Raw genomic sequence first — 1,041,995 nt, 5'->3', positions numbered from 1 at the left:
GAGGATCGGAGGGTTCCGACGGAGGAATTCCAACTGGGTCGTTTCCTACATTTCCTGCAATCAGGATTATCTATGGGTCTCAAATTGGGATCCATTAAGGTTCAAATTTCGGCCCTGTCAATATTCTTCCAAAAAGAATTGGCCTCTGTCCCTGAGGTCCAGACTTTTGTCAAGGGAGTACTGCATATACAGCCTCCTGTGGTGCCTCCGGTGGCACCGTGGGATCTAAATGTAGTTTTAGATTTCCTCAAATCCCATTGGTTTGAACCATTGAAAAAGGTGGATTTGAAATATCTCACATTGAAAGTGACTATGTTACTAGCCCTGGCCTCTGCCAGGAGAGTATCTGAATTGGCGGCTTTATCTTATAAAAGTCCTTATCTAATCTTCCATTCGGATAGGGCAGAACTGCGGACTCGTCCGCATTTTCTCCCTAAAGTGGTATCAGCATTTCATCTGAACCAACCTATTGTGGTGCCTGCGGCCACTAGCGACTTGGAGGACTCCAAGTTGTTGGACGTTGTCAGAGCCTTAAAAATATACATTGCAAGGACGGCTGGAGTCAGAAAATCTGACTCGCTGTTTATATTGTATGCACCCAACAAGTTGGGCGCACCTGCTTCTAAGCAGTCGATTGCTCGTTGGATTTGTAACACAATTCAACTTGCACATTCTGTGGCAGGCCTGCCACAGCCTAAAACTGTAAAAGCCCACTCCACAAGGAAGGTGGGCTCATCTTGGGCGGCTGCCCGAGGGGTCTCGGCATTACAACTCTGCCGAGCAGCTACGTGGTCGGGGGAGAACACGTTTGTAAAATTTTACAAATTTGATACCCTGGCAAAGGAGGACCTGGAGTTCTCTCATTCGGTGCTGCAGAGTCATCCGCACTCTCCCGCCCGTTTGGGAGCTTTGGTATAATCCCCATGGTCCTTTCAGGAACCCCAGCATCCACTTAGGACGATAGAGAAAATAAGAATTTACTTACCGATAATTCTATTTCTCGGAGTCCGTAGTGGATGCTGGGCGCCCATCCCAAGTGCGGATTATCTGCAATACTTGTACATAGTTATTGTTAACTAATTCGGGTTATTGTTAAGGAGCCATCTTTAAGAGGCCCTTTCTGTTGTCATACTGTTAACTGGGTTTAGATCACAAGTTGTACGGTGTGATTGGTGTGGCTGGTATGAGTCTTACCCGGGATTCAAAATGCCTCCCTTATTGTGTATGCTCGTCCGGGCACAGTACCTAACTGGAGTCTGGAGGAGGGTCATAGGGGGAGGAGCCAGTGCACACCACCTGACCTAGTAAAGCTTTACTTTTTTGTGCCCTGTCTCCTGCGGAGCCGCTATTCCCCATGGTCCTTTCAGGAACCCCAGCATCCACTACGGACTCCGAGAAATAGAATTATCGGTAAGTAAATTCTTATTTTTTTCCCTGAAAATTCTACACACAATACCCCATAATGACAATGTGAAAAAAGTTGTTTTGAGATTTTTGCTAATTTATGAAAAATTAAAAACTAAGAAATCACATGTACACAAGTATTCACAGCCTTTGCTCAATACTTTTGTTGATGCACCTTTGGCAGCAATTACAGCTTCAAGTCTTTTTGAATATGATGCCACAAGCTTGACAAACCTATCTTTGGCCAGTTTTGCCCATTCCTCTTTGCAGCACTCCACAAGCGCCATCAGGTTGGATGGGAAGCATTGGTGCACAGCCATTTTTTAGATCTCTCCAGAGATGTTCAATCGGATTCAAGTCTTTGCTCTGGCTGGGTCACTCAAGGACATTCACAGAGTTGTCCTGAAGCCACTCCTTTTGATATCTTGGCTGTGTGTTTAGGGTCGATGTCCAGCTGAAAGATGAACTGTTGCCCCAGTCTGAGGTCAAGAGCGCTCTGGAGCAGGTTTTCATCTAGGATGCTGCCACCACCATGCTTTACTGTAGGGATGGTATTGGCCTGGTGATGAGCGGTGCATGGTTTCCTCCAAACATGATGCCTGGCATTCATGCCAAAGAGTTCAGTCTTTGTCTCATCAGATCAGAGAATTCTGTTTCTCATGGTCTGAGAGTCCTTCAAGTGCATTATGGTTAACTCCAGGCAGCCTGCCATGTGCTTTTTACTAATGAGTGGCTACCGTCTAGCCACTCTACCATACAGGCCTGATTGATGGATTGCTGCAGAGATGGTTGTCCTTCTGGAAGGTTCTCCTCTATCCACAGAGGAATGCTGTAGCTCTGACAGAGTGACCATCTGGTTCTTGGTCACCTCTATGACTAGGGCCCTTCTCCCCCGATCGCTCAGTTTAGACGGCCGGCCAGCTCTAGGAAGAGTCCTGGTGGTTCCCAACTTCTTCCATTTACGGATGATGGAGGCCACTATACTCATTAGGACCTTCAAAGCAGCAGATATTTTTCTGTACCCTTCCCCAGATTTGTGCCTTGAGACAACCCTGCCTCAGAGGGCTACAGACAAATCCTTTGACTTGCTTAGTTTGTACTCGGACATGCACGTCAAGTGTGGGACCTTATATAGACAGGTGTGTGCCTTTCCAAATCATGTCCAATCAACTGAATTTACCACAGGTGGACTCCAATTAAGCTATAGGAACATCTCAAGGATGGTCAGTGGAAACAGGATGCACCTGAGCTCAAAGACTGTGAATACTTATGTACATATGATTTCTTAGTTTTTAATTTTAATAAATTTTGCACAAAAAAAAATTCATATTGTCATTATAGTGTATTCTGTGTAGAGTTTTGAGGGGAAAAAATTATTCCAGTTTCGAATAAGACTGTAACATAACAAAATGTGAAAAAAGTGAAGCGCTGTGAATACTTTCCCGATGCACTGTATCTGGAAAACGAGCATATCTGGGTGAGGCGCCATTGACATGGACATTCTAACATCTACGGTGCCTGCTTCTGCAGCAGCCAGAAAAGCCCCCTGGCATCATCCCCATTTTGGGGGAGGTTCTTTTAGGCCCATAGTTGGATAAGATGGTGGCTGTCTTAGGTGCATCCAAGACACCTTTAACTCATTCTGTGGCAGGCACCAGGTTTCTAACTTCTAATTTTCGCTAGGTTCCAGGGTTCTTTCACCAAACACTCCTCTCAAGTATGGGATCGGTACGGGATGCCGAATGTCAGTGTATCAGCATCCCTTGAATGCCAGCAGGGGGGCGAGCGCAACGAATCCCCTTGCAGGCTCGCTTAGCTCGCCACAGTTTCTATTCCACCTCTATGGGTGTCATGGACACCCACAGAGGCAGAATCACCTACTTTCCCGGTATTCTGGCAGCGGTATAGTACCCCTGTTGGAATCACGGCGTAGGTATTAAGACAGCCGGGATCCCGATGGGCAGTATTTTAACTGCATATTCCAAGTACAGAGGGAATCCGACCTCTGCTCCCAAGCCGACAGACAAGCCTGCTGCGTTTTGTGGCGAGCCTCTACCTGGGGGACCCAAGCGTGAGACGCCAGCTTCTGCTTTTCTTAGATGCTGACCATGACCACGAGGGACACCTGGGTAAGAGGTGTGGTTTTCCAAAGCTACACCCAGACCTTCCAGGAACGCCTTCCTGTAGATCCAAGAAAAGCCGGAACATGGACTCAAGGGTCTTCATCTAAGTTGCTATGTCCCAAAGAGGCACAGGCTTTTAACTCAACCACTTCCTAGTTAGATAAGAAGCCGGATGGCTCATTTCGACCCTTCCCAACCTGTAGTCGCTCAACATGTACCTCAGAGTCCCAAAATCCAGAGTCTCTTTGCTCCATCATTCTAGCCCTGGAACTATTGGACTTTTATGGCCTCTCTAGATATCTAGAATGCCTATTTACATGTTCCCATCCGAGCCAGTCATCAGTGCTTCCTTAACTTTGTGGTTCGGGAGGAACACTTCCAATATTCCAGAATTGCTATTTGGAATTTCCATGGCTCCTTTTATTTTCACGAGAGTCATAGCAGCATATCTCCTGGCGCAAGTGGGTCAGAATACTGCCCTATCTGGATGACTTGGCCCAGTCACCAGATACGTTACGAGATCACATTCCACTTTGACTCCGTCTCAGGAGATGCTACATTTGGGGGCCTTACTGGATTCTGGTGTTAAATAGGTATTCCTTACCTTGGACAAACCGGTCCTTACAGACCAGAATTTGCACTCTGTTGGAACAATTAGTCTCGATCCACTCTTGCATGCATGTCCTGGGCTGTCTATTCTCCACCTTCGACATGGTGGAGTATGTCATGTTTCATTCCCATCTAGTACAACTTGAGATTCTGATCTGGTGGAACAAGTCCCATCTGCATCTCAAGTCACAGACAATCCTCTCAAGAGAGAGAGAGAGGTGCGTCACTCCCTCTTGCAGTAACTCCACCGGTTTCCCCTGGACAAAGGCCGTCCCTTTTAGATCCAGGACAAAGTCTTTCTCACCACCGACACAAGTCTTTGGGGTGGGGAGGCAGTGACTGGTCATCAGATGTTTCAAAGTCGGTGGCTGGTTCTGGAGAGCTGGCTACCCATCAATATTCTGTATCTCCAATCAGTGTACAGAGCACTTTGCTTAGCACAGCCCTTTCTTCAGCATTGACCAGTCAAAGTGCAGTTGGAAAATTTGACAGCTATCGCCTACATAAATCTTCAGGGCAGCGCCATGAAGGTCAGTCGCATTCTTCAGGGGATACAGCGTCATTTTCTAACTGTGTCGGCAGTCCCCATCCCCAGGGTCAAAAATTGGGAAGCAATCTGTCTAAGCCTCCAGGACATTCACTTGGGCGAGTGGGCTCTACACACATAGGCCTTTCAGCACCTGGCTTTCCACTGAGGCATGCCAAATGTCGACATGATTGTCTATGCATGACCACTAACTCGCGCACCAGGGATCCGGGAGCTCTCCTAGTTGTTTTGTGGACCTTCCTACTCATGTACATCTTTCCTTCAGTCTCGGTGATTCCATGGGTCCTCTGCAAACTGAAGTTGGAGGGCAGCACAGTCATCCTAGTGGTTCCAGACTGGCCATGCAGGGCTTGGTACACTGATCTTCTAGGCCTCTCTATCGACACTCTGCTGTGTCTTCCTCTATGGCCAGATCTTCTGTCTCAGTGCCCGTGCTTACATCTGGATCTTGCCCGTCTCACTTTGGTAGAGGTGCTCTTGAGACCTTCATCCTGAGAGCTAAGGGGTTCTTGCAGTTAGTTGTTTGGGGTGTAGTATGGTATGCTGGCGGTCGGGCTCCCGGCGACCAGCATACTGGCGCCGGAATCCCGACCGCCGGCATACCGACAGCTGAGTGAGCGCAAATAACATAGTAACATAGTATCTGAGGTTGAAAAAAGACAATTGTCCATCGAGTTCAACCTATTTGTGGTCTCCTATGCATGATGATTTGACTAAAATTTCTGACTGATGCTGCTGTCAGCCGTTGCATTTTATCCCTATTTATAGTAACTATAATGCATGACTATGCACCATACCCCTGGATATCCTTATCCATTAGGAATTTATCTAACCCATTCTTAAAGGTGTTGACAGATTCCGCCATTACAACTTCCTCGGGCAGGGAATTCCAAACACGTATTGTCCTTACCGTGAAAAAGCCTTTACGACTTATTGTGCGGAATCTCCTCTCCTCTAACCTGAGCGAGTGTCCACGAGTCCTCTGTGTTGATCTAACCAAAAACAGGTCCTGCGCAAGCTCTGTGTATTGTCCCCTTATATATTTGTAGATGTTGATCATATCCCCTCTTAGTCTCCGCTTTTCCAATGTAAACATGCCTAGTCTTTCAAGCCTTTCCTTGTATTCCATCGTCTCCATGCCCTTAATTAGTTTGGTCGCCCTCCTCTGTACCTTTTCTAGCTCCAGGATATCCTTTTTGTAGTACGGTGCCCAGAATTGTACACAGTATTCAAGTTGTGGCCTCACTAGTGATTTATATAACGGGAGTATAATACTCTCGTCCCTAGCATCAATACCCCGTTTTATGCATGCTAATATCTTATTAGCCTTCTTTGCTGCAGTCCTACTTTGGGTACTACTGCTTAGCTTGCTATCTATGAGGACACCTAAGTCCTTTTCCAGTACAGAATCCCCTAATTTTACCCCATTTAGTAGGTAGGTGTAATTTTTGATGTTGTTACCACAGTGCATTACCTTACACTTGTCTGTGTTGAAGCGTATTCTCCATTTGGCTGCCCATGCTTCTAATTTAACTATGTCGTTCTGAAGAGACTCGGCATCCTCCTCTGTATTTATAGCCTTACACAATTTGGTATCATCTGCAAAAATTGACACCATGCTCTCTAGACCTTCTGTTAGGTCGTTAATGAAAATATTGAACAATAGCGGTCCTAATACTGAGCCTTGCGGCACACCACTTAGCACTTCAGTCCAAGTTGAAAAAGATCCATTAACCACAACGCGCTGCTCCCTATTATCTAACCAGTTTTTGACCCAAGTGCATATTGTGCTTCCTAGCCCTGATTCTTGTAGCTTGTAGATAAGTCTGTGTGGTACAGTATCGAACGCTTTGGCAAAGTCTAAAAAGATTACATCCACGTCTTTACCCTGATCTAGGTTTGCGCTTACTGTTTCATAAAAGCCAAGTTAGTTGGTTTGACAGGATCTGTCCTTCATAAACCCATGTTGATTCCTTTTAATGACCTTATTGACTTCAAGGAACTTCTGAATACTATCTCTTAGAATACCTTCCAATACTTTCCCCACTATAGATGTAAGACTAACTGGTCTATAATTACCTGGTTCAGCTTTACTTCCCTTTTTGAATATAGGCACTACTTCCGCTATACGCCAGTCTTTGGGAACCATACCTGATATAACTGAATCCTTAAAGATCAAAGATAGCGGTTTTGCCAGTTCAGATTAAAGCTCCCTTAGAACCCTTGGGTGAATACCATCGGGCCCTGGTGATTTATTAATCTTTAAATGTTTTAATCGGTCACAGACTACTTCCTCGCTTAAATAAGTACCTATCAGTGGGATATTCTCATTATTGAGATTGTGTGTCAGTCCCTGAATTGGGTCCTCTCTAGTGAATACTGTTGAAAAAAACTCATTTAGTGTGTCCGCTATGTCATTATAATTTCTCTGACGTCCTAGTGGATGCTGGGGACTCCGTAAGGACCATGGGGAATAGACGGGCTCCGCAGGAGACTGGGCACTCTAAAAGAAAGATTAGGTACTATCTGGTGTGCACTGGCTCCTCCCTCTATGCCCCTCCTCCAGACCTCAGTTAGAATCTGTGCCCGGCCAGAGCAGGGTGCTCCTAGTGGGCTCTCCTGAGCCTGCTAGTTAAAGAAAGTATTTGTTAGGTTTTTTATTTTCAGTGAGCTTCTGCTGGCAACAGACTCACTGCTACGTGGGACCGAGGGGAGAGAAGCAAACGTACCTGTTCACAGCTAGGTTGTGCTTCTAAGGCTACTGGACACCATTAGCTCCAGAGGGTTCGAACACCGGCAGCTGTCCTCGATCGTCCGTTCCCGGAGCCGCGCCGCCGTCCCCCTCGCAGAAGACGGTCAAATCGGCGGCTGAAGACTCCTGTCTTCATTTAAGGTAGCACACAGCACCGTAGCTGTGCGCCATTGCTCCCACTGCACACCACACACTCCGGTCACTGTAGGGTGCAGGGCGCTGGGGGGTGGGCGCCCTGGGCAGCAATTAGAGTACCTTTGGCATAAATCTACACATAATACAGTCTGGACTGTATATGTGAAAAATCCCCCGCCATTTTCCTGTCACAGACAGCGGGAGAAGCCCGCCGCTGAGGGGGCGGGGCCTTCTTCCTCAGCACACCAGCGCCATTTTTCTTCACAGTTCCGCTGGTAGGACGCTCCCCAGGCTCTCCCCTGCAGTCTCCTGGAAGCTAGAAGGGTAAAAAGAGAGGGGGGGCACATAAATTTAGGCTCAAAAAGTGTTTATTAAGCAGCTATTGGGAAATCACTTCTTGTGGTGTATATCCCTGAGTTATATAGCGCTGTAGTGTGTGCTGGCATACTCTTTCTCTGTCTCCCCAAAGACCTTGTGGGGTCCTGTCCTCAGTCTGAGCATTCCCTGTGTGTGTGCTGTGTGTCGGTACGGCTGTGTCGACATGTTTGATGAGGAGGGTTACGTGGAGGCGGAGCAAGGGCAGATAAATGTGGTGTCGGTGCCGACACCGGATTGGATGGATATGTGGAAGGTCTTAAATGACAATGTAAACTCATTACACAAAAGGTTTGATGATGTTGCTGCCGGGGGACAGCCGGGCTCTCAACCCGGGCCTGCCCAGGCACCTCAGAGGGCGGCAGGGTCTCAAAAACGCCCACTATCTCAGTTGGTTGACACGGATGCCGACACGGAGTCCGACTCCAGTGTCGACGATGATGAGGCACAATTACAGCCTAAAATGACCAAGGCCATCCGATACATGATTATTGCAATGAAAAATGTATTACACATTTCAGAGGTTGACCCTGTCCCTGACAAGAGGGTAAATATGTTTGGGGAGAAAAAGCAGCCAGTGACTTTTCCCCCGTCACATGAATTAAATGAGTTATGTGAAGAAGCGTGGTCTTCCCCTGATAAGAAAGTGGTGATTCCCAAAAGAATACTAATGGCGTACCCTTTCCCGCCAACGGATAGGTTACGTTGGGAATCCTCCCCTAGGGTAGACAAGGCCCTGACGCGCTTATCTAAGAGGGTGGCCTTGCCGTCTCAGGATACGGCCGCCTTAAGAGAGCCTGCGGATAGGAAGCAGGAAGGTATCCTGAAGTCTGTGTATACACACTCTGGTACTCTACTGAGACCGGCTATTGCTTCAGCCTGGATGTGCAGTGCTGTAGCAGCATGGACAGATACTCTGTCAGAGGAGTTAGATACCCTGGACAGGGATACCGTATTGCTAACCCTTGGCCATATTAAAGACGTTGTCTTGTATATGCGGGATGCCCAGAGGGACATTTGCCTGCTGGGCTCTAGAATAAATGCAATGTCCATTTCTGCCAGGCGGGTCTTATGGACTCTGCAATGGACAGGGGATGCCGACTCTAAAAAACACATGGAGGTTTTGCCTTATAAGGGTGAGGAGTTGTTTGGGGACGGTCTCTCGGACCTCGTATCCACAGCGACAGCTGGAAAGTCAACTTTCTTGCCACAGGCTTCCTCACAGCCTAAGAAAGCACCATATTACCAAATGCAGTCCTTTCGTTCTCAAAAAAGCAAGAAAGTCAGAGGGGCGTCTTTTCTTGCTAGAGGCAGGGGTAGAGGAAAGAAGCTGCACCGTGCAGCCAGTTCCCAGGAACAAAAGTCCTCCCCGGCTTCCACTAAGTCCACCGCATGACGCTGGGGCTACACAGGCGGAGCCAGGAGTGGTGGGGGCGCGTCTCCGACACTTCAGCAGTCAGTGGGTTCGCTCACAGGTGGATCCTTGGGCTATACAGATTGTATCGCAGGGATACAAGCTGGAGTTCGAGGTGACCCCCCCTCACCGTTACCTAAAATCTGCCTTGCCAGCTTCTCCCACGGAGAGGGAGGTAGTCCTGGCGGCAATTCACAAGCTGTACCTCCAGCAAGTGATAATACTGGTACCCCCCCTTCAGCAGGGAAAGGATTACTATTCCACACTGTTTGTGGTACCGAAACCGGACGGTTCGGTAAGACCCATTCTAAATTTAAAATCCTTGAACATTTACATGAAAAAGTTCAAGTTCAAAATGGAATCGCTCAGAGCGGTCATTGCGAGCCTGGAAGAAGGGGATTTTATGGTATCTCTGGACATCAAGGATGCGTACTTCCATGTCCCCATTTATCCACCTCACCAGGAGTACCTCAGGTTTGTGGTACAGGACTGTCATTTCCAATTCCAGACGTTGCCGTTTGGTCTGTCCACGGCACCGAGAGTTTTTACCAAGGTAATGGTGGAAATGATGGTACTCCTTCGGAAGCAAGGAGTTACAGTTATCCCGTACTTGGACGATCTCCTCATAAAGGCGAGGTCCAGGGAACAGTTGTTGATCAGCGTAGCATACTCTCAGGAAGTGTTGCTACGGCACGGCTGGATTCTGAATATTCCAAAGTCGCAGCTGTGTCCTACGACGCGTCTGCCCTTCCTGGGTATGATTCTGGACACAGAACAGAAGAAGGTGTTTCTCCTGGAGGAAAAGGCTCAGGAGTTAGTGACTCTGGTCAGAGACCTCCTGAAACCAAAACAGGTATCGGTGCACCACTGCACGCGAATACTGGGAAAGATGGTGGCGTCATACGAGGCCATTCCCTTCGGCAGGTTCCATGCCAGGATCTTTCAGTGGGATCTGTTGGACAAGTGGTCCGGATCGCATCTTCAGATGCATCGGCTGATCACCCTGTCCCCGAGGGCCAGGGTGTCTCTTCTGTGGTGGCTGCAGAGTGCTCATCTTCTTCAGGGCCGCAGGTTCGGCATTCAGGACTGGGTCCTGCTGACCACGGATGCAAGCCTCCACGGATGGGGGGCAGTCACTCAGGGAAGAAACTTCCAGGGCCTGTGGTCAAGTCAGGAGACTTGTCTGCACATAAACATACTGAAATTAAGGGCCATATACAATGCCCTGAGTCAAGCGGAGCCCCTGCTTCGAGACCAACCAGTGCTGATTCAGTCAGACAACATAACGGCAGTCGCCCATGTAAACCGCCAGGGCGGCACAAGAAGCAGGGTGGCAATGGCGGAAGCCACAAGGATTCTGCGTTGGGCGGAGAATCACGTGCAAGCACTGTTAGCGGTGTTCATTCCGGGAGTGGACAACTGGGAAGCAGACTTCCTCAGCAGGCACGACCTCCACCCGGGAGAGTGGGGACTTCATCAAGAAGTCTTCGAGCAGATTGTAAATCGGTGGGAACGGCCACAGGTGGACATGATGGCGTCCCGCCTAAACAAAAAGCTAAAAAAATATTGCGCCAGGTCAAGGGACCCTCAGGCGATAGCTGTGGACGCACTAGTAACACCGTGGGTATTCCAGTCGGTATATGTGTTTCCTCCTCTTCCTCTCATACCCAAGGTGCTGAGAATAGTAAGAAAAAGAGGAGTGAGAACAATACTCATCGTTCCGGATTGGCCAAGACGGACTTGGTACCCAGAGCTACAAGAGTTGATCACAGAGGACCCATGGCCTCTGCCTCTCAGACGGGACCTGTTGCAACAGGGAACCTGTCTGTTTCAAGACTTACCACGGCTGCGTTTGACGGCATGGCGGTTGAACGCCGGATCCTAGCGGAAAAGGGTATACCGGATGAAGTAATTCCTACGCTGATAAGAGCTAGGAAGGATGTGACAGCAAAGCATTATCACCGCATATGGCGGAAATATGTTGCTTGGTGTGAGGCCAGGAAGGCCCCTACAGAGGAATTCCAGTTGGGTCGTTTTCTGCATTTCCTACAGTCAGGTATGACTATGGGCCTCAAATTAGGGTCCATAAGGGTTCAGATCTCGGCCCTATCCATTTTCTTCACTGCCTGAGGTTCAGACGTTTGTAAAGGGAGTGCTGCATATTCAGCCTCCTTTTGTGCCACCAGTGGCACCTTGGGATCTTAACATTGTGTTGGATTTCCTGAAATCCCACTGGTTTGAGCCACTTAAGACCGTGGAGCTAAAATATCTCACGTGGAAAGTGGTCATGCTATTGGCCTTGGCTTCGGCTAGGCGTGTGTCAGAATTGGCGGCTTTATCATGTAAAAGCCCCTATCTGATTTTCCATATGGACAGGGCAGAATTGAGGACTCGTCCCCAATTTCTCCCTAAGGTGGTATCATCGTTTCATTTGAACCAACCTATTGTGGTGCCTGCGGCTACTAGGGACTTGGAGGATTCCAAGTTGCTGGACGTAGTCCGGGCTTTGAAAATTTATGTTTCCAGAACGGCGGGAGTCAGAAAGTCTGACTCGCTGTTTATCCTGTATGCAGCCAACAAGGTTGGCGCTCCTGCTTCGAAGCAGACTATTGCTCGCTGGATCTGTAGCACGATTCAGCTGGCTCACTCTGCGGCTGGATTGCCGCAACCAAAATCAGTAAAAGCCCATTCCACAAGGAAGGTGGGCTCTTCTTGGGCGGCTGCCCGAGGGGTCTCGGCTTTACAGCTTTGCCGAGCTGCTACTTGGTCGGGTTCAAACACATTTGCTAAGTTCTACAAGTTTGATACCCTGGCTGAGGAGGACCTTGAGTTTGCTCATTCGGTGCTGCAGAGTCGTCCGCACTCTCCCGCCCGTTTGGGAGCTTTGGTATAATCCCCATGGTCCTTACGGAGTCCCCAGCATCCACTAGGACGTCAGAGAAAATAAGAATTTACTCACCGGTAATTCTATTTCTCGTAGTCCGTAGTGGATGCTGGGCGCCCGTCCCAAGTGCGGACTTCTTCTGCAATACGTGTATATAGTTATTGCTTACTAAAGGGTTATTGTTATGAGCCATCCGTTGATTGAGGCTCAGTTGTTGTTCATACTGTTTACTGGGTATGGTTATCACAAGTTGTACGGTGTGGCTGGTATGAGTCTTAAGCTAGCCAAACATCAGACCAACTTTTCTCCAACACTCCAAACTTCCAACCATCCAACTTGTCTGTTCAACTAAAACAGTGCCCCACACATCTCACCAACTTTTTACCAGTGCTCCACACATCTAACCAACTTTTCATCAGACCAACCAACCTTCCAACTTCTGTCCAACTTGTGATGTCACCGAAGTAGGCGGACAGTGCCTGCCTACAGTTCTTCAGTTTTGTTTTGTTTTTTCATTTCAAAACATGCAGAAGTCTCTTTTTTTCAGTGAAACTGGGCTTTTCTTTCACCACCATACATTTATTAGATTTACTTATTTTTATACTGAACTATGGATACCAGCATGGTTGGGCTGCCAAGGCAAATATTTATATATATATACCAGATGTAGATATTCGGCACTCCCAATGTAGTAAAATGTACAGCTTGCCTGGTGCTCTCCTGAGCTTCAAAAAGCAAACATATCACAAACGATAGGTGGCACTCTAGGACTTTTCAAAAATCAAGAACATACGTGACCCTGTTCTGACAGCTTAACGTTTCGGTTTCGGTCATTTTCAATCCGCCACAGTTTGCTGGCGGAATCTAATAAAAAAATTTAAAAACATGTTTTTTTTGGTGTTTTTTTTTTGGTAATAGCATATCTATTTATATTAGAAGGGATTAGGTACTTGGTTTGTCTTTTTTGGAGGCACAAGTATTATTTATATATTTTTAAAAAGATTATTATTATTATTATTATTATTATTATTATTATTATTTTTTTAAATGGAATGGGAAAAACCCGGAAAAAAATTGCGTGGGGTCCCCCCTCCAAAGCATAACCAGCCTCGGGCTCTTCGAGCCGGGCCTGGTTTTAAAAATCCAGGGAAAAAACGGACAGGGGATCCCCCGTATTTTTAAAACCAGCACCGGGCTCTGGTGCTGGTGCAAAAAATACGGGGGGACAAACAGAGTAGGGGTCCCCCGTATTTTTTACACCAGCATCGGGCTCCACTAGCTGGACAGATAATGCCACAGCCGGGGGTCACTTTTATACAGTGCCCTGCGGCCGTGGCATTAAATATCCAACTAGTCACCCCTGGCCGGGGTACCCTGGGGGAGTGGGGACCCCTTCAATCAAGGGGTCCCCCCCCCAGCCACCCAAGGGCCTGGGGTGAAGCCCGAGGCTGCCCCCCCCCCCATCCAAAGGCTGCGGATGGGGGGCTGATAGCCTTGAGAAAATGGAAAGAATATTGTTTTTTCCAGTAGTACTACAAGTCCCAGCAAGCCTCCCCTGCAAGCTGGTACTTGGAGAACCACAAGTACCAGCATGCAAGAGAAAAACGGGCCCGCTGGTACCTGTAGTTCTAATGGAAAAAAAATACCCAAATAAAAACAGGAGACACACACCGTGACAGTAAAACTTTATTTCACACATGTCGACACACACATACTTACCTATGTTGACACGAAGCAGTCGGTCCCCTTCTCCAAGTAGAATCCACGGGTACCTGAAAATAAAAGATAATTATACTCACCTGATCCAGGGTCCAGATTATAATCCACGTACTTGGCAAAACAACAAACCGAACACCCGGACCAAACGGACTGAAAGGGGTCCCATGTTTACACATGGGACCCCTTTCCACGAATGCAGAGACACCCCCGTGACAGCTGTCACAGAAGTGTCTCTTCAGCCAATCAGGAAGCGCCACCCCGTGGCACTCACCTGATTGGCTCTGTGCGCGTCTGAAGTGACAGAAGCGCATCGCACAGCTCCCTCCATTTGTTTCAATGGTGGGAACTTTCCGGTCAGCGGTGGGGTTACCCGCGGTCAGCCGCTGACCGCGGGTGACCTCACCGCTGACCGGACAGTTCCCACCATTGAATATGTGTGTGTGTGTGTGTGTGTGTGTGTGTCAGTGTATGTGGGTGTGACAGTATGTGTGTATACCAGTGTATATGTGTGTGTCACAGTGTACATACATGTGTATCAAAGTGTATATGTATGTGTATCACAGTTTACATATGTGTGTATCAGTTATATATATGTGTGTGTGTGTCAGTGTATGTGGGTGTGACAGTATGTGTGTATACCAGTGTATATGTGTGTGTCACAGTGTACATACATGTGTATCAAAGTGTATATGTGTGTATCACAGTTTACATGTGTGTATCAGTTATATATGTGTGTGACAGTATATGTGAGTGTGTCAGTGTATATAGGTGTGTCTCAGTGTGTGTGTGTGTGTGTGTGACAGTGTGTATATATGTATATGTCAGTATGTGTGTGTATCTCAGTGTATGAGTGTGTCACAGTGTCTATACAGTACGTGTCTATCACAGTGTATATATGTGTGTCTATCACAGTGTATATAGGTGTGTCTCAGTGTGTGTGTGTGTGTGTGTGTGACAGTGTGTATATATGTATATGTCAGTATGTGTGTGTATCTCAGTGTATGAGTGTGTCACAGTGTCTATACAGTACGTGTCTATCACAGTGTATATATGTGTGTGTCTATCACAGTGTATATATGTGTGTCTATCACACTGTATATATGTGTGTATCAGTGTACATATGTGTCAGTGTATATATATATATATATTTATATATATATATATGTGTGTATATCAGTGTACATATGTGTGTCAGTGTGTGTATATATATATGTGTGTGTCAGTGTGTATATATGTGTGTCTGTCTGGCGGGCGGTGAATTAGCATTGCGGGCGGAGGGAGGCTGGCTGGCGGGCGGGGGTGAATTAGCGGTGCGGGCGGAGGGAGGCTGGCGGCCGGGGGGGGGTGAATTAGCGGTGCGGGAGCCGGTGCGGGCGGAGGGAGGCTGGCGGCTGTGATGGGAAGGAAGCTGGGCGGGTGAGGTGTCCGAAGGAATAAAGACTGGGCGGGATGGATGGGGCGGCCGGCGGAGGAAAGGGACTGGCGGGCGGAGGGGGGTTAATTTGCGGTGCGGAAGGCTAGCGGTGCGGGACAGAGATGGACGGTGCAGTGTGGCTGTGCGGTGGCTGGTCACTGCGGCTGGGGCGGTGAGGTGGCCGGAGGGGGATTGGTCAGAGAGGGTCCTCTGCAGCCCGAGACAAAAGTAGGCGGACACTAGCAGCCAGTGTCCGCCTACTTATCGTTCAGTTGGGGGGAAAGTTTTCCCCTACACCTGAACGATTGGTTGGGAAAATCAAACAGGTTTGATTTTCCCAACTAGTTGGTCAGACCGTTTCTGACCGTTTTTTAGCGTGTGGGAGCAAACGGCTGATAATCGTTTGCTCCCACACACTGCCAGATTATCTTTCCAACCAGCCAACTAGTTGGCTGGTTGGAAAGATATCGTCCTGGTGTATGGCTTACCCTGGATTCCAAATCCTTTCCTTGTAGTGTCAGCTCTTCCGGGCACAGTTTCCCTAACTGAGGTCTGGAGGAGGGGCATAGAGGGAGGAGCCAGTGCACACCAGATAGTACCTAATCTTTCTTTTAGAGTGACCAGTCTCCTGCGGAGCCCTTCTATTCCCCATGGTCCTTACGGAGTCCCCAGCATCCACTACGGACTACGAGAAATAGAATTACCGGTGAGTAAATTCTTATTTTTTGCTTAAGACTCCCAACTTGTCTTTTAAAGGGCCTATACTCTCCTTCTTTAATCTCTTGCTATTAATGTATTTAAAGAATTTTTTGGGATTCGCTTTGCTTTCCTTTGCTACTAGTTTTTCAGTTTCTACTTTAGCCGCTCTTATTTCCTTTTTGCAAATTTTGTTACATTCCTTATAGTGCTGAAATGACTCTGCTTCCCCGTCTGATTTGTATTTTTTAAATGCTCGCCTTTTCTTGCCCATAAGTTCCTTAATCTTTTTGTTAAGCCACATCGGTTTATGATTTTTATTCCTTTTTTTGCTGCTCATAGGAATAAATTTGAGTGTATTTTTAGCTAGCAGGAATTTTAGTACCTCCCATTTCTCCGTAGTATTTTTTCCTAAAAACAAACCTTCCCATTCAATATCCCTGAAAAATACCCTCATCTTTTCAAAATTTGCTTTGCTAAAGTTTAGAGTCCTAGTTGAGCCAGTATAGGGCTGTTTATGGAAACTGATATTGAATGTGACCATATTGTGGTCGCTGTTTCCTATGGGTTCCCCTACTATAATACCTGATACCAAATCCCCATTGTTTGTTAATACCAGGTCTAAGATTGCATTGTACCTAGTTGGTTCCTCAATTAGTTGGACTAAGTAGTTATCATTAAGTGTGTTTAAAAACATATTGCCCCTAGCAGTATCACATGAATCGTTTTTCCAGTTTATCTCTGGATAGTTAAAATCTCCCATCACTACTATGGGGTATATTTACTAAGCTCCCGATTTTGACCGAGATGGCGTTTTTTCTTCAAAGTGTCATCTCGGTCATTTACTAAACACTAATCACGGCAGTGATGAGGTCATTCGTATTTTTTTGCTAGTCCAAGTTCAAAATTACGAATGAATACACCATCGGTCAAATTACGCCTGTTTAGATATGAATCTCGGTCATTTACTAACCATTCGTAATTGCATTTGCTGCCGCGAAAATGATTTCGCGGCCGCGAAAAATTACGATTCGCATTTTTTTCCTAAAAAAAAACGCGCCAGCCTTTGAAAACCGCGTTTACATGTGAACTTAATTATCCATTACTCACACCTGTTTTTTTGGGCCTATAAAAGTGTTTCAGGCACATTCTGAACTACTCTCACTCTGAAATGGCGGCTGTAGTGTGTGGCAATGGTTTTTTGTTGGCTGTGGGATACGTTAGACTGCTCCATGAGGCTTCCAGGAATCAGGACCAGGTAAGTGAACATGGCCAACAGGTTGTCCAGGTACCGCGGAGGCTGCGCCAGCCTCGTTTTTTTAGAGGGCGTTTAAACTTAAATGCATTGTCCGATGATAGGGTCATACAGATGTTCCGCCTAAATAGAAACAACATTTTCCACCTGTATGACCTTGTCAAACTGGGCATAGACCCTGAGACAGCACGCTCTCGCTCTGTCTCAGGCCTACACAAACTCCTGGCTGTGTTACACTTTATGGCTACTGGGAGCTTCCAGGCTGTGGCAGGCGACGTCATTGGGATCTCACAGCCCACCTTTTCAAGATTTTTGATGCAGGTGAGTCTAAAAATACATATGCGGTTATGGCTAAGTGTTGCTTGTGTAAGTTGAAACACCACAGTATTGTAGAGAATACCTAACATGACACTCACCTTAGCTTATTTAATGTCCACTCAGGTTTTGGATGTGTTGGAGCCACACATTAAAGCCTCAATCTGCTTCCCTACTGAGGAGTCGGAGTGGAGTGCTGTCAGGGTAGCTTTCTATGAGCTTGCAGGCATGCCCAATGTGCTGGGGGCCATAGATTGCACACACGTTCAGCTGAGATCACCTAAGGGCCGCCAGTATATATATACTAATAGGCATATGGATCAATCAACTAATGTCCAGGTGGTCTGTGATGCAAATTTAAAAATTATGAGTGTTGTTGCAGGTTACCCTGGTGCCTGCCATGACTCCTTCATCCTCAGTCAGTCATCGCTCTTCGATAAATTTGAGGAGGGACAAATGCCTGATGGCTGGCTGTTGGGTATGTTGAAAATGTTATGTGTGTATGTCTTTTAACCACAGCCTAGATTTTTGAGGAGGTGATAGAATAATCTAACATATGTCCTAATGTTGACTATATATGTTTTTCAGGTGATGGGGGTTACGGCTGCTACTCTTGGCTCCTTACTCCATTGTCCCAACCTGATTCTCCTGCTGAACACAGTTATAATCATGCACATAAGGCTACGCGGAATGTGATAGAAAGATGTTTTGGGGTGCTGAAGTCACGTTTTCGGTGTCTGGATAAATCTGGTGGCCTTTTGTTGTATAGTCCCTCAAAGGTGACTCGGATTGTGTTCTGCTGCTGTTTTCTCCATAATCTGTGTTTAAGTCAACATCTGGCACATGGTGAGGGAGAAAGCAGTCAGCAAGCAGAGGAGTTAGATACATCTGGTGACAGTGTGAGTACAATTGTAGGGAGGCAGGTACGTCAAGAAGTGATCCTGCGATATTTTACAGGTAAGTTTTATTATGCTGTAATTATCCTTCACTAAACATTTTGCTCTACTTTCTATTGTGTGTTCTGTTACTTACTGTTTGTTGTTTATAGTGGTGTGTCCATTGTGCTTAGTTGATGCTAACAAAACATTTACAGTCATTACCCTTGAAAAACATAACTACATACATACAGACCAGCTTAAAAAATTTTGGAGACGGACACAGGAATGTGTTTTTTTAACAAATTTTTGTCTTTATTTGCACAAAAAGATTGGTGTTATTTTTTTCGCTTGTGTGTGCTGGGTGCTGGCTCACTGGCACGTGCTCTTGAGGAACGCCGGACAGGGGAGGTTACTGGCGTTTGAACAGGGGTCGTGGTCCCCGAGCTGGAGGTAACTTGCTGAGCTCCCATCATAGCAATATTGCTGCTCAAATTATTTAAACTGGCAATCAGCTGAGTGTTTGTAGCAGTGTGGCTGGCTACAATCCTGGATAAGGCCTCATTCACCACTTGATTGTGTTGAATGATCTGAACGAGTGCCTGCTGATGTCGCTGTTGCTCATCTATAATGCGGGATAAATGTGCATTCATTTGGCTGTTTTCAGCCCTAATTTGCTCCATTGAGGTAGCCATTCTCCCTACTTGTACTATCAGTCTGCCCGAGTTGCGACTAATACGCGGTAGATGATGGGGCAGACTGGCAAGGTGTTGTGTATGTTGGGTCAGGGTGGCATTGCTTTGGGCCTGTTGGCTTGTCCAACTGGCCCAAAAATCGCCAGGAATTTGGCTTGGGGGCGGAGCTTGTGCCAGTTGGGGACTGATGGATGGTTGGGGTATATCCTGCAACTGTATTGGCATGCTTGGATCAACAGCTGTAAGTTGCAGTGTGAAGGATGGCTCTTGTTCTGGTCCCTGCTGGTCCTCGGCGGACATCAAGTTGTGCTCTGTATGGGGTAGGCAACATGCAATGTTGTAATTTTTTTAAATTTGGCCTGGCTAATGCAACACATTAATACATTCCTAATACTACATTTTTGCATTATTAGCACTTGTTTTTCTCAACGTTAACAATTTATAATTTTTATATTTTAAAAAACCAACACAGGCGCAAACATTGCCAAATTTGCATATTCCTCACTTAACTAACTTCCCTCCACACCATTACACTGTTAGATTCCCTCCCCTCACCACGATATAGACTACTTACCTGTATAGTCCAGAGGAGCGGAGCAAGTAAGCCATCTACATACTGGACAGGGGCGATGTGTGAACACTCTAATGGTTTTTTTATTTCGGTCCAACATTTAATTTTATTAATATTTTTTTAAAAATGTGAACGTGTGTGTGCTTAATGTATCCTCAAATCTGTTCTTTTCATACAAATAGGTTGTCTAGACCATCCACTAAGACCTTATCTAATTTTATTAAAGCACCTTGAGCAATTGAAGACGTTACATCACATTGATTGTTGAGGAAAACATGTAAACTCCAAACCAACTAACAACATCTTAAGTGTACTGTGTATATTATTGCTTATGTGTTTAATTTATGTTTTTACTCACCAGATAACTGAGGTGATCTGGCCTCATCACTCTGCGAACTCGACAATAGTGCCAGTGGTGGCTGGGGTGACACTGCCGAAAGTCTTCGCCTGGGTGGGGATGATGGAGGTGCGGAATCAGAGCCAAGACGCCGTGTCTTAGTTGGCCTCCTGGGTAAGTGGCCCAAGCCCTGTAATGGGCGCCTTACAGGAGGTCGGCTTCCAGAAGCAGAACCTAGGTGCAAAATTTAAACTTAATATTTTGTACTTCTATGTGTTTTCAGAATATGTGACTACAGTGAAGACTTACCTGCAATACCGGCATCATCCTGACTTGTGTGAGGCCTGTCTGGGCGGCTGGTCTGTGTGACTGTGGAAAAAGTGACCCCAACATTATTACCATGTTTTTGGAAAAATGACCCACTGAAAACCATTAATGTACTGTAAGCATCTATATGGTTTTGTTTAAAACAAATTTTTAAGCTTAAGAGCTTCTACATTCATGCTTTTGAGTTGAATATCAAAATGTACTTGATGTGGCACACAATAAATTTATTTAAAATAAGTTTTTGGTCTCAGATATTGCAGAGATTGAGTACTTGCAAATATTTTTAAAATGTAATGTTTTAAAAATTTCCCCGCTTTTCTGTTTTTAAAAAAAACAAAAACCTTTTGTGGATTTTAAACAAACACACATGTTCAAGCATTATCGCCAAAAATTGCAACAAAAAAAGAAAAAAAAACATTCAAAACACAAACACACCTTAAGGGAGCATAGGCATGCAATCTGTTTTGTGAGAAAAAAATCATCCTTTAAACTTTAAAAATGAAATTAACTAAATTTTACAGACATTTTAAGAACAATATTACAAAACAAACTTACCATCCTGCGTGGGTCGGTCCGAATCCCGGACATGAGTAGCAGACACCACTTCGCCAGGAATCAATGCCCGCACAGGCTCCTCCCAGTCCCGATAGCTTACACGTAAAGGTGGCCCACCTCCGGTTCTCCATGCAGATTTGGACTCTTTGGCCATCTTGGCCTTGACACGCCGCTTAATATCATAGAAACGCTTGCGGCACGTGTCCTCTGTCCGCCTCACCACACCATCACTATTCACAGCAAGTATGACTTGCCCCCACAGGGCAGACTTCCTGCGGGAGGACACCCTGGCAGCATCCTGACCAAACAATTGGCGATGGTGCTTCATCAGCTCACGCACCAACGCCATGTTTTCAGCATAGCTGAACTTTATATTCCTGCCAGTCTTGGTAGTGGTGCGTGGCTGCGGTGCCACAACACCATCACTATCACTGGAAAATCCAGCAACAGGCACCCCCTCCTCCTCCTCCTCACTAACCTCCTCCCTCTCACTACCCCCCTCCACCTCACTACCAGCCTCCACCTCACTACCAGCCTCCACCTCACTACCAGCCTCCACCTCACTAACCTCCGCCACCACACTGACCTCTGAGTCGGACATGACAAACAACATAAAACACACAAAAATGAAAACACAAAACACACTCCTCCACTACTCCTACTACACACCACACAGCCAACACACACGCTCACTCACTCACAAACAATGACAAAAGACTGAAAAAAAAAAACAAGGACAAAAAAGTTTACAAACTGGGAAAAAACAATACTACAAAGATCACAAGACTACTAACACACACAGTACAGCACTCAACAATCACCAAACTCCTCTCCAAATCCACCAAAAACTCCACCAAACTCACCAACTCCAAATACACCTTCCTCTCTCCTCTCCACTAGCTAAACCCACGAGGTGCGGAGTGTTTGGGGCGTTTTTATAGTAACATGCACAGACACTCCTCCTTCACGAATACAACCAATCACGGCCGCGTGACGTAAACGAAACTTAGGAGTAAAAACGCGGCCGCAAATTCCAAATCACTGCCGTAACAGACTTGTGACGCAGTCGTAAAAAAAACGCAACAACGCGGCCGCAAAATAGCAAACGCGGCCGCATTCAGCAGCAAAAAAGCACGAATGACATCGACATCGGAAGATACGGAAAATACGAATACGACTGCTTAGTAAATGAGTCGTAATCAATTCAAAAAGTTGCAGATTTACACTGTCGATGTCAGTCGTGATTGAACTTGAACATGATTCTGAAAAATACGAATCTTAGTAAATATACCCCTATGTCTCCTACTCCTGCTGCTCTTTCAATTTGCTTTAGTAACAATTCCTCATCAGATGCGTTGATACCAGGCGGCCTATAGCATACTAACTTTTTTATTCCTTTTTCCCCGCATGCAATTTCTACCCATAATGTCCCCTCCTGAATATCTTCCCGTATATCAGGTTTTAAAAACGGCTTTACGTAAAGACACACCCCTCCACCCTTTTTATTTAGTCTGTCTCTCCTAAACAGTGTATAGCCCTCTAGATTGACTGTCCAATCATGAGATTCATCCCACCAAGTTTCAGTAATGCCTATAATATCATACTGTTTGCTTGCTGCAAGTATTTCTAGTTCACCCTTTTTACCAGTTATGCTTCTGGCGTTTACATACATACAACTAAGATAAGTATTTTCCCTTGCGTTAGGGACATCTTTCACCTTATGTAGCAATGATGACCTGTAATCGTCATTGGTTAGTGCTTTGGTAAAATCTCTCTTAGTACCCATGTTAGTAACCTTACCGCCTGCTCTTACCCTCCCCCCAACTTCTCCCCCATTTCGTTTACTACCGCCATCCCCACTATTCTCACTGCATGACCCGTAGATTCTAGCTAAACCCTCCCCCCAGGCTCCTAGTTTAAAATCTCCTCCAACCTTCTAACCATCCTTCCCCCCAGCACCGCTGCCCCCTCCTCAGTCAGGTGCAATCCGTCACGACAAAAGAGATGGCGCCTGACTGAGAAGTCCGCCCAGTGTTCCAGGAACACAAACCCCTCTTTCCTGCACCAATCCCTAAGCCACACATTTACCTCCCTAATCTCCCTCTGCCTCCCTGGACTAGCGCGTGGCACAGGTAATAATTCCAAGAATATTACCTTAGATGTCCTTGCCTTCAGTTTCTTTCCTAAGTCCCTATAGTCTTTCTTAAGGACATCCCACCTTCCGCTAACTTTGTCATTGGTGCCAACGTGCACCAAGACCGCCGGGTCTTTCCCAGCCCCTCCCAACAATCTATCTACCCGGTCCGCGATGTGCCGTACCCGAGCACCCGGGAGACAACAGACTGTACGGCGATCACGGTCCCGGTAGCAGATTGCCCTATCTGCCTTCCTGATGATAGAATCCCCTACCACCACCATCTGACTAGGTACCTCTCTTTCTTTTATCCCAACCGCGCCAGAGGGACCGCTCCTCTGGATGCTAGAGGGAGCAGTCTCCTCCGGCACCGTCATTTCTTCACTATCATCCTCCGATTCCTCGTCCAATCGGGCATATTTGTTCGGGTTTGATAGTTCGGAGATGTCGAGCCTCCCCCTCTTTTTCTTCCTTCTAACTGTGACCCAACTGGCTACCTGATCATCATCCTCTTCTACCAGTGACCCCTTCCGCAACTCCTCCACCATTCTGTCTAAACTACGCTCGAGATTGTGAATCTCCCTCAGTCGCGTAACGGTTTGCTCTAGATCAGTTACCTGGGCTTCCAGGGCAACAGTTCGCACACACCTCGTGCAGATGTAATCACACTGGGCCGGTAGCTCCAGGTGTGCATACATCTTGCACGACATGCACTGAGTGAGGTCCCCAATCACAGCCCCTCCCATATTGTTTGTAAGGTCTAACTCCCTGTTACTCTCAAAGAAAAAGCAGAAAAAGAAAAAAAAAGTAGAAGACAAGCAATCTCACTTATACAATAATTAAGCTGGCTTATACTTATCTATCTTTGTGCGGTTCTTGGTCCTTCACTTTTATGCAGCCGTAGTACTCTCTCCTGCTGCACCTATACTCCACTTTGCAGTTGCAGTTGTTCCAGCTCACTGCACCTCCTTTTCACTCGGCTTCCAGCTCCTGCTTTTTTCTGTTTACAACTCACACTTAGAAATCCAAGCAGCACTTAAAAAAGACAAGCCTTTACACAGAGCAAACAATGAGCCCCTTGTGGGCTCGCTGCGCTCGCAACACTGCAGGCATGGTGGCGCGCCATGCTATCTATTCTCCCTCAAGGGGGGTCATGGACCCCCAAGAGGGAGAAAAGATGTCGGTATGCCGGCGGTTGGGATTCCGGCGCCGTTATGGTGGTCGCCGGCAGCCCGGCTGCCGGCAACCTGAAGACCACCCGTCATTTGTACCATGTTTAATGCCTGGAAGCCTTCCTCTGCCAGAATTTATGACCGAGTTTGGTGGACATACTTTGATAGGTGTTCGGATCAAGCCTTCATCCCCAGATCTTTCCGTCTATTACAAGTCCTGTCTTTCTTGCAGGCAGGTCTGGATTTGGGCCTCTGCCTTGCCTCATTAAAAGTACAGGTTTCAGCCCTTTCTGTCCTATTCCAAAAGATTACGCTATTTCTTTGACTTTTTTGGGACGTTTTTTCAGGGTGTCCTCCACATGCAACCTCCATTTGTTCCTCCGGTGGAACTTATCTTTGGTTCTTCAGTTGTCCCCCATTGATTATTTCGACACTGTGGACATTTTCTAGCTTGCATGGATGGTAGTCTTACTCCTCGTCATTGCCACAGCCAATAGAGTGTTTTGTCCTGTAGTTCACCCTTTCTTGTTTTTCAGTCGGATCGGGCTGCCCAATTGGGCTACCTTCCTAAAGGGGGTATGCAGGTTTCACATCAACCAGGAGATTGTGGCCCCTTTCTACCAGGTACCAGACTCTTCCCCGGAGCAGGTCTCATTGGATGCTATGTGGGCCCTCCGGATTTATGTACACAGGACGAGATCTCTGTAAAACAGATTCTTTCTTTGTCCTGTATGACTTTAACAAATGGGGCTGACCAGCTATTAAACCGACTTTGCCCTGATGGCTCAATTTGGCTATCCACCAGGCTTATTCTGAGGTGGAACTACCATCCTTTGCCATTGTGCGGGCTTATTCCACCTGGTCAGCGGCCACTTTTTGGGCAGCTCGACATGGCGCCTTTGTGGACCAGCTTTGTAAGGCAGCTACGTGGTCCACTGCCTGTATTCTCATAAAGATATATTCCTTTGACATCTTCGCCTCTGCTGATGCAGCCCTTGGGGGAAGGGATCTCGGCATAGCTCAACAGCATCCCCTACCTTAGTGGGGGACAGCTTGGGATGTCCCAGTGTTGAAGTCTTTGTCCACTATGGAGGACCAGAGAAAGGGAGATTTATGTTCTTACCGGTTAAATCCTTTTCTTGGAATATATATGGGACACAGGGCGCCCAGCCTGGTGCACCTGGCTTGTGGGGGTATTGCACTGTTCCTGGTTCCCCTTTTCACCTCTGCGCATGTGCTGCTATTTCAGTGCGCAAAGGTACCTTTGCAATTGTGCTTGCAGAGAGGTTTTAATTGCAGAGTGATTCACAGCATGTAACCGCTTGGAGTGGTTGGAAAATGCTGTAGTGTCATGGCTGTTTTCGGAGTGTGTATCTGCTGACAGCTGTGAACTCTTGTGCAAAAACATGGTGTCTGAGCTGCTACTGCTGTGTCCAGACTGTGTAGCCATAGACAAACCCTTAACCCCCATGTTCTTTGATTTAGGGTATAGGTAGTGAATGTTTTAACAATGGCTCCGGTGGGCGTCTCTTTTCATTTCAGGGTAGCAGCTTCACTTGCTAACATTAGCAGTTCCGTAGCCTACAAAATCACAATTGCATTTACGTAAAACCATGAATTAGACCCTGAGTGGGTGCTGGGTTTCCTTCTCCTTCCTTGATTTGAGCTTGATTACTTATCTGGATCCTGAGACCAGGAGAGCGTGAGCCTGGGCTGCTGGGAGAAGAAAAGTAACCATTTGGTGGCCGAACTCATGCTCAGCCACCTATACCCAGTGTTAAAGCCTGTGTCCCCTATGGATTCCAAGAAAAGGATTAAAAAGGTAAGAACATAAATCTCCTTTCCCGGTCAATTGGATTTTTCTGTAATTTTAGAGGACTCCTGTAGTAATCTAAGGAGACTAAAGAAACACCTAAAATGTTTAATCTGTACCATTTCAAAATTTGGTCAAGCATATATAGAAGTTAATTGGAATGAATGAGGCAATAACTTTTGGTACAGCTCAGAAATGTTTTATAGATGAATGCATTTGTAAAAACAATCTTCCCAGTACATCAGATGGTAAAGTATTTAATTGATAATGAATGGGTACAGGTGGAAAAGTGTCAGTCTAATTCTAAAAGACTAGAATGCATGATGAGGATGTAATGTAGTAGCAGCCATAACTATGGTAACTGCCAGAACACTCACTGCCTTACCTTACCTTTGCAATAAGTACACCCTTTCCAGCTTAACGCGCAAGGTAGTGACCCTTGATTGGCTACAGGCTGGCAAGTAGTGCAGCTAATTGAATCTACCCCTATGTCTTCCCTCTATTTTCTCTCATTCCTCACATGCGAAGGAGGATAAAAAAAAGAGAAAGTAGGGTTGACTATGGCCTATCTGATTTCAGTTTGGGTCAAGATGTCCGTGGTTCTCCTTAAAGGCCCTACACATTGAGCGATCCGCCGCCGAGCTGGCCGACGGGTGACCCAGTGGCGGGTGGGGGGGGGGGGGCAGGGGCAGTGAAGTGTCTTCACTCTCCCTGTCACCCGGCTCCATAGCAGTGCAGGCAAATATGTATGAGATCGTCCATATTGGCCTGCATGCACAGGTGACGGGGCACCAGCGATGAACGAGCGCGGAGTTGCGCATCGTTCATCGCTGGTGCCTCCACACTCAAATATACGAACGGTATCTCGTTCATTAATGAACGAGATTGTTCATATCTTTGAGTATTATCGCCCAGCGAGTAGGGCCTATTAGACTAGGAGATGCTTCAGGAATAACCACAACCTCTAACTCATCATCCAGCCTTTTGCCCAAATATAGAACGACTACATTTAATGCATGGGAATTGCTCAGGGATAAAGACTTTGAAAGAGATTTACTACACAAAGTGAATCTAAAACAATTCCAACGTTACCAAAGTAACCGTCCACACATCATTGACTTTCTGCAATATGATTTAGTCATGGCCTTGCTTTATCCAAACTAAAGGTATAAGTATCAACACGGTGTGCCTTATAGTACCAAACTAGTCTCAGAAGTTCAGTCAATCACTATTTCACTCTTACATTAGGTCATTTCTGGCTCAGTGGGAACTTGATCTAGTGCTTTATGGTCTGATGGATGTCCCTTTTTAACTGACACAGAGGGTGGAATTCAATTGTTTGAAAAGTCGCACCCAACGGGTGTCTGGTTTTTCCTATCTATTAGATAGGAAAAACCAGACACCCAACTGACTTTTCAAACAATTGAATACCCCCCAGAAAGTCTTTCTGTGATGGATGACAAGTGTAGGTTGCGTTACTTGTGGCAATGACTTCTGACAGACGGTTTGACTGCAATGAACCCCTCTTATAAAAATTATGAGGATAAAATGGTCAATACAACTTTCTTTCAAATAAATTCTATCTACATTTTATATCAGGTAGGTGTATTACCAAAAGCACCATGGGGTATAGACGGGATCCGCAGGAGCTTGGGCACACTGAAAAGACTTAAAACTGGGTGTGAACTGGCTCCTCCCTCTATGCCCCTCCTCCAGACCTCATTTAGACTTTGTGCCCAGGACTGACTGGACACTCACTAGGGGAGCTCTACTGAGTTTCTCTGGAAAATACTTTTGTTAGGTTTTTTATTTTCAGGGAGACCTGCTGGCTACAGGCTCCCTGCAGCGTGAGAGTGAGGGGAGAGAAGCAGGCCTACTTCTTCTTAGTTTAAGGGCTCTACTTTCTCGGCTACTGGACACCATTAGCTCCAGAGGGTTCGATCACTTGGTGCGCCTAGCTGCTTGTTCCTGGAGCCACGCCGTCACCCCCTCACAGAAGCTAGAAGAAAGAAGTCGGGTGAGTATGAGAAGATCAGAAGACTTCAGGACGGCAGAAGACTTCGGTAACCAGGTACAGCGCAGCGGTAACGCTGCGCTCCATGCTCCACATACTATCACTGACGGCACTCACAGGGTGCAGGGCGCTGGGGGGGGGGGGGCGCCCTGGGCAGCAGGTTACTGGGGTCCGGGAAGCCGGCAGAAGCCTTTTCGGTGCCTCGGCACCATTTCTCAGCCCCCGCCGGCCCTTTCAAGATTTTCAAATCTGGCGCGCTGAAGCCCGCCGGGAAGGGGCGGAGCTTAGCGCGCGGCTCACAGCACCATCTTTTTCTCCTCCACGCGGCTGAAGGAGACGCTGGGCCGGGACTTCCATCACTCCCCGCAAGTAACGGGGAGATATCTCAGGGGGGGAGGGGGGGGGGCGCAGTGTGGTGCATTTATTATTATTATTTAAAGCAGCGCTGGTCATATATATCCCTTATAGGGATATATGGGCGCTGGGGTGTGAGCTGGCATACTCCCTCTGGGTCCTCTATCTGGGCTTCACTGTGGGCCTGTCCCCTAGCTGACACATTCTGAGTGTGTGTCGGTGTGTCGATTAAACGTGTCGGCATGTCTGAGGCTGAATGTGATTCACCCGAGGAGGTTGTTGGGGGAGCGGTTGTGGGTCTGGATTTAGGCCTGTCGGCGCAGCCGACACCTAATTTACTCACATTACTAAGTACAATCAATACGAATGTAGCTTCTTTATCAAAGAGGTTGGATAAGTCTGAGTCACAGACGCAGGTGTGGTAAAAGTCCATAGAGGAGGCTTTGTCTCAGGTACAGACCCCATCGGGCTCGCAAAAGCGGCCGTTTACTCAAGTGGTAGATACTGATACCGACACGGACTCTGATTCTGAGGTCGATTTTTCTGAGGCTGCTTTGCATCCACGTTTAGTGAAGAGTATTCAGAATCAGTACATGATTGTGGCTATAAAGGACGTTTTACACATTTCTGATGAACCTGCGGTGCAGGAAACATGAAATGAATACTCTTTGTGAAAAAGCTTGGGAGTCGCCGGATAAGAGGTGGCAGATTCCCAAGAGGATTTACATGGCGTAGGGAAATGGGCCCTAATTTGCACACCTTAATTAGGTAGTGAGGTGCTACTCTGCTTGAGACTTAGTAAAGTGTACAGAGGGAAAAGGTAGCAGGTGCACTATCTCACACTAGCTCAACCTGTAGTAACCAGAGGCACTTAGCATATTCCTGGCCAGGGCTATGAGCTTACCCACCGCATCAAGGTAGCCTCTCATTGGGTAAGTCCCTAACACTAACTATAGGGGTTCAGGTCCGGGGGGCAGGACACCCCAGAGCCACCCAGCCAGACAACCCCAGGGCTTCGCAGGAGTGATAAAAATATAGGGTTAAAGAGGTAGGAGCAGCTGCTGCTGCATGTGTGAATAATGTGAGGAGTAAAATAAAATTATGTGAAGGTGTTTCATATATATAAAACAAACTATAAGTGCCATGGAGTGATGAAATAGTGTTAAATTGCGATGCCCCAGGGACACTCAGCCACGGCAGGCACAGGGAGCCCCGCCCCTTTCCCCTCTGTTGACAGGGAAAAATGGGAGTCGTCTCCAAATGTTGACAAAGCTCTATCTCGTTTGTCTCCTGACACGGCAGCTCTCAAGGATCCGGCGGATCGCAAGCTGGAGACGTCTCTGAAGTCCATTTTCGCTAATACGGGTGCATTGCTCAGGCCTGCAGTGGCGTCGGTGTGGGTGAGTAGTGCTATTGCTAAATGGGCTGAGAATTTAGCTGCTGATATGGATACTCTTGATAAAGATAATGTTCTTTTGACTCTTGGTTATATCAAGGACGCTGCAGATTACCTGAAGGATGCGGCAAGGGATGTTTGTCTCTTGGGATCAAGAGCCAATGCCATGTCAATATCGGCAAGGAGGGTGTTGTGGATCCATCAATGGAATGCGGATGCCGACTCCAAGAGAGCTATGGAAGCTTTACCCTTCAAAGGTAATGTCTTGTTTGGGGATGGCTTGGCGGACCTGGTCTCTACCGCGACGGCGGGTAAGTCCTCTTTTCTTCCCTATGTTCCCACACAACACAGAAAGGCACCACATCAGCAGTTGCAGTCCTTTCGTCCCAATAAATACAGGCGTGGAAAAGGTTCGTCCTTCCTCGCTTCTAAAGGTAAAGGAAGGGGTAGGAAGTCACCTGCCGTGTCGGGCGCCTAGGACCAAAAGTCTTCCCCTGCTGCTACCAAGTCCACCGCATGACGCTGGGGCTTCCCTGGGGGAGTCCGGACCGGTAGGGGCCGACTCCGAGTCTTCAGTCAGGTCTGGATTCAATCAGGTCTCGATCCTTGGGTCCTAGAGATTGTATCTCAGGGATACAAACTGGAGTTTCGGGAGGTGCCCCCTCACCGGTTTTTGGTTTCGCCCTTACCAGCGTCTCTTCCGGATAGGGAGCTGGTGCTGGCAGCAATACAAAAATTGTGTCAACAGAGGGTCATTGTTCCCGTTCCCCCATCACAACGGGGGGAGGGGTTCTACTCAAGCCTATTTGTTGTGCCGAAACCGGACGGTTCGGTCAGACCGATTCTGAATCTAAAATCCCTCAATCCATACTTGAAAGTTTTCAAGTTCAAGATGGAATCTCTTCGAGCTGTGATTTCCAGCCTAGAAGGGGGGGGGGGGGATTGTATGGCGTCAGTCGACATAAAGGATGCCTATTTACATGTCCCGATATTTCCTTCGCATCAGGCCTTCCTCAGGTTTGCGATACAGGATTCTCATTACCAATTTCAGACGTTGCTGTTTGGCCTTTCCACGGCCCCGAGGATTTTCACCAAGGTCATGGCAGAAATGATGCTTCTCCTTCGCAAGCAAGGGGTTACAATTATCCCGTACTTGGACGATCTCCTGATAAAGGCGAGGTCCAAGGACAGGTTGCTAAGGAGTGTAGATTTGGTGCTGTCGGTGCTACGACAGCACGGTTGGGTGCTAAATTTGCCAAAATCTCAGTTGATTCCGACCACCTGGCTGTCTTTTCTGGGCATGATTTTGGACACGGAGTTACAGAGAGTATTTCTTCCACAGGAAAAGGCTCTAGAACTGCAGTCGATGGTCAGGGAACTTCTGAGGCCAAAGACTGTGTCCATCCATCAATGTACGCGGGTTCTGGGGAAGATGGTTGCGGCGTACGAAGCCATTCCGTTCGGCAGGTTTCATGCCCGGGTGTTTCAGTGGGACTTGCTGAGCAAATGGTCAAGGTCTCACCTGCACATGCACCGGAAGATAAGTCTATCTCCCAGAGACAGAATTTCCCTCCTGTGGTGGCTACAAGGGTCTCGCCTCCTAGAGGGATGCCGGTTCGGTATCCTGGACTGGGTACTTCTGACAACAGATGCAAGTCTCCGGGGCTGGGGTGCAGTCACCCAAGGCAGGAACTTCCAGGGGAGATGGTCGCTCCAGGAAGCGGGTCTCCACATAAATGTTCTCGAGTTAAAAGCCATTTACAACTGCCTGCTACAGGCGAGAAGCCTTCTTCAGGGTCGATCTGTCCTGGTACAGTCAGACAACATCACAGCGGTGGCACATATCAACCGTCAAGGCGGCACAAGGAGCAGAGCGGCAATGGCGGAGGCCACAAGAATCCTTCGCTGGGCGGAACAACACGTGAGCGCTCTGGCAGCGGTTTTCCTTCAGGGAGTAGACAACTGGGAAGCAGACTTCCTCAGCAGACACGATCTCCATCCGGGAGAGTGAGCTCTTCATCAAGAGGTGTTTGCAGAAGTGACAAAGCGTTGGGGACTCCCTCTGATAGACATGATGGCGTCTCGTCTCAACAAGAAGCTCCCGAGGTATTGTTCCAGGTCAAGGGACCCCCAAGCCAGTGCGGTGGACGCCCTGGTGTCTCCGTGGGTGTTCAAGTCGGTGTATGTGTTCCCTCCACTTCCTCTCATTCCAAAGGTACTGGGGATCATTCGGCGAGCAAGGGTTCAGGCGATTCTCGTCGTTCCAGATTGGCCAAGAAGGGCCTGGTATCCGGATCTTCAGGAATTACTTGTGGAAGATCCTTGGGCGCTTCCTCTAAGAGAGGACCTGTTGTTACAGGGTCCATGCGTGTTTCCAGACTTACCGCGGCTGCGTTTGACGGCATGGAAGTTGAGCGCCAGATCTTAGCTCGTAAAGGTATTCCCGGGGAGGTCATTCCTACTCTCCTCAAGGCTAGGAAGGAGGTTACGGCGAAGCATTATCACCGTATTTGGAAGAAGTATGTTTCCTGGTGTGAGACTAAAAGGGCTCCTGCGGAAGAATTTAATTTGGGGCGTTTTCTCCACTTTTTGCAGGCTGGTGTAGATGCAGGCCTGAAGTTGGGCTCCATCAAGGTGCAGATTTCGGCATTGTCTATTTTCTTTCAAAGGGAATTGGCTGCCCTCCCAGAGGTTCAGACATTTGTGAAATGAGTTTTGCATATCAATCCTCCGTTTGTGCCTCCTGTGGCCCCATGGGATCTTGATGTGGTCTTACAGTTTCTCATGTCTTCCTGGTTTGAGCCTTTGCGTAAGGTTGAGTTGAAGTTTCTCACCTGGAAGGTAGTCATGCTGTTGGCGCTGGCATCTGCCAGGCGAGTGTCTGAGTTGGCGGCAGTGGCGTAACTACTGCCCCCGCAGTCCTCGCGGTGGCTTGGGGGCGAGGGGCTGCGGGGGCGCCACTGATTTAGAACAGATTGACATGCGGACGAGCGTCCGCATGTCAATCTGCGATCTCCTCTCCCTCCCTGCGGTGCCTGCTCCTCCTCCCCCCTCCCCCCTATGTGTTGGAGGGACACGAGCGCATCGCGCGTCTCTCCTGTGTCCCTCCTGGCTCTCCCCCGGCCGGTCTAAGGAAGCAAGTGCCGTTCGTGAGCTCTGATTGGCTCACGAACGGCACTTCCTTTATTAGACCAGCCGGGGGAGAGCCAGGAGGGACACAGGAGAGACGCACGATGCGCTCGTGTCCCTCCAACACATAGGGGGGGGGCGGGGGAGCAGGCACTGGGTGACAATGCTAAATTCCCTTGTCGTATAAACAACCCTTTATGAAGTCTAAGAACACTGTACGCTGTTTACTTAAGAAGTACCGTAAGAGTACGCTAGTTGCGTAACGATCGCTCAGCCGTAGGCGAGACGCTCAAGCGTCACGTTCGCTCACGGCCCAGTGATCACAGGACAACACGTTATTGGTTATGTCTAGAGTAATGATTCGCTATGGCGTAGCATACGCTCGAGACCACGAGGAGGTCACCAGCGGCGCAGACGCTCACAACGCTATACCTTTATGTCTAAACCTTATACCAATGAAATACACAGAATACCTTAATGTGAATACAGGGTGTAAGTGCAACCTTGTGTAACCTGACTAACTACAAAGCTGCTTGAGCGTCACCGACGCTCAAGTGAACACTTAACACTATAGGAAATACACAGATACTGGTTTAGGGTCCAAAGCCTATTAACTGTATTATATCTAATATACTTGTAAAAGGGGATAACAGTACAAATGATACACTACAATATAACAGAGACTTCCTAACCAAAATACAATACTATCTAATACAATTCAATACTAGTCTAGGGGAGATGTGAGAGAAAAGAGAAAGGAGAGACGGAGAGAGACGGAGAGAGAGAGATTGGCTCACAGTAAGACAATATGATTACGGAGAGAAACTTACGCACAAGGGTAAACGATCGCATGCACCTGGACATCCAGCACCCGATTTTCAGCAATGAGAACCGTTGAAGAGTGAGAGCTGGATGTGGTCGGCCTGCCTATTTATGCCCCACACACAATGCAATCCTACAGTCCCTACAATCCCATTGTCCATTGGACGTCGGAATTCGGCCCTGCATCATAACAAAAGGTCATAGGTTGATTCATACAGGTGGGCTGTGACGATTTCAAACAGCTCAGGTGGGTGGGGAACTAGGTTTCCCGCCGCATACCTGAGTATGTGTAAATAATAGAAATGGACATAAACTTCTTATGTCCATAACTATTCGCACGAGCGATTAATACGCTCCAAACCAACACCGGAATATTGCTAATTAAATACTCTTCCGATGGGTACCAAACACTGCTGCATGACTCTTGTTAGACCCTTCCCACAATACAAAGAGGGATTCCTCAGCTCAGGGACATTCTATATTAACTAAACTTTCAGAAACTATCAAAGGGACCATGATCTACAAACTACATTAATTGTGAAAATATGTAACGATTGGGTCGCACGCTACGACTACATACTCTTTACCGTAAATACGCATACCGATGCGAGCGGGTGCACGCATCAGCGGGTATGCGCTGTCACGGGAAAGCGCACGCATGCGCAGCACGGACCAGCATGAGGTGCAAATATGGCAGCGTGTATAGGGATATTTTTCTGACTTTGACAGTCCACCCTTTGGCAGTCAGTAATAACTGCCACCTTCTAAAACATTTCAAAAGGAGAAAAATATATGTCAGGGGTTAATTCATTTCCATGGTTGGGTGAGGGAGGAGAGAGGAGTAGGTGTGAAGAGGGTATGACCTAGTGTGATAGCAGAAGCATGTGTGTATGAGTCCATGTTTGGAGGGTCATGTATCATCGTGCCGTACGTGTTGTAAATCAAGCTTCGAGGTATTGCGAAGTATACATTTGAATTCCTTCTTATCCCGTGGTACGGGTCTGTGGATGGGCTGTCAAACTTTACCGAGCTCATTTCGGCTTTCAGTTGTAACAAAATGGGGATGCACATTTTAGTTGATGATACATGAATGGGGGAGGTATGTGGTTGCTGATATCTGTGCCTGTATTCCCTATCGTCTATGTGTGTCATTACCTGAGGGTTGTAGAGATGAAGATAAAGAACACTTATGGAAAATGCAATGATATTCTATGTCAGGGAAATGTACATCTGTCGTTGAAGTTGTGTTCGGTATCTGTTGAGAGTCGTCTTCTTTGCGCTGTATTGCTCCTTGGGCATGAGCAAATAGCTTTGTCAGTGCCATCAGATTTACAAAAAATGTTGGGCTAGCGTGAGTTTAAAAATACTAGGGAAACTGGGGATCCATGGCAAAGTTCATCAAGTGTCCATATCATAGGTTGTCAAAACTTCATCTTTGGTGCTTGTCTGTTGTCTGTATAGCGTCTCGTCAACTTCCTCGTCCAAGGGGGTCTTTGTATCTTGGAGAAAAGCAGAAAAACAGGTGAAAGAAACGGACCGTATAATCGCATTTTCATCACATTCTGGTTTCTATCATTGGGTCATAAATCAAATCCAGGTTAATTACAGTTTCCTCACTCCTCAAGCTCATCACTTTTGTACTTTGTTTGCACCTCATTAAAGCCTGCCCGCATCTAAATATCAATCCAATCGATATAACGACACCCAAGATACATAGTAGAAACTTTCCAACATCCATTATGACTCCTTGAGCCCAGTCTCCCAAACCGGGGAACCAATTTCGCGGGTTCAACCATGACACCCAACCAGTCAGCTCATTACCTACAGCAGCAAGGGTGAGATTGTGTTTTCGACGAAATTCCCACTTCATTTGGAGAATATCGTCCATCTTTTGGTCTATGACCTCTACCGGATCCTCGGTGCTATTGGTGATATACGTGCAACACTTTATGCCGTACTGTGTTGCCAATGTAACACAATATCCGCCTGTTACTGCTGTAAGATAATTAAGAACCATCCTATGCTGAACTAGTTCTGTTTTATAAGCTTGAAGTTCTCTTCCAGTGTATCTAAACGTGTCATCATACATTTCAGTGATATTATCTAACAAATTGGCGAGTGCGGAAATGTATCTATAATTCATCACTCCTCGAGCGGTGCGAGTGAAATCTAACGCTACCAGAACCTGAATCCCGGTGGATTCATGGATAAGATCAGAGGCCGGATGCTCTAACCTTTCTGACAGTTGTCTTTTAACTCAGTGCTCGTAATGAGTGTGAGTATAAGGAGCTTGGGCACCACGGTGTATGTCCTTCATTTTGTCATGTGTAACAGTCATCACTTCAGGCAATACTTTTCCAATATAACACAATCCTTCAGAGTTTGGGGCAAGCCACTTGTACGCCTTTCTCCCGCATATGAAATATGCATCATCGGGGAGAACATATGGGACGGAGAAGGACATTACCATGTTACAAACCTTCCAGGTGAAATCTCCTGACCCTAATTCTTCCATCTGCTTAATGCACGTATCAGTTTGTACGATATGTGCACAGTATCCTGGTGATACCTCTCCAACTCTAGTAATCCTATTTCCTAAGGTATATCGATACCGGAAAGATTTTCCTCTACTGGCTATGTGGCGTACAAGCTCTGTATCTGTAGGCATCCTATCTGCTCTGTGTGAGAAGGTCATGGTTAAATTGCTCCACGACACTTCCCAATTTCCCGGTTTTCTGGGATTGGAGATGTTGAAACATAAGAGGGACCTATCCACATGGTATTGGTGGAGCTTCAAACTAGGAGGGCTGTAGATATTAAACCTCCGGTCCACCGGTCTCCCACCACTTAGCTCAAGTACCTCCCCTAACGTTAAAGGAAATGGTACTAGCCCTGATTTGCTATGACCCTGAGGTACTTGAGAGCATACCCAACAATCTGTTTGGTTTAACACGTTACCCACTAAGGAGTGATAGTCACTTAATGGATGCCGGTCCACATGGATATTAAAACTGGATTGGCATTTTTGTTACAGAGCCTACAGATACGGTCTTTCTTCTTAAACTAACAATCCTTCAAAATGTTTACAAATAACAAGGTTGTTAGATCGTGTCCGGTACTCGCCTTTGCCTGGTGATTGGGTTGCTATTGGAAATTTACACCTCCATCTCAGTCATTAGAACCTTTCTGGATCCTTTATCGACCTCACTGGTACTTTCACCGAAACAGACTGCTCTGGTCAACATCATGGTCAACAGGAAAATCCATATCACAGTCTCTTGGGGCAAGTCCATCTTACAGGAGGAGAAAAGAAGACATTTTGTAAAGGGGGTATAAGAAAATCAGTTTGAGGGGGAGAGAACTCGTTACGATAATAAGTTCTCTCGTCTTGTTGTTCTTCTTGTTCTGCTGTCCTCTCAAAGGTGCTGTCTCTCAGTTTTCCAAACGAACATTCTGGTGATGCAATATTCCTTCCCAACCGGCGATCTTTCTGTAAGGAGCAAAAATCTGGCATTACCATTGGTCCAACTGAGGGGTGACATAGCATCTTTGAACCATGAAAACATGAGTGGGAAGATAGAGACAACAAAAAAAAACCCAAAAGAGATAGAGAACAATTCATGTGCATATATACATTACATAACTCGACACTAACCATCAATAAGAAAAGAGAGATAAAACATTTTTAAACATTGTCAACATTAAGAAAACCTTGTTAGCATTAGAAAAACATTGTCAGACTTATTAGGCTGTCATATCTATGTGTCTAATGGTCTCCTTGGGCAGTCCCTTCCCACCAGCACCTGCATTACTCCACTGTCTGTATCTGGCCAGAAATACATTGTGGCGGAGGTCATGCTGGGGTTTGGTAGACTTCTGCAAGGACCAAGTGGATATGCAATGTGTGAATTCTTACCACTACTCGTCAGAGATGGGGATAGAGAGAGAGAGAAAAAAAAAAAACATTTTTCACAAATACATTTACAACTTTTCACCTGGTCATTCCTGTGTCTTCAGTGAATGACCTCCCACTTTAATTAACCGTTACCTCAGGCTTGCCTCCATTCCTAATAATCACCTTTCCTGCCTATGTGATCCTTGATTATAATGGTGTGTATTTTAATTTTGCTCATTTCTTGGTCTAGGGGGTCTAACTTTATGTGGGTTATTACAGTTGTTGGCATAATGCCCTTCTCTTCTACAATTGTAACAAATCCTTGGCTTTCTCCATGTGCTAGGGGCCTGGGATTCCGGTCGACTTGATGCATTCTCTAGTGCTTGGATGTTCAGTGTCATCAACCGCTCTCCCTGCGCTTCCCTGGTTCTTTTGATATTTCGGTCATGCTCGATAGCGGACTCTCTTAATGCCGCAACCGAGATACCTCTCCAATGAGGTATTGAAGTTTGTACCCTAATTTTTAGTGTGTCTTTCAAGTTGCTCGCTAATACGGACACAGCTACCTCTCTGTGGTGTACATTAGTTTCAATGTCATCTATACCAGTGTACCTAGCCATATCCTGCAGAGCCCGGTGAAAATACTCTTCTGCGGATTCACCTTCTTTTTGTCTTATTGTATAGATTTTATTCCACTTTACTACTGTAGGAAAATATTCTTTCAACTGTAGATTGATTCTTTTTACATTATCTTGGTTATACTTGTTTGTTAGTGGCACTTCCTCATCTAGCTTACAATCAGTGATAAATTTCAATGAATCAACATCGGGGGGTAAACATGCCCTCAAAACTGTCCTCCAATCTTTGTTACTTGGCTCTGCAGTATGTCCTAGCACTCTAATGTATTTTTGACAAGCAACTAAGTCTTTCCTGGGATCAGGAAATTCAGACAGAATTGCTCTTAATTCTGTTCGGGAAAAAGGGCAGTACATGGCGATGTTCCTGACAGGAGTGATTCCTGAAGAGTCAGTTTCCCCATTTGGTACTGCAATTACCCTAACAGGATTAAGTCCAGTAATGTCATTCTGAATTGATTCTATGATATAAGGTACATTTGTTTGTGCGTGATGTATAATACCATACATACCTGTGGACACGACCTCACCTGACCCTCCATTAGGGGGTTTGATTACAGTTTTTACCGATTGGGTCGCGTCCACCTGGATGTCTTGTGTGATGGCTTCTGGAGGAGGTGCCGACATCGTTCTGGGTTCACTTTCTTGTTGGTGTTCCTGAGGAAAGTTTAACATGGGGTGCGACTTGCATGGGTTAATAGTTGTACATTCAACAGCATTACAATTAGCATTGTTACATTTATCACACTTATTCTTATCATCTATACTACAGTTGCTAAGAGCATTTTTATTGTTCACCCTTGTGCTTCTCTCCGCAACCACAATCCCCTCCATTGCCATCTCTCCCCTCTCAAGATGAAAGTTAGGTAAGTAAGTTACATTTCTTTGAATTTCACCCTCCTGTTGCCATATCTGTAAACAATCATAATGCTTGATTCGTCTCTTTGCTGATTTGATGAGACATATCCTTCGCCTTAAATTATGCAACACCTCTGAGTCAAAACTACCTATCCCGGGAAATGGTGCCTTATCCCCCGCAGTCATTCGTGTCCATTCATCACAAAAGGTCTCAGAGTGGGGACCATATTTCCCCCACATTACTGACCGAGCAGACCCTTGGGGTCTGCAAGCCTCTGGAGTCTGAATCCTGACCTCCGACCGTCTCTGTGTTGTGCACTTGGCTGCCATTGTGGACCTTTTTAACACAGAAAAACTTCCTAAAATGCACCAAACACAGAACTTCGTTGGAAATCCTTAAAGCTCTTCCACTGAACTTCTTCTGCTCCGGGTATCCCCGTTCCGCCTTCTAGCAGACACGTGTAGCCGTTGCAGGCCCTATCTCTAGAGATTTTCCTGAGAAAATTCCCTTCCTTTTTCTTTTACACAAATCACGCTTGCATGTGCTCCCTACAACACGTATGAGGGCAAGATTTACGCATGGATATACGACCTCATATCACGTTGCGTTATTGGTCACACATACAACCGTGCGGTCCAATCGTACCACTTATAGACACTTGTTGCCCATAAATGGTAGGATCATTGGAGTCTCCCTACTGTGCTCCAAAACAGCCAGAGCGTAATACAACGAAAACTTTATCACACTCTGTTGCACGTTTTCACTCAGATCGTGCTCATCACGTTCCACATAGATCACAAAGTTCACAAAGCGGGATTATCACATAGATCACAAAGTCCACAAAGCGGGATTCAATACACTCATACCGTTTTTCAACCCACTATCATTCTTATAGTTTTCTGATCAGAAAAATCATTTCCCGTAGTCTGATAGCTCTCCCCAGAGGTATTACAGTAAAGTAAGGTATTTAAACTAAGTTTTGGAAAGCTGAAATCAATTTGTGCTATTTATCGCCTTGCGTTATTTACCGCGTTGCGCTACTTATCGCTTTGCGTTAAAAATCAACTTGTGGTTTGTTACGTGGGCGTACACAGACGCTCCGTCGCGTAATATACGCTGCGTGCGTCTGCCTCTGGATTGCGTACGCAAGTCTTTGTTAGAGACACGTGTACGCAAAGCAAAGATCCACCGTAACACAATTTATACTTTTATCAATGTAGAGGATCCTTTATCATCTACCGCGCACCACACTGACAAGCTGTGTGTTTGTCTATATTTTAACTATGTTACCTTTACTCAACTTATTGAAATAGCGACAAATCTCTCTCAGCACATTTTTATCAACTATAAAAATTGGCAAACAGGAATAGTGATATACGAAATTGAAAAAGAAATGCAGATATATGTGTATGCGTGCGTGTATACGCAAGACAGAAGAGAAATAAACAGTTTTAAAAGACACAAGCGTTTTGTTCTTACTTCCGGTTCCCGGATTCCTTCAGCACTCTTTATCTAAGCGGAGCAGACGCTTATCCCGTCAGCACTGCAAGACAACCTCCCACCCTTTGCTGGGGGATAATGTCTGCTGATCTACCTAGTGCAGATATGAGAAGGACAGGACGAGCCCCCAATTGACAATGCTAAATTCCCTTGTCGTATAAACAACCCTTTATGAAGTCTAAGAACACTGTACGCTGTTTACTTAAGAAGTACCGTAAGAGTACGCTAGTTGCGTAACGATCGCTCAGCCGTAGGCGAGACGCTCAAGCGTCACGTTCGCTCACGGCCCAGTGATCACAGGACAACACGTTATTGGTTATGTCTAGAGTAATGATTCGCTATGGCGTAGCATACGCTCGAGACCACGAGGAGGTCACCAGCGGCGCAGACGCTCACAACGCTATACCTTTATGTCTAAACCTTATACCAATGAAATACACAGAATACCTTAATGTGAATACAGGGTGTAAGTGCAACCTTGTGTAACCTGACTAACTACAAAGCTGCTTGAGCGTCACCGACGCTCAAGTGAACACTTAACACTATAGGAAATACACAGATACTGGTTTAGGGTCCAAAGCCTATTAACTGTATTATATCTAATATACTTGTAAAAGGGGATAACAGTACAAATGATACACTACAATATAACAGAGACTTCCTAACCAAAATACAATACTATCTAATACAATTCAATACTAGTCTAGGGGAGATGTGAGAGAAAAGAGAAAGGAGAGACGGAGAGAGACGGAGAGAGAGAGATTGGCTCACAGTAAGACAATATGATTACGGAGAGAAACTTACGCACAAGGGTAAACGATCGCATGCGCCTGGACATCCAGCACCCGATTTTCAGCAATGAGAACCGTTGAAGAGTGAGAGCTGGATGTGGTCGGCCTGCCTATTTATGCCCCACACACAATGCAATCCTACAGTCCCTACAATCCCATTGTCCATTGGACGTCGGAATTCGGCCCTGCATCATAACAAAAGGTCATAGGTTGATTCATACAGGTGGGCTGTGACGATTTCAAACAGCTCAGGTGGGTGGGGAACTAGGTTTCCCGCCGCATACCTGAGTATGTGTAAATAATAGAAATGGACATAAACTTCTTATGTCCATAACTATTCGCACGAGCGATTAATACGCTCCAAACCAACACCGGAATATTGCTAATTAAATACTCTTCCGATGGGTACCAAACACTGCTGCATGACTCTTGTTAGACCCTTCCCACAATACAAAGAGGGATTCCTCAGCTCAGGGACATTCTATATTAACTAAACTTTCAGAAACTATCAAAGGGACCATGATCTACAAACTACATTAATTGTGAAAATATGTAACGATTGGGTCGCACGCTACGACTACATACTCTTTACCGTAAATACGCATACCGATGCGAGCGGGTGCACGCATCAGCGGGTATGCGCTGTCACGGGAAAGCGCACGCATGCGCAGCACGGACCAGCATGAGGTGCAAATATGGCAGCGTGTATAGGGATATTTTTCTGACTTTGACATGGGGCATATACCCGGCACTGGGGACATATACCTGGCACTGGGGGGGCAGATCTGGCACTGGGGACATATACCTGGCACTGGGGGGGCATATACCCGGCACTTAGGGCATGTACCTGGCACTGGGGGCATGTACCTGGCACTGGGGGGGCATGTACCTGGCACTGGGGGCATGTACCTGGCACTGGGGGGGCATATACCTGGCACTGGGGGGGCATATACCCGGCACTGGAGGCATATACCTGGCACTGGGGGGGAAGCAGGCACTGGGGGGGAATATCTGGCACTGGGGGCATGTACCTGGCACTGGGGGCATATACCCAGCACTGGGGGGGCATATACCCGGCACTGGGGGCATATACCTGGCACTGGGGGGGCAAATACCCGGCACTGGGGGCATATACCTGGCACTGGGGGGGAAGCAGGCACTGGGGGGGAATATCTGGCACTGGGGGCATATACCTGGCACTGGGGGCATATAACTGGCACTGGGGGGCATGTACCTGGCACTGGGGGCATATACCTGGCACTGGGGGCATATACCTGGCACTGTGGGAGAATATCTGGCACTGGGGGGGCATATACCTGGCACTGGGGGCATATACCTGGCACTGGGGGGGCATATACCTGGCACTGGGGGAATATACCTGGCACTGGGGGGGCATATACCCGGCACTGGGGGCATATACCCGGGACTGGGGGGGCATATACCTGGAACTGGGGGGGGAAGCAGGCACTGGGAGGGAATATCTGGCACTGGGGGCATATGCCTGGCACTGTGGGGGAATATCTGGCACTGGGTGCATATACCTGGCACTGTGGGGGAATATCTGGCACTGGGAGCATATGTGGCACTGGGAGCACGGCCCTAGCAGCAAGCACTACCCCCTAGCAACGAGCATGACACCCAGTGCATGAAACCCCTGGCAACGAGCATGACATCCTGGCACCGTGCATGGAACCAAGAGCATGAAACCCCTGGCAACGAGCAGGTAATTTAAAAGTAATTGGAAGCCTTACTGTAGAACTTAATGTGTAATGGGCATTACGGTGTGTGGCATAATGTATCACGGACATTGCAGTGTGTGTCATAATGTATCTGGCATTACGGTGTGTTGTATACTATGTCACGGGCATTGTGGTATGTGGTATAATGTCTCAGGATCATTGTGGTGTGTGTCATACTGTGTCACAGACATTGTATGTGCTATAATGTATCAGGGGCATTGCAGTGTGTAGCATAATGTATAACGGGCATTGCGATTCCTGTCATAATGTGTCACAGGCATTACGGTGTGTGGCATAATGTGTCGGGGGCATTACGGTGTGTGGCATAATGTGTAGGGGGCATTACGGTGTGTGCATATTGTGTCATGTGCATTATTGTCAGTGATCGCAAAAAAGCGCTATGGCGCGTATTTTACCCAGAAACAGCCGCCCGGGACTCACATTTAGAAGATGAGCGGGTCCCACAGGACGCGCTCATCTGTATATGTGTTTGCATGTGTTAAGCCTGTCAGCGGAATGCAGGAGGTGACTGGCTGTTTCCTCGGCCAATCACCTCCTGTAGTCTCCATCCAATCACAGCCTGCAGCATCTCCCGCTTTGAATCCTGCTCCCCGCCAGCACATGAATCTGTGCTGCAGGGCTGACAGACTGGCCCCGCTCATCCGGCTCCACTGCCGCTCTGCCGCCAGCACCCTCCTCTGCGACTGGGAGTACAGCTCCGGATCTGCCCGCCGCCACCCCCCTACCCGGGACCCGCTCAACGCCCCACCGAGACCCGGCAACTACCTTCCAGCAGGAGCCGGCCGGGCTGCGCAGCTCCCGCTGTAGGTAAGCAGTAGACAGTGCTGCATCGCCCCGCTTCACCTGGAGTAGCTGGTGCAGATGCGGGATGTCTCAAGCTCCGTGTGTGCAATGTGAGGCCGCTCAGAGTGTCAGGGCCTCACTGACACCATTTTTCTGACAGCACAGTGCAGTGAGTGCACTGGCACAAGTAGCCAGCCGGCGCCGCAGCATGAAGGAGCTATCTGTGAAATCGCAAGCAGAGGCTGGCAAGAAGGAGCTCCTCCGATCGCTTCCCCTGACGGGCTGGCCACTGCTAAATATACCAGTAATCCAGTGATTTTCAACCTTTTTAAACTCGTGGCACACTAACCAAGATTTTAAAATTGCCGAGGCACACCATCTTTTTTTTCGGGGCCGCAGTAATAAAACACACACACCTGCACCCCCGCATAGTAATACCACACACCTCCCCCCACTATAGTAATACCACACAACTCCCCCCCTATAGTAATACCACATACCTTCCCCACTATAGTAATACCACACACCTCCCCCCCCTATAGTAATACCACACACCTCCCCCCCTATAGTAATACCACACACCTCCCCCCTATAGTAATACCACACACCTCCCCCCCTATAGTAATACCACACACCTCCCCCCCTATAGTAATACCACACACCTTCCCCCCTATAGTAATACCACACACCTCCCCCCCTATAGTAATACCACACACCTCCCCCCCTATAGTAATACCACACACCTTCCCCCCTATAGTAATTCCACACACCTTCCCCACCCTATAGTAATTCCACACACCTTCCCCACCCTATAGTAATTCCACACACCTCCCAACGCCATAGTAATTCCTCACACATTAATGTTATATATATATATATATATATATATATATATATATAGCAACCTTAACTCTTGCCCTCTCTGTGGGAAGAAGTGAGGAGCACTGGGACGAGGCTGCATTGAGGAGGAGCAGTAGCGAGTGAGTGTCGAGTGTACTGTGCACTGCAAACGGGGGAACGAGACGTGCGGTGCGTGACCTATGAGTCACCATGGGTCACGAGCCGGCTGTCATTGAAGTTCAGCGCTGCCCGGCAACTAGGCATATCTGGCTGGCTGCTGCGGCAAGTCTGTGTGGCGGGCGGCAGCGGGTCTGTGTGCGGTCGGCGGCAGCGGGTCTGTGTGCGGTCGGCGGCGGCGGGTCTGTGTGCGGTCGGCGGCGGCGGGTCTGTGTGCGGTCGACGGCAGCGGGTCGGTGTGTGGTCGGCGGCAGCGGGTTTGTGTGCGGTCGGCGGCAGGTCTGTATGCAGGCTGCAGCGGGTCTGTGTGCAGGCGGCACACCTGGAAACTGCTCGCGGCACACCAGTGTGCCGCGGCACACCTGTTGAAAAAGGCTGCAGTAATCAGTACAACTGTGCAGTGACACTGACTTTCCCATTGCACCTGGGGCTCCACTACTTTGACACAGTTGGAACTGATTATCGGTATATTTAGCAGTGGCCAGCCCGTCACGGGAAGCAATTGGACGAGCTCCTTCTTGCCAGAGAACAGCCTCTGCTTGCGATTTCACATAGAGCTCCTCCAGGCTGCGGCTACTACAGGCGCAGGCTGGCTACTTGTGCCAGTGCACTCACTGCACTGTGCTGTCAGAAAAAATGGTGAGTGTCAGTGAGTTGCTGCTGGGGGCGGAACCACTTGTGTCAAACGGCCCCTTCGTGCAACTGGAGGTGATAAGTGAGTGGTTACTGCAATGTGCCTCAGTGCTCTACCAGGCGCATTGTGTATAATAACGTGCTCTACCAGGCGCATTGTGTATAATAACGTGTTCTACCTGGCGCAATGTGTATAATAACGTGTTCTACCTGGCGCAATGTGTATGATAACGTGCTCTACCTGGCGCAGTGTGTATAACGTGTTCTACCTGGCGCACTGTGTATGATAACGTGCTCTACCTAGCGGCAATGTGTATGATAACGTGCTCTACCTGGTGCAAAGTGTATGACGTGCTGTACCTGGTGCAAAGTGTATGACGTGCTGTACCTGGTGCAAAGTGTATGACGTGCTGTACCTGGTGCAAAGTGTATGACGTGCTGTACCTGGTGCAAAGTGTATGACGTGCTGTACCAGGAACAAAGTGTATGACGTGATCTACCTGGATCAGTGTGCATAGGAGGTTCTACCTGGTGCAATGTGTATAAGCGCCACTACTGTGTGGTGTAATGTGAATTGACACTATTATGTGGTCACGCCCCTTCCCTATGAAGCCACGCCCCTAAAATTTTGCGGCGCGCACTACCTGTTCTTTATGGTCTACGTGGTCTAACACCAATTCACTTTCTGCCTAAGGGCACCAAAATGTCTAGTTACAGCTCTGGTGCAGGGTGTCCTGCATGCTACACAGCCCAGCAGCATTGTCACCCCATCCCCCCCATCTTGCAACACTTTTGTAGTGTCCAAACAAGATTAAAATTAATAAGAACCTTCATTCCGATGGGACCCAGAAAAAGACCGGTAGGACCCCAATTTTTAAAAGTGAAGGGTCCCTGGGACCCACTTTTTTTTTGGCTCAGCGCGATCACTGATTGTGTGTGGAATAATCTCTAAGGGCCATTGCAGTATGTGGAATAATGTATACTGGGCATTACTATAAGGAGGAAAAATGACAAATAATGTAAGGGGCATGAATCAGGATTATTTTTCTTTCCTGTGGTGGCCAACGTCTGGGCGTGCAGGTTGCAAAACTGGGGTATAAGGTAGTCTTTTCCTGCAATGCCACGCCCTCCACGCAAAGCCACGCCCATTTCGACAAAGCCACACACCCTTTTTGCCAGCGCGCGGCGGCGCGCGCATTTTTCTACCTTTGCTAGTGCCAATTACGGGGTGTATGGGGGGGGGGGGGGGGGGGCGCCGAAGGATTTTTTGGCTTGGGGGAGAAAAATTTCTAGTTACGCCACTGGTTGGCGGCCTTATCTCATAAGAACCCGTACTTGATCTTTCATTTAGATAGGGCAGAATTGAGGACTCGTCAACAATTTTTACCAAAGGTGGTGTCTTCGTTTCACATTAACCAACCTATTCTGGTACCGGTGGCTATGGATGCTGTGGCAGTTCCAAGGTCTCTGGATGTAGTGAGGGCTTTGAAGATCTACGTCGCCCGTACGGCTGTTGCCAGGAAAACTGAGGCGCTGTTTGTACTGTATGCTTCCAACAAGATTGGTCATCCTGCTTCAAAACAGACTATTGCACGCTGGATTTGTAGTACGATTCAGCAGGCTCATTCTTCGGCTGGGTTACTGGTGCCGAAGTCAGTGAAAACCCATTCTACCAGGAAAGTGGGCTCGTCTTGGGCGGCTGCCCGGGGAGTCTCGGCTTTACAGCTTTGTCGAGCGGCTACCTGGTCAGGTTCAAACACTTTTGCTAAGTTCTATAAGTTTGATACCCTGGCTGATGAGGACCTTGCGTTTGCTCAGTCGGTGCTGCAGAGTCGTCCGCACTCTCCCGCCCGGTCTGGAGCTTTGGTATAAACCCCATGGTCCTTTTGGAGTCCCCAGCATCCTCTAGGACGTAAGAGAAAATAGGATTTTGGTACTTACCGGTAAATCCTTTTCTCCTAGTCCGTAGAGGATGCTGGGCGCCCATCCCAGTACGGACTGTTTCTTGCCGTGTTATCTTGTCGGTTCACTTAGTTTATACACGGGTTGTGTATTTCTGTTTTCAGCTTGTTGCTGTTGTTTTTTCGTACTGTTATCTGGTTTACTGTTACTCCGGTTGTACGGTATGGTTGTGGTGTGGGCTGGTCTGTTTGTAGCCCTTAGTTTACACAAAAATCCTTTCCTCGAAATGTCCGTCTCTCCTGGGCACAGTTCCTATAACTGAGGTCTGGAGGAGGGGCATAGAGGGAGGAGCCAGTTCACACCCAGTTTTAAATCTTTTCAGTGTGCCCAAGCTCCTGCGGATCCCGTCTATACCCCATGGTCCTTTTGGAGTCCCCAGCATCCTCTACGTACTAGGAGAAAAGGATTTACCGGTAAGTACCAAAATCCTATTTTTTTACCTACAGTTGGTGGCTCACAAGGGGGAAGATGTATCAAGCCTTGGAGAAGGATAAAGTACCATTCAATCCTGTCATATTTCAAACACAGCCTGTAAAATGACAGGAGCTGGTTGGTTGGTAGTTTATCTCTCTCCAAGGCTTCATACATTGCACCTAAGGAGAGTAAACTGCATTTCCTAGATATGATGAGAACAGTGACTTCATATTTATCCACAAGAAAGATGGTCTATTTGTGATTCTAACAGGACCCTGGAAAGGTCATATCCCTTCCAATCAGCCATTTCCAGGTGTATCAAAGGAGTAATCATATAGGCATACAGTGTCTATCTGCCAATAGAAAATCATCATACCATCAAAATCATTAACTTTTGTCATATTACACCCAGGAAAATACAATAAATTAAAGCAATCATTTCTAGCTTTATTTACACATTTTCATTCACAATTTCCATACAACTATACCTTCTCTAGACTGTCATACGGATATATTAGTCTCTATTGACACTGAGTTTGGGAGACGTATTGATTCAGGTTAGATTGCTAATCGCAATCCAACCGCAAAAATAACAAAGGATGCGGGCGCATACGCAGCACCTGTGCTGCGCATGCGCTCGCATTTTCTGTGGGTGCTCGCAGAAAATGCGAATGCCTCTACCTGTCAATCAGGCAGAGGCTTTCGGGGGGCGGGGCAGCGCTCTGTTTCCTAGGTGGAAATGGGGGCGGCGTCATCAAAACAAGGGAGCGTGGTGTAGGCGTGATCGTGACAGCTGCGTAACGTCACATGCAGCAGCCGCGATCAGAAAGATGTCGGCAGGCCTCCTGCAGGTGCAGCCAACCCTAATTTACGCTATCAATTTGCACTCCTTACTGAATCAGGCCCGTAGTCACTTAAATAAACTATTGATTGTGCAGTATATGTAGCTCTGTTTTCTTTACAGGCCTACTTTATTGCTAGGTACATCCTGCTATAGTGTCACTCATGCATGGATTGCAAAGGTAAACTGAATAATATTTACCGAAAATACTTTTGCCTTAAAATGTAAAGTGGCATCTTATCATTATTAGGAATGCAGGTAGGAAACAGTGACACAAAGGCCTGAGCAGTGAAACAGTATGGCTGTTCACTGAAGCACACAAGTACATAGGTGATAAATTAGAAATAAGGAACATGTGAGCAGTCATTAAATACAAATGACTGATAAGAGTACAGCAATCAAAAGTATTAAGGCCTACAGATGTGTCTTCTTACATCCTTGCTGCAGTCACGCTAAACAGCCTTTCAAGTCGCGCCATGCCATGACTCTGTAGCGCTGAACGTCTTTTTGCGTCTTTAGCCGTGAAAATGCATCTTAGACACAATGTAATGTAATAGGACGCACAAGCAGCTTCTGTTGATTAAAATGGTATGCAACATGCCCATATTCTGTGTGTCACTGCGGCTCTATCTGCAACCGAAATGCTACATTAGTGTTTTCCAGGAAAACAGTCTCAGTCACACACACAATATATCAGTTTAATCAACAGAAGCTACTTGTGTGTCCTATAACATTACCTTGTGTCTAAGACGCATTTTTGTCCAAATATGCAAAATAATACGCTCAGTGCTACAGAGTCATCTGTAATCCAAGTTTGTATGCAATGGTGATGTTTTCGCAAATGGAATGATTATAAGCAGACTGTGCACGTTCTGCGATTGCACTATGCACATGCCAAGGTACCTTTGCGATCGCGCTTGCAGTATGGATTTAATTGCAGAGTGATTGACAGGAAAGGACTGTTTGGGGGAGTGGTGGCAAAAATGCAGACTTGTCATGGCCGTTTTTTTGGGGTATGTATCTGCCTTCAGCTGCGATCATGTATATAGAGAAACATGACACCAGCCTCATTAATGCCGCAGTCAGACTGCATAGCCATAAGTCTAGCCTTACAGTCGATGTTCTGGTGTATAGGCTGCAAATGAGTATGCCATAGCTCCAGTGGGCATCTTTTCATTTCAAAGAGGCAGCTTCACTTGCTAACATTAGCATTTCCGTAACCTAGAAAATCGCACTTGCTAAAGCATGTGTGTACAAACATTAATTAGGTCCTAAGTTTTGTTGGGGATGCAGTTAAACTGCTGGCTTTTGGAATCCGGGCATTCAGGAGACCGATGCCTGAATCCCAACAGCTGGCATTTTAGTAACAGACGCCAGCCCAACACCCGCACCGTATTCCCACTCGATTGATTGGTCTACGCACCAACTAAGTGGGAATAGAACCTGTGGCAGACCCAATGCATGGCAAGCAGACTCGCTGCCTTGCAGTCAAGTTATCGGCAGATGGGATGCCGCTATTGGTATACTGACAGTCGGCATCCCATCTGCCGGTAGATCATACCGGATCCGTTTTGTTGTACAAAGTGATATGGATATGATATCAAATGGCAGCTTAACAGAATAGATAACTGAACTATGCTAAAGAGTCACCAAGTAAGGAACTACAAATGGTATGAAAGAGGCTTTAGAGGAGGAAAAAAAATGGATCTACAAGACTTCTGAGTTCACTCATATCCATGTAAATAAATCATAAATAATTAGGTATAGAAAGCACCATTGATAACTTACAATTCAGGACCTGAAATCATGAGCAGGAGATATAAAGAAGCAGGCTGTTCACTGGCAAACAGTACTTAGGAATAGCCAGTCTTCTTGTTTATGTCCTTATTTCCTTTTAATTATTCTGTAAGATATATTTCTAGAATTGTTATAGTCTCATTTGTTGAGTGCTCATCTACCGTACATGGGTATTTGTATATTAAGTGCACTAAATACCCTACCTTTATATGCCAGACAAATGTGAGTTAATATGGATCTTTTTTTATGGCTATATATTATGTTATGTGATGGACAGTTTATGCTTTTGTCACTTGGTTTTGGGGCTATAACATGTATCAATGTTTATTGAAAACCCAATAAATACATTTGAAAATAATAAATAACCAGGTTATAAGTATATTCATGCTAGAGCACAGGTGACTTCATAAGTACCTCAATCAATTTGATTTGACCATCTATGCTCAACCAAGGATATCCATTAAACCTGAAGTTTTAGAGTGCCTTGAGGACCGAGTTTGGGAGCCACTATAGTTGGACAGGACAAAAACAAATTGTATTCAGTGATGAAATTCCAGTGCAGTATTATTGAGGTTGGAATGTGCCATGTACATTCCATGGGTGATAAAAAGCCCCAGCAGCGACGGGCTAAATAAAATTGTTGAACTCATCACTTCAGTTGTTAATTTTAATGTAACATAGTTAATGAGGTTGAAAATAAGACATAATGTCCATCGAGTTCAACCTGTATTATAATTCTTACATTAATCTGTATGTAACTATAGTTTAACTATAATGACCCAGATGAAGTTATGTTTTTAAGTCTAAACAATAACTAATTGATTTTTTCCCCCCAAAATTCTCTTCCTTTAAATGCTATATTCTTGGATATTTCTTTCAGTTAAGAATTTATCTAATTTTACTGCCCATACTGTGAAGAACCCTTTCCTTCGTTGTGTATAAAATTTTCTCTCTTCTAATCTCAGAGGGTGTCCACTATGGTGGCCAATCCCGGGATCGGGATCGGCGGGATCCCAGGATTTAGGCCCAAAAATGGCCGGGATTCAATCCCGGGATTGGAAGCTCCAATCACGGGGATTGAGGGATCATCGTTGAGCGACCACAGGATGCTCAGACGCTGCTCGGCTTCCTTCTTCCGGGTCCCCAGCGCAGCGTGAGAGGTCACGCTGCACTGTCAGGAGCCGTCAGCAGCGATCAAAGGATAATCCCCTCCCGCCCTCGGTATATGGTAAATTATATGTGTGGGGCGAGGGGGCGGCCACCTATCTAAAAGCGAGTCCCGGGTATCCTGGGAATCCCGGGATTGGCCATTTTTAAATCCCGATACCCGGGATTGAAAAAATGGCCCGGGATTGGCTTCCCTGGTGTCCACGTGTCCTGTGTAGCAATTTTTCGATAAACAAATCGCCTAATAGATCTTTGTATTGTCCCTTTATGTATTTGTAAATATTAATAATGTCCCCTCTTAGCTGCCTCTTTTCAAGTGTAAACATACCTAACCTAGTAAGCCTTTCCTCATAATCCAGTGCCTCTAGCCCCTTGATCAGATTGGTGGATCGCCATTGAGCCCTTTCAAGTTCCAAGAGATCTTTTTTATAGTGTGGTGCCCAGAACTGTACAGAATGGGTGTAGTATTGTATGCCGGCGGCCGGGCTCCCAGCGACCAGCCAACCGGCGCCGGGCCCCGACCGCCGGCATACCGACACTGTGGCGAGCGCAAATGAGCCCCTTGTGGGCTCGCTGCGCTCGCCATGCTGCGGGCACGGTGGCGCGCTACGCTATTTTATTCTCCCTCCAGGGGGGTCATGGACCCCCACGAGGGAGAATAAGTGTCGGTATGCCGGCTGTCGGGATTCCGGCACCGGCATACTGTGCGCCGGGATCCCGACAGCCGGCATACTGAAGACCACCCGTACAGAATATTCCAGGTGTGGCCATACCAATGATTTGTACAGTGGCAGGATTACACTCTCATCCCTTGTTGTACTGCTCGACCTGTGTTCTTATACCAGCACCCACTTTTCTATATAGGTGTATACAGGGGCATATTCAGAGAGGAGGTGCCCTTGTGCAGTCTCCATTCAGATCCCCTCATTTTAGGCGCTGTACCAGAGTCTACTGTGCATGCCAGGTCTCCAGGAATATGTTGCAATGGTTTTTGTCAAATCTTTTGATTTGTCTACTGTGCATGTGCAACTCACCATGAAAATTGCCACAAATTTTACCAATGATTTGTGCAACACTGCAGGGGGACTTCAGAGTATAAATTTTGAAGAACATATGTCAGGGTGTGCGATGTAGACCCTCCCTTAACCATGGGCCAGTGTGCACCCATTATAGATGTGCCACTGGGTTTGTACAAATAAATAGTATGTTTACTAAATTTGATGTAATTGGACTTGTATTTTATCTCCATTATCAATACAAAAGAAATAGCTTGCTTTAGACTGTGTGATGTCATATCAGCAGACATAGCACATCAGCAAACAATCTATGTATGTAGCATATATTCAGGTCACACTAATAGTTCTATACCAAGCACTGACTTTTATACCAAAGCTGAGTAACATCAAAACATTTAAAAAAAAACCGGTGTATTATTTTAGTCGATCTAATTAGCCAACCTGCCTGCAATTTGACACTGCATGATGTAAAGATTTAAAAGTTGCTTTACAGGGAAACAATTAATGTACTGTACACTTGATCTAGGCTCCAATCATAATATTTCATATATTTACTGTCAATTGTAGCTACCAGTGTGTCAAATGTAATCTTTGAAGGTGGGGTTATATATTATTTCACATACATACATACATTTACTCTATTTAATATATGCACTAAAAAATCGAAAGCCTTCGGTATCAACAGCTACCGTTTTTATTTCACTATTTTATGTAGCATTTAACCTCTGAATTTTGGTTGTAATTACCTTTTATTTCATGTTATCATATATTATACAGTATATTTCTATTATAAAGCTCTCAGAGCTATGTTGTTGCCGATTAAAAAAAAGGATATTAATACATGTTAAGAGTTTAGAGTTAGTGTGAAGCTAAACACATTCTTAAAAAGCAGATGGTATTACTATCTAGGTTTGGTTACAGTAGGATTTTATTTTTAGACGTTTTCATTAGTTAAACAGTTACTAAGATCCCTGTTCTCTCCGCAGAGATTCCAATGTCCTGAGAAAAACAGTTACATATCAGCAGTGCTTCCCTGGCGACTGTTAAGAGGGTAGAGATTCTTTGTGATTAAATCATTAGAAATCAGTTACTAACAGGGCAAACACATAACCAAGTAGCAGTGTCACACAAATGCTATAAATGTAATGTACAGTATTCCTTGGTTTGTGCTGTCCATAACTGATTACACTTTTCAGTCAAAAGTAGTTGATATTGAAGCAAAAAAAGAGCAAGTGTTTGCACCTTGCCAAACCCCGTACACATGGAGAGATCTCCCCAGAGATGTGTGCTGAGCGATCTAGCACGAACACTCAGCACGCATCTTTACCCCGCTCAGCACACAGCGCGATGTGTGCTGAGCGAGGGGGACGAGGGGACGCTCATTACACCCAGCGGTGAAGTGAGTGATGTGCTAGATTGTGCTTGCATGTAGGGCAATTTACTGTAGCACCGGCGATAGCTATGCGCGGGGCCGCGCATCGCTATCACTGATTGCTTAGAATTTAAGCACGGATCTCTGTGTGTACCCCCCTTTACACCACGCTGCACTGCAGGTGGGACACATTTTCAAACACAGCCTGCGGCATGGTATTTAGGAGCTGATTGGCTGGTACTTTATCTCCGTCGATTTAATCTTCATCCAAGGCTTTATCTCCACCCAAGGCTTAGTAAATAGACCCCTTAGAATTGAGAGGGATGTGTCCAAACGCAAATCTGTATTTCAGTGTAAAAATAAGGCTGCCCCAATAATGGAGGGCTACATGCAGAAGCAGCCAGTATTTACCAAGCATGAAAAATTTTTTTATTTGCACCCCTTGTATTCCAACATGGCTTGTTCCACATACAACGTTTTTTTGCTTTGCTCACAATTCAGAATCAGACCCACAGTTTCTGAACACACTCGTACTACTCTTTCTACAATGTTCTTTTCTTCAAAGGTAGTTCTGAAATAGGGGGAGATGTATCAAATTGTGGAGGCGATAAAGTAAAGAGACATATACCACTTTCACACCAAGAGGAGATCCTGGGTTATTGCCGGGGCAAGCCAGATTCAGGCTGTGTGAAAGGGCCATGCATTGTGGGTCTGTCCCGGGTAATTTGACCCGGGACATGCCTTAAAAGCTACTGATTGGCAGGCTCAGGAGCCCTTGGAGATGACATCACCCCCAAGCGTCCTGTGAGAATGGCAACAACCCGAGTCGTCTAAAGGGGCAAGTACATCTGAAGCCCCAGCTTCGACCATCGTGTCCAGTATCCTGGGTCAGACGAAGGTCGGAGCCGGGACTTTAGTGTGAAAGGGGTTATAAAGTACCAACCAATCAGTTCCTGTTAATTTATAGGCTGTGTTTGAAAAAAGTCAGGAGCTGATTGGTTGGTACTTTATCTCTACACTTTATCTATCTCCAAGGTATGATACATCTCCCCTTCAGCCTGTGTGAATGTTATTACTCTGGGGACTGAGCATGGGAAAGGTTAGTGTGGGAGTATAGCTAGAAGAGATAACATAATTACATGCCGTTATATTTTTTTTAACTGGGAGTATTGTTAGAAAGAGGGTGTGGAAAAAAAAAAGACTACCTTTTAAGAGTTTGGACAAATATAGTTTTAATTACAGGTATATGATATGTAATGAGTGACCAGTTGAGAAAGGTCAGGCCTGCAAAACAACATCATACTGTAGCTCTTAAACACATGTGAATATATTGCAGATGTTCAAGATATGAATAGTATTCTAGTTTACTTTACACTCTGCAAAACGTAGCGCTTTAAACAGAGTTCGAAAGCCACAATATACACAGCACAATTATTTTATGTATAGGAAAAAGAGGATGTAGTTATGTGACTGGCGGGCAGGAGACCGACGGTCACATAACCTCCCTCTACATCCCGCCTCCTCACAATCCCAACGGTCGGCATGCCGACCAACAGGGACTATTCCCACTCGTGGGTGTCCACGACACCCATAGAGTAGGAATAGGACCCGTGGCGACCGTAGGTCACCACCGAGCCCGCAAGGGGCTTGCTGCACTTGTCACCCCCTGCCGGGATTCCGGCGTCTGTATGCTGACTGGAGACGCATACCACACCCGAAGAAAGTAACAATATAATGAAAGACTTCTTATCAGACCATGGGTGAATTTATCAAGCAGCAGTTTTGACAGTAGTATGTAATCCCCACATTGCTCTCCAAACTGCTGGATTTATGATTCAGCTGTTCGGATCATGAAAAGGTAAATATAAGACTGCATACTGTCTTATCTGATAGCGGTTGCAGGCATTAAAGGTAGGGGAGAGACTAGGGGTACTGTATATTGACTAAAGTGTGGGTTTTCAAAGTGGAGATGTTGCCCATAGCAACCAGATTCTACTTAACATTTATCTAGCACCTTCTAGAAGATAATAAATACAGTGTATAATCTGATTGGTTGCTGTGGGCAACATCTCCACTTCTAAAAGCCCACACTTTAGTAAATATACCCCTAGGTTGTTGGAAAGTGTTGGATTTGTGATACTGTGTGCTGATACTTTATTTAGGCTTGTATATTTTTGTCAATGTGACATTTTTTGGTCCTTGTCTATGTTCAATAAATTGTTCTGTCTTATTTGTGTGTGAGCATTCTGTGATTGCAATTTTTTATATAGTGTTTTTTTCCCCCTCTGTATTGTTTGTCATTTATGTATGTTTGTGAGCATTACTAGAAGAGGGGATGACTGGTGATAGTGAGGAGGAAGCTGATGTACCTTTAGTATACAATGAGCACTTTACATTTAAAGAGAATTATGCCCACATCAGCCATTTAATTCCTTTCTACAAAAGAATTCAGGCTAGCCAAGGTGCAACACCTTGATTACAAGTAAGAAACAACTGTGGTCAGTGAGTCCGTCAAAAAAATCGTTAGGGAACTGCTAAAAGTGGTTCTCCGGTATCAAGCGAAGAGTTGTGATAGAGCAGAGGTTCTCAGACTTGGTCCTCGGGGGCACACACAGTGAATGTTTTGCAGTTAACCCAGCAGGTGCACAGGTGTATTAATTACTCACTGACACATTTTAAAAGGTCCACAGGTGGAGCTAATTATTTCACTTGCGATTCTGTGAGGAGACCTGCAAAACATGCACTGTGTGTGCCCCCGAGGACCGAGTTTGAGAACCTCTGTGATAGAGGATGGAAGAACAACAACAGGCACAGGATGTGGCATACACCTTCCTATTGATTACACCTCCTTAGAGGTAGCGTTAAATAGGATTTTAATTATCTACCGGTAAATCCTTTTCTTGTAGTCCGTAGAGGATACTGGGGTCCACATTAGTACCATGGGGTATAGACGGGTCCACTAGGAGCCATGGGCACTTTAAGAAACTGATAGTACCATGGGGTATAGACGGGTCCTCTAGGAGCCATGGGCACTTTAAGAAACTGATAGTGTGGGCTGGCTCCTCCTTCTATGCCCCTTCTACCAGACTCAGTCTAGGAAACTGTGCCTGAGGAGATGGACATACTTTGAGAGAAGGATATAAAATGATAGTGGTGAGATTCCGAACCAGCATACAAAAACTAGAGAAAAGCCAAGCTAACCAAACTTTAAACCAGGTACAGCTACCACTGAACCAACAATACTTAACCAAGTAACAGTGCAGATAGGTAAATAAAATCCTATTTTCGCTTACGTCCTAGAGGATACTGGGGTTCACATTAGTACCATGGGGATGTACCAAAGCTCCCAAACCAGGTAGGAGAGTGGTGCCCAAACGTAGGCCCACATCCACACCTGACTGGAGAAAATGTCCCAGGTGCAATTCCACCGCAGGAACTTTCCTGTACTCACACCAAGAGACGTATTTTCTCCAAATACGGTGGTAATGTTTAGACGTTACCCCCTTTCTGGCTTGGATCAGGGTTGGAATAACCCTATCTGGGATCCCTTTCCGGGCTAGAATTTGACGCTCAACCTCCATGCCGTCAAACGTAGACCATGGTAAGTCTTGATAGACGGACGGCCCCTGTTGGAGAAGGTCCTTGCGAAGAGGTAGAGGTCACGGATCCTATAGGAGCATCTCCAGTAGATCCGCATACCAGGCCCTTCTTGGCCAGTCCGGAGCAATGAGAATTGCTTGAACCTTTTCCCTTTTTATTTGTTTGAGAATCTTTGGGATCAATGGGAGTGGTGGAAACACGTACACCATCTGGTAGACCCATGGAGTCACCAGAGTATCCACCGCCACTGCTTGCGGGTCCCTCGACCTGGAACAATACCGCTTGAGCTTCTTATTGAGATGAGAGGCCATCATGTTGATTTGTGCCATTCCCTACCGACGTGTGAAGTACCCGAACACCTCCAGGTGAAGGCCCCACTCTCCTGGGTGGAGGTCATGTCTGCTGAGGAAGTCTGCTTCCCAGTTGTATACACCCGGATTAAAGATCGCGGACAACGCCACAGCGTGTCTTTCTGCCCAGAGGAGAATCCTTGTAACCTCTGACATTTCTGCCCTGCTCTTCGTTCCGCCATGTCGGTTTACGTACGTCACTGCTGTCACATTGTCCGACTGAACTGAATGGCTTGATCTTGAAGAAGATGTGCTGCTTGTAGAAGGGCATTGTATATGCCCCTTAGTTCCAAAACGTTGATCGGAAGAATGGCTACCTGACTAGACCATTTTCCTTGGAACTGTTCCCCCTGGGTGACTGCTCCCCAATTTCTGAGGTTTGCGCCTGTGGTAAGCAGAATCCAATTTTGAATCCCAAACCTCCGGCCTTCGGTCAGATGAGAAGACTGAAGCCACCACACAAGATAAATCCTGGCTTTTGGCGACAGATGGATACTCTGATGCATGTGAAGCTCAGAGTCCTGTCAGCGGGGAACGGGACCATTAACTCTAGGGAGGTTGGGCCGTTCCCCCCCTAAGTCCCATGAAGCAGGCAGGCTGGTGCCAACTAGACCTGCCTGAAAATAATAAAATAGAAAATAAATGCAGAAAACTCTTCAGGAGCTTCCAAAGCGTGACCGGCTCCTCCGGACTCATTTTCTAAACTGGGGGGACAGGTGTATCTGGCACTGGGGGCATTTCAGTATCTGGCACTGGGGGCATCTCTGTATCTGGCACTGGGGGCATATCTGGCACTGTGGGGCAATGTGTACCTGGCACTGTGGGGGAATATCTGGCACTGGGAGCACAGCCCTAGCAACAAGCATTACCCTCTGGTTACAAGCACAACACCCAGCTCATGAAACCCCTGGCAACGCGTATGACACCCTGAGCATGACAACCCCTGGCACTGCATGGAACCAAGAGCATGAAATCCCTGGCAACGAGCAGGTAATTTAAAAGTAATTAGAAGCCTTACTGTAGGTCTTAATGTGTAATGGGCATTGCGGTGTGTGGCATAGTGTATCACGGACATTGCGGTGTGTGGTATAATGTGTCACAGGCATTACGGTGTGTGGTATACTATATCATGGACATTGTGGCAGTGCCGTAACTAGGTGTGGGCGGATGGTGCCTAGCACACAGCGCAGTTGCGCTGTGGGCGCACCATCCGCATCCACACTGCGCTCCCCGCTGTAGTATTCTGTATATTAGCAGCGTTGCACCCGGCTCCTCCCCTGCCGGAGGCAGCGCTGCTAATATACATTACGTGCACATCAGGCAGCGCTGCGCTGCGCTGGACAGTCTGCCCGTAGTCTGTGTGCTCTGCTTGCTGGAAGTCTCTCTCCCCCGTAAGCTCTGCTCCGCCCCCCCCTTCTCCTGCTCTCCCTGCAGTGCTGTGCACGGTACACGACGTCCGGGTACTATTGATGAGAGGCTGCTGCTGCTGCTCCATACAAGTGAAGTCTCTCTCTCTCTCCCTCCCCTCCTGCAGGACGGCTGCTGCTCTATACAAGTGATGTATCTGTCCCTCTCCCTCCCCTCGTGCAGGACGGCTGCTGGGACGGCTGCTGCTCCATACAAGTCTCTCTCCCTCTCCCTCCCCCTGTGCAGGATGGCTGCTGCTCCATAAATCAAGTGAAGTCTCTCTCACTCTCCCTCTCCTCGTGCAGACTATAATGCAAGTGCTACATATACTGTATAGAAGGTACTGTATGTGCTTGTTAATACTGTCTCTCAGTAACCTTTTACCTAAATTACTGTACATCAGTGTAGATATTTTGTAAAAACAAAACTCGCATACATTAATCTAATATCCCCTACTGTCTGGTGTAATGTGACTGACTGACACTACCGTGCGGCGTATTGTGACTTACTGACACTACCGTGCGGCGTATTGTGACTAACTGACACTACCGTGCAGCGTATTGCGACTAACTGACACTACCGTGCGGCGTATTGTGACTAACTGACACTACCGTGCGGCGTATTGTGACTTACTGACACTACCGTGCAGCGTATTGTGACTAACTGACACTACCGTGCGGCGTATTGCGACTAACTGACACTACCGTGCGGCGTATTGTGACTGACACTACCGTGCGGCATATTGTGACTGACTGACACTACCTTGCAGCGTATTGTGACTAACTGACACTAACGTGTGGCGTAATGTGACTGACTGACACTACCGTGTGGCGTAATGTGGCTGACACTACCGTGCGGCATAATGTGACTTACACTACCGTGCGGCGTAATATGACTGACACTACCATGCGGCGTAATGTGACTGACACTACCGTGCGGCGCAGAGCCGTAACTAGGTGTGTGCTGATGGTGCCTTGCCCACAGCACAAATGCACTGAGGGCGCACCATCGGGCATCACACCTGCTAGCTTCGAGGCCAGACTGCTGCTGATGGCGGCGCCGCCTGTGTCCCGCTGACGGCGCCGCCGCCCGCCCGTGTCTCTCTGAAGCCGTCGCCCGCCCGCCTGGACACAACCGTGTACCGCTGAAGCCGCCGCCACCCGCCCACCTGTGTTCCGCAACTTCCTCTGAACTTGAAGCCGCCGCCGCCCGCCTGCCTGAGTCCAGCTTCAGGTGGACACAGGCAGGCGGGCGGGCGGCTTCAAGTTCAGAGGAAGTTTTAAAGCCGCTGCGGTGTCTGTGCAGCCTTCTCAATTGCCCAGAGGCAGCCCGGCCCCCCTCCCCTGCAATACGGAAGCCGCTGCCGCCCACCAGACTCTTGCTGCTGAAGCCGCCACCCGAACGTGTCCCCATGAAGCCGCCGCCACCCATCCGCGCACAACAGCATGTAAGTAATTACACAACACTACACTACACTACACTATATTACACTACACTACACTACACTACACTACACTACACACCCTACGGGTAGAAGGTGGGGGGGGGGGGGGTGTAAGGGGTTTACTTGCTGCCATACTGTGTTAAAGGGGGAAAGGGGGACTCTGTCTGCCATAATGTGTAAAAGGGGGACTCTGTCTGCTGTAATGTGTAAAAGGAGACGCTCTCTGCCGTAATGTGTAAAAAAGGAGACGCTGTCTGCCGTAATGTGTAAAAAGGGGGACGCTGTCTGCCGTAATGTGTAAAAAGGGGGACACTGTCTGCCGTAATGTGTAAAAAGGGGGACACTGTCTGTCGTAACGTGTAAAAAGGGGACGCTGTCTGCCGTAATGTGTAAAAAGGGGACTCTGTCTGCCGTAATGTGTAAAAAAGGGACGCTGTCTGCCGTAATGTGTAAAAAGGGGACTCTGTCTGCCGTAATGTGTAAAAAAACGGGACTCTGTCTGCCGTAAATGTGTAAAAAAAAGGGGACTCTGTCTGCCGTAATGTGTAAAACAAGGGACGCTGTCTGCTGTAATGTGTAATAAGAGGACGCTGTCTGCCGTAATGTGTAAAAATAATACCACTGTGCTACTGTGCGGCGTAATTTGAGTAATGGAGACTACTGTGCACCATTATATGAATTTGTATTATTTTGTGGCCACACCCCTTTCCCGTGAAGCCACTGCCGCCGGTTTGCGTTAAGGTGTGTGTGTGTGTGTGGGGGGGGGGGGGGCGCCAATGCCGTTTCTTGCACACAGCGCTAAAATGTCTAGTTACGGCACTGCATTGTGGTATGTGGTATAGTGTATCACGGACATTGCGGTGTGTGGCATAATATGTCACAGGCATTACGGTGTGTGGCATATTGTTCATATTGTGTAATGGGCATTATGGTGTGTGGCATTATGTCTAAGGGCCATTGCAGTGTGTGGCATAATGTGTAAGAGGCATTACTATAAGGAGGAAAAATTACAAATAATGTTAGGGACATGAATCAGGATTATTTCTCTGACGTCCTAGTGGATGCTGGGAACTCCGTAAGGACCATGGGGAATAGACGGGCTCCGCAGGAGACTGGGCACTCTAAAAGAAAGATTAGGTACTATCTGGTGTGCACTGGCTCCTCCCTCTATGCCCCTCCTCCAGTTAGATTTCTGTTAGATTTCTGTGCCCGGCCGAGCTGGATGCACACTAGGGGCTCTCCTGAGCTCCTAGAAAGAAAGTTTATTTTAGGTTTTTTATTTTACAGTGAGACCTGCTGGCAACAGGCTCACTGCATCGAGGGACTAAGGGGAGAAGAAGCAAACCTACCTGCTTGCAGCTAGCTTGGGCTTCTTAGGCTACTGGACACCATTAGCTCCAGAGGGATCGACCGCATGGAATTGGCCTTGGTGTTCGTTCCCGGAGCCGCGCAGCCGTCCCCCTTACAGAGCCAGAAGCAAGAAGAGGTCCGGAAAATCGGCGGCAGAAGACATCAGTCTTCACCAAGGTAGCGCACAGCACTGCAGCTGTGCGCCATTGCTCCTCATGCACACTTCACACTCCGGTCACTGAGGGTGCAGGGCGCTGGGGGGGGGGGGTGCCCTGAGCAGCAATAAAAACACCTTGGCTGGCAAATATATCACAATATATAGCCCCAGAGGCTATATATGTGATAAATACCCCTGCCAGAATCCATAAAAAAGCGGGAGAAAAGTCCACGAAAAAGGGGCGGAGCTATCTCCCTCAGCACACTGGCGCCATTTTCTCTTCACAGTGCAGCTGGAAGACAGCTCCCCAGGCTCTCCCCTGTAGTTTGCAGGCTCAAAGGGTTAAAAAGAGAGGGGGGGCACAAAATTTAGGCGCAATATTGTATATACAAGCAGCTATTGGGAAAAATTCACTCAATATAGTGTTAATCCCTAAATTATATAGCGCTCTGGTGTGTGCTGGCATACTCTCTCTCTGTCTCCCCAAAGGGCTGTGTGGGGTCCTGTCCTCAGTCAGAGCATTCCCTGTGTGTGTGCGGTGTGTCGGTACGGCTGTGTCGACACGTTTGATGGGGAGACTTATGTGATGGCAGAGCAGATGCCGATAAATGTGATGTCGCCCCCTGTGGGGCCGACACCAGAGTGGATGGATAGGTGGAAGGTATAAACCGACAGTGTCAACTCCTTACATAAAAGGCTGGATGACGTAACAGCTATGGGACAGCCGGCTTCTCAGCCCGCGCCTGCCCAGGCGTCTCAAAGGCCATCAGGGGCTCAAAAACGCCCGCTCCCTCAGATGGCAGTGTCAAAGTCAAAAATATTACATAGAGAGAACATACAAACCACACACACATTTAAGTCGCTATACTTGCAAATATGCGCAGCGAGCACAGCAATATATGGAAACACACGCATTTGCTCGGACATGGCACGGAGATGGATTCGGCGCTTGTTTCATACAGTACATGGTTATAATAATGTCAAGCACCAGACATCATGGAGATTTAGAATTGGCTGATGAATTGATGTCATGAATATGTATTATCTGAACAGAACCAGATGCGCCCATCATGTTTGGTATTGAAGCAAGCAGAATGATGTGTGGGTTAGTTTGATGCTGGTTGTGAAGTTGTGGGACATTGCAGCGGATAGATATGATTATATGTATAAAAGCTAAGATCACTTTGTTGAGAACAATGGATGATCAAGCCAACCTTTTACTAAGATTTTCAGGGCTGAACCTGATTAACATATACAAAGGAGAGAGAGAGAGACCCCTCCCCTAGGAACAGACACACAGGAGGATAGTTCCTGTCTGGGGGGGTTGGGGGTCAGTTTTTGCTGGTGGCCTCAGAGAACAGATGTAATGAAGCTACACTCAGAACAAAGCTCCCAGAAGCATGGCTGGATCATCACCAGGCACCAAAGGCTAAGTATTGAATTCACATGGCTAGATAAGGAAATATAGACAGATTGCTTTCTGGTTTAAATAGGATATTGTAACTTGGTTGTGTGATTGTTGGGTGTTTGTGTGATAGATCTGGGAATCTGTGATGGTAGCTGGGACATTAGACAACCTGTAGCATAGCATTTGTGGTATTTGTTTGCCTATGGTGATTTAAAATAGATTGTACTGGTTAGTTATAATATATATCTTGTTAATCATAAATACCACCATGCAGTTGCGTTTGGGCATGTGCTTGTGGCAGTGGCGGGCTGAGATGTGTGGTTACATTGTGATCTGGTCTTGTGATGAATATGCTCTGGTTATTGAGATACTGAAGTTGTTTGGAATGTGAAAGGGAATAAGATGGTTCTAGGAAGTTGTTTGGAATGTGAAAGTGAATAAGATGGTTCTAGGAAGTTGGATTGAAATTGTGAAAGGTGATTTAGATGGTTTGGAATTGTAAAATCAGAACATATGCATTGTTCTGAGGCTTGGACATTTTGGAATAAAATGGAGTCTTGTGTCTTCTGCTATGTGATTGTGGTGTAGCAGAGAGTGCCATGTGTTTGGACCTGCAAATCTAAAATGGCTGCTGCCGGGTATTTTCCCCTCCCCCTTTCAACCATGTGGTGCAGTCTTTGGAATCATGGGAGCTTTAATAAAATGGAGTCTAGCTTCTGTCCCATGCGGTATTGTAGGGTTGTGTATATAGGGACTGCCAGTATGGGTAAGGTCAAGTATTTTCTCCACAAAGATTCTCAGCATTGAATAACTGCGCAGCGATTGTTCCTCACATGTGTAAGCTTCGCTGCAATCATATTGTCTGTATTGTTATGGTGAGCCATTTCTCTCTCTCTCTCTCTCTCTCTCTCTCTCTCTTCTCCTCTTTCTCTTATTTTCCCTTAAATAGTAATTGTATTGTATTTCCTGTGTAGTTATCTGGTTAGGTAGTCTATGTTATATTGTAGTGTATGATTTGTATTTGTATTAATTCTTTTGCAAGTATATCATTCATAATATATATATTAGGCGTTGGACCCTGAGCACGGTATCTGTGTATTTCTTATAGTGTTAAGTATTCACAGAGCGTCGGTGACGCTAGAACAGCTTTAAAGGTAATAAGGTTATACTGTGTTGCATTTACACTCTATCATTACACTAAGGTTTTACTGCACAATACACTGTTTATGGTTTAGATACAAAGGTTTAACATTGTGAGCGTCAGCGCCGCTGGTGATCTCCTCGTGGTCCCGAGCGTCCGCTACGCTATAGCGAATCATTAAGTTAGTCAGCAGCCAATAGCGTGCCTGCCTGTGATCTCTTGGCCGTGAGCGAACGTGACGCTTGAGCGTCTCGACTACGGCTAAGCGATTGTTACGCAACGTGCGTACCCTTACGGTACTTCATACGTAGATAGCGTACAGTGTTCTTAGACCTCATAAAGGGTATTATATAAGATAAATATTTAGCTTTATCAGCAGACACAGATGTCGACACGGAGTCTGACTCCAGTGTCGACGAGGTTGAGACATATACACAATCCACTAGGAACATCCGTTACATGATCCCGGCAATAAAAAATGTGTTACACATTTTTGACATTAACCCAAGTACCACTAAAAAAGGGTTTTATGTTTGGGGAGAAAAAGCAGGCAGTGTTTTGTTCCCCCATCAAATGAGTGAATGAAGTGTGAAAAAGCGTGGGTTCCCCCGATAAGAAACTGGTCATTTCTAAAAAGTTACTGATGGCGTACCCTTTCCCGCCAGAGGATAAGTTACGCTGGGAGATATCCCCTAGGGTGGATAAGGCGCTCACACGTTTGTCAAAAAAGGTGGCACTGCCGTCTTAGGATACGGCCACTTTGAAGGTACCTGCTGATAAAAAGCAGGAGGCTATCCTGAAGTCTGTATTTACACACTCAGGTACTAGACTGAGACCTGCAGATAGTGCTGCTGCAGCGTGGTCTGTAACCCTGTCAAACAGGGATACTATTTTGCGAACATAAGACGTCGTCTTATATATGAGGGATGCACAGAGGGATATTTTGCCGGCTGGCATCCAAAATTAATGCAATGTCCATTCTGTCAGGAGGGTATTAGAGACCCGACACTGGACAGGTGATGCTGACTTTAAAAGGCACATAGAGCCTTATAAGGGTGAGGAATTGTCTGGGGATGGTCTCTGGGACCTCGTATCCACAGCAACAGCTGGGAAGAAAATTTTTTACCTCAGGTTTCCTCACAGCCTAAGAAAGCACTGTATTATCAGGTACAGTCCTTTCGGCTTCAGAAAAGCAAGCGGGTCAAAGGCGCTTCCTTTCTGCACAGAGAAGAGGGAAAAAGCTGCACCAGTCAGCCAGTTCCCAGAATCAAAATTCTTCCCCCGCTTCCTCTGAGTCCACCGCATGACGCGGGGGCTCCACAGGCGTAGCCAGGTACGGTGGGGGGCCGCCTCAAAAATTTTAGCGATCAGTGGGCTCGCTCACAGGTGGATCCCTGGATCCTTCAAGTAGTATCTCAGGGGTACAAGCTGGAATTCGAGGCGTCTCCCCCCCGCCGTTTCCTCAAATCTGCCTTGCCGACAACTCCCTCAGGCAGGGAGGCTGTGCTAGAGGCAATTCACAAGCTGTATTCCCAGCAGGTGATAGTCAAGGTGCCCCTACTTCAACAAGGACGGGGTTACTATTCCACACTGTTTGTGGTACCGAAACTGGACGGTTCGGTGAGACCCATTTTAAATTTGAAATCCTTGAACACATGCATAAAAAAATTTAAGTTCAAGATGGAATCGCTCAGGGCGGTTATTGCAAGCCTGGAGGAGGGGGATTACATGGTATCCCTGGACATCAAGGATGCTTACCTACATGTCCCCATTTACCATCCTCACCAGGAGTACCGCAGATTTGTGGTACAGGATTGCCATTACCAATTCCAAACACTGCCGTTTGGACTGTCCACGGCACCGAGGGTCTTTACCAAAGTAATGGCAGAAATGATGATACTCCTTCGAAAAAAGGGAGTTTTAATTATCCTGTACTTGGACGATCTCCTTATAAAGGCGAGGTCCAAGGAGCAGTTGTTGGTCGGAGTAGCACTATCTCGGGAAGTGCTACAACAGCAGGGATGGATTCTATACATTCCAAAGTCACAGCTGGTTCCTACCACACGCCTACTGTTCCTGGGGATGGTTCTGGACACAGAACAGAAAAAAGTGTTTCTCCCGCAGGAGAAAGCCAAGGAGCTGTCATCTCTAGTCAGAGACCTCCTGAAACCAAAACAGGTATCGGTGCATCACTGCACACGAGTCCTGGGAAAAATGGTAGCTTCTTACGAAGCAAAATTCCATTCGGCAGGTTCCCTGCAAGAACCTTTCAGTGGGACCTCTTGGACAAGTGGTCGGGATCGCATCTTCAGATGCATCGGCTGATAACCCTGTCTCCAAGGACCAGGGTATCTCTACTGTGGTGGCTGCATAGTGCTCATCTTCAAGAGGGCCGCAGATTCGGCATACAGGACTGGGTCCTGGTAACCACGGATGCCAGCCTTCGAGGCTGGGGGGCAGTCACACAGGGAAGAAATTTCCAATGACTTTGGTCAAGTCAGGAGTCGTCCCTACACATAAATATTCTGGAACTGAGGGCCATTTACAATGCCCTAAGTCTGGCAAGGCCTGTGCTTCAAAACCAGCCGGTACTGATCCAATCAGACAACATCACGGCAGTCGCCCATGTAAACCGACAGGGCGGCACAAGAAGCAGGATGGCGATGGCAGAAGCCACAAGGATTCTCCGGTGGGCGGAAAATCACGTCTTAGCACTGGCAGCAGTGTTCATTCCGGGAGTGGACAACTGGGAAGCAGACTTCCTCAGCAGACACGACCTACACCCGGGAGAGTGGGGACTTCATCCAGAAGTCTTCCAACTGTTGGTAAACCATTGGGAAAGGCCACAGGTGGACATGATGGCGTCCCGCCTAAACAAAAAACTAGATATTGCGCCAGGTCAAGGGACCCTCAGGCAATAGCTGTGGACGCTCTAGTGACACCGTGGGTGTACCAGTCGGTTTATGTATTCCCTCCTCTGCCTCTCATACCAAAGGTACTGAGAATAATAAGAAAACGAGGAGTAAGAACGATACTCGTGGTTCCAGATGGGCCATGAAGAGCTTGGTACCCAGAGCTTCAAGAAATGATATCAGAGGACCCATGGCCTCTACCGCTCAGACAGGATCTGCTACAGCAGGGGCCCTGTCTGTTCCAAGACTTACCGCGGCTGCGTTTGACGGCATGGCGGTTGAATTCCAGATCCTAAAGGAAAAGGGCATTCCGGAGGAAGTCATTCCTACGCTGATAAAAGCCAGGAAAGAAGTAACCGCAAACCATTATCACCGTATTTGGCGAAAATATGTTGCGTGGTGTGAGGCCAGGAAGGCCCCAACAGAGGAATTTCAGCTGGGTCGTTTTCTGCACTTCCTACAGTCAGGAGTGACTATGGGCCTAAACTTGGGTTCCATTAAGGTCCAGATTTCGGCTCTGTCGATTTTCTTCCAGAAAGAACTGGCTTCACTGCCTGGAGTTCAGACATTTGTAAAGGGAGTGCTACATATTCAGCCCCCTTTTGTGCCTCCTGTGGCACCTTGGGATCTCAACGTGGTGTTGAGTTTCTTAAAATCACATTGGTTTGAGCCACTTAAAACTGTGGATTTGAAATATCTCACGTGGAAAGTGGTCATGTTATTGGCCTTGGCTTCGGCCAGGCGTGTGTCAGAATTGGCGGCTTTGTCATGTAAAAGCCCTTATCTGATTTTCCATATGGATAGGGCAGATTTGAGGACTCGTTCCCAGTCTCTCCCTAAGGTGGTATCAGCTTTTCACTTGAACCAACCTATTGTAGTGCCTGCGGCTACTAGGGACTTGGAAGATTCCAAGTTTCTGGACGTAGTCAGGGCCTTAAAAATTTATATTTCCAGGACGGCTGGAGTCAGGAAAACTGACTCGCTTTTTATCCTGTAGGCACCCAACAAAATAGGTGCTCCTGCTTCTAAGCAGACTATTGCTCGCTGAATTTGTAGCACAATTCAGCTGGAGCATTCTGCGGCTAGATTGCCGCATCCTAAATCAGTAAAAGCCCATTCCACGAGGAAAGTGGGCTCATCTTGGGCGGCTGCCCGAGGGGTCTCGGCTTTACAACTTTGCCGAGCTGCAACTTGGTCAGGGGCAAACACGTTTGCTAAATTCTACAAATTTGATACCCTGGCTGAGGAGGACCTTGAGTTCTCTCATTCGGTGCTGCAGAGTCATCCGCACTCTCCCGCCCGTTTGGGAGCTTTGGTATAATCCCCATGGTCCTTACGGAGTTCTCAGCATCCACTAGGACGTCAGAGAAAATAAGATTTTACTCACCGGTAAATCTATTTCTCGTAGTCCGTAGTGGATGCTGGGCGCCCATCCCAAGTGCGGATTGTCTGCAATACTTGTATGTAGTTATTGCCTAACTAAGGGTTATTGTTGAGCCATCTGTTGAGAGGCTCAGTTATATTTCATACTGTTAACTGGGTGTAGTATCACGAGTTATACGGTGTGATTGGTGTGGCTGGTATGAGTCTTACCCGGGATTTAAAATCCTTCCTTATTGTGTCCGCTCTTCCGGGCACAGTATCCTAACTGAGGTCTGGAGGAGGGGCATAGAGGGAGGAGCCAGTGCACACCATATAGTACCTAATCTTTCTTTTAGAGTGCCCAGTCTCCTGCGGAGCCCGTCTATTCCCCATGGTCCTTACGGAGTTCCCAGCATCCACTACGGACTACGAGAAATAGATTTACCGGTGAGTAAAATCTTATTTTTTCCCCCCGGGTATAAGGAAGACTTTACCTGCATTGTCACGCCCCTTTCAGTGAAGCCACACCCATTTTAGTGAGACCACACACCCTATTCCGGTGCACGCATCTTCACTTTTATAGTGCCGTTTATGGGAGGGGGGGGGGGGGGGGGTAGTGCAAGAGAATTTTTTGGCTTGGGGGAGAAAAAATCCTAGTTACGCCACTGCACATCTTCAGGTAAGGACCAAATAACTTCAGCTAACAACTTTTAGCCTGTCAGACACCTCCCTCCTTGTTATCTGTAGTTTTGAATCTTGAAACAATGGCTGAAGCAAATTATTCATCTGATGTGATGCTGCATGACAGAAATGGAAACCATAATCATGAGCATACCTATAGTGGATGCAAGGGGTGCTGCTGCAATAGGCCCAAAAGATTAAGGGGCCTAGACCCAGGTTATAAAGTTGCATACAAATTTCTCCTACGTCCTAGAGGATGCTGGGGTCCACATTAGTACCATGGGGTTTAGACGGGTCCACTAGGAGCCATTGGCACTTTAAGAGTTTGAGAGTGTTGGCTGGCTCCTCCCTCTATGCCCCTCCTACCAGACTCAGTTTAGAAAATGTACCCGGAGGAGCCAGTCACATCTAGGGGAGCTCTCCAGAGTTTCTCTAGTAAAGTTATTTTTTAGAGTTTATTATTTTACAGGTGTACAGGGAGGCTGCTGGCAACAGCCTCCCTGCTTCGAGGGACTAAGGGGGGGGGGGGGGGGTAGTGTCCGCCCTGCGGGGTCTGAGCCACTATCTCTGCTGACAGGACACTGAGCTCCTGAGGGGATCGTTCCCCGCCACAGGGGATCGCTCACCCCGGCAGCATGCCGCCACCCCCTTACAGGGCCAGAATATCAGAAGATAGCGAGATATGGCGGCGCAAGGGTAGGAGCGCAGCGCTGAGCGGCTGCGCTCCGGGAAGGCTCAGCGGCACACAGTGTTGGCGCTATGAGGGGCGTCCTGAGCCAGCATCTAAATACCCTACACTGGTCAAGAAAAAAAACAATTGGTTTCCCCAGCACCCTGAATGATAACAGTAACCAGATATAAATCCCACATGATAATAGAATTCAGAGATCTTCGTTACACATATTTGCGCAAATGTGTGGTTAAGCCCCAAAGCCGCATCAAGGCCTCTCTGTATATTTGGGGTCCCTAGCGCTATATCTAGGTGCAGGGTGTGGCACCCCAAAACACCAGAATGAGCCAGAAAGCCCAGCGTGGCATACCAGTGTAAAAAACTATAGTGTTAATAAATTAGTATTTAGGAAGCCGAAGCTATAGAGAGGGTGATACAAACATGAAATGTAATTAAAATAGAGAAATAGTGTTGGAAAATTAATAAGTGAAAAGTGTTAATAGAATGTAAAGGTATGCCACACTAAAGCCATCCAGCTCAGCCAGTCCAGAGGCACCACACCTCACACCTCCATTACCCCAATCTGGGTCTAATATTAACCAGCAAGGAGCAACATAATAATGGCTCCTTACTAAATTTACCAATTCCAGACGCTGCCGTTTGGACTCTCCACGGCACCGAGGGTCTTTACCAAGGTTATGGCGGAAATGATGATACTCCTTCGAAAAAAGGGAGTTTTAATTATCCCATACTTGGTTTCAGTGGGACCTGTTGGACAAGTGGTCCGGATCGCATCTTCAGATGCATCGCTTGATAACCCTGTCCCCAAGAACCAGGGTGTCTCTTCTGTGGTGGCTGCAGAGTGCTCATCTTTTGGAGGGCCGCAGATTCGGCATACAGGACTGGGTCCTGGTGACCACGGATGCCAGCCTACAAGGCTAGGGGGCAGTCACAAAGGGAAGAAACTTCCAAGGACTATGGTCAAGTCAGGAGACTTCCCTTCACATAAATATTCTGGAACTAAGGGCCATTTACAATGCCCTAAGTCAAGCAAAATCCCTGCTCCTACACCAGCCGGTGCTGATCCAGTCAGACAACATCACAGCAGTCGCCCATGTGAATCGACAGGGCGGCACAAGACGCAGGATGGCAATGGCAGAAGCCACAAGGATTCTCCGATGGGCGGAAAATCATGTACTAGCACTGTCAGCAGTGTTCATCCCGGGAGTGGACAACTGGGAAGCAGACTTTCTCAGCAGGCACGACCTCCACCCGGGAGAGTGGGGACTTCATCCAGAAGTCTTCCAAATGATTGTAAATCAGTGGGGTCGTCCACAGGTGGACATGATGGCGTCCCGCCTAAACAAAAAACTAGAGAGGTATTGCGCCAGGTCAAGAGACCCTCAGGCGATAGCTGTGGACGCTCTAGTGACACCGTGGGTGTACCAGTCAGTTTATGTGTTCCCTCCTCTACCTCTCATACCAAAGGTATTGAGAATAATAGGAAAGCGAGGTGTAAACACAATTCTCGTGGTTCCTGATTGGCCAAGAAGAGCATGGTACCCGGAACTTCAAGAGATGATCTCAGAGGACCCGTGGTCTCTGCCGCTCAGACAAGACCTGCTACAGCAGGGGCCCTGTCTGTTCCAAGACTTACCGCGGCTGCGTTTGACGGCATGGCGGTTGAACGCCGGATCCTGAAGGAAAAGGGCATTCCGGAGGAAGTCATTCCTACGCTTATTAAAGCTAGAAAAGAGGTTACAGCAAATCATTATCACCGCATATGGCGGAAGTATGTTGCATGGTGTGAGGCCGAAAAGGCCCCAACAGAGGAATTTCAACTAGGTCGATTTCTGCATTTCCTGCAAGCAGGAGTTAATATGGGCCTAAAACTAGGCTCCATTAAAGTACAGATCTTGGCTCTGTCGATTTTCTTTCAAAAAGAACTAGCTTCAGTACCTGAAGTTCAGACATTTGTGAAAGGAGTGCTGCATATTCAGCCCCCATTTGTGCCTCCTGTGGCACTTTGGGATCTCAACGTGATGTTGAGTTTCTTAAAATCACATTGGTTTGAGCCACTAAAAACCGTGGATCTGAAATATCTCACGTGGAAAGTGGTCATGTTATTGGCTTTGGCTTCAGCCAGGCGTGTGTCAGAATTGGCGGCTTTATCATGTAAAAGCCCTTATCTGATTTTCCATATGGATAGGGCAGAATTGAGGACTCGTCCCCAATTTCTCCCAAAGGTGGTGTCAGCGTTTCACCTGAACCAGCCTATTGTGGTGCCTGCGGCTACTAGGGACTTGGAGGACTCCAAGTTGCTAGACGTTGTCAGGGCCCTGAAAATATATGTTTCCAGGACGGCTGGAGTCAGAAAATCTGACTCGCTGTTTATCCTGTATGCACCCAACAAGCTGGGTGCTCCTGCTTCTAAGCAGACTATTGCTCGCTGGATTTGTAGTACAATTCAGCTTGCTCATTCTGTGGCAGGCCTGCCACAGCCAAAATCTGTAAATGCCCATTCCACTAGGAAGGTGGGCTCATCTTGGGCGGCTGCCCGAGGGGTCTCGGCTTTACAACTTTGCCGAGCAGCTACTTGGTCAGGGGCAAACACGTTTGCAAAATTCTACAAATTTGATACCCTGGCTGAGGAGGACCTGGAGTTCTCTCATTCGGTGCTGCAGAGTCATCCGCACTCTCCCGCCCGTTTGGGAGCTTTGGTATAATCCCCATGGTCCTTTCGGAGTTCCCAGCATCCACTAGGACGTTAGAGAAAATAAGAATTTACTCACCGGTAATTCTATTTCTCGTAGTCCGTAGTGGATGCTGGGCGCCCATCCCAAGTGCGGTTTATCTGCAATACTTGTACATAGTTATTGTTAACTAAATTGGGTTATTGTTGAGCCATCTGTTGAGAGGCTCAGTTGTTTCATACTGTTAACTGGGATTCATATCATGAGTTGTACGGTGTGATTGGTGTGGCTGGTATGAGTCTTACCCGGGATTCAACATCCTTCCTTATTGTGTATGCTCGTCCGGGCACAGTGTCCTAACTGAGGCTTGGAGGAGGGTCATAGTGGGAGGAGCCAGTGCACACCAGGTAGTCCTAAATCTTTCTAGAGTGCCCAGCCTCCTTCGGAGCTCGCTATTCCCCATGGTCCTTTCGGAGTTCCCAGCATCCACTACGGACTACGAGAAATAGAATTACCGGTGAGTAAATTCTTATTTTTTCTTGCTCAGAAATACCCCTTCCTTTCGAGCACCTGATTGATATCATTAAGCTAATTGAGCATTTACCAATCTATATACCCTACACTGGTCACAGACGCTAACCGGAGATTGAATCCCCAGGCTAGCGTTAAAATCCGCAGTGCACAGACGCTAACCGGGGACTGAATCCCCCGGCTAGCGACGGAATCCTCAGGCCAGTATTAAGAATTTGTGCGGGAAGACGCGCCCACTTCAGGAGGCGGAGCTTCTCCTCAGAACGGACCCAGCAGCATTCAGCGCCATTTCCCTGTACATTGTTAGCTGTCCCTCCAAGCAACTCCAGCTATCCTGAGCGGTACCAGGGGATTGTAGATGGGGGGGGGGGGGGGGGGGAGGCTGTGTAAAATGGGTGTGGTATGGTATGCCGGTGGCCGGGCTCCCGGCGACCAGCATACCGGCGCCGGAAGCCCGACCGCCGGCATACCGACAGCGTGGCGAGCGCATATGAGCCCCTTGTGGGCTTGCTGCGCTCGCCACACTGCGGGCACGGTGGCGTGCTATGCGCGCCACGCTATTTATTCTCCCTCCAAGGGGGTCGTGGACCCCCACGAGGGAGAATAACTGTCAGTATGGGGGCTGTCGGGAATCCGGCGCCGGTATACTGTGCGCCGGGATCCCGACAGTCGGCAACCTGAAGACCACCCGTGTAAAATCTGTGTAGTCTATTAAGGTACACAGATGGCGATGGTGGTTTTATTTGTTCTACCTCAGAAAGCGCTGTGTGTGGGTTGGCTCCAATCTCTGTGTCTCTGTCTCTCTGCCATACTTGGGGGGGGCGTGACTGACTCTGTGTGTGTGTGTGTGTGTGTGTGTGTGTGTGTGTGTGTGTGTGTGTGTGAGTGTGTGTTTAATACCTTCCATAGCCATGTCTAGGGACTCGGTGTCATATGCTGCTGAAGTGGTTTCCTCTCAGGAGAAATCCATTTCATGTACACAGAAGTATAATCACGGTGCTGAGCCAACGTCTAAATACCCTAAACGGGTCACAGTTGCTAACCGGAGACTGAATCCCCTGGCTAGCGACAGAATTCTCAGTACACAGACGCTAACCGGAGACTGTATCCCCAGGCTAGCGACAGAATCCTCAGTACACAGACGCTAACCGGGGACTGAATTCCCCGGGCTTGCAACGGAATCCTCAGACCAGTATATAGAAGGTGCGCGGGAAGACGCGCCATCTTCGGTGGGCGGGGCTTCTTCTCAGTGCGGACCCAGCAGAGTTCAGCACCATTTTCCTGTCTGCACTACAGACGGCGATGGGGACGTGTTGGGGCGGCGGCACCCCTTGCAGGGGGTGCAGCTCATGTTTGAGGCCATTAGAGATATGTTAAATATTGCTGACATGTCGCCTGAGCAGGTTGAAGAGGCTTACTTCACTGACGATAAGAAAGCCTCGCTAACCTTCCCTGCGTCTACAGTATTAAACACTATTGGAAAAATCCTGAGTGTAAGGATTCCAGATCCCCAAAAGGGTTTTGGTTACTTTCCCCTTCCCTGAGGAGGATAGAAAGAATTGGGAAAAACCCACCCATAGTTGATGCATCTGTGTCCAAACTGTCAAAGAGAGGGTGGTTTTACCTGTCCCGGGATCTGCCGCATTGAAAGAACCGGCTGATCGCAAGATTGACACTACACTCAAATCCATATACACGGCTTCGGGGGCGATACTACAGCCTACCATTGCCTGTGCATGTATTTCTGAAGCTACAGTAAAGTGGTCTGGCACATTACTTAAGAAATTGGTTACAATGGATAAAAGTAAAGTTGAATTGTTCTTACGTAACATACAGGATTCTGCAGGATTTGCGGTGGAATCCATGAAAGACCTGGGTTCGATGGCTGCAGGAATATCCTCCATGTCTGTCTCAACTCGTAGAGGACTCTGCCGACACAGAATCCAGGAGAGGTGTGGAGCCCTACCCTACACAGGTCAGGCTCTCTTTGGGGAAGCGTTGGATACGTGGATTTCTGCGGGTAAGTCTCCGTTTCTTCCCTCAGCTGCACCTGTCATGAAGAAACCCTTTTCTTCATCTGCATCACAGTCCTTTCGGACTGCCAAGCCAAGAAAGGCCAAACCGTCCAACAACTTCTTTAGGGGAGGTCGGCTAAAATCCAAGAAATTTGCTGCTGCAGGTTCCCAGGAACAGAAACCTGATTCAGATACGTCAAAGTCCTCAACATGACGGTGGACCGCACGGCCTGGAAGTGGGGCCGGTGGGGACGAGAGTCAGGCATTTCAGTCACGTCTGGGTGTCGTCCGACCTGGACCCCTGGGTGCTGGATATAGTGCCCAGAGGGTACAGGCTGGAGATTCAAGATCTCCCACCTCACCGTTTCTTCAAGTCAGGTTTGCCGGCTCTGCCGACAGACAGAGCAATTCTTCTGGAAGCTATCCAAAAATTGGTGGTATCCAGTGTCATTGTTCCAGTTCCACCTCATCAGTGGAACAAAGGTTACTATTCGAACCTTTTTGTGGTACTGAAGCCGGATGGTTCGGTACGGCCAATTCTGAACTTAAAATCTCTGAACCCCTACCTCGGACTTCAAATTCAAGCTGGAGTCTCTGAGAGCTGTCATCTCAGGACTGACGGAGGGGGAGTTCCTGGTGTCCCTGGACATCAAGGATACAAACCTCCACATTCCCATTTGGTCACCGCATCAGGCATACCTCAGGTTTGCACTGTTGGACGATCACTATCAGTTTCAGGCGCTGCCGTTTGGCCTCTCCACTGCACCAAGGGTCTTCACCAAGGTGATGGCGGAAATGATGGTTCTTCTACGCAAGCAGGGGGTGAACATAATTCCGTATATGGACGATCTCCTGATCAAGGCGTCGTCCAGGGAGAAGTTGTTGCGATCCATTGCTCTCACGACTCATCTGCTCAAGGAGCACGGTTGGATCCTGAACCTTCCAAAGTCTCATCTGGAGCCGACAAGGAGGCTGTCTTTCCTGGGGATGATCCTAGACACGGAAGTGCAGAGGGTTTTTCTGCCGGTGGAGAAAGCATTGGTGATTCATTCAATGGTCCGGGATGTCTTAAAGCCTTCCAGGGTATCGGTTCATCAGTGCATCCGCATTCTGGGGAAGATGGTAGCCTCCTACGAGGCTCTACAGTACGGAAGGTTTCATGCTCGATCCTTTCAGCTGGATCTCTTGGACCAGTGGTCAGGATCTCACCTACACATGCACCAGAGGATACGTCTGTCACTGAAAGCCAGGATTTCGCTACTCTGGTGGCTACAACTACCACACCTTCTGGAAGGCTGAAGATTCAGAGTTCGGGACTGGATCCTTCTAACCACGGATGCAAGTCTAAGAGGTTGGGGATCAGTTGCTCAGGGGGAAACCTTCCAAGGAAGGTGGTCGGATCAAGAATCCCTTCTCCCGATAAACATTCTGGAACTAAGAGCCGTATACAACGGCCTTCTGCAAGCAGCACACGTTCTACAGGATCGGGCTGTTCAAGTGCAGTCAGACAACGTGACCACAGTGGCCTACATAAACCGACAAGGCGGAACGAAAAGCAAGGCTACCATGTCAGAGGTGTCAAGAACCCTCCTCTGGGCAGAAAGGCATGTGGTGGCGATGTCAGCAATCTTCATTCTGGGAATAGACTACTGGGAAGCAGACTTCCTCAGCAGACACGATCTCCATCCGGGAGAGTGGGGCCTCCATCCGGAGGTGTTCGAGGAGGTAACCGGTTGGTGGGGGGGTTCCTCACATAGACATGATGGCCTCCCGCCTCAACAAGAAGCTGCGGAGGTACTCTTCCAGGTCGAGAGACCCACAGGCAGTGGCGGTGGACGCACTGGTTATACCGTGGGTGTTCACGTCAGTGTATGTGTTCCCTCCACTTCCTCTGATACCAAAGGTTCTTCAACTGGTAACGCAATCCTCATTGCCCCGGACTGGCCAAGAAGGGCTTGGTACGCGGATCTGCTGGATCTTCTGCTGGAAGATCCAAGGCCTTTACCTCTTCGGGAGGATCTACTACTGCAGGGGCCATTCGCTTATCAAGACTTACCACGGCTGCGTTTGACGGCATGGCGGTTGAACGCCAGATCTTAGCTCAGAAGGGTATCCCCGAGTAAGGTCATTCCTACCCTGATGCAGGCTAGGAAGGGGGTAACGTCTAAACATTACCATCGCATTTGGAAAAAATATGTTTCTTAGTGTGAGTCCAAGAAATTTCCTGTGGTGGAGTTTCAACTTAGACATTTTCTCCTTTTCCTGCAAGCAGGTGTGGATATGGGACTGAGATTGGGCTCCATCAAGGTCCAGATCTCTGCTTTGTCCATCTTCTTCCATAAACAATTAGCTGTCCTCTCTGAGGTTCAGACCTTTTTGAAAGTGGTTCTGCACATCCAGCCTCCCTGTGTGGTCCCAACGGCACCCTGGGATCTTGATGTGGTGTTGCAGTTCCTGCAATCAGCTTGATTTGAGCATCTGCAGAAGGCTGACTTCAAGTTTCTCACGTGGAAGGTGGTCACTTTGTTGGCCTTAGCTTCTGCCCAACGTGTGTCGGAATTGGGGGCTTTAGCCTGTAAAAGTCCCTATCTGATCTTCCATGAAGATAGGATGCGACTTAGGACTCGTCCACAGTTCCTGCCTAAGGTTGTATCGGCTTTCCATATCAACCAACCTATTGTGGTTCCAGTGGCTACTGACTCCTCAATTGCTTTAAAGGCCTTGGATGTTGTGAGGGCTTTGAAGATTTATGTGAAGAGGACAGCTCGTCATAGAAAAACTGACTTTCTGTTTGTCCTCTATGATCCCAAGAAAATTGGGTGTCTTGCTTCTAAGCAGTCGATTTCACGCTGGATCAGGTTCACTATCCAGCATGCATATTCTACTGCAGGATTGCTCTACTCGTAAAGTGGGCTCGTCCTGGGCGGCTGCCCGGGGTGTCTCGGCTGTACAACTTTGCAGAGCAGCTACTTGATCTGGGTCGAACACATTTGCCAAGTTTTACAAGTTCGATACTTTGGCCTCTGATGACCTCAAGTTTGGTCAAGCAGTCTTACAGGAGCCTCCGCGCTCTCCCTTCCGTACTGGGAGCTTTGGTACATCCTTATGGTACTAATATGGACCCCAGCATCCTCTAGGACGTAAGAGAAAATAGGATTTTAATTACCTACCGGTAAATCCTTTTCTCACAGTCCGTAGAGGATGCTGGGCGCCCGCCCAGCGCTGCGTTTTCCTGCATTGGTTTTATAGTTCAGTACTGCCTGGTTCCTAGGTAAGTTCTACGTTATTTACTGTTCTCAGCTGTTGCTGAGTTTTTCCGGCATGTTAGCCGGATTTGCCTGTTGTGTGAGCTGGTATGTATCTAGCCACTATCTGTGTAATTCCTTCTCTCAAAGTATGTTGTCTCCTCGGGCACAGTTTCTAGACTGAGTCTGATAGGAGGGGCATATAGGGAGGAGCCAGCCCACACTATTAAACTCTTGAAGTGCCAATGGCTCCTGGTGGACCTATCTATGCCCCATGGTACTAATATGGACCACAGCATCCTCTACGGACATCGAGAAAAGGATTTACCGGTAGGTATTTAAAATCCTATTTTTGTACTGTTTGGTGGCTGTCCTGCGAATAAGCAAACCTTGGCCAGATGGATTACAATGGTGATTGCACAAGCTTGTGCGCAGGCTGGACTCCCAGCTCCTGCTGCTATTAAAGCCCATTCTACTCTGTCTGTTGGACCTTCTTAGGCGGCCCGCCGTGGTGCGTCCGCAGAACAATTGTACAAGGCGGCTACGTGGTCCTCAGTGAACACGTTCATTAGGCTCTATGCCTTTGATACTTCCGCCTCCCAGGATGCTTCCTTTGGATGCTGGGTTCTCATACCCGCTAAGGCGCGTTCCCTCCCTTGAGGAACTGCTTTAGGACATCACCCGATGTTTTCCCTATGGGACACAGTGTCCCTGCTGCAGAAAAAGAGAGTTATGGTAGACTTACCATGGTTAACTCTCTTTCTGCGAGGTACACTGGGTTCCACAGGGTGCCCAGCCTGACGCACCTAGCTTCTATGGGTTTGTATGGCATTAGCCACTGGTCCCTTCTCCTGTCGTGAGAATGTGGTACTATGTGACTAACATCTGCCTTCTCTTTTACCTGCTTATACATTGGACTGGTTAACGAAACTGAGCTCACAGTGCCTGGAGGCGGGGTTACAGAGGAGGCCCCAATGCATACTGGGTCAGCCTAAAGCTTTAGCCTGTTGGTGCCTCTGGATCAAGATCCACTCTACACCCAATGTTTTCCCTGTGGAACCCAGTGTACCTCGCAGAAAGAGAGGTAACCATGGTAAGTCTACCATAACTCTATTTACAAATATTATTTTCACCTGTGCAGCTATAAATATTTTTTTGTGGACACTATTTTCATACATTTTGTTTTTTTAAAGCAGTATATTATTTGCTACTGTAAATTTTTAAACAAATGATTTTCTTTAAATCCCCATAAATCATGTGAAAATTATTAATAGAAATAGGTTCCTATAAGTGTTTTGTTCCCCTTAAAACACAAACAATGGGTGGCTTTTTGTATGTATACTTGTCATTGTCACAACTGAGGGCCTGAGCTGACGGGAGGCAGCCTCAGTTGTAGGGGCTGAGATGTAACGGAACCTGGGAGGTTGTATCAGACCCCTAGACATGTAAGTAACATGTAGAATAACTGCCCGAAGGCGTGACCACGACAACCAGGATAAAAGTCAATGATGTTTATTATGACAAACTCCGTAACACAGCAGCAGTAAAGGAAACATAAAAGTCAACAGAGGATAAATACAATTCCTGGGTACTACAGGGTGGCAAGGGCCACAGGCACTGGTAGAGTGAGACAGTTCTTATAATCTTCTAGTTGGAAAGTCCTTACCAGACCTGACTGTAGTAATGGAGAGAACCCAGGACCGTACCAGCTGGTGTTCCAGGAAAGGCTGGGTTGCTGAAGATAAAACGGCTGCTGTGGATACTGGCTGGAACCAGACTGTTGTTGGTACGGAGTGGATACTGGCTGGAACCAGTTAAATAATAAACGAACTTGAGAGCGATGAAATAATAATGAAGTTTGGAGTTTAAGAGCGGTGAAATAATAATACCGGTGGAGAGTGGTAAACTGCAGAAAGGACACCGGCCCTTTAAGAGAAGCTGTCCACTGCTGGAAGCTGGGCTGGAAGCAGGTGATTGATGAAGTTTGGAGTTTGAGAGCGGTGAAATAATAATACCGGTGGAGAGTGGTAAACTGCAGAAAGGACACCGGCCCTTTAAGAGAAGCTGTACACTGCTGGAAGCTGGGCTGGAAGCAGGTGATTGTTGTAACTGGAAACAGGTGAGTCCAGAATGGATCGGAGAGTCAGGCTACACCGCAGATGGAATGCTGGTGCGGGTCTCTATAGCAGAAGTCTGGAGACAGGAGCTGGAACCTGGAAGACAACCACAGGAGAGAGACAAACTGGAACTAGGTTAGACAACCAAAGCACTGACGCCTTCCTTGCTCAGGCACAGCTTACTTATACCTGCAGCAAGGAAGGGGTTGGCTAGGCAATTATGCAAATCAACAATACAGACAGCAGATTGGTGGAAATGCTCAGATGACAAAATCCAAGATGGCTGCGCCCATGCAGACACTTGGAGGGAAGTTTGGTTTGTAATCCATGTGAGAATTGAAACAGTAATGGCGACGCCGGCCACAGGAGACAGGAGACGCCAGACTGACAAGCGCACATTTAACCACGCGGGCACAGCGGAGGCCGCGGCTGATGAAATCACCACTCTGACATTCTGCATGTGGAAACTCAGGAACAGCGGGATCTGGTCCTGGAACGCTGAGCCAGCCTTAGGAGGCATCTGAAGGGTAAGTAATGGCGTCCAGATACCCGGATCGTGACAGCACCCCCCCCTTTAGGAGTGGCCCCAGGACACTTCTTAGGCTTTAAAGGAAACTTTGCGTGGAAATTTCGGACCAAGGCAGGAGCATGGACGTCTGAGGCATTGGTCCAAGAGCGTTCTTCAGGACCATAGCCCTTCCAGTCAATGAGGTATTGTAACTGACCGTAACGGAAACGTGAGTCCAAAATCTTGGCCACCTCGTACTCGACTCCCCGTTGAGTCTGAACTTTGGGAGCTGGAGGAAGTGCGGAATGAAACCGATTCAGGATCAGCGGTTTCAACAAAGAAACATGAAATGTCCTGGGTATTTTCAAGAAGGATGGTAACTGTAACCTGTAGGCAACAGGATTGATGACTTGTTCAATCTTGAAGGGTCCGATGTAGTGAGGTGCAAATTTCATGCTGGGAACTCTCAACCTCAAATTCTTCGTGGACAGCCACACACGATCACCCTGGAGGCGGGGTTACAGAGGAGGCCCCAATGCATACTGGGTCAGCCTAAAGCTTTAGCCTGTTGGTGCCTCTGGATCAAGATCCACTCTACACCCAATGTTTTCCCTGTGGAACCCAGTGTACCTCGCAGAAAGAGAGGTAACCATGGTAAGTCTACCATAACTCTATTTACAAATATTATTTTCACCTGTGCAGCTATAAATATTTTTTTGTGGACACTATTTTCATACATTTTGTTTTTTTAAAGCAGTATATTATTTGCTACTGTAAATTTTTAAACAAATGATTTTCTTTAAATCCCCATAAATCATGTGAAAATTATTAATAGAAATAGGTTCCTATAAGTGTTTTGTTCCCCTTAAAACACAAACAATGGGTGGCTTTTTGTATGTATACTTGTCATTGTCACAACTGAGGGCCTGAGCTGACGGGAGGCAGCCTCAGTTGTAGGGGCTGAGATGTAACGGAACCTGGGAGGTTGTATCAGACCCCTAGACATGTAAGTAACATGTAGAATAACTGCCCGAAGGCGTGACCACGACAACCAGGATAAAAGTCAATGATGTTTATTATGACAAACTCCGTAACACAGCAGCAGTAAAGGAAACATAAAAGTCAACAGAGGATAAATACAATTCCTGGGTACTACAGGGTGGCAAGGGCCACAGGCACTGGTAGAGTGAGACAGTTCTTATAATCTTCTAGTTGGAAAGTCCTTACCAGACCTGACTGTAGTAATGGAGAGAACCCAGGATCGTACCAGCTGGTGTTCCAGGAAAGGCTGGGTTGCTGAAGATAAAACGGCTGCTGTGGATACTGGCTGGAACCAGACTGTTGTTGGTACGGAGTGGATACTGGCTGGAACCAGTTAAATAATAAACGAACTTGAGAGCGATGAAATAATAATGAAGTTTGGAGTTTAAGAGCGGTGAAATAATAATACCGGTGGAGAGTGGTAAACTGCAGAAAGGACACCGGCCCTTTAAGAGAAGCTGTACACTGCTGGAAGCTGGGCTGGAAGCAGGTGATTGATGAAGTTTGGAGTTTGAGAGCGGTGAAATAATAATACCGGTGGAGAGTGGTAAACTGCAGAAAGGACACCGGCCCTTTAAGAGAAGCTGTACACTGCTGGAAGCTGGGCTGGAAGCAGGTGATTGTTGTAACTGGAAACAGGTGAGTCCAGAATGGATCGGAGAGTCAGGCTACACCGCAGATGGAATGCTGGTGCGGGTCTCTATAGCAGAAGTCTGGAGACAGGAGCTGGAACCTGGAAGACAACCACAGGAGAGAGACAAACTGGAACTAGGTTAGACAACCAAAGCACTGACGCCTTCCTTGCTCAGGCACAGCTTACTTATACCTGCAGCAAGGAAGGGGTTGGCTAGGCAATTATGCAAATCAACAATACAGACAGCAGATTGGTGGAAATGCTCAGATGACAAAATCCAAGATGGCTGCGCCCATGCAGACACTTGGAGGGAAGTTTGGTTTGTAATCCATGTGAGAATTGAAACAGTAATGGCGACGCCGGCCACAGGAGACAGGAGACGCCAGACTGACAAGCGCACATTTAACCACGCGGGCACAGCGGAGGCCGCGGCTGATGAAATCACCACTCTGACATTCTGCATGTGGAAACTCAGGAACAGCGGGATCCGGTCCTGGAACGCTGAGCCAGCCTTAGGAGGCATCTGAAGGGTAAGTAATGGCGTCCAGATACCCGGATCGTGACAGCACCCCCCCCTTTAGGAGTGGCCCCAGGACACTTCTTAGGCTTTAAAGGAAACTTTGCGTGGAAATTTCGGACCAAGGCAGGAGCATGGACGTCTGAGGCATTGGTCCAAGAGCGTTCTTCAGGACCATAGCCCTTCCAGTCAATGAGGTATTGTAACTGACCGTAACGGAAACGTGAGTCCAAAATCTTGGCCACCTCGTACTCGACTCCCCGTTGAGTCTGAACTTTGGGAGCTGGAGGAAGTGCGGAATGAAACCGATTCAGGATCAGCGGTTTCAACAAAGAAACATGAAATGTCCTGGGTATTTTCAAGAAGGATGGTAACTGTAACCTGTAGGCAACAGGATTGATGACTTGTTCAATCTTGAAGGGTCCGATGTAGTGAGGTGCAAATTTCATGCTGGGAACTCTCAACCTCAAATTCTTCGTGGACAGCCACACACGATCACCCACCTTGAGAGCAGGAACCGCTCTACGCTTTCTATCGGCAAACTTCTTATACCTGAATGAGGCTTTAAGCAGGGCTGCGCGGACGTTCCTCCAGTTATTTGAAAACTGACGCAAGGTGACATCCACTGCTGGAACAGAAGTTGCGGGAAGCGGTTGGAATTCTGGGACTTTAGGGTGGAATCCATAATTAATGAAGAATGGTGTAGAAGAAGATGAGGAATGGTATTGATTGTTGTGGCTGAACTCGGCCCAAGGAAGGAGTTGAACCCAGTCATCTTGAGAGGAAGACACATATATACGGTGGAAGGCCTCCAAGTCCTGATTCACCCTCTCGGTTTGACCATTGGTCTGAGGATGGTAAGCCGTGGAAAACTTTAACTTGACTTGGAGGGCTTGACACAAACTTCGCCAAAATTTGGCTACAAATTGTACTCCACGATCCGAGATGATCTCTTCAGGAAGACCGTGAAGTCGGAAGATCTCTTGTATAAACACTTGAGCCAACTTGGAAGCTGACGGAAGACCTGTGAGAGGGATGAAATGTGCCATCTTGGTGAACCGGTCAACTACCACCCAGATGGTATTAAACTTGTTGCAGATAGGTAGATCGGAAACAAAGTCCATCGACAAATGGGTCCAAGGTCGACGGGGAACAGATAATGGAACCAGTTGCCCCGCAGGCGACTGGCGGGAGACTTTGTGTTGGGCACACTTTGGGCAGGAGGCAATAAATTCCATAACGTCCTTCTTCAGAGTTGGCCACCAGTAGGACCTAGAAATAAATTCAAGGGTTTTCTGAATGCCTGTATGTCCAGCAAAACGGGAAGCATGGGCCCAATGCATGAGCTTCTTCCTTAGAACTGGCTTAACAAAACTTTTCCCTGGTGGAGGCGTAGAGTCCATCCCTACCGTGGAGAATGCCAACGGATTAATAATAGGATGCTTGTCTGCAGACTCGGACTCATTTTCTTGCTCCCATGAGCGGGAAAGGGCATCGGCCTTACGATTCTGAGAACCCGGACAGAACTGGAGTTTAAAGTCAAACCTAGAGAAGAAAAGTGCCCATCTGGCCTGACGAGGATTCAGACATTGTGCGCCTTTGAGATATAAAAGATTTTTGTGGTCGGTAAGAATGGTGATTGAGTGGGAAGCTCCCTCCAACAGGTATCTCCACTCCTCCAGAGCGAGCTTGATGGCTAGCAACTCCTGATCGCCAATGGCATAGTTGCGCTCAGCTGGGGAGAACTTCCGGGAGAAGAAACTGCAAGGATGTAGATGTCCATCTTTGGCCCTCTGGGATAACACTGCTCCTACTCCAACGGAGGAGGCATCTACCTCTAAGATAAAAGGAGAGTCGGTGTCGGGCTGTTTCAGAACTGGTGCAGAGATGAACCGTTGCTTCAGAAGGTGAAAGGCCTGTGTAGCTTCCTCGGACCACTTGGACGGATTAGCACCTTTCTTGGTTAATGCAGTGATAGGCGCCACAATGGTGGAAAAGTCTCGTATATATTTTCTATAATAATTGGCGAACCCTAAGAACCTCTGGACCCCTTTGAGGCTTAAGGGTATAGGCCAATTCTGGATTGCTTGGAGTTTCTCAGGATCCATCTCTAGTCCGGAACCGGACACAATGTAACCTAGAAACGGAATGGTTTTAACTTCAAACACACACTTCTCCAATTTACAATAGAGGTGATTGACACGGAGACGGGAAAGAACCTCTTTTACCCAGAAACGATGATCTTCGAGATTATTAGCAAAGATGAGGATGTCGTCTAGATAAACCACGACATGGCGGTACAAGATGTCCCTGAAAATCTTATTCACGAAGTGCTGGAAGACTGCTGGAGCATTGCTCAATCCGAAGGGCATGACGAGGTACTCATAATGTCCGTCACGGGTGTTAAAGGCGGTCTTCCACTCGTCACCCTCACGGATGAGATTGTAGGCACCCCTCAAGTCCAGCTTTGTGAAAATAGTTGCACCACTAACTCTATCAAAGAGCTCGGTAATCAGGGGTAAAGGGTATCGGTTCTTGACGGTAATGTCGTTCAGACCTCTGTAGTCGATGCACGGACGCAGACCACCGTCTTTCTTCTTAACGAAGAAGAAGCCTGCGCCGGCTGGAGAAGAAGATGGTCGGATGAAACCCTTCGCCAGGTTCTCTTTGATGTACTCTTCCATGGAGTGTGTCTCAGGCAGAGACAACGGATAAGTTCGGCCTCGCGGTGGAACCTTCCCTGGAATGAGGTCGATTGGGCAGTCCCATTCTCTATGAGGAGGAAGGATATCAGCAGAGGCTTTACTGAACACGTCCGTGAAGTCTTGATATGGAGGAGGCGGAACATCAGATGACCTGGGGAAGGAAGAACAAACAGGAAGAACTTTGGCTAAACAAGTCTCAGCACAGGAGGGACCCCATGCCAGTATTTGCGTAGTCGTCCAGTCAATTGATGGGTTGTGGAGACGGAGCCATGGAAGGCCTAAAACCACTGGATGTGTGGCTCTTGGAATCACTAAAAAAGAAATATACTCAGAATGAAGAACTCCCACTCTCAGACGAACTGGAAGAGTCCTTAAGGAAATGACTGCGTCAAAAATCTTGCTGCCATCCACGGCAGTCAAAGAGATGGACGAGGACAGTCTCTCGGTGGGTAGGGACCACCGTTTAACATAAGCTTCGGTTATGAAATTCCCAGCTGCTCCGGAATCAAGGAGGGCAATGACGTTCCTGTAACGTTGAGCAATTTGGAGCGACACTGGGAGGTTACAGTCATGAGGAGATGGAGAGGAGATCATTACTCCTAGCCGGCCCTCTCCTTGGCGAGCTAGGATCTGGAGTTTCCCGGACGTTTGGGACAGGCATTGATAGTGTGCGACGGAGCTGCACAGTAGAGACAGAGAGACTCAGAGAGACGTCTTCGGCGCTCAGCGGGAGATAGACGAGAACGACTAATTTGCATAGGCTCATCCTTGGATGGAGATGGTTGACGAGGAGGAGGAGCAGAAGATTTAGGAGTAGATGATCTTCCTCGCTCAGTTGCTCTCTCTCTGAAACGTAGATCAACCTTCGTGCAAAGAGAAATTAGCTCATCCAACTTAGAGGGCAAGTCTCTGGTAGCTAACTCATCCTTGATGCGTTCTGATAAGCCATGCCAGAATGCAGCATACAGGGCCTCGTCGTTCCATGCCAGTTCGGATGCCAGGATTTTAAACTGTATAAGATACTGTCCCACAGTACGTGTTCCCTGGCGTAAACGGAGAATCTCAGATGAAGCAGATGTTATCCGGCCTGGCTCGTCGAAGATGCGCCTGAATGTAGCTACAAAGTCAGTATAGGAGGATAGCAGGGGATCAGACTTCTCCCATAAAGGTGATGCCCAGTCAAGGGCTGAGCCACTGAGAAGGGAGATGATATAGGCAATTTTGGTACGGTCACTGAAGAAATTGCCAGGTAGAAGCTCAAAGTGGATTTCACATTGATTGAGAAATCCCCTGCAGAACCTTGGAGATCCATCAAATTTTGCTGGCGTTGGAAGATGAAGATGTGGACTGGAAATGGGTAAGGTGGGTGGGGTTACAGCTGGTGTCACTGTAGTGGACGCACCGGACGTGCCAGGTCCACGGAGGGTCGTTTGAATCCCATCCAGCCGTGTAGAGAGATCCTGGAGACAGCGGATGATGTGGCCCTGTGCAGCCTCCTGATGTTCAAGTCGGGCTGCCAGTTCTTGCATTGGCCTGGCCGCTTGATCCTGGTCTCCGGCTGGATTCATTAGGTCAGTGCTTACTGTCACAACTGAGGGCCTGAGCTGACGGGAGGCAGCCTCAGTTGTAGGGGCTGAGATGTAACGGAACCTGGGAGGTTGTATCAGACCCCTGGACATGTAAGTAACATGTAGAATAACTGCCCGAAGGCGTGACCACGACAACCAGGATAAAAGTCAATGATGTTTATTATGACAAACTCCGTAACACAGCAGCAGTAAAGGAAACATAAAAGTCAACAGAGGATAAATACAATTCCTGGGTACTACAGGGTGGCAAGGGCCACAGGCACTGGTAGAGTGAGACAGTTCTTATAATCTTCTAGTTGGAAAGTCCTTACCAGACCTGACTGTAGCAATGGAGAGAACCCAGGATCGTACCAGCTGGTGTTCCAGAAAAGGCTGGGTTGCTGAAGATAAAACGGCTGCTGTGGATACTGGCTGGAACCAGACTGTTGTTGGTACGGAGTGGATACTGGCTGGAACCAGTTAAATAATAAACGAACTTGAGAGCGATGAAATAATAATGAAGTTTGGAGTTTAAGAGCGGTGAAATAATAATACCGGTGGAGAGTGGTAAACTGCAGAAAGGACACTGGCCCTTTAAGAGAAGCTGTACACTGCTGGAAGCTGGGCTGGAAGCAGGTGATTGATGAAGTTTGGAGTTTGAGAGCGGTGAAATAATAATACCGGTGGAGAGTGGTAAACTGCAGAAAGGACACCGGCCCTTTAAGAGAAGCTGTACACTGCTGGAAGCTGGGCTGGAAGCAGGTGATTGTTGTAACTGGAAACAGGTGAGTCCAGAATGGATCGGAGAGTCAGGCTACACCGCAGATGGAATGCTGGTGCGGGTCTCTATAGCAGAAGTCTGGAGACAGGAGCTGGAACCTGGAAGACAACCACAGGAGAGAGACAAACTGGAACTAGGTTAGACAACCAAAGCACTGACGCCTTCCTTGCTCAGGCACAGCTTACTTATACCTGCAGCAAGGAAGGGGTTGGCTAGGCAATTATGCAAATCAACAATACAGACAGCAGATTGGTGGAAATGCTCAGATGACAAAATCCAAGATGGCTGCGCCCATGCAGACACTTGGAGGGAAGTTTGGTTTGTAATCCATGTGAGAATTGAAACAGTAATGGCGACGCCGGCCACAGGAGACAGGAGACGCCAGACTGACAAGCGCACATTTAACCACGCGGGCACAGCGGCTGATGAAATCACCACTCTGACATTCTGCATGTGGAAACTCAGGAACAGCGGGATCCGGTCCTGGAACGCTGAGCCAGCCTTAGGAGGCATCTGAAGGGTAAGTAATGGCGTCCAGATACCCGGATCGTGACAGTCATTTTCTGGTGTTCTGTTAAAAAAAAGCCCTGCTTCTGAGATAGGGGGTATCATATTAAACGCAGTAATTTTTCTCCTTCAAACTTCCCCTGTACCCCTCACAATATATTGTTCTCCTCTGCCGCTCACAATATCGTGTTATCATGTGTCCCTCAACACCACACACCATTCCCTTGTGCCCATCACAATACAATCTTCCCATGTGTCCCTTACCACCACACACCTTTCCCCTGTGCCCCTCAAAATACAGTGTTTTCCTGTGTCACTCACCACAACACACCTCCCCCCTGTGCTGCTCACCCCTACACCTTAACACTGTGCCCCTCACCATCACGCACCTTTCTTCTGTGCCACTCACCACCACACACCTTTCCCCTGTGCCCTACACAATACAATCTTACCCTGTGCCCATCACCACCATAGACTTTTCCCCAATGCTCCTCACAATGCACTTTTCTCCTGTTCCCCACATCACCACCCACACCTTCCCCCTGTGCTGCTCACCTCCACACACCCTTCCCCTGTGCCACTCACCATCACACACCTTTTCACTGTGCCCCTCACCACCACACACCCTTCCCCTGTGCCCTTCACTATACAATCTTCCTCTCTGCCCACCATACACATTTCCCCAATTCTCCTCACAATACACTTTCCAAATATGCCCGTCACACTTTTCCCCTGTGCCCCACTCCACCACACACCTTCCCCCTGTGCCACTCATCACCACACACCTTTCCCCTGTGCCCCTCACAATACATTTTTCCCCTGTGCCCATCACCACCACACACCTTTATTATGTGCCCCGCGCCACTACCACACACCTTAACCCTTTGCCCTCACCACCACCACCACACCCTTCCCATGTGCCCCTCACAATACACTCTTTCCCAGTGCCCCTCACAACCACACACCGTTCCCCTCCAACATGACCCTTTCCAGGAGGGACAAAATGCTCTGCTCCTGGACTTCCCTCTTAATGTATGCGTGCCATCACCTGTGGCAAAACACCTTTCTTATCCATTAACCTGTTCAAAACAGGTGCTGGCAATCACAAATTAAGTCCAGGAGCAGAGCCTTTTGTCCCTCCTGAAGAGGGTCATGTTGGGAGGTATTCACTCCGCACCACATTTTTACCCTGTGCCCCTCACAATACAATCTTCCGCTGTGTCCCTCATCACCACACAACTTTCCTCTGTGACATTTACCACCACACTTTTCCCCTGTGCCTCATACAGTACAAACTTCCCCTGTGCTCTTCACTGCCACACTGTCAGGAATCTGCATTTTGCATCACATTACTTACCGGTGCTCTGATGGGGTGGTATTCATGTGACCGCCGGTCAGCTGACCGACAGTCACATGACCTCCTCCACGAGCCCGACGGCTCACTTTCCCGATGGTCAGCATGCCGACCAACAGGGACTATTTCCACTCGTGGGTGTCCATGACACCCATAGAGTGGGAATAGAACCCGTGGCGACCGCAGGTCGCCACCGAGCCCGTAACGGGCTTGCTGCACTCGCCCCTCCCCGCCGGGATCCCGGCGTCTGTATGCTGCCGGGATCCCGGCGTCGGTAAGCTGACCGGCGGTCAGGAGACCGCCGGTCAGCCATACTACACCCCACTGATGTGCTGGCCTCCGGAAGTCACATCCTCGGCCAGCATGTTCCATGATTGCCTGCAATGTGCGAAGACTCTCTTCAGTGTATACCCCACTTGCCATACAGCGTGTTCCCCGATGTTTTCCCACCATCTCTGGAGTATGGGTGCTGCCATGACACCTGCTGTCATCTGACTTGGTACTATCCACTCCTGAGCACTGGAGTGCTCACATGACTTGATTCTCCAATCCCTGCTAACCAGGGGGTATATGGCCAGAGTTCCTGCTCAGTATCATTGCCTTGAAGAATGCGTCATATCCTGTGAACAAACGTCTCCTGGCTCCAGTCTCCTGTCTCCAGAGATTCTCATGTGTCAGTGCTCCGTGGAACTACAGGCACCAACTTTCCAATTCATTTGCAGCTCCATCTGCATTCTGCTACAGCATTCACTAGCTGTCTCCAGAGATACTTCTGTGTCAGTGCTCCTTGGAACTACAGGTACCAGCCATCCAGTTTGTCTTCAGCTTCAGCTACACTCTGCTCCTACAATCACTTGCAGTAAGAGACTCTCTCCAGGTGCTGCATATCATACTCGCCTGTTTGTTATTACTCTGCATCAGCACTGTGCTATTCAATCTGCACTAAAGCATCCAGCTTAAAGTTCAGCTGTCTCCTGCAATAACCTAACCTGGTTCTATTGTTGTATGCAAGCATTGCCTATTGACTGTGTAGCTCTGTGGCAAGTTCCTATCGGTTTCCAGGCTGATCATCTGCATTATCAATTGCCTGTATAACAGACATGCCTACCCTCCCGCATTTTGTGGGAGGCTCCCATTTTTTACTTTACCGCTGCCCCGCAAACCCTGCTAGTCCCTCCATGAGATTTTGAACTGCGCATGTGCGAGCCACCAACTAGCACTTTGATCCAGCTTTCAGATCAAGGATGTCTGGCTCTGGCCATATGCTGCAGCTCCACCGCGGGAGAAACCAGTACAGACTCTTACATTTCCCGCGCAGTAGAACCCCCTTTAGAGAGCCCTGCTAGCAGCGTTGGATGACACCCAGGTACCTGAGGGCACCTGTAAGGTGCTAGACTGGAGCCAGCCGCTTAGAGTCCCGCAATAATCCAGATGCACTAAGGAGAGGGCCGTCACCCACGTAGCCAGAATATGCAGCCATCACTGGGAGCCGGAGTGTGAAGGCGATGCTTGACTGCCAGAATATGGAAACAGCAGGCAGCAGGAGATGCATGCGGGGAGAGACCACAGGTCGCCGATGGGGTCCCGAACTGAAGACTCGGCACCCTGTGATGAGGTAGACCAGTAAAAGAACAGGGAAGGCCCTTCATGGTCAGCAAACAGTCCCCCGCGGTAGAGATGAAGGGGAGCCCACAGAAAGGCTTATGTAAGGGGGAATAAGCCCCAAAATGCAGCCACAAATTTGGAGCCAAGCCATAAGAATTATAATTTATTTATTTGTACTGTAAAAAATAGTCTCAGCATTTTACACCATTTTGGTGCAATATTTTCCTGACCAAGCTACTCCCTTTATAGAACTGCCCTCTTAACATCTACAAGCTTGGGTTCCCCTATTTTTTTGGATGAGTGTACATAAAGAAGGGATACGGTCGGGATGCCGGCACCAAAACTCCAATGCAGATGCTGCAACACCAACACCCAGTATCCCGATTGTTAGTATGCCGCCCACTATGGGGGGGGGGGTTATGTTTGGGCACCGCCAGGGTTAGTTTGCAGGGGGAGACTTAGTGTTAGTCCATGAGTGGAGGGGGGGGGGTAGAGGTCATCAGCAGGGGCAGTTAGGGTTAGGCTGCGGGGATGGAAGGGTTAGGCTGTGGGGATGGGAGGGTTAGGTTTAGGCACCACCATGGAGGGTTATAGCTAGGCTGTGGGGGGAGGGTTAGGCTGTGGGGTTATGGTTAGGCTGCGGGAAAGGAGGGTAAGGGTTAGGCTGTGTGGTCATGGTTAGGCTGCAGGGATAGGAGGGTAAAAGTTAGGCTGTGGGGGGAGGGTTAGGGTTAGCTGTGGGGAGGGGGGTTAGGGCTAAGCACCACTATGGAGGGTTGGGGTTCGGCTGGACCTGCACCTCCAGCCAATTTGAACGGCATTACATCCGGACCCGGATCCTTTATGGAGAAAAAAAACATAGACAATATAGTTAGTGCTATATCAGCTAGAAAACTTCCAACATCAAGGATTTAAAGTAATCCCTACAGTATGTAGATATTATTTACAAATAATCATTAATAAAAGACACATATATGCAACAATGTATTCTAGACAGTGAGGAGATACATAGGTAACTGTCTCTGTATTCTTTGTGGGTACTTTTATCTTTTGTAATACAATCAAGATGAACTCGATAGTTATTCTATCAATGTGTCATTTTTCTTATAAACCAATATAAAATATAAAATGTAACATCAGGCTGGTTGCTAGATGGAAACAAGTGTAAATTACCAGCGATCAAAAGCACAATACATATTTATTACCATAATTTATATAGCGCACACATATTCCGCAGCACTTTACAGAGCATACTCAGCCATTCACAACAGTCCCTGTCCCAGTGGAGTTTACAATCTATATTCCCTACCACATGTACAAGCACACACATTCACGCTACGGTGATTTTTTTGTTGGCTTAACCTACCTGTATATTTTTGGATTGTGGGATGAAACCAGAGTACCTGGAGGAACCCACAAAGAAACGGGGAGAATATACAAACTCCACATAGTTAGGGCCACGGTGGGAATTGAACCCATGACTTCAGTGCTGTGAGGCAGTATTGCTAACCATTATACCGTATGTGCTGCCCATATATATGTAGACAACTAATTATAAGAGAGGACAACTTAATGGACTGAAAAATAAACAATATACAGGATGTGTAAAATACAGTCCGCTCATTTAGGAGTTCTGTAGGGCAGCAAAAAAACAAAACAATCAAAACAAAACCGCTTACCTTTTTCTCCTAAACGTCTGAAATCCCAGTGGCCATCGGGTGAGTCTTGTCCTACTGCACTGATCCCAATTCCCCTCCAGTGTTAATTCCCAGATGTCATCTGGTCTGGTTCCAGTGGCGTAACTAGGAATTTTTCTCCCCCAAGCCAAAAAATTCTCTGGCGCCCCCCCCCCCCCCAATAAACGTCACTATAAAAGTGAAGATGCGCGTGCCGGAAAAGGGGGTGTGGTCTCGCTAAAATGGGTGTGGCTTCACTGAAAGGGGCGTGACAGTGCAGGTAAAGTCTTCCTTATACCCCAGTTTTGCAACCTGCACGCCGAGACATTGGCCACCACTGGGGGAAAAAAATAATCCTGATTCATGTCCCTAACATTATTTGTCATTTTTCCTCCGTATAGTAATGCCCCTTACACATTATGACACACAATGCAATGGCCCTTAGACATAATGCCACACACCATAATGCCCATTACATGATATGCCACACACCGTAATGCCTGTGACATATTATGCCACACACCGCAATGCCCATTATAAATTATGCCACACACTGCAATGCCCGAGACATTATACCACATACCACAATGTCCATGATATAGTATACCACACACCGTAATGCCTGTGACACATTATACCACACACTGCAATGTCCGTGATACACTATGCCACACACCGCAATGCCCATTACACATTAAGACCTACAGTAAGGCTTCTAATTACTTTTAAATTACCTGCTCGTTGCCAGGGATTTCATGCTCTTGGTTCCATGCAGTGCCAGGGGTTGTCATGCTCAGGGTGTCATACGCGTTGCCAGGGGTTTCATGAGCTGGGTGTTGTGCTTTTAACCAGGGGGTAATGCTTGTTTCTAGGACTGTGCTCCCAGTGACACATATGCCCCCAGTGCCAGATATTCCCCCACAGTGCCAGGTACACATTGCCCCACAGTGCCAGATATGCCCCCAGTGCCAGATACAGAGATGCCCCCAGTGCCAGATACAGAAATGCCCCCAGTGCCAGATACACCTGTCCCCCCAGTGCCAGTTATGCCTCCAGTGCCAGATACAGAAATGCCCCCACAGTACCAGATATGCCTCCAGTGCCAGATAAGCCCCCAGTGCCAGATACAGAGATGATCCCAGTGCCAGATACAGAAATGCCCCCCAATGCCAGATATGCCCCCAGTGCCAGATATATAAATGCCCCCAATGCCAGATATGCCCCCAGTTCCAGATACATAAATGCCCCCAATGCCAGATACAGAGTGTCATGACTGAGGTTTTGTGAACCCGGTGTTAGTGAAGTCTGTTCGGGCGACTGGAGGACTATGTGAATACTTTCACTGACCTGGTTTGGAGATGTTGTGGGCTCGGGGTTTCTTCCGGTGACCAGGAAGAGGGACCGCAGCAGAGATGACTGAATCTAGGTTTTCCTCCTGCAGGATTTGGTCGGCAGACAGGAAGCAGGTATGGATGCTGGAGGTCTCCTGAAAGACAGAACTTGAAAAAGGTGCTGAGGAAAGAATTAAGGAGTACCGGATGCTGGAGACACCAACTACGCTTGTGAGCACTGGGTTTTTGGAGGCACTGAGGTGCTAGGAGGCACTGAAGTGCAGAAGTGCTTGGAGGCACTGAGGTGCTTGGAGGCACTGAGGTGCAGAAGTGCCTGGAGGCACTGAGGTGCTTGGAGGCACTGAGGTGCTTGGAGGCACTGAGGTGCAGAAGTGCCTGGAGGCACGGAGGTGCTTGGAGGCACTGAGGTGCAGAGGTGCTTGGAGGCACTGAGGTGCAGAGGTGATTAGAGGCACTGAGGTGCAGAGGTGCCTGGAGGCACTGAGGTGCAGAAGTGCCTGGAGGCACTGAGGTGCTTGGAGGCACTGAGGTGCAGAGGTGCTTGGAGGCACTGAGGTGCAGAGGTGCTTGGAGGCACTGAGGTGCTTGGAGGCACTGAGGTGCAGAAGTGCCTGGAGGCACTGAGGTGCAGAGGTGCTTGGAGGCACTGAGGTGCAGAAGTGTCTGGAGGCACTGAGGTGCTTGGAGGCACTGAGGTGCTTGGAGGCACTGAGGTGCAGAGGTGCTTGGAGGCACGGAAGTGCTGAGGCACGGAGGTTTTTGGAGGCACGGAGGTGCTGAGGCACGGAGGTTCTTGGAGGCACGGAGATGCTGAGGCACGGAGGTTCTTGGAGGCACGGAAGCCACAGGGATACGGGAGCTCTGGAGATCACAACTACAACAGCAGTAAAACTGAAACACGGCAGCTGTGGTTTTCAATGGAGACTATGGAATACAGTACTGTGCCTTTAAGATAAACCACTACAGCTGTGCCTTTACATTGAGACTCATGGAAACAGTGAAATCAGTGGCAACACAAAAGTAAACCAAACAGGGTAACAAGGGAACAGTTTCCACAGGAACTTAGGTACAAAGGTTACCTTTAGTGAGCTCAGCTTTAAGACTCACACAGAGCTGTGTGTGACACGAGGAACTGGCCCAGTTTCCAACTCAGCCTCCTGACTTATACTTCCTGGTCCTTGGTGATTGGTGAGCAGGATTAGGTGATGCAGATGTGGCATACTGGAATGTTAGGAGACAACAGATTTTGGAAAGTTCCAAAAGCCTTTTGATTCTTATCAGTGAGTGGGGGAATTTATGGCCCCAAAACCAGTTAAACCAGTTACTTGCAGACCCTGTGACATGTTAGGAGTTAGGACAGGAAGTGTAGGGGGTTTTAGGAGAAGGAACAAAGCAGAGGCTACAGTTTAGTGTGAGCTGAGGATGGAGGGCACAGGCTAGTGTCCAGGGGAAACGCAGGCTGGGGACTGTGGAACAGCCATGGTACTCCACAGTCCCTGGCATGATGGAGAGAAGAGCAGCGTGTGGGTGTTGCTATGAAGAGAGGGAGAGCCCATATCTGCAGTGTAACAGGAGAGCCAGCAGCTTCAGTGAGAGATGGAGAGTGCAGTGTGAGAGCCACAGTATGCAGAGTACAGTGGAAGGAACCAGGAACAAAGGACCTTCAGGTGTACCCAAGAAGCAGGACGGGAGGTGTGAGTCTGCGGGAGAGGACGAGCTGGGTGAGTGGTAGGAACCACGTTTGGCGGAAGGCCCCCAGTAACGTGTACATGAGAGATCCCGTTTAGATAGAGCCCCTAGCGAATGGGGGAGAGCACACTGAAATGAATCTCAGTTTGCGGAAGCCGCACTACTGATTCCCAGAGACTGCGCTGGTATGTACTGTACTGTAATGCTGTCACATCACTGTAAATGCTGTTATTGCCAGTGAAGCAAATGAAAGGAGATGTAACCTGATGTAACCCATATGAATATTGTACTGGAGAGAAGAAAAAGAAGTTAAATGTTACTGTCGTGATAACCCTGTCTGAACTGTGAATAAACTGCTTGCTTATGTGATGAGACGGCCTGGTGTGCAATGCTTTTTAAAATGACTGATGGACCTGCCGCTGCCTGGCTATCACAACTTGGCATCCGCGAACAGGATCGGTACCGAAGATTTATTTGACAATTTGGGGAAAACTTTATTGGGAGGGGCCCATGAAAGCCACCTACCTCTTTTGACCCAGCTAACTGGGGAAGAAAGGGCCGGCATGGGCAGGTTCTAAGTGTTTGGCACAATTGCCAGAAGATGTTGGAACATTCATGATCATCTGTGACCCAGGACTGTAATTCAGAGGAAAAAGGCAGCAGTATATGTGATTTGTGTTTCATGTAATGTTTTGCATGCCATGTTTTTCTGCTCATGTGAGTGTTATATTGTGTGTTTGCATGCCATGTTTTCTGCTCATGTGATTGTTATACGGTGTGTGATGTATACTGCAATTATCCTTGTTTACTGTGTGTTATGTTTTGACCTTGCTATAGAGTATAAGAGACTGTTCCTTGCTAGACTTTTTGCAAGCTCATAGGTAGATTGCGTGGGGACACGCAAGATTTTAGCAGGGGTGTATGTGGCATACTGGAATGTTAGGAGACAACAGATTTTGGAAAGTTCCAAAAGCCTTTTGATTCTTATCAGTGGGGGAATTTATGGCCCCAAAACCAGTTAAACCAGTTACTTGCAGACCCTGTGACATGTAAGGAGTTAGGACAGGAAGTGTAGGGGGTTTTAGGAGAAGGAACAAAGCAGAGGCTACAGTTCAGTGTGAGCTAAGGACTGAGGATGGAGGGCACAGGCTAGTGTCCAGGGGAAATGCAGGCTGGGGACTGTGGAACAGCCATGGTACTCCACAGTCCCTGGCATGATGGAGAGAAGAGCAGCATGTGGGTGTTGCTATGAAGAGAGGGAGAGCCCATATCTGCAGTGTAACAGGAGAGCCAGCAGCTTCAGTGAGAGATGGAGAGTGCAGTGTAAGAGCCACAGTATGCAGAGTACAGTGGAAGGAACCAGGAACAAAGGACCTTCAGGTGTACTCAAGAAGCAGGACGGGAGGTGTGAGTCTGCGGGAGAGGACAAGCTGGGTGAGTGGTAGGAACCACGTTTGGCGGAAGGCCCCCAGTAACGTGTACATGAGAGATCCCGTTTAGATAGAGCCCCTAGCGAATGGGGGAGAGCACACTGAAATTAATCTCAGTTTGCAGAAGCCGCACTACTGATTCCCAGAGACTGCGCTGGTATGTACTGTACTGTAATGCTGTCACATCACTGTAAATGCTGTTATTGCCAGTGAAGCAAATGAAAGGAGATGTAACCTGATGTAACCCATATGAATATTGTACTGGAGAGAAGAAAAAGAAGTTAAATGTTACTGTCGTGATAACCCTGTCTGAACTGTGAATAAACTGCTTGCTTATGTGATGAGACGGCCTGGCGTGCAATGCTTTTTAATATGACTGATGAACCGGGCGCTGCCTGGCTATCACACAGAGAGTCTCAGGCTGGCAGAGGATTGGACAACTCTGGCTCAGGTGAACAGTCACTGTCATGTGACTACTCTAGACTAGGCTGTGATGTAGAATGAGGCCTAGCAGGCCGAGAGAACACTGAAGCCTGAACTTCTGCAAAACATAAGATGCTGGCTTTTAGGCCTAAACTACAGATTACTGAATTCAGCCTCACACAGGAGCTCACCACAGGTGGAGCTAATTAACTATTACCTTTCATGCAGAGAACTCAGGAAAACTCAGTGCTGACAAGCTGTTTAACTCAGTGAGTAAAAAGACACAGGATTCGGGACAGATGGCAGGGGTAAGTCACCAAATATGAAACCTACAGTCAGGATTGTGACACAGAGATGCCCCCAGTGCTAGATATGCCCCCAGTGCCAGATACATAAATGCCCCCCAATGCCAGATACAGAAATGTCCCCCAATGCCAGATATAACCCCAGTGCCAGATTCAGATATGCCCCCAGTGCCAGTTACATATGTCCTGTGTCTCCCCCCTCCTTACCGCGCTGCTGCTGCCCTGTGTTTTAGTGTTAGGGGCGGAGAGCGCAGTGTGTGCCTCTCCTGACCCTCATCTCAGTCTCCGGCGGTGCGGGTGTCTACTTTCAATTAGGTGCCGATCCATGAGCCAATCAAAGCTTGCGGTCCGGCAGCCAATCAGGAGCCTTGGCTGCCGGACCACGAGCTCTGATTGGCTCACGGGCCGGCGCCGAATTGAAAGTAGACACAGAGGGGCAGGAGAGGCGCATGCTGCGTGCTCTCCTCCCCTCAAGAAGCAGCAACAGCAGCAGCATCATCAGCGGAGGAAAGGAGGGAGACAGCAGATTGACATGCGGACGGCTCATCCGCATGTCAATCTGTGCTAAATCAGTGGCGGCGCCCCCCTCAGCCCTGCGCCTCCAAGCCACCACGGGGTCTGCGGGGGCAGTAGTTACGCCACTGTCTGGTTCCATACTTGAGGTTCTATACCCTGTATTGCTTTGATGGAAAGAGTCCCTGCTGGTGGGTGCTGTAGTACTTACTCTCCCTTCCAGTGTGTTGCTGAGAGACCGCCAGTTCTTCTTCTGCAGGGGCTCTCACGTAGCTATAAATGTTAATAACTACGGTGCAGTGAGGCATGTAAAGGCAGTGTGGATGTAAATGCTGTACCAGAATAGCCTTTAGCGCATTTTGCACCTCCAGGGGCTTCGTCAGAGATGGAGGGTACAGCTAAAATTCCAATTTAAATCTTCCAGCTGCGAGAAACTGGATGTTGTGATTGGTCATCAAAATGAGTAATCTATTATGGAACCTCTCTGGGTCCTAAGAACACCCTCTCCTCCAGATACACAAAAAGGGAAGTTGAAAGACGTCCTCTCCTCTATTATTCGCAACAAACAACCCTTGATAAATACAGGGTATATGTATTTCAAACATACACATAAGGTTATGTATGCATGGGTGTACATATGCATTTATAAAAGTTCATAAAGATAATAGCACAATCCCTACTCTAGAAAAATTATACTCAGCATAATAGAGCTACTTTATATCACTTATTCAATAGTACTTATATGTGCAATACATACATTATGTGGACAAAAGTATTCAGACGCCTGACCATTGCACCAAAAGAGGCTGTAAAGACATTGTATTCAAATACATATACTTTAATATGGAGTTGGCACCCGTTTTGCATCTATAAGAGCTTGCACTCTTCCTGGAAGGCTTTCCACAAGATTTTGAAGTGTTTCTGTGGGAATTTGTGCCCATTTACTCTATAGAGAATTTATGAGGTTAGGCACTGATGTTGGACGAGAAGACCTGGCTTGCAATCTCCATTCCAGTTCACCCCAAAGGTGCTGAATAGGGTTTAGGTCAGGGCTCTGTGCGGGACCAGTCAAGTTCTTCCACAACAAACTCCTCAAACCATTTCTTTATAGTCCTTGTTGTGTGCACTGGGTCACAGTCATGGTATGCTGAAGCATTAAGAATGCCCTTCACTTGAGATAAGGGGCCTAGCCCAAACCCTGAAAAACAGCCCCATACCATTATCCCTCTTCCACCAAACTTCACAGTTGGTACAATGCTGTCAGATGGGTAACGTTCTTCCCAACCCAGACTTGCATTTCTGACACCCAACAGAGAAGCGTGATTCTTCACTCCACAGAACAGGTTCCCACTGCTCCACAGTCCAGTGTTGGTGTGCTTTACACCACTTCATCTGATGCTTGGCATTGGACTTGGTGATGTAACGCTTGCATGCAGCTGCTTGGCCATGGAAACACATGTCATTAGCTCCCGCCACATAGTATTTGTTTTTACATTAATGCTAGTGGAATTTTGGAACTCTTCAGCTATGGAATCAGCAGAGCTCTGTGATTTTACATGGTCTTCCGCTTTGTGGCAGAGTTCCTGTTGTTCCTAAACGCTTCCACTTTCTAATAATATCACTTACAGCTGACCGTGGAATATCCAGCAGGGATTACATTTCACAAACTGTCATATTGCAAAGGTGACATCACAGTACCTCACTTGAATTCATTGAGCTCTTCAGAACGACCCATTTTGTATCACAAATGTTTGTAAATGTAGACTGCATGGTTATGTGCTTGATTTTATACACCTGTGGCAGCAGGTATGATTAAAACACCTGAATTCAATAAATAACAGGTGTGGTCAAATACTTTTGTCCATATAGTGTATTTTGTGAGCCTCTTCCTATAGTGTCCAAAGTGGATATTAGAATATTCAAATATTGAAATATGTATAATAGACCATAGAGATTTAGCAAAATAGTAGGTATAGATAGAAAGCTTTCTATTATTGCCTTTTATCTGTTTTGGAAAAATATATACTTTTACGGGAAAACCATTAGAGAACACTAGAAGAGTGTTTTTTTTGTAATGGTGGGCATGATCAAGTTATAATGATAATAGATAAATGGTCAATGGGGAGTGCAGGAAGTAACAAATATAGGAGGTGTGTTATTACAGGCATCACTGGAAACCCTATATTACAGGGGGAAAAACAAGATCAAAATCTATATTCAGACCTAGGGGATGGAGACTTTTAAGATATAGATCCACTTGGATCTTCTTCCTTGGATATCTGGGCTACATAATTTCTTCCTCTCCATGATTTTGATACTTTCTTGATTCCAAGGAATTTCAAGGCAGTTAGGTTAATGTTGTGGACTTCTGCAAAATATGTTGACACACACACACCATAGGAGTAGTCTATTTGTTGGAGTGCCCTTGTGGCCTCCAATACCTAGGCAGCACAGTTAGAAAACTCAGTATAAGATGGGCTGAACATATAGTATTAAGTATGTCAAAAAAGCCAGAGGGGAGAGAAGTGAATGAAACCAATAGTGAGTTAAGAAAGTGTAGAAACAGTTGTAAAAAGGGGAGTCAGGAAAAATAAGGAGAGACTGGTAAAATAGAAGGAAGGGGAGATGGGAGGAATAGGTAGAAGAATAAGGGGAAACAGTGGAAGAGAAGACGGTAGGAATAGTGGGAGACAGGAGAAATAGAAGAGAGATGGGAATTTTACACAGGGCCTGCCCATGAATGTTACAAGCAACATCATGACATGTGACATCATGTTACTTAAAGGCAAGCCACCAAGGATTGTGGGTAGCAGTGGCTACCAGATAGCAGTGCACAGAAGAACAGTCTGAGTGGAGGCTACTCAGTAGCGGTGGAGGCGGCAGCAGTGGTGGCCTCTTCTCCCCCCACAGTGGACACCTTAAATGTAAGGGAATTAAACACACCATAATTAGGGTCCATGGTGGCTGGGCAGGAGAAAGGGAAGCAATTGGGTGCAGAGTGTCACAGGCATTAACTGCACTCTGAAAGGACACTCGCTGATGGTCATCCATAACTCTCTCTGGGGGCAGGCAATGCCTGTAACACTTAGCAGCCAGTTGCTTCCCTTTTACTGCCAACATTTAGGTCTTGGGTCATTATTATTTATTAGCAGTTTCTTATATAGCGCAGCAAATTCCGTTGCGCTTTACAATTTGAAATAACCATAACAAACTGGGTGATAAACAGTCATAGAGGTAGGAAGGCCCTGCTCGCAAGCTTACAATCTATAGGGTCAATGTAAAAGGAAGCCAATCACTCCTTCAGTGGCCTCGCTTAAAAGGAACAAATGTTTGTAAGTTGTACACGCAACTTCATACTATATTTTTCACGTGCCACTGCAGGACACACCCCTGAGTGCCAATAGATACACCCATAGGTGGAGCTAGACACGCCCCATCAGCGGCGTGGCACATTCTGCTAAGACCTACAATCTTCAGAAAGCGAGGGGGGTGCTTTTCCTCCCTGGTATCCCCCCCGCACACTAAAAAATTAATAGCAGTGCCCATATAGGGCCATTTAATTTGTCTACAGTAGGCCTCATGATAAAGGCTCATACTAAAACACATCCAGACACAGAGCGAACTTACCCGGGAGCCACCCCCAGGATCTCCCGTTAGCACTACAAGAAACAGCATGCCTTCCAAATACTGCTTCCATTCAATGCCTTTCTCACACATGTAGACAAACAATGGCAGTTGCTCTATCATTCCTGGAGATAATTATGTCAGGTGCTAGAAAGGGGAGGGGTCCCAGACAAATATCAGAAAGAGAGGGGGGTGCTTTTCCCCTCCTGGTATCCCCCCAGCACACTAAAAAATTATCTGTAACCATATCTGAACCTATATGGTAATAGAATTTCAGAGAATTAGTCACACGTGTTTGCAATAACATGTTTAGCTGCTGAAATGCGTCAAGGCTTCTCGATATCAGCAGTCCTAACACTACATAATAGCAGTGCCCATATAGGGCCATGTAATTTGTCTACAGTAGGCCTCATGATAAAGGCTCATACTAAAAACACATCAAGAGAGCTAACTTACCCAGGAGCCACCCCCAGGATCTCCCATTAGCACTACAAGGAACAGTATGCCTTCCAAATACTGCTCCCATTCAATGCCTTTCTCACACATGCAGACAAACAATGGCAGTTGCTCTATCATTCCTGGAGATAATTATGTCAGGTGCTAGAAAGGGGAGGGGTCACAGACAAACATCAGAAAGAGAGGATGGTGCTTTTTCCCCCTGGTATCCCCCCAGCACACTAAAAAATTACCTGTAACCATATCTGAACCTATATGTGTTATGTTCTCTGTACTTGGAACCCAGAAGATAGGGTGGCAGTAGAAGAGTTCCAAGTACAGATGCGTGAAGCTGCGATAGAATTGGGGTACGCAGCAATAACGGAAAACCTGACTCCTTTGTTCTTCCCCAGTGGTCGACTAACGCCTGCGAGACTATGGTTTCTTGGGCCCATGGCAGCCGCGTTTGAACGGGTGGATTAGGTCTGCCCAAACTCTGATGCCCCCAGTCTTGGTGACAAGGCATTAACCGAGACAGGGAGAGAACAAGGGGGAAACTAAGACAGACACAAAAGAGAAAGGGGAAACCACAGAACATAATAAACTAATTTAAGTGCGGCGCGGCCGCCAAGAAAAACCGTAACCAAAGTAATGCTGCCCAAATGCCAAATACGAATCCATCGTAGTTCGGCAAGGACAACCATGTGGAAGCCTCCGCCAAAATGACTCAACCAAAAACAGATAAAGAGAACACGGCTTCAGCCGTAAGGTGCGGCAGAGCCACTACTCACGACACCACGGAAGGTGTGTGCAGGAAATGACCGGAACCCCGAGGCTTCGGACACCAGACCATTTCACTGGAAGACAAACTCGGAGGACAGCAGGAAACAATCCCTCAGACCGTACTCTGGAAACTAGACACAGAACACTGGAGTACACAAGCTTGATGCAGGCAAACAGGCTCCACTGGAAGCTGCTGACAGGGGCCAGGAACAAGCTTGCAGGAAGCTAACCAAGAACTGGAACATACAGGTTTAATAACAAACTTCTGTCACCGGCGCTGGACTGCAGGGCTAGCTGGGTAATAAGGGAAGCACGCCCCAATCAGGATGGCTGGAAGCCAGGCACAAGGTAATGGCCAAAATACTGGCAGGTGAGGTTACACAGACAAGAGTCAGACTGCAGTAAGCAGACTCACCACATAATGACCAAATATCTGACAGGTGAGGCTTAACACATAGAAAACAGGCTGCAGTTACACAGACTCACCACCAGCGGCCAACAAGAGTCTTCTAAACAAGTACAAGAGAAATCCTGGCATGCAACATAACTATAACATAAAATTCATGAACAGAAAGCAAACAGGAATGAACCACTGCTTGTGGTTCATAACAATATGGTAATAGAAATTCAGAGAATTAGTCACACGTGTTTGCAAAGACATGTTTAGCTGCTGAGCCGCGGCAAGGCTTCTCCGATATCAGCAGCCCTAACACTACATAATAGCAGTGCCCATATAGGGCCATGTAATATGCAAACATGTGTGACTAATTCTCTGAAATTCTATTACCATATAGGTTCAGATATGGTTACAGGTAATTTTTTAGTGTGCTGGGGGGATACCAGGGGGGAAAGAGCACCCCCTCTCTTTCTGATGTTTGTCTATGACCCCTCCCCTTTCTAGCACCTGATATAATTATCTCCAGGAATGATAGAGCAACTGCCATTGTTTGTCTGCATGTGTGAGAAAGACCTACAAACTCCCTGAAACTGCTTTTCAAAAGTAGGCAAGTATGCTGTATAAGCCTGTTGCAAGTTACCATCACTTTCCAGGCTGATCATCTGCATTACCAATTGCCTATACAATTCCTGTTTCAAGTTACTATCGGTTTCCAGGCCGATAATCGATATTGCCAAATATCTGTGTAAAGCTCAGTTTCAAGTCATCATCGGCTTCCAGGCCAACCGTCGTTTATTCAAAGTTGTCACCATCGGCTCCTAGGCTGATCATCGAAAGTTCCTATTCACCATCGGTTCCCAGGCCGATCGTCATCTGCTCCAAGTCTCCATTGGTTCCCAGACCGATCATCAGTAATTTCAAGTCACTATCTGTTGCTCCCAGTTACCATCGGTACTAAGACCAAACTATCTCATAAGTGACTGTTTATTTCAGAGACTCTATCAGTTTCCATGTTGAATTATATGTTTACATTTACATTGCTTCAGTTACTTATATTTCCTGTGTGTACTCAATAAATACCATTTGCGCACATGCACAGGAACTTACTTCAGCCTCCTCCTTTCCTCCATTGCACTTCCACTGACCCACTAGTGACTCCTCCAGGAACAGATACAGCCACAGAGCAGACAAACACATTTTTCCACTATGCCCTTCACATTATAGTGTTATTCTGTGCCATGCACCACACACCATCCCTCTGTGCTGCTTACCACTACACACCCTTCCCTTGTGCCACTCACCACCACACACCTTTTCACTTTGCCCCTCACCACCACACACCCTTCCCCTGTGCCACTGACCATAACACATCTTTCCCCAATGCCCCTCACAATGCAACCTTCCTCTCTACCCCTTTCCACCAAACACACTTCCCCAATGCTCCTCACAATACACTTTCCCCATATATACTTTACACTTTTCCCCTGTGCCCCACTCTACCACACCCCTTCCCCCTGTGCCCCTCACCACCACACACCCTTCCCCTGTGCCACTGACCATAACACATCTTTCCCCAATACCCCTCACAATGCAACCTTCCTCTCTACCCCTTTCCACCAAACACACTTCCCCAATGCTCCTCACAATACACTTTCCCCATATACACTTTACACTTTTCCCCTGTGCCCCACTCTACCACACCCCTTCCCCCTGTACCGCTCACCACCACACACCCTTTCCCCTGTGCCACTCACTATAACAACTTTTCACTGTGAACCTCACCACAACACACCCTTTCCCTGTGCCCACCCTAATGGCAGAAACGACATTGATGAACCTGAGAATGGCAAGTAAGAGCTGTCACCAGTGATAATTCTAATGGAGGTAAGATTTTCTGATGCAAATGAGACAATTGTCTTTTCTCTAACGTCCTAGTGGATGCTGGGGACTCCGTAAGGACCATGGGGATTGACGGGCTCCGCAGGAGACATGGGCACTTTAAGAAAGAATTTAGGTTCTGGTGTGCTCTGGCTCCTCCCTCTATGCCCCTCCTCCAGACCTCAGTTTGATACTGTGCCCAGACGAGCTGGGTGCTTTTCAGTGAGCTCTCCTGAGTTTGCTGAGAGAAAGTATTTTGTTAGGTTTTTTATTTTCAGGGAGCTCTGCTGGCAACAGACTCCCTGCATCGTGGGACTGAGGGGAGAGAAGCAGCCCTACTCTCTGAAGCTAGGTCCTGCTTCTTAGGCTACTGGACACCATTAGCTCCAGAGGGATCGTACGCAGGATCTCACCCTCGCCATCTGATCCCAGAGCCGCGCCGCCGTCCCCCTCGCAGAGCCGGAAGACAGAAGCCGGGTGAGTATGAGAAGCAAGAAGACTTCAAATCGGCGGCAGAAGACTCCGTTCTTCACTGAGGTAACGCACAGCACTGCAGCTGTGCGCCATTGCTCCCACACACCTCACATACTCCGGTCACTATAAGGGTGCAGGGCGCAGGGGGGGGGGGGGGGGGCGCCCTGGGCAGCATTTGGACCTCTTTTTGGCAAAAGTAAACATATATACAGTTGGGCACTGTATATATGTATGAGCCCCCGCCAAGAAAATGTATATTTAAGCGGGACAGAAGGCCGCCGTCAAGGGGGCGGGGCTTCTTCCTCAGCACTCACCAGCGCCATGTTTTTTCTCCACAGCACCGCTGAGAGGAAGCTCCCCGGTCTCTCCCCTGCTTATACCACAGTAGAAGAGAGGGTTTTAAAGAAGAGGGGGGGGGGGGGGCACATAATTCGGCGCAGATAATAACAGTGCTACTGGGTAAACATTAAATTGCTGTGTTTTTTCCTGGGTCATATAGCGCTGGGGTGTGTGCTGGCATACTCTCTCTCTGTCTTTCCAAAGGGCCTTGTGGGGGAATTATCTTCAGATGAGCATTCCCTGAGTGTGTGGTGTGTCGGTCCGTGTGTGTCGACATGTCTGAAGTAAAAGGCTCTCCTAAGGAGGTGATGGAGCAAATGTGTGTGTGTGTGTGGTGTCTCCGTCGACAACGCCGACACCTGATTGGATATGTGAAATTAAGTGCTGAGGTAAATTTATTGCACAATAGATTAGAGAACAGACAGGGAATCTACCCATGTCTGTCCCTATGTCGCAGAGACATTCAGAGTCTCACAACGCTCACTATCCAAAATAATAGACACTGATATCGACACGGAGTCTGACTCCAGTGTCGACTACGATAATGCAAAGTTACAGCCAAAATGGCAGGAAAGTATTCAATATATGATTATTGTAATGAAAGATGTTTTGCATATCACTGATGACTCATCTGTCCCTGACACAAGGGTACACATGTTTAAGGGGAAGAAAGCTGAGGTAAATTTCCCTCCTCTCATGAAGAAAAAGAGTGAGAATCTCCAGACAAGAAGCTGCAGCTTCCCACAAAGAATTCTCAGGGAGTATCCTTTCCCTACTAGGGCCAGGATACGATGGGAATCTTCCCCTAGGGTGGACAAAGCTTGTCACGTTTACCCAAAAGGTAGCGCTGACTTAACAGCTATCCTCAGGGATCCTGCAGATAGCATGCAGTAAAAGTACTTTGAAGTCCATTTACACACATGTTGGTACACTACTCAGACCGGCGATTGTGTCGGCATGGGTTTATAGCACTGTAGCAGCGTGGACAGATACCTTATCAGCAGACATTGAGACCCTAGTATGTGTATACATATGTATGTATGTATTGATAAAGCTAAATATTTATCTTATTTAAAACCCTTTAAGAGGTCTAAGAACACTGTACGCTATTGACGTATGGAGTACCGTAAGGGTACGTACGTTGCGTAACAATCGCTTAGCCGTGGTCGAGACGCTCAAGCGTCACGTTCGCTCACGGCCAAGAGATCACAGGCAGGCACGCTATTGGCTGCTGACTAACGTAATGGTTCGCTAGAGCGTAGCGGACGCTCGGGACCACGAGGAGATCACCAGCGGTGCAGACGCTCACGATGTTAAACCTTTATATCTAAACCATAAACAATGTAATATGCAGTAAAACCTTAGTGTAGAGATAGGGTGTAGATGCAACACAATGTAACCTTATTAACTCTAAAGCTGTTCGAGCGTCACCGACGCTCTGAGAATACTTAACACTATAAGAAATACACAACTACCGGGCTTAGGGTCTAACGCCTTATATGAATGTTATACTTGAAAATGATTAATACAGTACAAGTCATACACTACAATATAACATAGACTAACTAACCAGATAACTACACAGGGAAATACAATACAAGACAATATTGATAAGGGAAAAATGAGAGAGAAAGAAGAGAGAGAGAGAGAGAGATATGGCCCACAATAACAACAAAGACAATATGGCTGCGGAGAAAAACTTACGCACAAAGGGGAACGATCGCATGCGCCTCTGGACATCCAGCTCCCGATTATCAGCAATGAGAACCGTTGAAGAGTGAGCTGGATGTGATCGGCTTGTCTATTTATGCCCCACACACAATACAATTCAATGGTCCCTACAATCTCATTGTTCATTGGACACAGGAATTCGTCTTCGCATTATAACAAGAGGTCATAGGTTGATTCATACAGGTGGGCTGTGACAATTTCCAACTGCTCAGGTGGGTGGGAAACTAGGTTTCCCGCCGCATGGATAAGTAAGTGCAAATAATAGTAAATGGACATAAACTTCTTATGTCCATAACTATTCGCACGAGCGATTAATCTGTTTCAAACCAACACCGGAATATTGCTAATTAAATACTCTTCCGATGGATACTAAACACCACTGTATGACCCATGTCTGACCCTTCGTATCAAACAAAGAGGGATCTCTCTGTCCATGAACATGCTACATTAACTAAACTTTCAGAATCTATCAAAGGGACCATGATCTACAAAATACATTATATAGTGAAAATATGTAACGATAGAGTCGCACGCTACGAACACATAAACTCTACCGTAAATGCACATACCGTGCGCCTGCGGGTGCCCGCAACAGCGAGTATGCGCACGCATGGGAGAGCGCACGCATGCGCAGCGCGGACCTGTATGAGGTGCAAATATGGCAGTGTGCATCGTGATATTTTTCTGACTTTGACAGTCCACCCTTTGGCAGTCAACAATAACTGCCACTTCCTAAAACATTTCAAAACGAGAAAAATATATGTCAGGGGTTAATACATTTCCATGGTTGGGTAAGGGGGGAGAGAGGAGAAGGTGTGAAGAGGGTATGACCTAGTGAGATAGTAGAAGCATGTGTGTATGAATCCATGTTTAGGGGGTCATGTATCATCGTGCCGTACGTGTTGTACATCAAGCTTCGAGGTATTGCGAAGTATACATTTGAATTCCTTCTTATCCCGCGGTACGGGTCTGTGGATGGGCTGTCAAACTTTACCGAGCTCTTTTCGGATTTTGGTTGCAACAAAATGGGGGAGCACATTTTAGTTGATGATACATGAATGGGGGAATATGTGATTGCTGATATCTGTGCCTGTATTCCCTATCGACTATGTGTGTCATTACCTGAAGGTTGTAGAGATGAAGAAAAAGAACACTTATGGTAAATGCAGTGGTATTCTATGTCAGGTTAATGAACATTTGTCGGTTGAAGTCTTGTTCGGTGTCTGTTGAATGCAGTCTTCTTTGTGCTTTTGCCCAAAAGGTGCGAGCAAAAGCTTTGTCAATGTCCATAGACTTACAAAAAGTGTTGGGCTAGCGTAAATTTAAAATTTCTAGGGAAACTGGGGGTCTATGGCATAGTTCATCAAATATCTGTGTATAAGGTTGTCAAAACTTCTTCTTTAATCCATCAGTTGTCTGTATACAGGGTCATCAAATTCCTCGTCCAAGTGGGTCTTTTTACCTTGGAGAAAACGGAAAAACAGGTGAAAGAAACGGACCGTATAATCGCATTTTCATCACATCATAGTTTCTACCGTTGGGTCATAAATCAAATCCATTGGAATTACAATTTCCTCACTCCTTAGACTCATTACCCTGGTACTACGTTTGCACTTCATTAAAGCCTGACCGCATCTAAATATCAAGCCAATCGTTATGACAATACCTAAGATACATTGGAGAAACTTCCCTACATCCATTATGACTCCTTGAGCCCATTCTCCTAAACCAGAGAACCAATTTCGCGGGTTCAACCATGACACCCAACCAGTCAGCTCATTACCCACAGCAGCAAGGGTGAGATTGTGTCTCCTGCGAAATTCCCACTTCAGTTGGAGAATATCGTCCATCTTTTGGTCTATGACCTCGACCGGGTCCTCGGTACTATTCGTTATATATGTGCAGCATTTCACGCCGTACTGCGTTGCCAGTGTGACGCAATATCCGCCTGTCACTGCCGTGAGATAATTGAGAACCATTCTATGCTGTACCAGTTCTGTTTTATAAGCTTGAAGTTCTCTTCCAGTATACCTAAACGTGTCATCATACATTTCAGTGATATTATCTAACAAATTTGCAAGCGCAGATATGTATTTATAATTCAACACTCCTCTGGCGGTGCGAGTGAAATCTAACGCGATTAGAAACTGAATCCCGGTGGATTCATGGATCATGTCAGAGGCCGGATGCTCTGTTCTTTCTATCAGGTGCCGTTTAACTACGTGCTCGTAATGGGTATGAGTATAAGGAGCTTGGGCAACACGGTGTATATCTTTCATTTTGGCATGTGATACAGTCATTACTTCAGGCAGTACTTTTCCAATATAACACAATCCTTCAGAGTTTGGGGCAAGCCACTTATACGCCTTCCTCCCGCATATGAAATATGCATCATCGGGGAGAACATATGGGACGGAGTAGGACATAACCATATTACACATCCTCTATGTGAAATCTCCTACCCCTAATTCTCCCATCTGTCTAGTACACGTATCAGTTTGTACGATATGTGCACAGTATCCTGGTGATACCTCTCCAACTCTCGTAATCCTACTTCCTAGGGTATACCTATATCGAAAAAAAATTTCTCTACTGGCTATGTGGCGTATAAGCTCTGTATCTGTAGGCATTCTATCTGCCCTATATGAAAAGGTCATGGTTTGGTTGCTCCATGACACTTCCCAATTTCCCGGCTTTCGGGGATTGGTAATGTTAAAACATATTAGGGATCTATCCACATGATATTGGTGGAGCTTCAAACTAGGAGGACTGGAGATATTAAACCTCCTGTCCACCGGTCTCCCACCCTTTAGCTCAAGTACCTCCCCTATCGTTAAAGGAAATGGTACTAGTCCTGATTTGCTATGACCTTGAAGTACTTGAGAGCATACCCAACAATCTGTTTGATTTAACACACTACCCACTAAGGAGTGATAATCACTCAATGGATGCCGGTCCATGTGGATATTAAAACTGGATTGGCATTTCTTAATGCACCCATCCTCAACTACATTGTCACAGAGCCTACAGCAGGGACGTGCAGTCAGGGGAGGCAGGGGAGGCAGTGCCTCCCCTGTCATTCCTGATTAAAATAATACAAAGAAGATACTTGTGACACATAATCTGTGTCATAAGAATCTTCTTTATATTATGTTAATGTTTTTAGATATTAAATGGGTATTTAAATGTCCTTTTGCGGCACCGAGAACGGTGCCTCCCACTGTGCACTGTAATCCGGCGGTAGCAGGGGCCGGGCAGGGGGCGGGGCCAAGAAAAGTGGCCGAAAAGACCATTGAAAAATGTCCTGGAAGCGGCACCAGTGTAAGTGCCGCAGCGCCCCTGTCCCTGTGATTGGGCATGAGATAGAGCACTGACAGTGACTGCATCCGGCTGCGCTGGACGGGGGAAGAAGGAGCAGCAGCGTCTGCAGCAGCCAGGTCTGGTAAGTAGAGATCGAGATCTCTCTCTCTCTCTCCTCCCTCCCTCCCTCCTAGCGAGCTGTCATGCTGCTGCTGGTCAGAACTGAGCAGTGAGCAGGCAGAAGGGAGAGGGAGCCGGGCGGCAGTTTGCTGTGTAGTGACTGTGTCCCCCCACAGCAGTGATGTCCTTGCCATAATACTCACATAGTGGGTCTCTGTCAGCCACAGCATGCAGGGGAGTCCTGTGCTCTCATTACCATCAGGCAGAAAAGTTCCTCTCCCTGCATGCACGGACTTCTGCTATCAGTGATAGCAGAAACAGAAAGTAAAACGCTCTCCCTGTACTCAGTTTCTCCCTCCCCCTATACAGGCTGAAGTGTGGTCAGGGCTTGGTGAGTTAACGCTATGAAACCCATGTTATTATTATACAAAGCAATTGCTCATGTGTCCTGGCACTGTATATTGTCAATGTGGATTTTACCAGAGCTATATTACAAACGAAATGGCTGCACTCCGAGACTGCTGAGTGTAAAGAAATGCTACTCTATTAATAAAGCAGCATTTCTTCACACTAAGCAGTCTCGGAGTGCCGCCATTTCGTTTGTTATATCGGATTAATTCCTCGGATGGCACCTGAGCATTATCACGTGGATTTCAAAGGGCAAGTGCAGGGACCTCATCTGTATATTATATATATATATATATATATAAAAGGGGGACGCTGTGTGCCGTACTGTGTAAAAAGGGGGACGCTGTCTGCCGTAATGTGTAAAAAGGGGACGCTGTCTGCCGTACTGTGTAAAAAGGGGGACGCAGTCTGCTGTAATGTGTAAAAAATGGGACGCTGTCTGCCGTAATGTGTAAAAAGGGGACGCTGTCTGCCGTACTGTGTAAAAAGGGGGACGCAGTCTGCTGTAATGTGTAAAAAATGGGACGCTGTCTGCCGTAATGTGTAAAAAGGGGACGCTGTCTGCCGTACTGTGTAAAAAGGGGGACGCTGGCTGCCGTACTGTGTAAAAAGGGGACGCGGTCTACCGTAATGTGTACAAAGGGGACGCTGTCTGCCATAATGTGTAAAAAGGGGGACTGGCTGTCGTAATGTGTAAAAAGGGGACGCTGTCCGCCGTAATGTGTAAAAGGGGGACGCTGTCTGCCGTAATGTGTAAAAGGGGCTTTACCTGGTGTAGTGGCGCTACTGTCCAGCGTAATTTGAATAATGGAGACTACTGTGCACCGTTATATGAATTGGAATTATTTTGTAGCCATATTCCTTCCCCATGAAGCCACGCCCCTATATTTTTTGCGCGCGCCTACGGCGCGCTCTGTCCCCCTTTTACGTAAGGTGGGGGGCGCCACTGCCATTTCTTGCACACAGTGCTAAAAGGTCTAGTTACAGCACTGCCCCGTGTTCCCACTTCCTCTGTGTGTGTCTCCTAATGTCCCCACAGCCAGATGGGTCAGGTCACATGGTGTCTGCCGGCACTGTCAACAGTGGGTTACAGAGTTGTTTGCTACTTGTCTATAGGTCCCCAGTGTCCCCGCACTCTACTCAGATCCTATCGTTACACTGAATCATCGCCGTGTGTCCAGGTGAGAGCTGGTCAGGGGTCCAGGTGAGCAGGGAGTGCCATGGAGGGGAGGATCAAGGATCCATGAAAGGACTTTCTGGCAGCGGGGATCAGTACAGTCACTGGGAGTCCCGCGGGCAGAGAAGGATTGCTGTAAATGCAGTACGCTGCTGCTAGGTCTGCTTGGCAGCGTGAGATAGGCAGGTCTGCAGGCACAGTGACCCCTGCTGAGTCTGCCCAACTGACAGGGACCTTGCGGGGAAATAGCGGGGAGGGATCTGAAAAGATCTCTCACCTGCACAAGCTGCCGCATCAGGGACAGCAACAGAAACTGGTAACTGCTTGGCGGTGGTAGCGGGCATCAGCATAGCAGCGCTATGGGTCAATGGTGGTACTCGGCGAACATTATGACTGCAGTGCCTCACCAGCTACTGACCTCACCGCACGCCACTGGCCTACAGATACAGTTTTCTTCAGCTAACAATCCTTCACAATTCCTTCTATTGTCAATGCTATCGGATCGTTTTCTGATACTCGCCTTTACTTGTTGATTAAGCTGTTCTTGGAAAACTACGCCTTCATCTTTGTCATCAGAACCCATTCCAGAACCTCTCTCGACCTCCATGGTACTCTCGCCGGAACAGACTGCTCTGGTCAACATCATGGTCAACAGGAAAATCCGGATCACAGTCTCTTGGGGCAAGTCCATCTTATAGGAGGAAACGGAGAAGAATGAGAAGGGGGAAAAAATAATTGAGGGAGAGGGGATGGGAAGTGGAGAAAAACAATAAAAGGGAACAGGGAATCGACAACTGCTTTCGATCTTGTGATTTTCAATGCTCAGGTGCCGCCTCAGTCCTCTTGGAACAGACACTCCAGTGATACCACTTCCTCTACCGTCTGTTCCTTATCACGGGACCTCTCTGGATCAGCAACCTTCTTACAATGGGACGAATTAACCCAAGTCTCTCTCTCGGCAACCTTCAATGCTGTAGTGCTAGTCAATAAGACTTGGTATGGTCCTTCCCATCTGTCAATAAGGCAACCTGAGCGTAGAAAATTCCGTATCATTACATAATCCCCAGGTTCAATGTCATGACAATTACTATCTGGTAAATCAGGAATCACCAACTTCAAATTATCATTTTGATTCCTTAGCTGTTTACTCATGTTAACCAGGTACTTTACAGTCACTTCATTGTTACACTTCAAATCATCCTGAGGGTTAATCATAACATGCGGTTGTCGACCAAACAAGATTTCAAAGGGAGACAGATTAAGAGGGGACCTGGGAGTGGTTCTGATGCTGTACAGTACAATGGGTAAAGCTTCTGGCCATGTCAATCCTGTCTCTGCCATAACTTTGCTCAGTTTATTTTTAATAGTGCTGTTCACTCTTTCCACCTTCGCACTCGCCTGTGGACGGTATGGAGTGTGCAGCTTGCTATCAATTCCCATCAACTTACACATTCCTTGAAAGACATCACCTGTAAAATGGGTACCCCTATCACTTTCGATTATTCTAGGGATACCATATCTACATACAAATTCCTGCACAATTTTCTTAGCAGTAAACATAGCGGTATTTGTGGCCGCAGGAAATGCTTCGACCCAATTTGAGAATACATCTATACAAACAAGTACATATTTCAAATTTCGACAAGGGGGTAATTGAATGAAGTCAATCTGTATTACCTGGAAAGGGCCGCCTGCAGGTGGGATATGAGATGGTTCTGTTGGTATTGCCTTTCCGATGTTCTTTCTCAAACAGGTAAGGCATGACATTGCTCTTTTACTCGCATGAGATGAAAATCCTGGGGCGCACCAATATGCTCTTACCAACTTGCACATTCCCTCCTTGCCCAGATGAGTCAGCCCGTGTGCTGCCTCGGCTAAACATGGAAGATATGCTCTGGGGGCCACTGGTTTACCTTGTCCATCCGTCCAGAGTCCTGAGGACTCCTGGCCATATCCCTTTGCCTTCCAGACTGCCTTTTCCTGTGTGGAACACAAATTTTGCATTTCACACAACTTCTGTGTGTTGATGGTATTAAATACCATCAATTGTGTGGTGTCTGTTTGTCTGGGGGTACCAGCTGCTAACTTAGCTGCTTCGTCTGCTCGGCTGTTACCAAGTGATACTGGGTCCTGGCTATATGTGTGTGCTTTACACTTGATAACAGCCACTCTGTCGGGTTCCTGTATCGCTGTTAGAAGCCTTTTAATGTGAGCTGCATGCGCTACCGGTGTACCAGCTGCCGTCATGAAATTTCTGAGGCGCCATAGGGCTCCGAAATCATGGACTACCCCGAAGGCGTATCTAGAATCGGTGTAGATATTGGCTGATTTGCCCTTAGCCAATTCACATGCTCTGGTTAGGGCGACCAGTTCAGCAACCTGGGCTGAGTGAGGTGGGCCTAGCGGTTCTGCTTCTATGGTGCCTTGGTCATCTACGACTGCGTATCCAGTACACAAGTCTCCCGAGTCTGACTGTCTATGACAACTACCATCCGTGTAGAACGTGAGCTCTACATCTTCCAGTGGGTTGTCACTGATGTCAGGCCTTGCGGTAAAATTTTGGGTCAAATATTCCATACAATCATGTGTGTCCTCCTTTGTATTAAATCCTCCTTCCCCACCACTCTCATCCTCCACCCTTTGTGCCTGTCCAGGCACACCTGGGAGATATGTTGCAGGATTTAATGCACTGCATCTCCTTATGGTGATGTTTACGGGGGCCATTAGTGCCAATTCCCATCTTGTAAACCGCGCTGATGAGACGTGCCTGGTTTGGGCAGAATTTAGCAAGGCTGACACTGCATGTGGTGTATGAATTGTGAGGTTGTGACCTAGCACTACATCTTCGCTTTTTGTTACTAGCAATGATATCGCAGCAACGCTTCGCAAGCATGTGGGGAGGGATCGCGCTACCGTATCTAGTTGAGCGCTGTAGTATGCTACTGGCCTGCTGGCATCACCGTGCTTTTGGGTTAGGGCGCCTGCCGCGCAACCAGCACTTTCTGTTCCGTACAGCTCAAAGGGTTTCCCATAGTCTGGCATACCTAATGCTGGTGCCTGCGTTAGGCACTGTTTAAGTCTCTCAAATGCCATTTCGGACTCGTCTGTATGCGAAATCCGATCAGGCTTGTTTGAGGAAACCATCTCCTGCAAAGGTAATGCCAGAATGGAAAATCCTGGGATCCAGTTACGGCAATACCCACACATTCCTAAAAACGTTCTAATCTGTTGCTGGGTTTGTGGCAGAGTCATGTCTCTAATTGCTTGAATTCTATCAGCGGTCAGGTGTCTCAGTCCTTGTGTTAGACAGTGTCCCAAATATTTTACTTTAGTTTGGCATAATTGTAACTTGTCTTTGGAAACCTTGTGTCCTGTGTCTGAAAGATGAAACAGGAGCTGTTTCGTATCCTTCAGGGAGGCTTCCAATGAATCTGAACACAGTAGTAAATCATCCACGTACTGTATCAATACTGATCCACTCCCTGGTTGGAAAGACTGTAGACAATCATGCAAAGCCTGAGAAAATATACTTGGACTGTCTATGAAACCTTGTGGTAATCGAGTCCATGTGTATTGTACTCCTCTGTATGTAAATGCAAACAAATATTGGCTGTCAGGGTGCAGGGGTACCGAAAAGAAAGCGGAGCAGAGGTCAATAACAGTGAAAAATTTCGCAGTGGGAGGGATTTGCATAAGGATGACAGCTGGATTTGGCACTACGGGGAACTGACTCTCAACTATTTTGTTAATCCCCCTTAGATCCTGCACTAGCCGGTAACCCCTCCCCCCCACTCTTTTTCACAGGGAAGATGGGACTATTGGCAGTGCTGGATGTTCTTACCAGGATGCCCTGTTGTAGCAAGCGCTCTATTACGGGATACACTCCTAACTCCACCTCTGGCTTCAGAGGGTACTGTGGGATTTTTGGAGCTATCCTACCATCTTTTACTTGTACAACTACCGGAGCTACGTTTGCCATTAATCCAGTGTCCTGTCCATCTTTAGTCCAAAGTGACTCTGGTATCTGGGATGTCATTTCTTCTACTTGGGATGGAGTCCTATTTGTCATAATGGTATGTGACATTAATTTTGATGGGGAGTCTAACATGTCTCGCACTTCCTGAGCGTGATTCTCAGGTATGTCCAAGAATACACCTTCAGGAGTACAATAAATGACGCACCCCATTTTACACAATAAGTCTCTTCCCAGGAGATTAGTCGGTGCCGATGCAGCCAGCAAAAAGGAATGCTTGGTATGTAAAGGCCCTATTGTAATCTCGGCTGGTTTGCTAACAGGGTAGTGCTGGACTACTCCTGTTACTCCCATGGCTGGAATTGTCTTACCAGTGGTTCTCATGCCCACTGTCGAATTTATCACTGATTTGGCCGCCCCCGTATCTACAAGAAAGTTTAATGTTTTACCAGCTACATCAATTGCAATTTCGGGTTCACTTCCAAGACTTGCAATCAATTTTACTGGCTGCAGATTACAGGTATGGCCACACCCCTATTGGGTATGGTGACCTCCCTGAATCCCGCTGGCAGCAACTACTTGTGAAGGGGTTAAATGGGAACTACCAGTGGCTTGCCAGTCTCTGTTCGGGGGGTATCTTTTTGTTTCCCCTGCATGTGGCTCATAACTCCGTTTCTGCGGACCCTGCTCCCAATGTCGTGTGTCGTGTCGTTGTCTAGGGGGTTGGTATGATCTCTGTGAATTTTTCACTCTACAGTCTCGTGCCATGTGTCCCTGTCTATGACAAGAAAAACAAGTAACCACATTTGACTTACCCACAGGGTTTGGTGAATTATACAAAGGCTGCCTTGTGGTCAGGGCCTGTATACTTACGGCCATTAATTTATCACCTTGTTGTTCCCTGTGTTTGGTGATATTCCGGTCGTGATCAATAGCAGCCTCTCTCAAAGTAGCCACCGACAGACCTCGCCAACATGGTTGCGTGGTCTGTACCCTGGTCTTTAATGCCTCTTTTAAACCATCCATTAGTACAGATACTGCTACTTCTCGATGGTTTATGTTTGTTTTAATGTCCTCTATGCCTGTGTATTTTGCCATTTCTAATAATGCCCTGTGAAAATATTCTGCAGCTGTTTCTGACTCCTTTTGTTTAATGGAGAATATCTTGTTCCATTTAACTACGGCTGGGAAATACTCCTTTAACTGTAAACTTATTCTTTTTACATTATCTTTGTTGTACACATCTGTAAGAGGTACATCCTGATCTAATCCACAGTCAGCTAAAAATTGAGCTGCGTCGACATTGGAGGGTAAACATGCCCTCAGCAATATCTGCCAATCTTTGTTATTGGGCTCTAAAGTGTTTCCTAGGTCTCTGATGTATTTTTGGCTAGCAACTAAGTCTTTTCTGGGGTCAGGGAATTCAGACACTATGGTCCTTAATTCCATTCGGGAAAACGGGCTGTACATGGCAATGTTCCTAACAGGAGTGACTCCTGAAGTGTCCGTTTTCCCATTTGGCACTGCTATTACCCTAACAGGATTAATTCTAACAACATCATTCTGTGTAGAGTCTACAGCCTGTGGTGAAATAGTTTCAGCATAGTGTATGGTGCCGTACTTACCCGTAGATACGACCTCACCTATCCCTCCACTAGGGGCCTTTGTTACTAATCTCGGGGGTGGAGCTGTGCCTACTGTTGTTTCTGATATGGTGGCTGCTAGAGAGAGCGCTGATATTGTTGCCGATTCGTCCTCTTGATCACACTCCTGGGGAAAGTTCAAAACAGGGTACAACTTGCACGGGTTAATACTTGCATTGGTTAACTTATTAACATTTACACAGTTGCTAAGTGTTTGTTTGTTACACCCTAGTGCGTCATTCTCCGCAACCAATTTCTCTCCTGATATATATGGTGGCGGCGGGGCCGTGGCTATCAATTTCTTGATAGGATTAGATCCCGCCGCCAGAGCCAATCCTCTCTGTATTTCACCCTCTTGTTGCCATAGCTGCAAATAATCATAATGTTGGATTCGTCTCTTTGTTGATTTAATGAGACATATCCTCCTCCTTAAATTCATTAACACTTCTGGGCTGAAGCTACCTACTCTTGGGAATTTCTCCCCGTCATGCATTGTCATTCTTTCCCATTCATCACATAAAACCTCTGTGTGTGAACCATATTTTTCACACATTACGTACCTTGCCGACCCGACTGGTCGGTTCACTGAATCAACCCGAACCGAGGTTGATCGCCCCCTTCCTGAACAATTGGCCCCCATAACTTGCAGGTGTTGCTTTCACCACCTCTGACCTTTAATCAGGGTCTTCAGCGAACCCTTACAAAAACCAAAATGTTCACGATAGGCTGACGGTGGCGGTTTACCAAGTACCCCACTCACTCGCCCACATCGACCAATACGACCTACACACTGCCTTAGCGCTGGCGTACTCGACCCAGGGCCCCTGTGAACCTCTATTTATTGGAACATGCGAGGGATATCGGCAGAACACTTACTCTTTCCAGTAACTATTGGTTGTTGGACAATTCCTGAGTGACCAGCGAACTTCCCTTCAGAAAATAAAAAATTACACAAATCACGTCAGAATGTACAAATAGTGTTTATGACCGGGTTCGTACACAAATGGTACTGGTCAGGTTTACTAATGCACACAATTACGTGCGGTACAATCGTTCAGCACATAAGCAACTAATCTTATGTGCAGAGCGACCAGTGGAATCGAAAATTTCGGCTGCGAATTCCTTCAGCCAGAGCTTTATTGGCCTATATGGGTTCTGCACCAACCCCCTGGGTTGTGCTACTTATCTCTATCTATAGCGGACTTCTTTGTCTGCTGTACCTGGACCTCCTGGTCTGTTCTGGACCTCCTGGTCTGTGCTACAGTATGACCTCCTGGTCTGCTATACTCTACTGCTCAAATTTTATATTTAACAAGGGATGCCTCCCTAGCCACCATGTACGACACTTACATGCATGTACCTCTGCGAGAACTCGACTTCTTGTGGTTCAACCTTGAAAATTGTATACAACACACTCACTCACCACATGTACACTTTTGTTTCTATTTCTATTTCTGCGCAGAAATTTTTCTTTAGACCAGATGTGTTGTAAATTTGGAGAAGGATCTGTTAATTTAAATTTCGGATATTAAAATAGATTTGTGCTATTTATCGCGTTTTGCGCTATTTATCGCCTGTTGCGCTATTTATCGCCTGTTAAAAATCAACACTATCGTGTGACTTGAGTTACGTGGGCGTACCCAGACGCTCCGTTGCGTAATTTACGCTGCGTGCGTCGGCCTTTGCGTACGCGAGTCTCAGCCCTTTGTTAGAGACACGTGTACACAAAGCCAATGTCCACCGTAACACAACTAACACGTTTATCAATGTAGATGATCCTCGATCATCTACCGAGCACCACACCAATCTCTCCTTGTACCTTTAGGTAGAGTTGCGTGTGCGCTTTACAACTTATCCCTTAATATATTACTTTTACACTTTAACTATGAAATAGCGACAAATCTCTTTTAGCACGTTTTATCAATCATAAAATGGCAAACAGGAGAGTGATATATGAAAATACACGAAAAAGAAATGCAGATATGCGTGTGTGCGTACGCAAGATAGAAAAAAACAGTTTTAAAAGACACTAGCGTGTTGTTCTTACCTCCGGTTCCGGATTCCCTCAGCACCCTTTACTAAGCGAAGCAGACGCTTATCCCGTCAGCACTGCGAAGAATATGATCTCCCGCCCTTTGCTGATGGATAATGTCTGCTGAAATTACCTAGCAGAGATATGTGAAGGACAGGACGAGCCCCCAATTGATAAAGCTAAATATTTATCTTATTTAAAACCCTTTAAGAGGTCTAAGAACACTGTACGCTATTGACATATGGAGTACCGTAAGGGTACGTACGTTGCGTAACAATCGCTTAGCCGTGGTCGAGACGCTCAAGCGTCACGTTCGCTCACGGCCAAGAGATCACAGGCAGGCACGCTATTGGCTGCTGACTAACGTAATGGTTCGCTAGAGCGTAGCGGACGCTCGGGACCACGAGGAGATCACCAGCGGTGCAGACGCTCACGATGTTAAACCTTTATATCTAAACCATAAACAATGTAATATGCCGTAAAACCTTAGTGTAGAGATAGGGTGTAGATGCAACACAATGTAACCTTATTAACTCTAAAGCTGTTCGAGCGTCACCGACGCTCTGAGAATACTTAACACTATAAGAAATACACAACTACCGGGCTTAGGGTCTAACGCCTTATATGAATGTTATACTTAAAAATGATTAATACAGTACAAGTCATACACTACAATATAACATAGACTAACTAACCAGATAACTACACAGGGAAATACAATACAAGACAATATTGATAAGGGAAAAATGAGAGAGAAAGAAGAGAGAGAGAGAGAGATATGGCCCACAATAACAACAAAGACAATATGGCTGCGGAGAAAATCTTACGCACAAAGGGGAACGATCGCATGCGCCTCTGGACATACAGCTCCCGATTATCAGCAATGAGAACCGTTGAAGAGTGAGCTGGATGTGATCGGCTTGTCTATTTATGCCCCACACACAATACAATTCAATGGTCCCTACAATCTCATTGTTCATTGGACACAGGAATTCGTCTTCGCATTATAACAAGAGGTCATAGGTTGATTCATACAGGTGGGCTGTGACAATTTCCAACTGCTCAGGTGGGTGGGAAACTAGGTTTCCCGCCGCATGGATAAGTAAGTGCAAATAATAGTAAATGGACATAAACTTCTTATGTCCATAACTATTCGCACGAGCGATTAATCTGTTTCAAACCAACACCGGAATATTGCTAATTAAATACTCTTCCGATGGATACTAAACACCACTGTATGACCCATGTCTGACCCTTCGTATCAAACAAAGAGGGATCTCTCTGTCCATGAACATGCTACATTAACTAAACTTTCAGAATCTATCAAAGGGACCATGATCTACAAAATACATTATATAGTGAAAATATGTAACGATAGAGTCGCACGCTACGAACACATAAACTCTACCGTAAATGCACATACCGTGCGCCTGCGGGTGCCCGCAACAGCGAGTATGCGCACGCACGGGAGAGCGCACGCATGCGCAGCGCGGACCTGTATGAGGTGCAAATATGGCAGTGTGCATCGTGATATTTTTCTGACTTTGACAGTATATATATATATATATATATATATATATAAAAGATGCTGTCTTTTATATATATATATATATATATATATATAAAAACATGCCCAAAGAGACATTAGTCTACTGGGTTCTAGAGTCAACGCTATGTCGATTTCTGCTAGAAGTGTCCTGTGGAACATGCAATGGACAGGTGATGCCGACTAAAAGAGGCATATGCAAGGTTTATCTTACAAGGCTGAGGAATTGTGTGGAGAAGGGCTCTCGGACCTGGTCTCCACAGCTATAGCTGGTAATTCTGATCTTTTGCCTTATATTCCCGCACAGCCTAAGAAAGCACGACATTATCAAATGCAGTCCTTTCGATCACAAAGCAAGAAAGTCTGAGGTGCGTCCTTTCTTGCCAGAGGCAGGGGCAGAGGAAAGAAGCTGCACAACACAGCTAGTTCCCAGGAACAGAAGTCCTCCCCGGCCTCTACAAAATCCACCGCATGATGCTGGGGCTCCACAGGCGGAGCTAGGCCTGGTGGGGGCACGTCTTCGAAATTTCAGCCACAAGTGGGTTCATTCCCAGGTGGATCCCTGGGCAATAAAAATTGTGTCTCAGGGATACAAGCTGGAAGTCGAAGAGATGCCCCCTCACCGATACCTCAAATCGGCCCGACCAGCTTTCCCCCACGAGAGGGAAATAGTGTTAACTGCAATTCACAAATTGTATCTTCAACAGGTGGTGGTCAAGGTTCCCCTCCTTCAACAGGGAAGGGGTTATTATTCAACCATGTTTGTAGTCCCAAAACCGGACGGTTCGGTCAGACCCATATTGAATTTAAAATCCCTGAACATATACCTGAAAAGGTTCAAGTTCAAGATTGAATCGCTGAGAGCGGTCATCGCAAGCCTGGAAGGGGGGGATTTTATGGTGTCTCTGGACATAAAGGATGCATACCTTCATGTCCCCATTTATCCACCTCATCAGGCGTACCTCAGATTTGTGGTACAGGATTGTCATTACCAATTTCAGACGTTGCCGTTTGCTCTCTCCACGGCAACGAGAATATTTACCATGGTAATGGCGGAAATTATGGTACTCCTGAGGAAGCAAGGGGTCACAATTATCCCATACTTGGACGATCTCCTCATAAAGGCGAGATCAAGAGAGCAGTTGCTGATCAGCGTAGCACTTTCTCTGGAAGTGTTACGGCAACACGGCTGGATTCTAAATATTCCAAAGTCGCAGTTGGTTCCTACGACTAGTCTGCCTTTCCTGGGCATGATTCTAGACACAGACCAGAAAAGGGTTTATCTCCCGATAGAGAAAGCTCAGGAACTCATGACACTGGTCAGGAACCTATTAAAACCAAAACAGGTGTCAGTGCATCACTGTACTCGAGTCCTGGGAAAGATGGTGGCATCATAGAGGCCATTCCCTTCGGCAGGTTCCATGCGAGGACCTTTCAATGGGACTTACTGGACAAGTGGTCCGGATCACATCTTCAGATGCATCGGTTAATCACCCTATCCCCCAGGGCCAGGGTGTCTCTTCTGTGGTGGCTGCAGAGTGCTCACCTTTTCGAGGACCGCAGATTCGGCATTCAGGACTGGGTCCTGGTGACCACGGATGCAAGCCTCCGAGGGTGGGGAGCAGTCACACAGGGAAGAGATTTCCAAGGTCTGTGGTCAAGTCAAGAGATTTGCCTTCACATCAACATCCTGGAACTAAGGGCCGTATACAACGCCCTGCGTCAAGCGGAGAACTTGCTTCGCGACCAACCGGTTCTGATTCAGTCAGACAACATCACCGCAGTGGCTCATGTAAACCGACAAGGCGGCACAAGGAGCAGAGTGGCGATGGCGGAAGCCACCAGAATTCTTTGCTGGGCGGAGAATCACGTAAGCGCACTGTCAGCAGTGTTCATCCCGGGAGTGGATAACTGGGAAGCAGACTTCCTCAGCAGACACGACCTCCACCCGGGAGAGTGGGGACTTCATCAGGAAGTCTTCGCACAAATTACAAGTCGGTGGGAACTGCCACAGGTGGACATGATGGCATCCCGCTCCAACAAAAAGCTACAGAGGTATTGCGCCAGGTCAAGAGACCCTCAGGCGATAGCTGTAGATGCCCTGGTGACACCGTGGGTGTTCCAGTCGGTCTATGTATTCCCTCCTCTTCCTCTCATACCCAAGGTGCTGAGGATAATAAGAAAAAGAGGAGTGAGAACAATATTCATTGTTCCAGATTGGCCACGAAGGACTTGGTATCCAGATCTGCAAGTAACAGCTCAACATTATCACCGTATATGGCGAAAATATGTTACTTGGTGTGAGGCCAGGAATGCCCCTACAGAGGAATTCCAGCTGGGCCGTTTCCTTCACTTCCTACAGAAAATAGTAAGATATTGAGAATTTGCGCAAACGTTATCGGTGCAGCTAAAATCTATAGTTCACAGTGCATATCCCCTTGCACCAGAAAATGTAACAGATATAGTATAAAGATTGAAAAATAGATCAAAGCGCTCCAACAACACCCAAATTTATATGTACACACCAATGGGTGGAGAAATAAACAAATAGCAGTACCGTGCTATATAGTATCCAAATAATGATACACAATTTTCAAGCTCTGCAATGGATTGTAGCTCCTTCACCTATAAAAGAGCTTTTTAAGGCTCATAGAGGGAGTAAAAAAGGAAAGTGCAATAGTGCAAATTATCTTTTTTATAGCAAGGGGTTTATTTTATCCATCACATTTATACCTAACAGAAGCAGTCACTGGCGTATAGACATCCTCATAGGCAACAACAGCAACAGGTGTCAAAGTCTCTGAAGATCACAGATAGAAACTCCACGGATGAATATTTCAGTGACAAGGTGTAACCCCTTCACACCTATATGAGCATAAATCGCTCGTGGGGGGTATAAATGGTAGAGAAAGTGCAATAGTGCAATTAACCTTTAAAAGCATACACATTTATTTTTAAACATTGCACTTACACCAAGAGCAGCAGCTGGTAACAGGGTCCTGAGTGCTCCAGGTGGATAATGGAACCAAGGATAGAGGCTCCGGAAACCGCGATCCAGGTCAGCAACCCGATGCCAGCTAAAGATGTAAGTCCACAAGGAATGATACAACAGGGAGACACGTACGCTTAACGCGTTTCAGACAGTCTTTGTCCTTCCTCAGAAGCGTCCAAAGACTGTCTGAAACGCGTTAAGCGTTCGTGTCTCCCTGTTGTATCATTCCTTGTGGACTTACATCTTTAGCTGGCATCGGGTTGCTGACCTGGATCGCGGTTTCCGGAGCCTCTATCCTTGGTTCCATTATCCACCTGGAGCACTCAGGACCCTGTTACCAGCTGCTGCTGAAGCCATTGGAGATACATTTCTATGTTTTTTATCGTCTGTCTTGGTGTAAGTGCGATGTTTAAAAATAAATGTGTATGCTTTTAAAGGTTAATTGCACTATTGCACTTGCTCTACCATTTATACCCCCCACGAGCGATTTACGCTCATATAGGTGTGAAGGGGTTACACCTTGTCACTGAAATATTCATCCGTGGAGTTTCTATCTGTGATCTTCAGAGACTTTGACACCTGTTGCTGTTGTTGCCTATGAGGATGTCTATACGCCAGTGACTGCTTCTGTTAGGTATAAATGTGATGGATAAAATAAACCCCTTGCTATAAAAAAGATAATTTGCACTATTGCACTTTCCTTTTTTACTCCATCTATGAGCCTTAAAAAGCTCTTTTATAGGTGAAGGAGCTACAATCCATTGCAGAGCTTGAAAATTGTGTATCATTATTTGGATACTATATAGCACGGTACTGCTATTTGTTTATTTCTCCACCCATTGGAGTGTACATATAAATTTGGGTGCTGTTGGAGCGCTTTGATCTATTTTTCAATCTTTATACTATACCTTCACTTCCTACAGTCAGGAGTGAATTTGGGCCTAAAATTGGGTTCCATTAAGGTCCAGATTTCGGCCCTATCCATTTTCTTTCAAAAGGAGTTGACTACTCTACCTGAAGTTCAGACGTTTGTAAAGGGAGTGCTGCATATTCAGCCCCCTTTTGTGCCTCCAGTGGCACCTTGGGATCTTAACGTGGTGTTGAGTTTCCTTAAATCCCACTGGTTTGAACCACTCAAAACGGTGGAATTGAAATATCTCAAGTGGAAGGTGGTCATGCTATTAGCCTTGGCTTCGGCTAGGCGTGTGTCAGAGTTGGCGGCTTTGTCACATAAAAGCCCCTATCTGGTTTTCCATGCGGATAGAGCAGAATTGCGGACCCGTCCACAATTTCTGCCGAAAGTGGTTTCATCCTTTCATATAAACCAACATATTGTGGTGCCTGTGGCTACTACTGACTTGGAGGATTCTGAGTTGCTTGATGTGGTCAGGGCTTTGAAGGTTTATGTAGCCAGTTCGGCTAGGGTCAGGAAAACAGAGTCTTTGTTTATCCTGTATGCTTCCAACAAGCTTGGTGCTCCTGCTTCAAAGCAAACTATTGCTCGCTGGATCTGTAACACGATTCAGCAGCCTCATTCTGCGGCTGGATTACCGCTGCCAAAATCAGTTAAGGCCCATTCCACTAGGAAGGTGGGCTCTTCTTGGGCGACTGCCCGAGGGGTCTCGGCATTACAGCTCTGCCGAGCGGCTACTTGGTTAGGTTCAAACACTTTTTTGCAAAGTTCTACAAGTTTGATACCCTGGCTGAGGAGGACCTTGTGTTTGCTCAATCGGTGCTGCAGAGTCATCCGCACTCTCCCGGCCGTTTGGGAGCTTTGGTATAATCCCCATGGTCCTTACGGAGTCCCCAGCATCCACTAGGATGATAGAGAAAATAAGATTTTACTTACCGGTAAATCTATTTCTCGTAGTCCGTAGTGGATGCTGGGCGCCCGTCCCAAGTGCGGACTTCTTCTGCAATGCTTGTATATAGTCATTGCTTCAATAAGGGTTATGTTATGGTTGCATCAGGGTTGGACCTGATGCTCTGTTGTTGTCATACTGTTGACTGGTTGTTATAAACTCATGTTATACGGTGTGATTGGTGTGGCTGGTATGAATCTTGCCCTGGATTACCAAAATCCTTTCCTTGTACTGTCAGCTCTTCTGTGCACAGTTTCTCTAACTGAGGTCTGGAGGAGGGGCATAGAGGGAGGAGCCAGAGCACACAAGAACCTAAATTCTTTCTTAAAGTGCCCATGTCTCCTGCGGAGCCCGTCTATCCCGATGGTCCTTACGGAGTCCCCAGCATCCACTACGGACTACGAGAAATAGATTTTACCGGTAAGTAAAATCTTATTTTTTCAACCTTAGTTACTATGTTACTATATAAATACCTGTTCTGATAATATATTAGAATCAGGTAAAAATGGTTTATTCTTTTAATAAAGCATGATTAATGTATAAACAATCTTAAATATTTTATGCATTTTCTTAAGATAAAATATACGTTGTATAGAGATGCAAGCTTTCCATGTGAATAGGCTCTGCTCCCCTGCACTGCTCTGGAGAAGCTGCAGAGTCAAAGCAGTTGACCAGAATACTAGATGCAAGGTAATCGGCCTTCATCAATGGCACTTTACCTTTTTTCAGTGACTCTGGCTCTGCAGTGTAGTGAAACTGCAAAACACAGCATGTCCTGCCAGAGCGCAACCTGGAACTTATAGTTGCTAAATAGCTGGAGAGCCACTGGCATATTTACAGTGGGTGCAGTGTGTACGGTGCACACAAGCCTTGGACGGCCCACACCGCACACCCTGCACCCATTTTTTTTAAATACTCACCTCTCCGGTAAATGGCACTGTGACTAGTGACCCTAATGCCCAGAGTCTACAGGGCTGCTGGCTAGAGATGAGGGAGCCCAGATGGAGTCTGCATATGGGTCTCCTCTTCTCTAGAAGCGCCCCTATGGAGAACCATGGCTTGCACTGGTAACCAGCCAGTCACACAATATTGCTTCAGCTTGTCCTCACATGCTGATCACACCCTCCTAAGGGACTTTTCGGTACTGGGAGCATGATGTAGGGGAAATTCAGCATTCCCTCCCAAATAGAGATGTATCTGATGTGCTTACAGCTCTATGTTGCCCCTTTGCCCATAGTTGCATAAGCTTGGTTCCGTATTAGAGCCCAGTGTAAAAACACACAGTACAGATGTGTCCACAATTACCTTTCTGAAAAAAAAGTGAAAAAGTGTCATAGCCTGCCATTCATGGCACTAGATAATCTTTCCTCCCAAGACAAACATGGCAGGCCATGTGTAAACAGTCTGAAATATAGTGCAGTACCACTTTTCAGACAGCAGGTGGCATTTTCAGAAACTGAGTAAGCAGAAAGTCTGAGAGAAAGAATCTAGAGGGTATAATTCAGACCTGATCGTAGCAGCAATTTTGTTAGCAGATGGGCAAAAACCATGGGGGTCATTCCAACCTGATCGCACGTTAGTTGTTTTTTTTTTTGCTGTGGTGCGATCAGGTCAAAACTGCACATGCACCACAATGCGCATGCACATTGTACGGGTACAAAGCGGATTGTTGCTAAGCAATGGATTTAACAATGAATCCATTCGCACAGCCGATCGCAAGGAGATTGTCAGGAAGAAGTCGCTTGTGGGTGGCAACTGACCGTTTTCTGGGAGTGTTTGGAAAAATGCAGGCGTCTCGAAGTGTTTGCAGGGCGGGTGTCTGGCTTTAATTCCGGACACGAACAGGCTGAAGTGATTGCAGCGGCTGAGTAAGTTCTGGGCAACTCAGAAACTGCACCAAACTTTTTTGTACCGCTCGGCTGCACATGCAGTCGCACACTTGCAAAGTGAAAATACACTGCCCTATAGGCGGTGACTATTTGATCGCAGCGCTGCAAAAAGTAGCTAGTGAGTGCTCAACTCGGAAAAGACCCTCTATGTGCAGTGCAGGGGAGGCAGATATAACTTGCAGAGAGAATTAGATTTGGGTGAGGTGTGTTCAAACTGAAATCTAATTTGCAGTGTAAAAATAAAGCAGCCAGTATTTACCCTGCACAGAAACAAAATAACCCACCCAAATCTAACTGTCTCTGCCAGGGTTAAAGTTTACCCGCCATATGGGCTTTTCTTTCCGGTTCTGCCAGTTAAAATGGGCGGTAAGTAAATGTTTCCATTATGTCGCACATGTGCCGAGTCTGGACAGACTGAGCCATGTGTTCATGATTCAGAAAATCAGGCACTTATCGGTACTTGGTGTACTGTGGAACTAAATTTGGCTGTAGAAATGGGGTACAGAGTATGTAAAATCTATGAGGTGTGGCATTTTGATTAGAGATCTGATTATTTGTTTTCAGGTTACATTAAAACACAACTCAGGGATAAACGAGGTATCTGGTTATCCCAATTGGTGTACAGACTCTGTGAAACGCCAAGAGTATATAGACGCCTATCAAAAAAACTATGGCGTTTCTTTACGGCCCGATCACATAGAAAACAACCCCGCCAAAAGACAAATTTCAAAATAGTTTTTAAATTCCTTATGGGTTAAATGTGGCCAACGTAGCAACATGCCCAATACGTGTCTAGTGACAAATCCCAACAAGCTTTTTGAATATGTGTTTTTACCGTACTATGAGGTGTCTGCTTTGGACTACGTTGACAATGATATAGTTATGGTGAATTGGAGGTATGCCAAAGACCATTACGCCAGGGGTGCAATTTCAAATGTAAATACCACTGTTTTTACGTCTTATGCTCGTGTTGAATTGTACAAACTATTGGATAGATTACAAGATAGATGCCTGTATCATGACACAGATTCTGTAATTTTTGTCAACAGACCTGGTGACTGGAATCCGCCATTGGGTGATTATTTAGGTGAGTTGACTAGCGAGCTACCCACAGGTACGCATATAACAGAATTTGTCTCAGCCAGACCCAGGTCATACGGCTATCGACTAAACAATGGGAAGACCTGTTTAAAAGTTAAAGGTATAATGCTCAATGTTGATAATGCACAGCACGTTAACTTTGACAGTCTGAAAGAACTGGTCTTAGATTATCCTCTAAACCCCGAAGGCAGAAAAAGGTTGTGATCAGTCAACCCGTACGTGTGAAAAAGTAATGGCAGATTGAGATGCGGACTTTGCAGAAGACGTAAAGATGCGTTTATATTAAACAGTCTCTTACGGACAACTTCACAACACTTCCGTTTGGATATTAAGATGGACACCAGATTTCAGCACCCCTTCTCCTGTATTTTAGCGGGCCCGTCCAATTCGGGTAAAAGTTATTTTGTGAAAACGGTGTTGCAGCATGCGGCTACACATATGACGCATGTACCTGATAATGTTGTTTGGTTTTACACCTGTTTGCAACCTATATATGACCAATTTCTGCGTGATTTCCCCGATATGCATTTTATAGAGGGTTTACCGGAGTCTTTTAGTGATGACCAACTCTTTACCCCTGATAAGGTTAATTTAACAGTAATTGATGATCTGATGGATGCTGCTAGTAATAATTCTGAGGTTGAGAAAGCTTTCACAAAGTACGTACACCATCGTAATCTCAGTATCCTGTACCTTGCCCAAAACATATTTTGTCAAGGTAAAAAGAGCAGGACTATACATTTAAACACAAAATATATGGCCCTGTTCAAAAACCCCAGGGATAAAATGCAAGTGGGCATTCTGGCTAGACAAATGTACCCATCAAAATATTGCTTTTTACACGAATCCTATGAAACCGCGATGGAGGACCCTTACGGGTATTTACTGGTTGATTTAAGAAACAACGCTCTTGATGATTATCGTTTACAAAGTGGCTTATTCACACCGGTTGCCTTTGTCATTAAAAAGCGTGGTTCTATAAAGCTATAACTGCACAACCTTTAGTCATTCATTGTCATTCTAACAACGGTGAACATGTCAGTCCAGATAAGGTGCAATTGGGCGCTTTTAAAAACGTTAATTAAAGCCAACCCATCCCAAAGAAATGCAATTTTATCCAACGCTTCAAACTATTTAGTCACGGCTATTTGTGACATAGCACTCAACACGCTTAAAGGTAAAATACCGTTGTCACAACGACAGTTGAACTACCTTAAAAAGAAGAGAGATTATAAAATCACTTTGTAATAAGAAATGTGCCATTGGAAGAAAGAAGAGGTCGGTGAAACAGTCGGGCGGCTTTATAGAATCACTGCTTGGTTTTGCTATTCCATTAATTACAGGCCTATTGTCTAATCGCTGATGGAGTATGCTGAGAAAATGTATCTGGTGCCTCAGCATCAGATAGACCATTTACATAAGCCGAGCAGCGACGACATGCGTAAAACAGCCATTCATGGTCTAGATGTAGATATGTGAAAATACAACAGAATAACAATTTATCAGAATATGAAAAGGCAAAACAATATACAGGATTGTTGCAGAGGTATCTGGTGTTGAGTAAACAGGCTGATAGTGAAATGTATACTTTAGCTCTTTTCTCCCCCATTGCAGATCCTGTTAATGAATCAAATAACACGGCACAGCCGATGCTGTTTATCATGAGATTTTGAGCGGTGTTAATGCTAGGTATAAAAAAAACCTGTGAAATATTATTGAGTAAAATGACGCGCTCTAAATACATCAGACTGGAACACTAATGGCGAGTTTCTGTATAAAGGTAGCACTGTACCAGGTTCCAACATGTTAGATTTAATAAAAAGCATCACACAAAGCCATATGCGGGCTATGTCTGAATTAAATATTCCCTCAACCGTCATTGGCAATGCTGTAAATAGAATGTACCTAGATTGCTTAAAAGCCGAGAAGCTGGACAGAGTTGATGGTAGTGTAACATCACCCATATCACTACAAACCCTTAACAAAAGTCGAATAAATGTTTTAAGCTCCCTGGGGCTAACAACGCTGCATGGCAACTTACTACCTAGAAAAAGATCCATAAATCTATTTCAGGAACCGCAGTGCCTGAAACTATAACATATTACTCATTTATACACTGTATTTTGTGTGGGTGTTTTGCATCACAATGATTAACTTGTATTGTGTCAATATTTTATGTAATGTTTTAAATGTGAAGCTTTACCGTGTTATTCAACGCCTATATTTCTGTAACTATAATTTGCATATAGCAATAAAATATACTTATAATTTATAAAACAACATTTTGTTCTTTGTTTCTAATTGATGTACACGGAAGAAACCAAAATCAAATACAATATAAAGTTTAATAAGCAACGTTGTTTATTAGAAAATCATCATAGTGTAAATACCAAATTGCTTTCTAACAAATATTTAAAATGCCCGCTCTAATATATATTGTAAACGCCTGCACCTCTTATTACCATGTGCCATGAATGTGCGCTATACATAGCAAAACACTGCATCCCATAAGAGAAAACAATACACCCACACATTATCTGAGTTCCAAAGCTCATTGATGTATATATTTGTTATTAAAAGGATATGGATTCAATATATTACAATGTACAGTACAGTTTTGGGGGAGGGAACTTTCTCATTCATGATGAGTCACTGGTTGGTTCGTATGCTAAACAGGTTCAACTTTGAAGACATCAAAAGGGGCTGGCCTGAGCTTCCTGCCCACTGTCCTAATGAGAGTGATTTTAGCTTTCATACATTTAATCATAACTATTTGTTGCAATGTCCTACAACTTAATAACAAGCATCAAATGAATCTACACATTAATCTGCTTGCTTTAATACCAAATATGACAGGTGTATCTGGCTTCGTTCAAATAATACACATACATGACATTACTCCTTATATAATTTTAAATCATTATGATGTCTGGCGCTTGATATTATTATAATTATGTACTGTATGAAATAAGTGTCGAATCCATCTCTGTGGCATGTCCGTGTAACTGCGTGTGTTACCATATATTGCTGTGCTCGCTGCGCGTATTTGCAAGTATAGCGACATATGTGTGTAGAGTTTGTATGTTCTTTCTATGTAATATTTTTTACTTCGACAGTCCACCCTTTGGCAGTAAACAATAACTGCCATCAATTATTAACATAAGAAAAAAATATTTCATACAATAATCGGTGACCTAGACACTAGTATGTATTCATTTAGCAAATCAGACACTTGACTATATTTGGGGAAGACAGGGAGGAGGACGAGACATCCTCTATATGCACTCGGCAGTCATGGGACCACTGGTTGGGTGTGGGACAACATTCAACCTATAGAGTATGCTGGGACAGTGCTTTGGCCTATAATGTCTGATTTGCGATGAACATTTCACACATACATGTACCTACGTCTTTGTACACTGATGTTTGGATTCGATTGAGGTTCTGCTGGGTAGATGAAGAAGACACAAACAAATCGTGAAAGTGACATAAAATTTTCATGATCTACATATTCCTATCATTTTCTGAACATTGTTTCCATTTCCGGAACTTATGCTAGGTCTGTTTAATAATTGAACAAGGGTTATAAGTAGTGTCCTTCCTAAATAACATAAACCTTCGGAGTTCGGGGAGAGCCACTCATAAACCTTTCTTCTACATATATTAATGAGCTCTTTATTTGCAATGTGTGAATAGCCATTGTCTGATTTGTTCCTGATTAGCTCCGAACTCCATAACTACTAGACCTTTGATTTTTCTCTGACTTTAACAAACTGATCGGCTAATCCTGGGATCCTATAAGGAGATCACTCCTTCCTCAAGAACCAGTTCCAGTCCCACACTCGACTCCTCATAAAAAAACCTCACAAAAATAGAATGTCCTGAAAAAAAATGTTTGTCAGCGGGAAAGGGAGAAAAGAGAAATAGAACAAAACAACTCTTGTTCATAACAAATCAATTACAATGACTGGTCTTTCTGCAATCTTTTAGTACGCTCAGGTAGTGTTCAACAGTGCCGCCTCTCAGTCTTCACGGAACAGAGTCTCTGGTGATACTTTTGCGATCTCACTCCATTTACGAGTTCCTTCCGGACTACCGACTTTCCTGCAATGGGAATCGTGGACCCAAGTCTCTCTCGGCTACTGTCACTGGGATAGTGCTGTCAACAAAACTTAGTATGGTCCTTCCCACCTGTCTATTAGGCAACCTGAGCGTAAGAACAATCACACAGTCTCTTGGTTCACAATCAAGACAGTTAGTATTTGGCATACCAGCAATCAACAGTTTCAAGTTCTTTTGTCAAGTTCTCAAGTGCTGGCTCATCTCAATAAGGTACTGTACTGTCACCTCATTGGTGTATTTCTGATCATTGTGTGGATCAATCATGACATGAGGTTGTCTACCAAAAACAACAAAAAAACACACAAATACCAAAACAAAAACAAAAACAAATTTCGAAGAGGGTGATTTGTTAAGTGAAGATCTGGGAGTGGTTCCGATGCTACATAATACTAGTGGCAGTATCTATGATCACAATGGTACAATTTCAAGCTTTGCTCCTACTTCTAGGGGTACCGTCATCTACACACAAATTTCTGTGCAATTTTTCTTTGTGGTAAAAACAGCAGCATCCGTGGCGGCAGGAAATGCCTCTACCCAGTTTGAGAAAACATCAGTGCACACCAATACATAACAATAATTCCTAAAGTGTGTTAACTGTACGAAGTCGATTTGTATTTCCTGAAAAGATCCATCTGCAGGAGAGATATGGGATGTCTCTGTTGGTATTGCCTTACCAATATTCTTCCTCAAGCAAGTAAGACAGGTCATTGCTCTCTTACCTGCATGAGAATGGAATTCTGGCGCACACCAGTAGCTCTCATCAGCTGGCACATACCCTCTTTGCCTAGATGAGTCAGACCGTGTGCCACCTCAACTAGACTTGGAAGGTATGTTCTGGGGGCTACTGGCTTACCGTGTCCACCTGTCCACAGTCCTGAGGACTCCTGGCCATAACCCTTTGTCCTCCAGACTGCCTTTTCCTGTAGGGAACACAAATTTTTCATTTTAATTTACTATTGTGTGTTTGCAATGTAGAGTATCATGAGCATAACTCAATAAAAAAAGAAAAAAACATCTCTAGAGGAGAGAAAGAAGAAGAAAATTAAAAATAAAATGTCAGGTTTGCCATTCACCAACAGGCATATCAGTGTCTATACAAAATTTCCCTTCACCAGTATTCCCATTCTCCACCCTTTGTGCATGACAAGGCACACTGCAGTAATACTGGTGTTATCGTGCTGTTGAGATATACTGGGTTTGGGCAGAACTCTGAAGGACCTAGGCATGTGGAGTTTGAACTGTACTCGGGTCCATGTATTGTACCACCCTGTGTGAACGCAAACGATGAAGAGGAAACTGTAGAGAAACAGAATAGAGATTGGTGACAGATGAGTTTGTAGAGGTGAAGAAGATTTTATAAAAATTTGACAACTGGATTGGGCACTACGGGGAAGTGATTCTCTACTTGGTCTACTCTCCTTAAAAAAATTCTGTGTTTGTCGTATCGCTATTGGGACTCTCCCAGCCATCAATCCAGTGTCCTGTCCATCCTAAGTTCATAGGGAACCTGGTATCTGTGAGATAATTTCCTCTACCTGTGATGGACATGCATCTAGAACAGTGATATGTAACATTAGACAAACAATTACAACAGCGCTAATGTACATGTGTAAAAATGTATTACCACAATTTAGAAATGGATTTATCAATTAAAACAGGACCGGATAAAAACATGCAAATTAGCAAAACATGGAAACTTATGCAAAAAATCCAATTACATTTCAACTGCGGTAATATATGCAATTAGAAACAAGCCATTAATTCATTAGTCCCATATTAATTAAAGACTCCATATGGTTGAAATAGGCATATTCAAATAGCATTACATGCCCAGTCGGTGGCGAATGGATTAGTCCAACTTGATGTTAATATGTTAGTAAGATTCACAAGCTTGATAATTATAAAGTTAAATTGGGTTTGTTGTGGGGGAAATGGCGCACTGAGCTACCTTTCTATTGGTATTTTATGTATGAAAACCGGAATCTGAAGGTAGTATCGTTCAAAAAATAATGATGTCCGTTGCTAATGAGGAAAATTATATACTAACTTATCAAATCATCAAAAAAACCCGGTGGTGCTCCCCTGAGTTGTAAAAAACAGGTAAATTGGTATAGAAGAGAAAAGACAACTCCTTTTTATGGGGCACTCTTATTGAAATTCTAAAACGTAACTTTTATTGAAATCGGACTCACATTAACATACAACATGAAACATTTAATCAAATAAAAGGTTATTAAATATTTTGTGGTATGACTGGCTAAATCTATGAGAAAATCTCCATATAACGTCCTTCCCACTGTATGGATATTACGATCCCAATTAAATCCAAATGTCCACAATAATAAATTCTACTGCTATAATGAGTTATATGAAGGTAAAGTACCCTAAAGGAAACTATCGAATCCAAGGTTTGTTTATTTAGGTATGTATATTCACCTTATATATCATAGACAATTAACTGTCAACCTCCTGTTAATAATCCCTTGGTATAACTGTGGATTTGAGGCCGCTACCATAATATACCTTTCATGATTGTGTGTTATGATCAAAATTTGTGATCAATATATGGTATTAATCTATAGCTGGGTAGCCTTAATTAGGCGCTTGTAGAAGATTATAAATTGTGGAGAGGGAAAGTAAAGGGAAAAAGAAGTCAGAAGGAAGATGGGGAGGAAATAGGTGTCTAAATGCCTGGTTTCTGCTTTTGGAGATCTGCTTGAAAAGCATCGAATCCCCAATGAGAGAACCACCTGGAGCATATGCACCACTCCCAAGACCTGTATCTGCTGTTAACTTAATCTGCCCTATTAAGGGCAAAGTTAATGAGAGTGCAGGGGAGAAGTCCTTAACCAGTATATAATACCTAGATTGCTGACTATTGACAAGCCCTAAAATTAGTATAGATCACAGCCATAATGAATAATATCACCTTGTTATATAGATTTACAATAAAATGTATAACATCTTTGAAACACACTCCAAGGAAAAAGGAAAGAAACAAAATTGCTTAAAGAATTATATAGCATAGCTATTAGATAAAATAATCTCTGTGAAATACAGATTTCATATGCAATAACAACCAGGATGTCTACTGTCCTTGATCATGCATTTAACATCGAATCAAGGATGAGAGAGTCCTTTTTGGTGTTAGTGCAATATGAAAATAGTGTGCTTCTGCTGTCGTTAACTCAAAAATTGAGTTAAGCCGATGAGAGAGCACGAAAATAAAGAAAAAGAGGGGGAAATGAGGGAAAAGGGGATAGTGCAATATATATGAATGTAATCCTAAGAGTGTGTTCACTACAGGTTATAATTACCTATAGAATATCCTAATATTTAACCATTTCAAACTCCCACATATCACTTATATTTCAAGGTAATTTACTTGATTAAACCAGAGGAAAGTGTTACTAATAGGATATTGGTTAACGGGTTATCAGAAACACAATTTATTTATTTATTTATGTGACACATTTAATACAAGCGTGATATTACTTTTATAGTTGCGTCTAGTGTAGGAAATTCGCATCATATTTGCAATAATAACAGAGTTGCATCATATTTGCCAAAAACGGTATCATGTATATGTGCGTCACCAAAAAATACTTTCAAAAAAATATATATAGGAAATCATCTTCCCTTGTTATTGTCTAGTTGATTTAATCATCATTATATTATCTAGTTGATTTAATCATCATTATTATACAGTATGGAAAATGAAATACCAGAATTTGTTTAGTAATTGATGCTAATGGATATTAAATTGAAAGAAAATTATATATCAAGAAAAGATGTATGTATATAACGTTACTTATCTGCTGTATACTCTCCTCATTGATTCATCAGTATACACGTCACTTCATATGGATTCGATCAGATAATAAATCTTCCCGTCCAATTCCTTATTATAGGAGGAGATGAAAGCTGTTCATCACTGACCAATATTAGATGTGATCCTCCATGAACGGGTCTAATAGCGGCAGATCACTGTTTATATGTAGTCCGATCGGTCCACCTTGCTGGGTAATATGTGGGGCCGCTGTTTGTGCCGTGAGTCCCAGAGTCCCAAATACCGGTACCGGATATTTAAAAGGGTGTCTTACGCGTTTCTCCGCCTTCTAGCAACTCGGCGGCTTCCTAGGAGACGATGTCACTATGTCTCCATGCCGCTGTTTAACTAGCGGACTCTTCCCGCTTGAGCCTGCGCACTGTGTTGCCATCCAAACCTCGTTTTGAGTTGGACCGCATCCATATGTGCAGCTGTATTCTTCTCCTCCGCCGCATCACATGACCGCTATCAACAGCGGGATCATATTACTATGGCATTTCGCCTCCATTCACAGGGGATTAGCGGAGTCTTTACTATATTCTTTGCAGTTAATCAGGGACAATGTGTGTAAGCCATTATTAATAAACTGCGATCAGCAGTATAGTTTCACGGCATCGAGACATAGTTAAAGTATTAAACCCAACGTAATAATACTAATAATTACAAAGTATATAAATAAATGAAATAAAATAAAAAACATAAACATATGAGGGTGAGGATCACACATGATAGATCACATGTTCACAATCACCCTCACATCTTTACATTCTCCACTCAGGTGCATCTTAGAGGACTAATCTACCAAAAGATCTTATTTTCAAAAAAAGAGAGAGACACAGGACATCAGCAGCACTATAATAATCTAATACCGCTAGTAAAAGATAAATAAATAAAGCAAAACAAAACATTATTAAGTTTATAAGGACCAACAGTTGATTCAAAATTCTTTTTTTGGTTATTATTTTATTTTAATTCCAGAGTTATTTCAAACTTCCCATGTTAGGTTAATTCAGCTTACTATCCTCATTATCAATGGTCGACATACCTAGATCATGGAAAGAAATAATATATATATACATATATATATATGAATAAAAAATACACATATATATAGATAAGTAACGGACCAATCAAACTAGGAGAGCGACAGAAACAGTAATGTATTGATAAAAAATGCGCACATACACACATAGCACAAGTGTAGGCGCATCGCCCATAGACATCTAAGAAGCAAATATACATATGCAACTGTGCACTAACACACAGCCGCATATGTATATACGGACAGACAAACTCCAATAGGGGAGCAATACCCACTCAACTCAATTATAGAATAATAGCTGACGTATTAACCTATACATTTACACATTATTTAGTTCTACTGTATCGTTGAGCCCTCCGGGGATGAGGGTTCCCAATACATAGATCCAATAAGCTTCTATCTTGCATAATTGCTTAAACCTATCTCCTCTCCATTTTGTAACATCAATTTGGTCTATTGCTTTTATATTTACATTTGTTATCTTCTGATTTTGACAGGCAGAAATATGATGAGAGAGAGGATGTACTTTCAAGCCCTTTAGTATATTTCTTCTATGTTCAGAAAATCGTACATGGAGGGCACGAATTGTGCGGCCCACGTACTGTCTTCCGCATCCGCATGTAATAAGATATATTACAAAATTTGAATTACAATTTAAAAATTTCTTAATTTGGAATGTCTCTCCGTTGTTAGATGAACAGAAGCTCGTACTTTTTTTAGGGGAACATATACAGGTGGTACAGTCTGATCTTCCACATTTGTGAAAGCCCACTGGTTTTTCCGGAAGCCAAGTCTTCCTAGCTACATTGTCAGAAGTAGGGTTAGTGAAATGACTATGCACCAATCTTGATTTTAAATTTTCTGATTTTAGAAAGATTACCCTTCCTTCAGCATTGATCTCTCCCTTTAAAGTGTCATCCATACACAATATTGAGGTATTTTTCTTTATGATCTTTTTAATTTCTCTAGCATGACTATTATATTGTGTTACAAAAGAGGTAGATTTCGATTTTACATCTTCCCTCGTTTGAATCAAAGCTTGTGTGTCTTGTCTAGACTCCAACAATTTTCTCCTTTCGACCTTTTCTACTTCCATGAACGCTTTCTGTAGGAGGTCTTTCGGAGAATGTAAAGATGTGTGGGTGATTGTGAACATGTGATCTATCATGTGTGATCCTGATAAGGGGTCATGATAAAGGGTATACTTTTTTCCTTTTCTATTCCCCTCCTTTTCTCTGTCTGATTCTATTGCTTGTATTATATAACTATATTTCATATCTTTGAAGCAAATGTATAATTTTAACCCTTTAGTGATTTATAATAATTCATCACTAATTGTGTACCTTTTATAAGCAAACCCGCAGAGGTTGCATCTAGACATATATATCTTTAAATCATTAGGAATATTCTGTTCATATAAGAATGCACGCCAGTCATATAGAATGTAAATTATAAGAATGTATTTCAACAAACAATTGCTACTCATAGAATTCACTTTTATCATTAAACAGTATTGGTCAAATACAATGCAAGTCACCATATAATAGTTTCACAGATTCAAACTATATAAGAAACAAATAGGATGAAAGAAGTGTGAGAGATGTATGTACTGTACTGTATGTGTGTATTTATTACTGGGGAGATATTACTCAAAGCACTCGGCTAAATCCTAGATTTATTGATATATATTGGACAATATATATATATCTTAGAGAAATACCTTAGGGGATTGGTTTTGGTTTATGTATGTGTGTGTGTGTGTGTGTGTGTGTGTGTGTGTGTGTGTGTGTTGTGTGTGTGTGGGGGAGGGGCAGCATGTGACTTCATTGTCCACAGACCGCATGGGACAGAAGCTAGACTCCATTTTGGGAAAACTCCCATGATTCCAAAGTCTGTAACATATGGTTCAAAAGGGAATGCCAGCAGCCATTTTAGATTTGCAAGTCCAAACACATGGCATTCTTTGCTACACCATAATCACATAGCAGAAGCCATAAGACTCCACTCTATTCCAAAATGTATACGCTTCAATATAATGCATATGTGTTGATATTACAATTCCAAGCCATCTAATCACCTTTCACAATTCCAAGCCAACACAGTATCTCAGTAACCAGAGCATATTGTATGCTGTCCATATTATATGAACCATCACAAGACCAGATCACCAGGTAACCACAAGTATCAGCCTGCCATTGCTACAAGCACATGCTATATTTCAGCAAGATGCACTATATAAAACCACTACAATCTGTTATAAATCACCATCCACAAATGTATACCAGAGATGCTATTCTACAGATTGTCTACTGTTCGAATTCATTACAGATTTCATAGAGTATTATCACAAACACACAACTATCACATGATTGCACAAGTACTATTAACCTTAAAGTCAAATGTATTTACATATTTAACTATTCTATGCCAATCATTTCACAACTACTTTACCACAAACACATATTTAACTATTCTATGCTATTTATTTATGAGATATTGAGTATGATACTTAGCCTTAGTAAGAAGATCGGTCCTGGTGATGAGCAAGCCATGCTTCTGAGAGCTAGATTGATTCTGAGTGAGCTCTGATTTCAAGTGGGTACAGTATATTCATACCTGTGGGTGTGTCTTTCACAGCATGTGGGCTAGCTGTATCAGTGAGCTGAGCTGGCCATGTGCTGGTTATTCAAATGCTAATTAGCCATGGCTACAGTGTAGGGATATTAATTCGGCTTCAGGTTACAGAAGCCAATATTATCATTCATTCTTTGTATCTCTAAAATGGATATATGGAATTACTCTGTAACATATCCCCCTGTTGACAGTGATCTGGCATTCGACAGATTTAACTGACATACAGTCAAAAACATTTTAGTGTAAGTGTGTGTTCTGTGTTAGTACAGGTGTCTAAAGGGAAAGATTTAGTTTGGAAAAATTACAACAAAGTCATTTCACAGTTCAAAGTATAAAGTAATGAAGGGGTTGAGAAGAGGCATTTCTCCCCTGCACCGCCATAGGTAGATGGAAAAAAACCTTGTTTTTATATTTATGTATACTTATTGTCACGATCCGGGTATCTGGACGCCATTTCTTACCTATCAGATGCCTCCTAAGGCTGGCTCAGCGCTCCAGGACCGGATCCCATCTGTTATCCTGATGTGCACATTCCCGCATCCTCTCCTGTCTCTCTGGACGCAGTCACAGTAACGCCTTATACATCTGGCATGGCGTCTCCCGCGGCCTCCGCCGCCGTCCCTGAGCTTCTGCATTCAGAGTGGCGATTACGTCAGCCGCGGCCTCCGCTGTGTCCGCGTGGTCGGATGTGCATCTGTCAGCCTGGCGTCTCCTGTCTCCGGTGGCCGGCGCCGCCATTACTATTTTCCAGACCACATGGATTACAATCCAAACTTCCCTCCAAGTGTCTGCATGGGCGCAGCCATCTTGGATTCTGTCAGCTGATCATTCCTACCAATCCGTTGTCAGTATTATTAATTTGCATAATTGCCTAGCCAATGCCTTCCTTGCTGCAGGTATAAATAGGTTGTGCCTGAGCAAGGAAGGCGTCAGTGCTTTGGTTGTCAAACCTAGTTCCAGTTTGTCTCTCTTCTGTGAATGTCTTTCAGGTTCCAGCTCCTGTCTCCAGACTTCTGCTATAGAGACCCGCACCAGCATTCCATCTGCGGTGTAGCCTGACTCTCCGATCCATTCTGGACTCACCTGTTTCCAGCTACAACATCACCTGCTTCCAGCTCAGCTTCCAGCAGTGTACAGCTTCTCTTAAAGGGCCGGTGTCCTTTCTGCAGTTTACCACTCTCCACCGGTATTATTATTTCTCCGCTCTCAAATTCTACATTTCATCTACATTGCATCGCTCTCAAGCTTTATTTATTATTTAACTGGTTCCAGCCAGTATCCACTCCATGCCAACACCTGTCTGGTTCTAACCAGTACCCACAGCAGCATTTTATCTACAGCAGTCCAGCTTTCCCTGGAACACCAGCTGGTACGACCCTGGGCTTTCCTCATTGCTACAGTTGAGCCTGGTAAGGACTTTCCAACTTGCAGATAATAAGAACTGTCTCATACCACCAGAGCCCTGTGGCCCCTGCCACCCTGTAGTACCCAGGAACTGTATTATTATTTCTCTGCTGATTTTTATGTTACTTTTTACTGCTACTGTGATGCATGGAGTTTGTCATAAATAAATATCATTGACTTTTACTCAAGTTGTCGTGGTCACGCCTTCGGGCGGTTTCTCTTCATGTTACTTACATGTCCAGGGGTCTGATACAACCTCCCAGGTTCCGGTACATCTCAGCCCCTACAACTGAGGCTGCCTTCCGTCAGCTCAGGCCCTCAGTTGTGACACTTATGCAAGGACAAAAAAATCTGCCTATGTGGGCAAGCCCTTTCCTAATATCCCTCAACAATGGAAACTAAAGGCCTAGTTGTTTCTTTGTGAAGTCTTCTTCTCATAGTGTGGTGGGGTCTTCTGAAGGTGTCATCATCCCTTGGACCATCTGGTTCAGGTAATTGTGTCCTGTACTTCTGGTCTGTGTCCTGTCCGATCATCTAAGGGTCCATGCAGTCATCTTCGGATATATCGTCTGTCTACAGCTAAGCTCGTCCTTCTCATCTGTATCTACGTAGGAAATAAAGAGGTATCAGTTTGGATGTCTCTCTACCTACCCAAGATGTCTTCTCTTCCATCCGATCCACCTGTAGCCTTTTGATATCCTTCTGTTGACTTGTTTCCCTGTAGATGCGAGAAACAGAAACTCTTCCAGAGCATTAGTTGTCTCTCCCCACCCTCTAAGATACTTTATGATTTTGTATACTCCATTCTGAAATTTTTACAAATCACATTTGCCACTATTTCAGAGTACTACAGACTGAACTTTCACATTATTTTAGCCACTAGATGGCATCCAGATCCTAGGATGCCTTTGCTTTTCACATTTTCATAAAACATTTCTCCAAAAATGTCATGATATTCAGGATTTTCACATATATTTATCCTGAACTAACCCATATACTACCCCCCCTTTCTCCTGTCCAATAATCTGTATATTAATTGGGAAGGAGAATCATGGAAGTCATGGGCTCTTTGACAAATTTTTGGACTGTTCCTTGATGTTCTGAGAAAATAGAAACATTAGTATACATAATACAATTACTGTCAAAATGAAACTTTTTCCTATCTATTGCAAACACACAAACTGTTAGTAAGTTTTACCCAAATAGATTACCAATAACACAACATTGTCCTGTAGAACCTATTTAAATATGAGACCATTCTTTTACCTGCTGTGGACCGGTAAAGATGAGATGAAACAACTCAAGTTAACAGAACAATCATATATCAGATTTTAGGCAACCATTAGCTCAATATCTTATGATTACCTTGTGATTATGATTTTATAGTTTCTTTGCAAACAGCTGATCCAGTGCCTGTTCTGCAAAGCCACTTTTCTAACATGAGGGCGTTCCTCCATTTTCTGGTTAAAAGAAACCACGAATTGTCCTACCATTTGATCTAACACCATCAATATCTTGGAGTTCCAAAACTCCTAAAGTATGGGAGTGTCCCTATTGGTCACCAGAGGTAAAAAAAAACATCAAAATTAACACTATAGACATTTAAGGATAACTTACCTTTCCACAGTTTCAATCATTACTGTGACAGTTTAAACATGATGATCATATTTTATAACCCATGGTCATCCCCCTGTCCTGGTGTATAAGACCATAAACATCAGGGTTATTCTTAATTCCTTAATTCTGAACATCTCAATTTAACTAGGATTTACAGAGATTTGAGAAAACAAAAATAAAATCATATTTGTGTCAGCTCTTAACAAGCACTTGGGATTTATACAACCTTTCCATATGTACTGTTACAACAGTTGTGACAATGTTTATCCAATACTGTGTCACCTTATGAGAGATATGTCAGCTATTAAACTTTTCCAGATCTTCCAAAAGAACCTTGTCCCGCCCATTTTCCAATTCCTAAGAATCTGGTCAGACGGCTGCAATACATACTTACTACTACTAGGTGGTTTGAGGATATTTTCCTCCAATATATACACATATATTCCATTATAAATACCTGTATATACCTGGGATTTCACAATGATTTTAATATCACCTGTCTATTTGTATCCCATGTATTACCATATACAGTTTTAAGAACAATTATATGTATCTCATTGTTATTATCTGAAAGGTTGAATCCATTATCATCTGTCAACAATGTTACAAAAAGACGTCTCCTTATGTACATGTACATGACAGACCCAGATCTCCTTATCTTTGCTTATCATATAACATGCCTAGTACTAAGGGCATATTACATGTCCAACGTTCCGAGTATTACATATATGGTATTGATTCTTAATATTTATAATGTAATGTATATAGCAGTCTAAAAATTCATGTTTCCTGAAGTCATATATATATACTTACCATATGACCTGTTTATCTAAGGAAAGAAAGATTTAGACATCCTGACATCTGCGGCATGTTAAATTAAATGAATATCCATCTTTACCGTTATTGTTAAAGACTTCGCCTTCCTGCGATTTAGTCTTCTTTCAAATACCTTCTGCTTACCAATCTATAGAACGATTATTACAGGACTCATTGCAAAACCCACTATATGGTCCACGTAATTACACCCTGCTTATCAATACCTTACCTGATTATAAGCTTCTTACCAGGGTACCTATAAATTGTATCAGAGTTGAATAAATAGGTCTAGTATACCCCCCTTCTGCGAGTTTCTTAAACTATTTAAGGAAATCGATATTTTAATGTACGGTGTTCTATGACTGTATTACTAATTTGTGTGATATCCCTGCTGCCTGCTGGGTGGAAATGAAGTCCTCGATTCTCTATAGAATCGGTGAATTTATCTTGCAGCCCTGGAGTCACCCAGCCGAAATCGCTAGTAACGGCCTTAAAACGGGTATCCGGTGCGCATTGGTCAGCTCAAAATTCTTAATGTGTCGTTAATCACGTACCCACCTAGACAACTTTCAAAGACATATTCAACGAATGCCTTGTACCACTGCAACCAGGGCAGAGCCCCCAGATGTTATGCTTAAGGCGTCACATCTATGAGTCCGTGGGAGCGCCCCACGCGGCTCATACCTTGACTGAGTATCACACTCAGATATCACACCCTTGACTAAAACCTGTCAAGTATCCATAATTCCATGGAATCTACACAAACTTATTCTAAGAAGAGTAACAACAACAAAAAAATAACACTTAGTCCATCTGGAAAGAAGAAAATAGTGTTAGCATGTTTAGCATATGTAGAATTATCCAATTCTTTTCTTCTTCCTAAATAAGGTTCTTATAAAAAGTCATTAACAATCTATTAATTTTAACTAATTGTATTGCAAGTGCATTGCATGTGTGTGCTCAGTAATGCTGCTGTACAGTGATACAGATCCCTGTTTTATTGGGTCTTGTACACTGTAAACAATACCCCCATTCTGTTGCTGCTAAAATTTTGAGCAAAACAACAGAAGGTGTGATAAGTTGAAATCATGCTTCACATTGGTGCTAAAAGCCTTCCTGTGTGAAATATGATTTCCTTAACAAACATTAGAAAAGTTGCCAAATAAGTAATGTTTGTGTCATTACTTCAGCACAGTACATTGGAATACACTTTCCATACATTTCAGTTAAACAAAAAAATTACTATCACTATCAATACATTTTCAGTTCTATTTATTTTTGCTTCAAAACTATAAAAACTTTTATATTTATCCCAAAAAAATTTACAAGTCATATATGGGTTTGCTGTAATTAATTATGCATCTGTTAAGAACAAAACTAAAGCAGTTTGAGTTTCAACTGTAAAAATTTATTTTTACTCTGTCCCATACAAATTCTTTAGTTACTTTAGTATTCAAGGAAACCTATTGGTATGCAAATCTTAGGTCTTAAACCAGCCAGAAAAGGAACTGTTTGCACATCACTTAGAACAATGGTGATAATTCTTGGCTGTATTGGCTGTGAACAAGTTGATCTGAACAGCAAAATGTCTGCTTTATAAACTTGTCTAGTTTATAATACATTTGATAACTGGATTTGCTGTAACAAATAGGAAGTTATAAATTAAAACCATACTTGCTTGGTTAATGTCTTCAGTGTGATTCCTTGGTCTTGAGGAAACTTCTTAGTGCTGGAAAAAACCCCAAATCTTGCACGGAGAGAGATAAAGTATATTTTGTATACAAGCGATTTAAACAGAAACATTTTTTTAATATGGGATGTTAATTCGGCTTCAGGTTACAGAAGCCAATATTATCATTCATTCTTTGTATCTCTAAAATGGATATATGGAATTACTCTGAAACAGATCCTCACCCTCATATGTTTATGTTTTTTATTTTATTTCATTTATTTATATACTTTGTAATTATTAGTATTATTACGTTGGGTTTAATGCTATAAGTATGTCTCGATGCCGTGAAACTATACTGCTGATCGCAGTTTATTAATAATGGCTCACACACATTGTCCCTGATTAACTGCAGATTATAGTAAAGACTCCGCTAATCCCCTGTGAATGGAGGCGAAATGCCGTAGTAATATGATCCTGCTGTTGATAGCGGTCACGTGATGCAGTGGAGGAGAAGAATACAGCTGCACATATGGATGCGGTCCAACTCAAAACGAGGTTTCGATGGCAACACAGTGCGCAGGCGCAAGCGGGACGAGTCTGCTATTTAAACAGCGGCATGGAGACATAGTGACATCGTCTCTGAGGAAGCCGCCGAGTTGCTAGAAGGCGGAGAAACGCGTAAGACACCCTTTTAAATATCCGGTACCGGTATTTGGGACTCTGCAAATTGTTTTACAAAAAGCCCCCCTTTGGATACTCCGGATATGGCACCTCAAATGTGCTGAAGGCACCAGGAGCCGTGAGGCGCTTCCTATGCATTGGTGGAAGCGGGGTTAAATTCACAGGTGATATAAATGCTCACTGTGTCTGCTTGCTGCATAACTTTCTAATTATCAAGCTTGTGAATCTTACTAACATATTAACATCAAGTTGGACTAATGAATTAATGGCTTGTTTCTAATTGCATATATTACTGCAGTCGAAGTGTTATTGGATTTTTTGCATATTTTTCCATGTTTTGCTAATTTGCATGTTTTTATCCGGTCCTGTTTTAATTGATAAATCCATTTCTAAATTGTGGTAATTAATTTTTACACATGTACATTAGCACTGTTGTAATTGTTTGTCTTGTGTTTTGCTAAAGGGTTGAGTAATCCCTTAAACAGCTGCTGAATGTATATGTGGAATTAGTTATAATTTATATTAATTTATATTTATTTGAAGTACTGGCCCTGATTAACTGGAGGCGCTGAATTTTTCTCTGTCTATTTGTTAAAGTTTTGCTTTTTGTCGGGCTGCCTCTGGCCTTATCAGGGCTATGTATACACTCAGGTGCATCACAGATAGGTTAGAAAGAAGGAATCAGTATCTTAAAGGGAATGTCTCCTCTAATATAGAGGGAGGTCCAGAGGATAGAGTAGATATGCATAGGTTTTTTAATAAACTAGAGAATCTCTGCATTGCAGAGACAAGACATTGGTGGGACCAGATCACCCTACAGAAATATCTGGACGGTGATCTCATACCCAGGGGACTAATGATTTTTTAATCCTCTGCTTTTAAAGATGACAAGAAATTTTCTGACGATTGGAATAATATTTTGGATGGGTGTTCAAAAAACCTAATGAAATTACTTATTAGCTATAGAGAAGAACAGGTTCTTAAATTACAGGGGGAGAATGAACAAACACATCTTTTATTAAAAGCTTTTGAGGGGAGTACTGAATTTAAAGATAGAGATGCCAAGGTAAATAAAAAGATAGAAGAATCTGAAGAAGAAATTATGTTACGAAAGGAACAGAAACTTGATAGGGACCAACAGGATTATGTGAGGGGAGAAGTGCACAATTTTAATAGGACTCGTAGAAATAGTAGTAGATCCAATAATTCTCGGTTCACCTTTAATAAGAATAAAAGAAATGTTCAATTTCAAGATCAAGGAAGGACTAATGAATGCAGGAATAATAGAAAGGGACCTCAATTTAGTGCAAATAGAGACTCCAGAAGGAGTTACAGTTTTAGAGACCAAGGCCCCTTGGGGTTAATACACCAAAATAGGTACGAATCACTTGCCAATTATAATTCCCCTAGATATGAAGCAAATAGGATGGGGAGTAATGTTAGAGATAATAGGAGATCTCTGGGGGATGAGGAAGATTCTGAAACCCCCCCTGCAGGCCAGCCTTTTTTAGGATCACGCCTAAGCAGATGGCACAGGGAAACCCCAAGGGGGGTCACAAAAACGAGGAAGGCTAAGAGACGATGAGGAGTTAGAGGAGGGAGGAGGAACGCAAGCAAAAACCAAAAATCTATGTGTCAGATGAGTGGTGAGGGCAAAGGGATATTCAACCTCTCTTCAAAGAACCTCACATTAGATGAGAAAAAACTATTGGAGAGAGGTTTGAATTTCGCACCAGTTACAAAACCAAATTTGTTTAATTTGTTTATTGACCTAAATCGTTATGTGAGAACTCTCTGCCGTAAGCGGTACTTTGCATTAAAAACTTTGAAACAAAATAAAATTGATGGTCTAGCCATAGTCTTAGATGATGAAGACCTGGAGACCATAAATATGTTAGAAATATTAGCAAAGCAATCCGGACATGAAGGGGCTTGTAAAAACAGTCCGGTTAAAATTTATGATCAGAATCGATTTAAAAACAAGTCGGACTTTTATCCACTTCAGTACAAGGGGCCGTTTATAGAGAGTTTTTACAGAGTGACGTTGGAAAATTTTAGAAATATGTGTGATAAGGCAGATGGGAAACGTTTTAGGGACAATCTCACGGCAGGAGAAAGAAAGGCAATTAAATGTCTCTATGCGGACATAGACATTATAATAAAGCCTGCGGATAAAGGCGGTGGGATTGTTATACTTAATACAATTGATTATGTAAATGAATCATACAGACAGCTTAATGACGAAAGATTCTACAGAAAGCTGACTGGCAATCCCACCGCCTTGTTTCAAACACAATTGAAACATCTGTAGGTTAAATACTAGCTAGCAGTTAAATGTTACTAGCTAACACACTGATCCCTGAATATTCATTAAGGCCCTTCGGTGACAGAGTCCCTAGCCGAAAAATCCACTTGGCCTCACATTGTAATAACTTAAGCCCAATGAATATTCAGGGATCAGTGTGTTAGGTAGTAACATTTAACTGCTAGCTAGTATTTAACCTATATCTTAGATTGTCTATGATATTTCTGTGCTTGGCTCACGTTTAATTTACTGCATATCTGTGTTTAGACCAATAGCTGCATTTACTGTTATTTCAGCCTTTTTGATATTGTGTATTGTTACTATGGTGACGGGCTCTTTCACATGACGATGCACGCTTCTGTTCTAGAACGGCATGACGTCATTTCTTTGCGCGGCCACCGGGCGTGCAGTCCCGCTGCGGTATTCGCGCCACGATGGGTGATACTCTGTATTTAAGGTAAGCTGTTTCTTGTCTTTGTTATATACCTGACGAAAATGCCATCCTAATAAACGGGCATTGAAACGTTGTACATTATACACCTCTGCCTTTGTGAATCATTGGAGTGCCGCACCACCTTGTGCTTGCTGTTTATCTCTTGTGAGGGCACCCGATGTGTTAAACGTGCTAAGTGGCTGTGCCGGACCCAACTCGTTCTTTACATTTGATTTCCTTGCTTGCTGGGATCTCTAGTCAGGGCACCCCTGAATACTTCTTCAAGGTATTACCTGTTGTGCTTTCCATGGTACATTTGTTTTTATAATTGGGACTTTACTTATATTCATTTTTTTGTTACTTTTTCACATATTTTTTGTCACTTTTTCAATTATGGCTGAATCTGTACCTGATCAAGTTCCAGAAAGTCTTACTACTGTGTCTTACCCTGCTGGGGATGTATACTCTTACTCAGAGGCTGAAGCTGATGTCATTTTATGTGCTGGAGCCTTATTAGAGCAGGCTGAAGCTTTACCACTGGAGGACATTTATCGCGAGTTATTGAGACTCAGACGTAAAGAAATCGATTATCAGTTCCATGCACTCTCCCTAAGTGATTACCACAAAGCCAAAAAAATCCCCAGGGGTTTACGTGTCCGTAATGGACCCACTATTGGTAAACATGACCCCGCTTTTTGCCGGAGGTGGGTGTCTATTGTTAATAAATGTTCCTTTGATCTGATGTTACTGATCATAGAGTTCTCTACAAAAGAGGTAGCATCTATTAAATCTAAAATAGATGCCTACGAGACTATACATAAACCAAGTCTGATTGAAGATAAAAATGTTGATTGGTACAACAAATTGAACTCCCAGATCCAGATCTACAAAAGGGACCTGATTAAATTCAAGTCGGCCAAACTGGCTAAAGTAGAGGCTGACTATGAGTCTAATACCGTTTACCAATGGACTTACCCTGCTAGGAGTTCTGATTACAGAAGACCGTTTTTCAGACGCAACCGTCGATATGCAGGAAGACAACCTGAGTCGTCCACAGACTTTAATTCCTCTGCTAGTGACACGGACAGAGGTACAGCAGGCAATTCTTCTCATGGTCAGAATGACCCTTTAGGAATGACCACTCGGGCACAATACATCAGAGGCGACGCCGATACACCAGACGCGGCGGCCAAAGCCAAAGGCAGAGGACGTGGTGTAAAACAAATAAAGAAGAAAACTTAATTGTGAATCTATCCTCATATGAATTATCCACACCTGAGATTTCAGTGCTATCCCGGGGATTATCATTTGTGCCGACCACCAAGTTTAACCCCTTGGATTGGCGGGTGGAACAGTATAGACTAAACCGCCAATTGAAACTGAAAGAATTTTATGGCAAACAACAAAGTGCCAACTTGGATCATCCACTTCCAACAGATATTCCAATTCAATTATCTAAATTAATTCCACGCTCCTCATTTGAGCCACAATCAACTAATCCATCAATCAAGACATTCATGCGTCTATTGCAAAATGACGCTGATATTGCTATTTCTTCATTTCCATCCCAACGGGGTAATCTGTCTCTCAGTGAACAACAGGCACTGGACAATCTTGCCAACAACAAGAACTTGATATTTCGTCCAGCCGATAAGGGGGGTGCCCTGGTCATCCAGGATGTGGATGACTATAGACGGCAGGTCTCAGTACATGTGAATGATTCCTCCACGTATAGACTGCTCCCTCATGACCCTTCAAGTATTTTCAAGAGTGAATTGTCACGAATCTTGAAACAAGCCTGCAGTGATAAATTGATCTCTGAATCTTTGTCTAAAGCCTTACTTCCAGCCTTCCCACTTGTTCCTTTGTTGTACACTGTTCCAAAGATCCACAAATCCATGTCGGATCCCCCTGGCAGGCCAATCATCGCCGCACGAGGGGGCCTGACTCAGCCAGCTTCGGTATTTGTTGACAGTGTACTACAAACATATATAAAAGATCACCCCAGATACCTTTTAGACACTAGCACATTGCTGGTTAAATTGATGTCTTTACCTAGGTTCTCTGATGACATTACCATGTTTACCATCGATGTGGTTAGTTTATATACCGTAATTCCCCATGAGCAGGGATTGTTGTCAGTAGGACGTTTTTTGCATGGACAGAGTACATACGATGGTCCTGATATTACATTCTTGTTAGATTTACTCCGGTTCATATTAACAAAAAAAATTTTTCTTTATGATGGTTCTTTTTATTTACAACTGATTGGTTGTGCGATGGGGGCGGCGGTAGCCCCCTCTTACGCAAACATTTTTATGTTTGATGTAGAGCACTCAATATTTTTTTCTGATTCTAATATTTCAAATAGGATTTTATTTTTCTGTCGTTATATCGACAATTTATTGATTTTTTGGCAGGGAGACGGTCAAGATCTAGTAAATCACCTTGAGTTACATAACTCTAGTGATAGTCCCGTCAAATTCACTTTTTCTTTTAGTTCTACTGAGATACAGTACTTAGATGTAGCCATATCTATCAAAGAAGGCTGCATCCTAACTAATTTGTACTCAAAACCGACTGACCGTAATAACCTTTTGTTAGCATCCAGCTGTCATCCCAGATCGCTGATTCAGGGCTTACCGTATTCACAATTCATTAGAGTCAGACGTATCACGTCTGACACTAAAATAGCAGAAGTACAGATTGATTCTTTATTGCAAAAATTCCTGTTACGAGGTTATGATTATATCCAGCTCCAAAAAACCAAAGCCAGAGTCATGAGTATTGACAGAGCAACACTGTTAAAACCTAAATCTAGTAATCCAAAATCTTTACTACCATGGGTCACACAGTATACCCCGATTAGCCCTAAGATCACTAAAATAGCTAAGAATCTCTGGCCGATCATTAAGTCTGATTCAGACTGTCATCTGGCGGATACAGCGCTAATGCCCAGTTATAAACGCGGACGTAATATCCGCGACATCCTGGTTAAATCTGATATTTCACAACCTGCCCCTAATTTGTATAGGGGTAAAACCGGATGCATACGGTGTACATGTGTGACCTGCAAATACTTAATTCCTGGTGATACATTTTATCATCCTCTTACAGGTAAACCTTTAAAAATTTACCATAGACTTACCTGTAACTCTGTTTACACAGTGTACCAGATAATCTGCCCTTGTGGTCTTTCCTATATTGGAAAGACTGAACGACCTTTTAAAGAACGTATGGCAGCCCATCGTTCTTCTATAAAAGCTGCTCTGGTTTCTGGCAAGAGTGATCAGCCAGTTGCAAGGCATTTTTCCCTTGCTGCACATAGCCTTACTTCATTGAAATACAGGATGATCGATCACATCCCATATTCCATACGCGGTGGGAACCGTGGGCTTAAGTTATTACAATGTGAGGCCAAGTGGATTTTTCGGCTAGGGACTCTGTCACCGAAGGGCCTTAATGAATATTCAGGGATCAGTGTGTTAGCTAGTAACATTTAACTGCTAGCTAGTATTTAACCTATATCTTAGATTGTCTATGATATTTCTGTGCTTGGCTCTCGTTTAATTTACTGCATATCTGTGTTTAGACCAATAGCTGCATTTACTGTTATTTCAGCCTTTTTGATATTGTGTATTGTTACTATGGTGACGGGCTCTTTCACATGACGATGCACGCTTCTGTTCTAGAACGGCATGACGTCATTTCTTTGCGCGGCCACCGGGCGTGCAGTCCCGCTGCGGTATTCGCGCCACGATGGGTGATACTCTGTATTTAAGGTAAGCTGTTTCTTGTCTTTGTTATATACCTGACGAAAATGCCATCCTAATAAACGGGCATTGAAACGTTGTACATTATACACCTCTGCCTTTGTGAATCATTGGAGTGCCGCACCACCTTGTGCTTGCTATATATATATATATATATATATATGTGTATTTTTTATTCATATATATATGTATATATATATATATTTTTTTTTTCTTTCCATGATCTAGGTATGTCGACCATTGATAATGAGGATAGTAAGCTGAATTAACCTAACATGGGAAGTTTAAATTAACTCTGGAATTAAAATAAAATAATAACCAAAAAAAAGAATTTTGAATCAACTGTTGGTCCTTATAAACTTAATAATGTTTTGTTTTTGTTTTTTTATTTATCTTTTACTAGCGGCATTAGATTATTATAGTGCTGCTGATCTCCTGTGTCTCTCTCTTTTTTGGAAAATAAGATCTTTTGGTAGATTAGTCCTCTAAGATGCACCTGAGTGGAGAATGTAAAGATGTGAGGGTGATTGTGAACATGTGATCTATCATGTATGATCCTCACCCTCATATGTTTATGTTTTTTATTTTATTTTATTTCATTTATTTATATACTTTGTAATTATTAGTATTATTACGTTGGGTTTAAAGCTTTAACTATGTCTCGATGCCGTGAAACTATACTGCTGATCGCAGTTTATTAATAATGGCTCACACACAATGTCCCTGATTAACTGCAAAGATTATAGTAAAGACTCCGCTAATCCCCTGTGAATGGAGGCTAAATGCCGTAGTAATATGATCCCGCTGTTGATAGCGGTCACGTGATGCAGCGGAGGAGAAGAATACAGCTGCACATATGGATGCGGTCCAACTCAAAACGAGGTTTGGATAGCAACACAGTGCGCAGGCGCAAGCGGGACGAGTCCGCTAGTTAAACAGCGGCATGGAGACAAAGTGACATCGTCTCTGAGGAAGCCGCCGAGTTGCTAGAAGGCGGAGAAACGCGTAAGACACCCTTTTAAATATCCGGTACCGGTATTTGGGACTCTGCAAATTGTTTTACAAAAAGCCCCCCTTTGGATACTCCGGATATGGCACCTCAAATGTGCTGAAGGCACCAGGAGCCGGGAGGCACTTCCTATGCATTGGTGGAAGCGGGGTTAAATTCACAGGTGATATAAATGCTCACTGTGTCTGCTTGCTGCATAACTTTCTAATTATCAAGCTTGTGAATCTTACTAACATATTAACATCAAGTTGGACTAATCCATTCGCCACCGACTGGGCATGTAATGCTATTTGAATATGCCTATTTCAACCATACGGAGTCTTTAATTAATATGGGACTAATGAATTAATGGCTTGTTTCTAATTGCATATATTACTGCAGTCGAAGTGTAATTGGATTTTTTGCATAAGTTTCCATGTTTTGCTAATTTGCATGTTTTTATCCGGTCCTGTTTTAATTGATAAATCCATTTCTAAATTGTGGTAATTAATTTTTACACATGTACATTAGCGCTGTTGTAATTGTTTGTCTTGTGTTTTGCTAAAGGGTTGAGTAATCCCTTAAACAGCTGCTGAATGTATATGTGGAATTAGTTATAATTTATATTCATTTATATTAATTTGAAGTACTGGCCTTGATTAGCCGGAGGCGCTGAATTTTTCTCTGTCTATTTGTAACATTAGTCTTTGAGGGGTGTCTAACATACTTTGTACTTCCTGAGCGGGAGCACAGTATATGTATATCATATCTAACAAAATTAAGTTAATCAGGGGCCATTTCTGCTAGGAAAAAGAAGCAAAAGTTTAGAGGCCCCATCTTAACCCCAGCAAGTTTTTTCAAAGGGTAATGTTGCATTTATTTTGTTCTTACCATTAGCCGAATCTGTGTTTTCTATATGGCTCGTGATTCCTTACTATATGTCCCTTGGTCCTATCTATGTGTTTAATAATGTGGCTTGTGTTTTCTGTCTAGGGGGTCTATATTGACTATGTGTTCTACTACTCCTACAATCTCTGGCAAAATGCCCTTCCTTCCTACAAGTGTAACATATATTATTGACCATTAGGGATCTGGGGTTTGGACTGATAGGTCTTTCCTGTATGTGCCAGTATACTTACCGTCCTCAACCTCTCCACCCGTAGTTCTCTGCGCCTAGCACTATTCTTGTGATGTTCAATAGCACTCTCTCTAAGATTAGCTACTGTGACCCCTTTCCAATTTTGCAAAGAACTCTGCACCCTGACCCTCAATGCCTTATTGAGCCCGTCCATTAGCACAGAGACAGCCACCTCCCATTTGCCGAATTACTGTTTACCAGTGATCTTATTCCAGATGGAGGGTTTTCTATTACTGCAAGAGACAAAAAAAATAAAAAAATTTAATTTAACAAGCTTCTAGGTCATGCGAAGTATTCATTCAATCCTACTCATCCCGTATTAAGGGTCTGTACATGGTCCAGCAAACATTTCCGAGCTCATCTTGACTAGTGGCATTACTAGGAATGAATACTTCTTATATGGTAACTGAAAGAAATACCCGGGGGTTACCTTGTCTCTGTCCGCTTTCCTACTGGCAAATACTAATGTGCGGACAGGTTTTTTTCTCCATTTCTGATGTTACTTTCTTGATTTTTTTTGTTTTATTTTTGGGTTTTACTATATATGTACACAAATGATACCATACTTACCTGTTCCACTGGTCTCAGCCACTTCCCCCGCAGGCTACTGCTCTTCTTTTACCAGTTGGATACTCCTCTGGGTACATGAGAAATGGCTGAAAACAATCAGGTCACCTTCTCCTCCTGAATAAAACTTCAACATTCATTAGTACATATATAGGTTACAGTCATATTTTTCATATTTTTATTATTTTCTATAGTTTGTATGCTGGCCGTAACTGCTTCCACATCTACATATGGCGGTGTACTTGCATTCTCTTTTTTTCTTCCTACTTGTTTATTGTTGCTACAAGTTCAAACAGTTCTTATATTTCCATTCTTGTCTTATATGACTTTGGTTAGACATACCACCTACAATACCTTAGGATAAAACTCACCAACCCCTCTTGCTGCCACAGGTTTAAACAATTTGTATGTCTGACCCTTTGTTTTCGGGATTTTATCAGACATATCCTTATCCTTAAGTTCTGCAGTACCTCTGGTTCAAAGCTGCCCACCCTAGGGAATGGTACCCTATCTTTGTCAGTAATACATAACCATTCATTGCAAAAAACTTCAGCGTGTTAACCATATTTTCCACACACATAATCTGACCTTCTCGGTCCTGAGTCTGACCTTCTCGGTCACAAATCTTCTGCCTGAACCCTGCCTACCATACGTCCCTTAGTTGAGCAACTGGCTCACATAATTTGTGGGTCTTGCCTTCTCGGCTATTCCCACAAATACCAAAATACTCAATATAAGATGACGGTGAAAGTTCTTCGAGCGCTTCCACCCACTCTCGCCCACGTTGGCCGGTACTACCATACACTGTCGATAGCGAAGGCGATGTACCCAACTTAGGGCTCCTATCAGACCTTACAGCACCGTAATTTCTTTCGGTGGAAGTTCTGTTGGAATATTTTCCTGAGAGAGTGTTATGCACACCAGTGCCTGCAGGAATGTACTGGTGTCTGAACTGTTATGCACACCAGTGCCTGCAGGAATGTACTGGTGTCTGAACTGTTATGCACACCAGTGCCTGCAGGAATGTACTGGTGTCTGAACGGATAGGGATGCAAAACAAATGAACTCACAGACAGACTGGGGAATATGACATTACGTACACAGAAGGTGATATGGTAACAAAATAAACACAAAGTGAACAGATAAGCCCAGAGGCTAAGAAACTGGGTGTCTCCCTAGTATTAGGAATGCTCAGATGGAAAAAGCAAGATGTTGTGTTTTAATACGTAGAGAACCCGAAATGCTGTTGCTAAGGGCAACAGCAAAACCCTAAAGGGTTACCAACGGGTGTGGCAGTAAACTCCTTGGTCAGAGATGGAATGATAGACACAAGGAGAGTCTCCACAATCCTAATCCTCACTTGCAGTGCACAGGTTCATCTTACTGCCACTAAACTGACACCTGAACACCTTTGCACAGTGAGAAAGGATTTAGGCAGGCAAGTCTGAGAATACAGCCGCAAACTTGCTAAGTTCACAGAGTAGCAAAAGAACCCCAGCAAGTTAAACGACTGACTCCAGTTTTACTGCTAGGTCTGGATTGGCAGAGTGTAGTACCAAACCCCAAGGCCTATTTGCAGTAAGCAACAACAAATACAAAGCTACACAGTACTGGCTAACTTTCAGGAACTGACTAACCAACAAAGATTCAGCAGCATCTGCTTAACCTGAGAAGAGGCCTTATATAGCAGGTGCTGTCCACGCCCCACTCAGACCTCACAGACTGTGAGCACAAAAACCAGCACCGGATCCCCTGCCGTGCACAAAGCCTGTAACCACTGCACAGCAAAAGATTTGAACCGGAGTATCAGCTGCGCTCAGGCCACTCCGCTAGCACTTGTCTCCCGGTTGCCATGACGACATGGCAGCACAGGGCAGGAGACCCTAACAGTACCCCCCCTCTGACGAGGGGTCAAAGAACCCCTACCACCGGGTTTATCGGGGAACTGCGAGAAGAAAGAGCGTATCAGTCTGGGGGCATGAATATCACAACTGCGCACCCACGACCGCTCCTCCGGGCCATACCCCTTCCAGTGCACCAAAAATGACAGCCGACCCGAACCATCTTGGAGTCAAGAATCCTTTCAACAACAAACTCCCTCTGGCCACGTATCAGAAGAGGAGAAGGTCTTCCACTGGAAAAAGGATTACTAATCGCCCGTTTTAAAAGGGAACAATGAAATGTTTTATTGATACCCAAAGAACGGGGCAGATCTAACTGAAATGCCACCGGATTGATAACCCTGGTGATCTTATAAGGGCCGATAAACCGGGGGCCTAACTTATGAGATGGCTGTCTCAACTTCAAATCCTTGGTAGACAACCAGACGAAGTCTCCTAATTTGAAGCTGCAGGGTCTTTTCCGCTTATCAAAAACCCTTTTGGTCACTAATGACACAGACACAAGGGCTTTCTTCACTTTCCTCCAAATACCTCTAAGGACCGAAACCACAGAGGAACCACCAGGCGTGGAGTCCAGGGGGTCAAAAGAATTGGCCTTAGGATGATGCCCATACACACAAAGGAAGGGAGAGATCCCTGTAGCAGAGTGAGCCGCGTTGTTATAGGCAAACTCCGCCATGGACAGATGAGCAACCCAGTCAGTCTGACACTTGGAGACATAACACCTGAGGAACTGCTCCAAGGACTGGTTCACCCTTTCAGTCTGCCCATTAGACTGCGGATGGTAGCCTGACGACAAGCTGACAGAAATCTGGAGATCGGAACAAAATGCCCTCCAGAATTTGGCCACAAACTGGGATCCGCGGTCAGAGACCACATCAAGTGGCAACCCGTGGAGACGCACAACATGCAGCATAAATAATTCAGACAGGCGTCTGGCCGATGGCAGCCCAACCAGTGGAACGAAGTGCGCCATCTTCGAAAACCTGTCAACGACAACCCAGATGGCTGTCATCCCTGAGGATTTGGGCAAGTCCAACACAAAATCCATTGAAATGTGGGTCCATGGCTTAGATGGAATAGAGAGTGAATGTAATGGGCCAACAGGAACCCCTCTAGGAGTCTTATTTCGGGCACAGATGTCACATGCCCGAACCCACTGATCCACATCCTTAGCCACCGAGGGCCACCACACCGACCTAGATAGCAACTCCCGAGTTCTGGCAATACCCGGGTGACCTGCCGACTTCTTGGCATGGAATTCCAGGAACACTCGCTGTCTTAACCTAGGAGGCACAAACAAAAGACCTACCGGAAGGTCTGGAGGAGCCTGCTCCTGTGCTCTAAGGACTAATGACAAGAGGTCCTGGGTAATGCCCACTTTAATACATGATGGGGACACAATGGGCAACGGCTCCTCGGTGGTCTCCTGGATTGGAGCAAAACTCCGCGAGAGCGCATCAGCCTTGATGTTTTTTGACCCAGGGCGATATGTTATCAAAAAATTAAAGCGAGCAAAAAACAAAGCCCATCGTGCCTGCCTGGCATTGAGACGCTTCGCTGACTCTAAATATGCCAGATTCTTATGGTCGGTGAGAATTGAGACCACAAACTTAGCCCCCTCAAGCCAGTGTCTCCACTCCTCGAGTGCATCCTTAATAGCCAACAATTCCCGGTTACCCACGTCATAATTCATCTCGGCAGGCGAAAATTTACGGGAAAAGTAAGCACAAGGATGAAGGCGATTATCAGACACTCCCATCTGAGAGAGCACTGCCCCAATACCCATCTCAGAGGCATCCACCTCCACCACAAAAGGACGCTCTGGATCTGGGTGTCGCAGCACCTTGGCCGAGACAAATGCCCTTTTGAGACGGGCAAAAGCCGCTTTAGCCTCACAAGACCAGTGAGCAACATCCGCCCCTTTCTTAGTGAGTACCACCAAGGGCGCCACTATAGACGAAAATCCAGCGATAAATCGTCTATAAAAATTCGCAAAGCCCAGGAAACGCTGAAGCGCCTTCAAACTAGTGGGCTGCACCCAATCCAGGACTGCCTGTACCTTGGAACCCTCCATTTGGAAACCTTCTGGGGAGATAATATATCCTAGAAATGCGATTTGCTGAACTTCAAATTCGCACTTCTCCAGCTTCGCCCCAAGCCGGTGGTCTCTGAGTTTCTGGAGGACTAAGCGTACATGCTTCCGATGTTCCTCCAGGGAATGGGAGAAGATTAGGATGTCATCTAAGTAAACAACTAAGAATCTATCCAAATATTCCCTGAGTACATCGTTCATGAAATCCTGGAAGACTGCCGGGGCATTACAGAGCCCAAAAGGCATCACCAAATATTCATAATGCCCTGAGTGGGTATTAAAGGCAGTCTTCCATTCATCCCCCTCTCTTATTCGGATTAGATTGTACGCCCCGCGTAGGTCAATCTTAGAAAAAATGGTGGCAGTACGAAGCTGGTCAAACAAGACCGAAATGAGAGGCAATGGGTATGAGTTTTTAATCGTGATACGGTTCAATTCCCTGAAGTCAATGCAGGGTCGCAACGAACCGTCCTTTTTACCCACGAAGAAGAACCCCGACCCAACTGGAGACTGTGAAGGTCTGATAAATCCCTTAGCCAAGTTCTCCTGAATGTACTCTGCCATAGCCTGAGTCTCAGGACGTGACAGGGAGTACAACCTGCTCTTGGGAAGCTTAGCATTCGGCAACAAATCAATGGCACAGTCATAGGGGCGATGGGGAGGTAGTACCTCTGCAACTTTTTTGGAGAACACGTCCGCAAAATCTGCATAACACCCTGGCAATCCTGGCAAACTTAGCTGCGAGAGCCTGACTGGAAGGCTCAAGCAACTCCTGAAACAATCAGTACCCCAACTAAGAATCTCCCCAGAGACCCAGTCAAATTGAGGATTGTGGGCCCTTAACCAGGGTAACCCCAACACCAATGGGGCAAAAGTACAGACAGTCACATAAAAGGACAATTTTTCAGAGTGGTGGCTCCAATAAACAAAGAAATCTGGCTAGTGCAAGAGGTAATTTTACCTTGGGATAATGGTTCCCCGTTTAACCCACAAATCTCAATTTCCAATGCCAAGGGTACTAAGGGAACAGAGTGTTTCAGGGCAAATTGGCGGTCCATAAAAACCCCGTCGGCCCCACTGTCCACAAAGGCCTCAGTCTTGACAGTTTGACCGAGGATCTTCAAGGTCACCGGAATGATAAAAGTCTTCTTGGGAAATTCTGACTTCTGGCCTGACAGGATATTTCCCATCACCCTCAGGCCCTGAAGTTTTCCGGCTTTTCTGGGCATGATACTACCACATGACCTTTATTCCCACAGTACAAACACAACCCCTGCTGTCTCCTCCGCGTCTTCTCACGCGAGGAGAGGCGGGTAGCCCCAATCTGCATAGGCTCCTCGGAAAATTCCTCAGAGTCTGAGGTTCCCTTGGGAAAGAAGGAAACCTCGGTCTCCCTTTCAAGCCTACGCTCTCTCAGCCGTCTATCCACCCGGATGGATAACTGCATGAGCTGATCCAAGCTATCAGGCAAGGGATATTGTACCAGTTGGTCTTTTATCTGGTTAGAAAGACCTCTTCGGTACTGGTGTCTCAGGGCTGGGTCATTCCACTGGGTATCATGGGCCAACCTCCGAAACTCCGTACAGTAAACCTCAACTGGCCTTCGCCCTTGCTTAAGGATCGAAATCTGAGCCTCGGCTGAGGCCGTCTTGTCAGGGTCATCATACAACATGCCCAGTGCCGTAAAAAAAGCATCAACACTTTTAAGCGACGGACAGTCAGGCTGCAACCCATATGCCCAGACCTGTGGGTCTCCTTGTAGCAAGGAAATCACTATGCCCACCCGCTGAATCTCCGACCCAGAAGACTGAGGCCTAAGCTGGAAGTATAGCTTGCAGCTCTCCTTGAAACAAAAGAACTGCGAGCGATCTCCAGAAAAACGATCCGAGAGATTTACTTTCGGCTCCTTAACCCCTGAAGGTGCTGCTGCTGCGGGAGCTCCGCCAGCGGCCTGGGAGGTGTGCATTTTAATGGATAAATCATTAAATTGTCGAGTCAGGACCTGCACCTGATCGACCACCTGTTGCAACGTATTTTGAGGGGTATGCTCCATATTCCCACAAAATTTCAACAGGAGTATTGGGCTGCTGAATATGTTATGCACACCAGTGCCTGCAGGAATGTACTGGTGTCTGAACTGTTATGCACACCAGTGCCTGCAGGAATGTACTGGTGTCTGAACTGTTATGCACACCAGTGCCTGCAGGAATGTACTGGTGTCTGAACGGATAGGGATGCAAAACAAATGAACTCACAGACAGACTGGGGAATATGACATTACGTACACAGAAGGTGATAGGGTAACAAAATAAACACAAAGTGAACAGATAAGCCCAGAGGCTAAGAAACTGGGTGTCTCCCTAGTATTAGGAATGCTCAGATGGAAAAAGCAAGATGTTGTGTTTTAATACGTAGAGAACCCGAAATGCTGTTGCTAAGGGCAACAGCAAAACCCTAAAGGGTTACCAACGGGTGTGGCAGTAAACTCCTTGGTCAGAGATGGAATGATAGACACAAGGAGAGTCTCCACAATCCTAATCCTTATTTGCAGTGCACAGGTTCAGCTTACTGCCACTAAACTGACACCTGAACACCTTTGCACAGTGAGAAAGGATTTAGGCAGGCAAGTCTGAGAATACAGCCGCAAACTTGCTAAGTTCACAGAGTAGCAAAAGAACCCCAGCAAGTTAAACGACTGACTCCAGTTTTACTGCTAGGTCTGGATTGGCAGAGTGTAGTACCAAACCCCAAGGCCTATTTGCAGTAAGCAACAACAAATACAAAGCTACACAGTACTGGCTAACTTTCAGGAACTGACTAACCAACAAAGATTCAGCAGCATCTGCTTAACCTGAGAAGAGGCCTTATATAGCAGGTGCTGTCCATGCCCCACTCAGACCTCACAGACTGTGAGCACAAAAACCAGCACCGGATCCCCTGCCGTGCACAAAGCCTGTAACCACTGCACAGCAAAAGACCCGAACCGGAGTATCAGCTGCGCTCAGGCCACTCCGCTAGCACTTGTCTCCCGGTTGCCATGACGACGTGGTAGCACAGGGCAGGAGACCCTAACAGAGAGGCAGAGAAAAATTTATTTTCGGTATCTTTCAACTGGAATTGTTTGTAGGGTGAAAAACAGATAAATTAGATAACTATCCTTCACCCTTTCCAGTGAAGCCCACCAGGGAGATTTCCCGACGTTATCAAAGAAAAACCCCTTTGTCTATACAATCACGTTTGCGTATGCTCTTCCACAGCGCATATGACACAATGGTATCACGTTGTGCTGTGCAGAACACACGGACATGCGATGCAATAGCACAGCCTATAGATACTAGTTATCTATATGCCCTACAATTGCTGTAGACCACTTAGCCTAGACCACTCCAGACCACTTAGTTGTATGGGATCACTAAGACCACTAAGATCACTTAGTCACGCAAGGTAGCGAACCCTACGCCACCGGGCCTCTACTAACCCAGTGTTACCACTTAGACCACTTAGACCACTTAGTTCCTGGGTTCAGCTCCACTCACTCCAGCTTTCACTCATTCAAATATGCTTTGTTTTTCTGTACAGAAAATTTTCACTCCTTCTGATTGGCAGCTTTACCCCCAGAGGCAATACAGTTTAAACAAAAGTTTTATACTAATCTGCTTTAGAAACCGGGTAGTTTTGTGCTATTGTAGCATGGCTACTATCCCACCTTAATTGAACAAATATCGTGTGGTTTTATTATGCGCACACAACCCTATGCAAGCTTGCATAATTATGCAACCGTGCGTACCCCTATGCCACGTTTGCAGCCTTGCGCCACGTGCATGTTTTTGTACGCTGTCCTCACGTTCCGTACCACGTGTACCAATGTGCGTACGCAATAAAACAAACCACACAGTCTCTATAAATGTGAGCAATACTAACTATAATTGCTCACTTAACACATCACCCAGTTTTTTTTCCTGTATAAACCTTTAACGACCGGGCCAAACTTGCTTGTTGTGCTTTATATTTACTTCCTTAAACACTGTTATTTCAGTTTTAACTATATAGCAACAAATGTATCCGGTTTCACACAGATCTAAATGAATCTAGCAATAATCAATAATTGAAATTATATGATTCAGATTGGATAGCTATCTTGCAGAACATACACTGATATAAATATACACATAATTATAATAATATTATATATATGTACCATTCACTGGTTTCCTATGAGACACCTTACCTCTTATTTGCATATCAAAGCTATTTGCTTTTCACTGAGTTACAGTTACACAGGTTAATTTGCATTTCAATGGCTATCCTCCCTAGTAAGCAGATTCTACAAGTCTTGGAAGGAAAAAAACAAAACAAAAACCAAACCAAACCTCTTTCTTTCCTTTTTCTATCTGTGTGCAACCTCTTACACCAAGCCAAGCATTTATCTCACCATTTACTCTCACTAGGCCCAATTGAAACTATTTGTAATTGACTATGGCATGGGTTAAATAAATGCATTGGTAACTTATAAATGGTGCTTGATGTGACAAGGAAAACTGATTGTTCTGAGCAGGCTGAAAATCAGCTATTTAGAAAATGACCTTCCTAAAGTGGCCACTGCTCCTCCCCCTTCCACATCCATGAGGTTTACACAAAATGGTGGACAGGCCATGTGGTTAGTCCAAAATGGAGGACAGACCATGCGGCTTCCTTTGTCACAAAGAAATCACACATTATACAAGCACCAGAAGTTATTTTAGGCCTGAGTTTTAAAAAAAACTATATCAAGGCTATGCAGCAACTTTAAAATGTACTTTTAAATCTACTTAACAGATAAACAATCCAATCTGAATCAAACACAATATGACTTATTTGAACTTTGTTTTGCAACAATAAAAATAAATTTTAGCATCTTAAATATTATGAGAAACACCTTGTCCCTTGAATTTTCATATCATTGGCTTACTGATAACACAACAGAACACACGGATATGATTTTCTCAGCTTCACGATGCGTCCATCACAAGCTGATCGACCACAGCGTCGCGTTTATAATGTACAGTGCATCATTAAGACCATGATATCCCGTAAGAGCCCTCATCTGTAAATACCAAATTGCTTTCTAACAAATATTTAAAATGCCCGCTCTAATATATATTGTAAACGCCTGCACCTCTTATTACCATGTGCCATGAATGTGCGCTATACATGGCAAAACACTGCATCCCATAAGAGAAAACAATACACCCACACATTATCTGAGTTCCAAAGCTCATTGATGCATATATTTGTTATTAAAAGGATATGGATTCAATATATTACAATGTACAGTATACCTATAGTTACATGGTTACAACTCATACAGTAAGCAGTTAATACATACAGTTACATACAGGCCAGCGATACAATTACCATATCTTTCTCATATAAATTTGTCCCTCCATATGACTCTCTCTCTCTTTCTCTCTCTCTGTAAAATCATGCAGGAACTGGGCAGACAGCATCTCCATCATCGTCTGTGACAAAACAGCAACTGAGAACTGTGCGTCTCTGCAATGTGTTATCTAGTTTTGGGGGTGGGAACTTTCTCATTCATGATGAGTCACTGGTTGGTTCGTATGCTAAACAGGTTCAACCTTGAAGACATCAAAAGGGGCTGGCCTGAGCTTCCTGCCCACTGTCCTAATAAGAGTGACTTTAGCTTTCATACATTTAATCATAACTATTTGTTGCAATGTCCTACAACTTAATAACAAGTATCAAATGAATCTACACATTAATATGGTTGCTTTAATACCAAATATGACAGGTGTATCTGGCTTCGTTCAAATAATACACATACATGACATTACTCCTTATATAATTTTAAATCAGTATGTGGCAAAACTTGGTTTACCCTGCACCAGACTAATTGTATTAAATGACTGAATCTCAAAAAACCAACTAAACAGAAAAAATATATATTAAGCCCAAATGGGCAACTATTCTGACGTTGGAGGTGCTCCCAGGAATAGTGTACCAGATACAAAATGATTTGGTGGGTGTGGAAGAGCCCACATCTTACCAAACAGAAGAAATTCCTATATTTGGAGCACTCTTTTGATGATTAGATATGTGAAAAAGATGAAAACTGTCTATAATTAAAACTTAGCTTTTATTTGTCCAATACTTAACTAAAATGAAATAACAGGGGTATACTAGACGTATCAATTGATTATTCCCCTTTTAAACAGTGGTAAAAATATGAATAAATCAAGAAGAGCAAATGTTATCATCTTGAAATTATTTATATATTTTGCTCAAAAATGGGTGATAAGAGAAATGATAGTAATCTATCAAACTTATCCAATAAGCAGCAGTAATCACAGAAATTAATGACAAAAAATGATAGTAATCTATCAAAAATATCATGTGAGCAGCAGAGATGATATTGGTGATATAAAGTCTATGCAATCAGAAAGTTTATAGATAAATTCTAATTCAATATCTCATATAAGATCACATCTGATAATAGCTGTTTAGATTACACCTGGCAGATAAATGCTGCTATACATGTGAGATCAGCTTCTCCCCATATTTCACAATGTTAATCTGTGTTTTGACATCTCTTCCATGTCAAAAAGAAAGTACTCTCCATGTCTGTTAGAAAATGCATAGTTACAATTAAGTTTTACTGCAACACTCTGTCTCCAAAATGATTCATTTGTATCTTGAATGAAAGGCTAACACACTAATGTTGTTGTTAGGTATAATCTAACAAATGCAAAAAAAGAAAAAACGGAATTGTGCTGGCATGGATAGTAGAAAATTAGATAGTGACACTCTAGTCTGCTAGTCCCATCTGCTGTCTAACCTCATCCATGAGCGGAGGAAAGATGAGAGTAGGACCGTCGACTGCGTCACGGAAAAAAGGTAGAACTGGCACACTGGCTAGAGACCCCAACGTGGTGTTAGATGGGCCCTGATGCTTATGAGCCTTGCAGGGTCCTAAATGCGCCACTTGGGTCCGAGCCAGAGTCCGAAAATGAAATGAAAAGGCCCACAGTAATAGGCTAGATCACAATTGTGTTAATAAAACTGCATCACTTAAACACATTTAAATTGTGCAGTGAGATTGCACAGAACAGACCTGCTCCTAATGAAAAACATGGCAGTTGCTGGAAAACAATTGATATTATCTTAATAGGCACAAATTAAAACAAAATCACAGGTATTTATTTCCACAATAATTGCGCCTTGTTTGTTGCCATGTTTTATATACGTTGGTACTTATTATTTTATCAAGATTGCATACAAGTAGCTGGTCAAATGTGAAACTATAACTCTGAAAGGCGAAAGATAGTCGGCACTCCAGTACACTGATCACATCTGCTGTCTGACCTCATCATTGGAGCGGAGGACAGATGAGAGTGGGATCGTGGGTTGTGCCGTGGAAAGAAAGACAGCGGACGGCAGCCTGAGAAGCCGTATGTGGTGTTAGGCGAACCCTGTTGCCACTTGCCTTGCAGGGTCCGGATGCGCCACCGGAGACCAGGTGTCCGTCCGTGAAGGTGAGAGTTGACAGGAAGAGAGAGGATGTGGGGAGTGTCGGGTGAGTGAGTCTGACCCGTAGGTTATTGTACATTACCACTCGCGATCTCCCCGAACTCGATGGATCAATGCCGCTCAGCCGTTCTGAATAACTGCTGTTGGTCACGGCTCCTCCTGCAGCCTGTGAGCAAGCCCAGGTGGTGAAACGTACGTCAACTAACGGCCTCACGCACGGACTCCTCACTGCAGGAGGAGCCGTGACCAACAGCAGTTATTCAGAACGGCTGAGCGGCATTGATCCATCGAGTTCGGGGAGATCGCGAGTGGTAATGTACAATAACCTACGGGTCAGACTCACTCACCCGACACTCCCCACATCCTCTCTCTTCCTGTCAACTCTCACCTTCACGGACGGACACCTGGTCTCCGGTGGCGCATCCGGACCCTGCAAGGCAAGTGGCAACAGGGTTCGCCTAACACCACATACGGCTTCTCAGGCTGCCGTCCGCTGTCTTTCTTTCCACGGCACAACCCACGATCCCACTCTCATCTGTCCTCCGCTCCAATGATGAGGTCAGACAGCAGATGTGATCAGTGAACTGGAGTGCCGACTATCTTTCGCCTTTCAGAGTTATAGTTTCACATTTGACCAGCTACTTGTATGCAATCTTGATAAAATAATAAGTACCAACGTATATAAAACATGGCAACAAACAAGGCGCAATTATTGTGGAAATAAATACCTGTGATTTTGTTTTAATTTGTGCCTATTAAGATAATATCAATTGTTTTCCAGCAACTGCCATGTTTTTCATTAGGAGCAGGTCTGTTCTGTGCAATCTCACTGCACAATTTAAATGTGTTTAAGTGATGCAGTTTTATTAACACAATTGTGATCTAGCCTATTACTGTGGGCCTTTTCATTTCATTTTCGGACTCTGGCTCGGACCCAAGTGGCGCATTTAGGACCCTGCAAGGCTCATAAGCATCAGGGCCCATCTAACACCACGTTGGGGTCTCTAGCCAGTGTGCCAGTTCTACCTTTTTTCCGTGACGCAGTCGACGGTCCTACTCTCATCTTTCCTCCGCTCATGGATGAGGTTAGACAGCAGATGGGACTAGCAGACTAGAGTGTCACTATCTAATTTTCTACTATACATGCCAGCACAATTCCGTTTTTTCTTTTTTTGCATTTGTTAGATTATACCTAACAACAACATTAGTGTGTTAGCCTTTCATTCAAGATACAAATGAATAATTTTGGAGACAGAGTGTTGCAGTAAAACTTAATTGTAACTATGCATTTTCTAACAGACATGGAGAGTACTTTCTTTTTGACATGGAAGAGATGTCAAAACACAGATTAACATTGTGAAATATGGGGAGAAGCTGATCTCACATGTATAGCAGCATTTATCTGCCAGGTGTAATCTAAACAGCTATTATCAGATGTGATCTTATATGAGATATTGAATTAGAATTTATCTATAAACTTTCTGATTGCATAGACTTTATATCACCAATATCATCTCTACTGCTCACAGGATATTTTTGATAGATTACTATCATTTTTTGTCATTAATTTCTGTGATTACTGCTGCTTATTGGATAAGTTTGATAGATTACTATCATTTCTCTTATCACCCATTTTTGAGCAAAATATATAAATAATTTCAAGATGATAACATTTGCTCTTCTTGATTTATTCATATTTTTACCACTGTTTAAAAGGGGAATAATCAATTGATATGTCTAGTATACCCCTGTTATTTCATTTTAGTTAAGTATTGGACAAATAAAAGCTAAGTTTTAATTATAGACAGTTTTCATCTTTTTCACATATCTAATCATCAAAAGAGTGCTCCAAATATAGGAATTTCTTCTGTTTGGTAAGATGTGGGCTCTTCCACACCCACCAAATCATTTTGTATAATTTTAAATCATTATGATGTCTGGCGCTTGATATTATTATAATTATGTACTGTATGAAATAAGTGTCGAATCCATCTCTGTCGCATGTCCATGTTAATGCGTGTGTTACCATATATTGCTGTGCTCGCTGCGCGTATTTGCAAGTATAGCGACTTATATGTGTGTAGAGTTTGTATGTTCTTTCTATGTAATATTTTTTACTTTGACAATAGATATGTTGCGTTGTACATAAAACGCTTCAAACACAACGTTGATTACAAGTTAAATAAGCAATGCAGCAATGTACGTAAAGTGCTTCACACACAATGTGTGTGAAGCATTTTATTTGCTACGCGTCATAACCACTGTTTATTAGAAAATCATCATAGTTATGACTTGTTGTACATAAAATGCTTCACATACAACGTTGGTTACAAGTTACACAAGCCTGTATATATCTGTCCATATAATGACTCAGACAATGACTTCTTGGGAGAAGTCTTACAAAGTTTGAAACAAAACGATCATTACGTTTTGTATCAATACTAAAACGGGCCAGTACATCCGCATATTTGTAATTTTTACACATGAAAAATATAAAGTATACGCAATATTGATCGCAAACAGTGCTGTTAAAATTTTGTAACTGTTTATTTTGGTGATAAATACTTTTTGAATTCAAGTTTAAAAATTGTATTATAGCCTTTGGGAATAGGGTGCTATCAGGGGCTAGCCCATAAGAATCAAAAAAGTAACATTCACGCCGTTCGTTAAAATAAATGGCCAGCCAGTGTTCCTCCGGCTGTCCACTGCTATGTGTATTGATTACAAACGCGCAGGTATATTGCAGCAGTTTACCAGTCAGTAACATGTCACACAGAGAGGTACCTTTTAAAAAATAGCTGCATCATTGGGTCTGCGTACAGTATGCAGTTTATCTGTAATGTGTTCATCTTGCTGTTGCGTAATGATGTTTGTTAAAATATGCGCTTAATATGTTAAAATATGTAATAAATATTAAAATTATTTATTTAATTTATAGATAATCGTACAGCACATCACGCCTTTGATTAACTTTGATTATATTATCAAATAATGCATATATTATCACATTGACTGTCCGGTCTAACGCTTCAGCAAAGCGGAATTCAGCACATAGATTCCCCGTTCTGATTAGCGAGAGGTGCTCAGCGCATTCCTGTTCAGGTGAAAGATAAAGCGAATAGCGTGTAACCGTCGAGGTACTCTTCACGGTCAATTAGTATATCTGAATCTGATTTCTGCTTATTTGTGATCTGTATGAGTGACATGTACTCGCGAACCACATTATCATGTTCAAAGTTGGGTTGAAATGGCTTGGCAGGATGCGGGGTTCCATCCAGGTAAAGGGATGCAAAGTTTACATTTTTCTGTTCAAAACGTAGAGGGTTCTTGTCATAGGCTCCTGAAAACGCTTCGTTGTCTACAAACGCAGCTATAACTTTTTCGTACTTGGCCTAAAAACAGATTTTCTAAATTAAATACTCTACCTCCTGCTGGTACACAGTATATTTTCATACGAACACGATCAATCGCGTATTTTGCATTGCCATTTAACAAAGCCTGAGCGTGTCCGATCCAGACGGCTAGTGAGACCTGGACTCTTTTCACAAACAGGGACGCTGTGACTATCTGAATTTTAAAGGGGTCCAGCTCGACATCAAGCAGAATGAGTCTTTGTTCCTGGTGAGTTTTATCTTCAAATAAACTACGTTTAAGATTAGCTTATGTTGATGGAAAAGGTCGCAGTGTAGTGGTCCTAGTAATCCCACCGTTCGACTTTGCGCCATTGCTCTTGCTTTTTTTTATAAATCCAGTGTTTAGACCATCCAGCGCCCTGGTATTGTGTTCTCCAGCCACATCTTTGTAAAATAATCCTGTTGTGTGTTTTGTGGATAATGCATCTGAGCTATAATTCAAAATGGTCTCTATGTAGGCCCTATAAGCGTAAAGATTATTGGATTGTGATATAAGTCTATTGCCCAAAGAAACATCCACCTGGTTGAATAAAGTTGCTATGGGGTAATTAATAAGGGCTGCCCGTGCCCCTTGCGGTATCGGGTTGTTATCAGACCTTACGATCTTACAGGTCACGTATAGCAGTGTGTTGTTCAGATCGTAGTAATGCTCACTGCTGGCCGCTATATAGAAATCAAGTGGCGCTGTCTCGGATAACGCCACTAAAGGTTGAACTTCGATGTATAGACTTTTCTCTACGCTGGTTTGCGTCGGGGGCACGCCAAAAAAGATCAAGCTCATATTTTTCGCACTACATGGATTCGTTGTGTATGAAAGACATGCTTAAAAAATATCACCAACCCTCTGCTTCGGATTCCTCCTTCGAACCCTTCCATTTTCTTTTAGCAGCCCCTTTTCGTGTATAAATTAATCCTGATCCATCTTGCTTCGGTTGATTTGCCTTGTGTAAATTATTCACAACGGCCATTGTAGCTTGTCCGATGACGTCTTTTGCAATATTGCGCGCTGCGTTCTTCACATGGGGTTTTGCTAACTCCATGCCTCTTCAGAAAAGCGGCACAGCTTTTCTGAACAGACTTCGAAATATACCGCCTAAACCGCACCCGTACATGTATGCACTGCCGTGAAAGCCTGGTAATCCTTAACCGGCCTGAGCTTTGTAATATTGTGCATAGAGAATAGGATCGGCATAATTTTTAATGGCGACCATGGTCTTTAATAAAATGTGGTTTTGCAGCGTCTGAAGGGTAGTTTCACGTTCGCTTTCCCAAACTTAAATGCGATGCTCTCGTTCTGGTCGTTCTTTATCTCTATGGCTATCGTGTCAAAATGCGTTTTGCACAGTGGTACATAATCGGGTTTCTAGTATCATATAGTGACCATCTCGTTGTTACGACCCTTTATTTCAACAGTCTGCAACAGCGGTACATAACAGTCACTGACGCTCTGGTGTTCGATAATGTCTGTGTGCACGTACAATGTATATTGACTGCCGTTGATGTCTGCACACGGTATTAAAAACTTGGTTTTAGGTTGCAAACCCAGTATCTTTGTCAGTTTAGCTCCGGCGTTGATTTGATACAAAGGCTTACTATCGAATGACACCCTTTGTTCCAAAGGCTCGTAATGTAGTGTTAATCTGCTCTCCAGTTTATGTTGTACAATTTTGGTGTTGATTAACTCGAGTAGCACGTCGATTGTTTCATAAAAGCCTGGTTTAACCCACACGTTCGTGACACTCACAATAGGTTCATCCCATTTTGATATTTGCATCATACAATCTTGTACATCCAATGTATTCCAGGTGTGCGGATATTGTATTTCTGTCAGAGCCACTTCCCATTCGTCATTTAAGTCTATCGGCTTAGCCAACTTTGTCGTATAGTTAGAAATCTTATTTTTCGGAAATGTAGCGGCTAAGGTGTTACTCGGCAGTGTTATGTAGAACAATTTATCATCCATCGTCCTCTTTGTTTATATATCTTTTATGTCTGATGCTGCAACCCAACTGTTAAATTTTGCGGGGTATTCACGCCACTTAACTAATGCGTATTTCTGACCTCTGACCATCTTATTTTTTAAAATCTTTTCCACTTTGTAAATCCTGTAATATTTTTTTGGTATGCTTTGAAGCTCTTCAGGGTAAAAGCTGCCTGTAATAGTCTCACCGTAGAGATCCGTCAACGTGTAAAGCGGCTTAAGACCTTTCGTGCTCACGCCATGTATTACAAATATTTAATCAGAAAAGCTCTGTTCGTAGCCTTTTTTAAATATGTCCTTATATTTGGAAATACGGACGTGGTCACCAATTCCTAAACAAACAGGTGTTTTCTTTCCGCTAAAGTAATTACCGTAGGTTGTCTTGAAGACACTCAAAGCGTTAGAGTCATTCACATCGTTTGGAGCGCACATAATCATTCCATGGTAAGTGCTATTATAGCTGCGTATGAAGTCTTGTAAAACATCTATATATCTGTAGGTATTCTTTGCCGTGAAATAGCGCCACATTCGTGTTTTTAAAGTCCTATTGAAACGCTCTATAACTGCAGCTTTCACATCGTTATTGGTTGTGAAATTATGTATACCGTTTTTTTCTAATACTTTTTTTAGGATCTTGTTTAGAAACTCTTTACCGTTATCAGTTTTTAACTTTTTTGGCACATCCCCCTGCTAAAATATTTTTTCAAAAGCATTAGCAACTGTTGCAGCATTCTTAGCGGTCAGACTTTCAGCCCGAGCCCTTTTACTGAATATATCGATGACTGTTAATATATACTTAATACTGTTGTTGTATTTTGACAGATCTATGAGCGAAACCAAATCGCATTGCTACTGTTGATTTATACCAGTTACGCAAATCTTGTTCCTTTTATAGCTCTTTCTTGTCGGTTTTTGCAACGTGTATGTGTCTTGTTCTTATAACCACTTTCTTACGTCAGATCTTTTAAATGTATTTTTAACCAATCCATAATCTTTATCAATACCACAAAAACTACCCGGTTTTAATATGGTGTAATATGCTTCTTTCATCCACTTGTTTTGATGTGTGGCATTGCGTGACATTCTGCGACTGGCGTTGCGCAATATTCTTTTCAAAACAATTATCTTTTAACACAATTTGATATAGGGCTATAAACTTTATATCAAGTTTATATAAACTTGATATCATGCTGTATCAAAATGCTATTGAAGGGGGTATGGTGACCTGTCAAAACCAATTAACTTGATAAAAAGTTGTACTATATCTACTCATGTTGACACAGTCAAAATACTAACATTTAAAATGTCGACAGGTCAAAAAATCTACATGAGTTTTTAATGACTTTTTCATTGAAACCAACTTGTTCATACTTACCATTCCAGTGAACGTGGAGGGAAAATAAAATAGTGTGCTGAGGGCAGCAAGGCACTGTGCCTGAGCGCTCGCCATGCGAGGGGACATGGTACACTTACACGGTGTCCATGCTGACCTATGTCAACATACACACAAAAAAAGTAAAAAAACTTTTGTGAACTTTTTGACCTGCGACATTTTAAATGTCGGTATTTTGACAATGTCAACATTTTTAAAGTAGGTAATTTGACCTTCGGTATTTTGACCATCGGTCAATTGTTGGGATTTTCACCGTCAGGATTTTGATTGTAGGGAAATCATGCTGATCCCCTTCTAATATCCTCCAGCCCAGGTGAGCTTCTGATGTGTGAAGCATATGTTGAAATAAAGCAAGGACTGACATCTAACAATATCCAGTAAATGGAAGTCTTGTATCTAAAAAGCATTGTTTAAAAGTATTTTGATTTTGTATTTGTAAAAAATACAAATATATTATCTATACCCAAACAATATGTAAATCAATGAAATAAAGAGCTCCATGATAAGCTGTCTAAGCACCCTTATGTTTTAAATATTCTGGGGAGAGAAGGTGGGTGGATCGAGGGGTCAGAACATGGGTATTATAGGGTGTTCATTTTTGGTAGATGCAGTCATATGTCAGAAGATGAGGTGATTAATGTTGTGGAAGTCAGGAACACATGAGAATATGTAAACATGATGTCGACATTCATAATGTTAGATGTTGACACATGTCTTGAAAAGGTCCTGGAGACCGAAACACTTTATATGATACAAGGGGTGTGAGTAGTTTCATATTTTGATGCTTGGATTCATTTTTCTGGACTAATTTTGGGCCTAATGCAGACCTGTTCACTGCATCAGCAGTGGTCGCAGGCTGAATCCCTGTGTCATGTGTGCAAGCGCAGCAGCCGCACTGCACGTGCGCACACAGTGAGAGGCGAAGGCATCTCACTTGTGCGATCGCCTCTGCCCATACGTGTCTAAATTGAAAAATAATTCAGGGAGATTGAGAAAGTTACATCTATCAGAGTGGACATGTACCGCTACATCTCAGAGGTGTGGTATAAAAATGACCAACATCCAAATGTAAATGAGCCCTAAAGTTAGTAAGATCTACTTGTTGAAGAAAGTATAGGATTTGTTTGTGTATTGTGTTTTACAAGAGGTTCCATATACTGTAAGTGGCCATGAGAAACCTTATTAAAAGTGCATGTAGCCATAGGGAAAGCCTGGAAAAGGGATAAAGAAGTGAAAAAGCAGTGGTAAGTGCAAGGTGATAACACACGAGCCAGTCAGCTCCTAACTGTCATTTTTCAAATCCGTAATGATTGGCTGGTGTGTTATCACCTTGCGCTTGCCCCATTGTGCCTTTTAACCAATGCAGAGAAATGGCACGGATGATCCCATTGGAATGTATATATCTGATTTTTTTTTCTCCACCCAAGAATGTAACAGCTACAAAATGGGGATAAGGTGTAATCAGGGAGATTTATGGATAATACAGGGAGTCGGGGAGATTGCTACTATTTCAGAGAGTCTCCTGCAGAATGAGGGAGGGTAGGCAACTATGCCTCTGCCTGATTGACAGGCAGAGGCGGTCGGGGGGCATGTCGGCGGCATTGGGATGTTGCGGAGTGGGGGGGGGGCACGGTCCGGACAATTTGCGGGTAGCCACCTGCCCGCCAGCTAGGCTGCATAGGCAGAAAGCTACTCGGCAGGTGTGAAAGCATCGATACCATGAAATGCTTTCGCACCTCTGCAGGGAGGGCCTGGCATGCAGGGCGGACTTGCCCTGTGCTGGGTGTACCCCCGCATGCCTAAGATTTTGATCGTGGATGTGCGTTTTTTCACACATCTACGATCAGGTCTGAATTAGGCCCATTGTTTTTAATGATTTTTACACTTATTTTTTGTATTTTCATTTTTGTCTGCGTGAAACCACCATATTATTGTGCATGACGTGATATTTCGCTGATTGTGTTTTCCCTTTGGAGCAACATGTGTTTGGAGTACGCCTCTCTCTTTTTATATGCATTTATATATTTATTACATTTTTCTTTTTCGGACTGGAACACTTAGTTTATTATCTACATTGAATGGAGAATTAAGAATAAAGTTGGTTTTTTTTGAGTGGAGAAAGAAACACAGCCCAAAGATACCTTGATAGGATTACCACCATTTGACATAGTGTGAGTTAGGATACACACCTACAAATATTGCTTGAAAATCTTTCCCTAATATCTGATTCACTGGGCCTAATTCAGACCTGATCGCAGCAACATTTTTCTCTAATGGGCAAAACCATGGCCCTCATTCCGAGTTGATCGCTCGTTATTTTTCATCGCATCGCAGTGAAATTTCGCTTAGTGCGCATGCGCAATAGTCGCACTGCGACTGCGCCAAGTAACTTTGCTATGAAGATAGTTTTTTTACTCACGGCTTTTTCTTCGCTCCGGCGATCGTAGTGTGATTGACAGGAAATGGGTGTTACTGGGCGGAAACACGGCGTTTTAGGGGCGTGTGGATGAAAACGCTACCGTTTCCGGAAAAAACGCAGGAGTGGCCGGAGAAACGGGGGAGTGTCTGAGCGAACGCTGGGTGTGTTTCTGACGTCAATCCAGGAACGACAAGCACTGAACTGATCGCACAGACAGAGTAAGCGTGGAGCTACTCTAAAACTGCTAAGTAGTTTTTGATCGCAATAATGCGAATACATCGGTCGCAATTTTAGGATGCTAAGATACACTCCCAGTAGGCGTAGGCTTAGCGTGTGTAACTCTGCTAAATTCGCCTTGCGACCGATCAACTCGGAATGAGGGCCCATGTGCAGTGCAGGTGGGCAAATATAACATGTGTGTCATGATCCAGGTACTTCATCACCATTTCTTACCTTCCAAGTGTCTCCTGAGACTGGCCCAGTGCTCCAAGCCTGGATTCCACCTGCACGCTGTGTAACATGGCCTCAGTCTCTCACATGCTAAAGTTCAAACAGACTTTCCCTCCAGATTCCAACATGGGCGCAGCCATGTTTGGATTCATCACATGTTGCTTTACAGCCTATCAGCTGCACTCTGGATCTGCCTAATTATCCAGCCAATCCCTGCTCACCAGCTGGGATAAATATCCTGCTCCAGGGCTGGATAAGGATCAGTGCTTTGGTTGTCAAACCTTGTACACATGTCTCTCCTGTCTGTGGAATCTACAGTTCGAGTCTCCAGGTATTCCAGCTCCTGTGTTCAACTCCTGTGATTCAGTTCCACTTAGAGACCCTCACCAGTTACCAGCTTGCGGTGCAGCCTGACTTCCGTTGTTCCAGCTCTGCTCCTTGGTTATCTGCTGTGATACCTACATTGGCTTTCAGCTTCCATCGTTGGACTCTGTTCCACTTCCAGCTTCCAGCAATGTTTGGTATCTCTCCACTCCCGTTGTTTGCAGCTCTCCAGCTCCATCGGTGTTCCGCCATTGATCTCCAGCTCCATCAGTGTTGTGCCATCGATCTCCAGCTCCATCGGTGTTCCGCCATCGATCTCTAGCTCCATCGATCTTCATCACCATCAATAATCACCATCGGTACTCACCATCAGACTCTAATGTCATCGGTGAGTTCTGCTACACCTTCCCATCTGGTCCGGTTCCATCCGGCATCCCCGGCAGTTCTTCAGTGTTCTTCTCAACCTCTGGTCATCTATCTCGACTCCAGCTCTCAGAGTATAACCTGCTGGTCAGTACCTGCTTGTTTCCCTCTACAGTGGTTAGTTGTGGCCAACGGACATTACATCTCCGGGTCTTGCAGTGACTTTATACTAGAGATGTGCACTTGAAATTTTTCGGGTTTTGTGTTTTGGTTTTGGGTTCGGTTCCGCGGCCGTGTTTTGGGTTCGACCGCGTTTTGGCAAAACCTCACCGAATTTTTTTTGTCGGATTCGGGTGTGTTTTGGATTCGGGTGTTTTTTTCAAAAAACCCTAAAAAACAGCTTAAATCATAGAATTTGGGGGTCATTTTGATCCCAAAGTATTATTAACCTCAATAACCATTATTTCCACTCATTTTCAGTCTATTCTGAATACCTCACACCTCACAATATTATTTTTAGTCCTAAAATTTGCACAGAGGTCGCTGGATGACTAAGCTAAGCGACCCTAGTGGCCGACACAAACACCGGGCCCATCTAGGAGTGGCACTGCAGTGTCACGCAGGATGGCACTTCCAAAAAACACTCCCCAAACAGCACATGACGCAAAGAAAAAAAGAGGCGCAATGAGGTAGCTGTGTGAGTAAGATAAGCGACCCTAGTGGCCGACACAAACACCGGGCCCATCTAGGAGTGGCACTGCAGTGTCACGCAGGATGGCCCTTCCAAAAAACACTCCCCAAACAGCACATGACGCAAAGAAAAAAAGAGGCGCAATGAGGTAGCTGTGTGAGTAAGATAAGCGACCCTAGTGGCCGACACAAACACCGGGCCCATCTAGGAGTGGCACTGCAGTGTCACGCAGGATGGCCCTTCCAAAAAACACTCCCCAAACAGCACATGACGCAAAGAAAAAAAGAGGCGCAATGAGGTAGCTGTGTGAGTAAGATAAGCGACCCTAGTGGCCGACACAAACACCGGGCCCATCTAGGAGTGGCACTGCAGTGTCACGCAGGATGGCCCTTCCAAAAAACACTCCCCAAACAGCACATGACGCAAAGAAAAAAAGAGGCGCAATGAGGTAGCTGTGTGAGTAAGATAAGCGACCCTAGTGGCCGACACAAACACCGGGCCCATCTAGGAGTGGCACTGCAGTGTCACGCAGGATGGCCCTTCCAAAAAACACTCCCCAAACAGCACATGACGCAAAGAAAAAAAGAGGCGCAATGAGGTAGCTGTGTGAGTAAGATAAGCGACCCTAGTGGCCGACACAAACACCGGGCCCATCTAGGAGTGGCACTGCAGTGTCACGCAGGATGGCCCTTCCAAAAAACACTCCCCAAACAGCACATGACGCAAAGAAAAAAAGAGGCGCAATGAGGTAGCTGTGTGAGTAAGATAAGCGACCCTAGTGGCCGACACAAACACCGGGCCCATCTAGGAGTGGCACTGCAGTGTCACGCAGGATGGCCCTTCCAAAAAACACTCCCCAAACAGCACATGACGCAAAGAAAAAAAGAGGCGCAATGAGGTAGCTGTGTGAGTAAGATAAGCGACCCTAGTGGCCGACACAAACACCGGGCCCATCTAGGAGTGGCACTGCAGTGTCACGCAGGATGGCCCTTCCAAAAAACACTCCCCAAACAGCACATGACGCAAAGAAAAATTAAAGAAAAAAGAGGTGCAAGATGGAATTGTCCTTGGGCCCTCCCACCCACCCTTATGTTGTATAAACAGGACATGCACACTTTAACCAGCCCATCATTTCAGTGACAGGGTCTGCCACACGACTGTGACTGAAATGACGGGTTGGTTTGGACCCCCACCAAAAAAGAAGCAATTAATCTCTCCTTGCACAAACTGGCTCTACAGAGGCAAGATGTCCACCTCATCATCATCCTCCGATATATCACCGTGTACATCCCCCTCCTCACAGATTATCAATTCGTCCCCACTGGAATCCACCATCTCAGCTCCCTGTGTACTTTGTGGAGGCAATTGCTGCTGGTCAATGTCTCCACGGAGGAATTGATTATAATTCATTTTAATGAACATCATCTTCTCCACATTTTCTGGAAGTAACCTCGTACGCCGATTGCTGACAAGGTGAGCGGCGGCACTAAACACTCTTTCGGAGTACACACTTGTGGGAGGGCAACTTAGGTAGAATAAAGCCAGTTTGTGCAAGGGCCTCCAAATTGCCTCTTTTTCCTGCCAGTATAAGTACGGACTGTGTGACGTGCCTACTTGGATGCGGTCACTCATATAATCCTCCACCATTCTTTCAATGGGGAGAGAATCATATGCAGTGACAGTAGACGACATGTCCGTAATCGTTGACAGGTCCTTCAGTCCGGACCAGATGTCAGAATCAGCAGTCGCTCCAGACTGCCCTGCATCACCGCCAGCGGGTGGGCTCGGAATTCTGAGCCTTTTCCTCGCACCCCCAGTTGCGGGAGAATGTGAAGGAGGAGATGTTGACAGGTCGCGTTCCGCTTGACTTGACAATTTTCTCACCAGCAGGTCTTTGAACCCCAGCAGACTTGTGTCTGCCGGAAAGAGAGATCCAAGGTAGGTTTTAAATCTAGGATCGAGCACGGTGGCCAAAATGTAGTGCTCTGATTTCAACAGATTGACCACCCGTGAATCCTTGTTAAGCGAATTAAGGGCTCCATCCACAAGTCCCACATGCCTAGCGGAATCGCTCCGTGTTAGCTCCTCCTTCAATGTCTCCAGCTTCTTCTGCAAAAGCCTGATGAGGGGAATGACCTGACTCAGGCTGGCAGTGTCTGAACTGACTTCACGTGTGGCAAGTTCAAAGGGCAGCAGAACCTTGCACAACGTTGAAATCATTCTCCACTGCGCTTGAGACAGGTGCATTCCACCTCCTATATCATGCTGAATTGTATAGGCTTGAATGGCCTTTTGCTGCTCCTCCAACCTCTGAAGCATATATAGGGTTGAATTCCACCTCGTTACCACTTCTTGCTTCAGATGATGGCAGGGCAGGTTCAGGCGTTTTTGGTGTTGCTCCAGTCTTCTGTATGTGGTGCCTGTACGCCGAAAGTGTCCCGCAATTCTTCTGGCCACCGACAGCATCTCTTGCACGCCCTGTCGTTTTTTAAAAAATTCTGCACCACCAAATTCAAGGTATGTGCAAAACATGGGACGTGCTGGAATTTGCCCAGATTTAATGCGCACACAATATTGCTGGCGTTGTCCGATGCCACAAATCCACAGGAGAGTCCAATTGGGGTAAGCCATTCCGCGATGATCTTCCTCAGTTGCCGTAAGAGGTTTTCAGCTGTGTGCGTATTCTGGAAACCGGTGATACAAAGCGTAGCCTGCCTAGGAAAGAGTTGGCGTTTGCGAGATGCTGCTACTGGTGCCGCCGCTGCTGTTCTTGCGGCGGGAGTCCATACATCTACCCAGTGGGCTGTCACAGTCATATAGTCCTGACCCTGCCCTGCTCCACTTGTCCACTTGTCCACATGTCCGTGGTTAAGTGGACATTGGGTACAGCTGCATTTTTTAGGACACTGGTGACTCTTTTTCTGAGGTCTGTGTACATTTTCGGTATCGCCTGCCTAGAGAAATGGAACCTAGATGGTATTTGGTACCGGGGACACAGTACCTCCAACAAGTCTCTAGTTGGCTCTGCAGTAATGATGGATACCGGAACCATGTTTCTCACCACCCAGGATGCCAAGGCCTCAGTTATCCGCTTTGCAGCAGGATGACTGCTGTGATATTTCATCTTCCTCGCAAAGGACTGTTGGACAGTCAATTGCTTGGTGGAAGTAGTAAAAGTGGGCTTACGAGTACGACTTCCCCTCTGGGATGACCATCGAATCCAGCAGCAACAACAGCAGCGCCAGCAGCAGTAGGCGTTACACGCAAGGATGCATCGGAGGAATCCCAGGCAGGAGAGGACTCGTCAGAATTGCCAGTGACATGGCCTGCAGGACTATTGGCATTCCTGGGGAAGGAGGAAATTGACACTGAGGGAGTTGGTGGGGTGGTTTGCGTGAGCTTGGTTACAAGAGGAAGGGATTTACTGGTCAGTGGACTGCTTCCGCTGTCGCCCAAAGTTTTTGAACTTGTCACTGACTTATTATGAATGCGCTGCAGGTGACGTATAAGGGAGGATGTTCCGAGGTGGTTAACGTCCTTACCCCTACTTATTACAGCTTGACAAAGGCAACACACGGCTTGACAAATGTTGTCCGCATTTCTGTTGAAATACTTCCACACCGAAGAGCTGATTTTTTTTGTATTTTCACCAGGCATGTCAACGGCCATATTCCTCCCACGGACAACAGGTGTCTCCCCGGGTGCCTGACTTAAACAAACCACCTCACCATCAGAATCCTCCTTGCCAATTTCCTCCCCAGCGCCAGCAACACCCATATCCTCCTCATCCTGGTGTACTTCAACACTGACATCTTCAATCTGACTATCAGGAACTGGACTGCGGGTGCTCCTTCCAGCACTTGCAGGGGGCGTGCAAATGGTGGAAGGCGCATGCTCTTCACGTCCAGTGTTGGGAAGGTCAGGCATCGCAACCGACACAATTGGACTCTCCTTGTGGATTTGGGATTTCGAAGAACGCACAGTTCTTTGCGGTGCTTTTGCCAGCTTGAGTCTTTTCATTTTTCTAGCAAGAGGCTGAGTGCTTCCATCCTCATGTGAAGCTGAACCACTAGCCATGAACATAGGCCAGGGCCTCAGCCGTTCCTTGCCACTCCGTGTGGTAAATGGCATATTGGCAAGTTTACGCTTCTCCTCCGACAATTTTATTTTAGATTTTGGAGTCCTTTTTTTACTGATATTTGGTGTTTTGGATTTTACATGCTCTGTACTATGACATTGGGCATCGGCCTTGGCAGACGACGTTGCTGGCATTTCATCGTCTCGGCCATGACTAGTGGCAGCAGCTTCAGCATGAGGTGGAAGTGAATCTTGATCTTTCCCTAATTTTGGAACCTCAACATTTTTGTTCTCCATATTTTAATAGGCACAACTAAAAGGCACCTCAGGTAAACAATGGAGATGGATGGATACTAGTATACTTATGGATGGACCAGCGACTGCCGACACAGAGGTAGCTACAGCCGTGGACTACCGTACTGTGTCTGCTGCTAATATAGACTGGATGATAATGAGATGAAATCAATATATATATATATATAATATCACACTAGTACTGCAGCCGGACAGGTATATATATTTATTATGTAATGACTGATGACGGACCTGCTGGACACTGTCAGCTCAGCAGCACCGCAGACTGCTACAGTAAGCTACTATAGTAGTATGTATAAAGAAGAAAGAAAAAAAAAAACCACGGGTAGGTGGTATACAATTATGGATGGACCAGCGACTGCCGACACAGAGGTAGCTACAGCCGTGGACTACCGTACTGTGTCTGCTGCTAATATAGACTGGATGATAATGAGATGAAATCAATATATATATATATATATAATATCACTAGTACTGCAGCCGGACAGGTATATAATATATATTTATTATGTAATGACTGATGACGGACCTGCTGGACACTGTCAGCTCAGCAGCACCGCAGACTGCTACAGTAAGCTACTATAGTAGTATGTATAAAGAAGAAAGAAAAAAAAAACCACGGGTAGGTGGTATACAATTATGGATGGACCAGCGACTGCCGACACAGAGGTAGCTACAGCCGTGGACTACCGTACTGTGTCTGCTGCTAATATAGACTGGATGATAATGAGATGAAATCAATATATATATATATAATATCACACTAGTACTGCAGCCGGACAGGTAGATATATTTATTATGTAATGACTGATGACGGACCTGCTGGACACTGTCAGCTCAGCAGCACCGCAGACTGCTACAGTAAGCTACTATAGTAGTATGTATAAAGAAGAAAGAAAAAAAAAAACCACGGGTAGGTGGTATACAATTATGGATGGACCAGCGACTGCCGACACAGAGGTAGCTACAGCCGTGGACTACTGTACTGTGTCTGCTGCTAATATAGACTGGATGATAATGAGATGAAATCAATATATATATATATATAATATCACTAGTACTGCAGCCGGACAGGTATATAATATATATTTATTATGTAATGACTGATGACGGACCTGCTGGACACTGTCAGCTCAGCAGCACCGCAGACTGCTACAGTAAGCTACTATAGTAGTATGTATAAAGAAGAAAGAAAAAAAAACCACGGGTAGGTGGTATACAATTATGGATGGACCAGCGACTGCCGACACAGAGGTAGCTACAGCCGTGGACTACCGTACTGTGTCTGCTGCTAATATAGACTGGATGATAATGAGATGAAATCAATATATATATATATAATATCACTAGTACTGCAGCCGGACAGGTATATAATATATATTTATTATGTAATGACTGATGACGGACCTGCTGGACACTGTCAGCTCAGCAGCACCGCAGACTGCTACAGTAAGCTACTATAGTAGTATGTATAAAGAAGAAAAAAAAAAAAAAAAAACACGGGTAGGTGGTATACAATTATGGATGGACCAGCGACTGCCGACACAGAGGTAGCTACAGCCGTGGACTACCGTACTGTGTCTGCTGCTAATATAGACTGGATGATAATGAGATGAAATCAATATATATATATATATATATATAATATCACTAGTACTGCAGCCGGACAGGTATATAATATATATTTATTATGTAATGACTGATGACGGACCTGCTGGACACTGTCAGCTCAGCAGCACCGCAGACTGCTACAGTAAGCTACTATAGTAGTATGTATAAAGAAGAAGAAAGAAAAAAGAAAAAAACGGGTAGGTGCTTTACAATATTATATATATATTATATACAATTATATATATATATTATATATATTAAACTGGTGGTGATTATTAAACTGGTGGTCAGGTCACTGGTCACACTATCAGCAACTTGCAAGTAGTATTCCTAAGCAGACAATCACAATATATATTATACTGGTGGTCAGTGTGGTCACAATGGCAGTGTGGCACTCTGGCAGCAAGTCCTGCTCTCAGACTCTAACTGCTCCCCACTGTCAGTGTCTCCCCCACAAGTCAGATATACATTATACAGTCACACTATCTATCTATCACTTCAGCAAGTAGTAGTACTCCTCCTAAAGTACTCCTCCTAATGCTCCCCAAAATTACTACTGTGTCTCTCTCTACTCTAGTCTCACTCTCTTCTCTATAAACGGAGAGGACGCCAGCCACGTCCTCTCCCTATGAATCTCAATGCACGTGTGAAAATGGCGGCGACGCGCGGCTCCTTATATAGAATCCGAGTCTCGCGATAGAATCCGAGCCTCGCGAGAATCCGACAGCGGGATGATGACGTTCGGGCGCGCTCGGGTTAACCGAGCAAGGCGGGAAGATCCGAGTCGCTCGGCCCCGTGTAAAAGAAACTGAAGTTCGGGCGGGTTCGGATTCCGAGGAACCGAACCCGCTCATCTCTACTTTATACCAACTGTTTCTATATTGCCACAATATCCTTCTACCACTATGCTAAAGGAACTGTACTGTTGTTTTCATTGCACAATCTACCGTTGAATTACCTGAACTTCCTAGGTGTATCAGAACTGTGTGTTTAATAAACAGACTTTATTTTACCACGTTGTCTTCGTCATGCCTTCGGGCTTCAGTGCCTAATCCTCTGCATGTCTAAGAATCCTAGCCAACCATCCCGGTTCACTTACACTCCAGCCCCTACAACTGAGGCCTCCCCAGGTCAGCCTCACCCCTAAGTTGTGACAATGGCCCTCATTATGAGTTATTCGCTCGCTAGCTGCTTTTAGTAGCCGTGCAAATGCTAAGCCGCCACCCTCTGGGAGTGTATCTTAGCAGAGCAGAAGTGCGAACGAAAGGATCGCAGAGCGGCTACAAAAAAAGATTGTGTAGTTTCTGAGCAGCTCCAGACCTACTCCTAGCTTGCGATCACTTCAGACTATTTAGTTCCTGTTTTGACGTCACGAATACGCCCTGCGTTCAGCCAGCCACGCCTGCGTTTCCCCAGGCACGCCTGCATTTGTATCTGACACGCCTGCGTTTTTACACACACTCCCCGAAAACGGTCAGTTACCTCCCAGAACACCCACTTCCTGTCAATCACTCTGCGGCCAGCAGTGAGACTGAAAAGTGTCGCTAGACCTTGTGTGAAACTACTTCGGCTGTTGTGAAAGGACATCGCGCGTGCGCATTGAGCCACATACGCATGCGCAGAAGTGCCTCTTTTTTACCTAATCGCTGCGCTGCGAATGAAAACAGCTAGCGAACTCGGAATGACCCCCAATGTGCAGAGAGAGTTAGATTTGGGTGGGGTGTGTTGAAACTGAAATCTAAATTGCAGTGTAAAAATAAAGCAGCCATTATTTACCCTGCACAGAAACAAAATAATCCACCCAAATCTAACTCTCTCTGCACATGTTATATCTGCCCCACCTACAGTGCATGTGATTTTGCCCATTAGAGAAAGATTCTGCTGCTGCGATCAGGTCTGAATTAGGCCCATTGGCCCTCATTCCGAGTTGATCGCACCAAGCAACTTTTTGCTGCTGGTGCGATCAACTAATCTTTGACTATGGGGGAGTGTATTTTAGCATAGAAGGGCTGCGATCGCTTGTGCAGCCCTGCTATGCTAAAAAAGTTTTGCTCAAAACAAGACCAGTGCTCGACATACTTTCTCTGGGTGACATGTCCAGGGATGAAGGTCATGGCTTTGACGTCAGACATCTGCCCTCCGTTCACCTGGACACACCTGCGTTTTTCTTACCACTCCACGAAAATGGCTCCAAACGGTGAGTTACCACTCCGGAACGCCTTCATGCAGTCAATCTTCTTGCAGTCTCCACTACGACCACTTTCTTTGTAGTCAGCGTCGTTGCCTGGTGATGACTGTTGCCAGGCAACGACGCGCATGTGCAATGCGCACATCGCGCATGCGCATTCCAGACCCGATCGCACCGCTGCGAGGAAGTGCAGCATGCGATTAGGTCGGAATCAGCCCCATTGTGGTGTTGAGTAAGCTTCTACATTCATTAGAAGCTTACTCAATGTGTAAAATGGGGACTCTGCCTGCCGTAATGTGTATAATGGGGACTCTGCCTGCCGTAATGTGTAAAATGTTTCAGTGTTTCTCACCTCCAGTATAACCAAAAATGGGAGGGGGGGATGACACGTGGTCATGCTCCTACGAACATCATACTGAAGGCAGGTGCACAAATATGTGGCATGGTCTTGTGCCAGTTAGGCCACGCCCAATTTTGGGCGCGCACATGATACCGGCTCTTTGGCTTGACTACAGATATTTTTCAGCTCTTTGCCTCTGACTGGCTGGCTACCCCTGCCCTATATCAACAGGCATTCAAGTTTTATACAATAAGAAGCATACCTGGTGTTTGATTTATTTGAATCCTGCAAAACTTGAGAAATGAGTATAGAATGTATACTTCCCAACTGTCTGAATTTCAACGGGACATTGCTAACTTGAGTGCTGCATCCCTCTGTGACATATGGGACTGTAGTATCCTGATCAGCTGCATAGACTGAAAGTATGTACGAAGCACAATAACACTGTATGGCAAAGCAACTGTGAACAGGTACTTTGCGCATCTCCCACATGGCTGTGAAAGTAGCATTAGAGGGACTGGAAGGGCCATTCTCCCTATTTCAATCTCCTGTCTTCCAGTGTTGCAAGGTATAGTAAGGTATGTAGGCATGGAAAGCTGACAAGCTCTGCTCCTATTGGCAGACACTGTAAGCTTGTCACACTGGGATTTTTATTATTATTATTATTATTATTATTATTATTATTATTATTATCCTTTATTTATATGGTGCCACGTGGGATCCGGAGCGCCCAGTTACACAGTCTATAAACAAATAGGCAAAACAAGAAAACAGTGACTTACAGTTCAAGACAATATAGGACAAGGACAGGGTATATAAACATAGCTGCATCCGCAGACGACACTGAAATAATTATCAGGGTGGCAGAAAACAGGGGGATTTGGTGCCATCAAAGGGAATATTGAAAATAAGATAGATTAAGTCAGAGATGGAAAAGCACATGAGGGAAGAGGGCCCTGCTCGTGAAAGCTTACATTCTACAGGGAAGGGGCACACAGACAGGGGTGACACAGATGAGGTCGAAAGTGAGTGTGGGACAGAGGGTTCAGGATGAGAAACAGCTGAGTTTAGTGAAGAAGTGTGTTTTGAGTGGAGAAGACGGAAGCCAGACTGAAATCGATCAAGCAGTGAGTTGGAAGAAAGAAAGGCAGTGTCAGGAATCTGCATTCTCCGTCGCATCACTACTGTGGAACTACAGGCTCCAGCAGTTCAGTTCTGTTCCAGTTTTCAGTCTACTGCAGCCTGGAGTACACAGTGCTTCAGCTAACTCACAGCTGATCTGAACACCCAATCCAGCGGGGTATGTTCTCACAGAAATGCAACATCCAATCATCATAGACCAAGGGGTATAAACTCCAGTTCCTAGCTCAGTCTCATCGCCTTGGACAACACGTCACATTCTGTGAACAGGTGTCTCCTGTTTGCAGTCCTCTGTCTGCAGAGATACCCCTGTGTATTGGACCTGTGGAACTACAGGTCCCAGCAGTTCCAGTTCTGTTCCAATTCCAGTTTCAGTTTCCATTTCCAGGTTCCAGTCTTCAATCCTTTGTTTCCAGCAATCTCCTATTTCTGGCATCTCCAAGTTGTTTCCCTGTTCCAGTGTTCCTGTGGAACTACAAGTACCAGCAACCACTCCAGCTCTCCTGCGAGTCACATTCAGTGTGCAAGTTCCTGTGTTCCAGTCTCCAGTCTTCATTGTTCCAGTTTGCTACAAACTCCAGTACAGTCTGCACACCAATTTGCAGTAAGAGACTCTCCTCAGGTGTTTTTTCAGTTCTCAGCCTGTGCACCTAATTACCAGCATTCCACTCTGTGCATTGCCTTTAGCACTTAACATCTTGCTGTGTTAGGACTGTCTCCTGCTAGGGCCTTGCTTGGCTTAAAGACGTGTGCTTCTACAGAGACTGTGTGCTTTGATTGCTATTCGTTATATACCGGAGTTTTGTTTGCTGCATCTGATTTCATTATTGCCTTATCATTTATATCAAGTTTCAAGTTCATCTTCATTGTTCATGTGTTACCAGTGACTTTTGCAACATTCATTTAATCGGACTAAGTTATCATTCATTATTCCTGTCATCCATTATATCAGTTGTTCAGTTGCTGTGTTATCCCTGTTTGATAATAAATATCAAGCGCTCATGCGCAGTACTTTCCTTCAGTCTCCCCGTTTCCTCTATCACACCTACACTGACCCACTAGTGCCCCCTCCGGGGACAGACTAAATCAGAATCCTGACAGGCAGTAAGGCGGTTGTAGACAATATGTTCAAGGATTTTGGAGACAAAAGGGAGGAGAGAGATGGGTCTATAGTTGGAGAGAGTATGTGGATCAAGATTAGGTTTTTTAAGAATAAGGGAGACAAGTGCATGCTTGAAGGCAGAAGGGACAGTGCCAGATGATAAGCAGAGATTGAAGAGGTGGTCAAGATGGGAACAGGCAGAAAGAGAGAGAGGAAGCGGAGGTTGCAGGAGGGGTTAGGGTCAAGTGGGGACGAATAAGAGGCATGACTTCCTCACCAGATACATGGGAGAAAGATTTCAGAGCTGGTAAGAAGGATGGGGAGGGGTGGTAAGGGAGAGGAGGTGGCTGGTTGCTGATGGTTTGGTTGGATGTGATGTCCTGACGTATGGAGTCAATTTTGGAAGTGGCAAAGTCAAGAGCAGAGCGTGAGGAGGAAAGATGAGGTGGGGGTGGGCAGAGGAGGGAGTTGAGGGTGGCAAAGAGGCGCTGGGGGTTGGAAGACTGGGAGGAGATGGGGGTTGGAAGACTGGGAGGAGATGAGGTTCTTGAAGTATGACTGTTTAGCGAGGAAAAGTGCAGCACTGAAGGATGAGAGCATAAGTTTGAAATGGAGGAAGTCTGCCTTTGAGCATGACTTCCTCCACTGTCGCTCAACAGTACTGTACATGAGCATTTTTGCAGATATCTGGTGCATTTGGTGTGCCAGGGTTGAGGTGTTGATCTGCGAGGGTGAATGGTGGTCGGTGGAGCAACAGAGTTAAGAGCAGAAGTAACGAAAGCATTGTATAGGGAAGTGGCTTGTTCAGGACATGAGAGAGACAGTATAGGGGAGAGAAGTGAGTCGAGCAGGGAGAATAGGGAAGTGGTGTCAATAGCATCAATATTACATTTAGTAATAATAGCCTTAGGAGGTAGAGATGGCGTAGCAGATGGAGATGAGTTAAAGGAGAGCAGGTGGTGGTCAGAGAGGGGAATTGGGGAGTTTGAGAAATCAGAAATATCACAGCGGTGAGTGAAGACCAGATCCAATGAGCTCCCCTTCACATAGGAGGGGGAGGAGGTCCACTGGGAGAGACCAAGTGAATATGTAAGATTAAGGAGTATAGAGGCAGAGCATTTTGTAGGGATATCAATTGGGATGTTGAAATTACCTAAGATAAGTTGTCAAGGAATTTGGAGAGAATGCCAGGGGGGCGGTAAATGACAGCTACTCTAAGATGGACAGGTTGTAAGAGGTGGATAGCATGTACCTCAAATCTAGAGAATGTAAGGGATGGTTCTGGGGGTATGAGTTGGTAGGAGTAGCTAGAGGGTAGTAGGTCCCCAACACACCGCCGTGGCGACCCCCGGGTTGGGGTGTGTGTGAGAATGTGAGGCCCCCAGTAGAGAGAGCAGCAGGAGAAGTGGTGTCAGAGGGCGTAATCCAAGTTTCTGTAATGGCAAGGAGATGCAGGGAGTTGGAGTTGAAAAGATCATGTGTGGGGACCATTTTGTTACATACAGATCTGGCATTCCATAGGGCATAGAATAGTGGCTGTGAGTTTGTGGGAGAGATGTGAATGAGATAATTAAGTGCTTCATTTCCTTAGGGGGTCATCTTAGTTGGGGGTTGGATGCGAAATCTCGGAAGTCAGGATCACGACAGTCAGAAGACTGACAGCAGAATCCCGGCAAGTATTTTTACCCTACTCCTAATCTTAACCCAGGCCTCCTGCAGCCTATCCCTCACTTCCCCCTACCACAGCGTAACCCTTCCCTTCCCTCACCCCTGCAGCCTTAACCTAACTTCCCACACCCTCTAACCCTCCCCCTAGTGCCTAACCCTAGTACTTACCTCTGGGATCCATTTGGATTCTGGGCCTGATTCAGAGAAGTACGCTAATACAGCTGCAAGTACGATGTTCTCCGCAACGCAACTACTGATATCAGCAAGTGAAGTTTCCACCCAGAAATGAAAAGAGACGCCCACCGAAGCAACCACAACTCATTCGCAATTGCGTACACATACACAACCTATACGCAAGAAGAAGGAACATTGGGCTGAACGGTAGACCTATGGCTATGCAACCTGGATCCAGTAGTAGTCACGTAGGTGCCATGTGTTTCTACATTAGGGCTTGCAGCTGACATCAGATACTAACCCTGAAAACGGCCATGACACACCTGCGTTTTTACATCCACTCCCTGCAGGGGCATAGCCAGAACTTTGTGGGCCCCATAGCAACATTTTGAAGGGGCCCCCATCCCAATGCTTCTAGAGAGACACTTCTCTGCAGCAGCTGTTAATTGTATGCCCTATAATAGTGCCATAGTTCATTTTATGAACCATGGTAGAGCCTTATTTAATGTTATGCCCCATACTAGTGCTCTAGTTTCTTTTATGAATTGTAGTAGTGCTTAAGTTCACCCTATGTCACATTTCAGAGCTGCCAGTACACATTATGCCGCACAGTACCCCCAATTCACATTATGATATATAGTGCTCCCCATTCATATTGTGCCTCATTACAGTGCCTGGTTCATGTTATATAACATTAAAATGCTCCCCAGGTCATTTTATACCACACTACAATAAGCAGGTTCAGGGGCATACCTAGATATATAGCAGGCCCCAAGGAAACAGTTTGAAAGGACCCCTATGTACCACCCAATGGTGAAAAATGTATATAACACATGTAATTGTGACAGGGAAGGTGGTCCCTCTCAGCTCTGGGCCCCATAGCAGCTGCACTGCCTGCTACACCCTTGACTCCCCGCTAACACCACCAAATGATCACTTCCTGTCGCCAGCCCATGAAGGATACATAATTAGCATGCAACAACCTATAGTCTGCCCCAAACAGTGCAGTTGACAAAAGTTTGATAATTAATCTGCCATGCACTTTCACCAAGTGTTGCTAGGGGGCAGTCTTATTCTCTGTATGACATGAAACTAGCAGAACTATGGCCTAATTCAGAGTTGATCGCAGCAGAAATTTTTTTAGCAGTTGGGCAAAACCATGGGGGTAATTCCAAGTTGATCGCAGCAGGAATTTTGTTAGCAGTTGGGCAAAACCATGTGCACTGCAGGTGAGGCAGATATAACATGTGCAGAAAGAGTTAGATTTGGGTGGGTTATTTTATTTCTGTGCAGGGTAAATACTGGTTGCTTTATTTTTACACTGCAAATTAGATTGCAGATTGAACACACCACACCCAAATCTAACTCTCTCTGCACATGTTAAATCTGCCTCCCCTGCAGTGCACATGGGCCCTCATTCCGAGTTGTTCGCTCGCAAGCTGCTTTTAGCAGCTTTGCACACGCTAAGCCGCCGCCTACTGGGAATGAATCTTAGCATAGTAAAATTGCGAACGAAAGATTCTCAAAATTGCGATTACACACCTCTTAGCAGTTTCTGAGTAGCTTCAAACTTACTTGGCATCTGCGATCAGTTCAGTGCTTGTCGTTCCTGGTTTGACGTCACAAACACACCCAGCGTTCGCCCAGACACTCCTCCGTTTCTCCAGCCACTCCCGCTTTTTTCCCAGAAACGGTAGCGTTTTTTCGCACACACCCATAAAACGGCCTGTTTCCGCCCAGAAACACCCACTTCCTGTCAATCACATTGCGATCAACAGAACGAAGAAAAAAACGTGAGTAAAATTCCTAACTGCATAGCAAATTTACTTGGCGCAGTCGCACTGCGGACATTGCGCATGCGCATTCGCGACTAATCGCTCCGTTGCGAAAAAAAAATAAAGAGCGAACAACTCGGAATGACCCCCATGGTTTTGCCCAACTGCTAACAAAATTCCTGCTGCGATCAACTTGGAATTACCCCCCATGTGCACTGCAGGGGGAACAGATATAACGTGCAGAGAGAGTTAGATTTGGGTGGGGTATTCAAGCTGAAATCTAAATTGCAGTGTAAAAATAAAGCAGCCAGTATTTACCCTGCACAAAAACAAAGTAACCCACCCAAATCTAACTCTCTCTGCAAATGTTATATCTGCCCCACCTGCATGGCACATGCTTTTGCCCAACTGCTAACATATTTGCTGCTGCAAATGGAGAGCATGCTTCTCTACAGCTTACACACTATGGGCGTGATTCAGACCTAATTGTAGATGTGCTAAATTTAACACATCTACGATCAGCTTCCCTGACATGCGGGGGGACGCCCAGCACAGGGCTAGTCCACCCCATATGTCAGGCCCTACCCCATCGTACAAGTACAAAAGCATCACACAGCGGTGATGCTTTTGTAGTGTAGAAGTAGCTCCCAGCCAGTGCAGCTCCTGTGCGCTGGCAGGGAGATACTTGTCGCTGCCTGGGTCGCAGCGGCTGCTTGTGACGTCACGGAGCCAGCGCGGCCCGCCCCCCAATGGCTCGGACTGCACCCCCTAAACGGCGGCCAAACGCCGCCGGCCTGCCCCCTCCCGCCCAGCGACAGCCTCTGCCTGTCAATCAGGCAGAGGCAATCGCAGGGCTAAGACAGCCTCCGGCTGTCTGCCATGCGTCGGCACATGACCTAATCGTCGGCACTTCAGACCTAATCGCTGCTGTGCGAAAACGCACAGCAGTGATCAGGTCTCAATTCTCCCCTATATTTATTTGTAATCTACTGTAGGTTTAGGACACATATATTATATATATATATATATATATATATATATATATATATATATATATATATGATATTCAAGTAATTATTAGCTACACTGTCATTAGATAACCAATACTAATGTATGTATATACGAAATGAAAGACAATAGGTCAAGTCTTTATTTAGAGGAAGGACCCTTAGAATATAAGGACCCTTAGATAAAATTCACAAAACGTTAACTTACATTTATTTTGAGTTTTAGTTCTAGGACAACAATACATAATGATTTACAAAATATGATGTTCACTAGTTTTTCCTACTAAAATTGCAATTCCAATAACCTGGAGCAAATTGAACATAGAAAAAAATCAAATTTGGTAAAAAAAAAAAAAGGCTTACATTTTGCCTAAATAATCTCATTCTCCAGTGCTGAGGTCACCTCTTGGCAAAAAGCTCATTTGTATTAATAATTTAATGTTTTGCTTAAGCAACAAATTCTTTGGTTAGACTTTACTTACAGGCTGTAGACAATTTCAGATCAGGGCCAGCATAGCATAAATGGCAAAATTTGAAGAATACACCCACTCAATTAGAGATACTGTAAGTGACACAATATAACTTTGATAAAGAGCAGATCTATTTTTAAATTATACCTACAGTAATTAACCACAAGTGTTTATGGGCCCAAAAAATCAGCTGGATCCTGACAAACATCTAGTGGGGAGCCATTAAATACCTGTAAGAATTCATGGTTACTCCATTCAGATCATGCAAATTCTGTGGTGGGCTTTTAAGTCTGAATTTCACCTGGTTTTAAGCAGCCACAGAATCTGTATAATTTATGTAAACTTTAGTAAAGGGATAATCTAGATGACCTAGATGATGACCACAGCTTTAGATTTTTTTACAGTATTACTAAATGTGGCAGATATTTGGAAATTCATAATAATAATAACCTTTATGTATATGGTTCCACAAGGGGTTTGCGGCACCTTGCAAAGTATATAAACAGAAGCAGTACTACTCAAACAAACAAAAAAGAGAATTACAGTACAAAACATTGCAGAATATGGACAATGTTTACAAACATTGAAGCATCAGCAGTGAAAATACCCAAATAAGCAGTTTTGGGTGAACCCAAAGGTTAGGTACCATTGTTGGCAGTGGGGAGGAGATGATGGTATAAGTGAGAGAAGGAAAGCACATGAGAGCAGAAGGCCCTGTTTGTGAAAACATACAATCTAAAGGGGAGTGGCAAAAAGACAGGAGTGACACAGAGGGGAGAAACAGTGAGCAAGGAAGATGGAGTAGGTTAGGGATAGATCTGGAAGACTTTGATAAAGAAGTGAGAACCTGTTTGAAGCTCTGTAGAGACATAGAGAGTCTCGGGGCAGTAGAGAGCCTGGCTGGGCCCAGGTACTTTTCAGGGTACGTGGCTTAATCACAAGATGGCGTGTAATGACCAGTCTATGGTCGTCTTAAAAAAACAGAGATTCACATTGTGAAGCAAAGCGCAAAATAAGTATACTTGCAAGTAAAGCTTGAAAAATAAAGAGAGTGAAGAGAAGAGTGAAATTATCCCTAAGACATGGGAGAAATAAAACAAGGTATATAAAGAGAGATAGCAAACTGGAAGAGAAAAATGTGAATACTGGAGATGGGATGTGGAAACTTCAGTCCAGGGCCGTAACTAGAAGTGTGCTAGCGGTGCCTTGCCCGGCCGGTTCGATTCCTGGCCGCCCGCCTACCTGCCAGTCTGATGGACTAAAAGACTAAGGGCCTAATGCAGGCCTGATCGTTGCAGCTACTTTTTGTTAGCTGATGGGCAAAACCATGTGCACTGTAGGGGGGGGGGGGACAGATATAACATGTGCAGAGAGAGTTAGATTTGGGTGGGGTATGCTAAAACTGAAATCTAAATTGCAATGTAAAAATAAAACAGTCAGTATTTACCCTGCACAGAAACAATATAACCCACCCAAATCTAACTCTCTCTGCTTGTTATATCTGCCCCCCCCTGCAGTGCACATGGTTTTGCCCATCTGCTAACAATGTTGCTGCTACGATCAGGTCTCAATTAGGCTCTAAGTACCCTTATATTTGAATTAGAATAGGATTTTGTGCGATTTCTTATATATTGAATTTACAGATTTCATACCTGCCAGTCTGTTTGCTCACTCGTTTGCAGAGGGCTTTTGTACATGGCTGCACAGTGAGTGTGTGTGTGTGTGTGTGTGTGTGTGTGTGTGTGTGTGTGTGTGTGTGTGTGTTTGTGCATAGCTGCAGAGTGTGTGTATGTGTGCATGGTTGCAGAGTGTGAGTCTGCATGACTGCAGTGTGTGTGTTTGTGCATAGCTGCAGACTCTGCCTGGTGCAATGTGTAAAAGGAAAGGGGGCTCTACCTGGTGCAATGTGTTTAAAAGGAGAGGGGGCTCTACCTGGCTCAATGTGTAAAAGGGGGCTATACCTGGTGCAGTGTGTAAAAGGTTGCTCTAACTGGTGCAATGTGTAAAAGGGAGCTCTACCTGGTGCAGTGTGTAAAAGGGGCTCTACCTGGTGTTGTATAAGGGGATTCTACCTGGCGTAATGTGTAAAAGGGGGCTCTACCTGCCGTAATGTATATAAGGAGCTCTGCTTGGCATAATGTGTATAAGCGGCTCTGCTCTACTGTGGTGTAATGTGTGAAAGTGGGCTCTACCTGGCATAATGCGTAAAAGGGGCTCTGCCTGGCATAATGTATATAAGGGGCTCTACCTGGTGTAATGTGTAAAAGGGGTCTACCTGGCGTAATGTATATAAGGGGCTCTAACAGGTGTATTGTGTATAAGTGCCACTACTGTGTAGCGTAATATGAATAATGAATTCTATTATTAGGGTCAATTCAATGCAAACTGAATAGTGCTAGGAGGGAGCTCACAGAGTTATTCAATTCCGCACAATGTTAAGTAGTAGAATGCCGGTTCTCATGCCTTAAACATGGTGTTTAGTTGCAAGAATTGGCATTCGCCAACTTAAGTGCCCCACTGCCATGCTGTTTCTGGCGCGATAAGGGCAGGAATCATCATTGTGCCATGAGTTTTGTCGGATTTCTGAAGGGGTATGCGAAGAAATTGAATTGAATAGCTCCGGGAGCTCCCTACCAGCGCTATTCAATTTGCGTTACATTTAATCGACCCCATTGGTAGCAATGCCATACACGTATAAGTATCTCCATACATACTACATATATTTGCACCAATAAAAATCTCATCTCAAAATTTCATCACATCATTTCCTTCTTGTCACAGCGTTTGGCAAAATGCAAGCTTGCTAAATGCATCCATAAGCTAACCTTTCATTAAGTCACTTTTACTAACTGAAGGTGTTTATTTGAGGCATAATTATAGATTTTTTTGCTCAACACAAATATAGATGTGGTTATGGTTATTGTGCTAAATGACCAAACTGTCCAAATTCATTGCACACAGTCAGAAAAAGAAGTACAGTTTATTTAGTCTGTCACAATAACCTTATTTTGCTTATAGCAATAACTTCCATCCAGCATTATGAAGCCTGATTTCACCTTTTTTGTTTGTAAAACATGTACTGAATAAGATATTGCTATCTTAATTATTATCATTTATATAGTTAATAATATTAGTTTACTTATAATATGGTGTGAATAAATGCTATTATATTTAAGAGCCAAATCAGGGTTTCCAAATGAACGATGGAGCAAAGCAACAAATACAATAAATAATGAATATTAATATAGTTATAATTAATATAACAAACAAGTTGTTATTATTTAACAACTTACACTTGTGTAAAAGCAACACTGCATAAATTAACCTTTCGGGTTATATACTGCAATAAGACTGCTGCCCTTATCTGTAGTCAAATTATTTATACAGTAAATAACCTGATTGGTTAATTCATACAGTGTTGCTTATTCATGTAAGATGTTAAATATTAACAACTAGCAATTACTGTTAGCAACCACTTACCCAGTGAGTAGTACTCACACAGATGCAGCTACTGGTGAGTATTTAAGCAACTAACACTCATGTGCAGAATGGGAACCTTGCAAGATATGTCTGTCACATGACTCCGATGTCACTGCCAGCTGTTGCAATTAGAGAGCAGTGAGGATGTGGCTAAAACAAGCAGTTGATCCTTATTCTAACTGGTAGAACCAGAGCTGGTTTCACAATAGTAGGGATTGAGGACACTTATCAAGCATGACCCATGGTGCAAGTAAAAAAAAAATCTTTGTAGTACTGTGTGTGAGCGCTGAAGGCATGTGTCAAAAAGGAGTGTGGTCACAGAAAATGTGGGGGTGTCATGACATGCCACCCATTTCTTGTCACTCTGGGAACATTTATTTGCATTCCAAACGCACCTTACCTATATGGTGGTTTCTCACAATGAGGAACCTCTGAAAAAATGTATCCTCCCTGGTCAGACAGCGTCTTCAGTCAGTATTCACTATTCATGTAGGAAATCACATGGTCTGGAGAATGCCTGTTTGTGTAGGAATATAACAAAAGTCTTTGTCATATAACAGAGGATCAATCAGACTCATGCCACCTTTTACCCTCTGCATCTCCCAGCCACACCATCATCTTCCCCCTGTGTTTTTCATCCATACTGTCACCTTCCTCCCTGCGCCTCTCAGCCACACCATCATCTCCCCCTGCATCTCTCAGCCAAACCATCTCCCCCCTACGTCTCCCAGCCACACTGGCTGACACTGTTGTCTCCACCCCGTGTTTCCCAGCCATTCCCCCCCCCCCCCCCCCCCCGCTACTCTCAGCCTGTCACCTTTAAATCTGTGTCTCTCAGCCTGCCCCCAATCACTCTGTGTCACTCAGCTAGCCTTCCCCCATCACTCTGTGTTTCTCTGCATTCCCTTTGTGTCCATCATCAGCCTCCCACTCTGTGTCCATCATAAATCTTCCCCCTCCATCTCCATCATCAGCCCCCCCCCCTGTATCCATCATTAGGCTCCCCCTTCATGTGTATCATCAGGCTCCCCCTCCATATCAATCATCTTCCTCCCCTCTGTGTCCATCATCAGGCTCCCGCTCTGTGTCCATCACCAGCCTCCCCCTCTGTGTCCATCATCAGCCTTCCCCTCTGTGTGTATCATCAGACTCCCCCTCTGTGTGTATCATCAGACTCCCCCTCTGTGTGTATCATCAGACTCCCCCTCTGTGTCCAACATTGGTCTCCCCCTCTGTATCTTCAGCATCCCCCTCTGTGTCCAACATCGGGCTCCCCCTCTGTGTGTATCATCAGCCTCCCCCTCTGTGTGTATCATCAGGCGCCCCTTCTGTGTGTATCATCAGGCTCCCCTTCTGTGTGCATCATCAACCTACCCATGTCCAACATCAGCCCTCTCCAGTTTTCAGCTCCAGCCCAACTCAACCCTACCCATCATGCAGCAGGCTACCCAGCCTGCTGCAAGATGAGGATACGGCTTTCTCCTCTGTCGATGCGGGCGGCTCGGCTCCTCTTCACAGTATCCAGCGGCACAATGTCATGACATCATGCCGCTGTGCCTGAACAAAATCAACTTTATTGTGCCACCCACCGGCGGCTGTAAGTGATCTGCTGCTGCTACCTCTGGGAGCAGACTCCATCTCTCCTGGAGTTTGTCCCATTTTTATGTCAGACATTAAAACGGGTCAAACTGTGTCCTGCCGGCAGTAGGGGGTACAGTGTACTTGCTACTAATTTCTTAACAGTACGCCGTACCGCCCCGTACCGCCTCAATTGCACCACTGAGCATGATACATTCCAGATACACATAACAATGGAAGTGCACATACTGTAACAGCTGCTGAAAATGACTTAGAGAAGTGCTATCCAGTCTATAGCTCTACACTAAAAAGGTCTACAGTCAATAGGTCGATCAGTGGTAGACATGCATTAGGTTGACAGGGTCAAAAGGTCAACGTGACAATGGTCGACACATATATGGTCGTCACAATTTTTTATTTATTTATTTTTATACTTTTTCAACTTTTTCATACTTTACCGTCCCTGTGGACTATGATTGGGAAAAATAACCGGTGAGTGAAGCGAGCCATGCGAGGGGATGTGGTACACTAATGGGGCTTATTTATGGCAGAAAAGTGACAAAACAAAAAACCTGTGTCTACCTTTTTTGTGTCAACCATTTCCATGTTAACCTTTTACCCTGTCGAGCTTTTCTTCTGTCTCTATGTTGACCTTTTGACCCTATCAACCTTTTGATCCTGTCAATGTAATGCATGTCTATCATTAGTGGTAGACCTATTGACTGTAGACCTTTTTAGTGTAGCTCTAATAATTCACACCCAAGAGAAGTGGTTTTAGTGTTAATCTTAGTTCTACTGGGTTATTATATTTCAGAATTCTTTTAGATGATTGCGGAGTGTAGAAATGCCTCAATACCTGTTAGTTTAATAAACACGTATATATTGTGGATAGTTATCTACAGTAAGTGCAGTACTGTATGTGATGATGGGCACGAGGGAAACATCCGGAAACTGTGTAACCACTGTAGGTGATCCAATAAACATATATGTGATAAATGTTACAAACAAAATAATACTTTTATAACATAAATTTGATGATTTGATCAAAAGAAAAAAATATTGAATTGAATATGTCAGCTTAGGCAGGTTTGGGGGTTTAGTACCCTAACCCTCCCCCTACTCCTACTCGGTAGTGACTACATCTAGGGGAGAGGTGGCTAGGGCTACATTTTGGGGGGTGGAGGCTACGGCCATCCACCCCCTTAGTGCCTAATCCCAACTCCCACTAATGCCTAACTCTAAGGCTTATCCCCCTGGGCCCTAACCCTAATACCCACCTTGATACTTACCTACAGGATGTCGGCTGTCCGTGTCCCTGTGCCGGTAACCTGAGTGGTGTCGGGATTCTGGCATCAGTCACATGACCACTGGCATCCTGATTGATTCAACCTCTCATCATTTCCCTCCCATCTCCAATTTGATGGCATGATTCCCTAAGGAATTGATGTACTTTCAATGGAGCCACCACCATTCTGATGGGAACATAGAAAGACACCTATCCCCCAATTTTGGACCATCCTATGGGATCCAGAATATTTATGATGTAGGCTTAACGTGTGTTCCTAGAAAACAAACAATCCAATGCCTTATACAAAAAAATCATTGTTCCCCACAAAACATTCTGTTATAGTCTGTTCACATCTTTTTCATCTGCTTTTCATACAAAATGACATGCAAAACAAATGCCCCATCTGAATATTATTCAGGTCCTGTTAGTCCATGCATCACTATGAGGCCAGGTAAAAGCATTGTTCGAGGCAGTATTGAACCAAAAATGGTCTCTGCTTTTCTTGTATTTCTGCTCATCGTAAATATAGAGAAAGGGAAGGGGGAATAAGATATGTACTATTTACTTATTTATCTAATGGCCCAAACTGCTGAGGAGTTGTGAGACACCCAGTCGGGTGGAGGTGAAGCTGGGATCCCTGTGTCACTCACAGCTCTCTTCACCCTCCTGACTCTCCTCTGTTGGAAAGCTCCATAGGTAGCTCATGACACCTGATACTCCTGTGTCTCTTCATGCACTGCATACTGTCCTGCTCACATTTTGGCTGCTTGGTTCTGCTGCTGCTTAAGAGAGAAAGCTAGTGATGTCAGTGTGCTCTGGCTGGGGGGCCCCCTGAAACAGACTTAGGCGTCTATGTACCAAACCCTGGACGGTAATAAAGTGGACAGAGATATAGGGGTAGATGTATAAAGCATCGGTATGGCGGAGAAGTGGTATCAGCGCACTGCTTCTCCCCAATGTATTACTGTGCCGATGTGTGGTACATGACAGGGATGCTATATCTTTACAATAGCGCACCAATGAGCAGGGCAATGTATGAACACTGACCATTCCGACACCTGCAGCTATCAATTTCGACAGTGTAGGTGTCAGTTCACAATTCACAGCCACTGTAGTGGCTGCTGCAACTGATGAGATTTGCGCTGGACAATGTTTGCAAGATCTTGCGCATGCCCAGTGGAGCCGGCCGGGGGGAGAGACACAGTGCATCAGCGCTAAGCTGATGTGCTGTAGGCAGGGCCGGTGCTACACACTCAGCAGAGTCTGCAAAGCAGGGGGCTGCCGGGCTGGAGAGACACTCTCCCTAATCTGCTGCTGTGTGTTGTTGCTGCAAGGCTGTGCTGCGCCTGTCACACTGAATGACAGGCAGCAGCGCCAGCATCTCATGAAAGAGCATCAGGGGAACCTAACTCTGCCTCCCTCTCTATGCAGCTTCTAGCTCTCTCTGACTTCTACATGTTTTATTCTGTTTCTTTATATTTTCTCGCCATCATCTGTCTCCCCCTCTCTCTGCACAGCACCTGTCCCCCCATTCCCAGCATCTGTCCACCTCTCTCCCCAGCATTTGCCCCCTCTCTTCCTAGCGTTTGTCCACCCTCTGTCTCTGCCCAGCATCTGCCCCCCTCTCTCCCTGCCCAGCATCTGCTTCCCTTCTCTCACAGCATCTGCCCCTCTCTCTACCCAGCATCTGTGCCCCAGTATGCCCAGTATCTGCCCCCTCTTCCCAGCATCTGCCCCCCCCCCCCCCCCGCACACACACACACACTACTGTAGGCATTGTATATAATAGGCACTTCTGTGTGGCGTAACGTGTATAAGGGGTACTACTATGCAACATGAATAAGGGGCACTACACGGGTGCTTCCCGAGTGCGACCTGCCTCGGCCCCTTTCACAGCAGTATCCCCAGCCCTGCATATTGCTGGGTTGCTGACGTCAGATGATCTCCAAGTGCCACCCATCCATACAGTGTGTATGGGAGACGGGTCGCAAAAATTCCAGTTTGATCGCGATTTGTGATCCAACCTGAATTAGGCACTCAGTACCAATTAATTAATTGGGAATTAGCAGCCTACTGAAACATATTTGTATGTATAGCCAGATTAAGGGGTGGTCGCAGGATATACTGTACCCAAGGCCCCCCTTTGTCAGGGGGCCCCCCAGCCAGAGCACACTGACATCACTAGCTTTCTCTCTTAAGCAGCAGCAGAACCAAGCAGCCAAAATGTGAGCAGGACAGTATGCAGTGCATGAAGAGACACAGGAGTATCAGGTGTCATGAGCTACCTATGGAGCTTTCCAACAGAGGAGAGTTAGGAGGGTGAAGAGAGTTGTGAGTGACACAGGGATCCCAGCTTCACCTCCACCCGACTGGGTGTCTGGGTCCTTTGTAACCTGTTATTTATTGACGGTGTCAAGAGAGACACACACACAGAGTCCTCCTGAGCCCTGTCCCAATGTGTAAGTAGTACAGAGGCTGCTGCTATTCTTGGATGTGATACAATAAATTATAGATTTTATTTTTCTATGCATATTTTAAGGTTAAATTGACTTTGTTCCACTACAATACATTTTTTAAAATAGTTGTCTCTCAATTAGGTGGAGTTATAAACAGTACTCAGGCATTATTAAACTATTAGTTTAAATCTAATATATACCATTGGTTTAAAATTAGTGCAAAATGTGTTTATTGAAAAACAATAGCAATAACAAACGGTTAACATACAGACAGTCATAATAGAAAGTAGTGTTGCAATACAACTGGAGGCCTGTTTAACTCCCATGGCCATTAACAGAAAAGCATGTATCGAAGTTTTACAACAGCGCAGCACATGGACAGATATAGTTCGATGGCAAACACATCATGTTAACCGTAGTAGCTCAAAGCATAAAACAAGATAAAGAAGAAGAAGAAGAAAGGAAAGATACGGAGAGAGGCAGAGAAGAAGAAGAAGGGGGAAAGGGTAAGAACAGTCATCAGAGTCAGAATCAGAATCAGAATCACCTGGTCCAAAGCGCGAGTCTCTCGCTCACCACAGGGTGGAAAGCAGTACATTGAGGTGAAGAAGCATCTACGAGGACAGGGAAAAACTGGAAGCAAGGATGGACCTAAAGGTCGGGGAATCTTTGAAAAGTAGCCATCGAGCCCACGTATCCCTGAAGGATGAATAACTCCCCTCATCGGACGTCATTATATCATTTAGGTCCATATAAAGGTCTACTCTAGTCACCCAATCTCTAACAGTTGGAGGAGAGGAGGATCGCCAACGGACAGGAATCACCGCTTTGGCGGCGTTGTTAAGATGGCATAAGAGGGAGTGTTTATAGCTCGAGACGGGTCTGGACGAGTAGTGAAACAGCCAAAACAGAGGATCTGTCGGTACCGCTTCCCCTGTAATTTCAGCAGAAAGTGAGAGTATTTCCTGCCAGTAGGGCTGGAGCAGGGGGCACGACCACCATATATGGAGCGGGTTCCCTGGGCCCGAAGAGCAGCACCAACAGGTGTCTGGGAGACCAAGACCCATTTTAGAAAGAATGTCAGGGCATCTATACCACCGAGAGATCAATTTGTACTGGGTCTCCACTACCAGTGTACTAGGGGAGCAAGCATGAGCCAGTTTGAATATTTTCTTCCATACGTCTCCCCCAAGCTCCCGGACGAGATTTCTGTCCCACGTTTCAGTAAAAGATGGGAGGGATGAGCTAGAGTCTGTCAGTAGAAGGTTGTATATCAAGGAGATAGAGTGAAGCGGGGGTGACGGGCCGTCGCAGAGGCGTTTGAACGGTGTAAAGGTTGAGGGCCTTCCTCCAGGGAACCCCTGGGATATCAAGAAGTGGCGAACTTGCAGATAGTGCCAAAAATCTCTGGGCGGTAAGTGCCATTTCTCTTGTAAATCCGAAAAGGAGACAACCCCACCCGCGTCCATCAGCTGTCCGACCCTACAGAGTCCTAAATCAAACCAATGCTGGAAGGCCCGCATGTCCATACCAGGGAGAAATTGTTCATTAAATAGAAGAGATATGTAGGAGGAAGTCGGCGAAGAAAAAGAGGAGGATTTTCTAATCGCCTTCCAACACGCCAAGGTAGGGCCCACCGTGGGATGGGAAATGGCAGGGAGGGTATGCAACCACGGAGCAACGGTAATAGGCGAAGGGAGCGCCTGGCTCTCGACCTGCACCCACTGTTTCGATGGGGCAGCTCTAGACCACCAAAGAATCCTCTGGAGGTGGCATGCTCGGTAGTAACCTTGTATGTCTGGCAGGCAAAGGCCACCTTTGTCTTTCTGCCTAACCATCATAGAGAATTTCAAGTGGGGCCTCTTGCCTCCCCAGATGAATTCTCTAAATAGCTGTTGGACCTCTTTAAACCAAGTGGAAGGGAGTTTGATCGGCAGGGTCTGCAATAGATATAATATTTTAGGGAGGGAATTCATCTTGAGAATACCCAGTCTGCCTAGCCAAGAGAAAGACTTGGAAGTCCAGGACTGGAGGTCTGCACGAAGCTTAGTTAGGAGAGGAGTGAAGTTGGAGTCGAAAAGACGTGAAAGATCCCTGGTAATGGTAGTTCCTAGGTATTTCAGTTGAGAGGTGTGCCAGGTAAAGGGAAGTGCCGCTTTAAGACCAGATACCATGGTAGGCGGGGCAGTAAGATTCAGGGCCACTGATTTCGAGTAATTTATTTTAAAGTTAGAGAGGTCGTCAAAGAGCCCGAACTCGACCATTAGGTTAGGCAAGGAAACTATAGGGTTCGTGATTGTAGCCAGTAAGTCGTCAGCGAAGAGGGCAAGCTTATAGTCAGTGTCCTGAAGCCTGATCCCAGAAATATTTGGATTCAGCCTGATCGCCCTAGCTAGGGCCTCCATACAGAGAATAAAAATCATGGGGGACAGAGGACAGCCCTGCCTAGTTCCATTGTTAATATCAAACGATCCGGATAAGGAACCGTTAATCATGATTCTAGCCGAAGGGGAGGTGTAAAGGGCCAGGACGCGATGTAAGCAGGTCGGACCCAGTCCCATGTGCCTCAACACCCCGGCCGTAAAGCCCCAGTCAATTCTGTCGAACGCTTTTTCAGCGTCAGTGGATAGTAGGATTGCCGGGGAATCTTGTAGGGAGACGTAGTGTATAAGAGCAATGATCTTAGACGTGTTGTCCTTCGCCTCTCGGCCAGGGACAAACCCCACTTGGTCACTGTGTATAAGGGAGGGTAGGAGGGACTTGAGCCTATTAGCTAGGAGTTTGGCGAAGAGTTTGACGTCAACATTAAGGAGGGATATAGGCCGGTAGCTGGGGCACAAGGAGGGGTCCTTGCCGTCCTTAGGGATGACCGCGATGTGGGCCTCAAGAGACTGCTTAGAAAAGGGATTAGTATCGGAGACAGTATTGAACGCGTCCAAAAGTAGAGGGAACAGTTTGTCCCTAAAGGTTTTACAGTAATTGATGGTGAAACCGTCAGGGCCAGGACTCTTCCCAGAAGGAGTGGATCTAATAGCTTCATCAAGTTCTTGGGAAGTAAAGGGTCTCTCCAACTCCTCCCCGGCATCCTCGGAGAGTTTAGGGAAGCCAATCTTTGTAAGGTAGGCGTCTACGTCGCGTGACCTGTCGCCATTCGAATCAGAAGAGAGGAGATTGTATAGGGAGGTGTAGTACGAACAGAACGTCTCCGCAATTTTATCCGTGTCATGGAGAGAGTGCCCACGTGTGTCCTTTATGGAGGGGATGAACGAAAGTGCCCTCTTATTACGTAAAGCCCGGGCAAGCATTTTACCCGGCTTGTTGCCCCATCGGTAATACCGATTACGACACTTCCGAAAGGAGAATTTCACTTTATCCAACAATAATTTATTCAAGGACGAACGGGCAGCGACCAGAGCTACATAAGTGTCAGGGGAGAGAGTGGCCTTATGGGTGGTTTCTATATTTTCAATTTGCCGCAAAAGTCCCTCAATTTGGCCCAAACATTGTTTCTTTAGGTAGGAGCCCAATTGAATGCACTTTCCCCGGATTACACATTTATGAGCCTCCCAAATCGTCAAGTCAGAAATCTCAGGAGTGGCGTTGCACTCAATATACATATCAATGGCGTCCTCGAGTTGGGCTTTACAGTACGGGTCTTGTAGTAGGGACTCGTTAAAGCGCCACGAGCGTTGCTGGGCAGGAGAAGGTCCGATGACAATGTCCAGTCTGACCGGTGCGTGATCAGACCATGTTGTCTAGCCTATGGAGGCATCGCAGGCCAGGGGCAAGTGCCTGTGGTCAAGAAGAATATAATCCAGTCTAGAGTATGAGCGATGGGGAACTGAATAATATGTGTAATCCTGGTCGGACGGGTGGAATATGTGCCAGACGTCAGACAGCTGATGGAGGTGAAGGAGGCGCCGCTCCTTCCCGGACGAGCGGTGGTGCACTGACGTGGGCTTCGAGGAAGTGTCTAGGGTGTGGTCGAGGGCCCAGTTGAAGTCACCTCCCACAATCAGGATCCCCTATTTCAACGCGTCGACCCTGTCCCGAACAGCCTCGAGGAAGGCAGGTTGACCCTGGTTGGGGGCGTATATGTTAACAATTGTAAAAGTCGTATTGAAAATGGAGCATATAAGTAAGAGGCATCTCCCCATCTCCAACCTGTGGACCACCATGTTGGTAATAGGTAAATGTTTAGCAAAAAGGTTGGCCACCCCCTTAGACTTAGATTGGGGGTAATTACAATAATACGAGGTGGGAAAGAACCTATTCCTGATATGAGGTGCAGAGGGGGAGTGTCGGAAATGAGTCTCCTGCACAAGGACAACATCAGCCCTCTCCGCATGAAACGAAAGGAGAGCACCGGACCTCTTCTCAGGGACGTTTAAGCCCCTGGGGTTTATGGAGAGTATCCTAAGTGAAGAAGCCATGTGTCGGGGAGGTGAGGGGCCTCAAAGATCTCAGGCTGTGGACCATATGAAGAGAGGGAGAAAAGGAAGGATAGTGCAAAGTAGATAAAGGAAGGAAGAAGAATGACCAAGAACAAGAAAGAAAAGAAGCGTCATACCAGAGTAGGTCGAACAGTAAGACACCGCAGCCGGACAGGAAAGGGACCGTAAGGGTGCCCCTGTCTCGGGAAAACCATAGCGGTAGGGGGTACAGTAGGGGGCCGCAGCCCCGCCATCCTAAAAACAATCATTTCAAGTAAAACACAAGCAATGAAGATAACCAGTGTTGGTTGAGCAATGCAGGATCAATAACATGAAGAATAACAAAAACAGTAATACTAATGGTAATAACAGCAATAATGGTGGTAAGGGTCCTTTCAGGGTATAGAGAGAGAGAGAGGGGAAAAAAGGAGAGGGAGGGGGGGTTTCAAAGGGCATAAATGAGGACCACAGCTGCGTTAAGTGAACACGCAAGAATAAGCAGAGTTGTACTTGACAGCTACGCCATGGTACAAATATGAGAAACAGGGCATAGGTAATGTCAAGTCAGCTAAGGTGACTGAGGGGAGGGGGAGGAGAGGGAGAGGGGGAAAAAAGGGGGGGGGGAGGGAGGGAAAGCATAAAATGAATCAAAAGTCACGAGGCATAATCAACAGAGAAACTAAGCAAATGAGTCTCATATGGGGGTCCATCTGCGAACCCGACATAAAGATTGTCAAAATCAGAACTCGAAAAGGGCTAGCAAGGCCCTCCAGCTGGATTCTCTTCAGGTGGCATCCATCGATTGGGGGGGATCTTCGCCTTTGGATCTCCTCTTCGGATTCTGGACCTTGTGCCACCGCTCTCTTCTGGATGGATTGGAGGAGGCCAGGGAGGGGAGAGTAAAAGCTCGCCAATCAGGGAGGGAAATATCCTCCAGACCCAAGGCAGTGCAGAATCTAGGTAAATCCACTGGGGATTGGAGAGAGAGGACCCTACCAGCATGGGAGACTTGTAAGGAGAACGGAAAACCCCATCTGTACTTCAGGTCATGTTTGCGCAGCTTTTCTGTCAAAGGCTTCAACAACCTCCGCTGTTGGAGCGTACGCCAGGAGAGATCTTGGAAGATCTGGATACGAGTACCGTTGAAGTCAACTCCTTCCAAATCTCGTACCTTGCGAAGAATCTCCTCTTTCTGTGAGAAATAATGGAGTCTGCAGATGACATCCCTCGGGCGATCAGAAGCTGGTCCTTTCGGTCTGAGGGCTCTATGAGCCCGGTCGAATTCAATCGAGTCAGAGGAGTCCAGGCCCAGGATTTTGCCGAATATTTTGGTCAGAGCGTCGACAAGGCCGGAGGGAGGAACCTCGTCTGGGAGACCCCGCACTCTAATATTGTTCGGACGACCTCTGTTGTCCAGGTCGTCCAATTTATTCTGCATCAGTTCCATGTCCGACCCCTGTTGAGCGACTGTGTCCCGAAGCTGGAGCAGTTGGTCCTCTTCTGTGTCCCTTTCCTCCTCCAAAGAGACAACTCTGGTTCCCAGATGTTTTATGTCGGATTGTACCGACGAGATCTGGGTTTGGATAGAGTCCTGAAGTTGGCATTCAAGAGCTTGCATGTCTTGTTTGGAAGGAAGGGAGCGGACATGAGACAAAATTTCCCCAATTTTACCACGCAATTGGGTCATCTGGGCCCGGAGATCTCCAGTCGTGGGAGAGGAAGCCATCGTGGGTGGAGTAATACCCGTATCAGGCACAGTAGAAGGGGGGTCAGGCACCGGCGGTATGGATAAGTAGGAGCAGAGATTCGATTGAGACGGGGTACTACGTGTAGACTGGGCGGATTTTCCCTGTTGATTTTTCTTGCCTCTGGCCATCAAAAGAGGGTGAATGAAAGGACCATCTCAAAAGGGCAACACCATATTTTTATAAGGATGGCGGGGGATACATTCCCCCACTAATCAGACAGCATGGCCAGTGGAGAGCAGCCGCATTCACATCCCGTCAGCGAACACGGGACAGGCGCCCAGGAGTTTGCAAATGGGGAACAGACCAGCAATATAATACACCTTTATCGGAGAAGAAGCGTCGGAGCAGCGCAGGAGTCGCTGTGTAGTATCTTGCGGAAGTACCCAGGTATTGAGGGGTGCGTTCAGCTGGGAAGTGCGGAACCTCTACCAATTCCCCAGAAGCAGGAGCCAAGCGGAGAGAGGCGGTCAGACAGGCGGCAGGGGTATGTAGACGCTGCAGGCCAGTATTATTGTATCCCCAGGCAGGAGTGGGGTGTCTGGGGGCCAAACTGCAGGCCCAGCCGGACCTCCACGTCAGTGTGATGTCTGCGGCAGGGGTGGCCGGGAAATCGAGGCTGCGGCTGAAGAAGTGGTGGTGGGCCCCAAACCGCGGTCCCGTCACGGGCAGCGCCGCGGGACCGCAGGCAGCGGGAGAAGGCGGTCAGGTCACAGGGGGTTAGGGGGGGGCAGAGTTCCTCACCGCACCGCCAACGATCCGCAGCAGTGACAGTGCGGCTCCCGTCTCCCTCCGTCTTAGGCCCCTCGAGAGCAGCCCGCAGCAGCGGAGGCAAGATGGCCACCGGTCCGTGTAAGATGGTGGGGACGCAGGCTTCAGCTTAGTCCTCCGGGCGGCAAGGGTAAGGCAGCTCCATTTAGTATTTATTTAGCTAGAACTGTACACAGATGACTGTCTTATCATAGCCAGATGCTACGGTTTCAAGGTGTAGCACGATGGCTGAATTCTGCTGCCACACACATTGCGACTTGTTTTCACCATTGGTTTAAAATTAATATACACAATCCATACCTCCCAACATGACCCATTCCAGGAGGGACAAATGCTCTCCATCTTAATTCATCATTGCAATCATCTGTCTTGAAACATCTTTCTTATCAATGAAATAGTTCAACACCGGTCATACCAATCATATTTTAAGAGGGAAGTCCAGGTAGAGAGCATTTTGTCCCTCCTGGAATGGGTCATATTGGGAGCTAGGACAATCTAATATGCACCGCTCCTTCCACCAGGGCCCCCCTGTCTTAAATGCCACAGGCCCCCCAAGACTTAATCCGGCCCTGTATGTATAACCACCTTTTCCTGAGGAATTAACTACTGAGCTATCTTAGTTTTGTCCTAGAATATATCTGAAAATTCACGTCATGTCATATGATCTCAGCAATAATATATAATGTAATTCTACCCAACTAGGTGATTCATTGCGCCCTACGGGCGCTCTTCACACCGTCGTAAGGGGATACGACTCCTTAACCCCTGCAGGCCTGTTGTGCATGAAATCTTTGTATTTTATGCAACAGGCTACGCCCCCTGAACCCCTGCAAATATGCCGTGCTATATTTGTATTATATGGAGTATTACCTGGAATGATAATTGTGTTAGTGGTTAAATATTGCATGGCCAAAGGGCGAGCGATGATCAAGGGAGCGTAGTTCCTTGCAACGGCGTGAATAGTGGCCGCAGGCCACGATGAATCACATAGTGTAGTACAGTCCCTGGTTTGTGATGCAGAAGAGCAGTCCCTGCGACAGGGCCAGCCAGCGTTATAAAATGAGTTAGTAGTGTATGCATGATAAAGTCCCAGATTAGTAGCAGCAAAGCACTGTAGAGAATACACCATAGTCCTGTGCAGTATAATGTATCATATGTATAGCTACACAATGTAGAACCTGATCCATAGAGAAGAGGCTGGCCGTTGGCAGTGGGACTCACCCGGGCTTGCTCTGTACCATGTGGGCATGCATGCAGCAGGGTAGTGTTTGGTAGTGTTTATGTAATGCTGCCGGCTGGCGCAATACTATGTGTGACACCCTGTTAACAACTGCGCCCCATTGGCTGTACAACAGCAGTACAAAGACTATGCAATAACATGTTTGCTGTCTAATAGTACCTGGGTGGTCATTCCGAGTTGATCGCTAGCTGCATTCGTTCGCTGTGCAGCGATGAGGCAAAAAAAGGCACTTCTGCGCATGTGTATGCGGCGCAATGCGCACACGCATTACAACAAACAATGTAGTTTCACACAGGGTCTAGCGATGCTTTTCAGTCGCACTGGCTGCCGCAGAGTGATTGACATGCAGTGGGCGTTTCTGGGTGTCAACTGACCGTTTTCAGGGAGGGTTCGGAAAAATGCAGGCGTGCCAGAAAAAACGCAGGCGTGGCTGGGCGAACGCAGGGCGTGTTTGTGATGTCAAAACAGGAACTGAACAAGCGTTGAGTAGGTTTTGAGCTACTCTGAAACTGCACAAAAAAACTTTGTAGCCGCTCTGCGATCTTTTCGTTCGCACTTCTGCTAAGCTGAAATACACTCCCAGTGGGAGGCGGCATAGCGTTAACACGGCTGCTAAAAACTGCTAGCGGGTGAACAACTCGGAATTACCACCCAGAAGCGATGATATTGTCCCCACTACACCATAGCCCCAGCAGCAACAGGCAGCCACCACGCTGTGTGTACAGCAGCAGCCGACGGAGCACACTGGAAACCCCGTCCCTGTGATGTCACCGCTGCCCCCAGCAGCACCCGGAAGCAACGACGCTGTGTGTACAGCAGCAGCTGCAAGAGCACTTCGGAAGGCCCAACCCCGTGACGTCACTGGCCGCCGCTGTCAAACCATTGGCTGCGGCTGGCGTCCGTTCCTTGCATCACTGCATCCGCGCTGTGTGTTCCACCGGGTTCTGGGCCAAGTATCGGTGGCACGGTGCAATGCCACTACCACCCTCTGGATGCCACACCCAGCAGCCATTGTCATCATGCCTGGGGATGGGATGGGGAGCTGCGCTGTAACCCCACAGGTAAGGAACTGTCAGCAACGTGGCATATGGCTGCAGCCTGGGTATGTGGCCCAGTGGCTGTTTAACCTGTGGAAGTGGGGGAGAGGAAGGGGAGCCGCGCTGTAACCCCCCCACTTATGGAGCTGTTACTACCGCGGCATATGGTTGCATCCTGTGTATCTGGCCCAGGGCTAGTAATGACGTTGACCATTGGGAGGATGGGGTGGGGGTGTTTCTAGCTCACAGTGATCTTTGATTCTGAAGGGCAGACCCTGCTAGAGCCCCGCCCAGCGTTATACACTGAGTCACAGAATTACCGGTCTGTGCAAATATATAGATGTGAATTTCTATAAACCAACTATGTATTGTCTATATATTTTAGTGTAGCAATTTTTGCCCAGCTATGATAAGATAGATTACACCATTAGAGTTTTAATCACATAAGTGGTTCCTACCAAGATCATCCTAAAACATATTGGGCCTAATTCATATCTGATTGCTGCTGTGCGTTTTCGCACAGTGGGCGATCAGATCTGAACTGTGCATGTGTATGCACTGCGCTGGTGCATCGCACAGCTGCAACGGGCATCGGCACCCTGCGACGAGATGGTGCGAAAAATCCATTCGAACGGGCGATCGCAAGAAGATTGACAGGAAGAGGCCATTTGTTGGTGGCAACTGACCATTTTCTGGGAGTGTCAGGGAAAACGCAGACGGCATCAAGCATTTTCAGGAGGGGTGTCTGACATCGAATTCGGTCCCAATCAGCCTGATGTGATCGCAGCGGCTGAGTAAGTCCTGGGCTGCACAGAGACTACACAAAATAAGTTTGTGCAGCTCTGCTACACATGCGAACGCACACCTGCACAGCAAAATCTGATCTATCTGATCTGATCGCAGGGCTGCAAAAATCGCTGCCCAGCGATCAGATCTGAATTACCCCCATTATTCCCAGGAATTTACAGTGGTACATGACAACTATTTAATTGGTTGAGTATACTGTATACAGTATACATATTTAGAAAGAATCAAAAAAGTATATATATGCTTATTAATAATGAAGAAAGACAGACAGAGCAGACATCTTTTTTCTTTCTCTTTATTTTTACACATTCTAATTTCGAGAATTATTTATAATTTTGTGTAAGTTTGTTTATTTTAATACCCCATATGTGCACCTTACAGATACAACCACTTACTTTCTTTTTTCCTCAAGTATATCATTGGTTGTCATAAGTACCACCCCCGTCAGAGATTCCGTAGCAAACTCAATATATACGGGCCCTTATTTCTTTGTCGTTGCAACCAGATATTTACTGATATCTATGTGTGCAGATACTTTTTGTCTTTTTATTAGACTGTCATCCTCCCAGAAGTATGGCACTCAAAAAGGAAAACATTTCCGATTCCCATTAAATTATCAGGTTATTTTGAAGCATGTAAATTTTCTCACAACTAATGTACTTAATAGCACAGCTATGGGTCTGGTCCTAATTTACAAATATGTTTAATGGTGATACACTGATATGACTGAATACTTGACGCAAAATGCAGATGCAGGCGCACACTTCAAACAGTAAGATAATGAATATCTTTTGAACTTTGCAAAAATATACATTTCGATAAACTGATTAATAGGATAAATGTGAGATTCTTAGTGCACATTTTAATCAAATTGTTAATGCCCATCTATCATAGCATGATGGGAACTTACACTAACACTTTCAAAATGTGAATATCTACTACATTGTCCTACTATCCTGTGTATACCTGAGATGAGTAGTCAGTGTCGGACTGGGGCATGAAGGGCCACACTAAGGGGCGTTGCCATATGCTGGAAGGGGTGTGGCCACCTGACCAAAGAGAGTGGCCAGCCATTATAGGCGCCACCTATCATAGTATATACAGAAAAAGCTCTACCTTATTGACCACTTAAAACTGTTGTGTATGCACCTGGGTTACACCGGAAGAGAACAGTAGTATATGTGCCTTGCTTTACACTGGGAGAGAACAGTAGTTTATGCGCCTTGCTTTACACTGGGAGAGAACAGTAGTTTCTGCGCCTTGCTTTACACTGGGAGAGAACAGTAGTTTATGTGCCTTGCTTTACACTGGGAGAGAACAGTAGTTTATGCGCCTTGCTTTACACTGGGAGAGAACAGTAGTTTATGCGCCTTGCTTTACACTGGGAGAGAACAGTAGTTTATGCACCTTGCTTTACACTGGGAGAGAACAGTAGTTTATGCGCCTTGCTTTACACTGGGAGAGAACAGTAGTATCTGCACCTGGGTTACACCAGGAAAGAACAGTAGTATGTATGCCCGGATTACAACAGGACAGAACAGTTGTATATATGCGCCTGGATTACACCAAGAGAGAACAGTACTATATGCCCCAGAAGATGGGGCTTGACAGTGTTAGTAGCAAAATGCTAAAATTAGATCAACAATATTGTACTTTAATGAATCATATACATAAAAGACTGTCTGTGTGTGAAGAGTGCAGCTAACAAATAAGTCAGAGGGGTGTAGTTAGCACCACCTATTGGGCATGTCTAGCACTACCTATTGGCACTGTATGCAATGTAAATCACATACCACTAAGGGTATGTCAACATGACACGCTACCTGTTTCTCATCACTCGGGGAGCATTCCTTTCCATTTCATATGCACCTTACCTACAGCATATGGTGGTTTTTCACAATGGGGAACTTGAAGAAATGTTCTTCCTGGGCAGACATCATCTTCAGTCTGTAATCACTAGTCATGTAGGAAAGGTCCAGAAGATGCCTGTTTGTGTAGGAATATAACCAAGATCATCATCATGCAACAGAGGTTCAACAAGACTTGTGTCGCCTCCTGCCCTCTGCGTCTCTCAGTCACACTATTATCTCTTACCTGTGTCTTTCAGCCACTCCCTCACCTCCCGCCTGCGTCTTTCAGCCACTCCCTCACCTCCCGCCTGCGTCTTTCAGCCACACCATCCCCTCCCATCCCTGCGTCATCTCACAGCCACACCATCATCCCATCCCTGCATCATCTCTCATCCACACCATCATCTCCCGCTCCTTACACAGTGCCCATAGTAGTAGTGCCCCTTACACAATGCCCACACTTAGTAGTGCCCCTTACACAATGCCCACACTTAGTAGTGCCCCTTACACAATGCCCACAGGTAGTAATGCCCCTTACACAATGCCCACACTTAGTAGTGCCCCTTACACAATGCCCACAGGTAGTAATGCCCCTTACACAATGCCCACACTTAGTAATGCCCCTTACACAATGGGCCTAATTCAGACCTGATCGCTAGGCTGCGTTTTTGGACAGTGGGTGATCAGGTCTAAACCGCGTATGCGTATGCACCGCAATACGCAGGTGCGTTGCACAGATACAAAGCGGATCGCCGCTTAGCAATGGATTTGTGTGAAGGATCCGTTCGCATGGGTGTTCGCAAGGAGATTGACAGATGTGAACGCAGGACTGCAAATAAACCCTAGCGAGCGAACAGGTCTGAATTAGCACTTTTGCCCATAGTAATAGGTCCCCTTACACAATGCCCATAGTAGTAGTCAGGGCCGGTGCTAGGGTGTTTGGCGCCCTCCTGCAAATTATAAATTTACGCCCTCCCTCCCATACAAATTGAGCGTGGCTACATCGCATGCGGGGGTGCCTGGTATGCCTAGACGCGCCTGTGTCTAGGCTCGCCGCAAAGCGCACAGGGACTGTCACGATCCGGGTATCTGGACGCCATTACTTACCCTTCAGATGCCTCCTAAGGCGGGCTCAGCGTTCCAGGACCAGATTCCGCTGTTCCTGAGTTTCCACATGCAGAGTGTCAGAGTGGTGTTTTCATCAGCCGCGGCCTCCGCTGTGCCCGCGTGGTTAAATGTGCATCTATCAGCCTGGCGTTTCCTGTCTCCGCTGGCCGGCGCCGCCATTACTGTTTCCCAGACCACATGGATTACAAACCAAACTTCCCTCCAAGTGTCTGCATGGGCGCAGCCATCTTGGATTCTGTCATCTGATCATTTCCACCAATCTGCTGTTTGTATTGTTGATTTGCATAATTGCCTAGCCAACCCCTTCCTTGCTGCAGGTATAAGTAAGCTGTGCCTGAGCAAGGAAGACGTCAGTGCTTTGGTTGTCAAACCTAGTTCCTGTTTGTCTCTCTTCTATGATTGTCTTCCAGGTTCCAGCTCCTGTCTCAAGACTTCCACCATAGAGACCCGCACCAGCATTCCACCTGCGGTGTAGCCTGACTCTCCAATCCATTGTGGATTCATCTGTTTCCAGCTACAACACTACCTGCTTCCAGCCTCAGCTTCCAGCAGAATACAGCTTCCCTTAAAGGGCCGGTGTCCTTTCTACACTTTACCACTCTCCACCGGAATTATTATTTCTCCGCTCTCAAGTTCTACATTTCAGTTCACATTTCATCGCTCCCAAAGTTCATTTATTATTTAACTGGTTCCAGCCAGTATCCACTCCGTGCTAACAACAGTCTGGTTCCAGCCAGTATCCACAGCAGCTGTTTTACCTTCAGCAACCCAGCTCTTCCTGGAACACCAGCTGGTACAATCCTGGGTTATCTCCATTGCTACAGCCGGGCCTGGTAAGGACTTTCCATCTAGAAGATCATAAGAACTATCTCACACTACCAGTGCCCTGTGGCTCCTGCCATGCTGTAGTACTCAGGAACTGTATTTATTCTTTGCTGACTTTTACGTTTTCTTTATTGCTGCTGTGATGCGGAGTTGTCATAATAAACATCATTGACTTTTATCTAAGTTGTCGTGGTCACGCCTTCGGGCAGTTATTATTCATGTTACTTACATGTCCAGGGGTCTGATACAACCTCCCAGGTTCCGGTACATCTCAGCCCCTACAACTGAGGCTGCCTCCCGTCAGCTCAGGCCCTCAGTTGTGACAGTAAGCACTGACCTAATGAATCCAGCCGGAGACCAGGATCAAGCGGCCAGGCCGATGCAAGAACTGGCAGCCCGACTAGAACATCAGGAGGCTGCACAGGGCCACATCATCCGCTGTCTCCAGGATCTCTCTACTCGGCTGGATGGGATTCAGACCACTCTCCGTGGATCAGGCGCGTCTGGTGCGTCAACCACAGTGACTCCAGCTATAACCCCACCCACCTTACCCATTCCTGCTCCACGTCTTCATCTTCCAACGCCAGCAAAATTTGACGGATCTCCAAGATTCTGCAGGGGATTTCTCAACCAGTGTGAGATTCAGTTTGAGCTACAACCTGGCAATTTCCCCAGTGACCGTACAAAAATTGCCTACATTATTTCTCTTCTCAGTGGCTCAGCCCTCGATTGGGCATCACCGTTATGGGAGAGGTCCGACACCCTGCTATCTTCTTACACTGCATTCGTGTCAACATTCAGGCGCATCTTCGACGAGCCAGGCCGGGTAACTTCAGCTTCGTCTGAGATTCTCCGTTTACGCCAGGGATCACGTACTGTAGGACAATATCTTATACAGTTCCAGATCCTGGCATCCGAACTGGCATGGAACGACGAGGCCCTGTATGCTGCATTCTGGCATGGTTTATCCGAGCGTATTAAAGATGAGTTAGCTACCAGAGACTTACCCTCCAAGTTAGATGAGTTAATCTCACTTTGTACGAAAGTTGACTTACGTTTCAGAGAGAGAGCAACTGAGCGTGGAAGATCATCTGCTCCAAAATCTTCTGCTCCTCCTCGCCAACTGTCACCAACTAAAGATGAACCCATGCAAATTGGCCGTTCCCGTTTAACTCCTGCTGAGCGCCGAAGACGTCTCTCCGAGTTTCTCTGTTTGTACTGTGCAGCTCCGTCTCACACCATTAATGCCTGTCCCAAACGTCCGGGAAACTCCAAATCCTAGCTCGCCAAGGAGAGGGCCGGCTAGGAGTAATGATCTCCTCTCCATCTCCTCAAGATTGTAACCTCCCAGTCTCGCTTCAAGTTGCTCAACGTTATCAGAACGTCATTGCCCTCCTGGATTCCGGAGCAGCTGGGAACTTTATTACCGAAGCCTATGTTAAACGGTGGTCCCTACCCACCGAGAGACTTCCTTCGTCCTTTTCCTTAACTGCTGTGGATGGCAGTAAAATTTTTGATACAGTTATTTCTCTAAGGACTCTACCAGTTCGTCTGAGAGTGGGAGTTCTTCATTCCGAACTTATTTCACTTTTAGTGATTCCAAGAGCCACACATCCTGTGGTCCTGGGCCTTCCATGGCTCCGTCTTCACAATCCTACAATTGATTGGACGACTACGCAAATCCTGGCATGGGGTTCCTCCTGTACTAAGACATGTTTGTTTAAAGTGTTGCCTGTCTGTTCCTCCTCCCCCAGGTCGTCTGATGTTCCACCTCCTCCATATCAAGATTTCACGGATGTGTTCAGTAAAGCTTCTGCTGATATCCTTCCCCCTCATAGAGAATGGGACTGCCCGATTGATCTCGTTCCAGGGAAGGTTCCACCTCGAGGCCGAACTTATCCGTTGTCTCTCCCCGAGACGCATTCTATGGAGGAATACATAAAAGAGAACCTAGCAAAGGGGTTCATTCGACCTTCTTCTTCTCCAGCCGGCGCAGGCTTCTTTTTTGTAAAGAAGAAAGATGGTGGTCTGCGGCCGTGCATCGACTACAGAGGTTTGAACGACATTACCATCAAGAACCGCTATCCTTTACCCCTGATTACTGAGCTCTTTGACAGAGTTAGCGGAGCTACCATCTTTACAAAGCTGGACCTGAGAGGTGCATACAATCTCATCCGGATCCGTGAGGGTGACGAGTGGAAGACCGCATTTAACACCCGTGACGGACATTATGAGTACCTCGTCATGCCCTTCGGATTGAGCAATGCTCCAGCTGTCTTCCAGCATTTCGTCAATGAGATCTTCAGAGACATTCTATACCGTCATGTCGTGGTCTATCTAGATGATATCCTCATTTTTGCCAACAATTTAGAGGAACATCGTTTCTGGGTAAAGGAGGTTCTGTCCCGTCTCCGTGTCAATCATCTCTACTGCAAATTAGAGAAATGCGCCTTTGAAGTCAAGTCCATTCCGTTTCTAGGGTACATTGTGTCCGGTTCCGGACTAGAGATGGATCCTGAGAAACTACAAGCAATCCAGAATTGGCCAGTACCCTTAACCCTCAAAGGGGTCCAGAGGTTCTTAGGGTTCGCCAATTATTACCGAAAGTTTATACGAGACTTTTCCACCATTGTGGCGCCTATTACTGCTTTCACCAAGAAGGGTGCTAACCCGTCCAAGTGGTCTGAAGAAGCCATGCAAGCTTTTCATCTTTTAAAACAGAGGTTCATCTCTGCACCTGTCCTGAAACAGCCTGACGTCGACTCTCCTTTCATCTTAGAGGTGGATGCCTCCTCCGTTGGAGTAGGAGCGGTGTTATCTCAGAGGGCTAAAGATGGTCATTTACATCCTTGCAGTTTCTTCTCACGGAAGTTCTCCCCAGCGGAGCGCAACTATGCCATTGGCGACCAGGAGTTGCTAGCCATCAAGCTCGCTCTAGAGGAGTGGAGATATCTGTTGGAGGGAGCTTCTCATTCAATCACCGTCCTTACAGACCACAAGAACCTTCTATATCTAAAAGGCGCACAATGTCTCAACCCTCGTCAGGCCAGATGGGCACTTTTCTTTTCCAGGTTCGACTTTAAACTCCAGTTCTGTCCGGGCTCTCAGAATCGCAAGGCCGATGCCCTTTCCCGCTCATGGGAGCAAGAAAATGAGTCAGAGTCTTCAGACAAGCATCCTATTATAAATCCGTTGGCATTCTCCACGGTAGGGATGGACTCTACGCCCCCATCAGGGAAAAGTTTTGTGAAACCGACACTAAGGAAGAAGCTCATGCATTGGGCCCATGCTTCCCGTTTTGCCGGACATACAGGTATCCAAAAAACCCTGGAGTTTATCTCTAGGTCCTATTGGTGGCCAACTCTGAAAAAGGACGTTTTGGAGTTTATTGCATCTTGCCCAAAGTGTGCTCAACATAAAGTATCCCGCCAGTCGCCTGCGGGGCAACTGGTTCCACTATCTGTTCCCCGTCGACCATGGACCCATTTGTCGATGGATTTTATTACAGATTTGCCCATGTGCAACAAGTTCAATACCATCTGGGTGGTAGTTGACCGGTTCACCAAGATGGCACACTTCATTCCTCTCACCGGTCTTCCGTCAGCTTCCAAGTTGGCTCAAGTATTCATACAAGAGATCTTCCGACTCCACGGTCTTCCAGAAGAAATTATCTCAGATCGAGGAGTTCAATTCACAGCCAAATTCTGGCAAAGTTTATGTCAAGTCCTCCAAGTCAAGTTAAAGTTTTCCACGGCTTACCATCCTCAGACCAATGGTCAAACTGAGAGGGTGAATCAGGACTTGGAGGCCTTCCTCCGCATCTATGTGTCCTCCTCTCAAGATGACTGGGTTCAATTACTTCCCTGGGCCGAGTTCTGTCATAACAACCAGTATCATTCTTCATCTTCTTCAACACCATTCTTCACCAACTTTGGATTCCACCCTAAAGTCCCTGAGTTCCAACCGCTTCCAGCAACTTCTGTTCCCGCAGTGGATATCACCTTGCATCAGTTTGCCAATATCTGGAAGAGCGTACGATCAGCTCTGCTCAAGGCATCGTTCAGGTACAAGAAGTTTGCGGATAAGAAGCGTCGAGCAGTTCCTGCTCTCAAGGTGGGTGATCGGGTATGGTTATCCACGAAGAATTTGAGGTTAAGAGTTCCCAGTATGAAGTTTGCACCTCGCTACATCGGTCCTTTTAAAATTGATCAAGTCATCAATCCTGTTGCTTACAGACTCCAGTTACCTCCCTTCTTAAAAATACCCAGGACATTCCATGTTTCCCTGTTGAAACCGCTAATCTTGAATCGGTTTCATTCCTCACTTCCACCAACTCCGAAAGTCCAAACTCAACGAGGCGTTGAGTATGAAGTGGCCAAGATCCTGGACTCACGTCACCGTTACGGTCAACTTCAGTATCTCATTGACTGGAAGGGCTATGGTCCTGAAGAACGCTCTTGGACCAATGCCTCTGACGTCCATGCTCCTGCCTTGGTCCGGAATTTCCACGCAAAGTTTCCTTTAAAGCCTAAGAAGTGTCCTGGGGCCACTCCTAAAGGGGGGGGTGCTGTCACGATCCGGGTATCTGGACGCCATTACTTACCCTTCAGATGCCTCCTAAGGCGGGCTCAGCGTTCCAGGACCAGATTCCGCTGTTCCTGAGTTTCCACATGCAGAGTGTCAGAGTGGTGTTTTCATCAGCCGCGGCCTCCGCTGTGCCCGCGTGGTTAAATGTGCATCTATCAGCCTGGCGTTTCCTGTCTCCGCTGGCCGGCGCCGCCATTACTGTTTCCCAGACCACATGGATTACAAACCAAACTTCCCTCCAAGTGTCTGCATGGGCGCAGCCATCTTGGATTCTGTCATCTGATCATTTCCACCAATCTGCTGTTTGTATTGTTGATTTGCATAATTGCCTAGCCAACCCCTTCCTTGCTGCAGGTATAAGTAAGCTGTGCCTGAGCAAGGAAGACGTCAGTGCTTTGGTTGTCAAACCTAGTTCCTGTTTGTCTCTCTTCTATGATTGTCTTCCAGGTTCCAGCTCCTGTCTCAAGACTTCCACCATAGAGACCCGCACCAGCATTCCACCTGCGGTGTAGCCTGACTCTCCAATCCATTGTGGATTCATCTGTTTCCAGCTACAACACTACCTGCTTCCAGCCTCAGCTTCCAGCAGAATACAGCTTCCCTTAAAGGGCCGGTGTCCTTTCTACACTTTACCACTCTCCACCGGAATTATTATTTCTCCGCTCTCAAGTTCTACATTTCAGTTCACATTTCATCGCTCCCAAAGTTCATTTATTATTTAACTGGTTCCAGCCAGTATCCACTCCGTGCTAACAACAGTCTGGTTCCAGCCAGTATCCACAGCAGCTGTTTTACCTTCAGCAACCCAGCTCTTCCTGGAACACCAGCTGGTACAATCCTGGGTTATCTCCATTGCTACAGCCGGGCCTGGTAAGGACTTTCCATCTAGAAGATCATAAGAACTATCTCACACTACCAGTGCCCTGTGGCTCCTGCCATGCTGTAGTACTCAGGAACTGTATTTATTCTTTGCTGACTTTTACGTTTTCTTTATTGCTGCTGTGATGCGGAGTTGTCATAATAAACATCATTGACTTTTATCTAAGTTGTCGTGGTCACGCCTTCGGGCAGTTATTATTCATGTTACTTACATGTCCAGGGGTCTGATACAACCTCCCAGGTTCCGGTACATCTCAGCCCCTACAACTGAGGCTGCCTCCCGTCAGCTCAGGCCCTCAGTTGTGACAGGGACGCTCCCATTCACTTTAAATGGGGCACGTGTGGGGAGTCCGCTTCGCCCGGCACACTCAGTCGCAGATGTAGCAACGATCAGAATGGCTCCATCTGTACTTTACAAAAGCATGTGTCACATAAAAGGGGTGTAGTCCGCTGTAGGGGGCACAGTGGCTGGGAGAGAACATGGGGGGGGGGGGTGTTTGACACATTAACTAGGTAACACAGTGACTGGGACAGAACATAGAGGGGGGGGTGACACAGTGACTGGGACAGAATACAGAGGGGGTGTGTGTTACACAGTGACTGGGACAGAACACAGAGGGGGGGTAGCACAGTGACTGGGACAGAACACAGGGGGGGGGGGGGGTGACACAGTGACAGGGACTGAACATAGTGGGGGGTGTAACACAGTGACAGAACATAGAGGGGGGGGGGGTGACACAGTGACTGGGACAGAATACAGAGGGGGTGTGTGTTACACAGTGACTGGGACAGTGGGACAGAACACAGAGGGGGGGGGGGTAGCACAGTGACTGGGACAGAACACAGAGGGGGGGGGGTAGCACAGTGACTGGGACAGAACACAGAGGGGGGGGTGACACAGTGACAGGGACTGAACATAGAGGGGGGTGTAACACAGTGACAGAACACAGGGGGAGTGACACAACCTGGGACAGAACATAGAGGGGTGGGTGACAAAGTAACAGAACACAAAGGTAGGAAGGTACAGTGAGTCTTCCGGGTGTCTGCAATATAACGAGATCAGAGTCTAAGTGGCTATGCTAACCCGAATGCGTGCGTCCTCGTGCCTTCCACTGCCCAGTGATCTGAAGTGCTGTGCATCGGTCAGAGCCGTGACCACCCGCTCGGGATACCAGGTTTCTGGCTCCGGTGCTGCCTGTCTCTGCCCACGGAGGCCACAATGCTGCTTTGTATAGCTGGTTTACTTACTTGGGGCCAACGACTGCAGCTGTGGGGGCTTCATGGCGGTCGCGGAGGGGGACATTGTGGCTGGCTGCAGCAGCAATATGAGACACTGAGGGGCATAAGGGGGTAGAGTTTGCTGCAATCTTACTGGGGAGGGTGCTGAAGTCTGGCCTGCTCTACCTTAACTGACTGAGAGGAGACTAGTGTACCTTCATTGTTTTAAATAAAGTGTATGCAGCACCAACTATGTCCCATAGACCCCTATTACTTCGGTATATATAACATACATGGCACTGAGCACTCACCGTGGAAGTAGCCGAGATGTTGCTAATGGCAACTGGAGAAATCTGTTGGAGTGGACATGGCTTGCAGAGGGCATGACAGGCAGAGAAAGCACGTGGTGTTCCAGGTGGGCGTGGTCAGCGTGCGCCCTGCCCCTTCTTCACCCAGTTCGGGTCAGGCCACTACGGTCCAGCAGCTGCTCAGCATCTCAACCACCAACATAGGTGAAATTACGTGGTGTGCACCAAAGCACCCGTCAGCACTGGGGGGCGCCGCACTGGGCTAAGTAAGCAGCATTTCCATTATACGCGGGAGCGGAGGCAGTCTGAGCCATTTGTGGCAGCAACTGGATGCCTAAACCGCTGCGCTGCTGTCCGCCCACGGCAGTGGAAAATGCGGATGGGGAAGTGTAGTCCTTCCCTTGCTACTGCTTGAGTTCCAGCTCCCACCCATCGCACCCCAACCCAAGTAAAGTTACACTTCACAGGCGCCGCGCTACACACGTGTGAAGTAACATCAGCTCCACTGTCCAATTTGCAGTCCGTACCATACAAACCTTGCACACACACTCCACAGAGCTGCCGGTGCCGCTGTCTGTCATATACAGTATGACAGGCGCAGCGACAGCCGACAGCAACAGTCATGTACAGCACGGGGATGCAGAGCAGGGAGAACGCCTCTCCAGCATGGCGCCTACCTGCTCTGCATCTTTTTGCTGAGCGGGTAGCGCCGGGCCTGGTAGTAGTGGCCCTTTACACAATGCCCATAGATGTGCCCCTTATACAATGCCCACACAGTAGTTGTGTCCCTTACAGAATGTCCACATGTAGCTGTGCCCCTTACACAATGCCCATAGTAACAGTGCTTCTTACACAATCCCCATAATAGTAGTGCCCCTTACACAATGCCCACACATAGTAGTGCCCCTTACACAATGCCTATAGTAGTAGTTTCACTTACACAATGCCCATAGTTGTGCCCCTTACTCAATGCCAACATGTAATAGTTCCCCTTTACACAATGCCCATAGTTGTACACCTTACACAATGCAATAGTTGTGCCCCTTACACAATGCCCATAGTTGTGCCCATTAAACAATGCCCATAGCAGTAGTGCCCCTTACAAAATGCCCATAGTAGTAGTAGTGCCCCTTACACAATGCCCATAGTAGTAGTGCCCCTTACACAATGACCACACAACAGTTGTGCCCCTTACACAATGCCCACACAGTAGTTGTGCCCCTTACATAATGCCCACTGCATTTGTGCCCCTTTACACAATGATCACACAGTAGTTGTGCCCCTACACAATGGCCACAGTAGTTGTGCCCCTTACAAAATGCCCACACATAGTAGTGCCCCTTACACAGTGCCCATAGTAGTAGTGCCCCTTAACACAATGCCCACACAGTAGTTGTGCCCCTTTACACAATGCCCACACAGTAGTTGTGCCCCTTTCCACAATGCCCACACAGTAGTTGTGCACCTTACACAATGCCCATAGCAGTAGTGCCTTAGACAATGCCCATAGTAGTAGTGCCCCTTCCACAATGCCCACAGGTAGTAGTGCCCCATACACAATGCCCACATGTAGTAGTGCCCCTTACACAATGCCCATAGTAGGAGTGCCCCTTACAAAATGCCCACACAGTAGTTGTGCCCCTTACACAGTGCCCACAAAACAGTTGTTCCCCTTACACAGTGCCCACAAAGTTGTGCCCCTTACATAATGGCCACTGAATTTGTGCCCCTTTACACAATGATCACACAGTAGTTGTGCCCCTTACACAATGCCCACAGTAGTAGTGGCCCTTACAAAATACCCACATGTAGTAGTGCCCCTTACACAGTGCCCATAGTAGTTGTGCCCCTATACACAATGCCCACACATTGTTGTGCCCCTTATACTATGCCCATAGTAGTAGTGCCCCTTACACAATCCCCATAATAGTAGTGCCCCTTACACAATGCCCACACATAGTAGTGCCCCTTACACAATGCCAATAGTAGTAGTGCCCCTTACACAATGCCCATAGTAATAGTGCCCCTTTACTCAATGACCACACAGTAGTTGTGCCCCTTTACACAATTCCCACACGTAGCTGTGTCTCTTTACACAATGCCCACACAGTAGTTGAGCATCTTACACAATGCCCATTGCAGTAGTGCCGCTTAGACAATGCCCATAGTTGAGCACCTTACACAGTGCTCATAGTAGTAGTGCCCCTTACACAATGCCCATAGTAGTAATTCCCCTTACACAATGCCCATAGTAGTAGAGCCCCTTTACACAATGCCCATAGTTGTGCCACTTACACAATGCCCACAGTTAGTAGTGCCCCTTACACAATACCCATAGTACTAGTGCCCCTTACAAAATGCCCAGAGTAGTAGTGCCCCTTACAAAATGCCCACACATAGTAGTGCCCCTTACACAATGCCCATAGTAGTAGTGACACTTACACAATGTCCATAGTAGTAGTGCCCTTTACACAATGCCCACATGTAGTAGTGCCCCATACATATGTGCCCCAAACATATAGACGTCATACACATCTGAATGTAGACAGCTCACAATAGTTGGCGCTGCCACTGGCTGGGGCTCCCTATAATTACAGCACCGAGCAGCCCCTCAGCAGTGTGTCAGCAGGGTGAGCCTCGTCCTCCAAACTGTTGGAGAGGGATTCTCCTGACTATGCAGCTCAGCGTGGTGCCATGACGCTGCTAAACGTCCGCCGGCTACTTACCCGCAGTGCTCCTCTGGGAACGGAGCCTGCTCCAGCCTGGCTAAGCCCCACCCCCATGCAGAAGTGGGCATGGCTATACACAAACAGGGCCCACCGGTGAATTCCCCCGAAACCCGGCAGGCCAGTACGAGCCGGTGAGTTGTGACAGTCAAGCTTGCATGCACCTTGCGCAGTACCACAAGAGTGGGAGGGAGACTCACATCTTTGCTATTAACCCCTTCACTGCGGATGAACACCAGGGAAAACCACCTGCTCTACAGAAAAAATCACGGAGCCTAGGGATGGAGAAAGGTTTCCCCCCAACCAAGGGTGGATTTAGGGGTTAGTGCGCCCCTAAGTACAACAGTAACAGCCGAGCCCCGCCTGCCTAAATTTGTTATTTTTATTGATTGGTTAAAAATAATCCCTCATTTGATGATAGACAATTTAATAGAGTAATAAAGAAAAAGCACTAATGCCCTTATTTATCAATGAGTGATAAATTTCACTGTGATAAATTACACCAGCCAATCACCTCCTGTCATTTTTCAAACCCAGCTTGTGACATGGAAGTTAGGAGCTGATTGGCTGGTGCAATTTATCATTCACAGTGAAATGTATCACTCATTGATAAATAAGGGCATAATTATGACAATTTCTCTTACGTCCTAGAGGATGCTGGGGACTCCGTAAGGACCATGAGGTATAGACGGGCTCCGCATTAGATAGGGCACTTAAAAAGAACTTTGACTATGGGTGTGCACTGGCTCCTCCCTCTATGCCCCTCCTCCAGACCTCAGTTAGATCTTGTGCCCAGAGGAGAATGGGTGCACTGCAGAGAGCTCTCCAGAGTTTTCTGTGGAAAAATAATTTTGTTATGTTTTTTATTTTCAGGGAGTCCTGTTGGCAACAGGCTCCCTGCATCGTGGGATCGAGGAGAGAGAAGCAGAGCTGGCTTGTCAAGTTGGGCACTGCTTCTAAGGCTACTGGACACCATTAGCTCCAGACGGAGTCGGAACACAGGTCTCACCTGGGGTTCGTCCCGGAGCCGCGCCGCCGTCCTCCTCACAGATGCCGAAGGTAGAAGCGGATAGAACATCTTAGGCGGCAGAAGACATCAGATCTTCATGAGGTAAGGCGCGCAGCGGTAAGCTGCGCGCCATTGCTCCCAGTCACACACACACACACACACACACACACAGAGCAGCACTGAAGGGTGCAGGGCGCAGGGGGGGCGCCCTGGGCAGCAATAAACCTCACATTTTGGCACAAATACAGTGGGATTAAACTGCAGAGGCAGTAAATCGCTGATCCCCCGCCATTTTATTGAAAAATCACTGGGACCGAAGCCCGCCGCTGGGTGGGCGGGGCTTGATCCTCAACACTAACCAGCGCCATTTTCTCCACAGAAGCTGCATGAGAAAGAAAACGCTGGCTCCCTGGTCTCTCCCCTGCTGAACACAGGCTGGAAAAAAGAGGAGGGGGGCACTTTGGCGACGCAGTGAGTGGGAATTGACATAATATATATAAAAAAGCGCTATCTGGATATATATTTTTTTTTCCAGTGTTGTTAAGCGCTGGTGTGTGCTGGCATACTCTTTCTCTGTCTCTCCTGGGGACCTGGTTGGGGTTTTGTCCCCTTATAGGTTAATCCCTGTGTGTGTGGGGTGTCGGTACGTGTGTGTCGACATGTCTGAGGCGGAAGGCTTCTCCAAGGAGGAGGTGGAGCAAATGAGTGGTGTGTCCCCGTCGGTTGTGCCGACTCCAGATTGGATGGACATGTGGCATACGTTGCATGCAAGTGTGGCATCTTTACATAAAAGGCTTGTTAAGGCTGGTTTAGGGGGGACATCAGGCGGTCAATCCTCAGATTGGACCGACTCACAGGGCCCGTCGGGGTCTCAAAAGCGTCCCTTAACACAAGACACTACTACTACCGACACGGATTCTGATTCCAGTGTCGACTATGACGAAGTAAAATTGCACCCTAGGGTGACTAAAACCATTCAGTGTATGATTGTGGCAATAAGGGATGTGTTGCATATTGTGGATGAACCCTCGGTCCCCGACACAAGGCTACACATGTTTAAGGAAAAGAAACAGATTATTAATTTTCCCACATCTCATGAATTAAATGAGTTCTTTGGAAAAGCTTGGGAGACTCCGGATAAGAGACCGCAGATCCCCAAAAGAATTTTTATGGCATACCCTTTCCCTAAGCAGGACAGGGAGATTTGGGAATCACCCCCCACTGTGGACAAGGCCCTGTCGCGCTTGTCAAAGAAAGTGGCGCTACCGTCTCCTGACACAGCGGCCCTTAAGGACCCTGCAGATCGCAGGCAAGAAACTACCTTAAAGGGTATTTATTCTCATACGGGTGCTGTGTTAAGACCGATGATTGCGTCGGCATGGGTGTGTAGCGCAATTGCAGCTTGGACAGATGAGCTGACAGATCAATTTGATACTATGGATAAGGATACTATATTCCTTACTCTGGCCCATATAAAAGACGCAGTCTTATTTATGAGGGATGCTCAAAGGGACATTGGATTGCTAGCTTCTAGGGCCAATGCCATGTCTATCTCAGCGAGAAGATCCTTATGGACTCGCCAATGAACGGGTGATGCGGATTCCAAAAAACATATAGAAGTATTACCCTTTCTCTATCGTCCTAGTGGATGCTGGGGTTCCTGAAAGGACCATGGGGAATAGCGGCTCCGCAGGAGACAGGGCACAAAAAGTAAAGCTTTAGGATCAGGTGGTGTGCACTGGCTCCTCCCCCTATGACCCTCCTCCAAGCCTCAGTTAGATTTTTGTGCCCGGCCGAGAAGGGTGCAATCTAGGTGGCTCTCCTAAAGAGCTGCTTAGAAAAGTTTAGCTTAGGTTTTTTATTTTACAGTGAGTCCTGCTGGCAACAGGATCACTGCAACGAGGGACTTAGGGGAGAAGAAGTGAACTCACCTGCGTGCAGGATGGATTGGCTTCTTGGCTACTGGACATTAGCTCCAGAGGGACGATCACAGGTACAGCCTGGATGGTCACCGGAGCCTCGCCGCCGGCCCCCTTGCAGATGCTGAAACGAGAAGAGGTCCAGAATCGGCGGCAGAAGACTCCTCAGTCTTCTTAAGGTAGCGCACAGCACTGCAGCTGTGCGCCATTTTCCTCTCAGCACACTTCACACGGCAGTCACTGAGGGTGCAGGGCGCTGGGAGGGGGGCGCCCTGGGAGGCAAATGAAAACCTTTTTTGGCTAAAAATACCTCACATATAGCCTCCGGGGGCTATATGGAGATATTTAACCCCTGCCAGAATCCGTTAAGAGCGGGAGACGAGGCCGCCGAAAAAGGGGCGGGGCCTATCTCCTCAGCACACAGCGCCATTTTCCCTCACAGAAAGGCTGGAGGGAAGGCTCCCAGGCTCTCCCCTGCACTGCACTACAGAAACAGGGTTAAAACAGAGAGGGGGGGCACTAATTTGGCGTTAGAAATATATAAAAAAGATGCTATAAGGGAAAACACTTATATAAGGTTGTCCCTATATAATTATAGCGTTTTTGGTGTGTGCTGGCAAACTCTCCCTCTGTCTCTCCAAAGGGCTAGTAGGTCCTGTCCTCTATCAGAGCATTCCCTGTGTGTGTGCTGTGTGTCGGTACGTGTGTGTCGACATGTATGAGGACGATGTTGGTGAGGAGGCGGAGCAATTGCCTGTAATGGTGATGTCACTCTCTAGGGAGTCGACACCGGAATGGATGGCTTATTTAGGGAATTACGTGATAAGGTCAACACGCGCCAAGGTCGGTTGACGACATGAGACGGCCGACAAACAATTAGTACCGGTCCAGACGTCTCAAAAACACCGTCAGGGGTTTTAAAACGCCCGTTTACTTTAGTCGGTCGACACAGACACAGACAGGGACACTGAATCCAGTGTCGACGGTGAATAAACAAACGTATTCCTTATTAGGGCCACACGTTAAGGGCAATGAAGGAGGTGTTACATATTTCTGATACTACAAGTACCACAAAAGAGGGTATTATGTGGGATGTGAAAAAACTACCGTAGTTTTTCCTGAATCAGATAAATTAAATGAAGTGTGTGATGATGCGTGGGTTCCCCCCGATAGAAAATATGGGCGGTATACCCTTTCCCGCCAGAAGTTAGGGCGCGTTGGGAAACACCCCTTAGGGTGGATAAGGCGCTCACACGCTTATCAGAACAAGTGGCGGTACCGTCTATAGATAGGGCCGTCCTCAAGGAGCCAGCTGACAGGAGGCTGGAAAAATATCATAAAAAGTATATACACACATACTGGTGTTATACTGCGACCAGCGATCGCCTCAGCCTGGATGTGCAGAGCTGGGGTGGCTTGGTCGGATTCCCTGACTAAAAATATTGATACCCTTGACAGGGACAGTATTTTATTGACTATAGAGCATTTAAAGGATGTATTTCTATATATGCGAGATGCACAGAGGGATATTTGCACTCTGGCATCAAGAGTAAGTGCGATGTCCATATCTGCCAGAAGATGTTTATGGACACGACAGTGGTCAGGTGATGCAGATTCCAAACGGCACAAAGGTGTATTGCCGTATAAAGGAAGAGGAGTTATTTGGGGTCGGTCCATCGGACCTGGTGGCCACGGCAACTGCTGGAAAATCCACCGTTTTTACCCTAAGTCACATCTCTGCAGAAAAAGACACCGTCTTTTCAGCTTCAGTCCTTTCGTCCCTATAAGAGTCATATCTGCCCAGGGATAGAGGAAAGGGAAGAAGACTGCAGCAGGCAGCCCATTCCCAGGAACAGAAGCGTTCCACCGCTTCTGACAAGCTCTCAGCAGGACGCTGAGACCGTACAGGACCCCTGGATCCTACAAGTAGTATCCCAGGGGTACAGTTTGGAATGTCGAGACGTTTCCCCTGCGCAGGCTCCTGAAGTCTGCTTTACCAAGGTCTCCCTCCGACAAGGAGGCAGTATGGGAAAAAATTCACGAGCTGTATTCCCAGCAGGTGATAATTAAATTACCCCTCCTACAACAAGAAAAGGGGGTATTATTCCACACTATATTGTGGTACTGGAGCCAGAAGGCTAGGTGAGACCTATTCTAAATCTAAAAAAATTTGAACACTTACAAAGGTTCAAATCAAGATGGAGTCACTCAGAGCAGTGATAACGAACCGGGAAGAAGGGGACTATCTGGTGTCCCGAGACATCAGGGATGCTTACCTCCATGTCCCAAATTTGCCCTTATCACTAAGGGTACCTCAGGTTCGTGGTACAGAACTGTCACTATCAGTTTCAGACGCTGCCGTTTGGATTGTCTACGGCACCCCGGGTCTTTACCAAGGTAATGGCCGAAATGATGGTTCTTCTTCGAAGAAAAGGCGTCTTAATTATCCCTTACTTGGACGATCTCCTGATAAGGGCAAAGTCCAGGGAACAGTTGGAGGTCGGAGTAGCACTATCTCGGATACTGTTACAACAGCAGGGGTGGATTCTAAATATTCCAAAATCGCAGCTGATCCCGACAACAAGTCTCCTGTGCTTAGGGATGATTCTGGACACAGTCCAGAAAAAGGTGTTTCTCCCGGAAGAGAAAGCCAGGGAGTTATCCGAGCTAGTCAGGAACCTCCTAAAATCAGTGCATCATTGCACAAGGGCCATGGTAAAAAAATGGTGACTTCCTTCGAAGCAATTCCAGTCGGCAGATTTCATGCAAGAACTTTTCAGTGGGATCTGCTGGACAAATGGTCCGGATCGCATCTTCAGATGCATCAGCGGATAACCCTATATCCAAGGACAAGGGTGTCTCTCCTGTGGTGGTTACAGAGTGCTCATCTTCTAGAGGGCCGCAGATTCGGCATTCAGTTTTGGATGTTGGTGACCACGGAGGCCAGCCCGAGAGGCTGGGGAGCAGTCACACAAGGAAAAAATTTCCAGGGAGTGTGATCAAGTCTGGAGATTTTTCTCCACATAAATATAGCTAAGGGTAAATTTATAATGCTCTAAGCTTAGCAAGACCTCTGCTTCAAGGTCAGCCGGTATTGATCCAGTGGGATAAAACATCACGGCAGTCGCCCACGTAAATAGACAGGGCGGCACAAGAAGCAGGAGGGCAGTGGCAAAAACTGCAAGGACTTTTCGCTGGGCGGAAAATCATGTGATAGCACTGTCAGCAGTGTTTCATTCCGGGAATGGAAACTGGGAAGCAGACTTCCTCAGTAGGCACGACCTCCACCCGGCAGAGTGGGAACTTCATGGGGAAGTTTTCCACATAATTGTAAACCGTTGGGAATTACCAAAGGTGGACATGATGGCGTCCCGTCTGAACAAAAAACGGGACAGGTATTGCGCCAGGTTAAGAGACCCTCAGGCAATAGCTGTGGACGTTCTGGTAACACCGTGGGTGTACCAGTCGGTGTATGTGTTCCATCCTCTGCTTTTCATACCTAAGGTACTGAGAATTATAAGACGTAGAGGAGTAAGAACTATACTCATGGCTCCGGATTGGCCAAGAAGGACTTGGTACCCGGAACTTCAAGAGATGCTCACAGAGGACTTATGGCCTCTGCCGCTAAGAAGGGACTTGTTTCAGCAAGTACCATGTCTGTTCCAAGACTTACCGCAGCTGCGTTTGACGGCATGGCGGTGGAACGCCGGATCCTAAAGGAAAAGGCATTCAGGAAGAGGTCATTCCTACCCTGGTCAAAGTCAGAAAGGAGGTGACCGCACAACATTATCACCACATGTGGCGAAAATATGTTGCGTGGTGTGAGGCCAGGAAGGCCCCACGAAGAAATTTCAACTCGGTCGATTCCTGCATTTCTTGCAAACAGGAGTGTCTATGGGCCTCAAATTGGGGTCCATTAAGGTTCAAATTTCGGCCCTGTCGATTTTTCTTCCAGAAAGAATTGGCTTCAGTTCCTGAAGTCCAGAAGTTTGTCAAGGGAGTATTGCATATACAACCCCCTTTTGTGCCTCCAGTGGCACTGTGGGATCTCAACGTAGTTCTGGGATTCCTCAAAACACATTGGTTTAAAACCAGTCAAATCTGTGGATTTGAAGCATCTCACATGAAAAGTGAACATGCTCTTGGGCCTGGCCTGGACCAGGCGAGTGTCAAATTGGTGGTTTTTTTCTCAAAAAAGCCCATATCTGTTTGTCCATTCGGACAGGGCAGAGCTGCGGACTCGTCCCCAGTTCTCTCCCTAAGGTGGTGTCAGTGTTTCACCTGAACCAGCTTATTGTGGTGTCTTGCGCCTACTAGGGACTTGGAGGACTCCAAGTTGCTAGATGTGGTCAGGGCCCTGAAAATATAGGTTCCAGGACGGCTGGAGTCAGGAAAACTGACTTGCTGTTATCCTGTATGCACCCAACAAACTGGGTGCTCTTGCTTTTAAGCAGACTTTTGCTAGTTGGATGTGTAATACAATTCAGCTTGCACATTCTGTGGCAGGCCTGCCACAGCCAAAATATGTAAATGCCCATTCCACAAGGAAGGTGGGCTCATCTTGGGCGGCTGCCCGAGGGGTCTCGGCTTTACAACTTTGCCGAGCGGCTATTTAGTCAGGGGCAAACACGTTTGTAAAATCCTACAAATTTGATACCCTGGCTAAGGAGGACCTGGAGTTCTCTCATTCGGTGCTGCAGAGTCATCCGCACTCTCCCGCCCGTTTGGGAGCTTTGGTATAATCCCCATGGTCCTTTCAGGAACCCCAGCATCCACTAGGACGATAGAGAAAATAAGAATTTACTTACCGATAATTCTATTTCTCGGAGTCCGTAGTGGATGCTGGGCGCCCATCCCAAGTGCGGATTATCTGCATTACTTGTACATAGTTACAAAAATCGGGTTATTATTGTTGTGAGCCATCTTTTCAGAGGCTCCGCTGTTATCATACTGTTAACTGGGTTCAGATCACAGTTTGTACAGTGTGATTGGTGTGGCTGGTATGAGTCTTACCCGGGATTCATAAATCCTTCCTTATTGTGTACGCTCGTCCGGGCACAGTACCTAACTGAGGCTTGGAGGAGGGTCATAGGGGGAGGAGCCAGTGCACACCACCTGATCCTAAAGCTTTACTTTTTGTGCCCTGTCTCCTGCGGAGCCGCTATTCCCCATGGTCCTTTCAGGAACCCCAGCATCCACTACGGACTCCGAGAAATAGAATTATCGGTAAGTAAATTCTTATTATAAGGGTGATGTATTGTTTGGGGATGGGCTGACGGACCTGGTTTCCACAGCTACAGCAGGTAAATCAAATTTTTTACCATATATTCCCCAACAGCAAAAGAAAGCAACACCCTATCAGATGCAGTCCTTTCGGTCGCACAAGTCCAAAAGAGGTCGGGGATCCTCTTTCCTCGCCAGAAGTAAGGGCAGAGGCAAGAGAGCACCTGCTTCGGCAGGTGCCCAGGAACAAAAGTCCTCCCCGGCTGCTCCAAAAACCACAGCATGACGCTGGGACTCCCCTGAGGGAGTCCGCACCGGTGGGGGCACGTCTTCGACTTTTCAGTCAGGCCTGGGTCAGTTCGGACCTGAATCCCTGGGTGTTGGAAATAGTTTCCCAGGGTTACAAATTGGAATTTGAGGATGGGCCCCCTAGCCGATTTTTCAAATCGGCCCTACCAGCTTCCACATCGGAAAGGGATGTAGTGTTAGCTGCAATTCAAACGCTGTGTATACAGCAAGTGATAATCAAGGTTCCCCTGCACCAGCAGGGAAGAGGTTACTATTCAACCCTATTTGTGGTCCCGAAACCGGACGGTACGGTCAGACCGATTTTGAATCTGAAATCCCTAAACCTGTACATAAAAAGATTCAAGTTAAAAAAAATGGAATCTCTCAGAGCAATAATAGCCAACATGGAGGAGGGGGAGTTTATGGTGTCTCTGGACAAAAAGGATGCGTACCTTCATGTCCCCATATATGCCCCCCATCAGGAATACCTGAGATTCGCTGTACAGGATTGTCATTACCAATTTCAGACGTTGCCGTTTGGACTTTCCACGGCCCCGATGATTTTCACCAAGATAATGGCGGAAATGATGGTGGTCCTGCGCAAGCATGGAGTCACAATTATCCCATACTTGGGCAATCTCCTGATAAAAGCGAGATCAAGGGAGAAATTGCTGAGCAGTGTGGCGCTCTCTCAGAGAGTGCTCCAGCAACACGGTTGGATTCTAAATCTACCGAAGTCACAGTTGATTCCGACAACTCGACTACCGTTCCTAGGTATGATACTGGATACGGAACAAATGAAGGTCTTCCTCCCAATAGAGAAAGCCCTAGACATCCAGAACATGGTCAGAGACCTGCTAAAACCGAAAAGGGTGTCAGTTCACCAATGCACTCGAGTTCTGGGGAAAATGGTGGCGGCCTACGAGGCCATTCCCTTCGGAAGGTTCCATGCAAGGACTTTTCAATGGGACCTTCTGGACAAGTGGTCCGGGTCCCATCTGCACTTACATCGGAAAATAACTCTGTCCCCAGGAACCAGAGTGTCCCTCCCGTGGTGGTTGCAAAGTGCTCACCTGCTGGAGGGTCGCCGGTTCGGGATTCAGTACTGGATCCTGGTTACCACGGACGTGAGCCTCCGAGGATGGGGAGCGGTCACACAGGGAAAGACTTTTCAGGGTCTTTGGTCAGACCAGGAGTCCTGTCTACACATCAATGTGTTGGAACTCAGGGCCATTTACAACGGCCTTCGACAAGCGGAGAGTTTTCTTCGAAACCTTCCGGTTCTGATTCAATCAGACAATGTCACAGCAGTGGCTCATGTGAACCGCCAAGGCGGGACAAGAAGCAGAGTCGCGATGGCGGAAGCCTCAAGGATCCTTCGCTGGGCGGAAAATCATGTAAGCGCTCTGTCGGCTGTCTTCATTCCGGGAGTGGACAACTGGGAAGCAGACTTCCTCAGCAGACACGATCTCCATCCAGGAGAGTGGGGACTTCATCAAGAAGTCTTTGCAGACGTAACACGTCTTTGGGGAACTCCTCAAATAGACATGATGGCGTCACGCCTCAACAAAAAACTTTGGAGGTATTGCGCCAGATCTCGGGACCCTCAGGCAGTAGCAGTAGACGCACTGGTAACACCGTGGGTGTTCGAATCGGTCTACGTGTTTCCTCCTCTTCCTCTCATCACGAAAGTGTTGAGGATCATAAGACGAAGAAGAGTACAGACGATACTCGTTGTCCCAGACTGGCCTCGAAGGGCCTGGTACTCGGATCTACAATAAATGCTCACAGGAGACCCCTGGCCTCTTCCTCTGAGGGAAGACCTGTTGCAGCAGGGGCCCTGTGTATTTAAAGACTTACCGTGGTTACGTTTGACGGCATGGCGGTTGAACGCCGAATCCTAGCAAAAAAGGGGATTCCGGAAGAGGTCATTCCTACTTTAATAAAGGCTAGGAAGGAGGTGACGATAAAACATTATCACCGTATCTGGCGAAAGTATGTGTCTTGGTGTGAGACCAAGAATGCACCTACGGAAGATTTTCATCTGGGTCGTCTTCTCCACTTCCTACAGACAGGAGTGGATATGGGCCTGAAATTAGGCTCGGTTAAGGTACAGATTTCGGCCCTCTCGATTTTCTTTCAGAAGGAATTGGCTTCTCTTCCAGAAGTCCAGACGTTTGTAAAGGGAGTGCTGCACATCCAGCCCCCTTTTGTGCCTCCAGTGGCACCATGGGACCTGAACGTGGTGTTGCAGTTCCTAAAATCACACTGGTTTGAACCGCTGAACCGCTTAACAAGGTTGAGTTGAAATTTCTTACCTGGAAGGTGGTCATGTTGTTGGCCTTAGCATCAGCAAGGCGAGTGTCAGAATTGGCGGCTCTATCACACAAGAGCCCCTACTTGATTTTTCATGTGGATCGAGCTGAATTGAGGACACGTCCGCAATTTTTGCCTAAAGTGGTTTCGTCGTTCCATATGAATCAACCTATTGTGGTGCCTGTGGCTACTGGTGACCTGGAGGATTCCAGATCCCTGGACGTAGTCAGGGCCTTAAAAATGTATGTAGCCAGGACGGCTAGAATTAGGAAAACAGAGGCTCTGTTTGTCCTGTATGCGGCCAATAAGATTGGCGCTCCTGCTTCAAAGCAGACTATTGCTCGCTGGATCTGTAATACGATTCAGCAGGCTCACTCTACGGCTGGATTGCCGGTACCAAATTCGGTTAAGGCCCATTCCACTAGGAAGGTGGGCTCTTCTTGGGCGGCTGCCCGAGGCGTCTCGGCTTTACAACTGTGCCGAGCGGCGACTTGGTCGGGGTCAAACACTTTTGCTAAATTCTACAAGTTTGATACCCTGGCTGATGAGGACCTAGCGTTTGCTCAGTCGGTGCTGCAGAGTCGTCCGCACTCTCCCGCCCGATTGGATGCTTTGGTATAAACCCCATGGTCCTTACGGAGTCCCCAGCATCCTCTAGGACGTAAGAGAAAATAAGATTTTAAACCTACCAGTAAATCTATTTCTCCTAGTCCGTAGAGGATGCTGGGCGCCCGTCCCAGTGCGGAAACTCTGCAAGACTTGTATATAGTTGTTGCTTACATAAGGGTTATGTTACAGTTGACATCGGTCTTGGACCGTTACTGTTGTTTTTGTTCATACTGTTAACTGGTTATGTATGTACCAGGTTACATGGTATGATTGGTGTGGGCTGGTATGAATCTTGCCCTTGGATTGCTAAATCCTGCCTTGTATTGTCCATCTCCTCTGGGCACAGTTCTCTAACTGAGGTCTGGAGGAGAGGCATAGAGGGAGGAGCCAGTGCACACCCATAGTCAAAGTTCTTTTTAGGTGCCCTATCTCCTGCGGAGCCCGTCTATACCCCATGGTCCTTATTGAGTCCCCAGCATCCTCTACGGACTAGGAGAAATAGATTTACCGGTAGGTTTAAAATCTTATTTTTTCATTTATATTTATGTATACATATTTACTGAGTAGGACAGCTTACAGGGGCAGTGGCCCTCATTCCGAGTTGATCGGTCGGTATTTTTCATCGCATCGCAATGAAAATCCGCTTAGTACGCATGCGCAATATTCGCACTGCGACTGCGCCAAGTAATTTAACAATGAAGATAGTATTTTTACTCACGGCTTTTTCATCGCTCCGGCGATCGTAATGTGATTGACAGGAAATGGGTGTTACTGGGCGAAAACAAGGCGTTTTATGGGCGTGTGGATGAAAACGCTACCGTTTCCGGAAAAAACGCAGGAGTGGCTGGAGAAACGGGGGAGTGTCTGAGCGAACGCTGGGTGTGTTTGTGACGTCAAACCAGGAACGACAAGCACTGAACTGATCGCACAGGCAGAGTAAGGTTGAAGTTACTCAGAAACTGCAAAGTAGTTTGTAATCGCAATATTGCGAATACATCGGTCGCAATTTTAAGAAGCTAAGATACACTCCCAGTAGGCGTAGGCTTAGCGTGTGTAACTCTGCTAAATTCGCCTTGCGACCGATCAACTCGGAATGAGGGCCAGTATGCGCATGTCCTACCCATTTACACTCCTTTCAAGGGGTTCAGTACCAACAGTCAGGATGCCGGCCGTTAGTATACCGACAACGACATCCTGGCTGTCGGTATGCTGGCAGCGCGGCGAGCACAAAGAATTCCCTTGCGGCTTGCTGAGCTCGCCACAGGTTCTATTCCCACTCTATGGGTGTCGTGGACTCCTATGAGTGGGAATAGCCCCTGTGTGGCTGAGGCGAGATACCGGCTGTCGGTATTGTCAGCAGTTGGGATTCTGGCGTCGGTATCCTAACAGCTGGGATCCCGTCTGACGGCAAATAAACTGCATCCCCATTCAAGATGGCATATAGTACAGTACAGTGGAAATATTTTAGTTACTGGTACTTTTTGTGCTGACATTACCAACACAAGCGTCCAGGTGGCGCCTCTAGGCATGTGCCTTATGTGACTAATGGGAAATTCACCACTGCCCCCAACCTGGCATCCATAAATTCAGGGACAGGGGTGTATCTACACATTGGCCAGTATGGCACTCGCCAGGGGCGCCGGCGCCAGCTCCTGCTTGCAGAGTGATCCTCCGCCCTCCATTCCAGGCAGCTTGGCACTGCAGGTATTGCTAGACACTACGGCTATCTGTTGGGATCTTGTGGGGTGGGGACTAGGGCTATGTGCTGTGTGGGGAGGCTATGTATATGCTGGGAGTGGGGGAGACTACTACAATTAGCTAAGGGCGGACTACAGCTATGTGCTGGGAGGGGGATGGGTACTATTTGTATGAGCCTGGGGAGGTGAGGGGCAATGTGCAGGGAGGGGGACTATGGCTATCTATGCTGGCAGGGAACTATTGTTATGTGATGGAAGGGGGGTGGGGACTACTGTATGACTGTTGGGAGAGGTGGAGAATACGGCTATGTGCTGGGGAGACTACGGCTATTGCTTGGGGAGGTGGGGGCTATGGATATTTACTGGGAGGGGACTATGGCTATGTGCTGGGGACTATGACTATATGACTGTGTGTTATATCTGGCACCACGAGGGCTTATCTGGCACTGTGGGGGCATATGTGTATCTGGCACTGTGGGGGCATATCTAGCACTGTGTGGGCACATCTGGCACTGTGGGGGCATATCTGGTACTGTGAAGGCATGTGTATCTGGCAATGTGGGGGCATATCTGGCAACGTGGGGGAATATGTGAATCTGGCACTGTGGGGGCACATCTAGCACTGTGGGGGCATATCTGGCACCGTGGGGGCATATCTCGCACCATGGGGGGCATATCTTGCACTGTGGGGGCATGTGTGTATCTGGCACTATTGGGGGCATATGTGTATCTGGCACTGCAGCATTGGGATCATACGTGTATCACACCCCCATTTTCATTGGCCACTCCCCATGTGGCATGTGGCCACACTCATTTTTTGTCCGGTGCACGCATTTGGCGCACGCACACAGTACCGCTTACATTTTTTTTCTACTTACACCACTGGGTAGTGCTCTGCACTGCACCTCTTTGCACTACTATTTGATTATACTACCTGGCCTTGGGTGGCATTGCGTCCTCAGCCAGGCCAGGCACTGCTGATGTCTCCTCAGTATTAGAAGAATTGCTGAGTGGGCATAATGTGTAAAGGGAACTGCTACTGTGTGGGCATGATGTGTATAAGGGTTACTATTGTGTAGCGTAATTTGAATTGGGGGAACTATTGTATGGTCATGCCCCTTTCCCACAAGATCATGTCCCTTTTTTGCACATGCACCTTCCCTATTTCAAACATGGGGGGCGCCAGTACCTTACTTTGCCAGGGGCGATCAGACCCCTAGATACACCCCTGTTCAGGGACAAACATTTTATAAAGGGGACGGGTACTTTTTGTCTGGTGATCACCTATGTTTTCCATTTATGTGCCCTCTCACCCCAATGGCAACTTTGTGGGTGCCCACAGTTTAGAGTGGAATCGGCTCTTTCGGTATTATCTGGTTCACTTGTAGCTATTCAATATTACCTTGTGCTAAGGAAATTAGACGTTTCCCAGGAAAAGGTGGGAGGACATAACATGTCCTACAATGCTGATAATTACACCTGTAATTGTGTAATTACTCATACAGATGTGTCCTTATACGTATCCCGACACTGCCGTGATGCCACAGCCTCCGTGTCAGACCGCCGCCGCGGCCGCCGGCCTTGTCTCTCAGGGGGTGCTGGTTGTCCGGGTGGTCGTCCTCGCTGGCGGCCTCTGCCTCCCGGCGCTCCGTCCGGCACCCGTAGTGTGGACGTCGCGGGTGCGCCCGACGTTCACTGGGGACGGGTGACGTCATCGGCGCTCCTCCAATCAGGTGCTGGCGGGAAGTACAAATTCAGACGCCGGGCAGAGCTCCGGCGCCTGAGTATCATCGCTACTACTACTGTACCTGTGATCTCCAGAGCTCCGTGCCTCCAGCATCTCCGTGCCTCAGCACCTCCGTGCCTCAGCACCTTCGTGCCTCAGCATCTCCGTGCCTCAGCACCTCCGTGCCTCCAGCACCTTCGTGCCTCAGCATCTTCGTGCCTCGGCACCTCCGTGCCTCCAGCATCTCCGTGCCTCAGCACCTCCGTGCCTCCAGCATCTCCGTGCCTCAGCACCTTCGTGCCTCAGCATCTCCGTGCCTCAGCACCTCCGTGCCTCAGCATCTCCGTGCCTCAGCATCTCCGTGCCTCCAGCACCTCCGTGCCTCCAGCACCTCCGTGCTTCAAAGCACCTCAGCGTCTCTAAGCGCCTCAGCGCCTTCAAACACCTCAGTACCTCTAGCATTTCAGTGCCTCTAGCACCTCAGTGCCTCTAGCACCACAACATCGCTCACGGTGAGCTTTTGGTACTCTCCACCAATTCATCAGCACTTTTACAAGTCTTGTCTTTCAGGAGACCTTCAAGCGCCCACCCGTGCCTTCTGCCTACCGTCCTAATCCTGCATGAGGAAGACCTACATCCGGCCATCTCTGCTGCGACCCAGTAGCGGTTCCTCTTCCCGGTCACCGGAAGAAGCCCCGAGTCCACAGCACTTCCAGACCAGGTCAGTGTTAGAATACTCAGGCCCCATGGATCCGGGGGATCAGAACACAGAGTCGAGCGCCATCCAAAGTTTGGCTTCCCGAGTTCAGACTCAAGAGGCGACACAGGGCCAGGTGATGCAATATCTCCAGGAATTGTCCGGCCGATTGGATCAAATTCAAGCATCATTAGCTTCCGTAATTCCGGTTCCAGTTCCCGTGACTGCTCCAGTTGCTGTTTCCAGTAATGTCCAACCTCCGGCTGGTACCAGGTCACGTCTTCAGCTTCCTACTCCTTCCCGCTATAATGGGAACCCAAAGAATTGCCGTGGTTTTCTAAATCAGTGCGAGGTGCACTTCGAGCTTCTCTCTCATAATTTCCCTACGGATCGCTCTAAGGTAGCGTATATCATTTCCCTGCTTGAAGGGTCAGCGTTGGATTGGGAGTCTCCGTTATGGGAACGATCTGATCCCGTGGTTTCCAACTACACCAACTTCATCACGTCCTTTCGAAGAATCTTCGACGAGCCCGGCAGGATGACCGCTGCTTCTTCCGACTTGCTCCGTGTTCGTTAGGGCTCCCGTTCCGTGGGTCAGTACGTGGTTCATTTCCAGACCATTGCCTCTGAACTTCGCTGGAATAATGGCGCTCTGAGGGCTGCCTTCTGGAACGGGTCTCTCCGACCGGCTGAAAGATGAGTTGGTCACTAGGGATCTGCCAGATCCATTAGAAGAGTTGATCTCCCTTTGCGTCAAGGTGGATCTTCGGATGCAGGAGCGTGGAGGAGAACGTAGCCGTTCAGATCGTTCCAGGTTCCGGCATCCTACTCCTAGACCGGCGGCTGGGCCCAGCTCAGACAAACCCATGCAAATTAACCGATCCCGACTGTCTCCGGAGGAACGACAGCGTCGTCGTGAGGGTAAACTTTGCCTTTACTGTGGAGCCGCAGATCATTTCCTTAAGTTTTGTAAATCCCGTCCGGGAAACGGGCAGGCCTAGCTTGTTCCGGAGAAGTCAAGTTGGAGGTCACGACTAAATCTTCTCCAATTTTGGATTGTTTGCTTCCTGTGTCTTTAATCACCAATTCAGTCTCCAAGTCTTGTGAAGCCCTGTTGGATTCGGGAGCTGCGGGGAACTTCGTTTCTTCCTCCTGTGTCCAAAGCATGGATTTAAAGGTACGGCCTATCGAGCGGCCTATTTCGTTGACGGCTATCAACGGTACTAGAATTTCCAAGGGTCTCATAACGTGGCGCACGGAGCCAGTTAAGCTGCATGTCGGGGCTCTACATCAAGAATGTCTGGAACTCTTGGTGATTCCGGAAATGCATCACGATCTGGTCCTTGGAATGCCTTGGCTCAAAATTCATAATCCCCACATTGACTGGAGGTCTTCTCAAATTCTGTCTTGGAGTTCTTTTTGTCACGCTAACTGTCTCACTCCCATTTGTCCGCTCCGTGTCTCTTCTAAGTCGGATGAAGAGCATATTCCGGAGGCGTATCAAGGGTTCAAGGATGTGTTTTCGGAACAGGCGGCTGATCAGTTACCACCTCATAGGCCTTAGGACTGCCCTATTGACCTTGTCCCAGGGAAGATGCCACCCCGTGGCCGCACATATCCTCTGTCACTTCCCGAGACTCAAGCTATGTCGGACTATATTAAGTCCAATCTGCTCAAGGGATTCATTCGCCTCTCTTCCTCCCCTGCTGGAGCGGGCTTCTTTTTCGTGAAGAAGAAGGACGGGGGGTTGAGACCATGTATCGACTACCGCGGCTTAAACGATATCGCCATCAAGAATAAATACCCCTTGCCACTAATCACAGAGTTATTTGATAGGGTTCGTGGCGCCCGCGTTTTCTCCAAACTCGACTTGAGGGGAGCTTATAATCTTATACGCATCCGAGAAGGGGATGAATGGAAGACCGCCTTCAATACCCGGGATGGGCATTACGAATACCTGGTGATGCCGTTCGGCCTTAGTAATGCTCCTGCTGTCTTCCAGGGATTCGTCAACGAAAACTTCCGAGACATGTTATATCAAAGTGTTGTGGTATATTTGGACGACATACTGATTTTTTCCAAAGATCTTCTTGAACACAGGACTCAAGTCAAAGAAGTGCTCCACCGTTTACGAGAGAATCATCTCTATGCTAAGCTCTCCAAATGTACCTTCGAAGTAACATCAATTCCGTTCCTCGGTATATCATCTCGGGGACGGAGCTTCGCATGGATCCGGAGAAGCTCTCTGCCATTCGTGACTGGACTCAGCCTCTCTCTTTAAAAGCAATACAAAGATTCCTGGGCTTTGCGAATTACTACAGGAAATTCGTTAGGGGTTTCTCCACCATTGTTGCGCCCATTACTGCCTTGACGAGAAAGGGCTCGAATCCGAGTTTGTGGCCTCCCGAAGCCATTGAGGCTTTTTCCCACTTGAAGTTAGCTTTCATGTCCGCTCCAGTTCTCCAACAACCAAATTTTGATGAACCTTTCTTCCTAGAAGTTGACGCATCTTCGGTTGGAGTTGGGGCCGTTCTCTCTCAGTACTCCTCAGATAAGAAATTACATCCGTGTGGCTTCCACTCTCGTAAATTCTCTCTGGCCGAACGAAATTACACTATTGGAGACCAGGAACTTTTGGCAATTAAATCTGCCTTGGATGAGTGGAGATATCTCTTAGAAGGGGCCAAACACGTGATTACCATTTACATGGATCACAAAAATTTGTTGTATATCAAATCCGCACAATGCTTGAATCCCCGCCAAGCGAGATGGGCACTTTTCTTTACTCGATTTTCTTTTGTTATCAAGTACCGGGCCGGGACTCTCAATACTAAAGCGGATGCACTGTCCCGTTCACAAATTTCCACAGACGAGGATGATTCTTTCGAGCGGAGTTTAATTCTAAATCCAATTTCTGTCTCCGCTGCTTCAACTACTCCAGCTCCTCCTCCTGGAAGAATGTCCGTACCAGCTAGATTCCAGCCGAGAATACTACAGTGGGCCCATATCTCCAAGTTTTCCGGTCATCCCGGCGCCCAGAAGATGTACAAGTTTCTGCAAAGATCTTACTGGTGGGACACCATGAGGAAGGATGTACAGGATTACGTTAATTCTTGTCCACAGTGTACACAACATAAATCTCCTCGCCTGCTGGGTTGCTTCGTCCTCTGCCCATTCCTGTGAAACCCTGGACTCACATTTCCATGGACTTCATCACTGACTTGCCCTGTTCCAAAGGTTGCAACACCGTCTGGGTGATCGTCGACCGTTTCTCGAAGATGGCGCACTTCGTTCCATTGACTGGTCTGCCGACAGCTCCTAAACTTACCCTACTATTCATCTGAGAACATTTTCGGTTGCATGGGTTTGCCTCAGGAAATAGTCTCTGATCGAGGGGTACAGTTCACCGCAAGGTTTTGGAAAGCCCTCTGCCCGGCCTTACAGATTAAACTTAAGTTTTCATCCGCCTATCATCCCCAAATGAATGGTCAAACGGAACGAGTCAATCAAGATCTAGAGACTTTCCTTTGCCTTTATCTCTCCCCTTCACAGGACAACTGGGTGGAGTTGTTACCTTGGGCGGAGTTTGCCCATAACCATTCATTTCATTCTTCTACTGGTGAGTCTCCGTTCTTCGTCAACTATGGGTTCCATCCACGAGTTCCGGAATTACCAAGTCTTCCGACAGAAGAGGTTCCAGCTGTAACGTCCACTCTACTGCACTTCAGACAAATTTGGTGTAGGATTCATGCTAGTCTTAAAAAGGTTTCTGTCCGATACAAGTTCTTCGCCGATAGGAAACGACGAGCCGCTCCTCAATACAAGGTTGGTGATAGGGTATGGCTGTCCACACGTAATCTCCGGTTGAAGGTGCCCACTATGAAATTTGCTACAAGATTCATCGGTCCTTACCCTGTGCTACAAGTCCTGAATCCTGTGGTCTGTAAGTTGGGTTTACCTTCTCACCTACGTATTCCAAATGCCTTCCATGTTTCTCTTCTTCGTCCTCTCGTCCTTAATCGTTTTCATTCAAAGTCCTCTAGCCCCACCTCAGTGGAAGCTGAAACAGGAACAGACTTCGAGATCAAAACAATTCTGGACTCTCGTTACCTTCACAAGAATCTGCAATATCTGGTGGAATGGAAAGGGTACGGTCCTGAGGAGAGAAGTTGGATAAAGGCTTCTGAGGTCTCGGCTCCTCGACTAATCCGGATTTTCCATTCTAGACATCCTACGAAGCCAGGAAAGTGTCCAGGGGCCACTCCTAGAGGAGGGGGTACTGTCATACCGCCGCCGCGGCCGCCGGCCTTGTCTCTCCGGGGGTGCTGGCTGACCGGGCGGTCGTCCTCGCTGGCGGCCTCTGCCTCCCGGCGCTCCGTCCGGCGCCCGTAGTGTGGACGTCGCGGGTGTGCCCGACGTTCACTGGGGACGGGTGACGTCATCGGCGCTCCTCCAATCAGGTGCTGGCGGGAAGTACAAATTCAGACGCCGGGCAGAGCTCCGGCGCCTGAGTATCATCGCTACTACTACTGTACCTGTGATCTCCAGAGCTCCGTGCCTCCAGCATCTCCGTGCCTCAGCACCTCCGTGCCTCAGCACCTCCGTGCCTCAGCACCTCCGTGCCTCAGCACCTCCGTGCCTCAGCACCTCCGTGCCTCCAGCACCTCCGTGCCTCCAGCATCTCCGTGCCTCAGCACCTCTGTGCCTCAGCACCTCCATGCCTACAGCATCTCCGTGCCTCAGCACCTTTGTGCCTCAGCATCTCCGTGCCTCAGCACCTCCGTGCCTCAGCATCTCCGTGCCTCAGCACCTCCGTGCCTCCAGCACCTCCGTGCCTCAAAGCACCTCAGCGTCTCTAAGCGCCTCAGCGCCTTCAAACACCTCAGTACCTCTAGCATTTCAGTGCCACAACATCGCTCACGGTGAGCTTTTGGTACTCTCCACCAATTCATCAGCACCTTTACAAGTCTTGTCTTTCAGGAGACCTTCAAGCGCCCACCCGTGCCTTCTGCCTACCGTCCTAATCCTGCATGAGGAAGACCTACATCCGGCCATCTCTGCTGCGACCCAGTAGCGGTTCCTCTTCCCGGTCACCGGAAGAAGCCCCGAGTCCACAGCACTTCCAGACCAGGTCAGTGATACTCCGGTTCTCCCCTTTCACAGCAATGGGTAGTGGGAGCAAAAGGTCGGGATCAGGGGAATGGGATTTTTAAACTTGTTTAATATTCCCAAACCCCGGACACGCCCGTAGGAGGATTCGGGCATTACATCTCAGATATATGGGGGCCATCACACAGTGACTGGTTTACTGTATGCAATATTTGTTTAGTTATTTTTATATTTGTTTCTATTGTAAATTACATTTAAGATTCAGTTTTGTTAAATCTCATATTAATAACCGGCAGTGGTGTGTACAATATATGTACACAATTAATGACTAACGTTTGGCAATAATTTCCAAGTTAACATATTATACTACTACTATACTATACGAAAAAGATTGCAGAAGTGGGTTGAGTCCGCTTGGTGGCGCTGTGTGCACAGCTGAAGGGGGGACTGAGGGCGGGTCAGTGTAACGTTCTAGGTGGGTAAGGAGGCAGGAGTACATCCATAGTTAGTACCTCTCCCAATGCTGGCCTCTCCCCAGGGCAACAAGAGAGTGGCAGCATATTGAGAGAGGAAGTGCTAGGGCTTCCATTCATTCACACGCTTCCTGGGCAGAGTAGCTGCGGGATATATACTTACATCTGGCTACTCCCAGCCTATTAGACCTGGCTGGAAACTATCATCCTTGTGGATTAGTACTTTCAGAGAAGCGGAGTGATTGGATAGAATACAGTACTTTTGGATATATCCCTACAAAAGGTAGTGTATGTTTTTATGAATGGCAGTTTAGTTTGTTTAACGATCTACTTTACTGCACGCTTTTCCCGGAGTTGCACGTTGGCTCCATGAACTTAATCTGTAACCTATAGATGTGTTTGATCCCAGTGACTGCAGGATGCCTGGCCGGGCAGAGATGAGTGAGTGCTTACTCCCATTGTACGGTCCACGTGTCCAGATCTGTAAGGGAGATTTAAATGACCAGTCCTGATTTTAGTAATATCCAGCTGTGTGTGGGGAACTGAACAAAGGCTGCGGAGATCGGTGCTCGTTGTCTGAGTCCGTTGCCATTGACTTGCTAAGGGACTTGGTCATTTTTTTCTCTCTTTGGCATTAAAGCCAGTGTTTGTGATTTTGCTAAAAGAGGTGTAGTTGCCCAACTGCCTTTGTTTCAAGAGCTGCTATTGCAGCAGAGGCTGTGAACTGTATAGTGTATTTGGTTGATCTATAGCCTATTAAAAGAATTGCGTGGAAAAGAGCTGGTAATATTCATTGTGTGTTTTCTCTAACTACAGATTTATAATTAAGTTGTAGATTGTAAAGCACAATGGAATATTAATAGAAAGTTAAATATTTGTCAGTTTTCAATGGACACAAAGCAGTAGTGAGTCTGAAGTAAAATAGTGGAAGTGGCACAATTGTTTAAATTGTTTATCGTAGTGGGGATAAGTTGTGTTTTTTTTTTTTTTCGTCTTTTCTGTGATTATCCTAGCTATGTACTACTATGTAGAGATAGCGGTATCGCTATCTGCTGTGCCTGTATTACATTCCCAGGATAATGGATGAGTCTCCAACATTTTTTAGACTCCTTCTGAGAGGCTGACATTTCTTGTGTGTGAGATGCCTCTCTTTCGTTGTTTTGCGCTGGGTACATTGGGGTAAGGCTGCAGTCTCCATTGACATTAATAGGGACTGCAGTCTGCAGTGTTAGTTTGCCTTTGGCTGCGGATTTCTGTGAAATCTCATGCAGTGGGCTGTTGTTACAAAGCCAGGATACATAAAGTAACAAATACTTTTCTCTAACGTCCTAAGTGGATGCTGGGGACTCCGTAAGGACCATGGGGAATAGCGGCTCCGCAGGAGACTGGGCACATCTAAAGAAAGCTTTAGGACTATCTGGTGTGCACTGGCTCCTCCCCCTATGACCCTCCTCCAAGCCTCAGTTAGATCTTTGTGCCCGAACGAGAAGGGTGCACACTAGGGGCTCTCCTGAGCTTCTTAGTGAAAGTTTTAGTTTAGGTTTTTTATTTTCAGTGAGACCTGCTGGCAACAGGCTCACTGCATCGAGGGACTAAGGGGAGAAGAAGCGAACTCACCTGCGTGCAGAGTGGATTGGGCTTCTTAGGCTACTGGACATTAGCTCCAGAGGGACGATCACAGGCCCAGCTTGGATGGGTCCCAGAGCCGCGCCGCCGGTCCCCTTACAGAGCCAGAAGGCAGAAGAGGTCCGGAAAATCGGCGGCAGAAGACGTCCTGTCTTCAACAAGGTAGCGCACAGCACTGCAGCTGTGCGCCATTGCTCTCAGCACACTTCACACTCCGGTCACTGAGGGTGCAGGGCGCTGGGGGGGGGGCGCCCTGAGACGCAATAAAAAGACCTTGGATGGCAAAAAAATGCATCACATATAGTTCCTGGGCTATATGGATGCATTTAACCCCTGCCAGAATACATAGAAAAACGGGAGATAAGGCCGCCGATAAGGGGGCGGAGCCTATCTCCTCAGCACACTGGCGCCATTTTCCCTCACAGCTCCGTTGGAGGGAAGCTCCCTGGCTCTCCCCTGCAGTCACTACACTACAGAAAGGGTTAAAAAAGAGAGGGGGGCACTAATTAGGCGCAGTATTAACTATACAGCAGCTATAAGGGGAAAAACACTTATATAAGGTTATCCCTGTATATATATATAGCGCTCTGGTGTGTGCTGGCAAACTCTCCCTCTGTCTCCCCAAAGGGCTAGTGGGGTCCTGTCCTCTATCAGAGCATTCCCTGTGTGTGTGCTGTATGTCGGTACTTTTGTGTCGACATGTATGAGGAGAAAAATTATGTGGAGACGGAGCAGATTGCCTGTAATAGTGATGTCACCCCCTAGGGGGTCGACACCTGAGTGGATGAACTGTTGGAAGAAATTACGTGACAGTGTCAGCTCTGTATAAAAGACAGTGGTTGACATGAGACAGCCGGCTACTCAGCTTGTGCCTGTCCAGACGTCTCATAGGCCGTCAGGGGCTCTAAAGCGCCCGTTACCTCAGATGGCAGATATAGACGCCGACACGGATACTGACTCCAGTGTCGACGGTGAAGAGACAAATGTGACTTCCAGTAGGGCCACACGTTACATGATTGAGGCAATGAAAAATGTTTTACACATTTCTGATAATACGAGTACCACCAAAAAGGGGTATTATGTTCGGTGAGGAAAAACTACCTGTAGTTTTCCTGAATCTGAGAAATTAAATAAGGTGTGTGATGATGCGTGGGTTTCCCCCGATAACAACTGATAATTTCTAAAATGTTATTGGCATTATATCCTTTCCCGCCAGAGGTTAGGGTGCGTTGGGAAACACCCCCTAGGGTGGATAAAGCGCTCACACGCTTGTAAGGGCTCTACCCTCTCCTGAGATGGCCGCCCTTAAGGATCCTGCTGATAGAAAGCAGGAGGGTACATACTGGTGTTATACTGCGACCAGCAATCGCCTCAGCCTGGATGTGCAGTGCTGGGTTGGCGTGGTCGGATTCCCTGACTGAAAATATTGATACCCTAGATAGGGACAGTATATTTTTGCCTATAGAGCATTTAAAAGATGCATTTCTATATATGCGTGATGCACAGCGGAATATTTGCCGACTGGCATCAAGTCTAAGTGCGTTGTCCATTTCTACCAGTAGAGGGTTATGGACACGTCAGTGGTCAGGTGATGCGTATTCCAAACGGCGTTTGGAAGTATTGCCTTATTAAGGGGAGGAGTTATTTGGGGTCGGTCTTTCAGACCTGGTGGCCACGGCAACAGCTGGGAAATCCACGTTTGTACCCCAGGTCGCCTCTCAACATGAGAAGACGCCGTATTATCAGGCGCAGTCTTTTCGTGGACAAGCGGGCAAAAGGTTCCTCATTTCTGCCCCGTGACAGAGGGAGAGGAAAAAGGCTGCAGAAATCAGCCAGTTTCCAGGAACAGAAACCCTCTCCCGCCTCTGCCAAGCCCTCAGTATGACGCTGGGGCTTTACAAGCAGAATCAGGCACGGTGGGGGGCCCGTCTCAATGAATTTCAGCGCGCAGTGGGCTCACTCGCAAGTAGACCCCTGGATCCTTCAGGTGATATCTCAGGGGTACAAATTGGAATTCGAGACGTCTCCCCCTCGCCGTTTCCTAAAGTCGGCTTTACCGATGTCTCCTTCTGACAGGGAGACAGTTTTGGAAGCCATTCACAAGCTGTATTCCCAGCAGGTGATAATCAAGATACCCCTCCTGCAACAGGGAATGGGGTATTATTCCACACTGTTGTGGTACCGAAGCCGGACGGCTCGGTGAGACCGATTCTAAATCTAAAATCTTTGAACACTTACATACAGAGGTTCAAATTCAAGATTGAGTCACTCAGAGCAGTGATTGCGAACCTGGAAGAAGGGGACTACATGATGTCTCGGGACATCAAGGATGCTTACCTTCATGTCACAATTTACCCTTCTCACCAAGGGTACCTCAGGTTTATGGTACAGAACTGTCACTATCAGTTCAGACGCTGCCGTATGGATGGTCCACGGCACCCCGGGTCTTTACCAAGGTAATGGCCGAAATGATGATATTCCTTCGAAGGAAGGGAATTTTAGTTATCCCTTACTTGGACAATTCCCTGATAAGGGTAAGATCCAGGGAACAGTTGGAGGTCGGTGTAGCACTATCTCAGGTAGTGTTGCGGCAGCACGATTGGATTCTCAATATTCCAAAATCGCAGCTGGTTCCGACGACTTGTCTTCTGTTCCTAGGGATGATCCTGGACACAGTCCAGAAAAAGGTGTTTCTCCCGGAGGAGAAAGCCAGGGAGTTATCCGAGCTAGTCAGGAACCTCCTAAAACCGAGCCAAGTCTCAGTGCATCAATGCACAAGGGTTCTGGGTAAAATGGTGGCTTCCTACGAAGCAATCCCATTCGGCAGATTCCACGCAAGAACTTTCCAGTGGGACCTGCTGGACAAATGGTCCGGGTCGCATCTTCAGATGCATCAGCGGATAACCCTGTCACCAAGGACAAGGGTGTCCCTCCTGTGGTGGTTGCAGAGTGCTCATCTTCTAGAGGGCCGCAGATTCGGCATTCAGGACTGGGTCCTGGTGACCACGGATGCCAGCCTGCGAGGCTGGGGAGCAGTCACACAGGGAAGGAATATCCAGGGCTTATGGTCAAGCCTGGAGACATCACTTCACATAAATATCCTGAAGCTAAGGGACATTTACAATGCTCTAAGCTTAGCAAGACCTCTGCTTCAAGGTCAGCCGGTGTTGATCCAGTCGGACAACATCACGGCAGTCACCCACGTATACAGACAGGGTGGCACAAGAAGCAGGAGGGCAATGGCAGAAGCTGCAAGGATTCTTCGCTGGGCGGAAAATCATGTGATAGCACTGTCAGCAGTATTCATTCCGGGAGTGGACAACTGGGAAGCAGACTTCCTCAGCACGACCTCCACCCGGGAGAGTGGGGACTTCACCCAGAAGTCTTCCACATGATTATAAACCGTTGGGAAAAACTCGACAGGTATTGCGCCAGGTTCAGGGACCCTCAGGCAATAGCTGTAGACGCTCTGGTAACACCGTGGGTGTACCAGTCAGGGTATGTGTTCCCTCCTCTGCCTCTCATACCCAAGGTACTGAGATTGATAAGATGGAGAGGAGTAAGCACTATATTCGTGGCTCCGGATTGGCCAAGAAGGACTTGGTAACCGGAACTTCAAGAGATGCTCACGGAGGATCCGTGGCCTCTACCTCTAAGAAGGGACCTGCTCCAGCAAGGACCCTGTCTGTTCCAAGACTTACCGCGGCTGCGTTTGACGGCATGGCGGTTGAACGCCGGATCCTGAAGAAAAAAAGGCATTCCGGATGAAGTCATCCCTATCCTGATCAAAGCCAGGAAGGATGTAACCGCAAAAACATTATCACCGCAATTGGCGAAAATATGTTGCGTGGTGCGAGGCCAGTAAGGCCCGACGGAGGAAATTCAACTGGGTCGATTCCTACATTTCCTGCAAACAGGAGTGTCTATGGGCCTGAAATTGGGGTCCATTAAGGTTCAAATTTCGGCCCTGTCAATTTTCTTCCAAAAAGAACTAGCTTCAGTCCCTGAAGTTCAGACGTTTGTAAAAGGGGTACTGCATATACAGCCTCCTTTTGTGCCTCCAGTGGCACTTTGGGATCTCAATGTAGTTTTGGGTTCCAAAAGTCACATTGGTTTGAACCACTTAAATCTGTGGAGTTAAAATATCTCACATGGAAGTGGTCATGCTGTTGGCCCTGGCCTGGGCCAGGCGCGTGTCAGAATTGGCGGCTTTATCCTGAAAAAGCCCTTATCTGATTTTCCATTCGGACAGGGCGGAATTGAGGACTCGTCCTCAGTTTCTCCCTAAGGTGGTTTCAGCGTTTCACCTGAACCAACCTATTTGTGGTGCCTGCGGCTACTAGGGACTTGGAGGACTCCAAGTTGCTAGACGTTGTCAGGGCCCTGAAAATATGTTTCCAGGACGGCTGGAGTCAGGAAATCTGACTCGCTGTTTATCCTGTATGCACCCAACAAGCTGGGTGCTCCTGCTTCTAAGCAGACTATTGCTCGTTGGATTTGTAGTACAATTCAGCTTGCACATTCTGTGGCAGGCCTGCCACAGCCAAAAATCTGTAAATGCCCACTCCACAAGGAAGGTGGGCTCATCTTGGGCGGCTGCCCGAGGGGTCTCGGCTTTACAACTTTGCCGAGCAGCTACTTGGTCAGGAGCAAATACGTTTGTAAAATTCTACAAAATTGATATCCTGGCTGAGGAGGACCTGGAGTTCTCTCATTTGGTGCTGCAGAGTCATCCGCACTCTCCCGCCCGTTTGGGAGCTTTGGTATAATCCCCATGGTCCTTACGGAGTCCCCAGCATCCACTTAGGACGTTAGAGAAAATAAGAATTTACTTACCGATAATTCTATTTCTCGTAGTCCGTAGTGGATGCTGGGCGCCCATCCCAAGTGCGGATTGTCTGCAATACTGGTACATAGTTATTACCAAAAAATCGGGTTATTGCTGTAGTGAGCCATCTTTTCTAGAGGCTCCTCTGTTATCATGCTGTTAACTGGGTTCAGATCACAAGTTGTACGGTGTGATTGGTGTGGCTGGTATGAGTCTTACCCGGGATTCAAAATCCTTCCTTATTGTGTACGCTCGTCCGGGCACAGTATCCTAACTGAGGCTTGGAGGAGGGTCATAGGGGGAGGAGCCAGTGCACACCAGATAGTCCTAAAGCTTTCTTTAGATGTGCCCAGTCTCCTGCGGTGCCGCTATTCCCCATGGTCCTTACGGAGTCCCCAGCATCCACTACGGACTACGAGAAATAGAATTATCGGTAAGTAAATTCTTATTTTATGGATCGATAAATAAGCCCATAATGTCTGGGTCCTTTTTTTTTTTTTTTTCTTATTTAAAAAAACAATTAAAAAAACAACAACTGAAAACCTAAACCATGTGATGTCCAGAGTGGGTTTGGCAGGACTGGTGGTGGAGAATATATTATACATTCACACCTCCGTGGGGTCACTTCACATCAGTGTATTTTCTGAAATGTGAATCCTGGAATAGATGTTCTAGAATCTATTACAAAAAATGTTTTAATTTCAAGGAGCTTTAAATAGCAAATTCTGTAAATCGCCAACTTGATAATCGTCCTATTTCGCTTAAACTGGGGGAAAAATGATTTAATTAAAATCAGACATGTTCCTAGTTAGTAGTAATGCCATTTTTGTGTTGGAGTGGGTGGATGTTGTGAAAAGAATTTATGGAAAGATCTTTGGTTGGTGTGCTTGCATAGGGTCTGGCTAAACTGTCGTTATTTAATAGTTTCTTAACTTCTTACTTACCAGGTTGATGCAAGCTGAATTTCCATTTGTGAATATGGAGAATGTCAAGATTTCCCTTTGTACTTATTATTCTTTGTACAGTTTTAGGATGAACATTAGAATATTACCCACCTCAGTGATGTGCTGTTGGGGTAGGCAGGGGAGGCAGAGCTTTACCTGTCATACTCCAGTATACCACAGAGTTCTGAAAGTAAAAATTATTAGAATAATACAAAGAATATATTTATAACTTATAAATATAGTTTTTGTAGTATTCTAATCATTGTGAGCCCAGCCTCCCCTCTGTCATAGTCAGAATCTGCCTGGAGCTGGGAACGGCCCCACACTGAGACAAATAATGCTGCAAAACACAGCACAAAGGGAGGCATCTATCAGATATGCCTCACTGGGGGTGGGGGGCTAACTTGATGTGGTGTCAGATGACCTAGTATTCAGTAAGTTCCCCAGCACACAACCAGAAGCAGCCACCATGAAGAAGAAGCTGATGATCAAGCCAGGGGTAGACTATTCCACGCTGTGTAATCCTACGCAGAGCGCCCAAGATGGCTGCCACACCTGGTACCTTGTGACGGTGGAATACACAACCCTTGGAAGTTATTACCCAAAATGCCTACATCATGCTTTCTGTGTGCTTAAGGATTTCTTTTTTGTCTGTTTAACTTATCTATTGCTGTATTACTTAAATCTTCTGTATTATGTGCATTGTTTTTGATGCCTGTAAAGCGCCTTGTGTCTTGTTGGAGAAAGAGCGCTATATAAATAAAATTATACTAATTATCATCAAAACAGCTAAAATATAGGGATAACGTGCTGGTGAGTGGCTGCTGGGGCTGGGCAAGGTTGGCCTACTTCCCTCCTATGGGCAACATACCCCTTGCCACGGGCAGGAAGCAGATAGCACCCACTGCTGACATGCTTAAAAATAGTCCAACGCCCTAGACTTGAATCCTTAGAACAGGCATGTCCAAACTACGGCCCCCCAGCTGTTGTGAAACTACATATCCCAGCATGCCTTGACACAGTTTTGCTGTCAGAGAATGCTAAAGCTGTGTCAGGGCATGCTGGGATGTGTAGTTTCTCAACAGCTGGAGGTCCGCAGTTTGGACATGCCTGCCTTAGAATGTTATGGACTTACCCAATGATGAGGTTACCTGGACGTGGTGGATAAACCTGGAATTTTGGCCAATAGTTTGCTAAAAACCTATTTAATGGCAGAACCTAGAGGATAAAAGGGTTAGTGCAATGTAGTTGATTTTAAAACTTATTAGTGCTCTGTGGACGACCTTTTGTGACCAGTCTTCTTTTTTACCTACAACTTTTTGCGTTACTTGATAATAAGAAAATGTTGTATATATATATATACACACACGTGCGAGCCCTTTTAGGTTGTTGCTGCTATGCACTTACAAGACCCAGCAGAGTGGGTCTTGTAAGCGCATGCACGCTCCTGCTATGCATTCACTGCAGTGGGGGGGGTGCACACAAGCCCAAGCCGGCAGCGGTTTTAACATGAGCAGCATGCAGCTACAGCACGCTACTATACTCAGTAAAGCTATAGCGGGGCACATCTGTGTGTGTGTATATATTTCTCTTACGTCCTAGAGGATACTGTGGTCTATTTAGTACCATGGGGTATAGACTGGTCCACTAGGAGCCATGGGCACTTTAAGAATTTGATAGTGTGGACTGGCTCCCCCCTCTATGCTCCTCCTACCAGACTCAGTTTAGAAAATGTACCCGGAGGAGCTGGTCACACTGAAGGAATAAAAAGTATAAAAAAAAGCGGGAAGACCGTGCGCCATTGAAGGGGCGGGGCTTCACTGAGAAAATCCAGCAGCTCACCAGCGCCATTTTCGCTCTGCAGTGGACACAGATGCTGACTGACAGGGACGTGCAGCTCCTCCGGTGTGGCTCCAAATAACCTCAGTGGTACCAGGGAGTCATAGCAGGGAGGAGGAGCGACTATTAGCATACTAAGTCCCCTATCAGGCTACTTAGTCTGCGACCGGTTAAGCTTGGCTCCAAACAACTCTGTGTCTCCATGAAGGGCTCTCTGTGGATTACTTGTGCTTAACCTTTTCCTGTGTGTGTGTGTGTGTGTGTGTGTGCTGTCACATTTACATTATGTCAGGCAAAGAGTGTGTTTCTTGTACTGCAGAGGTTCCTTTTCACCAGGGGTCTCACTACTGGGTACTCAGGGTTCACAGAATAGCGGGGCTGAACCGGAGTGGGTTAATTCTCTTAAAGGAATGATCTCCACTCTTTCAACAAAATTGTCCCACAATGAGAGAGAGAGACAATACTTAAAACAGACTGTGGATGAGTTTATGAACAGAGACTCAGTCCCCAAAACAGCGTCTAAATCCCCTGCCATTTGTCCGCAAAACTGATCTCTGGCCCATATCCTGCAATCTGATTCTAACGCTGATGGGGTAGACTTTAGACTTGGAGGGGGGGGGGATGCGGCTCTGTCACAGGGAATAGAGGCTCTTATAGAGGCTATCAGAGATGTTCTGCATATTCCTGATAAGGTGTCAGAGGAGTGCGAGGAATCTTATTTTAATGTAAAAAAGAAGTCCTCAGTCACTTTTCCTGTGTCAAAGGAATTGAATACCATGTTTGAAGAACCGTGGGTTAATCCTGCTAAGAAAATTCAGATCCCTAAAAGGTTGCTCTCATCTTTTTCCTTTCCTCTGGAGGATAGGAAAAAATGGGAAAATACACTAATAGTGGACGCATCAGTCTCCAGGCTGTCACGAAAAATTGTATTGTCTGTTCCTGGTGCAGCCTCCCTGAAAGACACGGCTGATCGTAAAATTGAGACTACACTCAAATCATTGTACACAGCTGCTGGGGTGGCCCAAAGACCCACTATTGCATGTGCGTGGATCACTAAAGCCATTGCAAAATGGTCGGGTAACCTAATTGAGGGGTTAGATTCCTTGTCTATGGGGGATGTTGTTTTACTCCTGCAGCATATACAGGACTCTGCGAACTTTATTGTGGAAGCCATAAAAGAGATAAGCTTGCAGGTCTACCATACACAGGAGAGGCCTTATTTGGAGATGAACTAGACAAGTGTATCTCCACAGCTACTGCGGGTAAGTCTACGTATCTTCCTTCCGCAGCCACCCCCAACCAAGGAAACTTATACATCTTCTAAGTTACAGTCCTTTCAGATGGCCAAGTTCAAAGGCAAATCCAGAGTTGCTTTTATGTCCTCCAGCGGCGCAAGAGGTAAACCACGCAAACCAGCAACTGCAGGTGCTCAGGAACAGAGCTCAGGCTCTGATTCCTCAAAGACTTCAGCATGACGGTGGACCACAATGCCTGGAAGGCTGTCAGGTGGGAGCCCGTCTACAATTCTTCAGTCAGATGTGGTCAAGTTCATGTTAGGATCCCTGGGTCATAGATCTTATTTCCTAGGGCTACAGACTGGAGTTCCAAAAGCTCCTACCTCACAGATTCTTCAAATCAGGCTTGCCAGTTTCACAAGAGGCAAGTATTATTTTACAGCATGCCATCCAAAAACTGGTACAGACTCAGGTCATTGTTCCAGTTCCACTTCATCTGTTCGACAAGGGGTACTATTCCAACTTGTTTGTAGTACCGAAACTGGACGGTTCGGGAAGACCGATTCTGAACCTCAAGTCTTTGAACCCGTACTTACAAGTGTTCAAATTCAAGATGGAGTCTCTGAGAGTGATAATCTCAGGTCTGGAGGAGAGGGAATTCCTAGTGTCTCTGGATGTCAAGGATGCGTATCTTCACATTCCGATCTGGCCGCCTCATCAGGCTTATCTACGATTTGCATTGCAGGACTGTCACTACCAGTTCCAGGCCCTGACATTTGGTCTCTCCACGGCACCGAGGGTGTTCACCAAGGTGATGGCAGAGATGATGTTTCTACTCCGCAAACAGGGAGTGAACATAATTCCGTACCTGGACGATCTCCTGATAAAAGCACTATCCAGGGAAAGGTTGCTGGACAGCATTGGTCTCTTAACAAAACTCCGCCAGGATCACGGGTGGATTCTGAACCTTCCGAAATCTCACCTAGAGCCAACAAGGAGGCTCCCATTCCTGGGAATGATACTGGACACGGAGTAGCAGAAAGTGTTCCTTCCGTTGGAGAAGGCATTGGTAATCCAGTCGATGGTTCGGGATGTCCTGTAGCCAATTCGGGTGTCGATACATCTATGCTTTCGCCTTCTGGGGAAAATGGTGGCCTCTTACGAGGCGCTTCAATATGGAAGGTTTCATGCAAGACCCTTCCAGCTCGATCTGATGGACAAATGATCCGAATCGCATCTTCACATGCACCAGAGGATCCATCTGCCGCCAAAAGCCAGGATCTCCCTTCTGTGGTGACTACAGACTTCTCACCTCGTTGAGGTTCGGAATTCAGAACTGGATTCTGTTAACCACAGACACAAGCCTCAGAGGTTGGGGAGCAGTCACTCAGGGGGTGCAGTTTCAAGGAAGATAGTCAAGTCAGGAAGTCGTCTTTCCAGTCAACATTCTGGAACTCTCGGGGCCATATACAACGTCCTTCTGCAGGCCTCACATCTTCTTCAAGATCGGGCCATTCAGGTCCAGTCGGACAATGCGACCTCATTGATGTACATAAACTGACAGGGCGGAACGAAATGCAGAGCAGCGATGTCAGAAGTGCCAAGAATTCTCCTCTGGGTAGAAAGAAATGCTGTGGCGTTGTCGGCGGTCTTCATTCCGGGAGATGACAACTGGGAAGCAGACTTCCTCAGCAGACACGACCTGCACCCGGGGGAGTGGGGCCTTCACCCGGAAGTGTTCAGGTGTTTGACAAGTCAATGGGGATATCCTCAAATCGACATGATGGCCTCTCGTCTCAACAAGAAGCTCAAGCGGTATTGTTTCAGGTCGAGAGACCCCCAGGCAGTGGCCGTAGACTCCTTGACGACTCTATGGGTCTATCAGATGGTGTGCGTGTTTCATCCACTTCCTCTGATCCCAAGAATTCTAAGGAGAATAAAAAGGGAAAAGGTACAAGCAATATTCATTGCTCTGGACTGGCCAAGAAGGGCCTGGTACGCGGACTTTCTGGAGATGCTCCTCGAAGATCCGTGGCCTCTACCTCCTTGCGAGGATCTTCTGCAGCAGGGCCCATTCTTCTGTCAGGACTTACAGCGGCTATGTTTAACGGTGTGGAAGTTGAAGGGCTGATTCTAGCCAGGAGAGGGATCCCTCACAAGGTTATCCCGACTTTGGTCCAAGCCAGGAAGGGGGTAACGTCTAAGCTTTACCACCGTATTTGGAAGAAATACGTCTCTTGGTGTGAGAGCAGAAATTATTCTGCGGTGGAATTTCATCTTGAACGTTTCCTGGTTTTTCTGCAGGCAGGCGTGGATGTGGGCCTGCATCTGGGCTCCATGAAAGTCCAGATTTCGGCCTTGTCCATTTTCTTTCAGAAACAATTGGCTTCTCTCCCTGAAGTTCAGACATTCTTGACAGGTGTTCTGTACATCCAACCTCCCTTTGTGCCTTCCACGGCACCTTGGTATCTCAATGTGGTCATGCAGTTCCTCCAATCGGACTGGTTTGAACCGTTACAGGAGGTGGACGTAAAATTTCTTACATAGAAGACCGTCACACTGTTGGACTTGGTTTCAGCAAGATGTGTGTCGGAGCTGGGGGCTTTGTCTCACAAAGTCCCCATTTAATTTTCCATGAGGACAGAGCTGAACTCAGAATTCGTCAGCAATTTCTTCCTAAAGTGCTGTCCGCTTTTCACATCAACCAACCTATTGTGGTTCCGGTTGTCACCGATACCTCTGCTACTTCAAAGTCTTTGGATGTTGTGAGGGCTTTGAAGGTGTATGTAAAGCGAACAGCTCGTCACAGAAAATCTGACTCGCTGTTTGTTCTTTATGATCCTAATAAAATTGTGTGTCCTGCTTCAAAGCAGTCCATTGCACGCTGGATCAGGCTTACTATTCAGCATGCTTATTCCACGGCAGGTTTGCTGTGTCCAAAATCTGTACAGGCCTACTCTACTAGGTCGGTGGGTTCTTCCTGGGTGCCTTCCCAGGGTGCCTCGGCTTTACAGCTCTGCCGAGCAACTACTTAGTCAGGTTCGAACACGTTTGCTAAGTTCTACAAGTTCGATACTTTGGCCTCTGAGGATCTTCAGTTTGGTCAATCAGTTCTGCTGAAACCTCAGCACTCTCGCACCCGATTTGGGAGCTTTGGTACATCCCCCATGGTACTAAATGGACCCCAGTATCCTCTAGGACGTAAGAGAAAATAGGATTTTAATTATGTACCTCGTAATCCTTTTCTCGTAGTCTGTAGAGGATACTGGGCGCCAGCCCTGTGCTTCGTTGTTCCTGCACTGTTACTTGGTTAAGCAATGTTGGTCCAGCTGCTGCTGTTCCTGTTTCAAGTTTGCGTTGATAAGTACATTTTTATATATATATATATATATATATATATATATATATATATATATATATATATATATATATATATATATATATATATATATATAATTTTTTTTCTTTGTGTCAACACACCATTTGTTTCTCACAGTTCACAGGTGGAACCACTGCTCCTTGTGTCCTCTGAATGAAGTTGCATTCTATATATATATATAATCAGTTCTTATTTTTATTAGGCTCCAGAGCCTTATCTCCGGCGGGTGCTCCCACGGGTTACCGTTCCGCTGGTTGGTTTGGCTGCGGCGGCAGGGAGCTGCTGGCGGCGGGTCCTGCAGGACGGATGTGCGGCTGCCGGGGGCCGAGGGTCTGGAGAGCCGGGCGCTGCGGCGCGGATGGCTTCGGTAAGGTCCTCTAGTGGTGACACGTATAATGTGTCAGAGACAGAAGCTGGCTAAAGCTGTGTGCTAACAGCTAAGTATGTCTCCTGTGCTGGGGACAGCCATGTTGGTAATACTCTGGTCTCCAATGAAGTTCCCAATCTGTGACCAGTCAATCCTGTGTGTTCTCCCCGTACTAAAGGGGGCTGGCTCAGAGGGAGAGTGCCAATGCTTCAAGTTACCTCCTAAACGCTGCTGCAGTCCTGCTGTCTAAGTCCGTTGCCACTCGTGGAAGCGCTCACGGGGTCCCAGGTCGTAGAGGAGCTCCAGGTGCTAACGGCGGTTCCCGCAGACGTCTTCCTTTCTTCAAAGTCCTAGTTCTTCAGCCTCGTCTTTCAATCACAAACCACAGTCTTCAGTTCTTCTTTACCGGAGTTCTTCAGCTTCACTCTTCAAGTCATTTAACCATAGACTCTTAATTCTTCCAGTTTCTTCTATTTCTCCCATATTCGTGTATAACCTGATTATTCATTAAAACTACAGTTATCTTCCTACAAAGTCCTCCTTTTCTTTACGCCATCCGGCCAACGTTAACCCTTAGTTTGGCTTTTACCCCATGAGGAGGAATTACATTCAGCCTTCTTGTTTACTCTCCTCACAGGTAGCTGTCCCTTCAGCCAAATCTCGGTTATCGGAAACCCAACTTACGCTGAGCGTGACAAGTTTGCACCATCACTTCTTGTGGTAGGCGTCTCCCCTTAGTCCTGTATCAAGTCAGTCTATAACTGAAAACAAGAAGAATGGGGGGTGCTCCATAGTGCATGATTCCTTTTTCAAAACAACTTTATTCACACAAAACATTTTAGGTAAAGAATGAAGTACCAGAGATGCGGGTAAACCACCGTAAGTATAACTGCATATGACTTGATCCAAACAATCGCAAGCAGCATACACAGCATGCATAGTCATTGATTCTACAAGATTTTGTCCACGTCAGGCCATGCCATTACGCGTCCCAGCTCTTGTTTTTAAAAAGGAATCATGCACTATGGAGCGCCCCGATTCTTCTCGTTTTGAGTGTGTGTGTGTATATGTATGTATGTATAGTGTTCACTCTAGGTGTCTTTCACAGGGCGCTGCGCCCTGCCCCTTTTTTAGACACCTGAATGCCGCCCTGCCCATTTGTGTGCGCCCTCCCGCCCCGCACTTTGCTGCCCGCCGGACCCCGCCACGCCGCCGGACACATTACTGCAGTGTGATTACTGCAGTGTGCTTAATCAAACTGTCTCCCTGCATGAGAGACAGAGACCTCCGCGCCCCGCCCCGCCCGCCTCGTCCCGCCCTCCCGTCCTTAGTTGTCAGCCGCCGCATCTCCCCTCCTCTGCGAGAGACAGGAGGGCTGGGTTTGCCTCTCCCGCCGAGGCAAACCCAGCGCTCCCTCCTCTGAGTGCATGGCCAGACACCCGCGGGCAGCCCCCATCTCCCACCAGCCAGTGCCACTGGCCAGCGTACCCACCTACCGGAGTGTGACCCTCAGCTGCCAGAGTGTGAGTAGATATACACAAAGTAATGTACATGTATTTTAATGCATTGCCATATCCTGCCCCCCCCCACCCCCTGCATGAGGCCCCATTTACCCCCAGCCTTTGTGTGTTGCACACTTTACCCCCCTCACCCTGGTTTGTTCCCCCCCCCCCCCCCCCGTGTGACACCTTGTGGCCCCACTACCTCTTGTCTTATGTGTGTGCGGAACCATCTACCCCCCCCCCCCCCCCAACCCCCTGTGTGTAGCCCCACTACCCCTTGTCTTATGTGTGTGCGGAGCCATCTACCCCCCCTCCTCCTCCCATGTTGTGTGGCCCCCTGTGCCTGCTGCACTTTGAAAATATCTGAGTACCTCTGCCTGGTTCCAGTATCCTGCATCTACAGGGTGTATATATTATAATATATATATATATATATATATATAAATAAACGGTGACGCTGTCCGTCTGATTACTCTTGTCTCAAGTCTCGTGAGTGCCGCCTTACACTGCTTGTGTGTGTGTGTGTGTGTATATATGTGTGTGTGTGTGTGTATATATATATATATATAAATATATATATATATATACACACACACACACACACACTACCAGTCACAAGTTTTGTCACACTTTCTCACTGGAGTGAATGAGAAAGTGTGTCCAGACTTTTGCTTTTGACTGGTACTATATATATATATATATATATATATATATATATATATATATATATATATATATATATATATATATATATATATATATATATATATATATATATATATATATATATATATATAATCTATCGGTAACGGCCGGCACTCTGTCCTGGATGTAGTAAGCGCCTTGGTGCCCTCCTTACCACTCGAAGAAGTGGAATATAGAGACGGAAGAGATTAGGCGGCACTCACAGGACTGAATATGAAGAAATTAATATCGAGGCAACTAGTGCCTAATTATCATCAACATTTCAGTTTTATTTAAAACAAAAAATAGTATCCTGACGAAAGTTTTTTTTTTAAATAAAACTGAAACGTTGATGATAATTAGGCACTAGTTGCCTCGATATTAATTTCTTCATATTCAGTCCTGTGAGTGCCGCCTAATCTCATCCGTCTCTCTCTCTCTCTCTATCTATATCTATATCTATATATAAACTTTACATTTTAGTCCATGGGGGGCCCCCTGCTCTTTAGTGCTCCTGGCCTCCCAGAGCCTTAATCCAGCTCTGCATGGATCATTGTGGTGGCCATTTTCAACTAGCTCCGCAGTGTGTGAGGGGGAAACCAGCGCGATCAACCTCCGCAGCATCAGCCCCCAGTAAGTAAAATTGGCAGAAAAAAAAAGCGGAGATCAAAAATGTGCCCTACCTGGTGCAGTGTGTCTCAGTGCTCTCTACCTGGTGCAGTGTGTCTCAGTGCTCTCTACCTGGTGCAGTGTGTCTCAGTGCTCTCTACCTGGTGCAGTGTGTCTCAGTGCTTTCTACCTGGTGCAATGTTTCTCAGTGCTCTCTACCTGGTGCAATGTTTCTCGGTGCTCTCTACCTGGTGCAATGTTTCTCAGTGCTCTCTACCTGGTGCAATGTTTCTCGGTGCTCTCTACCTGGTGCAATGTTTCTCGGTGCTCTCTACCTGGTGCAATGTTTCTCGGTGCTCTCTACCTGGTGCAATGTTTCTCGGTGCTCTCTACCTGGTGCAATGTTTCTCGGTGCTCTCTATCTGGTGCAATGTTTCTCGGTGCTCTCTACCTGGTGCAATGTTTCTCGGTGCTCTCTACCTGGTGCAATGTTTCTCGGTGCTCTCTACCTGGTGCAATGTTTCTCGGTGCTCTCTACCTGGTGCAATGTTTCTCGGTGCTCTCTACCTGGTGCAATGTTTCTCGGTGCTCTCTACCTGGTGCAATGTTTCTCGGTGCTCTCTACCTGGTGCAATGTTTCTCGGTGCTCTCTACCTGGTGCAATGTTTCTCGGTGCTCTCTACCTGGTGCAATGTTTCTCGGTGCTCTCTACCTGGTGCAATGTGTCTCGGTGCTCTCTACCTGGTGCAATGTGTCTCGGTGCTCTCTACCTGGTGCAGTGTGTCTCGGTGCTCTCTACCTGATGCAATGTTTCTCGGTGCTCTCTACCTGATGCAATGTTTCTCGGTGCTCTCTACCTGGTGCAATGTTTCTCGGTGCTCTCTACCTGGTGCAATGTTTCTCGGTGCTCTCTCCCTGGTGCAGTGTGTCTCGGTGCTCTCTCCCTGGTGCAGTGTGTCTCGGTGCTCTCTCCCTGGTGCAGTGTGTCTCGGTGCTCTCTCCCTGGTGCAGTGTGTCTCGGTGCTCTCTCCCTGGTGCAGTGTGTCTCGGTGCTCTCTCCCTGGTGCAGTGTGTCTCGGTGCTCTCTCCCTGGTGCAGTGTGTCTCAGTGCTCTCTCCCTGGTGCAGTGTGTCTCAGTGCTCTCTACCTGGTGCAGTGTGTCTCAGTGCTCTCTACCTGGTGCAATGTGTATAGGAGGTTCTACCTGGTGCAGTGTGTATTAGCTGCACTACTGTGTGAAAAACAATGCCCCTAAATTTTTGCTGCGGTCTTCAGGTTGCTGAGGTCTTCAGGTTGCCGGTGGTCAGGCTCCCAGGAACCACCATACCGGCGCCGGCATACCGACAACTTTTCTCCCTCTTGGGTCCACGACTCCCCTGGAGGGAGAATAGATAGCGTGGCGCGCCACCGTAACCGCAGCGTGGCGCGCAGCGCAAGGGGCTCATTTGCGCTCGCCCAGCTGTCGGTATGCCGGCGCCGGTATGTTGGTTGCTGGGAGCCCGACCGCCGGCAACACATATATACATACACACACTGTATATTAGTTCAAAGTATATACTGCTGCAGCTTTGTATAATGCTCACTTGAACCATCAGGTTCATATATGTAATTCTGGCTCTAATACTAGCCAGTGCCTCCCCAGCCACTGACCTCACGGATATCACTGGCCCGCCTGCGACTAGCCTGTTAAATTGTTGTCACACATCAACTTGCTGTAGTCAGCTTTGTTGTTTTCTCTATTATTCTGTTTTAAATGGATTTTGCTGCCGAAATATCTCTCTGCATGAAAGCTCTAAATATAAATGCTAATAAAAGAAATGAGTTGCATTACGGTATTATGTTGCGTTAACACTCATTTATTTATTGATTTCTATGCATCCTCTAAAGGGGGGTACTCACGGGAGAGATGTGTGCTGAACGATCTTAACACAGACCGCTCAGCACACATCTCTCACCCCGCTCAGCACAGCGCGATGTGCTGAGCGAGGGGGAAAGCCGACGGGGGGCCGCTCACTTCACACAACGGTGAAGTGAGCGACCCGCTAGATTGAGCCTGCATGCAGCTCAATCTAGCATCGGCGATAGCGATGCGCGGGGCCGCGCATCGCTATCGCTGGAGGGCATACACACGGCAGATCCGTGCTTAAAATCTAAGCAATCTAGCAAGATTGCTTAGATTTTAAGCACGGATCTCTCCGTGTGTACCCCCCTTAAATGTGAGAATATCTACTGTGATTTCTCAAACATGATACTTTATTTAAAAAAAGAAGCTTGAAATATGAGCATCAGCTGTTCCAATTCTAGACAGAAGTTTGGTCTTGTTTGAAGTTTACTTGTTATCCCTGATAAAGGGTTAAATATGTAACACTGGGTATGCCTTATCACCTTGTATTTGTGATTAAACAAACTTGTTGCAGGTTTTAGCCTTTGGTTATGTAGTTTAACTGGTTTTGTTTGTTTTGTTTTGTTTTATTACCGGATAGTGCACTGCATATTGTATTGGTTCAGAATATGTAGGACTATTTAAACAAAGCTTAGAAGTATTCTCATTTTACATTGCTTTGTATAGGGCCTCATTCCGAGTTGATCGCAGCAGGAATTTTGTTAGCAGTTGGGCAAAACCATGGGGGTAATTCCAAGTTGATCGCAGCAGGAATTTTTTTAGCAATTGGGCAAAACCATGTGCACTGCAGGGGGGGCAGATATAACATGTGCAGAAAGAGTTAGATTTGGGTGGGTTATTTTGTTTCTGTGCAGGGTAAATACTGGCTGCTTTATTTTTACACTGCAAATTAGATTGCAGATTGAACACACCCCACCCAAATCTAACTCTCTCTGTACATGTTATATCTGCCTCCCCTGCAGTGCACATGGTTTTGCCCAACTGCTAAAAAAATTCCTGCTGCGATCAACTTGGAATTACCCCCCATGTGCATTGCAGGGGGGGCAGATATAACATGTGCAGAGAGAGTTAGATTTGGGTGGGTTATTTAGTTTCTGTGCAGGGTAAATACTGGCTGCTTTATTTTTACACTGCAATTTAGATTGCAGATTGAACACACCACACCCAAATCTAACTCTCTCTGCACATGTTAAATCTGCCTCCCCTGCACTGCAACTGCTAACAAAATTCCTGCTGCGATCAGCTCGGAATGAGGGCCATAGTTAGATCTATTAATATTGCCAGAAGCTAATGGCGTTCAATGTATTATGAACCTCTGGCCAAGGAGATGCTGCAACTTACAGTTGCTCTTGGGCAGTAATGGGCAACTTGATACACTTCAAGAGACGCAGTGGTATTCTTATTTAAAAAAAAAAAAAAGTCCACACATCACCCTAAATATCAGTAACCAGTTTAAAAAAAAAATCAGTTAATGAAGAGTATGATAGAAAAACAGCATACATCACAACATTGCAGATTGGGTCGTGTCTGAAAGGGGCGTTGTCACTTCCTGTTTGGGGTCATATACACATCAGTGGTTATACCTCTGGTGGCCTGCCTAGCAGTTCAATAAAGCTGGGTTAACTTAGCCCCCCCTGCATGCCATTGAAAGGGCATCAAACAGTGGCACATATAGTACTGTGCAAAAGTTTTGGGCATATGTGGTAAAAATGCTGCAAAGTAAGAATGCTTTTAAAAATAGAATTGTTAATACAGATGTGTCCTCATCCATCTTGCCTCAATATGCCATGCTTGCCTCAATACGCCGGCAGCTAATGTCAGGTGTATTTTTTTTCTTCAAAAACTGCATCTCATTCACACACTATGTGACTGGAACGCACAAGCAGACTCTGCTGATTAAAATTATATGCAGCATGCCTATATTTTGTGTGCGACTGCAGCTGTGTCTGCATACAAAATGTTACGTTACAGTGATTTCCTGGAAAACACTGTAACGTAACATTTTGTATGCAGATACAGCCGCAGTCACACACAGAATATAGGCATGCCGCATATCATTTTAATCAGCATAAGCTGCTTTGTGCATTCTATTCACGCAACAATGCGACTTATACGCATTTAACCTGAAAAATTAGCACATAAAGATGCTCGGCGCTACTGAGCCACGCCACGGCATGCCGTGACTAGAAGGGCTGTTTAACGTGACTGCAGCAAGGAAGTAGGAGGACATAGCTGTAGTTTATTTTTTTCAAATAAGGAAATGCAAAGTGAATGAACAGAAGAGAAATGTGACTCAAGTCAATATTTGCTGTGACCACCCTTTGCCTTCAAAATAGCATCAATTCTTCTAGGTACACTCGCACATAGTTTTTGAAGAAATTTGACAGGGAGGTTGCTCCAAACATCTTGGAGAATTAAGCACAGATCTTCTGTGGATGAGAGCTTGCTGAAATCTTTCTTTCTTTCTTTCTTTCTTTCTTTCTTTCTTTCTTTCTTTCTTTCTTTCTTTCTTTCTTTCTTTCTTTCTTTCTTTCTTTCTTCTCAGACAGACTTGATTATGTTGAGATAAAGGCTCTGTGGGGGCCATATCATCACTTCCAGGAATCCTTGTTCTTTCTTACGCTGACGATAGTTCTTAATGACATTGGCTGTATGTATGATGATGTCATGCTGAAGAATAAATTTGGAGCCATTCAGACACTTCCCTGATGGTACTGCATGATGGATAAGTACCTGCATGTATTTCTCGGCATTGAAGCACAAAGAAATGGGCAACGTTGAGGGCCGTAAATGCAGTAATTGGCCAAGGAAACTTGCATCAGTTGAAAGACACATCATGATTACTTCCCTTCGAAATCTTAAGATTTCCAGCAGTGCCATCAGCTCAGATCCAGTGTTTTGTAGTATTTCAGGAAAGCCTCCAATGAGGTTAAGATTCAGTACCTTATGGTCCACAAAGGGTGAAAAGGTGAAAGGTTTTGCCAGCAAAAAACAGGTGAACGGTGCCTCCTGTGAAATGTGCACTTGACCTGCAGCAGTTCCTCCCTGCAAAGTGTTTCTCCTGTTACAAGGCTTCTTTAGGGAATTGGAGAAGTGCTTGCCTTGTCTCCCTTTCCCCCTTAAATACTGTACTGGATCAAGAAAATGGCAATATTATTATTATTATTATTATTATTATTATTATTATTATCCTTTATTTATATGACGCCATAAGGGATCTGCAGCGCTCTTTACACCGTACGTAATCAAATGAGCAAACAAGAAAACAGCACTTACAGTTCAAGACAATATAAAACAGGTATAGAAAACCCGGGATTAGGTGCCATCAAAGGGAGTATGGAGTATAAGAGTGTAAGTAAGAAAAGGAGAGGCACATGAGGAAAGAAGTCTCTGCTCTTGTGAACTTACAATCTAAAAAGTTAGGTGGTACCAGACCGGGGTAGACAGTGAGCATAGACAAGAGGGTTAGGAGGAGAGTTAGCTGGGTTTGAAGTTTTTGTGGAGAGTCGGATGGGGAGAGGTAGAGCATTCCAGATATAGGGAGCAGCACGTGCAAAATCTTGTAGGTAGGAGTGGGAGGAGGTAATCAGTTGGCAGGAGAGACTGTGTGCATTAGCAGAGTGAAGAGGATGGGTGGAAATGTGAAGAGAGATAAGGTCAGAGATGTAAAAGGAAGAAGAGTGGGTGATGGCTTTGTAGGTGAGTGTTAGAAGCTTGAATTGGATTCTGAATGGGAAGGGTAGCCAGTGAAGGTCCTGCAAGAGAGGGGATGTGGATGTAGTATGTTTGGTGATGAAGATGAGACAGGCAGCAGCATTGAGGATAGATTGGAGTGGAGAGAGGCAATTTTGAGGGAGGCCGGATAGGAGGAGATTGCAGTAGTCCAATCTGGAGATGACCAGTGAGTGGATGAGGGTCCTAATAGCGTCCTGGGTGAGAAAGGGTCTGATCCTGGAGATGTTTTTGAGATGGAAATTGCAGGTTTGGGAGAGGTACTGAATGTGTGATTTGAAGGAGAGGGAGTCAAGGATTACTCCAAGACATCGCACTTGGGGGGCTAGAGGATATAGTTGTGCCATCAATGGATAATGAAACTGTGGGAGGTGAGGTTATGCGGGAGGGAGGGAAGATGATCAGCTCAGTCTTAGACATGTTAAGTTTAAGAAAGCGCTAGGACATCCAGGAGGAGATAGCAGAGAGACAGTTGGAGATACGAGTGAGGAGAGCAGGGTAGAGGTCAGGGGAGGAAAGGTAGATTTGAGTATTGTCAGCGTAGAGATGATATTTTATGTTGATCTAATGAGGATGTGAACCTTGGGGCACACCCACTGGTAGAGGAAGTGAGGGGGAGGTGGAGTCATGAGAGGAGACCGAGAAGGAACGGTCAGAATGGTAGGAGGAGAGAGGTCAAGGAGAATAAGCAGAGAGTAGTGGCCACTGGATTTAGCAGCAAGGAGGTCATTGCAGACTTTCGTGAGGGCAGTTTCAGTGGAGTGCAGAGGACGGAAACCAGACTGGAAAGGGACAAGCAGTGAATGGGAAGAAAGAAAGACAGTGAGGCGGTTGTAGACAATACGCTCAAGGAGTTTGGTGGCAAAAGGGAGAAGAGAGATGGGTTGTTAGTTGGAGAGATTGGTTGGATCAAGGGTAGGTTTTTTAAGAATAGAAGAGACAAGTGCATGCTTGAAGGCAGAAGGGACAGTGCCTGATGAGATTGAGTAGATGGGCAAGATGGGAACAGGCAGAAGAGAGGAAGTGGAGAAGACGGGAGGGAATAGGGTCAAGTGGGTAGGTGGATGGGGGTAAGGACCGTATGAGGACCATGACTTCCTCTCCAGATATAGAGAACAGAGATATCAGAGTTGGTAAGAGGGAAGGAGGGGGGGGATGGAGGAGGGGGGTTGCTCAGGTTCTGGTTGGATGTTATGTCCTGACGAATGGAGTCCATTTTGGATGTGAAGTGGGTGGCAAAGTCAAGAGCAGAAAGTGAAGAGGGGAGTTGAGGCGGGTGTGGGCAGAGGAGCAATTTGACAGTGGCAAAGAGGCGCCGGGGGTTTGAGGATTGGGAGGAGATGAGGTTTTTTTTAAATAAGATTGTTTAGAGAGGGTAAGGGTAGCAATGTAGAATGAGAGCATAAATTTGTATTGGAAGAAGTCGGCCTTGGAGCGTGATTTCCTCCACTGTTGCTCAGCGGTACGTGAGCATTTTTGCAGATATCTAGTGCATTTGGTGTGCCATGGTTGGTGTCGATCTGCGAGGGTGACTAGTGGTTGGTGGGGCGACAGAGTGAAGAGCAGAGGTAAGGGATGCATTGTATAGAGAAGTTGCTTGTTCAGGGCAGGAAAGAGAGAGAATAGGAGAGAGCAGCTAGTCAAACAGGGAAGATAAGGAAGTGGTGTCAACACCCTCAATGTTACGCTTTGTGATGGTAGTCTTAGGTGGTAAAGATGAAGAAGCAGGTAGAGAGGGGTTAAAAGTGAACAGATGATGGTCAGAGAGGGGGGACAGGGAGTAGGAGTGATCAGAAAGATCACAGCGGTTAGTGTAGACCAGATCCAGTGAGCTTCCACTCACATGGAAGGGGGTGGAGGTCCACTGGGAGAGACCAAGAGAAGAGGTAGGTTAAGTAGTTTAGAGGCAGGTAATTTTGTGGGGCTATCTATAGGGATGTTGAAATCACCTAGGATAATGGAGGGAATGAGGAAGCCAGGAAGCAAAGTTGTCTAGGAATTTGGAAGGCATGCCAGGGGGGCGCTAAATGACAGCTACTCAAAGATGAACAGGTTGGAAGATGCGTATGGCATGGACCTCAAATGTAGAGAATGTAAGGGATGGTTCTGGTGGTTTGAGTAGCTAGAGGGTAGTAGGAGCCCAACACCACCACTGTGGCGACCCCCAGGTCAGGGTGTGTGTGTGAATGTGAGACCCCCAGCAGAGAGCAGCGGGAGAAACTGTGTCAGAGGGGGTTATCCAAGTTTCAGTTATGGCTAGGAGATGCAAGGAATTTGAGATGAAAAGGTCATAGGTGGGGACCAGTATATTAAAGACAGATCTGGCTTTCCAGAAGGCACAGGAGAGAGGGAGCGAGTCTGAGGGAGTGATGTGAATGAGATTATCAGGATTGCTGTAGCAATGAGGTGAGGTGGATTTAGAAGACAGGGATACAGAGGATGTAGTGAGGGTGCTGGCTCCTGGGCTAGGAAGGGACACTGCAGCAGTTGAGTATGGAGGGAGTAAAGTGTGGTACAGACAGTAGCGGATCTTGCCATGGGCAAGCAGGACTTTTGCCTGGGGCATGGCCTTCCGGAGGGTGCCGGCGCCATGGCAAGATCCGCTACTGTTTGGCAGTGCCCCCCGCTGTGTCCCACGCTGTGAAGGGAACTAGACGCTACCCGTTTAGTTTCCCTTCGTGAAGAGGACCTTTGCTGTGCGGTGCGCGATGATGTCATCGCGCACCGCACAGCATTGTGGGACTGGCACAGACGCTAGGGGTCATAATTGACCTCTAGTGTCTGTCTATGCTGTGCTTCTGGGAGAGACGTCATGACGTCTCTCCCATAGATTCGAGGAGAGGAGCGGTGCCGGCGGAGGTCTGCAGCGGTCGGGAGCGGGGATAGTAAGTATTATAGTGTTCACTCTAAGCTTCTTTCGCAGGGCGCTGCGCCCTGCCCCTTTTTTGAGTGACAGAATGCCGCCCTGCCCTTTTGTGCCCGCCCTGCCGCCCTGCTAAGGACTGCTCTACTCCCCCCGCCACGCTGTCACTTCTCCCCCCACCGCGCTGTCACTTCTCCCCCCCGCCGCGCTGATAGCTCTCAGCTGAAGGCGGAGACAGGGTCAGCGTGCAGTGGGGAGGAGCAGCCAATTAGAGCCTGTGGTGTCTCCCGCCAGTCCTCCAGCATGGTTTGATTCCCCCTCACCATGGCGCTGCCGGCTGACCTGGGCTCCGCCGTCAGCATCAAGAGACCGGCCCCGCTGACCCGGCACAGCGGTCTCCTCCGCAACGGTGAGTGCCGCTCTGCATCTGCCCTGTGCCCGTCCTCCCCTTCCTCCTAGTGCTCTCTCCCTGTTGCAGTGTGCCTCAGTGTTCTCTCCCTGGTGCAATGTGCCTCAGTGTTCTCTCCCTGTTGCAGTGTGCCTCAGTATTCTCTCCCTGGTGCAATGTGCCTCAGTGTTCTCTCCCTGTTGCAATGTGCCTCAGTGTTCTCTCCCTGTTGCAGTGTGCCTCAGTATTCTCTCCCTGGTGCAATGTGCCTCAGTGTTCTCTCCCTGTTGCAATGTGCCTCAGTGTTCTCTTCCTGTTGCAATGTGCCTCAGTGTTCTCTCCCTGGTGCAGTGTGCCTCAGTGTTCTCTCCCTGTTGCAGTGTGCCTCAGTGTTCTCTCCCTGGTGCAATGTGCCTCAGTGTTCTCTCACTGTTGCAGTGTGCCTCCGTGTTCTCTCCCTGTTGCAGTGTGCCTCCGTGTTCTCTCCCTGTTGCAGTGTGCCTCAGTGTTCTCTCCCTGGTGCAATGTGCCTCAGTGTTCTCTCCCTGGTGCAGTGTGCCTCAGTGTTCTCGCCCTGGTGCAGTGTGCCTCAGTGTTCTCTCCCTGGTGCAGTGTGCCTCAGTGTTCTCTCCCTGGTGCAGTGTGCCTCAGTGTTCTCTCCCTGGTGCAGTGTGCCTCAGTGTTCTCTCCCTGGTGCAGTGTGCCTCAGTGTTCTCTCCCTGGTGCAGTGTGCCTCAGTGCTCTGCCTGGCGCAATATGTATAACGTGCTCTACCTGGCGCAGTGTGTATAGGAGGTTCTACCTAGTGCAATATGTATAACGTGCTCTACCTGGCGCAGTGTGTATAGGAGGTTCTACCTGGTGCAATGTGTATAACGTGCTCTATCTGGCGCAATATGTATAACGTGCTCTACCTTGCGCAGTGTGTATAGGAGGTTCTACCTGGTGCAATATGTATAACGTGCTCTACCTGGCGCAATATGTATAACGTGCTCTACCTGGCGCAGTGTGTATAGGAGGTTCTACCTGGTGCAATGTGTATAACGTGCTCTACCTGGCGCAATATGTATAACGTGCTCTACCTGGCGCAGTGTGTATAGGAGGTTCTACCTGGTGCAATGTGTATAACGTGCTTTACCTGGCGCAATATGTATAACGTGCTCTACCTGGCGCAGTGTGTATAGGAGGTTCTACCTGGTGCAATATGTATAACGTGCTCTACCTGGCGCAATATGTATAACGTGCTCTACCTGGCGCAGTGTGTATAGGAGGTTCTACCTGGTGCAATGTGTATAACGTGCTCTATCTGGCGCAATATGTATACACCTGGCGCAGTGTGTATAGGAGGTTCTACCTGGTGCAATGTGTATAAGCAGCACTATTGTGTGGTATAATGTGATTTGGTACTATTATGTGGTCACGTCCCTTCCCCACGAAACAACTCCCCTAAATTTTTGCTGCACGCCTCCGGCGCGCACTGTCCATGCTTTCACCTATAGGAATAGGAGCACCAAGCATTATAGTATGTACCTAATTTTGCCCTTCTAACTTAAAAATGTGCCCTCACGAATGAAAAATGTGCCCTCACGAATGAAAAATGTGCCCTCCCCGTGATCAGCACCCTGCCCTAAAAAAATCCTAGAGTGAACACTATATTAATTTTAATTTTTTTTGTAAGCGGCGCTACTGTACAGGGGGCACAAATGGGGGCACAACTCTACAGAGGGCGTAACTGACCACGCCCCTGTATGAAGCCTATTTTCCGCCCTGGGCACCACAAGGACTAGAACCGGCCCTGGGTACGGAGGGGTATGAGGTGAGGTAGGTAGGAGAGGTAAGGAGCAGGGCAGAGTGGTGGCCGATTGGGCCCATGGTAGGGTAAAGGTGAATGACAGTGGAATGTCAGGGGAGGAGTGGAAGTGAGGCAGTGGAGTTGATGAGAGACAAAGGAGGAGAGAGAGAAGGAAATGGAGACTAGGGGAGAAGGAAAGAGGTGGGAGCAGGGGATAGAGAAAAGGATAGGACAGACAAGGAGTGTTGGGGGGTGATTGTGACAGGCTAGACATGCTGTAGTGTGGATTAGGTAAATAGTATGATCAATTTGGAAATAGGAGTGGTTGTAAGATGAATAGAGCAGTAGAATTGCAGAAATGCAGGTGAAACCGCTTCCGCCAGCGTTGTCATATCCATTTCCGCCCATGGCACCCATGTGGCCGCATAATTTCCGCATTCCTGACAGTGTGGCTGCATCACTTCCACCCACGTATTTGTGTATTTTCCTGCGGTGTCACGTCTGTTCCCACCCGCGGCATACATATGACTGCGTCATTGCCGCCTCTTGGTCAGTGTAGCCACGTCGCTTCCGCCCACAGTGCTGGTATACATCTTGTGGAATCATACCTATGTAGCACACGTGTCCGCGTCATTTCAGCTTTCAAGCCTTTAGGGTGCAATGTATCCATCTGAAATATCAATCTGGACTCCTTCTCTTTTCCCCTTTTCCCTTTTGTCTTTCCCTGTGTTGTATAGCGGTATTAGACATTTTAATTATCCAATTGGTTTTGGAAATGTATTATCTCTAACCGTATATATGTTTTAATATAGCACCTTTATTGCATTTTCTCACTACTGTTATGAGCCCTACACACTGGCCGACATCACTGCACGATATGAACAATCTCGTTCATTAATGAACGAGATAACGTTCATATCGTGCAGTGTGGAGGCACCAGCGATGAACGATGCACGGCCCCGCACTCGTTCATCGCTGGTGCCCTGTCGGCTGTGCATGCAGGCCAATATGGACGAGATCGTCCATATTTGCCTGCACGTCTACGGAGCCGGGTGACGGGGGGAGTGCAGAAACTTCACCCCCCCCCGTCACTGCCCCCCCGCCGCCGGGTCGCCCGTCGACCATATCAGCGGTCGGGCAGCTCGGCGGCACATCGCCGAGTCTGTAGGGCCCATAAGTTGTGTGTTGGGATTCTTTTCTTGCACTACCATTATATTATCCAGGGGTTGAGGATCCCCTGTCCAAATAGCAGCAGACAGACCATATCTTGTTAACACTGATTAGGAGCGCAGTCTGTGACCCACCTGTTTAGAATGGACATAGGAACTGTTGGGACTCATATATTTAAATCTCTCCTATTTATTTTTAAGATATATGTGTTATACTATACATACATAAAACCCTAAGCTTAGGATTGTCACACAAACAAAAAACAATGTTAACTAAACTGCACTTCAAAACAATGTTGACATGTTACTCGAATTACGTTTCTGTCCCCAGTCAAAGGGCTCTGATACAAATTATTCAAACCTGTAGAATACATGTGAATAAATCCATGTAGGCCTGTTTATCTTTCTAATTTAAGGTGGGTACACACTAGACGATGTGCTCTATGAGCGACGTTGTCTAGTGTTTCCCCTCCCGGGCCGGGGCAGTCGGCGGCAGTGCATACACACTGAGTGATATGCCAACCATATCGCTCAGTGACGTTGCGCTGCTGCCGGACCGTGCATGCAGCCTTTGGACGACAGTCCAAATTGAGCTGCATGTATGGCTGACAGCAATAAATTAAACAGCGTCGCTCATGAAGGGTCAAAATGAGTGTTGTCGTTTAATTTATCGCTAAGTGTGTACCCACCTTAACTGTGACGATATGTAAAATATTTACAAAACTCTCATGTTACAATATATTTATTGTTTTTTAAAATTATGCCATATAATACTGTATATACTTTAATCTATTTCAGCATTATAATAGTACTTATCACATAATATACTACAATCTTTTAGCAACATAAATATACTAAAATGTTAGCGATTTTGTGAAATGTAATTTTCATGTATTGAGTCCTATATTACAAGGAATTACTTTTTACTTTACTGTGAACTATACATTTTTAGGTTAAATATAGTTTCTCTAACGTCCTAGTGGATGCTGGGGACTCCGTCAGGACCATGGGGAATAGCGGGCTCCGCAGGAGACAGGGCACATCTAAAAAGCTTTTTAGGTCACATGGTGTGTACTGGCTCCTCCCCCCATGACCCTCCTCCAAGCCTCAGTTAGGTTTTTGTGCCCGTCCGAGAAGGGTGCAAACTGGATGGCTCTCTTAAGGAGCTGTTTAGTAAAGTTTTTTTTTAGGTTTCTAATCAGTGATTCCTGCTGGCGACAGGATCACTGCAACGAGGGACTTAGGGGAGAGACTTGCAACTCACCTGCGTGCAGGAGGATTGAAGTTTTAGGCTACTGGACACTGAGCTCCAGAGGGAGTCGGAACACAGGTCAGCCTGGGGTTCGTCCCGGAGCCGCGCCGCCGATCCCCCTTACAGACGCTGAAGAAAGACGGCGGAACGGAGGTCCGGAAACAGGCGGCAGAAGACTTCACAGTCTTCAGAGAGGTAGCGCACAGCACTGCAGCTGTGCGCCATTGTTGCTACACGGCTCACTGACACGGTCACGGAGGGTGCAGGGCGCTGCTGGGGGCGCCCTGGGCAGCAATATAAATACCTATTTGGCAAATAAATACATCACATATAGCCATTAAGGCTATATGTATGTATTTAACCCAGGCCAGTTTTCCTAATAACCGGGAGAAAAGCCCGCCGTGAAAGGGGCGGAGCTTATTCTCCTCAGCACTCAGCGCCATTTTCCTGACCAGCTCCGCTGGTGAGGAAGGCTCCCACTCTCCCCTGCACTACAGAAACAGGGTTAAAGAGAAGGGGGGCATAAATTGGCGATATAATTATATATTAAGAGCCCATATATAGAAACAACACCTTCTAGGGTTGTTATATACATTATGGCGCTTTTGGTGTGTGCTGGCAAACTCTCCCTCTGTCTCCCCAAAGGGCTAGTGGGTCCTGTCCTCTATCAGAGCATTCCCTGTATGTGTGTGCTGTAGGTCGGTACGTGTGTGTCGACATGTATGAGGAAAATGTTGGTGAGGAGACGGAGAAAATTGCCTGTAATGGTGATGTCACTCTCTAGGGAGTCGACACCAGAATGGATGGCTTACTTATGGAATTACGTGATAATGTCAACACGCTGCAAGCCGGTTGACGACATGAGACAGCCGGCGGACAAATTAGTATCGGTCCAGGCGTCTCAGACACCGTCAGGGGCTTGTAAAAACGCCCATTTACCTCAGTCGGTCGACAGACACTGACACGGACACTGACCCCAGTGTCGACGGTGAAGAAACAAACGTATTTTTCCTTTAGGGCCACAAGTTACATGTTAAGGGCAATGAAGGAGGTGTTACGTATTTCTGATACCACAAGTACCACAAATAAGGGTATTTTGTAGGGTGGGAATAAACTACTTGTAGTTTTGCCTGAATCAGATAAATTAAATGAAGTGTGTGATGATACGTGGGGTTCCTCCGACAGAAAGTTATGGGCGGTATACCCTTTTTCCCGCCAGTAGTAAGGGCGAGTTGGAAAACACACCTTAGGGTGGACAAGGCGCTCACACGCTTATAAAAAACATGGCGTTACCGTTTCCAGATACGGCCGCCCTCAAGGAGCCAGCTGATAGGAAGCTGGAAAATATCATAACAGTATATACACACATACTGGTGTTATACTACGACCAGCAATCGCCTCAGCCTGGATGTGCAGCGCTGAGGGGGCTTGGTCGGATTTCCTGACTGAAAATTTTGATACCCTTGACAGGGACAGGATTTTATTGTCTATAGAGCATTTTAAGGATGCATTTCTATATATGTGTGATGCGCAGAGGCATATTTGCATTCTGGCATCAAGAGTAAATGTGATGTACATATCTGCCAGACGAAGACACGACAGTGGTCAGGTGAGGCAGATTCCAGACGGCATATGGAAGTATTGCCGTATAAAGGGGCGGTCCATTGGACCTGGTGGCCATGGCAACAGCTGAAAAATCCACCTTTTGTTACCCCGAGTCACATATTGGCAGAAAAGGACACAGTCTTTTCAGTCTCAGTCCTTTCGTCCCCATACGGGCAGGCGGGCGAAGGCCAGTCATATCTGCCCAGGGGGAAATAAAGGGAAGAAGACTGCAGCAAGCAGCTCATTCCCAGGAACAGAAGCTCCTCACGGCTTCTGCCAAGTCCGCAGCATAACGCTGGGGCCGTACAAGCGGACTCAGGTGCGGTAGGGGGTCATCTCAAGAGTTTCAGCAACACTCGCAAGGGAACTCCGGGATCCTACATGTACTATCCCAGGTGTACATTGGAAATTCGAGACGTCTCCCCCTCACACAATTCACAGGCTGTATTCCCAGCAGGTGATAATCAAAGTACCCTTCTTACAACAAGGAAGGGGGTAGTATTCCACACTATATTGTGGTACTGAAGCCAACCGGCTCGGTGAGATCTGAAATATTTGAACACTTACATACAAGCGTTCAAATCAAGATGGAGTCACTCGGAGCAGTGATAGCGAACCAGGAAGAAGGGGACGATATGATGTCACTGGATATCAGGGACGTTTACCTACAGGTCCAAATTTGCCCTTCTCACCAAGGGTACTTCAGGTTCCTGGTACAGAACTGTCACTATCAGTTCAGACGCTGCCGTTTGGATTGTCCACGGCGCCCCGGGTCTTTACCAAGGTAATGGCCGGAATGATGATTTTTCTTAAAAGAAACATGGACGCTTTCCTGATAAGGGCAAGGTCCAGAGAACAGTTGGAGGTCGGAGTAGCACTATCTTAAGTAGTTCTACGACAGCACGAGTGGATTCTAAATATTCCAAAATCGCAGCTTTTTCCGACGACACGTCTACTGTTCCTAGGGAAGATTCTGGACACAGTCCAGAAAAACGTGTTTCTCCCAGTGGAGAAAACCAGGGAGTTATCCGAGCTAATCGGGATCCTCCTAAAACCAGGAAAAGTGTCAGTGCATCATTGCACAAGAGTCCTGGTAAAAAATGGTGGCTTATTACGAAGCAATTCCATTCGGCAGATTTCCCGCAAGAACTCTTCAGTGGGATCTGCTGGACAAATGGTCCGGATCGCATCCTCAGATGCATCAGCGGATAACCCTATATCCAAGGAAAAGGGTGTCTCTCCTGTGGTGATTACAGAGTGCTCATCTTCTAGAGGGCCGCAGATTCGGCATTCAGGATTGGATGCCGGTGACCACGGAGGCCAGCCTGAGAGGCTGGGGAACAGTCACACAGGGAAAAAATTTCCAGGGAAGTGTGATTAAGTCTGGAGAATTCTCTCCGCATAAATAAGCTTAGAGCAAATTTATAATGCTCTAAACTTAGCTAGACCTCTGCTTCAAGGTCAGCCGGTATTGATCCAGTGGGATAACATCACGGCAGTCGCCCACGTAAACAGAAGGGCGGCACAAGAAGCAGGAGGGCAGTGAAAACTGCAAGGATTTTTCGCTAGGCGGAAAATCATGTGATAGCACTGTCAGCAGTGTTCTTTCCGGGAGTGGACGACTGGGAAGCAGACTTCCTCAGCAGGCATGACCTCCACCCGGGAGAGTGGAAACTTCATAGGGAAGTTTTTCAACATGATTGTGGACCGTTGGCAAAGACCAAAGGTGGACATGATGGCGTCCCGCCCGAACAAAAAACGGGACAGGTATTCCGCCAGGTCATGAGACCTTCAGGCGATAGCTGTGGATGTTCTGGTAACACCGTGGGTGTACCAGTCTGTGTATGTGTTCCCTCCTCTGTTTCTCATAACCAGGGTATTGAGAATTATAAGACATAGAGGAGTATGAACTATACTAGTGGCTCCGGATTGGCCAAGAGGGACTTGGTACCCGGAACTTCAAGAAATGCTCACAGAGGACTAAGGGCCTGGGGAGCTGAGAGGGACTTGATTCAGCAAGTACCATGTCTATTCCAAGACTTACCGCGGCTGCGTTTGACGGCATGGCGGTTGAATGCCGGTTCCTGAAGGGAAAAGGCATTCCATAAGAGGTCATACCTACCCTGGTCAAAGCCAGGAAGGAGGTGACCGCACAACGTCATCACCACATGTGGTGAAAATATGTTGCGTGGGTGAGGCCAGGAAGGCTCCACGACGGAAATTCAACTAGGTCGATTTCTACACTTCCTGAAAACAGGAGTGTTTTGGACCTCAAACTGGGGTTCATTAACATTTAAATTTCGGCCCTGTAGATTTTCTTCCAGAAAGAATTGACTTCAGTTCCTGAAGTCCAGATTGTAAAGGATGTATTGCATATACAGCTTTTTTGTGCCCCTAGGGGCACCGTGAGATCTCAACATAGTGTTGGGATTTCTTAAAATCATATTGGTTTGAACCGCTCAAATCTGTGGATTTGAAATATCTCACATGGAAAGTGACCATGCTGTTGACAAATATCTCACATGGGAAGTGACCATGTTGTTAGCCCTGGCCTCGGCCAGGCGATTGTCAGAATGGGCGGCTTTGTCTTACAAAAGCCCATATTAAAATTTTCCATTTGAACAGGACAGAACTGGGACTCGTCTCCAGTTTCTTCATAAAGGGGTGTCAGCGTTTTCACCTGAAACAACCTCTTGTGGTGCCTGCGGCTACTAGGGACTTGGAGGACTCCAAGTTACTAGACGTGGTCAGGGCCCTAAAATATATATATATATATATATATATATATATATATATATATATATATATATATATATATATATATATATATATATATATATATAGTTAGGACGGCTGGAGTCAGAAAGTCTGACTTGCTGTTTATACTGTATACACCCAACAAGCTGGGTGCTCATGCTTCTAAGCAGTCTATTGCACGCTGGATTTGTAGTACAATTCAGCTTGCACATTCTGTGGCAGGCCTGCCACAGACGAAATATGTAGATGCCCATTCCACAAGGAAGGTGGGCTCATCCTGGGCGGCTGCCCGAGGAGTCTCGGCATTACAACTTTGCCGAGCAGCTACGTGGTCAGGGGAGAACACGTTTGTAAAATTTTACAAATTTTGATACTCTGGCTAAGGAGGACCTGGAGTTCTCTCATTCGGTGCTGCAGAGTCATCCGCACTCTCCCGCCCGTTTGGGAGCTTTGGTATAATCCCCATGGTCCTGACGGAGTCCCCAGCATCCACTAGGACGTTAGAGAAAATAAGAATTTACTTACCGATAATTCTATTTCTCGTAGTCCGTAGTGGATGCTGGGCGCCCATCCCAAGTGCGGATTGTCTGCAATGCTTGTACATAGTTATTGTTACAAAAATCGGGTTATTACTATTGTTGTGAGCCATCTTTTCGGAGGCTACTTCGTTTTGTTATCATACTGTTAACTGGGTTCAGATCACAAGTTGTACGGTGTGATTGGTGTGGCTGGTATGAGTCTTACCCGGGATTCAAGATCCTTCCTTATTGTGTACGCTCGTCCGGGCACAGTACCTAACTGAGGCTTGGAGGAGGGTCATGGGGGGAGGAGCCAGTACACACCATGTGACCTAAAAAGCTTTTTAGATGTGCCCTGTCTCCTGCGGAGCCCGCTATTCCCCATGGTCCTTACGGAGTCCCCAGCATCCACTACGGACTACGAGAAATAGAATTATCGGTAAGTAAATTCTTATTTTTTGACTAGAATTCACAATGTTTGTAAATCACATGTACTCACAATCGGTAACAATTGTCATTGGTGCTGTGTTCTGAGCCATGTCCCACCAAAATATTCCGCTACACAAGGTACAGAGTTGTACAAATAGTGGTCCCTAATTGAGTGGTGATCTTGCTGAGACAGACACCTATTAGGAAATGAGGCTTGAGTATTGGCACAGTTTAGAAGAGGTAGAACACCTGAGGATAGTTGAACAGTACTGAATTTAATAGCAGCTAAAAGATGCAAAGTGTGAAATAGACCTCTCTCTAACTTCTGGAATAACACACATCGTAATATAGTAGCACAGCATGGTCTCATTGCTGTTGAGTTTCCTCACTTAACTGGGACTTTAGGTATTCTGAAAAAAGTATTTTTGATATGGCCTGCTTTACATTCTGGTAGGTGACCAATGCAGAATCTCACCACTTTAGGTGGGTGTACACTGAATACCGTAGCATACTGCCACAGCATTAAAGCCATCCAGTGCTGCTGGTACAGGGAGAATGTTTATGTTCTGAGTTTTGGGTGGTTCTGTTTGAAAGGAAGAAGAATGCCCAGTTGGTTGTCCCAACCACCAACTATCAAAGCCACCACTATCCCTCTCCCCCAGCTGAAATTATCCTAATTGAGCTGTGAGTTTGTAAAATTAAATTATTCTCTCCCACCATCAGTCGACAATGTGTTGAAAATGTTTTTCTAACCACATTATACAATTACTAGTTCAGTGTCGAAGTGTGCTAGGATAACATAATAACCCTTCCTTGTGGTTTACATGTGAATATGGAGGGTATATACTGTATACATTTCAAGTCTGCATAACATAATGAAGGCGTTCATTTAAGCAGTGATTGGGTATTTGTGAATAGTCAGTATTTAGTGGGAAAGAGTGATGCCAAGTAATCTTGACCACTATCTGCCATGGTTTCCTTATTTAGCCCTGCTGCACAAGAAATAACATCCTTTAAATTTCATGGATGTAGGTATTATATGGCTTAATTATTTTATGAGCTACATAGGTACACAAATAAAAACTAAAACCAGCGTTCCACAGATTTATTTGAAAAGTCACACAACTCATGCCACAGTGATCCCGGTGTGTGTTGTCATAGTCTTTGATCTGATGCCAACTGCTGGAATCACCGTGGCATGAATCTTGTAACTATTCAGTGACAATGATGCACACTGACTACTGTCAGTGCGTATGTTAATATGTGACTGAGTTGCTAGGTGCAGGGTTTTCCAACAGACAGGGAGCCCGGGGCACCCTGGGACAGGTCGTTACTAGGTCTGGATGTAGTAGACAGTAGTGGGTGGGTGGACCGCAGGTGACACACTAGGCAGACAGTAGGTCTGCAAAAAAAGATTTAGGGGGGACATGTACTAAGCAGTGATAAAAGTGGAGAAGTGAGCCAGTGGAGAAATATCCCGTGGCAACCGATCAGCTGCTTCATACAATTGTATAGTATGCAAATTAGAATTGTTATGTCAATGCTGATTGGCTTTTATCACTGCTTAGTACATGTCCCCCTCAGTGAGAAGAGCATGTCCAAACTTAAATCTAAATTGTAATGTTAAAATAAAGCTACAGTATCCTAGCATTTGTGGGTTAAATGCATTAGCCACCAGTATTTCTCTTACGTCCTAGAGGATGCTGGGGTCCACATTAGTACTATGGGGTATAGATGGGTCCACTAGGAGCCATTGGCACTTTAAGAGCTCGAGAGTGTGGGCTGGCTCCTCCCTCTATGCCCCTCCTACCAGACTCAGTTTAGAAAATGTGCCCGGAGGAGCCGGTCACAGCTAGGGGAGCTGTACAGAGCTTCTTTAGTAAGTTTATTTTTAGAGTTTATTATTTTACAGGGAGGCTGCTGGCAACAGCCTCCCTGCTTCGTGGGACTAAGGGAGTGGAGTAGTGTCCGCCCTGTGGGGTCTGAGCCACTATCTCCGCTGACGGGACACTGAGCTCCTGAGGGGATCGAACGTTCCCCGCCACAGGGGATCGCTTACCCCAGCAGCATGCCACCACCCCTTTACAGAGCCAGAAGATTTGTGGCAAGTTAGTCACCGGCCCCTCTAGCAAGCGGGGAGCCGGTGTGAAGATGGCGGCAACAGGGTATGGAGCTCAGTACTAACTGCACTCCAGGGCTCAGCGGTACATAGTGCGGCGCTGTGAGGGGCTCCCTGAGCCAGCGCCTACACCCTACACTGGTCACACAGCCTGTCGAGGTCCCAGGATCTCTGCTAGCATAAATCCTCAGGCCAATATAATCCTATGAAGAGCGGGAAAACAGCGCCATTAAGGGGGCGGAGCTTCTTAGAGCGGACCCAGCAGCGTTCAGCGCCATTTTCCTGCCTGCAGAAATGCTGTCAGTGATGTGCATTCCCTCCAGAACAACTCCAGCTATCTCACGGTACCAGGGGGTTGTAGAAGGAAGGGGAGGCTGTGTAAGGACTGTGTAACCTATTAAGGTACACAGTCCGTGCTGGTTTAGGGTCCCCCTATACCTGGAAAGCGTTGTGTGTGGGTTGGCTCCAATCTCTGTGTCTCTCGCCATTCTTGGGGGTGAAACTGTCTGTACTCCCCTGTGTGTCTGTGGTCTGCATTAGCTATGTCCAGGTACTCTGTGTCATATGCTGCAGAGGATATGTCCTTTCAGGATGATCCCATTCCATGTAATCAGGATTGCACTGTTTTAGCACAGATACCAGCAAGGGTACCCACCTCAGGAGGTTCCCATAAACGTGCTCTTGCACAGATTATGCAGGATGACACGGATACCGACTCTGACACGGCAGATGGTGATGGGGATGTGCTTAGGGGGGCCGCATCTCTTGCTAAAGGGGTGCAGTTGATGATAGACGCTAAAAGGGATGTGTTGAATATTGCAGATTCAACACCGGAGCAGGTTGAGGAGGCTTACTTCACTTACAATAAGAAATCCTCGCTAACCTTCCCTGCGTCCAAAGAATTAAATGCTATATTTGAGAAAGCATGGGAAACCCCGGAGAGAAAAAATTCCAGATCCCTAGAAGCGTTCTGGTTGCTTTAACCTTCCCTGAGGAGGATAGAAAAAAATGGGAAAACCCACTCATAGTGGACGCGTCTGTATCCAGACTCTCAAAAAAGATGGTTTTACCTGTTCCAGGATCTACCGCCTTGAAAGACCCGGCTGATCGCAAAATTGATACTACGCTCAGATCCTTATACAAGGCTTCAGGGGCGATACTACGGCCTACTATTGCCTTGGCATGGATTTCCAAAGCTATAGTAAAGTGGTCAGGCACTGGTCAGGATTTGGATACTATGGATAAAAGTGACGTAGAATTGTTTTTACGTAACATTCAGGATTCTGCAGAATTTATGGTGGAATCCATGAAAGTCCTGGGTTCAATGGCTGTAGGGATATCTTCCATGTCTGTCTCAGCTCGTCGAGGACTGTGGCTGCGCCAGTGGTCTGCCAACGCGGAATCCAGGAGAGGTGTGGAGACCCTACCCTACACAGGTCAGGCTCTCTTTGGGGAAGCGTTGGATGTGTGGATCTCCACGGCTATGGCGGATAAGTCACTTTTTCTTCCCTCAGCTGCACCTGCTGTGAAGAAACTTTTTACTTCAGCGGCATCACAGTCCTTTCGTGTTACTAAAACAAGAAAGGCCAAACCATCCAACACCTTCTTTAGAGGAGGTTGGACAAAATCCAAGAAACCTGCTGCTGCAGGTTCCCAGGAACAGAAACCTGCTTCTGGTACGCCAAAGTCCTCAGCACGATGGTGGTCAGCGCGGCCTGGAGGTAGGGCCAGTGGGGGCGAGACTCAGACATTTCAGTCACGTCTGGGTGTCGTCCTGCCTGGATCCCTGGGTACTAGATATTATGTCCCAGGGGTAACTGCTGGAATTTCAAGATCTCCCTCCTCACCGGTTCTTCAAATCATGCTTGCCAGCTTTGCCGGCAGACAGGGCTACCCTACAGGGAGCCGTCCAGAAGTTGGTGGAGGCACAGGTTATCGTACCAGTTCCTCCACAGTTGCAAAACAAAGGTTGCTATTTGAACCTTTTTGTGGTACCGAAACCGGATGGTTCGGTCAGGCCCATTCTGAACTTAAAATCACTAAACCCCTTTCTGAGGGACTTCAAGTTCAAAATGGAGTCTCTAAGGGCAGTGATATCAGGTCTGGAGGAGGGGGATTTCCTGGTATCCCTGGATATCAAGGATGCGTTCCTCCACATTCCGATTTGGCTGCCGCATCAAGCTTATCTTCGATTCGCACTGTTGGACTGTCACTTTCAGTTACAGGCCCTGCCATTCGTCCTCTCCACAGCACCGAGGGTATTCACCAAGGTGATGGCTGAAATGATGGTTCTCCTCCGCAGACAGCGGGTGAACATTTATTCTATATCTGGACGATCTGCTGATTAAAGCATCGTCGAAGGAGAAGCTGTTACAGTCCATAGCTCTCATGACCCAGCTTCTCAGGGAACATGGTTGGACCCTGAATCTTCCAAAATCACATTAGCAACCAACCAGGAGGTTGTCCTTGTTGATCCTCGACATAGAAGTGCAGAGGGTGTTTCTTCCAGAGGAAAAAGCGTTGGTGATACAAACAATGGTCCGGGATGTCCTGAAGCCAACCGGGTGTCGGTTCATCAGTGCATTCGCCTTCTGGGGAAGATGGTGACCTCTTACGAGGCTCTGCAGTACGGGAGGTTTCACGCTCGGTCCTTCCAACTGGATCTCCTGGACAAGTGGTCGGGATCCCATCTACACATGCACCAGGGAATACGTCTGTCGCCAAAGGCCAGGATTTCGATCCTCTGGTGGCCGCAATTACCTCACCTTCTGGAGGGCTGCAGGTTCGGGATTCATGACTGGGTCCTTCTAACCATGGATGCAAGTCTCCAGGGCTGGGGCGCAGTCACTCAAGGGGAGACCTTCCAAGGAAGGTGGTCAAGTCTGGAAGCCGGCCTGCTGATAAGCATTCTGGAACTAAGAGCCATCTACAATGGTCTTCTCCAAGCGGCCCATCTTCTGAGAAATCGGGCCATTCAAGTGCAGTCGGACAATGTGACGACAGTGGTTTACATAAACCAACAGGACTGAACGAAGAGCAGAGCTGCAATGTCAGAGGTGACAAGAATCATCCCCTGGGCAGAAAAACACATTTTGGCTCTGTTGGCAATCTTCATTCTGGGAGTAGACAACTGGGAAGTGGACTTCCTCAGCAGACACGATCTCCATCCAGGGGAGTGGGGTCTCCATTCGGAGATGTTCAAGGAGGTAACAGATCTTTGGGGCGTACCCCAAATCGACATGATGGGCTCTCGTCTCAACAATAAGCTTTGGCGGTATTGTTCCAGGTCGAGGGACCCGCAAGCAGTGGACGCCTTAGTGTCTCCATGGGTGTTCCAGTCGGTGTACGTGTTTCCTCCGCTTACACTCATTCCAATAGTTCTCAAACTCATAAGGAGAACAAGAGTTCAGGCAATCCTCATTGCTCTGGATTGGCCAAGAAGGGCTTGGTACGCGGATCTTCTGGATCTACTGCTAGAAGAGCCGAGGCCTCTTCCGGAGAGCCTGCTGCAGCAGGGGCCGTTCACCTATCAAGACTTACCACGGCTACATTTGACGGCATGGAGGTTGAACACCAGATACTAGCTCGGAAGGGCATTCTGAACAAGGTTATTCCTACCCTGATACAGGCTAGGAAAGGAGTAACGACAAAACATTACCATATTTGGAAAAAATGTGTATCTTGGTGTGAGTCCAAGAAGTTTCCTGTGGTGGAGTTTCAACTGGGACGTTTTCTCCTCTTCCTGCAAACAGGTGTGAATATGGGCCTGAGGTTAAGATCCATAAAGGTCCAAATTTCAGCCCTATGCATTTTCTTCCAGATGCAGTTGGCTGCCCTCCCTGAGGTTCAGCCTTTTTTGAAGGGAGTTCTGCACATCCAACCTACCTTTGTACCGCCTACAGTGCTTTTGGATCTTAACGTGGTGTTGCAGTTCCTCCAGTCGGACTGGTTTGAGCCTCCTACAGGAGTTTGAGGTCAGGTTTCTCACGTGGAAGGCTGTCACTTTGTTGGCCTTAGCTTCTGCTAGACTTGTGTCGGAGTTGGAGACTGTCATGTAAAAGCCCATACTTGATCTTCCATGAAGACAGAGCTGAGCCTTGGACACGTCAGCAGTTTCTTCCGAAGGTTGTGTCGGCATTTCATATCAACCAACCTATTGTGATGCCAGTTGCGACTGACTCCTCAATTTCATAAAGTCCTTAGATTTTGTAAGGGCTCTGAAAATCTATGTGAGGAGGACTGCTCGTCTACTACCATTGGGAATGATAACCTGTGCCGAGCGCAGCGGTAGCAAAACGAGGCACCTTGCCCGAAGCATGGCAAGCGAAGCGAACCATGCGAGGGGGACATGGTGCACTAATTGGGGTTTCCGGTCACTTTACAAAGAAAATTACCTACACAGGTGGCACACGGTGCACAGGACCCTGGGTAAGGTCGACCCCTAATAATCCAGAACATTTTGGCTGCTCCTCATGGATGTGAAGCTGCTGCTGCTGCAGTCTGGTCTGTTTATACACAGCCCAGCCCCACTGAAAGCATAAATGAGAGGATCCAGGCTGCCTGCTGTGCTGTGTCTCTTGGTGACTAATTCCATTTGTTCCTTTAGTATTATACTGTTTATCACCTCTTAAGCACCCCTTGTTCTTACAGCTCCCTATTCAATGTACTGTACTGTATGTATGTTGAATCCTGTCAACAAACTTGAATGTTTTCAGCATTATTAATAAGCTAAATTGCTGATTTATGGTTTTCCCTCAGTGAGCTACAGAAGTACAAGTGCTGGGGTTAGAAATTGGGGTTGGTATTTAAACACATAGGGGTTAATTCTAAGGCAGATGCAGCTGTGGAAGCTTTGTGCTTATTCTAATGGGCCCTACACACTGATAGATCCGCCGCCGAGCTGCCCAACAGCGGATATAGCCGTCGGGCGACTCGGCAGCGGGGGACAGTGACGGGGGGAGTGAAGTTTCTTCACTCCACCCGGCTCCATAGCAGTGCAGGCAAATATGGACGTTCTTGTCCATATTGGCCTGCATGCACAAGCAACGGGGCACCAGCGAGGAATGAGCGCGGGGCTGCGCATCGTTCATCGCTGGTGCCTACAGACTGAAAGATATGAACGTTATCTCGTTCATTAATGAACGAGATCGTTCATACCTTTAAGTATTATCTGCCAGTGTGTAGGGCCTATTACATTCAGATGTGAGTATCTGCCTAAGAGTGTCAAAAGTTCATGCTAATCTGTGTACACGATTTGATTGATTGATTTATTTTATTTTTTAAATAGCCTCATGTGATGGACACTCCCACTTTATAAAAATCGGGAGGGAGGGCATGTTACACTACTGGTTTAGTCTCGCAACAAGATGAAGGTTCCTTTTGCAAAAATAACTGTTCCGATGTACTGAACTTTGAGCAATAGTCTAGCAGTAAACTAGAGTGCAGCTGTTTTACTACCAGTGTCGTCATCCCCACAGTGACAATCCCTGCATCCAATACTTCAGATGCGATTCTTCTTACAATTAAACTTTCGATTGAAAGTTCAGATGATCATGCAAATTCATGTGTACATACTATTACAATGTATGGACCGACACCGGAATCCCAACAGGCGGGATCCTGATCAGGGCCGGTTCTAGACCTTGTGGCGCCCAGGGAGAAAGTTTCCTTTGGGCCCTCCCTCCCCCCGACAGGTAAAAAAAAGTAGAGATGCCCACTTGTAGCGCCGCTCACAAACACTAAAAAAAAAAAAAAACAATACTCATCAGCCCTGCTCCTGCTTCCCGACCACTGCTGCCGCTGCTGCTCCGTCTCTGGCCTCCGCCAGCACCTTTTGTATGGGAGAGACGTCATGACGTCTCTCCCATTGCAGCGCCGCACAGACACAAGAGGTCAATTATGAACTCTGGTGTCTGTCTGAAAATGGAGCCGACTGCTGCGAGCGCCCACACTGCCCTCGGTGCTTGCTGTAGCCGGGGTGCGGGTGGGCGGCGGGCACCTGCAGGGTGACTGCGGCCGCAGCTCCCCGGACGCCAACCCTGCTCGCCCATACCGAGATCCGCTCCTGATGTTGAGCGCAGTGTCCCCTCCCCCCCCCCCCATGGGCTCGCTTTGCCCGCCACATTTTGTGCCCGTGGCGAGCCGCACTAATTGATTCTGAGCCCCTGCCGGGATTCCAACTGTCGGGATTCCAGCAGTATCCTGACCATCGGGATCCTGACAGCCGGGAAACTAACTGCTTCCCCAATCTACCAATCTGTGATCCTCATCTCTTGAAACCATCTGCTGATCCCAAACATAAAATATTGTTTCAATGTTCAAATTGCCAATCTTCATTCTTGCTACTGTTGGATATATGTTTTCAACCACCAAGTAGGAAAATGCCCCGTAAGGCAGGTACACACTAGACTGTTTTGAACCAATAAAGATAAAGATTTCCCTTGAAAGTTTCCTAGCTGCAGGATGAAAGATAAAGGGCCCTTGAAAGTTGGATCGCAAAATGCGATCCAACCACAATAATTGCTAACATGATGCTGGCGCATGCGCAGGGCCCGTACTGCGCATGCATCCGCATTTTGCATGGGAACTCTGCAGTAAGTCAGGCAGAGGCATTCGCGGAGCTGGAGGGGGGCTGCAATGCTTCAATTCCAAGACGAAGCGTTGTGGGGGAGGAGCATTTGCGGGAGTGGCAACAGGGAAACGGAGGCGTGATTGGGGTGGCTGTGTGACGTCACATGCAGTCGCTGCAATCAAAAGATGGCGGCGGGCCTCCTGCGGTAGCAGCCAGGCTGCGCCGTAAGGAGGCTTCCCTATTTTCAGCGATTACACTGAAATTGCAGTGCGACCTCAATTTCAGAGTGGTCTCAGAGGGGGGCCGCCGGTTAGCGTGATGGGCAGCCCCCAGCATGCAATCAAAAGAATAGTAAATTCTGTTAATAAGCAGAATTTGTAATCCTTACTGAACCAGGTCTAGAGTGCATACACACTGAACGCTATAGTGACTTTACCCCTCCCATCCATGAACATGCAATCATGAAAGATATAGCCTAAATTGGACTGCATGTTCAGTTAATAAATAAAAATGATAACGACCTGCGGGAACGTGCTTCGTTATCGTGTATTCACAGTTGACGATATGCATGATAATGGGCCTAATTCAGAGTTGATCGCAGCAGCAAATTTGTTAGCAGTTGGGCAAAGCCATGGCCCTCATTCCGAGTTGTTCGCTCGCTAGCTACTTTTAGCAGCATTGCACACGCTAGGCCGCCGCCCTCTGGGAGTGTATCTTAGCATAGCAGAATTGCTAACGAAAGATTAGCAATTCTGCTATTAATAGCAGAATTGCTAACGAAAGATTAGCAATTCTGCTATTAAGTATTTCCTTGCAGTTTCTGAGTAGCTCCAGACCTACTCCTAGATTGCGATCACCTCAGTCCGTTTAGTTCCTGGTTTGACATCACAAACACGCCCTGCGTCCGGCCAACCACTCCTGCGTTTTTACCTGGCACGCCTGCGTTTTTTAGCACACTCCCTGAAAACGGCCAGTTTCCGCCCAGAAACACCCACTTCCTGTCAATCACACTACGATCAGTAGAGCGATTGAAAAGCTTAGTTCGCCTGTGAGTAAAATAGCATAGTTTTGTGTAAAATTGCTTAGCGCGTGCGCCCTGCTGTGTATACACATGCACAGAACTGCTGGATTTTAGCCTATTAGCAATTCTGCTAAAAGTAGCAGCGAGCGAACAACTCGTAATGACCACCCATGTGCACTCCGGAGGGAGGGGGGGGGGGGGGGGACAGACATAAAATATGCAGAGAGAGTTAGATTTGGGTGGGGTGTGTTCAAACTGAAATCTCAATTGCAGTTGCACATGTTATATCTGCCTCCCCTGCAGTGCACATGGGCCCTCATTCCGAGTTGTTCGCTCGGTATTTTTCATCGCATCGCAGTGAAAATCCGCTTAGTACGCATGCGCAATGTTCGCACTGCGACTGCGCCAAGTAACTTTACTATGAAGAAAGTATTTTTACTCACGGCTTTTTCTTCGCTCCGGCGATCGTAATGTGATTGACAGGAAATGGGTGTTACTGGGCGGATACACGGCGTTTCAGGGGCGTGTGGCTGAAAACGCTACCGTTTCCGGAAAAAACGCAGGAGTGGCCGGGGAAACGGTGGGAGTGCCTGGGCGAACGCTGGGTGTGTTTGTGACGTCAACCAGGAACGACAAGCACTGAAATGATCGCACAGGCAGAGTAAGTCTGGAGCTACTCTGAAACTGCTAACTCGTTTGTAATCGCAATATTGCGCGTACGTCGGTCGCAATTTTAAGAAGCTAAGATTCACTCCCAGTAGGCGGCGGCTTAGCGTGTGTAACTCTGCTACATTCGCCTTGCGAGCGAACAACTCGGAATGAGGGCCATGGTTTTGGCCAACTGCTAACAAATTTGCTGCTGCGATCAACTCTGAATTATCCCCAATATCTTTATCGTGCATATTGTCCACTTAAAATTGTCTAGTGTGTAAGCCCCTTTACAGCCTCTTCACGTAACTAGATCTCCACAGAACAGATTTAGGGGGAAATTCAGTTGACCACGTTAAGTTAATGGGGGTGAAAAAAGGCGGTATCTTCGGCCTTTATTGGCCATGGCTATTCAGTTGCTCTCCCTTTTTCACCTGAGACCCTGTTTAACTTTAACGTTTTAACTGACGATAACACACAGAATCCATGAAAAGTTCAAAGATTCATGTGTTCACTGGGTACCGCCTGTACCAGATAGAAGCATTATGTGAGCATATAACAGCCACACAACTCTAGACTTTGGGGCATATTCAATTAGCTGTGCTAGGCCAATTCAGTTAGCGGGATTAATCCACCCCTTTGTCCCTGAGGATCTACATTTCCTCGCGGCTTCAGTAACTGCAGGGAAAAGTCAGTGAGAAAAAGGAACCATTGGGCATTAACGTGTGGTAAAACCCATTGATTCTGAAGTTGACGCAGAATCTCTGACTTTCCGCGTGTAAACCCCTGATTTTCGGCATGGGGAAAAGTGTATTCAATTAAATAACCTTCCCCACGTGGCACAGTAAGTAGCTGCTAATTGAAAATGCCCCTTAAGCTGTCTTTCTCTAACGTCCTAAGTGGATGCTGGGGACTCCGTAAGGACCATGGGGGGGGGTAGCGGCTCCGCAGGAGACTGGGCACAAAAGTAAAAGCTTTAGGACTACCTGGTGTGCACTGGCTCCTCCCCCCATGACCCTCCTCCAAGCCTCAGTTAGATTTTTGTGCCCGAACGAGAAGGGTGCACACTAGGTGGCTCTCCTGAGCTGCTTAGTGAAAAGTTTAGTTTTAGGTTTTTTATGTTCAGTGAGACCTGCTGGCAACAGGCTCACTGCACCGAGGGACTAAGGGGAGAAGAAGCGAACTCACCTGCGTGCAGAGTGGATTGGGCTTCTTAGGCTACTGGACATTAGCTCCAGAGGGACGATCACAGGCCCAGCCATGGATGGGTCCCAGAGCCGCGCCGCCGGCCCCCTTACAGAGCCAGAAGACTGAATAGGTCCGGAAAATCGGCGGCAGAAGACGTCCTGTCTTCAATAAGGTAGCGCACAGCACCGCAGCTGTGCGCCATTGCTCTCAGCACACTTCACACTCCGGTCACTGAGGGTGCAGGGCGCTGGGGGGGGCGCCCTGAGACGCAATAAAAACACCTTAGATGGCTAAAAATACATCACATATAGCTCCTGGGCTATATGGATGCATTTAACCCCTGCCAGTTTTTCCTTAAAAAAGCGGGAGAAAGGCCGCCGAGAAGGGGGCGGAGCCTATCTCCTCAGCACACAAGCGCCATTTTCCCTCACAGCTCCGTTGGAGGGAAGCTCCCTGGCTCTCCCCTGCAGTCCTGCACTACAGAAACAGGGTAAAACAAGAGAGGGGGGGCACTAAATTTGGCAGATTAATAATACAGCAGCTATATAAGGGAAAAACACTTATAAAAGGTTATCCCTGTATATATATAGCGCTCTGGTGTGTGCTGGCAAACTCTCCCTCTGTCTCCCCAAAGGGCTAGTGGGGTCCTGTCCTCTATCAGAGCATTCCCTGTGTGTGTGCTGTGTGTCGGTGCGTTGTGTCGACATGTATGAGGAGGAAAATGGTATGGAGGCGGAGCAATTGCCTGTAATAGTGATGTCACCCCCTAGGGAGTCGACACCTGACTGGATGGTCGTATGGAAGGAATTACGTGATAGCGTCAGCACTTTACAAAAGACTGTTGACGACATGAGACAGCCGGAAAAACAGTTAATACCTGTCCAGGCGTCTCAAACACCGTCAGGGGCTCTAAAGCGCCCGTTACCTCAGATGGTCGACACAGACCCAGACACGGACACTGACTCCAGTGTCGACGGTGAGGAAACAAACGTATTTTCCAGTAGGGCCACACGTTACATGATCACGGCAATGAAGGAGGTTTTGAACATTTCTGATACTACAAGTACCACAAAAAAGGGTATTATGTGGGGTGTGAAAAAACTACCCGTAGTTTTTCCTGAATCAGATGAATTAAATGAGGTGTGTGATGAAGCGTGGGTTTCCCCCGATAAAAAACTGCTAATTTCTAAAAAATTATTGGCATTATACCCTTTCCCGCCAGAGGTTAGGGCGCGTTGGGAAACACCCCCTATGGTAGATAAGGCGCTCACACGCTTATCAAAACAAGTGGCGTTACCGTCTCCGGATACAGCCGCCCTCAAGGAGCCAGCTGATAGGAAGCTGGAAAATATCCTAAAAAGTATATACACACATACTGGTGTTATACTGAGACCAGCAATCGCCTCAGCCTGGATGTGCAGTGCTGGGGTGGCTTGGTCGGATTCCCTGACTGAAAATATTGATACCCTGGACAGGGACAGTATATTATTGACTATAGAGCATTTAAAGGATGCATTTCTATATATGCGAGATGCACAGAGGGATATTTGCACTCTGGCATCAAGAGTAAGTGCGCTGTCCATTTCTGCCAGAAGAGGGTTATGGACGCGACAGTGGTCAGGTGATGCGGATTCCAAACTGCATATGGAAATATTGCCGTATAAAGGGGAGGAGTTATTTGGGGTCGGTCTATCGGACCTGGTGGCCACGGCAACGGCTGGGAAATCCACCTTTTTACCCCAGGTCACCTCTCAGCAGAAAAAGACACCGTCTTTTCAGGCTCAATCCTTTCGTCCCCATAAGGGCAAGCGGGCAAAAGGCCACTCATATCTGCCCCGGGGCAGAGGAAGGGGAAAAAGACTGCAGCAGGCAGCCTCTTCCCAGGAACAGAAGCCCTCTCCCGCTTCTGCCAAGTCCTCAGCATGACGCTGGGGCCTTACAAGCGGACTCAGGTACGGTGGGGGGTCGTCTCAAGAATTTCAGCGCGCAGTGGGCTCACTCGCAAGTGGACCCCTGGATCCTGCAGGTAGTATCTCAGGGGTACAAATTGGAATTCGAGACGTCTCCCCCTCGCCGGTTCCTGAAGTCTGCTTTACCAACGTCTCCCTCCGACAGGGAGGCGGTATTGGAAGCCATTCACAAGCTGTATTCCCAGCAGGTGATAATCAAGGTACCCCTCCTACAACAGGGAAAGGGGTATTATTCCACGCTGTTTGTGGTACCGAAGCCGGGCGGCTCGGTGAGACCTATTTTAAATCTGAAATCCTTGAACACTTACATACAAAGGTTCAAATTCAAGATGGAGTCACTCAGAGCAGTGATAGCGAACCTGGAAGAAGGGGACTATATGGTGTCTCTGGACATCAAAGATGCTTACCTCCATGTCCCAATTTGCCCTTCTCACCAAGGGTACCTCAGGTTTGTGGTACAGAACTGTCACTATCAGTTTCAGACGCTGCCGTTTGGATTGTCCACGGCACCCCGGGTCTTTACCAAGGTAATGGCCGAAATGATGATTCTTCTTCGAAGAAAAGGCGTCTTAATTATCCCTTACTTGGACGATCTCCTGATAAGGGCAAGGTCCAGGGAACAGTTAGAGGTCGGAGTAGCACTATCTCAAGTAGTGCTACGACAGCACGGGTGGATTCTAAATATTCCAAAATCGCAGCTGATTCCGACGACACGTCTGCTGTTCCTAGGGATGATTCTGGACACAGTCCAGAAAAAGGTGTTTCTCCCGGAGGAGAAAGCCAGGGAGTTATCCGAGCTAGTCAGGAACCTCCTAAAACAAGGCCAAGTGTCAGTGCATCAATGCACAAGGGTCCTGGGAAAAATGGTGGCTTCTTACGAAGCGATTCCATTCGGCAGATTCCACGCAAGAACTTTTCAGTGGGATCTGCTGGACAAATGGTCCGGATCGCATCTTCAGATGCATCAGCGGATAACCCTGTCTCCAAGGACAAGGGTGTCTCTCCTGTGGTGGTTGCAGAGTGCTCATCTTCTAGAGGGCCGCAGATTCGGCATTCAGGACTGGGTCTTGGTGACCACGGATGCCAGCCTGAGAGGCTGGGGAGCAGTCACACAGGGAAGAAATTTCCAGGGCTTGTGGTCAAGCCTGGAGACATCACTTCACATAAATATCCTGGAGCTAAGAGCCATCTACAATGCTCTGAGCCTAGCAAGACCTCTGCTTCAAGGTCAGCCGGTGCTGATCCAGTCGGACAACATCACGGCAGTCGCCCACGTAAACAGACAGGGCGGCACAAGAAGCAGGAGGGCAATGACAGAAGTTGCAAGGATTCTTCGCTGGGCAGAAAATCATGTGATAGCACTGTCAGCAGTGTTCATTCCGGGTGTGGACAACTGGGAAGCAGACTTCCTCAGCAGACACGACCTCCACCCGGGGGAGTGGTGACTTCACCCAGAAGTCTTCCACATGATTGTGAACCGTTGGGAAAAACCAAAGGTGGACATGATGGCGTCCCGCCTCAACAAAAAACTAGACAGATATTGCGCCAGGTCAAGGGACCCTCAGGCAATAGCTGTGGACGCTCTGGTAACACCATGGGTGTACCAGTCAGTGTATGTGTTCCCTCCTCTGCCTCTCATACCCAAGGTACTGAGGATCATAAGAAGGAGAGGAGTAAGGACTATACTCGTGGCTCCGGATTGGCCAAGAAGGACTTGGTACCCGGAACTTCAAGAGATGCTCACAGAGGACCCGTGGCCTCTACCTCTAAAAAAGGACCTGCTCCAGCAGGGACCCTGTCTCTTCCAAGACTTACCGCGGCTGCGTTTGACGGCATGGCGGATGAACGCCGGATCCTGAAGGAAAAAGGCATTCCGGATGAAGTCATCCCTACCCTGATCAAAGCCAGGAAGGATGTAACCGTACAACATTATCACCGTATTTGGCGTAAATATGTTGCGTGGTGCGAGGCCAGGAAGGCCCCTACAGAGGAATTTCAACTGGGTCGTTTCCTGCATTTCCTACAAACAGGACTGTCTATGGGCCTAAAATTAGGGTCCATTAAGGTTCAGATTTCGGCCCTGTCGATTTTCTTCCAAAAAGAACTGGCTTCAGTTCCTGAAGTACAGACGTTTGTCAAGGGGGTACTGCATATACAACCTCCTTTTGTGCCTCCAGTGGCACCTTGGGATCTAAATGTAGTTTTGGGATTCCTAAAATCACATTGGTTTGAACCACTTTCCACTGTGGACTTAAAATATCTCACATGGAAGGTGGTGATGCTGTTAGCCCTGGCTTCAGCCAGGCGTGTCTCAGAATTGGCAGCTTTATCCTATAAAAGCCCTTACCTAATTTTTCATACGGACAGGGCAGAATTGAGGACTCGTCCTCAATTTCTCCCTAAGGTGGTTTCAGCATTTCACTTGAACCAGCCTATTGTGGTGCCTGCGGCTACTAGGGACTTGGAGGACTCCAAGTTGCTGGACGTAGTCAGGGCCCTGAAAATATATGTTTCCAGGACGGCTGGAGTCAGAAAATCTGACTCGCTATTTATCCTGTATGCACCCAACAAGCTGGGTGCTCCTGCTTCTAAGCAGACTATTGCTCGCTGGATTTGTAGTACAATTCAGCTTGCACATTCTGTGGCAGGCCTGCCACAGCCAAAATCTGTAAATGCCCATTCCACAAGGAAGGTGGGCTCATCTTGGGCGGCTGCCCGAGGGGTCTCGGCTTTACAACTTTGCCGAGCAGCTACTTGGTCAGGGGCAAACACGTTTGCTAAATTCTACAAATTTGATACCCTGGCTGAGGAGGACCTTGAGTTCTCTCATTCGGTGCTGCAGAGTCATCCGCACTCTCCCGCCCGTTTGGGAGCTTTGGTATAATCCCCATGGTCCTTACGGAGTCCCCAGCATCCACTTAGGACGTTAGAGAAAATAAGAATTTACTTACCGATAATTCTATTTCTCATAGTCCGTAGTGGATGCTGGGCGCCCATCCCAAGTGCGGATTGTCTGCAATACTTGTACATAGTTATTGTTACAAAAATCGGGTTATTATTGTTGTGAGCCATCTTTTCAGAGGCTCCTCTGTTATCATGCTGTTAACTGGGTTCAGATCACAGGTTGTACGGTGTGATTGGTGTGGCTGGTATGAGTCTTACCCGGGACTCAATATCCTTCCTTATTGTGTACGCTCGTCCGGGCACAGTATCCTAACTGAGGCTTGGAGGAGGGTCATGGGGGGAGGAGCCAGTGCACACCAGGTAGTCCTAAAGCTTTACTTTTGTGCCCAGTCTCCTGCGGAGCCGCTACCCCCCCCCCCCCCCCATGGTCCTTACGGAGTCCCCAGCATCCACTACAGACTATGAGAAATAGAATTATCGGTAAGTAAATTCTTATTTTCTTGACTCACCCTTCAGCATAGTGGGTACTGCACATGACAAAGTTGCCCAAGTCACAAGTCCCAACATGTACAGTATATTTAAATGAGTATTCTAAGCTAGTATTTTGGACATGCCATTTTCCGGGTTACTAACTATTGTGCAGAGTTATTTTTCAGCTCTCTTCCCCCGCCTTCCCATCACTCACCGTTCCTCCCGTGTCCCCCTATTCCTTCCATCTGCCTCATTCTGAGGGCCTCTCCGCAGCTCTAGTGTGCAACTGTGGACACAGGTTTTAAGTGCAATATATAATAGGTTTGCCTAACACATTGGTTCCCCAAATTTTTTCCATCCCGGCACCCTAGAGTATCAGGGTTTTGTTCACAACACCATGGGTCAAAAGTTTCTTATTGAGAAAAAATTATGAAGTAAACTGTGCTTGCCTGTCATCCTTGGATTCAGTTATGTGGTGGTGGGCAGATTGCGCTTCTGTTTATCAAATATGTTGCAATTTTAAAATACAAATGTTATGTGGTAAGGTTAATGTGAAAATTCAAATAAAAACCTAGTTTATCAGTGTTTTAGTTAGTTTTTGTATGTATTTACCAGTTCCTTTAAAATATGGACTAGGGGGGAATTCAGTTGTTTGGGGTGTCTAATTTTCCATCTAAATTAGACTTGTTAGACGCCCAAACAGTTGTCTCTATTGAATTGTCGTTTGGGCGCACCTACATATCGGGCATGTTGCGGCCAGGTGTGGTATGGAAGGTAGATAGTAACTAGGTTGAAAATGTTTTAGGTCGACCACTATTGGTCGACATGTCAAAAGGTCAACATGAGGTTTTTTTGTGTAGTTTTCTTCGTAGAGTGACTGGGAACCCCAATTAGTGCACCGTGTCCCCTCGCATGGCTCGCTTCGCTCGCCATGCTTTGGGCGAGATTACCGTTCTAATCCTAGTCCACGTGGATCGTTAAGTATGAAAAGGTTCCACAAAAGAAAAAAATCGTGAAAAACTCATGTCGACCTTTTGACCCGTCGACCTAGAGACCCTGTCAACCTAGTTACTGTCGACCAATAGTGATCGACCTAGTTACTGTTGCCCAAGAGACCGGATCCTGTTGCAGCTAGACATGGTTGCAGAAAAATTGAATTGCTGCTGTTATGTGCCATCTAGTGTACTATTGAATTACCCCCATAGTGCCTAAAAACCTAAATGTCAACACAAGTACAAGATGTTGGTATTCCTAATCAGGTGACTATTTTGCTAATAGAGGAAAATAATTGAAACTATCAGCGTTCCCTGAATGGAAACAAGAATCTCCAGGCAAGCTGTACACCCCTTCCCTGAATGAAGGAGGGCGGATTTTGTGAGGCCATGCCCCTTTTAAATTTGGTCACCTCCCTTTTCGGGCAGCTGCGACTTTGGCGGGGTGGCAGTGTAATAATGCAGAGTGCGTACCGGGTGCCACCACACCCAGTGACACCTCTGCACATAGTAACACGTCTCATGAATTGTGTTTCCATTTCTGATTTTGAAAGTAGGCTTCTTTATCAAGAGTACCTTACATAAGATAGTAGGTATTTTATATAGGGTTTATTGTGGGCTGTTGGATTGTGATGATTTGTTCACATTAGTGGTGGCAGTTGCATAATGAGTAGAGTTTATTTATCACTGTAAAAAGGTGATTCTGTTACCAGTGGAGTTGCCCTCTTGCGATGTTAATGGAAATGTTAGCGTATTTGAATTGATTTCTCTCCAGTCGTACCATTGTTTTGTGCTTTGTTTTTCTTTTTCTTTATTACACTTACAGCCTAGACCAGTGGTTCACAAACTGTGCCGTAGCACCCTGAGGTGGCTCGGGGCACATGCAGGGGTGCCCTTGGTTGTTGGTCCAGGAAAGATTCATATTATTTATGGTCAATGTAATAGACAAAACCAGTGCTTATGACTTCCAATCATAAAATATGTGGACAAACAGAATGAATCCTGTCCCTCACCACATAACTGACCCTAAGGATGACATAAAAACACAATTTACTTAATTTTAATATTTTTTCTGAATAAGAAACTTTTGGCCTAGGGGTGCCGTGCAAAAAATTCTGATACTTTAGGAAGATGTGATTTACAAAAGTTTGGGAAACACCAGGCCTAAAATTAAAATTATAACAGATAACAATATAGTGAGTGAGTGGTATGTGATTGGGGGAGGGGGGTGTTTGGGTATTCTATAGTAGAAGTTTGAACATTTTGGAAGATTTACATTTGCTTCTGTCTATAATTTTCTATCACTATGCACTGTGGGGGGAATTCAGTTAGCTGCTGTAATTTACTATGGGCTAATTGGTCTCCAGGCGCTATCCAATTAGCCCTGAAAGCAGCCTGCTGGCAGCTCTTATCAGGATTTTTTTCAGGGACCTCAGCAGACCACCCAAACATCTTCTTTAAGTAGCCAGTTTTTGTGAAGCCGGCAGTGTTAACCCATAGGTCAGTGAATGAACAGTATCACAGATTAAATGGGCGATATTCAATAGTTTATCGCTCCCGATCTCCCGTCTAAAGTGACAGGAGATCAGGGTGGGGGCACGATATTCAATTGTGCTTGTTTATAGTGCTTGTAGCACCCAGAGGGGTCAGGTGTAGTTGCTTTAAGTGAATGTGCATGACAGTAAAAGTCCCTTTTGAGCACTAAAACACTCTTCACTAATTTCGTCTCGCCACCAATGGCAGCCAATCGTGCCCAAATGCAGAAACAATTGAATAGCTCTGTTGAGTGCCATCTACTGGCTGCTGGCAGGGCTATATGTTAAAACACAAAAACTTAATGTCCGCAAAAACTGGACTATAACTAACTGGATTCTCCATAGCGAAAAAGCTTGAGACTACCCCCGTTTTTTGCACTCCTTTCATTTTCTGGGCTAATTGTTTCACCTCCCTCTTTCCCATGTGTGTCATAACTAGAATGATGGATATTTTTGACCTTTGTGGCAATTATTTTAATAACAGCCTGTTAAACCAATCAATAAGCTAATGTGAACCCTATATTTAGCTAAAAAGGTATAGCGGAAATTACAGTATATCATTGTTTATATAATGAGATGTTTTTCTGTTTATATTATCTCTTATTAGGCGATTAATATATTGGGTAGGGTTTTTTTTCTGTGATTTTACCTTATTTCTCGGATTGTGCTATTACTGTACATCTATTCAGAGGCACTGAATTATGAGGAAAGACAAGGTTAGATATGTTTACACTGGAAAAGAGGCTGCTTAGAGGGGACATTATTAATATTTATAAATACATAAAGGGACAATACAAGGATTTATCAGACGATCTGTTTATAAAAATAAAACGTTACTCAGGACACGTGGACACCCCCTGAGGTTAGAAGAGAAAACAATGGAGGAAAGGGTTCTTCACAGCAAGAGCAGTAAGGATTTGGAATTCTCGGCCCGAGAAGGTAGTAATGGTGTACTCAGTCAATACATTTAAAATGGATTAGATAAATTCCTAACTGAAGGAAATATCCAAGGATACAGCATTTAAATGAAGTAAAATTTTATAATACAGGTTGAAGTCGATGGACATTTTTGTCTTCTTTTCAACCTCATCAACTATGTTACTATGGTGCATACTAAGTGCACCTTTATGTAAAATTGCCATTGTTTATCATCTTACCCCAAAGCTCTGCTGTCAGTCTTTTTCATGTGAGTTATTCCTCTTCCAGTGTAATAGCTTGGAGGCATAGTCTGTTGGCGAACGATGTGTGTGACATCATTAAGAATAGGCAATGACATTATTGGGAGAGGACGGAAAAGAACATTTTATTGTTGTGTAGCCCATTAGATGCAATAAAGCAAAAAAACTTTATTTAGATTCCAGTTCTTTTAATTATTCTACCTATCCTGTATGTTCATATGCATCTTTAATGTGTTTCATTGCCATTTTTGCAATTTATATTGATGCCATTTTTGCCATTTAGAGATGTGTATGTCTGTGTGTATTTATCGCACACACACATACACACTACATATATACTAGTAAAGGGACCCAACTTCAGTCTGCCCGTGCGCTCCGCCCCTCCTTCAACTGTTCCATCCCCATTCCCGCTCTGACTGCTCCTTCAGCTATTCCCATCCCCCTACCCACCACCCATCCAGCTTTATGAAAAAGTTCCAAGTATGAGTATGGAAAATATTTAAGATACATACTGCTTGGACCTTGAGTATGTATTCATGAGTAGTTTGCCTTGTCGTGATTTATTTCACTGTAAGTGAATGCAGTGATAGTACTTAAGTAATATAGGGTCTAATTCAGAGTTGTATGCAAATGCATTCGCAGCAAAAATCTGTAAATGTTTTATGTACATAGATGCAGCTTTGCATGCTGAGCAGTTACCTTATATACTCGAGTATAAGCCGACTTTTTCTGCACTTTTTTTTAGTGCTGAAAAAGCCCCCTTGGCTTATACTCGAGTCAGTGCAGTGGGAAGGAGGGACACGGAGGGCACAGCGCGCGCCTCTCCTGTGTCCCTCCTGCGTCTCCGGCGGCAGCGGCGGGTCTATTAAAGGAAGTACCCGTTCGTGAGCTCTGATTGGCTCACGAACCGGCACTTCATTTAACAGACCCGCTGCGGTCGCCGGATACGCAGGAGGGACACAGGAGAGGCGCGCGCTGTGCCCTCAGTGTCCCTCCTTCACAAGACCACGCTGGAGCGGCGGAGGGTAAGTTATACCAGGCACTGGGGCAGCATATTTGGCACTTGGGGGGGTGGCGGGTGGGGCATATGTGGCACTGAGGGGGCATGCATATCTGGCACTGTGGGGGCATATCTGGCAGTGTGAGGGCATATCTGGCACTGAGGGGGCATGCATATCTGGCACTGTGGGGGCATATCTGGCACTATGAAAGCATATTTGGCACTGTGGGGTGCATATCTGGCAGTGTGAGGGCATATCTGGCACTGTGGGGGCATATCTGGCAGTATGAGGGCTGTGTACGGCTAGAGCTGCATTTCCCACCCTAGGCTTATACTCGAGTCAATAAGTTTTCCCAGGTTTTTGTGGTAAAATTAGGTGCCTCGCCTTATATTCGGGTTGACTTATACTCGAGTATATATGGTAATTTATAATGCATCTGTGTAGCCATCTAGTCACACAGTGAAGTTAGACGCCGGAGCTGCTGTTACTGCATACAGGATCACAGATCCTTTCTGAGACATGCCACAAAAAGGGCTGTGGCACTCCTGCATTTTACCGCCACTCAGTTACTGGTCTCTGACTCAGATGTACATATTTTCTAGCTGTCTCATGCAGGAGAGAGCAGCCAGGTTGGTATTCCAGGGGGCGTGGCCTCATCAGGGATGGACGGTAGAGGGGTGTGGATGCATGATCGCGTCATCATAGCCCTGCCCCCCACTATTTAATTCACGGATTACCAGCATTGACTAATAGGGGCGGGATTATGATGGCGCGGTTCAGCACAAATTGCATCATCTGCCTCCCTGGACCACCCACCATGAGAGGGGGGTGTGGGGGAACTTCAGGTGTGAGACTGGATTTAGGAAACTTGCCCACCTTTCCGGGGGGGGGGGGGGGGCAGGAGCACCACCCAATTGTATGCCCTGACCGCCTATCACTTTGTGAGTAAATTCTATCTGAGAAAAAATAATCTCCGTGTTAAAACACCACTGTACTCAAACTCAGTTTTTTTTGCAGTTGAGCGATTGTCTGACTGCACATGTATCTAAGTCTATGCACATGTGGCGCAATAGTCTTGAAGCCGTTGCAAGACCATCGCACCACATGTGCAGGCGACTTAGATGCATGCGCATCCGGACAATCGATCAAATGCACACAAAAAATGAGTTTGTGTAGAGTGGTGTTTAAACACCGAGATTATTATTATTTTTTTTTAAACACAGAAAACCCCCAAAATATAAATAATTACTAACTTAATTGACTTGATGAAAATCAATTTTATTCTGAAAACGAGATCTTCTAAAACATATATAATATCAACTTTAGTATTGTGAGTTACAGCATATAACTAAATCAATCAAAATAATGTCTGCAAATTAATGGGAAAGTACTAACGATGGGCCTGATTCCCGGTTAGCATCGCTGCTGAGTTTGTGCACGTAGCAGTGATACTAACATATGCTAATGCAGCAGGAGGCATCTGGTATAAATACTTTAAAAGTATCAATTTACCCTACTTTTACAATCGCTGGCACTTCCTCTAAACAATACTGAAATGACATCCAAATTAGCATTCATACCTAAAATGATGAACCTTTCAGTCCAATTTAACAATATGAGACACATGTTAGCCACTTCAAAAGAGTTGCGCTTAGAACATCTCTTCATTGCTGTATTGAAAATGCCCACTTCGGGTCCTTAATAGAAAGGTCATGCTTCATTGCCTCTCCTATTCGGGATAATGGGCCTAATTCAGATCTGAACGCAGCAGCAAATTTGTTAGCTAATGGACAAAACCATGTACACTGCAGGGGAGGAAGATATAACATGTGCAGAGAGAGCTAAGCATACACTATACGGTTCCGGTATGAATGGTCGACCATGTTATGGTTGACCACTATTGATCGACATTGGCATGGTTGACATGGACAAATGGTTGACACTTAAAAATGGTTGACACATGAAAGGTCAACACATGAAAAGGTTGACATGATTTTTTAACTTTTTTTGGTGTCGTTTTCTGCATAAAGTGACGGGGAACCCCAATTAGTGCACCGTGTCCCCTCGCCATGCTTCGGGCGTTCCCAATCGTAGTCCATGTGGACCGTAACGTATGGAAAAGTTCCCCAAAAGAAGAAAAATGGGAAAAACTCATGTCGATCTTTCATGTGTCAACCATTTTCGTGTCGACCATGTGTCCATGCCAATGTCGACCAATAGTGGTCGACCTAATGACTGTCGATCATAACATGGTCGACCATCCAAACGGATACCACACTATACAGTTATCTGGCAGATGATGTGGTTGGAATGAAAACCTGGCATTGATTGAGAGCAACTGACAATCGACCATTTGCTACCAAACACTAGAAAATGGACAAAAACTGTTGTTTATACAAATTGGTTAAATCACGGACAGGTTTTGTCCATTTTCCAGTGTTTGGTAGCAAACGGTCGATTATCAGTTGCTTTCATCAATTACCAGATTTTCATTCCAACCACAGATTATCTGACAGATAATTGTATAGCATATGCCTAGTTTTAGGTTTGAATGGGGTGTGTTCAAACTGAAATCTAAGTTGCAGTGTAAAAATAAAGCAGCCAGTATTTACTCTGCACGGAAATAAAATAACCCACCCAAATATAACTCTCTGCACATGTTATATCTGTCCCCCCTGCAGTGGACATGCGCCCTCATTCCAAGTTGTTCGCTCGCTAGCCGCTTTTCGCAGCAGTGCACACGCTAAGCCGCCGCCCTCTGGGAGTGAATCTTAGCTTAGCAGAATTGCTAACGAAAGTTTCGCAAAATTGCGAATAGAAATTTCTTAGCAGTTTCTGAGTAGCTCGAGACTTACTCTGCCACTGCGATCAGTTCAGTCAGTTTCGTTCCTGGTTTGACGTCACAAACACACCCAGCGTTCGCCCAGGCACTCCCCCGTTTCTCCAGCCACTCCCGCGTTTTTCCCAGAAACGGCAGTGTTTTTTCACACACCCATAAAACGTCCAGTTTCCGCCCAGAAACACCCACTTCCTGTCAATCACACTCCGATCACCAGAACGAAGAAAAAACCTCGTAATGCCGTGACTAAAATACCAAACTTCTTAGCAAATTTACTTGACGCAGCCGCAGTGCGAACATTGCGCATGCGCAGTTAGCGGGAAATCGCACCGATGCGAAGGAAAATAACGAGCGAACAACTCTGAATGAGGGCCATGGTTTTGTCCATTAGCATAACAAATTTGCTGCTGCGATCAGATCTGATTAGGCCCAATGCATATCCTCCAACTGTACCTTTTTACCTGGTACAGTACCTTTTTTTTTTTTTTTTTTAATGGTCTGTACCAATTTTTGGCTCTCCAAACTTCCATTGAAAGTATAAGAAAAGTACCAGTGGCCACGCCCCCGTTTCTATTTGTACTGATTTTTATGTGTAAAATGTTGGAGGGTATGCCAATGCGCGGTGGAAGGTAGGCAGTAGAGCTAAGTTTTTCAACTTCTTTTCAATTCATGGCACACTGAACAAGATGCTAAAATTGTGAAGCCATAATCTAATACATTCCGCAATCATGTATATGACAAACGTACTTTATGTACATATTTCATTAAGATCATTTTAGGTTAAAAGTATAATATTAGCAGGTAATATATGATTTGTTTGACATATCTGATCATGTATCTTTTTTTTTTTGCTGCATGATCATGTGACAAAATATAGATGGTACATCAATCATGACTTATTACTTCTTTGAAGTTCTGTGAATTATAAATTCCAATTTATAGTGCCGGATGTAATGCAGTGCAAGACGACTGGAGCTCCGAGTTTACGTCTGAGCGTTTTTGTATTTTTTTTTGTTTGTTTTTTTATAAGCGGCAGTTGTTTACAAGGCAAAACTAACCTGGTTTTGCCTTGTAAATGTTTGCTGCCTTTTAAAAAAAAGCATGCAAGTTCAGCCGTAATCTCAGAGCTCCAGCAGCCTCGCACTGCATTAGATCCGGCCCACAATGTGTTGCAATGCACTAACGAAGAAACATCACTAAACACAATTTTAGAATACTTTTCATAATATTATAATGTAATACATTTCTGCCTGTCAGTTAATCAGTTTAGTGACGTATGAAAATCTGTGGATACTTGACTAGCTGATATGATCTTGGTCCCCAAAGATTAATAATCTGACTCACATCGAGTTGGATACCTAACTACCCGAGCAATTCACCATTGCTCCGGTATGGGGACAGCAGCTCCGGAAAGCAGTGTTACTTACCACTGTGTTGCTGGCTGACTATGCACACGTGACCTGAGTTCATGTATATGCATGCCCACTGGGCAATCCGTGCGGACGAGACAGAGGGATCTGCACAGATACCCCTTGGCAATCCTGGACCTCCTTCCTATAGGAATGAGCAGGGCTCAGGATTCACGCCATCTGAAGCAAGCAAACTCTGAAAACTTTAACAGTTTTTGGAGTTTGCTCTATACTAAACTGCCCTTAATAATGAATGGGCCTGTTGCTTAAAACATGTGGAAACAACCTTTCAGCATGTGTAACGGGTCCATTAAGGATGATGAATAAGGCCCCTTAATGATAGTAACATTTTGTGGTCTAAGACTGCGAAACTTTAAATATCCAATGTTTATGTCTTGGTTCTTTGCTTTAAACAAAGCATGTTCCTCTGTCATGTGTGTTGTAAGATCATTTCTGTGAACATGCTTTCTAATAACCTTTTCCCACAGTCACTTAATCATGCTTATGTAGTATGTACAATGTCTGATCTACATGAGAATGTTACCACCATTTCCTTATCTTCAGTAGGCCTATTATTTGTGCCACCAAGTTCATTTTGCTTTTTGTAGTTTTAAACCTAAACTTCTCACAGTTGCTTATCGTTTACATGGTGATATTAGCAAGGCTTTCAAAGTTTGCTTTACCAACCGTCTGTAATCCTGCCCATACACCTAAAGATTTAGGGGTCTATTTAAGAAGCCTTGGATGGAGATAAAGTGGACGGAGATAAAGTACTAGCCAATAGGCTCCTAACCGCCATGCCACAGGCTGTGTTTAAAAAATGACAGTTAGGAGCTGATTGGCTGGTACTTTATCTTTAGTAAATAGGCCCCTTATTGTCAGATCTGGATGGTTGGAATGAAAACTTGGTAATGGATGAGAACAAATGACAGTTGGCCATTTGCTCCTAAATGCCATAAAACTGACAAAAACGGACGTGGATTTAACCAATTGTCTGCTTGACCATTTTTGTCTGTTTTCCAGTGTTTGGGAGCAAATGGTCAATTGTCAATTGCTTTCATACATTACCCAATTTTCATGCCAGCCAGCCAGATCTGACAATAAATCTGTAGGCCAGTTTAAGGTGAAGTGAGAGTTGTAGAAGTAATGGAAAAGACACACCTGATAACTGAATGATATTATCTTCCTTCTTGGCAGCTTTACATTTCCTCTGTCATTCTGTAACTACCTCAGTTTGGGGTCTATTTACTTAGCCTTGGAGAGAGAGAGTACCAACCAATCTGCTCATAACTGCCACATTGCAGGCTGCGTTTGATAAAATGAAATGACGGGAGTTGGTTGGTTGGTACATTATCTCCGCCTACTTTATCTCTCTCCAGTGATTAGTACATAGACCACTTTGTGTATTTTCTTGTAACAGTTATGGCTTTTGTCTGCTTTTATCTTTTCTGTCGTCTTCTTTCCTTTTCCTTAAAACTTTCAGTTCAGTGTCCCATCTGTGATAATGTTTGATTGTAGACAGAAATGAACTACCATTGTTTAAACACCATAGGGGAAATGTACTGTAATAGCATGTTGCTAAAAGCATTGTAACCATGTCAGCACTAATGCTTTACCATCATGTTTAAAGTTATAGTGCCAACACAGGTACAATGCTTTAACTAGCATTAGTACTGTGTCGGCATACTCTGCTTAACATTACGCTACCGACAACATCATTGTCGATATTGTGGATGTTGGGAAATGTCAACCTTACAAGTTACATGAGTAGTGGGAGAAGTGGAGATGTGCACACTAGGCCTGATTCAGGTGCAGTTGTAGAACGCATAGCTGCTGCTTCCTTGGAGGCAGCAGCTATGCCATCATATGGTAATGCAGCAGGAGATCGCATCACGGCACGCACTTCAGTCAGAGAATGCTGGGTCTCGCGACTAAGCACCCAGTTTAAGGTGCGAGAACTGGCATCTCTCAGCTAGAGATGTGTAGGAATACAGAAGATATGCAGGCTGATGGGATGCCAGTGGTCATATGACTTACACCAGCATCCCGATCAGAGGATCCCGACAGGGGTTGTGTAAGTATGTTTACTCTTACCCCCCTGCCCCTCCCTTTCTGCAGCCTAACCCTCCTAGCGGGTGTCTAAACCTAACCCTCCCTTCCCCGCAGCCTAACCCACCCCGGGGGTGCCTAACCCTAAACCCCTCCCCACAGCCCAACCCTAACCATCCCTGGGGGTGCCTAATCCTAACTCCCCACCCCCTCCCTGCAGCCTAACCTTAACCTTCCCCCTGCAGCGTAAATCTAAACCCCGCCCCCCCTGCTGCTTACCACTGAGGTAGATCTGGATTTCCAGGGTTTGGGATGCCGGCACCAGCCGTTTTGATCCATGTTGGGATGCCGGCTTCGGGATTCCGAGCAGTGTCTGGATTCCACCTGCTGGGATTGCGAATGGTGGTATTTTGAATGGATCCTGATGTATACAGTTGAATAGCTCCAGGGCCTCCTTCCCCGCGCTATTCACGTCACTTTGAATTAAATCAACCCCAGTGGGGCAGGGAGCTTTACAAGCCCAACCCTCCCTCAACTGAAGATGTCCAGAGAGAAGACTAGTGCTTCTCTTGCATGGCACCCGGGGGAACCCCATGCAAGCAAGAACAAACATACAAATGCTATACAGATAATGTATTGGTTAGAGTTGAACCCATGTCCCCCGCACTGTCAGGCAGCAGTGTAAACCACTGTCCTGCCATTGTGGTATATGTAAGCATAGTGGAGTGCTAGTGTAAGGACTTTGAGCATATGCTCTCATCTTGTTTCAGAATGTTAGCCACAGTTATCATTATATACAGTTACAAAGAAATGTAGTTTGTACATGAAAACACAATTATTATTTTTTTAGACTTAGAATTTGCACAATTTTCATATATATATATATATATATATATATATATATATATATATATATATATATATATATATATATTTTTTTTTTTTTTTTTAATTTTGAAAATAAATGGCAGTAGGTGATGATGCAACATAAGACTAAATGGAACCTAAAGAACGTTTTTCAGGTTCATCATTACCAATCATACTTTTGAGCCATTGACAGTCATGGCATCAGGAAGATCAGTTATTTGGGAAAGAGGCTTCCTGTTAAGAAAAATATTCCTGGCCTGGAGTTTTCCTTTAGGATACTAGAAACAGGTACAGGTTGAGTATCCCTTATCCAAAATGCTTGGGACCAGAAGTATTTTGGATATCGGATTTTTCCGTATTTTGGAATAATTGCATACAATAATGAGATATAATGGGATGGGACCCAAGTCTAAGCACGGAATGCATTTATGTTTCATATACACCTTATACACACAGCCTTAAGGTCATTTAATACAATGTTTTTAACAACTTTGCGTATTAAACAAAGTTTGTGTACATTGAGCCATCAAAAAAACAAGGGTTTCACGATCTCAGTCTCACTCAAAAAATTCCATATTTCGGAATATTTGGATATGGGATACTCAACCTGTACTGTTATACTAAACAATGGCTGGAATAATTGCATCATGTGTTTTCTAATCAGAGCAATAAAATGTGACTGCATCCATACTATAAACCAGGTGGTGAATACAACTAACTTACTGAACGGTTTGTTAGTCCCAAAGTCCACATAATGTAGCTTGTCTGTAATTCCTTTTGTTAGCTGTACAGTATGTCTGGTACACATGTAAATTATTGGATTACATGGGATACAAAAAACAAAAAACAAAACGTGGAATGTTGGTTGTGTGAATCAGTATAATAACAGAATTATGAGCACTTTCTTTTTACTGAACTATCCAAACCTTTTTCGAATTGCCCATTTTTCCCCTAGAGGAAACTTTATATAAAGCTGATTGGCCTTCACACATCTGTGGTCAATATTCTCTAGACTTTAGCAATTAACATCTGGGAGTCTTAAGATTTACTAAACTACACAGAAGCATTTTAACAAATCATGGAATCCTTTGGAAAAATAAGAGTAACCTTGTTCTGGTGTAGCTCTTTCGGCAACTATATCATGATGAAATCCAGACAGACTGTTACAATATGAGCATTTTTTTCACACACCGTCACACATCCTGTAGTGCCACAGATATATTTCACTTCATCAATTTGCTTTACAAATCTGGATTGCTTAGCTAAAGAATCGTTCACAATTAATAGTTTTATTTTTCCCTGAGTTGTGCTTTCCCAATAGTGATGGGAACTGCATGTTTTCTTTAGAAACATAGAATTTGACGGCAGATAAGAACCACTTGGCCCATCTAGTCTGCCCCTTTTTTTATCCTTTATGTAATCTCAACCCTTTTTGAACCCTAATTCTTTGTAAGGATATTCATATGCCTATCCCAAGCATGTTTAAATTGCTCTACAGTCTTAGCCTCTACCACCTCTGATGGGAGACTATTCCACTTATCCACTACCCTTTCTGTGAAGTAATTTTTCCTTAAATTTCCCCTGAACCTCCCCCCCTCCAGTCTCAGTGTATGTCCTCGAGTTCTAATACAGGTTGAGTCTCCCTTATCCAAAATGCTTGGGACCAGAAGTATTTTGAATATAGGATTTTTCCGTATTTTGGAATAATTGCATACCATAATGAAATATTGTGGGGATGGGACCTAAGTCTAAGCACAGAATGCATTTATGTTTCATATACACCTTATACACACAGCCTGAAGGTCATTTTAGCCAATATTTTTTATAACTTTGTGCACTAAACAAAGTGTCTACATTCACACAATTAATTTATGTTTCATATACACCTTATACACACTGCCTGAAGGTCATTTAATACAATATTATTAATAACTTTGTGTATTAAACAAAGTTTGTGTACATTGAGCCATCAAAAAACAAAGGTTTCACTATCTCACTCTACCTAAAAAAAGTCTGTATTTCGGAATATTCCGTATTTCGGAATATTTGGATATGGGATACTCAACCTGTATTTCTCTTCCTTTGAAGAATGTTTCCCTCCTGAACTTTGTTAAGACCCTTGATATATTTGAAAGTTTCTATCATGTCCCCCCTTTCTCTTCTCTCCTCCAAACTATACATGTTAAGATCTTTTAGCCTTTCCGGGTACGTTTTGTGATGTAGGCCATGCACCATTTTAGTTGCCCTTCTTTGTACACTCTCTAATGTATTTATATCCTTCTGGAGATATGGTCTCCAGAACTAGACACAGTATTCCAGATGGGGCCGCACTAATGACCTATACAGTGGCATTATCACTTCTTTTTTCCTACTACTGATTCCTCTCCCTATGCAACCAAGCATCTGACTTGCCTTTCTCATTGCTTTGTTGCATTGCTTTCCTGCCTTCAAGTCACTTGAAATAGTGACTCCTAAATCCCTTTCCTCCTCAGTAGTTTCCATTATAGTACCCTTGATACTATATTTAGCCTTTGGAATTTTTAGACCTAAGTGCATGATTTTGCATTTTTTAGCATTAAACTGTAGTTGCCACGTTCTTGACCATTTCTCAAGCCTACCTAGGTCATCAATCATTTGTTTTACCCCTCCCGGTGTGTCTACCCTGTTGCATATCTTTGTATCATCTGCAAAAAGGCATACCTTCCCTTCAATACTATCTGCAATGTCTCCAAAAAAGATATTAAAGAGAACTGGACCAAGTACAGATCCCTGGGGTACTCCACTGGTAACATTTCCCTCCATAGATTGCACTCCATTAACTACAACTGTCTGTTTCCTATCCTGCAACCAGGCTCTTATCCATTTAACTGTTTTATAATCCACCCCCACGCTTTCAAGTTTATTTAGCAGTCTGCGATGTGGGACAGTGTCAAATGCCTTACTAAAGTCTAGATATGCTACATCTACAGCTCCCCCTTGATCTATTATTTTCGTCACAGAGTCAAAAAAGTCAATAAGATTTGTTTGGCATGATCTACCACCAGTAAATCCATGCTGTTTTGGATCCTGTAAGTGGTTTGATTTAAGATATTCCACAACTCTTTCTTTTAATAGTTTTTCCATTACTTTCCCCACTACTGATGTAAGGCTTACTGGTCTGTAGTTATTTGCTTCTTCCTTGCTTCCACTTTTGTGCAGTGGAACTACATTTGCTCTTTTCCAGTCCTCTGGAATAGCACCTGTATTTAGTGACTGGTTAAATAATTCTGTTAATGGTGTAACTAGCACATCTTTTAGCTCTTTGAGTATCCTTGGGTGTATCCCATCTGGTCCCATTGATTTATCCACTTTTAGTTGTGAAAGTTCTGTTAGGACCTTCTCCTCTGTAAATGTACTTTCATCTACCTTATTTTTATGAATGTCCTTGCAACTTAACTGTGGCCCCATCCCTTCTTCTGTAGTAAATACTGAGCAAAAATAATTATTTAGGTGATCTGCTATTGCCTTGTCACCCTCCACCAAATGCTCACTCTCTGTCTTAAGTCTTGTTATTCCTCCATTTGATTTTCTCCTTTCACTTATATACTTAAAAAAAGTTTTGCCCCCTTTATCTACTGACTGGGCCATTTTTTCCTCAGCTTCTGCCTTTGCACGTCTGATCACTTTCTTAGCATCCTTCCGTCTGTCAAGATACACCTCTTTGTCGTTATTATTTTGAGTCTGTTTGTATTTCCTAAAAGCCATCTTTTTTTGCTTTCACACTAGTTGATACTTCTTTTGTGAACCACACTGGCTTCCTTTTCCTGGTGCTTTTCCTAACCCTTTTGATACAACGGTCAGTTGCACTTAGTATTGCACTTTTCAGTTTTTCCCACCTCTCCTGCACTCCTTCCAAGTTCCACCAGCCTGCCAATGAATCACTTAAACATCTCCCCATTTTTGCAAAATCAGCATTTCTAAAATCCAACACCATTGTTTTTGTGTGACAGGAGTTGGATCCTGTCTTTATAATAAACCATACTGCTTGATGATCACTGGATCCCAGATGCTCACCCACATATATGTCGGATATCCTATCACCATTTGTAAGAATTAAATCTAATATTGAATCTTTGAAAGTGGGCTCCGTCACCAATTGCTTGAGAGATGCTCCCTGTAAGGAATGTAGAAATTTGCCACATGTAGCTGAACTTGCAAAAGACCCCTCCCAATTTACATCAGGTAAATTAAAGTCTCCCATGATTATGACTTCTCCCTTTAAAGCCATTTTAGTGATGTCCAACAATAGGTTCCTGTCCAAATCCTGCCCCTGGCCTGGTGGTCTATAGATCACCCCAATGCGAATAACATCCTTCTCCCCGGTTTCTATGGTGACCCAAAGGGCCTCAGTTTTGTCTTCAATATTTTGTATTAAAGTACCATTTATGCTTTTTTTCACATACATTGCTACCCCTCCTCCTATTCTTCCTATTCTATCCTTCCTAAATAAATTGCATCCTGGTATAGCTATGTCCCAGTCATAATTTTCATTGCACCATGACTCTGTAATTGCCACAAAATCCAGGTTATCCCTTGTCATTATCGCAATAAGCTCTGGAATTTTGTCTCCTAAGCTCCTAGCATTCTTTGGGGTATCTCTATTTCTGTAGTATATCACTAGCAAAAGTTGCTGTTCCCCACTCTGAAATGGCCACTAAAAATGATGCAAGTAGGAGGACCAATTGGAAGCTGCGAGCTTCGTGCTTGTTTGTGGCTCCTTATTGGTCCACATGGTCAAACCTGCAAAGGTTGTATGTGCAGTACTGGCAGTTATATTACAGAAACAGAGAAACTCCCAAAAATACTGTTTCCAGGATCTCCCATTAAATGCAAGGGGCAGATCGCTTAAACCTCATAAACTAATTGGGAATGCTGTTTTATGGGTCATTCCATGTCCGTTCAACCAGGCGTGTCTACCACCCATCTCTGATTTTTGACATTTTTTTTAGTTGAGAGGATGTCAAAATAACTATTTCTGCCAAATATCTCGACTGTCTGACAATTTGTTTATTAACTATTGATTTTTCAATTTCTTTATCCAGTTTATTTGAGGTATGACGGGTGTTTATTAAAGAATCACCACAAAATCTGCACTCGTAAGGTAACTCTTCCTCCTGAATCCAAAAATCTAAACCAAATCACTTTATCTGCCTTACATTTTGCGTTACGGCAAAAATGCATATTTTTGAAAATACTTAAAAACTCTAGGTTCAATCAACATTAGAGATCCCAATTTTTTTTCGGTGCTTAACAAAGGTATTCATTATTACCACACAAAAAATCAGCATGGTACTGCTGTTTCATAGTGGAGAAAAAAAATCATGAAGTTGATAGTCAACTACGCATACATAATTAACACAAGAAACCATGACATTTAAACAATTAAACATAACTTGAGTACATAACTTAAGTTGAGTCAACAATCGCATTATCTTTCCCTTGCTTGGAACCTGTTGTAACTGTCTGTACTTTTCCTTAAAGTGTCAGCAGACAGTGCCTCCCAGTATTTCCTTGGATAGTGGGCATTTCCGTTACACGGGGACATGAATAAAAGGAACAAAACACTGAAGGCCAGGGCAACACATTTGTTGATTGTTTTCATTTCATTAAGTGTACCAGCACATCTTGTTCCTCCTCATTACATTGAATAAAATACCCAATGTACCAGATGTTATTTTACACAGCTGCTATGTATGTTCCAGTTTGCACATCACTTTTGTCTACATTTTTTGTGACTGGTTAAACTGACACTAAAGGGGTTATGCAATTAGCCACGGTAAATTAACGCGGCTAATTGTCCCGCCGTAGGTTATCCAATTAGCCCCGTAAAGCCGCGGCTTGCGCCGGTTTATCAGGGATTTTGTTTCACCTACCTCAGGCAGGAGAAACCAAATCCACGGAAAGGGGGCTGTTTCTACCAAAAACACACAGGTTTCACTGAACATGTGTGTTCTTGGGAGATGTTTTTTTTTTTTTTTTTTTTTTACAGGCGACCAAATTGGATAGCCTGTAAAAAAAAATATGGATGAAACATCGGGAAAAATCGTCAGATGCATTTTCACCTGTAATTGGATACCCCCCAAACTGTGGTTCCTGTTGTCTTCATGTCGTCTGATGACAATTAGAGTATGTGTATTTCGTTATAACGAATAGGCTGAAATTGGTGACAAGCAAGTGTTGCTACCACAGTCTTTGCTGGTTCTAGACAGCTATGCAGCTTGGTTTGCAGTCTTGTATTTCATTTTGTGACTTGTAGAAAAACTTTATGCCATGTATGTTTTCAGCCCAGTTATACAGGTCCAAAGGTGTCAAGATGTGATGAGTTTCCACTGCTTGCAGACTGGTGCCGGTGGCTAGACGTTTACTAGCACCATCATTAGTGAACATACTCCAAGTTTAGTAATAGTTCCGCTAAGTGTTTAATAAATACCGTAATGAAGGCATGTACAGTTATAGCTACATGGGCACAGGTATCACTTATTACACACACTCACACAGTTTAAAGTGTCACACAATCATCTTGCCTAAAAAACAGATGTAGCCACACAAGTGTGCGCGCAAATGCACCTGTATGCACGTCAATGGAAGCCTATGGAGCGAACACCGGTTGTGATCAGATGCAGCACAGCACATTCGCACTATGTTGCGATGCGTATGCCGTGCGCATGCATTGCAGCATAGATGAGCATGGCTCTATCTGTTTACAGCAAATGGGTGACGTATTGCTTGTGAAGTGTTCCCGTGAAATCCTTGCTTTGCATCCTGACACACAAATGAATAATTTTCGGCAAAATCTAGTAACACATAGCTTCTGTTTCTGGTTGACTGGTTTCCTTCAACTGGCGTAGGTATTCAGCCTGCAACTTTGCTGTATACAGAAGATGGGCTGTTGCATCATCAACAGCACTACAAATAAGTTCACAACATTTTTCCACAGTACTAGTGATTGTAACCAATTTACTTTGGTCAGTGTGGACCCACTGCTTATAACCAACTGTGTCCTCACCATCCATGTCACTATCATGAAAAAGTTTTTCAACTATATTCTGAAGTGCTTCCATACCTGGGCATTTATCATACCGATGAAGCATACAAGTTTTTGAGACTGAAGAACAAACAAGGATTTCAGTTAGGTCTTTGTAGTCCATCTTTACTGGTAGAGCAGCAACCAATAATCTCTTACGTTTTGGTGAGTTTTGCAAACACACACAAAATGCATACATCTTGCAGCAACGCTAACTAACACACCATGTAGGTCGTAAGGGACAAACCTTAAGGGCCGTACTGACGGGGAGATGTCCCCAGAGATGTGTGCTGAGTGGTCTAGCACTCGCCCAGCGCAGTGTGCTGAGCGAGGGGAAAAACGGGCCGCTCATTTCACCCTGCAGGACCGAGCATCGCTGTCGCCGACACGCCTACACACGGAGCGATGTTCAGCTAATTTCTAAGCAATCTAGTCAGATTGCTTAGAAATTAGCTGAACATCGCTCCGTGTGTACCCCCCTAGACGTTCCCACTTGAATGTCTGGAAAATTATATTTAAAATAAAGATAAAGCTCTTTCTAGATTACTAGTAGTAGCCTTTTCTGCTTGTGAATAATTTTTCCTCCTGGAACTTTTACAGGAACAGACTTTCTTTCCATGGCACATCCGAGAATGTTCATCTTTATACAACTGCTGTACCTGATGAACGATTTGTACAGGAAAGGCTTTCCCTCTATATTTTTCAGGTTCTGCCAGTATGCCATGGGCTTCTTTAAGTTTTCTTGATTATTTTACCATGCATTCTATGACACTAAATACGTTAGGGACTCAAATTATGTTTAAGTTTTTAAATTTCATAATTTCTTGTGTTAATTATGTATGCGGTACAGCAGTAATTGAACGTCAACTTCATGATTTTGTTTTCTCCACTATGAACAGACTACCATACTGATTTTTTTGGGTATCCAGACTCTAGATCGACACCCATTAGTCGACACTGTAAATATGTCGACACAGCCATTAGGTCGAGGTGGAAAAAAAGCTGACATGAGTTTTAAACTTTTTTTTGGGGGGGGGGGGGGACGGGGGACATTTTCATACTTTACGATCCACGTGGACTATGATTGTGAATGGGGCACCACCGAGCGAAGCGAGCCATGCAAGTGGACACGGTACACTAATTGGGGTTCCCGGTCACTTGACGGAGAAGACGACACCTAAAAAACTCATGTCGACCTTTTTTCATGTCGACCTTGTTCATGTTGACCAAATGGCAGTGTTGCCCTATTTCTAGTGTCGACCTACCCACTGTCTGCCAATGTGCGTCGACCTAATTGCTGTCGACCTTGAGTACCATAACGGATTTTTTTTGTGCGGTAGTTATGTATACCTTTGATAATATGGGATATCTAATGATGATTGTACCTAGTGTTGTCTTTTCGAAAAAATTGCGTTTTCACTGTAACTTGCAACGTAAAGTACAAAGTAATTTGGTTTTGGTTTTTGGATTCGGGAGGAAGAGTTACCTTAGGGGTATAAATTTCATGGCGATTCCTTAATAAACATCCGTGATACTTCTAATAAACTGGATAAAGAAGCCGCGATTAGTAAATAATTGAATACATTGAAAAATTAATATTTATTAAACAAATTGTCAGACAGTCGAGATATTTGGCAGAAATAGTTGTTTTGACATCCTCTCTCAAAATTTTATTTTGTAAAATCTGAGATGGGTGGTGGACATTTCATTTTTTTTTATTTTTTTTTTGGGGGGGGGGGGGGGTGATTTGATGGGGAATGACCCTTACATTACTTAAACACAAGCTCAGTATTTTTAAGGAATGAGTTTATTTGACAAGATCATTGCTAACATAATTTCTCTTACGTCCTAGAGGATGCTGGGGACTCCGTAAGGACCATGGGGATAGACGGGCTCTGCAGGAGACATGGGCACTTTTAAGAAAGACTTTAGATCTGGTGTGCACTGGCTCCTCCCTCTATGCCCCTCCTCCAGACCTCAGTTTGATACTGTGCCCAGAGGAGATGGGTGCACTTCAGGGAGCTCTCCTGAGCTTCCTGACAGAAAGTATATTTGTTAGGTTTTTTATTTTCAGGGAGCCTGCTGGCAACAGACTCCCTGCATCGAGGGACTGAGGGGAAAGAAGCAGACCTACTTCTGTGAGTTTCAAGGCTCTGCTTTTTAGGCTACTGGACACCATTAGCTCCAGAGTGAGTCCGAACACAGGTCTCACCCTGGAGTACGTCCCGGAGCCGCGCCGCCGTCCTCCTCACAGAGCCGGAAGATAGAAGCCGGGTGAGTATGAGAAGAAAAGAAGACTTCAGAGGCGGCAGAAGACTTCATGATCTTCACTGAGGTAACGCACAGCAGTGCAGCTGTGCGCCATTGCTCCCACACACCTCACACACGGCAGTCACTGTAAGGGTGCAGGGTGCAGGAGGGGCGCCCTGGGCAGCAATATAAACCTCATTTCTGGCAAAAGATATATATATATATATATATATATATATACAGCTAGGCACTATATATATATGTATATATATATATATATATATATAAAGAGCCCCCGCCAGTTTTTATTATATTTAAGCGGGACAGAAGCCTGCCGCCGAGGGGGCGGGGCTTCTCCCTCAGCACTCACCACCGCCATTTTCTCCACAGCACAGCTGAGAGGAAGCTCCCCGGAGTCTCCCCTGCTTATCCACGGTGAAAGGGGGTTTCAGAGAAGAGGGGGGGGTACATAATTGGCAGCAAATAATAGTATTACAGCGCTACTGGGTAAACACATTGTGTGTTTTTCCTGGGATGTTAGCGCTGGGTGTGTGCTGGCATTCTCTCTCTGTCTCTCCAAAGGGCCTTGTGGGGGAACTGTCTTCAGATAAGAGGATTGCCTGAGTGTGTGGTGTGTCGGTACATGTGTGTAGACATGTCTGAGGTAAAAGGCTCTTCTAAGGAGGATATGGAGCAAATGTGTGTGTGTGTGTGTGTGTGGTGTCTCCGTCGACGACGCCGACACCTGACTGGATATGTGGAATTTAGTGCTGAGGTAAATTTATTGCACAAAAGATTAGAGAACAGACAGGGAATCTACCCATGTCTGTCCCTATGTCGCAGGGACCTTCAGAGTCTCAAAATGCCCACTATCCAAAATAGTAGACACTGATACCGACACGGAGTCTGACTCCAGTGTCGACTACGATGATGCAAAGTTACAGCCAAAACTGGCAGAAAAGTATTCAATATATGATTATTGTAATAAAAGATGTTTTGCTTATCACTGATGACCCATCTGTCCCTGACACGAGGGTACACATGTTTAAGGGGAAGAAAGCTGAGATAACATTTCCCCCCTCTCATGAACCAAATGAATTGTGTGAAAAAGAGCGGGAATCTCCAGACAAGAAAGTGCAGTTTCCCAAAAGAATTCTCATGGCGTATCTTTTCCCTGCTAGGGCCAGGATACGATGGGAATCCTCCCCTAGGGTGCACAAGGCGTTGACACGTTTACCCAAAAGGTAGCGCTGACATACCAAGATACAGCTTACCCTCAGGGATCCTGCAGATAGCATGCAGAAAAGTACTTTGAAGTCCATTTACACACATTCTGGTACACTACTCAGACCGGCGATTGTGTCGGCAGGGGTTTATAGCGCTGTAGCAGCGTGGACAGATACCTTATCAGCGGAGATTGAAACCCTAGATAAGGATACCATGTAATGGACCCTAGGATATATAAAAGATGCTGTCTTATATATAAGACATGCTCAAAGAGACATTGGTCTACTGGGTTCTAGAGTCAACGCTATGTCGATTTCTGCTAGACGTGTCCTGTGGAACATGCAATGGACAGGTGATGCCGACTAAAAGAGGCATATGGAGGTTTTATTTTACAAGGGTGAGGAATTGTGTGGAGAAGGGCTCTCGGACCTGGTCTCCACAGCTATAGCTGGTAAATCTGATCTTTTGCCTTATATTCCCTCACAGCCTAAGAAAGCACGACATTGTCAAATGCAGTCCTTTTGGTCGCAGAAAAACAAGAAAGTATGAGGAGCGTCCTTTCTTACCAGAGGTAAGGGCGCAGGGCACAGCTAGTTCCCAGGAACAGAAGTCCTCCCCGGCCTCTACTAAATCCACCGCATGACGCTGGGGCTCCGCTAAGGGAGTCCGCCCCAGTGGGAGCACGTCTTTGACTCTTCAGCCACATCTGAGTTCACTCACAGGTGGATCCCTGGGCAATAGAAATTGTTTCTCAGGGTTACAAGCTGGAATTCGAAGAGGTGCCTCCTCGCCGGTTTTCCTTATCTGCCCTACCGGCTTCTCCCCCAGAAAGGGAGATAATATTAAATACAATTCACACATTGTATCTCCAACAGGTGGTGCTCAAGGTTCCCCTCCTTCAACAAGGAATGGGATATTACTCAACCTTGGCTGTAGTCCCGAAACCGGACTGTTCGGTCAGACCTATTTTAAAATTAAAATCTCTGAACCTATACTTGTAAAGGTTGAAATTCAAGGTGGAATCGCTCAGAGCGATCATCGCCAGCCTGGAAGGGGGGGATTTTATGGTGTATCTAGACATAAAGGCTGCATACCTTCATGTTCCCATTTATCCACCCCATCAGGCGTATCTGAGAATTACGGTACAGTATTGTCATTACCAATTTCAGGGTAATTGGCGGAAATGATGGTGCTCCTACGCAAGCAAGGAGTCACAATTTATCCCATACTTGGACGATCTCCTAATAAGGGCGAGATCAAAAGAGCAGTTGTTGAACAGCATGTCACTTTCGCTGAAGGTGTCACAGCAACTCTGCTGGATTCTCAATATCCCGAAGTTACAGTTGGTTCCTTCCTATGACTCGTCTGCCCTCCTTGGGTATGATTCTGAATACGGACCAGAAATGGGTTTATCTTCCAATAGAGAAGGCCCAGGAACTAATGACTCTGGTAAAAAAACCTATTAAAGCCAAAACAGGTGTCAGTGCATCACTGCACTTGGGTCCTGGGAAAGATGGTGGCATCTTACGGGGCCGTTCCCTTCGGCAGGTTCCATGCGAGGACTTTCCAATGGGATGTACGGAACAAGTGGTCCGGATCACATCTACAGATGCATCAGTTAATCACCCTGTCCCCTAGGGCCAGGGTGTCTCTCCTATGGTGGCTGCAGAGTGCTTACCTTCTGCAGGATCGCAGGTTCGCCATCCAGGACTGGATTCTGGTAGCCACGGGTGCGAGCTTCCGAGGTGGGGAAGCAGTCACACAGGGAAGAAACTTCAAAGGTCTTTGGGTCAAGTCAAAAAACTTGTATTCAAATCAACATCCTGGAGCTGAGGGCCATATACAACGCCCTTCGGCAAGCGGAAACATTGCTTCGCGACCTACCGGTTCTGATCCAGTCAGACAACATCACCGCAGTGGCTCATGTAAACCGCCAAGGCGGCACAAAGAGCAGAGTGGAAATGGCAGAAGCCACCAGGATTATCCGCTGGGCGGAAAATCATGTAAGCGCATTTTCAGCAGTTCATTCCGGGAGTGGACAACTGAGAAGCAGACTTCCTCCGCAAACACGACCTGCCTCCAAGAGAGGACTTCTTTAGGAAGCCTTCGCACAGATTGCAAGTCAGTGGGAACTGCCACAGATAGACATGATGGCGTCCCGCCTCACAAGAAGCTACAGAGGTATTGCACCAGGTCAAGAGACCCTCAGGCAGTAGCTGTAGATGCCCTAGTGACACCGTGGGTGTTCCAGTCGGTCTATGTATTTCCCCCTCTTCCTCTCATACCCAAGGTGTTGAGAATGGTAGGAGGGAGAGGAATGAGAACAATCCTCATTGTTCCAGATTGGCCACGAAGAACCTGGTATCTGGATCTGCAGGAAATGCTCACAGAAGAACAGTGGCTTCTTCCTCTAAGACAGGACCGGTTGCAACAGGGGACATGTCTATTCCAAGACTTACCGCGGCTGCGTTGGACGGCATGGTGGTTGAACGCCGGATCCTAGCGGATAAGGGTATTCCGGATGAGGTCATTCCTACGCTAATAAAGGCTAGGAAGGACATGACATCTAAACATTATCACCGTATATGGCGAAAATATGTTTCTTGGTGTGAGGCCAGGAATGCTCCTACGGAAGAATTCCATCTGGGCCGTTTCCTTCACTTCCTGCAAACTGGAGTGAATTTCGGCCTAAAATTAGGATCTATTAAGGTTCAGCTTTCGGCCTTACTTTACTTTATTACAGTATTTTTATTTTATTTTATATAACATCCACCTTCTTCGAATTCCAATAAGGCAGGCGTGCAAGATAGGGGTGGACAGTGTTATTTTAAGTATAGTGTCTAACATCCGCCTGCTACAGTCATGGCTGGGGAGGAGGCACATTGACTGGTGATATACCAATAAGCTGTCATACTCTATTTTAAGTACTACCATGTATAGGAGATGCCTGCTACATCCAGCGGGGCACTGATATATAATCAATGCAGTCACACTGACTGAGGGGTGTAATGATGGGTATTATAAGGGATGGGGGACCTGCTAGGCTGCTACAATCTGCAAAGCAGAAGAGGCACTCATATATAATACAGTCAATACTAACCTGTAACTGGGTGTAATAAGTATTATAAGGTATGAGTGCCTTCATTATATATCCGTGCCCCCCCCCCCCCCAACTGATTGTAGCACGTCCCCCATCCCTTATAATATCCATTATTGCACCCCTCAGTCAGTGACTGTATTGACTATATATCAATGCCTTTAGTGTTAATCTGTTATACGAGGACTGACAATTAAGTTGGTGAACTTGCCACCGTGCATGGCGGCTTTACCACTAGGCTGAATACTCTCGGCATAGCTAAAAAGTGCCAGTTGCCTGCACCTGGCAGTGCGCAGTGCCTACAATGTGATTTTTAGTACACTAGTACAACTACCATCTGCCTGCTATAATCGGGTGGAGGGTAGATTGGGGAACATGCGCTGACTTGGTGGGGGGGGGGGCACAGTGAGTGGGGGGACCATTAGATATGCAAACCAGTCAGTTGTTATGCCCCATTAGATATGCCTAGTAGCGACGCTTACACACACACATTATAAGAAAGAAAAAACCACAATACTCGCCAGCCCCGCTCCTGCTTCCGGACTGTTGCCCTCCGCCTGGCCGCTCGCTCCTCAGAACTATGGGAGAGACGTCATGACATCTCTCCCATAACACCGTACAGCAGCACACGCACACTGCCAGAGCCGGAAGCCGGAGCTCAGGAGTGAGCTCCTGCCTCCGACTGCTGCTGAGGGTGAGAAGCCGGGCGCCTGCTACCGGTAGTAACAAAATCTCAGCGGGCGCCCGGCTAGGTGAGTCTGGCCGGGCCGGATCAAGTGGCTCTGCGGGCCTTATACGGCCCTCGGGCCTGAGGTTCCCCTGCCCTAGTGTGTAGGAAGGCTTGCTCACACCCAGCTACTGTAAATTTGAAATATATTATTTTTTATTAGTTCCTACAACCTGTAAGGTGCTATACTAGTCAAGCATATTTTCACTAGTAGTAGCTATTATAAAAAGCAACATATATTTTATATTTAATGCGCCTTTGTAATCAGATCTTTACTGCTATATAAAAACAAAAACCCAGAATATTAACTCACCTGCTGCAGCATAGCTGACGGAAGCACGAGTTACAGTATGTACCGTCCCTAAGTGGTATGCATTAGGCATGTTTATACATTTGGAATGTAAGGCATTTAAAACATCCCGAATTTGTTTCTTTTAGTGGCTTTTCAGGATGTCTTTGTTTTTAGTTTTAACTTTTTTTTTTTTTAATATACAGCACTTACATATTTTTTTAAGTATTTTTAGTATTTTCGTTACACTTTTTTATCATTGACAATATGTTGTGCATATTTGTTTAATGCATTGTTTAATGATTTTTGTCAGTGCAGTTGAGTGGCAGAACAACTGTTTTTTATTAAAAACACCTTTGATGTGTGTTGTTCTACTCATGGGTAAAGGGGAGATGGGGATATTTACAAACTAGAATTGGCATATTAGTAATTTTGTTTCGTGCAAAGTGCCTATTTTTGCGCAGATGTCCCCTTTTTTTTGATAGACCTCTAAAGATTTATTTTTTTGCAGCTTAGAATGAGTGGAGGTAGCTGGATATAGGGGGTAATTCCAACTTGATCACAGCAGGAATTTGGTTAGCAGTTGGGCAAAACCAGGTGCAGTGCAGGGGAGGCAGATATAACATGTGCAGAGAGAGTTAGATTTGGGTGTGGTGTGTTCAATCTGCAATCTAAATTGCAGTGTAAAAATAAAGCAGCCAGTATTTACCCTGCACAGAAATAAAATAACCCACCCAAATCTAACTCTCTCTGCACATGTTATATCTGCCTCCCCTGCAGTGCACATGGGGGGTCATTCCGAGTTGTAAGCTCGTTATTTTTTTGTCACAACGGAGCGATTAGTCGCTAATGCGCATGCACAATGTCCGCAGTGCGACTGCGCCAAGTAAATTTGCTATGCAGTTAGGAATTTTACTCACGGCATTACAAGGTTTTTTCTTCATTCTGGTGATCGTAATGTGATTGACAGGAAGTGGGTGTTTCTGGGCGGAAACTGTCCGTTTTATGGGAGTGTGTGAAAAAACGCTACCGTTTCTGGGAAAAACGCGGGAGTGGATGGAGAAACGGAGGAGTGTCTGGGCGAACGCTGGGTGTGTTTGTGACGTCAAACCAGGAACGACAAGCACTGAACTGATCGCAGATGCCGAGTAAGTGTGAGCTACTCAGAAACTGCTAAGAAGTGTCTATTCGCAATTCTGCTAATCTTTCGTTCGCAATTTTGATAAGCTAAGATTCACTCCCAGTAGGCGGCGGCTTAGCATGTGCAAAGCTGCTAAAAGCAGCTTGCGAGCGAACAACTCGGAATGACCCCCATGGTTTTGCCCAACTGCTAAAAAATTTCCTGCTGCGATCAACTTGGAATTACCCCCTTAGGGTGATGCAGACTAATAAAGACATGCACTTATTTATCAACTTAAAATTGTTTCTATTGCAGTTAGATATCTTTTGATAAGGTACAAGGGCAAAGTGTTTCAGCACAGTTGATTACCCCTGGACTTCTTTAGCTACGTAGGATATCTTTTTATTTTTGCAACTTCGGGGATGCTACCAGCTATATTTTGTAACTGTTAACATGCCTACTTTAAAATTAATAATGTTTTTGGGATATATACGTTTGTGTACGTAGGATGTTTCTATTTAGTTTGTAGCTTTTGTCTAATCCTGTTTTCTCTAACGTCCTAGAGGATGCTGGGACTCCGTAAGGACCATGGGGAATAGACGGGCTCCGCAGGAGATAGGGCACTTTAAGAAAGCTTTGGATTCTGGGTGTGCATTGGCTCCTCCCTCTATGCCCCTCCTCCAGACCTCAGTTTTACACTGTGCCCAGAGGGAAATGGGTGCACTGCAGGGAGCTCCCCTGAGTTCTCTGCCTAGAAAGCATTTTTGTTTGGATTTTTTTCTCTATTTTTTACAGGGAGCACTGCTGGCAACAGGCTCCCTGCATGGAGGGACTGAGGAGAGAGGGGCAGACCTACTTAAATGATAGGCTCTGCTTCCTCGGCTACTGGACACCATTAGCTCCAGAGGGAGTGGAACACAGGTTCGTCCTGGGCGTTCACTCCCAGAGCCGCGCCGCCGTTCTCCTCACAGAGCCAGAAGAAAAGAAGACAGAAGACGTCTCAGGCGGCAGAAGCCTTCAGAGCTTCACTGAGGTAACGCACAGCATTGCAGCTGTGCGTCATTGCTCCACACACCTCACACATTCCGGTCACTTAAGGGTGCAGGGCGCAGGGGGGGGCGCCCTGGGCAGCAATATAAACACCTCTCTGATGGCAAAAGACTATATACATGTACAGGTGGGCACTGTACATGTATATAAAAGAGCCCCCGCCATTTTTTAATAACTTTGAGCGGGACAGAAGCCCGCCGCCGAGGGGGCGGGGCTTCTCCCTCAGCACTCACCAGCGCCATTTTCTCTCCACAGCACCGCTGAGAGGAAGCTCCCCGGACTCTCCCCTGCTTTACACACGGTGAAAGGGGGTTTTGAAGGAGAGGGGGAGGGGGGGCACATAATTGGCGTTTTATTACTACACAGCGCTACTGGGGAAAAGCATTCGGTGTTTCTTTCCAGGGGTATAGCGCTGGGGTGTGTGCTGGCATACTCTCTCTCTGTCTCTCCAAAGGGCCTTAAAGGGGATACTGTCTTCAGAAAAAGAGTTTCCCTGTGTGGGTGAAGTGTGTCGGTACGCGTGTGTCGTCATGTTTGACGAGGAAGGCTCGCTTAATGTGGAGGGGGAGTGCTTGAATGTCAGGTCGCCGTCTGCAACGCCGACACCGGACTGGGTGGATATGCTGAATGTTTTAAATGCAAATGTAAATTTACTGCATAAAAGGTTAGACAAGGCTGAAGCTAGGGATCAGTCAGGTAGCCAGACCATGCCTGTCACTGTGGCGCCAGGACCTTCGGGGTGTCAAAAGCGCACCATATCCCAGGTCGATGACACAGATACCGACACAGATACTGACTCTAGTGTCGACTATGAAGATGCAAAATTACAGCCGAAGGTGGCAAAGGGTATTCGTTACATGATTATTGCCATTAAAGAGGTTTTGCATATCACTGAGGAACCCCCTGTCCCTGACACGAGGGTACACATGTATAAAGGGAAAAAGCCTGAGGTCACTTTTCCGTCCTCATTTGAGCTAAGCGAATTGTGCGAAAAGGCTTGGGAATCTCCAGATAGGAGACTACAAGTTCCCAAAAGGATTCTTATGGCGTATCCCTTTCCACAAAAGGATAGGATACGATGGGAATCTTCGCCTAAAGTAGACAAGGCGCTGACACGCTTATCCAAGAAGGTGGCACTACCTTCTCAGGATAGAGCTTCCCTCAAGGATCCTGCTGATCGCAAGCAGGAAATTACCATGAAGCACATTTACACACATTCAGGTACTATTGTTAGACCGGCTATGGCGTCGGCCTGGGTTTGTAGTGCTGTCGTGGCATGGGCAGATTCCTTATCTACGGAGCTTGACACCTTAGATAGGGATGCCATTTTAATGACCATAGAGCATATCAGAGATGCTGCCTTGTATATGAGAGATGCTCAAAGAGACATTTGTTTACTAAGCTCCAGAATAAACGCTATGTCTATTTCTCTATCGTCCTAAGTGGATGCTGGGGTTCCTGAAAGGACCATGGGGAATAGCGGCTCCGCAGGAGACAGGGCACAAAAAAGTAAAGCTTTACTAGGTCAGGTGGTGTGCACTGGCTCCTCCCCCTATGACCCTCCTCCAGACTCCAGTTAGATTTTGTGCCCGAACGAGAAGGGTGCAATCTAGGTGGCTCTCCTAAAGAGCTGCTTAGAGAAAGTTTAGTTTAGGTTTTTTTCTTTACAGTGAGTCCTGCTGGCAACAGGATCACTGCAACGTGGGACTTAGGGGGAAAGTAGTAAACTCACCTGCATGCAGAGTGGATTTGCTGCTTGGCTACTGGACACCATTAGCTCCAGAGGGATCGAACACAGGCCCAGCCGTGGAGTCCGGTCCCGGAGCCGCGCCGCCGACCCCCTTGCAGATGCTGAAGCGTGAAGAGGTCCGGAAACCGGCGGCTGAAGACTCCTCAGTCTTCATAAGGTAGCGCACAGCACTGCAGCTGTGCGCCATTTTCCTCTCAGCACACTTCACTGGGCAGTCACTGAGGGTGCAGAGCGCTGGGGGGGGGCGCTCTGAGAGGCAAATATAAACCTTATACAAGGCTAAAAATACCTCACATATAGCCCATAGGGGCTATATGGAGATATTTAACCCCTGCCTGACTGGAAAAATAGCGGGAGAAGAACCCGCCGAAAAAGGGGCGGGGCCTATCTCCTCAGCACACGGCGCCATTTTCTGTCACAGCTCCGCTGGTCAGAACGGCTCCCAGGTCTCTCCCCTGCACTGCACTACAGAAACAGGGTAAAACAGAGAGGGGGGGCACATTAATGGCTATATATATATATATTAAAGCAGCTATAAGGGAGCACTTAATATAAGGATATCCCTTGTATATATAGCGCTTTGTGGTGTGTGCTGGCAGACTCTCCCTCTGTCTCCCCAAAAGGGCTAGTGGGTCCTGTCTTCATTAGAGCATTCCCTGTGAGTTTGCGGTGTGTGTCGGTACGTGGTGTCGACATGTATGAGGACGATATTGGTGTGGAGGCGGAGCAATTGCCAAATATGCAGATGTCACCCCCCAGGGGGTCGACACCAGAATGGATGCCTTTATTTGTGGAATTACGTGATGGTTTATCTTCCCTTAAACAGTCAGTTGAGGACATGAGGCGGCCGGACAATCAATTAATGCCTGTCCAGGCGCCTCAAACACCGTCAGGGGCTGTAAAACGCCCTTTGCCTCAGTCGGTCGACACAGACCCAGACACGGGCACTGATTCCAGTGACGACGGTAGAAATTCAAACGTATTTTCCAGTAGGGCCACACGTTATATGATTTTGGCAATGAAGGAGACGTTACATTTAGCTGATACTACAGATACCGTAAAACAGGGTATTATGTATGGTGTGAAAAAACTACAAACAGTTTTTCCTGAATCAGAAGAATTAAATGACGTGTGTGATGAAGCGTGGGTTGCTCCTGATAAAAAGTTGATAATTTCAAAAAAGTTATTGGCATTATACCCTTTCCCGCCAGAGGTTAGGGCGCGCTGGGAAACACCCCCTAAGGTGGACAAGGCGCTCACACGCTTATCCAAACAAGTGGCGTTACCCTCTCCTGAGACGGCCGCACTTAAGGATCCATCAGATAGAAAGATGGAAGTTATTCAAAAGAATATATACACACATGCAGGTGTTATACTACGACCAGCTATAGCAACTGCCTGGATGTGCAGTGCTGGAGTAGTTTGGTCAGAATCCCTGATTGAAAATATTGATACCCTAGATAGGGACAATGTTTTACTGTCGTTAGAACAAATAAAGGATGCATTTATCTATATGCGTGATGCACAGAGGGATATTTGCACACTGGCATCTCGGGTGAGTGCTATGTCCATTTCAGCCAGAAGAGCCTTATGGACACGACAGTGGACAGGCGATGCGGATTCAAAACGTCACATGGAGGTTTTGCCGTATAAAGGGGAGGAGTTATTTGGAGTTGGTCTATCAGACTTGGTGGCCACGGCTACTGCCGGGAAATCCACTTTTTTACCTCAAGTCACTCCCCAACAGAGAAAGGCACCGACCTTTCAACCGCAGCCTTTTCGCTCCTACAAAAATAAGAGAGCAAAGGGCTTGTCGTACCTGCCACGAGGCAGAGGAAGAGGGAAGAGACACCAACAGGCAGCTCCTTCCCAGGAACAGAAGCCCTCCCCGGCTCCTGCAAAAACCTCAGCATGACGCTGGGGCCTCTCAAGCGGACTCGGGGACAGTGGGGGGCCGTCTCAAAAATTACAGCGCGCAGTGGGCTCACTCGCAGGTAGACCCCTGGATCCTGCAGATAATATCTCAGGGGTACAGGTTGGAATTAGAGACGGATCCTCCTCATCGTTTCCTGAAGTCTGCCTTACCAACCGTCTCTTCCGAAAGGGAGAGGGTGTTGGAAGCCATTCACAAGCTGTACGCTCAGCAGGTGATAGTCAAAGTACCCCTATTACAACAAGGAAAGGGGTATTATTCCACTCTATTTGTGGTACCGAAGCCGGATGGCTCGGTAAGGCCTATTCTAAATCTGAAGTCCTTGAACCTCTACATAAAAAAGTTCAAGTTCAAGATGGAGTCACTCAGAGCAGTGATAGCGAACCTGGAAGAAGGGGACTTTATGGTATCCTTGGACATCAAGGATGCGTATCTACACGTTCCGATTTACCCCGCACACCAGGGGTACCTCAGGTTCATTGTTCAAAACTGTCACTATCAGTTTCAGACGCTGCCGTTCGGATTGTCCACGGCGCCTCGGGTCTTTACCAAGGTAATGGCCGAGATGATGATTCTTCTTCGAAGAAAAGGCGTATTAGTTATCCCATACTTGGACGATCTCCTAATAAGGGCAAGGTCCAGAGAACAGCTGGAGACAGCTTTAGCACTATCTCAAGAGGTGCTAAGACAACACGGGTGGATTCTGAATATTCCAAAATCCCATTTAATCCCGACAACTCGTCTGCTGTTCCTAGGAATGATTCTGGACACGGTTCAGAAAAAGGTTTTCCTTCCAGAGGAAAAAGCCAAGGAGTTATCCGATCTGGTCAGGAACCTCCTAAAACCAGGAAAAGTGTCAGTACATCAATGCACAAGAGTCCTGGGAAAAATGGTGGCTTCTTACGAAGCAATTCCATTCGGCAGATTCCATGCAAGAATATTCCAAAGGGATCTGTTGGACAAATGGTCAGGGTCGCATCTGCAGATGCACCTGCGAATAACCCTGTCACCAAAGACAAGGGTGTCACTTCTGTGGTGGTTGCAGAAGGCTCACCTATTAGAAGGCCGCAGATTCGGCATTCAGGATTGGATCCTGGTGACCACGGACGCCAGCCTGAGAGGCTGGGGAGCAGTCACACAAGGAAGAAACTTCCAGGGAGTATGGACGAGTCTGGAAAAGTCTCTTCACATAAACATTCTGGAACTAAGAGCAATCTACAATGCTCTAAGCCAGGCGGAACTTCTCCTGCAAGGAAAGCCGGTGTTGATTCAGTCGGACAACATCACGGCGGTCGCCCATGTAAACAGGCAGGGCGGCACAAGAAGCAGGAGTGCAATGGCAGAAGCTGCCAAGATTCTTCGCTGGGCGGAGAATCACGTGATAGCACTGTCAGCAGTGTTCATCCCGGGCGTGGACAACTGGGAAGCAGACTTCCTCAGCAGACACGATCTTCATCCGGGAGAGTGGGGTCTACATCCAGAAGTCTTCAACATGTTAATAGACCGTTGGGAAAGACCAATTGTAGACATGATGGCGTCTCGCCTCAACAAGAAACTGGACAAATATTGCGCCAGGTCAAGAGATCCACAGGCAATAGCTGTGGACGCACTGGTAACTCCTTGGGTGTACCAGTCAGTGTATGTGTTTCCTCCTCTGCCGCTCATACCAAAGGTATTGAAGATCATACGGCAAAGAAGAGTAAGAACAATACTAGTGGTTCCGGATTGGCCGAGAAGGACTTGGTATCCGGAACTTCAAGAGATGCTCACGGACGAACCGTGGCCTCTACCTCTGAGAAGGGACCTGCTACAGCAGGGTCCCTGTCTTTTTCAAGACTTACCGCGGCTGCGTTTGACGGCATGGCGGTTGAACGCCAGATCCTAAAAGGGAAAGGCATTCCAGAAGAAGTCATTCCTACCTTGATTAAGGCACGGAAGGAAGTCACCGTGAAACATTATCACCGCATTTGGCGAAAATATGTAGCGTGGTGCGAGGATCGGAGGGTTCCGACGGAGGAATTCCAACTGGGTCGTTTCCTACATTTCCTGCAATCAGGATTATCTATGGGTCTCAAATTGGGATCCATTAAGGTTCAAATTTCGGCCCTGTCAATATTCTTCCAAAAAGAATTGGCCTCTGTCCCTGAGGTCCAGACTTTTGTCAAGGGAGTACTGCATATACAGCCTCCTGTGGTGCCTCCGGTGGCACCGTGGGATCTAAATGTAGTTTTAGATTTCCTCAAATCCCATTGGTTTGAACCATTGAAAAAGGTGGATTTGAAATATCTCACATTGAAAGTGACTATGTTACTAGCCCTGGCCTCTGCCAGGAGAGTATCTGAATTGGCGGCTTTATCTTATAAAAGTCCTTATCTAATCTTCCATTCGGATAGGGCAGAACTGCGGACTCGTCCGCATTTTCTCCCTAAAGTGGTATCAGCATTTCATCTGAACCAACCTATTGTGGTGCCTGCGGCCACTAGCGACTTGGAGGACTCCAAGTTGTTGGACGTTGTCAGAGCCTTAAAAATATACATTGCAAGGACGGCTGGAGTCAGAAAATCTGACTCGCTGTTTATATTGTATGCACCCAACAAGTTGGGCGCACCTGCTTCTAAGCAGTCGATTGCTCGTTGGATTTGTAACACAATTCAACTTGCACATTCTGTGGCAGGCCTGCCACAGCCTAAAACTGTAAAAGCCCACTCCACAAGGAAGGTGGGCTCATCTTGGGCGGCTGCCCGAGGGGTCTCGGCATTACAACTCTGCCGAGCAGCTACGTGGTCGGGGGAGAACACGTTTGTAAAATTTTACAAATTTGATACCCTGGCAAAGGAGGACCTGGAGTTCTCTCATTCGGTGCTGCAGAGTCATCCGCACTCTCCCGCCCGTTTGGGAGCTTTGGTATAATCCCCATGGTCCTTTCAGGAACCCCAGCATCCACTTAGGACGATAGAGAAAATAAGAATTTACTTACCGATAATTCTATTTCTCGGAGTCCGTAGTGGATGCTGGGCGCCCATCCCAAGTGCGGATTATCTGCAATACTTGTACATAGTTATTGTTAACTAATTCGGGTTATTGTTAAGGAGCCATCTTTAAGAGGCCCTTTCTGTTGTCATACTGTTAACTGGGTTTAGATCACAAGTTGTACGGTGTGATTGGTGTGGCTGGTATGAGTCTTACCCGGGATTCAAAATGCCTCCCTTATTGTGTATGCTCGTCCGGGCACAGTACCTAACTGGAGTCTGGAGGAGGGTCATAGGGGGAGGAGCCAGTGCACACCACCTGACCTAGTAAAGCTTTACTTTTTTGTGCCCTGTCTCCTGCGGAGCCGCTATTCCCCATGGTCCTTTCAGGAACCCCAGCATCCACTACGGACTCCGAGAAATAGAATTATCGGTAAGTAAATTCTTATTTTCTGCTAGGCGGCTCTTGCGGACCCGACAGTGGACGGGAGACACCGACTCAAAGCGGCATATGGAGTCATTGCCTTACAAGGGGGAGGAGTTGTTTGGAGACGGCCTCTCGGACCTTGTCTCTACTGCTACGGCCGGTAAATCGAATTTTTTACCTTATGTTCCCCCGCAGCATGCGAAGAAGGTACCCCATTATCAGATGCAGTCCTTTCGTTCCAATAAGAGCAAGAAGGTACGGGGATCGTCCTTTTTTGCCAGAGGTAAAGGCAAGGGAAAAAAGCTGCACGCAGCTAGTCCCCAGGAGCAGAAGTGCTCCCCTGCATCTGCAAAGTCCACCGCATGACGCTGGGGCTTCTCGGGGGGAGGCAGATCAAGTGGGGGCACGTCTTCGATTTTTCAACCACGTCTGGGTTCACTCGCAGGTGGATTCCTGGGCATTAGAGATTGTTTCTCAGGGATACAGACTGGAATTCGATGACATACCTCCTCGCCGGTTTTTCAAATCGGCTTTGCCGACTTCCCCATCAGAGAGGGAGCTAGTGGTAGTTGCAATCCAAAAATTGTATATTCAACAGGTGATAGTCAAAGTTCCTCATCTCCAACAAGGAGAGGGATATTACTCAACCCTGTTTGTGGTCCCGAAACCGGACGGTTCGGTCAGACCCATTTTTAATCTAACATCCCTGAACCTGTACTTGAAGAGATGAAGTTCAAAATGGAATCACTCAGGGCGGTCATCGCCAGCCTGGAGGGGGGGATTGGATGGTGTCCCTGGACATAAAGGATGCATACCTTCATGTTCTAATTTCCCCCCCCTCACCAGGCGTTCCTGAGATTTGCAGTACAGGACTGTCACTACCAATTTCAGACGTTGCCGTTTGGGCTTTCCACGGCCCCGAGAATTTTCACCAAGGTAATGGCAGACATGATGGTGCTCCTGCGCAAGCAGGGTGTCACAATTATCCCATACTTGGACGATCTCCTCATAAAGGCGAGATCTCGGGAGAAGTTGCTGGACAGCGTGTCTCTGTCCATGAAGACGTTGCAAATGCACGGCTGGATTCTCAATATACCGAAGTCCCAGCTAGTCCCTGCAACGCGTCTGACCTTTTTGGGCCTGATTCTAGACACAGACCAGAAGAGGGTTTTTCTTCCGGTGGAAAAGGTTCAGGAGCTCATAGCCCTGGTCAGGAACCTATTGAAGCCAAAAAAGGTTTCAGTGCATCATTGCACACGGGTTCTGGGGAAGATGGTGGCTTCATACGAGGCCATCCCCTTCAGCAGGTTCCATGTGAGGACCTTTCAATGGGACCTATTGGACAAATGGTCCGGGTCCCATTTACAAATGCATCAAAGGATAACCCTGTCTCCCAGGACCAGGGTATCTCTCCTGTGGTGGCTGCACAGTGCTCACCTACTAGAGGGTCGCAGGTTCGGCATTCAGGACTGGGTCCTGGTGACCACGGACGCAAGCCTCCGAGGCTGGGGAGCGGTCACGCTAGGAAGAAATTTCCAAGGTCTCTGGTCAAATCTAGAGACTTGTCTCCACATCAACGTCCTGGAGTTGAGGGCCATATACAACGCCCTACGTCAGGCGAAGAAATTGCTTCGGGACAAACCGGTTCTGATTCAGTCGGACAATGTCACGGCAGTGGCTCATGTAAACCGCCAGGCGGAACAAGGAGCAGGGTGGCCATGGCAGAAGCGACCAGGATTCTACGCTGGGCGGAAGGCCATGTAAGCGCACTATCAGCAGTGTTCATCCCGGGGGTGGACAACTGGGAGGCGGACTTCCTCAGCGGGCACGACCTGCATCCGGGAGAGTGGGGTCTTCATCAGGAAGTCTTCGCACAGATCACGGGATCGGTGGGGACTGCCTCAGATAGACATGATGGCATCCCGTCTCAACAAAAAGCTGAAGCGGTATTGCGCCAGGTCAAGAGACCCTCAGGCGGTAGCGGTAGACGCTCTGGTGACACCTTGGGTGTTCAGATCAGTCTGTGTGTTTCCTCCTCTTCCTCTCATACCCAAGGTGTTGAGAATAATAAGAATAAGCAGGGTCAGAACAATCCTCATTGTTCCAGATTGGCCACGGAGAACTTGGTATCCGGAGCTGCAAGAGTTGCTCACAGAAGATCCGTGGCCTCTTCCTCTAAGGCAGGACCTGCTGCAGCAGGGGCCCTGTCTGTTCCAAGACTTACCGCGGCTGCGTTTGACGGCATGGCGGATGAACGCCGGATCCTAGCGGAAAAAGGGATTCCGGAAGAGGTCATTCCTACCCTGATCAAGGCTAGGAAGGACGTGACATCGAAACATTATCACCGTATATGGCGAAAATATGTTTCTTGGTGTGAGGCCAGAGCTGCTCCTACGGAGGAGTTCCATTTGGGCCGTCTACTTCACTTCCTTCAAACAGGAGTGAATTTGGGCCTTAAACTAGGGTCCATAAAGGTCCAAATTTCGGCCTTATCCATTTTCTTTCAAAGAGAATTGGCCTCTCTTCCTGAAGTACAGACTTTTGTTAAGGGGGTGCTGCATATTCAGCCTCCTTTTGTACCTCCGGTGGCGCCTTGGGATCTTAACGTGGTATTACGTTTCCTCAAGTCCCCTTGGTTTGAACCACTCAAAACAGTGGAGTTGAAATACCTCACTTGGAAAGTGGTCATGTTGTTGGCATTAGCTTCGGCAAGGCGTGTTTCAGAATTGGCGGCTTTATCACATAAAAGCCCATACCTGGTTTTTCACGTGGATAGGGCGGAGTTGAGGACTCGTCCTCAATTTCTGCCAAAAGTGGTCTCATCTTTTCATATGAACCAACCTATTGTCGTGCCTGTGGCTTCACGGGACTGGGAGGATTCCGAGTCCCTGGGTGTGGTCAGGGCTTTGAAGATTTATGTGACCAGAACAGCTAGGATCAGGAAGACTGAGGCTCTGTTTGTTCTGTATGCGGCCAACAAGGTTGGCGCTCCTGCTTCAAAGCAGACTATTGCTCGCTGGATCTGTAACACGATTCAGCAGGCGCATTCTACGGCAGGATTGCCATTGCCTAAATCGGTTAAGGCCCATTCCACTAGGAAGGTGGGCTCTTCTTGGGCGGCTGCCCGAGGGTGTCTCGGCATTACAGTTGTGCCAAGCAGCTACTTGGTCGGGGTCAAACACCTTTGCGAAGTTCTGTAAGTTTGATACACTGGCTGAGGAGGACCTCCTGTTTGCTCAATCGGTGCTGCAGAGTCATCCGCACTCTCCCGCCCGTTTGGGAGCTTTGGTATAATCCCCATGGTCCTTACGGAGTCCCAGCATCCTCTAGGACGTTAGAGAAAATATGATTTTACTTACCGGTAAATCTATTTCTCGTAGTCCGTAGAGGATGCTGGGCGCACGTCCCAAGTGCGGACTTCTTCTGCATGACTTGTATATAGTTATGGCTTACATAAGGGTTATGTTGTAGTTTTATCGGTTGGACCGAGGGTATGTTGTTGTTCATACTGTTAACTGGGTAGTTTATCACAAGTTATACGGTGTGATTGGTGTGGCTGGTATGAATCTCGCCCTTAGATTTACAAAAATCCTTCCTCGTGCTGTCCATCTCCTCTGGGCACAGTTTCCCTAACTGAGGTCTGGAGGAGGGGCATAGAGGGAGGAGCCAGTGCACACCCAGTATCCAAAGCTTTCTTAAAGTGCCCTATCTCCTGCAGTGCCCGTCTATTCCCCATGGTCCTTACGGAGTCCCAGCATCCTCTACGGACTACGAGAAATAGATTTACCGGTAAGTAAAATCCTATTTAGAGGTTTTACTGCTTTTCTAGTTAAATAGTGCTGACTGAAGAGCCCTACTTACTCCCAAGTAATAAACACAGCTATGTGTCAGACAGGCAATATATGAATTTCGGGAGGGAATGTAAACATGCCATCATGTGGAACAGCTGCCAGATGTTGGTCATAAAAGAAACATTAAGCATTCATTACTGTGTTTACTGTATGGGTTTACGAAACGTAACTATTGGATTTAGTGATGTAATTCTGAATTTAGTGGGGCCAATCCAATTACCAGCAATTTACTCACGGGTGCGAGTAAGTGTGGCTTTATGCTGCATTTACAGTAGCGCCGGATTTGCAGATTTTTGCTTTCTGACCCATAGGGCTGGCTCCAAAAATCCATGAATCTAGGGCAAGATGGGGCCTTGATCGATATTGTTGCCAGTGTTTACACGGGTTCACTACGGCTGGCCGGCGGTCGGGCTCCCGGCGACCAGCATCCCGGCGCCGGGAGCCCGACCGCCGGCTTACCGACAGCTTGTCGAGCGCAAATGAGCCCCTTGCGGGCTCGCTGCGCTCGCCACGCTACGGGCACGGTGGCGCGCTACGCGCGCCACACTATTTTATTCTCCCTCTATGGGGGTCGTGGACCCCCACGAGGGAAAATAATTGTCGGTATGCCGGCTGTCGGGCTCCCGGCGCCGGTATACTGAGCGCCGGGAGCCCGACCGCCGGCAAACAGAAGACCACCCGTTTACACACCATCTCAACAGCAACTCACCCTCCTACAGTAAGTTATTGAATTGACCCCAAAGACTGAGAAATACATATAATACATTTCATTACTTGGAAGTTTACTTATTTAGTCCATGTTGAATCATGTTGTCATAATTTATGCGTGCCAGAAAACCTTATGGAGAAGTGGGTAGAAATGTTATCATTCACATGACCAATGCGGAAGGAAAGTTAGATCACTCAGATTGATTTATAAACTATGTGATCACAATTTAACAATTTGTCTTAGATGCAGGGAGTCTGTGCTGTGTACAGCTGGGTATATAGTAAACGATATTTAGAACAATTTGCCCAATAACGAGTCCTTAGAACAAATCGTACAAATCGTCCTAATGTGTATCCACTACATCGCTAGCGACTTCTCCCATGGTCTTTACATGCAGCTCTATCTGCGGATGTCACTAGTGATGCGCCCCACCTCCCCTCTTCGCCATCGCTGCTGGCACCGACAAGTGTGCATGCACTTGCCAATGCTGGGTCCCGTCGCCCATGATGTCTTGCTGGGTGCACATCGTCTAACGTTGCTTTAGTTTCAGTATAGCAACATTAAATAGCTTTGAACATAACTCTTGAATACTTTCTGTCTTGAGGAAAATGAAAGAAAATTATTTATTGTTTGAGAACCCAGCAGGGGTGCATCTATGAGGAAACTACAGCAATGTCTTAATCTATGGGCATGCAGTAATATGTAGGAAATCTTATATGTTCTTATATTGCTGCAGTGGTCTGGATTAGAAGTTACTGTTCTTGGTAGCTATTAAGTTTATTTCAAGTGACTATTATACTTCAGTACATCACACAAATGTATATTAGTTTAAAGGATGATGCGGATAACATGTCGGCTTCCACAAATTAGATAGACCATCCTCTGCACACCAGCAGAGTTCATCTTTTTTTGCTTTGCTTGTGCTGTACAGAAAGCCTGGAAGTTTGCACCAGAATTACTTTCTCTTTTAAGGCCCAGTTGACCAAAAACTGTCACGAAAACAGCTTTTTGTAATTATGTGCGCTCCCGTTTTTCGATTTATACAATTCCAAACGGGTTTCCTGCGAAAATTCTTGCAATGAAAAGTGTAGGTGAAAATGGTAAATTCAGCATGTACCCCCCCAAAATGCCAACATAACATAGGATAACAGAAGAGAAGTGTATTGGAGATCACATGAAAGAGTTTTTGGGGACTTTAATTGTGTGAAATGGCTGTTATATGCATTTTTTTTTTTAAATGCAGAAAAATTATAGAAAGCTATTTTTGTGCAAAATAAATGCTCTCATTAAATTTGAGGTACATGAAAATTGGTATAACTATATATTTGGGTTATTTTAGGGTAGTTTAAAAAAAAAAGTGGAAACAGACTGACTACTCCCACCTGCAAGCCTAAAAACACCTGTCCCACTCATATAGCACCCCAATATGTCTGTTCCATACCCTGAACCCCAAATTCCCTCACTTTGCACTTTTTAATCCCAAAAATGACACGCCATTACTGGCCAATTAAAAATAATTAATAACTTCAACGTACCTATTTAGTCATTAAGGGGGGTGTCCCAAGGGTTCTAACCTAAATCCAAACATTTTTACCTTTTTAAAATAGGGATTTTCCCAACTTTCTCTGACGTCCTAGTGGATGCTGGGAACTCCGTAAGGACCATGGGGAATAGACGGGCTCCGCAGGAGACTGGGCACTCTAAAAGAAAGATTAGGTACTATCTGGTGTGCACTGGCTCCTCTCTCTATGCCCCTCCTCCAGACTTCAGTTAGAATCTGTGCCCGGCCAGAGCTGGATGCACCTAGTGGGCTCTCCTGAGCTTGCTAGAAAAGAAAGTATTTGTTTGGTTTTTTATTTTCAGTGAGATCTGCTGGCAACAGACTCACTGCTACGTGGGACTGAGGGGAGAGAAGCAAACCTACCTGCTTGCAGCTAGCTTGTGCTTCTTAGGCTACTGGACACCATTAGCTCCAGAGGGTTCGAACACAGGGCCTGACCTCGATCGTCCGTTCCCGGAGCCGCGCCGCCGTCCCCCTCTCAGAGCCAGAAGACAGAAGAGAACGACGAAAACGGCGGCTGAAGACTCCTGTCTTCATTAAGGTAGAGCACAGCACTGCAGCTGTGCGCCATTGCTCCCACAGCACACCACACACTCCGGTCACTGTAGGGGCCGACACATGATTGGATGGATATGTGGAAGGTCTTAACCGACAGTGTCAACTCCTTACATAAAAGGTTCGATGACGCAGCAGCCTTGGGACAGCCGGGGTCTCAGCCCGCGCCTGCCCAGGCGACTCAGAGGCCGTCAGGGGCTCATAAACGCCCTCTGGCTCAGATGGTAGACACAGATGTCGACACGGAGTCTGACTCCAGTGTAGATGAGGATGAGACAAATGTACAGTCTACAAAGGCCATCCGATGCATGATTACTGCAATGAAAGATGTATTGCACATTTCTGACGTTAACCCGGTTACCACCAAGAGGGGTATTATGTTTGGGGAGAAAAAGCAGCCAGTGACTTTTCCCCCATCTGATGAATTAAATGATTTGTGTGAAGAAGCGTGGAGTTCCCCTGATAAGAAACTAGTGATTTCTAAGAGGTTACTGATGGCGTACCCTTTCCCGCCAACGGATAGGTTACGTTGGGAAACATCCCCTAGGGTGGACAAGGCGCTCACACGCTTATCTAAAAGGGTGGCACTGCCGTCTCAGGATACGGCCCCCCTAAAGGAGCCTGCGGATAGAAAGCAGGAAGCTATCCTGAAGTCTGTGTATACACACTCTGGTACTCTACTGAGACCTGCTATTGCTTCAGCCTGGATGTGTAGTGCTGCAGCAGCATGGACTGATACCCTGTCAGACAACATTGATTTCCTCGACAGGGATACTATTTTGCTAACCATGGAACATATAAAAGACGTCGTCTTATATATGCGGGATGCACAGAGGGACATTTGCCTGCTGGCATCTAGAATTAGTGCAATGTCCGTTTCTGCCAGGAGAGTATTATGGACTCGGCAGTGGACAGGTGATGCTGATTCTAAAAAACACATGGAGGTTTTGCCTTATAAGGGTGAGGAATTGTTCGGGGACGGTCTCTCGGACCTCGTATCCACAGCAACAGCTGGGAAGTCGACTTTTTTACCTCAGGTTCCCTCACAGCCTAAGAAAGCACCGTATTATCAAATGCAGTCCTTTCGGCCTTAGAAAGGCAAGCGGGTCAGAGGCGCATCCTTTCTGGCCAGAGGCAGGGGTAGAGGAAAGAAGCTGCACCAGGCAGCCAGTTCCCAGGAACAAAAATCCTCCCCTGCTTCCACTAAGTCCACCGCATGACGTTGGGGCTCCACTGGCGGAGCCAGGTGCGGTGGGGGCGCGTCTCCGAAACTTCAGCAACCAGTGGGTTCGCTCACAAGTGGATCTCTGGGCTGTACAAATTGTATCTCAGGGATACAAGCTGGAGTTCGAGGCGACTCCCCCTCGCCGTTACCTCAAATCAGCCTTGCCAGCTCCTCCCAGGAAAAAGGGAGATAGTACTGGCGGCAATTCACAAGCTGTACCTCCAGCAGGTGATAATCAAGGTCCCCCTCCTTCAACAGGGAAGGGGTTACTATTCCACAATGTTTGTGATACCGAAACCGGACGGTTCGGTGAGACCCATTCTAAAGGGGGGTACACACGGAGCGATAATCTAAGCAATCTGACTAGATTGCTTAGATTTTCAGCAAGATCGCTCCGTGTGTAGCCCTAACAGCGATAGCGATGCGCAGCCCCGTGCATCGCTATCGCTGCTGCTAGATTGGCCTGCATGCAGGCCAATCTAGCGAGTCGCTCACTTCACCCGCTGGGTGAAATGAGCGCCCCCCCCGTCTCCCCCCGCGCGCTTAGCACAGATCGCGCTGTGCTGAGCGGCGGGAGAGATGTGTGTGAGCGGTTCGCTCAGCACACATCTCTCCCGCATCGGCCCGTCTATATGGGCCTTTAATTTAAAATCCTTGAACACTTATATAAAGAAGTTCAAGTTCAAAATGGAATCGCTCAGGGCGGTTATTGCAAGCCTGGAAGAGGGGGATTTTATGGTGTCGCTGGACATCAAGGATGCTTACTTGCATGTCCCCATTTACCCACCTCACCAGGAGTACCTCAGGTTTGTGGTACAGAGCTGTCATTACCAATTCCAGACGTTGCCGTTTGGTCTCTCCATGGCTCCGAGAATATTTACCAAGGTAATGGCCGAAATGATGATACTCCTTCGAAGAAAGGGAGTTATAATTATCCCGTACTTGGACGATCTCCTCATAAAGGCGAGGTCTAAAGAGCAGTTGTTGGTCAGCGTAGCACTCTCTCAGGAAGTGTTGCAACAGCACGGCTGGATTCTGAATATCCCAAAGTCGCAGCTGATTCCTACGACGCGTCTGCTTTTCCTGGGAATGATTCTGGACACAGAACAGAAGAAGGTGTTTCTCCCAGAGGAGAAGGCCCAGGAATTGTCATCTCTGGTCAGGGACCTCCTGAAACCAAAACAGGTGTCGGTGCATCACTGCACGCGAGTCCTGGGAAAGATGGTGGCTTCTTACTAAGCAATTCCCTTCGGCAGGTTCCATGCAAGGATCTTTCAGTGGGATCTGTTGGACAAATGGTCCGGATCGCATCTTCAGATGCATCGGTTGATCACCCTGTCCCCAAGGGGCCAGGGTGTCTCTGCTGTGGTGGCTGCAGAGTGCTCATCTTCTCGAGGGACGGCATACAGGACTGGGTCCTGGTGACCACGGATGCAAGCCTCCGAGGATGGGGGGCAGTCACTCAGGGAAGAAACTTCCAAGGACAGTGGTCAAGTCTGGAGACTTCTCTACACATAAATATATTGGAACTAAGGGCCATCTACAACGCCCTGAGTCAAGCAGAGCCCCTGCTTCAAAACCAGCCGGTACTGATTCAGTCAGACAACATCACGGCGGTCGCCCATGTAAACCGCCAGGGCGGCACAAGAAGCAGGATGGCAATGGCAGAAGCCACAAGGATTCTTCGATGGGTGGAGAATCACGTGCTAGCACTGTCAGCAGTGTTCATTCCGGGAGTGGACAACTGGGAAGCAGACTTCCTCAGCAGGCACGACCTCCACCCGGGAGAGTGGGGACTTCATCAAGAAGTCTTCACACAGATTGTAAATCGTTGGGAACTGCCACAGGTGGACATGATGGCGTCCCGCCTCAACAAAAAGCTAAAAAAATATTGCGTCAGGTCACGGGACCCTCAGGCGATAGCTGTGGACGCACTAGTGACACCGTGGGTGTACCAGTCGGTTTATGTGTTCCCTCCTCTTCCTCTCATACCCAAGGTACTGAGGATAGTAAGAAAGAGAGGAGTAAGAACTATACTCATCGTTCCGGATTGGCCAAGAAGAACTTGGTACCCAGAACTACAAGAAATGATCTCAGAGGACTCATGGCCTCTGCCTCTCAGACAGGACCTGTTACAGCAGGGGCCCTGTCTGTTCCAAGACTTACCGCGGCTGCGTTTGACTGCATGGCGGTTGAACGCCGGATCCTAACGGAAAAGGGCATTCCGGATGAAGTGATTCCTACGCTGATAAAAGCTAGGAAGGATGTGACCGCAAAGCATTATCACCGCATATGGCGGAAATATGTTGCTTGGTGTGAGGCCAGGAAGGCCCCAACAGAGGAATTCCAGCTGGGTCGATTTCTGCACTTCCTACAGTCAGGGGTGACTATGGGCCTAAAATTGGGGTCCATAAAGGTCCAGATTTCGGCCCTATCTATTTTCTTTCAAAAAGAACTAGCTTCACTGCCTGAAGTTCAGACGTTTCTTAAGGGAGTGCTGCATATTCAGCCCCCTTTTGTGCCTCCAGTGGCACCTTGGGATCTTAACGTTGTGTTGGATTTCCTGAAATCACACTGGTTTGAGCCACTTAAGACCGTGGAGCTAAAGTATCTCACATGGAAGGTGGTCATGCTGTTGGCCTTAGCTTCAGCTATGCGTGTGTCAGAATTGGTGGCTTTGTCATGTAAAAGCCCATATCTGATCTTTCATATGGACAGGGCAGAGTTGAGGACTCGTCCCCAATTTCTCCCTAAGGTGGTATCAGCGTTTCATTTGAACCAGCCTATTGTGGTGCCTGCGGCTATTCGGGACTTGGTGGACTCCAGGTTACTTGATGTAGTCAGGGCTTTGAAAATCTATGTAGCCAGGACGGCTGGAGTCAGGAAAACTGACTCGCTGTTTATCCTGCATGCACCCAACAAACTGGGTGCTCCGGCTTCAAAGCAAACTATTGCGCGCTGGATTTGTAACACGATTCAGCAAGCTCATTCTGCGGCAGGGTTACCGCATCCTAAATCAGTAAAAGCCCATTCCACAAGGAAGGTGGGCTCTTCTTGGGCGGCTGCCCGAGGGGTCTCGGCTTTACAGCTTTGCCGAGCTGCTACTTGGTCGGGTTCAAACACATTTGCTAAGTTCTACAAGTTTGATACCCTGGCTGAGGAGGACCTTGCCTTTGCTCATTCGGTGCTGCAGAGTCATCCGCACTCTCCCGCCCGTTTGGGAGCTTTGGTATAATCCCCATGGTCCTTACGGAGTTCCCAGCATCCACTAGGACGTAAGAGAAAATAAGAATTTACTCACCGGTAATTCTATTTCTCGTAGTCCGTAGTGGATGCTGGTCGCCCGTCCCAAGTGCGGACTCTCTGCAATACATGTATATAGTTATTGCTTAACTAAAGGGTTATTGTTATGAGCCATCTGTTACTGAGGCTCAGTTGTTGTTCATACTGTTAACTGGGTATGGTTATCAAAAGTAGTACAGTGTGATTGGTGTGGCTGGTATGAGTCTTACCCGGGATTCCAAATCCTTTCCTTGTTGTGTCAGCTCTTCCGGGCACAGTTTCCTTAACTGAGGTCTGGAGGAGGGGCATAGAGGGAGGAGCCAGTGCACACCAGATAGTACCTAATCTTTCTTTTAGAGTGCCCAGTCTCCTGCGGAGCCCGTCTATTCCCCATGGTCCTTACGGAGTTCCCAGCATCCACTACGGACTACGAGAAATAGAATTACCGGTGAGTAAATTCTTATTTTTCACCTGCTGAGAGTAGTTGAAGTGAAATTTGCGAAAAAATTATCATCAATAAATTTTCCCAGCTAATTGAACAGTGTAATCGCAATTTCGCTGGAAAGGGACTTTTTTTTGCTAGAAAAGTCTGTTATCGGGGCTAATTGAATACCCCCCAAAGTGGAGAGAGAGAAAGTAGCAACCAAGCCACTCCTAACTAGCATTTTTCAAACATAGCCTGTAACATGGCAGTTAGGAGCTGTCTGGCTGGTACTTTGGCCCTCATTCCGAGTTGTTCGCTCGTTAGTGGTTTTCGCAACGGAGCGATTTGTCGCAAACTGCGTATGCGCAATGTTCGCAGTGCGTCTGCGCCAAGTAAATTTGCTAAAAAGTTAGGTATTTTACTCACGGCTTAACGAAGAAATTTCTTCGTTCTGGTGATCGGAGTGTGATTGACAGGAAGTGGGTGTTTCTGGGCGGAAACTGGCCGTTTTATGGGTGTGTGCGGAAAAACGCTGCCGTTTCTGGGAAAAGACGTGGATGGAGAAACGGGGGAGTGTCTGGGCGAACGCTGGGTGTGTTTGTGATGTCAAACCAGGAACGAAACTGACTGAACTGATCGCAGTGGCAGAGTAAGTCCCGAGCTACTCAGAAACTGCAAAGAAATTTCTATTCGCAATTATGCGAATCTTTCGTTCGCAATTCTGCTAAGATTCACTCCCAGTAGGCGGCGGCTTAGCGTGTGCAATGCTGCTAAAAGCAGCTAGCGAGCTAACAACTCGGAATGAGGGCCTTTATCTCCATCCACTTTATTTTCTCTCCCTTAAACTCTCACTTCCATTACGTTTTAAAAAGGGGTAAAGGCTGCTTTGTAAATTCTAGACGTGTTTGATGTTTCACTTATGGTCAATGGCTATATATAAAAGAAATGTTATTATATTATCAAATGACTTTTTTCTACATATTTTAAATAAAGCTGGAAATAGATCTTATGAAACCAAACCTCTCATGTTTGCCTACCAAAGTACATAATGAAAGGACTGCTAGATAACAACATGCAGTTTTACTCAGCAAACATTATTTTATTCTTGGTAACCTTTATTTATTTATTTATTTATTTATTTATTTATTTATACATTTGTTAAGATTCTGATATGCATTTACATCGAATTTGCATTTCAGCAATGACAGTGTATCATACTTGCCTACTTTTGAAAAAGCATTTCAGGGAGATGTGAAAGTGACACTTATCAGCGCAGACGTGTACTGCTACACCTGAGAGGCGTGTCATAAAAATGACTGACGACCAAATGTAAATGAGCCACAAAGTTAGTAAGATCTACTTGTTGAAGAAAAGACAGATATTTTTCAGGATTTGCTTATGTATTGTGTTTTACAAGCGGTTCCATATACTGTAAGTGGCCACGAGAAACTTTATTTAAAATGTATGTAGCCATAGGGATCATTTGTGCCTTATAGCCAATGCAGGGAAATGGCACTGATGGGCCCATCTGAATGTATGTGTCTCTGATTTCTCCCCCCAATGTAACTGCTGCATAATGGGGGTAATATGCAATCAGGGAGATTGATGGACTAGTCAGGGAGTCAGGGAAATTGCTGCTATTTCAGGGGGTCTCCTGTAGAATGCGGGAGGGTAGGCAACTCTACAGTGTATAGAATTGTCCCAGTCATACACCTTTGAAAACATTATTTTACAATCCAGCTGTGTAATAAACTTTTAAGGCTCTTCTAGACTATTATGTATAAATAATAAATATAAACCTTGCCTGTTTTTAATAAAGTATGGTATATATTATTTTGGAGCTAATATACTACATCACTAACTACATACTTATCCTGTATGCTACACTACATCACTACATCCTTATATGCTACACTGCATTCCCCTACACGCTGCACTTTACCTCTACACTGTACTTAGTGGATAAGGGGCTTAATAGTGGTTGGCCCTAAGCAGTTTAATGCCCAGGCATGATTTTGGCTTGTGCCCCCTAGCACCTTCGCTGGTTCCGCCTCTGACCCAGCACCCCTCTCCCAGCACAACACACATCACCCACCAGCACAAATCATAGCAGCAGCCAATAGTAACAACCATCACCCCTCACAGATAGCAGTCCTCTTTTTTTTTTTTTGCCCTGTGCCAAGAATAGCATTGGCACCCCCACCCCACATATTTTAAAGAGGGACAGTGTTGCTGGGAAGGGGCATGGTCACACAATAGCACCCTCAGTTCAAATTACACCACACAGTAGTGCAACCTTATTCACATTTTATCACACCATAGTGTCCGCTATTCATGTTACACCACACTGTATTACTTCTTATTCACATTACACCACACCATATTGTGGAGAGGGAAAGAGAGGTGAGAGAGCGAAAGAAATAAAGACGGAGGCGGGTGAGAGAATGAAAGAGAGGGGAGAAAGAGAAAGGTGAGCGACAAAGAGAAAGGAAAAAGAGAGTGTACACAGTGTACCTCCTAATACCCCCCGGCACAATTGGAACTAACAGGCATCACTGTATTCCTCCCTTACCCCCCCATCATATGACAGGCATCACTATAACCCATCCCGTTCTCTCCCTTTCCCGTCTTCACTGTATTACTCCCATTCCCCCCACCCCACCCCCCGGTACAGGCATCACTGTGTTCCTCCTATAAAGGCAGCACTGGTTACCTCAAGCAGCGGCAGGTAGCGTAACAGGGCAGCCCTGGTCCTCCCCTAGTTTTTGCGCCAGGGCTGGTCACTAAATTGAAACGTTGAGTCCCGGCAACAGCATACCCTCCAACATTTTACACCTAAAAACCGGTACAAATTAGGAAAGAGGGCGTTGCCACTGGTAAAGGGGGTCCTGTATATGTATGTATGTATGTATGTATGTATATATTGTTACACATATTATACGATTGGGAATGTTTACTGTCTGTTTCAGTCACCTCATACCGCTTAAATCCTCTTTTGTGTACTGTGTTTACTGTCACATAACATAGGGGGTTATTTGCAGGTGTTGTGTTTGTCTGCCTATTTTGTACTGTTACGCCCTAAGGCTACATTCCTTATAATGTCTGCTACACAGGGCGGGAAATCCGTGGACGCTTCTGCATCCTGTAGCACTGGCACCACGGATTGACCTGAAAGTGTATGGTACGCCTGAACCGGTAGCTAAAATTTCAACCTGCAGCACCTGTGGCCGATCAGGACCTACCCTGGGCAGCGTTCTCAAGTCTGCTGACTACACTTGTGACACATCTTACACCCCCTGTGGGATCTCCTGTGCCATTGCAGCCACATATTGTCTCTGTAGTTAATCTGCGCTGGGCAGATACTCTGTCTACCCAGTTACAACAATTAAATCAGTCTTTGGTTAGACAAAAGTCTACCCACGCTCCTCTGGGACCAAGGGGTCATCTAAACTGGCCATTTCTTCCTCACAATCCACTTATATTTTGGATAATTCTTCCAATGAGAATGGGGAATATACTGATCCGTCAGACACTAATACAGTTGCTACTGATGAGGAATCTACAACTCAGGTTGATGTTCCTGACCTAGTGGAGGCTATTAAGCTAATTCTTCAAATAGATGATGACATTGAGCCTACTACTGCATCTTAGAAACCTGATAAGTTCAAATGTCAGAAGGTTGCTAAAGTAGTCTTACCACATTCTGACCATTTAATTGACATACGTCAGGAATCCTGGTTGTCTCCAGGAAAGAAATTTTCCCTGTCTAAAAAGATGCTAGCTCGTTATCCTATCCCTGCGGAGTTGAGTAACAAGTGAGAAACTCCACCGCCTGTGGACTCTTCTGTCGCCCATCTTGCGGTGTCATCTACTCTGCCTTTCACCACTGTCACCTCACTGAAGGAACTGACGGATAAGCGTGTGGAGGGATGCCTGAAGTCTATTTACTTCCTTACTGGCGCTGTACATAGACCCACTATGGCAGCCTCCTGGGCTTCGAAAGGTATTGAAGCATGGGTTCAGGCAATTGAGGATGAGCTGCCTCAGGATTTTTCTGACACTGCCAGACAATATCGGTCTTATTTTCTCTAACGTCCTAAGTGGATGCTGGGTGGGACTCCGTAAGGACCATGGGGAATAGCGGCTCCGCAGGAGACAGGGCACAAAATAAAAGCTTGAGATATCAGGTGGTGTGCACTGGCTCCTCCCCCTATGACCCTCCTCCAAGCCAGTTAGATTTTTGTGCCCGGCCGAGAAGGGTGCAAACTAGGTAGCTCTCCAGAGCTGCTTAGAATAAAAGTTTAGTTAGGTTTTTTTTATTTTCAGTGAGTCCTGCTGGCAACAGGCTCACTGCATCGTGGGACTAAGGGGAGAAGAAGCGAACTCACCTGAGTGCAGAGTGGATTGGGCTTCTTAGGCTACTGGACGTTAGCTCCAGAGGGACGATCACAGGTTCAGCCTGGATGGGTCACCGGAGCCGCGCCGCCGTCCCCCTTACAGAGCCAGAAGAGACGAAGGTCCGGTGAAAGCGGCGGCAGAAGACATCCTGTCTTCAAGACTAAGGTAGCGCACAGCACCGCAGCTGTGCGCCATTGCTCTCAGCACACTTCACACTCCGGTCACTGAGGGTGCAGGGCGCTGGGGGGGAGCGCCCTGAGACGCAATATAACACACATATACCTTAGCTGGCAAAAGGAATACATCACATATAGCTCCAGGGCTATATGGATGTATTTTTTCCCCTGCCATTTTACACAAAAAAGCGGGAGTTAAGGACGTCGTGAAGGGGCGGGGCCTATCTCCTCAGCACACTGGCGCCATTATTCCCTCACAGTTCCGCTGGAAGGACGGCTCCCTGATTCTCCCCTGCAGTACTGCATCTGATTCAGGGTAAAAAAGAGAAGGGGGGGCATTTTGGCAGCAAATAACTAGATTAACAGCAGCTATAAGGGATTAACACTTATATAAGGTTATCCCTGTATATATATAGCGCTGGGTGTGTGCTGGCAGACTCTCCCTCTGTCTCTCCAAAGGGCTAAGTAGGGTCCTGTCCTCTATCAGAGCATTCCCGGTGTGTGTGCTGTGTGTCGGTACGCGTGTGTCGACATGTATGAGGAGGAAAATGAGGTGGAGGCGGAGCAGTTGCCTGTGTTAGTGATGTCACCCCCTAGGGAGTCGACACCTGACTGGATGATTGTGTTTAAGCAATTAAGTGATAATGTCAGCAATTTACAAAAAACTGTTGACGACATGAGAAAGCCGGCAAATCAATTAGTGCCTGTTCAGGCGTCTCAGACACCCTCAGGGGCCCTAAAACGGCCGCTACCTCAGTGGGTCGACACGGACCCAGATACAGATACTGAATCTAGTGTCGACGGTGACGAGACAAACGTAATGTCCAGTAGGGCCACACGTTACATGATCACGGCAATGAAAGAGGCATTGAACCTTTCTGACACTACAAATACCTCAAAGGCGGGTATTATGTGGGGTGTGAAAAAACTGCCAATAGTTTTTCCTGAGTCTGAGGAAATAAATGAGGTGTGTGATAAAGCGTGGGTTTCCCCCGATAAAAAACAGCTAATTTCTAATAAGTTATTAGCACTATACCCTTTCCCGCCAGAGGTTAGGGCACGGTGGGAAACACCCCCTAGGGTAGATAAGGCGCTCACACGTTTATCTAAACAAGTAGCGTTACCGTCCCCTGATACGGCCACCCTCAAAGAACCAGCTGATAGGAGGCTGGAAAATATCCTGAAAAGTATATACACACATACTGGTGTTATACTGCGACCAGCAATCGCATCAGCCTGGATGTGCAGTGCTGGAGTCGCATGGGCGGATTCCCTGACTGAGAATATTGATACCCTGGATAGGGACAATATTCTGTTAACTATAGAACATTTAAAGGATGCATTGCTATATATGCGTGATGCGCAGAGGGATATTTGTACCCTGGCATCAAGAGTAAGCGCAATGTCCATCTCTGCCAGAAGAGCATTATGGACCAGACAGTGGTCAGGGGACGCAGATTCCAAACGGCACATGGAAGTATTGCCGTATAAGGGGGAGGAGTTATTTGGGGCTGGTCTAACAGACCTGGTGGCCACGGCAACGGCTGGAAAATCCACCTTTTTACCCCAGGTTACTTCACATCAACAGAAAAAGACACAGTCTTTTCAAACTCAGTCCTTTCGTTCCCATAAGTACAAGCGAGCAAAAGGTCACTCTTTTCTGCCCAAGGGCAGAGGAAGAGGAAAAAGGCAGCACCATGCAGCCGCTTCCCAGGAGCAGAAGCCCTCCCCTGCTTCTGCCAAGTCTTCAGCATGACGCTGGGGCTTTACAAGCAGACTCAGACACAGTGGGGGCCCGTCTCAAGAATTTCAACGCGCAGTGGGCTCACTCGCAAGTGGATCCCTGGATTCTACAGGTAGTATCACAGGGGTACAAACTGGAATTCGAGGCGTTTCCTCCTCATCGGTTCCTGAAGTCTGCTTTACCAAAGTCTCCCTCCGACAGGGAGGCAGTTCTGGAAGCCATTCACAAGCTGTACTCCCAGCAGGTGATAATCAAGGTACCCCTCTTACAACAGGGGAAGGGGTATTATTCCACACTATTTGTGGTACCGAAGCCGGACGGCTCGGTGAGACCAATATTAAATCTAAAATCTTTGAACACTTACATAAAAAGGTTCAAATTCAAGATGGAGTCACTCAGAGCGGTGATAGCGAACCTGGAAGAGGGGGACTATATGGTGTCGCTGGACATCAAGGATGCTTATCTCCACGTCCCAATATATCCTTCTCACCAAGGGTACCTCAGGTTTGTAGTACAAAACTGTCATTATCAGTTTCAGACGCTGCCGTTTGGATTGTCCACGGCGCCTCGGGTCTTTACCAAGGTAATGGCCGAAATGATGATTCTTCTACGAAGAAAAGGCATCTTAATTATCCCTTACTTGGACGATCTCCTGATAAGGGCAAGAACCAAGGAACAGTTAGAAGTCGGAGTGGCACTATCTCAGGTAGTGCTAAGTCAGCACGGATGGATTCTAAATATTCCAAAATCGCAGCTGATTCCAACGACACGTCTACTGTTCTTAGGAATGATTCTGGACACAGTCCAGAAGAAGGTGTTTCTCCCGGAGGAGAAGGCCAGGGAGTTATCCGAGCTAGTCAGGAACCTCCTAAAACCAGGACAGGTCTCAGTGCATCAGTGCACAAGGGTCCTGGGAAAAATGGTGGCTTCTTACGAAGCGATTCCATTCGGAAGATTCCATGCAAGAACTTTTCAGTGGGATCTACTGGGAAAATGGTCCGGATCGCATCTTCAGATGCATCAACGGATAACCCTGTCGCCAAGGACAAGGGTGTCTCTCCTGTGGTGGCTTCAGAGGGCTCATCTACTAGAGGGCCGCAGATTTGGCATTCAGGATTGGATCCTGGTAACCACGGATGCCAGCCTGAGAGGCTGGGGAGCAGTCACACAGGGAAGGAATTTCCAGGGCTTGTGGTCAAGCATGGAAACATCTCTTCATATAAACATTCTAGAACTAAGGGCCATTTACAATGCCTTAATTCAAGCAAAACCTCTGCTTCAGGGTCAGGCGGTGTTGATCCAGTCGGACAACATCACGTCAGTCGCCCACATAAACAGACAGGGCGGCACGAGAAGCAGGAGGGCAATGGCAGAAACTGCAAGGATTCTTCGCTGGGCGGAAAATCATGTGATAGCACTGTCAGCAGTGTTCATTCCGGGAGTAGACAACTGGGAAGCAGACTTCCTCAGCAGACACGACCTTCACCCGGGAGAGTGGGGACTTCACCCAGAAGTCTTCCACCAAAGTGTAAACCGTTGGGAAAGACCAAAGGTGGACATGATGGCGTCACGTCTAAACAAAAAACTGGACAGATATTGCGCCAGGTCAAGGGACCCTCAGGCAATAGCAGTGGACGCTCTGGTAACGCCGTGGGTGTACCAGTCAGTGTATGTATTCCCTCCTCTGCCCCTCATACCGAAAGTATTGAGAATCATAAGAAGGAGAGGAGTAAGAACTATACTCGTGGTTCCGGATTGGCCAAGAAGGTCTTGGTACCCGGAACTTCAAGAGATGCTCACGGACGAACCGTGGCCTCTACCTCTAAGACAGGACCTGCTACTGCAGGGGCCTTGTCTGTTCCAAGACTTACCGCGGCTGCATTTGACGGCATGGCGGTTGAACGCCGGATCCTGAAGGACAAGGGCATTCCAGAAGAAGTCATCCCTACTCTGGTAAAAGCCAGAAAGGAAGTAACCGCAAAACATTATCACCGCATTTGGCGTAAATATGTTGCGTGGTGTGAGGCCAAGAAGGCCCCTACACAGGAATTTCAACTGGGTCGTTTCTTGCATTTCCTGCAAACAGGACTGTCTATGGGCCTAAAATTAGGGTCCATTAAGGTTCAAATTTCGGCCCTGTCGATATTCTTCCAGAAAGAACTGGCTTCAGTACCTGAAGTTCAGACATTTGTGAAAGGGGTGCTGCACATACAGCCTCCTTTTGTGCCTCCAGTGGCACCTTGGGATCTCAATGTTGTGTTGAGATTTCTAAAATCACACTGGTTTGAACCATTGTCTACGGTAGATTTAAAATATCTCACGTGGAAGGTGTCGATGCTGTTGGCCTTGGCTTCAGCTAGGCGTGTGTCAGAATTGGCGGCTTTATCATGTAAAAGCCCTTACCTAAATTTTCATTCTGACAGGGCGGAATTGAGGACTCGTCCTCAATTTCTACCTAAGGTGGTTTCTGCATTTCACATGAACCAACCTATTGTGGTACCTGCGGCTACTAGGGACTTAGAGGACTCTAAGTTGCTGGACGTTGTCAGGGCCTTGAAAATATATGTTTCCAGGACGGCTGGAGTCAGGAAAACTGACTCGCTGTTTATCCTGTATGCACCCAACAAGCTGGGTGCTCCTGCTTCAAAGCAGACGATTGCTCGTTGGATTTGTAGTACAATTCAGCTTGCACATTCCGTGGCAGGATTGCCACAGCCAAAATCAGTAAAAGCCCATTCCACAAGGAAAGTGGGCTCATCTTGGGCGGCTGCCCGAGGGGTCTCGGCTTTACAACTTTGCCGAGCAGCTACTTGGTCAGGGGCAAACACGTTTGCTAAATTCTACAAATTTGATACCCTGGCTGAGGAGGACCTGGAGTTCTCTCATTCGGTGCTGCAGAGTCATCCGCACTCTCCCGCCCGTTTGGGAGCTTTGGTATAATCCCCATGGTCCTTACGGAGTCCCAGCATCCACTTAGGACGTTAGAGAAAATAAGATTTTACTTACCGATAAATCTATTTCTCGTAGTCCGTAGTGGATGCTGGGCGCCCATCCCTAGTGCGGATTGTCTGCAATACTTGTATATAGTTATTGTTACAAAAAATTCGGGTTATTATTGTTGAGCCATCCTTTCAGAGGCTCCTTTAAATTTATCATACTGTTAACTGGGTTCAGATCACGAGTTGTACGGTGTGATTGGTGTGGCTGGTATGAGTCTTACCCGGGATTCAATATCCTTCCTTATTATGTACGCTCGTCCGGGCACAGTATCCTAACTGGCTTGGAGGAGGGTCATAGGGGGAGGAGCCAGTGCACACCACCTGATATCTCAAGCTTTTATTTTGTGCCCTGTCTCCTGCGGAGCCGCTATTCCCCATGGTCCTTACGGAGTCCCAGCATCCACTACGGACTACGAGAAATAGATTTATCGGTAAGTAAAATCTTATTATTACCACAGCCTCCCACTATATTCAGGAGGCGGCCTCTGATGCAGGTGTAATGGCGGCCAAGGCATCTACTACGTCTATCCTGGCTCATCGAATTCTGTGGTTGAGGTCTTGGAAGGTGGACCTGGACTTTTAAGGGAGACATCTTTTCTGGCGAGGATCTGAACAAGATTGTAACTGACTTGGCTACTGCCACAACGGCGTGTCTCCCAAATACTAATCCTTCTGTTCTGAAGGCTAAGAGCACCACCTTTCGTTCCTTTCGACCTCCAGGAAAAGCAAAGTGTCAGGCGTATCCGCGACAGGCTCGTGCTTCCAAAACCACTAAGCCTAAATCTAAACAATCCTGGGACGTCAGCCTGCTTCCAAATAAGACAAGCCTGCTGCATGACGGGGCGGGCCTCCCCCTTGGGGACCCCAGGGTGGGAGGTCAACTTCTGCAGTTCGCCCAGGCCTGGTTAAAGACCACTTCGGACGCCTGGGTGTGGGAAGTTGTCTCTCATGGGTATGCAATATCTTTCAAGAGACATCCTACCCCTCGCCACGGTTATCCCTGCGTATCCATTAAAGGTGCAAGCTCTACACTTGGTTGTACAATCCCTCCTGGATACAGCAGTGGTAGTGCCAGAACCTCTGTCTCAGAGAGGCGCAGGGGCTACTATTCGACCCTGTTTCTAGTTCCGAAGCCAAATGGGTCCTTCCGGCCTATACTCAACCTCAAATCATTTAACAAGTTTGTGAGAGTATCCAAATTCCGTATGGAAACTCTCTAGTGCTGGCCATGGAACCCGAAGACTATATGGTATCCCTGGACATACAGAATGCTTACCTGCATATACCTTTTGCCATGTCGCATCAGCAATATCTGCGGTTTGCTATTGGCAATCCACATTATCCATTCCAGGCACTGCCTTTTGGATTGGCCACAGACCCTCAGATCTTCACCAAGGTCATGGCCGTGATGACGGCTCTTCTCCGTCGTCAGGGTATCGGGATCCTGCTGATCCTGGCGAACTCCCAAAAGGTTCTCCTCAGTCATCTAGAACGGACAGTCCAATTCCTACAAGTCCACGGGTGGCTCATCAACTGGAAAAAGTCCTCGCTGGTCCCTGTTAGGAGCATGGTGCACCTTGGGGGGCACTACTAGACACACACAACAAACGATTGTTTTTGTCTCCAGAGAAAGTCCTGACACATCAGGACAGGATCAGATATTTCCTTTCTCGCCCAAGAGTGTCGATACACTCGGCAATGCAAGTACTAGGCCTCATGGTGTCGGCTTTCGACATGGTAGAGTACGCTCAATTTCATTCCCACCCTCTGCAGAGGTTAATGCTTTCCAAGTGGGATGGCCTGCCTCATCGGATCAGGTCTCAAGTGATCTCCTTGACTCCGGAGGCTCGTCTGTCTCCCGATCTAGTGGCTACAGGACCAGCAATTGAGCATGGGCCGTCCCTTCTGGATCTCCAACTGGGTCCTCCTGACAATGCATGCCAGTCTACGGGGGTTGGGGCGCGGTATTGGAGCAACACTCTCTCTGCAGGGTCGGTGGACCAGGGAGGAGTCTCTCCTCCCAATAAACATTCTGGAATTGCGGGCGGTGGTCAGTGCGTTGACACTGGCCCTGCTTCTAGTACAGAACAGGCCTGTTCAAGTACAATCAGACAACGCCACCACGGTGGTGTACATAAATCATCAAGGCGGCACTCGAAGCTGCATGGCAATGCTGGACGTACCAAAATATCCTCCGTTGGGCGGAACGCCATCTTCCAGCAATATCGGCAGTGTTCATCCTCGGAGTCCTCAACTGGGAAGCGGATTTCTTCAGTCGTCAGGACGTTCTCGCCGGAGAGTGGAGTCTTCACCCGGAAGTCTTTCAACTCCTAGTGGACAAGTGGGACCTACCAGACGTAGACCTGATGGTGTCTCGACACAATCACAAAGTTGTGGTCTTCGGATCAAGGACAAGGGATCCTCAAGCAGCGTTCCTGGACGCACTGGCAATTTCATGGAACTTTCGGCTGCCACATGTCACTCCAGTGTCACTCCTGCCCAGGGTACTTCGAAAGTTCAAGCAAGAAAAAGGAATACTAATTCTAGTCGCTCCAGCGGGGCCCAGATGGCATTGGTTCTCAGACCTGCAGGGTCTATCGATAGAGCATCCTCTTCTACTTCCTCAACACCCAGACCTCCTCGTTCAGGGCCCTTGTGTCTATCCGGACCTGGCCAGACTGGCTTTGACGGCGTGGTTCTTGAAGCTTCACTCCTGAGGGCCAAGGGATTCTCTGAGGCGGTTATTCAAACTATGTTGAAGGCCCGTAAACCAGCTTCTACGCGGATTTATTACAGGGTCTGGACTTATTATTTCACATGGTGTGCTGATAAGAATTATGATACCTATTCGTTCAGAACTTCTAGGCTTTTTGCTTTTCTGCAACAAGGCCTTGATTTAGGCCTTCGTCTAGCCTCCAACAAGGTTCATATATCTACCTTGTCGGCGTGGTTTCAGAGGAAGATTGCGTCTATTCCTGACATTCATACTTTCACTCAAGGTGTTTTAAGGATTCATCCTCCCTATGTCCCTCCTGTGGCTCCATGGGATTTGTCTATTGTCTTAAATGCCCTGCAAGAGTCTCCATTTGAACCTCTTGAGTCTGTGGATCTTAAATGTCTTACACTTAAGGTCGGTTTTTTTTTGGCTATTGCCTCTGCTATGAGGGTGTCGGACTTAGGCACTTTGTCCTGTCGCCCACCCTTTCTGATTTTTCACTGTGAGCGCGCAGTTCTTCGAACTCGCCCTGGTTGTCTACCTAAGGTGGTATCATCTTTTCATCTTAACCAAGAGATTGTGGTTCCAGCCTTTATCTCTTCTGGTTTGTCTTCCAAAGAGCGGTCTTTGGATGTGGTACGGGCTCTCCGTATTTACGTAGAGAGGAGTGCCTCCCTCAGGAGGTCAGATACCCTTTTTGTACTTTTTGGTTTTCACAAACCTGGCTGGCCTGCGAATAAGCAGACCTTGGCCAGATGGATTAGAATGGTGATTGCACAAGCCTTTGCGCAGGCTGGTCTCTCAGCTCCTGCTGCTATCAAAGCCCATTCTATTTGGTCTGTTGGACCTTCTTGGGTGGCCCGCCGAGGTGCGTCCTCTGAACAATTGTGCAAGGCGACTACGTGGTCCTCTGTGAACACGTTCATCAGGTTCTATGCCTTCGATACTTCCGCATCCCAGGACGCCGGGATCTTCCTTTGGACGCCGGGTTCTTTTACCCGCTACAGTGCGCCCCCTCCCATAAGGAACTGCTTTAGGACATCCCCAATGTTATTCCCTGTGGGAATACCAGTGTACCCCGCTGCAGAAAAGGAGATTTATGGTAGACTTTCTATAGTTAAATCTTTCTGCGAGGTACACTGAATTCCACAGGGCACCCACCCTGACGCACCTAGCTTCTTTGGGTTTGTATGGCATTAGCCACTGGTCCCTTCTCCTGTCGTGAGAATGTGGTTCTATGTGACTTACATCTGCCGTCTTTTACCTGCTACTGCATTGGACTGGTTAACGAAACTGAGCTCCAGTGCCTGGAGGCGGGGCTATAGATGAGGCGATGCAATGCATCCTGGGAACAGTCAAAGCTTTAGCCTGTTGGTGCCTCGGATCAAGATCCAACTGTACACCCCAACGTTATTCCCTGTGGAATCCAACGTACCTCGCAGAAAGATTTAACTATGGTAAGTCTACCATACATCTCCTTTTTTTTTCTTTTCTTTTTTTTTAATAAAATAGTATTGTGTATATACTTTAAGTAAATGTTCTTAGCATAATTCAGTCATAAAAAAAAATGGAAAAAATATTAGTTAAGTGGTTAATGTCATAGCAACTACCACAAATCATATCTTGTTGGCAACTAGAGTAAGAAAATACATGTGCTTTCACTTTCCAATTTCATTATAAAATTTACTTTTACAGTTATCTTGGGTAGATTTTCTTCACTGTGTGAAAAGAAATAATTATACTAATGATATTTTCTGGAAATTCCAAGCCCTAATGTAGTTTGTGTGGGTATTGTATAAATAATCACTGATATTCATGATGGAAACTGAACAGCCAAAAAGTAACAAAATAGATTCAGCACTAAAATGGTTAAATATGCGGTTCAATTTTAGATGCCAAACAATAAAAAATTGTCATTGGTGATTGGGAATCATCAGAATATACCTGGGCGGCTTTTATTCCACCAAGCGCTATTTTCTGATCCATATATTTGCATATTTGTACCATTTTAGATGCCAATTCACACAAAAAAAAAACAAGAAAAAAACAACGCGTCTTAAAACAGGAAAGAATACAAAAAATTTATACCTGCATTAATAAAGGTATTTTAGGTTTCTGCGGAAAGAAGATATGTTGTACTAGAGAAAAGAGGCTGTTAAGGACTATGGTTCATCCACCAAGTTATAAGCCCATAAGGCTGTGTAAAAATGCTTGATGCATAATGCCTTTGTTGTGTGCACCCAGTGCGTACATAGGTGAATGCCCACATCCTGCTGTTAGGAACTGATCCCAGAACATTTGGATGCACTTGTTTTGTAGGGTTCCATTGTCAACTGGAAGAGAACATAAAGTAAACCAAACCCCCCCACAAAATACTATCTATCTATCTATCTATCTATCTATCTATCTATCTATCTATCTATCTATCTATCTATCTATCTATCTATCTATCTATCTATCTATCTATCTATCTATCATGTCAAAGTCCACCATAGTATCACTTTAGGACAAATGAGCAAATGAGACGAGCAATGACTTTCAACCTTTTAATCTAAAAATTGAGAAATCTGAGATTTCTCTAGAGCAGTGGTTCCTAAACTCTGTCTTCAAGGACTACCAACAGTTCATGTTTTCCAGGTCACCTAGCAGGTGCACAGGTGTATTTATTACTCACTGACACACCTAAAAGATCCACAGGTGGTGCTAATTATTTCACTTGCAATTCTGTGAGGAGATCTGGAAAACATGAACTGTTTGCGGTCCTGAGAACCTAGTTTGAGTACCTTTGGTCTAGACAAATGCAGTTCTACCTGGCTAGGCTCCCACGATGGCATGGCTTCAACAGGTCCAACCCTAGATACCTAAACTGAATTTAATTTCATGTGACACATTTTAAAAGATCCACAGGTGGAGATAATTATTTCACTTGTGATTCTGTGAGGAGACTTGGAAAAATGTGAAATGTTGGGGACTGAGCTTGGGAACCACTGCTCTAGAAGTACCTTTTTACCTTCTCTTAAAAAGGCCGCCATATCCCGATGGCCATTGCCAAGTGTAAAAAAGCTGGTGTTTCTATGTGGCATATTGTGAACGCGGGGCACTGCAGTGTGTTACCCACATTTGCATTTAAACATTATACTTTTTTATACTTTTTAACAACATTGTCAGCCTATCATATTGACAATTTTATTGGTAGGGGCCCCCACAACCTTTAATCCGATCCTGGTGTTCATGCATGTACTGTTCGCTCACATTTAATTCTTGTTTCTCTATCGTCCTAAGTGGATGCTGGGGTTCCTGAAAGGACCATGGGGAATAGCGGCTCCGCAGGAGACAGGGCACAAAAGTAAAGCTTTTACAGGTCAGGTGGTGTGTACTGGCTCCTCCCCCTATGACCCTCCTCCAGACTCCAGTTAGATTTTTGTGCCCGGCCGAGAAGGGTGCAATTCTAGGTGGCTCTCATAAAGAGCTGCTTAGAGAGTTTAGCTTAGGTTTTTTATTTTACAGTGATTCCTGCTGGCAACAGGATCACTGCAACGAGGGACAGAGGGGAGAAGAAGTGAACTCACCTGCGTGCAGGATGGATTGGCTTCTTGGCTACTGGACATGAAGCTCCAGAGGGACGATCACAGGTACAGCCTGGATGGTCACCGGAGCCACGCCGCCGGCCCCCTCACAGATGCTGAAGCAAGAAGAGGTCCAGAATCGGCGGCTGAAGACTCCTGCAGTCTTCTTAAGGTAGCGCACAGCACTGCAGCTGTGCGCCATTTTCCTCTCAGCACACTTCACACGGCAGTCACTGAGGGTGCAGGGCGCTGGGGGGGGGGGGCGCCCTGGGAGGCAAATGAAGACCTTTAAAAAGGCTAAAAATACCTCACATATAGCCCCAGAGGCTATATGGAGATATTTACCCCTGCCTAAATGTACTAAATAGCGGGAGACGAGCCCGCCGAAAAAGGGGCGGGGCCTATCTCCTCAGCACACGGCGCCATTTTCTGTCACAGCTCCGCTGGTCAGGAAGGCTCCCAGGTCTCTCCCCTGCACTGCACTACAGAAACAGGGTATAACAGAGAGGGGGGGCAAAATAAATGGCAATATATTAATATAAAAGCAGCTATAAGGGAGCACTTAATCATAAGGCTATCCCTGTCATATATAGCGCTTTTTGGTGTGTGCTGGCAGACTCTCCCTCTGTCTCCCCAAAGGGCTAGTGGGTCCTGTCTTCGTATAGAGCATTCCCTGTGTGTCTGCTGTGTGTCGGTACGTGTGTGTCAACATGTATGAGGACGTTATTGGTGTGGAGGCGGAGCAATTGCCAAATATGAGGATGTCACCTCCTAGGGGGTCGACACCAGAATGGATGCCTTTATTTGTGGAATTACGGGATAGCGTCAACTCGCTTAAGCAGTCGTTTGCCGACATGAGGCGGCCGGACACTCAATTAGTGCCTGTCCAGGCGCCTCAAACACCGTCAGGGGCTGTAAAACGCCCCTTGCCTCAGTCGGTCGACACAGACCCAGACACTGATTCCGGTGGTGAAGGTGACGAATCAACCGTATTTTCCAGTAGGGCCACACGTTATATGATTTTGGCAATAAAGGAGATGTTACATTTAGCTGATACTACAGGTACCACTAAACAGGGTATTATGTGGGATGTGAAAAAACTACCAGTAGTTTTTACCGAATCAGAAGAATTAAATGACGTGTGTGATGAAGCGTGGGGTGCCCCGATAAAAAACTGCTAATTTCAAAGAAGTTATTGGCTTTATACCCTTTCCCGCCAGAGGTTAGGGAGCGCTGGGAAACACCTCCTAGGGTGGACAAAGCGCTAACACGCTTATCAAAACAAGTGGCGTTACCCTCTCCTGAGACGGCCGCACTTAAAGATCCATCAGATAGGAGGATGGAAAATATCCAAAAAGGTATATACACACATGCAGGTGTTATACTACGACCAGCTATTGCGACTGCCTGGATGTGCAGTGCTGGGGTAGTTTGGTCAGAGTCCCTGATCGAAAATATTGATACCCTGGACAGGGACAATATTTTACTGTCGTTAGAACAAATAAAGGATGCATTTCTTTATATGCGTGATGCACAGAGAGATATCTGCACACTGGCATCACGGGTAAGTGCTATGTCCATTTCGGCCAGAAGAGCTTTATGGACACGACAGTGGACAGGCGATGCGTAGAGGAGTTATTTGGGGTCGGTCTATCGGATTTGGTGGCCACGGCTACGGCCGGGAAATCCACCTTTCTACCTCAAGTCACTCCCCAACAGAAAAAGGCACCGACCTTTCAACCGCAGCCCTTTCGTTCCTTTAAAAATAAGAGAGCAAAGGGCTATTCATATCTGCCACGAGGCAGAGGACGAGGGAAGAGACAGCAACAGGCAGCTCCTTCCCAGGAACAGAAGCCCTCCCCGGCTTCTACAAAAGCCTCAGCATGACGCTGGGGCTTCGCAAGCGGACTCGGGGGCGGTAGGCGGTCGTCTCAAGAATTACAGCGCGCAGTGGGCTCACTCGCAGGTAAATCCCTGGATCCTGCAGATAATATCTCAGGGGTACAGGTTGAAATTAGAGACAGAGCCACCTCGCCGTTTCCTGAAGTCTGCTTTACCAACGTCCCCCTCAGAAAGGGAGACGGTTTTGGAAGCCATTCACAAGCTGTATTCTCAGCAGGTGATAGTCAAGGTACCTCTTCTACAACAAGGGAAGGGGTATTATTCCACTCTTTGTGTGGTACCGAAGCCGGATGGCTCGGTAAGGCCTATTCTAAATCTGAAGTCCTTGAACCTGTACATAAAGAAGTTCAAGTTCAAGATGGAGTCACTCAGAGCAGTGATAGCGAACCTGGAAGAAGGGGACTTTATGGTATCCTTGGACATCAAGGATGCGTATCTCCACGTTCCAATTACCCCTCACACCAGGGGTACCTCAGGTTCGTTGTACAAAACTGTCACTATCAGTTTCAGACGCTGCCGTTTGGTTTGTCCACGGCACCTCGGGTCTTTACAAAGGTAATGGCCGAGATAATATTTCTTCTTTGAAGAAAAGGCGTATTAATTATCCCATACTTGGACGATCTCCTAATAAGGGCAAAGTCCAGAGAACAGCTAGAGATGGGTTTAGCACTATCTCAAGAGGTGCTAAAGCAGCACGGATGGATTCTGAATATTCCAAAATCCCAATTAATGCCAACAACTCGTCTGCTGTTCCTGGGGATGATTCTGGACACAGTTCAGAAAAAGGTTTTTCTTCCCGAAGAAAAAGCCAAGGAGTTATCTGACCGGGTCAGGAACCTCCTAAAACCAGGAAAGGTGTCTGTACATCAATGCACAAGAGTCCTGGGAAAAAATGGTAGCTTCTTACGAAGCAATCCCTTTCGGCAGATTCCATGCAAAGGGATCTGTTGGACAAATGGTCAGGGTCGCATCTTCAGATGCACCTGCGGATAACCCTGTCGCCGAGGACAAGGGTATCCCTTCTGTGGTGGTTGCAGGAGGCTCATCTATTGGAGGGCCGCAGATTCGGCATGCAGGATCGGATCCTGGTGACCACGGATGCCAGCCTGAGAGGCTGGGGAGCAGTCACACAGGGAAGAAATTTCCAGGGAGTGTGGTCGAGCTTGAAAAAGTCTCTTCACATAAGCATTCTGGAACTAAGAGCAATCTACAATGCTCTAAGCCAGGCGGAACCTCTGCTTCAAGGAAGACCGGTGTTGATCCAGTCGGACAACATCACGGCAGTCGCCCATGTAAACAGACAGGGCGGCACAAGAAGCAGGAGGGCAATGGCAGAAGCTGCCAGGATCCTTCGCTGGGCGGAGAATCACGTGATAGCACTGTCAGCAGTATTCATCCCGGGCGTGGACAACTGGGAAGCAGACTTCCTCAGCAGACACGACCTTCACCCGGGAGAGTGGGGACTTCATCCAGAAGTTTCCCACATGCTATTAAACCGTTGGGTAAAACCAATGGTGGACATGATGGCGTCTCGCCTCAACAAAACACTGGACAGGTATTGCGCCAGGTCAAGAGATCCGCAGGCAATAGCTGTGGACGCGCTGGTAACACCTTGGGTGTACCAGTCGGTATATGTGTTTCCTCCTCTGCCTCTCATACCAAAGGTATTGAGGATTATACGGCAAAGAGGAGTAAGACTAGTGGATCCGGATTGGCCAAGAAGGACTTGGTACCCGGAACTTCAAGAGATGGTCACGGACGATCCGTGGCCTCTACTTCTGAGAAGGGACCTGCTTCAGCAGGGTCCTTGTCTTTTTCAAGACTTACCGCGGCTGCGTTTGACGGCATGGCGTTTGAATGCCAGATCCTAAAAGGAAAAGGCATTCCAGAAGAAGTCATTCCTACCTTGATAAAGGCAAGGAAGGAAGTCACCGCGAAGCATTATCGCCGTATTTGGCGAAAATATGTTGCGTGGTGCGAGCAGCGGAGTGCTCCGATGGAGGAATTTCAACTGGGTCGTTTTCCTACATTTCCTGCAATCAGGATTGTCTATGGGTCTCAAATTGGGATCTATTAAGGTTCAAATTTCGGCCCTATCAATATTCTTCCAAAAAGAATTGGCCTCAGTCCCTGAGGTCCAGATTTTTATCAAAGGAGTACTGCATATACAGCCTCCTGTGGTGCCTAAGGTGGCACCGTGGGATCTAAATGTAGTTTTAGATTTCCTCAAATCCAATTGGTTTGAACCACTAAAGAATGTGGATTTGAAATATCTCACATGGAAAGTGACTATGTTACTGGCCCTGGCTTCGGCCGGGAGAGTATCTGAACTGGCGGCTTTGTTTTATAAAAGCCCTTATTTAATTTTCCATTCGACATAGGGCAGAGCTGCGGACGCGTCCGCATTTTCTCCCTAAGGTGGTATCAGCGTTTCACCTGAACCAGCCTATTGTAGTGCCTGCGGCTACAGACGACTTGAAGGACTCCAAGTTGTTGGACGTTGTCAGAGCCTTAAAAATATACATTTAAAGGACGGCTGGAGTCAGAAAATCTGACTCGCTGTTTATACTGTATGCACCCAACAAGTTGGGTGCACCTGCTTCTAAGCAGTCGATTGCTCGTTGGATTTGTAACAAAATTCAACTTGTACATTCTGTGGCAGGCCTGCCACAGCCTAAATCTGTTAAGGCCCATTCCGCAAGGAAGGTGGGCTCATCTTGGGCGGCTGCCCGAGGGGTCTCGGCATTACAACTCTGCCGAGCAGCTACGTGGTCAGGGGAGAACACGTTTGTAAATTTTTACAAATTTGATACCCTGGCAAAGGAGGACCTGGAGTTCTCTCATTCGGTGCTGCAGAGTCATCCGCACTCTCCCGCCCGTTTGGGAGCTTTGGTATAATCCCCATGGTCCTTTCAGGAACCCCAGCATCCACTTAGGACGATAGAGAAAATAAGAATTTACTTACCGATAATTCTATTTCTCGGAGTCCGTAGTGGATGCTGGGCGCCCATCCCAAGTGCGGATTATCTGCAATACTTGTACATAGTTATTGTTAACTAATTCGGGTTATTGTTTAGGAAGCCATCTTTCAGAGGCTCCTCTGTTATCATACTGTTAACTGGGTTTAGATCACAAGTTGTACGGTGTGATTGGTGTGGCTGGTATGAGTCTTACCCGGGATTCAAAATCCTCCCTTATTGTGTACGCTCGTCCGGGCACAGTACCTAACTGGAGTCTGGAGGAGGGTCATAGGGGGAGGAGCCAGTACACACCACCTGACCTGTAAAAGCTTTACTTTTGTGCCCTGTCTCCTGCGGAGCCGCTATTCCCCATGGTCCTTTCAGGAACCCCAGCATCCACTACGGACTCCGAGAAATAGAATTATCGGTAAGTAAATTCTTATTTTTTTTTTTGTTTGTTTTTTATTAGGTTTAGCTCATGTGCAACAGGGGCAATTTGTTTCACATTGACATTAGGCTGATGTGATACAGATGGGACAGAGATCACTGGAGGGTTGAGCTTACCATAAAACCTCCCCGGTGACTCTCTTTTTAATACATAGTCTTACGAGAGGCAAGTAACCTATTAATAAATCTCCACACAAGTTCTTTATTATTTTAGATGTTTATATTTTCTGCTGTGCTACTGCTTGTTTCAGCTGAATGTCTTATATTAATCATGAGAGTATCATGGCTATAGTTGTATAGGTGAATGTTTTATTATTATTTGGATTGAAATAATTTCTTGGACTAATGCGTGCTCGTTCTCCCAAATGAACAATTGAAATTGTGTGTTGATAACGTTACTTGTTTCAAGATAAGGAGAAGTGGTCAAGATTGCAATAAGTAGGGAAGAGCCTGATGAAAGTCATCATGTTAATGAGGGTGGCTCTACCCAGATATGATAGGGTTCGCTTTTTCCAAGGCTGAAGGTCTTCGGTAAGGGCTGAAATTATTCAAGAAACCTTAACATGGTAAAGGAGTACATGGTTTCTTGGTAGATCAATCCTCCAATAGTTTAGTTGTGACTGGGAATGGATAGAAGGTCTTCCAGGATGGAATTAGGGTATTGGGATTCAAGAACATAGCTGTTGATTTGTCCGCATTGAACCCCAAGCCAGAAAACACATCAAACAAATTTTGTCCATAATCAAGAGCAGTGAGCATTAGGTGTTCACAGTATATAAAAAAGATATAATATGCAAAAGCCATGATCTTCCCTTTGCATCCAATGCACATATATTGGCAAGCTGCTCAATCAGATTGTGATGTCACTCAGGTTCTAAAAGGGAGGGGTAATTCTGTGTAAGAAAAAACTATTTGTGTTCCCTAATGCACACTGAGTGAGAAATAATACTACATAATAATCAGATAATACAGAGATCTTAGTTGCGTATATCTGCAGATATAGGGTTAAGCCCCCAGGCCGTTCGGCAAGGCGTCTCCGTCACTGGGGGTCCCTAATACTAAGTATGGGTCCGGGGTGCAGGACCCCATCACGTCGGCACAGGCCGGCTACCCCAGGTCAGCACACAGGTGAAAGTTAATAAGGGTTAATAAGAAGCACATAAGTGCTATGTAAGTGAAGTGTGATTAAAATAATGCAAAAATATATACAAAGTGATATGGAAAATCATAAGTGTTAATATAGTGTTAGGGTGTGCCGACCTGAAACCACCCAGCCACACCGACATAGGGGCCACCGCACCCCACCCCATAAATAATTACATATATGTCTGGGTCTGAATGCCCAGTGTAAGGCCACATGATAATGGCTCCTACAGAATCTGTGATCCAGCTTACCTGGAGACACCCCTAACTTCTCCAATGGCACTCTGGAGTCACCAATCCCTCCTAATGCTGACCCATCCATGCCTCCATCCATCCCTTTGCATCCACCAGTACTCCCTGAACAGAATCTAATTCTGTAAGTTACGCAACAAAGAGCCAAGGCAAGATTAAATAGGAGAGGAGAAAGAGGACATGCCTTATACGATTGCCACAAGGGTCATTTAACAATGAGGTAGAAGGGTTAGAGTCAAAGAATGCAAAAAAAGTTGTATAAACTTAGGAGCAAATTCCCTACTTTCCAATATCTCAAATAAGCGTATTAAATACTTTGTGCATATCAAGGCTCAGGAGCATGTTTTTATTATGTGAATTTTTATGATGAAGCAATTACTGCTGTTATAGCAGTTAGAATTCTTCTGACCAAATGGTGGCCCCTCGCAAACCCCTAATTGGTGTTATGTCAATAGGCTTGGCAAAATGTACTGTAAACCTAACCATCATTTTATCACAAGGCAAACCTGAGCACTGCAGAAGCAGACTCACGGGGAGGAATTGCTGAGTAGCTAGCTCCAGCAGACACTGCAATGGGAACAGTAGCCGAAGTCAGTCGACCAGGCACAGAGGAGTTTGACCCCATCTTGAGGAGAGGCCAGCCACAGAGGCATCAGCAGCAGGGATGGCAGCCATGGGGATCTTTATCAACAGTGGGGCGGCAGCTGCAACACAGTGCAAACTGAAGTCTTGCATAAGTGTAGCTGCAGATAGGACCGGTCGGTGAGCTGAACCAAGCAGGCAGCAGCCAAGGGATCAGATGGTCTAAGGTCGTTGTTGCCATACAGAGGAGCGGCTAAGGCTGACCAATTTTGAAAGGGCCCGATACTTCAGCTGATGACCGTGGATCACGGAAACCAAAATTGAAGCAGCAGGCAATGTTCATTCAGGTAGGGAGGGCATAGCCCTAGGATTTGCTAGGGATTTATGCCAAAAGATGATGGATAGAGGGAAACACCTGAAGACGTGCAAGGTGAGAGATCAATTGGAGTAACAAATTCTGACCCCTGGGATATAACAAAGGTGCCCAAGATGGTAATTATCAGTCTGTTAATAGGTGCAACTGGATCCAAGCCAACGGTACTCTTTTAAAGAGCAATTAGTTTACCTGACTTCAGAGCTTTAGTAAAACACAGCCACTCTGGGTACACTGCCCAACAAAAGATCCATTTTTAATTTTTTTTAAAGAAATAAAATACATATTTTTCTGTGCCAATTCGATACATTTTGCTACTCCAAGTTCTGATCAGGCCTTAATATTCTAATTAACGTCACTTAATGCCAGTTATTTTGCACATGGTTATTATGGTGACCCCTTCATCATGTGTATTATTATTATGTGGTGCTGGCTACATATCTAAACTGCTATATCTTGTGGAATGGATTTTAATCATCCTTGTTTCATTTACAAAGCACACAGAAACAAATTACATACAGTGACATGAAACGAATGAGCTTACAATTTAAAGCTGAGTACACACTTATCGATGTGTACACAGCGCGACAATGCCGCCAATGGAACCAGGCATGTGGCAAGTGCATACACACTTGCCGATGCTCGGTCCAACAGGGGGAGACGCGTGACTTGCGGCAATCTGCAGCATGTAATTGCTAGTGACATTCCCCGTTGGCCTTGCTGCATCATTCATTTTAGCTCCTCCTGGACCCGCCATACACTGCTTTATGCCACGACAAGTGGGTCCTAATGATGTAAATTGCCGGGATAATGTAACGGCGCCAATTTCCAAGAGATCTGCTCATGCGCATTAGAGTCTGAGCCCCCTAGTGCTCAGACCATACAGCGCTGCTGGCAGAGAGGAGGGGTTCGGGACAGAGGTCCAGGCATTTTTAAATTGCTCTACTGGTTTAGCCTCTCCCACCTCTGATTTGGAGCCTATTCCATCTATCCACTACCCTTTCCGTGAAGTAATTTTTCTTGGAGGTTCCTTTTGAACCTACCTCCCTAAAGTTTCAGCGCAATTCCTCATGTTATAATACTATTATTCCTTTGAAAAATGTCTACCTCCTATACCTTGTTAAAACCCTTGATATAAGTTTCTATCGTGTAACTCTTTCCTTTCTCTCCTCCAAACTATATATATTTAGTCTTTCCGGGTAAGTTTTGTGATGTAGGCCTGTTACTGAGTCACAGACCCAAGATAGTCCTCCCCAGCTCCCCTGACGTGGCTGATGGCAGTCATGGCACTGAAGGGGTTAATCCCCCTGCGGTGGCACCATATTTAAAAAGACCAATAAACGTTAGACACCATTTTCTTCTGTTTTACCATCTTTAGGTGCTTTTTGATGTGCAATGCTATGGGGGTATATTTACTGAAGCTTCTAAAAATGAAAAGGCGATGTTACCCATAGCAACCACTCAGACTCTGCCTATCGTTTCTCTATTGCATCTTAGAAAGTGATAGACAGAATCTGGCTGGTTGCTATGGGCAACATCACCTTTTTTCATTTTTAGATGCTGTAGTAAATTTACCTAAGTGTTAACCCCCCCGCACCCCTAACCTGTGTGCTGCAAAGAACCACTGCAGCCATGGTGTAGTCATGGACTGCATGGCTGCATGTTGACCGCTTGGGATCGAGAGCCTGGTGTAAACTGGGAGGGGTCTTTTGCACACTTTACTAGAAGTGGGGACTTTCTAAACAGACATTTGCAGACGAAGTCCCAACGCTGCAAGACTGAGTGCCGCACACGGGGAGACCGGGCAAGCTGTCTCCCTGCATGGTGAGGTCGAGCCTGTAGGGTGGAGGGTTGCCTCGTGCTGGGGGACCAAAATATCCAGCACCAGCAGCGTGTCGGGGGAAAGCACTTACAGAGCCCCAGTACTGCAGTGGTGTGGTTGACAAAGCCCAGCGTAGCCACAGTGTGTAAAAAGAAATATATAAATGTTTTGTCTGCATGCCAGACACATGCACTTAAGTTGATTGGGAAAAAACCACAGGGCTACACTTACCCCTGAGGTATTGTGTATTGGATTAGGATAAAAAGGGGCTTGCAAGCCCTGTATTTGGTATATCTTCTGTGACATAAAAAAAATGCATTGCTGTAAACATCTGTATGCTGTATACCCCCAAGCAATATCTGCAAGGGGAATAGTCTTTTTGAATGCTATCTGGGCCTCCAAGATGACTGCATCTGTATCCTGTGACATCAGGATTTTGCAAAACGCAATCTCATTCTGCGGCTGTTCTGGGTTGAGCCCAGTGTCTCCAAGCTCTGCCATCTGCCAGCTACCGTGCAGGGCCAGGTTCATGGTGAGGGACTAGTGGGAACCAGCTTACACCAATCAGGAGGTGTGTCTGAAGCGGTTCCAGGTGCCGATTGAAGGAGCCTGGTGGTGTCAGCAAGTTACCCGCCTACTGCGCAGTGGGTGTAGTCAGTAACAGGCTGTTACTGACAGTAAGAAGGTATCCCCTATTGCTCTAATGTATTTATATATTTCTGGTGAAATGGCCTCCATAACTGAACACCGTATTCTAGATGAGGCTGTAGCAATGACCTCTACAGTGACATTATTACTTTTTTCTTTGTGCTACTGATTCCTCTCCTATACAAGCAAGTATCTGAATTGCATTTCTCATTGCTTTGTTACATTACTTATCTGTCTTCAGGTCACCTAAAATAGTGATTCCTAGCTCCCTTTCCTCCTTCTGTAGTTTCCTTTTTATAGTTCCCTTAATACAACTGTATATTTAACCTTTGGGTTCTGAAACCTAAGTGCATGATTTTGCATTTTTTTGTTATTAAACCCTGCTTGCCACATTCTTGACCATTCCTCTAGTCTACCTACAGTAGATCACTTGTTTTACCGCACCTGGTGTGTCTACCCTGTTCGAGATCGGTATGAAAAACTGGCGTCCGGGATCCCGGCCACCGGTGTACCAGAAGCGTGGCAAGCACTAGCAAGTATCAGTATACCGACAGCGGGATCCCGGCTGCCAGTGTGCCGGCAGCATGGTGGGTGCTATCAAGCCCCTTGCAGGCTTGCTGCACTTGCCACAGGTTATATTCTCCTTCTATGGGTGTCGTGGACACCCATAAAGGGAGAAAAGTCTGTTGCGCCGGGGCTCCAGTGGCGGTATTTCACTGCTAGTCGGGACTCTGGCATTGGCATTGTGACGTCCGGGATCCCGATTAGCGGTATTGTAACCGCTTCCCCTATTGCATACCTTTTGTGTCATCTGCAAAAAGACATTTTGCAATGTCACCAACAGTGATATTAAAAAGCACTACATACAGTTCCCTGGTGCACACCACTTGTAACATTTCCCTCCGGAGACTACACTCTGTTTACTACAGGTCTTTTATCCATTCAACCATCTTGGAATACACTACCACGCTTTTGAGTTTATTTCGAAGTCTGCGATGTGGGACTGTGTCAAAAACCTTAGTAAAATGTAGATATGCTACATCAATGTCCACCCTTGATCTATTAATGTAGTCACCCAATCGAAAACAACAAGATTTGTTTGGCAAGATCTCCCCCCTAGGTAATCCATGCTGTTTTAAAGTACCTGTAAATTTCTGGATTTAGATATTCCACAATTCATTCTTTTAATACTATTTCCATTAATTTCCCTACCACTGATTTAAGGCTCACTGGCCGGTAGTTACTTGCTTCTTGCTTGCATCCACTTTTGTGCAGTGGGATTACATGTGTTTTGGCCGGTAGTTACTTGCTTCTTGCTTGCTTCCACTTTTGTGCAGTGGGATTACATGTGTTTTTTCTAATTCTCTGCAATTACTCCTGTATCTATTGACTGGTTGTATAATTCTGTTAATGATGTTACTATCCCCCTTTTAAGCTCTTTTCTTGTCCTTGGAAGTATCCCATCTGGCCCAGCTGATTTATCCACTTAGTTTTGTTAGGACTTTCTCCTCTGTAAATGCACTTATATCTACCTAATTTTTATGAGTATTCTTGCAACTTAAATGTGGCCCCTTTCCCTCTCTTTCTGCAAAGAATACTGAGCAAAAATAATTAGATGATCTGTATTGCCTTGTTTCCCTCAACCAACCTCTCATTCTCTGTGTTAAGTTTTATTATTTCTCAGTCTACTGTATCTTTCACTTGTATACAGATGTAGCCACGCTCTTTGTTTCTGCATCGCGGCATGCTGCATTATTCACCGGGCTGTGACTAGTCCCAGCCCAGCAGTTTTCTGTAGGAATTCATTGCGTGCGCATGCGTACGAACGCATGCGTCTCATTCACGGGCACACTAGTCGCGTAATCCATGTGGATGAATGAGTGTGGCTACCTCTGTAATTGAAAAAAAATAAAACATTTTTTTCCCCTTTTATCTACTGACTGAGCAATTTTCTCTTCAGCTTGTGCTTTTGCACAACTGATTACCTTCTTAGCCTCTTTCCATCTGACCGGATATACCTCTTTGTCTTCATTATTTTGAGGCTGCATATACTGTATTTCCTAAAGGTTATCTTTGTTTGTTTGTTTTGGTCCCTGTCTTTATTCCCTGTCTTTATTCTAAACCATACTGCTCGATGATCACTGGATCCTAGGTTCTCGCCCACATTTACAAATGTAAATGTAAATTTCTATGTTGTTGTTGTTTATTATTATTATTATTATGATGATGATGATGTAATTACCTGGTGTCAGATGTTGTTCAACTGTTTGATTAACTGTTCCGAATGTGAATAACTGTATACACTTTGTGATTTCCACCCCAGCTTCCCCCTAGACTAAATGTTCTGATATAGTAAGTCTGATGAAGACATAGGTCTACTCTCGTCAATTAGTTCGTTTATCAAAGAAGCAAGTCATAAAATCATGAACAGTTAAATACACAGATGAGTTTGAATGAATGTGAATAGTTGACTGTGAACCTGAATTAGAGAGACACTCTACACACACCTCCCAGTATGTCTTAACATTAATTAAGGAATAATAGAAACATAGAATTTGACAGCAGATAACCAGCTAGTCTGCCCTTGTACAAGCACACACTTAGGAGAAGGTGCCACTGGCTGAGGCAGGGGATTTGGTAGCACCAAAGCCCGAGCTGGGAGCATCACCTGCCATGTCGGGGGCCTCAGTGGGCAAGGTTTGGGCATGACAGCCTGAGCTGGGGTTGCCAAAACCCAAGTTGGGCAAGCCACAACATGGGGTAGGGTCGCATCAGCCCATGGTGGGGTCATCATCCATTGTGGCAATGGCATAAACGGCAGAGGATTGGTATGACAGCCTGGGCTGGGTGTACCACAGATCATGTTTGGCGTGCCACTGGTTGAAATAGGGGCCACACCATAGGTCGAGGTGGTTGTACCACAGGTAGGGTTTTTTGTCAAATACAGCATGGGGAACAAATTGGGTGAGGTGATAACCAATTTGGTGATGTCATAGGATGAACTGGAGATGGCACGGCATCACTGGCCATGATAGTGTTGTCACCGGCTGTTGCATGGGCTTGACAGCCCAGTTGTGTGCACCAAAGCCCAAGTTGTGGGCATCACCTGCTGCAGTGGGGGCATAATTGGCTGAGGTTTAGGCATGATAGCCCAAGTTGAGGGAGCCACAACTTGAGTTGGATGTAATGGAGATCGTTTTCTTGGCTGATGTGGGGGCATAAAAAAAAATATAATGGCTACTAAATGCCATAATGGGGCATAACAGGCCTATAAGGTGGGCAGTGTTGGGTTGGCACTAGAGCACTTGAGGTTGAAGCAGTATTGGTTATATGTATGTTCTCTCTCTGTCTCTGAAGATGTGGCAGTAAACCTCCTAGAGGTGCACTTCTATAGCCCCAGGGGGACGTGGTCAGGATCTTGACAGCGGGAGCCATGCGCTATGGATCCTTATGGTGTATACAGGGGGTTAGGGTTAGGCACTAGAGGGAGGGTTATGATTAGGCTGCAGGACTGGGGAATACTTTCTGTCCAACCAACAAACTCCTTGACTATTTGCTTATTTTGCTTTTGCATTTTGCCCAGTTTGCTCATTAAGAACATTAATAAAAACATTAATAATAATTTTTTTTATAAAGATGCTACAGTATAAAGTTTTCTCCAAAATGTGCTACAGACATGCTAGTTATATCTGTATTGATAGCCCCCAAAAAACTGTGTGACATTCCGGATGCCGACGTGACTGTTGTCTAGAATGACCCAGACATACAGAAATGTACAAATGCCCATCACTCTGGGTAGTCCGCAGAGGTTCCAGGATGACATGATGTTGGATCCTGATCCAGCCTATCCCAAAGAGACTTACACATGACCTCTATACATGGTTGTTATGCCTTTTGTGGTGGCGGTGCTGCTGTTGCTGGATAATGTATTATACCATTGTGCCAAGAATATGCTATTGTTATTGATTACCAGTTATTTATATAGCAGTCACGTATTCCTCATTGCTTTACAGAGAATATTTGGCCGTTCACATGTCTCTGCCCCATTGGATCTTACAATCTATATTCCCTACTACATGTACATGCACACACATTCACGCTAGGGTTACTTTTGTTGGGAGAACAAAATGTAAGTTGCTCATATCAATCAGACATTATACTTCAGGTGCATGAAAGGGAGGGGTCAGTCTAGGCAAGAATGGTGATTAACCCTCGATGTCCCCTAGCACACCAAGCTGTACCTGTAACATGACTTGAAAAACTATATATAATGGAAATCCAGAGGTCTTAGTTGCATACATTTGCAAATATATGGTAAGCCGCTAGGCCCTTGACACGGCTCCTCTGATTACTGGTGGTCCCTAATACTAGGTCTAAACCTGGGGTGCAGAATCCCAGAAGTCTGCAAAGGCCAGCCACCCCAGAGCACCACACGTGTGAGAAGGTAAAGTGTTAGTAGGTGTTAATAAAAATAAAGCAAAATCTATATACAAAAAGTGTTATACTAGTGAAGGCGTAATAAAAACACCTAGAGGATTAATGAAAGTGTTAAGGGGGTGCTAAAAATAGATCTCACAGTGTGCTACCCCAAAGCAGCCCGGCCACACCAATCCAGGGGAACTGCACCCTAGACTCACCCCAGGTACTAATAAAAATAACAGTTCTTCCGGGTAAGATAATATATTGCCACATGATAATGGCATCTAAACAAATGTATCCAAATTAATAGCTAACTTACCTGAATATATCCATGGGATCTTCCAATGGCACTACAGGAGCAAGCATACCCTCCAAACATTGATCCCATCCATGCCCCTCATACTAGCAGAACAACACTTCAGGTGCATGATAGGGAGGGGTTAGTCTAAGCAACAAATAGAATGGGGGTTACCCCCCGGTGTCCCCCAGCACACCAAGCTGTACCTGTAACATGACTTGAAAAACTATTGTGGTGAGACAGGGTTACTTTCACCAGGGAATGTAGTATTTCCCTGGTTACAACTTCCCTTTAGAGCATAGGTCTGCAAACTCGGTACCCATTTCCCCACACAGTGCATGTTTTGCAGGTGTCCTCACAGAATCACAAGTGAAATAATTAACTCCACCTGCGGACCTTTTTAAAATGTGTCTGTGAGTAATTAATACACCTGTGCACCTGCTGGGTTTTCTGCAAAACATGCACTGTGTGGGGAAATGAGGACAGAGTATGCAGACCTATGCTTTAGAGAGTTAAAGAAAATCCAGATGTCTTAGTTTCATACATTTGCAAATATATGTAAGCCGCAAAGCCCGACAGTGCTCCTCTGATTACTGGTGGTCCCTAACCTTTGGGGTTCTGCACCCCAGTTCTAAGCCTGGGGTGCAGATCCCCACAAGTCGGCAAAGGCCAGCCGCCCCAGGGCAGCACACATGTGAGAAGGTAAAGTGTTAGTAGATGTTAATAAAAACAAAGCAAAATCTGTATACAAAAAGTGTTATACTAGTGAAGGTGTAATTAAAGACCTAAAGGATTAATGAAAGTGTTAAGGGGGTGCTAAATAAGATCTCTGTGTGGTACCCCAAAGCAGCCCGTCCACACCAGTCACACATTTACTAGTATATCACCTTTTGTATATAGATGTTGCTTTCATTAAAAATGTATGTCATCACAAAACAACATGTGGCACATTTGCAATAAAAAAATTACATATGGACAATTGGGATTAGAGAAAAAATAAATGTAAATAGAAAATTACTTTCAGGAATCCCCTTGTATGTTTGATTTCCAAAGCACAGAAGAACTTAGGGGGGATGGGAAGTGTTGATAAAATCTGAAGACCTAGTAGTTTCTACAATACTCCTTTTAACACAGTCTGTCGCAGTACACTAAGCACACACAATAGCATGAGCCTAGTCAAATATACTGTAATTGTAGTGCAAATGTTCAAAGCAGAACCGTTTGTTTATATTCGTTTTGATTGCATTACATGTACAGTATCTGCTATTTGGTGTAATAAAAATAAGTAATTTACCTCTCTATAGAACTGCCGAACCAGACCAGGCCACCATGTGCTACCTTCGAACATGTGACATCTTGGAACGGTGCTGCCCCCAGAGTACGGCGCCCTGGGCATGTCACCTTTAATACACCTCTCCCTACTGGCCACTAAATCCATATATTTCTGTGATTAATGAAAGAATCACTATCAACTGCAGAGGCCAATCCTCTAATCCAGTTGGAAGTTACAGTACAATGGTCCATCACCATCAAGGTGTCTATTTGTACAATTGATCAGGCACCCTCAACAGATTCGGCTAGTGGTAGACAGGTCTGCCTCAGTCGCACTTATTCCTTTACTGTACTCTTCGTACATTAGACGGTAGACCTATTTCACACCTTTTCAAACAGGAGTAGGAGCATTTCTGCATCCGTTCTCTTACGATGTGTGTCAACGCAAACTACAATTCTGTATGATAATGTCTAAATCCAGTTGGATTAGAAAACATCGAGCAATAAACAACTCCTGTTAGTTCTCTGGTTTGGTCATTGACTGCAATGAGTTGTGTGGTGTGATGCTTTAAGAACTAGATCTGTGCAGTCGCAAACTCCATAATACCAAGTGACCAATGTATGTTTTCCACTTTTGAAATGAGAATATAATAAGATTTTAAACCTACCGGTAAATCTTTTTCTCGTAGTCCGTAGAGGATGCTGGGGACTCCGTAAGGACCATGGGGAATAGACGGGCTCCGCAGGAGACATGGGCACTTTAAGAAAGACTTTGACTCTGGGTGTGCACTTGCTCCTCCCTCTATGCCCCTCCTCCAGACCTCAGTTAGAGAATCTGTGCCCAGAGGAGACGGACAGTACAAGGACAGGATTTTTGTAATCCAAGGGCAAGATTCATACCAGCCACACCAATCACACCGTATAACTTGTGATATACTACCCAGTTAACAGTATGAACAACAACATAGCATCAGTCCAAGACCGATGAAACTATAACATAACCCTTATGTAAGCAATAACTGTATACAAGTCTTGCAGAAGTAGTCCGCACTTGGGACGGGCGCCCAGCATCCTCTACGGACTACGAGAAAAAGATTTACCGGTAGGTTTAAAATCTTATTTTCTCTAATGTCCTAGAGCAGTGGTTCTCAAACTCGGTCCTCAGGACCCCACACAGTGCATGTTTTGCAGGTAACCCAGCAAGTGCACAGGTGTACTAATTACGCACTGACACATTTTAAAAGGTCCACAGGTGGAGCTAATTATGTCACTTGTGATTCTGTGAGGAAACCTGCAAAACATGCACTGTGTGGGGTCCTGAGGACCGAGTTTGAGAACCTCTGTCCTAGAGGATGCTGGGGACTCCGTAAGGACCATGGGGATTATACCAAAGCTCCCAAACGGGTGGGAGAGTGCGGATGACTCTGCAGCACCGATTGAGCAAACAGGAGGTCCTCCTTAGCCAGGGTATCAAACTTATAGAACTTTGCAAAGGTGTTTGACCCCGACCAAGTAGCAGCCCGGCACAGCTGTAGTGCCAAGACGCCTCGGGCAGCCGCCCAAGAAGAGCCCACCTTCCTAGTGGAATGGGCCTTAACCGATTTTGGTAATGGCAATTCTGCCGTAGAATGCGCCTGCTGAATCGTGTTACAGATCCAGCGAGCAATAGTCTGCTTTGAAGCAGGGCCGCCAACTTTGTTGGCTGCATACAGGACAAACAGTGCTTCTGTTTTTCTGATCCTAGCCGTTCTGGCAATGTAAATTTTCAAAGCCCTGACCACATCCAGGGACTCGGAATCCTCCAAGTCACGTGTAGCCACAGGCACGACAATAGGTTGGTTCATATGAAAGGATGAGACCACCTTAGGTAGGAATTGAGGACGGGTCCGCAATTCCGCTCTATCCATATGGAAAACCAGATAGGGGCTTTTATGTGATAAAGCCGCCAATTCCGAAACTCGCCTAGCCGAAGCCAAGGCTAACAACATGACCACCTTCCAGGTGAGATATTTCAACTCCACTGTCTTAAGTGGTTTAAAGCAATGTGACTTAAGGAAACTTAACACCACGTTAAGGTCCCAAGGCGCCACCGGAGGTACAAAAGGAGGCTGAATATGCAGTACTCCCTTCACAAAAGTTGTACTTCAGGTAATGAGGCCAATTCCTTTTGAAAGAAAATGGATAAGGCCGAAATCTGAACCTTTAATGGAGCCTAATTTTAGGCCCAATTTCACTCCAGTTTGTACGAAGTGAAGAAAACGGCCCAGGTGGAATTCTTCCGTAGGAGCATTCCTGGCCTCACACCAAGAAACATATTTTCTCCATATTCGGTGACAATGTTTAGATTTCACGTCCTTCCTAGCCTTTATTTGCGTAGGAATGACCTCATCCGGAATAACTTTTTCCGCTAGGATCCGGCGTTCAACCGCCATGCCGTCAAACGCAGCCGCGGTAAGTCTTGGAACAGACAGGGACCTTGTTGTAACAAGTCCTGCCTTAGAGGAAGAGGCCACAAATCTTCTGTGAGCATTTCTTGCAGATCCAGATACCAGGTCCTTCGTGGCCAATCTGGAACAATGAGAATTGCTCTCACTCCTCTTTTTCTTATTATCCTCAAAACCTTGGGTATGAGAGGAAGAGGAGGAAACACATATACCGACTGGAACACCCACGGTGTCACTAGTGCGTCTACAGCTACCGCCTGAGGGTCTCTTGACCTGGCGCAATACCTTTGTAGCTTTTTGTTGAGACGGGATGCCATCATGTCTAATTGGGGTAGTCCCCACCGACTTGCAATCTGCGCGAAGACTTCCTGATGAAGTCCCCACTCACCCGGATGCAGAGCGTGTCTGCTGAGGAAGTCTGCTTCCCAGTTGTCCATTCCCCAAATGAACACTGCTGACAGAGCGCTTACATGATTCTCCGCCCAGCGAAGAACTCTGGTGGCTTCCGCCATTGCCACTCTACTCCTTGTGCCGCCTTGGCGGTTTACATGAGCTACTGCGGTGATGTTGTCTGACCGGATCAGAACTGGTTGATTGCGAAGTAAGATCTCCGATTGACGTAGGGCGTTGTATATGGCCCTTAGTTCCAGGATGTTGATGTGAAGACTCTTGACTTGACCAAAGTCCTTGGAAATTTCTTCCCTGTGCGACCGCTCCCCAACCTCGGAAGCTCGCGTCCGTGGTCACCAGGATCCAGTCCTGAATGCCGAACCTGTGGCCTTCTAGAAGGTGAGCACTGTTTAGCCACCACAGGAGAGATACTCTGGCCCTGGGGGACAGGGCGATCCGCTGACGCAATTGGCGATTCGAACTGGACCTTTTGTCCAATAGGTCCCATTGGAAGGCCCTTGCATGGAATCTGCCGTATGGAATGGCTTCGTATGTTGCCACCATCTTTCTCAGAACTTGAGTGCAATGATGTACTGACACTTGTTTTGGTTTCAGCAAGTTCATGACTAGAGTCATGAGTTCCTGCGCTTTTCCCTTCGGAAGAAAAACCCTTTTCTGGTCTGTGTCCAGAATCATGCCCAAGAAGGGCAGACGAGTTGTAGGATTCAGCTGCGACTTTGGAATATTGAGAATCCCGCCGTGTCGCTGTAACACATTCAGTGAAAGTGATACGCTGCTCAGCAACTTCTCCCGTGATCTCACTTTTATGAGGAGATCTTCCAAGTACGGGATAATCGTGACACCCTGCTTGCGCCAGAGCACCATCATTTCCGCCATTACCTTGGTGAAAATACTCGGGGCCGTGGAAAGCCCAAACGGCAACGTCTGAAATTGGTAATGACAATCCTGTACCGCAAATCTCAGGTACGCCTGATGAGGAGGATATATGGGGACATGTAGGAATGCATCCTTTATGTCCAGAGATACCAAAAAATCTCCCCTTCTAGGTTGGCGATGACCGCCCTGAGTGATTCCATCTTGAACTTGAACCGTTTTAAGTAAAGGTTCAGGGGTTTTAAATTTAAATTGGGTCTGACCGAACCGTCCGGTTTCGGAACCACAAACAGAGTTGAGTAGTACCCCTGCCCTCTTTGAAGCAGGGGAACCTCTACCACCACTTGTTGCAGACACAATTCGTGAATCGCATGTAACACTATCTCCCTTTCCAGGGGTTGTTTCGGTAGGGACGATTTGAAAAAAACGGCGAGGAGGCACTTCTTCGAATTCCAGCTTGTAACCCTGGGAAACAATTTCTATTGCCCATGCATCCACCTGTGAGTGGACCCAGACGTGGCCGAACAGTCGAAGATGTGCCCCCACAGGAGCTGACTCCCTCAGGGGAGCCCCAGCGTCATGCGGTGGATTTAGCAGAGGCCGGGGAGGACTTCTGTTCCTGGGAACTAGCTGTGTTGTGCAGCTTTTTCCCTCTGCCCTTACCTCTGGCAAGAAAGGACGAACCACGTGCTCTCTTGTTTTTATTGGAACGAAAGGACTGCATTTGATAATGAGGCGCTTTCTTAGATTGTGAGGGAATATATGGCAAAATGTTTTATTTACTTGCCGTAGCCGTGGAGACGAGATCCGAGAGGCCCTCTCCGAACAATTCCTCACCCTTGTTTGACTCTAGAACCCAGCAGACTAACGTCTTTTTAGGCATGTCTTATATATCTATATATAAGACAACATCTTTTATATATATATATATATATATATATATATATATATAACACAGAAACCTCGTAAACACATACAGCACTGCTGAGTGTATAGAAGTGATCAGCACAACCAGTAGCAAAAACTTTGATTTTAATCCACAAATAAAAGTTTCCATCAAATGCTATATATATATAGGGACAATAACATGGTATCCTTATCTATGGTTTCAATCTCCGCTGATAAGATATCTGTCTACGCTGCTACAGCGCTATAAACCCATGCCGACACAATCGCCGGTCTGAGTAGTGTACCAGAATGTGTGTAAATGGACTTCAAAGTACTTTTACTGCATGCTATCTGCAGGATCCCTGAGGATAGCTGTAAAGTCAGCGCTACCTTTTTGGGTAAACGTGTCAATGCCTTGTACACCCTAGGGGAAGATTTCCATCTTATCCTGGCCCCATTAGGGAAAGGATACTCCCTGAGGATTTTTTTTGGGAAGCTGCAGCTTCTTGTCTGGAGATTCACGCTCTTTTTCTTCATGAGAGGAGGGAAATTTACCTCAGCTTTCTTCCCCTTAAACATGTGTACCCTCGTGTCAGGGACAGATGAGTCATCAGTGATAAGCAAAACATCTTTTATTACAATAATCATATATTGAATACTTTTCTGCCAGTTTTGGCTGTACTTTGCATTATCGTAGTCGACACTGGAGTCAGACTCCGTGTCGATATCAGTGTCTATTATTTTGGATAGTGAGCGTTGTGAGACTCTGAAAGTCTCTGTGACATAGGGACAGACATGGGTAGATTCCCTGTCTGTTCTCTAATCTTTTGTGTAATAAATTCATCTTAGCACTTTATTTCACATATCCAATCAGGCGTCAGCGTTGTCGACGGAGACACCACACACACACACACACATTTGCTCAATCTCCTCCATAGGAGAGCCTTTTACCTCAGACATGTCGACACACCACACACTCAGGGAATAATCTTATCTGAAGACAGTTCCCCCACAAGGCCCTTTGGAGAGACAGAGAGAGAGTATGCCAGCACACACCCCAGCGCAATATGACCCAGGAAAAACACCCCCTCTACTTTAAAACCCTCTCTTCTACCGTGGTATAAGCAGGGGAGAGTCCGGGGAGCTTCCTCTCAGCGGTGCTGTGGAGAAAAACATGGCGCTGGTGAGTGCTGAGGGAGAAGCCCCGCCCCATCGGCGGCGGGCTTCAGTCCCGCTAAAAGTGTAAAATTGGCGGGGGCTCCTGCATATATACAGTGTCCAGCTGTATATATGCTCTCTTTTGCCAAATAAGAGGTTTATATTGCTGCCCAGGGTGCCCCCCCCTGCGCCCTGCACCCTTACAGTGACCGAAGTATGTGAGGTGTATGGGAGCAATGGCGCACAGCTGCCGTGCTGTGCGTTACCTCAGTGAAGCTCACGAAGTCTTCTGCCGCCTTTTGAAGCCTTCTTTCTTCTCATACTCCCTCGACTTCTTTCTTCTGGCTCTGTGAGGAGGACGGCGGCGCGGCTCTGGGACGAACGTCCAGGGCGAACCTGTGTTCTGACTCCCTCTGGAGCTAATGGTGTCCAGTAGCCTAAGAAACAAGACCTTGAAACTCAGAGAAGTAGGGTTGTTTCTCTCTCCTCAGTCCCTCGATGCAGGGAGTCTGTTGCCAGCAGTGCTCCCTGAAAATAAAAAACCTAACAAATATACTTTCTTAGCAGGAAACTCAGGAGAGCTCCCTGCAGTGCACCCATCTCCTCTGGGCACAGTCTCAAACGGAGGTCTGGAGGAGGGGCATAGAGGGAGGAGCCAGTGCACACCCAGAGTCAAAGTCTTTCTTAAAGTGCCCATGTCTCCTGCGGATCCCGTCTATTCCCCATGGTCCTTACGGAGTCCCCAGCATCCTCTAGGACGTTAGAGAAATATAAATGCAGGAAGTCGTTTTATACGGTACAGTAGCAAACATTTGAGAGATGCGGATTGGTTGCAAGGGATACGGTCGTTAGGTCGACACAACTTAGGTTGACCACTATAGGTCGACAGGGACACTAGGTCAACATGGTCATTACGTCGACATGTACTAGGTTGACAGGTCACTAGGTCGATATGAGTTTTTCACTTTTTTTATTTTTGTAATTTTTCATACTTTACGATCCACGTGGACTACAATTGGGAACAGTAACCTGTGCCGAGCGCAGCGGTAACAGAGCGAAGCACGTTGCCCGAAGCATGGCGAGCAAAGCTGTGCACTAATTGAGGTTCCCCGACGTTTACGACGAAAAAGACACCATAAAAAGGCAACAAACGCATGTCGACCTGTCGACTTAGAACATGTCGACCTAATGACCATGTCGACCTAGTGTGCCTGTCAACCTAATGACTGTCGACCTAAGTTGGGTCGACCCAGCGACCCATACCCGGTTGCAATGGGCAACTTCTCCACTTTAATGTCATTTTTATAGACTCTGCTAGATAATTGGCTGCAGTGGAGAACTTATCCACATTACTGTAGCTCTCTCAAAGTTTGATGCATCTCTCCCAAAAAGAGAATGATGACGTTTCTGCAGCGGGGTACACCGGTACACAGGGAATAACATCGGGGTGTAGAGTTGGATCTTGATCCGAGGCACCAACAGGCTAAAAACTTTGACTGTTCCCAGGATGCAACGAACCGCACCGCCTCCTCTATATAAACCCTCCTCCGTGCACAGGAGCCCGGTTTTAAGGTTGGTGCCTGAATAGCAGGTCACTAACAGGTGGAGAAGAAATTTGAAGAAAATGAAGAAAAGCTTTTACTATTATGCTGAGCCACAGCACTTATGTGTCTGGGAAACATGCCGTGCTGCGGCTCCATCACCTCCCCTTTGCGGCGTTGTATACTTCCGCGGCCTGGTTCCCGGGTACTTACAGCAGAGACGCATCGGTAATTTGGCACACTGCCACTGCTCATCTCCTGGATAGCGTGGCTGCTGGACTTGGGGAGGAGGTAAGAGGGTCCCCCAGGTAAAATCGCGATTTGCGCGCGGCCCATGGGAGACAGACCGCGCGGCTGGCGTGTACACTGTACTGCTCAGGGGCCCCACTATATCCAGCAGGGCGAATTGGGAGCACAGGCATTTATTTTAGGCTCCTTACAGTACCGGTGGTGAAGTCCAGCATTGTGGGGATAGAGCGCTTCCTGTATCTCCTCCCCACAGCTGCGGGCGCCATCTCCTGCAGATGCTCCCGCCCTGCAGCTGCTTTCACCTTCCCGTCACTCCCTGCTGAAACCTTGCTCTATTTTTAGCTGTAGGGCTGCTCTCTATGGGATTGCTGGGTGCTGTCTCCACTGTATAGCCGCCTGTTCCAGCGCCATGCTTATACAGACACTTGAGTATTTTACCTGTCAATTGACTGTGTTAGTTAAGAAATAAGTGTGCTTCTAGAATACAGAATAGGTGGTATAATTATTCTGTGATATACATCCAGTACTGCTGTGCATTGTTATATCTCTCTGCATACATATCTGCTGTTATATATAAATTGCCTTTCCAGTGCAGTATTATTGTTGTATACATTACTCCTGCATTGTGTTTGTGACTTAGTGTGCCAAATAGCTGTTGTGTGTGCTCTCCTTGTTAAGTGTATCACACCCTTGCTATCACTATGGCCCTCATTCCGAGTTGTTCGCTCGGTATTTTTCATCGCATCGCAGTGAAAATCCGCTTAGTACGCATGCGCAATGTTCGCACTGCGACTGCGCCAAGTAACTTTACTATGAAGAAAGTATTTTTACTCACGGCTTTTTCTTCGCTCCGGCGATCGTAATGTGATTGACAGGAAATGGGTGTTACTGGGCGGAAACACGGCGTTTCAGGGGCGTGTGGCTGAAAACGCTACCGTTTCCGGAAAAAACGCAGGAGTGGCCGGAGAAACGGTGGGAGTGCCTGGGCGAACGCTGGGTGTGTTTGTGACGTCAACCAGGAACGACAAGCACTGAAATGATCGCACAGGCAGAGTAAGTCTGGAGCTACTCTGAAACTGCTAAGTAGTTAGTAATCGCAATATTGCGAATACATCGGTCGCAATTTTAAGAAGCTAAGATTCACTCCCAGTAGGCGGCGGCTTAGCGTGTGTAACTCTGCTAAATTCGCCTTGCGACCGATCAACTCGGAATGAGGGCCTATATTCTGAACCCTATGAGGATAAGTGTGTCAGGGTCCACATTTATTTCTCTCTCTATCTATCTATCTATCTATCTATCTATCTATCTATCTATATATAAAGTGCTACACAGTCTATACATCTCAGTGTATTTTTGCTGTGTATTTCAGTCACCCCATACCGATTAATTTCGCTGTTTGTGTCCTGCTTTTATTACCACATAAATCGGGGGATTACAGTATTGCTATTGTTTGACTATATTGTACTGTGTGCCCCTCGGCTGCATTCCTCATAATGTCTGCCACACAGGGCGGGACTTCCATTGACGCTCCTGCATCAGGCAGTGCTGCTTCCACGGATTTACGGAGAGGGGAACCTGCTGCTGGGGATGTGGGTGCTCGGTCACTTACATCTCCCACTCTACCTGTGGCCCCCGTGGCCAACCAAGAGCCACCATGGGCTGCCTTCTCTTGTATGCTAAATACTTTGGTAACACGTCTTACGCCCCCTGTGGGACTACCTGTGCCATTGCAGTCACAAATTGTCCCTGTAGCTAATCCGCCTTGGGTGGACACACTATCATACCAGATACAGGTTTTGAATAAATCCTTGGTTAAACAGAAGTCTACACCTCTGCCCTTAGGGGCTGAGGGGCCCTCTATGCTTGTGATTTCCTTCTCTCAATCCAGTCATGTTTCAGTTACTTCTTCTGATGAAGATGGGGCCTATTCTGATCCGACTGATTCTGACTCAGCGGCCTCAGATGGGGAGCATGTACCTCAGGTTGATGTCCCTGAATTAGTGGAAGCTATCAAAATGGTTCTCCAGATTGATGATGAAGCTGATCCCACTACTGCAGGCATTCCCAACCACGGTCCAAACAGTGCAGGTTTTAGTGATATCCAGGCTTCAGCACAGGTGACTTAATTAGTAGCTCAGTTATTTTGATTTAACCATCTGTGCTGCAGCCTGGATATCACTAAAACCTGCACTGTTGGTGTGCCTTGAGGACCGCGGTTGGGAATGGCTGCACTACTGCATTACAAAAAAATGCCTGATAAATTCAAGCGTAAGAAGGTGGCAAAGGTGGTTTTTCCTCACTCTGACCTTTTAATTGACATACGTCAAGAGGCTTGGATCTCCCCAAGAAAAAAGTTTGCCCTGTCCAAGAAGATGTTGGCTTGTTTTCCTATCCCTGCATAGTTGACTAACAAGTGGGAAACTCTGCCGGTCGACTCCCATGTCGCCCGGATTGTGGTTTCCTCTTCTCTGCCTGTTACCACTGTCACCTCCCTGAAGGAGCCGACAGATAAGCGTGTGAAGGGATGCCTGAAGTGTATTTATTCCCTAACTGGGGCAATTCACAGGTCCACTATTGCGGCCTCCTGAGCTGCAAAAGCTATTGATGCGTGGGTTCAGGTTTTGGAGGAAGAGCTACCTCAGGATATTTCTTATATTGCCAAACAGTGTTTGTCTCACATTACCACCGCCTCCCATTATATTGAAGAGGCGACCTCTGAGGCAGGTATTCTGGTGTCCAAAGCGTGCGCTACGTCTATTCTGGCTCGCCGGATTCTATGGTTGCGGTCCTGGAAGGTGGACCTAGATTCCAAGAAGACTCTAGAGGTACTCCCTTTTAAGGGATACATCCTATTTGGAGAAGATCTTAATAAGATTGTGACTGAAGATCTGCTAAGACTGCGTACCTTCTGAACACTGCTCCTTCTGCTCTGAAAGCTAAAAGTTCTTCAGATGCGTGGGTGCAGGAAGTTGTCTCACGGGTACGCTGTCTACTTCAAGAGACGTCCCCTTCGCCAGTTCTACGCAATGGTCATCCCATCGGACCCGTTGAAGGTGCGAGCTCTACACTTGGTTGTCCAATCCCTCCTGGAGAAAGGCACCGGCACCACCACTCCTATCTCTCAAAGAGGAAGGGGCTACTACTTGACCCTGTTTCTAGTACCGAAACCCAATGGGCTAATTCTCAACCTCAAGTCACTGAACAAGTTTGTGAGAGTTTCCAAGTTCTGTATGGAAACACTGTGCTCCATTGTACTGGCCATGGAACCTGGGGACTACATGGTATCCCTGGATATATAGGATGCTTACCTGCATATACCTATTGCCATTTCGCATCAGCAATATCTGCGGTTTGCTATTGACAACCTCCGTTATCAATTCAGGGCTCTGCCGTTTGGAATGACTACGGCCCCTCGGATTTTCACCAAGGTCATGGCCGTGATGACAGCTCATCTCCGCCAACAGGGATTCAGGATCCTGCCGTACCTGGACGACCTGCTGATCCTGGCGACCTCCCAAGATGTTCCTCACAGCCCACAGATGGCTGATCAATTGGAAAAAGTCCTCCCTGGTCCCCCGGGGGCACTGTTGAACACACACAACCAAAGATTGTTTTTGTCTCCATAGAAAATCCTAAAACTTCAGAACAGGATCAGATACTTCCTCTCTCAACCACGAGTGTCGATACACTCAGCGATGCAAGTACTAGGCTACGTGATGTCTGCTTTCGACATGGTAGACTACTGTCACACCCCGCGGGCAGCGGCGGCCGCGCTTACCGCTGCGGGTGTCCTGGATGGCCTGGCGTCTCTCCCCTCCGGCGGCCTCGGGGGTCCGGCGTCGGGTCGGCGGGTCTCTCCGGCGGCTCCCGGAGCGAGGGCGCCGCCATGCTGCTTTAGATTAGGTAGGCGGAGCGGGGCTGACGTCATCTGCCTGCTCCGCCAATCAGACCAAGGTGGGAGGTTCAAAGCCAGACACCGAGCAGGGAGCCGGCGCCTGTGTATCATCGTTCTGCTTGTCAGAAGCAGTGATTTCCAGAGCTCCTTTGTTCCTATTTTCCGCTGTGTCTCCAGTGTCCCAGTGTCTCCAGTGTCTCCACGCACTTCCGTGCCTCCAAGCGCCCGAGCGCCATCACGCACTTCCGTGCCTCCAAGCGCCCGAGCGCCATCACGCACCTCCGTGCCTCCAAGCGCCCGAGCGCCATCACGCACCTCCGTGCCTCCAAGCGCCCGAGTGCCATCACGCACCTCCGTGCCTCCAAGCGCCCGAGCGCCATCACGCACCTCCGTGCCTCCAAGCGCCCGAGCGCCATCACGCACCTCCGTGCCTCCAAGCGCCCGAGCGCCATCACGCACCTCCGTGCCTCCAAGCGCCCGAGCGCCATCACGCACCTCCGTGCCTCCAAGCGCCCGAGCGCCATCACGCACTTCCGTGCCTCCAAGCGCCCGAGCGCTATCACGCACCTCCGTGCCACCAAGGCGCCTGAGCGCCATCAGCACCTCATTACCTCGGCACCTTAGTGCCTCTGTTCCTCAGCACTCCGGTGCCTCAGCACCATAGAACCTCAGCACCTCGGAGCCTCTGCACCTTAGTATCACAGAACTCCAACACCTCAGTACCTCGGTGTCTCAGCACCTCAGTGCCTTCAGCACCTCAATAATACCAGCATCTCTGTACCTCAGCACTCAGCACTTTCACTAGTCTTGTTTTTCAGGAGACCTTCATCATTCCTCCGTGCTTCCTGCTTACCGTCTTCATCCTGTATGAAGAAGACCTACATCCGGCCATCTCTATTGCGACCCAGTAGCGGTTCCTCTTCCCTGTCACCGGAAGAAGCCCCGAGTCCACAACACCCTTCGACCAGGTCAGTGATAGTATGCACAGGCCACATGGACCCGGGGAATCGGAACCCAGAAGCAAGTGCCATCCAAGATCTGGTTTCCCGTGTACAGAGTCAGGAAGCGGCGCAAAATCAGGTGATGCGGTATCTCCAAGAGCTATCCGGCAGGTTGGATCAAATTCAGGTTTCCCTGGCTTCAGTAGTTCCAGTTCCAGCTCCAGTACCCACTCCGGCAGCCGTTCCTGTTAATGCTCACGCAGTGTCCGGTACCAGGTCACGCCTTCAGCTTCCTACTCCCTCTCGCTACAACGGCAACCCGAAGAATTGCCGTGGTTTTCTTAACCAGTGCGAGGTGCAGTTTGAACTCCTCGCACACAATTTTCCCACGGATCGATCCAAAGTAGCATACATTATTTCCTTGCTTGAGGGTTCAGCGTTGGAATGGGTGTCTCCTTTATGGGAGCGATCTGATCCTTTGGTTTCCAACTACACTAATTTCATCTCATCTTTCCGCCGGATCTTTGATGAGCCTGGCAGAACGGCCGCTGCCTCTTCAGATCTTCTTAGAGTTCGACAAGGCTCTCGTTCAGTGGGTCAGTATGTGATTCATTTTCAGACCATAGCTTCCGAATTGCGCTGGGATAATGATGCCTTACGGGCCGCTTTCTGGAACGGGCTGTCCGACCGTCTTAAAGACGAATTGATTACAAGAGATTTGCCAGATTCCTTGGAACAGTTGATCTCGCTCTGTGTGAAAGTGGATCTCCGCATGCAGGAACGAGTTGGCGAACGTTCTTGGTCTGATCGGTGCAGATTCCGGGCTCCTCCGTCTAAACCATCGGTTACGACAGCTCCAGACGAACCCATGCAGATTAATCGGTCTCGACTGTCTCCAGAGGAGCGACAGCGTCGGCGTGAGAACAAACTTTGCCTCTACTGTGGAGCCGCGGATCACTTCCTCAAGTCTTGCAAAGCTCGCCCGGGAAACGGGCAATCCTAGCCTGTTACGGGGAAGTCAAGCTGGGTGTGGTTTCTCAATCTTCTCCAGAAGTGGACTGTTTACTCTCAGTATCTTTGTCTACTAAAACAAAAGTCAAGACCGTTATGGCTCTTTTGGATTCAGGTGCTGCGGGGAATTTTATTTCTCTTTCCTGCGCCCAGAGTTTGGGTTTGAAATTACAGTTGGTCGAACGACCTATTACTATTACAGCCATTAACGGGGTTCAAATTCCTAACGCCTTGATTACGAGTCAGTCTGAATCAATTCAGCTACAAGTGGGAGCTTTACATCATGAACAACTGAAGTTTCTAGCTATTCAGGAAATGTCTCATGATCTCGTTTTGGGTTTTCCCTGGCTCAGGCTACACAACCCTCGTGTCGACTGGGGGTCGACACAAATAATTTCTTGGAGTCCTTTCTGCCGATTGAATTGTCTTACTCCTGTCGTTCCACTCCGTGCGTCGGCCAAATTGGACGTGGAGTTAGTTCCTGAGGCTTATCGAGAGTTTTTGGATGTCTTCTCGGAACAGGCGGCTGATAAATTACCTCCGCATAGGGCTTGGGACTGTCCCATTGATCTCATTCCTGGGAAAATACCGCCTCGAGGTCGCACTTATCCTTTGTCGGTTCCAGAGACACAAGCTATGTCTGAGTACATTAAGTCGAATTTGCAGAAGGGCTTCATCCGTCCCTCCACTTCTCCAGCGGGAGCTGGCTTCTTCTTTGTAAAGAAAAAAGATGGAGGGCTGAGACCATGCATCGACTATCGTGGTTTAAATGAAGTCACCATTAAAAACAAGTATCCTCTGCCGCTCATCACAGAGCTTTTCGATAGAGTGCGTGGAGCTCGAGTATTTACTAAGCTTGACTTAAGAGGAGCATACAACTTGATACGTATTCGTCAAGGAGATGAGTGGAAGACGGCTTTCAATACGAGAGATGGGCATTATGAGTACCTGGTAATGCCATTTGGCCTCAGCAACGCCCCCGCAGTCTTTCAAGGATTCATTAATGAAGTCTTTCGGGATATGTTGTATCTGAATGTAGTAGTCTATTTGGATGACATTTTGATTTTTTCTAAGAATCTTTCTGAGCACCGACTACAAGTTAAGGAAGTACTCCTTCGGTTGCGCAAGAATCATCTTTATGGCAAGATCTCCAAGTGCACCTTTTGAGGTTCATTCTATTTCATTTTTGGGCTACATTATTTCTGGAACTGAATTGCGTATGGATCCGGAGAAACTTTCGGCCATCCGGGATTGGACTCAACCTCTTTCCTTAAAAGCAGTGCAACGATTTCTAGGATTCGCAAATTATCGGAAATTTATAAGAGGTTTCTCTACCATCGTGGCACCTATTACGGCTCTGACTAAAAAAGGGGCTGACCCAAGCAATTGGCCTTCTGAAGCAATAGCAGCGTTCAAACAGTTGAAGACCGCCTTTATATCTGCTCCCGTACTTCAGCAGCCAGATTTCCTAAAACCATTCTTTTTGGAGGTTGATGCTTCCACGGTAGGCGTAGGTGCTGTACTCTCGCAATACGCCTCAGATGGGAAGTTGCATCCGTGTGGGTTTCATTCTCGCAAGTTCTCCCCTGCTGAACTAAATTACACCATCGGAGACAAAGAGCTACTAGCAATTAAATCTGCGTTGGAAGAATGGAGGTATCTTCTGGAGGGTGCTAAACACTTAATTACAATTTTTACGGACCAGAAGAATTTACTGTATCTAAAGACGGCCCAATGTTTGAACCCCCGTCAGGCGAGATGGGCGCTCTTCTTTACCAGATTCTCCTTTATCATCAAGTATCGGGCTGGAATTCTAAATACCAAGGCGGATGCCCTATCCCGTTCAGTGATGGCTTCCGATGAGGAGAATACTATGGGGAAGGCATTAATCCTCAGTCCCATCTCTATTTCTGCAGCTCCCACTAGGTTGGGCCCTCCTCCGGCAAGAATGTCGGTACCAGTTAAATTTCGACCGAGACTGTTGCAGTGGGCACACACTTCTAAGTTTTCTGGTCATCCGGGAATTCAGAAAATGTGGGAATTTCTGCGAAGATCATACTGGTGGGACACTATGAAAAAAGATGTTCAAGAGTATGTAAATTCGTGTCCTCAATGTGCTCAGCACAAAACTCCACGTCTGCCGCCTACGGGTTTGTTGCATCCTTTGTCCATTCCTAAAAGGCCTTGGACTCATATCTCGATGGACTTTGTTACTGAATTACCGCTCTCTAAGGGTCATAACACCATTTGGGTGATCATTGACCGATTCTCCAAGATGGCACATTTTATTCCGTTGACCGGATTACCCACCGCTTCCAAGTTGGCCCTGTTATTTATCCAAGAGCATTTCCGCCTGCACGGGTTACCTCTGGAAATAGTCTCAGATCGGGGAGTACAGTTTACAGCGAGATTCTGGAGAGCCCTCTGTTCAACTCTACAAATTAAGCTCAAATTCTCTTCTGCTTACCATCCACAGACTAATGGGCAAACTGAACGCGTCAATCAGGATCTAGAGACTTTTCTCCGTATTTACCTTTCCCCTTCTCAAGATAACTGGGTGGAGTTGTTGCCGTGGGCTGAGTTTGCCCACAACCATTTTTATCATTCTTCCACTGGTGAGTCTCCATTCTTTATTAATTATGGATTTCATCCCCAAGTTCCGGAGTTGCCCATTTGTCCTCCAGAAGAAGTTCCTGCTGCAGCCTCAACTCTTCGACATTTCACTCAAATTTGGAGCCGAGTTCATGCCAATCTTAAGAGGGTTTCCGGTCGCTATAAATTCTTTGCGGATAGGAAACGACGAGCAGCTCCTCAATATAAGGTTGGTGACAAGGTATGGCTCTCTACCCGCAATCTTCGTTTGAAAGTACCCACCATGAAATTTGCCCCAAGGTTCATTGGTCCTTTCTCAGTGCGGCAAGTCTTGAACCCGGTCGTTTGCAAATTGGAGTTGCCTTCCCACCTTCGAATTCCAAACTCCTTCCACGTCTCTCTCCTCCGCCCCCTCATTCTAAATCGGTTCCACTCAGCATCTCCTAGGCCAACTACTACTGTGTCTGAAGCTGGGACAGAATTTGAAATCAAAGCTATTCTTGACTCTCGTTATTTTCATAAGAAATTACAGTACTTGGTAGAATGGAAAGGTTATGGTCCTGAAGAGAGAAGTTGGATCAATGCTACTGAGGTAATGGCTCCCCGACTGGTTCGAATCTTCCATTCCAGACATCCAACTAAACCCGGAAAGTGTCCAGGGGCCACTCCTGGAGGAGGGGGTACTGTCACACCCCGCGGGCAGCGGCGTCCGCGCTTACCGCTGCGGGTGTCCTGGATGGCCTGGCGTCTCTCCCCTCCGGCGGCCTCGGGGGTCCGGCGTCGGGTCGGCGGGTCTCTCCGGCGGCTCCCGGAGCGAGGGCGCCGCCATGCTGCTTTAGATTAGGTAGGCGGAGCGGGGCTGACGTCATCTGCCTGCTCCGCCAATCAGACCAAGGCGGGAGGTTCAAAGCCAGACGCCGAGCAGGGAGCCGGCGCCTGTGTATCATCGTTCTGCTTGTCAGAAGCAGTGATTTCCAGAGCTCCCTTGTTCCTATTTTCCGCTGTGTCTCCAGTGTCTCCAGTGTCTCCAGTGTCTCCACGCACTTCCGTGCCTCCAAGCGCCCGAGCGCCATCACGCACCTCCGTGCCTCCAAGCGCCCGAGCGCCATCACGCACCTCCGTGCCTCCAAGCGCCCGAGCGCCATCACGCACCTCCGTGCCTCCAAGCGCCCGAGCACCATCACGCACCTCCGTGCCTCCAAGCGCCCGAGCGCCATCACGCACCTCCGTGCCTCCAAGCGCCCGAGCGCCATCACGCACCTCCGTGCCTCCAAGCGCCCGAGCGCCATCACGCACCACCGTGCCTCCAAGCGCCCGAGCGCCATCACGCACCTCCGTGCCTCCAAGCGCCCGAGCGCCATCACGCACCTCCGTGCCTCCAAGCGGCCGAGCGCCATCACGCACCTCCGTGCCTCCAAGCGCCCGAGCGCCATCACGCACCTCCGTGCCTCCAAGCGCCCGAGCGCCATCACGCACCTCCGTGCCTCCAAGCGCCCGAGCGCCATCACGCACCTCCGTGCCTCCAAGCGCCCGAGCGCCATCACGCACCTCCGTGCCTCCAAGCGCCCGAGCGCCATCACGTGCCTCCAAGCGCCCGAGCGCCATCACGCACCTCCGTGCCTCCAAGCGCCCGAGCGCCATCACGCACCTCCGTGCCTCCAAGCGCCCGAGCGCCATCACGCACTTCCGTGCCTCCAAGCGCCCGAGCGCTATCACGCACCTCCGTGCCACCAAGGCGCCTGAGCGCCATCAGCACCTCATTACCTCGGCACCTTAGTGCCTCTGTTCCTCAGCACTCCGGTGCCTCAGCACCATAGAACCTCAGCACCTCGGAGCCTCTGCACCTTAGTATCACAGAACTCCAACACCTCAGTACCTCGGTGTCTCAGCACCTCAGTGCCTTCAGCACCTCAATAATACCAGCATCTCTGTACCTCAGCACTCAGCACTTTCACTAGTCTTGTTTTTCAGGAGACCTTCATCATTCCTCCGTGCTTCCTGCTTACCGTCTTCATCCTGTATGAAGAAGACCTACATCCGGCCATCTCTATTGCGACCCAGTAGCGGTTCCTCTATCCCTGTCACCGGAAGAAGCCCCGAGTCCACAACACCCTTCGACCAGGTCAGTGATAACTATGCTCAATTTCATTCCGGCCCTCTGCAGAGGTTAATCCTTTCCAAGTGGGTCGGCCTGCCTCACCGGATCAGATCTCAAATGATCTCCTTGATTCCGGAGGTTCGTCTGTCACTGAGCTGGTGGCTACAGGACCAACATTTGAGCAGGGGCCGTCCCTTCTGGATCCCAAACTGGGTCCTACTGATTACAGACGCCAGTCTGCGCGGTTGGGGCGTGGTGCTAGAGCAACACTCTTTCCAGGGTCGGTAGACCAAGGAGGAATCTCTCCTCCTGATAAACATTCTGGAATTGCACGCAGTGTTCAATGCTTTGACGCTTGCCCTAGCTCTGATACAGAGCAGGCCTGTTCAAGTACAATCAGACAACGCCACCACAGTGGCATACATAAATCATCAAGTTGGCACTCTAAGCCGCATGGCAATGCTGGAAGTGTCAAAAGTCCTTTGTTGGGCGGAACGCCATCTGCCAGCAATATCGGCGGTGTTCATTCCCAGAGTCCTCAACTGGAAGTGGATCTCCTCATTTGTCAGGACAAACACGCCGGAGAGTGGAAACTTCTTGCGGAAGTCTTTCAACTCCTAGTGGACAAGTGGGGACTACCAGATATAGACCTGATGGCGTCTCGATACAATCACAAGGTTCCGGTCTTCGAAGACCAGGGATCCTCAAGCAGCGTTCATTGACGCACTGGCAATTCCATGGAACTTTCAGCTGCCATACGCGTTCCCTCCAGTGTCACTCCTGCCCAGGGTACTTAGAAAGTTCAAGCAAGGAGGAGGAATACTACTTCTAGTCCCTCCAGCGTGGCCCAGATGGCATTGGTTCTCAGACCTGCATGGTCTATCGATTGAGCGTCCTCTTCTACTTCCTCAGTGCCAAGAGCTCCACGTTCAGGGCCCTTGTGTCTACCCAGACCTGGCCAGACTGGCTTTGATGTCGTGGCTCTTGAAGCTTCACTCCTGATGGCCAAAGGATTCTCCAAGGCGGTTATCCAAACTATGTTGAAGGCCCGCAAACCGGCTTCTGCACAGATTTATTACAGGGTCTGGAATTCTTACTTCACCTGGTGTGCTGCTAAGAGTTACGATGCATACAATTTCAGAACTTCCACACTTTTTTGGCTTTTTTGCAACAAGGCCTAGACTTAGGCCTTCGTCTGGCCTCCCTCAAGGTTTCATATTTGTGCCTTGGTGTGGTTTTAGAGGAAGATTGCGTCTCTTCCTGACATTCATACTTTCACTCAAGGCGTTTTATGGATTCAGCCTCCCTGTGTCCCTCCTGTGGTTCCATGGGATCTGTCTGTTGGATGGATTAGAATGGTGATTGCACAAGCATATGCACAGGCTGGTCTTCCGGCTCCTGCTGCTATCAAAGCCCATTCTACTCTGTCTGTTGGACCTTCTTGGGTGGCCCGCCGTGGCGCGCCTGCTGAACAATTGTGCAAGGCGGCTACGTGGTCCTCAGTGAAAACGTTCGTTAGGTTTTATGCCTTTGGTACTTCCACCTCCCAGGATGGTTCCTTTGGACGCCGGGTTCTTATGCCCGCTACTGTGCATCCCCTCCCATGAGGAACTGCTTTAAGAGATCCCCGATGTATTCCCTGTGAAACTCCATGTACTCCACTGCAGAAAAGGAGATTTACGGTAGACTTACCATGGTTAAATCTTTCTGCGAGGTACACTGGGTTCCACAGGGCACCCACCCTGACACACTTTCTTCGGGTTTGTATGGCATTAGCCGCTGGTCTCTTCTCCTGTCGTGAGAATGTGGTTATATGTGACTAACATCTGCCTTCTCTTTTACCTGCTACTGCACTGGACTAGTTAACGAAACTGAGCTCCATTTTCCGGGGGCGGGGTTATAGAGGAGGCCATGCAATGCACCCTGGGAACAGTCAAAGCTTCAGCCTGTTGGTGCCTCTGGATCAAGATCCAACTCTACACCCCGATGTATTCCCTGTGGAACCCAGTGGACCTCGCAGAAAGATTTAACTATGGTAAGTCTACCATACATCTCCTTATGTCATTAGGGCCGCCATCAGGGGGAAACAGGGTTACAGCAGTAAGGGACCCTGTCTAGGGCGTCTTGGATTGCCAAGGGGCGCCATCCACAATCCGTTTTATTTTTATTTATACCTAGCTGCTCATTGCAGGCACAGAGGGGTCTATTCATTAAGCAGTGAAAAGTGTAGAGAAGTGAGCCAGTTGCCCATGACAACCAATCAGCATTTAAGTAACATCTATAATTTGCAAATTATACAATTGTACGGAGCAGCTTATTGGTTGCCATGGGCAACTTCACTACAGGCTCACTTCTCCACTCTTTTCACTGCTTCATGAATAGACCCCAGAGAGTGCTGCAGTCAGGTTTGTTGGCAACCAGTTATATGGCCACACCCCCATATGCAGTCTGGCCTCCTGAAAGCATTGAGCAGCTCGTTTCTGGTAGTGATGAGCGGGTTCGGTTTCTCGGAAACCGAACCCCCCCGAACTTCACCCTTTTACACGGGTCCGAGCCATACTCGGATTCTCCCGTATGGCTCGGGTAACCCGAGCGCGCCCGAACGTCATCATCCCGCTGTCGGATTCTCGCGAGATTCGGATTCTATATAAGCAGCCGCGCGTCGCCGCCATTTTCACTCGTGCATTGCAAATGTTAGGGAGAGGACGTGGCTGGCGTCCTCCGTTATTGTTGAATTTGATTGTGCATTATTGCTTAATTCATTGTGGGGAGGACTGGGGAGCAGCTGTATAATATAGGAGGAGTACAGTGCAGAGTTTTGCTGATCAGTGACCACCAGTTATCCGTTCTCTGCCTGAAAAAAACGCTCCATATCTGTGCTCAGTGTGCTGCATATATATCTGTGCTCACACTGCTTAATTGTGGGGACTGGGGAGCAGCTGTATTATATAGCAGGAGTACAGTGCAGAGTTTTGCTGACAGTGATCACCAGTATACGTTGTCTGCCTGAAAAACACTCCATATCTGTGCTCAGTGTGCTGCTTTATTTTAATGTGGGGACTGGGGACCACCAGTATTATTAATATTATATAGGAGGAGTACAGTGCAGAGTTTTGCTGACAGTGACCACCATTATACGTTGTCTGCCTGAAAAACACTCCATATCTGTGCTCAGTGTGCTGCTTTATTGTGGGGACTTGGGAGTCGGGACCACCAGTATAATGTTATATAGGAGGAGTACAGTGCAGAGTTTTGCTGACACAGTGACCACCAGTATACTATATATAGCAGTACGGTATGGAAGGCCACTGCTGTACCTACCTCTGTGTCGTAATTAAGTATACTATCCATCTACATTCTATACCTGTGGTGCATTTTAGTTTTGCAGTTTGCTGACACAGTGACCACCAGTATACTATATATAGCAGTACAGTACGGAAGGCCACTGCTGTACCTACCTCTGTGTCGTCATTAAGTATACTATCCATCTACATTCTATACCTGTGGTGCATTTTAGTTGTGCGCAGTATATATAGTAGTAGGCCATTGCTATTGATACTGGCATATAATTCCACACATTAAAATATGGAGAACAAAAATGTGGAGGTTAAAATAGGGAAAGATCAAGATCCACTTCCACCTCGTGCTGAAGCTGCTGCCACTAGTCATGGCCGAGACGATGAAATGCCATCAACGTCGTCTGCCAAGGCCGATGCCCAATGTCATAGTAGAGAGCATGTAAAATCAAAAAAACAAAAGTTCAGTAAAATGACCCAAAAATCAAAATTAAAAGCGTCTGAGGAGAAGCGTAAACTTGCCAATATGCCATTTACGACACGGAGTGGCAAGGAACGGCTGAGGCCCTGGTCTATGTTCATGGCTAGTGGTTCAGCTTCACATGAGGATGGAAGCACTCATCCTCTCGCTAGAAAAATGAAAAGACTTAAGCTGGCAAAAGCACAGCAAAGAACTGTGCGTTCTTCTAAATCACAAATACCCAAGGAGAGTCCAATTGTGTCGGTTGCGATGCCTGACCTACCCAACACTGGACGGGAAGAGCTTGCGCCTTCCACCATTTGCACGCCCCCTGCAAGTGCTGGAAGGAGCACCGCAGTCCAGTTCCTGATAGTCAAATTGAAGATGTCACTGTTGAAGTACACCAGGATGAGGATATGGGTGTTGCTGGCGCTGGGGAGGAAATTGACAAGGAGGATTCTGATGGTGAGGTGGTTTGTTTAAGTCAGGCACCCGGGGAGACACCTGTTGTCCGTGGGACGAATATGGCCATTGACATGCCTGGTCAAAATACAAAAAAAAATCAGCTCTTCAGTGTGGAATTATTTAAACACAAATGCGGACAACAGGTGTCAAGCCGTGTGTTGCCTTTGTCAAGCTGTAATAAGTAGGGGTAAGGACTTTAACCACCTCGGAACATCCTCCCTTATACGTCACCTGCAGCGCATTCATCATAAGTCAGTGACAAGTTCAAAAACTTTGGGTGACAGCGGAAGCAGTCCACTGACCACTAAATCCCTTCCTCTTGTAACCAAGCTCCTGCAAACCACACCACCAACTCCCTCAGTGTCAATTTCCTCCTTACCCAGGAAAGCCAATAGTCCTGCAGGCCATGTCACTGGCAAGTTTGACGAGTCCTCTCCTGCCTGGGATTCCTCCGATGCATCCTTGAGTGTAACGCCTACTGCTGCTGGCGCTGCTGTTGTAGCTGCTGGGAGTCGATCGTCATCATCCCAGAGGGGAAGTCGGAAGACCACTTGTACTACTTCCAGTAAGCAATTGACTGTCCAACAGTCCTTTGCGAGGAAGATGAAATATCACAGCAGTCATCCTGCTGCAAAGCAGATAACTCAGGCCTTGGCAGCCTGGGCGGTGAGAAACGTGGTTCCGGTATCCACCGTTAATTCAGAGGCAACTAGAGACTTGATTGAGGTACTGTGTCCCCGGTACCAAATACCATCTAGGTTCCATTTCTCTAGGCAGGCGATACCGAAAATGTACACAGACCTCAGAAAAAGACTCACCAGTGTCCTAAAAAATGCAGTTGTACCCAATATCCACTTAACCACGGACATGTGGACAAGTGGAGCAGGGCAGACTCAGGACTATATGACTGTGACAGCCCACTGGGTAGATGTATTGCCTCCCGCAGCAAGAACAGCAGCGGCGGCACCAGTAGCAGCATCTCGCAAACGCCAACTCGTTCCTAGGCAGGTTACGCTTTGTATCACCGCTTTCCAGAAGAGGCACACAGCTGACAACCTCTTACGGAAACTGAGGAAGATCATCGCAGAATGGCTTACCCCAATTGGACTCTCCTGGGGATTTGTGACATCGGACAACGCCAGCAATATTGTGCGTGCATTACATCTGGGCAAATTCCAGCACGTCCCATGTTTTGTACATACATTGAATTTGGTGGTGCAGAATTATTTAAAAAAACTACAGGGGCGTTCAAGAGATGCTGTCGGTGGCCCGAAGAATTGCGGGCCACTTTCGGCATTCAGCCACCGCGTACAGAAGACTGGAGCACCACCAAACAATCCTGAACCTGCCCTGCCATAATCTGAAGCAAGAGGTGGTAACGAGGTGGAATTCAACCCTCTATATGCTTCAGAGGATGGAGGAGCAGCAAAAGGCCATTCAAGCCTATACATCTGGCCACGATATAGGCAAAGGAGGGGGAATGCACCTGACTCAAGCGCAGTGGAGAATGATTTCAACGTTGTGCAAGGTTCTGCAACCCTTTGAACTTGCCACACGTGAAGTCAGTTCAGACACTGCCAGCCTGAGTCAGGTCATTCCCCTCATCAGGCTTTTGCAGAAGAAGCTGGAGACATTGAAGGAGGAGCTAAAACAGAGCGATTCCGCTAGGCATGTGGGACTTGTGGATGGAGCCCTTAATTCGCTTAACCAGGATTCACGGGTGGTCAATCTGTTGAAATCAGAGCACTACATTTTGGCCACCGTGCTCGATCCTAGATTTAAAACCTACGTTGTATCTCTTTCCGGCAGACACAAGTCTGCAGAGGTTCAAAGACCTGCTGGTGAGAAAATTGTCAAGTCAAGCGGAACATGACCCGTCAACATCTCCTCCTTCACATTCTCCCGCAACTGGGGGTGCGAGGAAAAGGCTAAGAATTCCGAGCCCACCCGCTGGCGGTGATGCAGGGCAGTCTGGAGCGAGTGCTGACATCTGGTCCGGACTGAAGGACCTGCCAACGATTACTGACATGTCGTCTACTGTCACTTCATATGATTCTCTCACCATTGAAAGAATGGTGGAGGATTATATGAGTGACCGCATCCAAGTAGGCACGTCAGACAGTCCGTACGTATACTGGCAGGAAAAAGAGGCAATTTGGAGCCCTTGCACAAACTGGCTTTATTCTACCTAAGTTGCCCTCCCTCCAGTGTGTACTCCGAAAGAGTGTTTAGTGCAGCCGCTCACCTTGTCAGCAATCGGCGTACGAGTTTACTTCCAGAAAATGTGGAGAAGATGATGTTCATCAAAATGAATTATAATCAATTCCTCCGTAGAGACATTCACCAGCAGCAATTGCCTCCACAAAGTACACAGGGACCTGAGATGGTGGATTCCAGTGGGGACGAATTAATAATCTGTGAGGAGGGGGATGTACACAGTGAAAGGGGTGAGGAATCGGAGGATGATGATGAGGTGGACATCTTGCCTCTGTAGAGCCAGTTTGTGCAAGGAGAGATTGATTGCTTCTTTTTTTGGTGGGGGCCCAAACCAACCAGTCATTTCAGTCACAGTCGTGTGGCAGACCCTGTCGCTGAAATGATGGGTTCGTTAAAGTGTGCATGTCCTGTTTATACAACATAAGGGTGGGTGGGAGGGCCCAAGGACAATTCCATCTTGCACCTCTTTTTTCTTTCATTTTTCTTTGCATCATGTGCTGTTTGGGGACAATTTTTTTGAAGTGCCATCCTGCCTGACACTGCAGTGCCACTCCTAGATGGGCCAGGTCTTTGTGTCGGCCACTTGTGTCGCTTAGCTTAGTCACACAGCGACCTTGTTGCGCCTCTTTTTTTTTTTGCATCATGTGCTGTTTGGGGACAATTTTTTTTGAAGTACCATCCTGCCTGACACTGCAGTGCCACTCCTAGATGGGCCAGGTGTTTGTGTCGGCCACTTGTGTCGCTTAGCTTAGTCACACAGCGACCTTGGTGCGCCTCTTTTTTTTCTTTGCATCATGTGCTGTTTGGGGACTATTTTTTTGAAGTGCCATCATGCCTGACACTGCAGTGCCACTCCTAGATGGGCCAGGTGTTTGTGTCGGCCACTTGTGTCGCTTAGCTTAGCCATCCAGCGACCTCGGTGCAAATTTTAGGACTAAAAATAATATTGTGAGGTGTTCAGAATAGACTGGAAATGAGTGGAAATTATGGTTATTGAGGTTAATAATACTATGGGATCAAAATGACCCCCAAATTCTATGATTTAAGCAGTTTTTTTAGGTTTTTTGGAAAAAAAAACACCCGAATCCAAAACACACCCGAATCCGACAAAAAATTTTCGGTGAGGTTTTGCCAAAACGCGTCCGAATCCAAAACACGGTCGCGGAACCGAAACCAAAACACAAAACCCGAAAAATGTCCGGTGCACATCACTAATTTCTGGCATGATGAGTTGAGAGTAGTGATGGCCATCGGTGGTTTACTCATTGATGATCACCATCGATGGTACAATTGATGGGTAATCTCGATAGTGTGAAACCATCAGCAAGGGTGCCATTGATGGTTTCACCCACCGATGGTCACCCCTGCTTTACAATTCAGTAAGCTGTGGGCCAATGAGAGCTGAGGGACTGAGCTTTGCTGTGTTAGGGGTGGAGCTAGGCTTCGTGTCCTATCACTTTGTAAAAAAAATAAAATTAAATATTCATTGCTTGTGCACCATCGATGGAGGGAATCCATGTGGTTCTCCCCTATCTATAGCAAAAATATTAACACAGTGGTCATAGACCATCGATGATTTTGAATGGTTGGTGGTCATCCCTAGTTGAGAGCTGGTGATTGTGTACACACTAGAGTAGCTCTGCAGCTCTCTCAGAATACTGTGGTGGATTACAGAAGGGTGCCAGCGTTTGTTATGTTGTTGTGCTGGGTGGGTAGGGTAGCTTTAAGGACCTGTGTTTTTGTTTTTTAATTTTTTTGTACTGGTTTCCCACTCTTTCTGATATCAGCCCTGTATTTCCTTACTTTCAAAGCTCTATTCACAAATCCTGACATAACTTACTGTACAAGCTCATGTGGTTATGCACCTTCTGAATGGGTAAACCACAGTTATCTGTAATGGGTCTCAAACATGTCACCTGGATAGATTGTGATGCATAACATGAACCTTTACATATGTTAATAGCATTCACAAATTACACTTTTCACTGTTGACATTAGGTTCAAAGGATATTTTTGCCTTTTTGTAGGTGAGTGACCCGACAGGCAGTTGTTACCAAATAAGATTAGCAGCTACACGTGTCTGACTTGTTTGTATAAGGTTTTACATTTATTTGTATTTTTTTGCACATAGATAAACTTGAGGCCTTACCTGGATCCAGTAGATTGTGTGTACTCCTAATTAAAGCCACATTTTGGGGCATATTCTATTGGGACTTTCCCGCAGGTGCAAGATTTTTGGTTTTCAACTGGGTGCAAGGTGTTTATTTTTTAATGCAGTGATCAATTTTTGTTGTTTTCTGAACACCTTCAAAGCAAGTCTAACTTGTCCTAAAAGCAATATCTCCCCCTAATAAAGCAATTGAAAGTTTCCGATTAGCTTGATTAGTCCAATATCTTACCTTCTGGCAGCCCTGTCCTCTGCCTCCGCCAAATAACATGCTGAAGTCTTCCTCGGTCTTCTTCCTGAGCACCCAGGACTCCCCCGGTGGGCCACACTGCCTGGCCCCCCACCTCCTCCTGTAGGGATCAGGTTCCAGACTATGCACTTGAATTATACGTTGTGCATATGTTATATTATAATGTACAGGACTATGGTGTATTTTCTACAATTAATTGCTGTTATTAATTTTGGACATTATCATGCATGCACTAGAGTATTTACTATATATATTTATCAAGGGGCCCAGACCATGCACTAATGGTTAGCCAAGCCTCTAAGCATGAGCCCCTACCACTGCATTTCCCCCAGTGGACCCTTCATGCCCCAGTCTGATACTGGGTTCTGCTGTGAGTGGTGCTGCTGGCATATGTGTGGGGGGTGCTGCTGGTTTCTGTGTATGTGAGGGTGATTGTGCAGGTAAGGCAGTGTCGGAAAATGCAAACTCCCCCCTCCAGCTGGGTCTCTTTTTAGCAGCAATGGCAGCCTGACACTGAGCTCCCCCCTGAAACCGGCTCCTGGATCTGCAGCATGATTTAATAAAGAAAATCCCGCTGTGGGATTTTACATGCAAAACAAAAATTTGTGACCAATTTTTTCATTGAATACCGTGGGCATCAGGAGTGAACATGCCCAGTGTAATTCAGAAATAAGCACGAGGCTAACTAGTAAAATCCTGCGCACAATTGAATACGCCTAATAGTTTGTGAATGTTTAGATACAGTATATCTGAGCATGTGGACATTTTGAATGAGTTGCTGACTACAGACAAAACACTCCGTGCAGTGCGTCTCTTCAGCATGAAGTGTACAGGGAAAAACGAAGGTTTGCTGCATTGTACTATTAAACCATGTACTGTCTTGTTTTCCCCTCAGTACAGTGCTGCGGACCACATGTCATGCCCTAAAAATAAAGGTTAATAAAAATAATTCTTTAAGAAACTAGTTGATTTTTTTTTTAATTTTTTTTTTATGTAGCATCTACATAAATAAGCCGAGCAACATTGGTGAGACAGGTTACTTGCAATGTTCTTTTTGACTCTAGACCTGCAGTCAAAGGCGGTGATACAGAGTTGTACGCCAGGTCAGCTTTTTGATGTTTTGTCATTTGCTGCATATTCCAATGGATTGTAACTGGGTGGTAACGGTGTTGGCAGAGTTTAGGGAGGGAGTATCAAGTGTTTGTCATTGGAATTGTGGGCTAAGTAGAGCATCTGTGGAAATATATGCCTGTCCTAAGACTCATCTCCTATACCAAGGATGGAGATAGTGTAAGTGTGCACTGATAACGATGGCTGTAAAGCCTAGCGGGCAGATAGGGGAATGTAATATTTATTTTATTTCCGAGCATGCAATGTGAGTGCAAGATAATCAAACGTGTGTTCAACTGTGCACTGGCCTCAAACAGTTCAGATGAAGGTATAAGCACGTAGGTTTGCCTGCATAGGGATAAAAGCCTGTTGGCATGCTACATGATAGATGACACAACAGTGAGAGAAGCATCAGGGGAAAAAAAGGCATATTAGTTAATTCCTCCCCACAGCTTGGCACTTGTGATTTGAGATCCTAAGCCCGCCTCCATGCACAAGAGCATGCCTCTTAGTGGACAAGCTGTGACAGTTGTACACTCCTTTATATTGACAGCCTTTTATTACACACAGTATGCTTCAAAGTGCTGGAGGGTGCTCTGTGTTGATCTGTATTGGGTGCAAGTGTTTGCAGAGTCATTTCCCAAACTGCAATAATGACAGGTATTGGGCTCCCATGGTTCGGCTAGCTGAAGAGAGGAGAGTTTATTCACAAATATGATTCTGAATTCAATTTGTGGTCATATTGAGGACTTGGAATGTTTTGTTTCATATTATGACCGCATTTCTTTTCTATGTTGTAGGGAACCATGGCCAAGATGGAGGGTAAGACCTCACTCCTAGACAATATGATAGGTGTGGGTGATATGGTGCTCTTGGAACCTCTCAATGAAGAAACGTTCATCAATAACCTCAAAAAGCGTTTTGATCACAGTGAAATCTATGTAAGTACTTAGTAACAACTCTGTCATTTTGACCATTTGTTTCACAAACTGTATATTAGGTGTAGGGGTCTGTTCTCATTGTGATAGCAGAAGCAGAGCGTATTCAAGAAAAGCAGAGAAGAGAGCCAGTACTTTTTTGCTTTGATAATTTGTTTCCCTATACAGTATTCTGTCCTATGATTTCAACGGCGTCACACAGAGCAGATGGTTTGTGTACCCTGAGTTGTTGATTCACAAAAAAGTTTGAGGTTTTTTTTTAGGTGTGTGTGTGTGTGTGTGTGTGTGTGTGTGTGTGTGTGTGTTTAAAGGTGAAACTCAAAAAATTAGAATATCGTGCAAAAGTTCATTTATTTCAGTAATTCAACTTAAAAGGTGAAACTAATGTATTATATAGACTCATTACGTGCAAAGTGAAATATTTCAAGCCTTTATTTGTTATAATTTTGATGATTGTGGCTTAGTTTAAGAAAACCGCAAATTCAAAATCTCAGAAAATTAGAGTACTACATAAAATCAATAAATAAAAAAAAAAGGATTTTAAATACAGAAATGTCAGCCCTCTGAAAAGTATAATCATGCATATGTACTCAGTACTTGGTTTGGGCTCCTTCTGTATGCATTACTGCCTCAATGTGGCGTGGCATGGATTCTATCAGCCTGTGGCACTGCTGATGTGTTATGGAAGACCAGGATGCTTCAATAGCGGCCTTCAGCTCTTCTGCATTGTTCGGTCTCATGTCTCTCATCTTCCTCTTGGCAATGCCCCATAGATTCTTTATGGGATTCAGGTCAGGCAAGTTTGCTGGCCAATCCAGCACAGTAATCCCACAGTCATTGAACCAGGTTTTGGTACTTTTGGCAGTGTGGGCAGGTGTCAAGTCCTGCTGTAAAGTAAAGTCAGCATCTCCATAAATCTTGTCTGCTGAAGGAAGCATGAAGTGCTCTAAAATGTCCTGGTAGACAGCTGCGTTGACTCTGGACTTAATAAAGCACAGTGGACCAACACCAGCAGATGACAGGCTCCCCAAATCAACACAGACTGGAAACTTCGCACTGGACTTCAAGCATCTTGGATTGTGTGCCTCTCCATTCTTCCTCCATACTCTGGGACCTTGGTTTCTAAATGAGATGTAAAATTTGCTCTAATCAGAAAAGAGGACTTTGGACCACTAATCAACAGACCAGTTCTTTTATTTTTCTTGTCAGGAAAAGGCCATTCAATAGTGTGGGGGAGCTTCACAAGGAGTGGACTGAGGCTGGAGTTAATGCATCAAGAGCCAACACACACAGACGGATCCTGGACATGGGCTTCAAATGTTGTATTCCTCTTGTCAAGCCGCTCCTAAACAACAAACAACATCAGAAGCATCTAACCTGGGCTAAAGAAAAAAGAGAATCTATGGGGCCAGGCCCGGCGCTAACCGCTCAGCAAAGGGATGCAATGCAGGGAGGCGCCAGAAAGGAGAGGCGCTCTCCCTGCTCTGTATCCCTGTGATGAGCTGATGTTCCTTCGGCGCCGCCCTGTCCCACTTGCTGCTGCCGGCTGCTGCGCCTGTCGCACTCCATGACAGGCAGCAGCGCCGGCAGCCTCAAGCATCCTCTCCCCTCTCCTTCCCTGTCACAAACTCGCAGTGTGTGTGGACCTAAAATGGGGCGGGGCTACACTGGACCAGGCTGCAGACTGCAACACAGTGGATAAGCTTCCAGACTTCCTTATGTAAGTGGCCGGAAAACAAGTGAGTGAGTGAAAGTGTGTGTGTACAGTATCTGTATATACAGTGTGTGTGTGTGTGTGTGTGTGTGTGTGTGTGTATATGTATGTGTGTAATGTATGTACAGTGTGTGTGTGTGTGATTGTGCGGAATAATGTGTGTAAGTGTCAGTGGTACAGGGGACGTTACGTGTGTAAGCGTCACTGGTACAGGGTTTATGGTGTTTATAAGCGGCACTGCTACAGGGAGCATTATGTGTATAAGCGGCACTGCTACAGGGAGCATTATGTGTATAAGCGTCACTGGTACAGGGGGCGTTACGTGTGTAAGAATCACTGTGTCTTGTGTAAGCGTCACTGGTACAGGGGGTGTTATGTGTGTAGGCACCACTACCACAGGGGGCATTGTGTGTAAGCAGCACTACTACAGGGAGCATTATGTGTATAAGCATCACTGCTACAAGGGGCATTATGTTCGCTGTCCCTTTGTAAAGTATGGGAGGGCGCAAATTTATAGTTTGCAGGGGGGGCGCTGAACACCCTAGCACCGGCCCCGTATGGGGCATTGCCAAGAGAAATATGAGAGACATGAGACCGAACAATGCAGAAGAGCTGAAGGCCACTATTGAAGCATCCTGGTCTTCCATAACACCTCAGCAGTGCCACAGGCTGATAGAATCCATGCCACGCCGCATTGAGCCAGTAGTTCAAACAAAAGGGGCCCAAACCAAGTACTGAGTACTAGAGATGAGCGCCTGAAATTTTTCGGGTTTTGGTTTTGGGTTCGGTTCCGCGGCCGTGTTTTGGGTTCGACCGCGTTTTGGCAAAACCTCACCGAATTTTTTTTGTCGGATTCGGGTGTGTTTTGGATTCGGGTGTTTTTTTCAAAAAACCCTAAAAAACAGCTTAAATCATAGAATTTGGGGGTAATTTTGATCCCAAAGTATTATTAACCTCAAAAAACATAATTTACACTCATTTTCAGCCTATTCTGAACACATCACACCTCACAATATTATTTTTAGTCCTAAAATTTGCACCGAGGTCGCTGTGTGAGTAAGATAAGCGACCCTAGTGGCCGACACAAACACCGGGCCCATCTAGGAGTGGCACTGCAGTGTCACGCAGGATGTCCCTTCCAAAAAACCCTCCCCAAACAGCACATGACGCAAAGAAAAAAAGAGGCGCAATGAGGTAGCTGACTGTGTGAGAAAGATAAGCGACCCTAGTGGCCGACACAAACACCGGGCCCATCTAGGAGTGGCACTGCAGTGTCACGCAGGATGTCCCTTCCAAAAAACCCTCCCCAATCAGCACATGATGCAAAGAAAAAGAAAAGAAAAAAGAGGTGCAAGATGGAATTATCCTTGGGCCCTCCCACCCACCCTTATGTTGTATAAACAAAACAGGACATGCACACTTTAACCAACCCATCATTTCAGTGACAGGGTCTGCCACACGACTGTGACTGATATGACGGGTTGGTTTGGACCCCCCCCAAAAAAGAAGCAATTAATCTCTCCTTGCACAAACTGGCTCTACAGAGGCAAGATGTCCACCTCATCTTCACCCTCCGATATATCACCGTGTACATCCCCCTCCTCACAGATTATCAATTCGTCCCCACTGGAATCCACCATCTCAGCTCCCTGTGTACTTTGTGGAGGCAATTGCTGCTGGTCAATGTCTCCGCGGAGGAATTGATTATAATTCATTTTAATGAACATCATCTTCTCCACATTTTCTGGATGTAACCTCGTACGCCGATTGCTGACAAGGTGAGCGGCGGCACTAAACACTCTTTCGGAGTACACACTTGTGGGAGGGCAACTTAGGTAGAATAAAGCCAGTTTGTGCAAGGGCCTCCAAATTGCCTCTTTTTCCTGCCAGTATAAGTACGGACTGTGTGACGTGCCTACTTGGATGCGGTCACTCATATAATCCTCCACCATTCTATCAATGTTGAGAGAATCATATGCAGTGACAGTAGACGACATGTCCGTAATCGTTGTCAGGTCCTTCAGTCCGGACCAGATGTCAGCATCAGCAGTCGCTCCAGACTGCCCTGCATCACCGCCAGCGGGTGGGCTCGGAATTCTGAGCCTTTTCCTCGCACCCCCAGTTGCGGGAGAATGTGAAGGAGGAGATGTTGACAGGTCGCGTTCCGCTTGACTTGACAATTTTGTCACCAGCAGGTCTTTCAACCCCAGCAGACCTGTGTCTGCCGGAAAGAGAGATCCAAGGTAGGCTTTAAATCTAGGATCGAGCACGGTGGCCAAAATGTAGTGCTCTGATTTCAACAGATTGACCACCCGTGAATCCTTGTTAAGCGAATTAAGGGCTGCATCCACAAGTCCCACATGCCTAGCGGAATCGCTCCGTGTTAGCTCCTTCTTCAATGCCTCCAGCTTCTTCTGCAAAAGCCTGATGAGGGGAATGACCTGACTCAGGCTGGCAGTGTCTGAACTGACTTCACGTGTGGCAAGTTCAAAGGGCATCAGAACCTTGCACAACGTTGAAATCATTCTCCACTGCACTTGAGACAGGTGCATTCCATCTCCTATATCGTGCTCAATTGTATAGGCTTGAATGGCCTTTTGCTGCTCCTCCAACCTCTGAAGCATATAGAGGGTTGAATTCCACCTCGTTACCACTTCTTGCTTCAGATGATGGCAGGGCAGGTTCAGTAGTTTTTGGTGGTGCTCCAGTCTTCTGTACGTGGTGCCTGTACGCCGAAAGTGTCCCGCAATTTTTCTGGCCACCGACAGCATCTCTTGCACGCCCCTGTCGTTTTTTAAAAAATTCTGCACCACCAAATTCAAGGTATGTGCAAAACATGGGACGTGCTGGAATTTGCCCATATTTAATGCACACACAATATTGCTGGCGTTGTCCGATGCCACAAATCCACAGGAGAGTCCAATTGGGGTAAGCCATTCCGCGATGATCTTCCTCAGTTGCCGTAAGAGGTTTTCAGCTGTGTGCGTATTCTGGAAAGCGGTGATACAAAGCGTAGCCTGCCTAGGAAAGAGTTGGCGTTTGCGAGATGCTGCTACTGGTGCCGCCGCTGCTGTTCTTGCGGCGGGAGTCCATACATCTACCCAGTGGGCTGTCACAGTCATATAGTCCTGACCCTGCCCTGCTCCACTTGTCCACATGTCCGTGGTTAAGTGGACATTGGGTACAACTGCATTTTTTAGGACACTGGTGAGTCTTTTTCTGACGTCCGTGTACATTCTCGGTATCGCCTGCCTAGAGAAGTGGAACCTAGATGGTATTTGGTAACGGGGGCACACTGCCTCAATAAATTGTCTAGTTCCCTGTGAACTAACGGCGGATACCGGACGCACGTCTAACACCAACATAGTTGTCAAGGACTCAGTTATCCGCTTTGCAGTAGGATGACTGCTGTGATATTTCATCTTCCTCGCAAAGGACTGTTGAACAGTCAATTGCTTACTGGAAGTAGTACAAGTGGGCTTACGACTTCCCCTCTGGGATGACCATCGACTCCCAGCGGCAACAACAGCAGCGCCAGCAGCAGTAGGCGTTACACGCAAGGATGCATCGGAGGAATCACAGGCAGGAGAGGACTCGTCAGACTTGCCAGTGACATGGCCTGCAGGACTATTGGCATTCCTGGGGAAGGAGGAAATTGACACTGAGGGAGTTGGTGGGGTGGTTTGCGTGAGCTTGGTTACAAGAGGAAGGGATTTACTGGTCAGTGGACTGCTTCCGCTGTCACCCAAAGTTTTTGAACTTGTCACTGACTTATTATGAATGCGCTGCAGGTGACGTATAAGGGAGGATGTTCCGAGGTGGTTAACGTCCTTACCCCTACTTATTACAGCTTGACAAAGGGAACACACGGCTTGACACCTGTTGTCCGCATTTCTGGTGAAATACCTCCACACCGAAGAGCTGATTTTTTTGGTATTTTCACCTGGCATGTCAACGGCCATATTCCTCCCACGGACAACAGGTGTCTCCCCGGGTGCCTGACTTAAACAAACCACCTCACCATCAGAATCCTCCTGGTCAATTTCCTCCCCAGCGCCAGCAACACCCATATCCTCCTCATCCTGGTGTACTTCAACACTGACATCTTCAATCTGACTATCAGGAACTGGACTGCGGGTGCTCCTTCCAGCACTTGCAGGGGGCATGCAAATAGTGGAAGGCGCATGCTCTTCACGTCCAGTGTTGGGAAGGTCAGGCATCGCAAACGACACAATTGGACTCTCCTTGTGGATTTGGGATTTCAAAGAACGCACAGTTCTTTGCGGTGCTTTTGCCAGCTTGAGTCTTTTCAGTTTTCTAGCGAGAGGCTGAGTGCTTCCATCCTCATGTGAAGCTGAACCACTAGCCATGAACATAGGCCAGGGCCTCAGCCGTTCCTTGCCACTCCGTGTGGTAAATGGCATATTGGCAAGTTTACGCTTCTCCTCCGACAATTTTATTTTAGGTTTTGGAGTCCTTTTTTTTCTGATATTTGGTGTTTTGGATTTGACATGCTCTGTACTATGACATTGGGCATCGGCCTTGGCAGACGACGTTGCTGGCATTTCATCGTCTCGGCCATGACTAGTGGCAGCAGCTTCAGCACGAGGTGGAAGTGGATCTTGATCTTTACCTAATTTTGGAACCTCAACTTTTTTGTTCTCCATATTTTATAGGCAGAACTAAAAGGCACCTCAGGTAAACAATGGAGATGGATGGATTGGATACTAGTATACAATTATGGACGGACTGCCACGGTTAGGTGGTATAAAAAAACCACGGTTAGGTGGTATATATTATAATAATAATACAATTATGGATGGACGGACTGCCTGCCGACTGCCGACACAGAGGTAGCCACAGCCGTGAACTACCGCACTGTACACTGGTTGATAAAGAGATAGTAGTATACTCGTAACAACTAGTATGACACTATGACGACGGTATAAAGAAAGAAAAAAAAATACCACAGTTAGGTGGTATATATTATAATAATAATACAATTATGGATGGACGGACTGCCTGCCGAGTTCCGACACAGAGGTAGCCACAGCCGTGAACTACCGCACTGTACACTGGTTGATAAAGAGATAGTAGTATACTCGTAACAACTAGTATGACACTATGACGACGGTATAAAGAATGAAAAAAAAACCACGGTTAGGTGGTATATATTATAATAATAATACAATTATGGATGGACGGACTGCCTGCCGAGTGCCGACACAGAGGTAGCCACAGCCGTGAACTACCGCACTGTACACTGGTTGATAAAGAGATAGTAGTATACTCGTAACAACTAGTATGACACTATGACGACGGTATAAAGAAAGAAAAAAAAATACCACGGTTAGGTGGTATATATTATAATAATAATACAATTATGGATGGACGGACTGCCTGCCGACTGCCGACACAGAGGTAGCCACAGCCGTGAACTACCGCACTGTACACTGGTTGATAAAGAGATAGTAGTATACTCGTAACAACTAGTATGACACTATGACGACGGTATAAAGAAAGAAAAAAAAATACCACAGTTAGGTGGTATATATTATAATAATAATACAATTATGGATGGACGGACTGCCTGCCGACTGCCGACACAGAGGTAGCCACAGCCGTGAACTACCGCACTGTACACTGGTTGATAAAGAGATAGTAGTATACTCGTAACAACTAGTATGACACTATGACGACGGTATAAAGAATGAAAAAAAAAACCACGGTTAGGTGGTATATATTATAATAATAATACAATTATGGATGGACGGACTGCCTGCCGACTGCCGACACAGAGGTAGCCACAGCCGTGAACTACCGCACTGTACACTGGTTGATAAAGAGATAGTAGTATACTCGTAACAACTAGTATGACACTATGACGACGGTATAAAGAATGAAAAAAAAACCACGGTTAGGTGGTATATATTATAATAATAATACAATTATGGATGGACGGACTGCCTGCCGACTGCCGACACAGAGGTAGCCACAGCCGTGAACTACCGCACTGTACACTGGTTGATAAAGAGATAGTAGTATACTCGTAACAACTAGTATGACACTATGACGACGGTATAAAGAATGAAAAAAAAACCACGGTTAGGTGGTATATATTATAATAATAATACAATTATGGATGGACGGACTGCCTGCCGACTGCCGACACAGAGGTAGCCACAGCCGTGAACTACCGCACTGTACACTGGTTGATAAAGAGATAGTAGTATACTCGTAACAACTAGTATGACACTATGACGGTATAAAGAATGAAAAAAAAACCACGGTTAGGTGGTATATATTATAATAATAATACAATTATGGATGGACGGACTGCCTGCCGACTGCCGACACAGAGGTAGCCACAGCCGTGAACTACCGCACTGTACACTGGTTGATAAAGAGATAGTAGTATACTCGTAACAACTAGTATGACACTATGACGACGGTATAAAGAAAGAAAAAAAAATACCACGGTTAGGTGGTATATATTGTAATACAATTATGGATGGACGGACTGCCTGCCGAGTTCCGACTGCCGACACAGAGGTAGCCACAGCCGTGAACTACCGCACTGTACTGTGTCTGCTGCTAATATAGACTGGTTGATAAAGAGATAGTATACAATACATACAACAATATACTACTATACTGGTGGTCAGGCACTGGTCACCACTAGTCACACTGGCAGTGGCACTCCTGCAGCAAAAGTGTGCACTGTTTAATTTTAAATTAATATAATATTATGTACTCCTGGGGGCTCCTGCTATAACAACCTGCAGTGCTCCCCAGTCTCCCCCACAATTATTATAAGCTTTGCCTTTTATACATTGATGTGCAGCACACTGGGCTGAGCTGAGTGCACACAGACTGAGTCACACTGTGTGACTGGCTGCTGCTGTGTATCGTTTTTTTTCAGGCAGAGAACGGATATAGCAGAGAACGGATATATTATATTAAAATAAATAAAAGTTAACTAACAACAACTGCACTGGTCACTGTGGTAAACTCTGTCTGACTCTGCACAATCTCTCTCTCTCTTCTAATCTAATTTCTAATGGAGAGGACGCCAGCCACGTCCTCTCCCTATCAATCTCAATGCACGTGTGAAAATGGCGGCGACGCGCGGCTCCTTATATAGAATCCGAGTCTCGCGAGAATCCGACAGCGTCATGATGACGTTCGGGCGCGCTCGGGTTAACCGAGCAAGGCGGGAGGATCCGAGTCTGCTCGGACCCGTAAAAAAAACATGAAGTTCGTGCGGGTTCGGTTTCAGAGAAACCGAACCCGCTCATCTCTACTGAGTACATATGCATGATTATACTATTAAGAGGACCAACATTTCTGTATTTAAAATCCTTTTTTTATTGATTTTATGTAATAATGTAATTTTCTGAGATTTTGGATTTTCTTAAACTGTAAGCCACAATCATCAATATTATTACAAATAAAGGCTTGAAATATCTAACTTTGCATGTAATGAGTCTATATAATATATCTGTTTCACCTTTTAAAGTTGAATTACTGAAATTAACTATTGCATGATATTCAAAGTTTCTGAGTTTCACTTGTATGTATGTGGATATACGTGTGTGTGTGTGTGTGTGTATGTATATATATGTATATATATGTATATATATATATATATATATATATATATATATATATATATTCATATATATACTTGGCACTCCGGTAATAATTTGTGGATAGTACCTGGTGCCTTCTCATAAAAAAGCTGTTTGTTTCAAATACGTGAGCGGCACTCTGCGGATTTTCAACAAGAACATGACATCACCCCGTTACTAAGCCTGATGACGGTTTAATAAAAAACGAAACGTTGCTGCTAGTAACGCGGTGATGTCCTGTTCTTGTTGAAAGTCCGCAGAGTGCCGCCCACGTGTGTTCATATATATATATATATATATATATATATATATATATATATATATATATATATATATATATATATATATATAAGGCACTCGCTTTTCCAGCTCATTGGAAAAAGCAAAACAAGCCAGCACTCACGGTTTAGATGAGAAAACGAAGATTTATTCCATATCAAGGCGACAAGTGTGCATATAGGCACAGCCCAACAACTCAGGAAGACCTGTATGGCTTGTTTTGCTTTTTCCAATTAGCTGGAAAAGCGAGTGCCTTTATGTTATTTTACTGCCTTGCACCATCTATTCATTCTGTACTATGGTTTTGAGTGCTGTCATTTTTGCTCATATATATATATATATATATATATGTGTGTGATATATATATATATATATATCTATCTATCTATGTGTGTGTATGTATGTATGTAAATATATATATAACACACACACACACACACACACACACACACACACACACACACACACACACACACACACACACACACACCTAAAAGAGTTCCAGAATTATTATATTAAGTCATACTACGTACTCTCATTTTGGAATAAGGCTGTAACATAAAATGTGGAAAAAGCCCTGTGAATACTTTCCGGATGCACTGTATATGTATATATAATAAACTATGAAAATATATATATATTGCTGTAAAGTACTGCAGCATTCATGTACATTTAATAGTCTGTGGCATGTTTAAATGTATCTATATGACAAAATGCACTTGTGTTATTTATTAGCTATTTGATTTAAGAAGCCAACTTCCGTGACTTTAGGAACTGAGATGCAAATCGCAATTTCTTAGCGTGAGGTCTGTTGAATGACAAGCCCTTTTGATGTTGGTCTGTACACTCCAGGTGATGTGACTGGAGTTATAGCTTTCTGGGGGAAGGTGTTAGTAATGGGAGACTTCCGTATGTATCTATGTAAAGTGTCAATAAGGTTTGGTATCGATGAGTTCCAATAGAGAGAATCAGGAAAGGAGGAAAACCATTTGTTCATATACTGTAGAAAGTCGAATGTAAACCTTATTGCTGCATAAACTATATAGATACTTTGAATCCGTGTGATAAACATATCAAAGGAGTTGTAAATTGCCAGTTCACGTGTAATGTGAGTTGTGTTGTATCTCCTGACTTTATATAAAGGGCCTGTAAGCCCTGCGGAGAAGAAGATCTCCGCAGAGAGATGCTGCTGTAACATATTTGTATGCTGTGTAATGGCCCTTTACACTTTTAGCGACGGACTAGACTTTTTTTTTTTTTTAAAGACTTTTCTCATACGTCCTAGAGGATGCTGGGGATGCTTCAAGAACCATGGGGTATAGACTGGATCCGCAGGAGACATGGGCACTTTAAGACTTTAAAAGGGGTATGAACTAGCTCCTCCCTCAATGCCCCTCCTCCAGACTCCAGTTAGATTCTGTGCCCAGTGAGACTGGATGCACACTGAGGAGCTCTCCAGAGTTTCTCAGAAAAAATACTTTTTGTTAGGTTTATTATTTTCAGGGAGACCTGCTGGCAACAGGCTCCCTGCATTGTGGGACTGAGGGGAAAGAAGCAGACCTACTTCTGTGAGTTTCAAGGCTCTGCTTCTTAGGCTACTGGATACCATTAGCTCCAGAGGGTCTGATCGCTAGGTACGCCTAGATGCTCGTTCCCGGAGCCGCGCCGTCAACCCCCTTGCAGAGCCAGAAGTCAGAAGTCGGGTGAGTAGAAGAAGATCAGAAGACTTCAGTGACGGCAGAAGATTTCAGTGATGGCTTTTGAGGTACCGCGCTGCGCGCCATGCTCCCACATACAAAACGGCACTGCAGGGTGCAGGGAGCAGGAGTGGCGCCCTGGGCAGCATAAAACCTCAAATAGCGACTGGCACAAGTGTATACAGTGCCTGGGCACAGTATAAATATGTAAAAATAAGCGGGACTGAAGCGCGCCATTAAGGGGGCGTGGCTTAGCCCTCACAGCTCTGACCAGCGCCATTTTCTCTTCACAGCTGCAGATACGCTGAGCCTGGCCTCCCACACTACTGTACAAGTAACAGGGTGCAAAACGGGGGGGGCGCTTTTAAATTATTGAATTTAAAAGCGCTAACAGGTCTGGGCAGTATATTACGCGCTTCAGATCCAGTATAGGCGCTGGGTTGTGAGCTGGCAGAACTCCCTTTGTGTTTCTCTAACAGGTGCTGTGGGTCTGTCTCCTATAGCCCTAGTGTAGTTGTGGGTGTCGGTACGAGTGTGTCAACATGTCTGAGGCTGAGTGCTCTTCACAGGAGGAGGCTGGAGTGGGGACAGAAAAGGCTGTGGGAGTGACCGTGTCGGCACCGCCGACGGCTGATTGGGTAAATATGTTGAGTGTTTTAAATGCAAATGTGGCTCGGTTGACTAAGAGATTAGATAAATCTGAGTCTAAGAACCAGACATGAAGGAAATCCATGGAGGATGCATTGTCGCAAGCTCAGACCCCTTCGGGGTCACAGAAACGTGCATTTACCCAGATAGCAGATACAGATACCGACACGGACTCTGATTCCAGTGTCGACTATAGTGATGCCAGATTGAATCCTAAACTGGCTAAGAGCATTCAGTACATGATTGTGGCGATAAAAGACGTATTACATATCATGGAGGACCCTGCTGTTCCTGATACAAGGGTCTGTATGTTTAAAGGAAAGAAACCTGAGGTAACGTTTCCTCCCTCTCATGAACTGAACCCTCTTTCTGAAAAGGCTTGGGAAAATCCTGACAAGGTGGTACAGGTTCCCAAAAGAATTCCAGTGGCATATCCGTTCCCTTCTGGGGACAGGGAAAAGTGGGAGTCAACCCCCACAGTGGAAAAAGCTCTATCGCGTCTGTCCAAAAAGGTAGCGCTTCCGTCTCCTGACACGGGTGGTCTTCTGTATGCCGAATGTCGGGATCCCGGCGCACAGTATACCGGCGCCGGAATCCCGACACCCGGCATACCGACAACTATTCTCCCTCGTGGGGGTCCACGACCCCCCTGGAGGGAGAATAAACGCGCCACCATGCCCGCAGCGTGGCGAGCCCGCAAGGGGCTCCTTTGCGCTCGCCACGCTGTCGGTATGCCGGCGGTCGGGCTCCCGGCGCCGGTATGCTGGGCGCCGGGAGCCCGAGCGCCGGCATACCGTACGACACCCCCTGACACGGCAGCCCTAAAGGATCCTACGGATCATAAGCAGGAAAATACACTAAAATCCATTTGTGTCACTACAGGTTCGCTACTCAGGCCTGCCGTTGCTTCGGCATGGGTGAGTAGCGCTATTGAAAAGTGGGCAGATAATTTGTCATCTGAGATAGATACCCTGGACAGGGATAGCGTGCTTTTGACTCTGGGTCATATCAGGGATGCTGCAGCATATTTAAAAGAAGCTGCAAGGGATATTAGCCTTTTGGGATCAAGGGCCAATGCCATGGCAGTCTCGGCTATGAGGGCATTGTGGATTCATCAATGGAATGCTGATGCTGACTCTAAGTAGACTATGGAGTGTCTACCATTTAACGGTAGTGTATTGTTGACGGCCTCACTGACCTGGTATCTACGGCTACCGCGGGTAAGTCATCATTTTTACCTTATGTTCCTGCACAACAAAAGGAAACGCCCCACTATCAGATGCAGTCCTTTCGGCCCAATAAATACAAAAAAGGAGGAGGGTCCTCCTTCCTTGCTGCGAGAGGAAGAGGAAAGGGAAAAAGGTCACAGGCTGTGGCAAGTTCCCAAGAACAGAAGTCCTCTCCGGCTTCTACCAAATCCACCGCATGACGCTGGGGCTCCTCTGCGGGAGTCCGCACCGGTGGGGGCACGTCTCATACTCTTCAGGTCTGGGTTCACTTGGCCCTGGACCCTTGGATATTAGAAATAGTAACCCAAGGGTACAAATTAGAGTTTCAAGACGTGCCCCCTCACCGATATTTCAAATCGGCCTTGCCAGCTTCTCTTCCGGAAAGGGAGGTAGTATGCGCTGCAATACTAAAGCTGTGTCAAAATCAAGTCATTGTCACGGTACCCCCGTCACAACAGGGGGAGGGGTTTTAATCGAGTCTGTTTGTGGTACCGAAGCCGGGATGGCTCAGTCAGACCGATTCTGAACCTAAAATCCCTCAATTTCTTTGTAAAAAAATTCAAATTCAAGATGGAATCTCTCCGAGCAGTGATCTCCAGTCTGGAGGAGGGGGATTTTATGGTGTCGGTCGACATAAAGGATGCCTACTTACACGTTCCTATATATCCTCCACATCAGGCTTACCTGAGGTTTGCTGTTCAGGATTGTCATTACAAATTTCAGACGTTGCCGTTTGGTCTGTCCACGGCTCCGAGGATTTTCACCAAGGTTATGGCAGAAATGATGGTTCTCCTGCGCAAGCAGGGAATCACAATTATCCCATACTTGGATGATCTCCTCATAAAGGCGAGATCCAAGGAGCAATTGCTGAAAAACTTTGTGCTCTCACTGACGATTCTGCAACAACATGGTTGGCTCCTAAACTTGCCAAAATCACAGTTGGTTCCGACGACACGGCTGTCGTTCCTGGGTATGATTCTGGATACAGAATTACAGAGAGTTTTTCTTTCAGTGGAAAAGGCTCTAGAAATACAGAACATGGTAAAACAGATTCTGAAACCGGCAAGAGTGTCGATTCTTCAATACACTCGGTTGCTGGGGAAGATGGTGGTGGCCTACGAGGCCTTTCAGTATGGCAGGTTCCATGCCAGGGTGTTTCAGTGGGACCTGTTGGACAAGTGGTCCGGGTCTCACCTGGACATGCACCGGAAAATAATCCTATCTTCCAGGACCAGGATCTCCCTCCTGTGGTGGCTGCACAGTTCTCGCCTTCTGGAGGGACGCAAGTTCGGGATTCAGGATTGGATCCTGGTGACCACAGATGCAAGTCTCCGAGGCTGAGGAGCAGTCACACATGGGAGAAATTTTCAGGGAAAATGGTCAAGCCAGAAAGCTTGTCTGCACATAAACATTCTGGAATTATGGGCCATTTACAACGGCATTCTGCAAGCGGAACATCTTCTTCGCGGTCTGCCAGTCTTGATTCAGTCAGACAACATAACAGCAGTGGCATACATAAACCGCCAGGGCGGAACAAAGAGCAGAGCAGCAATGCCCGAGGCCAAGAAAGTTCTTTGCTGGGCGGAGAGACATGCAAGCGCTCTGTTAGCAGTCTTCATTCCAGGAGTGGACAACTGGGAAGCAGACTCCCTCAGCAGACACGATCTCCATCCAGGAGAGTGGGGTCTTCATCAAGAGGTCTTTGCAGAAGTGACAAGTCGTTGGGGAATTCCTCAAATAGACATGATGGCGTCCCGCCTCAACAAGAAACTTCAGAGATATTGTTCCAGGTCGAGGGACCCTCAAGCAATAGCGGTGGACGCCCTAGTGACACCGTGGGTTTCTGTTGGTCTATGTGGGATTCTGTCGGTCTATGTGTTCCCTCCACTTCCACTCATTCCAAAGGTGATAAAGATTATAAGAAGAACAAGGGTTCAGGTGATACTCATTGTTCCAGATTGGCCAAAGAGGGCCTGTTATCCAGGTCTTCAGAAGTTGCTCATAGAAGATCCCTGGCCTCTTCCTTTATGGGAGGACCTGTTACAACAAGGACCGTGCGTGTATCAAGACTTACCGCAGCTGCGTTTGACGGCATGACGGTTGAATGCCAAATCCTAGCCCGGAAGGGTATTCCCAGTGAAGTCATTCCCACACTTCTTCAGGCTAGAAAATAAGTAACGGCAAAGCATTACCACCGTATTTGGAGGAAATATGTGTCTTGGTATGAATCCAAGAAGGCTCCTACGGAAGAATTTCAGCTGGGGCGTTTGCTCCATTTTTTGCAAGCAGGTGTGGATGCGGGCCTAAAGTTAGGCTCTATTAAAGTACAAATTTCGGCCTTATCAATCTTCTTTCAGAAAGAATTTGCCTCCCTTCCAGAAGTTCAGACCTTCGTGAAAGGCGTGCTGCACATCCAACCTCCATTTGTGCCCCCTGTGGCACCGTGGGATCTTAATGTGGTATTGCAGTTCCTGCAATCTCATTGGTTTGAACCTTTACGTAAGGTTGAGTTAAAATTCCTTACTTGGAAAGTAGTCATGTTGTTGGCCTTGACATCTGTAAGGCGGGTATCTGAGTTGAGAACTCGACAGCAATTTCTGCCAAAAGTGGTTTCATCATTTCACGTAAACCAGCCTATTGTGGTGCCAGTGGCTACTGATGCCTTGGCAGAATTGAAGTCTCTCGATGTGGTCCGAGCTTTGAAGATCTATGTCACCAGAACGGTGCAGATTAGGAAAACAGAAGCTCTGTTTGTCCTGTGGGCTCCCAACAAGATTGGGGCTCCTGCTTCCAAGCAGACTATTGCGCGCTGGATCTGTAATACGTTTCAGCAGGCTCATTCTACGGCAGGATTGCCGTTACCGGAATCAGTAAAAGCCCATTCTACCAGAAAGGTGGGCTCATCCTGGGCAGCTGCCCGAGGGGTCTCGGCATTACAGCTTTGCCGAGCTGCTACTTGGTCGGGTTCAAACACCTTTGTGAAGTTTTACAAGTTTGATACCCTGGCTGAGGAGGACCTCTTGTTTGGTCAATCGGTGCTGCAGAGTCATCCGCACTCTCCCGCCCGTTCTAGAGCTTTGGTATAAACCCCATGGTTCTTGAAGCATCCCCAGCATCCTCTAGGACGTATGAGAAAATTGAAATTTTAATACCTACCGGTAAATCCTTTTCTCTTAGTCCGTAGAGGATGCTGGGCGCCCGTCCCAGTGCAGGCTGTATCTGCAGTTTGGTTATGGTTACACTCATGTTAAGTTCAGTCAGTCTGGGGCTGATGTTGGTCAAGCCGTTACATGTGTTATTGTTGTTGAATGCCATGTTGTACGGCGTGTTTGAGGTGTGAGCTGGTATGTATCTCACCTTAGTTTAAAAAAAATATTAAATAAATCCTTTTCCTCGAAATGTCCGTCTCCATGGGCACAGTTCCTATAACTGGAGTCTGGAGGAGGGGCATAGAGAGAGGGAGGAGCCAGTTCACACCCCTTTTAAAGTCTTAAAGTGCCCATGTCTCCTGCGGATCCCCTCTATACCCCATGGTTCTTGAAGCATCCCCAGCATCCTCTACGGACTAAGAGAAAAGGATTTACCGGTAGGTATTAAAATCCTATTTTTGAGCAAAGAAACATCTGGTTTTCAAGAAGACTGTTTTTTTTTCATCCTGCGACTTATAGGAATGTGTCAAACGCGGTCCCATTATCCGGCTGTTCTGGTTTAAGCCCAGTGTCTCGAACCTCCGCCCACTGCCAGGGCTTGGTCAGTGGTCAGTGACCAGTGAGGAACCAGATGACGCCAACCAGGAGATGTGGCAGAAGCGTGTCTATGCATACATAGCAGCAAGCGGTAACATGTACCGGTGTTAGGAGCCTGCGTAGAAACGTGGTTCCAGGTGCCACATGCTAGGAGCCTAGTAGTGGCAGCAAGATACCTGCCCACTTCACAATGTGTGGAGTCAGTAACAGGCTTTTACTGACAGTAAGAGGGAATCCCCTATAGGCTAGGTCCCCGTGAGACCCCAAACCAATCTTTGATTACTTGGCGCAGCCAGCAAGGTCACAAGAATACAGTATATCCATGGTTTTATAGAACTGTCTTTATATATAGCAGAAATTGTTTCTTCAATGTATACTGGGTTAATTATATATATATATATATATATATATATATATATATATATATAATATATATATATATATATATATATATATATATATATATATATAGATAGATAGATAGATATAATAAAACCACAACACATATATGTCAAGGGTGTGTATTAGATAGCAAGTGAACACTCAGTTCTTGAAGTGAATGTGTGGGAAACCGGGAAATTGGGCAAGCATAACAATCTGAGGGCTTAATTCAGACCTGGGGGAGGGGAGAGAGCCCAGCACAGGGCAGGTCTGACCTGCATGCCGGATCCTACCCCCACCCGCGCACACATGCGAAAGCATTGCATGGCGGTGCTGCTTTTGCATGTTTCCAGTGGCTCTCTGCTTGCGCAGCCTTCAAACTCCTCACCCTCACATACAAGGCCATCTCTAATTCCACTGCTCCCTACATCTCCAACCTCCTCTCTCTTCATACTCCCTCCCATACCCAACGGTCGCCAATGACCGTCACCTCTCCTCTGCCCTGGTCACTCCTTCCCATGTTCGAGTTCAAGATTTTGCCCGTGCTGCACCCCTTCAGTGGAACGTGCTTCCCCACTCCATTAGACTCTCCCCAACCTTGCAAAGCTTGAAACGGGCACTAAAAACCCACCTATTCATCAAAGCGTACCCTTGCAATGCATAACCTTGTCCCGAGGCTGCTCCTCCATCCCCCTGCCTCATGCCTTGAACATCTCTGCTTTGCTTACATACTGCCATCAGGCTAGTGTGCATGCCATCAGGATACCTCCCGCTTGCTTGCACCTCATGTCATCTGTATGTCACCCCTTCCCACTAGATTGTTAGCTCTTTAGAGCTGGGCCCTCTTTCCTCTTGTTTTCCAAGCCCTCTTCTCGACACATTTCACTCACATCTCTCTGCTACTCAGTGACCAACTTTACCCACTTTTTCTCCTGCTGGTAAAGGCTCATCTCTATCTTTGGCCGCCAGCCCCAAGTAGTATGATGATTACTCCCTCGCTACTTACATTACATCTTAGCTGTATTATGTTTTGAGAATTGTGGTGCTCTTTGTTACCTGTACTCCTATTTTTGTTATTTATTTATTTAATGCTAAGTTTTGTCTCCCTGTACTGTCCTTTTGTACAGCGCTGCGAAACACTTGTGGCGCCTTATAAATATAATAATAGTAATAGCTGCGAAGGCAGATGGCTACCCGCCATGTTAAGGATCACAGCGGCTGAGTGTGACGTCATGTAGCCGCCGCGGCCCGCCCTTCCAACGGTCGAGACACGCTACCATTGTACGGACTGCACCCCTAAAACGGAGCATTGAAGCCTAGTTCACACCCCCTTTCAGGTCTTAAACTGCATTCTAAAGAGAATGCAGTTTAGGACCTTGCACATGCGCATACCTCTGTACGCTCATGCTTAGATGTGCAGAAATCGCTTCATAGCGATTTTAGCACATCTGCGACAGGGTCTGAATCGTCCCTCCAGTGACTTTGACAAGGGTCATATTGCGATGGCTAGACGACTAGATTAAAGTGTTGCCAAAATGGGAGGACTTGTGGGTGTTTCCGGTATGCAGTGGTTAGTATCGACTAAAAGTGATCCAAGGCAGGACAACCGGTGAACCAGCAACAAGGTCATGGACGCCCAAGGCTCATTGTTGCGCATGGGGAGCAAAGGCTAGCCCATCTGGTCCTACCTCTCAGAAGAGCTACAGTAGTACATATTGCTGAAAAAGTTATTGCTGGCTATGATAGAATGGCGACAGAACACAGAGTACATCCCAGATTGCTGCATTTAAGGGTTCATAGCAGCAGACCGGTCAGAGGGCCCATGCTGACCCCTGTCCACTGCCAAAAGTTCCTATAGTGGGCATGTAAGTTTCAGATTGGGACCATGGAGCAATGAAAGAAATGTAGCCTTGTCTAATGAATCACATTTTCTTTTAGATCATGTGGACGGCTAGGTGCGTGTGTGTTGTTTACTTGAGGAAGAGATGGCACCTGGATGCACTAAGTTGAGGAAAGGCGGCAGAGGCATGTGATGCTCTGGAAGGGGTTGGGGCTTCCAATCCCAGGATTTGGGCCAATGCTATTTTGCTATTTTTTTAATGCCGGGTAGTGTCTGAGCCAGTTTAGCATGTGGCTCAGACGCTGCCCGGCTCCTCCTGCCCCCAGCTGTGTGACTGAGCAGCGTGACATGGCGATAGAGGTCACTGCACAGTGCAAGCCTTGCCACCAGCCTGAAATGCCCACACCTGCTACCCATACTCACAGCCTGCCGAACCTGTCGCCTGCTGCCCAGACCCACCGACAGCACTGTGGCCTGCTGCCTGGAACTGCCGACAGCCCGACCTAAGTAGGGCAAGTATTTTTTTTATTTCTCTAGCATCCATAAGGGATATTGGGGACACATTAGTATGATGGGTATAGACGGGGTCCAAAGGAGCCAGTGCACTTTAAATGTCTTCAACTGGGTGTGCTGGCTCCTCCCGTCTAAGCCCCCTCCCAAAGGCAGTTTAGAAAAAAGTGCCCTCAGGAGAGGATGCACACTCTGCAAACTCCAGAGTTTTCTTCAGTTTTATTTCAAATTTCCATTATTTTCAGTATGCTGTTTGGGCAACAGCATACCTGTGCCGTAGGAGTTAGGGGAGGGGGTGGTCACCGGCCTCGCAAGGTGTCAGAGCTTGTTCCCCGCTGTCGCAATCGCAGCATGCCGCACAACCCTTACCTAAGCCTGAAGGTGATAACAGTGGTGAGTACAGACCGAGGGCCCTGCTAGGGAGGTCCCCCGGTTCATTTTGTGGCTGACACACAGGGGAGTCATACGGGACCCTCCTGGGGGGGACCCGCTATAGTTTCCTGTGTAAACTGGCTAGCGGTGGCTTAACCTGACATTTGTGTGACTTTTTAAGCACTTTTGGGAGACTTTGCCAGTATAAAGATATCAGTAGCTCCGGCGGGATTGGGGTGTGGGGGGAGCTACCTCAGAGCGGGCTTAGTGGCATTTTGGCGCCTTCCTCTGCACAGCAGCAGCCTCACACAGCTCCTCTAGAAGCTGGGACACGCTGGATCACTGGTACAGGATGTAACTCGGGGAGAGCCACTATTGTGCACATTCCTACATCCTATTAAGGAAGATAGATATGTAATTACAGTGTTTCACTATAGTACAACTAGCAGCCTCACTGAGGCTATATAGCTTGGCTGTGCTGGTGCCTTCTCTCTGTCTCCTCTCTCATACAGTGAAGCAGGCTTGCATTATATTGTCTGTGTTGTATGTATATGTTGGTGTATTACTGTCATCATGGTAAAAGAAGAGTTATGCAGTGTGTGTAACACCAGGTTCTCCCCAGTTTCTTCTGGCTCCATTTCTTGTGAACAATGTAGTCAGTCATCACAAAACATTGAGGAGGCTGTGGGGGAGGATCAAGAGCCTCCTTGGCTTGGTGCCATCAAAACTATGATGTCTGATATGTAATCTCAGCTCACTGCAAATGCCCATAAAACGCAAGAATTGCAGAAGGCTGTTGAAAATTTAGCTGCTAGGGCTGATGTTCCCCATTCCTCCCTCTCTGCTGCAGGTCCACAAAAATGTGCATTACCTGTGTTACTATCAGACTCTGATGTACAGGAGGATGGGGGCGATGTGGACCCCGTAAGTAGGGATTCCACTCCTACACAGGGTATTGAACCCCTCATTCTGGCTCTACGGGATGTGTTAAAACTCCCTCTAGTGGACACTGCAACACAGCAGTCGTTTTTCCTCACACAAAAACTGAGTGTCACCTTCCATGATTCTAAAGAATTACATGACTTATTTAAGTTAGACTGGAAAAATCAAGATAAGAAATATCAGGTGTCAAAACGGTTTTTGCATATTTTTCCTTTTGCCCCTGAAGGCAGAAAATTCTGGGAAGAATCCCTCGCTGTAGAAATCTCTGTCTCTCTAAGAAGGCGGTACTCCCTGCTCCGGGCTCCTTTACCATGAAGGACCCCGGGGATAGGAAGATTGAAACCACTCTGAAATCTATCTACACAGCTGCAGGTATATCTCAATGACCGGTCATAGCAGGTTGCTGGACTACACATGCTATTCATACGTGGGCTACTCAAATTCAGGAGGGCATCTCTGAGGATATGACCATGGTTACTACAGTGACTCTCCTAAAACACATTCAGGACGTGGCACACGTCCTCTGTGACTCGCTCAAAGAGATTGGCAATATTAATGCTGAGACTACTGCAACGGCAGTGTCAGCATGCAGGACCTTGTGGTTACGTCCATTGATTGCGGACGCAGAATTCAAGCACAATGTGGAATCCCTTCCCTTTACAGGGGAATGGCTCTTCGGGAGTGAATTGGACGCGTGGATCTCTAAGGTTACTGGTGGAAAATCCACATTTCTTCCTTCAGGGGCCCCGCCAGCTAGACGTACCTATCCGGGACCGTCTACTCAGTGCTTTTGGTCCACCAGATTTTGATCTAGGGCCATAGGGGCCTCCAGCACAGCTAGAGACACCAGAGGTAAGCCTAAGAAACCAGCCATTGCCGGCTCTCAGGAACAGGTCACCAGTTTGGCTTCCACTAAAGCCTCAGCATGATGGTGCCCACCCACCCTGAGGTGATCTCGAGGTGGGAGCTCGGTTGCGTCACTTCAGCCACATCTGGGAAAGTTCCTGCCAGGATGCCTGGGTAAGGGACCTCATCTCACACAGATACAAGCTGAAGTTCGACGGTGCTCCTCCGCAACGATTTTTCAAATCAAGCTTACCAGCTTTGGAGGATACGTGTGTTACGCTGCTGCTGGCCATCAACAAGCTGGTTCAGTCCCAGGTCATTGTTTCAGTACCACTACAACAACAAGGACAGGGTTACTACTCCAATCTGTTCATAGTGCCGAAACTGGACGGGTCAGTAAGACCCATTTTGAATCTGAAGTCCTTGAACCCTTACCTGAAAGTTTTCAAGTTCAAGATGGAATCTTTGAGAGCAGTGATTGCAGGCCTGGAAGAACGGGAATTCCTGGTATCCTTGGATATCACGGACGCCTATCTCCATATCCCGATTTGGCCTCCCCATCAGGCCTATCTGAAGTTTGCCCTGCTGAACGATCACTACCAGTTCCAGGCGTTACCCTTCGGCCTGTCTACCACTCCGAGGGTGTTCACGAAGGTGATGGCAGAAATAATGTTCCAGGTCCATGGGGTCAATGTGGTCCCTTACCTGGATGATCTCCTGATAAAAGCGAGTTCCAGGGAGCTTCAGTTGCTCTATACAGATCGCACTATCCAACTTCTGTCACGACATGGGTAGATCTTCAATCTACAGAAGTCCCACCTGGAGCCATCTCAGCGGCTCCTGTTTCTGGGAATGCTACTGGATACTGTAGCACAGAAAGTGTTCCTCCCAGAGGACAAAGCAAGAACACTCCCAGGAAATGATTCGCATGGTTCTCTGACCTGCTCGAGTATCCATTCATCTTTGCATAAAATTTTTGGGGAAGATGGTAGCCTCATACGAGGTGATCCAGTATGGAAGGTTCCATGCCAGACCCTTTCAATTGAATATTCTAAACAAGTGGTCCGGTTCACATCTTCTGATGCACCGGATGATACAACTGTCACCCCAGGCCAGGATGTCACTCCAGTGGTGGCTACAGTCTTCCAATCTCCTGGAAGGTCGACGCTTCGGGATTCAGGATTGATGCAAGTCTGAGAGGATGGGGAGCTGTCACCTAAGGAGCGCAGTTCCAGGGCAGGTGGGTTGCCCAAGAGGCCCTACTTTCGATCAACATTCTGGATCTTTGGGCTATTTACAATGCTCTGATTCAGGCCTCCCCTCTGCTCACAGATCATGCGATACAGGTACAGTCGGACAACGCCATGGCTGTGGTGTACATCAATCGGCAAGGAGGAATTAAAAGCAGGGCCTGCATGCGAGAGGTGTCAAGGATTCTCCTCTGGGCGGAAGGAAATGCATGAGCACTGTCGGCAAACTTAATTCCGGTTGTGGACAACTGGGAAGCGGACTTGACCTGAGTCACCATTATCTTCACCCAGGAGAGTGGGGACTACACCTCCAGGTGTTTAAATAGATCATCAACAGGTGGGGATGCCCACAGATCGACATGATGGCGTCTCGCCTCAACAAGAAACTTCGCTGTTATTGCTCGCGAACCAGAGACCCTAGTGGATGCACTGACGTTGCCTTGGCCTTACCGGCTGGTCTATCCGTTTCCTCCAATTCCGTTAATCCCAAGGGTGCTCAAGAGGATCAGACATCAAGGAGTGCAGGCAATCCTGATTGCCCCGGATTGGCCCCAGAGACCTTGGTACGCAGATCTTCTGGGCATGTCCGTAGAAGACCCTTGGCCTCTGCCATTAAGAAGAGATCATCTTCAGCAAGGACCGTTTGTCTACCCGGACTTACGACTGCTTCGTTTGACGGCATGGAAGTTGAGCGGAACATCCTAGCTCATAAGGGACTTTCCAAGAAGGTCATTGCCACCGTGGTGCAAGCCAGAAAGCCTGTGACGTCAAGACAATATCATCATATCTGGAGGAGATATGTTTCCTGGTGCGAGAAGTGCACATATCAGCCTGCAGAGTTCCACTTGGGGAGGTTCCTCCGGTTCCAGCAGGCTGGTGTGGATAAAGGCTTAAGGCTGGGTTCCCTAAAAGTCCAGATTTCAGCTCTTTCGATCTTCTACCAAAAGAAGTTGGCTGTGTTGCCAGAAGTTCTGACCTTCTTGCATACAACGTTTGTGCTGCCCACGGCACTTTGGGATTTGGATGTGGTGTTGACATTTCTACAGTCCTGGTTTGAACTTCTGATGACGGTAGAAGACAAGTACCTCATGTGGAAGGCAGTGATGTTGCTGGCCCTAGCTTCTGCTAGATGCGTTTCAGAATTGTGGGCCTTATCGTGTAAAAGTCCCTACTTGGTCTTTTATGAGGATAGAGCGGAGCTCAGGACTAGGCAGCAGTTCCTGTCGAAGGTCATCTCTGCGTTCCACTTGAATCAACCTATTGTGATCCCGTCAAGTTATGGCGCTTCTGCCTCTCCGGAGGCATTGGATGCTGTGCGAGCCTTGAAGATCTATGTCAAGCGGACGGCTCGGATCAGAAAGACGGATTCCTTGTTCATGTTATATGACACACAGAAAAAGGGTTGCCCTGCTTCAAAGCAGTCCATTGCTCGTTGGCTTAGGCTCACTATTCAGCAAGCCTATGTGTCGGCAGCCTTACCTGTTCCACAGTCTCTGAAATCCCACTCTACAAGATCAGTGGGGTCTTCCTTGGCGGCTGCCTGTGGAGTCTCGGCCCTGCAATTTTGCAGAGCGGCTACCTAGTCGGGGAAGAACACCTTTGTGAAGTTCTACAAGTTTGATACCCTGGCCAAAGAGGATATCCAGTTTGGGTAGGCGGTGCTGCAGATGTCTGCATGTTCCCGCCCGTTCTGGAAGCTTTGGGACATCCCCATCGTACCAATGTCTCCCCAATATCCCTTATGGATGCTAGAGAAAATAGGATTTTAATACCTACTAGTAAATCCTTTTCTTGTAGTCCATAAAGGATATTGGGCGCCTGCCTCTGTGCGGTGACTTTCTGCAGGATATCTTATTTGGTTACCTGTTCAGCTGTTACTGTTTGTTGCCAGCCTTTGCTAGACAAGTTTTGTTGTGGTGTGCTAGTGTATGAATCTCACCACTTTTTGTTGTTTAGTTTCTTCTCTCACTTATGTCCTTTCTCCTTCGGGCACTGTTTTATCTATAACGGTCTGTGGGAGGGGGCGTAAAGGGGAGGAGCCAGCATAGCCAGTTGAAGATATTTAATGTGCACTGGCTCCTTTGGACCCCGCCTATACCCATCTTACTAATATGTCTCCAATATCCCTTATGTACTACAAGAAAAGGATTTACCGGTAGGTATTAAAATCCTATTTATTTATTTATTTATTTTTAACCCTAGCCAATCCCAGGAATCCTAGGATTAACTGTTTTTCCACCCCGAGTCCCAGGATTGAAAAAACTCCCCGGGATTGGCCTCCCTAGGTGATGTAGATATGTGTCCGGCGGTCAGGAGACAGCTGGTCACAATACCTCCGCCTGCATCCCGAACCCTGACAATACCGACAGTCAGCTTTCTAGACTAAAAGGGATTATTCCCACTCATAGGTGTCCACGACACACCCGTAGAGTGGGAATAGAACCTGTGGTGAGCGCATTGGCTTTGATGCGCTCGCCCCCTCCCACCCGCCGACATTCTGTGGCCGGGATCCTGGCGTCGGGACGCTGCCCCCCCTGCCCCCCGGTAACCCAGCCCCCCGATAACCCAGCCCCAACCTCTCTCTAGTGTTGACTTGGCCTACAAATTCAACTGACCTCAAACCGAGCAAATAAAAAAAAAAAACACCTTCTACTGCAGATGCCGTTTACCATGTTTTTGTGTATTCTTCTTATACCCCTTTCACATCGCACAAATAACCCGGTATCGACACGGCATATTGCTGTGTGGACATGGGTCAATGTGCGATGTGAAAGCACTTTGCCCGAATTAGCAGGTCACCTGACCCGGTAATTCAACCCGGTATATAAGAAGGGTTATTCCTGTGTTGAATACCGGGTCAGGTGCAATGTGAATGGCTCCCATTCACAGCATAGGCGGCGCAAGAGATGAGCTCTTCTCCCACCCCCGCCCCTGCTGCTGCTGCAACACCCCCCCCCCCCCCTCCTGCTGCTATGGCAACCGACCCGTTAAGTGTTGGCCTCTGGATTGTGCTTTTAATTCCTGGCTAAAGAGGGAGATTAAAGATATGGGTGAATAGAGAACAAGCAAGTATAGCAAGAGTAAAGGGCCCTATACACCGGAGAGATGTGTGCTGAGCGAACCGCTCAGCACACATCTCTCCCGCCGCTCATCACAGCGCGATGTGTTCTGGAGTACGGGGGGCCGCTCATTTCACCCAGCGGGTGAAATGAGTGACGTGCTAGATTCAGCCTGCATGCAGGCCAATCTAGCACCGGTGATAGCGATGCATGGCTATCGCTGAGGGGGGTACACACGAGTGATCTGTGCTTAAAATCTAAGCAATCTAGTCAGATTGCTTAGATTTTAAGCATGGATCTCTCCGTGAGTACCCCCCTTAAGAGGGATTCACATCTACACCTGTCAGTTTATATCTCAGCTTTCTGAATTAAAAAAAATTTTTATGTTAGGCTACACCCCCAAAATCCTAATTACTGCAAATTAACTTTACTGTGAAATGTACAGTTTCTAGCTAGAATGCTACAATAGTCCCAAAAAAGCCCCAAAAATGAATAGCAAAGTCTGTCCAAAGCCATGTAATAATATATTCCAGATCTATTTTTATCAGGCATGATCAGATTACATATGAGGGAGGTGAAGGGCAAGTGCCACACCCCACACATCCATGCTTTTTCTGTTATTTAGCTGTTCCTGGATTGAAGTATATGTATATATATATATATATATATATATATATATATATATATATATATATATATATATATATATATATATATATTTTTTTTTATATTTTTTTAAGAAATCACATATAATAGAAGAGAAACTGCAGTCTACAGACCAAACCATACATTTTGTGCTGCCACCAGGCCTCTTCAAAACAAATGATATGCCACCCAGTAACATATTTGTGGAATCTGACTTCACTTGACTGTCCACCATCTGTTTAATGGGGTGTATTGCTTTTAGTGAGGAACTACCTCTTCTATATAGTTCTTTCTATACAGACCTTTGCATGACTACCCCTTTTCCACTAGAGTAGCACGGGTCGCAGCCGTGTCGCCTGACACGGCTGCGACCCGTGCTACAGCCCCCTGCAGACAGCGCTCACCAACCCGGCAATTGCCGGGTTGGTGACGCGCTAGTGATGCGGCAGGGGCGGCGCTGGGAGATCACATGATCTCCCAGCGCCGCCCTCCCTATGCACTGTTCACACTAGACAGCTAGCCGGGTTGAACACGTGTTCAACCCGGCTAGCTACCAGGGTAGGATTCCCGGATCACTTGATCCGGGAATTTGCCGAGGACCCGTTTCCACTAGGGAAAAACACGGGTAAATGCGCGCCCCCGCGCATTTACCCGTGTTTTAAGGAGCTAGTGGAAAAGGGGTAGTATAAACCATTTATAGAGGCTACTGTACAAAGGAGGGCAAACGCTGAAAGTAACCTGGTGTTGTAACACTCCAAATTAATTAATTAATTATGGTGCCTGTGATTATATTGTGTGGTTATCTAAGTATTTCCATATTTGTGTGTATAGTACATTTCTAGTAATACGATTCCTACAGATCAACCTTTTTACTCACACAAGCTTTCGCCTAATATGCAGTAAGTGTAGCAAGCTCACTGTATTCTGTTGGCCAGTGTGACTATTAAGTGCACGCAATCACAAAATATTGAACATTTCATGGTTGTTACTCTGATATTTCACTGTGTGTGCTGCATCAAAGTATTACCTCCAGGCTCCATTATTGACCTCTTTTTATGATAGTGTTATAAGACAGTCCACAAAAGGCTAGCTTAGACTGCAAGCGTTTTGCTGACCTGCCCCTGTGTGTGATTCAGCTGATGCACACAGTTCATTCATTACTGTGAAGCAAGTCTTCCAAGCTGTCAATCTCTGTCGCACTGCTCTATTAGAAATCACCTTACTTATAGGCATGTCCATCAGAATGTTATCATCGAATAGTGGTGGCACTGGCATTGCAGCATACGGTACCTTACGATGGCATGTAGCCATTGCATGTTTACTATTTGATGGTTCATCCATCGATTTTGTCCTGGTGTGCATGCGCAGTAGACAATTAGATTGTGTGCATGCACACAGTCTGGGTGCTGAAGTCACTCCTGTCTGTGACAGACCTAGTCACCCAGCAAATGAGCCATTGGAAAAAAGCATGCAATTGTGGCAACCATCTCATACCCAACATTTAATGGAAACGCCTTCTCCATCCGACTGGAAACATAGATGGTTGCGAGCCATCAGTTTCCCATGGCCATCCCTACTTACTTTGAACATCAAAGTTGGGATGCAGTGACCACGTCAACATTCATAATGTAAACATGGTTAAACTGTAGACCTCATAATTGTTGACACCAGGAAATGTTGACATTTTGGTAATAATTTACTCAACATTTGTAGCACATAACTTTTCAAATATTTGTATCAAAAAGTTCACTTTATTTGTTTTTAAGTTTATAGCACTTCTTTCACTTCTACACAACTTCACACTTCTACACAACATGTGTGACTTAAATGGATTTATTGATTTTGTCTCTAGTGAAAAATAATAGATTACCTGTTTGTTTTTTAAAGTCTTTTAAAATATTTTGCATGCAAGGTTGCGTTCTACATCACTGCACATTGTGGAAAGGCTACATTTCCCAACATGTTGTGCATGACTCTCAACTAGAGTTGGATTGGCCCTTCTGGAAGATGTCAGATGGGCCAAATGTTCCAATGGGCCAGCCCCACCAGCAATGCTGGATTAAGCGGGGGCACATAGAGCCAGGTTAATGGGAGCGCATAGTGTTCATGTCCCCCGGGTCCTCTCTGTCAGGGAGCCCCCCATATCCCCCTTGATATGGGGGGCACAATGTGTAGACCCCTTAAGGGGGCGTGTCCACACTTCACATGATTAGGCCCTGCATTACCTGGGCCCAGCCAAGTTACCCATGGCCCTGGCTACAGTGGCAATGTTGACCTCTTAATCTGACACTGGTCCCTACTACTAAGTTTATATATTGTATAATATTATATAATTGTGTCTTAACCATATATATTTTTTTTTAATTATCATTTGTGTAATGCTTTTTACTAGTGATTTGAGTGTGGTAAATATAGACTTTGCTTTGCACAAGAAGTGAAATGATTGATGTGGGTCAGACGTCAAGCGTGCTACATATGCTTTGTGTAGTTGCTTGATACTGCACAAGGCATTCCCCATAACTGTGCATCAAGACTGTGCATCAAGACAATGCAAGGAGCCCACAGCAGGAGGACCTGTGTGTTTTAAATGTCAGGGATTTTTTTGAAGCACAAGTCTGGCCCTGCTCTGGACTCTTAACAGGGCTTAATGAACATTGAATCCTCACAGTGAATAATCCGTACTGAAGAGCCAGTGCTCCGCTTCTGACAAGTAGGCCTTTAATGGGCATTTGTGACCCCCACCCCCCCCCCCCCCCCCCACACACACACACACACACACACAATCAATATACAATATAGAGGGCATCTCAGCGGTCATAATACAATACACAGAGCATCCTAGTGACAGCCATACAATACAGAGTATTTTAGTCACTGCCACACATGGAGCATTATGGGGATGAGGTAAGAGAGAGAAATGAGGAGGAGGGGTAATGGGGAAAAAAGGGGTCATGGCAAAAATCAACATGGTTGCCAACAAACAAAAAAAACAACATTGTAGTATGTGGGACATAATTAAAAGGATGAGGTCAAGATGCCGGCCGTCGAGATCCCGACAGTCAGAATCCAGACAGTCGTCAGAATCCCTACGCTGGAATCCCGAATGGATCAGGAGACTTATGTCGGAATCCCGACAGCTGGCATCCCAACGTAAGTATAGCGTGTGGGTAAGAGCCGCGTGGGGATGGGGGCTTAAATTTAGTCTCCACCCAGGGGGGTTAGGATTAGGCTGCAGAGGGTTTGGGGAGGTTAGGGTTAGGCTGCGGAAAGGGAGAGGTAGAGGACAGGGAGGAACAATCTTACCTCCCCCTGTCGGGATTTACACTATCAGGATTCCGACGTAGGTATTCTGACTGCCGGTATCCCGTCAGCCAGGATAACATACTGAATCCAGTTAAAGAACTAGTGGAGTTAAATAGCCAGAATCATATATTTAATTTTTGACTACAATAATATGTCTGTTGAAAATGACTGCTTTCTGTACCTGCATAGTTAGGGTTCCTCTGTTCTTGGTGAACTAGTTGACTCCAACTTCTGTAGTTTGAGGGGGTGTAGTATGTGATGCCGACCCGTCTGAGGCCTTATGTGGCAGACTGCTGCAGGAAACAGGAAATGCATAATGACTGGAGTGGAGCAGCTGGGGCGGGATACACTGCACTCAACATTACAGAAGCTGAGTGCCGGGCATAGTGGGGTGCATGAAGTGGAGGGATGGCTGAAGCTCTTACCCCTGGGCTAAAATAAACTACAAAATTAGAATCAAATCAGTGTCTGGGATCCAGCCATTAATAGTAGATGACTAGCCCCAATTTGTGCCGCAGTTCTTGTGTAAAAAAATAAATAAATCATACAGAAAAAAGTCCCCCCTCCCCCCTCTGCACTGGTTACTTACCAATCTTAGAAATGTACTCACTACCAGGTTTATGTAACTTGTGTTGACTTTAGATTGAAGAACTACTGTATAATAACTTTTTTTTTATTAATTTTTGAGCAGATTGGACACATGAACTAAAGTATTGAGAGTGTAATACAAATCCTAAACTTCTCAGTCTGTGGTAAAATAATGTATCTCTCTCTCTCTTCTTGCAGACCTACATTGGCAGCGTGGTTATATCTATAAACCCTTACAGATCACTGCCGATTTACACACCAGATAAAGTAGAGGAATACAGAAACCGTAACTTTTATGAACTTAGTCCGCACATGTGAGTATTACTGTAACTTGATTTAGGTCATAAGATGCCATTGTCTGCTGAATGGTGGGGCTGTCTGTGATCAGTAAATTGGATCTCTTTTTTTAGTATGTTTGCTTCACAATGTTTTAATTGTTTCTTTTAATAGTTTTGTCCATGCTGAAGGAGTTAATATTAGTCATTCAATTTTCAGTAGATCAAGCAGTCTAGTTTTTAGGCTTCAGGCTTCTTAAGGCTCTCTGGTCTTGGAACATTGAAGTCTAGTAACCATGCTTGCCTACAGTACTTTTGAAAAAGCATTACAGGGAGATTGTGAAATGAACACCTATCAGCGCGGATGTGTACTGCTATATCTGAGAAATGTGTCATGAAAATGACTTGCATCCAAATGTAAATGATCTCCAAAGTTAGTAAGCTCTACTTGTTGAAGAAAAGACACTGATATTTGTCCCTCCCCCCAAGAATGTAACAACTACATAATGGGGGTAAGGTACAATTGGGGAGATCGCTGGTCTATTCAGGGAGTCAGGGTGATTGCTACTGTTTCAGGGAGTCTCCTGCAGAATGTGGGAAAATAGGCAACTATGCTATCAACCTTTTTCTTGCTTCCACTGGTTGAGCTGTGGTAAATCTCACTCTCCCATGTCCTGGTTTACCTGGGGAAGGCTGACAACTGGTAAGGGAGTCAGAGAGAGAACTAACTCTTTGCAAACCACAGGAGAATGAGTACACATCTGCTAACTTAATGCGAGTTGCTACTTTAGCGCTTTATATAATTTATTATTATTATTATCCTTTATTTATATGACGCCACAAGTGTCCCGCAGCGCCCAATTACAGAGTACATGAACGAATAACCAGAAACAGGAAAACAGCAACTTACAGTTGAAGACAATACAGGACAAGTACAGGGTAAATAGACATAGTTACATCAGCAGATGACACTGGAATAAGTATCAGGTGGCAGAAGACTGCTGGATTTGGGCAGTTGAGGATTATTAAAGTAAGACAAAGGATAAGCACATGAGGGAAGAGGGTCCTGCTCGTGAGAGCTTACATTCTAAAGGCCTGGTATTATAATGGCCTGGTATTATAAATGTGTATGTATTATCCCAAAGTTTCTAGTGCTTCTCCTTGCAAACTTCTTCGGTCAGTGTATTTTATTTAAAAAATAAAATAGATGACGTGTCTACATTATGTGGCTATATATTGTACCGTTGTGTGTGTATGTGTGTGTGTTTATTGAACTTTATTGGATGGTGTGCTTCTAGGCCTTTACATTTTAAATGTTTAAACAATTTTGTTAGGAATGTCTCCCAAGGTTTTCGTCTAATAAGTAACTAGCAGTATCTAATACAAAGGCAAAGATAAAATGTTCTCTAGAAAAGCTAAACAAAAAACACAGACTGGACAAATGTCTAAGTTTTTATATAATGTCCTTATTTTATGACTCTCTAGGTTGTAGTTTTCATTTGTGAAAGGCCATAAGAGTGAAATAATGTAACTGTGTTTTATGTAGAAGTCCTACAACAGATATTAACAAAAATTTGATGCTAGCCACAAGTGCTGTTAAAAAAACATAATGTTCGTCACGTTTCAAAAAGAAACTGTAAATACTTAGCTATGCTGTAAAATATTATTGCAGGAGCAGAATTGTTAGATTTCTGTCTGATGTGGAAATTATGTATGTGGCTATTCTCTGGTGCTGAGTTCATAATTCTGTTGGTTACCTCAGTCCTACATCACACAACTGTATACAGTCCACTTCCCCAGTGAAGTGAGGAGCTCAGGGTCATATTGAGGTGATTTGCAGCAAATAACACCATCATGCCCCTGTCTCCCGAATCTTCGATTCAGATTATTTTGCAGAGAGTGGCATAACTATGATTGCAAGGAAAACTATAGTGATTTGGGCAGTAAAAAGTCACACTTTCCATCATTGGATGTCTCCGCAGCAGGGTGTGGATGTAGTCATTGTACACTGGGGAATTTTTTTTTTTTTAAATGCTATAAACCAGTGATTTTCAACCTTTTTTCCCTCGCGGCACACCGAACAATATTTTAAAATTGCCAAGGCACACCATCAGTTCCCCACAGAAAAAAAACAACACACACACATTGGCCCTCACAGTAAAAAAAAAAATCCACACAAACATTGGTTTACACAGAAAAAACAATCACATTGCTCCCCACATAAATCCTATTGCTCCCCACATTAATTTTTCACATTGTTCTCCCCATAAATCCTTATTCTCCCCACATAAATCCTATTGTTCCCCACAGGAGAAATAAAATAACAAATATCAGCTGTACTCCTCCCTGTCCCTCAGTGGCGGGCGTTGTTCATAGTGGAGTTCTGCGAATACTGAGCAGCGGGCAGTCGGGCAGGTGTGGATGTGGGTGGGCAAGGAAAGCTGTGTATGCAGGCAGGAACTGGAAGATGTGTATGCAGGCGGGTGGGTTGGCTGGGTGGTGAGACGTGGCGGCCAAGACCTATGATATCACACCGCCGCCTCTTCAAGGCATAGGTCACGGCCAGAGCACGACTAATCCTCTAAGAAGAGCCCGGGCCAACAGTTCACTCTGAAGGTGCAGGAAGCTGCTCTGGCTCCGCGGCACACCTTGCAACTGGTCGCGGCACACTAGTGTGCCACGGCACGCTGGTTGAAAAAGCCTGCTATAAACTGTGGAGACATTAGCCTCTACAGCATGCGGCAGTACAACATCTCTATACCTCCCTGCAAATCGGGATAAACATTCTCATCATGGGACCAGCCGCTAAAATAGTCCCTATCTTGTCATAAGCAGGAAATATGAAATGTTAAAGGATAAACCATTTATTTTAATATGTACACTGTATAATAGAGGCTAGACTGGTCCAAAAAAATATCTTATTGGCATGTTAAAAGCTTTTCTAGGGAGATCAGGTAGATGAGGTATAACCATGAAATTATAGGTTTACTGGTTTACCTAGTGCTACATTTGTTGGACTGGCAGTTTTGACTTAAATGTTCTGCAAACATACAAGCAAGCATTGGATTAGTTGCTGCAAATGTATTTGTGATATAGTATCTCCCAGACACCCCAGGGGTAGGAAATTCTAACTGACGGCCATTCAAAGCCTGCAAATTGGGTGTGAACACGTCATATTGACCCAAATAGTATCATCAAGTCAATTTGTGGCATAATACACCTGGTAGGATTTTTATGGGGTAGGTTTATGCACAGGTGTAATCACGTATACTGTATAATGGGTGGTTGAAAAATGATGTACCGATAATATGTAATAGAATATTTGTGTGATATTTTTATTGAAAAAAACACTGTTCAGTATTTATAGTCCGGTGGTGCTTCACCCCAGTTTTTTGAGAGTCCACAATAACGGCATAATACACCTACCTGATTATGCAGATTGCTTCTTCGAGACACTCACTGAGGTGTTTAATATAATTTTTTATCCGAAGGAGGGTATGAAAAGTTGGTATGTACGTTGTTACTGTAAGGGGGAAGATGTACTAAGCAGTGAAAGGATTGGAGAAGTGCGCCAGTGGAGAACAATCAGCAGTGAAGTAACATTTATAATATGCATACTATAAAATTATACAGAGCAGCTGTTTGGTTGCCATGGGCAACTTCTCCACTGGTTCACTTCTCCACTCTCTTCACTGCTTAGTACATCTCCATAGTTCTAAATAAAAAGTGTGTTGCACCATTTGCTATACATTGGGGGGAATTCAAATGTTTGAAAAGTCGGTTGGGTGTCTGTTTTTTCCTGTCTATTAGATAGGAAAAAACAGACTCCCAACTGACTTTTCAAACAATTGAATCTCCCCCATTGAGTGAGCAAATTATGACCACCAGACAATCTTATTTATAGTAGCTATTCCGCAGATAATGCTGACGTAGGGTGTCTGAAACTGTATAAGAACGGAAAGGCAAAGGTATGCAGAGACCAATTATTATTATTATAATTAACAGTTTCTTATATAGTGCAGTAAATTCCATTGTGACTAATGAAGTGCATCACTAATGAAATAATGGGTAAACAATAATCTGATGGACTTTGAACATGGAATGATTGTTGACGCTTGCAGCAGCGGTGCCAGCATTAGCAAGGGGACTCCATTGGTGAGTTGCTCGAGGGTTCAGTTGTTAAAGTGCACAGAGTACACCAGCAGACAAAAAACTGGGTCTGAGCGCAAAGCCTGTTGTAGTTAATGGCTGTGGTCACAAATGGATGCTTGAGCGGAATTGAGAATGGGCAGACATGTTTAGTACCACCAGGGCTGGATTAACAATGGGCCTGATGGAGCTGCAGCTCCGGGCCCACTCTCCAAAATAGGCCAACAGCATCTGCAGCTCTCGTTGCTGCTGTAGACAGTAACATTTTTTTTCCTTCTACTGCAGCCTACCCTGCAGCGTCGTATGCTCCGGCCTCAACACCCGAGACCCCCCCCCACCCCTCGCTGCGCGCCGGTGAATTAAATGCAGCTGGCAGCATATATGCGTTGCCTATGAGGGCAGCGCATTAGAATGATTTCCCAGCCCTCAATGCGCCGTACGCAGTGTGTCTCAGTGACTCCTTCCTGGCAGGTGACGTCACAAAGCTCCCGCAGCGCCACCACTGAGCCCGGCCCCAACCTCTGCAACTAATGCATCCAAGCTGGCCTAGCTGGCCGTCGGAGCAGGAGCTCAGTGAAGGCGGCCTAGCTGCTGGGCGGCAGGGTGTCTGAGGTAAGGCGTCAAACCTGTCACCTGCTAGCTGCTGCTCTGATACAGTAATGGGCAGCAGGGCAGGCTGAGGTATTCTAATGCAATATATAGAAATACAAGCTATAATATTCATAATATTTATTAACATATATAATTATTTATAAATGTTTAGCTACACAGTATTATATATGTCCTGACAATGTTATAAATTAAATTGAAACGGTCTATCTATCTATCTATCTATCTATCTATCTATCTATCTATCTATCTATCTATCCCCACTGGGCTAGTCCCATTGTCCCCTCAGTGACCTCCTGTCACCCCTCTGTTCGGGCAGCTTTAGCTCCACCTACTGGGAACACTGCCGGCCGAGCTGGTCCCATAGTCCCCTCACCTTGTGGCCGGGTCGACCTACACTGATGGGTGAGCCAGGTCACGCTGCCAGCCCCTAGCCGTGCTTTTGCACAAACTGGAAGCTGCTCTGACAAGCGGCACATCCTGGTGCCATTAGCCTATGCCACACCCCTTGTCTTGATTTCAATTAGGAGGTGGTAGTTCTTTTCTCTTGCGACACCTTCCAAGTCCTCCCTCTGCTCGATCTGTCTTTCCCCCTTTTTTTTTTTTCACCTTCATTTCAGTCATCTAGCATCTCCTTGGTACCTCTTCTCACTTCCTTGAGAATTTTGCAGCCTGGCTACCCTACTTTTTCTCCACTCATCTTCCTTTCTTCATACAGGATCAGGATGACTTCAGTATCCCACATGACAACCATACGGATACTTCTAAACTGCTCTCGCTCTGTTCTTCTCCTTTCACCTCATCAAATCTTCCCCCTCCCAGTCAAGTGATCACTTGCTGGATTAAGTTTTCTCCCACTGTTGTGAACTTGCAAACTTCTACCTCACTATTTTTAAACACCATCCATCTTCACTTCTATGGCCTTTTACTCCCACTAAGCGCAACCTAGAAGCCCTAGACCGTGTTGTTTCCTCCTCCTACTCCTCTTCCTCTCTGGAGACCACCCTCTCTCTCTCACCTCCATTCTTTCCTGCCCTGAACTCAGTATGTACAGTAGCATATGTGTTGCTGAAGACCCATCCCACATGATAAACTTGTGACGCGTTTGCCATTATCTAAATGGACAAATCGGTGCTAGGCACCATGTACTGTAAATGTATGTTTAATAATGTGAAACTACATGTCATATGTAGTGCACTATGCACGGCTGTAGGAGTACATGTTTAAATGTATTTATATTTAAGTTGTGTTTTTAAATGTATTTTAAAGGGAAAAATGCACTTACTCTGTATATGACTGAATAAGGAATCATTATCTCTCTGTGACTAGAAGATGGGATGCTAAATTGTCAGGAGGTCTGATGAATGACGAGACCTTTTGATGTTGGTCGGTGCATTGCAGATGATGTCCTGGATTCTGCAGTTTTCTTGTCGGACATGAAATGACCAAGATTTGGTGGTCTCTTGTGTGTCTGTGTTTTTGGGGAAAGCCATTTGTTTTCAGTGATTTTCTGTATATTAGTTAGATACATGAATGGCAGGAGGAAAGCAATTTGTTTATTTTTATTTGTCAACTGCAAATATTATTGCTGTATAAACTATACAACTATACTTTGAATCTGTATGATCAAAAGAGCAATGTAAATGACCAGTTCCTGGGTAATGTGAACTGTATTGTGTCTTCTGACTATATATAAGGGGCTGTGAGCCCTGAGTTGTGGTAGAGAGCATTATTCTCGGACTGAGAAATCTGTAGTACCATCTTGTATGCTATACCCTCTGAGCAATGCTTGTAAAGAGGAAAGGTCTTCTTTAAGACTTTTTGCTCAATAAACATCTTGCTTTCAAGACAGTTGCCTTTCATCTTGCTACAAACAGTACTGGGACTCATCCAGTTCCATTCTCCACCTGTCCTGGAGTGAGCCCCGGCTTCTCCTAGCTCTGCCTTTTGCCAGCTGCCAATGCAGGACCTGGTCAATGGTCAGTGGACGCCAGTCTGGAGGTGTGTCAGCATCGTGACTATGCATACACAGCAGTAAATGGTATTCAGGTGTCTGTGTTAAGAGTCTGAGCAGAAATGTGGTACCAGGTGCCACGTGATAGGAGCCTGGTGGTAGCAGGCGTTACTGATGGTAAGAGGGAATCCCCTATTGGCCCAGGTCCCGTGTGGCCCAAAACCAATCTGTGATCACTTGGCGCGGGCAGTGAGGGCGCATCTGGTCACAATATGTATCATAGGTTGGAGAGAGAAAAACTACCAATCAGCTCCTGTTATTTTACAAACACAGGCAGTTAGGAGCTGATTGGTTGGTACTTTATCTCTATCCACTTTAACACTCTCCAAGGCTTAGTACATTGGTTGTGGGTTGATAGATAGACCGTGCCTAGTTAGACATTCAATAGACACCATGGGGGGATATTCAATTGTTCGAAAAGTCAGTTGGGTATCTGTTTTTTCCTATCTAATAGACAGGAAAAAACAGACACCCAACTGACTTTTCAAACATTTGAATACCCCCCATATGTTAGACAGACATAAGGTCGACATGGTCAAAAGGTCGACATGAAAAAAGGTAGGCAGGGTCAAAAGATTGACAGGGTCAAAAGGTCGACATGAAAATGGTCGACACAAAAAAAGTAGACACCATGTTTTTTGCATTTTTGTGGTTTGTGTGGATAGTTTTGTCATCTGAAACCCCCAATTGTAGAAAGGCACACCCTCGCGGGGCTCGCTTTGCTCACCACACTTTGGGCTTGGTGGCTCGCTGCACTCGCCACAAGGTTTATAACCAACTCTATGCCGACATGGATAGAGAAGGTATGAAATAGTCCAAACACATGTTAAACCATTTTCATGTTGACCTCTGACCCTGTTGACCTTTTGACCCTGTCTACCTTTTTTCGTGTCGACCTTTTCTTATGTCGACCTTTTGACCCTGTCGACCTAATGTCTGTCTAACATATGGTGTCTATATTTTGACTGTGTAGCAAGACACTATCTATCAACCGGATAGCAGTACATCTGCCCCTAAGGATACCTTTACCTCTGTTGCTGTCTGTCCTGCCCAAACCCTAACCCTCACACTCCATTGCTCTGCAACAGAGAGCTGGCTTTCTAAACTCATTCACTGCTTTATGGGGGTAATTCCAAGTTGATCGCAGCAGGAATTTTGTTAGCAGTTGGGCAGAACCATGTGCACTGCAGGGGAGGCAGATATAACATGTGCAGAGAGAGTTAGATTTGGGTGGGTTATTTTGTTTCTGTGCAGAGTAAATACTGGCTGCTTTATTTTTACACTGCAATTTAGATTTCAGATTGCACACACCCCACCCAAATCTAACTCTCTGCACATGTCATATCTGCCCCCCCCCCCCCCCCCCCCCCCCTCCTGCAGTGCACATGTTTTTGCCCAACTGCTAACAAGGTTCCTGCTGCGATCAACTCAGAATTAGGCCCCATGTGCACTGCAGGGAAGGCAGATTTAACATGTGCAGAGAGAGTTAGATTTGGGTGGGGTGTGTTCAATCTGCAGTCTAATTTGCAGTGTAAAAATAAAGCAGCCAGTATTTACCCTGCACAGAAACAAAATAACCTACCCAAATATAACTCTTTCTGCACGTTATATCTGCCTCCCCTGCAGTGCACATGGTTTTGCCCAACTGCTAACAAAATTCCTGCTGCGATCAACTTGGAATTACCCCCTATATCCGCACAGCTGAATGATACTGCAGAAAGTCATGCACTCATACTGACTACCTTCACTGCTCTGCCCTATCTCATGCTAAACAGTAGTACTTTAAGGGCGGTATCCAATTAGTCGCGGTAAAACATCGGGTGTGAAAACCGTCTGTTTTTAGTGATGTTTCATCGATATTTTTTTTACAGGCTATCCAAGACAGCCAGCTTTGAACATGGGTTATTGGCACATGAGTGCACATAACCCGTGTTCCTGTGCGGTCTGAAAGGTGCCAGAGGAAATATACCTGGTTGAGCGACCCAGTATTCCAACCCTGGTAGCGACCAGGGTTGAACTCTGGTCGCTGTGCGGTTTGAACGGGAGCCGAGTCGATGCAACCCGTTTCCTGTTCACACTGTGTGGACGGGAAGCGCTTGGAGATCATAGGATCCCATGTCAGGCTCCCGAGTGCGACCCGCCCTAGGCGGTCTGAAAGGGGTTTTAGATCGCCCATAAAAAAACAAAAATCTTTTCTCCCGAAAACACACAGGCTCAGTGACCTGTGTGTTTTTCTGAGAAACAGTAGGGCTGTTTTCAGGCATTTGGTTTAGTTTGCCCCCGGTCAGACAACTTGCCACTGTAATTTACCACTGCTAATCGCATACCGCCCTTAGGGGGGTCATTCAGACCCCGCTTCTGTTGCGGCACACGTACATACTGTACACTTTGCAGCCGCATCTGTGCAGGATGTGGCCTCAATGTTATTGACAGCGGCGGGAGTTCATGGGGCGGCGATGTAGCGTTGTGGGGCAGGCCGGGACTGTTTTTGGGGCGGCTGCGTGATGTCATACGCAGCTGCACCGGAAAAAAGGTGGCCGCTGACAGCGCAATCTAATGGCGGATGCATAGGGAGGCGGACTCACAAATGCTGGGCGGCTTTGCCATGTGCTGGGCGGCTCCCAGCATGTGCGGAGATGAACGCAGATCTAGCTGCATATGCAGCGTTCTGCGTTGGTCTCTGAATAACCCCCCCCTAAATCTCTTATCTTAGTTCAAAACCTCTCTTTTACTTTCAATCCCTCATCTTCCCTCTCTGCCCTTGGTTTTTGCTACCCACTTCATTTTCATAATCATAGCTGTAAATCCAAATCCTTGTCCAGAAATGCCTCCTCTTTCACCTCTCATATCTTTCCCCCATTATGAATAGGCCACCCTTTCTGCCTTGTCCACAACCACTGGGGGACCAAGTCCACATCTTTTTATCTTCATCTCCACCCCTCACTTGCCTCTTTGACCCTATGCCCTCTTACATACTGTGATACCTCTTTCTTGTTGCTTTCTCCCACCTATCTCATCTCTTCAGTCTGTCCTTTTATGCCAGTGAGCTCAGTCTTCTCCTAATTCAAACATGCACGAAACGTGAAGTATGTTCTTTTTGAAGCATCATCCGTACAGCTGCAGCATTACCAGTGGTAGTACTGTATATGCAAACATGATGCCATTCATTTAAAGAAAACCGTGAACATAAGCCCTGGAGTTAAAAAATGTATCTTATTACAGGTTGAGTATCCCATATCCAAATATTCCGAAATACGGACTTTTTTGAATGAGAGTGAGATAGTGAAACCTTTGTTTTTTTATGACTCAATGTACACAAACTTTGTTTAATACACAAAGTTATTAAAAATATTGCATTTAATGACCTTCAGGCTGTGTGTATAAGGTGTATATGAAACATACATGAATTATGTGAATGTACACACACTTTGTTTAATACACAAAGTTATAAAAATATTGGCTAAAATTGCCTTCAGGCTGTGTATATATGGTGTATATGTAACATAAATACATTCTGTGCTTAGATTTAGGTCCCATCACTATGATATCTAATTATGGCATGCAATTATTCCAAAATACGAAAAAATCCGATATCCAAAACACGTCTGGTCCCAAGCATTTTGGATATGGGATACTCAACAGTATTTCCATTGAGCTAATTTATATATATATATATATATATATATATATATATATATATTGTACATTGCTCCAAATCCCAAACTATTTGAGGAATTTTAAGAGGCAATGTAGCTGCTGGTACAGCCCAGTCATTCCTGGAATTGAAGCGCTTGACATTCAGTTATTGCAGCATTAAGAGGAGAGCATTGGCCTTTCAGACAGTGGCCTGGAGCCACACACACTGACTTGTGTAACCATTGGCTGAATGCGATATTCATTTTACAAATTACTGTAATTCAGCATATTCACTTACATGTTTGGTACATCAATATAATGCTTTATGCACCAAAGATTTAATTGCAAATTATGTGACACAAGGACATATTGTTCTTTCAAAATACTAGTGATTGTCTACTTTTATAGTACAGTTTTCAGCATGTAATACAAGGATAGGCAGTATTCTGTTCAGTGTAGTGATTATCTCTATATTACTAATAGAACTGGTTTGTAAATGGGTTCTTTGCTGGTGTATTTATGGAGAGGTGCTCCGTTAATGTTTACATGGGGTAACATTTATTATTGTTTAATGTGGGAACCATATACTGTAAATAGCCATAACATAAGTACTCTTGCCTTCATCATGAAACACTTTAAAATTATTATTACATGTGTAGTTCTGTCACTGTGATACATTCCAAACTTACTGATCAGGAAACTTGTGCACTAGACGGTGTGCTGCGTCTTCACCCTGCGACAGGTTTTCCACCTCCCTCATTTATTCACATGTTAGACTTCCTATTAACCTAGATATTGTATCCACTGTGGCATAACGTGTTTCCTAATGTGTCCATTGTGGATATCCTTAAATCTTTTGTGAGACTGAACAAACAGCTGATCTCTGTCTCATACGCTGAAATGCATGAATTGTTACACCGTTTCTACATTACTCCAAAATGACATTTTCACATTGGAGTCTCACAAGACTTAAATTGTTTTAAATGTCCTCTACCAGACGCATATTGGATACTGCATGTGGTCATGTGGTGACCTTCAAAAGTTTTGGTCCTTGATTCAAATATATATTAAAGTACTGTTACATTGGATTTTATGACTCTAGAATGGGTTATATGGGAAAATACCCCTTTCATTGATGTCATCTTAATTTTCCCATGGTACGCGTTATCTGCTAGCCAAAATTCCAATGTCAGCGGAATGAAACCTGTCTCAATAGATGTCCAGTGATATTCTTACAGATGCCTTGAGTATCTAATTTGTTCCATATGGATTGGTTAGAAATGTCTATAAATAAATAAGGTTATTTTTTCTCTATCTTCTGTTTTCTCTCATGTGTTCACACCCTATCTCTCCAAGTCAAGAGATCCCTTAGATCAGCAGTGCATTTAATGTCATGGCACAATATGGAATTATGACCTCTTGGAGAGACCTTCTTTCTGATCTTGATCCCTTCCTTAACCTGGTGATATGGGTGTGATACAGGATACTGGCTGTCAGAAGATCGACATCGGCTTCCCGATGCCAGACATCCAGTCAGGGGTCGGGTAAGTATGCCGACCCTCCCCCCCTTCCCACAACCTAACCCTATCCCTCCCCAGGGGGTACCTAAATCTAACCTCCCTCCCTACAGCCTAACTCTAACCATGCCTAACCCCCCCTCCCTGCATCCTAACCTTAACCCTCTCTTCCCCGCAATCTAACCCTCCCCCCCCAGAGCCTAAACTTTAAGCTAGGATTCCCCGGTATTAGGGATGTCGGCAGTCGGAATTCTGGCATCGACATTTTGTCCCTTGTAGGCGTTCTGGTGTCGGCATTTTGGCTGCATGTCAGGATTTCGAGCGCTGGCATCCTGACCGCATCCTGGTGTTAGAACCTTATGCTGTAATGGATGCTTACTGCTCTCAGTGCTGTGCTTCCCCTTATGTTTGTTGTTTATGTCCTTGACAATATTTTCTTTTATTGTTCCATATCTCAGGACTGTTGACTTGTATTATTTTTTTACCTTTTTATTATATTTTGTATGATTACTACATTGTGCAGTTTTATAATAAAGTATATTTATAAAAAAATATATATTTCCCCATAAGAGAATTTAGTGTCATCTGCTTCCTTATTCATCATTGCCCTCATTAAAGGTATATTCCTCACCTTCCGTATTGCAGCGATTTTATGGTGGTTTTGGTCAAACAGACCCTGGGGGAAAAAATCACAGCAAAAATGTCAGCAAGTAAATTTACCTCTGGGTTCCTAAGGCTATTTGACCCAAATGTGGATTTTCAGTTTAGTGTGGTGATCTCCTTTAAAGTGACAGGCCCTGTTTGTGATTTTTAAATTTAAATAAAAAAAAGAAATACATTCTATACTTGCATGCTGTACTAAAATAACATACAGTATATGGGAAGTTATGTAATACAGTCTGTGGAGATGTTCAGGTAGGCTGACTGCCTCAGTGCGATGATCTATAAGGGATGTAGTTATGTGACCGGCGGTCTCATATTACCTCCCCCTACATCCCGCCCCCTCACTATCCCAACGGTCGGCATGCCGACCAACAGGGACTATGGGAGTTGTTGCACCCCCCCCCCCCTTTACCGACATTCTTGCAATACAAACCCATATTTAATGAAAATTTGAAAGTGCAGGTCTTCTGTTTTAAGTTCTGTCCACAAGGACAGAGGTTTTATTTGAAAGAGAAGCAGGTGTTAATGTAGACAAAGAGCTGGTCCATGTATATGTCACTTGTCATGGTATACATCAGGAGTGTGAATAAAAGCTTTTCAGAGAAAGTAATGATGTAATTTGTTCTCCAGACTTCATTAATACAGAGTAGTCTTTAATGACTTCTACTTAACTCCCGGATACAGATTGGTTCCTTGTCACTAATCTCATTTGATTCGAGGGCACCAGCTGCAGCCCAGTTGCCTCTAGCAAATTTTGTATCAACTTGCGTCATATGATATAAAACGTAACCGAAATATTCAAAAATGTAACGCAGAATTGTTTAGTGTGTACAAATATGTATACATAATTATTGCTGGTCCAGCCACCTTTTAGTTTAGAAAGCAATTGTGAGAGTTGTGTCCATTCACAGACCTCTGTATCCTTCACCAGAACAGAGATATCAGAGATGCACTTTGTCATATGAAAGTTATCTTATTTTTTATGTTAATATTTCCCACACCTATCTGATAGATAGAGAGAGAGAGTGGTGGGGGGCACTTTGGAGATTTCCAGGGGGTTGGGGGTAATGATGGGAGTATTGCCCTGGTTATAATTGTTTCGCACTGGATAGTGTGTGTGTGTGTGTGTGTGTGTATGTACACGTTTGTTTGCAGTAGATTTTGCTTATCACTTGTCATGTTACATCCAATTAATCACACTTATACTACACATCGTCATGATTGTTCCATGTTGTCATGGCTATTACTTGGATTCTTATATCCTGGCTGGGAATATTACTTGGCATGATGGGTCACATTACATGATGTGTAGGTTACTATTACTTGGGCTGTATATGGTGGCATTGTGCCGTATGATCTTGGTATAAAGCTATATAATGTGGCCAGGAGGATATGATTCTGGTCATATAGGGGTATGTTGGGACATGTGATAGGATTGTATGCTAAGGGGCATATTCAATTAGCCAGGCCCAGAGAACTTACTAGAGACTTGAGGCTCGCAGGCTAAGTGCCACATGCTATTCAATTACAGCCTGCAGGCTTTACTTAAGGGGACATTCAGACCCGCCCTCTGATATGACCCGCAGCACAGTTTGCAGATGGAGGAAAACTGTGCATGCGCAGTGGCTGCACGTTCCCACACATTGCCATCCCTTATGGCTTTCAGGGATTACCGCAATTACCCATTTAACCACTCCGCACACAGTGCGATGTGTGCTGAGCGAGGGGGGACGGTGACACTCACTTCACACAGCGGTGAAGTGAGCGATGTACTAGATTATGCCTGCCAATCTAGTACCGGCGATAGCAATGCACGGGGTCGCACATCACTATCGCTATGCGGCATACACACGGAGAGATCTGTGCTTGATTTCTAAGCAATTTAGTCAGATTGTTTAGAAATGAAGCACAGATCTCTCTGTGTGTACCCCCCTTTAGTAATCACTATTTTCCTATATTGTGCTCTAGTCTAGGCACAGCATCTATAATATATTCCTTTTTGCTATGCCACATTAGTCTATCTTTCTATCTCACATTTATTCTATTCTACAGACTGGATGAAGTTAGATCTATAAAGAATTCTTTATTGACAATAATGTGTAACCATGATACCTAAACCGTGCACAATGGTGGAATATCCAGCACGTAACCTTGGTGACACTGGGGCTTTCCTTGGAAAGGCAGTCCTTGTCTTAACATGTTTGTCATAACAAGGTCTGCCTCAATCTTTAGTCTGCAGTCACCCTGTACGTTGTGTGTATAAATATGGGTGCTTCAGAAGTTCACCTAATAATGATAAATTACTTTTTTTCCTTTTTAAACCCCGTTTTACAGATGCATGTTGCATTTAGTTTTGTATAAAAAAAAAATCATCCATGTTATTATTGAAACTAATGTATTTGTTTTTGTTGAAGAAGCGAAAGTTTGGTGAATACAGATGTGTCCTCGTTTGGCATTTAAGGGGGTATCCAATTAGTCACAGTAAATTGCCACGGATAATGGATCCTCAGGGGGCTATCTATTAGCCCCAATCGCCGGCACTTATCGGGGGTTTTGTTCCGTCTACCTCAGGCAGGCAAAACCAAAACCCAATAATGGTGCTTCAAAGCCTCAATCACTGCAGCAGAACCTACAGATGTAGCCATTCTTAACTCACCTGCAATGCATACACACGTGCACATGCATCACAGGTGCGACTCAGTACGCCAGGCTGCGGCTATTCACACCCTTGATCGCACAATGTAAAGTGAATGGATTGGGGATTCAAGTATACGCACCCGCCCACGAACACAAGCACGCACAGCAGCAAATGAGTCAAGGGTGCTGTTAGTTACAGCAACATACGCGGCTTGGCTACATGTATGTGTTTTTGAGCAGTATAGGGTAATTTACCGCATGGTAAAAATGGTATAATATGATAGCCCAACAATACCATTGGGCACAAATTGTGTTAAAAGCCTTGCTGTACAGTAAATTACCACAGGTAATAGGATAGCGGCCTGAATATCTTCATAAATAAGGAAATTGGTAGTAAGGGTAATCTAGCATACTATATTATTCACACATTCAGTAACTAGCATGATTGATTGCTTAATTATTATTTATCTGACGTCCTAAGTGGATGCTGGGACTCCGTAAGGACCATGGGGAATAGCGGCTCCGCAGGAGACCTAGCACAACTATAAAGAAAGCTTTAGACTACTGGTGTGCACTGGCTCCTCCCACTATGACCCTCCTCCAGACTTCAGTTAGAATCTTGTGCCCGGCTGAGCTGGATGCACACTAGAGGCTCTCCTGAGCTCCTAGAAAGAAAGTATATTTTAGGTTTGTTATTTTACAGTGAGATCTGCTGGCAACAGACTCACTGCAGCGAGGGACTAAGGGGAGAAGAAGCGAACCTACCTAACAGGTGGTAGTTTGGGCTTCTTAGGCTACTGGACACCATTAGCTCCAGAGGGATCGACCGCAGGACCCGACCTTGATGTTCGTTCCCGGAGCCGCGCTGCCGTCCCCCTTACAGAGCCAGAAGCATGAAGAGGACCGGAAAATCGGCGGCAGAAGACTTCGGTCTTCACCAAGGTAGCGCACAGCACTGCAGCTGTGCGCCATTGCTCCTCATGTACACCTCACACTCCGGTCACTGATGGGTGCAGGGGGGGGGGGGGGCGGGGCGGCGCCCTGAGGGCAATATTACACACCTTGGCTGGCAAATATACACCATATATAGTCCCAGAGGCTATATAGGTGTAAATTAATACCCCTGCCAGAGTTTCAAAAACGCGGGAGAAGTCAGCCGAAAAAGGGGCGGGGCTAACCCCCTCAGCACACTGGCGCCATTTTTCCCTCACAGCTCCGCTGGAAGGAAGCTCCCTGGCTCTCCCCTGCAGTCTACAAGCTACAGAAGGGTAAAAAAGAGAGGGGGGGCACTAAATTTAGGCGCAGTGTATATATATATATATATATATATAGCAGCTATAAGGGGATATAATTCAGTTAGTCCCTGTATTATATAGCGCTCTGGTGTGTGCTGGCATACTCTCTCTCTGTCTCCCCAAAGGGCTTTGTGGTGTCCTGTCCTCTGTCGGAGCATTCCCTGTGTGTATGCGGTGTGTCGGTACGGCTGTGTCGACATGTTTGATGAGGAGGCTTATGTGGAGGCGGAGCAAATGCCTGTAAATGTGATGTCACCCCCTGCGGGGTCGACACCTGAGTGGATGGTTCTGTGGAAGGAATTACGCGACAGTGTCGACTCCTTGCATAAAAGGTTTGACGACATACCTACTATGGGACAGCCGGCTTCTCAGCCTGTGCCTGCCCAGGCGTCTCAAAAGCCATCAGGGGCTCATAAACGCCCGCTACCTCAGATGGCAGACACAGATGTCGACACGGATACTGACTCCAGTGTCGACGACGATGAGACTAATGTAACTTCCAATAGGGCCACACGTTACATGATTGAGGCAATGAAAAATGTGTTGCACATTTCTGATGTTACCCCCGGTAAAAAAAAAAAGGGTATTATGTTTGGAGAGAAAAAACTACCAGTAGCTTTTCCTCCATCTGAGGAGTTAAATGACGTGTGTGAAGAAGCGTAGGCTTCTCCTGATAAGAAACTGGTAATTTCTAAGAGGTTACTAATGGCGTACCCTTTCCCGCCAGAGGATAGGTCACGCTGGGAAACATCCCCTAGGGTGGATAAAGCGCTCACACGCTTGTCAAAGAAGGTGGCACTACCGTCTCCGGATATGGCCGCCCTGAAGGAATCTGCTGATAGAAAGCAGGAGGCTATCCTGAAGTCTATATATACACACACAGGTGTCATACTGAGGCCAGCTATTGCGTCAGCATGGATGTGCAGTGCTGCAGCTGCGTGGTCAGATTCCCTGTCGGAAAATATTGATACCCTAGACAGGGACACTATATTGCTAACCGTAGAGCATATTAAAGACGCACTTTTATACATGAGGGATGCACAGAGGGATATTTGCCGGCTGGCATCCAAAATTAGTGCAATGTCCATTTCTGCCAGGAGAGGGTTATGGACTCGGCAGTGGACAGGAGATGCAGATTCCAAAAGGCACATGGAAGTTCTGCCTTATAAGGGTGAGGAGTTGTTCGGGGATGGTCTCTCGGACCTCGTTTCCACAGCAACAGCTGGGAAGTCTACATTTTTACCCCATGTTCACTCACAGCCAAAGAAAGCACCGTATTATCAGGTACAGTCCTTTCGGCCCAATAGGGGCAAGCGGGTTAAGGGCGCGTCCTTTCTGCCCAGAGGCAGAGGTAGGGGGAAAAAGCTGCAGCATACAGCCAGTTCCCAGGAGCAAAAGTCCTCCCCCGCTTCCTCTAAGTCCATAGCATGACGCTGGGGCTCCACAGGCGGAGCCAGGTACGGTGGGGGCCCATCTCAAATATTTCAGCAATCAGTGGGCTCGCTCACGGGTGGATCCCTGGATCTTTCAAATAGTATCTCAGGGGTACAAGCTGGAATTCGAGACGTCTCCCCCGCGCCGTTTCCTCAAATCTGCCTTACCAACCACTCCCTCAGGCAGGGAGGCAGTGTTACAGGCAATTCACAAGCTGTATTCACAACAGGTGATAGTAAAGGTGCCCCTACTTTAACAAGGACGGGGTTACTATTCCACAATGTTTGTGGTACCGAAACCGGACGGTTCGGTGAGACCCATTTGAAATTTGAAATCCTTGAACACATATATAAAAAAATTCAAGTTCAAGATGGAATCGCTCAGGGCGATTATTGCAAGCCTGGACGAGGGGGATTACATGGTATCACTGGACATCAAGGATGCTTACCTGCATGTCCCTATTTACCATCCTCACCAGGAGTACCTCAGATTTGTGGTACAGGATTGTCATTACCAATTCCAGACGTTGCCGTTCGGTCTATCCACGGCTCCGAGGGTCTTTACCAAGGTAATGGCCGAAATGATGATACTCCTTCGAAAGAAGGGAGTTTTAATTATCCCGTACTTGGACGATCTCCTGATAAAGGCGAGGTCCAGGGAGCAGTTGTTGGTCGGGGTAGCACTATCTCGGGAGGTGCTACAACAGCACGGCTGGGTTCTAAATATTCCAAAGTCACAGCTGATCCCTACGACACGTCTACTGTTCCTGGGGATGGTTCTGGACACAGAACAGAAAAAAGTGTTTCTCCCGGAGGAGAAGGCCAAGGAGCTGTCATCTCTAGTCAGAGGCCTCCTAAAACCAAAACAGGTGTCGGTGCATCACTGCACGCGGATCCTGGGAAAAATGGTAGCTTCCTACGAAGCAATTCCATTCGGCAGGTTCCATGCAAGAACCTTTCAGTGGGACCTATTGGACAAGTGGTCCGGATCGCATCTTTAGATGCATCGGCTGATAACCCTGTCTCCAAGGACCAGGGTGTCTCTGCTGTGGTGGCTGCAGAGTGCTCATCTTCAAGAGGGCCGCAGATTCGGCATACAGGACTGGGTCCTGGTGACCATGGATGCCAGCCTTCGAGGCTGGGGGGCAGTCACACAGGGAAGAAACTTCCAAGGACTATGGTCAAGTCAGGAGACTTCCCTGCACATAAATATTCTGGAACTGAGGGCCATTTACAATGCCCTAAGTCAGGCAAAACCCCTGCTTCAAAACCAGCCGGTACTGATCCAGTCAGACAACATCACGGCGGTCGCCCATGTAAACCGACAGGGCGGCACGAGAAGCAGGACGGCGATGGCAGAAGCTACAAGGATTCTCCGATGGGCGGAAAATCACGTGTTAGCACTGTCAGCAGTGTTCATTCCGGGAGTGGACAACTGGGAAGCAGACTTCCTCAGCGGGCACGACCTCCACCCGGGAGAGTGGGGACTTCATCCAGAAGTCTTCCAAATGATTGTACACCGTTGGGAAAGGCCACAGGTGGACATGATGGCGTCCCGCCTAAACAAAAAGCTAGAAAGATATTGCGCCAGGTCGAGAGACCCTCAGGCGATAGCTGTGGACGCTCTAGTGACACCGTGGGTGTACCGGTCGGTTTATGTGTTCCCTCCTCTTCCTCTCATACCAAAGGTACTGAGGATAATAAGGAGAAGAGGAGTAAGAACTATACTCATTGTTCTGGATTGGCCAAGAAGAGCTTGGTACCCGGAACTTCAAGAAATGATCTCAGAGGACCCATGGCCTCTGCCGCTCAGACAGGACCTGCTACAGCAGGGGCCCTGTCTGTTCCAAGACTTACCGCAGCTGCGTTTGACGGCATGGCGGTTGTACACCGGATCCTGAAGGAAAAGGGCATTCCGGAGGAAGTCATTCCTACGCTGATTAAAGCTAGGAAAGTAGTTACCGCAAACCATTATCACCGCATTTGGCGAAAATATGTTGCGTGGTGTGAGGCCAGGAAGGCCCCAACGGAGGTTTTTCAGCTGGGTCGATTTCTGCACTTCCTGCAGTAAGGGGTGACTATGGGCCTAAAATTGGGTTCCATTAAGGTCCAGATTTCGGCTCTATCAATTTTCTTCCAGAGAGAACTGGCTTCACTACCTGAAGTTCAGACTTTTGTTAAGGGAGTGCTGCATATTCAGCCCCCTTTTGTGCTTCCAGTGGCACCTTGGGATCTCAACGTAGTGTTGGATTTCCTAAAGTCACATTGGTTTGAGCCACTAAAAACCGTGGATTTGAAATATCTCACGTGGAAAGTGGTCATGTTGTTGGCCTTGGCTTCGGCCAGACGTGTATCAGAATTGGCGGCTTTGTCATGTAAAAGCCCTTATCTGATTTTCCATATGGATAGGGCAGAATTGAGGACTCGTCCCCAGTTTCTCCCTAAAGTGGTATCCGCTTTTCATCTGAACCAACCTATCGTGGTGCCTGCGGCTACTAAAGACTTGGAGGCTTCCAAGTTGTTGGACGTAGTCAGGGCCCTAAAAGTCTATGTTTCCAGGACAGCTGGAGTCAGAAAGACTGACTCGCTATTTATCCTGTATGCGCCCAACAAGTTGGGTGCACCTGCTTCAAAGCAGACTATTGCTCGCTGGATCTGTAGCACGATTCAGCTTGCACATTCTGCGGCTGGACTGCTGCATCCTAAATCAGTGAAAGCCCATTCCACGAGGAAGGTGGGCTCTTCTTGGGCGGCTGCCCGAGGGGTCTCGGCTCTACAACTTTGCCGAGCACTACTTGGTCGGGGTCAAACACATTTGCAAAATTCTACAAGTTTGACACCCTGGCTGAGGAGGACCTAGAGTTTGCCCATTCGGTGCTGCAGAGTCATCCGCACTCTCCCGCCCGTTTGGGAGCTTTGGTATAATCCCCATGGTCCTTACGGAGTCCCAGCATCCACTTAGGACGTCAGAGAAAATAAGAATTTACTCACCGGTAATTCTATTTCTCGTAGTCCGTAGTGGATGCTGGGCGCCCATCCCAAGTGCGGATTGTCTGCAATACTTGTATATAGTTATTGTTTAACTAAAGGGTTATTGTTGAGCCATCTGTTGAGAGGCTCAGTTGTTATCATACTGTTAACTGGGTATTGTATCACGAGTTATACGGTGTGATTGGTGTGGCACTGGTATGAGTCTTACATGGGATTCAAAATCCTTCCTTATTGTGTCAGCTCTTCCGGGCACAGTATCCTAACTGAAGTCTGGAGGAGGGTCATAGTGGGAGGAGCCAGTGCACACCAGTAGTCTAAAGCTTTCTTTATAGTTGTGCCCAGTCTCCTGCGGAGCCGCTATTCCCCATGGTCCTTACGGAGTCCCAGCATCCACTACGGACTACGAGAAATAGAATTACCGGTGAGTAAATTATAATTTTTTATATTGGCATTCTTATGATTCATGTAATATTAAGATTTTTCGGGTTTATAAGTTGCAATGTATTTTAGGGAGTTTTTTTTTTATGATTTAGATCAAAGGTTCTCAACCTCAACCCTCGAGTTCTCCCAATAGTTCATGTTTTGAGGATTCTGGTCTGTGAAAGCTGGTGGGATTATTACTGACCCAGCAAAATAGATGAACTCACCTGTGCATGATTAAAGAAATCCACCAAACATGACCTGTTGGCGGTACTTGAGGACTGGAATTGAGAAACTGTCTTGTGGGGCACAATTAGGCTCAATACTTACCATGTGAGGAAAAGGAATTGTAGCCTCGGACTTTTATGTTTGGATCTATTCAATTAAAAACCCTTTTCCTCACACGGTAAATCCACGGCTAACGAGCATTAACCAGTTGATTCCGGGATAAGTGCCTTGAACTATAGGTTACCGCATTTGCGGCATCCATGGTAAGAGCAGAAAGCTCACAGATTTCTATTCGAGCCTCAGGAGGGGGAGAACAGGGATCTGTATTAAGTGCAGCCTGCGGACTGCAATCTAATAGCTCCAGGCACTACTTTGAGGATAACTCCGAGGTTAAATGCGATCCTCAAGGCACCCCAACGGTCAAGGTTTTAAGTGTATTTATGCTTGGCCACAGGTGACTTAATTAGCACCTCAGTCAATTTGATTTAATCATCTTTGCTAAGCCATGGATATACCTAAAACCTGGACCTGTGTGGGTGCCTTGAGGACTGCGTTTGAGAACCTCTGGGCAATTGAAGCCTCAAGGTTAATTGAATCCAGCCCTTTGATAGTAAGCTCATGTGGGCAGAATCATCTGTACTTATTTTTTATTTTAGGGGAGATATGACAAGCCTTGGAGAGAGATAAAGCAGAGTATTTGCCCAAGGCAACCAATAGGTTACAAATCAGTACTTTCTCCAAGGCTTGATACATCTCCCCTTTTATGTTTACTTTCTTATGTACCACCCCCACCCCTTCAATATACTGTGTTATGTAATATGAAGGCACTTTAGTTATTGTGTTTTATTATAGTTTCTTTTGTGTATACAACTGGCACTTGATGGCCCCACTGATAATATTATAGCTGCCCCCTAAGCTCGTATTCTCCATTCCCCCTAAACATATATTTGTGTGCACATTTTGGTCCTAATTCAGACCTGATCGTAGCAGCAGATTTGTTAGCAGTTGGGCAAAACCATGGGGGTAATTCCAAGTTGATCGCAGCAGGATTTTTGATAGCAATTGGGCAAAACTATGTGCACTGCAGGGGAGGCAGCTATAACATGTGCAGAAAGAGTTAGGGTGCATACACACGGTGAGATTCGGACTTATCCGATTCTCACCGTGCGACAGGGGGCCGGGTCGGCACTTAGCCAGTATCGCAAGCACATAATGAGTGTGCTTGCGATGCTGGCTATGTGCGATGTCAATCCTGACTATCTCTTCTATAGAGATAGCCAGGATTGACTTGCCTGCACAGCCTATTTTTTCTGCCGATGCCGACCGCGCGGGGCCGCGCATCGGCATCGGATCGGGATCGCAAGGTGACTGTCACCTTGCGATCTGCACTATCTTTTCTTCCGATTCTGACTATATAGTCAGAATCGGAAGAAAATATCTTACCGTGTGTACACACCTTTAGATTTGGGTGGGTTATTTTATTTCTGTGCAGGGTAAATACTGGCTGCTTTATTTTTACACTGCAAATTAGATTGCAGATTGAACACACCCCACCCAAATCTAAGGGTGCATACACACGGTGAGATTCGGACTTATCCGATTCTCACCGTGCGACAGGGGGCCGGGTCGGCACTTAGCCAGTATCGCAAGCACATAATGAGTGTGCTTGCGATGCGATTTTGGCTAAGTGTCAATCCTGACTATCTCTTCTATAGAGATAGTCAGGATTGACTTGCCTGCACAGCCTATTTTTTCGGCCGATGCCGACCGCGCGGGGCCGCGCATCGGATCGGGATCGCAAGGTGACTGTCACCTTGCGATCTGCACTATATTTTCTTCCGATTCTGACTATATAGTCAGAATCGGAAGAAAAAATCGACCCGTGTGTACACACCTTTACTCTCTGCACATGTTATATCTGCCTCCCCTGCAGTGCACATGGTTTTGCCCAATTGCTAACAAAAATCCTGTTGCGATCAACTTGGAATTACCCCCCATGTGCACTGCAAGGGGGCAGATATAACATGTGCAGAGAGAATTAGATTTGGGTGGGGTGTGTTCAAACTGAAATTTAAATTGCAGTTTAAAAATAAAGCAGACAGTATTTACCCTGCACAGAAACAAAATAACCCACCCAGATCTAACTCTCTCTGCAAATGTTATATCTGTCCCCCCTGCATTGCACATGGTTTTGCCCAACTGCTAACAAATTTGCTACTACGATCAGGTCTGAATTACCCCCTTTTTCTCTGACGTCCTAGTGGATGCTGGGACTCCGTCAGGACCATGGGGAATAGCGGCTCCGCAGGAGACAGGGCACAAAATTTAAAAGTTTGACCACTAGGTGGTGTGTACTGGCTCCTCCCCCTATGACCCTCCTCCAAGCCTCAGTTAGGTTTTTGTGCCCGTCCGAGCAGGGTGCAATCTAGGTGGCTCTCCTAAAGAGCTGCTTAGAAAAAGTTTGTTAGATTTTTTATTTTCAGTGAGTCCTGCTGGCAACAGGCTCACTGCAACGAGGGACTTAGGGGAGAAGAAGTGAACTCACCTGCGTGCAGGATGGATTTGCTTCTTAGGCTACTGGACACTAGCTCCAGAGGGACGATCACAGGTACAGCCTGGATGGGTCACCGGAGCCGCGCCGCCGACCCCCTTGCAGATGCCGAATAGAGAAGAGGTCCAGAAACCGGCGGCAGAAGACGTCTCAGTCTTCATGAGGTAGCGCACAGCACTGCAGCTGTGCGCCATTGCTCTCCGCACACTTCACACCAGCGGTCACTGAGGGTGCAGGGCGCTGGGGGGGGCGCCCTGGGCAGCAATGTAATATACCTATTCTGGCTAAAATATATCACATATAGCCCCTGGGGCTATATGGAGGTATTTAACCCCTGCCAGGTTCCAAAAAAACCGGGAGAAGAAGCCCGCCGAAAAGGGGGCGGGGCCTATTCTCCTCAGCACACAGCGCCATTTTCCTGCCCAGCTCCGCTGCGAGGAAGGCTCCCAGGACTCTCCCCTGCACTGCACTACAGAAACAGGGTAAAAACAGAGAGGGGGGGCACTTATTGGCGATATTTATAATATTTGAGCTGCTATAAAGGGAACACACTTATTAAGGTTGTCCCTATATATATTTATAGCGCTTGGGTGTGTGCTGGCAAACTCTCCCTCTGTCTCCCCAAAGGGCTAGTGGGGTCCTGTCTTCTATCAGAGCATTCCCTGTGTGTCTGCTGTGTGTCGGTACGTGTGTGTCGACATGTATGAGGACGATGTTGGCGTGGAGGCGGAGCAATTGCATGTAATGGTGATGTCACCCCCTAGGGAGTCGACACCAGAATGGATGGCTTTGTTTATGGAATTACGGGATAGTGTCAGCACGCTACAAAAGTCGGTTGACGACATGAGACAGCCGGCAAACCAGTTAGTACCTGTCCAGGCGTCTCAGACACCGTCAGGGGCTGTAAAACGCCCTTTACCTCAGTCGGTCGACACAGACCCAGACACTGAATCCAGTGTCGACGGTGAAGAAACAAACGTATTTTCCAGTAGGGCCACACGTTATATGATCACGGCAATGAAGGAGGCTTTGCATATCTCTGATACTGCAAGTACCACAAAAAGGGGTATTATGTGGGGTGTGAAAAAACTACCGATAGTTTTTCCTGAATCAGAGGAACTGAATGAAGTGTGTGATGAAGCGTGGGTTACCCCAGATAGAAAACTGCTAATTTCAAAGAAGTTATTGGCATTATACCCTTTCCCGCCAGAGGTTAGGGCGCGCTGGGAAACACCTCCTAGGGTGGATAAGGCGCTCACACGCTTATCAAAGCAAGTGGCGTTACCGTCTCCTGATACGGCCGCCCTCAAGGATCCATCTGATAGGAGGCTGGAGAATACATTAAAAAGTATATACACACATACGGGTGTTATACTGAGACCAGCAATCGCCTCAGCCTGGATGTGCAGTGCTGGCGTGGCTTGGTCGGAGTCACTGTCTGAAAATATTGATACCCTGGATAGGGACAGTATTTTACTGACTATAGAGCAGTTAAAGGATGCATTTCTTTATATGCGAGATGCACAGAGAGATATTTGCACTCTGGCATCAAGAGTAAGTGCGATGTCCATATCTGCCAGAAGATTGCCGTATAAGGGGGAGGAATTATTTGGGGTCGGTCTATCGGATCTGGTGGCCACGGCAACGGCCGGAAAATCCACCTTTTTACCCCAGGTCACCTCCCAGCAGAAAAAGCCGCAGGCCTTTCGTTCCTATAAGAACAAACGAGCAAAAGGACATTCCTATTTGCCCCGAGGCAAAGGAAAGGGTAAGAGACTGCAACAAGCAGCTCCTTCCCAGGAGCAGAAGCCCTCCCCGGCTTCTACAAAGGCGTCAGAATGACGCTGGGACCTTACAAGCAGACTCAGGGGCGGTGGGGGGTCGCCTCAAACATTTCAGCGCACAGTGGGCTCACTCGCAGGTGGACCCCTGGATCCTGCAGGTAGTATCTCAGGGTTACAGGTTGGAATTCGAGAAGTCCTCTCCTCGCCGTTTCCTAAAGTCTGCTTTGCCAACGTCTCCCTCCGACAGGGCGACGGTATTGGAGGCCATTCACAAGCTGTATTCTCAGCAGGTGATAGTCAAGGTACCCCTCCTACAAGTAGTGCTCCAACAACACGGGTGGATTCTGAATTTTCCAAAATCCCAACTGATCCCGACGACACGTCTGTTGTTCCTAGGGATGATTCTGGACACTGTTCAGAAAAAGGTATTTCTTCCGGAGGAGAAAGCCAGGGAGTTATCCGATCTAGTCAGGAACCTCCTAAAACCAGGAAAAGTATCTGTGCATCAATGCACAAGAGTCCTGGGAAAAATGGTAGCTTCTTACGAAGCGATTCCATTCGGCAGATTCCATGCACGAACTTTTCAGTGGGATCTGCTGGACAAATGGTCCGGATCGCATCTGCAGGTGCATCAGCGGATAAAATTGTCCACAAGGACAAGAGTGTCTCTGCTATGGTGGTTGCAGAGTGCTCATCTGTTAGAGGGCCGCAGATTCGGCATACAGAACTGGGTCCTAGTGACCACGGATGCCAGCCTGAGAGGCTGGGGAGCGGTCACACAGGGAAGAAACTTCCAGGGCGTGTGGTCAAGCCTGGAGACGTCTCTTCACATAAATATACTGGAGCTAAGAGCAATCTACAATGCTCTAAGCCTGGCAAAACCTCTGCTTCAGGGTCAGCCGGTGTTGATTCAGTCGGACAACATCACGGCAGTCGCCCACGTAAACAGACAGGGCGGCACAAGAAGCAGGAGGGCAATGGCAGAAGCTGCAAGGATTCTCCGCTGGGCAGAAAATCATGTGTTAGCACTGTCAGCTGTGTTCATCCCGGGAGTGGACAACTGGGAAGCAGACTTCCTCAGCAGACACTATCTGCACCCGGGAGAGTGGGGACTTCATCCAGAAGTCTTCCACATGATTGTGGTCCATTGGGAAAGACCAATGGTGGACATGATGGCGTCCCGCCTCAACAAAAAACTGGACAGGTATTGCGCCAGGTCAAGAGACCCTCAGGCAATAGCTGTAGACGCTCTGGTAACACCATGGGTGTACCAGTCAGTGTATGTGTTTCCTCCTCTGCCTCTCATACCAAAAGTACTGAGAATTATACGGCAAAGGGGAGTAAGAACGATACTCGTGGCTCCGGATTGGCCAAGAAGAACTTGGTACCCGGAACTTCAGGAGATGCTCACGGAAGATCCGTGGCCTCTACCTCTAAGACGGGACCTGCTTCAGCAGGGACCGTGTCTATTCCAAGACTTACCGCGGCTGCGTTTGACGGCATGGCGGTTGAACGTCGAATCCTAAGGGAAAAAGGCATTCCGGAAGAGGTCATCCCTACCCTGGTAAAAGCCAGGAAGGAGGTGACTGCACAACATTATCACCGCATTTGGAGAAAATATGTTGCGTGGTGTGAGGCCAGGAAGGCCCCGACGGAGGAATTTCAACTGGGTCGATTCCTACATTTCCTGCAAACAGGATTGTCTATGGGCCTCAAATTAGGGTCCATTAAGGTTCAAATTTCGGCCCTGTCGATTTTCTTCCAGAAAGAATTGGCTTCAGTTCCTGAAGTCCAGACTTTTGTAAAAGGAGTACTACATATACAGCCCCCGGTTGTGCCCCCAGTGGCACCGTGGGATCTTAATGTAGTTTTGGATTTTCTCAAATCCCATTGGTTTGAGCCACTCAAATCGGTGGATTTGAAATATCTTACATGGAAAGTAACCATGCTACTGGCCCTGGCTTCAGCCAGGAGAGTGTCAGAATTGGCGGCTTTATCGTATAAAAGCCCATATCTGATTTTCCATTCGGACAGGGCAGAACTGCGGACGCGTCCTCACTTTCTGCCTAAGGTGGTTTCAGCGTTTCACCTGAACCAGCCTATTGTGGTGCCTGCGGCTACTAGCGATTTGGAGGATTCCAAGTTGCTGGACGTTGTCAGAGCATTGAAAATATATATTTCAAGGACGGCTGGAGTCAGAAAATCTGACTCGCTGTGTATACTGTATGCACCCAACAAGCTGGGTGCTCCTGCTTCTAAGCAGACGATTGCTCGTTGGATTTGTAGCACAATTCAACTTGCACATTCTGTGGCAGGCCTGCCACAGCCTAAATCTGTCAAGGCCCATTCCACAAGGAAGGTGGGCTCATCTTGGGCGGCTGCCCGAGGGGTCTCGGCATTACAACTCTGCCGAGCAGCTACGTGGTCAGGGGAGAACACGTTTGTAAAATTCTACAAATTTGATACCCTGGCTAAGGAGGACCTGGAGTTCTCTCATTCGGTGCTGCAGAGTCATCCGCACTCTCCTGCCCGTTTGGGAGCTTTGGTATAATCCCCATGGTCCTGACGGAGTCCCAGCATCCACTAGGACGTCAGAGAAAATAAGATTTTACTTACCGATAAATCTATTTCTCGTAGTCCGTAGTGGATGCTGGGCGCCCATCCCAAGTGCGGATTGTCTGCAATACTTGTACATAGTTATTGTTACAAAAAAATCGGGTTGTTATTGTTGTGAGCCGTCTGTTCAGAGGCTCCTACGTTTGTCATACTGTTAACTGGGTTCAGATCACAAGTTATACGGTGTGATTGGTGTGGCTGGTATGAGTCTTACCCGGGATTCAAAATCCTTCCTTATTGTGTACGCTCGTCCGGGCACAGTATCCTAACTGAGGCTTGGAGGAGGGTCATAGGGGGAGGAGCCAGTACACACCACCTAGTGGTCAAACTTTTAAATTTTGTGCCCTGTCTCCTGCAGAGCCGCTATTCCCCATGGTCCTGACGGAGTCCCAGCATCCACTACGGACTACGAGAAATAGATTTATCGGTAAGTAAAATCTTATTATCCTTAGTAGCTGGCTAATTCAGTAATGTTACATAAAATGATATGACGTCAGACCGAAGGGGCATATGTCTTCCTCTAACTCCATATGCTGCCTTGCCCTATTACAAAGCAGATACTGGTGCTGCCTAGGGTATAATTAGACTCTTGCCATGGGCTTTTTGTGATGGAAATAAATCATTATTGCTTTTTACTTTCATGTTTAGCTGTCAGTGTTAAAGGAGCATCATCTGGAATAGCCACAAGACCAGATGGGTCTTGAATACAAGTTGAAATAATAGAACATATGGTAAGAAAATATACTCAAGTGTTTCAGAGCTTGTACTGTAGAAATATATCTTTGTGCCATGTGACTTGATCATGTATAAATTCCTGATCTTTATACAAAAGGTAGTGACCATGCCAGCTGCCACAGCTTCTTTTATCTTCTTGGCAATGTCTGCTGGCAAGAGCAATGCCCTGTAGATAAATAGATCTTCTTGCAGAGTGACCGCTGCATAAATCTGTTTTATTGCTTGGCATATTTAAAAACAAGCACCGGTTGGCAAGTATGCAATTTGCATTGGTAGCAAACAAACAAGTCGACATATATAGTTGAACAATAACTGGTTTACACAGGTTAGTAAACAAGCACTTACAGTACTGTAGTTCTATTGTAACTAGAGGTTTAACAAACCTATAGATATTGGGTTGTATACCATAACAGAAGATAACTGCACAGTGGCATAAGTTCATCCTAGTCGGCCAGGCTGCAATGTGAAGTTAGGTGCGTCCTTCCCCCCCATAAAACCCCCTCACTAAAATAGAACATGCCTCTATTGGGCCAATTTACACCCCCCCCCCCCCCCCCCCTTCCTCCCCAATCTCAAAATACCACCTCGGTACCCCATATTAATGTATATATAAATACATACACATGCAGGTCTCACCCCTAACTCAGCCGACTCCATTGTCTCCAGTACTTCCGGTTCAGTGAAACCTGTGTATTTTTTGTGAGAAACAGCCCCACTTTTGCTTGAAAATGCGACCTGCAGTGTTCCATGACCGCCGCAGCAGGCTGGGACTGCAGTGAGGGAGCCGGCAATCAGCGCTTTGACACCCGGCGGGGAAGCCGGGGCAGCACCGCGATCTGTATACCCCCTCTTCCTCCGGCAGTGGACACATGACGTGGGAGCGGTCATGTGACCGGGGAAAGCCGGAGGTGCAACGCTGCATCGAGAGCTGTCAGTAACCTGCACCCGGTGCAGTACAGAAAAACCCTGATAAGCCACAGCTCGTGCCGGCTTACCAGGGCTAATAGGATAGCCCTAGGCGATATCATTACTCACGGTAATGTACCACAGGTCATTGGATATCTCCTATAGTGTGGGAAGTGATATTTGATGATGAAGCTGGACGTGCTCTTCATTCCTCTGCATTTCACGTGTTTGACAAAAAGTCACTTCTGCCTAGTCCAGATTTTGGCGTAACTGTCCCAACTTGTGAAACCTGGGAGGTGCAAACTCAAGACAGTCTCTTTAAAAAAAAATAACACAAAAAAAAACCACTGAGACAACATGACCATCCCTAATTGTGTCACATGGTAGTCCTGTGTGACTTGACAGATCTGATGCTAGCTCAGTGTTGGCATCAGTGGCGGAACTAGCGAGCGGTGGGCCCAGGTGCGACAAAATGCTTTGGGCCCCCCATCCTATCCAAGTCCACCCCCTCACCCGTGAGGGGGACCTACTCAGGGCCAGAGAAATGGATACCTAGCAACAGTGCTGTAACTAGACATTTTAGCACTGTGTGCAAGAAACGGCATCGGAGCCCCACCCCTGCATGCAAAACAAGGGCAGTGCGCGCCGTAGGTGCGCGCAAAAATACATAGTGGCGTTGCTTCGTGGCCACAAAATAATACCAATTCATAAAACGGTGCACAGTAGTCTCCATTATTCAAATTACGCCGTACAGTAGCACCACTACACCAGGTAGAGACTCTTTTACACCTTACGGCGGACAGATTCCTCTTTTTACACATTACGGCAGACAGCGTCCCCTTTTTACACATTACGGCAGACAGCGTCCCCTTTTTACACATTACGGCAGACAGCGTCCCCTTTTTACACATTACGGCAGACAGCGTCCCCTTTTTACACATTACGGCAGACAGCGTCCCCCTTTTTACACATAACGGCAGACAGAATGCCCTTTTTACACACAACGGCAGACAGCGTGCCCTTTTTACACATAGCGGCAGACAGCATGCCCTTTTTACACAAAGTGGCAGACAGCGTGCTCTTTTTACACATAGCGGCAGACAGCGTGCCCTTTTTACACATAGCAGCAGACAGCGTGCCCTTTTTACACATAGCGGCAGACAGCGTGCCATTTTTACACATAACGGCAGACAGCGTGCCATTTTTACACATAACGGCAGACAGCGTGCCATTTTTCACATAAAGGCAGACAGCGTGCCATTTTTCACATAAAGGCAGACAGCGTGCCATTTTTCACATAAAGGCAGACAGCGTGCCATTTTTACACATAGCGGCAGACAGCATGCCATTTTTATACATAACGGCAGACAGCGTGCCCTTGTTACACATCGCGGCAGACAGCGTACACTTTTTACAAATAACGGCAGATAGCGTGCCCTTGTTACACATAGCGGCACACAGCATGCCCTTTTTACACATAACGGCAGACAGCGTGCCCTTTTTACACATTACGGCAGACAGCGTGCCCTTTTTACACATTACGGCAGACAGCGTGCCCTTTTTACACATTACGGCAGACAGCGTGCCCTTTTTACACATTACGGCAGACAGCGTGCCCTTTTTACACATTACGGCAGACAGCGTGCCCTTTTTACACATTACGGCAGGCAGATTCCCCCTTTTTACACATTGCGGCAAGCAGATTCCCCCTTTTTACACATTGCAGCAAGCAGATTCCCCCTTTTTACACATTGCGGCAGGCAGATTCCCCCTTTTTACACATTGCGGCAAGCAGATTCCCCCTTTTTACACATTGCGGCAGGCAGATTCCCCCTTTTTACTCATTGCGGCAGGCAGATTCCCCCTTTTTACACATTGCGACAAGCAGATTCCCCCTTTTTACACATTGCGGCAAGCAGATTCCCCCTTTTTACACATTGCGGCAAGCAGATTCCCCCTTTTTACACATTGCGGCAGATTCCCCCTTTTTACACATTGCGGCAAGTAGATTCCCCCTTTTTACACATTGCGGCAGGCAGATTCCCCCTTTTTACACATTGTGGCAGACAGTCCCCCTTTTTGTAGAAAGAAAGAAAGATAATAAAGAAAAGAAAGAAAGAGAATTATACTTACCCTCTCCGCTGGCTCAGGCTCCTCGGTGCAGCTTCTGGTCACTCACGATTCCCGGGCAGAAGAGAAGGAGGAGGAGGGAGGTGGAGGAGGGAGCAGCAGCAGCGCTGTGTTATTGGTGGAGGCGCTGCTGCTGCTGGCCCTCTGCTTCACTATAGGCTGTTCTCGGAAGACAGCCTATAGTGAAGCAGAGGGCCAGCAGCAGCAGCAGCGCCTCAACCAGTAACAAAGCGCTGCTGCAGCTCCTCCCTCCTCCTGCTTCTCCCCCGTACCGCTGCTCCTCTCCTCTCCTGTCCGGGCGGCTGTGTGCTGCGGGCAGCGGTTGCCCGCAGCACACAGCGGCATGTAATGAGTCAGTTTGACTCACTACATGCTTTGGGCCCCTGGACAGAGGCGGGCCCCAGTGCAACGCACTGGTTGCACTGGCGGTAGTTCCGCCTCTGGTTGGCATTGTGGCCATAGAAACATACCTCTTGACTGTCCTTCTTTTCACGGGACAGTCCCGTTTTTACTGGTACTGTCCCATCATCCCACCTGCAGGCAGCAGTGTCCCATGGAGAGGTTGGGGGGTAGATGGGAGGGACGATGAACAGATGCTGTGCGCCTTGCTTCATATAGCCGCGTCCGTTCGCAGCTCTGAAGCAGATGTCCCCCAGCCCAGTCCGCTTCTACTTAAAGGCTCTAGAATTGTGGGCCCAGTGTGCTCGTACGTTAAGATGGCCCTGCATAGACACCAAATTTTACACACAAAATGGAAAAACTGCTACTGATAAAATTGCATGCTGGGGGCCGCCCAGCACAGGGCAATGCCGCCCAGCATGCGTGCGCTGCCCAGCGATGCGATCGCACCGCAGAAAGCAGCAAATACAGGTCAAACCCTGTATATGATATGCAGCCAAGCTTCATATAAAGGTACACCACCGCCATGTTTCCCATCACAGAAAACTCTGGCAACGTCATTAGGTCGCTCCAAAAACGGCCATGACACACCTGCATTTCTTGCACCACTCTCCCCCCCCTCCCCCAATGCCGCATTGCTGCCCCTGACCGCCTTCTGCTTGTCAATAACAATGCGATTACATCCTTCCTTTCTTAGACTGGCTATTAGAAATCCTCTCCTGGGTCCAGAAAATCAGTGTCCGACGCAGACTCAGACCCTGAGCTTAGCACGCCTTTAAAACAAGGCTCCCCCAGCCTGTTTTTGTTTAACCAGCCACAGAACCTGTGTAAATCATAATTGTCCTGGTTTAAAGGGATATTATAGCAAGCCTAAGTATGGATGACAAGAATGTTATTCCTCTTTAGAGACTTCACATTTCCTCTCTGCCATGGAAACATAAGTTAGGTGCCACCACCTGGCATTTTACCTTCTTTTCAGTTGGGATTTGACAGCCAGAAAAGCATGGCTATTAACACTGTAAACCAGGGGTGGGGAACCTCAGGCCCGCGGGCCATATAAGGCCCACAGAGCCACTTGATCCGGCCCGGACAGGCTCACCTAACCGAGGGAGATGCCGGGCGCCTGCTGAGATTTTGTTACTAGTGGGCGTCCGGCTTCTTCCCCTCAGCAGCAGCCGGAGGCAGGAGCTCACTCCTGAGCTTCGGCTTCCGGCTCTGCTGCTGTGCGCTATGGGAGAGATGCCATGACGTCTCTCCCATAGTTCTGAGGAGTAGGCGGCCAGGTGGAGGGCAGCGGTCCTGAAGGAGGAGCAGGGCTGTTGAGTATTGTGTTTTTTTTTTCTTTTAATGTGTGTGTGTATGCGGCGCTACTAGATGGCATATCTAATGGGACATATTAAATGGGGCATAACAACTGACTGTGGGCATATCTAATAGGGCATAACTGACTGGGGGCATACAGTATGTACTGGGGGCATATCTACTGGGGCATAACAACTGACTGGGGGCATAACTACTGACTTGGGGCATAACTACTGGGGGCCGGCCAATTTTTAAGTTGATCATTTTTGTATGGCCCTCGAAGGATTTTATAAATATCCAAATGGCCCTTGGTAGAAAAAAGGTTCCCCACCCTTGCTGTAAACAAACACATCTTTTGGTGTCCTATTTTTGCTATCTCCCTTTATCTAAATAATCAGATTAGACCTGTTATTGGGCGGGATGTACTAATGTACATCGCCGCCCATCGCCGCTATGCTGATCGCATATGTACTAACATATGCGATCAGCATTGCGGAGGACAGCTCTTCCTGGATTCGGCCCCAGGAGTCAGTCTGCGCATGCGCGGGGTGACGGGGGGCGGCCGCAGGGCATGCTGGGAGGGATCCGATCGGATCCCTCACACAGCGCCGCGGAGAGAAGCCCATAGGCTTCTATGGACGTACGCCAGCTACAGCTGGCGTATCTCGCCGCGGCGCTGTCCTGCCGGCCGGGGGTTAGTACATCAGGAAAATGCGGTAAACAGGGAGTTTACCGCATTTTCCGCTTAGTACTTCCCGCCCATTGTATTTTATAGTTTTCGTCTTGGTGACATTGCCTTGTTGGCCTGTGCACTCTGCCATATTTTTATTATTACATATTGTAACAATTTATTATGACTAATTTGTGATATGAATGGTTGGTTCATGAAATGCCCTTCATCCTGTACAAATGTTAGATGCTAAACCTATAGGTCAGGTATTAAAAATCCTCATGTATGTTTTATTTGGGACATTATGGCATTTTAGAAGGTCCACAGCTCATCAGCGTCCCAATTTCTAGAAACCTTTTTAATTTTTTAATTTTTATATTTATCTTTTTTTCTTCTTCTCCTGTGCCAGATCCCGTTTCATGTTTTATTTTCCCTTGGAGCCTGAACATCTGGCTTTAGTTTTTATAAAGCCCTTGAGAATCTGAAACTGAAATAGACCCTTGCTCTCTTTCCCACAAACTTAAAAGCATGGAAGAATGTAGTAATGCTGGTTTTATGGTATGTGACTTACACTGTGCATGCGGTGAATTCTGGCTCAGGAAGGGGTTAATGACCTGCGTCATTTATACTTTCTGATATAAAACTGAATTATATGTAACCATTTTGGAATTATTATTTTCATTTAATTAGTTGTAATGTTTACATAAGATGATCTGGTTTGAGGTGCACATCCTCAGTAAATGGGTAACCTTTGGGTACTGCTTGTTCCGCATCAGTGTTATGGGTAGAAGTTGTTGGATGGACAAAGGGGGTAATTCTGAGTTGATTGCAGCAGGAACTTAGTTAGCAGTTGGGCAAAACCATGTGCACTGAAGGGTAGGCAGATATAACATGTGCAGAGAGAGTTAGATTTGGGTGGATTATTTTGTTTCTGTGCAGGGTAAATACTGGCTGCTTTATTTTTACACTGCAATTTAGATTGCAGATTGAACACACCCCACCCAAATCTAACTCTCTCTGCACATGTTATATCTGCCCCCCTACAGTGCACATGGTTTTGCCCAACTGCTAACAAAATTGCTGCTGCGATCAACTCAGAATTACCCCCAATATCCTCTACTTATCATAGTATTGAATTGGGAATAGAGTTTCACTTTATCTTTGTAAATAAAGTATGTTTCTTTAGTCTAATGTTCAGCTTTTACTGATGAAATACATACTTAGAATTGAGACACAATTAGTATTTAACTGCATAACTTAAAATTAACCAGAAATTTATGGGAAATATTTGGTCTCTAAGAGAACTGGTTTAATCCATTATCACAGTAATGTGTAAACTGATTTAATATTATCTTAATACAGTGGCAAGATTTCCAGGCTCTTTGGCCTGTATTCATTTATCTGCAGTGTGTAGGTGTGAAGTATACAGTTTAAATGGGTATGAAACATTAAGTCAACCCTAGTTAGGTTGACAGTCAATAGGTCAACCCCATATAGTCAACATGGTCAGTAGGTCGACAGGTAAAAGGTAGACAGTCGAAAAGGTCGACAGGTACAAAAAGTCAACACATGAAAAGATCGTCATTTGAAATGGTTGACACAAAAAAAGGTGTACACGATCTTGTGTTTTGGTGTCATTTTCACTGTCAAAACACAGGAAGTCCCAATTAGTATACTGTGTCCCCTTGCATGGCTCCGCTACCACGGCACAGGTTACTATTCCAAATTACAATCCATGTGGATGATAAAGTATGAAAAAGTTGAAAAAAAATGCAAACACCCTTTTAAAAATGGTGTCGACCATTTGAACCTGTCGATCATAAACACTTTCCACCTTTTACATGTTGACCTAATGACCATGTTGATCTTTTGACCATGTTGACCAGATGCATGTCGACCATTAGTGGTTGACCGATTGATTGGTTACCTTTTTACTGTTTGCAAACAGATTTACTTTTATAACACTAAATAGAGTCTGTACATGAACAGTGTTCGCTGTGAGTCTTTAGCGCTTCCACTTTTTGAAATGAAAAGCAAGGACACTCGTAATGTAATCTTTCTGTAAACCCAGCACATACTTTCTTTTAGAAGCTAAATAAGGATATAAAGTTACAATGTGCAAAGGCGGGTCTACTGGGGGCAGGGCCATTCTCAAAGGAGTACAACTGGCGCTATTGTACTGGGCTCAGGTTAAGAGGAGGGTCTGCAGCCTGCCATTGGTCTCACCTGTGACAGAAACAGTTTACTGTAGTATGATTGGTCCCCCTTGTCAGTGTCCATTGTTCTGCTCTTGTGTGGGAGGCAGGACAGGCAGGCAGACAGGAAGGCTCCTGTAAGAATAATAGGTATGTTATTGTTGGGTCCTCACCATTGATGGTTTGATAGTTCCCTGTCATTGGTTTTATGTTATTAATGTTAATAATCAGTGGCACCATTGCTGATAAACCAACTGATGGCCATCCTTAGAGTGATTAGAGGGGTAGTAAATTTCATAAGTGGGTAGTGGCATGGGAGGCCAGAGGCTAAGCACAGGTCGGAGGCAGGGTAGTCTTTAAAGTGAAGTAATTACTGGCCAGAAGTGGCAAAAGCCATGGAATAGGTGTCTAGTATAGTGTAAGGCATGGCGAAGTGCAGCAACTAGACGTAGCATTGATTCTGCAAGTGAACGGATGACCTCTGGAGAGGTGTTGACCCATGCCATCTGGATAGATGGGTCACCCATGCCAATGTGCAGTCAGGTTTGTTCACTACATTTACCAAAAATGCTCAATGGAATTCTACTGATTAACGTCCATTCACTGAAATAAACCAGAGCCTGCTGGTGACTTCTGTTGTGTATACAGTATTTTTAAGAAAGCACATGGCAATACTTCATAGCTCCACAAATGCTTCCTTTTTTTGTAGTGTTTCCAGTTTCAGATTCCATTAGTGGTGTGGCATGATTCATGATTAAAAAGTAGCTAAAATGTAGATCTGTGCAATTTTCTCCTGTAGGGAACATTTCCACATCAAGAAAAAAACTGATGTTTTAAGTCTGGAGTTTTTCTTTATTTTTTAATATACTGTTATGACCACAAAATATAATTAAATATAACAAATTAAGTGCAATGTACAGTGAAAGCTAAAATCTCTGTGATATTCCTGTTTTAAAGATTTTATTCACGCAAGTTGTAAGTTAACAACAAAATGTTTGTTGGTAAGGTCAAAGATATGTAGACCTTTTTATTTTAACATTTTAGGGTAGTTTCTAAAAACCTCTAAAGTGTACATGGTAAGTAAAAATAAATGCAATCCTGGACTAATGAGACTGCACAAGGGACAAAGGGGCAGATGTATTAACCTGGAGATGGCATAAGGAAGTGATAAACCAGTGATAAATGCAAGGTGATAAATACACCAGCCAATCGGCTCCTAACTGTTAATTTACATATTGGAGCTGGTGCATTTATCACCTTGTACATATCACTGGTTTATCACTTCCTTCTCCAGGTTAATACAGCTGCCCCAATGTGCGCAATTTGAAATTCCTCTCAGCACACATTTAAGAATTTTGTGAGGAAACTCCTTTACTTAAAGCAGTGGTTCCCAAACATTTTTGATTCATGGTGCCCTAGAGCAGGCATGTGAAACTGAAAATCCCAAGTGAGCCGAACTATCAAGGTCTAAGGACCTAATTCAGACCGATCGCTGCAGCGGCATTCTGAAGCCCTTTGCGGAGTGCGCACATGCATCCCGTGAGGCCCAGTGAGATGCTAAAAGCATCTCAGGGCTGCAATAGCCTCTGCCTGATTGTCGGGCAGAGGCGGGGCGAGAGGGGAAACGGCTGTTAGAACGCTGTTGGTGGGGCAAGGTCTGGACAACACAAGCTTGTCCGGACCGTTGCGGGGGTGGGCCGAGGCAGCTGCGTAACCCAGAGATTTACATTTTCAGGATGCTCCTATGTGGTCATGCTGTTTCAGCAGGCTGTAAGGGCTGCTGCTGGCTGTGAGGGCTCAATGGCTGCTTTACACCGCCGCTGGCCATGACTCGGGGGTGTCGATGGGTGGTGCAGATGCTGAGGCAACGTCATCATAGGTGGACAGAGGCGGAACGCCGGGGATGCAGTTTCATCCCAAGTTAACCCCTGCCAAGGTGGACGCAAAAGGTACCCTGCCCGCGGGCCGCACAGTTTGAGAACCACTGACTTAAAGGATTGCTCTGGGAATACTGCAACTCGTCGCAGTACTCTGTTTTACTTGATAGGTTGAATAGTTGTTACTGTATTTCGATACTGACTGTAAAGAGGTGAAGATGCTAAAAAGGGAAGGGGGTGGGCGGGGGCACACTGTGATAATTACTCACTGCGAATGAATGGGAGTCCCTGAGGCCCCAAGAAGGCCAAAGCCGGCCAAACTGCCAGGGCCAGAATCACTGCCATTAGCATGTAAGGGCAGTAGGCAGCAAATGTCTGTCAGGCTCCTGATCAAAGATGCTGCGCTTCTACCGGACCAGCAGGAAGGTGTAGGCTGCAGAAGTCCGCAGCTAATATGCTCTGCTCCATGATCATTCAGGCAGGCAAGGCAGTGCGCTCTTTGGGGGTTGACTGGTGCAGAAGATCGAATTCAATGGGTGTCAGTGATCAGACACTGCAGCCAGCTAGAGTCACAGCAGGAGCAACACGCATGCTCTAGGAGGCCTGCCAGCAGAGACCCCCACCACCTAGGAAAATGTGCCTGATTCGGATTTGTACGCATACCTGATGGTTTACAAATAAATCTGATGGTTAGTGTCCTGCACATGTGCAGAACAGATCTTGCGATATTGCTCGCAACCTCCCCTTAGTTCTTCAAAACCTGGGCGTGTCACCCCCATTTTGTAGCTGTGCTGGGCCCAGGGTCTGTTTTGCAGACTGACTGTGGTCTGCTACCATCACTGATGGCCGTGATTGTGATCATGCTGTATCCTCAGACGCAGCACTCAGATCTCGCAGATGCATGCAGGAGGCATCTATTTCCTACAGACACCTCCTGCTGCACTTGTATTTCATTTGTACAGAATTGCACAGCAATAAGGAGGCGGCTTTACTGTTCTGTACAAATCAGAATCAGACCCACAGATTGACTGTTAAATTTAGAAGATGGTCCCCTGAGTGTCAACCTTGTAACTATTTCACAAGTGTTTGGAAACATTGTTTCATACCTTCCATAATGCACACAGATTATGTTATTGGATGATATTGTACATTTATGGTATAACATTTTCATTGTGTAAATTATTTTTTTTAACTGTAACCTTTGTGACTGAATTTGACCACCACAATCTCCCATTTCGGATTTAAGCTGGGTACACGCTTTGCTGCTCACTCGGTTGATTGAATAAACGCTCCCGATCAGGTGAGTAGTGTGTACCCAGCTTGACCCCTGTACACACTTCTCTGGGGATCGGGAGTTCAGCTGTACTACATCTAAGATGCGACCTCCCAATCCAAGCATTGCAGGAGCGTCTTAATCTGTTAATCTGTTGAATATAGCTCCTGTGTACACACCTATTAAATCTTCAGGCCAAACAACCAATAACGGGTGATCGGTTCGATGATTGCATAGGTGTGTATTTATCTTTTTTTCATCAGATTATGAGATTTTTAGAATTTGAACAATTTAGATTTTTTTCTCTTACGTCCTAGAGGATGCTGGGGTCCACATTAGTACCATGGGGTATAGACGGGTCCCTTGGGAGCCATGGGCTCTTTAAGAGTTTAATAGTGTGGGCTGGCTCCTTCCTCTATGCCCCTCCTACCAGACCCAGTTTAGAAAATGTGCCCGGACGAGCCAGTCACAGCTAAGGGAGCACCTAGGAGTTTTTTTAGTTTTATTATTTTCTGAGTATAGTTAGGTACAGGCAGGCTGCTGGCAACAGTTTTCCTGCTTCGTGGGACTTAGGGGGTGGAGTAGGAACCAACTCTTGAAGTTAATGGTTCTCTATCTCCACCGACAGGACACTGAGCTCCTGAGGGTGCTGATCGCAAGCCCACGAGGCGACCGCTCATTCCCGCAGCACGGCCGCCACCCCTAACAGAGCCAGAAGATGGAGTGGTGAGTATGACGCTGGCGCCCCGCTAAGCGGGTCGCCGGCGAGAATGGTGGCACAAGGGTAGGAGCGCAGCTCTGATAGGCTGCGCTCCGGAGGGCTCAGCGGTACTTGAAGTGCGGCGCTGTGAGGGGCGCCCTGGGCCAGCACACATACCCTACACTGGTCACAGATGCTAACAGGGGCTAATCCCACTGTTAGCAGCCAAGTCACCTCAGGCCAGTATAATCGCTGAAAGCGGGAAGACACGCCATTACAGGGGGCGGGGCTTCTTCCTCAGAGCTGATCCAACACTCACCAGCGCCATTTTCTCCCTACAGATCACACTGAAGAGACGCTGACAGGGAGCGCTGCCCTCCACATAACTCCAGCATACCTCTGTGGTACCAGGGTGTTATAGAGAGGGGGGGGGGGGGGGGGGGAGATAAGTGTCAAATTAGCTGTTTAAGCTATTAAGGTTATTCAGTCATTGCCGGCTGTTTACTGTATAAACTGCCTACTGGGGCGCTGTGTGGCTGGCTCGTTATACTCTGTGTCTCTCTGAAGGTACTCTGGGGGAAACTGTGTCTGCATTTTCCTATGTGTGTGTGTGTGTGTGTGTTTGTATAGCTCACATAAACATGTCTAAGAACTCTGTATCCTGTGCTGCAGAGTGTGTATCTTCTCCTGAAGAGTCTATTCCATGTACTCAGGACTGTAATATACTGTCTCTACCTTCTGAATCCGACCCTCCATGGGTGGATTCTATTAGGGGAATGATATCCCAGATTTCATCTCGGATAGCTCAAAATGAACTGAAACACAGGTTTTAAGAAAGTCTGTTGAGGTTTTGTCATATTCAGCTCCCACTACCTCATCAAAGACCCCAGTTATATACCCAAAGAAGCGTGCTCTTGCCCAGATAATGCAAGCTGACATGGATACCGACTCTGATACAGGGGACGGTGATGGGGATATGCAGGGGGGAGATGCATCCCTTGCTAAGGGGTGCAACTCATGATTGAGGCTATTAAGGGACATTTTACACATTACTGATAAGGTACCTGAGAAAGTAAAGGAGGCTTACTTTACTGACAATAAGAAATCCTTCCTTACATTCACTGCGTCTAAGGAATTAAACGCTTTATTTGAAAAATCCTGAGGAGGACAGAAAAAGTGGGAAATCCCACCTGTAGTGGACGCTTCTGTGTCTAGATTGTCTAAAAACGAGGTTTTACCTGTCCCAGGGTCCACCGCTTTAAAAGAGCCGACTGACCGTAAGATTGAGACTACACTCAAATCATTATACTCCGCTACTGGCGTAGCTTTAAGACCCACTATTGCTTGTGCGTAGATTTCTAAAGCCATAGTAAAGTGGTCAGGCACATTACTAGAGGAATTAGATTCTATGGATAGAAGTGACATTGAATTGTTCTTACGTGACATACAGGACTCTGCAGGTTTTATGGTGGAGGCCATGAAGGACCTTGGCCATCTCAATGCGAGGGCTTCTTCCTTGGCTGTCTTATCACGCAGGGGTCTCTGGCTGCGCCAATGGTCTGCGGATGCTGAATCCAAAAAAAGTGTGTGGAGAATCTGCCCTTCACAGGTCAGGCTCTGCTTGGAGAAGCGTTAGATGCGTGGATCTCCACGGCAACTGCGGGTAAGTCAACGTTTCTTCCCTCAGCAGCAAGCAGCACCGTCTACTAGGTAATCTTATCCTACTTCTACAATGCAGTCCTTTCGGACCGCAAAAGTTAAAAAGTCCAAACCCTGTCCACTTTCTTTAGAGGAGGTTGGGGGAAATACAGAAAACCTGCACCATCAGGTTCCCAGGAACAGAAACCTGGTTCTGCTTCCTCAAAATCCTCAGCATGACGGTGGACTTCCCATCCTGTAGATCGAACAAGTGGGAGCAAGATTGAGAAATTTCAGTCATGTCTGGGCGTCATCAGGCATAGACCCCTGGGTACAAGATATTAATAACCAGGGGTACAGACTGGAGTTTCAAGAACTCCCACCTCACAGATTCTTCAAATCAGGCTTACCAGCTTTGCTGACAGAAAGTGCAATCCTACAGGAAGCCATTTAAAAATTGCTAAAGTCAAATGTCATTGTTCCAGTTCCACCTCACCTAGCAAACAAGGGTTATTACTCAAACCTGTTTGTGGTACCGAAACCGGATGGTTCGGTCAGGCCAGTTTTCAACTTAAAGTCGTTGAACCCTTATTTGAGGGAATTCAAATTCAAGATGGAGTCTCTGAGAGCGGTGATTTCAGGTCTGGAGAAGGGGAAATTTCTAGTATCCCTGGATATCAAGGATGAGTACCTTCATGTTCCGATCTGGCCGCCTCACCAGGCTTATCTCAGATTTGCGCTACTGGACTGTCACGATCAGTTCCAGGCACTGCCGTTTGGCCTCTCCACGGCACCGAGGGGGTTCACCAAGGTCATGGTGGAGATGATGCTACTGCTCCACAAGCAGGGTATGAATATAATTCCTTATCTGGACGATCTTCTGATAAAAGCGTCTTCCAGGGAGAAGCTGTTGCAGAGCATTGCTCTCTCCACTCAATTACTCCAGGATCATGGATGGATCCTGAATCTTCCAAAATCGTATCTGGAGCCGACAAAGGAAACTGTCCTCCCTAGGGACGATCCTCGACACGGAAGTGCAGAGGGTATTTCTGCTGGAGGAGAAAGCGTTGGTGATACAAACAGTGTTCCGGGATGTCCTGAAGCCAGCCTGGGTATTGGTTCATCAGTGCATTCACCTTCTGGTGAAGATGGTAGCCTCCTATGAGGCTCTTCAGTACGGAAGTTTTCATGCACGGTCTTTCCAACTGGATCTCCTGGACAAATGGTTGGGATCTCATCTTCACATGCACCAGAGAATACAGCTGTCACCGAAAGCCATAATCTCGCTCCTCTGGTGGCTGCAAAGTTCTCACCTAGTAGAGGGCCGCAGGTTTGGGATTCAGAATTGGATCCTCCTAACCACGGATGCAAGTCTCAGAGGTTGGGGAGCAGTCACCCAAGGGGAAAACTTCCAAGGAAGGTGGTCAAGTCTGGAATCCATCCTTCCGATAAACATTCTGGAACTAAGGGCCGTGTACAATGGTCTTCTACAAGCGGCACATCTTCTGAAAGATCGGCCCATTCAGGTTCAGTCGGACAATGTAACGACAGTGGCCTACATAAACCGACAATGCGGAACGAAGAGCAGAGCTGAAATGTCAGAGGTAACAAGAATCATCCTCTGGGCGGAAAAGCACGCGGTGGTGCTGTCAGCAATCTTCATTCCGGGAGTGGACAACTGGGAAGTGGACTTCCTCAGCAGACACGATCTCCATCCAGGAGAATGGAGCCTCCACCCAGAGGTGTTCACAGAGGTGACAAGTCTTTGGGGCATACCTCAAATAGACATGATGGCCTCCCGCCTCAACAAGAAGCTTCGGAGGTACTGTTCCAGGTCGAGGGACCACCCCGGTGTATGCCCTGGTAACTCCGTGGGTGTTCATGTCATTGTATGTGTTCCCTCCACTTCCACTCATGCCAAGAATTCTCAAACATATAAAAAGAACAAGAGTTCAGGCGATCCTCATTACTCCGGACTGGCCAAGAATGGCTTGGTACGTGGATCTTCTGGAGTTATTGCTGGAAGATCCGAGGCCTCTTCCTCTTCGAGAAGACCTTCTGCAACAGGGGCCGTTCGCTTATGAAGACTTACCACGGCTACGTTTGACGGCATGGAGGTTGAACGCCAGATCTTAGCTCGGAAGGGCATTCCGAACAAAGTTATTCCTACCCTGATACTGGCTATGAAAGTAGTAACGTCTAAACACTACCATCGCATTTGGAAAAAGTATGTGTCTTGGTGTGAATCCAAGAAGTTTCCTACGGTGGAGTTTCAACTAGGGCGGTTTCTCCTCTTTCTGCAAGCAGGTGTGGATGTGGGCCTGCGTTTGTGTCAATAAGTCCATATTTTGGCTTTGTGCATTTTCCTTCCAGAAACAATTGGCTGTCCTCCCTGAGTTTCAGACTTTCTTGAAAGCGATTCTGCACATCCAGCCTCCCTTTGTGCCTCCTACGGCACCTTGGGATCTTAATGTGGTGCTGCAGTTCCTGCAGTCGGATTGGTTTGAACCTTTACAAGAGGTTGATGTCAAGTTTCTTACTTGGAAGGCGGTCACACTATTGACATTGGCTTCTGGTAGACGTGTGTCGGAATTGGGGGCATTGTCCTACAAGAGCCCCTAATTGATTTTCCATGAAGATAGAGCTGAGCTCAGGACGCGTCAGCAATTTCTTCCTAAGGTTGTGTCGGCTTTTCATATCAACCAACCTATTGTGGTGCCAGTGGCTACTGACTCGGTTGCTTCAAAATCCTTGGATGTTGTAAGGGCTTTGAAGATTTATGTGAAGAGAACCTCTCGTCACAGAAAGTCGGACGCTCTTTTTGTCCTTTGTGATCCCAACAAGGTTGGGTGTCCTGCTTCTAAGCAGATGATTTCTCGTTGGATCAGGTTTACTATCCAGCATGCTTATTCTACGGCTTGCCATGTCCAAAATCTTTTAAGGCCCACTCTACTCGTAAGGTGGGTTCTTCCTGGGCGGCTGCCTGGGGATGTCTTGGCTTTACATCTTTGCCGAGCGGCTACTTGGTCAGGATCGAACACGTTTGCTAAGTTCTACAAGTTCGATACTTTGGCCTCTGAGGACCTAAAGTTTGGTCAATCGGTTCTGCAGGAGCCTCCGCGCTCTCCCTCCCATTCTGGGAGCTTTGGTACATCCCCATGGTACTAATGTGGACCCCAGCATCCTCTAGGACGTAAGAGAAAATAGGATTTTAATTACCTACCGGTAAATCCTTTTCTCTTAGTCGGTAGAGGATGCTGGGCACCCGCCCAGCGCTACGTTCTCCTACATTTGTTACTTAGTTGAGTACTGTGTTGTCACTTGGTTAAGTCCTGCATTGTTACTTGGTTAAGTACTGTTGTTCAGCCATTGCTGAATTATTTCAAGCTGGTTAGCTTGGTTTTCTGTTATGTGTGAGCTGGTGTGAATCTCACCACTATCTGTGTATTTCCTTCTCTCGAAGTATGTCCGTCTCCTTGGGCACTGTTTCTAGACTGGGTCTCGTAGGAGGTGCATGGAGGTCGGAGCCAGCCTACACTATTAAACTCTGTGCCCATGGCTCCCAAGGTACCAATCTATACCCCATGGTACTAATATGGACCCCAGCATCCTCATGGACTACGAGAAAAGGATTTAACGGTAGGTAATTAAAATTCTATTTTTTTGTTTCAAAAAGGTGTACAGTACATTTTCCACTTTGGCTATCTGTACGTTGTTGCTGTTACTGCAGTAGAATATTCTTCCTTGTAAAGTTACAAATCTGTTCTATGTTGTACATGTACATATAATATTCTGTGGGGATTTCCTGAACACCTGCCGCACAGCGCCTCCACCAGACACCATAGCAACCTGTGCCTGTTGTCTGTAACGTTACAGATCAAGGAAATTACCTTTTGGTGACTACTGTTAAAGGCGCTTTTTCCTCTGTGTCATTAAATATTTAATTATGCATTTGTAAGAAGTAAAAACATGCAAGCTAGTATGTGTTGGCATCGGTTCAAATACAGTGGCTTTTCCTTTTTTTTTTTTATTAATTGGAGCATTTACTAAAACGCACCCATTCTGTGTAATCGGCCAAAGCTAATAAGTGCTAATGTGTCTTGTTGATGAGCAAAAAAAAGGTTCACACATGAGAGACTGCTCCTGATGGGCTCACGGTTTATTACATGGGCTGACACCTAGCCATTACCTCAATCTGCATTTGGTGATGGGCAAACGCAGGATTTCTGGTGGGGGGTTTCCAAATGTTTGTAGAGTGATTGTCACCAGTCCATGAAGGATGCATTTTTAGCATATAACAAGCAAAAGTCTGCCCCAAACAAAGCGCAGTTTATGTCCTCATACATCATTGCTGCAGTTGCGCCAAACAGACCTTCATGGCACACCAGGCCCGTGAGAATCTTCTAGCATCAGGTGTCTATTTTGCCAAAAATGCAGCTTAGTTGCAACGCATTGCAACTGTGCTGATTTAATTTGATTTATGATTTGTATATCTGTGTGCGACTGACTCTTGTATATCTATCTGCGACTGATTCAGTGTAGCATATTTTTCCAATATAGGTTCCGATGTGCTCCGTGTACAGACTCAGTCACGCAGGGTCCTGTATGAAATGAATCAGGAGCATCCTAGTCACATTGTATTGCGACTAAGATGTATTTATAATTATAAGTATATTATTATAATTATTATTATTATTATTTTGAGCAAAAATAAGATGCCCATCGTTAGAAGAGTAGCACGGGACCTGGCGGCTCACTCATGCTAGGCATCTTGTGATTCATGGCATATTGAGGCTAGATCAGTGATTTTCAACCTTTTTTTACTCGCGGCACACTAAACAATTTTTTTAAATTCCCAAGGCACACCATCACTTCCCCACAGAAAAAAACAATAAACACACATTGACCCTCACAGTAAAAAAAAATCCACACATACATTGGCCTACACAGAAAAAAGAACCACATTGCTCCTCACATAAATCATGTTGCTCCCTACATAAATCATATTGCTCCCCACATAAATCAATCACATTGCTCCCCACATAAATCATGTTGCTCACACATAAATCAATCAATCACATTTCTCCCCACATAAATCCTATTGTTTCCTACTTTAATTATTCACATTGTTCCCCCCATAAATCCTTATTCTCCCCACATAAATCCTATTGAAATCCTATTGTTCCTCACAGGAGAAATAAAATCACAAATATTAGCCCCTACCGGTCAGTTGTCCTCCTCCCTGTCCCTCAGTGGTGGGGGTTGTTTATAGTGGAGTGCTGCGACTACTGAGCAGCGGGCAGTCGGGCAGGTGTGGATTTCGGTGGGCAAGGAAAGCTGTGTATGCAAGCGGGAACTAGAAGATGTGTATGTAGGTGGGTGGGCTGGCTGGGTGGTGAGACGCAGCGTCCATGAACTATGATATCACACCGCCGCATCTTCAAGACATAGTTCACGGCCGGAGCACGGCTCTAAGAAGAACCCTGGCCAACAGTTCACTCTGAAGGTGCAGGAAGCTGCTCTGGCTCCGCGGCACACCTTGCAACTGGTCACGGCACACTAGTGTGCCACGGCACACTGGTTGAAAAAGCCTGGGCTAGATGTATGTGGGCAGATCTGTTTGCAGGTCCTATGATCATGGGCACTTACCAGATTCTTTCTGTAGTGCGATGATTGAGCACTCAGATCCACAGCTTGGGTAGGAAAATGTGCTGTAGCTCCATTCCACCCTTTATACTGCAGGTAGTGGCCACTGGTTTGTTAGGTGCAAAAGATCTCAATTAACACTTATATCCATATCCAGTCTACGTATTCGCAAACACTCCTTCACTGAACTTTGCCTACTTGAGAATGACTCCGTAAGACACTGGGTTGTGAATGTAGATGCAATTGAAATGCATTGGCCGTTATTGCGTGATAAAGTCAAATCTATTTTCTAACAAATATTTAAAATGCCAGCTCTAATATATACTGCAGACACCAGGTGCATCTTATTACCATATACGATAAAAGTGCGCTGTACGTCGCAAAACACTACATCCCTTAAGTGAAAACAATACACGCACACATTGTCTGAGTTCCAAAGCTCATTGATGTATATATTTGATATTAAAAGGATATGTATACAATATATCACAATGTACAGTATATATATATATTTACATGGTTATAATTTGCACAGGAAGCAGTTATTACAAACTAATTCAAATATAGCCACAGCCAGCATACATTTACCACCTCCCTCAATGCTCACTACGCTCCCTCTCCTCCATCTTTAGCTCTCCCTCCATGCTTACAGCAGCAGAGTATCGTCAAAAACCCATCTCGATCAGCACCGAGCAGAAAAACAGGAAGCTCTGTGTGTGGGATCAGCTATACACTGAGTCTGTTGGGGGTGTACAGGTCTCTTGTAATTGGTCCAGGGGAGGGAACTTTCTCATTCATGATGGGTCATTGGTCAGTTCATATGCAAGCAACGTCCAGCCTTGATGGTGTAATTACAGGAGATAGCCACTGGTTCCATTCTGCAAGCATGCTGTCTTCCAGGAAGTTCATTGTTCTAATAAGAGTGACTTTAGCTTTCATACATTTAATCATAACTTCTCATTGCAATGTGCTGCAAACTAATCACAGGCATCAAATGAATCCACACATTAATCTGGCTACTTTGACACCAAGCACGGCATGTCCATCTTGCTCCGCTCCAACAATACACATATATCTGATGTTAAACTCTATTATATAAATACATTATAATGTCTAGTGCTTGACATGTTTCATTTATGTGTGGTACGAAATATGTGTTGAATATATCTTTGTGGCATTTCTGTGTAAATGCGTATGTTAGCATATATTGCTGTGCGTATTCGCAAGCATAGCGACTCATCAGTGTGGAGTTTCGATGTTCTCTCTTTGTAATATTTGTGACTTCGACATGCGTGTGCTCAATTTCTGCACTTACACGAAAGAGACACTTTACAAATATAGTTAACTATAGTTTAATCTCTTCTCCGTAGTGTGGAGTCTGTATGTTCTCCCTCTGTTTGCAAGACTTTCTTTCTGCACACTAGTTTACTTCCACACTCCAAAACCATACTGGTCTGATGATTAGCTTCTGACAAAAATTGACTGTATTGTGTATATGTCTATGGAGCGATTATTGGCAGACTTTGCATGTGCTGCGATCGCAATGCACATGCGCGAGGAGGGTGCTGCTGTGATCTCTCTTGAAAGGTATTAATTGTGTATATAATGCAGTGGTTCCCAAACTGTATGCCTAGGCACCCTGGGGTGCCTCGGGACACTTGCAGGGGTGCCTTGGATTGGTGTCAAGAACCAATTCAAATATTTATGGTCAATAGGGGTAATTCAGACATGATTGTAGCAGCAAATTTGTTAGCAGTTTGTCAAAACCAGGTGCCCTGCAGGTGGGGCAGATATAACATGTGCAGAGAGAGTTAGATTTTGGTGGGTTATATTGTTTCTGTGCAGGGTCAATATTGGCTGCTTTATTTTTACACTGCAATTTTGATTTCAGTTTGAACGCACCCCACCCAAATCTAACTCACTCTGCACATGTTACACCTGCCACACCTGCACTTCACATGGTTTTGCCCAAGTGCTAACAAATTTGCTGCTGCGATCAGGTTTGAATTACCTCCAATGTAATAGGCAAAACCAGTGCTGGTGTCTTCCAATCATAAATTATGTGGACAACCAGAAGTGAATCCTGTCCCTTCCCACATAATTGGACCTAAGGATGACATATAAACACAATTTACTTAATTTAATATTTTTTTCTACATTTCTCAATAAGAAGCTTTTGGCCTAGGGGTGCCGTGAAAACAATTCTGATACTCTAGGGCGCCGTGACTCAAAAACATTTGGGAACCACTGGTATAATGTGTGTGCCATATTGTACTGGTGATATTCCATAATTGGTATCAATGCTAAGTTTATTATGCAGTACCCACACAAAATATACCTTGTTTTATTTTTTCTGCAGAATTCTGTACATTTTCAGAAAACACCATTACTTTGCTGATCTCTCCTGACATTGTTGCAAATACATTCCACCCTAAATGGACAAAAAAAGTGTTGTTGGTTTGTTAACATTAAAATTAAATTGGAAGAAAGTGAAATGAAAGCAAATGTGTTTTTTTTTTCTTATAAACTCCACCAATAAATACTTTGGTTCTTAGATCTGTATTAAAACACCTTTGCAACACAGAAAAAAGGGTTGGTGGATGATAGACAGTTAAAAGATTGACATTATCAGGATGGTTGGATCTGGGCTTCAGAATCCTCTTTCACACGTGGGTGTCCCTGAAGCCGGATGGTTAGAGAGCCTCCCCCAACCATGAACTTCATAATGATTTCTATAGTGTCTATAGCTGACAAGTTAGTAGATATTGGTTGCCTCAGCCATCTTAGTAACTGCTTTTTGACACAATGATGTAAATGAGTAGCCTCTTTCCTTGACATCAAGAGCATTAACTGTTGGCATGGCACAAGTAACTGATTTTTCACCCACTGCTGATGATGAGTGAGGCTTACCCCTGGCACTTTTGAAGTATATGCTGAGGATGAGACTCTTGCCGGGTTAGGTATGAAATGCCGGCGATCGGGATGCAGTCGGTCACATGACTGACAGCGGCATCCCGACACCGGATGGGGGTAAGTATTTTACCCCTCTCCCATCCCCTACCTTAACCCTAAACCTCTGGGAGTGTCGGGATTCTGCGTCTGTCACATGACCTTCGGCATGCTGACCGCCAGGATGTTAAACACATCTGCTCTTGCCATTAGTAGTAAAGGGGTTAAAGTGACTACTAAACATGAATTAGCAGGTGGCATAAAGTTGTGATCTTGAAGACAGAGATTTATATGCACACAACAGACAAGCTGTCAGTAATGCCAATGACTTGCTATCAGTAATGCCAATAAAGGCTGCTTCAGCCTGCCACCTTTTTTCAAAAAACACGTTAAACATCTCAGGGTTTTTCTCTTACGTCCTAGAGGATGCTGGGGACTCCGTAAGGACCATGGGGTATAGACGGGCTCCACAGGAGACATGGACACTCTAAAGACTTTAGATGGGTGTGCACTGGCTCCTCCCTCTATGCCCCTCCTCCAGACCTCAGTTAGATCCTGTGCCCAGAGGAGACTGGGTGCACTGCAGGGGAGCTCTACTGAGTTTCTCTGTAAAAGACTTTTGTTAGGTTTTTCATTTTCAGGGAGCACTGTTGGCAACAGGCTTCCTGCGTCGTGGGACTGAGGAGAGAGAAGCAGACCTACTTAAATGATAGGCTCTGCTTCTTAGGCTACTGGACACCATTAGCTCCAGAGGGTCGGAACGCAGGTCTCACCCTCGCCGTTCGTCCCGGAGCCGCGCCGCCGTCCTCCTCACAGAGCCGGAAGATAGAAGCCGGGTGAGTATGAGAAGAAAGAAGACTTCAAAAGCGGCTGAAGACTTCAGATCTTCATTGAGGTACCGCGCAGCGGTATCGCTGCGCGCCATTGCTCCCGCATTTACACACACACTGGTGGCACTGTATGGGTGCAGGGCGTGGGGGGGGGGGCGCGCCCTGGGCAGCAATTATGAAACCTCTAGGGACACTGGCATAGGTATACACTGCGGAGGCTGTATATTGCAAAACCCCCCGCCAGTATAAGGATTTGAGCGGGACCGAAGCCCGCCGTTGAGGGGGCGGAGCTTGATCCCTCAGCACCAACTAGCGCCATTTTCTCCACAGCACGCTGCAGAGAAGCTGGCTCCCCGGACTCTCCCCTGCTGAACACATGTACAGAGGGCAAAAAAGAGGGGGGGGGGGGCACATTTATTTGGCGCAGTGAGTATATTTATATAAAAGCGCTGTACTGACTGGGATTTTATTCCAGTGACCGGTGGCGCTGGGTGTGTGCTGGCATACTCTCTCTCTCTCTCCAAAGGGCCTTCTTGGGGGACTGTCTCTCTTCTTCTTTCTCTCTCTCTCTCTCTCTCTTTCTCTCTCTCTATATATATATATATATATATATATATATATATATATATAATCTATATCCCTGAGTGTGTGGGGGTGTCGGTACGCGTGTGTCAGCATGTCTGAAGCGGAAGGCTCATCTAAGGAGGAGGTAGAGCAGATGATTGTGGTGTCTCCGTTGGCGACGCCGACACCTGATTGGTTGGATATGTGGAATGTTTTAAATGCAAATGTGTCTTTATTACATAAGAGAATGGACAAAGCAGAGTCCAGAGAAAAAACAGGGAGTCAATCCATGGCTTTGGCTGTATCATAGGGCCCTCCAGGGTCTCAGAAACGTCCCCTGTCCCAAGTAGCAGACACTGATACCGACACAGATTCTGACTCCAGTGTCGACTACGATGATGCGAGGTTACACCCAAGGGTGGCCAAAAGTATTCATTATATGATTATTGCAATAAAAGATGTTTTGCATATCACAGATGACCCCTCTGTCCCTGACACGAGGGTATGCATGTTTAAGGAAAAAAGCCTGAGGTAACCTTTCCCCCATCTCATGAGCTGAACGCATTATTTGAAAAGGCTTGGGAAACTCCAGACAAGAAACCGCAGATTCCCAAGAGAATTCTTATGGCATATCCTTTCCCAGCACAGGACAGGTTATGGTGGGAATCCTCGCCCAGGGTGGACAAGGCTTTGACGCGCTTGTCTAAAAAGGTGGCGCTACCATCTCCAGACACGGCAGCCCTCAAGGATCCTGCTGATCGCAGACAGGAAACTACCTTAAAATCAATTTATGCACATAAGGGTGCCTTGCTCAGACCGGCAATAGCGTTGGCTTGGGTATGTAGCGCAGTAGCAGCATGGGCAGATAACTTGTCATCTGACATTGATACCCTAGATAGGGATAGCATTTTATTGACCTTGGGTCACATTAAAGACGTGGCCTTATATATATGAGACGCGGCGAGAGACGTGGGGTTGTTAGGTTCATGAGCCAACACTATGGCAATTTCTGCTTGGCGAGCCCTGTGGACCCGTCAATGGACGGGTGATGCCGACTCAAAGAGACATATGGAAGTTTTGCTTTACAAGGGTGAGGTTTTATGTGGGGACAGTCTCGCGGACCTGGTTTCCACAGCTACCGTGGGTAAATCTACTTTTTTACCTTATGTTCCCTCACAGCAAAAGAAAACACCACAATATCAGATGCAGTCATTTCGGTCGCATAAGTCCAGAAGAAGTCGGGGCTCTTCCTTCCTCGCCAGAGGTAAAGGAAGAGGGAAAAGAATGCCTGCTACGGCTAGTTCCCAGGAGCAGAAGTCCTCCCCGGCTTCTACTAAATCCACCGCATGACACTAGGGCTCCGCTGTGGGAGTCCGCGCCGGTGGGGGCACGTCTCATACTCTTCAGTCAGGTCTGGGTTCAGTCAGACGTGGATCCTTGGGCGATGGAAATTGTATCCCAAGGCTACAAGATGGAATTCGAAGAGGTGCCTCCTCGCCGATTTTTCAAATCGGCTTTACCCGCTTCTCCCCCGGTAAATCGCGGTCCCAGGATACGGACTGCGCCGCTGGCGTGGACACTGTGGCTGTGCAGGGACCCCACTATATCCATCAGGGCAGGGAGCACAGGTCGGATTTACTAAAATCCGTTCGTTATGGGCTCCATAGTACCCGGTGGTGATGTCCAGTAGAGGGGATAAGGCGCTGACCTGTAGCCCCTCCTCCACCTCCAGGCGCCATCTACAGCAGGTGTTCCCGCCCTGGAGCTGCATTTCTCTCTCTCCCAGTCAGCATTTGGGTGCCATTTCACATAGCTGCGCTGATCCTGGGACTGCTGGGCACTGTCTCCTCTATAAAGCCACCTGTCTCATCAGCGCTGTGCATTTACAGGACACTTAAATATTCTACATGTCGTTTAGACAGTGTTAGTTAAGAACATGTGCACTACTATATGAATATTTAGTACAAATATTCTGTGATACACATCCAGTGTTTACTGTGCATTGTTATATCGGGTTCACTGCGATATGCCGGCGGCCGGGCTCCCGGCGACCAGCATACCAGCGCCGGGAGCCCGACCGCCGGCTTACTGACAGTGTGGCGAGCGCAAATGAGCCCCTTGCGGGCTCGCTGCGCTCGCCACGCTACGCGCGCCACACTATTTTATTCTCCCTCCAGGGGGGTCGTGGACCCCCACGAGGGAGAATAAGTGTCGGTATGCCGGCTGTCGGGCTCCCGGCGCCGGTATGCTGGTCGCCGGGAGCCCGACCGCCGGCATACTGAAGACCACCCGTTATATCTGTATACATACATTTCTATATGTAGTATTACTAGTCCAGTGAAGTTTTATTGCTGTGTGGTTTCTATTTTGTGTATCACACATTTTGCTATCACTATATATTGTACCCTGGGGGGCTAAGTGCGTCAAGGTCTCATATACTATATAGGGCCATATGCAATTGCGGTCGAATTGCCGCAAATGTCGAAAAACGGGGCATGTTCGACACAAAAAAAATGATTCGACAATGCAATACAGTACTTTTCGACAAAAAAAAAACGGCCGTTTCAGATTCGACTTTTTGCAATTCGACAGTTGTCAAATTCGACATGTCTGCAATGGTAAAAATGCGGCTTTTCGACAAAAGTATATTCAATTGAAGAATGTCGATTCGACAACAGTACTTTTCGACAGTCATTTCGTCAATTTCAGTCCACTTCATTTTGCTGGCGGGATCTAATAACATTTTTTAAAAACATGTTTTTTTTGTGGTTTTTTTTTTATTGCTAATAGCATATCTATTTATATTAGAAGGGATTATCTACTTGGTTTGTCTATTAGGAGCAACAAGTATTATTTAATATATTTTTAAAAAGAATATATTTTTTTTTACTGACTAAAATAATATGGAGAGATCAGAGCATGTTTTTCAGTGGGAAGGGGTGGGAATGGGTTGAAAATCAAGAAAAAAAATGCGTGGGATCCCCCCTCCTAAGCATAACCAGCCTCGGGCTCTTTGAGCAGGTCCTGGTTGTAAAAATCTGGGGGGGGGGAATTACAGCGGATCCCCCGTATTTTAACAACCAGCACCAGGCTCTGCGTCCGGTCCTGGTGCAAAGAATACGGGGGACAAAAGACGTAGGGGTCCCCCGTATTTTTCACACCAGCACGGGGCTCCACTAGCTGGAGAGAGAATGCCACAGTCGGGGGACACTCTTATACCGGTCCCTGCGGCCGTGGCATTAAATCCCCAACTAGTCTCCCCTGGCCGGGGTACCCTGGATGAGTGGGGACCCCTTAATTCAAGGGTTCCCATCCTCCAGCCACCCAAGGGCCAGGGGTGAAGCCCGAGGCTGTCGTCCCCCCCCCCCCCGTCCCCCCCATCCAAGGGCGGCAGATGGGAGGCTGATAGCTTTGTGTCAAAATAAAGAATATTGTTTTGTGTAGGAGAACTACAAGTCCCAGCAAGTTTCCCCCGCAAGCTGGTACTTGGAGAACCACAAGTACCAGCATGCGGGGGGGAAACGGGCCCGCTGGTATCTGTAGTTCTACTGCAAAAAAAATACCCAAATAAAAACAGTACACACACCGTGATAGTAAAACTTTATTACATACATGCACACCGACACACACATACTTACCTATGTTGACATGCCGACTCAGTCCCCTTCACCAGTAGAATCCACGGTGTACCTGTAAATAAAATAGTATCCGGACTCCAGGTCGACAGCAAAAAGGTCGACGCCAATTGGTCGACACACCTTAGGTCGACATGGACAAAAGGTCGACAGGAACAAGGTCGACGTGAGTTTTTCACAATTTTTTTTTCTTTTTTTGGAACCTTTTCATACTTAACGATCCACGTGGACTACGATTGGAACGGTAATCTGTGCCGAGCGAAGCGAAGGCACCATGCCCGAAGCATGGCGAGCGAAGCGGTGCACTAATTGGGGTTCCCGGTCACTCTACGAAGACAACGACACCAAAAAAACATAAAAAACCCATGTCGACCTTGTTCCTGTCGACCCTTTGTCCACGGCGACCTAAGGTGTGTCGACCAATTGGCGGCGATCTAAGGTGTGTCGACCTTTTTGCTGTCGACCCTGAGTCCCAGACCCAAATAAAATTACGCAAAACCCGATCCACGCACTGAAAGGGGTCCCATGTTTACACATGGGACCCCTTTCCCCGACTGCTGAGACCCCCCGTGACTCCTGTCACAGAGGGTCCCTTGAGCCAATCAGGGAGCGCCACGTCGTGGCACTCTCCTGATTGGCTGTGCGCGTCTGAATTGTCAGGCGGCGCATAGCACTATGCCGCTCCATTATATTCAGTGGTGGGAACTTTGCGGTCAGCGGTTGACCGCAAGTAACCTCAACCGCTGACGCAAAGTTCCCACCATTGGATGCAATGGAGCGCCTATGTGCTACATTGTATCTCGAGTGCGCCGCCTGACAGTTCAGACGCGCACAGCCAATCAGGAGAGTGCCACGACGGGGCGCTCCCCGATTGGCTCAAGGGACCCTCTGTGACAGGAGTCATAGGGGGGGGGTCTCAGCATTCGGGGAAAGGGGTCCCATGTGTAAACATGGGACCACTTTCAGTGCGTGGATCGGGTTTTGCGTTTTATTATTTTGCCAAGTACGTGTATTACAAACAAGAAGAGGTCAGATCTACACAGGATTTTGGTGTGTGTAATTTTATTTACAGGTACACCGTGGATTCTACTGGTGAAGGGGACCGAGTCGGCGTGTCAACATTGGTAAGTATGTGTGTGTCGGTGTGCATGTATGTAATAAAGTTTTACTATCACGGTGTGTGTGTGTGTGTGTGTGTGTGTGTGTGTACTGTTTTTATTTGGGTATTTTTTTTGCAGTAGAACTACAGGTACCAGCGGGCCCGTTTACCCCCGCATGCTGGTACTTGTGGTTCTCCAAGTACCAGCTTGCGGGGCAGGCTTGCTGGGACTTGTAGTTCTGCTACTAAAAAACAATATTCTTTATTTTGACACAAGGCTATCAGCCTCCCATCCGCCGCCCTTGGATGGGGGGGGGACAGCCTCGGGCTTCACCCCTGGCCCTTGGGTGGCTGGAGGGGGGGAACCCCTTGATTTAAGGGGTCCCCACTCCTCCAGGGTACCCCGGAGGAGGTGACTAGTTGGGGATTTAATGCCATGGCCGCAGGGACCGGTATAAAAGTGTCCCCAGGCTGTGGCATTATCTCTCCAGCTAGTGGAGCCCGTTGCTGGTGTGAAAAATACGGGGGACCCCTACGTCTTTTGTCCCCCGTATTTTTTGCTCCAGGACCGGACGCAGAGCCCGGTGCTGGTTGTTAAAATACGGGGGATCTCCTGTCATTTCCCCCCCCGGATTTTTACAACCAGGACCGGCTCAAAGAGCCCGAGGCTGGTTATGCTTAGGAGGGGGGACCCCACGCATTTTTTTTCAGGGTTTTTTTAAACAATTTTTTGCCGTCCATGAAGTTGAATCCAGGACGCACACTATCCGTCAATTGGTCCGTTTTTCGACAGCGGGACTGTTGAATCCGTTTTTTTATTGAATATGTCAAATTCGGGTCCCGGCAGGAGGGTGTCTGATTGTCGAATTGTGTCGAATTAAATTGCATATACTCCATAGTGTTCCACAGGAGATACTGTTTTGTATTTTTCACTGTGTGTTTCAGTCACCTCACGCCGCTTAAATCCTCTGTTTGTGGTATACATTTGCTGTCACAATGCAGGTTTTTTTATTGCAGGTATTGTTTTTGTCTGACTATATTGTACTGTTGCGCCCTAAGGCTACATTCCCAATAATGTCTGCTACACAAGGCAGAAAATCCGCAGACGCTCCTGCATCATGCAGTGCTGGCGCCACGGATTTGACTTAGGAAAAGATTTCAGCTGAGGGTTCAAGTACTGGGTGCCCTGCACCTTCCAGTCAGTCTGCAGTACCAGTTGCCAATCATGACCCACCTTGGGCTGCTTTTTCAAATATGCTGACTACACTTGTAACACGACTTACGCACCCTGTGGGACCTCCTGTGCCATTACAGCCACATATTGTCCCTGTAGTTAATCTGCCATGGGCGGATACTCTGTCAACCCAATTACAGCAATTAAGTCAGTCATTGGTTAAACACAAACCTAACCCTCGCCCTACTGGGACCAAAGGGTCCTCTAAGCGGGCCATTTCTTCCTCACAATCACCTAATATTTAGGATAATTCCTTCGATGAGGATGGGGATTATACTGATCCTTCTGATACGGATACAGTTGTTTCTGATGAGGAATCTACAACTCAGGTTGATGTTCTTGAACAAGTGGAGGCTATCAAGCTGATACTCCAGATTGATAATGAGATTGAACCTCCTACTACGTCTAAGAAACCTGATAAGTTTAAACGTCAGAAGGTTGCTAAAGTAGTTTTACCTCATTTTGACCTCTTAATTGACATAGGCCAGGAAGCCTGGTCTTAGCCAGGAAAGAAATTTTCCCTGTCTAAAAGGATGTTGGCTCGTTATCCTATCCCTGTGGAGTTGAGTAACAAGTGGGAAACTCCACCGCCGGTGGACTCTCATGTCGCCCGTCTAGTGGTGTCTTCTACTCTGCCTATCACCACTGTCACTTTACTGAAGGAACCGATGGATAAGTGTGTGGAGGGATGCCTGAAGTCTATCTACACACTTACCAGTGCTGTACATAGACCCACTATGGAAGTCTCTTGGGCTGCAAAAGCTATTGAAGCATGGGTTCAGGCAGTTGAGGATGAGCTACCTCTAAATTTTTCTGACACTGCCAGACAATATCTGTCGTATATTACCACAGCCTCTCACTATATTCAGGAGGAGGCCTCTGATGCCGGTGTAATGGCGGCCAAGGCATCTACTGCGTCTATCCTGGCTCACCAAATTTTGTGGTTAAGGTCCTGGAAAGTGTGCCTGGACTCCAAAAAGACCTTGGAGGTGCTCCCTTTTAAGGGGGACATACTATTTGGGGAGGAGCTGAACAAGATTATGACTGACATGGCAACATCCAAGACTGCATGTCTCCCAAGTACCAATCCTTCTGCTCCGAAGGCTAAAAGTACCACTTTTCGTTCCTTTTGACCTCCAGGTAAATCAAAGGGTCAGGCTTATCCGAGATAGGCTCGTACTTCCAAAACCACCAAGCCCAAGTCTAAGCAATCTTGGGCCGCCCGTCAGCCTGCTTCTAAACAGGACAAGCCTGCAGCATGACGGGGCGGGCCTCCCTCTGGGGGACCCCAGGGTGGGAGGCCGACTTCTGCAGTTCGCCCAGACCTGGATAAGGACCAGTTATCTCTCACGGGTACACGATCTCTTTCAAGACACGCACCCCTCAATGGTTCTGCTCGACGGTTATCCCTTCAGATCCGCTGAAGGCACAAACTCTACACTTGGTTGTACAATCTCTCCTAGATACTGGAGTGATTGTGCCGGTACCTCTCTAGTCCCGAAACCAAATGGGTCCTCCCGGCATATACTCAACCTCAAATCTTTGAACAATTTGTGACTGTATCCAAATACCGTATGGAAACTCTGCGCTCTATTGTACTGGCTATGGAGCCCAAGGACTATATGGTATCCCTGGACATACAGAATGCTTACCTGCACATACCTATTGCCATGTCGCATCAGCAATATCTGCGTTTTGCTATTGGCAACCTACATTATCAATTCCAGGCTTTGCCTTTCGGACTGCCATGGCTCGGATCTTTACCAAGGTCATGGCAGTCATGATGGCTCTTCTCCGCCATCATGGTGTCAGGATCATGCCATATCTGGACGACTTGCTGATCCTGACAAACTCCCCAGAGGTTCTCCTCGGTCATCTAGAACTGACACTCCAATTCCTACAAGCTCACGGATGGCTCATCAACTAGGAAAAGTCCTCGCTGGTTCCTGCTCAGAGCATGGTGCACCTGGGGGCATTGCTGGACACACACAACCAATGATTGTTCTTGTCTCCAGAGAAAGTCCTGAAACTTCAGTATAGGATCAGATACTTCCTCTCTCACCAGAGAGTATCAATACACTCTACAATGCAAGTGCTAGGCCTCATGGTGTCTGCATTCCACATGGTAGAGTTTGCTCAATTTCATTCCCGCCCTCTGCAATGAATAAGCCTTTCCAAGTGGAACGGCATGCCTCACCGGATCAGGTCTCAAATTATCTCCTTGACTCTGGAGGTTCGTCTGTCACTGATCTGATGGCTACAGGACCAACAGTTGAGAAGGGGCCGTCCCTTCTGGATCTCCAACTGAGTCCTCCTAACAATGGATGCCAGTCTGCGGGGTTGGGGTGCGGTGTTGGAGCAACACTCTTTCCAGGTCAGTGAACCAAGGAGGAATCTCTCCTCCCGATAAACATTCTGAAAGTGCGGGCAGTGTTCAGTGCATTGACAGTGGCCCTGCCTCTGATACAGAACAGGCCTGTTCAAGTTCAATCCGACAACGCCACCACGGTGGCGTACATAAATCATCAAGGTGACACTCGAAGTCGCAAGTCAATGATGGAAGTGTAAAAAATTCTCCAATGGGCGGAGCGCCATCTGCCAGCCATATCGGCAGTGTTCATTTCGGGAGTCCTCAACTGGGAAGCGGACTTCCTCAGTCCTCAGGACGTACATGCCGGAGAGTGGAGTCTTCATCCCGAAGTCTTTCAACTGCAAGAAGGACGAGTAGTACTTCTAGTTGCTCCAGCGTGGCCCAGACGGCATTGGTTCTCAGACCTTCGGGGTCTCTCGACAGAGCGTCCTCTTCTACTTCATCAACGCCCAGACCTCCTCGTTCAGGGCCCTAGTGTCTACCCGGACCTGGCCAGACTGGATTTGACGGCGTTGCTCTTGAAGCATCACTCCTGAGAGCAAAAGGATTCTCTGAGGCGGTCATTAAAACTATGTTGAAGGCCCGTAAACCAGCTTCGGCTCGGAGTTATTGCAGGTTCTGTAATTCTTACTTCACTTTGTGTGCTGCTAAGAATTATGATGTGTATACTTTCAAAACTTCCAGACTTTTGGCTTTTCTCCTGCAAGGCCTAGACTTGGGCCTTCATCTGGCCTCCCTCTAGGTTCATATTTCTGCCTTGTCGGTATGGTTTCAGTGGAAAATTGCGTCTCTTCCTGACATTCACACTTTCACTCAGGGTGTTCTACGGATTCAGCCTCCCTATGTCTCTCCCGTGGCTCCATGGGATCTGTCTGTTGTATTGAATGCCCTGCAAGAGTCTCCATTTGAAACTCTTGAGTCTGTGGACCTTAAATGCCTTACGCTTAAGGTCGTTTTTCTGTTGGCTATTGCCTCTGCTAGGATGGTGTCGAACTGAGACGTTTTATCCAGTTGTCCACCCTTTCTTATATTTCACCGTGACCGGGCTGTTCTTCGAACTCACCCTGGTTATTTGCCTAAGGTGTTGTCATCTTTTCACCTTAACCAGGAGATTGTGATTCCGGCCTTCACCTCTTCTGGTCTGTCCTCCAAAGAAAAATCTTTGTATGTGGTACGGGCTCTCCGTGTCTATGTGGAGAGTACTGCCTCCATCAGGAGGTCTTTCTGATTCTCTTTTTGTATCTTTTGGTTTTCACAAACGTGACTGGCCTGCGAATAAGCAGACCTTGGCTAGATGGATTAGAATGGTGATTGCACAAGCCTATGCTGCTATCAAAGCCCATTCTACTCGGTCTGTAGGACCTTCTTGTGAGGCCCGCTTTGGCGCGCCTGCAGAACAATTGTGCAAGGTGGCTACATGGTCCTCAGTGAACACGTTCATCAGGTTCTATGCATTTGATATTTCCGCCTCTCAGGAGGCTCCCTTTAGACGCCGGGTTCTTGTGCCCTCTACAGTGTGTCCCCTGCCATGAGGAACTGCTTTAGGACATCCCCGATGTTATTCATTGTGGAATCCCAGTGTACCCTACTGCAGAAAAGGAGATTTATGGTAGACTTACCATGGTTAAATCTCTTTCTGCGAGGTACACTGGATTCCACAGGGCGCCCACCCTGACGCACTTAGCTTCTTTGGGTTCGTATGGCATTAGGCGCTGGTACCTTCTCCTGTCGCGAGAATGTGATTCTATGTGGCTACTGTCTTCCGTCTTTATTTTACCTGCTACTGCATTGGACTGGTTTATGAAACTGAGCTCCAGTGCCTGGAGGCGGGCTATAGAGGAGGCGGTGCAGTGCATCCTGGGAACAGTCAAAGCTTTAGCCTGTTGGTGCCTCGGATCAAGATCCAACTCTACACCCCATTGTTATTCCCTGTGGAATCCAATGTACTTCGCAGAAACAGATTTAACCATGTTAAGTCTACCATAAACTCCTTTTTAAACCATTTTTTTTTCTAAGTTTTAATGAAAAAAATAAATGAATTAATCATATATTTGAAGCCTTGATCAACTATGTTGTATGGCTTTCATGCATTAATAATGTGAGTAAGCTTTGATTTATTTTACTTTTTTCAATAAAATTATTTTTTAACAGTTCATTATTCCTATTACATCTGAATATATGTAGCTATAGGCTAAACATATTAATACATAGGGGCAAATGTAATAGAGAGAGAGTTTTAAAAAGTGAGAGATTTGGTAAGGTTTTGCAGGTTTTTTTTTTAAAGTGGCAATCATTTACACAGCAAGATCAACCTGGTTTTGCAGTGTAAATGATTGCAACTTTAAAAAAAAACAAATGAAAAACCTTCCCAAATCTCTCACTTTCTGAAACTCTCACTCTGTTACATTTGGCCCATAGTCCAGTGGATTCCAAACTTTTTTGAATCACGGCGCCCTAGAATATCAGAATTTTTTTTCATGGCACCCCTAGGCCAAATATTTCTTATTGAGAAATTTAGAAAGAAATATTATATTAAGTAGATTGCGTTTATATGTCATCCTTAGGGTCAGTTGTGTGGTGAGGGACAAGATTTGCTTCTGTTTGCCTATTATATTGACCATGAATAATTTGAATTGGTCCTGGACCACCAACCCCAGGCACACAGGAAACCACGAGGCACCCCAGGAAACCACGGCACACAGTTTGGGAACCTCTGTAGTCTCTTGTGACTGATTTTTGGAGTAAATCCTGTACAATACATTGTTTTTCATTTGTTTTAGATTCTCTATCCTTTCGTACCTTACAATCCATTTCATCGCGGGGTGACTGCTTATCATATGCTTTTCCCTCTCTAAAAGCCAGTACACATTAGGAGAGATGTGTGCTGAGCAATCTGTCACAGACCGCTCAGCACACCTCTCCCCCCGCTCAGCACAGTGCGATGTGTGCTGAGCGAGGGGGGGCGCTCATTTCACCCAGCGGGTGAAATGAACGATGTGCTAGATTGTGCCTGCATGCAGGCCAATCTAGCACCAGCGATAGCGACGTGTGGTGCCGCGCATCGCTGTCACTGGGGGGCATACACACGAGAGATCCATGCTTAAAATCTAAGCAATCTAGTCAGATTGCTTAGATTTTAAGAAAGGATCTCTCTGTGTGTACTCCCCTTTACTTATATTATCTTCTACACCACACTCCTTACAATGGCATCTAGCCCTCATGTGTCATGTTCGTTGATGCAGCAATGTTTATATACCTTGTACTTGTCCTATATTGTCTTGTACTGTAAGCCACTGTTCTTGTTTTGTTCATTTGTTTATGTACTTTGTTAGGCACTGCGGAACTGTTGTGGGTTCGTATAAATAAATGAACATAATACATACAAAGTACACACAGAGAGAGATTAAATTGAAAATAAGAACAACAAATTAATGTAAAGCATTAGTCCTACTTATTACTTATAATTAAATAAATCTGAATAGTAATACAAAATGGAAAATGCTAAATCGTTTTTTAGGAGGGATCGGCTTCAGTTGCAGTTTAGCAAAATTGCAAATCGGACAATTATTAGTCAACTGCGCATGCACTGTGTATGCATTGCACATGAGTCAGAGCCGAAATGCGATCGTAGGCCCAGCAGGGTGCGATTACTGGGAAGTGCCCATTTGTGGGAGGTTACATGGCCGTTTTCAGGGTGTTTATCTGACGTCAGTTGCAATGGATGGCAGCAAAAAACATGGCTCCATTCTCATTATTCGGAGTAGCCCTGATTCATCCGCAACTGTCGATGGTACTCAATTCTGTATATGTATCACAATTATGCAACTGCATGCGCAAATTTGTGAAAGTATCAGTGGCGTCTTTTTTTATTTTTTGGCTTTTTTTTTTTAGCAGAAGCATGATTGAGAAAATCGCACTTTCTGCCTCAATAGCAATCCAAGCTGAATAATGTCCCATGTACCTGTGTTAGCGCACAAGAGCATTGTTCTGCTGAAAGAGGAAAGGAACTTCCCCAATCTGTTGCCACAAAGGTGGAAACGAGCTATTCACTACAATGTATTTGGTGTGGTATGGCGGGTCGACCATACTTAGGTCGACAGTGTCTAGGTCGACCACTATTGGTCGACAGGGATTCTAGGTCGACATGAGGTTTTATTAAAAAAATTGGTGTTTTCTCCATACAGTGACTGGGAACCCCAATTAGTGCACTGTGTCCCCTCACATGGCTCGCTTCGCTCACCATGCTTTGTGCAAGGTGCCTCGCTCCGCTACCGCTGTGCTCGGCACTGGTTACTATTCCCAAATCTTAGTCCACGTGGATCGTTAAGTATGAAAAAGTATAAAAAAAAGAAAAAAAATTGTAAAAAAAAGTCATGTCGACCTTTTTTTACCTATCGACCTACTTACTGTCGACCTAGACAGTGTCAGCCTAAGTGTGGTTAAGATTTTTCTTCACTGAAAGCAAGCCATTGGGTCTAGAACTCAGTGATGGCTAACCTTGACACTCCAGCTGTTGTTGAATTACACATCCCAGCATGCTTTGCAACAGTTTTGCTATTTGGCTTTGCTAAAATTGATGCAGGGCATGCTGGGATGTGTAGTTCAACAACAGCTGGAGTGTCAAGGTTAGCCATCACTGGTAGGTCAAACCATTATTCCTCCTCCACCAAAAATTGCTGTTGGCAGTACATATTTGGACAGAAAGAGTTCTCTTCACATCCTCCAAACTTAGTGTATTTGTCAGTCACCGTACTAATGGTGAAGTACAATTTGTCACTTCAATCAGTGCATTGCCACTGCTCCAAAGACCAGTGGTGGTGTGGTTTACACCACTGTGGCCAAGATTTTTTCTATTGCACTGATTGTGATCAGAGGCTTGATTGCGGCTGCTCAGGCATGGAAACAATCTATGAGGCTCCTGAGCTACAGTTCTTATTGTGATGCTTCTTCTAGAGTCAGTTTGGAACACATGATTTTTTTTGCACATTTGTGGGCTGGAGTTATCTGACATTTCCACTTCACAATAATGCCTCCTGTGGTTGACCAGGTCAGACATTTGATGAATTGACTTCTTGGAAAAAAATCCTTTTATGATGGAGCCATGTTGAAAGACATTTCGTGCTTCCGTACAACTCATTCTGCCACTAATCTTTGACGGTGGAGATTGTATGCTTTGTTTTAAGTACCTTTTAGCAATGGGTGTGGCTGAAATGGGGAAACACTAATTAGAAGGGTGTCCACATACTTTTGGACATGTCTTGTCTAATAGTTTCCCATCTGTTGGTGCTCACGTTAAATGATGCCCTGTTAGCTTTAATTGTCTTCTGGCTTTCATGTTTTGGGATTTGACAGATCTATAATAAGTGAAAGCATAATTAAAGGAAAGCAAATGAAACATGGTATTTGTGGTGGTAGGCATTTTTTTAGTGAGATAGTTTTATATTTCAAAGTAAGAGGTTATTTTAAAAAAAAATTATATTCTAGTTTTTGTTAACGAGTGCACAGTGTGTTTTAACCTGTTTTGGCTCGGGTGCGTAATTTTCTATTTTATAATATTTTTTTAAGGGATGGCTAATTTTGAACCAATTAAGAAAAATCTGGTGTTTCTACAGCAAGATACATTGGTTTCCACAGGAAAACATTGGGGTGTAGAGTGGATCTTGAACCAGAGGCACCAACAGGCTAAAGCTTTAGGCTGTCCCAGGATGCATTGGGGCCTATTCCATAACCCCGCCTCCAGACACTGAGAGCTCAGTTTCGAGTTTGTGCCTGCAGCAGCAGGTCACTTAAAAGGAGGGCTGCACTGGGCAGCCCTGAAAAAGCTTTCTAAGAAGATTTCTTCAACTAGGCTGTCAGCGCTGTATGTCAGGGTGACTCTTCAGTGCTGCAGCTCCATAACCTCCCAAGTGGCGTTGCATACTACTGCGGCTCAGTTCCTGGGTACTTGCGGCGGAGAAAATCCGGCTTAGGAACACATTCGCAGACCGCTCTCCTAGATCATGTGGCTTCCACGGGATGAGTTAAGAGGGTCCCACAGGCGGGACCCACCATTAAATCCCGGTCCGTCCGCGACCTAGGGAGAGGGGTCGCGGCGCTGGTATGGACAGTCACCAAGCAGGGGCCCCATTAGACCGCCAGGGTGTAAGAGCATGGGTTGGGTGTACAAACGCCCATTTAAAAAGGCTATGAAGTACCGTCAATGGAAGTCCAGCATAGGGGAACCGGTGCTTGACCTGTAGCCCCTTCGACGGCCCAGGGCGCCATCTCCACATAGATTTCCCACCCTGGAGCTGCCTCATACTCTCTCTCATTCCCTGACAGAGATGCTGGGTGCCATCTTCTGATCATAGCTACTACTGGTCTCTGGGATTGCAGGGCAAGGTCTCCCTTGTAAAGCCGCCTGCATACAGAGCTGTGTCTTTACAACCTCTTGAGTATTCTACATGTCTTTATACAGACAGCGTTAGTTAAGAAAGAGTGTACCTGTTACAGAATATATTGTGCGAGTATTCTGATATATACCTCCGGTCTAGGACCGCACTGTGTCCATAGATATATATATATATATACAACACAAAAAAAATTATCCTTATCTTGCGCCTAAAGGAAAAGAGCAGCACTACAGGTGAGATCTCCGTTGCCAAATCTCAAACTTACATAAACAGAAAAAACAATTCCTGAGTGCGCTAAAGTTCATGTATAGATTGAACGGAAGTCCTTCCAAATGGATATATCTTATACTGTAGAAGATGGGGTTTTCTGGATTCCTACAGTGGATAACCCCTCACCAAAAAGTCACCCAAACAAACAATTAGAATAAAATTATTTAATAACAAAATGAATTCATAAAAAGCCTTATACAGAAGGTCTTATGAACTATTGTACATGAAAACAAATTATTTTATGATTCCATAAATATCCAGTAGGTGATATGGATGTACGAACTCCCTCACCTTAACAAGGTGAGTGCTTTTTTCTGATACATTTGTGTTTAAAGGCTGCAGTTAAATCATTATCTTAAAATGATTGTACTTATATGTTACAATAGTTGAATTATCTTTTATTTTAAGATACAACTGTGGGTCCTTTTGGAAGTTCCAGTTTATTAATAATTATCTTTACTCTGGATATACCTTTTGGTATGTATATATTTTCTGTATTCTTTGCTGAGGAAAATTGTAATAGCTGATACACCTTATGCAAACCAAATTATGTCCCCTTTTTTTGCAGATGCTTCCGTATCTATCTATATATATATATATATATATATATATATATATATATAAAAAAATATATATATATATTTTTCCATTGCACTGAATCAGTACATGGTTTTAGGTATGTGCCTTTGGAGTACCTTTTTCATCTTTATTTTTATTGTTTTCAGTATACTCATAAATCTTTTTTTCTCTCAGCTAATCATATAGTACATGGCCCATTTTCACTCTATTTTGGCAGGGTGATCCAGTACTAAAGATGGAAAGGCTCTTTTTAGAGTCAAAGTGGGAAGCCACTTTTTAAGGTCCATGTTCCTTTTATATATGAAGAGCTTGCCTTTATATAAAGGTACTTTATTTCATTCCATTTATTCACAGCAGTTTTTTAGTTGAAGGAAGGCACAACCCCTCACAATGAGTCTTCTTTTTACTTAGGTTGTTTTAAAAACATCTTTACTGCAGAACTATTGATGTAATATTTTGATCCTAACATTTTTGGTAGGTGCTCATTAATTTCGTTTTTTTCACTTAATATTATACCCTAAGAATATCAGTTTTTTCAAGAATTATAATTAGTTTCTCTATGTCCCCAAACAAGCTAGCCCTGATGAAGTCAAATAGACGAAACGCGTTGGGTTTATCAGCTACAAATCAGTAATCCAGTTGAGGATAACGCTCCTTTGTACCAAGTTTACACCTTGTTAAGGTGAGGGAGTTCGTACATCCATATCACCTACTGGATATTTATGGAATCATAAAATAATTTGTTTTCATGTACAATAGTTCATAAGACCTTCTGTATAAGGCTTTTTATGAATTCATTTTGTTATTAAATAATTGTATTCTAATTGTTTGTTTGGGTGACTTTTTGGTGAGGGGTTATCCACTGTAGGAATCCAGAAAACCCCATCTTCTACAGTATAAGATATATCCATTTGGAAGGACTTCCGTTCAATCTATACGAGAACTTTAGCGCACTCAGGAATTGTTTTTTTTATATATATATATATATCTATCTGTGTGTGTGTATATATAATAATATATACAAATTCACCCTTCTGCAGCACTCAGGAAAGAAAAACAATGCGGCAGGTCTCCTGGTCAACGTTTCAATGTTCACACATTTTCGTCAGTGTGAAGACTGAAACGTTGACCAGGAGACCTGCCGCTATGTTTTTCTTTCCTGAGTGCCGCAGCAGGGTGAATTTGTGTAAATAACACTGAGGTCCAGCAGTGTGAAACTGAGAGCATCGGGGTTAACATACCATATGTCACATGCAGGGGTGAGTGCCGGAAAATAGCTTGATATATAAATCCACAGCCCCCTGGGGGGATGAGATGGCACTCACCAGACTTTACATCTGAATAATGTCCAATGTTTATATTCAGCAAATATGCCTCAATGAATAGGCCAAAGTTTTGGTCCAGACAAGGACCTTTATCAAGGCTTTCAAATAACCCAAACAAGTCAGCACAAGGGGGGGACAGGAACATAAAGTAATGCCTCCCAGGCCTCTGTTTAAATACTAAAAAACGACGCCAACAGGCATAATTGCGTTCCAGCTCCGGAACGGATGACGTCACTTCCGGAAATACCGGAAGTGTCTGTGCGCTAATATAGTGTATTAATAATGACATTAATAGAGGAAAGCATTGGTGGAGGATCTAAATATAAGTGTGGACATAGTACTCTCAACGCCAGGGTACCAGAGAGTACTGTAAAGGGGAGTAAGGTGCTGCGCCGGGAACCAGTGACTAGCACATTGAAAACTAAGTAAAAAATGAAGCATGAAGAGACTCAAAAAATAACTAAATAAATTATATATATATATATATATATATATATATATATATATATATATATACATAAAGAAATATATATAATAAAGAAAAAGACTGGACAGTTGACAAAAAGATTAGGTATTTCTTCAATTTCATAAAGATAAAGCAAAACTCAAAAGAGAAAAAGAAGTTATCGGTAATGTCACACATTAAAGGATCAAAGCAGCACAGGGGAACCCAACCTCGGTAGATTCGTAGAAAAATTATATACAAGGGGAGAAAAAATATAAATAAAACATCAAAAATGTCAAAAATATATATGTATATATTTGTCGAAAAAACATCTCATGGTTCCAGAAGCAGATTCTTGTAATCCATAGGGTCACACGTCAACATATACACATCTTGGTTCCAGAAGCAGATCCTTGTACTCCATACGGGCACACGTCCGTTCAGAGGTCAAAAGGCTAGGCTCTCATTTGAAAGCATGGGTCGTGATGGTTTAAAAAGTAATCTTCACTGGGTTATCTCAAGAAGATCGATAGATGCTTATTTTCATTCATCCCCCTGGGGGAGATCCTGTCCAATGTGTGAATCCACCGGCTTTCAGTCTTTCGCAACTGTAGAGCCCTATCGCCCCTTCGTGGTGGTGGGGGGACCCAGTCAATCAATTTACATCGTAGGTCTGAGACCTGATGTCCAGCCGAGAGAAACTGTCTAGCAACAGGTTGCTCTGCCATTCCAGTCTCGATAGCTTGTCGGATCGTTAGTCTGTGATTGGCCATCCTATCTCGAAATCTCCTGGTGGTCATCCCTACATAGCAGAGGCCACAGGGGCACATAAGAATATATATAAGGTGATCCATGAGATAATGTAGTCTGTACTTGATACAAATCTTCTGGCCAGTGTGAGGATGTGGGAATGTTGGGCCCGTCAGCATACTCCTGCAGATGGTGCAGCCGGTACATTTAAAACAGCCTGGTTTCCTCTCAAGGAGCCAAGTAGTGTTCTGCTTAGTCTTAGGGCGGCCAGTGGGTCTTAGTAACATCTGTTAATGATTGGGTGCTCTCCTGTAGGCCATCATCGGTGGCCCACACTGACTCATTTTGAGGGATGGATCCGATTTAATCATATGCAAATGGTTTGATAAGGTTTTCTGTATTGAGTCAGACATGTTGTCAAAAGTGGTGGTATAAATCATATGCTACGCTCGTGGCTTAGTCTGGGTAACAAGTCCAATCTGAGTATGTTGGAATTTGTATTTTTGAGACACCTCATAATTTTCTTTTTTTTGTATCCTAGCTCTCGAAACCTGTCTGCCATCTCCTTAAGCTGTTTTTCTCTGATAGCTGTGTTGTGCATCACCCTCATGAATTGTGATACCGGATGGTTTTCTTTGAGGGCTGGTGGATGTTGGCTGGAGGGCAGGAGTAGGGTGTTCCTATCGGTTTCTTTACGGAACAATTGCGTATTGATTTTGCCATCCTCAATCATGATGGTGATGTCCAAGAAATTAATTGACATGCTATCTGACTGGTGCATGAATTTAAGCAGATGATCCATGCCGTTAAGATCGATTATCGTAGTCTCAAATGACTCAGTCGAGCCATACCACAGGAGGAAGACGTCATCAATGAATCTTTTATAGAATTTAATTTGAGAACCATAAGTTGGATAAATGTATGTCCTTTCATAATCCGTCATGTACAGGTTGGCATATGAGGGTGCCATGTTGGAACCGATCGCTGTCCCTGAGCGTTGGATGTAATAGTTATCCAGATAGGAGAAGTGGTTACATTTCAAGACCAATTCGGCTAATGACACTAGAAATTCTGTAGGCGGCCCCTCACGTTCATGTCGTGTCAACACATTCCTCAAAGTCTGTAGTCCCTCAACATGGGGGATGACTGTATACAGCGATCCAACGTCCGTGGTCGCTAATATAACATTGTTCCATGGGATATCAATAATTTTTAGTTTATTGAGGAAATCGGTTGTGTCTCTGATGTAGCTTTCACTTAGTTGGACAATAGGTTGCAAAAAACTGTTGATGTAGATGGCCAAAGGTTGCAGTAAGGACTTACAGGCCGAAATAATCGGTCTACTGGGTGGGTCAGAGAGGCACTTGTGTATCTTGAGGAGGGTGTAGATAAACGGGCACACAGGTTGGGGAACATTAAGGTAGTCTAATGTGGCTTTATCCAACCACCACTGGGTGTTCCCTACCCTCAAAATTTTATGCACCTCAGTCTTAAAACCCGGGTTATGTTGTGCCTTTTTTGTGGCACTACTATACTAAATTTTGTGACAAAGAAGGCTTTGTGTTACATAGAGTAATAGTCATTAGTGCGATACATATGGATTCACATCGATATGTTTTTGTTTTTCTTGTTTTTTTCCTATTCTACATTTTTTTCATTGTGCCTTTTCTGGTGATTTTTGTAATTTTTTTTCTATTACTGTTTGCCTCATTATTATTGTTGGTCTCAATTCCCCCATGTGTTCAGTACCCAGTTCGATACTCCTAGGTCTCTGTTTAAATGGGGAAAGTGGAACAAGGGTTACCATATCAACATTTCTGGAATTTACTCCATAGCGCTGCTTACTGGCTTTCCATAGCGCATGCTCTGTGGTATTTGCTAGTTCTCATTTGATGTATGCATTGCACATGCGCCGGTGGCCCGCACGTCACGGGACAGGTATGTTCATGTGACCGCATGACGTCACAGGGGCATACGCACCCACCCGGCACCTTAGACCCCCTTTACAGTACTCTCTGGTACCCTGGTGTTGAGAGAACTATGTCCACACTTATATTTAGATCCTCAACCAATGTTTTCCTTTTTTAATGTCTTTATTAATACACTATATTAGCGCATGGACACTTCCGGTATTTCCAGAAGTGATGTCATGCGTTCTGGAGCTGGAACGCAATTATGCCTGTTTGGCGCCGTTTTTTTTTTAAACAGAGACCTGGGAGGCATTACCTTATGTTCCTGTCCCCCCTTGTGCTGACTCGTTTGGATTGATTGAAAGCCTTGATGAAGGTCCTTGTCTGGACCGAAACGTTGGCATATTCATTGAGGCATATTTGCTGAATAAAAACATTGGACATTCAGTTGTAAAATCTGGTGAGTGCCATCTCATCCCCCCAGGGGACTGTGGACTTCTACATTTATTGGATATTTTTATATTCATTTGTATGGCACCCCAGCAGTCGTCTCCTGTTGGGTGAGAGTGCAGTACTTGTGTTATTGTCCAGTGCAACTTTATTGTGATAATAATTTCTGCATTGCCTGCGACTGTGTGTGCCTGTATCTGCTGTGTGGTTTCACTGTGTTTTACAGATATAACTGTCACTATATTCTGTACCCTAATAGACTAGGTGTGTCTGGGTCCACTAATATAGTGCGTCACAGTATTTATCAAATACATACAGTATATTCTACCGTGTACTCAGTCACATAATACCGGATTTTTTTCGCAGGTATTGTACTTTGTCTGGCAATATCGTACTAAGTCGCTCTGTTTTTGCATTCTCACATAATGTCAGAAAGGTCAGTAAATCAGTGGAAGCTCCTGCATCATGCAGGCATGCTCCAGGGATTTACCAGAGGGGTAAGTGTCATATGACGGTCTGTGTACTAATTGTCATACGCCTCCCAGTCAGTTCGCAGATCCTGCACCTGCAATGGAGCCATCCTGGGCTGCGTTCACCAACCTACTGGTGGAACGCCTAGCGCCCCCTATGGCACCACCGGTGCACTGCCATCTCATGTTGCCCTATGCAGCAAGTAAATCAGTATCTGGTTAGACAGAAACCTACACCAGGTCACTCCCATGTCTCTGGGTTCTCTAAGTGGGCTGCTTCCTCCTCGCAATCCAAAAACCTCTCTGCTGTCTCATCTGAAGAGGAGAGGAAGCATACGGTTCTGTCAGACACTGAATCCTGTGTTACTGATGAGGATTCCCCTTTGCAGATTGATGTCCCTGCCCTAGTGGATGCTAATAGCATATCCTTCAAATCACTGATGAGGATTACACTACTGTGGCAAAGAAAACTGATAAGTTAAACAGCGGAAGGTGGTTAAAACTATATTACCCCATTCTGATCATCTTGTGGACATCAGACGGGAACCCTGATCTAATCCAGCGAGGAAATTCCCTCTGCTAAAACGGGTCTTGACTCGCTATCCTCTCCCTTGCGTTTTAACAAATGGGAAACTCCACCGCTGGTGGATTCTCACATCACCCGCCTCGTGGTGTCATCCACTCTGCCTATTACCACTGTCACCTCACTGAAGGAACTGACAGATAAGTATGTGGAGGGATGCCTGAAGTCTGCATACTCCCTTACTGGTGCCATTCATAGACCCACTATAGCTGCCTCTTGGACTGCAAAAGGTATTGCGGCGTGGGATCAGGCATTAGAGGAAGAGTTGCCCGAGGATATATCTGACAATTCCAGACAATACCTGTCTCACATTACCACCGCCACCTAATATGTTCAGGAGGCGTCCTCTGAGATGGGTGTATTGGCATCCAAGGCGTCGACCACGTCTGTCCTGGCTTGCCGCATATTGAAGTTAAGGTCATGGAAAGTGGACCTGGACTCCAAAAGACCTTGGAGGTACTCCTCTTCACTGGGAATATTATGTTTGGGGAAGACCGTAATAAAATAGTTTCTGAAATAGCAGCCGTTAAGACGGCTTTTCTCCCCACCACTAATCCTTCTGCAAAAGGCAATAGGCACCACTTTTCGTTCCTTTCAGACTCAAAGCAATGCAAAAGGTTAGGCATACCTGAGACAATCTTGTGCTCCCAAAACTATAAATCCCAAGGCCAAACAATCCTGGGCAGCCCATCAGCCTGCTTTAAAACATGATAAGCCTGCTGCATGACGGGGCGGGCCTCCCTCTGGGGAATCCCAGGGTGGGAGGCCAAATTCTACAGTTCACCCAGGTCTGGTTAAAGACCACATCAGATGCATGGGTACTGGAAGTTGTCTCTCATGAGTATGCAGTCTTGTTTAAGAGACGTCCCCCTCGCAAGTTTTGCACTACTGCCCTCCTTTTGGATCTGATAAAAAGGTGCAAACTCTACAAACTGTGGGGAGTTCCCTCCTGAGTACAGAAGTGATTGTGCCGGTACCTCAGTCCCAGCGAGGCAGAGGTTGTTACTCGACCCTGTTTCTGTCTCGAAACTCAGTGGATCCTTCCGGTCTATACTACATCTCAAATCTTTAAACAAGTTTGTGAGTGTCCAGGTTTCATATGGAAACACTGCGCTCCATTGTACTGGCTGTGAAACCCAGAGACTATATGGTATCCCTGGATATACAGGATATATACCTATTGCCATATCGCATCAGCAGTTTCTGCGGTTTGCTAATGACGACCTCCATTCCAATTCCAGACTCTACTATTTGGACTGGCTATGGATCCTCGGATCTTCACAAGGTCGTGGCTGTTATGACTGCTCATATCCGTCGCCAGGCAGTCAGAATCCTGCCGTATTGCAAAAATGATATCAAACCAAGAGAATATATCAAAACAGGCGCTACTTTGAGCTGGTTTTCTTAGCAGCTGTTTGAGAGGAGATAGTCACTCTTCACAACAAGATTAAACAAAACAGAAGAAAAAACAGTGCTTCTAATAATCAAATATGTGTTAGGTAGCCAGTGAGTTCCATGGTAATCTGAATTAAAATGACATTTATTAAAAGATTTTTTTTTAAAGTGTTTTAACATGCAAACGTTATAAGCACTGTACCATCTGCACCTGTGGTGCTTATAACTTTTGCATGTGTATTGTATCATTTCAAATTGTGTGTGATTCTATATGTAGATATTGTTAGTCAGTTAAAACACTTTTTAAAAAATCTTTTTTAATAAATATTTTAATGTCATTTTAATTCAGATTACCATGGAACTCACTGGCTACCTAATGCATGTTTGATTATTAGAAGCGGTTTTTTTCTTCTGTTTGGTAGAATCCTCCCGTATCTAGGTGACCTGTTGATTCTGGCAAATTCCCACAACCTCAGTCATCTGCAACTGAAGGTAACCTTCCTGCAAGTACACGGTTGGATTATCAAATGGAAGAAGTCTGCGCTGGTTCCAGGTCAGAGCATGGTGCACCTGGGGGGTACTCCTGGACACACAAAGTCAGAGACTATTTCTGTCTCCAGAAAAAGTCCTGAAACTTCAGGACAGGATGAGATGCTTCCTTAGTTAGCTCAGAGTGTCTATAAACTCAGCAATGCAGGTACTTGGCTTGATGGTGTCGGCCTTCGACATGGTAGGGTACGCCCAATTTCATTACCGCCCACTACAGGTTATCCCTTTCCAAGTGGGGCGGCATGCCTCATTGTATCAGATCTTACATGATCTCTTTAACTCCGGAGGTTTTCCTGTCACTGACCTGGTGAATCTAGGACCAGCAAGAGCAGGGGCCATCCCTTCTAGGTTCCCGACTGGGCTCTGCTGACAACGGACGCCAGTCTCAGGGGATGGGGAGCGATGTTCGAGCAACACTCTTTTCAAGGTCGTTGGATCAAGGAGGAATCACTCCTTCCAATAAATATTCTGGAGCTGAGGGCTGTGTTCAATGCACTATTTCTCACCCTGCCTCTAGTACAGAACAGGCCTGTTCAAGTATGATCAGACAATGCCACCACGGTGGCATACATAAGCCATCAAGACGGCACTCAAGGCCGCATGGCAATGAACGAAGTGTTAAAAACCCTTTGTTGGGTGGAACGCCATCTGCCAGCCATATCGGCAGTGTTTATTCCAGGTCCTGAACTGGGAAGAGGACTTCATTAGTACCCAGGACATGCATGCTGGAGAGTGGAGTCTTCATCCAGAAGTCTTTTGACTCCTAGTGGACAGGTGGTGTCTGCCAGACGTAGACCTCATGGCGTCTCGACACAATTATAAGGTTCCAGTCTTCGGATCAAGGACCAGGGATCCTCAAGCAGCATTCATGGATGCTCTAGCGGTTCCATGGAACTTTCAGCTGCCCTTTGTGTTCCCTCCAGTGTCTCTCCTGCCCAGGGTACTGTGGAAGTTATATCAAGAAGGAGGAATACTACTTCTAATCGCTCCAGCGTGGCCTCGATGCCATTGGTTCTCAGAACTGCAGGGTCTATCGACGGAGCATCCCCTTCTACTTCCTCAGCACCCGGACCTCCTCGTACAGGGCCCTTGTCTCTACCCAGACCTGGCCAGACTGACTTTGACAGCGCGGCTCTTGAAGCATCACTCCTGAGGGCCAAAGGATTTTTCGAGGAGGTCATCGAAACTATATGAAAGCCTGCAAACAGGCATCTCCCTGTATTTATTACAGGGTTTGGAATTCTTACTTCGCCTGATGTGCTGCTAAGAATTATGATGCATATCGATTCAGAACGTTCTGAATCCTGGCTTTTATGCAATGATGCCTTGACTTGGGTCTTCGTCTGGCCTCCCTCAAGGTTCACATATCTAACTTGTCGGCATGGTTTCAGAGAAAAATTGCATCTATACCGGACGTTCATACTTTCACTCAGGGTGTCCTAAGCATTCAGCCTCCCTATGTCCTTCCAGTGGTTCCATGGGATCTGTCTGTTGTACTGAATGCCCTGCAAGAGTCTCCAATGAACCTCTTGAGTCAGTGGACCTGAAATGGCTCACGGCCAAGGTCCTGTTCTTGCTGGCTATTGCCACTGCAAGAAGGGTGTCGGACTTAGGCGCTTTGTCCTGTCGTCCACCCTTCTTGATATTTCACAGTGACTGGGCAGTTCTATGAACTCGTCCTGGTTTTTTACCTAAGGTGGTGTCATCATTTCACCTTAACCAAGAGATTGTGGTTCCGGCCTTTATCTCTTCAGATTTGTTCTCCAAAGAGTGATCTTTGGATGTGGTAAGGGCTCTCCGTATATATGTGGAGAGGACTGCCTCCATCAGGTCAGATTCCCTTTTTGTCTTGTTTGGTTTTCACAAACGTGGCTGGCCTGCGAATGAGTAAAGCTTGGCCAGTTGGATTAGAATGGTGATTGCACAAGCTTATGCGCAGACTGGTCTCCCAGCTCTTGCTGCAATAAAGCCCATTCTACTCTGTCTGTTGGACCTTCTTGGGCAGTCCGCCATGGCATGTTCGCAAAACAATGTGCAAGGCGGCTACGTGGTCATCAGTGAACACGTTCATTAGGTTCTATGCCTCTGATACTTCCACCTCCTAGGATGCTTCCTTTGAACGCCGGGTTCTCATACCCGCTAATGCACATCCCCACCCTTGATTAACTGCTTTAGGACATCTCCGATGTTTTCCTGTGGAAACCAAAGTGTCCTGCTGCAGAAAAGGAGTGTTGTGGTAGACTTACCATAGTTCACATTCTTTCTGCAAGGTACATTGACTTTCAAAAACCTATTAATTATTAATTTTACCCCCCCCCCCCCCCCCACCCCCCTTTTCTTGTTGAAAAGATAACCCATGTTGGTTGTTACCTAGCAAACAATAATTTTTAAAAAGTATTTTGTCTCTACTATCTGGGTATTACAAAAAACAATGCAAACATTAGTGCACTTGAGAGGATGTTGATTTTATTTAGGTCAAGAATATTAAGATAATGTAAAATGTACCTAATATCTGACAATGCTAAATTCCCTTGTCGTATAAACAACCCTTTATGAAGCTAAGAACACTGTACGCTGTTTACTTAAGAAGTACCGTAATGGTACGCTAGTTGCGTAACGATCGCTCAGCCGTAGGCGAGACGCTCAAGCGTCACGTTCGCTCACGGCCCAGCGATCACAGGACACGTTATTGGCTATGACTAGAGTAATGATTCGCTATGGCGTAGCGGACGCTCGAGACCACGAGGAGATCACCAGCGGCGCAGACGCTCACAACGCTATACCTTTATGTCTAAACCTTATACCAATGAAATACACGGAATACCTTAATGTGAATACAGGGTGTAAGTGCAACCTTGTGTAACCTGACTAACTACAAAGCTGCTTGAGCGTCACCGACGCTCAAGTGAACACTTAACACTATAGAAAATACACAGATACTGGTTTAGGTTCCAAAGCCTATTAACTGTATTATATCTAGTATACTTGTAAAAAGGGGATAACAGTACAAATGATACACTACAATATAACAGAGACTTCCTAACCACAGAACTAAACAATACTATCTAATACAATACAATACTAGTCTAGGGGAGATACGAGAGAGAGAGAGAAGGGAAAGAGAGAGAGAGAGACGGAGAGAGATGAGAGAAATTGGCTCACAGAAAGACAATGATAACGGAGAGAAACTTACGCACAAGGGTAAACGATCGCATGCGCCTGGACATCCAGCACCCGATTTTCAGCAATGAGAACCGTTGAAGAGTGAGAGCTGGATGTGGTCGGCCTGCCTATTTATGCCCCACACACAATGCAATCCTACAGTCCCTACAATCCCATTGTCCATTGGACGTCGGAATTCGGCCCTGCATCATAACAAAAGGTCATAGGTTGATTCATACAGGTGGGCTGTGACGATTTCAAACAGCTCAAGTGGGTGGGGAACTAGGTTTCCCGCCGCATACCTGAGTATGAGTAAATAGTAGAAATGGACATAAACTTCTTATGTCCATAACTATTCGCACGAGCGATTAATACGCTCCAAACCAACACCGGAATATTGCTAATTAAATACTCTTCCGATGGGTACCAAACTCTGCTGTATGATTCCTGTTAGACCCTTCGTACGATACAAAGAGGGATTCCTTAGCTCAGGGACCTTCTATATTAACCAAACTATCAGAAACTATCAAAGGGACCATGATCTATAAACTACATTAATTGTGAAAATATGTAACGAATGAGTCGCACGCTACGACTACATAAACTCTACCGTAAATACGCATACCGCGCCTGCGAGTGCACGCTATTGCGGGTATGCGCCTTCACGGGAGAGCGTACGCATGCGCAGCACGGACCAGTGTGCGGTGCAAATATGGCAACGTGCATAGAGACATTTTTCTGACTTTGACAGTCCACCCTTTGGCAGTCAATAATAACTGCCACAAAACATTTAAGGAGAAAAATGCAAGTCAGGGGTTAATTGATTTCCATGGTTGGGTAAGGGAGGAGAGAGGAGAAGGTGTGAAGAGGGTATGACCTAGTGAGATAGCAGAAGCATGTGTGTATGAATCCATGTTTGGAGGGTCATGTATCATCGTGCCGTACGTGTGGTAAATCAAGCTTCAAGGTATTGCGAAGTATACATTTGAATTCCTTCTTATCCTGTGGTACAGGTCTGTGGATGGGCTGTCAAACTTTACCGAGCTCTTTTCGGATTTTGAACAAAATGGGGAGCACATTTTAGTTGATGATACATGAATGGGGGAGGTATGTGGTTGCTGATATCTGTGCCTGTATTCCCTATCGTCTATGTGTGTCATTACCTGAGGGTTGTAGAGATGAAGATAAAGAACACTTATGGAAAATGCAATGATATTCTATGTCAGGGAAATGTACATCTGTCGTCGAAGTTGTGTTCGGTATCTGTTGAGAGTCGTCTTCTTTGCGCTGTATTGCTCCTTGGGCATGAGCAAATAGCTTTGTCTGAGCCATCAGATTTACAAAAAATGTTGGGCTAGCGTGAGTTTAAAAGTACTAGGGAAACTGGGGATCCATGGCAAAGTTCATCAAGTGTCCATATTTAAAGTTGTCAAATCTTCTTCTTTGGTCAATCCGTTGTCTGTATACATCTCGTCAGCTTCCTCGTCCAAGGGGGTCTTTGTATCTTGGAGAAAAGCAGAAAAACAGGTGAAAGAAACGGACCGTATAACCGCATTTTCATCACATCCTGGTTTCTATCATTGGGTCATAAATCAAATCCAGGTTAATTACAGTTTCCTCACTCCTCAAGCTCATCACTTTTGTACTTTGTTTGCACCTCATTAAAGCCTGCCCGCATCTAAATATCAATCCAAGCGATATAACGACACCCAAGATACATAGTAGAAACTTTCCAACATCCATTATGACTCCTTGAGCCCAGTCCCCCAAACCGGAGAACCAATTTCGCGGGTTCAACCATGACACCCAACCAGTCAGCTCATTACCTACAGCAGCAAGGGTGAGATTGTGTTTTCGACGAAATTCCCACTTTAATTGGAGAATATCGTCCATCTTTTGGTCTATGACCTCTACCGGATCCTCGGTGCTATTTGTGATATACGTGTAACACTTTATGCCGTACTGTGTTGCCAATGTAACACAATATCCGCCTGTTACTGCTGTAAGATAATTAAGAACCATCCTATGCTGAACTAGTTCTGTTTTGTAAGCTTGAAGTTCTCTTCCAGTGTATCTAAACGTGTCATCATACATTTCAGTGATATTATCTAACAAATTGGCGAGTGCGGAAATGTATCTATAATTCATCACTCCCCGAGCGGTACGAGTGAAATCTAACGCTACCAGAACCTGAATCCCGGTGGATTCATGGATAAGATCAGAGGCCGGATGCTCTAACCTTTCTGACAGTTGTCTTTTAACTCGGTGCTCGTAATGAGTGTGAGTATAAGGAGCTTGGGCACCACGGTGTATGTCCTTCATTTTGTCATGTGTAACAGTCATCACTTCAGGCAATACTTTTCCAATATAACACAATCCTTCAGAGTTTGGGGCAAGCCACTTGTACGCCTTTCTCCCGCATATGAAATATGCGTCATCGGGGAGAACATATGGGACGGAGAAAGACATGACCATGTTACAAACCTTCCAGGTGAAATTTCCTGACCCTAATTCTTCCATCTGCTTAATGCACGTATCAGTTTGTACGATATGTGCACAGTATCCTGGTGATACCTCTCCAACTCTAGTAATCCTATTTCCTAAGGTATATCGATACCGGAAAGATTTTCCTCTACTGGCTATGTGGCGTACCAGCTCTGTATCTGTAGGCATTCTATCTGCTCTGTGTGAAAAGGTCATGGTATGGTTGCTCCATGACACTTCCCAATTTCCCGGTTTTCTGGGATTGGAGATGTTGAAACATAAGAGGGACCTATCCACATGGTATTGGTGGAGCTTCAAACTAGGAGGGCTGGAGATATTAAACCTCCGGTCCACCGGTCTCCCACCACTTAGCTCAAGTACCTCCCCTAATGTTAAAGGAAATGGTACTAGCCCTGATTTGCTATGACCCTGAGGTACTTGAGAGCATACCCAACAATCTGTTTGGTTTAACACGTTACCCACTAAGGAGTGATAGTCACTCAATGGATGCCGGTCTATATGGATATTAAAACTAGATTGGCATTTCTTTATGCATCCATCTTCAACCAGATTATCACAGAGCCTACAGATACAATTTTCTTCAGCTAACAATCCATCACAATTTCTTCTATCGGATCGTTTTCTGATACTCGCCTTTGCTTGTTGGTTTGGTTGATCTTGGAAAACTACGCCTCCATCATCATAATCGGAACCCATTCCAGAACCTCTCTCGACCTCTATGGTACTCTCGCCGGAACAGACTGCTCTGGTCAACATCATGGTTAACATCAAAATCCGGATCACAGTCTCTTGGGGCAAGTCCATCTTTGAGGAGGAAATAGTGAAGAATGAGAAGGGGGGGAAAAAAATTTCAAGGAAGAGGGGATGGGAAGTGGAGAAAAACAATAAAAGGGAGAAGGGAGTCGACAACTGCTTTCGGTCTTCAAGGCTCAGGTGCCGCCTCAGTCCTCCTGGAACAGACACTCCAGTGATACAACCTCTACCGTCTGTTCCTTATCACGGGACTTCTCTGGATCAGCAACCTTTTTGCAGTGGGATGAATGGACCCAAGTCTCTCTCTCAGCCACCTTCAATGCTGTGGTGCTAGTCAATAAGACCTGGTATGGTCCTTCCCATCTATCAATAAGACAACCTGAGCGTAGAAAATTTCGTATCATTACATAATCCCCAGGTTCAATGTCATGACAATTACTATCTGGTAAATCAGGAATCATCAACTTCAGATTATCATTTTGATTCCTCAACTGCTTACTCATGTTAATCAAGTACTTTACAGTTACTTCATTGTTACATTTCAAATCATCCTGGGGGTTAATCATGACATGCGGTTGTCGACCAAACAAGATTTCAAAAGGAGACAGATTAAGAGGGGACCTGGGAGTGGTTCTGATGCTATACAAAACAATGGGTAAAGCTTCTGGCCACGTCAATCCTGTCTCTGCCATTACTTTACTCAATTTATTTTTAATAGTGCTGTTCACTCTTTCGACCTTCGCGCTCGCCTGTGGACGGTACGGAGTGTGCAGCTTGCTATCAATTCCCATCAACTTACACATTCCTTGAAAGACATCACCTGTAAAATGGGTACCCCTATCACTTTCAATGATTCTAGGGATACCATATCTACATACAAATTCCTGCACAATTTTCTTAGCTGTAAACGTAGCGGTATTTGTAGTTGCTGGGAAAGCTTCGACCCAATTCGAGAAAACATCTATACAAACAAGTACATATTTCAAATTTCGACATGGGGGTAATTGAATGAAGTCAATTTGTATTACCTGGAAAGGGCCGCCGGCAGGTGGGATATGGGATGGTTCTGTAGGTATTGATTTTCCAATATTCTTTCTCAGACAGGTAAGGCATGACATTGCTCTTTTACTCGCATGAGAGGAGAATCCTGGGGCGCACCAGTATGCTCTTACCAATTTGCACATCCCCTCCTTGCCTAGATGAGTCAGCCCGTGAGCTGCTTCAGCCAGACATGGAAGGTATGCCCTGGGGGCCACTGGTTTACCATGTCCATCCGTCCAGAGCCCTGAGGACTCCTGGCCGTATCCCTTTGCCTTCCAGACTGCTCTTTCCTGTGTGGAACACAAATTCTGCATCTCACACAACTTCTGTGTGTTGATGGTGTTAAATACCATCAGTTGTGTGGTGTCTGTCTGTATGGGGGTAGCAGCTGCAAGCTTTGCGGCTTCGTCTGCTCGGCTGTTACCAAGGGATACTGGGTCTTGGCTATATGTATGTGCTTTACATTTGATAACAGCCACTCTGTCGGGTTCCTGTATCGCTGTTAGAAGCCTTTTTATGTGAGCTGCATGCGCTATCGGTGTACCAGCTGCCGTCATGAAATTTCTGAGCCGCCATAGGGCTCCGAAATCATGGACTACCCCGAAGGCGTATCTAGAATCGGTGTAGATATTGGCTGACTTACCCTTAGCCAATTCACATGCTCTGGTTAGGGCGACCAGTTCAGCAACCTGGGCTGAGTGAGGTGGGCCTAGCGGTTCCGCTTCTATGGTGTCTTGGTCATCTACGACTGCGTATCCAGTACACAAGTCTCCCGAGTCTGACTGTCTATGACAACTACCGTCCGTGTAGAACGTTAGTTCTGCATCTTCCAGTGGATTGTCACTGATGTCAGGCCTTGCGGTAAAATTTTGGGTCAAATATTCCATACAATCATGTGTATCTCCCTTTGCATTAAATCCTCCTTCCCCATCACTCTCACCTTCCACCCTTTGTGCCTGACCAGGCACACCTGGGAGAAATGTTGCAGGATTTAATGCACTGCATCTCCTTATGGTGATGTTTACTGGGGCCATTAATGCCAATTCCCATCTTGTAAACCTTGCTGATGAGACGTGTCTGGTTTGGGCAGAATTCAATAAGGCAGATACCGCATGTGGTGTATGGATTGTGAGGTTGTGGCCTAGCACAACATCTTCGCTTTTTGTCACTAGCAATGCTATCGCCGCAACGCTACGCAAGCATGTGGGGAGGGATCGCGCTACCGTGTCTAGCTGGGCGCTGTAGTATGCGACTGGCCTGCTGGCGTCACCGTGTTTTTGGGTTAGTACACCTGCTGCGCACCCAGCACTTTCTGTTCCGTATAGTTCAAAGGGTTTCCCATAGTCTGGCATACCTAGTGCTGGTGCCTGTGTTAGGCATTGTTTGAGTCTCTCAAATGCTGTTTCGGATTCGTCTGTATGCGAAATCCGATCAGGTTTGTTTGAGGAGACCATTTCCTGCAAAGGTAACGCCAATATGGAAAACCCTGGGATCCAATTACGGCAATACCCACACATTCCTAAAAATGTCCTGATCTGTTGCTGGGTTTGTGGCAGTGTCATGTCTCCAATGGCTTGGATTCTATCAGCGGTCAGGTGTCTCAGTCCTTGTGTTAGACAGTGTCCCAAATATTTTACCTTAGTTTGGCATAATTGTAACTTGTCTTTGGAAACCTTGTGACCTGTGTCTGAAAGATGAAACAGGAGCTGTTTCGTATCCTTCAGAGATGCTTCCAGTGAATCTGAACACAGTAATAAATCGTCCACATACTGTATCAATACTGATCCACTGTCTGGTTGGAAAGACTGTAAACAATCATGCAAAGCCTGAGAAAATATACTTGGACTATCTATGAAACCTTGGGGTAGCCGAGTCCACGTGTATTGGACTCCTCTGTATGTGAATGCAAACAAATATTGGCTGTCAGGGTGCAGAGGTACCGAAAAGAAAGCGGAGCAGAGGTCAATAACAGTGAAAAATTTGGCAGTGGGAGGAATTTGCATTAGGATGACAGCTGGATTAGGCACTACGGGGAACTGACTCTCAACTATTTTGTTAATCCCCCTTAGATCCTGCACTAGCCTGTAACCCCTCCCCCCACTCTTTTTAACAGGGAAGATGGGACTATTGGCTGTGCTGGACGTTCTTACCAGAATGCCCTGTTGCAGCAAGCGTTCTATTACTGGGAAAACTCCTAACTCCACCTCTGGCTTCAGAGGATACTGTGGGATTTTTGGAGCTATCCTACCATCTTTTACTTGTACAACTACTGGAGCTACGTTTGCCATTAATCCAGTGTCCTGTCCATCTTTTGTCCAAAGTGACTCTGGTATCTGAGATGTCATCTCTTCTACTTGGGATGGGTTCCTATTTGTCATAATGGAATGTGACATTAATTTTGATGGGGAGTCTAACATGTCTCGTACCTCCTGAGCGTGATTCTCAGGAATGTCCAAGAATACACCTTCAGGAGTACAATAAATGACGCAACCCATTTTACATAGTAGGTCTCTCCCCAGGAGATTAGTTGGTGCCGATGCAGCCAGCAAAAAGGAATGCTTGGTATGCAAAGGCCCTATTGTAATCTCGGCTGGTTTGCTAACAGGGTAGTGCTGGACTACTCCTGTTACTCCCATGGCTGGAATTGTCCTACCAGTGGTTCTCATGCCCACTGTCGAATTTATCACTGACTTGGCCGCCCCTGTGTCTACAAGAAAGTTTAAAGTTTTACCAGCTACATTGATTGCAATCTCTGGTTCGCTTCCAAGACTGGCAATCAATTTAACTGGCTGCAGATTACAGGTGTGGCCACACCCCTATTGGGTATGCTGACCTCCCTGGATCCCATTGGCAGCAACTACTTGTGGGGGAGTTAGCTGGGAACTACCAGAGGCCTGCCAGTCTCTGTTCGGGGGATATCTTTTTGTTTCCCCTGTATGTGGCTCAAAACTCCGCCTCTGTGGACCCTGCTCCCAATGTCGTGTGTTGTGTTGTTGTCTAGGGGGTTGAAAAGATCTTTGTACATTCTTTGTTCTACATTCTCGTGCAAAGTGTCCCGGTCTGTTACAAGAAAAACATGTTATTACACTTGCCTTACCCACAGGATTCGGTGGTACATACGCAGGCTGCCTTGTGGTCAGCGCCTGTATACTTACGGACATCAACTTATCACTTTGCGACTCCCTGTGTCTAGTGATGTTTTTGTCGTGATCAACAGCAGCCTCTCTCAAGGTGGACACTGACAGACCTCGCCAACATGGTTGTGTGGTCTGTACCCTAGCTTTTAATGTTTCTTTCAAACCATCCATCAGTACAGATACTGCTACTTCTCGATGGTTTGGGTTGGTCTTAATGTCTTCTATACCAGTGTATTTTGCCATTTCTGATAGTGCCCGGTGGAAATATTCTGCTGCCGTTTCGGACTCCTTTTGCTTAATGGAAAATATTTTATTCCATTTAACAACGGCTGGGAAATACTCCTTTAGCTGTAAATTTATCCTTTTTACATTATCCTGGTCGTACACATCTGTAAGCGGTACATCTTTATCTAGTCCACAATCAGCCAAGAATTTAACTGAGTCGACATTGGAAGGTAAGCAAGCTCTTAGCACTATCTGCCAATCCTTATTATTGGGCTCTAAAGTGTTTCCTAGATCCCTGATGTATTTTTGGCTTGCTACTAAATCTTTTCTGGGGTCTGGGAATTCAGACACTATGGTCCTCAATTCCATTCTAGTGAACGGGCAATACATGGCAATGTTCCTGACGGGTGTGGCTCCTGATGCATCTGTTTTCCCATTGGGAACTACTATCACCTTTACAGGAGCAATTCTAACAGCCTCATTCTGCGTAGATTCTACAACTTGTGGTACAATTGTTTCAGTGTAATGCATGGTGCCGTACTTACCCGTTGACACGACCTCACCTATCCCTCCGCTAGGGGCCTTAACTAATCTCGTGGGTGGTGCAGTTCCTACTGTGGTTTCTGATATGGTGGCCGCTAGAGAGAGCGCTGAAATTGTTGCCGAATCTTCTTCTTGATCACACTCCTGAGGAAGGTTCAAAACAGGGTACATCTTGCACGGGTTAATACTTGCATGAGTTATTTGGTTAACATCATTAACATTTACAGGGTTACTAAGAGTTTGTGTTTTACAACCCAGTGCGTTTCTCTCCGTAACCAGCTTCTCTCCTGCAATGTATGGTGGAGGTGGAGCTGTGGCTATCAGCTTCCTGACTGCCCCAGATCCCGCCGCCAGAGCCAAACCTCTCTGTATCTCACCTTCCTGGTGCCATAACTGTAAGTAATCATGATGCTGAATTCGTCTCTTTGTTGATTTTACGAGACATATCCTCCTCCTTAAATTTTGTAACACGTCTGGACTGAAGCTACCTATTCTTGGGAATTTGTCCCTGTCTTGTACAGTCATTCTCTCCCATTCATCACATAAAGATTCGGTGTGACTTCCATATTTTTCACACATTACATATCGTGCCGACCCAACTGGTCGGTTCACAGAATCAACCTGAACCAGGGTTGATCGCCCCCTACCTGAGCAACTGGCCCCCATAGTCTGCAGGTGTTGCTTAGTCCTCCTTGGATTTCTGTATCAAGGTTTTCAGCAAGCCTTTACAGACAACCAAATTACTCCACAGTAGGCCGGCGGTGGCGGTTTACCGAGTACCCCACTCACTCGCCCACCTCGACCAATACGACCTGATCACACCGATATGGTGCTGGCGTACTCGATACAGGGCCCCTATGGAACCTTCAGTTTACTGGAACATATGAGGGTTACCCGCAGGACACTTACTCTTTCCAGTAAAGGTGGGGTTGTTAGATAGTTCCTGAGTGACCAGCGAACTTCCCTTCCAAAAATAAAAAACTACACAAATCACGTCAGAATGTACAGATAGCGTTTGTGACCACTTTACTCTAATGGTATTAGGTCAGATTACTAACTACTGCACACAATTACGTGTGGTCCAATCGTTCAGTACATAAGCACTACTTGTCATGTACTGAAAGATCAATGGAATCGATGTTTCCGGCCGCGATTCCTTCAGCACTCTTTATCTAAGCGAAGCAGACGCTTATCCCGTCAGCACTGCGAGACAACCTCCCACCCTTTGCTGGGGGGATAATGTCTGCTGATCTACCTAGTGCAGATATGAGAAGGATAGGACGAGTCCCCAATTGACAATGCTAAATTCCCTTGTCGTATAAACAACCCTTTATGAAGCTAAGAACACTGTACGCTGTTTACTTAAGAAGTACCGTAATGGTACGCTAGTTGCGTAACGATCGCTCAGCCGTAGGCGAGACGCTCAAGCGTCACGTTCGCTCACGGCCCAGCGATCACAGGACACGTTATTGGCTATGACTAGAGTAATGATTCGCTATGGCGTAGCGGACGCTCGAGACCACGAGGAGATCACCAGCGGCGCAGACGCTCACAACGCTATACCTTTATGTCTAAACCTTATACCAATGAAATACACGGAATACCTTAATGTGAATACAGGGTGTAAGTGCAACCTTGTGTAACCTGACTAACTACAAAGCTGCTTGAGCGTCACCGACGCTCAAGTGAACACTTAACACTATAGAAAATACACAGATACTGGTTTAGGTTCCAAAGCCTATTAACTGTATTATATCTAGTATACTTGTAAAAAGGGGATAACAGTACAAATGATACACTACAATATAACAGAGACTTCCTAACCACAGAACTAAACAATACTATCTAATACAATACAATACTAGTCTAGGGGAGATACGAGAGAGAGAGAGAAGGGAAAGAGAGAGAGAGAGACGGAGAGAGATGAGAGAAATTGGCTCACAGAAAGACAATGATAACGGAGAGAAACTTACGCACAAGGGTAAACGATCGCATGCGCCTGGACATCCAGCACCCGATTTTCAGCAATGAGAACCGTTGAAGAGTGAGAGCTGGATGTGGTCGGCCTGCCTATTTATGCCCCACACACAATGCAATCCTACAGTCCCTACAATCCCATTGTCCATTGGACGTCGGAATTCGGCCCTGCATCATAACAAAAGGTCATAGGTTGATTCATACAGGTGGGCTGTGACGATTTCAAACAGCTCAAGTGGGTGGGGAACTAGGTTTCCCGCCGCATACCTGAGTATGAGTAAATAGTAGAAATGGACATAAACTTCTTATGTCCATAACTATTCGCACGAGCGATTAATACGCTCCAAACCAACACCGGAATATTGCTAATTAAATACTCTTCCGATGGGTACCAAACACTGCTGTATGATTCCTGTTAGACCCTTCGTACGATACAAAGAGGGATTCCTTAGCTCAGGGACCTTCTATATTAACCAAACTATCAGAAACTATCAAAGGGACCATGATCTATAAACTACATTAATTGTGAAAATATGTAACGAATGAGTCGCACGCTACGACTACATAAACTCTACCGTAAATACGCATACCGCGCCTGCGAGTGCACGCTATTGCGGGTATGCGCCTTCACGGGAGAGCGTACGCATGCGCAGCACGGACCAGTGTGCGGTGCAAATATGGCAACGTGCATAGAGACATTTTTCTGACTTTGACATATCTAATACCTGCTTGTATATTTAGTAGTAGTAGATTCGATGAAGTAACTACTAAAAGATCTTATTGGGCACAGTTATCTCTGTTTTTCTTGATGTGCATAGTTTACTAATTTTTTAGTAAATATATTGTGAAGATATATGTGTACTATATATATAGAGAGAGAGAGAGAGATCCAACTACTGTACTTTGCTTTTGTTTTTATTTCATTTGCTTTATTTCCTGTGCTTGAAGTCTTTGGAAAGTTCTGCAAGGAGTGTTTTTCTTTTTCTAAACACCCCTTTTCTGTTACAGCTATGCTCTTTCTGATGAAGCATATCGATCTCTGAGGGACCAGGATAAGGATCAGTGCATACTGATCACAGGTGAAAGCGGAGCAGGAAAAACAGGTACACACTTTACCCCGGTTTGCACCTCAAAATCAGGATGACTTCAAAATGCAGGGGAGCCTTTGCTTAAGATAGGTCAGATGAACGGTGTATTGTTCAAATACCCTTTAGAAGTGTGTACTGTATGTACAGTACAATCCATTATCATAGCTCACAGGTTCGTACATGAAGTGGACTGCAGCGATGTCGGAAACTATTTAACATGTAAAGCTTTAGTGACTGCAGTTGTTACCTGTGCCACCAGTGACCTTTTATCTATGTTGTGGATTACCATTAATGTATTTTCTCTGACGTCCTAGTGGATGCTGGGAACTCCGTAAGGACCATGGGAATAGACGGGCTCCGCAGGAGACTGGGCACTCTAAAAGAAAGATTAGGTACTATCTGGTGTGCACTGGCTCCTCCCTCTATGCCCCTCCTCCAGACCTCAGTTAGATTTCTGTGCCCGGCCGAACTGGATGCACACTAGGGGCTCTCCTGAGCTCCTAGAAAGAAAGTATATGGTAGGTTTTTTATTTTACAGTGAGACCTGCTGGCAACAGGCTCACTGCAACGAGGGACTAAGGGGAGAAGAAGCGAACCTACCTGCTTGCAGCTAGCTTGGGCTTCTTAGGCTACTGGACACCATTAGCTCCAGAGGGATCGACCGCAGGACCCGTCCTTGGTGTTCGTTCCCGGAGCCGCGCCGCCGTCCCCCTTACAGAGCCAGAAGCATGAAGATGGTCCGGAAAATCGGCGGCAGAAGACTTCAGTCTTCACCAAGGTAGCGCACAGCACTGCAGCTGTGCGCCATTGCTCCTCATACACACTTCACACTCCGGTCACTGAGGGTGCAGGGCGCTGAGGGGGGGGCGCCCTGAGCAGCAATAAAAACACCTTGGCTGGCAAAATAATCACAATATATAGCCCCAGAGGCTATATATGTGATAATTACCCCTGCCAGAATCCATAAAAAAGCGGGAGAAAAGTCCGCGAAAAAGGGGCGGAGCTATCTCCCTCGGCACAGACTGGCGCCATTTTCTCTTCACAATGTAGCTGGAAGACAGCTCCCCAGGCTCTCCCCTGTAGTTTTCAGGCTCAAAGGGTTAAAAAGAGAGGGGGGGCACTAAATTTAGGCGCAATATTGTTTATACAAGCAGCTATTGGGGAAAATTCACTCAGTGATAGTGTTTATCCCTACATTATATAGCGCTCTGGTGTGTGCTGGCATACTCTCTCTCTGTCTCCCCAAAGGGCTGTGTGGGGTCCTGTCCTCAGTCAGAGCATTCCCTGTGTGTGTGCGGTGTGTCGGTACGGCTGTGTCGACATGTTTTATGAGGAGGCTTATGTGGAGGCGGAGCAGATTCCGATAAATGGGATGTCGCCCCCTGTGGGCCGACACCAGAGTGGATGGATAGGTGGAAGGTATTAACCGACAGTGTCAACTCCTTACATAAAAGGCTGGATGACGTAACAGCTATGGGACAGCCGGCTTCTCAGCCCGCGCCTGCCCAGGCGTCTCAAAGGCCATCAGGGGCTCAAAAACGCCCGCTCCCTCAGATGGCAGACACAGATGTCGACACGGAGTCTGACTCCAGTGTCGACGAGGTTGAGACATATACACAATCCACTAGGAACATCCGTTACATGATCCCGGCAATAAAAAATGTGTTACACATTTCTGACATTAACCCAAGTACCACTAAAAAAGGGTTTTATGTTTGGGGAGAAAAAGCAGGCAGTGTTTTGTTCCCCCATCAAATGAGTGAATGAAGTGTGAAAAAGCGTGGGTTCCCCCGATAAGAAACTGGTAATTTCTAAAAAGTTACTGATGGCGTACCTTTTCCCGCCAGAGGATAAGTTACGCTGGGAGATATCCCCTAGGGTGGATAAGGCGCTCACACGTTTGTCAAAAAAGGTGGCACTGCCGTCTTAGGATACGGCCACTTTGAAGGTACCTGCTGATAAAAAGCAGGAGGCTATCCTGAAGTCTGTATTTACACACTCAGGTACTAGACTGAGACCTGCAGATAGTGCTGCTGCAGCGTGGTCTGTAACCCTGTCAAACAGGGATACTATTTTGCGAACATAAGACGTCGTCTTATATATGAGGGATGCACAGAGGGATATTTTGCCGGCTGGCATCCAGAATTAATGCAATGTCCATTCTGTCAGGAGGGTATTAGAGACCCGACACTGGACAGGTGATGCTGACTTTAAAAGGCACATAGAGCCTTATAAGGGTGAGGAATTGTTTGGGGATGGTCTCTGGGACCTCGTATCCACAGCAACAGCTGGGAAGAAAATTTTTTACCTCAGGTTTCCTCACAGCCTAAGAAAGCACTGTATTATCAGGTACAGTCCTTTCGGCTTCAGAAAAGCAAGCGGGTCAAAGGCGCTTCCTTTCTGCACAGAGACGAGTGAAAAAGCTGCACCAGTCAGCCAATTCCCAGAATCAAAATTCTTCCCCCGCTTCCTCTGAGTCCACCGCATGACGCGGGGGCTCCACAGGCGTAGCCAGGTACGGTGGGGGGCCGCCTCAAAAATTTCAGCGATCAGTGGGCTCGCTCACAGGTGGATCCCTGGATCCTTCAAGTAGTATCTTAGGGGTACAGGCTGGAATTCGAGGCGTCTCCCCCCCGCCGTTTCCTCAAATCTGCCTTGCCGACAACTCCCTCAGGCAGGGAGGCTGTGCTAGAGGCAATTCACAAGCTGTATTCCCAGCAGGTGATAGTCAAGGTGCCCCTACTTCAACAAGGACGGGGTTACTATTCCACACTGTTTGTGGTACCGAAACCGGACGGTTCGGTGAGACCCATTTTAAATTTGAAGTCCTTGAACACATACATAAAAAAATTCAAGTTCAAGATGGAATCGCTCAGGGCGGTTATTGCAAGCCTGGAGGAGGGGGATTACATGGTATACCTGGACATCAAGGATGCTTACCTACATGTCCCCATTTACCATCCTCACCAGGAGTACTTCAGATTTGTGGTACAGGATTGCCATTACCAATTCCAAACACTGCCGTTTGGACTGTCCACGGCACCGAGGGTCTTTACCAAGGTAATGGCAGAAATGATGATACTCCTTCGAAAAAAGGGAGTTTTTAATTATCCCGTACTTGGACGATCTCCTTATAAAGGCGAGGTCCATGGAGCAGTTGTTGGTCGGAGTAGCACTATCTCGGGAAGTGCTACAACAGCACGGATGGATTCTATACATTCCAAAGTCACAGCTGGTTCCTACCACACGCCTGCTGTTCCTGGGAATGGTTCTGGACACAGAACAGAAAAAAGTGTTTCTCCCGCAGGAGAAAGCCAAGGAGCTGTCATCTCTAGTCAGAGACCTCCTGAAACCAAAACAGGTATCGGTGCATCACTGCACACGAGTCCTGGGAAAAATGGTAGCTTCTTACGAAGCAAAATTCCATTCGGCAGGTTCCATGCAAGAACCTTTCAGTGGGACCTCTTGGACAAGTGGTCGGAATCGCATCTTCAGATGCATCGGCTGATAACCCTGTCTCCAAGGACCAGGGTATCTCTACTGTAATGGCTGCAGAGTGCTCATCTTCAAGAGGGCCGCAGATTCGGCATACAGGACTGGGTCCTGGTAACCACGGATGCCAGCCTTCGAGGCTGGGGGGCAGTCACACAGGGAAGAAATTTCCAAGGACTTTGGTCAAGTCAGGAGTCGTCCCTACACATAAATATTCTGGAACTGAGGGCCATTTACAATGCCCTAAGTCTGGCAAGGCCTCTGCTTCAAAACCAGCCGGTACTGATCCAATCAGACAACATCACGGCAGTCGCCCATGTAAACCGACAGGGCGGCACAAGAAGCAGGATGGCGATGGCAGAAGCCACAAGGATTCTCCGATGGGCGGAAAATCACGTCTTAGCACTGTCAGCAGTGTTCATTCCGGGAGTGGACAACTGGGAAGCAGACTTCCTCAGCAGACACGACCGACACCCGGGAGAGTGGGGACTTCATCCAGAAGTCTTCCAACTGTTGGTAAACCGTTGGGAAAGGCCACAGGTGGACATGATGGCGTCCCGCCTAAACAAAAAAACTAGATATTGCGCCAGGTCAAGGGACCCTCAGGCAATAGCTGTGGACGCTCTAGTGACATTGTGGGTGTACCAGTCGGTTTATGTATTCCCTCCTCTGCCTCTCATACCAAAGGTACTGAGATTAATAAGAAAACGAGGAGTAAGAACGATACTCGTGGTTCCGGATGGGCCAAGAAGAGCTTGGTACCCAGAACTTCAAGAAATAATATCAGAGGACCCATGGCCTCTACCGCTCAGACAGGATCTGCTACAGCAGGGGCCCTGTCTGTTCCAAGACTTACCGCGGCTGCGTTGGACGGCATGGCGGTTGAATTCCGGATCCTAAAGCAAAAGGGCATTCCGGAGGAAGTCATTCCTACGCTGATAAAAGCCAGGAAAGAAGTAACCGCAAACCATTATCACCGTATTTGGCGAAAATATGTTGCGTGGTGTGAGGCCAGGAAGGCCCCAACAGAGGAATTTCAGCTGGGTCGTTTTCTGCACTTCCTACAGTCAGGAGTGACTATGGGCCTAAATTTGGGTTCCATTAAGGTCCAGATTTCGGCTCTCTCGATTTTCTTCCAGAAAGAACTGGCTTCACTGCCTGGAGTTCAGACATTTGTAAAGGGAGTGCTACATATTCAGCCCCTTTTTTGTGCCTTCTGTGGCACCTTGGGATCTCAACGTGGTGTTGAGTTTCTTAAAATCACATTTGTTTGAGCCACTTAAAACTGTGGATTTGAAATATCTCACGTGGAAAGTGGTCATGTTATTGGCCTTGGCTTCGGCCAGGCGTGTGTCAGAATTGGCGGCTTTGTCATGTAAAAGCCCTTATCTGATTTTCCATATGGATAGGGCAGAATTGAGGACTCGTCCCCAGTTTCTCCCTAAGGTGGTATCAGCTTTTCACTTGAACCAACCTATTGTAGTGCCTGCGGCTACTAAGGACTTTGAAGATTCCAAGTTACTGGACATAGTCAGGGCCTTAAAAATTTATATTTCCAGGACGGCTGGAGTCAGGAAAACTGACTCGTTTTTTATCCTGTAGGCACCCAACAAAATAGGTGCTCCTGCTTCTAAGCAGACTATTGCTCGCTGAATTTGTAGCACAATTCAGCTGGAGCATTCTGCGGCTGGATTGCCGCATCCTAAATCAGTAACAGCCCATTCCACGAGGAAAGTGGGCTCATCTTGGGCGGCTGCCCGAGGGGTCTCAGCTTTACAACTTTGCCGAGCTGCAACTTGGTCAGGGGCAAACACGTTTGCTAAATTCTACAAATTTGATACCCTGGCTGAGGAGGACCTTGAGTTCTCTCATTCGGTGCTGCAGAGTCATCCGCACTCTCCCGCCCGTTTGGGAGCTTTGGTATAATCCCCATGGTCCTTACGGAGTTCCCAGCATCCACTAGGACATCAGAGAAAATAAGATTTTACTCATTGGTAAATCTATTTCTCGTAGTCCGTAGTGGATGCTGGGCGCCCATCCCAAGTGCGGATTGTCTGCAATACTTGTATATAGTTATTGCCTAACTAAAGGGTTATTGTTGAGCCATCTGTTGAGAGGCTCAGTTATATTTCATACTGTTAACTGGGTATAGTATCACGAGTTATACGGTGTGATTGGTGTGGCTGGTATGAGTCTTACCCGGGATTCAAAATCCTTCCTTATTGTGTCAGCTCTTCCGGGCACAGTATCCTAACTGAGGTCTGGAGGAGGGGCATAGAGGGAGGAGCCAGTGCACACCAGATAGTACCTAATCTTTCTTTTAGAGTGCCCAGTCTCCTGCGGAGCCCGTCTATTCCCATGGTCCTTACGGAGTTCCCAGCATCCACTACGGACTACGAGAAATAGATTTACCGGTGAGTAAAATCTTATTTTAACTAGTGTTACAAAGACAGACTGCAGTATTCATTTGAATGCATTTGATTGACTTAATAATGTCCTAATGTACTAAAGCTTCCCTGTGGTAATAGCCAACTTACTTTATAGACCTAGGTATGTCCATAACCAAAACATACTGTAGGTTGCAACATAATTAGTCAACCTACTGGTACGGCAAGTTACTCTGTGTTGCTGCTGGTCGTTATTTTGTTGCATTGTTGTCACAATTTCTTATTCATTATATTTTAATAACATGCTCATAGCAGACCTCCAGCTTATAGTTCAGTATGCATGAAGCACAGAGGCTCTGGGCAGAGGGACAATACTTAGGCCTACTACTTGTGGGAGGCGTTCCAAATCAATAATGAAAGTAATAATAAAGAAACTGTGCATATGTATTGCAGCTGAACAACTAATAAGTCTGCAACATAAGGTGCACCAATTGGGTCGTGGCAATGGCAAGATCATACCTGCACTGGTAGTAGGATGGATTATCAATTGGAGTTAGGAAGTAAGGGGCGAGTTAGGTGTAGGGATATCTGGAAAATACCGGAACGTCGGTGAGGTACCCATCGGCGCCGGAGCTGCTGCTCCCATATACACTGGGACCCGGAAGGAGACGCCGCTGTTGCCAGGACCAGGTAAGTGATAACTGGGCCACCAGGGACGTTAGGTCGACAATCTGTCATAATAACATGACATCAGTGTATAAATGATGAATGTCAACATTGTCGCATGTCGACATTTGGACCATGTCTGTATTCTCATGATGACCTAATGCATGTTAACCTCATACCACACCCTCAGTAACTCTCCTTGAGGGAAGATTTCAAAATTGGCAAGTATGGAGTGGATGTTTCTTGCATCACATATCTAAGTGTGCACCTTATTCAGAGTTGGACTCAGTAGCACAGCCAGTGTCCTGCAAGAGGGTCTCGTGTAAATAGACACCAAATGTCAGCTTCTGCTGTGTCTGAAGATGCATCATCGGATCGCTGTACATCAACATAGGTCAAGCTGCGGAACCACATGTTACCAAGGATTGTTGGGGTTTTCACGCAACCTGAGACAGTGAAGCTGCGTCCAAGGACTCAGATACTGGCCTTTGCTTAGAATACACTGTTTAGAGTCCTGAGGACCAAGTTTGAGAACCTATGTTATAGATGATGTTGTGACATTTCTCATTGTTCTTGCTTCAAGATTAATATCTGAGTGTAAAAAGTGTTGAAATAAAGTAACAAAAATTGATTTGTCTAATATGGGGGGTTATCAATTAGGGACTTTTTTTTTTTCGACCAGTCGAAAAAAATTGCATTTTTCTCTCGTTTTTAGGTTGAATTTACATTCAACCTATTCAATGCCCGTGCCATTTTTTCAACTGGTCGAAAAATACGCACTGGCGAAAACCACGTGGATTGGCGAAATCATGGCCGATCCACGTGTTTTGTTGAATTTGCGGTCATTTTTGATAATTTGGGGTCTGTTTTCACCCATACCGATTCGACATAAAAAAACGCCCCAAAAAACGAAAATGTATTAAAAAACAGGTGAAAATGCCCGCTATTGAATACACTGACGTCAAATTACTGCCTATTTTCCGACTGTCTGAAAATTCGGCACTAATTGAATATATCCCTAAGTATTAAAGTATTTCAATTTGCCGGAAAGAAGTGTTAATTGTGCATGGAAGACTAATCCTACCGTTCCCTTGTAGGAAAGAATGCCCCAGCAATTTTATTAGCAGTACATCTTTATTTCATTAGAATAATTGAAGCCATGCTATGAATAGGAGTCAGTCATTTCCTCTGCCTGTGGAAAAAGACGTTTTCACAGTTACACTATGGTGGTATTTGATTTTTATTATATATGCAAATAGTTATGGAATTCTTTAATAATTAAGGGTATGTTTCAAGATTTGTGTCACAGCTGATTACTATTATTATTATTTAGGCCTAAGTAGAGTCTAATAAACATTTAGTAAATCCACAAATTCTTGAGCATTCATATGGAAATGTGTATGGTCCTGACTTATATTGTATCCTCTTATTTTCTACTAATAAAATATTTTTTTTATGGAATAACCAATATGATAAATAGTAAGCAATATGATAAATAGAAATGCTTCAACACTAATAAACCAAGTCAATTATATAATTTGATGGCTTTAAAATGCTTTCTTATACCTTTAAAAAGGAACAATCATTTTTCATTTGTGTGCTGCCCTCTGATGGAAATCTATAGATGAGCATTTCAGATTCAGGATAATTCAGTAGCTCTGAATGCAAGGTAAAGCGTAATGTTCACATACTGTAATTGGATGTTATGAGATTTGTTTGCTGACATCCCATAGTTCTCTTTCTGTCAGCTCTAGCCTGGCTGAAGTTGGCCTAGCTCTGAGTTGAACATAATTCCATCTGTTTATGGATCTTGCCATTCTTTGAACACTGCACAATTGTTGGGGTCATGCGCATAGGCGAAACTAGACATTTGGTAATGGGTGGTCCCAGTTGGGCCCCCACTCCCAAAAAGACCGACAAAGCTAATGATGTGGTGAAAAAACTGGCGTGGCCACATACCAGAAGGCCGTGGCTACTGAAAATGGGGCATGTCAACATGACATGCTGCCTGGTTCTTGTCACACTTGCAACATTATATGCAATTCCAAATGCACCTTACCTATATAATGGATGATCACAATGTGGAGCCTCTGAAGAACTGTTTCCTCTAAGGCAGACGGCGTCTTCAGTCGTTATTCACTATTCATGTAGGAAATCACATCGTCCAGAAGATGCCTGTTTGTGTAGGAAAATTAACAAGGTCAGCATCATACAACAGCGGTTCCACCAGACTCACATCCTGCCCCCTGCATCTCTCAGCCACACCATCACCTACCCGGTGTCGTAGGGAGGCCAATCCCGGGCCAGGTTTCGGGATTGAAAAATGGTAAATCCAGGGATTCCCGGGATACCCGGGATTGACTTTTCCCTATGTGGCCACTCCCTCGCCCCGTCCGCCCTGCACACATACCACCAGGCACAGCGCTCTCCATCCAGCCATGGTCCCTGGGCGGAGCCGGGGAGCAGCAGCGCGCGCGGCTATAATCCTGCCGGTCAGTAAATGCATCCCTGACCGTGAGGACACAATTTGAATTAATAATTAATGGACTCAGGCTAATGGGTGGTCCGGTGCACCCCCAGAACCCCCCCCTCCCCCAGATTCGCCTGTGGTCATGTGCATCCCAGTCGCATCTCCACTTACGACTGGGCCTTACTTGGCAGGAACGGGGCGTTTGCATGTAGGATGTGTTCACTGGCTGTATCAACACACATTCCTGACCAAGGATAGGGCTGGTGCTGATGATAACTACTTTACTGGTGGGTGCAAGGTGGTGGAGCAGTCGGATAGATGCTGCCGACTCTGAATAGGGTCAAATGCTTATAATATTAGCCATGTACAGGGCACATGGTATTTTTGGGTCAATCTGTCTACAGTACGAGTGCTGGATTCCTAAAAAAAACAGACAGCAATTGATACTGGAAGGTGTCTATATTAAGAGCATCACACTCTGCAGCAGGTACAGCTTTTATTCCTTTAAAGATATTGATAAAGACCATTTATGGGGTTAATTGCGATGCACAGGCAATGCTGGCTATATGACAGTGTTTGAGCACTGGTAATTGCATGCTAAAATGCATAAAAGAAGCCTACTATTTATACAGTATATAGGATTTATGAGCACTGCATATCTCCTGTAAATCACGCCGGAACACACAATTTTGCATATGTCTTAAATGAGTTGACCCCTTAGTGTGTATTTTATTGTCTGTGCCGTTACTGCAATAATTGAAGAGGCAAGTGGATATAGGTGTTACATAACTATTTTCTGAAAGATTCAATGTGTAGATGCAGCCCCTGAATGGGATGTATACCTGCACTCACCACCCCCAGGCTGGAGTGCAGTGGCCTGTGACAACATTGCTTAAATGGGTTCAGAATGATTTGCTGGTGGCCGGCTGGTGGTCGTCCTGCTGAAAGATGAACCACTGCCCCAGTCAGAGGTCAAGAGCACTCTGGAGCAGGTTTTCATCCAGGATGTCTCTGTACATTGCTGCATTCATCTTTCCCTCTTTCCTGACTAGTCTCCCAGTTCTTGCCACTGAAAAACATCCCCACAGCATGATGCTGCCACCACCATGCTTCACTGTAGGGATGGTATTGGCCTGGTGATGAGTGGTGCCTGGTTTCCTCCAAACAGGACGCCTGGCATTCACGCCAAAGAGTTCAATCTTTGTCTCCTCAGACCAGAATTATTTTGTTTCTCATGGTCTGAGATTCTTTCAGGTGCATTTTGGCAAACTCCAGGCAGGCTGCCATGTGCTGTTTACTAAGGAGTGGCTTCTGTCTGGCCACTCTACCATACAGCCCTGATTGGTAGATTGCTGCAGAGATGGTTGTCCTTCTGGAAGGATCTCCTCTCTCCACAGAGGAATGCTGTAGCCCTGACAGAGTGACTATCAGGTTCTTGGTAACCTCCCTGACTAGGGCCCTTCTACTCCGATCGCTCAGTTTAGACAGCCGGACAGTTCTAGGACTAGTCCTGGTGGTTCCGAACTTTTTCCATTTACGGATGATGGAGGCCACTGTGCTCATTGGGACCTTCAAAGCAGTATACACAGCTTTTGCTCAATACTTTGTTGATGCACCTTTGGCAGTAATTACAGCCTCAAGTCTTTTTGAATATGAAGCCACAAGCTTGGCACACCTATCTTTGGGCAGTTTTACCCATTGCTCTTTGCAGCACCTCTCAAGCTCCATCAAGAGCGTCACCCCGCATGTCAGGGAAGCTGATCATAGATGTGCCAAATTTAGGTGCGTCCCCCCGCATGTCAGGGAAGCTGATCGTAGAATTTAGCACATTTACGATCAGGTTTGAATATTCCCCCTGGGCCCTTCTCCCCCGATCGCTCAGTTTAGACAGCTGGCCAGCTCTAGGAAGAGTCCTGGTGGTTCCGAACTTTATGGATGATGGAGGCCACTGTGCTCGTTGGGACCTTCAAAACAGCAGATATTTTTCTGTACCCTTCCCCAGATTTGTGCCCCGAGACAATCCTGTCTCGGAGGTCTACAGACATTTCCTTTGACTTCATGCTTGGTTTGTGCTCAGATATGCACTGTCAAGTGTGGGACCTTATATAGACAGGTGTGTGCCTTTCCAAATCATGTCCAATCAACTGAATTTACCACAGGTGGACTCAAATGAAGCTGTAGGAACATCTTAAGGATGATCAGTGGAAACAGGATGCACCTGAGCTCAATTTTGAGCTTCATAGCAAAGGCTGTAAATATTTATATACATGTGATTTTTTTTTTTTATAAATTAGCAAAAAATCGTAAAAAATTTTTTTTTCCTGTTGTCATTATGGGGAAATGTGTGTCAAATTTTGAGGGAAAAAATTTATTTATTCCAGTTTGGAATAAGGCTGTAACATAACAAAATGTGGAAAAAGTGAAGCACTGTGAATACTTTCCGGATGCACTGTACATAAATAAATGGGGTTTTAGTTCATGGATTGTACAGTGCATTTAAGCTTGCAGCCCAACATCAAGGCCCCATCTGCCCACATCCTGTTTTAAGTAGATGTTCTTTACCTAATTCAGTCATAAAATAACTGACCATTTCTGAGCGTTTTTGGGAAAAAATGTTAGCCAGTTACCTCCTAAGAACTGCTACCTCCTGGTTTCTTATTGGTCATAAAAGTTTAGATTTGTGACTGTAAATGTGTCTGTGCAAAAACTATACTTTTTGCTAAATATACCACATTACATATTATATAAGATAGGTTTATTCAAGTTAAAATTCAGCAAAACTATTTGACTGTACCAACACGTATGATAAAAGGAGCATTCTGATAGTGTGGGTAAAATCATAGACAAAATTAACGTGTTAAAATGTAAGTGCTAAGAAAGTAAAGAAACAAAACAAAAATCATAAGATAACTTTTTTTTATTCTCCCCAAAAATGGGTTAGTATTTAAGTCAGACAACAATAAAGATAGTGTACATTTGCTACATTCCAAAATTCAAAAGCATGTACAGATGATATGATATCCAACAAAGCTATCTCTGTGTTTATATTACTAAACATAATTTCTTACACTATAGAAGCAATTTATCTGTTTAACTGATTTTCTGTGACCTCAGATATCACTTTGAACACAAATCTGTCATGCATTAATTGGTGTGTTACCCCAAGGTCCAGTGAATAAATAAGTCCAGTGAGTAACTAAATACACACTACTTCGTAAGAGATTTGAAATGTTTTAATGTGAATTCCAAAGTGCTTAAAACTCGGATGCCAACAATTCCCTAGTGAGCTTCGTTTCCCTACTGCATGCTAACCTCACCCAGACAGGGAAGTATAACTCACTCCCTGCTTATGTATCTTCTGGGTCAGGGTGACTTACCTGCATCCTTAAAGCTTTGTAATGCTTGTGCAGCGTATGTAAAAGGGTCTTTAAAACAAAACCCATTATTTCCTTTATCACCATACCCACTTGTGTAGTAGTATTCATCTGTTTTGCGTTGTGTTTTTCTGAAAGTATTGTGTTCTGTGCCTTGCCTTTAACACTGGTAAAAGCATTGGGGAAGCTTTACAGTATACGGTATCTTTCCAACTGTCCGATCTGCAGGCTCTGTTCCTCCTTCCAGATAACATGCCTCCCAACCTGACTAGTACAGAGTTTTGTTCACTGGTGATCTGCATTATAGAGTGGCGGAGAGCGCTGCATGCAAATTGGGATAACTGGGCAGGGAAATGGGCAGGGGACTGTCCAGTGCGTGGACATGCCCCCTTTTATGTGCAAGCAGAGACGCACAGCCACTTGGGAGGCATTCTTATAGTGACCTCCCCAGTACTAGCAGATCGTTTGCGTTTCACATGGATTTACATTCATTCATTTACTAACATTAATGTAGGTAAGTCACTGTCAACTTCCAATTCCCATGAATGATAAATTATGGGGAAGGGGGCATCTAGTTTTAGATTGGTGAAATGGTACTATTTAAGAATACAGCCTATTGGAATGTATTGTGCCTGGCTTATCCAGCAAATGGCACTTAATATGCTTTAGTTTTGTTTTCTTGAATGAAGTCATTAAACTCCACTCACAATTTCCTTTTATTTTTATTTTTTTAGTTCTGTAGATAATTACCACTAATTAGCTCCCCCAGGGCTATCCAATTAACCCAGATGTCAGCACTTATCTGGGATTTTTTTTCACCTACCTTATTCCAAATCTGCGATAAGCAGGCTATTTTCCCGACCGCAGCCATGAAAAAACACACAGGTCCATTACTTTTTGCGGATCCTATGTGTTTTCGCCCGAAAATGGGTTGTTTTCTTCAGGCGTAAAAAAGGGGGCTGATTGGATAGCCCAATAAGAAATTGTAAAAAAGAAAAATGAACCCGCACCATTTTTCATGCCCAATACATTTTTGGACCTAATTGGATACCCTCCTTAGTGCCTTAAAGTACTTCCAAATAAACCTGGAATTAATTGAAATGTAAAATACCCCATTCTCAGAAATCAAACCTTCGTAAGAGTGGATAAAATTAACACTACGACCAAACAGCATCTACCTATCATCTTATAGACTGTACTTGATGAATGCTACCCTGATGCTGATTGGTTGCTATGGGCAACTGGTACACTTTTCCCCTTTTCCACTTTTTACAAGGTTTGAATCCATTTTAAAGTTATAATTAGCAAGTGAATGTATGAAAGTGACTGGGAGAGTGAGTGTGATCACTGATTAAGAAATTCAGGTGAAGGGAGGAAACAAATAAACTTGGTAAATTACCGCCTGAAGCTTTCCTATTAGCCCTCATGTCAGCGCTTATCGGGGATTTGGTTCTGCCTGCCTGAGGCAGGCAAAACGAAATCACTGATAAGTAACCATTTTTTCCATCATGTCTGCAGTGAAAACACACAGGTTCTGTGAAAAGCCATGGACCTATGTGTTTTCGTGCAATATAAGGTCATTTGTCGCGCATTCAAAAATAGACTGACTATTCGCCAATACAAGACCATAGTTTGTAACCTTGTAACCATTTTGCACATGAGAGAAGAAACCATGTGAGCAAGTGGTACACTGCAGTTAATGGTTAACAGTTTGTTCAGCGTCATGAGATTACCATGGTAGCCACAGTCACATAACCTTTTGTGTAGAAAGGATTTGAGCCCTTTTTCTCAGCACGTGTGCCGCCACACCCCTTCTTCATTTGCCATTTCTTAATCATTGAGCGCTCTGTGACTGGCTCTGACTGACTCACAGATAAGCTTGAACCACATTCAGGGCTCCATTTATACAGCTGTGAAAAACCCTTTATCATTTGTGATAACCGGGCTTATCACTGCTTTATTTTATTCATAGACGGGGTTACCTAGGAGAAATGTCAGATTTCACCCGAGGTGCGCCTAATAGCTCTGCAGTTTGTTTCCCCATATATTCGTACACAGCTCAGCTTTCCATTTCCCTTATCAAATAATTTTGCCATCTCAGGATGGTATAATGAGCTTCCATACGGGATTAAAGCACTGAAGACTGCGGTCTTCTAGCCTCCTTCCTATCCTCTCTGGCCCATTCAGACACCAGCCAATCAGAGGTGCCTCTGGAAGCAGTTGTTGCACAGTGAGAAATTGGCAGTACAGTCTAAAAAAAAAAATGGGCTACTCATTGAACTCAGCAATAAAAGTGCCCAGAATACATGAGCCAGGGGTGACTTACCCTGCATGCTGTCCTGCATCTGCTCCTGCTTCCCGACTGTCTAGACTCCACATGGCTCAGGCAGAGAGGTTCCCGAGGACACCTGAGGCACAAAGAAGGACCAGGGTCAGACACCAGCACTACGGGTAACCGCCTCGGAGGTCCTTCTCCACCTACAACGCACATGCGTGACTCCAGACAGTGCATGCACATTGCTTTTTAATAATCGCGGCAAATGTTTAATTTTATTATTCCAACAGGCATTTCATTGGGGAGCTCTTTACTGCTTTGGATGGCCATAGGTGTGTGTTACTGAATTACATGAATTTTTATCTTATTTTCACAACAAAGCCATGCAAGCTCATATTGCCTTTTGAAATCTTTATAAATAGAGCCCTTAGTACCTGGGAAGGAAAAGGAAACCTGCATGACTCGGTTGTCTGTATAAGTATTCCAGTGTACAGGACCATGCTAACCTTCTTTTGATGTCTACTCTCTGGAAGAAGCCCAGAGAGCAGATGCTGTTGCACACCGGGAAGGAGGGGCCGGATGCTCACATCATTAGGCCCAACACGGGTAAAACGCAGTGGGTCTGCAACGAGAGTGCAGGGTAAAATGATGCAATTCAGATCATTTAACCCCAGCCACTCCATACATCACTGGGATTCCTCTGGTAGTCTTCCCATCCTGCCCACTTCACGAGGAAGCGGGTGGGATGCTGGAAATCTGCCTACTCTTCTGGTGGTGCGGACGACTGCCTGAAAAATCAATAGTCTTACACAATTAACCTACCAGTATATTTCTGGATTATTGTGGGAGGAAACCTGAGTAACCGGAGGAAAATATACAAACTTCACATAGTTAGGGCCATGGTGGAAATCAAACCCATGACCTCAGTGCTGTAAGGAAGTAATGCTAACCTGTACACTATCCATACTGCCCTGTACTACACATCAGTATCAAGGGTTTTAACAAGGTGCAGAAAGGAAACATTCTTCAAAGGAAGAGAAGAATTCAAATACGTGGACATGCACTGAAACTGAAGGGGAGGTTTGATGGAAAAATATGTCACCAAAAGGGTAGTGGATAAGTGGAATAGCCTCCCATCAGAGGTGATAGAGGCTAATACAGTAGAGCAATTTAAAAGTGTTTGGGATAGACATAAGAATAACCTTACAAAGAACTTAGGATCAAATAGATTTTGAGGTTATTAAAAGGTTAGAAAAGAGGCAGACTGCATGGGCCAAGTGGTTCTTATCTGTCATCAAATTCTGTGTTTCTGTTTCTAGATTCATCCTAAGGAAGTCATACATATAATTTTCTAGGTTGGAAGTCGGTGGCCGACCGATGGACATTTCCTTCACATGGAACGGAATGGGAAAAGGTCTCCTACCTAGGCTAGAGGTGCAGATATTGTGGCCAATACACTGAGATATCTCATTGTACAGTATTACCACAATATCTGCTGGGTTACAGGTTGTCAAATAAAATGCCTGTTATCTGCATGTGTATACCCAGCTCCAGCTTAGGAATTAAACGCCAATATTAATATCATTCCTGCCCCCTTGTTAACATCTGAACTTTAGATGATTGGCAAAGGTGCACCTGCCCCAGTACTTTTCCATATTTAAATCCTGCTTTTTTTCTTTCTAATATACTAATATTTTAAATTGTATATTTGTATCTATATGATAAACCTGCTAATATAGAGGGTTAGTCAGGGTTGTTAGCCAACCAAAAAAACACACTAATGGGCAAAAACATATTGCACTGGAGGTGGGGCAGTTGTGACATGTGCAGAGAGATGTAGATTTGGGTAAATACTGGCTGCTTTATTTTTACACTGCAATTTAGATTTCAGTTTGAACACACCACACCCAAATCTAACTCTCTCTGCACGTTACATCTGCCACACCTGCACTGCAGCACGGTGTTGCCCATTAGTGTGCTTTTTTGGTTTGCTAACAACCCTGAATAAGGCCCACAACCTTATTTTCCAGTTGCAGTAACGTGTTCATATCAACAACAACAAAAACTAAACCTAAAATGCTAATTGTTTTCTTGATTTACTGTTACCAGTTAGTTATATACAGTAGCATGCACATATCCACAGTGCTTTACAGAGAATATTTGGTCATTCATGTCAGCATCCGCCCCAGTGTAGCTACCAGTCTATATTCCCTACCACATGTACACACTATGGTTCATTTTTTTTGTCAGGAGCCAATTAACTTACCAGTTTCATTTTGGACTGTGAGGGGGAACTGAAGCACCCAGAGGAAGCCCATGCGAACACAGAAAGAATATACATACTCCACGCAGTTAGCAATATGGTGGGACAGTAACCCAAGACCTCAGTGATTGTGAGGCAAATAGTAATATTGTGACATACAGAGATAAGTTTTAAGAACTTGCCATAACTGAATATTTATAATGTAACATTAGATAATCTACGTTTGACTTCCTATAATTAAATCTATTGCAGCATACTGTGTTTGTTGAAGATAAATAGAAGTCGAGGCTCTGTTTATGAAAAGGTAATAAAGAGCAGAAATGGCAGGGTGTCCCTTGTTTCCGTATCTTATATTATATTACTTCTCTATAGGAAGCACAAAAGTCCTGGCCTGGGTAGAATAATCGAAGGGCCTAATTCAGAATTGATCACTGCAGCAAATTGTTCTCTACTGGGTAAAACCATGTGCACTGCAGGTGGGTCACATATAACATGCAAAGGGAGAGTTAGATTTGGGTGGGGAGCAGAAGTGCCGGAATGTTTTCAGGTTGGGGGGGGGGGGGGGCACAGAAAAACATACATATTGGTGCTCCCCCCAATCCCCACCCCCAGTGCAGGGAGCGATTGCCTCCGATACCTGTGGTGACTTGTTTGAAGGTCCCCACCTCCTCCCATTAATGCACCAGCGAAGAGCCGGCTTGGACAGCGCACAGCGTAGCACGCTGCTGCTGTGCTACAGCAGACTTTTTCTAAATAACAAGTCACCACAGGTATCGGAGGTAAGCACTCCCCCGCCTGTCATATTGGGCGTGTGGGGTGGCATGCTGCCCCCTTGCCCCCCCCCCCCTTCCGAGTTCCGATGCCACTGGTGGGGTGTGTTTAAACTGAAATCGAAATAGCAGTGTAAAAATAAAGCAGCCAGTATTTACCCTGTACAGAGACAATATAACCCACCCAAATACCCAAATCGAACCCTCTCTGCACATGTTATATCTGCCCCCCCCTGCAGTGCACATGGTTTTGCACATTGGAGAACAATTTTGCTGCTGCGATCAGGTATGAATTAGGCCCAAAATCTGTGCTTACATGGGTAATTAGCAACTGCAGTGCCCCACAATCATCATCCAATTTTTTTGTATGAATTTGGTAAGGGAATCATAACAAACATATCTGTGTCACCTGATCCATCAGACCATACTGTTTCCTACTAAGAAGAGCGCAGAACAATAAAATCAAGGAAATACATACATAAATACATATTTGCCAACAGTTTGTAAATCAAGTTGAAAGATTATTTGTATGTATTTGGTTTAAAATGCTAGGTGTCAGATATTTCCTATGCAAAATCTTGAAACTTTGCTTAAAAGCTCTTGTACTTGCTCCGAGCACATGAAATACTACAGTATTTATGCTTTAAGTCCACATTATCATCTGTGCCTCAATGGCATAAACCAAAAGGGCCACTGCTAGCCCTACATTGGGGACTTATATGTAAGATATTTATATAAGAAACCACTGCTAGAAAAACAAATAGGTATTGCGTGGTGTGTGCATGGGAATACATACTTTTTACCGGTGGCCGACCTCGGTATTCCGGGCACCAGTATGCCGGAAGTGGGGCGAGCGCTAGAAAGCCCCTTGCGGGCTCACTGCGCTTGCCATGCTGCGGGCACGAAGGCTTGCAGCGCTTCCCACACAATCTATTCTCCCTCTGTGGATGTCGTGGACACCCACAGTGGGAGAATAGCCTGTGTCGCCGGTATTCCAGCGGCGGCATTTTACAGCCTGTTGGGATTCTGGCGTCGGCATTGTGACTGCTGGGATCCCGACAGGCGTGCCCATGATTGCTTCCCGCGTGCATGTCAGACCCTACCTGTTGACCTGCTGACCTGTTGACTTATTACCTTCTGGTATTGCAAGTATAGGGCACTTTAGGACAGAGATGTACCGGAGGCACGCTGGTTGTCACTGATTGGGGCTGGAGTATCATCTGAAGGCAATGGGCCACGGAGGAGGAATTAAGTAAAAAGTAAGTGGTGATGGTTGGGGGGGGGGGGGGGGGGAATTAAACAAGGGGCAGGAGACAGAGACTGACGGGGTTATATTGGGCTATTTCAGAGAACCCATATTTTTCTCTGAAATAACTTGAAAGTGACAAAAATAATTAGCATCCATCGTTATTTTTTCTATGTTTAGTAGACATTAGACTTTGCATTTGTTTTTTTCATTCCACAGAATATTTTAAAAATGAAAACCAACGTAAAGGGTATGGACAAAAATGTTGGGACCCTTAGCTTAATATATTGTTGTACAACCTTTTAGAGGCAGTCGCTGCAATCAAGCAATTTCTGTACCTGTCAACAGCTAGTTAGCCCACTCTTCCTTAGCAAACTGCTCCAGCTGTCTCAGGTTTCATGGGTGCCTTCTCCAGACTGCATGTTTCAGCTCTTTCCATAAATGTTCGGTAGGATTTAGATCAGGGCTTATAGAACGCCCCTTTAGAATAGTCCAATGTTCTAAGCTTATCCATTCTTGGGTGGTTATAGCTGTGTGTTTTGGGTCAATATCCTGTTGGAAGATCCTTGAACTGCTACTGAGATTTCTGACACTGGGCATTATGTTTTGCTCCATAATGTCCTGAAAGTCTTGAAATGTAATTGTTCAATATACAGATTTAGGGCACCCGGGCCAAATGCAGCCCTAAAACATAACCAAGGCTCTTCCATGTTTCATAGCAGGTATAGTGTCCTTTTCTTTGAAAGCTTCATTTTTTTTCATCTATGAAAATAGAGCTGATGTGACTTGCCAAAAAAGCTCCAGCTTTGACTTGTCTGTCCAAAAGACTTTCCCCCAGAAGCATTGTGTCAATATGAAAAGGAAGTTTTTTTGTGTGACTTTTTCTACCATTATACTTATTTTTAATCTGGGGTTGATTTTCCTCTTGAAACTGCATCCAGGCAGGTTGGCTACAGTCCCATGGTCTTTAAACTTATTAATAATAATTGCAACTGTAATCACATCAAAGTGCTTGGTCTTAAAGCCTTTACCTTTTAATGTGTGGTTCACATGATGATACCAAACAGCAGAGTTGCTACTTTTACCATTTAAATAGGCAGAATGACTGACTAGAAGATTGAAGACGTTTAATGATAATTCATTGCAGTCAGTTGGAAATATCACTGTAATCCAATTATTTATCATCTTTTTCTAATGGGCACCAGCCAGACTGTATAGGCTAGTTTAGAATATCTTTTGAAAATAAGCACTAATTCATCTATTTTCACAGTTTATTTGCTTTATTATATTATATAGCAACGGCAAGCACGTATACATGAGACAGTGGGGGGGAATTCAATTACAGGTGAAGGGTGCGAATTGCCATGGCATGTAAACGCTGGTAACGGCACCCAGTCTCTCACCCTTCGCCTGGCCGGCCGAATGCACGATTGCACAAAGTGCTCGCTACCCTGTGAGGTAGTGAAAATTTTTGTGTGAGATCCTGCTGCTTTAAAGTGTGGTGGGTGTGTGCAAATTTGGCCAGGAGAAGGATTCTCCGCCACTTGAATTCCTCCCAGCAGCTTTTAATTTCTTCACTTTTCAGGAGGAATGAAGCATAATTGCAGTGAGCTATTAGTTAACCAACAAATTTGTCAACATCTGCAAGCAAAGGAGTGAGGTATGGATTGAAGCAGGAAGATAGAACAATTAATATGTAAATCTTACATGGATAGTCAGATGCGGAAATAAATACATCTGAACAGCTTTAATTTTATGTTTAAACCAAATCTATAACAGTAGCTGTTCTACCCGTTCTTCACACGGCAGTTTCTTATTTTCACGATTGTAAATATAAATGAGTGTAAATTCTACACACTGGAGGTGCAATCTAAATTTTAATCCGATTGTCCGTTTGGGCGTTATCGTTTATGCAACGCAAGACACACATAGGTGATGATGCCATTATGTCAACCTGCTTTTCATCTCCCTAGGTGAGGTTTATTAAAATTCTAATTACGTAGTTTCCCTACTTCCCACCTGAAGTATACCTATGTTACATTTCAGCTTCCTAACATAGTGGGAAGTAAGAGAATTGCTGATTAGTCAGTGAGTGAGTAAGTAAGTGTATATATATATATATATATATATATATATATACTCCAAATACATCGTACAAGCAGCGGCACTCAGAGGCTTTTATACATATAAATAAGCATAGGTCCGGCACTCCTCGATAAATAAAACTGCTGCGCTGGTGCCCTCACATGTACTGCTTGTACAATAATATATCTACCACAGTGCGGCACTCAGCTTGCTGAAACAAAGACTCTGGAAACCAGTTGAATTTAAACTTTTAAATTCAACTGGTTTCCAGAGTCTTTGTTTCAGCAAGCTGAGTGCCGCACTGTGGTAAATATATATATATATATATATATATAAAGAGAGAGAGAGTTTTAAGAAACTAATTTAGAAGTATGTGTCTGAATTGGAGTGTTTTTCCGCTAAAGTGACTGTTTATGTTGACAGTACATGAACGGGAAGTAGTCATTAGGTTGACATTGTGATGTCGACATTGTTAAAATGTCAACGTGCATTTGTGACATTCTCAGAACGTCGTCATGTGAAATGTTAACATTGTCAGAATATCAATATTAGGGTTAGGCAGTGTGTGGGCGGGTTAGGGTTAGGCAGAAGAGGAGGTTTAGGCTGCAGGTGGGAAAGGTTAGGGTTAGGCAGTAGGGGAGGTTTAGGCTGCAGGTGGGAAAAGTTAGGGTTAGGCAGTAGGGGAGGTTTAGGCTGCAGGTGGGAAAAGTTAGGGTTAGGCAGTAGGGGAGGTTTAGGCTGCAGGTGGGAAAGGCTAGGGTTAGGCAGAAGAGGAGGTTTAGGCTGCAGGTGGGAAAGGCTAGGTTTAGGCAGTAGGGGAGGTTTAGGCTGCAGGTGGGAAAGGTTAGAGTTAGGCAGTGGGGGATGTTTAGGCTGCAGGTGGGAAAAGTTAGGGTTAGGCAGTAGGGAAGGTTTCGGCTGCAGGTGGGAAAAGTTAGGGTTAGGCAGAAGAGGAGGTTTAGGCTGCAGGTGGGAAAGGCTAGGGTTAGGCAGTAGGGGAGGTTTAGGCTGCAGGTGGGAAAGGTTAGAGTTAGGCAGTAGGGGAGGTTTAGGCTGCAGGTGGGAAAAGTTAGGGTTAGGCAGTAGGGGAGGTTTAGGCTGCAGGTGGTAAAGGCTAGGGTTCGGCAGTAGGGGAGGTTTTGGCTGCAGGTGGGAAAGGCTATGGTTAGGAAGTAGTGGAGGTTTAGGCTGCAGGTGGGAAAGGCTAGGGTTAGGCAGTAGGGGAGGTTTAGGCTGCAGGTGGGAAAGGTTAGGGTTAGGCAGAAGAGGAGGTTTAGGCTGCAGGTGGGAAAGGCTAGGTTTAGGCAGTAGGGGAGGTTTAGGCTGCAGGTGGGAAAGGTTAGAGTTAGGCAGTGGGGGATGTTTAGGCTGCAGGTGGGAAAAGTTAGGGTTAGGCAGTAGGGAAGGTTTCGGCTGCAGGTGGGAAAAGTTAGGGTTAGGCAGAAGAGGAGGTTTAGGCTGCAGGTGGGAAAGGCTAGGGTTAGGCAGTAGGGGAGGTTTAGGCTGCAGGTGGGAAAGGTTAGAGTTAGGCAGTAGGGGAGGTTTAGGCTGCAGGTGGGAAAAGTTAGGGTTAGGCAGTAGGGGAGGTTTAGGCTGCAGGTGGTAAAGGCTAGGGTTCGGCAGTAGGGGAGGTTTTGGCTGCAGGTGGGAAAGGCTATGGTTAGGAAGTAGTGGAGGTTTAGGCTGCAGGTGGGAAAGGCTAGGGTTAGGCAGTAGGGGAGGTTTAGGCTGCAGGTGGGAAAGGTTAGGGTTAGGCAGAAGAGGAGGTTTAGGCTGCAGGTGGGAAAGGCTAGGTTTAGGCAGTAGGGGAGGTTTAGGCTGCAGGTGGGAAAGGTTAGAGTTAGGCAGTGGGGGATGTTTAGGCTGCAGGTGGGAAAAGTTAGGGTTAGGCAGTAGGGAAGGTTTCGGCTGCAGGTGGGAAAAGTTAGGGTTAGGCAGAAGAGGAGGTTTAGGCTGCAGGTGGGAAAGGCTAGGGTTAGGCAGTAGGGGAGGTTTAGGCTGCAGGTGGGAAAGGTTAGAGTTAGGCAGTAGGGGAGGTTTAGGCTGCAGGTGGGAAAAGTTAGGGTTAGGCAGTAGGGGAGGTTTAGGCTGCAGGTGGTAAAGGCTAGGGTTAGGCAGTAGGGGAGGTTTAGGCTGCAGGTGGGAAAGGCTATGGTTAGGAAGTAGTGGAGGTTTAGGCTGCAGGTGGGAAAGGCTAGGGTTAGGCAGTAGGGGAGGTTTAGGCTGCAGGTGGGAAAGGCTAGGGTTAGGCAGTAGGGGAGATTTAGGCTGCAGGTGGGAAAGGTTAGGGTTAGGCAGTAGGGGAGGTTTAGGCTGCAGGTGGGAAAAGTTAGGGTTAGGCAGTAGGGGAGGTTTAGGCTGCAGGTGGGAAAGGCTAGGGTTAGGCAGAAGAGGAGGTTTAGGCTGTAGGTGGTAAAGGTTAGGGTTAGGCAGTGGGAGAGGTGTAGGCTGCAGGTGGGAAAGGTTAGGGTTAGTCACTAGAGGAAGGGTTAGGGGTAGTGATTATGGATAAGGGAGGAATACTCACTGGAATGCAGGAGCAGCAGAAGTCTGACCTGGAAGTGAATGTCACATAACTGATAGGACCTGAATGTCACACTGAAGCTGCTGCAGACGTCAGCAGCAGGTAAGTGACCGCTAAGCCACCAGGGGTGATGTTGATGTTCTAACATGTCAACATTTTATCACTGTCTACATGATAAAGGTCGACATGGTTAACGTCGATATTATGAGCATGTCGACGTGATGAATGTGTAGTACAGATCCTGAGCCTGCAATGTTCTGATGAAATGTAGCTCTTGTAGTGTGTACACTGTTGCTACTAGATCCATCACTGAAGTGGGCAGCAAATAGGAAATTGGACTTCTTTTCGGTCTCATGGGTTCATTTTCAACATTGAAATAGAAGTCATAAAATATATTTTAGGGTGAAGGTTTTATTATAGTCTGTTATTTCTTAACAGTACTGCTATGCTTGCTTACATAATATTCCGCTAAGCTCCAGTACAAGCTGTGTAAAAAAAGGCTATGTTTGATCTGTGATACTGTGTTCTATTAATATGGAACTAACCTCCCTAAAGATAAATCTCCATTGTAAATTCCATGTAGGGAACATTTATTTATTTGTCTAAAATTTGATAAGTGGGTACTTTTTACCTAAGTACTGTCTGGAATTTCAGCCTTGTTTGGCTGCAATTTCTACTTGTACATCTGTATTGTACATGGAGACCAAATAAAGTCCTACAGTAGGATTGCTTTCTTATGACTTGGTAGTTTTTCTCAATTGCAATATTTAAACCAGATATGTGAGTCAGCACAACATTTCAGATCTGTTCAGTCGCTAACTTTTTTTTTTCTTCAACATATATTTATTGAAGCATCATATGAAATGCACAGAACATGACATAATAAAGCAAATTTAGGGCAGATAAATGACATGAACTATCCATCCGGGTGATTTACATAGATCACATTGTACGATGCTGTCTTAGCCAAATATACACAAATGTAGAGCTGAGCAGTGTAAGTAACAAACCAAAATCACGCTTACAAAAGCGAGGTTCTTAAGCAGAGTAAAGTGTTATTGTGCAAGAACATCATTAAATAATTAAACAAGGTGTCAAAAAGTCAAATCAGTTAGTTAATAAGGAAAAAAGTACAGTTAGAAATAAAAAGTACATTTTCTATCCCCTCTCCAGGGAATCCCCACAACACCCACCCTTCAAATGGTATTTGAGTCAAGAGCATTAGGCAGATCATTATCTATCATGCATAATAGATACCAGGAGGTATTATGTTTACAGTGATAATTTTTGCATCTCATCTCAATAGACAGTGTCGAGCTATAACTCTCCCACATACTAAAAAATAATTCCACCTTAGGCTCCTTTTACAAGGTCACTTCTGCCCAGTCCATGCGGAACAAATAGAAAAGATAGGACCTAAACAAGGACAATGATGGTGGAGATGTAGAAATCCATTCTTGTAGTATTGCTTTGTGGGCAGCTACGCGAATGGTCAGGACTAATCGCCTACCCCCTTTACTTATCCAAGCAGTAGCTGGTAAAAGGCCAAATACTGCCCATTTCACAGTAAAAGAGAGATAATTAATCAAGTTGTCTTCAGCATTGTGCTTTGCCTGGAGCCAGAACCGTCTAACCAACGGACAGAGCCAAAAATGGTGAAATAAATCTGCATCTTCTCCACAACTATCCCAATTATTCCCATGTAGAGAAAGATATGCTTTGTGAAAAATGTTTAAAAACTTTTCGGTATACATAGCTGATGGGAATGTTTTACTGGAAACCTTTAGTGCAGCTTCAAATCTTTAGCCAATTGTTAGGGAAACTGTGATAACTATTGTAAAGAAGTGGAATGAGCCGTATCGTCTTGAAAGTACATGTAATAGATTTTTTTTTCATTTGTTTTTTTAAAGATACGAGGACATGATAATAGTGCATCAACAGAGTTTTTCCAGTCATTAACCAAAAATGACTGGACCACTGTACTAATATAGTGTTTGGGCTGAAGAAAAGCCAGGAGATGAACAACTAGGGTGGCGTACTTGTCCACAGCATCTGTAAACATTAGTATTTGTTTTGTGCATATTAACCATGAAACCTGTATTAGTAACCCCACCAACCTGACATATTGTAAAGGGGTGTGCGGTCTGACAATTTTGGAATTCAGGATTATCTAAGAATGGAAGAAATGTTCCTGGTGTTCCACAATAGGGGATTATCCTTTAGACCAAAAGGTACCTCTTGGCCGTGGAGATATAGGAAAGCAAGTAAGCTCCCATTTTCAGAAAATCCAATCAGATGGTTATCTAAACATGGCAGCCTGATTATACATTTGTATGTCTGGGAAACCTATCCCACCATTCTTAAGGCTCTGATGCCCCGATTTCCCGCCTTGCCAGCACCGGCGGCCAATGATGATAGGTGAGCCGTCGGGGGATTAGAGAAGTTAAAAACATGTTAAAAATGCCTGATCACAACTGAAAATGGTCGGGATCAGGTTTTTTAAACGTGTTTAATATTCCCGATCTCCCGACCTGGCTGACTGCAGGATAGGGACATTGCCCTAATCAGGGGCATAGCCAGAACTTTGTGGGCCCCGTCCAAACATATTGAAGAGGCCCCTGTCCCAGTGCTTCTAGAGAGCAGCAGTTGTTTATGTTATGCCCCATAATAGTGCCCCAGTTCATTTTCTGAACCATAGTAGTGCCTTAGTTCATGTTATGTCACATTGTAGGGCTGCCTGTACACATTATGCAACAAAGTACCCCAAATTCAAATGATAATATACAGTGTCCCTAGTTCATATTATGCCACATTGTAGTGCCTCCAGTTCATATTATGGCACACTATAGTGCCTCTACTTCATATTTGACACATTGCAATGCCCAATTTTCATATTATGTAACATAATGCCCTCCTCTCAATTTTATAGCACATTACCACATTACAATGAGCAGCTCCAGGGTATACCAGGATATATTGCAGACACCAAGGCAAAAGTTTGAAGGGCACGTACAGTATGTATCAATGGTGAAAAAATGTATATAACCCAATGGTGAAAAAATGTATATAACACATGTAACTTTGACAGGAAAGGTTGCCCCCTCTCGGCTCTGGGCCCCATAGCAGCTGCTCTCCCTGAACCTATGGTAGTAGCTACGCCCTTGGGCCCAATACATTTCTGATGTATGGGGGCCATTAGTCTGCTGGAGTCTCAGGAGGCTAATTTCCTTATCTCCTTCCAAACCCAATAAAGTTCAACATTATAGTAAAACGGCAAATCTTTAACAGTAAGAAATAGGGGTAGCACTTGAAGAAGATACCCAAGTCTTGTGAAGTAGATAATTTTAATTAAGTTATACCGTCCCAAATATGATAAGAGAATATCCCACCAACCTTCCAGCTCATCTGAGATTACCTTCATAATATGAGTGTAATTTAAAGAATAAGGACTACCCAAGCAACTAGGTATATGGGCCCCGAGATTTGTAAAATGGTCTCTGGTCTACTTGATTGAGGTATAGCCTACTGTTAGGGGATTGTATTCGACGTGTGTCTAAGCAAAGTGCTCATTCACCAACATAAAATAGTTGTGTAATAGAAATGTTAATAGGGTAGGAAATGACAAATTGCAATCTGTTTGTTTTCTACCCTGGTTATAAGAGTATTTGGGATTTATCAAACCTTAGAGTGAGGTAAAGTAAAGAGGTACTCATAGATACTGTCATTTTATAAGCTGTGCTAAGTAAATGATAGCTGGAAGCTGTGGTTGCTATCTGCAATTTCTCCACTTTATTGCTCTGTAAGGTTTGATACATCTCTCCCTAACTGACTAGTGACATTTGTCTGCTCTCCTAGAATGTGGGAGAGACACTTGAATTTTGGGTAAGTGCTCCTGCAATCTTAAGAGAACAGACCACTTCCCCAGTTAAGTGGTTGATTTAGAAACTTGATGACATGATATGTCGTGAATTGCATCATTATGGCAATGACAATACAAATTACAGGTCATTCCACACAGTTTGTGGCTCCTCACCTCACTGTAAGTTCATGTGCTTTACCCCTCCATGATCTTATGCAGCACATCATTTAATAATAGATAAGTATGAGAGGAGTCCAAGGAAAGATGGCTGCTCAGAACACTAATCCTAATGCAATTCTTCTGAAAACAGTAATTTTTTTATTTGTACAGCAAACCTCATTCAAGGGTGTAACTAGAAGTTTGTGGGCCCCATAGCAAAATTTAGAAAGGTTCCCCCACTTGCCATTGTCATTGCAATGTCCCTTAGGGGAGGGAGAGAGAAAGTGAGGAGCAAGGAGAGAGAGGGGGGGGGGGAGGGGGGAGGAAGTCAGAATTAGAGAAAGGGATGAGAGGGGAGAGAGAGAAAAAGTGTGTCGGAGAGAGGAGAGGGAGTGAGAGAGAGTCTCTGGGAGGGAGAAAGAGAGGGGAGCAAGATATAGGAAAAGAGTGGCGGGGAGAGACAGAGAGGCAGAAAGGACGGGAGAGGGTATGTCAGGGAGAGAGAGCGAGAGTGTGTCAGGAAGAGAGAGTCAGGGAAAGGGAGAGAATGTCAGGGGGAGAGGGAGCGAGAGAGTGTCAGGGAGAGAGCGACAGTGTCAGGGAAAGAGAGACGATGGGGGGTAATTTCCGAGCTGGTCGCACGCAGGCTGTTTTTTGCACTACTAAGACCAGGTAATCGCCGCCTACAGGGGAGGGGGTTAGGGCTGTGCAGGGCTGCAATCGCTTGTGCAGAGAGCTGCACAAATAAAAAGTTTGTGCAGTCTCTGCACAGCTCAGGATTTACTCCCCCTCTGCGATGATCCGGCTTGGAGCGGACATCAGGAACCCTCCTCTTCAACGGCTGGGAACGCCTGCGTTTTCCTGACCCTCCCCGAAAACGGTGAGTTGCCACCCAGGTCCGCCTTCTGCCTGTCAGTCTTCTTGCGTTCGCCGCTGTGAACGGCTTCCTCGTAAGGTTCGTGGCGACAGGCGTCGCCGGTGACCGACACGCCTGTGCATTGCCGCCCGCACGCATGCACAGTTCAAAGCCATTTGCACGACTGCGAGAAATTGCAGCATGCGAATGGGTCGGAATGACCCCCAATGTCAGGGGGAGAGAGAGTGTGTCAGAGAAAGAGGCAGACCGTGTCGGGAAGAAAAAGAGATATAGAGAGAGATTCTGTGTCGGAGAGAGAGAGTATGTCGAGAGAAAGACAGTGAGAGAGAGAGAGAGAGAGTAATCAGGGAGAGAAAAAGAGTGTGTGTGTCAGGGAAAGAGAGAGAGCACTACCTGATCCCAGCAGAGGTCTCTGATGGGGACAAGCACTTCCTGACATTAGACCCTGCCCCCTAAATACCCGCTAATCGCGGTACTCTGAGACAGCTGGGTAGCCCCACCCCTCCCCCTTGCTGCATCCCACGTGAGGCTGCACTGACCTGGGGGAACGGGGCTTTATGATACCAGCGCAGTGGTGGGGTTGATTGGGAGCTACAGATCTTGAGTGCAGGGGGAGCAGCGGGCCCTCAAAGCTGCTCGGGCCCCATAGCAGCTGCACCCTCGGTAGTTATGCCACTGTGGGGCTCCCACACCTGAGATACTCACCTCTTAAAATTCCTTTCTCCGTCGAATCTCATGTAACTTAATTAAAATGGGAAATGTCATGCATTTGTGTGTGCCTTTAAAAATGGTAATGTACCCTTGTATTAGGAATAGAAGTAACATGTCTTGCAATGTGCAGTTATTTCCGTTTTATAGGTGGCAATATGGTTAAGGGAGTGGTTTTGGTTATGTTTTACTATTTAGAATTCAGTGATTCATCTGTAGCTTCTTATTCTTTAGTTTCATGGTCCATTGCTTCCTCCCTGGGTTGTTAGAGCAGATAAGACGTACAATGGTGTCAGGCTGTATTTTCCGAGACTGTTCTTTCAGATAATTTGCTTTGGCAACCATTATCATAGCTACCTGGTGTCAGCAGTGCTATAAAATACTTTGTTCTGCAGACAATGTGCTGTATCAACATGTTATCAATCAGAATATCATACATGTGTTCTCAATGACCTGCATCTCTATTGTATTTTTTTCCTTTGAAAATTCTATTTATTGATCTTTTTGTGTTCTTCCGTGTACACACACTGTACAAGTAGACAGTTTGCATTAAAGCGGATCTTTTGTATTTTTCAATCTACTGTTACCTAATAAATCCCAAATTTATAGTTAATATATAAAATATATATGGTGTGTATATATAAAGAATATTTAATACAAATATTGTACACTATAAAAGTTTGCATACTTATTTCATTTACTTTTTCTGGCAGTCACCTTCTAATTGCGCTTACATTATTATGTATATTAAAAGAGCCAGATTAATTAGTAAAGTTAACACAAATATTTATTTGACACTTGAAATCTACACTATCACTTATGGAAAGGATTTTACTAATTTGCTCTTTCCCCGGAAAATGATTTTGTACCTGTTACAGCTCCGGGTAAATAATGGGAAGACCAATTAGAAGCTGCGAGCAAGATGGTTCACCTCGTGATTGGTCTTCACTCAGCAGCCATTTAAAGTGGCAGAGACTTGCTGATTCTGTAATACAGAGCCTGCAAGAGAACAGCTGGGAAAAAATCTGCAGTTAGCAGCCCTGGGGTTCCAGCTGGAAGTGGGGGCTCTTTAGTAGAAATCTTTTCCTATGTAGTAATGAATCTAATAAAATGCACAACATGCTTTAGTTATGAGCATAAAGTACATGGGAGCAGATTTATTAAGCCTGGTGAAGTGATAAAGTGGAAGGTGATAAAGCACCAGCCAGTCAGCTCCTAGCTGTCATTTTTTAAACCCAGCCTGTAACATAGAGGTTAGAAGCTGATTGGCTGCTACTTTATCACCTTCCACTTTATCACTTCACCAGGCTTAATAAATCTGCCCCCATGGTCTTTTATATGTTTGTTTTTTCTGTTCATTTTACACTTCCTGTAGCTGTAAATAAACCTATTGAATACAGTTGATGGTTTATATGGGTTAAACTCACGGACAATCGTAAAATACTGTAACATCCATTTTAGTAAGGATCAGTACTGTTTGTTGTAAAACATATGGGGGATAAGTAACTAAACATGTTTTCTCTACGTTTTGAGGACGTGTTCCCATCCATCAAGATTCCAAAAAATGTGAAAGATTTTTAAATAGAAGTAATTGTTTTACTTATTGTGACTATGTGTATACATTGTGATTTAATATACTTATGCTTACATGTATGTCTTTCAGAGGCGAGCAAGCTGGTTATGTCATATGTAGCAGCTGTCTGTGGTAAAGGAGCAGAAGTTAATCAAGTCAAGGAGCAGTTGTTGCAGTCAAATCCAGTCCTGGAAGGTACGGCTGGGCTTATTTAGTTCTGTCACTGGAATAAACTGAGGAATTTTGGACAGCCAAAAACTTGGTTTACAATATAATTCTGATGAATAATGTGCCCCAAAGCAGAGAAATAGAGCAAGGGTGGCCAAAAAATGTCTATATAATGCTTCTACAGTTGTATGTTATTGAGGGAATACTGTAATACTGTACGTGGGTAACCAGCTTTTTTTTTTGCCAGACTGTAAAAGAAATTGGAAAAATGTAGGTATTTTCAGAGGTAGAAGTGTATAATAAATGTTGGCTGTGTTCTGTGATTGTAGGCTTAAGTGAGGGAATTGAATTCTTGGTGATGTCTGCTACATGGTCCCGGACTGACAGCAACTCGTGGACACTAACATTTCCGGTTTCCCTTGCTTCCCATGGATAAACTTGCCACAATATCCCTTTAATCTGGGACACCTATAATTTATATATGTTCTGTGGCCGACTAAGCTCAAGTGGGAGTGTTCTACCTGGTTTTAATCAGCCACAGAAATTGTGTAACTCGTAGGCAGGGCTGGTGCGATGCAGTAAGCTGGGGCAAGCTTTGCAGGAAAAAAATATATGGGGGTATATGCAATTAGCGGCGAATCGCGGCAATTTTTCGGCCGCTTTTTAATTCGACACAATTCGACCGTCTAATTTCGGCAAGTGGGTGCCGAAATTGACCATATTCAATAAAAAACGGATTCGACAGTCCCGCTGACGAAAAACGGCCGATTTGACGGATTTTGTTCCGATTTTAAAAAAACGGGGAAAAACCCAAAAAAAATTGCGTGGGGTCCCCCCTCCAAAGTATAACCAGCCTCGGGCTCTTCGAGTTGGTCCTGGTTCTAAAAATCCGGGGAAAAAATGGACAGGGGATCCCCCGTATTTTTAAAACCAGCACCGGACTCTGCGCCTGGTGCTGGTGCAAAAAATACGGGGGACAAAAAGAGTAGGGGTCCCCCGTATTTTTTACACCAGCATCGGGCTCCACTAGCTGGACAGATAATGCCACAGCCGGGGGTCACTTTTATACAGCGCCCTGCGGCCGTGGCATTAAATATCCAACTAGTCACCTTCAGCCAATCAGGAAGCGCTACTTCGGTGACCTCACCGCTAACCGCAAAGTTCCCACCATTGAGTATAATGGAGAGGCTTTGCGATGCGCTGTCTGACAGCTCAGACGTGCAGCCAATCAGCAGAGTGCCAGGACGTTGCGCTCGCTGATTGGCTGAAGGGACCTCTGTGACAGGAGTCACGTGGGGTCCCGGCATTCGGGGAAAGGGGTCCCATGTGTAAACATGGGACCCCTTTCAGTCCGCTGGTCCGGGTGTTCGTTTATTTTTTTTGCCAAGTACGAGGATTTATATCTGGACACTGGATTGAGGTGAGTATAATTTTATTCACAGGTACCCCGGATCGTCTGATCAGGAGACGTGGCAGTCGGCGGGTCAACATAGGTAAGTATGTGTGTGTCGGCAGGTGTGCAATAAAGTTTTACTCTCAAGGTGTGTGTCTCCTGTTTTTATTTGGGTATTTTTTTTCCAGTAGTACTACAGGTACCAGCGGGCCCGTTTTTCTCCCGCATGCTGGTACTTGTGGTTCTCCAAGTACCAGCTTGCAGGGTAGGCTTGCTGGGACTTGTAGTACTACAGGAAAAAACAATATTCTTGTCATTTTCTCAAGGCTATCAGCCCCCCATCCGCAGCCCTTGGATGGGGGGGACAGCCTCGGGCTTCACCCCTGGCCCTTGGGTGGCTGGGGGGGACCCCTTGATTGAAGGGGTCCCCACTCCCCCAGGGTACCCCGGCCAGGGGTGACTAGTTGGATATTTAATGCCACGGCCGCAGGGCGCTGTATAAAAGTGACCCCCGGCTGTGGCATTATCTGTCCAGCTAGTGGAGCCCGATGCTGGTGTAAAAAATACGGGAGACCCCTACTCTTTTTGTCCCCCGTATTTTTTGCACCAGCACCAGGCGCAGAGCCCGGTGCTGGTTTTAAAAATACGGGGGATCCCCTGTCCATTTTCCCCCCGGATTTTTAGAACCAGGACGGGCTCGAAGAGCCCGAGGCTGGTTATGCTTTGGAGGGGGGACCCCACGCCATTTTTTTCAGGGATTTTACCATTCCATCTAAAAAAATAAAAAAAATTATATTTTTAAAAATATATAAATAGGGATTTTACCATTCCATCTAAAAAAATTAAAAAAATTATATTTTTAAAAATATATAAATAATACTTGTGCCTCCCAAAAAGACAAACCAAGTACCTAATCCCTTCTAATATAAATAGATATGCTATTACCAATAAAAAAAACACCCAAAAAAACATGTTTTAAATTTTTTTTATTAGATTCACCCACCAAAGTGTGGCGGATTGAAAATGACGAATTTACTGTCTAAAAGCACTGTTGTCGAATTTCCAAACTTCAATTGAATATACTTTTGTCGAATTGCCGCATTTGTACCATTGCAGAAATGTCGAATTTCAAAAAGTCGAATTTTGAAAGTCCGTTTTTGTGACGGAAAGTACTGAATTGCATTGTCGAAATTTTTTTTTTTTTTGGCGAAAAAGTCCAGTTTTTCGACAATTTTGGGAATTCGACCGCAATTGCATATACCCCATGGTGTTTAACAGTGTATGATACAGTCTACACCTAACATTTAATTGTATTTCTTTTTAACACTCCCCCTTTCTCCCCCCCATACCGCATTTGTTGTATAGCCACATATGCTTGCTGTCCGGCACACTTTGCGGTGGGGGTGCCAATATATGTACATACTCTAGATATGGCTTCAGTTATAGATTCATTTCATAACAATTTCTGCCTTTGATATTTACTTTTGTTTTCAAAATAACAGCATTTGGAAATGCAAAAACAATGAGGAACGACAACTCTTCCAGATTTGTAAGTATGTAATATGAATGCACAGTATGGTACTTGCATTTATAGCATTTCTTACACCATAATAACATTATTATAGCGTATTGGGAGGGTGGTCACGGGATGTGGTTATGATCCCAGCAGTCAGAATACTGACACCGGGATCCTGGCTGCCAGATTGCCAGCAGCTGCGCTAGGGCTACTCCCACTTGTGGGTGTCCGTGACACCCACAGAGCGGGAATAGAATCTATGGTGAGCCACCAAGGCCGCACGTTGTGCCCCCCGCCAGCATTCTGACCACCGGGACCATATAAACGATGCGTGGTCACAACAGGGCACAGCAGATGTGAAAGTGACTGACTGTTAGACCTCATAGCGAGTCCAGGATGCTGGGTTTATTGGTAAACAGCAGATGGAGCATATGCAGGAACACTTGGTAAAGCTGGGGTTAACAACAGTATTGTGGTGGTATCAAACAGTGGTAAATGCAGTTATTAGGGGTTTTACCTCAGGAGCTAAGTACTGTGCTGCTTCTGCACAGCACTGTATCACTTTACACAGTAAGGATGGCTGCAGTCTGCACATGTACAGTAGCACACCAGGTCAGTGGTCACACCCTACCTGCAGACTCTGGTTCTAGTGCCCAGCAGTGTGGGTCTGCAGCGCAGTCGCAAATTCAAATAGGGAAGCTACACCAACTGCCACCCCAAACGATTCCAAACCTCACCAGCCAGGACTCACTATTTGAGTTTGCGACTGCCCTGCAGCCCCACCACTGAAGCCACCACTGGTGCTTAGCATTTATGCACAAAGGGGAGACAGTGCCAGAATTAAGGGGTCTATTTACTAAGCCTTGGATGGAGGTAAAGTCGACAGAGATAAAGTACCAGCCAATCTGCTTCTAACTGCCATGTCACAGGCTGTGTTTGAAAAATGCAAAAAAAGGTAATGAATAATACCCAAAGGTATTCGGGCGCTGTGAGGCGAGGTGCTCAGCTAAGCAGCAGCCAATGTTTAGAGGGAAGTCACTCCCAATATGTTACACTAAAAGAAGAAAAGAAGGCTGCGCTACCAGAGGAAAGAACAATATAATTCACTAAATGTGTACATTTTAAAACAATTTATTAAAAACAATAACTCATTAAAAAGCAACAATATTCTGTGCAATAATATTATGCCATGTGCATACATAACAGGATAAAGTTTACCCAGAGTATTGGTTCAGGACATGTATTATGTGAGTTCCATAGGATCCGTTGGGGGTGGCAGCTGCTAATAGTTTACCGCATCTACCTCCATTCCTGCCCCCCCCCCATGATTATAATAATACGGGGACCCGGCGTTCACTCCCGGACCGTTGTCATGGCATCGTGAACCGGAAGTGACGTAATGCCTTGAATAGCCAATGATCATTCTCGAGCCGTCGCCATAGTGACGCGGCTCGGAAGGAACGTGCTCCCCCGTGACTAGCCGCCCCAGCGCGTCGGACGGGGGGAGCACACCTCCCTCCGTCCGTCGCCATGACAACGCGGCCCTGAGCAGCCGCCTCCTTCCCGGCCGGGTAGCGTGATCGCGTATGCGGAAGTCTACACGTCACTCCCGGCCGGTAACCATGGCAACCCTGTAAAGCCATGTATTTTATACTACACACTGGGAAATTTTATATACAGCACAATGACGCCAATTCTGAGAGGCTAATCACATCGTATTTATCTATTAGAACACATATAGGAGAAACAGATCTTTATGCGTTTGAAAAATGACAGTTTGGAGCTGATTGGCTGGTACTTTATCTCCGCTGACATTATCTCCATCCAAGGCTTAGTAAATAAACCCCTTAGATACAGTAGTCAAAGATGTTACAATAATGTTACGGCCTATTGTCCACTCTGATTTGCATGTACTGGAAATGCGGAAGTTTATAAAAAGCTTTTTTGAAAGCAATCATTGTGTAGTTCAGATCTGAACTCTTTCACTTGGCAAACCCTTCACGTTACTATCCCAGTTGCTGATAACAACTCGCCACCCAACTGTATTTCTCTGACGTCCTAGTGGATGCTGGGAACTCCGTAAGGACCATGGGGAATAGCGGCTCCGCAGGAGACTGGGCACAAAAAGTAAAATCTTTAGACTAGCTGGTGTGCACTGGCTCCTCCCCCTATGACCCTCCTCCAAGCCTCAGTTAGATTTTTGTGCCCGAACGAGAAGGGTGCAAGCTAGGTGGCTCTCCTGAGCTGCTTAGAAGTAAAAGTTTAAATAGGTTTTTTATTTTCAGTGAGTCCTGCTGGCAACAGGCTCACTGCATCGTGGGACTAAGGGGAGAAGAAGCGAACTCACCTGACTGCAGAGTGGATTGGGCTTCTTGGCTACTGGACATTAGCTCCAGAGGGACGATCACAGGTTCAGCCTGGATGGGTCCCGGAGCCGCGCTGCCTGCCCCCTTACAAAGCCAGAAAAGCGAAGAGGTCCGGTTAAAGCGACGGCAGAAGACGTTCCTGTCTTCAAATAAGGTAGTGCACAGCACTGCAGCTGTGCGCCATTGCTCTCAGCACACTTCACACTCCGGTCACTGAGGGTGCAGGGCGCTGGGGGGGAGCGCCCTGAGACGCAATAAAAACAATATAAAAACCTTATATGGCTAAAAAAAATGCATCACATATAGCTCCTGGGCTATATGGATGCATTTATCCCCTGCCAGTTTCCTGAAAAAAGCGAGAGAAAAGGCCGCCGTGAAGGGGGCGGAGCCTTTCTCCTCAGCACACAAGCGCCATTTTCTTTCACAGCTCCGCTGGAAGGACGGCTCCCTGACTCTCCCCTGCAGTCCTGCACTACAGAAACAGGGTAAAACAGAGAGGGGGGCACTATTGGCAGCTAATATATAAATACAGCAGCTATAACAGGGAGTAACACTTATATAAGGTTATCCCTGTATATATATAGCGCTCTGGTGTGTGCTGGCAAACTCTCCCTCTGTCTCCCCAAAGGGCTAGTGGGGTCCTGTCCTCTATCAGAGCATTCCCTGTGTGTGTGCTGGGTGTCGGTACGATTGTGTCGACATGTATGAGGAGGAAAATGATGTGGAAGCAGAGCAATTGCCTGTGTTAGTGATGTCACCCCCTAGGGAGTCGACACCTGACTGGATGGTAGTAATTAAAGAATTACGTGACAATGTCAGCACTTTGCAAAAAACTGTTGACGACATGAGACAGCCGACAAATCAATTAGTGCCTGTTCAGGCGTCTCAGACACCGTCAGGGGCGCTAAAACGCCCGTTACCTCAGATGGTCGACACAGACCCTGACACGGATACTGAATCCAGTGTCGACGGTGACGAGACAAACGTAATGTCCAGTAGGGCCACACGTTACATGATCACGGCAATGAAGGAGGCATTGAACATTTCTGACACTACAAGTACCACAAAAAAGGGTATTATGTGGGGTGTGAAAAAACTACCAGTGGTTTTTCCTGAGTCAGATGAATTAAATGAGGTGTGTGATAAAGCGTGGGTTTCCCCCGATAAAAAACTGCTGATTTCTAATAAATTATTGGCACTATACCCTTTCCCGCCAGAGGTTAGGGCACGTTGGGAAACACCCCCTAGGGTAGATAAGGCGCTCACACGCTTATCAAAACAAGTGGCGTTACCGTCTCCTGATACGGCCGCTCTCAAGGAACCAGCTGATAGAAGGCTGGAAAATATCTTAAAAGGTATATACACACATACCGGTGTTCTACTGCGACCAGCGATCGCCTCAGCCTGGATGTGCAGCGCTGGAGTGGCTTGGTCGGATTCCCTGACTGAAAATATTGATACCCTGGATAGGGACAGTATATTATTAACTATAGAGCATTTAAAGGATGCATTACTATATATGCGAGATGCACAGAGGGATATTTGCACCCTGGCATCTAGAGTAAGTGCGATGTCCATTTCTGCCAGAAGAACGTTATGGACGCGACAGTGGTCAGGTGATGCGGATTCCAAACGACATATGGAAGTATTGCCGTATAAAGGGGAGGAGTTATTTGGGGTCGGTCTATCGGACCTGGTGGCCACAGCAACGGCTGGAAAATCCACCTTTTTACCCCAGGTCACCTCTCAGCAGAAAAAGACACCGTCTTTTCAAACCCAGTCCTTTCGTCCCTATAAGGGCAAGAGGGAAAAAGGCCGCTCGTTCCTGCCCCGGGGCAGAGGAAGGGGAAAAAGACTGCACCATGCAGCCTCTTCCCAGGAGCAGAAGCCCTCCCCCGCTTCTGACAAGTCCTCAGCATGACGCTGGGGCTCTGCAAGCAGACTCGGGCACGGTGGGGGGCCGTCTCAAGAATTTCAGCGCGCAGTGGGCTCACTCGCAAGTGGACCCCGGGATCCTGCAGGTAGTATCACAGGGGTACAAATTGGAATTCGAGACGTCTCCCCCTCGCCGGTTCCTGAAGTCTGCTCTACCAACGTCTCCCTCCGACAGGGAGGCAGTATTGGAAGCTATTCACAAGCTGTATTCCCAGCAGGTGATAATCAAGGTACCCCTCCTGCAACAGGGAAAGGGGTATTATTCCACGCTGTTTGTGGTACCGAAGCCGGACGGCTCGGTGAGACCAATTTTAAATCTAAAATCTTTGAACACTTACATAAAAAGGTTCAAATTCAAGATGGAGTCACTCAGAGCAGTGATAGCGAACCTGGAAGAAGGGACTATATGGTATCTCTAGACATCAAGGATGCTTATCTCCATGTCCCAATCTACCCTTCTCACCAAGGGTACCTCAGGTTTGTGATACAAAACTGTCATTATCAGTTTCAGACGCTGCCGTTTGGATTGTCCACGGCACCAAGGGTCTTTACCAAGGTAATGGCCGAAATGATGATTCTTCTTCGAAGAAAAGGCGTCTTAATTATCCCTTACTTGGACGATCTCCTGATAAGGGCAAGGTCCAGGGAACAGTTAGAGGTCGGAGTAGCACTATCTCAGGTAGTGCTACGTCAGCACGGGTGGATTCTAAATATCCCAAAATCACAGCTGATTCCAACAACACGTCTACTGTTCCTAGGGATGATTCTGGACACAGTCCAGAAAAAGGTGTTTCTCCCGGAGGAGAAGGCCAGGGAGTTATCCGAGCTAGTCAGGAACCTCCTAAAACCAGGACAAGTGTCAGTGCATCAGTGCACGAGAGTCCTGGGAAAAATGGTGGCTTCTTACGAAGCGATTCCATTCGGAAGATTCCATGCAAGAACTTTTCAGTGGGATCTGCTGGACAAATGGTCCGGATCGCATCTTCAGATGCATCAGCGGATAACCCTATCTCCAAGGACAAGGGTATCTCTCCTGTGGGGTTACAGAAGGCTCATCTTCTAGAGGGCCGCAGATTCGGCATTCAGGATTGGATGCTGGTAACCACGGATGCCAGCCTGAGAGGCTGGGGAGCAGTCACACAGGGAAGAAATTTCCAGGGCTTGTGGTCAAGCATGGAAACGTATCTTCACATAAATATCCTAGAGCTAAGGGCCATTTACAATGCCCTAAGTCAAGCAAGGCCTCTGCTTCAGGGTCAACCGGTATTGATCCAGTCGGACAACATCACGGCTGTCGCCCACGTAAACAGACAGGGCGGCACAAGAAGCAGGAGGGCAATGGCAGAAGCTGCAAGGATTCTCCGCTGGGCGGAAAATCATGTGATAGCACTGTCAGCAGTCAGAAGTCTTCCAAGTGATTGTAAACCGTTGGGAAAAACCAAAGGTGGACAGTCGGTATATGTGTTCCCTCCTCTTCCTCTCATACCAAAAGTACTGAGAATCATAAGAAGGAGAGGAGTAAGAACGATACTCGTGGCTCCGGATTGGCCAAGAAGAACTTGGTACCCGGAGCTGCAAGAGATGCTCACGGAGGACCCGTGGCCTCTACCTCTAAGGAAGGACCTGCTCCAGCAGGGACCTTGTCTGTTCCAAGACTTACCGCGGCTGCGTTTGACGGCATGGCGGTTGAACGCCGGATCCTGAAGGAAAAAGGCATTCCAGATGAAGTCATCCCTACCCTGATCAAGGCCAGGAAGGATGTAACTGCAAAACATTATCATCGCATTTGGCGAAAATATGTTGCGTGGTGTGAGGCCAAGAAGGCCCCTACGGAGGAATTTCAACTGTGTCGTTTCCTACATTTCCTGCAAGCAGGATTGTCTATGGGCCTAAAATTAGGATCCATTAAGGTTCAAATTTCGGCCCTGTCGATCTTCTTCCAGAAAGAACTGGCTTCAGTGCCTGAAGTTCAGACGTTTGTCAAAGGGGTACTGCATATACAGCCTCCTTTTGTGCCTCCAGTGGCACCTTGGGATCTCAATGTAGTTTTAGGGTTCCTAAAATCACATTGGTTTGAACCACTTGCCACAGTGGATTTGAAATATCTCACATGGAAAGTGGTAATGCTGTTGGCCCTGGCTTCAGCCAGGCGCGTATCAGAATTGGCGGCTTTATCCTATAAAAGCCCTTACCTGATATTTCATTCGGATAGGGCGGAATTGAGGACTCGTCCTCAATTTCTCCCTACGGTGGTTTTCAGCGTTTCACATGAATCAACCTATTGTGGTACCTGTGGCTACTAGGGACTTGGAGGACTCCAAGTTGCTGGACGTAGTCAGGGCCCTGAAAATAGATGTTTCCAGGACGGCTGGAGTCAGGAAATCTGACTCGCTGTTTATACTGTATGCACCCAACAAGCTGGGTGCTCCTGCTTCTAAGCAGACGATTGCTCGTTGGATTTGTAGTACAATTCAACTTGCACATTCTGTGGCAGGCCTGCCACAGCCAAAATCTGTAAAAGCCCATTCCACAAGGAAGGTGGGCTCATCTTGGGCGGCTGCCCGAGGGGTCTCGGCTTTACAACTTTGCCGAGCAGCTACTTGGTCAGGGGCAAACACGTTTGCTAAATTCTACAAATTTGATACCCTGGCTGAGGAGGACCTGGAGTTCTCTCATTCGGTGCTGCAGAGTCATCCGCACTCTCCCGCCCGTTTGGGAGCTTTGGTATAATCCCCATGGTCCTTACGGAGTTCCCAGCATCCACTAGGACGTCAGAGAAAATAAGAATTTACTTACCGATAATTCTATTTCTCATAGTCCGTAGTGGATGCTGGGCGCCCATCCCAAGTGCGGATTGTCTGCAATACTTGTATATAGTTATTGTTACAAACAAATCGGGTTGTTATTGTTGGAAGCCATCTTTTCAGAGGCTCCTACGGTTATCATACTGTTAACTGGGTTCAGATCACGAGTTGTACGGTGTGATTGGTGTGGCTGGTATGAGTCTTACCCGGGATTCAAGATCCTTCCTTATTATGTACGCTCGTCCGGGCACAGTATCTTAACTGAGGCTTGGAGGAGGGTCATAGGGGGAGGAGCCAGTGCACACCAGCTAGTCTAAAGCTTTTACTTTTTGTGCCCAGTCTCCTGCGGAGCCGCTATTCCCCATGGTCCTTACGGAGTTCCCAGCATCCACTACGGACTATGAGAAATAGAATTATCGGTAAGTAAATTCTTATTATTTGACTGTTTTTTTTAAATTGTTCTTTCTCTAGGGCAAATACATGGATATTGAATTTGATTTCAAGGGTGACCCACTTGGTGGTGTTATAAGTAACTGTAAGTACAGACATATTAAATAAGCGGAGTTCTTGGTTTATTAAACTATCCAAAACTGGATTTTATATATGTCTCATGCCAAGTAAACTTTTAGGAGCCAGTACTAGGCATTCAAATCTGAAAGGTGCACATAAAGATGGCAAAGCCATCTGCCACCAATTAGACATGGTTGACACCAGGGCCGGTTCTAGACCAAGTAGGGCTCGGGGCGAAAAGTTGCTTTGGTGCTCCCCCCGTAAAAAAAAAATCTATTCTGCTTTACTAAATAAAAATACTGCTTACCTATATGGTGGTTTCTCTGCAATGTGGAACTTCTGAAGAAATTGATCCTCCCTGGGCTGGTATTTATTTTTCATGTAGGAGATCACTTTGTCTGGAAGATGGCTGTTTGTGTAGGACTAGAACCAATGTCATCATCAAACAACGGAGGTTCAACAAGACTTGTGCCCCAATGTGAAGTCCTGCCCCCTGTCACCCCTACAGCTTTTTGTCCCCTGTCTCTCCAGAATCCTGCCGCTGGCATCATTTGTCACAACTAGTAAAGTATCTCTTTGTTTTAGTCCTGTTTTAGTATATGAAAAATTTCCTCTTTATGTGATTTTACCATTATGACAAATGTAATTGAACTCTTTATAATTATTTTTTGTGTAAATCGGATAGACACCCCACTCCTAAATTCTCACAAAGAAATCAGTTCTCATCCCAACTCACCCTATTGCTCACATGAAGCTTAAATTCTACCTCCAACCACCCAGTTTATCCACGGAAGCCCTAAATCCTGCTCACTTACTATAAGGGAAAGCAGTAAGCCTATACTACCCCCCTACCCCCCTCATTATATTGCAGTGCTGTAGCTAACCTTAAGGCACATGTATGATGCAGTCTTCATTGTACAGTACTGTGGTCAGGCTCCTCCGTCCCATAACAGACTCTTAATTGCCTGCACTGCGTGGGATAGGCTTGTCCTCTTGGCTCCCCCACACCACACTGGGCAGGCTCCTCACGACTCCCCTTCCCTACACTGTCAGGGGCCATGCCAGGACATCATTAGTTTAGTAGTTTGACATTTGACGCATATGAGCAGGGCGTGCCGGAGAGTAGATGGTGGGGCTCTTAGAAGATTTCACTATTGAACCAGTACCAGGTACAAGGATCTCACTGTGTGCCCTCAATTTCCATGCAATGGCTATCGATTGGGTTAAAGGGATCATATCAGTGGCCTGGTACACATGTTCCCTTTAGTGCCCCGTGCCGGGCCTGACTGCCACCCCCACACACACACGACTTACCAATTACTCTTCTGCCTGCATGATGCTCTTCTTTTTTTACGCGGAACGGCATAGAGCTAGACGCGCCGGTGAGTCACGCACTAGAGCGATGTCATCTGATATGCTGTTTCGTAACAACATATTGCCTACCGCTCAGTGTGTACATGGGATAGCACGCTCTCGCTAGCGACGGGCGCTTGGTTGAATATGCTGCACGTCCAACAAGTGTTGTCGCTAGCGTCCTGTAGTGTGTTAATGAAGGACGGAACATGTTTGTTCCAACCTTCATTAGCATCGCCCTAGTGTGTACACATGATCTAGGGCTGACAGGGATCCCCGTCACTCTAGTGTGTACCCGGCATTACTATACTGTTCCTCGCTTGTTACCGATACTTGTGATGTCTTGGGTTTTATATTTAGAACATGTGAGTAAATGTCCTAAAATAAATATATATATATATATATATATATATATTATTTTTTTTTAATGTATATTGACACACCATTTATAATCATAAAAGAAATTGCAAACATTGCATACAAATCCATGAGTGCATTAAGTGTTTTGAACTAAAAGGCTGTGTCAGCAGTAACTGGGACTCTTTGATCTTCCATTTCCTCCATAATAAGTATAAAATGCAGCATACTGTAATTCTATGCAGTTACATTCAGAGCAATTAAGATGTTTCAATGCTCTGTGTTGCATGCCACATAAAGGGTTTAACAAATGTAGGAACACTCTTCATAATGGAGGCACTGGGCAGGGATTATTTAAGATGTTATGGTAAATTGTCAGCATATAAATCATAAATCTTAGTTTTCTTTTTTCTGTTTCTATATTGTACGTTGAACTAAACCCATCTCTTCATTGCACATTATGTACAGCTCTACACCCTTTGATCTGGCAATAGAAATGATCTTGTTCATGTTCTGCTGTGACTAGATGCATCTCCAGACAGCCTGCCCTTTATCCAGCCAGACAATTCATACTTAGTCAGCTGAATTTTCCTGTTTACCACTCACATGACTGATTGTGTTAGCTTCATGGTCAGATCCAGGCACCCGTCAGCACAGCAATCTTCAGAAACTGGGAACAGTTTACTGATGGAACAAGGTCAAAACCAGAAGCACAAAATAATTCCCCCACCTCCGATATATGGGAATAATACTTCTGCATAACTTGTGTTTTATTTGGGTATAAAGGCACCCATATATGCAGTTGCCCTAAATTAGGAGACTGTCCTAATGAGCTATAAAGCACCTCTTATAACACATGACTGCTGGAGGATACTTTATGCAAAACTCTGCTTTGCTTAATGCATTCATAATACATGATGTTATGGCATAGCTCTGTAGACCGGCTATAAACAAGTTTCATTACTTAATGACATTGTTGTCCTTTTCTCCCGGCTACATTCCCAATGATCCTCTGATACCAGTGGCGCAGAGAGGTGGTGGTGGGTTTACTAATTACCTGGGCCCAGGTCTGATATGGAGCCCAGGCCATCATCTGAAACCTTCCCCCCTTACCTGGCAGAAGCTGCAGCTATTCTTCTCAGCCTAGAACATGCTGCTGTGTGCAGGGCTGCAGTGTGAACAGGGAGGCACTTAAAGTACTATTTCTCTAACGTCCTAGTGGATGCTGGGGACTCCGAAAGGACCATGGGGAATAGCGGCTCCACAGGAGACTGGGCACAAAGTAAAAGCTTTAGGACTAGCTGGTGTGCACTGGCTCCTCCCCCTATGACCCTCCTCCAAGCCTCAGTTAAGATTTTGCGCCCAAACGAGAAGGGTGCAATCTAGGTGGCTCTCCTGAGCTGCTTAGAGTAAAAGTTTAAATAGGTTTTTTATTTTCAGTGAGACCTGCTGGCAACAGGCTCACTGCATCGAGGGACTAAGGGGAGAGAAACGAACTCACCTGCGTGCAGAGTGGATTGGGTTTCTTAGGCTACTGGACATTAGCTCCAGAGGGACGATCACAGGCCCAGCCATGGATGGGTCCCGGAGCCGCGCCGCCGGCCCCCTTACAGATGCTGAAGCAAGAAGAGGTCCATAAATCGGCGGCAGAAGACTTTCCTGTCTTCATAAGGTAGCGCACAGCACTGCAGCTGTGCGCCATTGCTCTCGGCACACTTCACACTCCGGTCACTGAGGGTGCAGGACGCTGGGGGGGGGCGTCCTGGGAAGCAATGAATTTACCTTATTTGGCAAAAAATACATCACATGTAGCTCCTGGGCTATATGGATGTATTTAACCCCTGCCAGTTTTCCAGAAAAAAGCGGGAGAAGAGCCCGCCGTGAAGGGGGCGGGGCCTATCTCCTCAGCACACAGCGCCATTTTTCCCACACAGCTCCGCTGGTAGGAAGGCTCCCAGAATCTCCCCTGCATCCTGCAACTACAGAAACAGGGTAAAAAAGAGAGGGGGGCACTTATTTGGCAAAATAACAGATATAAGCAGCTATAAGGGATAGACACTTATTGTAAGGTTGTCCCTATACATATATAGCGCTCTGGTGTGTGCTGGCAAACTCTCCCTCTGTCTCCCCAAGGGGCTAAGTGGGTCCTGTCCTCTATCAGAGCATTCCCTGTGTGTGTGCTGTGTGTCGGTACGTTTGTGTCGACATGTATGAGGAGAAAAATGATGTGGAGACGGAGCAGAGTGTCTGTAACAGTGATGTCACCCCCTAGGGGGTCGACACCTGAGTGGATGTACTGTTGAAAATTACGTGACAGTGTCAGCTCTATATAAAAAAAAAAACAGTGGTTGACATGAGACAGCCGGCTACTCAGCTTGTGCCTGTCCAGACGTCTCATAGGCCGTCAGGCAGATGGCAGATACAGACGCCGACACGGATACTGACTCCTGTGTCGACGGTGAAGAGACAACCGTGATTTCCAGTAGGGCCACACGTTACATGATTGAGACAATGGAAAATGTTTTATACATTTCTGATAATACGAGTACCACCAAAAAAGGGGTATTATGTTCGGTGAGGGAAAAACTACCTGTAGTTTTCCTGAATCTGAGAAATAAAATGAGGTGTGTGATGATGCGTGGGTTTCCCCCCGATAACAATTAATAATTTCTTAAAAAGTATTGGCTGCATACCCTTTCCCGCCAGAGGTTAGGATGCATTGGGAAACACCCCCTAGGGGGGATAAGGCGCTCACACGCTTGTAAGAACAAGGGCTCTACCCTCTCATGAGATGGCCGCCCTTAAGGATCCTGCTGATAGAAAGCAGGAGGGTATCCAAAAAAAAAAAAAAAGGTATTTACACACATACTGGTGTTATACTGCGACCAGCTATCGCCTCAGCCTGGAGGTGCAGTGCTGGGTTGGCTTGGTCGGATTCCCTGACTGGAAATATTGATATCCTAGATAAGGATAGTATATTATTGCCTATAGAGCATTTAAAAGATGCATTTCTATATATGCATGATGCACAGCGGAATAATTGCCGACTGGCATCAAGTATAAGTGCGTTGTCCAATTCTACCAGTAAAATGGTCAGGTGATGCGGATTCCAAACGGCATTTGGAAGTATTGCCTTTGAAAGGGGACATTTGGGGTCGGTCTTTTAGACCTGGTGGCCACTGCAACAGCTGGGAAATCCACGTTTGTACCCCAGGTCGCCTCTCAAAATAAGACGCCGTATTATCAGGCGCAGTCCTTTGTTGGCAAGCGGACAAAAGGTTCCTCTTTTCTGCTCGTGACAGAGGGAGAGGAAAAAGGCTGCAGAGATCAGCCAGTTCCCAGGAACAGAAACCCTTTCCCGCCTCTGCCAAGCCCTCAGTATGACGCTAGGGCTTTACAAGCTCAGGCACGGTGGGGGCCCGTTCTCAATGAATTTCAGTGCGCAGTGGGCTCACTCGCAAGTAGACCCCTGGATCCTTCAGGTAATATCTCAGGGGTACATATTGGAATTCGAGACGTCTCCCCCTCGCCGTTTCGAAAAGTCGACTTTACCGACGTCTCCCTCTGACAGGGAGGCAGTTTTGGAAGCCATTCACAAGCTGTATTCCCAGCAGGTGATAATCAAGGTACCCCTCCTGCAACAGGGAACGGGGTATTATTCCACACTATTGTGGTACCGAAGCCAGACGGCTCGGTGAGACCGATTCTAAAATCTTTGAACACTTACATACAGAGGTTCAAATTCAAGATTGAGTCACTCAGAGCAGTGATTGCGAACCTGGAAGAAGGGGACTACATGATGTCTCGGGACATCAAGGATGCTTACCTTCATGTCAAAATTTACCCTTCTCACCAAGGGTACCTCAGATTTATGGTACAGAACTGTCACTATCAGTTCAGACGCTGCCGTAGGGATGGTCCACGGCACCCCGGGTCTTTACCAAGGTAATGGCCGAAATGATGATATTCCTTCGAAGGAAGGGAATTTTAGTTATCCCTTACTTGGACGATTCCCTGATAAGGGTAAGATCCAGGGAACAGTTGGAGTAGCACTATCTCAGGTAGTGTTGCGGCAGCACGATTGGATTCTCAATATTCCAAAATCGCAGCTGGTTCCGACGACGTGTCTTCTGTTCCTAGGGATGATCCTGGACACAGTCCAGAAAAAGGTGTTTCTCCCGGAGGAGAAAGCCAGGGAGTTATCCGAGCTAGTCAGGAACCTCCTCAAACCGAGCCAAGTCTCAGTGCATCATTGCACAAGGGTTCTGGGTAAAATGGTGGCTTCCTACGAAGCAATTCCATTCGGCAGATTCCACGCAAGAACTTTCCAGTGGGACCTGCTGGACAAATGGTCCGGGTCGCATCTTCAGATGCATCAGCGGATAACCCTGTCACCAAGGACAAGGGTGTCCCTCCTGTGGTGGTTGCAGAGTGCTTATCTTCTAGAGGGCCGCAGATTCGGCATTCAGGACTGGGTCCTGGTAACCACGGTTGCCAGCCTGCGAGGCTGGGGAGCAGTCACACAGGGAAGGAATATCCAGGACTTATGGTCAAGCCTGGAGACATCACTTCACATAAATATCCTAAAGCTAAGGGACATTTACAATGCTCTAAGCTTAGCAAGACCTCTGCTTCAAGGACAGCCGGTGTTGATCCAGTCGGACAACATCACGGCAGTCACCCACGTAAACAGACAGGGTGGCACAAGAAGCAGAAGGGCAATGACAGAAGCTGCAAGGATTCTTCGCTGGGCGGAAAATCATGGGATAGCACTGTCAGCAGTATTCATTCCGGGAGTGGACAACTGGGAAGCAGACTTCCTCAGCACGACCTCCACCCGGGAGAGTGGGGACTTCACCCAGAAGTCTTCCACATGATTATAAACCGTTGGGGAAAAACTCGACAGGTATTGCGCCAGGTCAAGGGACCCTCAGGCAATAGCTGTAGACGCTCTGGTAACACTGTGGGTGTACCAGTCAGTGTATGTGTTCCCTCCTCTGCCTCTCATACCCAAGGTACTGAGATTGATAAGATGGAGAGGAGTAAGCACTATATTCGTGGCTCCGGATTGGCCAAGAAGGACTTGGTAACCGGAACTTCAAGAGATGCTCACGGAGGATCCGTGGCCTCTACCTCTAAGAAGGGACCTGCTCCAACAAGGACCCTGTCTGTTCCAAGACTTACCGCGGCTGCGTTTGACGGCATGGCGGTTGAACGCCGGATCCTGAAGGAAAAAGGCATTCCGGATGAAGTCATCCCTACCCTGATCAAAGCCAGGAAGGATGTAACCGTACAACATTATCACCGTATTTGGCGTAAATATGTTACGTGGTGCGAGGCCAGGAAGGCCCCTACGGAGGAATTTCAACTGGGTCGATTCCTGCATTTCCTGCAAACAGGACTGTCTATGGGCCTCAAATTAGGGTCCATTAAGGTTCAAATTTCGGCCCTGTCGATATTCTTCCAAAAAGAACTAGCTTCTGTACCTGAAGTTCAGACGTTTGTCAAGGGAGTACTGCATATACAGCCTCCTTTTGTGCCTCCAGTGGCACCTTGGGATCTCAATGTAGTGTTGGGATTCCTAAAATCACATTGGTTTGAACCACTCACCACTGTGGACTTGAAATATCTCACTTGGAAAGTGGTAATGCTGTTAGCCCTGGCTTCAGCCAGGCGTGTATCAGAATTGGTGGCTTTATCCTATAAAAGCCCTTACCTAATTTTTCATACGGACAGGGCAGAATTGAGGACTCGTCCTTAATTTTCCCTAAGGTGGTTTTCAGCATTTCACTTAAACCAACCTATTGTGGTGCCTGCGGCTACTAGGGACTAGGATTCCAAGTTGCTGGACGTAGTCAGGGCCCTGAAAATATATGTTTCCAGGACGGCTGGAGTCAGAAAATCTGACTCGCTGTTTATCCTGTATGCACCCAACAAGCTGGGTGCTCCTGCTTCTAAGCAGACGATTGCTCGTTGGATTTGTAGTACAATTCAGCTTGCACATTCTGTGGCAGGCCTGCCACAGCCAAAATCTGTAAAAGCCCATTCCACACGGAAAGTGGGCTCATCTTGGGCGGCTGCCCGAGGGGTCTCGGCTTTACAACTTTGCCGAGCAGCTACTTGGTCAGGGGCAAACACGTTTGCTAAATTCTACAAATTTGATACCCTGGCTGAGGAGGACCTGGAGTTCTCTCATTCGGTGCTGCAGAGTCATCCGCACTCTCCCGCCCGTTTGGGAGCTTTGGTATAATCCCCATGGTCCTTTCGGAGTCCCCAGCATCCACTAGGACGTTAGAGAAAATAAGAATTTACTTACCGATAATTCTATTTCTCATAGTCCGTAGTGGATGCTGGGCGCCCATCCCAAGTGCGGATTGTCTGCATTACTTGTACATAGTTATTGTTACAAAAATCGGGTTATTGTTGTTGTGAGCCATCTTTTCAGAGGCTCCTTCTGTTGTCATGCTGTTAACTGGGTTCAGATCACAAGTTGTACGGTGTGATTGGTGTGGCTGGTAATGAGTCTTACCCGGGATTCAAAATCCTTCCTTATTGTGTACGCTCGTCCGGGCACAGTATCCTAACTGAGGCTTGGAGGAGGGTCATAGGGGGAGGAGCCAGTGCACACCAGGTAGTCCTAAAGATTTTACTTTGTGCCCAGTCTCCTGCGGAGCCGCTATTCCCCATGGTCCTTTCGGAGTCCCCAGCATCCACTACGGACTATGAGAAATAGAATTATCGGTAAGTAAATTCTTATTTTTTTTTCTGTGGTTTTTTTTTTTCTAAGGGTGCATGGACACGCCTCCTGTGATTAGTCCACACCCCCTGAAAATACCTGGGCCCAGCCAGACACTCTACTGCCGTATCTGTTACTAGGCAATGCCTCCTAGCATGTGAACTGTTAGAGGGAATTAGTATAATACAGGAGAGACAAGTCGATGTCCTACACTTGCAGATCTAGGCTTGCCTCGTGTAGATACAGTATTTGCTCTATGTGGATGGTTGGCATTGCATCATTGCCATCCACTTTGTTATACAGGAAGTGCCTCTGCAGCCATTGTTCAGAACGACTGCAGCTAGTAAAAGCACACTGCTGCAGCTCTCCAAAGTCCTGTTGTGATTTGCACACAGACCACTTTACACGTGGACTTAGTAAAACATCATGCACAAGTAACATCATGCACAGTTTAAAGCTGGATACAGAATGAGCGATATGTCGTCCAATCCGGGGGATCGGACCGACATATTTATCAGAACTGCGCATATCGGGCAGTGTGTACACACAATATATGGGTGCCTGTGGTCGCTAGCGGCGTAATCAGGTTTGATGTGCTGCACGTTAAACCTGATATCATCGCTAGCGTCCTGTAGTATGATAATGAAGGAAAGAACATGCTTGTTACGTCCTTCTTTAACATCTCTCAGTGTGTACCCAGGTTCCGATACGTCATCCTATCGGACCAACCTATACTCTTGGTCTACATCGCTTGAGTGTGTACCTAGCTTAACAAAAACACAGTTGTACATTATCCATTAATAGTGCATTAGACAAAGCATAAATCCCACTCACAACATTTTGGATTTTAAATTCAGGATCCGGAGCACGCCTACGACCCATGTGCCCGACAACAGGTATGGTCTCATGGTTTTTCATCTCTCTGGGGAACTGAGCACCACCTCAGGAGATGCTGTGCTGGAATCCGGTGATGTGACCTGTGGTCGTGAGACCGCCACTCACAATACCGGCGCCGGGATCCCAAACCCTGAATAGCCCACTGGTTGGCATGCCGACCAACAGAGACTATTCCCACTCGTGGGTGTCCACAACACCCATAGAGTGGGAACAGAACCTGTGGCGAGCACAGCACGCCATCGAGCTCGCAAGGGGCTTTGTTACGCTCGCCCCTTTCCCCGCCGGCCATCAAAAAAGCTGGGTTCCCAGCATTGGTATAATGCCTGGCAGTCTCCCAACCTTTGGTCACCCGAACCCAACTTGCTGTGCTGCCCCACCTTGCTTTGTGAACAGATGCCGTGTGTAGCAGCAGCCTGCGGGTGGGACGGCGGGACAGTACTCTAAATTGCAGGAACCCTTTCTGAACAGCTATCTGGATTTAAAATGGTTGCTCTGGTAAGTGGACAATGCTTTAAGCCGGTATACTGCAGTCAATGTTGTAAAGTATCACAAGACAATCTCATGTCTAATGGATTTATCATATGATTATCTAATTATATTTCGTGGGTTATCAGGAAAATGCTTGATTGAAAACACTGATTTGAATCCTTTGTTTGCTTTGAGACACAGATTTTTCTTAGGTGAAATTGAACCTGCCTCTTGACCTGCCAATTCATGTCTTTAGACTTTCTTTATAATTTAGGTTGGTTACATAGTTGTTGAGGTTGAAAAAAGACAAATGTCCATCGAGTTCAACCTGTAGTAATATATATAGATATATATATATATATATATATATATATATATATATAATATATATAGATATATATATATAGATATATATATAGATATATATATATTATTATTATTATTATTTTTACTCTAATTAAATGCTGTATCCTTGGATATTTTTTTCCGCTAGGAATTTATCTTATCCATATTGAAACTTATTGATTGAGTCCATTACTACCTTCTCCGTTGTGTATGGAATTTTTTTTCTTCTAACCTCAGGGGGTGTCCTTGTGTCCTATGTAGTGCTTTTTTGATGAACAAATCATTTGATAAATCCTTGTATTGTCCCTTAATGTATTTAAAAATATATGTCTGCTCATAGCAGTAGCGCCCAGGAATTACTAGTGCTTTATCATTGTTTTGACTTTTGCATTTTAGTTAAAAATAGAATGTTGGCTTTTTTACTAGTTACACTGTAGGGGGTAATCTTTGTGTTTGTTTCCCCAGATAAACCCTCCCTATTGATCACTTGCTTCATCTTAGAAGTTAAAAGGAGCAGGTTCCATTTTGTGTATTAGTTCTTTAATGCAAACTTTGACTATTTTTTAGTTCATATTTTCAACAGAACACACCATGGAGTAAGTTTTTAATTGGTGGCTTACAGAAGTTGCTGCTTCTCGGTGTGTTTTAAGTAGGAAATTTAAAGTGGCAATGCAATGGAATGCAATAAATTGCTTGTTCTAAATAGTTTTGCTGTTTTAACTTTCCTACCTAACTATTCACTGAAGAGTCTGTGTATACTCTGGGAACTTAATTTTCAAAGTAGCCAGAAAGCATTTTCCGATATTATTTATTTATTATTTATTACCAGTTATTTTTATAGTGCACATATATTCAGCGCTTTACAGAGAATTTGGCCATTCACATCAGTCCCTGCCCCAGTGGAGCTTACAATCTATATTCCCTACCAGGCACACACATTTATGCTAGGGTTCATTTTGTTGGAAGCCAATTATCCTACCAGTATATTTTTGGATTGTGGGAGGAAACCCACGCAAGTACGGGGGGAATATACAAACTCCACACCGTTATGGCGATGGTGGGAATTGAACCCATGACTTCGGTGCTGTGAGGCAGTAATGCTAACCATTACACCATCCGTATTGCCCTATGGTTTAGTTGGATTATCCAGCAATTCTGATCACTATCTCTGGTCCAGGTCTACTCTAAACTTGAATGTAGTGGACAGTCTAGACCAGGGACCAGTGGCCCAAACATACTTATACTCTACCACTGCATGGAAGAGGTGGAGGCAGTGAAATGCTTTGAGAAGCAGGGTTACTTTTTGGGCTTCTCATTTACATTTCAGGTGGACCAGTGTAGGATTATTTTAGTTGCTTGTGAGATTTCTCCTTCACATAACAAATCAGTAAGTGAAACAAACATTTTTAATTTTTTAGTTTTCACCATCTTAAAGACAAAACCATTATAGTGCACTAAAGCAAGTAATTTATTTATTATTTATTTATTAACAGTTTCTTATATAGCGCAGCAAATTCCGTTGCGCTTTACAACTGGACAGAATTAGAAGATAAAACTGGGTAAAAACAGTCATAGAGGTAGGAGGGCCCTGCTCGCAAGTTTACAATCTATAGGGAAATAGGCATGGATACACAAGGATAGCTATCTATTGCATAGTTGTCCACCAGATTGCAAAGGTTCTTAGTGAGCTGCATGATATCACATCACAGCCGTGATGAACCAGGGTCAGGAAGAAGGTAGAGTGAAGAAAGAAAATATGTGGGGGATATGTATGGACTGTACTGTGGGAATATAATTGGATAGCAAAGCTATGAAGGTAATGTGAGCGGTTCTGGAATTTGATATGCTTGTCTGAATAGGTGAGTTTTCAGGGAACGCTTGAAGGTTTGAAGACTAGAGGAGAGTCTTTTTTTTACGTGGTAGGGCATTCCACAGAGTGGGTGCAGCCCGAAGAAAGTCCTGTGATCGTGCATAGGAGCAAGTAATGAGTGTGGATGAGAGACGTAGATCTTGTGAAGAGCGAAGGGTACGGGTTGGGAGATATTTTGAGATAAGCGAAAAGATGTATGTTGGTGTAGTATGGTTAATAGCCTTGTCTGTAAGTAACAGTATTTTATATTGAATACGGTAGAATACAGATAGCCAATGGAGGGACTGACATAGTGGGTCTGCAGACGATGAACGTCTAGCGAAGAATATTAGCCTCGCAGCTGCAGAATGGATTGTAATGGTGAGTCTCTTCTTAGTAAGACCAGTAAGAAGGCTATTGCAATAATCAATATTGAGTAGGTCACTGGTTGAGGAAGAGTATACCATTTCATCTTGGATCTTATCAATCTTGTCCTTTGAAGTAGGAAGCAAGATCTTGCGCCTTGATAGTGGCTGCCGGGTTTAGTGAAGGAGGGTTGAGAAGTGATTTAAATGTATTAAAAAGTCATTTGGGGTTAGAGTAGGTGTGGGCAAAATACGGCCCGCGGGCCGGATGCGGCCCGCAAACCGATCCTGCCCGGCCCACTGCCTCCCACCAGCGAGCAATGACAAGCGGCCCGACCGGCTGAGCTGCTTGTCATTGCTCTGAGCTGCAGTACCTCAAGTTGCCAGCGGCGCCTCTCTCCCCTGCTGCTGCTGCTGCGTTGTAGCAGCCTCCTCCTCCAGAGTCCCCAGTGACAACGGCTGTGTTCAGCCGAGAAGGGGGCGGGGCTACGTACCGGCGAGGGGCGGGGCTACACGGGACCTCAGGGGGCGGGGCTACACGGGACAAGACAAGAGCCAGACCGCTACAGATCCATCCTTCCTGCCACTGCCAGCCAGGTCAGTAAGTTAATGGGAAAAGTGAAAGAAAGGGTGTGTGTGTGTGTGTGTGTGTGTGTGTGTGTGTGTGTGATAGTGTGCATATATTTGTGTGTGCGGGCAGTGGCATCAGACTGTTTTTAGGTTTGGGGGAGAGATCTTTAGCTCTCGCTGTACCAACCCCTCCCGTGTTCTGTCACCATGTCACCCCCATGTTCTGTCACTATGTCACCCCCCCCCCCCCGTGTTCTGTCACTGTGTCACACCCCCGTGTTCTGTCACTGTGTCACACCCCTGTGTTCTGTCACTGTGTCACACCCCCCGTGTTCTGTCACTGTGTCACACCCCCGTGTTCTGTCACTATGTCACACCCCCCGTGTTCTGTCACTGTGTCACACCCCCGTGTTCTGTCACTATGTCACCCCCCCCCGTGTTCTGTCACTGTGTCACCTCCCCATGTTCTGTCACTGTGTCACCCCCCCGTGTTCTGTCACCGTGTCACACATCCGTGTTCTGTCACTGTCACCCCCACCGTGTTCTGTCACTGTGTCACACCCCCCATGTTCTGTCACTGTCACCCCCCTCCCCATGTTCTGTCACCGTGTCACCCCCACCATGTTCTGTCACTGTCACCCCCCCCTCCCCATGTTCTTTCACTGTGTCACACCCCCCGTGTTCTGTCACCGTGTCACACATCCGTGTTCTGTCACTGTCACCCCCCCTCCCCGTGTTCTGTCACTGTGTCACCCCCACTGTTTTCTGTCACTGTGTCACACACCCGTGTTCTGTCACTGTCACCCCCCCCCTCCCCGTGTTCTGTCACCGTGTCACCCCCACCGTGCTCTGTCACCGTGTCACACACCCGTGTTCTGTCACTGTCACCCCCCCTCCCCGTGTTCTGTCACCGTGTCACACCACCCATGTTCTGTCACCGTGTCACCCCCACCGTGTTCTGTCACTGTGTCACACCCCCCGTGTTCTGTCACCCCCACCGTGTTCTGTCACCGTGTCACCCCCACCGTGTTCTGTCACCGTGTCACACCTTTCCCCAGGGGCCATAACACACTGGATAATTTTCTTGCTGCACAATAATTATCCTAAATAAAATGTTAATGTGTAAAAAGGCTCTCTACCTGCCATAATGTGTGTAAAAGGGGCTCTACCTGGTGTAATGTGTGTAAAAAGGCTCTCTACCTGCCGTAATGTGTGTAAAAGGGGCTCTACCTGGTGTAATGTGTGTAAAAAGGCTCTCTACCTGCCGTAATGTGTGTAAAAGGGGCTCTACCTGGTGTAATGTGTGTAAGTGGCGCTGTGTGGCGCAATTTGAATAATGGAGACTATAGTGCAGCCTAATATGAATCTGTATTTTTTGCCCACACCCCTTCCACATGAAGCCACGTCCCTATATTTTTGGCAAGTGGGGCGAGCTGCTATTTTGTATGTGGCCCTCGGATACTGACAGGAAATGTCAAGTGGCCCCTCAGCTGAAATAATTGCCCACCCCTGGGTTAGAGGCTTGAACAGAGATGAGAGTTTGGAAATATGTTTGTTTGGCAGTGTCCAGTAATAAAGATGATTTACTGCAAATCCATTATACAGTAGTTGCTAATTATGAATAATTTACCAGAGTATTTTGTACTAGTTCCTTTGTCTACTAGAGTTTTAGGCTCTCGCAGAAATTCCTACCTGAGGCTATAACTGACGTCTGTGATTATCTGCAGGTGTGCCTTGCATACACGCCATCCAGATCAGCATAGGCTACTTAAAGTGTGAATTATGTGTGGGATTAAGAATTTTTGATAAGGGATACTCAACCTGTATTTTATTCTCATGATCTAAACCTGCATAACAGAGCTGCAGTGGAATTACATACTTTATAATTATGGATTCAGTTTTGGAGAATTATGGTTCTTTAACCATTCTCAATAATAATGCATAATGGCCCTCATTCAGAATTGAACGCAATGCTGCGAAGACTCAGATCGGGATTATTATCGAAATGCGCAGGGGTCAAAATGCGATCGCATCCCGGGAGGGTGCAATCTCATTTTGATTTACAGCAGAGGCCATGGGGGGGTGGGGGGGGTCGTTGCGGGGGAGTGGTCCGGACAGTGCACCCGGATTATTTTTGGGGTGGCTGCATGATGTCAAATGCAGCCACTCTGATAAAGAATATGACGGCGGTGCGGCTGCATACACAGCTCACACCTGCAGATGCATCGACTAATCACCTCTATCACATCTCTACTGTGGTACTTACAGGTTCCACACCTGTTAGAAGGACACTCGAACTGGGTGCTTCTGACCACCATCAGGGGTTGGGCGGCAGTGACCTTAACTCAGGGTTATCAGTTCCAGGGTCATTGGTCCAGAGTGGAAGCAGACTCCCCGACTGATATCTTGGCGTTGAGTGCGATCTTCAACTCCCACTGTCAGGCGTTCCCTTTGTTACGAAGTCCAGCTATTCAAGTACAGTCCGCTAACGCCACGGCTGTGGCGTACGTCAACAGTCAGGGTGGAACAAAAAGCAGAGCAGCAATGCAGGAGGTAACCAAAATCCTGCACTGGGCAGAGAAGTACACCATAGCAATTTTGGCTATCTTCATACTGGGGGCTGACAATTGGGAGGCAGCATTCTTGACTAGTCGAGATCTACACCCAGGGGAGTGCCTCCACCCTCAGGTGTTCCAACAGGTAGTTTCTCGGTGGGGAAGGCCACAGATAGATTTGATGGCATCTCGCTACAACAAGAAGCTACAGTGGTATTGCGCGAGTGAAAGGGATCCGGAGGTGGTAGCGGTGGATACTCTAAAGTCTCCTTGGGTCTTTTAGTAGGTCTACCTGTTTCCTCCGTTTTCACTACTTCCTTGAATATTGAAGTGAATAAAGTGGGAGGAAATTCTGGCAATCCTCATTGCTCTGGATTGGCCTTGCACGAAGTGGTACGCCGACCTCCTCTCCCTTCTAATCGACGACCCCTGACCCCTGCCATTTCTATAAGACCTTCTTCAGCAGGGTCCTTTTGTTTATCCGGACTTACAGCAGCTATGTTTGATGGCGTGGCTGTTGAGAAGGCAGTACTAGCACATAAGGACATACCTACTGCAGTGATTCCCACTATGCTTCAGGCAAAAAAGGATGTCCCTTCCATGCACTACCATAGTATTTGGAAGGCATATGTCATCTGGTCTGAACAGAGACGGTATCCATCAATGGGTTTCAGCTTGGGGAATCTTTTAGGTTTCCTGCAGGCAGAATTGCATGCTGGAGTGCAACTGGGTTCACTGAAGGTGCAGGTCTCGGCCTTGTCAGTGTTTTTCCAGCGACGGTTGGCAATGCTCCCGGACGTCCAGACATTTCTGAAGGGTGTTCTCCGTCTACAGCCTCCATATGGTTTCTCCAGTCCTTGATGTTTGAACCGTTGTAGACTACGGATTTGAAATATCTCACCTGGAAGACAGTTACTCTCCTGGCTGTGGCATTGGAATGGAATTGAGCATACTCTACCATGTTTACAAGCCGACACCATGTACTAGCATCACCGAGTGTACTGACACTCTTGGGTGAGAAAGGAAGTTTCTCCGGCAGGGTCCACAGGTTATCCACAGGATAACAATGTGATATGATGAAGCGACAGCGGATTTGCACCAGTCGGTCAAAGCTTTCTGGGTTCCCAGCATGCAACGGGCTCGTCCATATATCCCCGCCTCCTGGCTCAGGCAAATCCGTTTTTTTGTTTGGTGCGGCAAGAGCCGGACCATGGTCAGAGGGCTGCTGGGTTTTAGCAGCCCTAAGCTTTCTTATTTTATTTTTATAGTCTTACTATTTTTCTGAGCATTCTTTCTAAACAGCATCTTATACGTACCTTAGAAAGAGTCTCTCCAACAACTCTCCGCCGGGTCGCGACAGCGCTTACCCACGAGTACAGTGCTGTTTCTGCAGGCGTCTGTGTCTGATATACTAGCAGGTCCAGCAGATGTTACCAGGCTGTGGCCGGAGCACGGGGAGAAGGTAAGGCATCGGTTCCGCTTAGAAGAGGAACACTGACACAGCCGCACTGTTTTGGGAGGAGACTACCAAATAGTCGCTGATGCGGCTGCCACCTCGGGTACACCAGCGCTAGGCCTTAGGGATCATAGGCTCCAGGAATAGTACAAGGCCATGATCCCTAGGGTTGATGTCAGCAGTGGGGAGTCAGATGCTCTCCTGGTTGCCTCTCCCCCTTGTTCATGACCAGTTTCCTCCGAGTCTCCCGCTATGAACTGTTTTCCTGATTCCGTCTCATATGCTGTACATGTGGAGACCCAGTCGCAGCATAGATGGCTGTGTGACTGGTGCGTCTGTCTTCACTGAGCATCTGTATTCACTATAGGTTCATGGAGCGACAGTATACACTAGTAGCATCTGGATCCACTCAGCGTTCGCTAACGTGCTGATCGGTCCTGGAAGCGAGGTGAGTCTCCCTGTATCCCACTCTACTGAGTACAGGTAATACAGCACTAAGTCTCTATCTACCTTTTGAGTATGACTGGTTAGATAAGTGCCTATTGCATATGAGTCTGTATAAATATACTGTTGTTTCTTTCGCAATGCGTCTTAATACGGTAGATCTGTTTAAACATGATTCAGTAATATGTTCTCCTACATGCTTGAAATGTTGATGAAGAGCTCATATGGATTATTATACTAATGTAGAACATGTGACTGACTGCTAGTGTGATTGCTGACTTTACTATATTCTGTCAGTTTTGTTTTATTCCGATCCTCAATGCTGGTGCATGGGTAGGGTCGGATTGTATGTCACTTACAGTTGCAAATTTAGTAGTACACTGTGAAAGTGTTGATTATTTATCATGTCTAAGAGTGGCAAAGGTGAAGAAGATACACTCACAGCAATACCAACACTTATATCATGTTTGTCTTGCAAAGCTGTGTTATCCTCTCAGGATCTGGTTCAGGATGGTTTGTGTGCAAGTTGTTTTAGCTTTCACCAGGGGTTCTTGAAAAATACAAGGCAGTTTCAGGTGCAGGTTGATCCACCTTTGGCTATGTTTGCACAGACTTTATCCAGTATAGCTGAACGGATAATTCCTCCATCTCCTGTACCAGGGATAAGTTACACGATTAACCTTACATGCAGCTTCCCACTTGTGGTGCATCACTTCTAGCAGCAGCCTCTCAGAAGAAACAGGCTGATAAGCCGGTGGTAAGTAAATCTTCATCCTCACATGCTACACATGGTTCAGATGAGGATTCATCGGAGGATGACAGCTCAATTAATTCTACTTCGGCATACGAAGAGAAGGAAGGTCTCAGCTCAGTGGATATAGCTGAGTTAATTAAAGCAATGAAAGCCATTCTCTTCTTAGAGGATTCAGCAGAGCCCGTGTTAAAAACCAAGGCACCTGTGTTTAAACGTCCCAAAACAGTTAAGACTGAGTTTCCAGGGTCAGATCAGCTGACGGAAATCATGGAAGAGGCTTGGGCTACGCCTAATAAGTTTAGAATTCCTAAGAAATGGAATTCCAATTATCCTCTTCCAGCTGGGGATTGTTTAAAAAGGGAGGTGGCTCCTAAAGTAGATACGCATGTAATTCGATTAGTGCAAAAATCTACATTACATTTGCCTTCAACATCATTAAATTATGTCATGGATAGGAGAGTGGATGGTTTTCTTAAAACCATTTTTTTCCTGCCTGGGGCAGTTACAAGGCCAGCCATGGCTTCAGCTTGGTGGGCAAAAGCAGTGGCTGCCTGGGCTGATGCATTGGAGGGGGATTTTTCAATAGCATCTAGAGAGCAAAAATCCTATATAGCACATATAAAACAGGCTGCAATGTTCTTGAAAGAAGCAGCATTAGATATGGGTACTATTGCCTCCAGGGCATCAGCTTCAACAATAGCTGCTCGCAGAGCAGTTTGGCTACGTACTGTACGTGGAAAGCTGATTCAGAATCTAAGAAGGTTTTGGAATCTTTGCCCTTTTCTGGAGATATTCTTTTTGGTAAAGAATTGACAGATATTTTGTAGTCAGAAGCAGACTCCCAAGAAGGTCAAGTTTCCTTCCACATACAATTTCAAACCTAAAGTTCTGGCTTTCGGCCCTTTCGGTCTCAAGGAAAAGCTAAAGGCAAAAGTGATAGAAGGCAGTCCCAATACAAGAAGTCTGGTAAGACTAAAAAGCATTGGGCTACCAGAGGACCGGTTGGTAAAATAGATAAGCCATCAGCCTGATGGTGTAGGCCTCCACCTGGGGGACCCCAGGGTGTGGGGCCGACTTTTTCAGTTTGCACAGATATGGCAGCAGTCTACAACAGAGGCCTGGGTGCAGGAAACGGTATCTCTAGGTTATGCTTTTGCCTTGAAGTACCCTCCTCAAAGGTTTTTTTTAGTACCAGCCCGTCTCGGGTAGAGATGAAGGCCAGGGCTTTGCAAGTTCAGAAATTGCTTCAGTCAGGAGTAGTCACTCCTGCACAACGAGGACAGGGTTTTTACTCCAACCTGTTTTTAGTTCAGAAGCCAAATGGGTCATTTCGGCCCATTCTCAATCTGAAACTGCTGAACAAATACATTTGGGTACCTCGGTTTCACATAGAGACCTTATGTTCCATCATATTGGCCACGGAGCTAGGGGATTATATGGTATCTCTGGATATACAGGATGCTTACCTACATGTTCCGATAGCACTGTCCCATCAGTGCTATCTCAAGTTCGCTTTCCTCCAACAGCATTATCAGTTCCAGGCCGTATCTTTTGGGTTAGCTCCAGCCCCCAGAGTATTTACCAAGATTATGGTGGTAATGGCAGCTTATCTCCGACAGCAGGGGATAATAATTTTTCCATACCTCAATGATCTTTTAATCCTGGCACAGTCGCAGGAATTGCTCCTATGTCATCTGCAATAGACAATAATGTGTCTGCAGAAACACGGGTGGCTCATAAATTGGGCAAAATCGTCTCTGGTTCCGTCACAGCAGATGACTGACTTGGGGGCTGTACTGAATTCAAGTTTTCAGAGAGTAATGTTACCTCTGAACAGGAAATCCAAGGTTCAGTCAACGATTCAGGACTTGATACACAGTCAAAAGGTATCCATTCATGCAGCAATGCGTGTGATGGGTTTGATGGTGTCAACATTCGACATGGTGGAGTATGCACAATTCCACTTGAGGCCTCTGCAGCATCTGATTCTTGCCAAATGGAATGGGCTGCATCAGACGATAAATATACAGACTATGGTACTTACAATAGAAGTAAGACGGTCATTAGCCTGGTGGCTACAGACATCCCATCTGGACAAGGGGAGACCCTTGTGGATATCATATTGGGAAATTCTGACAACGGATGCCAGTCTCCAGGGCTGGGGAGCAGTGTGAGGAAGGTTGTGTTTCCAAGGGCAATGGACCAAGGAAGAAGGTTGCCTACCAATAAATATATTTGAACTTCGGGCCATATACATAACACTGATTTAGGACATTCTTCGGGGTAAACCAGTCCAGATCCGCTCGGACAATGCGACGGCAGTAGCATACCTCAACCATCAGGGAGGAACTCGCAGCCGAAAAGCATTGAAGGAGGTAAATCACATACTAAAGTGGGCAGAACTTAATCTTTCAGCCTTGTCCGCAGTAATCCTTCCTGGAGTCCTAAACTGGGAAGCGGACTTTCTCAGTCGACACGCCATTCGGGAAAGCGAATGGGCTCTACACCAAGAGGTCTTCCAGACTCTAGTAGACTCATCATGGCATTCCTTCTGAACAACAAAGTGCTCGCATATGGGTCAAGAACAAAGGATCCCAAAGCGATCTTTGTGGATGCCCTGTCGGTGAGATGGGACTTTCATCTAGCTTATGTGTTTTCTCCAATCACCCTATTACCAAGGGTGTTGAGAAAGATAAAGTAAGGGAAAGGTGCCGTGATACTAATAGCTCCGACCTGGCCCAGAAGGCAGTGGTACACAGATTTGCAGAGAATGTCGATGGATGCTCCACTTCTGCTCCCTTAGCGTCCAGATCTACTGATGCAGGGTCCTTGTTATCACAGACATCTGGATCGACTGTCTTTGACGGCGTGGCTCTTGAAACCTCTATCCTGAAGTCAAGAAGATTCTCACAACAGGTAATTCAAACTATGCTTAGAGCAAGGAAACCTTCCTCAGCTCGCATTTATCACTGAATTTGGCAAACCTATATTCATTGGTGCAGTGAAAGGAAAATGGACCCTAAGTCTTTCAGAGTTTCCAGGGTCTTAGCATTCCTTCAGGCAGGAATGGATAAAGAATTGAAGGTGGCTTCCTTGAGAGTGCAAGTGTCGGCATTGACTGTATGGTTCCAAAAGAAAATTGCCAACTTACAGGATGTGTTGACTCTCTTCCAGGGAATGCTGCGCATTCAACCTCCTTTTGTTCCTCCTATAGTGCCCTGGGTCTTAAGTCTAGTCCTGAAAGCCCTTCAAGTTGCCCTCTTTGAACCACTTAATAAAGTGGATCTTAAATGGTTGACAGCTAAAGTTCTCTTTCTCCTGGCTATGGCGTCAGCTAGAGGAGTGTCGGATTTGGGGGCTTTATCGTGTTGTTTCCATTTTTGATTTTTTTATCCAGGTAAAGCAGTTCTGGGAACTGGATCTGGGTATCTTCCGAAGGTGGTGTCTAGGTTCCACCTTCATGAAGAATTTGTGGTCCCGGCTTTCCTGGTACCGGGCCTTTCTACGGGAGATGCATCGCTGGACATGGTCCGTGCATTAAGGATCTACGTGGACCGTACCAGTGCCATCAGAAAGACAGATTCCCTCTTCATTCTTTACGGATTTAACAAGAGAGGATGGCCTGCTGATAAGCAGACACTGGCAAGATGGCTTCGGATGACGATTTCAGAAGCATATTCTCAAGCTGATCTCTCTGTTCCGGCTAATGTCTCTGCTCACTCTACTCGTAAGGTAGGTCCATCATGGGCAGCACAACGTGGTGCTTCAGCAGAGCAGATATGTAAGGAAGCTACATGGTCTTCCATTAACACATTCATTAGACATTGTGCCATGGATACCTTTGCCTCTCATGATGCTGAATTCAGGTGAAAGATTCTCCTGTCTAGTCAGGAGCATCCCCATTACTAAATTGCTTTGGGAAATCCCATTGTTATGCTGTGGATAACCTGTGGACCCTGCCGGAGAAATATACGTTATGGTAAGAACTTACCATTGATAATGGTATTTCTCCTAAGTCCACAGGATCCACAGGGATCCCACCCTGACGCACCTGATTTGAGGATCCTTTTACTCACTAACCTCTTTCTTCTTGTACGGAAGGGTGTGCATGTGTGCTCTTATCGCCTGATTAGGGCTGTGTATGATGCCCCTGCCTTGAGCTTTGGAATAAATCTGTATTGCCTGAGGCAGGAGGCGGAGATATATGGATGGGCCCGTTGCAAGCTGGGAGGCCAGAAAGCTATGATCGATTGGTGCAAAGCCGCTGTCACTTCATCATATCCCATTGTTATCCTGTGGACTTAGGAGAAATACCGTTATCAATGGTAAGTTCTTACCATAACGTAGATTTTTTGTGCGTTTCATATTAACCAGCCCATCGTGGTGCCTGTTCTTACGGAAACTCTTGTCTTTATATTCCGTTATGTTCCGTCTCTCACTGGGCACAGTTTTCTGAACTGGGTCTGATGGGAGGGGTATAGAGTGGAGGAGCCAGCACACACACATTCAATTTTAAAGTGCACCGCCAACATGGACCCCGTCCATACACCACTGTAAACATCACCCCATCACCCCATTATCCCCTATGGACTCCGAGAAAAGGATTTATTGTGAGTACCAAAATCCCATTTGTCCAGCTATGCATTAATCTAAGTGCACTGTGCAAATGCAGAGATAACCACCTTACAGCGGTTGCAATGAGAAGGTTGCAGTGATGGGTTGCACCTGACAGTTTACTCGCACCAGGCATCTTGTACTGTGTGGCATATTGACATTAGATGTACACAAACTTATCTGTAGTACATTTTATTTAATTTCAAATATAAAAAAGAAATCTATTTGTTGTGTATATATATATGAAGCCATAATTCCTAAACAAAACAATATACAGTATCTGATCAACTGTTGTTTTTACTTAATATGACTTCTACTTTTAAATATTGCATCACTCTGGGCAGGGCAGTTCAGAATCCAGAATGTGAAAGAAAGGCTTGCAGTTGCCTAGGTAACAATGCCTTGTACAAGGTAGTAAATCCATAAACAGGGACATGGCTAGTGGTAAATCAAGCATTATTGGCTTTCTAGATTGTTGCCATACTTACTATTTGCATTACATTGGAATTCTGTTTCCTTTTTTTTTTGGTTACAAGGTCTTGAGAAAATTCTTCATGACACTTTAATTTCTTATATAATTGCGGAGTAAAGTAAAGCGAGAATTGGTGTACTTTACGTAAACTGTTTATCGTTTACTTTTTTAGCTTTGCTCTTCTTTAAGCAAGTAATTTTTTTTTAGTGTAACATATTGGTAATAGAACTTAATGTGCTTTCTGTCTAGATCTCCTAGAGAAGTCCAGAGTTGTCAAACAGCCAAGAGGTGAACGGAATTTCCATATCTTTTATCAGATGTTGTCTGGAGCCTCTGAGGACCTTCTAAGTAAGGATTGTAGGGATTATGAAAACAGCTCTTATTTAAATAAAATAGAATATGCTCCAAACCAATTTTCTTTTACATTTATACACTTAACACATTTTCATTGCTTTGTATACTGTATAAAATATAAATCCAGATAACCGTCCCTATAACTTTTCCAGGTAAACTGAAACTGGAACGAGATTTCAGCAAATATAACTATCTAAGCTTGGATTCTGCCAAAGTGAATGGTGTAGACGATGCATCCAACTTCAGAACTGTCAGGGTAAGAGAAGGAATCTTCCATTACATGCGGTTTCAGGTTGTGAGTATGGTATATGCAATGTGAATATCTCCACCAAAACTTAACATTTTTACATTAGTGGGTGTATACAAAGATGTAAAATTGTGGTGTCCTTTCTACTGTATACGGGGGAGTACTGCTCCCCAGATCCAACGGGATCTTAGGAATCTTACATGGTCCAGTGGCAGTGGTGTAAGAGTCAATTGCCGTGCTCCATAGCAACATTTTGACAGGTCCCCCTGCAATGATACGCCAATCCCATGTGATGCTGAGAAGATATTTTTTCTTTATTAGTTTATTGATGTTACTATATTATTTTATTAATGATAGGAACTATTATGTAGATGAGAGAGATGAGTTGGTAGTATTTACTATATGAATGGTGGGCTTTGACAGTTGTAGGAAATACAGTATGGAATATTATACAATCAGTGGTGGTAGTGTTGCAGCTGTGGAGACTTTAGGAACTTGACTGGTGCGTGTTTATATAATAGTTATAGACAGTGCTTTTTTCTGGTGGTGCTCAGCCGTACACAGTACTTCCATATGTTTTTCTTATTTTTAATTATTTTAAATAGAACTAGAAATAAGTAGAGTCCTTTCAGAAATTAATAAAATAAGCCCCTGCACTTACTGTATTCAGAGTATGAAAGTAACTATGAGGTCTATTCATGAAGCAGTGAAAAGAGTGGAGAAGTGAGCTAGTGGACAAGTTGCTCTGCGACGCATGGTGCTGTCACACAGTCACTCTCAGCCACTGTCTGCAGCAGCGTGACTATCTCTGTCTCACCAGGCCACCCCTTCCGGGGCAACAGATGAGCAGCACGTCCTCCCATTGGACAGAACACTGGCTCTCCTGACATGACCTCTGCACAAAGCCCAATGGCCTGTCTCTGCTGCTGCTTCTGCCTGTTTGAGCTGTAACTCAATGTCAGGTCGTAGCCAGGTGCCATCCTGCAATGCCAACCCCACCTACCGCTTCACACCGGCCCTGCATCTTAGAAATATTATATTGAATCGTTGCATTAGAGTTGTTGACTGTCTTATTGTCACATAAAGAATCTTGATGATTATTTTGTATCTGTACTATGTAGGACCTGAATAAAGCAATTATTGTATATGTGAAGTATATTGAATCTTTAGACGTCTATATTGAAATGGTTTTATATCTATGCTCATTTTAATATTCATATGACACTTCATATAATTGAATTTGTCTTTTCCCAGAATGCTATGCAGATTGTAGGCTTTTTGGAACATGAAACACAGTCCGTCTTGGAGGTTGTAGCTGCAGTGTTAAAATTGGGAAACATTGAGTTTAAGCCAGAATCCCGTGTCAATGGCCAGGATGAAAGTAAAATTAAGGATAAAAATGGTAAGATCTCTGTATGAGCTATATAACACATAGACCATTTAATAATTAAACAAAAAAAATATCTTTTAAACAAGTAGACTTTGTTTTTATTAAGTGACCCGGTAACTTAAAATTATAGCTTAAAGGCTGAACTTCCTGTGGAACAAATTGTAGTTTTAAAAGAGGCACAGTTAATGTTTTTGTTGTTTTTTAAACAAGCTCCTTTGTTTGCTGAAAAGTTAATTGGGTGTAGTTGTCAGCTATTCATATTCAAAGTGGCCACATCATGACCACAGACAATAGTATAGCCAGAGGATAGAATGTTTAAAGCTTCAACATGTCCTTTTGGTTAGATTTTGATTAAGAAATGGAGAAAGAAAGTGCATGTTGGTTCTTGCAGAGCACTTCCTTTATTGTCATGCTTTGTCATATAGATATGTTGGTGACTTGCTGTCCTTACTAGACACTCCCATGCATTCCAGTTGCTGAATATGGCACTGGCAGGTCTGGGAATTGAGTCTTTACAAAGTGTCTTACAGGTGATTCAGCTCTTGGTCACTGAGCCATTGATTTATCATATATAATTAATAGCATTAAAGAAATATACTACGTGTGTATTTCAGTACTTCAGTTTTTACTAATTCTCGTGTGCATCCCATTAAAGATAAACCTGTATCAAGAAAATAATGTATATAATCCCACAACTCCAGTTCCCATTAAGAGATTAGCCATCTATTTTAACCTAATTATAACCAAATGTTTCATTGATGCTGGATCGCAGCTTGATATCTACCTACAGATCTGTCTTCATACATCTTGCCTTAATACACCACGCAGCGTGAGATGCCGGGCGTGAGTGAGTTAACAGGTCCCATGCAACTCCATTAGCATCGGGTAGCTTTTTTGCAGAAAAATCATCTTTTTCGCATTGCTAAGCGTTTTATTCACAAAACGATGCAAATAATATGCACACGCAGACTCTGCTGATTAAAATGATATGCGGCTAGCCTATATTCTGTGTACGACAGTGTCTGTATCTGCATAGAAAATGCTACACTATGCTTTGTTTTCTAGGAATTTCTGCATTTCATATGCAGATACTGCCGCCATCGCACACAGAGTATAGGTATGCCACATATTTTAAATAGCAATATGGAATTGTGTTCAATCCTGCGCTTCCTTGTTTAAACATGTAAAGAATAATACACCACAGTGATAACGGTAATTCATATGGGTGCACACAACACGAACCACATACATAGATAGAAAAATAAATAAATATAATACTGTGCTTTTTAATATTCGTTTGAATAATCCAACATCTCTTTTGGATATCTCATAGATAAGAATGAGAACAAGTAACGTCCTTTAGATGAAGAATCTGAAACGAGAACTGTGCTTCCCTCACATATGCATTTTCCAGCAGTGGAGGCACAATCACAAAGAATGATAATAATAGTGCAGTAGTTTTCAAAAAACAAATGGGTTTAATACAGATTTCACTTACAAAACAAAAAGTTAAAAATCACATATAAAGTATCCTCATTGGCAAACATAGGACTACACTGCATATATCTCACGGTGTCCTACAGGTGTTTCAGTGTGGTACCAGCAGTAACAGCTCTGGAATCTGGAGTCACTCCTCCGGGGTGATAATACAGCGCCAGCGGATGTCCAACAACAAGAAGTCACAGAGACCACAATTTACGCGTTTCGGACCTTACCGAGTCCTTTGTCAGAAGTGTGGTAAATGTCTATAACTTGTCCTTATAAAGGGCTTCCTAATTAATCAAAATGTAAAACACCGTTATCGGTGTTCAATTTCTTGATTCCAAGGCGGAAGTGATGTCGCATTGTTTTGCAAATAAGATATATTTTAATGTAAAAAGTCGCTCAAAAAGATGCTCTGTGCTGCAACGGGCTGTTTAAAGGGCAGGGAGGTTAGATGTAACACATCTGTACCTACAGTACATGTAAATACATTTTGAAAACGTAATCTATGCTGCCGTCATGCATAACAGCCCCTCTTGGCACGCCAGGTCCCATGAGACTCTGGTAGAATCCGGCGTCTATTTTGCATCTTATTTGCCAAAAATGCAGCTAAGATGCACCCAGGAGACTGTGCTGCTTAATTTGATATGCAATACTTATATCTCTGTGTGCAACTCAGTCTCTGAATCTACATTCAAATTGCTACGATGCTGCTGCTGTGGTTTTTTCCATACCAAGTTCTATCAAATTAGCACAGTCTCCTGGTTCGTCCTAGCCACATCGTGTTGCATCTAAGACGCATTTTCGGTAAAATCACAAATCGCCCAATGCTAGCAGAGTTGTCCAGGACCTGGCGGCTCACTCACTACGTGTTGAGGCAAGATGACACATCTTGTATGTCAAGCTATTTTGTGCCTCAGAAGAGGTGGCGGCCGGAGTGTGGAGGCCCACTTTATATGCTGAGGTAAGTGTGGTCATGTCATATTGGGATTGGTTGCGACTTCTTAGCAGGCCCCCCTTTCTTGATGCTCATGTATATGTGCTACTCAAAAAAACAAAACCTATATAAAACTTTAACAATAACAATTTGACAACTTTAACAATATATAAAACATAATAAAATATATTTATATAAAAATAAATATTTTAGGAGTCGACACTACAAAGTAAAAAATAACTTGGCAGGCCGTCATTACTACAGACACAACTGTTAATCGTAGGGGCGGTGTCAGAATAGCACTTTGAATGTTAGCATTTTATTTAGTTTTTCAAATTTATTTTTATCGCTCCAACATACAGTGTGTGCTTCACAATGTAAACAAAAAAGTTAAAATTGAGACTAGTGAAATACAGACAGATGAAGCGGTTAGAAGGTCCTGCTCGCAATCCGTCCATCTACCAAATCATTGACGAGATCAAGAAACACCTTCCCCATACAGCCACTTTGATGGAATACATTTTAGAGCTTCATCGCTCCAGTATAATACAGGAGAAATTGTGGGTTCTGAATGCTAATGGGTTCCTAGCCGTAATAGCACTAGTGTACAAAGCATCTATCTTACACAACTGTTCATGCACCACAGAAAAATGGAAGTTGACGGGATTTAACAAGTGATATTCCTGTTATCACTTGTTACGAATTGTGCTTCAGCCAATCAGTTACTAACTTCCATATGTTTGAAAAATTACACTTAGGAGACGATTGGCTGGAGCATCATTTAACATTCACGTGATAACAAGAATATCACTCATTGTTAATAATAATAATAATTTTATTTATATAGCACTCTTTCTCCAACAGGACTCTGTCCCAAAATGTTTGCATATCTTCTCATTCGCTGCATGAGAAAACACCTTTTGTTTGTGGATTACAAATTAAAATAATGTAGAACACAAACCAAAATTTCTTATTATGTAATATTGAATACATAAAGTCTTTATACGTTATAAAAATGTAATTAAAAGCACTGAGATGATCTCGTCTACTGAAATTGCTTATACCCCTTTCAGACATACGACCCGGGAATTTCTCTGCTCAGTCCCGGGTTTTTCACCTCTGAAAAATCCCAGGTTTTTGCTGGGACCCCCTTTCACACTAAACCTGAGACCTGGGAAACTCCCGGGTCAACCCCTTTCAGACATAAGCCTGGTCTGCCCTGGCAGCCAAAACAGACCATGCTACTCTCATGTCACACACTCACATACAGACGTCCCACTCGTACATATCTTACACACACATCTTACACATACACATGTCACACTCAAACATACACATACATATAATATGCACACACATGCCAAATTCTCACACTCCCCACAACAGGCCGCCTCTCTGTTTTTAGGCTGTTTCTGCAACTCACTGCAGCATGGACTACAGCAGCTGGCACACGCCCCTCCAGGCAGCCCCGCCCCTTCCAGTCGGTCCAACGCCAATCAGAGGCTTGTAGGTGCGAGCTAGGAGCAAATTTCCGGGTCGCACCTTTCAGACCTAAGCCGATGTCTACCTGGCACTTAAGTCCTAGGAAACACCCTGGTCAATTGCAGGGTTGGGACCTTTCAGACATGCCAAAATCCCGGGATGATGCGCGCTCATGTGCAAAAACCCAGGATTTTGGAGGATGTCTGAAAGGAATATCAGTGAGTTCCTTGTACACAATGTGACTTGGCCACCTCCTAAAAAAAAAACTGCACTTGTAAATATAGAACATTTCTGCCTACATAACGTGTATATTTACACGTTGCTACGTGTTTTTCTAAGTATATCCACAACTGAAAATGATTAGGTAAAACCTCAGTGCATGAAACTGTTTTATGTGAATAATGTGCTGTGTTACTAAATTATTGTAGTCACTTCCTTTTGATGTGTTCTGACTAGTTCACTTCATTATTTCCCTATACGTACATTATGGACAGAATTCTTTGTTTCAGTTTGCATGACATTATCCTACTATCCCCAATCTATTAAATAATTTTCTTGTTCCTTTTACTATTTTATGTGCAATAGTAGATAATGTAAATTACTGTGTAAGGGACAAAGCTTACAAATCCTGTTATATGCAGTAAGCACATCCAAAGTTTATGCTGCAATCTTTTCATTTTGTCATTCTAATTTAAAGTTTATTCCAGTTCATTAGGAACAAACTTTGTTCATGCTAAGTGATTTATCATTTATTTATTTATAAACCTTAACTTACAGAGCTGAAGGAAATCTGTGAGCTCACGGGCATTGATCAAAGTGTGCTAGAACGCGCGTTCAGTTTCCGGACAGTGGAAGCCAAGCAAGAAAAAGTCTCCACAACTCTCAACGTAGCTCAGGTTAGTTATTAACCAGTGAAATTGTTTTAGATCATTATTTTTAAACCCAAACGTTTGTGTTATCGTATCAAATTGCACTAAATGGTTAAGAGTTTTTTGATGATTAGGTGGGTGTGGATGGATACCAAAACATGTCCATAGATAAACATGCAGCCTGTGTATTGATCTGAAATAAAACTTTGTGGTCCCCAGTATTTGACCAGTTTCATCACAGTGAAACTGAGAGCCAAAAACTGCCTTCACTGTTGGGTCCTTGCTCTGAACAGCAGAGCAGAGGACCACCAGAGCAGATGGTCCGGGCATCCCCCCCACAGGTGTGGTCGGGTTGCTATTTAAATAAGCAACAGTGCTATTTACTGTTGTCAAAGTTTACTATACACAAAGATAATATGTCATGTTGTAGTAATTATTTGCAGATTTTATACATGAGGGATTGTAGCTTTATAATAATGCATTTTACTCCAATGTTTGGTGCTACTGAGCTCTTATGGCACCATATAAGTAATAGATAATACAATACTGCAGGCAAGTGACTTGGATGGCATAAATGTAGTCACATAGCTTTCTTTGATTTTTTTAATGAAGTTTCTTCTATGTATTTCCTCTAGGCATACTACGCACGAGATGCACTGGCTAAGAACATGTACAGCAGACTGTTTTCCTGGATTGTCAACCGAATAAATGAGAGCATAAAGGTACGGCATACATCATCTTCTTTCCTCACTTCTTCAGTGATTTAGTTGCTGTCTTCATCATAGCACAGTAATCTTGCTGATCCATTTGCGAATACCTTATAATGTTAACACTGTTGGGACAATTTATTAAAGGGATAAAAACTATTTACCAAGCCTCATGGTCGGTGTTGGCTATCGCTGATGAAGGCTTTCTCTAGGGTTCACTTGCATAGCCTTCTATGTAAAGCAGTCACTTCTAAGATGGAAAGATTACAATTTTGGGCAGGCATTTTATAAACTTGCAATGGTACTAAGATCACTTTGATTATAAATGTGTCTTTCAAAGACAAATATATTGTAAACTCCATTGTAGACAGTAAAGTCTTAGAAAATAAATAGCCAGAGCAGCTTCTTTTGTCCCAAAAGGGTCTGGGGTCAGGTTTCGACTCTCCTACATGGGTACAGAGAAAATCCTTGGAGTGCCCCACCTTTTCCTATAATGTCAGTTTCCAGACAGTGCACTCAAATGACACGTTGTTACTCTATTAGTGGGTCAAATACATGGTCTTTAATTGCTGTACCATGCTTCTGTGTCGGCTGGTCTCGCCACATGGTAACTGTCCACACCCCTAAGCATGGACCCCTACCACTGCATTCCCCGATAGGCCCTTCATGTTCCAGTCCAACACTGCCTGGGGTCCTGCTATGACATCGGTATGTTTAGTGGATTTAGGGATAGCTAGTTTTTCCTTCTCTGTCTACAGACACACCAGCAGTACCTGTAATAAGCTTTCTAAATAGATGTGCAGTCATGTCACCTACCCAGTACTTCTCAAAGAATTCTGAACTAAAATGTTTTTGTTGTTTGTCTACTAAATGGGCACTAGTTCTTCGCTTCTTTAGGAGCCTCTATCAGCACCACTGACACAAATTATATGCTCTATTCTCGAATCTAGGCCAATAGACACACAGATTAAAAAAAGATGTAAACACGGTTTAAATGTTATACTGTGATTTAAAAAAAAAAATGTTTTATTATTTCTTTAGGCGCAAAGTAAAGTAAGAAAGAAGGTTATGGGAGTCCTGGACATATATGGTTTTGAAATATTTGAGGTAAGCACTTCTTCTGTTTGGGTTTGGGTAATAGGCTAAGTAATCTATGATTTATTAAATTTTATAGTAAAGTACATGTATTTTCCACCAAATATTCCATGTCTGCGAAAGGTAAGCTAAAAAATCAAAACCTTTTCTTGCCTATGATCAAGCCTATGTTGTAGTAACTGTATTTATATAGCATCTGATTTTGGGAGTTAAAAATCTGTCCATGTTTTAGAGGCTATTACCCATTGCCAGTGTTTACACAATAAAATTGACTGAAGTTGTGCCACATGGAGCAATGTTGAACAAATAGTGTGATATACGGCGTGGCTCTCAGTGCAGTAATCGTGGCACACTACCGTAGTCAGGAAATATTCTTCACATTGGGAGGAGCAAAGCCGTGCAGTAGCCTTCACATTGGGAGGAGCAGAGCTGTGCAGTAACCTTCACATTGGGAGGAGCAAAGCCGTGCAGTAACCTTCACATTGGGAGGAGCAGAGCCGTGCAGTAACCTTCACATTGGGAGGAGCAAAGCCATGCAGTAGCCTTCACATTGGGAGGAGCAAAGCCGTGCAGTAGTCTTCACATTGAGAGGAGCAGAGCTGTGCAGTAGCCTTCACATTGGGAGGAGCAGAGCCGTCCAGTAGCCTTCACATTGGGAGGAGCAGAGCCGTCCAGTAGCCTTCACATTGGGAGGAGCAGAGCTGTGCAGTAACCTTCACATTGGGAGGAGCAAAGCCGTGCAGTAACCTTCACATTGGGAGGAGCAAAGCCGTGCAGTAGCCTTCACATTGGGAGGAGCAAAGCCGTGCAGTAGCCTTCACATTGGGAGGAGCAGAGCTGTGCAGTAACCTTCACATTGGGAGGAGCAAAGCCGTGCAGTAGTCTTCACATTGGGAGGAGCAGAGCTGTGCAGTAGCCTTCACATTGGGAGGAGCAGAGCCGTCCAGTAGCCTTCACATTGGGAGGAGCAGAGCCGTCCAGTAGCCTTCACATTGGGAGGAGCAGAGCCGTGCAGTAGCCTTCACGTTGAGAGGAGCAGAACCTTGCAGTAGCCTTCACGTTGGGAGGGGCAGAGACGTGCAGTAGCCTTCACAATGGGAGGAGCAGAGCAGTGCAGTAGCCTTCACATTGGGAGGAGCAGAGCTGTGGAGTAACCTTCACATTGGGAGGAGCAGAGCTGTGCAGTAACCTTCACATTGGGAGGAGCAGAGCCGTGCAGTAACCTTCACATTGGGAGGAGCAAAGCCGTGCAGTAACCTTCACATTGGGAGGAGCAAAGCCGTGCAGTAACCTTCACATTGGGAGGAGCAAAGCCGTGCAGTAACCTTCACATTGGGAGGAGCAAAGCCGTGCAGTAACCTTCACATTGGGAGGAGCAAAGCCGTGCAGTAACCTTCACATTGGGAGGAGCAGAGCTGTGCAGTAGCCTTCACGTTGAGAGGAGCAGAACCTTGCAGTAGCCTTCACGTTGGGAGGGGCAGAGCTGTGCAGTAGCCTTCACATTGGGAGGAGCAGAGCTGTGCAGTAACCTTCACATTGGGAGGAGCAAAGCCGTGCAGTAACCTTCACATTGGGAGGAGCAAAGCCGTGCAGTAACCTTCACATTGGGAGGAGCAAAGCCGTGCAGTAACCTTCACATTGGGAGGAGCAAAGCCGTGCAGTAACCTTCACATTGGGAGGAGCAAAGCCGTGCAGTAACCTTCACATTGGGAGGAGCAAAGCCGTGCCGTAACCTTCACATTGGGAGGAGCAGAGCTGTGCAGTAGCCTTCACGTTGAGAGGAGCAGAACCTTGCAGTAGCCTTCACGTTGGGAGGGGCAGAGCTGTGCAGTAGCCTTCACATTGGGAGGAGCAGAGCAGTGCAGTAGCCTTCACATTGGGAGGAGCAGAGCTGTGCAGTAACCTTCACATTGGGAGGAGCAAAGCCGTGCAGTAACCTTCACATTGGGAGGAGCAGAGCAGTGCAGTAGCCTTCACATTGGGAGGAGCAGAGCTGTGCAGTAGCCTTCACATTGGGAGGAGCAGAGCCATGCAGTAGCCTTCACATTGAGAGGAGCAGAGCTGTGCAGTAGCCTTCACATTGGGAGGAGTAAAGCCATGCAGTAGCCCTCACATTGGGTGATTTGAATTTGATTTTGCTATCATACGTTTGTGGGTATATTTTAAAAAGAAACACAAGGTGGACATATTTAGTACGTATACTTATTCTGCTGAGAACAGACTTTTGCAGTAGTCTTCTATTACCTTTTATTTGTTAACAATTATTACATTTCAACATAACAAGGGTGGGTGCAGAAAAAAAAGGAAACAATAGAAAGTTTACATAACGGACCTGAAGCCCAATCAGATCCCACACATCAAGAAATAAACATGGTAGAAAATGGCAAGATGGCAAGTACTGGTCTCAAATACAATAGGCATCTGAGCTGGGTGACTGTAGGACACATGCCTTACTAAATATAGAAGATCAACCCTGCTCCTCCCTATATTTCTACTAAATTTCTACTATCCCTACTAAATGTTTTTAGTCTTTATTTTCAATTGTGACTATACTGGGTACAGAGGCAGCTCTCCATAGCTGTAACTTTGAAATAGATGGGCAAATTTTATGTTGCCTCTCTGGAGTGAAGTACGCTCTGTGAATTAGCTTAAAACTAATTTCTAAGTGGTTTATACACTAGGACACTTTGAAACATGTATGAAACATTATTTCCCACTCTTCCTCCGAAAGGCTTTTAGAGAGGTTCTTTTTCCACTTTGACTGGCACACCAATTTTCCTCTTATTTTCCAGTAATTGGTAATGATACTAACAAGGTATACCACCTTTGTGATTAGAAGACTGGAAATGGGGTAAAATATATAATGGGAAATATGGCAAATAGGCAGTAGAAAGCTAGCTCTGAAGCCGTGTGTGCTATACAAGTTAGACAGCTGAAAGATAGACAGTCATTAGGTCGACACCATATGGTCGACGGTCAAAAGTCCGACAGGGTCAAAACTAGTGATGTGCACCGGACATTTTTCGGGTTCTTCTGTGTTTTGGTTTTGGATTCGGTTCCGCGGCCGTGTTTTGGATTCGGACGCGTTTTGGCAAAACTTCACCGAAAATTTTTTGTCTGATTCGGGTGTGTTTTGGATTCGGGTGTTTTTTACAAAAAACCCTAAAAAAACAGCTTAAATCATAGAATTTGGGGGTCATTTTGATCCCATAGTTTTATTAACCTCAATAACCATAATTTCCACTCATTTCCAGTCTATTCTGAACACCTCACAATATTATTTTTAGTCCTAAAATTTGCACCGAGGTCGCTGGATGGCTAAGCTAAGCGACACAAGTGGCCGACACAAACACCTGGCCCATCTAGGAGTGGCACTGCAGTGTCAGGCAGGATGGCACTTCAAAAAAATTGTCCCCAAACAGCACATGATGCAAAGAAAAAAAGAGGCGCACCAAGGTCGCTGTGTGACTAAGCTAAGCGACACAAGTGGCCGACACAAACACCTGGCCCATCTAGGAGTGGCACTGCAGTGTCAGGCAGGATGGCACTTCAAAAAAATTGTCCCCAAACAGCACATGATGCAAAGAAAAAAAGAGGCGCACCAAGGTCGCTGTGTGACTAAGCTAAGCGACACAAGTGGCCGACACAAACACCTGGCCCATCTAGGAGTGGCACTGCAGTGTCAGGCAGGATGGCACTTCAAAAAAATAGTCCCCAAACAGCACATGATGCAAAGAAAAAAAGAGGCGCACCAAGGTCGCTGTGTGACTAAGCTAAGCGACACAAGTGGCCGACACAAACACCTGGCCCATCTAGGAGTGGCACTGCAGTGTCAGGCAGGATGGCACTTCAAAAAAATTGTCCCCAAACAGCACATGATGCAAAGAAAAATTAAAGAAAAAAGAGGTGCAATATGGAATTGTCCTTGGGCCCTCCCACCCACCCTTATGTTGTATAAACAGGACATGCACACTTTAACGAACCCATCATTTCAGCGACAGGGTCTGCCACACGACTGTGACTGAAATGACTGGTTGGTTTGGGCCCCCACCAAAAAAAGAAGCAATCAATCTCTCCTTGCACAAACTGGCTCTACAGAGGCAAGATGTCCACCTCATCATCATCCTCCGATTCCTCACCCATTTCACTGTGTACATCCCCCTCCTCACAGATTATTAATTCGTCCCCACTGGAATCCACCATCTCAGGTCCCTGTGTACTTTGTGGAGGCAATTGCTGCTGGTGAATGTCTCTACGGAGGAATTGATTATAATTCATTTTGATGAACATCATCTTCTCCACATTTTCTGGAAGTAACCTCGTACGCCGATTGCTGACAAGGTGAGCGGCTGCACTAAACACTTATTCGGAGTACACGCTGGAGGGAGGGCAACTTAGGTAGAATAAAGCCAGTTTGTGCAAGGGCCTCCAAATTGCCTCTTTTTCCTGCCAGTATACGTACGGACTTTCTGACGTGCCTACTTGGATGCGGTCACTCATATAATCCTCCACCATTCTTTCAATGGTGAGAGAATCATATGAAGTGACAGTAGACGACATGTCAGTAATCGTTGGCAGGTCCTTCAGTCCGGACCAGATGTCAGCACTCGCTCCAGACTGCCCTGCATCACCGCCAGCGGGTGGGCTCGGAATTCTTAGCCTTTTCCTCGCACCCCCAGTTGCGGGAGAATGTGAAGGAGGAGATGTTGACGGGTCACGTTCCGCTTGACTTGACAATTTTCTCACCAGCAAGTCTTTGAACCTCTGCAGACTTGTGTCTGCCGGAAAGAGAGATACAACGTAGGTTTTAAATCTAGGATCGAGCACGGTGGCCAAAATGTAGTGCTCTGATTTCAACAGATTGACCACCCGTGAATCCTGGTTAAGCGAATTAAGGGCTCCATCCACAAGTCCCACATGCCCAGCGGAATCGCTCTGTTTTAGCTCCTCCTTCAATGTCTCCAGCTTCTTCTGCAAAAGCCTGATGAGGGGAATGACCTGACTCAGGCTGGCAGTGTCTGAACTGACTTCACGTGTGGCAAGTTCAAAGGGTTGCAGAACCTTGCACAACGTTGAAATCATTCTCCACTGCGCTTGAGTCGGGTGCATTCCCCCTCCTTTGCCTATATCGTGGGCAGATGTATAGGCTTGAATGGCCTTTTGCTGCTCCTCCATCCTCTGAAGCATATAGAGGGTTGAATTCCACCTCGTTACCACCTCTTGCTTCAGATGATGGCAGGGCAGGTTCAGGAATGTTTGGTCGTGCTCCAGTCTTCTGTACGCGGTGGCTGAATGCCGAAAGTGGCCCGCAATTCTTCGGGCCACCGACAGCATCTCTTGCACGCCCCTGTCGTTTTTTAAATAATTCTGCACCACCAAATTCAATGTATGTGCAAAACATGGGACGTGCTGGAATTTGCCCAGATGTAATGCACGCACAATATTGCTGGCGTTGTCCGATGTCACAAATCCCCAGGAGAGTCCAATTGGGGTAAGCCATTCTGCGATGATCTTCCTCAGTTTCCGTAAGAGGTTGTCAGCTGTGTGCCTATTCTGGAAAGCGGTGATACAAAGCGTAGCCTGCCTAGGAACGAGTTGGCGTTTGCGAGATGCTGCTACTGGTGCCGCCGCTGCTGTTCTTGCTGCGGGAGGCAATACATCTACCCAGTGGGCTGTCACAGTCATATAGTCCTGAGTCTGCCCTGCTCCACTTGTCCACATGTCCGTGGTTAAGTGGACATTGGGTACAACTGCATTTTTTAGGACACTGGTGAGTCTTTTTCTGAGGTCTGTGTACATTTTCGGTATCGCCTGCCTAGAGAAATGGAACCTAGATGGTATTTGGTACCGGGGTCACAGTACCTCAATCAAGTCTCTAGTTGGCTCTGAATTAACGGTGGATACCGGAACCACGTTTCTCACCGCCCAGGCTGCCAAGGCCTGAGTTATCTGCTTTGCAGCAGGATGACTGCTGTGATATTTCATCTTCCTCGCAAAGGACTGTTGGACAGTCAATTGCTTACTGGAAGTAGTACAAGTGGTCTTCCGACTTCCCCTCTGGGATGACGATCGACTCCCAGCAGCTACAACAGCAGCGCCAGCAGCAGTAGGCGTTACACTCAAGGATGCATCGGAGGAATCCCAGGCAGGAGAGGAGGACTCGTCAGACTTGCCAGTGACATGGCCTGCAGGACTATTGGCTTTCCTGGGTAAGGAGGAAATTGACACTGAGGGAGTTGGTGGTGTGGTTTGCAGGAGCTTGGTTACAAGAGGAAGGGATTTAGTGGTCAGTGGACTGCTTCCGCTGTCACCCAAAGTTTTTGAACTTGTCACTGACTTATGATGAATGCGCTGCAGGTGACTTATAAGGGAGGATGTTCCGAGGTGGTTAATGTCCTTACCTCTACTTATTACAGCTTGACAAAGGCAACACACGGCTTGACACCTGTTGTCCGCATTTGTGTTGAAATAATTCCACACCGAAGAGCTGATTTTTTTTGTATTTTGACCAGGCATGTCAATGGCCATATTCGTCCCACGGACAACAGGTGTCTCCCCGGGTGCCTGACTTAAACAAACCACCTCGCCATCAGAATCCTCCTTGTCAATTTCCTCCCCAGCGCCAGCAACACCCATATCCTCATCCTGGTGTACTTCAACAGTGACATCTTCAATTTGACTATCAGGAACTGGACTGCGGGTGCTCCTTCCAGCACTTGCAGGGGGCGTGCAAATGGTGGAAGGCGCAAGCTCTTCCCGTCCAGTGTTGGGAAGGTCAGGCATCGCAACTGACACAATTGGACTCTCCTTGGGTATTTGTGATTTAGAAGAACGCACAGTTCTTTGCTGTGCTTTTGCCAGCTTAAGTCTTTTAATTTTTCTAGCGAGGGGATGAGTGCTTCCATCCTCATGTGAAGCTGAACCACTAGCCATGAACATAGGCCAGGGCCTCAGCCGTTCCTTGCCACTCTGTGTCGTAAATGGCATATTGGCAAGTTTACGCTTCTCCTCAGACGCTTTTAATTTTGATTTTTGGGTCATTTTACTGAACTTTTGTTTTTTGGATTTTACATGCTCTCTACTATGACATTGGGCATCGGCCTTGGCAGACGACGTTGATGGCATTTCATCGTCTCGGCCATGACTAGTTGCAGCAGCTTCAGCACGAGGTGGAAGTGGATCTTGATCTTTCCCTATTTTAACCTCCACATTTTTGTTCTCCATTTTAATGTGTGGAATTATATGCCAGTATCAATAGCAATGGCCTACTACTATATATACTGCGCACAACTGAAATGCACCACAGGTATGGATGGATAGTATACTTGACGACACAGAGGTAGGTAGAGCAGTGGCCTTCCATACCGTACTGCTATATATACTGGTGGTCACTGTGTCAGCAAACTGCAAAACTAAAATGCACCACAGGTATAGAATGTAGATGGATAGTATACTTAATGACGACACAGAGGTAGGTACAGCAGTGGCCTTCCGTACTGCTATATATAGTATACTGGTGGTCACTGTGTCAGCAAACTGCAAAATTAAATGCACCACAGGTATAGAATGTAGATGGATAGTATACTTAATGACGACACAGAGGTAGGTACAGCAGTGGCCTTCCGTACCGTACTGCTATATATAGTATACTGGTGGTCACTGTGTCAGCAAACTGCAAAACTAAAATGCACAACAGGTATAGAATGTAGATGGATAGTATACTTAATGACGACACAGAGGTAGGTACAGCAGTGGCCTTCCGTACCGTATTGCTATATATAGTATACTGGTGGTCACTGTGTCAGCAAACTGCAAAACTAAAATGCGCCACAGGTATAGAATGTAGATGGATAGTATACTTAATAACGACACAGAGGTAGGTACAGCAGTGGCCTTCCATACCGTACTGCTATATATAGTATACTGGTGGTTACTGTGTCAGCAAACTGCAAAACTAAAATGCACCACAGGTATAGAATGTAGATGGATAGTATACTTAATGACGACACAGAGGTAGGTACAGCAGTGGCCTTCCGTACTGCTATATATAGTATACTGGTGGTCACTGTGTCAGCAAACTGCAAAACTAAAATGCACCACAGGTATAGAATGTAGATGGATAGTATACTTAATGACGACACAGAGGTAGGTACAGCAGTGGCCTTCCGTACTGCTATATATAGTATAATGGTGGTCACTGTGTCAGCAAACTGCAAAACTAAAATGCACCACAGGTATAGAATGTAGATGGATAGTATACTTAATGACGACACAGAGGTAGGTACAGCAGTGGCCTACTGTACCGTAATGCTATATATTATATACTGGTGGTCACTGGTCAGCAAAACTCTGCACTGTACTCCTCCTATATAATATTATACTGGTGGTCCCCAGTCCCCACAATAAAGCAGCACACTGAGCACAGATATGGAGTGTTTTTCAGGCAGACAACGTATACTCGTGGTCACTGTCAGCAAAACTCTGCACTGTACTCATGCTTTATAATACAGCTGCTCCCCAGTCCCCACAATTAAGCAGTGTGAGCACAGATATATGCAGCACACTGAGCACAGATATGGAGCGTTTTTTTCAGGCAGAGAACGGATAACTGGTGGTCACTGATCAGCAAAACTCTGCACTGTACTCCTCCTATATTATACAGCTGCTCCCCAGCCCTCCCCACAATTAAGCAATAGTGCACAGCACAATCAAGTTCAACATAAACGGAGAGGACGCCAGCCACGTCCTCTCCCTAACATTTCCAATGCACGAGTGAAAATGGCGGCGACGCGCGGCTGCTTATACAGAATCCGAATCTCGCGAGAATCCGACAGCGAGATGATAACGTTCGGGCGCGCTCGGGTTACCCGTGCCATACGGGAGAATCCGAGTATGGCTCGGACCCGTGTAAAAAGGGTGAAGTTCGGGGGGGTTCGGTTTCCGAGAAACCGAACCCGCTCATCACTAGTCAAAACGTCAACACCAAAAAATGGGGGCGTTTTATGTTTCATGTTTTTAAACATTTTTTTACCCACATTTGTTGAAATTCGTCCCCTCGCCACGCTTCTGGCAAAGTTACTAAAGGTAATATTTTGTGACATGGATAGTAAATGGGGAAAAAAAGTTGTAAAAGCATGAAAAATCCCTATTAAAAAAGAAATTGTCAACATTTTGACCCTGTTGGACTTTTGACTGTCAACCACATGGTGTTAACCTAATGCCTGTCTACCTTTTAACTGTCTGTCTATCAACAGCCTTCACTGAAGCCAATGGTATAATTGTAAATATTTAAATTCCTGTGTGGGTACAGCATAGTTCAGCTGAAGGTGAGAAAAGGCGACTATCCCGTCTAACAATGTATTATCTAATGAGGAGTTAAGGGGGGTACACACGGAGCGATGTTAACTTATTTTCTAAGCAATCTAACAAGAACACATTGCTCCATGTATAGGGGTGCCGGCGGCAGTGATTCGCGGCCCTGCGCGCCGCTATCGCTGGCGCAAGATTGGGCCAATCTAGTGAGATCGCTCATGCATGCATACCCAATCTAGTCAGATCGCTCATTTCACCGCTGGGTGAAATGAGCGGTCTCTCAGCCCCCCCTCGCTCAGCACACATCGTGCTGTGCTGAGCGGGGGGAGAGATGTGTGCTGAGCGGTCTGTGATAGATCACTCAACACACATCTCCAGGAGAAATCTCTTGTGTGTACCCCCCTTAGAATTTAAGCACTGATCTTTCGGTGTTACCCCCCTTTAGAATCTAAGCACGGATCCCTCCGTGTGTACCCCCCTTAACTTCAAATCAGAGATTAGATAAGCAGTACCTATTAGAGATAAATTAGAAGACTGTAACAATATCTTATTAGCAGCTGTAAAGTTTAATGTCATTTGTCTCATGTTTATTCCCTGCCATTCTTCTAATCTTACATTATTCAATTGTAATACCTTTTGGGCCAGATGATACAAGAATTTAAAAACATGCCTTTTACATGCTAAACATGTCCTCTAGCCAACACACTGTATCCAGGATGATGCTTGTGGACAATTTGAAATGTTGAAGGCAACTATTATCTACTACACACTTTATTAGATACTCTTTTTAGACAAGACTGCACTTACCAATCCTAGACAGGCTGTTTACACCCAAACCTTTATGCACACTTAGTGCATGTTCAATTAGAGCAGCTCTGAGCCAGCTGTTAACTCTTATTTCTGTTCACTCTTTCCGGAATTGCAAGCAGAAATCAGCATTAACTTTTGCATCGGGGCTCCTTGCGGGGTGATTGCTAGTATCTAATTGAATAGCTACAGGCATTTAACGCAGGAGAAGAGATTGCATGACCCAACTCGTAATTGAATCTAACTCTTTAGGTTGGAGGCTGTTACCCTTAGCAGTCTCTATGAAATGAGTGCCCTTTACAACATACAGGGAAAGCAAGGCGCCACCTCTCTCTCTCCCTCCCTCCCTCCCCCCCCCCCTCCCCCAGAAAAAAAAAAGCATAGGGTTCCTCTTCTTTTATAAAGACCAGCACTAGGCTGAACCAGCCAGGGGGAGTAGTGCCATAGCAGGGGAGACGCTCAGTATGGGGTCCCCCTGCCATAGCATTAAACACCCCCCCAAACCAGTCAGCCCAGGGTTGGAATTCCTCAGGAAGTGGGGACCCCAAAAATGTAAATGAGTGCCCCTGTCATGTGCAAAAAACAGCACTGGGCTGAAAGCCCAGTGCTATGCCCTGCACCCCTGGTGGCGATGGGTAACGGGGTTCATGGCATACTAATATTGTTCTTTACAGTCGGCCTACAGGTCCCAGCAAGCCTGCCTAAGCATGCCGGTACTTGGAGAACCACAAGTGCCAGCATGCCCGGACATTAAGGGCGCGCTGGCACCCGTAGTCCGCCTGTAAAGAAAATGTTAAAATAAAAACACAACACCTGATGTTTTAATATTTTATTGTGCAGGACCTTCACCTGGGGGAGGCAGCCTTTAAGCTCTTTTGCATGGCCGCCCCCACTCCAGGACTTCCGGCGTCTACACCTGGGGGGCGGCGGCCTTTAAGCTCTTTTGCATGGCCGCCGCCTCCCCAGGGCTTCCGGCGTCTTCTGTCTTCGGGAGCTCTTGACTGCTCCCTCCCCGCCGCCGGACTGACCACTGCTACCTCGCCGCTGGCTTATATAAGCCAGTTGAGGGGGCGGGGCAATGACGCGGCGAGCCATGATTGGCTCGCGGCGGCCATCTTGAATTTAAAAAATGACGCTGAGGCGCCATTTTTTAAATTGGAAGCCGCTCTCCGCTGCCGAACTCTGCAGAGTGGCTGGCAGGGGTTGGATCCTCTCGGATCCAGGCCTACCACCAGCCACCATTTACCCGTCACCACGATGCCAGCCGCGTCGCACTGCCGATTGTGCCCGCTGGCCAGTGGATGTGCTGGCCCAATCACATCTGGGCGACTGACAGGGGCGTGCATTCATGTGGGCTGAATGCACGCCGCTGTCATTGAGGCACCAGTATAGGTGCCGCTTCCCCATACATTTTCAATGGGCTTTTACAGCCAATTGCTTCGCCCTGCCCGCCCCCCGCTGCCCGGACTTTAATGTTAGCAGTGGCTACGATGAAGGGATTTTCTATTTCGGGGGGGAGGGGGGTGAATGGTTAAAATATTAAAAGAAGATATTTATAACAGACTCTGTGTTATAAATATCTTCTTTTTATTATTTGAATCATTATGACGGGAGGCACTGCCTCCCATGACTGCACGTCCCACACTTAATTTAATCTTCACCAAAACGGGAATAAAAGAGACTGAAACACAGATGGGGAATACAGGCTCATGCAGAGGGTGTGACAAACATAGGAGGGGAGGAGAGGAGAGAGGACAATATTAATTCTGCCAGGAGCCAGAATTCGTTGCAGGAGCATTGTTCACTCTTGATATATTTCACTTACTGTAGATGTCAGCAGAAATACTTAGAGGGAATGTTTTAGCAGTAGATCAACAATGCAAATTAACCTGTTCTCAGGGGTTGGAGAATGGATGGGAGGAACAGGACAGAATTTCTACACACATGTAGTACAGTCTGTGTAATTGGACACACATGTAATCAGACTAAGCCTAGCAGGCAGCTCTCTGCCCAGCCTAAAACATGCAAACCCAAATCATTTAATTTGGGACTGGATCACACCTGGCACCCAGTTTGGGAACGACTGATATATACAATTTTTGTTGTAATAATTTTTAATACAATACAACAAATACTATATTAGCAGTGTTCAAAGATTGGGATCCAGCTGGGGTTTTACAGTGTTAATATTTTGGTTTCATAGTACTTGTTGTTAATTGTGAATATCTGACTTTTAAAGGCTCATACACACTAGGCGACTTTGCCCTCAGAATCGTTAATTTTTCCGTTTTGAACAATTTTGAGGTCAAAGTTCTCCCAGTGTGTATGGGCTAGTGATGATCGACTGGTGATAATGCGCGCTCCCGCATCATCGCCAGCGAGGTGGGCCGTCTAATGGTTTTACCAGCTTGTTTGCAGATGATGGTTCATTTTCCAGCCATCATCGCTCAGTGTGTACGGCTGCAAGCAACGATGGCTGGAAGATGAACTATTTTCTGCCCGCCGGACCCACCCTGCTCTCGCACCGAGTCCCGCCTGCTCCCTCCTGCGTAGCATGCTCCCTCCAGCAGTGAAGTGAGTCGCCGGACCCACCCTGCTCTCACCCCAAGTCCCACCTGCACAGGCCAGCAATGTATATATTACTGGTACCACTGCCCACCAATGACGTTTATATAAGCCAGTAATATATACATTGCTGGCACAGGCCAGCATTGAATATATTACTGGCATCACTGCCCACCAATGATTATTTATGCCAGTAATGTATACATTGCTGGCAGAGGTCAGCAATGTATATGTTCTGGCACCACTGACCACCAATGTTTATGTATATTATATAAATTGCAGGCAGAGTCTCCCTTTTTACACATGACTGCAGCAGAGTCCCCCTTTTTTACACATGACTGCAGCAGAGTCCCCATTTTTTGCAGCAGTCCCTCTTTTTTTACACATGACTGCAGCAGAGTCCCCCTTTTTTTTTTTACACATGACTGCAGCAGAGTCCCCCTTTTTTACACATGACTGCAGCAGAGTCCCCCTTTTTTACACATGACTGCAGCAGAGTCCCCATTTTTTTGCAGCAGTCCCCCTTTTTTTTTTTACACATGACTGCAGCAGAGTCCCCCTTTTTTTACACATGACTGCAGCAGAATCTCCCTTTTTTACACATGACTGCAGCAGAGTCCACCTTTTTACAATGGCCCATGCTCCCACCCAGTCCATTACGTAAATAGCCTTTCAAATGGAAGATTTTCAGCAAAGTCTTTCGCCTCCTGAAAATGTCTTGCTCTTTGGGAAAATAGCTCAGTGTGTATGCACTACTTTGGGTGAAAGATATATCTTCCAGAGATGTTGTCAAAGTCTTTTGAAATTACAATCTCCTAGTGTGTATGGGCCTTCAGTGCCATTGCTTTTGGAAGTCATACAGCACTTGCCTAATCTCCTGGAGTTCTCTCAGGGTCCATTGAAAGTAGACAAGCCTTCTGCATCCTGTTCTTTTCTGCAATTAATTGGGCAGGACTGTAATGCCATTTAGTGACCAATCTTTGCTAGTAAAACTAAAATGGTTTTACCAGTGTTATTTATGTAGACATCCCTTCCATGTCTCTCTTTTTTTACCTGTATACAACATGTACACTTATTGCTTTAGTGCCGCACTATACTTTAAGTTACTGGACCAGAGTAGCTGGTACCTATACGATGGATTGCTTTACAGAGGGGGTTACCGGTATATAATCCCCTCTATTCTGTATAATAGAATTGTACTGTATGACCCAGTAGGGTGTTCTGCAACAGTAAGTTTGAAGCATGATGTCCTTTGTTCTCCAGATGGACAGGACAATTTTGTAAAGATGGAACAGCGGGTGTCTTGTATGTATGTATGTATATGTGTGCGTGTGTGTGTGTGTGTGTGTGTGTGTGTGTGTGTGTGTGTGTGTGTGTATATATATATACATGTATCTTTTTGATCATGTAGATGCTCTGAATTGCCAGTCTTGATAAAGGTCCTATAATAGGACCGAAACGTCGAATGTTAAAGGCAACGTTATTGAACCTGATTAACCTGAATAAACTGATTGACACATCAAGATCTTCAAAGTGATTGATTTCTGCGAGAGTGCATCCACGGGTGGTAGATGCGGTATATTTGTGACCTGACAAGGTCATTGGGAGCACCCGCCTATTTATCTCTATGAACTGATTAGAGTGCAGGATATTCTGTGGGTGTATATATATATATATATATATATATATATATATATATATATATATATTGCACTCGCCAGGTTTCCATAGTAAAAGGTAAAATCTTCAAAGGCTTACATATGTTACACTGACGCTTTGGTCATAGCACACTTGCTTTTTGGGATCTGGTGCCTGTCTTTGTAGATGATGTGCTGCTGGAAGTCTTGATAAAGGTCTGCTGTGACCAGAACTGGGATGTAATATATGTAAGACTTTGAAAATTAAAAGGGTTTTTTTTTTGCCTTTTACTATGGAAACCTGGGGAGGGCCCTGTATAGTTACATATCTACAATATGCCCATTGGAGTTGCAGATTGTGGACTAATGCAGATGTGTGTACAATATCTTGTTTGAGGAATTACTTGCTGGAAAGGATTTCCACAGCCATTTCAGTGCCTCTTATTTTTATTCTTGTGTTCCCATGCAGCTGGGAAAACTTCAGCCCGTCATTAAAAATAATTCCACATGTTGGTATTCATCCGTTGTGGCAGTGGATTTGCACATTGAGCTGTGGTGAATAAATAGCATGGTGTGCTGCATTTGCTTTTTATTTTTATTCTTTTAAATTCTTGGACTTTTAGTAATTCTATTTCTATACCTCATCTGGCAATAAAGACTTTATAAAGAATGTCAATATATTTTGCAGTGGGATTCAGTCTTGGTCTGCAATTTTAAAAGCTATTCTGATCATTACAATTTTACATACTTCAAACAGTCCTTTCCAATCCGTTAGACACTGTGACTGAGGTCTGGCTGGAGTCCTGCTAGAACTAGCTGCGTGTGCATACTTGATGAAATGAATGTGTGTAGGGCGAAGTGGAGGCAGCCGGCTTATGTCAGCAGAAAACATTCTTTAGCTGTGCTGAGCAAGGGAGATAACAGCAGATTGTTTGATGTAATACTAGGATACAGCTTCGGTTCACACATTATTCAACTGGGAATAAAACCAACTATAGACAAATGAGTAGCGGTTTTTCTTTTTGAGACATTGACACCTATTGGTGGTCTACCATGGCTGCTGTAGCTGTTCAGTTCAGCAAAGTGTTATTTACTGCACTTCAACAAATTTATTTTACATTTGTAACATACTTTTTGCTACATATGTTGACGATGACGTCAAGCCTTTATTTACAGTATGTTGGCTCTGTGTGTGTACCGATCACAGCAAATGATGTGGCTGTGCTGTGCACCTTGGCAAGGCATCTCAACCATTATGCCCACTGTCCTTTAAAATTTCACTCTAGAATTGATCACCCCAGCCAAAACATATTCCAAATATATTAATCCAATCCTATTTTTATATTGCTATCTTGCGGCATCATCCAGTTGCTGTTCTACTTTCCTATCTTTGTGCACTTCTCTGTCCTCAGTCTTGACCAGGGTAAGACAACGTGTGGATCTACATGTCTCATAATGCCATGCCACAGTTTAAGCACGTCTTAACATCAACATTGTGGCAGGGCATGCTGGGATGTAGTTCCACAGCAGCTGGAGTGCCACAGATGACCCACCATCTGATCTTTGATCATGATGTGAATACTGTCCACACTTCCTTACCGCAGTGCTATTTGCTGTCTCAGCTGATAACAAGCTGGGATTGGCACAGCCCATTACTACAGTGGTCACCCAAGGCATACTCTAGAAGACAAAGTGATTGGATACAAAAGTCTTCTAACTGGGAAAACCGGCTTCATTTACAAGATACTCACATAAATTGTATTAATTTGACAAATATATGATAATGTGCTGTATATATGAAAAGCTTCCAGTTGTTCTTTCCTGGTGCTTGCATCTCTTTGGTGCTCTGCAAACAAATGTTTCTACCATTAGCCCCAGCAGCACATCATGGAAACAAGCTGTGCAAGGGATGGGTAGGGCAAGGCCTCAGATATTTCACATATCTTTCTATTTTTCCCACAATTGCTTTGGTTAGGCAGCAGAGCTTCAAGGATTATTTTTGAGCATCAACAACCTTTTTCTATTTCACTGTTGACTTCCTTTTTGGCTTATCTTTTAATTACAGCATTCCAATAGCTATTTATAATGCAGACCATCTACATATTATATTGCATGACTCCAGATTTATGAGTCTGGCGACCTTCTTCATTTTGTGAGAAGAAATTGGAGTGTTTGAGTAGTCCATTGCACGTCCCTGACATGACATCCTGTCCAGAAAGGTTATCCTCACCTAATCCATGTACATCTCAGAGAGATACATACCTTTTGATCTCTGCTGACAATTGACTACATCTCAACAGCCTTTCCTGTGACATAAGACAAATCTCACTATACACCGCAGTATACACATACTGTAATTAGGCAAAGTGTGTATTATTACATTGGATTTGGGCACTAATTAAATGCTTTTGGAAATAAATTACGTTTTCTATATACAGATAAATTTTTCAGCATCCCAAGGGAGACTGTGACAGGGATAAAACAGGGACTGTTGGGAGGATTGGAGCTAGTTTACCAGGCAACCATTACACTTGCTAATAAACAGACTTAAATCAAGATGTTGAAAAGTGGAAATGTAAGTAGGCTCTATCTACGGTTTTGTTCTGGGGCACTCACTGTGGAAACCAATGACTGGCCCACACTTTGGCATGTTCCTCCACTGAGCAGGAGCAGCTGTGGAGGGGATTGGTAATCCATCCTCCTGTGTTGCCCACCCACAAAGGTGAGACTAGCTCTTAACAACTGCGCTTAAATGAAAGTTATTTAGTAACATTACTCATTTTCATTTCAAGTATAAATTCTGCGGTTTAAAAAAACCCATTTAGCTATACAACAATATGCCCGTACCAGAAACAAGAGACAGGCGCTGTAGGAGGGGAAAGTGTAAAATCAACCACCCCAAGGGAGCTTCCAGTGACAGAGCAGAGGAAATAAAGGTGTTTAATCATTCCAATTCCAAATGCAATACCTAAGGGTATTTCTTTTGTGCAAATAGCCTTTGATTGTGAAGTGGAGTTGATTGTGAAGTGGAGATGTATAAATTTCACATATGCAGCTTAAACTGAAAGATTATTTCTCCAAACAACATATCAATAGCAAACCTGCCTCTCCATTTCACACTAAAAGCACATTTGACCCATCTTCTAATAATACATCTATTGATACCTTTTATGATGCTAGTTTTACAGGATGTTTTATCTTTTGTAAGAAAAAAAAAAAAAAAGAAAACCAACAAAAAAACAGAAAATGTCTGGAACCACCTTTTCCCTACTCATTACATACAAATAAGCTCAATGATACTTGGCTATTATTTAAAACCACTAGATAGTGTCCGGTCTGTTAAATTTAAAAAAAGAACAATTTGTTGTGTATCTCAACTCATACAACCCTGATGTTATATGATATTATGCTTCTGTTGCATATCATAAACTTAGGCAGTGTTGTTTCTGTTGAAAATATGTTGCCTATTAGATAGCATAGTTTGTGTGATTGTTAGTCCGGCTTAACCTATTAATGTTAATTTGTTTTTAGAAATGTATGATAAGTTTTGCACTAGTTTAATGTATCCCAATGTCTGTGAACGGACAGTCGTTTCTATGGTTTCTCACTTTGTTTGCCCAGAATACAGTAAGTATGACTCGCCTGACAGACAGTGTTTCTATGCATGCTTTGTATAAACTACATCAGTTTAAGTGTGTTCTAATGCAAATGTAACAATGATGTAGTGTGTGCTGCTTGGTATGGCTTCTGTCTTTTCTTTATATACCTTGTACAGTACAACATGTACGTGCTATATATGTACAACTTCTATTTGATAAAGTATCTGTGCTCAGTGTCTTCCAGGCTGCTTGGCTTTCTATACATGGTCTTGTTTTGCAGTGTCTTAATCTATACTTATAACATATGGTTTGTTATGTTCATTTGGGAGCTGGAATTTTCATATTTTAAGAATTGGTGCAAAGTATTAAAATAACTATCCATTGCAAGACACATTCAATTGTAGCTTAGAGAGCTTCTACTCAAATTTTCACTAACCAATTTCTCTCCCATCCCCTAGTGATTCATAGGGAGACTAGACAAGCTTGCCCCTCATCCCCATTGCTCTTCGCGACAGCATTGGAACCACTGGCTGTGGCCCTGAGACAACTATCGGCTTTCTCTGGGATTTCGGTGTGAGGGAGGGTGGTTAAGCTTGGATTATTTGCGGATGACATGATTTTATTTGTTTCTAATCCTCGTACGTCTAGTCCGGCTATCTTTGACACTATACACTGTTTTAGTACCTTCGCTGGTTATCGCATAAATGTCCATAAATCCGAATTACTCCCTGAGTTCTTATCCCAATTCACACTGACCACTATTAAATTGAAATATTTAGGTATTTATATTCCCTCCCAACTTTCTCGGTTATATCCGTTTAATTATACTCCCATTATTCAAAAGATTAAAACACGTTTAGAAACTTGGAAAGATCTCAAACTTTCTCTGTTAGGTAGGATTGCGGTGATAAAAGCCGTTTGTGACACACCCAACATTTACGGTGCTGAAAACTTAAACTAATTGTGGGGTGCTGGTATGAATCAGGTTCGGATGATCAGAGCGGCAGACCTGCTTTACCCCTCAGACACAATAACAAACACATATAATACAAGATCCAACTCCATTTTATTATTTTAACAAAATTTACAGGATTCGCAGCAGGTATAATGCAGGCGCAGGTAAGCAAGCTGGTTATTAAATGAAGCACAGTCTCGTACAACCAGCGTGAACAGTTCAGCAAGTATGATGCAGGGACAGGTAAGCAAGCCGGTTACTAAATGAAGCACAGTCTCGTACAACCAGCGTGAACAGTTCAGCAAGTATGATGCAGGGACAGGTAAGCAAGCTGGTTACTAAATTAAGCTCAGTCTCGTACAACCAGCGTGGACACTTCAGCAGGTATGATGCAGGGACAGGTAAGTAAGCTGGTTACTAAATAAACACAGTCTCGTCGACGCTTGCATAAAAGAACTATCAGTACCAGCATTCCTTAGTAGCAGATAAATGCATTAACATTAACTTTCACACTGCTGGGCGGAGCTTGCATAAAAGAACTATCAGTACCAGCATTCCTTAGTAACAGATAAATGCATTAACATTAGCTTTCACACTACTGGGCGGAGCTTGCATAAAAGAACTATCAGTACCAGCATTCCTTAGTAGCAGATAAATGTATTATTAGCTTTTAAACTGCTGGGCGGAGCTTGCATAAAAGAACTATCAGTACCAGCATTCCTTAGTAACAGATAAATGCATTAACATTAGCTTTCACACTGCTGGGCGGAGCTTACATAAAAGAACTATCGGTACCAGCATTCCTTATTAACCGATAAATGCATTTACATTAACTTTCACACTGCTGGGCGGAGCTTGCATGAAAGAAACATGAATGAACTCAGATAATTTGCTTAAATCACACCCCTCTTCAATGACAATAACTGAGGGTACCGTTTAACAAGGGAAGCCTACCCCCTTTACTTGTGTGTGGGGCCCTGGGGTCATGAGGGGAGCTCACCCCCTTCTTCAAACTAGTGCTGCGGTCATCATGAAATAAGGGGAGCCTACCCCCTTTTTAAAATCCAAGTGTTCCCCCAGTAACAGAGTTTTGGCAGCGGAAGGGTTAAATGTCGACAAAGCAGGTGCTGAGGGGAGCCTACCCCTTTTTTTTAACTAATGTCCCCAATAGCAGAGTTCTGGCAGCGGAAGGGGTTAACAATGCAGAGTGTGGCAGCGGAAGGGTTGTAGCTGGTTCTCACCACTAGCTGCAGCGCTTCTGCCACCTCCGACCCTCTGCATCTTCAGCGCTGCCCGGGATGCTGAGCACCGCACCGGGCTGCGCTCCTTGTCCAGACGGCTGCTGTACGGAGTCTCCCTCCTCCTGCCGGCGATGTCCACTTCGGCTCTGGTCCTGCGCCGTCCTCTCCACGCTAGGGTCTTCTCCAGCGTCTTCTGCTCCGTTCTGGACGTCTCTCTGCGCCGTCCTCTCGCACCGCTGGTGACTTCTCCTTGCCTCAGGCTCCGGTCCGCGTCGTCCTTCTGAGCAGCCCAGGGTCCTCTACTCCAACCGCGGTGCTCTCCAGTGACGCTGGCCGGGGTCCTCGATGAGGTCTTCACAGCCGTGGTCGTCCTTTGCGGTGCCTGATCACCTGATGTCAGCTACCGCTACTCGGAATCCAGGGGACGGAGGTCATCGCTGCTTCTCTGGACAGGCTGCGACGGCACTTCTCCGCGCTCTGTCCCTGCTGGCTCTAACGCGGCCAGCTTTTCTCCACAGGCAGGGTCTCCGGTCCTCCTCAGCGCAGACGATCCCCATGGCATGGCATGCGGCTCGGCTGGGCAACAGGCTGACTTAAGCAGAGGCTCCACACTTCAGGCTCCTGGATACTACATAGCTCCACTTCCCCAGGTACTCTTTCCCATCCTCCAGGTCTCTCTTCTCCAGCACTGTGCTGCCTCTTTTGTAGGGGTCTCTTTCCATCTTCTGGGTCCCCACTGGCTCCTGAGCCCCAGCAACAGCCCGCCTCAGGATATTTTTGCCCTGCAACCTGGGGGGGCCAATCAGTGAGGGGCCCAGTTTCCCGGGTTTTGTGTTGCTGAGGAGGGGAAACTAAAAATAGAAGGAAGTGGCACCAAATCCCCCTGCCTAGGCTGACACGGACAGAAAAGTTTAGCCCATATTCTATCCTGGGCTTTGTAGTTCCACAATGTAAATTAAAAAAAAAACAAGGGGGTCCCCATTTTATGTAATAACTTCAGGGTATTACACGTTATCTTCCCCAAACTGGCCTATTTACTTCAAATGCTCCACGTCACGATCACTAAACAGGATTCTTTACTCTGCTCGCAATTATTTTCAAAATTTATTTGGAAAAACGCTAGACCTTGCATGCCCAGAGCCCGAACTTATGTAAATAAACGAAAAAGGAAGCTTGAGTATGCCCAATGTGACGATGTTTGCTAGGTCGGCACTATTTCAATTTGCTTCGGACTGGCTTTTACAGTCAGGTCTATTTACGAACCTGGAACTGGAAGAGGCCTTATTTTCCCCATATTCCCCAGCAGCATTACTACACACCCCTATCTAAACTCCTACATGAACTCAAGACCAATGTTTTGTTCAGGGATACTTATAAGGCTTGGATCTCTGTTCATAAGATGTTTCGCAGTAACCCTTTTGAGTCATCATATCTACCCTTGTGGGGCAACCCTAATTTTTCCTCGTCTTTAGACAACTGACACTTTTATACGTGGAAATGCAAGGGAATACTCGCAATAAAAGACGTCTTTGATCCTGGTGGACAGATGCTTTCTTTCACACAATTGCAAGATACATTTTCTTTGCCCTGCTCTCATTTTGTTATGTATCTTCAGGCACGCCATTATATTAGATCCCTCGCAGATCCCTTGGATAAGGTGACCCCCGCTCGTGCAGTGTTAGACACCCTCACGTTTTGTAAATGTAATCCATTCAAGATTCGTTATCTTTACAATGACTTGATTGAGGTGACCGCCCCTTCCTGGTCCTCTCTCGCTATTTCCTTGAAAAAGGAACTGCCAGAGGCGCCCACAATGGACGAGATATCTGTGAATACTGAGTCGTTCTTGAAAGCTCTAAAATCCGCTAAATTACAGGAAATACACTTACGGGTTATAAACAGGATGTATGTATTCCCCTCTCAAAGAAAACACTTCAATCCTGAAGAATTGTGACTTTGTCCTAAATGTGGAGTGTGTGGAGCCTCTCTTTGGTTTTGTGGGAAAATCAGGCGGTTTTGGTGTAAGATCCTTCAATATCTATTCCGTTTCCTTAAATTACGCCTTCCTAGGGTGGCGGGCCCGCTACTGTTTGCAGATTTCTCGTCTTGGGCCTTGCAATTTGACCTTGCTCCTGTGATTCCTTTATTGACAGTTATGTTCACAGTGGCGAAGCAGGTCATACTACGACATTGGATTTTTAAAACCGCTCCGACGATCGGAGAATGGGAATCGGTTCTATTGGATATACTCTTTTGTGAGAGGCGTATGGCAACTTTCCAGATTGATACAGGGGTAGTGCTTTTCCATATAAAATGGGGCACCTATATAGATAGCCTGCCTCTGGACACCCGTAACCGTATCTGGAAGGTTTTTCGGGATACACCGTGGTATTTAACCAATGGTATTGCTGGAACTATTCCTTGAAACTCCCTTCTGATTTGGTGTATTTGTTATGTTTGTAGATCCTTGCCCCTGTGCCGACTTTGCACCTCCCACCCCTATGGACTCCTAAGCCCTTTCTAAGCCCTCGATTTCAATTTTAATTTTCCTTCGGGAATTGATGTTTGACTCCCCCCACCCCGGCAAAATTTTGTATCTCTATTCTATTTTTATTTCTTTTTCTTTCTCTCCTTCTCTCTCAGTTGTATTGATTGGTATATATTTGCAATTATTGTTTTGAACTAAATGGGGTGGTAGTACACCTCGGTGAACTATGCTTCCTTGGGTTATCGTTATTCAACTATGTTTTAATTACTTTTTCTTTTTCTCTTTCTAAAAAAAAAAAAAAAAAATCATTGTACAGCCATTATTATTTTGTGTTATTGCATTGTGACTTTGATTACTTGTCATTATTGAGTATTTTTGATGTTAATCCCTTGTTGTTTTTGACATGATCTTATGGTTGTCTAATAAAAAGATTTATTAAAAAAATAACTATCCATCAATGCTATCCATCGATGTTGTATGTTGAATGGAAAACATGACCATAAAGGGGGGTACACACAGAGCGATAATCTAAGCAATCTGACTAGATTGCTTAGATTTTTAGCAAGATCGCTCCGTGTGTAGCCCTAACAGCGATAGCGATGCGCAGCCCCGCGCATCGCTATCGCTGGTGCTAGATTGGCCTGCCGTGCAGGCCAATCTAGCGGGTCGCTCACTTCACCCGCTGGGTGAAGTGAGCGCCCCCCCGTCTCCTCCCGCACGCTCAGCACAGATGGCGCTGTGCTGAGCGGCGGGAGAGATGTGTGCTAAGCGGTTCACTCAGCACACATCTCTCCCGCATCGGCCCGTCTATATGGGCCTTTAGACTTCCATGTATTTTGTTTGCTTTTGACTGATTTTGTATAAGATAGTGAGTCAATATATGAAATCAGTGACCTGTGACCAGTTTAAAAACTTTAGTAACCATGAGCTGTGGTCTTTACTGTGATATGGAGTAATAGCCAGGGCCAGCTCTACCATTAGGCAGCTTTAGGCAGCTGGCCACTGGAGGGTACCACTGAGTCCACCAAAAAAAAAAAAAAAAGGCTGTATCTCTCTGTCCTGGCCAGGACTGCTGATGACCAGGACTGACGTTGCTGAGGTGGCAAGCCTCCAGAGTGACCCCAGCACGGCACTCTCGCCTTCACATGCAGTAGAGTCAGCATTAGTGGTGGCTGCCCCTTTCCATTTATCCAGTTCTTTCCTTTCCTTTAATGAGTGCTGGCAGGGTGAGAGTGTGTGTGGGTTAATGAGTGCTGGCAGGGTGAGTGTGTGTGTGAGTTAATGAGTGCTGGCAGGGTGAGTGTGTGTGGGTTAATGAGTGCTGGCAGGGTGAATGTGTGTGTGGGTTAATGAGTGCTGGCAGGGTGAGTGTGTGTGTGTGTGTGTGTGTGTGTGTGTGTGTGTGTGTGTGTGTGGGTTAATGAGTGCTGTGAGTGCTGGCAGGGTGAGTGTATGTGTGGGTTAATGAGTGCTGGCAGGGTGAGTGTGTGTGTGGGTTAATGAGTGCTGGCAGGGTGAGTGTGTGTGTGTGTGTGGGTTAATGAGTGCTGGCAGGGTGAGTGTGTGTGTGGGTTAATGAGTGCTGGCAGGGTGAGTGTGTGTGTGGGTTAATGAGTGCTGGCAGGGTGAGTGTGTGTGTGGGTTAATGAGTGCTGGCAGGGTGAGTGTGTGTGTGTGTGTGGGTTAATGAGTGCTGGCAGGGTGAGTGTGTGTGTGTGTGTGTGTGGGTGTGGGTGTGGGTGTGTGGGTTAATGAGTGCTGGCAGGGTGAGTGTGTGTGTGGGTTAATGAGTGTTGGCAGGGTGAGTGTGTGTGGGGGGGTTAATGAGTGCTGGCAGGGTGAGTGTGTGTGTGGGTTAATGAGTGCTGGCAGGGTGAGTGTGTGTGGGTTAATGAGTGCTGGCAGGGTGAGTGTGTGTGTGGGTTAATGAGTGCTGGCAGGGTGAGTGTGTGTGTGGGTTAATGAGTGCTGGCAGGGTGAGTGTGTGTGTGGGTTAATGAGTGCTGGCAGGGTGAGTGTGTGGGTTAATGAGTGCTGGCAGGGTGAGTGTGTGGGTTAATGAGTGCTGGCAGGGTGAGTGTGTGGGTTAATGAGTGCTGGCAGGGTGAGTGTATGTGTGGGTTAATGAGTGCTGGTAGGGTGAGTGTGTGTGGGTTAATGAGTGCTGGCAGGGTGAGTGCGTGTGTGGTTAATGAGTGCTGGCAGGGTGAGTGTGTGTGTGGGTTAATGAGTGCTGGCAGGGTGAGTGTATGTGTGGGTTAGTGAGTGTGTGTGGGTTAATGAGTGATGGCAGGGTGAGTGTGTGTGTGTGGTTAATGAGTGCTGGCAGGGTGTGTGTGTGTGTGTGTGTGTGTGTGTGTGTGTGTGTGTGTGTGTGTGTGGTTAATGAGTGCTCGCAGGGTGAGTGTGTGTGGGGGTTAATGAGTGTTGGCAGGGTGAGTGTGTGTGTGTGTGTGTGTGTGTGGGTTAATGAGTGCTGGCAGGGTGAGTGTGTGTGTGGGTTAATGAGTGCTGGCAGGGTGAGTGTGTGTGTGTGTGTGTGTGTGTGTGTGTGTGTGGGGGTTAATGAGTGCTGGCAGGGTCAGTGTGTGTGTGGGTTAATGAGTGCTGGCAGGGTGAGTGTGTGTGTGTGTGGTTAATGAGTGCTGGCAGGGTGAGTGTGTGTGTAGGTTAATGAGTGCTGGCAGGGTGAGTGTGTGTGTAGGTTAATGAGTGCTGGCAGGGTGAGTGCGTGTGTGGTTAATGAGTGCTGGCAGGGTGAGTGTGTTTGTGGGTTAATGAGTGCTGGCAGGGTGAGTGTATGTGTGCGTCAGTGAGTGTGTGTGGGTTAATGAGTGATGGCAGGGTGAGTGTGTGTGTGTGTGTGTGTGGTTAATGAGTGCTGGCAGGTGTGTGTGTGTGTGTGTGTGTGTGTGGTTAATGAGTGCTGGCAGGGTGAGTGTGTGTGTGTGGGTTAATGAGTGTTGGCAGGGTGTGTGTGTGTGTGTGTGTGTGTGTGTGTGTGTGTGTGTGTGTGTGTGTGTGGGTTAATGAGTGCTGGCAGGGTGAGTGTGTGTGTGGGTTAATGAGTGCTGGCAGGGTGAGTGTGTGTGTGTGTGTGTGTGTGTGTGTGTGTGTGTGTGTGTGTGTGTGTGTTAATGAGTGCTGGCAGGGTGAGTGTGTGTGTGGGTTAATGAGTGCTGGCAGGGTGAGTGTGTGTGTGGGTTAATGAGTGCTGGCAGGGTGAGTGTGTGTGTGGGTTAATGAGTGCTGGCAGGGTGAGTGTGTGGGTTAATGAGTGCTGGCAGGGTGAGTGTGTGGGTTAATGAGTGCTGGCAGGGTGAGTGTATGTGTGGGTTAATGAGTGCTGGTAGGGTGAGTGTGTGTGTGGGTTAATGAGTGCTGGCAGGGTGAGTGTGTGTGTGGGTTAATGAGTGCTGGCAGGGTGAGTGTGTGTGTAGGTTAATGAGTGCTGGCAGGGTGAGTGCGTGTGTGGTTAATGAGTGCTGGCAGGGTGAGTGTGTGTGTGGGTTAATGAGTGCTGGCATGGTGAGTGTATGTGTGTGTTAGTGAGTGTGTGTGGGTTAATGAGTGATGGCAGGGTGAGTGTGTGTGTGTGGTTAATGAGTGCTGGCAGTGTGTGTGTGTGTGGTTAATGAGTGCTGGCAGGGTGAGTGTGTGTGTGGTTAATGAGTGCTGGCAGGGTGTGTGTGTGTGGGTTAATGAGTGATGGCAGATGTATGGCATATAAAGAATTAGGGGCACATGTGTGCCATATGTATTGGGGGCATTGTGTGGCATAATTATGTATTGGAGGCACATTTAAGTGGCATACTGTACAACAAATTTGGGGTACAGCAGTGTGGCCTATTATGTATTGAGGGCACAAATGTGTGGCATATTATGTAATGGAGGCATTGATGTGTAGCAAAATTATGAAGTGCAGATACAGCTGTGTGGCATATAATTAATTTGTAGCACAGATGTGTGGCATATTATGAATTAAGGTCAGTGTTATGAGGCACATTATAATTTTGAGGCTATGCTGTGTGGCATATTAGTTGGGACATTTCTATATAATATATTATGAATTTGGGACACTCATACGTCAATGGGGAAAGGGGATACTACTGCACTAGCAAGTTGTGAAAAAGTTCAAAAATAGAGCAAAAAAAAACCCTTGTTATATTCTATATCATGTATTTGAATTGTATGGGGGGGTGCTGCCACTGAATATATTGTTGCCAATATATAGTTATACACAAAGACAGAAAAGAATTTTGATGATCCAGAATTTCGTAAATGAATATATAATATGTGTCACAACTATGAGGCACAAAGCTTAATGAGCTGTTTAGATATTACAATAATGCAGTATAATATGGCGCTCCATAAGTTATTAATCACACAGTGATATATTCTGACTAGCTGTTTTATTTGTAACAGATAATACTGAGAAAATGTTGCAGGTGCTGCATTGGGCAGTGTATCTAAAGGTGGGTAGACACTAATAGATATATCTGCAGATCAATTGATCTGCAGATATATCTATGGACGGATCGGGCAGTGTGCTGTGCATACACACTGCCCGATCCGTCGGGGACTGACGTCATGAACTGGGCGGGCGTGTACACACACCCGCCCAGTTCAGCTGTCAATCACCGCCGGCCGCCGCAGCATGTGTACAGGCGGTCGGCCGACCGGCCCGTACACACACAGCGACGTGCCAATATATCGGTAGATATATTGGCCGTCGGCTGTGCTGCGCGGCCGACGCGATACGTCTGTGAACGCCGGAGTTCACAGACGTATCGGCCGTACACACTGGCCTACGGTCCCGCGATATATCGGCCGTTCAAGAGAACGGCCGATATATTGACCAGTGTGTACGGGCCTTAAGTCTCTGCTACAATGTTGCGATCTCATACAGCTTGCTGGATCACATGTGACTGAATGATCATCTCAACACAGGAGGAATTGTGAGCTCCGTAAGTGTCATGGAGCCTCACAAAAAACAGCTCTACTTTGGTACAGATCGCACTCAATTCCTAACAAACAATTAGATTAGCACATTTATAATTATACACAGTAGCGCAGTGTGAATCGCCAACGCGCGTTTCACAGTTACGTTTTTTCAGGGCTAGTGTCCCATGTATATGAGGCCACAATCTGGAAAATAAACCATAGCAGTACTGAGGGGATCTAGCCTGTGTATAACTCCATTGTTAAGTGAAGCTGACACTTTAATAACTACTTTCTGTATCAACAGACCCACTGTGTTATCAACCAATATAACCATGATATTGGCCATATATGAACCAATTTATAGAATGGTGGTTCAAGTATGCTGACAGCTAGTGACTGATAGCCTGATTTATTCAGTATGGGATCACATAGTGACTTCACCGCGTAATTATACCACGCATTATAGGAGATCATAATATATAACCCACTGGCAATAAGATAAGACCACGTGGGAAGACACGGGAGGACAGTATAGAGAATTTATTTATCTGAGCACTTGGCCTGACAATATATACAATTAAAACAAGGGGTCATAGTACCCATAATTCACTGTATACGTGTAGCACTACACAGCACAGTGTGTGTTTTTAACCACACACGTCACATTTTGTCTTGTCATTTCTTTATGTTTTTGGTTTTAATATTTCACGGCTACAGGCCCTTTTAAATATAATCTAATAAAAGTTACATTTTATGTATCAATTTACTGTTCGAGTGCGCCACTTCAAGTCCAATTCTTTTTTGTCTTTGTGAATTTAGGACACTACTGTGTGGTATATTATGAACTGGATTGAACAGAGACTCCGGTTGAAATGTTGCCTAAGGCACCCAGAAACCTTGCACCGGCCCTGGCAATAGCCCATTATGACAATGTGTATAGCGCCAAACTGTTTAGCAGATTTGTAAATGTATTTGAAACGCGAACGCTATTGGCCTGTGTCATCTCTTAATAGCATTAACAGGTGCCAGTGGAGCTAGGAATGATCAAACATATTGGTCCAAATGTCCTGATCTTATCTACTGTGGCCACCTGTGGGTGGTCAAATTTTAACAGTGAGTACCAGGTTTGCTACATGTAGCTAGCATGAAAACATTTCTCGATTTTGATGATTTGTTGCAAGTTATTTACAACCTTAAGCCTTTATTATGGACATCAAACCCATTAGTGTTAAGTTTAGCCTATGTTATTTACAGGGCAACTTACCATGAAAGCTTCTCATGTAAACAGGGGAGATTAAGGGGGGAATTCAGTTTGCCCCAATAATTTTACAGAAGTAAACTATGGTACTTTTTTGAGAGTAGTTTTTTGAGGGATATTTTCACAATTTTTTGTATCATGCAATGCTACTAGAGTCCCATTTTTGTGGACAAAAAATTATCTGTTTTCAGGCGAAATGCATACAATCCGTGATAGGTTCATGTCCCCATGGGTTTTCATGGGTGTGTGATACATGTTGCCAGAGTTCGTAATGTTATAATGCCGACTGTTTTTGGGGTTAACTAGCCTAACCTCCCCTAACACTCCCTTGGTGGCTAGGGCTAAATATAGTGTGGCTATGGCTAAATTTCCAGGGGAAGGGGGGTTGCGGTACCGCTAACCTCCCCGATGATGCTGAACCCTAAGCCACCCTCCCCAGGGCCCTAACCCTAAACCCACCCTGATGCTTTCCGGTGGGATGTCAGCTGATGGGGTTCCAGCACCAGTCATGTGATCAGTGTTGGGATTCCTGTGTCGGCCACCTGACTGCCAGCATCCCACACATCAGGATGGGAAACGTATCCCATTTTCACTGCCGCCTTCAGGAAAACAGGCTAATTTTATTTTATTTTTTCAGAGCCTTCTGAGGTCCTGAAAAAAAATCTCAGACAATAGCTTAGCCTGGGCTGACTTCTGGGCTAATCGGGTAGCCCCAGGGGTTCAATTAGTCCATGGTAAATATACCTCTGTTAACTGAATACGTCCCCCTAAGTGCAGGATTCAAACTTTTATTGACCTCCTACTGCTAGTTTGCTAAAACATAAATTGGAATACATCTCCTCTTGCATCACAAACTGCAAATATAAACACACCCTAAATTAGGGATGGTCATCGGTGGGTTATCCATCGATGGTACCATTGATGGATAACTTTGATGGTGTAAAACCATCTGGAACTGATCCATCAATGGTTTTACCCATCGGAGGTCCCCCTGAATAACTGTATAACAAAATGCGGGCCAATCAGAGCTCAGGGGTGTGGCTTAGTGCTTATCAGGGGGCGGGGCTAAGTTCTGTGCCCTGACACTGGAATAAAAAAAAAAAAGAATTCAGTAGCAGTGAACCATCGATGGCGAGAAACCATTTGGGTCTCCCCCATTGATGGGAAAAGTATTTGATATCGGTCAGAGACCATCAATGATTTTGAATCATCGATGGTCGATGGCCATCCCTACCCTAAATGAAGAAGCTCAAATGGGAAAGGAGAGTCTTCTCTGGAAATTCAGATTCTTTTGTTATACACTTTACTGAAATGCTGAAAAAGAGTTACAAGCTTTTCTCACAATAAAGACACAATACAGTGTGGTGCTGGAATGTGACCACAGCAGTTTTATATCCTTGTCACTTGAGGCAAACTTTGAACTGTAAAATAGCTTAATATACAGTACTGTAGAAGTGAAAACATTATCAGGCAGGTTTATATATTACAGAAGTTCAGCAAGGTCTCATACGTAACTCACAGGAATGATTGATCCACAAAAAAGGTTTCTTTTCCAGACTCTATTGCAGTCCTGCTGTGTGCAATAAGACTTGGGGGGAGAGAGATAAAGTACCAATCAATCAGCTTCTAAATGACATTTTACAGGCTGTGTTTGAAAAATTCCAGGAACTGATTAGTTGTTACTTTATCGCTCGCCAAAGTTTGATACATCATCCCTTTGGTCAGGTAGTAGAGACAGAGAACGGTAGACACCCCCTGGAAGTTGTCTAGCATAACTCCTCATACCACTCCTGTTTCCTGTCTAGTCTAATGACCAAGGCAGTGGTATTGCAGACCTTGATCTAGGATAGACATATCTCTTCAGTATGACTATCCCTAGGTCTGGATAAGCATTGGATAGACCAGAGGTTCCCAAACTGTGTGCCGTGGCTCCCTGGGGTGCCTCAGGACACTTGCAGGGGGTGCCCTGGGTTGGTGGTCCAGGGCCAATTCAAATTATTCATGGTCAATATAATAGGCAAAACCAGTGCTGGTGGCTGCCAGTCATAAAATATGTGGCCAAACAGAAGCAAATCTTGTCCATCACCACATACTGACCCTAAGGATGACATATAAACGCGATCTACTTAATGTAATATTTCTTTCTAAATTTCTCAATAAGAAATTTTTGGCCTAGGGGGCGCCGTGAAAAAAATTCCGATATTCTAGGGCGCCGTGATTCAAAAAAGTTTGGAAACCACTGGGATAGACCATGAGGGATCCTGCTGTCATGCATAAAGTGATATACTGTTTGTGTATGATACACCTAAAGCTCATCTCACTCTATTAGCTCTATTAGCATAAATTCATTCAACACAATAATATATTGCCCCCTTCACACAGCTCTCAGTGCACCCCCACCAACCACATAGTTCTCATTGTCCTCTTCACATACTGTAGCTCTCACTGCCCTATCCAGAACTTTAAATGCTCTAGTTCTGCGTCTTTGTGCAGCTGTCTTTCTTTTTTACCCTTTTCAGTTTAAACAAGGAAGTGAACTCAAGTTCACTTCCTGTCTGAGCACTGTGGGGGTGGCTGTCTGACATGTACCCTCTAAATGCTCAGCAATCCAGGGAGACTAAAAATGTATGAGGTTTATCACTGCTTGCTTGCATCAGCATGACCTATCTGCTTTGTGTAGAGGAGGTCATGTAACGTAAATTGGCTGCTCCTGTCAGATCAGGAACAATCTACTGGTATACCAAGGTGTTGGAGCTTGCACCTAGCCTTGCTAATTGTACCAGTTGAGAACAACCTGTCTTTAACTTTGAAAGACTTTCTGAAAATTGTCTTCTTTCTCAACATAGCTGCATGTACAGAAATGCAATAAATGGCTAGTATGCAAGTTGGATGCAATTAAACAGTTAGGAGTGAAATAGATAAAGGCTGGATGAGTTTCTATACAGGAGGCCAAAATAAAGGGACATTTAGAAAAGGAGGATCAGGGTATTTGGGTCCAAAAGAGATAGTGTCCATTTTCAAGAAGTGACCAGAATTTATTATAATAGTGAAATAAACCAAAAATGTAATGGCCGTTGTACTAGAAGCATGACAGATAAGAACCACTTGGCCCATCTAGCCTGCCACACACACCCTTACACACTAGGCTTAATTTCTTTTAGGAGCCAATTAACTTACCAGTATATTTTTGGAGTGTGAGAGGAAACCAGAGTACCCAGAAGAAACCCATGCAAGTACGGGAGGAATATACAAACTCCACACATTTAGGGCTGTGGTGGGAATCAAACCCATGACCTCAGTGCTGTGAAGTAATAATGCTAACCATTACACCTTATTGTCATATACACTATATTGTCATAGTTCTCTATATGATGCTATTTAATGGCAGTACAATAAGCCCTCATGTATCTGTTCACAGGAAAACAGTTTTGAGCAGTTTATCATCAACTACTGTAATGAGAAGCTACAGCAGATCTTCATTGAACTGACCCTTAAGGAAGAACAGGAAGAATACATCCGTGAGGTAAATTGGACCATTGCCATCTTTTTGAAGACAATTGATAACAGTATAAAATCTGGGTATTATATTATGTTTGGTAGAGGTTTTGTTTCCAAGAGCTTACGGTCCAAAAAAATAGTTTTAGTTAGGAGGCACATGAGTATGATGCTTTCGGAGCACTTTGCACTAATGTTCTGATTACATTATGCAGGGATACTACCCAAGGGCAGTGAAGGGGTATATTCTAAATGTATTTTTTGTTCATTTGGATTATAGCTGATAGTTCATTTTTATTCTTGACCGATTAATCCATATGATAACTCCTTTATAGCAATTATCTTTTGGTGCAGAATAGTTAATGAAGTTATGCGCCCACAGATGACGTGGATTATATTGTCACTTTAGAGCATTTTGTCCATTTCTGGTACAGTATACTGTTCATAATTATTAATAAGTTCTTGGTAATTACATGTTTGTGTTCAGCCATACACACATGATTTCCCTGTGCTTATGCAAAGTAAATTTGCATCACTTTATCAAGCTGCTGCTTAACAAAATAGTTACAAAGTGTATCTTCCCGAGGTGTGAGTGTGTGTGACTGTGGACTCATAGTAAAATATCTGTGACCAATCTCCACACATTAGTAAAATCATACCCACCAAAGTTTCTACACTAAACCAATAGCCAACCATGGCAGTGGTATTATTATGCCCTTGCCAGAGGGTAACACAGGAATTCCACAGGGGGTATCAAAATTCTTGCATGAGGAAGTCTTTTAAACAAGTATCACGGCAGTACTTGTACCTCTGTAAGACCTGTTCTGTTTTCAGTTCAGTTTATTAATCTGTTGCCACAGATACCTTGCCCTGGTGCCCTCTTGGGTATGCTTAATACCAGTATATACAGACAGATAAGGCAGCACTCACGGGACTCCCAATGCAACAGAATCACTTCACACAATTTGCTTTGTTCAACGGTTTAGACCAGGCATGTCCAAACTGCGGCCCTCCAGCTGTTGAGAAACTACACATCCCAGCATGCCCTGACACAGCTTTAGCATTCTCTGACAGCAAAACTGTGTCAGGGCATGCTGGGATATGTAGTTTCACAACAGCTGGAGGGCCGCAGTTTGGACATGCCTGGTTTAGACCATCCAGACTTTTATGTGGAGGAAGTTATGTGCAAGTAATTCTGCTAGTTTTGGATAATCTCAAACCACTATCCCCACCCCCCTAGTTCTCTTCAGCCTCACCTCCCATTGTGTCTCTCCAGCCTCATCACCCGTGTTTCTAGCTCCAGGCTCGCAGAGCCTACAACCCCCCCCCCCCCCCAGTGTCTCTCCAGCCAACCCCGTTCTGCCTCTCAAGCCCTCCAGTGTCTCCCCAGATACAGCCAGCCCCCCAGTCTGTCTCTCCATCATCTTCCCAGCGCCAGCCAGCTCCCCAGTGTCTCTTCATCACCTGCCAGTGCCTTTCTGTCTCTTCAGCCCTCAGTGACTCTCCAGCTTCAGAAAGCTCCCTTCTATATCTCCAACTCACCATTGTCTCTCCTGCTCCCACCAGCCCTGCAGTGTCTCTTCAGCTCCAGCCCACAGACACCTTTGTCTAGGTCTTCTGGCTCTTCCTCTTTGCGCTGCGGTTCCTCTGCCATTTAGCAGTGCATCATAATGTCACAATAAACAAAATAACTTTATTTCACCAGCCGCTGGTGGTGCCAGAAGATCAAGTGACAGCGGGTCCCCAGTGCCCACCATTATATCAGATATATCATCTATAAACGCTGTCTGTGCCACTGCAGTGATCAGCAGAGCACTGGCAGCGGTTATAGATGGATTTATCTGTGGGCCCCTGTGTCCCTCAGTTGCCGGGCCTGCTCCTCGGGCCCCCTTGACACTGATGCCCGGAGGCTAATGCCTCCATTGTCTCCAGGAATGCCACCACTGCATAACACACAAAATGAAAGGCAGAAGCACATATGGGGAGACAGAAAGATGTAGAAACACATTTGAAACGAATGTACCTCTATTTTAAGTAAGGAAGGAGGAAACTCACTTTGGGGCAGGTCATCTAAGCCTAACGCAGACACCTGCATTGGATTTAGAAATACCATTTGATGTGAAGAGACATCTTAATCTACAGATCAATAGTCATTGAGAAGTTTAACACACAGAAATCATACACTTTGTGCACCATGCCCACATTGAAAGAAAACTTTTACTGTGAACTGAATAGAATAGGTGGCCTAATATTTCATTATTCACTGCAAATTTTGAGTGATCAGCCAGCTGCTAAAAAAAAATAAATGGAAATCTATGTATTTAAATAAGTATATCTCAGCTATTCGGATACTTATGCAATATTTCAATGTACAGGTTGAGTATCCCATATCCAAATATTCCGAAATACGGAATATTCCGAAATACGGACTTTTTTGAGTGAGAGTGAGATAATTAAACCTTTGTTTTTTGATGGCTCAATGTACACGAACTTTGGTTAATACACAAAGTTATTAAAACTATTGTATTAAATGACCTTCAGGCTGTGTGTATAAGGTGTATATGAAACATAAATGATTTGTGTGAATGTACACACACTTTGTTTAATGCACAAAGTTACAAAAAATATTGGCTAAAATTACCTTCCGGCTATGTGTATAAGGTGTGTATGTAACAAAAATGCATTCTGTGCTTAGATTTAGGTCCTATCACCATGATATCTCATTATGGTATGCAATTATTCCAACATACGGAAAAATCCGATATCCAAAATACCCCTGGTCCCAAGCATTTTGGATAAGGGATACTCAACCTGTATTCTGTTTTAGTAAGTCGAGACTTACTGTAATATTATCTTTCCATTCCTAGAAAAATAGATATTATATTTTAGTATATTTTATTCTATCACACATAAGGAATATATATGGTAAGGTATGTGAAATTTTAAAAGGCCATGCTTATAGTTTCTGTAAGACGGTTTGGGGAGGTGTTTAAAGTATAACATACTACTGTATATACATAATCATTTTGGAATATGCAGATTGAACAGTGTAAATAAATACCATTTGCATTACATACAGTTACAGAAAAAGCAACACTACATTAAAACACCAGTAGTACTGTAAATTAACCAAATGATTTTCCTGTTTATGTGGGAAGTTTAACAACAACTGCTTATTGTTTCTGTTGACAACTCACAAGTGAAAGGGATATCAATAACTGGATGGAGAGTTCATTCAGAAGAGGCTTGGGTCAGCTCAAAAATCATCAATGCATATACGGGTCGAGTATCCCTTATCCAAAATTCAAAATCACACATTTTTGGTTCCCCTACTGAGATAATGACACATATATAAGTATATTATATTCTATATCGATATAATATATCTATATATACACATAATATATATGTCATTATCTCAGTTTTTCTTTTTGAATTTTGGATAAGGGATACTCAACCTGTACTTCATATATCACAAGGGTCTATAGAGTAAAACTGACCAACTTGGGTAACCACTGTGTCCCTCTAGTATAAAATTATATCTCTCTTAAATGAGAAATGTTTTTATTGACTACACTTTGATGAAGTGATGCAGTCTCCAGGCTTCTATGAGCAGAAAAAGGCTGTAGTAGTTATATGCCTGGAAACCTAGAAATGTACGGTTAAACTGGCTCAGCTGAGACAAGGGGTCTTTGCCCTCCATTTTCAGAATAATAATAATATTACAATAACAAGGCTTCTTAATTGTTGCCTACTAAAGGACATCATCTTAATTGATTAGATATTTCAGAATAGAGATGAGTTATAGGCCCTACACACTGGCCGATTTTTTGAAAGATATGAACGATCTCGTTCATAAATGAACGAGAACTCATTCATATCTTTCAGTGTGGAGGCTCCAGCGATGAACGATGCGCGGTCCCGCGCTCGTTCATCGCTGGTCCCCCGTCGGCTGTGCATGCAGGCCAATATGGACGATCTCGTCCATATTTGCCTGCAGTTCTATGGAGCCACGTGACGGGGGGAGTGAAGAAACTTCACTCCCCCCGTCACTGCCCCCCCCCGCCGCCGGGTCGCTCGTCGGCCGTATCCGCCGTCGGGCAGCTCGGCGGCGGGTCGGCCAGTGAGTAGGGCCCCTAACATTTAGATGGTGACATCATTTTCAGCCAGCAGAAGATGCCGTTATTTGTTAGCGCTATACAAACCTAACAGTCCAAAATAGATTGTGGGATATTAAATACATTTATAACAAACTGAAATGTCCAATTATAAGACGATATCAATATAAGACCTTTTTTAACATCCGCATACCTTCTATCTATCTCGCTTGTGGGGAGCACTGTTGCCTACTCTGCATAGATGCGCACGCCATCTGTTCACGCTGCAAGGGTCCCAACCCAGTTTTATGCATGGCAATGTTGGGAGGCATGCATCAGGCCACATTTTATATGTCTGTTGGACACCTTAAGCCAGGGGTGGGGAACCTCCGGCCCGCGGGCCGAAGCCGTTTGGTCCGGCCCACCAGCTTGTGTCAGTGAGACGCTGCCGCTCAGTCCGGCGGCAGCGTGTCTCAGCTGTCAGAACAGGAAGGAGAGCGCGGCTGTCGGATGGGAGCGGCGGCGTGTAGTACTTCAAACCAACCGCCGGTCCGTGAGCCAATCAGAGCTCGCGGACTGGCAGCCAATCAGGAGCCGCGGCTGCCGGTCCGCGAGCTCTGATTGGCTCTCGAACCGGCGGCTGGTTTGAAGTACTACACGCCGCCGCTCCCACCCGACAGCCGCGCTCTCCTCCGTGTCCCACGGTAAGCAGCACGGAGGGGAGGGGGGAGGGCATCTGTATACCTGGCACTGTGGGGGCATTTGTATACCTGGCACTGTGGGGGCATCTGTATAACTGGCACTGTGGGGGCATCTGTATACCTGGCACTGTGGGGGCATCTGTATACCTGGCACTGTGGGGGCATCTGTATACCTGGCACTGTGGGGGGCATTTGTATACCTGGCACTGCGGGGGCATCTGTATACCTGGCACTGTGGGGTTCATTTGTATACCTGGCACTGTGGGGGCATCTGTATAATTGGCACTGTGAGGGGCATTTGTATACCTGGCACTGTGGGGGCATCTGTATACCTGGCACTGTGGGGACATCTGTATACCTGGCACTGTGGGGGCATCTGTATACCTGGCACTGTGGGGGCATCTGTATACCTGGCACTGTGGGGACATCTGTATACCTGGCACTGTGGGGACATCTGTATACCTGGCACTGTGGGGACATCTGTATACCTGGCACTGTGGGGACATCTGTATACCTGGCACTGTGAGGGGTATTTGTATACCTGGCACTGTGAGGGGCATTTGTATACCTGGCACTGTGGGGGCAATTGTGGATCTGGCACCGCACTATTGGGGGCATATGTGTATCACGTCCCATTTTAACTGGCCACACCCATTTTTATGGCACGTGCGCGCCTCCGGCGCGCACACACAGTACCTCTAAGGGGCAGACCTACTGGGGGGGCAGGGTAATTTTTTAAGTTGAGAATTTTTGTATGGCCCCCGAAGGATTTTATAAATATCCAAATGGCCCTCGGTAGAAAAAAGGTTCCCCACCCCTGCCTTAAGCAGTCTGTGTATAATATTCATGGTGCTGGGCTTTCATTAGTAGCTGCAAAGTTATTATCTCTGCTATAGTGCTTACATTTGTTAAAAAATCCCATAGATTTTGTCCTGTAGTATAAACTGAATAAGCAGTACTGTCCTTCTTACTGTAACCAAGTGTCCGTGCAGAGTGGTGTTGCAGGAGAATGGACTTTGGTATGAGATCTGAAGTACTGTAGTTATTATGTTGCACCAATGGGCAGGAGGAGTACAGATCTATTATCACAGGAAGCACAATAAAAGAATTGTACTGTACTATACAATATTTACTCAAAGGCAACTCATTTTCATATTTAAACTCTCCTACATTATTCCTTTACCATTAATACAATAGGTCACACATTTGTTTCCACGAAGTATAGTGTGGTTTCCTCTGTTAAAAAAAAAAGTGCTAGATTTTGATCTAAGAGCAGGGGTTTTATCTAACAGAACTACATGAAATATACACAGCACTACTGACCTTAATGCTCACTACTATAATTTCTGGCTCGGTTCCATACAAGTGCATGGGAATGTGACACAGATCAGGGAATGGAATGGAGACCATGTCTGGAAGTATTTCAAGGGCACCCAATTTGGTCAAGCAGTTGATGAAAGGATACAGCATTTCTAAGCCCATTAGACATTAACTACTTCAGTGTAAAAGGGGTGTGCGGTACATTGCAGCGCAGTGTGCTGAAGAACCACCGCAGCCGGCAGATGGTGAGAAAGTTGGTGTTTGGAGATTTATTTGGCAGATTAGTAAATGGGAATGCATCATAACATGTCCCTAAAGAGTTGTAATCAGATATTTGACCTCTATTTCATTTCCTGTCTATGTCTTCCAGGGTGTAACTGATTTTTCCTTTTCTTTCCTGTATTTTTTTTTTTTTAGGGAATTGAGTGGACTCATATTGAGTACTTCAACAATGCAATTATATGTGATCTCATTGAGAATGTAAGTACATGTACATCAAATTACATATAACCGAGCCTTGTGTTCATCAGAGTAAATACATTGACTTCTTCCCGTCTATTCTACACAATAGGGTGGATGCAGTGCTGGATGGATATCTGCCCAATGTGCTCCTGAACTACACGCTCAAAAATAAACCCCCAAAAACAAATGCATATATTCACTTGAATGCAGAACTATATGCATCTTATAGTGCACCTACCTGCTATCTGCACACTTGGGACCTGATTCAGCTTCAGTTGCAGTTTTGCTAAATTAGCAAAACTGCAACTGCTTACGATCGCCCCCAGCCTGCTAATGGCCGCCAATGATATTATCACAATTTAATTGTGATCGCATCGCTGAATAAGGGAAGTCCCCCTGCGTGCGAAGGCAGTTGGACCGCCGCCATTTTCCTCATCGCAGCATCCACATGTGACGTCACCCAGCTTGCCCCGAACCTGGTCCCATTTCCAACGCTGCGTTGCCAGCCCGCGAGCGCCTCTGCCTATCGCAATCGCATTGACCGGCCCGCGCACGCGTAGAACGTGTGTGCACTGGGACGGAAAATGGCAATATGCGATCACATATCGAATAAGGACCTTGGTTTGCTACTAGTTATCATCATTAGTGTACATTTGCATCTACCTCCAGGGTTCCTCAAAATGCAGCTCTCCAGTCATTCAGCTATTTTGGTACTACACATCCCAGCATGCCTCGCCACAGTTTTGCTACGAGGAAATGCTAAAACTGGGATGGTGGAAAGTGTAGTTAAGGTATATTCACGCTTATGTCCAGCTCTGCTTAGTCCGCAGTTTTGACGACAAGCAGACTGAACAATGTGAGAAAGCTTCTCAAGCTGTGAGTGTACTGTAGATGTTACTTAAATGCTTACAACACTGCATCGCCCAGACCTGTACATGCTTAGTTTTGGCGCATACGCAGTGCGAAAAATCTGTAAGATGCACTTCACCAATACAGTAGGTGTACATTCAACTAACATCAGCCCTAATGTCTTCACAATTTGTATAAGCCTAAGTTAACCTGGTAATGTCCATTTTTATACTGTATATCTGTTCAACTTTATTGTTAAATATGACCATGTTCTCATAGTGTTGTTAAATTCTAGAACCAAAATGGAATCCTGGCCATGTTAGATGAAGAATGCTTAAGGCCAGGCACGGTTACAGATGACACATTCTTGGAAAAACTGAATCAGATCTGTGCTACCCATCAGCATTTTGAGAGTCGAATGAGCAAGTGTTCACGCTTCCTGAATGACACGTCTCTCCCACACAGCTGCTTCAGGATTCAGCATTATGCTGGGAAGGTATCTTTGAAAACCATTGCCACTATTTAGCTATTGATATTACTTATGATGGCCATACACCTTAAGAATTTGTAACCAACTAGGCAAATTACCGTAATGAAAAAAATCTGGTAATGGATGGGAGCAAATGACAATCAAATGCCAGAAAACTCACAAAAATGGCTGTTTAAACAATCTGGTTATATCTGTTTGATTTAACCAGTTTGATCAACCATTTTTGTCAGTTTTCGGCGCAAGTGGTCAATTATCATTTGTTCCCGTCAATTGCCAGATTTTCATTCCAACGAGCCAAGCACATTACTTGATGTTCATGCAGCAACTTGCTTTTACTATTTTCTTTTGTTTTAAATTGTTTTGTTCTCCTTCCGCTGATCCCATCCCTGGTTCTTCTGGCTCCAGAAGGGGGTTTTCAATCAACACACCTGGGATCACTCAACACATTGGACCTCTGGGCACCATGCACTGACCATAGGTGCCCAGAGCTGTGCTTCAGGCAACAATGTTGGATAAACATGCAGCCCTGTCACTTAGCGCGATTGAGACAGGACTTGTGGTGGTCTGCCCCCACTCCCTACATCACACTGCCTGTTCCTTCAAGAAGTCACTTGAAGGAACAGGCAGTGACAGGGACCTGTATCGGTTAAGCATAAAACATCACTACAGTAGTTAAGAATGTTGTAATACATTTCCAAGGATGTGCCTGGGGAGAGAGGCATGTGTCCATGATGATCTAATGCTTGTTTGGATTCGGCTGTCTAATGTTCAGTTCATAACAGTGCTAGCTTAGATACCCACAGGTCACATGTGGACATGCAACTGCCCGTTTGCCATTTTTGGAGTTTAGTGTACCTTACTGAATGAGGGCCTAAGTTCCTTTTCTTGTGATGACTCCAGGAGGCATTTTTCAGTAGTGTTCATCAGAGGGAGGAATGTTTGACATGCCAACTTTGGAATCGTCATGCAATTTTCCCAGAGGCGGATCTTCCATCCGTTGGTCTTCTGGCAGTACCATGGCAATTCAGACTATGGTTTCTTTATCCTTTGTTTTTCCAAGTTTTCTTGGTTGTGTTTGAAGTACGAGGACCAGAGGAGTTTTTTCAGTACTACAGTAATAGTCTCACCAGATTTTCAGGTTTAAAATCTTCTGCAGTTCTATCCTGGTTGGTGGGGATACTGCGCGGCTACATCACCAGCTAGAAGGACCTTTCCCGACACAGTGAAATTCTGCCACGTCTTGTTCAGTTGGTTTTCACAGAGGCTACTGAATGCTCTATTTTCGTTACCCAAACTGTTATCGGGGCCTACGGAAACGACTTTTCATTGTCTGTGCCAATTCCGTCATCTACGGTAGTAAATGCACATAGGTTCACATTTCGTACTTATATTAAAAAAAAAACTTTATATTTGATATGGGGTATTACTAAAATAGACTAACAAAATATGATGAACAATCAAGACAATAAAAGGTAGCTGCTGAAATGTAAGAAGTAGGAAAGGATAGGAGACTCGCAAGACTAAATTCTCACTTGGCTTGTGCATCCTGTGCTTTTGCGTTTCCTACACAGGGAGTCGATTTTGCTTGAGTGATGGAGAAAAGCTACAGAGATGTGCAGCAATGAAACCATGTAAAATATAGACCACTTTACATATTTGTTATTTCTGCAGCGGGTTACACTGTGTTCCACAGGGAATACATTGGGGTGTAAAGATGGATCTTGATGCAGAGGCACCAACAGACTAAAGCTTTAGACTGTCCCAGAATGCATTGCGGGGCCTCCTCTATAACCCCGCCTCCAGGCACTGTGAGCTCAGTTCTAGAGTTGGTGCCTGCATGAAGCAGGTCACTTAGGCAGCCCTGAAAAAGCTTTTTAGAAGACTTCAAGGGCTGCAGCACTCCATATGTCAGTGTGACATACTGTGCTGCGGCTCCATCACCTCCCGAGCGGCGTCACATACTCCCGCTGGCTCTATTCTCGGGTACTTGCGGCGGAGGTGCTCCGGTTCCTAGGCACACCACCGCAGATGCTCTCCTGGTTCGCGTGGCTGCTACTAAGGGAGGAGGTAAGAGGGTCCCCCAGGCGGGACCTGCCATTAAATCGCGTTCTGGTCGCGGTTTAAGATGAACTGCGACGCTGGTGTGGACACTGTGACAGAGCAGGGACCCCACTATATCCACCAGGGCATGGGAGCACAGGTCGGATAGTAAAATATCCACTTTAATAAGGCTCCATAGTACCTGGTGGTGAGGACCAGCATAGGGGAAAAGACGCTTGACCTGTAGCCCTTCCCCCAGCTCCTGGCGCCATCTACTGCTGGTGTTCCCGCCCTGGAGCTGCCTCACACTCTCCCTCACTCCCCGACTGAGACGCTGGGCGCCATTTTCTAAAAGAGATGCGACTGGTCACCAGGACTGCAGGGCAAGGTCTAATTTGTAAACCCGCCTGTACATCAGCGCCGTGGTTTTACAAACCGTTAAGTATTCTACATGACGATAATAAGACAGCGTTAGTTAAGAACAAGTGTACCTGTGCCAGAATATATTGTACGAGTATTCTGATACATACGTCCGGCCTCAGACCACGCATTGTTTTTTTTATATATACATATATATACTGTGTGTGTGTGTGTGTGTGTGTGTGTGTGTATATATATATATATATATATGTATATATATATAAAAAATGTGTGTGTGTGTGTTCATATAATAATCCAATGCAATTTTATTGTCATGAAAATAATAATCTGCATTGCAAACATGACTGTGTGTGCCTGTATCTGCTATGTGTTTTCACTGCGGTGCATTCCAGATGTATCTTTATCACTGTATACTGTACCCTGGGGACTAGGTGCGTCTGGTGTCCATATATAGTGCGTCACAGTATTTACCTATTACGTGTATTCTACTGTGTACTCAGGCACATAATACTGGATTTATTTGCAGGTGTTGTGTACTGGGTACTCAGTCACATGCTAACGGATTTATTTGCAGGTATTGTACTCTGTCTGGCTTCATCGTACTAAACCGCTCTCTGTTGAATTTGTGTATAATGTTTAACATGTAGGACAGTAAATCTGGGGACACTCCTGCATCCTGCAGAGCATGCGCAACGGATTTACCTGAGGGGGAAGTTTTGTGTGATGGTCTGTGTGCTATGTCTCATACATCTCCCAGTCAGTCCGCAGCTCCTGTAATCAATCAGGAGCCAAACTGAGCTGTGTTTTCAAACCTACTGGGTTCTCTAGTTGAATGCTTTATGCTCCCTTTCGCTATGGGACCACCTGTAACATTACAGTCTCTGATGGTTCCATGGTTACTCCGCTTTGGGCGAGAAAATTTTGCCTCACGGATTGTAGCGTATGACTCATTCCTTGGTCAGACAAAACCCTATTCCAGTTCACTCTTGTGTCTCTGGGTCATCTGAGCGAGCTGCTTCTTCCTCCCTATCCAAAAATCTCTTTGACATTTTATCTGAAGAGAGAAGAATCATGCTGTCCTGTCAGTCCCCATATTAGGTGTTCCTGACTAGGAGTTTCCATAACTGCGCTTGTGGTTACTGGGTAACAAATCCTACAAATCACTGATAATAGGATTCCCCTACTGTGGTTAAGCAAACGGATATGTTCACACGACAGAGGGTAATTAAAACTCTGTTACCACAATCTGACCATTAAGTGTACATCAGACAAGACCCCTGGTCTAATCCAAGGAAGACATTCCCCCTGTCTACAATGAGCATTTGCTCAATATCCTCCCCCTGCAGAGTTCTATAACGAGTAGGTAATTCACTGCTAGTGAATTCATGTGTCACCCATCGGGTGTCATCCACTCTGCCTCTCACCACTGTCCCCTCACTGTAGGAACTGACATGTAAGCGTGTGGAGGGATGCCTGAAGTCTATTAATCCCTTACGGGTGTTGTACATAGACCACGATTTTGTCCTCTTGGGACTGCAAAATAGATTGATGACTGGATCAGGCATTAGAGGAAGAGCTGCGCGAGGATATATCTGACCATGCCAGACATTCCCTGTCTCACAATACCACCGCCACCTTTTTCTTCACCAGGAGGCGTCCCCTGAGGCGGGTGTGTTGGCTGCCAAGGCGTTGAGTACGTCTGTCCTGGCTCGCCGTATTCTGTGGTTGAGGTCGTGGATGGTGGACCTGCATTTCAAAAGTTCTTGGAGGTATTCCCCTTTTACTGGGGACATCTTATTTGGGGAAGACCTAATTAAAAATGGGGTATGAATCGGCGGCTACTATGATTGCCTTTCTCTCAAATGCTGCTCCTTCTGCACAGAAGGCAAAAGGTACCACTTTTCTCTGCTTTCGGCCTTAAGGGAAAGCGAAGGTCAGGCATACTCGATATTGTCTCGTGCTCCCAACAACCACTAAGCCCAAGGCCTAACGTTCCTGGGCTGCTCGTCAACCTGCTTCTCATGACAAGCTTGATGGGACAGGCCTCCCCCTGGGGGATCCCAGGGTGGGGGGCCGACTGCTACGAATCATCCAAGTCTGGTTAATGACCACTTCAGACGCATGGGTGCGAGAAGTTGTTTCTCATGGGTTCGCAGTCTCTTCCCAGAGACGTCCCCCATCGGTTATCCCTTCGGATCCGTTAAAGGTGCAAGCTCTACTGAGGGTTGTGCATTCCCTCCTGGATACAGGAGTGGTAGTGCCGGTACCTCTGTCCCAGAGAGGCAGAGGATACTACTCAACCCCGTTTCTAGTCACAAAGCTTGATGGGTCTTTCCGGTTATTCTCAACCTCAAATCACTGAACAAGTTTGTGAGAGTCTCCAAGTTACGTATGGAAACACTGCGCTCAATTGTACTGTCCATGGACCCGGACACTATATGGTATCCCTGGTTATACAAGATGCTTACCTGCATATGCTTATTGCCATATTGCATCAGCAATTTCTGCGGTTTGCTATTGGCAACCTTCACTATCAATTCCAGGCTCTGCATTTGAACTGGCCACGGCCCCTTGGGTCTTCACCAAGGTTATGGTCATGCTGACAGCTCATCTCCGTTGCCGGTTCCTGCCGTATCTGGACGATTTGCTGATTCTCGCAAACTCCCACGATGCCCTCCTCAGTCATCTACAATTGACAGTTAACTTCCTACAAGCCCACGGGTGGCTCATCAACTGGAAAAAGTCCTCGCTGGTCCCTGCTCGGAGCATGGTACACCTGGGGGCACTACCGGACATACACAGTCAAAGACCGTTTCTGTCTCCAGAGAAGGTCCTGAAACTTCAGGACAGGATTAGATATATACGTTATGGTAAGAACTTACCGTTGAAAACGGTATTTCTCCTAAGTCCACAGGTTCCACAGGATAACAATGGGGATATGATGGAGCGACAGCGGATTGGCACCAAACGATCAAAAGCTTTCCGGCCTCCCAGGATGCAACGGGACCGTCCATATATCCCGCCCACTGGCTCAGGCAAATCAGTTGTATTCCAAAGCACAAGGCAGGAGCATCATGTAGAGCCCTAATCAGGCGAGAAGAACACACATGCACACCCTTCCATACAATAAGGAAGCGGTTAGTGAGTAGAAGGATCCTCAAATCAGGTGCGTCAGGGTGGGATCCCTGTGGAACCTGTGGACTTATGAGAAATACTGTTATCAACGGTAAGTTCTTACCATAACGTATATTTCTCCGGCAGGGTCCACAGGATAACAATGGGTTTTCGCAAAGCAGTTTAGTGGTGGGGACGCTCCTGATTGGACAGGAGTACCCAACGCCCGAATTTAGCGTCATGAGAGGCAAAGGTATCCAAGGCATAATGTCTAATGAACGTGTTAATGGAAAACCATGTGGCTGCCTTACATATCTGTTCTGCTGAAGCACCATGTTGTGCTGCCCATGAAGGACCTACCTTACGAGTAGAGTGAGCAGAGACATTAGCCGGAACGTGGAGATCAGCTTGAGAATATGCTTCTGAAATCGTCATTCAAAGCCATCTTGCCAGCGTCTGTTTAGTAGCAGGCCATCCTCACTTGTGAAATCCGTAGAGAATGAAGAGAGAATCTGTCTTTCTGATGGCACTGGTATGATCTACGTAGATCCTTAACGCCCAGACTACATCCAGCGACGCATCTCCCGCAGAAAGTCCCAATACCTGAAAAGCCAGGACTACAATTTCTTCATTAAGGTGGAATTTAGACACCACCTTCGGAAGATACCCAGACCTAGTTCTAAAAACTGCTTTATCTGGATAAATAATCAGAAATGGGGAACGACATAACAGCGCTCCTAAATCTGATACTCTTCTAGCTGATGCCATAGTCAGTAGAAAAAGTACTTTTGCTGTCAACCATTTAAGATCCACCTTGTTAAGTGGTTCAAATGGGGCAACTTGAAGGGCTTTCAGGACTAAACATAAGTCTCACGGCACTGTAGGCGGAACAAAGTTAGGTTGAATGCGCAGCATTCCTTGGAAAAAAGTACGCACATCCTGTAAATTGGCAATTTTCTTTTGGAACCATACAGTCAATGCCGATACCTGCACTCTCAAAGAAGCCACTTTCAAACCTTTATCCATTCCTCTCTGAAGGAATGCTAGGACCCTGGAAACTCTTAAAAGATTTCGGGTCCATACCTCCTTCACTGCACCAATGAATATAGGCTTGCCATATTCGGTGATAAATACGGGCTGAGGAGGGTTTCCTTGCTTTGAGCATTGTTTGAATTACCTGTTTAGAGAATCCTCTTGACTTTAGGACAGAGGTTTCAAGAGCCACACCGTCAAAGACAGTCGATCCAGATGTCTGTGATAACAGGGACCCTGCATTAGTAGATCTGGATGTTGAGGGAGCAGAAGTGGAGCATCCATCGACATTCTCTGCAGATCTGTGTACCAATGCCTTCTGGGCCAAGCCGGAGCTATTAGAATCACGGAACCCTTTGCTTGCTTTATTTTCCTCCCCTCCCTGGGTAACAGGATGATCGGAGGAAACTGATAAGCCAGATGAAAGTCCCATCTCACCAACAAGGTGTCCACAAAGATCGCTCCAGGATCCTTTGTTCTTGACCCGTATGCGGGCACTTTGTTGTTCAGACAGGATGCCATGAGATCTATCTCTGGCAACCCCCATTTGTCCACCAGAGTCTGAAAGACCTCCGGGTGTAGAGCCCATTTGCTTGCTTGAATGGTGTGTCGACTGAGAAAGTCCGCTTCCCTGTTTAGGACTCCCGGAACGAACACTGCGGACAAGGCTGGAAGATGGAGTTCTGCCCACTTTAGTATGTGACTTACCTCCTTCATTGCTTTTTGGCTGTGAGTTCCTTCCTGATAGTTGAGGTACGTTACTGCCGTCGCATTGTCAGAGCGGATCTGGACTGGTTTTCCTTGAACAATGTCCTTTGCCTGAATCAGTGCCATATATATGGCCCGAAGTTCTATCAGGTTTATTGGCAGGCAACTTCTTCTCTGGTCCATTGTCCCTGGAACCATAATTTTCCGGACACTGCTCCCCAGCCCTGAAGACTGACATCTGTTGTCGGGATCTCCCAATCTGATCTCCAAAAGGGTCTCTCCTTGTCTAGATGGGATGTCTGTAGCCACCAGGCTAATGACTTTCTTACTTTTACTGAAAGTACCATAGTCTGTTTCTTTATTGTCTGATGTACTCCATTCCATCTGGCCAGAATCAGACGCTGCAGAAGTCTTGAGTGGAATTGTGCATACTCCACCATGTCGAATGTTGACACCATCAAACCCATCACTCGCATTGCTGCGTGAGTGGATACCGTTTGACTGTGTAACAAGTCCTGAATCTTTGACTGTACCTTGGATATCTTGTTCTGAGGTAAAAATACTCTCTGCAGACCTGAATCCAGTACAGCCCCCAAGTGAGTCATCCGTTGTGACGGCACCAGAGATGATTTTGCCCAATTTATGAGCCACCCATGCTTCTGCAGACATGTTATTGTCTGTTGTAGATGGCACAGGAGCAATTCCTGTGATTGTGCCAGGATTAAAAGGTCGTTGAGGTATGGAAAAATTCTTATACCTTGCTTGCAGATATAAACTGCCATAATCTCCATAATCTTGGTAAATACTCTGGTGGCTGTGGCTAACCCAAAGGGTAGGGCCTGGAACTGAAAATGCTGCTGGAGGACGGTGAGCCTGAGATAACACTGATGGGACAGTGCTATATGAACATGTAGGTAAGCATCTTGAATATCCAGGGATACCATATAATCCCCTGGTTCCATGGCCAAAACTATGGAGCGTAACGTCTCTATGTGGAACCTCGGTACCCAAATGTATTTGCAGGCATTTTGAGATTGAAATGACCCATTTGGCTTCTGAACCAAAAACAAGTTGGAGTAAAAACCCTGTCCCCGTTGTGCAGGGGGAACTGGAATGACTACTCCTGACTGGAGCAATTTCTGAACTGCTTCTTGCAAAGCCCTGGCCTTCGTCTCTACCCGAGACGGGCTAGTGCAGAAGAACCTTCGAGGAGGATGCTTCTTGAAGGGAAAAACATAACCTAGAGATACTGCTTCTTGCACCCAGGCATCTATTGTATACTGCCGCCAGATCTGTGCAAACTGAAGAAGTCGGCCCCCTACCCTGGGGTCCCCCAGGAGGAGGCCCGCACCATCAGGCTGATGGCTTATCTTCTGGTTTGGAAGCAGGCCCTCTGGTAGCCCAATGCTTTTTTGACTTACCAAACTTATTGTATTGGGGCTGCTTATGATCACTTTTTCCCTTTGCTTTTCATTGAGACCGAAAGGGCCGGAAAACCGGACATCTAGATTTGGGGTTATATGTGGAAGGAAACCTGACCTTCGTGGAGTCTGCTTCTGACTCCAGAATATCTGTCAATTCTTTACCAAACAGAATATTTCCAGAAAAAGGCAAAGATTCCAAAACCTTTTTAGATTCTGAATCAGCTTTCCATGTACGTAACCAAACTGCTCTGCGAGCAGCAATTGTTGAGGTTGATGCCCTAGAAGCAATAGTACCCATATCCTAATGCAGCTTCTTCCGAGAATACTGCAGCCTGTTTAATATAAGCTATATAGGATTTTTGCTCTCTAGAAGCTGATGAAAAATCACCTTCCAATGCATCAGCCCAGGCAGCCACTGCCTTTGCCATCCAAGCTGAAGCCATGGCTGCCCTTATGACTGCTCCAGACAGGGAAAATATGTTTTTTAGAAAACCATTCACTCTCCTATCCGTGACATCATTTAATGATGTTGACGGCAAAGGCAATATAGATTTTTCGCACTAATCGAATCACATACGTATCTACTTTAGGTGCCACCTCCCTTTTTAAACAGTCCCCGGCTGGAAAAGGATAATTGGAATACCATTTTTTGGGAATTCTATATTTTTTATTGGGTGTTGCCCAAGCCTCTTCCATGATTTCCGTCAGCTGGTCTGACCCTGGAAACTCAGTCTTAACTGTCTTGGGACGTTTAAACACAAGTGCCTTGGTTTTTAACACAGTCTCTGCTGAATCTTCTAAGGATAGAATGGCCTTCATTGCTCTTATTAATTCAGCTATATCCACTGAGCTGAGACCTCCTTCCTCCTCTTCATATGTCGAAGTAGAGTAAACTGAGCTTTCATCTTCCGATGAATCGTCATGTGTAGCCTGTGAAGCTGAAGATTTACTTACCCTCGGTATATCAGCTTGTTTCATTTGAGAAGCTGCTGTGGGAAATGATATACCGTAGGTAGGGAGCTGCATGTATGGGTACCCCATTCCTGGTATAGAAGCTGTAGGAATTATCTGTTCAGCTATACTGGATAAAGTCTGTGCAAACATAGCCCAAGGTGGATCCATCTGTATCTGACGTTGTACAGGGATCTGCCTTGTATTCTGCTGAAAAGCAAAACAATTTGCATATAAACCACCCTGAACCAGATCCTGAGAGGATAATACAGTTTTGCAAGACAAACATGATATGAGTGTTGGTATTACTGTAAGTGTACCTTCGTCACCTTTGCCGCTCTTAGACATGATAAATAATCAGCACTTTCACAGTGTACTACACAATTTGTGACTGTAATCACTTTAACCTTCTAAAGTGATATCAATCTGACCCTACCCATGCACCAGCATTGAGGATCAGAAGAACAACTGACAAACTTATATTAAAGTCAGCAATCACACTAGCAATCAGTCACATGTTATATATTAGTCATATGAGCACATCATCAACTACAAATACTTTTTTAAGTATGTAGGCGAACATTTACTGAATCATGTATAAACAGATATAACGTATTCAGACGCAATGCGAAGAAAACCACAGTAAATGTACACAGACTCATATGCAATAGGCACTTATCTTAACTATTCATACTGAAAAAGTAGATAGAAATTTAGTGCTGTAAAGCCCGTACTCAGTAGAGTGGCATACAGGGAGACTCACCTCGCTTCCAGGATCGATCAATACATTAGCGAACGCTGAGTGGATCCAGACGCTACTAGTGTACACTGCCGCTCCAGGAACTTATAGTGAACACAGACGCATCGGTCACACAGACGCCTATGCTGCGACCGGATCCCCTCATGGTAGCGCTCAGTGAACACAGACGCACCGGTCACACAGCCGCCTATGTTGCAACACGGGTCCCCTTGTGGCAGCAATCAGTGAACACAGACGCACCAGTCACACAGCCGCCTATGCTGCGACCGGGTCCCCTCGTGGTAGCGTCTGAGACGGAAGCGAGGAAACAGTTCATGACGGGAGACTCGGCGGGAACTGGTCATGAACCGGGGGGATGGGCGATCAGGAGAGCGTCTGACTCCCCTGCTGACATCAACCCTAGGCATCGCGGCTTCATGCTATTCCTGGAGCCTATGATCCCTAAGGCCTAGCGCTTGAGCACCCGTGATGGCAGCGCGTCAGCTACTGTTTGGTAGTTTCCTTCCCAAAACAGTGCGGCTGTTTCCGTATTCCCCTTCTAAGCGGAACCGATGCCTTACCTTCTCCCCGTGCTCCGGCCACAGCCTGGTAACGTCTGATGGACCTGCTAGTGTATCCGACACAGACGCCCACCAAAACAGCACTGTACTCGTGGGTAAGCATTGTTGCGACCCGGCGGAGAGTTGTTGGAGCAACTCTTTCTAATATGCGTTTAAGATGCTGTTTAGGAAAGTCACTCAAAAATCTAGTAAGACTATAAAAATAAAATAAGAAAGCTTAGGGATGCTAAAAAAAACAGCAGCCCTCTGACCATGGTCCGGCTCCTGCCGCACCAAACAAAAAACTGATTTGCCTGAGCCAGTGGGCGGAATATATGGACGGGCCCGTTGCATCCTGGGAGGCCGGAAAGCTTTTGATCATTTGGTGCCAATCCGCTGTTGCTCCATCATATCCCTATTGTTATCCTGTGGATAACCTGTTGACCCTGCCAGAGAAACTTCCTTTCTCGCCCAAGTGTGTCGGTACACTCGATGATGCAAGTACTAGGCCTCATGGTGTCGGCTTGTACACATGGTAGATTATGCTCAATTCCATTCCCGCCCTCTACAGAGGTTAATCCTTTCCAAGTGGGACGGCCTGCCTCATTGGATCAGGTCTCACATGATCTCCTTGACTCCGGAGGTTCGCCTGTCGCTGACCTGGTGGCTACAGGACCAGCAGTTGAGCAGGGGCCGTCTCTTCTGGACCACCAACTGGGTCCTACTGACTACAGACGCCAGTCTGAAGGGTTGGGGGCACGGTGTTGGAGCAACACTCTTTCCAGGGTCGGTGGACCATGGAGGAATTACTCATCCCGATAAACATTCTGGAATTGTGGGCAGTGTTCAATACTCTCGCCCTGCCTCTGATACAGAACAGGCCTGTTCAAGTACGGTCAGACCACGCCATCACGGTGGCGTACATAGACCATCAGGGTGACACTTAAACCCACATGGCAATGATGGAAGTGTAAAAAATCCTTTGTTGGGCGGAACGCCCTCTGCCGGCAATATCGGCAGTGTTCATTCCGGGAGTCCTCAACTGGAAAGGTGATTTCCTCAGTCTTCAGGACGTGCATGCTGGAGAGTGGAGTGTTCATCAGGAAGTCTTTCAACTCCTTGTGAACAAGTGGGGCCTACCAGATGTAGACCTGATGGAGTTTCAACACCATCACAAAGTTCCGGTCTTTGGATCAAGAACCAGGGATCCTCAAGCAGAGTTCGTGGACGCTATGGCAATTTCATGGAACTTTCAGCTGCCCTACGTGTTCCCTACTGTGTCACTCCTGCCCAGGGTACTACGGAAGTTCAAACAAGAAGGAAGAATACTACTTCCAGTCACTCCAGCATGGCCCAGACGGCATTGTTTCTCAGACCTGCAATGTGTATCGATAGAGCGTCCTCTTCTACTTCCTCAACGCCCAGACCTCCTCGTTCAGGGCCCTTGTGTCTATCCAGACCTGGCTAGACTGGCTTTGACGGCGTGGCTCTTGAAGCTTTACTCCTGAGGGCCAAAGTATTCTCTGAGGCGGTCATCCAAATTATGCTGAAGGCCCGCTCCCGGCATCTGCGCGGATTTATTATAGGGTCTAGAATTCTTAATTCACCTGGTGTGCTGCTAAGAATTACGATGCTTACAAATTCAGTACTTCGAGACTTCTGGCTTTTTTGCAACAAGGCCTGGATTTAGGACTTTGTCTTGCCTCCCTCAAGGTTCACATATCTGCCTTGTCGGTGTGGTTTCAGAGAAAAATTGTGTCTATACCTGACGTTCATACATTCACTCTGTGCATACTGCGGATTCAACCTCCCTATGTCCCTCCTGTGGCTCCATGAGATTTGTGTGTTGTCTTGAATGACCTGCAAGAGTCTCCATTTGAACCTCTTGAGTCAGTGGACCTTAAATGGCTCTCAGCCAAGGTCCTGTTTCTGCTGGCTATTGCCTCAGCTAGAAGGGTGTCCGACTTCGGCGCTTTGTCCTTTTGTCCATCCTTTTTGATATTTCATCGTGAGCGGGCAGTTCTTAGACGCTTCAGATGAAGGACTTGAAGTCCGATACGCGTTAAGCGTGGCTCCTGTTTATATCTGTTATTTGATCCTGGGACACACGGACGTATCCATTGCGTTTGGGGGTTGATCCTGCATAAAATCTGCCATTCGGAGAGCCTGATCACATTGCTAACCATCCTTTCCTGTGGCTGCAAGGACCCTCTTGTGCCTCCTGTCATTCCCATTCCTATTGGGAAAAGAGGCACTTATTTTTCAGGTTCCTCAAGGCTCAATTAGCCCCACCTGTGTATTGTGTTGGATGAAATGACCTCTTGGAAATAATCCTTCCTCTCTCTTTACCATCATATGAGGATAACCTTTTATTTAAGGGTGATTGCATTTTTTTAACATTTGATTATGTCTATGTATTGTCATGGTATTTGGTGAGCGCTGTATCTATGTGTGCATATTTTCTCCTTATTCATCAGTTCTTAGAACTCGTCCTGGTGGTGTCATCTTTTCACCTTAATCAAGAGATTGTGGTTCCAGCCTTCATCTCTTCCAAATTGTCCTCCAAAGAACAGTCTTTGGATGTGGTATGGGCTCTCCGTATATATCTGGAAGGACTGCCTCTATCAGTAGGTCAGATACAAACCATGGCCAGATGGATTAGAATGGTGATTGCACAAGCTTATGTGCAGGCTGGACTCCCAGCTCCTGCTGCTATTAAAGCCCATTCTACTCGGTCTGTTGGACCCTCTTGGGGGCCCGTCGTGGCGCGTCCGCAGAACAATTGTGCAAGGAGGCTACATGGTCCTCAGTGAACACGTTTATTAGGTTCTATGCCTTTGATACTTCTGCCTCCCAGGATGCTTCCTTTGGACGCCGGGTTCTCATACCCGCTAAGGTGCGTCCCCTCCCTTGAGGAACTGCTTTAGGACATCCCCGATATATATTCCCCGTGGAACACAGTGTACCCCACTGCAGAAAAGGAGATTTATGGTAGACTTACCATGGTTAAATCTTTCTGCGAGGTACACTGGGTTCCACAGGGCGCCCACCCTGACGCACTTAGCTTCTTTGGGTTTGCATGGCATTAGCCGCTAGTCCCAGCTCCTGTCGTGGGAACATGGGCCCTCATTTTGAGTTGATCACTCGCTAGCTGCTTTTAACAGCAGTGCACACACTAGGCCGCTGCCTTCTGGGAGTGTATCTTAGCTTAGCAGAAGTGCGAACGAAAGGTTAGCAGAACTGCTCGAAAATCTTTTCATGCAGTTTCTGAGCAGCTCAAAACCTACTCCTATCTTGCGATCACCTCAGTCAGTTTAGTTCCTGCTTTGACGTCACAAACATGCCCTGCGTTCGACCAGCCACTCCCCCGTTTCCCCAGGCACGCCTGCGTTTTTATCCGTGACGCCTGCGTTTTTCAGCACACTCCCCGAAAACGCTGTTACCGCCCAGAAATACCCACTTCCTGTCAGTCACTCACCGATCAGCACTGCGACTCGACCTTGTGTAAAACTGCATAGTTTTGTGTGAAAGTACTTTGCGTGTGCGTACTGCGGCCCGTACGCATGCGCAGAAATGCCGCGCTGCGACCAAAAGCAGCTAGCGATCAACTCGGAATGAGGGCCATGGTTCTATGTGACTAACATCTGCCTTCTCTTTTACCTGCTTCTGCATTGGACTGGTTAACAAAACTGAGCTCACAGTGCCTGGAGATGGGGTTTTAGAGGAGGTCCCGCAATGCATTCTGGGACAGTGTAAAGCTTTAGTCTTTTGGTGCCTGTGGATCAAGATCCATTTCTATACCCCGATGTATTCCCTGTGGAACCCAGTGTACCTCGCAGAAAGAGATTTAACCATGGTAAGTCTACCATAAATCTCCTTTTATGCTCCTTTGAAAAAGTATCTTTTATAATTATTAATTTAAATGTAATAGTTGTCTATGGGCGGTATTCAAATGATATATCATGCCCAATCCTCTTTCTAAAGTGATCCCTGTTATAGCACATATCGTGCCCATAATAATCAGGTTTAGCTGCGGTGTCATTATTTCAGCTGCTACCCCCAGGGGTAGCGAGCTGAAATAATTACACCACAACCGTCACCAGAAACAGAACGAGTGTGGAAGGGTGTGGAAAGAGTTGAATACCGTCCTATATCAGTATCATTTCTACACAACAGTAGAAGATTCATAGTTTATTTCTTTTATGTAAAAGTTGTGACGCTTAGGCGACAGATATCATTTATAATACTATCAAGTTATGTGTAACGTCAGTATTGTTTTGGTTAGAACTTTCCTATTAGCAAATATATTATCTGATTTGCATAATACTAGACATAAGATGTGTCCTCTTTGTAACTGTAAGGTACAGGTTCTGTATTTTTAACTCTAATAAGATATTATTTTTCCTATGCTTTGCTTACATTTTTTTTGCTACATGACAGTGAGATCACTTGAGTGTGGGAGATGCAGCAGTGTTTTATATGCTGAAGCGCTGAATCTCATTTGTCACCATGGGAGTGATTCAGCTGTTACAGTATGCATGCTCTGCGTAACTACTGTACCTGGAAGAATGCTAACCTTATTATGCGATGAGCCTCTAACTATATGATTGGCTATTGACATTGGCCACTACATGATTTTGACTATAAAAGCTTGCATATATTATATAAGTGAAAAGTAATCTGCTTTTATAAATGGCCATTGATCATTATGCTAAGTACCATACATAGTAATTGACATGTATCTTACTGATGGTATTAAGCTGTTTATTGGATTTGATGAATTAATTAGTGACTCTATACAGGTTAAGTATCCCATATCCAAACATTCCGAAATACGGACTATTCCAAAATACGTAATTTTTTGAGTGAGACTGAGATAGTGAAACCATTGTTTTCTGATGGCTCAATGTACACACACTTCGTTTAATACACAAAGTTACTAATAATATTGTATTAAATGACCTCCAGGCTGTGTGTATAAGGTGTATATGAAACATAAATGAATTGTGTGTATGTACACAAACTTTGTTTAATGCACAGTTATTAAAAATATTAGCTAAAATGACCCTTCAGGCTGTGTATAAGGTGCATATGAAACATAAATGCATTCTGTGCTTAGACTTGGGTCCCATCGCCAAGATATCTCATTATGGTATGCGTTTATTCCAAAATACGGAAAAATCCGATATCCAAAATTCTTCTGGTCTCAAGTAGTTTGGATAAGGGATACTCAACCTGTATTTGGTTTTTATACTTGAACACTTAATTTTCAAAATAATTCTAAATTAATATTTCTGTAAAAAATTAGCCTCAGGTCAGCACAGATAACGTTCTGTCACTGGATACAGGTCATCTACTGCCAGGGTTCTAGCTAAAACTCTGTATAAACCAATAGCAATAATAGTAGATAGGTAGGCAATGGCACATCCACCTTGCAAGTCCCATTCCCATTAAGGCACAAAGTGTGACAATACAGTAACCACTTCGTGCAATACCCTGGTTTGTGGAAGGAACATTTACGTAACTAACGTTTGTTTTTTGTTTTTTTCCGAATATGGCCTTAAGAACATATTTAAAAAAAAAATGTATTTTTTTAAATATGCCCTGCCCCCCCTCCGTTCCATGACCATAGGCCCCCATGGTAACATTTTCCCCATCCCCAGTGGCAGCAGCTTGCCCTGTGTCATTTAACCCCCTACTCCTCAGCAGTGCCATATTAACAAGAGAGTGGCCCCCACTCATAGCTACATTACCAGCACTTGTGGCATACAGTATGTGAACTAAGATTTCTACAGTTTTATTATTATTTATTTATTACCAGTTATTTATATAGTGCACACATATTCAGCGCTTTACAGAGAATATTTGCTCATTCACATCAGTTCCTGCCCCAGTGGAGCTTAAACTCTATATTCCCTACCACATGTCCGCACACACACATTAATGCTAGGGTTAATTTTTGTGGAAGTCAGTTAACCTAACCAGTATATTTTTTGGATTGTGGGAGGAAACCGGAGTACCCAGAGGAAACCCACGCAAGTACGGGGAGAATATACAAACTCCACACAGTTAGGGCGATGGTGGGAATTGAACCCATGACCTCAGTGCTGTGAGGCAGTAATGCAAACCATTACACCATCCGTACTGCCCTGTATACTGTATATATGTAGTATACTGTGAACTGGGGGCACTACATTCTGTATAACACCTTTGTGGTGCCTGGTGTATTTATATTTATACACTATATGTTTTTAAAAACATTGCCAGCATATTATAATGTCTGGTTTATTTGAAGGGGTCCCCACAAGTTACTTGTCCTGGAGCCCCCACAAACCTGTATGCAGTTTGCACATGTGTATAATATTTAATCTCCAGGAACTGTGCCAATTATTATGTCATGCACATGTCAAGTGTAGCTAATAAACCCTTTAGCCTGGTAGATAGCAATGAAGGCAATGTAAGACAAATAAATCAGGCAATATCTACAAGCAGAGTAGGAAAGAAATATCCTAGCACTTAGCCACTCCTATATTTAAACAAATAAAATGGATGGTCTTGGAAATGCAGTCTTGAAACAAGCTCATTGGAATTTTAAAACATTAGGATGCACTGATCTAGCTGCAACATAAAAGGTAACATGCACATATACTTGTCCTCCCAAACTAGATAATAGTACAAATGACAAAACATACTCTTATGCATAGCAAAAAAAGGTAAATCAACATTATGTATACCACATGTGCGAGGAATGTCTTGGTTAGCAACCATATACTGTATGCTTGCCAACAAATTGTTTCATTTTTGTATTCATGTTTTATTGTTTAACTGAAAAATGATTGGGTTATTTAAAGCATTTGAAAATACAGTAACAAACCGTTGTATCTGCACTAGCTGGAAGCTAAATTGCTAGTGTCATCTACCTGTCCATCTGTATTCCAGGTCATGTACCAAGTGGAAGGATTTGTTGATAAGAACAATGACTTGCTCTACCGTGATCTCTCCCAAGCGATGTGGAAAGCAAACCATTCCCTTATCAAGGATATGTTCCCAGAAGGCAACCCGGTCAAGATAAATCTCAAGAGGCCACCAACTGCGGGTTCACAGTTCAAGGCATCAGTGTCAACTCTGATGAAGAATTTACTTACAAAGAATCCCAACTACATCCGGTAAAAGGCACTCTATTCACCTAACTGAGTGTAACTTTCGTTGCATACTAAATTAGACTTTTCTTTAGCAAGCTGCTTAATAGTTGAGTGTGGTTTCCGAAGTAAGGAGTGCTAATTACATTTGTTGGACCATACACTTCTACTTTGCTTATTTATAATGCATGACATATGTGAACATTTTCAGGTGCATTAAGCCTAATGACAAGAAGGCTGCCCATATATTCAACGATGCCCTAGTGCGCCATCAAGTCAGTTATCTTGGTCTTCTTGAAAATGTACGGGTCAGAAGAGCAGGCTATGCCTTCAGACAGCCATATGAACCTTGTTTGGAAAGGTACAAGATGCTCTGCAAGCAGACATGGCCCCACTGGAAAGGACCAGCAAGGTCAGTTGTTTGTTGAATCTGTGAGATAAGATATCCTGATAATTGATGTGCAGTGATGTAGTGGTCAACATCACTGGTGATTTGTAGCCCAGAATGCAGTTAGTACAGAATTCTTGAGCACATTGATGGCTTTCAAAAGTGCAGTTCCACCCTGAGCACTTTTAGGCCGATCTCAGAATACTAAATTGCTTAATTTTTTATTTATTTAAATATTTTATTTAAATAAACCATGTGCTGGGTACCATTAACAGATGTATGAATACATTTTAAAGCTGAACAGACATATTGCCAAATGGGAGAAAAATCAATAAGGGCGTGCCAACAGATGAATGTAAAAGTCTCTACCAAAATAATGCGCTTATTTATCAATGAGTGATACATTTCACTGAGAGTGTGAGTGATAAATTGCACCAGCCATTAGCTCCTAACTGCCATGTTATGGACTGTGTTTGAAAAATGACAGGAGCGGATTGGCTGGTGCAATTTATCACTCATAGTGAAATTTATCACTCATTGATAAATAAGGGCATTAGTGTTCAGTTAAATGTGGTAAACAAAACCAAAAACTTGTATGAGTTCCCATGAATTGGTGCTTATTATGGGCTAGATTGTTCCTTATGTAGTTTTAAGGCTGTTAGGCAAGCACATTCCCTTCTTCGTTCATGGGCGTTTTGAGTTTCCAGAATCAGAGAATATGTAAATGGGAAAAGGAGATGTCTAGTGCATTACCTTCAACAGTATAAAGCAAAAAAAAACAAAAAACTTTAAAGGTTACATGAATAGGTGGTACTCCCTCCAAATCCAAGCTTACTGTTAAGAGATGGGTATAAGGCCCAATCGGATCTGGGACTCAGGGTCATCAGTGTCTAGGTCGACACCTATTGGTCGACAGTGAGTAGGTCGACACGGCCGTTAGGTCGACGTGAACAATGTCAACATGGAAAAAAGTTGACATGAATTTTTTTATCTTTTTTTTGGTGTCGTTTTCTTCATAAAGTGACCGGGAACCCCAATTAGTGCACTGTGTCCCTGTTGGGTAGTTAGTGTCTAGCTTGTGAAAAATTACCCTGGCACCCCAGTAATGTCACTGTTATATTAGGCAGGCACCCAGTGCTTGCAGTGTGAAAATGCAAATAAAAGCCCTGTGCCACGCAGCCCATGAGAGACAAACCCACTTAGTCTGTGGTGATAACTCATCACCATCGTTATTTGTCATTGCCACTAAACTGGACACTTTCACACACATTACTGTGCATGTACCGTGCTCACCAGCTCTTTGTGTCCACACCACAGCCCCCACTGCAGATGCCAACTCACAGCGACCTTCTAATCCACTCTTTCAGATCAGAATTGTGTGTTGCATGTAAGGATCAATGGGGAGATTGCCATCCACCTTTATAGTACTAAGAGGGAAAATCTTAGGGTTAGTCAGCAGTGGTTCTCAAACTGTGTGCCTAGGCACCTTGGGGTGCCTCAAGACACTTGCAGGGGTGCCTTGCATTGGTTGTCCCGGACCAATTCAAATTATTTATGGTCAATGTAATAGGCTAAACCAGTTCTGGTTGCTTCCAGTCATAAAATATTTGGACACATTGAAGCAAATCTTGCTCCTCACCACACAATTGATCCTACGGATGACCTGTAAACACAGTTTACTTACTTTAATATTTCTTCATTTCTCAATAAATATTGTTTGGCCTAGGGGTGCCGTGACATAAATTCTGATGGTCTAGGGCGCCGTGATACAAAAGAGTTTGGGAACCATTGCGTTACGGTTAATTTAGAGGTTAGGGTATTAGGGATAAGGTATTAGGGTTGGTGTAGCGGTTTGTGTTAGGGTATTACAGTTAGTTTAGGGATAGGTTATTAGGGGTGTGTAGGGTTTAGTGGATTGGATTTGGGGTTAGGGTATTGGGTTATGGCTAGGGTGAGGTTTGGGGTTAGCGATGAGTTAGGATCAGGATTAGAGTAGGGATGATATGTGTCTTGGATTTACAGATCTAAATATCTTTGTGTAGATTCAGGCCCTGGGTATACAGTTTTCAACTGCTGTGTAAGGTGGAATTGCAGTCTCCTTTACACACATCTATACACCTAGATCATGTCTAGTCCAAGAAATACAAGGTCCTGAACCAATAATCCTGAGAATGCAGCCTGTCGACTTATAACGACTAGTGACAGTGTTGTTAAGCGGTGTTCTTTGATAAGATGAGAATTGTTTGGAGACACAGAATGGTTTCATCCACAGTATGTGGGCAGTTGGTTTACTTTAAATGTGACACAGGTTCCATATCTACTTCCAAATGACCTAGGGCCTCATTCAGATTTGTACACAACTGGGCAATCATTGGTAGCCTGTGCACGTACCGCAATCGCACTACATATTCACCAAGGTACTTTTGTGATGGCGCTCGCAACCAGGAATGAAAATATAGTGCTATGGATTGATGAATTAGGGGGGCCCCAAACCGGTGTCTTGCATAGGGCCCCATGAGGTATAAATCCAGCTCTGAAATAGATATTCAAGTTCTTTCAACTCAGCATTGCCTTGGCCAACCACATGCTGGAAATACTCTTGGATGTGGACCGCCATAAAAGCAACACATAGGGGGGAATTCAAATGTTTGAAAAGTCGGTTGGGTGTCTGTTTTTCCCTGTCTATTAGATAGGAAAAAAACAGACACCCAACTGACTTTTCAAACAATTGAATACCGCCCATAGTCTACAACAGCCTTTTTCAACAGGTGTGCCGCGGCACACTGGTGTGCCGCGAGCAGTTTCCAGGTGTGCCGCCTGCACACAGACCCGCTGCAGCCTGCATACAGACCTGCCGCCGACCGCACACAAACCCGCTGCCGCCGACCACACACCGACCCGCTGCCGTCGACCGCACACAGACCCGCCGCCGCCGACCGCACACAGACCCGCCGCCGCCGACCGCACACAGACCCGCCGCCGCCGACCGCACACAGACCCGCTGCCGCCCGCCACACAGACTTGCCGCAGCAGCCAGCCAGATATGCCTAGTTGCCGGGCAGCGCTGAACTTCAATGACAGCCGGCTCGTGACCCATGGTGACTCATAGGTCACGCACCGCACGTCTCGTTCCCCCGTTTGCAGTGCACAGTACACTCGACACTCACTCGCTACTGCTCCTCCTCAATGCAGCCTCGTCCCAGTGCTCCTCACTTCTTCCCACAGAGAGGGCAAGAGTTAAGGTTGCTATATATATATATATATATATATATAACATTAATGTGTGAGGAATTACTATGGCGTTGGGAGGTGTGTGGAATTACTATAGGGTGGGGAAGGTGTGTGGAATTACTATAGGGTGGGGAAGGTGTGTGGAATTACTATAGGGGGGAAGGTGTGTGGTATTACTATAGGGGGGGAGGTGTGTGGTATTACTATAGGGGGGGAGGTGTGTGGTATTACTATAGGGGGGAGGTGTGTGGTATTACTATAGGGGGGGAGGTGTGTGGTATTACTATAGGGGGGGGAGGTGTGTGGTATTACTATAGTGGGGAAGGTATGTGGTATTACTATAGGGGGGGAGGTGTGTGGTATTACTATAGTGGGGGGAGGTGTGTGGTATTACTATGCGGGGGTGCAGGTGTGTGTGTTTTATTACTGCGGCCCCGAAAAAAAAGATGGTGTGCCTCGGCAATTTTAAAATCTTGGTTAGTGTGCCACGAGTTTAAAAAGGTTGAAAATCACTGGTCTACAACATGGTTTTGTTTGTCCACATTTCATTGAACAATTTTTTTTTGTTAAAGACTTTTACATCCATTTGTTGTACCAGTGCTTTCTATCTGCACTTGAATTTTTGTTGCATATGTTGCTAAAAGTTACATTTCTATGCAATTGATGATAACCACCGATACTTCTCCTTGTTTTAAAACAAATAATATTGTCATCTAATGTTATACTACTTCATGCTGGCATTTCTGATATGCATCCTGCTCAATGTTTTTATTTACTACAGACAGCCGACATCTGTATTGTTTGGCCTCTAGTTCTATATTATACTCTGTGTATCAGTGAACACAGTCTATGTAGATTGTGTGAAACGTACAAGATTAGAGAGTGCTCATACAGCTCCTCACTCACCAAAAGGGTTGCCCATTACATGTTTTTATTCAGTTTAAAAAATACTTAATAGTGATGCCCAACAAAAAATTATACATACACCAAAATGACTAATGCCCAGTAGTATGCCCGCAGTACAGTGTTTCGTGGTTACATGCCACTTTTGTGCGCAAGCATGGATATAAACCTGGACTTTAATGGCGGAGTTTGGTAACCTCTGATGTACAGAAAAACACCAATCTGTTTACTATTAGAAGTGACTAAACACTGATATGAGATGCCTGCACTCTTCACATTATTCCCGGCCATCTTTTCCACCTATGTGCTTACTCTTTCCAGTAGCTCGGCACCAAACCAACTTGTCAACAGCAAGACTGGCTCCCATACTTACTCTGGTCCTCGCAGCCAGTCCTTTTCTAAGTCTGTCCCATCTCTCTCTCAGTTGGAGCCATTGGGATGGTGCCCAGGCTTCGGTCTCTCTCTCACTCAGTGGGAGCCATCGGGATGGTGCCCAGGCTTCCAGTCCATGCGCATTGAGGAGAAGGGACAGACCTTCTGCAATTATATAGAATCTATCAATCTGTCTTTCTCTGACGTCCTAAGTGGATGCTGGGGACTCCGTAAGGACAATGGGGAATAGCGGCTCCGCAGGAGACAGGGCACAAAAGTAAAAGCTTTAAGATCAGGTGGTGTGCACTGGCTCCTCCCCCTATGACCCTCCTCCAAGCCTCAGTTAGGTTTTTGTGCCCGGCCGAGAAGGGTGCAATCTAGGTGGCTCTCCTAAAGAGCTGCTTAGAGTAAAAGTTTTGTTAGGTTTTTTATTTTCAGTGAGCCCTGCTGGCAACAGGCTCACTGCAACGAGGGACTTAGGGGAGAAGAAGTGAACTCACCTGCGTGCAGGATGGATTGGCTTCTTAGGCTACTGGACACTAGCTCCAGAGGGACGATCACAGGTACAGCCTGGATGGGTCACCGGAGCCGCGCCGCCGACCCCCTTGCAGATGCTGAAGAGAGAAGAGGTCCAGAAATCGGCGGCTGAAGACTTCCCAGTCTTCTTAAGGTAGCGCACAGCACGGCAGCTGTGCGCCATTGCTCTCAGCACACTTCACACCAACGGTCACTGAGGGTGCAGGGCGCTGGGGGGGGCGCCCTGGGCAGCAATGAAAGTACCTATGCTGGCTAAAAATACATCACATATAGCCTCTGGGGCTATATGGATGTATTTAACCCCTGCCAGGTTGTCAGAAAAACGGGAGAAGAAGCCCGCCGAAAAGGGGGCGGGGCCTATTCTCCTCAGCACACAGCGCCATTTTCCTACACAGCTCCGCTGCTAGGAAGGCTCCCAGGCTCTCCCCTGCACTGCACTACAGAAACAGGGTTAAAACAGAGAGGGGGGGCATTTTGGTGGCGATATTATAATATATTAAGATGCTATAAGGGAAAACACTTATATAAGGTTGTCCCTGTATAATTATAGCGTTTTGGTGTGTGCTGGCAAACTCTCCCTCTGTCTCCCCAAAGGGCTAGTGGGGTCCTGTCCTCTATCAGAGCATTCCCTGTGTGTGTGCTGTGTGTCGGTACGTGTGTGTCGACATGTATGAGGACGAGGTTGGTGAGGAGGCGGAGCAATTGCCTGTAATGGTGATGTCACTCTCTAGGGAGTCGACACCGGAATGGATGGCTTATTTAGGGAATTACGTGATAATGTCAACACGCTGCAAGGTCGGTTGACGACATGAGACGGCCGGCAAACCAATTAGTACCTGTCCAGGCGTCTCAAACACAGTCAGGGGCTTTAAAACGCCCATTACCTCAGTCGGTCGACACAGACACAGACACGGACACTGACTCCAGTGTCGACGGTGAAGAAACAAACGTATTTTCCATTAGGGCCACACGTTACATGTTAAGGGCAATGAAGGAGGTGTTACATATTTCTGATACTACAAGTACCACAAAAAAGGGTATTATGTGGGGTGTGAAAAAACTACCTGTAGTTTTTCCTGAATCAGATAAATTAAATGAAGTGTGTGATGATGCGTGGGTTTTCCCCGATAGAAAATTATTGGCGTTATACCCTTTCCCGCCAGAAGTTAGGGCGCGTTGGGAAACACCCCCTAGGGTGGATAAGGCGCTCACACGCTTATCAAAACAAGTGGCGTTACCGTCTCCAGATACGGCCGCCCTCAAGGAGCCAGCTGATAGGAGGCTGGAAAATATCCTAAAAAGTATATACACACATACTGGTGTTATACTGCGACCAGCGATCGCCTCAGCCTGGATGTGCAGCGCTGGGGTGGCTTGGTCGGATTCCCTGACTGAAAATATTGATACCCTTGACAGGGACAGTATTTTATTGACTATAGAGCATTTAAAGGATGCATTTCTATATATGCGAGATGCACAGAGGGATATTTGCACTCTGGCATCAAGAGTAAGTGCGATGTCCATGTCTGCCAGAAGATGTTTATGGACACGACAGTGGTCAGGTGATGCGGATTCCAAACGGCACATGGAAGTATTGCCGTATAAAGGGGAGGAGTTATTTGGGGTCGGTCCATCGGACCTGGTGGCCACGGCAACAGCTGGAAAATCCACCTTTTTTACCCCAAGTCACATCTCAGCAGAAAAAGACACCGTCTTTTCAGCCTCAGTCCTTTCGTCCCCATAAGGGCAAGCGGGCAAAAGGCCAGTCATATCTGCCCAGGGGTAGAGGAAAGGGAAGAAGACTGCAGCAGGCAGCCCCTTCCCAGGAACAGAAGCCCTCCACCGCTTCTGCCAAGTCCTCAGCATGACGCTGGGGCCGTACAAGCGGACTCAGGTGCGGTGGGGGGTCGTCTCAAGAGTTTCAGCGCGCAGTGGGCTCACTCGCAAGTGGACCCCTGGATCCTACAAGTAGTATCCCAGGGGTACAGATTGGAAATTCGAGACGTCTCCCCCTCGCAGGTTCCTGAAATCTGCTTTACCAACGTCTCCCTCCGACAGGGAGGCAGTATTGGAAACAATTCACAAGCTGTATTCCCAGCAGGTGATAATCAAAGTACCCCTCCTACAACAAGGAAAGGGGTATTATTCCACACTATTTTTGGTACTGAAGCCAGACGGCTCGGTGAGACCTATTCTAAATCTGAAATTTTTGAACACTTACATACAAAGGTTCAAATCAAGATGGAGTCACTCAGAGCAGTGATAGCGAACCAGGAAGAAGGGGACTATATGGTGTCCCTGGACATCAAGGATGCTTACCTCCATGTCCCAATTTGCCCTTCTCACCAAGGGTACCTCAGGTTCGTGGTACAGAACTGTCACTATCAGTTTCAGACGCTGCCGTTTGGATTGTCCACGGCACCCCGGGTCTTTACCAAGGTAATGGCCGAAATGATGATTCTTCTTCAAAGAAAAGGCGTCTTAATTATCCCTTACTTGGACGATCTCCTGATAAGGGCAAGGTCCAGAGAACAGTTGGAGGTCGGAGTAGCACTATCTCAAGTAGTTCTACGACAGCACGGGTGGATTCTAAATATTCCAAAATCGCAGCTGATTCCGACGACACGTCTGCTATTCCTAGGGATGATTCTGGACACAGTCCAGAAAAAGGTGTTTCTCCCGGAGGAGAAAGCCAGGGAGTTATCCGAGCTAGTTAGGAACCTCCTAGAACCAGGCCAAGTGTCAGTGCATCAATGCACAAGAGTCCTGGGAAAAATGGTGGCTTCTTACAAAGCGATTCCATTCGGCAGATTTCACGCAAGAATTTTTCAGTGGGATGTGCTGGACGAATGGTCCGGATCGCATCTTCAGATGCATCAGCGGATAATCCTGTCTCCAAGGACAAGGGTGTCTCTTCTGTGGTGGCTGCAGAGTGCTCATCTACTAGAGGGCAGCAGATTCTGCATTCAGGACTGGGTCCTGGTGACCACGGATGCCAGCCTGAGAGGCTGGGGAGCAGTCACACAGGGAAGAAATTTCCAAGGAGTGTGGTCAAGTCTGGAGACTTGTCTCCACATAAATATACTGGAGCTAAGGGCAATTTACAATGCTCTGAGCCTAGGAAGACCTCTGCTTCAAAGTCAACCGGTGCTGATCCAGTCGGACAACATCACGGCAGTCGCCCACGTAAACAGACAGGGCGGCACAAGAAGCAGGAGGGAAATGGCAGCAAGGATTCTTCGCTGGGCGAAAAATCATGTGATAACACTGTCAGCGGTGTTCATTCCGGGAGTGGACAACTGGGAAGCAGACTTCCTCAGCAGGCACGACCTCCACCCGGGAGAGTGGGTACTTCATCTGGAAGTCTTCCACATGATTGTGAACCGTTGGGAAAGACCAAAGGTGGACATGATGGCGTCCCGTCTGAACAAAAAACTGGACAGGTATTGCGCCAGGTCAAGAGACCCTCAGGCAATAGCTGGGACGCTCTGGTAACACCGTGGGTGTACCAGTCGGTGTATGTGTTCCCTCCTCTGCCTCTCATACCCAAGGTACTGAGAATTATAAGACGGAGAGGAGTAAGAACTATACTCGTGGCTCTGGATTGGCCAAGAAGGACTTGGTACCCGGAACTTCAAGAGATACTAAGAAGGGACTTGCTTCAGCAAGGATCATGTCTGTTCCAAGACTTACCGCGGCTGCGTTTGACGGCATGGCGGTTGAACGCCGGATCCTAAGGGAAAAAGGCATTCCGGAAGAGGTCATCCCTACCCTGGTCAGAGCCAGGAAGGAGGTGTCCGCACAACATTATCACCGCATTTGGCGAAAATATGTTACATGGTGTGAGGCCAGGAAGGCCCCCACGGAGGAATTTCAACTCGGTCGATTCCTGCATTTCCTGCAAACAGGAGTGTCTATGGGCCTCAAATTTGGGTCCATTAAGGTTCAAATTTCGGCCCTGTCGATTTTCTTCCAGAAAGAATTGGCTTCAGTTCCTGAAGTCCAGAAGTTTGTCAAGGGAGTACTGCATATACAACCCCTTTTGTGCCTCCAGTGGCACTGTGGGATCTCAACGTAGTTCTGGGATTCCTCAAATCACATTGGTTTAAACCGCTCAAATCTGTGGATTTGAAATATCTCACATGGAAAGTGAACATGCTGTTGGCCCTGGCCTCGGCCAGGCGAGTGTCAGAATTGGCGGCTTTGTCTCACAAAAGCCCATATCTGATTGTCCATTCGGACAGGGCAGAGCTGCGGACTCGTCCCCAGTTTCTCCCTAAGGTGGTGTCAGCGTTTCACCTGAACCAGCTTATTGTGGTACCTGCGGCTACTAGGGACTTGGAGGACTCCAAGTTGCTAGATGTTGTCAGGGCCCTGAAAATATATATTTCCAGGACGGCTGGAGTCAGGAAAACTGACTTGCTGTTATCCTGTTTGCACTCAACAAACTGGGTGCTCTTGCTTCTAAGCAGACGATTGCTAGTTGGATGTGTAGTACAATTCAGCTTGCACATTCTGTGGCAGGCCTGCCACAGCCAAAATATGTAAATGCCCATTCCACAAGGAAGGTGGGCTCATCTTGGGCGGCTGCCCAAGGGGTCTCGGCTTTACAACTTTGCCGAGCTGCTACTTGGTCAGGGGCAAACACGATTGAAAAATTTTACAAATTTGATACCCTGGCTGAGGAGGACCTGGAGTTCTCTCATTCGGTGCTGCAGAGTCATCCGCACTCTCCCGCCCGTTTGGGAGCTTTGGTATAATCCCCATGGTCCTTACGGAGTCCCCAGCATCCACTTAGGACGTCAGAGAAAATAAGAATTTACTTACCGATAATTCTATTTCTCGTAGTCCGTAGTGGATGCTGGGCGCCCATCCCAAGTGCGGATTGTCTGCAATACTTGTACATAGTTATTGTTACAAAAATCGGGTTATTATTGTTGTGAGCCATCTTTCAGAGGCTCCTCTGTTATCATGCTGTTAACTGGGTTCAGATCACAGGTTATACGGTGTGATTGGTGTGGCTGGTATGAGTCTTACCCGGGATTCAAAATCCTTCCTTATTGTGTACGCTCGTCCGGGCACAGTATCCTAACTGAGGCTTGGAGGAGGGTCATAGGGGGAGGAGCCAGTGCACACCAACGGATCCTAAAGCTTTTACTTTTGTGCCCTGTCTCCTGCGGAGCCGCTATTCCCCATGGTCCTTACGGAGTCCCCAGCATCCACTACGGACTACGAGAAATAGAATTATCGGTAAGTAAATTCTTATTTTTTCCATCCATTCCATTTAGTGCATATGAAGTTTTAAAGACAAATATTCCATACATACGGAGTGTATGACATGGTGTTTATTTAGTATTTGTATCTTCCTACTATATGACATGTCATTCCTATTAGTTTTGTTTTACATCTCTTTTTTTTACATCTTCATCAAATTTTTCTACTCCCTACAATCTAATACTGTTAAAAAATAGATAATACATTGCCAGGTATACATTACACTGTGGTAACTAAAGGTGAGAGCGGTGACATCACCATCTCTTCCTTCACATTGTATGTAACATCACATTCCTGGGTAATTCCTTCAGCCAGTATGACGTGCCCTAGCATGTTGTCAATGTGCAATATATACAACTTGTCAACAATATGTTCTGTCTTGCTGAGATATTTAGAATAATCAGGTATTGTAATCTCTTGTGTTTATCATTTGTCTGTGATTTGTATCAGATTACCTTTCCGTATGTTCTACAGCACTGTTATTGTTCAGACATTGCTGGTGCTGCCAATTGCTGAAGCATTGTTCAAAAATAAACAGTAGGCGTTTTGATACGTTTCATTTATACTTATCAGACTTCTAATAAATTTGACAATGGGTCATTGACTTATACTTAATTATACTTGCATAACAGCACCATGTTTCACGTGTATTCTGCATGCATGCAAAGTAACAGCTGCAGAGATCCATCATGTATCTGAATGAATAGCAGTGGAACCATTGCTTCTAGGTCTTGTATTCAATTTAAAATGGCTGACCTGGCAATTAGATGAATCCTGACCATTGTTTTTGTATAGCTATTACATTTAATATTTTGATAAGCATAGAAGTGAACCAAATTTGAAAACATAACTTAAGTGGGTATTTCATGGCGGAGTAGGACATCAATAACAAATTGTCTATTTCAAGCAAGTAGACAGTGGTAGGAGTGAGCTGATTTGGGGAAGGAATGCGGCAAATTAGGATAATAGCATCTACGACTATACTAAAGCTTACTGAATGATTTGGGTGGAATATTTATTATTTATTATTATTATTATTATTATTATTAAAGATAACTATTTTGGGGAGGGGACTTGTCTGTAAAAGGGGAATGATTAGGACAACAGACTGGATGGACAGCTGCTTTAAAAAAAAAAAAAAAACTAGAAGACAACACAGAAGTTGGAAATAAATAAGTTGCGGTTGTGCACAGTATACTATAAATGTATAATGGTATTGCAAAGTTCTCTATAACCTCCCCATTGCTCTGATGCTCAGTGTACAGTAAAGGGTAGAACAATGATTTTGATGCTGCACTATTTTAGTAGTGATACTGTACATATAGTAATAGGATCAATAATATAAAAATGTATATTTTATAGCACACGTATATAAACACATAAAAGTAACATTCTGCTATGCTGACCTACATAGCCGAGCGCACATTTAATTTTTAATCTGTTCCTTTTGCAGTATCAAGATTTCCTACAGCTTTCTACCATATGTACTTTTTCTGCTTATTTGTTAGGCTTACTAACGCTCTGAAAGGCTGCCAGGATTGTCCCTTTGTTCTATACTAGGAAAGCTGCGAGTTCTCAGCTAAAATAAATGACTTGTGCACAAAAAAAGTAACAGTCAATATTTCTCTGACGTCCTAGTGGATGCTGGGACTTCCGTAAGGACCATGGGGAATAGCGGCTCCGCAGGAGACTGGGCACAAAAGTAAAAGCTTTAGACTAGCTGGTGTGCACTGGCTCCTCCCCCTATGACCCTCCTCCAAGCCTCAGTTAGATTTTTGTGCCCGAACGAGAAGGGTGCATGCTAGGTGGCTCTCCTGAGCTGCTTAGAAGTAAAAGTTTAAATAGGTTTTTTATTTTCAGTGAGTACTGCTGGCAACAGGCTCACTGCATCGTGGGACTAAGGGGAGAAGAAGCGAACTCACCTGCGTGCAGAGTGGATTGGGCTTCTTGGCTACTGGACATTAGCTCCAGAGGGACGATCACAGGTTCAGCCTGGATGGGTCCCGGAGCCGCGCCGCCGGCCCCCTTACAGAGCCAGAAGAGCGAAGAGGTCCAGGGAAAGCGGCGGCAGAAGACGTTCCTGTCTTCAAATAAGGTAGCGCACAGCAGTGCAGCTGTGCGCCATTGCTCTCAGCACACTTCACACTCCGGTCACTGAGGGTGCAGGGCGCTGGGGGGGAGCGCCCTGAGACGCAATAAAACACTATAAAAACCTTATATGGCTAAAGAAATGCATCACATATAGCTCCTGGGCTATATGGATGCATTTAACCCCTGCCAGTTTTCCTGAGAAAAGGCCGCCGAGAAGGGGGCGGAGCCTATCTCCTCAGCACACGAGCGCCATTTTCCCTCACAGTTCCGCTGGAAGGAAGGCTCCCTGACTCTCCCCTGCAGTCCTGCTACAAGAATCAGGGTAAAACAAGAGAGGGGGGGCACTATTGGCAGCTAATATATAATACAGCAGCTATAACAGGGAGTAACACTTATATAAGGTTATCCCTGCATATATATAGCGCTCTGGTGTGTGCTGGCAAACTCTCCCTCTGTCTCCCCAAAGGGCTAGTGGGGTCCTGTCCTCTATCAGAGCATTCCCTGTGTGTGTGCTGGGTGTCGGTACGATTATGTCGACATGTATGAGGAGGAAAATGATGTGGAAGCAGAGCAATTGCCTGTGTTAGTGATGTCACCCCCTAGGGAGTCGACACCTGACTGGATGGTCGTATTTAAAGAATTACGTGACAATGTCAGCACTTTGCAAAAAACTGTTGACGACATGAGACAGCCGGCAAATCAGTTAGTGCCTGTTCAGGCGTCTCAGACACCGTCAGGGGCGCTAAAACGCCCGTTACCTCAGATGGTCGACACAGACCCAGACACAGATACTGAATCCAGTGTCGACGGTGAGGAGACAAACGTAATGTCCAGTAGGGCCACACGTTACATGATCACGGCAATGAAGGAGGCATTGAACATTTCTGACACTACAAGTACCACAAAAAAGGGTATTATGTGGGGTGTGAAAAAACTACCAGTAGTTTTTCCTGAATCAGAGGAATTAAATGAGGTGTGTGATAAAGCGTGGGTTTCCCCCGAGAAAAAACTGCTGATTTCTAACAAATTATTGGCACTATACCCTTTCCCGCCAGAGGTTAGGGCACGTTGGGAAACACCCCCTAGGGTAGATAAGGCGCTCACACGCTTATCAAAACAAGTGGCGTTACCGTCTCCTGATACGGCCGCCCTCAAGGAACCAGCTGATAGAAGGCTGGAAAATATCCTAAAAGGTATATACACACATACTGGTGCTATACTGCGACCAGCAATCGCCTCAGCCTGGATGTGCAGCGCTGGAGTGGCTTGGTCGGATTCCCTGACTGAAAATATTGATACCCTGGATAGGGACAGTATTTTATTAACTATAGAGCATTTAAAGGATGCATTACTATATATGCGTGATGCACAGAGGGATATTTGCACCCTGGCATCAAGAGTAAGTGCGATGTCCATTTCTGCCAGAAGGGCATTATGGACGCGACAGTGGTCAGGTGATGCAGATTCCAAACGACATATGGAAGTATTGCCGTATAAAGGGGAGGAGTTATTTGGGGTCGGTCTATCAGACCTGGTGGCCACGGCAACGGCTGGAAAGTCCACCTTTTTACCCCAGGTCACCTCTCAGCAGAAAAAGACACCGTCTTTTCAAACTCAGTCCTTTCGTTCCTATAAGAACAAGCGAGCAAAAGGCCACTCATTTCTGCCCCGGGGCAGAGGAAGAGGAAAAAGACTGCACCAGGCAGCCTCTTCCCAGGAGCAGAAGCCCTCCCCCGCTTCTGCCAAGTCTTCAGCATGACGCTGGGGCTTTACAAGCGGACTCAGGCACGGTGGGGGCCCGTCTCAAAAATTTAAACGCGCAGTGGGCTCACTCGCAAGTGGACCCCTGGATCCTGCAGGTAGTATCACAGGGGTACAAATTGGAATTCGAGACGTCTCCCCCTCGCCGATTCCTGAAGTCTGCTCTTCCAACACCTCCCTCCGACAGGGAGGCAGTATTGGAAGCTATTCACAAGCTGTATTCCCAGCAGGTGATAATCAAGGTACCCCTCCTACAACAGGGAAAGGGGTATTATTCCACGCTGTTTGTGGTACCGAAGCCGGACGGCTCGGTGAGACCAATTTTAAATCTGAAATCCTTGAACACTTACATAAAAAGGTTCAAATTCAAGATGGAATCACTCAGAGCAGTGATAGCGAACCTGGAAGAAGGGGACTATATGGTATCTCTGGACATCAAAGATGCTTATCTCCATGTCCCAATCTTCCCTTCTCACCAGGGGTACCTCAGGTTTGTGGTTCAAAACTGTCATTATCAGTTTCAGACGCTGCCGTTTGGATTGTCCACGGCACCCCGGGTCTTTACCAAGGTAATGGCCGAAATGATGATTCTTCTTCGAAGAGAAGGCGTCTTAATTATCCCTTACTTGGACGATCTCCTGATAAGGGCAAGATCCAGGGAACAGTTAGAGTTCGGAGTAGCACTGTCTCAGGTAGTGCTACGTCAGCACGGGTGGATTCTAAATATCCCAAAATCACAGCTGATTCCAACAACACGTCTACTGTTCCTGGGGATGATTCTGGACACAGTCCAGAAAAAGGTGTTTCTCCCGGAGGAGAAGGCCAGGGAGTTATCCGAGCTAGTCAGGAACCTCCTAAAACCAGGCCAAGTGTCAGTGCATCAATGCACGAGAGTCCTGGGAAAAATGGTGGCTTCTTACGAAGCAATTCCATTCGGAAGATTCCATGCAAGAACTTTTCAGTGGGATCTGCTGGACAAATGGTCCGGATCGCATCTTCAGATGCATCAGCGGATAACCCTATCTCCAAGGACAAGGGTGTCTCTCCTGTGGTGGTTACAGAGTGCTCATCTTCTAGAGGGCCGCAGATTCGGCATTCAGGATTGGATGCTGGTGATCACGGATGCCAGTCTGAGAGGCTGGGGAGCAGTCACACAGGGAAAAAATTTCCAGGGCTTGTGGTCAAGCATGGAAACGTCTCTTCACATAAATATCCTGGAACTAAGGGCCATTTACAATGCCCTAAGTCAAGCAAGGCCTCTGCTTCAGGGTCAGTCGGTATTGATCCAATCGGACAACATCATGGCAGTCGCCCACGTCAACAGACAGGGCGGCACAAGAAGCAGGAGGGCAATGGCAGAAGCTGCAAGGATTCTCCGCTGGGCGGAAAATCATGTGGTAGCACTGTCAGCAGTGTTCATTCCGGGAGTGGACAACTGGGAAGCAGACTTCCTCAGCAGACACGACCTCCACCCGGGGGAGTGGGGACTTCACCCAGAAGTCTTCCAAGTGATTGTAAACCGTTGGGAAAAACCAAAGGTGGACATGATGGCGTCCCGTCTCAACAAAAAACTGGACAGATATTGCGCCAGGTCAAGGGACCCTCAGGCAATAGCGGTGGACGCTCTGGTAACACCGTGGGTGTACCAGTCGGTGTATGTGTTCCCTCCTCTGCCTCTCATACCCAAAGTACTGAGAATCATAAGAAGGAGAGGAGTAAGAACTATACTCGTGGCTCCGGATTGGCCAAGAAGAACTTGGTACCCGGAACTGCAAGAGATGCTCACGGAGGACCCGTGGCCTCTACCTCTCAGAAAGGACCTGCTCCAGCAGGGACCTTGTCTGTTTCAAGACTTACCGCGGCTGCGTTTGACGGCATGGAGGTTGAACGCCGGATCCTGAAGGAAAAAGGCATTCCAGATGAAGTCATCCCTACCCTGGTCAAGGCCACAAAGGATGTAACCGCAAAACATTATCACCGCATTTGGCGGAAATATGTTGCGTGGTGTGAGGCCAAGAAGGCCCCTACAGAGGAATTTCAACTGGGTCGTTTCCTGCATTTCCTGCAAACAGGACTATCTATGGGCCTAAAATAAGGGTCCATTAAGGTTCAAATTTCGGCCCTGTCAATCTTCTTCCAAAAAGAACTGGCTTCAGTGCCTGAAGTTCAGACGTTTGTCAAAGGGGTACTGCATATACAGCCTCCTTTTGTGCCTCCAGTGGCACCTTGGGATCTCAATGTAGTGTTGAGTCTCCTAAAATCACATTGGTTTGAACCACTCACCACTGTGGAATTGAAATATCTCACATGGAAAGTGGTCATGCTGTTAGCCCTGGCTTCAGCCAGGCGTGTCTCTGAATTGGCGGCTTTATCATATAAAAGCCCTTACCTAATTTTTCATTCAGACAGGGCAGAACTGAGGACTCGCCCTCAATTTCTCCCTAAGGTGGTTTTAGCGTTTCACATGAACCAGCCTATTGTGGTACCTGCGACGACTAGGGACTTGGAGGACTCCAAGTTGCTGGACGTAGTCAGGGCCCTGAAAATATGTTTCCAGGACGGCTGGAGTCAGAAAATCTGACTCGCTGTTTATCCTGTATGCACCCAACAAGCTGGGTGCTCCTGCTTCTAAGCAGACGATTGCTCGTTGGATTTGTAGTACAATTCAGCTTGCACATTCTGTGGCAGGCCTGCCACAGCCAAAATCTGTAAAAGCCCATTCCACAAGGAAGGTGGGCTCATCTTGGGCGGCTGCCCGAGGGGTCTCGGCTTTACAACTTTGCCGAGCAGCTACTTGGTCAGGGGCAAACACGTTTGCTAAATTCTACAAATTTGATACCCTGGCTGAGGAGGACCTTGAGTTCTTTCATTCGGTGCTGCAGAGTCATCCGCACTCTCCCGCCCGTTTGGGAGCTTTGGTATAATCCCCATGGTCCTTACGGAAGTCCCAGCATCCACTAGGACGTCAGAGAAAATAAGAATTTACTTACCGATAATTCTATTTCTCGTAGTCCGTAGTGGATGCTGGGCGCCCATCCCAAGTGCGGATTGTCTGCAATACTTGTATATAGTTATTGTTACAAAAAAATCGGGTTGTTTATTGTTGTGAGCCATCTTTTCAGAGGCTCCTACGTTTATCATGCTGTTAACTGGGTTCAGATCACAGGTTGTACGGTGTGATTGGTGTGGCTGGTATGAGTCTTACCCGGGATTCAAAATCCTTCCTTATTATGTACGCTCGTCCGGGCACAGTATCCTAACTGAGGCTTGGAGGAGGGTCATAGGGGGAGGAGCCAGTGCACACCAGCTAGTCTAAAGCTTTTACTTTTGTGCCCAGTCTCCTGCGGAGCCGCTATTCCCCATGGTCCTTACGGAAGTCCCAGCATCCACTACGGACTACGAGAAATAGAATTATCGGTAAGTAAATTCTTATTTTCTGTTTTAGTTACACAATTATATTTCACATATCTTTTGATAATTTAAAGTTTTTATTTTGACATTTTTAATTTTATGGAAGTGTTCACTTAATGACTCCCTTACAGCACGTGACACAAAGAGGTATTTTATTAAACAATGGTGCTCAGGGAATCTCCTAATGTCAGATAGTAAAGAACAAGTTTTAATGTATACTATATTTAAGCTGAAGAGTGTAATCTATTCAAAAATTCCAGTCATTGAGCCTTGCTACTGTATACATTTAGTTCTCTGACTGGCATGAAAAACTGTTAAAAGTGAAATAAATATACCGTTAGAGCTTGAGGCTTTGAGGTGTGTCCCATTGGAGTTGCAGGGACCTTAAAGACCAGTTTTCCCTCTAGTGTGTCCATGTGCATGAAAACATGGAGTTTGCAAAAAAAACTTAGTTGATTTCCCATGAGGGGCTTTCAAAAAGGAATACTATTTATATAGATTAGAATGTATATTCTATTCCCACAAAGGCCACATTGCCAAGGAAGGTGAGTATGGGTTATTTTTGGAGTTCCTCTCTTACCACATCAATGTTACGCCCTCCAGCCACTAAATAGGCAGTTTACTAATTAATAAGGGGTATAGTTACTAAAAATCTGTTTGGCAAAGTACTTTGTAAAAAAATGTAATAAACTGTAATATATACTTAACAAGGCAGATGAGTACACCCTTATTATATCTGGACCCTGATTGACTGCTTCTGCTTCTTAACCTCTTCATAATAAGGAAATTTAAGTCAGTAAGTCAAATATACGCCAAAATATATATAAGACATACTGTATGCCTACATATTTTAGGAGTTCATGAGGTAAATGTATGAAGCAGTGTTATGAGTGGAGAAGTGAGCCAGTGGAGAAGTTGCCCATGGCAACCAATCAGCATTGAAGTAACACTTATACTTTGCATACTATAAAATTATACAGAGCAGCTGATTGGTAGCCATGGGCAACTTCTCCACTGGCTCATTTCTCCACTCTTATCACTGCTTCATACATTTACCCCATGTGCATTATGATAACAAGACTCTTGCACAAAAAGCAGACCTTTATCCAACTCTAAATGTGCCTCAATACATGAGTTATCTTTAAACTATTGCCAGCACTTTCTTTATCTCCTTATAATGCATACATTGTGTATATATTTCCATTAAAGATCAATGTTAAGAATCAAGTTTAAATGTAAGCTTTATTTTTTCTACCAGATTGAGAACTATCTTTTCTTTTTATTTTGTTCATAGGGTTGGTGTAGAAGTGCTGCTCAATGACTTGGAAATTAATAAAGACGAATTTTCTTTTGGAAGATCAAAAATATTCATCCGTAATCCACGAACTGTATGTCTGCTTATTCACCCATTATTTCTGGTTAAATTGAAATAGAGGAAGAGGGGAGAGTATTAGGTCAAAGCTATTGAGATACCACTAGTACACACAGAGTTTGGTGATGATGGGAGTGGAGGAGATAGAGAGGTACAATGAAAGAAGTTGTGGTCAAACTGCATTGTGTGAGAAGCTGAGATAATAGAAGGTCCACGTAGTGTCCATACCAATGGGTGTGGAGGACAACAGGAGAAAGTAAGCGCAGGGAATTTATAAGCAGCAGTAACAGCAGAACTCTCTATGATTATGTTGAAATTCCCTAGAATAAGAATGAATAGGTCATTGTGGAAGAAAAGTCAGAAAGTCAGATGCTGGAGTTGTCAATGAATTGGAAAACCAGGCTGGGGTTGATAAATAACTGCAACACATATTTGGAATGGTACATAGACTTGTAAAGCAACCTTAAAGGAAAGTCACAGGTACTGACAACACATTTTATTATACAAAAAAGTGAGAAGAAAGTGTGCATTGAATATATTATTTACTGTAAGCTCTGTCAGTCTTTCTAATGCTGGCAAAAGTGATGAAGTTTTGGATTCTAGCAGTTTATTGGGTTTAAATGTAAGGGGCCCATAACACATTTTTCGCACCATTTCCTGTAGTTTTGAGTTTGACAAAGTAATGTACAGTATGGGTTTAAGCAGCACAGCTGTGCTTTCCCTGAAGCCCTGAGATGACAATAGGGGCTTTATACTAACAATGCTGCTAGTTATGAGAAATTATATATATCTTTTTTTTCATGGCAAAACTGCAGGACTATCTGATTGTAGCTTTTTCAGTATACCAAGGCTAAGAAAACACAGTGTGCTCAGGGAAATGGTATGCCTATGTGACATACTGGTGCTTCTTTATATTTCTGCCAATAAATAGCTCAGCCATAGCTTATATTTCGAAGACTTTGGAATGTTTGTAAAATATAATAAATGGGGGTAGATATATGAAAGGTCGATATGGGGGGGGGAGCTATCAGCGCGTGTTATGTGTGCTGATACCGGTCAGCCCCCATGTATGACTGCAGCAGTATGTGCTGATTGATTGGGGCGCTGTGCTCTCCTGTCTATATTGGCGCTGTTATCTAAAAGATAGCACTCCGATACGCCGGGCAATGTATGAATGGTCAGTGGCGCTGGCTGTTCTTACACCTGCACAGCTATCGAATACAACAGCTGTAAGTGTAGTTGCCCCGGGCTGCATGGAAGAGCTCACGACAGTAGCAAGATCTCGCACACGTGCACAAGTGTTCAGAGAACAAAGTGTAACCATGGTGGAGCTGTATTATGCGGACACGGATCGTGCAACTATAGGGCTTCCTGCTTCGCCTCTTTACCGCGGAAGTATTACCGACAAGATGTATAAAGATCCCATTTGCTGCAGCTGGGGACTGAAAACTCCCTCCTCCGGCAATCCCTGTCAGCTCCACAGGGCATCAGCCTGATGCGCTATATCTCCCTACCCAGCCAACTCCAGTGCGCATGTGTGGAGCCGGGTGGACGCTGCCGTAAAGTCTAGCGGCGGTGCCACATCCTCCTACAACGCTGCTGTAACGCTGCTCTCCCCCATCTCCTCCTCTCTGCTCCCTCATCTCAATTCAACTTTTTTAAAAGTCGAATTGAGATGGCCCTGGTCGGATCCATTCCGACAAATGCATGTTGGAATGGATCCGACTTCAATTGAATATACCCCCAAGGTCTTTTCTGTACTTCCTATGTGAGGTGGTAGGGTTTAGCAGTGTAATTCTCACACGGAGCAGTTGTGTGAGGGGAGAAGAAGGCACAATTTAAACCACATAAGGTAGCATTAACTGACCCTGCCAGTCCTCTCTGTGCAGTACAAAGCAAACTAGGTGCATTGCATTTATATTCTTACCAAACTATCATTTTGAATTGTTTGCGTGCGGGCTCATTTCACTTTTATAGATCCTTAGATTTTCTGGACTGCATTGTTCTGCGATATTGTATTGATTTTTTGTTACAAAAAGTGTTACAAAATTGTTTCATAGTTTCGCTATCATCTTCTAAATCACATTTATCTGAGTCACTAAATTTAGACCACAGTGTGCATCAAGATCTTCTGTCCTATCCATCACAGCTGTTCAAGCTGGAAGAGTTGAGGAAGGAACGTCTAGAAGACCTAGCAACTCTAATCCAGAAAATCTACAAGGGATGGAAGTGCCGCACTCATTTTCTTCTGATGAAGAGGAGTCAGACAGTAGTGGCTGCCTGGGTCAGGCGCTATCTTGTAAGTTACCTTTTCTCTACAGTATATTGCTTTTCAGTGTGATTAGTTGGGGGATAATAATCTAGCTAGAGAAACTCTTCACAACAGGCAGTATCTGACCTAGGGCTATTCAAAGTACAAGACAGATAACGATGGAAACAAATTTAAATTATATGATACATTCAAAGTGACTCGTGTGTGTGTATATATTTATAGATGTAAAACTTACATGGATAAAGCAGAAGTAGCTGTATTTACCAAATAGGTACAGAAGTAGGGCAGAGGTGAAAATGTACTGTGGCATGGAACACTGTCTCCCACTGTAGTGAATGTCTAAAATATTCATAGCATATGAAGCTATGTAAACTTATATATAAATATATACCAACTTGTTAAACATAAACATGCAATAACACACCAAAACACAATAATATTTAAAAAAAGAAATCTTTAAAAAAAACACACAGCTGTGGGTGTATAAGGAGTAGACGTAGTGACTAAATTGAGGGCATTAGAGTTCCTCTGGAAAATGATCCTGAGATAGCACTTGTATTTGGATTCCATTAGAGTGGCTAGTTGCCAGTTCTAGTTAGGACCTCCTGCTTAATGTAGTAAATGCATATAGTCTTAAGGTGCATACACATGGTGATTTTTTGGCTTTCTGTGATTCGGACTATGCGATATAGACTATGCGATATTGCCTGTGTGCTTGCGATATTGGCTATGTGCGATTTTGACTTGGCTATACTTTGTACTAGATCAGAGGTTCTCAAACTCGGTCCTCAGGACCCCACACAGTGCATGTTTTGCAGGTCTCCTCACAGAATCGCAAGTGAAATAATTAGCTCCACCTGTGGACCTTTTAAAATGTGTCAGTGAGTAATTAATACACCTGTGCACCTGCTGGGTTACCTGCAAAACATGCACTGTGTTGGCCCCCGAGGACCGAGTTTGAGAACCTCTGTACTAGATAGTCAAAATTGACTTGCCTGCACTGTCTATCTAGCCTTGCGATACCAATCCAGCGGGAGTGCGCATCGGCCTCGAATTGGGACTGCAAGGTGGCTAACACCTTGCGATTTGCACCAACTTTCCTTGCGATGTTGACTATATAGTCACACAGTTAATATAACAGCACAAATTGTAAAGATTAAAATACGCCAGCTCTCCAGCCAAATTCCCCCATTGTTCTAACCATGCTCTGTACAGGAATGCAGGTGGAGAAGTGGTGAGAGCCCAGTAATCGCCTGTATGTTTTGAGCAGTGACAGCACAAACTGAAGTACTGAGGAGGGAAACCTCCTGTACAGTAATACTGTTATTTCTGCCTCCCCAGGACAATACAGATGCAATAGGCTTTGTCTGGGCGATTGACCGACCTGTGACTGTGCACTATCGCCTGCATCAATAGGTGTCCTTCTTTAAATTTACTAGATGCAATGCAAGCAGTGTAACTGCTTTCTGAAAGTGAGCAGCATGAAATGACGATATTAGTGCCTTAAAATCTTCCATAATGTTAATCACAGATATACACAGATCTTTGGCACAAATCACTATGTTTTCCACAGCAATGATGTCCTTTCTGTAACAGCACAAAGGACACTTATTTATATTGTATTATTTATCATTGTAGTACAAACCACAAATTCCTCTGGTACCCAAAATAGAAATATTTTGTCATTCAAGCCACTAAATATTGCCTGATGTAATGTTCTCCCTTTCTCCAACACAGCAACAGAACAAGTACAAGCGGATTAAGAGCTCTACCATTGTGGTACAATCCTTTACCAGAGGATGGAAGGTGAGTCATCCATTGTCATTTCCATTTTCCTTTTTTGCTTAACCACTTAACTGACAATTTTTTTTATTTTTTACAAAAACTGCTCAGAAATTTTGTTTTTCGTTTACATTTAATAAAGTTTAAAAAGTATTTTTAATACTATACAGGTTGAGTATCCCATATCCAAATATTCCGAAATACGGAATATTCCGAAATACAGACTTTTTTGAGTGAGAGTGAGATAGTGAAACCTTTGTTTTTTGATGGCTCAATGTACACAAACTTTGTTTAATACACAAAGTTATTAAAAATATTGTATTAAATGACCTTCAGGCTGTGTGTATAAGGTGTATATGAAACATAAATGAATTGTGTGAATGTATACACACTTTGTTTAATGCACAAAGTTATAAAAAAATTTGGGTAAAATTACCTTCAGGCTGTGTATATAAGGTGCATATGAAACATAAATGCATTCTGTGCTTAGATTTAGGTCCCATCACCATGATATCTCATTATGGTATGCAATTATTCCAAAATACGGAAAAATCCGATATCCAAAATACCTCTGGTCCCAAGCATTTTGGATAAGGGATACTCAACCTGTATTAAAATATTTTACTTAAAAGAAATATATACATAAGGGTTGTTTGCACCCCCTATCCCATCCCCTGTGTCCATAGGCCCCCGTTGTAAAATTGCTTCCCACACCCCCTATAAGAAATAGCCCCACCCCAGTGGACAAAGATTCGGCAGCATTATCAAGCCACACCCCGTAGTGGTACAATATCCCAGTGTCAGAGCCCCTACTCTCACTTCCAGTGTCAAAGGGCCCCCACTGTATAGTGACCCCCCCCCCACCCCCTTGTATCACTATACATGTCATTTATAATGTTACATATATCTAACCCCCATCCAAAAAAAACTAAACATTTTTGTGGGGTAGCAATCCCACCCTCAGTGCCAAAAGATGACCTACCTCCTGTTACTCCCCCCAACATAGCCCCGCCCCCACACCTTATAACAGGGTGAAGTGGAGAGTAGGTCAGGGAGTAGAGTACTGATCCTTAGTCCCCTCTGCTGCAGCTGATCTCTACCCATGCATAGTTGTGCTGGTGGTAAACAATAATCCCGTCCTCACACTTTTAGATTAGGTGTGTGCTGTTCGCATGGCAACCATAAAAACAAAAGTCAAAATGTTACAATTGATTGCAACAAAAGTTACCTTACATAGAGACAATGTTGAAGATTTTTTTATGAAATGACTGAGCCTGGGTAAACAGCAACCAGGTATATACACAGTGTCGGACTGGGGCATGTAGGGCCCACCGGGGGAATGCAGTGGTAGGGGCCTATGTTAGGGGTGTGACCAGTCTGCAGAGGGGGTGTGGCCTGCCACCTCATTGGTTTGAATAACCATTAGAGAGGGGCCCCTTCATAAATATATACAGTAAATTAATCTGCTGCATGCATGATAATGTACCAGATTAATAACAGATTAATTACAGCAATGCACTGTAGAAAATACACCATAAGGTAACATATATATGATGTATAATTCAAGTGCACAGTCTGGAACCTGATCCTTAGATTAGGAGGTGGGCCGCCAGGCAATGGGGCCCACTGGTGGTTTCCCCTGTGGGCCAGTCCAATCCTGTATATACATATGGTAAGAGGTGATGTAGGCCTATCCTTACCCTATTATTTCCCTCTAGTCTTCTGTGGCTCTTTCTTGCATTGGTCCTTCTTCCTGCTATTACTCCAGCCGCAGAGTTCGATTCTAGGAACCAGACGTAGCAAGATTATGATTGGATTTGGGGGATCTTTAGTGCTAATCTGACAGGTTCCAACGCGTTTTGTGTGTATGTGTACTTTGTCAAGGATGCTGTTATGGGCATTGGCCGTCATTAAGATGTGGTTTGAGTTGCTATCTCTGCTGCTTACATATTGTAGAAGCAGCAGTGATAGCTGTAATATGGTAATGCAGCCGGAGGCGTTGTGCTTCGTGCAGGCATTACTGATCTGAACTGTATCCTAGGGCGCAGTATTGGATTATCTACGACACCATGGGGTCGCGCAAGCCGGCCACCTCTTTTGGTACACACAAGTTAGGAAATTTCAGTCCTGTGATGGAGATCCTGGCCTCTTCCCTCCCCCGCAATGCTGGAGACACGCCTCTGTTTAAAGAAACAGAGGCTGTCGCCATCCGCCTCACGGCCACCAAACAGCATCAGACTGTCAGTAAGTGTGATGTGTAGTACGGGTGCGTCTCAGTGTTCGGTACTTTGCAGCATGCTCCGCAGATCCTTCGGGATCTAAATGAGGGCTATTATGCAGCCCTTTTATTCTACAGTATGTCTTTTTTTTTTTTTTTGTGAAAAACTTTGTTTTGTACGAAAACGTTTTTTGTTGTTTTTTTAATAGAAATGGCATACAGCCGGAAATGAAATTAAGAATCATATGGTTTTCGAAGCAATGGTTGTAATGCTTTTGTAATGTAGCTTTGTACCACTGCTTTTGTAATGTAGCTTTGTAGCTGTTATTTATATGTGATACGGTAAAATGATTGAAAATTAATGTTAAAAAAGGGATTTTCTTTTCTTCAGTGCTGTTCTTCTTTTATGTCCGTAAAGTGTTAAGCTCCTTATCTATATTTAGTCCATGTGAATTTAAAGTTCCCATAATGTAGATTCACTTGCTTTCAGTTTTCTTTAACACAGTGGTTACAGTTGTGTCTTCATATATCATTGGTGCAGTCACGCCAAACAGCCCCTCTATGTGCACCAGGTCCCTTGGGCGAGACTGTGCTGGCATTGGGCACCTTTTGCGGCAAAAATGCTTCTTAGTGGCAATGTGATGTGGCTAGGATGCACCAGGAGACTCATTAAGTTGATATGACACTTGTATATCTGTGTGCGTCTGAGTCTCTGAATCTGTACACAAAGTGGTACAATGTGGCAGCTGCAGCTTTTTTCCCAATACAAGTCCTGTTGTCAACCAGTATACAATTGTCACATATCAAATAAATCCATACAGTCTCTGGGGCTTCCTAGTCACATTTTCGGCACAAAAAGACTCCCAACGCTAGTAGAGTTGCATGGAACCTGGTGGCACACTCGCGCTATGCATCTCATGCTGCGTGGTGCATTGAGGCTAGATGTATGAGGACACATCTGTATATCTCCCTGTCTCCAATTTGGTGCTACTAATTCCTACAAATTTCAGACCTTTAGAGTTCCTATTATGGAAGTGTGGATTATCCTTTTCCTGATATTGTAGACGTGCTCAGAAATGATAGTCTTTATATTTCTTTTCGTTTACCCTATATACTGATGGACATTTCTAGAAGTAGCTAACTCCCTTTGTTTGCTTGGAGATTAAATGAGTAGTCGGTGGTATTGTTTTGCAGCCTTTACAGTCCTGACAGTAATGGAAACCTGTTTTTCCCATATCTTTTCTCATTTTTGTTTTTATTGGGATGGTGCTTTCAGTTAGTTCTTGCTTTAGTTTTTAAAGAATTTGCTGTGTGCCAAACGTTTGGTAAATGATATTTTACTTTCGTTCTTAGGCCCGTAAGATTCTTAGGGAACTTAAGTACCAGAAGCGGTGCAATGAGGCAGCTACCACAATTGCATCTTACTGGCATGGAACACAGGTAAGACCATTAATAGGGTTTCATTACCGCTGTAGAGTGCAAGCATTGGAACCACAGCATATTATGAAGACTTTTAACTGTACTGATCTTTCAACTAACCTAATAGTTACTATTACAAAACCAAAGCTGCAGCAAATGTTTTACCTCACTGGTATCCTCACTCCTGGTTCCTGGATTCCTGCTATAACTTTTTATGCTTTCTAAGCTTCTCTTTAACCACATTTTCAAATGCATCACAGGCGCGAAGGGAACTGAGACGACTGAAGGAAGAGGCTAGGAATAAACTTGCTATTGCTGTAATATGGGCTTACTGGCTTGGACTAAAGGTATTTCACGCATACATCCAAACCGCCATCACCATCTATTAGCCCTGTAATCTGAGTAATCGCTAACCTTTCCAGTAATGGCGGCTTGTGCATGTCTGTACCTTCAACCATTTCATACAAAATTCCCTTGTTTTGTGTCCTGCATCATTGCTGCATGCTTGCTATATCTTCTGACTGACCAAAGCAATTTCAGAATTAGCATCAATGATAAAAATTAGTTTTTGAGGGGTTTTAATTACAATTAACTAGAATGCATGGATGATAATAATAATAATAATAATAATAATAATCCTCATCATTTAGTTGTTTTTGCTTGGTAGTTTGAATGTTGAAACTGAAATATTTGTATTGTTCATAGAAATGTGTTTTCTGTAATTAAAAAATGTAGAATTGATGAATCATTTGGTTTGGGAAATTAATCTTCTTGTAAGGTAATTACAAGGTAATTAATTGTAAGGTAATTGTAAGGTAATCTTCTTGTAATCTTCTTGTCTCTTTATATGGACAGACTTTATTGGCTTGCACATGCCATTCTGTAACTTTTATTGTGGACACAGCTCTATCTTTCAGTCAACTGCCTGTGCTGTTCAGCCATGTTATTTTTTATTAGGCAGAATTGTTTATCTTTGTTGCCCGGGTTACCACACATAGCTGTTCACTGTATATAAATGAATTCAATGCATAGAGCATGATGGGTCCTGACCCAGAGCAGGGCTGTTTCCAGGCAATTTGGCTCCCAGGGCAAACAGTAAACAAATGTGCCCCCTCCCCCTCCCCATAGACATTCTAAAATGCGCATTTCTCTACCTCCATACAGATGTAAAAAAATATATATTTTGCGCACTACCTGCGAGGGGGCATCACTTCACTAAAATGGGTATGGCCTTGCGGAAAAGATTGCCTTACACCCCAGTTTTTCACCCTGCACCAACAGGCCTCAGCCACCATAGGAAAAAAATTTGAAAAAAATTCCACCATATTAAGCCCACACAGTAATGCACCTTACACCATATTATGCCACCTGCACCATATTATGGATTTCTTTTTTTTTCTTTTTCTTTTTTTTTTAAAGTGGCTTTGTTTACTTTTAAAGCAAATATTTTCAAAAGGTCTCACTGATTACTTACAATAAGAGTAGACTAGTAGGGGTCGGCACCGCACTGGATTTAAAATCGCAAGGAGTTGTATATATACCCTCGCGAGTGGGCAACAGTATGTAACAATAGAAGGATCCCTAATAGGGGTGCTTGATGTAAAAGTTGGTGGTGCTCCCAGAGTCAATGGTATCAATTATAGTGTACAAAGGAAAAAGAAAGACTCTATGTTGGGGCACACTTGATGAATATGAAATATGTTAAAACTTAGCTTTTATTATAGTTAATCAGAAAAGAAGAATGGACACAGACTTGCATACAAAAAACAGTCACCTTGGGTGGGGTTAAGTGGTATTAGTATAAGGGGTTGACATACCCCATGTTGACATCAAGCAAATTGCTAAGTGTGCGTAACCAATTCCAATACGCCTCTGGTGAAAAATATTAAAAACAAAGATGATATCTTAGTATATCAGGAGTATAATATCATTATAGAGGAAAATAATTTTCAATGATGGTAGATATACTCCTTGATAATGGCTCCCTTGGTATTTGTAATGGTTGTGCTGTGAAGCTTCTTTCTCTGGTAAGTAGTCTTGCAAAATTGTAGTTCTAATTGGTAGAATAGGTATAGAGGTAAGGCCAATGTTTTCTCCACCACTTCTGCTGTTTGTTGATAATTGGAGCTACTGCACCTGATATTGCAAGGTAGTCACCTGACCTTGTACTGATCAGGCCTGTCACTGCTTTGCTTCCAAGATCAGACGGATTTGGGCGTAGCCAGTGAAGTATGGCAGCAGTAATATGATTCACACAAATGAGAGTGTGTGTGGTTTCAGCATTTATACCAAGTTGAGAACTTCTACTGTCCCGCTGATCTGCCCCAAGTCCCTATTACAACTGCATTGCAGGGAACTTGATATCCGGCAGTGGGTGAGAGGGTTCTCAAAACAAGAAAAAGTGGAGAGAGAGAGAGGGTGCCCCAACATCTGCTGTTCACCGTCATATAGGATTATAGTAGACGTTGAATGAGAGAGAGGGGAAAAGGAGGTGGTGAGCTGCTGAGACTCCCCAAAAATTACCATGAATAAATGTCTATCAATGACAACATTAGACATCTACTCTCAAAGGCATTGTGAAAACCAATAAATAACCTTTCATTGTGAGTGATGGTTTGTCAAGTAATTTTAGATATGTAAAAGATTGCAAGAGTATTATGAATATGTTTCATTCATTGGCAGTACATTATGCGATACATTCAATGATAATCCACATGGAAAAGGTACCACTTAATTTCCTGCAAAGGTTGTGCAATAAAATATGCAACACATTAATCTGAGTACTAGTTAGGTTATAAATATAATTCATTCATTAGTAACCCACATGGAATAGGAAAACACCTAATGGCATACCAAATAGTGCAGTTAGGCATGAGGCACATTAATGGTAAATAGTTTCCATGTAGGCTAAAGAAATTTACACCAAAGAGAAAAATAATATATTGCTAAAATAGAGTAGAAAGCCACTGTATGAGAGGTTTCTATAATAAAGAAAGCCACAGTGGGCTATACGATACCAAGAGAGCAGGTGTGGACTCCACTAGTTCACGGACGGGCCGTTTCACCACTGTGTGGCTTGTTCACTGTGTGCAATTTTTTACATATCTAAAATTACTTGACAAACCATCACTCACAATGAAAGGTTATTTATTGGTTTTCACAATGCCTTTGAGAGTAGATGTCTAATATTGTCATTGTTAGACATTTATTCATGGTAATTTTTGGGGAGTCTCAGCAGCTCACCACCTCCTTTTCCCCTCTGTAACCCCTCTCTCTCATTCACCGTCCACTATAATCCTATATGACGGTTAACAGCAGAAGTTGGGGCACCCTCTCTCTCTCCACTTTTCTTTGTTTCGAGAACCCAGTTGTAACAGGGACTTGGGGCAGATCACCGGGACAGCAGAAGTTCTCAACTTGGTATAAATGCCGAAACCACACACACTCTCATTTGTTTGAATCATATTACTACTGCCATACTTCACCGGCTACGCCCAAATCTATCTGATCTTGGAAGCAAAGCAGTGACAGGCCTTATCAGTACAAGGTCAGGTGACTACCTTGCAATATCAGGTGCAGTAGCTCCAATCATCAACAAACAGCAGAAGTGGTGGAGAAAACATTGGCCTTACCTCTATACCTATTCTACCAATTAGAACTACAATTTTGCAAGACTACGTACCAGAGAAAGAAGCTTCATAGCACAACCATTACAAATACCAAGGGAGCCATTATCAAGGAGTATATCTACCATCATTGAAAATGATTTTCCTCTATAATGATATTATACTCCTGATATACTAAGATATCATCTTTGATTTTAATATTTTTCACCAGAGGCGTATTGGAATTGGTTACGCACACTTAGCAATTTGCTTGATGTCAACATGGGGTATGTCAACCCCTTATACTAATACCATTTAACCCCATCCAAGGTGACTGTTCTTTGTATGTAAATCTGTGTCCATTCTTCTTTTCTGATTAACTATAATTTCTCTAACGTCCTAGTGGATGCTGGGGACTCCGTAAGGACCATGGGGAATAGATGGGCTCCGCAGGAGACATGGGCACTTTAAGAAAGAATTTAGATTCTGGTGTGCTCTGGCTCCTCCCTCTATGTCCCTCCTCCAGACCTCAGTTTGAGACTGTACCCGGACGAGCTGGGTGCTGTTCAGTGAGCTCTCCTGAGCTTGCTGTGAGAAAATATTTTGTTAGGTTTTTTATTTTCAGAGAGCTCTGCTGGCAACAGACTCCCTGCATCATGGGACAGAGGGGAGAGAAGCAGCCCTACTCTCTGAAGCTAGGTCCTGCTTCTTAGGCTACTGGACACCATTAGCTCCAGAGGATCGTACACAGGATCTCACCCTCGTCGTCCGATCCCAGAGCCGCGCCGCCGTCCCCCTCGCAGAGCCGGAAGACAGAAACCGGGTGAGTATGAGAAGCAAGAAGACTTCGAAATCGGCGGCAGAAGACTCTGTTCTTCACTGAGGTAACGCACAGCACTGCAGCTGTGCGCCATTGCTCCCACACACCTCACATACTCCGGTCACTGTAAGGGTGCAGGGCGCAGGGGGGGGCGCCCTGGGCAGCATATGGACCTCTTTTGGCAAAAGTACACATATATACAGTTGGGCACTGTATATATGTATGAGCCCCCGCCAAGAAAATGTATATTTAAGTGGGACAGAAGCCCGCCGTCGAGGGGGCGGGGCTTCTTCCTCAGCACTCACCAGCGCCATTTTCTCTCCACAGCTCCGCTGAGAGGAAGCTCCCCAGGCTCTCCCCTGCAGATACACGGTAGAAGAGGGTAAAAAGAGAGGGGGGGGGCACATAATTAGGCGCAAAAATTAATATAAACAGCAGCTACTGGGTTAACATTAAGTTACTGTGTTATTCCTGGGTTTATAGCGCTGGGGTGTGTGCTGGCATACTCTCTCTCTGTCTCTCCAAAGGGCCTTGTGGGGGAATTGTCTTCAGATGAGCATTCCCTGAGTGTGTGGTGTGTCGGTACGTGTGTGTCGACATGTCTGAGGTAAAAGGCTCCCCTAACGAGGAGATGGAGCAAATGTGTGTATGAGTGGTGTCTCCGTCGACAACGCCGACACCTGTTTGGATATGTGAAATTAAGTGCTAAGGTAAATTTATTGCACAAAAGATTAGAGAACAGACAGGGAATCTACCCATGTCTGTTCCTATGTCGCAGAGACCTTCATAGTCTCTCAATGATCACTATCCAAAATAATAGACACTGATATCGACACGGAGTCTGACTCCAGTGTCGACTACGATAATGCAAAGTTACAGCCAAAATGGCAGGAAAGTATTCAATATATGATTATTGTAATAAAAAATGTTTTGCATATCACTGATGACTCATCTGTCCCTGACACAAGGGTACACATGTTTAAGGAAAAGAAAGCGGAGGTAAATTTCCCTCCTCTCATGAAGAAAAAGAGCGGGAATCTCCAGACAAGAGACTGCAGTTTCCCACAAAGAATTCTCAGGGAGTATCCTTTCCCTACTAGGGCCAGGATACGATGGGAATCTTCCCCTATGGTGTCACGTTTGCCCAAAAGGTAGCGCTGACTTAACAGCTATCCTCAGGGATCCTGCAGATAGCATGCAGTAAAAGTACTTTGAAGTCCATTTACACACATTCTGGTACACTACTCAGACCGGCGATTGTGTCGGCATGGGTTTATAGCGCTGTAGCAGCGTGGACAGATACATTATCGGCAGAGATTGAGACCCTAGTATGTATATATATATATATATATATATATATATATATATATATATAAAGATGCTATCTTAGATATATATATAAAAAACATGCCCAAAGAGACATTAGTCTACTGGGTTCTAGAGTCAACGCTATGTCGATTTCTGCTTGACGTGTCCTGTGGAACATGCAATGGACAGGTGATGCCGACTTAAGAGGCATATGGAAGGTTTACCTTACAAGGCTGAGGATTATGTGGAGAAGGGATCTCGGACCTGGTCACCACAGCTATGGCTGGTAATTCTGATCTTTTGCCTTATATTCCCGCACAGCCTAGGAAACCACGACATTCTCAAATGCAGTCCTTTCGATCACAAAGAAACAAGAAAGTCCGAGGTGCGTCCTTTCTTGCCAGAGGCAGGGGCAGAGGAAAGATGCTGCACAACACAGCTAGTTCCCCCAGGAACAGAAGTCCTCCCCGGCCTCTACAAAATCCACCGCATGTCGCTGGGGCTCCACAGGCGGAGCTAGGCCCGGTGGGGGCACGCCTTCGAAATTTCAGCCACAAGTGGGTTCACTCCCTGTTAGATCCCTGGGCAATAGATATTGTGTCTCAGGGATACAAGCTAGACTTCGAGGAGATGCCCCCTCACCGACGGCCCTGCCGGCTTCCCCCCACGAGAGGGAAATGGTGTTAACTGCAACTCACAAATTGTATCTTCAACAGGTGGTGGTCAAGGTTCCCCTCCTTCAACAAGGAGGGGGTTATTATTCGACCATGTTGTAGTCCCGAAACCGGACGGTTCGGTCAGACCCATATTGAATTTAAAATCCCTGAACATATACCTGAAAAGGTTCAAGTTCAAGATGGAATCGATGAGAGCGGTCGTCGCAAGCCTGGAAGGGGGAATTTTATGGTGTCTCTGGACATAAAGGATGCATATCTTCATGTCACCATTTATCCACCTCATCAGGCGTACCTCAGATTTGTGGTACAGGATTGTCATTACCAATTTCAGACGTTGCCGTTTGGTCTCTCCACGGCACCGAGAAAATTTACCAAGTGCTGCATATGCAGCCCCCTTTTGTGCCTCCAGTGGCACCTTGGGATCTTAACGTGGTGTTGAGTTTCCTGAAATCCCACTGGTTTGAACCACTCAAAACGGTGGAGTTGAAATATCTCACGTGGAAGGTGGTCATGCTATTAGCCTTGGCTTCGGCTAGGCGTGTGTCAGAGTTGGCGGCTTTGTCACATAAAAGCCCCTATCTGGTTTTCCATGCGGATAGAGCAGAATTGCGGACCCGTCCACAATTTCTGCCGAAAGTGGTTTCATCCTTTCATATAAACCAACCTATTGTGGTGCCTATGGCTACTACTGACTTGGAGGATTCCGAGTTGCTTGATGTGGTCAGGGCTTTGAAGGTTTATGTAGCCAGAACATCTAGGGTCAGGAAAACAGAGTCTTTGTTTATCCTGTATGCTTCCAACAAGCTTGGTGCTCCTGCTTAAAAGCAAACTATTGCTCACTGGATCTGTAGCACGATTCAGCAGGCTCATTCTGCGGCTGGATTGCCGCTGCCAAAATCAGTTAAGGCCCATTCCACTAGGAAGGTGGGCTCTTCTTGGGCGGCTGCCCGAGGGGTCTCGGCATTACAGCTTTGCGGAGCGGCTACTTGGTCAGGTTTAAACACTTTTGCAAAGTTCTACAAGTTTGATACCCTGGCTGAGGAGGACCTTGTGTTTGCTCAATCGGTGCTGCAGAGTCATCCGCACTCTCCCGCCCGTTTGGGAGCTTTGGTATAATCCCCATGGTCCTTACGGAGTCCCCAGCATCCACTAGGACGTTAGAGAAAATAAGATTTTACTTACCGGTAAATCTATTTCTCGTAGTCCGTAGTGGATGCTGGGCGCCCGTCTCAAGTGCGGACTTATTCTGCAATGCTTGTTTATAGTTATTGCTTCAATAAGGGTTATGTTATGGTTGCATCAGGGTTGGACCTGTTGCTCTGTTGTTGTTCATACTGTTGAGTGGGTATGTTTATCTCAAGTTATACGGTGTGATTGGTGTGGCTGGTATGAATCTTGCCCTGGATTACCAAAATCCTTTCCTTGTACTGTCAGCTCTTTTGGGCACAGTTTCTCTAACTGAGGTCTGGAGGAGGGACATAGAGGGAGGAGCCAGAGCACAACAAAATCTAAATTCTTTCTTAAAGTGCCCATGTCTCCTGCGGAGCCCGTCTATTCCCCATGGTCCTTACGGAGTCCCCAGCATACACTACGGACTACGAGAAATAGATTTACCGGTAAGTAAAATCTTACTAAAAGTTAAGTTTTAACATATTTCATATTCATCGAGTGTGCCCCAACATAGTCTTTCTTTTTCCTTTGTACACTATAATACTTACAATAAGAGTACATTTTTGTGTACTATCGCGGATAACTTCAGTATTTATGGAGTTGTAATAGATTTTGCAGAGGAATCTTTTAAATCCCAGATTTATAATAGTGTATTAAATTGTGTTTTTTTTTTTTTTGTTTTTTTAATTTTAAGTTTTGGGGATGCTACTATTAGCATGTTCTGCTTAAGAGATGTTCCGATAGATGTGGATACAATGTTTTGCCATCATTTTCAGAAATAGTTCTGTTCTCCATGTCTAGAAGATACCCTGCTTATTTGAAATATGTTAAATATATACAGTACTAAATAGTGTTCAGATTTGTTATGCAGAAGATTTAGTAATATATGCTTATATGCAGAAATGAGTAGCAATAATAAATGGCGCTTGATGCAGAGTTGGAAGTAAATTGGGCATATTATATTCCAAATGTCATGCACTGGTCTGCCGGACCCCGTTACCGTGCCCAGCGCTGTCACTTCATAACTTTACATCTGTTCCCCAAATTGTCTGGACATGTCCCACACTGTGTTGCTGCTAGTAGTTGTTTGTTTTCACGTGGATCCAGCCAGGGCATGGGTGCCGCCATCTTGCCTTCAGTCAACTGATTGCTTCCCATCGAATCCTGGACCTGATGCCATCTGTTGCTGTGTTTATTCCTCAGTGCCAGTCACCATATTTTCAACTCTGCATCAGCCCCATGGTGCTTCAGCCCTGTTTTGTACAATTTGTTACATCATAAAGTTTTTGGCTGTTAATATAGCTGGTGAGTTGTGTAAATGAAACCTGTTGTCTGCATGGAGAAAGGGCGGGAGTTGGGTGGTCACATGTGATTGGGGACTTCGCCTGCACCACTAGTGTAAGATTAGCAAGAGAGAGTAATTTTATGCAGGGCTGGCAGCTGTCATCATATTCCATTCATCAAATACAGTAGCTGCTAGCATGTCTGCTAGGTTGTTTGGCTCTTTTTCAGCATTACAGCAGAGGACTTGTAGTAGTAAATATAGCCTGCTGCACTGAGTAAACATTGGGATCATTAAAACTGGACACTCACAAACAATATAAATCTAATAAGGTTAAAGGGTGAAAAACACTTTTCATTAATTAAAATTTTTAATATTGTCGTAAATGACCCATGTCATGTCCTCTAGACCTGCAGGATAGGTTCCCGTGTGGCACCACAGAATTGGTTTTACTCTGGAATTTGCATTTTGTAAGCTATACAATACATTTTACATAATGAGGTATGAAGCTTCACCGGCTCAGCAGCAAAGTGTCCATAGAAAGGTAAACATGTTACGTTTACCTTTCTATGGACACTTTGCTGCTGAGCCGGTGAAGCTTCATACCTCATGTGTAGATCTGTCTGGATAGCTGTGTTTTTGTAGCTACAGATCATTACCAAGCAGTAACTTCTAATCTGAAGCATACTGTAGATGCTAGCTCCAAATCAAAACCATGTTAATGGAGCTTTCACACACTGCAAAAATGGGGGACATTTAGAATGTAAGTACCCAGATTGGTATTTCTGACAAGACTCTCATAGTGTTTGTCGCAAGTTCTGCCCAATGCCATTATCATGCATCTACTGCTGCCCAAGTTCTGAACTATTACAGCAAGGGACAGGCATACTACAGGATTGCAAAACAGTCAGTTATTGGCACTTATCACCGCTACTGAAAAACTGTGTGTGTATATAGCAAATAAAAAGTATGGGGGTGTTAATAATTTTATCAAAACATTTAGGCATGGGGCCCAGCATGAAATGATCCTAAATCTCTGCATGTCCCTAAACTACCATATATGCAGCTAAAATGCACTTGCCTCTATATACAGAGGGCACAATCTAGAGCAGGGCTTGCTTGTGATCTACACCCAAATAGGCTTTATATAGTATTTATTCACAGCAGCCATGACAGCAACAGGCAACATTTGGAAACGAAAAAAAAATATGCCCGTGCTGCCTATATTATACATGGTAATAGCTGTGTGGCAAAATTAATGGCCTATATGAATAGAAATAAACAAAAGACAACTGTTATCAGCTCTTATCACCACCAGTGCAAAGCTGTATCTAGCCATGTATATAGCCCAGGAATAGCCCATCCTGTCACAGGAGCACTGCCTACTCCATTCTCTAATATTGCGTCCACTCGTTTCCATTTCCATCCCAGCCTAAAAACAAATCAGTTGGCACAATCTCTAAAATGACAGAATTTTTTTTATTCTTTTATTGTTTTAATATGAGTTACGCTGTGCAGTGCAAGTTGCTTTAGTCTTTATTTAATTATTACAAAGTATATAAAAGCATACAGTAAATACGTGAACACAGGTAGGACTCAACCATAAGGTCACAATTTCCAGTTCTCACAGAATCACAAGTGAAATAATTAATTACCACTTGTGGATCTTTTCAGTTGTGTCAGGCAGTACAAAATACAGCAGTTCTCCAGCACATAGTATGGAAATTGTCACTGTTAGGGGTCCCTGGTGACTGTATTTGGAAAGCACTGACTTACTGTACCATAGCTGTGCTAGTTTGGCTATTTTGTATGAGGCCAGCATTGTCAATGTATTACTAGATGCTTGCACATAGCAGAGCATTGATCTGTTGTTTCCATAAAATAACAAAGAAAAGTTATTTGTTTCGAAAAATGTAGTCCCGTTATCGCATTCAGTCAGTAAATTATTTCAGCTTCACACTATCCTGTTCTTCCCGGTTATCCTGTGGCACAATTGCAGCACTTTACTGATGCATGTTGCTCTCAAAACAGGCATAAAGATTTATCTGTGTCCGTTCTTCTGCACCAGTCTCAAGTGTTCTCTGATTTGAGCAAGTTCTCTTCTGGTGATTATGCTTTCTGCATCCAGCTATGTTTCCATTCAATATCTAAACGTTTTAGGCTCGAAGGGAATTGAAACGCTTGAAGGAGGAGGCTAGGCGTAAGCATGCTGTTGCAGTCATTTGGGCTTACTGGCTTGGACTAAAGGTACTTTCTCTATAATGTGAAATCAATTTATTACTAACCACAATCTTTGTGATTGTCTGTTTCCTGTCTGTCTTTTAGCAGCTTGCTGTTTTTCTTCCATACTTACTAACATGGTGCAAATGTTACTGGTCAGTCTACAGATGCGTTGCATATCTCAGATGTTGAGGTTGCTGATTGAACTTATGAAAATGAACCATTTTTTATCGCATTAGCTACTAAAGAAGAAACAAAAAGGAACAATCAATCAAACAATCATCTTAAATATTAATTCTACAGAAATACAGAAACTAGGCATTGGAAGTTTATATATGACTCGTTTTACATATACTGTAGATAAAACTAAGCAAACAAACAAATAAATAATATGAAATTACATCCTCCACTGTGCAGGCACAACTGATGTACTTGAAGAGCATGCAGCCCATTCTGAGTAACCCACATCTCTAGGTATGCCAGCTATCGTTGGCTGCCCGAGACCTGGTGTGAAGATCACCATCACCACATATCTTTACCGCTGTAAATAAATAAGTAAACCCCAGCAGTTATATTCTGGACTGGTTACCTGTTCAGCGTGCGTGTGGGAGGCCAAAGAGTTTAGAGTGCCAGAAAAAGGCGCACATTATACCAGGCTGGGCTGGTTACTCTATAACGGGGAGACTTGCAGTGTGAGTTCCTCCTGACATATTGTGACCCAGTACAGAGCCTGATCGACCTGGGTATGAATTCTTAGGGGAATTAGACCTACATAATAAAAAAAACACCCAGTTTCCTCCCCCTAGTGAAAACCAGCCCTATGCTGAATAGCACTAGGACTCTTTCCTAACTCTCTTGAGGTGATAGTGATAAGTGTATTGAATTATGACAGATAATAATTAGTTTAGTGTATGGAACTACAAGTCCCAACAAGCCAAAACAGCCTTTCCTTGGGCATTCTGGCTCTTGCAGAACTAAAGCATACTGGTGCTTGTTGGGCAGCATACCTACGCAGCCAGGGTCTGCAGGAACTTGTAGTTACATACACTGAAATATCTGTAAGTAACACACAGGTGCTGTAGAAAATAACCATTTTTAGAAATAAATACTCCCCAGTTCTTTATTCCTATTTTAATTAAACATCTGCAATCCAAAAATAAAAAAATGGGAAAAACAGAAATAGGATCACATAGGACTCCCTGTACTCCTATCAGAGTCACAACAGGAACCATGAATAGCCAATCAGGGTGATTTGCGTCAGACCATGGTGGCCATTCCTCTGAGCTTGAGAAAATGATCAGATGGTCCCTTCGTGTACAGACCCCACAGTGGTTACTAGTTTACTTCATTGTATTCATTTACATAAGCAATGTATTTTTGTACCTTTTATGTTTCGAATATTTTATTTGAAATAAATAATCAGTATCAAGCTTAGGATTTTCATGTGTTTGTTTAAAGGAGAATTCCACTTTAATTTAAAATGTAAAACTATGATATATTACTGTTATACAAAGATGGAAAACTCCAAAACAGGTATTCAATTGGCAGTCTGTATTCATCTTGCCTTAACCTACAACATAGAATAAGTGCTTGAGTAATCGTGTCATAATAAAGATGCATAAAAGTAGACTTTAATATATATTCCTTAAAATGTTTCACATCCGTCTTAGAATTAAAGAAATCAATGGAAAAGTTTTTTTTATTGCAGCATGCCATATACTGGAGATGAGAGAGAAGCATTATAGGGCTTTTTTGTTTGCTTAAAGTACTACTGTCAAATACATACTACGACTGTGTGCTATAACTTTAATGTCTCTCTCTTCTCAAGGCAAGGTACATGCTCTCTTTTGGGTCAATATTGTATCCCTACTGAAATCAGTACAACAATAATGACAGATAATGGGGGAATCTAATTGCCCGTGGGAAATTGAAAAAAAACCCCACTGTGGCACAGGGTTTTTCCCGCAGCTGCGGGGTTTTGGTGTTCAATTGCGGGACAGAAAATGGGAATCACTGCGTTTTTATCTCGCACCTCCAGAGCTAGTCTGATTTTTCCTAAAATTGTTGCTAGTTCCTGAATCTCAGCATTAACATTACATATATGCCTGGGAGCAGATTACACATGATGTAATGTATAGTACTTGCCTCACCATCTGCCTTCGTCTAAGTTTCCTAATCATTTTTAATATCTAATTTCCATCCCTCTTTCTATACCAGTTTACCATTCTTTCCTGGTTATTTCTATTTTGGCAGAACTTATGGAAAAACTAAATCACAAAATACATTTAGGTACAGCTAGTCTACACAGTTGCAAACATTACATTTTAAGATTGGTGGTTTGATTCAGGCATCTAATTTCTTTGTTTTCCTTCTTTAAGCAACACTTAATTGCAGCCATAGATTTACATTCATTTCCTTCTAGTTTGTTTTTACTTTCCACAGTGTTCAATTTCATGATGTCATATGTATTGTTTTCATGTTTTTCTATGTGACAAATGCAATATGTGTCCCAGCTGTACAACTTTGTAAATTGCAACTAACATATTTGTGTTCTTTTGATCTTTTTCTAATTTTTAGGAAGACTGAATTGTCGTCAATGTACTCTACCTGCAGCTGCCCTCTTAACTAGTGCCTGGTTCCTTATAATCAAATTAATCCTGCATTAACCTTTCTTATTTGTCCCATTTTTAGGTACGTAGAGAATACAGAAAGTTTTTCCGTGCAAATGCTGGAAAGAAGATTTATGCTTTCACAATACAGAGAATAGTAAGTGCAATATACTTTTCATCTGAACATAGGTAATAATAATCTCAATTGAACATTATTATATATAGCTTTGCAGATGGACAAAAGCCACAATTGCATATAGAAAGCATCCACATGACTACAATACAATACAGAGATCATCCATGTGACCGCCATATGATACGGAGATCATCCATGTGACCGCCATACAATACAGAGAGCACCCCTGTGCCCAAGTAATATAGTGACAGATTTTGAATAGAAAGAGCATCCTAGTGTCTACCACACAATACAAGTGATCTCAGTGACCAATATACAATGCAGAGAGCAACACATTTAGAGATTTTCATTACATAGAGCACCCTATGGACAGATATTCAATACAGAGAGTAACCTTAGTGATTGATATACAGTACATTGACAGTTATAGTAAATACTATCAAATCATTTTATGGACATGAGTTCATTGTTACCATAGGTAAACATTCCCCATCAGGTCATCTTGTGACACAAGACCTTAGAAGAGTTAAGTCACTTATGTTAGGTAGTGGTGTCAAATATAAACAAATTTAAACTTTAATTGAGCTGTAATTGTATTAAGTGGTCACATGTTTTTAGCTGTTGTACATTAGCTTATAATCAGATGCTATCAAACTGTTAAATACTTATAAGATATTAAGGGGTATATACAATTAGCGGCAAATTATCGCCGTTTTTTAATTCAACACAATTCGACAGGTGAATTCCGGCAGGTGGCTTCCGGAATTCACCATATTCAATGAAAAAACGGATTCGACAGTCCCGCGGGTGAAAAACGGCCGATTTGCCGCGATTTAAAAAAACGGGGAAAAACACGGAAATAAATGGCGTGGGGTCCCCCCTCCAAAGCATAACCAGCCTCGGGCTCTTCGAGCTGGTCCTGGTTCTAAAAATGCGGGGGGAAAATTGACAGGGGATCCCCCGTATTTTTAAAACCAGCACCGGGCTCTGCGCCTGGTGCAAAAAATATGGGGGACAAAAAGAGTAGGGGTCCCCCGTATTTTATACACCAGCATCGGGCTCCACTAGCTGGACAGATAATGCCACAGCCGGGGGTCACTTTTATACAGTGCCTTGCGGCCGTGGCATTAAATATCCAAATAGTCACCCCTGGCCGGGGTACCCTGGGGGAGTGGGGACCCCTTCAATCAAGGGGTCCCCCCCCAGCCACCCAAGGGCCAGGGGTGAAGCCCAAAGCTGTCGTCCCCCCCCCCCCCCCCCCTCCCATCCAAGGGCTGCGGATGGGAGGCTGATAGCCTTGAGTAAAATGACAGAATATTGTTTTTTACAACAGTACTACATGTCCCAGCAAGCCTCCCCCGCAAGCTGGTACTTGGAGAACCACAAGTACCAGCATGCGGGAGAAAAACGGGCCCGCTGGTACCTGTAGTACTACTGGAAAAAAAATACCCAAATAAAAACAGGAGACACACACCGTGACAAGTACAACTTTATTACACACTGCCGACACACATACTTACCTATGTTGACACGCCGACTGCCACAGTCTCCGACGATCCGAGGTACCTGTGAAAAAAATTAGACTCACCTCAATCCAGTGTACGGGAGATAATCCACGTACTTGTTAAAAAAATAAAACGAACACCCGTACCATGCCGGACTGAAAGGGGTCCCATGTTTACACATCAGACCCCTTTCCCCGAATGCCGGGACACCACGTGACTCCTGCCACTGAGGTCCCTTCAGCCAATCAGGAAGCGCTACTTCCGTGGCGCTCACCTGATTGGCTGTGCGCGTGTGACCTCAGACAGCGCATCGCAAAGCCTCTCCATTACTTTCAATGGTGGGAACTTTGCGGGTAGCGGTGGGGTTAACCACCGCGGGTGACCTCACCGCTGACGCAAAGTTCCCACCATTGAAAATAATGGAGAGGCTTTGCGATGCGCTGTCTGAGGTCAGACGCACACAGAGCCAATCAGCAGAGTGCAAGGACGTTGCACTCGCTGATTGGCTGAAGAGACACTTCTGTGACAGCTGTCACGGGGGTGTCTGCATTCGTGGAAAGGGGTCTCATGTGTCAACATGGGACCCCTTTCAGTCCGGCATGGTACGGGTGTTCGTTTATTTGTTTTGCCAAGTACGAGGATTTATATCTGGACACTGGATTGAGGTGAGTATAATTATCTTTTATTTTCAGGTACCCGTGGATTCTACTTGGAGAAGAGGACTGACTGCTTCGTGTCAACATAGGTAAGTATGTGTGTGTCGGCAGTGTGTAATAAAGTTGTACTTGTCACGGTGTGTGTCTCCTGTTTTTATTTGGGTATTTTTTCCCCAGTAGTACTACAGGTACCAGCGGGCCCGTTTTTCTCCCGCATGCTGATACTTGTGGTTCTCAAAGTACCAGCTTGCGGGGGAGGCTTGCTGGGACTTGTAGTACTACTGGAAAAAACAATATTCTTTCTATTTTGACAAGGCTATCATCCCCCCATCCGCAGCCCTTGGATGGGGGGACAGCCTCGGGCTTTACCCCTGGCCCTTGGGTGGCTGGGGGGGGACCCCTTGATTGAAGGGGTCCCCACTCCCCCAGGGTACCCCGGCCAGGGGTGACTAGTTGGATATTTAATGCCACGGCCGCAAGGCACTGTATAAAAGTGACCCCCGGCTGTGGCATTATCTGTCCAGCTAGTGGAGCCCGATGCTGGTGTATAAAATACGGGGGACCCCTACTCTTTTTGTCCCCCGTATTTTTTTGCACCAGCACCAGGCGCAGAGCCCGGTGCTGGTTTTAAAAATACGGGGGATCCCCTGTCAATTCCCCCCCCCCCCCCCCGCATTTTTAGAACCAGGACCAGCTCGAAGAGCCCGAGGCTGGTTATGCTTTGGAGGGGAGACCCCACGCCATTTTTTTTCTGAATTTTACCATTCCATCTAAAAAAAAATATATATATATATATATTATTTAAAAAAATATATAAATAATACTTGTGCCTCCAAAAAAGACAAACCAAGTACCTAATCCCTTCTAATATAAATAGATATGCTATTATCAATAAAAAAAACACACAAAAAAACATGTTTTAATTTTTTTTTTATTAGTTTCACCCACCAAAGTGTGGCGGATTGAAAATGTCGAATTTACTGTCTAAAAGCACTGTTGTCGAATTTCCAAACTTCAATTGAATACACTTTGGTCGAATTGCAGCACTTGTATCATTGCAGAAAAGTCGAATTTGACAAAAGTCGAATTTCAAAAAGTCGAATTTTGAAAGTCCGTTTTTTGGACGGAAAGCACTGAATTGCATTGACGATTTTTTTGGGGGGCGAAAAATTCCCGAAATTCGACAATTTCGGGAATTCGACCGCAATTGCTTATACCCCTAAGTTGATCTAATTTATATTGGTGTTATAAAATGCGTAATTTATTTAACTTTACCACAGATGCAAAAGTACTTTTTGGAAATGAAGAATAAGGTTCCTTCCGTATCACCCGTAGACAACAACTGGCCAGCAAGACCTTACCTCTTCTTGGATACAACACACAAGGAAATGAAGAGGATTTTCCATCTGTGGAGGGTACGCTTTTAAGTTAGCTGAAAGCTGTAATTATCTGGCTCTAAAATCTCCAGTTTATTTGTGTTTAGGAAATCTTAGGAAGATTTTGCTTAGCAATATTGGATAGTAAAAGAAGTATGCAAGCCATACAATGATTTCCAGGAGTCTTATGCTGCCTGGTGAGGCCAATAAGGATACACGAGGGAGATATGATACTGCTGACGAATGCAATCCTTGAGCACGTACTGCCAATACAGGAGGCCAGTATTTCTCTTGCTTGTCATTTTTTTTTATATGTTATGCTGCAGGAAAAATAAAGTAAAAAGTACATACTTAATAAATAAATTAATTAATAATAATAATATGTGCTGTCACCAAACAGCCTCAAAAGTGCATTTTAAAGAACTTCTGCCACTGGCCCTGTTTCTTTATTACATGATGCATTGTGGACTTGAGTAGTTAATTAAAAATGGTGTTCCCTTGTATGTATTTGCCAGGGATAAAATATGATATATAGCATGGAACCTATGTAGGGTAAGAGCCATCATTGTGTGGTACCTAGGTTTTTGCTTAGGGTGTGTTAGCGTTTAGTGGGCACATAAAACACTGAATAAGTTACGTAATTTCACTTACTAGGTTTTTATGTATTCCATGGCACCCCCATGTGACCGCCATATGATACAGAATTGGCTACAATTCCTCCATGACTGCTAACATGGAGGAATTGTAACCAGAAGCTTCTTATTTGTGGAGCTGCTTGACTGCTGCCCCTCTGTGTTAGTAATGGGCAGAAGCAGAAAGTTTGATGCTGGGCTGTGATGTCACAGCCCAGCGCCCCAATTAGTTATGCCATAAAACCACTTTAGAATACGAAGTGTTTACAACATGTAACAGATGGTTTGCATACATCTACACTCATACAAGGGTCACATATCATTCTGTGTGCACTCAAAAATAATATAATGAGAGAGACCACACTGCAGTCTTTAGCTAGACTCAGGTCGAGTTAAGCATAAAGAGCTTGCTGATCCATAAGTACAGGACCAGCACAGGTTCCCCCTACTTCACTTACACCCCCCCAGTTGCCCCCCTCCTATACTATAGATGGGGGGTGGGGGGGTGGAGTGAGTGGGTGTTGGTGCATCAGAGATGTGAGAGTGGCTGCCTACGAACACCCCTCTTTGCAGGTCTCTGCTATTAGCTTAGTGAAGCAAAATGAATGATACTTTGCTTTTTTTCACTGTAGCAAATTTTCTCTGCTATTATTGGAACCGTGCACAATCATCTCATGGGTGGTATTGTATGCACGATCTTTGCAAAATCTACAATTGTGTACTCTGCTAAGAAATGCGAGCACATACAGTCATGCCATGTATTGTGCTTTTTGTAGAATGACATTTAATGAAACAATGCACCATAAGAAATCAGCCTGGGATGACTGTATAAACCTTGCTGTTCTTATTTACAATAATTGCTGCTCTGTTGAAATGGGCGGGGGATGGGAAGAAATTCTTTTATAGAGGAAATGGCAAAATTCCATCACTGTGCTCATTATAAACTTCCTGTCGTTTTACAGCTGATGTGAACTTGTGGAATTAATGCTGCTTGCAATAATAAACCATTGGCATTCTTTACCCACTCCATACAAATTGTAACTTTTTATTAAATTTCTGTGAATATTTCATCATTTATCCGCTGTGCCTATTCGTATACATATTTTGCTGAAATATTTTATATATTCTTAATGAGATGTTGCTATCATTTTTCTAAAGTATATGTATTCTAAAAACTAGTCACATACAGTAAGTGATTGTATCTATTTATAAGTAGTAGACGCTGCCTCCTCCTAAAGAATGATGGCAGATTACTATAATACATACAAACTGCTTAATAAATATTAATGTTAAGCTGCTATTCTTAATGACTGAATCCGAAACTGTGAAACTGTCACTAGCAAATTTTGGTGAATTGGAATTTTCCAGTGTAATTTATTGCTAAATAATGTAAATAACTAATGTAAACACCGTTGCCATTACTGAAATTATAATAATGTCACATCTTAAAAGGAGACATAGTGACTGCAGACCATATAAACCACATTCAGGTGGGACAAGTGAAAACTCAATTCTAAGATGTTACATTGATGCATTCAACATAACAGTCTGAGCTGCTGCCTTGTGTGATGGCCTCCATCTGCAGGGACACACAGGTCCGGTATATAATACCGGTGGTCAGGACCCTGGAGCCAGAATCCTCGCTATGCTCGCCACGATTCACACCCTATTATATTCCACCTCAGGTGGTGGCATGGACCACCACCCGAGTGGGAATTTGGGGCTTTGGTCAGGATTCCGACCTGCAGCATTTTGCCGGCTGTCTGGATTCAGTTGTCGGTCTCCTGGCCGCCGGGAACCCGATAACTGGTAAATGAACTGCATCCCAGGGACACATTGGGTCTGGGCAGAATCTGGATGGTGGGAGGTGTGTGTACCATGTTTGTAGAATAAAGTTGTATACAAGCTGTACATATTAAAAACAAATTGCTTTATAACTCCTTCAAGTAAATACAGTATTCATAGCATATTCTTGTATTGATTTTTTTCTATTTTCTAGTGTAAAAAGTACAGGGACCAGTTCACAGAACAGAAAAAGTTCATTTATGATGAAAAACTGGAAGCCAGTGAACTCTTCAAAGATAAGAAATCTTTGTATCCTGCCAGGTAACTACCTTTATTACAGTAGTCATCTGTAGAGAACCTTCCACCTAGTACTCGTATTTCAAACGGTAGTGGGTAAAGATAAAGAAGGAGATTTATCAAAGTTTGTAGAGAAATAAAGTACCAGCCAATCAACTGCTGTAATTTCAAAGGCTGTAGTTAGAAAAATGACAGGTACATCGATTAGTTGGTACGTTATCGCTCTCCAAACTTTGATAAAGCTACCCCTCCAAGTATATTATCACTGTGGACAGCAATGATAAACATGACTTATGGTTATAGTTAGAAAATATCAGACATTGAGTTTGTATTTTTATTAAACCTTATTTTCTTTACCAGTATATGAGCCAACACACTACCAAAGAACACAGGACGCTTTATAAAAACATGGTGCGACATTGCTGTTCACATTGGCGTATCTATAATGCGTGCTGTTTGGAGGGGGCCCACATTGCACACCCAGCACCCATGTTTGTTTACTTACAGCGTCAGCACTGCAGCAGAAATTACCTGTAAAAAGACGCTGCAGCAATTTTCCCGGTGATTTGCACATGCACAACAGAGATTAGTCACTGGCAACGTGGCGGGCGCAATGTTCCCCCGAGACCTGCACATGTGCAGTAGACTATGGACAATGGTAGACAGAGTCTACTGTGCCACAGAGAGGAGGGAGTCTGCATACATGCACCCTCCTCTCTTAAACCGCCCCTGCTGTTACCCAAAGAAAACTAAATCCGATAATTTGCTTTAGTTAACATTTAGTAGTCCAGTTGGTGTTAATAAAAAAAAAATATTTATATAGCTCTTTCTCCAGTAGGACAGACAGAATGAGATATAATATAGTACAGAAACATAATACAGTACAGGAAAATGAAATACAGAAAAGCTTTTCATGAAATACAGAGAGCTTGGAGATACTACAGCAGGTTTAGCAGCCATTTTGGGTCATCTGTTGCAGGGTTACTCAGCCTACCCATTTTAGATGCACTGTGTAGGATTACACTGGGCAGAACAGGGAATGTCTGAAACTGATACTATATATAATGGGAGAGATAAAATACTTGTCAAGAACCTTGTATGTACTGTACATAAGCACCATGCATTTTTCATTCTACACAGAGCACCAGGTGAGGCAGCCATGTTTGGCGCACTAAATTGTTTACCCTGTGTGAATAATAAGTATTGCGTGGAAAATAGAGGGCACAAGTATAGATTGAACAGTGGACTAATAGGATACAGCCTGTCTGGATAATACCATGGGTTAATTACCCCACCTGTGAAGTACCAGGCGTGGCAGCTACCTATGGCGCATTACATACATGTACTGTAGGCCACAGTGGGCAGGATAAGCAATCCATAGCAGTAAGTAGAGAATAGGACAGTAAGTGGCAGTATCAGCCTAGAGCAAGCAAAATAAAACTGCAAGAAATTATAGTTTCTCTTACGTTCTAGAGGATGCTGGGGTCCATTTAGTACCATGGGGTATAGACTGGTCCTTTGGGAGCCACTGGCACTTTAAGAGATTAATAGTGTGGGCTGGCCCCTCCCTCTATGCCCCTCCTACCAGACTCAGTTTAGAAAATGTGCCTGAAGTAGCCGGTCACAGTTAGGGGAGCTCCTAGGAGTTTTTCTAGTTTTATTTTTTTCTAAGAGTTGTTAGGTACAGGAAGGCTGCTGGCAACAGCTTCCCTGCTTCGTGGGACTTTGTGGGGGGGGGGGGGGGGGGGGGGGGAGTAGGAACCAACTCTCGAAGTTAATGGTTCTCGATCTCCGCTGACAGGACACTGAGCTCCTGAGGGTGCTGATCGCAAGCCCGCGAGGCGACCGCTCACTCCCGCAGCATGGTCGTCACCCCCTAACAGAGCCAGAAGAAAGAAGAGTGGTGAGTACAGCGCCGGCGGCCCGGTTAACGGGTTGCCGGTGGGAATGGCGGCACAAAGGTGGGAGCGCAGCTCTGACAGCCTGCGCTCCATGAGGGCTCAGCAACATGCATATGTAGACGCTGCTGAGGGTCGTCCTGGGCTAGCGCGATCACCCTAAGACTGGTAAATATAGCTAACAGGGGCTAATCCTGCTGTTAGCATCAAAGACCTCAGACCAGTATAATCTAATTCTGCGGGAAACCGCACGCCATTACAGGGGGCAGGGATTCTCCTCAGAGCGGATCCAGCACCATTTTCTCCCTGCAGATCACTGAAGCAGGACACTGACAGGGAGCACTGATCCCCACATAACTCCAGTTATCCTCTGCGGTACCAGTGGGTTATAGACAGGGGGGGAGAGTGTAGTTAGTACTAATTAACCTATTACGGTTAGTTAGTCAGCGACGGGCTTTTATCATAATAACTGCCTACTGGAGCACTGTGTGGCTGGCTCCTTATACTCTGTGACTCTTTGAAGGTACTCTGGGGGAAACTGTGTCTGACATTTTCCTGTATATGTGTGTAGGTGTATATATCCACATTACCATGTCTAAGGGCTCTGTGTCATGTGCTGCAGAGTGTGTATCTTCTCCTGAGGAGTCTATTCCATGTACTCAGGACTGGGTGTATTCAGAATCCATGGGTGGATTCTTTAAGGGGAATGATATCCCAGATTTCATCAAGGATGTCACATAATGAGAAAGAGACGCAGTTTTTGAGAAAATCTGTAGAGGGTTTGAAGTATTCAGCTCCCATTACTTCCTCAAATACCCCACCTACATACCCGAAAAAATGTACTATTGCCCAGATAATGCAAGTTGACACCGATACCGACTCTGATACAGGGGATGGTGATGGGGATATGCAAGGGGGGGTATCCCTTGCTAAAGGGGTGCAGCTAATGATTGAAGTTATTAGGGATGTTTTACATATTTCTGAGAAGGTACCTGAACAAGTAGAGTAATCTTATTTTACAGAACATAGGAAATCCCCACTTACCTTCCCTGCTTCTATGGAGTTAAACTCTTTATTTGAAAAATCCTGGGAAAACCCAGAGAAAAAATTCCAGATCCCTAAAAGAATTCTCATTGCTTTCCCATTCCCTGAAGAGGATAGAAAGAAATGGAGAAAACCCTCCTATAGTAGACGCTTCTGTATTTTGGTTGTCTAAAAAGGTGGTTTTACCTGTCCCTGGTTCAACTGCCTTAAAAGAGCCGGCTGACCGCAACATTGAGACTACGATCAAATCACTATACACTGCTACAGGCGTGGCTTTAAAGCCCACTATTGCTTGTGCGTGGATTTCTAAAGCCATAGTAAAGTGGTCAGGCACATTACTAGAGGACTTGGATACTATGGATAGGAGTGACATTGACTTGTTTTTACGTCACATACAGGATTCTGCAGGTTTCATGGTGGAGGCCATGAAGGACCTTGGCATGCTGAATGCAAGGGCTACTTCCATGGCGGTCTCAGCACGCAGAGGACTGCGGATGCAGAATCCAAGAAAAGTGTGGAGAACCTACCCTTCACAGGTCAGGCTCAGTTTGGGGTCACATTGGATGCGTGGATCTCCAAGGCAACTGCGGGTAAGTCGACCTTTCTCCCCTCAGCAGCACCACTGACTAGGAAATCTTATCCTACATCTAAACTGCAGTCCTTTCGGACCGCAAAATGTAAAAAATCCAAATCCCCTTCCATCTTCTTTAGGGGTGGTCGGGGAAAATCCAGAAAACCTGCACCAACAGGTTCTCAGGAACAGAAACCAGGTTCTGTGTCCACAAAATATTCAGCATGATAGTGGACATCCCAGTCTGGATATCGGGCAGGTGGGAGCGAGACTAAAACATTTTAGTCACATCTGGGCGTCATCATGCCTAGACCCCTGGGTGACAGACATTGTTACCCAGAGCTACAGACTGGAGTTTCAGGAACTCCCAACTCACAGATTCTTCAAATCAGGCTTGCCAGTTTCACTGACAAGTGCTATCCTGCAGGAAGCCATTCGAAAATTGGTCCAAACAAATGTTATTGTTTCAGTTCCACCTCACCTAATACACAAGGGAAATTACTCAAACCTGTTTGTGGTACCGAAAGCGGACGGTTCGGTAAGGCCGATATTAAACCTAAAGTCATTGAAACCCTACTTGAGGGAATTCAGATTGAAGGTGGAGTCTCTGAGAGCGGTGATCTCAGGTCTGGAGGAGGGGGAATTCCTGGTATCCCTGGACATTCCGATCTGGCCAGCTCACCAGGATTATTTAAGAATTGCGCTGCTGGATTGTCACTATCAGTTCCAGGCACTGCCTTTTGGCCTCGCCACAGCACTGAGGGTGTTCACCAAGGTCATGGCAGAGATGATGCTACTCCTCTGCAGGCAAGGAGTGAACACAATTCCATATCTGGACAATCTGCTGATAAAAGCATCTTCCAGGGAGAAGTTGTTGCAGAGCTTTGCTCTCTCAACTCGTCTACTCCAGGATCATGGGTGGATCCTGAACCTTCCAAAGTCACATTTGGAGCCGACAAGGAAACTGCCCTTCCTGGGGATGATACTCGTGTCGAGTACAGAGTACAGAGTGTTTTTCTACCGGTAGAGAAAGCGTTGGTGATCCAGTCAATGGTATGGGATGTCCTGAAGCCAGCCCGGGTATTGGTTCATCAGTGCATTCACCTTCTGGGGAAGATGGTAGCCTCCTAAGAGGCTCTTCAGTATGGAAGATTCCATGCGAGGTCCTTTCAACTGGATCTCCTAGACAAATGGTCATGATCACACCAGCAGATACGTCTGTCACCGAAAGCCAGAATTTCACTCCTCTGGTGGCTGCAAACTTCTCACCTACTAGAGGGCCACAGGTTCGGGATTAAGAATTGGATCCTTCTAACCATGCATGCAAATCTCAGAGGTTGGGGAGCGGTCACCCAAGGGGAAAACTTCCAAGGAAAGTGGTCAAGTCTGGAATTCATCCTTCCGATAAACATTCTGGAACTAAGGGCCATATACAGCGGCCTTCTACATGTGGCACATCTTCTGCAAGATCAGGCCATTCAGGTTCAGTCGGACAATGTAATGGCAGTGTCCTACATAAACTGGCAGGGCGGAACGAAGAGCAGAGCGGCAATGTCAGAGGTAAAAGGAATCCTCCTCTGAGCAGAAAAGCACGCGGTGGTGCTATCAGCAATCCACATTCCGGGAGTGGACAACTGGGAAGCGGACTTCCTTAGCAGACACGATCTCCATCCAGGAGAATGGGGCCTCCACCCGGAGGTGTTAGCAGAGGTGACAAGCTGATGTGGTGTACCTCAGGTAGACGTGATGGCCTCTCGCCTCAACAAGAAGCTTCAGAGGTACTGTTCCAGGTCGAGAGACCCACAGGCAGTGGCGATGGACGCACTGGTAACTCTGTTTGATAATCCTTGGGATGAATGGAAGTGGAGGGAACACATACACTGACTGGAACAGTCAGTGTATGTGTTCCCTCCACTTCCATTCATCCCAAGGATTATCAAACTAATAAAAAGTACAAGAGTTCAGGTTATCCTCATTGCTCCAGACTGGCCAAGGAGGGTTTGGTACGCGGATCTTCTGAAATTACTGCTGGAGGATCCGAGGCTTCTTCCTCTTCGCGAGAACCTTCTGCAACAGGGGCCGTTCGCCTATCAAGACTTACCGCGGCTATGTTTCATGGAGGTTGAACGCCAGATCTTAGCTCGGAAGGGTATTCCAAAAAAGGTAATTCCTACGCTGATACAAGCTAGGAAGGGGGTTACGTCTAAACATTACCATCGGATTTGGAAAAAGTATGTGTCTTGGTGTGAATCCCAAGAAGTTTCCAACGGTGGAGTTTCAACTGGGACGGTTTCTCCTCTTTCTGCAAGCAGGTCTGGATGTGGGCCTACTCTTGGGCTCCATAAAAGTCCTGATTTCGGTCTTGTCTATTTTCTTGCAGAAACAATTGGCAGCCCTCCCTGAGGTTTAGACATTCTTGAAAGGGCCTCTGCACATCCAACCACCCTTTGTGCCTCCTACGGCACCTTGGGATCTTAATGTGGTGCTGCAGTTCCTGCAATCAGATTGGTTCGAACCTTTGCAGGAGGAGGACGTCAAGTTTCTTACTTTGAAGGCGGTCACACTGTTGGCATTGGCATCTGCTAGATGTGTCCGAATTGGGGGCATTGTCATGCAAGAGCCCCTACTTGAATTTCCACGAAGATAGAGCTGAGCTCAGAACGCGTCAGCAGTATCTTCCAAAGGTTGTGTCAGCTTTTCATATCAACCAACCTATTGTGGTGCCAGTGGCTACTGACTCCTCAATTACCTCAAAGTCCTTGGATGTGGTGAGTGCTTTGAAAATTTATGTGAAGAGAACTTCTCGTCACAGGAAGCCGGACGCTTTATTTGTCCTTTATGATCCCAACAAGATTGGGTGTCCTGCTTCTAAGCAGACAGATCAGGTTTACTATCCAGCATGCTTATTCGACGGCAGGCTTGCTGTGTCCAAAATCTGTTAAGTCCCACTCTACTCGTAAAGTGGGTTCTTCCTTGGTTGCTGCCCGGGGTGTCTCGGCTGTACAGCTTTGCCGAGCAGCTACTTGGTCAGGGTCGAACACGTTTGCTAAGTTCTACAAGTACGATACTTTGGCCTCTGAGGACCTAAAGTTTGGTCAATCTGTTCTGCAGGAACCTCAGCACTCTCCCTCCCGTACTGGGAGCTTTGGTACATCCCCATGGTACTAAATGGACCCCAGCATCCTCTAGTACGTAAGATTAAATAGGATTTTAATTACCTACCGGTAAATCCTTTTCTCGTAGTCCATGGAGGATGCTGGGCACACGCCCAGTGCTTCATATTCCTGCATTGTTACTTGGTTCAGTATTGTTGTTTTAGCCGTTGCTGAATTGTTCCGAGTTGGTTAGATTGGCTTTCCTTTTTTATTATGTGTGAGCTGGTGTGAATCTCACCACTATCTGTGTATTTCCTTCTCTCGAAGTATGTCCGTCTCCTCGGGCACAGTTTCTAGACTGAGTCTGGTAGGAGTGGCAAAGAGGGAGGGGCCAGCCCACACTATTGAACTCTTAAAGGGCCCATGGCTCCCAAAGGACCCATCTATACTCCATGGTACTAAATGGGCACCAGCATTCTCTACGTACTACGAGAAAAGGTAATTAAAATCCTATTTTTTTATTAAAAATAACAATGTTGCAAACCGCAAACTGAACAATGGCATATAAGAACATGGTAGACCATGTGTACATAAAGGTGAGTACAGCAATAAGAAAAGTCCAAACCAAACAGTGGAAGCAGATAGAGGGGACAAATGGCCAGTAGGGAGATAAAACAATAATAAAAGGCCTGCTGCGGCCCCCAAGAAATTGCCCATCCGACGTCGTTAAGTATCCCGCCACAGTGCCTCGAGAGCCAGCATGGCAGTGCCCCTCTCGTCCCTGCACAATGAGGGTTTGGGGGTGGGTTGCCTGGCCGCCACTGTCCAGACAGATGAAGTGGCTCTCGAGCAGAAAAGCTTCTGACAAGATGGTGGTGGCCCCTCAGCAGCAGGGCAGCAACAAACCGCCCGCTGTACTCCCCCCCCCCCCCCCCCCCCCCCCCCCCCCCCCTTGGCTCTCAGCTCACCTGGAGGGGAAGGGTCTGCACTTGAGGAAGTGCCCATCAGGGGAAATGTCAATCACCCTGAACACCAGTTCCTCTGTGTCCTTTTCCAGTGCAGACGGCAAAGTTTATGGTCAGGGTCTCAATGGGCAGCACATCTGGATGGGGAGCTATAGCGGGCGCCTTCACCAGTGATGGTCGCACTAATTTATATATTTTGCATCAAATAAAATGGCATTCTTGGAATTCCCTGTTTCCTCTTCCGACTTGTGATGGCCAGTTTTCCTCATAGGCAAATACAATCTTTTTGTTTTTGTTTTTTGTTTGGTCTCAATGAAAGAGAAGCATTAATATACTGTGACAAGGATCACATACACCGATTTACAATTCAAACAGCAGGTTAATCTTTTCTCCAGCAGTTAGATCACTCACAATATTGTGCAGCAGTCTGCAGCAGGTTACAGATTTCAGTATAACAGTCCACGTGTTTGATAATCACAATTGTACAGTCTCCAATGGCTCTTAGCGTAACCCCAAACCCCAGCCTATCACTTGGCTAGTTAGTCCAGCATCAGGATCATTGTACCTGTGTACAGACCACATTCCTAAGGTGTGTACACACGGTGAGATTTTTTCTTACGATTTTGACTATATAGTCAAAATCGTAAGAAAATGTTAGTGCAGATCGCAAGGTGAAAGTCACCTTGCGATCCCGATTCGATGCCGATGCGCGGTTGAAATCGCAAGAATAGATAGACTGTGCAGGCAAGTCAATTTTGACTATCTCTATAGAAGAGACAGTCAAAATTGACACTTAGCCAAAATCGCACATAGTCAGTATCGCAAGCACATGAGTGTGCTTGCGATACTGACTATGTGCCGACCTAGCCCCTGTCGCATAGTGAGAATCGAGCATAGCCCGAATCTCACCGTGTGTTTGGGCCATAAGTTTGATTTTGACTATGCGATTTCCCTTGAATTCCCCCAGAGCACAGATAGTACAGATTTTGACTATCTGTGCTTGAGATTTTCTCTATGTACGATTTTGACTATAATTTGTACTAGATAGTACCCTAGATTGTCAAGATTGACTTGCCTGCACAGTCTATCTAGCCTTAGGAAACCGACCCCACGGGAGCGCGCATTGAGATCGAACCTGCATCGCAAGCTGCCTAAAGGGGGGTACTCACGGGAGAGATGTGTGCTGAACGATCTTAACACAGACCGCTCAGCACAGAGCGAGGGGGAAAGCCGACGGGGGGCCGCTCACTTAACACAACGGTGAAGTGAGCGACCCGCTAGATTGAGCCTGCATGCAGCTCAATCTAGCATCGGCGATAGCGATGCGCGGGGCCGCGCATCGCTATCGCTGGAGGGCATACACACGGCAGATCCGTGCTTAAAATCTAAGCAATCTAGCAAGATTGCTTAGATTTTAAGCACGGATCTCTCCGTGTGTACCCCCCTTAACACTATGAGATAGGCACTAATTTTTCATAAGATTTTGACTATATAGTCAAAATCTTACAGATTTATCTCACCGTGTGTACACCCCTCTAAAGGCAGCTCACAGGTGCTACTAAGCAGCCTGGCTGCAGTTTCATTCCTGACCTGAAAGAAAACCTGGACTGGATCCATGTTCATCTGCTGTTACATGCTTAGACAGGAAAATCCTGCTGTCCTTGTCACAATGGCCCTCATTCCGAGTTGATCGGTCGCAAGGCGAATTTAGCAGAGTTACACACGCTAAGCCGCCGCCTACTGGGAGTGAATCTTAGCTTCTTAAAATTGCGACCGATGTATTCGCAATATTGCGATTACTAACTACTTAGCAGTTTCAGAGTAGCTCCAGACTTACTCTGCCTGTGCTATCAGTTCAGTGCTTGTCGTTCCTGGTTGACGTCACAAACACACCCAGCGTTCGCCCAGGCACTCCCACCGTTTCCCCGGCCACTCCTGCGTTTTTTCCGGAAACGGTAGCGTTTTCAGCCACACGCCCCTGAAACGCCGTGTTTCCGCCCAGTAACACCCATTTCCTGTCAATCACATTACGATCGCCGGAGCGAAGAAAAAGCCATGAGTAAAAATACTTTCTTCATAGTAAAGTTACTTGGCGCAGTCGCAGTGCGAACTTTGCGCATGCGTACTAAGCGGATTTTCACTGCGATGCGATGAAAAAGAACGAGCGAACAACTCGGAATGAGGGCCAATATGCAGAGTGTATTTTGTTACACATTCAGATTTTTTAGGTGGCCATAAGACAATAGCACAAAAGCCAAGTAATTATTTCCCTCTTCTTCAGGACTGGGTATAGTCAATCAGCTGCCTGGGGCATAAAGAAGGCACAAATTAGCATCATAGCCCCTCCCAGTACTCACATATGTAAACATAACTGCTATTTTCACTACACTGAAAGGATGGAAAGCTCCACAGTTTGTAGGCGATTGGGCTTAATTTCTTGACCAAATGACTCTATGCACTTCAGAATATGTGAACCTTTACCAACATTTGCACTATCTCATGGTTGAGCACCATGTACACGTACAGCTACCAGTGGTTCACATCATCTAATGTCAACTTTAGTACTATATGCAGGAGAAGCCAAATAGCTTCCTTTTAGAAGCTTTCATTTTTTGTCCAGCTTTACATTTATACATATAGTGAGCAAATCTGGAAACCATTTTCTCTATTAAAAAAACTGTATTTTATTGTATTCTAACCAGGGCTGGATGAAGCTCTATGGCTGCCCTAGGCATGCCTCACCATTGGCGTTCTTACCTTAACAGGCATATATACGATTTTAAGCAGATCAGTCATTTTAATAACTGCTTACATGCACTCTATATATAGTTTAACTCAACTCTATTGTCACTAATTGACTGTTCTTTGGGATACATTCCAACACATAAATCATTGGATTGTAAAACAAAAAGCAACACCATGGCAATTTAGAACTGCTAGACCTGTAGGGCCCCAATTATTAACGAAAAATGACACCAGCTGCATTTTTCGTTTAATATCACTGCGGTACAAATGAGGAGTGAAGGGCTGAACAGTCATGCACATGTGCGACATCCGGCAGTAGGGACCGCACTGCTCTCTCTCTCTCTCTCTGGCGAGAGCCGTACGGGGTTTGATGAATATTGAAAGAATGACATAACCCCTTTAGCAAGTACTAAAGGGGTTATTCATTGTTGATAAATGGGGCTCGTAGTTTGGAGATAATACTAGAGTGGGAGAATACACTGTACAGTACTTTTCGCTGTGTATTCCTTACAAACCGCTTGTATTCATAAAATACCTGATAGTGTTATAAATTACCATTTATGGGTATAATTTAGTTGTTCTGATGCAATAAGCAACTCATCTGTAATGTCTTATTTTAGCGTTGGACAACCATTCCAAGGGGATTATTTGGAAATCAGCAAAAACCCCAAATATAAGAAGCTAAGTGATGCCATTGAAGATAAAATAATAATTGCTGACACCGTGAGTAAAATAAACAGAGCCAATGGAAAGGTAAGAGATTGACTTGAGTTTTGATTAAATGTTCTTAATCACAATGAAAGCTGTATGGACATTAGTCAGTGCCCTCAATAGGCCCAGCAATTTCTGTCCGTAGATGGAGTAGTGTTCTCTTACTTAGCGCTCATGCTTGACTCTATCAGTGCCTCACTTACACAGAAGAATATGGCTTCTATTTATCAAATAGCCCGAGAGGGCATACACTCAGAATGGCTTCACAAGAATTTTGATATAGTCTGAATGTTGACTGTCAAAATGTCGACATGGAGGTGAGGTCAACATTCACAATGTCCACGTCGACACTCTGAATGTCGGCTTTACATAAGTTATTTTCTATCACCATTCATCACAGCAATAGAGAAGATTTTGTGGTTGTTTTATTAAAAGCTTCCCAACATTACTGGCTCGCGGAGACAAGAACCGACTTCTCCAGTCACTACAGGATACCTCCTGAGATTCCATGATGGTATTCCTGAGTCTCAAAGTATCCTCCGTCTCTTCTCATCCCTGTCTTAACACATTTTTCTGAGGGTTGGCTGGTGATATGAAAAATGCCATTGGGTTTATGGTCTGATGATAACATTGGGCGATTGGCCAGGTATATATATATATATATATATATATATATATATATATATACACACATATAAATATATATACACTGCTCAAAAAAATAAAGGGGAACACTAAAATAACACATCCTAGATCTGAATGAATGTAATATTCTTATTAAATACTTTGTTATTTACACAGTTGAATGTGCTGACAACAAAATCACACATAAATTATCAATGGAAATCAAATTTATTAACCCATGGAGGTCTGGATTTGGAGTCACCCTCAAAATTAAAGTGGAAAAACACACTACAGGCTGATCCAACTTTGATGTAATGTCCTTAAAACAAGTCAAAATGCGGCTCAGTAGTGTGCGTGGCCTCCACGTGCCTGTATGACCTCCCTACAACCCACACAAGTGGCTCAGGTAGTGCAGCTCATCCAGGATGGCACATCAATGCGAGCTGTGGCAAGAAGGTTTGCTGTGTCTGTCAGCGTAGTGTCCAGAGCATGGAGGCGCTACCAGGAGACAGGCCAGTACATCAGAAGACATGGAGAAGGCCGTAGGAGGGCAACAACCCAGCAGCAGGACCGCTACCTCTGCCTTTGTGCAAGGAGGAACAGGAGGAGCACTGCCAGAGCCCTGCAAAATGACCTCCAGCAAGCCACAAATGTGCATGTGTCTACTCAAACGATCAGAAACAGACTCCATGAGGGTGGTATGAGGGCCCGATGCCCACAGTTGGGGGTTGTGCTTACAGCCCAACACCGTGCAGGACGTTTGGCATTTGCCAGAGAACACCAAGCATGGCAAATTCGCCACTGGCGCCCTGTGCTCTTCACAGATGAAAGCAGGGTCTCACTGAGCACATGTGACAGACGTGACAGAGTCTGGAGACGCCAAGGGGAACGTTCTGCTGTCTGCAACATTCTCCAGCATGACCGGTTTGGCATGGGTCAGTAATGGTGTGGTGTGGCATTTCTTTGGGGGGCCGCACAGCCCTCCATGTGCTCGAGAGAGGTAGCCTGACTGCCATTAGGTACCGAGATGAGATCCTCAGACCCCTTGTGAGACCATATGCTGGTGCGGTTGGCCCTGGGTTCCTCCTAATGCAAGACAATGCTAGACCTCATGTGGCTGGAATGTGTCAGCAGTTCCTGCAAGACGAAGGCATTGATGCTATGGACTGGCCCGCCCGTTTCCCAGACCTGAATCCAATTGAGCACATCTGGGACATCATGTCTCGCTCCATCCACCAATGCCACGTTGCACCACAGACTGTCCAGGAGTTGGCGGATGCTTTAGTCCAGGTCTGGGAGGAGATCCCTCAGGAGACCATCCGCCACCTCATCAGGAGCATGCCCAGGCATTGTAGGGAGGTCATACAGGCACGTGGAGGCCACAGACACTACTGAGCCTCATTTTGACTTGTTTTAAGGACATTACATCAAACTTGGATCAGCCTGTAGTGTGTTTTTCCACTTTAATTTTGAGGGTGACTCCAAATCCAGACCTCCATGGGTTAATAAATTTGATTTCCATTGATAATTTTTGTGTGATTTTGTTGTCAGCACATTCAACTATGTAAAGAACAAAGTATTTAATAAGAATATTTCATTCATTCAGATCTAGGATGTGTTATTTTAGTGTTCCCTTTATTTTTTTGAGCAGTGTATATGTATATATATATATATATATATATATATATATATATTTCTCTAACGTCCTAAGTGGATGCTGGGGACTCCGTAAGGACCATGGGGATTAGTGGCTCCGCAGGAGACTGGGCACAACTATAAAGAAAGCTTTTAGACTACTGGTGTGCACTGGCTCCTCCCACTAAGACCCTCCTCCAGACTTCAGTTAGAGTCTTGTGCCCGGCTGAGCTGGATGCACGCTAGGGGCTCTCCTGAGCACCTAGCAAGAAAGTATATTTAGGTTTTTTATTTTACAGTGAGATCTGCTGGCAACAGACTCACTGCAGCGAGGGACTAAGGGGAGAAGAAGCGAACCTACCTAACAGGTGGTAGTTTGGGCTTCTTAGGCTACTGGACACCATTAGCTCCAGAGGGATCGACCGCAGGACCCGACCTTGGTGTTCGTTCCCGGAGCCGCGCCGCCGTCCCCCTTACAGAGCCAGAAGCACGAAGAGGTCCAGAAAATCGGCGGCAGAAGACTTTGGTCTTCACCAAGGTAGCGCACAGCACTGCAGCTGTGCGCCATTGCTCCTCATGTACACCTCACACTTCGGTCACTGATGGGTGCAGGGCGCTGGGGGGGGGGGGGGGGGGCGCCCTGAGGGCAATAGATGACACCTTGGCTGGCAAATATACATCATATATAGTCCTAGAGGCTATATAGATGTAAAATTACCCCTGCCAGTATTCCAGAAAAAGCGGGAGAAAGTCCGCCGAAAAGGGGGCGGGGCTTCTCCCTCAGCACACTGGCGCCATTTTTCCCTCACAGCTCCGCTGGAAGTAAGCTCCCTGGCCCTCCCCTGCAGTCTGAATACTACAGAAGGGTAAAAAAGAGAGGGGGGGCACTAAATTTAGGCGCAGTATAGATATTATATATATATATATATATATATATATATATATATATATATATAAGATATATAAAAAAGCAGCTATAAGGGAAAACACTCATTGATAGTGGGATCCCAGTGTTATATAGCGCTCTGGTGTGTGCTGGCATACTCTCTCTCTGTCTTCCCAAAGGGCTTTGTGGGGTTCTGTCCTCTGTCAGAGCATTCCCTGTGTGTTTGCGGTGTGTCGGTACGGCTGTGTCGACATGTTTGATGAGGAGGCTTATGTGGAGGCGGAGCTGATGCCTGTAAATGTGATGTCACCCCCTGCGGGGTCGACACCTGAGTGGATGGTGCTGTTGAAGGAATTACGTGATAGTGTCAACTCCTTACATAAAAGGTTTGACGACATACCAAATGTGGGACAGCCGGCTTCTCAGCCTGTGTCTGCCCAGGCGTCTCAAAAGCCATCAGGGGCTCTAAAACGCCCGCTACCTCAGATGGTTGACACAGATGTCGACACGGATACTGACTCCAGTGTCGACGACGAGGAGACTAATGTAACTTCCAGTAGGGCCACACGTTACATGATTGAGGCAATGAAAAATGTGTTGCACATTTCTGATGTTACCCCCGGTACCACAAAAAAGGGTATAATGTTTGGAGAGAAAAAACTACCAGTAGCTTTTCCTCCATCTGAAGAGTTAAATGAAGTGTGTGAAGAAGCGTGGGCTTCCCCTGATAAAAAGCTGGTAATTTCTAAGAGGTTACTAATGGCGTACCCTTTCCCGCCAGAGGATAGGTCACGCTGGGAAACATCCCCTAGGGTGGATAAAGCGCTCACACGCTTGTCAAAGAAGGTGGCACTACCGTCTCCGGATACGGCCGCCCTGAAGGAATCTGCTGATAGAAAGCAGGAGGCTATCCTGAAATCTATATATACACACACAGGTGTTATATTGAACAAATTGTATCCAGCGCTCTACTTGTGTGGATAAACGCTGTGGCAGCAAAATTGTGGTGGAGGTTAAACCCAATACCTCTTTAAAGATATATAACATAAGGGTACACAATTGCGCCTGAATATGTGGTGGTAATGGTTGTAATACTAAATGACAAGTATACGCTGTATATATGAAGAATAAGTGTATTTCTTCTAAAACAAAATGACAGAAAGAGAGAATAAGTGGAAAAAGATGTGAAAAAATAGGAAATTAATACATTAATGAAAGAGTGTATATATATATGCATATGAAAGAAATCTATACATATGTATACTTTGGTCCGCAGTCCAGTACAATAGAGTGTGGCGTCCCACCTCGTTTAATTGTGCTCAAACTTCTACCACAATGTGTGGAGGGGTATATACAACACTGTCCCAGAGGAGCTCGTTCAGTAATATACGGGGGTCACGGTCAAAAAGTCTGTTGCAGCAGCTTGATCCTGTCTTGAGAGGCAGGGGGGGAGAGGTGATCTTCTGACGGTGCTAGCAAATGAAGGGGTACCCCAGGTGGCTATGCGGGAGGGATGAGTTGCAGGAGATAGGTAATTTTTGGCTCTGGACTCGCCGCTCTCTGACACGGTCTGCGGCTGCGGAAGGCGCCCGTGTAGACAGGCGTCTGCCGCCGGCCAGATCCGAGGAGTGCGGTCGTGTCTCTGGGGGGGAAAAGTGTCACTGACTTCGAGACCCGGAGCGGGACTGTCCGCAGTGCACCTCCCCACTTACAGAGCCCTTACCTTATTCTTCTGTGCTCGATTCCCAACTTCCGCTGTCACCTTGCTTCCTTGTCAGTCTTGCAGCTTTTCGTCCGGTTTCACTTTCACTTTCCTGCACCTCGCGGTCACGTGACCTGTTCCTGTTCATCAGCAGTCTTCAGCGCCGTGGGTGATGAATGTGTCCAGAAATAGAGAGCTCTGCTGTGTTGAATATGATTAAGGCAGTCTGTTTGAAACGGTGTCCTGTTAGCTCCTACGCGTGTCGACCTTTCTAGGTCTTCCTCAGGGAGTCTATGAGTGCCATATTCAGTGTGGGCTATTTATGCCCATACTTGCTTATGTCATAGAAAAGGGGGCGTGTTTCTCGAATTATAATGGGGATTTGTTATATAACGACTATACAGACAATCATACAATAAAAAGAATATACAAGGAAAGAATGGGATATAGAAAAACAATAATAATAGTAATAGTAAACAAAACAAGCAAAAATTATATATGTAAAAGGTATAACGACCATAAAGAATGATTTTTGAGACTGAATCATTAGTGAATATTGGGAAATGATGAGAGTTCGTTTCTGGTGAATTTATTAGTTGTGTGAGAATTTTCTGTTACTACATTTGGAGGTAGTGACAGTCTGTGGTTTGTGGGTTAAAAGTTGATAAATGGGGTTATGGACAATCCGAAGATTATGAATAAAACCTAATTGGGATAAAAAGTGAGAAAATTTTTTTTGTTATGTAAACACAATATGTTAATATATTATTAATTATTAACCCATTAGTAAAACTTATTGTATGCGGAAAAATTATCTGTGTTTTGGTATATTTCACTGCAAAATTGGTTACATGGTGTAAAATTAAATTTGCTAGGCTCTAATGGCTTAACCCACCAAAATGTACGCTAATGGGGCTTGATGGCTTAGCAAATATGAAGCAAATCCATGTACGATATTAGTTCATGATTACTGATCTCACCTCATTGTCTAGATTGAGGCCCCGTGGTTTCAGCGTTTTTAGGGTGTAGATCCACCTCAACTCTTCTTTATTAATTTGTTTAATAAAATCCCCTCCCCTCCAATTGGGTGACACTAGTTTGATCCCCAAGATTTTCATCCCCGCCGGGTTCCTCTCATGTGTTTCTTTGAAGTGATTGGACAAGTTGTGTGTTTCTAGTCCCTTCCTTACATTCCTAATGTGTTCGGATATCCTAGTTTTCAGTGGTCTTACAGTTCTGCCTACATACTGTAGTCGGCATGGGCATTCGATGAGGTATATCACTCCCTTGCTTTGACACGAGATATGTTCTTGTATTTCAAACCTTTCTCCAGTTATGTTAGATTCAAAGCTAATGGTTTTCTTGGTGCTAACTTCGTGTGTTTTACAGTAACTGCAAGAGCCACAATGAAAAAAACCCTTGCTTAGTTTTTGTCCTGTTAAAGTAGTCTGTACCACTTCTGTCTTACTGAGATGACTATGTGAGAGTTTGGATTTTAAATCTGGTGCTCTTCTATAGACTACTTTTGGCCTAGAGGACAGGGTGTCAGCTAAAAGGTTATCTTCTAGGAGGATGTGCCAATGTTTGGACAGGATTTTTTCAAGTTGTCTGTTATCGGTACTGAATTGTGTCAGGAAGACTGTCTTAAAGTCTTCACTTGATGTCTCTTTGTGTTTGTAAGTCAGGAGGGTGTCTCTTTCGACTTTTGTGGCTATTTGTAGATCTTTTTCAAGTATCTCCCTCTTGTAGCCTTTCTCTATAAACTGGTTTTTCATTTCCCCTGCTTGTCGCTCAAAATCTTCAAGTTTAGTACAGTTTCTCCTCAGTCTTTTAAATTGGCCTAGTGGGATGCTTCGTAACCAATTGGGATGATGTCCACTAGTATTCAGAATATAACTGTTGACATCTACGCTCTTCTGATATGTCTTTGTGTATATTTTGCAATTCTCCACAAATACATTGATGTCCAGGAAGTTTACTGTGGATCGACTATAGTTTGTGGTAAATACTAAATTATTGTCATTTGTTTTGATGTATGTCAGGAATTCTAGTAATTTTTCTTCTGTGCCTTGCCAAATGAAAATGATGTCGTCTATATATCTTCGCCAGAGGACTAGGTTTGCTCCAAATTCATGACCACACCAGATATTGGTGTCCTCCCACCTACTCATGAACAAGTTGGCATAACTTGGAGCAAACCTAGTCCCCATAGCTGTGCCTGTAGTCTGTCTGTAATGGATGTCATTAAACCAAAAGTTATTGTGTTGTAGAATGAATTGTATGCATTCCAAGATGAAGATGGTTTGTCTTGAGTCCAAAGTCGAGTCCAATGAAAGAAAGTGATTTACTGCATCTAGACCCTGTTTCTGATCTATGATGGTATATAGAGAGGTAACATCACTTGTGCAGATCGGCTATAGCTTCAGCCTGGATGTGCAGTGCTGCTGCTGCGTGGTCAGATTCCCTGTCAGAAAATATAGATACCCTAGACAGGGACACTATTTTGCTAAACGTAGAGCATATAAAAGACGCACTTTTATACATGAGGGATGCACAGAGGGATATTTGCCGGCTGGCATCCAAAATTAGTGCAATGTCCATTTCTGCCAGGAGAGGGTTATGGACTCGGCAGTGGACAGGTGATGCAGATTCCAAACGACACATGGAAGTTCTGCCTTATAAGGGTGAGGAATTGTTCGGGGATGGTCTCTCGGACCTCGTTTCCACAGCAACAGCTGGGAAGTCTAAATTTTTACCCCATGTTCCCTCACAACCAAAGAAAGCACCGTATTATCAGGTACAGTCCTTTCGGCCCAATAGGGGCAAGCGGGTTAAAGGCGCGTCCTTTCTGCCCAGAGGCAGAGGTAGGGGAAAGAAGCTGCAGCATACAGCCAGTTCCCAGGAGCAAAAGTCCTCCCCCGCTTCCTCTAAGTCCACAGCATGACGCTGGGGCTTCACAGGCGGAGCCAGGTACGGTGGGGGCCCGTCTCAAAAATTTCAGCAATCAGTGGGCTCGCTCACGGGTGGATCCCTGGATCCTTCAAGTAGTATCTCAGTGGTACAAACTGGAATTCGAGACGTCTCCCCCCCGCCGTTTCCTCAAATCTGCCTTGCCAACCACTCCCTCAGGCAGGGAGGCAGTGTTACAGGCAATTCAAAAGCTGTATTCACAACAAGTGATAGTAAAGGTGCCCCTATTTCAACAAGGAAGGGGTTACTATTCCACAATGTTTGTGGTACCGAAACCGGACGGTTCGGTGAGACCCATTTTAAATTTGAAATCCTTGAACACATATATCAAAAAATTCAAGTTCAAGATGGAATCGCTCAGGGCAGTTATTGCAAGCCTGGACGAGGGGGATTACATGGTATCGCTGGACATCAAGGATGCTTACCTACATGTCCCCATTTACCATCCTCACCAGGAGTACCTCAGGTTTGTGGTACAAGATTGTCATTACCAATTCCAGACGTTGCCGTTCGGTCTCTCCACGGCTCCGAGGGTCTTTACCAAGGTAATGGCGGAAATGATGATACTCCTTCGAAAGAAGGGAGTTTTAATTATCCCGTACTTGGACGATCTCCTGATAAAGGCGAGGTCCAGAGAGCAGTTGTTGGTAGGGGTAGCACTATCTCGGAAAGTGCTACAACAGCACGGCTGGATTCTAAACATTCCAAAGTCACAGCTGGTCCCTACGACACGCCTGCTGTTCCTAGGGATGGTTCTGGACACAGAACAGAGAAAAGTGTTTCTCCCGGAGGAAAAGGCCAAGGAGCTGTCATCTCTAGTCAGAGGCCTCCTAAAACCAAAACAGGTGTCGGTGCATCACTGCACGCGGATCCTGGGAAAAATGGTAGCTTCCTACGAAGCGATTCCATTCGGCAGGTTTCATGCAAGAACCTTTCAGTGGGACCTGTTGGACAAGTGGTCCGGATCGCATCTTCAGATGCATCGTCTGATAACCCTGTCTCCGAGGACAAGGGTGTCTCTGCTGTGGTGGCTGCAGAGTGCTCATCTTCAAGAGGGCCGCAGATTCGGCATACAGGACTGGGTCCTGGTGACCACGGATGCCAGCCTTCGAGGCTGGGGAGCAGTCACACAGGGAAGAAACTTCCAAGGACTATGGTCAAGTCAGGAGACTTCCCTGCACATAAATATTCTGGAACTGAGGGCCATTTACAATGCCCTAAGTCAGGCAAAACCCCTGCTTCAAAACCAGCCGGTACTGATCCAGTCAGACAACATCACGGCGGTCGCCCATGTAAATCAACAGGGCGGCACGAGAAGCAGGACGGCGATGGCAGAAGCCACAAGGATTCTCCGATGGGCGGAAAATCACGTGTTAGCACTGTCAGCAGTGTTCATTCCGGGAGTGGACAACTGGGAAGCAGACTTCCTCAGCAGGCACGACCTCCACCCGGGAGAGTGGGGACTTCATCCAGAAGTCTTTCAAATTGTAAACCAGTGGGAAAAACCACAGGTGGACATGATGGCGTCCCGCCTAAACAAAAAGCTAGAAAAATATTGCGCCAGGTCGAGAGACCCGCAGGCGATAGCTGTGGACGCTCTGGTAACACCGTGGGTGTACCGATCGGTTTATGTGTTCCCTCCTCTTCCTCTCATACCAAAGGTACTGAGGATAATAAGGAGAAGATGAGTAAGAACTATACTCATTGTTCCGGATTGGCCAAGAAGAGCGTGGTATCCGGAACTTCAAGAAATTATGTCAGAGGACCCATGGCCTCTACCGCTCAGACAGGACCTGCTGCAGCAGGGGCCCTGTCTGTTCCAAGACTTACCGCGGCTGCGTTTGACGGCATGGCCGGTTGAACACCGGATCCTGTAGGTAAAGGGCATTCCGGAGGAAGTCATTCCTAGGCTGATGAAAGCGAGGAAAGAAGTAACCGCAAACCATTATCACCGCATATGGCGAAAATATGTTGCGTGGTGTGAGGCCAGGAAGGCCCCAACGGAAGAATTTCAGCTGGGCCGGTTCCTGCACTTCCTACAGTCAGGGGTGACTATGGGCCTAAAATTGGGTTCCATTAAGGTCCAGATTTCGGCTCTATCGATTTTCTTCCAGAGAGAATTGGCTTCACTACCTGAAGTTCAGACTTTTGTTAAGGGAGTGCTGCATATTCAGCCCCCTTTTGTGCCTCCAGTGGCACCTTGGGATCTCAACGTGGTGTTGGATTTCCTAAAGTCACATTGGTTTGAGCCACTGAAAACCGTGGATTTGAAATATCTCACGTGGAAAGTGGTCATGTTATTGGCTTTGGCTTCGGCCAGGCGTGTTTCAGAATTGGCGGCTTTGTCATGTAAAAGCCCTTATCTGATTTTCCATATGGATAGGGCAGAATTGAGGACTCGTCCCCAGTTTCTCCCCAAAGTGGTATCAGCTTTTCATCTGAACCAACCTATCGTGGTGCCTGCGGCTACAAATGACTTGGAGGCTTCCAAGTTGTTGGATGTAGTCAGGGCCCAGAAAATGTATGTTTCCAGGACAGCTGAAGTCAGAAAGACTGACTCGCTCTTTATCCTGTATGCGCCCAACAAGTTGGGTGCACCTGCTTCAAAGCAGACTATTGCTCGCTGGATCTGTAGCACGATTCAGCTTGCACATTCTGCGGCTGGACTGCCGCATCCTAAATCAGTAAAAGCCCATTCCACGAGGAAAGTGGGCTCTTCTTGGGCGGCTGCCCGAGGGGTCTCGGCTCTTCAACTTTGCCGAGCTGCAACTTGGTCAGGGGCAAACACGTTTGCAAAATTCTACAAATTTGATACCCTGGCTGAGGAGGACCTTGAGTTCTCTCATTCGGTGCTGCAGAGTCATCCGCACTCTCCCGCCCATTTGGGAGCTTTGGTATAATCCCCATGGTCCTTACGGAGTCCCCAGCATCCACTTAGGACGTTAGAGAAAATAAGAATTTACTCACCGGTAATTCTATTTCTCGTAGTCCGTAGTGGATGCTGGGCGCCCATCCCAAGTGCGGATTGTCTGCAATACTTGTATATAGTTATTGCTTAACTAAAGGGTTACTGTTGAGCCATCTGTTGAGAGGCTCAGTTGTTATCATGCTGTTAACTGGGTATTGTATCACGAGTTATACGGTGTGATTGGTGTGGCTGGTATGAGTCTTACCCGGGATTCAAAATCCTTCCTAATTGTGTCAGCTCTTCCGGGCACAGTATCCTAACTGAAGTCTGGAGGAGGGTCTTAGTGGGAGGAGCCAGTGCACACCAGTAGTCTAAAAGCTTTCTTTATAGTTGTGCCCAGTCTCCTGCGGAGCCGCTAATCCCCATGGTCCTTACGGAGTCCCCAGCATCCACTACGGACTATGAGAAATAGAATTACCGGTGAGTAAATTCTTATTATATATATATATATATATTATAGAAAATAGGAAACTGACATAAGGAAGATACACAAACCTCCTACATTTGTACATACTGTACTGTTTCCTGAAAGAGAACATAAAATATCTTGTATATGGTTTACCAGTATTTGGCACAGTATATACCTTTTAGTTTATCCTACTTCGGTCCAATTAAGTTTGTTTTCCTAACATACTAAATACTAAAGCAAAGGGCTCCTTGTTCTGCCTGTCAGCAAGCATTCAGTATGTGTACACACTGTGATACACTAGACTAGACCTGGCCAAACCTGTGGCTCTCCAGCTGTTGGAAAACAACATGTCCCAGCATGCCTTGCCACAGTTTTGCTGTTAAGGAAAGCTAAAGCTCTGGTAGTGCATGCTGAGATATGTAGTTTCACAACAGCTGGAAAGCAACAGGTTGGCCAGGCCTGCGCTAGACAGTCCCAATCTAGGAACACCAAGTTACAGAACTGTACGTGACCACAGTGCACTGCACAGCCTGGATACAGGTGGTCATTCACATGTTCACAAGCTGAATGGCTGCTTACAACAATAGTAAACATATTTTCAATAATTAAACTGTCATTAGCTAACTAAAGCAATGTTCTCACTATTGTGTTTAAGTTCTTTGTAAATCTCTGAATTCTTTTAGAAAGTTTAGAAGTTGTCAAGTATCTTTAAACAAAAAAAGTGGTGCAGGAATTTTACTTATGCGAATAACTGGAAGTGGTTTTATATGATCAAAATCAATATATACATTTTCCATGTCTTGCACGTAGTGGTGGTAAAAATGCATTTTAGTGGGATAGTTGAGTTGCCTAGGTTTAGCTAAACATTCCTTTTAATTCTCAGGGGGCAACGAGGATTTTCTTGTTGACAAAAAGTAATGTCATTATCGCTGACCACAAGTCAGGCCAGATCAAGCTGGAAGTTCCCTTGGGAGATGTTACCAAAGTGAGCATGAGTTCCCAAAATGACGGTTTCTTTGCAGTCCATCTCAAGGAGGTATGTTTAATTAGTAATATTTATATATAACAAGCATATTGTGTGTATGTATGTATCTTCTGTGGACTTTCAAAACATTAGTAATGCTGTTGTGGCTGCCTCAAGCTTAACTCTGAAATAAGAACAAGGAATGTTAGCTTTCTATACTCACACCAAAGCCTCCCCTTCTGGCCATTACTATGAATGTAAACATTGAGGGGCCGATATATCACCATCCGCATTTTAGGATGCGGATGGAATGTGATAAAATAGACCCAATCCACACAGCAAATTGATTACATTGCATGGATGTATCAATTATCACATGCAGGGACAGAGCTAGCAAGCATGTTCTGTCCCTACGATGCCACTCCACGCGACATAGCCACTACTGTTGCCAGGTTGACCCACCGGCGCGACTACCTCCCCTCCCCCTCTCACACACACCGGTGGTTAGAATTGCTAACACCCGGGGATTGGTGATTGGAGCTCCTGGATGGCTGTCGGTCACTGGGGGTCCCTGCCGCTGTGACCTCCAGTGCTGTTAAGTGAGCTGCCTGTTTGCAGCATCACTTCACTGCATCGGAGGTAACAGGAGCAGCAGGGAGCCCCGATCACCAGACCGTCGGTAGGTGAGTATGTTTTGTTTTGTAGGGGCAGAGAAAGCTGTGCAGATGTACACAATCCGCAGTGAGCCCTGTGATTACGCCAGCTGAAGCTGATGTACTGTAATTATCACAGGGCTCATTGTGGTATTTTTTTAATTAGAATTCTTTTGTATTTTTGGTCAGATCACATTTCCCATTATAAGTATGGGACATGCGATCTGGGTCACTAAATAAAATGTGAATTAAAGGGACTGGAGCAGTTTTTCACGAAAACTGCTCCAAAAGCCCTATAATACATTCAAATGATAATAAAATAATGTGAAAAGGGTGGGAAAACATTCTTTTAGTTAAAAAAAAATGTTAAGAAATCTGCCTCTAAATGTATCTGAATTTCAAAATGATCATATTATGGTTTTAAGTGGTCTGACTCTTATAAGCAAGTACTCGCCAAGCGATAGCAACTTTTATTCAACACCTAGTGATATATATATTTTTTTACATGTGTGGCGTATATGTATATCTATAGAATCATGTTCCTAACCTGTACATTCAGCTAAGCAAAAATGCCACTTATACCCCTTACACACATGCAACTACAGATGTAGCCACTCTGATCTATGCTGCGACTGCACAGATAGCACGACTAGTGTGCCCGGGAATTAATGCACATGTGCGTTCGCACACACGCGCCCATTCACTCCTATGGGAGAATGCCAGCTGAGACCAGTCACAACTCAGCGTGTAGTGCAGCCTGCCACGATACGTATGCCCATGCAAATGCAACACAGCAACTACGTGTATATCCCAGGTTTCTGTACATGAACGAGCATAATCCCAGGAATTCTGCATCTGTGAAAGGAAACAACCCGGGACTAATTCCCAGATCCCGACCAGGGCCATGGAGTTGAGACCTGGAATTTTCTAGCTTGCTAGACCTGGCAAATTCCTGGGTCATGTGTCTGAAAGTGGCAGTATGAGACTTGCTTCAAAATAAAACTTTACTTTTACATAAAGTGGTCAATTCAATTAACAACGATTTTGGCAATGTGCCATTGCAACGGCATGACAATTCCTAAAATGGCACATCAACTTAGCCCCATCTCACCCCAGACTCAAATGTCAACGGTCTTCCTTATTTTTTGTTGTTGTTGCTACTCTATTAATTAACATGCTTATTGCACCCAATTTCTGATTAACACCGCTATGTGTGCTCCTTATTCACACCATCCAATTAATCATCTTTTTTTTTTAAACTTGCACGCAGGCCCGGCTCAGCGAAGGGATGCAAAGCAGGTAGGCGCCAGGCAGAAGAGGCGATCCCTGCTTTGCACCCCTGTGCTGAGCCGCCCTGTCCACCTGCTTCTGCTGCCAGCTGCTGTGCCTGTCACACTGACAGGCAGCAGCGCCGGCAGCTTGCAGCCCCCCCCCCCCCCCCCCTTTGACAGCGGCTGTGTTTGTCCGAAAAGGGGGCGGGCTATGCGGAGCTGAGGGCCGGAGCTAGATGGGACCTAAGTTGGTGGAGCTACACGGGAGGCTGCTGCAAATCCTGCAGTCATAGTACTCTCCAAAACCGCCACTCTGTCAGATGTCTGTGCCAGATCTCACAATAACACGACCCGGGAAACGCCACTGCAGGTGCCTGGAGCAGGTAAGTCATCACTATAGGCATAGGCATTGTATAGGCAAGGATTATAGCTAAAAGCCATGAGCACATACTGGCCTATTTATCACCATCCGCATCCAGGATACGGATGACAGGTGATAAAATCGCCCAAACTCGCACTGCAATAATTGATTACATTGCAGGGATGTATCAATTATCGCATGCAGGGACAGAGCCTGCGGTCAAGCTTTGTCCCTGCGATGACACTCCGCAGCATCATCTGGGTATTTTTTGTAAAAAACACCCTGATGTCCTGCTGCGCATGCGCCGTCCCCGCTGACATTGCCGCTACCATCTCCGCCCGGTCGACCCCCGTCATGACTACCCTGCACCCCCCCCCACCCCCGGCAAATCAATATACTCGCCAGTCCAGGGAGCCGGTCCGCCATGCTTCTGCTGGGCGCCGGGTCCTGTGTGCTGCGGTGACTCCCGCTGCTGTAAAGTGTGCTGCCGCTTTGCGGCGTCACTTTACTGCACCATGGTCACATTGCAGCACATGGGGGACCCGGCGCCCGGCAGCGCTCACCGGAGCAGCAGACACTTGCTCCCTGGACAGATGAGTATGGTTTTGGGGGTATTTTTTACTTTTTTTTTCTTTTTTACACTCTGATCAGCTTGTGTGTCCATCGGACACACGTAGCGGATCACACTGCCGAGTCCCACTCAGGGGCAGAGAAAGCTGGGCACATGCCTGCCTATCACAGTGCTGCCCTGTGATCTCACTGAGCTGGCGAGATTATGACAGGGCACACTGCGGTATTTTTTCACATTTTTATTTTTAGTAAATTTGGCCACATCACATTTTTCATTATAAGTATGGGGAATGTGATGTGGCTTACTAAAAAAAAAAGTGAATAAAGGGTTTGGAGCAGTTTTTCATTAAAACTGCTCCAAATGCCCTTTAATACATTCAGGTGATACTAAAATAATGTGACACCCTTTTTCACATTCTTTTAGTAAAAATAATGTTAATAAATAGACCTCTAAGTCTTGAAGTAGCAAGATAGTAGTCTTTGGGACCATTTACTAATAAGTAGGAGACAATGTGTATGTGCCAATCTGCAATTGTTGTAGCTTTAATTGAATCTGTCTCCCTGCCAGCCAGCCAGCCAGCCATCAGTGTTGGCGCACAGACAACCACTTCCCCTGCACCTGGCCATACAGTACTATCCCGACACTTTTATCCCGGGGTCCTATCCTCCATATGCAGAGATACCGCACACGATTTACGTGTATGGTTCCTGACAGAATACTAATTGTGATTTATACTAGCCTAGGTTATGAAACCATTCAGTGACTGTAATATGTGATTAGAAAGGACTTCCTTAAACAGGATTCATTTTCTCTTTGATCCCACCAATCCCCTTGTATACCTGTGTATGTTTAAGTACGGAACATATTCACATCTAACTGGTTAATGTCAGTGCACCACGCGGAAGCAATGCCTGTCAATCACTGTTCCTTCAGCACACGCTGTCCCTGTGAAATATGGGAGGGCGCGAATTTGAAGTTTGCAGGTGGGCGCCGAACACCCTAGCACCGACCCTATTTGCACGCTCATTTTTGCTGTTACTAGCAGCATTCATTATGTTGAAAAATTAAATCAGCCTTTACCATAAAAACTTCAAATCAATATTGGAGACCATAAAGGTCTCTATTACTGACCAAAGGCAAAATATCTGGACTATTAAAAGCTATCCAATGGCAGATTTTTCTATTTGTAACAAATGTGTAAAAGAATAGCAAGTTTTTTCTGCAATTAAATACTGTAGTTAACTAGGAGTGTATAAAAACGCATTTTGAATTGATGTTTGAGTCATTTTAAGCCATTTTTTTTTAAAACACATGCAACTCCCACCTACAATGTTAAAAACACTTATCCCACCCATACCACATGCTATATACCTGTCCCACATCTTTTAACCCATCATTCTACACTTTGCAAAAATTACATGCAATTATTTGCCAAGTGAAGCAAATTAAAAAACTAGGGGTTCTGAACCAATGTTGTGTATTTTATTTTTTATTTTTTTATTTCCATTGCACTTTGCCATTTAATGCCATATTTTATTTATTTTATTTAATTATTAACAGTTTCTTATATAGCGCAGCAAATTCCGTTGTGCTTTTACAACTGAACACAATAAGACAAACTGGGTAATTACAAACAGTCATAGAGGTAGGAAGGCCCTGATCGCAAGTTTACAATCTGTGGATTTTTACGTAATGTTTTACTATTTCATTGTTTGAAAAACCTCCCCCCAGCCGTGTGTGTGTGTGTGTGTGTGTGTGTGTGTGTGTGTGTGTGTGTGTGTGTGTGTGTGTGAGCACACACGCATACAAAATGTGTTTATGCATGTGGTTTTTTTATACATTTAGAAATATTTCCTTCATTCATTCATCCTTTTAAATTAGTGGAGGTGAAAGTCCAAATCTGGGTCCCAGTTTCCGTGCATTCAGGTGCTGTCTGGAATTAGCAGTAAGGTGAAATGTAACGTGTTCTGCCTCTTGTGAGATTTTCCAATAAGCTGCATGATGAAGTAATTTTTTTATCACCAGGATAAGTGATGTGAAATATGTATCATTATCGCTTTTACATGGGCCCCTATTTTTGAATGCATCTCTCCTCAGTTTCATCCATTACGTCATTGTGTGTGTGCCATAGAGAGAGTGCAGAGAGCTATAGCGTTTGATGAGATGCGAGGCACAGTATTCTCCTGGCAAGAGCTGGGTTACTGGGTCACATTATGTAACACAGAAGTCTGGTTTCTGTAACCTTGCAGGCAACTGGGGATTTCTCCGGTTTTGAAAGAGCTGGCGCAGCATATCTCCTGGGTAGCCTTCCATATTAACTCATGAGAATTTGAATGTTTGATACTTGCATAATAATAATAATCTGTCCCTAATTAATAGCTCTGTGATGTTGATATTTCATTTCTTTTTATATCCAGGGCTCTACAGCAGCTGGAAAGGGGGACTTTCTCTTCAGCAGCGATCATCTCATAGAGATGGCTACCAAGCTTTACCGAACGACACTGATGCAGACAAAGCAAAAAATCTTCATAGAGATTGCAGACGAGTAAGTTGTGGTCAGAGAATACACAGTAATCTGTTCTAAGAATTGCAAGTTAGGATCAGGAAAATGCTTTATATCAGTATTGTCTACAAAGCATTGTCATAATTCTGGTCTCGCCCATCTGATAATAATAGAAAACTTGGCTTTTCAGCTACAAACTTACAGCATATGGGCGCCTCACAGTCTGATTGTGCACCGAATGTATTTTGTGCATTCACTCATCACCAAGAATAGCACAAGCAAACGAAAAGAGCAGGGTTGTTCTGTCTCCAGGGAATGTATATGGGCAGCAGATTCATGGGTGCAGGGCAGAGCCGGCCATAGGCAAACTAGGCAATTGCCTAGGGCATTTGATATGCCTAGGGGCATCAGCAGCTTCTGCTGATTAAAATGATATGCGGCATGCCTATATTCTGTATGTAGCATTTCATATGCAGATACAGCCACAGTCTCACACAGTATATAGGCATGCTGCTTATCAGTTTAATCAGCAGAAGCTGCTTGTGCATCCTAGCCACATAGCAATGCAAATAAGGTGCCCGACGTTAGCATTGATGCAAGATTTGTGAGGACACATCTGTATCCAAGCAGAGGCAGAGGTCACAGTGTTAGTGGCAGTGCTGTGTGCATGTGAGTGGGTTGGTTGTGCAGTAGTGTTCGGAATATGTGTAAGGAGCATTATGTGTGTCATGTAAAAATGCATTAATAATGTGCAACATATGTGTAAAGGGCCACTATGTGTGTCATTATGTGTATAAGGGCATTAATAATGTGCGGCATATGTGTAACAGGGTACTACTGTATGTGTGTCATTATGTGTATAGGGGCACTAATAATGTGCAGCAAATGTGTAGGGGGCACTGTGTGTCATTATGTGTATAAGGGCATTAATAATGTGCGGCATATGTGTAAGGGACATTATGTGTAAAAGGGCATTAATAAAGGTTGTCATAATGTGTAAGGTGCATTATGTTTATAAGGACATTAATGTGTCTCATATGTGTAAGGGGCATTACTGTGTGGAATTGTGGCATTATGTGTATAAGGTGCCGTGGCGTTGCATATTGAAAGGGCACTACTGTGTCGTCTAATGTGAATAAAGAGTAATAAGGTGTGGTGTAATGTGAATAAGGAGCAATTCAGTGTGATGTAATGTGAATAAGGGGCTCTACTGTGAGGAGTAACGTTTATAAGGTAAAGTGATACTACTGTGGGATGTAATATGAATTATGGACACTATCGCAAGATAAAATGTGAATAAAGTTGCAGTACTGTGTGGCGTAATTGGAATTGGGGTTACTATTGTGTGGCCATGCCCCTTCCCAGCAAGAAGATGCCCCTTTTTGGGCTGTGTGTCAAATGTGCGAACTGTTCCTATTTAAAATATAGGGGGTACAAGGACTGCTATGGGTGAGGGGTGATGGTGCTGGGAAAGAGGTGCAAGGTCAGAGGCAGAACCAACGGTGGTGTTAGGGGGCACCAGCCAAAATCTTGCCTAGGGCATCATATTGGTTAGGGCCGGCTCTGGTGCAGGGTGTGCATATATTGTATTGAAATACTATATCATTACTGAAAAGTACCTGGTACTAAATTCTAAAGGCCAGTACTCACGGGCCGATGTGGGAGAGATGTGTGCTGAGCGAACCGCTCAGCACACATCTCTCCCATCGCCCAGCACAGCGCGATGTGTGCTGAGCGTGCGGGGGAAGACGGGGGGTGGGGGGCGCTCATTTCACCCAGCGGGTGAAGTGAGCGACCTGCTAGATTGGCCTGCATGCAGGCCAATCTAGCACCAGCGATAGCGATGCGCGGGGCTGCGCATTGCTATCGCTGTGAGGGGTACACACCGAGCGATCATTCTTAAAATCTAAGCAATCTAGTGAGATTGCTGAGATTTTAAGCAGCGATCACTCCGTGAGTACCCCCTTAACTTTCCTCCAGTAAGAAGAAAAGTGTTATTATATTATTATATTACATTAATAGCAAATGATACATTGTATAAGGTATAATCTCTGTTTAGTTCTTTTTATCTATCCTGTTTCCTGAATGCACACTTGTTGCCAGCTAGACATTCAGTTTTCAGGTTTGGTTTTTGGAAATCTGAAGCGACCTATTTTATTTTTAACAATAGAGTCATTGGAACAAAAAACAGCTTGGTAAAGAATGATCAGATACATTAATGCCATGGGTGGTCATTAAACTAATATCTATTAGTATTGCAGATCACTACATCTTTATTGTGGAAGATTAAGGGACTGACTCAGGGTGCTGCGTTTTGTTCTGCACTGCTCACGCTCCTGAGGCGGACATACGCATCTCTGCAATTACCTGATCTCAGCCACATCGCCACTTACATCTAAATGGGGGACATAGGCAGCAAAGGGGTGTTTGCATTTGCAATACCTGCACCATGGGAATGGAATTGCGGGCTACTCTGGGGTGAGCATGTGCAGAGGTCTGGCTGATTGCGGGGGGATCTTTTTACCTTCTCTTATTTAATTTAAAATAAAATATAGAGAAAAGCAAGTGAGCTGCTCCTTCAGAGTTCTAATTACTGTACATCCATTAACTGATTCAAAGGGTAATGTTTTAGACTAGTAATCATAGTTTGTACTAATATTTTATCAGCAAAAATTATATATAATTTTTTTTAAATGCCCCATCCGCTATGAATTATAGAAAGCTTAGCTCTGTGTGGTGTTACGGGTTATTGCCAAAGGTTCTGAATTAAACCGAGACCTTGTTCTCTTTGATCATTACATCTGGATGCCTGATGGCTGTTTTGGATTGAGACACCTGCTGTATAAACTGCAAATAAATTATTTCAATTAAAAAAACACTTTTAAAGAAAAACCTTTTTTAATACCATTCATTTAATTAGTTATTTTTAGGTATTCTATTTTTCAGTGGATTTATTTTTTTCTATTTAAGGGGAATTGGAAGCGTGATGTAGAGCGGGACGTTTGTGTTCAATACACATTTTCATAAAATACTTCTGCTACCATTCATGTGCCATTTGCATCTGGTGCTTACAACTCCTAATGCTTATAGAGGTAGATCAGGGAGAAGGGGGTGGATGTTCACTCTAGGCTAAGGTGGTCATTCCGAGTTGATCGCAGCCAGCAACTTTCTCCTTACGTCCTAGAGGATGCTGGGGACACTTCAAGAACCATGGGGGTATAGACGGGATCCGCAGGAGACATGGGCACTTTAAGACTTTAAAAGGGGTGTGAACTGGCTCCTCCCCCTATGCCCCTCCTCCAGACTCCAGTTTAGAATCTGTGCCCAGTGAGACTGGTTGCACACTGGGGAGCTCTCCAGAGTTTCTCAGAAAAAGACTTATGTTAGGTTTATTATTTTCAGGGAGAACTGCTGGCAACAGTCTCCCTGCATCGTGGGACTTAGGGGAGAGAAGCAGGCCTACTTCTGTGAGTTTCAAGGCTCTGCTTCTTAGGCTACAGGACATCATTAGCTCCTGAGGGTCTGAATGCTAGGTATGCCTAAATGCTCGTTCCCGGAGCCCGCCGTTACCCCCCTTGCAGAGCCAGACGACGGGTGAGTAGAAGAAAATCAGAAGACTTCAGTGACGGCTTTGAGGTACCACACAGCGGCCATGCTGCGCGCCATGCTCCCACACACAGCGGCACTACAGTGTGCAGGGCGCGCGGGGGGGGGGGGGGGGGGGGGGTTCGCCCTGGGCAGCATGTAAATCCTCAATATGACCTGGCAAAAGTGGTTTCACTGAATCCGGTCCCCCGCCAGTATAAATATTTGATAAAATAGCGGGGCTGAAGCTCGCCATTGAGGGGGCGTGGCTTAGCCCTCACAGCTCTCACCAGCGCCATTTTCTCTCCACAGAGCTGCAGAGACGCTGGCCTTCCTCTCCACTGCTGTACAAGTAACAGGGTGCTAAACAGGGTGGGGCACAGTATATTTGGTGCTATTTAATGTAATATAAAACTGCTAGCAGGTCTGGGGCTTTATATAAAAGTGTTCAGAACCGGGATAAGTGCTGGGTTGTGAGCTGGCAAACTCCCTCTGTGTTTCTCTGACAGGCTTTACTGTGGGTATGTCCCCTATATGCCCAGTGTGTTTGTGAGTGTCTGTGCACGTGTGTCGACATGTCTGAGGCAGAGTGCTCTTCCCAGGAGGAGACTGGATTAGGGAAAGTAACGGCTGCGGGAGTGACCCTGTCGGCACCGCCGACTCCTGATTGGGTAAATGATTTGAGTGCTTTGAATGCGAATGTGGCTCGGTTGAATAAAAGATTGGATAAATCTGAGTCTCAAAACCAGGCATGGAAAAAATCCGTAGAGGATGTGTTGTCCTAGGTTCAGACCCCCTCGGGGTCACAAAAGCGTTCATTTACCCAGATTACAGATACAGATACCGACACGGACTCTGACTCCAGTGTCGACTATAGTGATACCAGATTAAATCCAAAACTGGCTAAGAGCATTCAGTACACGATTGTGGCGATAAAAGACGTGTTACATATCACGGAGGACCCTGCTATTCCTGATACAAGGGCCTGTATGTTTAAGGAAAAGAAACCTGAGGTAACGTTTCCTCCCTCTCATGAACTGAATGCTCTTTTTGAAAAGGTTTGGGAAAATCCTGACAAGAAGTTTCAGATTCCCAAGAGAATTCCGGTGGCATATCCGTTCCCCTCTGGGTATAGAGAAAAGTGTGAGTCACCCCCCACTGTGGACAAAGCTCTGTCACGGGTGTCCAAAAAGGTGGCGCTTCCGTCTCCTGACACGGCGGCCCTAAAAGAACCTGCGGATCGTAAGCAGGAAAATACATTGAAATCCATTTATGTCACTATAGTTACGCTACTCAGACCTACCGTTGCTTCAGCGTGGGTGAGTAGCGCTATTGAAAAGTGGGCAGATAACTTGTCATCTGAGTTTGATACCCTGGATAGGGATAACATTCTTTTGACTCTGGGTCATATCAGGGATGCTGCAGCCTACCTTAAGGAAGCTGCGAGGGACATTGGCCTTTTGGGATCAAGGGCCAATGCCATGGCAGTCTCAGCTAGGAGAGCATTGTGGATTCATCAATAGAATGCTGATGCTGACTCTAAGAAGGCTATGGAGTCTCTGCCGTATAAAGGTGGTGTCTTGTTTGGTGATGGCCTCGCTGACCTGGTATCTATGGCTATCGCGGGTAAATCATCCTTTTTACCTTATGTTCCTGCAAAACAAAAGAAAACGCACCACTATCAGATGCAGTCCTTTCGGCCCAATAAATACAAAAAAGGACGAGGGTCTTCCTTCCTTGCTTCTAGAGGAAGAGGAAAGGGAAAAAGGTCACTGGCTGTGGCAGGTTCCCAAGAGCAGAAGTCCTCTCCGGCTTCTACCAAATCCACCGCATGACACTGGGACTCCTCTGCGGGAGTCCGCACCAGTGGGGGCACATCTCCGGCTCTTCAGTCATTTCTGGGTTCGTTCGACCCTAGACCCATGGGTATTAGAAATAGTGTCCCAAGGGTACAAGCTGGAATTTCAAGACGTGCCCCCTCGACGATTTTTCAAATCAGCCTTACCAGTTTCTCTTCCGGACAGGGAGGTGGTATGCGGTGCTATACAAAAACGATGTCAAAATAAAGTCATTGTCACGGTGCCCCCGTCACAACAGGGAGAAGGCTTTTATTCGAGCCTGTTCGTGGTCCCGAAGCCGGACGGCTCGTCAGACCTATTCTGAACTTAAAATCCCTCAATTTCTATCTAAAAAAATTCAAATTCAGGATGGAGTATCTCTGAGCAGTGATCACCAGTCTGGAGGTTTGCCGTTCAGGATTGTCATTACCAATTTCAGACATTGCCATTTGGTCTGTCCACGGCTCCGAGGGTTTTTACCAAAGTTATGGCGGAAATGATGGTTCTCCTGCGCAAGCAAGGAGTCACAATTATCCCGTACTTGGACGATCTCCTGATAAAAGCAAGGTCCAAGGAACAATTACTGCAGAGCGTGACGCTCTCCCTGACAATTCTGCAACAACATGGTTGGCTCCTAAACTTGCCAAAATCACAGTTGGTTCCGACGATAAGACTGTCGTTCTTGGGTATGATTCTGGACACCGAATTACAGAGAGTTTTTCTTCCAGTGAAAAAGGCTCTGGAAATTCAGAACCTGGTCAAACAGATTCTGAAGCCAGCAAGAGTGTCGATTCATCAATGCACTCGGTTGCTAGGGAACATGGTGGCGGCCTACGAGGCCATTCAGCTTGGCAGATTCCATGCCAGAGTGTTTCAGTGGGACCTGTTGGACAAATGGTCCGTATCCCGTCTGCACATGCACCGACAGATGATCCTGTCTTCCAAAACCAGGGTCTCACTCCTGTGGTGGCTGCACAGCTCTCACCTCCTAGAGGGACGCAGATTCGGGATCCAGGACTGGATCCTGGTGACCACGGATGCGAGTCTCCGAGGCAGGGGTGCAGTCACACAGGGGGAAAATTTCCAGGGAAAATGGTCAAGCCAGGAAGCTTGTCTACACATAAACATTCTGGAGTTAAGGGCCATTTACAACGGCCTTCTACAAGCGGAGCGTCTTCTTCGCGATCTGCCCGTCTTGATTCAGTCGGACAACATAACAGCAGTGGCGTACATATACCGCCAGGGCGGAACGAAGAGCAGAGCGGCAATGGCAGAAGCCACAGAAGTTTTCCGCTGGGCGGAAAGGCATGTAAGCGCTCTGTCAGCAGTCTTCTTTCCGGGTGTAGACAACTGGGAAGCAGATTTCCTCAGCAGACACGATCTCTATCCAGGAAAGTGGGGTCTTCATCAAGAGGTCTTTGCAAAAGTGACAAGTTGTTGGGGAATTCCTCAAATAGACATGATGGCGTCTCGCCTCAACAAGAAACTTCCGAGATATTGTTCCAGGTCGAGGGACCCTCAAGCAATAGCAGTGGACGCCCTAGTGACACCGTGGGTGTTTCAGTCGGTATGTGTGTTCCCTCCGATTCCACTCATTCCAAAAGTGATAAAGATCATAAGAAGAACAAGAGTTCAGTCAATCCTCATTGTTCCAGACTGGCCAAGAAGGGCTTCCAGATCTTCAGGAATTGCTCATAGGAGATCCCTGGCCTCTTCCTCTACGAGAGGATCTGTTACAGCAGGGGCCGTGCACGTGTGTGAGGAGGGAGGAGAGAGGGAGGCGGTGCTGCTGCTGTTACTTCGCTGGAAGAGCCCCCATCTACTGACCTCCACTAAACGAACATTTGACTGAAATAGAAACTCTCAAGAACATTGAACATCCCTCGTCATAGTGAATACGGTGTGTACCCAGTGGAAGTTCTCTCTCACTTTCATAGAACATTTCCCTTGGTCCATCTTACAGAATTTTGGGACATTCATCATTGATAATACATTGTTTGTACATTACCTACTGTATCATTTATGTATTGTGTTGGATAGCGCATATAGGTGGTAGTACCTTTTTCTCTTACGTCCTAGAGGATGCTGGGGACTCCGTAAGGACCATGGGGATAGACGAGCTCCGCAGGAGACATGGGCACTTTAAGAAAGACTTTAGGATTTGGGTGTGCACTGGCTCCTCCCTCAGTTGATTACTGTGCCCAGAGGAGACTGGTTGCTTTTCAGAGGCTCTCCTGAGTTTCTGACAGAAAGTATTTTGTTAGGTTTTTTATTTTCAGGGAGCCTGCTGGCAACAGACTACCTGCATCGTGGGACTGAGGGGAGAGAAGCAGACCTACTTCGGTGAGTTGAAAGGCTCTGCTTCTTAGGCTACTTGACACCATTAGCTCCAGAGGGATCGGTACGCAGGTCTCATCCTCGCCGTCTGTCCCAGAGCCGCGCCGCCGTCCTCCTCACAGAGCCTGAAGGTAGAAGCCACGTGAGTATGAGAAGTTAGAAGACATCAGAAGCGGCAGAAGACTTCACTGTTCTTCACTGAGGTAACGCACTGCAGCTGTGCGCCATTGCTCCCATTCACCTCACATACTGTGTCACTGTAAGGGTGCAGGGCGCGGGGGGGGGGGCGCCCTGGGCAGCAAATAAACCTCTCCTGGCAAAAGATGGGTATATACAGCCGGCCACTGTATATACCTACGAGCCTCTGCCAAAGTTTTGTATTTTAGAGCGGAACAGAAGCCCGCCGCCGAGGGGGCGGAGCTTCTCCCTCACCACTCACCAGCGCCATTTTTTCTCCACAGCACCGCTGAGAGGAAGCTCCCCGGACTCTCCCCTGCTTAGATCACGGTGACAAGAGGGCTTTAAAGTAGAGGGGGGGGGGTGGCACATAATTGGTGAATTGAGTATAAAAGCGCTATCTGGGTAAACATAAATATTGTGTTTTTGCCTGGGTTACTATAGCGCTGGGTGTGTGCTGGCATACTCTCTCTCTGTCTTTCTTAAGGGCCTTGTGGGGGAACTGTCCTCAGATAAGAGGGTTCCCTGAGTGTGTGGTGTGTCGGTACGTGTGTGTCGACATGTCTGAGGTAGAAGGCTTTTCGAGGGGGGGGGGGAGAGCAAATGAATGTGGTGTCGACGGCGCCGACACCTGACTGGATGAATATGTGGAATGTTTTAAGTGCCAATGTAAATTTATTGCACAAAAGATTGGATAAAGCTGAAGCTAGGGAACAGTCAGGGAGTCAACCCATGCCTGTACCTATGTCGCGGGGACCTTCGGGGTCCCAAAAGCGCCCACTATCCCAAATAGTTGACACGGATACCGACACGGATTCTGACTCCAGTGTCGAATATGATGATGCAAAATTACAGCCAAAGGTGGCTAAATGTATTCGATGTATGATTATTGCAATCAAAGATGTTTTGCATATCACAGAGGAACCCCCTGTACCTGACACGCGGGTACACATGTATAAGGGAAAGAAAACTGAGATAAATTTTCCCCCCTCACATGAGCTGAACGAGTTATGTGAAAAAGCTTGGGAATCTCCAGACAAGAAACTGCAGATTCCCAAAAGGATTCTTATGGCGTATCCTTTCCCGCCAACGGACAGGATACGGTGGGAATCATCCCCTAGGGTGGACAAAGCTTTGACACGCTTATCCAAAAAGGTAGCGCTGCCTTCCCAAGATACGGCTACCCTCAGGGATCCTGCTGATCGCAAGCAGGAGGTTACCCTGAAGTCCATTTATACACATTCAGGTACCTTACTCAGACCGGCTATTGCGTCGGCATGGGTGTGTAGTGCTGTAGCAGCATGGACAGATACCTTATCAGCGGAAATTGATACCCTGGATAAGGATACCATCCTATTGACCCTAGGACATATAAAAGATGCTGTCTTATATATGAGAGATGCACAAAGAGACATTGGTCTATTGGGTTCGAGAATCAACGCTATGTCGATTTCGGCTAGAAGAGTCCTTTGGACCCGACAATGGACAGGTGATGCCGACTCAAAAAGGCATATGGAGATTTTACCTTACACGGGTGAGGAATTGTTTGGGGAAGGTCTCTCGGACCTGGTCTCCACTGCTACGGCAGGCAAATCTAATTTTTTACCTTATATTCCCTCACAACCTAATAAAGCACCGCATTATCAAATGCAGTCCTTTCGATCAAATAGAAACAAGAAAGGCTGTGGATCGTCCTTTCTTGCCAGAGGTAAGGGCAGAGGGAAAAAGCTGCACAACACAGCTAGTTCCCAGGAACAGAAGTCCTCCCCAGCCTCTGCAAAATCCACCGCATGACGCTGGGGCTCCACTAAGGGAGTCCGCCCCAGTGGGGGCACGTCTTCGAATTTTCAGCCACATCTGGGCCCACTCACAGGTGGATCCCTGGGCAATAGAAATTGTTTCCCTAGGTTACAAACTGGAATTCGAAGAGGTGCCTCCTCGCCGGTTTTTCAAATCGTCTCTGCCAACGTCTCCTCAAGAACGGGAGATAGTGTTAAATGCAATCGACAAATTGTATCTTCAACAGGTGGTGGTCAAGGTTCCCCTGCTTCAACAGGGCAGGGGATATTACTCAACAGTGTTTGTGGTCCCGAAACCGGACGGTTCGGTCAGACCCATTTTAAATTAAAAATCCCTGAACCTATACTTGAAAAGGTTCAAATTCAAGATGGAATCGCTCAGGGCGGTCATCGCCAGCCTGGAAGGGGGAGATTTTATGGTATCTCTGGACATAAAGGATGCATACCTTCATGTTCCCATATATCCACCTCATCAGGCGTACCTGAGATTTGCGGTACAGGATTGTCATTACCAATTTCAGACGTTGCCGTTTGGGCTTTCCACGGCCCCGAGAATTTTCACCAAGGTAATGGCGGAAATGGGTATCTGGACTCCAGGTCGACAACAAAAAGGTCGACACACCTTAGGTCGACGTCAATTGGTCGACACACCTTAGGTCGACATGGACAAAAGGTCGACATGAACAAGGTCGACATGGAAAGAGGTCGACATTAGTTTTTCATGATTTTTTTCTTTTTTGGAACCTGTTCATACTTAACAATCCACGTGGACTACGATTGGAACGGTAATCTGTGCCGAGCGAAGCGGTAGCGGAGCGAAGGCACCATGCCCGAAGCATGGCGAGCGAAGCGAGCCATGCGAGGGGCCGCGGTGCACTAATTGGGGTTCCCCGTCACTCTACGAAGAAAACGACACCAAAAAAATGTTAAAAACTCATGTCGACCTTTTTCCATGTCGACCTTGTTCCTGTTGACCTTTTGTCCATGTCGACCTAAGGTGTGTCGACCAATTGGCGTCGACCTAAGGTGTGTCTACCTTTTTTTTTGTCGACCCGGAGTCCCAGACCCGCGGAAATGATGGTGCTCCTGCGCAAGCAAGGTGTCACAATTATCCCGTACTTGGACGATCTCCTCATAAAAGCGAGATCAAGAGAACAATTACTGAACAGCGTGTCCCTTTCACTGAAGGTGTTACAGCAACACGGCTGGATTCTCAATATCCCGAAGTCGCAGCTGGTTCCTACGACTCGTCTACCCTTCTTGGGCATGATTCTGGATACGGACCAGAAAAGGGTGTATCTGCCGATAGAAAAGGCTCAAGAACTCGTGACTTTGGTCAGGAACCTATTGAAACCAAAACAGGTGTCAGTGCATCACTGCACGCGAGTCCTGGGAAAGATGGTGGCATCTTACGAGGCCATTCCATTCGGCAGGTTCCATGCACGGACCTTCCAATGGGACCTACTGGACATATGGTCCGGGTCACATCTACAAATGCATCGGTTGATCACCCTGTCCCCCAGGGCCAGGGTGTCTCTCCTGTGGTGGCTGCAGAGTGCTCACCTTCTAGAGGGCCGCAGATTCGGCATTCAGGACTGGGTCCTGGTGACCACGGACGCGAGCCTCCGAGCTTGGGGTGCAGTCACACAAGGAAGGAACTTCCAGGGTCTTTGGTCAAGTCAGGAGACTTGTCTTCACATCAACGTCCTGGAGCTAAGGGCCATATTCAACGCCCTTCGTCAAGCGGAGACTTTGCTTCGCGACTTACCAGTTCTGATCCAGTCAGGCAACATCACCGCAGTAGCTCATGTAAACCGCCAGGGCGGCACAAAGAGCAGAGTGGCAATGGCGGAAGCCACAAAGATTCTACGCTGGGCGGAAAACCATGTAAGCGCCCTATCAGCAGTGTTCATTCCGGGAGTGGACAACTGGGAAGCAGACTTCCTCAGCAGGCACGACCTGCATCCGGGAGAGTGGGGACTTCATCAGGAAGTCTTCACACAGATTGCAAGCCAGTGGGGCCTGCCCCAGATAGACATGATGGCGTCCCGCATAAACAAAAACTGCAAAGGTATTGCGCCAGGTCAAGAGACCCTCAGGCGGTACTGGTGGACGCACTAGTGACACCGTGGGTGTTCCACTCAGTATATGTTTTTCCTCCTCTTCCTCTCATCCCAAAGGTGTTGAGAATAATAAGAAAAGGAGGAGTTCGGACAATTCTCATTGGGGTAAATTTACTAAGATTCGTAATTTCCGTAAAAAGGTCAAAGTTCAATCACGAATGACATCGACAGTGTAAAACTGCAACTTTTTGAATTGATTACGATGGATTTACTAAGCTGTCGTATTCGGGTTTTTCTTTTCTTCCGATGTCGATGTCATTCGTTTTTTTTTACCTATTTTTACGGCAGTGATTAGCAAAACACTGCCGTTTTTTTTTACAATCAATCTCGGCCGGATCTGTGTGATCCGTGCTGGGGTTCTTATTTTTTTTTTTTTTTAATTAAACAATGTAAAATCCCCCCAAAAAATGCGTGGGGTCCCCCCTCCTAAGCATAACCAGCCTCGGGCTCTTTGAGCCGATCCTGGTTGCAGAAATATGGGGAAAAAATTGACAGGGGTTCCCCCATATTTAAGCAACCAGCATCGGGCTCTGCGCCTGGTCCTGGTTCCAAAAATACGGGGGACAAAAAGAGTAGGGGTCCCCCGTATTTTTAAAACCAGCACCGGGCTCCACTAGCTGGACAGATAATGCCACAGCCGGGGGTCACTTTTATACAGTGCCCTGCGGCCGTGGCATCAAAAATCCAACTAGTCACCCCTGGCCGGGGTACCCTGGGGGAGTGGGGACCCCTTCAATCAAGGGGTCCCGTCCCCCCAGCCACCCAAGGGCCAGGGGTGAAGCCCGAGGCTGTCCCCCCCCATCCAATGGGCTGCGGATGGGGAGGCTGATAGCCATTTGTGATAATGAAAAGATATTGTTTTTAGTAGCAGTACTACAAGTCCCAGCAAGCCTCCCCCGCATGCTGGTACTTGGAGAACCACAAGTACCAGCATGCGGCGGAAAAACGGGCCCGCTGGTACCTGTAGTACTACCACTAAAAAAATACCCAAAAAAACACAAGACACACACACCGTGAAAGTATAATTTTATTACATACATACACACATACATACATACTTACCTTATGTTCTCACGCAGGTCGGTCCTCTTCTCCAGTAGAATCCAAGGGCTACCTGTTGAAGAAATTCTACTCACCAGATCCATGGGTCCAGGCTCCTCGGCAAATCCAGGGTTAATCCACGTACTTGAATAAATAAATAAAAACGGTGTCCCGACCACGAACTGAAAGGGGACCCATGTTTGCACATGGGTCACCTTCCCACGAATGCCAGAAACCCACTTTGACTTCTGTCTAAGTGGGTTTCTTCAGCCAATCAGGGAGTGCCACGTTGTAGCACTCTCCTGATCAGCTGTGTGCTGCTGTCCTCACTGACAGGCAGCACGCGGCAGTGTTACAATGTAGCGCCTATGCGCTACATTGTAACCAATGATGGGAACTTTCTGCCCTGCGGTTGACCTAAAGTGACGTCACCGCTGAGCAGAAAGTTCCCAGCATTGGTTACAATGGAGCGCATAGGCGCTACATTGTAACACTGCCGCGTGCTGCCTGTCAGTGAGGACAGCAGCACACAGCTGATCAGGAGAGTGCTACAACGTGGCACTCCCTGATTGGCTGAAGAAACCCACTTAGACAGAAGTCAAAGTGGGTTTCTGGCATTCGTGGGAAGGTGACCCATGTGCAAACATGGGTCCCCTTTCAGTTCGTGGTCGGGACACCGTTTTTTTTTATTTATTCAAGTACGTGGATTAACCCTGGATTTGCCGAGGAGCCTGGACCCATGGATCTGGTGAGTAGAATTTCTTCAACAGGTAGCCCTTGGATTCTACTGGAGAAGAGGACCGACCTGCGTGAGAACATAAGGTAAGTATGTATGTATGTGTGTATGTATGTAATAAAATTATACTTTCACGGTGTGTGTGTCTTGTGTTTTTTTGGGTATTTTTTTAGTGGTAGTACTACAGGTACCAGCGGGCCCGTTTTTCCGCCGCATGCTGGTACTTGTGGTTCTCCAAGTACCAGCATGCGGGGGAGGCTTGCAGGGACTTGTAGTACTGCTACTAAAAACAATATCTTTTCATTATCACAAATGGCTATCAGCCTCCCCATCCGCAGCCCATTGGATGGGGGGGGACAGCCTCGGGCTTCACCCCTGGCCCTTGGGTGGCTGGGGGGGGGACCCCTTGATTGAAGGGGTCCCCACTCCCCCAGGGTACCCCGGCCAGGGGTGACTAGTTGGATTTTTGATGCCACGGCCGCAGGGCACTGTATAAAAGTGACCCCCGGCTGTGGCATTATCTGTCCAGCTAGTGGAGCCCGGTGCTGGTTTTAAAAATACGGGGGACCCCTACTCTTTTTGTCCCCCGTATTTTTGGGACCAGGACCAGGCGCAGAGCCCGATGCTGGTTGCTTAAATATGGGGGAACCCCTGTCATTTTTTTCCCCATATTTCTGCAACCAGGATCGGCTCAAAGAGCCCGAGGCTGGTTATGCTTAGGAGGGGGGACCCCACGCAATTTTTTTGGCAAAAATAAGCACTTTCCCACCCCTTCCCACTGATATACATGCACGGATCTCATGGATCCCTGCATGCATCTCAAATCACGGAAAAAAAAAGCAGGTCTGTTTTTTTTAGGACTTTTTTACGAGTTGTAATTTTTCACGGCAGTGTTTTGTGTTTTTTTGCTTTGCACTTCTTAGTAAATGACCGAGATTCATATCTAAACAGGCGTAATTTGACCGATGGTGTATTCATTCGTAATTTTTTACCTGAACTAGCAAAAAATTACGAATGCCCTCATCACTGCCGTGATTAGTGTTTAGTAAATGACCGAGATTAACCGAGATGACACTTTGAAGAAAAAACGGCATCTCGGTCAAAATCGGGAGCTTAGTAAATATACCCCATTGTGTCGGATTGGCCACGAAGGGCCTGGTACCCGGAATTGCAGGAGATGCTCACAGAAGATCCGTGGCCTCTTCCTCTAAGACAGGACCTGTTGCAACAGGGGCCCTGTCTGTTCCAAGACTTACCGCGGCTTCGTTTGACGGCATGGCGGTTGAACGCCGGATCCTAGTGGAAAAGGGCATTCCGGATGAGGTCATTCCTACTCTGATAAAGGTAGGAAGGATGTGACAGCTAAACATTATCACCGTATATGGCGTAAATATGTTGCTTGGTGTGAGGCCAGGAATGCTCCTACGGAAGAATTCCATCTGGGCCGTTTCCTTCACTTTCTACAAACTGGAGTGAATTTGGGCCTAAAATTAGGCTCCATTAAGGTTCAGATTTCGGCATTATCCATTTTCTTTTAAAAAGAATTGGCTTCACTTCCAGAAATACAAACTTTTGTAAAGGGAGTGCTTCATATTCAGCCTCCTTTTGTACCTCCGGTGGCGCCTTGGGACCTTAACGTGGTTTTGAGTTTCCTTAAGTCGCACTGGTTTGAACCACTTCAGACAGTAGAGTTAAAATATCTCACTTGGAAGGTGGTCATGTTGTTGGCCTTAGCTTCGGCTAGGCGAGTGTCAGAATTGGCGGCTTTGTCTCTCAAAAGCCCCTATCTAGTTTTCCATATGGATACGGCGGAATTGCGGACCCGTCCTCAATTCTTGGCTAAGGTGGTGTCATCCTTACATATGAACCAACCTATTGTGGTGCCGGTGGCTACACGATACTTGGAGGATTCCGAATATCTGGATGTAGTCAGGGCTTTGAAAATTTACGTGGCCAGGACGGCCAAAGTCAGAAAAAATGAAGCGCTGTTTATCCTGTATGCAGCCTACAAGGTTGGCGCTCCTGCTTCAAAGCAGACTATTGCTCGCTGGATCTGTACCACGATTCAGCAGGCGCATACGGACGGCTAGATTGCCGTTACCTAAATCAGTCAAGGCCCATTCCACTAGGAAAGTGGGCTGCTCTTGGGCGGCTGCCCGAGGGGTCTCGGCACTACAGCTGTACCGAGCGGCTACTTGGTCGGGGGCAAACACGTTTGCGAAATTCTACAAATTTGATACCCTGGCTGAGGAGGACCTTGGCTGCAAGACTTGTATATAGTTTTGCTTACATAAGGGTTATGTTATGGTTGCTTTCAGTTTCCGACTGAAGCTATGTTGAATTTCATACTGTTAACTGGTTAGTTTATCACAAGTTATACGGTGTGATTGGTGTGGGCTGGTATGAATCTTGCCCTTGGTTTAACAAAAATCCTTTCCTTGTACTGTCCGTCTCCTCTGGGCACAGTTTCTCTAACTGAGGTCTGGAGGAGGGGCATAGAGGGAGGAGCCAGTGCACACCCAAATCCTAAAGTCTTTCTTAAAGTGCCCATGTCTCCTGCGGAGCCCGTCTATCCCCATGGTCCTTACGGAGTCCCCAGCATCCTCTACGGACTACGAGAAAAAGATTTACCGGGAGGTTTAAAATCTTATTTTTTCTTGCACATGTTCTATTGGAGATTGTGTGACATCTCCCTCTACACACCCGTCGCAGCAATCCAGAGGGCGCGGCAGGATCTTTTCTAATTTTGTAGCTAAAATGGTTACACAAGTGTTGTGTTGCGTTTATAGTCAGCCTGTTGCTGTCTTTATTCATCCCGTTGCATGCGTTGGGTTGAATGCCATGTTGTTCGGCATGCTTGAGGTGTGAGCTGTTATGTATCTCACCTTAGTTTAAATCAAAATAAATCCTTTTCCTCGATATGTCCGTCTCCCTGGGCACCGTTCCTATAACTGGAGTCTGGAGGAGGGGCATAGAGGGAGGAGCCAGTTCACAACCCTTTTAAAGTCTTAAAGTTCCCATGTCTTCTGCGGATCCCGTCTATACCCCCATGGTTCTTGAAGTGTCCCCAGCATCCTCTACGGACTAAGAGAAAAGGATTTACCGGTAGGTATTAAAATCCTATTTTTTGCTGCTGCTGCGATCAACTGGTACACGCCTATGGGGGAGTGTATTTTAGCTTTGCAGGGGTGCGGTCGCTTGTGCAGCCCTGCTAAGCTAAAAAAAATTCAAGCAAAAGAAGACTAGGCTTATACCTACTTACCCTGTGCAATGATCCCTGCGATGCTGGAGCCGGTTTTGACGTCAGACATCCACCCTCCGTTCTCCTGGACACGCCTGCGTTTTCCTTACCACTCCCCGAAAACGGCAGCCAACGGTCCGGATTCGCCCTGGAACGCCTTCTTCCTGTCAATCTTCTTTGCGGTCGGTTCTGCAACCGCTTCCTTCGTCAGCCGCGACGTAACCCGGCGACCCCTGTTGCCAGGCAACGTCGCGCACGTGCACTTCGGCCGCCGCGCATGCGCATTCTGTACCCGTTCGCACCGCAGCGGTGTGAACGGGTCGGAATGACCCCCTAAGTTCAGAACTCCCAACTGTCCCAATTTTGGTGAGACAGTCCTGCTTTTTTTGGGCACTGTCCAGCCATCCCACCCTCAGGCCGCAGTATCCCATGGTGGGGTAGTTTGGGAAAGCCCCCTTTCACTTGCTGCTGTGCTTAATTGTGAACAGATGCTGGTGGTATGCGCTCAACTTCTATTCCCTGGAGAGAGGGACTGGGGGCAAGCTGCTGAAAACGGGCATGACTCATGTCCGGCATTTCCCGCGACGCCAAGCCCTCTGATTTTGGAAGGCATGCGCAAAGATATCGGCCTGGACCTGTGGAAAGTTGGGAGGTATTGCCAAATACATAAGAGAGTATTTGCGACTTGGCTAGCCCACACTACAAATTTACATTGGTGGGTTGGGAACACGTATATCTAGTGATTGCTTGGCCAGTGGTGTTAAATTTGCATTGATGAGGGTGAGGATCTGCAGCTATAATTGATTGGCTGAGTATGTCTTAATCCCGCACACATTTTGTAAATTATTAGGGTGGCTGCTGCAGTCTATTTCCATAATTGAACTAATAGTTTAGTTTGTGAAAGACCAGGCTGGCCTTTGGTTTCAGTTAACGCCAATAATATTGTATTCATATAATGTATTGTTTGTGCCAACACAATTTATTCCAATACTCTGTACTTTGTTGCTGAACCCAGTGCAGTATAGCCCGACGTATCCTCATCATTCTAAATATACCACTATTTAGCATTCTACAGTATATACATATTGTATGACATCATTACTATTATTATTACACATATACTATAATTATAAACACTACATTAATGAAGAATGATATGTAGAAACTGCTAAAATTCTCTAAGCTGTATAATACACTATCGGGGGAATTCGATCCGACATTGCCATACTTTACAGCGGTGGGGGATCTCGTTCAAAAGTGCTTGCTACCCCATAGGTAGCAAGCACTTTTAGGGGAATGAGGCTGCCATTGACTAAAATAAATACATGAAGACCCAGGGCTGACCATTAAATATATTAAAACCTAGGTCTACTAGCACCCTGTGCAGGAAATTTTGGAGCGCCTCCTCCCCACAGAGCTGTATCCATAATTATTATTATTTATTTCTTTTTATTATTATTTTTATCTATTTACCTTTTTTCATTATTAAAAACAAAATAAAAACCCACATTGACCCCACGGGGAAAACATAAAACACACAGGCCCCACATGAAACAAAATAAAACCCATTTGTCCCCACAGGGGGGAAAAAACATTAATTATCCAGGAATCTCAAAGAAGACTAACCCATCGGTAGCAGAAGAGCAAAAGGAGCTTGCAGTCCTTCCCTTGCCCTCAGACATAGGGAGATGGGTACATGTCCGGTGTACATGGGTGACCCTACCCAGAGAGCAGCAAGCCAGGGTGAGCAGGGTCACTCAGCATGATGTGCCTGCACGTACTGTGACACCAAACTAACATAGTAACCACAGCCCATACATACATAATTCCTCTCTCCCCCCAAAACAATTGCCAGCCATGCCAGTCGTTCATTCCCAACTGGTGGCAGATGCACGATTATTACCCTGCATGTTGTAGTCCAGGCACACATCTTTAGCTGCTTTGACTTCACAGCCATAACTGAGGGGCTTGGGCCCAGCTGCCACTGTAAGAAGCAAGGCGATGGGCGGGGCAGAGGGCACTTACACCTCCACAGATTGTGTTCCTGGGGCACAAAGCCTTGGGGATCTGGAGTTATGGTTGCAGAAAAAACACTCCACTGTGCAGGTGGAGGTAGGTCATGATAGTGCTACTGGTTGCCAATAGTCTTGGTCATTATGGCATTATGGGACCTCCAACAGCAGACGCACTTTCTACCTTTTGGAGTGGTGCAACAATTCGCCCACACCATTGGAATGCCCCTTGAGCCAGCCCTGGTGAGACTTCCCTCCATTATGAAACCTTACTAAAACACTGAGTTTTCTGCAGCAAGTGGTGCTCTGCTGTTAGTCTGCCTCCATATCTCTGACCACCAGTGACAACTACCATATCTCTCTTTAAAGTCTAGAGTGTAATGCTTACTGATTGGTATAATAACACCATGCGAACTCTGCATGGGCCTAATATTTTATTACATATATATATATATATATATATATATACACACACAACATACAGAGGCGGCACTCAACGGACTTAATTTATAAATGAACTTGGTCCACACCAGCATATTAAGCTTTCGGATCTTGTTTAATCATTCAGAAAACAAAATACAGTGCATAATGTGTTCACCTTTAAACCAGCAGTGAAGTGTTCCCCCAGCACGGCATGTCCAGTTGCAGTGTGGTAGGTCACTGATGACAACACGCTTCACTGCTGGTATAAAGGTAAGCACATTATGCACTGTATTTTGTTCTCTGAAGAAGGATTAAATAAGATCCGAAAGCTTAATTTGCTAATGTGGACCCAGTTCATTTATTAAGTCCGTTGGTCAATGGCCATGTGTCCATGCCCTTTTCACTGGAAAGGGGTACGAGGCAGGGTTGCCCACTTTCTCCGGCTCTGTTTACGTATGTCTTCAGACATTGAGGGTATTAAAGTTGGGGACCACACTGATGTTGTCACACTTTATGCTGACGACATGCTTTTATTTCTTAATGATTCTGAGAACTCATTACTCTCTATGCTCCGGATCGTTAATCACTTTGGAAATTATTCTGGCTTACAAATAAACTGGAAAAAGTCCAGTATTCACCCAATATCTGGTATACTCCCTGATGTGACGGACTCTCGCTGTCCGCTGCAGTGGACTCTCCAATTGAAATATTTGGGAGTTTGGAAATCTCCCTGCCCTCAGGACTATGTTGCACTGAATGTGGAGCCTGTAACGAATGACTTTTAAAAGGAAAGCTCATTTATGGAAGAAACACCCTCTTACTGTTATGGGCCGTATTAACGTAATCAAAATGTCTATTCAAACTAGGTATCTATACTTATTGCAACATTCTCCTGTATATATACCCCAAAAAATATTTTCCACCATTGACCGTTTTATATCCTTTTTTTATTTGGGGTGGAAAAGCATCTAGGGTAGCCATGAAAGCCTTAGTCAGGTCCAAGTTGGATGGAGGGCTGGGTCTTTCCAATATGCGAGTATACTACTTGGCCTCTCAACTGGTCCATCTTTCTGGTTGGATCCTAGGTACAGGTGGTGGTACGCTGATGGGGTTCTATGCCGAGTGGGTTGAGTCTCCTCTCTCCTTACTCTAATTTCTACTATCCGGTTCTGCTCTTTCTGGCCTCCCTCCTAGCTTACGACAGGCTCTCTTGTTACGGCGTCTAACGCACACTTTTTTTGACTGGCATGACCTTGATGCAGATACATCCCTGTGGTTTAATGCTTCTTATAAAGAACTGCTTCCTTTGTCCCCAGATAACTTGAATGGTTGAAGGTGGGAATTACAACAGTTAATCAGCTCTATGATAATGGCACTTTCAAATCTGTAGAGCAGATACGCCATGACTATGATGTTGCTAATTCTGCCTTCTTTCGCTGCCTTCAGCTGCGCCATGCATTGCAGGCGCAGTTTGGTAAAGCCCCCCTTGTTATCTCAATGTCTCCAGTCAAAAAACTGCTGCTCACCTTAGGCCCAAAGGGACACATATACGATTTATGCCGCAATAAATGAGCATGTCAATTCACATCTATTTGACCTTTTAAAACTCAAATGGGAACATAATCTCGGTGAACTCTCTCTTGAACAATGGACGCAAGTTTTGGGTTCCATCCGGTATACTACCCCATACATTAGATATCAGCAGGTATACTTTTATATCATGCATAGAGTATATCGTACTCCAGTAATGCTTCATAGAGCACACCTCCAGTCTGATACCTGCTGCCCAAAGTGAGATGAAGGGACTGATTTCTGGCACCTACTGTGGTCTTGCCCAAAGATAATACCATTTTGGGTTGCAATTTGGAATGATATTACTCTTACAGAACCATCTTTACCTATGTTAGACCCTAAATTGTGTCTGTTGGGGCTGGATATCAAAGAGGCACATTCCCTGTGTCACGATCCTAGGCACGGCGATTCCCCAGATATGCCAAATTGCGAATCCCTGCCACGTGACACCGCTACTGGATACCTGAGCGCGTACGCCAATTTCACACAATCACTGCCACCAGCCAAAGTACAAACGTTTAGGGTATGACCCAAGGCAAACTTATGGCTTTTGCCCTCATCTAGAATTATTAATATTTTGGTAATGCCTCTTTCAGAGAGTTGGGTTGGATACACAACAGAAACCAGATCTAAAATTAGATTATTTAATTCAAGTAAAACACTTCAAAGCTTATGTTACAGAAAAAAAGAAAGTTACGAGAATATAATGATAAAAAGTCAAAGTCACAGCAGAAAAGATAATGTCAAGAAAATAAAAATAGGGAGATAAACCCACCGATCCTAGCACACATGCAGAGTAGAACGATGGGGTGAAGTGAAGCCTCTTCAGATATATATCGGGACATTACAGAGCCAGAATGTTCTCCTGACCCACTTCTTTGATAATGCACCACTTGTACTCTGTGGTTCTCCTATTTAAAAAAACATGCTGCCCCTTCAATCCCCCTCCCTCTGGAGTGTTACTGTTAACCCTTCCATAAGCCAGAGAAGGTATTGAGTGTCAGCTCATACTGGGCTTTCTGGTTACTCTCTCAGGGGCGAATGGCCTTATCTTGTTTTCCTTTGAAGCTCTGGCCATGGTTCTTGTGTAAACAAATGGCTAGTTCTGAGAGGAGACAGAGCAGGAAGAGCTGAACACCTTTCTGGCCCTAGCTCTGGTTCTGGGGCAATCAAATTAGTTCTGGTCACGAGGAATTTCACACCTAAGCAGTCAGTGTGACTCTGAGTTCTGTGGCTACAATGAAATACCAGCAGATCAGTTAAGCTTCTACCATTTGATATGCAAAGACAGTTATCACACACTGGTACATTGATCAGAATATTGATATCACTTACATTGACATTAACAGGGCTATTCCTACTTGAAATAGCCTGGATCATGACACCCTGGTTTTATATCGATATGCTTTATGCTTAACCACCATGGCAAAGGTATTAATAGCCAGGAAATGGTTTTCCCCTGAATCGCCCAATATCTCTCACTCGAGAGCTTTAGTTAATGAAGTCTCTGGGCATGAAAGGGTGATGTTTAGATGTAGAGGTGCGCTGGCTAACTATTATGGTAAATGGGATAGAAGCAATACGTCAATTTTCGGAACGGGACTGTTGAGGTATGGGGAGGGTTGCATGGTATCTGGAAATGGGCCTCGGGGATTTGCACTCATCTTATAGCTAGTTGGGTGATACTTCCTTTATTTTCTGTTGTAACGTCCTACTATATAGGACAACTGCTGCTCTGCAGTTACCTATGATTGTGATGAGAATCTGAATATGCTGCTACATATGTTATGACATGTACTTACTTGACCTATTCTCGTGTTTTCTTTGATTTCTTTTTATTTAGTTCTTCTTTTAATGTTTGTGAAAAAACATTCAATAAAAACGTACAGAGTAAAAAAAAAAAATGGATTAAGTCCGTTGAGTGCCGCCTCTGTATGCGAGTTTTGTTTATGGATTTGGAGGGCACCGGGGCATGTACCTGCTTGGCTCTTTAATTGAGGGCCGGATTCTCTGCATAATATATATATATATATATATATATATGTGCAATGGAAGGCGGCACTCAGAGGCTGTCATCAGGTGAAAAACATGTGCTTTAATCGACGTTTCGGGAGACGTACTCCCTTCCTCAAGACACAGCAAACAAAAGTGCAAGTGCAATACAACGTTTAAAAAGACTTACCAACCCCTGGTACGCCCGTTCCCGCTGCAGCCAGCGGCGTCCCGCTCCACGGCGCCCGCACTTCCGGGTGCAGGAGACTCCGCCCTCCGGTCGTGACGTCCTTTCCGCAGACGTGGGTTGCCGCTGCTGCAGGGGGACGCAGGAAGTGACAACACGTTGCCATGGGGTTATGAATAAACAAACAGGCAACCTCTGAAAAAATTACATTACATTAAAATTCTAGCCACATCTAGTGGAAATACACAATGTGAACATTAAAAACTGGGTACATGTGAAAAGAAACCCCGTGCACCAATAAGACACACCCTGTCTGTTGTCAGAGTGTGATAACAAACTAAATGAACATGCCTAAAATCCAACATATTTCATAAAACATACAGTTATAGTGCTGCAATGTGCAAAAATACAACATCTCTGTTCATAAAGGTAACATCCCTTTGCTCAAGGCTATCTCACTTGGGTCTATCAGTTCCTATTTTATGGCTGCTTCTTACTGGACTAATAAGCCGTTCACATGATGCAACTAGCTTCTGCTCCAGATCTATGAGCCACTATTTTTCTTTGATTTTCACATATATGATACAACTACCGTGCTCCTACGTAAACATGGCAGATCTTATGTCTGCCTCGGAGCCTCTGATTGTAGATGGAAGCACCTGCCAGCTGGCATGCAAGAGGGCATTATAGGAAACAGTTAAGGCTAAGATATTCATTTAAACCCCGTGGGTAAATGGTGTCTAGCTTATGAATCCACCGTGCCTCTAAGCGTAGTAATTTGTTGGCACGGTTGCCTCCCCGTAGTGAATCAAGGACCTGATCCACAATTTTGTAACGTACCGATGCCAAGCTGTGGCGCATCTGTGCAAAATGACGTGCCACAGGTTGGTCACTCTTGCCAGTCATCAAGGCTGCCCTGATGGAAAGGATGGCCCAGCATCGATCTGCCATCAGGGCAGCCTTGATGACTGGCAAGAGTGACCAACCTGTGGCACGTCATTTTGCACAGATGCGCCACAGCTTGGCATCGGTACGTTACAAAATTGTGGATCAGGTCCTTGATTCACTACGGGGAGGCAACCGTGCCAACAAATTACTACGCTTAGAGGCACGGTGGATTCATAAGCTAGACACCATTTACCCACGGGGTTTAAATGAATATCTTAGCCTTAACTGTTTCCTATAATGCCCTCTTGCATGCCAGCTGGCAGGTGCTTCCATCTACAATCAGAGGCTCCGAGGCAGACATAAGATCTGCCATGTTTACGTAGGAGCACGGTAGTTGTATCATATATGTGAAAATCAAAGAAAAATAGTGGCTCATAGATCTGGAGCAGAAGCTAGTTGCATCATGTGAACGGCTTATTAGTCCAGTAAGAAGCAGCCATAAAATAGGAACTGATAGACCCAAGTGAGATAGCCTTGAGCAAAGGGATGTTACCTTTATGAACAGAGATGTTGTATTTTTGCACATTGCAGCACTATAACTGTATGTTTTATGAAATATGTTGGATTTTAGGCATGTTCATTTAGTTTGTTATCACACTCTGACAACAGACAGGGTGTGTCTTATTGGTGCACGGGGTTTCTTTTCACATGTACCCAGTTTTTAATGTTCACATTGTGTATTTCCACTAGATGTGGCTAGAATTTTAATGTAATGTCATTTTTTCAGAGGTTGCCTGTTTGTTTATTCATAACCCCATGGCAACGTGTTGTCTCTTCCTGCGTCCCCCTGCAGTAGCGGCAACCCACGTCTGCGGAAAGGACGTCACGACCGGAGGGCGGAGTCTCCTGCACCCGGAAGTGCGGGCGCCGTGGAGCGGGACGCCGCTGGCTGCAGCGGGAACGGGCGTACCAGGGGTTGGTAAGTCTTTTTAAACGTTGTATTGCACTTGCACTTTTGTTTGCTGTGTCTTGAGGAAGGGAGTACGTCTCCCGAAACGTCGATTAAAGCACATGTTTTTCACCTGATGACAGCCTCTGAGTGCCGCCTTCCATTGCACATACATTGAGCTTTTACAGCCTAAGGAGGGCACCTGAGCAGGTACCCAGCAGGGACGAGGAGTGCCGGACACTTTTGCACAATATATATATATATATATACATACAAACAGAAAATTCAGCACTCACCAAAGCAAGCTCATTTATCATCACAACATCAATATATATAACTCCAGAAATAAGCGGCACTCAGAGACAGCAGGTCGCATCAAAAACGTGTTAATCCATAGGTCAGGTCAACGCTTCAGGGCTATAAACCCCGTCGTCAGGACACTAGCAGCATAACGGTATACAGCTGTATACCTTTATTTTATTTATATATATGTATATATACACTGCTCAAAAAAATAAAGGGAACACTTAAACAACACAATGTAACTCCAAGTCAATCACACTTCTGTGAAATCAAACTGTCCACTTAGGAAGCAACACTGATTGACAATCAATTTCACATGCTGTTGTGCAAATGGAATAGACAACAGGTGGAAATTTTTGGCGATTAGCAAGACACCCCCAATAAAGGAGTTGTTCTGCAGGTGGTGACCACAGACCACTTCTCAGCTCCTATGCTTTCTGGCTGATGTTTTGGTCACTTTTGAAAGCTGGCGGTGCTTTTACTCTGGTAGCATGAGACGGAGTCTACAACCCACACAAGTGGCTCAGGTAGTGCAGCTCATCCAGGATGGCACATCAATGCGAGCTGTGGCAAGAAGGTTTGCTGTGTCTGTCAGCGTAGTGTCCAGAGCATGGAGGCGCTACCAGGAGACAGGCCAGTACATCAGGAGACGTGGAGGAGGCCGTAGGAGGGCAACAACCCAGCAGCAGGACCGCTACCTCCGCCTTTGTGCAAGGAGGAACAGGAGGAGCACTGCCAGAGCCCTGCAAAATGACCTCCAGCAAGCCACAAATGTGCATGTGTACTCAAACGATCAGAAACAGACTCCATGAGGGTGGTATGAGGGCCCGACGTCCACAGGTGGGGGTTGTGCTTACAGCCCAACACCGTGCAGGACGTTTGGCATTTGCCAGAGAACACCAAGATTGGCAAATTCGCCACTGGCGCCCTGTGCTCTTCACAGATGAAAGCAGGTTCTCACTGAGCACATGTGACAGAGTCTGGAGACGCCAAGGAGAACGTTCTGCTGCCTGCAATATCCTACAGTATGACCGGTTTGGAAGTGGGTCAATAATGGTGTGGGGTGGCATTTCTTTGGGGTGCCGCACAGCCCTCCATTTGCTCGCCAAAGGTAGCCTGACTGCCATTAGGTACCGAGATGAGATCCTCAGACCCCTTGTGAGACCATATGCTGGTGCGGTTGGCTCTGGGTTCCTCCTAATGCAAGACAGTGCTAGACCTCATGTGGCATATTTGTCTATCTGGAATAGTTGGCTGAAGACACAACTTAAGGAAAAAAGTGCTTTATCTGCAAAATCACAGGGATACACACCTTGTTATGCAAATTGTGTACCTGATGTAATATGAACATTTAATATGTAGCATATATCTTACTAATATGCACTCCTACATCTGTATTTTGAGTTATATGGTGCAGCCTTAATTTTAGCATACAAATGAGTCTACTTCCAAGTACACAGCTGCAGATAAATTCTGCAGATCCGATAAATGCTCTAACCTTGCAGAGCGGTTATCAGATCGGTGTGCACCTGTACATACACTGAGCAAATGATACAATACAAACCGATCAGTTGATAATTGTATAGAGTGTGTACTTGACTTGAGACAAACATACCATAATCATTAAATTAGTTCCATTTGCCATTTGTACCTTGGATGAACTAATTTTTTTTATTTCTAAAGCTATATCTTAAATAAAAAGTTTTTTTTTTTTTTTTTTTTTTTTCAATTCTCAATAGCAACGAGCAAGAAAACCAAATATCAAATGTATGCTAGTTTTGATGGGTTGATCTAGTATGGATCTGTCTGGGCTTCACCAGCACAAGCCTCAAACACGGTTACTTGCAAAAATTATCACAAAACTCCTGATTGCAAAAGAGAAAAGAAATTACAATTTCTAAACTGTGTTTCTGATTACCTATACCCATATCTTTATTTTACACTTAGCAGCCAAGAGAATTTGAAGACTGACTTAAAACTGCCATTTTAGCTGAAATATGTACTTTAAATAAAAATGCACTTCAAACATGCCTCAGATTGGGGCATGAAGGGAAATGGAGTGATAGACATTAGTCATTATGGAAATAACAGTATTTAGGGTCCACTTATAAAACTCTTTTTTTTTTTTTTTTCTCTCCACAGGTTCTTAGTGCAGTTCAAGCAAGACAAAGTCTGTGTAAAGTTCATACAAGGAACCCAGAAGAATGGCAACATCCCCACCTGTAAGAGGAAAAACAATCGCCTTCTGGAAGTGGCAGTGCCATAATGGCACAGAGTTTAATACACGGACTAGCTCATCTATAACAGTGCAATTTAGTGAGGGGTTGGGGGAGGTTCAGCTTTTTTCTTTCTTTTTTTTTTTGTTTATTTTTGATTGGGCCAAAGGCGGACGGTAGTGTTGTGCCTTCAGTCTACGAGATTCAACAATCTTAAGAACAATATAGGCTTTATCATAATTTACCTTTCTATGCAGCTGTTTTTACCTAATACAGTGAATCCAAATAAAAAGGTTTCTGGTCAGCAATCTATAGATCGAAACCATCGTTTTGCAACAAAAAGTTATTCCCACAGTAGTACAGTCAGGCTATATGATCCACAGTCTTTCAAATGTGTCCCACTAAATTGCACAATATAAAATACTGAGGGGTATATTTACTAAAATTTGGATTTTTATAAAAATATATAAAAAATTGTATGTCAGTAAATGTGTTACGACCCCTGAAACACAACATTAATATAGACCGATTTTAATCTACACAAATAGCTTAAAACTGAGCTTTGGTAAATATACCCCTAAGCATACCCTATTGGTTCTCTATGAGAAGAGTTATGACCCTCCATTATTTACATTATACCTGTAAAAAAAAAATTGCATTACTTTTAAACTTGCATTTATAATTTTAGTCCCTTTTTAAGAAAAATAAAAAAAAGTATATTTAATATAGACATGCTCCATCAAATATAAGAAGTTTTTATTTTCCTATGTATAATCTGCCACAAACCAGTAAATTCCCTGGAACATTTGCATAGACGACCAAGCCGAAAGTAAATGTTTTTAAATAGTTTGTGTTTGCCAATTCAGAAGATGCATTGCCTATGGTCTTATGCGTTACTGCATCTTGCTTCTCTACATTGCTACAGGAAACTAGTATAATGACCGCTTCTGTTATTTTAATTATGTGTTAAAAAATAACTTGGGTTGAATTTGTTGTTAATGTTTACTTATTATGACTGAGTATACAGTACATGTAGTCTTTACTATGGAACCATGCTGAGTATCAGCTGGGAATGGTAGCTCTAAGTGACTGCACTACAGGAGTGTCCCATCAGGGAGTGTATGCCGGGAATGTTCTCACAGATTAGATGTAGTTATCCATGTACATCATACTGTACCTCCCAAAGTGCAAACTAAGGAGAGCGTAATCTCCACCTCCAATCCACAGATAGCTTGCCAGCAATTTCCATAAGATCACACCTACTTCCGAAAAACTGATCATTGGAATAGTCCTGCCAAAATTGGGACTACTGGCATGTATATGTTACTATGCCTTCTATATAATTAACATCTAAACAGAGCAGCCTGCATCCAGACAAAGGGGACACAAACCTAAAGAGGATAAGTGTAAGTTCTTAGCAACCAATCAGATTTTAGCTATTATTTATCTAGTACATGCTATAATATGACTCTGGTTGCTATGTGTAACACCTCTACTTGTTCTCTGTGGAAGGTACAGTATAATAAATATTCTTAGGGTTACTGTATGTATGAGTGTGATGATATGCACCATAGTCACGTGGGCAGTGATGTATGGCTGGTAATATTGTCACACATGTTTAGTTTTGTATGTACATGGAAGCCATCTATGCTACATCCAGTCTGCCATAGTTACTAAGCCACAAATAATTCACAAATAGCATTTATTCTGTATTTACCATGTTGCCTTATAGATGACACTAATCTGACTCATAAGTATTTTCTGTTTGATTCAGTCAAATTGAATCTCAGGCCTTATTTCTCAAACTCACCACAAAGCCTTACAACCCACTAGTGACAGAGCTGGAACAATTCAGCGTTGCATAAACATATGCTCTTTTACTGAAACAAGCCTGTTTGTCCTACCTCCCAAATATTAATTACAAAGAGCCTTATGTTCGTATTCTGCAGAGTATGGAAGTAATTGAAGTTAGGGTCTCAAATAATAATTCATGGGATTATATCCATAACCCACAGGATTTGCCATATGACATAGTACTATGCAAGTCAGGACTGTACATTTACATTTTATTTGTAAGTGATATTTAAATTAATCGGAATATTAATGAAAGGAAAAGGTCTCCTTGTGTATTGTGTTATAGCCTATACAATGTGCAATAATCATTCACTTTGGTATTATTTATTTCACAATACTGTGTAATTAAATACTCTTGTAAGTACAGTAGGTTGAAGTAATGGACAGATAATTGGTGGTGATTGTTAGTGAAATACATTACTAGGAGCAGTCTCCGATTTCCTGTAGGTGGAGACCAGAGAAGAAATTCTGATATTCAATTTTTATTATTCCTTAGTACTTTTTCAATAGTACACTTCTGTCTTACCTGTTTGTATCCCCATTTACTTTTTATTAATCATGTACCTATTGTAAGCTGCACCCAAAAGTTCCTCCAATCGAGATCTGCATTATAAAGCATTCTTTGTAATTTGCTGAAATTAATCTTTTATAAAACTGAGACATGACATGAAAAATCTTGGACTCTTGGCTTTTTTCACCCAGTAAGATTGTTTCCTGTATTTTTTCCTTAATTACCAATGAATATAGTAGTATGACAAAGTGCCTGTACATTTTGTTTTCTGTCCTGGGTCTGGGCACCAATGTACCAGTCTGCCAGGCATATGCGGGCCAATATCGGTGCAACAAAGGGGTTACCAACATTTTGTTTATCAATGATAGAAGACCCAGTGCACAGATCTGTTACAGCCCCATGTCCCCTGTAGAAAGGGCCCTACCAGTTACATTTGAACAAAGTGGGTGGGTGGAGTCATTTCATGTAACAGGGTCCCTAAAGGAGGAATTTCCCAAAAAATCAGTACCAGAACCGATCACCAAGCTCACAGATTACTGCAATTGGACAGAACAACACAGGCCACATCTATCTCTTTGGGAAGATTCTCCATAGGGTTACTAGATGAATGTAATTATTGATATTCAAATTTCAATCTTTAAACTGGGTACACATTAGATGATGTGTAAATGATGCGATGGTCGTCCCGATTTCCCTTGAATTCCCGGACAAACGATATAGTGCATACCCACTGTCGGTGGTGGTTCCAGGAGGTGGGGCCGCAGCACAGTCCAAAGTTCAAATAGGGGAGCCACACCACCTGCCAGTGAGTCAGTTTGGGATGACAGTTGTTGGCAGTTGGTGTGGCTCCCCTATTTGAATTTTGGACTGTGCTACAGCCCCACATCTGGAGCCCAAATTGCCCACTGTCCAATCTTCTAAACGACCAAACGATATATTGTGCATAGTTTGGTAATTAACGATACATCAGGTGTATATGTAGGTGGTGCGTCTACACTGCACAATTTGCTGAAAACCGTTGACTATATTATCAGTTTAGCCTGCATGTAGGACCAATTTGAAGATGCAACGAATGACTCATGGAAGTGCGCGATAGTGAATATACACTGGACGATGCGGATGTTTTGACGGTCCGATTTGGCTCAAAATTACAAATCGTCCGATTTATTGTCTAATAGCTTAACAGTATGTGTCTTTTGGATGCTACATGGAACTTCTCTAAACTATTTTTTGAGGCAGCACCTTTACAATCTAGTACTTAATAAACAGCAAAAGAAAGTTATAGTGCAGAAAATACACACAACCTCTGCAAGCATCATCAACTTGTAAATAGTTGATAATCCTTTGATACTACTCCATACTTGGTATTATAGTGCTGTTTTATTCTGCCTACAACAGAAGCACTTCACATGGAAAATTACAGATTCATTTTAATTTAGGGATTTCACTAACTTGGCAGCCTTTGCATTAATTGGGTGGTGCAGGTTAGGGTTCATTATATATTTTTTTCCTATAAGTTAGTGTGCTGCTTACTTTGTGTGGTCCTTGTGCATGTGCGCTGGAATCATTAGTCATTCAGTTAACGTTCAACTTTGATAATATTGCATCGGACAGACATGTTTGATGAACCTACATGCCCGACCAATCGATATTTTTCAATCAGTAACAAGCATACACTGTACAATTATCTGTCCTATCCAGCCAGATAATTGTATAGTGTATACCCAGCATAAGAATCATAAAATAAGGCAATCAAAGTTTCCAGTTCTGAAGGCTTCAGCTTTTCAGTAATAAGAGAAGTAGTGGTGATGGGGTATAGTCTGAGAAATGCACAGCACGGCCATTGTAAGTACGGTCTCTTTGGTAAGAAAATCCACTGTATTAGTATTTGCCTAGCAGCAATAACACCCGTACAGAAGATCACTGAGGCATGTCATTTGTGCTTGTCTTTACACATTCTCAGGTGATCTAAGCCTCACATAGAAAAAGGTCGGAACTGAAATTAGAGGTAATAAAGGTATACAATTACTTCACTGAACTTTTACAAACAAATGACATGACCTAGGTAAAGCTTATGAAAGAAACTAGCCATCTCCAGTTCTTGGAAGCCCCAGGGAGGTACAATCTGTAGTATTAGCTTTGCGTGGAAGACAATCACTGCAAATAAAAATAAAAAGGCTGTTTGCAATTATATTTAGTCTGCAGGAGTAAATGTAACCATCAGGGGTGTTTCTACAGAGGAGGGGGCGGGTGTGCACCTCTGGGTGGGCCCCCTCCTCTGCACGGCGCTGTAGACTCCGGCATTGTGCCGGAGTCTACTGCGCATGCGCAGGTCTCCGGAAACATGGCACCCGCCATGATCCTGAGACCAATTTTGTTACTGCGTATGCGCGGCGGCGATTTCCACCGCAACCGCAGCGCCCGACGCTGGACTCTGGAATGGTAAGCATTAAAATGGGTGTATGGTGTGGGCCCCCCTGGACCCAGGGGCCTGTGTGCACCGCACACACTACACCCATTATAGAAATGCCAATGATGATGGTACACCACAAAGTCACACTAGACTAATAGAGATTAATCTATCAACAGTAAGTGTCCCCCCAAGGTTTTGTTCTTGGACCTCACCTATTCTCACTCTTTACATTCTCTGTAGGTGAGCTCATAAGCTCTTTTGACCTCCAGTATCATCTGTACGGGTGACACTCAGATCTACCTTTCCTCCCTTGACCTCTCCCCCTCTCTCCTCACTCGCATCTTCAAGTGTCTCTCTTCCTGAATGTCCCAATGCTTTCTTAAACTTTAATGTCTAAGACTGAGCTGATAATTTCCCCACCCTCCTGCATAACCTTACTTCCCACAATTTAATTATCTATTGACAGCACAACCATCTCCTCTAGCCCCCAAATGCACTGTCTAGGAGTTACCTTTGACTCCTCACTCTCCTTTAATCTACACATTTAGTACCTTTCACAGTCCTGCTGTTCCATCTCAAAAATATTTCCAAGATTATACATTTCTCAGCCTGAAAGCTACAAAGTCCCTCATCCACTCACTGGTCATCTCCAGATCGGACTACTGTAACCTCTTTCTTTCTGGTCTCCTTGAGGAATCAGGAATCACATAGATAAGATATCTTCGCATCTTTCTTTATTTCTTTGTTAGGCAGGACAGCACAGGGATTTTTCAGCATAGCAGTGCAGGTTTACATCAGTAGAGGTGCATAGTAGTACAGTATCACATATACATATATGCAGCGCCCCTAGGAATTAACATATTACACAAAAATGTTCCACAAGGGTATACAGACGTTTCAGCCCGACATCCGGCACTACCCATCATGATGACGTCACGCCAGTAGTCAGGGAGTCAGTTTAGGCTCTAGTGTCTAGAAAGTGCAAACCATCACCATGATACAACAATAGCGGCTTCTTTATAACACTATCAGCTCAATTGTATAGATAGTACATCCCCATTAAAGCAGCTTATTAAATGTATCGGACTGTATAGATGCAGGGGTATAGCAGTAATAAACGTATCAATAATACTCTCCTAAAAAAAGAATATATGATTGCGACATCTAGCCTATTAAACTGTCTTCCTCCAAAGGATATTTCAATTAAAATTAGGTTTACAAAAAGCATGATAGATTTAGATTTAGTGCAAATGATCTTCCCACATAGGTTAAGCATCATGGGCAATTAATAATGTAAATAAATTTACTTGAGCAGGTCAGTACATATTTTCTTACAGAAATGCGGGTGTGTAAAGTAATTGTCCGTATTTACAAGTGGTACATGTACATTTGAAGCACCCTGGTGTCCTTATAAAAAAGTTTTTTTGTATCCGTAACAGATTTAGAAGTGAAATACTTTTTGAACAATCTTTTTGAGCATTTTACCCCAAATAAAAAAAAATCAAAAGGCTACTTTTGTTGAGGTGGAATATTTTTATCCGCTTTAAAAATGGGCCACAACCTTTTGGAATTTCTTGCAACTCTAGTGCTGGCTACATTAAACTGGCTTACAAAAAGGAGTATTGATAAACATGCTTTCTCTTTAACTCAGTGGTTCCCAAACTGTGTGCCTAGGTACCCTGGGGTGCCTCGGGACACTTGCAGGGGTGCCTTGGATCGGTGGTCCAGGACCAATTCAAATTATTTATGATTAATGTAATAGGCAAAACCAGTGCTGGTGGCTGTCAATCATAGAATATGTGGAGAAACACAAGCATATCCTGTCCCTCACCACATAACTGACCCTAAGGATGACATATAAACACAATTTACTTCATTTAATATTTCTTTCTAAATTTCTTAATCAGAAAATTTGGCCTAGGGGTGCCGTGAAAAAAATTCTGATACTCTAGGGCGCCGTGATTCCACAATATTTGAGAACCATTGCTTTAACTGTTAAAACAGTCTGCCTTTGTCTCGGATTAAGCTTTCATTTTGGCTATCGCTAAATCCTTACGAGCATAACCACTCTCTAGAAATTTGTTTAGCATAATGTCCATTTGAACATTCAACTCTTTCTCATCACTGGTAATTCTCCTAATTCTCAAAAATAGTGGGAAAGGAAGACCATCATGGCCAGAGGATGCTGGCTACTGGGGTGTATCATGGTGTTCATATCTGTTGGTTTAGTGTAAATGTCAGTTTTTAATCCCTGATCTGTCCTCTTTATGGATACATCTACATAATATATGATCTTTTCACTACAAGTAAATTTGATGGCCACATGACCATCAGTTTTACCTATTCTTGTATTGAAAGATAACCAGAAGTATGGGCACAAAAGCTGGTACTGTGGCAAAGTTCAGCAGCCTATGTTGATTTCTCTGATTTGGATTTTAATAGTAATTAAAAACAGATTTTTCCCTGAATATGGGTGACTGTACCAGGAAAAGCTCAGCGCTGCTCCTTCACAGCTAGCAAAACTCTCCAAAGTGATAGTTTGTTGCAGCCAGAAACCAATCAACATGGCTGTATGATAGAGATTCTAGCCATTGATCACTGTGTCTGTTGGCTTTACCAAAGCTTACAGAGGTTTCTGCTGCACAGTCTTATGAGAACCGATATTTGGCACTGCAACACATGTCAAAGGCTCCTGAAGGAAGTCCAAAGGTTATTCCTAGAAAAAGGTAGAAGATACTAAGCTCTTGCATGAGGAGCTGGTTTCTACCTGGAGCCGGTGGGCAAAGTCTCTTTGCCTAAGTGTTTTGAATGTTGAGAATTTGGGCATTTCTGTGCTGGGCGCCCAAGCCGCCGGGAACCCATGGACTGTACAGTGGCTAGGCTGGGTCCCGCCTTTTTAGTTGCTGTACCATGTCCCCCTCTATAGGGGATCTATTGCTGTTTCCTGTGACTAATAAACCAACAAGTTGCATTAGCCCTGGTGGACTATGAGAGCAAGCTAACAGTAGTCTCCAGTTCTGTTGTTCCAAAAGAAGTGTCAGCAAGGTTGCCTAAGCTGAAAGTGTTATGCGTTCATAGAACTAAAGAGGAATGTGAGTGAGTTTGTCTACCACTTACAATAAAAGAGCATGTACAGTAATGGCTGCTGCGGTTTTAAGATTACCATACCCCCTTATTCTGGGGCAAGACTTTCCCTTATTCCAGGAAGTTATTGCTGATCGGATCCGTCTGGATATGTCGACATCTGATACAATGGCCAAACTTTCAACCTTAAAAGGAACTGATAACACTCTCATGAAATTTGAGAAGAAAATCTACAGACAATCATTTTATGGATTCTGGATACAGGTCCATGACCATTACACAACCTAAGTCTTGCCCAAGATGACACTGCTGTGGGAACTTTTGTGCCACCAGACGGTGCTGAGGACCGGTCCCAATTCCAAGACTTGTTTAATTACACGAATGTGCTAGTGATCAACCAAATGATATTACCCTAGAAAATGTGTTCAAAACCATTGTTGAAGTTGATGGTGTAGTGAAAGCCGCCAGTTCAGCAGAAGATGAACCATATGTTTTTTGTTAAGAGAAATTTGTCGTATAGTGTGGGGGACGTTCAAAGGAAAAATATTGATCAACTACTGATACTGCAGGTAGAAGTTCCTAGTTTTGAAAGTTGCACACACACCTTTCTAGAGTTCATTTGAGAGAGAAAAAAACCTTTGAAAGACTTACTACAGTTAGACTGGCAAGGAATTGGTATGGCAGTGAAAAGGTACTGTTTATCCTGCCCAGTATGTCAAAAAACAACTCTAAAACCTGCTTACAGATTCCCCCTAGAGTTCATCATCAAGGTAGAAAGTGAGAAGAAATAATTTATCATGTTAATGTACAAAAGCCCTGCCACGAGATAAACCCTGTGTCTCCAATGACGGCTATTAAAATGGAGGACTGTGAGATGCCTCTTAATTCCCCTTGGACATAGCCTTTGAGACAACAGGTGGTAAAAATTATGACTCAGAACAGGGATGTTTTTTCCTGTTACTGGACATGCAGTACTACTCATAAAGAGCACAATATAGTCTCTGTGCAGTGAGGTCAGTGGCTGGGGAGGCAGTGGCTAATTAAACCATGCACCCCCTTATAAAAACCAGTGTGGGGTTTCCCTTATTTAACAATAACCAGCATCAGGCTGAACCATGGCTGAATAATCCTTCCCTGCTGGCAGATTGCCAGCAGCTGCCTCACGCTGGTTTATATAAACCAGCCAGAGGGGGCAGAGCGATAACGTAGTGATTGGTTCACGACAACCATCTTGAATTTCAAAAATTATGCTGAGACACTATTTTTTAAATGGGAACCTCTGCCGAACCCCGCAGAATGGCTGGCAAGATCCTCCTGGATCCAGGCCTGCCGCCATGCCAACTCTCTACACTGGGTCCCGCCATCACAAATGCCTTGTCTTGCTGCCGCATATGCCAACTACCCAGTGGATAGCCTCAGCAATACAATTACCTGCGGTCATTGACTGTCAGTAATTGGATACCCGCCTTAGTAGGACAAGGCATGCTGTCATTGACGTTTAAATATCAAAGTCAGAGAATATGTGAAATTATTTAAGTCAATACAAATAGGAAATCTCAAAAAAAAATCTTAGAGGGGCAGTTGCATTAAAGCACCTCCTATATGCCAGATGTTCTAAATCACATATGGAGAAGTGTTTGTGGCTGGAATTTTTTGAAACTGATTGTTGATAGTCTCCTGAGACAGCACTGTGACAGATTGTATAATAAAATGTTAAAAATAGCCCTTATTCCCAGGAAAACCAAAGTTCCCACAAGCCAGGAAGCTGGGAAAATTGCTGACATTTCTCCATTTGCTCTAGGCTAGTTTCATTCTGTAGTGTTTTGCAGTTAAAAATTCATTGCAGTCAGTAAATACAGTAATGCATACTGCGTTATTTATAGGTAAGTGTATTATTGGTTAATAGTTGTTAAATGTGCTAAATCTAGAGCAATCTGACACAGATCAAGCTCCTCACTTTTTTTTATGGTCTCTGCACATTTCTATTGATTTCACAGTCGCCATAAACTTGTATGTCGACATTATTGCTGCAGCTATTATCAGAAAAAGATAAGCTCACCATCGAAGTTTATTGTTTTAGTCACGTAAGGGCAGGATGACCTGCTGATATGTGTACTAAGAAGTGACTGTGTCCATCTGTGCGAAGTGAGCATGAGATCTCGCATTTATTTGGGAGATCACGTACATGCGCATTGGGTCCAGCCAAGAGGCAGGACGCAGCACATTAGCACTACTCTGCGGGACTTGCAGGACTGCAGGTATCACTGGAGCGGAAGTTTTATTTCCCCTACTTTAGTGGCCCAGATATTAATACATCTTATTTATTGCTTCCTGCTTCGCTTCACCCTTATTTAATTATATAAGAGAATAATCCATAATCCATATAATCTATATACTAAAATCTACTTTCTTTGCTCTTATCTGAAATTATATCCCCTGTGCCACTCTGTGGTGCTATGTGATTCAATGCGGCTATTTAATTGTTTGAGCGAATTTAGCTCCCATCTAAAGAGGATGGGAGCCATTCAATGGTCTGGTGCGACCAGCTATGCAATGGTTGCGATGGATGCATTTTTAAGCAGATGTTTCAAATTTGAACATTTTATTAAGAAAGCACTGATTTCCTTATGTGGCTTTAAAAAACAAACAAATACAGCTCCTTGTTTGAAACTTCTCTTGAAAAACGATGTCCCATCCCCTGAGATATCACCTTGTGAGTTATAGGGCGGAATGCAGCAAAGGTAATTTTGCAGTTAAACTTCCGAAAATGCAGTTTTGGAGGTTTGTTCATATTTTGCCCATATTTGTCATATGCACTAATGCAATACATTCCGGATCTTGGACCAGGTAGACAACGCTATTTGCCTATGGGCTTGTTTTCGCAATCTGCACTGAGAGGGATCTAATCGGAATCTTCCCATTGTCCCCTGTGGCGCGCACGTGATCAGACACATGCACAGAAGGACTCTTGGGTCATAAACCAAGACATCCTTATTTTGCAAATGAAATATCTTATTGGGAGAGCTGTCCTTTGTGATTTTTATCAATCACACAGTGTTACTAAATGTCGCTGTGCTTGCAATAAGTATCGGGATGCATCACATGCAAAATGCAATACTTGAAGCATTCTGCATGTTAACTGACTAGACTTTCACTAGACCACAGCAGCCAATCAGACAGTGGTTTTCACTGTGTAACTAGCACTTGAAACATACAAGCTACATGCTGATTAGCTGACAATGGTTTAGTGAAAGTTTGTACTGATAGTACTACAGTATGTATCCCCCAAAATATACAGAATTGATGTCAGGCATTAAATCAAGTAAGACCATGAAGAGCAGTGAAGGACTAATGGTGTGGCTTTTGAATGGATTATAATGAAAGACTATAATGAAAATCTCATTCCTTGACGTGCTAATAGCATTACACCTTAGTGTGAGGGACCAAAATACCCATCAAATTGAAGCAACTGCCAATCATCGTCGAGCACCTGCAAGTAATACACCTTTCATATGCATCTTTGATGTACTCGTCCAACTATTCCACACACCCTCTCACCCTTGTTATGCCATTTTAAAGCTGGGTACACAATTGAATGCTTGAATGACCCGGTGATCTTGTGATGGTCCGATACAATATATCCGCTGTACAATGACACAATATAACATTACAGGATTAATGTTACCGTGCTGCATTGTAGGTTCCAGTGTCCCATCTGATTTTCATCATATAAGATGGGAAGATGCGGTCACACAATTAATCAAATACACACTATACGATCCATCGCGGATCGCAAGATTGGCCAATATATCGTATAGTGTGTGTACCCAGCTTCAGTGTAAGGACTGGTAACAGCATCTACAGATAGATGTGTAAGAATTGTTTGTGCTTAATTTATATCACGTATCAATTGGAAATAATTTATTAATGATACATGGTCAGCTGCTCACCTTCACTTAAAGAAAGATTAGATATTGCTGTTTTAAACCATACAGCAGCATATTAAATATAATTTCTCTAACGTCCTAGAGGATGCTGTGGTCCACATTAGTACCATGGGGTATAGATGGGTCCACCAGGAGCCATTGGCAGTTTAAGAGTGTGGGCTGGCTCCTCCCTCTATGCCCCTCCCACCAGACTCAGTTTGGAAATTGTTCCCGGATGAGCCGGTCACAGCATGGGTAGCTCTCCTGTGCTTTCCTGTGGAAAAGTTTAGTTTAGAGGTTTGTTTTTTTTTACAGGGAGACTGTTGGCAACAGCCTCCCTGCAGCGTGGGACTAAGGGGGGGGGGGGGGGAGCAGTGTCCACCCTGCGGGGTCTGATCGGTCCCCGCCGCAGGGGCACCACTCACCCCAGCAGCATGCCGCCAACCCCTTACAGAGCTGAAGAAAGTGGTGAGTTAGTTACCGCCACCCTCTAGCAAGCGGGGGGCTGGTGTGAAGATGGCGGCAACAGGGGAGGACGCGCGGTATTACCGCGCTCCCAGATGGTTACCAGAGACACACTGTGAGGGGCGCCCTGGGCCAGCGCTTACCCCTCACACTTGGTCAGCAAGCCTGTCGGGCCCTGGGGATCCAGCCAGCACAACTCCTCAGACCAAGAGGGGGTTGTAGAAGGGAAGCTGAATACTTGCCTGTGTGTCCTATTAAGGAGCACAAGTCAGCGCTGGTAAGAGGTGTCTCTTAGTATAGAAAGCGCTGGTGTGGGTTGGCTCCAATCTCTGTCTCTCTCTTGCCATTCTTGAGAGGGGAAACTCTGTTCTACCCCATCCTGTGTGTGTGTGGTATGTTTGGTGGTCACTAGCAACGATGTCCAGGGATACTGTGTCTTATGCTGCAGAGGATTTATTCTCCCAGGATGATCCCATTCCATGCAATCAGGTTAGCACTGGTTTAGCACAGATTCCAGCAAGGGAACCAGAGTGGTTTTCCTCTTACTTGGTTGTCCCAGATTGCTGACAGGGTTACCAGTACTGTATGGCTGTGTGGCCCTTGTCAGGTACCTCGGGCCCCGCTATATATCCCCACAAACGTGCGCTTGTGCAGGTAACACAAGACGACACGGACACCGATTCTGACACTACAGATGGTGACGGGGATGTGTTGCGGCGGTCCGCATCTCTGGCAAGGGGGGTGCAGCTGTTGATAGAGGCGATCAGGGATGTGTTAAATGTTAATGATACCAGGTTAAGGAGGCTTTCTTCACTGAAAACAAGAAAGCTTCGCTAACCTTCCCTGCGTCAAAAGAGCTGAATGCTATATTTGAAAAGGCCTGGGTGAACCTTGAAAAGAAGTGTCAGATTGCTAAAAGGGTTCTGGTACCTTTTCCTTTCCCTGAGGAGGACAGGAAGAAGTGGGAAAACCCGCCAATCGTTGACGCTTCTGTATCTAGACTCTCAAAGAAGGTGGTTGTGCCAGTATCGGGATCTACCGCCTTGAAGGAGCCGGCAGATAGGAAAATTGATAATACTCTGAAATCAGTGTACACTGCTTCAGGGGCCATATTACGTCCCACTATTGCTAGTGCGTGGATTGCTAAGGCTATAGTGAAATGGTCGGCTGCCTTGATGGAGGATTTGGATACGATGGATAGGGATGACGTTGCATTGTATTTACGTAACATTCATGATTCTGCAGGTTTCATGGTGGAATCTATGAAAGACCTGGGTTCCATGGCTGCGGGAATTTCTTCCATGTCTATTTCAGCTCGCCAGGGACTGTGGCTTCGCCAGTGGTCGGCCGACGCGTAATCCAGAAAAAGTGTGGAGTTGCTGCCCTATACAGGTCAAGCTCTCTTTGGGGAAGCCCTAGACACGTGGATATCTACCGTGGGTAAGTCTCCGTATCTTCCCTCGGCAGCTCCTGCTCCGTTGAGGTCCTTCTCCTCAGCTTCGCAGCAGTCCTTTCAGCCCAACAAGACCGGAAAGGCCAAGTCTTCCGGTTCCTTCTTCAGAGGAGGTAAGGTTAAGTCCAAGAAGCCTGCCGCTGCAGGTTCCCAAGAACAAAAGCCTGCTTCGGGTACCCCTAAGTCATCCGCATGATGGTGGATGGGACGGCCCGGAGGTGGGGCCGAGACTCAGACAGTTCAGTCACGTCTGGGTCTCCTCCGGCCTGGATCCCTGGGTGTTGGATATTGTCTCTCAGGGATACAGGCTGGAATTTCAAAGTCTCCATCCTCATCGGTTTTTCAAGTCAGGCTTGCCAACTCTGTTGGAGGACAGCACAGTACTACTGGAGGCTGTTCAACGGCTGGTAGAGGCACAAGTCATTGTGCCGGTACCACTGCACATGCAGGCGAAAGGTTACTATTCGAACCTTTTCATGGTACCGAAACCGGATGGTTCGGTCAGGCCTATCCTGAACCTGAAATCATTGAACCCCTTTCTAAAGGAGTTCAAGTTCAAGATGGAGTCTCTCAGGGCGGTAATATCAGGTCTGGAAGAGGGGGAATTCCTGGTATTCTTGGATATCAAGGATGCGTACCTTCACGTTCCTATCTGGTTGCCGTATCAGGCTTATCTCTGCTTTGCATTGCAGGACTGTCATTTTCAGTTCCAAGCACTGCCGTTAGGCCTCTCGACAGCGCCGAGGGTGTTTACCAAGGTAATGGCGGAGATGATGGTGCTGCTCCGCAAGCGGGGGGTGAACATCATTCCATATCTGGACGATCTCCTGATAAAGGCATCGTCCAGGGAACAGCTGCTACAATCCATTGCTCTCACAACAGGGCTGCTTCAGAGTCACAGGTGGATTCTGAACTTTCCAAAGTCACATTTGGAACCAACCCGGAGATTGTCTTTTCTGGGAATGATCCTGGATACGGAAGTACAGCGGGTCTTCCTTCCTAGGGACAAGGCGTTGGTGATCCAATCTATGGTCCGGGATGTCTTGAAGCCTCCCCGGGTGTCGGTTCATCAATGCATTCGTCTTTTGGGAAAGATGGTGGCATCTTACGATGCTCTCCAGTACGGGAGGTTCCATGCTGGGATCTTCCAACTGGATCTACTGGACAAGTGGTCGGGATCTCACCTCCACATGCATCAGAGAATTTGTCTGTCGCGAAGGGCGAGGATTTCACTCCTATGGTGGCTCCAATTGCCTCACCTGCTGGAGGGCCGCAGGTTCAGGATTCAGGACTGGGTCCTGCTAACGACGGATGCGAGCCTCCGGGGCTGGGGAGCAGTCACTCAGGGGGTGACATTCCAGGGAAGGTGGTCAAGCCTAGAAGCCGGTCTGCCCATCAACATTCTGGAACTAAGAGCCGTCTACAACGGTCTTCTTCAGGCGGCCTCTCTTCTAAGAAACAGGGCCATTCAAGCACAGTTGGGCAACGTAACAACAGTGGCTTACATAAACCGACAGGGCGGAACGAAGAGCATGGTGACGATGTCAGAGGTCACAAGAATACTCCTCTGGACGGAAAAGCACGCGTTGGCGCTGTCAGCCATCTTCATTCCGGGAGTAGACAACTGGGAAGCAGACTTCCTCAGCAGACACGATCTCCATCCGGTAAAGTGGGGCCTCCATCCGGAGGTGTTCAAGGAGGTAACAGATCTTTGGGGTCTACCCCAAATAGACATGATGGCCTCTCGTCTCAACAAGAAGCTGCAGCGTTATTGTTCCAGGTCGAGGGACCCTCAGGCAGTGGCGGTCGACGCCCTGGTGTCTCCGTGGGTGTTCCAGTCAGTGTACGTGTTTACACCACTCCCACTCATCCCAAGAATCCTAAAGCTCGTAAGGAGAACAAGGGTTCAAGCGATCCTCATTGCCCCAGACTGGCCAAGGCGGGCTTGGTACGCGGACCTTCTGGATCTACTGCAAGAAGAGCCGAGGCCTCTTCCTCTTCGGGAGGACCTGCTGCAACAGGGTCCGTTCGCCTATCAAGACTTACAGTGGCTGCGTTTGACGGCATGGAAGTTGAGCGCCTGATTCTTGCTCGGAAGGGTATTCTGAAATAAGTGATTCCTACCCTCATACAGGCTAGGAAAGGGGTAATGTCTAAACATTACCATCGTATTTGGAAGAAATATGTCTCTTGGTGTGAGTCCAAGAAGTTTCCTGCAGTGGAATTTCAACTGGGACGTTTCCTCCTCTTCCTGCAGGCAGGAGTTGATATGGGGCTGAGATTGGGATCTGTGAAGCTCCAGATTTCAGCCCTGTCCATTTTCTTTCAGAAACAATTGGCTGCCTTCCCGGAGGTTCAGACCTTTTTAAAGGGGGTTCTGCATATCCAACCTCCCTTTGTACCGCCTACGGCGCCTTGGGACCTTAACGTGGTGTTGCAGTTTCTCCAGTCGGATTGGTTTGAGCCTCTACAGGAGGTGGAGCTCAAATTTCTTACATGGAAGGTGGTCACTTTGTTGGCCTTAGCTTCTGCTAGGCGTGTCTCTGAGCTGGGTCTTTGTCATGCAAATGCCCTTACTTGATCTTCCATGAGGATAGAGCTGAGCTCCGGACTCGTCAGCAGTTCCTTCCAAAGGTTGTGTCGGCATTTCATATCAACCAACCTATTGTGGTGCCAGTGGCTACTGACCCCTCGATTACTTCAAGGTCCTTGGATGTCGTGAGGGCTCTGAAGGTTTATGTGAAGAGAACTTCTCGTCACAGGAAATCGGACTCTTTGTTTGTCCTGTTCTATCCCAAGAAAATTGGGTGTCCTGCTTCTAAGCAGTCTATTTCTCGCTGGATTAGGTTCACTATCCAGCACGCCTTTTCTACGGCAGGACTGCCGTGTCCAAAATCTGTTAAGGCCCACTCTACTTGTAAGGTGGGGTCTTCCTGGGTGGCTGCCCAGGGTGTCTCGGCAATGCAGCTTTGACGAGCGAAAACTTGGTCGGGGTCGAACACGTTTGCACGGTTCTACAAGTTTGATGTTTTGGACTCTGATGATCTGAAGTTCGGTCAATCAGTTCTGCAGGAGCCCCCGCGCTCTCGCTCCCGTTCTGGGAGCTTTGGTACATTCCCATGGTACTAATGTGGACCCCAGCATCCTCTAGGACATTAGAGAAATAGGATTTTGGTACCTACCGGTAAATCCTTTTCTTGTTGTCCGTAGAGGATGCTGGGTGCCCGCCCAGCGCTACGTTTTCCTGCATATGTTATTTGGTTCAGTACCACTTCATTTAGTATAGTACTGCATAGTTACTGGGTAAGTAATGTTTCAGCCAGTTGCTGATTAGTTCAAGTTAGTTGACTTGACGTGCCTTGTATGTGTGAGCTGGAATGAATCTCACCACTATCTGTGTTAAGTCCTTCTCTCGAAGTATGTCGTCTCCTCGGGCACAGTTTCTAGACTGAGTCTGGTCGGAGGGGCATAGAGGGAGGAGCCAGCCCGCACTCTTAAACTCTTAAAGTGACAATGGCTCCTAGTGGACCCGTCTATACCCCATGGTACTAATATGGACCCCAGCATCCTCTACGGACTACAAGAAAAGGATTTACCGGTAGGTACCAAAATCCTATTTTGTGGGATATTCCTTTTTTGGGGACTACCCACAAGCATTAAGTATCTCCAGGATTTATGTACAGTGAATGCAAAAGTTGTCCCCATAGGTTTCTACTAGAGATGTGCAGTTTGGTTCTTCAGAAGTCCGAACCTGTCAGGAATCGGCATTCAGCAGCATCTCACTTACCAGCGCGCTGGTGTGCAGGCCTCCGGAGGTCACGGCCCCAGTCGCGTCTGCATGAATGCACTGTCCGTGAGCGTCATGTTCAGTGTCACTAAGTACCCCTGAACCGCATCCAGTGTGTGCCGGAGTCTGTCCAGCATGGGCGCCGTCATGACACCTGCACTCAGCTGATCCAGACATCCAATCCTGCACGGTGTTTGCACACAGAGCCCAGCAACCAATCACCGCAGAGCAAGGGGTATAAGTTCCAGTCCATGGCTCAGTCTAATCGCCTCGGACAACAAGTCACTTTCAGTGTACAAGTTCTCCTGCTTCCTGTGTTCCTGTTTCCAGTGGTTTCCTTGTTGTCATTCCTTCATTTCATCTTCAGTCTTCAGTTTGCTATGAACTCCAGCCACAGTCTGCCACAACAACTTGCAGTAAGACTTTCTCCAGGTGTTTTTTCATTACTCAGCCTGTGCACCTAATTACCAGCATCTAGCATTGTGTATTGCATTCAGCACTTAACAACTTGCTGTGTTAGAACTGTCTCCTGCTTGGGCCTTGCTTGGCTTAAAGAACGTGTGCTTCTACAGAGACTTTGTGCTTTTATTGCTATTCATTATATACCGGAGTTCCGTTTGCTTCATCTGATTTCATTATTGCCTTTACCATTTATATCAAGTTTCAAGTTTATCTTCATTGCTCATTTGTTACCAGTGACTTTTGAAATACTCATTTCATCGGATTAAGTTATCATTCATTATTCTTGTCATCAGTTATACTAGTTACCCTTCATACATCATTTCTGTTGTTGCTGACTTCCAAGTCTATCATCAATTGTTTTCACTCATCTGTTTATCAGTTTGTTCAGTTGCTGTGTGACCCCTGTGTGATAATAAATATCAAGCGCATATGCGCGGGACTTTTCTTCAGCCTCCTCCTTTCATCTACCACACCTAAACTGACCCACTAGTGCCCCCTCCGGGGACAGACAAAACTACAGACCTGACAGAACCCACCCGAATGTTGTGGATCCGAAACGAATAGAAACCCAGCCCGGATCCCTGGAGAAGATCAGAAAAGAGTCCCAGTTTTGACTCTTCCCACGGTTCAGAATTTAGATTTTAAATCAGAATTTCGGTTTTTGGATTCGGTTTTCACTGCAAAAAAAGAAAAAGAATTATGGTAAAACTTATCCTTGTTAATGCTTTTTATTCAAGGTCCATGGGATCCACAGGGTTAACCTTGGGGTATGCTTGGTGGAGACCAGGATTCAGGCACCGAACAGCAAAGTTTTGAGACTCCCAGGATGCACTGGGTTCCTTTCCCCTCAAGCCCCACCCACAGCTCAGATTCTTTGGTTTTAGTTAACAAGCCCAAAGCAAGAGCTGGAGAGAAGAGAAGGAAGAATGGTACACACAGGAAACACACTAGTAGGAGAAGGGAACCGGTGACAGAAAGAAGTAACCCATTCAAGTTAGGTGCATCAGAGTGAGCACCCTGTGGATGGGGAGGTATCCCTGTTTAGTCTGAAGGACAGTCCTATCATGATGAAAAATCAGAAAGGGGGGACTGCAGGAGTGTGTGCCCAAGATAGAAACTCTGCAAGCTGAGGCAATTGCCAAGAGGAAGAGAGTCTTTGCGGTAAACCATTTGAGGTCAACAGTATCCAAGGGTTCAAAGGGAGGCTGGTGTAATGCCTGAAGAACCAAGGACAAATCCCAAGGAGCCACTGGAGGGACACAGGGAGGTTAAATCCTTGTAGGAAGGTATGGATATGTGGCAAGGAAGCAAGTATTTTCTGAAACCTGATTGACAGATCTGAGACTTGAACTTTGAGAGACGCAAGATGGAGACCAATGTCAGGGGCAGCCTGTAGAAATGCCAGGAGTATAGAAATATAAAACACCAGAGGATCATAGTGGCGATGAGTACACCACTGAAAGTAAGAGTGACAGATATGGTAATATATGCGAGCTGATGGTTTAAATAACTGCGCTGGAAACCCAATATTCCTTAGGATGGATGACTCGAGAGCCATGCCGTCAGAGACAAGCGAGCTAGGTCCAGGTGTAGACAAAGACCTTGTGACAAAAGGTCTGGTCGAAGAGGAAGTGGGAAGGGTGTGTCTATGGAGAGACACTGAAGATCCATGAACCAATAGCCTGGACCATGCTGGAGTCACCAGAATGATTGTGCCGCCCTCCTCTTTGAATTTGCGCAGCACTCTGGGAAGGAGAGATACGGGAGGAAAGAGATAAGCCAGACGAAATGGACACAGGACTGTTAGAGCTTCCACAAATTTTGTGTCCAGATCCTCTGTCCTGGACTTGTACACAGGTACCTTGTGGTTGTGTATGGAGGCCATGAGGTCCACTATGGAAGACCTCATTTGTTCACCAGCAGCTGAAAGATGTTTGGGTGTAGAGACCACTCTCCGGCGTGTACATCCTTTTGACTGGGGAAGTCTGCTTCCCAGTGTTACAGCCAGCAGGAGTGTTGCACCGGGGAGCCACGGCTTACCCATCCGGGCGTTGTGGCCACTTCCTCTGCAGCGCTGCGGCGGTTGGTGGGAGAAGGAGGCCAATGATTGGATGGAGGTCCGGGAAGCAGGAGGAGGCTGGGTAACGTCAGAGGGGAGCTTAGTGTGGCTGCAGTGCGAGTGCCGCTGGGCTAAAGGCGCCTCCATCTCGGTCTGATCACATGCTCAGCAAAGGCCAACCAGAGGCCTGATTCAAACAATCCTGCTGCAGCCAATATTTGGGAAGGGAAGGGTATATCTGGGAGCATTCTGGTGCATTCTGACGCCAGTGCAACGTCTTCCGCAGCTAGTATGCATGCTAGTGCTCTGTGCTCCCAGTTTCTAGTGTGTGCCCTTGCTCCTGGTTCCTGTTGTTATTGCAGTCCTAATTCCTGGTTCCTACCCACCTGGCTCTCATGCTCCTAGACCCGAATGGCTCAAAGTTGTCCAACTACTGACATCATCCCGCTTCAGCCGCCTCTGTTACCGCTTTAGCCAGCAAAAGAGTGACTTAGCCTCTGATAACGGTGAACCGGTTCCTACGCCTATCCCAGTAGAGTCAATCTGGATCTTCAGTACCCACATCATCTTCTTCATCTTTACAGTCTACGTCTTGAATAATACACTTCATGAGAAGGAACTTTATTCAGCCAGCTCGCTTCCATCCCGGAGAGATAGTCTCCCAGTCTGATCTTAGCTCAAAGGCACCAGTACCAGCCGACACCTCGGTATTAACACAGAACTTCGTTCAACCAGGCCACTTCCATCCCAGAGAGTCTGCCTCCCATCCTGAACCCAGTTCGTAATCACCAGTCCCGGATAGTATATCCCTGACACCCAGTTGAGTACCCCAGGGATGAAAATCGCGGAAATGGCCGGAAGGTGGAGTTTTGCCCAGGTAACAATCTGAGCTACTTCCTGCAATGTGGTAGCACTGCGAGTGCCCCTCTGCCAATTGATATAAGCCACTGCCGTATTGTTGTCTGACTGTACTTGCACGGGAAGCTGTGAAGAAGGTTCTGAGTTATCTGAAGGGCCCGATAAACTGTCCGAAGTTCCAGGATGTTTATCGGAAGATCCCTTTCCGATGGGGACAAGTGGCCCAAAAAGGAGTGACTGCCCGTGACAGCTCCCAACTCACAAAGGTTGGCACATGTGGCGAGAAGAACCCAGTGTGAAATCCAGAACGGGCGACTCTTGTCCAAGTTGGATGTTTGTAGCCACCAAGAGAGAGAGATGTCCAGACATCCTGAGGCAGAACAATTGTTTGTGATTTAATCTGCTTGGGTTGTCCATTCCACCTGGGGAGTACCAGGTGTTGGAGAGGACTGGAGTAGAATTGTGCACATTCCACCATGTAAAAGCTGATACTATGGAGCCCAGGGTCTGCACAGCTGAGTGAATTGAGAAACTGCGACTGCGGAGTAGGTTGTGAATGTGCAATTGTAGTGCTGCAATCTTGTCTGGAGAAAGAAAGATTTGTTGCACGTGAGCATCCAGTAGAGCTCTGAGATGGGTCTCTGGAGAATGTGCAACAAGGAGGACGTCGTCCAGGTAAGGGAGTATTCTGATTCACTGACTGTGAAGATGAGCAGCCATCCATTTGGTGAACATCCCGGGGGCTGTGGAAAGGCCGAAGGGTAGGGCCTGGAACTGGAAGTGCTGATGGAGGACAGCAAATCAGAGGTATTGTTGATAACAGGGTGCTATAGTTACATGGAGGTAAGCATCCTGTAGTTCCAGGGAGACCATAAATTCCCTAGGATGCATAGCCAGGACAATAGAATGAAGAGTTTCCATTCAAAACCTTGGCACCTTAAAGTGTTTAAGTAATTTTAGATTGAGGATGGGACGATGAGACCCATTGGGTTTCTGAACCAAAAGAGCCTAGAATAGAACACCTGGCCCTGTTGAGACATGGGGACAGGAATAATCATGCCTGATTGTAGTAAGGAGTGAATCACCATCTTCAGTAGATCCAGGGAGACCATAAAATCCCTAGGATGCAAGTGTCTCTCACTGCCAGTAAAGTAAGCCCTGGTGGTCTAGTGAATCCCAAGGTCACTAAATGCCAGACCATGTCAGCACCACTGGTCCGTCTCCCATGACTGGTGGTATAGGACTGCGGAGATCGAGGATCCCGCAAGCGGAAACCCACCTTACCTGTCCCCCATTAGTCCAGTTGCAGTCTGGGGTGCCCCTGTGTGTCCCAGCTAGTGGAAGGCTGTAGGGTCCTATCGAAATCCCCAAGCCGTGGCTGGCGTCGCAAAGCTGGTGGGGGTGATGGAGCAGCAGCACTGGCATCTAAGGGACTTCCTGGCATAATGTGTATAAGGGGTACTACTGTGTGGTGTAATGTGAATAACGGACACTGTTGTGCTATGTAATGTGAATTGGTACTATTCTGTGGCCACGCCCCTTCCAATAAAGTATACCCCTATATTTTTGGCACACGCCTCAGGAGCGCACTGTCCCTATTTTAAATATGGTGGGAGAGGGAGCACCAATTATTTTTCTGGCACATGGCACCAAAGTGTTTAGTTACTGCACTGGCATTGGCATTTTATGGGGTACTAGTAAAGTAATAAAATATGCTATCAATGTAATCTCATCATAATACATAACCTCTCCCAGCAAGCAACCTGTATATCTTGCAGATGCGAACACAAGCAATGGGCCTAATTCTGAGTTGATCGCAGCAGCAAATTTGTTAGCTGTTGGGCAAAACCATGTGCACTACAGGGGGGGGGGGGGGGGCAGCAAAACTATGTGCACTGCAGGGGGGGGGGATATAACATGTGCAGAGAGAGTTAGATTTGGGTGGGGTGTGTTCAAACTGAAATCTAAATTGCAGTGTAAAAATAAAGCAGACAGTATTTAACCTGCACAGAAACGAAATAACCCACCCAAATCTAACTCTCTCTGCAAATGTTATATCTGCCCCCCCTGCAGTGCACATGGTTTTGCCCAATTGCTAAAAAACTTGCTGCTGCGATCAACTCAGAATTACCCCCAAAGTCCAAGGTAAATGAGCAGCACATAGTAGCTGAATGAATATAGGCCCTCATTCCGAGTTGATCGCTAGCTGCCGTTGTTCGCAGCGCAGCGATCAGGCTAAAAATCGGCTGTTCTGCGCATGCGTATGGGCTGCAGTACGCACGCGCGAAGTACTTGCACACAAAACTATGCATTTTTACACAAGGTCGAGCTACTGTTTTCAGTCGCTCGGCTGATCGGTGAGTGATTGACAGTAAAGGGGCGTTTCAGGGAGGTAACTGACCGTTTTCCAGGAGTGTGCTAAAAAACGCAGGTGTGTCAGAAGATAATGCAGGCGTGCCTGGGGAAACGGGGGAGTGGCGGGCCGAACGCATGGCATGTTTGTGACGTCAGAACAGGAACTAAACTGCAGTGATCGCAAGGTAGGAGTAGGTTTGGAGCTGCTCAGAAACTGCATGAAAATTTTTTCGAGCAGTTCTGCTAACCTTTCGTTCACACTTCTGCTAAGCTAAGATACACTCCCAGAGGGCGGCGGCCTAGCATTTGCACTGCTGCTAGAAGCAGCTAGCGAGCGATGAACTCGGAATGAGGTCCATAGATCAATGTGTCCACAGATGACACAAATGTACGTCCTTCTCCGTATCCCTTTCATGTCTGTATTTATTATATAGAGTTCAGGTGGCTTATAAGGAAGCAGCAGATTATTTCATTTTTTTTCATTCCTGTGCCAATATGTTTATTATAAATGTATTTGCCTTTTGTGGATTATTAGGAGCACCTAATATAATAATGTATGCCTCACCATATGATATTTATATAGCTTTTTTGTTTAACTTTTAACAGATATTATTCAGGAGTGGACAAATCTCACACTTGGGCACAGCTGCTATGTGAAGTATGCTATTGCTGCAGATGGCGTCTTGTGCAAAATGACGCCTCCTGCCAACTTCTGTGATCCTGATCCATTGCTGCATCCGAAGATGCAGCATCAGATCATCTAGGTGAACATCAGCCATCTGAGCAACCCTCAGGTTCCTCGGGATGACTGATGTAATCACATAGCAGAGCCAGGAAATCTAGGTCAGAAGACGCAGACCATGGCCTCAGCACATCTATAAAAATGGGGCAGACCTGTATCTATTTTGTAAAACGCTCGCCGTCGTTGCCCCACCCCCAAGTGGCCGCAGCATCTCAATCATGCTGCGGCTTAGAGGGCATTGCCACATTGTAGCATTCGCTGATCTGCACATGTGCAGTGCAGATCCTGCGCATACAGGGGGTCATTCCGAGTTGAGCGCTCGCTAGCTAGTTTTAGCAGTCGTGCAAACGCTATGCCGCCGCCCACTGGGGAGTGTATTTTAGCTTAGCAGAAGTGCGAACGCATGTGCAGCCGAGCTCTGCAAAAAAAGTTTGTGCAGTTTAAGAGTAGCTCAGAACCTACTCAGCGCTTGCGATCACTTCAGCCTATTCATGTCCGGATTTGATGTCATACACCCGCCCAGCCACGCCTGCGTTTTTTCAGACACATCTGCGTTTTTGCAAACACTCCCTGAAAATGGTCAGTTGACACCCAGAAACGCCCCCTTCCTGTCAATCTACTTGCGGCCGTCAGTGCGACTGAAAACTTCGCTACAACCTGTACACAACCACAACGGGTGTTGTACCCGTACGACGCACGTGCACATTGCGGCCCATATGCATGCGCAGAAATGCTGATTTTTTTGCCTGATCGCTGCACTGTGAACAACGGCAGCTAGCGATCAACTCGGAATGACCACCACAGAGATCAGTAACCCAGGAGATGTACACAAACATCTCTGCATCAGGCCTTGAATGTACTAGGGCTATGTGTATGGTAATGTTCTCTGACCTCAACTAAAGAAAACTCTACATACTCTAAATTATAAATAGCACGTTATTCCAATCAGAGAATCTCATACAGTATATTAGTGTACCACTCTATGACAGTACGTGTAGTTGTTACTCACAATGTCGACATGTCCATAATGTCAAAATAATTATATTGATATGGTGAATGTAGACAGTTTCAATCAGATACTATAGGTTTAGGGATAGGCTGCAGTTAGAGACTGCAGTAACAATTAGGTTGCAGTTAGGGTTTAGGGTAAGGTTGCAGTTAGGGATAGGCTGCAGTAAGGATTAGGTTAGCGACCGTGCTTAAAGTGGTCCTAGAGAGGTGATTGAACTCCCTCCCCCCGACGCCATGTAATAAGGTATTGCGCGCACCCCAAAAAGGGGGCATGGTCTAAAAGGGGCATGGTCACACAATAGTAATAATGCCCACAGTAGTAGCACCCCTAATACACAATGCCCACAGTAGTAGCACCCCGTAATACACATAATGCCCACAGCAGTAGCGCCCCTTATACAATGCCCACAGTAGTAGTGCCCCTTATGAAGTGCCCCCTTTACAATGCTCTCATTAGTAGTGCCCCCATTAGTAATGCCCTTAATGGTAATGCCCCTGTGTAGTATTGCCCCCAGTAGTAATGTCGCCTGTAGTAATGTACCCAGTCATTTAGCCCCATTAGTTATGCCCCCAGTAGTTTGGCCCCCCCAGTGGTAATGTCCCTGCAGTTATGACCCCAGTTGTTAACCCCTCCTTTAGTTTAGCCTCCCATTGGTAATGCCCTCAGTAGTTTAGCCCCTGTAGCTTAGTCCTCATGTAGTTTGCCCCCTGTAGTTTAGCCCCTGCAGTTATGCCCCCAGTAGTTTAGCCCCCCAGTAGTAATGCCCCCAGTAGTTTAGCCCCATGTAGTTTGCCCCAGTAGTTAGCCCCCGTTAGTAATGCCCCCAGTAGTTTAGCCCCCAAGTAGTAATGTCCCCAGCAGTTTAGCCCTGTAGTTATTCCCCCAGTAGTTTAGCCACTGTAGTCATGCCCCTAGTAGTTTAGCCCCCAGCAGTTTAGCCCCCAGTAGTAATGCACCCCTGTAGTTTGCCCCCAGTAGTTTGCCCCTGTGTAGTTTAGCCCCCAAGTAGTAATGCCCACAGTAGTTTAGCCCCTGTAGCTATGCCCCCAGTAGTTTAGCCTCTGTAGTTATGTCCCCAGTAGTTTAGCCCCCTTGTAGTTTGCCCTTTGTAGTAATGCCCCCCGTAGTAATGCCCCCCCTGTATTTTGCCCTATGTAGTTTAGCCCCCAAGTAGTAATGCCGCCAGTAGTTTAACCCCTGTAGTTATGCCCCCAGTAGTTTAGCCCCTGCAGTTATGCCCCCAGTAGTTTAGCCCCCCAGTAGTTTAGCCCCATGTAGTTTGCCCCCAGTAGTTAGCCCCCGTTAGTAATGCCCCCAGTAGTTTAGCCCCCAAGTAGTAATGTCCCCAGCAGTTTAGCCCTGTAGTTATTCCCCCAGTAGTTTAGCCACTGTAGTCATGCCCCTAGTAGTTTAGCCCCCAGCAGTTTAGCCCCCCTGTAGTTTAGCCCCCAGTAGTAATGCACACCTGTAGTTTGCCCCCAGTAGTTTGCCCCTTTGTAGTTTAGCCCCCAAGTAGTAATGCCCACAGTAGTTTAGCCCCTGTAGCTATGCCCCCAGTAGTTTATCCTCTGTAGTTATGTCCCCAGTAGTTTAGCCCCCTTGTAGTTTGCCCTTTGTAGTAATGCCCCCCGTAGTAATGCCCCCCCTGTATTTTGCCCCATGTAGTTTAGCCCCCAAGTAGTAATGCCGCCAGTAGTTTAACCCCTGTAGTTATGCCCCCAGTAGTTTAGCCCCCCCCGTAGGTTGCCTCCTTGTAGTTTGCCCCCAAGTAGGTAATGCCCCTGTAGTTATGTCCCCAGTAGTAATTGTCAAAGTTGAAAAATATTGTAATGCATGCCTAACGTACTAACCCCATGCACATGCCCGCTGCGCGTGCACTCGCTCTGCCGTGCGTGCGCATATCCGCAATTTGCGTAACTGAGCTTTTAACGGCCATGCGCCTTAGCGCGTGGTATGCGCATTTATGGTAGAGTTTGTGAGCGCATAGAGGGTTATTAGAACATTACATATTTAACCCAAATAGTGTACATTTTAGATATAGTTCCCCTAGACCATGTCAGCGAGTTTAAACAGTTCCTGGACAGAGAGATTCGCCTTTGCATGATAGGAAGGGTCAGATAAAGGTTGGAAGGTGATGTCTAGTATCCAGCTGTAGGGTATTTTGAGGGTAACATTCCGGTGTTGGTTAGAGAAAGATCGCTTGTTCCTGCATATAGTTATGTACAAAAGTAGAATATGAACATTAACTGTATTTACTGTATTTATGTATGCGGCGGGAATCCAGAGGATACCACCTACAAGAGCAGTTGGGGAAAGACATCGCCCACCTATTCGAATCCACCTATGACCTCTTCTGTAATGTAGAGACACATCCCTGTGTCCAATGGACAATGAGATTACAGTGACCATTGTATTGTGTATGCATGTTGTGTATAAAAAGACCATTGTTGCCTAGCCGGTCAGAAGACTCTATATGTATGACCAGCGGAGGACCGAGCCGGGTTGCGCTTGCGAACATTCTCATGTATGTACATTCTCTGTAGCCATTATTCTGTTTAGATTTACTTGTTAGCCTGTAGTGTATGATTTGTATTATTTTACCTTTTGGAATTAATCCACTGAGGCCTTAGAACCCTGTGGTTGCAACTACAAATCAGTGTTGTGTTTTCACTTTCCTGCATGGGCTTTATAGTGTATTAATCTGTTTAAGGTGTATAAGCATTGTTAAGGTGTACGCACTGCGGGTACATTGTACCGCCAGCGCTACTTAAGGTTTAAAAGTATTACATTATTACAGTACTTTGCTGTTAAGGGTTTAAAGTGTAAGCATATCATTACATTGTATCATTAACAAGGTTTAGAGGTTATCCATTGTGTGTGCGCTCGCTGTGTGTTCTCTGTACACTCAGCGCGGCGTGTGTACGCCAAGTGCGTACCACGTGCAGGACTCTGTACGCAAATAGCGTACAAAGTGCGTAGCACGTGCATGTAGTCTAGCGGCCATAACGGCTCAACGGTAAAAGTGTATTTAGAGGCATAGCTTTGCGATCTAAGGTAATATCGACATTATCAATTGGGAGCTCGTCCGGTTCCTTTTCATACCCGCAGCCTAGCAGAGTTTTCGCAGACTTTATCTATCAGCAAAGGGCGGAAAGGTATCCCCTGTTAAGCCTTCTCTTGGTCAGTGGATACATTAGTGCTGATTAGATAAGCATCTGCCCTGCATGGTTTGAAGGGATGCTGGAGGGATCCGTCAGGTAAGAACGCAAAAGCTATTTTTTTTCTTTTTAAAATCTGTAAATTTCTGTTTTGGCGCCAAATGCGCACGCAACACACGCATACACCTGTATTTTGTACTTTGCATATCTGCTCGCATGTTTGCCATAAGCATTGATTACTAGATTCATTTTGACCTGTGCTGAGAAAATTTGTTGCTATTTAGTTAAAATATAGTGTTAATAGTTGAAGAAGTAAGTGTAAGACGCACACGCAGCCTGGCCTAGTTGTAAAGGTTTATACAATAGAAACTGTGTGGTGTGTTAAGTAAGTGATTATAGTTAAATATCGCTTACATTTATAGAAGTGTGGGATTTGTAGTACTGCGGACGTACGGCCGTGTCTCGGACAACGTTTGGGACTGCGTACGCAACGTAAAGGCCTACACACGTGGCGTGTTTACACAACGTGCGTACAGGTACGCCCACTAAATACAAATCACACAATAGCATTGTTTCAGTTTAGGCGATACGGTAGCCACGCGATAATAGCACAAATTGATCAGTTTCCAATATTTAGTTTAAATACCTTTCTTACTGTATCACCTCTGGAATTATTCTGTTTTATCTGAATGAAAGTTAATTTTCTGTACAGAAAAACCAAAGTGTATATGAGTGAACGAGCGTGAGTGTGCAAACAATAAAGGTTTTGTGGGCCCAGGGAATTCGGGATCCCGTAGGAGACCACATCAGGTGAGTGGACACTTGGTGGCGTGAGAGTGGCTTTCTCACGTTAACATTGATTAAGGTATTAAGGAGCAATTAGTATATCAGCAGACCAAGAGGTCAGCGAAGTCAGAAAACCGCTGACAAAGTCACGCGAAGCTCTGAATACCGCGACCTAAAAGGTCCGCGAGGTTTTGTGTGGAGCGCAGCCCCGGGGGTTGGCGTAGTACCCATATAGGCCAGTTCAGATACGCTCCGGCTGAGGTTTCGCAGCCTGAAAAACTATTCCATTGGTCGTACGGCGGATAAGTAACAGTTACCTATACGCTGTGCGATTGTACCGCGCGTTCCTGAGTGCAATACTTAGCCCACCACGATAACCCTTTTCCGAGTTGTGCGTAAAAGTCGCGGGCCCATTGGCGCTAAGTGTAGTACACGCAACGTGATTTGTGTAACAATTTTTTTGTTTTAAGGGAGTTTCGCTGGTCACTCAGGAAATCTCCAACGACCAATATTTACTGGGAAGGGTAAGTCACTCCCACACACTCTCAGCAAATAGAGGTTACACAGGGGCCTGAGGTTGGGTAGACCGGTGCTGAAGACAGTGCTTAGGTGTATTGGCCAACGTGGGCGTGAGTGGGTGAGAGCGCTCTGAGAACTTTCACCGTTAACTTACCACTGAGTATTTTGGGTTTTTTGTAGGAATTAGCTGAGAAGGCAATACCTGCAAAAGATGGGGGCCAGTTGCTCAAGTAAGGGACGATCAACCAGGGTTCAGGTTGATATTCCGCGGCCCAAGGGGTCGGCAAGGTACATAATGTGTGAGAAATATGGCTCACACACAGAGGTTTTATGCAATGAATGGGAACGTATGACTGCGGAAGATAGGGAACCATTCCCTAAGGTAGGCAGTTTTAATCCAGAGGTGTTGCAGAATTTAAGGATTAGGATATGTCTATTAAAATCCCGAAAAGAATGAATCAGACATACAAACTGTTTACATTTATGGCAACGAGAGAGTGATATGCAAAGGGAACTAGCTCACACAGCCGGTTCCAACCCTAGCAGGAAACTGATTGCCACTGCACCACCACCACCGTATATTACAGGGGAGAAAGTGGCTACGGAGAATGGCATACTAATATATGATAAGAGTGAACTTGATAAATGTATTAATGCTAACCCGTGTAAGTTGTATCCCATCTTAAACTTCCCTCAGGACTGCGACCAAGAAGATGAGCCCAGCACGATATCGGCACTCTCTCTGGCAGCCACCATGCAAGACACACAAGTGGGCACGGCCCAACCAGTAAGAGCAGTAGCAAAGGCCCCTAGCGGAGGGACAGGTGAGGTCGTGTCCACAGGTAAGTACGGTACAGTACATTATGCAGAGACAATTGCACCTCACATTGTAGAAGCAACCCAGAACGATGTAATTGAACTAAATCCTGTCAGGGTGATCGCAGTCCCCAATGGGAAGACTGACGCTCAGGGAATCACTCCCGTCAGGAACATTGCTATGCATTGTCCTTGGTCCCGGACAGAATTGAGGACAATTATGTCTGAATTTCCCGATCCCAGAAAAGATCTAGCCACATGTCAGAGGTTTATTAGAGAACTAGGTAACGCCACCGAACCCACAAACAAAGATTGGCGGACAGTGCTACGGGCATGTTTGCCCTCCAATATTGACCCTGCGAAATTCATTGCTGACTGTAAATTAGACGCAGAGGTACCTCTCACTGATGAATACACTCAGGAGAATGTACGACAGATCAATCTGCAATTAGGAGTATATTTCCCAACTGTTGTCAAGTGGAATAAAATCTTCTCCATTAGACAAAAAGAAGGTGAAGCTGCTTCTGAATATTTCCATCGAGCACTGCAGGAAATGGCTAGATACACTGGGGTCGAGGATATTAAGGAAAATGTACATCATAGAGAGTTAGCTGTGTCCGTATTAATGGACGGGTTAAAAGAAACGTTGAGAACAAGAGTACAAACCACTCAACCAAACTTGAGAGGTATTTCCGTGGCTGCATTAAGAGAGTCCGCTATTGAGCACGATCGGAACATCATTAAGCACAGGGAGTCACAGGGGGATAAACTGATGACCGTAAGTATCAAAGCCCTGACAACGAAGCCACATCAGCCTAAACCCCAGACCCCTGATGGTAAGTCGTATGTAGTGAAATGTTATAAGTGCCAGAGAGATGGACATTACGCACGGAACTGTAATTTTAACAGCAATGTATATCGACCCCCTAGACCAGAACATGACTCACAGCATAACACACGTAATTGGGATCAGGGACCGCATAGGAGGAATTACGAGCCACATGCAGGGGAAACAAGGAGGTACCCACCTAGGAGGGACTGGCAGCCCTCTGCAAATTCTCAGCTACCCCCCTCACATATCGTAGCTGCCAGCGCGCTGCGGGAGGGTCACAACATACAATAGGGGTTAGGCCACACCTTTAGTTTGCAGCCAGTGAAGTTGATTGCTAGCCTTGGAAATGAACCCGAGGTTACAGTTGATGTAGCTGGTAGATCACTACCTTTCCTTGTAGATACAGGGGCGGCCAGGTCAGTGTTAAATTCAATGGTAGGTATGAAAACAACGGGTAAAACAATTTCAGTAATGGGGGTAACAGGAGTAGTGCAACACTACCCTTTAAGTAGACCAGCAGAGACTACGATAGGGCCTTTGCAGACCAAGCACTCCTTTTTGCTAGCTGCATCGGCTCCGACTAATCTACTTGGGAGAGATTTATTGTGCAAGATGAGGTGTATCATATATTGTACTCCTGAGGGTGTCTTCTTGGATATACCCGAGAATCGCGTTCAGGAAGTGCAGGATATGTTAGACACCCCACAAAGGTTGATGTCACACTCTGCTGTTATAGACAGGTGTCCATCCAAGGTAGAGAAAATGATCTCCCAGATACCGGAATCCCTCTGGACCAAAGATGGACAAGACACTGGATTGATGGCAAATGTAGCTCCTGTAGTAGTGCAAGTAAAAGATGGTACGATAGCTCCAAAAATCCCACAGTATCCTCTGTAGCCAGAGGTGGAATTAGGAGTGTACCCAGTCATAGAGCGCTTGCTACAACAGGGCATCCTAGTTAGGACGTCCAGCACTGCCAATAGTCCCATCTTCCCTGTGAAAAAGAGTGGGGGGAGGGGTTACAGGCTAGTGCAGGATCTAAGGGGGATAAACAAGATGGTTGAGAGCCAATTCTCCGTAGTGCCAAATCCAGCTGTCATCCTCATGCAAATTCCCCCTACTGCGAAGTTTTTCACTGTCATTGACCTCTGTTCTGCTTTCTTTTCGGTCCCTCTGCACCCTGACAGCCAATATTTGTTTGCATTTACATACAGAGGAGTACAGTACACCTGGACTCTCTTACCCCAAGGTTTCATTGACAGCCCAAGTATTTTCTCCCAGGCTTTGCATGACTGTTTACAATCCTTTCAACCTGAGAGCGGATCAGTATTAATACAGTATGTAGATGACTTACTGCTGTGTTCTGACTCACTCGAATCGTCCTTGAAAGACACGAAACAGCTTCTGTTTCACCTTTCTAATACGGGACACAAGGTTTCAAAGGATAAGTTACAGTTGTGCCAGACCAAGGTGAAATATTTGGGACATTGCTTAACACAAGGACTGAGGCACCTCACCGCTGATAGAATACAGGCGATTCGCGACATGACTCTGCCACAAACCCAGCAACAGATCCGCACTTTCCTAGGAATGTGTGGGTACTGCCGAAACTGGATCCCAGGGTTCTCCATACTGGCTTTACCTTTGCAAGAGATGGTCTCTTCAAACAAACCAGATCGGATTTTGCACACAGATGAGTCCAAACTGGCATTTGAGAGACTCAAACAGTGCCTATCACAGGCACCTGCATTAGGTGTGGCAGATTATGGAAAACCCTTTGAATTGTACGGTACAGAGAGTGCTGGGTGTGCGGCAGGCGTCCTAACCCAGAGACATGGTGATGCCAGCAGGCCGGTAGCCTACTACAGTGCACAGTTGGACACCGTAGCACGGTCTCTCCCCACATGCTTGCGAAGTGTTGCAGCGATAGCATTGCTAGTGAGTAAAAGTGAAGATGTAGTGTTGGGACACAACCTGACCATCCATACACCTCATGCAGTGTCAGCCTTACTGAACTCTGCCCAAACCAGACATATCTCATCAGCACGGTTTACAAGGTGGGAATTAGCACTAATGGCCCCTGTAAACATCACCATAAAGAGATGCAGTGCACTAAATCCTGCAACTTACCTCCCGGGTATGCCTGGACAGGCACAAAGGGTGGAGGATGAGAGTGATGGTGAAGGAGGATTTAGTATAGACACTGACACACATGATTGTATGGAATATCTGAACCAAACTTTCACTGCAAGACCCGACATTAGTGACAACCCATTGGAAGGCGTAGATTTTACTTTTTACACTGACGGTAGTTGCCACAGACAGACGGACTTGGGAGACTTGTGTACTGGATACGCAGTCGTAGATGACAAAGGTATCATAGAAGCTGAACCCCATGGCCCACCGCACTCAGCACAAGTTGCTGAGCTGGTCGCCCTAACCAGAGCGTGTGAATTGGCTAAGGGTAAGTCAGCCAATATTTATACAGATTCTAGGTATGCCTTTGGAGTAGTGCATGATTTCGGGGCCCTATGGTGCCTCAGAAATTTCATGACGGCAGCTGGCACACCGGTAGCGCATGCATCCCATATAAAAAGGCTTCTAACAGCGATACAGGAACCTGACAGAGTGGCTGTTATCAAGTGCAAAGCCCACACTTACAGTCAAGACCCAGTGTCACTTGGTAACAGCCGGGCAGACGAAGCTGCTAAATCAGCAGCCAGCACCCCCATACAGACAGACATCACACAACTGATGGTATTCAATACCGTCAACACAAAAATTAAGTGAAATGCAAAATTTGTGTTCTCCACAGGAAAAAGCAGTCTGGAGGTCAAAAGGATATGGCCAGGAGTCCTCAGGACTCTGGACAGATGGACAAGGTAAGCCAGTAGCCCCCAGAGCATATCTTCCAAGCTTAGCTGAGGCGGCACACGGTCTGACTCATCTGGGCAAAGAGGGTATGTGTAAGCTGGTGAGAGCCTACTGGTGTGCGCCAGGATTCTCTTCTCATGCGGGTAAGAGAGCAATGACATGTCTTATCTGCTTGAGGAAGAATATTGGAAAGTCAATACCAACAGAACCATCCCATATCCCGCCAACAGACGGCCCTTTTCAGGTAATACAAATTGATTTCATACAGTTGCCACCCTGCAGAAATTTAAAGTATGTGTTAGTTTGTATTGACGTGTTTTCAAATTGGGTAGAAGCATTCCCCGCTGCCACAAATACTGCTACGTTTACTGCAAAGAAAATTGTGCAGGAATTTGTGTGCAGATATGGTATCCCTAGGATAATTGAAAGTGATAGGGGTACCCATTTCACAGGTGAAGTCTTTCAGGTAATGTGCAAACTGATGGGAATTAATAGTAAGCTGCATACTCCGTACCGCCCACAGGCGAGTGCGAAAGTGGAAAGAGTAAACAGCACTATTAAGAACAAGCTGAGCAAAGTGATGGCTGAAACTGGATTGTTGTGGCCAGAAGCTTTGCCACTTGTATTGTACAGCATCAGAACCACTCCCAGGTCCCCCCTTAACCTATAACCCTTTGAGATTCTTTTTGGTCGACAACCCCATGTAATGATTGACCCCCAGGATGATTTGAAATGCAATAACGAAGTGACTGTAAAATATTTGGTTAAGATGAGCAAGCAGTTGAGGAATCAAAACAGAAACTTAAAACTGGTGATTCCTGACCTACCAGACAGTAATTGTCATGACATTGAACCTGGGGATTATGTAATGATTCGAAATTTTCTACGCTCAGGTTGCCTTATTGACCGGTGGGAAGGACCGTACCAAGTCTTACTGACCAGCACGACCGCATTAAAGGTTGCCGAGAGAGAGACTTGGGTCCACTCGTCCCACTGTAAGAAGGTTGCTGACCCAGAGAAAGCCCGTGACAGAGAGCAGAGTGTAGAGGAAATCGTATCACTGGAGTGCCTGTTCCGGGAAGGTTGAGAGGCAGGACTGTTGTCATGGCACCTGAGCACAGAGAACTACAAGACCAGAGGCGGTTGTCGCACAAAATTTCTTTTTCCTTTTTATTATTTTCTCCATCTCCCATTACCCTCCTTTCCCCCCTTCCTTGCTCCTTTTTCTCTCCCCTTAGCAAGATGGACTTACCCCAAGAGACTGCATTCCGGGTTTTCCTGTTGACCCTGTTGTTGACCAGAGCAGTCTGTTTCGGTGAGAGTACAAGAGAGGTCGAGAAAGGATCTGGAATGGGTTCTGATGACAAGGACGGATTTGTAGAATTCCAAGAGCAACACATTCACCGAGCAAAGGCGAGTATCAGAAAATGATCTGGTAGTCAAGAAACTAGGAGGCACTGTGAAGGGTTATTGGCTGAGGAAAATTGTATTTGTAGAAACTGTGAAAACATAGTTGAGGATGGTGCATCCAGAGATGTCAGTCTAGCCTTAATATCAACATGGACCGTCATCCATTGAGTGACTATTACTCATTAGTGGGTAAGGTTTTAAACCAAACAGAATGCTGGGTGTGCTCACAAGTACCTCAAGGTCAGAGCAAGTCAGGACTAGTACCGTATTCCTTAACAATAGATGAGGTACTTGAATTAAGGGGTGGGAGACCGGTGGACAAGAAATTTAATATTTCTAGTCCCCCTAGTTTGAAGCTCCACCAATATCATGTGGATAGATCCTTAGTATGTTTCAACATTTCCAATCCCCGAAAGCCGGGAAATTGGGAGGTGACATGGAATAACCAAACCATGGCATTTTCACACAGAGCCGACAGAATGCCCGTAGACTCAGAACTTATACGTCAAATAGCCGACGTTGGAAGGTATTTTCGGTACAGGTATACTCTAGGAAGTAGGACCATGCGGGTTGGAGAAGTATCACCAGGGTACTGTGCGCATATCATACAGTCTGATACGTGTACTGAACAGATGAGAGAGTTAGGGATAGGATTTTTCACTTGGAAGGTTTGCAATATGGTAATGTCATATTCTGTCCCATATGTTCTCCCCGATGATGCATATTTCATATGCGGGAGGAAGGCGTATAAGTGGCTTGCCCCAAACTCAGAGGGATTGTGTTACATTGAAGAGTGTTGCCAGAAGTTATGACCATAACCCATAATAAGATGAAAGATGTTCACCGCAATGCTCAGGCTCCTCACACTCACTATGAACACATCATTAAGAGACACCTTATAGATAGGACAGAGCACGCAGCCTCTGATTTGATCCACGAATCCACCGGGATTCAATTCCTACTCGCATTAGATATCACCCGTACCGCCAGAAGAATTATAAATTATAGGTATATTCATGCGCTAGCGAACCTGATAGACAATATCACCAAGATGTATGATGACACCTTCAGGTATACCGGGAGGGAATTGCAAGCTTACAAAACGGAACTGATCCAGCACAGGATGGTTCTCAATTATATCACAGCAGTGACAGGCGGGTACTGTGTCACCTTGGCAACTCAGTATGGTGTAAAGTGCTGCACATACATTACAAACAGCACTGATGACCCAACCGAGGTCATAGATCAAAAGATGGATGATATCTTGCAGTTGAAATGGAAGTTCCGAAGGAGACACAACATTACCCTTACTGCTGTGAGTAATGAACTGACTGGCTGGGTCTCATGGTTGAACCCACACAATTGGTTCTCAGGTTTAGGAGAATGGGCTCAAAATTTTATCGTGAGTGTAGGAAAGTTTCTCCTTTGTATCCTGGGAGTTGTCATAATGATTGGTTTGATATTCAGGTGTGTTCGAATTTTAATGCGGTGCAAGCGCGGTACCAAAGTGATGAGTTTGAGGAGCGGGGGCATTGTTACAACAACTGATTTAATTTATGACCCATCAATCGAGACAATGTTGTGATAAGACGTGATTCCACGGTCCGTTTCTTTCACCCGTTTCTCCTTTGTTTTTCTCTCAAGCAAAACTACATCCATTCGGAAGAAACTTTGATGAACTATACATTCATTCGGAAAAGACTTTGATGGACACTCTAAACACTTTGATGGACACTCTAAAGACTTTGATGGACACTCTAAAGACTTTTTGATTAACACTTTCAGCAAAGATACACCCATTCGGACAAGACTTCAACCAACACCCAAGAACGATTGCACAAATGTTATGTGATTGTATTTGTGATACGTGTCTTATCTTCATCTCTACAACCTTCAGGTAGTGACACACATTGTCGACAGGTGATATATATATACACATATTAGCATTCACATGTATCCCCCCTCCATGTATCATCAACTAAATGTGCACCCCATTTGTTGGAACAAGAAGCAAAAATGAGCTCGGTAGTGTTTGTTGGCCCACTTACAGACCCTTAATACGGGATAAGAAGGATTTAATGTATACTTCGCAATACCTCGAAGCTTATCTAGAACACGTACGGCATGATGATACATGCCCCTCAGACATGGATTTCATACATACATGCTTTTACTATCCCACTAGGGCATACATTTCCCGCCTACTCCTCTCCTCCTACCATCCAATCATTTTTATAGATATTGTATTGTATATTTTTCTGTTTAATGTTTAGATAATGGCAGTTATTGTTGACTGCCAAAGGGTGGACTGTCAAAGTCGAAAAATATTGTAATGCATGCCTAACGTACTAACCCCATGCACATGCCCGCTGCGCGTGCACTCACTCTGCCGTGCGTGCGCATATCCGCAATTTACGTAACGGAGCTTTTAACGGCCATTCGCCTTAGCGCGTGGTATGCGCATTTACGGTAGAATTTGTGAGCGCATAGAGGGTTATTAGAACATTACATATTTAACCCAAATAGTGTACATTTTAGATATAGTTCCCCTAGACCATGTCAGCGAGTATTACTAGTTTAAACAGTTCCTGGACAGAGAGATTCGCCTTTGCATGATAGGAAGGGTCAGATAAAGGTTGGAAGGTGATGTCTAGTATCCAGCTGTAGGGTATTTTGAGGGTAACATTCCGGTGTTGGTTAGAGAAAGATCGCTTGTTCCTGCGTATAGTTATGTACAAAAGTAGAATATGAACATTAACTGTATTTACTGTATTTATGTATGCGGCAGGAATCCAGAGGATACCACCCACAAGAGCAGTTGGGGAAAGACATCGCCCACCTATTCGAATCCACCTATGACCTCTTCTGTAATGTAGAGACACATCCCTGTGTCCAATGGACAATGAGATTACAGTGACCATTGTATTGTGTATGCATGTTGTGTATAAAAAGCCCATTGTTGCCTAGCCGGTCAGAAGACTCTGAACGCTATCTGTATGACCAGCGGAGGACCGAGCCGGGTTGCGCTTGCGAACATTCTCACGTATGTACATTCTCTGTAGCCATTATTCTGTTTAGATTTACTTGTTAGCCTGTAGTGTATGATTTGTATTGTTTTACCTTTTGGAATTAATCCACTGAGGCCTTAGAACCCTGTGGTTGCAACTACAAATCAGTGTTGTGTTTTCACTTTCCTGCATGGGCTTTATAGTGTATTAATCTGTTTAAGGTGTATAAGCATTGTTAAGGTGTACGCACTGCGGGTACATTGTAATGCCAGCGCTACTTAAGGTTTAAAAGTATTACATCATTACAGTACTTTGCTGTTAAGGGTTTAAAGTGTAAGCATATCATTACATTGTATCATTAACAAGGTTTAGAGGTTATCCATTGTGTGTGCGCTCGCTGTGTGTTCTCTGTACACTCAGCGCGGCGTGTGTACGCCAAGTGCGTACCACGTGCAGGACTCTGTACGCAAATAGCGTACAAAGTGCGTAGCACGTGCATGTAGTCTAGCGGCCATAACGGCTCAACGGTAAAAGTGTATTTAGAGGCATAGCTTTGCGATCTAAGGTAATATCGACATTATCATAATGCAGCCTTGTAGTTTGCCCCCAGTAGTTTGCACCCTTGTATCTTGACCCCAGAAGTTTGCTCCCTTGTAGTTTGCCCCCAGTAGCTTGACCCCTGTAGTTTTCCCCCAGTAGTAATGCCCCCAGTAGTTTGCCCCCTTGTAGTTTGCCCGCAACAGTTTTCCCCCAGTAGGGTAGTTTGCCCGCAACAGTTTTCCCCCAGTAGGGTAGCTTGCCCCAAGCAGTTTTCCCCCAGTAGCTTGCCCCCAGTAGAAGCACTCACACACATAAAAATAACAAAAAAAACCCCCACACAATACTCACCTAGCCCCGCTCCCGTGCCCGACCACAGCAGTCTTCCTGGCATCCACTCCTCTGCACTATGGGAGAGACGTCATGACGTCTCTCTCATAGCGCACACTGACAGAGCCGGGAGCCGGAGCTCAGTAGTGAGCTCCTGCCGTCGGCTTCCGCTACGGAAAGAGAGCCGCACGCTCGCTGGTAACACAATCTCAGCGGGCGCCCGGCATCTCCCTGCAGTGCAGGGCACACATCGGGTTAGGTGAGCCGGAGGAGGTGGAACTGCGTTCCGTCTCCAAGTGGAACTGACGGAACACAGTTCCGCCCCATTCCGGCTCACTTTAACCCCTGTTTAGCGATAGGTTGCAGTTAGCGATAGACTGCAGTAAGGATTAGGTTGCAGTTAGGGATATGCTGCAGTTAGGGTAAGGTTACAGTTAGGGATAGGCTGCAGTAAGGATTAGGTTAGCAATAGGCTGCAGTTAGCGATAGGTTGCAGTTAGGGATAGACTGCTGTAAGGATTAGGTTGCAGTCAGCGATATGCTGCAGTTAGGGTAAGGTTGCAGTTAGGGATAGGCTGCAGTAAGGATTAGGATGCAGTTAGGGATATGCTGCAGTTAGGGTAAGGTTGCAGTTAGGGATATGCTGCAGTTAGGGTAAGGTTGCAGTTAGGGATAGGCTGCAGTAAGGATTAGGTTACAGTTAGGGATAGGCTGCAGTTAGGATTAAGTTGCAGTTACGGATAGGCTGCAGTTAGGGCAATGTTGCAGTTAGGGATAGGCTGCAGTTAGGCAGTGGCGTCAGAAGGCGGGTGCGGCCCGCACCCGGGTGTCCCCCTCGGAAGGGGTGACACCAAAGTGCCAGCTCTTCCACAGTGACAGGAGCCGAGTGCTGCAGTGAGATAATCTCCTGCAGCACTCGGCTCTTGTCACAGATAAGAGCCAGCACACACACAGTCCAGTCTCCGGAGCAGCCAGCATCTTCGGGGAAGCTGGTCATGCCAACGTAGCGAAGGTCACACCCCTTTTACATTAGGTCACGCCCCCTTTTGGGGCACCCGCGGCTCCGGCAGCCTGAGCGGGGTGTGTGTGTGTGTAATAGTACAGAGTGTGCTCCGGGTGTCACCACCCGGTTACGCCTCTGCAGTTAGGGTTAGGCTGCAGTTACGGTTAGGTTGCAATTAGAGAGAGGCAGCAGTTAGGGTAAGATTGCACTTAGGGTTAAAGATAGGTTTAGGGTTGTTTAGAATAGGGTTAGGGCTATAACAGTAGAAAAAAGTTATGCTGACAAGCTGTCAACATTCACATTATGACCATGTCGATATTGCACATGTCAATATGACGCCCATGTCATCATTCTGAATATTGACATTTACATAAAAACAGAATTTGACGGCAGATAAGAACCTTTCGCCCTATCTAGTCTGCCCCTTTTTTAACCATATTGTTACTTCAAACCCTATATAATTATTATTTGTTTCAGTTTGTAAGGAGATCTTTCTGTCTATCCCAAGCATGTTTATATTGCTCTACTGTAATAGCCTCTACCATCTCTGATGGGAGGCTATTCCAATTGTCCACTACCCTTTCGGTGAAGTAATTTTTCTACAAATCCCCTAACCCCCCCCCCCCCCCCCCCCCCCCGCCCCAACCTATCTTCCTCCAGTTTCAGTCCCTGCGTCCAGAAACATACTGGTACAGCAGTTTTATTGTCTACTGGCAAAAATAGATCGGAGTAGTAGATGAGACCAGTACTGATAATGGATAGCAAATGAGTGTGCGTGCCCACGATGACAGTCTCATTCTCTGCAGCATTGTAAGCTGCTTTGAGGCTGTGGAAAGGTACTCTATACATTTTTTTTTTCCATTATTCAGTATAATTTTTATTTTGAAATCTCCTGAGAAAGAAACTATTTACATTTGGTTGTGTGTTTCAAGAACTGAAAGTTCACACTGACTATTAGCAGACTAAACCATATTGACGCCAAAAACCTATATTCAGTATTATAGTGACATCTAGTGTTCATCATTGTAAGCTACGATAAACAGAACAGATAGTAAACCGTTATTTTGCATATGCACAAAATAATGTCAAGTAATCATTCCGGTGTCTTTATATAGCTTCAAATTGATCAATAAATTCTGCAATTACTCACCATTTGATTTATTAGAAATAAATACACAAAGTTAGAAAACAACATTGAAAATGTAATCTAGTTAAAATTGTCACACTTTCCATGTTATGTACTCACTTGATAATAATAATAATGTATGTAAAATGTTAGGAGTATCTGGGGTATATTTACTACGATCATAGTACTACAACAGCAACAGGAATCAACGATAAACAAGCCCGTTGCCGTTTTAAAGCTATTGGTCAAAGCTGTGATGATTGATATCGATGATTAATTGACAAACTGACACATTTGCAAACAAACAGCCAGTGGTCAAATATGCACCATACAAGAGGTGTAGTATGGTATGCCGGCGGCCGGAATCGCGCTCGCCCAGCTGTCGGTATGCCGGCGGTCGGGATTCCGGCCGCCGGCATACCATACTACACCTCTTGTATGGTGCATATTTGACCACTGGCTGCTTGTTTGCAAATGCGTCAGTTTGTCAAGTGGGTCGTGGACCCCCAAGAGGGAGAATAGGTGTCGGGATTCCGGCGCTGGTATACTGAGCGCTGGGATCCCAACAGCCGGAATGCTGAATAACACCCACCTGCTCTAGGTGATTTGCCCACTCTTCCGGGGGGATGTGGGGGACTACGTTAATAAAAATACTCTCTTTGTTTGAATATATTTTTCAGTTTTGCTTATTCTTAGGCAAGGAGTGAAGCCTCACAAAAGTCTCAGTCACTGTATAGCTACACAGTATAATATATAAAATTATGTGTTGTCACAGAACCAGAGCCGGATTAAGGGGGGGGGCCCTGGGGGTTAGTACCCCAGGCCCCCCTTTCTAAAAGGGCCCCCCTGCGCCCGCACACAGATCGGACCTCTGATCTGCGGCACTGCGCTTCCGGCGGCTCTCCATAGGTTGCCATGGCAACCTAACAGCCGCGGCGCCGGCATTGTACAGAAGTGCAGGACAGCTGAGCGACGGCTCAGCTGTCCAATGGAGTGTAAAGGTGCAGCCTGCGGCTTAGTCATTGGCTGGGCGCGCAGGCTGCAGTGCATGGAAGAAGTGTGGACTGTGTGGAGCCGCCAGCGGAGTGTGCGTGAAAGAATAAACGAGCACTCACTGTCCTGTCACTTTCAGCCTGCCAGCAGCAGAGGAAAAAGTAAGCTGGCTGTTTTTTTTTGTTGTTGTTAAATTGGAATGTTTAGTTCTGTGTTGTGATGGCTTGGTGTGTATGTGTAATGTGTGTTTGTGTGCATGTTTATACATATATATGTACATGTATGTGTGTATATATATATATATATATATATATACAGCATGTAAATGTGTGTGGTTGTGTGTGTGTGTGTGTGTATATATATATATATATATGTACATATATGTGTGCGTGTGTATAGATGTAGACATACACTGTATATGCATGTGTAATATATATATATATATATATATATATATATATATATATACTGGATGCGGGCAGCACAACCATTAACTACAAGTAAAGTCCCAGTGCCCTCTGGAGGTACTCACACTGATGAGCCCATATACAACACCCATGGACGGCGGCACTTGGGTAACAAAACCCACAAACTGCAGAATACTGCAACGTTTCGATGTCGTCAGGCACATGTGCCTGACGACGATGTAATTAATACATTGAAACGTTGCAGTGTTTTGCAGTTTGTGGATTTATTACCGAAGTGCCGCCGTCCATGGGTGTTATAAATTATATATGTATATAAATAATTCACCTGCTTCCTTGTTAGGGGCCATGCTGTTTGAAGTGCCCCGGGCCCCCCATAGCCTTAATCCGGCTCTGCACAGAACAATAGAAAATTAAAAACTTCAGATTTTGATATTTATTCATTTTTTGCTAAATATCTTGCGGAGAATCATGCAAACTTTAACTCACAGCAGCCATTGTTTTCCGAGCAAAGAAATAATCTTTTCAGGGAATTAATGCTTAAAGATTTTTATTTATTTTTTTTGGGGGGAGGGGGGGGGGGGGGGGTTGTGTATTTTTTATACCTTGTAATTCGTGGCATACTTCAGCAGGAAGAGCGGGGTTGATGATAACACGATTCCCTGTGAATAAATTCATCACTACACTTCCATTTCATTATTGGACGGGTTGCCAGAGGGTTGTCTATGTGCCTGGGGAATTTGGGGATCTCCCAAACATTCTGGAAAAGTAGGCAAGGATGCAAAGTTCCTGACCTCAGCTACAGAGCTGTGATGGCCAGTCTGAATAGCCTCAGGCTCATTCAGATAGCTGATGTTTATGCAGAGTGATCCAATACTATGTCTTAAGGGGGGTACACACGGAGAGATCTGTGCTTAAAATCTAAGCAATCGGACCAGATTGTTTAGAATTTAAGCACGGATCTGTCGTGTCTATGCCCCCCAGTGATAGCGATGCGTGACCCCGTGCATTGCTATCGCCAGAGCTAGACTGAGCCTGCATGCAGGCACAATCTAGCAGGTAGCTCACTTCAGCGCTGAGCAAAGTTAGCGGAGCCCCATCCACCCCTCGTTCAGCACACATTGTGCTGTGCTGAGCGGGGGGAGAGATGTGTGCTGAGCGGTCTGTGATAGATCACTCAGCACACATCTCTTTAGCGAGTACCCACCTTTAGGATGCTACAGCGGATCACAGAAGCGGACAGGAGGCATCTGGGTACACAAGACGCCGATGTGAACAGGGCCGTTTCTTGGGGCAGGCGAGCAGTGCAACCGCACTGGGCGCCCGCCGCGGCACTAACTGTGGCTCCCTGCTTCCCCCTCCTATTTCTCCCTGAGTAACCCGCTCGGGGGGCGGAGTTTCACGGAATGACGCGGTTGCATCGTTACGTCATGACACAACCCCATCACTCCGCGAAACTCTCCCCCCCCCCCCCCCTCCCCGAGCGGAGTACAGAGGGGGATCCAAGTTAGGAAGAGGGAAAGGCCGGCGCGAGGAGCGACTGGTGAGGCGGGCTGAAGAGCGGTAATCGCCTCTGTAAGTATTCTCTCTCTCAATGTGTAAAATGGGGACACCTGCCGTAATGTGTGAATTGGGGACTTTTGCCTGCCGTAGTGTGGGGATTTAATGTATCCTGGGCATTTCTGTGTGTGGCATAATATGGTGCAGGGGGCATTACTGTGTGGGGCTTAATATGGTAGAATTTTTTTTCCCTGTGGTGGTCGTGATCTGTTGGAGCATGGTCAAAAACTGGATTGTGAGGTAGTCTTTTCAGACGAGGCCATGCCCATTTAAATGAGGCCACACCCATTTAGATGAGACCACGCCCCCTTGCCGAGTGCGCGCGCAAGTTTTTTTTTTTTATCTAGGTGTGTGTGTGGGGGGGGGGGCACATTTTTCTATGTCATGGGGGAACGCATTTTTAAATCTCGCACTGGGAGCCAAATTGGCTAGAAACAGCCCTGGATGTGAACTGCGTCCATAGTCACATGGCCGTTTCCCCATATGGTATTATAGCAGAATAACAAGATTTATGGTAAGAACTTACTATGTTGTTAAATCTCTTTCTGCGAGGTACACTTGGTGGGTTCCACAGGGAATAACATCGGGGTGTAGAGTAGGATCTTGATCCAAGGCACCAACAGGCTAAAAGCTTTGACTGTTCCCAGAATGCATAGCGCTGCCTCCTCTATAACCCCGCCTCCGTGCACAAGAGCTCAGTTTTGTTAACCAGCCCAATGCAGTAGCAGGCAAAAAGAGATGACAACCGTTAGTAGTCACATACACCACATTCTCACGACAGGAGAAGGTGTCAGCGGCTAATGCCATACCAACCCAAAGAAGCTAAGTGCATCAGGGCGGGCGCCCTGTGGAACCCAGTGTACCTCGCAGAAAGAGATTTAAGAACGGTAAGTTCTTACCATAAATCTCGTTTTCTGCAGCGGGGTACACTGTGTTCCACAGGGAATAACATCGGAGATGTCCTGAAGCAGTTCCTCATGGGAGGGGACGCACTGTAGTGGCACAAGAACCCGGCGTCCAAAGGAAGCATCCTGGGAGGCGGATGTATCAAAGGCATAGAACCTTATGATCGTGTTCCCTGAGGACCACGTAGCCGCCTTGCACAATTGTTCAAGGGTTGCACCACGGCGGGCTGGCCAAGAAGGTCCAACAGACCGAGTGGAATGGGCTTTGATGGTAGCAGGAGCTGGAAGGACAGCCTGTACATAAGCATGTGCAATCACCATTCTAATCCATCTGGCCAAGGTCTGCTTGTTAGCAGGCCAGCCACGTTTGTGGAAACCAAACAGAACAAAGAGAGAATCAGACTTCCTGATGGTAGCTGTCCTCTTCACATAGATACGGAGAGCCCGTACCACATCCAAAGACCGCTCTTTGAAAGACAATCCAGGAGAGACAAAGGCCGGAACCACAATCTCCTAATTAAGGTGGAAAGAAGACACCACCTCCTTAGGTGGGTACCCGGGACGTGTTCTAAGAACCACCCGGTCACGGTGAAAAATCAGATAGGGGGACCTACAAGACAAGGCACCCAAATCCAACACCCGTCTAGCAGAGGCAATAGCCAATAGAAACAATACCTTAAGGGAAAGCCACTTAAGGTCAACAGATTCAAGAGGCTCAAACGGAGACTCTTGTAAAGCCTTCAGAACCACCGACAGATCCCAAGGGGCCACAGGCGGGATGTAAGAAGGTTGAATCTGTATCACACCCTGAGTGAATGTATGAACATCAGGCAGAGTGGCAATTTTTCTCTGAAACCAAACCAACAAGGCAGAAATATGAACCTTGATGGAGGCCAGACGAAGGCCTAAGTCCAGGCGCTGTTGCAGAAAGGCCAAAAGTTTAGCTGTACTAAACTTGTAAGTGTCATGATTATTAGATGCGCACCAAGCAAAGTAAGAATTACAGACCCTATGGTAAATCCGAGCAGAAGCCAGTTTACGGGCCTTCAACATAGTCTGAATTACCGCCTCAGAAAAACCCTTGGCCCTTAGTACCGAAGCTTCAAGAGCCACGCCGTCAAAGCCAGACGGGCCAAATCCTGATAAACACAAGGGACCTGAACGAGGAGGTCTGGTCGTTGTGGAAGCAGAAGAGGACGCTCCAACGAGAGACCCTGGAGCTCTGAGAACCAATGCCGTCTGGGCCACGCTGGAGCGATCACAAGTAGGATTCCTCCTTCTTGCTTGAACTTCCTTATTACTCTGGGCAGGAGTGACACCAGAGGGAATATGTACGGCAGCCGAAAGTTCCATGGAATTGTCAGAGCGTCCATGAACGCTGCTTGAGGATCCCTTGTCCTTGCTCCGAAGACTGGAACCTTGTGATTGTGTCAAGACGCCATCAGGGCCCACTTGTCCAATAGAAGTTGAAATACTTCTGGATGGAGGCTCCACTCTCCGGTGTGTACGTCCTGATGACTGAGGAAATACGCTTCCCAGTTTAGGACTCCCGGGTGAACACTGCCGATATGGCTGGCAGATGGCGTTCTGCCCACTGAAGAATTCTGAATACTTCCCTCATTGCCAGGCAGCTTCGAGTGCCACCTTGATGATTTATGTACGCCACCGTGGTGGCGTTGTCCAACTGTACTTGAACAGGTCTGTTCTGTATTAAATGCTGGGCCAATTTTAGAGCATTGAACACCGCCCACAATTCCAGAATGTTTATCGGGAGGAGAGATTCCTCCTTCGTCCATTGACCCTGAAGGGAGTGTTGCTCCAACACCGTGCCCCATCCTCTCAGACTGGCATCCGTTGTCAGAAGGACCCAGTTTGAGATCCAGAAGGGACGACCCCTGCTCAATCGTTGGTCCTGAAGCCACCAGCTCAGTGACAGACGGACCTCCGGAGACAAGGAGATCATGTGAGACCTGATCCGGTGAGGCAGGCCGTCCTACTTGGCAAGAATCAATTTCTGTAGAGGGCGGGAATGGAATTAAGCATACTCCACCATGTCGAAAGCTGACACCATGAGACCTAGCACTTGCATCGCCAAATGTATCGACACTTGTGGACGAGATAGGAAGCAACGAATCCTGTCCTGAAGTTTCAGGACCTTCTCCTGAGACAAGAACAACCACTGGTTGTGAGTGTCTAACAACGCCCCCAGGTGCACCATGCTCTGCGCAGGGACCAGGGAAGATTTCTTCCAGTTGATGAGCCACCCGTGGGCTTGCAGAAACTGGAGCATCAGATCCAGATGGCATAGGAGAATTTCTGGGGTATTCGCCAGGATTAACAAGTCGTCCAGATACAGGAGGATCCTGACCCCTTGACGGCGGAGTACAGCCGTCATTACCAGCATGACCTTGGTGAAGACTCGCAGGGCCGTGGTCAAGCCAAAAGGTAACGCCCAAAATTGGTCATGGAGGTTGCCAACAGCAAACCTCAGATACTGCTGATGCGACATTGCAATAGGAATATGCAGGTAAGCACCCTGTATGTCCAGGGAGACCATATAATCCCCGGGTTCCAAAGCCAGAACAATAGAGCGAAGAGTTTCCATACGAATCTTGGAGACTCTCACATATTTGTTCAAGGACTTAAGGTTGAGAATGGGCCGAGAGGACCCATTCGGTTTTGGGACTAGGAATAGCGGTGAATAGTACCCCTTGCCTCTCTGAGCCAGAGGCACCTGTACTACCACTCCTATGTCTAGGAGGGACTGGACCACCGAATGAAGAGTTTTTGCCTTCACCTGATCCGCAGGGACGTCTGTCAGGCAAAATCGATGAGGGGGACGATTCTTGAAGGATACGGCGTCACCTCGAGTGACGACTTCCCGTAACCAGGCATCGGAAGTGGTCTTCAACCATTCCTGGGTATACCCTAGAAGTCAGCCCCCCACCCTGGGATCCCTCAGAGGGAGGCCCGCCCCGTCATGCAGCAGGCTTGTCCAGGCCCGTTTAGGTTTGGGCTTAGCGGTTTTGGAAGTGCGAGCTTGTTTCGGGTATGCCTGGCCTTTTGCTTTACCTGAAGGACGAAAGGAGCGAAAGGAAGTCCTCTTAGCCTTTTGTACCGAAGGAGCAGTACTAGGTAGACACGCTGTTTTAGCAGAAGTTAAGTCAGCCACTATCTTGTTGAGGTCGTCTCCAAAAAGAATGTCTCCCTTAAAAGTGAGCACCTCCAGGGTTTTCTTAGAGTCCAGATCCACAGACCAGGACCGTAACCAAAGAATCCGGCGAGCCAAAATGGACGTAGTAAAAGCCTTGGCCGCCAGAATACCGGCATCAGAAGCCGCCTCCTTAATGTAATGAGATGCTGTGACAATATATGAGAGACATTGTCTAGCATTATCAGAAAAGTTGGATGGCAGCTCTGCTTCCACCTCCTGAGACCACGCTTCAATAGCCTCTGCAGCCCATGTTGCTGCAATAGTGGGCAGATGCACAGCACCTGCTAGGGTGTAAACCACGTTTAAACAACCCTCCACATGCTTATCCGTCGGTTCTTTCAGGGAAGTGACGGTAGTTACAGTCAGTGCTGAGGACACCACCAGCCGCGCCACTTGCGAATACACTGGCGGGGGTGTTTCCCAATTTTCTACTTGGCTCCACAGCGAGGGGATAGCGAACCAGCATCTTCTTGTGAGGTGTGAATTTCTTTCCTGGATTTTCCCAGGATTCCTGACGTATTTTAACCAAATGGTCAGAATGAGGTAAAACTTGTTTAACAACCTTCTGACGTTTAAATCTGTCCGGTTTCTTAGAGGTAGCATCAGGCTCTAGGTCATCAGTAATTTGAAGAATTAGACTAATAGCCTCCAATAAGTCAGGAACATCCACCTGAGAGACTGATTCCTCATCAGAATTATCTGGATCAGTGTCTGTGGGGTCAGTATATACGCCTTCTTCATCAGACGAGGTATCTGGGACGTGGGTGGATTGTGAGGAAGTAATGGCCCGCTTAGAGGACCCCGTGGTCTTAGGCGGGCGAGGGTTAGAGGTCTGTTTAGTCAGTGAGTGGTTCAATTGCTGCAACTGAGCGGACAGTTGATCTGCCCAAGGCGGATTAACCGCAGGGACCATAAGCAGTTGTACCAACACAGGAGGTCCCATAGGGGGCGCAAGTCTAGTTACCAGCGTACTTAATAACGTGGAGAAAGTAACCCAAGGTGGGTCGTTATGAACCCCCGTTGCTACAGTTCCACTGGGGGGGCAGGGAACCCCCAGAACATGAACCCTCTGCTGCTATGTTTTCCTCTAATATGTCTGCAGCGTCACCACCACGCAATGTGGGATCAGCCCCAGCTCCATCACCCCTTGTAGCTGACATGTCTGAAAGATCAATTCACGGGCAACCCAGTACAATATCAGCAGCCTAATACCTTAACAAAAAACCCCTGTGCAGTGTATGAGCACATACAGAGAATTCAAGAGGTATATGGTGACTGAAAATCACAGAGATATATACACAGTAAGTATATCCTGTGAAACACATATATTAAACAATAACGCTGACGCACTTAGCCCCCTCTGGGTACAGAATATAGGGATAGCAATCTGAGTGAGATACACAAAATGGTAGTCACGCAGCAGCTATATGCACACACACACAGAGTCACATGTACAATGCAGAAATTATGACAATAAAACAGCACTGGACTAGCAATACAAAGTAATACTAAGTACAGCTATATAATCAATAGATATAACAATGCACAGTAAAGACTGGATGTATATCACAGGGTACTTGTACTTAATAACCCTGACTAAATGCACTATTTCTTATCTAACACTGTCAGCAGAATGTAAAAAACATAAGTGTCCTGTAAAATGCACAGCGCTGACATGCAGGCGGCTTTACAGAGGAGGATTTGCCCAAACAGTTCCAGGATCAGCTCAGCTTGAGGTAATGGCGCCCAAACGCTGACAGGGAGTGAGGGAGAAAGAGAGATGCAGCTCCAGGGCGGGAACATTTACTGTAAATGGCGCCCAGCGGCTGGGTGAGGGGCTACAGGTCAAAGCCTTATCCCCTTGCTGGGCTTCACCACCAGGTACTGTGGGCTATGTAACAAAGTTTTTTAGTAAAACCGACCTGTGCCCTGGCCCTGGTGGTCTAGTGGGGTCCCTGTACTAACACAGTGTCCACGCCAGTGCGAGCGGCCCACCTCCCATCGGCCGCGCCGGATCGCGGTTTCCAGCGGGTCCCGCCTGGGGGACCCTCTTACCTCCTTCCAAAGTGCGGCCAAGCGATCCTGTAGAGCTGCGGTGGGATGTGTGACTGACCGAAGCAAACCAAAGCCTCCGCTGTAAGTACCCGGCAACCAGGGCGTGGGAGTATACAGTGCCGCTGGGGGAGGTGATGAAGCTGCAGTAGGAGATGTCTGACTGACATCTAACACACACAGTGTCTCTGCTGCAGCTCTTGAAGTCGATGTTAAATTTAAAGTAGACTGCGATGACGATGGCACTCAAGGTCATACAAGAAACGTGATATTAAGTGTTTCTACGTTTTGGTTTTATTAAAAAACTATCTTCAGCAATCCAAACAATAAAAAGGTTTTACCTTAAATGTGAATGTATGTGAAAATATGTAAATTTAGTATTTAAAATTACGTTTCTTGTATGACTGTGAGTGCCGCTGCCATTGCAATCTACTATATATATATATATATATTTACTGAGTATATATACTTACATAGAGCACACATATTAATTTATACATACATACACACACACACACAAACTTCATATACAGTACATACAGTACTATATATTTTATACATACCAGGGGCTGGGACTATGAGGCGGGAGCAGATGGACGGCAGTGTGTGTGAGGACGGAGGGAGCTGCTGTGGCTAAGCATGTATAGCCAGCAGCTCCCCCCCCCCCCCCCAGACACTCATGGTTCTATGTTGTCTCATCATGGGGGGTTTCGAGGTACTCGGAAAACCCCACGACGTGCGCCACTGGGAGAGATTCTGGTGTAAGTGATGTTGGTTTTATTACTTTGATAGTATGTTCTTCGTTATGTATCTAAGAAAATTCACTAGCTCTCCATCAGCCTTGCAATAACACACAGGTGAAATGCAACAATGACGGACACATTTAACAATAAAGTGTGCAAAAAAGATGGTTGTTATGAAGGCCCAGAAAATAGAGCCTATTACAAAGCTGCAACATGCCTGCTATCTAGCTGCTAAAAGGAGACTGCGAGGCGGTCATTGGTGACTTTGGTGAAAGCCAGATTGGAGAGAGGGACTAGTCGGAAGTGGGAGGAAAGGAAGGAAGTGAGGCAGTTGTACGCTAACCACATGAACATGAGAAGCTTGGCGGACAGGTTAGAAGAGAAATGGGATAAGAATTAGCGAGAAAGGAGTGTACAAGAGGGGGTTTCTTAAGAATGGGGCTACCAGGACAAGCATGAGTGATAAGGGAAGTTGCCAGAAGATAGATAAGCTGACCAAGAGGGCAATGTAAGATGGAATGTGATGGAAAGGAGTGCATGTACTTCTGCCCAGGAAACCATGGTGGAAGAAGACAAGTTTGCCAGTTCCTGTAAGAGCGTGGGAAGGTGGGGCATAATGTGATAAGGCTTCATGGCCAAGTATTGGGTATACTTATGAAGGTAGCAAGTGAGTTTAGAGAGTCAGGGTTGGGGTACAGCATGACCAAGTCTGAGGGTGAAAGAGGGGCAGGAGAGTCAAGAGAGTAGGTTGGAATTGTAAATTGAGATAGTTTGTTTAGGGCAGTAGAAATGGAAAAAAAGAGGGTGACTAGAGTGGAGGAGAAAAGAAAAAGCTCAAGTGCATCAAGGTAGCATTTGGTGAGAGTAATATTGGAAGAGGGGATGACAGGTAGGAAAAAGACAAAAGAGAGAAGATGGTGGTTGGGAAAAGGAAGGGGGAACTTAGTGAAGTCAGAGAGTTCACAGGAGTGGGAGAAAACTAAATCCAGGGAGAGGTCACTGGAGGATGGGGGGTGGGGGATGGAATTCTGTGATGTCAAGAAGGAAAGTAGAGCAGCAGCAGTTGTCAACTGAGATGCTGAAACCACACATGATTACAGAAAGAAAGTAAAAGTAGAGGAAGTAGGGAAGTTGGCACAGTCGTCCAGAAAGTGGGAGGAGGGACCAGTGGGGCAGTAGATGAACAAGATGCTAAGATGGATAGATTGGTCCTCAAAGAAGGGCTTTAGAGCAGGGACACAAAAGGTACAGCAGGAAGGAAGAATAACTTTCATGCCAGCTGGTTAGTTACCAGAATGAGGGGTGTGGCAGAGAGAAAGTTCCCCAAGGGAAAAAGGTACAGTGGAAGTTGTATCATACAGGTTGGGCTAATTTAAAAGTGATGGCAATAAGGTTGAGAGAGCTAAAGTGGTCCTTGCTAAAGGTGAAAGGTGGAAGAGGGTAAGTGTTAGGGATAGGATGGGAGGCAGAGACAGTGGGGAATGGAGGTGGCCTGGGGTGTAAGGTGAAGACCTCAGAGGGAGGAAGCAAAGGAGAAAGAACAAGCAGGAGACAGAAAGAGAGGATGGAAGTAAAATGAGTGATAAGTATGGGGCGAGAGCAGTGGATGGGAGACAGACGGCAGAGTATGGTCAGGGTAACGAATGGGAATCAGAGGTAGTGGTGGGGGGGAGATGGAGGATGAATGCACCTGGGGCAGATGGGGAATAGGATAGCATAGCAAAATATGTGGGAACAAAATGGTATTACAATAAAGGCAACACAATGCTATATCAAAAATGTAATTACAGAAAACAAACATTAAAGTCAAATAAATGTTAATTAGTCATGAAGATAAAATTATAATATAGTGCATAAATCAATTGTGCATGCAGTAGAGGTTTCTGCATACCCAGGAGTCACTCCCTATTGAAGAGGAGTAGCAGCAGCCAGAAGACAGAGAACTGGGAGCCAGAGAGAAGTTGGAAGATGCAACCACAGAGAATTGGAGATTGTTGTTACTGGAGAGACACAGGGGCATAAGCTGGAGGAGAGCCTTGGGGGCACTGGCTGGAGAGAAACAAGGGGCTATACTTTATATAACATAGACTAATTTTCATTTTTGTTAAACTCCAAATGGCTACAGTTTGGTATAGTTGTGGGCCAGATGTACTAAGCCTTAGAGAGTGATAAAGTGGAGAGTAATAAACTACCAACTTTCACGCCTGAGGTCTGACTCTGGACAGTAGAGCTTTCAGACATAGGGGCAGAATGGTATGTAAACCTGGGAGCTTTGATTAAGTTTGTCGAAGTCAAAAATATTACATAAAGAGAACATACAAACTACATACATTATGAGTCGCTATACTTGCAAATACGCGCAGCGAGCACAGCAATATATGGTAACACACGCATTTATACAGACATGCCACAGAGATTGATTCAACACTTATTTCATACAGTACATAATTATAATAATATCAAGCGCCAGACATCATGATGATTTAAAATTATATATAATGAAGTAATGTCATGTATATGTATTATTTGAACGAAACAAGATAGACCTGTCATATTTACTATTAAAGCAACCAGATTAATGTGTAGATTAATTTGATACTTGTTATTAAGTTATAGCACATTGCAACAAATAGTTATGATTACATGTATGAAAGCTAAAAATCACTCTTATTAGGACAGTGGACAGGAAGCTCAGGCCAGCCCCTTTGGATGTCTTCAAGGCTGAACCTGATTAGCATATACAAAGAGACTAGTGACTCATCATGAATCCCTCCCCCAAAAACTAGATAAAACACTTGCTGATCACACAGGAAGGCAGTTGCTTTTCGGTCTCAGTGGAAGATGGAGTCCCAGCATTACTTTACAGAGAGAGAGAGAGATATAAGATACATTGAGGGAATGGTATTGTATGCTGGCATGTAACTGTATGTAACTAACTGTATGTTTTAACTGCTTACTGTGTGAGTGTAACCATGTAACTATAGGTAAACTGTACTTTGTAATATATTGAATCCATATCCTTTTAATAACAAATATATACATCAATGAGCTTTGGAACTCAGATAATGTGTGGGTATATTCAGGGCCGGTTCAAGCCCGCTCTGCGCCCCGGGCAGGAAATGGGGCGTGGCTTAATACAAGGGGTGTGGTCAGTTACGCCCCCTGTACATTAGTAGCGCCGCTTGTATGCTGAGGGGTGCGCAATGACGTCATTGCGCACCGCACAGCAAAAGGTCCTCTCCACGAAGGGAAACTAGATGCGTAGCGTCTAGTTCCCTTCGTGGAGAGGACCTTGCTGTGCGGTGCGCAATGACGTCATCGCGCTCCGCTCAGCAAAGGTACTCTCCACGAAGGGAAACTAGACACTACGCGTCTAGTTCACTTCACACAGCGGGCAGCGGAGGCGGACGGGGGACAAAGCGGATGGGGAACACAGCGGGCAGCAGTGGCGGATCTTGCCATGGTGCGGCGCCCTCCGGATGGCGCCAGCGCCCTCCGGAAGTCGGCGCCCCGGGCAAAAGTCCTGCTTGCCCGTGGCAAGATCCGCTACTGGGTATATTGTTTTCTCTTATGGGATGCAGTGTTTTGCTATGTATAGTGCACATTTATGGCACATGGTATTAAGATGTGCAGGCGTTTACAATATATATTAGAGCGGGCATTTTAAATATTTGTGAGAAAGCAATTTGGCATTCACAGATGAGGGCTCTTACGGGATATCAGGGTCTTAATGATGCACTGTACATTACAAACGTGGCTGTAATTGACCGGCTCCGATGGATGCATCACGAAGCTGATGAAAATAACATACACGTGTATTGTTGTGGTATCAGTAAGCCAATGATATGAAATTTCAAGGGACAATGCGTTTCTCATAATATTTAAGATGCTAAAATGTATTTTTGTTGTTGCAAAACAAAGTTCAAATAAGTCATATTGTGTTTGATTCAGATTGGATTGCTTATCTGGTAAGTAGGGTTAAAAGTACATTTAAAAGTTGCTGCATAGCCTTGATATAGTTTTTTTTTAACTCAGGCCTAAAATAACTTCTGGTGCTTGTATAATGTGTGATTTCTTTGTGACAAAGGAAGCCGCATGGTCTGTCCTCCATTTTGGACTAGCCACATGGCCTGTCCACCATTTTGTGTAACCCTCATGGATGTGGAAGGGAGAGGAGCAGTGGCCATCTTAGGAAGGTCATTTTCTAAATAGCTGATTTTCATTCTCTTAACCCATGCCATAGTCAATTACAAATAGTTTCAATTGGGCCTAGTGAGAGTAAATGGTAAGATAAATGCTTGGCTTGGGGTAAGAAATTGCACAGATAAAAAAAGGAAAGAAAGGTTTTGTTTTTGTTTGTTTTTCCTCTTTTTCCTTCTAAGACTTGTAGAATCTGCTTGCTATAAGATAGCCATTGAAATGCAAATTAACCTGTGTAACTGCTTTTTTGTAGCAGTGGAAAAGCAAATAGCTTTGATATGCAAATAAGAGGTAAGGTGTCTCATAGGAGACCAGTGAATGGTACATATATATAATATTATTATAATAATTATGTGTATATTTATATCAGTGTATGTTCTGCAAGAAAGCTATCCAATCTGAATCATATCATTTAAATTATTGATTATTGCTAGTCATTATAGATCTGTGTGAAATAGGATACATTTGTTGCTATATAGGTAAATTTGAAATAACAGTATTTTAAGGAAGTAAGCGTAAAGACACAAACGCAGGTCTGCATAAAAGTTTATACAGAACAAGTTGTGTCTAGTGGGCAATAGTAATTAGTATTGTTCACATTTATAGAGCTGTGTGATTTGTTTTATTGCGGACACAGGGTTTTGTACACGTGTCTCGGACAAAGTAAAGAACTGCGCACGCAGCGTAAGAGACACGCGCGGTCGCGTGTTTACGCAAATTGCGTAAGAATGCGGGCGCTAAGTACAAAATACACAATAGTGTCGTTTAGTTCAAAGGTGGGATAGTAGACATTTAATACCATAGCACATAACTATCAGATTTCAAAAGCAGATTAGTATAAAAAAAATTTAGTTTAAAAACTGTATTGCCTCTGGGGTAAAGCTGCCTATCTGAATGAATTAAAATTTTCTGTACAGAAAAACCAAAGTGTATTTGAGTGAGCGAACGTAGGAGTGAGTGGATATTCGAACCCAGGGAATTCGGGATCCCGTCGTGTGGTTCACTGAGTGAGTGGAGGCTTGGTGGCGTGAGGCGGCTGACTCACGTTAGTATAAGGTTTAATACGTAAGTCATGAGGAGACTTACACAGGAGCATGGTAGGGAATTGTGTTCTGACCCATATAGTTTTTGATACGCTCCGGCTGAGGTTTCGCAGCTTGTGATTCGATTCCAGTGGTCGTACGGCAGATAAGTAATAAGTACCTATATGCTGTGCGATTGGACCGCGCGTTTGTGGGTGCGATATATAGCGCAACGTGATATCCTTTTTACGAGCTTTTGCGTAAAATCGCGGTATCATTAGCGCTGTATAGAGCATACGCAAGTGTGATTTGTGTATAATAAAGCGCATAGGGAGTTTTCGCTGGTCTCTCTCAGGAAAATCTCCAACGACAGATACTTTACTGGAAAGGGTAAGTTATTCCTAAAAACTTCCAGTAAATATAGGTCAATAGGGGCCCTAAGTTGGGTACATTGCCTTCGCTATCGACAGTGTATGGTAGTACTGGCCAACGTGGCCGTGAGCGGGTGAAGAGCGCTCGGAGAGCTTTCACCGTCACCTTATATTGAGTATTTTGGTGTTTGTGGGAAAAGGCCCACAATTATGGGAGCCAGTTGCTCAAGTAAGGGACGTTTAACCAGGGTTCAGGTTGAAGAGCCGCAGCCCAGGGGGTCAGCGAAGTTTAAAGGAAAAAGTATTATGTGTGGGAAATATGGTCCACACGCTGAAGACTGTTTGTCTGAATGGGACTGTATGACTGACAAAGATAGGGTACCATTCCCTAAGGTGAGCAGCTTTAGTTTGAACCAGAGGTATTGCAGAACTTAAGGATAAGAATATGTCAGATAAAATCCCGAAAAACTAAGGGTCAGACATACAAATTGTTTAAACCTGTGGCAGCAAGAGGGGTTGGTGAGTTTGATCCTAAGGTATTGCAGGTGGTATGTCTAACCAAAGTCATATAAGACAAGAATGGAAATATAAGAACTGTTTGAACAATAAACAAGTAAGAAGAAAAAAAAAGAGAATGCAAGTACACCGCCATATGTAGATGTGGAAGCAGTTACAGCCAGCATACAAACTATAGAAAATAATAAAAATATGAAAAATATGACTGTAACCTATATATGTACTAATGAATGTTGAAGTTTTATTTAGGAGGAGAAGGTGACCTGATCGTTTTCAGCCATTTCTCATGCACCCATAGGAGTATCCAACCGGTAAAAGAAGAGCAGTAGCATGTGGGGGAAGTGGCTGAGACCAGTGGAACAGGTAAGTATGGTATCATTTGTGTACATATATAGTAAAACCCAAAAAAATAAAACAAAACAAAAAATCAAGAAAGTAACGTCAGAAATGGAGAAAAAACCTGTCCGCACATTAGTATTTGCCAGTAGGAAAGCGGACAGAGACAGGGTAACCCCAGGGTATTTCTTTCAGTTACCATATAAGAAGTATTCATTCCTAGTAATGCCCCTAGTAAAGATGAGCTTGGAAATATTTGTTGGACCATGTACAGACCCTTAATACGGGATGAGAAGGATTGAATGAAATACTTTGCATGACCTAGAAGCTTGTTAAACTTTTTGTTTTTGTCTCTTGCAGTAATAGAAAACTCTCCATCTGGATAAGACCACTGGTAAACACTAATTCGGCAAATGGGAGGTGGCTGTCTCTGTGCAAATGGACGGGCTCAATAAGGCATTGAGTGTCAGGGTGCAGACTTCTTTGCAAAATTGGAAAGGGGTCACAGTAGCTAATCTTAGATAGTGTGCTATTGAACATCACAAGAATAGTGCTAGGCGCAGAGAACAATAGGTGGAGAGGTTGAGGACTGTAAGTATACTGGCACATACAAGAAAGACCCATCAGTCCAAACCCCAGATCCCTAATGGTCAATAATATGTTACACTTGTAGGAAGGAAGGGCATTTTACCAGAGATTGTAGATATAGTAGAACACATAGTCAAGATAGACCCCTAGACAGAGAAAACAAGCCACAGTATTAGACACATAGATGGGATCAAGGGACATATAGTAAGGAATCATGAGCCATATAGAAAACACAGATTCGGTTAATGGGAAGAACAGAATAAATGCAACTTACTAATGTTACATTTCTGCTGTTCTAGATGCATGTCCATCACAGGTAGAGGAAATTATCTCACAGATACCGGGTTCCCTATGAACTTAGGATGGATAGGACACTGGATTGATGGCTGGGATAGTCCCAGTAGAGATAAGACACACAGATTTTTTTTTTTAGGGGTATAGACCAAGTAGTGAATCACTTCCCCGTAGTGCCCAATCCAGTTGTCAGATTTTTATAAAATCTTCACCGCTACAAACTCATCTGTCACCAACCTCTATTCTTTTTCTCTACAGTTTCCTCTTCATCTTTTGCGTTCACACAGGGTAGTACAAAACATGGACCCAAGTACAGTTCAAACTCCACATGCCTAGGTCCTTCAGAGTTCTGCCCAAACCCAGTATATCTCAACAGCACGATGACACCAGTATTACTGCAGTGTGCCTTGTTATGCACAAAGGGTGGAGAATGGGAATACTGGTGAAGGGAAATTTTGTATAGACACTGATATGCCTGTTGGTGAATGGCAAACCTGACATTTTCTTTTTCATTTTCTTCTTCTTTCTCTCCTCTAGAGATGTTTCTTTTTTTATTTTCTTTTTTTAGTTATGCTCACGGTACTCTACATTGCAAACACACAATAGTTAAATTAAGATACAAAAAAATGTGTGTTTCCTACAGGAAAAGGCAGTCTGGAGGACAAAGGGGTATGGCCAGGAGTCCTCAGGACTGTGGGCAGGTGGACACGGTAAGCCAGTAGCCCCCAGAGCATACCTTCCAAGTCTAGCTGAGGTGGCACACGGTCTGACTCATCTAGGCAAAGAGGGTAGGTGCTGTTAGGCGCCGAGGGTCCGCCCGTCAGTGCGGCCCGGCGCCTAGCAACTAGGGACGCCGCAGGCAGACAGCCGCCGGCTCCCTAGCAACGCTAGACGCCGGGCGCACGGAGCCGCTCAGACCCTAGCAACGGGGACGCCACGGTCGGACCGCGTTCCCCGTTGCTGGGTCTTAATTAATCAGTTCAATTGTATCCTGGCCGTGCAGCATGCAGCTGCACGGCATGATTATGTGATTACCCTGTCTGGATCTTGATTGGAGGGCTCCCAAATTTAAGCACTCTCAGGACTTCTCACAGACGCCGGTGATAGCTTCCTGTTTGCTGTGTCAGTTACAGAGAGTTTCCAGTCCTGCTCAATCCGGTTGTTCCTGTCCTCAGTGGTCCTGTACTCGGAAGTTGTCATCTATTCCTGGAGTCCGACCGAGCACCTTTAACATCCTGTGGTGTTCGTGAGTCGCGGCGTAGCCGTGTGTTGCGGCTTGACCGCTTACTGTTTATTATTTAGTTTCATTGTGTTCCGGAGCTTTTGCGGAGGATTCCGCTCCCACAAATCCACTCTGGTATCCAGCGGTGCTGGATAGGAGTAACGGATCAGTGGATCTTTGGTTGTCCTTTTCCCTGGCGGTTTGTCCGCACATACTTTTGGTTTAAGTTAGTTAGCTTGTAGCCCCTGGCCTGGTTGCTTAGTCAGAGGGCCCCTTGTTATCACCCTGTCTCGGATTTCCCTTTGTCTCCCATTAAGACCTGAGGGGGCATCGAAGTTGGGCAGACATAATCCGCCCTTCAAACGCGGCTGCCATGGGCTCAAGCAACCATAGTCTCGCAGGGGATTTCTGATAACACGGGCGAGACAACGGAGTTAGGGCGCCAGGGGTTACTAGGCTTTCCTGCTCCCGTAACCAGCATATCTTTCCAGTACTCAGACCTCTGCCATAAGATCTCCTCTGGTCTGGAGTACGGGAATCATAACATTATCACCGGCCAGACTAAAATTTAAAATTAAACAGGATTTAATTTTTTCCCTTATTCAGTTGGAAGATTTGTCGGCCTCATGAATCCCACCGGTGTTGGGCCAAATCCTGGCCAGCTTCTAGTTAGCCAGATTCAAGAACTTACTCAGATGGTTCAGGATCTGTCCCTTTGGGTGAGGTCACAGGAAGATCTGTTACGGACTTCCCCGAGGGTCATTCCTGAACCAAAAATGCATTTGCCTGACCGTTTTTCTGGGGATAGAAAGTAGTTTTTTAATTTTAAAGAGTCTTGTAAACTTTATTTTCGTTTAAGACCAGTCTCCTCAGGTACGGAATCTCAGCGGGTTGGAATTATTATTTCTTTACTTCAGGGGGATCCTCAGACCTGGGCTTTTGGTTTAAGAACAGACGATCCGGCTTTATTGTCTGTAGACGCCTTTCTGGGGTCTTTAGGGCTATTGTATGACGACCCTGATAGAGAGGCATCCGCCGAGAGTCAGTTGCGTGCTCTCAGACAGGGTAGGAATCCCGCAGAGATTTATTGTACTGAGTTTCGCCGTTGGTCGAACGACTGTGGATGGAATGACCCAGCCCTGCGCAGTCAGTTTCGCCTCGGCTTATCCGAGTCTATAAAAGACAGTCTCCTTCAGTATCCCGCTCCTGAGACTCTCGATAAACTCATGGAGCTCTCTATTAAGATTGATCGTCGTCTCAGAGAGCGGAGGGCTGAAAAAGGAGCATCTGTCGGGTCTACTCCTTGTGTTTTTTCCATTCCTGTGGACATAGAGGAGCCCATGCAGATAGGCCTCTCCAAACTGTCTCCTGAAGAAAGAACCAGAAGGCAAAATTCTGGTCTTTGTTTATACTGTGGAGGTAAGGGACATTTTGCCCGTAGTTGTCCGAACAAGTCGGGAAACGCCTCGACCAAGTGATTTGTGAGGGGGTTCACTTTGGTCTGCAGCTTATCTCCTCAAATAATTCACTGTTAGTCCCAGCTAAAGTTTCCTTTGGCAGCCTCTGTTCCTCGGTCTCGGCTTTTGTGGACAGTGGAGCTGCAGGGAACTTTATGGATTTAACATGGGCCAAGGCCTTAGGTATTCCTCAGTTAGCCTTGGGTAGGTGTATCACCATGCATGGTTTAGATGGGAGTCCCTTGTCCAATGGGGTTATTTCTCTCTGTACACCTCCTGTTCTACTTTCGGTAGGAGCTCTGCATTCTGAAAAAATTGAGTTTTTCCTTACCCATTGCCCAGCAGTTCCAGTGGTTCTGGGTCACCCTTGGCTGGCCTTTCATAATCCCATCATTGATTGGCAGTCGGGGGAGATCTCACAATGGGGTACCATCTGTAATAAGGAATGTATTACGTTTCCCATCAGAATAGCTGCTGTCATTCCCGCACCCATTCCTGTGGAATACCAGGATTTTGTTGATGTATTTTCCAAGGGCAATGCGGACATTCTGCCTCCCCATAGGCCTTATGATTGTGCTATTGAGCTAATTCCTGGTGCCACTTTGCCTAAGGGAAGGTTATATGCATTGTCCGGACCTGAAACTGTGGCCATGAATGAGTATGTTAAAGAAAGCCTAGGGAAAGGATTTATCAGGCCATCTAAATCCCCTTTAAGTGCAGGCTTCTTCTTCGTGGAGAAGAAGGATGGATCACTCAGACCTTGCATTGACTTTAGAGCCTTGAATAAGATCTCAGTAAAAAATACTTACCCTTTGCCGCTGATTTCTGTCCTCTTTGATCAGCTACGTTCGGCTGTGATTTTTTCTAAGATTGACCTGAGAGGAGCATATAACCTCATCCGGATCAAGTCAGGGGATGAGTGGAAAACGGCATTCAGTACTCAGTCGGGTCACTATGAGTATCTGGTTATGCCATTCGGCCTGTCTAACGCTCCGGCAGTTTTCCAGGATCTCATTAACGATGTGCTCCGTGAATTTCTTGGAAGATTCGTTGTAGTCTACTTAGACGATATTTTGATATATTCTGACTCTATAGAACAACATGTTACCCAGGTGCGTCAGGTTCTAAAAAAATTACGTGAAAATCACCTATATGCCAAGCTGGAGAAGTGTGAATTTCATGTCACGGAGGTATCCTTTTTAGGGTACATCATTTCCCCTCGGGGATTCTGTATGGAACCAAAGAAGCTCCAAGCCATCCTTAGTTGGGCGCAACCCACCAACTTAAAAGCAATTCAGCGCTTTTTAGGGTTTGCGAATTACTATAGAAGATTTATTCACTCTTTCTCCGACCTAGTTGCTCCCATTGTGGCACTGACTAAGAAGGGAGCAGATCCTACCAACTGGTCACGTGAAGCTGAGTTATCTTTTCAGGCCTTGAAACAAGCCTTTGTCTCAGCCCCAGTCCTCAGACATCCCAACCCAGAATTGCCTTTCATTGTTGAGGTTGATGCCTCGGAGGTTGGAGTAGGGGCTATCCTATCTCAGAAGGATCCGGATTCTCTAGAATTACATCCTTGTGCCTTTATGTCCAGGAAATTCTCATCTGCTGAATCCAACTACGATGTTGGTAACCGGGAATTACTGGCTATTAAATGGGCTTTCGAGGAGTGGAGGCATTGGCTTGAAGGAGCCACTCATACCATTTCAGTTTTGACTGATCACAAAAATCTTCAATACATTGAATCAGCTAAACGGCTGAATGCCCGGCAAGCTCGTTGGGCTTTATTTTTTACTCGTTTCAAGTTCATTATCACCTTCAGGCCAGGTTCCAAGAATACCAAGGCAGATGCCCTGTCACGCAGTTTTCTTCCAGTTCAAGACAACAGTCCTGTTACTCCCATACTTCCGTCTTCAGTCATTCGGGCAGGCCTCACACAAGATTTATTTACCCAGTTAAAGCAGCTTCAACATCAAGCTCCTGGAAATACTCCTGCTGGTCGTCTTTATGTCCCCGAGTTTTTGAGAGCAACTGTTTTGACGGAGTTTCATGATAGCAAAGTTGCCGGGCATCCGGGGATCGCCAAAACTTTTGAATTAGTTTCCCGCTCGGTATGGTGGCCTGGTCTTTCCAAAGACATTAAGGAGTTTGTTTTTTCTTGTCAGGTCTGTGCACAGCATAAGGTTCCCCGTTCCTTGCCTATCGGTCAACTTATGCCCTTGAATGTTCCTCTTAGGCCATGGTCTCATATTTCCATGGATTTTGTGGTGGACCTCCCTCTGTCAGCCGGATGCCGAGTCATATGGGTGGTAGTGGACCGTTTTAGCAAAATGGCCCATTTCATTGCTCTTCCCCGATTGCCATCTGCCCAGGGATTGGCAGTCTTGTTCCTCCGCCATGTTTTCAGACTCCATGGGTTACCCACTGATATTGTTTCTGATCGGGGTCCACAATTCATTGCACAATTTTGGAAGTCTTTTTGTGCCTCATTAAAGATGAAATTATCTTTAACGTCTGGCTACCATCCCCAATCCAACGGGCAGACTGAGCGAGTTAATCAATCATTAAAACAATATTTGCGTTTGTACTCGGCCAAACTCCAAAATGACTGGTCTGAGTTTCTTCCGATGGCGGAGTTTGCTTACAACAATGCCTGTCATTCCTCCACCAATGTGTCTCCATTTTTTACAGTTTTTGGTTTTCACCCCAGAGCTAATTCCTTTTTTCAACATTCCTCTGTCTCCTCACTGACCTTGACCTCTCATCTCAAACTCATTTGGAGAAAAGTGCACCTGGCTCTCAGAAAAGCGGCATTTCGGGAGAAAAAATTTTCTGACAGGCTCCGGCGGCCGTGCACTTTTAAAGTAGGAGATAGGGTATGGTTGTCGACTCGCAACATTAAACTTCGACAAACCTCAGCCAGATTGGGTCCTAAATTTATTGGACCATTTCATATTATCAAAAAAGTCAATCCAGTTGCTTTCCGGTTACGTTTACCAAAAACTTTACGGATCGGAAATACCTTCCATTGCTCCTTGTTAAAACCATATGTTTCGTCCAGTAGATTTCCTCGCAAGATCTCTCAGGGGAAATCACCAATAGATGTACAGGGTCAGCAGGAGTTCTTGGTGGAGAAGGTTCTCGATTCCAAGTTGTCCCGGGGTCGGCTTTATTTTTTGGTACATTGGAGAGGTTATGGTCCAGAAGAAAGGTCTTGGGTCCTGGATGAGGATCTCCATGCCCCGAGGCTCAAAAGGGCATTTTTTCGAGAATTTCCTCAGAAACCTGGCCTTAGGGGTTCCTTGACCCCTCCTCAAGGGGGGGGTACTGTTAGGCGCCGAGGGTCCGCCCGTCAGTGCGGCCCGGCGCCTAGCAACTAGGGACGCCGCAGGCAGACAGCCGCCGGCTCCCTAGCAACGCTAGACGCCGGGCGCACGGAGCCGCTCAGACCCTAGCAACGGGGACGCCACGGTCGGACCGCGTTCCCCGTTGCTGGGTCTTAATTAATCAGTTCAATTGTATCCTGGCCGTGCAGCATGCAGCTGCACGGCATGATTATGTGATTACCCTGTCTGGATCTTGATTGGAGGGCTCCCAAATTTAAGCACTCTCAGGACTTCTCACAGACGCCGGTGATAGCTTCCTGTTTGCTGTGTCAGTTACAGAGAGTTTCCAGTCCTGCTCAATCCGGTTGTTCCTGTCCTCAGTGGTCCTGTACTCGGAAGTTGTCATCTATTCCTGGAGTCCGACCGAGCACCTTTAACATCCTGTGGTGTTCGTGAGTCGCGGCTTAGCCGTGTGTTGCGGCTTGACCGCTTACTGTTTATTATTTAGTTTCATTGTGTTCCGGAGCTTTTGCGGAGGATTCCGCTCCCACAAATCCACTCTGGTATCCAGCGGTGCTGGATAGGAGTAACGGATCAGTGGATCTTTGGTTGTCCTTTTCCCTGGCGGTTTGTCCGCACATACTTTTGGTTTAAGTTAGTTAGCTTGTAGCCCCTGGCCTGGTTGCTTAGTCAGAGGGCCCCTTGTTATCACCCTGTCTCGGATTTCCCTTTGTCTCCCATTAAGACCTGAGGGGGCATCGAAGTTGGGCAGACATAATCCGCCCTTCAAACGCGGCTGCCATGGGCTCAAGCAACCATAGTCTCGCAGGGGATTTCTGATAACACGGGCGAGACAACGGAGTTAGGGCGCCAGGGGTTACTAGGCTTTCCTGCTCCCGTAACCAGCATATCTTTCCAGTACTCAGACCTCTGCCATAAGATCTCCTCTGGTCTGGAGTACGGGAATCATAACAGGTGCAGGCTCATGAGAGCCTACTGGTGTGCGCCAGGATTCTATTCTCATGCAGGTAAGAGATCAATGACCTGTCTTGCTTGCTTGAGGAAGAATATTGGTAAAGCAATACCAACAGAGCCATCCCATATCCCTCCTGCAGGTGGATCTTTTCAGGAAATACAAATCGACTTTGTACAGTTAACACCCTTTAGGAATTATTGTTATGTATTGGTGTGCACTGATGTTTTCTCAAACTGGGTAGAGGCATTTCCTGCCGCCACGGATGCTGCTGTGGTTACCGCAAAGAAAAATTGCGCAGAAATTTGTGTGTAGATAATGGTACCCCTAGAAGTAGGAGCAAAGCTTGAAATTGTACTATTGTGATCATAGATACTGCCACTAGTATTATGTAGCTTCAGAACCACTCCCAGATCTTCACTTAACGAATCACCCTCTTCGAAATTTGGTTTTGTTTTGGTATTTGTGTTTTTTTTTGTTTTTTGTTTTTGGAAGACAACCTTATGTCATGATTGATCCGCACAATGATCAGAAATACACCAATGAGGTGACAGTACAGTACCTTATTGAGATGAGCCAGCATTTGAGAACTTGACAAAAGAACTTGAAACTGTTGATTGCTGGTATGCCAAATACTAACTGTCTTGATTGTGAACCAAGAGACTGTGTGATTGTTCTTACGCTCAGGTTGCCTAATAGACAGGTGGGAAGGACCATACCAAGTTTTGTTGACAGCACTAAAGGTCGCTGAAAGAGAGACTTGGGTCCACTCGTCCCACTGCAAGAAAGTCGCTGACCCGGAGAGAACTCGTGACAAAGTAGTTTATTGCTCACATTCATCGAGTTTGTGTGTTCCAAGTGAACTGTGTGTTCAAAGAGCAAGGCAAAGAGATCGCAAAAGTATCACCAGAGACTCTGTTCCTTGAAGACTGAGAGGCGGCACTGTTGAACACTACCTGAGCGTACTAAAGGATTGCAGAAAGACCAGTCATTGTAATTGATTTGTTATGAACAAGAGTTGTTTTGTTCTATTTCTCTTTTCTCTCTTTCCCGCTGACAAACATTTATTTTTCAGGATATTCTATTTTTGCGAGGTTTTTTTATGAGGAGTCGAGTGTGGGACTGGAACTGGTTCTGGAGGAAGGAGTGATTTCCTTATAGGATCCCAGGATTAGCCGATCAGTTTGTTAAAGTCAGAGAAAAATCAAAGTTCTAGTAGTTATGGAGTTCAGAGGTAATCAGTAACAATCAGACAATGGCTATTCACACATTGCAGATAAAGAGCTCATTAATATATGTGGAAGAATGGTTTATGAGTGGCTCTCCCTGAACTCCAAAGGTTTATGTTATTTAGGAAGGACACTACTTATAACCCTTGTTCAATGATTACAGACCTAGTATACGTTCCAGAAATGGAAACAATGTTCAGAAAATGATAGGAATATGTAGATCATGAAAATTTTATATGTCACTGTCATGATTTGTTTGTGTCTTATTCATCTACCCAGCAGAACCTCAATCGAATCCAAACATCAGTGTACAAAGACGTAGGTACATGTATGTGTGAAATGTTCGTCGCAAATCAGACATTATAGGCCAAAACACTGTCCCAGCATACTCTATAGGTTGAATGTTGTCCCACACCCAACCAGTGGTCCCGTGACCACCGAGTGCATAAAGAGGATGTCTCGTCCTCCTCCCTGTCTTCCCCAAATATAGTCAAGTGTCTGATTTGCGAAATGCATACATACTTGTGTCTAGGTCACCGATTATTGTATGAAATATTTTTTTCTTATGTTAATAATTGATGGCAGTTATTGTTTACTGCCAAAGGGTGGACTGTCGAAGTCAAAAATATTACATAAAGAGAACATACAAACTATACACATTATGAGTCGCTATACTTGCAAATACGCGCAGCGAGCACAGCAATATATGGTAACACACGCATTTACACGGACATGCAACAGAGATGGATTCAACACTTATTTCATACAGTACATAATTATAATAATATCAAGCGCCAGACATCATGATGTATATGTATTATTTGAACGAAACAAGATAGACCTGTCATATTTACTATTAAAGCAACCAGATTAATGTGTAGATTAATTTGATACTTGTTATTAAGTTATAGGACATTGCAACAAATAGTTATGATTACATGTATGAAAGCTAAAAATCACTCTTATTAGGACAGTGGACAGGAAGCTCAGGCCAGCCCCTTTGGATGTCTTCAAGGCTGAACCTGATTAGCATATACAAAGAGACTAGTGACTCATCATGAATCCCTCCCCCAAAAACTAGATAACACACTTGCTGATCACACAGGAGGGCAGTTGCTTTTCGGTCTCAGAGGAAGATGGAGTTCCAGCATTACTTTACAGAGAGAGAGAGATATAAGATACATTGAGGGAATGGTATTGTATGCTGGCATGTAACTGTAACTGTATGTAACTGTATGTTTTAACTGCTTACTGTGTGAGTGTAACCATGTAACTATAGGTATACTGTACTTTGTAATATATTGAATCCATATCCTTTTAATAACAAATATATACATCAATGAGCTTTGGAACTCAGATAATGTGTGGGTGTATTGTTTTCTCTTATGGAATGCAGTGTTTTGCTATGTATAGTGCACATTCATGGCACATGGTATTAAGATGTGCAGGCGTTTACAATATATATTAGAGCGGGCATTTTAAATATTTGTGAGAAAGCAATTTGCAAGTTCTTGTACATTAACCAGGATGTGGTGTACTAGAGCATAGGCACGAAGGCGTGATCCAAACAACAGAGATTGTAAAATTAAAAAAGTATTTTATTCAGCACGCAAGATGGTATAGTTAGCAGCAGTTGGTAATAGACTCAGATAATCGATATCATAGATAATGCAGTAATTTAGGCATAGGGACAGAGGAAATGCTGTAGCAGATGTAACATCGATGGAAAGATGTAATATCGGACGTAGTGTGAACCATTAATGAAGTCTCAATATGGGTGAACACACAATAGACTTTAAATGCAGTGTGAACCACTGATGAAGTCCCAACATAAATAAGCACAGCAGCAGACTTGGATGCAGTGTAAACCACTGATAAAGTCCCAATTAGAATGAGCACAAGTTAACTGACCACTGGGGATGAGATGGATACCGATGATAATGGATATTGGTGCGGAGCACCACTGTAGCTTGAGATCGATGGCGGAACACCGATGGAGCTAGAGATAGATGGCAGAACACCAATGGAGCTAGAAATCGATGGCAGAACACCTATGGATCTGAGTATCGATGGCGGAACACCAATGAAGCTAGAGATCGATGGCGGAACACCGATGGAGCTGAATATCGATGGTGGAACACCGATGAAGTTAGAGATCAATGGTGGAACACGGAGCTGAGTATCGATGGCGGAACACCGATGAGCCAGGCAGAGCTGCAAGCTGGATGGAACTCCGGTCTCAGGACAGAATGCAATCTCCTGGAGCAAGGTAACCTGGAAGCAGCTGAGAGCAAACAACCATACAGGGAATGACAATCATAGCACTGTCGACTAGGCAGTCCTTACCCAACATTCTTATAGCAGCCAGTGTGCAAGGATTGGCTGGGATGATCAGCTGGACAGCAGGATGCTCAGGGTAGGCTCACTGGAGTCAGATGACCAGATCAAACATGGCATCCCCATGTTTGGTTTAGGAGGGAAACTATGTTTGTGTTACATGTGGCTGTATATCTGCCACACTATACAGTGGACGCAGACCACGCTGATAGCAACTGGGTCTGGAGCATAGTGACACTTGAGAGGTAAGAATGTCTGTTTAATTACCCGGACCGTGACACCAACTAACCAACTCCTGTTATTTTTCAAACACAGCCTGTAACATGGCAGTTAGGAGCTGGTTAGCTGGTACATTATCACTCCCCACTTTATCACTTTTCAAGGCTCAGTACATCTCCCCCAAATATGTTAGTTTTAGTAATATTAGGGACTTATCTAATGGGTTTCATCTAGACGTAGGAGATGGCCTCACAATTTCTGCAGTTTTAATCTGTTTTTATATAGTTATGAACCCGAGTAAGAGGGTTGGGAATGATATGCTGGTGCTCAGGATGCCGACGGTCAAAATACCGACTGCAGCATCCCAATGGTGAGATTCCTGACAGAGAGAAGGTAAGCATACTTACCTTTACCCAATGACCCCCAACCCTCACTTCCCGCAACCTAAACCTAACCCCTTCCCCCCCGCAGCCTGACACTAACCCTCATCGGGGGTGCCTAACCCTAACCCCCTTTCCCTGCAGCCTAACCCTCCCCTGGCAGCTTACCTGTACAGCGGCCTGCAAACACTCGTTCAGGATCCTGGCGGTCGGATTTCGGTGCGGGGTTGGTGTTCCTAGTTGGGATGCCAGCATTCTGAACATTATCGGGATTCCAGTGTTGGTATTTCGACTGCCAGGGTAGAACCCTTATTTTTTTGTATTAAGATAAAAAGACTAAAATATAGTTATACAAAAGATGTGTTTATGTAAATAAATGAATCTTCACATTAAGCACATATTTAGATGACTATATTGTAGATTTGATGTTTGTGTTAATAAATAAATGTTTTTGTTTGAAAACATTTATTGATGATTTAGTATACAGTAGTTATAATTGGCAAAATGTAAAAGCCTGCAAGCTGCTGGAGGTATGTGACTTTGTGCGAGTCTGCCTGTATTATTAAAGTGGCAATCGAAAAAAGGCAAAACCAACCTGGTTTTGCCATGTAAATAATTGTCACTTTAAAAATATGGGCAGACTCGCACAAAATCCCATACCTCCGGAAGCTTTGTAGGCTATTACATTTAGCCCCATGTTTATGCATTCAAATATTATAGGATCTGTTGCGAATGTTCAATTTGATTTGATTATGCATTTCGATAAGATCTCTTTGAATTCTATTATTCATTATTCACCTTCCTTATGGTGGTGTGGTAGTTCTGGATGCAAGAAAACAAAACTAAAAACGCATGGCCAGTATATTAATTTACATGACATAATTACCTCTTTTAGTTGGTAGTTTAGTGTTTCACATTTCGCCACTCACAGAGCTTTCGTGGATAAACTTTCTCTGTTGCCCTCATTTAATAGAAATCCATATTACTTCAGCTGGTGCATTATAATATGCACAGCTTAACACAGAATACAGGTTGACCCCGATGGGCATTTTGCCTCTTTTCAACCTCACTAACTAAATACAGACCAGAAAGTAAGCAGACTGTCAGGATAATATTAAAACCACCTGCCTATAATTGTGTAGGTCCCTCTTGTGATGCCAAAACAGCTCCACAAGACCTCTGAAGGTGGTATCTGGCAGTGGCACAAATACATTATTAGCAGATTGTTTTAATTATGTAAGTTACTGGGTGGGGCCTCTATGGCTCGGAATTGTTTTCCCAGCACATCCCACTGATGCTTGATCGGATTGAGATCTGTGGAATTTTGTGCCCAAATCAACACCTTTGCCTCAAACGACTCCTGAACAATATTTGCAGTGTGTGAGGGAGCATTATCTTGCTGAAAGAGACCACTGTCATCAGGGAATACCTTTGCCATGAAGTAGTGTACTTAGTATGTAACAATGTTTAGCTATTTGGAACCTGATTTAACTTCAGTTGCAGTTTTGCTAAATTAGAAAAGCAACTGGCTAGAATCGCATGCTGTTGGCCGTCCATCACAGGTCAAGGCCTCCCAGCACGCTAATGGTGGCCAGTGATGCAATTTCAATTCAATTGTGATCGCATCGCTGAATAAGGGAAGCCTGGCTGTGAAGGCATGTGGCCATTTTTTTAGTTGCAGTGGCCGCCCTGAAAACGGGCCGAACCTGCCCCCATTTTTTCCTCCCCATCCCCACAATGCCACGTTGCCGACCCCGACCACCCTGCGAACACCTCTGCCTGTTAATCAGGCAGGAAGTACGCATTACTGAGATGCGATCACATCTCCCTGCTTGTGCATGCACAATGTGGCCACTGCGCGTGCGCACTGGGCGGAGAATCATCAGTATGTGATTGCATCATTGATGCGATCCACACTGAATAAAGCCCTTGGTACGTGTCAAAGTAACATCCATATGAATGCCAGGACCCCAGGTTTCCCAGTAGAACATTGCCCAGACCATCACAGTGCCTCCACCAGTTTGCCTTATTTCCATAACGCATCCTGGTGTCATCTCTTCCCCAGGCAAACAACACAAATGCACCCAGTTGTCCACAGGGCTCAGCAAGGGCCCTCTGGGCAGTCTGTGGCTATGCAGCCCCCAACACAGAAAACTGCAATGCACTGTCTGTTCTAACACCTTTCTGTCATAGCAAGCATAAACTTTTTCAGCAATTTGTGCTACAGTAGCTCTTCTGTGGGATAGTATCAGACAGACTAACTTTCTATCCCCACGCACTTTTATGAACCTTGGGTGACCATGACGATGTTGCGGATTCACCAGTTATACTTCCTTGGACCACTTTTGGTAGGTACAGTACTAAATAATCACTGCATACCTAGGAACACCACACAACCTGTTGTTCTGGAGATGCTCTGACCCAGTCGGTTGTCTAGCCATCACATTTTGGCCCTTGTCAAAGTCGCTCAGATCCTTAAGCTTGCCCATTTTTCGTACTTCCAACACATCAATTTCAAGAACTGACTGTTCACCTGCTGCCTAATATATCCCACCCCCTGACATGTGCCATTTTAATCAGATCATTACATACAGTATATAATATATATATATATATATTTAAATATACAGTGCATGTATGTATATATATATATATATATATATATATATATATAAAATAAAAATGACAGTAGGTAAGGCACTCCATAAATCCAAATTCTCACAGGCCGGTGCCCCCGTATACGAACAAGTATAATGGAGAAGGACGTGGCACTCACGGCATAATAATGCTACATCACTCAATCAATGCAGTATAGCAACATTTCAGTGGTCCGCCGCTGTCGACGGGCTTTGTTAAAAGCATGACGACAGTGGCGCAGACCACTGAAACATTGCTATACTGCATTGATTGAGTGATGTAGAATTATTATGCCGTGAGTGCCACTTCCTTCTGTTTAGATAGATATATATATATATATATATATATATATATATATATATGTGTGTGTGTATATATTGTATATATGTGTGTGTATATATATATATATATATATATATAGCTCCAACCTATTTTCCAGATATTAATTAAACGTTTATTGCAATATGTGAAATAATACAGGAAGTGATGTCAGAGCTTAGACTGGGTATAAACTCAGTCCTGGTCAGTTGCTCACCACCCCTTGATGAAGTCAGATAGATGAAACGCGTTGGGTGTACCTTAGTGACTCTTCATACTAAGATAAGCTCCAAGCTCTCATTTTTAAAATTCTTATATGATTATTTTATTCATATTTTACATATATAGTTTTTTATAGTCTTTTTCCATCGCTCTTTCTCTGTTATTTTGTTTTTTACTCCTTATTTTTTATTGTGTCCCTGATATATATGTATATTGATCTTTACTTTTTTGTTTAGAATAAAAATATTGTTATACATTGCCAAAAACAAACGGATTCTGGCTTATTCCGCTTAATATTAAGATATATAACATCTAGTCCCTGCACCTTTTTATCTCCATTTTTTTTAGCCTTCATTTACTAATGTTTTAAACACCGTGGGTCGCTGTCATCCCTATCCCTATATCTATCTATCTATATAGAGAATATATATATATACATACAAAGGCTGGTATGGTCGGCACTCCCCGTATAGATGTGCAGCTGCCCCGGTGCCTTCCTTTTGGAAATGTAGAAAAGAAGTGTCCTTCTAGAGAGGGGTGTGCTTCAACCCACTCCCAATGGTGAAAGAACAGGCGGCACTCCAAGGACTTGTGAAAACTCTATTGTATTAAACAAGTGGATCAAATAAATGGCATATCATGGCCGACGTTTCAGCGCCACGCAGGGCGCTTTTTTCAAGGCAATATGCTGTGAAACAGAACAAAAAAACATAACAGTGAAAACGTACCTTTTAAATGTGTGTACCTCCGATCACGCCGTGGGAGCCGGCGTCCAGCGGGGTTTCCGGTAGGCGTGCCCATCACGTTACCAGGAAGTGACATCACTGGTAACTAGGCAACCGCGGGCGTCCCGGCTGCCGCTGTCATCCCGCTAGTCCTGGCGGAAAGAGCAGGGGTGATAGTATAAACTTCAAAAGTATGTGCGGGTGTGATAACACTAGTAGATTCACATTAAATTCAAAAGCAGCGCTGTGGTAAACACACAATGTAAATGTGTGATGTCTCGAGTGGTTGTGCAAATAGCAAGTGCCCAGGCGCTGAATGGTGAAGGAAAGATAAAAAAACTTTAAAATCAATGATACAGTAAACCAGCACTGCCACTAGCCGTAAATAAGTAAGTGGTTCATACATATACGTTGTAATGATGCCCATGATGGAAAAGATAATTTTAATATGCAAAATAAGTATCGGTGTCTAACACCAAAAGATCCCATGGGCAATGTTGTGACGACTGATGCCAATAATATTAATGTGTGCAACAGCACACTAAAGATAGCTGTCAGACAGATGCCCAATGTGCTTTGGAGAAATGTCTGACAGCACTAGGATTGATGTACGTGACTGGCGCCGAGATCAACTAAGACCAGGCTGTCAATCAACACGAATGATAAACGTATGATAAACGTATACTCGTTCATGAGACTCTCTGATAGGGCTACATACAGTTAACAGTGTATTGTGAGAAAATATGTCCCCAGGTCACCCACAGTCCCGTAAAAAGTCTCAAGGATTTCACAAAAAGATGCTCCAAGCGATATGCTCGTTCAGTCCATCTGGTGCCAATGTGGACAAGCGATGAATCCATTCAATTTCTCTTTGTGCCAATGCTTTAGCCCGATCGCCACCTCTAGTGTGTGGTGGAATATGATCTACTATCATATGCCGCAAGTGGCACACTAGATGTTGTTCATTTTTTAAATGGCGGGACACCGGTTGGTCGTTAGGTTTGCCCTCAAGGGCTGCCTTGATGGCAGACCTGTGTAGGGCCATTCTCTCCCGGAATGTACGTGTAGTTTGTCCCCACGTATAACAAACCACATGGACAAGAGATGACATAAATCACGTATTGTGAAGTGCAAGTGACATAGTGTCTAATTCTGTACTCCTTCTTGGTTTTGGGATGAATAAAGGTGGGGCCTGTGTCCATGTGTTTACAAGTGGTACACGATAGGCAACGATGACAACCTGGTGTCAACGAGATCGACTTTGTTTGAGTAACATCAGTTTTAACGAGCATGTTCCGTAAGTTTCGTCCTCTCCTGAAGCAAGGCATAATGGCTGTGGAAACATGGTAGAGATGAATCCGTACTTACGATGGGCCACAAGGCACGTGTTGCCCTCGTGATGACTGAGCTAGCTGTGGTGTATTGGGTAATGAATGGCATCTTTTATTGGATTGTGGTCTCAAAGAGCCAAAGAGCTGATTTCTTGGAATAGACAGCACTTCTTGCTTGATACGTGCCAACTGACGTCGATCATACCCCCTCTGTCCAAATTTGAAGATTACCTGATCCAGAGCTGCGGCAAGTTGTTCCCTGTCACTTATGATCCGGGCCACTCGCAGCATCTGGGACCTAGGGAGACCCCTCTTGAGTGCCGGAGGATGAAAGCTGTTGTTCATTAGTAAACTGTTGCGGTCAGTCGGTTTGTGATATACCGATGTGACAATGGAATCACCACGGATGTCAATTAATACGTCCAAGAAATGAACTGATGTGCAACTAGATTCAATGGTTAATTTAATAGGGGTGTTGCTGTTGTTAATGTCCCTATGTAAGTCTGACAATTCAGAAGGGCTCCCCGTCCACAGCAGTAGGAGGTCGTCAATGTAACGTTTGTATAGGAGGGTCTTTGCTTGTATAATCTCGGAGCCAAAGAATTGGCGTTCCAACGCAAACATATACACATTTGTGTAGCTAGGTGCCACGTTGGATCCCATTGCAAAACCGGTAAGTTGCACAAAATATTCTTCATTGTGTAGGAAGTAGTTGTGCGTCAGTGTATATTCAAGGAGTTTCAAAAAGAAAGGGATGTTTAGTGCACAGAAATTCTCAGCTTCCAAAAAGCGTTGCATGGCTAGAAGGCCCTGGTCGTGTGGTATGACAGTATATAAGCTTTGTACGTCCATCGTACATAAAATGGTGTTCTTAGGCACTCTTAAATATCCTTTTGTGGCTGGCACTCGAAAAACCTCCAAGGGTTAATTGGCTCTGGTGCTCTCCAATGAGGTTTGCACCTCCATGTATATAGCAGATATAAAAGGCGGCACTCAGAGACTTGACTTGTGCAAAACAAACTTTTAGTGCAAAAACTGCAGGTTACAGCATCAACGTTTCGGGGCGCATAGTCCCTTCATCAGGATAACCCCCAAAGTGAACAGTTACCAACATATATAGGTGCACTCACCCCTGTAATCTCCCCCATGCTGGTCACCGCTGCTCACATGTCCCGGGCTCGGCTCCGTCCCCCTGGGCTGTCTACTTCCCCCGGAAGTGACGTCACGGGTCCCGGCTGTGTTGCCATGGTAACCCTGTGCAACAGACAAAACCTGTCATGGAGCTGGACTGCCTGGTATCACATCAGTGTGCTTGAATGAGAGCCAATAAAGTTTTACTCATTTCAATATTCTGATTACTCACAAAAGTGCCTAGTACATATTTACACATTACTCAGTGGATAAATAAAATAAAATAAAGTATAAATGTGCTTATATCTCTCCACACCACAGTGTTGTTATAAAACAGTCAATTAAAATATAAAAAAATCTCAAAATGCTACGTTGCTGTAAAAATTGTCTGTGACCCTAAAAACACTGCATACATAAAAAATATATGTTAAAAAATACACCACACCTCGTGTATTAATACTAAACACAACTGTAAAACTAATCTCTACATTCGTGACATTATCCCAACCAATATCTCGTTTATCAATATATAAACAACCACCTCCATAGTGTTATTACTACTATAAGTGTTCATCTCCAAAAGCTAGACCTGTTGTCCCTGTTGCAGCCCGCTCCTAAGCAGGAAAACCTCCCACATATCACATATTGAACATCCCCTGTGCTAACATATAATTTACCCCCTAATCAAAAACAAATAGTTGCACAGTATACAATAACATAAAACAATAACATTTAAAAACAATAATCCATATAGAGCACATCAAAACTCTACACAGATGGAAAACAGCAAACATTAAAACAGTAAAAGATTCAAAATTACATCAGTAAAAGATTCTAAATTAAACCGGCTAGATGTACAAGGTCCCTGTTATTCACTCTTTTTAACTGTGCATATAAATCACTAGGCTATGGGGACCCACATCTTATCCACAGGGATCTTTGGACCACATGTTTCCCTCCACTGTATTATAAGAAATTGCTTAAGCCCAATGTCTCATTGAGACCTCTGGGTCGAATGGTATTTAATCTGAAGATCCATCGGGTCTCCAATTGGAGCAACTTCTGTGCCCTATTGCCCCCCCTGATGGACTCAGGTATGTGGTCAATAATGCGGTATTTCAGTGTAGCCATTCCATGTTTGAGCTGCGCAAAATGTCATGCCACAGGCTGATCACTAGTGCCACCAGATGACAGTGCAGTTCTAATCGCTTGTCTGTGCTGTGCCATCCTAACTTTAAAAGGACATTCTGTTTTGGCCGCATGGGCACATAATCACGTATATAACAAATTTGGAGTGGCACGACAGTGGCCAGTTGATGGTATATTTTTTTGCAGAATGTGGGTGTGTAATGCTTCCTCCGGGTGACATATAGCTGCACGTTGTGCACCCGATGCACCTGTAGCATCCATTAGGCCTGCTCAGGAAATGTTGTGGAACGGCCTTCTTGAATTTGCTAAAATCGGTTTTAACCACAAGTTCCTTAATATTTTTACCCCTCCTGTAACTCGGCATAATTTGTGTATTTTTCAATGCCTTAAGGCAGGCATTCCCAACCACAGTCCTCAAGGCACACTAACAGTGCAGGATTTAGTGATATCCAGGCTGCAGCACAGATGGTTAAATCAAAATAACTGAGCTACAAATTAAGTCACCTGTGCTGAAGCCTGGATATTACTAAAACATGCACTGTTAGTGTGCCTTGAGGACCGTAGTTGGGAATGCCTGCCTTAAGGTCTGGGTCTGTGGTAATAATTGGCCAAAGTGCTTTGGCTTTTACAATGGTATGGCGGCTATTGGTGTCATGTGTTTAACCAAGGTAATTTATTTTGTTTCTTTTTGATCCTAGTTTTAGACAGTAAGTATGATCTATTTTGGGCACACGCTTTACTTCTGGCACACTTCAATAAAAATTTGGGGTATCCCCTTTCACGAAACTTCTTTTCCATAATATCAAGTTGTGCTTCTAGGTCTGTAGCTGTATTCGTGATTTTACAGACCCGAAGAAACTGGGAATACGGTAGGCCTTGTATAGTTAGAGTGGGATGGAAACTGCTATAGCTTAACAGCATGTTCCTATCCGTAGGCTTAGAGAATAAGTTAGTAATGATCTTATCTTCATTGATTCTGATGGAAATATCCAGAAAATCAATGTGGCTATGACTGCATTTCATCGTGAGCTTAATGGTGCTTTCGGAATCATTATGTTTTGTAATGATGTCACGTAGAGCCTGCTCACTCCCTGTCCAGAAGATGAGCAGGTCATCTATGTACCGGTAGTATAAAAAAATATGCTTAGAAATGCTGGGATTCTCAAAAAACAGTCCCTTCTCAGTTTCCCACATAAAAGTGTTAGCGAAGGCCGGAGCCACTACTGACCCCATCGCACAACGTTACCTGCCTGAAGAACTTGTCCTCAAACAGGAAGTAGCTGTGCGTGAGGGTAAATTCCAATAATTCAGTGAATAATTCAATATCGGGGCCCACGTATGCCGTATTACCAGTAATGAGCCTTCTCACTGCCTGTACACCCTCCCCATGGGGAATGCATGTGTACAGGCTGGTTACATCTATGGTGGCCATAAGTAGCCCAGCGGGTACTTGATCCAGATGTAAAAACTTTACATTAGAGTCCTTCAAATGTGTGAAGGTTTGCTGAATGCAAGGCTGCAGATATGCATCCAGGTAAATTGCTAAAGGTTCGCACAGCGACCCCCGGGCAGATATAATCGGTCTCCCCGGTGGCCGCTGTGCGTCCTTGTGTATCTTGGGTAATGTGTGAAACACCGGTACCACTGGATATGTATTGAACAACTTATGTACCATTGTGCTAGCAATAGTTCCCTGTTCACAGGCCTTCATTAGGATATTAGACAATTCTGCTAGATATAATACTGTGGGATCTTTAACCAAGGGGCAATAAGTACCTGTATCACTCAATAACCGATGATATTCAGCAATATAATCAGTGGTGTTAAGAATAACTATCGAGCCCCCTTATCAGCCCCTTATGATAATGTCTTGCCTTTTACTCAGCGCTTTAAGGGCTACATTTTCATCCCTTGATAGATTACTATACACTTGTTATGTATGGTCAGTACCGGCTGCTCCCAATAGTCTACTAAAGGTTTTTAATGATGGATTATTGGACACCGGATCGAATTTAGAACTAGGACCTAATTTCTTAATTCTTGCTGGACAGTTACTCACCCCTGTTGCTACAGGGTTTTTCTCAAAGTGTTCCGTTAGTTTTAAGGTGCGGTGCAGTCTAAAAGAATCAATTTTCCATTGGAATTTATTAGGTCTGTTCGTCGGCACAAATGAGAGACCTTTCTCCAAAACGCTTACCTCACAGGGGGACAAAGGGCTGGAAGACAAATTGAAGATTAAGCTCTCCTTATTCTGGGTGGTCGACCTCTTCGTTTGCCTTCTTGTCTGCCCGCCCCGTCTGGTGCGCCTGCTTCTCGGGCCGCTAGAATTGCCCGAGTCTTTACCCCTGAATGGGTAATGTGAATTGGCCCTCTATTCACAGTCCTCCCTTGGTCGTCTGAGTCACTGGCCGAAGTGGTTCCACCGCGTGTCGTCGGCATTCTGCGTCGAAATCTTGGTACTTTATTGGTAGAGATGTTACTCCCAGTGCTTCCCAGCCAAGTATAGACCCGATGCTGGGCATAGTCTTGTTGTACTTTGACTAGTTTCTCCCGTTTGAATTTCAACAAGTCAATGTGGTACTGCTCCACATGTTTGGCCAATGTGGCAAGTCTGGGTTGTTCCGCTGTAAAAAGCTCATGATGCTATGTCTCATAAGTGCTGATTTTCCCTTTAGTTACATTATACTCCCGGGTTGCTTCCTCTATGACCAGCAAGAGGAGGTCCATGGAGCATTTGTTCAAAACTGCAATCCATCTCTTGCAGAAATTGATATTAAATCTTCCAATAGTGGGGGCATTATGGATGCGAAACCCCCTGGGGATTTGTTTGGCCCGATAGTAATCGGACAAAGTCCGACTGTGATAAAGAAAATCCACTGCTCTTTTCTTCAATTTAAATAGTTCTTTAAAAGCATCCTCATTAGTGGTGGCAGGGACATCTTCAAAGGCAGATTCCTTGTGGAGAATGCCTTCAGCCTCCAGGTCAGAGAAACTTAAAGTGTCAAGAGTGTCACATTGCAGTAGGAATGAGGTGACCGACCTCTGTTCCCTGTGGAGTAGCAATATAAAGTTGCTGCGAACCTATTTCCACAGGCCCATCCACATAAAGTAAAGTGCTGTGCAAAAAAGTGCTACCTAGTGCACAGGGTGCAAGGGTTCTTGGTACCCTAGGCAAAACTTCAGCCTCCATTCCCCTACACAAAAAAAAAAAAAAACATTGGCCAGCACAGGAATAAATAACAACAAACACATTTGCCCCTTTCAGGAAAAAAAGAAAAAAACACTTTGGCCTCCACAGGGTAAATAAAATACACATTGAGGCAGACACACACACACACACACACACACACACACACACACACACACACACACACACAATGACACTCATACTGTGTGTGTGCAGGGGCACACACACACTCATACTGAGGCAGAGGCACACACTTATACTGAGGCACACACACTTATACTGAGGCAGAGACACACACACACACACACACACACACACACACACACACACACACACACACTCATACTGAGGCAGAGGCACACATACTGAGGCAGCAGCACATACCCACTCATACTGAGGCACACACTCATACTGTGAGACACACACTGACATTCATACTGAGGCAGATGCACACACACTCATACTGAGGCACACACAAACTGACACTCATACTGAGGCAGATGCACACACACACACACACGCACACACACGCACACACACACTCATACTGAGACACACACACACACACACACACACACACACACACACTGACACTCATACTGAGACACACAAACACTTAATTGCATACTGAGACACAGACACACACACTGATACTGAGACACACACTGATACTGAGAGACACACACACACACACACACACACACACACACACACACTGACACTCATACTGAGACAGAGGCACACACACACACTGATACTGAGACACACACACACTCATACTGAGAAACACACACTGATACTGAGACACACACAAACACAGACTGACACTCATACTGAGGCAGAGGCGCACACACACACACACACACTGAGACACACACACACACACACACACACACACACACACACACACACACACACACTGGTACTGAGACACACTCTGACACTCATACTAAGATACACACAAACACACAATGACACTCATACTGAGACACACACACACACACACACACACACACACTGACACTCATACTGAGGCAGACACACACACACACACACACACACACACACACACACATACTGAGACACACACACACTGACACTCATACTGAGACACACAAACACTGACACTCATACTGAGACACACAAACACTGACACTCATACTGAGACACAGACACACACACTGATACTGAGACACACACTGATACTGAGACACACACACACACACACACACACACACACACTGACACTCATACTGAGACAGAGGCACACACACACACTGATACTGAGACACACACACACTCATACTGAGAAACACACACTGATACTGAGACACACACAAACACAGACTGACACTCATACTGAGGCAGAGGCACACACACACACTGATGCTGAGACACACACACACACACACACACACACACACACACACACACACACACACACTGGTACTGAGACACACTTTGACACTCATACTAAGATACACACAAACACACACTGACACTCATACTGAGACACACACACACACACACACACACACACACACACTGACACTCATACTGAGGCAGAGGCACACACACACTGATACTGAGACACACACAAACACACACTGACACTCATACTGAGAAACACACACTGATACGGACACACACACACACACTGACACTCTGGGACAGAGGCAGTGGCATAACTAGAAAATTTTCTCCCCCAAGCCAAAAGATTCTTCGGTGCCCCCCCCCCCCCCCCCCTTCATGCTCCATAATTGGGAGCAAGAAAGGGATAAATATGCGCGCGCCTTCGGCGCGCGCGCCAAAAAAGGGCGTGGTTTTGTTGGAGTGGGCGTGGTTTCGCATAAAGGGGCGTGGCATTGCAGGAAAAGACTACCTTATACCCCAGTTTTGCAACCTGCACGCCCATACGTTGGCCACCACAGGAAAGAAAAATAATTCTGATTCATGCCCCTTACATTATTTGTCATTTTTCCTCCTTATAGTAATGCCCAGTATACATTATGCCACATACTGCAATGGCCCTTAGACATTATGCCGCACACAATAATGCACGACACAATATGCACACACTGTAATGCCCCCAACACATTATGCCACACACCGTAATGTCTGTGACACATTATGCCACACACCGTAATGCCTGTGACACATTATGACAGGAATCGCAATGCCCATTATACATTATGCTACACACTGCAATGCCCCTGATACATTATAGCACATACAATGTCTGTGACACATTATGACACACACCGCAATGTCCGTGATACATTATGCCACACACTGCAATGCCCGATACATTATAGCACATACAATGCCTGTGACACATTATGCCACACACTGCAATGACCTTGAGACATTATACCACAATGCCCATGATATAGTATACCATACACCGTAATGCCTGTGACACATACCGCAATGCCCTGCCCGTTATACCCTATGCCACACATCGCAATGTCCGTTATGTATTATGCCACACTGCAATGACCCTGAGACATTATACCACATACCACAATGGCCGTGATATAGTAAACCACACACCGTAATGCCATGACACACACCGCAATGTCCGTGATACATTATGCCACACACTGCAATGACCCTGAGAAATTATACCACATATCACAATGCCCGCGATATAGTATACCATACACCGTAATGCCTGTGACACATTATGACACACACCGCAATGTCCGTGATACATTATGCCACACACCGTAATGCCCATTACACATTAAGTCCTACAGTAAGGCTTCTAATTACTTTTCAATTACCTGCTCGTTGTCAGGGGTTTCATGCACTGGGTGTCATGCTCGTTGCCAGGGGTTTCATGCTCTTGGTTCCATGCACGGTGCCAGGGGTTTTCATGCTCAGGGTGTCATGCTCGTTGCCAGGGGTTTCATGCACTGGGTGTCATGCTCGTTGCCAGGGGTTTCATGCACTGGGTGTCATGCTCGTTGCTAGGTGTTTCATGCACTGGGTGTCATGCTCGTTGCTAGGAGGTAGTCCTTGTTGCTAGGGCTGTGCTCCCAGTGCCACATATGTCCCCAGTGCCAGATATTCCCCCACGGTGCCAGGTACTTACATGCCCCAGTGCCAAATATAGTCGTCGTCCCCATGTGCCAGGTACACATATACCCCCCCAGTGCCACATATGCCCCCAGTGCCAGATATTCCCCCCCAGTGCCAGATATTCCCCCCGTGCCATATATGCCCCCCTTGCCAGATATTCCCCCCCAGTGCCAGATATTCCCCCCGTGCCATATATGCCCCCAGTGCCAGATATCCCCCCCAGTGCCAGATATCCCCCCCAGTGCCATATATGCCCCCAGTGCCAGATATTCCCCCCCAGTGCCATATATGCCCCCAGTGCCAGATATTCCCCCCCAGTGCCATATATGCCCCAGTGCCAGATATTCCCCCCCAGTGCCATATATGCCCCAGTGCCAGATACCCCCCCCCCAGTGCCATATATTCCCCCCAGTGCCAGATATTCCCCCCAGTGCCATATATGCCCCAGTGCCAGATATCCCCCCCCAGTGCCATATATGCCCCCAGTGCCAGATATTCCCCCCAGTGCCATATATGCCCCCCGTGCCATATATGCCCCCAGTGCCAGCTATCCCCCCCCAGTGCCATATATGCCCCCAGTGCCAGATATTCCCCCCCAGTGCCATATATGCCCCAGTGCCAGTTATCCCCCCCCCAGTGCCAGATATGCCCCCAGTGCCAGATATTCCTCCCTCCCCCCCCCCGTGCCATATATGCCCCCAGTGCCAGATATTTACCCCCCCCCCCCCCGCCGTCGCTTTTTGGAGGGACACGGAGGGCACAGCTCGTCTCTCCTGTGTCCCTCCTGCTGCATCATCTCCGGCGGCCGCGGGTCTAATAGGGGGAAGTGCCGGTTCGTGAGCCAATTAGAGCTCACGGACGGCACTTCTCCCTATTAGACCCGCGGCCGCCGGAGATGATGCAGCAGGAGGGACACAGGAGAGACGAGCTGTGCCCTCCGTGTCCCTCCAAAAAGCGGTGGAGGGAAGGAGACTGCAGACTGACATGCGGACGCTCGTCCGCATGTCAGTCTGCTGTAAATCAGTGGCGCCCCCGCAGCCCCTCGCCCCCAAGCCACCGCGAGGACTGCGGGGGCAGTAGTTACGCCACTGGACAGAGGCACACACACACACACACACACACACACACACACACACACACACACACACACACACACACACACACACACACACACACCCCCACTACCACAGTAGTTACCTCCAGCTCTGATCACAGGAGCCAGTCTCCCAAAGAGCAGGCAGGCCAGGCAGAGCCACAGACAGACCACGTGGAGAACTGGCAAAGTCGGGGGGCGTGGCCTAATCACGGACATGTGGCCACGCCCCCTTAAAAAAAACCACACACACAAAGCAGCAGTCTATGGAGCCGGCTCCGGCCGCCAGAGAAGGGACACGGTGACGGGACCGGCCGAGGGGGAAACCACCTCTCTGCTGCCACTGCATATCTTCTGCAGAGAGGTGGTGAATTAAACAAAATCAGTGGTGGATCCCGAGACACTGGGTAGGGTACAGTGGCCTGGAATGGCCAAAAAGCATCAGTTTCCTATCACTCGGTTTAGCAGCGTTGCAGGACTACCCCCGCAGCGCTGCTACTAGTAGTGTGTCCATTCCGCCGGGTGTCCTGCTGCTGCTGTATTGCATGTGGGATACAGGGAGGGGGACCAGGGCTCCTGGCAGCCTCAGCGTGCCGCCCCCTGAGTTCCCTGCGCTCACAGGCAGCTGCCTAAAGCTGCCTAGTGGAAGCGTCGGCTCTGCTAGTGCAAAATGATTAATCACTTAAAAACATAGAAGAAAGTTCCTGAGATGAATGTACTGTAGCAATTAAATCAAATGTTTGGTGCCTTGCCCCCGCTCACGACATTGCAGATAGTGGCTCAGCAGTACATAAATCCCCTTTTGTGGCTGGCACTCGAAAAACCTCCAAGGGTTAACTGGCTCTGGTGCCCTCCAATGAGGTTTGCACCTCCATGTATATAGCAGATATAAAAGGCGGCACTCAGAGACTAGACTTGTGCAAAACAAACTTTTAGTGCAAAAACTGCAGGTTACAGCATCATTTCAGGACGCGTAGCCCCTTCATCAGGATAACCCCCAAAGTGAACAGTTACCAACATATATAGGTGCACTCACCCCTGTAGTCTTCCCCCATGCTGGTCACCGCTGCTCACATGTCCCGGGCCCGGCTCCGTCCCCCTGGGCTGTCTACTTACCCCGGAAGTGACGTCACGGGTCCCGGCTGTATTGCCACGGTAACCCTGTGCAACAGACAAAACCTGTCATGGAGCTGGACTGCCTGGTATCACATCAGTGTGCTTGAATGAGAGCCAATAAAGTTTTACTCATTTCAATATTCTGATTACTCACAAAAGTGCCTAGTACATATTTACACATTACTCGGTGGATAAATAAATGTGGTTAAATGTGTTTCACACATTACCCAAGATACACAAGGACGCACAGCGGCCACCGGGGAGACCGATTATATCTGCCCGGGGGTCGCTGTGCGAACCTTTAGCAATTTACCTGGATGCATATCTGCAGCCTTGCATTCAGCAAACCTTCACACATTTGAAGGACTCTAATGTAAAGTTTTTACATCTGGATCAAGTACCCGCTGGGCTACTTATGGCCACCATAGATGTAACCAGCCTGTACACATGCATTCCCCATGGGGAGGGTGTACAGGCAGTGAGAAGGCTCATTACTGGTAATACGGCATACGTGGGCCCTGATATTGAATTATTCACTGAATTATTGGAATTTACCCTCACGCACAGCTACTTCCTGTTTGAGGACAAGTTCTTCAGGCAGGTAACGTTGTGCGATGGGGTCAGTAGTGGCTCCGGCCTTCGCTAACACTTTTATGTGGGAAATTGAGAAGGGACTGTTTTTTGAGAATCCCAGCATTTCTAAGCATATTTTTTTTATACTACCGGTACATAGATGACCTGCTCATCTTCTGGACAGGGAGTGAGCAGGCTCTACTTGACATCATTACAAAACATAATGATTCCGAAAGCACCATTAAGCTCACGATGAAATGCAGTCATAGCCACATTGATTTTCTGGATATTACCATCAGAATCAATGAAGATAAGATCATTACTAACTTATTCTCTAAGCCTACGGATAGGAACATGCTGCTAAGCTATAGCAGTTTCCATCCCACTCCAACTATACAAGGCCTACCGTATTCCCAGTTCTTCGGGTCTGTAAAATCACGAATACGGCTACAGACCTAGAAGCACAACTTGATATTATGGAAAAGAAGTTTCGTGAAAGGGGATACCCCAAATTTTTACTGAAGTGTGCTAGAAGTAAAGCGTGTGCCCAAAATAGATCAGACCTACTGTCCAAAACTAGGATCAAAAAGAAACAAAATAAATTACCTTGGGTAAACACATATGACACCAATAGCCGTCATACCAGTGTAAAAGCCAAAGCACTTTGGCCAATTATTACCACAGACCCAGACCTTAAGGCATTGAAAAATACACAAATTATGCCGAGTTACAGGAGGGGTAAAAATATTAAGGACCTTGTGGTTAAAACCAATTTAAGCAAATTCAAGAAGGCCGTTCCACAACATTTCCTGAGCAGGCCTAATGGATGCTACAGGTGCATCGGGTGCACAACGTGCAGCTATATGTCACCCGGAGGAAGCATTACACACCCACATTCTGCATAAAAATATACCATCAACTGGCCACTGTCGTGCCACTCCAAATTTGTTATATACGTGATTATGTGCCCATGCGGCCTATACTATGTGGGCAAAACAGAATGTCCTTTTAAAGTTAGGATGGCACAGCACAGACAAGCGATTAGAACTGCACTGTCATCTGGTGGCACTAGTGATCAGCCTGTGGCATGACATTTTGCGCAGCTCAAACATGGAATGGCTACACTGAAATACCGCATTATTGACCACATGCCTGAGTCCATCAGGGGGGGCAATAGGGCACAGAAGTTGCTCCAATTGGAGACCCGATGGATCTTCAGATTAAATACCATTCGACCCAGAGGTCTCAATGAGACATTGGGTTTAAGCAATTTCTTATAATACAGTGGAGGGAAACATGTGGTCCAAAGATCCCTGTGGATAAGATGTGGGTCCCCAAAGCCTAGTGATTTATATGCACAGTTAAAAAGAGTGAATAACAGGGACCTTGTACATCTAGCCGGTTTAATTTAGAATCTTTTACTGATGTAATTTTGAATCTTTTACTGTTTTAATTTTTGCTCTTTTCCATCTGTGTAGAGTTTTGATGTGCTCTATATGGATTATTGTTTTTAAATGTTATTGTTTTATGTTATTGAATACTGCAACTATTTGTTTTTGATTAGGGGGTAAATTATATGTTAGCACAGGGGATGTTCAATATGTGATATGTGGGAGGTTTTCCTGCTTAGGAGCTGGTTGCAACAGGGACAACAGGTCTAGCTTTTGGAGATGAACACTTATAGTAGTAATAACACTATGGAGGTGGTTGTTTATATATTGATAAACGAGATATTGGTTGGGATAATGTCACGAATGTAGAGATTAGTTTTACAGTTGTGTTTAGTATTAATACACGAGGTGTGGTGTATTTTTTAACATATATTTTTTATGTATGCAGTGTTTTTAGGGTCACAGACAATTTTTACAGCAACGTAGCATTTTGAGATTTTTTTATATTTTAATTGACTGTTTTATAACAACACTGTGGTGTGGAGAGATATAAGCACATTTATACTAGTGATGAGCACCGGAAATTTTTCGGGTTTTGTGTTTTGGTTTTGGGTTCGAACGCGTTTTGGCAAAACCTCACCGAATTTTTTTTGTCGGATTCGGGTGTTTTTTAAAAAAAACCCTAAAAAACAGCTTAAATCATAGAATTTGGGGGTCATTTTGATCCCAAAGTATTATTAACCTCAATAACCATAATTTCCACTCATTTTCAGTCTATTCTGAACACCTCACACCTCACAATATTATTTTTAGTCCTAAAATTTGCACCGAGGTCGCTGGATGACTAAGCTCAGCGACCCAAGTGGCCGACACAAACACCTGGCCCATCTAGGAGTGGCACTGCAGTGTCACGCAGGATGGCCCTTCCAAAAAACACCCCCCAAACAGCACATGACGCAAAGAAAAAAAGAGGCGCAATGAGGTAGCTGTGTGACGAAGATAAGCGACCCAAGTGGCCGACACAAACACCTGGCCCATCTAGGAGTGGCACTGCAGTGTCACGCAGGATGGCCCTTCCAAAAAACACCCCCCAAACAGCACATGATGCAAAGAAAAAAAGAGGCGCAATGAGGTAGCTGTGTGACTAAGATAAGCGACCCAAGTGGCAGACACAAACACCTGGCCCATCTAGGAGTGGCACTGCAGTGTCACGCAGGATGGCCCTTCCAAAAAACACTCCCCAAACAGCACATGACGCAAAGAAGAAAAAAAAGAGGCGCAATGAGGTAGCTGTGTTAGTAAGCTAAGCGACCCTAGTGGCCGACACAAACACCTGGCCCATCTAGGAGTGTCACTGCAGTGTCACGCAGGCTGGCCCTTCCAAAAACTACTCCCCAAACAGCACATGACGCAAAGAAGAAAAAAAAGAGGCGCAATGAGGTAGCTGTGTGAGTAAGCTAAGCGACCCTAGTGGCCGACACAAACACCTGGCCCATCTAGGAGTGGCACTGCAGTGTCACGCAGGCTGGCCCTTCAAAAAACTACTCCCCAAACAGCACATGACGCAAAGAAGAAAAAAAAGAGGCGCAATGAGGTAGCTGTGTGAGTAAGCTAAGCGACCATAGTGGCCGACACAAACACCTGGCCCATCTAGGAGTGGCACTGCAGTGTCACGCAGGCTGGCCCTTCAAAAAACTACTCCCCAAACAGCACATGACGCAAAGAAAAATGAAAGAAAAAAGAGGTGCAAGATGGAATTGTCCTTGGGCCCTCCCACCCACCCTTATGTTTTATAAACAGGACATGCACACTTTAACCAACCCATCATTTCAATGACAGGGTCTGCCACACGACTGTGACTGAAATGACGGGTTGGTTTGGACCCCCACCAAAAAAGAAGCAATTAATCTCTCCTTGCACAAACTGGCTCTACAGAGGCAAGATGTCCACCTCATCATCATCCTCCGATATATCACCGTGTACATCCCCCTCCTCACAGATTATCAATTCGTCCCCACTGGAATCCACCATCTCAGCTCCCTGTGTACTTTCTGGAGGCAATTGCTGCTGGTGAATGTCTCCATGGAGGAATTGATTATAATTCATTTTTATGAACATCATCTTCTCCACATTTTCTGGATGTAACCTCGTACGCCGATTGCTGACAAGGTGAGCGACGGCACTAAACACTCTTTCGGAGTACACACTTGTGGGAGGGCAACTTAGGTAGAATAAAGCCAGTTTGTGCAAGGGCCTCCAAATTGCCTCTTTTTCCTGCCAGTATAAGTACGGACTGTCTGACGTGCCTACTTGGATGCGGTCACTCATATAATCCTCCACCATTCTTTCAATGGGGAGAGAATCATATGCAGTGACAGTAGACGACATGTCCGTAATCGTTGTCAGGTCCTTCAGTCCGGACCAGATGTCAGCATCAGCAGTCGCTCCAGACTGCCCTGCATCACCGCCAGCGGGTGGGCTCGGAATTCTGAGCCTTTTCCTCGCACCCCCAGTTGCGGGAGAATGTGAAGGAGGAGATGTTGACAGGTCGCGTTCCGCTTGACTTGACAATTTTCTCACCAGCAGTTCTTTGAACCCCTGCAGACTTGTGTCTGCCGGAAAGAGAGATCCAAGGTAGGTTTTAAATCTAGGATCGAGCACGGTGGCCAAAATTTAGTGCTCTGATTTCAACAGATTGACCACCCGTGAATCCTTGTTAAGCGAATTAAGGGCTCCATCCACAAGTCCCACATGCCTAGCGGAATCGCTCTGTGTTAGCTCCTCCTTCAATGTCTCCAGCTTCTTCTGCAAAAGCCTGATGAGGGGAATGACCTGACTCAGGCTGGCAGTGTCTGAACTGACTTCACGTGTGGCAAGTTCAAAAGGTTGCAGAACCTTGCACAACGTTGAAATCATTCTCCACTGCGCTTGAGACAGGTGCATTCCACCTCCTATATCGTGCTCAGTTGTATAGGCTTGAATGGCCTTTTGCTGCTCCTCCAACCTCTGAAGCATATAGAGGGTTGAATTCCACCTCGTTACCACTTCTTGCTTCAGATGATGGCAGGGCAGGTTCAGGCGTTTTTGGTGGTGCTCCAGTCTTCTGTACGTGGTGCCTGTACGCCGAAAGTGTGCCGCAATTCTTCTGGCCACCGACAGCATCTCTTGCACGCCCCTGTCGTTTTTTAAATAATTCTGCACCACCAAATTCAAGGTATGTGCAAAACATGGGACGTGCTGGAATTTGCCCAGATTTAATGCACACACAATATTGCTGGCGTTGTCCGATGCCACAAATCCACAGGAGAGTCCAATTGGGGTAAGCCATTCCGCGATGATCTTCCTCAGTTGCCGTAAGAGGTTTTCAGCTGTGTGCGTATTCTGGAAAGCGGTGATACAAAGCGTAGCCTGCCTAGGAAAGAGTTGGCGTTTGCGAGATGCTGCTACTGGTGCCGCCGCTGCTGTTCTTGCGGCGGGAGTCCATACATCTACCCAGTGGGCTGTCACAGTCATATAGTCCTGAGTCTGCCCGCTCCACTTGTCCACATGTCCGTGGTTAAGTGGACATTGGGTACAACTGCATTTTTTAGGACACTGGTGAGTCTTTTTCTGAGGTCTGTGTACATTTTCGGTATCGCCTGCCTAGAGAAATGGAACCTAGATGGTATTTGGTACCGGGGACACAGTACCTCCAACAAGTCTATAGTTGGCTCTGCAGTAATGATGGATACCGGAACCACGTTTCTCACCACCCAGGATGCCAAGGCCTCAGTTATCCGCTTTGCAGCAGGATGACTGCTGTGATATTTCATCTTCCTCGCAAAGGACTGTTGGACAGTCAATTGCTTGGTGGAAGTAGTAAAAGTGGTCTTACGACTTCCCCTCTGGGATGACCATCGACTCCCAGCAGCAACAACAGCAGCGCCAGCAGCAGTAGGCGTTACACGCAAGGATGCATCGGAGGAATCCCAGGCAGGAGAGGACTCGTCAGAATTGCCAGTGACATGGCCTGCAGGACTATTGGCATTCCTGGGGAAGGAGGAAATTGACACTGAGGGAGTTGGTGGGGTGGTTTGCGTGAGCTTGGTTACAAGAGGAAGGGATTTACTGGTCAGTGGACTGCTTCCGCTGTCGCCCAAAGTTTTTGAACTTGTCACTGACTTATGATGAATGCGCTGCAGGTGACGTATAAGGGAGGATGTTCCGAGCAAGGCAGGAAGATCCGAGTCTGCCTCGGACCCGTGTAAAAAGGCTGAAGTTCGGGGGGGTTCGGTTTCCGAGAAACCGAACCCGCTCATCACTAATTTATATTTTATTTTATTTATCCACTGAGTAATGTGTAAATATGTACTAGGCACTTTTTTGAGTAATCAGAATATTGAAATGAGTAAAACTTTATTGGCTCTCATTCAAGCACACTGATGTGATACCAGGCAGTCCAGCTCCATGACAGGTTTTGTCTGTTGCACAGGGTTACCATGGCAACACAGCCGGGACTTCCGGGGGAAGTAGACAGCCCAGGGGGACGGAGCCGAGCCCGGGACATGTGAGCAGCGGTGACCAGCATGGGGGAGACTACAGGGGTGAGTGCACCTATATATGTTGGTAACTGTTCACTTTGGGGTTATCCTGATGAAGGGGCTACGCGCCCCGAAACGTTGATGCTATAACCTGCAGTTTTTGCACTAAAAGTTTGTCTTGCACAAGTCAAGTCTCTGAGTGCCGCCTTTTATATCTATATATATATATATATAAACGACAGTAGGTAAGGCACTCCATAAATCCAAATTCTCACAGGGCGGTGCCCCCATATAAGAACAAGTATAATGGAGAAGGACATGGCACTCACGGCATAATAATGCTACATCACTCAATCAATACAGTATAGCAACGTTCCAGTGGTCCGCCGCTGTCGACAGCCTTTGTTAAAAGCATGACGACAGTGGCGCAGACCACTGAAACATTGCTATACTGCATTGATTGAGTGATGTAGCATTATTATGCTGTAAGTGCCACGTCCTTCTGTTTTTGTATATATATATATATGTGTGTGTGTATAGTGTATATATATATATATATATATATATATATATATATATAAATCATATACTGTATTTCTGAAAGTGTTTTCAGGGAGATTACAGTAGTCGCACACCTCTAACTTCCTCTCTGGTGATTCCAGGCATATTGTTCAATGCATGCTATGGTTGCCATAACAGCAATGCCGAATGCTTCTAGGATTTGACAACATGTATTATTGAGCTATAATTATGTGATAGATGAGATTGTTATTTTTTTGATTTGTTCTGTTTTGAATGTCTCTTTTCAGGTCTTTGTTAAACATAGAATTTGACAGCAGATAAGAACCACTTGGCTCATCTAGCTGCCCCTTTTTTTTATCCTTTAGGTAATCTCAAACCTTTTTGAACCTTAATTCTTTGTAAGAATATTTATATGCCTATCCCAAGCATGTTTAAATTGCTCTACAGTCTTAGAATCTACCACCTCTGATGGGAGGCTATTCCACTTATCCACTACCCTTTCTATCATCTGCAAAAAGGCATACTTTCCCTTCAATACCATTTGCAATGTCACCAACAAAGATATTAAAGAGAACTGGTCCAAGTACGGATCCTTGGGGTACTTCACTGGTAACATTTCCCGCCATAGATTGAACTCCATTTACTACAACTGTCTGTTTCCTATCCTGCAACCAGGTTCTTATCCATTTAACTGTTTTATAATCCACCCCCATGCTTTCAAGTTTATTTAGCAGTCTGTGATGAGGGACACTGTCAAATGTCTTACTAAAGTCAAGATATGCTACATCTACAGTTCCCCCTTCATCTATTATTTTCATCACAGAGTCAAAAAAGTCAATAAGATTTGTTTGGCATGATCTCCCACCAATAAATCCATGCTGTTTTGGATCCTGTAAGTTGTTTGATTTAAGATATTCCACAACTCTTTACTTTTAATAGTTTTTCCATTCCTTTCCCTACTACTGATGTAAGGCTTACTGGTCTGTAGTTACTTGCTTCTTCCTTGCTTCCACTTTTGTACAGTGAAACTACATTTGCTCTTTTAAGTCCTCTGGAATGGCACCTGTATTTAGTGACTGGTTAAATAATTCTGTTAATGGTGCCACCAGCACATCTCTTAGCTCTTTTAGTATCCTTGGGTGTATCCCATCTGGCCCCATTGATTTATCCACTTTTAGTTTTGAAAGTTCTGTTAGGACCTTCTCCTCTGTAAATGTACTTTCTAACTTATTCTTATGAATATCCTTGCAACTTGACTGTGGCCCCTTCCCTTCTCCTTCTGTAGTAAATACTGAGCAAAAATAATTATTTAGGTAATCTGCTATTGCCTTGTCTCCCTCCACCAAATTCTCACTCTCTGTCTTAAGTCTTATTATTCCTCCATTTGATTTTCTCCTTTCATTTATATACTTAAAAAAAGTTTTGCCCCCTTTATCTACTGACTGGACAATTTACCTCCTCATCTTCTGTCTTTGCACATCTGATCTCTTTCTTAGCATCCTTCTGTCTGTCAAGATACACCTCTTTGTCATTATTTTGAGTCTGTTTGTATTTTCTAAAAGCCATCTTTTTTGCTTTCACACTAGTTGATACTTATTTTGTGAACCACACTGGCTTCCTTTTCCTGGTGTTTTTACTAACCCTTTTGATACAAAGGCCTGTTGCACTTTGTATTGCACTTTTTAGTTTCTACCAACTCTCCTGCACCCCTTCCAAGTTCCACCAGTCCACCAATGAATCACTTAAACATTTCCCAATTTTTGCAAAGTCAGCATTTCTAAACACCTTTGTTTTTCTGTGACAGGAGTTGGATCCTGTCTTTATACTAAACTATACTGCTTGATGATCACTGGATCCCAGGTGCTTACCCACATATATGTCTGATATCCTGTCACCATTTGTAAGAATTAAATCTAATATTGAGTCTTTGTGAGTGGGCTCCCTCACCAATTACTTGAGAGATGCTCCCTGTAAGGAATTACCAAACAAATACCAAACAAAACTAGAGTATATAAAGAAGAGTAGCTCTGTGTAAAGCTATGGCTCCAATAATTTTAACATAAAAACGAAGACATCCACGAACCTGCAATTTTGTCATGCAAGAAAATCAACCTTGATATTTTTTTTAAATTCCCAAATAAAGTATAAGAGTTACTGAACACAATGTATACTTGTTCTTCCATTAGGTTTATGTGGAGTGTAAATAATGGGAAATAAGTTATGTGAGATAAATGTTTTAGGTGTAAAAATAGGATTTTATATACCTACCGGTAAATAATTTTCTCGTAGTCCGTAGAGAATGCTGGGGTCCAATTTAGTACCATGGTGTTATAAACGGGTCCACTAGGAGCCACAGACTCTTTAAGAGTTTAATAGTGTGGGCTGGCCCCTCCCTCTATGCCCCTCCTAAAAGACTCAGTCTAGAAACTGTGCCCGAGGAGACGGACATACTTCGAGAGAAGGAAATAAACAGATAGTGGTGAGATTCACACCAGCTCACATATAACAAAAGGAAAGCCAAGCTAACCAACAAGAAACGACTCAGCAATGGCTGAACCAACAATACTTAACCAAGTAACAATGCAGGAATACGAAGTAATGGGCGGGCGCCCAGCATCCTCTATGGACTACGAGAAAAGGATTTACCGGTAGGTATATAAAATCCTATTTTGTCTTATGTCCTAGAGAATGCTGGGGTTCAATTTAGTTCCATGGGGCAGTGGCGCACCCAGGGGGGGGTTTCCGAGTACCCAGAAACCCCCCTCCACTAAAAAAAAAAGTATGAGTATTATTAATGACTGTCTAGCGTCCTCTGCAGCCTGCTGTCTTCCTGGTGGCACTTGCAAGTGCAATAAAAGTTTACTTTATTTTAATTATAGTACATATATATCCATGTGCCTACATATATACACATGTATATACATACATACATACATATAAACACACACACACACACACACACACACACACATATGATATATATATATATATACATGTGTATATATATGTGTACTGTATGTGTGTGTGTATATATATATATATATATATATATATGTATGCATGTTTAATATGCTATGTATATGTGTATATGGGTTCATCTCCCGGCGACCAGCATACCGGCGCCGGGAGGCCGGCCGCTGGCTTACCAACAGTGTGGCGAGCGCAAATGAGCCCCTTGCGGGCTCGCTGCGCTCGCCACGCTACGCGCGCCACACTATTCTATTCTCCCTCCAGGGGGGTCGTGGACCCCCACGAGGGAGAATAAGTGTCGGTATGCCGGCGGTCAGGCTCCCGGCGCCGGTATGCTGGTCGCCGGGAGCCCGACCGCCGGCATACTGAAGACCACCCGTGTATATGTATGTGTGGGTGTATGTATATATATATATATATATATGTGTGTGTAGATATATATATATATATATATGTGTAGATATATATATATATACACACACACACACACACACACACACAGACACACTAGTTTTACGGACCCAGCATATACTGGGTCACCTCAGTCCCCACCCCCGTGATTGGCTCCGCCCAGTTCTGGAAACCCCCCCATGCAAATCCTGCGTTTGCCACTGTGGGGATGTACTAAAGCTCCCAGTATGGGAGGGAGATTGCTGAGGTTCCTGCAGAACAGATTGACTAAACTTTAGGTCCTCAGAGGCAAAAGTATTGAACTTGTAGAACTTAGCAAACGTGTTCGACCCTGACCAAGTAGCTGCTCGGCAAAACTGAAGAGCCAAGACACCCCGGGCAGCCGCCCAGGAAGAACCCACTTTACGGGTAGAGTGGGCCTTAACCGATTTTGGAATCTGCAATCCAGTCGTAGAATAAGCATGCTGGATAGTAAACCTGATCCAGTGAGAAATTGTCTGCTTAGAAGCAGGACACCCAATCTTGTTGGGATCATAAAGGACAAATAGTGCGTCTAATTTCCTGTGACGAGCCGTTCTATTCACATATATCTTCAAAGCCCGCACAACATCCAAGGACTTTGAGGTAATACAGGTGTCAGTAGCCATTGGCACCACAATAGGTTGGTTGATATGGAAAGCCAATACAACCTTTGGAAGAAATTTTCCATCCTCATGGAAAATCAAGTAGGGGCTCCTGTGCGACAATGCCCCCAATTTCGACACACATCTTGCAGATGCCAATGCCAACAGTGTGACCGCCTTCCAATTAAGAAACTTTACGTCTACCTCCTGTAAAGGTTCGAACCAATCCGATTGCAGGAACTGCAGCACCACATTAAGATCCCAAGGTGCCGTAGGAGGCACAAAGGGGGGCTGGATGGGCAGAACGCCTTTCAAGAATGTCTGAACCTCAGGGAGAGCAGCCAATTGTTTCTGGAAGAAAATGGACCTTTGTGAAGCCCAAGCGTACGCCCACATCCACACCCGCTTGCAGACAGAGGAGAAAACGTCCCAATTGAACCTCCACCGTTGGAAACTTCTTGGATTCACACCACGACACATACTTCTTCCAAATCTGATGGTAATGCTTACATGTTACTCCCTTCCTAGCCTGGATCAGAGTAGGAATGACCTTGTTTGGAATGCCCTTCCGAGCTATGATCTGGCGTTCAACATCCATGCCGTCAAACGTAGCCGCGGTAAGTCTTGATAGGTGAACGGCCCCTGTAGTAAAGGTCCTCGCAAAGAGGAAGAGGCCTCGGATCCTCCATCAGTAATTCCAGAAAATACGCGTACCAAGCCCGTCTTGACCAGTCTGGAGCAATGAGGATCATCTTAACTCACGTTCTTTTTATTAGTTTTAGAATCCTTGGGATGAGTGGAAGAGGAGGGAACACACCCACAGAGTTACCAGGGTGTCCACCGCCACTGCTTGCGGGTCCCATGAACTGGAACAGTACCTCCGAAGCTTCTTGTTAAGGCGAGAGGCCATCATGTCTATCTGAGGTACACCCCATCGGCTTGTTACCTCTGCGAATACCTCCGGGTGGAGGCCCCATTCTCCTGGATGGAGATCATGTCTGCTGAGGAAGTCCGCTTCCCAGTTGTCCACTCCCGGAATGAAGATCGCTGACACCGCCACTGCGTGTCTTTCTGCCCTGAGGAGGATTCTTGTTACCTCTGACATTGCAGCTCTGCTCTTTGTTCCACCCTGCCTGTTTATTTAGGACACCGCTGTGACGTTGTCCGACTGAACTTGAATGGCTTGATCTTTCAGAAGATGTGCCGCTTGTAGAAGGCCGTTGTATATGGCCCTCAGTTCCAGAATGATTATTGGAAGGAGAATCTCCTGACTTGACCACCTTTCTTAGAAGTATTCCCCCCTGGTGACTGCTCCCCAACCTCTGAGACTTGCATCCGTGGTTAGAAGAATCCAATTCTGAATCCCGAACCTGCGTCCCTCGAGTAGGTGAGAAGTTTGGAGCCACCAGAGGAGTGAAATTCTGGCTTTTGGTGACAGGCGTATCCACTGGTGCATGTTGAGATGCAATCCCGACCACTTGTCCAGGAGATCCAGCTGGACGAACCATGCATGGAATCTTCCGTACTGTAGAGCCTTGTAGGAGGCTACCATCTTTCCCAGAAGGCGAATGCACTGATGAACCGATACCTGGGTTGGCCTCAGGACATCCCGGACCACTGATTGGTTCACCAACGCTTTCTCCACCTGTAGAAACACCCTCTGCACTTCCGTGTCTAGAATCATCCCCAGGAAGGGCAGTCTCCTTCTCGGCTCCAAATGTGACTTTGGATGGTCAGGATCCACCCGTGATCCTGAAGTAGTTGAGTTGAAAGAGCAATACTCTGCAACAGTCTCTCCCTGGAAGATGCCTTTATCAGTAAATCGTCCAGATATGGAATTATGTTCACTCCCTGCTTGCGGAGGAGGAACATCATCTTCGCCATGACCTTGGTGCAGTGTAGAGGCCAAATGGCAATGTCTGGTACTGATAGTGACAGTCCTGTAGTGCAAACCGTAAGTAAGCCTGATGAGGCGGCCAGATCGGAATGTGAAGGTACGCATCCTTGATATCCAGGGATACCAGGAATTCCCCCTCCTCCAGACCTGAGATCACTGCTCTCAGCAATTCCATCTTGAATTTGAATAGCTTTAACTTAACTTTAGGTTCAATATTGGTCTTACCGAACAGTCCGGTTTTGGAACCACAAACAGGGTGGAGTAATAACCCTTGTGTTGTAGGTGAGGTGGAACTGGAACAATGACATTTGTTCGTACCAACTTTTGAATGGCATCCTGTAGGATAGTACTTTCTGTCAACAAAGCTGGTAAGCCTGATTTGAAGAATCTGTGAGGTGGGAGTTCCTGAAACTCCAGTCTGTACCCCTGGGCAACAATATCTTTTACCCAGGGGTCTAGGCACGATGACACCCAGACGTGACTGAAATCTTTTATTCTCGCTCCCACCTGCCCTAACTTCAGGCTGGGAGGTCCACCGTCATGCCGAATATTTTGAGGTAGCAGAACCTGGTTTCTGTTCCTGGGAACCTGCTGGTGCAGGTTTTCTGGATTTTCCCTGACCACCTCTGAAGAAAGTGTGGGGGCCTTTGGATTTTTTAAATTTTACAGTCTGAAAGGACTGCAGTGGAGGCATAGGATAAGATTTCCGAGCCAGTGCAGCTGCGGAGGGAAGAAAAGTTGACTTACCCGCCCGCAGTTGCTGTGGAGATCCACGCATCCAGCGCTTCCCCAAACAGGGCCTGACCTGTGAAGTTTTATACCATTAGCTTTATTATGATTATGGTTTTATATTGTTTCTACGCACAGTTAGGTTTATTGAATTTTTATAGTGCACAGGTGTTTGGGATCTTACCAATTTGGCAGGGTATATAATGTGACAGCCACACTCCACTAGAGGAAGCTGGGTTGTTGGCACCAGCGAAACGAATTCAGTTTGGTGAAAATCAGTCTTCCTGTAAAACATCAAACTCTAAACTTTAATAAAAAAAATAAACTCAGAAAACTTCTAGGAGCTCCCCTAGATGTGACCAGCTCCTCCGGGCACATTTTCTAAACTAAGTCTGGTAATAGGGACATAGAGGGAGGGGCCAGCCCACACTATTAAACTCTTAAAATGCCAGTGGCTCCTAGTGGACCCGTCTGTACCCATGGCACTAAATTGGACTCCAGCATCCTCTAGGACGTAAGAGAAAACAAGAGGCTTATTTTAAAAAATGGGGCCTGATTAAGAGGTAGAGGTGGACGCAAAGTATTTGCATTGCTGATGTTTGCATAGTTGAGCGATTGTTGTACTACTGTGCATGTGCCTGACCCTCACTGCTCATGCGTCCTGGTCTTGTGAAAGAGGGTACAACGTGAACTTGTACGCAGACTGATTGACAATCAGAGAGCATTTGTGGGAGGAAACGGGGCGGGGGGGGTGGGGGGGATTGCAAATAAAACACCTTGTGTCGTAGCCTTTTTGTGAGGCGTGTCTCAGCCAGCATCTACATCATTGCACACAGCTGTAAAGGCTCCAACGGCCTACTTGTAATGGACATTCCCCTCACCATAGGTCGGCTGTGTAATTAAACAACTGTTCCTAGTTAATCAACAAATTATTAAACACGCATTTTTTTTAAAGGCATCTAGTTGACTGTATACCAATTGTCTATCTGTTACACACAAACTGATAAAGTTTTACAGCTCCAAAAGTGTTCATATATAACAACTGCATTTATATACACTAGTTCATTTTACACTGGGTACAATTGAGATGGATCCTGTAAGTTGTTATCTCGGCTACAGCCAACGTGCTTCTATTTGCTGTGTAGACATAAGCACAGCACAACTAGATCAAACTTGTACTGTTGTTAGTGGCAGGAAAACACCACACTCCAATTACTGTCTAATTGTGTTTCTTATGTCATCATCTTATCCAACCTTAATTTCTGTAAGCAAGATCATAGAATGTGATTACATTATGCTCTGCATATCTGATAGCCTGACTGTCTTGTGTCTGCTTTTGTCTCTCTTACTCATGAATGAACTGGCCTTAATAAAAAAATCTGAACGATATTTGAGACATGAATCACCATGATTATATAGAGCCTCCATGTGTCCATAGGGCCATACATTAAAAACACAACCAATTCTTCTTGTTCACCTTGTACGGTCACAAAGTGCTGTGTCTCAGAGTGTACATAGGATGACATGTCTGCCTTAAAGATTTTGGCATGGAACGTCCGGGGCATTAATAATAAAGTAAAGCGGTCCCTGGTATTCAAAATGATTAAGAAATATGGCCCGGACGTTATCTGTCTGAGCGAAACTCATCTAGTGGGAAATAGGTTGTCGCTCCGCAGGCCTTGGGTGGGCTGGGCGTATCATTCCTCTCACTCCTCCTCTTCCAGAGGGGTGTCGGTCATGATAAAGAGAACTGTACAGTTTGAATTGATCATTGTAAATACAGATCCATATGGCAGGTTTGTGTTTATGGAATGTAAGATGAACTCCCGTGCTTTGTTCATTCTGTCTATATCCCTCCCCCATTATCGTATGATGTCCTGCAGAAAGCAGTCTCGTTTATTGCTTCATCCCCCCCATACTCCTGTTATTTGTCTGGGGGATTTTAATAATGTGTTAGATGTCTCTCTGAATAGATGGAGGTCCTCTCGGGATCCGGGGGGGGGGGGGGGGGGGGCGTCTAGTTCTCACTCTAAGTTTGTGGATTTTATAGGTAGCATGCAGTGGGTGGATGTCTGGAGGGCTCAGTACCCTACACTTAGGCAGTACTCATGTTTCTCCGGTACGCATGGCTCCTTCTCCAGAATCGACCTGGCCCTGGTCTCGCCCAAGCTCCTACCTAATATAATGAATGTTCACTATGAGGCGCGAGGGGTATCTGACCACTTGCACTTGTTGCTCTCTCTCGATGTGGAGTGCCGGAGGGGACAGTCATACTGGATGTTGCATCCATCCTGGCTGATCCAGCTGGGAGAATAACCAGATTTAAACTACAGGTGGGAGGGCTTCTTTGAGGATAATGTGGGCTCGGCCCCGGTACATGTTGTCTGGGGTACATTCAAAGCATATTTACGTGGTACGCTGATTGGCAAAACTGCTGCCCGCAAGATAGAGTACAGAGCGACGGAGCGACAGCTTGAGTCTGAATATAGGGATCTGGAGACCAGATATTTGGCGGAGTGCACCTCTGCACTAAAGGCACGGTGGCTGTTAGCTCAGGAGGTCTGGCTGGCTCACCTTTCGGATAAAAATGCACGTTCCCTTTTGTTCAGGGCCACCAATATATACATGCAGGCAGACAGACCAGGTAGTTTATTAGCTCATTTGGTGCACTATGACCGTCCTGGGAATACGATAGTGCAGGTGTCTGGCCCTGACGGCTCCATAGTGAGCAATACCCCTGACATAGCGCAGATGTTCCTTTCATACTTTAAGGAGGTATATGACTCTCAGTTAACGTGCTCCAAGGAGGATTTGGACCTATACTTGTCAACTATACCCCTTTCAAGGCTTCCCCCTGAGGCTAGGGATACTCTAGACGCGCCTTTGACTTTGGAAGAGGTGACTGCGGTGATAAGAATGTGTCCCGGTGGTAAGTCTCCGGGAAGCGATGGTATTCCCACCGAGCTGTACAAACAGTACGTGCAGTTCTTTGGCCCAAAACTGCTTGAGATGTATACGGATATATTTGCCACTAATTAACTTCCTCCCTCAATGTCCGAGGCCGTCATTATAGTACTGCCAAAGCCCGGCAAGAACCCCAAATTTATGGAGTCTTATAGACCAATCTCCCTTATCGCTACTGATGCCAAGATCCTGGCGAAAATCCTCGCGGTCCGGCTTAACCTGGTTATCCAAACTATAATACATCAGGATCAATCTGGCTTCATGCCGGGGAAATCCACGTCCATTAATTTGCGCAGGCTGTATACTATATTGCAGGCTCCACACGACTTCCCCTCATATGCGGTTGTAGTTTCACTGGATGCGGCTAAGGCTTTCGACAGCGTCGAATGGTCCTATCTGTGGGGAGTCATGAAATGTATGGGCTTTGGCCCTAATTTCATACGATGGATCAAATTGTTCTATCAAAGTCCACGCGCCAGGATCTTGGTCAACGGCTATATATACTCCTCCTTTACTTTGACTCGGGGCACCAGACAGGGATGCCCCCTTTCCCCTGCCTTGTTTGCCATAGCCATTGAGCCCTTGGCTTGCTTGGTTAGATCGCACCCGGACATTGGGGGAGTTGTTACGGGCCCCTACACTGACAAAATAGCCCTTTCTGCGGATTACCTGTTACTATTCTTACATGACTATGCCGTGGATATGCCTGTAGTGCTGCAGGTCATAGAGACCTTTGGCAGCTTCTCTGGTCTCCGCATAAACTGGTCCAAATCATTTATAATGCCCATCATGGGCTCTCCTCCCCGGGTCCCAAAGATTTCCCTGCCGCTATGCTGGACAGGCCAGTTTAAATACCTGGGAATCCAGGTTACTAATGACCCTTCGGACTTTATGCCCTTGAACTTTGACCCTCTCGTACACATGATTGTACACAAGTCAAGGGCTTGGTGTAAACTCCCGCTGACAATGACGGGTAGGGTTAGCCTTATTAAAATGGTAGTTTTGCCCAAGCTACTGTATGTTTTTTCGCAATCCCCTGTGTACATTTTTCCGGCCTTTTTTAAGAAATTAAACAGTATATTAACATCTCTGATATGGGCCAATAAAAGGCCTAGAATAAAGTTAAATACCCTTACTAGACAAAAAGTAGACGGGGGTTTGGCCTTGCCTCACTTCCAACTATACTACTATGCGGCCCAGTTGGCTCACATTGGCATTTGGTTACGGGGAGGAGGCTGATTTATGTTGGGTGTTTCTCAGGTGTTATTACCCGGACCTTTCTCCGGCGCAGGTTTTGGTGGGAGGGAGTGCTTCCCGACTGTCTCCTCCTATTGTTTTTCAGGCCATGAAGATATGACTGGCCTTGACAGGTATGCTTGGATATGATGGTATGGACCTGGATACTCCCTTCTGGCAATCCGCATCACTCTGTGAGATGGGGTCTCTGGAGGGGGGGTGGTGGTGTGGGCCCCGTACTCAGTGACTTCCATATCCCAGTTGTATAGCAATGGTGCAATTAAATCCTTTCAACACCTAAAGGAGGAGTTTGGTCTCCCGAACTCTCACTTTTATAGATATCTGCAGCTCAGGCACGCCTTACAATCACAGTTCGGAGATTCTTCCCCGGTGCTCCTCCCCTTCCCTATTAAGACCTTTTATGTTCACTGGGTCGGGTCAAGGTGATCTTCACTTACTCGTACCTTCTTACAACAATTCATGCAGACCCGCTCCCGAACCTTCGGGAGCAGGGCCGTCTTTTCGTATGGGCTCAATGGGCTCTTTCCCAAGGGCCCCAGGAGTATAAGGGCCTTATACTGATAGCTGAGGGTCCCCTCTTTCCAGGGGTACCAGATTTTTTAAAATCGGCCCTGGGGAACCAGAGATATCCGACTTGAAAGCAGTGGTCCCCATCCAAGCCTGTTAATTGCTCTTCCCAGCCAGATATCTCGGGTTAAGTTTAACTTAGAGTTTTTCTGATGGTATACTCCAAAATCTGAGACTCTCCACTTTCGGTGGACACTGGCAGCTTGTCTCTACTATGCCCAGAGCCAGAGATATCAGCCTTCCAGCAGCTGGTCACTGCTCCAGCTCCAAACGGCTGGTATGCAGTTTTATATTTTCGTTGGTGAATTGCTCTGGCTCCTGAATTCTGATCCCCAAGTCCCTAGCACCTCCTGAAAGGTGGGACTCTCTAGTTTTATATGCCAAAGCTAAGAAATATATTTTCAGGAACTTGAGATAACTGCAGTCAAGTAAGCTGCCCCCCCCCCCACCGCAAAAATGATAAATATTAAGCCCACTCCACTATCCACCCCTCCCCTACATATTAAACACCCCCTACCACCCTGGAAGTCATGTACCAGGGCTTCTTCATTCAACCCAATGTCCCTTCTACAGTTTAGCCCCATCTGTGCAGTAAAGGAGTAATTAGCAGAAATTACTGTTCCAGGTTCTATATGCTGAGCAGAAGATAGAACACCCACTACCGCTCGCAGGACATCAAAGCTGCCGCTGATAGCACCCCCCACCCCTACCGCTGGAAGATGGGTAGGGGCCCCAGTGCTTAGCTGTGCCCAGGGGTCCACACTGCTGTTAAGACGTGCCTGTTCGGGAGCGCTGGGAGCGTGATTTGGGCCCTATAGATGTGGAGGAATGGGAGGTTGCACTGGGGAATCCGAGCCAGGTTACCAAATCACTACGGTTCCAACAAATTCAACTCTTTATATTACATAGATCATATATGATGCCGAACAGGCTGGCTAGATTCGTGGCTGGCGGTGCTGCCATTTGTCCTAAATGCGGGGCTGCTGGTGGATCATTCTGGCACCTTGTGTGGGAGTGTCCGTCCTTGCAGGCGTTTTGGGCGGGGGTCGGGTCGATTCTGGAACATACGGGGATACTGAGAGGTATGCTGACTCCGGGATTTTGCATTTTGGGGGTAGGAGGACCTGATTCTGGGCCTCGGTGGGAGGGCTTGTATGCTCATAGCATTTGCGCCCTTGCCAAGGTGTGCATTGTGCGGACATGGATGGCCCCGCATTCCCCTACGATGTCTGCATTTAAAGCCCTGGTGAACGACACCGTATTGAAGGATCGTTATATATATATGAAAAACAATGCTCTTTCTAAACACTTCTGGATTAACTCTATATACTCCTCCCCTGCCCTTAAAATTTAAGACGTATTGTGCCTTTATGATGACCCGGTTATTTGGGACTTGCGGAAACGAGCTGGGCTCCTCTCCCTTATTCTACATTATGTGGATATTGTACCTCACCTCGCACAACTATGAGAATTTAGGCTGGATGGTTTTGATTTGTTTTGTTTATGTCTTATGTTTATTTTTCTTGCTGTTTATTTTTTAGGCATCTCAGGTGTTGTGTAGGCTTTATTTGGCCTCATAGTTGGGGGGTTTCTTGAGTTATTTTGGGGAGAAATTTGAAAATGTTACGTGAGTGCTTTGACATCCATTTACAGACTTCAGAAAATATGTTTTTTGTGGGTTGACATTAAGTGGCCATATGTCTGCCGGCTATGCTTATTCTCTGTATATATGGTTTGGGGAGGCTATATGATTGTATACGTTGTATAACATCACCTGAATTTCCCGGTGTACACTGAAATGTCTGTATCACTTCTATTCTTGTTGAATAAAAAATAAGATTTTACTTACCGATAAATCTATTTCTCGTAGTCCGTAGTGGATGCTTGGGACTCCGTCAGGACCATGGGGAATAGCGGCTCCGCAGGAGACAGGGCACAAAAGTAAAAGCTTTAGGATCAGGTGGTGTGCACTGGCTCCTCCCCCTATGACCCTCCTCCAAGCCTCAGTTAGGATACTGTGCCCGGACGAGCGTACACAATAAGGAAGGATTTTGAATCCCGGGTAAGACTCATACCAGCCACACCAATCACACTGTATAACCTGTGATCTGAACCCAGTTAACAGCATGATAACAGCGGAGCCTCTGAAAAGATGGCTCACAACAATAATAACCCGATTTTTGTAACAATAACTATGTACAAGTATTGCAGACAATCCGCACTTGGGATGGGCGCCCAGCATCCACTACGGACTACGAGAAATAGATTTATCGGTAAGTAAAATCTTATTTTCTCTGACGTCCTAGTGGATGCTGGGGACTCCGTCAGGACCATGGGGATTATACCAAAGCTCCCAAACGGGCGGGAGAGTGCGGATGACTCTGCAGCACCGAATGAGAGAACTCCAGGTCTTCTTTAGCCAGGGTATCAAATTTGTAGAATTTTACAAACGTGTTCTCCCCCGACCACGTAGCTGCTCGGCAGAGTTGTAATGCCGAGACCCCTCGGGCAGCCGCCCAGGATGAGCCCACCTTCCTTGTGGAATGGGCCTTGACAGATTTAGGCTGTGGCAGGCCTGCCACAAAATGTGCAAGTTGAAATGTGCTACAAATCCAACGAGCAATCGTCTGCTTAGAAGCAAAAGCACCCAGTTTGTTGGGTGCATACAGGATAACAGCAAGTCAGTTTTCCTGACTCCAGCCGTCCTGGAAACCTATATTTTCAGGGCCCTGACAACATCTAGCAACTTGGAGTCCTCCAAGTCCCTAGTAGCCGCAGGTACCACAATAAGCTGGTTCAGGTGAAACGCTGACACCACCTTAGGAAGAAACTGGGGACGAGTCCGCAGCTCTGCCCTGTCCGAATGGACAATCAGATATGGCTTTTGTGAGACAAAGCCGCCAATTCTGACCCTCGCCTGGCCGAGGCCAGGGCCAACAGCATGGTCACTTTTCATGTGAGATATTTCAAATCCACAGATTTGAGCGGTTTAAAATGTGATTTGAGGAATCCCAGAACTACGTTGAGATCCCACAGTGCCACTGGAGGCACAAAAAGGGGGTTGTATATGCAATACTCCCTTGACAAACTTCTGGACTTCAGGAACTGAAGCCAATTCTTTCTGGAAGAAAATTGACAGGGCCGAAATTTGAACCTTAATGGACCCCAATTTGAGGCCCATAGACACTCCTGTTTGCAGGAAATGCAGGAATCGACCGAGTTGAAATTTCTTCGTGGGGCCTTCCTGGCCTCACACCACGCAACATATTTTCGCCACATGTGGTGATAATGTTTTGCGGTCACCTCCTTCCTGGCTTTGACCAGGGTAGGAATGACCTCTTCCGGAATGCCTTTTTCCCTTAGGATCTGGCGTTCCACCGCCATGCCGTCAAACGCAGCCGCGGTAAGTCTTGGAACAGACCTGGTACTAGCTGAAGCAAGTCCCTTCTTAGCGGCAGAGGCCATGAGTCCTCTGTGAGCATTTCTTGAAGTTCCGGGTGCCACGTCCTTCTTGGCCAATCCGGAGCCACGCGTATAGTTCTTACTCCTCTACGTCTTATAATTCTCAGTACCTTGGTTATGAGAAGCAGAGGAGGGAACACATACACCGACTGGTACACCCACGGTGTTACCAGAACGTCCACAGATATTGCTTGAGGGTCTCTTGACCTGGCGCAATACCTGTCCAGTTTTTTGTTCAGGCGGGACGCCATCATGTCCACCTTTGGTCTTTCCCAACGGTTCACAATCATGTGGAATACTTCCCGATGAAGTCCCCACTCTCCCGGGTGGAGGTCGTGCCTGCTGAGGAAGTCTGCTTCCCAGTTGTCCACTCCCGGAATGAACACTGCTGACAGTGCTATCACATGATTTTTCGCCCAGCGAAGAATCCTTGCAGTTTCTGCCATTGCCCTCCTGCTTCTTGTGCCGCCCTGTCTGTTTACGTGGGCGACTGCCGTGATGTTGTCCCACTGGATCAATACCGGCTGACCTTGAAGCAGAGGTCTTGCTAAGCTGAGAACATTGTAAATTGCCCTTAGCTCCAGTATATTTATGTGGAGAGAAGTCTCCAGACTTGATCACACTCCCTGGAAATTTTTTCCCTGTGTGACTGCTCCCCAGCCTCTCAGGCTGGCATCCGTGGTCACCAGGACCAAGTCCTGAATGCCGAATCTGCGGCCCTTTAGTAGATGAGCACTCTGCAGCCACCGCAGAAGAAACAGCCTTGTCCTTGGAGACAGGGTTATCCGCTGATGCATCTGAAGATGCGATCCGGACCATTTTTCCAGCAGATCCCACTGAAAAGTTCTTGCGTGAAATCTACCGAATGGAATCGCTTCGTAAGAAGCCACCATTTTTCCCAGGACCCTTGTGCAATGATGCACTGACACTTTTCCTGGTTTTAGGAGGTTCCTGACTAGCTCGGATAACTCCCTGGCTTTCTTCTCCGGGAGAAACACCTTTTTCTGGACTGTGTCCAGAATCATCCCTAGGAACAGCAGACGTGTCGTCGGAAACAGCTGCGGTTTTGGAATATTTAGAATCCACCCGTGCTGTCGTAGAACTACTTGAGATAGTGCTACTCCGACCATCAACTGTTCTCTGGACCTTGCCCCTATCAGGAGATCGTCCATTTTCTTTGAAGAAGAATCATCATTTCGGCCATTACCTTGGTAAGGACCCGGGGTGCCGTGGACAATCCAACCGGCAGCGTCTGAAACTGATAGTGACAGTTCTGTACCACGAACCTGAGGTACCCTTGGTGAGAAGGGCAAATTGGGACATGGAGGTAAGCATCCCTGATGTCCCGGGACACCATATAGTCCCCTTCTTCCTGGTTCGCTATCACTGCTCTGAGTGACTCCATCTTGATTTGAACCTTTGTATGTAAGTGTTCAACTATTTCAGATTTAGAATAGGTCTCACCGAGCCGTCTGGCTTCAGTACCACAATATAGTGTGGAATAATACCCCTTTCCTTGTTGTAGGAGGGGTACTTTGATTATCACCTGCTGGGAATACAGCTTGTGAATTGTTTCCACTACTGCCTCCCTGTCGGAGGGAGACGTTGGTAAAGCAGACTTCAGGAACCTGCGAGGGGGAGACGTCTCGAATCTCCAATCTGTACCCCTGGGATACTACTTGTAGGATCCAGGGGTCCACTTGCGAGTGAGCCCACTGCGTGCTGAAACTCTTGAGACGACCCCCCCCCCACCGCACCCGAGTCCGCTTGTACGGCCCCAGCGTCATGCTGAGGACTTGGCAGAAGCGGTGGAGGGCTTCTGTTTCTGGGAATGGGCTGCCTGCTGCAGTCTTCTTCCCTTTCCTCTATCCCATGGCAGATATGACTGGCCTTTTGCCCGCTTGCCCTTATGGGGACGAAAGGACTGAGGCTGAAAAGACGTTGTCTTTTTCTTCTTTATGCGGCAATACTTCCATGTGCCGTTTGGAATCTGCATCACCTGACCACTGTCGTGTCCATAAACAACTTCTGGCAGATATGGACATCGCACTTACTCTTGATGCCAGAGTGCAAATATCCCTCTGTGCATCTCGCATATATAGAAATGCATCCTTTAAATGCTCTATAGTCAATAAAATACTGTCCCTGTCAAGGGTATCAATATTTTCAGTCAGGGAATCCGACCAAGCCACCCCAGCGCTGCACATCCAGGCTGAGGCGATCGCTGGTCGCAGTATAACACCAGTATGTGTGTATATACTTTTTAGGATATTTTCCAGCCTCCTATCAGCTGGCTCCTTGAGGGCGGCCCTATCTGGAGACGGTACCGCCACTTGTTTTGATAAGCGTGTGAGCGCCTTATCCACCCTAAGGGGTGTTTCCCAACGCGCCCTAACTTCTGGCGGGAAAGGGTATACCGCCAATAATTTTCTATCGGGGGAAACCCACGCATCATCACACACTTCATTTAATTTATCTGATTCAGGAAAAACTACAGGTAGTTTTTTCACACTCCACATAATACCCTTTTTTGTGGTACTTGTAGTATCAGAAATATGTAACACCTCCTTCATTGCCCTTAACAAGTAACGTGTGGCCCTAAAGGAAAATACGTTTGTTTCTTCACCGTCGACACTGGAGTCAGTGTCCGTGTCTGTGTCTGTGTCGACCGACTGAGGTAAAAGGACGTTTTAACGCCCCTGACGGTGTTTGAGACGCCTGGACAGGTACTAATTGGTTTGCCGGCCGTCTCATGTCGTCAACCGACCTTGCAGCGTGTTGACATTATCACATAATTCCTTAAATAAGCCATCCATTCCGGTGTCGACTCCCTAGAGAGTGACATCACCATTACAGGCAATTGCTCCGCCTCCTCACCAACATCGTCCTCATACATGTCGACACACACGTACCGACACACAGCACACACACAGGGAATGCTCTGATAGAGGACAGGACCCCACTAGCCCTTTGGGGAGACAGAGGGAGAGTTTTCCAGCACACACCAAAAACGCTATAATTATACAGGGACAACCTTTATCTAAGTGTTTTTCCCTTATAGCATTTTAATATATATAGTCATATCGCCAAATAAGTGCCCCCCTCTCTGTTTTAACCCTGTTTCTGTAGTGCAGTGCAGGGGAGAGCCTGGGAGCCTTCCCACCAGCATTTCTGTGAGGGAAAATGGCGCTGTGTGCTGAGGAGAATAGGCCCCGCCCCCTTTTCGGCGGGCTTCTTCTCCCGTTTTTCTGAGACCTGGCAGGGGTTAAATACATCCATATAGCCCCCAGGGGCTATATGTGATGTATTTTTAGCCAGAATAAGGTACTATCATTGCTGCCCAGGGCGCCCCCCCCAGCGCCCTGCACCCTCAGTGACCGTTGCTATGAAGTGTGCTGACAACAATGGCGCACAGCTGCAGTGCTGTGCGCTACCTTATGAAGACTGAAAAGTCTTCTGCCGCCGGTTTCTGGACCTCTTCACTTTTCGGCATCTGCAAGGGGGTCGGCGGCGCGGCTCCGGGACGAACCCCAGGGTGAGACCTGTGTTCCGACTCCCTCTGGAGCTAATGGTGTCCAGTAGCCTAAGAAGCCAATCCATCCTGCACGCAGGTGAGTTCACTTCTCTCCCCTAAGTCCCTCGATGCAGTGAGCCTGTTGCCAGCAGGACTCACTGAAAATAAAAAACCTAACAAAACTTTTACTCTAAGCAGCTCTTTAGGAGAGCCACCTAGATTGCACCCTTCTCGGCCGGGCACAAAAATCTAACTGAGGCTTGGAGGAGGGTCATAGGGGGAGGAGCCAGTGCACACCACCTGATCCTAAAGCTTTTACTTTTGTGCCCTGTCTCCTGCGGAGCCGCTATTCCCCATGGTCCTGACGGAGTCCCCAGCATCCACTAGGACGTCAGAGAAATACTCTATTCAAAAAAAAAAACCACACAACCAATTCAATATACAAAGTACAAAAAGGGGTTCAATTAAACAGTAAAATAAAATGACGTAGCGATTGACATTAAATCAGTATCACAAAATAACCCTGTACACCTAGTGGGTGGAGAGGAAGAATCAATGACCTAGTCCTAGACCATATGTGGGAGCACACTGGGGAAAGGGATAGTGTCAGTGAAGTGCGGTGAGGTCAGAGACTGGGGAGGCACAAATGATGGAGGCTCTCAGTGCCAGGAGCCTGTCTCACCCCCTACACAATTTACCTGTTACGTCCCTGCACTACATCCATGCAAACACAGAGAGAACATACATACAGTAATAGCCAGGTCACAGCCATCATCCTAGTGTTGTGAGTAAACTGGTGTGGTGAGGTGCATTGCCCACTTACCTGCAGAAACATAGCTGGCCTGGTGCAGCAGGTTACACAGGGCAATACAATCATCAGTGATATTGATAGCAGCACCTGGGGAGGGAGAGCACTACCCACAGATACCACACACACACACACACACACACACACACACAGTCCTGTACCCACACTCACTACAGATTGCACACACACACACACACACACACACACACACACACACACACACACACACACACACAGTCCTGTCCCCACACTTACTACAGATCACACACACACACACACACACACACACACACACACACACACACACACACACACACACACACACACACACACACACACACTGAGATAAGGGCCAACACTCCTAATAACTCAATCTACCAAGTGTCAATGATCCCTTTGGTGATCTGCTTGCTACAGAATGAGAGCAGGTCACCTTACTGTACAGTGTGTGCAGTTCACGATTGTGGGTGGGCCGCGGTCATGGGGGCGGGGCCTTGGCCAGACACTGCTGGCCAGCCTGTCACTGAAACTGATGACTGATTCTACTGTGAGAGACTTTGAGCGTATGGTGCAGCGGCGACCTGGGGGAGTATTCTCTCCTTCCTCCTGGGTCAACCCGCATCTGGCTGTTTCTCCTCTGTGCCCCCTGATCCTTCCCCCCCCTCCACGGCACGGCAGCTGGAGCCCGGCAGCAAAGGACTCACTGCCTCCGGGATTACCACGACTGCGCGCACTCACCAGCTCCGCTCCTCTCCAGTCTCCAGGCGTGCCACTGCCTTCTCATCTGCCGCTCTGCGCTCCTTCTCTTCCAGACCGCGGCGGGATCCTCCAGAGCATGGTGTGGCGCAGCGTGATGTCAGTCCGCTGCATCCACACATGATGCTCTGCAAACTGCTGACTGCTAAACCACGCCCCCTGGCAGAAGTGGGCATGGCTAAAAATTATCGCGACCCACCGGTGTAACCACCGGAACCCCGGCAGGCCAGTCCGAGCCTGCACACACACACTCCTGTCCCCACACTCACTACAGGTTATACACACACACACACACACACACACACACACACACACACACACATTGGCCTGTCCCCACACTCATACAAATATTACACACATACACTCACAGAGAATCTAGGTACTGGCAGCTACTCACCCCAGTCACTGTGCACGAGTGGCTGCTGCTGGCACTGCGGGTCCCCATTTCCCTCCTCCCCTGCCAAGAAGCTCAGTTCTGGGGGTATATTTACTAAGATTCATATTTGTTGGGATTTGGTGGGAGATTAAACATGAATGACATCAGTTGTGTGAATTTGCAACTTTTTGAATAAAGTGCATGTAATTTATTAAGGTGCCGAGTTGTCTTCATTTGTATTTTCCGATGTCGATGTGATTCGTATTGTCGGGCATAACCAGCCTCGGGCGCTTTGAGCCGGTCCTGGTTGTAAAAATACAGGGGAAAAATTGTGTAGGGTTCCCCCATATTTAAACAACCAGCACCGGGCTCTGTATCTGGTCCTGGTGCAAAATATACGGGGTACAAAAGACGTAGGGGTCCCCCCGTATTTTTAACACCAGCATCGGGCTCCACTAGCCAGAGAGATAATGCCACAGCCGGGGGACACTTTTATGTTGGCCCCTGCAGCCGTGGCATTACCCCCCAATTAGTCACCCATGGCCGGAGTACCCTGGAGGAGTGGGGACCCCTTAAATCAAGGGGTGCCCCCCTCCAGCCACCCAAGGGCCAGTGGTGAAGCCCGAGGCTGTCCCCCCATCCGTGGGCAGTGGATGGGAGGCTGATAGCCATAGTGTAAAAATAAAGAATATTGTTTTTTATAGAAGAACTACAAGTCCCAGCAAGCCTCCCCCGCATGCTGGTACTTGGAGAACCACAAGTACCAGCATGTGGGGAAAGAACGGGCCCGCTGGTACCTGTAGTTCTACTACAAAAAAAATACCCCCCAAAAAACACAAGACACACACCGTGATAGTACGACTTTAATTTACATACATGCACATTTACACACATACATACTTACCTATGTTGACACAGAGCCCCTCGGTCCTCTTCTCCAGTAGAATCCACGGGGTACCTGTAAATAAAAAGTATACTTACAACAATCCAATGTAGATCGGTCCTCTTCTTTAAGTTTGTAATCCAGGGACTTGTTTAAATAAAAAATCAAACAACCCGAACCAAGAAATTAAAGGAGTCCCATGTTTACACATGGAACCCCTTTCCCCGACTGGCGGGACCCCCCGTGACTGCTGTCAGTGAAGGACCCACCAGCCAATCAGGGAGCGCCACAGCATGGCACTCTCCTGATTGGCTGTGCGCTCCTGCATTGTCAATCAGAGGAGCGCACTGGTTACAATGTAGCATAGCGGCGCTCCACTGTAACCAATGATGGGAACTTTGCGGTCTGCGGTTAACTGCGAATTAATTGGGGTCAGGTGTGTATCAATTTGATGCCTGTTATTAAGTTGTAGCACATTGCCATTAGTAGATATGATTGATTGAATGTATGAATATAAAGCCACAATTCTAAAGAGAATGGACATTCCATTTAAAGCATGTGGACAAGAAACTCAGGCCAGCCCTTTTGATGTCTTCAAGGCTTGCATATGAACTGACCAATGACTCATCATGAATAAGAAAGTTCCCTCCCCTAGACTAATAACAAGAGACCTGTGCACACCCCCAACTCTGTGTATTGCTGAACACACACACACACACACACACACACACACACACACACACACACACACACACACACACGCAGATGGCCCTTTTTGTCCCAGATGCTGAGCGAGATGGAGTGTTGGTAATATTTTGCTGCTGTTAGCTGGAGTTGAGACACAGCTAAAGATGGAGGAACTGAAGCGATTATAAAGTGCATTGAGGGAGATGGTGATGTATTACTGGCCGTGTCTGTATTTGAATTAGTTTGTAATAAATGCTTACTGCATAAATTGTAACCATGTAACTATATATATATATACTGTACCTTGTGATATATTGAATACATATCCTTTTAATAACAAATATATACATCAATGAGCTTTGGAACTCAGATAATGTGTGGGTATATTGGGGGTCATTCCGAGTTGTTCGTTCGTTATATTTTTCTCGCAACGGAGCGATTAGTCGCTAATGCGCATGCGCACTGTCCGCAGTGCGACTGCGCCAAGTAAATTTGCTATGCAGTTAGGTATTTTACTCACGGCATTACGAAGTTTTTTATTCGTTCTGGTGATCGTAATGTGATTGACAGGAAGTGGGTGTTTCTGGGCGGAAACTGGCCGTTTTATGGGTGTGTGCGAAAAAACGCTACCGTTTCTGGGAAAAACGCGGGAGTGGCTGGAGAAACGGAGGAGTGTCGGGGCGAACGCTGGGTGTGTTTGTGACGTCAAACCAGGAACGAAACTGACTGAACTGATCGCAGTTGCCGAGTAAGTGTAGAGCTACTCAGAAACTGCTAAGAAGTGTCTATTCACAATTTTGCTAATCTTTCGTTCGCAATTTTGATAAGCTAAGATTCACTCCCAGTAGGCGGCGGCTTAGCGTGTGCAAAGCTGCTAAAAGCAGCTTGCGAGCGAACAACTCGGAATGAGGGCCATTGTTTTCTCTTATGGGATGCAGTGTTTTTGCGATGTATAGCGCACATTCATAGCACATGGTAATAAGATGCGCAGGCGTCTACAGTATATATTAGAGCTGGCATTTTAAATATTTGTAAGAAAATAATTTGACTTGCACACGCGTTTGGGAACCACTACCCTAAGCACTTATAATGAGACTTCACCTAACTGTCACTCTAGGTCAAAGGTTCTCAAATTTGGTTATCAGGACCCCAAACTGTTCATGTTTACGAGGTCATCTCTCAGAATCGCAAATGAAATAATTTGCTCCACCTGTGTATCTTTTAAATGTATCAGGGAGCAAAACATACACCTGTGCACCTGCTAGGTGATCTGGAAAACATGAACTGTTTGCAGTCCTGAGAATCAAGTTTGAAAACCACTGCTCTAGGTGACAGACCTGTGTACCTGATCTGGCTTTTAACCAGGTTGTAGAATGACTCAATAATAGAATGACTCACATATCCATTTGCTGGGCTTGGTACAAAATACTGATGGTCAAAACACCAAAGACTTCCGTGTAAGTATTTACCTCTACCACTACCCCACCCTTCCCACAGCATAACCCTAAACTCCCCCTTCTGCAGCCTAAACCTAACTGATCCCCCACCTTGCAGCCTAATCATAAACTCATCTCTCCCTGCAGACTAACCCTAACACTCTCCTTAGTGCTTAACCCTAACCGCAACCCCTGTACTTGCCTCCAGGATCTGTGGGGATTCTGACCACAGGGTCCCTAACCCCAACTCCTTTACTTACCTTGATGATCCGTTGGTCTTTTGACAGAGACTGGATCCTCCATTTTCCCAATTCGATTTGCCTTCTGGCCACATTGTGTGACTTCCTGGTCTGCTTTCTGACCTTGCTTTGTATATATATCCATCTGTCCATTTGGATCCATTATCTGACCACACTGTGTATTATTATTATTATTATTATTATTATAATTCAGTCTTAAATACAATACACAGCAGAATGCCACAGCATGAATACCAAATATGAATTTCACACCACAGACTGAGTAGGACACATAACTGGGGCATGGTTTGGGCAACTCACTGAAGCTAGCAGGAGTCACAGGTACAGTGGGAATCACTTCTGAACTTTGTGATCCTGTACCCCGTGTGAAGTCTAATTAACTATCAGGAAGAAAAGCAATACTTTAAATACACAGATGTTCAGGCCGCTGCGACCGTTAAGCGTGTGTGTGTGTAACCTCTATCAAATGCATACACGTTGCGTGCGCACGCCGTCACGCTGTTAGCACAGAGTAGCTACACGTGCGGCGGAATACACTCTATAACCCCTAACAGGAAAAGGAATGCGACACCAATTGTATGTGCAATGTTGCAGATCCAACCCAGCAACAGTTATTTAATTAGAAAAGGGGTACAACAAGAAATACAATCACTTAAGAGAAAAGGGCTACAATCAATAGATACATACGTTTGTTCGCCTGCGCCACCCAGTCCCGGTCCTCAGTCAATCTGGATAGATGATCATCAGAGAATGTGTATGACCGGCCAGGAGGCATGGCTTTTATACATTAGTCCAAATCATGAAACAATGGGAACTGTAATCTCTTCACCTATAGGTCAAAGGGCTGGTCATTTACAGAACTGGAGGGGTCATAGGTCAGTGTGAATAGGTGAGCGATGCCTGGTCCAGGAGCACTTGCAGTTGTTCTCCTCTGGGTTCCCGCCGAATATCAAGAGTACAGTAAATACAGTTAATATTAATATTCTGTTCCTGTGCATATCTATGCGCAGGAGCGTGCTATCTTTTGCAAACTGCTACCGGAATATTGCTCTTAAAATACTGTGGTTTATAGAGTTGTAGGTAAGGAGTTTGAACTTGATTCTGAGTGAGATAGAGATCCAGTGTAGCATGTTGCAGAGGGCAGGAGCTAGAAGCCATACGGTAGAAGAGGAAAATTAGACAAAAAGTAGCAGACTTGGGTAGAGGCAACAGACTAGAAGGCCAGACAGGAGGAGTTTACAGTCTAGGCAGGAAATGTTGAGAGCATGAATGAGAGTGTTGGTGGCATCAGGGTTAATTTAAAACCAGATTATGGTGATGTTCCAAAGCTGGAGGTGGCAGGATTTTGAGATTGCCTGAATGTGGGCGGTGAAGTAGAGCATGGAGTCAACGATGACAGTTGGATACAAAGGCAAGGAAAAAGGGAGAGAGGTTGGGGATGGAAATGTAGAGTTGAGTGTCAACAGCAAATAGATGGTATGCAAGGCTGAAGGAGCTGATAATGTTTCCAAGGGAGGAGTTGCAGAGGGAAAAGAGAAGGGAGTCAGAGAGCCCATGGAGCACCATGTACTGCACTAATCTGATTTCTCATACATCCTAGAGGATGCTGGGGTTCCATTTAGTACCATGGGGTATATACGAGTCCACTAGGAGCCATGGGCACTTTAAGAGTTTAATAGTGTGGGCTGGCTCCTCCCTCTATGCCCCTCCTACCAGACTCAGTTTAGAAAATGTGCCCACAGGAGGCGGTCACAGCTAGGGGAGCTCCTAGGAGTTTTCTTAGTTTTTGTTGTTTTCTAGAGTAAATTAGGTTACAGGAAGGCTGCTGGCAACAGCCTTTCTGCTTCGTGGGACTTAGGGGGGAGTAGGAACCAACTCTTGAAGTTAATGGTCCTCTACTCCGCTGACAGGACACTGAGCTCCTGAGGGTGCTGATCGCAAGCCCACGAGACTACCGCTCACTCCCGCAGCACGGCCGCCACCTCCTAACAGAGCCAGAAGAAATAAGAGTGGTGAGTACAGCATCTGTATCCCGGTTAGCGGGTCGCCAGTGGGAATGTCTGCACAAGGGTGGGAGTGCAGCTCTGAAAGGCTGCGCTCCGGTAAGGCTCAGCAACACACAGTGTAGGAGCTTTGAGGAGCGTCCTGAGCCAGCGCGGATAACCCTACACTGGTCAAGCAGCTAACAGGGGCTAATCCCGCTGTTAGCGACAAAATCCTCAGGCCAGTATAATACAATTTGTGTGGGTAGCCGCGCGCCATTACAGGGGGCGGGGCTTCTCCTCAGAACGGATCCAGCACTCACCAGCGCCATTTTCTCCCTAAAGATCATACAGACAGAGATGCTGACAGGGAGCGCTGCCCTCCACATAACTCCAGCATACCTCTGCGGTACCAGTGTGTTATAGACAGGGGGGGAGTGTGATTATAGTACTGATTACCCTATTAAGGTTAATTAGTCAGCGCCGGGCTTTTATCATAATAACTGCCTACTGGAGCACTGTGTGGCTGGCTCCTTATACTCTTTTGCTCTCTGAAGGTACTCTGGGGGAAACTGTGTATGACATTTTCCTGTGTGTGTGTAAGTGTGTATATCTCATGTTACCATGTCTAAGGACTCTGTGTCCTGTGCTGCAGAGTGTGTATCTTCTCCTGAGGAGTCTATTCCATGTACTCAGGACTGCAATATTCTTTCTCAGCCTTCCGAATCCGAACCTGCATGGGTGGATTCTTTAAGGGGAATGATATCCCAGATTTCTACCAGGATGTCACATAATGAGAAAGAGATGCAGTTTTTGAGGAAATCTGTGGAGGTTTTACAATATTCGACCCCCACTACTTCATCAAAAGACCCATCTACATACCCTCAAAAGCGTACACTTGCCCAGATAATGCAAGCTGACACTGATACCGACTCTGATACAGGGGACGGTGAGGGGGATATGCACGGGGGGAATGCATCCCTTGCTAAGGGGGTGCAACTAATGATTGAAGCAATTAGGGATGTTTTGCACAACCTGAGCAGGAAGAGGAATCTTATTTTACTGTACATAAGAAATTCTCAATTACCTTCCCTGCTTCTAAGGAGTTAAATTCCTTGTTTGAGAAATCCTGGGAAAACCCAGAGAAAAAATTCCAGATTCCTAAAAAAATTCTCATTGCTTTTCCTTTCCTGGAAGAGGACAGGAAAAAGTGGGAAAATCCACCTATAGTAGACACCTCTGTATCTAGGTTGTCAAAAAAGGTGGTTTTACTTGTGCCTGGTTCAACCGCTTTAAAAGAGCCGGCTGACCGCAACATGTACCAAGTCGTGTCTTTTAGACTATTGTGAATTTGTGTTCGTATTGGTAATGATAAAGTGGCTATATATGTCTCCCACATGAGGAAAAACCTCTCCACCTTAGCCTCCCTAGCCAGAGTCACTTCAATCCACTGCATTCTAAATAGATAATGTAATTTAGCTTTAAAAAGTGACAATGGTGGCTGGGATGATTGTAGCCAGGTTTGCAGAATGGTCTTGCAGGCTGCCGCTCCTATAGCTAACAGAAGACGTTTGCCGCCATACGATGTGCGAGCATTAGGAGGGAGCATGCCAAACAAAGCCCACTCAGGTGTCATAGGGATATAATTAACCAAATTATCAGTCGAGTATTTTCTAACCTGAATCCAAAAACTTCGGATTATGGGGCAGTCCCAAAGACAGTGAAATAAATCTGCTGAATTAGCTCCACATTTATAACAATTGGAATTTGGCGAGTCCCCTATTAAAAATCTTCTGTTTAGAGATAAATAGGCTCTGTGTAAAATATTTAAGAACATCGCTATATATGGGGAGTAAGGTAATAAAGTACATGCCTTGGCATGAGAGCGTAGTATATCATTCGAAGACACATTAGGAAGTTGGGAGAGCCACGGGATAAGGTTCTTATCAGACTTATCTGGTATAAATACCTGACGTATGCAGTTATATGTTAAGGAAATAGCCTTTTTTGTCAAGCATTGGTTTTGTAGTAGTGTGTCTAATGGGTTGTTCCAATCCGAAGGTGAAAAAGGTCTTATAATAAAACTAATATAATGCTGAGCCTGAAGGAATGCAATAGGATGATTCGCCAGCCATGGATATTTTCCCCTTGCCTCCTGGAACGTGGAGGGCCTCCCCGTCAACCCATTCACCAGACCCCTCACGGTGGTCACCCCATAGGTTCTCCAAATGGAAAAAGGATAAGAAGCCTGTCCATTTTGAAATTCGGGATTGTCACTAAAAGTGAGGAACAGAGATTTATATGCATTTAATCCAAACTTATGTCTCAATACATGCCATGTTTTTCTAGTGTACCAGAGCAGTGGATTGTCACTTATTTCCGGTGAGATTTCTTGATCATGCACATGAAGGAAGCTGGTTAGATTGATACCTCCCAGAAACTCTCTTTCTAAAGATGTGTTCGCATAGAGGTCTCGACCATGCAACCAATCCTTAATGTATCTCATATGCGCTGCATAAGAGTATAATTGAACATCAGGGAAATTAATTCCCCCCTTATTTTTTTGTTGTTGCAATTTATTCAATCCTATTCTTGGATGCTTACCTTTCCAAATAAATTGTCTAAAGCTACGATTAATTGATTGTGTGTCTTTATTGGAAATTACATAAGGAAGCGTCTGTATCAGAAACATTAATCTTGGAAATGAAATCATCTTGATAAGATTGGCCCTGCCCAGATATGACAATAACAAATTTTTCCAGCCATCTAATTCTGTTGCTATGGAGCGTATCACTGAAGAAAAATTAAGGTCATAAAGGAGAAAAGGATTGTTAGAGATCTTAACCCCAAGGTAGGTGAAGTGTTGGTGAGCCCACATTATAGGGATGTTGGACCTAAACGATACACGAGAGGAGGGGTTTCCAAGATGAAGCGCCACCGATTTAGACGTGTTGACTTCGAAGCCAGACACCAGTGCAAAATCAGCCAAAAGAGAAAATACTCTATCCAGAGACTCAGAGGGATCGTGTACAAATAACAAGATATCATCCGCGAAAGCGGTTAGCTTTATTTCCTCATGACCAATCTTAATTCCCCGAAAGTAGTTTCCATCTTGTAAGATTCGGAGCAGTGGATCTATGGCTAGGTTGAATAAAATAGGGGAAAGGGGGCAGCCCTGTCTGGTGCCTCTCATCATAACAATTGGGTTGCTGCAACATCCATTTATCAGCAAGGAGGTGGAAGGGCTAGTGTAGATATATTTTATAAAATTAATGAAAACGGAATCAAATTGTCGCACGTGAAGAACTCGGAGTAAATGCGGCCACAGGACAGTATCAAATGCCTTGGTTGTATCTAAGTTTACTAGAATGTTTTGAGTGTTAGATTCTCCATAGGATTTCACCACCGCTGCTATGTTGTTCGAATTCCTTTAACCAAGTGTTTGTTACGGACAAACCCCAGCTGGTGATTTGTAAGAAGCTGAGGAAGCAGCTGCTGAAGTCTGTCCGCCATAATTTTTGTCAGTAGTTTAATGTCCGTGTTAAGTAACGTGATTGGTCTATATGAATCAATAAGTTGGGGGTCCCGTTGTGGCTTGGGAATCAGGACTGTGTGTGCGTTATTAAAATGCGGAAAAATTGTATTATTGTGTAGAATGTCGTTGAACAATTCTCCTAAAGAAGGGGCTATGTGTCCCTGTAATATTTTATAATATTCGTTGGACAGCCCATCAGGGCGATTTGTGTAACTTCAGATTAGAAATAGCATTTGTTATTTCCTCAAGTGTAATATCCTGTTGAAAGATTTCATTTTGAGAGCTGGATAATTTGGGAAGATTTGCTTCAGATATTATACGATCATGCAATGCCTGATCAAATGGGCGTGTTTCATAAAGATTAGAAAAATATGTTTCAAAGTGTTCCAGGATACGTGATGTTACCGTGTCAATTGATGTCGAATTTGGGTCTTTAATAGCAGTAATCAATCTCTTTGGGGCATGTAATTTAGACATATTAGCTAGTAAACGGCCAGTTTTGTTGCCCCATCGAAAGTACTTAGATTTTGAAAATGTCAGATCACGCTGTGCTTGAGATAATAAGAAATCATCCAATAATTGACGTGCTTGTGTGTATACTAACTGGGTATCTGGGGAAGGGGAATTCATATAAGTACTTAAAGCAACCGTTAATGAGGCATGGAGAGTTTGATACTGTGCTGAGGTTTTTTTTTTTCTGTTTGGAAACATACTCTATTATGCAACCTCTCAGGGTAGCCTTAGAGGCTCCCCAAAATATGGACGGTTGCTCCCAGTAGTCGATATTATCATCAGTAAAGTCATCCAGCTGTTCATAAGAAATAGACGAAATTCTTCTGAATTATATAGATAAGCCGGGAATCTCCATTGTTTAAAATTTCCAGTCGATGTAGATCTCGTGAGATGAAGCGTAATTGGGGCATGGTCAGAAACCAGAATAGTATGGATGTCTGTTTTTAAAACTTTTGAGACCAAATAGTCACTTATGAGAAAAGAATCTATTCTAGACCAGGAGCCATGTACTGCTGAAAAGAAGGTGAAAGAGTGATCAGTTGGGTTAAAAAGCCTCCAAATGTCACTAAGTTGTAGTGTTGTTCTTAAGAAGTGTCTTTGTTTGCAAGAAGACAATAAATGATTTTGTGGAATAGGCTGTTTATCAATCATGGGATTGTCGACTGAGTTAAAATCACCCGCAATAATTAGGAGACCGTTTTGCCGTTGTGCCAAGGTTTGTGTTAAAGTTTGTAAAAATTCAGCGGTTGAGACATTAGGTGCGTATATATTAACTAGGGTGTAGTTCACTCCCCATATAGTCGTATCTAAAATTATAAATCTCCCTTCTGAGTCAAGTAAGGAGTTAGTAATGGAGTATTGGACATTTTTCTGAAACAGAATGGACACTCCCCTAGTTTTTCTATGAAATTTGGAGGAGACACATTCCCCCCAACCATGGAGCCCGTAGTGTAGAGTCACCTCCCGCCTCCCAATGCGTCTCCTGTAGAAACATAACGTCTGGATGAAATTTACGCAAATGGTTCACCACCCTTTTTCTTTTGATGGGGGAATTGAGGCCCCCCACGTTCCAGGAAATTAATTTCAGAGGGGCTGCAGAAGCTGAAGGGGGAATAGGCTGAGAATTAGAATGCATTAACCAACACCCAGTTTAGGGAACCAACCTGTCAAAATGTATGTGCAATTTGGAGGAACCCCCCCGTCCCAGCCATCGGGAGGGATCCAGCACCCAGGGGGGCGGGGAGAGGACACAGGCACCGGCAACAGCGACATCACATACCAACAATGCTTCAATCCACTTTTTCTATATTTTCCATAACCAAACATTGTAAGGGTGGTCAACACACTTACAGTGGTGACACCCACGAGCATATACCAAAGAAACATAAGAAAACAAAAACAAAACAAAACAAAGAGGCAAAAAATACCACAAGAAAAAAGGAAAGTGAAGAAAAGAGACAGTCATATCGAGCAGCCTTATAACATCCAATGACATTACATCTCAGTGTGTACAAGTATATATAAGAATATGGATTTAGTGATTAAGGGGTCCCACTGCGTTAAGCGCCCTGTTAAAGTGAGTTTTCGCAAGTACTGGATCAGAGAAAAAAATATCACGACCATTCTCCTGCACCCGCAGCTTTGCCGGATGCAGTAGTTGGAAGCGCGTACCATTGTCATGGAGTAGTTTGCACACCTCCACAAATTCCCTTCTTTTTTGGGAGACCGAGGCCGAAAAATCCTGGAAGATTAGAATCCTCGACCCCTCCACCTCCAAGCGTGGGATCTTGCGATAAGCTCCCAGAATCGCCTCTTTCATACGGTAGTCCAAATACTTAGCTATAACAGGCCGTGGTCTAGTTGCAGAATCGGCCCTCTCCGGACCCAGCCTGTGTGCACGTTCAATATGTGATAAGAATGGGGGATCTTGGGCCCGTAATTCCCTAGGGAGGGCAGTTGTAAGGAACTCAAGGAGTTTAGGACCCTTAACCGTTTCGGGAGTATGAAACGGAGATTGTTTCGTCTATGACGATTCTCCATGTCATCTACCTTGGCCTGGAGGTTTTGAATAGAGGTAGTTTGGGTATCAACTAACTGTTGTAATGCGTTAGTGCGATCTTCAGAATCACTGGTCCTTTGTTCTAGAGAAGCGATTCAGGTAGTATTGGTGTCTATTTTAGTTAAAGCTGCATCAAATGCAGTTTGTAAGGTTTCTAGCTTTTTATCTATTAATGGCATAATGATTTTTGAAATTTCTTGGGCCGTCTCAGCGGCCAATGGAATTTTTGGGGCAATGATGGGAGAGGAAGGGGCACTTAAAGAATCCTCCTCTTCTGAATTGCGTACCGGGGAAGAGGGCGCAGTAGACCGTCCCTGGTTATTTTTAGATTTCCCCGCTCTCGTACTTGAGCTTTGGGACTTTTGGGAACTGGTTCTGTTGTAATATTTATCCATTTTTCCCCCCTTTCTCCTCTACCCTCGAGTTAAGATCAGTAAATGCCTTTTGCTACAGCAAGGGCTTGCAGGTTTGGAAAAGGCTACTCAAAGAAATAGATTAAACCAACATTCAGTACAGTGATGCTATAAAGTACTCGAAACAGTCGTCAAAATTAACTTACAACGGCATCGGTAATTGTGTATTCAACAGTATACGTGGATAGCCACTATTATATCAAGAAACGCTTAGTACCCTTAAGAAAAGTTTCCAGAGAGGAGGAAAAAATAAAATAAAATAAAATATTTAAAAAAAAAATATATATATATATATATATAATTACAAAATTTGCAGGCCTAGCTGGGTCATCCAAAAGGTGAAATCAAGTATCTTCAAATATTATAGAATCGCAGGAGAATACCTATTCTTAATTCTAATGTCAATTAGCACCAGAGCTACCTCACCCGTTGAGAGCGCCCTTCCTGCGGCTAAGGATCAGGGCTTGCAAGTGGTATAAAGGAAAAAATGTAAGTGTCAAGATATTATTACATTCCCATACTAGCTAGTCAGTAGTTGGTATATCAGTAAATCTTGAACCGTTACGTTATGGCATGAATTCTTACGATAAAGGCACAAACTACAATGTAGCTACCAAATAAAGATAAAAACTATGGCAGTGAGCCAAAGAAATAAAACTACAAAATATGTTAAAGTAGATGGTCGTAGTCTGAACCCTTTTAATTCGATGCCCCTTAAGTATTAGATTAGTGGTGTCCTAAAAATGTACATTGGATAAAATAAACTGAAACCTATTTCTGGCAATGTCACTATTGTACCAGATGTTGCTATGAAAATAAACCACCCTTGTTCAAGTAAAGTCCCCTTGAGTGAAATGCGATGAGTCGAAATACCTAGATGAGGACCACTTTGATATAAATTAAATAAAGATTGCCCCTTGATGTAAAGAGCTGTGGGGCCCTAAGGTCACAGTGTGGCTATACAGACCCCAAACCAACCCAGACTTATAAACAGTTGCTTAACTGATCCCGTTATGCGAAAGCAATGTCCCTTGGGTAAAACTAATACATGTAATATGATTAATCTACGTGTTGAAAGTAATACGTGTAAATATGGAACCTGTAAAAGAAAAACAAAGTGTATTTTGCAATCTGGCTAGGACTGCTTGATACTGCAAAATATAATATGTCTATCACAAGCAAAAATTAAATATGAAAACAGAAGGTAGTAAAGTGTAAAGTGAGTCAGTCCACTTCTTAGTCGTAATTATATAACGCAGCTCAGTAGTTAGACAGTGGCAAGTTAATATACCAGAGTATTTTTCCGACTCCACTTGCGGTGTGGGGGAGAAAAAATGGCGGGATGGAATAAAGAGGGGGGGGGCAGGGGTAAAACACGAGGTAAAGGAAGGGAATTAGTAGGGGTAACAACAAATACCGGGTGAGTATAAGATCAAGCTATAATGTCCCTCAGGGTAAGTATCTCTGCAGGCGTAGACAAGGCACTAGACGCCCCTTTGACACTCGGTGGGACACCCGTCTCATCTGGCCAGGTCAGCAGGCAGAGACTCTGTCCAAGTTTTCCAACCGAGGGCAGACCAGTCAGTCACGATCTCCTCACCTCCTCTGCGCCGTCCCAGCCGACCGCTAGCACGGCGTTTACCTCTCAGTTACAGGTGAATCAATACACCTCTCCTTTAATTAGGCTCCCCGGGGCTGGTTGTAAGAAGCTGCGGCCATATCACTCCAAGCAGTCCCAGACCCGGGTATATCAGCAGCGGTTCCCGTTTGGCGAGGTGTCTCCAGCCCAGAGCGTGTCGGCCCCCGCCGCCCCCACAGCCCTCTAGATGCAGCGGGGAAACCAGCGCAGCACAGCTCTGGTGAAGCCGACAGACGAACAGGCCAGCGGTCAGTCAATCAGGGCAGGCGAGCGAGGGGAAGGGAGGCTCTGAGATCAGCAGCAAGCCGCCCCGGGAGACCGTTCCGCCGGGCAGTGGCGTCGTGGGAAGGCCCCTCAACACTGCAGGTCGGGCTCCAGCTCCCACACAACGCAGTCAGCGTTGACTCTTCAGCCCGGGTGATCCCGACAGTGAGGTAGCAGCGGTATCCCCGCCAGGAGTTCTCGGCGTCCGCCGCTGCTGCGCCTCGACCCCGCAGCTAACCAAAAGGCAGGGAAACAGCAATATAGGCTTCTTGTGGCACCCGGCAAGAGGCTCGGTGAATCGTGGTATGAGGGTTAGGGATATACGGCTGTTGGGCAATGGCGCGGCACCACCCGCCAGGGCTCGGGAGGACCTGAATCTTTGCAGGCAGGATTCCGGTGAAATTATAGATCCAATCCACACGATCTGCGGCTCGTTAGATAGGGCAAGTCCTCCTCTACAAAGCTGGGGTATAAGATCCGTACTTTCAGAGGTTCAGCCTGGTGATGAGGATGGATCTTGCCAAGGGGAGATGGAGCCAGATTAAAATGCGGCCACCATGATGCACCGCCCACCGGAAGTCTGTGCATGGATTTCTAAAGCCATAGTAAAGTGGTCAGGCACATTACTAGAGGACTTAGATACTGTGGATAGGAGTGACATTGAATTGTTTTTGTGTCACATACAGGATGTCACAACTGAGGGCCTGAGCTGACGGGAGGCAGCCTCAGTTGTAGGGGCTGAGATGTACCGGAACCTGGGAGGTTGTATCAGACCCCTGGACATGTAAGTAACATGAATAATAACTGCCTGAAGGCGTGACCACGACAACTTGGATAAAAGTCAATGATGTTTATTATGACAACTCCGCAACACAGCAGCAGTAAAAGAAAACGTAAAAGTCAGCAAAGAATAAATACAGTTCCTGGGTACTACAGGATGGCAGGAGCCACAGGGCACTGGTAGTGTGAGATAGTTCTTATGATCTTCTAGATGGAAAGTCCTTACCAGGCCCGACTGTAGCAATGGAGATAACCCAGGATTGTGCCAGCTGGTGTTCCAGGAAAAGCTGGGTTGCTGAAGATAAAACAGCTGCTGTGGATACTGGCTGGAACCAGACTGTTGTTAGCACGGAGTGGATACTGGCTGGAACCAGTTAAATAATAAATGAACTTGGGAGCGATGAAATATGAACTGAAATGTAGAACTTGAGAGCGGAGAAATAATAATACCGGTGGAGAGTGGTAAAGTGTAGAAAGGACACCGGCCCTTTAAGGGAAGCTGTACTCTGCTGGAAGCTGAGCTGGAAGCAGGTAAAGTTGTAGCTGGAAACAGATGAATCCACAATGGATTGGAGAGTCAGGCTACACCGCAGGTGGAATGCTGGTGCGGGTCTCTATGGTGGAAGTCTTGAGACAGGAGCCGGAACCTGGAAGACAATCACAGGAGAGAGACAAACAGGAACTAGGTTTGACAACCAAAGCACTGACGCCTTCCTTGCTCAGGCACAGTGTATTTATACCTGCAGCAAGGAAGGGATTGGCTAGGCAATTATGCAGATTATCAATACTGAGAACAGATTGGTGGAAATGATCAGCTGACAGAATCCAAGATGGCTGCGCCCATGCAGACACTTGGAGGGAAGTTTGGTTTGTAATCCATGTGGTAATGAAAACAGTAATGGCGGCGCCGGCCACCGGAGACAGGAGGCGCCAGGCTGACAGATGCACATCCAACCACGCGGACACAGCGGAGGCCGCGGCTGACGTAATCGCCACTCAGACACTCTGCATGCAGAAGTTCAGGGACGGCGGCGGAGGCCGCGGGAGACGCCATGCCAGGTGTAATATGGCGTTTACTGTGACAGCGTCCCAGAGTGACAGGAGAGGATACAGGAATGTACACATCAGGATAACAGATGGGATCCGGTCCTGGAGCGCTGAGCCAGCCTTAGGAGGCATCTGATGGGTAAGAAATGGCGTCCAGATACCCGGATCGTGACAGCACCCCCCCTTTAGGAGTGGCCCCAGGACACTTCTTTGGCTTTTGAGGAAACTTGGAATGGAATCTCCGGACCAAGGCAGGAGCATGGACATCAGAAGCATTGGTCCATGAACGTTCCTCAGGACCATAACCCTTCCAGTCAATAAGATATTGTAGTTGACCGTAACGGTGACGTGAGTCCAGGATCTTGGCCACTTCATACTCAACGCCTCGTTGAGTTTGGACTTTCGGAGTTGGAGGAAGTGAGGAATGAAACCGATTCAAGATCAGCGGTTTCAACAGGGAAACATGGAATGTCCTGGGTATTTTTAAGAAGGGAGGCAACTGGAGTCTGTAAGCAACAGGATTGATGACTTGTTCAATCTTGAAAGGACCGATATAGCGAGGTGCAAACTTCATACTGGGAACTCTTAACCTCAAATTCTTCGTGGATAACCATACCCGATCACCCACCTTGAGAGCAGGAACTGCTCGACGCTTCTTATCCGCAAACTTCTTGTACCTGAACGATGCCTTGAGCAGAGCTGATCGTACGCTCTTCCAGATATTGGCAAACTGATGCAAGGTGATAACCACTGCGGGAACAGAAGTTGCTGGAAGCGGTTGGAACTCAGGGACTTTAGGGTGGAATCCAAAGTTAGTGAAGAATGGTGTTGAAGCAGATGAAGAATGATACTGGTTGTTATGACAGAACTTGGCCCAGGGAAGTAATTGAACCCAGTCATCTTGAGAGGAGGACACATAGATGCGGAGGAAGGCCTCCAAGTCCTGATTCACCCTCTCGGTTTGACCATTGGTCTGAGGATGGTAAGCCGTGGAAAACTTTAGCTTGACTTGGAGGACTTGACATAAACTTCGCCAGAATTTGGCTGTGAATTGAACTCCTCGATCTGAGATAATTTCTTCAGGAAGACCGTGGAGTCGGAAGATCTCTTGTATGAATACTTGAGCCAACTTGGAAGCTGACGGAAGACCGGTGAGAGGAATGAAGTGTGCCATCTTGGTGAACCGGTCAACTACCACCCAGATGGTATTGAACTTGTTGCACATGGGTAAGTCTGTAATGAAATCCATCGACAAGTGGGTCCATGGTCGACGGGGAACGGATAGTGGAACCAGTTGCCCCGCAGGCGACTGGCGGGATACTTTATGTTGGGCACACTTTGGGCAAGATGCAATAAACTCCAAGACGTCCTTTTTCAGAGTTGGCCACCAATAGGACCTAGAGATAAACTCCAGGGTTTTTTGGATACCTGTATGTCCGGCAAAACGGGAAGCATGGGCCCAATGCATGAGCTTCTTCCTTAGCATCGGCTTCACAAAACTTTTCCCTGATGGGGGCGTAGAGTCCATCCCTACCGTGGAGAATGCCAACGGATTTATAATAGGATGCTTGTCTGAAGACTCTGACTCATTTTCTTGCTCCCATGAGCGGGAAAGGGCATCGGCCTTGCGATTCTGAGAGCCCGGACAGAACTGGAGTTTAAAGTCGAACCTGGAAAAGAAAAGTGCCCATCTGGCCTGACGAGGGTTGAGACATTGTGCGCCCTTCAGGTATAAAAGGTTCTTGTGGTCTGTAAGTATGGTGATTGAATGAGAAGCTCCCTCCAACAGATAACTCCACTCTTCTAGAGCGAGCTTGATGGCTAGCAACTCCTGGTCGCCAATGGCATAGTTGCGCTCAGCTGGGGAGAACTTCCGGGAGAAGAAACTGCAAGGGTGTAAATGGCCATCTTTAGCCCTCTGAGATAACACCGCTCCTACTCCAACGGAGGAGGCATCCACCTCTAAGATGAAAGGAGAGTCGATGTCAGGCTGTTTCAGAACAGGCGCAGAGATGAACCTTTGTTTTAAAAGATGAAATGCTTGCATGGCTTCTTCAGACCACTTGGACGGGTTAGCACCCTTCTTAGTGAAAGCAGTAATAGGCGCCACAATGGTGGAAAAGTCTCGTATAAACTTTCGGTAATAGTTGGCGAACCCTAAGAACCTCTGGACCCCTTTGAGGGTTAAGGGTACCGGCCAATTTTGGAATGCTTGTAGTTTCTCAGGATCCATCTCTAATCCGGAACCGGACACAATGTACCCTAGAAACGGAATGGACTTGACTTCAAAGACGCATTTTTCTAATTTGCAATAGAGATGATTGACACGGAGACGGGACAGAACCTCTTTAACCCAAAAACGATGTTCCTCTAAATCGTTGGCAAAAATGAGGATATCGTCTAGATAGACCACGACATGACGGTATAGAATGTCTCTGAAGATCTCATTGACAAAATGCTGGAAGACAGCTGGAGCATTGCTCAATCCGAAGGGCATGACGAGGTACTCATAATGTCCGTCACGGGTGTTAAAGGCGGTCTTCCACTCGTCACCCTCACGGATCCGGATGAGATTGTATGCACCTCGCAAGTCCAGCTTTGTAAAGATGGTAGCTCCGCTAACTCTGTCAAAGAGCTCAGTAATCAGGGGTAAAGGATAACGGTTCTTGATGGTAATGTCGTTCAAACCTCTGTAGTCGATGCACGGCCGCAGACCACCATCTTTCTTTTTTACAAAAAAGAAGCCTGCGCCGGCTGGAGAAGAAGAAGGTCGAATGAACCCCTTTGCTAGGTTCTCTTTAATATATTCCTCCATAGAATGCGTCTCAGGCAGAGACAACGGATAAGTTCGGCCTCGAGGTGGAACCTTCCCTGGAACGAGATCAATCGGACAGTCCCATTCTCTATGAGGAGGAAGGATATCAGCAGAAGCTTTACTGAACACATCCGTGAAATCTTGATATGGAGGAGGTGGAACATCAGACGACCTGGGGGAGGAAGAACAGACAGGCAATACTTTAAACAAACATGTCTCAGCACAGGAGGAACCCCATGCCAGGATTTGCGTAGTCGTCCAATCAATTGTAGGATTGTGAAGACGGAGCCATGGAAGGCCCAGGACCACAGGATGTGTGACTCTTGGAATCACTAAAAAAGAAATAAGTTCGGAATGAAGAACTCCCACTCTCAGACGAACTGGTAGAGTCCTTAAAGAAATAACTGCATCAAAAATTTTGCTGCCATCCACGGCAGTTAAAGAAATGGACGAAGGAAGTCTCTCGGTGGGTAGGGACCACCGTTTAACATAGGCTTCGGTAATAAAGTTCCCAGCTGCTCCGGAATCAAGGAGGGCAATGACGTTCCGATAACGTTGAGCAACTTGAAGCGAGACTGGGAGATTACAATCTTGAGGAGATGGAGAGGAGATCATTACTTCTAGCCGGCCCTCTCCTTGGCGAGCTAGGATTTGGAGTTTCCCGGACGTTTGGGACAGGCATTAATGGTGTGAGACGGAGCTGCACAATAGAGACAGAGAAACTCGGAGAGACGTCTTCGGCGCTCAGCAGGAGTTAAACGGGAACGGCCAAGTTGCATGGGCTCATCTTTAGATGGTGACAGTTGACGAGGAGGAGGAGCAGAAGATTTTGGAGCAGATGATCTTCCACGCTCAGTTGCTCTCTCTCTGAAACGTAAATCAACTTTCGTGCAGAGTGAGATTAGCTCATCTAACTTAGAAGGTAAGTCTCTGGTAGCTAACTCATCTTTAATACGCTCAGATAAGCCATGCCAGAATGCAGCATACAGGGCCTCGTCGTTCCATGCCAGTTCGGATGCCAGGATCTGGAACTGTATCAGATATTGTCCTACAGTACGTGACCCCTGGCGTAAACGGAGAATCTCGGATGAAGCTGAGGTTACCCGGCCTGGCTCGTCGAAGATGCGCCTGAATGTTGACACGAAGGCAGTGTAGGAAGATAGCAGGGTGTCGGACCTCTCCCATAACGGTGATGCCCAATCAAGGGCTGAGCCACTGAGAAGAGAAATAATGTAGGCAATTTTTGTACGGTCACTGGGAAAATTGCCAGGTTGTAGCTCAAACTGAATCTCACACTGGTTGAGAAATCCCCTGCAGAATCTTGGAGATCCGTCAAATTTTGCTGGCGTTGGAAGATGAAGACGTGGAGCAGAAATGGGTAAGGTGGGTGGGGTTATAGCTGGAGTCACTGTGGTTGACGCACCAGACGCGCCTGATCCACGGAGAGTTGTCTGAATCCCATCCAGCCGAGTAGAGAGATCCTGGAGACAGCGGATGATGTGGCCCTGTGCAGCCTCCTGATGTTCTAGTCGGGCTGCCAGTTCTTGCATCGGCCTGGCCGCTTGATCCTGGTCTCCGGCTGGATTCATTAGGTCAGTGCTTACTGTCACAACTGAGGGCCTGAGCTGACGGGAGGCAGCCTCAGTTGTAGGGGCTGAGATGTACCGGAACCTGGGAGGTTGTATCAGACCCCTGGACATGTAAGTAACATGAATAATAACTGCCTGAAGGCGTGACCACGACAACTTGGATAAAAGTCAATGATGTTTATTATGACAACTCCGCAACACAGCAGCAGTAAAAGAAAACGTAAAAGTCAGCAAAGAATAAATACAGTTCCTGGGTACTACAGGATGGCAGGAGCCACAGGGCACTGGTAGTGTGAGATAGTTCTTATGATCTTCTAGATGGAAAGTCCTTACCAGGCCCGACTGTAGCAATGGAGATAACCCAGGATTGTGCCAGCTGGTGTTCCAGGAAAAGCTGGGTTGCTGAAGATAAAACAGCTGCTGTGGATACTGGCTGGAACCAGACTGTTGTTAGCACGGAGTGGATACTGGCTGGAACCAGTTAAATAATAAATGAACTTGGGAGCGATGAAATATGAACTGAAATGTAGAACTTGAGAGCGGAGAAATAATAATACCGGTGGAGAGTGGTAAAGTGTAGAAAGGACACCGGCCCTTTAAGGGAAGCTGTACTCTGCTGGAAGCTGAGCTGGAAGCAGGTAAAGTTGTAGCTGGAAACAGATGAATCCACAATGGATTGGAGAGTCAGGCTACACCGCAGGTGGAATGCTGGTGCGGGTCTCTATGGTGGAAGTCTTGAGACAGGAGCCGGAACCTGGAAGACAATCACAGGAGAGAGACAAACAGGAACTAGGTTTGACAACCAAAGCACTGACGCCTTCCTTGCTCAGGCACAGTGTATTTATACCTGCAGCAAGGAAGGGATTGGCTAGGCAATTATGCAGATTATCAATACTGAGAACAGATTGGTGGAAATGATCAGCTGACAGAATCCAAGATGGCTGCGCCCATGCAGACACTTGGAGGGAAGTTTGGTTTGTAATCCATGTGGTAATGAAAACAGTAATGGCGGCGCCGGCCACCGGAGACAGGAGGCGCCAGGCTGACAGATGCACATCCAACCACGCGGACACAGCGGAGGCCGCGGCTGACGTAATCGCCACTCAGACACTCTGCATGCAGAAGTTCAGGGACGGCGGCGGAGGCCGCGGGAGACGCCATGCCAGGTGTAATATGGCGTTTACTGTGACAGCGTCCCAGAGTGACAGGAGAGGATACAGGAATGTACACATCAGGATAACAGATGGGATCCGGTCCTGGAGCGCTGAGCCAGCCTTAGGAGGCATCTGATGGGTAAGAAATGGCGTCCAGATACCCGGATCGTGACACAGGATTCTGCAGGTTTCATGGGAGAGGCCATGAAGGACATTGGCATGCTGAATGCAAGGGCTACTTCCATGGCAGTCTCGGCGCGCAGAGGACTCTGGCTACACTAATGGACTGCAGATGCATAATCCAAGAAAAATGTGGAGAACCTACCCTTCACAGGTCAGGCTCTGTTTGGGGACGCATTGGATGCGTGGATCTCCACGGTAACTGTGGGTAAGTCAACCTTTCTTACCTCAGCAGCACCACCGGCTCGTATATCTTATCCTACGTCTACACTGCAGTCCTTTCGGACCGCAAAAGTTAAAAAATCTAAAAGCCCTTCCACTTTCTTTAGAGGAGGTCGGGGAAAATCCAGAAAACTTGCACCAACAGGTTCTCAGGAACAGAAACCAGGTTCTGCTTCCTCAAAGTCTTCAGCATGACTGTGGACCTCCCAGCCTGAAGTTAGGGCAGGTGGGAGCGAGACTAAAAGGTTTCAGTCACATCTGGGCATCATCATGCCTAGACCCCTGGGTAAAAGATATTGTTGCCCAGGGGTACAGACTGGAGTTTCAAGTGCCCCCACCTCACAGATTCTTCAAATCAGGCTTAAAGGAAACCATTCAAAAATGTGTTCAAACAAATGTCATCGTTCCAGTTCCACCTCACCTACAACACAAGTGTTATTACTCAAGCCTGTTTGTGGTACCAAAACCGGACAGTTCGGTAAGGCCAATATTAAACCTAAAGTCATTGAATCCCTACTTGAGGGAATTAAAATTCAAAATGGAGTCTTTGAGAGCAGTGATCTCAGGTCTGGAGGAGGGGGAATTCCTGGTGTCCATGGATATCAAGGATGCGTACCTTCACGATTCCGATCTGGCCACCTCACCAGGCTTATCTAAGATTTGCTCTGCTGAACTGTCACTATCAGTTCCAAGAACTGCCATTTGGGCTTTCCACACCACCGAGGGTGTTCACCAAGGTCATGGCGGAGATGATGCTACTCCTCCGCAAGCAGGGAGCGAACATAATTCCCTATCTGGACGATCTACTGATAAAAGCATCTTCCAAGGAGAAGCTATTACAGAACATTGCTCTCTCAACTCGACAACTTCAGTATCAGGGTGGATACTGAACCTTCCGAAGTCACATTTGGAGCTGACAAGGAGACTGCCCGTCCTAGGGATGATACACGACACGGAAGTTCAGAGGGTGTTTCTACCGGTGGAGAAAGCGTTGGTGATCCAATCAATGGTCCAGGATGTCCTGAAGCCAGCCCGGGTATCGGTTCATCTGTGCATTCGCCTTCTGGGGAGGATGGTAGCCTCCTATGAGGCCCTACAGTATGGAAGATTCCATGCACAGTCCTTCCAACTGGATCTCCTGCACAAATGGTTGAGATCACATCATGACGTGCACCAGTGGATACACCTGTTGCTGAAAGCCAGCATTTCGCTCCTCTGGTGGCTGCAAACTTCTCACCTTCTCGAGGGCCGCAGATCGGGGTACAGAATTGGATCCTTCTAACTACGGATGCAAGTCTCAGAGGTTGTGGAGCAGTCACCCAAGGGAAAAACTTCCACGGAAAGTGGTCAAGTCTGGAATCCATCCTTCCGATAAACATTCTGGAACTACAGGCCGTATACAAAGGCCTTCTACAAGCGGCACTTCTTCTCCAAAATCAGGCCATTCAGGTTCAGTCGGACAATGTCACGGCGGTGTCCTGCATAAACCGACAGGGCGGAACGAAGAGCAGAGTGGCAATGTCGGAGGTAACAAGAATCCTTCTCTGGGCAGAAAGGCACGCGGCGGCACTGTCAGCAATCTCACTCCGGGAGTGGACAACTGGGAAGCGGACTACCTCAGCAGACACAATCTCCATCCAGGAGAATGGGGCCTCCACCCGGAGGTGTTCGCAGAGGTAACAAGCCGATGGGGTGTACCTCAGATAGACGTGATGGCCTCTCGCCTCAACAAGAAACTTCGGAGGTACTGTTCCAGGTCAAGAGACCCACGAGCAGTGACGGTGGATGTACTGGTAACTCCGTGGGTGTCCCAATCAGTGTATGTGTTCCCTCTGCTTCCACTCATCCCAAGGTTCATCAAACTAATAAAAAGAACAAGAGTTCAAGCGATCCTCATTGCTCCAGACTGGCCAGGAAGGGCTTGGTACGTGGATCTTCTGGAATTGCTGCTGGAGGATCCGAGGCCTCTTCCACTTCGCGAGGACCTTCTTCAACAGGGGCCATTCGCTTATCAAGACTTACCGCGGCTACGTTTGACGGCATGGAGGTTGAACGCCAGATCTTAGCTCGGAAGGGCATTCCGAACAAGGTCATTCCTACCCTGATATAGGCTAGGAAGGGAGTAACGTCTAAACATTACCATCGGATTTGGAAAAAGTATGTGTCTTGTTGTGAATCCAAGAAGTTTCCAATGGTGGAGTTTCAACTGGGACGGTTTCTCCTCTTTCTGCAAGCAGGTGTGGATGTGGGACTACGCTTGGGCTCCATAAAGGTCCAGATTTCGGCCTTGTCCATTTTCTTCCAGAAACAATTGGCTGCTCTCCCTGAGGTTCAGACATTCTTGAAAGGGGTTCTGCACATCCAACCACCCTTTGTGCCTCCTACAGCACCTTGGGATCTTAATGTGGTGCTGCAGTTCTTGCAATCGGATTGGTTCGAGCCTTTACAGGAGGTGGACGTAAAGTTTCTTACTTGGAAGGCGGTCACACTGTTGGCATTGGCATCTGCTAGACGTTTGTCCGAATTGGGGGCATTGTACTGCAAGAGCCCCTACTTGATTTTCCATGAAGATAGAGCTGAACTCAGAACGCGTCAGCAATTTCTTCCAAAGGTTGTGTCGGCTTTTAAGATCAACCAACCTATTGTGGTGCCAGTGGCTACTGACTCCTAAATTACCTCAAAGTCCTTGGATGTTGTGAGGGCTTTGAAGATTTATGTGAAGAGAACTTCTCGTCACAGGAAGTCGGACACTGTTTGTCCTTTATGATCCCAACAAGGTTTGGTGTCCTGTTTCTAAGCAGACGATTTCTCGCTGGATCAAGTTTACTATCCAGCATGCTTATTCTATGGCAGGCTTGCCATGTCCAAAATCTATTCAGGCCCACTCTACTCGTAAAGTGGGTTCTTCCTGGGCGGCTGCCCAGGGTGTCTCAGCTTTGCAGCTTTGCCGAGCAGCTACTTGGTTGGGGTCGAACACGTTTGATGAGTTCTACAAGTTTGATACTTTGGCCTCTGAGGACCTAAAGTTTGGTCAATCTGTTCTGCAGGAACCTCAGCAATCTCCCTCCCGTACTGGGAGCTCTGGTACATCCCCATGGTACTAAATGGAACCCCAGCATCCTCTAGAACGTAAGAGAAAATAGGATTTTATATACCTACCGGTAAATCCTTTTCTCGTAGTCCGTAGAGGATGCTGGGCGCCCGCCCAGTGCTTCGTATTCCTGCATTGTTACTTGGTTAAGTATTGTTGGTTCAGTCGATGCTGAATCATTTCAAGTTGGTTAGCTTGGCTTTCCTTTTGTTATGTGTGAGCTAGTGTGACTCTCACCACTATCTGTGTATTTCCTTCTCTCGAAGTATGTCCGTCTCCTCGGGCACAGTTTCTAGACTGAGTCTGGTAGGAGGGGCATAGAGGGAGGAGCCAGCCCACACTATTAAACTCTTAAAGTGTCCATGGCTCCTAGTGGACCCATCTATACCCCATGGTACTAAATGGAACCCAGCATCCTCTACGGACTATGAGAAAAGGATATACCGGTAGGTAATTAAAAACCTATTTTATGGCCCCGCTCTGCACATCTGCCCATTACGATACTGGCTGAAACATTTGAAGTGGTTATAGCTGTCTATAAAGGGAGTGTGGAAGTAATATTTACCAACTGACCAACTTTATCCATTTCTATCAGACAGTCCCAAATCAAATGAGTGGGGTTTTCTGTGGATTTAGGCTGGGCTTATTTTGTCCAGACTTCAGGGGTCATTCAGACCCGATCGCACGCTAGCTTTTTTTTGCAGTGGTGCCATCGGGTCTGAACTGCGCATGTGTATGCACAGCAATGCGCAGGCGCGTCGGCCACCAGAGACGGGCATCACCGGACAGCAACAGATTTTACAAAGAAAGTGATTGCAAAAGCGATCGCAAGAAGTTTGACAGGAGGAGGCCATTTGTGGGTTGCAACTGACCATTTTTAAGGAGTGTCTGGGAGAACGCAGGCGTGCCCAGCCGTTCGGAAGGAGGGTCTCTGACATCAGCATCGATCCGGATCATTGCAGCGGGCAAGTCCTGGGCTGGGCAGAGAACGTTTGTGCAGCTCTCTGCACATCCGTTCGCACCCCTGCACAGCAATTACCCCCTCCCCCTGTAGGTGGCGATTACCTGGTCGCAGCAGTGCAAAAAACGCCTGCTTGCGACCAGGTCTGAATTAGGCCCTTCATGTCTAAATGTTGCAAATTATGTTTTCTCTTACGTCCCAGAGGATGCTGGGGTCCATTTTAGTACCATGGGGTATAGACGGGACCACCAGGAGCCATGGACAGTTTAAGAGTTTAATAGTGTGGGCTGGCTTCTCCCTCTATGCCCCTCCTACCAGACTCAGTTTAGAAAATGTGCCCGGAGGAGCCGGTCACAGCTAGGGGAGCTCCTAGGAGTTTTTCTGGTTTTGTTGTTTTCTAGAGTTTGTTAGGCACAGGAAGGCTGCTGGCAACAGCCTCCCTGCTTCGTGGGACTTAGGGGGGGAGTAGGAGCCAACTTCCTGAAGAGTTAATGGTTCTATACTCCGCTGACAGGACACTGAGCTCCTGAGGCTGCTGATCACAAGCCCACGAGGCGACCGCTCACTCCCGCAGCACGGCCGCCACCCCCTAACAGAGCCAGAAGAAAGAAGATTGGTGAGTACAGCACCGGTGTCCCGGTAAGCAGGTCGCCGGCGGGTATGGCGGCACAAGGGTGGGAGTGCAGCTCTGAGAGGCTGCACTCCAGAACGGCTCAGCAACACACTGTGTAGGCACTGTGAGGGGTGTCCTAAGCCAGCGCAATATACCCTACACTGGTCAAGCAAGCTACCAGGGGCTAATCCTGCTGTTAGCACAAGAAACCTCAGGCAATTATAAACAATTTGTGTGGGAAGCCGCGCGCCATTACAAGGGGCGGGGCTTCCTCTCAGAGCGGACCAAGCACTAACCAGCGCCATTTTCTCCCTGCAGATCATAGGCAGGGAGCAGAAGAATAGGATTTCCTAGCCGGTGTTGCTGCAGAGGGAAGAAAGGTTGACTTACCCGCAGTTGCCATGGAAATCCACGCATCCAATGCATCCCCAAATAGGGCCTGACCTGTGAAGGGTAGGTTCTCCACACTTTTCTTGGATTCTGCATCCGCCAACCATTGGCGTAGCTAGAGTCCTCTGTGTGCCGAGACTGCCATGGAAGTAGCACTTGCATTAAGCCGGCCAATGTCCACCATGAAACCTGCAGAATCCTGTATGTGATGTAAAAACAAATCAATGTCACTCCTATCCATAGTATCTAATTCTCACCTACTCAAGGACCACAGGTTCGGGATTCAGAATTGGATCCTTCTAACCACGGATGCAAGTCTTAGAGGTTGGGGAGCAGTCACCCAAGGAGAAAACTTCCAGGGAAAGTGGTCAAGTCTGGAATCCATCCTTCCAACAAACATTCTGGAACTACGGGCTGTATACAATGCCCTTCTACATGTGGACGTAAAGTTTCTTACTTGGAAGGCTGTCACTCTGTTGGCATTGGCATCTGCAACATGTGTGTCAGAATTGGGGGCATTGTCTCACAAGAGCCCCTACTTGATTTTCCATGAGGATAGAGCTGAGCTTAGAACACGTCATCAATTTCTTCAGAAGGTTGTGTCGGCTTTTCAGATCAACCAACCTATTGTGGTGCCAGTGGCTACTGACACCTCAGTTACCTTAAAGGCCTTGGATGTTGTGAGGGCTTTGAAGATTTATGCGACGAGAACTTCTCGTCACAGGAAGTCAGACGCACTATTTGTCCTTTATGATCCCAACAAGATTGGGTGTCCTGCTTCTAAGCAGATGATTTCTTGCTGGATCAGGCTTACTATCAAGCATGCTTATTCTACGGCTGGATTGCCAATTCCAAAATCTATTCAGGCCCACTCTACTCGTAAAGTGGGTTCTTCCTGGGCGGCTGCCCGGGGTGTCTCGGCTTTACAGCTTTGCCGAGCAGCTACTTGGTCAGGGTTGAACATGTTTGCTAAGTTCTACAAGTTCGATACTTTGGCCACTGAGGACCTTAAGTTTGGTCAATCTGTTCTGCAGGAACCTTAGCACTTTCCCTCCCGTACTTGGAGCTTTGGTACATCCCCATGGTACTAAAATGGACCCCATCCTCTAGGACGTAAGAGAAAATAGGATTTTAATTACCTACCGGTAAATCATTTTCTCGTAGTCCGTAGAGGATGCTGTGCGCCCGCCCAGCGCTTCGTATTCCTGCATTGTTACTTGGTTAAGTATTGTTGGTTCAGTCGTTGCTGAATCGTTTCAAGTTGGTTAGCTTGGCTTTCCTTTTTGTATGTGTGAGCTGGTGGGAGTCTCACCACTATCTGTGTATTTCCTTCTCTCGAAGTATGTCCGTCTCCTCGGGCACAGTTTCTAGACTGAGTCTGGTAGGAGGGGCATAGAGGGAGGAGCCAGCCCACACCAGTGGTGGATAAAGCAGGGGGCTATTAGGGTAAACGCCCCCCTTACACATACCGGCATCGGGATGGATGGCCGGGTCCCGCCGCGGTGTTGAGAATGGACTGTGGTCAGAACAGAGGCCGGCGGGGACTGGCTACAGTGATTGTTTACATTGCTGCCTCTGCCATCCCTTATCTGTCTCCTCATGCTTCAGCGGACTTCAAAATACAGTAGGTGTCAGTGTATGCCAGGGACGTGCGGTGAGCTAAATGGCTCAGGAGGCACTGGCTAGCACCAGAGCCAGATTTAAACGCAATATATGAGCCAAAGGGTACATCTGGGCATTATACACAGGTGCAGCAGTATAAACTTCTGGAAATTTGGTGAGATTTGATCTGAGAAGTGCAGAAAAGGTCAGCAGGTGAGGCACTGCCTCACCTGCCATAGACTTTTTGCTCCAGAGTTTTGGCTATAAAAATTATTAGAATAATGCAAAGAAGATATTTCAAACATATTCTTTGTATTTTTCATATACTTTATACAATCAAAACTCTGGTACAAACGTTAGTATGACAGGAAAAGCTCTGGCTCACCCCACCGCACGTCACTGGTGTATGCCATGTCTCCTCCCCCCACTCCCCTCCAAGCTAAAGTGTGTGTGTGTGTGTGTGTGTGTGTGTGTGTGCGCCATGTCATCCCCCCCTCTCCTCCTAGCTAAAGTGTGTGTGCCATGTCTCCCCTCCTAGCTAAAGTGTGTGTGTTCCACGTCTCCCCCCTCCCCTCCTAGCTAAAGTGGCTGTGTGCCATGTCTCCCCCCTCCCCTCCTAGCTAAAGTGTGTGCCATTTCTCCCCCCTCTTCTCCTAGCTAAAGTGTATGCCATGTCCCCCCTTCTAGCTAAAGTGTCTGTGTGCCACGTCCCCCCTCTTCTTCTAGCTAAAGTATATGCCATGTCCCCCTCCTAGCTAAAGTGTCTGTGTGCTACGTCTCCCCCCTCTTCTCCTAGCTAAAGTGTATGCCATGTCCCCCCTCCTAGCTAAAGTGTGTGTGCCCCATCTCCTCCCCCCTCCTCCTAGCTAAAGTGTCTGTGTGCCATGTCTTCCCCCCTCTTCTCCTAGCTAAAGTGTGTCTCCTCTTGTACCGTCCCAGTAACCCCCCCCTAGCTAAAGTGTGTGTCTGCTCTTGTACCGTCCCAGGCCCCAGTGTGTATGTCACCATGCCCCTCCTCCCCCAGTATGTTTGTCAACAAATCCCTCTACTGGCCCCCCGTATTTGTCACTATGGTGGTCATTCCGAGTTGTTCGCTCGCTAGCAGTTTTTAGCAGCCGTGCAAACGCTATGCCGCCTCCCACTGGGAGTGTATTTTAGCTTAGCAGAAGTGCGAACAAAAGGATCGCAGAGCGGCTACAAAGTTTTTTTGTGCAGTTTTAGAGTAGGTCAATACCTACTCAGCGCTTGCGATCACTTCAGACTGTTCAGTTCCTGTTTTGACGTCACAAACACGCCCTGCGTTTGCCCAGCCACGCATGCGTTTTTCCTGGCACACCTGCGTTTTTTCGAACACTCCCTGAAAACGGTCAGTTGACACCCAGAAACGCCCACTTAATGTCAATCACTCTGCGGACAGCAGTGCGACTGAAAAGCTTCGCTAGACCTTGTGTGAAACTACATCGTTCGTTGTAATAGTACTTCGCGCGAGCGCATTGCGCCACATACGCATGCGCAGAAGTGCCTTTTTTTTGCCTCATCGCTGCACAGCAAACGAATGCAGCTAGCAATCAACTCAGAATGACCACCTATGTCCCTTAAAGCCCCAGAGTGTATGTCACCATGTCTCTCCAAGACAGGGACAGCTCGACAGCCATTTGAGTGGAGTGACAGGACACATGACTGATCTGGCAGAGGACCTCCAGTCCAGAAGCGAACCTCGGACAGTGAGACCTGGGACAAAGAGCTGCAGGCCCGCAGCTTGGGGTGAGATACTGTTTTAGCCCTTGCATTGCAATACTCTGCCTAACGGAGTAAAAAGGGGGCAGGCTCCCCTGTTTTTTTTCCTCGCTGCCCCAGTGTAAGTTAATAAGGGGGTAGGATTCCCCTTGCCCCCAGTGCCTGCATTATTTCGGCTCATACAGTGTGCTATAATGTGAATTTCGGCTCATATTGTGTACTATAACGTGAATTTCGGCTCATTCTGTGTGCTATAATGTGAATTTTCAGCTCATTCTGTGTGCTGTAATGTGAATTTCGGCTCATACAGTGTGCTGTAATGTGAATTTCGACTCATTCTGTGTGCTATAATGTGAATTTTGGCTCATATCGTGTGCTATAATGTGAATTTAGGCTCATTCTGTGTGCTATAATGTGAATTTCGGTTCATTCTGTGTGCTATAATGTCAATTTCGGCTCATACCATGTGGTATAATGTGAATTTTGGCTCATTCTGTGTGCTATAATGTGAATTTCGGCTCATTCTGTGTGCTATAATGTGAATTTCGGCTCATTCTGTGTGCTATGCAGGAATGGCGATTCGCCAGTCTGTATCACCAGTGTGCAGGGTTCTCTCCACTAACTGGCAACATTTTATTAGTAATGGCAACAATAGGAAATTTTAGAAGTGAACGGGAAGGGCATTTCTAAGTGGGAGGTGCTATGATTAGGGGGAGGTGTCATAATTCTTAAAACGACCCCCCCCCCCCTAAAACTTAAGTCTAGATCTGTCACTGGCCCACACTATTAAACTCTTAAAGTGCCTATGGCTCCTGGTGGACCTGTGTATACCCCATGGTAGTAAAATGGACCCCAGCATCCTCTACGGACTACAAGAAAAGGATTTACCGGTAGGTAATTAAAATCCTATTTTAAACAAAGCTGCAATGGAAAATCAAGGAAATGTTGACCAATGTATTCAAGGTACATGTGTGTGTGTTTATAAATATGTGTCAGTGTGTGTTACCAATTTATTTGCATGATATACAGGTTGAGTATCCCTGATCCAAAATGCTTGGGGCCAGAGGTATTTTGGATATCGGATTTTTCCGTATTTTGGAATATTTGCATACCATAATGAGATATCTTGGCGATGGGACCTAAATCTAAGCACAGAATGCATTTATGTTTTATATACACCTTATACACACAGTCTGAAGGTCATTTTAGCCAATATTTTTTATAACTTTGTGCATTAAACAAAGTGTATCTACATTCACACAATTCATTTATGTTTCATTTGCTCCTTATACACACAGCCTGAAGGTAATTTAATACAATATTTTTAATAACTGTGTGTATTAAACAAAGTTTGTGTACATTGAGCCATCGAAAAACAAAAGTTTCACTATCTCACTCTCACTCAAAAAGTCCGTATTTCGGAATATTACGTATTTCGGATATTTGGATATGGGATACTCAACCTGTATATATATTTTTTTTTCTGTAAGTGTGGTGCATAGTATGAAATACATTATTAAAAAGATCAGTTCTTAATTATTGAACCAATAGATTAACACCTGTCCTTATGCTTAGCTTGTAAGGTATAGCAGGCAACCTAGGTGTAGGGTAACAGAGTACACCCATTAATAGGATTTCTGCAGCGGGAAACACTGTGTTCCACAGGAAAACATTGGGGTGTAGAGTGGATCTTGATCCAGAGGCACCAACAGGCTAAAGCTTTAGGCTGTCCCAGGATGCATTGGGGCCTCCTCTGTAACCCCGACTCCAGGCACTGTGAGCTCAGTTTCGAGTTGGTGCCTGTAGCAGCAGGTCAACTAACAGGAGGGCTGCACTGGGCAGCCCTGAAAAAGCTTGTAATTTTGACACTTCAGCGCTGCAGCTCCATCACTGCCCAAGCAGCGTTGCATACTCCCGCAGCTCAGTCCCCGGGTACTTGCGGCGGAGACGCTACGGTTTTAGGCACATGGTCGCAGACGCTCTTCTGGTTCGTGTGGCTGCTACGGGGAGGAGGTAAGAGGGTCACCAGGCGGGACCTGCCACTAAATCGCGTTTCTGATCGCAGTCTAGGGAAACGGACTGCGCCGCTGGCGTGGACACTGTCACCGAGCAGGGACCCCACTATATCCGTCAGGGCATAGGAGTACAGGTCGGGTGTACTAACGCCCCTATTGATAAGGCTCCGTAGTAATGGTGGTGAGGTTCTGCATAGGGGAGTCGGCGCTTGACTTGTAACCTCTCCCCAGCTCAGGGTGACATCTACTGCAGATTTTCCCACCCTGGAGCTTCCTCACACTCTCACGCACTCCCTGACTGAGACGCTGGGCGCCATCTTAGGAGTAGTGCTGCGGCTAGTCTCTGGGACTGCAGGGCAAGGTCTCCCGTGTAAAGCTGCCTGTATACAGCGCTGTGACTTTACAAACACTTGAGTATTCTACATGTTAGTTAAGAAAAAGTGTACCAAATACAGAATATATTGTACGAGTATTCTGATATATACCTCCGGTCTAGGACCACGCTAAGTTTTATATATATATTAGTTCAGTGCAGTTTTATTGTCATACTAATAATTATCTGCATTGCTAATGTGACTGTGTGTGCGCCTGTATCTGCTGTGAGGTTTCACTTTCAGTGTTTTCCAGAGATCTATCACTATATTCTGTACCCTAAGGGACTAGGGGGGTCATCCCAAGTTGATCGTAGCTGTGCTAAATTTAGCACAGCTACGATCATCTTTTCTGACATGCTGGGGGACGCCCAGCAGGAGGCTAGTCTGCCCCGCATGTCAGTCCGGCCCCCCTCACAGAAGTGCAAATACATCGCACAGTAGCGATGCCTTTGCACTTCAGGAGTAACTCCCGGCCAGCGCAGCTTTAGCGTGCTGGCCGGGAGCTGCACCTCGCTCCCTGGCCCACAGCAGCTGCGTGATGCCCCCCGTTCAGTCCGGCCACGCCTGCATTGGCCGGACCGCGCTTACAAAACGGCGGCCAAATGTCTCCGCTTCGCCCCCTCCCACCCATCGATCGCCTCTGCCTGTCAATCAGGCAGAGGCGATCGCTGTCCTGCTACGGCCTTCGGCCGTCCCGCATATGCAGGTGCACATTCGCTCTGCTGCGTTAAAACGCAGCGAGCGAATGGGTCGGAATGACCTCCTAGGTGCGTCAGGGTCGTTTATATAGTGTTTTCCTATTCAGTGTATTCTACTGTGTACTCAGTCACATAATACCGGATTTATTCGCAGGTGTTGTGTACTGGGGACTCAGTCACATACTATCGAATTTATTCGCAGGTATTACACTCTGGCTTCATCGTACTAAACCGCTCTCTGTTGCACTTGTGTACAATGTCTACCAGGAAGGGCAGTAAATCTATGGATGCTCCTGCATCATGCAGAGTATGCGCCAAAGATTTACCATAGGGGGAAGCTGTGTATGATGGTCTGTGTACCATGTGTCATACACCCTCCAGTCAGTCCGCAACTCCTGTATCCAATCAGGAGCCACCCTGGGCCGCGTTCTCAAGCCTACTGGGCACTCTAGTGGAACGCCTAACGCTCCCTATGGGACCACCTGTACCATTACAGTCTCAAATAGTCCCTATGGTTAATCCGCCTTGGGCGGAAAACTTGTCTAACAACTTGTCTCACGGGTACATACTCTCTTTCAAGAGAGGTCCTCTACGCCAGTTTTGCACCACGGTCATCCCTTCGGATCCACTAAAGGCGCAAGGTCTGCAGCAGGTTGTGAGTTCTCTCCTGGATACAGGAGTGGTATTGCTGATACCTCTGTCCCAAAGGGACAGTGGTTACTACTCTACCCTTTTTCTAGTCCCGAAACCCAATGGGTCCTTCCGGCCTATACTCAACCTCAAATCACTAAACAAGTTTGTGAGAGTGTCCAAGTTCCGTATGGAGATGCTGTGCTCAATTTACTGGTGATGGAACCTGGAGACTATATGGTATCCCTGGATTTTCAGGATGCGTACCTGCATATACCTATTGCTAAGTCACATCAGCAGTATCTGCGGTTTGTTCTTGGCAACCTACACTGCTCTGCCATTTGGACTGGCTACAGCTCCTCGAATCTTCACCAAGGTCATGGCCGTAATGATGGCACATCTCCGTCGCCGGGGGGTCAGGATCCTGCTGTATCTGGACGACTTGCTGATCCTGGAAAACTCCCACAATGTCCTCCTCAGTCATCTACAACTGACGGTATGCTTACTACAAGCCCATGAGTGGCTCATCAGTTGGAAGAAATCCTCGCTGGTCCCAGCTTAGAGCATGGTGCACCTGGTGGCACTCCTGGACACACACAGTCAACGTCTGTTCCTGTCTCCGGAGATAGTCCTGAAACTTCAGGACAGGATAAGATGCTTCCTTTGTCGCCCCAGAGTGTCGATACACTCGGCAATGCAAGTACTTGGCCTGATGGTGTCGGCATTTGACATGGTAGAGAACGCTCAATTTCATACCCGCCCTCTGAGGTTAATTATTTCCAAGTGGAACGGCCTACCTCACTGGATCAAATCTCACATGATTGCTTTGACTCCGGAGGTTCGTCAATCGCTGACCTGGTAGCTACAGGACCAGCAATTGAGCAGGGGACGCCCCTTCTTGATCCCCGGCTGGGTCCTGCTGACGACGGATGCCAGTCTGCGGGGATGGGGTGCGGCATTGGAGCAACACTCTTTCCAGGGTCGTTGGACCAAGGAGGAGCCTCTCCTCACAATAAACATTCTGGAGCTGCGGGCGGTGTTCAATGCATTAACTCTCGCCCTGCCTCTGGTACAGAACATAGCTGTTCAAGTACGGTCAGACAACGCCACCACAGTGGCATACATCAATCATCAAAGCGGCAAATCCTTCAATGGGTGGAACGCCATCTGCCAGCAATATCGACAGTGTTCATTCCGGGTGTCCTAAACTGGGAAGCGGACTTCCTCAGTCGTCAGGACGTACATGCCGGAGAGTGGAGTCTTCATCCGGAAGTCTTTCAACTCCTAGTGGACACGTAAGGCCTACCAGATGTAGACCTGATGGTGTCTTGACACAATCATAAAGTTCCGTTCTTCGGATCAAGGACCAGGGATCCTCAAGCAGCGTTTGTGATGCACTAGTCCTTCCATGTAACTTTCGGCTGCCTTACATGTTCCCTCCAGTGACACTCCTGCCCAGGGTCCTGCGGAAGTTCAAGCAAGAAGAAGGAATACTACTGCTAGTCACTCCGGCGTGGCCCAGATGGCATTGGTTCTCAGACCTTCAGGGTCTATTGACAGAGCGTCCTCTTCTACTTCCTCAATGACCAGACCTCCTCGTACAGGGCCCTTGTCTCTATCCACACTGGCTTTGATGGCGTGGCTCTTAAAGCATCACTCCTGAGGGCCAAAGGATTCTCTGAGGCCGTCATCCAAACTATGTTGAAAGCCCGCAAACCGGCATCTGCCTGGATCTATTACAGGGTCTAGAATTCTTACTTCACCTGATGTGCTAAGAAGATACATGATGTGTACAGATTCACAACACCCAGAATCCTGGCTTTCCTGCAACAAGGCCTGGACAGGCCTTCATCTGGCCTCCCTCAAGGTTCACATATCTTCCTTGTCGTTGTGGTTTCAAAGACAAACTGCGTCTCTACCTGACGTTCATACATTCACTCAGGGTGTGTTAAGGATTCAGCCTCCCTATGTCCCTCCTGTGGCTCAATGGGATCTGTCTGTTGTCCTGAATGCCCTGCAAGAGTCTCCATTTGAACCTCTTGAGTCAGTTGACCTTAAATGGCTCACATCCAAGGTCCTGTTTCTGTTGGCTATTGCCTCTGCAAGAAGGGTGTTGGACCTAGGCGCTTTGTCCTGTCGTCCACCCTTTCTAATATTACATCTTGACCGGGCAGTTCTTAGAATTTGCCCAGGTTATTTACCTAAGATGGTGTCATCTTTTCACCTTAACCAAGAGATTGTGGTTCCGGCCTTTATCTCTTCGGATTGGTCCTCCAAAGAGCGGTTTTTGGATGTGGTTAGTGCTCTCTGTATATATGTGGAGAGGACTCCCTCTATCAGGAGGTCAGATACCCTTTTTTGTACTGTTTGGTTTCCACAAACCTGGCTGGCCTGCGAATAAGCAAACCTTGGTCAGATGGATTAGAATGGTGATTGCACAAGCTTATGCACAGGCTGGACTCCCAGCTCCTGCTGCTATTAAAGCCCATTCTACTCTGTCTGTTGGACCTTATTGGGTGGTCCGCCGTGGCGTGTCCGCAGAACAATTGTGCAAGGCGGCCTCATGGTCCTCAGTAAACACGTTCATTAGGTTCTATGCCTTCGATACTTCCACCTCCCTGGATGCTTCCTTTGGACGCCAGGTTCTCATACCCGCTAAGGCACGTCCCCTCCCTTGAGGAACTGCTTTAGAACATCCCCGGTGTTTTCCTGTGGAACACAGTGTACCCCGCTGCAGAAAAGGAGAGTTATGGTTGACTTACCATTGTTAACTCTTTCTGCAAGGTACACTAGGTTCTACATGGTGCCCACCCTGACGCACCTAGTTTCTATGGGTTTGTATGGCATTAGCCACTGGTCCCTTTTCCTGTCGTGAGAATGTGGTTCTGTGTGACTAACATCTGCCTTCTCTCTTACCTGCTCCTACATTGGGCTGGTTAACGAAACTGAGCTCACAGTGCCTGGAGGCGGGGTTACAGAGGAGGCCCCAATGCATCCTGGGACAACCTAAAGCTTTAGCCTGTTGGTGCCTCTGGATCAAGATCCACTCTACACCCCAATGTTTTTCTGTGGAACCCAGTGTACCTTGCAGACGGAGAGTTAACAATGGTAAATCTACCATAACTCTCATTATATCCATGAAGCAGCATTTTGTACAGCTGTGGTAGACACAGTGGTGTAATCATCACACTGGAAGGCTGCTGTAGATGTGCTGCCATTTTTTGACCTTCTAGTTGTCAGAGAAAGTCTAGAAGTTTAGTAACAATGTCAGCAAATGCCAAGTGTTTCTTGGTGATATGGTCTGGCCATGTTAGCACTGAAATCTGGGGGTCATTCAAATCTGATCGCTGCTGCAAATTGCATCGCAAGCGGCGGCCTTTAGGTAAATGCGCAAGCGCGATGTCACGAGTGCGCATGTTTTGGACGCGATGTGCAAGAAATGTGCACATATCCAAATGAAAAATTAGAACGCATACAGGCAACGACAGAGAGGCATGCCAGAGGCGGTGCAGAGGTAAGGCTAGCAAAAAGGGGTGTGAAGTTGGGCATGTAGCAGGGGTGTGTGAAATTGTTACTGATATTATACTTAAATCATTGTTATAATGTTCTAAAATCATGCTACAGTTAAAATATTAACAATATTCAGTAGATGGCTTAATATTATATATCTTTATTAATGTATGCATTATGGTTTTTAAGTATATTTTAGCATTTCCATGCATCACAAAAAAATTAACACTATTTGTGCTCAAAGTGTAAGCCAATAAAAAATAAAAATTTACTTACCGATAATTCTATTTCTCGTAGTCCGTAGTGGATGCTGGGAACTCCGTAAGGACCATGGGGAATAGCGGCTCCGCAGGAGACTGGGCACAAAAGTAAAAGCTTTAGGACTACCTGGTGTGCACTGGCTCCTCCCCCTATGACCCTCCTCCAAGCCTCAGTTAGGATACTGTGCCCGGACGAACGTACACAATAAGGAAGGATTTTGAATCCCGGGTAAGACTCATACCAGCCACACCAATCACACCGTACAACCTGTGATCTGAACCCAGTTAACAGCATGATAACAGAGGAGCCTCTGAAAAGATGGCTCACAACAATAATAACCCGATTTTTGTAACAATAACTATGTACAAGTATTGCAGACAATCCGCACTTGGGATGGGCGCCCAGCATCCACTACGGACTACGAGAAATAGAATTATCGGTAAGTAAATTCTTATTTTCTCTGACGTCCTAGTGGATGCTGGGAACTCCGTAAGGACCATGGGGATTATACCAAAGCTCCCAAACGGGCGGGAGAGTGCGGATGACTCTGCAGCACCGAATGAGAGAACTCAAGGTCCTCCTCAGCCAGGGTATCAAATTTGTAGAATTTAGCAAACGTGTTTGCCCCTGACCAAGTAGCTGCTCGGCAAAGTTGTAAAGCCGAGACCCCTCGGGCAGCCGCTCAAGATGAGCCCACCTTCCTTGTGGAATGGGCTTTTACAGATTTTGGCTGTGGCAGGCCTGCCACAGAATGTGCAAGCTGAATTGTACTACAAATCCAACGAGCAATAGTCTGCTTAGAAGCAGGAGCACCCAGCTTGTTGGGTGCATACAGGATAAACAGCGAGTCAGATTTCCTGACTCCAGCCGTCCTGGAAACATATATTTTCAGGGCCCTGACTACGTCCAGCAACTTGGAGTCCTCCAAGTCCCTAGTAGCCGCAGGTACCACAATAGGCTGGTTCAAGTGAAACGCTGAAACCACCTTAGGGAGAAATTGAGGACGAGTCCTCAATTCCGCCCTGTCTGAATGGAAGATCAGATAAGGGCTTTTACAGGATAAAGCCCGCCAATTCTGACACGTGCCTGGCCGAGGCCAGGGCCAACAACTTGACCACTTTCCATGTGAGATATTTTAACTCCACAGATTCAAGTGGTTCAAACCAATGTGACTTTAGGAACCCCAAAACTACATTGAGATCCCAAGGTGCCACTGGAGGCACAAAAGGAGGCTGTATATGCAGTACCCCTTTTACAGACGTCTGAACTTCAGGTAGTGAAGCTAGTTCTTTCTGGAAGAAAATTGACAGGGCCGAAATTTGAACCTTAATGGACCCCAATTTTAGGCCCATAGACACTCCTGTTTACAGGAAATGCAGGAATCGACCTAGTTGAAATTCCTCCATCGGGGCCTTACTGGCCTTGCACCACGCAACATATTTTCGCCAAATGCGGTGATAATGCTTTGCGGTTACATCCTTCCTGGCTTGACCAGGGTAGGGATGACTTCATCCGGAATGCCTTTTTCCTTCAGGATCCGGCATTCAACCGCCCTGCCGTCAAACGCAGCCGCGGTAAGTCTTGGAATAGACAGGGTCCTTGCTGGAGCAGGTCCCTTCTTAGAGGTAGAGGCCACGGGTCCTCCGTGAGCATCTCTTACAATTCTTACTCCCCTCCGTCTTATAATTCTCAGTACTTTTGGTATGAGAGGAAGAGGAGGGAACACATACACTGACTGGTACACCCACGGTGTTACCAGAGCGTCCACAGCTATTGCCTGAGGGTCCCTTGACCTGGCGCAATACCTGTCCAATTTTTTTGTTTAGGCGGGACACCATCATGTCCACCTTTGGTTTTTCCCAATGGTTTACAATCATGTGGAAGACTTCTGGGTGAAGTCCCCACTCTCCCGGGTGGAGGTCGTGCCTGCTGAGGAAGTCTGCTTCCCAGTTGTCCACTCCCGGAATGAACACTGCTGACAGTGCTATCACATGATTTTCCGCCCAGCGAAAAATCCTTGCAGCTTCTGCCATTGCCCTCCTGCTTCTTGTGCCGCCCTGTCTGTTTACGTGGGCGACTGCCGTGATGTTGTCCGACTGGATCAGCACCGGCTGACCTTGAAGCAGAGGTCTTGCTTGGCTTAGGGCATTGTAAATGGCCCTTAGCTCCAAATATTTATGTGAAGTGATGTCTCCAGGCTTGACCACAAGCCCTGGAAATTTCTTCCCTGTGTGACTGCTCCCCAGCCTCGCAGGCTGGCATCCGTGGTCACCAGGACCCAGTCCTGAATGCCGAATCTGCGGCCCTCTAGAAGATGAGCACTCTGCAACCACCACAGGAGAGACACCCTTGTCTTTGGTGACAGGGTTATCTGCTGATGCATCTGAAGATGCGATCCGGACCATTTGTCCAGCAGGTCCCACTGGAAAGTTCTTGTGTGGAATCTGCCGAATGGAATTGCTTCGTAGGAAGCCACCATTTTTCCCAGGACCCTTGTGCACTGATGCACTGACACTTGGCCTGGTTTTAGGAGGTTTCTGACTAGTTCGGATAACTCCCTGGCTTTCTCCTCCGGGAGAAAACACCTTTTTCTGGACTGTGTCCAGGATCATCCCTAGGAATAGAAGGCGTGTCGACGGGATCAGCTGCGATTTTGGAACATTGAGAATCCAACCGTGCTGCCGCAGCACTATCTGAGATAGTGCTACCCCGACTTCCAACTGTTCCCTGGATCTTGCCCTTATCAGGAGATCGTCCAAGTAAGGGATAACTAAAACTCCCTTCTTTCGAAGGAGTATCATCATTTCGGCCATTACCTTGGTAAAGACCCGGGGTGCCGTGGACAATCCAAACGGCAGCGTCTGAAACTGATAGTGACAGTTCTGTACCACAAACCTGAGGTACCCTTGGAGAAGGGTAAATTGGGACATGTAGGTAAGCATCTTTGATGTCCAGAGAGACCATATAGTCCCCTTCTTCCAGGTTTGCAATCACTGCTCTGAGTGACTCCATCTTGAATTTGAACCTTTGTATGTAAGTGTTCAAGGATTTTAGATTTAAAATTGGTCTCACCGAGCCGTCCGGCTTCGGTACCACAAATAGTGTGGAATAGTACCCCTTTCCCTGTTGCAGGAGGGGTACCTTGATTATCACCTGCTGGGAATACAGCCTGTGAATGGCTTGCAATACTGTCTCCCTGTCTGAGGGAGACGTCGGTAAAGCAGACTTTATGAAACGGCGAGGGGGAGACGTCTCCCCACCGTGCCTGAGACCGCTTGTAAAGCCCAGCGTCATGCTGAGGACTTTGCGGAGGCGGGAGAGGGCTTTTGTTCCTGGGAATTGGCTGTTTGCTGCAGCCTTTTTCCTCTCCCTCTGCCCGCTTGCCCTTATGGGGCCGAAAGGACTGCGCCTGATAATACGGCGTCTTCTTAGGTTGAGAAGCTACCTGGGGTAAAAATGTGGATTTTCCAGCCGTTGCCGTGGCCACCAGGTCTGTTAGACCTACCCCAAATAACTCCTCCCTTTTATAAGGCGATACTTCCATATGCCTTTTGGAATCACCATCACCTGACCACTGTCCTGTCCATAACCCTCTTCTGGCAGAAATGGACAGCGCACTTACTCTTGATGCCAGTCGGCAAATATCCCTCTGTGCATCACGCATATATAGAAATGCATCTTTTAAATGCTCTATAGTTAGTAATATACTGTCCCTATCTAGGGTATCAATATTGTCAGTCAGGGAATCCGACCAAGCCACCCCAGCACTGCACATCCAGGCTGAGGCGATTGCTGGTCGCAGTATCACACCCGTGTGAGTGTATATACATTTTAGGATATTTTACTGCTTTCTGTCAGCAGGTTCCTTAAGGGCGGCCGTATCCGGGGACGGTAGTGCCACCTGTTTAGACAAGCGTGTGAGCGCTTTATTCACCCTAAGGGGTGTTTCCCAACGTGCCCTATCCTCTGGCGGGAAGGGGTATGATGCTAATAACTTTTTAGGAATTAACAGTTTTTATCGGGGGAAACCCACGCATCATCACACACTTCATTTAATTCCTCAGATGCAGGAAAAACTACAGGCAGTTTTTTCTCACCCAACATAATACCCTTTTTAGTGGTACTGGTATTATAAGAAATGTGTAAAAACATTTTCCATAGCCTCAATCATGTAATGTGTGGCCCTACTGGAAGTCACATTCGTCTCTTAATCGTCGACACTGGAGTCAGTATCCGTGTCGGCGTCTGTATCTGCCATCTGCGGTAACGGGCGTTTTAGGGCCCCAGATGGCTTTTGAGACACCTGGACAGGCACAGGCTGAGTCGCCGGCTGTCTCATGTCATCAATCTTTTGTAAAGAGCTGACACTGTCACATAATTCCTTCCATAAGCTCATCCACTCAGGTGTCGACTCCCTAGGGGGTGACATCTCTGTTACAGGCAATTGCTCCGCCTCCACCTCATTTTCCTCCTCATACATGTCGACACAACGTACCGACACACAGCACACACACAGGGAATGCTCTGATAGAGGACAGGACCCCACTAGCCCTTTGGGGAGACAGAGGGAGAGTATGCCAGCACACACCAGAGCGCTATATATATATACAGGGATAACCTTATATAAGTGTTTTTCCCTTTATAGCTGCTGTATTGTTATACTGCGCCTAATTAGTGCCCCCCTCTCTTTTTTAACCCCTTTCTGTAGTGTAGTAACTGCAGGGGAGAGCCAGGGAGCTTCCCTCCAACGGAGCTGTGAGAGAAAATGGCGCCAGTGTGCTGAGGAGATAGGCTCCGCCCCCTTCTCGGCGGCCTTTTCTCCCGTTTTTCTGTGGAATCTGGCAGGGGTTAAAATTCATCCATATAGCCCTGGGGGTTATATGTGATGTATTTTCGCCAGCCAAGGTGTTTTTATTGCTGCTCAGGGCGCCCCCCCCTAGCGCCCTGCACCCTCAGTGACCGAAGTGTGAAGTGTGCTGAGGAGCAATGGCGCACAGCTGCAGTGCTGTGCGCTACCTTGTTGAAGACAGATGTTTTCTGCCGCCGATTTTTCCGGACCTCTTCTTGCTTCTGGCTCTGTAAGGGGGCCGGCGGCGCGGCTCTGGGACCGAGCTCCGAGGCTGGGCCTGTGTTCGGTCCCTCTGGAGCTAATGGTGTCCAGTAGCCTAAGAAGCCCAATCCACTCTGCACGCAGGTGAGTTCGCTTCTTCTCCCCTTAGTCCCTCGATGCAGTGAGCCTGTTGCCAGCAGGTCTCACTGAAAATAAAAAACCTAAAACTAAACTTTCACTAAGAAGCTCAGGAGAGCCCCTAGTGTGCACCCTTCTCGGCCGGGCACAAAAATCTAACTGAGGCTTGGAGGAGGGTCATAGGGGGAGGAGCCAGTGCACACCAGGTAGTCCTAAAGCTTTTACTTTTGTGCCCAGTCTCCTGCGGAGCCGCTATTCCCCATGGTCCTTACGGAGTTCCCAGCATCCACTAGGACGTCAGAGAAATACATTTAATAATAAACTCAAACCAAAAAGCAAGCACCTGGCTGTGCATAGAAGCTTACAGTTCCCAGTAGACCGTTACCCCCATCTCCACAACAAACAGAACAAAAAGCTGGTCCCAGTACCCTGGATGAGGAATATGTGAGCCAAACAGAAGAAGAAACTGGACCCAGTACCCAGACACAGCAGTCAGGCCCACAAACAGAAGAGGAAGGTGACCCAAGTTCCCAGTCTACTCAATTGCAGACAGGTAAAGAACAAAAAAAAAACAACCATTTGGCAGGATGGAGTTGGACATTCTTGTTTCACACGCCACGAAGTAAAGACACTATGGGGGTCATTCCGAGTTGATCACAATTTGGTTCACACGCAAGCAGCGGACGCACAGTAGCGAACGCATCGCATGAATGCAAACAAACGCCCACCATGCACTACTGCAAACGACCATGCACCAATGCACAAAGTAGGTGTGTATTATTATGTATCATCGTATTGTAGCGATCCATTTGCATGACTGCCATACGCATCGCTAGCAACACATACCCCGTCGCAGATGTGCAATGAATTCACAGGAGTACACATGCTCATGTTATTTTGCAAATATTCGCACAGTACTTGTTTTTTTCCCCGTACATACTTTATCGTATACCTTTCTGAATTAAGAATCCAATTAGGCTAAGAATTTGTAATGTGATTGTACAATTGTTATAAATCTACCAAAAGAAGATTTTTAACACCTAATTGCACAATAACAATAAACAATTAAGGATTACTATATATATATATATATATATACACACAATATATATATTTGTAATTTTTGTATGCCTATTTGCTCAATAACACAGAATTTAGGAGCCAATTCAGAAAGGATTGTAAAAATTACAAATTTGCAAAAATTGCGAGCAATCGTAAAATTGCGAAAGCACGCCCAAATGGAATAACTGCAACACTAATTTAATGTTACAAAAAAAGGTGGGCTTGTAAAATGTGCAAATATTGCGAAGACCTAAAAAAATACGCATTATTTGCGTATAAATTTACAATTTTACGCATTTTTTGCTTACATGTTTCTGATGTTGCAATTTTTGCAAGCAACTGTGTTTTAACCTCAACTATTGCACTACCTACTTTCCGGGCCAAAAATAAATAAATAAATAAAATGGTTTTGCTGTTCTTGAACATATGTTTGTGTGGGGTTCACTATGGTATGCCGGCGGTCGGGCTCTCGGCGACCAGCATACCGGCGCCGGGAGCCCGACCGCCGGCTTACCGACAGTGTGGCGAGCGAAAATGACGAGGGAGAATAAGTGTCGGTATGCCGGCGCCGGTATAATGTCGGCATACTGAAGACCACCCGTTTGTGTGTGTGTAGCGAAAAAAATAAAATAACCAAATGTATGTTATGAAGCTAAAAGACATTAAGCAGATCCTACAAAACAAAATGCTTGGAAATGTTAATTAATGTTTGCTTTTAAAAAATAGTGTGGTTGTCAAACCTCGATTGTTAGTAAGTATAAAAACAATTAGGTTACTAACCTATATTTTATAAAGAAACATGTGTTACAGAGTTTAAAGCTCCCTTACATGTTTAGAGGTTTCAATACAGCTGAATGAAGTGTGTTGTGGTCTGAGGTGTGAGCTTCTTCAGCTGGGTGGAATGAAGCAATGATTGCAGTATACATCGAACATTCTACAACTGAGGTCAGCTTGTGCAGATTTTAATGTAGACCTGTAGTCACTCAGAAACTGCACACCATAAATGTGCATTCAGTTGTAAAAATTGCGAATGCACCGCCAGAGGCATAACTAAGGTTAGGAATGGCACCCCCCCCCCACCACACACACACACACACACACACACACACACACACACACACACACCCACACACCCTAAAAAAAAAAAAAAAAGAAGGAAAGAGAAGCCTTAGAAACAAATCGACAAATTGTGTGCACGCGCCTGTGGCGCGTGTTGGAAAAATGGGCGTGGTCACATACCAGAAGGGGCGTGGTAACCGAAAATGGGGCGTGAAAACATGACACGCCACCTGTTTCACGTCACACTGGGAACATTCTTTTCAATTAAACATGCACCTTACCTGTATGATGGTTTCTCACAATATGGAACCTCTGAAGAACTGTATCCTCTGAGGCAGATGGCGTCTTAAGTCGGTATTCGCTATTCATGTAGGAGATCCGATCGTCCGGAAGATGCCTGTTTGTTTAGGAATATTAACAAGGTCAGTATCATGCAACAGTGGTTCAACAAGACTCACATACTGTCCCCTGTGTTACATCCTGCCCCCTGCTTCTCTCAGCCACACCATCATCTCCCTCTCGTGTCATCTCTCAGTCACACCATCACCACCCCCTGCATCATCTCTCAGCCACACCATCACCTCCCCCTGCGTCACCACTCAGCACACCATCACCTCCCCCTGCGTCGTCACTCAGCACACCATCACTTCCCCCTGCGTCGTCACTCAGCACACCATCACCTCCCCCTGTGTCGTCACTCAGCACACCATCACCTCCCCCTGCATCATCATTCAGCACACCATCACCTCCCCCTGCGTTGTCATTCAGCACACCATCACCTCCCCCTGCGTCGTCACTCAGCACACCATCACTTCCCCCTGCGTCGTCACTCAGCACACCATCACCTCCCCCTGTGTCGTCACTCAGCACACCATCACCTCCCCCTGCATCATCATTCAGCACACCATCACCTCCCCCTGCGTTGTCATTAAGCACACCATCACTTCCCACTGTGTCGTCATTCAGCACACGCTATCGCACTCTGTGTCTCTGTGTGTGTTCCATGCCCTGGGAGCCCATGCTGCTGCTTTCAGGGAGACTGCACCGCACCTGAGCGCCCTGTGCTTGCATTCTGACAGAGAGGGCGGGATGTATTAACATACATTGCCACCAATCGCAGCCTACCGCAGCGATGCTAACATATGCGATTAACATCGCAATGCGGTAGACGAACCCCCCTGTGATGTTGAATGGAGATACTCACACTGCTGGTGGGGAGGGGCATGGAGACACACTGCTGGCGGGGAGGTGGCATGGAGACACACACTGCTGTTGGGGGGGCATGGAGATACACACTGCTGATGGGGGAGGGGGACATGGAGACACACTGCTGATGGGGGGGCATGGAGACACACACACACACACACACACACACACACACACACACACACACACTGCTGATGGGGGGGCATGGAGACACACTGCTGATGGGGGGAGGGGGGCATAGAGACACACACACGCTGCTGATGGGGGTTAGGGGGGCATGGAGACACATACACACTGCTGATGGGGGGTAGGGGGGCAAGGAGACACATACACACTGCTGATGGGGGGTAGGGGGCATGGAGACACACACACTGCTGATGGGGGGTAGGGGGCATGGAGACACACACTGCTGATGGAGGGTGGGGGGGGGCATGGAGTCACATACACACTGCTGATGGGGGGTAGGGGGCATGGAGAAACACACACTGCTGATGGGGGGTAGGGGGCATGGAGACACACACACTGCTGATGGAGGGTAGGGGAGCAGGGGGGCATGGAGACACACACTGCTGATGGGGGTAGGGGGCATGGAGACACACACTGCTTATGGAGGGTAGGGGAGCAGGGGGGCATGGAGACACACACTGCTGATGGGGGGGGGGCATGGAGACACACACACTGCTGATGGGGGGGCATGGAGACACACACACTGCTGATGGAGGGTAGGGGAGCAGGGGGGCATGGAGACACACACACTGCTGATGGGGGGTAGGGGGCATGGAGACACACACACTGCTGATGGAGGGTAGGGGAGCAGGGGGGCATGGAGACACACACACTGCTGATGGGGGGGGCATGGAGACACACACTGCTGATGGGGGGGGCATGGAGACACACACACACACTGCTGATGGGGGGGGGGCATGGAGACACTCAGGGACACACACACACACACACTGAGGTGCCCTCACCTTGATGAATTGCAGCCTCCAGCAGCTCCTCCCTCCTCTTCCACTGCCAGCCAGGCCCCAGGAGAGGAGCTGCAGAAGATCCCGATGTAGCCCCGCCCCCTGCTCGGGTCAGATGAGCATGTGCTGGGCTCCACCAATCTGGGCTCAGCACATGCTCCTCTGACCCCACTGTCACATGTTACTCTCTGCTGCTGCTGAGCTGCTGCTGCTCCTCGTTCTCACACAGCAGGCTCCTGGCGGCAGCAGCAGCACGTTAATGGAGGCGGGGGCGGGCGAGCAGGTACGATGCCCTGGCCGGCGGCGCCCCTTTCTGCTGGGCCTGCCACAGCGCCCAGGGCACGAGCCCTGCTCGACCCCCCTTAGTTACGCCTCTGGCACTGCCCACCAATCATCAGCATACACCCACAACACGCCCTTGATCGTAGTTTTTACGAGTGCAGCCCTTTAGTACGTCCCTACATGCCTACTTATGTAGTGCATACGCAGTTTTTGCTTCGTCTCAGAAGTTGCATTTTGTCTCTGTTTCTCTAACGTCCTAGTGGATGCTGGGGACTCCGTAAGGACCATGGGGAATAGATGGGCTCCGCAGGAGACTGGGCACTCTAAGAAAGAATTAGGACTACTGGTGTGCACTGGCTCCTCCCTCTATGCCCCTCCTCCAGACCTCAGTTAGAATCTGTGCCCGGACAGAGCTAGGTGCATTTTAGTGAGCTCTCCTGAGCTTGCTAATAAGAAAGTATTTTAGTTAGGTTTTTTATTTTCAGAGAGCTTCTGCTGTCAACAGACTCTGCTACGTGGGACTGAGGGGAGAGAAGCAAACCTACTAACTGCGGCTAGGTTGCGCTTCTTAGGCTACTGGACACCATTAGATCCAGAGGGATCGAACACAGGAACTTAACCTTGGTCGTCCGTTCCCGGAGCCGCGCCGCCGTCCCCCTCGCAGAGCCAGAAGACAGAAGCCGGCGGGTGAAGCAAGAAGACGTCAAAATCGGCGGCAGAAGACTCCTGTCTTCATATGAGGTAGCGCACAGCACTGCAGCTGTGCGCCATTGCTCCCACACTAACCCACACACTCCGGTCACTGTAGGGTGCAGGGCGCAGGGGGGGCGCCCTGGGCAGCAATTGAGTACCTCCTGGTGAAATAGGGCATATATACAGCTGGGCACTGTAATATGCATGAGCCCCCGCCATTATTTTTACACAAAATCGCGGGACAGAAGCCCGCCGCTGAGGGGGCAGGGCTTCTTCCTCAGCACTCACCAGCGCCATTTTCTCTCCACAGCTCCGCTGAGAGGAAGCTCCTCAGACTCTTCCCTGCAGAAGCATGATAGAAGAGGGTGAAAAAGAGAGGGGGGGGGGGCACATAAATTTGGCGTAAAAACAATATATACAGCAGCTACTGGGTTAACACTAAGTTACTGTGTGATTCCTGGGTCATATAGCGCTGGGGTGTGTGCTGGCATACTCTCTCTCTGTCTCTCCAAAGGGCCTTGTGGGGGAACTGTCTTCAAATAGAGCATCCCCTGTGTGTGTGGTGTGTCGATACGTGTGTGTCGACATGTCTGAGAAAAGGTTCCCCTAAGGAGGAGATGGAGCTAATATGTGTGTGAGAGGGTGTCTCCGTCGACAACGCCGACACCTGTTTGGATATGTGTAAGTGCTAAGGTGAATTTATTGCACAAAAGATTAGAGAACAGACAGGAAATCTACCCATGTCTGTCCCTATGGCGCAGAGACCTTCAGAGTCTCACAATGCTCACTATCCAAGATAATAAACACTGATATCGACACGGAGTTTGACTCCAGTGTCGACTACGATAATGCAAAGTTACAGCCAAAATGGCAGAAAAGTATTCAATATATGATTATTGTAATAAAAGATGATTTGCATATCACTGATGACTCATTTGTCCCTGACGCAAGGGTACACATGTTTAAGGGGAAGAAAGCTGAGGTAAATTTCCCTCCTCTCATGAGGAAAAAGAGCGGGAATCTCCAGACAAGAGACTGCAGCTTCCCACAAAGAATTCTCAGGCAGTATCCTTTCCCCACTAGGGCCAGGATGTGATGGGAATCTTCCCCTAGGGTGTCACGTTTGCCCAGAAGGTAGCCCTAGCTATTCTCAGGGATCCTGCAGATAGCGTGCACATTCTGGTACACTACTCAGACCGGCGATTGTGTCGGCATGGGTTTATAGCGCTGGGGCGGCGTGGAAAGGTACCTTATCAGCAGAAATTGAGACCCTAGTATGTGTATATATATATATATATATATATATATATATATATACCAGATATTATCCAAATCCACAACAGGGTCCAGAATAGAGGGCACTCACCAATCCAACTTCATTAAAGATTTTATTGGTACATCAAAGTCATCACATAATGTCGACGTTTCGGCTCTAGTAAGCCTTTTTCAAGACAGCCCCAGGAGACATCTGCTCAGCATGCCAGGAATAAGCATACTGACACCCTCTCACGGGCTCCCTTATATAGCACACACACTCTCAATTAATCAACGTAATTACCGGAAATGCACAAATAGATTAGCCACAATTGGCCCATGATATACCATCCGTATTATCTGTACACCAATACCTATTTTTAAAAAAAGCTAAATACCGACACACTGCATGACAGAAATGTATTTTAGACTGGCCGTTTATTCGTACAAGATAGATAATAGGCTATATGCATACTTAATTTAATAATTACCGGAGTCCCACACTATCGGCATTTTACCGGAAGCGCCTCATTTGCGCTCCACCGGTACTAAATATGCGTTCCACCGCTCATGATAACGTCATTGCCGGAAGTCATCTCACGCTCATCCGGCAATGTTCAGAGCCGTGTACTATCACAGGAAGCGCATCATGTGCGCTCCACAAACAACACTGCCATGCGTTCCACCAATGTAACACCTAAACAAAACAAAAAGCCTATTATATATTACTATCGGACACCAATTCAACATTGTCACTGCAGTGTATATCTATGCTATAGAAAGGAGCCCGTGAGATACCAACACACACAAAAAAGTAACTAACAAACAACTAAACTATTATGCTTATCATATCACCTCTGTCCCCGAGGAGAAAACTACTAAGGGGCAGAGGGCATAAATCAGCAAATCACTTCTATACACCAAAAAATAGGTATTGGTGTACAGATAAACGGATGGTATATCATGGGCCAATTGTGGCTAATCTATTTGTGCATTTCCGGTAATTAAGTTGATTAATTGAGAGTGTGTGTGCTATATAAGGGAGCCCGTGAGAGGGTGTCAGTATGCTTATTCCTGGCATGCTGAGCAGATGTCTCCTGGGGCTGTCTTGAAAAAGGCTTACTAGAGCCGAAACGTCGACATTATGTGATGACTTTGATGTACCAATAAAATCTTTAATGAAGTTGGATTGGTGAGTGCCCTCTATTCTGGACCCTGTTGTGGATCTGGATAATATCTGGTATATGTGGATGTCCGATTTTGGACTTTCTTGAGGAGCACCCCATTGGTGATCATTTATTGCTGTGAGTGCGGACATTTCAAATTGAATATATATATATATATATATATGTATATAGAGAGATATGTATATATATTAAAGATGCTGTCTTAAGAGATATATATAATCAAACATGCCCAAAAAGACATGAGTATACTGGGTCCTAGAGTCAAAGCTATGTCGATTTCTGCTTGACGTCTCCTGTAGAATATGCAATGGACAGATGATGCCAACTTAAGTGGCATATGGAAGGCTGAGGATTGCGTGGAGAAGGGTTCTCGGACCTGGTCTCCACGGCTATAGCTGGTTATTCTGATATTTTGCCTTATATTCCTGCACAGCCTAGGAAAGCACGTCATTATCAAATGCAGCTTTTCGAACAAAGAAACAAGAAAGTCCGAGGTGCGTCCTTTCTTGCCAGAGGCAGGGGCAGAGGAAAGAAGCTGCACAACACAGCTAGTTCCCAGGAACAGAAGTCCTCCCTGGCCTCTATGAAAATCCACCGCATGTCGCTGGGCCTCCACAGACGGAGCTAGGCCCGGTGGGGGCACGCTTTCGTAAGTTCTGCAAAAAGTGGGTTCACTCCCTGTTAGATCCCTGGGCAATTGATATTGTGTCTCAGGGATACAAGCTGGACTTTGAGAAGATGCCTCCTCACTGACGGCCCTGCCGGCTTCCCCCCACGAGAGGGAAACAGGGTTAACTGCAATTCACAAATTGTATCTTCAACAGGTGGTGGTTAAGGGTCCCCTCCTTCGACAAGGAGGGGGTTATTATTCGACCATGTGGTAGTCCCGAAACCAGACGGTTCGGTCAGACCCATATTGAATTTAAAATCCCTGAACATATACCTGAAAAGGTTCAAGTTCAAGATGGAATCGCTAAGAGCGGTCGTTACAAGCCTGAAAGGGGGAGATTTTATCGTGACTCAGGACATAAAGGAGGCATACCTTCATGTCCCCATTTATCCACCTCATCAGGCGTACTTCAGAATTGCGGTACGGGATTGTCATTACCAATTTCAGACGTTGCCGTTTGGTCTCTCCACGGCCCCGAGAATATTCACCAAGGTAATGGCGGAAATGATGGTGCTCCTACGGAAGCAAGGTGTCACTATTATCACGTACTTGGACGATCTCCTCCATAAAAGCGAGATCAAGAGAGCAGTGGCTGAACAGCGTATCACTTTCTCTGGAAGTGTAACGGCAACACGGCTGGATTCTATATATTCCAAAGTCGCAGTTTGTTCCTACAGCTCATCTGCCTCTCTTAGCAATGATCCTAGACACAGACCAGGAAAGGGTTTATCTCCCGATAGAGAGAGCTCAGGAGCTCGTGACACTGGTCAGTTATCTATTAAAACCAAAACAGGTGTCAGTGCATCACTGCACTCGAGTCCTGGGAAGGATGGTGGCATCATACGAGGCCATTCCCTTCGGCAGGTTCCATACGAGGACTTTCCAATGGGACTTACTGGACAAGTGGTCCGGATCACATCTTCAGATGCATCGGTTAATGACCCTATCCCCCAGAGCCAGGGTGTCTTTCCTGTGGTGGCTGCAGAATGCTCACCTTCTCGAAGGTCGCAGATTCGGCATTCAGGACTGGGTCCTGGTGACCACGGATGCAAGCCTCCGAGGGTGGGGGGCAGTCACACAGGGAAGAAATTTCCAAGGGCTGTGGTCAAGGCAGGAAACTTACCTTCACATCAATATCCTGGAACTAAGGGCCATATACAACGCCCTAAGTCAAGCGGAGACCCTGCTTCGCGACCAACCGGTTCTGATTCAGTCAGACAATATCACCGCAGTGGCTCATGTAAACCGCCGAGGCGGCACAAGGAGCAGGGTGGCGATGGTAGAAGCCACCAGAATTCTTCGCTGGGCGGAGAATCACGTAAGCGCACTGTCAGTAGTGTTCATTCCGGGAGTGGACAACTGGGAAGCAGACTTTCTCAGCAGGCACGACCTCCACCCGGGAGAGTGGGGACTTCATCAAGAAGTCTTCGCGCAGCTTGTAGGTCGGTGGGAACTGCCACAGTTGGACATGATGGCATCCCGCCTCAACAAAAAGCTACAGAGGTATTGCGCCAGGTCAAGAGACTCTCAGGCGATAGCTGTAGACGCACTGGTGACACCCTGGATGTTCCAGTCGGTTTATGTGTTTCCTCCTTTTCCTCTCTTACCCAAGGTGCTGAGAATCATAAGGAAAAGAGGAGTGAGAACAATACTCATTGTTCCGGATTGGCCAAGAAGGACTTGGTATCCAGATCTGCAAGAAATGCTCACAGAGGACCCATGGCCTCTGCCTCTAGGGCAGGATCTGTTGCAGCAGGGACCTTGTATGTTCCAAGACTTACCGCAGCTGCGTTTGACGGCATGGCGGTTGGACGCCGGATCCTAGTAGAAAAGAGGGATTCCGGATGAGGTTATTCCTACGCTGATAAGGGCTAGGAAGGACGTGACGGCTAAACATTATCACCGTATACGGCGAAAATATGGTGCTGGGTGTGAGGCCAGGAATGCCTCTACAGAGGAAGTCCAGCTGGGCCGTTTCCTTCACTTCCTACAGTCGGGAGTGACTTTGGGCCTAGAATTGGGGTCCATTAAGGTCCAGATTTCGGCCCGATCCATTTTCTTCATACAAAAACTAGCTTCTCTACCTGAAGTTCAGACGTTTGTAAAGGGAGTGCTGCATATTCAGCCCCTTTTTTGTGCCACCAGTGGCACCTTGGGATCTTAACGTGGTGTTGAGTTTCCTGAAATCTCACTGGTTTGAGCCGCTTAAGACCGTGGAGTTAAAATATCTCACGTGGAAAGTGGTCAAAAATTGGCGGCTTTGTCATGTAAAAGCCCCTATCTGGTTTTCCATAGGGACAGGGCAGAATTACGGACTCGTCCGCAATTTCTGCCAAAGGTGGTGTCATCATTTCATGTGAACCAACCTATTGTGGTGCCTGCGGCTACTCGTGACTTGGAGGATTCCAAGTTACTAGATGTAGTCAGGGCTTTGAAGATTTATGTAGCCAGATCGGCTGGAGTCAGGAAACCTGACTCGCTGTTTATCCTGTATGCATCCAACAAGCTGGGTGCTCCTGCTTCAAAGCAAACTATTGCTCGCTGGATCTGTAACACGATTCAGCAGGCTCATTCTGCGGCTGGCTTGCCGCCTCCAAAATCAGTAAAAGCCCATTCCACAAGGAAGGTGGGCTCTTCTTGGGCGGCTGCCCGAGGGGTCTCGGCATTAAAACTTTGCCGAGCAGCTACTTGGTCGGGTTCAAACACTTTTGCTAAGTTCTACAAGTTTGATACCCTGGCTGAGGAGGACCTTGTGTTTGCTCATTCGGTGCTGCAGAGTCATCCGCACTCTCCCGCCCGTTTGGGAGCTTTGGTATAATCCCCATGGTCCTTACGGAGTCCCCAGCATCCACTAGGACGTTAGAGAAAATAAGAATTTACTCACCGGTAAATCTATTTCTCGTAGTCCGTAGTGGATGCTGGGTGCCCGTCCCAAGTGCGGACTTCTCTTGCAATACTTGTATATAGTTATTGCTTACATAAGGGTTATGTTATGGTTGCATCAGGTTTGTCTGATGCTCTGTTGTTGTTCATACTGTTGACTAAGTATGTTATCACAAGTTATACGGTGTGATTGGTGTGGCTGGTATGAGTCTTACCCTGGATTCCATAATCCTTTCCTTGTAATGTCAGCTCTTCCGGGCACAGTTTCCCTAACTGAGGTCTGGAGGAGGGGCATAGAGGGAGGAGCCAGTGCACACCAGTAGTACTAAATCTTTCTTAGAGTGCCCAGTCTCCTGCGGAGCCCGTCTATTCCCCATGGTCCTTACGGAGTCCCCAGCATCCACTACGGACTACGAGAAATAGATTTACCGGTGAGTAAAATCTTATTTTTTCCCCCGAAATTGAATACATTTGTAGTGGTGTAAATGTTTTGGCCATATGGTCCCATTGTGTTATTTGTCATGTTCCTTTTTTTTTTATCATAAAAAGAGCTTTGTATGTTGGTGTGAATTGTTTTCTTTTCACTAAATTGTGTATTTCCATTTTTCCTCTATTATAAATTGCACAGACACACGAATGTACTGTGCCACAGGAGTACACGGGAGTTGTGTAGCGGACCACTGTGCATTGGCCTACCACCTGGCCCTATAGGTTTCCGGATCCAGCTTGCCCACTTTAATGATACCTAACACATATGTTTAGTTACACAACGCAGGAATATTGGCATTTTAATGTGCCGCATTGTGATGATCCTGCTTGCTGGAATTCTTGTATATCTTTATGAAGGACCACACTCCATGCACTGTAAACTTTTCTGTCAAACCAAAGTGCTGTCTGTCTACAGCATCTAGGGAGACTGGCCACACCTACACATGGGACCCTCCTACTCTGTTCCCCAGTGTGTCCTGTAAGGCCTACCCCCACACATGTCTCTAAACATACAGTATAAGTCTTATGTGTAATGGTTTTTGCAAATATTTTTTAACATTTAAATGCTAAAATACACACTCACACAAACAAAGGTGTTATTGCGGCTTACTCCCTCATGCTGAAAGCTGCAGCTCACATGGAGGGTAATTCCAAGTTGATCGCAGCAGGATTTTTGATAGCAATTGGGCAAAACCATGTGCACTGCAGGGGAGGCAGATATAACATGTGCAGAGAGAGTTAGATTTGGGTGGGTTATTTTATTTCTGTGCAGGGTAAATACTGGCTGCTTTATTTTTACACTGCAAATTAGTTTGCAGATTGAACACACCACACCCAAATCTAACTCTCTCTGCACATGTTAAATCTGCCTCCCCTGCAGTGCACATGGTTTTGCCCAACTGCTAAAAAAAATCCTGCTGCGATCAACTTGGAATTACCCCCATGGTGCCAATGGCGTTTAATCAAGAAGGGCTAATATTTATACAGGTTGAGTATCCCTTATCCAAAATGCTTGGGACCAGGGGTATTTTGGATATCAGATTTTTCCGTATTTTGGAATAATTGCATACCATAATGATATATCATGGCGATGGGACCTAAATCTAAGCACAGAATGCATTTATGGTTCATATACACCTTATACACAGAGCCTGAAGATAATTTTAGCCAATATTTTTTATAACTGTGCATTAAACAAAGTGTATCTACATTCACACAATTCATTTATGTTTCATGTACACCTTATACACACAGCCTGAAGGTCATTTAATACAATATTTTTAATAACTGTGTGTATTAAACAAAGTTTGTGTACATTGAGCCATCAAAAAACAAAAGTTTCACTATCTCATTCTCACTCAAAAAGTCCGTATTTCGGAATATTCCGTATTTCGGATATTTGGATATGGGATACTCAACCTGTAATGTGTGCTAAATGTTGATTGGCCAAAATGTGATTGTGTCATCAGTCTTGATAGACTTTATTAATATAACTACATCAACAGAGGTGTGGCCTCCCTTGCATATGCAGAAGAGATTGTTAGCGGCTGTCGCACTGCTAAAAAAACTCACTGTTACAAATATATAGAGAAAACTCACCACATTTGGGGCCAGTATTCAGCAGGACACAAAAAAATATGGTAAACCCGCAACAATACTGTTGTTCAATGGCCATTTACAGACGTAGGAAGTTGACAGTAAGTTAGGATAGTACTCAAAACTAGTGATGAGCGGGTTCGGTTTCCGAGAAACCGAACCCACCCGAGCTTTACCTTTTTTTACACGGGTCCGAGCAGACTTGGATCCTCCCGCCTTGCTCGGCTAACCCGAGCGCGCCCGAACGTCATAATCCCGCTGTCGGATTCTCGCGAGATTCGGATTCTATATAAGCAGCCGCGCGTCGCCGCCATTTTCACACGTGCATTGAGATTGATAGGGAGAGGACGTGGCTGGCGTCCTCTCCGTTTATATACTTAATTATTAATAGTATACTACACAGTTGATCTGATTGCTTAGCTTATTGTGGGGAGGATTGGGGACTGGGGAGCAGCTGTTAGGAGGAGTACAGTGCAGAGTTTTGCTAGTTTTTTATCCGTTCTCTGCCTGAAAAAAAAATGCTCCATACCATATCTGTGCTCAGTGTGCTGCATGATATATATCTGTGCTGAGTGCTCACACTGCCTAATTGTGGGGACTGAGGAGCAGTTATAGCAGGAGTACAGTGCACAGTTTTGCTGACAGTGACCACCAGTATACGTTTGTCTGCCTGAAAAACACTCCTGTGGTGGCTTTTTTTTATACTAGTTTAGCAGTCTGCTGACAGTGTCCACCAGGTCCATTATACTGTATATAGCAGTACGGTAGGCCACTGCTGTACCTACCTCTGTGTCGTCACTCGTCGTCCATAAGTATACTATAGTATCCATCCATCTACATTGTATACCTGTGGTGTCTTTTTTTTTTTATACTATAAACGCAGTCTGCTGATAGTGTCCACCAGGTCCATTATACTGTATATAGCAGTACGGTAGGCCACTGCTGTACCTACCTCTGTGTCGTCACTCGTCGTCCATAAGTATACTATAGTATCCATCCATCTACATTGTATACCTGTGGTGTCTTTTTTTTTATACTATAAACGCAGTCTGCTGACAGTGTCCACCAGGTCCATTATACTGTATATAGCAGTACAGTAGGCCACTGCTGTACCTACCTCTGTGTCGTCACTCGTCGTCCATAAGTATACTATAGTATCCATCCATCTACATTGTATACCTGTGGTGTCTTTTTTTTTAATACTATAAACGCAGTCTGCTGACAGTGTCCACCAGGTCCATTATACTGTATATAGCAGTACGGTAGGCCACTGCTGTACCTACCTCTGTGTCATCACTCGTCGTCCATAAGTATACTATAGTATCCATCCATCTACATTGTATACCTGTGGTGTCTTTTTTTTTTAATACTATAAACGCAGTCTGCTGACAGTGTCCACTAGGTCCATTATACCGTATATAGCAGTACGGTAGGCCACTGCTGTACCTACCTCTGTGTCGTCACTCGTCGTCCATAAGTATACTATAGTATCCATCCATCTACATTGTATACCTGTGGTGTCTTTTTTTTTATACTATAAACGCAGTCTGCTGACAGTGTCCACCAGGTCCATTATACTGTATATAGCAATACGGTAGGCCACTGCTGTACCTACCTCTGTGTCGTCACTCGTCGTCCATAAGTATACTATAGTATCCATCCATCTACATTGTATACCTGTGGTGTCTTTTTTTTTATACTATAAACGCAGTCTGCTGACAGTGTCCACCAGGTCCATTATACTGTATATAGCAGTACGGTAGGCCACTGCTGTACCTACCTCTGTGTCGTCACTCGTCGTCCATAAGTATACTATAGTATCCATCCATCTACATTGTATACCTGTGGTGTCTTTTTTTTTATACTATAAACGCAGTCTGCTGACAGTGTCCACCAGGTCCATTATACTGTATATAGCAGTACGGTAGGCCACTGCTGTACCTACCTCTGTGTCGTCACTCGTCGTCCATAAGTATACTATAGTATCCATCCATCTACATTGTATACCTGTGGTGCCTTTTAGTTGTGCACATTAAAATATGGAGAACAAAAATGTGGAGGTTAAAAAAATAGGGAAAGATCAAGATCCACTTCCACCTTGTGCTGAAGCTGTGAAGCTGCTGCCACTAGTCATGGCTGAGACGATGAAATGCCATCAACGTCGTCTGCCAAGGCCGATGCCCAATGTCATAGTACAGAGCATGTAAAATCCAAAACACAAAAGATCAGTAAAATGACCCAAAAATCAAAATTAAAAGCGTCTGAGGAGAAGCGTAAGCTTGCCAATATGCCATTTACGACACGGAGTGGCAAGGAACGGCTGAGGCCCTGGCCTATGTTCATGGCTAGTGGTTCAGCTTCACATGAGGATGGAAGCACTCATCCTCTCGCTAGAAAAAAGAAAAGACTTAAGCTGGCAAAAGCACAGCAAAGAACTGTGCGTTCTTCGAAATCACAAATCCCCAAGGAGAGTCCAATTGTGTCGGATGCGATGCCTGACCTTCCCAACACTGGACGGGAAGAGCTTGCGCCTTCCACCATTTGCACGCCCCCTGCAAGTGCTGGAAGGAGCACCCGCAGTCCAGTTCCTGATAGTCAAATTGAAGATGTCAGTGTTGAAGTACACCAGGATGAGGATATGGGTGTTGCTGGCGCTGGGGAGGAAATTGACCAGGAGGATTCTGATGGTGAGGTGGTTTGTTTAAGTCAGGCACCCGGGGAGACACCTGTTGTCCGTGGGAGGAATATGGCCATTGACATGCCTGGTCAAAATACAAAAAAAATCAGCTCTTCGGTGTGGAATTATTTCAACACAAATGCGGACAACAGGTGTCAAGCCGTGTGTTGCCTTTGTCAAGCTGTAATAAGTAGGGGTAAGGACGTTAACCACCTCAGAACATCCTCCCTTATACGTCACCTGCAGCGCATTCATCATAAGTCAGTGACAAGTTCAAAAACTTTGGGCGACAGCGGAAGCAGTCCACTGACCAGTAAATCCCTTCCTCTTGTAACCAAGCTCCCGCAAACCACACCACCAACTCCCTCAGTGTCAATTTCCTCCTTACCCAGGAATGCCAATAGTCCTGCAGGCCATGTCACTGGCAAGTCTGACGAGTCCTCTCCTGCCTGGGATTCCTCTGATGCATCCTTGAGTGTAATGCCTACTGCTGCTGGCGCTGCTGTTGTTGCTGCTGAGAGTCGATCGTCATCCCAGAGGGGAAGTCGGAAGACCACTTGTACTACTTCCAGTAAGCAATTGACTGTCCAACAGTCCTTTGCGAGGAAGATGAAATATCACAGCAGTCATCCTGCTGCAAAGCGGATAACTGAGGCCTTGGAAGCCTGGGCGGTGAGAAACGTGGTTCCGGTATCCATCGTTACTTCAGAGCCAACTATAGACTTGATTGAGGTACTGTGTCCCTGGTACCAAATACCATCTAGGTTCCATTTCTCTAGGCAGGCGATACCGAAAATGTACACAGACCTCAGAAAAAGAGTCACCAGTGTCCTAAAAAATGCAGTTGTACCCAATGTCCACTTAACCACGGACATGTGGACAAGTGGAGCAGGGCAGACTCAGGACTACATGACTGTGACAGCGCACTGGGTAGATGTATTGCCTCCCGCTGCAAGAACAGCAGCGGCGGCACCAGTAGCAGCATCTCGCAAACGCCAACTCTTTCCTAGGCAGGCTACGCTTTGTATCACCGCTTTCCAGAATACGCACACAGCTGAAAACCTCTTACGGCAACTGAGGAAGATCACCGCAGAATGGCTTACCCCAATTGGACTCTCCTGGGGATTTGTGGCATCGGACAACACCAGCAATATTGTGCGTGCATTACATCTGGGCAAATTCCAGCACGTCCCATGTTTTGCACATACCTTGAATTTGGTGGTGCAGAATTATTTAAAAAACGACAGGGGCGTGCAAGAGATGCTGTCGGTGGCCAGAAGAATTGCGGGCCACTTTCGGCGTACAGGCACCGCGTACAGAAGACTGGAGCACCACCAAAAACACCTGAACCTGCCCTGCCATCATCTGAAGCAAGAGGTGGTAACGAGGTGGAATTCAACCCTCTATATGCTTCAGAGGATGGAGGAGCAGCAAAAGGCCATTCAAGCCTATACATCTGGCCACGATATAGGCAAAGGAGGTGGAATGCACCTGACTCAAGCGCAGTGGAGAATGATTTCAACGTTGTGCAAGGTTCTGCAACCTTTTGAACTTGCCACACGTGAAGTCAGTTCAGACACTGCCAGCCTGAGTCAGGTCATTCCCCTCATCAGGCTTTTGCAGAAGAAGCTGGAGACATTGAAGGAGGAGCTAAAACAGAGCGATTCCGCTAGGCATGTGGGACTTGTGGATGGAGCCCTTCATTCGCTTAACCAGGATTCACGGGTGATCAATCTGTTGAAATCAGAGCACTACATTTTGGCCACCGTGCTCGATCCTAGATTTAAAACCTACGTTGTATCTCTCTTTCCGGCAGACACAAGTCTGCAGAGGTTCAAAGACCTGCTGGTGAGAAAATTGTCAAGTCAAGCGGAACGTGACCCGTCAACATCTCCTCCTTCACATTCTCCCGCAACTGGGGGTGCGAGGAAAAGGCTACGAATTCCGAGCCCACCCGCTGGCGGTGATGCAGGGCAGTCTGGAGCGAGTGCTGACATCTGGTCCGGACTGAAGGACCTGCCAACGATTACTGACATGTCGTCTACTGTCACTGCATATGATTCTCTCACCATTGAAAGAATGGTGGAGGATTATATGAGTGACCGCATCCAAGTAGGCACGTCAGACAGTCCGTATGTATACTGGCAGGAAAAAGAGGCAATTTGGAGGCCCTTGCAGAAACTGGCTTTATTCTACCTAAGTTGCCCTCCCTCCAGTGTGTACTCCGAAAGAGTGTTTAGTGCCGCCGCTCACCTTGTCAGCAATCGGCGTACGAGGTTACTTCCAGAAAATGTGGAGAAGATGATGTTCATTAAAATGAATTATAATCAATTCCTCCGTGGAGACATTCACCAGCAGCAATTGCCTCCAGAAAGTACACGGGGACCTGAGATGGTGGATTCCAGTGGGGACGAATTAATAATCTGTGAAGTGGGGGATGTACACAGTGAAAGGGGACATGAATCGGACGATGATGATGAGGTGGACATCTTGCCTCTGTAGAGCCAGTTTGTGCAAGGAGAGATTGATTGCTTCTTTTTTGGTGGGGGCCCAAACCAACCAGTCATTTCAGTCACAGTCGTGTGGCAGACCCTGTCGCTGAAATGATGGGTTCGTTAAAGTGTGCATGTCCTGTTTATACAACATAAGGGTGGGTGGGAGGGCCCAAGGACAATTCCATCTGGCACCTCTTTTTTCTTTCATTTTTCTTTGCGTCATGTGCTGTTTGGGGAGTATTTTTTTGAAGGGCCATCCTGCGTGACACTGCAGTGCCACTCCTAGATGGGCCAGGTGTTTGTGTCGGCCACCTGGGTCGCTTATCTTAGTCACACAGCTACCTCATTGCGCCTCTTTTTTTCTTTGCGTCATGTGCTGTTTGGGGAGTATTTTTTTCAAGTGCCATCCTGTCTGACACTGCAGTGCCACTCCTAGATGGGCCAGGTGTTTGTGTCGGCCACTTGGGTCGCTTAGCTTAGTCACACAGCTACCTCGGTGCAAATTTTAGGACTAAAAATAATATTGTGAGGTGTGAGGTGTTCAGAATAGACTGAAAATGAGTGGAAATTATGGTTATTGAGGTTAATAATACTTTGGGATCAAAAAGACCCCCAAATTCTATGATTTAAGCTGTTTTTTAGGGTTTTTTGAAAAAAACACCCGAATCCAAAACACACCCGAATCCGACAAAAAATTTTCGGTGAGGTTTTGCCAAAACGCGTCCGAATCCAAAACACGGCCGCAGAACCGAACCCAAAACCAAAACACAAAACCCGAAAAATGTCCGGTGCACATCACTACTCAAAACAGATACACATTACCAATTAATAACAACCATGTCTTGCAAAATGTCTGCCATAACAAAATAACGAGATTTATGGTAAGAACTTACCGTTGTTAAATCTCTTTCTGCGAGGTACACCGTGGTACACCGACTGTACTTGAACAGGTCTGTTCTATATTAAATGCTGGGCCAAGCTCAGAGCATTGAACACCGCCAGCAGTTCCAGAATGTTTATCGGGAGGAGAGACTCCTCCTTTGTTCACTGACCCTGAAGGGAGTGTTGCTCCAACACCACACCCCATCCTCTCAGACTGGCATTTGTCGTCAGAAGGACCCAGTTGGAGATCCAGAAGGGACGACCCCTGCTCAATCGTTGGTCCTGAAGCCACCAGCTCAGTGACAGATGGACCTCCGGAGACAAGGAGATCATTTGAGACCTGAACCAGTGAGGCAGGCCGTCCCACTAGGCAAGAATCAGCTTCTGCAGAGGGCGGGATTGGAATTGACCGTATTCACCATGTTGAAAGCCGACACCATGAGACCTAGCACTTGCATTGCCGAATGTATCGACACTTGCGGACGAGATAGGAAGCATCGAATCCTGTCCTGAAGCTTCAGGACTTTCTCCTGAGACAAGAACAACTGCTGGTTGTGAGTGTCCAACAATGCCCCCAGGTGCACCATGCTCTGAGCAGGGACCAGGGAAGATTTCTTCCAGTTGATGAGCCACCCGTGGGCTTGCAGAAACTGGAGAGTCAGATCCAGATGGCGTAGGAAAATTTCTGGGGAATTTGCCAGGATCAACAAGTCGTCCAGGTACGGTAGGATCCTGACCCCTTGATGGCGGAGTACAGCCGTCATTACCGCCATGACCTTGGTGAAAACTTGCGGAGCTGTGGTCAAACCTAAAGGTAATGACCGAAATTGGTAATGGAGGTTGTAAACCGCAAACCTCAGGTATTGCTGATGCGACACTGCAATGGGAATATGCAGGTAAGCATCCTGTATGTCCAGGGAGACCATATAATCCCCAGGTTCCAAAGCCAGAACAGTAGAGCGAAGAGTTTCCATGCAAAACTTGGACACCCTCACAAATCTGTTCAAGGACTTGAGGTCGAGAATGGGCCAGGAGGACCCATTCGGTTTCGGGACTAGGAACAGCGGTGAATAGTACCCCTTGCCTCTCTGAGCCGAATGAAGAGTTTTTGCCTTCACCTGATCCGAAGGAACGTCTGTCAGGCAAAATCGATGAGGGGGGCGATTCTTGAAGGATACAGCGTAACCTCGAGTGACGACTTCCCGTACCCAGGCATCGGAAGTGGTCTTCAACCATTCCTGGGTATACCCTAGAAGTCGGCCCCCCACCCTGGGATCCCTCAGAGGGAGGCCCGCCCCGTCATGCAGCAGGCTTGTCAGTTTTGGAAGCAGGCTGATGGGCGGCCGAGGCCTGCTTGGGCTTATTGGGTTTGGAAGTGCGAACCTGCTTCGGGGACGCCTGACCTTTTGCTTTCCCTGAAGGACGAAAGGAACGAAAAGGAGTACTCTTGGCCTTCGACATCGAAGGAGTAGTACTAGGTAGACATGCTGTTTTAGCAGAAGCTAAGTCAGTCACTATCTTGTTGAGGTCTTCTCCGAAAAGAATGTCTCCCTTAAAAGGGAGTACCTCCAGGGTTTTCTTAGAGTCCATGTCCACAGACCATAACCAGAGAATCCGGCAAGCCGAAATGGATGTAGTAGAAGCCTTGGCCGCCAGAATACCGGCGTCGGAAGCCGCATCCTTAATGTAATGAGACGCTGTGACAATACATGACAAGCATTGTCTAGCATGATCAGAAGCGTTGGAAGGCAACTCCGCATCCAGCTCCTGAGCCCAAGCTTCCACAGCTTCTGCAGCCTATGTCGCTGCAATGGTGGGCCTATGCGCAGCACCGGTTAGGGTGTAAATTGCCTTTAAACAACCCTCCACACGCTTATCCGTCGGCTCTCTCAGGGACGTGACGGTAGTTACAGGCAGAGTTGAGGATACCACCAGCTGCGCCACCTGCGAATCTACTGGCGGGGGTGTTTCCCAATTTTTACTTAGCTCCGCAGTGAGGGGGTAGCAAGCAAGCATCTTCTTGTGAGGCGTGAATTTCTTTCCTGGATTTCCCCAGGACTCCTGACGTATGTCAACTAAATGGTCAGAGTGAGGTAAAACTTGTTTAACCACTTTCTGACGTTTAAACCTGTCCGGTTTCTTAGGGGTAGCATCAGGCTCCGGTTCATCATCAACTAGAAGAATGAGCCTGATAGCCTCCAACAAGTCAGGAACATCCACCTGTGAAACAGCTTCCCTATCAGAAGCATTGGGATCAGAATCTGTGTGGTCAGTATAAATGCCATCCTCATGAGACGAGGTGTCTGGGACGTTGGTGGATTGGTGGATTGTGAGGAAGTAATTGCCTGCTTAGAGGACCCCTTGGTCTTAGACTGGCGAGGGTTAGACTTCTGAGTAGTTAGTGATTGGTTCAATTGATGTAACTGATTGGACAGTTAATCTGCCCACGGCGGGTTAACCACGGGGACCATAAGCGGTTGTACCGGCACAAGAGGTCCCATAGTTACCAGCGTATTCAATAGCGTGGAGAAGGTAGCCCAAGGTGGATCATTTTGAAACCACGGGGGGGGGGGGGGGTGTAAGGAACCCCCAGAACCTGAACCCTCAGCTGCTATGTTATCCTCAAATGTGTCTGCAGCGTCAACACCACGCAATGTGGGATCAACCCCAGCACCATTGCCCTTTGTAGCTGACATAATCAAAAGCTCAATGCAAGGCAACACAGTACATTGGCCCTCATTCATCTGGGAGTGCATCTTAGCTTAGCAGAAGTGCGAACAAAAGGATCGCAGCGCTGCTAAAAATTGTGCAGTTTCAGAGTAGCTCCAGACCTACTCCTACCTTGCGATCACTTCAGACTGTTTAGTTCCTGTTTTGACATCACAAACACGCCCTGCGTTCGGCCAGCCACTCCCCCGTTTCTCCAGCCACTCCTGCGTTTTTATCTGGCTCGCCTGCGTTTTTTCACACACACCCCGAAAACGGCCAGTTACCACCCAGAAACACTCACTTCCTTGTAATCACGCAATGATCAGCAGTGCGACTGAAAAGTGTCGCTAGACCTTGTGTAAAACTACATTGGCTTTTGTGAAAGTACATCGCGCGTGCGCAGTGCGCACCATACGCATGCACTGAAGTGCCGATTTTTAGCCTGATCGCTGCGAACAACGGCAGCTAGCGAACAACTCGGAATGACCCCCAATATCAGCAGCACAGTACCTGACAAGAACCCCCTGTGCAGTGTATTTCAGCACAAACCAGGAATTCTAAAGGTATATGGTGACTAAAAATCTCAGAGAAAAATACTCACTGAGTATAACCTGTGAACTACCTATATTATGATAAACCTGACGCACCTAGCCCCCTCAGGTTATAAAATATTGGGATAGCAATCTGAGTGAGTTACACAAAATGGAGGTCACACAGCAGCTATATGCATACACGCAGAGTCACAGTTTGTACAATGCAGAAATTATGACATGCAATAAAACTGCACTGGACTAGCAATACATAGTAATACTAAGTATAGCTATACACTTAATAGATATAACGATGCACAGTAAAGACTGGATGTATATCACAGGGTACTTGTACTAAATAACCTTGACTAAATGCACTTTTTCTTAACTAACACTGTCAGCAGACATGTAGAATACTTAAGTGTCCTGTAAAATGCACAGCGCTGACAGACAGACGGCTTTACAGGAGGATTTGCCCAAACAGTCCCAGGATCAGCCCAAACGCTGACAGGGAGTGAGGGAGAGAGAGATATGCAGCTCCAGGGTGGGAATATTTACTCTAAATGGGGCTGGGGGAGGGGCTAGGGGAGGGGCTACAGGTGAAAGCCTTATCCCCCTGCTGGACTTCACCACCGGGTACTGGGGGCTTAAATAAACTGTTTTATGAAAGAAAACCGACCTGTGCCCATGCCCTGGTGGTCTAGTGGGGTCCCTGTACTGCCACAGTGTCCACGCCAGCGCGCGTGGCCCGCCTCCCACCGGCCGCACAGGATCGCGATTTACAGCGGGTCCCGCCGGGCGGACCCACTTACCTCCTCCCTGAGTGCGGCCACGTGATCCAGGAGAACAGCGGTCATATGTGTGCTAATTGGAAGGAAACCGGAGCCTCCGCTGTAGGTACCCGGCAACCAGGGCGCGGGAGTGTACAGCTCCGCTGGGGGAGGTGATGGAGATGCAGCACATGTCTGGCTGACATCTAACACAGTCAGTGTCTCTGCTGCAGCCCTTGAAGTCTTCATTTTTCTTTAACAGCTACTTCTCAGGGCTGCAGGAGCAGCCCCCCTGTTTTATGCCTGCTTACTGCATGGCACCAACTACAAAACTGAGCTCCTGTGCATAAAGGCGGGGTTATAGAGGAGGCGGCGCTAGGCATTCTGGGAACAGTCAAAGCTTTGAGCCTGTTGGTGCCTCGGATCAAGATCCTACTCTATACCCCAATATCATTCCCTGTGGAGCCCAGTGTACCCCGTAGCAGAAATAATTTTAACTCCTCTAAACTACAGTGACATATGTTTCAACTCACAACATTTCACCAAAACAATAGTAGTATAAAGAATTGGATAATGTGTGCAGGACATAAGCATACCTGAAATGCTGCCGCACTAGTCTTGCCCTAACAGCATGGCCACGCTGGACCTCTGTGCCTCGCCTGAATATCCGCCCAACCCCTGGCTCCTCATCCTCTCTGGACAATTCCTCTGTTCGAGGAAGCTCCACCCGACTCCTCACAGCAATATTGTGCAGGATTGCACACAGGACCACAATTTTACTTACCATTTCCGGCGAATACATAAGGTCGCCACCATTGTGGAGGAGCACACGGAAGCGTCTTTTCAGGACACCAATGGGGCACGCCACCAGCTGCCTAGTGGCAGTAAGCGCGGAATTAAATTCGGACTGTGGCCCTGGCCTGGGTGTGCTGTAAGGAGTCATGGGTGCAAGGATATCCACGATCTCCTGTAAAAACACAATACAATCATAAGTATCAAATGTAAAGGACATCATCCAAAAAACAAACAAACACATGATGCAAATACTTCTCACCCAATAGCCACATGTCTTGGCCTTCCATCATTTTTAATCTTTGCCAGATCCCTGATTGCCGAATGACATGGGCAACATGGGCACTACCAGGGAACTTTGCATTCAGGGACAGGATCTGGAGGGATGGGCCACAAACAACCATCACATTCAGAGAGTAGAACAGTTTCCTGTTCCAAGTGGAACAGGTGTCCCATCCACAACCCCAATAACATGTGGGAAGTGACTACTCCCTTCCAGGAATTGCCGCTTCAACAGAGCTAGGGCCCCAGCATCCAATGGCATTGATTTGAACTGCTTGATTCGCTTGAAAAAAGCAGCTATGACGTGACACAAAACTTTTGAAAACGCCCCCTGCGAGATTCCTACCAGCACCCCAACGACGTGCTGGTAGGAACCCGTGGCACAGAAGTGTAACACAGCAAGGAAATGTATCAATGCTGGTATTGCTGTAGGATACCAAACTGATGTATCTAGATCACTCTCTATTATGGAGAGTTTCTAGGATGACATGAGGAGGCAGCCTGTAGCGGCGGAGAACCTCATCATCTGGCATACCAAAAAGGGTGACACGGGTATGGAAAATACAAGGCCTTGCAAGCCTATGTTGCCTTTGGGGCAGGTTGGGGTTGGATGGCTTCGGAGGCTAGATATGTGGCAAACAGCATCTTGAAAATGACCCCCCAAAAAAATCAATACAACATCCAAAATGTTCACAACATTTCAACATTTACATATATGGTTCCTCCACAAATACAATTTACTTCCGTCTGATAATCCATATCTAAATGTCGGACACCAGGAGGCAAGAAAAAGCATAAATTAAGAAGAAAGTGAAACCACAAAATATGCCACAAATACAACCCCCCCCCCCCCCCCAAACACTGAAAAAACACACTTTGCAGGCGTATACTTACCTTAAACAAAGAATTTACACACAAAGATACATACATGGGTAACTTAAATAAGACATACAACCCAAAAGGCACCAAACCAAAACAAAGCAAGCAACATGCACATACTTACCAGCAAATAGAAGAAAGGACTCAAAAAACAGAAATAAAGCCTCACTTGGCAGGGGTAAGAAAACCAAAATATGCACCCTACAGAAGAACAATCATAATCAGAGAATAGTGTAAAATAACACAGACACCACACTCCTCCACCCAAAAGACAGCAAGCAACATGCACATACTTACCAGCAAATAGAAGAAAGGACTAAAAAAAAAAAATGAAATAAAGCCTCACTTGGCAGGGGTAAGAAAACCAAAATAAGTACCCTACAGAAGAACAATCATAATCAGAGAATAGTGTAAAATAACACAGACAACACTGCACTCCTCCACCCAAAACACAGCAACAAACATACACATACCAGCAAATAGAAGAAAGTACTAAAAAAAAAAATTAAATAAAGCCTCACTTGGCAGGGGTAAGAAAACCAAAATATGCACCCTACAGAAAAACAATCATAATCAGAGAATAGTGTAAAATAACACAGACAACACTACACTCTTCCACCCAAAACACAGCAAGAAACATGCACATGTGGTACCTGCGTTCGGGGTACCCCTGCTGTATGCTATTGTGGCCATAAGGGTAGCCAGTGCTGCTTGAAGAGACTGGGGAATAACTGACACTGACAGGGTTAATTCCCCCCCCTGGGAGTCGGACACTGGGACCCAGGGCAGTCTGGCCATCCTTCCCGAGAGCGGGAAGCCCTCAGGGACGGGGATAGGCTGAGAGGGAGCTGCGCGCCAAAAGGGGAGATGGAGGAGCAGAGGAGAAGCGTGTCTGAGCGCGGTTGGAGAGGGAGCCGCGGGAGAGCCCGAGGTCGCCAGCTGTTGAGAGCCGCTGGGCAGGGAGAAGAGAGCCGCGGTGAGCGTGGAGCTGACAGCAGCCGGGTGTGTGAAGGAGCGGAGACGCGGCTGGCGGCAGCGCACAGCCGTCCATCACAGCCGCATTCACGGACGGAGAAGCTGAAGCCTCCCGGCAGCCGCCCCGGTGCCCAAACCGCTGCGCTGATATCCACCACAGACGGGGAGAACCAGGGAGGAGAATAACCGCGGCCAGCAGACGGGAGAGGCTGCTGCTGCAACAACAGTCCAGAGGCAATAAGGACACTCACCACCAGAGCAGGTACCCGGTCTCCCCTCTATTTCCACAGATTTATATGTCGTGGGGCCTGTCACCAACAGGGTCCCCTGAGTGAGAAGGGGGACGCCCCTGGTCTTAAATATTTCAGGCACAGTTGTTTTAAACTCCCCTGTTTGCCTCCTGCCAGCTAGAGCTATTGTTCATCCCACCTGCTTCTATAATGAGGCTGCATGTTAGAAGTGACAATGTCATAAGCCTTGGAGAGAGATAGCTGTACTTATGCTGAGTTCTTATTGGAGATAATCCAGTTTATGGACTTACCTTTATGTGGATACAAATACGGTTAGTACCGTTAACCATTGCTGCTACGTTATATCACCTACAGTTAGTTCCGCACACTGTTCTCTGAATACCTACCTTACGCCCAGTGACGTCTCCCAGGAGTTCTCTGCTAGAGTGCAAGCGCCTTATAAAAGAGACACTGACTGCAAAGCCCACTGAGGCAGGAACTGAACATTAGTGCTTGGCGTACAACGCCATCTTATGGACAGTTTAGGAAGTGCTTTCAGATCACTGTCAAGATATTTCTTACCCTCAGGTATTATTGCCGTCTAAATGAATGTTCCTACATGTAATGTTACGTATCTGATTGTTTGATCCAGCCGTAGTTATACTTTTGAGATATCTAAACTGTGAGCATTGTTAGAGGCAGGGAAAGCAGGATATTGTAATAATGTTCAACCTATGCCACTGCGTTTTATGAGAATTGCGTTATAGCGGTAACTGATATCTTCAGTGCAATAAATGGTTGTCACCGCCTCCACGTGTAGTGGTTCTTGGGTATAGTGAGTTTGGGTTGCCCGTCCAGGGTTCTCCTGGTCCTTCTGCCCCAGCCTCACAGGTGACGAGAAGGATAGTCGCTGGTCTCGACATCGTTAAGGAGTGGGTATTGCCGACCATGAAGACGACCGAGCTTCAGGTACCAACCACTTTATAGAGATATTACACACATACTTACCAGCAAATAGATATATACTGTTGATGACATTAGAATAAAGGTAAACATATTTAAATTAGAATGAAGGACAACCCCACCACAACAGTTTTTCAGAACATTAATTTCCTTGCTATATTATAAATAAATGAGCACAATATAAATTAATCAAATAAATAAATGTATTTTTTTTTTTTAAACAAAAAACGCAGGTCATACGCCCTATAATAATTTGCAGCATCCAAAGCGGATAAGCCTGTTAGCAGAAATAACTTATAAAAACAACTCTTACCTCTCACGCCTTCCCTGCTTCTCAACTCTATCACTATCTCTCTTGTCTCCTCTCTCTACTACACTCAACGCCACTCCTCAACAACTCCTGCATACACCCACAAACACAGGCCGCGGGATTCGGTCTCTAGGTCGACAGTAACTAAGTCGGCAGGGTTTATAGGTCGACAGGTCAAAAGGTCGACATGCGTTTTTCACTTTTTTTGAACCTTTTCATACTTAACGATCCACGTGGACTACGATTGGAATGATACATCTGTGCTGAGCGAAGCGAGGCACCTTGCCCGAAGCATGGTGACCAACACGGTGCACTAATTGGGGTTCCCGGTCACTCTACGAAGAAAACAACACTATTTTTTTCTTTAAAAAAATCATGTCGACCTTTTGACCTGTCGACCTAGACCATGTTGACCTAAAGACCCTGTCAACCTAGAGAACCTGTCGACCTAGTTAGTGTCTAGGTCGACCACTATTGGTCGACAGTATCTGCCTTCCATACCACACCCCAGGCCGCATGAAGGCCTTTTAAATAGTAATCAAAGTACGCCCAAAAATTGTGTATGCATCACCTGTGCAATTTCCCGCAAAAACATACATATGCAGGTATAAAAACCCAACACATATTCAGACGCACATGCCATCACCAATATGGCTGCTATCAGAGAAATTGATGCGGAGGTGGCTGAGCTGCAACAGCAGATAAGGGAGATGGTAGCGAAGAGACGGAGGTTGCAACAGCAACGTATATGTTTCCAACACCTGCCAGTGCAGAGGATGAAGGTGCAGGAGCCAGTACACAACCCCCACCCCCTCCAATCTACTGTTCCCCAAACAGAAGAGGCTGGTGTGCCTGCCAGAGGAAGATGAAACACAAACTTAGGTAGATTCTGTGGTCAATACTCAATCCCAGCAAAGCCATGGCCAAAGTGAAGAGGAAGGTGGTGACAATTTGCAGGCAGATGCATCACAGGCAGCAAACAAAAAGAGAAAGCGCCAGCCGCCCATTTTCAAAGAGGGAGTTGGCGATTTTGGTCTCACAAGCCATACAGAAAATACATTATGGGAGCAAAAACATGGGTGCTGCGGAAAAATACCGCATCTGGAGAGAGATAACTGACCGCATAAATGAGGTTGGCCCAATTGTCCATACCCCACAGAAAGTACGAAGACGGTAAGTAAATACTGACACACAATTACAAAAAAAAAATTGTTTTTTTTTTAAATGTGAGGTTGCCTATAGCAACCTAAACCATGACATGTGCACAAAAAGTAAGCGTGACGTTTCTTGTTATTTCTTTTCTTCACCTTTCCCCCAAACCAAACAACATATGTAGTTGGTCCAACTTCAAGTCCCGTCTGAAGCAGAAAAGGTCTGCGGAGTGGAATGCTTCGAGGGCAACAGGGGGAGGACCAGCCCCTGACACTGTGGAGTATACAGATCTAGTGGAGCAAGCGATGGTCTGTGTGACCTATGAGGAGGTGGCTGGTGTGTCCCAAATGGACACAGACATGCCTGAGATGTTAGTCCCACATGCCGTTAAGTTGCATAACATATATAGTCAAGTGTTTTCTGTCTTATTTTTGAAATTGATAGTAATTGTTTTTTGTATTTGTTTTCCCTTTTGTTTCAAATGAATATATCTGTTTGATCCATAACACAGCACAGGAGGGGCTGCTTGCGGAGGCTGAGGCGGGAGGAAGTAGTGACACCTCCAGTGTGGGGCAGGATATTCCACCAGGCCAGCCACACACTGGCCTCCCCACCCAACCCTCTCTCCCGGCAATTCTTATGGAAATCTCCAGTCATGGAGATCGGCTCATCCAATTCCATGACATGATGACCAGGGAAGTACGGCTCACTGATCTGACCACCTGTGTTCGGCAAAGTGTGGGCGAAATCAGGCAAGGTCTATCCGAAATCACCTCCTCTGTCCAACAATTCAACAACACAGTTATACAAGGTCCACAGGCCATCGCTGCCCTTCTTTCCCACAGTGTCAGGGAGGCACCAACACCTGGCCCATCCCCTACGGTTGGTTCTATATCGGAGTGGGAGAAGGGACCTTGTGACGTACCTAGGGGAGGAGACACATCACCAGGGGGAGGAGCTACGGCCGAACAGGGTAACCGAAAAGTACCCTTGCGGGCTCGCTTCGCTCGCCACGCTTCGGGCTCGGTGGCTCGCTCCGCTCCGCTCGCCACCTAATTACTAAAGGTAATAGTTAGTGGCGGGGATAGTAGAGCAACTGTCCCGCTGGCCTAGCTCCTCCCCCTTGTGTAGTGGCTCCTCCCCCTGACGGAAAAGGTCCCTTAGGCCACTTGGATCTAGCCTCAACCCATCCCCTACCCCTGTCCAGGAAGAAGATCCCACTGGGCACGACCCTCGAAGGTCACTTCGCAGATCAACCAGTGACCATCCACTTTAGGTGGAACGTAAAAAGAAGAAGTAATTTATCTCCAGATGCGGACACATTTCCATGCACCCATGTTTATTCTGTTGTCAAAATGTATTTTCTATGGCTTGTGGGACAAGAATCCCCAACTCCCTCATGTTGAATAGGGTTTGCTGGGTTCTCTTTTTGTTATTAGCCTGTGATGCATTATCCTGTGAACTTGATCCACCTTCCTCTGCATATCGTGGTGTGGCTAGTTGGGTTGGGGTATTGTGCCCCGAATCTTCCTCAATTTGATCCACATGATCCTCAGGCAGGGTCATGACAGCAGTGTATTTTAGTATTTTCTGCCCAGTAGATGGGGGGGCCCTGGTTACTGGCTTCCTAATTTCTGCACTGGCAGGTGTTTATTGCTGTTAGGGTCTCCTGCCCTGTGCTGCCACGTCATCATGGCAACCGGGAGACAAGTGCTAGCGGAGTAACCTGAGCGCAGCTGATACTCCGGTTCGGGTCTTTTGCTGTGCAGTGGTTACAGGCAGGGGATCCGGTGCTGGTTTTTGTGCTCACAGTCTGTGAGGTCTGAGGGGGGCGTGGACAGCACCTGCTTTATAAGGCCTCTTCTCAGGTTAAGCAGATGCTGCTGAATCTTTGTTGGTTAGTCAGTTCCTGAAAGTTAGCCAGTACTGTGTAGCTTTGTATTTGTTGTTGCTTACTGCAAATAGGCCTGGGGATTTGGTACTACACTCTGCCAATCCAGACCTAGCAGTAAGACTGGAGTCAGTCGTTTAGCCTGCTGAGGTTCTTTTGCTATTCTGTGAACCCAGCAGGTTTGTGGCTGTACTTTCAGACCTGCCTGCTTAATCCTCTCTCACTGTGCAGGGCGTTCATGTGTCAGTTTAGTGGCAGTAAGCTGAACCTGGGCCCTGCAAGTGAGAATTAGGATTGTGGAGACTCTCCTTGTGTCTATTATTCCATCTCTGACCAAGGAGTTTACTGCCACACCCGTTGGTAACCCTTTAGGGTTTTGCTGTTGCCCTTAGCAACAGCATTTCGGGTTCTCTACGTATTAAACACAACATCTTGCTTTTTCCATCTGAGCATTTCTAATACTAGGGAGACACCCAGTTTCTTAGCCTCTGGGCTTCTCTGTTCACTCTGTGTTGGTTTTGTTACCCTATCACCTTCTGTGTACGTTATGTCATATTTCCCAGTCTGTCTGTGAGTTCATTTGTTTTGCATCCCTCTCTGTTCAGACACCAGTACATTCCTGCAGGCACTGGTGTGCATAACAGTTCAAACACCAGTACATTCCTGCAGGCACTGGTGTGCATAACAATTGCTATGCGATGTTTGTTTATTTAATTGTTTAAAGTGTAAGTTACGTGAAAAGTAAAAGTACTTTAATCAAATATTATTTGTGTCGATATTATGTGTTTCTTATTGTGTTTTTTTTTTTTTTTGGGATGAGATACAAATTTGTATCACTAATATTAGGCTTGGGGACAAACCCCACAATCATTGCATATCGCATAGCTCTAAATGCTGTGCGTTCACAACACTTTTCTGTGGCTCAAAACACAATATATTGCCACGAAGCTGTTTGGTTACTAGGGGCAACATGCCATATTTTAACAAACTGACAAGTGTCCCAAATCAGCCATAGCAATGTATTAGGTACATCGGGTTCACTACGATCTGCCGGCGGCCGGCCTCCCGGCGACCAGCATACCGGCGCCGGGAGGCCGGCCGCCGGCTTACCGACAGTGTGGCGAGCGCAAATGAGCCCCTTGCGGGCTCGCTGCGCTCGCAACGCTACGGGCACGGTGGCGCGCTACGCGCGCCACACTATTTTATTCTCCCTCCAGGGGGGTCGTGGACCCCCACGAGGGATAATAAGTGTCGGTATGCCGGCTGTCGGGCTCCCGGCGCCGGTATGCTGGTCGCCGGGAGCCCGACCACCGGCATACTGAAGACCACCCGGTTCATCAGCAGGTAAGAACATTACAGGTTAGCCTGCATTATGTGGGTAATGTTTTTATATGAGTGACAAAACTAAGGTTGGATTATTGAAAACATGGCATGTATATGGGTTGCCCTTTTAAGTGAAAAAAATGTGCTTAAACACTTTGGCAATGGCCATACATTCTACACAAAGCAAACATATGGAACATAGCCAGGGGCGGATCCAGAAAAAAATGACAGGGGGGGGCACCATGATAGGGGAAGGCGGGGGAGGGACTTTTGCGCACACTCCTGGGCAGGTGGGTGTGGTCTCATAATAAGGGTTGTGGCGTCACAGTGCCATACCAATGAGCCACAACCTCATTTTTATCACGCTGTGGGCATGGGCCTGGTGGGTGACAGGGTGAGTATACAAGGACAGGTCTGGTAGGGGGCAGGGTAAGCGTGCAGGGACAGGGTGAGTGTGCGGGGACAGGTATGGTAGGGAACGGAGTGAGTGTGCGTAGACAGGCCTGGTAGAGGACAGGGTGAGTGTGTGGGGACAGGTATGGTAGGGGACGGAGTGAGTGTGCGTAGACAGGCCTAGTAGGGGACAGGGTGAGTGTGCGTAGACAGGCCAGGTAGAGGACAGGGTGAGTGTGTGGGGACAGGTCTGGTAGGGGATGGAGTGAGTGTGCGTATATAGGGGGTATCACCTCATACAGGGCACACGGTATATAGGAATAGTATGGACAGGTATACAGGGGTTGTCACTTCAGTACACATGGTACAGGATATAGGGGGTATGACATGCAGCACATATGGGCAATGACACTGTAGGTATATAAGAGGGGTCTTACCCTGGCATAGGATTCAGACATATCATCCTCATGGTTGTCGTGACCGTGACCTGTTGCGGCGGACATGGGTGCCTTGGATGCCAGAGCGCGGATGGTGTGGAGCTTCTGTACGTTGAGAGAGCGTAGGAGCCGGGCGGCCTCAGAGAGGCGCAGCGCCCGCACACACTAGGGCATCGCCATGATCAGGCTGCCCTGACTGACAGCGACCAAAGCGGGTACAGGCAGCAGTGGGACTCGGCTACAGTAGTCCGGGCTGAGGGGAGGTAGAAGCAGTGCCCCCAAATCACGGCCGCCGCCACGCCACTATAAGCATAGTGTTTTGGCAAACTCCAGATAATGCTCCAGTTTAACTTTTTATGACATCTTATCTATTCTGTATGTTTATACAGCAGCTGGTGCACTGGATCTCCTAGACAGATACTGTGATATTACACAGTGTGATCCCCCTGGCTGCTGTGAGTGCTGAATTAACTGTTCTCCTGCCTAGATCGAGTGAGCCGCCCGAATGAGCCGTTTCAAGCGAGCGGCGGTTCACTGACAGACTAATGTCTGTGTGATGAGACCATGAGAAGAACTGACTCGCTCCCGGACGGAAGTGGAACAGAGCTGGCGCTGTGAGCGGCAGTTCTTCACTGACACTGACTTGGTGTAGAAGCGCCGCTCACTGCGCCGCTTCTGTTCCACTTTCGTCCGGGAGTGAGTCAGTTCTTCTCATGATCTCATCACACAGACAGTCTGTCAGTGAACCGCCGCTCACGCCACTCCGCTCCGGCCAGCCCTGCTTCCTCCGCTAACATTGGGGACGCATTCTGAATATATCCTAAACGACAGGGGGGGCACGTGCCTGGGTGCCCCCCCCCCCCCCCCTGAATCCGCCAATGAACATAGCAAATACACATGCATTTTAGAATAAGACATGTGTGTGATGCTTGTCAGTGTCTCCTAATTTGAAATAGGTTCTTAATTTTACATTTCCTAGGAGTGTAAATGCACATACCGTCTGTGAGAGTGAGTCAGCTACAATTGCAATGTTGAGCTGCTCACCAGCTGCATTTTATTAGCAATTATTAGCTAGCTACGTCCTGTCAGCCACTTGTAGCACGAGTTTGCTTGCTCTACGTAGCTCAAAACCTACTCCTGTGCTGTGATCGTGCTGCGAACGCTTGTTGTGTATCAGCTACTATCTGCTCTGCAGTGGGGCGAAAACCACACCTGCTACCCTTAGCACACTCCCACAGTAGACACCCACCTTCATGCCCCTTTTCGCGAGTTACCGAAGCCATGCCCCCGCACCGCCTTCAACACGCCTCTTTGTCGTTGGACCACTGCGAACACAAAAAGCGTTTGTATTTCTGCACATTCGTCGCATGGCTGCCTTTACACATGTGCATTGTGGCTTTTGCGCAAGTGCACTTGGCTAAATCCCGCTGCTTGCGATGCGACGTGCTGCTGCGATCAACTCTGAATGAGGGCCAATATCCCAAAGCAAATGTGGGCAGGAACCAAGGAGTGCATCTGGGGAGAAAAATCATTGTCTTCCTCTTTTTTTAGCCGGCTAACGGGGTGGATCTGGGGAATGGCTTCTGCATGCCGACCTGCAAGGGCCCTGTCCAGTGAGATTTTGTTCCTGGGCAGGGCTAGGGAATGCGGCAGATGTTTTTGAATCCCTGAGAGTCTGGCCATGGAGGGCTGCGATGGCCTGCATGCCTTGGGCAATGGGGCCAAGAATGGAGGTTGGCTCACGCATGCCATGCCGCATAGTAGAGAGGAGTTCACGGACCTCCATGAGCATCTGTTGCTGGAACTCATCATTTCATTGGCCTTGATGTTGGATGGCCAACAGAAGCTCCTGGAGAGTTGGTTGTGGGCGGTAGGGGGGTGCCTTAGTGTGTTCCCATAGTGGTGGGATGTCTGGGCCAACATCAGAAATGGAGTCAGATACACCCTCCCCAGCCTCGGTAAGCTGCACCTCCTGTGCTGTATTTTGTTAAGGAGAAAAATTTTTTTACTAATCCCATTTGTAATGCAATTTACATTTATTAACATATTAATTAAATATTTACTTGGCAAGACATGCGGAGCTTTAAGGGCAGGCATGTCTGTGTCCATCTCAGGCACGTTTGCCACCTCCTCATCGGCTACGAACCCCAAGGCAAGCTCCTCCAATGTTAAGTATTCCAGACTATCAGGGAGTCTGCCTCCACCAGTTTGCCACGCCCTTCAGCCAGCACTTGAAGTCAGCCCATGTACAAATTTAGAAAATCAATTAGCATACATATTTATCTTTATAATTTTAACATTGTTATCATTAGTTTATGTTATACTTTTTATTAATCTGTCCATCGTGTTTAACATAGCATGTTTTCTTTTTTTGCTTTTTAAAAAAAATAATATTGGTCTAATTGTATACATCAAACACAAAAAACATACACTACATTACTTTGGCCTACTTTTCCACACATACATAGTAGTAAATATTGTAAGATGGGAGTTGTATTTAAGATGGAATGTTGCCCATAGCAACCAAACAGATTCAACTGCTCATTTATACCCCTTTTCCACTGTAGCACAGGTCGCAGCGGCTGCAACCCGTGCTACAGCAACCTGTTCCCACAGCGCTCACCAACCCGGCATATTGCCGGGTTGGTGACACTGCTAGTGACGCTGCAGGGGCGGTGCTGGGAGATCACATGACCTCCCAGCGCCGCCCTCCCATACACTGTGACCGTTCACACTAGACAGCTTACCGGGTTGAACACGTGTTCAACCTGGCTAGCTACCCGGGTAGGATTCCCGGATCACTTGATCCAGGAATTTGCAGGGGGAGCCTTTTCCACTAGGGAAAAACATGGGTAAATGCGCGCCCGCGCATTTACCCGTGTTTTAAAAACTAGTGTAAAAGGGGTATTATCTTGCACCTTCTAGAAGATAATACATGGAATTGGATTGGTTGCTATAGGTAACATGCCATCTTAAATTGAACTCCCATTTTAGTAAATTTATCCAATAGTGTGTTAGAGTGTGAGTCAGTATGTACTTAACGTTTCTTCACTTCCCGTAGTGTGTGGACAATTGATGCCTCCACATTCACAGCATTGGCGATGTCTCTCCAGATGCGCTCCTTGGTTTATGCGCTCATGTTCTTTGGGCCATAGTGGATTTGTTCCATGGCTTGCGGGACAAGAATGTCCAACTCCCTCCTGCCAAATGGGGGTTGTCTTTTTTTCTCTGTCCCTGGCTGCGATTGAGTAGACTGGGAACTTGGGCCAGCTTCCTCTTCTGTCTGTGGGCCAGATTGTTGTGTTTGGGTACTGGGCCCAGATTCTTCTGTTTGACTCATATATTCCTCAGCCAGGGAGCTGGAAGCATCTGCGTATAGTTCTGGGGATGCGGACTTTTATACATGCGTATGCATGCTTTACATAATCTCGCACAGGTGATGCACACATAATTGGCAAAATTAAATTGATTGTTTAACATATTTAAGGCGGCTCTAGGCATCTGTGTAATGTGGGTGATGCTGTTGGAGAGAGCATGTGTCTGGTCTCATTGTGACGGTAAGTGTGTATTTATACTGTAGGTTTCAAAGTTATACATGTAATAGTAGTAGTCATATTTGCAGACTAATATTTGCTATGTAATGTATTCTCTAGACTGATCGTGTTTCTCAATGTTAGTGTGATTCGGCCGGTGAATATGTGGTGGTTTGCTATGGTTGTTTGCGTTCGCACAGCGTGTTCGTGAAACAAATGTATGTCTGCATGTTTATTCTTAAAGGGGTAGTTTTTGTTTATTTTATTATTGTCCAAAGTTGCCCGTTTTTACATCTTCTCTGCCTTTTTTATTTCAATGCTTTTATGTGTATGGTGGTTTGCGTTCGCACAGCGTGTTTCACAAATTATGTATGCTTGTTTGTTTTCTCTTAAAAGGTACATCTGCTGGTTTGATTTATCATTTGTGTGTGGTCTACACAAATATTTTTGGGTTCGTTGGTGTGTGTTGGTGTGCTGTGTTTGTTTGTAAATTTTTACCAAAGTATGTGTTGTTAGTCATTTTTTTGTATGTGTTTGGTGTACTTCCCAAGGGTGCGTGTTTTTTTTTTGCTACATTTGGTGCTGGAGTAGGCTTTTTTTCCTTTAGTCCTTTTGCTGTTGATTTCAATTGCTGTCTTCCGCTGGTAAGTATATGAAGGTTTCAAGTGTTAGTTTGCTGTGTGTGGTTTATGTGTCTTTTCTGAGTGTTTTGGTATTAGTTTGTTTTTTTTGTGTTTGGTTTACTTCTCAAGGGTGCGTGTTTTTTTTGTTACATTTGGTACTGGTGTAGGCTTTTTTTTCCTTTAGTCCTTTTGCTGTTGATTTAATTTGCTGTCTTCTGCTGGTAAGTATATGGATGTTTCAAGTGTTGTTGTTTTTTTTTGTATTATAAAAGAATCAATTATTAATTTTTAAATGTTCCTTCCCTCCTGTTGTGTAATATTTAGTGATGGAAAACAGCATACCTATAAGTTTATTTTAGTGATTCACTTAGCCTGACCATAATATTTGTCAAACTTAAATTGGTTCTAATTTACCATGTTAAAAATGTTGTTTGCAGTTGGCTACGGCAGTTTACAGTATCTATATGCCTTATACGGCCAACCCCAACATTCGCCTCATCCTCGAAGGCAAAGGAGGCGTGCAAGGCCTACGATCTTTCGAACCCTTTACATTTGTTAGCAGATGGGCAAAACCATGTGCACTGCAGGTGGGGCAGATATAATGTGCAGAGAGAGTTAGATTTGGGTGGGGTGTGTTCAAACTGAAATGTAAATTGCAGTGTAAAAATAAAGCAGCCAGTATTTACTCTGCACAGAAAATAGGATTTTGGTACCTGCCGGTAAATCCTTTTCTCCTAGTCCGTAGAGGATGCTGGGGACTCCAAAAGGACCATGGAGTATAGACGGGATCCGCAGAAGCTTGGGCACACTGAAAAGACTTAAACTGGGTGTGAACTGGCTCCTCCCTCTATGCCCCTCCTCCAGACCTCAGTTATAGGAACTGTGCCCAGGAGAGACGGACATTTCGAGGAAAGGATTTTTGTTTAAACTAAGGGCTACAAACATACCAGCCCACACCACAAACATACCGTACAACCGGAGTAACAGTAAACCAGCTAACAGTATGAATTAACAACAGCAACAAGCTGAAAATGAGAAATACACCACCGTGTATAAACTAAGTTAACCAGCAAGAAAACACTGCAAGTAACAGTCCGCACTGGGATGGGCGCCCAGCATCCTCTACGGACTAGGAGCAAAGGATTTACCGGTAGGTACCAAAATCCTATTTTCTCTTACGTCCTAGAGGATGCTGGGGACTCCAAAAGGACCATGGGGTTTATACCAAAGCTCCAGACCGGGCGGGAGAGTGCGGACGACTCTGCAGCACCGACTGAGCAAACACAAGGTCCTCATCAGCCAGGGTATCAAACTTATAGAACTTAGCAAAAGTGTTTGAACCCGACCAAGTAGCTGCTCGGCAAAGCTGTAAAGCCGAGATGCCTCAGGCAGCCGCCCAAGATGAGCCCACTTTCCTGGTAGAATGGGCTTTTACTGACTTCGGCACTGGTAGCCCGGCCGAAGAATGAGCCTGCTGAATCGTACTACAAATCCAGCGTGCAATAGTCTGTTTTGAAGCAGGATGACCAATTTTGTTGGAAGCATACAGGACAAAGAGCGCCTCAGTTTTCCTGGCAACATCCGTTCTGGTGACGTAGATCTTCAAAGCTCTCACAACATCCAGAGACTTTGGAACCGCCACAGCATCCGTAGCCACCGGCACCACAATAGGCTGGTTAATATGAAATGAAGAAACGACCTTCGGCAGAAATTGTTGACCAGTCCTCAATTCCGTCCTATCCGAATGAAAAATCAAGTACGGCTCTTATGAGATAAGGCCGCTAACTCTGACACTCGCCTGGCAGATGCCAGCGCCAACAGCATGACTACCTTCCAAGTGAGAAATTTCAACTCAACCTTACGCAAAGGTTCAAACCAGGAAGACATAAGAAACTGTAAGACCACATCAAGATTCCATGGAGCTACCGGAGGCACGAACGGAGGATTGATATGCATTACTCCCTTCACAAAAGTCTGCACCTCTAGGAGGACAGCTAATTCTTTTTGAAAGAAAATAGACAAAGCCGAAATCTGTACTTTGATGGCGCCTAATTTCAGGCCTGCATCTACACCTGCCTGCAAAAAGTGGAGAAAGCGACCCAAGTGAAAATCTTCCGCAGGAGCCATTTTAGACTCACACCAGAAAACATACTTACGGTGATAATGTTTCGCCGTAACCTCCTTCCTAGCCTTAAGGAGAGTGGGAATGACCTCCCCGGGAATACCTTTACGAGCTAAGATCTGGCGCTCAACTTCCATGCTGTCAAACGCAGCCACGGTAAGTCTGGAAACACGCATGGACCCTGCAACAACAGGTCCTCTCTTAGAGGAAGCGGCCAAGGATCTTCCATCAGTAATTCCTGAAGATCCGGGTACCAGGCCCTTCTTGGCCAATCTGGAATGACAAGAATCGGCTAAACCCGTGCTCGTCGAATGATCCCCAGTACCTTTGGAATGAGAGGAAGTGGAGGGAACACATACACCGACTGGAACACCCACGGAGACACCAGGGCGTCCACTGCATTGGCTTGGGGGTCCCTTGACCTGGAACAATACCTCGGGAGCTTCTTGTTGAGACGAGACACCATCATGTCGATCAACGGAATTCCCCAACGCTTTGTCACCTCTGCAAATACCTCTTGGTGAAGAGCCCACTCTCCCGGATGGAGATCGTGTCTGCTGAGGAAATCTGCTTCCCAGTTGTCCATTCCCGGTAGGAAGACCGCTGACAGGGCGCTTACGTGTTGTTCCGCCCAGCGAAGGATTCTTGTGGCCTCCGCCATTGCCGCTCTGCTCCTTGTTCCGCTTTGACGGTTTATATGTGCCACCGCTGTGATGTTGTCTGACTGTACCAGGACAGGTCGACCCTGAAGAAGGCTTCTTGCTTGTTGCAGGCCGTTGTAAATGGCTCTTAACTCGAGAACATTTATGTGGAGACAAGCTTCCTGGAGCGACCATTTCCCCTGGAAGTTTCTTCCTTGGGTGACTGCGCCCTAGCCCCGGAGACTTGCATCTGTTGTCAGAAGTACCCAATCCTGGATACCGAACCGGCGTCCCCCTAGGAGGTGAGAACTTTGTAGCCACCACAGGAGAGAAATTCTGTCTCTGGGAGATAGACTTATCTTCCAGTGCATGTGCAGGTGAGACCCGGACCATTTGCTCAGCAAGTCCCACTGAAACACCCGGGCATGAAACCTGCCGAACGGAATTGCTTCGTACGCCGCAACCATCTTCCCCAGAACCCGAGTACAGTGATGGATTGACACACTCGTTGGTCTCAGAAGTTCCCTGACCATCGTCTGCAGTTCCAGAGCTTTTTCTTCTGGAAGAAATACTCTCCGTAATTCCGTGTCCAGAATCATGCCCAGAAAAGGCAGCCGAGTTGTCGGAATCAACTGAGATTTTGGCAAATTGAGCACCCAACCGTGCTGTCGCAGAACCGACAGCGACAAAATTACACTTCTCAGTAACCATTCCCTGGACCTCGCCTTTATCAGGAGATCGTCCAAGTACGGGATAATTGTAACCCCTTGCTTGCGCAGGAGAACCATCATTTCTGCCATGACCTTGGTGAAAATCCTCAGGGCCGAGGAAAGCCCAAATAGCAACGTCTGAAATTGGTAATGAGAATCCTGTATCGCAAACCTGAGGAAGGCCTGATGCGAAGGATATATCGGGACGTGTAAGTAGGCATCCTTTATGTCGACTGACGCCATAAAATCCCCCCCTTCCAGGCTGGCAATCACCGCTCGAAGGGATTCCATCTTAAACTTGAAAACTTTCAAGTATGGATTGAGGGATTTTAGATTCAGAATCAGTCTGACCGAACCGTCCGGTTTCGGCACAACAAAGAGGCTCGAGTAGAACCCCTCCCCCCGTTGGGACGGGGGAGCGGGAACAATGACCCTCTGTTGACACAATTTTTGTATCGCTGCCAGCACCATCTCCCTTTCCGGAAGAGATACTGGTAAGGCCGAAATGAAAAACCGGCGAGGGGGCACCTCCCGAAACTCCAGCTTGTATCCCTGAGACACAATCTCTAGGACCCAAGGATCCAGGTCTGATTGAATCCAGACCTGACTGAAGATTCGCAGACGGCCCCCCACCAGTCCGGACTCCCCCAGGGAAGCCCCAGCATCATGCGGTGGACTTGGTAGAGGCAGGGGAGGACTTTTGGTCCTGGGCGCCTGACACGGCAGGCGACTTCCTTCCCCTTCCTCTACCCTTTGAAGCGAGGAAGGACGAACCTTTTCCTCGCCTGTATTTATTGGGACGAAAGGACTGCATCTGCTGATGTGGTGCCTTTTTCTGTTGTGTGGGAACATAGGGAAGAAAAGAGGACTTACCCGAAATCGCGGTAGAGACCAGGTCAGCCAAGCCGTCCCCAAACAAGACAGTACCTTTGAAGGGTAAAGCTTCCATAGCCCTCTTGGAGTCGGCATCAGCATTCCATTGATGTATCCACAATGCCCTCGTGGCCGATATGGACATGGCATTGGCTCTTGATCCCAAGAGACAAACATCCCTCGCCACATCCTTCAGGTAATCTGCAGCGTCCTTGATATAACCAAGAGTCAAAAGAACATTATCTTTATCAAGTGTATCCATATCATTAGCTAAATTCTCAGCCCATTTAGCAATAGCACTACTCACCCATACCGACGCCACAGCAGGTCTGAGCAATGCACCCGTATTAGCGAAAATTGACTTCAGAGACATCTCCAGCTTGCGATCCGCCGAAACCTTGAGAGCTGCCGTGTCAGGAGACGGAAGCGCCACTTTCTTAAGACAAACGAGATAGAGCTTTGTCAACATTTGGAGACGACTCCCATTTTTCCCTGTCATCAGAGGGGAAAGGATACGCCATGTAAATCCTCTTGGGAATCTGCCACCTCTTGTCCGGCGACTCCCAAGCTTTCTCACAAAGAGTATTCATTTCATGAGAGGGGGGAAACTTCACCCCAGGTTTTTTTTCCCTTGAACAAGCAATTCCTTGTTTCCTGTACCGCAGGTTCATCAGAAATGTGTAAAACCTCTTTTATAGCCACAATCATGTATTGAATACTCTTAACTAATCGTGGATGTAACGCAGCCTCAGTGAAATCGACGTCGGAATCAGAGTCAGTGTCGGTATCAGTATCTACCACTTGATTAAACGGACGCTTTTGCGACCCCGATGGGGTCTGCACCAGAGACAAAGCCTCCTCCATGGACTTTTTCCACACCTGTGTCTGTGACTCCGACTTATCCAACCTCTTTGATAAAGAAGCCACATTCGTATTAATTGTACTGAGCAATGCAAGTAAATCAGGTGTCGGCTGCGCCGACAGGCCCAAACCTAGACCCGCATCCACTCCCCCAATAACCACCTCCTGTGAATAACATTCAGCCTCAGACATGTCGACACGTAGTAATGACACACAGACACACACAGAATGTCTCAGCAAGGGGACAGGCCCACAATGAAGCCCAGATAGAGCTCACACCCCAGCGCCCATATATCCCCTCAAGGGACATATGTGACCAGCGCTGCTTAACCACAATAAAATGCACCACAACTGCGCCCCCCCCCTCCCGATTAGCTCCCCGTTACTGTGAGAGGAGTTGCGGAGGTCCTGGACAGCGTCTCCTTCAGCCGCGTGTTGGAGGAGAAAATGGCGCTGTGAGCCGCGCGACGAAGCTCCGCCCCTTCCCGGCGCACTTCAGCCCGCCAAATTTGAAAATGTCAAAATGCCGGCGGGGGTCTGAGAAACGGTGCCGAGGCACCGAAAAGGCTTCTGCCGACCCCGGACTAAAGTAACATGCTGCCCAGGGCGCCCCCCCCCCAGCGCCCTTCACCCTGTGAGTGCCTTTCCTGATAATGTGTGGGAGCATGGTCACTGAAGTCTTCTGTTGTCCCGAAGTCTTCTGTTCTTCTCATACTCACCCGACTTCTTTCTTCTGGCTTCAGTGAGGGGGGTGATGGCGTGGCTCCGGGAACAAGCAGCTAGGCGCACTAAGTGATCGAACCCTCTGGAGCTAATGGTGTCCAGTAGCCGAGAAGCAGAGCCTTTAAACTAAGAAGTAGGTCCTGCTTCTCTCCCCTCACTCCCACGCTGCAGGGAGCCTGTAGCCAGCAGGTCTACCTGAAAATAAAAAACCTAACAAAAGTCTTTTCAAGAGAAACTCAGGAGAGCTCCCCTAGTGAGTGTCCTGTCAGTCCTGGGCACAAAGTCTAACTGAGGTCTGGAGGAGGGGCATAGAGGGAGGAGCCAGTTCACACCCAGTTTAAGTCTTTTCAGTGTGCCCAAGCTCCTGCGGATCCCGTCTATACCCTATGGTCCTTTTGGAGTCCCCAGCATCCTCTAGGACGTAAGAGAAACAAAATAACCCACCCAAATCTAACTCTCTTATACATGTTATATCTGCCTCCCCTGCAGTGCACATGGTTTTGCCCATTAGCTAACAAATTTGCTGCTACGATCAGATCTGAATTAGGCCCATAGTGCTGGAGGGTTGGGGGCACTGTTGGCTGCACTTTTCAATTGTCTGCTTTAATTACTTCCACTTACGGCTTCCCCCCTTTTTGAGCCCAGCAACTCCTGACCACTCCTGTCTCCTACCCCCACCCCTTCTGTCACTAATTCCTATACAACATTCTTGAACTTAACTCAATAGCTCTTTGTTATTCAGTCACACTGTACTTTATTACATTTCAAGATGCTGACATACCTGGGATTCGAATCCATTGCCTTTGGCATTGCAGTCAGACACTGTATTCATTGAGCTATTTGCTCTTATATAGAAAGCTAGAGAATTGTAAGTTAGAGTAATCTACCTATTTGTAAGCAGATCTATGTAGTGTGTGGCTGCAGGCTGCAAGGGATTGGATGTGTGGCTGCACACTACATAGATCTGCTGAATTGCAATTCTGATTATTTTTTTACAAAGTACAAGTAGCTTCATATTGTTATAAATCTCATAGTTTCTAAGCAGGATCAAACAGCCCAATAAGTAGGGTGTTTGACTAGAATGCAACAGTTTATAGGTTTGAACCCTGGGTATGACAGTATATTGAAATGTGTTATTTAATAAAGGATAAAATGGCGGCGGCGGGGGGGGGGGGGGGGGGCGCAATCCTTTTTATGGCACACAGCACTGAAAAGTCCACTTACGCCTCTGATTAGCACCAGACTCTTTACAAGCAAGAGGAAAATGAACATGGAGTCTGGGTTCAGTATGCGCAATCAACGCTCACAAGGTTTGCAGTCAGAAGGGGTCAGCGTGAAAGTGATGTTGAACCTGGCATGAAGACATGTTACTAATGTGTTCTCCAGCATTATAACGGTGTTGGCTTTACAACTTTAAACATAGTGGTAGATCATTATGTTTAAAGTTGTAATTCCGACATGTTTACAGTGCTGCAGATTGCATTAGTAACATGTCAGCATGCTAGGTTTGCCATCACGGTGCCCCCTTTCTGAATTTTGACCTAGTGAACCTCAATAATGTGCTTACATCACTAGAAACTTCCTGGAAAAACAGTATCCAGCAGCAGGCTATGCCAGGCTGAGCTGATCATGCTATAACCCATAAAACGGGATGCAATTATGTGACCGGCCCCGACATCCCACCAGCTCACAATCCCGGCAGTCGGCGTGCCGACTAACAGGAACTATTTCCCCTCGTGGGTGTCAACGACACCCATGGAGTGGGAACTCGCTACCGAGCCCATAGCGTGGTGAGTGCAGCGAGCCTGCGCTCGTGACCCCCCAAAATCCCCCACCACCACCATTCCTATGTTGCCAACCCCATAAAACAGCTCACCTGTCACAATATGATACCGGTAAGTGTGTAGCAGAAGTCACTAGGCAAATCAGGCCTCAAAACAAGGTATGATTCCGCACCAGTCCAAAGATCAGACAGAATTGTATTCAACCAGAATTATAACAATATACGGGTACAATCCCACTATAGTTACCTGGTGGTGCACCCAGAGTCAGAGAGAAACTTTGGAGAAAATTGGCTTGCAGAAGACTCTTGTGTGGGTGTACTCTTATGTAAATTTGTTTATATGAAAATGTTAAGACATAACTTTAAATAAATAATTAATTTAAGAAAAAGCTCCACCCTATTGTATTCCACTACCGTTGATCAGTAAGGATACACTGGTATCCATGTACCCACAAACGTGCCAACTTATCTATATCTCTTAGGGATAAAATAACACCAAAGGTGTGACTGCGTTAATCTGAATAGTGAAAACTATGCAGATTATAGGGTGAACCAATCAACTGATTAATGGGTTGAAAAATTGGAAATGTTCTGGTTAGTCTAAGGTATTAGACTTATAGGGGGATGTAGACACTAGCTCTACACCCAAATCCTCTCCAACCAGCACAAGCTAGGCTTGTTTTAATGAGACCTCAATGGGTCACTGGACCGGACTGATATTAGGAGTATAGGTCCTAACATATAAGTACGAGATCGACCTCTCTGGGACCGTGTTGTCAAAGTCAGAAAAATATCATGCTACACGTTGCCATATATTCACCCCATGCGCTTGCCCGCTGCACGTGCACTTTCTCTGGCGTGCGTGCACATATTCGCAAGTTGCGTGACGGCGCCCCTACGGGCGTGCGCTTGAGCGCATGGTATGTGCATTTACGGTAGAGTTTGTGTGCGTCTAGCGGGCGACTCAATCATTTAATAATAAAACCAAATAGTATGTTTTATAGATAATGTTCCCCTTAGTGATAACTGTAAGTTTGTTTAATGTGACTTGTTCACGGACTTGGGAATCCCTATTTACGTGGTACAAAGGGTCTGATTAAGGTTGAACAGTGGTGTCTGGTACCTAACCGAAGAGTATTTTAATAGCAATAATCTGGTGTTGGTTAGGTAAAGATTAATCGCTCCTGCGTGTAGTTATGGCCCTTAGTAGTTTCTGGACATTTCATATATTTGCAGTTCATTATCCATGCGGCGGGAATCCGGCGATTCCCTCCCACCTGAGCAGTTTGTAATAGCCACAGCCCACCTGTTCAAATCCACCTATGACCTTTTGTTACAGTGCAGAGAGACATTCCTGTGTCCAATGAACAATAAGATTGTAGGGCCCTTTGTAGTACACTGTATGTTGTGTATATAAGGGTCACTGTCCCCAGACCGGCCAGTACTCTCACTCTTCAACATTTATCTCAGATAATTGGAGGACTGGATTCCGGTTGCGCTTGCGAGTGTTCCCCGTATGGTATGTTTCTCTGTGGCCATTTTGTTACCCGTTTAAATGTTAGTCATTCATTCTTATTTGTTGTATTAGTGTTTGCGATCGTTCGCTATTGTGTATACTTCTGTTTAGTTATTCTGTTAGATTTTAATGTTAGCCTGTAGTGTATGAACTGTTCACTGTTTTCTTTTCCCATTTACTTAGTTAAATATTGTTAGTAAAGGTGTTGGAACCTTAGCCAGGTATTGTGTGTTTATTACATTACTGAGGGTAATCGGAGCATCTCAATCGCTCAAACAACTAGCTTACAAACCAAGGTTAAACAGCAGTATATCATTACAGTATCTAACACTAAGATTTACAGTATAAGCATACTCTGTGTAAGGTATAAAAGGTTATTATCTGTATGTACGCTAGCTGTGTGTTCAGTACACCCAGCGCAGCGTGTGTACGTGACTTGCATACCACGTGCAAGGTATTCTTACGCAAATAGCGTACGGAGTGCGTAGCACGTGCACGAGGTTCAGCGGCCATTACGGCTTCACGGTATAGATTTAATAGCTTGTGTTGTAGAGTATAAGAATCAGCTTTATCAATTGAGGGCTCGTCCGTCCTCCACATATCCGCACTAACGAAAACAAACGTTATCTGCCAGCAAGGGCGGGAAGGCAGTAGTGCTGGCTAGATAAGCGTCTGTTTCGCTACGTTGTAGGAGTGCTGGTGGAATCCGGAAACGGAGGTAAGAACAATACGCTATTATCTTTTAAAACTGTTCATTTCTGTTTTTGCGTACGCACACACGCACGCACGCACACACCTGCATTGTTGCGGCTCACTCTCTTGTTGCCATTAGAAACGTGCTGAGGAAATCTGGTGCTATTTAGTTGAGATTATAAAGGATAATTTTTTTAAGGAAATAATTGTAAAGGACACGCACACAGCATAGCAAATACTGTGTGGTGTACGGTAAGCGATTACAGTTGAACATCGTTTACATTGATAGAAGCGTGTTGGTTGCGTTGCTGTGAGCATATCTGGACTTTGTGCATACGTGTCTCGGGCAACGTGCGAGATTACGTACGCAACACAAAGGCATACGCACGTGGCGTGTTTACGCAGCGGAGCGTACGGATACGCCCACCGAGACTCAAATCACACGATAACATTGTTTTAGTGGGGGCGGTATAGTATAGCCACCTGAATAATAGCACAGGTTTGTTCAGTTTTCCAAAAAGCTTAGTTAAAAGAGAACCTTTTTCCATTGCAATACTCAGGGATTGAACTACTGCCTGTATGAAAGGAATTTCTGTACAGAAAGATCAGTGTGTATATGAGTGAGTAGGAGTGAGTGTGGAAATAAAGGTATTATTTTCTGTGAACCCACAAATCGGGATCCCGTCGGAGACCACATCAGGTGAGTGGACACTTGGTGGCGTGGGACTGGCTTGCCCGCGTTAACATTATACAAGGTAAAAGGAGCAAGTAGTATCCGCAGACAAAACAACTGCGAAGGTTTAAGCGCAGCCCGGGGGGTTTTGCGTATTACCCATATAGATTGAGCTCCGGCTGAAGGTTTCGCAGCCTAAACAACTGATTCCGTTGGTCGTACAGCGTATAAATATTAAGTTACTTATGCGCAGTGCGACTGGACCGCACGTAATTGTGTGCATTAGTTTGTTACCTTGATACCCATTAAAATTTACTGTGGGATCATAAACGCTATTTGTACATTCTAACGTGATTTGTGTAGGTTTTTGTTATTTTAAGGGAGTTTCGCTGTTCACTCAGGAAATCTCCAACAACCAATACTTACTGGGGAGGGTAGCATACTCCCACGCGCCCCAGTAAATAGAGGTTACAAAAGATCCCACGGATTGGATTGGCCAATTGGGGCGCAGAGTGAGTGAAGGCACTAGTGGAACTTTCACCGTCGCCTTACCGCGGGCAACTTGGTTTGTTTTGTAAGAATTTGCTGAGACAGCAATATCTGCAAACAATGGGGGCCAGTTATTCAAAGAAGGGACGTCTACAAGGGTTCACGTTGGTAGTTGTTGGCCCAAAGGGTCAGCACGGTATATAATGTGTGAAAAATACGGATCACACACACAGGTATTTTGCAAAGAATGGGAACGAATGACAGAGGATGATGGGGAGCAGTTTCCCCGGGTAGGCAGTTTGAACCCTGAGGTATTGCAGAATCTAAGAAAAAGGATAGGTCTAATAAAACCTGCAAAGCAGAGGATTAGACATTATGATTGTTTACAGGTATGGCAACAGGAAAGTGAAATACAACAGGAATTAGCTCAGAAAGCAAATTCAAATCCTGGTAGGAGTCTGATAGCAACGGCACCACCACCGTATATAGTAGGGGACAAAGTGGCTGCAGAGAATGACATGCGGGTGTACGACAAGGGTGCACTTAACCAATGTAGTAATGATAAGAGTAAAATGAAAGTTAATGCAAATGTTGAGACTAACGCTAACCCATGCAAGTTGCATCCCATTTTGAACTTCCCCCAGGAATACGACCAGGAAGATGAGCCCACTACGATTTCAGCTCTCTCTCTAGCGGCCACCATAAACGATACTTCAGTGGGCATCACCCAACCAGTAAGATTGGTATCAAAGGCACATAGTTCAGGGACAGGTGAGGTTGTATCTAAAGGTAAGTACGGCACTGTACAATATGCTGAAACTGTTGCACCACCCATTGTAGAATCAACCCAGAGTGAAGTAATTAATATTAATCCTGTTAGAGTGATAGCGGTCCCCAATGGGAAGACCGACACAAATGGGGTCACACCCATCAGGAATATTGCAATGCACTGTCCCTGGTCCCGAGCAGAATTAAGAACAATTTTGTCTGAATTTCCTGATCCCAGAAAAGATTTAGCCGCATGTCAGAGGTTCATTAAGGACCTGGGTAACTCCACTGAACCAAATAACAAAGATTGGCGGACACTACTGAGGGCATGCCTGCCCTCTAGTATTGACCCTGTGAAATTTTTAGCTGACTGTAAATTAGATGAAGAAGTACCCCTTACGGATGAGTATAATCAAGATAATGTAACCAGGATCAATCTGCAGCTGGGAGTATACTTCCCAGCTGTGGTAAAATGGAACAAAATCTTCTCCATCAAACAAATGGAAGGAGAAACTGCCGCTGACTATTTCCACCGGGCACTGGAGGAAATGGCTAAATACACTGGGATCGTGGAAATTGAGGCAAATGTACACCATAGAGAGGTAGCGGTGTCCGTCTTGATGGACGGTTTAAAGGAGGTATTAAGGAATAGGGTACAAACCACTCAACCTAACTGGAGAGGTATGTCGGTGGCCGCCTTAAGAGAGACTGCTGTTGGGCACGACAGGAACATCACAAGACGCAGGGAGTCACAGAGTGATAAACTGATGGCTATAAGTATCCAAGCCCTTACAACAAGGCAGCCTCAGTCTAAATCTCAGATCCCTGGTGGTAAGCCACATACGGTAAAATGTTACAATTGTAATAGGGAAGGTCATTTTGCACGTAACTGCACCAGTAATCCACACAATGCATATAAAAACCCTAGACAACGACATGACATACGAGATTGGGATCAAGGACCGCAGAGACGGAGTTATGAGCCACACGCAGGGGAAACAAGAAGGTATCCCCCAAGAAGAGACTGGCAAGTCTCTGATAATTCCCATTTACCTCCTTCACAGGTAATAGCTGCCAGTGCGATGCAGGGAGGTCACCACGCACCATAGGGGCGGGGCCACACCTGTAGTCTGCAGCCAGTGAAATTAATTGCGAGCCTTGGAAGTGAACCCGAGGTCACAATTGATGTAGCTGGTAAATCTCTAAATTTCCTTGTAGATACGGGGGCGGCCAAGTCAGTGATAAATTCGACCGTGGGCATGAGAACCACTGGTAAAACCATTCCAGCCATGGGAGTAACAGGAGTAGTGCGACAATACCCTTTAAGCAAACCAACAGAGGTTACGATAGGGCCTTTGCAGACCAAGCATTCTTTTCTGCTGGCTGCATCGGCTCCGACTAATCTCTTAGGGAGAGATTTACTGTGCAAAATGGGATGCGTCATATACTGTACTCCTGAAGGTGTGTTCTTGGACATTCCCGAAAACCACGCTCAGGAAGCGCAGGATATGCTAGACTCCCCAACAAGATTAATGTCACACACTGTTGTTGTAAATAGGTGTCCGTCCAAGGTAGAGGAAGTGATTTCCCAGATACCGGAATCACTTTGGACCAAGGATGGACAAGACACTGGATTGATGGCAAACGTAGCCCCAGTAGTTGTGCAAGTAAAAGAGGGTAGGATAGCTCCAAAAATCCCACAATATCCTCTGAAGCCAGAGGTGGAGTTAGGAGTTTTCCCTGTAATAGAGCGCTTGCTACAACAGGGCATTCTGGTAAGAACGTCCAGCACTGCCAATAGTCCCATCTTCCCTGTTAAAAAGAGTGGGGGGAGGGGTTACAGATTAGTGCAGGATCTAAGAGGGATCAACAAAATAGTTGAGAGTCAATTCCCCGTAGTACCAAATCCAGCTGTCATCCTTATGCAAATCCCTCCCACTGCCAAATTTTTCACTGTGATTGACCTCTGCTCCGCTTTCTTCTCGGTACCTCTGCACCCTGACAGTCAATACTTATTCGCATTCACATACAGAGGAGTTCAATACACATGGACTCGCTTACCACAAGGTTTCATAGACAGTCCAAGTATCTTCTCACAAGCCCTGCATGATTGTTTACAGTCTTTCCAACCAGAGAGTGGATCAGTATTGATCCAGTACGTGGACGATTTACTACTGTGTTCAGATTCACTGGAAGCATCCCTGAGAGATACGAAACAACTCCTGTTTCATCTTTCAGACACAGGACATAAAGTTTCCAAAGATAAGTTACAATTATGCCAGGCCCGGGTGAAGTATTTGGGACACTGTCTGACACAAGGACTGAGACACCTCACCGCTGATAGAATTCAAGCAATTCGTGACATGACTCTGCCACAAACCCAGCAACAGATTAGAACGTTTTTAGGAATGTGTGGGTATTGCCGTAACTGGATCCCAGGTGTTTCCATACTGGCCTTACCTTTGCAGGAAATGGTTTCATCAAGTAAACCTGATCGGATTTCGCATACAGACGAATCTGAGATGGCATTTGAGAAACTTAAACAGTGCCTAACGCAGCCACCGGCATTGGGTATGCCAGACTATGGGAAACCCTTTAAACTGTACGGAACAGAGAGTGCTGGGTGCGCAGCAGGTGTCTTAACCCAGAAGCATGGTGATGCCAGCAGGCCGGTAGCCTACTATAGCGCTCAGCTAGATACGGTAGCGCGATCCCTCCCCACATGCTTGCGAAGCGTTGCAGCAATAGCACTGCTAGTTACAAAAAGCGAAGATGTAGTGCTAGGACACAACCTCACAATTCATACACCACATGCAGTGTCAGCCTTACTGAATTCTGCCCAAACCAGACACGTCTCATCAGCGCGGTTTACAAGATGGGAATTGGCATTGATGGCCCCCGTAAACATCACCATAAGGAGATGCAGCCCATTAAATCCTGCAACGTGTCTCCCAGGTGTGCCTGGACAGGCACAAAGGGTGGAGGATGAGAGTGATGGTGAAGGAGGATTTAATACAGGGGATGACACGCATGATTGTATGGAATATTTGACCCAAAATTTCACGGCAAGGCCTGACATCAGTGACAACCCACTGGAAGATGTAGATTTTACTTTCTACACTGACGGTAGTTGTCACAGACAGACGGACTCGGGAGACTTGTGTACTGGATACGCAGTCGTAGATGACCAAGGTACCATAGAAGCAGAACTGCTAGGCCCACCACACTCAGCACAAGTTGCTGAACTGGTTGCCCTAACCAGAGCATGTGAATTGGCTAAGGGCAAATCAGCCAACATTTACACAGATTCTAGGTACGCCTTCGGAGTAGTCCATGATTTCGGAGCCCTATGGCGCCTCAGAAATTTCATGACGGCAGCTGGCACACCCGTAGCGCATGCAGCCCACATCAAAAGACTTCTAACAGCGATACAGGAACCCGACAGAGTGGCTGTTATCAAGTGTAAAGCTCACACATATAGCCAAGACCCGGTATCACTTGGTAACAGCCGAGCAGAGGAAGCTGCTAAATCAGCAGCCGGTAACCCCATACAAACAGATAGTACACGACTGATGGTATTTAATACTGTAAACACACAGAAATTGTGTGAAATGCAAAATTTGTGTTCCCCACAGGAAAAGGCAGTCTGGAGGTCAAAAGGATATGGCCAGGAGTCCTCAGGACTCTGGACAGATGGACAGGGTAAACCAGTGGCACCCAGAGCATACCTTCCAAGTCTAGCGGAAGCAGCACATGGGCTGACTCATCTAGGCAAAGAAGGGATGTGTAAGCTAGTAAGAGCTTATTGGTGCGCCCCAGGATTTTCCTCCCATGCGGGTAAAAGAGCAATGACATGTCTCACCTGCTTGAGGAAGAATATCGGAAAGGCAATACCGACAGAGCCATCCCATATCCCTCCGACAGATGGTCCTTTCCAGGTAATACAGATTGACTTCATACAATTGCCACCTTGTAGAAATTTAAAATATGTACTGGTCTGTATTGATGTGTTCTCAAATTGGGTTGAAGCATTTCCCGCGGCCACAAATACCGCTGTATTTACTGCAAAGAAAATGGTGCAGGAATTTGTGTGTAGGTACGGTATCCCTAGAATAATTGAAAGTGATAGGGGTACCCATTTCACAGGTGAAGTCTTTCAAACAATGTGTAAGTTGATGGGAATTAATAGTAAGCTGCATACTCCGTACCGCCCCCAGGCGAGCGCGAAGGTGGAAAGAGTAAACAGCACTATTAAAAATAAATTGAGCAAGGTAATGACTGAAACAGGACTGTTATGGCCTGAAGCTTTGCCAATCGTACTATACAGCATCAGAACCACACCCAGGTCCCCTCTAAATCTGTCTCCTTTTGAAATTCTGTTTGGTCGACAACCCCATGTTATGATTAACCCCCAGGATGATTTGAAATGTAACAATGAAGTAACCGTAAAGTACTTGGTTAAGATGAGTAAACAATTGAGAAATCAGAATGATAATCTAAAGTTGGTGATTCCTGATTTGCCAGACAGTAATTGTCATGACATTGAACCTGGGGATTATGTAATGATACGGAATTTTCTACGCTCAGGTTGCCTTATTAATAGATGGGAAGGACCATATCAAGTCTTATTAACCAGCACAACAGCATTGAAGGTTGCCGAGAGAGAGACTTGGGTCCATTCGTCTCATTGTAAAAAGGTCACTGACCCAGAGAGGTCCCGTGATAAAGAACAGACGGTAGAGGTTGTATCACTAGAGTGTCTGTTCAGGGAGGATTGAGACGACACCTGAGCGCTGAGAATAACAAGACCGGAAGCTTGTCGAGCTAGATTTCTTTTTCCCATTTGTTATTTTCTCCAGTTCCCACCTCCCTCCTATTTTCTTTCCCCTTCTTATTTTTCTCCTTTTACTCCTCTAAGATGGACTTGCCCCAAGAGACTGTGATCCGGATTTTCCTGTTGACCATGATGTTGACCAGAGCAGTCTGTTTCGGTGAGAGTACCATGGAGGTCGAGAAAGGATCGGGAATGGGTTCTGATGACCAGGATGCAGGCGTAGATTTCCAAGAACAACATAATCTCCGAGTAAAGGCGAGTATCAGAAAACGATCTGGTAGCATTGACAATAGAAGGAATTGTGAAGGATTGTTAGCTGAAGAGAACTGCATCTGTAGGCATTGTGACAATATAGTTGAGGATGGGTGCATAAAGAAATGTCAGTCCAGTTTTAATGTCCACATGGACCGGCATCCATTGAGTGACTATCACTCCTTAGTGGGTAAAGTGTTAAATCAGACAGACTGTTGGGTATGCTCTCAAGTACCTCAAGGCCATAGCAAATCAGGACTAGTACCATTCCCATTAACTGTAGGAGAGGTACTTGAGCTAAGTGGTGGGAGGCCGGTGGACAAGAGGTTTAATATCTCTAGTCCTCCTAGTTTGAAGCTCCACCAATACCATGTGGATAGGTCTTTAGTATGCTTTAACATTTCCAATCCCTGAAAGCCGGGAAATTGGGAAGTGTCATGGAGTAATCAAACCATGACCTTTTCATACAGACCCGACAGAATGCCCATAGACACAGAACTTATGCGCCAGATAGCCGACCATAGGAAATTTTTTCCGGTATAGGTACACCTTAGGAAGTAGGACCATGCGAGTTGGAGAGGTATCACCAGGATACTGTGCACAGATAGTACAAACTGATACGTGTACTAGACAGATGGGAGAATTAGGGTTAGGAGATTTCACATGGAAAATTTGTAACATGATAATGTCATACTCTGTCCCATATGTTCTCCCCGATGATGCATATTTCATATGCGGGAGGAAGGCGTATAAGTGGCTTGCCCCAAACTCAGAGGGATTGTGTTATATTGGAAAAGTACTGCCTGAAGTAATGACTGTAACCCATAACAAAATGAAAGATATTCACCGCAGTGCCCAAGCTCCTTATACTCACACTCATTACGAGCACATCGTTAAACGGCACCTGATAGAAAGAACAGAGCATTCGGCCTCTGACCTGATCCATGAATCCACCGGGATTCAATTCCTACTCGCGTTAGATATCACTCGTACCGCCAGAGGAGTGATAAATTACAAATATATATCTGCGCTTGCAAATTTATTAGACAATATCACCGAAATGTATGACGACACATTCAGGTACACTGGGAAAGAGTTACAAGCCTACAAAACGGAACTGGTTCAGCATAGGATGATTCTCAATTACCTCACAGCTGTGACAGGCGGGTATTGTGTTACCCTGGCAACTCAATATGGAATCAAGTGCTGTACATACATTACAAACAGCACGGAGGACCCAGCCGAGGTCATAGACCAAAAGATGGATGACATTTTACAATTAAAATGGGAGTTTCGAAGGAAACACAATCTCACACTCGCTACTGTGGGTAATGAGCTGACCAGTTGGGTGTCATGGTTGAACCCACGAAATTGGTTCTCGGGTTTAGGAGAATGGGCCCAAGATATTATTATGGATGTAGGGAAATTTCTTTTGTGTATTCTGGGGGTCGTCATATTGGTTGCTTGATATTTAGATGCGTTCGGGTTTTAGCGAAGCGTAAAAGCAGTACCAGGGTGATGAGTTTAAGGAGCGAGGACACTGTACTAACAACAACTAATTTGATTTATGACCCAACGATAGAGACAATGTTGTGATGAATGATGAAAATGTGATTCCACGGTCCGTTTCTTTCACCCGTTTCTCCTTTGTTTTCCTCCAAGGTACAAAGACATCCGCTTGGAAGAAGAATTTGACAACCTTTTACACAGACCACTGATGGACAATGCCATAGACCCCCAATATCCCTAGTGACTTTAACTTTTACGATAGCCCAATACTTTAAAGATTGTAAGTCTATGGACATTGAGAAAGCTTTTTGCTCAGCATTTATAGCAAAAGCATCGGGAGACTACAGTCAACATGTACATCGAGACAAGACATCAGAAAAGACCTCAATCAGCAAATGTATATTAAACTCACATAGTTTATGACTGCATTTACCATAATTGCTTCTTATCTTCATTTCTACAACCTTCAGGTAATGACACACATAGTCGATAGGGAATATAGACACAGGTATCAGCACTCACATATCCCCCCATTCATGTATCATCAACTAAATGTGCTCCCCCATTTGTTGCAACCAAAAGCCGAAAAGAGCTCGGTACAGTTTGACAGCCCATCCACAGACCCGTAATACGGGATAAGAAGTAATTCAAATGTATACTTCGCAATACCTCGAAGCTTGATTTAAAACACGTACGGCACGATGATACATGACCCCTCAAACATGGATTCATACACACATGCTTCTACTATCTCACTAGGTCATACCTTTTTCCCACCTTCCTCTCTTCTCCCTTACCCAATCATAGAAATGTATTTACACATGACATATATTTTTCTCTTTTTGAACTGTTTTAGGAAGTGGCAATTATTGATGACTGCCAAAGGGTGGACTGTCAAAGTCAGAAAAATATCATGCTACACGTTGCCATATATTCACCCCATGCGCTTGCCCGCTGCACATGCACTTTCTCTGGCGTGCGTGCACATATTCGCAAGTTGCGTGACGGCGCCCCTACGGGCGTGCGCTTGAGCGCATGGTATGTGCATTTACGGTAGAGTTTGTGTGCGTCTAGCGGGCGACTCAATCATTTAATAATAAAACCAAATAGTATGTTTTATAGATAATGTTCCCCTTAGTGATAACTGTAAGTTTGTTTAATGTGACTTGTTCACGGACTTGGGAATCCCTCTTTACGTGGTACAAAGGGTCTGATTAAGGTTGAACAGTGGTGTCTGGTACCTAACCGAAGAGTATTTTAATAGCAATAATCCGGTGTTGGTTAGGTAAAGATTAATCTCTCCTGCGTGTAGTTATGGCCCTTAGTAGTTTCTGGACATTTCATATATTTGCAGTTCATTATCCATGCGGCGGGAATCCGGCGATTCCCTCCCACCTGAGCAGTTTGTAATAGCCACAGCCCACCTGTTCAAATCCACCTATGACCTTTTGTTACAGTGCAGAGAGACATTCCTGTGTCCAATGAACAATAAGATTGTAGGGCCCTTTGTAGTACACTGTATGTTGTGTATATAAGGGTCACTGTCCCCAGACCGGCCAGTACTCTCACTCTTCAACATTTATCTCAGATAATTGGAGGACTGGATTCCGGTTGCTCTTGCGAGTGTTCCCCGTATGGTATGTTTCTCTGTGGCCATTTTGTTACCCGTTTAAATGTTAGTCATTCATTCTTATTTGTTGTATTAGTGTTTGCGATCGTTCACTATTGTGTATATTTCTGTTTAGTTATTCTGTTAGATTTTAATGTTAGCCTGTAGTGTATGAACTGTTCACTGTTTTCTTTTCCCATTTACTTAGTTAAATATTGTTAGTAAAGGTGTTGGAACCTTAGCCAGGTATTGTGTGTTTATTACATTACTGAGGGTAATCGGAGCATCTCAATCGCTCAAACAACTAGCTTACAAACCAAGGTTAAACAGCAGTATATCATTACAGTATCTAACACTAAGATTTACAGTATAAGCATACTCTGTGTAAGGTATAAAAGGTTATTATCTGTGTGTACGCTAGCTGTGTGTTCAGTACACCCAGCGCAGCGTGTGTACGTGACTTGCGTACCACGTGCAAGGTATTCTTACGCAAATAGCGTACGGAGTGCGTAGCACGTGCACGAGGCTCAGCGGCCATTACGGCTTCACGGTATAGATTTAATAGCTTGTGTTGTAGAGTATAAGAATCAGCTTTATCAGTGTACAAGTATAAACATATGTTTAAATTGATCAGCTTCCCTGATTATTCAGAAACAGTGATATCTGAAAACAATTTGCAAATTGTAACCGGGAAAAGATAAAGAGATGATTGTAGAAAGAACGTGGTGATCTTGCTATTGGTGTAAAGTCGAGATAGGTCATAAATTACAACACCGGGTATTCTCTGGGGGTCCCCCACACAGATACTGACCCAGCCCACCACCGTTTTGCTTCCAAGATCGGACGAGATCGGGCTCTGTCGGTGGGGTATGGTAGTAATTCCTGGACACAGGTGTAATCGACTTACCAATGAGAGTGCACCTAAGGAAGATTTGCAAAGAACAGTAAGCAGAAAAGGAGGAAGAGAAAACATATGCGGATCTACTGTCTACGTTAGACACAGGATTACCCGTGAATCATAGATGAGAGTCCGCGGATGTAGGTAGGTAGGAAATAAAAGATAAGTAATGGTAGAGAATTGGGCCAAAGTATGTGCCTGGGAAAAATATGAAGGCACTGGATCAAAATTGGGACTTGCAAGTCTAGACATACATTAACGAAAGTCGTCCTGGTACTCATTTTGGCAATGGGGCCAAGATAATGGTTTAAAGTGAGAAAAGTTTGTTTGTGGAACTCCAGTCCTAGCAAGCACTGGCAGCCATTGACTGGGCATGTTGCCACTTGTACAGTTATGTCTTAGCATTATAAATAGCTGTCACAGCTTGCTGGCGCTTTAAGAACAACAAGTGCCAGTATTCCTTGGCAGCCAAGACTCATAGTTCCATAAATGTACCTATTAGCAAAAGAGAATCTGCTACACTTAGGGGTCAATTGAATTAAGAATGATTTGCCATTGTAATGGCGTGGAAACGCAGCAAATGGACCCACATTTTGCCACCTCGCAGCCAATATGCATTGCTCATGGGTATAATGCCCCAAATTCCTTTCCTAACAATGCAAATTAATGAACTAACAGAGCTGGGGGTTCTGTGCATGATACATGAGCAATCAATCAAAAAGGTTTACCCTACTCCAGCCACAACCCACTCTGATTTACCATTCAAAAAGGGATGTAGTTATGTGACCGTGGGTCAGGAGACCGCCGGTCACAATACCGACCTCGACATCCCACCAGCTCACAAACCCGAAAGTCGGCATGCCGACTAACAGGGACTATTCCCAGGGGTTAAAGTGAGCAGAAACAGGGCAGAACTGCGTTCCGTCAGTTCCACTTGGAGACGGACCGCAGTACCGCCTCCTCCGGCTCACCTAACCTGATGTCCCAGCGCTGCAGGGAGATGCTGGGCACCCACTGAGATTGCGTTACCTGCGGGCGCCCGGCTCTCTCTCCGCAGCGGAAGCCGGAGGCAGGAGCTCACTATGGAGCTCCAGCTTCCGACTCTGTCAATGCGCGCTATGGGAGAGACGTCATGACATCTCTCCCATAGTGACGAGGAGCGGAAGCCGAGAAGACTGCGGTAGGAGCGGGGCTTGGTGAGTATGGTGTCCCCCCCCCCTCCCATATGTGTACTAGCGGCGCATCTACTGGGGGGCAAGCTACTGGGGGCAATCACTGTGGCATTACTGCTGGGGGGCTTTACTGCTGGGGGCAAGCTACAAAGGGGCAAACTACTGGGGGCATTACTACTGGGGACATAACTATAGGGCATTACTACAAGGGGGCTAAACTACTGGCGGATTACTGCTTGGTAACATTACTACTGGGGGCATGACTACAGGGCAAACTACAGGGGGCATTACTATAAGGGGGCAAACTACTGGGGGCATTACCACTGGAAGGCTAAACTAAAGGGGGTGAGTAAACTACTGGGGTCATAAATGCAGGGGCACTACCAGTGGGGGCATAACTACTAAGGCTAAACGACTGGGGGCATTACTACAGGCAACATTACTACTGGGGACAATACTACACAGGGGCATTACCATTAAGGGCATTACTGATGGGGTGCACTACTAATGAGGGCATTGTAAAGGGGGCACTTCATAAGGGGCACCACCCCATGGGACATAAGGGGCACTACTATTGCGGGCATTGCATAAGAGGCACCACTACTGTGGGCATTGTATAAGGGATGCTACTGCTGTGGGCATTACTGTATGTGTATTACGACGTGCTACCAGTGTTCGAAGTGGGCCGGTATGCAACGATATGGTATACCGGCCCTTCTTCGAGCACTGCAGGGCCGACAAAGAAGCTGAGCTCCCGGTCCGCCCTCCGTCCCTCTCATCGCCGCTGCACTGGAAGCTCTGGTTCCAGACTCCCAGCTACAGCGGATCTGGGACCAGGCCGACTTTATTATCCCTGCAGCCGCATCAAGCTCCTGTGACCGCGGCGCTACTAGTTAAAATCTGTCGCTGATTGGCTGCCGGTCTGCGGCAATTTTGAAATATTAGCGCCGTGGTCACAGGAGCTCGATGCGGCGGCAGGGATAATAAAGCCAGCTTGGTCCCAGATCCGCTGCAGCCGCCCTTAGCCTCCTTTGCTGCCCCTCCCTTGGACCTCTGCACGGCCACAGCCTCCTCCTCCGCACTATCTCCGAGGCCCACAGCCTCCTCCACCCCACGCCTACCACAGCCTACTCATCCACCGCACCGCAGACCACCACCGCTGCTAAACAGGTTATCTTACCCTGCTGCCTATCTCTCTCCTTAATCCCTACTGTATGCCCTTGCTGTCCCTCTCTCTGTCCCTGCTGTCACCCCCCCTGTCCCTGCTGTCACTCTCCCTGTCCCTCTGTCCCTCTATAATGTGAATTTCGGCTCATACCATGTGCTATATTGTGAATTTCTGCTCATTCTGTGTGCTATAATGTGAATTTCGGCTCATACCGTGTGCTATAATGTGAATTTCGGCTCATACCGTGTGCTATAATGTGAGTTTCGGGTCATACCGTGTGCTATAATGTGAATTTCGGCTCATACCGTGTGCTATAATGTGAGTTTTGGCTCATACCGTGTGCTATAATGTGAATTTTGGCTCATTCTGTGTGCTATAATGTGAATTATAGAAATATTAACACAATTAATTTTCAAGAACTTTCCACTTCACTCCAACAACTGCTTTCACCTATTTCTGCATTCACCTCTCCTGAGATGGCTGTATCACACCTGATAAAGATGGAAGCCATATTTGTTCATAAGACTCCATTTATAATTGACATCTGACAAGCTGTTTCAAATTGTTTTCAGCTTAGAGCTGACACAGGAAAAAGTACAGACACTGCACTTTGTTTGAACCCATATTATGAAGTTATGACCTTTATCTAAGATATATTATACGGTAATTTCCTAGCAGAAATATAATGTCAGCAGCTAGACATGTGAGCTTCAAAGGGTATTTGTCAGTTTGCGGTATAGCAGGTGTAAAAATATAACCAGACATATGTAGGTTTCGAGGTTAGCAAAAACCCCCCAGTTATTCCACTTAAGAGCACATATAAAAAATATAGACGTTGGCAAACATATTACGTATAAGATAGAAGTTTTATTAGCCAATAGGATTAAGCTTCGTGTCAGGAATCGACGACACGATATGTTAATTTGTATCACTTTATAATGTACTGCTGGTAGGAAATAAAGCTCTCTGCTCTATTACTTTCCACTTTACACACATGTGGTTATTTTGTTGACTGGTCACTGGCTGCAGCCGTGTATGAACCTGATGCTGACTGACTGAATGCATGCTTGAACTTGGTTAAGCAAGGGGTGAAAATGTGTATGCCCTAAACTTATACATTGGCAAACTAAAGAGTGCACAGCATGTAATGTCAAAAGACCAGGAGTGCATCCTAAACAAACTGGATGTGTGGTCTCTAGTCTGGCATCTGCACCTCCAGCATATACTGAACCCGAGGGACCAGTCCCCTATGGATTGTATCCGGTATGTACACAAGATTCAATCACACCTGCTGTAGCAGCTGCGGATGGTAACGCAGCGCAGGCAGAGCGGCGCAGAACCACAACATAGTACAAGCCATAAACAAATTCAGAACTGTTAACATAACAACAGTTACAGAACTCCCTGATGTTAAACAACAATTTATGTTAGAACTTTTTAATAAAATTTACAGAGACACTCCATCATACCCATCATTTTCTCAAGCATATACAACTCTAATTCCTAAACCAAACAGAGATCTGTTACTGGCTGACTCATATCGACCTATTACCCTCCTAAATTCTGACTTTAAATTATTTACAAAAATTATGGCCCTCATTCCGAGTTGTTCGCTCGGTAAATTTCATCGCATCGCAGCGATTTTCCGCTTAGTGCGTATGCGCAATGTCCGCACTGCGACTGCGCCAAGTAAATTTGCTATGAAGATATGATTTTTACTCACGGCTTTTTCTTCGCTCCGGCGATCGTAGTGTGATTGACAGGAAATGGGTGTTACTGGGCGGAAACACGGCGTTTTATGGGCGTGTGGATAAAAACGCTACCGTTTCCGGAAAAAACGCGGGAGTGGCTGGAGAAACGGAGGTGTGTCTGGGCGAACGCTGGGTGTGTTTGTGACGTCAAACCAGGAACGACAAGCACTGAACTGATCGCAGATGCCGAGTAAGTCTGAAGCTACTCTGAAACTGCTACGAGGTGTGTAATCGCAATATTGCGAATACATCGTTCGCAATTTTAAGAAGCTAAGATTCACTCCCAGTAGGCGGCGGCTTAGCGTGTGCAATACTGCTAAAATCGCCTTGCGAGCGAACAACTCGGAATGAGGGCCTATGGCCAATAGATTACAACGAATTCTCCCCAACTTGCTGACTGATCACCAATATGGTTTCGTTCGAGATCGCCACTCAGTCAAGGCCATCCGTACAGCAATAGCAGCAACGGTGGCATCTAGAAATTTACATACTGCGGAACATATGTTACTGAGCCTGGATACCCACAAGGCTTTTGACACAGTAGCGTGGCATCATCTATTTCAAGTGTTAGAATGTAGAGGCTTTAACGATAGATTTGTGGGGCTCATCAAATATTTATACACGAAGCCACAAACCTCCCTATTAGTTAATGGCAAACGGGGGTCGCAGATAACTATGCAGAGGGGCACAAGACAAGGATGTCCCTTGTCGCCCTTTCTCTTTAACTTGTCTATAGATCCCCTATTCCGGATCCTGCAAGACTCAACTACGTATCGTGGTATTTTAGTGGGAGAAAAATAAATAAAACTATCAGCATTCGCGGATGACGTTCTGGTTTATATTGGGAACCCCAGGGAATCACTCCAAAGCATTTTGGATTTATTACACGATTACGGAAAAACATCTGGCTTCCAGGTCAATCTTTCCAAATCGGTGGGGTTATATTTAAAATCGGGTAAAAGGAGTCCGGAATGGGGAAGACGGATACCAATAACATGGGCAAATAAATATATAACTTATCTGGGCATTAAACTCCCAAAATACCCCGCTGAGTTATATAGACTGAATGTAAAGGAGGCGATAGAGTCGATAGCAAAAGAACTGGAAGGCTGGAAATATTTAACGCTCTCATATCTAAGGAGGGCCAACTTGATTAAGATGTGCATATTCCCTAGACTCTTATATATTTTGCAATCCGTACCAGTACTGATCAGTAGATCTGACCTAACATATATAACTAAGCTATTCAGACAATTTATATGGAAAGGAAAGAGGCCCCGCATAGCTATGCATAAACTTCAACAGTCAAAGGCTAATGGAGGAATAAACTTTCCAAACACTCAACTTTATAATCAGGCTTCTTTAACGAGATTTCTAAGAGACTGGTTAACTGATCAGGATACTTATGCTAATACACATTTGGAAGCACAATTTGTAAAATCAAAAAATCTGATAAATTTCCTCCATGGTGTAGAAGCGGAATTTGACCAAGAGTTGAAGGACAATCCCCTTCTGTGGTCAGTCTATCGCCTCTGGCACATTCTCAGACGTTCGAGGAATTTGGGGGGTCACAAGTCCTTATTTTTAACATTTCTCGGTAACAACGATTTCCAGCGTGGGGAGGCGGGCTTCCCGTTTACGATGTTCCACAAAGAAGGCCTGAAAGATATAAGACACATAGTCAATGTGGGGACTGGGAAACCACTGACATTTACACAAGCTCAGGAGACCTACCCATTCCTTCTAAGATACCCGCTAGCATTTTTGCAGATGCAACACTACGCATGCTCGACACTTCATACCCTCTCGAGGGCGGACTACGTAAATGATCTAGATGTCATTCTCAGAACACCACAGGCCACTAAAAAGGCCTTATCTATACATTACAGAAAACTTAACACTCCGATGGATCACTCAAGGTCGCAATCGGGAATGATAAAATGGTTAACAGATTTTCCTGCGCTTACATGTGAGATGTTGCTAAACAATCTGCTCCTTTCTTGCAAGTTATTACCCTCGGCACAATATCATGAGATGTTCTACAATATTGTCCATAGGGCATATTTTTCCCCTGATAAACAATATAAAGCGGGCATGGTAGATTCGGACAGATGTCTGAAATGCCATACACCCAAAGCAGATCTCGTGCACTGTTTTTGGTTGTGCCCGATGCTCCGTCGCTTTTGGCTTCAGGTGAGGCAATATGTCACAGAGCAGCTGATAAATTTTATTCCCTTCACGCAGAATGGGCAATTTTTGGGATAATTCCGGCTGCACAAAGGGTAACGAAGGGATGTAAAAGATTGTTACTGGCGATTAGTGCGGCTGCACGTACAGCCATTTTGCAATCTTGGATATATAAAGATCCGCCTACTCCAGCTTTGTTTAAGGGAAAGCTCCATCATTTGTTTCAGATGCAATGGCTAGAAACCACACTACAGAAAGACAAATTGGTGGGAAGATTTTTCGACTCCTGGGAGAGCTATATCGCCACTCTTCCGGTAAATTTTCAGGCTAGACTTAATCACTCCTTTAAAACCACTGAGTGGTATGAGACAAGAGTGGCGATGGGGGACCGTCCCATTGTGCTTGACAACTGAATGCTGGCGGTGTCGTCGGGCCCCGGCCTCCCCCACTTCTCCGTATCGTTTAAAATGCAGGTTTCTTGTAGTAAAAAATGTGCTATACCTAATCTCTAAAGTACGTGTAGACGACAATATTATTTATGTATAGCATTGGTCCTTGAAATGACCTGCTGTGAATTGTGTGCTCATATCTAAATGATACACTTGTTTTTACATCAGACTTCCTATGCTATATGTGTACATCTTAAATCATGTACTGTTTATACAATTTTTATTGTAATGTGAAGTGATGCATTAATAAAAAATTGTTCTACGTTAAAAAAAAAATAATAATAACAACAATTTATGGAGTTCATTAGACATGTAAGAAAATTAAAAATAATTTAAACCTAGAAATAGAATCCAAAAAGGGTTATGAGTTTTCTGGATCCTGCTTAGTGATGGACAATTGGACTCAGGTGGCATGGAAATGCAAACATAAATCCAGCTGGTGGGGTAATCTATTCTTTACTCCTTTTTGCCTTCCCATGTGGGCTAGTCTGGTCCGTCATTAGGTAAAACTGGGGTCCAAAAGTCTCAGTTTCAGGCTGCTTTTGTCTCTGAAACTGCATGCTTATCAAATTGTGTAAAGAGATTATTCATAAATTGTAATCAGTGTGTTTGCACTTTTCTGTCATTTTGTGCCACAGAATAGCAAAATATATAGTCTGTAAATTACATTGGTAAATATGTATTGAATCAGTGGCTACAAATGACTTGTAGACTTCAATGGAAGTGTGTAATATAATGTATTATGTAAGTTCTAATGGTTTATCATTAAACTCCAGCTAACCCCTGTTCGGAGTTGGGAGAGTGCTGGCTCACTCTCAGTGTTTTATTTGTGTGTGTAAAATAGTATTCTCTTAATATAAAGTTTGGATAAGTATAATGAAATGTGTTGTGGCCAAATGAATATTGCCCCAGCCAATAGCAAAGGGCTGTCATAAAACTAAAAATATAACATGTATTTGTATTAAAAAGATCTCCACAGTAAAATTAATATCTCTGTGTCTAAAACAGTAACAGTTCATAGGTAACATAGTAACATAGTATCTGAGGTTGAAAAAAGACAATTGTCCATCGAGTTCAACCTATTTGTGGTCTCCTATGCATGATGATTTGACTAAAATTTCTGACTGATGCTGCTGTCAGCCGTTACATTTTATCCCTATTTATATAGTAACTATAATGCATGACTATGCACCATACCCCTGGATATCCTTATCCAATAGGAATTTATCTAACCCATTCTTAAAGGTGTTGACAGATTCCGCCATTACAACTCCCTCGGGCAGGGAATTCCAAACACGTATTGTCCTTACCGTGAAAAAGCCTTTACGCCGTATTGTGCGGAATCTCCTCTCCTCTAACCTGAGTGAGTGTCCACGAGTCCTCTGTGTTGATCTAAGTAAAAACAGGTCCCGCGCAAGCTCTGTGTATTGTCCCCTTATATATTTGTAGATGTTGATCATATCCCCTCTTAGTCTCCGCTTTTCCAATGTAAACATGCCTAGTCTTTCAAGCCTTTCCTTGTATTGCATCGTCTCCATGCCCTTAATTAGTTTGGTCGCCCTCCTCTGTACCTTTTCAAGCTCCAGGATATCCTTTTTGTAGTACGGTGCCCAGAATTGTACACAGTATTCAAGGTGTGGCCTCACTAGTGATTTATATAACGGGAGTATAATACTCTCGTCCCTAGCATCAATACCCCGTTTTATGCATGCAATATCTTATTAGCCTTCTTTGCTGCAGTCCTACTTTGGGTACTACTGCTTAGCTTGCTATCTATGAGGACACCTAAGTCCTTTTCCAGTACAGAATCCCCTAATTTTACCCCATTTAGTAGGTAGGTGTAATTTTTGTTCTTGTTACCACAGTGCATTACCTTACACTTGTCTGTGTTGAAGCGCATTCTCCATTTGGCTGCCCATGCTTCTAATTTAACTAAATCGTTCTGAAGAGACTCGGCATCCTCCTCTGTATTTATAGCCTTACACAATTTGGTATCATCTGCAAAAATTGACACCATGCTCTCTGGACCTTCTGTTAGGTCGTTAATGAAAATATTGAATTTCTAGAATTAATCACCTATTGTACAAAATACATTCCAAGGGCATCACAGAAAACTAAGTTTTATATGATGCCATCAAAAGAACAAGTGTAAGGTATTTTTAAATAGAACCCAAATGTCAAGCCTTATTGCTGTTCATATATAAAAAAAGAAATGTAAGGTACATAGAAATAAGTTATAATATGCACAAAACAAAGTACAATTTCTAGGACACTGCATTTCTGCTTATAGTAAGCATATCACTACAAAAAGGGGGAAAATTATTTCAGAAGTTAAACCTCCTCAAACATGTAAACAACTCAGATCCTTTTTAGGACTGATCACTTATTGCAGAGAGTGGATTGTAGGCGCATCACAGAAACTACAAGTGTTATATGATGCCCTAAAGGGACAAAATGCACAAGGTGTTAGGTTCCTGGTGCTCAGAACAAGGGAGATGTTGCGTAGTGAGTCCTGAGCACCAGAACGTGACGCTGAAACAAGATGTGGTGTACAAATACTGGCAAACGGACAGGAACCCCCAATGCTGCCGACACAGACTCTCAGAACTGGAGGACAGGCAGAATCCCAAACGACAGACCGGTGGACACCAAGAAGCCAGAAACTCGACCAGGCACAGGCAAAGCCACAGGACTTCTGGACAGGAATGCTTCACGGCAGGACACGGAATCAGACACAGGAACTGACACAGGAATCGACACAGGAACCGACACCGGAAGCAGCTAGACAGACACTGCTAGACAGAAGCTCAGGCACTGGCAGGGACTAGCTCAGAACTCCAGAACTCTGGAACCCAGGAAATATCACCAGCGTCTGTGAATTGCACTGAGCCAGCATATAACAGAGAGGCCTAATTAATTATGTCGTGCAGCTGCCCTGTTGCATGATTCCAAACTGACCAGATGCAATTAGCAGACAGGTGAGGCCAACCACATGGAAACAGGCTGCAATTACACAGACTCACCACTGACAGAAAAACAATAATCTTCTAAACCAGAGCAAAGGGAAATCCTGGCCTGCAAGAGAACTAAAAACATAAAATAGGAATGAACCACTACCTGTGGTTCATAACAGTATCCTCTCCTTAAGGGTGAGCTCCGAGCACCCCATGACACCCACGGGGAACATAAACAGAAGTATAACATAAAATACATAACCAAAATGCAAAACAGGAATGAGCCACAGCCGTGGCTCATAACACAAGGTGCATTACTCATGACACAAGAACAGCTAGATGCTTTTTGTCAGTTAAAAACAGACATAATATCAGCACCAGCACTGGGACTTCCTGATTATGCAAGGCCTTTCAATTTGTTTTGTTGTGAAATTTCAGGCCATGTGCAAGGAATATTAACGCAGGTACATTGTGACAAACAGCGACCCCTAGCGTATTACTCAGTACAGTTAGACCCAGTCATACGGGCAGCACCAACATGTGTCAAGTCAGTAGCAGCAGCAGCGTTGCTGTTAGACAAGGCTGCTGATATTGTTCTGGGTCATCCCTTAACTGTACAGGTGCCTCTCTCAGTGACTAAAATAAGATTTTACTCACCGGTAAATCTATTTCTCGTAGTCCGTAGTGGATGCTGGGGACTCCGTAAGGACCATGGGGAATAGACGGGCTCCGCAGGAGACTGGGCACTCTATAAGAAAGATTTGGTACTATCTGGTGTGCACTGGCTCCTCCCTCTATGCCCCTCCTCCAGACCTCAGTTAGGATACTGTGCCCGGAAGAGCTGACACAATAAGGAAGGATTTTGAATCCCGGGTAAGACTCATACCAGCCACACCAATCACACCGTATAACTCGTGATACTATACCCAGTTAACAGTATGAAATATAACTGAGCCTCTCAACAGATGGCTCAACAATAACCCTTTAGTTAGGCAATAACTATATACAAGTATTGCAGACAATCCGCACTTGGGATGGGCGCCCAGCATCCACTACGGACTACGAGAAATAGATTTACCGGTGAGTAAAATCTTATTTTCTCTGACGTCCTAGTGGATGCTGGGGACTCCGTAAGGACCATGGGGATTATACCAAAGCTCCCAAACGGGCGGGAGAGTGCGGATGACTCTGCAGCACCGAATGAGAGAACTCAAGGTCCTCCTCAGCCAGGGTATCAAATTTGTAGAATTTAGCAAACGTGTTTGCCCCTGACCAAGTTGCAGCTCGGCAAAGTTGTAAAGCCGAGACCCCTCGGGCAGCCGCCCAAGATGAGCCCACTTTCCTCGTGGAATGGGCTTTCACTGATTTAGGATGCGGCAATCCAGCCGCAGAATGCGCCAGCTGAATTGTGCTACAAATCCAGCGAGCAATAGTCTGCTTAGAAGCAGGAGCACCTATCTTGTTGGGTGCATACAGGACAAAAAGCGAGTCAGTCTTCCTGACTCCAGCCGTCCTGGAAACATAAAGTTTCAAGGCCCTGACTACATCCAGTAACTTGGAATCCTCCAAGTCCCTAGTAGCCGCAGGCACCACAATAGGTTAGTTCAAGTGAAAAGCAGATACCACCTTAGGGAGAAACTGGGGACGAGTCCTCAATTCTGCCCTATCCATATGAAAAATCAGATAAGGGCTTTTACAAGACAAAGCCGCCAATTCTGACACACGCCTGGCCGAAGCCAAGGCCAATAACATGACCACTTTCCACGTGAGATATTTCAGATCCACAGTTTTAAGTGGTTCAAACCAATTTGATTTTAGGAAACTCAACACCACATTGAGATCCCAAGGTGCCACGGGAGGCACAAAAGGGGGCTGAATATGAAGCACTCCCTTTACAAAAGTCTGAACTTCAGGCAGTGAAGCCAGTTCTTTCTGGAAGAAAATCGACAGGGCCGAAATCTGGACCTTAATGGAACCCAATTTTAGGCCCATAGTCACTCCCGACTGTAGGAAGTGTAGAAAGCGACCCAGCTGAAATTCCTCTGTTGGGGCCTTCCTGGCCTCACACCACGCAACATATTTTCGCCAAATACGGTGATAATGGTTCGCGGTTACTTCTTTCCTGGCTTTTATCAGCGTAGGAATGACTTCCTCCGGAATGCCCTTTTCCTTTAGGATCCGGAATTCAACCGCCATGCCGTCAAACGCAGCCGCGGTAAGTCTTGGAACAGACAGGGCCCCTGCTGCAGCAGATCCTGTCTGAGCGGTAGAGGCCATGGGTCCTCTGATATCATTTCTTGAAGTTCCGGGTACCAAGCCCTTCTTGGCCAATCCGGAACCACGAGTATCGTTCTTACTCCTCGCCTTCTTATTATTCTCAGTACCTTTGGTATGAGAGGCAGAGGAGGGAACACATAAACCGACTGTCACTAGAGCGTCCACAGCTATCGCCTGAGGGTCCCTTGACCTGGCGCAATATCTCTTTAGCTTTTTGTGGAGGCGGGACGCCATCATGTCCACCTGTGGCCTTTCCCAACGGTTTACCAACAGTAGGAAGACGTCTGGATGAAGTCCCCACTCTCCCGGGTGTAGGTCGTGTCTGCTGAGGAAGTCTGCTTCCCAGTTGTCCACTCCCGGAATAAACACTGCTGACAGTGCTAGTACGTGATTTTCCACCCATCGGAGAATCCTTGTGGCTTCTGCCATTGCCATCCTGCTTCTTGTGCCGCCCTGTCGGTTCACATGGGCGACTGCCGTGATGTTGTCTGATTGGATCAGTACCGGCTGGTTTTGAAGCAGGGGTCTTGCCTGACTTAGGGCATTGTAAATGGCCCTCAGTTCCAGAATATTTATGTGTAGGGAAGTCTCCTGACTTGACCATAGTCCTTGGAAGTTTCTTCCCTGTGTGACTGCTCCCCAGCCTCGAAGGCTGGCATCCGTGGTCACCAGGACCCAGTCCTGTATGCCGAATCTGCGGCCCTCTAGAAGATGAGCACTCTGCAGCCACCACAGTAGAGACACCCTGGTCCTTGGAGACAGGGTTATCAGTTGATGCATCTGAAGATGCGATCCCGACCACTTGTCCAAGAGGTCCAACTGGAAGGTCCTCGCATGGAACCTGCCGAATGGAATTGCTTCGTATGAAGCCACCATTTTTCCCAGGACTCGTGTGCAGCGATGCACCGATACCCGTTTTGGTTTTAGGAGGTCTCTGACTAGAGATGACAGCTCCTTGGCTTTCTCCTGCGGGAGAAACGCTTTTTTCAGTTTTGTGTCCAAAATCATCCCCAGGAACAGTAAGCGAGTGGAAGGAACCAGTTGTGACTTTGGAATGTTCAGAATCCAGCCATGCTGTTGCAGCACTTCCCGAGATAGTGCTACTCCGACCAGTAACTGCTCCCTGGACCTCGCCTTTATTAGGAGATCGTCCAAGTACGGGATAATTAAAACTCCCTTTTTTCGAAGGAGTATCATCATTTCTGCCATTACTTTGGTAAACACCCTCGGTGCCGTGGACAGTCCAAACGGTAGTGTCTGGAATAGGTAATGGCAATCCTGTACCACAAATCTGAGGTACTCCTGTTGAGGAAGGTAAATAGGGACATGCAGGTAAGCATCCTTGATGTCCAGGGATACCATGTAATCCCCCTCGTCTAGGCTTGCAATAACCGCCCTGAGCGATTCCTTCTTGAACTTGAATTTTGTTATGTAAGTGTTCAAGGATTTCAAATTTAAAATGGGTCTCACCGAACCGTCTGGTTTCGGTACCACAAACAGTGTGGAATAGTAGCCCCGGCCTTGTTGAAGTAGGGGTACCTTGACTATCACCTGCTGAGAATACAGCTTGTGAATGGCCTCTAGCACAGACTCCCTGCCCGATGGAGTCGTCGGTAAGGCTGATTTGAGGAAACGGCGGGGGGGAGGCGCCTCGAATTCCAGCTTGTACCCCTGAGATACTACTTGAAGGATCCAGGGATCCACCCGTGAGTGAGCCCACTGATCGCTGAAATTCTTGAGGCGGCCCCCCACCGTACCTGCCTGTGGAGCCCCACCGTCATGCGGCGGATTTGGAAGAAGCGGGGGAGGACTTTTGGTCCTGGGAACCTGCTGTGTGTTGCAGCTTTTTCCCCCTTCCTCTGCCTCTAGACAGAAAGGACCCGCCTTTTCCCCGCCTGTTTTTCTGGGGTCGAAAGGACTGTACTTGGTAATACAGTGCTTTCTTAGGCTGTGAGGGGACATGGGGCAAAAATGCAGACTTCCCAGCTGTTGCTGTGGAAACAAGGTCTGAGAGACCGTCCCCGAATAACTCCTCACCCTTATAAGGCAAAACTTCCATGTGCCTTTTAGAATCTGCATCTCCTGTCCACTGCCGAGTCCATAAGCCTCTCCTAGCAGAAATGGACAAAGCACTTATTCTAGATGCCAGCCGGCAGATCTCCCTCTGTGCATCTCTCATGTATAAGACTGAGTCTTTTATATGCTCTATGGTTAGCAATATAGTGTCTCTGTCTAGGGTGTCAATATTTTCCGACAGGGAATCTGACCAAGCAGCAGCAGCACTGCACATCCAGGCTGAAGCAATAGCTGGTCTCAGTATAACACCAGTGTGTGTGTATATAGATTTTAGGATAGCCTCCTGCTTTCTATCAGCAGGTTCCTTTAGGGCGGCCGTATCCGGAGACGGTAGTGCCACCTTTTTAGACAAACGTGTGAGCGCTTTATCCACCCTAGGGGGAGTTTCCCAACGTGACCTATCCTTTGGGGAGAAAGGGAACGCCATTAGTAATTTTTTTGAAATCACCAATTTTTTATCGGGAAAAGCCCACGCTTCTTCACACACCTCATTCAATTCCTCAGATGGGGGAAAAACTATAGGTAGTTTTTTCTCCCCAAACATAATACCCTTTTTTGAGGTACCTGGGTTTATATCAGCAAGGTGTAATACCTCTTTCATTGCCTCAATCATGCCACAAATGGCCCTAGTGGACATTAAATTTGACTCATCGTCGTCGACACTTGCATCAGTATCCGTGTCGACATCTGTGTCTGCCATCTGAGGTAGTGGTCGTTTCAGGGCCCCTGACGGCCTTTGAATCGTCTGGGCAGACACGAGCTGAGAAGCCGGCTGTCCCGCATTTGGCATGTCGTCAAATTTTTTATGTAAGGAGTCGACACTTGCACGTAATTCCTTCCATAAATCCATCCACTCAGGTGTCTGCCCCGCAGGGGGTGACATCACATTTATAGGCATCTGCTCCGCCTCCACATAAGTCTCCTCATCAAACATGTCGACACAGCCGTACCGACACACCGCACACACACACACAGGGAATGCTCTTAAAGGAGACAGGACCCCACAAAAGCCCTTTGGGGAGACAGAGAGAGAGTATGCCAGCACACACCAGAGCGCTATAATAATACAGGGACTAACTGAATTATGACCCTTTATAGCTGCTTATTGTATTAAACTGCGCCCAAATTTAGTGCCCCCCTCTCTTTTTTACCCTTTCTGTAGTGTAGACTTCAGGGGAGAGTCAGGGAGCTTCCTTCCAGCGGAACTGTGAGGGAATAATGGCGCCAGTGTGCTGAGGGAGATGGCTCCGCCCCTTTTTCGGCGGCCTTTTCTCCCGCTTTTTTCTGTATTCTGGCAGGGGTAATTACCACATATATAGCCTCTGGGGCTATATATTGTGGTTATTTTGCCAGCCAAGGTGATATTATTGCTGCTCAGGGCGCCCCCCCCCCCAGCGCCCTGCACCCTCAGTGACCGGAGTGTGAAGTGTGTATGAGGAGCAATGGCGCACAGCTGCAGTGCTGTGCGCTACCTTGGTGAAGACTGAAGTCTTCTGCCGCCGATTTTCCGGACCATCTTCATGCTTCTGGCTCTGTAAGGGGGACGGCGGCGCGGCTCCGGGAACGAACACCAAGGACGAGTCCTGCGGTCGATCCCTCTGGAGCTAATGGTGTCCAGTAGCCTAAGAAGCCCAAGCTAGCTGCAAGCAGGTAGGTTCGCTTCTTCTCCCCTTAGTCCCTCGATGCAGTGAGCCTGTTGCCTGCAGGTCTCACTGTAAAATAAAAAACCTAATTTAAACTTTCTTTCTAGAAGCTCAGGAGAGCTCCTAGTGTGCAACCAGCTCGGGCCGGGCACAGAAATCTAACTGAGGTCTGGAGGAGGGGCATAGAGGGAGGAGCCAGTGCACACCAGATAGTACCAAATCTTTCTTATAGAGTGCCCAGTCTCCTGCGGAGCCCGTCTATTCCCCATGGTCCTTACGGAGTCCCCAGCATCCACAAGGACGTCAGAGAAAATTCTTAACCAAGCGCAGACTAAACATTTATCTGCTGCTAGACTAACCAAATATGAAGTAGCATTGCTTACACCATCCAATGTCACTATCAAACGTTGTACTTCTTTGAACCCAGCTACATTATTGCCGCTGGTTTCAAAAGAGGGGAATGGTGCGAGTGATGATGAAATGACAGGCACAGAAAACCAATCAAATTTTTCAATTTCTATACACGATGAAGAACATGATTGTATAGAGTTAATGAATCTTGAAGCCGCAAGTACACCAGAAATACAGGAACATCCTCTACTAAATGCAGATTTACATTTATTTGTGGATGGCTCCAGGTACTATGTGGATGGGGAACCGCATACAGGTTTTGCAGTTACCACAGAAACAGACATCTTAATACAGGAACCCTTGCCATCAGGTAGTTCAGCTCAGGAGGCAGAACTTAGGGCACTGATAGCAGCCTGTATTTATGCTGAAGGTCAAACAGTTAACATTTATACAGACTCAAGGTAATGCTTTGGTATTGCCCATGACTATGCGGTTGTCTGGAAGAGCAGATATTTTATAGGCTCTTCAGGAAAACCAATAAAACATGCAGACTGTATTTGCTACCCCTTTCAGAGATTACAAATAGACTTTATCCAGTGACCTAAATGTTCTGGGTATAAAAATGTACTTGTGTGCAAAGACCTATTCTCAAATTGGGTTGAAGCTTGGCCTTGTAGAGCAGCAAACGCCAAAACAGTTGCAAAGAAGTTAATGCAAGAAGTAATATGTAGATATGGAGTACCTTAAGTTATTGAAAGCAACAGAGGTACCCATTTCACAGGAGAAGTATTAGGCAAAATTCTGTCAGATTTAGGTGTTACTCAGTCCTTCTACACTCCCTATAGGCAGAGTAGTAAACATGTAGAAAAACTTAACTATTACCTTAAAACTAAACCTATAAAAATAAGTTACAGAAACAGGCAAAACATGGCTAGAAGGTTTACCCATTGCTTTGTTCTCACAAATACTTAAAGTGAAAGGCATGGGTTAATACCATATGAAATCTTATTTTGGTATTGTTGCTAGAACAGTATGTAATTTTCCCCAGCAGCTTCTGCATGAGCATGGTAACTTAACTTATTATGTAATGCATATATAACAGCAACTAACCAAATTGCATGGCAAAGTTTTTGATTCTATTCCAGATACCAACTGTTCCCAAGACTCACATGAACTAAAGCAAGGTGATTGGGTGGTCACTAAGAAAAAAAAAAAGTCTCTTGAACCCAAATTCAAAGGACCGTTTTAAGTTCTGTTGACTACCGCCACTTCAGTCACGTTGAGTGAAAGAAACTCGTAAATAAACGCATCTCATTGCAAGAAAGTGACAAAGGAAGTATTATCCAATCACGATACATAATCAAAATATATAGATACAATTTAATAGGCCCCAGGCCATATAAGGGTCTGGGGGATGTATAATGTGTAACTTAGTTCTTCTTGTTAGCATGGTTATTTTTATATAAACAGTAATGATTGAATCTTACTTATATGAGGAGTCAAGTGATAGTGCAATAATCAGTAACTATGCCAAAAATAACAGAACAAAAGGGAATACACATAGGATGTCAACAATTACCCAGGTAAAGACAAATAGGCATAGAAGATGCTAGTCATTGAATGTAAAACAGGACCAATATAAACAGTTGTCACCAATTGTTTACTGTATCTGCAGGCTATTGTGTCACGTTACAAACTGTATATGTAGTTAAATGTTGCACTTATTTAACTAATGATACTAACCCAGAAGATATTATTGATGAAAAGATGAATGAAGTAATACAGTTGAAAAATCAGTTCGCTACTAATCATAATTATACCAGTGTATTTCCAGATTCTTTCTTTTCTTGGTTTTATAAACACTATACAACCAATTGCTTTTCAGAAATATTATCTATTGTTGCTAAGGGACCTGTTTTGCTGTTAATTGCATATTTTATTGTAAGGCTTATTATGTGAATACTGACACTAAAATGTTTTTCTACCTAAGGCATTGCTGAAACTGCTAAACTGCAACCAATTTATATGAAACTTATTGGAGGAGCTATAATATACAATTCCACATTCTTCTTGTTAGGCGCCGGGGTCCGCTCGTCTGCGCGGCCCGGCGCCTAGCAACTAGGGACGCCGTGCGCGTACAGCCGCCGGCTCCCTAGCAACGCTAGACGCCGGGCGCGCTGAGCCGCACGGACCCTAGCAACGGGGACGCCACTGGCGGACCGCTTTCCCCGTTGCTGGGTCCTGTTTAATTAATAGGTGCACCTGATCTCTGGCCGTGCAGCAAGGCAGCTGCATGTCATTCATTCTAATCAGCTCTGTCAGCAGCTGATTGGAGGACTCCTGTTTAAATACACTCTCAGGGCTTCTCACAGACGCCGGTAATAGCTTCCTGCATGCTGTCTTTGTTTGCTGAGAGTCTGTTTCCAGTCTTGCTGTATCCGGTCGTTCCAGTCCTCTGAAGTCCTGTACTCGGGAGTTATCATCTCGTCCCTGGAGTCCTGACCGATCACCGTTTAACATCCAGTGGTGTTCGTGAGTCGCGGCTCTGCCGTGTGTAGCGGCTCGGCCGCTTTACCCTTTATTATTTGTGTTTGGAGCATTTTGCGGAGGGTTCCGCTTCCACAGGTCCACTCTGGTATCCGGCGGTGCCGGGTAGGAGTATTGGACAAGTGGATTTTGGTTGTCCTTTTCCCTGGCGGTTTTTCCGCACATACTTTAGGTTTTTTAGTTAGCTCGTAGCCCCTGGCCTGTTGTTAGCTAGAGGTCCTCTTGTTATCATCCTGCCTCGGATTTCCCTTTGTCTCTCATTAAGACCGGGGGGCATCGGAGTTGGGCAGACATAATCCGCCCTTCAAACGCGGCTGCCAAGGGCTCAAGAAACCATAGTCTCGCAAGGGATTTCCGATAGCACGGGTGAGACAACAGAGTTAGGGCGCCAGGGGCTATTATTCTTTCCTGCTCCCGTTCCCAGCATTCCATTCCAGTGCTCCGGTCATTGTCATAAGATCTCCTCTGGCCAGGAGTGCTGGAATCATAACATTATTACCGGCCATACCAAAACTTAAAATTAAACAGGGTTTAATTTTTTCTTATTCAGTTTTGTGAGAGTTTATCGGCCTCATGAATCCTACAGGTTTAGGGCCAAATCCTGGTCAGCTCTTAGTCAGCCAGATTCAAGAACTTACTCAGATGGTTCAGGATCTTTCTCTTCGGGTGAAGTCGCAGGAAGATCTTTTGCGAGCTTCCCCGAAGGTAGTTCCTGAACCAAAGATGCATTTGCCTGACCGTTTTTCTGGTGATAGGAAAGAGTTTTTTAATTTTAAAGAATCCTGTAAACTTTATTTTTGTTTAAGACCGATTTCCTCGGGTACTGAATCTCAGCGGGTCGGGATTATTATTTCTTTGCTCCAGGGGGATCCTCAGACCTGGGCATTTGGTTTAAAAGCAGAGGATCCGGCATTGTTGTCAGTGGACGCTTTTTTTGGGTCTTTAGGGCTCTTGTATGATGACCCTGATAGAGAGGCGTCCGCTGAAAGTCAGTTGCGCGCTCTCAGACAGGGTAGAAATCCTGCGGAGGTTTATTGTACGGAGTTTCGCCGTTGGTCGAACGACTGTGGCTGGAATGACCCAGCCCTGCGCAGTCAGTTTCGCCTCGGCTTATCAGAGTCTATAAAAGACAGTCTCCTTCAGTACCCCGCTCCTGAGACTCTCGATAAGCTCATGGAGCTTTCTATTAAGATAGATCGTCGTCTCAGAGAGCGGAGGGCTGAAAAAGGAGCACCTGTAAGGTCAAGTCCGTGTGTATATTCCATTCCTGAGGACGTAGAGGAGCCCATGCAGATGGGTCTCTCCCGGCTGTCTCCTGAAGAAAGAGCCAGAAGGCAAAATTCTGGTCTTTGCCTGTACTGTGGGGGTAAGGGACATTTTTCTCGTAATTGTCCGAACAAGTCGGGAAACGCTTTGACCAGGTGAATTGTGAGGGGGTTCACCTAGGTCTGCAGCTTATCTCTTTGAATAACTCCCTTTTAGTCCCAGTTAAAGTTTCCTTTGGCAGCCTCAGTTCTTCGGTGTCGGCTTTTGTTGACAGTGGAGCTGCAGGAAACTTTATGGATTTAACTTGGGCTAAGGCCTTAGGCATTCCTCAGTTACCTTTGGGTAGGTGTGTCACCATGCATGGCTTAGATAGGAGTCCACTGTCCAATGGGGTTATTTCTCTACGTACTCCCCCTGTATTACTTACAGTAGGAGCTCTACATTCTGAAAAAATCGAGTTCTTCCTTACTCATTGCCCAGCAGTTCCAGTAGTTCTGGGTCACCCTTGGCTGGCCTTTCATAATCCCACCATTGATTGGCGGTCGGGGGAGATTTCACAATGGGGTACCTTTTGTGATAGGGAATGTATTACGTTTCCAGTCAGAGTAGCAGCTGCCATTCCTGAACTTATTCCTGTGGAATACCAGGAGTTTGCTGATGTGTTCTCCAAAGGCAATGCGGACATTCTGCCTCCTCATCGGCCGTATGATTGTGCTATTGAGCTTATTCCTGGTGCCGCAATACCAAAGGGAAGATTATATGCTTTATCCGGGCCAGAAACTGCGGCCATGAATGATTGTTAAGGAGAGCCTAGGGAAAGGATTTATTAGACCATCAAAATCTCCTTTAAGTGCAGGTTTCTTCTTTGTGGAGAAAAAGGATGGCTCGCTTAGACCTTGCATTGACTTTAGAGCCCTGAATAAGATCTCAGTTAAAAATACTTATCCTTTGCCGCTGATATCTGTACTCTTTGATCAGCTACGTTCGGCTGTGATTTTTTCTAAAATTGACCTTAGAGGAGCGTACAACCTCATCCGAATCAAATCTGGAGATGAGTGGAAGACGGCCTTCAGTACTCAGTCAGGTCACTACGAGTACCTGGTGATGCCGTTCGGCTTGTCCAATGCTCCAGCAGTTTTTCAAGACCTCATTAATGATGTGCTCCGTGACTTCCTAGGGAAATTCGTGGTCGTTTACTTAGACGACATCCTGATTTATTCTGAATCAATGGAACAACATGTTACCCAGGTGCGTCTGGTTCTTCAGAAGTTACGTGAGAATCATTTATATGCCAAGCTGGAGAAGTGTGAGTTTCATGTCACGGAGGTATCTTTTTTAGGGTACATTATTTCCCCTCAGGGATTTTCCATGGAACCAAAGAAGCTCCAGGCCATCCTTAGTTGGGCGCAACCCACCAATTTAAAAGCAATTCAGCGCTTTTTAGGGTTTGCGAATTATTATAGGAGGTTCATTCATTCCTTTTCTGACCTGGTTGCTCCCATTGTAGCTCTGACAAAGAAAGGAGCGGATCCTACCAACTGGTCGCGTGAAGCAGAGTTGTCCTTTCGGGCCTTGAAACAAGCCTTTGTCTCGGCTCCAGTCCTCAGACATCCCAATCCGGAATTGCCCTTTGTTGTGGAGGTTGATGCCTCGGAGGTTGGAGTGGGGGCTATCCTTTCTCAAAAGGATCCGGAGTCTCTAGAGTTACATCCTTGTGCCTTTATCTCCAGGAAATTCTCCTCCGCTGAATCCAACTATGACGTTGGTAATCGGGAGTTACTGGCGATAAAGTGGGCTTTCGAGGAGTGGAGGCATTGGCTGGAGGGAGCAAAACATACCATTTCAGTATTGACTGACCATAAAAACCTGCAATACATCGAATCAGCTAAGCGGCTTAATGCCCGGCAGGCACGTTGGGCTTTATTTTTTACTCGTTTCAAATTCATAATCACTTTCAGGCCTGGTTCCAGGAATACCAAGGCTGATGCCCTGTCACGCAGTTTTCTTCCGGTTCACAATAACAGTCCTGTTACTCCCATACTTCCATCTTCGGTCATTTGGGCAGGCCTCACACAAGATTTATTTACCCAGTTAAAACAGCTTCAACACCAAGCTCCTGGAAATGCTCCTGCTGGTCGTCTTTACGTCCCTGAGTTTTTGAGAGCTACTGTTTTGACTGAATTCCATGATAACAAAGTTTCTGGGCATCCGGGAATCTCTAAGACTTTGGAGTTAGTCTCCCGCTCAGTATGGTGGCCTGGTCTTTCTAAAGACGTTAAGGAGTTTGTTTTTTCATGCCAGGTTTGTGCACAGCATAAGGTTCCCCGTTCCTTGCCTATCGGGCAACTTATGCCCTTAAATGTCCCTCTCAGGCCATGGTCTCATATTTCCATGGATTTTGTGGTAGACCTTCCCCTTTCAGCCGGATTCCGAGTCATATGGGTGGTAGTGGACCGTTTTAGCAAGATGGCTCATTTCATTGCTCTTCCCCGACTGCCATCTGCCCAAGGGTTGGCAGTTTTGTTTCTCCGCCATGTTTTCAGACTTCATGGGTTGCCTACTGATATTGTTTCTGATCGGGGTCCACAATTCATCGCACAATTCTGGAAGTGTTTTTGTGCTTCATTAAAGATGAAATTGTCGTTAACATCCGGTTACCACCCACAATCCAACGGGCAAACCGAGCGAGTTAACCAATCATTGAAACAGTATTTGCGTTTGTATTCAGCCAAACTCCAGAATGATTGGTCCGAGTTTCTTCCGTTGGCGGAGTTTGCTTACAATAATTCCTGTCATTCCTCCACTAAAGTGTCTCCATTCTTTTCAGTTTTTGGTTTTCACCCCAGAGCTAATTCTTTTTTTCATCATTCCTCAGTCTCCCCGCTAACCTTAACCTCCCATCTCAGAGCCATTTGGAAAAAAGTGCACCTTGCTCTCAGAAAAGCGGCCTTTCGAGAGAAGAAATTTTCTGACAGGCTCCGACGTGCTTGCACTTTTAAGGTGGGAGATAGGGTATGGTTGTCGACTCGTAACATCAGGCTTCGACAATCCTCGGCTAGATTGGGACCCAAATTTATTGGGCCATTTCTTATTATTATATTGGATGTACAGGGACAACAGGAGTTCTTGGTGGAGAAGGTTCTCGATTCCAAATTGTCCCGGGGCCGGCTTTATTTTCTGGTGCACTGGAGAGGCTATGGTCCGGAGGAAAGGTCTTGGGTCTTGGATAAGGATCTTCATGCCCCGAGGCTCAAGAGGGCATTTTTTCGGGAATTTCCTCGGAAACCTGGCTTTAGGGGTTCCTTGACCCCTCCTCAAGGGGGGGGGTACTGTTAGGCGCCGGGGTCCGCTCGTCTGCGCGGCCCAGCGCCTAGCAACTAGGGACGCCGTGCGCGTACAGCTGCCGGCTCCCTAGCAACGCTAGACGCCGGGCGCGCTGAGCCGCACGGACCCTAGCAACGGGGACGCCACTGGCGGACCGCGTTCCCCGTTGCTGGGTCCTGTTTAATTAATAGGTGCACCTGATCTCTGGCCGTGCAGCAAGGCAGCTGCATGTCATTCATTCTAATCAGCTCTGTCAGCAGCTAATTGGAGGACTCCTGTTTAAATTCACTCTCAGGGCTTCTCACAGACGCCGGTAATAGCTTCCTGCATGCTGTCTTTGTTTGCTGAGAGTCTGTTTCCAGTCTTGCTGTATCCGGTCGCTCCAGTCCTCTGAAGTCCTGTACTCGGGAGTTATCATCTCGTCCCTGGAGTCCTGACCGATCACCGTTTAACATCCAGTGGTGTTCGTGAGTCGCGGCTCTGCCGTGTGTAGCGGCTCGGCCGCTTTACCCTTTATTATTTGTGTTTGGAGCATTTTGCGGAGGGTTCCGCTTCCACAGGTCCACTCTGGTATCCGGCGGTGCCGGGTAGGAGTATTGGACAAGTGGATTTTGGTTGTCCTTTTCCCTGGCGGTTTTTCCGCACATACTTTAGGTTTTTTAGTTAGCTCGTAGCCCCTGGCCTGTTGTTAGCTAGAGGTCCTCTTGTTATCATCCTGCCTCGGATTTCCCTTTGTCTCTCATTAAGACCGGGGGGCATCGGAGTTGGGCAGACATAATCCGCCCTTCAAACGCGGCTGCCAAGGGCTCAAGAAACCATAGTCTCGCAAGGGATTTCCGATAGCACGGGTGAGACAACAGAGTTAGGGCGCCAGGGGCTATTATTCTTTCCTGCTCCCGTTCCCAGCATTCCATTCCAGTGCTCCGGTCATTGTCATAAGATCTCCTCTGGCGAGGAGTGCTGGAATCATAACACTTCTACTGTGAAACCTGTGATACCAGATACACAGAAGCTTTTAGCTGTCCCTACTGTTTTGATGACGTAATCTAATGAACTTTGCTGTCACAATATTGAGTCAAAAAGACTTTCGAGGACTATTGAGCAAGGACCATGAACATTATAATGATTCCATCCTCAAAAGACGCTTCTCCTTTGTGAACTTTCTCTTGTGGTTAGGAAAAAGAGGATAGGGAACATTGGTTCTGCCCGAGAAAACGGATGTTGAATGGATTAGCCCATGCCTGGAGTGCCCTTATAGTACACCAGTCGTGAAAATAGGTGTCCCTATAGAATCAATGACCAGGTAAAGGAAGGGTAAATTAAAGGTAAAAATTAGAAACAAAGAGGGGAAGTTGATAAAGATGGAAGACATATTTGTTCATAAGACTCCATTTATAATTGACATCTGACAAGCTGTTTCAAATTGTTTTCAGCTGAGAGCTGACACAGGAAAAAGTACAGACACTGCACTTTGTTTGAACCCATATTGTGAAGTTATGACCTTTATCTAAGATATATTATACGGTAATTTCCTAGCAGAAATATAATGTCAGCAGCTAGACATGTGAGCTTCAAAGGGTATTTGTCAGTTTGCGGTATAGCAGGTGTAAAAATATAACCAGACATATGTAGGTTTCGAGGTTAGCAAAACCCCCCCAGTTATTCCACTTAACAGCACATATAAAAAATATAGACGTTGGCAAACATATTACGTATAAGATAGAAGTTTTATTAGCCAATAGGATTAAGCTTCGTGTCAGGAATCGACGACACGATATGTTAATTTGTATCACTTTATAATGTACTGCTGGTAGGAAATAAAGCTCTCTGCTCTATTACTTTCCACTTTACACACGTGTGGCTAGTTATTACAAAGGTTATTTTGTTGACTGGTCACTGGCTGCAGCCGTGTATGAACCTGATGCTGACTGACTGAATGCGTGCTTGAACTTGGTTAAGCAAAGGGGTGCCCTTTCCTGGGGTTACCTTTATCACACCTTAATGAGACTCTAGAACTAGCCCTTGATGAAGTGGCTCCAGCTACCCATCACACTCCATGTAGGCCTAGATGTCAACCATGGCACTCCAAATTAACAAGACAACTACAAAAACTCACACGAAAACTTGAACGTCAGTGGCGTAAATCTCGGATTTCAAGTGACTTCCTCACATATAAGACTCTTTACCATTCTTATAAAAATGCCCTGGACACTGCCAAACAAACATATTTCCAAACTCTTATCTCTGCTCAAGCCTCTAACCCCAAACAACTCTTTAATACATTTAAATCACTTCTGAATCCTCCCACACCTACCCCACCCGCCACTATCAAGGCACAGGATCTTGCTTCCTACTTCAAGGAGAAGATTGATAAGATCCGAGATGAAATGGTATGCTCTATGGCAGCCAGTGACCTGCTCCGTTCTTTACCTGAACCCTCTGGCACTCTTTCTTCATTTGATCCCACAAATGAAGATGAAGTATCATCACTCTTCTCATCCTGCTTCTCTTCTGCCTCTCCTCTTGATCCTTTACCCTCACAAATAAGTAAAGCTCTGTCTCTGGTGCTCATCCCTACCTTAACTAACATCTGTAATCTCTCTCTCTCTACTGGTATTTTTCCTTCACTCTTCAAGCATGCAGTGATTACTCCCATTTAAAAAAAACAAAATTCTGACCCTAATGCTCTCTCAAACTACCGCCCTATCGCTCAGCTTTCTTGTCTCTCTAAGCTGCTTGAGAGACTTGCCTACTCTCGACTCACACACTTTCTTAACTCATACACTTTGTTGGACCCACTTCAGTCAGGCTTCCGTTCCCAACATTCCACAGAGACAGCACTGACTAAAGTGGTTAATGATTTGGTCACTACGAAGTCTAAAGGCCACTACTCACTACTTATTCTTCTAGATCTATCTGCTGCATTTGACACTGTAGACCACTCTCTTCTCATACAGAAACTACAATCCCCAGGTCTTAAAGACACAGCCCTTTCTTGGTTCCTATCGTACCTATCTAATCGCTCCTTCAGTGTTCGCTTCTCTGAATCTACCTCCTCTTCGCTACCTCTTTCAGTTGGAGTACCGCAAGGCTCATTCTTGGGTCCTCTGCTTTTCTCTATCTATACCTCATCTCTTGGTAAACTAATCAGCTCTTTTGGTTTTCAGTATCATCTGTACGCAGAACTCTACCTATCCTCCCCTGACTTGTCCCTATCTGTACTGGACCGTGTCACTGAATGCCTTTCTGCCATTTCATCCTGGATGACATCTCGCCACCTCAAACTGAATATTTCAAAGACAGAGTTAATTATATTTCCACCGGCCAATAGTAGGTACCAACCTGATATCTCTATCACTGTTGAAAACTCGACAATCTACCCTACCCCACAAGCTCGCTGCCTAGGTGTCATCCTTGACTTTGATCTGTCCTTTGTTCCCCACATTCAATCTGTCTCAAGATCATGTTACATGCATCTAAAAAACATATCCAAAATACGACCATACCTTACACAAGACACTGCTAAAACTCTAATCCACGCTCTCATTATCTCCTGCATTGATTATTGCAATAGTCTCCTAACTGGTCTTCCCAAAACGAGACTCTCACCACTACAATACATTCTGAATGCAGCGGCGAGGCTTATCTTCCTCGCTAGACGTTCATCGTCTGCAGATCCACTCTGTCAGTCCCTCCATTGGTTACCTGTACTCTACTGCATTCAATATAAAATACTTTTACTCTCACACAAGGCCATTAACCAAACTACACCAACGTACATCACTTCGCTTATCACAAAATATCTCCCAACCCGACCTCTTCGCTCTTCACAAGACCTGCGTCTCTCATCCACACTCATTACTCGCTCCCTCTCACGACTGCAGGACTTTCATCGGGCTGCACCCACTCTGTGGAATGCCCTACCACGCACAATAAGACTCTCCTCTAGTCTCCAAACCTTCAAGCGTTCCCTGAAAACTCACCTCTTTAGGCAAGCGTATCAAATTCCAGAACCGCCCAGATAACTTTCCTAAACCTTCCTATCAAATTGCATCCACTCTGTACAGTCCACACATATTCTCACATGTCTTCTCATTCTATGCAATAGATAGGCATATGTACACAAGGAAAGGTGCTATTTCCCTATAGATTGTAAGCTTGCGAGCAGGGCCTTCCTACCTCTATGACTGTTATCACCCAGTTTGTTATTGTTATTTCAAATTGTAAAGCGCAACGGAATTTGCCGCGCTATATAAGAAACTGTTAATAAATAATAATAAGAATTTACTTACCGATAATTCTATTTCTCGTAGTCCGTAGTGGATGCTGGGGACTCCGTCAGGACCATGGGGAATAGCGGCTCCGCAGGAGACAGGGCACAAAAATAAAGCTTTAGGATCAGGTGGTGTGTACTGGCTCCTCCCCCTATGACCCTCCTCCAAGCCTCAGTTAGGATACTGTGCCCGGACGAGCGTACACAATAAGGAAGGATATTGAACCCCGGGTAAGACTCATACCAGCCACACCAATCACACCGTATAACTTGTGATCTGAACCCAGTTAACAGTATGACAAACGTAGGAGCCTCTGAACAGACGGCTCACAACAAATAACAACCCGATTTTTTTGTAACAATAACTATGTACAAGTATTGCAGACAATCCGCACTTGGGATGGGCGCCCAGCATCCACTACGGACTACGAGAAATAGAATTATCGGTAAGTAAATTCTTATTTTCTCTAACGTCCTAAGTGGATGCTGGGGACTCCGTCAGGACCATGGGGATTATACCAAAGCTCCCAAACGGGCGGGAGAGTGCGGATGACTCTGCAGCACCGAATGAGAGAACTCAAGGTCCTCCTCAGCCAGGGTATCAAATTTGTAGAATTTTGCAAACGTATTTGCCCCTGACCAAGTAGCAGCTCGGCAGAGTTGTAATGCCGAGACTCCCCGGGCAGCCGCCCAGGATGAGCCCACTTTCCTTGTGGAATGGGCCTTGACAGATTTAGGTTGTGGCAAGCCTGCCACAGAATGTGCAAGTTGAATTGTGCTACAAATCCAACGAGCAATCGTCTGCTTAGAAGCAGGAGCACCCATCTTGTTGGGTGCATACAATATAAGCAGTGAGTCAGACTTTCTGACTCCCGCCGTTCTTGAAATATATATTTTCAATGCCCGGACCACGTCCAACAACTTGGAATCCTCCAACTCGTTAGTAGCCGCAGGCACTACAATAGGCTGGTTCAGGTGAAACGCTGACACCACCTTAGGCAGAAAATGAGGACGCGTCCGCAGTTCTGCCCTGTCCGTATGGAAAATCAGATATGGGCTCTTATATGATAAAGCCGCCAATTCTGATACTCTCCTGGCTGAAGCCAGGGCCAGTAGCATGGTTACTTTCCATGTGAGATACTTCAGCTCCACCGATTTGAGCGGCTCAAACCAATGGGATTTGAGAAAATCCAAGACTACATTAAGATCCCACGGTGCCACTGGGGGCACAACCGGGGGCTGTATATGTAGTACTCCTTTTACAAAGGTCTGGACTTCAGGAACTGAAACCAATTCTTTCTGGAAGAAAATCGACAGGGCCGAAATTTGCACCTTAATGGACCCCAATTTGAGGCCCATAGACAATCCTGTTTGCAGGAAATGTAGGAATCGACCCAGTTGAAATTCCTCCGTGGGGGCCTTCCTGGCCTCACACCACGCAACATATTTTCTCCAAATGCGGTGATAATGTTGTGCAGTCACCTCCTTCCTGGCTTTTACCAGTGTAGGAATGACCTCTTCCGGAATGCCTTTTTCCTTTAGAATTCGGCGTTCAACCGCCATGCCGTCAAACGCAGCCGCGGTAAGTCTTGGAATAGACACGGTCCCTGCTGAAGCAGGTCCCGTCTTAGAGGTAGAGGCCACGGATCCTCCGTGAGCATCTCTTGAAGTTCCGGGTACCAAGTTCTTCTTGGCCAATCCGGAGCCACTAGTATCGTTCTTACTCCCTTCTGCCGTATAATTCTCAGTACTTTTGGTATGAGAGGCAGAGGAGGGAACACATACACTGACTGGAACACCCACGGTGTTACCAGAGCGTCCACAGCTATTGCCTGAGGATCTCTTGACCTGGCGCAATACCTGTCCAGTTTTTTGTTGAGGCGGGACGCCATCATATCCACCATTGGTTTTTCCCAACGGTTCACAATCATGTGGAAGACTTCTGGATGAAGTCCCCACTCTCCCGGGTGTAGATCGTGTCTGCTGAGGAAGTCTGCTTCCCAGTTGTCCACTCCCGGAATGAATACTGCTGACAGTGCTATCACATGATCTTCCGCCCAGCGAAGAATCCTTGCAGCTTCTGCCATTGCTGTCCTGCTTCTTGTGCCGCCCTGTCTGTTTACGTGGGCGACTGCCGTGATGTTGTCCGACTGGATCAACACCGGCTGACCCTGAAGCAGGGGTTTTGCCAGACTTAGAGCATTGTAAATCGCTCTTAGCTCCAGTATATTTATGTGAAGAGACATCTCCAGGCTTGACCATACTCCCTGGAAGTTTCTTCCTTGTGTGACCGCTCCCCAGCCTCTCAGACTGGCATCCGTGGTCACCAGGACCCAGTCCTGTATGCCGAATCTGCGGCCCTCTAACAGATGAGCACTCTGCAACCACCACAGAAGAGACACCCTTGTCCGTGGCGATAAGGTTATCCGCTGATGCATCTGCAGATGCGATCCGGACCATTTGTCCAGCAGATCCCACTGAAAAGTTAGTGCGTGGAATCTGCCGAATGGAATCGCTTCGTAAGAAGCCACCATCTTTCCCAGGACTCTTGTGCATTGATGTACAGACACTGTCCCTGGTTTTAGGAGGTTCCTGACAAGTTCGGATAACTCCCTGGCTTTCTCCTCAGGAAGAAACACCTTTTTCTGAACCGTGTCCAGAATCATTCCCAGGAACAGCAGACGTGTTGTCGGGGTCAACTGAGATTTTGGAAAATTCAGAATCCACCCGTGTTGTTGCAGCACTACTTGGCACTACTTGGGTTAGTGCTACTCCGTCCTCCAGCTGTTCTCTGGACCTTGCCCTTATCAGGAGATCGTCCAAGTAAGGGATAATTAATACGCCTCTTCTTCGCAGAAGAATCATCATTTCGGCCATTACCTTGGTAAAGACCCGAGGTGCCGTGGACAATCCAAACGGCAGCGTCTGAAACTGATAATGACAGTTTTGCACCACGAACCTGAGGTACCCTTGATGTGAAGGGCAAATTGGGACATGCAGGTAAGCATCCTTTATGTCCAGGGACACCATAAAGTCCCCTTCTTCCAGATTCGCTATCACTGCTCTGAGTGACTCCATCTTGAACTTGAATTTTTGTATGTACAGGTTCAAAGATTTCAGATTTAGAATAGGTCTTACCGAGCCGTCCGGCTTCGGTACCACAAATAGCGTGGAGTAATACCCCTTTCCCTGTTGTAGGAGGGGTACCTTGACTATCACCTGCTGAGCAAACAGCTTGTGAATGGCTTCCAATACCGTCGCCCTGTCTGAGGGAGACGTTGGCAAAGCAGACTTTAGGAACCGGCGAGGGGGAGACTTCTCGAATTCCAACCTGTAACCCTGAGATACTACCTGCAGAATCCAGGGGTCCACCTGTGAGCAAGCCCACTGTGCGCTGAAATTCTTGAGTCGACCCCCCACCGTTCCTGAGTCCGCTTGTAAGGCCCCAGCGTCATGCTGAGGGCTTTGCAGAACCCTGGGAGGGCTTCTGTTCCTGGGCAGGGGCTGCTTGCTGCCCTCTCTTACCCCTTCCTCTGCCCCTAGGCAGATATGACTGTCCTTTTGTCCGCTTGTTCTTATAGGACCGAAAGGACTGCGGCTGAAAAGACGGTGTCTTTTTCTGTTGGGAGGGGGTCTGAGGTAAAAAGGTGGATTTTCCGGCAGTTGCCGTGGCCACCAGATCCGATAGACCGACGCCAAATAATTCCTCCACTTTATACGGCAATACTTCCATATGCCGTTTGGAATCCGCATCACCTGACCACTGTCGCGTCCATAAACTCCTTCTGGCAGATATGGACATCGCATTTACTCTCGATGCCAGAGTGCAAATATCTCTCTGCGCATCTCGCATATAAAGGAAAGCATCCTTTAATTGCTCTATAGTCAATAAAATACTGTCCCTATCCAGGGTATCAATATTTTCAGTCAGGGAATCCAACCAGACGACCCCAGCACTGCACATCCAGGCTGAGGCGATGGCCGGTCGCAGTATAACACCAGTATGTGTGTATATACTTTTTAGGGTAGTTTCCAGTCTCCTATCTGCTGGATCCTTGAGGGCGGCCGTATCCGGAGACGGTAACGCCACTTGTTTTGATAAGCGTGTGAGCGCCTTATCCACCCTAGGGGGTGTTTCCCAGCGCGCCCTAACCTCTGGCGGGAAAGGGTATAATGCTAATAACTTTTTTGAAATTAGCATTTTTCTATCTGGGTTAAACCACGCTTCATCACATACATAATTTAATTCCTCTGATTCAGGAAAAACTACAGGTAGTTTTTTCACCCCCCACATAATACCCCTTTTTGTGGTACTTGCAGCATCAGAGATATGCAAAGCCTCCTTCATTGCCGTGATCATATAACGTGTGGCCCTACTTGAAAATACGTTTGTTTCATCACCGTCGACACTAGATTCAGTGTCTGTGTCGACCGACTGAGGTAAAGGGCGCTTTACAGCCCCTGACGGTGTCTGAGACGCCTGGGCAGGTACTAACTGGTTTGCCGGCCGTCTCATGTCGTCAACTGATTTTTGTAATGTGCTGACATTATCACGTAATTCCATAAACAAAGCCATCCATTCCGGTGTCGACTCCCTGGGGGGTGACATCACCATTATCGGCAATTGCTCTGCCTCCACGCCAACATCGTCCTCATATATGTCGACACACACGTACCGACACACAGCAGACACACAGGGAATGCACTTATCGAAGACAGGACCCCACTAGCCCTTTGGGGAGACAGAGGGAGAGTTTGCCAGCACACACCCAAGCGCTATAATATATATGGGAACAACCTTATATAAGTGTTGTTCCTTATAGCAGCTTAAATATATCCAGTATATCGCCAAAAAATGCCCCCCCTCTCTGTTTTACCCTGTTTCTGTAGTGCAGTGCAGGGGAGAGTCCTGGGAGCCTTCCTCACAGCGGAGCTGAGCAGGAAAATGGCGCTGTGTGCTGAGGAGAATAAGCCCCGCCCCCTATTTCGGCGGGCTTTCCTCCCGTGGATTTAGATAATTGGCATGGGTTAAATACATACATATAGCCTTAATGGCTATATGTGATGTATTCTTTTGCCTTAAGGTAATAAAATATTGCTGCCCAGGGCGCCCTGCACCCTCCGTGACCGCTTGGTGTGAAGTGTGTGACAACAATGGCGCACAGCTGCAGTGCTGTGCGCTACCTTCATGAAGACTGAAGAGCCTTCTGCCGCCTGTTTCCGGACCTTCAATCTTCAGCATCTGTAAGGGGGGTCGGCGGCGCGGCTCCGGGACGAACCCCAGGGTGAGACCTGTGTTCCGACTCCCTCTGGAGCTAATGGTGTCCAGTAGCCTAAAAATCCAATCCATCCTGCACGCAGGTGAGTTGAAATTCTCTCCCCTAAGTCCCTCGATGCAGTGAGCCTGTTGCCAGCAGGACTCACTGAAAATAAAAAACCTAAAAAACTTTTTCTAAGCAGCTCTTTAAGAGAGCCACCTAGATTGCACCCTGCTCGGACGGGCACAAAAACCTAACTGAGGCTTGGAGGAGGGTCATAGGGGGAGGAGCCAGTACACACCACCTGATCCTAAAGCTTTATTTTTGTGCCCTGTCTCCTGCGGAGCCGCTATTCCCCATGGTCCTGACGGAGTCCCCAGCATCCACTTAGGACGTTAGAGAAAAATAAATAAAATTTCGGCTCATAATGTTGGGTATAATGTGAATTTCGGCTCATACTGTTGGGTATAATGTGAATTTCGGCTCATACTGTGTGGTGTAATGTGAAAGTGGCACCAGTAAGGGGTCCTACTATTGCGGTGTATAAGGGGTATATGGTGTGGTAAACTACACTAAAGGGCACGCCCCCTTTTGAGTACCCACGCCGCCTTTTCAGGAGCGCGCGCGCGCATAATTACAACCTTCACTTTTCCATACCCCCACTTCAAAATTTCCACTTTGGTGCTACTACTGTGGGCGTTATTACTATTGTGTGACAATGCCCCTTTCTTTTTGAGACCACACCCCATACCTTTATTACATGGGCGCCGTGGGGAGGGGGGTGAGTTCCACTACATCTCTAGGACCACTTTAAGCACGCACTATTCCCAACCATGGGTGTCCACGACACCCAAAGAGTGGGAATAGAACCTGTGGTGAGCACAGCTCGCCACTGAGGCCGCTTCGTTGCGCTGGCTCCCACCCATATTTGGTACTTCCAAGCAGAAGGCTCCATATAGCTTTAAAAGAATAAAGTGGTAAAATAGGGGAAATTAAATTAAGGATTTATATATATTTTAGAAAATACAGATAATAACTAATACAAGATGTATTTTTTTTTTTTTTTTTTTACTATTAGGGGAGTTTGTGAAATACATATTACTAAATGCATGCTGCCATGGTGCAGTGGTGGAATGCTGACACTTGTAGTTCTTTACAGGCCAGTATGAGCAAGCAGATTCTATCACTGGCAAGTCTTGTAGTTCATGAATGATTATCTCACTTGTAACCATGGTGCACACTGCCCAAGGGCTGCTGCCATGGCGTACAGACCCCTCAGGGAGTTTTCCGCCAGGGAAGCAGCGTGTTTAGTAATATAACCCGTCCTCACAACGTATAAGCAAATATTCAGGTACATGCAAAACAGCGGGTAGTACAGATAATAATCAGCTCTTAGTTTTCTTGTAGTGAATGCTGCCTGTAATGCCTGCAGTGCAACTTACACGGGGAACGTATCATAAGGACGGAAGTGAGGCCTTTATTCTACGCCCGCCCGGGCCACGTCGCACATTCTCTAGTTTTCTTATATGAATCATTTTAAGGTTTACACACTCCCGAGTAACTGAGACGGCGTAAACCATGAATAATAAGAACAGTAATAAAGTATTTTAAGTCCCACTCACACTAGGGACTACACAGCGACTGTGAGTGACCGCACTGTCTCACACAAGCTCAGGCGGAGTACATAACATTGGAAATGTCAAATGTATATATCAGCACTGCAGTAACAATAAAGAGCGTCGAAAACCGGACAAAAGATCATTGGCCACACCCAATTCCTGAAACTGACCAATCAGAGCCCAATATTTCAGCACACTCGTTAGATAAGAACAGGCAGAATTCTAGGACCGTACCATTCCTATTGCGGGCGCACCCTTCCTTTAGGTTTGTGGAGTCGCTGTTTGTGATAATGTTACAGACTCAGAAAGTGATAGTACTTCGGTAACGTCACATAAAACTGGCTAACGCGGTCAACACCAGCTTGGCAAGAAATGTTTACTGTAATTACGGATGGTTTCCCCCCAAGATCGCTGTAATGGTTCGATCTGTTCCTGTATATATATATAGACATGTCCTCTCGCACACGCTTGCGTTGAGGAGGCGATAGGGGCGGTGAGGGGTGTGTTGCTGGTGGTCACACATAGAGCGGGTTTAGAGGACAATAGTATTTGGAAAGGGCAAATAGACTCTCTCGTGATCAGTAACCCCCTTCATCAATGAATAAGCCTATACCTTACAGTTACAGAGACCTTACGCTGTCCTGTCCCAACCGCTAGGGGCAGCCTTGTGGCTATCCGATATCCTTCATCTCTTTAATGCCATTTGTGCCATGACTTTTGATGTAGTCCCTTTGTGGTAAAGTCTCAGACTTCCCTGCGTCCCATTTTTCCTCCGTGTACACGGGGTCTTAGTGCAGTGCGCGTTACATGCAGATAGTCCTGTGATGCTCTGTGCTGCTCCTCATTAGTCACCATGAACGCCATAAACGACTCCTATGTCTCTATTAAAGACATTAAGACCGGGCAGAAAAACTTAAATATCGTCTTTATTGTCCTGGAGATCGGTAAGTTGCCAGCTGGCACTGCCCGGCATTTATCTGGGCACCGCTGGGTCAGGCAGATGCAGCAGCAAGTGCATGGCAGACACGTGGGCACAGCTGGACTACTGCTCGCATCAGTTGCGGCTGTTCGCTAGTGTGCTGCCTGCACATACACCCTATTAGTCATCTGCCCTGATGATTACTTCTGATTTCTGCAGTTACTAAATGACAGTTCTTGTTTTTCCCATTTTAATCTCCATACAGGCAGAGTTACAAAAACAAAAGATGGTCATGAAGTGAGGTCCTGCAAAGTGGCAGATAAAACGGGCAGCATCACTGTCTCAGTGTGGGATGAAATTGGAAGCCTTATTCAGCCAGGAGACATAATTCGTTTAACAAGAGGGTATGTGGTAATACTTGGGAGGTCAATGATAAACTGTTTGCTCTTGCAGAAGCCTGCAGCCCATTTAAATCCATCTATTTGATGTGCTTCTCAGCTGCTATTACTGTAAGTCCTATCTGTGGCAGCTGGAAGTAAATAGAAAGTAGCAATTACTGGATCTGAATTGTTCATGTGAACAAAATATTGTCATGCGTAGTGATGCACAGGGACATTTATATGCTGTCCTTTTTAATTTGTGAGTTAACACAAGGCTTCTGATTTTCTAAATCTTTAAAGTCCTATGACATGATTGCAACAGATGAGCGACCCGCCCTGCCCTGTGAGGGTACATGTTAATGTTCTGCACAAGTTTAGTGATCTGAAACAGTTTAGTAATGCTAATCTAAGGGGTGCCATGTTCTGAATTGTGTTTTTTTTTTGTGCTATGAAATATTTTCATTTCTTTACTCTTGTTTAGTGGTTTTGTTTTTATGAAACATTTAACCCCTACTATCAGCTATGTAAAGAACAAAGGCCATATATGCTTGGCTTTCTTTCCCTCCCCACCCGTTTCACAGAAGTTGAAGCCTGCTAGTATGGATTATGTAAATATGCACTGCCTGCCCTAATTCATAATAGTATCAGCTGGAATCCTGTAACAGTAATCACAGATCTCTAAAATGTGATATTCTAAAGTATTTAGAAGGATGGTGGTTCTAACCCCCCTATTTTTTTTTTTTTAAATTTAAGACTATTTTGGCTCTAACTATGTTAGTAAATCTAGCAAGATTATACGTGTGCTAAACTTTTCCGTATTGCATTGTACGCACAGTGGGAGACAAGTGTTTACAGCGACTGTCATTGGTTACAGTACCTTTTGCATCTTCTAGTTTTCATAAATATCCTTTTATATGTACTATGTAATGTATGTAATGTATTTTATAATGAAATTGGGCATGTCATGAGCTGTATTTGGAACCTGTACTTTGTTGCACTGCTTGGCTTGATTAATACACTTGATACTGTTAAGAACTGCAGTTTTTCTTCCTCTACATGTGTTTTTGACTACCAATTTGGAGTTGGACCTTATTGGCTGCAAATCATGGCGTGTATATGGCCAGAATTTCTGCTGATCCAATGACCACTGATTTTTCTTCAGAAAGGGAAATCAGTCTGGTTGGATGATCTGTTCTTCTGTGCAGTCATTATTGGACTTAAATGCCCAGGCATTTGTCTCAATCACTGAGCGCAAGGATCTTTCAAGCTTGAATATGTAGGTAGCCAGTTCATAACCGTTTTGTGTTCTGGCTGTCTGATACTCTTATAGGTTTTTGTTATTAAAGATTAAAATGTTTAGTATAAACAGAATGAATCAGTTTTGTTTCATCATTCCATTGCACTGATGTTTGGTACTGTTGGTGTCCTGTAACTTGATAGTGCAGACTTGTACAGTACTTTGCAGGCAGTGTACACTTATTTTGAGTCTTTCCTCAAATAGTAGGCAAGCTCCAGTAGTCTGCATCTAAACTGCAATACGTACATTATGCAACAATAGCAGTTACTGTAGTATTCATTTTGATTTGCTATGCTTGGAATAGTTCAGTTATCTCACGAAAGATAAAAGTTGACTTATTGGAGGCATGAATTACATCACAATGTAGTGATCTGAACAAAACTGCCCTCGGCCCTGCAGTGTACATGCAGGTAGTTACCGGCAGCTGGGGTCTAGGGAACAGTGGTTTGTCCCCCTGCCTAATCCTCCACTGCTCAATTTGCAGCCGTGACTTTCCATAACAAGCAGAGGGCACACATTTACACTCTATAGAGAAGAGTTTAAAAACTAGAGTAAATGATACTCTATCAACAACACTTTTTTTACTGTATTTTTTCACTCGATGTCAAAGTTTTTTTTGTATAATTTTTAGTCAAACCTAGGTACACGTATGGATTTATGTTAAGTTGTTACAAGCACTAAATATATTCATATAGTTTCTCTGACGTCCTAGTGGATGCTGGGACTCCGTCAGGACCATGGGGAATAGCGGCTCCGCAGGAGACAGGGCACAAAATTTAAAAGTTTGACCACTAGGTGGTGTGTACTGGCTCCTCCCCCTATGACCCTCCTCCAAGCCTCAGTTAGGTTTTTGTGCCTGTCCGAGCAGGGTGCAATCTAGGTGGCTCTCCTAAAGAGCTGCTTAGAAAAAGTTTGTTAGGTTTTTTATTTTCAGTGAGTCCTGCTGGCAACAGGCTCACTGCAACGAGGGACTTAGGGGAGAAGAAGTGAACTCACCTGCGTGCAGGATGGATTTGCTTCTTAGGCTACTGGACACTAGCTCCAGAGGGACGATCACAGGTACAGCCTGGATGGGTCACCGGAGCCGCGCCGCCGTCCCCCTTGCAGATGCCGAATAGAGAAGAGGTCCAGAAACCGGCGGCAGAAGACGTCTCAGTCTTCATGAGGTAGCGCACAGCACTGCAGCTGTGCGCCATTGCTCTCCGCACACTTCACACCAGCGGTCACTGAGGGTGCAGGGCGCTGGGGGGGGCGCCCTGGGCAGCAATGTAATATACCTATTCTGGCTAAAATATATCACATATAGCCCCTGGGGCTATATGGATGTATTTAACCCCTGCCAGGTTCCAAAAAAACCGGGAGAAGAAGCCCACCGATAAGGGGGCGGGGCCTATTCTCCTCAGCACACAGCGCCATTTTCCTGCCCAGCTCCGCTGCGAGGAAGGCTCCCAGGACTCTCCCCTGCACTGCACTACAGAAACAGGGTAAAAACAGAGAGGGGGGGCACTTATTGGCGATATTTATAATATTTGAGCTGCTATAAAGGGTACACACTTATTAAGGTTGTCCCTATATATATTTATAGCGCTTGGGTGTGTGCTGGCAAACTCTCCCTCTGTCTCCCCAAAGGGCTAGTGGGGTCCTGTCTTCTATCAGAGCATTCCCTGTGTGTGTCGACATGTATGAGGACGATGTTGGCGTGGAGGCGGAGCAATTGCCTGTAATGGTGATGTCACCCCCTAGGGAGTCGACACCAGAATGGATGGCTTTGTTTATGGAATTACGGGATAGTGTCAGCACGCTACAAAAGTCGGTTGACGACATGAGACAGCCGGCAAACCAGTTAGTACCTGTCCAGGCGTCTCAGACACCGTCAGGGGCTGTAAAACGCCCTTTACCTCAGTCGGTCGACACAGACCCAGACACTGACACTGAATCCAGTGTCGACGGTGAAGAAACAAACGTATTTTCCAGTAGGGCCACACGTTATATGATCACGGCAATGAAGGAGGCTTTGCATATCTCTGATACTGCAAGTACCACAAAAAGGGGTATTATGTGGGGTGTGAAAAAACTACCGATAGTTTTTCCTGAATCAGAGGAACTGAATGAAGTGTGTGATGAAGCGTGGGTTACCCCAGATAGAAAACTGCTAATTTCAAAGAAGTTATTGGCATTATACCCTTTCCCGCCAGAGGTTAGGGCGCGCTGGGAAACACCTCCTAGGGTGGATAAGGCGCTCACACGCTTATCAAAGCAAGTGGCGTTACCGTCTCCTGATACGGCCGCCCTCAAGGATCCAGCTGATAGGAGGCTGGAGAATACATTAAAAAGTATATACACACATACGGGTGTTATACTGAGACCAGCAATCGCCTCAGCCTGGATGTGCAGTGCTGGCGTGGCTTGGTCGGAGTCACTGTCTGAAAATATTGATACCCTGGATAGGGACAGTATTTTACTGACTATAGAGCAGTTAAAGGATGCATTTCTTTATATGCGAGATGCACAGAGAGATATTTGCACTCTGGCATCAAGAGTAAGTGCGATGTCCATATCTGCCAGAAGAAGTTTATGGACGCGCCAGTGGTCAGGTGATGCGGATTCCAAACGACATATGGAAGTATTGCCGTATAAGGGGGAGGAATTATTTGGGGTCGGTCTATCGGATCTGGTGGCCACGGCAACGGCCGGAAAATCCACCTTTTTACCCCAGGTCACCTCCCAGCAGAAAAAGCCGCAGTCCTTTCGTTCCTATAAGAACAATTGGATGCCATTCACAAGCTGTATTCTCAGCAGGTGATAGTCAAGGTACCCCTCCTACAACAGGGACAGGGGTATTACTCCACGCTATTTGTGGTACCGAAGCCGGACGGCTCGGTAAGACCGATTCTAAATCTAAAATCTCTGAACCTGTACATACAAAAATTCAAGTTCAAGATGGAGTCACTCAGAGCAGTGATAGCGAATCTGGAAGAAGGGGATTTTATGGTGTCCTTGGACATCAAGGATGCTTACCTTCATGTTCCAATTTGTCCTTCACAAGGGTACCTCAGGTTCGTGGTCCAAAACTGTCATTATCAGTTTCAGACGCTGCCGTTTGGATTGTCCACGGCACCCCGGGTCTTTACCAAGGTAATGGCCGAAATGATGATCCTTCTTCGAAGAGAAGGCGTCTTAATTATCCCTTACTTGGACGATCTCCTGATAAGGGCAAGATCCAGAGAACAGCTGGAGGTCGGAGTAGCACTAACCCAAGTAGTGCTCCAACAACACGGGTGGATTCTGAATTTTCCAAAATCCCAACTGATCCCGACGACACGTCTGTTGTTCCTAGGGATGATTCTGGACACTGTTCAGAAAAAGGTATTTCTTCCGGAGGAGAAAGCCAGGGAGTTATCCGATCTAGTCAGGAACCTCCTAAAACCAGGAAAAGTATCTGTGCATCAATGCACAAGAGTCCTGGGAAAAATGGTAGCTTCTTACGAAGCGATTCCATTCGGCAAATTCCATGCACGATCTTTTCAGTGGGATCTGCTGGACAAATGGTCCGGATCGCATCTGCAGATGCATCAGCGGATAAAATTGTCCACAAGGACAAGAGTGTCTCTGCTATGGTGGTTGCAGAGTGCTCATCTGTTAGAGGGCCGCAGATTCGGCATACAGAACTGGGTCCTAGTGACCACGGATGCCAGCCTGAGAGGCTGGGGAGCGGTCACACAGGGAAGAAACTTCCAGGGCGTGTGGTCAAGCCTGGAGACGTCTCTTCACATAAATATACTGGAGCTAAGAGCAATCTACAATGCTCTAAGCCTGGCAAAACCTCTGCTTCAGGGTCAGCCGGTGTTGATTCAGTCGGACAACATCACGGCAGTCGCCCACGTAAACAGACAGGGCGGCACAAGAAGCAGGAGGGCAATGGCAGAAGCTGCAAGGATTCTCCGCTGGGCAGAAAATCATGTGTTAGCACTGTCAGCTGTGTTCATCCCGGGAGTGGACAACTGGGAAGCAGACTTCCTCAGCAGACACGATCTGCACCCGGGAGTGTGGGGACTTCATCCAGAAGTCTTCCACATGATTGTGGTCCATTGGGAAAGACCAATGGTGGACATGATGGCGTCCCGCCTCAACAAAAAACTGGACAGGTATTGCGCCAGGTCAAGAGACCCTCAGGCAATAGCTGTAGACGCTCTGGTAACACCATGGGTGTACCAGTCAGTGTATGCGTTTCCTCCTCTGCCTCTCATACCAAAAGTACTGAGAATTATACGGCAAAGGGGAGTAAGAACGATACTCGTGGCTCCGGATTGGCCAAGAAGAACTTGGTACCCGGAACTTCAGGAGATGCTCACGGAAGATCCGTGGCCTCTACCTCTAAGACGGGACCTGCTTCAGCAGGGACCGTGTCTATTCCAAGACTTAACGCGGCTGCGTTTGACGGCATGGCGGTTGAACGCCGAATCCTAAGGGAAAAAGGCATTCCGGAAGAGGTCATCCCTACCTTGGTAAAAGCCAGGAAGGAGGTGACTGCACAACATTATCACCGCATTTGGAGAAAATATGTTGCGTGGTGTGAGGCCAGGAAGGCCCCGACGGAGGAATTTCAACTGGGTCGATTCCTACATTTCCTGCAAACAGGATTGTCTATGGGCCTCAAATTAGGGTCCATTAAGGTTCAAATTTCGGCCCTGTCGATTTTCTTCCAGAAAGAATTGGCTTCAGTTCCTGAAGTCCAGACTTTTGTAAAAGGAGTACTACATATACAGCCCCCGGTTGTGCCCCCAGTGGCACCGTGGGATCTTAATGTAGTTTTGGATTTTCTCAAATCCCATTGGTTTGAGCCACTCAAATCGGTGGATTTGAAATATCTTACATGGAAAGTAACCATGCTACTGGCCCTGGCTTCAGCCAGGAGAGTGTCAGAATTGGCGGCTTTATCGTATAAAAGCCCATATCTGATTTTCCATTCGGACAGGGCAGAACTGCGGACGCGTCCTCATTTTCTGCCTAAGGTGGTTTCAGCGTTTCACCTGAACCAGCCTATTGTGGTGCCTGCGGCTACTAGCGATTTGGAGGATTCCAAGTTGCTGGACGTTGTCAGAGCATTGAAAATATATATTTCAAGGATGGCTGGAGTCAGAAAATCTGACTCGCTGTTTATACTGTATGCACCCAACAAGCTGGGTGCTCCTGCTTCTAAGCAGACGATTGCTCGTTGGATTTGTAGCACAATTCAACTTGCACATTCTGTGGCAGGCCTGCCACAGCCTAAATCTGTCAAGGCCCATTCCACAAGGAAGGTGGGCTCATCTTGGGCGGCTGCCCGAGGGGTCTCGGCATTACAACTCTGCCGAGCAGCTACGTGGTCAGGGGAGAACACGTTTGTAAAATTCTACAAATTTGATACCCTGGCTAAGGAGGACCTGGAGTTCTCTCATTCGGTGCTGCAGAGTCATCCGCACTCTCCCGCCCGTTTGGGAGCTTTGGTATAATCCCCATGGTCCTGACGGAGTCCCAGCATCCACTAGGACGTCAGAGAAAATAAGATTTTACTTACCGATAAATCTATTTCTCGTAGTCCGTAGTGGATGCTGGGCGCCCATCCCAAGTGCGGATTGTCTGCAATACTTGTACATAGTTATTGTTACAAAAAAATCGGGTTGTTATTGTTGTGAGCCGTCTGTTCAGAGGCTCCTACGTTTGTCATACTGTTAACTGGGTTCAGATCACAAGTTGTACGGTGTGATTGGTGTGGCTGGTATGAGTCTTACCCGGGATTCAAAATCCTTCCTTATTGTGTACGCTCGTCCGGGCACAGTATCCTAACTGAGGCTTGGAGGAGGGTCATAGGGGGAGGAGCCAGTACACACCACCTAGTGGTCAAACTTTTAAATTTTGTGCCCTGTCTCCTGCGGAGCCGCTATTCCCCATGGTCCTGACGGAGTCCCAGCATCCACTACGGACTACGAGAAATAGATTTATCGGTAAGTAAAATCTTATTTTCTCCCTGTATTACATGATCTCACTATTGTGGCAGCAAACTAGTTAATAGTGTGCTATGTATATAGCTATATTTGTTGGGAGGAATTATTTTGTTTGCAGGAATAAAGAGTCGACAGTACTTCCTGAATTGTTCACATAAGCAGCCAAGTATGTTCTAGCTAGCTTCCCTATTATGGCAGCCTGGCATGAGTCCGTACATGTTTAACAGTGCTAGCTAAGCACACTGTCAATGCAGATGAATGGGTTATTGTACACTGCTCAAACTGTAAGACAATAACTGTACCTACAGACTAAATGGCTGTATTATATGCACTGTAAATTGACAAATCACTGACATGACTGCACTATTTAACACCATGTATTTCAGTAGCAACTAACTCTATTTAGCATTCAAGCTAGAACCACAATTTGCTCTCATTTAGTGTGTAATGTCCTTAAAGCGGTGGTTCTCAAACTGTGCCTAGGCACTTTGGGGTGTCTCAGGGCATTTGCAGGGTTGCCTTGGGTTGGTGGTCCAAAACCAATTCAAACTATTTATGGTCAGTGTAAAAGGCAAAACCAGTGCTTTGTGGCTTTAAATCAGAAAATAGTGGACAAACAGAAGTACAGTGCATCTGAAAGTATTCACAGCGCTTCACTTTTTCCACATTTTGTTATGTTACAGCCTTATTTTGAACTGGAAAAAATTAATTTTTCCCTAAAAATTCTACACACAATACCCCATAATGACAATGTGAAAAAGGGTTGGGGTTTTTTTAAATTTATTTTTGCAGATTTATTAAAAATAAACTAAAATCACATGTACATAAGTATTCACATCTTTTGCTCAATACTTTGTTGATGCACCTTTGGCAGCAATTACAGCCTCAAGTCTTTTTGAATATGACGCCACAAGCTTGGCACACCTATCTTTGAGCAGTTTCGCTCATTCCTCTTTGAAGCACATCTCAAGCTCCATCAGGTTGGATGGAACGCGTCGGTGCACAGCCATTTTCAGATCTCTCTAGAGATGTTCAATCGGATTCAAGTCTGTGCTCTGGCTGGGCCACTCAAGGACATTCACATAGTTGTCCTGAAGCCACTCCTTTGATATCTTGGCTGTGTGTTTAGGGTTGTTGTCCTGCTGAAAGATGAACTGTTGTCCTAGTCTGAGGTCAAGAGCGCTCCGGAGCAGGTTTTCATCCAGGATGTCTCTGTACATTGCTGCATTTATCTTTCCTTCTATCCTGACTAGTCTCCCAGTTCCTGTTGCTGAAAAACATCCCACAGCATGATGCTGCCACTAATATGCTTCACTGTAGGGGTGTATTGGCCTGGTGATGAGTGTGCCTGGTTTTCCTCCAAATATGATGCCTGGCATTCACACCAAAAAGTTCAATCTTTGTCTCATCAGACCAGATAATTTTGTTTCTCATGGTCAGAGTCCTTCATGTGCATTTTGACAAACTCCAGACGGGCTGCCATGTGCTTTTTACTAAGGAGTGGCTTCCATCTGGCCACTCTACCATACAGGCCTGATTGGTGGATTGCTGTAGAGATGGTTGTCCTTCTGGAAGGTTCGCCTCTCTCCACAGAGGAATGCTGTAGCTCTGGCAGAGTGACCATCGGGTTCTTGGTCACCTGCCTGATTAGTGCCCTTCTCCCCCGATCGCTCAGTTTAGACAGCCGGCCAGCTCTAGGAAGAGTCCTGGTGGTTCCGAACTTCATCCATTTACAGATGATGGAGGCCACTGTGCTCATTGGGACCTTCAAAGCAGTAGATAATTTTTCTGTACCCTTCCTCAGATTTGTGCCTTGAGACAATACTTTCTCTGAGGTCTACAGACAATTCCTTTGACTCCATGCTTGGTTTGTGCTCAGACATGAACTGTCAAGTGTGGGACCTTATATAGACAGGTGTGTCCCTTTCCAAATCCTATTCAATCAACTGAATTTACCACAGGTAGACTCCAATTACGCTGTAGGAACATCTCAAGGATAATTAGTGGAAACAGGATGTACCTGAGCTCCAATTTTGAGCTTCATGGTAAAGGCTGTGAATACATATGTACATGTGATTTCTTATTTTTTTAATTTGCAAAAATCTCACTTTTTTCACATTGTCATTATGGTGTATTGTGTACAATTTTGAGGGAAAAAAATAATTTATTCCATTTTGGAATAAGGATGTAACATAACAAAATGTGGAAAAAGTGAAGCGCTGTTGATACTTTCCGGATGCACTGTAAATCCTGTCCCTCACCAAGTACCTTAACACAAAGATGGCAACATTTTCTTAATTTATTATTTCTTTCTAAATTTGTCAAACTTTTGACATTGGGGTGCTGAGAAAAAAAATCTGATACTCTAGGGCAGGGGTGGGGAACCTTTTTTTCTACCAAGGGCCATTTGGATATTTATAAAATCTTTCCGGGGCCATACAAAAATGATCAACTTAAAAATTACCCTGCCCCCCAATAGTTATGCCCCTTTGTGGGTGTGGCCAATTAAAATGGGACGTGATACACATAAGCCCCCAATAGTGCAGTGCCAGATACACAAATGCCCCCACAGTGCCAGATACAGAAATGTCCCCCACATCCCCCCCCCCACCCCACTGTGCTGCTCACCGCTGTCGGGGACCAGGCAGGGAGGAGAGCGCGGCTATGTCAGGCAATGGTGGCGGCGTGTGGGACCTCAAAACAGCCGCCTGTTTGTGAGCCAATCAGAGCTTGTGGACCAGCAGCAGCTGCTGCTGATTGGCTGCCAGTCCGCGAGCTCTGATTGGCTCATGAACCGGCGGCTGGTTTGAGATCCTACCTGCCGCTGCCACCGGACATAGCTGCGCTCTCCGCTCTGACAGCTGAGACACGCCACCTCCAGACTGAGGGGCGGCGTGTCTCGATGACACACAGCAGCGGGCTGGAACAGATGGCTTTGCAGGCCTTATACGGCCCACGGGCCGGAGGTTCCCCACCCCTGCTCTAGGGTACTGTTATTCAAAAACATTTTAACCACTGCCTTAAAGTATTAAGCCCCTTCCTCAGTGGGAAGGTTATTTTTATTCTTTTAAGGTTATTGGACCACATTCATCTCTAAAGTACACCCCTCCACCCAACAGAACACTTTTTTTGGTTAAGTGATAACCCCATGGTTAGTTGGGGAGTAGGTGGTGATGGGTAGCAAGTTTGAGCTAGGTATGGCTATTGAATGGTGCTCAATCGATGACTATCACTCTGTTGGCAGCAGCCCAATCACGAGTGGCTACTGAGTGGCGCAGTGCATGTGGGTTGGGGCTGGGAGACCGGTGCTCGGGATCCCGGAAGTCAACATACCGACCCCGGGATCCTTGCAGCAGTGCATCCTGGCCATGTGGTAGGCTCTTACTGGGCCATTCAGGGACATTGGGTTTTCTTTATTTCTTTATTTTTTTTTGCGCCCAAAATTGCAGAGTGCTTTGTTTATTTGTCCTATTGGACGGTAAGCTTTCTGGCATGATTCTGCTGGTCATTGCCCAGTATATGTCTAATAGGCAGTTCTTGTGCGGAGATCTATACTCCGGTCATATTTCATGGTGTTAACATGCTGGTTTGATTTGTGCAACATAACTTGATGTTAACGCATCAGAGTTCCAGTTTAGTGTTTGTCGTAAGATTTTCCTCTTCAGTCCACCATGGCAGCCATTACATTTTGTAGCTTCCCTTGTAGATTATTTTATTAACTTCTTATATTGTGCATCCATATTATTCAGGGCTTTACAGAGACTATTTCCGTACTTCACGTCTGTTCCTTCCACAGCGCTTACAATGTGATTTCATTTTTAGTAGTTTGTGCCGATGTTATACTTGGATTTTGCAATGGTCTCCTATAATTCAGTCCGTTCCAAAAAATAATTTTCAGTCTATTTTAAATTTGGTTTCTGGAAGCAAATATTGAGAATTCATAGCTAGATAAGCTGTATGCAGACTTCAGCACCAGTGTTAGCGATAGAATAAAGCTGAGCGCAGATGGAAGTGATCGAGGTCCCAAAGCATAGACTTTTGGCACGCTTCTGTTCAAACAAATGTGTCCACCTGTGGCATTCGTGCCTGAATTGAATTGCTTTATATCCTTTTGGTTGGGTGACTACTAACAAATCAAGGAACGGAAAAGCAAAATCCAGGAATGTCCTAGGCTAAACAAGTTTTTAAAGGCGCACGTGGATCTTGTTAATCCCCACTTGAATGTCGTCATATGGGGGCACTTAGGGGTCTATTCATGAAACGGTGAAAAGGGGGGAGAAGTTGCCCATGGCAACCAATCGGCATTGAAGTAACAGTTATAATTTGCATACTATACAATTGTACGGAACAGCTGATTGGTTGCCATGGGTAACTTCTCCACAGACTCACTTCACTCTTTTTCACTGCTTCATGAATAGACCCATTAGTGAGTGTGTATTAACGCTGATCCTGCAGCAAACATAAGGTACCAAAACACGTGGCCATTCTGAAATTGAGTAATAGCTCTTCACAAATGATTTTTGCATTGAATTGCGCAGTGATCTCAATACCGCATTTAGCAGAGGTCTTAAACAAACCATAAAGGTTATTTATGATAATTTTTTGTTTAGTGATTTCACTGTTTAAGATTTTATTTTTGTTGTTACTCCAGACATCACTATATTAACAAGAGACGTTGTGGCTGACTATTCTCAAACATTTACAGCCCAAAGCCAGTGCACTCACTGTAACTGTAAATATTTTTGTAATAAATAAACAGGATTATGGCAAAGCTGAATAAATGTTGCTGTACTACATTCTATGTGCTTGCCATCCACTGGGCCAATAACTTTGACTTGATAAAACAGCAGTATTTGTCAGAGGCAGTAGTGGTGGATGTACTGCCAACTGATTACTTCCTCCCAAGATTATGGTTGTGGTGCTTCCTGTCTCTGCCCCTCCTATCAGACTCTTCACAAAACATTTTACGGGCTGTCTACACCCACTTCATCAAACCAGCCATCTCTCATCCTAACCCTCTGTTACATTCTACCGCATCTGTCACCACTCTGTTTGCCCCACCCCTTTAGAACATAAGCTCTCATGAGCAGATCCCGCTCCCTCATGTGCTTCTCTTAGATTGGTTTCTCTAACGTCCTAGAGGATGCTGGGGACTCCGTAAGGACCATGGGGATAGACGGGCTCTGCAGGAGACATGGGCACTTTAAGAAAGACTTTAGGTCTGGGTGTACACTGGCTCCTCCCTCTATGCCCCTCCTCTAGACCTCAGCTTGATACTGTGCCCAGAGGAGATGGGTGCACTACAGGGAGCTCTCCTGAGCTTCCTGTCAGAAAGTATATTTGTTAGGTTTTTTATTTTCAGGGAGCCTGCTGGCAACAGATTCCCTGCATCGAGGGACTGAGGAGAGAGAAACAGACCTACTTCTGTGAGTTTCAAGGCTCTGTTTCTTAGGCTACTGGACACCATTAGCTCCAGAGGGATTGGTACGCAGGTCTCAACCTCGCCGTCCATCCCAGAGCCGCGCCGCCGTCCTCCTCGCAGAGCCGGAAGATAGAAGCCGGGTGAGTATGAGAAGAAAAGACTTCATAGGCGGCAGAAGACTTCATGATCTTTGCTGAGGTAACGCACAGCAGTAAAGCTGTGCGCCATTGCTCCCATACACCTCACACACCGCAGTCACTGTAAGGGCGCAGGGGGGGCGCCCTGGGCAGCAATAAAACCTCTCCATTGGCAAAATAAGTATATACATGTACAGATGGGCACTGTACATGTATATAAAGAGCCCCCGCCAGTTTTCAGGAATTTTGAGCGGGACAGAAGCCTGCCGCCGAGGGGGTGGGGCTTCTCCCTCAGCACTCACCAGCGCCATTTTTCTCCACAGCACAGCGCTGAGAGGAAGCTCCCCGGACTCTCCCCTGCTAATACACGGTGATGGACGGGTTTTAAGAGGGGGGGGGGGGGGGGCACAAATTTGGCGGATATAAAGTATAAACCGCGCTACTGGATAAATATTTAGTGTTTTTTCCAGGGTCATATAGCGCTGGGGTGTGTGCTGACATACTCTCTCTGTTTCCCCACCAGGCCCTTTAGAGAGACAATCTTCAGATAAGAGGTTCCCTATGTGTGTGGTGTCGGTACGCGTGTGTCGACATGTCTGAGGTAGAAGGCTCACCTAGGGAGGAGGGGGAGCGTATGAATGTGAGGTCTCCGTCGGCGGTGCCGACACCTGACTGGATGGATATGTGGAATGTTTTAAGTGCTAGTGTGAACTTATTGCACAAAAGATTAGACAAAGCTGAAGCTAAGGAACAGTCAGGGAGTGAACCTATGTCTGTCCCTGTGTCGCCGGGACCTTCAGGGTCTCAGAAGCGCCCACTATCCGAGATAAGAGACACAGATACCGACACGGATTCGGACTCCAGTGTCGACTACGATGATGCAAAGTTACAGCCAAAAGTGGCTAAATGTATTCGATATATGATTATTGCAATAAAAGAAGTGTTGCATATCACAGAGGAACCCCCTGTCCCTGACACGAGGGTACACATATGTATAAGGGAAAGAAGCCTGAGGTAACTTCCCTCCTCACATGAGTTAAACGAATTTATGTGAAAAAGCGTGGGAATCTCCAGACAAAAAAACTGCAGATTCCCAAAAGGATTCTTATGGCGTATCCTTTCCCGCCAGCGGACAGGATACGGTGGGAATCCTCCCCTAAGGTGGACAAAGCGTTGACACGCTTGTCAAAAAAGATAGAGCTGCCCTCCCAGGATACGGCTACCCTCAAGGATCCTGCTGACCGCAAGCAGGAGGTTACATTGAAATCCATTTACACACATTCTGGTACATTACTCAGACCGGCAATTGCGTCGGCCTGGGTTTGTAGCGCTGTAGCAGCATGTTCAGATTCCTTATCAGCGGAAATTGAGACCCTAGGTAAGGATACCATTTTATTGACCCTAGGCCATATAAAGGATGCTGTCTTATATATGAGAGATGCTCAAAGAGACATTAGTTTACTGGGTTCCAGAATAAACGCTATGTCAATTTCTGCTAGATGAGTCCTCTGGACCCGGCAGTGGACAGGTGATGCCGACTCAAAAAGACATATGGAGGTCTTACCTTACAAGGGTGAGGAATTGTTTGGAGAGGGCCTCTCTGACCTCGTCGCTACGGCAGGTAAATCGACTTTTTTGCCATATATTCCCTCACAATCTAAGAAAGCGCCTCATTATCAAATGCAGTCCTTTCGTTCCAATAAAAGCAAGAGAGTACGTGGATCGTCCTTTCTTGCCAGAGGTAAGGGCAGAGGGAAAAAGCTGCACAGCTAGTTCCCAGGAACAGAAGTCCTCCCCGGCCTCTGCAAAATCCACCGCATAACGCTGGGGCTCCGCTGAGGGAGTCCGCCCCGGTGGGGGCACGTCTTCGACTTTTCAGCCACATCTGGGTTCACTCACAGGTGGATCCCTGGGCAATAGAAATTGTTTCTCAGGGATACAAGCTGGAATTCGAAGAGGTGCCTCCTCGCCGGTTTTTCAAATCTGCTCTACCGACTTCTCCCCTAGAAAGGGAGATAGTGTTAAATGCTATTCACAAATTGTGTCTTCAACAAGTGGTGGTCGAAGTTCCCCTGCTTCAGAGAGGGAAGGGATACTACTCAACCCTGTTTGTAGTTCTGAAACCGGACGGTTCGGTCAGACCCATATTGAATTTAAAATCCCTGAACCTTTACTTAAAACGGTTCAAGTTCAAGATGGAATCGCTCAGAGCGGTCATCGCCAGCCTGGAAGGGGGGGGATTTTATGGTATCTCTGGACATAAAAGGATGCATACCTTCATGTCCCCATTTATCCACCTCACCAGGTGTACCGGAGATTTGCGGTACATGATTGTCATTACCAATTTCAGACGTCGCCGTTTGGGCTTTCCACGGCCCCAAGGATTTTCACCAAGGTAATGGCGGAAATGATGGTGCTCCTGCGCAAGCAGGGTGTCACAATTATCCCATACTTGGACGATCTCATAAAAGCGAGATCACGAGAGAAGTTACTGAACAGCGTGTCACTTTCATTGAAGGTGTTACAGCAACACGGCTGGATTCTCAATATCCTGAAGTCCCAGCTGGTTCCTACGATTCGTCTGACCTTCTTGGGCATGATTCTGACACAGACCAGAAAAGGGTTTTTCTTCCGATAGAAAAAGCTCAGGAACTCATGACTCTAGTCAAGAACCTATTGAAGCCAAAACAAGTCTGTGCATCATTGCACTCAAGTCCTGGGAAAAATGGTGGCAACTTACGAAGCCATTCCCTTCAGCAGGTTCCATGCAAGGACTTTCCAATGGGACCTATTGGACAAGTGGTCCGGGTCACATCTACAAATTCATCAGCTGATCACCCTGTCCCCCAGGGCCAGGGTATCTCTCCTGTGGTGGCTGCAGAGTGCTCACCTTTTGGAAGGCCGCAGGTTCGGCATTCAGGATTGGATCCTGGTGACCACGGACGCGAGCCTCAGAGGGTGGGGAGCAGTCACACAGGGAAGAAACTTCCAAGGACTTTGGTCAAGTCAAGAGACTTGTCTTCACATCAACATCCTGGAACTGAGGGCCATATACAACGCCCTACGTCAAGCGGAGAACTTACTTCGCGACTAACGAGTTCTAATCCAGTCAGACAACGTCACCGCAGATGCTCATGTAAACCACCAAGGTGGCACAAGAAGCAGAGTGGCAATGGCGGAAGCCACCAGGATTCTTCGCTGGGCGGAAAATCATGTAAGCGCACTGTCAGCAGTGTTCATTCCGGGAGTGGACAACTGGGAAGCAGACTTCCTCAGCAGACACGACCTGCATCCAGGGGGAGTGGGGACTTCATCGGGAAGTCTTCGCACAGATTGCAAGTCAGTGGGGACTGCCCCAGATAGAGGTATTGCGCCAAATCAAAAGACCCTCCGGCGGTAGCAGTAGACGCCCTAGTGACACCGTGGGTGGTCCAGTCGGTCTATGTATTTCCTCCTCTTCCTCTCATACCCAAGGCGTTGAGAATAATAAGAAAGAGGAGTGAGAACAATTCTCATTGTTCCAGATTGGCCACGAAGGACCTGGTATCCGGATCTGCTGGAAATGCTCACAGAATATCCGTGGTCTCTTCCTCTAAGACAGGACCTGTTACAACAGGGGCCATGTCAGTTCCAAGACTTACCGCGGCTGCGTTTGACGGCATGGCGGTTGAACGCTGGATCCTAGCGGAAAAGGGAATTCCGGATGAGGTCATTCCTACTCTGATAAAGGCTAGGAAAGACGTGATAGCGAAACATTATCACCGGATATGGCGAAAATATGTTTCTTGGTGTGAGGCCAGGAATGCTCCTACGGAAGAATTCCATCTGGGCCGTTTCCTTCACTTCCTACAGACTGGAGTGAATTTGGGCCTAAAATTAGGCTCCATTAAGGTTCAGATTTCGGCCTTATCCATTTTCTTTCAAAAAGAATTTGGTTTTCTCCCAGAAGTACAGACTTTTGTGAAGGGAGTGCTGCATGTTCAGCCTCCTTTTATACCTCCGGTGGCGCCTTGGGACCTTAACGTGGTGTCGAGTTTCCTTAAGTCGCACTGGTTTGAACCACTTCAAACGGTGGAGTTAAAATATCTCACTTGGAAGGTGGTCATGTTATTAGCCTTGGCTTCGGCTAGGCGAGAAAAAAGAAGCACTGTTTGTCCTATATGCAGCCAACAAGGTTGGCGCCCCTGCTTCGAAGCAGACTATCGCTCGCTGGATCTGTAACACGATTCAGCAGGCGCATTCTACGGCTGGATTGCCGTTACCAAAATCGGTCAAGACCCATTCCACTAGGAAGGTGGGCTCGTCTTGGGCGGCTGCTCGAGGGGTCTCGGCACTACAACTATGCCGAGCTGCTACTTGGTCGGGTTCAAACACCTTTGCAAAGTTCTATAAGTTTGATACCCTGGCTGAGGAGGACCTAAGGTTTGCTCATTCGGTGCTGCAGAGTCATCCGCACTCTCCCGCCCGTTTGGGAGCTTTGGTATAATCCCCATGGTCCTTACGGAGTCCCCAGCATCATCTAGGACGTTAGAGAAAATAAGATTTTAAACCTACCGGTAAATCTTTTTCTTGTAGTCCGTAGAGAATGCTGGGCGCCTTTCCCAAGTGCGGACTACTTGTATATAGTTTTGCTTACATAAGGGTTATGTTATAGTTTCATCAGGTTGGACTGATGCTACGTTGTTTTTTCATACTGTTAACTGTTTAATAGATACACAAGTTATACGGTGTGGCTGGTATGAATCTTGCCCTTGGATTAACAAAAATCCTTTCCTCGTACTGTCCGTCTCCTCTGGGCACAGTTTCTCTAACTGAGGTCTAGAGGAGGGGCATAGAGGGAGGAGCCAGTGCACACCCAGAGTTAAAGTCTTTCTTAAAGTGCCCATGTCTCCTGCGGAGCCTGTCTATCCCCATGGTCCTTACGGAGTCCCCAGCATCCTCTACGGACTACGAGAAAAAGATTTAACGGTAGGTTTAAAATCTTTTCTCCTCCATACTCCCTACAACAGCACCTAACCCTTAGTTTCTGCCGCCCTGATGACTGTGTCCTGTTCCCTACGCAGGAATGTGTATATACCATTTACTTGTCCTACATTGTCTTGTACTATAAGTCATTGTTTTCTTGTCTTGCCCATTTGTTTATGTATTTTGTTAGGTGCTATGGTACCTTCGTTGCGCCATATAAATAAAAAAATGTTAGCAGAACTGGATAACAATTACTGTTTACAGTACAATTCCTTTTAAGAGATCTAACAATGATCTCTGCACTCAGCCTTTTGCAGGCAGCTTTGCATAAGCACTATTTCCCCCTAGCAGACGTGGGGTGGAGTTTACTGTACAAGGACGGAGCTATTACCGAAGTTCAGTGGAGTCAAATAGGGTTTCTATTACAATGTGAGAAGTTGTTACAGCACATCATGTGCTATGTTTGATCACATAACAGACTAACTGAACACTCTGTGCAACATATGAATCACAAACACAGTCCGTCTATAAATTCCATGAGAATAGCACCTTACTGCCAGGAGTCTGCAGTAGTGCAGATCATTGTAAGAGTCATTGCTGGACTGTGGTAATAAAGCACTATAACTAGTATCCCCTACTTACTGTATATAATGGGATGTAGTTGCTTTACCGGCGGTCAGGATACAGACGACTGGCTCCCGAACGCTTACAATGCCGGAATGCCGGCAAAAGGGGCTACAACACTCAGAGTGGTAATAGAACCTGTGGCGAGCCGTTGCTCTCTTCCCCCCCCCTCCTGCTGGTATTCTAGTGGCCGGGATGCTGACCTCGGATCTCGACCGCCGGCATTACAGCCCCAACCCTATATAAGCTAGTGTGATGGAAAAATACATTTTAGCTAAAGTAGGTTGAATGGCTTTAAAATTAACAAGTTGTAACATTTTTAAGACTTGTAGAGGTCTATTTTAAAAGTTTATTTTCAAACATTTTAACAAGCTTTTCTATACCCAAGTGGCAAGCAGACCATTACACTATTTATTTTAATACTGTGTAAAATAATCTAGTGACCTGTGTTCATTTTAAAGGTATGCGTCGCTGTGGAAAGGCTGCCTAACGCTGTACAGTGGAAGAGGAGGTGAACTTCAGAAAATAGGAGAGTAAGTAGAATAGTTGCTTTTAACACTAAGGAGTGACTGTTTCTTCCAGCAAAGGCATCATTAATATAATGAAAGTGTGGATTTATTGTAGGTCTTATTTTTTTATAATTAACACCGCTTTGCAGAGCCATTGCAAAATGTAATTTGTCTCCTATTTGCAAGATTATTCCTTTTCTGTATGCACCCGTATTGGATATATTTAAAGTATTAGACTTTCCTTGGTGAATGGGAAATAATGGTATTTAACCCTTGTACAACTTGATAGTAACTGAAATATAACCGTTTTGATGGCAGAATAAGGGGCGGCGGGGGGGGGGGGGGGGGGAGAGGTAAGGGGAATCTTAAGAAAATATAATGAATGGACCCCAGCAACTTAGTATCTACTCCTATATGATACAAACCACAATGCAGCTGGTACTTATTGCATTATATTGTCCCTGCAACCATTGTTATAGCCAGTGCTTAAAGTGGTCCTAGAGAGGTGTTTGAACTCATCACCCCCCCCCCCCCCCTCTCCTGGCACCCCCAAAAAGGGGAGTGGTCTCAAAGAAAGGTGCGTTGTCACACAATAGTAATGCCCACAGAAGTAGCACCCCTAATACACATAATGCCCACAGTAGTAGCACCCCTTAATACACAATGCCCACAGCAGTATCGCCCCTTTTTACAATGCCCACAGTAGTAGTGCGCCTTATGCAATGTCCACTGTACTGGTAGTGCCCCTAATATAGAGCCCATAGTAGTTGGGCCCCTTATGCAATGCCCCCAGTAGTAGTGTTATGTCCCCAGAAGTGGTGCCCCTTTTATAAAGTGCCCTCTTTAAAATGCCCTCCTTAGTAGTGCCCCCATTAGTAATGCCCTTAATGGTAATGCCCCTGTGTAGTATTGCCCCCAGTAGTAATGTCTCCTGTATTATGCCCCCAGTGGTAATGCCCCTGCAGTTATGACCCCAGTAGTTTACCCCCACTTTAATTTGGCCTCCCAGTGGTAATGCCCATGTAGCTTGCCCCACTAATACACGCACACATGTTAAAAAAAAACAAAAAACACGCCATACTTGCCAAGCTCCGCTCCCACGTCCGACCGCAGCAGTCCTCCTGGCGTCCGCTCCTCAGCACTATGAGAGATGTCATGACGTCTCTCTCATAGCGCACACTGACAGAGCCGGAAGCCGGAGCTCAGTAATGAGCACCTGCCGCCGGCTTCCGCTGTGGAGAGGGAGCCGGGCATAAATTGGGTTAGGTGAGCCGGAGTAGACTGAACTGCGTTCAGTCTCCAAGTGGAACTGATGGAACGCAGTTCCGCTCCGTTCCGGCTCACTTTAACCCCTGGTTATAACCATAATCAATGCCGTTCATGGAGTGTCCATTTGTATGTCCCAGGTTCATACATGAATTTTAAGAGCATCTTTAACTGTCCCAGGGCACATGGCCCATTCTATTGATGACTGAATAGTGTTTTTTGTAGGTGACATTCTAGATGGCAATTTCCAACCTGATAATCTGAGTCAGGGTGCTAAACTACAAAAACTGAAATTTGGATGGACGTTGAATATTCAGTAGGAACTAGAAACTACAATACAATTGGATACCATTGTTGCTGTATAGTAAGTGCAAACTATTGGTCTCCCTAAGATACTTGTTGCACTGTAACAGTTTCATGAAATAAGATGGAGTGATGTTGCCATACTTCTGGCCTCTAAACAACTGAATAGACCATTTTGTCTAATAAATGTCTCGTTGGTCTGACTAACCACCTTTCTCTAGCATCCATAAGGGATATTGGGGGAATCTAGTACGATGGGGTATAGACGGGGTCCAAAGGAGCCGGTGCACTTTAAGTTTCTTCAACTGGGTCTGCTGGCTCCTCCCCTCTATGCCCCCTCCCACAGGCAGTTTAGAGAAAAGTGCCCTCAGGAGAGGATGCAGACTCTGGAGCTCCGGAGAGTTTTCTTCAGTTTATTTTAAATCTTTATTTTTGGTATGCTGTTTGGGCAACCATATACCTGCACCGTGGGAGTTAGGGGAGGAAGGGGGCAGTCACCGGCCCTGCGAGGTGTCAGAGCTGCTTCCCCGCTGCAGGACCTCCGTCCTGAGAGGGTGTACAGCGGGGCACTGCACCTTTTGCGGTCACATTCGCAGCACACCGCACACCCTTAACAATAGCCTGAAGGTGACATCGGTGGTGAGTGCAAACCGGAGGCCCCGCTAGGGGAGTCCCCTGGTTCATGGTGCAGCAGAACACGGGGGCGGCATACGGAACCCTCCTCTGTACACTGGCAGTTGAGAGTAAAACTAGCACTTGTGTGATGTTTTATACTCATGGGGTGACTTTTGCCAGTATAAATATAGCTGAAACTCCGGTGCCATTACAGGGGGCGGAGCTTCCTCAGAGCGGGACCAGCGGCATTTTGGTGCTTTCCTCCGCTTACAGCTGCAGCAGCAGGCACACACAGCTCCTCCAGACGTCAGGATACGCAGCAAAACTGGTACAGGGGTGTAGCAAAGGGGGAGAGCTGCTTATGGTACACTAATCTGTGTCCTGGAAAGGACAAAACACTGGTGTTTAACCGTGGTATATCAGCTTGCAGCCTCACTTGGGGCTGTTTAGCTTGGGTGTGCTGGTCCTTTCTCTCGGTCTTCCTCCCACATACAGTAAGGACAGACTTGCCATCATATCAAAATGGTTAGGAAAAGCACCAGGAAAAGGAAGCCAGTGTGGTTCACAAAAGAACTATCAACTAGTGTGAAAGCAAAAAAGATGGCTTTTAGGAAATACAAACAGACTCAAAATAAAAACGACAAAGAGGTGTATCTGGACAGACGGAAGGATACTAAGAAAGTGATCAGACGTGCAAAGGCAGAAGCTGAGGAGAAAATGGCCCAGTCAGTAGATAAAGGGGGCAAAACTTTTTTTTTAAGTATAGAAGTGAAAGGAGAAAATCAAATGGAGGAATAATAAGACTTAAGACAGAGTTGGCATTTGGTGGAGGGAGACAAGGCAATAGCAGATCACCTAAATAATTATTTTTGCTCAGTATTTACTACAGAAGAAGGGATGGGGCCACAGTTAAGTTGCAAGGACATTCATAAAAATAAGGTAGATGAAAATACATTTACAGAGGAGAAGGTCCTAACAGAACTTTCAAAACTAAAAGTGGATAAATCAATGGGACCAGATGGGATACACCCAAGGATACTCAAAGAGCTAAAAGATGTGCTGGTTACACCTTTAACAGAATTATTTAACCAGTCACTAAATACAGGTGCTATTCCAGAGGACTGGAAAAGAGCAAATGTAGTTCCACTGCACAAAAGTGGAAGCAAGGAAGAAGCAAGTAACTACAGACCAGTAAGCCTTACATCAGTAGTAGGGAAAGTAATGGAAAAACTATTAAAAGAAAGAGTAGTGGAATATCTTAAATCAAACCACTTAAAGGATCCAAAGCAGCATGGATTTACTGGTGGTAGATGATGCCAAACAAATCTTATTGACTTTTTTGACTCTGTGATGAAAATAATAGATCAAGGGGGAGCTGTAGATGTAGCATATCTAGACTTTAGTAAGGCATTTGACACTGTCCCACATCGCAGACTGCTAAATAAACTTGAAAGCCTTGGGGTGGATTATAAATCAGTTAAATGGATAAGAACCTGGTTGCAGGATAGGAATCAGACAGTTGTAGTTAATGGAGTGCAATCTATGGAGGGAAATGTTACCAGTGGAGTACCCCAGGGATCTGTACTTGGTCCAGTTCTCTTTAATATCTTTGTTGGTGACATTGCAGATGGTATTGAAGGGAAGATATGCCTTTTTGCAGATGATACAAAGATATGCAACAGGGTAGACACACTGGGAGGGGTCAAACAAATGATTAATGACCTAGGTAGGCTTGAGAAATGGTCAAGAACGTGGCAACTACAGTTTAATGCTAAAAAATGCAAAATCATGCACTTGGGTCTCAAAAACCCAAAGGCTAAGTATAGTATCAAGGGTACTATAATGGAAACTACTGAGGAGGAAAGAGATTTAGGAGTCACTATTTCAAGTGACTTGAAGGCAGGAAAGCAATGCAACAAAGCAATGAGAAAGGCAAGTCAGATGCTTGGTTGCATAGGGAGAGGAATCAGTAGCAGGAAAAAAGAAGTGATAATGCCACTGTATAGGTCATTGGTACGGCCTCATCTGGAATACTGTGCCCAGTTCTGGAGACCCTATCTCCAGAAGGATATAAATACATTAGAGTGTACAAAGAAGGGCAACTAAAATGGTGCATGGCCTACATCACAAAACTTACCCGGAAAGGCTAAAAGATCTTAACATGTATAGTTTGGAGGAGAGAAGGGAAAGGGGGGACATGATAGAAACTTTCAAATATATCAAGGGTCTTAACAAAGTTCAGGAGGGAAACATTCTTCAAAGGAAAAGAAGTATTAGAACTCGAGGGCATACATTGAGACTGGAGGGGGGGAGGTTCAGGGGAAATTTAAGGAAAAATTACTTCACAGAAAAGGGTAGTGGATAAGTGGAATAGCCTCCCATCAGAGGTGGTAGAGGCTAAGACTGTAGGGCAATTTAAACATGCTTGGGACAGGCATATGAATATCCTTACAAAGAATTAAGGTTAAAAAAGGGTTGAGATTGCCTAAAGGATAAAATAAAAAAGGGGCAGACTAGATGGGCCAAGTGGTTCTTATCTGCCATCAAATTCTGTGTTTCTATATTACTTGTCTGTGTATGTAAGTGTTTACTGTAAACATGGTTAAACACCAATTATGCAGTGTATGTCACACCAGATTCTCTCCTCCTACGTTTGGTTCATTATCATTTGAACAATGTGTTCAATCCTCACAGCTCAGTGAGGGGGCTGGGGGAGGGTCAAGAGCCTTCCTGGCTAGGTGCCATAAAACAAAAATCTGATGTTATCTCAGCTCATTGCTAATGCTCAAAACACTGAACAATTGCAGCAGGCTGTTGCAGACCTGGCTGCAAGGGCAGAGCAGCCCACCTCTCTAATTCAGGACCACAAAAACATGGGTTACCTGCTTTACTCTTGGATTCAGATGAGGAAATACTGGGGGAGGGGGAGGAATTGGAACCTCTTACTGGGGATTCCCCTTCTGCACAGGGTATTGAACCCCTCATTTTAGCTATACGGGATGTGTTAAAACTGCCTCTAGAGGACGCTGCGACAGAGCAGTCTTTCTTCACACAGAACAAGCCCAGTGTCACTTTCCCTTATTCTGCAGAGTTAGATGACCTATTTAAGTTAGCATGGAGAAATCCAGATAAAAAAAATTGCAAAGTGTCAAAACTGTTTTTGCACACTTTCCCATTTGCTTCTGAAGGCAGAAAATTCTGTGAAGAACCCCCGGCTGTGGACGTATCAGTCTCACGCCTATCCAAGAAGACGGTACTGCCGTCCCCGGGCTCCTTCACCGTGAAGGACCCTGGGGATAGGAAGATACTCTAGTGTAGTCTCTATCTACACAGCAGCGGGTATGTCTCAAAGACCGGTCATAGCAGCAGGTTGCTGGATGACTTATGCCATTTATACCTGGGCTACTCAGATTCAGGAGGGCCTCTCGGGGGATATGCCCCTGTTCACTACAGTGACTTTCCTGAAACATATTCAGGACACTTCACGTGTCCTGTGTGACTCTCTCAAGGAGATAGGCAATATTAATGCTAGGACCACTGCTATGGAAGTGTCGGCGTGCAGGGCTTTGCGGCTGTGTCAGTGGATAGCGGACGCAGAATCTAAGCGCAATGTCGAAAGTCTCTCCCCTTTTCAAGGGGAATGGCTTTTCTGGGTAGAATTGGATACGTGGATTTGTGAAGTTACTGCGGGGAAATCCATGTTTCTCCCCTCTGGGGTCCCGCTGGCTAGGCGTTCCTACCCGGGCCAGTCTACCCAGTCATTTCGGTCTAACGGGTTTAGATCTAGGGCCAGAGGCACCAGAAGTGAGACAAAGCCAGCGATCGCCAGTTCTCAGGAGAGCACCGGTACAGCTTCCACTAAGGCCTCAGCATGATAGTGCCCACCCACCCCGAGGAGATCTCAAGGTGGGGAGCTTGGCTGCGTCACTTCAGCCGCATCTGGGAAAATTCCTGCCAGGATACCTGGGTCAAGGACTTCATTTTCTCAGGGCTATAAGCTGGAGTTCAACAGTGCTCTCCCCAACGATTTTTCAAATCAAGCTTACCAGCTTTGGAGGATATGTGTTTTACCGTGCATCAGGCCATCCTAAAGTTTGTCCAATCCCAAGTTATTGTTTCAGTGCTACTGCAACAACAGGGAAAGTGTTACTACTCCAACCTGTTCGTGGTACTGACACCGACCGATTCGGTAAGACCAATTTTGACTCTAAAATCCTTTATCCCTTATCTAAAGGTTTTCAAGTTCAAGATGGAATCCTTGCGAGTGGTGATTACTGGCCTGGAAGAACAGGTGTTCATGGTCTCCCTGGGTATCAAAGCCTCCTATCTCCATGTCACAATATGGCCACCTCATCAGGCCTACCTGTGGTTTGCCCTGCTGAACGATAACTACCAGTTCCAGGCGCTGTCCTTCAGCCTGTCCATGGCTCTGAGGTTGTTCACGAAGGTGATGGCTGAGATGTTTTTATCTTCTGATAAAAGCAAGCTCCAGGGAGCTTTTATTGCTCCATATAGACCGCACTATCCAGCTTCTGTCCCACCATGGGTGGATCCTCCAATTGACAGAAGTCCCACCTGGAGCCAGCTCAGAGGCTCCTGTTCCAGGGACTGTTGCTGGGTACTGTGGCTCAAAAGGTGTTTCTCCCAGAGGACAAGGCGAGAACACTTCAGAAGATGGTCCGCATGGTTCTCCAGCCTTCTCTGGTATCCATCCATCCATCAGATTGTTGGGGGAAAATGGTTGCCTCGTACGA

At 45.9% G+C, this 1,041,995-nt stretch overlaps 2 protein-coding genes, 2 long non-coding RNA genes and 1 pseudogene across 12 annotated transcripts in view; 3 read left to right on the top strand and 2 right to left on the bottom strand.

Annotated features, from left to right (window-relative positions):
* Window positions 1-250,555: 250,555 nt before the first annotated feature.
* MYO1B (myosin IB) lies at window positions 250,556-769,281 on the top strand. Of its 4 annotated transcripts, none has more exons than XM_063934153.1 (31): window positions 250,556-250,823; window positions 410,816-410,956; window positions 441,832-441,947; window positions 532,074-532,168; window positions 562,972-563,076; window positions 565,945-565,991; window positions 573,535-573,598; window positions 597,058-597,156; window positions 597,315-597,418; window positions 598,664-598,811; window positions 603,478-603,596; window positions 604,205-604,291; window positions 605,318-605,383; window positions 637,596-637,700; window positions 644,208-644,270; window positions 645,397-645,597; window positions 663,480-663,706; window positions 663,891-664,091; window positions 682,942-683,035; window positions 685,169-685,318; window positions 687,029-687,097; window positions 690,645-690,731; window positions 690,971-691,057; window positions 701,733-701,819; window positions 704,484-704,558; window positions 707,979-708,113; window positions 710,706-710,812; window positions 721,727-721,859; window positions 733,895-734,047; window positions 739,249-739,376; window positions 766,680-769,281. In XM_063934153.1, the coding sequence occupies exons 2-31, from the start codon at window positions 410,822-410,824 to the stop codon at window positions 766,801-766,803; spliced, it is 3,411 nt and encodes a 1,136-aa protein (XP_063790223.1). In that variant the 5' UTR covers window positions 250,556-250,823; window positions 410,816-410,821; the 3' UTR covers window positions 766,804-769,281. The 4 variants fall into 4 exon arrangements, with proteins under 4 accessions (XP_063790223.1, XP_063790226.1, XP_063790225.1 ...); XM_063934154.1 differs by lacking the exon at window positions 250,556-250,823 and adding an exon at window positions 410,571-410,675; XM_063934155.1 differs by lacking the exon at window positions 690,971-691,057 and having other exon boundaries at window positions 250,557-250,823.
* On the top strand, window positions 509,669-510,319 carry LOC134943587 (uncharacterized). Its single transcript, XR_010181627.1, has 3 exons — window positions 509,669-509,743; window positions 510,063-510,170; window positions 510,257-510,319. It is a non-coding gene; the product is annotated as an uncharacterized LOC134943587 (long non-coding RNA).
* Window positions 701,817-926,730, bottom strand: LOC134945098 (uncharacterized). 3 transcript variants are annotated; one of them, XR_010182042.1, is made up of 5 exons: window positions 926,655-926,730; window positions 924,759-924,874; window positions 842,859-842,982; window positions 840,401-840,549; window positions 701,817-702,034 (listed from the first exon to the last, which is right to left on the bottom strand). It is a non-coding gene; the product is annotated as an uncharacterized LOC134945098 (long non-coding RNA). The 3 variants fall into 3 exon arrangements; XR_010182043.1 differs by lacking the exons at window positions 924,759-924,874; window positions 926,655-926,730 and adding an exon at window positions 852,409-852,503; XR_010182041.1 differs by lacking the exons at window positions 924,759-924,874; window positions 926,655-926,730 and adding an exon at window positions 846,206-847,201.
* Window positions 926,731-980,369: 53,639 nt separating this feature from the next.
* LOC134946121 (5S ribosomal RNA) lies at window positions 980,370-980,488 on the bottom strand (annotated as a pseudogene).
* A 34,789-nt stretch (window positions 980,489-1,015,277) lies between these two features.
* The window catches only part of NABP1 (nucleic acid binding protein 1), a 55,813-nt gene continuing 29,095 nt past the window's right edge, over window positions 1,015,278-1,041,995 (top strand). For 3 of the 4 annotated variants that reach the window (XM_063932344.1, XM_063932343.1, XM_063932345.1), the window contains exons 1-3: window positions 1,015,278-1,015,764; window positions 1,016,005-1,016,143; window positions 1,035,010-1,035,081. In XM_063932344.1, coding sequence (XP_063788414.1) covers window positions 1,015,674-1,015,764; window positions 1,016,005-1,016,143; window positions 1,035,010-1,035,081 — 302 coding nt within the window. In that variant the 5' untranslated portion in view covers window positions 1,015,278-1,015,673. Of the gene's footprint in view, window positions 1,015,765-1,016,004; window positions 1,016,144-1,035,009; window positions 1,035,082-1,036,548; window positions 1,036,574-1,041,995 lie in introns of those variants that run through there. The other variant, XM_063932346.1, reaches the window with a different exon arrangement.

Source organism: Pseudophryne corroboree, chromosome 7 (genome assembly GCF_028390025.1).
Source record: "Pseudophryne corroboree isolate aPseCor3 chromosome 7, aPseCor3.hap2, whole genome shotgun sequence".
NCBI lineage: Eukaryota > Metazoa > Chordata > Amphibia > Anura > Myobatrachidae > Pseudophryne > Pseudophryne corroboree.
Note: the sequence above shows the minus strand (reverse complement) of the source record. Positions and strands in the feature narration are given on the sequence as shown.

Coding starts and splice junctions, on each gene's coding strand:
- MYO1B (XM_063934153.1), top strand. CDS start 410,822: ATGGCCAAGATGGAGGGTAAGACCTCACTCCTAGACAATATGATAGGT. Junction 721,860..733,894: donor TAAACAGAGCCAATGGAAAG/GTAAGAGATTGA, acceptor TTTAATTCTCAG/GGGGCAACGAGGATTTTCTT. Junction 734,048..739,248: donor TTGCAGTCCATCTCAAGGAG/GTATGTTTAATT, acceptor TTTTATATCCAG/GGCTCTACAGCAGCTGGAAA.